This window comes from Triturus cristatus, chromosome 4_1 (genome assembly GCF_964204655.1).
Source record: "Triturus cristatus chromosome 4_1, aTriCri1.1, whole genome shotgun sequence".
Classification (NCBI taxonomy): Eukaryota; Metazoa; Chordata; class Amphibia; order Caudata; family Salamandridae; genus Triturus; species Triturus cristatus.
Genome location: NC_140585.1, coordinates 643,530,293 through 644,683,725, shown reverse-complemented (window position 1 = coordinate 644,683,725; position 1,153,433 = coordinate 643,530,293). Strand labels below are relative to the sequence as shown.

At 45.9% G+C, this 1,153,433-nt stretch overlaps 2 protein-coding genes and 2 long non-coding RNA genes across 9 annotated transcripts; 2 read left to right on the top strand and 2 right to left on the bottom strand.

The window, feature by feature from the left end:
- Window positions 1–191,020: 191,020 nt before the first annotated feature.
- On the bottom strand, window positions 191,021–1,106,834 carry LOC146855326 (uncharacterized). Of its 6 annotated transcripts, XR_014981308.1 has the most exons (17): window positions 1,106,729–1,106,834; window positions 1,084,984–1,085,114; window positions 999,605–999,681; window positions 952,018–952,102; window positions 937,866–938,037; window positions 879,622–879,801; window positions 822,045–822,152; window positions 784,918–785,033; window positions 715,345–715,478; window positions 694,643–694,711; window positions 659,112–659,264; window positions 503,943–504,029; window positions 338,601–338,665; window positions 337,999–338,171; window positions 337,718–337,781; window positions 337,308–337,371; window positions 336,205–336,302 (listed from the first exon to the last, which is right to left on the bottom strand). XR_014981308.1 is itself a non-coding variant. In XM_085653036.1 (15 exons), exons 4-15 carry the CDS (start codon window positions 999,617–999,619, stop codon window positions 191,416–191,418), a joined length of 1,446 nt encoding a protein of 481 aa, XP_085509162.1. In that variant the 5' UTR covers window positions 999,620–999,681; window positions 1,084,984–1,085,114; window positions 1,103,629–1,103,718; window positions 1,106,729–1,106,787; the 3' UTR covers window positions 191,021–191,415. The 6 variants fall into 6 exon arrangements, 5 of the variants coding, with proteins under 5 accessions (XP_085509162.1, XP_085509161.1, XP_085509163.1 ...); XM_085653036.1 differs by lacking the exons at window positions 336,205–336,302; window positions 337,308–337,371; window positions 337,718–337,781; window positions 337,999–338,171; window positions 338,601–338,665 and adding exons at window positions 191,021–191,520; window positions 223,516–223,737; window positions 1,103,629–1,103,718 and having other exon boundaries at window positions 1,106,729–1,106,787; XM_085653035.1 differs by lacking the exons at window positions 336,205–336,302; window positions 337,308–337,371; window positions 337,718–337,781; window positions 337,999–338,171; window positions 338,601–338,665 and adding exons at window positions 191,021–191,520; window positions 223,516–223,737.
- On the bottom strand, window positions 201,246–203,083 carry LOC146855328 (uncharacterized). The gene is made up of 5 exons (XR_014981309.1): window positions 202,768–203,083; window positions 201,967–202,025; window positions 201,782–201,870; window positions 201,607–201,695; window positions 201,246–201,516 (listed from the first exon to the last, which is right to left on the bottom strand). It is a non-coding gene; the product is annotated as an uncharacterized LOC146855328 (long non-coding RNA).
- Window positions 207,147–208,935, top strand: LOC146855327 (uncharacterized). The gene is made up of 5 exons (XR_014981310.1): window positions 207,147–207,462; window positions 208,205–208,263; window positions 208,360–208,448; window positions 208,535–208,623; window positions 208,714–208,935. It is a non-coding gene; the product is annotated as an uncharacterized LOC146855327 (long non-coding RNA).
- A 133-nt stretch (window positions 1,106,835–1,106,967) lies between the features above and the next one.
- Window positions 1,106,968–1,131,278, top strand: LOC146855325 (uncharacterized). The gene is made up of 2 exons (XM_085650590.1): window positions 1,106,968–1,107,110; window positions 1,130,186–1,131,278. Exons 1-2 carry the CDS (start codon window positions 1,107,032–1,107,034, stop codon window positions 1,131,046–1,131,048), a joined length of 942 nt encoding a protein of 313 aa, XP_085506716.1. The 5' UTR covers window positions 1,106,968–1,107,031; the 3' UTR covers window positions 1,131,049–1,131,278.
- The last annotated feature ends 22,155 nt before the right edge of the window (window positions 1,131,279–1,153,433 follow it).

Below are 1,153,433 nucleotides of genomic sequence, written 5' to 3'. Positions count from 1 at the left end.
TATGAGGTTTTGCTGCCATTTATTTTGTCTTACTAATGTTTATTTCCAGTCCTTTTTTCATGCAGTAAGTGTGGAAAATATCAAGCAAATATTGGAGCCCCTTGGTGCCTGTGAGATCAAGATGGTATCATCCGCATAAAGCAATGCAGGAACTGAAGTCCCACAGAGCTTTTGGCAGTCATGACTGCATTGTTTGAGCTGGTCAACAACATCATTAATATAGAGAGAGAACAGGGAAGGCGTGAGCACACACCCCTGCCTGACTTCCCTATTAATGGGCATTGGTTGGGTAATATTGCCCTGCTCGCCCATCGGACTTTGGCATATATGTCTTGATGTGACCTGATTATCTGAGTCAGAATGTCGTCTGAAACACCTTGGTTCTGTAATGTGGGCCATAGGGATCCTCTTGGGACAAGGTCAAACGCCGCCCTTATATCTAAGAATGCTATGTAAGCATGACCACCCTTTGTTTTGATGTACTTCCATAAAATGTATATAAGCCTGAAAACCTGATCGTTTGTACTTATGCAGGTCCTCAGAGCACTCACTGTAGTGGTCTCTCACTGCTGCAGATTGCACCTGGGCAGCAAGCATTGTACGCAGTACACATCAATTATTTTCTTTGATTGTACCTGGTGGCCAGACATTTGAGTCAGGAGTCTTCTCTCCCTCACCCCTCTTAGTTTCCGGATCAGAGAGCATTTCACAGACTCTAACCATCACATGTTGGCACCCGGGTCCGGGCGGCTGGGCCTAGCCCAGGAATTAGAAACAGCAGCAGCAGACTGTAGGTGGTCCATGTCTGCAATTGAGTCCCTGTTTACCTTTTACTTCGTCTTACATTCCTTTAGATTAGATGCTTTTTTGGATGCTGTGTTTATGTAATTTTTTTCCATACAACATGTGACTCTTGTATAGTGCAAATTGTGAAGCAGGTGTCTGGGCACGTTCAGGTTATGAGTGGGTGTATAAGGTGAGACACTATTAAGAACTCTGGAGTTGAGCTCAAAGCAGGGACAGTTTCACACTGTGCCTGCCAGTGGGTCATGAAGGTATTCAGACGACATGCTCATCTAGATTACCTAATCCTTGATCCCTCTGCAGAGCGCACAGAGCAATGATCACATATATGCACAATGTAACTACCATTTCATAGGAACGCGTAACAAGCATTGGCATAGCCAATAGGTTTCGCCTTTGGGACCTTATAAGTGTTTAGCCATGCAACTGTTGATGTTGTTGCAGCAAGGACATTGTGCTGCATAACTAAATACTTATAAGGTCCCAAAAGCGAGACCTGTTGGCTATGTGTTACAAAGAAATGAATGATACGTAGTCCGGTGATGTAGTTCAGGATCACAGCTTTATCCATCAGATAGGATCCACATTAAGTCTCATGCTAGGCCTTATTCAATGCCCCACCAGGAGCAGCCTCCTTGCCGCTCAGCCCTTCCACACCAACTGATCCCTTCTTCCACTCAAACACTCTCCAACATTACGATGACATTACATAGACTGAGCAGCAAGGCAAAGGCAGCAACAGAGGATGCATTAATCACTTACAAGATCATAACACATCCCCCCCTCATCAAAATTGAAAAAATAGGAGCATGCAAGATCAATGTACATACATGCAACAAGACTAATTAAGTAAAATGTACGTTGATGGACATACACACATACAAAAATCAACGAGCTTCAAGAATAACACAAAGCTTCAAAACATAACACTAAAAGAGGTAATCTTGCAACCCCTGACAGGCAAATCAGAATAGCTACAAAATAAGGAGTTTTCATACGTGCGCACCTGTAACGCACAGACCAACACCTCCCACGAGGTAACCACCAATTCAAGGGTAAAACCAAACAGGTAAGTCTGAGAAGCTTCATACGAAGGAGTCTTCTCATGTGCGCACCCATAACGCACAGACCAAACTCCTCACCTGAGGTAACCACCAATCTAAGGGTAAAACCCATCAGGTAAGTCCGAGAAGCTTCAAAAGAAGAAGTCTTCTCATGTGCGCACCCATAACGCACAGACCAAACACCTCACATGAGGCAAGACTAAATGAAAGACGTACACTAACAAGACCAGGGACACTACCTATCTCTCTCTCTCTATACAAACAGATGCAAAACAAAGACACTTCACTCACTCACCCCCTCTCCTATAAATATTGGAACAGATAACAGTAGTTGGTACAATAATCGCATAAAAAGCACACATGTCGGAAAGACAGAATTAAGGCATTTGAGCACAAACGACAACATTTAGAAAAGTGAACAGTCCCAAGAAAACAACAAGCTAAAATAAAGAAGGTAGTCACCGTTGTCAGTAAGCAGCTAAAGTCTGGAACATGTGAGCTACAACCAGAAAAAAACAGTACCTTGTAGGAGGATCAACCAACAACAGTTCATCAAAAAATCAAAACTGTCAGAACGTCTTCAATTTCTTCTTTAGAATTAACTGGATCACCAAATGTCTACGAGGAAAGGAGGTGGTCGGCGGACTTCCGAAAACACCTCAAGATGTGAACCGGAATACAGAGATCCTCGAAATGCTTGGTTGGCAAAAACGTGGTTGGCAAAACGGGAGCGTGCATCAGGCAATAGCCAAAGGATAACATGGATGCCAGACACAAGATGGCGGCACGTAGGGTGACGCCACGCCGGATGGCTCCCGGCATCACCATGCCGTAAACATCACTGAAGGCAGAGAACCTCGCGAGGAAGCACACGTGAAGCAAACGAAAGGAGGCATGACAGAAGGAGTGTAATGAGGTAAGTCTGCGCGCGCTAACGTGTGCGCGCTGTATGCAGCTCGTGAGAAATTTCGAAATGACATCCAAAGGTTAACTGCCATGGCGGGGACACAAACAGGTGCTAAACCGCTAAAAAGATAACTGTGTGTGGCACAGCAAAATGAAACATCGCCAAATAGTAATGTTGCCCGAAACACCACGCAGTGTGCACAAACCAAAAACGGGCACTCAACACAAAGGAAGAGGGAAGGCTCTATGGTATCTCTTTGTTCTTGACACAAAGTCAGGGGGTTCCCTTTTCAGCTGCAGCACAGAAACTCTCACCAAGCAAGAGAGTGGTAGTTACTAACACAGCCTCGAAGAGTGGACTTTTGCAGCAAAGCGGTACAGAATTCATAACAAGGAAACTTCTCTTCGGCCAGGGGTAACAAACTCTCCCAAAACAACAGAGCAGGAAGTCCAATAGGCAAAAGTGCAGACAGGTAGCAAAATATGTAGACAAGGACCAACCCTCCAAAGACAGGAGAAGAGGCAGGCAGTAAACAAGTAGGTAGGAGCAGGTCGCTACTTTGGGACTGTCCCAAAGAGCAGGAAGGCAGACTTCCTCCAAGACAGGCAGGCAGTGGACAGTAGGCAGGCAGGTAGGAACTGATCACTGGTAAAACGTTCCTAAAATCCAACAGGTAGCAGGAACCAACCCAGTTCAGCAAAGACAGGCAGGCTTCAAGACAATGAAGGAAAGTCAAACTGGCACTTACTGGTTGGGGCGACCAATGGAATGGTCACTGGTGGGGCATTAGGGGTGCCAGGTTTGATCAAATCCACAGTTTCGTTCTTCAGTTTTAAAAGTCCAATCTCCATTAAAGTAGCACGCAGGTTCTTAAATCGTCGCCAGTGTTACAAAGAAATGAATGATACGTAGTCCGGTGATGTAGTTCAGGATCACAGCTTTATTCATCAGATAGGATCCACATTAAGTCTCATGCTAGGCCTTATTCAATGCCCCACCAGGAGCAGCCTCCCTGCTGCTCAGCCCTTCCACACCAACTGATCCCTTCTTCCACTCAAACACTCTCCAACATTCCGATGACATCACATAGACTGAGCAGCAAGGCAAAGGCAGCAACAGAGGATGCATTAATCACTTACAAGATCATAACACTATGCCAATGCTTTTTGTGTGCGGAGCACATTGAACAAGACCGGACGCCTCAGGCAGCACCCACTGCATCCGAGGGGCACTCTGGTTGCGACGAGAGCAGACACCCACGGGAGGGAGATGTCCAGGAGGAAGCAATGGAAGTCCCAGCAGGTCATCTCTGACTGCGAGACCTCCACCGGCTGAGAGAATGGTGAGGTGGGGCAAAACGCTGTAGGGGCACCATGTGGGGGGTAGGGAGATGGAGAGGATGGGTGAAAGAGCAGTGAAGGTATTTGTTACAGTGAAGGAAGCCTTTGGCACGCACCCCCCCATAAATTAAAAACACGCACTCACAAAAAGATATGGGACAGGTAGGGTGGGAGCAAAAAGTTGTTACTTAGAGACCGTAAGAAGCAACATTGATCAAAGGGTTTGTAAAGTGAGAAGGAGGTCTGAAAGCCTGTGAAGCCAGGGTGTGTGTAGGAGTCGGGACAGGGGAGGCCTGGGATGAAGAAATGAGGGAAAGACAAGTGATGGAGAGTGAAAGGGACAGCGTGAGAAAGAGTCCGATCGTGCTTATGCGCATGTGCGTTGTTGCGAGAGGGAGTATGACAGGGGAGCAGAGGTGGGGAGGACTGCATGCAGCTAAGAGGCATGGGACGTGACAAATGACAGGAAAGAGGCTGAGGCTGACAGGGAGACTGGTGAAGATAGAGAGAATGTGGTTAAAATAGAGGAGCGGGCCATAGTGAAACAGGGAGAGGGGCGGGTGACAGTGGCACTCAGTGGAAAAGTCAGTGCGACTGTTCGAAAGAGACAGGTGGTTAATAACCCTGAGACGCACACAGAGAAACAGGCTGAAACTTTTGGATAGATAGAGGCAGTTGGTGAAACATAGAGTTGTGGTCACATCAAGAGAGGGAGCAATGCAGCGAGACAGGGTACCTGTGAGAATGGCAGGAGAGAAAGAGACAGGACGACACAGAGGGATGGACAGGGCAGGAGAGACGACCGCACAATGTGGCGCACGCAGTCAGGCACGCGAGGGTCACCGAGAAACATTCAAAAACTTTTAAAGGAAGAGACGGAATGGCCAGCGAGATGCTGCGAGGAAGAAACATATAAGTAGGATATCGAGCGAGCTAGATGAAGAGAGGAGGAAAAGAAAAACAAACACAGACACTGAGAAAAAAAGACTTTGGCACAGGAGGAAATTTACCTTTTGGTGCAGAGGGAGCGTAAAAGTGCAGCATTGGGAAAAAGAGGGACGAGGAGAGTGACACTCGCTTGGAGAAAGAGGTGAACAGTAAGGACAATGTGACGGCGTCGATGAAGAGGCATGGAGAGTCAGGGAGAGACATAGTGACATCAAGATGAAACACTAGAACTGATGACGCTGGAAGAAAGAGGAAAGCAGGCAGACTTGGTGTGACTGGATCACACTGAGGCCAGTGAGTACAAGAGGTAGATTGCAACCTGGAGAGACGGATCAGAGTGGCAATGGAAGAAAGAAACAGAGAGTGACACTCGGAGAACAGCACAAAGTGACACTGAGAAAATTAGACTGCAAGAGGAACAAATGCACTCTGTGAGGTAGAGTTAGTCCAAGGGAGGCTGGGGTAAAGTGACAGAAGAGAGAGCCGGCACAAAGAGAAACAGGGACTCCGAGAGAAAGACACGTGGGGACACTGAAAAAGTCGAAGAGTGACACTGAGAGAAAGAGGCAAACATAGACATCCCCGAGGGCAGATGGGCGCTGGAGGGAAACAAGCGTGAGGGAGCGTGGCGCGGCCACAAAAGAGCAGGCAAATGCACTTGTGCTTGTGCTGGCATCCGCCTTGCGGGAGCGAGCAGCAGCAGCGCGAGAGACATATGTTGTCAATTACCACACGCGCCGCTGCTCACGCCCGCAAGGTGGATGTCAGCACAAGCACGAGTGTGGGGAAAAGGAGCAGACCGATGGCTAAAGGCCCTCCTAGTGCAGCGCATGCGCACTGCCTAGGCGAGACCTAAAAATAAGGTATAAAGCTGTCAAAATATTGACAGCTTTAAAGCAATAGAAGGTGGGCAACACAAGAAAGTAAATGCAGAAAGACAGAGTGAAAGGACAGTGATGAAGATGAAGGAGATGAAATGTGAGATGTGCAGATCAAAGATCTGGGGGAAAGATGTGGGGATAAAAGGGCAGAAATGGCTAACAGTGAGAGACTGCAGAGGACAGTAGTGTGCAAAGAATGGGGTTGTTTGAGACACTCAAGAGACTAATCCCCCCACCACAGACCTTAGTCATGTTTAATGTGCAGTCGTATATTTTCAGAAATGAAACCTTTTCAAGTCTAATTATTTACAGCAGAATTACTACTCATCTAGCTGATACGGTCAAAAAGCACTAGCAACAGCAATAGGTTTAGCTTGTTTTGGGTGCATATTCATTCTTGTGCAATTTCTGGGTGCAACAACAGAAAACTCACTCAGAGACACCCAGATACTGGCGACTGCTTTGATTTACTTGCGAAAAAGCGTCTCTTAAAGTGTCACACATTTGGCAGTAGAAAGTCAATCATCCACACACTTAAACCATACATATATCACATATAAGCAATCTAACCTGACAGTTATGGCAACTTCATTAGATATGCTAAGTTCATGGGCCCCACAGCCCACTGCTGACATTATAAGCTTGCACATAAATCCATGAGTGTGACTTTGTTAAAAAAGAAAGAAGATCACTTGCAGACAAATGCCTGTGCTCACCACCTTCTTTTTTAAACATCAGGAAATGTGAAGAAGGAATTGGGCTGTTATTCTTCCTACGGAAGCTGCCACATTGGAAGGTTTTCAGAAATGAGATGAAAGCACGTGTTTCTGGAAAGTTTAGCGGATGTTATCAGTTTGTATCACAGGACCGGCAGCTCACACATCAACAGGTCAAAGTACCAAGGAAAGTGTTATTTATCCAGCTGGGCTTACTCTTTTTCAGAAAAGAGCAAGGGAAGTAAAGTGTATTGTGCAATAATAGTTCTGAGGAATTTTCAGTTAGGATAATGAAATAAGAAAGTTATGCTAAAAACACATCAGATTTGAAAGTTTACATTATATCCTATGCATTAGCTAATCGCATCACAATTTTATAACATATCAAGCAAGCATTGGTAAATGCATTATGTTTCCGCCTCTGTGAATAATAATAAGCTGCTTTTAGTTATAAGTTGTAGCTTGTTGAGTAGTTGTACTATATAAGTTACAGAAAGTCTGTTAGCGTGTTAAGACTTGTTTTTGTACAAAAAGGCAATATATTGTACTGTTACTAGTGGTATAGTGCAGTTAAATATTAGCAACACTTAAGAAAAATTATATGAAAGAGGGAAACAATAGAATTAATTTATGTAATAGCAATATTATGTGTTTAGAGGAGTTCTGACATCTTTTGGGCCCAGTGCAACTGCACCTGCCACACATTCAAATCATGACCCAGTTGTCTGCAAGGTAACTGCACTGGCGACTGCCTTTTTAGTAGTAAAATGTAGCAATATTAGGTGTTTAGTCGGGTGCCTAGAGCTTTTTGTCCTGGTGCTACTGCACCTGCTGCACCATTCAAATCATGACCCTATTGCCTGCTAGATAAATGCACTTGTGAGTGTCTTGTTAAGTAGTAAAATTTAGCAATTATCTGGGTTAAGTGGGGTCCCTAGAGCATTTAGCCCTAGAGCCACTACACCTGCTGCACCATTCAATTCAAGTCCATTTTAACTGCAATTGTGACTGCCTGTTTAGTAGTCAAATATAGCAATATTATGTGCACCTGCTGCGCTATTCAAATCATGACCCTCTTTTCTGCAAGGTAACTGCACCTGTGCTTGCCTGTTTAGGAATACAATATAGCAATTTGTTTTTATTTTTTATTTATTTGAGTTTTTATAGCGCTGGCTAGACCCGGAGGTATCAGAGCGCTTTACATAAGGATCCACAAAGTTACAAAATTAGTTACAAAATTACATCAGTTACAAGAAACATCAGTTCCAAGATAACATTTCCAGAGCGTCAGAAGACAAAGTAAATGGAGCTTAGATAGGAGGGAGAAAGGATGGATGGAGAGACAAAGGAGAGTCTGCCCAAAGTCCGGCTGGGTAGGAGACGGCCGAGGGGGAAGTCCACAGCCCATCTCCTCTATAGCTATCAGGTAGCTCCACCAGGCATCAGTCAAGCAGCTAGGTCTCGATGAGAAAACAGTTAGAGAGCAAAGAGGAGGAATAAATGGAGCATAAAGGAGAAAGTGGGTGGAGTAAAGGGGTAGGGGAAGAGTACGACGGAGAGACGAAGTAAGGTCTGCCCAATGTCCGGCTGGGTAGGTGAGGGCCGAAGGGGTAGTCCACAGCCCATCTCCTCTATAGCTATCATGTAGCTCCCCCGGGCATCGGCCATCGGTATCCTAAAGGGTAGGACGGATGGGGGATGAGTTTGAGGTCTGGTCGAAGTCCGGTTTATTCTCAGAGGAGTAGCACGACGTGGTAGGGAACACAGTGGCATCCATTTTGGGGTCAGGCAAGGGATCAACAGGTAGTAACAGAGAGGGCTCAAAAACTTGCTTGCCAAAAGTTCATGGAGGTCCCCATGCCCTTCACCACAAAGCTGGCCTTGGGGGGCATCCACCGAAGAACCAAAAGTATGCAGCAGCAGCCCAGCGCGTGGAACACGGATATGCTTGAAACATGCAAATTAGATGGGATCCATCGCTACCTCAAGATCGAATGTGGGTATGAAGCACTCCGGGCCCCCTCTGTGCAGAGTCCGACAATCAACGGGCGCCACTTCCAACACGGCAACCGGGATGACCGGGGCAGCAGCGCGCCTTCCACCAGCAATATTGGGTGTTTTAATGGGGTGCCTGGAGATTTTGTTCCTGGTGTCACTGCACCTGCTGCACTATTGAAATCATGACCCTAGCGCTTGCTAGATAACTGCACTTGTGACTACCTGTTTATTTGTAAAATATAGAAATATTTGGTGTTTAGTGGCGTTATGACAACTTTTGGCCCTGGCACCACTGCACCTGCTGCACCATTTAAATCTAGCCCCTTTTAACTGCAATTGTGACTGCCTGTATAGCAGTAAAATATAGCAATTTTAGGTGTTTAGAAGAGTTCCGACAACTTATGGGCCCGGTGCCACTGCACCTGCTTCACCACTCAAATCATGCCTCTGCTGTCTGCAAGGTAACTGCACTTGTGACTGCTTTTTTTAGTTTAAAATGTTAGCAATAATCTGTGTTTAGTGGGGTCCCTAGAGCTGTTGGCCACAGTGCTACTACACCTGCTGCACCATTCAAATCAGGGTCCCTTTTAACTGCAATTGTGACAGCCTGTTTAGCAGTCAAATATAGCAATATTATGTGTTTAGAGGAGTTCTGACAATTTTTGGGCCCAGTGCTACTGCACTTGCTGCACCATTAAAATCATGACCCTGTTGTATGCAAGGTAACTCCACTTGTGGCTGCCTGTTTAGTAGTAAAATATAGCATAGCACTTGTATTTTAACTTCATTTTTAATGCAATGTTTTTTACAACACTTAGAATTCGATCATAATGACCAAATAGATTAAGTTGAAAATATAAATCCGATAATGCCTACAAAGGGCAAAGAAAGGTACTGAGGCATGGATAGGAATTGCCGCAAACATTCTAAGGCTGAAGCATCTGCTTTACACAGCTAAGTAATACAAATCAAGCATTCCAGCATACCGTTAGTAGCTATCTGCCTTTTCCAGGGGGGGTGGAGCTTATCTTGACAGCGAATGCGGCTTAAACAGTGTTAACAGCTTTAGTAGAAGTGTCTTGAATGCGTGCAGCCAGGACAAGTTAAATGAAATAAATTCCACCGAAAAAAGCAAATGAACACAGTAAATCAGCTATGGGAACTGATAAGAGCCGCCTTTTAAGATACGTTAAATACAAGAAATTTCACAAGCACAGTGCAAGTGCTATGCAGGCGAAACCTAAAAACGGGCTGGGTGTAAAGGTTAATGTTTTGTGTTTGGAATGATGTTATCCTAGTCATTTAAACAAGAGATTTGCAGCAAGTCAGAACTTTTCCTTGCTTTTAAATCTTCCATTGAATGGATTCCTCCAAAGACAAAGTCTAAATATTTTCCAGCCTTGTAAAATAGGTTGTCATGGGATCTCCTGGAGGCTTCTACATTATTCTAATGTCCTAGTAGTATGATACTAATAAAGCAAACTCTTTTTTATAATCCTGCAAGAACTCTAAAATGGATTTTCCTGTTGTAATCCAAGGCAGCTCATACTACTCTAGCACGAACCCCGTAGGAAAACATTGAATAGGTTTGTGACATTCACAGTGACCATGGCTACCATTCGTTCTTCCTGTGCGTGCAGAAATAGTCCCAAATGCCTGGCCAGGCTGTGAGTGGGTCAGCTACAGTAAGAGCTTAATGCCCGAATGAAAGTGGCATGGAGAGTTGGGAAGCCAATGCCAGGTAATTAAGTTGTCAAAGCTCATTTAACTCACTGTATGGAGTTAACATCTACGCACCCTTTAGAAATGAGGGGCTACGTCAGAGCTGGAGAAGCAACACCTGGGTTTCTTCATGTTTACTAACTTTGTCCTTGCTTCTATAGGCGTTTGCTTTACATAATCCAACATCTGAGGTCTGTAACTCACCTATGTTGGGCCTATAATGAACCAACTAAGTGATGGGATGGCCAGATCATTTCAAACAGGGACCTCTGAGCCTAATGTCATTGAATACCTTATTTCTTACGGGGGGCTTTTCGGTACTAGAGAGTATTGATTTTGCCATGGTGTTTCAGACCACATCAAAGTGTGTGGGCTTGTTGTAAAAGATGAAAATATTGACATCCCACTAATATTGACACATAACATTGTGTGCGAACCACATCTGAGCAACAGTGTGCCCCAGTGCACGAAGAGAATCAGCCAAGCATTGCCGATAACCACGCCAGTGCTTAGTTCCACCTGCTTCGCATCCACTTTGGGTAATCTATCCAACAACTAAGCTTGCGGACCATATCTTCACAGCACACAAAGTGTTGGGCACCTGCCTGCTGAATACACAAGCTTTGGGCTTTGTTTTTCACAACATCTCTATGCACTACCTGCTCCTCTTGGGCTGCATGCCCAGTACAACACTATGGATTAGTTCCTGCCCAATACACATTCCAGACCATCTCGGTTGCAGCGCATGCATTTGGCCCTGCTCAGGTGCTATGCATCAGTAGCCTTCTGGAAATATACTATGTGCACATAACTATCCCAAATATACTTTATTTCCCTGTAAAATCAACCTTACTTCATTTCTTTACTGTTTTCTTCCTTCTCTGACTTTTATGGTATGACATACCATGTGAGTGGGTTGTTTTGTAAGCTTGGATTAACAGAGTGCTCATCCATCATCATGCAGGTCCAAGCATTGGAGACTGTCCTATTCATAACAGGGCAGTTGGTCCTCCCTTATCCTTCACAAGCACAGACGTTCTTTCAAAGGTTGCCCTCTTTTGGGGTGAAGGACCTACCACAAATTATTTTCCTCCTAAGGAAGGAACTCTGAATCACAAAGGAAGTGGAGGAGCGCAAGAGATAGGGCCTAATTTTCTGGATCTAGAAAAGGGACCTGCTATGGTAAAGAGCTAAGGGGCATATTTAGAAGCCCTGTGGGCTCTGGAACATCACTTTTTGTGATGTTCCGGTTGCGCACAGGGCCATAGCCATATCTGCAAGGCCACGTAAAGCCACCCTGCATGGCTTTTCATGGCCTTGCAGATATGGAGTAAGGCAAGGCAGCACAAGTCACTACCTTGCCTTACTCTGTATGAAAGAGGTGTTCCATGGGTGTTGCTGTAGGTGTTCCCACTGAACATCCATAGAGTTTGAGGCTGCCCCAGATTTACAACAGCAGTTAAACCAGGGGCAGTGCCAAACCGTTGCACCTTCGTAGAGCAGGCATAATGATGAGAAATGTTTACATTTCTCCTCGTTTTTTCCTCTTTCCACATGTGTTGCATTCCGCAGCACACATAGAAAGAGGAAATTGCCTCTCGTGATTGCTTTTGTGCAGGAAGGTGCCCCTTCCTGCACAAAAACAATTGTGCCAACAACACAGACACACTTGCACCATAATAAAAGGGTGCCTGTGTTGGTGCGTGGTTGCAAAATGTGTGCCTGCTGTAAGGACAGGAATGCACTGTTTCTTGCAAATACGGTGCATTCCTGTCCTTTTGAATTGGCTAAGGCAGCACAGCAGAATGATTTGCTACGATGCCTTACGCCTATTCCTTGTAACTCTGCCCCTTGGTGCTTAATGCACCATGGCCTAATATCACTATCATGGGTTATCAGAAGCTACCACAACAAGCCTAGGGTCTTTGAACTGTGAGATAATACAGCTATTTCAGTTGACACTTAGGGGCATATGTAGAAGGGAAGTGGCGGAGCGTGTGTTCTGCTCGATTTTCCCGGCTTTCTTGTGTGGAAAGGTGATTGAATGTGACTTCAGTCTCTTACCATTCAAGTCTAAGGGTTAGAGTAGTGAATGGAGCCTATTTACTAGGCACTTCGACATGATCTTGTGCTCTTCCCCATAGATCAGGGCTTGCACACCTAGCCTAGGGGATAGATTCGTTAGTATTAGGGATAACCTGTCCTCTAGTGAGGGTATTTCATGGAGCCGTGCTGAATTCCGGCCTGGTAGGCCTTAAACGGGAGAGACTCCATCTTTCTTTCTGCTCCGGCAGCTTGGGATGCTTCTAGGTCAAATGTAATGTTTTAGTTATGAGGTGTTATTCGCTTGGAGAGAACCGGTTCAGGCCGGCCCTTATCGGAGGATTGTATTTTTCTTCATGCCGAAGACACTACATCAGGCCGGCCGGCTGGGAAAGTGTCCTTGGTACGGGGAGGTACAAGAATTTGGTGGGCGGCAGGTTACGGGCCGGAATTTTCCATGAGGAAATGCACCTCTATATTAGTGAAAGTCTGAGGCAGTTACATGTTCAGTCCGTAGGCGGCATCTAGCCGTTAGCACTAAAGCTACTACTTATTCCAGGGAAGACAGACGCCATCTTGAAGGCGGAGAAAAACCGAGAGACAGATACTCTCCTAGCAGAATAGCCAGAGAGGAGAGAGTAGCCGATAAGGAAGAGGTCCCAGTGACTCGGAGAAGGGTGAAGGGAACAGATCCGTGACTGCGGAGGTGTGACTTCCAGGCGAGCCGAGGCACAGACGAGAAGGGAACCTAGATGACCATTGAGTGCAGGCTACACACTACTAAGGTGATGTCGACCCCTTTCTTATTAGAGTGTACGACTTAATCTTTCACTTTTCTTTGCAGGTTATGTGTTATATTGTAATGTTATGTGATTGCGTATGTAATGAGTAATAAAGTACCCAGTTTGTAGTGAACCAACATGTGCTGCGTGTTCTTGTATGAGAGGGTAGCCTATTCTTCTAGTCAGCTGCGGCTACATGAACAGATGTTAACCCTGATCAGGTAAGTGGTAACTGAATAAGGGAGAGAGGAGCCCCTCGAACCGGAGAACAGGCTATGCTCGAACTGGCAGTCCTTGTGTGATCTGACGAATAGTGAGACTGATTCCCTTCTTGTATGTTATGGTGATCATAGGATGAACTGTTGTATGAGACTGCCGTCTGGGTAGAGAGGTCTGGATTCGTATGGGATCGCGAGGCCGCCACTTGTGCTGAGACTGCCGTCTGGGTAGAGAGGTCTGGATTCGTATGGGATCGCGAGGCCGCCACTTGTGCTGAAACTGCCGTCTGGGTAGAGAGGTCTGGATTCGTATGGGATCGTGAGGCCGCCAATTGTGCTGAGACTGCCGTCTGGGTAGAGAGGTCTGGATTCGTATGGGATCGCGAGGCCGCCACTTGTGCTGAGACTGCCGTCTGGGTAGAGAGGTCTGGATTCGTATGGGATCGCGAGGCCGCCACTTGTGCTGAGACTGCCGTCTGGGTAGAGAGGTCTGGATTCGTATGGGATCGCGAGGCCGCCACTTGTGCTGAGACTGCCGTCTGGGTAGAGAGGTCTGGATTCGTATGGGATCGCGAGGCCGCCACTTGTGCTGAAACTGCCGTCTGGGTAGAGAGGTCTGGATTCGTATGGGATCGCGAGGCCGCCACTTGTGCTGAGACTGCCGTCTGGGTAGAGAGGTCTGGATTCGTATGGGATCGCGAGGCCGCCACTTGTGCTGAGACTGCCGTCTGGGTAGAGAGGTCTGGATTCGTATGGGATCGCGAGGCCGCCACTTGTGCTGAGACTGCCGTCTGGGTAGAGAGGTCTGGATTCGTATGGGATCGCGAGGCCGCCACTTGTGCTGAGACTGCCGTCTGGGTAGAGAGGTCTGGATTCGTATGGGATCGCGAGGCCGCCACTTGTGCTGAGACTGCCGTCTGGGTAGAGAGGTCTGGATTCGTATGGGATCGCGAGGCCGCCACTTGTGCTGAGACTGCCGTCTGGGTAGAGAGGTCTGGATTCGTATGGGATCGCGAGGCCGCCACTTGTGCTGAGACTGCCGTCTGGGTAGAGAGGTCTGGATCCGTATGGGATCGCGAGGCCACCGATTATAAGAGGTCTTGGTATGTATAGTAGGAATTCCCTGTCCTTAGGTGGTAGATATATGTGGTTACCTATTGTAAATAGGCTCTAGGGAGGGGGAGGGGGTAACGTTCTGGCTGGGTTAGTGAGGCTCTGATGAGCGGGTTCTATCTGAGAGGAAAACCCAAGCAGAACAGCGTGTCATTAGCCTCCTTGGCTTAACGACACGCTCCGCCACTTCTGATACGCAGGACTGCATCATATTTACAAGAATATGGTGCAGCCTTGCTTTTCCCCCTGCGCTGGAGCTAAGTTTAGCAACTTAGCGCCAATGCAGGCACCCTTTCACCTTAATGCAAGGGTGGCTGCTCGCGGAGGAAGATCGTTTATGTACAATCTTAAAATGCCGTTTTGTAACTTCTATGTGTGCTGTTTAATGCAGCACACACAAAATATTCAAAAAGACATTTTTAAAAAAATGATTGTTTATGTGCAGGAAGGGAGACCTTCTTGGACCTTCATTGGACTTTTGCTGTTTTTATATGTGCTGCACAATGCATCACACATGAAAACAGCAAAAATGAGGAGAAATTAAGTATTTCTCCTCGCTTCGCCAGGTTAAGACCAGGTTGTCCCTGGTCTTAATTCTGGTGCTGTCTCCTATTTACACCTCCCCTGTAAATAGGAGGCAGCATCAGAATAATGGGTGTTGCGTGGGAACGCCCACCGCAACACCCATTTCCCTCTCCTTTCACGCTAAGCATAGTGTGAAACGGGGCCTTATTTACAAGGCAGCGTTAAGCCATGTTAAGTGGCTTAATGCTGCCTTGTAAATAAGGCAAAGCCTCTATCGCCACATGAACATCGCAAAAAGTGATGTTCCCGTGGCGAAAGGGGCTTGAACATATGCCCCTTAGAGGCATACTCTCATACTTTTGAAGTCAGGAACATGAGGCATTATTTAGTTAAGTTACAGTAACACCTGATATTTCTAAGTGACAATTCTGTTCGTCATATGTGCTCTATAAATAGGCAGTATTCGGACTGCATTGTCTTTTTTACATCAAAGGGTTCCTTCTTTTCCGATAAATCCATCCATGAGAGCTTCTTGCTTCTCTCTAAATACTTTAATTTCTTTGGTTGGCTATTTTCATGTTGTTCCCTCTGATGTTGTGCTCTCTTTCCTAATTTACCATTATCTTGAAGTTTCAGTATCATTATATTTTCAGATTTTCAAAGTATTTCACCTACATCAACTGAGCAGTTCCTCTCTACAATCGTGGTCGACATTACACACAAATCTTTGCTTTTACAGGCTTCTGGCACTTCTTTTTTTATACCTCTTTAATTCTGTCACCTAATTTTCTGCTCTGTCCACCACAATATCCCTTTCTTCACAGCCTTTGGTTGTTAGGTATGCCCCTGAGTGGCTGCTGTAGTATGTTCTATAGCTGTAAGCTTTGAGTTCTTGCACTGTGCTCGTCCCACCCCAAACTTTGTTGCTGGATCATAGCAGATCATGTTCTTCTTGGATTCCTGGATAGCATATTTTATTGCAGATTTCACAGACCTGAACCATTTATTCCACTCTACCAACATTCTGTCTGACCGTCCCTAGTCCCTCTATAAATCACCACCATGCCACATTTTACACTGCCCACCAAACAATAGAACATTGGTGTACCAGGTGGTTGACATCTCTGAGACCTGAAGCATGAACAGTGGTTTCCATCTCGCCATTGTCTTTGGGGCTGCCTTGCTTGGCTCTTCAATATCTACATGAGCCCCCTCGCCGCCATCGCACGCAAACACAACATCAACATCATCTCCTACGCCGACGACACCCGGCTGATACTCTCTCTCACCAAAGATCCAGCCACCGCCAAAACCAACCTCCAGGAAGGAATGAAAGACGTCGCAGAATGGATGAAGCTCAGTCGCCTGAAACTGAACTCAGACAAGACGGAGCTCCTCATCCTCGGACAATCCCCATCCGCCTGGGACGACTCCTGGTGGCCCACAGCACTGGGCTCCGCACCGACACCCTCGGACCACGCACGCAACCTGGGATTCATCCTGGACTCCTCCCTCACGATGACCAAGCAAGTCAACGCGGTCTCGTCCTCTTGCTTCAATACCCTGCGCATGCTCCGGAAAATCTTCAGGTGGATCCCCACCGAAACCAGAAAGACCGTCACCCAGGCCCTCGTCACCAGCCGAATGGACTACGGAAACGCCCTATACGCAGGAACCACCGCCAAGCTTCAGAAACGTCCGAACGACTCATCCTCGACATCCCTCGCCACAGCCACATATCCGCCCACCTGAGAAACCTGCACTGGCTCCCCGTCAACAAGAGGATCACGTTCAGGCTCCTCACCCACGCACACAAAGCGCTCCACGACATGGGCCCCGAATACCTCAACAACTGCCTCTCGTTCTACACTCCCACCCGCCAGCTCCGCTCCGCCAGCCTCGCCCTCGCCACCGTCCCACGAATTCGCAGAACAACCACCGGAGGAAGATCTTTCACCTACCTGGCAGCCAAAACATGGAACTCCCTGCCCGCACACCTACGACTGACCCAGGACCATCTCACCTTCAGAAAACACCTCAAGACCTGGCTCTTCAAGCAGTAGCAGCCCCCCCCCCCCTCCCCCTTCAGCGCCTTGGGACCCTCACGGGTGAGTAGAGCGCTCTATAAATATGATTGATTGATTGATTGATAGTGCACCAGAGCCAGGTACAACATGGGCAAAGAGTCTCGCGTAAGTGGCTGCGTAAGTGATGGTATACAGTTCTCCTTCCTGATGTGTTGGTAACTGTGACAGAAAAGCCATAATCCTTCCTTAACACAACACCAATAGCATGCCACTGAAGCAGAGACATATGCTTGGAGAACACAGGTCTATTCTTTGTGAAGCAGATTAAAGACCAAGCAACAATATGTTGTGCCAGTGGAAGTCTCACATTTAATGGTCATTCCTTGTTTAGGTCTATGGCAGGGGTTCCCTCTCACCCTCAAATATAGGCGTTTTTTTGTACAATAGTGGTGTGTATGGACAACCTAAGGAATGATGAAGATGGAAGGCGAGAACTGTTATCACTGGTGGATGCATCGAAGGCTGAATCCCAATCCCAAGTGCACAAATAGCAAAGAAGTTGGACGACAAGGATGGTAGATTATTGAGCCTCTCAATGAGACTCCATGGTGAGACCTCAATGGTAGCAAGGAAACAAAGCAAAACGTACAGACGCAGCACTAACCACTTGATTCATCATTCCCTGAAGTACTTGAAAAATATCAGAGTACGCAAGCAAACATTCTATAGTCTTTAGGATCGGCCTCCACAATGGCTCGTCCTCCCTCAGTGAGGGGAGTGGAGCCCAGGGTGGATGGTTTGTCTCTCTTTCACAAACAAACAAATTTGGGATTTGGCTCTGGCTTATTGGTTACTCTTCCTAACCACCTATCCCCAGAATGGCTGTGAAGGAAACCAGCCAATCCATGTTGAGGCAATGCAGACTAATATGCACCCCACTCACCACAGGAAGCAACCACCCCACAGATGGAATTTTTTTTTGATGTCAGGGAGCTTAACTGGTATGGGCACTAGTCAGGCATCTGGTCCACTGAATAATTTACCCCTTTAGCTGTGCCAGACGCAGGATGGCTAACCTATTCGAAGCTTAGAACCGTGCTCACATTAGTGTTGACGGATGGAGCTCACCTGGCCATTTCTGAATTATTCTTCTCTGAATAAGTCATACAAGCTCAAGGAAAAAGCTCCACCACCTTCTGCATGCCCAACTATTGCTTGATAAGCACGTGGAACTCTTAGCCACATGTGCAAAACTTCTGCAATGTGTGCAGAGAAGAGGAGTAGTCGGTGTTGCATGCCGGTTTTAAAGAGATTGCCTGGACAAATCAATGCTGTGATCGTTCACTCAGATGTAACTGTGTGTGCACATGCATAGCAGCTCTTCTGAACTTACCCATGAATGATCACGGTGTAAGTGAAGCCAAAAGAGTGAAAATGCTCCATATACCCTGGGATCGGAAGGAAAACGAATACCTCACCAAATAATGTTTACAAAATAGTTTGGTGAAAATATCAGTATATATTGCTTCATGCAAAGAAGAAATTAAATAAACTGCCAGAGGTAACATTAAAACCCTTAGAACATTGTAATCATATATATTTAATAGCTTAAGCTTCTCTGCTGAGAACAATTTTTAAAACTAAGTTTCATTCTGTTTTCGTTTTTGTTTAAATTGCTAAACAAGCCCAAGATGCAATCAAGTCTGTAACTTTTTTCCCCCAGAGTTAAAAAAATATGGCTGACACTGGAGTGAACATTTATAAGTGATTGTTTTTATAAGACAGGAAGCCGGCCTGAAAACAGGATGAGCCAACGTTAGGGGCGCCAGGACTGTATGTCCTCATAGAAACAAAAGATGCGACGGACTCTTGAAGTGTTATAACAAACCCCTGCCCTGTAGGCCAGACAGGAAAATAAATATTTATTCGGCAATGGCCGTGCAAGTGAAGGTGCTAAACAAAATACTGTCACCAAAACACTTAAGAAGAGGGTCGAAGGTATTCCCAAGGCAAAAGAAAGCACTCTTTGTCGGTGCGGGTGGTGGGGAGGGGTGGGGCTGATGTGGGAACTGGATGGACGGGCAGAACTGAGGCCCGGATTTACGGAGGCCCTGCGCTTACATAAAGCGATGAAGAGTCGTGCAGGGTATTTACTTTCCAACACTGGTTAAAAAAGAAAAGTAACCCTTTTATCAGCGCAAAAAGCACTTTGTACGGCTTCGCATCGTTTTGTGTCAAGGGGGCTTTACCTAGATGTTATTTGGGTCGAGAAGTGTGAACATTTTGACGCACAGCCCAAAAACCAGGCATTGTGTCAAAAACAAGGTGCTAAAGAGTAGAAATGTTTTAATTTCTCAAAAAAACCTATGCATTGCATGTGTACAAAACTGCATAGCACCCATCCAGTGCATGAGCTCTGTTGCTGTTTATCCATGTACAGGAATTTGTACTGGAAGGGAATGCCAAGCAGGACAGCGCATACTGATTTCCGCAAGGCTCAGCATCGCGGAAGGCAGCCTTTTAAATAGCCAGTGCAGAGGATGTCGGCAGCAGTCGGCCAATCTTAATAGTTATTGCATTGTACTGTTTTAACTGTTGCATACTGTGGCACAACAGATTTGGTTGCTGTGCTGTTTTTGCATGAAAAATTAATCCGTGCCAGAGCCTGAGTGTTTAAGAACCTTCAACTTAACTGTGTCACTTGCCAAAGAGCACTCATGACAGAATCTGCCAGTAATTAGGTCAGGGGCGGCTCCTCCACTAGGGCGGAGGATCGTCGCCTCATTGCTTTCGCTCAGTGCGAGAAGCAGAAACATAAAATGGTAATAACTACCATTTGATGTTTCTGCTTCTTGCACTGCGAGAAACCAAAAGGGTTTGGTTAAGGGCAGGTGGGTAGGAGGGTCTGCTCTGTGAGCTGGGCTGGGGAGGAGTGGTGTGCCCACTTCTGAGTGAGCATGACTGGTTTGAACGGTCCGCTGTGGCCGCCCAAACCAGTCATTCGCACTCTGCCCTTTCTCCAAGCAGGCTGCAATGCAGCCTACATGGAGAAAATGGCCTCCCCGTAAGCCCATGGCTGGGCGGCGTCCCCACCAATCACAACGCTGCCATTGTAGCAGTGTGATTGGCTTAGGGAAAGGGAGGGAGGTTGGCCGCATCCTGTCCCTGCCGGAGGCAGGAGAGCAGGAGCCAGAGCCAGAGCTGGAGCTGAGAAAACGCAGGACCCGGCCGGCGGACAGGTACGCTTAAAAAAAAAAAAACATTTAAATTAACCACCACCCCACTCCCTGTGCGACCCACCGCCCACGATTATTGCCAGCCGCAACTGAATTAGGTGCCCTAAGTGCAATGAGTTTGGTTGTCTCAGTACACTTGCTAATTGGTGAGCAGCCACCCCAAATTCCACCATTGCAATTTTCTACATTGTCCTTTTCCATTTCGTCTGAGTGTTCAGGATCCAATTGAGCACGGCCTCAGAATTTTAGTCTCTCATCAATGGTTCTCCAGCTCGCTCACTTGAGGTGTAGTCAGAGGTGAATAGAAGAGTGTGAATTACTACTAAATATGCCTGGTCCTCCAACTAGACCTGTCAATTGCAGACCCATCTCAAACACTGTGCTGAGCATTTTACTTCTGCCTCTCTTTTCTGTCTGGTACTTCGACTTTCTCAGCTCATATGCCTTTTGCTCTTAGCTCTCTTTTGCCTCTGTCTGGTTTTCTTCTCATTCTTTGCACTCTCACTCTTGTTCACCGTGCACCCTTTATTCTTAGTTTTTTTTTTGTTTAGCTTTTTTGCGTTTTTGTCCATTACGCCTCTCAATCCAACCTTCTCACTGTTGCTCGCTTTCTCAGCTGCTCTGCTTCTTTTCTCTCCTCTCCTCTCCCTTCCTTTTTTCCCTTTATATTAGACCTGGTATCTTTTGGCGTGTTTACCCTGTCTTTTTGCTTTCTGACCTGGTTTTGACACTGTTTTTGCTGGTTCAGTGTATCTGCGCACTTCCTCACTGTTGTTTAGTGTTAAAGTGCAAGTGCTCCTATTGTGAATTGTATTATGGATTGATGTTTCCATGATTCACATATTTGATCTACTGGTAAGTCCCTAGTAAAGTGCACTGAGAATGCCAGGGCCAGTAAATCAAATGGTGCTAGTGGACCTGTAGCACTGATTGTGACACCCACACAAGCAGCCTTTTAAAGGGTTCCCAGACCTGCCACTGCAGTGTCTACAAGCAGTGTTTACTGCCATGTCAACTTGGCAAGTGCACCCACTTGCCAAGCTCCAACCTTCCCTTTTATTGGTTGTAAACCACCCTTAAGGTAGGCTCAAAGTGCCCCTATGGGTAGGGTGCAGTGTATGTGAAAGGTAGGACATGTCCTGGTGTGTGTGACATGTCCTGATAGTGAAATACGATGTATTTCATTTTTCACTATTAAAAAGGCTATCTGTCCCATAGGATAGAATGGGAGTTTACTTATAACATCTTATAAGTATAACTTCCCATTGGGACAAGATTGGAAGTTGGAGTTTAGTGTGCCTGTACTCAGAAAAAAAAGCATTTTTTAGTAAAGATGATTTTTATATTAGAAAGTGGGTATTTTATTGCTTAGCCATCCTGTGTGCCTCTGCTGGGTTGTGGATTGACTGTCTGGCGTTGGAGTGACAGGGGCTGGGGATGTGCATTCGCTTCAGACATCCATTGGGGGGTTGAGACCTGCCTTCCTGGATGAGTCAGGGCTGGGCTGAATAGACCTGGGCTGCATTTAGGGAAGGGTAGGAGATTTTCTTGCACCTAAATTCGCCTGGTATGCCTTGAACCTTCTGCCGAGAAGAAGTGCCACAGAAGACCAAACTTGTTTGGACTAAGTACAGGCACGCTCTGCGCAAGAGAACAAATAGAAATGCAATATAAATATTGGGGCCCAGACCCCAGAACTTTAGAACGTTTTTGGGACCAAGAATAAGGCTAAGAAGAAGAGCTGGAGAAGCTGTGAGGAGGAACCACCACTTTTCTGTGTGCTTTGCTGTGTTGACCTGCAGTGGCTGCTTCTGTCTTGGGCAGTGAAAGGACTGGGCTGAACTTTCTGCAAATTCTTTGTGTGAGCTTCACCAAGGGTTTGATGTAGAGCTTGCCCCCTGTCTCAGGAACAGCAAAGACTTCAAGTTCATCTGCTACCAGCACTGGGAACTGTGTGTTTTTGCTGCAACAGAAGGAAAAGCAACCCAACGCTGTCAAGGATGCCGCTGCCGACTCCGTCACCCGAAGGCACCACAGAGGGCACTGCTGTACTTTGGACCGCAACTCTGGTCTCACCGATGATGCCACCGAGCCACTACTTTCACCGTGACTGTGTGCACCACACTGCGCACCGCCTCGCTTCATGCCTCCACCCTGGTATTACTGACGACAATGTTCCACACTGACATTGACGCTGCTGCTTGTACTGTGGTTCGAGGGCACCGCTCATAAGTTACACGACGGTCCGCCCTCATCCCGCACCACAGTCTTGGCCTACCGACACCAGTGTCATCGACTCAAGTTCGTCAGCCGAGAACAGCGCTTCTGTAAATACGATGCTGCACCGTGTCCTGTCAGCACCTTGACATGCACCGCATCACTTCACACCGTAGCCCTGGTCTCACTGATGCTGCTGGACAACAGTCCCTGAGCTGCAGCCTGCACCATGACCTGAGGGCACTGCTCGCTGCACCGCTGCACTTTGCACCGCAGCCCCGATGCTGGCGCTCCTGACTTCAACTGCGAGGTGTTCGATCTGCAACATGTGTGACTTCAAGGGCCCGACGACTCCTGCACCTGCTGTTCGGGGCTCAACGAGAGGTCACAGACGACCTGCATTTCTAAAGGTACTGTTTTGTGGGTCTTCCCGATGCCGTCGCTGGCCCGCAACGCCACAGTCAGCCAGAACTGTTTAGATTTCTTGTTCACAATGCAGTAATAGCCCCAGACAGAGCTATCGAGTTCAAGGAACTGTATTTCAAGTCTATTTTTGAGTATTGTTATTTCTGATAACTATATTGTGCATTTTTATCGTTTCTGGTCTTGTTTGCGCAAATTAAAATTAAGTTAATTTTTCTAAAAGTGATGTAGCGTCCTTCTGTAGTGTTTTCACTGTATTACTGTTGACTATGCGCAAAGGCTTTACGCACTGCCTCTGAGATAAGCCAGACTGCTCGCGCCAAGCTACCAAGCAGGTGAGCAGGCGTTATTTCAGTAGTGTATCGCCCTTATCCTGACTAGAAGCAAAAGTCCCTATTTTCACAAAGGTGGAAACCATTGCCAAATAGGGACCTCATTTCTAACACTCCACTTTTGCCTCCTGTTCTGAGCCCTTTCTTTTATTACCTGTTTTCTGCTCTTCCTTTTGCACCTTCCCCCTTGCAATCTTCCCACCTTTTTTGCCACTTTACATTTTGACCTACCTTCCCTCTGCTCCCGCCTTTCTCCAGCCCTGCCCACTACCGCTGTAATTCCTCCCCCATCCCGCTCTTATTTAATGGTGGCCTTGGTGCAGACACACAGCAAACACATGCCACTGGTGAACCAAAGGCACGCCAATGGCAAGCCCAACTGCACCCGTCGGTGCCCTGTCTGTGCTCACCACTGGGACCCCTGGTCGTCCACCCACCCACCACACCCTTAAATTGTACTCTGCTGCAGCCCTCAAAGCGCTGATCCCTGATCGCTCCTCCTGCAGCACTGCAGATGGGCCTGCCCAGCCAACACAGAAGATGCATTCTTCTACATCACCTGCCACTTCTCCTAAATACCCTTCCCACACCCCGTGCAGCCTCCTCCTCCACCTCACTCTCACCACCAAACTCACACAACCACACACCCTACATCACCCCCCATATAGATCTCATCACATCCTGATCTGCTTCTTCCTCAACACCGCTAGCTCGTCAGGGACGCTACCAAATTCTGGGACCTCCTGCGTGAACTCTCACTAGACCTGCTCTTCCTGACTGAAACCTGGCTCACCTCAACATCAGTTCCTGACATTACCACAGTGATCTCCACTAGATACAGGATCATAAGACACAACAGCCTGCAGACACGGAGAAGGGCTTGCCATTATCTCCAAAGAGAACATGCGCTGTTTTATTTCGTCCGCACTAGCAACCATCTGGAACACCTGGCCTTTAACTGCATATCTCCAACTACTTCACCCTGGCAGCTGTCCTAATCTAACAGCCTCTCAGACCACGATCTAACTTCTGCACCATTTTGGACTTCATCACCCCTCCAGAGCTCACCTTCAGCCCCTTTATCCTCCTTGGCAACCCCAACTACCTCTTGGAGGCCCTCATTGACCTTAACACCAACAACCTGCTGAAGGACCTGACCATACTCAGACTCACCCAACATGTTAAGGACCCAACCCATACCCTCAGACATCTCCTTCACTAATTTCAAAGACATCACAGTGAACAAGCCTACCCCTCCTTGCCTAGACCAACCACACCATTATCCACTTCAACCTGCTAACCACCGATTGGCACAGAATGACATCTTCCAAAACTCCCTGTTGAAACTGGAACAGGATCCTTGAAGAAACATGAACCACAGAGCTCTAAACCCGTCTACCACAACACTACTACAACCTCTCACAATCCATCACTGACTTTAACACCTAGATCACTTCCTGCACTGATTCCAGGACCCACTCAAGACCACCAGTGCCACCACAAACAAGCCTCAAGTAAACTGGTACACAGAAGATTTTAGATTAATCAAACATGTTGGAAACTGGGCTCCGTTGCGGATGCCTACCCTCACATTTTGCCATATTTCAGACTACTAGATGCGGTTTTTTGACTCTGATAGTGCACTGGACCTGCTAACCATTCTCTTATCAGCAAATCAGCCCTTGAGTCTTCCACAGTTCCAGAACTGTGCTAAACAGTTGTGGTCTGAGGTACAATATTTATAACTGCTGCCCACTTTGAAGTCCAGAAGCTTCTACAGGCCCCCCGAGGTGTTAGGAACCCCCTTCTTCCAAGACCTGGTCCCAGCTTGTGTGTAGACTAGTAGCAAACCCTCTGTGAGAGTGCTCAGACAGACCCTTTGTGATGTGTAAGTGTGGTAGGTAACAGCTTCTCCCCTTGTTAACTGAAAGTGGCCCATCCTCCTAACACCTGCTTCCCTTTGTCTCACTGTCTGGGAGCAATACACAAGGACTAAGTGCCGGCTTCACCTAGTTATGTGAGCCAGGATCAGGCTGCAAGTACTGAATGGTTAGGACAAGAAAATGCTAAGTAAAAGTGGCATTTTCAGAATTGTGACTAAAAATATGACTTCACCACGAAAGAAGGATTTTAATTACAATTCTTTAGACACCAAACTTGACCTATCTACCTCCTCCCAATTGGAAGTTTAGGCTTATTAAATGTAATAAGGTAACCCCAATGTTATCCTATGGGAAAGGTAAGACTTGCAGTAGTGAAAAACAAACAGAAAGGTTTTCACTACCAGGACAAGTATTACTTAAATGTACATGTCCCGCTTTTTAAATACACGGCACCGTGCCCTCTGGGTTGTGTAGGGCCTCCCCCAGGGGTAACTTACATGTATTTAAAAGGAAGGTTGAGGCCTGGCAAAAGGTTTTTTTTGCCAGGTCGAAAGGGGAGTTTAAAAATTATACACACAGTTGCAATGGCAGGCCTGGGACATGTTTGATCACCCTTATCATGTTCACATGTTGATATATTTTACAAACGCACCATGATGCCCAGAAATACTGCAAAGGTAGCAAGCAGTGTCCAACAAGCCATGCACAAGTACACCATTGCACAAGAAACTCCTATTCGACTGCAGTGATGAACACAGTTATCCATGAACGTATGATGTTTGCTGATTGCAAAGAAGTTAAAGCACATATGTTGGGTTTGTTACATGCTGATGATCAAAAACACACAGTGGTCTATGCACAAGCAATGACTGCAGCTCTGGACACATGGGGCAGATTTCACTTACTTAACACTGATGCTCATGCACATGCATAGCATATATGTTACATACAAGTCCATGTGCGGAAATGATTACAGTAGCACACAAATGCTCACACCTGAACTAAGCAGATGTAATTGTATTTCAGCACACTTACTGCCACATATGTGCAATTCCATTTCTGCACACAGATGTTAGCACCCATACAATAGCACAACACATTGCTACTGCTGCACAATGAGGACCATCTATATGACTGCAGTGCCTCACAGGGTCATATTTGTTGGATGCTCGGGTTCGTGCAAGCAATCCAATTGCTCGGCAGAGAGGCTTGAAAGGACAAGATTCCATTCCTGTAAACTGAAAACTCAAGCATGGGATCAGGCGATAAAATTCAATTACTGCACACTCGGGCCATAGCATAAGCTATACTGCTCCTTCATACGTGCCCACTGCTGCACGATGAAGAGTACCACATGATTCTACTACTACAGGAAAGGCCGAACAGGATTCAAATGGTGCACAGGGATGCCATAATATCTAGTGCCATATTCTTGGGGGTCATGCATGTGATTGCGGTGCTGCAGCACAATTTGTGCATAAGTCCACTGCTGATTTTTGCAGCCCTTACACATTAGATGTCTTTACTGCACAGAATATGCACAATATGCCACTGCTCCACATCACAGGTAATGAACATATGATCCAATTGTTGCACATCAAAGCACGTGTACAACATTCATTATTAGCCAAACTGGATGGGATTATGGGATAGTTGAACATTGAAATTAATGAATATACGACGATAGCCCATTGCTCACTGACACTGCCATGCATGCATGTTTCTGCCCTAACTTACCCTGCACTTGGCATCTTTGTCCCTTTTGCTGTCGGTGCCCTGTCCTTGCACACAGTGCACTGGGTGCATCAGCAGAGTAAGATATGTCCATGAGATTCATAGTGCGTACCTGCAGGCAATTCCCAACAGTGCCTGCTAGACCCCATGAGGAGGTGCTGTGGCTCTCGCTGTGCCAGCCCGGGCTGCGGCTGCAGCCTACTGCCATCGGCTTTATCCCTCAGCCACCAGTCCCTTACCGTATATTGACTTGCAAATACTTTTAAAGTTAGAAACGAATAATTTGGAGAAGAAAATGGTTCCTAAGGAGAAGGTGGTCACAGCGCAAATGGGTATAAATAAAACAAAATGTATCAATCGAATGTTAAAAATAAATCCTAGAAAAACATTGCCCGTGTTCTATAATTCCCAAAGAATTCAGTTTACTGGAAGAGATTTTTCAGTCCAGACTTACTAAAGATGGAAAGATAGTGTTGGCTCTTGCTGGAATGTTCTTGGGCCAATGCACTGGCCATACACCTGTTATTCAAAAGCCAAAATGCAAAGTTAAGAGATGCCAGGCTGGGGGGTGTACTCTACCATTTATCCTGAAGTTGAGATCTAGTTTGCATAGCAGACCGTGAAGCTCTTTTTCAATGAAAAGGGCTGTGAAGCACCACTGGTGAGCCCATGCAATAGGTGTGAGAACCATCCTGGTTCCTGCACTTCAGGAGGTCCTTTGGGAGGATGTGAAGGCACAGTGAGAAAGACTTGACCAGATGAACAAATTTAATTCTCCTTGATACCACATCACAAAGTCTCATCATTTTGCATTTTTTGCATTTGAAAGTTCGTCAGAATGTCCTGCGAAATTTGTTGCTGATGACCTATGTGTGACATTCTGAAAGCAGGGGATTGCTTTAGGACTATGACCCTGAGCCAAGATCCAGTGTCGGATTGCTTCTGCCTCTTTCGAGAGACAAGTAAATTCCTTTCCACCACACTAGTTGAGCTATTACTTGGAAATGTTATTGTCTGAATAACAACAGACCTTAGGGAGTAAAGCAACTACTTCAGGATCATGTGGACATGCCTCAGATAGCAAGCTAGTCATACGTTTTCCCTTACCATCAAACACATCTATGAATGTTTAATGATTCATTAATGTCTTATTTCTTTTCTTTCCTCGATCTTGCCACCTGGTGGCAAAAAGCCAAAACTGCTTACATAGCTGTAAATTATTTCAGCGATTTGGGCACCAACACAGGGCGTGCATTTGTTAGCCACACAAGATATCCACTTTGTTGCTTGTATACTTGTCCTTTGTTAGAATAGACCCGAGACTGCTTACGCAGTGCCTTATATAAGTTAGCATTAGCAGCACCATTTTCTGTTCAGACGCCATTTTGAATGACGATTGAAACTAATCCTCTGCCATTTCTGAGAAAAGCCTTTGTTAAATTTCGTTTCTGAAATGTTGAAGTTTTTGCCTCAGTAATAAAAAGATTGTTCTTATTAATGAATCCTTTCTCACTAGATAGAGGCCTTCTCTCACTTGTCTGGTGGTGGGCGCAGGGTGAAACGACCTTGGATTGTGCTAGGTTGTGTGAGATACGAGAACCAAAACCTATTTTTTTGTATTTCACTGTCCAGCTGCATCTGCCTGGAAAATTCCACAGTGGTCGTGTCTTTGCCCATAGTGGAAATGTACATAATGTATCTCTTTGCCTGTTGATTACAGTTACCTCTGTACCACTCTTCAAGACTGTGCAGATGGGGCTCCACTCTGAGTGCATCTGAATAAAACAATTATTGGTATATTTTCCACTGTTCCTCTGACTCTTCATTTGGTATGGAAGGCTGAGAGGTGGTCTGAGGTGACCTGGGTGACCCCAAGCGGGTCATTTCCTTCAGTTGACACCCGAACATGGACTCCTTCGGTTGATTGATCCATCCCCTTTTAGCAGACGGGGGAGGACGAGGACATCATCGGGTCGGGCTGACGGCTCAGGGATCCCAACACGAAGAGTTTCTGTTACTCGCAGCTGCTCCTTCTGTCCCACCAGACGGTGCCTCACCCAGTGGTCATCCCAATTGGAGTCCTGAAAGGTAAAACCATTGATCTGATTGTTTGGTCTGATGAGTCGGCAGTGGAGAACCAGTTCATTTGTATTACTGATATCAGGTGAGTTTTTTTTGGTTCTCTGTGGATATGCTAACATTAGAGTTTGAGTTTGTTACGGTCTAAGGACTGTTTTGATGAAAAGTGTTTGCAAATACTTTGCCAGGTAAAAATAACAATTTTGTTTTTCCTTTGAAATGCTTGGCCTAAGTAAACTTTGAAGTTCGTGTTGTCGTTGTTTTTCTGCAGATGATCGGTTGGAAGAAGCGCAGTCTGCGCCTCCTGAAGGCTGCCCTAATTTTGATATGTATGTGAAACTTGGTCCTGGCCTTACTATGTTTAATACACTATGGCACAAATATACGAGGGAAAATGCCAAGGTGCAGTGGCCTTTGACAGGCTCTTTTGATGAACAGAAGATTGGCTTTTTACAGGAACAGTTGTTTAAGAGAAGAAGTAGACAGTCGATGTTTGACTCTCTTTGAACTTGGCAGAAGGAGGCTAAGCAACGGTGGTTAAAAATGGAGAAAGTTGCAGGGAAAGGGAGGATGCAGGAATTTACACAGAAAGCTGTGTCATATGACAGAGAAAAGCAAGAGACAGGAATAGAATGTGAGGATAGGAGATTTTAGTTGCATATTGACGAGTCCTATGTGGTCAAAGAGGACGATGATACCTTTGTAGAGGAGTTGTTAGATACTCGACCCCACCTCCTTATGCACCGCAGAGGATATACCCCATTGTTCCTTTGCAGACACAGCAGCCTGTCTCATCCACTGAAGCTGCCCTTGTATCTACGACTGTTATACCCACAGCTCCGGTTACCACTGGCCCCTATTCTTTCTCTTCCCTTGCCATCCTTGACGACTGTGACTTCTATTACATCCACTGCCCCTACTCTTGTGCCCTCTGTTCTTTCTTCTCCGGTGCAATCATTGACTACAGTTCTACCTACTACTCCTGTTACCCCTCCTCCAGCAGTTATTCATCCTCCAATATTTTTGGATACCCCTGTAAGTGGTTTTGAAGACAGGGATTTGGTGAAATTTAGGGAACGAACAGATCTGTTGATGCGATCTGGAGTAGGGGAGGAAGAGAAGAGGACAATAGCTATTCAGGCAATGCGGTGGGCTCGTAATGCAGTTTATAGTGTCTAAGATATTTGGCAAGTTATACGTGATTTTGAGCCCTTTTTACAACAGCATGCTCTTCAACATATGTCTGCTACATTGATTGATCTTTGGCTTACACACATTGAGTTGGAGGCTCCCCAAATATTATTTGCTATTAGAGACTGTGTTTATGTTACTGATTTAGCAACGGAACAGGTGTTTGGTAATGTTTCTACCATCGCTTCTTATAGGGATCTGTTGTATTATAAGAGCCCTACTCAAATAACCCAGTTCCCTATGCATGAAGTCCACCCAATCTATCATACAGAAATACCTGCATTGACGGATCAGCGCGGTGTGACCACCAGGCCAGCCGTGGCTGCCCGTTTCCAGGAGCAATGGTTTTATACTCCATGGAAAAGAAGTGAGGTTTTAGCCCTTAAGGCTATTCTGCCCGATCCTAGGAAAAACCCTACAGCCTATTATAAGGAATTGACAGAAGCTGCCTTTTCTACTGTAATGACTCTTGCTGATATTGAAATATTTTTTGGTCTTCTTGTTCCAGTCGATATTTGGTGGCAGGTGCATACTCAGGATCATGTTGCAGAGTTGGGTGGTACATGGGATGTGATTAAGGGATGGGATCAAGAAAGGAAGCCAGGAGATAAGCTGCGTGCGGAGATGCTCGCTTTGCCTGGATGTATTATTACATATATGCATTCACTTATTCCACCTAAGAAAGTAAGTTGGGACAGATTAACAGCCTGTCGACAGAAAAAGGATGAGAGTGTTTCTGATTTCTTTACTAGGTTTGAAGATACGTTTTTGGAATACAGTGCGCAGGATATGTCCACAGAGGGAGGAGTTTGTTTGTTTATTGACAGGTGTGTTACCAATCTTTTTCCTGAAATAATGACTTGTTTGCAGGCGTCTAAAAGTACTTGGTCTTCATCTCCTCCCTCTGTTATCTTGAATATGGCTCAATATTATGAGCCTCGAGATCAGGAGGAAAAGGATAAAACTGATTAAAAAACACAAGGATTTAAAGACGAAAGTGTTGTTGTAGCAGGCATTTCAGGGAAATATCAGGGGACTGGAGGTCCTTCTTGACAACTTCCACGTACTAGGCAGCCTACTATGACAACTTTGGGACAAAATCAGGGTGCGTATTGTAAGAAGGAAGGACATTGGCGTAGCCAGTGTCCTGTGCTTTTACAGAAGGTTTCGTCCCCTGGAGGATGTGGTTCTGGTGGTAGAGGCCGTGGGATAGACAGAAATTAGAGTGCTGCAGCACCTGTGGGCCACTCCGACAATAATTATTTTGATAACCCCAGAGATGGACAGTATTACCATGATGACTATGATATTGCTGATGTGACAGGTATGTCTTACAGCTAGGACAGCCAGGGACAGTGTGAGGGACCAGTTCAGATAACTGTAGATCAGAGTGGTCCTTATGTCACAGCGTATTTGCAAGGTTCGACTAAGGAGTTTTTGGTGGATACAGGTGAGACAAAAAGTTCTGTTTCTCACTATATGGTCCCTGGGCGGCCCTGTCTGGCCAAAGTAATGTTTTGGTAGGTTTTTCCAGTGTACCAGTCATCATCCCCATTTCACACTCCCTTGCACTTACTGTTGGTCCTTTAACTGTTGAGTCTCCATTCTTGTTAACATCTAATTGTGGTGAAAAGTTGATGGGTTTGGACTTGTTGAAGAAGTTACATGGTACTATCTATTGTTCTCCTGATGGTGTTTATATTACTATGGGTCCGGATGTGAGCATCAGAGAGTGTCTGTCTCAGGATGTGCTCCTTCCAAATGAGTTTGCTCCGATACCTTCCACATTATGGGCCACAGGTAATACAGACATGGGTCTGTTGCATATACCACCAGTTTCTATACAAGTTAAAGATAATGATATTCTTCCCTGTATTCCTCAAAATAAAATACCGCAGGCAGGGGAATGGGCCTTTCTTCAGATTATTCAGGATTTGATATGAAAGGGGGTAGTTGAAGAAATCTCTACCAACATTTGTGCTAGTCCTATCCTTCCGGTCCTTAAGAGGACACCCTCAGGTTCTTCTGATAGTATTGATGATGTCTATCGCTTTGTGATTGATCTGCAAAAGGTTAATAAAATTGTAGTTCCGCAATTTCCGGTGGATCCTTATATCACTACGCTTTTAACGATGATCCCATCTATTGCTAAGTTCTTTGCTGTTATTGATTTGAAAAATGCCTTCTTCAGTGTTCCTATACACCCGGACAGTAGGTATTTAATTGGATTTACACTGGCCGGTAGAAGCTTTAGATTCTGTTGTGCTCCTCAAGGCTATATGGAGAGTACTAATATCTATAGTCAAGAATTAAAAAGTCAGTTGGATTCACTATCGCTTTACCCAGGTAATGTATTAGTGCAGTATGGCGATGATCTGTTAATTGCTTCTGATACGGAACAAGGGTGCAAGAACAGTACAGTGAAATTGTGGTTGCATTTGGCACATCATGGACTCTCTTTCTAAATTTCAATAGTGTCGACCAGAGGTCACCTATTTAGGTCGCCTACTGTCAAAGGATGGTAGGAGGGTGACCCCTGAGCGCATCAGTACTATTATTAAAATGCCCATTCCGCAAACTCAAAAAGATGTACACGCTTTTATAGGTATTACTTCCTACTGTCACCAGTGGATCCCAAATTATTCTTTACTAATCAAACCTTTGCTTGCATTAACAACTAAAGCAGTGCATGAGCCTTTCCCTTGGATGCCAGAATGTCAGCAGTCTTTTGAGCAATTAAAAACTGCACTTTGCTCGCCTCCGGTGCTTGGCACACCTAATTATAGTAAACCATCTGTGCTTTATGTTCATGAGATGGCTGGTTGTGCACTTTCTGTCCTAACACAGAAATTTGGTGATAAACAGAGGCCTTGTGCTTATTTTTCTGCTGTGCTTGACCCTGTTGCTAGGGCCCTTCCGAGCTGCCTGAGAGCGGTCGCGGCTGTGGCCACTTCAATCAGGCAATCGGCTGGACTCGTACTTGATACATAACTCACATTTATGGTACCCCATGCTGTGGATACACTTTTGAATAAGACAAAGACACAGCACCTTACCAGTGCATGTCTTACTGGTTATGAATTTACATTGTTTGACAAACATATTAAGATCAAAAGATGTGCTACTCTGAACTCAGCCACGTTACTACCCCTCCCTTCTGAGAATGATGCAGTTGACAAAAATGACTGCATTTTCCAGACAGGAGAAGATACGAAAGGGCGGGTAGACCTGACTGATGTTTCCTTATCTGAACCCCAAGGAGAAGTATATGTCAATGGCTCCTGTTTGAAATGACCAGATGGCACCACCACTACAGCTTATGCTATTACTACGTTTCAGACGGTGGTAGAGACATCACGGGTCCCCTATCAGTCGGCTCAAGCCGCTGAGCTTGCTGCCCTTATCCGAACTTGTGAATTGAGTGAAGGGCTGGTTGTCAATATCTATACTGACAGCCAGTACGCATTTGGGGTCGCGCATAATTTTGGGTGACTGTGGGCAGAGAGAGAATTCCTTACCTCTCATGGTGCCAAGATCCAAAATGGGTACCTTATATTGTGGCTTTGGTCTGTCTTAATGCTCCCCAAGAGATTAGCAATAATTAAGTGCAGCGCTCATAGGAAAGTTACTGATGACGTGGGTAGAGAAAATGCATTTGCAGATCAGATAGCCAAGGAGACGGCCCAAGTTAAAATGAAACGTATGTTTGTTGCAGGTCCAGCTAGGTGGGTTCCTGAGGTTGCTATGTTTGAAAATACCATTGAAAGTGTAAAGGAGATACAAAGCGTAGCCACGATAGAGGAATCAGCGAAATGGCAGGAGAGTACAGCACAGTTAAATGAGGAAGGATGTTGGATTGAAAAATCCAGAGAACAGAAATGGATGTTGCCTGATGCATATGTGCTTCCTGTGGTTACTATGGCCCATGGTCGAGCCCATATTAGTGCGAAAGGCATTTGTAAATTGCTAGCTCCTGTTTGGCATAATGATACCATCTCTAAGACAGCTGTGCATTTGGTGAAGCATTGCATGATCTGAATGAAACATAATCCGGGGAAAGGTACCCCTACACCGCCTGGTAATTTTTCACCACCCACTTTCCCGTTTGAAGTCCTCCAAATGGATTTCAATAAGCTAGAAAGATGTAATAATCTCAAGTATGTTTTAGTAGTCATATGTGCGTTTAGCAAATGGGTTGAGGCTTACTCCACTAAGGACAATACGGCCATTACAACTGCGAATGTACTCCTTAAAGAATACTTTCATCGATTTGGTTTGCCCCGAATTATCTGGAGTGACAACGGGTCACATTTTAATGGGAAAGTGATTAAATTGATTTGTGAAGGTTTACATATTAAACAGAAATTTCATGCTGCTAATCATCCACAGTCAGCGGGTTTGGTTGAGAAGTACAATGGTACTCTCAAATTGAAATTGACAAAAATCCAGGAGACGACAGGGTTGAAGTGGTCAGATACTCTATCGTTAGCTCTTTTGTCAACAAGAACTACAGCTTATTCTAGAACAGGCTTGTCACCTTACGAGGTCGTGTTTGGACGCCCGGCAAATGTCTGGGGTGTTGTGCGTCCTCGTAAATACTCCGATATTGAATATCCTGTATTGCTTGATTACTTTGGACAATTGACGGAAAGTTTACGTCTTATTCACCAACAGGTACGGAAATCCCTACCTCCTATACCAGAGGGGCTCGGCCACGACATTCAGCTTGGTGATTACGTCCTGGTCAGGAATTTCCAGAGGAAGAAAAGTCTGGAGCCCCGCTGGAAAGGCCCTGAGCAAGTTCTGTTGACGACAATGATGGCTGTAAAGGTTGTTGGTCGGTAAAACTGGGTGCATGCCGCCCACTGTTGGAGGATTCTGTTACCGTTGCCATACGACCAGTGGGTCAAGGTGGGTATTGGCGACACTGAATGTGAGCAAGTGTCCAGGTTTGCCCCTTTAGTGATGCCAAATTGACCTGGACACAGACAGATAAGGAGAACGACAATGTTTTGAACGAGGCTGTTCCACCAGAAATACACGCTATCCATAAGCCTTTGTTCATTGATCATACAGTGCCTTGGGCTGCCAGGTGCAATTTGCGTTCTCGGCTGAGGACTACTGAGTCTAAGGAGAAAAAAGATTAGGGATGGACTGTACAAGATACCTAGTACTGAATACCAGTACCAACGAATAATTGAGATAAGTAAGAATTCTGTATTTGCCTTGCATTTATTGCTTCAACATTAGTTAGGAAAGAAAGTATACTTAAAAGTATAGCACCTTCCTCAACATGGGATAGATTAGGCGAAGAGCTTGGGACAGAGCAAGCTCCACCGCTGATGATCAAGAGCGCCAACTTATTGATTGACAATAGGAGCCTGTGCCAGTGAGGCTCTGACGGACACTGGGAACTTTTATATTTTCTTGCATTTTCCTTCCTTTGAATTCACTATGCATCCTATTGGTAGAAAGGTGGCCGATGAGGAGCAACCAATGGTTACTGCTGCACAGCATGATATGATGTGGTCGAGGAAAAGAAGAATAACATGTGTTGTTCTTTTGATACTGATGATAATAATACTGTGTGGGGTGTCATGGGGTTTGGAAGATGGTCAAAGCGTGTCTTTACACAGTAAGGGTAAGGTCATCTCCCCGAGAAGAAATAAAAAATCTGCCCCGAGTTATGTATTCTTAGAAACACAGTAGAGGTTCATTGGTGAAGGGACCGGTTGTTACCCCAACTAATCAGTCACCAGTCTGTGGACTGCATATCCATTGTCACTCGTAAAGTACACATATACTCGACCACCTTAATTTACACAGAAGTGAAAGGAGTGTTCGGTTTTGGTTATCCGGGGCCATGTCTATACCATAGAAAGCCACTGGAGGTGATAACAATACATATTGCAATAATTTTTATATGGAAGAACAGAACGTAACATTAGTGGGTTGGCATTACAAAGAGTTGACAGTCCCTCGAGAGGCCGGTTATTACCCTGTTTGTTGTTCTAATGTGAACAGTACGGATACTTCATTGTATATAAAGTGTTCAGGAATAGTGTTGTACAAACACGCGGTCCCCTTAGTGAATAAAGAGGATCCAAGTACTTTTGGAATAAACTCCAGGTATGCTGCACTGGATTATGAGGGGCCGATTTATGCACACCCAGGGTTTTTCTTATTGTCTACTGGGACTTATTCCAATGTCTATAATGGTACAGACGATGTAGTCATTGGAATGGTATTGCCTTTGGGCGTGCCCGGTATACATGACAAGCCTAAAATAAGATGGGTTAAAAGGACACTAACAAAAGAATTCTGTGAGGGTTTGAGCGATATAGAGGTAAATAATGACAGTAATAGTATTACCTTTGGATACATCCTTTCTTCTATTTTCACATTGGGTGGTACTTCCATGGCCAGGGGTGAAAAGGACAGAGAATATTTTGGATGTAAGCTGCAAATTTTAACTAATAGCACAGTGGCACTTTCCGCGACATCACCACTCCTTTGAAAGTACACGGATATATTAGGAAAAGACTAGATATGTGGTGCATTTTATTCTAGCCAAGACTGGTGGTGTATGCACGGTAGTTGGCGATCAGTGTGTAGTCGGGATCAAGAATATGGAAAAGAATATTACCAAACACACTCTAGATATTCTTGAAAATGTCAAGGGAATGAAGAGTGGGAATTGGATTTGGTCCCTTTTCGGAAGCTGGGGCTGGATACTTGAAAAAGTGATTTATCTTATTGTGATATTGATGCTCTGCTGTATACTCGTTCAGTGTGTCCCCTTTTGTTGTTCCTACTGTACCACTGTTTTCATTCCTAAAACGAAAATATAAATTCACGACACAAATGGCGCTATAATGCTTCAGAAAGATGTTGATGATTTGATGGATATCGATGAAGGAATATTTGAAAATTCATCCCTCCTTGCTGTTTCGCTTTCTGATGTTGATGGTATGGAGTGTTCATAACTGTATCCAAATTTGATATTCTGCTATTGCTTGCAATTCTTTTCTTTTTTGCTCTAGTTGAAAATGTTTTAGCTCACGCTAAAAGGAGGGTCTGTTAGAATAGACCCGAGACTCCTTACGCAGTGCCCTATATAAGTTAGCATTCGCAGCACCATTTTCTGTTCAGGCGCCATTTTGAAAGACGGTTGAAACCAATCCTTTGCCATTTCTGAGAAAAGCCTTTATTAAGTTTTCTTTCTGAAATATTAAAGTAATAAATAGACTGTTCATTTTAACGCATACCTTTCTCACTAAATAGAGTCACTCTCCCACTTGTCTGGTGGCGGGCGCAGGGTGAAACGACCTTGGATTGTGCTAGGTTGAGTGAGATACGAGAACCGAAAACTAATTTTTATATTTTACTGTCCAGCTGCATCTGCCTGGAAAATTCCACTGTGGGCTTGTCTTTGCCAGGCTATAAAATGTACATAATGTATCTCTATGCTTGTTGATTTCAGTTCCCTCTGTACTACTCTTCGAGACTGCAGACGGGGCTCCACTCTGAGTACATCTGAATAAAACAATTACTGGTATATTCTCCACTGTTCTTCCGACTCTTCATTTGGTATGGAAGGCTGAGAGGTGGTCCGAGGTAACACAGGTGACCCCATGCGGGTCATTTCCTTCACCTTGCATGGTCATTTCTTCATAAAAAGTGTCAATCAATGTGTTTGTTTGGCCTAGATATAAGGGAGTCACGATTACCAATTAGGAGCAACAGAGTCAGCTTATGCCCTAGCTCTTTCCCTTAAACACCCTTGTGGGTAGATTAATTAGCATTAGATTATCAGAAAAAGTGGAGGCAAAGGCAGCATTGAGCAGTTATGGTCTAAGCAAAACAAGAAGTGTTGACAGAATGTGTGTGATGTAGCCCATGCATCCAGACAACATATATTTCTCATGGGTACGTGTCTCGAGAATGTCACCAATGTCACCTTAGCCTTGTGGAGCATGCTCTAACACCGAAGTTATGCTCAATAATGGGTATAGCATGGAGAGATGCATGTTACACATCTGGCAATTGAGTCTCTTTAGCTGAGGAGATATGATCACAGCTTAAAAAGTAAGAAAAACAATATACTCACTCAGATGAAAGTTCAACACTAATATTGGAACAAAGGTGGTGAGGGGCATCAGTATTACTTTGTTCCTTTGGAAAACTATGAAAGGTTTGGAGATGTAAAGGCGTGCAGCTCACTTGTGTGCTTGGCAGATGTGACATTACCGTAACCAGGAAAGGAGTCTTTAATATGGTTCCAAAGTTTTATACATCGGCTTGGCAAAAGTCAAATCCAAGAACACTGGGGCAACCTGGAGACGCTTCTAATGGAGCTTGCAGCCTCATTATTTGATCCTTCCTGATCTACGAGACTGGATCTGTAAAATCTAACATAGCATCACAGGTCACCGACCTCAAGTGGAGCCCACAGATTGACCTACACTACTCCCCCAGAAATTAATTAAATTTTTTATAAAGGGTGCCCAAGTTATGCTTTTTTTCCCATAACTTTGACACAGAATCCAGAGCCACCAATTTACTTTGCTGTTTTGTTAAACTCCTTTTAAGCTTGACATTCATGGTAAACATATAGTATTATATACGGTAGGGGCTTGGCTCAGCCTCCTCTGGTCAATCTCTTCCAATCTCTGAAACCTTCAGCCACTAGCTTGACACACTGTCAATCATATCTTGGATAAGCCCAAAGGAGTATTCTAATCCTACAGTTTTTCTGTTGGATATCTGTATCTTTACATCTAAATCCACTGGAATGCATGAGGAGCTATTTTACTTTATTTAATTAGTTGACAAGTGGCCCAATAGCACATGGGTGTGAGTGAGCACTGACAAAGCTGTCTTATAAATAGTTGTTTAATTCTGTAGCTTCCATTTTCCAAATACTTTTGTCTATGCCTTAGTACAATAATTTTGAGATGTGTATGTGGTATGTGTGCACAATCTGTAGCCACGCAAATGTCAATCCTGCTGGCTTTGGCAATGGTTTTTTTAGAGAGAGTCCTCCAAAATCTTGGGGTCTGAAGCGCTGTACTGCATGTAATTGACTGATGTCGGTCACAGATCCAAGCACACTAATGCTGTATGAGGAAATCCCATGACCGCATATTTGGTTTTGTGTGCCATCATGCATCCACAGCACAAACCCTGATGTTTATTCTGAGCAAACTATCCTCAAGGCAAAACAAAGCTTGTGTCAGTGTTTAACAAGCAAGTCTTGTAATCAATGACAAAGCTTGCCCCCATACTAACAAAGGAGCAGGCAAAGTCAGGTCAAACCCATCAAATGAAAAGAATACTGGAAGCCTCGAAAACCGGGAAGAGATGCACTGCTGTGGAGCATCACTGATCTCAGTCACGATGAGCGCAGTACAATTACTCCACAAGGATTAACAAGGACAACACCTTCGAGATTCACCTAAAACAAAACTCCAGGCAACATAATAAGCATTACTTGTGATAAGATTGTCCGATGCTTCAAATGCCTTGTGCCAAAGATGGCCAAGGCAAAAAATTGTTCAAAGCAATCAAAGCAAGAACAAGCAAAGTCAATGGACCTCACCTTTTGGACCTAATGGCTTTGCCAATGCTGTTTGCCGAATGCTGTGTAGAATCTACAGAAAACAAGCATTTGCAATGCAATAGGTCTCGCATTAATAAATGTTTTAGCTATTGGCGTTGCACATTATAATGCAATGCCAAGAGCTCAAGCTTTCAGTAATGCGAGACCTATTGCATTGTAAATGCTTGTTTGCCCTTCTTTCTTCCTCTGGGTCAAAAATGACTTCTGGTGCCTCCCTTACAAATTTGGCACTGCTGGTGCATGTGTTTTTAAGGACTATAGAAAACTTAGATTTCTAGCAACCACACATCTCTTGCCCAGACTATGCGTAAATGCCACTATTGGGTTGCAGCATTGTCGTTTTCTGTGAGTGTTAGAGACAGCGAGGAACTTCTTAAGAATTTGTGATACGGTTTAAGTCTTCATGATCTGAACTGTACATTGTGTGAAAGTAAAATAATCCGAGGCACGAAGATCCAGCTTAAAATAAGCAGAGAGGTACTACAATGGAACCCATATGAGCATAATTAGTGCTGAACTATGTCTAAGAAATGTGATTCCATCTCAGCCGGGTTTCCTTTCCCCCCTCCCAACCACATCTCACTTGGCCCTCTGGAACAGACACCCTGGCTGCTATGCGCCACAGTGTTACAGCGAATCAGAAGGGACCTGTCAGGCTTACAGCCAATAGCAACTAATTACGTTCAGCCTCCCGGGAGCATTAAAATCCACACACCCTTCTAAACAAGCATCCCGGCACCGACGCTTTACTCTTAATGTTAAAAGTAAAGCACGGGTGCCGCGTTTATAGCAAAAGTAAAGAAATAGATGTTTTTTTCCATTTCTTTACTTTTGGTATAATCGCGGCACCCGCGATTTACTTATAACATCAAAAGTAAAGCGGGGTGCCGCGATTATACCAAAAGTAAAGAAAACAAGGGGCACTGAAAGCGATCGCATCGCGATCGCTATTGTCAACAACCAGTGGTGCGCACGCACCACAAAGAAGCGGGGGGGAGGGAGCGTGGCAGCGACAGCAAGGCGAACGCACGCTGTTGCGCATGCTAGCCACTGTCAGGAATGGGCGTAGCAAAGGCGGGACATGCGCCCGCCTTTGCCCAATCGCGTGCCTTTTTTTGTAAAAAAAACACGTGAAAGTCAATGCCTGACGGCGAAAGCTGATCACACGCACGAGCGTGTGGTCAGCTTTCAAAACCCCATACAAAAGGGCTCTCACTGCGCGAGCAGTGCTGCGCACTGCAACGCGGGCGCGAGCCCTAAAAACAAAAGGTGTGATGAAGTGGCCGCAGTTGCTGGGCGCCTCATTCTATTGGCACGTGCATGTGTCACTTTCTTTTTAGGTGCTATTTTGTTTTTTCTATTGGCCGATCTAAGATGGCGGACACCACTTAGGTTGATAGGTAAAAGAATAGAAATGTTAAGTGTGAAAAATTGCCTATATTTTGTAGCGGAGCGCTGTGTGGCAAATGGCAGCAACTTAAACCTCTAAAAATAAGAACAATTGTAAATGTCTGTAAGGGGAGTGTTCATAATGAAGGAGGAGAGTGGGGAAGCAAAATGGGGAATGAAAATAAAGCTAGGGAAGAGGTACATGAGGGGGAGAGCAACAGGGAGGCTGGTTGGGGGATGAAAGCACACCAGAGAGAGACAGCAGTGCATGAGGAAGACAGCAACACACGGTACACAAAGGAGAAGCACATGAGAGAGAGAGAGCAGAATAAGAGAGAGAGAAGAACGGGGAGCACACAGGGGTAGGTGTCTGCAGAAGGGAAACAGCATACAAAAAAGAGAGCTAATAAAGTACACACACTCATGGAGTACTGAAAGAAAAAAAGTATTTCCCTAAAAGTGAACGGGGGAAGAATAACTGTTAACAAGCAAAAGGATGGCTATGCTCCATAAAAGAGAGAAACACCCAATGGATAAGGAAAGCTACTGAGTAAGAAACAAGCAAATTTGAGGTACAAGAAAGCAAACCAATGGTAAGCAATGGGCATATTTTAAGCTCACTGTATGTTTTGGTACACCCACATTAGGTCTTGTGCAGTCTGAAGAAGAGAAAAAAAAGAAGATGAGGGAGGAAAGTGAGAATTTGTTTTAAAAACCATAATTTGAAATAATATACATTTTTACTGCACTAATACCCAAAACTGCCAAGATCACACCCAACCATAATCTCATAACATCACTGTGTGAAATTGGGTTGTTGCATGAGCGGGATGTTAACCCTGCTCAAGTAACAGCCACAATCCCTGTCAGGCTGAGACACAAAAGTCACTAAAGTAACCTATGCTTAGCAATCTGGTAAGCTTAGTACAAAAGAAGTCAGTTGGAGTAAAGTATTTATGGAGCACGCAAACAATAGTAAAGTGAAAACACAAAACAAGAAAAATCCCACAACAATTTAGAAAAATATCCATTCGGTAGAACTGGAGTTATGAATTTTTAAAGTTTATGGTGAAAACTAGCACCAACAGCGGACATCAAGTCACGTAAGACAAAGTAAGAGTAAAAAAACATGGCCAACAGCTATGGACCATGAGTTGGATACAAAGACTGGATTTGGCTTGGTCGAAACTCATCTTTGGACTTAGAAACATTTGAGCAAAAATTCTCTCAGAAGGTAGATATTCAGAGGGCAAGGCTGCAGGCAGTATATGAGGAGAAAGCGTCGGTGTCGGAGAGTCACTGCACGAAGTCGCAGCGAAGATTTCCGCGTTCGAACTTAGGGCCTGATTTTGATCTTGGAAGACGGTTTTTCCGTCACTCAGGCAAAATATAAATCTTATAGGATATAATGGGATTGATATTTTGGCAAACGGGCTATCCATCACCATTGTGACAGAGTAAGCCGTCCACCAAGACCTAAATCAGGCTCTTAAACTCTTTTTTGGAAGTCGAAAATCTACAGGGGGATGAAGCTGGAGGTTGCAGCCGTCAAGAGTTCCACAAGACCGGATACCCTTTCTACAAAGGACCACTGAACAGAATTTACTGCTGTGGAGAACATATCGGGAGCTGCTACATAGTCAGGACGACCGGCGCTGCACCTTGGGGAGACAAACCAGCAGGTTGAACCAAGTCTCCTCTTGGTTCTTACAGCAGTTTTTGGCCATAAACGTTCTTAGTCCCAGGTTTTGTATTTTATCACATAGGCACCTTTAACATCGCCAGTTGATGGGGCAAGGGGGGGGATTAGGACTCACTCAGCCTTGGCCCAGATGGGTGTTCAAGATGGTTGGAACCTTTTCTATCCTTGCGCCTCTGATCAGGCAGCCAGCCAACTAGCCCTTGGAGTTCCTCTGGTAGTCCTGGGTTCAAGAAGTAGAACAGGGCTCAAACAGCAGGGCAGGGCTCAGAGGATTCAAGGCAGGCTTCCGGCAGCAAAGCAGTCTTCCAGATACAGCAAAGCAGTCTTCTGAAGTACACAGCAGGCCACAGCAGCAGGCTGTTCTCCGAGAGTCCTTCCACAGGTTCAGAAAGTGGGTCTGAGGGTAATATTTTTTATACGTGGTGCCCTCTTTGAAGTAAGGGAAGTTTCTAGAGAAAATCCTTTGAAGTGCTTTTGGTTTCCTCTCTTCCTTGTGTGGGCTCAGGGTTGGCTGCATGAACAATGAAGTGGTGAGAGGAGCGTTGCCAGGTGCCGATGAAGTAGGAAGCACAGACAAGTGCTCCTGCCAGAAAAATGCCATCCAGCACCAGCCTGCAGACAATGCCTAGATCAGCGGGCATTCAATCAGATTTGTGAGTCCCCCGAACCTCACTGGATCCATTCCCAAGCAAATTAACAGCATTTGGAGAAGAACAGTGGCCCTGGCAGATAATTATGAAAGATGTGCACTCGCGGTCCCAAGATGGCAGCAGAGAGCTGTGATGCGGTCTCTGGCTCGAATTAGAAGCTATCCCACAGCTTGGAGGACACCAGAGACCACTTGTATTGCTGCAGGCTGCAATCGGCGGCAGGCGATTTGCAGAGGCAGCTGCACCTATAGAGGCAATGTACTCAGGGGGCCGCAAGGCCACGGACTCAAGATGGCGACTGGGAGCCTCATTGTGACAAATGAAAGAGAAGAGATGTGGCCCAGCCCAGGTTTGCCCTAGATGCAAGCTCACTGATTTGCAGGTCCAGGGAACTCCTAACAGCTGAAGGCGATTGGCAGTAGTGAGTGTGCTGCTGAAGCGACAACCCCCTAGGAGACATGCGGGAGGGGAGTATTGATTACAGCTGGCCCAGAGGAGAGAGTGCTGTGAGATGAGATGGAGAATGGGAGTGGAGAGCAGTGTAGCGAGGAGGTGACTTGGTGGAGGAGAGCAAGAGGGCTACGGAGTGCTGAAGCCGAGAAACAGCCTTATCAGTAGCTGGGAAACAAGCACTACTCCCATATGAGCTGCTTCCCCCCGAGTGTCTCCTGTGACTGGTAGAACTGGAAACTCACAAAAGCCTAAGAAGAACACCGGTTCCCCTCCCTGCTCCTAGGAAAATGGCACAGCTAATTTGGGTGCCTTCCAGCGAAGACAATGCTCCTGAGCTCCCTGGAGCCTGTTGCTGATGTCTTCCTTGCCTGGGCCCTGTGGTCTATGGGTGGAGGCCCTACCGGCACTGCCGGAACGTTCCGGTGGCGCAATGTGCCACTGGCATATTTATAAGGCCACGTAAAGCCACGTTATGTGGTTTTTCATGGACTTATAAATATGTGAATCTTTCACGCAGAAAACTACGTGAAAAGGGGCATTCCATGGGTGTTGCTGGCAGTGTTCCCAGCAACATCCATGGCTGTTTGACAGAGCCCCAGATTTACAAGAAATAGGAACTCTGAGGCAGCGCCAAAAGCTTACGCCTCCCCAGGGAAGGCGTAAGGGAGGTACAACAAGGAGAAATAGCTTTATTTCTCCTCGTTTTTTCTTTTTCTATGTGTGCTGCATTCTGCAGCAGACATGGAATTGGAACAGCCTCTTGTGACTGTTTTTGTACAAGAAGATTTACCTTCCTGCACAAAAATAATCATCCCGCAACGCAGGCACCCTTGTACCATGGTGCATGGGTTGGTGCATGGCAGCCCATTGTACACCAGCGCTGGGGAAAAGGACAGGACTGAGCCGTAACTGATAAATATGGCGAATTCCTGTCCTTTCTTTTACCATAGGGCAGCGCAACAGAAAGGCCTGTGGTGCTTTCCTAATGCAGAACCTCATAAATGAGGCCCTATATCGCAAACCACACCCTCCTACACAACATCAAAGTACCAGTGCTGGAGGGAGCTTGGGCAGTAGTGCTTCCCCTCTCAAAAATACTGCTGGGCCTGGGTGGGTGCCTGCTGTTGCCTTTTACCCCTGGTGTCCTGGGGGCCACTGTTCTTATATTCTGGCCTGCAAGGGGAGTCGCTGGGTAGCACCCTAAAGGACAATTATCCTGAGCAGCACTTTGGTCTTATTAGACCGGTCACTTTCGCAGTTTACCTCCCAGATCGACGCATTGGCGATCACCTGGGTCACTGCCAGCAGAAACAGTACACATTCCGTGGTAGGAGCAGCACCTCCTAACTCCCTACTAACATGGGGATAGTCACTCACAAGAAAGAACCGGATTCTGGCTGCACAACTAAGAAGAAAACTAAGAGGGAACTGGTTCACGGCCCACACCCAGTGAAGGTCCTACTCTTCAAGACAGCTTCCAGGGACGTTCTAGCGACCAAACTCGACACCCTAGTGGTGGACATGCGGATCTTGAGGGCCGACCACCACAGCCTGGTGTAGTGAATCACCGTGGCGTAGAGATACCCGGAGGATGTCCCCCAGGTTCTGGTGTTGGTAAAAGAGCAACTCACCACCATGGAGGCAAAGGTTTGAACGCGGGAACTGCGGGCAGAAGACACCAAATCAGATTGCGTCGGAATAATGTAAGAGTTGTCTACCGGAGCGAGTAGAAGGGAACAGCATGCTAGACTATCTTGAGCAGTGGATCCGGGAGGAAGTGACAACTGAGGCTCTCTCCTAATTTTATGCTCTGGAAAGAGCCTGCAAGGCATCCGCTTCTGGGGGCTCCACTGGCAGCCAGTGGTGGCCAGATTATTGCACTATAAATACCAGGATCACATTGTGAGCCAAGCCAGACAGAAGGGGGACCAAACTAGTAAAGTTAGGATCTTCCCGGACTTCACAAAGAAAGTGCAAAAACAGCGTTCCACCTTTTCAGACGAAAAGAAGCGTGTCAGGCAATTGGGCTTCCCAAATAATGCCGTTTCCTGCGTTACTGCGGGTGACAAAACCAGATGGCAAACAATTCTTTGAAACCCCGCAAGAGGTATGGAACTGGTTACACCTACATCCACAGCCCGGACCTAGCCAGAAATCCCCGATATGACAATTCACGAGGGCCCGTTCAAAGTGCAGGTCCAAAAGCCACAGTAGGGCGGCCCCTTCCAAAGAAGAAGTCTAACAGGAGCAACAGAAAGTAGAAGAGGTGGTAGCATCAATGAGTGGCAGTGGAGCTAGTCCTCCCACCATAGTGGAGGATAATAGCACATGGGAAATCAGACTGAGGTCAGAGGTCCAGCTCATCCAGGGACTCAAGTGCAAAACTGCCTACTTTGACCCTTGGGACCTCTGATGAGATCATTTGATACAGCTATTGTGTTGGTATTGTTGCAAAGGATGATTGACGTGGATCCCACTCTGGGCCCTCTGTGGGGTAGAGAGATGATACCTTGATACCCTGAGTCAGGAGCTTTTCTTTTCTTTTCATAGCTCAGTGGGGGTAACCTGGTGTGGTGCACTGGACTGTCCCAACCCCTTAGTTAGTGTTACACGTGGGTTAACCAGCGAGTGATTGTGGTTCGAATTAATGTTTAGATGGGTGGGGGTCATTGGCTTCTTGTTCTGGGTAGTGGGAGTTGGGTTGCATGCAGTGGTTAATTTGTAAATAAATAAGTGCCAGGGCTCTTATCAGAAGGCAGCTTCCACAAGCCCATTTCTTCTGTTAGCGCCACCTAAAACAGAGCCAACTACTAACCATTTGGGGAGAGGATGTGGTGTTATGGCCAGAGCTGCTGACTTCAGAGGTAGGGAACCAGGTTAGAGTCTGCCATCGGCGCAACATCCAGTGATTCTGGGAAAATGACTTCTACCATAAATGAATGTGTCTTTAACTGGTGCTCATGAAAAGTGCTAGTGTTGATGATTAAGTGCCAGGGCTGAGCACCGGAAACCACCGGCTCCAATTAAGCACTGGTTGCATGTTGTTTGTTTCTTGGATAGGAAAGGATGAGTTGTGACCCATTGGCTTTCCTATTTCCACCCCAGCACTGGATAAATGTGACATGTTGTAGTGCTGGAACCAGAGGGTAGGTACACTTGCATGCATGTAATCTTATGAGATGGCGACCCCCATGACCTATAAGCTTCTGACCTGGAATTTTAGGGGGATGCACACTATGACCAAGCATTATGTGTTTTCCTATCTCAACAGAAGGGGATCCATATTGCACTACTGCAAGAGACACACCTAACAGCCAAGGAAGGGGCAGCATTGCAGAAGAGATAGAGGGGCCAGACCTACTACACAACTTATTTTGCCTATCCAAGGGGGACACTGATTTAGATATGCCCAGGAGTTGCTTTCCAACAAACGTGAGCCATGATTGATCCAACGTGTAGATATCTGGTGGTGACAGGCCTGCTTGCGGGCTGCGACATAGCGATCATAAACATATATGTCCCAAACCCAGATCAGGGGACCTTCTTAGCGGGTCTGTTGGGGTCATTGGCCCCCTATCTGGTACAATCGATTATCGTGGGGAGGAACTTTAACTGTGTAGCGGATCCTGCTGTTGACTGCTTCCACTGTCCATTGAGGGGCTCACAGGTGTCCAGGACAGCCTGGTTCTTGGCAGACTAGAAGACCAAGTGGGTAGCTAAAAAACACCTGGCGCCAGATGCACCAACGTATTAGGAGCTATTTTTTTCTCTATTGTCCGTGAATTGCATATGCACCTGGACACGTTCCTCTGCACCCCTGATGATCACAGCTTAGTACATGACTTAGAATACTTGGTGTGGGTGCATTCAGTGTGGCCACACTGACCCCCTCTTGGATTGGCCCGCTACACGGGACTCAATAATTGTGAAGCTCGAGACCAAGGTAAGGACCGGCTATATAGACAAGGGGATTTTAATCAACACTTCAGGCACTATTACTCCTGCCTGTACACGAGTGCATCCGTACACACCCACAGGGCAATAAACATTTTTAGCACCATTACTCCTCCCGACTCTCACACCTGAGGAGGCTGATGGCCTGGGCGGGGACATTACCTTGCAGGAGATTCGAGCAGCAATAAAGATCTCGGCATGAGGCAAAACACCTGGAACAGATGAGTTCCTCGTTGAGTTCTACTCCTAAGCCCCTAGGCTGGTAGACCTATATAAAGCAGCTAGAGACATGGGCTGTCTACCGAATACCACCCAGAAGGTGCTGATGGTGCCACTGTTGAAACCCGGGAGACCTGCTCACAACTGTGAAGTTTATCGACCATTGTCGATGCTCAATACTGACTACAAGATTCTCCGTCAGATTTTAGCTATCAGACTCCTTCCACTCATGACCAAGCTCGTCCACCCTGATCAGGTAGGGTTTATTCCCAGCCAAAATACTGTGCTGAATATCAGGTGCCTCTTGACTCTACTGGAGGCTGATAATATGATCGTGGGGAGGTGGTGGTGTTTGCTGTCAGTATACAAAAAGCCTTCCACGACTTGGAGTGGGACTTTCTCTATGGTGTGATGAATCGCGTACAGATAGGGCTTGGATTCTTGGCCTGGATCAGGTTGCTATACAGGTTTCTATACACAGACCCCACAGCCACAGTCTGCACGGGCTGGATCTATCTGATAGCTGTAGAGTAGGCAGGAGGTCCGGACAGGGGTGGCTCTTTTTGCCCTTATTTTTTGCATTGGCCATGGAGCCTCTGAATAGCTATATGAGGACAGGGGACATCTATCAGGGCATAGCAATTGGCACCCAACACCACCACATTGCCTTGTATGCGGATGTTCTCTTGATCTTCCTTCGGAATACGACGACTAACCCGGAGGGTGCTAGGGCCCTGCTAGATTGGATTATTATCTGGATTGAGGTCAATTGGCAGAAGTCAAGACTGATCCTGACGATTGCAAATCGTAAATCCCCCCAGACGACTAGAAGTATTACAGTGGGAGCCCCAAAGCTGTCAATATCTGGGTGTCAAAAAATTTCACAACCAGGCTGACCTCCTCGATGGGAATATAGGGATGGCCATTAGGGCACTTAGGACAAGCATTGACTTCTGTAAATCCCCCCAGACGACTAGAAGTATTACAGTGGGAGCCCCAAAGCTGTCAATATCTGGGTGTCAAAATATTTCACGACCAGGCTGACCTCCTCGATGGGAATATAGGGATGGCCATTAGGGCACTTAGGACAAGCATTGACTTCTGGAAAACGGTCCCTGTTACACTTGGCATCTTTGGCGTGGCTTACCCAGACTTTTTGCCTCTACCTTCTGTATTTTTGATACTGTGCTGGATTTAGTTTTTGCTGGCTTAGATGCTTTGGGCACTTTGCCACGGTTGATCAGTGTCAAAGTGTAAGTGCTCCCTGTGTAACCTGTTGTTATACTTGGTTCTCCCTGATTGGCATATTTGATTTACTGGTAAGTCCCTGGTAAAGTGCACTGAAGTGTGCCTTGGGCCTCTACATCAAATGCTACTAGTGGGCCTGTAGCACTGCTTGTGTCACCCACATGAGCAGCCTTGAAATGTATCTCAGACCTGCAACTGGAGTGTCTGTGCGCTGTTGTTAACTGCCATGTCGACTTGACAAGTGCACCTACTTGCCAGGCCCTAACCTTCCCTTCTGTTACATGTAAGGCATCCCTGTGGTAGGCCCAAGGTACCCCTCTGGGCAGGGTGCAGTGTACATGAGAGGTAGGACATGGACTGGTGTGTGTGACATGTCCTGATAGTGAAATACTGCCAATTTTGTTTTTCACTATTGAAAAGGCTATTGTGCCCCATAGGCTAGAATGGGAAATGCTTTGTAAAATCTTACAAGTATAACTTCCCATCGGGACAAGATAGAGAAATAAAGTTTAGGCTTTTGAACTCAGAATTTAATAACACGTCTTTTAGAAAAGATGGTTTTTAAATTGTGTGTTTGAAAATGCCTCTACAGGTACTTTGAAAGAAATCACGCATCCATATTTTCTATAGACCAAGTTGTTTGAAACCTTTTAAAAGTCATATTCTTATTACATGTACGTTGTGGTCTTGTTTAGATAAAGATACTTCATTTTTCTAAATTGCGGTGGTCTCCATTTGTGGTGTTATCACTGTATTACTCTGCGTTTTGAGCACAAATACTTTACACATTGCCTTTGGGATAAGTCTGTGGATCTTTTCCCTTGTGTGGTTCCCCAGAGAGGTGGTCTCTGACCATGGTACAAACTTCATTTCCAGGTATATGAAATCACTGTGGGAGGAGTGCGGTGTAATGTACAAATTCACCATTCCTTACCATCCCCAAAGGAATGGGTTGGTTGAGAGATTCAACCAACCCTGAAAGGCATGATATATGGTCTTGCAGAACCCATGAGACGTAAGTGGGATGTCTTCCTACCATGCCTGTTTGTCTACAGGGAGGTACCGCAAAAATCTTTAGGGTTCAGTCCTTTTGAATTGCTGAATGGGCACCCTGTGAGTGGACCTCTGAGTCTGGCGATGGAGGGTTGGTAAAAAACTGGTTAGACTCCCCAAGATGTGTTCAGCTACATGCTGGCCTTCAGAAACCAGACTCGACGCTTCAGGAAAATCGCTCATGCGAACCTGGAAGCCAGCCAGGAAAAGATGAAACATTGGTACCACCAGACTACCACTCTGAGTTTCAGCCTGGCTAAAATGTGTGGGTGATGGCACCAGTGGAGCCTTGTGCCCTCCAAGTCAAAAGTTCTGGGCAATTTTTGGTGGGGGAGTACAAGAGTGATGTGACCTACTTGGTCAATTTGCAGACTACCAGGAATCTTTTGAGGATCCTACACATGAACCGCCTTAAGCCTCACTGTGAGAGGTCTGAAGTAAAAATGCTCCTGGCTACAGATGATGGAATGGAAGAGGAGAGTGAGCCTCTTCCTGACCTCCTGTCAGCCAAGGAACATGATGGGTCAGTGGATGGAGTAAACCTCTCTCCCACCCTGACCCCAGAGCCGCAGAGGGACTGGGAAACTTCACCACCTGACTCCAGGAATCACCAATTGGTGTGTCCATGATGTGGGAACTGGGGACAGGTTACCTGTTAAACATAACATTTAGTGAGTAACTGACAATGTCAGGGCCAGCATTAAGGAAGAGGTTTCCAAAATGTTGGCGTTAGGGGTGATAGAGCCCTCCAGCACCCTAGGGCAAGCCCTGTGTTCTTAGTTCCAAAAACTGCTGCACCCGGTGCCACTCCTGAACTTCAGTTTGCGAGGACTAACATGGGCGCAATGCCGTCACCAGGAATGATGCGCACCCCATCCCCAGAGCTGATGAGCCCATTGATTGGCTGGGAGCTGCCTGGTACCTTAGTATGTTTGATCTAACGTCTGGGTACTGGCAGAATGCCTTGACTGATGGGGCAAAAGAAAGGTCTGCGTTTTCCATGCCAGAGGGGCACTACCAGTTCCGTGTCATGCCCTTTAGGTTGAAGAACGCCCCCGCCACATTCCAGAGACTGGTCAACCAGGTACTGTCCGGGTTGGAGGAATTCAGCGCCACCTATGTGGATGACACTGCAGAGTTCAGCTCCAGCTGGGAGGAACACTTGCAACACCTCTGTGAGGTATTGAGGGCTCTGCAAAAGGCAGTCCTCACTATCAAGGCCAGTAAGTGCCAGATAGGGCATAGATCTGTGGTGTACGTAGGGCACCAGGTAGGAAGTGGCCAGGTGGGGCCCCTACAGCCTAAGATCAACATCAATCTGGCTTGGGAGCCCCACAAGACCCAGACAGAGGTAAGATCCTTTTTAGGACTCACCGTGTACTACAGACAGTTTGTCAAGGGGTATGGCACCATTGTTGACAGAGATGACTTCAAGGAAGCTGCCAAGAAAAATGATCTTGACCGATGCCTGTCAGGCCACTTTTGATGCCCGGAAATCTGCCTTGTGCATGGCGCCCGTGCTCAAGGCACCCAACTCCTCCCAAGAATTTGTTGTACAGACAGATGTTTAAGATTATGGTGTGGGAGCAGTACTCTTACAATTGAACGATGAGGGCTTGGACCAACCCGTAGCTTTCATTAGTAGAAGGCTACTACAGAGGTGGAGTGCAGTTCAAAGAGAAGCTTCTGCTGTGGTCTGGGCACTGAAGAAGCTAAGACCCTACTTGTTTGAGACTCACTTCTGGGTTCAGACAGACCACGGGCCCCTCAGATGGTTGATACAGATGAGGGCTCAGAATCCAAAACTGTTGAGGTGGTCCATCTTCCTACAGGGAATGGACTTTATGGTGGAACACCGCCCTGGTACAGAACACAACAATGCTGATGGTCTGTCCAGATTCTTCTGCCTTAGTGATGAGAACTCCCAAGAGGTTGGGTAGTTCTTCCCATCTTTCAGCTAGAGGGGATACGTGTTAGACTTGGAATCTTTGGCGTGGTTTCCCTTTTGCCTCTACCTCCTGTATTTTTTATGCTGTGCTTGATTTCGCTTTTGCTGGCTTAGATGCTTTGGGTACTTTGCCACTGTTGATCAGTGTCAAAGTGCAAGTGCTCCCTGTGTAAATTGTTGTTACAATTGGTTCTCCCTGATTGGCATATTTGATTAACTGATAAGTCCCTGGTGAAGTGCACTGAAGTGTGCCAGGGCCTGTAAATCAAATGCTAGTAGTGGGCCTGCAGCACTGCTTGTGCGACCCACATGAGTAGCCCTGAAAAGGAATCTCAGACCTGCCACCACAGTTTCTGTGTGCAGTTGTTAACTGCCTTGTCGACTTGGCAAGTGCACCTACTTGCCAGGCCCTAACCTTCCCTTCTCTTACATGTAAGAACCCTATGGTAGGCCCAAGGTACCCATCTCGGCAGGGTGCCATGTACGTAAATGGTAGAATGGGGCTTGGCTGCTTTTAGAATAGTGGGAGGAGATATCCTGGCCTCTGAATGGAAACTGTCGACCTTGCACAATGCTGTCTCCACCCCCTGTGCCAGTGAGGACAGCACTGGTTTGGACTGGGCTCAGAGAACCTTGCACAAAGAGAACAAATACATTTTGGGGAATAAGTATTACGCCTGAAACCCCAGAACTTTAGATTACTTCAGAACTCAAGAGGAACATTTGCCAAGGAGAAGAGCTGAAGAGCCGTGAGGAGGAGTACTGCCCCTTTGCTGTGTGCTGTGTGGGGTTGGCCTGCAGTTGCTCTTTCTGCCAAGGAAAGGACAAAGACTGGAACTTTGCTCTGAACTTGCTTGAAGAAGATCTCCAAGGGCCTGTGTGTGCTGGCCTCGTGTTCTGAAGTATCAGAGACACAAAGACTTCACCTTCAGCTCCCTTGAACTCTGCTGCTGAGGGTTCTGACCAGTCAGGAAGTTCCTGTTCCAGTTCCGGGCCTCTGGATGTTTTGTGCTTGCTGCTGGGAGCTGGAAGAAACCTAAAGAACTGAAGAAATCTATGCATCGCTCTGCTTGTGGCTGTTTCTCTGACACAGCACCGCTGTTTGAGAAGAATCTCCACGCATTGCCGAGCCGCTACCGAAAATGACGCAGCACCTGTCCCCGCTGCAAGAACCGACACATCAAGGGATCACGGCTGAAGAAACCTATTCAGCACCGCTCAACAATGCCGTATCGATCGCCGACGCATCCCCGATTTGCAGACATTGTACCTGTGAGGCAAGTTTGCCTGACGCATCGCCTGTGGACCAGAATTGTCTTGGAGTCGACACGTCACTTCATCCTACAGACCGGCTTGGAAGCATCACTTCTCCTGCATGCAGCAGAACTGTTGCATTGCCACCCCATGCTCTCAGGAACTGACGCATCTCTTTGTTGACACTTCCCATCTCTCCGGCTGTCTGGCCTTGTGAATTTTGTCGCAGCTACAGGTACTTTGAGAGAAATCAAGCATCCATAGTTTTCTATGGACCAAGTTGTTTAAAACCTTTTTAAAGTCATATTCGTATTACATATATGTTGGATTTTTGTTGCTTTGGTCTTGTTCAGTTTAAATAAAGATACCTAATTTTTCTAAACTAGTGTGGTCTCCATTTGTGGTGTTATCACTGTATTACTCTGTATTTTGAGTATACTTTACACATTGCGTTTGGGACAAGTCTGTCTGCTCGTGCCAAGCTATCCAGGGGTTGAGCAGGGGTTATTTAAAGTGTGTATCTCCCTTACCCTGAGTAGAAGCAAGGGTCCCTATTTGGATAAAGGTACCTACCTCAGCTAACTAGAGACCCCCAATTACAACACTTACCCTATAGGTAGCGGGGTGAGTAGCACAGCTTAAGTTGGTCACTCTCCCTCGATTGCTATATTTTCTTAATAGTGCTGCCGGTGTAGGTCCTCTGTGCAGTTTCAGGAACATAGTTTGGATCCTATTACCTTGCGGCGTAACTTCAATTTCTCATGCAGTGGCTGGTGAGCAGGTGGACCCTGGAACACGTAATGAGGCAGTTTGTCTCAGAGCTTCATCAGCTTTTGTGGGTGTTGCTGTGGATGAAGCCCCCTTTAGATAACGACACCCATGAATTCCGAGTGATGCGGCGCTGCTGGACTAGATGCCCACAGGGGTGTAGATATGGATAAGAAAAGGAAGAGAAGAGAACAGTATTACATTCTTCTCATGAAAAAATACATCTTGGCGGCAACCTACTTTGAGTGTATAATCAACTCCAAACCACATAGCTGGTATAATAATACATTAATCACTTCTTTCACGACTGGAAGCAGATGCCATGAATGTGACATAATAGAAGAACAAGAGTATTCTAATTGTTATACTGCATGAATAGACAAGACGTAGAGGTGCTGAATCTCATGCATAATTTAAAGCCCTGAGGAAGTCCCATGTGGACAATACGCGTCGGCTACTGGATTTTATCTCCTATTCCTTGATGCATTTTTTCATGAGAAGAAATTAATAAAGAACGAATGAAGAAAGAAAACCACAACATCTACTTTATTAGTTGCATACATATGCATTGTGATTACTGTGACTGTTAATGAAAAACTTTTGCTGAACTTTCTATGCACTTTAAATAATATATTTACTCATTTTGAGTGCTGAACCATTGTCTGCTATTTGCCTTGGAAATTTTCCATTTGGAGTAGAGAGGGGTTGTACTCCAAGGTTCTACGCACCATTGAAAATATCATACTTTCATCCCATAATATTATTGTTTGGCAAGTGCGGTCTGGTTGTATGTCGTTACAACGCATTCAGTTGAAACGCATGCCTTTACCACGCATGTATTACAACGAAATGCTATTTCCACGCACAACCCTTTACCACGAATATTCCTTTACCACGCATACTTGCATGGTAATGGAATACTCTTGCTAAAGGTTATACACCTCCCCTGTACCCTTACGTGACCCCCCAATCCTTATTATTATTACCACTTCCCGTTACCCTCAATCTATATGTATATATATTTTTAATACTTTTATTCCCCTTACCTCTTCACGTCTTCTCCTCGATATTCCTTGCTGACGTCCTACGTCGTAAAGAGGAAGCGTCATTCCGTCTCTAAAACGATGCCGATGGTCACCACTTCCCAACGTTTTAACATGTTCTTATTTGGGGGGTTGGGGGAAGACCCCACAAGCCCCCTTTTTTTCCGCACGCATTTATTTTTTATTTTTGGGGGGAGACACCCCAAACTCTCATTATCTTTTTTTTCCATTTAACACACATCTTCGCTGACATCAAAAATGGACTGAACCGGACGAAGATGAACACGTTCCAGTGAAGCTTGCATGGTAAAGACGGTCGTGGAAGGCATACGCTTGGTAAAGATGTTTACGTGGTAAGTGTACCGTTGTAAACGTAACTCGTAGAAAAGCCTTCGTGTTTAAGGATGTTTCCCGTGCGGTCTTCTATTGCCTCAACCCCTCTATTTTTTATCGCAGAACAGTATTACATGTCTAAATTCAATACCCATAAAAGTGTGTTAAACAATAGTGAGGAATGGGAAAGGATAATATAATTTAATACATTCCGCAATATAAATATCATGTTTATTCATTCCAAATGCCCTTTTTCACCCACCTACTATTTATGACACATTATTCCAACATCAAGTCTGAAATAACATTTTATGATGTTTTTTATCAGTCTTTTATTGTACTGCCCTTCTTTGATTATATCGCTCAAATTTTTTATGATATTGCTCGAAAACATTTTAAAAGCACATAATTATAGTGGTTTTTATTATTTACCCACTATAGATGTACATGTATCGATTATACCAGCTATGTGGTTTGGACTCGATTAGAAACTCCAAGTAGGTTGCCGCAGAGAGATATTTTATGCTAGGTTCATTTCAATTTTAATAGTATGTAACTATAGTGATTTTTCAACTTTTTAATGTTGTAATTCTATAGATACATTCGTACATATTTCACTAAACACTCAGGTGCCGATTACGATCCGGCAAAAACCGGGTACGAACCGTCGGTCGGAGCGTTTTCTCCGTACGACTCGTACCCGGTAGTAAAACTTCACAAACATGGAATTACGATTCGCACGGAAACACCATTTCCGTACGAATCGTAAAAAACACCGACCGACGAAAATATACATACAAATGTGATCCGGGAATGCTGCGACGTGACGTCGGGACGCTGTCAGGCAGCGTTTCACGACCCAGGAACCACGATTCGAACCGACAGCAGTCCGGACGGCAATATTTTCACGGCACCAAAAAAGTGCCGGAAAAGCGAAGTACGTCGCGAAACGAACAGAGTAGGTGGCCCGGTATGCGCCGTACCCCCCCCAGCCCCCGTACGTACGCGCCGACCCCCCCCAGCCCCCGTACGTACGCGCCGACCCCCCCAGCCCCCGTACGTACGCGCCGACCCCCCCCCAGCCCCCGTATGTACGCGCCGACCCCCCCAGCCCCCGTACGTACGCGCCGACCCCCCCAGCCCCTGTACATACGTGCCGACCCCCCCCAGCCCCCGTACGTTCGAGTCGTACCCCCCCAGCCCCCGTACGTTCGAGTCGTACCCCCCCGTGTATGTACACCCTTGTACGTGTCGAACCCCCGTGTATGTACACCCTTGTACGTGTCGAACCCCCGTGTATGTACACCCATGTACGTTCGAGTCGTACCCCCACCCGTGTATGTACACCCGTGTACGTGTCGAACCCCCCGTGTATGTACACCCTTGTACGTGTCGAACCCCCCGTGTATGTACACCCGTGTACGTTCGAGTCGTACCCCCACCCGTGTATGTACACCCGTGTATGTGTCGAACCCCCGTGTATGTACACCCTTGTACGTGTCCAACCCCCCCGTGTATGTACACCCTTGTACGTGTCGAACCCCCCGTGTATGTACACCCGTGTACGTTCGAGTCGTACCCCCACCCGTGTATGTACGGTGCGTACCCCCAGCGCGTAACTAATGTGTCTTACAGATATATCGTTACCGAAGGCAAGTAACTTGTTCATCTGAAAGAAACACGTTAGTGATAGATTCATTACCTTAGACTAGATACCCCAGCAATACCAACCCCGGTGGTGGGTCTGCGAACCAAGATCATACCAGGAAGTCCCGGAGAACAGAACGGCAAAAAAAGCCGGATCTCCGGACTTGGCTGTCCAGGCAATAATGCTTAGTAAAAGTGTGCAATGAGGCCCACGTAGCTGCCTGACAGATGTCTTGTAAGGGGACACCACGTCCCAATGCCGTAGTGGCAGTCATCGCCCTGATGGAATGGGCGCGCAGCCCCACTGGAGGCTCCTTTTTCGCCAGAGAATAACAGGCTTTAATACACAAGACCACCCATCGAGAGATAGTCCGCTTGTGTACTGCCCAACCTTTTTTGGCACCTACATAGCCAACAAAGAGCTGATCATCCACCCGGAACTGTCGTGAGCGATCAAGGTAAAATGAGAGCGCACGTTTTGGGTCCAGACGGTGGAGCCTCTCTTCCTCTCTAGAAGGATGCGGAGGCGGAAAGAAGGTGGGCAAAGTGATGGTCTGCCCTATGTGAAAAGCAGTGACAACCTTTGGTAGAAAGGATGGACGTGTTCTGAGCTCAACCTTGTCCGGACGGACAGACAGCAAAGGAGGTTTGCAAGAAAGAGCCTGGAGTTCACTCACTCTCCTAGCCGAGGTGATGGCAACCAAGAAAGCAGTCTTCAAAGTTAACAGACGAAGAGGACAGTTGTGAAAAGGCTCAAAGGGAGCACACATTATATATGTGAGAAGCAGGTTCAAGTCCCATTGTGGCATCACAAAGGGAATAGGTGGGAAGAGATGAGTAATGCCTTTGAGGAATCTATTTACAACCGGGGACTTGAAAAAAGAGGGCTGATCAGGAAGCCTAAGAAAGGCTGTTATAGCCGAAAGGTAGTCCTTGATTGTGCCCAGAGCAGAGCCCTGCCGGGCCAAAGAAAGAAGGAACAAAAGGACTTCTGAAAGAGGGGCAGAAAGGGATCCACGGCCTTTGCTGTGCACCATGTCACAAACTTGTTCCACTGCAGGCGTATACCAACTTAGTGGAGGGACGCCTGGCTGCCAGAATGACATCACAGACTTAAGGAGGCAAGTCGAAAGGAATCAACTGCCACTGCTCAATCTCCACGCAAAGAGGTGGAGACTGGACAGGTTTGGGTGGAGGACCGTCCCCTGCTGCTGCGACAGAAGATCCTCCCGAAGAGGCAGTCGGATTGGGGGATCGAAGGTCATACTGAGTAGCTCAGGATACCAAACACTTCGAGCCCAGTCTGGAACCACAAGAATGACTTGGGTCCGGTCACGCCTGATCTTCTGCAGCACTCTGGGCAGAAGTGGTATAGGTAGAAAGGCGTACAACAGACCGCAACTCCACTCGCAACGAAAAGCGTCGCCTAGCGAGTGCCGCCTTGGAAATACCAACGCGCAGAACTGCTGACATTGCCCGTTCTCTTTGTTGGCAAATAGATCTATCCAAGGCTCTCCCCACTGTTGAAAGAAACCTTGTGCCACCTACGAGTGAAGACGCCATTTGTGATCCATCAGGCACCTGCGGCTGAGTTTGTCCACCCTGGCATTCAGTGAACCTGCTAGGTGTTGAACCACCAGGGAAATGCCCTGATGTTCCAGCCATGTCCAGAGGCACAGGGTCTCCTGACATAGGGTCCACGACCCCACCCCGTTTGTTGCAATACCACATGGCGGTGGTGTTTTCTGTGAACACCTGCACTACTCTCCCCTTCACAGAGGAAAGGAATGCCTTCAGTGCATGTCGGATCGGCCGGCGCTCCAGAAGGTTGATATGGAGCCTGAACTCCACCGGAGACCAGAGGCCTCTGATCTCCGCCTCTACCATGTGGCGGCTCCATCCCAAGAGGGATGCATTCGTCACCACTGTGTGCTCTGGTGGGGGAAGGGAGAGGGATCTACCATTGACCCAATGCCGGTTTGTGAGCCACATCTGCAACTGTTGTGCAGTGCCCTCTGAGATCTGGACATAATCGGACAGGTTCTCCTGATGCTGCGCCCACTGTAACTTCAGGTCCCACTGCAGAGCCCGCATATGCCATCTGGCATGGTCGACCAGCAGGATGCAGCAGGCCATGAGGGCCAGCAGCTTCAGGGTCATCCTGACGGGAACCCAGGATGGAGCCTGAATATCCTGGACTCGCCGTTCGGGAGGATAGACCCGAAAGTGTGTCATATCCAGAACCGCCCGATGAAGAGGAGCTTCTGAGAGGGACTCAGGTGCGACTTCGGGACATTGATGGAGAACCCCAGCAAATGCAGGAGGTCGGCCATAGTCTGGAGGTAGGAGACGACTGTCCGGAGCAAGCCCGCCTTCAACAGCCAGTGGTCGAGATAGGGGAGACTGGAACCCCTGATCTGCGCAGATGAGCTGCGACCACCGCCATCACTTTCATGAACACCCAAGAGGCGCTGGTAAGGCCAATGGGGAGCACGGTAAACTGAAAGTGCTTGTGGCCTACCATAAACCGCAGGTACCGCCGGTGGGCCGGCAGGAAGGGAATGTGGAAATATGCGTCCTGCAGGTTCAACGCTACCATCCAGTCTCCAGTGTCGAGGGCAGACAAGACCTGAGCCAGAGTTAACAACTTGATCTTCTCCTTCCGGAGGATGCGATTGATGTCCCTGAGATCCAAGATAGGACGCACGCCCTTGTCCTTATTGGGCAACAGAAAGTAGTGGGAGTAACAACCACGTCCTACTTCTGGTGCAGGAACACGCTCGATGGCACCCTTGGCCAAGTGGACTGCGAGTTCCTGTTGAAGAAGTGCCAAGTGATCCCCCGACATGCGGTGGTACTGGGGCGGCGTGGCTGGAGGGGTAGTCTCGAAGGGGAGGGAGTAGCCCCTTCGGACTATTTTTAAAACCATCCTGTCTAAATTGAAGGTGCACCAGTGGGGGAGGTGATGGCAAATCCTGCCGCCCACTGACGTTTGATGGGCCTGAAAAATCTGACTAGGAAGGTTTGGAGGCAGTGGTGGCTGGAGTGGAGGTGGACTGACCCGCCTGCTGGCCCTTTGACCCGGCTCGGCATGTCCCACGTCCGCGCTGAGACTGTTGCTGCACAGGCCTGTGGCTCTGAAGGGAACGTGCCAGGGTGCCCCTTCCGTGCCCACGAAAGGAGCGAAAAGCAGAAGGCGGAGGAGGGCGCGTGGCGGAAAGGCCCAAGGACTTGGCCGGAGCCCGCGAGTCCTTAAAGCGCTCCAACGCACTATCTGCTTTGTTGCCGAAAAGGCAAATGCCATCAAAGGTGTTCTGGACATCCCCAGAAAAACTAGTTGTCCTCAGCCAGGCGTGGCGGCCGAGTGCCACTGTTGTGGAAATCATCCTGCCCAGCAAGTCGGCGGTGTCAAGGCCACAACGAATAGTGAACTTGGCTGTATACCTTCCTTCAGCAATTGCTTGAGAGAGCACTGTCCGGGGCTCTTCAGGACACTGCAGCAGCACGCGCGCCACCGTATCCCACACAGAGTGGGAATAACGGCCCAAGAGGCATGCGGTGTTCACAGACCGGAGCCCTGAACTGGCGGAAGAAAAAAATCTTCTTACCAAAATGCTCCAGTCTCTTGGATTCCCTGTCTGGTGGTGCGGTAGGGAATGCGCTCGTGGACGCAGAGGCTAGGACAACCAAGCTCTCAGGGGTGGGGTGTTGGGAAAGGAAAAGGGGGTTGCCCATAGCCGGCCGATGGTGTCAGGCCACGTTCCTATCCACAGGAGCCCCTGTGTTGGGCCTGGACCAGGTGCCCAAAAGAACGTCCATAATTAGATCGTTAAAAGGCAGCAGTGGCTCCGAAGAGGTAGCCGCCAGCTGAAGCCCTTCTGTCAGGAGGTTAGTCCTGATGGCCACGTAGGGAGCTCGAGGTGGAGAGTCTCGGCCGCCCTATGCAACACCACTGCGTAACTTGCACCCTCCTCCGTAGCCACAGTACAAGGAGTCAGCATGCCAAGGTCAGGAGAGGTATCAAGACCAATGGCCACCCCCAACTCCTCTGGCCAGTCCGGGTCAATCAATCAATCAATCAATCATTTGTAAAGCACACTACATACCCGTGAGGATCTCAAGGCGCTGGGGGGAGGTGGGGGCTGCTATTGATCGAACAGCCAGGTCTTGAGTGTTCTCCTGAAGGTCAGCAGGTCTTGGGTTTGTTGTAGGCTCAGTGGGAGGGTGTGCCATGTTTTGGCGGCGAGGTGGGAGAAGGATCTCCAGCCGGTGGTAGTTCTTCGGATGCGCGGAACGGTTGCTAGTGAGAGGTTGGCGGAGCGTAGCTGGCGGTTGGGGATGTAGAAGGAGAGACGACTGTTGAGGTAGGCAGGGCAGGTCTTGTGGAGTGCCTTGTGTGCGTGGATGAGGAGTTTGAAGGATATCCTCTTATTGACTGAGAGCCATGCAGGTTTCTCAGGTGGGGGGTGATGTGGCTGTGGTGTGGTACGTCGAGGATCAGTCGTGCCGAGGCGTTTTGGATGCGTTGCAGTCGTTTGATGAGCTTGGTCGGAGCTCCCGCGTAGAGGGCGTTTCCGTAGTCGAGTCTGCTGCTGACGAGAGCCTGGGTGACTGTCTTTCTTGTATCTGCTGGGATCCATTTGTAGATCTTGCGGAGCATGCGGAGGGTGTTGAAGCAGGAGGAGGAGACGGCGTTGACTTGTTTGGTCATTGAGAGCGTTGAGTCTAGGATGATTCCCAGGTTGTGTGTGTGGTCTGTGTGTGACGGGGCTGTCCCCAGTGCCGTCGGCCACCAGGCGTCGTCCCAGGCTGAAGGGTTGGAGCCGAGGATGAGGACCTCCGTCTTGTCCGAGTTCTGCTTCAGGTGTCTGGCCCTCATCCAGTCGGCGACGGCCTTCAGTCCTTTGTGGAGGTTGGCTTTGGCGGTGATGGGGTCCTTGGTGAGGGAGAGGATCAGTTGAGTGTCGTCGGCGTAGGAGATTATATTGAGGTCGTGCTGTCAGGCGACGTGTGCAAGCGGGGTCATGTAGATGTTGAACAGTGTCGGGCTGAGGTAGGAGCCCTGGGGTACGCCGCAGATAATCTCGGAGGCTTTGGATCGGAAAGGGGGGAGGCGGACGCTCTGGGTTCTGCCTGAGAGGAAGGATGTGGTCCATTCCAGAGCCTTGTCTCGGATCCCTGCGGCGTGGAGGCGTGCGCGTAGTGTGCGGTGGCAGACAGTGTCGAAGGCGGCGGAGAGGTCTAGGAGGATGAGTGCTGCGGTGTCTCCGTTGTCCAGCAGGGTCCTGATGTCGTCGGTGGCGGCGATGAGGGCGGTCTCGGTGCTGTGGTTGCTGCGGACCCCTGACTGAGAAGGGTCCAGGATTCTGTTTTCTTCGAGGTATCGGGTTAGCTGTTTATTGGGTTCAGTGACTAAATATTGAGGGACATAATATAGAATGCCCAAAATATCGATGCCAAAATATAGAAGGACAGAATATCGACTCCCTATCTACAAACAGGTAAGTACTAAAATATCGATTCCAAAATATAGAATGTTAAAATATAGTTAGCTAAAATATCGAATTTTTTAAATGTATTAAAAATAATATAAAAGTAATTAAATATTAAAAACAATTAAATAAAACATACATAATATAATATAAAAAAGCTTAAAATGTAAACATAATAAGAGTAATGTAAAAAAAGTAGAGCTTTTGTTGGATAGTGAGAGCGTAAAAATTACTATTCCCACTCCAGTGAGTGCAACAGTAGGGAAAACGTTGGATAGCATAGGGGTAACAATTACTATACCCACTCCAGTGAGTGCAACAGTAGGGAAAGCATTGGATAGCGTAGGGGTAAAAATTACTATTCCCACTCCAGAGAGTGCAACAGTAGGGAAAACGTTGGATAGCATAGGGGTAAAAATTACTATTCCCACTCCAGTGAGTGCAACAGTAGGGAAAGCGTTGGATAGCGTAGGGGTAAAAATTACTATTCCCACTCCAGAGAGTGCAACAGTAGGGAAAGCGTTGGATAGCGGGAGGGTAAAAATTACTATTCCCACTCCAGAGAGTGCAACAGTAGGGAAAGCGTTGGATAGCGGGAATGGAAAAATTACTATTCCCACTCCAGTGAGTGCAACAGTAGGGAAAGCGTTGGATAGCGTAGGGGTAAAAATTACTATTCCCACTCAAGTGAGTGCAACAGTAGGGAAAACGTTGGATAGCGTAGGGGTAAAAATTACTATTCCCACTCCAAAGAGTGCAACAGTAGGGAAAGCATTGGATAGCGGGAGAGTTAAAATTACTATTCCCACTCCAGAGAGTGCAACAGTAGGGAAATAGTTGGATAGCAGGAAGGGAAAAATTACTATTCCCACTCCAGTGACTCCAACAGTAGGGAAAGCATTGGATAGCGTATGCGTAAAAATTACTATTCCCACTCCAGAGAGTGCAACAGTACAGAAAGCATTGGATAGCAGAAAGAGAAAAATTACTATTTCCACTCCAATGAGTGCAACAGTAGGGAAAGCGTTGGATAGCGTAGGGGTAAAAATTACTATTCCCACTCCAGTGAGTGCAACAGTAGGGAAAACGTTGGATAGCGTAGGGGTACAAATTACTATTCCCACTCCAAAGAGTGCAACAGTAGGGAAAGCGTTGGATAGCGGGAGGATACAATTTACTATTCCCACTCCAAAGAGTGCAACAGTAGGGAAATTGTTGGATAGCAGGAGGGTAAAAATTACTATTCCCTCTCCAGTGAGTGCAACAGTAGTAAAAGAGTTGGATAGCGGAGGGTAAAAAATACTATTCCCACTCCTGAGAGTGCAAAAGTAAAGTAAAATAAGATTAAATTAATTATCAATACCAATAAAAAGTTAATTGAAAATAATTACCAATTAATAACAATTAATCACCATTGAAAAATATTAATTATCAATTAATAAAAATTAATTACCAATTCATACAAATTAATTACCAATTAATAATTAATTATCAATTATCAATACACATAAATAAAAAAAAAATATTTACTTTATTACTATTAATTTACTTCCCACCCAATTCCCCTATAAACCCACAACCCACTCCCAATAATAAAAAATCCAATTAACATTATCATCAATTAATCAATTAATACAAATAATTTTGCAATAAATAAAAATTAATTAGCAATTCATACAAATTATTTACCCATTAATACAAACTAATTACCAATTAATAATTAATTATCAGTTATTTATCAATACACATAAATAAAAAAATAATTATTTACTTTTTTACAATTAAATTACTTCACACCCAATTCCCCTACAAACCCACAACCCGCTCCTAATAATAAAAAATACAATTAACATAATTAACAATTAATCAATTAATATAAATCAATGACCAATTAATACAAATTAATTACCAATTAATAATTAATTACAAATCAATTAATTATCAAAATGTATAAATATAATTAATATTGAATTAACCATAATTAAATTACTTCCCACCCTATTCCCCTATAAACCCACAACCCGCTACGGAATTAAATTACGCAAAAATTAAATTACATGACATTCATTAGTTTAAATAAATTAAACATACATTACAAAAATAATGCATAATTTTAACACATATACTACCATACATAACACTAAAAAAAAAACGATTTTATGGTAATCTATATTTTAAAATTCGATATTATGGAATTCTATATTTTTATATTCTATATTATGGAAATCGATATTTTGTACCCCAATTTCGATATTCTGACCTATCTATATATTGATAATTCGATATTCTGTCCACTCTATATTTAAACTTCGATATTCTGGGCAGTCAATATTTTGGAATCGATATTTAGGGTGTTCACCGTTTATTGATCATCTGCTCGATGACTTTGGCTGGGAATGGGAGCAGAGAGATGGGCCGGAAGTTCTTGAGGTCTCTTGGGTCTGCCTTGAGTTTTTTGAGTAGAGCGTTGATCTGGCGTGTTTCCAGCTCTCTGGGAAGGTCGCGGTCTTGAGGGAGAGGTTGATGATGTTGCGCAAGTGGGGTGCGATGGAGCTGCTTGCTTTGTTGAAGATATGGTGCGGGAATGGGTCTGACGGAGAGCCGGAGTGGATTGTGCTCATGGTCTTGATGGTGTCATCGATGCTGATGCTGGCCCAGGCTAGCAGGGGGGCGTAGTCGATGATGTTAGAAGAGTCTGTTGTGTTGCTGTCTGTTGGGGCTCTCTGGGTGTTGAAGCTGTCGTGGATGTCTGCTATTTTGCGGTGGAAGAAGGTAGCGAGGGAGTCGCACAGGGCTTGCAACGGCGGGATGTCGATGGGGTTGGAGCTGGGGTTGGAGAGTTCCTTCACGATGTTGAAGAGCTCCTTGCTGTCGTGTGCGTTGTTGTCGAGGCGGTCTTTGAAGGAGGTCCTCTTGGCAGCCTTGATGAGGTGGTGGTGGTTGCGGATGGCGTCCTTGTGTGCTGCGAGGCTGTCCAGGGTCTGCTCATTGTGCCTTTTCTTCTCTAGCTTCCGGCAGGCTTGCTTGGAGGCTAGGAGTTCTGGGGTGAACCAGCTGGACCTCTTGCTGGTGTCTCTGTAGGGGGGTTTCTTCAGAGGGGCGAGGGTGTTGGCACAGTCCTCGATCCAGCGTCTGAGCCTGTGGGCAGCGTCGTTGGTGTTGGAGGGTACGGTGGGTGGGCTGAGAGCGAGGTTTGCATGAAGTTGATCTTCGGGGATTTTGCTCCAGCAGCGGCGGGGGATCTGTTGGGTGCGATGGTGTGTGGTGGGTTTCTGGAAGGTGAAATGGATGCAGCGGTGGTCGGTCCAGAGGAGTTCGTGGTGTGGTTGAAGGAGACGTGCGGACTTGAGGAGAAGACGGGGTCGAGCGTTTGGCCGGCGGAGTGGGTGGGCGTGGTGACGAGTTGCCTCAATCTGAGGTTGGCGAGGTTATTGATCAGGGTTGTGGTGTTGCTGTCATTGTTGTTCTCATGGTGAAAGTTCAGGTCTCCGAGGAGGATGTAGTCAGTGGAGGTCAGGGCATGCATGCTGATGAAGTCGGCGATGGAGTCGCTGAACTGGGGGCGGGGTCCGGGGGGTCAGTAGACGAGGGTGCCTCTGAGGGTGGAGTTAGGGTCTGTGTGGATCTGGAAATGCATGTGTTCGGCAGTGCTGAGGGTGTCGTCGGTGCTAGTCGAGACCCTGATGCTGTTCTTGTGGACGATGGAGATTCTTCCTCCGACTCCGTTGGTGCGGTCTCTGCGGGTGATCTTGTAGCCGTCTGGGATGGCTATTGCGATGTCGGGTGCGGAGGAGTCGTTCATCCACGTCTCTGTCAGGAAGGCGACATCTGGGGATGTTGTGTCGAACAGGTCCCAGAGCTCGACGGCGTGTTTGCGTGCGGAGCGGGTGTTCAGAAGTATGCATCGGAGGTGGTTGAGGTCTTTTTTGGCGGGTGGTTCAGCGGTTCTGAGGCTAGTGTAGCTGCAGTTCCGGCAGGTGAAGGGACCGTGTGTGCATTTCGGGGCGGCCTTGAAGCAGGTGTGGGTCCGTCCGGGGTTGAGAGCATGCAGAGTGCTGGCATCGTAGTGGCGGCATTCCTTGTGGCGGGTGCGGTGACCAGGGGTTCTGGTGCTGGGCACGGTCCAGGCGCGGACGGGCGCAGACGGGCTTGCCTTAGGCGCGCCTTCAGCATGCCAGCGGCGAGCCCGCGCATCGGCCGGCATATATGGGGAGGTGGGAGGGAGGAGCAGCTGGGAGGTGGGAGGGAGGAGCAACAAATGGGCAGTCAGGGAGGCGGGGACACAGCGGCGAGAGCGGAGCGGGACGACGAGGGCACAGAAGGCAAAAGGCACAGGTAAGGGGGCAGTGAGTGTTACAGAAGGCAAAACGGGCACAGGGTTACCGGGGCAATGAGGGAACAGAACGCAAAAAGGGCAGAGAGACACGGGGCAGCGAGGGGAACAGAGGCAAAAACCGGGCAGAGGGACACGGGGCAGCAAGGGGAATTGAGGGAGAACAACGGGCAGAGAGACACGGGGCAGTGAGGGGAACCGAGGGAAAACAACGGGCACAGAGCAAGTACAGGCAGCGGGGGAGGACAGAGAACAGCAGTAACGGGCACAACAAAGACGAAAAACAGTACAGGCAATACAATAAGAAACCAACCTAACTCAGCAGCGGTAGACCCACAGATGGTGCTGTGTGGTGGGGGAGCGACCTACCAGGAAGGGTCAAGGGTTGCTCTCCTTACCGCGCAGCGACCAGCATATATGGGGATGTGGGAGGGAGGAGCAGCTGGGAGGTGGGAGGTAGGAGCAGTGAATGGGCCATCAGGGGGGCGGAGCCGCAGGGGACACAGCGGCGGGAGCGGAGCGGGTCGATGAGGGCACAGAAGACAAAAGGCACAGGTAAGGGGGCAGCGAGTGTTACAGAAGGCAAAACAGGCAAAGGGTTACCGGGGCAATGAGGGAACAGAACGCAAAAAGGGGAGAGAGACACGGGGCAGCGAGGGGAACAGAGGCACAAACCGGGCAGAGGGACACGGGGCAGGGGGGGGAACAAAGGGAGAACAACGGGCAGAGAGACACGGGGCAGCGAGGGGAACAGAGGGAAAACAACGGGCACAGAGCAAGTACAGGCAGCGGGGGAGGACAGAGAACAGCAGTAACGGGCACAACAAAGACGAAAAACAGTACAGGCAATACAATAAGAAACCAACCTAACTCAGCAGCGGCAGACCCACAGGCGGTGCTGTGCGGCGGGGGAGCGACCTACCAGGTAGGGCCAAGGGTCGCTCTCCTTACCGCGCGGCGGCCGGCATATATGGGGAGGTGGGAGGGAGGAGCAGCTAGGAGGTGGGCGGGAGGAGCAGCGAATGGGCAGTCAGGGGGGTGGGGCTGCAGGGGACGCAGCGGCCGGAGCGGGACGACGAGGGCACAGAAGGCAAAAGGCACAGGTAAGGGGGCAGCGAGTGTTACAGAAGGCAAAACGGGCGCAGGGTTACTGGGGCAATGAGAGAACAGAACGCAAAAAGGGCAGAGAGACATGGGGAAGCGAGGGGAACAGAGGCAAAAACTGGGCAGAGGGACACGGGGCAGCGAGGGGAACAGAGGGAAAACAACGGGCACAAAGCAAGTACAGGCAGCGGGGGAGGACAGAGAACAGCAGTAACGGGTACAACAAAGACGAAAAACAGTACAGGCAATACAATAAGAAACCGACCTAACTCAGCAGCGGCAGACCCACAGGCGGTGCTGTGCGGTGGGGGAGCGACCTACCAGGTAGGGTCAAGGGTCGCTCTCCTTACCGCGCAGCGGCCGGCATCTATGGGGAGGGGGAGGGAGGAGCAGATGGGAGGTGAGAGGGTCCTCAGACCCCTCCCAGTCCTCCCCTTTCTCTGAAGGCTCATGAACAGGCCGAAAATATGGAGGATGGACATAGGGATAGAAATACCGCATCAGTGTTGGAATCAGCATATAGCGATGCCGGTCCGGCGCCGTATCCACGTCAGTGTTACAGCAAACAAATGAGTGGGCAAAAGAACGATGGATTTAACCCATATCTTTTGACTGAGGGAGAATGTTTGCATTGTCAGCATTCCATCCAGGATGCTTGTTTCTGGTCCAGGGAGGATCTGGCCAGGCAGTTCCGTCTGGACTGTTCCCATGGGGCAGAGTGTCAAGACGGATTTGCATATGGCTGGGTCCAAACTGGGGTGGCAGAGTGGGCAAAAGAACAATGGATTTAACCCAGATCTTTTGACGGGGGAGAATCTTTGCATTGTCAGCATTCCGTCCATCATTTGTTTGCTGTAACACTTTTCGCCCTAAGTGGGATAGGTATGCCCAGACGTGGGTCCCTTGCTCACTCCGCCACTGGATTCAAGCTAGCCTGGCTGAAGAAGGGTGACATACCCTAAAACCAGTCCCAGGATGCTTGTTTCTGGTCCAGGGATGACCTGGCCTGGAAGTTCGGTCTGGACTGTTCCCATGAGGCACAGGGTCAAGACTGATTTGCATATTGCTGGGTCCAAACTGGGGTGGCGGAGTGGCCAAAAGAACGATGGATTTAACCCAGATCTTTTGACTGGGGAGAATGTTTGCATTGTCAGCATTCCGTCCATCATTTGTTTGCTGTAACACTTTTCGCCCTATGAGGGATGGGTATGCCCAGAAGTGGGTCCCTGGCTCACTCTGCCACTGGATTCAAGCTAGCCTGGCTGAAGAAGGGTGACATACCCTGAAACCGGTCCCAGGATCCTTGTTTCCGGTCCAGGGAGGACCTGGCCTGGCAGTTCGGTCTGGACTGTTCCTATGGACCACAGGGTCAAGACTGATTTGCATATGGCTGGGTCCAAACTGGGGTGGCGGAGTGGCCAAAAGAACGATGGATTTAACCCAGCTCTTTTGACTGGGGAGAATGTTTGCATTGTCAGCATTCCGTCCATCATTTGTTTGCTATAACACCTTTCGCCCTAAGTGGGATGGTATGCCCAGACATGGGTTCCTTGCTCACTCTGCCACTGGATTCAAGCTAACCTGGCTGAAGAAGGGTGACATACCCTAAAACCAGTCCCAGGATGCTTGTTTCTGGTCCAGGGATGACCTGACCTGGCACTTCGGTCGTGACTGTTCCCATGGGTCACAAGGACTGGGGGAGAATGTTTGCATATCAGCATTCCGTCCATCATATGTTTGCTGTATCCACATCGGGGCTGAAACCTGGGGCGACGTCGTCCGGTGGGCTGGGCGACTTCAGAGGTGGTGCCAGTGTGGTCGACGTTGGTGGAGGTGTCACAAAGTCAACCGGCGGCAACAGGGATCCAGGCCCGGATCCATGGGGGTCCTGCGGTTCCGATGCCGGAGCCGCCGGCAGTAAAAGGCTAGGACCCCCAGTGGGGCCCATGGGGCCCGAAGGCGCACCGGCGGGGCCCGACGGCCCAAAGAGGCGAGCCATGGCTGACAGAAATTCCTGCAGCTGGACCGGAGTCGCCGACAGACCCGGAAAGGGCGAGTAGGCTGGTGGCGACTGCGTAGGCTCTGCCGCAGCCGTGGGGGAGGCACCACCCACACCCTCAGCTATGCGACCGGCAAGGGGAAGTTGGAGAATGATAGCGCTTCTTTGACTTATTGGAATGCTTCGTCTTACCTGACCCCGAGTGTGAAGGCTTCGATCCTCAAGAATGGTGATGGCGGCTCCGTGACTGGTCCCTCGACTTCCCACGGGACTGGGACCTTGAGTGGGACGGGGCTGACTGCCGGACTTCCAGTAACTTTCGGGACCGCTCCCGCAAAGCCTTCGGCGCCATGGCCTGGCAGTCGGAGCAAGACTTGGGGTCGTGGTCGCGCTCCAGGAGGTAAAGACACAAGCGATGCGGGTCCGTCACCAACTTCACATGATGACAGTCCCCACAGGACTTGAAGCCGGGCATCCCTACTGCACCAGGAGTCGATCGACTCGAAATATAGAGACAAAAGGCCTCGAAAAAACGTAGTCTAAAAGTGACTGGTGGTACCCCTATCTCCTGATCTGCGCTTGCTGCCGCATAAAAAGAAAGAACTGACGTCAGCACGTGAGGGCGGTGTCTAAGTAGCTGCCGCGACGTCATCTCGGCGACCATGACGCCAATGACGGACGCGGAGCCACACAACGCCACCTTCCGACACGCAGGGGTACTGCTGACGAAAACTTTCCGGATCCAGTCTGACGTCTGGTGGTAATTCTAAGGTAAGGAATCTATCCCTAACGTGTTTCTTTCAGATAAGGTTTTTCAAGAACTTTAATTAAAAATATTTTTATTTTTCTATAATCGTGCTTAATATCGACAAACCAGACATCAGTATTACAGATTTGAACAACAGTCATATTATTCATATCTTCTTTAGAGGTGATATTCATCACCTTATCTCTTCTTTAACTATAGAGTCCCAATCTGATACCAAGTAATATCCAGTCAGTTGAAAATAGTGGATAAACGCAACTTGAGGGTGACTCGCATGGTCCAGTTATCATCTCTATTTAAGGTGAGAGACGTTTGTGACTCCTACAACACGTAATCCAGGTCATATAAATAGGATCCTTATGGTTAATTATTGTATTGACAGTTTTATTATTACGTGGTCTATGTTACTAATATACCTTGTAGACAGAAGATTGACATGAAACCACTAGCAGACCTCCAAGTAAGTTGGCTGTTATGGTGTGCTTGGTATGCAGAGTATATGGTCATATAAACTAATTTAACATGACTTAAGCACGTTTTTCTGTATATTCTGCACAGATTCTAAGTCACTAAGCATTGACCAATTGGTTTGTAAATTTATAACATCTTTGGAAAGGACACTGCTCCAACCAAGTATTTTACTAGCTTGAATATACAATGGATGCCATTTAGGCTTTTACTCTCTCGAAGAAGGATTTATCCTGTCCAAAACAGGTATGTTTTGGGCATTTAAAAAAAAATATATATCTTTATTGGCATTTTCTTGATTTCAGTACAGATGCAATGGAGATTTCCAAGAAGCAAAATTATGTTCAGTTTAACAGTTGCATTGTTATTCAACGGCAGTAGTCTATATGACAGTAACAAATAACCTTTTAGAGATGATAACTCAGTTCCCTTATTTCTCAGGCCCCTTCCCCCTCCCTGGCCATCTCCTAGCCCTGCGGACTCACTGCGAGTCCTCCATCAGGAGACCATAATGTTTTATCCATGGTTTCCATATTTTCTGGAACTTTTTGGGACAGCCACAAGCTATATACGTTGTTTTCTCCCCTAACATGTAAATGTCCATTCCCTTCCTCCACTCATTTATTGAGGGGCTTTGTGCTGTTCCCCATCTGCGTGCCAGGTTTAGTTTGGCCACCACCAGTCCTAATTTAGGCAGCGTTAGCTTTTTTTTGGGAAGATCAACTTCTGTATGTACACCCAGCAAAACAAACTTGGGGTCCAGGAGTATCTTATCCTCTAGTATGTCCTCTAATTCCGTTAGTAGGGTTCCCCAGTATTTCTGTACAGGCCCGGACTGGCCGTAGCGGGCACCGGGCAATCCCCCGGTGCGCCGCAAGGGTGGGGGCCGGTTTTGGGCCCTTGGGGGCCGTTTTTGTTACAGGGCCGTTTTTGCAGCATAGCTGCAAAATCGGCCCTGTAACAAAATCGGCCAAAAACCTGCCCTGGCAAAGAGCTCGGCGGCACCCCCAAGCCTCGGGGGGCCGGCCGAGCACTTTGCCAGGGCCGGTTTTGGTTCCCAGTCTGGCCCTGTTTCTGTATGTGCTGGCATTCCCATATCATATGTAAATAAGTACCATCGGTCGTGTTGCATCTAAGGTAGTTTGGTGTGTCAGCCCTCCCTATGAGATGCAGTCGAGCTCTATCATAAAATATCCTATGCAGATAATTTAACTGAATCTGTCTAAGACAGGACTTAATAGCTACTTCCCGGAGGTGCATAAACGCGATCTCCCGGTCCAGGTCGCCGATCTCGCGTAATTCTACCTCCCATATCGCTCTCAGTTTCAAGAGGGAGTCCGGTTTGTTGTTTATTATGGTTCGATATTTCCAGGTGACTGCCTTTTCCTTGATTTCTCCCATTAAGTGCCTTCCCTCTAAAGGGGCATACTCGGGGAGAGTGGCTATGTCTACACTCCATGCATGTGTCAACTGCAAATATTTGTAGTATTTTGTCTTGTGCATATTGTATTCTTTCTGGAGGAAGGAAAACGCTGCGAGCTCAGTACGGTCTAGTATGTCTTTGATTTATGAGCTCCCAAACAGGTCCCATCTCCCAAACCCACTCAACTTTGTGAATTCTTTAAGTCATCCCCCCACCCAAAGAGGAGTTTCCCTCGTAACTCGGTTGTCCCACTTCATTTGCCTTTCCGCTCTCTTCCATGCTGTTATTACCACTTGTGTGGCCATTAAAAGTTGTGCAGCTCCCTTCCCACCGTAGAGGTAGTGTATGTGTGGGCACTTTTCGAATTGTGTGCGTTCCAGTGTGTATGTGGGGTGGTCTCCTGACATATGTTCCCAGTCATTTATTACAATCAGGTGAGCCACCCAGTAGTATGCCCTAACGTCAGGTAGGGATATGCCTCCGTTATATTGATTGCTTTGCAATGTTGAAAGTGCCACTCTGGGGGTATTCCCATCCCACAGAAACGTCCTCAGTGTATCATCAATTTTAACAAATGACTCCTCTGGGACCGGCTGATGTGTGTTTTGAAGGATATAAAGTAATTTTGGGAGTACTATCCTTTTGTAGGCGCCGCTCTACCCAGCAACGTTAATTGCAAGGATTTTCATCTTTCTATGTCTGTGCTAAAATCTTTGAGAACTCTATAGAGGTTGTGATTTAGAGCTTCCGTTGTATTTGTGGTGGCATAAATTCCAAGATATTTTATTACATTAGGCGCTATCTGGAGTTGACTAATGTGTCCAGATGCTACTCCACCCTGTCCCACTGGATATAGGCAAGATTTCTCCCAGTTCATTTTATACCCTGCATGTGCGCCGTAGCAATTCAAAACTGTCTAGGATATTCGGGAGCGTCTCTCCGGGATTTGTGACATACAGAAGGATGTCATCTGCATATAGTGATATGTGCTCATCCAAGGACTCGCCCCCGCCCCCCCCCCCCCGGAAACCCGTTATGTTTGGATGTGTTCGGATGACACAGGCAAGAGGTTCCAACACCAGGGTGAAGAGGAGGGTGGTCAGCGGGCATCCCTGACATGTCCCGCGTCCTATTGGAAATTCTCATGAAACTAAGCCATTGACCCGTGTCCTGGTCATGGGACCTTCATAGAGGATAGCTATCCATCTCCTAAATATGGGGCCAAATCCAAACTCCTCCAGGGCAGACATAAGAAAAGGCCAGTGGACAGTGTCAAATGCTTTCTCAGCATCAAGTGACAGGATGAGGTGAGGGTCTGCTCTGGTATTTGCAACCTCCAGCCAGTTGTGTAGCCTCCTAAGGTTGAGTCTTGTAGATCTCTTTGGCATAAAGCCTGATTGGTCCTGGTGGATGAGGCTGGATATTACCCCGGTGAGTCTGTTAGCTAATATTCTGGCTAAAAGTTTTGTTTCTATATTATTAAGAGAGATGGGTCGATATGAGCTACATTCCTGTGGCGGTCTATCCTTCTTGGGTATTACCACAATCATGGCTGTGCGCAGATCTTTGGGGAGACTACCCACCTTCTGTGCCTCTAAAAACAGATTAAGCAGTTGAGGGCTAAATAGTGCTGCGTTTTGCTTAAGGAGTTCAGGTGGCAACCCATTTGGGCCTGGAACCTTCCCTGTTTTCAACTGGCTTCCCCTATCTCCTCGAGGGTGATCTCTCCCTCCAGTGTCTGTGAATCATTGACTGTTAGTTTGGGGAACTCTATTTTCTCAAGGTAATTCTTTATTTGCAACGGTTCTGCCAGGGGACGTTTAGCATAAAAGGCCTCCTAGTACCCGGCAAAGGCATTGGCTATTTCCGTGGGCGTCGTGTGAGTTCGGCCATCATCTGTCATTATCTGGGCCCCCCATCTACTATCCAACTCTTTTTTACTGAGCCAAGCAAGCAACCTGCCCATTTTGTCTCCAGCGTCGTAAAGGCGCTAGTGCATGGCTTGTATCGCATGTTGCACATCTTTCCAGGCCAGGGCAGAATATTCCCGCCGGTCAATTTGTATTCTCCTCAACAGGGAGGGGTCTTAGCTTGTAAGAGCTAATGTTTCGATCCGTAAGAGCAGGGATTCAAGCCCCATAATCTCCTCCGCTTCTTTCCGCTTCTTCTAGGCTATAATGTTCTGGACTCTGTTCCTTAGGACGCGTTTTTATGCTTCCCATAGTGTAATAGCGGATTCCACGGACCCCATATTTTCTTGAAAATAGAGTTCTGAGTCTACCCGAATTTCCTTGGCAACCTTAGGGTCTTTTAATTCCCATGCATTGAGCTTCCACCCTCCAGTAGAGCGCTATGTATTTGTGCCCACTGTTAGCCATAGAGGGGAGTTGTCCGAGAGACCTATCGCCAGATATTCTATTTTTTTAACCTCTGCTACTTCCCCTGCTGGGGCTAGAATATAATCTATTCTCGAAAAAGCTTTGTGAGCGCCTGAATGGAAGGAGTAGGTTTTAGTCTGGGGATGCTGTCTGCGCCAAATATCAGTTAACGTTAGTATGTCAATAAAACTCTTAAGTTGTGTCTCTTTGGGACCTCCCGTTGGGACTGTCGTACGGTCAGATAAAGAGCCTAGTACATCGTTAAAGTGTCCCCCAATAAGTTGAGTGCCTGAACCCGCTTCCAAAAGAATGGCGGCGAGCTTCTCTAGTGTCTGTTTTTGTAGTCTGGGGGTGCGTATACACTAATGAAAGTGATGTCCCTTCTGTCCCAAATACCTTTGACCGCTACATACGTTCCATTGGGATCTACCCATGTGCGCTCGGTTTCGAATGGCGGACATTTCCTGATTAGGATGGCCACTCCTCTCGCCCCAGTGGAGAACCCTGCATGGGCCAGTGTCTTATATGCCCCTCTGCTGAGAAACCCACATTGTGTACCTTTCAAGTGTGTCTCCTGCAAAAATATGACGTCTGGTTTCAGTATCTTGATGTATGCTGACACCAGTCCTCTTTTAACTTTGTTCCCCATCCCATTAACGTTTCATGAAAGGACTGAGTAAGAGTCATTTCTAAGTCCTGTCATGGTGGAGTTGTGAATTGCTTCCCTCACAGCAGAAACTGCCTCCCAGGTCTCCATGTCTCCGTATCTGTTGTCTCAAAAAAGGTACATCTATTCTAATCTGAATACTAACTGTGCTCGAACCCTGCCCCCCACGCTCCCCCATTGCCCAACCGACTAACCCTTGGGTCAACGTGACCAACTATGTCGTGTTAGGATTGGAAAGGTCTGTTGCTCACCCTCCCAAATTCCCTCTCTCAAGTGTGTCCCTACTCTCCCATCTCTCTCGTCGTTGTTTTATGGGATTGAATTAGGCACCTCGGTGACCAGTGTTTCCGGCTGCCTGTGTCAACAGTTCTATGGGATGTGAGGGAGACACCCCACGCAAACAAACAACACAATAATTCCAACCTAAAATATAAAACTGAAACAAATAGGGGGGGGGGGCAAAGGGGGAGGAAAAAATCAAGTGCACCAGGAAACAAATACACAGAGGAAAGGGTGAATTCTCTTCGTCAGCTTACTGTCCCTGTGGCCCTCCGGTGGTCCGGTGCTGCTCGTCATTCTTCTGTGTCCGCTTGTCGGGTCTGAGTGTTCACGGCAATCTCAGGATCGTTGTCTGTTGGATTTTTGAGGAGATCAATGTTCTGCATCAAGGGGTGGTCTTCCTCCGAGTCGGTTGTAATGTCTTGGTCTGTACATTCTGCGGAATGTTGCTTCCTAGACTCTCCGACTCACAACTCCTCACTGGGCATAACTGTTAGGTGCGTGCTCTCTGAGTCTGAGGCCTGGGGTATCGACTTAGCTGGTTTCCTACTTTGGTATGGCATTACCCTGATTTGTTCGCCCGGTGTAGTGGTGTTATTTCTCCATTTTAAGCGTTGTGATCTCGTTCTACTCCCGAGTGCTGGGGGGCTTTTTTGGGAAGTGTTTTTAGGCCCCCCCAATGTCCTTTTTGGAGGGCGCTCCTCCAGCCACTGCCAGGCCTCTTCTGGGGTATTGAAGAACAGTGTTTTGGACTGGTAAATCACTTTGAGTTTGGCAGGGAAGAGCAATATATATGTGATCAGTAGGTTCCGCAGCTTTTCTTTCACTGAATCAAATGTCTTGAGTTGTTTTTGTACGTCCCTTGAGAAATTCGGAAACACCATTATTTTGGTCCATTCGTATTTCTCCTTTGTGTCTTATTTCTCGAAGGATGAGGTCTCTATCGGGATAATTGGGAAAACGCGCAATCAATGGACGAGGTGGGGCTCCTGGGGGTGGTTTCGCTCCTGGTATTCTGTGTGCCCTTTTGATCACAAAGCAAGGTGAGAATCGTACGTCAGGGAGAGAGTCCAACAGCCATTTGTGCAGGAAGGCACGAGCATCCGATCCCTCTGTAGCTTCTGGAAAACCGAGAAAGCGGAGGTGGTTTCTCGGAGCGCGTTTTTCGTCATCGTCGACCCTCCACGCCACATCCTTCATGGCCGTCGTCAAGGCTGTGACTTCCCTCCGGAGAGTGTGCAAGGTATCCTCTACCTCCGATATGCGCTGTTCGGCTTGCGTTACTTTTTCCGAGACGTTCCGGAGGTCTTGGCGTAGTAGGTTAACATCTATTTTAATTTAGTCTATTTTACCCTCCAGTGTCTCTCTAGAGGATTGGATCGCCTGAAGGATGACATTATTATCTGGTGCGTCCGCAGACGCAGTGGTCTCCTTGGTAGTAATGATCTTGGCGAACTTGTCCATCTTCCCCTGCCTCTGCGGTTTCGGGTCTTTGTCTTTAGCCATCTGAGATTATTGCTGGACGTTCCTAATATGGTGTAAATGAGAAGAGGGCGAGGGGGCTTTTCACTCAGGTCTCCCCGCGTCCTCACCCCCTTTGGGTTTCCTAATCCAAGGCCGTGTCCCCGATGGGCCTCCGTGCAGGCCTTTGCCCTATGTACAGATGAGGTATCTGCCCGTAGCTGCGTACACATCCGGATGGGCGTGTCGTCAGATCTTGAGGGCTCAATGTGCCCCCTTTGGTGGTAGGGTTACAGTATGTTGTTGTTTTGCAGCGGGAGTATGCATTACGCAGTAGTGGTGTTCTGCCTGTCCGGGCGCGGCCCACCAGTCGTTCTGCAGGTCCTTTTGTTCCTGTGTGGCCCTGCCCCAGGATTCAGACGGGCTGCAGTGAGGGGGGGAGAAGGTCAAGGAGAGACGAATAGCCCCCTTACTTATGCCCAGAGGGCCAGGCGTCTGTGTTCCGCTCCACATGGCGGGTTAGCTGGTGCCGATTAGCTATGACGCAGCTCTCTCCCCGTGTCTCATCCCACACCCTGACGCCCTGCTTGGTTCTGCGGGTCCATAGAGGGGAGGGCCTGGCCAATGTGATGCTTCGTTCAATTGCAGCTAATGTCCCGTGTTCTCATGTAATGTTCCGGTGTACCAAGAACACTATTATTAGCTTCAGATGGGGCCCCACACCAATGTCTCCCCTAGGGGGGTTCCGGTAACAGACGTTCCCCACGTGACCCAGTGGTTCTAGGTCCTATCAATGAGGGTGCTATCAGCCAGGTGTGTAAGCACAGGCTCCTGACTTATGTTGCCTTTCGTTTCCAGGCAGTATTTCTCTCATCGGTGTTGCCAGGGGGATGTTAAGGTACAGCACCGCGCTACTTCCTCAGGTTACCTTCTCGGTATGGAGCGAAGGGAGAGGAGGGGGGGAGAAGGGGCACCGGGCTCGACTTCCCACCGGGCCCGGCGGGTCTACATTCAGTGCTCCTGTCACGGCATCCCTTCACTGTCACAGATGGTTTATCTCCTCCTCCCTTAGGGTGCCTGCGGGCCGGGCGCACTCCTGTCTGTGTACGCCTCTCTCGGCTCCATCTCCCGATGCCCCAGGACACCCCTGCCTCATACGCGGTCCACGGCTGCACTTGCTCTCTGGCTACTGATGGCGATTTTCACTTCAGGGGTGTGCCTCCGGGTGTCCACTCTGAGGAGTTAGGTTCTCCAGGCACGACGCTCATTCCTGAACCTTGGGAGTGGTTGAGACATTCGCGGGAGCCTCTATCTTGCAGCGATCGTCACTTAGTATACTCGATGGTGGGAGGGAGGAGGGGCTGGAGGACACCCCCCAGCGCCACAAAGCTGCCATCTCCACTCGCAGCGAGGTGCTCCGCTCAGCGTATCGTAACTTGGGTGCACTGCCGCCTAAGGCCCCAGATCGCATCCGCCGTCGCCATCTTGCCTATGGCGCAGTCGCTCGTCTTCTTCCCCTTTTTTCTTCCGATTCCGGCTAGATTCAGGTGATGCAGAATCTTTCTCGAAAGGGCGCTGTTTCTGTGCACTCAGCCCGTGTCTATAGGGGTCAGGATAATTATTTCGAGCCCAGGATTTTGCAGGATCATTTACGGGCTCACGGAGCTTCGGTCGGCCACGTCTAGTCCGCCATGCCGCTGGCCACGCTCCCCCCTGTTTTGGGCATTTTTGATATGATTACTTAGTTATTATTTTGCCCTGATAATGATGAAATAACAGTTAAAGGATCAAAGTACATCCTTCCATACTCTGAAATATATTTTTCAGATGTGGATTTTATGTTATTGATTTATGAATCTGTAGTATATGTTTTATGGGTATTTTGCCCCACAGTTTAAATATTTTGACTTTTACCTTATAAAAACAAGTGAACATATTGTTGGATTATATGTAAGATTTAGCTTGAAAGGCCATGTTGGGTACATTTTTACTATTTGTTTTTTTGCCTTATAGCTGTAATTATTGAACACAACATTTGTCCTGAAGAAGGTGAAGAGAAATGTATTTTTCACCGAAACTCCGCATTGAAAGTTTTGATACAGATAGCTCCTATGGAGTTTTGGTTTTGAACAACAGTTTTATTAATATGTTATGTTTCTTCTATACAATTTGTGATAATTGATTGCTATTGTATTTATTGCAACACAAATGACATGAGATTATAAATATAGGGTTCTTTGCAATAGTTTTTAATGTACAAGATTTTAAAGACATGCACATGCACTTTTTGCAATCTACCTCACATTGATAAAATGTAATTGGTTTTTTATTTGGCATTCACAGAATTATGTTTTCTAGACAATAGGTTGGTCCCTTTTACTACCGTTTTGTAAACAACATCTCTCATGGTTAGTAAACATTATAAGTGAAAGGGGAATTTGTTTGTGTTGATTCTGCATATACCCCGTCCCTTTTCTCTGATTCAGGGTAACTCCCTTGTATTTTGAAATTCTAAGTGCAATTAGAACTTCACCAGCCTACTCATCTGAGAAACATACAAAATATATATTTATAAAAGGACAAACCAAATTCCCAGGAACCAAGGCACAGTCAGCTTTTTTGAAAGCTATCTACAAATAGATGTCTCCGTTGATTCAGTGAACACTGTTATTTGGTTTCTGAAACGAGGCTTCCTTTCCTGTAACCCCAAGCACTGGGAAGTTGCCAGAAGTCACTGCCAGATTCAACAGATGTTTCCTTCAGTGAACTTCCCTCTGCTCCAGACAGCCACATGACTGTTATTTCCCAGGACACCGAAAAAGAAAGGGAAAATGCATGCGGGTATGCTTATTCTGCACAAAGAACCTATGTCCCCAGAAACAACAAAACTCAACTCTACAAATGCTTCCGGTTTGGCTAGGAGTCATCAAGCACTATAATGAACATTTATAATAAAATCTCTTTTATCTATGAAAATAAACATACACTCACCCAACCCTTGCTGAAAGTAAGATATTATGCAACGTGTGAATGCATTCTAGATTGAGTATGTTATGGGAATTTTGTATTGGCCAGTGGGTGCAGGGTCCCTGTGATATCGATTTACCAGTCTTTAGTGTACAGCGCTGTCATTTAGATCTTGTGGAGAATGTGGTTCCAAGTCATGACACAGTTGCATTTATATCCCTCTAAAGTACAATTGGTAGTTATTTGTTTTCTGTTGCCTTTAAGTAATCTAGTGCTGTGGGTTGATTTCTGGAGATTTGCTTCTGCTTTAGTTTTAGATGAAGTTTGTTCCAGGCCCCAGAGGACGGACCTGAGAAGGGTCTTACTCCTACTGCGCTTTTTAAGAATTGTTGGATGGATAGTAAGTTCTGCTGAATTAACATTGTACTATCTGGCTGGTGTAGGTGCAATTGTATGGTCATCCTTTAATTGTAAGCTTATATAATTGTAATGGCATGGCACCGTGTGTAATACTTTTATCTTCTGGATAGGCACGGGTGGCCCAGCTGTGAATTTGAGTGGCTTAAATGTTTTAGCAGTGCAGTACCTTATTTATTTATCTTGATAGAAGCAAATGATTTATAAATAGGACCGGAAAGCTCTACACATGGATCTGAATACATTACTTTTTGTGGAACCATTTCCTTTAAGGACAGGGACTGACAAAGTCACAGGAAGTCTTAAGGTGAGATCCTTTGCAAAGCAGGGTCCATCCAGACACATTTCACACTGAGCTACACTGGGCCCATGTGAATAATATTTTTTCAAGGGTAAAGGGGTTGACCCCTTGCGAAAGCTGGCTTCAGTCCTGTGTCCCATATAAACCAACTGAGAATTTCACTTTGTAAAGTTGTCGATTCTCCTTACTTTCTTTTGTCACACCTACAGATAAATGTGACCTTTAGTGCGAATAAATAATTCTGAGAGCCAATCACATGCTGACAGACAATATTATTTTTTGTATCTATTTTTAAACTATCATCTCTATACCAAGAGGTCCTTTGAAATGAGACGGGCTGTGGGGTAGAATAGCTGGGGAGAGGCAACGTGAAAACATTGCTAATGGTTCTCTTTGTTGTGCGCTTTAGAAGATTTAAGGGGCCTGTGTGTTTTGTCTCTCATTACCTGCTTCTCCAATGGAATAAACCGGTCTTGCTGAAATACAATTCATTGCAGGTAACACCTGCTTCCCACCCACCCCTTGCTGCCTGCAAGTCTGCAGCGGGCCGCTGCTAACAATGGGTAATCCTTCAGGGGCGCAGTGTGCTCTGGGCGCATTTCCTCTTCCTGAGAGCTCTGATTGTTATTGCAGAGCAGGAGGAGACGGCGAGCTACGCCTTGGACGCCTACTCGAACAGTGGTGTGTCGTGGACGCCAGAGCGCCTGTTACCACAGCACGAAAGCTCAAGTAATGAAGCCTGTCAAACTGATCCAAAGTTTAATAGCCAGCAACTCTGCCTCTCGTTCACTCAGGAAATTCCTTCGTGGTTTTTGCCCTTACTGAATTAGTGTAAGCGTTCAAGTCTGATCGCTCGAACGTTTTAAATGGCCTGCTACAACGTAGAAACGTCTGGAGGAATGTCAAGATGGCCCTGGAAACGCAAGAGAATAACAAACGAATAAAAGAATAGAAGTGAAAACATTGTTATTAAAGCATTTAACCTCGCAGCAGGATCAGACCAGCGTAATTTAATTGTCCCTAACACTAGCAGCAGAATGTATAGGAAGAAAGGAGAAAAGTGCTGCATTGCACTGAAAGCCCACTCAAGCAAGGAGCGCTCTGTAGTGTCAAGTTCGAAGGCTCTGTAGTGTCGTGCTGGACATGTTCTAATGCCTAACTTAGTCAGACGCTCCTTCGTGGGAGTGGACAGACATGCACCCCACACGCATCCATCACAGGCGTCACAAGTGACGTGACCATGCCAATATAAGGGCGGGGGGGACGTGGGGGGAACGTGCTCGTGGCTAGTTAACCAGCATAGCCATAGTCTGTGTTACTTATGTTAGCAGTATGTGGCCCCAGGGTCTGTGGTGTTGGGCCTCAGGCCCACATGGTGGGGAAAAGACTGACACAGGCAGACTGGAGTGTGGTGCGACAACTGGCCCAGGCCCTTTTTATTAACAGGGTCACCTGACTGGTAACGCCTGTGGTGGGTGGGTGTAGAGTGTCTTACATCACAGGCTAAACACTAGACTGTATCCACCTGGATACTACATCCCTCCCAAATTTTAATGAAAAAAACCAAACAAGAGTCCAACCTGTAATGAAAACAAATAAATAACACATAGCACCAAATGAGTCTATACAGGCCGTCAGCCAGGCAATGCTGGAGCCTCGGACCGCATGGTCGCGTTGCCTTCAGTCGCCTTGGCAATGTTCTTCAGACCGGCCTGGTCTCGCGGTGTTGATGTATATGTATAAAAGTTCAGTGTCGATGCATCTGGAGCTGTGGTGAAATCCACTTTGGATTCGGAGACGATCTCTGTGAGTGAGGTCTTCCTGTAGAGTGACGTGCTTGGTGACCCTCCTTACTCCTGACTGCTGAGCGACGATCGACTTGCCTTTCTTGCCTGGACTTCTCTGCCACTGAAGCCTCTTGGATGGCTTTCCTTGCTGGCTGTCATGGGACCGTGTGGACCGTGCGGGGCTTCGCGTGAGCTGCGCAAAGGCGTCGCTGAGGAACTACCAACGGATTCACAGCCATGTCGCTCATGTAGCCTCTGAGGGTGGTGTTGTTGTCTGGGCGTCGTCACATCTGGACTCAGTTTCTGCGCCTTCCTCTGGTGATCTTGTGGGTGACCAGTCTTCCGCCGTGACCTTCGTGCTTCCTGCGCCTGACATAGAGCTGCGGCCGACACATCTCTCCTACTCGGACTCCCTTCGCATGGGAACTCCGTCGAGGCCCTTGTCCCCTGGACTGCCACGTGACCACGTGGGCTGTGCGGGCAGTCTCGTAGGCCATGCTTAGGGGGCGCTGCAGAACCCTAACAGGGCCACGGCCAAGTCTTGTGTAGTCCCCAAGGGCGGATCTTCCAATGGCCGGGTGTTCTCGACTTCGGCAGGCTGTAGGTTGACTGGGGTGCACAGACTGTTCCTGGGTCATTCGCCTCCTTGAGCTCCGGTTGTTTGGGGTGTGTGTGTGGATTCACTCGGATGGTGCGATGCTCCTTGGTGATGATGCACCTGGGAGGTGGTAACCGGAGGTTTGTTTTCTTCAGTGGGCAGACAGGCGGTGCTCCTCTGTCGGGGTGACCTTAAGGAGTGAGGAGGACTTGAGGGGATTCGTGGCTCTGCTCCGTTGTATGCAGGCAGGTGTACTGTGAGGTGTGGTGTTATCGATACCAATCAGCCGGTGACAGGTGAGAGGACGGTAGAACTGCGAAACATGGGGTCAGGACGCAGATTGCACTGCTAGCCACTTACGGTAGCCTCCTGCGGAGCTGTCTCCAGTGACGTCTCTGCACCCGGTGGCTGGCTCGTGGGGATGAACACCTTCCTCAGTGCTGGTGCGAGTCCTTGGTCCTGTCACTCTTCTCTGTTCCATCGTGCGTGCCTGTGGTGGTTGTCTGCCCTGTGGCGTCATGCCACTGTTCTTCCTTCCTTTGCGGAGTGGCGTCGTGCGACACTCTTCTCCTTCTTCCGACCTGGTTTTTCTTTGGATGTGGCATCCTGCCACCTGTCTCATGTTTGCGCCACATGGACATTTTCACTGGTCGCTCGCGGCGGCGTGCTTTCGCCTCGGGGCTGTGCCATCATGGCAGCTGCTTCTTCCTTTCTTCCGGTGCGCTGGTCCGGACTTGGTCACTTTGCGTGATGGGCTCCTTGTCTGCAGTGCGCTGTGACGTAACTCATGTGTCGCCATGCCGTAGGAGCGCCTGTCGCTGTGACGGCCTGCTACACTGAGTGTACGACTCCTCTCTTGCCTGTCTTGGGTCCCTGCTGACTCCGTCTTGAGGCAGTGCGAGTGAGGACACTCGGTGTCGCCTTCAGCCCACTGAGGGGCTTCGCTGGGGTGGTGGAGACGTGGATGGTCTCCTACCTTAGTACAACAGTGCTCCTTTGTGGATATGTCTCTCTCTCCTGGGTGCTTGCCCGTGCTTCAAATTCACTGGCGCTGCCTTCTGCGTGCCTCTAACTTAGCGCGCTCCGTCTTCTTCTGGGACGCCTTCTTCTTATAGCAAATGGTGGGCCTACGGTGTAGTTTGTGGTGGTGTCTGTACACTGGGAGGAGCAAATGACGCGATCTCTGCTCCGGCGGTGGCATTGGGCAGCCACGTGTGGCGCCCGTACTGCACCAGTCTTGTCTTGTGCTGTCGATGGGGACAGCTCCTTTGAGATGTTGCCGTTCTGGCGGGTCATCCACTCTTGCTAGTGGGGGCTGTGTCACGGCGTCTTTGGTGTTAGTGCTTGAGCTTAGTCGGTGTTGCCTGGGCTGGAGAATTTTCCGGCTTTCTGGGAGCTCTCAGTGCTATGCAACAGTCTTTTCCCTTTGAAGGTCTGAGCGGCCTGTTGGGGTAGCGCGCAACGCACCCCGCCTTCGTGTGTTTCTCTCGGTGCTAGCCGTCTTGCTGGGCTTTGCTGTCCTTTGCTTCTCGGCGCGTTCCTGTGCTGGGGTGGTCCTGGCCTCCTGGTTTCTTTTTACTAGGTGTGGGTTTGGAGCGCCTCTTCTTTGAACTGTTGGGGGCGTCCTTCAGCTGATCTCTGCAGTGGCACTGGGAGCAACAGTTGTGAGGTGGTGCTGCCACCACGTGTGGTGCGAGTGCGGGACAGTTTTACTGTTGCTGAAGTCTTCTTGCTCTTGGCCGTTTGCCTTTGACACTACGGAAGACGTGCTGCGGGCCTCCCAGTGTGCTGAGGACGCTGGCAATCGTGGGGGACTCTAAGGCTGGTGCGCTGTTAACACACAGCAGTGCAGGCATGCGGCCACCAGGGGCGCTGCACTCAGGCCTCGGCAACGCTTCTCCTCCTGTGCGCCAACCATGCGGGTGTGGGACAGATTCTGCGTTTGTGCAGGCTGGGGGTTTCGGTGCACCCCGCGCACTGTTCAGCAGGCTGTGGTGGCGGGGTTACCGGCGGATGTTGCCAGAATTCAGGTGCCAGGCGGGTCAGGCAGCAGTAATTTCTATAGCGTGGCGCTTTTAGGGTTCTGTCGCCTGCTCAAATACGCTCCTGTGCCAGCTTCTCCTTTTCTTTCTCCTCCTTCTCCCAAAGTTGCACTTTGTGCCCTGTGTGCATATCTAGTCTGTTTTGCTCTGGAGTAGGGAGCATGTCCGAGGACCTTCTGCATGAGATAATGCTGTGCCTAGTTGTTAGGGTGCAGTACCACCTCGGATTGCTAGGTGGCACCGCAGCCGCTGCAATACTCCGCTCTTGTCAGGCTTCGAGCTTTCCTCTTCCAATGCGCTGTCCTGGTGCTCCTTGGAGAGGCCGGTGTAGCAGACCTCACTAGTTGGGCGGACCGATGTAGGCAGAGTAAGCAATGCAGTCAATGTCCTCCCTGGGTGCGCTTTAGTTTAGCCTTGGAGCTCCAGGGAACGCCAACATGAGGGTTGTGTTTCCTTTCCCTTTTTCACGCAGTCCATGGTGCGGTCATCCGGTAGACCGCTAGGTGGCGTGGGCGTGTCTTGCGCGGCCGCGGCAGCCTCGCTCGCGATGCGGGCTCTGCTCCGCTACACCGTAGGCGCTGTGGATGCCGATACCGGCGTGAGGTGTGGCGTGGTGATGGCGGTGAGTGCCTTCTTTCGATCCTCTCATTCAGGCATGTCTGAGGGATCATTGCGGCCATCGATAAGGTTGGGAACATGAGCGCCTGATGGATGGGCTTTCCCTATGTCCTGGGGTTGCGGGTTGCGCCTCGTGTGTGATGCCAGGGTGGGGGAGGCTCCGCATTGTGATGGTGCGCAGGTTGCTTGCGGGAAGGATAGGCGCTACTGCAGGGCTGATGCACTCTTCCTCTTGCTGTCGGGGGCGGCTGGCTGCTGGTGTTGGTGCCGTGATTCAGTCACGCGCTGTGGATGAGGGTGTGTTTCCTGCGGGCCTTGTCTGGCGGGTCAAACGCCACAGGCACAGCCGTCCTGCCTTCTGGTCACTCTCGGAGGGTCTGCGGGGTGTGCAGGGTAGGTGCCTCTCTTTAGAGCAGCCAATGCAGGGTCACAGCCGGTAGAGCTGCGTCTAGATCTGGGGTAGTAGGGTCACTCACGGTCGCTGCGTAGGGAGGTTTGCTGGGCACCCAAGTTGTGGCAGTATGTGCCTGTGCGCGGCGGCGGCCATGTCCCATGCACGGCGGAGAGACTCATAGTTTTGACGTGTGCAGGCAGCTTCTGTCTCCATGCTGTCTTGCCCCAAGGCGGGGGGCTTTGTTGCGACGTGGAGCTTGACCCTCACTGTGGCTGGGGGCAGTGGCTCACAGGCTCATATGTCCCCCACCCCACGTGGGAGCGTTGAGTAGCAGGCACGCGGGGTTGGCCACCCGCCTCGTCGCCAATGTGGTGTTGGGCCTCAGGCACACATGGCGGGGAAACGACGGACACGGGTAGACTGTAGTGTGGTGCGACAACTGGCCCAGGGCACGTGCGCCCGGCCCCTTTTATTAACACGGTCACCTGACTGGTGACGCCTGTGGTGAGTTGGTGTAGAGTGTCTTACATCACAGGCTAAATACTAGACTGTATCCAGCCGGATACTACAGGGTCCACAACACTACAATCGCGACAAGTGGGCCTGACCCGCGTGTACCGTGGACCATGCCTGCTGCTGTTCAGCTGTTCCTCATTGAGGAAAGAATAGCCCGCTTCTGGCCTGCCTCTATGCCGTGCTACCTGCAGTCATCTGCAAAAGGGGAGGATAAACCTCCATTAATTCTGCCACTATTGCCTGCCGTCAAGGGGTAGAGTCGTTGCCCTAATTTGGGGCGGAAGACAAGAGATCGGTTGCCACTTCAGCTGCCATCTGTCGGCAGAGAGCACGGTGCCCGACCACCATTCCCAACATACGGAGCGGCAAGGCAGTGAAAAGTCACGGAACTGTGGCACGACTGGATGCACAAGATACAGACAAAACCCGCACGGTGAGCACAGAGTGCCTTCGATACCGCAGAAACAAGCCCTTCTCTCCCCATGACACCTGCGCTGCACCAGCGGTGCTCTGATTCCAGAACAAGAGCTGGGAAGGGCTCTTCAGCCGGTTGCAGAGCCCCGGCAGGCAAACCGCACAAGAGGCAGCCTCACCCGCAAGCAAGCCACCCTGCCCACCAGGTAACCTTTATGTTAACAAAAAAAACACACCGCACCAGCAACGAGAGCGACCCCTGACCGCAGAGGCCTAAACTGGTGAGGGGCAGCGGCAGGCCTAATCAGGTGCTGGTCAAAGCAGTGCTGTGAGCGTAAGGAGACCGAGTGAGGAACTGCAGGGCAGAAGGGGAGTGACTCGCTTCCCTCTCCCTGGTGGCTGCCCACCACCCAGCCGTGGTCCATGCAGGTAATGGCGGTAGGGCCTTGGGGCCAAGTAAGGGGGATTTTGAGGGACGATGCCAAGCGAAAATGAAATATATAATTAATTCTCCCTCTGCATCGTCCCTCAAAATCCCCCCTTACACGGCCCCACATCCCCACCGCTGTTACCTGCACAGATTGCAGCTGGTACCACCTCCAAGGGGGACTCGAATGCGGTGGTCCCAACAGGACAAAAGTCAATAGTGAAGACATGCGCACTCTGCAGGGATTTAACAATAAACCACCCACTGCCTGCATTAAGGATAATCAGGGCAAACAAAGGGCTGCGCACAGCAGCCAGTGACCCAAATGTCACCTGAGAGGAGCACGGGTCGGCCTTGATGCCCAGAACGGAGGAAGGCTGCCACAGCAGAAGAGAGATGACTTCAGTGCCAACTTGTGGTAACCAATGACACCGCACCTCAGCAAAGTGAATCACATAGTACGTGGAGTGTTTGCCCCGCACCAGTATTTATAGTGCCCCCAAGGCCCCAGTGTCAATCAAGCAAGCAAGCTGCAGTGGCCTGCATAAACACTGGGGAAAGTGTAAGCCGGCCCTGCCTCCCTGAAGAAAAATGCCGCAATGTCCCAAGACACATTTCCATCACCTGCTGAATGCAGAATGGAAACTAATGTCCCAGCAATTGCCTGCTACTACAACGGCAGTTTCCAGGCCTGTGAGACTAGGTGTGCCTCCATCAGTCTGCCCATCCTGCGTGGTCTGCAGCGACCTCTGCAAGAATCTCCAGGACAGACGGAATGTAAAGATCAGAGGTCTGAGAAGAGCAGAGAATTGCAGACGGCAGTGCCACCTAGCGATCAATAGTGGTACTGCAACTGAACAAAGACAGCTCCCAACTAGGCAGAGACATCCCAGGCATAAGTTGCCTGGCATGATTCCTACCTTACAACAACATAACCAATGCCAACAAAGGGCCCTAAGGATGCTGCTACAAGTCCAGTAACGCCAAAGGACCCCTGTTCGTCAGTACAATAGAGGATATATGGGGACAGTTCACAAAGTGCAACATTGGGGAAGGAAAACACTAGAGAAAGCAGGCTGCCCATTCCTTGGGGGTCCTCTGTTGGAACCACATGCTGCCAGGGGCCAGCAACAAAGGTAACCAGACCCACATATCTGCTGCACTTCAAGAGCCATGTCCCTTACAAGGCAGAAGAGAAGCCCCGCCACCCCCAAAAGGCTGCACCAACCTCCACCAGACCTGGATACCTGCTGCGCCGAAAGCATTTTCCCAGAAACGTGAGAAAAGTATAAGAAGGGCGGTAAGGGTGTCATGCACTGTAAGGAAAGCAAAGCAAGCATACATGGAGCCAACTAGGAGCACCCTCACTGACACAAAGCAAGAGCCTTTCAACAGAGACTGTTAAAGCCAGCACGTTCTGCTGCCACTCAGGCTCACTGGGTACTGGCCTGAGAGAAAAGGCCACACTCATCAGTCACCATCAGCATGGTGATGTCAGCCCTGTCATTGTAGAGCTTGAGGCGGTTCACATGGATGACCCTCTTGGGTGTCCTGCTAGTGCCCAGGTCAACTAGATAGGTGACCTCACTCTTTCTTTCTAGGATAGGGTAAGAGCCACTCCATTTATCTTGGAGAGCCCTTGGTGCCACTGACTCCAAAACCCACACCTGTTGCCCAGGTTGAAATTCAACCAGTGCAGCTTTCTGGTCATACCAGTGCTTCTGGAGCTCCTGGCTGGCCTCAAGGTTCTTGTATGTTTTTTCCATGTACTCAGCCATTCTGGACCTTAGGTCAAGCACATAGTCCACTATGTCTTGTTTGGGCTCTTGAAGAGGTCTCTCCCAGCCCTCTTTTACAAGACAAAGTGGTCCCCTTACAGGATGACCAAACAGAAGTTCAAAGGGTGAGAAACCTACTCCCTTCTGTGGTACCTCCCTGTAAGCGAAAAGCAGGCATCGTAACAGGACATCCCATCTCCTTTTGAGTTTTTCAGGGAGACCCATGATCATACCTTTCAATGTCTTGTTGAATCTCTCAACAAGGCCATTGGTTTGTGGGTGGTAGGGTGTCGTAAACTTATACTGCACTCCACACTACTTCCACATGTGTGTTAGGTAAGCAGACATGAAGTTGGAACCTCTGTCTGAAACCACCTCCTTAGGAAACCCCACTCTGGTGACGACACCCAGGAGGGCCTTGGCTACTGCAGGAGCTGTAGTAGTCCTAAGTGGAATTGCTTCAGGGTACCTAGTGGCATGATGCACTACCACTAGAATACATTTGTTCCCTGAGGCTGTGGGAGGTTCAAGTGGACCCACAATGTCCACTCCTACCCTTTCAAAGGAGACCCCCACCACTGGTAGTGGGATGAGGGGGGCCTTTGGGTGGCCACCTGTCTTGCCACTGGCTTGACAGGTAACACAGGAGCTGACAAACTCCTTCACCTTTTGGTGCATCTGGGGCCAGTAAAAGTGACTCACTAGCCTTTCCCAAGTTTTGGATTTCCCCAGATGTCCAGCTAGGGGGATTCATGAGCCAAAGTTAAGAGGAACTCCCTGTACTTCTGTGGCACTACCAGCCTCCTGGTGGCTCCAGGAGTGGGGTTTCTTGCCTCAGCATACAGTAATCCCTCTTCCCAATAAGCTCTGTGGGTACCACTGACATCTCCCCTTGCTTCTGAAACAGCTTGCTGCCTCAGGCTTTCAAGAGTGGGACAGTCTCGCTGACCCTGGCACAGCTCTTCCCTAGAGGGTCTCCCTGGGCCCAAGAGTTCAACCTGGTAAGGGTCAAGCTCCATGGACTCAGTTCCCTCAGGGGTATCCAAATCCTCTCCCTGGGGAGAGGGGTCCTGAATGTTTTGCTGTGTAGAAGCTGGTTCCCCAGTCTTCTTTCCTTTTCTCTTGGTTGGCTGGGCCATTATTTCAGGCTCCAGACCTACTTTTTCACCCTTCCTCTTGCTCTGTGCTCTGATTTGCACACACAAACCAATTTAGGGATGCCCAGCATGGCTGCATGGGCCTTTAGCTCAACCTCAGCCCAGGCTGAGGTTTCCAGATCATTTCCAAGCAGACAGGCAGCTGGCAACTTTGGAGAGACCACTACCTGTTTCAGGCCAGTAACCCCCCCCCCCAGCCTAATGTTACCATGGCCATGGGATGACTAGTGGTGACTCTGTCAGCGTTGGTGACTGGGTAAGACTTCCCAATCAAGTATTGCTCAGGGGAAACCAGTGTGTCTTTCACCATAGTGACACTGGCACCTGTATCCCTCAGAGCTTCTACCCTAGTTCCATTCACCCAGGGGTACTGTAAGTATTTTTTTAAGTTGGGGGGCCACACAGCTACAGTGGCAAACTCCACTTCTCCCAAGGAGACTAGACTTGCTTCAGTGTGTTCCCAGATTTGCTCAGGGTACACCTCTGATCCCATGTGTATGCTTGCTGCCCCAGGAGTAGCTGTACTGGGTGCCTTAGGGGCTTTGTTTTGGGGGCAAGCTACAGTTAGGTGTCCTGACTTCTTACAGTTATTACACCAGGCCTTTAAGGGATCAAAGTTCTTCCCCCTATATGGTTGGGGCACATAGGGAGTAGTGTGGGTCCCACCCACCTGAACAGGTTTTTGGGGCCCTTTGGAAGACTCAGACTTTTTATCTTGGGGATTCTCACCACCTTTCCCCTGGGGAGGGTTTGTGACCACTTTCTTTTGGTCACCCCAGTGGCTGTCCTTGTCACCCTAGTCTTGACCCAGTGGTCTGCCTTCTTTCCCAATTCTTGGGGAGAAATTAGACCTAGGTCTACCAAATGCTGATGCAACTTTTCATTTGTGCAGTTACTCAATATATGTTCCTTCATGAATAAATTATACAATCCAGTAAAAACCTGCACACCATGTCCAGCTAACCAACCATCCAGTGTCTTCACTGAGAAGTCTACAAAATCAATCCAGGACTGGGTCTGGGTTTTGTGAGCCCCCCTGAATCTAATTCTATACTCCTCAGTGGTGAATACAAATCCCTCAATCAGAGCTTTCTTCATGAGGGCATAGGATCCTGCTTCTGGCCCAGAAAGGGTCAGAAGCCTGTCTCTGCAGTTACCAGAGAACAGTTCCCACAGGAGTGCCCCCCAGAGAGGTCTCCTTACTTTTCCGATATCACAAGCCCTCTCAAAGGCTGTGAACCATTTGGTGATATCATCACCTTCCTCAAATTTAGGGACAATCCCTTTGGGGATTTTAAGGTCAGAAGTTTCCTCCCTATCCTTATTTTTGTTATTGCTGCCACCATTGGGTCCCCCAGTGTTCTCTCTGGTACCAGAGTCACCTGTGTAATCTCTAGGTGCCCAGATGCTAATCCTTGGATTGAAGGGTATGGGTGCCCTCTTCTCCCTAGGGGATAGTATGGGGGGGGGTTATTGTCAACCTCCTCTGCTTTCCCTTCCCTTCCTCATCTGACTGGCCATCACCATGTTCAGATGGGTGGTCCTTAGCATACTCAGCCAAGAGCTCCTGGAGCCCTAGTTTGGTTGGATGCAGGCCCATTGGTAAATTTTTAAGTTTGCATAGGGACCTCAATTCCTTGAAAGACAAGTGTAAGTAAGGTGTGAGGTCGAGCTCCTCCACCAGGTCCATGTTATTATTGTCACTAACAGCTGGGTCTGTTTGACTCATTCTAACCTGACAGTTCTAATCCTCTACCCTGACTATAGTGACTTTTATTTTTCTAAAATTCTAATGGGACTTAAGCAAGGCCCTAGCAAGACTTTTAGTAATTTTGGAAAGACCAATCAGAATTCTAAAGGCAATTTTAAGAGTTCTGTCGTGTGATGGTCCAACAAATGCAAGTTTGTATCCCACCGCTGATCCACCAATGTGAGAAAGTGGCTCTGTATATACAGTTCCTTAATAGGTACAGGGTGTACAGAGTCCACAGTCCCCCAGGGTTTGACCGAGGTTAAAGTTAGATATAACCTTACTCTCTAAAATGGTAGCTTGGTCGAGCAGTAAGGCAGTATCAGAGGACAGTGTAAAGCATTTGTTATACACACTCAGTCAGCAAATGGTCTCACACACTCAATAACTGAACTCTAGGCCAATGGTTTATATCTAAAAAAATATATGCTTGTTTTATTTTAGAACCAACACTTGGATTTAAAATATACTTTTCTCAGAATGAGATGTTTCATATAAATACTTTTGCAATATGCAATTGACTTTTGTAAACAGTTCCAAGTGGTTGCAATAGGCAACTCTATTTTAAACACAACAATGCATTGAGCTCAATGGAAAATTCAAGTTATTTGCCACAGATTACTTTTTAGATTACTTTTGGAATTCCAGGACTGGATCCTAGATTCAGTCCTGGGTCAGTACTCAGAATCAAGTGATGAAAGTCGACTTAATTACTGTAATGATTTTTTAAACAATATTTAGCTATTTTAAAAGTTGACAATTAGAAAATATTTCAAAGAAAACAGTCGATAATTCCCTATAGAAGAAAATTCAAGTTGCAGGTACAGTATGTTCTCGTTACTTTTGTAATCCAGTACTGGGTGCCTAGACTCAGTACTGGGACCTTTATCCAAAACAGGTAAGTAATTACGTTTTCAGATATTATACGATTTTTGAAGAATATTTAAAGATTGCAGAAATCGACACTTAGAAGAAATTTCACAGAAAAACAGTCAATGATTTCCTATGGAAGAAAATTGGGTTACGGGTAAGTACAGTTGTAAGTATTTTTCAGAGTCAGTGCTGGGCACCAAGATCCAGCACTGGGAGCTCACCTAAGAGCAGGTGAGTAATTTCGCTTTCGTTACTTGGCTGATTTTTGGTGAATATTTTAAGATTTGAAAAGTCCACACTTAGAGGAGAAATTTCAGGAAAAAGCCAGTCAATGTTACCCTATGAGGAAAATAGAGTTATCGGTTTAAGGGTAAGTACTCGACTGGCAGAGTTGAGGTTCTGGCCATAGACTCAGGGGTCCCCCAGGGTCAGGTAGGTACAGTTGGTTCATCCTCAGCGACTCTAGGGCGGCCGGGTGCAGAGAGAGTTAGGCCCAATGTTATCCTATGAGGGATAGGGGGGCCTTGGTTGGTGGCTGCTGACTGGCAAGCCACGCGGCTGTGGGAGCTGGGCTCCTGGTCAATTACTCAGGGCAAGTGGGGAAGTAGGTAGGTGTAGAGTTTTCACTGCCCGGGCCACTTGGGCGGCTGGGTGCAGGGTGCTTTTGAGCCTTCGGGCGCTCAATTGATTTCAATGGGAAATCTCCGGTTTAGAAAAAGACTGCAAGTTCAGGGACGAGGACTCTTCAGGTGCCACCACCACTTCGAGAGGTAAGTTGGGTAGTTGGAGGATAGGTAGGTACCACGGGATTGGGCACAGAGGGCCGCGGGGCGCCGCGTGCAGGGGTGCCTTTTGGTGTCGGGAAATCGTACCCTCTGTTGATCGCGATAGGGGGGACACCTTGTTCTGAGGCTGCAGGCTTCTTCAGGAGTGTCGAGGGAGGTCCTTGGGTGCCGGACTCGGGGTCACAGTCGCCGTGGGGTCGTCCTCGTGGTCTTTGTTCACTCCGGCACTGGCCAGGCTTGGCTGGTGCAGAGTGTGCTGGGTTCGCGGTTCCGGGCTGCTGCCAGGGATTAGAGGTAGGTTTTGAGTAGAGCCTCTACTCATGGGAGTCCCAGGGGCTTAGAGCCAAAATGTAGCCAGGTCCTCCGGGGTTGGTGAGGTTGCTGGCCACAAGAGATGCCGGGTTGGAGCAGGAGCAGGTTCGAGGGTCGACAGGCCGGTAGGGCTGGGGCCAAAGCAGTTGGTGTCTTCCTCTTTTTAGCAGCTGCAGGGCAGGTCTTCTTTCTTCTTGCTCTTCTTTGTAGTTTTTGAATCTGGAATCTGGGGAAGAAAGGTTCAGGGTGCCCCTAAATACTAGATTTAGGGGCGTTACAGGTAGGTGAAGGGCAGGGACCAATGAGTCCCTGTCCTGGGGTGGGTACACCCCCTATCCTGCCTCTCTCCTGTGGGAGGGGGGTAGTATCCTAGATAGGGTAGGGCTCCCCATCTTCAAGATGGCAAGAGCCCGGAGATGTGCTTCACCTCGGCTCCCCCACCTGAGGGGTGGGGTTGGCAGGCTGGCACATCCCCTGTCCTTATTTGGGGTTTCCGGCCAAAGCTTCCCGCCAGAGTGGGGGGTTGCAGTGGCCTGGGGAAGCTCACAGAGGTGGCATGCCTTTGAAGCTTCCCCCTGCCCATCCTGGGGGAGGAGATTTAGCACCTCGGCCAGGATGTGCTTTGTTGCAGGCCCAGGAGAGCAGGGGCTCGCCTATCCAGGGGTCCAGCAACATGTCTGCTGGGTGGCAGCCTAGGCAGCCTCAGAGCAGACGTGGATTGTAGGTTAGGTTTAAGGGGGCACCTCTAAGATGCACTCTGGGGTGCTGGGTACATTAAATCCCACACTGGCATCAGTGTGGGTTTAATGTGCTGAGAAGTTTGATACCAAACTTCTCAGTCTTTAGTGTTGACGTTATGGTGCTGTGGAGCTCGTGTTTGACGAGCTCTCAGCACCATGTACTCTTAAATGGCAGCACTGCACTTACAGTGTTCAGGTATGGCCCTGGGCACTGTAGGGGCACAGGGCTCCTGCTCCTGTGCCCACACCATTGGCATAAGGCACCCAGCTAGAGGGGTGGCTGATGTATGCCATGGCAGTGTAGGTGATGGGCATGGCACACAGGGATGTGTGTCATGTCGACTTTGTTTTTGTCTTGCACCCAAACACTCAGCCTGCAAAGGCTGTGTGTGTGTGTAAGGGTACAGGGCCTCTAAGGGTGGCACAAGGAGTGCTGCAGCCGTTAGAGGCCTTCCCTGGTCACAAGGCCCTGGGTACCTAGGGTACCATTTACCAGGGGCTGACATGTGGCCAGGGTTTGCCAATTTGGGTTTGGTTTGTTTTAGGGAAGGAACATAGGCCCTGGGCACCTGATTGGCAGGAGTCTAGGGCACACTCAGTCAAAGTACATTCAGCAATTCAGCAAAAAGTGGGGGCATACCATGCAAGAAAGATGGCACTTTCTCACACAACCCTCCCTCCCCCCAAACGAAAGGTGATGAGACTAACCTTGCCCTATGGAGTCTTCATTGTCTAAGTGGAAGAACCTGGACAGTCCATCTGCATTGGCATGGGCAGTCCCTGGTCTGTGTTCCACTTCAAAGTCCATTCCCTGTAGGGAGATTGACCACCTTAGTAGTTTTGGATTTTCCCCTTTCATCTGCATTAGCCATCTGAGAGGTCTGTGGTCAGTTTGAACCAGGAAGTGAGTACCAAACAGGTATGGCCTCAACTCCTTCAGGGACCAAACCACAGCAAAGGCCTCCCTCTCAATGGCACTCAACGCTGCTCTCTGGGGAGTAGCCTCCTGCTTATAAAAGCAACAGGTTGGTCTTGGCCTTCATCATTGGTCTGGGATAGGACCGCTCCTATCCCTAGCTCAGAGGCATCAGTCTGCACTATGAACTGCTTGGCATAATCTGGAGCTTTTAGAATTGGTGCTGAGCACATTTCTTCTTTTAGGGTGTCAAAAGCTTTTTGGCAACTAACTGTCCAGTTAACCTTCTTGGGCATCTTCTTGGAGGTGAGTTCTGTGAGGGGGGTCACAATGGACCCCTACCCCTTCACAAACCTCCTGTAGTATCCAGTCAAGCCAAGGAATGCCCTGACTTGGGTCTGGGTTGTTGGAGCTATCCAGTCCATGATGGCCTGGATCTTGGGTTGTAAGGGCTGTACCTGGCCTCCACCTACAAGGTGGCCCAAGTACACCGCAGTGCCCTGCCCTATCTGGCATTTGGATGTCGTGATAGTGAGACCTGCATTGTGCAGAGCCTCTAAAACTTTTCCAAGGTGGATCAGGTGATCCTGCCAGGTGGAGCTAAAGACAGCAATGTCATCAAGATAAGCTGCACTAAAGGACTCCAGCCCAGCCAGGACATGGTTCACCAGCCTCTGGAAAGTGGCAGGGGCATTCTTTAACCCAAAGGGCATCACAGTAAATTGTAAATTTGATACTTGTATAGCGCACTACTCACCCGCAAGGGTCTCAAGGCGCTTGTACGAATACCGCTGTGGAACCCATCCTGGCTTTCCCTGTGAGGCGTCCACTCCTGGGCACCCCCAAGGTGGAGGCCAGGCATCATTAGCGTTGTGGGGGCCATTGTGGAGATTAAGCAAGCTATTGCCCAGAGTTGCAGAGTGGGACTCCATGATTGGAATAGGCACAGAGGCGAGAATTATCAGGTCCGTAAACTGATAATGCCCATCAGGGGTGGAAAATGCTGTCTTTTCTTTTGCTCCTGGTGCCATGCCAATCTGCCAGTACCCTGCAGTTAAGTCAAAGGTACTGAGGAATTGGGCAGCCCCTAATTTATCTATCAGCTCATCTGCTCTTGGGATAGGGTGAGCGTCTGTCTTGGTGACACAGTTGAGCCCTCTATAGTCCACACAGAACCTCATCTCTCTCTTTTCACCTTGTTGATGAGGTTTGGGGACCAGAACCACTGGGCTGGCCCAGGGGCTCTCAGAGGGTTCAATGACCCCTAACTCCAGCATCTTGCTGATCTCAGCTTTGATGCTCTCCTTGACTTTGTCTGACTGTCGATAGATTTTGTTTTTGACAGGTGCACTGTCACCAGTGTCCACATCATGGGTACACCAGTTTGTCAGACCAGGGGTCAGGGAAAAGAGGCTAGCATACTGCTGCAAGACCTGCTTGCAGTCAGTCTGCTGTTGGGCAGAGAGGGTGTCTGAGAAGATCACACCATCTACTGATCCATCTTTTGGGCTGTAGGAGAGGAGGTCAGGGAGAGGTTCACTCTCTGCTTCCTGCTCCTCATCAGTCACCATCAGCATGGTGATGTCAGCCCTGTCATTGTAGAGCTTGAGGCGGTTCACATGGATGACCCTCTTGGGTGTCCTGCTAGTGCCCAGGTCAACTAGATAGGTGACCTCACTCTTTCTTTCTAGGATAGGGTAAGGGCCACTCCATTTATCTTGGAGAGCCCTTGGTGTCACTGGCTCCAAAACCCACACCTGTTGCCCAGGTTGAAATTCAACCAGTGCAGCTTTCTGGTCATACCAGTGCTTCTGGAGCTCCTGGCTGGCCTCAAGGTTCTTGTATGCTTTTTCCATGTACTCAGCCATTCTGGACCTTAAGCCAAGCACATAGTCCACTATGTCTTGTTTGGGCTCTTGAAGAGGCCTCTCCCAGCCCTCTTTTACAAGACAAAGTGGTCCCCTTACAGGATGACCAAAAAGAAGTTCAAAGGGTGAGAAACCTACTCCCTTCTGTGGTACCTCCCTGTAAGCGAAAAGCAGGCATGGTAACAGGACATCCCATCTCCTTTTGAGTTTTTCAGGGAGACCCATGATCATACCTTTCAATGTCATGTTGAATCTCTCAACAAGGCCATTGGTTTGTGGGTGGTAGGGTGTAGTAAACTTATACTGCACTCCACACTCCTTCCACATGTGTGTTAGGTAAGCAGACATGAAGTTGGAACCTCTGTCTGAAACCACCTCCTTAGGAAACCCCACTCTGGTGAAGACATCCAGGAGGGCCTTGGCTACTGCAGGAGCTGTAGTAGTCCTAAGTGGAATTGCTTCAGGGTACCTAGTGGCATGATCCACTACCACTAGAATACATTTGTTCCCTGAGGCTGTGGGAGGTTCAAGTGGACCCACAATTTCCACTCCTACACTTTCAAAGGAGACCCCCACCACTGGTAGTGGGATGAGGGGGGCCTTTGGGTGGCCACCTGTCTTGCCACTGGCTTGACAGGTAACACAGGAGCTGATACACTCCTTCACCTTTTGGTGCATCTGGGGCCAGTAAAAGTGACTCACTAGCCTTTCCCAAGTTTTGGATTGCCCCAGATGTCCAGCTAGGGGGATGTCATGAGCCAAAGTTAGGAGGAACTCCCTGTACTTCTGTGGCACTACCACCCTCCTGGTGGCTCCAGGAGTGGGGTTTCTTGCCTCAGCATACAGTAATCCCTCTTCCCAATAAGTTCTGTGGGTACCATTGACATCTGTGTGTCTTTCACCATAGTGACACTGGCACCTGTATCCCTCAGAGCTTCTACCCTAGTTCCATTCACCCAGGGGTACTGTAAGTATTTCTTTAAGTTGGGGGGCCACACAGCTACAGTGGCAAACTCCACTTCTCCCAAGGAGACTAGACTTGCTTCAGTGTGTTCCCAGATTTGCTCAGGGTACACCTCTGATCCCATGTGTATGCTTGCTGCCCCAGGAGTAGCTGTACTGGGTGCCTTAGGGGCTTTGTTTTGGGGGCAAGCTACAGTTAGGTGTCCTGACTTCTTACAGTTATTACACCAGGCCTTTAAGGGATCAAAGTTCTTCCCCCTATATGGTTGGGGCACATAGGGAATAGTGTGGGTCCCACCCACCTGAACAGTTTTTTGGGGCACTTTGGAAGACTCAGACTTTTTATCTTGGGGATTCTCACCACCTTTCCCCTGGGGAGGTTTTGTGACCACTTTCTTTTGGTCACCCCAGTGGCTGTCCTTGTCACCCTAGTCTTGACCCAGTGGTCTGCCTTCTTTCCCAATTCTTGGGGAGAAATTAGACCTAGGTCTACCAAATGCTGATGCAACTTTTCATTTGTGCAGTTACTCAATATATGTTCCTTCATGAATAAATTATACAATCCAGTAAAATCCTGCACACCATGTCCAGCTAACCAACCATCCAGTGTCTTCACTGAGAAGTCTACAAAATCAACCCAGGACTGGGTCTGGGTTTTGTGAGCCCCCCGAATCTAATTATATACTCCTCAGTGGTGAATCCAAATCCCTCAATCAGAGCTTTCGTCATGAGGTCATATGATCCTGATTCTGGCCCAGAAAGGGTCAGAAGCCTGTCTCTGCAGTTACCAGAGAACAGTTCCCACAGGAGTGCCCCCCAGAGAGGTTTCCTTACTTTTCCCATATCACAAGCCCTCTCAAAGGCTGTGAACCATTTGGTGATATCATCACCTTCCTCAAATTTAGGGACAATCCCTTTGGGGATTTTAAGGTCAGAAGTTTCCTCCCTATCCTTATTATTGCTGCCACCATTGATGGGTGCTAAACCCATCTCTCTCCTTTCTTTTTCTAGAGCCAGGAGCCTGGACTCTAGTTCTAGTCTTCTGGCCAGCCTCATAAGGCTGTCCTCTTCACTGGTGGGTCCCCCAGTGTTCTCTCTGGTACCAGAGTCACCTGTGTAATCTCTAGGTGCCCAGATGCTAATCCTTGGATTGAAGGGTATGGGTGCCCTCTTCTCCCTAGGGGATAGTATGGGGGGGTTATTGTCAACCTCCTCTGCTTTCCCTTCCTCATCTGACTGGCCATCACCATGTTCAGATGGGTGGTCCTTAGCATAATCAGCCAAGAGCTCCTGGAGCCCTAGTTTGGTTGGATGCAGGCCCATTGGTAAATTTTTAAGTTTGCATAGGGACCTCAATTCCTTGAAAGACAAGTGTAAGTAAGGTGTGAGGTCGAGCTCCTCCACCAGGTCCATGTTATTATTGTCACTAACAGCTGGGTTTGTTTGAGTCATTCTAACCTGACAGTTCTAATCCTCTACCCTGACTATAGTGACTTTTATTTTTCTAAAATTCTAATGGGACTTAAGCAAGGCCCTAGCAAGACTTTTAGTAATTTTGGAAAGACCAATCAGAATTCTAAAGGCAATTTAAGAGTTCTGTCGTGTGATCAGATGGTAACCAAGTAGTCCAACAAATGCAAGTTTGTATCCCACCGCTGATCCACCAATGTGAGAAAGTGGCTCTGTATATACTGTTCCTTAATAGGTACAGGGTGTACAGAGTCCACAGTCCCCCAGGGTTTGACAGAGGTTAAAGTTAGATATAACCTTACTCTCTAAAATGGTAGCTTGGTCGAGCAGTAAGGCAGTATCAGAGGACAGTGTAAAGCATTTGTTATACACACTCAGTCAGCAAATGATCTCACACACTCAATAACTGAACTCTAGGCCAATGGTTTATATATAAAAAATGTATGCTTGTTTTATTTTAGAACCAACACTTGGATTTAAAATATACTTTCTCAGAATGAGATGTTTCATATAAATACTTTTGCAATATGCAATTGACTTTTGTAAACAGTTACAAGTGGTTGCAATAGGCAACTCTATTTTAAACACAACAATGCATTGAGCTCAATGGAAAATTCAATTTATTTGCAACAGATTACTTTTTAGATTACTTTTGGAATTCCAGGACTGGATCCTAGATTCAGTCCTGGGTCAGTACTCAGAATCAAGTGATGAAAGTCGACTTAATTACTGTAATGATTTTTTAAACAATATTTAGCTATTTTAAAAGTTGACAATTAGAAAATATTTCAAAGAAAACAGTCGATAATTCCCTATAGAAGAAAATTCAAGTTGCAGGTACAGTATGTTCTCGTTACTTTTGTAATCCAGTACTGGGTGCCTAGACTCAGTACTGGGACCTTTATCCAAAACAGGTAAGTAATTACGTTTTCAGATATTATACGATTTTTGAAGAATATTTAAAGATTGCAGAAATCGACACTTAGAAGAAATTTCACAGATAAACAGTCAATGATTTCCTAAGGCAGAAAATTGGGTTACGGGTAAGTACAGTTGTAAGTATTTTTCAGTCAGTGCTGGGCACCAAGATCCAGCACTGGGAGCTTACCTAAGAGCAGGTGAGTAATTTCGTTTTCGTTACTTGGCTGATTTTTGGTGAATATTTTAAGATTTGAAAAGTCCACACTTAGAAGAAATTTCAGGAAAAAGCCAGTCAATGTTACCCTATGAGGAAAATAGAGTTATCGGTTTAAGGGTAAGTACTCGACTGGCAGAGTTGAGGTTCTGGGCATAGACTCAGGGGTCCCCCGGCGTCAAGTAGGTACAGTTGGTTCACCCTCAGCGACTCTAGGGCGGCCGGGTGCAGAGAGAGTTAGGCCCAATGTTATCCTATGAGGGATAGGGGGGCCTTGGTTGGTGGCTGCTGACTGGCAAGCCACGCGGCTGTGGGAGCTGGGCTCCTGGTCACTTACTCAGGGCAAGTGGGGAAGTAGGTAGGAGTAGAGTTTTCACTGCCCGGGCCACTCGGGCGGCTGGGTGCAAGGTGCTTTTGAGCCTTCAGGCGCTCAATTGATTTCAATGGGAAATCTCCGGTTTAGAAAAAGACTGCAAGCTCGGGGACGAGGACTCTTCAGGTGCCACCACCACTTCGAGAGGTAAGTTGGGTAGTTGGAGGATAGGTAGGTACCCCGGGATTGGCCACAGGGGGCCGCGGGGTGCCGCGTGCAGGGGTGCCTTTTGGTGTCGGGAAATCTTACCCTCTGTTGATCGCGGTAGAGAGGGCACCTTGTTCTGAGGCTGCAGGCTTCTTCAGGAGTGTCGAGGGAGGTCCTTGGGTGCCGGACTCGAGGTCACAGTCGCCGTGGGGTCGTCCTCGTGGTCTTTGTTCACTCCGGCACTGGCCAGGCTTGGCTGGTGCAGAGTGTGCTGGGTTCGCGGTTCCGGGCTGCTGCCAGGGATTAGAGGTAGGTTTTGAGTAGAGCCTCTACTCATGGGAGTCCCAAGGGCTTAGAGCCAAAAGGTAGCCAGGTCCTCCGGGGTTGGTGAGGTTGCTGGCCACAAGAGATTCGAGGGTCGACAGGCCGGTAGGGCTGGGGCCAAAGCAGTTGGTGTCTTCCTCTTTTTAGCAGCTGCAGGGCAGGTCTTCTTTCTTCTTGCTCTTCTTTGTTGTTTTTGAATCTGGAATCTGGGGAAGGAAGGTTCAGGGTGCCCCTAAATACTAGATTTAGGGGTGTTACAGGTAGGTGAAGGGCAGGGACCTATGGGTCCCTGTCCTGGGGTGGGTACACCCCCTATCCTGCCTCTCTCCTGTGGGAGGGGGGCAGTAGCCTAGTCCTGATAGGGTAGGGCTCCCCATCTTCAAGATGGCGAGAGCCCGGAGATGTGCTTCACCTTGCCTGCCCCACCTGAGGGGTGGGGTTGGCAGGCTGGCACATCCCCTGTCCTTATTTGGGGTTTCCGGCCAAAGCTTCCCGCCAGAGTGGGGGGTTGCAGTGGCCTGGGGAAGCTCACAGAGGCGGCATGCCTTTGAAGCTTCCCCCTGCCCATCCTGGGGGAGGAGATTTAGCACCTCGCCCAGGATGTGCATTGTTGCAGGCCCAGGAGAGCAGCAACATGTCTGCTGGGTGGCAGCCTAGGCCGCCTCAGAGCAGACGTGGATTGTAGGTTAGGTTTAAGGAGCACCTCTAAGATGCCCTCTGGGGTGCTAAGTACATTAAATCCCACACTGGCATCAGTGTGGGTTTAATGTGCTGAGAAGTTTGATACCAAACTTCTCAGTCTTTAGTGTTGCCGTTATGGTGCTGTGGAGCTCGTGTTTGACGAGCTCTCAGCACCATGTACTCTTAAATGGCAGCACTGCACTTACAGTGCTCAAGAATGGACCTGCGCACTGTAGGGGCACAGGGCTCCTGCTCCTGTGCCCACACCATTGGCATAAGGCACCCAGCTAGAGGGGTGGCTGATGTATGCCATGGCAGTGTAGGTGATGGGCATGGCACACAGGGATGTGTGTCATGTCGACTTTGTTTTTGTCTTGCACCCAAACACTCAGCCTGCAAAGGCAGTGTGTGTGTGTAAGGGTACAGGGCCTCTAAGGGTGGCACAAGGAGTGCTGCAGGCCTTAAAGGCCTTCCCTGGTCACAAGGTCCTGGGTACCTAGGGTACCATTTACATGGGGCTGACATGTGGCCAGGGTTTGCCAATTTGGGTTTGGTTTGTTTTAGGGAAGGAACATAGGCCCTGGGCACCTGATTGGCAGTAGTCCAGGGCACACTCAGTCAAAGTACATTCAGCAATTCAACAAAAAGTGGGGGCATACCATGCAAGAAAGATGGCACTTTCTCACAGTAGCCCCCCAGTGAACACCCACCTCCCCCAACACAAGGGGGGTCTGCAACGGGCCCACAAACGCAATCCCCGCCAGCCTTTCCATGGCGGTTTCACAGCCATGGAAAGGCTGGCATGGATACAGCATCGTAATTTGGCGGACGCTGCCTGCTAGGCACTGCCACCACCACCATTTTCGAGATGCTTGGTGGGTCTGCCAGGCAATCGTAACGATTTTTTACTAGATCGGAACCGCACCAACCTTCTTTTTTTTTTAAAACTCTTTTTATTAACATTTCCATTGCGCACCACCCTTCTTTACAAAATTCTTAAATGTCCATAATATTCCCATTAAATCAAGTTAATGCAAGAGAGGTCACTTGATCCAATCGGTGATTTATAATTTCTTTTATTTTCCCAACAATCCTTCAGCCAATGCGTTTCGTCCTACTCTGCTAGGACTTCTTCAGGGCTGAAATTTACAAAAAAGTACCAAATAAGTAACTTGTCTTATTACAAAAGTGTGTGACATCTAATCTCAGATTTTAAAAAAAACATTATCATACATAATGTGTTACATAAAAATACAAATACAAGACCTAACCACAGATTCATTAAAAAGCAATTCTCCACTAATAACTTGAATTGCAACATTTAAGCCTAAAATTTGTAGCACATTATTGCTTCCATGACCATTTATATGGTTCACCAACTCCAAGGTGTCCATATCATGGATCTCATTTTAAAAAACAAAATTAATCACAGGGTACTCTTTTTATTATGACTACCAAACATAATTCAAGTTAATCATGCACAAATTTAAGGTCTCCCTGTAACTATCAAAAAGTTACAGGATATGTACAGACAGAAAATAGGGTGAAAGGCAAATCCCCCCTTAGAGTAAGAAAGAAGAGACTGGAAAAGATGAGGAAAAAAATACCCACAGTTAACCTTTACCAAATAAAGACGGAAAAAGGCACATTGTGAACTTGAAGAAGAAAAAGACGTATGAAACGGGGAAGCCCCAAAACATCCAATTTCACAGAAAGTATGTTTGTACAGTATACACGCGTACCTCAATAAAAACCCCTATGCTTAATATATCAACGAGTTACATACCAAGTAAATGATCTGTACGACGAATATCAATAATATAAGCGACAATCCAGCATGACGTAATCAAAGATCTCCAACGAAATAGTAATTCTGTAGTTAATAACCAATTTGGCAAAATCAAGCACCTAATCTATAATTCACATTGTAAGACCTATGGAAATAGTAATATAAGAAAATCCCATATGGCCTACCTCGGCTATTCCACTTGTCACCATATTAGGAATGATCAACGATGACACTGTCAATTTTACATGGGTGGTTTCCTTCCAGTCCCAAGGTTAGAAAGTTGATCCGGTATGATAGCCAGACAAAAAATGAAGAGGATCAAAACCGTATCACTGCAGTATTTTAGTTCACATGTAAGTAGGTATTCCCCACCCCACAGCGAGAAAATCCTGGATGAAAAAACATAGTATAACAACATGACCCAATGATCACAGAACTGTATGCTAACAGTCTGTAGGGTTACCATGTGCTCATATATAAAAAATGATCCCAACCCAGATTAAATAAAATTTGTTACTAACTAATATCAAAGCATTATCAGTAAACGGCGACAAGATTAACACATATATATGGCAATCCTTAAACCATCTTTCTGTGTGTCAAAAAAAAATATATATTCCACAAAGGCATGGTACCCATAACGATTGTCTGTGGCGGACCCGTGGCAGACGGACTTTGCGCCTGCCAGCACATCGCCCGCCATCATAATATGGCGGGCAGAGAAGTGCTGCGAGGTGGCGGTGAAACCACCACCGACGAGCTGCCGGTGGCGGTTTCACCGCCATTGTAATGAGCCCCTAATACTTGTGAATTTGGTGGTGGCGCGATTTAAAGTCTGATGCAATATATAGCAACCATATGTCTAAATAAATGACAAAATTGACGGTTATTGCTGTCTTACGGAGAAGGAACCTCATTATAAATGACAGGCATGCTGACTCAGTAGTAACAAGTACAGTGGGTCATGGGCAATTATGTAGGCAAACCAGCACACTCAGAATGAAAGTGGAGTACTCAACAGTGTAATCGATACCACAGTAGGGGAGATTTAGTTAGGGAAGCAACATGTTAACCTTGATCAAACGTCTGCGCTCATATTTTATGGAGTCTGAGGAACTTAATGCATTACAAATTTTAAAAAAAATAGAGGTGAGTGAGGCTGAACAGTTTGTTGCAAAATCACTAACACATAAATGGTCGTAAGAAATTACTTTCTTTAAAAAAATCAATTTAAATCCACACTGAATATCGGCCCCACACAGAAGAGTTTGTGTGATTGGTCCCTGAAATTCAATTCAAAACTTTCAATTCAAATCGTGACCATGTATTTATTCTTATTGGGTCCCCACGCAGCTAAATGTGCACGGAAATATTATCAAATTCAACTGCGATTCTGTTATTTCTTTCTTGGGGAACTCTAGAGGAAGTTGTCCTCTCAAATGTTGGTGTTCTTCCTGCCTGATGCTCAGTTAGCCCATTCATTTCATAAGTCTGCCATTCTTTTACGTGTTACAAGATATGCACGGTCACATCCAATAACATTAGGACACATGGTGACTAATTATTATTCATTTAGGATATGGCATTAAGTATTGCTGCATTTTATTCTGTATTGTGTGTAGCCGAGTCTATGTATCATTTGGCTCATCCCATTCTGACTCCGTGATTTCTATTGTGAATTTAGATATAAGAGAGGCCTCAATCTGGAGATGACCAATAGTGGATCTCCTGCTCCTGTGAGCAGGCCCATGCATCTCCTGTCTGCCACAGGCTTAAGACTTAGAATACATCTGAGGCATGTCACTGTGTCAGACCTCATGGTAGATTTGACTAAGCTTTATGTTATTTCCCTTTATATGAGATTATTATGATTTTGATTGATTAACCATATTTTGCCTTCTGTAATTCTCTTAAATTGTTTGATAAACCTTAATGGTTTTTAACTTATATCTGACTCGAGAAGGCGTATTAACTGACCTGAACTGCCCAAGTGATGTGCTCATATTCATGTGGCTTTGCAACGCCCTCATCAGCCATTTTAGAGAACAGGAATCAGCTGCCTTATCAGTCTCTCCAAGGGAAGCAAATGGGTAATGCCATGTCTGATTAGATATGGTGCTAGGTCTTTTGGGGCAGGAGGTTCTCGTCCTAGAAGCTCTCCCTTTCCCAAAGTTAAGGGTGCCATCTAGAACAATGGTACATGCACTTGAAATGTTGCTACTGCTGCTGCTTCTTTCATGCTCCTCACTCCCTTTTTTCTCCTGCCTCTTTGAATTTGCTATTTCATCTAACCTTTCATTAATTCTTGCATCTCTCTGCCTGTCCAGTTTGCCATCACTCAAGTTGTTTTTCCACTGGTCCAGCCCCAAGTCCAGATGCGTCTCAGTACTATTACAGATACATCAAATTGCCCTGGACTGAGAAAGGCTTCTCCCCAAGACATCGGAAGCTAATTAAGTGTGCGGCACAAGGTATGCGTTCTTTCAAAATCTTTGCTGTAAATATTATAATATTCACAACTAGCAGCATAATTTCTGTATTTTAATTTCAATAGATTGGTGGTCCTGGGTGGTGCATATATGTAATTGAAGTGGGTTCCTTATTATAGATGCCTTCACTGAGAATGAGTTTCCTCCTACTCATGATTTGCTGAACTGGGGGATGGAGATTAGAAGTCCGACAGGGGATCTGAACAGATCCACTGGCTGGTATCTAATGAGCTTGTTTCCAGGAACTCAGGTTCTCTTCTGTGAAGTTCCTTGAGTGATTAACACGGTGATGTGAAGCCTACTGTGTGGTTAACTGGCAACCAGTGTAGAATGTGAAGCTCCTAGGATTAGATTGTTCATGTATCTGAGTCCAGGGGCAGTGTAGTACACGTTTTTTACTCCTTGGAGGATTTTTAACAGCTAAGCAGCACGACGTGGGCATAGGTTGTTGGTGTAGTCCAATCAGGGCAGCACCTTGGTTAGGACTGCAGTAATTCTTGAAGAAATAAAAGCAAGGGTAGAATTAATTTTAAGAATTTGAGGTGCAAGGAGGAGGTTTTAATGTTGTTTTTATTTAGGGGGTTAAGAAACGGGATGAACCCATAAGAGTAAAGATATTTTACTAGCAGAGTGGTGAGGGTAGCACCCCAGGGAAAGGGGCGGGGCTAGTGGAACATGTAAGAAGAAAGATGTCCAAGTGGCATTAATACCTTCTTATTTAAATTAGGGTTAAAGTGGATTTATGTCATCCAGTGGTGTATCTCTAGTATGTGTTTATTTATGCAGTTAGTGTTGAGGTTGATGCCTTTATCTATTTTGAAAATAACTTGAATATCATCAGCATACTTGTAACAGGTGTAACCAAATGAAGGGATTAAGGCAGTCAAGGGGCTGAGGATTATACTAAGCAGAGGGGGAGGCTCCAGCAGGTCCTCCAGGTACACAACAAAAGGAGGGCTGAGGAGTTGAAAAACATTGTTGCAGATGCACAGTTTTTCGGAAGAAAGACTGGAGGTATCTTAGTGGTGATTTTTGGATTCTCATTCATTTGAGACTTTTGGAAGGTTTTGGTTGAAAAGATGCCATTAGCAGAGTTATGCCGTGCCCTAAAACAAAGGAGCTATGAAAGGGAGTCAGAAGATGATGTTTACATTTGCAAGTGGTGAACTTAAGAGGCATGTACAGCAAAATACTTTTTCATAAAGGGTTCGTATTTTCTTTGCATCTTGAAGAAAGCCAGTAAACATGTGCAAGCGTGTCCACTTCATGGTAAAAAAGAAGCAAATCCTACAACATGTTATTGTGACTTCAAAGTAAAACAAATGAAGGCGCAAGGGCAATTAGTGCATACCATTCTGTTTTTGTAACAGCCCAAGACATACAAACATCAAGAGATTCCTAAACGAAAAAGCCACAAACTAGCAATTGTCAGCAAAGTAAAGACATACTTCAAAGAGGAGAAACTAGCTCTGGTCTAAGAAAAGGACTACGTGTACCCCATCCCCAAAATGTAATGATAACACAAACGGGCCAAAGTAACTGTGGTGATTGGGCCCTCAGGCCCGCATGCAGGTAAATGAGGGACGCAGACACAGGATGACTGGTACTGTAAACTGGCCACGAGCACGTGCGCTCGGCCCCTTTTATTGTCAGGGTCACCTGACTGGTGACGCCTGTGGTGGGTGGGTGTTCAGTGTGGGTTACAGGCACGATGGAACACTAGACTGTATCCAGCCGGATACTACATCCCTCCCAAACTTTAATGAAAGTTAAACCAAAATGAAGTCCGAACCTGTGGGAGAAAACACAAGTTCCAAACAAAACATAAATTGGTGATCAGGACTTCCACGTAGTCTCTTGGCTGATGGTCAACTGCCGGCGAGGGTGTTCTGACAGCCGGGACCACTCTGTCTCCTTGGCACGATGTCTGAGTGCTCTACGGATGTGTTCTTTTGGACTTACATCGTGGAAGTGCGCCTCACAATCTCTTTCTAGTACCGCCATCGGTGGAAGTGTGGGTTGAATGGTGGTGGACCACTGTTTGTTCGATTTTCCGCTGGGCGCCCTGGTAGAGGTGTTTCCTCCGACTAGTAGTTGAGTAGTTGTCTTCTTCCAGGACTCACCGTTGCAGGATATCCCTCTCACGGATACCCCTCTCTCGTGATTGTCCCCTCTCACTGGACGACCCGGAGGCCCTTTGTTGCCAGGTTTCCACTGGACCGGTGGACCGCCGCCTTGTGGCTCCACTCGCGTTGGAGGAGTCGCTACGGGTCCTCTTTCCGTGTCCGAAGTTCCGCCTGAAAGGGTGCTGTTGGCACTTGGTCCTTCGCGCTCTGCCTTTGTTCTCCCAGGAGCTTCAGAGCCAGCTTCAACAGTCCATCTCTCGTCTTGGGGAACCGCTGCCACCGGTGTCCCTGAGGCCTCTGCCCCTTGGATGTCCACGGTCCTGTTTTCGTGACGTCCCAGAGGTGGTTGTTACCAACGGACCGGCCTGCTCGCCTCTGTCGCCCCCGGGTGACCTGCGGGTTTGCGCATCGACGCATACTCCCAGGGGTGCTGATGGTTTTCCCAGGTACTGAGTCCGGCTGTCCATGCACCTTCTCACTCCCCTCTTCGGGTACTCCTTCTGGTATGTGTGTTGATCTGTCACGCACACCTATGTGCTCTTCTCCTTTCCTCTTCGGGTGTTCTCCCTCTGGTGTGTGTGTGTTGATCTGTCACGCACACCTCTGTGCTCTTATCCTTTCCTCTTCGGGTGTTCTCCTTCTCCTTCCATTGCGACGTGATCCAGTCTTCCTGCCTTATTGCTCGTCCTTACCAGGCTTCTTCGTGTAGCGTGCACTCTACGCGTTTCCCTCTGGTCTTGTTCCGCCACTAGGACACTGTCTTCCTTTCACTCTGTGACTGGACCGGTCGTCGCGACCTTCTGTCTTGTAGTTGCTTCTGATTTCGAGTGATGTTGATGTTGCTGGACCTCTGCTCATTCTCCTCCTGGTCCTCTTTGCGGACCTCTCATGGGGTCCTCTTCATTGATGTCCCCTCGGACTTCCTCTTCTCTCCGGCTCTGACCCTTGGCAGGTCAGTGTGCTCTCCGACCTCTTGTAGGCCTGCATCCTCCTTGCGACCAACTGGTGGTCAGCGTCGTCCTCCTTGCGACCATCTTGCTGGTCGGCTTCTTCCTCCTTGCGACCATCTTGCTGGTCGGCTTCCTCCGTGCCACCATCTGGGTGGTTGGCTTCTTCCTCCTTGCGACCATCTTGCTGGTCGGCTTCCTCCGTGCCACCATCTGGGTGGTCGGCTTCTTCCGTGCGACCATCTGGGTCGTCGGCGTCCGTCTTCCGTGCCACCATCTGGGTGGTCGGCTTCCTCCTCCTTGCGACCATCTTGCTGGTCGGCTTCTTCCTCCTTGCGACCATCTTCCGGTCGGCTTCTGGTGGTCGTGCACCCACTCCCTTCATTCTCTCGCTGTGTCAGTGCTTCAGCGCGCTTCTGACTGCGCTCGTCAGTTGCTTCCGTGGACTCACTTGCTGCGCACTTCCTTCTGATCCTCTTGGGACTTGCTGCTTTGACGAGTCTCTTCAACCTTGCCACCCAAGGCTGGTGCACTCCGGTGTCTTCACTCTTGCGGCGACTACCCCTGGCCAGTAGGCGTCACCGCACTCCACGCAGCCTTGTCAGCAGGTTCCTTTCATGGAGGGCCTCTGGTGTGCGCACTTGTCAGCGTTTTCCACTCGGGTGTGGGCGGTCGTGCCTACTCCACTCTGCTCTCCTGTGTAGCAGCTTTCCCCTCGCTGCTGTGCATTCCCCGTGGCACCTTTCCCTCCTTTCGCTGTACTCCACTTGCGCAGCCTGATCCTGCTCCTCAATGCCGAGCGAATAGTATGCCTCAGTGCTCTTCCTTGTGTCCCGGTGCTGTTGCACTCACTGCTCCATGCTTTCGCACCTTGAATGTTCCAGGGGGCGCAGTACCTTGAATGGCCACTAGATGGCAGGGGATAATTTCTCCAGGCACCGGCAGTCTTTCCTCCAAACTCGGGGCCTTTCCTTGTTAGCTGCTGGGATCAGAGCCTCTCTCCTGGGTCTACTGCACCGGACTCATGCTGCCACGGTGATTGGTAAGGCATTTCGTTTTCCTCCTAACATATACTGTGTGTATGTGTGTGTTGCAGGTGATCGTTTGTTCCCCTTGGCACACCTGTACTTAATTATGAGCTCAGCAGCCCTCACTCATCTCCTGGGTCCTCCGTGGCTCCCGCCAGGGGCACCTCGCGCTTCCTTGCATTCGCGCTTAGCTGCGCCTTTATTTCACTGTCTCTGCTGATTCCCCTCGACTCTCTTGTCCTCCGGCTGCATGTAGGGAGTTTAAACGGCCGCGCGCTAATCTACCCTCGCTCTCCCGCCCCCGCAGCCTCGCTCGTCTTGCATGCTGCGCTGGGAGCGGGCGGGGGGGGGCCGTGGTCTCTCGTGACGCGGCGTCAGCGGGTGGGCTCCGCTTCTACACCGGTGTGCCGCTTCTCTCTCTCCGGGCCGGATGTTGCTTTCCTCCCACTCTCCCGCTCCCGAGGCCGCTTCTTATGGCACATGCCGGCCGGGGCAGGGGAGGGTTAGCGCCATTGCCGCGCAGGGGGGCGGAAAGGGTGTTGGTGCCACTTTCTTTGGCCGCATGCAGTATCTTACTCGCTCTCTGCACGGGCTGTGCGGGGCTGGCCTCCGGAGACTGTGGGCTCAGCCTATCTTTCTTTCCCTTTGCTCACTCCCGCTGCAGCAGCCTCCTACTGTCCATATGCTGCGCGGGGTGGGGGGGGGGTTTTGCAGGAGCTGCCTCCGGACACTGTGCGTGGCGTGGTTATGGGACACTGTCCCCATTTAATTCTATGCTTCACTGGGGGTCTCGGCGGGTCAGTGGCAGATGCCCGCCGGGGCTCCTTGGGTTTCTTTCATGCCCCGCCGTCGCTCACCTTCCACCCACACCATGCAGGGTAGGCTCCAGCGGTCCTTTGGACGAAAGTCTCTTTTCGCGCTACAGCCCCCCCCGATCACTCACTGGGTCGTCGCGGCCGATGCGGGTGGGCTCCGATCGGTCCGCTCCTTGTTCAGGGCAATCCCCCCCCACCGGGGTCACGATGGCCAGCGCGACGGGGTCGGGGTGGGCACCCGACTTCCTCGCCTTCTCTTCGGGGCGACCTGTACGCCCGCAGGGCTCGCGACGGTGCGGGGTGGGCTCCCGGTCACTGTCCTCGGCCTGGGGCTCTCCACATGCCCGCAGGTAGTTAGGCGCCGTCCGTGCCTGCTGGGGTTTACACGCAGTCAGCTCTCACCCCTCCTTACATCTTGCTGGGCTGCTGCACGCTAGGGCTCAGCCCCCTCGTCGCCAATGTGGTGATTGGGCCCTCAGGCCCGCATGCAGGTAAATGAGGGACGCAGACACAGGATGACTGGTACTGTAAACTGGCCACGAGCACGTGCGCTCGGCCCCTTTTATTGTCAGGGTCACCTGACTGGTGACGCCTGTGGTGGGTGGGTGTTCAGTGTGGGTTACAGGCACGATGGAACACTAGACTGTATCCAGCCGGATACTACAGTAACCATTCACCAAATGCCATGGCATTGATGGAAAGTCTACCCTAGCAATGGCAAACCATGAAAAACACATGAAGGCCAACAGTGGAAAGCAGCGGTGTAACGCAAAATGATGGCCCTCCCCTGCTGGATGTGATGAGGGGCCCCTCCATCTCCCATATCTCACAGATATGAATTGGCCAAGGACTGAATGGGACCCCCTGAAGTGTTGGAGGCTCCCTGGAGTGTTGGGGGCCCTCCTGCACAGCAGGGGCCTATCGGAGTCCACTCTCTGCATGTCATTTTTCTTACTGTATTTTTGGGAGATTTTATGATATGGGATCTTCTGGGCCGCTAGAATGGTCTCCAGTCTAAACAAGTACACTTGTTTAAAGTCTCACAGATGTTATCATTTGTTCGTGATGTCATTCGCTGGATGTCATCTGTACTATCACTGGCTGTGGGCCTGCTTTTGTTGCCTAGGCTGCCATAACTGGGGACAAGTCAGTGATGTGTATGTTTTGAATCATAGGCATTGACATCCCTTCACTTAAATATTTTTATTTACATTTGAATGCCTCTAACGATTTTGGTTAGGTCCTGGTCTTAGTCCAGAACCATAACAGGGTTAACAAACGTCCTGCTCGAGATAAAGCAGCTTAGAACAACGCGAAGCAGCAAAGGCCTTCTGCACACATTTTTCTACTCCCTTAAAACAAGAGACCGTGCTTTGAACTTCGGATAATAAAACATCTGCCATCGCTCGCTCACAGTTCGGTAAACAGGAGCCTACTTCAGTCCCCTTCTGCTGACTGATTCATCCAGGCCTTGACATGCGGTGCAGGTGCTGGAATAATCGCGGTAAGCCCTAAAGTTCCACCATCAGAACTTGGAAAAGCTTCAGTGAAACGACGCTGCGCAGGAATTCACGAGGCTTTCGCTTTGTTCCAATGGTTTATCGCAAGGAAAAAGGCAGAGGGATTTCCTTTAGGGATTAGTGAGGAAAACCATTTAATTATAGGGAACTCTTTCATTAAAGGGCACGATTCGAAATGGAAAGAGACGAAAGACTCTCGGAGCGAAGAGTACCTTTCCTCGTCCAGCTGAAACATCTCAGACATCCAGGGCCTGCGATCACCGCCACAGGACAGAGCCAAGGGCCTGCACTGTTTGTCGCTGCCGTGGACAAGTGTAGTGTTGTGGTTAGTTATCATGTCATGTTTTGGGATTGCATGCTTCATGAGAATTAACGATCAGAACAATTCAACGGTGTAGTATTGTGGTTAGTTACTATGTCATGTTTTGGACTTGCATGCTTCATGAGAATTAACGATCAGAACAATTCAACGGTGTAGTATTGTGGTTAGTTACTATGTCATGTTTTGGACTTGCATGCTTCATGAGAATTAACGATCAGAACAATTCAACGGTGTAGTATTGTGGTTAGTTACTATGTCATGTTTTGGAATGGCATGATTCATGAAAATTAAGAATCAGAACAATTCAATAGTTTGTATTTATTTCATTGGATTGGAATGTTGGTATCATTTTCTGCTTGTCACTCGGCGTGCTGTATGAATGCTGAGGGGTTGTCTAACTAAAGAAGATACCTACAGTTCCTATGCTCCTTGCTTCATTACTTCAACAAGGCATTATCTGCTCTGTACCGGTCAGTCGTGTACATGAGTGAGTTACAAACGTCTGGGATACGCCAAAAGGGACCCAAGGTGCATCAGTTGCAGGCCGTGGGGCAGGGGGCTGCGGGTGGTAGTGGGTAACTGTTGTAACTTGTAATGTTACTTTCCATCCATTCCCTTAGCTATTTGTTCCCCGCTGCTCAGCCAATATGAATGTGATGTGTGTGGAATGTTGGAAGGCTTGATGAGGTAGTGGAATGCTGGAGTGCCTGGTGAGGTTGACAGAGAGACAGCTGTTCGAGTGTGTGGGCTGAGCAGCAAGGATGCTGCTCCTGCTGGGGCTGGACTACTGAACCTATTATCCTATGTACCATCCTGTAACTAAGCTAAACAAACCTCTTACTTACAACATACCTCATGGATACCTCTGGGCTTCTTTTGGAGTGTGGCAGTAACCTTTGCCTTACTAGGGAGGGGTCTGGAGTCAACCCAGTGTTCTGTAGAATGATACCTGCAGTTGGAGTGCCACTGAACCTAAGTCCTTCGGCTAACTCAGGCCCAAAAAGACACAATAAAATGGTGTGGGACCCAAGTTTGCTGGGGCTGGGGTAAAGCACTGACCCTGAATACTGATGAGTTCAAGAAGGGATGGCACTGGTGCATGGCAATGAAAAAAACATTTAATCAAGGAAGAGGTTGTCCTAAAAAACAGGAAAATAGGAAAGGACTTGGGCGGCTGGAGAGGTGCCATGGGGGAAGTGAAGAATATGAATCCCTCCAATGAATAGCAGATGGGATGTGGGGTCCATGACTGCACTCAAAGAAGCTGCAGTTTACTAACGTCAGAGCAGCCAATTGTGTTTCTGCAGCCTCTCATTGCATCATCTGCTGGCAGATGCCCTGTGTGGACTGTTACCAGTCACTGACCTGTCCACCCACCACTGACAACCAGTTACACAGGTGCACCACGTGCTGCAGCTGCACGCTTGGGAGGACATGCTGTGATTTACAGATTCCCTTAACACTTGTATTCTCGCTGATGCGGACTATGCGAGTACTGTATCAATATTGATACCAATAAATTACTAAATATATAATATACTTACGGGGGAGGCAGCTCAGCTGTGATCCCAGTGACGGGGAACCACACTTCATGCAGAGGAAAACGTGTGGGACAGATTTGAATGTACTAAAGTAAAATAGCTAACAAATGTGCTATGGAGACTGATCACAGACTCGCAAATTCATAAAAAATCATCTTGGCCTTAAATATATGTATAGTCTTTTGTGAAAATTAGCTACTCCATTAAATAGAAAAAATTGAAACTCGCTTAAGGCGTTTCACATCGCAGTGGTTTCCAGCAGCACTCAGAGGCTACTCCCTAAACATTGAACAACTCATTCAACCACTCATTGGCAACACAGCATTAATTTTACAACATGAAAGCGCTGCATTGCCTGCAAACTCCAGCCAGGACCGGACTGGAACCCAAAATCAGCCCAGGCACTGATGCTCCAATAAGCCCCACACAGCAGAATACCGCAGCCAGCCCATGTGACGAGCAGTGCCAATGAAAGTAGTGATGCCAGCCTTTGTGCCAGGCAGTGACGGCTGGTGACATTTGAAAGTAGTAGAGTGTAAAAGTTCAGGACGAGTGTCACCAATTTTGTACTGTGTCCAAGGTTTGAGCTGACCACTCTATTTTCCTCAGTACTGTTTGGAAATGCCTACAGTCAATAGTAGCCACCCCTAATCCCGCATACTAGCCATGCGAGGCCAAGCACCCACTTAAATCTTTCTCACTAGATACTAGTGTCAGACAAAGCAACTCATGAAAGCAACTCACATGAGTCCTCATATGTACCCACTTCCTAATACATGTCCGATATTACGAATAACAATGTACAAGGCAATGTGGAACAAATCCAAGAACAGCTGGTTAAACAGAAGCAAGAAACTATATGGAGCACCAAACAAGCCCTCTGTCATTGCAGTCAACTCCTAGCCCTACCACGGCACGCAAGCGTGCAGAGACAGTCTGATGTGGATGCCGGCCGGGAGACCTATTTCTAAACTGCACCTTTATGTTGGTGGAGGAGGTTGAAATTCACTACGGCATACATAGATCGGGGACAATTTTTGCAGATATTGGACATGTTGGTAATCAGGGCACGGACCGGGGTGACTATTCAGACTAGGACGCACCAATGCCAGACCATGCGGGTTCCTCTGTGTTGTCCAGAACTGTAACTGAGCTGGATGAACAGGCACCCTCCTCCCAAACCCTCTATCTCCTTCCACCACCAGTGGGTCCCCTTGAGGGTTATGGATCGTTACCTCTGGTCAGTAATCTTTCTAAGGCACTGGAGTGACTGTGTCTGTCTGATATTGGTCTGAGTCTCCTGTACCCTAGCCTCCACCTGGGACCTCACCTCCCTTACCAAGATGTTTATGGACTTTTACGCTAATGTCGATATGATCCATGATAACACGTTACTGCCCTGTTTCTGTTGTTGAGCATAGTGCATTGAAAATTAAATAAAAAGATTTTCATAGAACAAAAATACATACCCAGATCAATACTCCTGGAAGAAGGAAAGTGATAGAACAAAGACAGAACATCCAAACAAGATCTGCTCTCACAATCCTACAATAATGCATTCATGCAGCATCCGTAGGACAGCAGCGTTCCCTGATATTGATCAATAGTGCAACCTTACCCAATACCCAGAGAGATCTGCACGCAGTGAATTTCGTTCATAAGGTTCCCAAACAGCTCCCTCTGTCATCCTTGTAAACGATCCCAATCCTCGTCTGAGATTCAGCAGCCGGAAGCATCGCAGAAGGGAATCTGTGCCTGGAACAAAGACCATTATGTAGCTTTCTCGGCCTCTACACTCAGTGAAAACCAGTCGCGGCCAGTGGACTCGCGGGCCGCGAGTCATGATGCCGCTGGCTGCAACTTAACATGGGAGCCAATCACAACGCTGCAATGGCAGTGTTGTGATTGGTGAGGTGCAGCAGCCTACACAGAGAAAAAGGGAGAGTGGGCGGTCCTGCTCAAGGTGGTCGGCTCCAGGGCCGCCCAAACAGTCAGTACCCACAACAGTGGTTAAGCCACTCCCCCCAGCCCTCGAGCATGACCGCCCACCCTCCCGCCCCCAACCAGGCACTTCTGCTTTCTCGCAGTGCGAGAAGCAGAAACACAAAATGGTAGTTTTTCCCATTTTATGTTTCTGCTTCTCGCACTGCGAGAAAGCAGTGGGGCGACGCCCAAACGCCCCTATGGAGGAGCCAACACTGGTGCCAGGCATTATACAACTGGAGGAGACATTAAAGCACTGTAGTTTATCCGCTGCTATGCAGCGGCCACTCCTGTTTTCTTCCAGATCAGGTCCAGGCCCGTGGGCAAGTTTTTACCAAGGGCCGTTTGATGCAGCAGTGTCGCATGGCACCTCAGAGCCATCTTGCAGTAGGCACTGTCAAGCAGAATCACAATTCAGTAGCAGGAGAATCCCTACTATTGTTGGCAAAAGGCACATTATATCACTTTCAGTGATCTTCCATGTACGTGCAGCTGATCCTCATCTCCTTTTACGTTTTGTAGGTCGTTCATGGATTATCTGCAGAGTTTCGACCAGACACCAAAAGTTTGTGCACTTATCAAGTAAGCGTCAATCACCACGACCGCCTCATGGCAGCTGTCACCACAAAATTTTCTGAAAGACATATGAGAGATTGAAACCCGCTGGGTATTTTGCTACCACGCATGGCATCATAAGTCGTTATTCTTTTTTAATTTTTGTTCGGTAGGTAGGTGTTGTGTGTCAAGGGGAGCTCTCAACAAAATGCCTATACCTTCCCACCATGGCAACTGCAAAATTCACAATGTTTGAAAAGTCCCGTTGCTTGCCAAATTCTTTTTCAGTGTGCATGTGGGAGAGGGCAGTTACCTATTGCACTTTTCTATGGTACCCTTCACTCATGGAAATTACTCTGGAGTAGTCATGATGGCCTGAATTATGTTAGGGCCGGATAGTGTGGGAATAAATACAACCACAAAAACAGAATTCAAGCCATCGTTTCAGAATAAACAATTACAAAGACTATAAAGTATTCCCCTTCTAAAAACAGATAACGCTGCATACAGTTGTCCATTCAAGTCTCTCTTCAAAATGCAACATTATTTAAAGTTGTTTGAATATTGCCAATAATTCGTTTAAACATTTCGATTGTACTGTTCATCCGGTGAAAATATTTTTCAAGTCTGAACCTATTTTTTTGCAATCGTTCTTTATTTAAATATAAAGAGACGTATATATGCATGCAGCCACACAAAAGAATAGCAAACAATCATGGTAAAAAAAAGTCACCTGGAACAGTGAAAGTTAGATATCTGCTCCGCTTAATCCCCCCAAGATCCCTAGGATACCGCATGTTGAAGCCAGTTACCGCGCTAACACTTACAATGGTACAGATGACCATGAGCAAACAATTTAGTTGCTGTAAAATTAGAAAAAAGTCGACTGAGATCAAATAGCTCAATGGCTAGAAGGGTCCATAACATATCATGGTAATTGGTTGTAAGAAGCTTGTCCACTTCTTACTTCTTAATACAAAGGTCAATCAGTACACTGTGGAGTGTCACAAGGCCTTCTCATAATATAAATGAAACTGTTGCAAAGATTATCAAAATATGACATCATACTTTGAGGGAGGTCGACTGAAAATCAGAAAACAAGTTAGGAGTTACACCATACTGTAATACTGGGCACCCACCGATGTATATCTGAAAGATTCAATAATAGGAAAATACTAGACGATGAATACGCACTTAATTAGGCTGTTTCCAATATGTAATAACACAATCCTAAGGCAAGGTCCAAAATATAGAGCTATCCAAGGAAATGCAGAATCGGCTAAGAGGGATCCCCATATCTGATAAAAAATTACATCCTGGTAAAATGGACAATATGGAACATCTCTATCAGACATTCATCTAGTGTAGACACGTTGCGCTGACTCCACTGTTGCAGTATGCATATCTTGGAACCTGCCACTGAAGTTGCAATTAATGTGTCACGTTTATTGGAAAGTCCCAGAATTTATGTTGTGTCACATAGTATGGTTAGGTGAGTTAATGACTTTATATGGAGTCCAATAATGCCTGACAAACAGGGGCAACCAACACCAGTCATGTAACACTGTAATGTTACATGACTGGAAGTCTCACTTCCTTAACAAATCTGTCTTTAGATAGTAACAACATTGGTCCTTTCTTGAGTGAGGATCAATCAATTGGCTTTAATAAGATATGAGTAATGTGTATGTAGTACAGCTCAGACACCAGTCACTCCACTACGCCATGGAAATTGTTCCAGACCTTAATATATTGCAGAATAGGAAATGGAGGAAGTTCAATGAAGGGGCCCAAGAGTCGCTCTAAGCAGTAAAGATGTCGACAAAATTGCCAGTGGCCAATGATGATGGTCATGGTCTATCAATTACAGTCCAATGTATCATGTACTCAGTATGTCCCTTCTCTATGTAATGGTTTGTCAATTTTGTGCATGTTCACCGGCAACGTATAGCGCTCCTGTGTTCTGTGATACCAGCCTTGATTTTGCGGGCTTTCATCCCAATGTAGGATAAGTCATAAGGGCACACAATCACAAAGATCACCCTTTCGCTATTCCAGTTCGTATGTGGCGTAATTCCCATAGGAGTCTTAAGCCCTAGAATAATATATGTGCAAATGACATACTTCACAAGTACCACATGGGATGTGACCTTTAACTGTTGGTAATCAACATAATGTCTTCTGAGTTCATAATTAGCATTCTTAGGTCTGGTGTGTACCAAAGTGTTGGTTAGATCCTTACTATGTTTAAATACAAACATAGTTTTCTGTAATGCACATTCCCTGTAAGCCAAGTTTTGGGAACGACTCTCTTAATGGTTGATGACAGATTCCAAAGGTATGACACACACTGATTTCTCTGTGATGGGATGTTGATATGTTTCCAAAAGGGATGCACAATTGTTATTCTCAGCACTTTAAACTGTCTTGTTAACCAATTTTGGAGGGTAATGTCTTGATATCAATTGGTTGCTGAGATCTTAAAATCTGATATGTGAGAACAGTTCCTTTGCATCTTTAAAAATTGACCCACTGGAAGATTGTTTCTCAGAGACTCCAGGCGAAAACTCTAGTCTGATAATAAGGAGTTCCAGTCTATCAGCTTACTGTATAATGTGGTTGCTATTCTCCCTTCTAGTGGTATATCAATAAGTCTAGGAATGGCCATCTGTTTTACTGTATTCATGCATAAAGTTGAAATAAGGATTGCTGGAAATCAACCATGTGGCAAATGCTAAGATGGTATCTTGATCTCCTTCCCAAATGACAAGTATATAATTAATGTATCATTTCCAAAGTTTCAAGCTAGTGAAAAATAGATTAGATACATGATAAATTAACATCGTTTTGAAATTATGCATATAGCGATTGGTCATGCTGGAAGCACAAGTGCTCCTCATTTATGTACCTGATACTTGAAAGCACAGTTGCTCTTCAAATTGGGATGAAATTTTCTCTCATTGCTAATCTGGAACAGTAAAAGACAAACATGATTGGTGTAATATAGCCATGTGTGCTATTGTACAATAAAGTATATATGGTTTCAAACGTTTCTTCTGCATGGTATGCAAGTATATAATGACTCAACAGCTACACTCATCAGGAAATTATTTTCAGTGTCGAAAGTTAGAGTCTCTTAGAGCTTGAGTGTTTCTTTTGTAACTTTAAAATATGTTGGCATTGTGCACACTAGTGGTCCTAGAAGACAATCAGTGAACTGGAGTCCAATAATTAATCCAGACCTGAAATAACTGGTCTTCTTGGTGAAGGTCTTTGTGCTTTATGAATTTTGGGCAGTACATAAAAATAAGTCTGCCTCATTGTGTGTGATCCATTCTTATTCTTTTCCCTTTATTTTCACAGTCTCAATAGTCTTCTGTTATCTGTAACAAAGAGTCTGATTGAAATGGTCTATAGTATCTACGATCTCCTAGCTGCCTAAGGCATTCTGCTCAATATGTGGTGGTATCTATAATAAGAATCGTGCCTCCTTTAACGCTAGCTTAATGGTAATTGAAGGGAGAGACCTCAGTTTCTTCGCAATCTCTGTTTTTCTTCGTGAGAGGTTAAAAAAAGGGAAATTATTGTCTTTTACTGTTTCTCCAAATCGTTCAAGACTGCTCTTTGAAAAGTTAATACCTTTGGTGGTATTGTATGTGGAAGTGGTATAAAAGTGGACTTTCTTAAGTCCAGTATTCACAACAGGCAGATCCCCCACCTCCTTCGGCAATGCTTGGAAGAAACCTTATAAGGCAAATTTTCCTGAAGGTTTCCAATTCCATCTCTGTTGTGAAGTCATCCCTCATCCAAGTGAGAACGGAACTGAATCCTTTGTGTAATAAATTCTCCTCCTCCAATGTGAGCTAGTTGTTGCTTAGATTTACAATGACGTGTTTTCATTGCTTGTGCTTGGTTGTAGGTCTTTTTCCATGCTCCTCCTCTGTCAGGGGAAGGATGGTGGGATCCAGTGTACTCGCTGATTGCTCCTTCTTCTTCCTCTCTGTTTTTCTCTGCTTTGCCTTAAAACAGGTCCCATATTCGGTGGTTGGAGAAAAGGAGGCTGAAATGGTGTCATTGGGTAGTTCCAGGGTTGAGGTGGCCACCAAGGAATTGTGCCCTGTGCCCGAGACCTCTTGGAAAGGATGTTCCCCCTGTGTCTTAGGCCAGTTCCTACTGTTCAGGCTAGGTCCAGACTTCTACTTGCATGAACTCCAACCCTCTGACTTCAATGTCCATTCAGAAGTGTTTTCCTCCTACCCTTCTGCAAGGAGGATCTCATGGGTTAAAACTGTCTCTGCCGTAAGAGTAAGGCATCTAGAGTCCCCACGACCCCTCCACCCCCTTGCAGATGACCATCCCTACGTTTAACACGTTTCGCCGTAACAAGAAATGGGATTCCACAGGACAGCAGTACCTTAAGTCCGAGCATTTCACAGCAACGATGTCAGAGGGTCGGTCCAGCCCGACCTCTTTTGGGCTCTGACGGGCGCAGACGGGCCTGCCCGCACGCTTCCCACGCTGCGGGAGCCCTGTTGGCCTTTTAAACTCCCCCTGGCGCTCTGTGGCAGTGTCAGCGGCGTGCACGCCGCTTGGGCTGCTGGGAGTAGTCCAGTGGTCCCCCGTAGTCCCCCAACACCAGGATGGCTGCAATGACTCTGGCGGCGGTGGCGGCAACAGCAACAGGTAAGTTTCAACGAGCTACCCTTCTGTTGTTTTTTGATTCTGTTGAAAAGTGGTTTGGTATTCATCATTGATAAATGGAAAAACCCTCTTGTGAAAATCTTTCCATATTTTTCTTTAACTAGGTTATCTTTCTCTGGGTGGGATATTCCCTGCTTTCTTTAATGGTCTAGTTGTTTTCTTCCAGCCTCTTCTTAAAAATAGTGACTTAGACTGAGGCTTTCCTTTGGTTTTCCAAAGTTTGAATCTCAATCAATACGGTATCCGATGTACGTTTAGCTGCATTGATCCATGGTACACATCCAAGCAATTAAGAAAATAATTTTTCTTTAATTGTTTGTCATTAAGGAAAAGTCTGTGTTTGGTTGTCACAATTAACTCTTGTGGTGCCGAGTTCCCTGGCAAATATTCTGTCATAATAGCACCATAAATGGCAGTGGGAGCTATTGGTCAATTTTGTTCACTCATATGATTATGCCTCTATGCCTCTAAAATTGTTGGTATAGTCAGGATTGTCTGTATAGGCATTACATCAAAACCCAGGCCTGTAAACTCTGCCATCTTGTATATTGGTATTTTGAAGTGGATTGAGGAGGTGGGGAAGGGTGGAAAGACAAATGTAAAAACAACAATTGATGGACAGAATGCAGAACAATGTCATACATTCACCCCAGTACAGAGATCTGGGCCTAAATCCATCGTTTTTTTTGCTCACCATGCAGTTCCAGTTTGAACCCAGCCATATGCAATTCAGTCTTGACCCTGTGCCTCATGGGAACAGTCCAGCCCGAACTGCCAAGCCAGGTCCTCCCTGGACTGGAAACAAGCATCCTAGGACCGGTTTCGGGGTTTCACCCCTCTTCAGCCAGGATAGCTTGATTCCAGTGGCATGGAGAGCACGGGACCCACGTCTGGGCATACCCTTCCCACTCGGGGTGACAAATGCAAAAACAACAGTTGATGGACAGAATGCAGAACAATGTCATACATTCACCCCAGTACAGAGATCTGGGCCTAAATCCATCATTTTTTTGCTCACCATGTCGTTCCAGTTTGTACCCAGCCATATGCAAATCAGTCTTGACCCTGTGCCTCATGGGAACAGTCCAGCCCGAACTGCCAAGCCAGGCTCTCCCTGGACTGGAAACAAGCATCCTAGGACCGGTTTCAGGGCTTCACCCCTCTTCAGCCAGGATAGCTTGATTCCAGTGGCATGGAGAGCATGGGACCCACGTCTGGGCATACCCTTCCCACTCGGGGTGACAAATGCAAAAACAACAGTTGATGGACACAATGCAGAACAATGTCATACATTCCCCCCTGTACAGAGATCTGGGCCTAAATCCATCGGAAAGACAACCAGAAAGGCGTCCAGGGACTTTTAGAGATCCACGACTACCAACTTCCTACATTCAAAATCCCAACACACACAAAGAGTATTTGCGTTCTTGTACAAACAAGTCCTTAAATAGCATAGACTTGACACATCGGTCTGTCTAAAACATCAGTTTCTATAACGTAAAGTAAGAGGGTAGGCTTTCTATTCACAGCCTATTTCGTCCCTGCTAGAAGGCCTTGAATTGAGGTTGTTTATCCTACTAGTGAGGGTAGCACATGTATATTTATACCTCCTCTAGTTACATCACAGTTTTCTTTTAATGCACAGTTATATATAGTATCACTACACCTGGGTATAGTGATTCCCTAGAAAACATTCTACACAATTAATGCTTTTAACGTTACCATGCGCGGTCTCCAGAATATCTTTGTTATTCTATTAAGGTACTGATAATGGTGGAGCCTTTCTTAATTACAGGACCATTGGTTGTAATAGACTACCTTTGTACTTTACCTTACTCTCTTGATTTGAGCATGCAGAGTGACTAGTGATTTGTGGTCGTAATGAAAGCCTAGGTTGTCCATGATAGGGACAGAAAAGGCTGAACAAGTATTCTCTTTATTTTTAATCCTAGTCCCTTGGAGACATTAATAAACATAGGGTCGGTTACACCAAGAGGTAGTTTTATATTTTTCACTCCTTTAACTTTGTGCTCTGCACTTCACCCACACCATCGAACACATAGGTGACCATTCTCAAGAGCTCCTCCCCTCAGGAGATTGTAGCCTACAATATAAGAAATGGTTTATGGTGCAAGTAAGAACCCTATTATTAAGCATGCCAGACAAGAGTAAGCAAGGGTTCTTATCCCAGTAGACTGATGTTTTGAGTCTGAGAGACAGACCGTTGTGTCAAGTCGATACTATTTGATGACTTCATTGTACAACCCAAGAGTACTCTGTAATGAAGTACCGTCGTAACACACTGGTTGAAGTAGATGAAAGGTCCTTTATTGAAGAACAGCAGGTGTCTACTGATAAGACGTCCCATCCACACAGCGCCAGCAACAACTGAATCCTCAGAGTTCTAGTGCAGCTCAAACCAGATCAAGGCTCTAGAGTGAGGAACTCTAGACTCAATGAGGTAAATGAAACACGATGACACGTCACACAGGTCACTGCACAGTGTATTAAGAAACAAGATGACACGCAGGTCTTACACAGGTCTTCTCTCTTTACACAAGAAGAGCAGAAAGAAAGAAAAAACACAGTAGGACCAAGAGGAAGAGGAGGGTATAGCAAGAACAAATAGATAGCAGAGAAAACATTAATGAAGAACGAAATCATGCAGTTTTACCGGAATCCTTCCAGCACGAGAACTCTTTCGTAGTGCAGACAACCCAGGAGGATTATTAGGAACAACCAACTCAGAATGGACATTGGTAGGCAAGGGAGCAATCCTGTTCAAGTTCCAGATGTGACCATCATTCAACTTTACTGCATTTTGAAAGTTTCCTCACAACAAAAGACAAGGAGAATTTTGAGACTTCTGTGGAAGACATACTCGCACTCTGTCTCCCACTTGGACGCGAGTGTGAGTTACAGCGTGTTTGGCGTCAAAATATTCTTTTCTGTCGGCAATCTTCAAATCCTGACCTCCTTGCCAGGGCACCGCACCAGGATCCGCACAAGGGAAAACCACACTAGAACCTGTAGCAGGAGTTAACACACCAGAATCAGCATCCAAACCCACACTTGCACTTTTGTCCCTATTCCATGCTTGGAACATCCGGGTATTGGGATTTCGTCCCCGAAAGAGCTCAAAGGGAATTTTACTAGTGGTTGAGTGAGGTGTGAGGCGGTAAATCATACCCGTTCCATAACCTCAGACCTCCAGTTTTTGTTTAGGGCTTTGACTGGTTGGATGGATTCTTTTGAGACACGGTTGAACCTCACCACCATTCCGTTGGTTTCGGGATGGTAGAGGGCGCACTGCTTGTGACTGATCCCCCTTTCTGTCAAATATTCCTCCATCTTCCTCGAGACTAGCTTGAGCCCGTTGTTGGTAAGAAGACAGTCCGGGAATCACTCTCAGGAGAAGACTTCATCAAGGAACTTGGTGACATCTTTGGCCTCAATGCTGTGAGTAATTTTAATCTCCGGCCACCTGGAGAACTTGTCTATTAATACTAGGACATAGGACTGGCCGGAGGTGCTAGTAATGGGACCCAGCAGATCCAATGCAACTTCTTCCAAACAATGAACAGGGGTCTCCCGCACAACCATGGGTTGGACCCTAGTGTTATAGACCTTGTCAGAGGCATTACATTCAGAGCAATCACTCACCATGTGCTCGACAAGGAGCTCAATTCCCCTGATGGGCTTGTTGAACAATGTTTTGCCTAACAGGGCGGGGTGGAACAAGTTTGGTACCCTTCCAAAGCAAACCAGAGGAGACAGACAACTCGTGACGCACGTTCCAAAACGCCCGCGCCTGTTCAGTTAGACTTTTAATGCCCCCCCAACCTTCAGTCACCAACTTGTAGACTTTGAGAATCGTGGGATCACTTTCCATAGATGTCTTCCACTCTCCCTCACTCAAGACGCCAGCCATGACCTTACACACCTTATAATTGTCATCCTCCCACGAATCTCCTGAGTCGTCAAGGGCGTGATCAGGGTTGTTCAGGACAAGGCGGGAAAGGCAATCCGAAACCCTGTTCTGAGCACCAGGTATGTGGTGTACAATAAAATCATAGTCTTGGAGTGTGACTATCCACCTGGCGATCCTTGAGGATACAGCATCAAGACTCTTTTTTGTGAACAAGTCTTTCAAAGGCTTATGATCAGACTGTACTGTGAAAGAACTGCCCCAAAGAATTGTTTTTCGCTTCTTGATAGCCCACAAGATGCAAAGAGTTTCTTTCACTATGACGGAGTATTGCATTTCTGGACCCACCAGTGCTCGTGACAAGACCATGATAGTTATCTCATGTCCATCCTTCACCTCTTTGAGGACAGCGCCGAGACCCTTGGAGCTGGCATCGGTGATGAGGATGGAATGGGCAGAAGCGTCAAAACACTGGAGGGAGGCGCCTCACTCAAAGCCGCTTTTATATCGTCAAATTCTGCTTGGCACTGCGGTGACCAGGCATATCTCACACCTTTTTTGAGAAGAGCCCTAAGGGCAAAGGTATGAGAAGCAAACTGGGGGCCGAATTTATTGTAATATTCGGCCATGCCGAGAAATGTAACCAACTCGTCTCTGGATTGGGGCATGGGAAGATTCTCGATGGTCTTTACTAAATGGTCCTTAGGTTTTACACCCTCCTTAGACAACTTATGCCCCAAATAATCAATTTCACTGAGATTAAATTTACATTTGTTCTCCCGTAGATGCAAACCCCGTGACTTAAAACGTTCCAGAACGGCCCTGAGTCTCTCATCATGTAGCTTCTGGGAAGGGCCATGTACCAGCACATCGTACTGGTAAATCTTGACACCAGGTAGCCCATGCAGGACGTCTTCCATAGCTCTCTGGAAGATAGAGGCTGTTAAATTCAATGCGAAGGGAAGCCTTGTGAACTTATATGTGCCAAAAGGCGTTATAAACGCAGTGAGGTCCATGGAGTCAGGCTCAATCTTGATTTGGTGGTACGTGGCCCTGAAGTCTAGTGTGGAGAAGACCTCAGACCCATCTAGTTGTGTCAGCTTCTCTGTAATATTGGGGAGAGGGTACTTGTCAGCTATGACAGCTCGGTTAAGAGCACGCAAGTCCACACATAGCCTCACCTCGCCGGAGGCTTTGCGGTCGAGTACCACAGGAGCCAGCCAATCACTCGCCTCAGTCTCAACTATAATCCCTTCAACTTGTAACTTCTGTAGTTCTTTTTGCATGGACTCTCTTAGGGCTAACGGTCCGCTATGCACCTTACACGTGACGGGTGTAGCGCAAGGCCTCAGGGTGATTTTATGTGAATAGTCAGTCAAGCAACCTAACTTTTCATTGAAGACTTGTTCAAACTCAGTTCACAAATCATCTACATGGACAACATTTGTAGACTCGGGTGTATCAGCAATAATAGGAAGCGACGGTGGTTTAAGAACAATGCATGGATCTCCACCAGAAATCAGCAGCACACTGAGATCGGCTTGGTGAATCCAGCTCACAATGCTGTCGCCTCTGGAGGAGATGTAAACTTTCCCAGCAGGTGAGATTCCCTCTGTATTCAATGTCATCCTCAAAGTAGCCGAATAATTTTATAGGTTGACCACCGTAAGCAAGTGGCCTGATATCTGGCTTAAAGACCTTCACCTTGCCTAGTAGTGATGTGTCGCAGAAGCTCTTAGGAATCTATGTGATTTTTGCGCCAGGATCAAAAAGCATTTTAATGGAGTCATCATTTATTCGAACACTGTCGATGGGGCTCTTACGCTTACACTGACCGCCCTGAGCCAACACTTCACCACAATGCAACTCATCAGATTCAGACTCAGACTCGTTTTGAACCCAAACTTCCTTAACAAGCTTGTTCTTCTTGAATTTTAACATCCTACAAGCTTTGGTCACATGGCCAACCTTTCCACACTTAAGACATTTGGTGTTCAAAGCTGGGCAAGACTTGTCGTTGGCCAGGTGACCTACCATGTCACAGTGGTAATGTTTTCCAGAGAAGTCCTCTTGGTGTTTTGAAGATTGTGGTTCAATCTGCTTAAATGTTTATGCCTTGACTACAGTCTGTACTTTATCATTAGTAGTACTAGCAGTGCCATTTTCTTTCTTTATCACTTCAACGTATGCAAGTGAGTGTTCAATGCGCTTGGCTATAGAGATGACCTCATCTAATTTGGGGTCGTCCTTCTGCCAAAGCTCGTCCTTGACTTTCTCTATGGCACATCCCAACATAAACTGGTCCCGTTCCTCAAGTGCTCCTTCGAACTTGCAAGTTTGCGTAAGTGTGTCGCATACACTTCCACTGACTCTTTGGGTTGTTGTAACTGTTTCCCAAAGTGGTAACTTTACAAGACAGTGCTGACCTTGGGGAGGTAATGTTTGTATAGTTTTTTAGACAGATTTCACATGTATTTAGGCTATTAGATTCAGTGTCACTGATTTCGGGTAAATGTTCGAAAATTTCTTGTCCCTCCGAGCCTAGACAGTGTTGGAGTAAGGCTGACTTCCTCTCGGCATTGAGTGATACACCGCACACTCTCGCGTAGTTGAGAAAGACCTTCTTCCACTTTGACCAGCGGATGGAGGGCTCGTCTGGATTGGATAAGAAGAAGGGAGGTGGAGTGACGTTTTGCATTTTGTTAACAGTGGTGTGCCTGTCACCGAAGTAAGTAAGATGGTGAGAAAAAAGGTGAAAGCACAATCACCATGATGGAGCAGGTAGGTGAGATACCTCAGAAGGTTGTGCCCATCAGCGAAGAAGGCAGACAGAAGACAAGGCGCTGGGTACTGTGCCTGAACTGGTGCTTTTATATTAAATTTTATTAAAGATGAGCGGTGCCTGTCAGCGAGGTAGTCCGAGATGGAGCTTGCAATTGGAGTAAACATCTGTGCCTGCCAGCGACAGGTATAGGCAGAATAGGTAGGCAGAATGACAAGCTGTGCGTGCCAGCGACAGCAGTAAGAAGCAGGCAGGCTATTTTAGGTTTTAAAAAACTGCAGTAGACAGCTGTGCCTGTGATGTCATCAGTGATGTCATTTGAGATGTCATCAGTGATGTCATGAGTGATGTCACTGACCATGTCATGAGTGATGTAATATGTGACGTCATCAGCAGTGCATTGCGGGCGCGCGAGTTATAGTTAGCTGAAGTAACTATAACGGGGGAATTTCAATGGTTTTGTACAAGTGAAAAGTCCAGCTAACTATAACACCCCTGAAACCTATGTTTTTTTCAGTGAATTTCTGAGGTTTTTTTAAATGCTAATTCCTAACTATAACGTGCCTGAAACCTATGGTTTTTTTCTGTGAATTTCAAAGGTTTTTTAAAGGCTAATTTCTAACTATGCCTACAGAGATAGGACATGTGAAGAAAGAAGAAAAAATGCACAGAAAGAAAAAAAAGAAGTGCAGAAAGAAGCAACAGAAGTCCTCAAAGACGAAGAAAAGTGCAGGAAGAAGGATAACGTGCAGAAAGAACAAAAAGAAGAGCAGAAAGAAGCCTTGTTGCAAAATCATCCTGTACCCTCAACTTTTTCAGACGGATACTGGTGGTAACTGAGTCTGACTAACCAGTCCTAGAGCCAGTGCTATGTTAAAAGACACTTAGAATACAGTGAAAACACCTACATACACTAGGGAAAATTATGCGTTGGGGTCCCCCTGTGATTAGCATGAACTCCTCTGTAAGCCCCTAGTATATAATAGGGCAGGGGGATTAAAACTACCTCTTAAAACAGGCCACAGGGCGTTTTTGCACACGTTAACTCAGGCCCCGTCCCCTCCCTTCCCCACTGTGTAAACACTTGTCCTGTGTCCGTTTTTAGTTGGGAGATTAAGTTCATTTGAATCCTGAGGGTCCCTAGGGTCCAACTAGCCCAGTAGGTACCTCCAGTAAGTGCCACAGAGCTGCGTTGCAGAGAGGTGTAAAAAGTGGCACGGCCTGGACCACCTCTCTGCAATGCAGCTCAGTGGCGCTTACTGGAAGCACTTGGTGGGCTAGTTAGCCCCCAGGGGCCTTCAGTATTGAAGGGAAATTATATCCCCAATTTAAAACGTGCCATAGTGCGTGTTTGCACACGTCACCTCAGGCCCCGTCCCCTCCCTTCACCACTGTGTAAACGCGCCCTGTGGCTGTTCTGAGTTGAGAGATTAAGTCTCCTTGAATCCTAAGGGTCCCTAGGGTCAAACTAGACCATCGGTACCTCCAGTAAGCGCCACAGAGCTGCGTTGCAGAGAGGTGTAAAAAGGGGCTTGGCCTCAGAACACCTGTCTGCAGCGCAGCTCCCTGGCGCATACTGGAGATGCCTGTTGGGCTAGTTGGCCCTTAGGGACCCTCAGTATTGAAGAGGAATTAATTCCCCAACTTACAATTCGCCAGGGGGCGCGTTTGCAGAGTGCTGCAAGGAGGGGGCGTGGCCTCCGGCACGATGCCAGTCTTTTATTTATTTTAATTTTTTAAGAAGGGGGTCTGTGTGGTTCCCCGTCTTATTCTAATTTATTGGCCCTGATGACCCCATCCCCCAGGGCCTGTCTCCTAATTATATTTTTTTGACCCCAATCCCCAGGGCCGGCCACTGTTTTTTATTATTTTTAAAAAATATATATTTATAGACACACCTAGGACATGCTGGACAAACCGTACGTACCTATCACCATGACGATTTGCGTGATATTCATTAAAAGGCGACTATGCATACAATGAATCCACGTGGAATGTATTTACACCACTAGTGAAGCTCTGACATGTCTGATGCCCTACCGTTCCTAATCCCGGTAGACACCCTTGTCGTTTATTTATACAAACATGGGTAGCTATTGACGGGCACATTTAATACACATGCACACCAAGCCATTCAAAGGGGATTCGACAAAAATTCGACCAAAACTATGCAAGAAACCCCACTCACGGTTAATAAAACACACATCCACTGCCGGATGTGTAATACTTTTTATTTTACTCTCTGGAAAGGTGACGAACATCACTTGAGAGTCACAGCGCGCTCCTGGCAGAGCCCAATGCTGTGTTACACCCACCATTGCCTGCTGAGTGCCACACACCTCTGTGTTGTATTCCACTAGCTAGTGCATATGCTATGACACTCTCTAGCCCATGTGCACTGTAACACCACCCCGTGAATATGTCATGCCACACTTGTCTTCGCACCGGTTATATTGCCCCATCTAACGTGCCTACCTCGATGCCTATGTTATAACGCACAGTGCTATGCCATACATATTACAATCTGGGATCCATATCTTTGTCACAGTGCATACACTCCCCAGCACATATTTTATATTACAACTTTAGAGACTAGTTAGGTTACACAACACTGCCCTGTGCATATTACACTCCAAGGCGCATATCGCATAGCACGCGCTAGTGCCTGTGCTATCTCGCGCTCTCCAATGAATCTGTAATTGCGCACAATGTATTGCATATTATATTTCACACCCGGTTCATCTTATATCACACTTTTTGGTGCATAGTTTATACCATACACTATATCTAGTTTTCATTTTCAATCGTGCTCTCAGGACTATGTTCTATATAACACTGTTCACCTACCCTTTTCACGGGCATTACATTTTGCGATAGGGGGTGGAGGGTTAGGGGGTGTTTCTGCCAAGTGAGCCCGGAGTCACAGTCACAAACGTCCTCTTCTTCCTGAATAAAAGTGAGATTATGCTGCATACATATTTTAAATAGTTCGCACAGACACACGTTTTAAAAACAATAAAGTTCCTAATACCCGCCTTCTCTGAACAGTTAGCTTGCTGCCCCATCCCCCTCCTCCCTATCCTCTGTTGTGTGAATCCATGGACTAGCCTCCTCCCTCCTGCCATGCATGGTCTGATGTGCTGCCACTGCCCTCAATTTAGTATGATGTACCAGTCCACTCCTGCTGCCCTCCATTGCCCAATTCTATGCCCCATCATTGACCTCTGTTAGACCTGACATCCTTGGCGTGGGTTTTTCCCCTATCTTTTGCCTCTGCTACCTGGATTTTTGATGCTATGCTGGATTTCGTTTTTGCTGGTTTAGATGATTTGGACACTGCCACTGCTAATCAGTGCCAGAGTGTAAGTGCTCCCTGTGTAAAATATCGTATTGATTGGATATACCTGATTGGCATATCTGTATCACCATGAAGACCCTAGTAAAGTGCACTGTGTGTGCCAGGGATGGTGATGACAGATGCTACTAGTGGGTCTGCAGCGCTGATTGCGCCACCCACCGGTGTAGCCCGAAAACAGAGTCTCAGGCCTGCCGCCGCAGGCCTGCCTGCAGTCCCCGGACTGCCATGTCCTCCTGGCCAGTGTCCACACTGGCCGGGCCTAACCCTTCCCTTTTCGTACACGTCAGTCATCCCTATGGAAGGCCCAAGGTACCCCCCTGGGCAGGGTGCAGTGTATGTAGAAGGTAGAGCATGTACTAGTGCAGGTAACATGTTCGGGTAGTGAACCCCGGCCATTTTGTGTGTTCACTACTGCAAGGTTATCTTGTTCCATAGGCTAACATGGGGGAGGCGGGTGCCAATGGCTATCCGCCTATCTTCTCATAGGAACAAGATAAGACATGAGTGTTTGATATCCCTGAGCTCAGCATTTAATAACACATCTTTTAGGAGAGGTTGTTTTTAAATCCTGAGTTGGAGAATAGTACTTTTTAGAGAGTAGATGTTCTCTTGTCTGACCCTTCTGTGTGCCTGGGCGCGCTTGTGGATTGACTGTCTGGTTTGAGAGTGACAGGGACTGGGGATCCCCCGGGAGGTTGGCTGAGTCAGCCCTCTGCTGAATGGCGACATTTGCAAGGAGAGTGGAGGGAGGAGATAGCACCTGGGATTGAATAGGGCTGTGCCTGCCTGCCACTCTGCTGGCTCCACCTCCTGCTGGGCGGCTGACGACTCTGCCCCTCGCTCTGAAAAGAATGTAGAGGCCAGGAAAACAAAGTGCTCCAGCAACACCCAGAACTGGATCAGACCGGGCTCAGGACCCACTTGCACAAAGACTTCAAAGACTTTTAGGGGTATAAGTATACGACCCCTGACAACAGATTTTTAGATTCGACCATCGAGAGGAACCTCTGCTGAAAGACGGACCGCTGAAGAACTAAAGGAAGATTGCCGTGCTGTGTGCTCAAAAGGCTGACCTGTTCTGCTGTACAACTGAAGCTGAGGAGGAGAAGGGGTCTTGCTGTGTGCTGACCCTATCCACTTGACCAAACAAGACTTTGCTGTGTGCTGTGTCTTCAACTGAATCTCCAAGGGCCTGAGAAGAGCTGGCCTCCTGTTTCGCAACCCAGGGATAGAAAGGTTGCCAGGAACTCAAGACTCTGCTGTGTCCCACCTGCGCTGCTGTGTGCCGCAGGGACCGTGGACTGTTCTACCAAGCTTCTCAACATCTGCCTGTGAAGTGGGCTGGCTGCTCTCTTTCTTGCTGGAGAGTGCCGCACTGATCCGGGCCTGACACCGGTTGCCGCATCAAGAAGATCGACGTGCTGATCGGCACGTGCCTTGCCGCGACCTGGAGGCCTGAAGCAGATCGAGAGTCGTATTTCCCTGCTCTACGAAGCCGCGCTGTGAGTGGCTGACTCCGGTGACGTCGACATCGTCACTGGGGGCTCGTCGAGGGAGTTGTGGAATCCTTGCACCGAACAGCCAGAGGAGAGCTTGTACAACGAGTGCAGCGACACCGCCGGAGCAACGTAGCTGCCTAAACATCGAGAGCCTACAAACTGATTCATTCTCAGTGAGTATCGAATCACTCAAGAGACTAGAGACTATCATCTTACGATCCTGACCAACCAGGAAAGCGAATATTGTGTAAACCTGTGATGCTTGATTTCAACTGCGGAAACTAGATAAAGATATATTATTTTTGATATAACTCACCTGCGTGGTCTAAGTTTGTGGTGTGCGGAGGGGGGATCATTGTGGTGTCTACGTGCAAATACCTTACACATTGCCTTGGGGATAAGCCTGTCTGCTCGAGCCAAGCTACCTAGAGGGTGAGCAGGGGTTATCTACCGTGTGTGTCCCTGTACCCTGACTAGAAGCAAGGGTCCCTATTTGGTCTAAGGTGTATACCTCTGCCAACTAGAGACCCCCAGATCTAACAACCTCCTGCTTAAACTCTGTGCTTAGCTTGCTGCCCCTATTCTCCTTCCCCCTGGCCTCCGATGTCTTTGTGCATGCCCCTGCTCCATCCTTTTTGCCCACCATGTTCCATGGACCTGCCACTCCTATCTACTCTGAGTGTTCTGTTGAGCTGCCACTCCCCTCCCACCTGCCTAGCATTGTCAGATGACTGTAACCTGTCCCTGCCACCTCCACCCTGCCTGTCCACATGCCATGCCCCTATCCTCTTCCTCCTGTCCTACATGGTCCATTGTACTGCCACACCCTTCTGCCCTCCCTGGTCTGTTGTGCTGCAACTGCTCCTCCTGCCTGCCCCGTGCGGTCTGTTGTGAGGCCCCTTCCCCTGAACTTTCTTGTCTATGCACAGGTCCTGACCCTCCCTGCTATCCTCCATCGTCCTTTGTGCATGCCCCTGCGCCCTCCTTCTTGCCCATCATAGCCATTGTGCTGCCACTAACCCTCCCACCTTCCCTGTGTGGTCAGTTAGCTGCCCCTGACCCCCTCCCACCTTCCCTCCATGGTCTGTGTGTATGCCATCACAGTCTCAGTGTTGCTCTTCATGGTGTGTCTTGCTTCTAGTGCCCATCCTGCCTGACCCCCATGGCTATCTTGCTGCTCCTGCCCTGCCCCTTTGCCCCCAGCCCTCTGCTTACATGTGCAGACTCCTACTCCCTCCCTCCTGGCTTGTCTGTTCCATTATAATGCCCCTGATCCGTCCCTCCTGCCCTTTATGGTCTGTTATGCTGCAGCTTTCTCTCCTGTCTGTCCATTATGGTCAGCTAGCTACCATTGCCTCTTGCCCCTCTGTTCTCTGTTGTCCATGTGCATGGTCCTGTCCCCTCCCTCTTGCTTTCTATGGATTGTTGTGCTGCACTCCCGTCCCGCATGCCCTGTGTGGTGTATTGTGCTGTTGCAAACCCTGATGCCTGCCCTGCAGGGTCAGTTTGGTGCACCTCTCCATGTCCCTCCTGTCCTCTGTTATCCAAGTCCATGTCCCTACTCCATTTCCTTCCATGATCCAATGTACCATACTTGCGAACATTTTGAACTTGGTAAGAGGGAGATTTTGAAAAAAAACTGGGGTATTGATTTTCCCCTTTGAGTTACATTGAAAAAGAGGAGATTGTAGACAGGAGACAGATCAAATAAAGCCCATTTGAGCTTAAAAACATTGGACGTTTCCTGGCTGAATCGGGTCTGTTGGCATGTATGGTTGTACTACCATTGCCTCTTCCTTCTGCCCAAAATGGTCTATTACTTTGCCACAGCCTCTCTTGCAAGTCCTGTATTGTTGGTTTGTTGCCCCTGCCCCCCTTTCCACTGCCCTCCATAGTCTGTTGTGCTGCTACGGCCCTTCCTGCCTGCTCAGTGTGGTTAAATTGTTGCCTTTGCACCCTCCTACCTGCCTTCAATTTTCAGAGTCCGTGCCCCTGGCCTCTGCCTCTCAACAGTATCCTAATGAACAACTAGATTGATAACATTCTATATTTATTACAAAAGTGTGGAACGCCTGACGTCATCTTGATGTAATCAAAACTGTAATACCTAGAGCATTTCCTTTAGAAATTACATATATGAGAGGGTCTTATTGGCATCAAAATTATGGTTAGTGCTCTAAAAGACTAAAATAAGGACATATTTTCTGAGTTTTCAAATAGCGACAAACCACTTTTAAATTATTTGTTATCTTTATGTTTTTTTTATCCAGTTGACCACTTGATTAAATGTTGCACTTAGGGGAGAGGATGTGGTGTTACTTCCAGAACTGCAGACTTTGCAACTGGGGAACCAGGTTGGAGTTTCTGCTTCAGCTCGACATTCTGTGATTCTGGTCAAATCACTTAGTCTCCCCATGTCTACAACCAAAATTAATTTGTTCTTGTGTGATGTAACTAATGCTCATGTAAAGCACTCCAATACCTGACAAGTCTGCACTATATAACACTGCAAAAACACAAAATAATAAGTGTTTTGCACACTTCTGTCATTGGGCTATATTTGGGCTACATCTGGGTGATTTTGGGCTACATTTGGGCTCTTTTGTCTCCGGTGGCCATCTTGGGAGATTTATTTGTTATGAAGTTTCCTAATTTCCTCATGTACTGCAGTCTCCTCAGTAGGAAATGCTTTCAGTTTTTTACTTTGATTCCATCATGAAGGTATTCAGATATGTCACACATTTGCCATAAATTCTGAATGTTAGCACTCTAGTTGCTCATTAGATCACGGTAGTAAAACTACTCCACCATGGAAGTCTGCTCCTGGTATTAAAAGGGCATGTTTCAGTCTGCATGTCAGAATTTTTTTAATGAAATAGAAGAGGATTTGAGAAGTCACTCAAAATGTGCCCTCATTTTCTTTCTTCAGCATTAATCATAATTTCTATGGCAAAATGAACCCCCTCATTGTGTTCCTTTTTAAATTAAATGTTTTAAGTGTTACCAGTTTATTCCAATCAAGATGGCTTCAGGTGTGCCATACTTTGTCATAATGAAGACAGTAAGCGCTCTAGTTGTTTTTAAGAACACTCTGGGACATTCTGTCATTGGGCTATACTTGGGCTACATCTGGGTGATATTTGGGCTACATTTGGGCTCTTTTGTCTCTGGTGGCCATCTTGGGAGACTTATTTGTTATGAAGTTTCCTAATTTCCTCATTTACTGCAGTCTCCTCAGTAGGAAATACTTTCAGTTTTTTACTTTGATTCCATCAAGAAGGCATTCAGATGTGTCACACATTTGCCATAAATTCAGAATGTTAGCACTCTTTTTGCGCATTAGATCACTGTAGTAAAGCTACTGCTCACCAGGGAAAACTGCTTCTGGTATTGAAAGTGCATGTTTCAGTCTGCATGTCAGAATTTTTTAATGAAATAAAAGGGGATTTGAGAAGTCACTCAAAATGTGCCCTAATTTTTCTTTCTGCAGCACTAATTTTTATGGAAAAATGAACCCCCTCATTTTGTTCCTTTTTAAATTAAATGTTTTAAGAGTTACTACTTTAATCCAAGCAAGATGGCTTCAGGTGTGCCATATGTTTATCATAAGTAGGACTGTTAGTGCTCTAGTTGTTCTTTGGAACACTCTGGGAAGCTGCAGTAGAACACAAAGGAATCAACTGACAGTCTCTGCCCTTGTTGGATGTACATGTTTTACTGAGAATGTCAGACTTCATTCTCACATGAATGAGAAAGATAATGTGAATTTACAGAAAATAAGCTCTCAGTTTAGCTTATAGATCACCTACCAAACCTCTGTGGGAAAAGCATGAGAAAATATGTTTCTCTCAATCATGATATCCCAGCAGAAGGCTTTTTCACATGGTGAAATCACCCTAGAACAGGGGTACTCACAAACTTTCTCTCGGGGGCCAAATTTACAGTGTGGTTTGTGGCCGAGGGCCGCACCTGTGGGGGCGGGGTCAGTGGTGGAGGGGGCGGGGCTAGAGCAACTAAAAAAAAATGACCATGAGGTTGAACACAGACCCCTGCAGCGGACGCATTCGTCCACTGAGCCACCAGACCCAGCATACACACACACACATATGTATACAGTTCATTGGGGATTTGTCCATCAGAAGAACCGCACTTGAACACAAGCTGCTTTTCCCCACAAGCTTTTATTAGGTATGGTTCGTCGCGCTTGCCTGTAATTATTCACACCTGACTGAGCCCGACGCGTTTCGATGACTCTCTTCCTCAGAGGCTCACACAGTCAGTAGTATGCGAATGAAAGTTCCCCGAGTCCTTGTTTGGCAGTATATCGTACGCAACGTGCTGTCTCATATAGAGCAGCCCATTTGGTCATACGACATACTGCCAAACAGGGACTCTCTCTCTCCCGGTCTCACTCTCTCTCTCCCGGTCTCCCTCTCTCTCTCTGTCTCCCTCTGTCTGTGTCCCTTTGTCTCCCTCCCTCTCTGTCTCCCTCCCTCCCTGTCTCACTCCCTCACTCTCTGTCTCCCTCTCTGTCTCCCCCTCTCTCTGTCTCCCCCTCTCTCTGTCTCCCCCTCTCTCTGTCTCCCCCTCCCTCTGTCTCCCTCCCTTTGTCTCCCTCTCTCTCTCCCTGTTTCCCTCTCTCTCTCTCCGTTTCCCTCTCTCTCTCCCTCTCCCTCTCCCTGTCTCCCTCTCTCTCTCCCTGTCTCCCTCTCTCTCTCCCTGTCTCCCTGTCTCCCTCTTTCTGTCACCCTGTCTCCCTCTGTGTCCCTCTGTCTCCCTCCCCCTCTCTCCCCCTCCCTCTCTCCCTCCCTCTGTCTCCCTCCCTCTCGATCTCTCTCTCTCTCTGTCTCCCTCCCTCTCGCTGTCTCCCTCCCTCTCGCTGTCTCCCTCCCTCTCTCTGTGTGGCAGCTCGGGATGAGACAGCTTCCCGGGATTGGGTGGGTTTGGGGAAGCCGCATTGTGAGGCCGCAGGTAGGGCAGCACCAGCGATGCTAGCCTGTTCGCCACAGAGGGGTAGGAGCAAATCGAGGCTCGTGCGCCCTGGTGAGAGGCATAAGAGATGCCTACGGTGGTGTGCGGCCCGCAGAGGAGAGACTGCTGAAAAAGCAGGTCCTTGCGTTGCTGTTCACTCGTCTTATCTACCATCGAGTTTTAAGGGCAGAGGATCTGCGAGAGGTTGCTTGGGTAACACAGGCCATCAGGCGCGCAACACCCATTGGACTCAAAGGGCTTCTGCCCCCCCCACCCCCGTCGCGTGTGGCAGCCGGGATGAGACAGCCTCGCTGCACACACACAGCCGCACCCGAGCACTTCACAGGTCTTTAAAAGACCATTTGCATGTTAATGAGGCCTCGCTGTTTCACCCCTTCTAAGAGGCCCTGCAGCGCCACTCTGCCTATTGCTTAAAGATTCAGGCCCCCCCCTCCCCCGAAATCAGCTCCAGTCTGCCTAAAGCTTAAAGATTCAAGCCCCCCCCTCCCCCCGCCGCCGAATTTTAGCTCTAGTTGCGCCTCTGCTTGCGAGGCACTGGTTTTGCGGATGCTTCTTTACCCAGTGAATGCGGCCCCCGAGGAATAACAACAGGCGGAATTGCAGTTGATTGCCAACTGTCTGTTGTTTTACACGAGGGCCGCATGGAAAGGGCTGGCGGGCCGCAACTGGCCCGCGGGCTGTACTTTGAGTACCGCTGCCCTAGAACATACCACAATTCCTAAAATGAGTATGGTACCATCAACAAATGATTTATAATGTAACTAAAGTCTTAAAACCTTCTATTAACTGCAATGCTTTTTAATGAGATGCTATCATGTATATTGGTCCCAAGATGGCTGCCAACACTTCTTGGATGAAGTGCTGACAGCCAATCAGATCTCAGGATGAGATGTGTGGTTAGGCTCCGCCCACATATATATATGATTTTACTTTTGATTTTCTCAGGAACTACTGAACAGATTGACACCAGACCTGCAAAAGGCACTTCCCTGACCTGAGGACTACCTCTCTGCCAAATTTCAAGTAATTCTGTTCAGCCGTTCGGGCTGTACCTTGGACTAAAGGTCCCTATGGAAAATTGCATGGGGAAAACGTGTTTTGGGACCCCCCTTTTTTCTCAGCCCCCGCTTGACGAATCCCCCCGAGACTTTCAGGGTAGGAGCAGAGCGGAGCGCCCCACCTATTTTGAAAATTTCGCGAGGATTCGTCAACCGGCGCCAAAGTTATTCCAAATAGAATGTTGCGGATTTCCTATGGAAACACTATAACTATCTACAGGCGACCGCCGTTAGATAATATATATATACACATACATATATATAAATGCATATGCATATATATGCATATATATATGTGCATATGTGTGCATGTACAGAGAGGTAGAGAATTAGAGGTGTAGAGGTAGAGAGTAGTAGAGAGAGAGGTAGAGAGGTAGAGAGTAGAGAGCGAGTAATAGAGTAGAGAGTGAGTAGTAGAGAGTAGTAGAGAGTAGTAGATAAAGTATCAGAGAGTGAGTAGTAGAGAGTGAGTAGTTGAGAGTGAGTATTAGAGAGTGAGTAGTAGAGAGTGAGTAGTAGAGTGTAGTAGAGAGTAGTAGAGCGTAGTAGTGAGTGAGTAGTAGAGAGTGAGTAGTAGAGAGTGAGTAGCAGAGTGAGTAGTAGAGTGTAGTAGAGAGTAGTAGAGAGTGAGTAGTAGAGAGTAGTAGAGTAGTAGAGAGTGAGTAGTAGAGAGTGAGTAGTAGAGAGTAGTGGAGTACTAGAGAGTGAGTAGTAGAGAGTAGTAGAGAGTGAGTAGTAGAGTGAGTACTAGAGAGTAGTAGAGAGCGAGTAGCAGAGAGCAAGTAGCAGAGAGTGTGTAGTAGAGAGTGAGTAGTAGAGAGTAGTAGAGAGTGAGTAGTAGAAGGTAGTAGAGTGAGTGAGTAGTAGAGAGTGAGTAGTAGAGAGAGAGTTGTAGAGAGTGAGTAGTAGAGAGTGAGTGGTAGAGAGTAGGAGAGAGCAGTAGTGAGAGTAGTTGAGAGTAGTAGAGTGAGTAGTAGAGAATAGTAGAGAGTGAGTAGTGTAGAGAGTAGTAGAGTAGTAGAGTGAGTAGTAGAGAGTGAGTAGCAGATAGAGTAGTAGAGAGTGAGTAGTAGAGAGTGAGTAGTTGAGAGTGAGTATTAGAGAGTGAGTAGTAGAGAGTGAGTAGTAGAGAGTGAGTAGTAGAGTGTAGTAGAGAGTAGTAGAGCGTAGTAGTGAGTGAGTAGTAGAGAGTGAGTAGTAGAGAGTGAGTAGCAGAGTGAGTAGTAGAGTGTAGTAGAGAGTAGTAGAGAGTGAGTAGTAGAGAGTAGTAGAGTAGTAGAGAGTGAGTAGTAGAGAGTGAGTAGTAGAGAGTAGTGGAGTACTAGAGAGTGAGTAGTAGAGAGTAGTAGAGAGTGAGTAGTAGAGTGAGTACTAGAGAGTAGTAGAGAGCGAGTAGCAGAGAGCAAGTAGCAGAGAGTGTGTAGTAGAGAGTGAGTAGTAGAGAGTAGTAGAGAGTGAGTAGTAGAAGGTAGTAGAGTGAGTGAGTAGTAGAGAGTGAGTAGTAGAGAGAGAGTTGTAGAGAGTGAGTAGTAGAGAGTGAGTGGTAGAGAGTAGGAGAGAGTAGTAGTGAGAGTAGTTGAGAGTAGTAGAGTGAGTAGTAGAGAATAGTAGAGAGTGAGTAGTGTAGAGAGTAGTAGAGTAGTAGAGTGAGTAGTAGAGAGTGAGTAGCAGATAGAGTAGTAGAGAGTGAGTAGTAGAGAGTGAGTAGTAGAGAGTAGTAGAGAGCGAGTAGTAGAGAGTGAGTAGTGGAGAGTGAGTAGTAGAGAGCGAGTAGTAGAGCGAGAGTAGTAGAGAGTGAGTAGTAGAGAGAGAGTAGTAGAGTAGTAGAGAGTGAGTGGTAGAGAGCAGCAGAGAGTAGTAGAGTGAGTAGTAGAGAGTAGTCGAGAGTGGGTAGTAGAGAGTGAATAGTAGAGTAGTAGTAGAGAGTAGTAGAGAGAGAGTAGTAGAGTGTAGTAGAGAGTGAGTAGTAGAGAGTAGTAGCCAGTGAGTAGTAGAGAGTAGTAGAGAGTGAGTAGTAGAGTAGTAGAGAGTGAGTAGTAGAGAGTGAGTAGTAGAGAGAGAGTAGTAGAGAGTGAGTAGAAGAGAGAGTAGTAGAGAGTGAGTAGTAGAGTAGTAGAGAGAGAGTAGTAGAGAGTGAGTAGTAGAGAGAGAGTAGTAGAGTAGTAGAGAGTGAGTGGTAGAGAGCGGCAGAGAGTAGTAGAGTGAGTAGTAGAGAGTAGTAGAGAGTGAGTAGTAGAGAGAGAGTAGTAGAGAGTAGTAGAGAGACAGTAGTAGAGTAGTAGAGAGTAGTCAGTCAGTGTCAGTCAGTCAGTCAGTGTCAGTCAATCAGTGTCAGTCAATCAGTGTCAGTTAGTCAGTGTCAGTCAATCAGTGTCAGTCAGTGTCAGTCAGTGGCAGTCAGTCAGTGTCAGTCAATCAGTGTCAGTCAATCAGTGTCAGTCAGTGTCAGCGTCAGTCAATCTGTGTCAGTCAGATTCAATCAGTCAGTGTCAGTCAGTCAGTGTCAGTCAGTCAGTGTCAGCTAGAGCAGCTCTGCTGACCTGGTTCTCTGGCTCTAAAGCAGCTCTGCTGACTTGGTTCTCTCCCTCTAAAGCAGCTCTGCTGACCTGGTTTCTCTGGCTCTACAGCAGGTCTGCTGACCTGGTTCTCTGGCTCTAGAGCAGCTCTGCTGACCTAGTTCTTATGCTACAGAGCAGCTCTGCTGATCTAGTTCTCTGGCTCTACAACAGCTCTGCTGACCTGGTTCTCTGGCTCTAAAGCAGCTCCACTGACCCAGTTCTATGGCTCTGAAGCAGTTCTGCTGACATGGTTCTCTGGCTCTAGAGCAGCTCTGCTGACCTGGTTCTCTCCCTCTAAAGCAGCTCCACTGACCTGGTTTCTCTGGCTCTGCAGCAGCTCTGCAGACCCGGTTCTCTGGCTCTAGAGCAGCTCTGTTGACCTGGTTCTCAGGCTCTAGAGCAGCTCTACTGCCCTGGTTCTCTGGCTCTAAAGCAGCTCTGCTGACCTGGTTCTATGGCTCTAAAGCAGCTCTGCTGATTTGGTTCTCTGGCTCTAGAGTAGCTCTGCTGACCTGGTTCTCTGGCTCTAAAGCAGCTCTGCTAACCTGGTTCCCTGGAGGCACCCTGATCTACCGACCCCCGGGACTACGCACACAATTCAGCGAGGACATCGCCGACTTCGTCAGCCCGCATGCCCTCCCCTCCGCCGACTACATCCTCCTGGGGGACCTCAACTTTTACCTGGAGAACAACAACGACCGCAACACCAGCACCCTGCTCGACAACCTCACCAATCTCGGACTCAAGCAGCTGGTGTCCACCCCCACCCACCTCGCCGGACACACACTCGACGCAGTCTTCTCGTCCTGCACAGACATCGACTTCAGCCACACCACAGAGCTACAATGGACGGACCACAGCTGCGTCCACTTCACCTTCAAGAGAAAGACGTCCCACCACCACCAGCAACAGGCCGCCCGCAGAAGCTGGAACAAGATCACAGCAGACCAGCTCGCCACCTCCCTGAACCAGCACCCACCTGCCAGCTCAGCGAACCCCAGCCAGGCCGCCGACAACCTCACGAAGTGGATCAGCAACTGCGCGGACGAACTCGCCCCGATGAGGACCCCGCCCAGCAGACCCGGCAGCAAGAAAGCCCCGTGGTTCACCGACGAACTCAAGAGCTCCAAGAAGAACTGCCGAGCCCTCGAGAAAGTCTGGAGAAGGGATCCCACACCGGACAACAGGACCACCTTCAAGCTGGCCACCCGGAAGCACCACCAGCTGATCCGCGCCGCCAAGAAAACTGCTTTCAAGGACCGGCTGGACAGCAACGCACACAACTACAAGGAACTCTTCAACATCGTGAAAGAGCTATCCAACCCCAGCGCAGGAAACAACGACATCACCCCATCGCAAGACCTCTGCAACTCCCTCGCTTCACACTTCCACAACAAGATCGCGGACATACACAACAGCTTCAACAACCAACCAACGCACACCAAGACCGAACAACCACCCCTCACCACCACCCTCCACACCTGGACCCCGATCAGCACCGAAGACACCATCCGCACGATGAACTCCATCCACTCCGGATCACCGACCGACCCCTGTCCTCATCACGTCTTCAACAAGGCTGACGCTGTCATCGCACCCCACCTGCGAGACATCGTCAACACATCCTTCGACACCGCCACCTTCCCTGAGAGCTGGAAGCACGCCGAACTCAGCGCTCTACTCAAGAAACCCACAGCGGACCCCACCGAACTCAAGAACTACCGCCCCATCTCGCTCCTCCCGTTTCCAGCCAAAGTCATCGAGAAGACCGTCAACAAGCAGATGGCCGCCTTCCTCGAGACGAATGGATCCCTCGACCCCTCACAGTCCGGCTTCCGAGCCAATCACAGCACCGAGACCGCCCTCATCGCCGCCACCGATGACATTCGAGCCCTGATGGACAACGGAGAAACAGCGGCCCTCATCCTCCTAGACCTCTCCGCAGCATTCGACACTGTCTGCCACCGCACCCTAGTACAGCGCCTCAGCAACGTCGGAATCCAGGACAAGGCGCTGGAATGGATCATCTCCTTCCTCGACGGAAGAACACAGAGAGTCCGTCTACCTCCGTACAAGTCAGAGGCCACCGAAGTCATCTGCGGCGTCCCTCAAGGATCCTCACTGAGCCCCACCCTCTTCAACGTCTACATGAGCCCCCTCGCGGCCATCGCACGCCAACACAACCTCAACATAATCTCCTACGCCGATGACACCCAGCTGATCCTCTCCCTGACCAACGACCCCGCCGCCGCCAGAGCCAACCTGCACGAAGGGATGAAAGAGGTAGCCGAGTGGATGTCGACCAGCCGCCTGAAACTGAACTCGGACAAGACGGAGGTCCTCATCCTGGGATCCTCACCCTCCGCCTGGGACGACTCCTGGTGGCCTCCCGCCCTGGGCACCGCACCCAAACCGACAGACCATGCACGCAACCTGGGCTTCATCCTGGACTCCTCCCTCTCCATGACTAGGCAAGTCAACAACGTCTCCTCGGCGTGCTTCAACATCCTTCGCATGCTACGGAAGATCTTCTGGTGGATCCCCACCGAGACCAGGAAGACCGTCACCCAGGCCCTCGTCACCAGCCGACTGGACTACGGCAACGCCCTCTACGCCGGCACCACCGCCAAGCTCCAGAAGAGACTCCAGCGGATCCAGAACGCCTCAGCCAGACTCATCCTCGACATCCCACGAACCAGCCACATCTCCGGACATCTGAGAAACCTGCACTGGCTCCCCGTCAACAAAAGAATCACCTTCCGCCTCCTCACCCACGCACACAAAGCCCTACACGACCAAGGCCCGAGCTACCTGAACAGCCGAATCAACTTCTACGCTCCCAAACGCCACCTCCGATCAGCCAACCACGCCCTCGCCGCCGTCCCCCGCATCCGAAGAGCGACTACAGGAGGAAGGTCCTTCTCCTACCTGGCCGCCAAGACCTGGAACTCCCTCCCGACCGACCTGCGCCTGACCCAAGACCACCTCTCCTTCAGGAAGAAGCTGAAGACCTGGCTGTTCGAGCAGTAGCGGCACCCCCCCACCCCCAGCGCCTTGAGACCCTACGGGTATGTAGTGCGCTCTATAAATGTCACTGATTGATTGATTGATTGGCTCTAAAGCAGCTTTGCTGGCCTGGTTCTCTGGCTCTAAAGCAGCTCTGCTGACCTGGTTCTCTCCCTCTAAAGCACCTCTGCTGACCTGGTTCTCTCCCTCTAAAGCAGCTCTGCTGACCTGGTTTCTCTGGCTCTACAGCAGCTCTGCTGACCTGGTTCTCTGGCTCTAGAGCAGCTCTGCTGACCTAGTTCTTAGGCTCTGGAGCAGCTCTGCTTACCTGGCTCTCTGGCTCTACAGCAGCTCTGCTGACCTGGTTTTCTGCACTCGTGATGCACGCACCCGACTTCGCGAAAATATATTTAAAAATAATATAAGTTTATTATAAGTACAAATATATTATTTTGATGAATATCTTACATAATCTCTTGCCTTAATATGTATATTAAAGACACATACATATAATTTTGGAACATACATTTTTTTGCGGGAGTCACGCACCGAACGCGCCCCAGCACGTATATGATGTCACGCGGGACCCGCAAACATCTCGTACCGTAATGCGCATGTGTCGCGAATGCGCGGGAGCAGGAGTCGCAGACTGGTCGCATACCAATCGTGCATATCACGTGATATTAAATGTATATGATGTAACTGAAAAACATGCAGCCGTCGCACACCATACGCGGATCCTTCATGACTTTTCTAAAATGGCAGCTAGAATGCGCGCACCCACCGTGATGTGTACACTGAGTGCGCGACTCCGAAAAAAAATTGATTTTTTTTTAAAGGAAATAATATAAATATATTAAAATAAAAAATGAAAACAAGAAAATTAATCAATATTTAAGATTTAATTTAAAAAAAAAACAATTTTTGTGCAATTTTCAGAAAAATATATAATGTTATTTAAAGAATAAAATATTTATAAATAAAGTTAAAAAACAGTAGAAAATCAGTACAAAAAAATAGATATAACTACTATCACACTTAAAAGTTAGCATTTAAAAAAACCTTTGAAATTCACTGAAAAAAAACATAGGTTTCAGAGACGTTATAGTTAGAAATTAGCATTTAAAAAACCTTAGAAATTCACAGAAAAAAACATAGGTTTCAGGGGTGTTATAGTTAGCTGCCCATTTCACTCATACAAAACCATAGAAATTCCTCCGTTATAGTTAGTTCTGCTAACTATAACTCACGCGCCCGCAATGCACTGCTGATGATGTCACATATTGCATCATTCATGACATGGTCAGTGACATCACTGATGACATCACTGATGACATCTCAAATGACATCACTAACTATAACGGAGGAATTTCTATGGTTTTGTATGAGTGAAATGGGCAGCTAACTATAACACCCCTGAAACCTATGTTTTTTTCTGTGAATTTCTAAGGTTTTTTAAATGCTAATTTCTAACTAGAACGTCTCTGAAACCTATGTTTTTTTCAGTGAATATATATATAGATATATATATATATACATATATATATATATATATATATAGATATATATACATACACATACAACTTGGTAGCCACAATACATTAACTATAATTTGCACCTTCTTTGAGGTATAACTATAACTTTAATTTTTATGTATTTTAAGTTTGGTTTGTATTGAGAGAATAAATAAATTTATAGTAATTTAAAGGTGGTGTTTATGTTATAAATTTAACGAATAACTGTAACTTTAGAATTTCTAGTGTTTGTGTGGTTTAAGTTTGGGTTGTATAGAGAGAATAAATAAAGATTTCCTTACTATAACAAAGGATTATTCTTTGCTTTTTTTTTAGTGAATTTAAATGTTTTCTTTTAATAGAAATGTGCATCAGATCCTAGACTCCAGTGCCATCGAGTGGGGAGTCGTTAAATGAAGTGTCTTACAGTAGAGTGGAGGAGAATGTCGTATACTTTAGTGTCGCAGAGTGGGGTATAGTGGAGTAGTGTACCGTACAGTGGACTAAAGTATCAGAGTGTACTGGCGAGTTGCATAGTACAGTGGCGTGGAGTGCACTAGAGTGGACGGGCGTAGCGTAGAGCTGAGTAAACTGTCATAAATTGGAGTGGCGGCTTATACAGTACAGTCCAGTGGTGTGTCGTAGAGTGTTGGAAAGTGTCATAGAGTGTTGCACAGTGGAGTGTTGGGGCACAGCGTGGAGTAGAGGGTTGTACAGTGTAGTAGCAGTATAGAGTGGAGTACAGTGTGGAGTAGTGACCCCAGACTGCTGAGGCGTGAGCCGGGAGACAGAATTAGTTTGTTGCGCTCTGTCATTCTGCTCATTATCTTAACTTGGCGAGATTAGTGCCGCAGCGATCTTTTATCGTTTTTTAAAAATTTAAACCTACCTGGTTGTTGTATTGTGGCATATTGCGGGGAGGGCACCGGGCTGCTGTCAGGCAGTGTGCGAGGGGAACGGCTGCAGGGAAAGTGTGGCCACCATCTTGGGGGGAGTGCTGGTTGGCGGGATAGTTGTTGGCACCGGAGCATTTACATGAAGGCACAGCTGCGACCGCGCAGACCCCAGACTCCTGAGGCGTGAGCTGGGAGCCAGAATTAGTTTGTTGTGCTCTATCATTCTGCTCATTATCTTAACTTGGCGAGATTAGTGGCGCAGCAATCTTTTATCGTTTTTTAAAAATTTAAACCTACCTGGTTGTTGTATTGTGGCATATTGTGGGGAGGGCACCGGGCTGCTGTCAGGCGGTGTGCGAGGGGAAAGGCTGCAGGGAAAGTTTGGCCGTCATCTTGGGGGGAGTGCTGGTTGGCGGGATAGTTGTTGGCACCGGAGCATTTAAATGAAGGCACAGCTGCGACCGTGCAGACCCGAGACTCCTGAAACGTGACCCGGGAGCCAGAATTAGTTTGTTGCGCTCTGTCATTCTGCTCATTATCTTAACTTGGCGAGATTAGTGCCGCAGCGATCTTTTATCGTTTTTTTAAAATTGAAACCTACCTGATTGTTGTATTGTGGCACATTGTGGGGAGGGCACCGGGCTGCTGTCAGGCGGTGTGCGAGGGAGAGGCTGCAGGGAAAGTGTGGCCGCCATCTTGGGGGGGAGTGCTGGTTGGCGGGATAGTTGTTGGCACCGGAGCATTTAAATGAAGGCACAGCTGCGACCACGCGGCTGGCGCGTCGAAGGCGCGCCTAAGGCAAGCTGGTTTGCGCCCGTCCGCACCCAACAGTCACCAGTTGCCAGAATCCCTGCCCATCTTCCCGCTGATTTCACCAGGTATTCGCACGAGGAGCTCCTGTCTTTGGAAACTAAATGCCCTTCGGTACGTTGGGCCCCTCAGGATAGCTCCTCCAAATGTAAGTTCTGCTTAATTCAGCTGCCATGGGTGGACTGGGTTCCCCGTCCCTCAGATTTTATGGAGCTTAAGTTCCTTAGTCTGAATTGTCGGTCGCTTGCGAAACACCATGCTGAGGTGTTTGATCTTCTAGTCGATGAGCCTCCGGATGCTCTATTTTTAACGGAGACCTGGCTTATGCAAGACTTGGTGGCTGAGCCCTGGTTGGCCCTCCCTCAGGGCTATGTGTTGAAGGCGGTTAATAGAGGTGTGGGAGAGGGGGCGGTATCGCAGTGATTGTTAAGGATGTCTATACCTGCAGCCTTAGTAAGGAGAATATTGCGGACTGTGAAAGCGCTTTGTTCAAAATTATGCTGAACCACAACTTCACTATGTCCGGTCTCCTTATCTATCGGCCACCTGGCCCTTCTAATAGCTTCAGGGAAGACTTCCTGAGCAAAGTTGCGTTATACGCAAGTAGGACTGCGAATTTTACCATCTTAGGGGATCTTAATCTCCATCTTGAGAATTATGGGAAAGTCAAGATTCCTAGTTTTTTGGCTGACATTGAGGCCTTCCAGTTGGTGCAATGTGTCCTTGAGGGTACGCATGTGGCAGGTCACCTATTGGACCCTATATACTCTAATTTAAGTCCTCTAAAAGTTTTCCCGCCGGTCCCGCAGGCGTGGACAGACCATTTTTTGGACTCATTCTTGCTGCAACTGCAGGGAAAAGCCGACCCGATTCGCCCTGCCCCAGTTCTTAAACGTCCTTGGCATAAATTGGACTTGGGCCTTTTCTCTGTCTGCCTGTCTAGTCATAGGCCTCAGTTACCTCTAGACATGGAACTAGCGAACTCGCGATTCCACGAATGGTTGTCACTAGGTTTGGATACTTGCATTCCAGCTAGATTGGGAGGGAAGAGTCGAGGGCCATCCAATCCCTTGTTTTCTTAATTCATTAACTACAGCTAAAAAGGGATGCAAGCAGCTTGAACGTGTTTGGAGACGTTCATATGGCGCGGCAGCAAAAAGGGAATATCGGGCGGCCATTAAGCAGTATCACAGGCTTATTCGGAGAAAACGAGCGGAGTATGGGGCTAATAAAATCCTGGCTAGCACTAATCCTGCCAAGACATTCTTCTCCCTGCTCAAGGGTATGAAAAGCGCAGGTGTATCTGCGGCTTCCCCGATTTCTTCGAATCATCAAAGTAATGAGCTGGCTCATTACTTTGTGAACAAAGTTGAGAGGATCTATCTCAACCTGCCTGCTAGGGCCCTGCTCGCTGAGGTGGAGGCACCGGGGGCCATTGGTCCTACGGTGGGAAACAGCTTGTCATTCTTTCCTCCCCTGTCACCTATGAAATTTGAGGCTCTTTGTCTAAAAATCAAGTCGGGCTCACCGGCCGATCCTTTGACTCCTGCCCTTTTTCGCCAGTTTCACTCTTTGATCTCTCCTTGGGATATTGACCTGGTTAACCTGCCCCTGTCGTCAGCATCTGTACCCGGGACATGGAAACATGCTAAAGTCATCCCGTTACTTAAAAAATCTTCCTTGGATCCTGCGGAATCAGGCAAAATATCGTCCGATTTCCCAGCTGCCTTTTTTGGCGAAGTTGGTGGAATCGCCCGTGAATTCCATCCTTTCCAAGTTCATCGAACAGAACGCCATTCTGGATCCATCTCAGCACGGCTTCCGAGTTCATCATAGTACTGAGTCCGCATTGCTGGCAGTGACGGAAGCTATTAGGGATAGCTTGGATGGCGGCGATTCAGTGGCCCTAGTCCTTTTGGACCTAAGTGCTGCATTTGATACCGTCTCCCACGCGACCTTGTTAAAACACCTTCAGGAAATTGGTATCAGGGATGTGGCCCTGGACTGGTTTTGATCTTTCTTGGAGGGGAGGTCCTTTCAAGTGTCTGTGCCACCATTTCACTCACAGGAGTGTGCTTTGCATCAGGGGGTGCCACAGGGCTCAGTGTTGAGCCCTTTATTGTTTAACATCTATGTTCGTCCCCTGGCTGCAGTAGCAAAATGCAGGGGGTTGTCACTGGTGTCGTACGCCGATGACACCCAATTGGTGATCACTTTCTCTAAGAATTGTGGTGCCAATTTGGTTAAGTTTAAAGAGGACCTCTTAGCAGTTTGAGACTGGATGGCGGATAACTGCTTGCAGCTGAACGCTAGCAAGTCTGAGATCTTACTGTTTGGAAAGGATTGTGAGTTGTGGTCTGAGCAGTGCTGGCCGGAGCATTTGAAACCCGCCCCCTTACCCAAGGAGGTTGTGAAGAACTTGGGGGTATGGCTCGACCATGGCCTGACCTTCAACTTTCAATCAAAAGCAGTGGCAGGGGTGTGCTTTGGGCTTTTGCGTGGGTTAAAACCATTGCTGGGCTTCTTTCCTCCCAAGGTGCGACAAACCATCGTCCAGGCATCAATATTGTCCAGATTGGACTATGGGAATGCCCTCTATTTGGCTGCTAATAAGGCTAGCATTAAGCGCCTGCAAAGGGTTCAGAATGCAGCAGCTCGTTTACTGGTAGCACTTCCAAAGTCCTCTTCAGTTGCTCGCATACTCCCTAAGCTGCATTGGCTGCCTGTTGAAAAGCGCATTCAGTTTAAGGCGCTTAGCGTGTCGCATAAGATTCTGACCCTTCCGGCCCCTTTGGGGCTGTCTAACCTGCTTGAGTTCTACATGCCACGGTGGGTGCCCTTTGAGATCGACTGACCGAGCACTGGTCCGCATTCCTCGCGTTTCGAAAGCCAGAGCTGACAGTCGTTCCTTTCGTAGTCTGGCGGCGAAACTGTGGAATTCGCTTCCTGCCCCCATCAGAGCAATCCAGAATCATCTGGCTTTCCGTAAAGCCATAAAAACTTGGCTTTTCCCCGGCCTCCTTGGTTAATACTGCATTTCTCTCTCCTAGGTTCAGGTCTTTGGCTGCGCTGGGACGCCCCGTCGCTGGGGCAGCCATGCGCAATACAAATCTGACTAATAATAATAATAATAATAGTGACACAGATGTGGAGTAGAGTCTTGTCCAGTGGAGTTGCCCAGAGTGTGGTAGAGTGAGGCGGTGTAGAGAGGAGAGTTACACAATGCCATAGAGTAGGGCAAAGTGTTATACAGCAGAGTGAAGTCCAGTGGAGTTGCGTAGCATAGCACACAGTGGAGTAAAGTGTTGCAGAGTGAAGTTGTGTGTCATGCAGTGGAGTGCACTGGCGTGCTATTGAGAATTGTAGAGTGGAGTGCTACAGAGTGGAGGAGTGCGTTGTACAGTGGAGTAGCATTGAGTAGAGTGTAGTGTGGTACAGTGTGGTAGAGTTGAGTGGCATAGAATAGCGTACAGTGGATTGGCATAAAGTGCAGTAGTGGAGTATAGTGGAGTAGTGTCTCATAGAGCACAGTATAATAAAGTGGGGTGGAGCGGAGTACAGGGAGTTGTGTAAAGTGTTGTAGACTTGCATTGACAAGAGTACATTGTTGTACAGTGGAGTGCTATACAGTATAGTGTGGTAAAGTCAAGGCGCGTAGACTGTCATTGAGTGGAGTACAATGTTGTTGAGCGGAATGGAGTGGTGGGTAGTGGAGTTGGGTAGAGTGGAGTGGCGTACACTGTGATAGTGTACAGTGAAGTGGCGTAGCCTGAGTGGCATATGGTGGAATAACATAGAGTGGAATGACATGGAGTGAAGTAGAGTGGAGTGGAATAGCATAAAGTGGAGTGAAGTAGAGTGGAGTTACATGCAGAGGAATAGTGTGGTGTGGAGTGGCGTAGAGCAGAGCGGGGTAGAGTGGAGTGGCGTACAGTCAAACAGGATACAGGGGATTGGTGTACAGAAGAGTGGAATAGCATTCAGTAGAGTAGTGTACACTGAAATAGCATGGAGTGGTGTAGAATACTCCACTGTATGCTATTTCACTATACCCCAATGTACACTATTCCACTGTATGCCACTCCACTGTACACTATTCCACTGTATGTCACTCCACTCAATGCCCCTCCACTCTATGCAACTAAACTATATGCTATTCCACTGTACTCAACTATACTCTGTACCACTCAACTCAACCCTATTCGACTCTATGCCACTCCGCTGTACGCTATTCCACTGAACGCTACTCCACTGTACGCCATTTCTCTCTATGCTACTCCACTCTATACTATTTCACTCCACTCTGTCACTCCAGTCCACGCCAAGGTCAGCTTCACTAGCTGTGTGGCGAAATTGATGTAAGGAAGACTGTAAACAATGATATTTCCATGTAGATCAGCCCCTTGTGTTAAACTGTACATATAAGAGTGATGTGTTGTGAACAGTCACTCTCTGAAAAGCTCAGTGAGCTGGCAACCCTTCTCTTCAAGTTACACTGTTAGCGCTAATTCCCTCCCCACTACACGGATGCCATGGCTCCCCATAGAGGTGAGAGCTCAATTTAAAACTGTCTACACCAACCCATGAAGCACTTCACTCCTCTTCACTCTCGTACCTAATGGAGAAACTGAAAATCTCAAGTGCCAACTGAGATTCAAGAAACATCAATTGCTCCTCCTCGAAGCCCCCGGCTTCAAGCAAGAGTTACATAAACCAATCCTTCCCCAGGAGTGCCACTAGAATCTGGAACTTCTTCCCTCTGAGTCTCTGCCGGACCTCGTGCCATGACTGCTTCAGAAAAGACCTCAAACCTCTTCTCCTTCAGTGACACCTGCATTAACCACAATTACCTCCTCACACTCTCTGTGGAGGCACACACTACAATGAATCTCACTTGTTACAGTGTCCCACTGCATTATACCTCCTGTCTTTCTATGCTATGTATGTAAAGTTGTTTGCAAATTATTCACTTGTTCACAATTTGTCTCAACTGTATTGTAAAGCGCTCCGATGCCTCTGGTCAAAGTCTGTGCTTTATAAAACCAGAAAAATTTAATAAATAAACTAATACATAAATGCAAATGTAGAATGTTTAAGGCGTTCCTGTGTTCCTACTCACTGCTGTAACCTCATATTATTTTCTCTGAAGTGCAATGCCACTCTTGCAGTGGCCTTTGCTCTAGATAAATACTGACATAAAATATATACCAGTGTCAGAAATGTGCTCCACAAATGTCCACAATATCACCAAGTCTTCAAACTATATATTGATGACTCATCTACAATTTAGGGATAATGCTCGGGGGAAATAATAGCAAAGGATATTATGTGAAAGAACTCGCAAGATTGTTTGGTTACCCTGCTCCATAAATACATTAAATGCAACTAGTTTAATACTGAAGAGGCAAAGGTTTTAAGAAATAATATAAGTATGTGACGCGCTGCTAAACTAGCTTTGCAGCAAGTTAAAAAAAATTCTATCCAGAATTTTCAATTCTGTTAAGGACACAAAGGTATGGATTATGCTTCTTTCTTTACTGTTGAAATACAGCAGCCAATGAAAAGAAACTCCTCAAACAAATGTCCGTCCTCTTTCTTTGCTGCTGAATCAGCGATAAGATGAGTGCATTTTTTTTTTTACTTCCCCAGTGATTTAAAATTGTATTGCATTTAAAGCGTTTTCTGCTGTAAAGAGCGGCTGTCACCCGCATTTGCAAGGGACTCTGTCCCTCTTGGGAGTATTGGTGCGATCGTGGAGTGGGAGCAGGACCTTTTCTCAGGGTGGGTGGACTCAGCGACGAGAACATTAGACCTCTTTCTCTTAGTGCACACATTGCGCAACTGCTCTGCCCTTGCTTCTAATGCACAGATCTCCCCACCCACATGTAGAGGCGATACATCACTGCATTCTGGGACGTGATGTGGTAGGTAGTGCCTTTGTGACCCTTGTGTGCCAATTCAATGACTTGACCTTATTGCGAGGTGTAGGGATAATCATGCAAGATCCCCTCATTAGCAATCCACTAAGGTATCTAGCCAATCCACTGTGGACATACTGAAATGTCTTGAGGACGTTGTGCTGACTCTTTCATTACAGCTTATGAGTGAGTCCCAATCCTAAGTAGATCAGCCATAGCACAGGCTCATCAATTGAAGCATCAAAATGGTCAATTTTGCATATTGCACAGGGGCGCATTAGCTAATGATATAGCAAAGGAATTCTTTAGCCAAGGACAGAGAAGCATCACAGGAAACAAGGTGAACTCCGGATAGAAACTCAGCAGGAATTGTATCCTTTCCAGGAGGGAATAATCTTACACTTACAGTATAGCAATTAAAGTCCACACGTTTCTATCTAGCATTTGTACCAGAAGTGACCACAGTTGGTGGCAAAAGTGGTATTCTAGCACAATCATTCTTCCAAATGAAGCTGATGCTCAACTTTATTGAGGTCCAAATTTGAAAATACACACGCTCCACTCAATTGGCGGATCATATCTTGCATTCTCAGTACCATATACCTTTCACATTGAATTGCAAGATTTAGTTGACACAGGTCTACAAATACAAATCTCACAGTCATCCTGAAGTGTTGGAACAAGAACAATTGGTGACACCTACAGAGTTGGCCATTCCAACGACTCTACAATGCCTCTTTTTTAGAGAAGCTTTTCAATTTCTTCTTCAACTTCAACTGAATGCTAACAGTATGCCACAGTATTGCTGGATGATAGGTTCTACAGTTTCATCTATGTGCAGTCCAAATTGCCTGTCCTTGAGCTTGCAATGCCCTGGAAAAAATCTGGAAACATTTTCTGCATATCAGTATCCTCTTGCACTGGTTATGATCAAACCAATGCTGGTAAGAGTCACAATTTGATCAATGACTTGAAACTCAAAAGCATACAGTGCATGCAGCAGTTTCAATAACATACATATCAAATTTGATAGAGTGAGATTCAAGTGTGAACAAAAGGCGAAAAACACTCAGACATTTGAAGGGTTATCTGGCTCTGTAGACATAGATATGCACATTTGCTGACATAAAGTCCAGCTAGTCAGGGCATGTAGCAAAATCGGTCTCCGTCGCGACATTGATGGTAGCCCTGGTGTCTACCAGGAATAGGACCAGTACACCCGTTGATGCCCACATTGAGTACAAACTCTGTCAGTTCTTGATCATCCATAATGAGGACAGAACCACCGATCGAGAAGACATTGGCATTTCCAGTCAATTCTTGGTCTGCTTAAGTCGATCAGGAAGCTGGAGCACACAATAACCCCTCTTACACAGTAGCAAGGACTTGAGGTGCCTTTTTATTTGTTCATAGATAATGGAATGGCTTTAGCGGAAGAGGAATCAATCATGGAGTGTTTGAGTCTACTTCTACTCTTGAAGACACTTTGGAAATGGTCAATCATGCAGCAGTTGTGGCACATCAGTATGGGAGGAACAGACACCAGAGTGAGGACATGTGCATTTGAGTCACCAGTACTGACACACATTGCTTTGACATGGCTGACGTATTCATCAATCCTTATTTTTGATAATTCAGGACTTCAGTTTGATATTGAGCAGAGAGATGACCTGGCCGTAGCTTGGATATCCTTTAATTTCCTAGACTTCAGCAGCATATTTTTATGAAAAACAGTTACACTCACATACTGCAAGGACTGGAGAGCCTCCTCAGCATTGTAAAAGCTTAAATCAGTGTTGAATCAATTCATTCGACCTTGTAACAAATGGGTCATGGTTTGGCAGTATTTTGCATAGTAGAATGGAATATGTAATGTTTGTGCATCAGAAGATAGCTAAAGCACCTCTTGTTTTCCATGACTAAATAGCCAGTGTAAACATAAAGGTCCTGTACCCTCAAGCACCATCAGGGGCCCAGTTTGTCTCGCCTTTGACACTAACATCACCACATCACATAACAACATGATGCACTCTGTGGGTCATGGAGTGAAAATCGAGGCAACAATCCATAGCAGGAAGTGTCCGCCTTGCCGCCAGCGTAGTCTAAATATCACTCACTTAATAGAGCTGATGGATTTATCACCAAGGTTTCAATATTTTCCTTATCAGACTTGCCATGAACGTTATCCTTGAATAGGCTGAGCTTGACAATGAAATTGTACCAAATCTGGTACATGGATTACAGGCCCCACAGAGGAAGCAGTGAGGTTCAACATCTTCCCTAAGAGCAAACATCTTACTACTGTTCCCTCACCCTGTTCGTCCTAGTGTTGTGTCCTCTCCCACACTCTTAGGAAGTACATCATGATATGTGGAGGTGATACAGCAGGTAGGCGAAACCATGAGATGAAACCATCTCTCAGGCAATGTATTTAATATAGGAATTGACTACACTCACTGCCACTGTCACACTGGGGTACTACAGTGGCTGTATATTTAATGGTGTAATTTTTTAGTATTCCCAGCTAGGGTGTCTGGTCATTTGCAGAAGCATGTGGTAAGAGGAAATCTACACAAATAGCCATGTGCTGATTTTTTTTCTCCTGAAAAATGTCATTTTGATTCAGATCGAATGTGAAAATGGCACTCATTGCAAAGGTTTTAAGAGCGGTAATATAAAGGTCGTCTCCCTAGTAGGCCATCATTAATCCTAGGGATCATGATCAAGTACCTAGTAGCTGAGCAAAGAGTACGAGCAGGGCAGTAAGGAGGAGTGATGAGAGTCCTAATTTCCACAGGTACTTTGAGAGGGGCCTGTGAGAGATATCAAGGCCTTCGAAAGCAGAATATTGAACTACTGTAAGTCAACGAAGGGCTTGAAGCCTGAAGTAGGGCTTGAAATAGAACTACGAGGCAGAATATCAAGCACGAGTCTGGCCGCATTATTTTGGATCAGCTGAAGCCTATTTAAGGGAGTTGTGGGGAGACCCAGATAGAATGAATTTGCTGTAGTCGAAGCATTAGAGAAAAACTATCTGGACTACTGGCTTCTGATTGTGCATAAGGAGAAGTTGAAGACTTACTTAGTATGTCTTTAACTCACCAGAGAAAATCACTAGATCAGTTACTGCAGAAGTTAAGAAAGTATTTTTAGAGCATGCTCAAGGATCTAGACTGCAGGACTCACAGCGTAAACGCTACTGCATACATTATGCAATGGTCAAAAGCAGTGAAAGAATGAACTTTATCTAACACTGGATATGCCGGTCAACCATAGAAGACTTTTAACATACTTTAGACTGAAGAGGTTCCCGCAGCTTGTGGTAGGATGGCATAGGCAACAAGATCTTCCTGTATGTTCTTGTGATGAGTCTTCTGCACTAGAAACTTTACACATTGTATTAATTTGCCCTATATGGGCCAATTTGCGTCAAACTTATATACGCCCTTTATTTGCACATTTGAATTTTAAACAAGCGAGACCTGCCCTTTTATATTTACAATTTTTAGAGTCTGTTGCTATGCAGTTCGATTTTTTAATAGCAGTGTATTATACTTATGCTTGACATTGTTTGGAGTGTATTTACTTAATGACATTTTTTGCTGCTTTTACTGTTTTTTGTTTGATTGTTCTATTGTACTTTTATGATTGTTAAATACAATCGAATAAAGTAATTATTGATTGATTGATTGACTTACTTAGTAATCGTAAATAGAAGCAGCAAGTGGTTGCAACTTTATTGATGTTAGATGTAAAGGAAAAATTGCAGTCAAATTTAGAGCTTAGATTTTTTACTGAAGCTGCTGGTGCAGGATGCACATAGTGTGAAGATGTGTTTAGTAGCTTGAACCTCTTTGTTGAAGGAAATAATAACCTCAGCATCATCAGCATAGGACATCAGTTTGATGCTGAAGGAGCAGATCAGGATAGCCAGAGGAGCAACAGAGCTTGAGTAAAGAGGGGCTCAGATAAGATTCCTTTGAGACCCTACATTTAAGAGTATAGGAAGCTGAATGAAAAGAAAGTATGCCTACGTGAGAATAAGCACCATTAAACTAGATGATAACGCGAAGAGACTCTGCTAAAGAGAATAAGATGTCAGGCAAAATAGAAAACAATAAACCTTTTTATACTTAAGGGCTAGCACAACGCCTTCTTTTTAATGCTGCCACAGTAAATAATATTGCAATGTGGAGGGGTGGCATTGGTTAATTAAGTCAGGATTGTAAGCATCGTGAAACAAAGTTCTGTATCCGCCTCAGAAGAAGCAATAGTGTTCGTTTGACCTTCTAGGCCGCAACTGAGTGGGCAGTGAGAAGGAAATATTTCATGCCCTTGGTAGAAGCAATTTCTAATCCTGTGGCATTATTAGAAGGTGGAATGTTTGAGCAATAATTCATTTTCACAAGATGGCATAGGGAAAGTGCTCACCCTGACAATATGCGTATCGTTTTTGGAGAAAATGCTGAATTTATGACGCTGTGTGTGAGCTGAGCATATGTGGGCAACATACAGGCTTGCCTTTGGCACACCCATTGCAAGCTGCTGCCTTCGCAGCGTTGCTTTATATGCTACCATTGGGTGAGGGCCCAGAGAGCGGGAAGTGCATTGCTAAGCAACACATAAACAAAGCTACAAGTAATAGAGGGATGGAACCAAAAATCAACTGAAGCATAGCCCCCCTGTTGCAAAAGGAAAGCTAGCTTTAAATTTAATATAAAGCATGAACAGGGTGTAAATAATTAAAATAACAGGCTAATTAATTAAAAGAGTAAACGGATCCTAATCTTCCTATTTACAAGGATATATAAAGGCCAAAATAAATTAAATGAAGTTGTTATGGGAGTGAAGCAGATCACACGCCGCTCAATCCGAGCATCTGCGTTCGCAGAGTTGCTCTATAGGCTGCCATCGAGTGAGGCCCTGAGATGTCCAATAAACAATTAATATATAAATGAAACAATACCACAAATTATTCTGCCCATAAATTATTCTGCCCATAAGTATCATCTTTAGGCTACCTCGTCCCCAAAGCCCTACTCATTCTGACTTCTATGTGTACAAAGAAAATGGTTACTTACATTTTGGGGATACATGATCCTCCACAGAATCCTCACCTTACGAATATCCTCCCAAGCACCAGTCTAGTCCAAGGGTGTCGAAGGATGCTCCAAACAAATGAGATAAGGCCCATTTGCAGGCTTCAACTTCCTAGGTGCCAGAGCTTGTGAAGAATTTGCATCGGGGGTATGTAGGGGTTAGAGCTTCTCGAAGAGTGTTCAGGAGCCGTCCTGAACACATTCAGCAAATCAACCTACACAGGATCAGCAAATGGAGAAGAGAACTCCATCCTCCTTATTTTTAACTTCAGGAACTTATCTACAGTCACAGACTCCGAACAGTCCCTGGAGTTGAGCCATTTGCTCGAGAAAGAAATTGATTTCTTCTTCATATGGCATTTTTGTGCTTTTTGGAGGAAGGATGCTTACCTGATGGAGTGGAGTAAGGCTATGACATTTCCGTGCAGCCCTGATCACAAAAATAGCTTGTCCTCCTTCTCCCAGATTGCTTTTGGGTACATTAAGGCACAGGTGTTGCAGGCTGTGGCATCAGGTTCCGAGAATAAACATCACGTACAGATGTAATGTGGGTCCGACAAGGACACTTTCTTGAGGCATTTACAAAAGAGTTTAAACACCAAAATTCTTGGAGGAGACGTTTGAGCTAGTCGCTTCTAAAATGCTGAGGAAATTCATCAGTGAAGCACCGAGATGGCTCTGAAGCTGTGCGATGAGCGTCTAATATACTCTGTTACTTCCAGCAGGCAGTCAGGGTTGAAGGTCAGAAATCTGCGGAAGAATGTATCCATCAGAACTGGAAGCTGAGTCTTGGAATAACAAAGGTACCAACTGCAAAATTGCCAGCTCACAGCCGTGCATAATAATTGGTCCAGTTGCAATTGCCAATGCATGTTAGGGATTTGATGTGCCTCAATCTTACTTTGGAGACTGAAATAGTAGGATAAGCTAGAGTAAAAGCATTTCAGTTGCCAGTTTTGGATCCATTAACTGTTGAGCAGTAATGCATTTAACATGTTTTTATAAGATTTTTTTTGTCTTATGTGATTTTTTTTTATTACTTTAAGTGTGCAATCAATGCAAAAAATAAGTTTCAGTACATGCAATCTCAGTACGCTTTAACCTCCATATTCAGTTACATACATAATATATATCTATATTGTATAGGAGACCAATTCAGAAAGCATAGCGTTGAAAGACACCAACAATGACAGTACTAGAAGGACCCTGGCCACTTCATTCCCAAGATTGACAACTTTCAGCCTGGAGTGTTAGGGTGGAAAAGCCAGCCGCAACGTGTTGACTCTTTCGAATTTAGTTTCACATAAGAGCTGCGGCTGGTTACTCAAATGAACACCATGTAAGCACCATCATTGAAAGAGGTAGATGCCAGTTTCAAGACAGCTATGGATGAGATTTCTGTCTCCTGACATAACCAAGTTACGCTCCATCACCAAAGGATCCATGAGAGGCGCAATAGCCTGAGCAAGGGCGACAACGCTTCTGCCACTACTACAAGAGTGCAAGCTGTCTCTCATCGATAGGAGAAGAGGAGTACCTGCAAGTGACTGAAGCTCCTCCTCAAGGCGACAAAGCAGAGAAATGGAAAGAAAGAAGTACAGCAAACGGTTTAGCGAGGGATGGCAGTGCCCAGGGTAAGACAAGTATCCTTCCACTTTTCTTTAAAAAATTTGCACCCCTAAAGATTTTGCGCCCGGGGGAACCGCCCCTGTGGCCTTGCCCATGCTACGTCACTAAGTACAGCCACCCTAAAATATGTAGGAGGGCTTACTTTCTCCACTGCTGAATTAGTTGACCAAATTCACACAAAATGGCTTGGTAAATATACAGCCATCAATACAACCTTACAGCTGCCCATACTGTTCAGGCACAAGTGGTTCCTCTATTATACAATAAGAACATTGTCTACGCTGCAGATTCCGAGATAAATGTGCTCAGCCCAGGGTAAACAACAGTTCATTTTTAATATTCCGCTTGTAAGAGCTCATCTATAGAGTCACAAGGTGACTCAAATGTGAGACGATAAATGTATTTTAACTTCCTAAGGGATTCCCTAGTCAGTGCTGTATCAGCTGGAAACACCACTGACTTCAATGTTCTTAAAAGGTACAACCAATATGGTGGCTGGTATAAGAGTCCTACATTAATTGTTACATACAATTTGTTTCCGAGTCACTGAAGATCTTTTCAACCTACTGAGTATAACAGTCCTCATAAGGCACTTGCAGATATGAAATATGTAATAATTATCGCACAATACATTTGCATCTTTAAGTCAGATTTTTTCGAGTGTAATAATTTTCTCCTCCTACAAGTGGCACTGAATGAGGCCCCCTATGGGAAACTGTGAGACTTGCCCAGAAGGGAATACCTGGCTTATTGGATATGCGTCAACCAGGTTCTTGATTCAACAGAGTACAATCTAAGGTTCGGTGTGCCATTAATCTTCTGCCAGTATTCATGAACTGTTGGCCTGCCCCATACCATGTGAAATAAATCCTGTGTAGAGGAACAGCATCTCTGACATGCCTGGGAGATGGCCCTACTCGCCCACCATAATTTCCTGGGCTGGTTTATACCCTTTATAGATTCTTGAATTCAATTACTCTGAAATGGTGAACATGCTAGGCTCATGGAGTACCATCTTAGCCTATCTCCACTCCGTGTCCTCCAGAGTGTGCAAGCCAGCTTCCCATTGCCATCTCCATCAGCATAACAAATCCAGAAGTGGGTCTGGGAAGTTCACCACTAGGGAGCAATATATTTATGAGATGCCCTGTTTTCCTGATAGTTCCACCACTAGTTTTACCCACAGGGGATTGAAATAGGTAATAATGCTGTCAAAATGACTTTATTTCGGTCTAGGGCATGGCGCAGTTAAAGGTATTTGTAAAACTAGGAGTTTTGTAGCTCGGCTACCCCTGAAGAATTTCATATGACCCCCTCACTTCTTCGACAATCTGTTCTGCATTTATTTCTTTATCACTTTCTTCATTTAAATCCAGATTCTCGAATTCTTCAAGAATTACATAGGCCCATTCAGGACCCTTGAACTTATTGTTCAATACTTTTAATCTTTGACTTCTTCATTTGGGCTTATCAGTAGTGATCCCAGACTGACTAGAAATTTCGTTTACCTGGTCTGGTTCTTCATTAACCCTTTCCAGGCCTTTTCCCCCTCCTGTGCCAAGCCTTTTTTTGGCTATTTGGGGTAGTGCGCGCTTAGGCCCCTGTAACTTTTTGACCACATTAGGTATCCACGCCAAATTTGCGTCCTTTTCTTCCAACATCATGGGGATTCTAAAGGTACTCAGGGTTTGTGGATTCCCCTGGAGGGGTCACAGAAATGAGCCAAAATACAGCAAACTTTTGGGTTTTTTCGGAAAAATTGGAAAAACGGGCTGCAAATGAAAGCATCTGGGCTTTTCCCTGCAAATGTTATCAAAAAAGAGTTTGTGGGGTTGAAATCACCATTTTCCCAGCTTTTCGGGGATACCAGACTTTTGTCAGAAACCCAACATTTTTTACACAGTTTTGGCATTTTTCTGGGACATAGCCTAATTTTGCTATTTTTTGTGCTTTTGACCTCCTTCCAGTTAATGGCAGAAATGGGTACAAAAGTAATAATGGATCCTGGAAAGCTATACAGTTTCGAGAAGAAGACACAATTCTGAATTCAGCAAGGGGTCATTTGTGTAGATCCATCAAGGTTTTTTTATAGAAACTAACAGTTAAATATAGGATAAATTGAAAATTAGTTGAAAAAAAAGCCTTTTGTGTCAACGTTTTCACCAGTAACTTCTTCTAATTATGACAGCTCTTTGAAAGCAATATACCATTACATCCGCTGGACATTACTGGTTGTGGGGATATATAGGACTTGTAGGTTCACCAAGAACCCGACGAACCCAGAGCCAAAAACTGAGCAGCAACTTGCAATGGTTTTTTATTATGTACCGGGTATATAGTAATTATTCTGTAAAAATGTGTACATGGAAAAATCGGTATGAAAGACACCTATGTATTTCTGAAATGGGAACAAAATATAGAGTTTAGAAACAGTAGATATTTGCACATTTCTGAAATTGGGAATACTCATACTAGCATGAGAATTATCAGTCATTTTTTAGAATGACTTCTTTTTTACACAATATCATTCATTTGGAAGGCAGAAATGCATCGAAAGTCAATAGATAATAACAGTTCCTTTACAAAACTGAATTACCCTAAGTCTCCCGATAAAAATGGTACCTCACTTGTGTGGGTAGGCATAGTGTCCGCGACAGGAAACGGCGCAAAACGCAACGTGGTCACAACTCAATATCGCAGTGAAAAATGACCCTTTTTTGGCAAAATGTCTAGCTGTAGTTTTTGAACCCTAGTTCTGCGGGCACCTTGGGAAACCTAGCAAACCTATACATTTTTGAAAACTAGACACCCAGGGGAATCCAGGATGGGGTGACTTGACTACCTCCCACCAGGGTCTGTTACCCAGAATCCCTTGCAAACCTAAAAAATTGACAAAAAAACACATTTTCCACACATTTCTGTGGTGGAAAGTTCTGGAATCTGCGTGGATCCACAAATTTCCACCCACCACGCGTTCCCCAAAGTCTTACGAGAAAAACGGTACCTCACTTGTGTGGGTCGGCCTAGTGCCCGCGACAGGAAACGGCGCAAAATGCAACGTGGTCACACCTCAATTTCGCAGTGAAAAATGACCCTTTTTTACCAAAATGTCTAGCTGTAGTTTTTTTTTTTTTTAAAACAATTTTTATTATTTTGATTTACAACAGTACAAAGCATTAGTATTCGGGTACACATTAATGCCACAGCAGAAAACCTTTGCGCACTGGACACTAAATCCCACCCCTTAGCTGTAGTTTTTGAACCCTAGCTCTGCAGGCACCTTGGGAAACCTAGCAAACCTATACATTTTTGAAAACTAGACACCCAGGGGAATCCAGGATGGGGTGACTTGACTGCCTCACACCAGGGTCTGTTACCCAGAATCCCTTGCAAACCTAAAAAATTGACAAAAAAAAAACACATTTTCCCCACATTTTTGTGGTGGAAAGTTCCGGAATCTGCGTGGATCCACAAATTTCCTACCACCCGTTTTGGGCCCTTGCCTGTCGCGGGTACTTGGGCCTCCCACACAAATGAGGCACCATTTTTACTGGGAGACCCAGGGGAACGCTGGGAGGTGGGAAATTTGAGTGAGCCCGGTGATGCCACAACTTTCCCACACAAAAATGTGTGAAAAAAGTGATTTTTTCAGCTAAAATTGAGGTTTGCAGGGGATTCTGGGTAAGGAAACGTTGGGGGATCCACGCAAGCCATACCTCCCTGGAAGCCCCCGGGTGTCTAGTTTTCAGAAATGTATGGGTTTGGTAGGATTCCCTAGATGGCCGCCGAGCACCGGGCCAAAAACCCAGGTGACCCCCCTTGCAAAACCAGGTGGTTTTGAGATAGGCAATTTTGATGTCGCATCACTAAGTTTTGGGCCCTTGCCTGTCGCGGGTACTTGGGCCTCCCACACAAGTGAGGCACCATTTTTACCGGGAGACCCAGGGGAACGCTGGGAGGTGGGAAATTGTGGGAAATTTGAGTGAGCCCGGTGATGCCACAACTTTCCCACACAAAAATGTGTGAAAAAAGTGATTTTTTCAGCTAAAATTGAGGTTTGCAGGGGATTCTGGGTAAGGAAACGTTGGGGGATCCACGCAAGCCATACCTCCCTGGAAGCCCCCGGTGTCTAGTTTTAAAAAATGTATGGGTTTGGTAGGTTTCCCTAGATGGCCGCCGAGCACCGGGCCAAAAACCCAGGTGACCCCCTTGCAAAACCAGGTGGTTTTGAGATAGGCAATTTTGATGTCACCTCACTACGTTTTGGGCCCTTGTCTGTCGCGGGTACTTGGGCCTCCCACACAAGTGAGGCACCATTTTTACCGGGAGACCCAGGGGAACGCTGGGAGGTGGGAAAATTGAGATGGACTTCAGTATGGATTGTGGTGGACAGGCCTTCAAGGTTAACCCACAATTGACACCACTAGGGTACACCTGCTTGTGCTAAGACATCAAGCCTTCTAAGGTCTAGTGGGGCCTTCTACGGTCTAGCATGGGAATGTGCTCCCTCAGTACAGTGGTGTGGTGGACTGGTCATGAATGCGGAACCCGGTTCCCCAGTTCCAAATTCCACAGCTCTGGCCATAGTGCCACATCCCCACTGAATACCATACTTGCCCACTGAGAGAAACTCGCACTGCCTTCAGCTATAACCTAATTGTGCCCGCTATAAACACTTGGATGTGGCTCAATTCAAATTATGCACTTGATAAGCGTAATATGCTGCCTAAAAAAAAAAAAAAAAAAAACAACCACTCATAGGGAATGCAAAGCATGTGAAATGTAAGCAGAAACAACATGGTTACCTAAACGATCTCTCACTAATTATTCAGAAATCAGCGAGTGGTTTCACCTTAAAAGTTATGGACACGACTAGAGGACCCTGAACCGTTTCACTGTCCATTGCTTACATCCTTACAAAACGTAAGCAGTATGGTATAAAAAGACCACATCCATAAACACAGAGCCATGGTACACATTGTGTTTTCCAATCCACCCATCAACCAGGTATTGCAGTACCTCCAGGAATGGTACACTCTCCCAACCTGGAAACAACAATGCTCTTCAATGAAAGACGAGAAAATGAAAGTAGCACTTCACTGGCAAACTCTGTAAAGTGATGCTGGTGTATTTGGATGTAAAAAAAAACAATCGGCCACTTTGCAACCCCTCTGTCTTGCTATTAGTTAGATATCATATAAGAAATTCTATTTCTCTACATGCTGCTGCACTTTGGATTTGAAAAACTAAAAAGAAGGGCATTTCTCGGATCCATTTCACAGGGAAGCAACTAGAAAGACGAGCGTTTTTCAAATTTGGATCCATTTCACAGGGAAGCAACAACAGGCACACACGAACGAAGACGAGCCTCGTGGCATGCCTGGGCATACCAAAGTGCCCCCACCCTAACCCAAACGCAAAAATCATGCTGCTGCACTTTGGATTTGAAAAATTACAAAGAAGGGCATTTCTCTGGATTTTTGGATCCATTTCACAGGGAAGCAACTAGAAAGACGAGCGTTTTCAAATTTGGATCCATTTCACAGGGAAACAACAACAGGCACACACGAACGAAGCCGAGCCTCGTGGCATGCCAAAGTGCCCCCACCCTAACCCATACCCACCGATGCAAAAATCATGCTGCTACACTTTGGATTTGATAAATGAAAAAGAAGGGCATTTCTCTGCATTTTTAGATCCATTTCACAGGGAAGCAACTAGAAAGACGAGCGTTTTTCAACTTTGGAAACAATTTACAGGGAAGCAACAACAGGCACACACGAACGAAGCCGAGCCTCGTGGCATGCCTTACCATACCAAAGTCCCCCCACCCTAACCCAAACCCACCGATGCAAGAAACCCCCCTCCCCAGCCCCAAAACTCACCTTTACTCTCCGTGGCGCAGGAAGCAAATGGCTTCCTGCGCCTCGGAGAGCAAAGGGAAACCTCCAATGACGTCAGCGCGGCTCGCGCGCTGAAGTCATTGGGGGGGCGGGGGGAGGCAGGGGAAGGTCTTCCCCTGCCTTCCCAGTAAAAAAAAAAAAAGATCGACCACTCACGGGTGGAGGGCCAGCGCTTCCCCCGTGGGTGGGTGTCATGACGAGATGGTCTCGTCATGGGCACAGCGCGACTGTGCTCCATGACGAGACCATCTCATCATGGGCACAGAAGGGGTTAATTGTCTTTAAATGATACTTTAACCTTTTCACAACACCTGGCCAGTTATCACCTCTTCTGACCCTTTTTGCTTGCACTGCACTGTCACTGTCTTCGAGTGCTCTTTTATTTTCATTAAGTTGTGGCACAATCTGGTTATTTTCGTTTTCAGAATCCCTTTCTGTCTGACCCTGTCCAGGGCTTATTTCTGTAATGTCCTTTTCTGCCTGGATGCGTTCTTCTTCCCTGGTCTGACCCTGTTCAGGTGTTATCTGGAGTTTCTCTTCTTCTTCCACCTGAACTTGTTCTTCTTTTACTAACTGGTCCTGCTCAGGTCTTACTGCACTTTGGTTCTCTGCAGCCTGAACGTGTTCTTCTAGACCTATCTGTCCCTCTTCAGACTCATGAATGGTTTAATTCACTTCTGTCTGAGTAGATTGTTCTCTCCTTATCTGATCCTGCTTAGGTTCTCCAACAATTGTATTTTTACTTTCCTGACCTTGTTCTTCTATACCTGACTGGTCCTCACTATTCTCCTGTCTCTCTAACCGGATTTGGCTTCTTGTTCTCACTTTACTTCAGGTATGTCAACCACTGGTATCCAGTCATCCTGACTTATGCTCGGTTGTTCTTGACCAGCGACTTCAGAATCTGTTATTCTAAGTCCTTCAGCTGCACAACCTTCTGCAGCCTCATCTGCTTGAGTCAGTTGGGGGTCCTTCCTTGCCAGGTGCTGGTACTCTTTTAGTGTGGCTTGCATGAATCCAATTAGGACACCTGCACACTTCACTGCTGTTGTTGTAACCAATATAACCTGATGTGGTTTTTCCCACATTGGTGCTAGGCACGACTCGCGAGTGTGATTCTTCACCAAAACCCTGTAACTGGGATTTAGATCATGTGCTTGATCCGGCTGCCTTGCAACTGCGTCCTCTCCAACCTGGTGAGAAATAGAACGCACTAGGTCAGCCAGTTCTTTGCAATAGTCTAATACCAAATCATCAGTCATATTCAACAGTTTGTGTCCTGGTATACATGCCTGCCTCATTGCTCTTCCCATGAGTATTTCATGGGGACTCAATCCTGTATTCTTGTCAGGAATGCTTCTGAGTCCCATCAGAATAAGAGGTAAAGCATCAGGCCACTCCAGTGGGGTGGATCCACATACTTTTGTCAGTCTTGTTTTTATTGCGCCATTTATTTGTTCTACCACTCCAGAAGCCTCTGGGCGATATGCACAGTGCAGTTTTTGTTCAATTTTAAATGCCTCACAGATTAGTCAAATTATTTCATTATTAAAATGAGACCCTCTATCTGATTCTAAAGTTACTGGAAAACCGAACCGTGGAATCAGTTCTCTCAACAATAGTTTGGCAACTCTTATACTGTCATTTCTTCTAGTAGGGTATGCCTCCAACCACCGTGAGAATAAACAAACATTTGTTGACAGGTTAAGAATCTCTGGCATAAACTCTCTGCTACATTCCTGAACTTCGGATTAAACCAATCCTGTCTAAAGAGTCTGATCATGGCATCCCTGCCTATATGGGTGTCTCCATGATACATCTTAGCCAATTGTGAAAGCATACAGTCTGGCATTACTGGCCTGCCATCTAGGTAAATCCATACATCATCTTCCGACCTCTTTTGGCACCCTACTTTCACCCATTCTTCTTTTTCTTTCATCTCTACCTCATCTTGCAGTTGTCTTACTTCTTCCCATGTTTCCAAACCTGAGAGTAACATAAGTTGGCAGCTAATTCCACTTGTTTCGATTTTCTTGTTTACTGCCAATTTATTTCTGGCACAATATTGGGCAACCTGGTCAGCATACCTATTACCGGCTGACACATAGTCATCTCCTGAATGACCACTGCCACTTCTTTTGGCAATTGTATTGCTTCAAGCAGTTCCTTTACAAAATTTCCATTTTTAATTGGGGATCCTGAAGAAGTCAAGAAATCCCTCTGAATCCAAAGTTGTCCAAAATCATGCACAACCCCGTAACCATATTGGCTATCAGTAAAAATGGTTACTTTTCAGTTTTTCCCAATCTTGCAAGCTTTAATCAAAGCTATCAATTCGGCTACTTGTGCAGATTTGACTCCTGGCAAATAGGATGCTTCGACCATTCCAGCTAATGTACATACAGCGTAAGCAGCACTTAGTCCTCCCTCCTCATGGCGCATACACGAACCGTCTACGAACAGCTTATGTTCAGCATTCTTCAAAGGTTCTTCCTGTATGTCTGGACGGGGCTTGGTGCAAAGTTCACTCACATCCAAACTGCCATATACATCTGGTAGCAAGGTGGCAGGGTTTAGCACAGTACACCTGACTATTGTCACGTTTTCAGCACCTAATAAGAGTCTTTAATACTTAGTCATCCGACTAGGAGTGAGATACTGAGTTCGAGTTCTTGTTAAAAATATCTCAACTGAATGTGGAACATGCACCTTTACCGGATGTCCAATCACCATTGATTCGCTTTGTTCCAGACTTATGCAGGTTGCAGCTACTGCTTTTAAACAGCCAGGTAAAGCTGACGTTACAGGGTCCAAAGTAGCAGAGAAGTATGCCACTGGACGTCGCATCAAACCACATGTCTCTGGGTTAAGACTGAAAGTGCACAACTATTTCTTTCACAACAAAACAGTGCAAATTCTTTCGAGTAATCTGGCATACCTAAAACTGGGGCTTCACACAAACACTTCCGTAATTTTACAAATGCTCCCATGCTTTCGTCATCCCATTCTATAGGATCCTTTGCTCGCTTCTTGGTCATTTGTATTAGGGGTTTGGCTAGCAGGGAAAACCCTACAATTCACTACCTACAGTACCCTACATCTCCAAGGAACATTCTTATTTCTCTCTGGGTTTGCAGCAATTTCATTTGTCTTATTATTTCTATTCTTTCAGGGGTCACTTTCCTTACTCCACGTTCTATTTGGTGTCCTAGATATTTGACTCCGGTTCTGCAAAACTGCAATTTTTTTCTGGGGACACTTTATGTCCACCATCAGCCAAATGATTTAAGAAGGCAATTGAATCAGTTACACAGTCATCTCTTGTCTTAGATGCGACTAACAAGTCGTCAATATATTGCACTAATACTGACTTTCTGGGCAACATTAGGGTTTCTAGGCACTTTTTCAATATCTGATTGAAAATTGAAGGACTTTCGGTGTACCCTTGAGGAACACGATTCCAGACTAAAATACGGTCCTCAAACTTAAATGATAAAACATATTGGCTGTCTGGAATAGAGAAAAAGGCATGGCATAGATCGATTACAGTAAACCATCCTGCCTTCCATGGTATCTGGTACAGAATCACTGCTGGGTTGGGCACTATAGAGCAACAAGGTACCACAATTTTGTTAATCTTTCTTAGACCTTGAACTATCCTATATTTACCGCTGGGTTTCCTAATGCCAATTATGGGTAAATTACAGGGACTACTCATTATTTCCTTTAGAATGCCTTTTTCAATCATTCAATCAATTTCTGCAGTAACACCAGCTTTAACTTCTGGACTCATTTTGTATTGTCGAGTATTTGGGTAATCTGCACTTTCCTTCACAGTTACTTTTACTTGGTCTACATTGCTATTAACCCTACTTCTTTTCCTGTAAAATCCCACACATCTGGATTTACTGTCATTTTGACCTCATCTGGTAAATCGTCTTTTGTCATAATGGAATACATCTCTTCTACCCCTGTGCCTTGTTTAGCTAACATGATTTTGTAGACTCCATCTTCATCTGGGGCTTGAATTGCAACACCGTCTGGTATGCAAAATATTGTGCAATTCATTTTGCACAGTGGATCTCTTCCTAATAAATGTATAGGACTGGAGTCACATATCACAAATTTGTACATTTCCCTGAAATTACCAATGCGTTTCTCCATGGGTTCTGTAATAAGGGTTCTAATCTGTTTATTGGAAACGCCTACTGCTTGGATCGCTTCTCCCGAGACGGGTAGGTTTGGAATGTCTGCTGTTCTCACAGTAGAACGGGTAGCACCAGTGTCCAACTAAAAGGTAATATCTTTTCCTTCTACTTTACCATCAATATATGGACCTGATTGATCTACCGGTAAGGATGCGCTAAGTACGCACTCCTTTTCCTCCCCCCTCAGGCACCGTCATTGGTCGTTGTCACCGAAATAAGGGTCTTGTAAAAGAAATTGTGATGTTACAAACATTTTCTTACCACTTCCTCCTTGAAATCCGATGTACGCACTGTACTTGGCCTGGTTCACAAAATTTGGCATAGGGCAGGTGGCAACTGACTCTGTAGATTTACAACCTGCTGCGGTTGACTCATTATCATCTCATTCTGCGTCTGTGGATTTAAATTTTGATTTGGGCCATTATTATTCTGAATATTTTTACACTTGTTTTTCCAATGCCCCAATTTTCCGCACCCATGACAAGGAAATTTCTTCTTTGCTTCCTCTCTACTCATTCGTCCTTTTTGTTTTCCCCCATTATTTTAATTTTGGCCTTGTCCCTTTCCTTGATTTCCTGTCTGACTGTTTAGTTGGAGTTCTTGCTGTTCCGCTAATTTTACTTGGGCCCACATCACCTTTTCTTCGAATTTCTTTCGTATATTGTCAATCTCATTTCCGCAATACTTTGCATATTTGAGAATATTGTCTATGGGTCTCGCTTGCCAACACAACATATGCTGATGAATCATGTCTCCAATTTCTGGTTTCAATCCTGTCACAAATCGATACACAAAATGTCCCATATCTTTATCTCCAATATTCTCAAAACCACTATACTGTTTAAATACCTGCAGTAAGCGTTCATAATAAGTATGTACAGACTCATTTCTATCCTGGGTCGTTCAATCTATCTTTACCCAATTTTTTTCTTTTGGAGGAATTTTCCCTTTCAAGAAAGTGATCACCTGGTAATATTTCTTCATTACCTCTTCTGAAGGGGCTCCTGTTTTCGCATCTCTCGGGTATTCATCACTAGGCCAATCAACAGTAATTTTACATTCTGTCCACAAATCAGCAGGTACTACTATGTCAAATAAGCCATCCAAATCCTTTAAAAATACTTTAGAAACCTTCACAAATCTTTCAACTTGCCGATACCATTCAACTGGCTTTTCTCTTAACTTCGGGAAATCATTTGTAAACGATAAAATATCCTGTCTGGTCCATGGAACATGTACATATCCTCCTCCTGGTTCCTCTCTCCTTGGACATAATCTTTCTACCTTTCCTGTGTCTTTCAACAAAAAGTCTGAAGTTGTTCGATTGGCGTGTGCTTCTTCCCTTTCTCGCATCCATCTAGCTTTCCATTTGTCTAGGTCACCCCATTTTTGTAAAATGGTCTTTAATTCTTTAACCTGTAATTTTCTTCCAGACACATTAATATTTTACAGGTCCTTATTGCTGAATTCTGCTCTGTATGGTTTCTGTAACACCTTGGATTTCCCTTTTTCAAATCCCATTTCAGAAGCTAGGTCTGTCAATTTCTCATGGAATATTTTTGCATTTCTAGTGATACTTCTGCAAATGAACAGTAACTGTTCTTCACTGTAAGTATTTAGCCTGTCTAGTCTCACGTTTCCAGCTATCACAATTCCACTTTCAATTTGTAAATATCTAGAATTTCCAATGTCTGCTTTGGCTTGTCTCTTCCCTTTGCCCATCTTTCTATTTCTTCTGGGGATACTATTGTGGCACTCTTGACTCCTGTTGATGTTTCTATTTGTACTTCCTTTGAACAACTAGGTGTAACTCTTCTCGGGGTTTCATTTATCTATCCTCTTATCGGTAAATCCATTAATGATATCACCGAATCACATTCACTACCTTGATCATAATTTATTATATTCTCTTTTCTGGGTTAAATTGTAGGTGTGGACATGACTGGTGGTTTGTGAGCAATTGTCTTATCTCCATCTAATGGTACCACCGGACCTATAGTCACTGGTATAGTTAGTGCTTCAGGGTAGGTACTCAATTGGGTTATTTTCTGTATTAATTCTTCTCTATTCTTGTTTATAGCCTCTCTTTCTTTTTCCTGAAGTACCCTTCCGCTCATTGGGTCATGTATAACTTGAGGAACTAATGGTGTTCCCAAAACCGGAGCACTAGTAGTTCTACTTAGTCCTTCTTGGTAAGGTGGAAGGTTTTTCATTAAAATGTTCTCCAAAAAATCATCTTCCGATTCTCCGCTACCTGTCATCGTTAAATGTTTGGTCTTCTCTGTGCATTTGCCTCCTGACTGTTCCTCAGCCATTAGTACAGGATATAATCCCTCAGCCACCATTGCTTGTCTCCACTGTTTCATCTGATTATTTTGTGATTTGCGCGGTAGTCTAGGAAAAAATCCACTGAAGCTTCTGCTACTTCCGGATCTATCGCGCTCAAATGCTTCAGTCTCCCATTCCTCTAAAGCTTCATATTGGGTTTATCTTGGTCTGGGCTCTAATTCATTCATTCTTAATCTCAGGTTATGTAGAAATCTCCCATTAAACGTACCATGTTCTGGAAAAGCTAGCACTCCATCACTTTTTGTATATTCTATCCAATTTTCCAACCATACAAACGTATGAGAGCCTCTTTCCATCATCATGTATGATGCGGGCATTTTCGGTGGAGGGATAAGAATTCCCTCTCTAGTCTTAACAGGTTTATCCTTTTTAAAATAATTTTCTGCATAAATGTCATCTTTCTTTTTTCCCGGTACATTTTAGGTGTCCATCCTTTTATATATTGTTCTCTGGCAAATCCTAAATACCTTCTGTCTGGGCGATTGCCTATTAATGTTGGATCGTGTCTCCATATGCAAAGCCCACTGTCAATTATTATTATTGTAGCTTCTATTTTACTACCCAATCAAAGGTTTGTTTTTTCTCTAATACGTGACCAATATCAGCACGGCTTCTATTCTTTCGACCAATCAAATTTGGTGCCACGCTATGTGCTTAGCCAATACTAGCGCGGCTTTTCTGTGATGTCAGTATCACTCCTTACTACTGACCCCTCCTTTACAATTCGTGTCAGTCACACGCCCGCTGTTCCAACCAATCCCAGCACGGCCCTCTGTAACAACAGTGCAGCACCCGCAGCTGACCCCTCCTTTACAAGGTAACAAAAATTACTTATTTTCTTACAATATTCATACAAAATTCGGTAAATGACAACATAGATAGTCGATTTACATTTACTGCGAGTAAAACCTTTCTGCCTACTCTTCACACACTACGAGTAAAACTCTTCTGTTTACTCTCCACTCAAGAGCCGACGAACCTGCTACTCCTTTGGTATTACCCTTTCTCAGTGATATAAGACCAAAGTTTCAACAGCGAACTCTTTGCTATCAATCACTCTCACTTTTATACAAATAATCCCTGAATCAGCACTGTGAACCTTGCATAGTTTTTCAGCACTATGCCCAGACCTGGGTCCCTTGCTCACTGTGCCACTGGATGAAAGATAGCATGGCTAAAGAAGGGTGACATACCCTGAAACTGGTCCCAGGATGCTTGTTTCCAGTCCAGGGAGGACCTGGCCTGGCAGTTCAGGCTGGACTGTTCCTATACGGCACAGAGTCAAGTTTGATTTGCATATGACTGGGTTCAAACTGGAATGGCATGGTGAGCAAAAAAACGACAGATTTAGGCCCAGATCTCTGTACTGGGGTGAATGTATGACATTGTTCTGCATTCTGTCCATCAATAGTTCTTTTTGCATTTGTCATCCCGAGTGGGATGGGCATGCTCAGACGTGAGCCCCGTGCTCTCCATGCCACTGGAATCAAGCTATCCTGGCTGAAGAGGGGTGAAACCCCGAAACCGGTCCTAGGATGCTTGTTTCCAGTCCAGGGAGGACCTGGCCTGGCAGTTCAGGCTGGACTGTTCCTATAGGGCACAGGGTCAATACTGATTTGCATATGTCTGGGTCCAAACTGGAATGGCATGGTGAGCAAAAAAACGACAGATTTAGGCCCAGATCTCTGTACTGGGGTGAATGTACGACATTGTTCTGCATTCTGTCCATCAATAGTTCTTTCTGCATTTGTCACCCTGAGTGGGACGGGCATGCTCAGACGTGAGTCCCGTGCTGCCAATGCCACTGGAATCAAGCTATCCTGGCTGAAGAGGGGTGAACCCACGAAACCGGTCCTAGGATGCTTGTTTCCAGTCCAGGGTGGACCTGGCCTGGCAGTTCGGGCTGGACTGTTCCCATAGGGTACAGGGTCAATACTGATTTGCATATGGCTGGGTCCAAACTGGAATGGCATGGTGTTGGAAAACGAGGCAGCATCTGTGAGGCCTGCACAAATAACATGACTACATTTGTCTTTCACTGGGAACCAAACACCCAATTGTAGCGCCTGACTCTCAGAGGGTAGCGTTGCAGAGCAGTCTGAGGCTTACTCAAGGGAGGTGGTGTGGGCTAGTAATCGCCATTTGCAGGTGCACATAAATAACACTCAATAATTGACCATGTATGCACATCAACTTGCCTCCGATGCAGATAGTTGAACATAACCTGGAGCGAGGGCCCTGCGCACTGGCACCATCCCAGTGGCGACCCACCCCATTACCTCAACAAGCATTAAAAAGGGGTAAACCTGCCTTGGTGACACATGACGCTGACTGAGCATCTCCTACTGACCATAAAGTATGCACCTCTATCTTAAGGGCTAGCAGTCTGGGGTCTTCACCTAAGCGCAGCAGCAAGAATCCATGTTTACGCACACTTTAGAATGACAGTACTCATCACCTTGGTTGATCATTTGAATGCATTGCAATTACAGCCCCTAAAGGCATCACAGATGAAATCACAGGATTGCGCATATACAGCCAGACACCCTAGCAGGACTGTCTGGCAACATAGCCCCACTTGGCTTATGACATCTCCTTACACATGTGGCTTACAGTCCCTTCAAAAGAAGTACTCCTGGCAACTACACTTCTCCTGCAGTGCGCCTCTTCACTTGAAAAGGAATCACAGGTAAAAGCATGGGATTACGTAAATACAGCCAGACCCCCTAGCAGGAAGGTCCAGCAACATAACTCCATTTAGCTTAACCTCACTTTATACAGGTACTTCACTTTACACATGTGACTTTCAGTCCACCTAAAAAGAAATAACCAATAGTAAATGCATTTCGGTGCAATTACACCACTTCACCTCCAGGGGATGCCCTTCTCCAGACATCCCCAACTCAGCCCTCCACTCCATGATGCACTTCATAGTACACCCTCAGCTGTAGAACATACGTTCCAGCCTAGAAGGTGTTAAAGGCTGGCTGAGCACTTGAGGGTTTTTTCTTTCAGATGCCCCGTGAAACTTATGGGTGGACTGTTCTTCTTTATGCTGGGGGAGGCTGCGGTGCTCCTGCAGCCCCCCTGCACCCCTTTTCACACATGAGGGTGACCCCCTCCTCTGGGGGCCACCCGGCACCAAGACGGCAGATTTCTTCGTGCTGGGGGGGAAAGACTGAGCTTCTCCAGCAGCTCCCCCAGCAACTTTTCACAAGTGAGGGTGACCCCCTCCTCTGAGGGCCACAAAGCACCAAAACGGCAGATTTCCAAATGCCTGTCGAGGCATTATGGGGCGCTTCATGCTCCTCTTTACCAGCCCCAACTACTGGGAACACTCTCCTCCGCCCTCGGGGTCTCTGATTCAGCAGGGTGCTGTCTTCACTGGCTCCCTGCGCCAGCCTTTCGCCTGGCTCTCCTCCGTGGCCTCTCTTCTCCCTGCGCAGAGGCCACTGCTCCTGCGCACCGGTCCTGGGCTGTTCTTCTGGGGCTGTTAGGGTCCTGGGGGTCTCTCCTTCCAACTGCCCATTGCGCCAGGCTTCAGCACCTTCAGCCTCAGCAGACCACACCCCAGAGAGAGCTTCTCTTCCTGTGCAAGCCCTTTTTAAAAGTTGAGTAGGGGGCTGGCAGGAAGTCCCCGTTGGTCCTATCAAACAGCGACACATCACTTTCCTGCCCCTGCTCCCTCCTTCTTGTCCAGCCTCTGGGTTTGTTAAAAAATGGCGTCCTCCAGTGTCTCTGGCCACATGGCCTCTGAAACCCAACTCCTTCCCTCCTTGGTGCAGCCTGGTGCCTGGCACCTAGTGATGGATGAGCCTGTAGCCCCACCCATAATCTCTTCATGGAGAGGAGGCCCTCGCTTGTGGAAGAAAGGTTATCAATCCATCCAGCTGAGGTCAGCCCTCAGCCTGGGTCTGGTCATGGCTGGCTCAGAAAATATGACAGTTCTGGATGACCCAAAAGCAGTACAAATATGACTTTAGACTCTGCAGAATACTTATTTTCACATTCGCTACATTGGACTTAAGTGCGTGTCTGGAATCTGTAGGCCTAACGGACGTTAATCTAGCCATGGGCCCCACATCCCCATAGGGTAATAATGAAGTGAAAACACAGTAAAACACATTGACTTTCCCTGGCATGTTTCTTTTCAGTGTATAAAGCCTATTCCATGTCACCACCCAATACTGCATAAGTCCTGCCACACCATTCACTTTGTAGCTGCTCCTGGACTGCGCATGCTAGGAATCTCCCCTGCGCAGCCCGTACACGTGTGCACACGCATGTACACATGTGTCTGCATGTAACCAGCCCGGTGTCCCTTACTCAAGCCAGGGGAACACCAGTAAAATCCCCATGCAGTCTCTTACCTCCTGAGTTCACTGTGGGTGAGTCCCAACTTATGAGACTCCCCCACAGTAAAAGCTCAACAATTAGGCGCTCAAAAAGTGAAAATTCCGGGAGGCCCATAGTGTCAAAACCACCTTCTAACACATGGTGAGAAAAAAAACTACGGATTTAGGCCCAGATCTCTGTACTGGGGTGAATGTATGACATTGTTCTGCATTCTGTCCATCAATAGTTCTTTTTGCATTTGTCACCCCGAGTGGGACGGGTATGCTCAGACGTGAGTCCCGTGCTCTCCATGCCACTGGAATCAAGCTATCCTGGCTGAAGAGGGGTGAAACCCCGAAACCGGCCCTAGGATGCTTGTTTCCAGTCCAGGGAGGATCTGACCTGGAAGTTCGGGCTGGACTGGTCCCATAGGGCACAGGGTCAAGACTGATTTGTATATGGCTGGGTCCAAACTGGAATAGCATGGTGAACAAAAAAACGATGGATTTAGGCCCAGATCTCTGTACTGGGGTGAATGTATGACATTGTTCTGCATTCTGTTCATCATTAGTTCTTTTTGCATTCGTCACCCCGAGTGGGACGGGTATGCTCAGACGTATGTCCAGTGCTCTCCATGCCACTGGAATCAAGCTATCCTGACTGAAGAGGGGTGAAACCCCGAAACCGGTCCTAGGATGCTTGTTTCCAGTCCAGGGAGGACCTGGCCTGGCAGTTTGGGCTGGACTGTTCCCATAGGGCACAGGGTCAAGACTGATTTGCATATGGCTGGATCCAAACTGGAATGGCATGGTGAGCAAAAAAACGATGGCTTTAGGCCCAGATCTCTGTACTGGGGTGAATGTATGACATTGTTCTGCATTCTGTCCATCAATAGTTCTTTTTACAATTGAAAAGGGAAAGAGCAAAGGTGAGAGTGGGCACCCTTGTCTGGTGCTCTGCACTGTAGCGAATGGGTCAGAAAACATGCAATTATCTCATACACGGGCACATGGTCTCCTGTACAGTTTTCACACACATCAGAAAATGTGGATCGAAATTCATCTTTGCCAGAACGTGGAGGAGGAATTCACAGTATAGGATATCAAATACTTCGAATTCCACCAAAAGCAGCACACTAAGACAAGTAAACCTTTATGCTCGGGAAAGAACCATATGTACCTTCTCAAGACACTGTGGCTTGCCTCAGTTTGACATCAATCAATTTTGGTCTTGATGGGCCAGGATCGATGAGAGACATCAATTGATTCGCAAAGACCTTAAATAAGATCTTAGCTTTAATCTTAAGAGGAATGACTGGGTGATAGAGGGACAATAATCAAGAGTATGTCTTAGTCTGCAATTGTGGCCCCACAAAGAACTTCCAGAATGGAACCAGTTTACTCCACATTGTAGAACTTGAGCTAGAAATGGGGTGTTAATAGTGTGAAGAATTTCTTTAAAAACTCCAGGAGGCGGCGACCTTGGCCTGGCGTCTTGCAAAAATGCATACGGGCAGTTCCTTCAGCAATTTCTTCCATTGTCATTGAGAGGTCTATCATCTCTGGATTAGATAGGACCTGCACTGACAGGTCCCAAGTTAGGGGATTTAAGAGCTCACATCTCAACAGGGGAATGCAGAATAAAGGCACTTGTAATATTCTGCAAATGCAGACACTAACTTGACAGCATCTGGGACCAGAAATTATGATTATTATGCAATTTCCTTCCAAGTGTTCCCCATTTTTTAAATATGTATGTTGATTACTATTTATTCATGTTTTTAGGTCTCGATCGAGCAGCAATAATTGCTTTACCACAATACCTTTCACTGGTCATCATTCTGTGGTAGTCACACATAAAAGGACAGACTGACAACAATATTCTTACTTGCGCTAGCCCAAATTCGATGTTTGCGCCCGTGCATATTTGTAAAACCGGTCAAAGCTGGGAATTCAGAAACAGCTCATGGCTGCTCGTTGAGTGTACATTTGTCACAGATCTGCATAGTTCGTACCCTCGCACTGCACACATCTGAACACATTAAACTGAATGTGGCCCAATCATTTTTAATCTTCGTTGCATTATAGACATTTCACCATACTGGGAGCAAGACTTTTAATTTAATTTATTGAATGGTATAAAAGTTGCTTGATTAAAGCATTCAAACACCCTGAACACAAGAAAACACGAGGAATTGTAAATGCATACAATTATTAGCATCTACAATCATTAGATAGAAATTGTCTTACCAGTAAAGAATTTTTGATGTATTGAGTGCAAAAACTGCTAATATGTGTTGGAGTTACTGAGAGATGCAAGGATGAAAAAGGGCAGTCTTATAATACACAGAGTCTCCACAACTCCAACTTTTATTAGTACTTTCACTTTCCTTCAAATTAGCATAACATTTCCAGTATGAAAAAATGCCACAGTGATTACGCTAGGCGGGATTAACTGAAGGCTTTTGCCACGGATAGAATGCCATTAAACTATTGCAACAAATGCTCTGTTTGCCGAACATAACAAATATTGCTAGAAACCAAGGGTCATATTATAGAAAGTGCCTCAGGTGTACAACAGACGGGTGCTCCAGTTGTTTGCACTGTGGGGTACTTTGGTATTGCAGGAGGAGCTGACAGAACTGACCATAGATGCTTGCTTTGCCCCTTTTGTAATATGGATTATGGTGGTGCAAAATTCGGGTCAATGCAATTACAAAGGGGCATTCTCACATTGGCATGTGAGTTTGGCTCCATGTCATACTACAGACGTGGGCACAATGGCAAAGAAGCTGAAAGGTGCCCATCGATTTGGCGACATATCAAAGTGATGCAAGTCACAACAAGCATTGGCATAGCCAATAGGTCTCGCCTTTGGGACCTTATAAGTGTTTAGACATGCAACAGCTGATATTGTTGCCCCAAGGATATTGTACTGCATAACTAAACACTTATAAGGTTCCAAAAGCGAGACCTATTGGCTATGCCAATGCTTGTTAATCCTTACCACGTGATAATCAAGTTTGTTAAATATATTCATATTAGTTCATATCAATCATATCTGTAGCTTCATTGGTTGCTTTGTATAATGGACAAAGTTTCATGAAAGACTAATAAGTAACCTCTCGTAGGTGAAAGGGTGCCAAGGCTTTTTCTAGTAATTGTTTATGCTGAAAGATTTGACATTCAAAAGACGTGCTATAAACTAAGAACAGAGCGTGAAAAGATAGCAGTGTCACAGGACAGAGCCCATACTGAAATGTATCATTTGCTGAAGGCTGCAGGGAATTGCAAATGGATCTCAGAAAAAATGTCACTCCAGTTTATAATATCAGAGTGAAATTTAATGAATAGACACCAAAACGACAAAATCAAATGTAGTCAACCGGAGATATCATCTTTAGAAGTTTTAAGTCAAATAAGTGTCAAAAGAGGGTTTCAGATCACTCTAGATTAGATCCAAGTCAAAAGTTAAGGTCAACCGCAAGCTACTGCCAGATACTGGTTTGTCTTTGTGAAAAGATTAGCTTCTGAACAAACGTTCTTGTTGATGCGTCATCAGCAGGTAAGGCTCCAGGCCGGATCAGAGGAAAGTTCAACGGCAGAAGCTTGGAGAAGCACGGGTCCTTGTGGGAGCCTTGACTCAGCCAGGAAACTTGGCACATTTGTCACTGACTGCGGGAAGGCTCAGAATGGGTGAAGCCTGGACGCTGTACGCAGGAAGGTCTTATCGGTGGTCAAATGTTGTTCGACATCACCTTTGGTGAAGTTCCGCTACGTTCGTACTTCGAAACGTTTCTGGAAGTTGTCAATTGTATTCGACCAGCGATTCAACACTGGAGGGCTCTACAGCAGCCCTGGTCCCCGTTAGTTCGCAAAAGGAAAAATATGTAAAAGTGTCCAGTTTTGCAGGTTTTATGGTCAGCAGAATAAACTCCAACACCAGTCAAGGGTCCAGACACTTGGGGGCACCACCTCGTGGTTAGGACTTACTCTCCCAGAAGCCACCAACAGGGTCGAGGCGAAATCCAGATGAAACTGGACAAATGGGCTTCAGGACAAGGGAGACCTCTTGCAGCTTTTGTGCCACTTTAACTTAACATGAGGTAACTCATCTGACCCTTGGAGTCCACTTTTTTTGTCCTGGGCTCAAGTGGGAACAGGTTCAGCCCTTGAGGTCTCTCTACAAAGGTTAAACAGCAAGTGGTGTCTTTCTTCTGACTTCCACAGGTTCAGATTAGTTCTGAAGAAGGGTGTGGAGTGGCACCACATTTATGCCTGGCACTAGCATGTGGGTGGGGGAGACTCTGGCTAAAAGAGAAAATGTTCCCAGGGGTAACCCTACAGATTTTACATCATTTCCTGGGGGCTGGGATTCTGTACACTACTCTGCCAAAATCCAACATGGCAGAACCTTTTCTCCCCTTGGTAGAGTTCTGGACACTCCCATGGGGTGGTCCTGGGGAAATGGGAAACTCCACCTGCACACTAGCACTGAAACAGGTTCTCCCTCCCCTGCTATTGGTGACATTCTGAATGAAAAGGGCAGGCCTAGGTGTGAGTTACATAGATAAGGTACGACCCTATGAAGTTTGTGCAGTTGATGGGCATATGCCTCGGGCCATACTGTCACAAGGAGGTCACATCTTTTGCCCCAAGGACCTTTTGTTCCCTTTCCTGAGAGACATTCACACCTAACAGAAGAGGGGCAGCAGGCTGCTAGGTGATAGTAGGAGTAACTTTGAAAAGGCTACTAGAGGCTTTGAGCATAAAAATAGTGACATTCAAAGTAGTTAGACAAAATGTAACTTTTGCAGAAAGCTGGATTATGTTTAATTTTGAAAATGAGTGTTTGAAGTATTATTCTAACTAGTGGCAATCTGAAGTGAGCTTTATTATGTATAATAAAGTAACCTAGTGTTTGCTATGTCACAGCCTTCCTTCCTTCAGTGAAAAATGGGTTTGGGGCCATTTTCAATGTAAGAACATAACATACATATGTCTCCTACGTTTAAATACTATGCACCCTGCCTTATGGCTGGTATCTTGCATTTTCTTAAAGAACATATAATATCCAATTGCAGTGTAATGCACCCAACCACTGACCGATGCAGACCCTGATATAAAAACACACCATACACTTTGAGATGACACATGCATATTCCAAACACTGCCCAACTTTGCCAGTATTTTACATTACGATACCTGTACTGTAGGACTTAAGCAGTTAGAGGGGCTTTGTCACACTATCTTGAGACGGTCTGTTATGCCTTCCATTGTGAATACCAAGGATCTCGTTTTTATCTCCCCGAAAGACAACAGCTTGATTACATTAGATGAAAATAAAAAAAACATTGATGTACCTTGCAATTAAACAGTCAGCTGTGTCGCTTGTACGGTTAACCTACATATGTAAATCCGGTGTTTGTAAGGCGCACAGCTACCCGTAGGCATCCCGGCGCTGGGGGCCGTTGGGAAGATTAAGCGAGCCATTGCCCAGAGTCACATGGTGCTGGGCTGACCTGCCGCCGGTGTCGGGGATCGAACCATGATCCCTAGCGTTCGGCGACAGTCGCCCTGCGCTGTGCCACACCTCTTCCATGTCCCTGCAGAGGCTGACAAGTTATAGAGGGACTGGGGCAGCGGGATCATTCAAACCTGTAAAATGAAAAGCCAAAATGGTGATGAGACAAAGGTCACTTTCTTCAGGAAAGAGGCATGGGGGGGTAAGGATGGGGTCGATACATTTAAACAATTCCTGCACTACCGAATACTTAAAGCTTGGAGGGACCCAGGAGAAAGGTATGAGTTTGCTGAGCTTAAAATTCAACCGTAGACATTGACTCAGGGGTCCACGAAGGTAAAAAGTCTGCCTTCCTCAAGTGTTGAGGAATTTGGCAAAATAAACCGGATCATGGATGGTGACTGGAACCTCACTATGGACCTTACACGGATCACGTAGGCCTGATTTTGGCAATGAGACGGACTGAAGTATAGTCAAAGTAGTTGTAGCCCATCACTCCACAGTAGATATATGAAGACTGTTCCACCCTCAATATAGGCTGTATATATTTTGTTATGTGTTCATGAAATTAGCACATGTATAGATTATTTTTTGCTATCCAACAGCCTCTTATCAAGAGTGAATTCCTGTGATTTTGGGGAGGGTGTAATATTAGCTCACACCCAGCATGAGTGCAGTGAAAAAGGCGGTCAACTGTTAGCAATGCAGTTAAAGCAACGGGAAGCCTCCCAGCTATCCCGTCGATAAAGAGCAAAGATTGTCCATTACTCACACAATCTTCAGATATCTGAAAGGAATCTGCATGGTACTTTACACATTTATATCACCCCCAATACCCTGATACGAGTCTTAATATCCCATTTGCTTGTTGGTTTGCAGGCGGAGGGCAAGCTAACTTTGGAAACAATACAGGGTACTATTAGAGAGATGGTGGATGGGAAATCACTGGGGGAAGATGGATTCTCTATGACATTTTCTAAACTTATCAAAGTCCAGATCACAGCATACTTCATGCCCTGTTTAGGAAGCGCATGAGATGGGGAGATTAAGGTCCGAATTTAACGGAGCACGTAATCCCCAAACTAGAAAATACTAATTACAATGTTCGGTCTGTAGCCCAATTTCACTGTTAAGGACAGTCATTATAAATCTTTGCTAAGGACTTAGCCAATAGACTGAACAGACCAATTAAGTATTCAGATACACCCGGTCATTCGTATCTGGACAAAACTCTAGCAATAACATGAAGAACTCTCTCTCAAAACCCCGGGCAAGTACAACATGATAGAGATGTGAAAATAGCTCTTTCATTAGACACAGAAAAACCATTTGATTGTGTGAAGTAGGGTTATTTGTTCAGGGTTATATTCTAATCTGGAACTGGTTTGACCTTTATTCTGAAAGTACAATATATCAGTCACCAATGGCCAAAATCAATTGTGGGGGATATTTCAGAGAAGAACTCTCAGTTCTACGGGGTACCAGGCAAGGATGTGCACTATCTTCACAGTTGTTCCTGTTGGCCAAAGAACCACTAGTCGGGCCTCAATAGCTTTTCCTCTACGCCAGTGACATCCTACTCACTTTATCAAACCCACCTTCAGTAACAGCCTTGTTGTTGACTGACTGCTTTTCTAGATTTTCTGTCCCTGGCTAGAGAAACAATTGGGTGAAATACTTTCACTTAAGGCACATACAAGTAGATACAGCACAGGCGATTATCATGAATGTTAGCTCCCCAAAAATCTTAAATATCTGAGCATCCTGCTTAATCAAGGGCTTTACAATATGGTGCGAGATAATGTGAAGCCTCTTCTTAGTAAAGACGCAAAAAGAACAGTTGATGGTCAGAATGCAGAACAATGTCATACATTCACCCCAGTACAGATTCTGGCCTAAATCCATCGTTTTTTTGCTCACCATGCCATTCCAGTTTGAATCCAGCCATATGCAAATCAGTCTTGACCCTGTGTCTCATGGGAAAAGTCCAGCCCAAACTGCCAAGCCAGGTCTTCCCAGGACTGGAACCAAACATCTTAGAACCGGTTTCGGGGTCCTAGAATGCTTGTTTACGGTCCAGGGAGGACCTGGCTTGGCAGTTCGGGCTGGACTGTTCCAATGAGGCACAAGGTCAAGACTGATTTGCATATGGCCAGGTCTCAACTGGGGTGGCATGGTGAGCAAAATAATGGATGGATTTAACCCAGATCTCTTGACTGGGGGTGAATGTTTTAATTTGTTCGGCATTCCGTCCATCAATTGTGTGTCTTTTGCTTTCTCGCCCTTAGTGCGCCAGGTATGCCCAGACGTGGGTCCTGGGCTCACTGTGCCACTGGAATCAAGCTATCCTGACTGATGAGGGGTGAAACCCTGAAACCGGTCCTAGGATGCCTGTTTCTGGTACAGGGAGGACCTGGCTTGGCAGTTCGGGCTGGACTGTTCCCATGAGGCACAGGGTCAAGACTGATTTGCATATGGCTAAGTCTAAACTAGGGTAGCATGGTGAGCAAAAGAATGATGGATTTAACCCAGATCTCTTGACTGGGGGTGAATGTTTTGATTTGTTCTGTATTCCGTCCATCAATTGTGTGTCTTTTGTCTTCTTAGTAAAGAGATACATGGATCTGAACACATGGTCTTTTCTGGGCCTATCCATCTGGGGTAGGATACAAGTCACCAAGATGAATGGAGCACTACAGTTTAACTACATTTTTGGCATGATAGCTATGGTACAAACAAGGCCTAAACTGAGAGAAATTGATTCCATGATCAAAAGATTTATCTGGGATATGGGGAAGCCTAGACTTAGTGTAGGGAATCCAGACCTCCACTGCTGGTGGCCTATGCTTCCCCCATATCTTTTCATATTGTCTGACACACAGGCTAGCTTCCTTAGCTTGGGTGTTTCATGGTGAGGGTAGACACCTGTGTGGGTATCTATTGAAAGGAACCTCACAGTATACATTACACATTAGGCGTTCCATATGGAGTAAGATTGAATTACCAAGTGCACTGTGCACTGTTGTACTGAAATCTATGATACACAGCTGGCAGGCAGTGCACAGATCCCTTAAAACACACCCTTAAAAGCACAGATGGACCCTGCAGCCCAATACTAATATAAGAATAGGTGGGGACACAGACCTTTGGATTAGTTGGAAGGAAGCAGGAGAGTGATAAATTAAAGATGTAATATCAAATGGCAGGCTTGTCATTTGGTGAAGTTCAAGCAAAATTTCATATACTGGGCAATCAGTGATGGAGACAACTCCAGGCAACTCAACCCTTGTCCACCAGCATATGCCGTTCCAGCACCCATAACTGACTCATTCTTTAGGAAATGGGGAACTACAGTGGGGTTGTTTCTGGTTTATACAGAGCCATAATAGGTCCCCTATTCTTAGCCCCTACAGCAAAACAGCTTTGTGTGTTCTGACATAAAGATTAGGGATAAACTTTTCAGAAAAAGAACGTGAATCTGTTCTGGGGCTCCAGGTGTAAAGTCTGCGAGTGGTGAGGCTGAAACTACTTTTTAAAAGTTATTACAAGGGTGGCATTGGAAACTGCAGAGACTGCATCAGTTTTATGTAGTCCCTGATACAAACCACTGGCATTATGGGAGGGAGGGTGGAGACATTTTGCATATCTTCTGGACATGTCCCTTGCTCAGAACCTACTGGGAGACTGATATTTCAAGCAGAGACGAGAATTGCGTGTCGGTATGATTTTTATCTAAATTCCTCCATAGTGACATTGCATGATTTTTCAAGAATTACTGACCTTATGAACCATAGATGTTGGTGTTACGCCACAACTTTGTCAGTCACCCACCTTGTGAATATTACAGCATTGGAGATATAATAATCCTATATGTACAGATGAATGTCACTAGGAACTGGATAATGTGAGACTTGAAAGGTTGACAAGTTATCCATATCTGAAGAAATATGGAGACGATTTCCTGCCAGACAGACTCCCGCAAGCATGACTCGAGCTAAAATAGGGAGATTGACGGTCAAGTATGTATCAATATACTTGTCATTTGTAATGTACCATTAGACAGGTAAATAACACCAGATCCATAATAGTAGTACTCATAGGACATTGACAGCTCCTGTCCCGGTAAAAGGGCTTTATTTTTTAAATAGTTAGCATAATGAAGGCCAATTGTATGTCTCTTTTAATTTCCATCCATCCATGTGTGCCTCCCTGTATGTGGCTCGCTGCCTCATAGAACCCTGTCACAAACACTGACCTTAACCAGTCTTAGAAATCATTAATTTATTAATGCTGTCTAATGATAAATACTGACTTGGTTAATATTTTTTAAACCAGTAGAATTTCTCGCCTTGTGTTCTGTTCCTATATAATCGTAAGACCACAATGTCTTATGATGCAACAGGGTCAAGGCCAACCCATTTTTTATTAGTCCAATAAAATTCCCACTAGGATGGGTGCGGCAGAAACTGCAAAGTAGAATGCTGAAATGAAACTACGTGAAACACTTAACTTGGAGAAAGGTAGACTGCTAAGTAAACTGCTGTTTCAAAAGAAATTTGCTGGCTTTGGGTTTTTATCTACTTCCTGGCTCCAGTCCGCACACTAAATATTAAAGAAATCAACAATTTCCATAATTTCGTCAAGAAAGGTAAGACATTCTACAGGAATAAAGAGCTTAATGTGAGAAAAGATACATTAGGGTGGCATCTCACTTTGTATGTCCTTCATCTGGCTAAACATTTGTAAAGGGAAAGGAATGTTTTCTAATAGTGAAGAATATTAACTTTTGAAGACTTCTACATGACTGCTGGCCAATAATTCAAACCGTTATTGGACCTAAATGTGGGCTACAAAAACAGTGACCTTCGGGAAATTCAATAAAAAAAAATCAAGAGTGGGAGAAAGAAATTCTACTTGGCTCTTTTATATTAGGCATTTTAATTTCCTGTATCTTTGATCTCTTTATTACATTTTCCAACAGTTCACACTTTTGCCATGGCACAATGTCTATCTGTCATAATTCAACTAACATCACCCAACAACTCTGGTGCATAATAGGTCACAAAGTCCCATAGGTTAGTTTTCAAATTTCTATTTCTTGTAATCAATTTCAATAACTGCCACACTGCATTAAAAAAAAACTCCCATTACCATCGTTGGGGTAGACTCTCATATCAAATTCTGCAGTACCTCAGCAAATAAAACCCTTTGTGTTTTCTAAAGAATCTTTGAAACACTCAATTTACTGCTAAGAGTCAAATTGTGCACAGTACCGAACACTACTAATGCCTTAAGCACAGTGTGCAAAATTATCCGTCATGGAACTATTCTGTACAATATTCCCTGCTAGGCCTAAAAGCATCCTTTACTGTTTCACTGACGTCTCTTTAACCCAATACCAGTCCTTGCACATTCACCCGTAGGTTTATATATATCATTTGTATAGCCTCTTGACAGCATTCCTGTTGCATATATTCATTTCAATAAATATTATATCAACACTAGACCTCTGGGCAAACTTTCATTGTGCTCCCCATTGTACCACTGGAAAGATATATGGCCTAATTTAGAGTTTTGCGGATGGGTGTGTGCTCCGTTAAGAAGACGGAATAAAATACTCCATCACCCAGACAGAGTCCCCGCCTGCCAAATTCTGAGATGTCCAATGGACATCTCTAGCATTGGCAGGAACTACGGTCATGGTGGTTCCTGTCAACGCATTGTAAGTTTGACATATGGGTCTATCAACATTATGGAGCGGCACTGCAAACTTAAAAGATTTTTTTTTTCCTAAACATAACCAAAAAGTGGGACTTTGTTTTGGAAATTAAAAAATAAATGCCCCCGCACCCCACTATTGGAGCTTTCTCTAATGGAGGCATTTTGCAGTTTTTACTGCCCGCCGGTGATGGGCAGTGAAAACTGGCCATGTGTTCACCCACTCTAAATTGGGTGGGCAGATGTGTGGCCGGACTTCCAGCAGCCCTTACTCTGTCGACCGTCAGAGGTTGATGTCAGCAGCAGAAAAGGAGTTGGAGTAGTCTGCCATCGACATAATGAATGTCCGCCTGTATCTAAATGAGGACATGCGTACCTTCAGTTTGGCGGGGAAGGTAGTCTGTTGCGACTTAGTAGCCTCTCCATCAAACTCTAAATCGGCCCCTTAGTATTTGCAGTCCTTCAAATAGAACATGAATTTTTGCCCAAATTGTTTTTTAACTAAGAAGGCAATAAATACTACGAAAACTACTTTGATAAGTCTCAACTGCTTATTTAATTATAAATGAGTACGCATTAAACTGTACATTTGATTTTCAACAATTAAATAGACGGTAGTTGATGTTGCAATTATTTCATAGTAAACAATACTGGATACTAAACCCTTTGGTCCCGATTACAATTGTGGCAGCAGTCCTGTTTCAGCACAAACTCCCTGTGAACATGCCACACTGAATGAAACCATGCATGAATCTCATAGTTTCTTGTTCCGAGGGGTGCAACATGAGTGGGGTGGTAAGTGCACACCACTATTTACCCACCCCACGGTACCAGTGATTAGTGGGTGGATCTGCGAATCAGGCAGGGAGAGCAATAGGTACATTTGATTTAAATATTGTTTCTCCCTTTTTATCCCGAGGCCACTTTTTACTCTCCTTCTTGTATCTGGAAAATTATTTTCTGTTGATTGTCCATACACTCTTTCAGTTTATCCTCAGTCAAAGTCAGCCGTTGCTCCAGAATGGACACAGTCTGCAAGAAAATCATTGGTAATTAAAACAAACAGAAAGTAACTGAACGTCACACAAACAGCACTTAGCGAGTTGCACTGCATTCATGAATCCAAAAATACTACCTTAGAGAAGATCAAAGTTTAGTGAAAGCTACAGTGTAAAATCTGAAGCACTACAGGAACAATGGAGGTCAAAACATATTCCTCATGAAAATTCCAGTTCACCAGTTATAAATGGTTTCTACTAGATTACGTTTTTGGCATAAGTAGCTTCAGCCTGGGCCTCATGCCCATAGTAGTAGTCCCCTTTATTGCAACCAACAGAAGAGTGTGAGCGGGCAAGGGAAGAAAAAACACTGCATTGTCCATCTGTTACAGACACTGATGGTATGGGAAGTGGGCAGTAGGCATGCTCAAAGTCAATATGGTGTGCTCACTGCTCACTAAAGGCTGTACCGTCCTTAACTGGCTGCAGAATAAGTTTCTGTCATTAAAATATTTCTGTGAAATTCTATATCTTCATGCATATTTCTCAGCTCATGAATCCTCCCTCCCAGTAATAGCTCATTAAAATATTTCGGTGAAATGCTATATCTTCATGCATATTTCTCAGCTCATGAATCCTCCCTCCCAGTAATAGCTCTCTCATCTGCCCTGCATGTGACTAAACCATGGTATATATGTGTTGGACTTGGCATCTCTGCAGGGTCATCCCCAAACCTTTTGCCATCACCCTCCTACTTTCTGAAACCGTTTTGTTGGCTTTTTAGGGCTCTGTGCACTTTACCACTGCTAACCAGTGCTAAAATGCTTGTGCTCTCGCCTTTAAATCTGCTGAAATTAGCTTACAGTCAAGTGGCACATTTAATTTACTTGCAAGTCCCCAGTAAAGTGGTACTACATGTATCCCTGGCACGTAAATTAAACGCTACTAATGAGCCTGCAGCACTTATTGTGCCTCCCAATTAAGTAGCCATTTCAACATGTCTCAGGCCTGCCATTTCAGCCTGTGTGCACAGTTTTAGACTGCCATTTCGCCCTAGCAAAATCAACTTTTTGACAGGCCTAAACCTTGCTTTTAATACATACAAGTCACCCCAAGGATAGGCCCTAAACAGACCATAGGGCAGGTGCAGTGTATTTAAAAAGCTGGACATGTACGTTTTTGATTTCAACTATTTTTTTTTAAATTTGAGCAAAAAAGAAAATGCACAGTACAAACACTGTAAGAAAAGAAAACAACAGTAAAGTCCACAAGGTAAACATAACCATGCCAAGCATACAATAGAGTAGTCTTGTGTACATTTTGTAGCATATAACCAGAAGGAATGAAGATAGCATACACAATAAGTTGTAAACACAATCCTGAAAGATAACACAGTTTGGGCAACTCATTAAAATAAGCAATAGTCCATTTAAACTCAGTTGTGAGTGCACTGCGTAATAACTGAAATAAAAAAGGCAGATAGTGCGAAAGAAAGAGAAGAAATAGGGGCTAGGGGGAAATGGAAGGGGATGGAGTGCACAATAAAGATGATGAAATTCACCAAGGAATCATACTACATGTATAAACTGTATATTGGAACACCATTTAGGGTGGTTTAGACTTTTGCAGATAAACAACAAAAGAATCCCATAGACAACGTGCGCCAGACATGTTATGTCATTTTTTATACATCAATCCATAAATCAATTAAGCAATCAATCAGGGCTTTATAGAGTGCACTACTCACCTGTGAGGGTCTCAAGGCGGTGGTCATATTATCAGCAGTTCTAGAGGTACATAACATATTGCACCATTTATTGAATAGGATCTCTGATGTGGATTTCAACTGAGAGAGAATAGTTTTTGCTCCAAGAGCAAGCATCAAGTCTCGGAATATATCTTGTGCGGATAATCATACAGGATGTGGATCCATAAAGGATGTGGATAGGCTATTTGACCTAGGGTTATGGTCAGGAAGTCGAGCTTAAAAGGGATCTTGAAAATGTGTTCTATCGTGCCTTGGAGTCTGCCCCACAAGGGGTGAGTTAGCTTATATGTAAGAAACATATGTTCAAGGGATCCCCTGCCCTCCCCACAACGCCAACAGGTATCAGAAGTAAGAGGCCTAATTTGTGGAGTCTGGAGGGGGTCCAATATGTCTTATGTGTAGACGAGAATAGAGTAATTTTTGCCCTGATGGTTGATTTCCAAATTCTACTCCAAACATCATCTGAGAAGCGAGATGAATAAAAGGGTGAAATAAGAGGCTGCCACTCTTTATTATACTCCTAGATAGGGAGGCCTTAGGTGGTTCTAACAATTTGTATAAGCGTGAAGCAGAATGTCCTAATCTCTTAAAGTAGGGAAACTGGGAGAATGTGGACGAGGAAGTTTACGTATAACACCCAAATTAAAAAAAAAATATAAAATGTTATGCCAAAAAGTATATGAGAATGGAATTGGATTGGCAGGGATAGCCAGTTCGCTGATTGTGTTAAGGGCCGATAAGTCCCAAATTAGCGTTTTCCCATACAATTTAATTGTATGATTGCACCATAAGGAAGTCGTTATTGATCCAGACAAGTGATTAAGAAGGCACTTATCTACCTGTAATAAGGCAGCGAATGTGTCCAGGAACATCAGTTGAGAGTGGGCGATATGTACATTTTTGATATGTAGGATTGTCAACAGCAAAGAAAGCGGTAACAGGTGGATTAAATATATTTCATTCCACAGCCACGGTGGGGAAAGGTTATCGAGGTCCCTGAACAACCAACAGCTTTGTGCTGCCAAAAAGGTGCATTGATATCTGAGTAAGTCGGTAAGTTAATGCCACCTCGTTTCTTGTTTAAACGCAAGATGCCAGTCAAAATTCCATCGCGCTTGGCTTTCCACACGAAATTGGTAACTAATTTATCTACTTCCACAAAAAAAGAAGCAGTGAGAGACATGGGCAACATACTGGTAAGGAAGTTGACCATTGGTGAAATTATCATTTTGATTGTTTCCGTGTGCCCCCACCAGGAGATGTGTTGAAATAGAGTTTTGGTTACATTAAATGATAGGGAAGTGTTTAAGTCGCTACCAAACCAAATGCCTTGATATGTTTTTTTTTTATTTATCTTTTTATTGTAAGTAACTTGTTAGTTGAATGAAGCATTTTTGACTTTGCTGCAGTACAATTCAAATGTAATTTGCAACATAGTGCAAAACAATTCCTCATCCTGTTAATCCATCTCCAGTACATCCTCACTCAAATTCCCATTATTGTTGTGCCTTATTACTGTCCCTATCAACCTCTCAGAGGGACTGGTAAACTTTCCTCCCCTGTGTGTGTTTGACTTTGCCCTAATCTGTTTCCACTTCTTTGCTTAACATCTGCTACTGTATGCCGGGCTTTCTGTGATCATGCATGAGTCCATGTCTTTACCCCAGTCTCGGAGAGTTGGTGTGGCTTGGGCTCCCCAGTGTCTTGCTATATTACGTTTTGCTATTATCATACCCAGTATAGCCCATATTTGGTCTTTCCAACTTAGATCTGTCCCATCCCCGATATAGAGGAGACACTGTTTGTTTAGTCTCTAATTCTAAGTCTCCCCGGCAGACCCTGGCCATTGTGTTCACCACTTCTCTCCAATACTGCATGATCACTGGACATTCCCATAATAGATGATATAACATACCTTCCTGTCCACGTGATTGCTGGCAATATATGATGATTTCTCTACCCATTTTGACCCTTGTGGCTCTAGGGAGGTAGGCCCCATGTAGGATTTTAAATTGAATTAGCCTTAATCTCGCAGAAATAGCTAACTCCCTAGGGGTCCAAGGACTTCCTGCCAGTCCTCCTCATCCAGATCACCCAAATCACGATGCCAGTACCCACGGAGCTTCTGAAGGGGATTGAGGAGTTATATAGTAGCTTTTGAAAGGTCAGGGAGATTACCTTACATTCCATAAAGTCTGTGCGAAGACTGTCCTCAAGCAGTGAGGCTTCAGGGGGACTATTCCCTGGGGGGATGGGCGCCATTAGGACGTGTCTGACTTGTAGGTACCTGAAGGTTTCTGTTGGGGCCAGTGTAAACTTCGTCTGTAGATCCGCGACAGGAATCACCCCCCTCCCCATATCCAGATGTTTCCCACTGTCGAGATACCAATGAGGTCCCACCTGTTGAAACTTTTGCAAGTGTGAATCCTGCCTATCTTCGTGCTGTCCCAGAGCAGAGTGCTTTGGGTCAGAATGACATGCCACCCCAAGCTTTTGTTTACTGTATATCATAGGGTAATCATGTGTGTGGTGAGTCCTGTAAGGACATTCCCTCTAGGTTTAGTATATAAGGCCCTTGTGTACCCTCCCCTGCCCATCAGTAACCTATCCATCTTGTATGCCGGTTCATCACAAAGAGTTTAACACAAGTCTTTTGTGCCCACAGACAAGTTGGGGCCAGGGAAGGGAGGTAGGAAATTCCAGAAACCTCTAAAGAGGGAGGACTCCAGAAGCTTCTTTCACTTCAATGATGGCACGAAGGATAAAAGGTGGACCCTCAGAACCAACTTTGCAGTACCCCTCAGTACACCTCTGGACCGGTGAAAGACTCGAAAGCACTGTAGTGCTGCTCTGCTGCAAGAACGACTGCTACTCTGCTGTCATGCTGTCTTGGTGAGAAGGACTGGACCTGCATCTTGAATCCAGGACCACAAGAGTGACTCCAAGGGCTAGTTGGCCTTTCTCCTGATCAAAGCCCCAGGGAACGAAAAGGCTCCAACTACCTTGAACCCTGCACCTGTACTCTGTCTGCCGTGATTCTTCTCCTCCAAGTGTTGCCACCACTGTCCTGCGCCCTTGGAAGTGGACCTGATGGTGGTCTGCCAGCTTAGCTGTGGTCTTTTGGACAGAACAGATGCAGTGCGAGGCATCTCCTCGAAGCTCCGTATCAGAAAAGCTGTTGCACGATGCATCCTCAATGCAGAACCTCGTATTACATGCCGCACCTCACTGGAACCGCCGCTGTGTGACGCAGTCTCAATGCAGGATTTCGTAATGCTCTGCAACCAAGATTTAGGGTACTTAGTTCAGATGGCCTTACTGGGTCCCTGTGTATGGCCAGCGCTCCACAGTTGTCAACCTGAACTTGTGACTCTGCCCTGCATGTGACAACAACAGGGTATATTTGTGCTGGACTTGGCCCTGTTTGCCTACACCCTCTTGTTTTCTGTGTCCGTTTTTGTTGGCTTTTAAGACTCTGTGCACTTTACCACTTCTAACCAGTGATAACGTGCTTGTGCTCTCTCCTTTAAATAAGGTGAAATTGGTTTACAACCAATTGGCACATTTATTTTACTTGTAAGTTCCTAGTAGAGTGGTACTACATGTGCTCAGGGCCTGTAAATTAAATGGCACTAATGGGCCTGCAGCACTGATTGTGTCCCCACTTAAGTGAAAGTTGGCATTTTCTTGGTGCCTGCTGCCTGTATCCTGGTTCATATGACTTGGTGCAGTGGCAGTTGCGAGGTTCTATAGGGCCCTAAGTCAGTCACAGTCATCACAGTTGGCCTGAACTTGTGACTTTGTCCTAGTTTGGTGCAACCATATAACCACAGTTGGTATTTTTTGCTTTTAAGCACTGTTTTTACTCAAATCTTTTAAGTTGCATATCTCTGATTTTACTGATTGGATTTTTTGTTGTTTTGGTGTCAAATAATGTATTCAAGTTTACTCTAGTTTTCTATATTGGTGTGGGATTTTTCTTGTGTGGTGCTTTCACTTTATAACTGTTTGTGTGCTGCATAAATACTTTACACATTGTCTCTTAAGTTAAGCCTGACTGCTTTTGTACCAAGCCAGAACAGGTTAATTTGAGGTTTGCATGTGTTTCACCCTGACAGGAGTTGTGGTTGCTGCTCTAGTAGGGTTTCACCCCCTCAACCAGTAACCCAATTCCTCATAATATGGACCTGAGTTGTATGCTGGCATCAGTTCCTAGGATATTTCCCTGTCCCATGAAGGTGTGCAAAGAAGAGCTGAGAGATCATTAAGGACAACAACAAACATTTGACATATTTCCATACCCTGAAATGTTCATCAAGGTGCTAACTGGCAGGAAATAGAGGAGGGCAGTGAGTAATCTAAAGAAAGATATAGCATTCACCAGATATAGCGAGGTAAGTTACTTTTTCTTCTGATGAATACTTCTGCCCACAATTCATCACCATATGAGTGAGCCCTAAGGCAACACCCCCCACGGGATAGGACCAAACAATGCTGGTTAACCAGGGAAGTTCATAGAACGCAGCCTCGCTGAGTACGTTTTACTGTGAGTCTTAGCCAAGAGGTTAAAATTGCTCAGAAAACTATAAAAGAAAGAACATGTGGGTGCCCAGCAAATATCAGTCACTGGAAAATACTAGTGAGAGCAGTAGAAACCACCATAGCCCTCATTGAGTGGGCATGAATGCCAGCTGTAGGGTGAAGATGCAACAGGCCTTAGTACCCAATGTAGCCCACAAAGAGCTGACCATTTAATAGGTCCAGCCGTGAACAGTCAATATATTAAGTTACCGCAAACATGGAGCCCAGTCTATGTAATCTCTCCTCCTCAGTAGGGTGAGTGAGAGGAAATAAGGATGGAAGAGTGATGTGTCTGCCTTCCATCTGGACCAGTCCAACATTCAGCAAGAAGGAAAATAGATACCAAGTGCCTGTTTGGGCAGAGCACAGGGAAAGTTGGCCAGACGAAAGGTCCTATAGTTCACTAATGCTACGGGCCAAAATTCCCGCTACCATAAATAGGGTTTAATGTCAGTAAACATGTTTATACAATGGTTCTAAAGGGGAGGCCACAAGGAAGGTCAGTACTAGATTCAAATCCCAGTGTGGAAGGATAAACTGCAAAGGAATGAAGATAGTAAACTTATCATAAAACACCCCACCAGTGGTGACTTAGAGAGGGTTGGTTGGGTAGACACATTATGGCAAATAAAGCAACCACATTAACTTTTAGGGGTGCGACCACCAAAACCTATGAAAGGAAGAGTGAACAACACAGCACTTCAGAGAGACAACAGTGGAAAGGGTTCAAAACTTCCTACTCACATCAAGAAACAAACTTTCACCAATGACCGGCATAAAGCAGGTTTCCCACTAGCTAAAATTACATCATACAAATGTGTATTCACAGCTGCAGCATCAGAGTGCTGGAACGTAGTACACAACCATCCAGCTGTGAGAGCAGTCCGTTCTGTGTGGAACAGGAATAAGGGCTTGGAATACTGATTCCCAAAGATCGGCATACCAAATTCTCTGTGCTAAATTGAAGCCATCAAGATCAGTTCAGCTAGGTCCTCCTCCACCTTATGCAGTATCCTGGGCAGAAGTGGGGTTCATGGTTGTATGTATTACAACCATGACTAGTCATACCTAAAGACATCCCCCATGTATTTGGAAGGAAACAATTACCACAAAACAGGACATACTTCTTTTCTGAGCTGTGGGCATCCCAATCTGGAAATCATGTTTGTCAAATCAGGTTGAAATTCCCACTCCTGGTCCACGGAGGGACACATTGGACCTCACAATGAGGGAGCCCACAAGCTCTGCTAATACTTGGAAGATGCCTTTCCGCAGAGCTCATTGTCACAGGCATGAGGAGTCCCAAAACCGAGTCTAAAACCCAGGAGCGGTGATAGATTCCCATTGGCAATGTCGTTATAATATATATTAGAGCATGTTAATCCACTCCTAAGATCAGTGCCCTGTGAATACACTCAGGATGTTTGCCCTCTCCCTTCTTCTTACATACCGAGATGCTGCCGTCATCCTTTTGTGTCAACAACAAATTTGAGATTTGGCAGCCATTTTCAAAGATGACTATGTGGCACAGAGTGACACTATTTATATGCACTTCTATGAGGCAGCAGGGATCTCATGTATGCCTTAAAATATGCACAGTTTCTGATTCCTTCCTGGACATAGTTAACTGTTGTAGGTAAGACAGAAGGAGAGAGCCATGGATGCTTCTAGTCACGGGGTTGAGTAAATACATCACTCAGACCGTGGCATAACGGAAAATGAGATGGTATGGATGTAGGGACCTCCATGGCAGGGTCAGACTGCAAGTCTTTTGCAAAATAACAGGCAGTTCCATCTTACATTAAAGTAATGCATGCACCACAAATAGTGTCACTTATATATGGGTTCTTTGGATATGCCTTAGTGCAATAATGAGTGCCCTAATGTACAAACTCACAGGCACTGTTCAATTCCATTTCCAGATACTTTACTGTGCAGCATAGACTGGCTGCCATTAACGTACACCTATAAAAGTTTTCTTCAATAGAAGTCTTATATGGCAAAATTGTTTCTTCATTACCGCAGCCATGCAGATATGTTCTGCCTCTGGACAGATCACTTGCCCACTCTTTTCTACCAAAAGATAGATTCGCTTCACATGAGGTTGTAGCTCATGAGCTATTGGTAGAAATGTCAGCCTTAGGGTGGTCTTCTCCCCAATCTTTTGCCTTCCTCCTCCATTTTCTTTCTGAACTCGATTTTGCTGGCCTTAGGACTCCGAGCACTTTAACACTGCTAACCAGTGCTAAAGTTCATGTACTGTCTCCACTAAACATGGTAATATTGGCTTATACCCAAATGGCATATTTACTTTACTTATAGGTCCCCAGTAAAGTGGTACTATATGTGCCCAGGGCCTGTAAATTAAATGCTACTTACTAGTGGGCCTGCAGCATTGACAGTGCCAATCACTTAAGTAGCCCTTTAAACATGACTCAGGCAAGCCATTGAAGAGCCTGTGTGAGCAGTTTAACTTGGAAAAATAAACCTTTTGCCAGGCCCAAACCCTCCTTTTTAATACATATAAGTCACAGTAGGGTTGACCCTGGCCAGCCCAGAGGGTGAAGTGGAAAGTAGTTAAAAAGTAGGGCTTGTGCTTTTAGATTTTACATGTCCTGGTAGTGAAAAACTCTCAAATTCGTTTTTTACTACTGCAAGGCCTATCTCTCCCCTGGGAGAGCATGGGAGTTGACTTTTCACATTTTATAAGTGTAATATCCAAATGGGAAGACATAATTGGTGTCTCCGGAATCCTATTTTAAAATCCTAACTTATGGTGAAGTCAGATTTTGAATTACTATTCTGAAAAGCGCCCTTTTAGAAAGATGGCATTTTCTTCCCTGAGCCATTTGGTACCTGCAGCCCTTTTCTAGTAACGTGAATGGGTGTAGTCGGCAGTTGGCCTTTGTGTAATTCCTCCTAGACTGCTACACACAATGGGAACTTAGGTGTGCGCAGCCTCACTTACACCTAAATAGGCTGTGTCCTGTCAAAGGGTCTAACAGCCCTACATTGTCACTTTAGCCAGGTTACAGCCCGGACAGGGGAGGTAGGCTCCCATGTACTTCAAAGATATAGCCTTGAAGCTTCTCCCACCTTCCAGAACCAGGGCACCAGGGTTTAAAAAGGGGACCACAGACCCACACCGACCATCCTCCACAGCCATTAACGATAATGGGGCAACCCAGTAACCCTCAGAACCTGGGTAAGATAGTGTGTGCAAAAAACAATGGTTCTGTCGGAAAATGAACGGACTAACTTAATGAGTACTGAATACACTGCAAATTCTCAAGGACACACACAGACCATAAGAAACGGGACAGAATCCAAGTCTCTTGATAGAATGATGTTAATTAATGTATCAAAAACACCAAATTATTTACAGTGTAATCCAACCAAAAAACACAGAATATGGTGAAACAATTAGTGAAACAGTGATACTTAGCACAAAACACATCACATATAACGAATATGTACAATGGACAATACATAAAAATAATCAACAAACAAGGTCCTATTTACAATACATAAGCCACTTAAGGGTTCAAAGTTTCCTCGTTATCTAAGTGGATTTGCATGTGACACATAGGACATGTAACGTCGACGTTTCGACCCTAGAATAATTGTGCTAATTATTACGCATCAGGTTGGGTCTTCATCAGGACAGACGGGGTTGGGGACCTGTAAACGCAAGGAATATGGTGTCAGGGCCATGTGTGTGTTACATGTAATGGAAATATTTAATTTCCCAATTACCAACAATTGTCTCACCTGGGGGACCAATTTAAATTATAGGAAAAGGATTCCTGTTGTCGCAAATGCAGATGGCCAACATCAAATGTTGAGATACTAGTTCAATCCTGCAAAAGATTAAAGAGGAGGAACTGGTTTAAAACCTGGATAGGTTGCGTCGGAAATGGTGGAAACATACCATCAGTTCTCTCACCTGGGGAACCTATTTAAAATATAGGAAAGGGATTCCTGTTGTCACAAATGCAGATGGCCAACATCAAATGTTGAGATATTAGTTCAATCCTGCAAAAGATTAAGAAGGAGGAACTGGTGTAAAACCTGGACGGGTTGCGTTGGACATGGTAGAAACATACCTGTGTGCACATGAGAAGAACATACCTTTAGGACGGAGATATGATTTGGAAGGGAAGTGGTGCTGTCTCTACAATCGCCACAAGCTGAAAGAACAAAGAGCAAAGGGGTGTTTGAGTAATTAAGGCCGATTAATCATTTAGGAATAAGACGCCTCTATCAGTATCATTTACTCGTGGAACGACGAATAATTACGGAAGAGGCGGTGGTCAAGACCACGAAGTAATGTATATCACCCAAACGCCTGATAATCAAGTGTCAAAGGGGACTGAAGTCAAAGCGCCAGGTGTCGCAGTTATACGTAAAATTTATCAGCCGCACACAGAATAACTGGAGGTGCATTGTGTCAAAAGCGCAATCTTTCACAATTATGGTAGTGCGTGAATAAATGAGTAAAGTTGACTTGGTGGTGATATTGCCAAGTATACTGTTTTACTAAACCAAGTCCGTGAAAACAAATGCAATGGACCGATGTATCACGGCGTATTTTAGTAAATAACGAACGGTGTTGCCGTGTATAGATATTGTAACAATTAAACTGGGGCGGGAAGTTGTCCCCCGTACATGGAATAATAAAAGTCAAAGGTGCCTGGTACCAAAAACCGCAAAGTATCACAAATGCGGTGGAGCGTTAGTTGTATAACTTTATGATAAACCTGATGCCAATTTATGGGTAAAGACGACTATTGCCATATATACTTTTTAAACTGGACCGAGTCCTTAAGGCACCACAAGGAACAAATCTATCTTAGCTTATTGTTAATTGACCAGCGCTGTGGCCGTGTACTGCGTTCAATCGATGAGTCAGACGGCGCGATGTCGGCTTACTTGGAGTCCGTGAATGGACATCTGATTCCGTCTACGGCTCAGCTGCAACTGACAGCGAGCTCCCGCCCTGAGCTAACTATATGACGTAGTGGAAAGCCATGGGCGCGCGGCTGTTAGAGTGAATCAGCAGAAAGAGGAAAGCCAGGAATGGATTTGAGGGCGGGCTCCAGCAAAGTAATGACGAACTGACGGGACCGATGTTTATTAAAACGGGAGGAAACACGCCAGAAACAAATGAATTTATTTATATTGAACAAGTAATGATGATTTCGTGTGGTATTGAATGCATGATAATTAACATATTTAAACATTCTTATATACATCGTACATTTGACGAAAACGCGATGTGAGCGCTGTAGCCTTTACTTATAGTGTATTTCTCAAACTTGACTTGATTCAACAGTCACAAGAAAGTTGTAATAGCAGAAGATATAGTGAACCCCATCCATATGGGAATTAATATATGTGGGCATTCTTACAATCAATGTCCATGTGGGAACCAGTGAGGTGGTTCATGCGGATGTGCTATGAAATTGCCTTATAACATGTTTCTCAAACACGACATAGTTCTGAAATCACATGACACGTGTGGTGGCAGAAGTCATACTACACCCCGTATATATAATTGGGTGACACATTACTTTTTGAAAACATATACACAGAGCTAGACTAGCACAAGTCATACTTATACAGGTTCGCAATACAGGCACATATTTATCACATATCCAGAGATGTCAGCATGAGATAAGTGAGCCTTGGCAGGGGTTACGCTAAAGAGTGTAAACATAGATATAAACACAGCATGCTTTATGCGACATTCCTTTATGTATGACTCTTGCTAAATCTTCCACGAGATCAAAAATAAGATTTAAAGTTTGCTCATTTGCAAATAAGTTTCCTCATGCTCATTCAGCCCACTATTGGTGGCATCCAAAAGATGGATCCAACGGCACTCTTTAAAGTTGAGAGAGGTGCCCATGTTACCACCCCTTCTGTGTAATGTGACCTTCTCGAGCACCCACCATTCTAGGTCTAGATGTGTATGTCTCTTGTTCGTATAGTGTTCTACCAGTGGAGCCCCAAGGGATTTACATTTGATCCTGCTCTGATGTTGTTGGATCCTGTTTTTCACTTTTTGTGTAGTCTGGCCTACATATATCAGTTTGCAGGGACATCTGATTGCATAAATCACGTTTTGACTGTTGCAATTTGAAAAGTGGTTCAGGGAATACGTCTTTCCCAAATGATCGAAGCTGGTACCCACTTTGGTGTTCGGACAGACCTTGCAGTGACCGCATTTGTGATGTCCATGAATTTGTGGTAGTTGTAGCATAGATCTTACATTAGGTGTTGGTGGGGGTTCCAGGTACGAGGATACTACAAACTCCTTAACGTTTTTGGCACGTTTGAACGCAAACATAGGGACTTCAGGATAGCCGATCTCAGGGCCCACCAGATTCCAATATTTTCTAATGACTTTATTGATCTCGTTACTTCTGGTGTTGAATGTAGTAACACAGATTAGTCGTCCCATTTCTTCGTTTTTGGGTTGCACCTCAAGGAGCGTTTCTCTGGGCCTGTACCAGGCCCTTTTCCGTGATCTGTTCAGCAAGCCTTTAGGGTATCCTCTCTCCCTCAGTTTGGCAATCAGAATGTCAGTTTCTTTGAAATAGTCACTTCTTCGTGAACAGTTGCGCCTCAACCTTAAAAATTGTCCATACGGGAGATTATCCCGTAGGTTTCTGGGGTGGTGAGAATTATATTGTAACAGAGTGTTACGGTCTGTAGGCTTCTTGTATAGAGACATCACAATGCTTCCGTCTTCCGCTTGTAAAGTCAAGTCTAAGAAAGGTATTGATTCCCTGTGATATGACATGGTGAATTGAATGTTATGATTCTGTGAGTTCAACCAAGCTGCAAAGGCTATTAGTTGATTTTCTGTCCCAGTCCATAGCATGAGGACGTCATCTATATATCTCTTCCACGCCGTGATGTTGTCTAAGAAAGGATTCAAAGCCGAGTAGATGGTAGTATCTTCGAAATGATCCATATAAAGATTCGCTAAGCTCGGCGCGAATCCGGCCCCCATGGCTACTCCTTTACATTGAAGAAAAAATTCGTTGTAAAAGATAAAGTAGTTCTTTTCCATCGCAATGTGGAGTAGTTTGACAAGGAAGTCTGTTGGAACCCAGTGTGGTCTTGGACGAGAGTCCAGTACGTTACTCATGACTTCTATAGCCTCATGTTGCGGTATGCTGGTGTATAGCGAGCATACATCTAGAGTCGCAAAAAATTGTAAGGAACAGTCAAAAGGTTGGCCTTCAAAAATTTGGATGGTATGCATAGTATCCCTGATGAACGACCTAGTTTCCAAGACAAAAGGTTGTAAAAAACTATCAAGGAATTGGTTCAAGGGTTCCAAGATGGAGCCGCAGCCGGACACGATAGGTCTACCAGGAGGTTTTGAAAGGTTTTTATGGACCTTAGGGATGGTGTATATTGTGGGTATTCTTGGGTCAGTTTTATTAAGGAATTTGCTCTCAGATTCCGAGAGGAATCCCTGTTCAAGGCCGTAGGTTGTTAAATCACGGATGAGCTTAGCAATCTCCCTGGTAGGGTCATATGAGATCTTTCTGTAACTGTCGGGACAGCTAAGCTGAGAATTGATTTCTTTTATGTAATCTTCAGTGTTTTGTACGACCACCGCTCCACCCTTGTCTGCAGGCTTAATTACAATCGACTTGTTGTTGTTTAATGTAGACAGTGCAGACCTTTCTTCTTTGGTGATGTTGTGCTTGATGTACTTGGTGTTATTGACCATGTCATATCACAGGGAATCAATACCTTTCTTAGACTTGACTTTACAAGCGGAAGACGGAAGCATTGTGATGTCTCTATACAAGAAGCCTACAGACCGTAACACTCTGTTACAATATAATTCTCACCACCCCAGAAACCTACGGGATAATCTCCCGTATGGACAATTTTTAAGGTTGAGGCGCAACTGTTCACGAAGAAGTGACTATTTCAAAGAAACTGACATTCTGATTGCCAAACTGAGGGAGAGAGGATACCCTAAAGGCTTGCTGAACAGATCACGGAAAAGGGCCTGGTACAGGCCCAGAGAAACGCTCCTTGAGGTGCAACCCAAAAACGAAGAAATGGGACGACTAATCTGTGTTACTACATTCAACACCAGAAGTAACGAGATCAATAAAGTCATTAGAAAATATTGGAATCTGGTGGGCCCTGAGATCGGCTATCCTGAAGTCCCTATGTTTGCGTTCAAACGTGCCAAAAACGTTAAGGAGTTTGTAGTATCCTCGTACCTGGAACCCCCACCAACACCTAATGTAAGATCTATGCTACAACTACCACAAATTCATGGACATCACAAATGCGGTCACTGCAAGGTCTGTCCGAACACCAAAGTGGGTACCAGCTTCGATCATTTGGGAAAGACGTATTCCCTGAACCACTTTTCAAATTGCAACAGTCAAAACGTGATTTATGCAATCAGATGTCCCTGCAAACTGATATATGTAGGCCAGACTACACAAAAAGTGAAAAACAGGATCCAACAACATCAGAGCAGGATCAAATGTAAATCCCTTGGGGCTCCACTGGTAGAACACTATACGAACAAGAGACGTACACATCTAGACCTAGAATGGTGGGTGCTCGAGAAGGTCACATTACACAGAAGGGGTGGTAACATGGGCACCTCTCTCAACTTTAAAGAGTGCCGTTGGATCCATCTTTTGGATGCCACCAATAGTGGGCTGAATGAGCATGAGGAAACTTATTTGCAAATGAGCAAACTTTAAATCTTATTTTTGATCTCGTGGAAGATTTAGCAAGAGTCATACATAAAGGAATGTCGCATAAAGCATGCTGTGTTTATATCTATGTTTACACTCTTTAGCGTAACCCCTGCCAAGGCTCACTTATCTCATGCTGACATCTCTGGATATGTGATAAATATGTGCCTGTATTGCGAACCTGTATAAGTATGACTTGTGCTAGTCTAGCTCTGTGTATATGTTTTCAAAAAGTAATGTGTCACCCAATTATATATACGGGGTGTAGTATGACTTCTGCCACCACACGTGTCATGTGATTTCAGAACTATGTCGTGTTTGAGAAACATGTTATAAGGCAATTTCATAGCACATCCGCATGAACCACCTCACTGGTTCCCACATGGACATTGATTGTAAGAATGCCCACATATATTAATTCCCATATGGATGGGGTTCACTATATCTTCTGCTATTACAACTTTCTTGTGACTGTTGAATCAAGTCAAGTTTGAGAAATACACTATAAGTAAAGGCTACAGCGCTCACATCGCGTTTTCGTCAAATGTACGATGTATATAAGAATGTTTAAATATGTTAATTATCATGCATTCAATACCACACGAAATCATCATTACTTGTTCAATATAAATAAATTCATTTGTTTCTGGCGTGTTTCCTCCCGTTTTAATAAACATCGGTCCCGTCAGTTCGTCATTACTTTGCTGGAGCCCGCCCTCAAATCCATTCCTGGCTTTCCTCTTTCTGCTGATTCACTCTAACAGCCGCGCGCCCATGGCTTTCCACTACGTCATATAGTTAGCTCAGGGCGGGAGCTCGCTGTCAGTTGCAGCTGAGCCGTAGACGGAATCAGATGTCCATTCACGGACTCCAAGTAAGCCGACATCGCGCCGTCTGACTCATCGATTGAACGCAGTACACGGCCACAGCGCTGGTCAATTAACAATAAGCTAAGATAGATTTGTTCCTTGTGGTGCCTTAAGGACTCGGTCCAGTTTAAAAAGTATATATGGCAATAGTCGTCTTTACCCATAAATTGGCATCAGGTTTATCATAAAGTTATACAACTAACGCTCCACCGCATTTGTGATACTTTGCGGTTTTTGGTACCAGGCACCTTTGACTTTTATTATTCCATGTACGGGGGACAACTTCCCGCCCCAGTTTAATTGTTACAATATCTATACACGGCAACACCGTTCGTTATTTACTAAAATACGCCGTGATACATCGGTCCATTGCATTTGTTTTCACGGACTTGGTTTAGTAAAACAGTATACTTGGCAATATCACCACCAAGTCAACTTTACTCATTTATTCACGCACTACCATAATTGTGAAAGATTGCGCTTTTGACACAATGCACCTCCAGTTATTCTGTGTGCGGCTGATAAATTTTACGTATAACTGCGACACCTGGCGCTTTGACTTCAGTCCCCTTTGACACTTGATTATCAGGCGTTTGGGTGATATACATTACTTCGTGGTCTTGACCACCGCCTCTTCCGTAATTATTCGTCGTTCCACGAGTAAATGATACTGATAGAGGCGTCTTATTCCTAAATGATTAATCGGCCTTAATTACTCAAACACCCCTTTGCTCTTTGTTCTTTCAGCTTGTGGCGATTGTAGAGACAGCACCACTTCCCTTCCAAATCATATCTCCGTCCTAAAGGTATGTTCTTCTCATGTGCACACAGGTATGTTTCTACCATGTCCAACGCAACCCGTCCAGGTTTTACACCAGTTCCTCCTTCTTAATCTTTTGCAGGATTGAACTAATATCTCAACATTTGATGTTGGCCATCTGCATTTGTGACAACAGGAATCCCTTTCCTATATTTTAAATAGGTTCCCCAGGTGAGAGAACTGATGGTATGTTTCCACCATTTCCAACGCAACCTATCCAGGTTTTAAACCAGTTCCTCCTCTTTAATCTTTTGCAGGATTGAACTAGTATCTCAACATTTGATGTTGGCCATCTGCATTTGCGACAACAGGAATCCTTTTCCTATAATTTAAATTGGTCCCCCAGGTGAGACAATTGTTGGTAATTGGGAAATTAAATATTTCCATTACATGTAACACACACATGGCCCTGACACCATATTCCTTGCGTTTACAGGTCCCCAACCCCGTCTGTCCTGATGAAGACCCAACCTGATGCGTAATAATTAGCACAATTATTCTAGGGTCGAAACGTCGACGTTACATGTCCTATGTGTCACATGCAAATCCACTTAGATAACGAGGAAACTTTGAACCCTTAAGTGGCTTATGTATTGTAAATAGGACCTTGTTTGTTGATTATTTTTATGTATTGTCCATTGTACATATTCGTTATATGTGATGTGTTTTGTGCTAAGTATCACTGTTTCACTAATTGTTTCACCATATTCTGTGTTTTTTGGTTGGATTACACTGTAAATAATTTGGTGTTTTTGATACATTAATTAACATCATTCTATCAAGAGACTTGGCTTCTGTCCCGTTTCTTATGGTCTGTGTGTGTCCTTGAGAATTTGCAGTGTATTCAGTACTCATTAAGTTAGTCCGTTCATTTTCCGACAGAACCATCCTCCACAGCCAGCTGACCATGAAACAACAAATCAACTCAGTCGCCTCTTCAAGCTTCCACATACTTTGCATGCTCTGCATAATCTTCAGATGGATCCCGAGCAACAAGAGAAAGACTGTCACTCAGGCCCTCATCGCAGCCTTCTCGACTACTGCAACGCCCTCAATGCCAGCATTTCCACCCAGCTCCTCAAAAGACTCCAGACCAAACAGAACAACTGCAGCCAGACTCATCCTGGACCTCCCTAAACAAACTCAATCGCCCCCCACCTGAGAGACCTCCACTGGTACCCCATCCAGAAGAAATGCCAGTTCAAGATCCTCATGCACACCTACAAAGCCCTCCATGACCTCGGACCTACTTAATCAACCATCAACTGAACTTCCACTAACACTCCACATACCTGCACTCCTCTTCAATCACCCTCGCTCACACACCTTGCATCTGACGCAGCCGCAGCAGTGGCCACTCCTTCTCCTACATCGCTGCCAAGACCTGGAACGACCTGCTCCTCCAGCTCTGCACAGACTCCTCGCTGGCAGAATTCAGAAAAAGACTCAAGACCTAGCTCTCCGACAAAGAAACAGTGCCCAGATAGCCTTATGGGTGACAGTGTTCCTCTTTGTAAATGCTGATTGACACTTCTGTGCTGCTACAAGGACTGACACTCCTGCTCTGAAGGAACTGCTGCGCTGCTGACCAATTGCCTTCTTGTTTCCCCAGCGGCCCGCCATCCTCCGTGCCCATTCGCAGCCCCCTGCCACCCGTCTCCCGCCTCCCAGCTGCTCCTCCCTCCCACCTCCCTTTAAATGGCGTACACGCGCAGCGGGCGCGCCTAAGGCAAGCCCGTCTGCGCCTGGACCGCGCCGAGCACCAGAACCCCTGGCCCCCGCACCAGCCATGAAGACCGCCTCCGATATGACACCAGCACCCTTAATGCTCTCAACTCAGGACGGACCCTCACCTGCTGCAGGGCCGCCCTGAAGCGCACCCACGGTCCTTCGCTTCTCCTGCATCGAAGACGCCGAGACACCCGCGACGACAGAACACAACCAGCTCCGATGCATCCTGATCAACACCCGCTCCGCATGCAAACACGCCATCGAGCTCTAGGACCTACTCGACACCGCATCACCAGACGTCGCCTTCCTGACCGAGACCTGGATGAACAAAGCCTCCTCTCCAGACATCGCCATAGCCATCCCCGACAGATACAAGATCGCCCCCAGAGACCGCACCAACGGAGTCGGAGGAGGAATCACCATCGTCCACAAGAAGACTATCAGGGTCTCAACAAACACCGACGACACTCTCAGCAACGCCGAACACATGCACTTCCAGATCCACACGGACCCCAAGACCACCCTAAGAGGCACCCTCGTCCACAGACCACCCGGACCCCGACCACAATTCTACGACGCCATCGCCGACTTCATCAGCACGCACGCACTGACCTCCACCGACTACATCCTCCTCAGAGACCTGAACTTCCATCTGGAGAACAACAACAACAGCAACTCCTCCACCCTGATAGACAACCTCTCCAACCTCGGACTAGAACAGCTCGTCACAACGCCGACCCACATCGCTGGACACACGCTCGACGCCATCTTCTCCTCAAGCCCCCACGTCTCCTTCAGCCACGTCTCCGAACCCACCTGGACCGGCCACCACTGCATCCACTTCACCTTCCGGAAACCCGTCGCACATCACCGCACCCTACAGATCCCCCGTCGCTGCTGGGGCAAAATCACCGAAGTACAACTACAGACAAACCTCGCACTCGACCAACCCCTCCAATCCAGACGATGGTGCACACACCCTCAGACGATGGATGGACGACTGCGCCAACACCTTAGCCCCGCTGAAAAAACAAACCCTCAAAGACACCAGCAAGAGAGCCAACTGGTTCACCCCGGAATTCCTAGCATCAAAGCGCACCTGCCGGAAGTTGGAGAACATATGGCACAGCGAGAAGTCGCCGGGCAGCCGCGCAGCCCACAAAGATGCCATCCGCAACCACCACCACCTCATCAGGACCGCCTAGAGGACCTCCTTTAAAGACCGTCTCGACAACAACGCACACAACAGCAAGGAGCTCTTCAACGTCGTGAAGGAACTCTCCAGCCCCAGCTCCTATGCCAACGACATCCCGCCGTCACAAGCCCTGTGCGACTCCCTCGCCACCTTCTTCCACCGCAAGATCGCTGACATCCATGACAGCTTCAACCCCCGGACGTCCCTAACAGGCCCCAACACGCCAGACCCACCACACCGCACCGACCACGACCCCCTGACAACCTGGGCAAACGTGAGCAACGAAGACACAATCAAGACCATGGGCACAATCCACTCCGGCTCGCCGTCTGACCCTTTTCCACACCACATCTTCAACAAAGCCGGCAGCTCCATCGCACCCCACCTGCGCAACATCATCAACCTCTCCTTTGAGACCGCGACCTTCCCTGAGAGCTGGAAACACGCCGAGATCAACGCCCTACTGAAGAAACCCAAGGCGGACTCGAGCAAACTCAAAAACCTCCGGCCCATCTCCCTGCTTCCGTTCCCAGATAAGGTCATCGAGAAGATAGTCAACATCCAGCTCACCCGCTACCTCGAAGACAACAGCATCCTGGACCCTTCCCAGTCAGGATTCTGCAGCAACCACAGCACCGAGACCGCCCTCATCGCCGCCACAGGCGACATCAGGATCCTACTGGACAACGGCAAGACGGCGGCCCTCATCCTTCTGGACCTCTCCACCACCTTCGACACCGTCTGCCACCGCACACTACGCACACAAATCCACGATGCAGGGATCCGAGACAGGGCCCTGGACTGGACCTCCTCCTTCCTCTCCGGCAGAACCCTGAGAGTCCGCCTCCCCCGTTTCGATCCAAAGCCTCCGAGATCATCTGCGGCGTCCCGCAGGGATCCTCTCTCAGCCCGACGCTGTTCAACGTCTACATGGCGCCTCTCGCACGCATCGCCCGACATCATGACCTCAACATAATCTCCTACGCCGACAAAACGCAACTGATCCTCTCCCTCACCAAGGACCTCCTCACCACCAAATCCAACCTCCACCAGCGAATGAAGGCTGTCGCCGACTGGATGGAGGATAGCCGCCTTAAGCTGAACAAGATGGAGATCCTCATCCTCGGGCCCAACCCCTCAGCATGGGACGACTCCTGGTGGCCCGCATCACTGGGGACACCCCCCGCACCTACCAACCACGCACGCAACCTGGGAGTCATCCTCGACTCAAAACTCACCATGACCAAACAAGTCAACGCTGTCTCCTCCACCTGCTTCAACACCCTCCGTATGCGCCGCAAGATCTACAGATGAATCCCGACAGACACAAGGAAAACAGTCAACCAGGCCCTAGTCAGCAGCAGACTCGACTACGGAAACGCCCTCTACGCCGGAGCCACGACCAAGCTCATCAACAGACTGCAAAGAATCCAGAATGCCTCTGCATGCCTGATCCTCGACATCCCACGCCGCAACCACATCACCCCCCACCTGAGGAACCTGCACTGGCTCCCCGTCGACAAAAGAATCTCCTTCAAGCTCCTGATCCACGCACACAAGGCACTCCACAAGACCGGCCCAGCCTATCTCAACAGTCGACTCTCCTTCTACGTACCCAACAGGAATCTCCGCTCCGCAGACCTCTCCCTAGCTACCGCCCCATGCATCCGTAGAACCACAGTCGGAGGCAGATCCTTCTGCCACTGCGCAGACAAGACCTGGAACACCCTCCCCCTCAACCTACGACAAACCGAAGACCTTCTAACCTTCAGGAGACGACTCAAGACCTGGCTGTTCGACCAGTAGCAACAGCACCCCCACCCCCCACTCCCCACCCTCAGCGCCTTGAAACCCTTGCGGGTAAGTAGAGCGCGTTTACAAATTATTTGATTGATTGATTTATTGACCTGCATCTCTTGAACCCAGAGTGACTCCAAAGCTAGTTGGCTGGCCTTCTGATCTGAAGCATCAGAAACATAACAAGCTTCCAACAACATTGCACCTGCATCTGGACTCTGCCATGTGAGTCTACCCTGCCAAGTAGTTCCACCACTGTCTTGGACTCTTGGAAGTGGGCTAAGGTGCTTGCCAGCAGAATCAATGCATCTTCTCTGCTGAGTGGTGCATCCTGGAGCAGAACCATTGCATCTTGTCTGCTGAGCAGCACATTCCTGAGAAGAACTGATGCATATCCTCTGCTGAGCAGCACATCCTGGAGAAGAACCGCTGCTGATGTGTAGATTGGACCCGTCGCAAAGACCCGCATTGCCTCCGTAGTCCTCGGAACTGCTGCATCGCCTCGATGGTGCAGCGCATAGATTGCATAGGCCCTCACATTTCTTATCGATAGCAGCCTTGATGACTACGCCGGACTCTGCATCACAGCCTCACAGCTCTTTGGAACCAATGCATAGCCCCGATTGCACACTTCATCCACAACGCAGCACCTCGCATCAGATTTGAAGCCCTGTCGATGGGATCCTCGATGGTGACACAACAGGACCTCGCATTGCAACCTCACCGTATCTCGGAACCGACGTGCCGCTTTGGCTGAGAGACGCATCTTCAACACCGATCCTCGCAACGCTCTGCAACCAGGATTTAAGGTACTTTGTTCAGCGAGCCTAACTGGGTCTCTGTAGCCAGCCAGTGCTCCATCGCAGAGAGCCTGAACATGTAACTTTGCCCCGGTCAGACTCAACCAGATATCCCCAGAGGGCGCTGTGTGCTTTATGGCACTATTTCCTCTAAAATCTTTAAAATTCAATACCTTTGGTTCTACTAATTGGATTTTTGTCATTTGTGTCCTACTTTATTTATTGAAAATCACTCTATTTAGTAATACTGTTGTGGGCTCCTTTTATGGGGCGCTTTCTCTGTATTACTGTTTGACATGTTGCACAAATAGCCTCTGAGTTAAGCCCGACTGCTCTGTGCCAAGCAACTAAGGGGGTGAGCACAGGCTAATTTGGGGTTTTCCTGTGCCTTACCCTACCTAAGATTGTGGTTGCTGTTTTACCAGGGCTCACAGCAGAGTCAACCAACAACCCACTTTCTTACAGCTATGATAGCCCCATTTAAAGTCCACATTTTGACAATCAATAACCCACCTTGAAACACAATCTCCTTCTTTGAAGATCTTGGGAAAGCGTTACTCCTCTGACCTCCTTTGAAGAAGAATTGTGGTCTGGACTGATGTTATCTCCTGTGGCACTATTTTGATCTCATGTCCTGGCGGAGCTTGCCAGGGCCATCCAGCACTTACTTTTATTGTGCACTTCATGGAGGATGTGTACAGGTACGTCCTTATTGTCTACATACTTAAACCTGATTAGGATAACTATGTTTTAGCTTGGGATTTTCCCTGCTTTGGTATATATGTTCACTAAAATGTAATAAAAATTGTAAAATCATAATAAGAAGACCACCACCTTATGAGACTGCAGATGCCAGTGGAACACTGCCCTTAAATTATGTCTGCTTTTCTTGCAGTCGTTATTGAACAAGGTGTTTCTACTCATCTTTGAAGTTGGACCCATACGAACAGAGTTAGCTTTCAGGATAAATCTAATGGCCTGAGAGCAGTTTTCTACAGGGCTGGCAAAATCAGCATGCCCTCCATTAAAACTCAATTCAAATCAGCCATATTGTCTAGGGAACCATCTTTATATTGAATGCTTTCTTTATTAATGATGGAGTGTTTATAACATTTCACCTATGGAATCCTCTCCGTACTTTTCCCCTTGCAGTCCCTCAACCACAATTTTGGATAACTAGGCCCATACAAGCAAAACAAAAAAAGCATACACTTCTTCATAAATCGAGGAAACACTCCCCACAACAGACAATGTCAAATCCTAATACCTACACCTGACCAATCTTATATCTACCTTCAAAGTTGTCTAATGCTCCTTATTTCAAGATCTTCACAATGTCTTACGCTCAACATCTTGCCTGCACCATTAACCCTATTCTCTTACTTCCTTGCACATCTTTTATGTATTCCTCACTCTCAGGAGAATGTTTGACACTGTACCTCTCTTCTAACATATAGGCCATGAGAGCAAACCATCCAGCACTCCTCTTCAGCCCACCTCCTTCCTAATATCCTCTAACCTAATATCTCCCTCGGGCTCTCAGCATTCTCACCCACATCTCCTACTGAACTTATACACACTCAAAGCTGCAAGCAGATCATGTGTATCATCTGGCACCTACAGTCCTCAAACCACGTAACTGCTGGCTCTCTCCTCTCATGTTTCAGCTTAGCTTCACCAGAAGCTCTCTTAAATTGCTTGCTTAGCACAAGCATCTTTCCACCTTGCTTAAACAACACACAGGTGACTGTTCTGTTTCTACTATCTACCACCTTCTCTCTCTACTTCCCGTTTCCTTTAAAATTCTATATCAATAGGGTTAACTCCTTTACTGCCTTCTTAATTAGACATACATTACTCAATCCCATTGTTCAGGATTTTGGATTCTGCACTCATCATAATTGTCCCTCTCCCACCTGTCCAATTTCATAACTAAAGCATATCACGATCACCTCTTCTCGATTCTAATACTTCTAGATCTCAAATCCAAACTTGATATTGTGGGTCATCCCACCCTACTGATCACACTAATATCTCTCAGATTGCTTTGTCTTGGTACCGTGGTGCTCCCTGCTTTTACTCTCAACTCTACCAATACTATTCCTGAAAGAGCCATCTCCTTTTGTCTCGTGCATACCTCAGCCAAATCATAGTCTCCGTTGGAGTTTCATGTTATTACTAGGCTGATACCCCCCAAATATTTCTCTTCTCTCTCAGATTTACTTCCCACCTACAACAATAGATTTTTGATTGCCCTAACAGCCATCCATCACAGAATGTCCATCGGATCACTTATGCTAAGCTTATCCAAAACAAAAGTAATCTACTTTCCTGCATCTACTAACCTCCCCATCTTTATTCACACCTAGCCCCAGATAGCAATCCTGTCACACCCTCAGCCAGAAACCTCAAAGAACACTTCAAAACGTCTATAAATACTGAAACAATCATAGGTAATACAGCTAATGTAGCCAGATTTCAATTGTTTAATATTGTGAAAATCTGTCAATGCTTTTTGTTCACTCGGTCAAGTCGCTTGTCAAAGTCAAGTGTCCATGCCAACAGTCTTCATGTGTGTTTTCACCAGCACTTTTTTATACCCGATTTGCCAAGTTACTCAACTTTGTCACAAGGACCCTCTATAACCCCGCCAAACACATTTCGATCTCTAACTACTGCCACCAAGCTGGACGGCTGTCAGCTAAATTCTGGGTTCTCTGTATATTATTTAATCTGGTGTTCAAAGCCATATTACTTCCCCTCAATTCTGGGCAAATATGTCACAACACATAACCTACACTAGGCCAAACTTCTCTCTGTCACTAACAAAACTTAATGTGCTACTTTCAGATTTCAATCCCATTTCATAGGATACCTCCACTGGAATTCTCCCACAGCTTATCTCCTTCGAAACTGTTTTTGCAGCTCACCTACTGTCAGGGAAATAATAAGTACTGATCACACACCAAGATCACTTCCACACTAATTCAAGAACCACTGTAAATAAGAGCATATAGAGCACTGTATGGACTGTAATATATATGATAAACGTGCACCATACATCAATGCCACAAATATCTCTATAAGTTCCCACTCCAAAAGACAAATGCTTATGAGCCATGCAACTACTTGCTTAGTACAGCATTTCTATTGAAATGCTTTTGCTGTGATAATAAATAAACGAGACTCACTTTTCATGACATGCCACATGCTTGTAAAATTTGTGTGGCAGTCAAGATGGCTATGAGGATGTGACTGGTTATGTTAAGTTATTAGGTTTTCTAAAGTGCCGGCAATACCCAGAGCTGTCTTGTTGTTAGCTAAGGCAATGGAGAACACAGTAGGGAAAAAAATAAGAGACTAGGGGGAGTTAAAAAGCCAGGTCTTCAGCAGCTTTCTTAAAGCAAATAAATTGGCCGTAGGAGTGTATTCCAGGCTTTCATGGCTCCCACAGCGAAACTTCTGCCTCCCCAGGTTGCTCGCTTGAGCCTGGGACAACTATGAGCTTGGCCTTGGTTGAGCGTAAGGTCCTGCCTGGGGAGTACCAGGTGAGACTCTGCTGGAGAAAGTTAGGGCCAGTGACATGTAGAGCTTCCCACGCAATACAGAGCGACTTGAAAGTAATCCTCTGGCAAATGAGGAGCCAGCGCAGTTTTCTGAGAGCATTGGATACTGGCTGGTATTTTGAAATTTTCCAGAGTAGTCTGACTGCCGCGTTCTGCAATGTTTGCAGTTTATTAAGAATGTATTGGTGAGCACTGAGGAAAAGGCTATTGCAATAGTACAATTTGGCCATCACCAATGCAGTGATCCGTGTTTTCTGAAAGTGAGTAGGAATGTAGGGGAGTACCTTTTTTAGGGTTCTAAGCTTGAGAAAGGCAGACAAAGTCACTGGGTTGACTGGTTGGCGTAACTCAGTTTATCATCAATGAGGACTCCAAGATTGATGGTTTTTCTGACAGGTGTAGGTAGCGGGCCCATGCCAAGTAGCCTGCAAGATGGGGACCAGAAAGAGGATTGGGCACCGAAAAGCATCACTTCGGTTTTATCTGAGTTCAATTTTAACCAATTTCTGTCCATCCAGCTGTTGAATGCCTGCATACATACATTCTGGATCGTAAGCATATGTCATCCTGAGCTAGGGAGATGGCAATTTGTGTGTCACCTGCGTAACAGGTTATAGAGAAACTGAAAGAGTGTATAAAGTCGGCCAGAGGGGTGACGTGGACATTAGAAAAGTGTTGGACTAAGTGAGAACCCCGTAAGGCAGCGAGAAGGAGTGTGAGACAAGCTTACTAATCGCTACTACTGATGTAGTATATTATGAACTTGAGGCAAAGCTTAATTACATGTATTCATGTTAATTTTACATACATACACCTGTGTATGTTGAGGTGATTTTATATTTTTAGTAGAAGAGAGGGCTCACTTAAGGTCATTTGGCAGAGTATCATGGCAGGAGTTGTGATTCAAGACACCTGAGCAGAATTGTAGGCACTTGTTAATTTCATTTCTCAAAACAGGGAGGTTAGGGGTGAAAATAAGACAGACTCCTTAGGTACCCATTGACATGGAATTGGAAAAAAAGATGTTTCAAAGGAAAGAGGAAAAATTGTGTCACCACACTTGCGCACTCATATGGACATCTCCACTCCTAGAGATATTGATGGAATTTCTAAACGGCATGGCTACTCAAAGAGTGTCCCGGCGCTACATGTAATAGTCCAAAAAAAACAGAGGGAGCAGATCATTACTGTGAGAAGAGCCAAGTGTTAAGTTGTTTCCTAAATAATGCTTCATCATTTATCTGTCGCACATTTGGAGGGAGATTGATCCAACCATCCGGGCCAGAAAAGAGAAAGAATGACCTCCCGTTTTAGCCCAACAAACTCTTAGAATTCTGGCCAGATAGTTATTGGAGGAGCATACCACTCTTGGTGGGCTACAGTAGGCAATCCTGGCAGATAAATAATCAGCTCCTGAATGATGCAGCGCTCTGCGCATTAACAGAGCGGACCTAAAAATAATCAGTTTTTCCACGGGGATGCCACTGCAAATTATGTAAGTGCATAGTAATATGTTCTTGTCTAGGAAGACTGAGAAACCGGTCTAGCTGTTGCGTTCTGAACTGTTTGGCAGGCCTGCATAAAATGCATTGGCATGGTACAATCTGGATATATGCAAAAACAAGAGTTGATGGACAGAATGTAGAACAATGTCAGTACAGAGATCTGGGCCTAATTCCATCGTTTTTTTGCTCACCATGCCGTTCCAGTTTGAACCCAGCCATATGCAGATCTGGGTTTAATCCATCGTTATTTTGCTCACCACGCCACCCCAGTTCAGACATGGCCATATGCAAATCAGTCTTGACCCTGTGCCTCATGGGAACAGTCCATCCCGAACTGCCAAGCCAGGTCCTCCCTGGACTGGAAACAAGCATCCTAGGACCGGTTTCGGGGCTTCATCCCTCTTCAGCCAGGATAGCTTGATTCCAGTGGCATGGTGAGCACGGGACCCACGTCTGGGCATACCCTTCCCACTCGGGGTGACAAATGCAAAAACAACAGTTGATGGACAGAATGCAGAACAATGTCATACATTCACCCCAGTGTGGCGTGGTGAGAAAAATAAGGATGGATTAAACCCAGATCTGTGACTGGGGGTGAATGTTTTGCCAATGTGTAACATTCCGTCCATCATCTTGTGTTTTTTGCTGTTCGCCCTATGTGGGAAGGGTATGCCCAGACGTGGGTCCCGTGCTCACTACGCCACTGGGGTCAAGCTATCCTGGCTGAAGAGGGGTGAAACCCCAAAATCGGTCCTAGGATGCTTGATTCCGGTCCAGGGAAGACATGGCTTGGCAGTTCGGGCTGGACTGTTCATAGGACGCACAGGGTCAAGACTAATTTGCATATGGCCATGTCTGAACTGGCGTGGCGAGCAACATAACGATGGATTAAACCCAGATATGTGACTGGGGGTGAATGTTTTGCCAATGTGCAACATTCCGTCCATCATCTTGTGTGTTTTACAATCTGGAAATAACCAAGGCAAATACCACTGTTATCCTAGTAGGAATTGAAAGAAACTGAAAACATTTAGTTTGCCATGCATTAGATGCTAAAACACATGCCTACCACTGAGATAATGTGGTTGTGGAAGGAAATTTTATTATCAAATTTGATCCACAGACTTTTTCACAGAGTCTACTTGGATATCCATTTGAGATACCCCTGCAGGCTACTGGACATCCAAATTAAGAACAACACTGTTTTCTTCCGTCTTTTTGGTGTTACACTTCAATTGGTTATATGTCATCCACCGAAAAAATGCTGAGAGACAGGGTGAAGGTGAAAAGAATCTGCGTAAGAAATAATCTTAGCCCCAAATGACTCCACCACCTTAGACAGGAGGGACATTTAGATATTAAACATTGTGGGGCTAGGTGCTGAGCTCTCGGGAACTCCTACTAAGACCCTTCGGTTTACAGAGGAGTAAGGAGGTAGCCAAACTTCTTGACTCCTATCCTCTAGAAAGGACTTCAACCGTTTACAGGCATTGTCCCTGATGCCAATCTCCTGAAAGCGTGCGAGCAGCCTGGCATGCAGGACCATGTTGAATGCTGCCGACAGGTCCAACAATACTAGGACTGGCCTACCGCCTGCATTGATGGTACTTTTAATCAATTCAGAGACCTCCAACAAGGCAGTCTCTGCGCTGTGCCTAGGTCTAAATCCTGATTGGGTAGGGATCAAGTAGCCTACATGTGAAGAGAACCACTCAGAACCACATGGATCACCTAAAACCGACGATGTCATATTCAAGCCATACATTCTTCCAATTATACATACAAGGCTTGCTTACTCCATCATGCAACTATCTGGACAAGGCATGTAGGACTCGGTTTGCAATAATTCAGACGAAGCTACAACTTTGCCCATCTGAACTAGTAAGAGCTGTGTGATGTACAATGACAAGTAGCAATAACAGAGAGTTTATTGTAGAAGAGAATACGGACCCACTGTTTAAATATGAAATTTGGCATTATTATAAAATGCCATCAGTGAACTTGCTGTTCACTTTAAGCAAACTGCAATATCACTGTGGACGAGGGAATACAAAAATTGCAAGAAATGACCATCTTTTGTGTTGTGTAACCCCAGATTTTTGCTCTCTCCTGTTTTTGCTGGCTGTAGAACTCTGTGCACTTTACCCCTGCAAACCAGCAGTAAACTGCCTGTGCTCATCAGTATAAACAGGGTCAAATTGGTATAACACTAATTAGCATATTCAACATACCCATGGGCCCTAGTTCAGGATATAGGATATACCCGGAGCCTGTAAGCTAAAGGTCACTAGTGGACTGCACCACCTATTGTGCCATGCACTACGGTGGCAGGGCAAACATGGATTCAAGCCTATTGTTGTTGCCTGACTGTAGCAGGGTAAAATAAACTGCAATTCGACCTGTAAAAAGCAACCATTTTGACACATAAAAACCTTCCTTTTAAACATTAATAAGTCACCCCATGTAGGTCTTGTAGCCCACAAGGCAGGGGGCATGTTATTTTAAATTAGACATATAGAAGTTTAATCTTAACATGTTCTTACGGTGACTAGCAACCAAAAGCTTTTTTTCACTGTGGCAGTTCTTCGTGCCCTATGAAGAAAGCCAGAGTACAGATTAATATACTATTACTGTATCTTGGGAATGGGACCAGCTACAGAAAGAATGAAACAACTATTTTAATAGTTATAAACAATTCTAATTCAATGTGAAGTTGGATTTTAAAAAAATATTAAGGCAATGTAGCTTTTAGAAAATTAGATTTTTCCTTGCCTGAAATTCTTGGAGACTAATTTTCAATTGCTCTCTAGCTTTTGCCAACAAATAATAGGCTTCAGTAGGTGTGAAATGCCTCCCAAGAGCAAACAATAAGCTGACCTCAATGGGCAGAGATAACTTCTCTGAACTCCATCAAACATACAGGGTAGGAGGCTGTGGGCATACTCTTTGACACTACAGTGGTAACTCCTGCTTTTCAGGGATGCAGGGTTCATGTATAATCCTTAGGAGACACTTGCAAGGGGAGAGAACAGAATGCCAAGACAATTCTTGCCAATCCACTGTCAGGTCTTTGAAGGACTCTGCTTTTGTCCTAACTGATGTCTGTCTCAGGGTTTATTGTGGGTACAGTGATTGCCTAGAAATGGACTTTAGTGATAGATGTGGGAGGTACACTCCTTATACCGAAACCCAGCCTTCAGAGCCCACGTTTAGTGTGGCTGAAGACTTTCGCCATCTTGAAAATGCCCAACGTGGGTATGGATGGCCCTGGGAACTTTTACCCCATTGCTTAAGGCATGCCCAGGAGTCATTACCATCCACCAACTAGGGTCAGGCATAAATGTGGCACCTCCAGGTTCCGACTACGAACACTTCCTGGACCTGTGAAGGACCAGAAGAGGACTGGATCCGCTGTCAGTGACCTGAGAGGAGCGCTGAAGGGACTGAACCTGCTACCACTAGTACCCCAGACAAAGTAGTGGACTCCAAGGTTAACAAGGTTGACCTCTTGTTTAAAATACAGAGCTACAACAAGCTAAAAGAGGACTTTTCCTGGAATCCCCCAGCTGACCAGTAGCAACTGGACGTGGATTGGAATCTGACGTTGGTCTCTGCCTGACACCCTGTGAGTCTCTAAGTGCCTCCCTAGAGGTCATGGGGTCTTTAAAAGTGTACTGCCATGGTGGATTGGAACTTAAAAGACTGAGGGCCTGATTTAGAGTTCATTGGACAGGGTTACTTTGTCACAAAAGTGAGGGATATCCCATCCGCTTCATTATCAGTGCATTATATCCAATGGCACTTGTAATAAGGCAGATGGGATATCCATCACGTCTGCCATATGCTAAATCAGCCCCTAAGTTAGAAGGTAAAATCTTTGACCAGAAAGCACCTGATGGGTTTATCCGGCCTGCGCTCAGCCTCAAATTACACCTAGGTCCTGGTCAACTGCGACGATTGGCAATATTGACACTTTGGGCTTATTGATACTAATTCTACTTAAAACTTAAAACATTCATATCCCTAGTCCCTCTGATTTAATTTCTTTCATTTTGGTGTTATATTGTACGTTAAATTTGACTCTTTTCTTCTAATTCAATTTTGGATTTTCATTGTTTTGCATTTTAACTTTATTACGGATTTGTTAATGCATACACATTTTACATTGTTCTAAGTTAAGCCTGTCTGCTCTGTGCCATAGCTACCCGGGGGTTGAGCTCAGGTTAATCTAGTGACTTTGAGGTTTCACCCTGACAACGACTGTGATTAGTCTTTGAAGAAGGTAGTCATACACCCCAAATAATAATCTAGTTTCTTACAAAAATGATATCTAAAACTATATCTAAAATGGAATGGCTTAAATACTTAGCGGGCCTGATGCACAAAGAGATGTGTTAAATATAGTGGTTGCAAATTGCACAACAACTATTTGTGCCCTGTCTTTGGTGTTGTGATGCAAACTATGCACTGATACAAGTTGAAAAATGGGTTTAGTAAATAGCAGAAAGTCGTTTTGCAGTTGCAAATCCTGTGGTTCAGCAAATCCTTGAGTTTGCAACCATAAAATGATTTTCAGGCCCTATGTACTTTGTTGTAAACTGTTATTGGGAAGGAACACTAACCAGCCATGCGTGACATTCTCACCTGTGTCAAAAGATCAAGCTGGTCTACGATGTGCTCCAGTGTGTTGCTGAGTCCTGAAGGATGGCCATAGACATTGTCGAGTGTGCCTGAAGCTGTGACATACTTGTCCTCCTGTATCCTCCTTACGCTCCCCTGTGATGAAGCAGAAGGTCGCTGTAAATCACCATGTTGAGTTTCAGTCCGGGATTCGGGGGCTCCAAGCCAACTACGGTAGACTCTTTGCTTTATTTGTGCACAAAGAATAAGAAAAAAGAAAGAAAAGCAGCAAAAGTCATATAACTGACCATTTTCAGCTTGTTTTAAATAAATACAAAATGCTTTACAAACCATAGCCTAGCCCAATGTAATAAGGTTGAAATTCAGCCCATCCTACGCATACTTGTAGTTTTACTATTCCCATTCATATGATGAGACTATAAGTTCCAGCATGGTTTAGTACCACTGTTTGGAATACCAGCACTGACTGAAATCGTTCTCATGAGTTGGGCCAATCTGACAACTGTGCTTCAGCATTCCTTCCTGTACAGCTCACTTTCAGAGCACATCAGCACATGTGCACTAAAGGGAAGTGAAACAATCACGTGGTATTGTACACTTGAAACCTCTTCCCTTTGCAAACATTGGGCCCGATTCACAGAACTAACTTAAGACAAAATCCTAAACTTACTACCATTTTGGTATTCACAGAAGGCACTTACTCATTTTGGTATTCACAGAAGTTAGGAGAAATCTCAATCTCCACTTTCAAGATTCACACCACAGTAGAAAATTGTGCATGTGAACATAGGTTCCTTCTGGGGTTAAATCCTAGACCTCCAAACCGTACTTTTAAACACTTTTTCAATCACTGTTGGTTTCCAGATCTGACTGCAGCAGTTCTCTGTGCTTTGTCATCCTAAGAGTACCCCCTGGTGTTACTGAGGGCAGTCCTGCATGCAGCAGCTAGGGTGGGGTCAGATTTAAAGTCTCAGATTACATCTCCCTAATTCTTATCACCCTTCAATGGCTACTAATCGAAGACCGGGATATGTTCAAAAAGGCATTGATTGTTCATAAAGCTCTTCTACCTAGGAGATACTCTTTTAATATTAGGCACAGTCTGTCTTACGCCTTTTCAGCAAACGCTCTGAGGATATAGAATTCCAGTATCCTTGCAATCAGGACAATCCCCTCCTGTGCAATTAAAAAAATATATATTTCCGACATTTTTAAATGTGATCTGTACCTGAAGACCGATTTCTTTAATTACAATATGTACACTGAAAATGTTTGCAATTGTATAATGTACATGTGGATGTAGCTGTTTTATGGTTTTGATTCACAATGTCTATTGCGTTGTTGCTTCATGTTTCTGCTTCAGTTTGTGGCTTCTGCAAGTTTGATCATTTGTAAAGCACTCCGATAACCCATGGTTCATACCATTAAAACTACTTATACATAAAATAAATAATCCCAATAAAATTCAGCAAGTGTCTTGCTTAATAAATATATTTATTCCTGAAACAGATACTATTATGACTCCACACATTATAAAGAAGTCAATTATATTAATCCTGTAGGTTACTATAATTGAGCGTGGAAGGGTGATTTTGCACTTCCCACGTATAACATCAGATTATTAGTGAGTTGAATAAAAGAAAAATGTTAGGAACAAATGAAAAAAAATGGGAACATTTACTCCCGCCTTACAATGTTCTATGCAGCACTCTCAAGTCATCATTCAATGTTTTTGTTTATTCCTGTGCCTGATTTTGATATTTCGCTGTCTATCCCGTACTAATAGTGCTATGTGTCAGTGTCTTCAGATTCGATAGGCCCTCTAACAGGTGCTATGTGAACATGAAATTAGCAAGCACATCTCTTCTATAGTGGTCTGGCTCAAGGCAGATCCACTGTGGTACCAGAATCTGGCTCTGAGGTGGTCTCCCCTGGCCTGGACGCAGGCGCAACATGAATGCTTCCTTTCTTTGGGGTAAAACATTGACCGGGGGCTGCCTGTCAGTCGCTATCATCTTGCACCAAAATATAGGTCTGGCCAGATCTTGATGTCATAGAAAACTCACGAGTCCCTTCAGAGGGAGTATATACAGCCAGCAAAAGTGTGAAAAATGTAAACTCAACAATGGATGTTCAGGCTGTCGTTTTATCAGGCTGTCCTTCTAGCTCATGGAGTCTGTTCTTTCTGTGCACCGCAGAGTTCTGTGATGCTTTGGTGAGAAGCATAGTTCCTTTTCTTTGTCTCATGTAGCTGTTAGTGAATGTGCCGTTCCAGCAGGATTTGAAGGTTAGTTAGACAGCATTGATCCGTGTGGAGCACATGAGAGGCGAGAAAGGGAGGCACGTTTGCCTTCTCATTTGGCACAGAAAGGTGTTGCTTGTGTGGCTCATTTCAGAGACTCCCGTGTCTGAGAAATGGCGGAGTACACCCCCGGGGTGAAAGAAAGTCCAGTGACGGCTACAAAAGAACACAGGTTTTTCATTACTTAAAATGCGCCTAGCAATGTATTGCTTCTTAAGGCTGCGAACAAATAAAACAAATTTCTCAGTGACGCTTTGCAATCACAGACACAGAAGCCTCCGATGACTGAAGCCAAACATCTGTCCTTCCTTGGATTCTACACCTGCTTTGCACTGAACCTGGACATTCACACTTTCAGATCGAAGCCATTTCTAGCGGCTGTCCTCGTGACCGTCCCATCACATGCGTGAACATGGAGCACTGATACTCTGCCGGAAGAGAGGGGTGGCGGAGGAACCAGAGAAATGAACTAGAAAGCAGAATGGAGCCAGTGGGGCTGCAGGGAACCATGTGAAGCAGAGACTGGGTGGAGACAACTCTATTCTAGCCAAGATGTATATTTCCATTCCGTCCGTTTCCTACTACTTCCAAGATGGCATCCTGTTTAGCCCTTCCATCGCGGAAACAGTAAGTCAACCATCATAAGTGTTAACATCGGCACAGGGCTTCGCGGATAGAAGGTAAAAATAAAAACAGTGTTTCACGGCCTCGTTTTGGGTGGAGGCCTCGTGGCAAACTGATGAAAGGCTGGATCCGCTTGTACATAGTAGGACTCTGCCAAACAGAAGGGCTGGTGACTGCATTTGGTAAATATTTGGTGAGGCTATCAGCATTCAGCGAAATATTTCTAGGCATCTGCATTACCCGTTAGCGCTAGGGACTGCACAGCTGCGGAAGCTTCAGATGGATGCCAGTAAAACTCTTGCCTCAAATTCCACGAGGCTGTAGGCAACAACTGTGCATTCAACACAATGCAAATCTTCTTCCTATGCAGGATGTCTCTTTTGTAACAAACATACAGCACTATGTTGCTACTAGTAATTAGCTTCAATAAGTGAAGATATAAAACATGGAAAACAGAAGCTCTTCGACGTCTTTGCAATCGGCGATTAAGACAACCAGTTGGATGAGTGGATGCAATGCATAAGCAGCCTGGTAATCTAGATCATCCCAAGAACGGCCAGCTCTGTACTTTGTAAAAGAACAAGTGTTGGGTCCCAAAGGTTTGTTAAGATGCCTGTCGTCAGGGTGCCGAATGCCGAGGCTGTGTATTTCTGAGCCCACCCCTTGCCTCTTTAGTCCACCACTGAACATTCGCTGGCTCTTTACCGCACTTTGCAGATTCTTTTCCATCCCTGCCTTCTTTCTTTGACACTATTTCCATCTTTCCCTCTCTCCTCCTTTTCATCTTGTGTGCTTTCTCTCTCTTGCTCTGTGTCAAAGTCTGATGAGAAAAATTAGTGCCGGTCCCCCGAAAATTAGTGCCAGTGGGCCCCACCTACAACAATGGGCTGAATTTGAGCACTGTGTCACTGCCAACAAAAACACGCATGTAGGCATGGTGACATGCATCACTACAAAGTCTCACCTGTTGCACCTCGCCTCTAACTGGCACATACCTTTTAATGAAAGTGTTTTCCACATTTCTTTCTAATTTCTAATGTGCCTTACAGCTTATAGGATCTATTTCTATATACATGTGACAATGCACAAAAGTCCCATTTTTAATTTTGCAAGATATAAACAAAAACAATCAATTTTTATTGAACATAGATGAATTTAAGTAATGCATTTTAACAAAACATCTGTACATAACATCGAAATAAAGTTACCTGTCATTTTCTCCATCTAGTGCCTTGACAGGGAAGATAGAACAGATGTGTCTGTAGCCCTTTTCAATAAGAATCATCTCAACTGGACTCCTGTCACCACCCGAAAATACTGTTCATTCCAGTGGCTGACAGTAAACACCCGACTGTCTCTTACACATCCTCTGACTGCTTGCATGTAATTTGACAACCTCTAGTCGATAATGACAACCTAATTTACTAAACAACTGTCAGCTCTTCTCATGTCCTTCAATGCCTACATTTATCTAGAGGATTTACACCTCGAGTAGGAAGTAAAAACATGACCACATCAATTTTTAAAGAGTTTATTAGTAAAGAAACACTTGCTCAACTCTTCTCTTAACCCCACAATCAAGGAGGGCATTCTACAACTAATCAGAGCAAAATATACATTTTTGACTCTGCAATAGTCTCTTGATAACAAACACTGGCAAAGTCAATAGGTCTCACCTTTTGACTTGCATGCTAACTCTGGCTGGCTCTTCTGCCTGTCACTATGGAACAGTAGTTACATAAATTTTAATCCTGTAGGTGATATTTGTACAAACGTTTCAAAGAAAATCTTACAGCAAGAAAATGTTGTTGTAATAAACTAAAATGGACATATTGACATTTGATGTGAAAAAGATGAAAATGTTGCTTACCTTTAAAAATGCTCCAGGCCTCGAAAAATCCTAAAAATGTTACTAGACATGAAGGTCTAGTGACTTAATCTACGCTACCTAATTATAATGCTCTTGACAAATAAACTGGTTTCAAATTATGTGATCCTGGGAAAATATTTTAATTTACTGAGACGCCATTTTCTTCTTTATCACATATGAGATCAATCTAAAAATACGCAAGCTCAGCATGTCTGCTGTCCAGAAAACTCTTTTGTTTAATTTAATAGACTAGACTTTTGCTCCATAAGTAGGAAAGTAGTATCTGTTTCGTATGGTTACCCCCACTTTTTTGCTTGATGTCTCACTGTTTTTGACTAGTCTGACTAAGATCCTGTTAATCAGAATCCCAGTCTATCTGCTTTCTCCCTTAAATTGTCATACATGTACTTTGGTACACTCCAGATTGGATACTAGGGTACCCATAACAGTCCTTAGTATATGGTACACATGTACCCAGGGCATAGGTACTCCAGAGGCCTCCCATAGGCTGAAGCATGTATTATGCCACCCATAGGAGGTCCTACAAAATGGAACTCGAGGTCTGCTACTGCAGCTTGTGTAAGATGATGCTTGTACCACTTACATTAGATATAGGTTCACTATATCTAATTGTCACTGCACTTATATGTCTCCCCTGTAGCAGGCCTTAACAATCCTGAAGGCAGACTGCAGGGTTCCATGTGAGAGTGTGCCCCTGCATGAGCGGAGCCTCTCTGCAGCCTTTGGAGATCATTCTCCTAGGTTGTCTGTGACTCAGCCGGATATATAGGTATATAGGTATAGGTATATAACCTCGCGGTAAATGCTATCTCGAAAACGGCTGCATAGAAACATATCGCGTTTGGTATCAAACACCTTGGAATCATACCTCCACACCAGTAACTGATGTAGTGGTAGGATTCCACCCTTCTGAAGTGAGCTTCGTGGGGTCACTGGTCTTACCGGTGCCAGCCTTCTCGACCCGGACAGCACAAAATGGATGCTGCCTACCAGAGACACATTTCTTCCCTCCTGCTGCTGAGCCAAGCTCGAGCAGAGGAAGGCAGCACAATAGGCATCCTGTCACAGGACGGTGAGACCACCTCCCAAACAGCATTTAGTGTATTGGGGCTGAGTGGGTGCATTCTGAGAGTGCCCGGAAGTCTGCACTTGGACCACATTTGGTGTCCCTGTGCAAAGTTCAGCTCAAACCAGTTCCGGGAGCCATTGGTTTCTGCTCTGGCACGAAACTGGACAAAGGACATGGGTGGAGCCACCCCTCCCCCAGGAGGGTCCTCTGAATCTGTCCAACCCTCTCCCGGGGTATAACATGACATTAGATTTTACATGGACAAGATTCTACAAGAAGAAACCACTGACCTTCGACCATCTGGAAACCATAAACTTTGCTGGAACTCGAGTGGGCTCGACTTCGCCCCCCTTTCTGTCCGAAAACTCGTTTGTGTCTTTGCTTCATACAGGCTCCGTGCAGGACCAGTGGTGCACTTAAGAAAACCGAAGAATCTCCCTTGGATTGAAGGATTGCTCAGACATGAGTCCTGTGCTCTCCATGCCACTGGAATAAAGCTATCCTGGCTGAAGAGGGGTGAAACCCCGAAACCGTTCCTAGGATGCTTGTTTCCAGTCCAGGAAGGACCTGGCCTGGCAGTACGGGCTGGACTGTTCCCACTGGGCACAGGGTCAAGACTGATTTGCATATGGCTGGGTCCAAACTGGAATGGCATGATCAGCAAAAAAACGATGGATTTAGGCCCAGATCCCTGAACTGGGTTGAATGTATGACATTGTTCTGCATTCTGTCCATCAATAGTTCTTTTTGCATTTGTCACCCCGAGTGGGACGGGTTTGCTCAGACGTGAGTCCCGTGCTCTCCATGCCACTGGAATCAAGCTATCCTGGCTGAAGAGGGGTGAAACCCCGAAACTGGTCCTAGGATGCTTGTTTCCAGTCCAGGGAGGACCTGGCCTGGCAGTTCAGGCTGGACTGTTCCCATTGGGCACAGGGTCAAGACTGATTCGCATATGGCTGGGTCCAAACTGGAATGGCATGGTGAGGAAAAAAACGATGGATTTAGGCCCAGATCCCTGAACTGGGTTGAATGTATGACATTGTTCTGCATTCTGTCCATCAATAGTTCTTTTTGCATTTGTCACCACAAGTGGGACGGGTATGCTCAGACGTGAGTCCAGTGCTCTCCATGCCAGTGGAATCAAGCTATCCTGGCTGAAGAGGGGTGAAACCCCGAAACCGGACCTAGGATGCTTGTTTTCAGTCCAGGGAGGACCTGGCCTGGCAGTTCGGGCTGGACTGTTCCCATTGGGCACAGGGTCAAGACTGATTTGCATATGGCTGGGTCCAAACTCGATTGGCAAGGTGAGCAAAAAACGATGGATTTAGGCCCAGATCCCTGAATTGGGGTGAATGTATGACATTGTTCTACATTCTGTCCATCAATAGTTCTTTTTGCATTTGTCACCCCGAGTGGGATGGGTTTGCTCAGACGTGAGTCCTGTGCTCTCCGTGCCACTGGAATCAAGCTATCCTGGCTGAAGAGGGGTGAAACCCAAAACCGGTCCTAGGATGCTTGTTTCCAGTCCAAGGAGGACCTGGCATGGCAGTTCGGGCTGGACTGTTCCCATTGGGCACAGGGTCAAGACTGATTTGCATATGGCTGGGTACAAACTGGAATGGCATGGTGAGCAAAAAAACGATGGATTTAGGCCCAAATCTCTGTACTGGGGTGAATGTATGACATTGTTCTGCATTCTGTCCATCAATAGTTATTTTTACATTTGAAGGAGTCACTCCCCTGCTTCGCAGGCACCTAAAGCACAACTGACCGGTCTGCTGCTCCTGAGCTCCTGAGGACTCTGGAGATTTCAGCAACACAGGATGTGGGTTCCTGAATGTCCCTGATGTTGATCTGCCCTCTCACTGAGTTTGAGGCCAGTAACCCTCGTGGGGGCTGCGTAACCCGAACCCCTGTACACTGCATCCATTTGCATGTGCATATGCTTGTTGGCGATTCCTGAGCTTGTGCATTGGACTCCGTGTAGTCCTGACACTGTGCAGTATTTGCACCAAAGAACTTCGGCCTCCTCACACCGTGTGCTCCGTGGGCTGGTACTTTGCAATCTTGCTCGAGGTCCCCTCTGGACTCCTGGTCCTTTGGTCTGTGGGTCCCCCTGAGTGTCATCTTGATTGTTCTTGGGCTTTCCTGGTTGCCCCAAAACTGCCCTGACTCCCTATTGCTTGGGGAGTCCCCTGAACCTTGCTGGTCCACACCGTAACCTGCTTGACCTTCCCGCGTGGGGTGCTTTTGACAAGGCTTGTTGGTGCTCCCACCGGACACTGACCCCTCAGCACGTGACATCCTTCGTGGGACAGCTCACCTCCGGCTCCTGTTTGTCCTCGACGTCTCCTGGTCTTCGTGGCTAAAGAGTCAAGCATCCCTTCTTCGCACCTGAAATCGGTGGGCATTCGCTTCCCGAGCCCCTGGTCACTCTGAAGTGACTCAGACTCTGTCCCCTCTGCTTTCAGGTTCCTTTCTTCCCGAATCCAGGCTTGGATTCCACGGGACCCTTTTCACCTTCACGGCAGCAGTACTTCTTCACAGCCATTCATTGAATACGACACGAGTTTTCAACGCCACTTCAGACGTATGCACCCGGCTCCTCTGGGATAGGTAACTCTGGTACTACGGTATCCACGGGTGGGGTGGCTCTTCAAACTCTTAAGTTTCAAAGGGTTTGTTCGAAGTCCTCCCAGAAGGGTCCTTAAACTTTAAAAGTGTAACCGCGACTTCCCCATAGCATTGTACGGAGCCCACGGTCGTGTTCCCACACTGCACCCGGCCTCCGTGGGATCCCTGTCTACTCACCTTTGTTGGTTCCTTGAGGTCCCAGTGATTCTACATGCTCTAGAACTTGTCTTGATCTCAGTCGTGACTGTTATACCACTATTTTATTATATGGTTTGGTCTCCCCCTGGAGCCCACTGTGTATTGTGCTACTTACAACTGTTCTATTGAATTCATATTGTGTGCTTAGTGTTCTATCCTCATGTAGAGGATAGTAGAGAGTGTTATATTAATAAATACATATTTTTATGTAACTACTGTGTGGTTCTCCTTCATTTAGTCATTCAGGAGGGATATTTTGGTAAAACAAGCTGCTTTACATTCCTTCAAGATTAAGCCTGAAGGTTGCTCTCCATAACTCCCACTAGGATAGCTTTCAACAAGGTTATCTTTGACCTCATACATCATAAGGGTCATGTGGATTGGTACAAGGTGCCCACTTCAACTAGTGGACAGCATATACCAAGCCACCTTCTCACACCATATATAAAAAAAATCTAGCCACATATAGGATACACATGACCGCTGACTTGCCTCAGTTCATTAACCGCATTGTCATCAGTGCCAGGGCAGGAATGTTTCTCAAATCATGTTTAAATACTATCACTTTTAATAAATGCATTACTAAAGCATAACGTAGCAGCACACTGTCATTTGCAGTCAGCAGATTTTACACTGAAATGGCCACAGAATTTCCCACTGATGTGGTTTCAAAACTATATAGAGGAAAATGTCTGGAAATCCAGTTTCTGTAAATATTTGTCATTTGCACATCACTAAGTAAAGTGTTCCGATTTGTTTTGCTCCTATGTAAATCTTAGTTTGCATCACACTTCTGAATTATTAAAAAAAAAGTTATTTAATAAATACGGATATATTTTTAAATACTTTTACTATTCATTTACAAGCTGTTTAAATGTGGTGTTGGAAAAAAACAGACATTTTACAGCCTTTTGTTTCACAATCAGTGTCAGATAACCCACTTGACAAAAAAACACTAGCTATAATAAGAGAAAATTAAACACCATTTTTCCACAACAGATAAGCAACAATTAGTAAAAAGACAAACTGACATTTGACCTCTGTCCTTGAACAGACAGCAAATCTATCAAGAAAAAAACAAGATTTAAAGGTGTCTTCATTGCTCAATCACATATTGAATGAACATAACACCTGTTGCTTTCAGCTTAAATGCTAAAAATAGCTTGGCCTGATAAAATCAAGGTGGTGGGAGGGAGGGAAGTGATGCACCTGGGGTTAGATTGAGTATCCACTAAAAGGAACAATATGGAAGGTAAGTATCTTGTCCTTCTGGTGTATACTTCTAACCACAGATTTATAATCAGGCCCTCCAGCCTTTCTTGCGCTCCATGATTTAAAATCCGAGAAACCTTGCAGCCTGTAAAAAACAGTGGGAAAGGTCAAGGATATGTGCTGTAAAACTCTCAGCACATTGTCTGTTTTGTCTAATTTTATGATTCTTGTTAAAAAAAAAAGTCTTGAAAGAAATCATGAAACTTCACTTATAACTTAAATGAATAGGTTGACAATTGCAATGGTTTGCATTTTATGTCCATTACTTGCTTCGTGTGTGCAAAGATTTTAATGAGTATGCTCTATCATACATATAACAAACATAAAATGTTGCAAAAAAAGTAAATATCTTTTTTAAACCCCACTTTAGTGACAACTTGTTTGTATTAAAGAGCCTTATAACACACTTTACATCAAATAATTATGTCATGCAACGAAAACTGTTTAGCATATTTTTATTACTGTTTATCGTAAACGCATATTCGTTAAAACCTTCTCACGCTTGCTGTGTAATTTCTATACTTTCTGTGCGAAAATTACAAAGAAATTCGCCAAAGCAGCAACAAAAATTGCTGTCCTGCATTGCGTTATACGCACCATATCTAATAACATATACCACTATTTTTCTCTCTCCCAACACTGTTGCATTATAGGCTGCCTTTTGTTAATTCACACACCCTTGAATTACAGTGCAAACGTGAGTGATGTCAAGCACAGGTTTTGTATTGGAATGAGACCCTTCCAGTATGAAATAATGTGTTTTAAATATTTTAACACTATTATATATTTATATGTATGCTGTACAGTACAGCATACAAGCACATTTAGAAAAGTTTTGGCAAATGAAAACTTTTCTCTACCTTTCCATCTGCCTCAGGTGGTGTATATTTTTGTTGTATAGTGATTTAAGGAAACGAAGAGGATCAATTAAGACTGCTTGGATGGGATCATTTATTAGATTCCCAAAGAATTTGGAAAAGAGTGATGAATCTGGAGAAGAAAATGAGTAGAAATGTATTTAGCAAAATCAATATGTGTTGGATACATACTGTAATGGGGACTGGACTATAGGGAGGGGGAGCTAGTGGGGGTAAGTCGTATCTCTGCTATAGCCGCCAAGCACCTTGAACAGTGTGCCTATGTGGTAGGCTGGACCGACGTGGGTATAAACATCTACTAATGGCATGTGTGCCCCATAAGTGGATTGCTTAACCACGTCACGGTATTGTTGGATTGAAGCCAGTTCGGGAGAGTAAGTGACCCGAGAGGTGCCCAGTGGGAAGCCACATGAAGAATCAAGGTCATCTCCTTGTGGCATTCTGTACCTAAGATACCACCTGCCATTCTCCACACTGAAGAACAGCTATCTGTGAGTATGTCACGCTGAATTAGTCACCTGAGTGTTCGAGTGACAGCGTTGTGGATCACGTATCCATCGGAATGCTGGAGTGACCCGCGATCTGCAGTCTCCTGGCTGGAAGAGGGCCCTCATTGGAAGCCTCTGCTCCTGCGGCGACCCCTCAAATGACTTACTGTGTGGCTGACTGACATGCAGCTCCTGAGAAGACTGCCAAATGCTGGTTGAAAGTCTAAGAGCTGCTCTCACCATGATCCAGGACAGGGGCAGAAGCATCAGGATTATAGTCCAAATGTCCTGGACTCACTATGAGGTAGGAAAGGCCCTGAACGGCAGTGTACCCAGAAGAGCTCCTATAGCAGGGAGTCTCTCCAAAAGAATTAGGTGCGATTTAGGCTCCTTGATCGACAACCCCAAAGATCTCAGATGGTTCACTGCTGTCTGGATGTGGTGTGTAAATGGCGCACGCAAGCCTTCAACAGTCATTTGTCACAATAGGGGAAAACTGGCATGCCTGACCTTTGAAGAACTGCAGCGTCCACTGCTATCAACTTTGTGAACACTATGTGGTGATGGTAAGGTTGAATGGAAGCACTGCAAACTGAAAATGCTCCTTGTTTACCCTGAACCACAGGTAATGTCTGTGAGACTGCAGGATGGGCACATGAAAGTATATGTTCCGCAGTTCTAAGGCAATCATCCAGTCGCATGGATCCAGGCCAGACAAAACTTAGGCCAGAGAGAGCATTTTAAATTTGTCCCTCTGTTGGAAGGCACCAAGAGGGGGAAAATCTAAAATATGATAAAGGCCTTTTTCCAAACGAGGAAATAGAGGGAGTAACAACTTGTCTCTACTTCTCACGTCGGTGCACCCTCTGTAGCCCCTATGGGAAGCCTAATCTGTATTTAATGTAGCAAGATGGAGAGATGCTTCCTTGAAAGCGGTTCTGATATGAGAGACAATTGAGGTAGGTAGGAAAGGAATGGTACGGCATACCCCTGCTGGACGATCTACAGAACCAATCAGATAGAATTGTTGGATGACCCATCTGTCGGATGTGATGGCCTGTCACTCTGGAAGAAAACCTCTGAACCTGCTTCCCACAGGGTGACTATGCACCACTGAGGGCAAACACAAGTGGCTTAGATGCTTATGCCACAGGGGTGAAGGAGCTGAGTGAAACGGTGTCCATGGTGACCTGCACACTGTCTACTTGAGCTACGTCCCTGGAAGAGACTGAGGGGAACTGCTGCAAAGGTCGAGGGTCTTAGCTATGCCTATATACCAGCCATCTGGAGTAGCCTTGAAAAGGGCAGAACTACTAAGGAATCTGTTGGGCAGCATTGGAAAGGCCCATGGACCATGCTGTGTCACTGCCTTCTTTATAGTGCTTTAGGGTAGAATCAGACTTCTTGCCACAGAGGCGGGACCCTTCAAAAGGCAAATCCAACAGAGATTCCTGCATGTCCCCAGAAAAGCCAATGGATCATATCCACGCACGGCAGCAGAATGCCACACTAGCCCCCCAAGCAGTCATTAGTATTTAGGCCAGTTCTATTTAGGCCTTTTACTGCATCCTGTCTGTCTGGAATGGTTTGAGTCAAAGAGGTACAAAACAATCCCAGGACCATCAGCACGTTAATGCTGGCCTTGTGCCAGAGGGAGTGCATATAACGGCATGAGAGGCAGACCGAGGGGGGCGTGGCTTGCCTGGGATCCATGGCGGACGCGTGAGCGAGGAGCTCCGCACCGACCGCACATAAATCCTGTCATAAACACTGACCGAGGCTGCGGCGCTACACCTGACTGCCTGCTTGAGATCGGCGGTGGTCCTCGGCGGCGATCGGGCGACCCTCGCCGCGAACGCGGTGGTGTGGACGAGGCGGCGGCTGCCTTTGGTTCTCTGGGCGCGAGGGGCCCTGGCGGCGAACTCCTGTGGAGCACGAGGACGGCTGCACGACTACGCAACTCCCCGGTTGCGGGCTGGCTGATGGGCCTGAGGTGCCGCGAATGAGACGCTGGAGCGGCCTGCACGGCGGGAGAGCGGTGGACCTTCACTGAGACTACCTCCGCACTCATGCTGAACCCATGCGCATGATAGCGATTGCCCAGTGAAGGTGGGTGCCTTATGGTGGAGTGCTGAAATCATCGGCCCCAGGAGGTTATTGTAGGAGGGGCGGCGCAACGCAGCTGGTGACCTGGAGGGCCCATATGCCGTGCTAGTTGGTGGAAGGCCGATCGGTATCCCGGTGGTGGGTATTAGCTTTTATTACCGCGGTTGGGCTGGTGCCTGAGAGCTGGTGCCTGCTGGGGCCCACGTGGGAATACCGCCACCTTGGATCTTGCTGGGATCTGGATGGATGCCGCTGGTGCCTGGACCTGGCGGTGAAGCCCCCATAGACTGGTGTACGTTTCTCCCTGGCCGCTGATTAGGGGGATACATGGGTGTTGGAGCGACGATCGCCCTGACTCAGCGCTTCATGTGTTATCACACCTTTTTGGGCCTGGGTGAGGGACGAAGTCCTGTGCGGCCTGGCTGTGGACTGCGGACAGTGCGAAGCTGCCGCCTCCGAGATTGGGGGGTCCGGTGCACTGACTGTGCTGCCCTGAGGGAGCCTGTGGAGACCTGTTTCTGGCGGTGAGTGCAGAGCGGCGCAGGAAGTAGCAGGGCCTTCCCAGCCCAGGGGCCTTTCAGCTTGAAGACCAGGGGGCGCCTTTGATTGGGCCTGGTTCACTGCCATGGGCAAGCCTAAAGCCAGGAACGCCGGCACAGGACAGGACCCTGAGGATGGGGCGACTGACCTGTCGCAGATGGCCACTGGGGAACCTATCCAACGGCAGCTAAAGGAAATCCTAGCAGCCCTAACAGATACTAAAGCCACCCTCCACCAGGACATTAGTACGGTGGCGGTTGGGCTGGGGCTCCTTCGTGATGAGCATAAGAAGCTAGCGGGGAGGGTCAAGGACGCTGAAACCAGCATTGCGGAATTGCTCCCGGCCCACAAGGATGCGGCCCACCAGTTGCATGCTCTTACGGACAGGGTGAACTCCCTGGAACGCAGAGCTGATGATGCGGAAGGCTGAAATCGGAGGAACAACGTCCGCGTGGTTGGGCTGCCGGAAGGTGTGGAAGGGGCTGACATGGTGGCGTACTCAGAGACCTGGCTTAAGATTGTGGTGGCCCCGGAGGGCCCATCTGTCTTTTACACTTTGGAGCGAGCCCATAGGGTCCCGGCTAGGCCGCTCGGGCCGGGCAGACCACCGAGGTCGGTGATTGCTCGCCTTCTGCATTATCGTGATCGAGACCTATTGCTTCAAAGGGCGAGAACGGCAGGCCCCTTCACTGTGGATAACAGCAGAGTCACACTGTTCCCGGATTATACCCTGGAGGTCCAGCGACGGCGAGCTTCTTACCTGGAGGTCAAAAAAGCGTTGAGGGAAGAGGGATTGCAGTATTCACTGTTGTTTCCAGCAAGGCTACGAATTGTTGTCGAGAATACATCCCATTTTTTTTACTCCCCAACGAAGGCCTGGGACTGGTTTGAGAAGTACAAGGGTGGTCTGATAACCATGGCTCGGCAGGAGAGATCCGCGCCCGAGGTGGCTTGACCGGAAGGCGTGGGTCTCGGCGACTGCGGCAGGGGGCCCGGATGAAGCCCTCTACGATGCAGGCTGAACTTGAGCGGGCAGCCGCTCTAAGGGCGGTGGAATCGCCTCCGCCGACAGGTGAGGAGGGCTCTACCGGGGGCTCCGCGGATAGTGACTCAGACAATTCTACTACTAGTAGCGCGAGAATCCGAGTGATAACGCCCCCGAGTGTGGATGACATAATATGACTCTACTGTGGGGAGGTTGGAAAAATTTTGGTAACCTGCTGAAAGGACATGCTTGTGCGCTGGGTGACCAGTCCTTGGGAAGATAGCCTGTTTATCTGCGGTTGGTGTCACCTGTTTGGTTGTAGAGCTTGTCCCGGGACAGCTGCGGTCACCCTTGCCTCTGAAGTAGTCGGAGGACTTTGATTAGTTGTTACTTTTTTCTTGTTTGGATGGGCATTAGTTTTAAGGTAACTGTCCTTGGGAGGGGGGTTGGGAGTTTGGGAATGTTTATCAGGGTCTCTGGCATGATGAGTGTGCTTTATTGATGGGGCTCTGGACATACCATATCCCATGGGGTCACTGAAAGATTTAAAGTGCATAACGTGGAACGTTAGGGGCTTGCACACCATGGCCCGTCGGCATAAGATCCATATCCATACATACCTGGTGCGGAGGGGGGTACAGGTAGCGTTCCTCCAGGAAACGCATATCACGGGCTCAGAGGGTCTTGCAATGCAGCGCAGATGGAGGGGTCAGATTAATCATACCTCGTATTCTGCCTTTGCACGAGGAGTCTTGGTGTGGATCAGAGCTGGGGTCCACTTTCAACCGGTGCAGCACATTGTTGATCCGGAAGGGCGTTATGTATTGGTACGGGGTAGACTTGATGGGAGGGACATTACGCTGGGCAGTATTTATGCTCCAAATACTGAACAACAGGCCTTTTTTACTTTACTGTCGGGGAAATTGGCGTCCTACTTGTCTGGTCCAGTGAAGCTGGGGGGTGACTTTAATTCCATCGCAGATGTTGCTCTTGACAGGTCCCACCCCCGCTCCCGGCAGCACCAATAAATAAGATCGCTAGGGCTCGAGGTGCATGGCAGTTGAATTGGGGGTTGTTGGATACCTGGAGGTAGCACCACCTATGTGAGCGAGATTACTCCTTTTTCTCTGCGCTTCATGAGTTACACGTTAGATTAGACACGATACTCTGTTCCCCTGATTTACACACGGCGGTTCAGCACAGTGAATACCTGACCAGAACGATCTCGGATCATAATCCCCTGTTGTTGAGACTTAGATGGGCCCCACACCGCCCGGCGATCCAGACGTGGCGATTAAATCCGGAGCTACTGGAGGATCGGGTCTTCCGGGAGGGGATCGGAACTGGGATGACCCAGTACTTTCAGGAGAATACAGGTACAGCCTCCTCACTGACAGTGGAGTGGGACGCTTTCAAAGTGGTGGTGAGGGGACTCTGCATCGCTCATAAGATTGGGGTACGAAAAGTTCTCCTTCAGGAAATAGACACCGCGGACCAGCGCTTGCGCGATCTGGAGCGTGCTCGCCCAGAACATCCAGAGGGGCAGGAGGAGCTGTTGGCGGCCCGGGAGGCAGTAGCAGTGGGGATTGAGAAGTTGCGATGTTACGATTATAAGAAGTATTTGGTACGCGCCCACGCAGAGCGTGACAAATCTGGCGCATTGTTGGATTGGCTCACGAACCCCATGAGGCAGGCGGCCCCTATTTTGGCACTCTGCGATCCAGTGGGGGATATGTGCTACACCCAGCAGGGTATTAATCACCTTTTTTCTGATTACTATGAGGGGCTTTACTCCATTAGAGTCACCCTGGATGAGGGTCGTCTAGAGAGGTTTTTAGCTGAGGCGAACTTGCCGGCCCTTGTCAAAGTGGAAGCAGATTTGTTGGGTCAAGACATCACGCTGGGGGAAGTAAGAGGTGCAATCAAACATATGGCGCGGAAGAAGACTCCAGGGGTGGATGGTTTGCCGTTTGAATTCTATGCATCTTATGTTGAGCTGTTGGCCCCTAGGTTAGTGGCCCTCTACAACGATTCACGAAGGGTGGGCCGGCTTCCTGCCACGACGCGTGAGGGGCCTATCATACCGCTGTTGAAGCCTGGGAGGCCCCCTCTGACAGGACTGCCTACCGTCCACTATCCATGCTTACCACCGACTATAAGATCCTAAGTCGGATATTAGCCACTCGCCTCCTGCCGTATATGACCCGCCTAATACATGTGGACCAGGCGGGGTTTATACCCAAACGAAGTACAGCGGGCAATTTTCGGCGTCTGCTCCGTATATTAGAGGCCGATACGTACTCATCGCATACTGCTGCCATATTCTTGGTTGATATCGAAAAGGCCTTTGACAGCCTGGAGTGGCCTTATTTATTTCAGGTACTGCTTACCTTTGGATTGGGGGAGCAGTTTGTGGCTTAGACGGCTTTACTATATAGGGATTCTACGGCTAGAACTAAGTCGGGAGGCCCGATATCCGCTCCCTGTGCGGTGGGTAGAGGGACTCGCCAAGGGTGTCCTCTATCCCCGCTGTTGTTTGCACTGGCCATAGAGCCGCTGGCGGCACAGGCTCGAACGGGGAGATGGTTCAGGGGACTCCAGGTGCATGACGATACCCATTATATTGCGCTCTACGCGGACAACCTTCTCCTGTTCCTTGTCGACACCCGGGAGGCTTTGCTGGGAGCTAAGCGCCTTTGACATATTGAAGAAATAGCAAGTCTGAGAGTGAACTGGTCAAAATCGTGCCTGTTCCCCACCTCCAAGACAGTTGAGGGTCCTCGGTATACCGAGGAGGTACAGTGGGAGTATACCTGTATAACATATCTGGCGACACGTATCTACCATGAACGGAAAGATCTGGTGGAGGGTAATATTGGCAGGGCTATGCGGGGTCTTCAAGGCAGTATGGACTTTTGGCAGTCGTTGCCGCTGTCCCTGATAGGGCAGGTGGCGCTCCTCAAGATGGTGGCACTCCCCAGGCTGCTATATTATTTTCGGACGCTTCCTGTTTGGATCCCTGCGTCGATTTTTAAGCGGCTTCAACAGATGATAACGGGGTATCTCTGGCTCTCTGGCAGACGACATGTAGCTTTGTGCACTTTGCTGCGCCCAAGAGGGGAGGGAGGCCTAGCGGTTCCAGATTTTCAGTCCTATTATTTGGCGGCCCAGCTGCAATGGTTGACTCAGACTTTGGCCCGGGAGTTCCGGGGAGTGGGAGATGCTGCGGGGGGGGGGGGGGGGAGGGAGGGGGGGGGCGGATTTCTGCCTACGTGCTATCTAGGATTATTTTACAACAGCCGCTTCAGCTTGGGGATCTCCCTGGAGACGTGCAAACTCTTCGGTTATGCTGGAATAGGAGTCATCAGAGGGCGCGGATCGCCTGCCCATACGCCCCTGAGATCCTGTTGTTAATGTGCCAGCAGTTGCCTCATGGGGGCAACTGGTCGGCGCTTGCGGGATGGTGTAATTCAGGATTGACAGCTGTGGGAGATTTGTATGAAGAGAATGCTCTGCTGCCTTATGCGACCATCCGTGAGCGTTTTGATCTCCCTCGCGGTGATTATCTGCTGCATGCGGCCTTGGTGGCGCCTATTCAGCAGCGATGGAAAGGGGGGCTGTCTGAACCCAAGACATCAATGGCTTGCCAGTATGTGGTGCTGGCGGCCGGTACCATTAAAGCTGTCACTTGTTTATATCGACGGATGACTTATGAAAAGTTGCCCCCTCTTCTGAGGTTGAAGCAGCACTGGGAGGAGGACATTGAAGGGGAAATTCCTGACAAAATCTGGGCTGAATTGCATGAGCATCCCTGGAAATGCTCCAGGAACGCTCGATTCCAACAGATCCAATTTTTTATTTTGCACAGGGCTTATCTTACCCCAGTCAAAATTAAACGTTATTTTAAAGCACTCGCAGCACCCTGCCCCCGCTGCAACAGAGAGGAAGCGGATTTCCGCCATATGATGTGGGACTGCCCCCGAATTGGGACTTATTGGCGGGAAGTGTGGACACTGCTTTCTGATGTTACGGAGAGGGATATTGAATTTGGTATAGGTCCATGTTTATTACACTGGTTCCCCCACACCTCGAAGACAAAACTAACTAGTAAATGTATAGACCTGGGACTACTCCAGGCAAAAAGGGAAATTACTCCTAATTGGAAAGCTCAGCGAGGGCCGAAATTGCAGAGGTGGAAGACTGAATTTATTCGGTGGGCAGAGTGCGAGGCGGCTCTCCGACTGCACACGGCTGGCCGAGCTCATAGTGACAAAGCAATGGACTCTGCCCGTGCCTGGGGAGCCTTAACGGAACTCCTAAAACCCACAGATTCCGATACTGATGTGGACTCTGTACTTAGTGAATCGCAGGGCCTGCCCTCCTGTCTGTTTAGACCGGTGTTGGAGAATGGATGCTACCCCTATTAGAATACCAGCTGTCCTATGTTATGAAAGTTTGATGTGTACCTTTCAGTTGTAAGATATTCTGTTATGGACAAAGAGCCGAATGCCCTGCTATGTCTCCAGCTAACAAGTCATGCCAGGGGAGTTGTGGGAGGGAGAAGGGATTGTAGTGTGTTATAGGCTTTATGTTTTTTGTGCTCATCTCCTTTACTACGATCCGGAGCTTCCGAATGCAATACCTATTATTGCCCTTCATCACACTGTGCCTTGCTATGAAACTGCGATGGTGGGAATTGTGGGTGAATCACCGCAAGATTACCCAGTGTAGTTGTGAGCACTTCCAATTGTAACCGGGGTTTACTGTAAAGATCGTGTAAGGAGACATGTGTATTAGAGACGATCAATGCGAGCGGAAGCTCATGTTTGAATTGTTTATGAGTGATTTAAGATGATAATCAATAAATATATTTAAAAAAATAAAATAAAACAAATGAGAGGCAGACCGCATTGACTGACCTCAACATCAAGCTTGCAAAGAAGAATATCTGCTCCCCCAATGCCTCAATCCTTTTTGACTCCGTCTGGATGAGTGGTGGGTTATACATAAGGGTTGAATTTGGTGGTGGAAGCTTGGTCCACCGAATTCTCAGGTGTCGGGTGCTGCATAAGAAAGTCTGGCTTGCCTGGTGCCCATTTATGGAGCCTGACCACCTGCTTCTTCACTGGGGAAGAGCAAGGCTTCTAGAAGTGCCCCATAGGGTGTCAGTCAGGACTTGATTAAATAGATGTAAAGCCTTTAAGGGCTCAGGTGAGGTACCACACCTTAGTAATGACATTTGTCTTGACATCAACTGCAGGCAGCTGTAGGTCCAAGACCTAGCCCCATGTCTACTACAGCAAATAATGCACTCTCCTCCATTTGAAGGGGGGAGGGGGTCAAATGGAAGAAACCAACCTTGTATCGGGGGAGCCATCTAGCCCCCTGGCCTCCTGTAAGTCTATTTAAATATCATCATCATAGTGTGATCCACATCAACATCATCTTCAGCACAGAACCTTAGGGGGGTTCTAGGGGAACAGACAGCACCGAGGATGAATCTGTCTGACTGTAACCTGACTGGAGAACCCTGCAGGTCCTTGGGACCCGAGGTTACACCAGAGGAAACTGTAAGAGAGCCAAAAATTTGTAGCATAGCCTCCTTAACCCCTTCGCTGCGGCGGGAATTCCGCCGCAGCGCGGGGGGGCAGCGCGGTGGTGCTGTGCTCATGACGGAGCCACTCCGTCATGAGCCACGGTTGAGCTGTGCTCATGACGGAGCGGTTCCGTCATGACTCCGCCCAGTTGCGTTGTCCCCCCGCACAGGCGGGGAAACAGCGCCGCGTGGGCGGAGCGGCCGCCAACGGTCGTGGCATGACGGAACCGCTCCGTCATGAGCACACGGCAACCGTGGCTCATGACGGAGCGGTTCCGTCATGAGCGGGGAAGGGGTTAAAGGCATTGACCTGTTCTAGTAGCCGAGTGCCCTGGAAAGAAGCCCAACAATACCAGCTGCGAAAAACGCTCCACAATCAGGGATCAGGAGTGAGATCGATGGGCACCTAACGCCCTTCTGACTTCTCTTTGGAAATAGAATGGTGAAATCAGGTCAATTCCCGCTTCGACTTCTTACTTTTAATTTTTAGATTTGAACTTACTGACTTCAACAGCGAGGAGCACCTGTCGCGGGTATGGCTTCGAGATAAGGAACGTTTTATGCAATGTTTGTGACTACTTTCCGTGTCCGGCGGCCTAGAGGTTGGCTTAATGGTCCTGGGTCACTTTGGGTGCATGAGGGCACATTCTTCCTATGAATTGGAGTCTTGGGCTGAGCCCAAACACCAGTGGGCACATCATACGGGTCGGTCACTGACATCCGTTTCCAACAGTTATGGCATGGTTTGAACCCTGTAATCTTTGGTGGAGACATTGTTCCGTTGAACACTGGAAAAGTATTCTGGAAGAAATTCGTCATTGCTGTCAAAACCTCCAGATCCGGTCTGGCGCCTGGGGAATATTCTAAAGGTGAGGAATCTGAGGTTAGAAGTACCCATCAGAAATTACATTTTCTTGTTTTTACATTTCACCCACAGACACAGTGTAGCATTAGTAAACTTTCAACTGGACATGGAGATGAGGCTTGCCACGTCACGTTGGAAGTTGTGCCTTATTTTAGTCAGTCAATGCAGTGATGTATAGAAAGGCTATTACAAAAAAAAAAATCTGCCTCCAAAATGGTTTCTCCACAGGCGCGATTTCTTTTTTACAGCACCAGCACCATTGATTAACAGAGAACACCACACTTTAGTATTGTGAAAGAATTAAACTCAAAATGTCAGGCATGACACTCATATCTCTGTACTTAGTTGATCACAAATCTCACAATTATACATTGCACACCCAATTCTCTCACTACTATATCTCCAAAGGAGGAAGGCTTCGTTTCAGCAAACTTAAAGCGCAGTTGTATAAACTTGAGTACTTTATGTGACATGCCAATCACTGTTCTAAACGAAATGTGTAGGGTTTTATAAAATGCGCTTCAGATAACTCAAAGTCCTGTAATTAGTGTCTCGTCCTTTGAAAGGGAACAATAAAAGTACCTACAATGGTGGGATAATTTTGCAACAGCGAAAACAGGCAACTAGAAACGAACCGGCACTGACAAGGCCAGCTTCAGGGAGCTGGAAGAACAGTCTATAGAGGCTGCATCAGGGCAGTATGCTATCGTTGGTAAAACAGCCGACCCTAAGGTAGTACGAGATTACAGTCAGGGAAGAACGAGGTAGGAATATGCTTCCCATTCTACTATCACTACAAACGGAGAAAGTTGGATAAACAGATCATTTCTGTTTTGGTTATGTCTAGTTTCCTTATCTTGCTTTAGTGACTGAAATATTGTGAGAAAAAACGTTCTCACTTTATTTCAACAGGAAATGTGAGAACATTTGTTCTTGCGCAGCAGAACGGAAACCGATAAGGGATGTTCCTGAGGGGGGGATTAAAAAAACAACCAAAACACTCTCAACACGAGAAAAACATGTTTCCCATCACAAGTCGGAAGGGTGGAGCAATGCAGAGAGAAAACTGGCATAAAATAAAATTACTTATTAGTATGGATAAGGAGGTGTTTTACATGGTTGTTTTAGAATGTAATAAATATAGTAGCTTATATTTCCAAAGGCAATTTAGTGCGTGACTTAAAAACAATGTAAGTCTATATCAAGCATTTCTAATCCAAGTTGCGAACTAAACTAAGAAGAAAACGTATATGTCGTTTAAGAAAAGAAAACATCTAATGTTTACTACTAGATCCCGTATTCAAATGTTCTTTTACTTTGCAATCACAGGCTCTCCTTCTCACACCATGTTGATTAGCTTTAATCATACACTTTCTTGAACAACACTTACTAAAAAGTAATTTACTTGTGTTTTCCAGGAACTGAGTCACATGCATAAAATCTTAAATGGATTTAGGAGTAATCATTGCATGGCGCTTTTGCACAAAGCAGCTTTTAAATCCATCAAAGGCCCTTGGAACAAAACATTGTTTGGTTCCCAACTTGCATGGCAAGCCAATATTCCCACCCCTGCTAAATTTGTGACCAGCGCTAGTCTGTGCCCTGTCCCCCTTTTTGTATTTAGTCTGTACCCGAAATACCCTTCTTAATGTGCTACTTCGGAATTGATTTCTGTATTGAAACAAAAGTCAAGTTTACATGAATGCCATTGGGACAGACTAGCTAGGACGGTGACTTGTAACCGTTCCTCCCTGCCTTGACATATTAAATTTCTGATAATGTGTTGAAGTATTCTTCTTCTTTATCTCTTTACACTTGAGCACCCTCTCTTTTTTCACTGCACACCTTCCTCTGGTGCAACCTCCTTTGATTGATTCATGTGATTAAAATAATACATATGGCTTTTTATCCAAAAATATTACTGAATAAATATATGGTAAATTCTTTTCAAGGTCGTTTTCTGCTTCTTTATGCTGTTTACCTCATTTAATGATATGGTTAACTGAATCATAAAAAACAAAGTATTTTGATTAAATTTATTCTAAGTATAGGTCTAGGACCGCTGTTTTTTGTAACGTACTGTCCCCAGAGCTGGTCTGCCCTTCCCAATGGCAGTTACTGGAGGATTTAACTTTAGGTCGCTCACATCACTGGGAGTCGATGATTCCGTGCCTTCCAGGAGGTCACAAGGGATAGCATACTACTCGGAGGGGCTCGAGCTATTATAATTTTAATTTATTAGCATGAGTCATATTACATGACCTATGACCTGAAAGGAGATAGGGGTCGCAGAAAACCTGTAGAAATATGAAGTACGATATCTTCTTTCGGCTAGTGTGCCATCTTCTATGAATCCACATCAGCTGAAAGTATTGTGAACCTACAATGAACTGAAGGAGAATTCATCTGAAGTGCCTTTGAGGATAGACTGAACAGTACACAACATTTGCAAACAGTTTCCAAACAGCTCTTTTGGCAATTTTAGTAAGAGGGTGAAGCCCAGAAGCGTTGTAGTCACTGCAATACTTGGGCAACATGGGCAAGGGCAAGTGTCTTTCAGACAGCTCTCTTTTAGGTCTCACATACAGATAGCTGTCTGTATTCAAAAGAACTATTGCAGACAATACCAATACCTGCAGTGTGCCTAAAAGGTCAGGTCATTGCTCATCGCTGGGCGGCTTTCTTGTCAATCTCATTTGCTTGTTTCTTATTCATTGGATCACTCCCTCTGTGTCCCTCCACTAAAGCAATGCTGCTTACCACCTTTTTGACTACATGACGTGCAGTGTTTCAAGTCAGTGGTAGGGGACTCCAGGTTCCAGCATCCTCAGGCCCCAGGATGCGGTTTAGGTGCTTTCCCTAAATGTGGCTGCAATAAGTGATATAAAGCGTGGGGGACTCCAGGTTTCCAGCATCCTCAGGCCCAAAGGAGGCGGCTCTGAGTGCTTTTCCCACATGTGGCTGCAATTAGCGCTATAAAGCGCATTCTTCTACGCTGCAGCGCGAGATGCACAACCGTCCAAGAAGGCCGGCTTAGTATACACAAACCACTCCTAACCCTACAGTGCCTGTCCAGCCCCAGAGTCTCAGTTCAGACGGCACTCACCTCATCCATACCGAATCGTGCCTTGACAGACCCGACAGCAGGGGTTCACTTGTCAACACAAGTTCCTGCACAAGGGTGCTTGGCCCTAAGGCAAGAGTAGACGGACCGTTTGCAAATCTCAGCGGATTGCACATTATCCTTGTAGATGTCCCACCAGAGCAGACAGAGGGCAGGAAAGTTGGTATAGTTTGAAGAGTAACGCTGTCCATTGGTGCTACAGAAATTCTGGCTGGTCGACGAACCATGCTAACGATATCATCATGTTCAGGAGGGTAAGGTGGGTAGGGCTTTTCGAGAAGACAATTAGTGGGGATTGTGTGGTAATAAACCTTTGAAACCCCCACATGGTATGGCACCTTTTACACAGGATCAACAACCATCCTAAAGACTCTAAAGGCCAAAGTTCGCTCTGCGCTCTAACAGTGGGCTATTTTTAGCGTCCCCTCCTGTCGTCTCCTCCCTCGTTACAGAAGCCCTTGGGAAGCAGAAGCTCCACATCTGTTCCATCCTTTACCCATCCCAACCACTTCGCTGTTTTAGAGGGGCTGTTGGAGGTAGACTGACTGGCTGAACCATAGGCATCAATCTTAATTCCCTCTGCAGAAGACCCCTCTGGCCCCTTTTCACATAAGAAAGGCATACCCATCGTTGATACACTCCGCTTTATTTCCTGGAATATCGCTGGCATTAGGAATAAACAGGACAATCCTGACTTGCTAGAGTTTACTATGGACTTTGATGTGGTCTGGTGTCAGGAGACTTGGTACCAGGAGGACTTCTTTATAGAAGCATTCCAATCCTTTTGTTTACCGGCCTCACCATCTACTTCAGGTCGTGCACTGGGAGTTTCAGGGTCCTCGTTTCCTTACGAGTGGATTCCTGAAAGCCGATAAGTTATGGAGTTCACCTTGCTCATAAATCCTGAGCCTTGTAATTCCAAGTCTTTTGGATGTTCTAATGAATTTCTATTTTAACTATTTTGTTAATCACCCTATTGATTTGGTCAATAATTTGGATGCATTTGTGTCCGATTTTCTTTCCAGTCATACGAACAGGGAGGTAATTCTCTGGCTAAGCGATTCTGATTCTAGTATTTGTGCTATAGGGAATGAGCGGGTGTGCGGGGTTTCGGATGGGTCAAATGAGAACTTGACCCACTTTTTTACATACCTTGTATGTGGACACCTTGAAACAAAGTATTGTGAAGTTTAACCTACTCTGTAGTGCTGATTGTTCTAAGGAAATCAGTTCCTCCTGTCCCACATTTACTGATAAAGGAAGAGGCTCCATAATCAATATCCTCTTCCTTTCTCTTCATATAGCCCACACGTACTTAATTCCTATACCGTGTCTTCAATCTTAAGTGATCACAATCCTATCGTTTTGGTTCTCTCAGGTACCCCAAGAAACCCCAAGGGACTAAATTGCCCTTCTGGTTTAAATTTCTCAAATGCTCAGAGCATCCATATTAAATGGGATAAGATTGACCAAGGTAAATTTTGGAAAACGTAATCTATAGGAGCTACTTGGACATCATGGTCTGTCTGTCGGAGGACGTTAATCCAGTTGATATGGTAAAGAGCTTTGAGGGCTTTCAAAACAGACCGCCAGCCAGTTTGTTGTTCAGGTGAAATCAAAGGACCCTCGTTCTTTTAAATTATTTTCTCCAAAACGCACAGCTGCTTTAAAACAGCGTAAGGAGGCCCTCAAAGAGTCACCACGCAACACAGCCCAAATTAAATCGCTCAGATCTTGGTATAAAGCAATTGTTGCAGCCAGAAAACAAGTCAGGAATCAGGCCTGGGATGATTTACTTTTTAGCATCAACATTAAGTGACACAAGGACCTTATGGGAGTTATTAACCGGCCTTATTTTAATGATAACAATTCTCCCCAGATAGAATGTCACATTCCAGCCACTGGAGTGGCTTGACCACTTCTCGCAAAGTTTAGTAACTTTTGCCCATCCCAAGTTATGCAAGAGGTACTTCCATCCCCAGACGAAATCTTAGCCCTAAATTATGCCATTGATGTGGCAATGATAGCCAATCTTACTTAGGAAATACCCCAGAGCCATATGGGGTACCCATCAATATTTTTACACAAAACCCCGCTTTCTGGGCCCCACTCTTAACAAATGTCTTTTGCAGCATAGTGATAGGCCAGATTTCCCTCTCTTAGAAGGACTCAACAATAGTGCCAATATTTAAAAAATGGCAATAGGAACCTGCCTGCCTGCTACAGGCCCATATGCCTATTGGATTCGAGTTTTAAAATTCTTGGAAGGGTAATTCTTCACTTTCTTGAGGAATATGCCAGCGACACTACGTTTTTCTCAGAGGCGCAAATTGGTTTCCGCACAGGAGTAAGAACCATGGAACAACTACGGAACCTTCTCATGATCTCAGGCAAATACGTGCAAGCCAAGGGTGGGGCGATCCAAATGGCATTTATGGATTTATCCAGTGCTTTTTAGCTGCCACCAAGGGTTATCCCGTATATACATTTACTACCTTCTGGAAACCATTTTCTTGGTTTCTACAAAAATAAGAAGAGAGTTAGACTTGGCAGGCCCGTGGCTTCATACGCGCTCCTTTGCGTTCAGGAGAAACAGTTCTTCTTATGAGCACCCCCAAGTGGGAAGATAAGTGACTTTAAAAGCATTTTTTGTCAGTGAGGATTCTAGTGTACATCAATGATCAACAAATTGTGGTTGTAATTTTTCGGACATACACAAATATAGAGCAAATAAAATATAATAGATAATGAAAAACACGCATCACATACATGTATAATATTTGATTTCACATCATGGTTTCTCCAGGGAACTGTAGTCACACTCTGCAGGGAGAGAACAGCAGTAGGAAAGGAACATTGTTTACTTAATCTCAACAGTATCACTGTTGTCTAAAAAATGGAAAAGTCTAGATGAAGGCTCTGCACGTTATCCACTTTCAGTGTAGTTTAATTTAGTATGAGGCAGGTTCCGTGGTAATCGGCTAAAGAGGGGTAGAGTAATCATGCGTGTGGCATGTGCCGCGCTTACTGCTTCAAATTCTCTCCTCTGCTTGGCCACCTATTTAGTACTGCCACCGGGGACCGCATATTGCTGATGTGGAGCCGGCAGGTCTGCTTAATCTTCTGCAAGGGAGCGAGGACGCAAAATCTGCCCTGAAACACTAGAACTTCTACTTAAAACATGGCGGTCACAAATGGAATGCTCATTGTGTTCCATTAGAGTGTTTTCTTAAAAAGGGGACAGTGTTCCTGCCGCATGCCAAGGTTTTTCTCGGGTATAAACTCCATGGCGTATATCTGAGAGGGGGACAGCTTCCTCTTGATGGCACTTTTTAATTTAATGTTTTTCATTTCAGCTTCATATTTGTTTTTTGTATGTCTAGGACCAATATCAACAGAGTCCTGACAATGATTCCCTACTATTATGGGAATCGAAACTCCGTCAACTGTTAAAATAAGATCCCTCATAATTGATCTACTTTTCATGAGAGGTGTATAGAATTGATGATCCTGCAGTTTTAGTAATTTGCACATAAATTAAGAGCACCAACAAATTTGAGCACCAAGCACATTCTTCACCCCACTGACCAGTATTTCGAATTGGTTTTATTGTTTGTGATATAAATATTGAGCACATCAAAGAGGTTTCTTACAAGAAAAGAATCTTCTCTTCATTATTATTACTACCATAGGCATCACTGTTCCTAAAAACTCATCGGCTTACATAGGGCATGGCAGTAAAGAACAATTTACTTACCTTCGGTAACGATATATCTGTAAGAGACATATATTAGTTATGGTCCTTACCTTAGAATTACCCCAGGCGTCAGACTGGATCCGGAGAATTTTTTCTTCAGCAGTACCCCTGCGCATCGGTAGATGTTGTTGGTCGACTCCATGTTCGTTGTTGGCGTCGTGATCGCAGGGATGACGTCGAGGTATCTACTTAGACACTGCCCCTGTGCGCTGACGGCAGTTCTTTACACGATATTCCACGTCAGAAGCGCAGAGCCATGCACGACACTCACCACTGGTGCAAAAACTAGGGCCCTGAAAGGGAGTCCCTTACTCTAGAAGTCAGTTTGTAGAACGAGGAGGATGTGTGGGGTGGTATGAAATCCATAACTAATGTATGTCTCTTAGAAATATATTGTTACTGAAGGTAAGTAACTTGTTTATCTGAAAGAGACTATTAGTTATGGAATCCTTACCTTAAAATAGAGACCCCAGCAATACCAACCCCGGAGGTTGGTCTGCGAAACAAGCTCACACCAGGAAGTCCTGAAGAACGGAGCGACCAAAGAAGCTGTCTCTCCGGATTTGGCTGTCCAGGCAGTAATGTTTAGTGAACGTGTGCAATGAAGCCACGTGACTGCCTGGCAGATGTCATCCCAAAGCAGTAGTGGCTGCCATCGCCCTTGTGGAATGGGCGCACAATCCTACTGGAGGTTCCTTTTTTCGCATAGGAATAACAAATTTTAATGCTAAGAACGACCCATCGCAAGATGGTTTGTTTATGCATGGCCCGTTGTTTCTTGGCACCCACATAGCCAACAAAAAGCTGATCATCCACCCGGAATTGTTTTGTGCGATCCAGATAAAATGAGAGCACACGTTTTTATATCCAGACAGTAAAGCCTCTATTCCTCTTTAGAAGGATGCGGAAAGAAAGTGGGCAAAGTGATGGTCTGCACTATGTGGAAATTGGTAACCACTTTGGGAAGAAAAGAAGGTCGAGTTCGAAGGACAACCTTGTCCGGATGAACAGCAAGGAAAGGAGGCTTAGAAGAAAGGGACTGAAGCTCACTCACCCTGCGAGCAGAGATGATTGCAACCAGAAAAGCAGTCTTTAAAGTCAAGAGTCTGAGAGGACAATTATGTAGCGGCTCGAAGGGAGCGCACATAAGGTAAGTCAGAACGAGGTTCAAGTCCCACTGGGGCCTTACGAAGGGAATAGGAGGAAACAGATTAATAATGCCCTTAAGAAAACGATTTACAATAGGGGACTAGAAAAGAGAAGGCTGATCAGGAAGGCGAAGAAATGCCTAAATGGGCGAAAGATAGCCCTTGAGGGTGCCCAGAGCAGAGCCCTGCAGGGCCAAAGAAAGAGGAGAACCTCAGAGAGGGGGGCTGAAAGGGGATCCCAAGCCTTTGTTGCGTACCAGGCCACAAATATGTTCCATCTACAGGCGTATACTGTTTTAATAGAGGGACGCTTGGCTGCCAAGATAACATTACAGACTTCAGGAGAAAGGTCGAAAGCTGTCAACTGTCGCCGCTCAATCTCCACGCAATGAGGTGGAGGCTGGACAGGTTCGAGTGGAGGAGCCTCCCCTGCTGCCGCGACAGAAGATCCTCCTGAAGGGGCAGTCTGATCGGAGGATCGATGGCCATGTTCAAGAGCTCGGGATACCAGACTCTTCGTGCTCAGTCCGGAGCTACAACAATTACTTGGGCCCGGCAGCGCTTGCTCTTCTTCAGCACTCTGGGCAGAAGTGGTATAGGCGGAAAGGCTACAACTCCACTCGCGACGAAAAGCGTTACCCTGAGAGTGCCGCCTTGTAAATTCCAACGCGCAGAACTGCTGACATTGCGCGTTCACTTCGGTGGCAAATAGATCTAACCAAGGCTCTCCCCACTGCTGAAAGAGACCTTGTATCACCTCCGAGTAAAGACGCCATTCGTGATCCATCAAGCACCGGCGGCTGAGTTCGTCTGCCGTGGCGTTCAGGGAACCTGCTAGGTGCTGAACCACCAAGGACATGCTTTGATGTTCCAGCCACTTCCAGAGACGAAGGGCCTCCCTACAGAGGGTCCACGACCCCACTCCGCCCTGTTCGTTGCAATACCCCATTGCGGAAGCGTTGTCTGTGAACACACCCACAACTCTTCCTTTGACAGAAGGAAGGAATGCCATCAGTGCTAGACGAATCGCCCGGAGCTCCAGAAGGTTGATGTGGAGCCTGGATTCTGCCTGAGACCGAGGCCTCTGATCTCCGCTTCTCCCATTTGGCTGCCCCATCCCATGAGTGACGCATCTGTCACCACTGTGAAATCTGGTTGGAGAAGGGAGAGGGATCTGCCATTGACCTAATCCTGGTTTGTGAGCCACAACAGGAACAGATGTGCAGTCCCCGCCAGGACCTGGATGACATTGGACAGATTCCCCTGATGCTGCACCCACTGGAACTTCAGGTCCCACTGCAGAGCCCGCATATGCCACCTGGTATGATCCACCAGCAGGATGCAGGAGGCCATGAGGCCCAGCAAACTCAGGGTAATTCTCACCAAAATCCGGGATAGAGGCTGGAACATTGGTATCATAGCCCAAATATCCCGGACTCGCTGTTCGGGAGGACAGGCCCGAAACTGCGCTGTGTAGAGAACCGCTCCGATAAAAAGGAGCTTCTGAGAAGGGTGCCGGTGCGACTTTGGCACATTGACTGTGAACCCAAGCGAATGCAGGAGGTGGGCGACAAAAGCCTGGGGCGAGCCCACCTTTAAAAACCAGTCATCGAGTGAGGGGGAAGACTGAACCCCTGATCTGCGCAGATGAGCTGTGACCACCGCCATCACTTTCGTGAACACCCAAGGGGCGCTGGTAAGGCCAAAGGGGAGCACGGGGGACTGAAAATGCCTGTGGCCTAACGTGAACCGTAGGTAACGCCTGTGGGCTGGCAGGACGGGGATGTGGAAATAAGCATCCTGCAAGTCCAACCCTACCATCCAGTCTCCAGGCTCGAGGGCAAACAGGACCTGAACCAATGTCAACATTTTGAACTTCTCCTTCTGGAGGAAGCGGTAGACGTCCCTGAGGTCTAAGATAGAACACATGCCTTTGTCCTTCTTGGGCACCAGAAAGCAGTGGGAGTAGCAGCCACGACCTACTTCTGACACAGGGGCTCGCTCGATGGCTCCCTTGGCTGAGAGCCGCAACTTCCTGACGGAGAAGGGCCAAATGATCCTCCGACATGTGATTGAGTGTAGGGTGGCATGGTGCGAGGGGTAGTCTTGAATGGGAGGGAGTAGCCCCTTTGAACTATCTGCAAAACCCACCTTTCTGACGTGATGTTGTGCCAGTGGGGGACGTGATGGCGGATCCTGCCGCCCACCGCCAACTGGTGGCCCTGAAACGTCGGACTAGGAAGGTTTGGAGGCTGCTGCAGAGAGGGCACTGGTGGACTGACCCGCCCATTGGCCCCCAGACCGACGGCAGCGGGTCCCACGTCACCAGCCCCGCAGAGGCTGGGCAGCCTGTGCGGGCCTGTGGCTCTGGGCAGAACGTGGTGAGCCACCCCTTCTGTAGCCACAAAAAGGGTGAAAAGCAGACTGCACAGGGCGAGAGGTGGTAGCGAGGCCCTAGGATCTGGCTGTAGCCCTGGAGTCCTTCAAACGTTGGAGCGCATTGTCCGCCTTGTCACCAAACAAGCGACGGCCATCAAACGGCATGTCCAAAAGAGTTGATTGGACATCACCTGAGAAGCCAGTGGACCTCAGCCATGCGTAGTGTCTCAGGGCTTCCGACGTTAAAATCGTCCTGCCTAGAGAATCAAAGTGGTGTCCCCCACGTGACACTTGAATTCCCTTACGCAATAGACACGCAACCATACATCAAACTAAAATACAGAACCCAATTATATGTGACAATGTTTCATTTTATTACTATAACAATAATAAAAAGTACTATTAGAACACTTAAGAAAATTAAAAACACTGTTTCAATTGAAAGCTGGCCTCGTCTTTCCTAGTTAAGCCACAGAATTCGACTATTTGTGTAGATACAATTCATACATCAATATACATAGATTTAAAACACATTAAATCATAAAAAATCACATAAAAGATATACATATTCACGTCTGGCATATAGGAGAGTGAATTGCATAAGGGATTTCAAGTGTCACCTGGGGGACACCACTTTGATTTTTTGTAATTAGCCCTGTCCCCTACGTCTGTAAGGGTACCTCTCACATTTTGTGAATAATCAAACGGTTTGGTCACATCTCACCGGCCATCAAGAGCCTTATTAGCTTCTCATTGAAGGAAGATGCACCTCGAAGAAAGCTTGTATCATTCATAAAGCCCTTCATACAAAGAACCCCAAATACCTAGAAGCCAAACCATCGAGAGCAGCAAGATGCCGGGCACTGAGTAGCTCCAACTCACTTTTTTTCATACCTCCAAAGATGAAGAAAAAATCATCGCTGGTGCTCACTTTCACAGGGAATGCTCCTAGGATTTGTAACTCACTACCTAACGGCCTACGCTGCAACCCCTCCTTTTCTGGCTTCAAACGAGGCTCAAATCTTTACTACGTATCAATTACTTCAACACGCTCTCTAACCGAGCTATGTTTACCTACAAGCACACCCCCATCGGCAGGAATCCTTTATGTGGTTGCCTCGAATCACTCAATCTCCAACTCTGTCTCTAATGTCAGTGCCATAATGCCGTAATGTTATAGACGTATTTGACTGTTTTTGAATGCTTTAATGTTGTAATATATTTTTACTTCATAGATCGCGTTGTGTGACCCACACAAATCCTTGCATGTAGTTCAAGTACAGTTATTCATGTAAGATGTAAAGCACTTTGATACCTCCGGGTCTAGCTAGCGCTATACAAAACTCAGAAAATAAATAAATAAATCTGAATTTCAGCACTAGCGAATGGGGCGGCTTCTAAAGGCACACAGCCTTTAGGCATTCATAGTTATAAGGCTAGAGGTGACGGCACAAAGATAATAACAAGAAAAATATTTGGAACACTAGTAGTAACAAGAGAAGCCAAACGAGGCAATTATATTGTCTACAAAGGCAGTAAGAAATGGAGACAGGCCAGGACTGAGTTTCGGGGACACTAACAAGGAGAGGATACGATGAAAAGTGAGAAGAGCAGCAGAATAGAGCTCTAGATTCGTTTGAGACATAACTGGAAAACCAATGTATCCCTTTGAGTGGCTGAAGACTGAAATACTTGGAGGAGAGGCCTGAGGTTCCTGTGTACTCTTTCTGCTAGAAAATGAAGGGCCCTCGTTCAGGATAGGAATGGAGTTGAGGGTCGTATTAGCAGGGAAAGCAGTAGAGGGAATCAAGCATATGTGGTTCTAGAGAGCCAGCTGTTTCAAGCCCCATGTGTGCCACATAACGAAACCACTGCATGCCTCCCTAAACCTGCTGCTTAATGAACAAGCATAGACAAAACCAGTAGGTCTAGTATTAGAAATCTATTAGGTTTGCTAATACTTTCTAGCTATATTGGAAATCATCCCGATGCTGTGCAGTATGGTTTAATAAGAAATAAAAAGTCAATCGTGTCATTATGTAGGCATGTGGTCAACGTATTAGCATGCCTACAAAATGAAATTACCTGGCTTTTTAAAAATTGTTTCATTGCTAATCCAACTTGGATCAGCAAATGAAAAGAAGAAAAACAGGTGGAAACAATAACTTTTTGGGGAAAAAGGTGGGGGAAGCAACACCATTGGAGGGGGCACAGAATGAACTCTAGGGCAAAAAGGTGTTGGGAAGCAACACAGGGTGGTGGCTGAAGCAACACAGGGGGTAGGGGTTAGGAGAAGCAAAATAAAGGGTGGGCAGGTGGAGAAAGTTGGGCGAGGGCAAACGAATCACGGAGGGGGACGAGAGGAACCACACAGGGAAGAGAGAGCAGCCTGGGGAAGGGAAGAGAAGCACACTAGGGAAACACATGCACCCTCATGGAGTGCTTAAGCAGAAATAAAAAAATAGTACCTGAGAAAGCAAGCTGTGTAAAGACACATTAAGGCATCCATGATTCAGGGGAGGGAAAAACACAAGAAGAGGAAGGAAAGCTCACACACTCATGTATAAGAGGCAAGCACATGAAAGTGACAGTGAAGCCAACCAATGGTAAGCAATGGTCGGATCTAAGCCCAATTCAAGCGAATAATACATCTTGCAACATGCAAGTGTTCTTTAGCAGGCAAAAACTAAAAAGGATGAGGCTTTAAACTGGCTTGCAGCTATTAGGAAGCCCCTGTTGACATTACACTCCCACTTCCCAAATACAATTAAATGAAGGTTTTAATTCTGCTAAAGCAGCATCAGTAGAGCAGACAAGAGGAGCGTGCGTAAACAGAACTGCATGACAGCTCTAAGTGTATAATTCGTTCAGAATAAAAATGCATTTTCTGCATTAATAAGACCATGGGAGTTGCAGAGAGCAATTTAAAAGCCATACTTTCGTCTCAGTGATATAAAAGCTCACCACTGATACCCGTGGACACACCTTCAGGTCAGGAATTCACATAGAAGTAGGTCTGACTCAACCTTTCATCCTTCTGAGGTCGCAACAGAACATTGGGTAATAGTATCAGCTTTTATCTGCATACCTTATAAACACAAGTTTTGTATGAAGCAGTACATACATTTTTTTATTATTCTTATTGTCATTAATGGACATCCTATTGCTAACAGGTAAATAGGTAGTCCCACAGCATGCATGTATTTAAATAGGCTTTGAAATGTTTGGCTAGTACACAGAACACAGATCGGGTAGTAGTAGGGTAGACAAACAGAAAAGTGTGAGATTCGTCCAGCTGCGTTCGTACCTGCTGAATTAGTGTGTCACATCAACAGGGTCTCTAAGCCTAATAACACCCACCCAATTGGTTGGATGACTGGCCTCTGTGAACGTAATATCAGTCAATAAAGTGTAGTGTGCTTGGAGCTTCTTCTGAGGGGGTGCGAATCAGTAGCAAGTAGGCTTTTCTGTCGAAATCCAATCTCCTTGTGACTTTAGAAACTCTAAACTAAATGACGCTTCCTCAAGAATGTATCTCTTTGATGTAGTTCATAATAGTATTGGTTGTGTCTTACTTTAAACCCTGGCTAAGGTGTTATCTTTGGCTGTGTGTAGGTTACTTTGTGTCTCCAATTATTGCTTGAAAGGCCATGCGTGGGAAGGTGGGACTCACTCCTTTTACAGTTATATAGTCATAGGAATATAGGTGGAAAGGTGGTGAATTGCACCCAAGCAAAGTTGCTAAACGTTTCAGAGCGTGAAGTCTAAGAGTAGATGCAATCCACATAATTTACTTCCTTGGGGTCAAGGCTCAATGAAGGAAGATCCGCATGAGGACCACAGGGGTTGCACCACATCAAGTTCTGCAATCATGGTTGGAATGATGAAAGCTTGGTGATTCGATAAAGTTGACTAATAGAGCTACTGGGACACTTGAAATTAAATGAACTCAGCTAGTCAAAATAAACAGCTTTCACTGGTTTTAGATGAGTAAATATTTTTGAAATATCTGGCTTTCCATAAGATTTAAAGTCTATTTTGACTTCTTGCACACTCACGCAAGTCAGCATGCTGAAATTCAGTGGGCTAAAGGATGTGAAATACCAAGCATTGTGCACCAGACACCACATCCTACAGGAAGGGGTGCATCTTACTGTACAGTCAGAAACTGCCACATCCTCAGATAGTGCACATTTACAAGGCGCCTGAGGGCGAACCATATCGCCAAAGGTTACGTTGTGCTCTCTGGGTAAAACACATCGCAGAACCGGTTCCCTCAACTCTCACAGGGCCACGTCTACAAGAGCAGAGCTGCGGCCGAGTACCCTCAGCACAGAAGTGTGCTTTGAGATAAACAATGCCATGCGTGCCAATCATGACAAGTTTCGTTTGAACTTCCTACTAACGAGAACTGACCACATCCTGACATCGGAAGCTAGGAACAGAAGTAGCAACTGACATTTCATCGTGTCCATCTTCGCAGCGGATCATCTGCCTTCAGAGACGTACTCCATAAACCTTGTAACTGATCATCTTTACATTGTACAAATAGAAAACACCATTCAGGTCCGGGTTACTGCGGAGAATACATATTAGCGTGTGTAACGAAAGCAGGACTTTTAATGCAAACTAGGAACGTAATTAAGCCTGGGCGGTAAATTCCGTTCTGCTTGCGGAATTTGGGTAATTTCGCATTCTGCGGAGAAAGAGGAATTGCCCAAAATCCTGCGTTCCGCGGCTTAGCTGAATTTTTTGCTTGTTCGGGCTCTCAAAATGCGTGTTCGCAAGATATTTCCCCCCGAGCACGCAAACAGCGTTCGCAAACAGGAAAAAAGCATTGTGAACAAGCAATTCTGCGTGTTTGCGGAATTTCTGCGTGCTCGCGGAGATTTTTTACTGTTTCACTGAGCTTTGCATAGTGCGACTACGCAAATTCTGCCCACCCCTATACGTAATAACGTATAACAGTTTTGGTGTAGCACACATTAATAGTTTACATTTCTTTTTTTTCCGGAGTTTAATGTAGCACGAACTACCGAAAATATCAGAGCGCTTTACATGAGCAGATTAGTGATTTGACCAGAATCCAGGATGTTGAGCGTCCCTACCGAGACTCGAACCCGGCTCCTCATTTTCGAGGTCGACCGCTCTAACCGTTAGGCCACATCCTCTCCCCTTGGTCACTTCGTGCTCTGGTGCCAGACTTGTTTGCAGTTTTAAGTTGTGCAAGACTTTGAAGGCTATGATGCGGCTGACCATGAACATCCCTGACCCAATGAGTAGTTTAGAGGGGCTTTAGCTTGGGTTTTCTACAATAGTCCTGTAAGTCATGGAATAGTCAAACTATATGAAAATATGAATAGCTCTGTCTTTTTTACCTCAAACGTTTTATATCTAATGTTAATCAGATCTACTGTATTAGCCCTATGTGCAGTTTCAGATCTGGTCACTATTGAACTTTCAACAAATAAACAAGCCTGTGTAAACGTCTAAGTATTCTTGTTTTATCTTGACCGGTTGTTGTGAAATATTTATTTATATCATGTAACATACATAGCTAAGAAATGATGTAGAATAAGGATAATGTTTACTTAATCATATTAAATTATTAGGCAAAATCACATACACCCCCCTCAAATTCCATTCATTACTCCTCTCTCTGCTGATCACATTGTATCAATCCAGAGAAATGATGAAGTCAAAACATCAGCTCCAAAACAAGAGTCTCATCGATTGTGATTGGTCTGCACTTCCTCACAGTTCATGGTTAGGCAAAATACTCTTGGGAACCGATGCCCTAGATATACTCAGAAATGTGATGTCAAGGTATCTTCGGCTCTTCATATAACATGAATAAATATGCTATGTCAACAGTCAGCGATTGATTCATCGAATATTTAAGTATCATTGAGACATATTTATCAAATGTAAAATAATTTTATAAAATGTCAAATACATTTATTGTAGAAGCTTAAGGGTTAAGAAGCAACGTCCTCAGAGAATGTATTATCTACCAAGTATCCCTTGGTCATAAGCATTTTAGATGCACCTCACGCTGATCCCAACAAGAACAGCAATACATTTGGAGCCATATATCTATTTTCACTTTAAGCAGTATACATATTAAAGGGGCCATGCACACATTTCTTGAATTAAGTCACAGAAAATCTTTTCTTGTTATTTATGATACATGTAGAGGTCATGCAGAAAAATGTCAGCAAATGTGTACCCTGTTCATTACTAATGGCTGATTAGACTTTATTGAACAATGTCTTTCCTTTACTTTCAAATGAGACAAAACTTATATCTGATTTTGGCCTAATTTGGTTTAGATATTGCTTCTAATTCCTTTCAACAATCTATCTGTAGAGGGAGGAGCCAAGATGGCGACCGGGACGGCAGCGTAGACTCCCGGCTCCGTGAACCTCCGCATCCCGCACGGATATCCTGCACGAGATCCTCAGCCTGTGCTATGCGATTGTGTTTCTGAAGGAGAGTGGCACCCGATCGTGTGACTCCGAGGTTTCTGGCTGCGGTATCGCCGGAGAAATGTGCATTTGAACTTTGCGGCCCGTGCAGCCCTGGAGCCAGGACCTCGAGTGGACGCCTTGGCCGGGTGGCAGTTCAACAACAGCGGCCTGTGGTGACTGGGTGGAGTCGGTCCACCGGAGCGGTGCCAAACTCGGCCTACATCTCGTCGGGGTCGTTCCTACTGTCAAGCGTAGCGGACCGAGTGCATGCCCGGGGGTGCAATTCTCAGATCCTCCGGTGATTGCCCCTGCCTTTGATGGTGAGCTGCCCGGACGCCGCCCGTATCTCGCCCTGATCCTTGCGGGCCGCTCCCGGATTTTTGCGGGAGCTGGTCCGTGGTGGGGACGACTGTTGCCCGTGACAACGCAACGGATAACTTTTTGCCTGCCCCCGGAACCCTGTCTCCAGCGACGTGGACCTCGAGGCGCTTGTCCCTGGGTCCCGGCCCCAATACGGGTCGGGCATACTTGGCGGCCATCTTGTTGCGATGCGGCCTACCATCCTGTCCACTGGGTCGCAGCAGGATTGGGAGTGTGTGACTTTTGGGAGTGTGGCGGAGCGATCGCAGAGAGCTGTGCTGGGGTACGGCGACCTCCTCGAGGCCCTTGGTGCTCTTCATTCCTCCTTGGTTCATGGCGTCGGGGTCTTGGGGAGTAAGCTCGACGGTGTGGCATCAGCGTTGGGACAGCGGCGGCCCGCCTGTCCTCAGGTACACAGGGACTTCCCACACTGCGCACAGGAGGACACTGTTGCGGCCACCCCTGAGATTAGCGCACTGTTGGACACTCCGGACAATATGCTACCGTGTGATCGGCTAGCTGAGGGTCTGATCTGTCCCGGAGGTATTGGACCTGAGTGGGAGGTGGTGGCCTCGTCCCGTACACAGCCTCCGGCGACCCGGGGACAATTCCAGCAACAATTGTCTACCTTGGCTGCTTCTACCTTCCTGGACCTCGAGTGCAGTGCAGATCCTGGGGCGGCACTGGGAAGCCCGTCCCTCCATGATGCGGACTGTGTTGGTGCTCAGAGACTTCCACCCCACCTGTGTGCGTCGCTTCTCGGTCGGTTTTGGACACTCCTCTACCTTGGAACATCGGACATGGTGCTGGGTCGAGGGGTAGGCATGGGCAGAATTGCAAAGAGTGGTCAGGGATAAGACTGATCCTTCAGGGGTGGTCATCTAGTGGACGGGCGGGCTCAGGGGTTGCGTGATCTCATGGCATAGCTATTAGCATAATAGGTGCATAATGTTCCCCATCTTTCTTTGTTACGATCGATTTTGTGCTGTTTATTGTTTACTTTGGGGAAAACTTACCGTGCGGGAGGGAGAAGCCGGGGGTATGTTTTGAAGGCCCTCCTCCAGTTTATTAACACTTTCTATACCCCCCCGTCTGGTGGGGTTCTTTTCCTACTTCTTTTTCCCTATTCTTCTATATTTCGGGTCTGGTTCTAGGGCGACAGGCACACTGCTGGGGGGGGGGGCCGTACTCATCTGCAGAGGTGCAGGGTGGGGGGTTGGGGGAGGGGATTCTTTAGTCTTTCACCTCTTTTTCCATGGCCTCCTTTTTCTTCTCTGATTCCTCTTGTTTTTCTTTTTCTGGGATCAGTGTGATACACCTCCTTTGTTATGACTCGTTGCCGTTTCATGTGTGCCACAATTTCCGGGGTGTTTTCTGGGAGTTCGGGCGGGGTACTGCAGGCGCAACTGTTTATGATATTCTTCCTCATCCTGAATTTCCTGTGTCTGCGCCATTGATCCAATAGATTGCTGTTTATTGCTTACGTCTATTACTCTGCATACCTTTTATCGCTGTTGGGAAATTGTTCGGCACCTGATCCTTCTGTCTTGTTCCATTGTAAAATGAAAACCTTTTTTTCTCCTGGTGTCCTACCTGCGCTGTTCACAGTATTAACATGAAGATTCTGCTCCCCGAGGTGCTGCCTGTGTTTACATTTGATCTTTGTTGCTCTGATTGCTTAGCGGCCGGCCCCGGGGGGTTGTAGGCCCATACTTGTTCTTGATTGACATGTCAATAAAGGTTTTTAAAAAAAAAAAAAAAAAAAAAACAATCTATCTGTACACTAATTGCGTGGTCTATGTTACAGGAATGACTGTAGATTTATTATGTTCTGATATTTGTCAATGTGAATATTAGCTTAAAGCTAAACAATTACCAATTTTATAAATAGTATGTATATTCGTTAGTTTCGAAGGGGAGGCTGGAGGTAGTACTGGCATCACATTTTCCATTGTTTTCTTAGTATAATTAGTGCATTCACCCCAAGAAAATGATGTATTTTTCTAACCACAGGTAATTTGAAGACCATTTAAGGGATACACTATTTCCGGTTACATTTTAGACTACAAAGCAGTATGATAATGAGCTAAAATGGTCAACAACATTCACATCAGCTGAAACATTATTTTGCATCTGCAATGTTGACAACTGCCTACTATGAAGAGGGCTAACAGCAAACCCCAGTATATGAATAAATGTACGTATTTGGCTTTCTCTGAACCAGACCATAAGTACTCTACAAATGTTATATCATCCAAAGCTCTGCAGTTCCAGCAGAAAATTGTAGTTGTAATAGCATTTATATAGCGTTTACTAGCCCTGTTGAGGCGTTGAATCGATTTTTTGACGAGCAGCACGCTCTGGACACCAAAAAGGATTAATGGTGAATTAGTATAGGGAGATATGAAATTAATTTGAGCAATGGGCATGTGAGTTTGTTATTTGGATTGAAAAAGGATAGTGGAGGAATAGAAGAGGGAAGGGTTTGCATTTATATAGCGCTTGCTATCCCTGATGAAATGCCGAAGCACTTTTCGACAGGTAGCGCGCTACTCTGGAACTCAAACAGGATTAGTGGGGAATTAGTATAGAAAATTATGAATTTACTTTGAGCGGTGGACATGTAAGTTTATGAGTTTGATTGAAAAGGATAGTGGAGGGATAGAAGAGGGAATGGTCTAGAAAGTGTTTGTTTGATTTTTTTTTTTTTTTAATTCTAGCTTATAGCAGTAAGAAGAGGTGAGGGATCAGTAAAGAGGAGGTGGAGGAGGGAGTCAGAGGGAAGGGTTCAGAAAGGCTTGTTTGGAAGATCTGAATAGTAAAAGAGTTATGAGATGATGCAAAGAGGGAAATATAGAGGAAGGGAAGAGTCTAGAAAGGGTTCTTTTGGGGATCATAGTAGTAGAATGAGATTTGAGATGAGTCAGAGAGTGGAGGTAGAGGATATATTGAGAGAGGTATAGGGTGAGATACAGGGTAGTGCATTTGAGATGCTAAATTAGAGGTAGAGTAATAAATATAAAGATACATAAGTGCATGGAAGTTATGTATGTATAAGAAAGGAAATGTATGCATATTTAAGTTGTATATAATAAACTCAGATTTTCATGTGTTGCAGTACTTACATTTGTTTTGTAATTCAATAGTGAAGCATTTATCCATAAATAGTTATGCTAGCAATTTACTTATTTATACAGTGATCAATATACATGTTAAACATAGAATAAGTAATATGTACATTTGTTAAGCAGAACTAACTAATATCTATATATTTATAAATATAATTATTATACACGTTTATACAAAGCAATACACATATGTAGGTACACATCTATAGTCTAAAAAAATGCTTATATGCAGAGGGATATGCTGTATATTTGTGTTTGAGTATGGTGGCTGTGTGGGGAAGAGCCAACTTTTGAGTAGACTTCTGTAAATAAGGTAGTTTTCTGTGGATCTTATCTTTGGGCGTAAAGAGTTTCATAGTTTGGATGCTTGAAAAGAGAAGGATGTGCCACATATTTTTTTTTCTTGTATGGCGGGAGTTTGAGGCGAGGTGCCAATCTAGAGCGGAGGTATCTTTGTTGAATGTATTTGGAGATTTTTTTTCTGATGAAGAGCAGTCCTGTTCCATGTATCGCTTTGTAGGTGATACCAAGCAGCTTGAGTGTGGGTCTTCTGGCAACCGGTAACCAATGTAGGGGCTTCAAGGCAGAGGAGATGTGGGCTTGTGGCTTTATATGTAAGAGTAGTCTGATAGCAGAGTTCTGAATCTGTTGTTGTCTTTTCATAGTTGTTAAAGATGATCAGTGGTAGAGGCTATTGACATTAATCGAGTTTACACAGAACAAGAAAGATAGTAGCCTGGACCTTGTGTGGAAATCCTAGGTGGAGGAAGATGCGTAGCAGAGGTTTTGTAGTACTAAAGCTTGATCTTGCTAGTTTGTCCACTTGGGCATTCATAGCTTCCAGTCTATGGTTATTCTGAGGATTTTTTTACTTCCTTTAATACATTAGGCGGTGTTCCCAAATCGTCAGGCCACACGGCGAGTGGGTCATAATTTTTCCAACTGCCACAAGTGAGTATTTCCGTTTTTGAAGCATTCAAATGGAGTGCATAGTTATAGCATGTGAAGTGAAATTGATTGATCATTGCCGGTAATGACTTTGTGTAGATGTTGAAAAACATGGGTAAGATGATAGAGTCTTGAGGGACCACTGCTTTTGTGAAGTACGGTTTGGATGAGAAAGGAGGGCTATGGATGCTGTTGATCTGTTTTGAAGGTACAATGTGATCCAGTTGAGAGTATATGCTGGCTTTGTAGAGTCTCTGTATTAGAGAGTCATGGTAAACTGTGTCAAAGGCAGCTGAGAGGTTCAAGCGAAGTAATGCAGCAACCCCATTCCGCTCAACTGTGTTCTTAAGGTCATCTCAGATGGCAATGAGAACAGACTCTCTACCTCTTCCTGGATGGAAACCTATTTGGAAGTCGGAAAGTATGGAATTATCTTCAATGAATTGTGACATCTGGGCGAATACCGCTCTTTCTATCATTTTGCCTAGGAAAGGTCCATTTATAATCAGTCTGTAGTTGTCTGGGTTAAAAAGGTCTAGGCTTGTTTCCTTTAGTAATTGGGGTCTGTAGACTTTTTAGATCTTCTGGAAATATTTGTGTAGTTAAGGAATTGTTGATTATTATTTTTACTGGTGTGGCAGCACAGTTAGGTAGAAACCTGCTTGGTTTGACCAGGTCTATAAATTCATTGTGTGATATTTGTTGGAAAGGAATGTAGAGGCAGGGCTAGCGTACTCTAGCAGTCTTTTTTTGGCAAATGGTATGTGTTGGTGTTATTTCTTTGTTTTAAATAGGAGTCCAACATGTCTCCTTTGGCCGTGTTTTGCCAGTTTGTCTGTGAATTTTTGAGCAATAGGATGAGCTCCTTCTAGGCAATTTGGTTTACGTAATTCAGTGAGAATTGTATTGAATTCTTTATTTACACATTTTGAATTCTGTCTGAATAGTATTTTTTATTCGCTTTTTTGATTGCTGACTAGTATAATTTGTTAAGTTTCTGTAGGTAAAGTTTGTCTTGATTGGGGTTTGTTTTGAGCCAGGTACAATGTAGTTTTCTAATTTGCTGTTTTATCTCTTTGAGCTCTGTATTCCTCCAAGGTGCATGTTTTCTTTTGTTCTGTTGTTTTTAGTGGTATTGGGATATCAAAAGCTTCCTGTAACCACTCATGTAGTTTTTTAACAGAATTTATTGTGTGTAAATCTGTACTTGATGTTAGTTGTGTTTCTAAATGTTCAAAATTGAGTTTGTTCCACTATCGATAGGTGGATGCAGGTTAGGTGGTTTTTGGTGTGTTGCTTTGTGTTGTTTTATGTTGGAAAGCAAGCAGTTGGTGGTCTGGCCATGTGACTGGAGTCATCGTTTGAAAGTTAACTATTTCATTATTTGCAAAAATGGCCTCTAGGAGGTGTCCAGCGATGTGTGAGGGTTTGTGTACAATCTGATGTAGGTTCAGTGCGTCTAGGCCAGTGATGATTGTATTTGTGGTATATTGGGTTTGTCAAACAAATGTTTAGGTCCCCAAGAATGCATAAGTTGGAGTGTAGTGTTATCAGGCTTGAAACTGTGACTAGAAGCGTGTCTGAAAATGTTGCACTGCTAGGTGGGGGTCTGTAAAGAGCAGGAAGTTACAGTAGGAAAATGGTGTAGGGTTGCATCTGGTGACGAAGGTCTCACAACCTTGTATGGAGACATCATCAGCTTTAGAGATATTTAATGATTGCTTGAATACAACAGCTAGGCCACCTCCTCTTTTGCCTATACAATTTTGTGTGATAGTTTGATAGCCTAAAGGAACGGCTTCATGCAACACTGGAGACTCGTCATCTCCCAACCATGTTTAGGTTATGAAGAGTAAGTCAGGTGTGTGTCAGTGAGAAGGTTGTAGATGTGATGCTTGTGTTTTTTAGAGAGATCAAGCATTTATCAGTAGACAGTTAGATTATGCTTTGGTGATGGTGTGACTTTGTTTTGTGGAAGAGTGAGCAGTATTTTGTGGGCTTCTAGCAGGTGTGTCCTTAGTGCTTGTATTAGCTGTCTGAGGATAGCAATAATGTAGCTGTTCTTTCGTGTTCTCGTACAGCAGGCTAAGAAGGCATTTTGATGGGTCTGTGTGTGTAGGTGGTTGAGAGTGAGTTGGTGAGATCTGTCGTTTTTGTAGAGTAGCCTTGTTGTGCAAGAGATGCGAATCTGTGAATAGTGGCATGTTGCTTATTTAGTTTGCATCTGTTTAGGGTGGACGGTGTATGAGTTAGTGGTGGTGGTGCAGAATATGGGTCATACTGTAAGGATCTAAATTGTCCAATGGATGAGAGGTGGTTAAAAGAGAGTTGCTGTATATGTGTTAGATGGGGAGGAAGAGAGAAAGCTCAGCAGTGGAGTTGGTTTAGGGTGTGTATTATGTATTATTTGTGTAGTCAGGAAGGTCGGAGTGGGTGTATGTTTCTAGTTTGTGATGAAAAGTATAATGAGGTGTTGTGTGTGTGAGAGATTTTGTTGTGCTGGTATGTTTTGTTTTTGAGTAGTAGTGATAAGAGGTGATGATGTATTTTGTTTTCTGAGAATAATTTGAATTTAAACTATATAAGCTGCAAGGTAAAGGGAGTGGTGATATGTTTTGGAAAAGAGTGTATGTGGTATGTAAGGGGATAAGGGAGAGTGTGTTAGAATTGATAATTAAAAGAGGCAATATGTGTGGTGGAGGGTTTTGTGATTTTGTTTTTTTGGTATAAAGAAGAGAAGGGTGTTGGTGGATGAAAAGAAGGAAGGCTGAGTATAGCTTTGTTGTTGATAGAAAGGGGTCTAGTAGAATAATTAGAGCAGACAAAGCTGACAGCTGTCAAAGTGCTCCCGCTTGCTGGAAGCGGAGTTTCATTTCTTTTCCAGCTTGTAGAAATGCGGTCAGGGAAAGTGATGAAACGATTGCTCTCACACGCAGGGAGCTGAATGTCCATCAGCTCTCTTTGCGCAAGAGCAATGCTGGCTCCTGCAGGAGGCCAGGAACCCGCTAGGACCGTGGGGGACTTGAGGCTATCCCCGGGGTCCTGGGGAAAAGAGCAGCATAATAAAGGTCAAAAACGAGCAGAAAGAGGCAGAATAAAGTTCAGCAACAAGCAGAAAGAGGCACGATAAAGGTGAGAAATTAGCAGAAAAAGGCAAGAAACAAACAGAAAGGGGCAGAATGAAGGTCAGAAACAAGCAGAATGAGGAAAGATAAGGGTGAAAAACGAGCAGAAGTGGCAAAATAAAAGTCAGCAATGTGCAGAAAGTGGCAAAATAAAGGTAAGAAATTAGCAGAAAGAGGCAGAATTAGGGTCAGAAGGGAGCAGAAAGAGGAAAAATAGAGGTCAGAAACTAGAAGCCAGAGGCAGAATAAAGGTCAGAGACTAACAGATAGAGGCAAAATAAAGGTCAGGAGTGTGCAGAAACGTGCAATATAACAGGCAAAATGAGCAGAAAGAGGCAAAATAGAGGAGAGAAACGAGCTAGAGGCAATAGAGAGGTTGGAAGCAAGCAGCAAGAGGCAGAATAAAGGTCAGAAGTGAGCAGAAAGAGTCAAAATAACAGGAAGAATGAGCAGAAAGAGGCAACATAGAGGGCAGGAGCGAGTCGAGAAGAGGCAGACAAATTAGCAGAAAATGAGAAGAGGAGGCACAAAACCAAAGGCAGGGAAGGTAGCCAACTGCAGGCTGGACAGGAGGACCATCACAGGGTGAGCTGGCACGAGTAGCTGCTCCTGTGTGTCCCCTTACGTTTACTGCATAACCACTGACTGACCCACTCAATTAATAAATAATACATTTTTCCCTTCTCGTCTGTCTAAACCCCCCCAACCGGACCCAGTGCCCCACTGCTCCTACCTGCCCGGGTCGCTCCTGCCATTCATGCATGTACTCACATATCCATTCAAGCACTCATTCACTCACTCACAGACCTCTTGAGAGACACACACACTCAAAGAACCACTCACAGACCCACTCAGAGATTCAAACACCCACTCACAGACCCACTCAAACTCTCGTACTCTCTCACAGACCCACCGAGACACTCACTCACCCACTGAGACTCACACACTCACCGACCCACTCAGACACTCACGCATCCACTCACTCACTGACCCACAGACTCATGCATCCACTCATAGACCAAGTCTGAGACTCATGTGCTGACTCACAGACCCACTCAGACACTCATGCACCCACTCATAGACCCACTCTGACACTCACACATTCAGGTCACAGACCTACTGACCCTCATGCACCCACTCCCAGACCCACACAGGCACTCTTACAACCCTTTATACAGCCATGTACACACCCATAGAGCCACTCACACACCCACTCCCAAAACCACACAGCCACTCACACAGCTACTCACCTACCTATACAGCCACTCACACACCCACTCTCAAAGGTTATAAGGTTACAGTTAGAAAATAAAATGTTTAAAAAACGTCGAAATTCCTCGAAAAAGCCCAAGGTTACAGGGACGCTGGAGTTAGGAAATTGAATTTAAAAACCGTAGAAATTAATTAAAAAAAACAAAGGTTACAGAGACTTAATAGCTAGGAAATAGAAATAAAAACCTTAGAAATTCACTGAAAAAAACAGAAGTTACAGGGACATTATAGTTAGTCTCAGATTTCACTCATACAAAACCCTTGAACTTCACAGTTCAGTTACCCAAGCTAACTATAACATATGCCCCCGCAATGCACTGCTTATAACCTCGCATATTACTTCACTTATGACATGGTCAGTGAGATCACTCATTTTAACATATTTAACATTTTTCAGGCCACAAAATGCAATAACCAACAACAAGGTGTTCCAACACTCCAGTATACAGTTCCAACTCAGAGTGCTTTAAAAATATGGTAAGCTCTCCTGAGGTCATAGATTCAATCTCCTAGAAGACCTACTGTATTTTAAAAAAAAATATTGGTGGGAGTGCTGCTGCTCCCTGCAGCCGACCACAACATTAAAAAAATGGGTTGATATAGTACCAGCCCTTTTTTGAGGCACCACAAGGAATACAAATACAAGTGTAAAACCCCTAGGGCATTATGGGGTGCTCTTGAATGGCGCAGTGAACAATAAATAAGCGGCTCTTGCCGCACATTATTTATTTAAGGGTATTTTATTTTTTGTGGGTGCCACCCGGGGCACCCACAAGTGCCAAAAAGATTGGGGCTGCAGGGGGAACCCCAATTCCCCCATGCCCACATGCCCCCTACCAGCTCCCCAGACAGCACCCAGGTGGACTCATACACAGCTGTTCATTGGGGGCTGCGGAGGAACTACCAATGACCCTGCCGCTTTAGGAGGCTCCCCATCTAGCACCCCTTGTGGTGCTGGCGGGACCTGGCTCCCTTACTTTGCTCCCGTCTGGGTGGGAGCAAAGATGTATTTCCTGCTCAGGAGAGTGCGGAAAGGGAATACAGTTTATATTCCCTGCAAATACTTTACCTGTGAGGGAACACAGCAGTATTCCAGGGAAAAAGGTTCCCAGGACATGCAGCAGTCATCGGGCCCCAGTATATATGGTCCCCAGGGCTGATGTATGGTTTGGAAAGGGGGCGTGCACAACCTTTTTCCAAAAATGTAAAATGTTGCCCTGGGGATGGAGGTCTGGGAACACTTAGAGGTTATGGGCCACATATCCCCCACCTCAAAAAAGAATCAGCCCCAGGGAAAGAGTGTCAAGAAATGCAGGGAAGGGGCCAGCGTGCCGCCCTCCCAATTTTAAGAAAAGAGGCCCCGGGGCATAGGGTCCCCAGGGCCTAAAAAGAGCTGAGGGAGGGGGCCAGCATGTCCACCCCCCAACAAAGCCGACCTTCCCTTGGACGCTGGCAAACCCTGGGGGATGAGAATGCAAAAGGGTGGGTGTGTTTTTCTTTTTTATCAGTGCCAAGGATCCACAGATCCTCCAATGATCCGCAGTGCCAATAAATAAAAAATCTACCAACCCCCACCCTCCCATCAGCCCTATGCTGCCTCCTTATAGGCCCCATGGACGAAAATGCTGCAGCCACATCTGTTTTGATGTGGTGGCAGCCAATCAGATTAAATCCTTTGATCTGTTGGATCAACGGACCCTCTGTGGCGGTAATATATAAATACATTTTGAACCTTTCTGGACCAAGGCGTATTTTTCTGTGAAATTTGGTGCAATTCCATTCAGCAGCTTTTGTCGTATCGCTCTTCCTATGGAAAATTTCATGGGGAAAAAGCATTTTGGGACACTCTTTTTTGCTGCCCCTTCTAATCGGATCATCGTGAAACTTTCCAGGAATATGCCCAGGTGAATGATTTTTTATTTTTGAAAGTTTTGTTAAGATCCGGCAAAGGACACTAAAGTAATAAGCAAAACAAAACATGCATTCCCTATGGAAATGTGGTCTTTTAGGGGTGTACTGCAGCACTGGGAGTAAGGCCCCACCCCCAAAGGGGAAAAGAAATCAGTCCCGGGGAATGGGATACCTGGGGCCTGCTGTAGGCTCGAAGAGGAAGCAGCATGCACCCCATAAAATATGAAAATGTCCCATGGGATGGGAACCCAGGGTCCTTGCCAAGTCTCGAGAAGAAGACCCACCTGCCCTCTACCATAAAAACATATTAAAAAAACTCCTGCACTGACCCACCTGGGGGGATTAATAGTGAAAAAGGCATGAGCCCCCCCTTTTTTTAATGGGCTTCCGGATCAGTTGGTCATTTACAGATTCCCGGTCCCGTAAAAACCCCAAAATGCAGGTTTTGGCCTCATTAGGCCTAGAGGGGCAGAGCATCCCTACCCTGCCCCCATATGGTTTTTCTGCTGGTTACCAAAAAGGGGACTGAGTACCCAAGTCCTAAAATGTCTGCCACCTCATCTTTGTTCATGAGGTCACAGCCAATCAGACCTTATCTTTTGAGCTGCCAGCTCTTAGGATCCTCTGAGACTAATTTACACCAAGATCTAGCTTTCTGACACATTTGGTGTAATTGCATTCAGCTTTTTTTGCGGTATGTGTAAGGAAATGTCTCTTTTTGCATGACCACCACCATGGACTGACGCTGCTGGTTTTCTTCTCAGAGTACATTGAGGCTGGCTGACCAGACCTCAGTGCCAGTGTTCTAACTCTTTATAAAATGTATGTGGAATTTCCTACCCCCAATTGGCATAACCCGATTTCCTGATAGGTCCATAGTATACGGTACCAAATGAACCCAGGGCATGTAAGTTACAGTGTCCACACAGGGCTGCAGCACTGATTATACCACCCTGTGTGAGACAAAGTTCATAATGACTCTCAGTCTGCCACTGCAGCCTGGAAGAGCAATTCTAAAACTGCTAGTTCGACTTTGCATTTAAAGCCCCCACTTCCCTTAACAATATAATATGTAAGTCTCCCCTGAGGAAGGCCTATAAATCCCTAAGGCAAGGAGCTGTGAATCATTAAGTAAGACATATACATTCAATAGGTCTTAACAGCAAAACTTCCAAATTGCTGTGTTTGCTGTGGTAAAGCTAATCCCTCACTCCGGCTAACTTCTGAACAGGCTACTAAAAAGGGTACTTCAAGGTATCAAATAAATCGTGGCATTAGACCCAACTTGATGCCCAAGTCGAAGTTAATGTCACTTTTAAGGAAAGAAAGTTTTAGAAAGTTGCCATTCTGTTGCTCAGTTTTTCTAGTGGCCTTGCACAGTTGTTGGCCACCAGACAGGAGCTATGCCCTCCTGGGGAGTATGTGAACAACTTTCAGGCTCAGGAACAATGAAAGCCTAGAGGGAGGTGTTACCTCCTCCTTGCAAGAATCCACACAGGGTGTTGGCCCAAAAGGCAAGCTTCAAAGGTGGAAGTCACCTTTGGTGGGGAAATGGGATCACACTCATGTAGGGCTGCCCTTTGTTCAGGTAGACAGGCTGGCAGCAGGAACAGAGAGGGGAAACCAGTATCCAAACCGGTTTTCCCATGGGAGTGTAGCCCACAGGAAGTCACAGCTCTAGAGTGGGCAACCAAGCTCATAGCATCCAAGTCAGGGTACAGACATCTTATATACCACATTGAACCCAGGGACGTCCATGCGGGTGTTTGGGTGTGACACCGGGTGGAGCAGTGTTAGGGACCAAAACTACTGGGCTGGACCAAGAACTGTAGGAGGACTCAATAACCCCTAACTTCAACATCTTAGAGACATCCTCCTTGATGCTGGTGCTCACTCTGTCAGACAACCTGCGAGTTTTGTGCTTAACAGGCAGGATATCCCCAGTATCTACATGATGAGTACACCAACTGGTGACTCTTGTGGTGAGTGAGAACAGAGATGCAAACTGTCCCAGAAACTGGTGACAGTCTCTCTGCGGCTCTAGAGTCAAAGTAAGGGAAAGGCTCACACCCTCTACTGACCCATTCTGCTCTTTGGAAGATAGGAGGTTGGGGAGAGGTTCACTCTCCTCTTCCACCCCATCATCTGTGACCAAGAGCATGGTCAACTCAGATCTCTCAGAGTGTGGTTTGAGGTGGTTTACGTGCCGGACCCTCAAAGGGTTCCTAGGAGTTTGCAAGTCCACCATGTAGGTGGCGTCACTCTTGCGCTCCTTTACATCAAATAGGCCTGACCAGCAGTCTTTCAGAGCATGGGGCTCCACAGCCACATTAACCACATCTTTTGACAAGACTGAAACTCAACTAGAGTGATACTTTGGTCACACCAGTGTTTCAGGTCCTTCTGGCTAGTTTCCAGATTGTCCTGGGCCAGTTTCCAGAAATGGGCTGTCTGGTTGCGGAAGGTCAACAAGTAGCTGAATACATCCTGGGGTGACTTCCTGGGAGCTTACTCCCAGCCCTCCTTCACCAAACTGAGAGGTCCTTTCACAGGGTGCCCATACAGAAGTTCAGAAGGGCTGAAGCCTTCCCCCTTCTGCGGTACCTCCCTGTAGGCAAATAAATGATGAGGCAGGAGGGCATCCCACCTATGCCTCGTGGGTTCAGGTAGACCCATTTTCATGCCTTTAAGTGTATGGATGAATCTCTCAACCAACCTATTGGTAAGGAGTGAAGAACTTTAAGGAGGGAAGAACTTTAAGTTTACCCCACACTCCTTCCACATGGCCAGCATGAAAAGGGAAATTAAGTTGGTACCATGGTCAGATACTATCTCCTTGGGGAAACTCACTCAGGTAAACATCCCCATCAGTGCCCTGGCCACGGTTGGTGAAGTCAGTGTCCTCAGAGGCATAGCTTCCGGGTACCGGCTGGCATGGTCCACCAAGACCAGGACGAACCTGTTGTCCACAGCTGTCTTGGGACCAAGAGGCCACACAATGTCAATGCCCACCCACTCGAAAGGGGTGCTCTTGACAGGAAAAGGGTGCAGGTAGGCTTTGCATTTCCCCCCTGTCTTGCCATTCACCTGACAGGTAAGACAGGGCCTTCAGAACTCATCTGAGGCCAATAAAGGTGGGTGACAAGCCTGTTAAAGGTCTTGGCTTGCCCCCAAATGACCTGACAGTGACACATCATGAGCCAGACCCAGTAGGAAGGTCCTGAAGCACTGGGGTACCACCAGTACATGGGCTGCCTCAGGTTTAAGAACCTTAGATTCACTATACAGGAGACCTTTTCCCAATAAATCAGGTGTTGGCAAGGGGTGTCACCAGCTGTCTGGGCCTCCGCCTGCCACCAGAGACCCACAAGAGTAGGGCGCTCCTTCTGTGCCACAGAGAATTCCTCTCTGAAGGGACCTCCATCCTGCTGCCAATGGGTTCCCCAGTTCAGCCACTTCTGCCCCTGTGGGTTCTGGGGCGTCCCTTCCCGGGTCAGCCTCCAAACAGAACGTAGAGATTTCAGGAGTCCGTTTACTGTGCCTCTTGCCCTTCCTCTTCTTGGCAAGCAACTGTCCCTTTCTTTCAGGCTCAGGTTGGACTGATCACCCTCACGTGCTGCCATGGACTGTGTGATCAGGCACACCCACTCAGGCAACCCCAACATCTCCAAGTGTGACCTGAGCTCTAATTCCTTCCAGGTGGTATGTTCCAAGTCACTATCCAGCAGACAATCCACACGCAAGGACCCTCAAGGAACCTGAGACCCCCCCCCCACCATTCAAAGGGACCAAAGTCACTAAGCATTGACTCTCACTGTTGTCTACAACAACCTACAGAACTACCTGCTCTGAAGACATCAGATGACACCGGCCGTCTGTCATGCAGGCTCCTGTCTCTCTCAGAGCCTAAACCCTGTCCCATTAATACTAGCCCACTGCCTATACTTCCTAGCATTGTTGTCAAGCATGAGGGTTCTCTGTACTGTTTTACTATCACAAAGGACACTATGATAACCTCAGCTGTATCCCCACCACTAGCTGGTACCAATTTCTCTCCAAACGCTACACTAACCATCCCAAGTGACTGCCCACCAGTGAGTGGGGGGCCGGCGCCCCCTTAGGACACTCCGAATCCCCTTCACTGCCCTTCCTGATTACATTCAAAACACTTCAGGGGTCCCATCTCTGCTTGATTACCTGTAGGAAACAATTTCCTCTTTTCAGTAGGGGGGTGGGAAACCTGACCCTGGGAACTAGTATGGGGCCCTTTATAGAACTCCTTAAATTTGTTTGTCCTCTCCCTCCTTCTGTTGCTGGGGACCCTTCCACCCTTGGCTGTATATATCCCAGACACATTCTTGTGGACCCTGGTGCTGACCCAGTGGTCGGCCTCCCCACCAAGGTCTCTGGGGTCAGTGAGCTTACTATCAATCAAGTGCTTCACAGCTCTGTAAAACAAAAACTAAACATGTGCTCTTGTGCAAACAAATTGAACAGCCCGATAATCTGTCTCATCTCTGCTCTTCACCCCTGAATCCAGTGCTTTGCAGAGGAAATCAACATAATCCACACAGATCTGGGGGACGAGTTTCACGTTTTCACAAAACTTCTACCTGTACTTCTCTGGGGTCAAACCATTTCCTAGTGAGGGCCTCCTTCATTGCGGAATACCTCATCCTGTCACCCTCTTCAGTTAGGATATGCTTTCACAAATGTGCCCCCCCTAACCTCTTCAGAGATCTTGTGCATGTGTAAAGCAATCTCGTAGGCTTCAAATCACTGATCTATGTTGTCTCCCACTCCATAATCAGGCATTAGACCCTTGGGTGTGCGTACTTTTAGAGACGCTGAATATATGCTGCGATCATCTGTGCTGGAATCAGCCTTCCTGGCTTTCAAATCCAGCTCAGCTCCTGAGCTAAAATCATTTTCTTCTCCTCCATGACCAATTTATTTTTCTCCATATCTAATTTGAGTTTTGCAAGCTCCAACTTGAGCTTCCCATCTTCCTTCCAGTCCTCCAACTCTGCTGGGGATAGGCCTTAGTGAAACACTGCTGGCTGCTCTAGAGGGGGCTCTCTCTCCATTCAGGCTGCCTCCTTCCCCACCAGACAGGCGGTACTGGATCCTCCAGCAACTCCAGATGCAGACTTTGCTCCTCATCATCCACACCATCATCCCCCTCTTATCTGGACACACAGCTGCCTCCTTGGCTGCTAAAATACAAATTTCTGCCAACAGCAGGCTTATACCGTCTTAGTGCAGGGCCACCTGGTCGGCAGAATAGCATTACAAACTTCAGGAGGAAGGTCGAAAGCCATCAACTGCCGCCGCTCAATCTACACGCATGGAGGCGCAGAGTTGACAGGTTCGGGAGGGGAACCCTCCCCGGCTGCTGTGACAGAAGTTCCTCCCAAAGGGGCAGCCTGATCGGAGGATCTATGTTCATCTTCAGAACTTTAGACACCAGACTCTCCTTGCCCAGTTCAGAGCCACAAGAATGATTTGGGCCCGGTCGCTCCTGATCTTCTTCAGAACCCTGGGCAGGTGTGGTATGGGCGGAAAGGTGTACAGTAGGCCTGAGCTCCCGATGTTCATCTTCAGAACTTTAGATACCAGACTCTCCTTGCCCAGTTCAGAGCCACAAGAATGATTTGGGCCCGGTTGCTCCTGATCTTCTTCAGAACCCTGGGCAGGTGTGGTATGGGCGGAAAGGTGTACAGTAGGCCTGAGCTCCATTATCGACAAATAGCCGCCTTGGAAACTCCCGCGCGTAGCATCGCTGACACTGCGCGTTCTCTTAGGAGGTGAACAAGTCTAACCAAGGCTTTCCTCACTGCTAAAAGAGACCTTGCGCCACCTCCCACTGTAGATGTCATTTGTGATCCACTAGGCTGAGTTAGTCCCCCTTGCGTTCAAAGAACCTGCCAGGTGTTAAACCATCAGGGTTATGCCCTGCTGTCCCAGCCATGTCCAGAGACGCAGTGCCTCTCGACAAAAGGTCCATGACCCCACCCCGCCCTGCTTGTTGCAGTACCACATGGCGGTGGCGTTGTCCCTGAATGCCTGCACCTGCAAAGCTTCCCTTTGACCGAGGGAAAAAATGCTTTCAATGCCAGTCGAATCGCTTGGCGTCCAACAGATTTTGTGGAGCCCTGACTCTGCCAGAGACCAGTGTCCACTGATCTCCACCTCTCCCAGATCGCCGCCCCATCCCAGAAGTGACGCATCTGTCACCACTGTGAGTTCCGGTTGGGGAAGGGAGAGGAGTCTGCTGTTGACCCAATCGCGGTTCGCCAACCACCACTACAGATCTCTCGCAGTTCCTTCCGATATCTGGACCATGTCGGTGAGATTTCCTCAATGCTGTACCCACTGGAACTTAAGGTCCTACTGCAGAGCCCGCATACGCTAGCTGTCATGCTTTACCTGCAGGAGGCCATGAGGCCCAACAGTCTCAGAATCAGTCTCACCGAAATCCAGGATGGAGGCCAAAACATCGAAATCATAACCTGAATAGCCTGAACTCGCTGCTCAGGAGGATCTGAGAAGGAGTCAGGTGTGACTTCGGCACGTTTGTAGAGAACCCCAGCGAATGCAGGAGGTCTGCCATAGTCTGAAGGTGGGAGACGACTGCCTGAGGTGAGGACGCATTCAACAGCCAGTCATCGAGGTAGGGGAAGACGGACACCCCTAACCTGCGCAGATGAGCTGCGACCACCGCCATCACCTTGCTGAACACCCAAGGGGTACTGGTAAGGCTGAAGGGGAGCACGCTAAACTGAAAGTGCTTGCGGCCTACCTTGAAACCGTAGGTAACACCTGTGGGGATGTGAAAATACGCATCCTGCAGGTCCAACGGTACCATCCAGATTTCTTGGTCTAGGGAAGACAAAACCTGAGCTAGAGTGAGCATCTTGAACTTATCCTTCTTGAGGAAGAGATTGAAGGTCCGAAGATCTAAAATGGGCTGGGACCCTTTCTATAGCTCCTATGGTTAAGAGAGCTGTAACTTTCTCCCGGAGCAATCTCAGATGATCTTCCTTCAGCCGTTCCTGATTTGGCTGAATGGGAGGAGGAAAAGAAAGGAAAGGCAGAGAATAGCCTTCCTGAATGATCTGCAAAACCCACTTGTCTGATGTTATGGATCTCCATTAGGGGTGATGGTGATGGATTCTCCCGCCAACTGGGGTAGTGTGCTCTTACAGACTAAGACTAGGAGTGCTTGGAGGCTGCGGCTGCCGGAGGGAAGGGTGGCCGACGACTTCTGGCCTCCATTCCTGGATCAGACTGCACCGCGTCCACACACGGCTTGGTCATTCTGTGCAGGACAGTGGCTGGGATAGGGCTGAGGTGGCTGGAAACCCCTTCCTTTTCCACGAAAGGAAGACTGGCCACGAGGAGTAGAGGGGAGGCCCAAGGATCTGGCCAAAACTCGAGATTCCTTGAACCTGATCAGGGCCGAATCTGTCTTTTTGCTCAAAAAGACGGGTTCCATCAAAGGGCATGTCCATGAGATTTGCCTGGACATACACCGAGAAGCCAGTTGTACTAAGCCAGGCATGGCGCCTCAAGGCCACAGTGGTTGAAATCGATCTGCCCAGCAATTCCATCATATCTAGGGCACACCGAACGGTAAATTTAGCTGCATCTCTCCGATCCTTGACTGCTTGGGAGAGCACAGCCCGGGGCCTCCTCCGGGACCTCCTCCGGGACCTCCTCCGGGACCAGTGGCTGCACTTGCACAACCGTCTCCCAAAGGGAGTAAGAGAAACAGCCCAATAAGCATGCAGTTTTCACCGACCGCAATGCCAGGCTGGAGGAAGAAAACAATTTCTTCCCAAATGCATCCAACCACCTGGATTCCTTTTCCGGAAGGGTGGAAGGGAACGGGCCCTGGGAAGTAGAGGCTTGCACCACCAAACTCTCTGGGGTGGGGTGTTGGCTGAGGAACTTCTGATCACCGGTGCTTGGCGATGGCGGCATACAACCGTCCTATTTACAGGAGCCCCTATGCTAGGCTTGGACCATGTGCCTAGAAGGACATTCGTCAGTGCCTCATTAAAGGGCAAAAGGGGTTCGAAAGTGGAAGCCCCAGGTTGCAGCACTTCGGTCATGAGATTAGTCCTGACCTGCACGGAGCGTAGCACTGGTTGAAGGACCTCAGCTGCCCTTTTTATAACCATGGCATAGGATTCCCCCTACTCCATAGTCACTGTTGGCGGAAAGAGCATGCCATTATCTGGAGAAGTGTCCAGTCCACTGCTCCGCATAGTCATCCTGGTGTTCCAGAGGTTCCATAGTCCCCTATCATTCCTCTCCTGAGCCTAGCATCTCCTCAAAGTGCTCAGGCGACAACATAGAACTAATGGGTTTAACGGACGTCAAGTGACGTTGTTCCGACTCCGTGTTGTTGGGGATGAGGATGGGGCTAGCACCACAGGTGGTGCCGCAGGCACCGACTTCGGTTCTGACGCCGGAGGAGGTCGCGTTGGCACTAACTGCGTTGATCCGGATCCAGGATCGGATCCGTGAGGCCCTACTGCCGTCGTGGCCGGAGCCGACGGGACCTCTTCTGACCCCACAGGGCCCGAGGGATTACCAGTGGGGATGGCCGGCTCAAATACACAGCGCATGGCCATGTAAAATTATTTTATTTGAGCAGGGTCGCTCCGGCGCGCCTAAGGAAAGCCCGTCTGCGCCCGCCCGTCGCTAGTCGCCAGGCACCCTGCTCAAATTTCTACCAAGCACTTTAGTTATTCGCGTGCAGAGCTGCTGGGGCTGGAGGCACAGTGCCCTACGTTCCGCTGGACACCCCAGGCTGCTCCTTTCAAGTGCAAATTTTGTATGTTTCAGTTAGCTGGTCTGGACAAAATGCCTTCCGCTCCTGTGGTTACTGATTTTAAGTTCCTTAGTTTTAACTGCAGGTCTCTTATGAAGCATCAGGCGGAGGTGTTTGATTTACTTCATGAGGAGGCCCCTGATGCAGTATTTCTAACTGAGACCTGGCTTTCCCAGGACTCCGTAGCTGTACCCTGGCTCGCCCTTCCTCAGGGCTATGTGTTGAAGACTGTCAACAGAGAGGGGGGGCGTGGCGGTGGCATCGCCATAATTATTAAAGATGTCTATAGTTGCAGCTTTGTAAAAGATTCTATCATGGGCTATGAAAGTGCTAGGTTTAAAGTTATGTTGACCCCTAATTTTACCATGTCAGGTCTTTTACTTTACCGCCCTCCGGGGCCTGCGACTTGTTTTAAGGAGGACTTTCTCACTAAGATTGCTCTCTACGCTGGTAGGGCAGCAAACTTTACCATAGTGGGGGATCTTAATCTCCACCTTGAGTTGCACGAGAAAACGGAGATCTCCAATTTTCTAGCTGATATGGAGGCTTTTCAGCTGGCTCAATGTGTTATCGAGAGTACCCATGAGTCAGGGCACTTGTTAGACCCTATTTTTTCAAATCTTCAATCTATATATGTTGTTTCCCCAGTTCCACTCGCTTGGTCGGATCATTATCTGGTCTCTTTTTCCTTACAATTGCAGGGGAAAGTAGTCCCCTCTCGCTCAGCCCCCATAATGAAGCGGCGTTGGCACAAATTAGATCTTGGCCAACTGTCGGCCTGTTTGGCAGAGAGTAGGCCCCCAATGCCAAGCGATGTGGAGGCTTCAATCTCTTGCTTCCACGAATGGGTTGGCCATAGCTTAGACACCTGTATCCCAGCGCGTCTGGGAGTAAAAAGCAGAGGGTCCTCAAATTCCTGGTTCGACGCCTCTCTCGTTTCAGTCAAAAAGGGCTGTAAGCATTTGGAACGTGTCTGGAGACGTTCTTATGACGACTCAGCTAAGCGGGAATACCGAGCCGCCATAAAACAATATCATCGTCTTATTAGAAAGGCTCGGACTGAGTATGTGGCAAAGGAAAACGTGGCCAGTACTAACCCTTCCAAGTCGGTATTTGCCCTACTTAAGGGCATGAGAAATGCTGGATCTGTGGTCGCTTCTCAGATTGCTTCTAACCAGCAGTGTAGTAAGTTGGCCGGCCACTTCCTGGCTAAGGTCGAGCAGATCTACTTAAACCTGCCTTTAGTGGACCAATGTGTGGGGAGTGAGGCTTTCATCACCTCTGGCCCCTTGGTGGGTAGCAGCTTAACTTCTTTTCCATCTTTATCCTCCGATGAGTTCACTGTTCTCTGTCGGAAGATTAAGTCTGGATCCCCAGTCGACCCTCTCACTTCTGCTCTATTTTGCCAACTCCGTTCAGTGATTTCTCCCTGAGCTCGGGGATTGGTTAACTTATGTCTTTCCTCTGCAATGGTTCCCAGAGCGTGGAAACATGCTAAAGTTGTGCCACTGCTTAAGAAGCCTTCCCTGGATCCCCGGGAACCGGCTAACTACAGACCCATTTCCCTTCTTCCCTTCCTGGCCAAGGTGACTGAGTCCCATGTTAATGCTGTTCTTTCAGAGTATATAGCTCACAATGCTATCCTTGACCCTTCGCAACATATGTTCCGTGAGCATCATGGGACTGAGTCTGCTCTGTTAACAGTGTCGGAGGCTATCAAGGACAGTCTGGATAGGGGTGATTCCGTGGCTCTGGTCCTATTGGACCTTAGTGCCGCCTTCGACACCATTTCTCATGCGATTTTACTAACTCGCTTGCGGGAAATTGGTGTCGAAGGTGAGGCCTTAGACTGGTTTCGCTCCTTTCTGAATGATAGATCGTTCCAAGTGTCTATGCCTCCGTTCTCTTCCCAGGAGCATGCCCTGCCTCAGGGAGTTCCGCAGGGCTCAGTTCTTAGTCCGCTCCTGTTCAATCTCTATGTTCGCCCCTTGGCTGCGGTAGCTAAGAGCAAAGGCCTTGCATTGGTGTCATATGCTGATGATACCCAGCTGCTGATCTCCTTCTCTAAGAATTGCAATGACAACTTAGAGAAATTTAAGGAGGATCTCTTAGCTGTGGCGGACTGGATGGCGAGTAATTTTCTGCAGCTCAACGCCAGCAAATCTGAGATATTATTGCTCGGGAAGGACCAAGATATATGGTCCGATGGATGCTGGCCGGAACATCTTAAACCTGCACCCTCTCCTAAGAAAGTCGTAAAAAACCTTGGGATATGGTTTGACCAAGGCTTGACTTTTGATGCGCAGTCCAAGACTGTGGCTGGGGTGTGTTTTGGGCTCCTTCGTGGCCTAAGACCCGTGATTGGCTTTTTTCCACCTGAAGTACGTCAGACCATAGTCCAGGCCTTAATCTTGTCTAGGCTGGACTATGGGAACGTACTTTATTTGGGCGCCAATAGAACCAGCATTCAACGTCTGCAGCGGGTTCAAAACGCCGCTGCGCGTTTGCTGGTAGGGCTTCCTAGGTCTAGTTCAGTGACGGCTTTGCTCCCTAAATTGCACTGGCTCCCTGTGGAAAAACGTGTTCAGTTTAAGGCTCTCTGCATGGCCCACAAAATCTTATCGGGTCAGGCCCCTTTGAGCCTGGCCAATCTTTTAATGACTTACACCCCCAGCCGCTCTTTGAGATCGGCGGGCTGTGCTTTGGTCTGTGTCCCTCGCATCCATAGGGCCAGAGCTGGAGGTCGCTCCTTTCGGAACGTTGCCGCCAAACTCTGGAACTCTTTACCGCTTTCTATCAGATCTATTCAACAGCATTTTCCTTTTCGTAAAGCGATAAAGACTTGGTTGTTCTCTGGTCCTGCTGAGTCTTCATAGACTGTGTGGCCTGCTGTGTCTGTCGTTGGTGTCTGGTCCTGGTCAGGGTCGCGCTTGGACGCCCCGTTGCTGGGGCAGCCATGCGCGTTACAAATTGAACTAATAATAATAATAAAAGTTCGCTCCGGCTCCTGGAAAAGAAGGTAAGTGCGAAGGCGACCCAGGCTTGCAAAGGATAATGCTCAGCAAAAGTTTCTGGATCCAGCCTGATGCCTGGAAAATGCAAACGTAAGGAATCTGCAGCTAGAAGTCTTTATAAGATGTCGATGTTAAGAGTGCCGTGTGTCAGGCAGAGGTGTTGATGTCGAATCGCTGGGCTGAAGGCAATGCACAGGTGTAAAGCCGTGCAGCGCAGGAGATGCGTTGAGGACAGTGCATCACAGACATCCACGATGTGGTGTCCAAGGCTCACACAGCAGTGGTCATTTGGAGGCGCTGCGCTGGCAAAGTCGGGCTGCATTTTAAGTCAAGGTTGTTGTGGTTGTGCAGTCGGCAAGCAGTGTTCACGGCTTCAATGCAAGCATCGGTAATATGTCGGTATCGCAGAGAAATGCGTTGGTTCCAAATGAAGCTTCAGTATACATGCGTTGGTTTCTTGGTTTGCAGCACCACTCACTTCCAAGGGCTCAGGACTGGATTTGGCACAGCTAGACTCACAGCAGAGGAGATCAGGTGCTGGTATCAAGATGCAGGTGAAGTCTTTTATATCCCTGAGACTTCACAAACAGGAGGCAATCCCAACAAGCCCTTGGAGAACCTTTAGAGAAGCAGGATGTAGAGAGTCATGTCCATTCTTCTCACTCCCAAGCAAGAAGCAGCAGGACTGCATAGCAAAACAAGCGGCAAAGCAGCAGTCACTTCTGGCAGCACAACAGCTCTTCCTCCTGGTAGAATGTCCTTAGTGCCAGAAGTAATCCGAGTATATTGTGTCAGAGGTTCAGTACTTATACCCATTTTAGCCTTTAAAGTAGGGAGGCTTCAAAGAAAGGACTTTCGAGAGCACACTACAGGGTGGTATGCAACCCTTTGTGTGGAGACAGGCACAGATCTATTCAGGTGCAAGTGTCAGCTCCTCCCTCTCACTCTAGCTCAGAAAGACCCATCACCCTGGTGATGGGCCATTAGGATGTCAGTGGCACACCTCAGCTTCCTTTGTGTGTCACTGTCTATAGTGAAAGCACAAAGCCCAGCTGTAACCCATCCCAGATGTGTATTCCAGAGACAGGTTGAAGGCATAGAATGGTTACATTAAGAAAATATCAACTTTCTAAAAGTGACACTTTCAGACTTGCAATTTAAGAACCAACTGCACTAAAAGATGTGTTTTTATATTGCGGGTCCAAAGATACCAAACTTACTCTTCCTATCTTGTCCCAATTGGAAGTTACAAAAGTAAAGTGTTACAAGGAAGCTTGAATGCTAACCTATGGGAGAGACAGGCCTTGCAGTTGTGAAATATGAATTTAAGAATATTTCCCTACTAGGGCATGTGAAACGGAAAGGTACATGTCCTATCTTTTAGGGAGACCGCATCCTGCTCATGACCTGTCCAGGGCCTACTCTAGGGGTGACCAATGTGTCAGAAAAGGCAGGTTTAGGCCTGACAAGTAGGTGAATTTGTCAGGTTGAAATGGCAGTTTAAAAATGCACACACAGGCTCTGCAGCGGCAGGCCTGAGAAATGTTTGAAGGGCTACTCCTGTGGGTAGCACAATCAGTGCTCCAGGCCCACTAGTAGCACTTGATTTACATGTCCAGGGCGCATGTAGTTCACTGTCCTAGGGACTTATCAGTAAATCAAATATGTCAATCATGGGGAAACCAAATGCCATTACATTTTATACACAGAGCCCATGCACTTTAGCACTGGTCCTAAAGCCGGCAAAAACGAAGTTCAGCACACAGTCAACACAGGAGGTCAAGAAAGCAAAAAGATAGGGGAAGCCACGCCAAAAGATGCCAGGTCTAACAGGGATTATAATTTCGTGATTTAAAAAAATATATTATTACCATAACGCAAAATGTGAAAGATGGTGGCGGATTTAGAACCGAGAAGAGCGGAGTTGTATTATACTATTTTTGGTAAAAACTTGCCAGCCTTCAGGTTTGAATACGGATCAAGAGACACATGTATACCTGTAATGAAAAGAAGAACAGTGCTTCATAAATAAATCACTAACTTCAAATAAAAGTTGGTTTAAGAATGGCAGATTACCTACATGGTTCCATCTATACATAGAATATATGAATTTTTATTAAATGCGTTCATAAAGAACAAGTTACTTACCTTCGGTAACGCTTTTTCTGTTGGATACAGTATCTGCCTGTGGATTCCTCACCTTGTGAATATCCCCTGCGCCAGCAACATTCGGAAACTTTTGTAGCAGTCCACGCCGATGGGGTCGAAGACGACGTCACAGAGACACGGCTCCGCTCGCGACTCCGCTGACGTCACCGGCTCCATAAGAAGACCTCGTCGGCGTGATGACGTCAGTTCCGCCCTTTTTTCCGTGCCTTCGAGGCACACGGACGGACTGACAGCAATATATACACAGTATACACAGTACATAATATACAAAGCAACACACACAGTGTGGAGAATAAGTAGAAAGGCAAAAGAAACAACACAATGCCTTTGACAGTAATAAACATAACTTGAAACACCATCATATACTAAAGGTATACAAGGGTGGACAACGGGGAGGCGGGTGGGTCAGTGAGGAATCCACAGGCAGATACTGTATCCACCAGAAAAAGCGTTACCGAAGGTAAGTAACTTGTTCTTCTGATGGATACATCTGCCAGTGGATTCCTCACCTTGTGAATAGATTCCCACAGCAGTCCCATTCCCGGAGGAGGGTGTCCACCCTTCTATACCAGAAAGTCCTGAAGGACGGAACGAGTAAAGTGTCCGTCCCTCCTCACCTCGGTGTCCAAGCAATAATGTTTTGCAAAGGTGTGAAGGGAGGCCCAAGTTGCCGCCCTACAAATGTCCTCCACAGGAACGCCCCTAGACAAAGCAGAAGTGGAAGACTTTGCTCTAGTGGAATGAGCCCTTAAACCCTCTGGAGGTTCCTTACCAGCCAGGGAGTAGCATATCTTGATGCACAAGACAATCCATCTGGAAAGGGAGCGCTTGTGCACCGCTCGACCTTTCCTGCAGCCAACAAAGCCCACGGTAGAGCTGGTCATCAACTCTGAAGTCCTTATTCCTGTCCAGGTAGAAGCTCACCGCCCTCTTAAGGTCCAAACGGTGAAGTCTCTCTTCCTCCTTGGAAGGGTGAGGGGGAGGGTAGAAGGAAGGAAGGGTAATGGACTGCCCCAGATGGAAAGGAGTTACCACCTTAGGCAGAAATGCAGCCCTGGTCCTGAGTACCATTCTTTTAGCATGAATGGTCAAAAACGGGGTTTTTGAACTTAGAGCTTGAAGCTCACTTACCCTCCTTGCCGAGGTGATTGCAATGAGAAAGACCGTCTTAAAAGACAACAGTCTCAAGGGACACTTGTGTAAGGGCTCGAAGGGAGAACCCATAAGATAAGTCAAGACAAGGTTTAAGTCCCATTGAGGCACAATAAAGGGAGTAGGAGGAAACCTGTTTTTGAGGCCCCTGAGAAAACGAAGAACAATAGGTGATTTGAATAAAGACGGCTGATCCGGCAAGCTAAGGAAAGCCGGCAAAGCCGATAAGTATCCTTTTACAGTAGCCACAGCAAAGCGTTGCTGAGCAAGAGAAAGGGCAAACTGTAGAATGTTAGATAGGCGAGCCTTCAAAGGATCAATTGACTTCTCTCCACACCAGAGAACAAATTTAGACCACCTATATGAATATATAGATTTGGTGGAATGACGTCTGGCAGACAAAATTACATCTACCACATCAGGTAGGAGAGAAAAAGAATTCAGGTTGCCCCGTTCAATCTCCAGGCATGAAGGTGTAAGCTCTGGAGGTGGGGGTGTAGAACCTGCCCCTCCGATTGCGAGAGGAGGTCTGCCCTCAGAGGGAGACGGAGCGGAGGGCACGAGGAGAGGTGGAGAAGATCTGAATAACACACCCTTCTTGGCCAATCTGGGGCGATCAATATAACTTGGGCCCGGTCTTGGCGAATCTACCTCAGAACCCGAGGAATCAAGGGTATGGGAGGAATCGCGTAAAGGAGTCGTGAGCCCCAACTCAACTGAAACGCGTCCCCCAACGCTCCCTGCATCGGATACTGGAGACTGCAGAATGACGGGCAGTGAGCATTCTCGTGAGTGGCGAACAGGTCCACCCGAGGAGTTCCCCACATTCGAAAGACGTGACGAACCACCTCCGGATGGAGACTCCACTCGTGGTCGGCGGAGAACTGCCGACTGAGACTGTCCGCACGTACGTTTAGAACCCCGGGCAGATGATTTACCATCAGACAAATCTGATGGTCCTGAGCCCAGGACCATAGACGCAGAACCTCTCTGCAGAGACAATGCAACCCCACTCCTCCCTGTTTGTTGATATACCACACCGCGGTAGAGTTGTCCATCAGGACTTGAACAGACTGACCGCGAAAGGAAGGGAGGAAGGCCTTGAGCGCCAAACGAATCGCCCGCAATTCCAGAAGGTTGATGTGCAGCAACCTTTCCTCTGGAGACCAAAGACCCTTGATCTCCAGATCCCCCAGATGAGCACCCCACCCTAAAGTGGATGTATCCGTAATCACTGTGGCCACCGATGGAGGTAGATGGAAGGGCTTTCCTTGGGACAGATTGCCCTCCACGCTCCACCAAGACAGATCCGCCGCAGCGTCTCTGGAGATCCTCACAGACTCCCTGAGATCTCCCTTGTGCTGATACCACTGTCTTCTAGAGAGACCCCCACTTACTCTGATGACTACATCAAGAATATTCTTTCTGGCCCATCTCTTCTAACCCTTACCTCCACGCCTCTTTCCACTGCCCCCAATAACTCTAAGATTCTATTAGAAAGATTAGAAAATTTGAAAAAGAAACAGATCCGCACTGATCTGCATGCTCGCATGCTAACAGAATACTTAAAGTCTGATACCATACCCTTGGGACTACAGATCCGCAACACTCCCGCTATTTTCACTCAGGATCCTAAGTTCCGGACCGGCTTCAGCCATTTGGCTACCACCTGCTCAAGGCACTGGATGGTCCTCGGTATCGAGACTGCCATAGAACATAGCAAGAAGGAATTGGAAGAGATAGCAGAACTAGAAAAACGTATTCTTGCAGACACTACCATTTCTGATGCGAAGGCACTACTTGAGAGAATAAATAGTACTATTGCTACCTTCCATACGTTTGAACAGAATAAAAAAATCAATAAAATTCAAAGGGACATCAAGAATTACGACAAGAGTTACACCTACCCTTATTTACTTGATTCCTTTTATAATTCCACTAATCAGCCACCCAAAACCAAGAATTGGGGTCGTTTCCGAAACAATCGGCCCATCACATTCTCTCTCTCTTCCAATACCTCCACCGAGGATACTGACAGTGGTGAAGGTAGTAGCACGGGCCCACAGAGACATCCCCTTCCTCCCCCACTCCTACCCGCTGGTTTTTTAGGACAGGGTCGTGGCCGCGGACGCGGCCGCAGACGGCAAGGATATCAATACCAATACGCGGGCGAGAGACAGACCCGACAAAAGTTCTATCAATGGGGTCCTCCACAATAACACGACCATCAGTCGACACTCAACAGAAGCCTGCCAATGCTATTTTTGTAAAATTTCATGAAGTTACTGTTGACAGTTCTGGTCTCACTTCTTCGACATTGGGGAGTGGACATGAATTGCCTACAGTGGTCTCTATTTTACCTCCACAATTGCCCTTAACAAACATTGAGAGTACATCCAATATTGATTCACAGACTATCCCAACTGCCGTTCATGAAACCATCCCCTCTGATCCTTCTTTACCCCATGGTGATTTACCTACCTTTGATAGGACTATTCCCATTTTCAATCTCTCTCAACATACTCTGTCATCAGATGAGATATCCGTGTTAAGTAAGGGTTTGTCATTCGTCCCTACAGCACGTAGTGACTTTTTTAAGCTACAGGAAGATCTACTCTTATTTTTTAGACGGATTCGTCTGAGGCATTTTTTCTCAGATAAACCAGAGACTAATCTACCATATGAGCCCCTTTTTAGACCAGCTTCTACTTTTCTACCACCTACCACAATGATGCCACCAGAAATTTTGACATTTGAAAAAATTGTATTATTGGAAGTCAATGAGTTAAAACAACTTAAGGAATTTGTTCCGTACAATTTGCCACTCAAAGAGAAATTGGCCATTGATAGTCTGAGCAATAACCAGAACTTAATAATAAAACCAGCAGACAAGGGTGGTGGGATTGTCGTGATGGATCGTGATGATTATGATTCAGAAATTCTCCGACAACTTGATAACCCCCTACATTATCGCAAATTGACTTCAGATCCCCTTTGCTCCATCCAAACTAAGATTGCCTCTGTTACATCTCAGGCCCTCTCGAGTGGCATTATTAATAAAAAAGAACATGACTTTTTCAATAGTCCATTCCCAAGGACACCGGTAATTTACACCTTACCGAAAGTCCATAAGAACTCATTGACCCCCCCAGGACGCCCAATAGTATCCGGGTGTGGATCTGTGTTGGAACCCCTGGGAAAATACATTGACTCTATTCTTAAGGTTTTTGTCCCCTTGACTGACACCTTTGTCAAGGACAGTACACACCTAATTAACCTCATAGACGACCTTCCTTTCAATCCTGAATCCGATTTTATGGTTGGTCTAGACATCGAGTCTTTGTATACTAATATTCCCCAGGCTGATGGACTCATGGTCATGGAGGTAATATTGAATACTCGCCCTCGTCCCACACGCATCCCTACAGAATTTGTTGTTCAATTACTGCACATAGCCTTGACCAACAATTATTTTTTGTATAAAGACACATATTACCTTCAGGTTAAAGGTGTATCGATGGGTGCTTGCTTTGCCCCTAATTTTGCAGTACTCTATGTCCATCATTTGGAGTCCACCCTCTTTTTGAATAGCAGTAACCCTTTCCTCACCAACATTTCTTTATGGCGCAGGTACATAGACGACATTCTGTTGCTATGGCAGGGTACACATGAGAACCTTTTGTCGTTTATCACCTGGTTGAATTCCATCCAAACCCATTTAAAATTTACTTCAGATGTGCGCAGGAATGACCTCCCCTTTCTGGACCTCACATTACATGCGGAAGATGGCCTAATTGGGACATCTTTATATCGAAAACCCACAGAGCGTAATACTCTTTTGGCCTATTCTAGTTACCATCCTCGAGGGCTCAGAGACGGCTTGCCCTACGGACAATTCCTCCGTATACGGCGGAATTGTAAGTGGAGAAAAGATTATTTTCGAGAGGCTGCTATCCTCTCGTCTAAATTGATCGACAGAGGCTACCCCAAACATTTGGTCAGAAGATCCCTCAAAAGAGCTTGGTATAACCATAGGGATATTATTTTGGCTCCTTCCATCAAACGTGTCAATAAACGTATCCCTTTTGTCTCCACTTTCAGCCCCAGCAGTAATGTGGTTTCCAAGATAATTAAGAACAATTGGAAATTGTTACGCTCTTTTCCACACTTTACAGACCCTCCCCTTTTATCATATAAAAGGGGTAATAATTTGAATGACAAGCTCGTCCATGCCATTACCTGGCCCATCAAAGGAAAATCTGGAAATACTACCTTATGGAATTTACCACCTGTAATAGGCCACTTTAAATGCCTAAATTGTAATGTATGTGATTTGACCAGTAACACCAAGGTCTTTGTCACCTCTTCTCATACTTACCAATTGAAACATTTTTCAAATTGTCGTACCACCAACGTAATCTATGCGATACGCTGCCCATGTGACTTACTTTACATTGGGCAGACTACACAGATGGTTAAACAACGCATCTCCCAACACAAAAGTCGCATTAGATGCAACGTCGTCACTGCTCCACTGGTGACGCATTACAAGGAGCATAACCATTCAGAAACGGATATGACTTGGCAAGTCATAGATTGTCCACAATTACCAATCCGGGGTGGCAATTTACAGACCTTGTTAAACAAATGTGAATGTCGTTGGATTACACGCTGTAATTCTGTGTCACATGGATTGAATTCACTGGACGAATGGAACACAGTTATTACGAGCGGTTAGGACCCATGTTGTCACTCATGTTGTTACTCCCTTAATGCTCAGTCTGCAGTATTCTTGATCAGTGTGTGAAAAAATGTTTAAAAATGTCAATAATGTGTACAAATTCTCTAATTGTTTGAGTCTTTTTACAACACTCACTTCTTTGTCCAAATTGTTTTGTTATCCCAACAATGTGCTTTTACCTATCCCTGCCCTCTCCCCACTTCCCCCTTCCTCCTTCCCCCCTCCCCTCTTTCTTCTCCCCCTACGCCTTCATACACACCCCTCTGATTTTCTCCTCCATAATCAACCCTATTGTCCCTGCACTCCGGTATTTCCCTCACCCTACCCTTTCCCGTTCTTTTTGTCTTTCCAAATGTGTTTTAACATGGATATTGTTCCTTGAATGATGTTACAATATTAATAATTGTTGTTTACTTGTTATCCATGATTTTTTACTTATGATTTTTTACTTATGTCGATTGTCTATATGTCTTATCCATAGCTTACTATTATGGTGTCTAAATGTTTGTATTAACACTGTTTCAATCGCAAATTGTTTTTCCCTTGACCAGAAGTTTTTTGAAAATTGTTAATTGTAGTTGACAATAACTATACTCAATTCATAGACCTCATAAGGATTTTATCAATTTCTTTATTGTTGATAATACACTGACCGGCTGTTTCTTCTCACATTCCTCGCTCTACCTATAGTCTTCTTTCCCTGGCTATGTCCGTACCTGCTAGTCCCTCCTTTGTGGCCTTGCTGGGGTCACATGACTCGGATTGGTTATTTTTAACGTCCTCGTCTCATATGCGCTTGACGTCTTACTTGTTTGGACGCCGAGGCCCCTTCTCGGACTAATCCCGATGTTTGGCAACTTGACGAACCCACTCTAGTAAGTTCTCCCTACGGCTGCCTCCCCTGATTAGATTGATAATTTTCGAATCGGCGTTGTTTTTACACGCCTACTTGCTAAAGCTCTTTTTCCTTTTATCCAATAGAGCCCTGAGGACTGATCCCGATGTTTGGCACTTAACCTGCCTACCCCAAGCTCTGAGGACTAATCCCGTTGTTTGGCTATTTATGATCCTACTCTACAGAGTCCGTTTTCGAATATTGCCGAATTAATTACCGCTCGATGCCTTCCGTTATTTAACGTAATGCCCCTATTGGTAAGCGGTTTTGTTCCCTTAAATCCCTTCCTTTAATTTATTCGTTTTCCTATTTTGCACATGAGTTTCATCTCTGTTTCCTTTCACGACAGATGGCTGCTTTTTAAACATAACTAGGACAAATTTATCATTCCTATTGGCCTTCATTTCTCTGTTGTCAGCCACAGGTAAGCGCATTACACCGCGCTTGACTTTATTTTTGCGTCGAATTAGTTGCCCACCCTTACACTTTCTTCATTATTATTTCAGACAATTGATGATCCCCCTCTAAATTTGACGGACCTTACATAATTGATCCATAATTCCCTGCAATTAACTTTGAAGTGTTTTTTGACCACGGACACAGGTACTACTACCCCCTGACTTGCCCTTTACCTTTCATTTTCTGTGTTGTAAGTTTTCTTTCTGAGCCTTTCTATTCATTATCCTCCCTCTTTCTTCTTACACATAGGTATTTAAAAAATTGCAATAACCATAGTCCTGATGATGACCTCAACTTAACGAGGTTGAAACGTCGTCGACCAGACAACATTATTTACGGCTAACTACAGGGTCCTGTGAGACCTTAATGTTTATATGTAAATTATCCATTGTATATAACTCTCCTTGACCTTGAATTTATTTAAATCATTTCGCCGTATCGTGTTGTCACTTCCACACTTTTTGTCACTGCGCCGTTCACTATTTCACTTCCTTGTCAGTGCATATGTGTTAGTTATGGTTATTTTGAATTGTATATACCTTTTGTGTTTCTAATTATTAAATCTGTTCCTTTTCTATCTTGGATCTCTCTTAATTTTGCCCTTCCTTTGATTAAATTGTGTATTGATTGGTCCCCTTATTCATTTTCCCTGTTGAGACATTGTTTTTTGCTATGACGTATACCCGGTCTCAACTGGGTTAACGGGCTTGCTCCTGTTTTTCTTGTATAACCACTGCCTGCGGAGGCACCACTGGAGCGCCCTCATGTGCCAGCGTGCATGGTTGACCAACAGAATGCAGGAAGCAAACAGGCCGAGCAGGCGAAGGACTTTCAGAACTGGAACGACCACTCCATTGCAAAACAAAGGAATCATTTCCTGTATGTCGAGAATACTTTGAGGAGGAGGGAATGCTCGACACACAGTAGTGTCCAGTACCGCACCTATGAACAGGTTGCACTGAGAGGGCACCAGGTGAGATTTGGGCACGTTTATCGAGAAACCCAATTTGTACAAGAGCTGAAGTGTATCCTGCAGATGATGTAGCACCTTCTCTGGCGACTCCGCTTTTATCAGCCAGTCGTCCAGATAGGGGAAAACCGAGATCCCCGACCTTCTGAGATGGGCTGCCACCACTGCCATCACCTTCGTGAAGACTCGGGGTGCAGTAGTAAGACCAAACGGAAGGACCGCAAACTGATAATGTTGCGATCCTACCGTAAACCGGAGATACTTCCTGTGCGACTTCAGGATGGGGATGTGGAAATACGCATCCTGCAAGTCGATCGACACCATCCAGTCCTCCTGATTCAGCGCTTGAAGAACCTGAGCAAGGGTGAGCATCTTGAACTTCTCCTGTTTTAGAAAAAGATTCAAGATTCTGAGGTCCAATATCAGACGCAATCTGCCGTTCTTTTTCGGAATCAGGAAATACCGGGAGTAGCATCCCTGACCCCTCTCCTGCTCTGGAACCACCTCTATCGCACCTTTTTGAAACAACTTCAGGACTTCCTCCTGCAGGAGAAGACGGTGGTCCTCCGAGCAAGCCCCTTGACAAGGAGGGTAATTTGGAGGGAATTCCCGAAAGGGAAGGGCGTACCCATTTTCTACAAGATCCAAAACCCAGAGATCTGTAGTTACTGATTCCCAATCTTGTAGAAAATGGGTAAGCCGGCCCCCCACAGGTCCAGCATGATCCAGAATGGCAGATCTAGGGCTGTTTTGCGGTGGTGGGAGGGGCCGAGGAGGAGGAAGAGGAGGAGGAGAGTTGACGGCCACGTGAGCGACCCCTGATTCTACCTCTGTAACCTTTGGACACAGAGCTTTGCTGCTGTTGCTGGGTCTGTCTGTATGAACGAAAGGATGCCCTTCCGAAGCCTCTGTATCTTTTAAAAGACTCCCTTGACTGGGTTTGAAGGCCCAAAGACCTAGCGGTAGCCTTGCTCTCCTTAAAGCGTTCAAGAGCAGCATCAGCCTTCTTACCAAACAAACCAGACCCATCAAATGGCAGGTCCAACAAAGTCGACTGCACATCCAGGGAGAACTCAGAAGTCTTCAGCCACGCACTCCTCCTGGTGGCAACAGAAGACCCCATGACTCTTGCTACTGAGTCTGCCGTGTCCAGCCCACTTTGTATTACTTGGCGTGCTGCCGCCTGGGCATCAGTCAAAACTTCATTGAAGCCGGCTCTATCCTCCTCAGAAAGCTTTGGCGCCAATGTCTTCGCCGAGTCCATGAGCGCATGGATATAGCGTCCCAACAGGCAAGTCGCATTCGTCGACTTAAGGGCCATGCTGGCCGATGAAAAGACCTTCTTGGCCGACTGGTCTACCTTTTTAGCTTCTCTGTCCCCCGGAACCTGAGGGAAAGCACCCTTGGATTTACCCGAACAAGCCACCTGAACCACCAGGCTCTCGGGCGATGGGTGCGACGTTAAAAACTCAGGATCCCCTGGGGCCGCCCTATACCTTCTTGCGACCGTCTTAGAGACTGCAGGAGCAGAAAAAGGCTTACGCCATACATCCAGAACAGGGTCAATAATGGCCTCATTAAAGGGCAACAAAGGCTCCGAAACTGTAGTGGGCGAATGCAGCACCTCAGTCAGAATATTCGATCTGAACTCCGTAGTTGGCAACAGAAGATCTAGCAGCTCCGCAGCCTTCCTGATGACCGCATGATACGGAGCCACATCTTTTGAGGGTTCATCTGAAGGTGGAGTGATTTCCCACTCAGGAGACAAATCCAGTCCACTAGACTCCTTATGCTCCTCATACACCTCATCAGACTCAACCAGCTCTCCCTCTTCAGCTTCCTCCAAAAGGTACCTCCTTTCATCCACCACTCTCTGTGCTTCCCTTCTGGATCGAATCCGCACAAGCGGCGTCGGCGGCGCCGTGATCGAATCCGACAGCGCTGGCACCGGCGTTGAGCGTGGATCCGCAGGAGCAGCCGGCGTCGAGCCGGCGCCGGTGAAGATGGAAGCGGCGTCGACGTCCTCTGCGCCGGTAGATGCCAAGACGGCGTCGCTGAAAAAAACGGCATGAAAGGGGCCTGCGGATAGACCTGCAGCACCCCCAAATTAAACGCCATTGGACCCATCGGACCCGCAGGTGCACCAGTGGTGTACATGGCTCTCGCGAACACCCCATACATCGCATTCAGATATTGCGAGGGGTCCTGACCTGGCACAGGGAATGCAGGGTACTGGTCAGGCATCACCGGACTCGGGCCAACGGGCGCCGACGGTGGAACAAGCGGCGTCGCAGGCTCACCCGGGACTTGAAGATCCTCAACCGGAGATGGAGCCGGAGATAGAGCCGGAGATGGAGCCAGAGATGGAACCGGCGTCGGGGATGGCATCGCCAGAGCCGGCGAAGTCACTGGAGAAGAAGGACCAGGAGAATCCGGAACCGGTGAAGGAGACACGGATTCCTTTCGGCGTCAGAATGATGATGAGAAGAATGCCTCCTCTTCTTCCTATGCTTCTTGCTTCGCGAAGCATGCCCCGAAGTCGACTTCGACGCTGACGTCGACCGTGACCTCGATCTTGACTTCCTTCTTCCTCTCTTTTCTTTTTTCATCTTAGCGATGAAAAGCTTTGCCTCCCTTTCTTTTAGAGCTTTGGAGTTCATCTTGCGACAGCAAGAGCAACCATCCACATCGTGGTCGGAAGAGAGACACCAAACACAGTCTTCATGTGGATCTGTAATCGACATGTGTTTGTCACATTCCCGACAGGGCTAGAAACCAGACTTCTTCGTCAACATCTTCTTCGAAGAGAAACAGGGAAAACCCAGAAGAAAAACAAAGTAACAGTAATGCTACCAACAGCAATTCGTGAAATCCGTTGGCGTCGACGGCGCGGAAAAAAGGGAACTGACGTCATCACGCCGACGAGGTCTTCTTATGGAGCCGGTGACGTCAGCGGAGTTGCGAGCGGAGCCGTGTCTCTGTGACGTCGTCTTCGACCCCATCGGCGTGGACTGCTACAAAAGTTTCCGAATGTTGCTGGTGCAGGGGATATTCACAAGGTGAGGAATCCACTGGCAGATGTATCCATCAGAATTGATGTTATTGCTATGAATACCTAACATGAGACAGCACAAATTGGTCGCTATTTTTGGTAGACATATTAAGTTTCATTGCATTAATCTTGTCCTCTCATCCTTTGGCGTAGTGGAGACTGACCTTAGATGAATAGCAGATGCTGGAAAGATGAAATTTCCCTAGTGAATAGAAAAGGGACAATGGACTTTAAAAGTTATAGGATCAAATAATTGCTTACTAACCTATGGAGTTTAGTATAGTCATTAATCTGTGATGGATCTTTGTGAAATGAACCACCGTGATTTTATGCCACTGAATTAGAGGCACAGCTAGTCAAGTATTGTCAGATAATCGTAAATCAAGTTAAGACTGCTTGGAAATATTTAGTGTGGCACTTAGTTACATAATGATCTGTTAGGATATTGTAGTTACATTTTGCAAACACAAAAGCCCAAACATTTTTGACTGTGACTAGTACTAGGGGCGTTCAGAAATATACAATAAATTCTCCTGAAAAAAGAAATTCTGGCCAGCACCAGCAATTACGTTTATGGATTTAGCAATTTAGCAACAATATTTATAAAACTAAGAAATTAGCAATGTACATGTTATGAAGTCCTATTTGCATGGCTCTGGCTTGCAGATGAGCAGACTGTCAGTCCATCTTCCCATACTCTCAGTCTATCTTTCCTTCCTACTATTATTTTCTTAAAGTTTGTCCTGAGTAAAACCCATCCCTTCGGCCAAACACGTAGACAGTTGCCTTGAAGCATTAAAATGTGTGCTTTAAATCGCTATAGCTTGCATGGTAGCATTTGTTTTCTTTTATGACAAAGTGAGTGAGTGTAATATATTTAGGCATTCGTTACATTGCGCATCATTCGATTTTACATGCATACAAATCTTTCCAGATTCGTACGTAGTATGTTTCAGCTCATGGTGACTGTAATGGTTATAGTCTGGCTCATCACTTACATACATCTCAACTAAAACCTCTCTTTTCCTCTTCCAAGCCAAGAAGTAGCTCACGGCCACTCATATGTTGACCACCTAGTTATTTATCTGCTTACTTTTAAGTAGAGGAACACACAGGATTTGATAATAAGAGGGTTTATTAAGTACAGGAGAGCAACCCCTGAAGACTCCTCTTCAGGCAACAACAGTTCCAGTTCTGCCTAGCTTCCAAAGCAATTGGAAGGTTCAGCATCACTAGGATACCAATGCACATGTTGCTAGGGTACAACACTTACAGTCCAGAGGAAAATATAACCTGCAACCTTTGGCTCCTTTTTCTGCATTTATGGTTAGTGCACACGGAGAGAGGCTGTGAGACTGTGAAATAGGTGTGAGCCTCTACAATAGTGTCATAGAGACCGAGACATGACTATACCAATCTTCAAACTTTTCTGTGTGGTTTAAAGTTAAATATGGCATAATTTGTTAATGCCTGTAAGAAAGTTTGAGAGTATATTTAGTGGTAACTGATACTAAAAGATGCCAGTCGCTCTTGGAACAGTGTCTATGCCCTGGTGTTCAAGTATTTCTATTTCACAAAAGACTTATCAAACCCTGCACCCTTAACACCCCACCCTTCGAACAAAAAATCCTTTCACAAGTATTGCCAAGATTGTTATTTTCAACTCCACAGTAATGAGGGAGAAGGAAAATATGGTTGTTAATGATCAACTATGGGAAGCAGATTGCTTCTCAACCCACCATGGGCACTGGAATACATCACACACTCGTTCACATTCACATCTCCCAGCAATAATTTATTAGAAAAGCAAATAATAAGGTTACAATTCTCTGGCCCTCACACTGGTACTGCACAGACAGCTGCTTTTCCATAAAAACTGTGAAAGAAGGTGCATGGCCATAGAGTTTCTGTGCGTCAAACTTTAGAAAACTCTTTCTAGTAACAGAACCTTGAGACTATGTTCAGGTAGCCCCTCACCATCTCTTCTCACAAACTGATCACACAGACCTAGGTTTGAGGATCTCCTCTACCTCATCTAAACAAAATGCTTGTGCCTGCCTCAGTATGAGGACACCAAACAGCACCACAGCGAGCTGGTGCTGTAGATCGTAAGATTGCTGTTCAATGTGCACCACTTTGGATGTTGTGTGAGAAGGCACAAAGCCATATCGCGGGCCAAAAAATATAAACATTGACTTTGAAGCATGTGGCGAAGGCAGAATTCCCGTCTAAAGAGTGCTCTTGACCAAAACAATATATAGAGAGACAACTCTCGTACCATTTATCATTCTCAAAAAATACCGAGGAGTTTCACAAGGCCTGATGTTTCGTTCTAGAAATATTGCCTGTTACAATTGCATACAAGGAGTCTTTAACCACACCCGCAAAAGCAACAGCTGATGGCTTCATCTGTTAGTTTCCTCTTCTTTCCACTAACTGAAGTATATTTAGTTAACATTCTTATGGTAGCCGTTGGCTGGTTAACAGGAAGTTCATGCTCTCATCAGAAGAGAATATATATCAACCAGTATTTTAGTATTATAATTGGGTTTGTCCAGATTTCAACACAGGAAAACAAGGCTGCAAGCAGCCATTTAACACGATCTGTATTTAATCCCAAATTCACTATGAACGAACCCATTTTGCGTGCTGGCGATAACCAAGAGAGGGCCTTTTTTAAAACTTGCTCCCCACTGGTGCGATGATTTTGGTGCCGGAAGCCCTATACTTTGGCTGCATGAAGGTGAGGCACTACACACGATCAGAACTGTCAACATTCACTCACCTAAAAAGGAGGTTAAAAGAGTAAAGCTTTGCAGCCTCGCATCATAAAGGTTTCTACTTTCAAAACACCATACTTTGAAAGAGATTTTGTCCCAAATTAAACTCATTCTAGGCTACCCAATTCCGTTATCCCTGGAACAAACCCTGCTGGGGGCGAGAGACCCAATCCTGAAACGCCAAACACAGAGCGATAAATCAGTTATGTGGTTATGCCTGGGGGCTGCTAAAATGGCAGTAGCTGCTGCGTGGAAAAAACAAGAGGCGCCATCCTAAACACAATGGCACGCGAGGCTTTGGAAGGCGTTGGTGCTGGAACACATGACCGACATAGTGGACGATACCAGAAAAGGTTTTGATTACATATGGTCCCCGCTGGTGAGCTATCTGTCGGAGGGGCTTCCACTGACGGCTTGCGCCCCACGGCTCAGAGCTCTCAACCTGTTCCTTATTTAACTTCGCAGCAGCACAGCCGGTGACGAGCAGCTCATCAGTTGCCTAAGTAGGGGCTCGGTAGCCCAACCCCCATGACCACTACATTATTGTTTGCACCATGAAAGCACGGTTTTGTTGGTTTGTTAGGTATGTTAAGTTTCCTTTTCTTGTTACTCTCTTTGGGGGGTGAATGGACGTGCAATTGCGGAATACTTTATACAACATGATTTGATTGTATTGATTCATAACCCTTTTTCATGCCATAGACCTCGTGAACAAGCTGTAACCTACATTTGAGATCTGTAACTCTTGGCTTGCCTTTGACAACTGTTGCAAATGTATGGCACTTCTGTACCACTCTCAAACTAAAATCCAATAAACAGAATTTGATACAAAACACCATACTTCCTCCCAGTTAGTCACTTCCAATAACTAATCACCCACAAACGTTTTTCAAGCATTTCACAAGTAGATATATGTGTATGGACATTTACCACCACTGTTTACAGAAAGGGTGTGTATGTAACGTAGAGTATTTATACAGCTCTAACCTAGCTCAATAGTAACAGAGGTTGCTGGTGATGTAGCTCTTAAAAGGTTGAAAATTGTAGGGGTGCGTTATATTCACTGTTAGTCGGCACCCGCATATAATCTAATGTACTCAGGTATTATGTGTTGGCAATGTACCATGATGCTGTGAATAGGTTTAGAGAAATGCATAGAGTTTAGTTTACTTGAACGCAATGTGATGTTAAAATGTGTAGCCTAGAATACGTGATTGTAGACTGTTTAGTTTAACCATACATGAAAAGAAAGACGTAAATGTCAATACTGTGATTTAGACATGCTTGTGTAACCGAAGTAGTGGCCAGAACTCACATATATCGTTGAGGCGAAAGGCCTGTTATTTTCTTATGTTAGCCGAGGGCAATAGGCCAAAAAGGATTTATTCCAGTAGAGGTTTTAGGCTGTAGTAAATTGCAAAGTTAAAAGATGCGAAGTATGTCTGCCTTGCATGATCTCACCCCAGGTGCAAGGACAGTAGTTTGTTAGTAGAGAAGTTCTTTGTTCACGAATTGACTTATGTAGTTAAAGCCAGACATGGGAGTGCATTGGAATGTGCCAATCGTAACTCCTAGTGCGGACGGTGTCTGGGACTCAAGGCCAAGCTGATGGACGATGGAACTGGACAGCGCTCTGTGGAAAATTACTGAAAGACGACCCGGAGGAAGAGGAGGTGCAAAAGGGCGTGTTCTGGGATTTGGGGTTCTGTGTTAGGGAAAGCGCCCCGAGGGTAGAGGCAGAACAGAGCAGCCCAGAGCAGAGAAGAGTTAGGCGAGGAGCTAGAGGGGGAAATTTAGATCAAGCTCTCTAAGTGAAGACTTCTTAGGAAGTTTCACTCTGACACCTTTTACTCGATTGAGGGTCTCAAGGGATTGCTAAGTAGGGATGTCATCTGGTACAGAGTAGGAACAGAGATGGTATGGTTCAGTGTCCCTAATATCGACATTGGCTTGGTAGTTTTCTACCTCATGCTTTTAGAAATTGTGCTTTTAGTTATTTTTAGTCGTATGCGGATTCTTCGTAGAGTAGCATTTGTGTTAGTGCCTATGTACTTATTGTGCCTCGTATTGAGGAGTTTGTATCTTCAAATCTTTATGCTGATAATAAAAGCCAGAGAGCCAAGAGATTAAGTCTCGAGTCCTTGATTATGACAAATTGCGGACAGCATTTTCTGATAATTGTGTTTATTCCCTCTACGCTATTGGGCAAGTAAATAGTTCCATCCGACCAGAGTGGGTTCTAGTAGATAATTGCCAGATACTAAAATGGGCTGGAGCAGTTGGTGGAAGAGGATGGTTACTTCCGATAGCGAGGGACGATTAGATTAGATAAGGATAAGTGATCCTTGAGGCCCGAAGACGATAAGTGATGGTGAATCATCAGATGGTGAGCGAGATACGACGGCGGCAGATGGGCATCGACGGCGAGTAGCAGTGCGACAGGAAGCAGCAGTTCCAGGAGTGAGTATGAACAAAATGAGATGTTGTAGATTGCGGTGTTGATTTGTTGTGCGATGTCTTGCGGAGTTGATGTGTATGTTGAGTGATTGTGAGATCAGGCTGTGAGCGCGCGCAGCCCGGGAGTTGTGGTGTAGAAGACACCTGAGATAGATTTTGTTGACCACCCAAAGGGGATCGTGAGGTACCATCGATCACCTGGACCGAGATAGGGGGAGCGAACGTGTGTGTGTATGGCAACTTAACGCTGGTCGTGGGTTGTTGTGTGTGGATCGGAGTGTTAGTAACCTATCAGTGGCGATCAGTCTGGCCGGACGGGGACAGACGGGCGCCAAACGAGGTCAACAAGGTCGATAGACTGTGGATGAACAGTCAGAGGCTGTGGACGGACAGCCAGAGAAGTAACTTAATCGGTTATTTCAGTGGATGAATGGGACGAGAGTAGGCGTGAGACGTGTTTGGAGAAGGGAACTGCTGCGAACGACGGAAGGTGACGTCAGAGAGTGTCGCGCTGTGAAAGGCCGGTTAGTGTGAGTCGCGCTGTTATTGGAGGATTTAAGAGCAAGAAGTAAACTGAGCACGAGATCGAACTTGCTCGTCATGAAGTGTCTTAAGGTTTTACGGGAATTGTGTAGAGGCGACAAGCATGTGGTCACTCGGAAGGGAGAAGAAGCCCCTCCCGAGGATACCCCAGCACATTACATGGCAAAGAATGTGGGGTTACATACCATAGTCTGGATCGAGAATTGGCATAAGATCACACAAGGTGAAGGGGAACTAGCTTTCCCGAGGTATGGCTCATTTAGATTAGCGGTGCTGTACCAGCTGAAGTCGGTGATGGGGTCCTTAAGACCCTTGCCAAGACCAACACAGTTCGAAGCATTACATGCGTGGATTAGAGCAGCGCATGATAAGGAAAAGGGAAGGAGTCAGGAAAGGATGAGAAAATCGATCAGGGCATTTCAGGATGCCAAGTGGGATGCAGCGGAGAAAAGATGGAGAGTGCAGGCAATTGAGGAAGAGAAACTGTATCCCTTATTAATAGACTCGACGGGGATAAGGCATGTGAAGGCATAGGACGAAGAAAGTGACTCCGATGACGGAGTATTGGAAAGATTGTTGGAGGAGAGACCACCTCCTTACAATCCAGAAGAAGCAGACGACAGGTGGGGCGAGAGAGGGGAAACTAGAAGGGTAACCATTCAACCCGAGACTCGAGTAGAAGGGTTGGTCTCGTTTGGAACGGAGAGTCCACGGAGTCAGTCTGAGGCTAGTGGGAGGATTGAGAGAGAGATGAGGTTACCGGATGCACTGAGGGTACCGGTCACCATTGGACCGATTGTGTCGATTTATAGTCCGGAATCGGAGGAAAGGGAGAGGTCCGAACAGGTAGCGGAAAGAACGAGGAGGGAAAGCGAGGAAAGTGGGTTGGAAGGGACAATGGCCCGACCTCCAAGCCCTGTACAGTGGAGTACACCATTGGTAGCGATGTCAGATACATCTAGGGGCGAAGAGGAACAGAGACCGGTGAGGCCGAGAAATCTGATGGAGTCGAGATCGGATTTAAGGTCATGGGTGCCGTCAGAGAGGCATCTGAATCCGAATGTGGTCCAATCGGAGAGAGCTCGGGATAACTTTAGGAGTTATTCTGCTCCTATAGAAGCACCAGAAGAGAGGAGAGAGAAGGAACCGGAATGTGAATATGATGAGGGACGTGGAGCAAGTTGTCAGGTATTGAAAGGAGCCTTGAGAGTGGGGATGTTAGACATAGTAAGACTCAAGGCGGAGGTAGATGAAATAGTCTATGGAAGTCTACCGCTTGAGAGAATAGTAACATACAGTCCGGATGAGCTGTTCTTTATAGCAAAAGATGTGACTCGTAAAGCACGAATCGCACACGAAAAATTGAGGGGATTGGCGAAAGAATATGACGTGGATTTATCCAAGACTAGGGCGTTGCAAGGAAGTCATAGGATGCATTATACCGAGCGAGAGCTGGAGGAGAAAAGGGTTGTTGGCTTAAGGTCACATACTAGAGAACTGATCCTAGCCATGCGACCATGGTTGATGCTTGATAAATGGGAAGAGAGATGGTCTAAGAAAAAGACCTCTAAGGGAGGGGAAGGAGGAACTCCGGGTGAAGGGTTGCTACTGGCAAAGACTTTCCCTTTGAGGGAAGTGGCGAATGGAGGATATGTGCATGTACCATGGAGCAGGGGAGATTTGGCATCATTTACGAATGATTTTCCCAGGCTCAGGGAGAAGCCTGCCGAGTGGTACAAGCAAGTTGAGCGCTTTGTTAAGATTTCGAAGGTATTATGGATAGATCTGAATACTTTATTTGATATTGTGGTTCCGGGAGATCTGTGGAACGCATGCAAGGTTGCCGTTGATTGGCCAGACTATGAGCCTGATAGGAACATGCTTACAAATGGTCCGTCGCCAGCGGTGATGAGGCTGTATGATAAAGTAATTACCTGGTTGAAATCGAAGGTTTCACCCCAAGACATTGATTGGGTGAAGATAGACAGGACAGTGCAAGAACCAAAGGAGACGGTACATGAGTTTTATGAGAGACTCTTAAAGGCTTTTAAGCAGTACAGTGGCCTAGACGAGCTGGAGACGAAAGATATGGGACAGTTTGTTTCTAAGTTCGTGCTGGGTTTGAAGCCCGAGGTTAGTCTCATGATACAGCAGCATTTGATCTGTTGGCAGAATAAGCCCGTGGATGAAATCTTGCGGTACGCCAGGTACTGCACGGATGAGATTGAGTCGAAGCACAAGAAGATGAAAGACAATTTGTTGCTTATACAGATGCAAGCTGCTCAGGGACCGCCGAATGGGGGTCCAGTGGTAAGGAGACAGGGAAATTATCAGACAGGAAATCAGAACGTGCAGGGTCAGGGAAGGCCAAGGCCCATAGACCCTAGGACAGGCATAGATGTAGCGATACTGAAAAAGACGACTGCTTGTCATCAGTGTCACCAGGTGGGACACTGGAGGCGCGAGTGTCCCCTGAACACCTGGAACCAGCAACAGATGGAGGGAGGAATAGCTCAGGTCCCTGGGGCGGAACAGGTACAGACGGTGACTACACCGAGAATGATGCAAGGGGGGACCGGCATCTCGCAAGTGCAGGTTCCCCAGCCACCCAGGATACAGAACATCCAGCAGGGAGCTCGAACATATTTGCAGATGCCCATGTTTGAAGTAAGCGAGGAGAAGGATATGGATTTGCTGGCCCAGTTGAGTTTAAGCCAAGATGATGACTGCATACTTAGGGCCATTTTAGAGGTAGATCAGAGAGGACCCTTTGTGGAAGCAGAACTCGACGGACACCCTACTACCTTTTTGGTTGATACGGGGGCTACCAGGTCAACTATAAGATCAGCAGTAGTTCCGGGTGTAGCCCTTTCTGGGGAAAGCATACAAGTGGTTGGAGTGGCGAATAAGAGGCTAGTTAGCCCTTTGACAGAACCGATTCCAGTCAGGATAGGAAACTTTAGGGATCGACACCAGTTCGTGGTGTGCGATTCTAGTCCTGTTTGTTTATTGGGAAGAGATTTGTTATGCAAGCTCAATTGCACAATTTACTGTACCCCGAAAGGAGTAGAGGTACAGACAAGGGATGATGATGCGACCTTTAAGGTTGCAAATCAGCGGGTGTGTGTGGAAATGTACCCAGCTTTGACGGTGGAGGAGCTTCCACTTGATTTGAGGGACTCAGTGTCCATCGATGTGTGGGACCTAAGTGGGGAGGAGATTGGCTTAGTCAGGGGAGTGGAACCAGTGAAGATACAGGTCAAGCCAAACGCGGAATTCCCGAGAACCCCTCAGTATAAGTTATCCCCTGAAACGATTGCAGGGATTAAACCTGTGATCGAGTCTATGATTAAGCAGGGAATACTGGTGGAGATCATGGGCAGTCCATGCAATTCGCCCATTATGGGACTGCAGAAACCAAGTGGGAAGTTCAGGATAGTGCAAGATTTGCGGAAAATAAACGACATAGTTGTTCCATGTTGTCCAGTGGTACCGAATCCATCTGTGATACTGTTTCAGATCCCATGTGAAGCTGAATGGTTCACAGTGATTGACTTGTGTCAAGCATTTTTTTCAATTCCCCTACATGAAGAGAGCAGATTTCTTTTTGCGTTTAGACTAGAAAATTGTGTATTAACGTGGTGTCGTATCCCACAGGGGTATACGGAGAGCCCATCGATTTTTAATCAGCTTCTAAAGAAAAACCTCAAGAGTCTTGTGTTGCCACAAAACTCTGTTTTAGTGCAATACATTGATGATCTGCTTGTTGCGTCAGAAACAAAAGACGCTTGCAGAACTGATACGATTGCCTTGTTGAACTTCCTGGGAGAAAATGGTCACAAGGTGTCCCCAAACAAGCTGCAATACTGTTTACCTGAGGTACAGTATTTGGGGCACAGAATTGAGAAGGGTAAAAGAAAGGTGTCTCCAGATCGCATTGATGCGATTCTGAGAATGCCAGTTCCCTCGACGCAGAGGGAAGTTAGAATGTTTTTGGGAATGGTGGGCTATTGCCGCCAGTGGATCCCAAACTTTTCCTTTGGAGCGAAGCCTTTACAGCGGCTGACGCGAAAGGATGTAAGTGATCCGGTACCATGGGACGACGACTGTTTGAAATCATTTCTGAGGCTGAGAGAAGCCTTATGTAGCGCTCCTGCGTTGGGAATGCCGGATTACAACAAGGCATTTGCATTATTCTGCTGCGAAAGAGAAGGTTGCGCATTAGCAGTGTTAACTCAGAATCATGGAGGTGTCCGTAGACCAGTTGCCTATTTCTCAGCTACTCTAGATCCAGTAGCTTCTGCGTTGCCCGGATGTCTCAGGTCCATTGCGGCAACAGGTGTCAGCATCGAGAGATGTGAGAGCATTGTGATGGGTCATCCTCTTACTGTACATGTACCTCATTCTGTTGAACTGTTGATGACTAGGACTAAAACACAGCACCTCACAAATAATAGGCTGACTCGTTATGAGCAAGTTATCCTTGCAGCCGATAATGTGATATTGAAGAGGTGTGCTGTTTTAAATCCTGCTACATTATTACCTGTCCCAAATGTAGATGATAATGAAGATTGTGAGGACCATGATTGTCTCGATGTCACTGAGCTATGCACCAAACCGAGACCAGACATTGTCGATGAACCGCTCCCAGTTTCGGATGAGATCTTCTTTGTGGACGGTTCATGTTTAAGAGACAGTGTTGGTCGATTGAGAGCAGCGTTTGCTGTATGTACCATCACGGGGGTGGTTGAAGCCGCTTGTTTAGAAGGAGTACACTCCGCGCAGGTGGCTGAGCTTATTGCTTTGACTCGTGCCTGTGTGGCAGCTGATAAGATCCGTGTAACGATTTACACAGACAGCCAATATGGGTTTGGTGTGGTTCATGACTTTGGACAGCTATGGTCCCAGAGAGGGTTTATGACGTCTTCAGGTTCACCCATTAGAAATGGTGACTATGTGCGAAAATTGCTTGAAGCATTGCAAGGTCCTGATGAAATTGCTGTTGTTAAATGTGCTGCACACACAAAGGGAAATGATTTTGTTTCATTGGGTAACAATTATGCCGACGAAGTAGCCCGGTTTTGTGCAGAGCAGGGATGTAATTACACGGAGAATCATATTGAGGAAACTGAGGAGAAAAGCGTGTTTGATCAGATGTTAGCAATGGCAGACTCATGGGAGGAATTGAAACAGCTGCAGGAAGGGGTCTCGGATCAGGAACGAGACAGTTGGATACGAGCTGGATGTGAGAAAGGAGATGTGGATATATGGGTTTCGAATGATGGACGAGCGGTGTTGCCGGAATGTTTATTGAATCCCATGGCGAGGTTGATACATGGTGCTGTACATCTTGGTAGAGACGCAATGATGAGAGTGTTTCGTCAGACTTGGTACAACCCGAAGTTTCGGGCAGTGGCCAAAACCATGTGCCAAAGGTGTGTCACTTGTCAACAGATGAATGTAGGAAAGAGGACAGCTGTGACATTGAGTCACATAGGGAGGTCAGGTGGACCTTTCAATAGGATGCAGCTGGATTTCGTTGAAATGCCGAAGTGTAATGGGTTGAGGTACATATTAGTGATAGTATGTGTCTTTTCCAGGTGGGTGGAGGCATACCCTACACGCAGATGTGACACACTCACGGTAGCAAAACTATTATTGAGAGAACTCATTCCAAGGTACGGGTTCCCGACGTCCTTTGAATCGGACAGAGGGACTCATTTCCACAGTGAAGTCATGAAGTTGCTTTGTGCTGCCTTAAATATAGATCAGAGGTTACATTGTAGCTATAGACCAGAAGCTTCAGGGATAGTGGAGCAGGTGAATGGAACTCTGAAGGCTCGGATGGCGAAAGTGTGTTCGTCAACGTCCCTGAAATGGCCTGACGCATTACCTTTGGTCCTCATGAGCCTCCGAAGTGTGCCTGATAGAAGGACTGGATTGTCACACCATGAAATCCTCATGGGGAGAGCGATGCGTTTGCCTGCAATACCTGCCACTGCTCTGATAAATATCACTGATGATATGATCCTGGACTATTGTAAAGGCCTTGCTGACGTGGTCCGTTCTGTGTCTCAGCAGGTGCAGACAGCAACGGTTCCAGCTGCGAGTGACCTGTGCCACGACGTATGCCCAGGAGATTGGGTCCTAGTCCGAAAGCACGTGAGGAAGAGTTGCCTGGATGCTAGGTGGCGAGGCCCGTTTCAAGTGATCCTCATCACGAACACAGCAGTAAAGTGTGGAGGTTTACCGAACTGGGTGCATGCTTCCCATACCCGTAGAGTTCCAGCACCCTTGGAAGATACAGCCCCTCTCCAGAACGAAAACCCAGCTGAGGTGGCAGAGCCATCTTAGAGGGTAAGTCAAGCTGTGAGGGCTGCTGAAGCAGCTGGTGGTGCACTGAATCAAGCTGAAGGAGAACGTGAGAGAAGCCCCGAACTAGAAACAGGAGAAGAAATAAGAAGTGCAGCGGGCAGTACAGAATCGAGTTCGGCCGAGGAGGAGGAGGCCAGTGCACAGGGTACCGAGGGGAAGACTGGAGGTGCCACAGAAGCAGAAAGGGTTTGGCCCGCAAAGCAGAAACGGGTAAACCTCAGGTTGGCGCCGAGCACAGATCTTGCACCAGTTTCGGAGGAGCCAGAAGCAGAATCGAGTGACGAAGAACATCCTCAAGGTACTCTGAGGAGGTCAAAGAGAACTCGAGTGCCCAGCCAGAAGTACGCCTCACCAGAGTGGGCCTATCCAGTGACTGATGCCAGGTTTACCGAGCACGGGAAGATTGAGGTCAATGACATTGGTCAACAGTGTTCCGCTCCCGAGAGTGGAAGTGTTGCTGAAAGTTCCGGGATTGGAGATCGAAAGAATTCTGACTATCCACATTCCGAGTCCACCATTTCTGAGCGTTATCCGTGGTATGATCTTGGACACTTTGGATTTCCCGACGTTCACAGTTGAGCCAACTCCACAAGAACTGACCATTCTTAAACTTGAAATATTGCAGGGGGTCCTGGAACTGTTGGGACCAGCAGTTATTTTGGACTGATTCAAGGGTGTTGTAAAGCAGGAGAAGGAAGAAAACCTAGGCCCAAGTGGAAGAAGAATAAAATTAGGGACTTTCCGTTATAGAACGAAGAAAAGTTAGGGAGGGTTTGCCAAAGTTCACAAAAGAGACATTAGTGAGAAAGAGACTTACCATTTCAGAGACTGTATTGGACATTGAGTATATTCCGAAGATGGCAGATCCTGCAAACACACATCGTAGGGCTGGATTGATAATAGGCACATTGGTAGGAGTTGTGATAGCCACTATATTCGCAGTAGTGATAAGTTCATATATGGTGGCTCACAGGCAGGAGGGGAAGGTTCAGGGAGCACCTACACCTATCACCCCAGGACAGAGAGGTGTCAGTATCAGAGAACAGGGAATTTCAAAGCTAAGGGAGGATCGCAGACTCCACATGGATTTGTCGAAGGGTGATTTTAAACTCAATGCTTATGCGAAGTTGTTGTACGCGTATGTGGATGCGATGGATGTGAAGGATTGTTACGTGTGGATGCAGTTGCCTGCTTCAGTAGATGAAGGTATCAAGTATCATCATCTCCCATTGACCTATGGGATTTCTTGTAGTTTATTGCTTAGTTTATTTTACGACAGGAGACAGTTCGAGTATTTCTTTTCAAATTTTGATACGGTACTTCCTGAAGTTCCAGCAATCAAGCATTTGAATAAGTACGACTATTATAAGAAAGAGGACAGACTCCTGAAGTATTTTAGACCTACTGTGAAGTTGGATACTGCGCATGCTCACAGGCATAACCTGACATGTGCATTGTCCGAGACAGAGAAGAAATTCATTGATCAAGTAGAGGACAGTTATAGAAAGTTGACCCAGACACGAGACACCGGAGATAGTCCAGTAGATTGGACTGAGGAGGAGAAATCTCACAAGTCCAAGGGAAGCTATGGACCAATAGCATTAGATGAAGTGCAGAAAGGGAATTTGTGTATTGGACGGCCTCAATCAGCCACGGAGAAGGTTGCAGTAGGACATAGCACTTGCTCTCAGACTTTCACTATGAAGGCTTCTGTTAAGGACTTTATGCAAGGTCCAGTAGAAGTGATTCCGACAGTGTATTATGTATGTGGAAAGAATGCTTATGTCAGACTGCCTGCAAATTGGTATGGCATATGTTATTTGGCCATCATATTCCCGAAGATTTATCACACGGAGGACTTGGAGTTGTTAGAGACGAGACAACATTCTAGGAGACGTAGGACTGTAAAGGCAGGTGCAGTGATTGGGGATTTATATGGAGCAATGATACCTAGTATGGGTGTGGTGTTGAATGATGTGAAGATCAGAAGGTTGGCGACTGTAGTTGATGATCTGTCTATGAATACGGCGAGGTCTTTGTTGTTGGTAACGGGAGAGATGTTGTCGATACGGAATATGGTTATGCAGAATCGCCTTGCGTTAGATGTGTTATTAGCTAAGGAAGGCGGAGTCTGTAAATTATTGAAGGTTCAAGAATGCTGCACATATATTCCAGACAATACGAAGGAGTTGGGGAAGTACATAGACAACATCACAACTATTCACAAGAAAATTATGGATTTGACGGAGGAGAATGTGTGGGAAAAGATTGGACAGGGATTTGGAAGAGTGGGAACATGGTTTGCGAATTTGGGAAGAGGATTTCTTGGATCAGTGTTGAAACCAATTATCATTGCCGTAGTTTGTGTGATTTGTTTGTGGGGATGCGTGAAAGCGTGGAAGTGGTATCAAGGAGGCAAGGTTGAAAGAGCTCTTAGAGCAAATGAGAAAAGGATGGCGAAGTTTCAGGATCAGCAATATGAGAGTCTTAAGAGAATGGAGGGAGTTCGACATGGCAGAGTCATGACCAGTACCGTTTAAATCAGTTCTAAAGAAGGAAGATTGTAATGGTGTGATGACAGATGTCATCAAAGGGGGGAACTGATGTAGCGCTTAAAAGGTTGAAAATTGTAGGGGTGCGTTATATTCACTGTTAGTCGGCACCCGCATATAATCTAATGTACTCAGGTATTATGTGTGCGAAATGTATTAAGAGATGTATAAGCAGTATCGATTTAATTTAGAAGTGTTAGCAATGTACCATGATGCTGTGAATAGGTTTAGAGAAATGCATAGAGTTTAGTTTACTTGAACGCAATGTGATGTTAAAATGTGTAGCCTAGAATACGTGATTGTAGACTGTTTAGTTTAACCATACATGAAAAGAAAGACGTAAATGTCAATACTGTGATTTAGACATGCTTGTGTAACCGAAGTAGTGGCCAGAACTCACATATATCGTTGAGGCGAAAGGCTTGTTATTTTCTTATGTTAGCCGAGGGCAATAGGCCAAAAAGGATTTATTCCAGTAGAGGTTTTAGGCTGTAGTAAATTGCAAATTTAAAAGATGCGAAGTATGTCTGCCTTGCATGATCTCACCCCAGGTGCAAGGACAGTTGCTCGTTAGTAGAGAAGTTCTTTGTTCACGAATTGACTTATGTAGTTAAAGCCAGACATGGGAGTGCATTGGAATGTGCCAATCGTAACTCCTAGTGCGGACGGTGTCTGGGACTCAAGCCAAGCTGATGGACGATGGAACTGGACAGCGCTCTGTGGAAAATTACTGAAAGACGACCCGGAGGAAGAGGAGGTGCAAAAGGGCGTGTTCTGGGATTTGGGGTTCTGTATTAGGGAAAGCGCCCCGAGGGTAGAGGCAGAACAGAGCAGCCCAGAGCAGAGAAGAGTTAGGCGAGGAGCTAGAGGGGGAAATTTAGATCAAGCTCTCTAAGTGAAGACTTCTTAGGAAGTTTCACTCTGACACCTTTTACTCGATTGAGGGTCTCAAGGGATTGCTAAGTAGGGATGTCATCTGGTACAGAGTAGGGACAGAGATGGTATGGTTCAGTGTCCCTAATATCGACATTGGCTTGGTAGTTTTCTACCTCATGCTTTTAGAAATTGTGCTTTTAGTTATTTTTAGTCGTATGCGGATTCTTCGTAGAGTAGCATTTGTGTTAGTGCCTATGTACTTATTGTGCCTCGTATTGAGGAGTTTGTATCTTCAAATCTTTATGCTGATAATAAAAGCCAGAGAGCCAAGAGATTAAGTCTCGAGTCCTTGATTATGACAAATTGCGGACAGCATTTTCTGATAATTGTGTTTATTCCCTCTACGCTATTGGGCAAGTAAAAAGTTCCATCCGACCAGAGTGGGTTCTAGTAGATAATTGCCAGATACTAAAATGGGCTGGAGCACTGGTAATAACGGGTCTTGTAAAATGATACGAGACCGTGCATCAGTTGGTGACTTGCAAATCTGAATTGCAATAGGACATTAGAGTTCATGAATACTTACAATTTTAGGCACAAGTGCCAGTGCCTTTTAGAACCAAGGTGTACGAATTTGGTTAGTAGTTGCAAAGGATGTGAGCCCTTCACAAGTAATAAGTCTGCAATTGCCTTTTGACTGGAAACCAGGTGCCCCAATGTAGACCTTGATTCTCACATTGTAGTGAAGCAGAGCAAGTCAATGTCTACTCAGGGGAGGTGGTGTGGGTTAGTAACCCCATTTCGCTAGTGCGCAACAACACTCAATAACTTATTGTTCAGTCAGTGCATTGTCGATTGAAAAGGAAAAACTAAATATGACAGATTAAATTATAAAAATTTACAAACAGGTAGATGGAAATAACTTTGGTGACACCCTCATATCACTCTACAGCTGTAGTGGATCCTGAACCTATAACCACAATACCCACACTGATACCTGGTGCGACAATGCAATATATAACGGGGTGCCATTATAAAAAAGGCAGGCCTACTGCTTTGTGGGAGCCACCACATCAGTATAAGCAGCCACATGTTAATTCAACATTGCAATACCACTAAAGTAAACTGGGACAGTACCTAAATTGAATACATGTTACGAACCACCACTGAGGTCAATGGGGGTGGTACCAACAATGAAACGTTGTACTGTGTAGCACCAACATTATCAAGTAAGCTGTGCATTGAAATACATATTTTCCAGTCTTTATTTTACTTTTATTCATGCTACTTCAGCTTTAGAACCAGCCATTAGAGGTCCCTACGCTCCAGAACCAAGAGCAAAAACTCCAGCTCCAGGAGGGCTTTAATGTCACGTTGAACCTCTTTCAGGGTCAGGGACTGTATCACCTAAGAGAGGTAGTGTGCATGTGTTAAAAATCTTCCTGGAGGCAGCTGCACTCCATGTACCCCCCTATTTCATCACCATTGATGGCGGCCCTGCTACTTCTGGAAGCACCACATTGTAACCCCACTCGCTGGGGATTATGGCGAGTTCCATACTCTGGGCTTAAATAATGAATGACCAGCTTTGCTTAGCCAGACTCCTAATGCGACCTCACGCCACAATTCATGTTTATTTCTGAGTGACCTGTCCCCCACCTGGGGCACCCCCAGTCTAATTTTTTGATGGAGGCCGCAGCAGAGCTACGATTCCACTGCAGCCCCAGCCAGCTTTCCAAGGCTGCACACCTCTTACGCTCTCTAGTTCTGTCTCCAACCCAGTGGGAGCAGATTCTCTTCAGCACGCACCCGTAGACAGCAGCGGTGCTCTCCCCCTGCCAGTGCACCTGACCCTTAGACACAGGAGTAGGCAACAGGCCCAGCTAAGCACTCTTCGGTCCCGGAGGATGGGCTTCCAAGGACCTTTACTGCATGCGCCTGCCCCAGGGAAATGGGAGCACCTAGGAGCACACTGAGTTTAGGGAGGAGGCCCAACACATAGCCTCTCCCTAAAGGCAATTTGCATAAGGAGGATGTGATATCCCTGGGGCCCCGGCCCACACTGGGGACATTTTAACAATTATCATGTTCTCTTCCTGGTCCGCCACCCCCCCCAAGGGAAACAGGCTGAATCTCGGGTACGTGAGACCCAGTCTTCCCTTTTTGGCCATCAAGTATGTGCTCACATGTTTAGATCTAGCTGCACAGCAGCAGCTTTATCTTAAAAGGCGGACACTGGTGCTTAGCACTCTCAGTCCATTTACTATGAATTTCCCATGAATGAGCTACAGGAGTGAGACTCATTCACAGGAAAAGTCCAAAAACCAGGTAGTCAAAGGTGAAAAGTCCAGGGGTACTAAATGGACGAGTACAGGTTACCAAGTTTCAAACCAAATCTCCCACTAATCTAAGGAGTTTTCACTTAACAGAGAGAACTTTTAATCACCCTCTTCTTGAACTGAACTTTAAACTGTCGGGGTTATGGCGCCTGCTGGGCTCGAATCCTTACCCTTCAGACTTGGAGGCAGTATTATTGAAACTTTTCATTCCCATACCTGGTAGTGTGACAACACAATAAAACTAACAAACAGACCACTGAATCGTGTGCTTTTACCATAATAACAACATAACTGGTGGAAAAGTCAATCAGGTCCACCTGCTAATGAACAGAGCCAGTGGCAGCGCTCAATTCCGCCAGACAGCTTTCATGTTAATAAACAAATCAAATACTTTGATTGTTAATATGTTTGCACCGAGGAAGTGGAGAACAGACGACGTGCAGAAAGAAGAGCCAGCAACATGCTAAATCGAGTAGCCTGGCAACAGAATCACTACAAATCTAACATGAATGAGGGCGAGCAAGGTGGAAAAAATCAGCAAGAGAAGCTAGAGCCAGTGTTTTGAACTGCTGCATCAATTCAACATAACCATGCAGTGGAGTTCAGCACAGAGCGTCCATTCAGGCCTCCTGCTCGCACACAAACATTGCATTTCAAAACCGGGCTATCTTAATTATGGCTTTGAGCCGGCAAAAATATGTGCACGACGTGGAGCAGGTTTAATGCACCAGTCGGAAGTTATTAGCACAGAATTTAGATGCGGATGTGGAGCAGGAAATTAAATTTTGAGCCGCCGAGCATGATGTCACAGTCATCACTCAGCAATAGATTATCAGCGCTCGCCATTAGCCACGACAGATGGGACTTTGTGGGTGGCATTTACCGACGCAGGCTGTCAATGGCGACTGTACACAAGCAAGCATCCCGTCGAGCGGTGGACACTAGAAGGAACTAAAGCAACTTACTGCGGGAAGCGAGCGGCTGCCATCCGAACCACTCACGGGCCTTTCCTAATCGCGAATTGTTCTGACTTCATGTCTCAGACTTTACATTGGAATCAGCCAAACTGGGTATATCTAGTAACTTTTGAAATGACTTTCAAATTTAAATATGTAGTCAGTCAGCACTCAGCAGCCCGCAGAGGCTCGCGAACGTTGCAGTGAAATCAGATTTGGGTCAAGGTGTTCTGCACACCGAAATATAATTTATATACGTAAAAACCGACGTAACCTGGGCTTCGGAATTTCATATCCATTGCCTAGGCGCTAACAGTGACAGAAAAGCTGCCAGAAGGTGTGGGGGTGGAATAAATATGAATTTTTTCCCGGTACCGTTCAGAGTGGTGAGGTTCGAAGGGATTCGCATACATGACAGCAGACTATTCCAGCTGAGGGCAAAAGTAAGAGTCTTGGTGATAAAAAGAAGATAATGTCCACATGTTTTACAAAAGTGGAAGGAAATGGATTGTTGCACAATTAAATACATTTTTCCTGTGGATAAAAATGCATTTTTGCATGATTTACTTATCCCCTTTATTAGGTCGAGCCTGGGTGGCGCATGCGCTGCTCTGTGAGGCATGTTGTTTTGAGGTAGGGACTTGAAGCTCCGCCCACATTTTCCATCGGCTTGAGTCATTGTCCACTGTAAACTGTGGCTGTTCATTTGACCAAAAGGCTTAGTAGTCCCTCCTTAGTACCGCCTTGCCCCATTTTGTAACCTCCCATGGCGACACCCCGGTTACGTGTGTTATTGCTCGGTAGGCTTTAATTACAGGCTCTGAGCACTATGTTCTCAAATAGCTTTGTCCTGCCTACAGCCAGGACACGCTCAGTCAACACTTTTTACAATTTTTATAGCACGCATCTGCAATGCAGTAGATCTCGCATTGGCGAGAGTTTAAGCTATTGGCATTGTAAATGAAAATGCCTTTTATTTATATGTTTTAAAAACAACACATAAATAAAAGGCATTGTCATTTACATTGCCAATTACTCAAACTCTCTTAAATGCGAGGCCTATTGCATTGCAAATGCTTGTTCTACCTACTGGTCAATCTTCATTTTGAGAAATAGAGGAAATACTGGAATTCTTTGTGAATCCAAAAATGATCTGCTTCAAACATAGGAGGAATCATATAGGAATAGATTTACAACGTTTGCACATTTTGCTTTGTAAGCAGTCCCTAGTGAGAGGAGACGTTTAAAATTGTCATGCACTTTCCCAAGTAACAATTTCAAACCTTCAGTCCTGAAGCTTGCATTGCTACAGATCAGGCCACAACCCTGTCTTAGTCTGAAGTGGGACTTTTTAGGGGTAAGGTAAACTGCTTAATGAGCTACAGTCTCCAACAAGCTTTAGGTCTTTTTCAGCTGACATGTTCAGCAATCAGATAAACTTCAATGTGAATTTGATGTGCATCAGAATTTGGCAAGAAGAGAAACTCCTTGAAAAATGGCCTTTTCCTTTACAGCAGACATTAATTAGTGAAAATGAAACTCATTCACTTCCTCAAGTGCACTGTAAAGAACATAGTTGCAAAAAAAGGATCCACGCACATTTAAAATGAGAAAAATTCAGTGTGCACAAATTCTATGCCAGGACTCGGAGGCGAGGAGTAGACTTTACTTTCTTCCTTTAATTTGTTCCAGCAGCTTTTATAACAGTAACTTCATCCAACACAAACCACACTTTCAACGATTCCTTGGGAAAAAAGGCAAAATGGACTGTCCAATCACAGCTCCTCAAATTCATATAACCACCGTATTGGCACTCTATCTCCCTCTTTCTTTGCTGCTCCATCAGCATGGCAGAAAGTGTCCTTTCACTTATGTCTTTGCTCAATGTTTTCTTGTGTAAACGGAGCGCTGTGATCTGCTGTTTACCATCACTACATTTACTGCATTGTCTGCATTGTGTTGCTCTTATTTGCAGGTTGTCACGACCGCGGGAACGTTTTTCCGTTCCTAAGCAGTCAGAGCGAGCTGCCCGGCTTTCGCATGTGGTGTAGTCAGCCGAACGCAAGGGTGCCCGGGTACTTCCTCTCTCACGCTTAAGTACATCTCCCCCCCCCCCCCCCCCCCCCGCTGCTACTCTTCGCTTTATTCTGAGTGAAGCGAAGCAAGTACCGCATAGCGCAGAGCGAGATACGGAGGAAGAGTCCATACTCCATACTACAGCAGCTAATTTTAGCTTTACTGACAGCCACCGCCTGGACATCGACACCCGCGAAGCAGGTAGGACCAGCCTCCTCGAGGCACACTGTATCGGGAAATTCCAGGTAGCATTATTGGGCCCAAGAAATCCAGGGCGCCTGTCCCACAAGCCCAAATTATTTCACTTGCTTCCAAGCGATTTCTGCTTTGGGTTCTACAAAGTCCATGTTGTCTCCTTACACTTTCAAACTCCACAGGGGTTTTTCTTGCATTCCAATCTCCTTATGGTAGAATTTGATGACACAGAGGAGTATATGGAGGAGGAAGGTATCACTTACCTCCCCATTGACGATCAGTTTTGTCAAGAAACGGATGAGTCCATATTCAAGGCTGTCTCACAGGTAGTAGCACCCTGGAGAAGAAGAATATGCAACTGCAGGCCCAGTGCCAAAGACCTCTCTAACAGAGGGAAGATGCTTCTGGGCCCGAGGGGGTAGACATAAACAGACAACCAATCAATCCATCAATCAGGGAATTGTTAAGCGCACTACTCACCCGTGAGGGTCTCAAGCCGCTGGGGGAAAGAGGGGTATGCAGCTCCGGTCAGTCGAAGAGCCAGGTCTTGAGGGTCTTTCTGAAGATGTGCAGAGAGGGGGCGCGTCTGATGTCAACAGGGAGCTCGTTCCAGGTCTTGGCCGCGATGTAGGTGAAGGTACTTCCACTTGTTCTGGCTCTGTGGATGTGCAGGAGCAGTGGCTGTCCTAAGTGGACTTGCCTCAGGATAATTAGCGTAAAGATCCACTACCACTGATATGAATCTATTTCCTGATGCAGTAAGAGGGTCAAGGGGACAGACCATGTAAATCTCTTCTCTTTCAATGGCAACCCAACCACTGGAAGTGAAATTAAGGGTGCCTTTGCATGTTTATCTGTGTTGCCACTGGATTGACAGATAACACAAGAGTTGCAAAAGTCCTTCACCTTCTGGGACATACCTGGCCAGAAGTAGTGGGTGACTAACCTACTACATGTTTTTGTCTGGCCAAGATGCCCAGCTAATGGGATGTCATGACCTAGAGAGAGTAAAAACTTTCTATACTGCTGAGTCACTACTGCTCTAGTAGAGTCACCAGGTTTGGGGCATCTGGCCTCAGTATAAAGGAGTCCCTTCTCCCAATAGGTTCTGTAGGAGCCACTGACTTCTTCCTTTTCCTGATTAGCAGCTTGCGGTCTCAGGCTCTCAAGAGTGAGGCAGGTTCTCGGTTACTGGCACAGATCTTCCGTAGAGGGTCCCCCGGGGCCTAGGAGCGCTGCTGTGTAACACCGTAGTACCTGGGGCAGAGTTCCATCAAGGACTGACCTGTGTTCTCCCTGAGGAGAGGTGACCTGATTCCTTGCCTTTTGTTTTGGAGGATTAGGCCATTATTCCAGGCTTCAATTCCTCTTTTTCACCCGGTGCTTTGCTCCGAGCTCAAGTATTTATGCACACCCATTCAGGTATTTCCAGCATAGCTGCATGGGATTTGAGCTTTACCTCAGTACATGCTGAGGACTCTAGATCATTCCCTAGTAGACATTCTACAGGAATTGCAAAGGACACAACCACCTTCTTTTGGCCTGTATCCTCTTCCCATTCTAAGGACACCATAGCCATGAGATGAACCTTAGTTTGGTTATCAGCATTAATGTTTGGATAGGTTTCTACAGTCAAATACTGCTCTGGGGATATCAGTTTCTCAGTCACCATAGAGACACCTGTATCGCTCAGTGTGTCCACTCTAGCCTCATCAATATGTGGCTGTTGTGTTATGTTCCAGATTACTGGGCCAGACATCCAGCGCAACAACATCCACCTTACCCTCTGCGATGAAAGTGGCTTCAGTGTGCTTTCTGACCTGGTCAGGGCACACCAAAGATCCTATCTGGAGACTCACCACCCAAGTGGTAACTGGGGGTCCAATAGAGGAAGACTTTTTTAGACAGGTAGAGTCCCCAGTTCGGTGTTCACTGGCTTTACAGTTAAAACACCAAGCCTTTTGGGGATACCAGTTCTTACCCTGATGCCCACCCTTGGACTGTGAAGTGTCTCTGGGCCCACATTCCAGTGCAGGTTTTTAGGGGCTTGTAGAGGACCCTTTGTTTTTGTCCTTAGACTTACCCACATCTTTGGAGGGGATTAGCAACCCCTTTCTTTTGGTCACCCCCTCCATGAGACTTTGTGGACACCCTAGTCTTGACCCAATGATCAGCCTTCATTCCCAGTTCTTGGGGACAGACCAAGCTTAAGTCCACCAAGCACAGAGGCAATTTTTCAGAAACACAGTTACTTAACAGATGCTCTTTTAAAATTAAGTTACAAAGCCCATCATAATTGTGCACCTGGCTCCCCTTCAACCAGCCACCTAGTGTTTTGACTGAAGTCAACAAAACCTACCCAGGACTGATTCGAGGTTTTGTGACTCTCCATGAACTTAATCATGTACTCCTCATTGGGGAGTTCAAAACCCGTAATCAGGATATTCTTCATGAGGTCACAGGACTCAGCATCTGTCTCATTCGCTGTCAGGAGTCTATCCCTGCACTTACCTGAGAACAGCTAGCATAAATGAGAGCCCAAATACTTTTGGCTAAGCTTTCTCATTCTACAAACTCTCTCAAAGGCTGTGAACCACTTGGTGATATCATCACTCTCGACTCATACTCTGCCAAGAGCTTCTGAAACCTTACTTTAGTCGGCTTTGAGCTAATTTTAATTTTGACATTTTTGCAGAAGATACCCAACTACTGGGTTTCAAGCTGCAGGTAAGGGGTCAGGTCGAGTTCCTGTGCCGTATCCACTGTAGAGGTAATTGTTACTAGAGGTGGAACCTTTTTAGAAAAACAAGAAATTCTAAAGTAGACTTTTAGGCGTAACTAGCAGTATGCTTTTTAAATTCCAAACCGTTTAGACTGGGGTTCTTAACACAAGTTCCTAACTGTTAGTTCAAACAATTTAGGAAAAACTCGAATTTGATACAAAAATATTTTTTAAAGACAATTTTGGATTCCTTAGCGGAATCACTTATTAACAGAGTGGTTAAGCAATGCCAAGTCTTGTATCCACCGCTGCACCACCAATGTACTGCACCATAAACGTACCTGGCTCAAAACAAACGCCAAACAAGACAAACTTCACCTACAAAAAATTAACAGATTATACAAGTCCGCTATCAAAAAAGCTAAGAAAAGGTACTATTCAGACGGTATTCAAAATGCTAAATGTGCAAATAAAGAATTCTAGAAAATACTCAATGAATTTCGCAAACCAAATTGCCTAGAAGGAACTCATCTTGTTACTCAAGATTTTACAGACAAACTGGCCAATCATTACACAGACAAAGCAGACACATTGGACTCATACTTAAAACAGGAACAAAGCACCAGCACTAACCCCTGTACAAAACAACAGTCCAAGAATACTCTAACCCAGCCTCTCCGTTCCTTCCGACACATCTCTCACAATGAATTTACGGACCCGGTCAAAGCAAGCAGGCCTGCAGGCAGTCCTTCTGACCCCTGTCCACCACAAACTTTCAAGACAATTCTTTTAATAACCTCAGCTGCAACTCCAGTAAGAAGAATCATCAACAATTCCTTAACTACCGGAATATTTCCAGAAGAACTCAAAAAATCACACATCCACCCTTAACTGAAGAAAACAAACTTGGACCCGCTGAACACCGACAACTACAGACCCATTACAAATGGACCTTTCCTGGGCAAACTGATAGAAAGAGCAGCGTTCGCTCAGATGTCACAATTCATTGTGAAGAGAATGACATACTCTCAGACTTCCAAACAGGATTCCGTTCGGGAAGAGCCACTGAATCTGCCCTCCTTGCCATCTGGGATGACCTGAAGAATACAGTTGACCGCAGCGAGGTTGCTGTGCTACTCCTCTTGGACCTCTCGGCTGCCTTTGACACGGTTGACCATGACACTCATAAACAAAGACTCTATGAAGCCGGCATAGAGGGAACTGCTCTAGATTGGATCACGTCCTACCTTCGAAACAAAACTAATGTCATCCGTACCCCACCTTTCTCGTCCAAACCATACTCCACAAAAGCAGGGGTCCCTCAAGGTTCTATCATCTCGCCCATGCTTTTCAACATCTACATGAAGTCATTACGGTACTGATCAATCAATTTCACCTCACGTGCTATAACTATGCAGATGACACGCAAATACTCCTTCAACTGGAATGCCCCAAAGACATTGAAAAATGCCCAATTTTCAGTTGTCTCAGAGCCGTGGATCAGTGGATGACTTGAAGCCATCTCAAATTGAATGCTTCAAAAACGGAAATACTCATGTGTGGCTATTGGAAACATTACGACCCACTTGCCGCCTGGCCTGATGTACTGGGATCACCACTTAAATTATCGAAGAAACCTCGGAATAATCATGGACTCCAAGCTGTCGATGAATGCCCAATTGGACAAACTAGCAAAATTAAGCTTTGTCATTATAAAAACGCTGCGACAAATTTTCCCTCATCTGGAAATTTCCACACAAGGTCCAAGCTACCATCTCCCTTGTTCTGTCCAAACTCGATTACGCCAATAGCCTCTACCACGGACCACCTTTAACGACCATGAAAAGACTACAACGGATTCAGAACTCGGCTGCGAGACTACTCTTGCATATCAAACCGCAAGACCACATCTCACCTGCCTTGAAAGCCCTGGATTGGTTACCGGTTGCCAGAAGATCCACGTTCAAGATGCTTTGTATCACCCACAAAGCAATACATGGGATGGGACCGCTCTTCATCAGGAATAAAATCACCAAACACATTCAACAAAGGAACCTACGCTCTAAAGAGGTGGCACATCCTTCTCTGTTCAAGCAGCCAAACTATAGAACTCTTTACCCCCAACATAAGATCCTCCGACAACCACCTAATCTTCAGAAAACTACTCAAGAATTGGCTCTTCCCCAAATAAGCACCATACGCAAACAGAAATTTACAGCATATTCCTCTGTATATAAGCATTTATTTTCACTATAGATATGTACCTATGTTTGTGTATTGCTTTGCATAAACATGTAGAATAATTATGTTGTTGTAAATAAATAAATAAAATCATCTTTGGTCTACATGTACTTACTTCCATTGTGCATCTATGTACCTTCCATGTACTTGGATCTGTGTGTCTGTTACCTTACTCCTGAAAAAGCATATCCAATGCACTACCCTACTTCTCACCCTGTACCTCTATCAATATCTTTAATCTATATATACTTACATCCTTTAAGCATCTATATACTTTCGATGTACTTATGGATCTATATATTTATCACTTTCTTCTAATTTAGCATTTCAAATGCACTACCCTATTTCTAAGCCTATACTTCTCTCAATATATCCTCTGGCCCAACCTTCTGACTCATCTCAAACTTCTTTCTACTACTCCTTCCAATGCACTACCCTATCTCTCACCCTATACATCTATCAATATATCCTCTACATCCACTCTCTCATTTATCTCAAACCCCATACCACTACTATGATCCCAAAAAACCCTTTCTAGACTCTCTCCTACTCCACTCCTCCTTGCATCATCTGACACCTATTGTACTATACCGATCCCCCAAAACAAACCTTTATAAACTCTCCCCTCTGACTCTTCCCCTCAAAAACCCCTCTTTACTCATCCAAAAGCCTCCTCCTACTGCTATGACCTAAAAAAAAAAATCTCACTCTTCTGTTCTTCTGTCCCTCCACTATCCTTTTCAATCAAAATAACAGACTAACATGTTCACTTCTCAATTTACATATTCCAATATACTAATTCACCACTAATCCTTTATGGGTTCCAGAGTAGCGTGCTACTCGCCAATGAAGCGTTCCAACACCCCATCAGGGTTACCAGCGCTATATAAATGCAAATCTTTTTCCCTTTTCTACCCCTCCCCAACCATTCTCAAACCAAATAACAGACTAACATATCCATACTAATTCAACAGTAATCCTTATGCGTTCCAGAGTAGCGTGCTACTCGCTAATAAAGCACTTCAAAACCCTATCAAGGGGTAGCAAGCGCTATATAAATACAAACTTCTTTCCCTCTTCTATCCCGCAACCTACCCTTCTCTATCCAAATAACTGAATAACATATCCACCACTCAAATTACTTCATACTTCACTATACTAATTTTTAACACTAATCCTTTATGGGTTCCGGAGTAACGTCCTACTCGCGAGAAAAGCGCTTCAACTCCCATCAGGGGTAACAGGTGCTACATGAATGCAAACTTTTCTTCCCTTTTTTCCCTCAGCTACCCTTCTCATTCCAAATAACTGACTAATATCCACCACTCAAATTACTTTCATATTTCACCATAATAATTCAGCACTAATCCTTTATAGATTTCCGGAGTAACGTGCTTCAACACCCCATCAGGGGTAACAAGCGCTATATACATACAAACCTTTCTTTTTTCCCTCTTCTATCCTTCTGCTATCCTCCCGAATTCAAATAACTGACTAACCTATCCACCACTTAAAATGTACTTGCATGTTTCACTATACTAATTCAACACTAATCCTCTATGGGTCTCGGAGTAGCGTGCTACATGCCAAAAAAGCGCTCTGATGCCTCGTTAGGGGTAGTAAGCGCTATATAAATGCAATTACAATACAATACAATGTAGGAAGCTGGCTCTTTAAATAGTACATCAAAGAGGTATGCTGGTAAAGAGTCTAGGTAACCCTTATAAGTGAGCAGGGCCTTACTTTAACAATCCCATGGTGCACTCTATTTGTAGTAGTGTGGTTGAGCAGCCTTGGATTTATCAGAGGGGAGTATTAGGCATTCGTTGCATACACAGAGGCAATAAATGATACACTCAGTCAAGAAGAAGATCAACACCAATTTAGATAAGTAACATCTAGCTCTCTCTCTGTGTGTGAGTGAGAGTGTGTGAGTGTGAGTGTATATATATATATATATTCACCGAAAAAAAACATAGGTTTCAGAGACGTTATAGTTAGAAATTAGCATTTAAAAAACCTTAGAAATTCACAGAAAAAACCATAGGTTTCAGGGGTGTTATAGTTAGCTGCCCATTTCACTCGTACAAAACCATAGAAATTCCTCCGTTATAGTTAGTTTTGCTAACTATAACTCACGCGCCCGCAATGCACTGCTGATGATGTCACATATTGCATCATTCATGACATGGTCAGTGACATCACTGATGACATCTCAAATGACATCACTGATGACATCATCCACTTGACAATCCGATACACCACATCATACACTAGTATAACCTTTCATCACTCACTGTAAAATACAGAGTACCATATTTGAAACCATTGACACACCAATACCAGTTACTACATACCCACTCACTGATTCCTAAGTCTACACACACAACTACCCATTCAACAACAGAAACATCTATACATGATGTCCCGCGTGACATCATATACGTGCTGGGGGGCGCTGGGTGCGCGACTCCCGCAAAAAGAATTTGTTCCAAAATGATATGTATGTGTCTTTAATATACATATTAAGGCAAGAGATTATGTAAGATATTCATCAAAATAATATATTTGTACTTATAAGAAAATTATATTATTTTTAAATATATTTTCGCGAAGTCGGGTGCGTGCGTCGTGAGTGCAGAAAACCAGGTCAGCAGAGCTGCTGTAGAGCCAGAGAACCAGGTCAGCAGAGCTGCTCTAGAGCCTAAGAACTAGGTCAGCAGAGCTGCTCTAGAGTCAGAGAACCAGGTCAGCAGAGCTGCTGTAGAGCCAGAGAAACCAGGTCAGCAGAGCTGCTTTAGAGGGAGAGAACCAGGTCAGCAGAGCTGCTTTAGAGCCAGAGAACCAGGCCAACAGAGCTGCTTTAGAGCCAGAGAACCAGGTCAGCAGAGCTACTCTAGAGCCAGAGAACCAAATCAGCAGAGCTGCTTTAGAGCCATAGAACCAGGTCAGCAGAGCTACTTTAGAGCCAGAGAACCAGGTCAGTAGAGCTGGTCTAGAGCCTAAGAACCAGGTCAACAGAACTGCTTAAGAGCCAGAGAACCAGGTCAGCAGAGCTGCTGAAGAGCCAGAGAAACCAGGTCAGTAGAGCTGCTTTAGAGGGAGAGAACCAGGTCAGCAGAGCTTCTATAGAGCCAGTGAACCATGTCAGCAGAACTGCTTCAGAGCCATAGAACTGGGTCAACGGAGCTACTTAAGAGCCAGAGAACCAGGTCTGCAGAGCTGTTGTAGAGCCAGAGAACTAGATCAGCAGAGCTGCTCTGTAGCATAAGAACTAGGTCAGCAGAGCTGCTCTAGAGCCAGAGAACCAGGTCAGCAGACCTGCTGTAGAGCCAGAGAAACCAGGTCAGCAGAGCTGCTTTAGAGAGAGAGAACCAGGTCAGCAGAGCTGCTTTAGAGCCAGAGAACCAGGCCAGCAGAGCTGCTCTAGCTGACACTGACTGACTGACACTGACTGACTGATTGACACTGACTGACACGGACTGACACTGACTGACACTGACTGACACTGACTGACTGACACTGATTGACTGACACTGACTGACTGACACTGACTGACTGACATTGACTGACACTGACTGACTACTCTCTACTACTCTACTACTGACTCTCTACTACTCTACTACTCTCTCTCTACTACTCACTCTCTACTACTCACTCTCTACTACTCACTCTCTACTACTCTACTACTCACTCTCTACTACTCACTCACTACTACTCTCTACTACTCACTCTCTACTACTTACGCTCTACTACTCTCTACTACTCACTCTCTACTACTCTCTACTATTCACTCTCTACTACTCACTCTACTACTTTCTACTACTCTCTACCACTCACTCTCTACTACTCTACTACTCACTCTCTACTACTCTCTACTACTCACTCGCTACTACTCTCTACTACTCACTCTCTACTACACTCTCTACTACTCTCTCTCTACTACTCACTCTCTACTATTCACTCTCTACTACTCACTCTCTACTACTCACTCTACTACTGTCTGCTGCTCTCTAGCACTCACTCTCTACTACTCTACTATTCTCTCTCTACTACTCTCTACTACTCACTCTACTACGCTCTACTACTCACTCTCTACTACTCTCTCTCTACTACTCACTCTCTACTACTCACTCTCTACTACTCGCTCTCTACTACTCACTCTCCACTACTCACTCTCTACTACTCACTCTCCACTACTCGCTCTCTACTACTCGCTCTCTACTACTCTCTACTACTCACTCTCTACTACTCTCTACGCTACTCACTCTCTACTACTCACTCTCTACTACTCTACTACTCTCTACTACTCGCTCTACTACTCACTCTCTACTATTCTCTACTACTCACTCTACTACTCTCTCCTACTCTCTACCACTCACTCTCTACTACTCTACTACTCACTCTCTACTACTCTCTCTCTACTACTCACTCTCTACTACTCACTCTACTACTCTATACTACTCACTCTGTACTACTCTCTACTACTCACTCTGTACTACTCACTCTTTACTACTCACTCTCTACTACTCTCTACTGCTCACTCTCCACTACTGATTCTCTACTAGTCGCTCTCAACTACTTTCTACTACTCACTCTACTACTCACTCTACTACTCTATCACTCTCTCTACTTCTCACTCTCTACTTCTCTCTCTACTACTCACTCTCTACTACACACTCTCTACTACTTGCTCTGCTACTCGCTCTCTACTACTCTCTAATACTCACTCTCTACTACTCTCTACTACTCACTCTCTACTACTCCACTACTCTCTACTACTCACTCTCTACTACTCACGCTCTACTACTCTACTACTCTTTACTACTCTCTCTCTACTACTCACTCTCTACTACTCACTCTCTACTACTCTCTACTACTCACTCTGCTACTCACTCTCAATTACTCTCTACTACTCACTCTCTACTACTCTCTACTACTTTCTACTACTCACTCTCTACTACTCTCAACTACTCACTCTCTAATACTCACTGTCTACTACTCACTCTCTACTACTCACTCTCTACTACTCACCCTCTGATACTTTCTCTACTACTCTCTACTACTCACTGTCTACTCTCTATTACTCGCTCTCTACTCTCTACCTCTCTACCTCTCTCTCTACTACTCTCTACCTCTACCTCTCTACCTCTACACCTCTACCTCTCTACCTCTCTGTACATGCACACATATGCACATATATATATGCATATATACGCATATGTATTATATATATATGTATGTGTATATACATATATAAACATATAAATATAATCTGCATATCTATATAAATATAAATTCATGCAAACATATACATATACATATATGCATACATATGCATGGTATGTATATGAAAGTTTGAAAAACTCTAATACAAGCAAAGCTAAAAAGCCACCTAATTACAAACAGAATTGCTTTAACTTAAACGAGGGCGAGACCTATTGCATTTTCAATGCTTGTTTACTTTGATTCCATCAAGAAGGCATTCAGATGTGTCACACATTTTCCATAAATTCTGAATGGTAGCACTCTAGTTGCTCATTAGATCACTGTAGTAAAGCTACTGCTCACCAGGGAAGTCTGCTGCTGGCATTGAAAGTGCATGTTTCAGTCTGCATGGCAGAATGTTTTAATGAAATAGAAGAGGATTTGAGAAGTCACTCAAAATGTGCCCTAATTTTTCTTTTTTCCTCACTAATCATAATTTCTATGGCAAAATGAACCTCCTCATTGTGTTCCTTTTAAATTAAACTACTCACTCGCCACTACTCACTCGCTACTACTTTCTACTACTCACTCTCTACTACTCACTTTCTACTACTCTCTAGTACTCTACTACTCTCTACTACTACTCTCTACTACTCACTCTCTACTACTCACTCTCTACTACTCTCTACTACTCTCTACCACTCATTCTCTACTACTCTACTACTCACTCTCTACTACTCTCTACTACTCACTCTCTACTACTCACTCTCTACTACTCACTCTCTACTACTCTCTACTACTTTCTACTCACTCTACTACTCACTCTCTACTACTCTCAACTACTCACTCTCTAATACTCACTGTCTACTCCTCACTCTCTACTACTCACTCTACTACTCTCTACTACTCACCCTCTGATACTTTCTCTACTACTCACTGTCTACTCTCTATTACTCGCTCTCTACTCTCTACCTCTCTACCTCTCTCTCTACTACTCTCTACCTCTACCTCTCTACCTCTACACCTCTACCTATACACCTCTACCTCTCTACCTCTCTGTACATGCACACATATGCACATATATATGCATATATATGCATATGTATTTATATATATGTATGTGTATATATATACATATATAAACATATAAATATAATCTGCATATCTATATAAATATAAATTCATGCAAACATATACATATACATATATGCATACATATGCATGGTATGTATATGAAAGTTTGAAAAATTCTAATACAAGCAAAGCTAAAAAGCCACCTAATTACAAACAGAATTGCTTTAACTTAAACGAGGGCGAGACCTATTGCATTTTCAATGCTTGTTGACTTTGATTCCATCAAGAAGGCATTCAGATGTGTCACACATTTTCCATAAATTCTGAATGGTAGCACTCTAGTTGCTCATTAGATCACTGTAGTAAAGCTACTGCTCACCAGGGAAGTCTGCTGCTGGCATTGAAAGTGCATGTTTCAGTCTGCATGGCAGAATTTTTTAATGAAATAGAAGAGGATTTGAGAAGTCACTCAAAATGTGCCCTAATTTTTCTTTTTTCCTCACTAATCATAATTTCTATGGCAAAATGAACCTCCTCATTGTGTTCCTTTTAAATTAAACCACTCACTCTCCACTACTCACTCGCTACTACTTTCTACTACTCACTCTCTACTACTCACTTTCTACTACTCTCTTGTACTCTACTACTCTCTACTACTACTCTCTACTACTCACTCTCTACTACTCTCTACCACTCACTCTCTACTACTCTACTACTCACTCTCTACTACTCTCTACTACTCTCTCTCTACTACTCCCTCTCTACTACTCACTCTACTACTCTCTACTACTCACTCTCTACTACTCACTCTCTACTACTCTACTACTCTCTACTACTCACTCTCTACTACTCACTCTCAACTACTCACTCTACTACTCACTCTCTACTACTCTCCACTACTCACTCTACTACTCTCTACCACTCACTCTCTACTACTCTGTCGCTCTACTACTCACTCTACTACTCTCTACTATTCTCTCTGCTACTCACTCTCTACTTCTCACTCTCTACTACTCACTCTCTACTACTCTCTCTATTACTCACTGTCTACTACACACTCTCTACTACTCTCTACTACTCTCTCTCTACTACACACTCTCTACTACTTGCTCTCTACTACTCACTCTACTACTCACTCTCTACTACTCCCTACTACTCACTCTAATACTCACTCTGTACTACTCTCTACTACTCACTCTCTACTACCCCACTACTACTCACTCTCTACTACTCTCTCTCTACTACTCACTCTCTACTACTCTATACTACTCACTCTCTACTACTCTCTTTCTACTACTCAATCTCTACTACTCTCCCTACTACTCAATCTCTACTACTCTCCCTACTAATCTCTACTACTCACTCTACTACTCACTCTCTACTACACATTCTCTACTACTCTCTCTCTGCTACTCAGTCTCCACTACTCTCTCTCTACTACTCTCTACTACTCACTCTCTAATACTCTCTACTACTCACTCTCTACTACTCTCTCTACTACTCACTCTCTACTACTCTCTACTTCTCACTCTCTACTACTCTCTACTTCTCACTCTCTACTACTCACTCTCTACTACCCACTCTACTACTCTCTCCTACTCACTCTCTGCTACTCTCTCTACTACTCTCTACTACTCTCTCTCTACTCTCTATTACTCATCCTCTACTCTCTACCTCTCTCTCTACTACTCTCTACCTCTCTACCTCTACCTCTCTACCTCTACGTCTCTACCTCTACACCTCTACCTCTCTCTACACACACACATATGCACATATATGCATATGCATTTATATATATGTATGTGTATATATATATACATACATATATAAACATATATATAATCTGCATATCTATATAAATACAAATATAAATGCATGCATACATATACATATATGCATGTTATGTACATGACATTTTGAAAAACACTAATAAAAGCAAAGCTAAAAAGCCACCTAATTACAAACAGAATTGCTTTAACTTAAGCGAGGGTGAGACCTATTGCATTTTCAATGCTTGTTTACTTTGATTCCATCAAGAAGGCCTTCAGATGTGACACATTTGCCATAAATTCTGAATGGTAGCACTCTAGTTCCTCATTAGATCACTGTAGCAAAGCTACTGCTCACCAGGGAAGTCTGCTGCTGGTATTCAAAGTGCATGTTTCAGTCTGCATGTCAGAACTTTTTAATGAAATAGAAGAGGATTTGAGAAGTCTAAATGTGCCCTAAGTTTTCTTTCTGCAGCACTAATCATAATTTCTATGGTAACATGAACCCCCTCATTTTGTTCCTTTGCAAATTAAATGTTTTAAATGTTACCACTTTATTCCAATCAAGATGGCTTCAGGTGTGCCATACCTTTGTCATAAGTAAGACGGTTAGCGCTCTAGTTGTTCTTTAAAACACTCTGGGATTTCTGTCATTGGGCTATACTTGGGCTACATCTCGGTGATATTTGTGCTACATTTGGGCTCTTTTGTCTCTGGTGGCCATCTTGGGAGATTTGTTATGAAGTTTCCTAATTTCCTCATTTACTGCAGTCTCCTCAGTAGGCATACTGTCAGTTTTTTACTTTGATTCAATGAAGAAGGCATTCAGATGTGTCACACATTTGCCATAAATTCAGAATGTTAGCACTCTAGTTGCTCATTAGATCACTGTAGTAAAGCTACTGCTCACCAGGGAAGTATGCTGCTGGTATTGAAAGTGCATGTTTCAGTCTGCATGTCAGAATTCTTTAATGAAATAGAAGAGGATTTGAGAAGTCACTCAAAATGTGCCCTAATTTTTCTTTCTGCAGCACTAATCATACATTCTATGGCAAAATGAACCCTCTCATGTTGTTCCTTTTTAAATTAAATGTTTTAAATGTTACCACTTTATTCCAATCAAGATGGCTTCAGGTGTGCCATACCTTTGTCATAAGTAAGACTGTTAGCGCTCTAGCTGTTCTTTGAAACACTCTGGGAAGCTGCAGTAGAACACAAAGGAATCAACTGACAGTCTCTGCCCTTGTTGGATGTACATGTTTTACTGAGAATGTCAGAATTCATTCTCACATGACTGAGAAAGATAATGTGAATTTACAGAAAATATGCTGTCAGTTTAGCTTATAGATCACCTTCCAAACCTCTGTGGGAAAAGCATGTGAAAATAGTTTTCTCTCAGAGATGATTCATGGTATCCCAGCAGAAGGCTTTTTCACATGGTAAAATCACCTTAGAACATACCACAATTCCTAAAATGAGTATGGTACCATCAACAAATGATTTATAATGTAACTAAAGTCTTAAAACCTTCTATTAACTGCAATGCTTTTTAATGAGGTGCTATCATGTATATTGGTCCCAAGATGGCTGCCAACACTCCTTGGATGAAGTGCTGACAGCCAATCAGATCTCACAATGAGATGTGTGGTTAGGCTCCGCCCAGATATGTATATGATTTTACTTTTGATTTTCTCAGGAACTACTGAACGGATTTACACCATATATGCAAAAGGCACATGCCTGACCTGAGGACTACCTCTTTGCCAAATTTCAAGTAATTCTGTTCAGCCGTTCGGGCTGTACCTTCGACTAAAGGTCCTATGGGAAAATGCATGGGGAAAACGCGTTTTGGGACCCCCCTTTTTTCTCAGCCCCCGCTTGACGAATCACCCCGAGACTTTCAGGGTAGGAGCTGAGCGGAGCACCCCATTAGTTTTGAAAATTTCACGAACATAAGTCAACCGGCGCCAAAGTTATTCAAAATAGAATTTTCAGATTTCCTATGGGAACTCGGTCCTAACTATAACTATCTACTGGCGACCGCCAGTAGATTATATATATATATATATATATATATAAAAAATAACTGGCGGTTGCCAGTAGGTAGGTATGGTTACAACCTAGTTTCCATAGGAAAAGCATTTTTTGATTTGCTAATAACTTTGGCGAATCTGTATGAAATTTTCCAAAAAGTTGCTCTTTTTAGGTTAGCTCCTATCTTGAAAGTTTGGGGGTGATTTGTCAAGCGGGGCTGAGAAAAAAGGGGGGTCCAAAAGCACGTTTTCCCCATGTTAATTTCCATAGGAAATTTTGCGACGAGCTACAGCCCGAACTGCTGAACAGAATTACCTGAAATTTGGCAGAAAGGTAGAGCTTGGTTCAGAAAGCTACCTTGTTTTAATATGGTGTAAATCCGTTCATTTGTTTTTGAGAAATTCATAGAATAAGAGTCAAAAAATCAATTTCCCATAGGAAACTTTGTGCAAGGCTAGAGCTGAAACTACTGAATGGAATTACCCCAAATTTGGCAAAAAAGTAGTGCTTGGATCAGAAAGCAACCTTTTTTTCATTAAATGGTGTAAATCCGTTCAGTAGTTGCTGAGAAATTAGAAAAATAAAAGTTTCGATATCTGGGCGGAGCCTAAGTCCTGTGCACGAGCTTCACTTTGATTGGCTGTCAACACTCAAACCAGGAAGTGTTGGCAGCCATCTTGTGACTCGGTAGAAGCGAATCACTAGTAAACAGAGAAACAAAGGTATAAAACAAGAGACCGGGGCAGGGTAGAAACACCCTGACCCCCTAGGCCTGCTCAGGGGGTCCCATAAGGACCATAAAAAACATTTTAAAAAGGTGCAATTTGCGCTGGGGTCGCGGGTTCCAGTGTTTTATTTTAATGAGACCCTGGGGTGCGCTAGGTCCCAGGGGCATTTCTTAAAAAATAATAGCGGGGGCTCGCTGGGGTTGCGGGGGCCCGCTGGGGTCCCCACAATCTCTGGGCTTCACTCATGTTGGAAGGGAGGTTGCGCGGCCCCCCTTCTGGAGCCCTCGATCTGCTTATAACTTTGGCGTCGTTTGATGATTCTTTACGAAATTTTCCCAAAAGTTTCTCTTTTTTGATCAGCTCCTATCTTGAAAGTTTAGGGGTGATTGGTCAAGGGGGGGCTGAGAAAAAAGGGGGGTGTCAAAATGAGCTTTCTCAATGCATTTTTCATAGGAAACTTTAGACAAGGCTACTGGTCAAACTGCTGAACGGAATTACGCCAAATTTAGCAGGGAGAAAGGGCTTGGTCCAGAAAGCGCGGTTTTGTAGAAATGGTGTAAATCCGTTAAGTAGTTTTTGAGATATTAAAGGAAAAAATATATATATCTGGTCGGTGCCTAACTCCGAGCACGAGCTTACCTCTGATTGGCTGCTAACACTTCAAAGCAGGAAGTGTCCTCTGATGGCTGCTAACACTTCAAACCAGGAATTGTTAGCAGCCATCTTTTGCCTCGCATCGAGTGAAAATATAAAAGAAAGGTTCCGGGGGCAATTTGATATAGCGGAGCTCTGTGTAATGATGATTTGGACGCAGTGAAGGTTTAATATTTATTAACAATAAAGGAGAAACAGGTGAGCGCCAGGCAGCACGACTTCCACTCCAGGACACCAGTAGGAAGATAACCCTTTCACGCTCCCTGTGTCCAACATCACCACTTCGCAGCTATGCCTTTAGAAGCCAGTCCATCGGCTCGCAGCTGTCTACCTTTGCGAGCTTGTACGCTGCTGTGCCTCTACCTCTGCGAGCTACTATGCTGCTGTTCCTTTGGGAGTAGACGGCTCGTAGTTCTGCCTCTGTGAGTCGAGCGGACGGGCCGCAGTTGTCCCTCTGCGAGCCTGGGTATGAACTGTTCATAAGTCACACTATATGAGCATTGAAAAGCCATTTTGTGAATCAGTCCGTCAGCTGGCATCTATCCGAGGCATTTCTGAAAAAATACCGGAGCTCTTTCTGTGAGAGATACTCCTTTCACGCTGTGTCTCCCCACATTAGCAGGTAAAAAACCCTCTTCCCACATCACCACATACCCCCAACAACCTTCTTGGGCCCGGAAGTGTCCCTCTACAAACTATTAATAAAAAGATGCTTGTGAGGTTGGAGAAATAAGTATCTTAGTCATGTATAGATTTACATATAAAACATTTTATTAAAACAAAACAACAACAAATAAAACTGTGTACAGCCGTGGCGTGTCATCGCTGGGTATTTGTGATTCACAGCCTGCAAGACAAAAAGAAAGATAAGATGGTGCGTCATGCGTCCAGCAAAGGAGATAGAGAGAGACAGAAAGAGTGAGAGAGAGGAAGAGAGAGAGAGGAAGAGAGAAAGAGTGAGAGAGGAAGACAGAGAAAGAGAGAAAGAGTGAGAGAGAGAGGAAGACAGAGAAAGAGAGATAGAGTAAAGGAGAGAAAGAGTAAGATACAAGGAAGAAAGAAACCGTGTGAGAGAGGAAGACAGAGAAAGAGAAAGAGTGAGATATGAGGAAGAGAGGAAGAGAGAGAGAGAAAGAGTGAGAGAGAGGAAGAGAGAGAGAGAAAGAGTGAGACTGGAAGAGAGAAAGAGTGAGAGAGAGGAAGCCAGACAAAGAGAGAAAGAGTGAGAAAGAGAGGAAGACAACGAGCGAACCAGTGTGAGAGAGAAGAAGAGAGAGAGAGATAAATAGAGAAACAGTGTGAGAGAGAGGAAGTCAGAGAGAGAAAGAGTGAAAGAGAGGAAGAGAGAGAGAGAGAAATAGGAAGAGAGAAAGAGTGAGCTACAAGGAAGAAAGAAACCGTGTGAGAGAGAGGAAGACAGAGAAAGAGAAAGAGTGAGATACGAGGAAGCGAGAAAGAGAGAATCAGTGTGAGAGAGAGGAAGAGAGAGAGAAAGTGTAAGAGAGAGGAAGAGAGAGAGAGAGAAAGAGTGAGACTGGAAGAGAGAAAGAGTGAGAGATAGGAAGCCAGACAAAGAGAGAAAGAGTGAGACAGAGAGGAAGACAATGAGCGGACCAGTGTGAGAGAGAAGAGAGAGATAAAGAGAGAAACAGTGTGAGAGAGAGGAAGAGAGAGAGATAAAGAGAGAGAGAGGAAGAGAGAGAGAGGAAAAGAGAGATAGGAAGAGAGAGAGAGAGGAAGAGAGAAAGAAAGAATGAGAGAGAGGGGAAGAGACAGACAAAGAGAAAGTGTGAGAGAGAAAGGAAGAGATGGAGAGGGAGTGTTGACACTGGAGAAAATCTTCGCAGCTCACCTTTGTGTCACCAGTGTGTCTCCAACCATGTGCCAGGACATAGTGCACCATCAAGTTTAGTGATCTGAAAGATATTATTGATTTAGTTATTGCAGAGTACATACAACTGCACACGCGTAATTCTCTGTTTCAAGGAAGAGAGAGAGAAAGAGTGAGAGCGAGGAAGACAAAGAGAGAATGAGTGAGAGAGAGGAGAAAGAGTGAGAGAAAAAGAGAGAAAGATTAAAATATAAGGAAGATAGAAAGAAAGAAACAGTGTGAGAGAGAGGAAGAGAAAGAGATAAAGAGTGAGAGAGAGGGAGAGAGAAAGAAAGAATGAGAGAGAGAGTAAGAGACAGAGAAAGAGAGAAAGTGTGAGAGAGAGAAAGGAAGAGAGAGTGTTGACACTGGAGAAAATCTTCGCAGCTCACCTTTGTGCCACCGGTGTTTTCCAACCACGTGCAGGGAGATAGTGCAGCCCTCAAGTTTAGTGATCTGAAAGATAGTATAGAATTAGTAATTGCAGAGTACATACAACTGCACATGCGTAATTCTCTGTTTCGCGAATGCGCAATGAGGCTGGTGCACCCCATCCACTCCCACTGCTCGGAGGTGTCTGTGCGCTCTTGTGCGCCCAGACTGCTGCACACTATCCACCCCCACCGCCCAGAGGTGACTGCCCGCTGCTGCGGAAAGAAGTCTCTCTGCTCACCTTCCGCCACCGGCGTGTGTGTAAGAGGGTCCACCACGTGCCGAAGCAACTTTGTCATGTATTCAGGATGGCCACACATCATCGCAGATTTTTTGTGCGTTCAGCTTTGATGGTGTTGGGGGTGGGGGTGGAGGGGGGGGGGGAGGGGTGAACGTCGATTTGTGATTCACAGCCTGTTAGATAAAAAGCAAGATAAGATTGTGTGTCATGCGTCCATCAAAGGAGAGAGGAAGAGAGAGAGAAAGACTGTGAGAAAGACAGAAACAGTGAGAGTGAGAGAAAGAGAGAGAAAAAGAAAGAAAGTGAGAAGACAGAGAGAAAGAGTGAAAAAGACAGAGAGAGAGAGAAACAGTGAGAGAGAGGAAGAGAGAGAGAAAGAGTGTGAAAAAGAGGAACAGAGAAACAGAGGAAGAGTGAGAGAGAGAGAAACAGAGAGAGAGAAACAGAGAGAGAGGAACAGAGAGAGAGGAACAGAGAGAGAGAGAGAAAGAGACAAACAGTGTAAGAGGAAGCGGGAGATAGAAAGAGTGTGAGGGAGAGAAAGGAAGAGATGAGGAGGGACACTGAGTGCCCACACTGTGAACAAACCCGCCACAGCTTACCTTTACGCCACCGCTCTGTCTCCAACCACATGCCGCGACCTAGTAGAACTCTCAAGCTCCCACATCTGTAAGATAGTACAGAATTAGTAATGGCAGAGCAGGGTTGGATTAGGATTCAAAATCGGCCCAGGCACACTAAAAAAAATAGTGGCCCACATTTGCATATTGCCTTTCCTCAAAACACTGCTTCGGCGAAATGTTATTTAAAAAGGTGGGGTGGGGGAGATACAAAAAAATGCACAGATTCGTTTACACTGGTGATTTAAAAACAAGTGAGGCCACTTCTGCTCAGGCTCCCTGCCCTGCTAGGTATGCATACATTAATGGGCGGCCCTGCGAGAGAAAGAAAGTGACACCTCTGCCTGTTGCTAAACATGAGGTAATGACACCCATCTGCCTCCAGAAAGGCCATTCAGACACCTACTGGCCCGCTGGCTGTATCCCAACAACAGTGAGACCACCCAAATCTGCCCCCCAGACTGCTCCAAAAAGCAGCACACAGTTGGAACTCTGCACCGGCTCTTCGGGCATTGCACCAGTGCCCGCGTTACTAATCCAACGCTGTGCCAGCGTATATACGAGTGCGTATGCCTAAATCGCTCTGCCGTCTTTCTGCATTCAGGCTGCTGTACCCCATCAACTCCTGACGCACAGAGGTATCTGCCCGACGCTGCGCACCAAGGCCTCACTGCTCACCTTTTTTCGCAGTCACGGCACCCTCCACATCATGCAACTCCGTTCTGCAAGCTAATAGGTCTCACATTTGGTACGAAGTCTTGATATCGCCATGGCAGAGGACATACTAGTGCACCTATCATCATCGCAGGATGTACACCCGCTCAGTGCTTGCGGTGCTACTAACTCAGAGAGAAGTGAGGCCACGCACGTGGTGGTAGGCCCTCACTGTTGGGCTCAGGCCTACAGTGCGGTGCAGCAGAGCACACAAAACATCAAGTGTCCGGACCACAGGGACGGGCAATCACCGTGGCGGTGTGACTGTGCCGGTCGCAGTGCACGCGTTGGGAGCAACTCTACAATTGCGTAGAGCACGTGCGCCTGGTCTTTTTTATTTGTAGGGTCACGTGTCCTGTGACGCCTGTGCTGGATGGGTGTGGTGTGGGTGTATACCAGCCGTGAGGGTGTGGCTGTGGCAGTGTTGCCAGATTGGGCTAGATCACGCACAATTGGGCTATATTTTGCTATATTTTGCTGGTTGTGTGGTAAAATTTTGGTTTGTGCTAGTTACCAGATTATAAATATATATATAGCGCTCCAGCAAAGTAGTATGTTAAAGCGCTTTATTAGACAAATATTTACTTGGCATCATGCTGCAACATCAATTCCAATGCATTCACCGCCTGCTTGACGATGTCCCTGCCCCTCCTTCCCTAAAGTAGCAATATTGGGCTACTTTGGGCTACTGGATGCAGGTCCGTGTTGGAGTGCTACCATCACCCTGGTTGCAAAACCCAAAGTGTCACTCTGTGAGCCAAGTCCAACAATAGGACCAACATGGAAGGTACGGGGAATTCCTGACCCTATATTCATCCATAGTTCCACACAAGAAAGATGGTGGACATGAGACATCTGTGTGGATATGAATGTTTATTGCACATTCAGTGAAGTGTTGCAGCTGTAGCAGTACAGGGCCATGGAAAGTGAAAGTTTCAGTTTTTGGCACATGGAGGGCAGCCAATTAGAGTCAAGCTCGTTGTTGGAGTTAGGCTGCACCAACATATGTACTTATAGAATCACTGCGACGATCCTCACGCACTTATAAATTCACTATACACTCTGCTTGTAGTACTCTAATGATGCAGTCTCTACGTACGTACTTGTACAATGACCGAGAGAAAGTTACATAACTAAAGTTTCCCCCACTGTCAAAGGTAAGATGGTTGCATACGCTGTCCAGAGCACTATGTAAGGTGGTAGGGCCTAGGGGCAGCATGTTGCATACATAATGAACACACGGACACAAATAGATAGTGGAACTGGGTACGGGAACATGTGCTCGACTCTTTTTTATTACCAGGGTCACATGTCCAGTGACGTCTGTAGTGGATGCATGTGGGGTGATTGTAAGCCAACCTTCCGGGAATGGTTGGTGCTGGCAACAAGTACAACAGTAATCATTGGATCAGACACAGACATTCAATCATAAAGGTTCAATGATTTGTGCTGCAAAAAGGTACGGGTACCAGATATAAAATCATACAGAAAAGATTCTATCGTAAAGGGTTCATGACTTGTGATACACTGAGGTAGGACAGCAGATGTGAAATTATACACAAAATATTGTATCAGAAAAGGTGCACGAGTTGTGCTGCACTGTGATAGGGGCATCAGAAGCATTTAGCGTCTGCGCAGCCAGCGATGATGCGTGGTGCGGGCGAGCCGCAGAATCGCAACTCGATGTGAATTGAGAGCCCTGCTATCGCTAGTGTACATCGAAGGCAGTAGTCAGCACAGACATCGAGGAATGTTTTTAGTCACTTCCTCTTGACAAAGTTCGAGGACATAGAATACGATTCTCTCTAATAAATAAATCATGTTTCAATTTAAATTGTGAGCTCTATTGACCGCAGTGTAGGTGTATGGAACAAAAGATGAAACATTTATGGCATACATTGAGGAAATCTTGGTTGTTCTGAGTACAGTTGTAAAGTACGGTATTCTGAAGCTAGAATCTGAACTAGTCGTTCATCATATCGTCTACCTTTTTCAGTAGGGAAGAGCTGTGGAAAACAACAAGCTTCTAAACTTGTTTCCCACACACTCAAGAGAGTTTGTTTTGCTTTTTTCATCTGGAACAATTCAATAGTATGTCCTATCAGTTCTTTTGAATGTAGAGAATGTATAGTATATGTTCATAAATTTCTTCGTTACTTGAATTGTCCACTTGAAATATGAGTTTCATATTCTAAAGTCGTTTCTTATCCTTCTACATTTACAATTTTATAGTAAATATTGTTTTGCACCAGATATAATGTAGCCTTTTGGACTTTCGTAACATGCAGCAACTCTTGCCATATTTTCCGACTCTTTGTGGGTACACTATTAACAAGAATTATTACAGGTTCAGTATCATCTCTTTCTACACTAACAGTTTCAACATTTTTCTTAAAATCTAAAGGTAAATACACAACTCTTCCTTTTAAACCTCTTTATAGATCTGTTGAAGGCAGCTAACCTGTTTTAGTCTGCATCCGAATTATAGCCTGAAAAGGGTGCACAGATTGTATAAGGATGGCCTTATATGTATTTAAATCTGTAAGTTTAGGAGGTATAGCAACTAATTCTAGGTCATTATGGACAGCTCTAGCTGGCATTTTGTTTTCTTCTAATTTATTGTAACAATATTTACAAATACACTGTACAGTACGTAACTTAAAACGAGCTTCCACAAACAGATAAGCAGGAAATTCTTTCTATTTATCATTGTTATCCTTTTCACTTTTTAAAAACACATCTACATTCCTAATTTGAATTTTATAATGAGTACGTCGCGAACAAATACAAACATATTTGGGATTTTCAGCACAAACTACTTTAAACTTTGTTATTTCTTTTTCAAACTTCACATCAGTATTATCTTCCATCTCTTCTTCAACTCGTATACTTATCAAACTGTTATTTTCTGTACACTTCTCTTGACTAGCAAAGAAACGTAACTCTATATCCTCACAAACTTGTTTTATATCATTTATATTAAAACTCGAATTCGTGCCGCAGCAAGACTTATCCAGATGATTCCTCTTGACTTTGAATATAAACTTGCAGATGTCTATCGATCCGAACATTCGTAGGATCCAATTTCTCGATGTGAAAGAATCTTCAAGCTGAAGCTGTACCATTCTTTGCTAAGTGTCTTCTCCTGTGAAATTTCTTCCCACATTTCTTTGAATTCTGTCTTCTCAGACTTGTTAATATATGACGTGACATAGCGAGAAACAGCAATTGAGTTATCTGCAACATATTGTATGTCCATATTTGCATTCCACATCTTCAAAATCACCGGATTGTAATCGTTAATGTACTTAGATTATTCTGTTCTTTTTATATTATAAGTATTTTTGGGTTATTCAAGTGATAGGATGCCTCACTGCTGACATAAAACTGTTCACTCTTCCTTGCGATGACTTATGGTGCACTGAGTTAGTAGTACCTTTGGCGCTCAGCGTGTACGTACCCTGCGATGATGTGTGGTCCGGGGGGGGCCGCACTCGGACCAATGTCTTTTGTCTATTGAATTCTACCTCAATAATGCCACGTGTCGATGACTTACGGTGCACTGAGTTAGTAGTAGCTTTGGCACTGAGCGTGTACGTACCCTGTGATGATGCGCGGTCCAGGGGGGCCGCACTCGGACCAATGTCTTTTGTCTATTGAATTCTGCCTTAATTTAGTAGTAACTTTGGCGCTCAGCGTGTATGTACCCTGCGATGATGGGTGGTTCGGGGGGGGAGGGGGGGTCTCACTCGGGGCAATGTCTTTTGTCTATTGAATTCTGCCTCAATAAGGCCACGTGGCGATGACATATGGTGCACTAAGTTAGTAGTACCTTTGGCGCTCAGCGTGTACGTACCCTGCGATGATGCGTGGTCCGGGAGGGCCGCATTTGGACCAATGTCTTTTGTCTATTGAATTCTGCCTCAATAAGGCCAGTTGTCGATGACTTACGGTGCACTGAGTTAGTAGTACCTTTGGCACTAAGCGTGTATGTACCCTGTGATGATGCGTGGTCCGGGGGGCCGCACTCGGATCAATATCTTTTGTGTGTTGAATTCTGCCTCAATAAGGCCATGTGGCGATGACTTATGGTGCACTGAGTTAGTAGTACCTTTGGCCCTAAGCGTGTATGTACCCTGTGATGATGCGTGGTCCGGGCGGTCCGCACCCGGAGCAATGTCTTTTGTCTACTGAATTCTGCCTCAATAAGGCCACGTGGCGATGACTTATGGTGCACTGAGTTACCAGTACCTTTGGTGCTCAGCGTGTACGTATCCTGCGATGATGCGTGATCCGGGGGCCGCACTCGGACCAATGTCTTTTGAATTCTGCCTTAATAAGGCCACGTGGCGATGACTTGTGGTGCACTGAGTTAGTGGCACCTGAAGCACTCAGCGTGTGCGCACCCTGCGATGATGCGTGGTCCAAGAGGCCCGCACTGGGAGCAATGTATCTTGCGTACTGGACTGCGTCATCTGCAATTGCTACTCCATCTGAATTGTGATGCCTGCTGTCCGCAGTGTAGATCGAAGGCAGTAGTCTGTACAGACATAAGTCTGCGGTGCTGTGCCGCTGGGTTCGCAGGGGGCCTGTGTCGAGGAGACCTGCAGTCATGACGGCAGCAACGTGGCAGGGTGAGGCCCGCCACTCTGGCAGACTCGTTGGTCTTCACAGTTCACAATTGAACCACGCCCAGTGCCCCGGCTTATTTATTCATACTCCTACGCTGGAGTGGCGTACGTTGGACCAGCCCACTGCGCTTCCGCTTCCAGGGGAAGACAACACAGCTACATGTCCGAGATCTTCCCCATTGCCTGAGGTAACACGGTTGCGTCTATTGTGCACAACACTACAAGCACCAGCATTATATGTACAGATGGAGAGGTTTATGATCTGTATAGTGAGGTCTGTCCAGGACATCGCCTCTACACTTGGTAATGTGTACATTATTATTATTGATGGATGGGTTGCGTCCTTCACACATATTTGCTTGCCATATCTGCCAACATTCAAGTATTGTGTGGCTGATGGATCATGCCGTTTTTGGAAGGTCCGCTGTCCTGTTCTGCGCTGCCTCGGTGGTAGTAGGGAGGGGGGGACGTCCTGGTGTTTGAGCTGTGTGATCAGTGACTCTATGACATATGTTGTGCTTCAGATGTGATTCCAGGCTGCGATCCCTTTCACATTGAAGGCAGTCATCCTGCTTTATACCAGTAAAATGCAGATGTTAGATACCTACTGCAAACGTGGTTTGTTCCCTGTTTTTGGATCCCACCCCAGATTTGGCTGCTCGTTGAAAATATCGGGAACTGGTGCTTATGTGTTCCTTTTTGCACGGGGACGTCTACTCTGTCTATTGTTACTGTTAGTTGTTGTTCTCATTTGTGATGATTTTCTTTTTGTGGAAGCTATTGCTGGAAAACTGGGGATATTGGCTGTTTTCACAAGGTTGACAATGAAGTGATCATTTAAAATCACTGACAAAAACTATAGGTTTAAAGAAGAAAATAAATTAGAAATTATCATTTTAAAAACCTTGGAAATTCACTGAAAAAAACATAGGTTTCAGGTACGTTATACTTACAAATTAGCATTTAAAAAACCTTGGAAATTCACTGAAAAAACCATAGGTTTCAGGTACGTTATAGTTACAAATTAGCATTTAAAAAACCTTTGAAATTCACTGAAAAAACCATAGGTTTCAGGGACGTTATAGTTAGTTGGACATTTCACTCATACAAAACCATAGAAATTCCGCCGTTATAGTTAGTTGAGCTAACTATAACTCGCTCCCCCGCAATGCACTGTTGATGATGTCACATATGACATCATTCATGATATGGTCAGTGACATCACTGATGACATTTCAAATGACATCACTGATGACATCATCCACGTGACAATCTGATGCACCTCCTCACACCCTAATATAACCTTTGATACACCACCTGTAAAATACAGACTACCATTTTCAAAACCATCAACACACCCATACCTGTTACTACAAATGCACTCACTAATTCCTAGGTCCACAGACACATGCACTCATTCATCCATACAACCATTCATACACGTAGTCACTGATTAATACAACTCTATCATATGCACTCATACACCTATACGGACACTCACACACCACCACTCATCCTAGTCAGTCATGCACTTATCCTAGTCAGTCATGCAAAGAATCAATCACAGTTCCATTTACTCACCTACACAGTTATACACACACCACCTCATTTATTCATACAGATACTAACGCATACTTACTCTCTTATATAATCACTAATACAAGTATACACTCATCCATACAGCCCCTCCCACAATCACTGACTCACATATAGTCATTTATATACTCCAACTCTCACATACACTGCCTTTTACTTTTGTACTTACTTGGACATCTACCAATGAGACATCCAGTCACTCACAAACACATCCATACACACACTCACTCACCTATAGAACTGTTTCCACATGCACTCTTAAAGTCACACACCCCCCACCCAACCACACACACACACACACACACTCAGTCTCCCAAACAATTACTCAGGCAACTAATCAATAACCCATATAGACACCAGTTGGAGCTACTGACCAACTGATGCAGCAGGTTATACAACAACAGACAGACTGATACAGACATTCACACAGTTTAGTCACTAACTCATGTATTCAGTAAGACACATTTAATCACACACTTAAACAGTGAGTCACACACCTACTAAATCCTCCATCCAGACACTTATACATCCACTTATTCTTCAATACAGCTTGGTATTTATATAATACATATTTACATTTGAAAGAAAAACACATTCACTGGATGATGTCATCAGTGATGTCATTTGAGATGTCATCAGTGATGTCACTGACCATGTCATGAATTATGTAATATGTGACATCATCAGCAGTGCATTACCGGGGCGCGAGTTATAGTTAGCTCAACTAACTATAACGGCGGAATTTCTATGGTTTTGTATGAGTGAAATGTCCAACTAACTATAACGTCTCTGAAACCTATGTTTTTTCAGTGAATATATATATATATATATATATATATATATATATATATATATATATATATATATCAACATCAAGAACTTATTAACCCCTCCAGTGCCCATGACGAACTGGACTCGTCATGGAGCACAGTCGCGCTGTGCCCATGACGAGTCCAGCTCGTCATGAGGCATTCCCTGGGGCACCAGAGGGATTCCCTTTAATTAAAAATAGCCTCGGGAGCTGGGGAAGAGCTTCCCCAGCTCCCGAGGCCCCCCCCCTTTCACTGTAATGACGATCGGCGCGCACGTCGCGCCAATGTCATTACAGTGAAAGTGAAACTGAAATCTATCTGAGCACGTAGAAAGACGGGAGAGGTATCGTTGGAAAGGGGAGAATCTCCCAATGGTACCCCTCCCCAGTGGATCCCTGCTTGGGGATCGCCACAGGAGGGCGATCCCCAAGCAGGGATCCACCCACTAGACACCAGGGAGGGGGGAGCGGCCCCTTGGGCAAGGGCCTTTGCTCCCCCCTGGTTATTTTGGCGCAATTTAGTCTTTTTGCCTTTTGGCATTAGCCCCCAATCTGCCCCCCCCCGGGGGGGGGGGGCAAAAAGCCCACTAGACACCAGGGATTTTTAAAAAAAATAAAAATAGGGGTGGGGGCTGCCCAAAACGGGCAGGCCCATGCCCCCACCCCATCCCCCAATTACTACAGTCTTTCTGCCGTCCCCGGGGGGCAGATGAGGCATTGGCCCCTAATCTGCCCCTTTGGGGGGGCAGAAAGCCCACTAAATACCAGGGATTAGTATTTAGGTTTTTTTTTAGGGTGGGGGCTGCCCGCAACGGGCACGCCAATGCCCCCACCCACCCGCCACCATTACAGCCTTTCTGCCCCCCTGGGGGCAGAAAGGCTGAAACGTCACGCCAATGCCCCCACCCTCCTCCCCCCCAACAAATGACAGTCTTTCTGCCCCCCAGGAGGCAGATGGGAGCTGTAGCCCCCAATCTGGCCCCCCCTGGGGGGCGCAGAAAGCCCACTAGAAACCATGGATTTTTTTGTTTTATTAGTGTAGGGTAGGAACTCCCCAAAATGGGCATGACAATACCCCCACCCCACCCCCAGAGAAACTCCAGTCTTTCCGCCCCCCTGGGAGGGTAGTTGGCGGCAGCGGCCCCTGATCTGCCCCCTGGGGGGGCAGAAAGCCCACTAGGCGCCAGCGAGTACGCAGGCTTTTTTTATGCGTGAGGGTGTGGGCTGCCCAAAATGGTCATACCAATGCCCCCACCCACACAAAAAATATCCACAGTCTTTCTGCCCCTTTAGGGGCATATCGGGAGGAAACCCCCTTCCCCGATTCCCCCCCAGGGCGGCAGAAAGCCCACTGGGCTCTGGCTTTTTTTTAGCAATGTGCATACCTGTGGATTTTGGGCCCTAGCGCAGTTGGCACGTAGGCAAACCTAGCAAACCTGTACATATTTTAAAACTAGACACCGAGGGGATTCCAGAATGGGGTGACTTGACTGGCTCTCACCAGGTTCTGTTACCCAGAATTCATTGCAAACCTAAAAATGTGTCCAAAATAACAATTTTTCCTCACATTTCTGTGGTGGAAAGTTCGGGAATCTGCGTGGGTCCACAAAATTCCACCCACCCCACGTTCCCCAAAGTCTTCCGAGAAAAATTATACCTCACTTGCGTGGGTAGGCCTACCTAGTGCCTGCGTCAGGCAAGGGCCCAAAACCACTTGAGGAGACATCAAAATTACCTATCACAAAACAACCTGGTTTTGCAAAGGGGGTCCCATGAGTTTTTGGCCCCGGGCTTGGCGGCAATCTAGGGAAACCTACCAAACCCACACATTTCAGAAAACTAGACACCCAGGGGATTCCAGGGAGGTATGGCTTGCGTGGATCCCCCAACGTTTCCTTACCCAGAATGCCCTACAAACCTCAAATTTAGCTGAAAAAATCACCTTTTTCACAAATTTTCGTGTGGGAAAGTAGTGGCATCACCGGGCTGACACAAATTTTCCTACCACCCAGCGTTCCCCCGGGTCTCCCGATAAAAATGGTGCCTCACTCGTGTGGGAGGCCCAAGTACCCGCGACAGGCAAGAGCCCACAACGTAGTGAGGCGACATCAAAACGACCTGGTTTTGCAAGGGGGGTCACTTGGGTTTTTGGCCCGGTGCTCAGCGGCCACCTAGGGAAACCTACCAAACCCACACATTTCTGAAAACTAGACACCTGGGGGACTCCAGGGAGGTATGGCTTGTGTGGATCCCCCAACGTTTCCTTACCCAGAATGCCTTGCAAACCTCAAATTTAGCTGAAAAAAATCACCTTTTTCACACATTTTTGTGTGGGAAAGTTGTGGCATCACCAGGATGACACAAATTTCCTACCACCCAGCGTTCCCCCGGGTCTCCCGATAAAAACGGTGCCTCACTCGTGTGGGAGGCCCAAGTACCTGCGACAGGCAAGGGCCCACAACGTAGTGAGGCGACATGAAAATTGCCTATCTCAAAACAACCTGGTTTTGCAAGGGGGGTCACTTGGGTTTTTGGCCCGGTGCTCGGCGGCCACCTAGGGAAACCTACCAAACCCACACATTTCTGAAAACTAGACACCCGGGGGATTCCAGGGAGGTATGGCTTGCGTGGATCCCCCAACGTTTCCTTACCCAGAATGCCCTGCAAACCTCAAATGTAGCTGAAAAAAATCACCTTTTTCACACATTTTTGTGTGGGAAAGTTGTGGCATCACCGGGCTGACACTAATTTCCTACCACCCAGCGTTCCCCCGGGTCTCCCGATAAAAACGGTGCCTCACTCGTGTGGGAGGCCTAAGGACCCGCCACGGGCAAGGGTCCAAAACATAGTGAGAGGACCATTATGTCTATGGAGAGATGGCTCAAAGAGCCTAAACAAGTGCATAGTTCATAGTTCAAAGTACAGACAGATGCTCCTGAACATGGGATAGGAGCGGTCCTATCCCAGACCAACGATTATGACTAAGACCAGCCTGATGCTTTCATTAGCAGGAGGTTACTCCCCAGAGAGCAGCATTGGAGTGCCATTGAGAGGGAAGCCTTTGCAGTGGTTTGGTCTCTGAAGAAGTTTAAACCATATTTGTTTGGTTCTCACTTCCTTGTTTAAACTGTCCACAGGCCACTCAGATGCCTGGTGCAAATGAAAGGTGCAAACCCCAAACTGTTAAGGTGGTGCATCTCCCTACAGGGTATGGACTTTACAGTGGAGCACCGACCTAGAACTGACCATGCCAATGCAGGTGGACGTTCCAGGTTTTTCCACTGAAATGATGAATACTCTCTTGAGAAAGTTAAGTCTAATTTTCTTTTGTTGGGGTGGGGGAGGGTTGGGGTTGAGGGGTGGGGGAGGTTGTGTAGAAAACTGCCCATTTTGGACATGGTCACAGAAGGTGCACTGGATTCCTGCTATCCAGGTACCCAGTGCCAGATCTCTTTCCCTAAACCTGTACAATTGTTCCCCCCAATTGGCAATACCTTTGACAACCCTGTAATTCCCTAGTAAATGGTACCCCAGGTAGCTACGGTATGCCTACTACAGAGGGTCCCTAAGGGCTGCATCATGTATTGTGACACCCTAAGGGACCCGTCACCTAACTTATGCAGACTACCATTGAAGGCTGAATGTCTTGGTGCAGACAAAATTGAAAACACGACATGGCACACATCCATCTGCGGTATGCCTGCAGACACAACATGCAGTATAGGTAAGCAACCCCTACAGCAGGCCTGACAGCCCTAAGACAGGTTGTGATATACTACATGTGTGGATATATTTGCAGTAGCAGAAATGCCTCTGTGATGTCTAAGTAAATTCTTAGAGATTACAAGTGACCAGGGAAACCATTTTAAGTACATGTGCTAGACACTGGTATAAACGAGTTTTCCAGCTACATGATCGCTTCACTGAAACCAAAAATGTTTGGTATCAAACATCTTGTATTAATAAACCCACATGGATTCCAGTAATGGATGTATCAATACATGCTCCCAGAGGACACCTTAGAGGTGCACCTTGAAAACCTACCAAGTACTAGTGTACTGGTTGACTGTTTTTGACTAGCCTGCCTCCGCAGATCGGTTTCTGACCCCCCAGGTGTGAGAGCCCACACTCTCAGGAGGTCAGGAACAAAATCTACTCAGGCAGAGGGTGTTTTACACCCTCTCCAGCAGGATGAGCCACAAATCAGCATTCTGAGGCAAGAAGCTTCAAAGAGCCCAGCTCCTTTGGGATGCAAATATGGCTTCCCTCAATGGTGAAGGGATGCCAACTCACCTTACCAGGGCCCATTTGGCGACTGGGCAGGCAGGAAAAGTAGTATTAAGAGAGGCATGTTCATCCTCAGGCTAGTTACACCCCTGAGGTAGGCTACCTGATGTGGACACGAAAATTAAAAGTCTGCCATCTTGGTGATGGCAGAATTAGGAATTCTGGGACAGGGTTATGCCCACTTCCCAAAGGAAACTGTCATATAGGGAACGTAGTGACACCAGCGGTAAGTAGCCCATTGGCTACTACCTTACACTCCCCTAGAACTCCTAAATTTAGTATTTAGAGGAGCCCCTGGGACCAGGAAATCAGATCCTGCTGATCTGAAAGTAGAAGAATTCTGAAAAACCACAAAATCAAAAACAGAGGACCAGCAACTACCTTGGTACCAATTCAACTTGGACTGTCAGCTGTCCCCGAGAATTGCGCTAAAGGCGACTTGTTCTGCATTTGATGTGCCTCCAAAAGCCTGAAAGAACTGCCAGCCTTTACCCAAGACCCGACACTGGGCAGCACTACTGCCTCCTAGCCCAAGTAAAAGTCGACCAACTGTGCCAGTGTGGTTCTCGAACCCTCCAGAGACAAAGCCCACTTTGGGTTTGCCAACAGTGGACTCTTCGAACTGCAGCCTATTTGTACAGGTCCCCTTTATGGCGAGTGTCTCCAGTCATGAAATCCCAACGCCTGACCAGCCAAGCCCGAGGAGAAGTGGACTAAAGGTGTCCCTACATCCCTGAGGATTGCGAGACCTGAGCCTCCTTGTTGGTTCAAGAGGATTGATCCTCCCGTCCCAGCTTGCAGCCTCTTTATGACTGGACCGATCCCCATAGACTTACACAGAGCACCCAATGATGATAAGCCACTCTGCACCCGGCTGCCCCAGTGCTGCTTGAGGTGGTCTGTTGGTGCTGCCTTGGACCTTGACCCATACTCAGCTTCCGTCCAGAAGATTGTTCCTGTAAGTCGCTGTAACATAACTGTATTCAGTATATGTCTGTCCTCCATACGATAACATATCCGCTCCACAAATTACACTGTGTTGATTTTTAAAACTGTAAATAGTCATAACTCGAAACATATTCACCTAATTTTAGTGATCTCGGTGCCTAAAGATATAAAAGGTAAGTGGTATTTTTATAAATGAGTGTGGATCTCCTTAGTGAGTGTGTGCATAATTTATTGACTGCGTGAATGCACTAGATGTCTAACACTCCTCTCTAATTAGCCTTGGGCTGCTTGATCACACTACCTCCTAAGAGAACACCTTGGGATTGCTAAAGCAAGCCCTTGTCCACTTATAAGGGATGCCTGATTCTCTGCACAGTATACATCTTTTTGTTATACTATATAAAGAGTCAGCTTCCTACAGTACCTGGGACACAAATTTTATCTCCAATGTATAGCGAAACACAAAATGAAGCAATCTTTGCATATTGTGAAATCAAAAAGTGCTTCAGGACTTAAGCCCGCAATCACTTTATTTATCTGAAGTTAATTGCACAATGGACAATCGAGAAGGCAAATAGATCCCATACTCTTTTTTTTTTTCTTTCTTCCTTTATTTCTTGAGCGCTTGTTCACCAACAAGACATGGGTGGCATTTGAAACCAGGAAAATGCATAGAATAGAGCACACTGACCGGTTTTAACAGATGGATGCGTCTTTAGCAACCCCTTAAACAGCCTGAAATTGGTCAGACCAGCCTCATTTCAATGGAAGAGAATACCAGAACTGGTGTGTTGCCACCCAAATTGCACTGTCGTCACTGCTTGTTCCCTTGACTCAAGGAACTTTCAGAAGAAAAAGGGCCATCAATATAGAATCCATTTGATGGAAAGGGAAAGCGATGTCTAAGACAGAGAGCTTTGAACTAGGTTCAATGCTTGACTGAGAGCCAGCGAAGGGAGCTAGAAAAATGAGAAATCTTTTGACCGTACATATATTTATGTACAGAACAATCTTCTTCATCCCATCAAGTTTACTCCAACACACTTAGTTAGGATACCGCGAAAACACCTTCACATAACATCTACTCCTTACAGTTCATCTGAACGTTGTCCCAACCTTTCACAATGTCGAGCTGATTACCTCACTAGTCTGGTGATGACTACTTAATATGGTGACCTACAAGAGACAATATTCCCCCCAAGAACATATTTAAGTACATACCGTCATAGCACATCTCTCCCTACAACACTACTTCAGCTCTAGTATTACATGGATAAAAATATATCTGTTTAAAGGATATGGCTACATATCTACTCCACATAATAAATTAATAAAGGTAACCATACAATTATAATAACAAGACTAGTCAGTAGTGGCAGGACTTTAAAATAACCTTCCTGACATTGTTACTGTGCCTAATTAGATTTATCTAGTCCATGGTGGCTGTACATTTAATATTACAGCATTCTATAACATTTATCCTCAATTAAAACTGCTACTATGTCTAATTAAAGTCACCGAATCCAAGGTGGCTGAATTACTGATATCACAGCATTCTATAAAAAGTTTCACAAATGTAATCCTGCAATTTTCTTTGTTTCATCACAGGGCAACGTACCCTACTCACTTTATTGCTTGTTGTGGTACCTTCATCATGTGGTAGGGAAATGTCCCAAGCATCCTCCCTCCCCAAAGTCACATGACTTTGATTGCCTAATTGGTTAACCTCATCCTCCGACAAACAATCAAAACTCTGGTTTGCATCACCATCAGCACAGGATCTGTCATCCACACAGGATCTGTCATACTTTTGCTTACACAAAGAAATGGAAGACAAATGCTATACTTTACCCTCACTTAGTAGTACCGAATTGCAAAAAATCTTTTCTACCACCAAGATTTGGGAAAATCGACTTTGGTTCTTCCCAGTGACAGCACTTCTTTTTACCCTTACCTTATCACCCAATTTTACATGAACCGTCTTACTCTTGTGATTTATGTTGTAATATCTTTTATGCACTCTTTGTGATTCCAACAATCTCTCTTTCACCACTTTCGGCGATCAGCCAAACCTTTTAGCAGCTTCCATCCATTCTATATTATCTTTGGACATTGGAGTTCTCCCCCTCATAAGTTCAAAAGGACTGGAATATATACTCTCACTTGGAGAAATTCTGTATGCCCAGATATTTTGAATAATGCTCTCCCGTTCTACTGCACTGTTTCCCGCTGAATGGTATACAGAAGAGGGTTTGTGCGTGATTCTATTTCTCTTCAAATAAGTTCTATAACATTCAGAAGTGAACTGGGGACCATTTTCACTAAGGACACACTTTGGCAATACTCGTCTCATAAATACTTTGTCAAGGAACTTGATAATACTGCTGGTATCAGCTTTTACACTATTTCAACTTCTGGCCACTTGGTAAAGAGATCAATCAAGACAATTACAAACCACTGTTCTTCTTGTTCCCATACAGGTCCCATTATGTCTATGCCAACTCTTCCCCAAGGCATTCCTGGGCTGGTTATGGGATGCAAATGAGGTCTGAGCGTAACGAACAAGTTACTTACCTTTGGTAACGATGTATCTGTAAGAAACATTAGTTAGTTAGATTCCTCACCTTAGAATATCCCCAGGCGTCAGACTGGATCCGGAAGATTTTTGTAGCAATACCCCTTGCGCGTCGCTAGGCGTCGCCTGCGGCTCCGCGTCCGTCGCCGGAATGACGTCGTCGGAGTACTTAGACGCTGCCCTCGCGCGCTGACGTCAGTTCTTGTACATAGCTTTCCGCGCCAGGAACGCAGAGCCATGCAAGAGACCGACACTGGTGCCAAAAAATCTAGGGCCCTGAAAAGGATAGCCTTAACCCTAGATGTCGGTTCGCAGAACGGGGAGGATGGGTGGGTCGGTGAGGAATCTAACTAACTAATGTTTCTTACAGATACATCGTTACCGAAGGTAAGTAACTTGTTCATCTGAAAGAAACACGTTAGTTAGATTCCTCACCTTAGAATAGATACCCAAGCAATACCAACCCCGGTGGTGGGTCTGCGAACCAAGATCACACCAGAAAGTCCTGGAGGACAGAACGGCCAAAGAAGCAATCCCTCCGGACTTGGCTGTCTAGGCAATAGTGCCTGGCAAACGTGTGCAGCGAAGCCCACGTCGCCGCCTGATAGATGTCCTGCAAAGGGACTCTCTGTCCCAAAGCAGTAGTAGCCGCCGTGGCCCGAGTAGAATGGGCTCGCAGCCCAACAGGAGGGTCCTTTTTTGCCAAGGAATAACAGATTTTTATACACAAAACGACCCACCGGGAGATGGTCCGTTTGTGCACAGCTTTTCCCTTCTTTGCACCCACGTAGCCAACGAAAAGCTGGTCGTCCACTCGGAACTGTTTGGTGCGGTCCAAATAAAAGGAGAGCGCACGTTTTGGGTCCAGACGGTGGAGCCGCTCTTCCTCTTTGGAAGGATGCGGAGGCGGAAAGAAAGTGGGCAAGGTGACAGATTGCCCAAGATGAAAGGGGGTCACCACTTTCGGTAGAAAGGAAGGACGAGGCCGAAGGACAACCTTGTCCGGATGAACAGATAGGAAAGGAGGCTTGGACGATAGAGCCTGGAGCTCACTCACCCGTCTAGCCGAGGTGATGGCTACCAGGAAAGCAGTCTTAAGAGTCAGAAGACGAAGAGGACAATTGTGAAGAGGCTCAAAGGGAGCGCACATCAGAAATGTTAGAACAAGATTCAAGTCCCACTGAGGCATTACGAAAGGGACAGGAGGAAACGTGTGAGTAATGCCTTTAAGAAAGCGTGACACCACAGGGGACTTGAAAAGAGAGGGCTGATCAGGAAGCCGTAAGAAGGCAGAGATGGCAGCAAGATAACCTGTCAAGGTGCCCAAGGCAGAGCCCTGCTGGGCTAAAGAAAGAAGAAAGAGGAGAACCTCAGAAAGAGGGGCGGAAAGGGGATCCACAGCCTTTGCTGTGCACCATGCCACTAATTTGTTCCACCGGCAGGCGTATGCCGTCTTTGTGCCCCAAGGCCAAAGGATACTGCATCAGATGGTACGCAGACTTCAAATCAGGGAAAGGCCGAGCATGAATTAAAAGACTGGCCCTTATTAACCATAGCTACTGTCCAAGATCTAGTAAATTCAATCAAATCAGGATCACCAAAAGACCCTATTCCAGCCAACTTTCTTGAGCAGTTAAATCTATCTGTGATATCCACCATAACACAGGTACTTAACTTGTCAATTAAAGAGGCCAAAGTTCCTTCCCTTTGGAAGCATGCCATGATCCATCCCCTGCTGCAAAAGCCAAATGCTGATGCAACGGACACTAAAAATTATCGTCCTATTTCCTTACTCCCAATTCTATCCAAGATCTTAGAAAAACACATCCTCCTTCAGCTGACACAATATGTAAATTCTTACCAACTTCTTCACCAATCTCAGTCTGGCTTCAGGGCGGGTTTTTCAACTGAAACTGCACTCTTGGGCGTGACTGAGACAATCCGCCACAAATTGCATAATGAAGAAACAGCAGCGCTCATCCTATTGGATTTGAGCGCTGCTTTTGATACCATCTCACAAAAAGTGCTTTTAAACACTCTGAGCAACATAGGAATAAATGGGGATGCGCTGAAATGGATCCAGGACTTTCTTTCTAACAGAACATTTCAAGTTTTTTCTCAAAATACATGTTCTAAGATTCATTCCTTCAATCATGGTGTACCACAGGGATCCATCTTGAGTCCACTTCTCTTCAACATTTATGTCAAGCCTTTGGCTGAATTAGTTGAAGAGTCTGGACTCACAATCTATTCCTATGCTGATGATTCACAAATCATCTTCTCATTAACGGCTCAAAATACTAATGACATCTCTATGCTTAAAACTGGTTTGAATAACATCGCAACCTGGATGAAGGAAAATTTCCTAAAACTAAATGGGGAAAAAACAGAGGTTGTCATTCTAGGAAAACAAAAACATCTATGGGGCCATCAACATTGGCCAGAGAAGATGGGTAACCTTCCAAATCCAGTTTCGCGAGTACGTAACCTAGGTATACTCCTGGATGATACTCTGAGCATGCAAGCTCAATCAATTAGAGTGACGGCCACCTGCTTTTCTATCTTACGATTGGCTGAGGAAAATCTGCTGGATGCTCCCGGAGTCTACCAAGAAAACGGTGGTGAATGCTTTAATAACATCCCGTTTAGATTACGGTAACATCCTTTATTTAGGATCAAATAAAGCTAATCTCCATCGTTTACAAATGGCCCAAATGCGGCAGTTAGGTTACTATGCAAGGTACCAAAAAGAGAATCAGTTTCAGTATTTCGACGCAAACTCCATTGGCTCAATATTGAAAATCGTGTGAAATTTAAAGCTCTCACCTACATGTATAAAATAAAAGCCAACACAGCCCCTAAATACCTCTGTGCATTGGTAAATACATATATTCCATCGAGGAACCTCAGATCAGCTACTCAGAGTCGTTTTAGGATTCCCAAATTTAAGCGTACTCGCATAGGAGGTAAATCTTTTGCCTACCTTGGCCCATCACACTGGAACTCTCTTCCCATTCCACTGAGAAACGAGCCTAATTACTCCAGTTTCCGAAAGTTGCTAAAAACCTGGCTATTTAATCAATAAGATCTGTTTTTTTCCCATCTTTTACAGCTAAGATGCACCGGGAAACCCTTTTTGGGTAGCTGTTGCGCAGTACAAGTGCATAAAATAATAATAATAATAATAATAATTTGTGGAGGGACGCCTGGCTGCCAGAATGATATCACAGACTTCAGGAGGCAAGTCAAATGGCATCAACTGCCGCCGCTCAATCTCCACGCATGAAGGTGGAGGCTGGACAGGTTCGGGTGGAGGACCGTCCCCTGCTGCTGCGACAGAAGATCCTCCCGAAGGGGCAGACGTATCGGAGGATCGGTCAACATACTGAGTAGCTCGGGATACCAGTACCTTCGTGCCCAATCCGGAGCCACCAAGATGACTTGGTCCCGGTCGCGCCTGATCTTCTTCAGCACTCTGGGCAGAAGTGGTATAGGCGGAAAGGCGTACAACAGACCCTAACTCCAATTCCAACGCGCAGAACTTCTGACATTGCGCGTTCTTGTCGGTGGCGAATAGATCTAACCAAGGCTCTCCCCACTGCTGAAAGAGACCTTGCGCCACCTCGGAGTTCAGACGCCATTCGTGATCCATCATGCACCGGCGGCTGAGTTCGTCTGCTCTGGCGTTCAGAGAGCCCGCCAGATGTTGAACCACCAGGGTGATGCCCTGGTGTTCCAGCCATGTCCAGAGGCGCAGAGCCTCCTGACAAAGGGTCCACGACCCCACCCCGCCCTGTTTGTTGCAATACCACATGGCGGTGGTGTTGTCCGTGAACACCTGCACGACACTTCCCCGGACAGAGGAAAGGAAGGCTTTCAGTGCAAGTCGGATCGCTCTCAGCTCCAACAAGTTGATGTGGAGGCGAGACTCCGCCGGAGACCAGAGGCCTCTGATCTCTGCCTCTCCCATATGGCCACCCCATCCCAGGAGGGACGCATCCGTCACTACGACATGCTCCGGTAGGGGTAGGGAGAGGCTCTTGCCCGTGACCCAATCGCGGTCCGTGAGCTACCACTGCAACTGCTGTGCAGTGCCCTCCGAGATCAAGACATGGTCGGACAGGTTGCTGTGATGCTGGGCCCACTGAAACTTCAGGTCCCACTGCAGAGCCCGCATGCGCCGCCTGGCGTGATGCACTAGTAGGATTCAGGAGGCCATCAGCCATCAGCCCCAGAAGCCGCAACACTAGCCTGACCAAAACCCAGGATAGAGGCTGAAAGATGGGAATCAGGGCCTGTATATCCTGGACCCGCTGTTCCGGTGGATGGACCCGGAACTGCGCCGAATCGAGAACACTCCGATGAAGAGGAGCTTCTGAGAGGGGCTCAGGTGTGACTTCGGCACGTTGATGGAAAACCCCAGCAAATGCAGGAGATCCGCCGTAGCCTGGAGGTGGGAGACGACTGTCTGGGGCGAGCCCGCCTTCAACAACCAGTCGTCGAGATAGGGGAAGACTGGAACCCCTGATCTGCGCAGATGAGCTGCGACCACCGCCATCACTTTCGTGAACACCCGAGGGGCACTGGTAAGGCCGAAGGGGAGCACGGTGAACTGAAAGTGCTCCTGACCCACCGTGAACCGCAGGTAACGCCGGTGGGCCGGCAGGACGGGGATATGGAAATATGCGTCCTGCAAGTCCAACGCTACCATCCAGTCTCCAGGGTCTAGGGCAGCTAGAACCTGAGCCAAAGTCAACATTTTGAACCGTTCCTTCCGGAGGAAGGCATTGACGTTCCTGAGGTCCAAGATAGGGCGTAGGCCTCCTTTACCCTTCTTGGGAACCAGAAAGTAGTGAGAATAACAACCACGACCTACTTCTGGGCTCGGAACGCGCTTGAGGGCCGAAACTTCCTCTTGCAGAAGATTCAAATAATCCTCTGAGATACGGTGGTGCTGCGGTGGCATGGCTGGAGGGGTCGTCTCGAAGGGGAGGGAGTAGCCCCTTCGGACGATTTGCAGCACCCACCTGTCCGAAGTAATGGTACGCCAGTGGAACAGGTGATGGCGAACCCGGCCTCCCACTGGCGAGGAATGGGCCTGAAAGCTCGGACTAGGAAGGCTTTGAGGCGGATGCTGCCGGGGTGGATGTGGACTGACCGCGATGTCTTCCAGTACCGCCTCGGCAGAAACCACGTCCGCGACCGCGTGCAGGCTGGTTCTGCGGCCGGTGGCTAGGCGGACATGAGGAGGTGCCCTTTCCTTGGCCACGAAAGGAGCGAAAAGCGGAAGTTTGTGGCCGCGGGGCAGAGAGGCCCAAAGACTTGGCCGTAGCCCGGGAGTCCTTGAAGCGAGCCAGCGCACTGTCCGCTTTCTCACCAAAAAGGCGAGCGCCATCAAAAGGCATGTCCATGAGTGTGCTCTGAAAAGGACGTGGACCGCAGCCAGGCGTGACGTCGAAGCGCCACCGTGGTAGAAATCGCCCTACCCAGCGAGTCCGTAGTGTCGAGTCCACATCGGATGGCATGGCGCGCTGCATCTCTCCCATCGGCCAGAGCCGAGGAAAGCCGTGCCCGGGCCTCCTCCGGGCACAGTGGCAGCACGTCCTCCACCGTATCCCACAGAGAGTGGGAATAACGGTCCAAGAGACAGGCGGTGTTTACCGCAGGCCCAAACTGAGCGAGGAGAACAGATTCTTACCGAACTGTTCCAGTCTCTTGGAATCCCGGTCCGGAGGAGCGGACAGGAAGGAGGATTGGGAGGTAGAGGCCTGGATAACCAGACTCTCGGGGGTGTGGTGTTGGGACAGAAAACTGGGGTTGCCCGGAGCAGGGCGGTGGCGCCTGGCAACGTTCCTATCCACAGGAGGGGCTGTGGAGGGCTTGGATCAGGTGCCCTGCAGAACGTCAGTGAGCGCCTCATTGAATTGCAGCAGAGGATCAGTGGAGCATGCGGCAGACTGAAGCACCTCAGTGAGGATGTTAGTCCTCACAGCCACGGCAGGCAGCTCAAGCCCAAGGGCCGCGGCCGCCTTGCGCAGCACCACAGAAAAAGCTGCACCCTCCTCCGAAGCCACAGTCGGAGGAGAGATGAATCCAGTGTCCGGTGAGGTATCCAATCCACTGGCCTACCCCAGTTCATCTGCCCAGTCCTGTGAAAGTTGCCCTTGAAGGGCCATAGGGTCCTCAGACCCCTCCCAGTCGCCCCCGTCATCCGATTCCTGGTAAACAGGAGGAATGATCGGAGCCGGTCGATAGACATAATGTGTCTCTAGCGGCATCGGATGCGGCGTCGGGCGGCGCCGCATCGGCGTCGGGACCGGACAGGGTCTGAACCGGGGATCGACGTCAACCGGAGTCGGCGTCGGAGGTGGTACCGGTGTCGACGCCGGCGGAGGAGGCGTGACGAGGTCGACCGGCGTCGACGGGGGCCCAGGCTCGGGCCCCTCGGGGACCTGCGGCGTCGGGGCCAGAGCCTCCAACGGCGCCGGGGCCGGAGCCGCCGGCACGCAAGGTCGTCCAGTCGAGTCCGCGGGGCCCGAAGGCGCGCCAGCGGGCGTCGACGGCGGGGCCAGGCTCCTCAAGGCCGAGAGGAAGGCACTGACCTCCGCCGGCGTCGCACCAGTACCAGGGACCGGCGGGTATGGGGACTTGCGTGGCGCCTGCGGCTCCGGCGGAGCAGCGGGGGTGGAACCACCCTGACCCTCGGCCGAGTCGCGCGACCGGCGAGGGGAGTCCGAAGAGTGGTGTCGCCTCTTGGACTTCTTAGAGCGCTTCGACTTACCCGAAGACTTCGAGCCAGACGAGCGACGATGTCGAGTGCGACTCCGCGACCGATCCTTGGACCTCCTCCTGGACCGGGATCGAGAGGGGCGCGGAGCCGAGTGGCGAAGCTCGAGAAGCTTGCGGGACCGCTCCCGCCTAGCTTTCGAGGTCAGGGCCATACAATCGGAGCACGACTCCGCGTCGTGGTCGAGGCCCAAGCAGTACAGGCACCGGCGGTGATGATCGGTCACCGACATCAGTCGGTGACAGTCGTCACAGGCCTTGAAACCAGGCATCCTACCAGCACCAGAGTCGAGAAAGTGACCAAAAAGAGTCGAAAAAGTTAGTCAAAAATTGACTAAAGGGGTAGCTCTCCCGGATCGGCGCTTACTGGCGCGGAAAAAAGAACGGACGTCAGCACGCGAGGGCGGCGTCTAAGTACTCCGACAACGTCATTCCGGCGCACGACGCCAACGACGGACGCGGAGCCGCAGACGACGCCTAGCGACGCGCAAGGGGTATTGCTACAAAAATCTTCCGGATCCAGTCTGACGCCTGGGGATATTCTAAGGTGAGGAATCTAACTAACGTGTTTCTTTCAGATTTGGGTCTTATCGAAACTCTGACACTGTATATAATTCCTGATCTTCCTTTCTAGTTCCCTATCTTAATCTGGGCACCAATACCAACTCTTCACTCAGCTTTAAGTTTTGCCTACACCTAAATGTCCGTAGTAAGATAAACAATGGGACCCCAAAACTATAACCAGGGGTAAGTATTATGTTTAAGAAAACAATGGTTACTAAGTGGCCAATATGGCCAAATAGACAAGAACAATTGCAATAGAATTGTGTTAATCAGTGTGCCTATAGTTAAGTAGGCATATGGGGTAATTAATACCAGAGGGAGCAATAAGAGAGTTGCTTAGCAGGGACACAAAGGAGTTATGTAACACATGTTTTATTTAATATTTTTGTAGATTCCTCTTGCTCACAAACTTCCTGATGATGATCTCTACTCGGTGAGATCGAAACGCGGTCGACCCCCTACAACAAGCGATTCCTTGTATTGTTAAAAATTGTCATTTGGGATTCTCTACCTTCTGTTGTCAATGCGAAGTATTTTTAAATCACCTTCACTCAACACGTCATGCTTGTTGTCACTTTTTTTGTGAGCATTTTTATATCGCAAAAATATTAAATAAAACATGTGTTACATAACTCCTTTGTGTCCCTATTAAGCAACTCTCTTATTGCTCCCTCTGTTATTAATTTGCTTTGTTGCTGATTCATAGATGCTTCTGTGCCTCTACATCACGAGCCAGTGGGCTCAGATCATGGCGATCACGTAATACCAGGAATTAAATTCTGACACAGCAGACCGGCATAAAATGATTAAACCTGGGACTCATTTATTGATAAAGCTCGTTTCATAAGGAGATCTTACCCTGCTGATACAATCTATTGTATACATTTTTCAAAGCACAGCACATAAGAGGTTTCTAGTTTTACAGTACGTGTTAGATCAACTAGAAGATACAAAATTGTTAACGGACTGCCTGCTGATATTAAGATATTAGTATCCCCTAGGTGTGGTCTTATTGGTCTGATATCTGGCTAAGGTCCAGAGGAAGGTGGTGTTACCATTCTTGAAAGCCACCGAAATGCGCGACGGCCAAAGCTGCTCAGATCCTGCTACATGCAGTTACTTTAATTGGTTGCTGAGACTGTGCAATCTTTTGTCTCCCTACTTCCAGTTATATGAATTGTTGAATGTGGTATGAGTGTACAGTAGGTGGTCTATATGTGAGGTAGTATGATTTAATTTTCTTTTGTTTTTTTACTCAGGGGTTACTGAATTAAACATTGTTTGGTATGTTATGTAATTATTATGTTATATTGTCTGTATATGTCTATAATATTGGTTTTATATTAAAAAAAGCAAAAAAAAAGTAATAAGACTTTTGATAAAACAAAGAAATGAAATAAACTATGTTAATCTTTACAAATATGGTTATCTTTTTGTAATTTACTGATGTTTAGCCCATGTTGAAATTGATGTTTTAAGTTTGAAGGAAATTTAGGTCACGGGTGAGTCTTCTTAGATTGTGTTTCTTAAACATTACACCTAAATGTCATTCATGATAAACTTATAGGACCTTAGTTCTCAACTTCTCTGCGGAAACGACCTTACCATTCCTCAAAATCAACCCCCCTTCACAGGATAACTTGTGTCTCAATTTCCAACAAGTCAACAATTATTTTCTGGCTATCTTCTTATCGGGCTAGTCTTTTGAAATCATACTGCTCACATCCACAAGAACCACATCCTGTTCTTGTGCACTGTTCCATTCTTCACTGGAAATACCCTGAAATTCCTCTGAAATGTGTGCAACACAAAATTCCTTCACCGCGTCCTCACTTATGTCACTCGCTGGGGACAAGCATACGACTCAAAATGTCAGCTACAACATTATTTTTACCTGGGACATACTGTACTTTATAATTGTAATCAAATATTCAAACTGACATGCGGGCTACTCTTGGTGAAGCCCTGTACAGTCCTGTAGTAGTTAAAACATTCATGCGTGATCTATGGCCACTACACAGAATAACTTTTTCCCTCCATTATTACTGCCGGAAGTGTTCCACCCCCCACACAGATGCGAGGACTTCCCGTTCAATGACTGAATTTTTTCTTCAGTATGAGTCAAGCAACGGGAAGCAAACACAATGGTATCTTACCCGCCAGAATTACTCTTTTGCGTGAGGGTTGCCAAAATTCCTCTACCACTAGCACCAGTGGTGTCTATGCTATGTATGTCAAGATAGAAACCTTGTAATGGTGGAGCATTACAAATATCTTTTTTAGGAGAGAGAGAAGTGTGTCCTGGCATCTGCTATACCACACATATTTGTTATTTTATCTTGAGGTTTTGCCTAATTTCATATTTATTTTGGTAGAAAAGTCTTTCACAAATTTTTAAAAACAATTCATTAATCCAAGGAATGCCCGTACTTCATCCTTGTGGGTGCCCCTCTGATCGCATCTAAGTAATTTTTTTGATTTGATACCATCACCTGTAACTTGATGCCCTAAGTATGTGACCTGTTTTCCAGAAAATGTACACTTACTGTATTCTTCTGTTAATCACTTATTCTCTAATATGCTGAGTACCCGTATTTTTTTTCTATCATACTCCTCAGTACATCTGCTCATCACTATTATGTCATCTTAGAAAATTAACAGGTTCTTTACCTCTTTAAACAGTATGTGTATCAACCTCTGACCCATGGCCGCAGAAGAAGCTAACCAAAGGTACTCTTTTAAACCTGTAGCAACCAATATGTGGTAAGACTCCTGATTTCTGGATGTAAGGAGACCGGGTTGTAGGCGACTTTCAGGTAAAACGTTGAAAACTACTTTACACCCTTGGTGAGGGCCAACATTTCACTAATTCACGGCAAAGGAAACTGGTCTACAAGAATGGTTTTGTTAAGATTGCAGAGATCTATACGTAACTTGCCATTTGGTTTTTTTCATCACCACCAAGGGTGCCACCCACTCTGAGGACTCCACTTCTTCAATAATCCTTACACGTTGTAATTCATCAAGTTGTATTCTCACATCATTCTCAGGGAAAAGGGAGTGCTCCTGACTTTGTGTAGGTGGGATTTAGCATCTGCTTCAACTGAATCTTATGTCGAAAACCCTTTCAATTTCCCAATGTTCCCTATGAATACACTGGGAAACATTTTTGACACATAAAACCCCAAATCTTCCTCTGTTTGAACCATTAGCACTGGTTCTGAGCTGTTCGAATTCAAAGTCATACCTAGTTTACCTTGGTCCATCCAACCCAGTATCGACAGACCAGTCACAGAAACATATAATTTACTCATTGTCTTTCTATTCTTAAACTTGAATCTCAATTTCCTATATCTAACAATATCACTTGGTTCGGCAGCAAATGTTTTGATAGAAATGCCAGGATGTTCCAATACATTCCTACAAAATGCACAAATTTCTCGCTGCACAAATCTGTATTCACAATCGTGTACGGCGATCCAGAATCTGCAATAATTGAAATATCTACCCCACCAATAAAAACTTCACATATTTTTTGTTTTCGTTCACTTCAGTTTCAACTTTCAACATGTGTATCTTGCACACTCAAAATATGGACGTTTCAAAATGGTTAAGCCTGCAAGAACTATTAATTAAGTCAACGTCCCTTTATTCACGGTTACGGCACAACCAGAATTCTCGCAGAGAGATTGTGGCACCTGGGAACACCGGAAAATGTATTAAAAGTACTTGCTGGGTGATGTAACTGAAATTAAGTTTCCAACGACGATCAATGGCACAAAGGTAGCACACCGAAGGGGTTCAAGTGTGTCGGAGGTCATCACCAATTCTGTATAGATGACCTCACACACATATATGTACAAAACAATATTCTTCATTCCATAAAGTATACTCCAACACACTTAGAGAGGCTAGCGAGGAACACCTTCAGATAACATCTACTCCTGACGGTTCCTCTGAACACTGTCCCAACATTCCAGAACGTCCAGCTGATTACCCCCCAAGTACATATGTATTTACTTATCATCATAGTACCTTTCCTAAAGGTTTTGATATTAAAGTTAATGAAAAATATTGAACTTAAGTACCCCCACTGTTTTCTACAGTGGTTCTCTAACAAGTGGCCGCTGGTGAACTTTGAAAGCAGTAGGGTGCAAATACCGTCTTTGAATTTGACTGATCACGCAAATGAAGCAAGCAAGTCTACACACCTTTATGAATAATCGGGAAAGTTGCTGAAAGAAAATATGAAGGAAAACAGTGCTAAGAAACCCAGTATTGGTCTGTTGTTACTTCAATCACAATATTCTTGCTCTCACTACACCATACAAGATGGGGCAATAACTCAGCTCACTTTAGCCATTGGCTGATTTCACAGTCATTGATGGCTTTCTATCCTGCTCTTGCACAAGGTGCATGTCAGCAAAAACAGTAGTCCTCCTCTTAGGCAGGGACTAAAGTGGGTATGGGTGTTTGTATAAGATAAAAGTCGTTTTGTTTTTTAGTTTGGGAGGGCTTGACATTGACAAGCTTTTTCAATTTTACAAGAGTATTTTTGGCTTAAAAAAACAAATATAAAACAATCATTTTTTGATGGTTAGTGCTAACCGGAGTACCCTCTGGCTGAAGGTGAAAGACGAGTGAGAAGAAGGCAGGACTCCTGAGAATAGACGCTGAGGAAGGGACAGAGTTAAAGAAGAAGCAAACCTGGCTTGGATGCTCACTAACTGAGCAAAATGTAAACGTGTGTAATTGGTTAATCAGCAACTCTTAGGTTGCTTCTGTGCTGTAGTATGATTTAAATGATGCAACCATTTGATGCTTCATTGCGACAAATATTTATTCATTCTGAGAGGTAAGCAATGGCGTGCGAAAGCCACATAGCACTAGATTTTCAAAAAAAGGCACACAATGCAGCGCAGCCCCCAAGAGGTTGTGCTGCGTTGCGTGAAAGGGAGGGAGATATGGCACCTTAATGCCATAGAGCTAGGATGCATGCCTGAGTCTAGCATAGGTTTTGTACTCGAATGGAACCCTGGGTTTGTACAACTAGCCCTATATTCTTGTGCCCTGCCCTTCTTGAATTTCTTATCATATATTGTGCACTTTATTTAAATGTCCTGCATGCGTTTGAGCAGTAAAACATTTGTGCCCATGATCATAATGTAACACAGTAGGCGGGGTTACAGTCGAAGCCCAAAATGGGTGTGTTCTTGGTACATTCTTTACTAAGCCCCTGTTTGGATGCTTGCTCCTGGTGGCTCTTTTATCCTCCCTCAATTTGCAGAGCAAGAAGGTGGTAGTTTTTTTGGGACACAATATCATGGTCTGATGGGGACAGGAGAATACAGTTGCCTCACCTGACCAGCAGTGGCACACTATGACACGACTTCACACTGAGCAGATGGTGGCAACCTTCGGACCGCTGTTCCAATAGATGAGCAACAGCGGAGCAGTATGGGGTGCAGCAGAGCTCCATGTACCCAGACTAGTGCCGTAGAGCAAAGAGTCGTCCCATGATCAAGTGTTGTAATCAGAGCCACTGTCAGTGCAGAATGTGCTGGACAGGACACTATGGGTGGCATTTAGGGAGACAAATCCTGATGACAGACCTACCAATATGCACAGTGACGCTGTATGTCACAAAATATTGGATCCCTTCACATGGTGAGGAGCCAGTATTGCACAGAGGAACACAAGGCCAGCTGAAGACCCTTGTTTAGAAATGGTTTCCTGCTCATGCTTGGAGGATTTGCATAGCTAATGGCCATTACGCTCTTTCAAATTTCCTAATGGCATAGGCGGTAGCAAGGCCTTGCTGGGCCAACAGAACAGGAGAACATGTAATAACTGCTCGCTCAGAGGTTGTATGTTTTGGGAAGAGCAACAGTCAACAAACTTCTCCAAGCACCCTGCATTAGTGATTTTAGTTGATAGATGCCTGGCTGCCAAGATGACACCAACCACTTCAGGAGGGAGATCAAAAGCCATCAACTGTTGCCGCTCAATCTCCATGCATGGAGGTGTTGATTGTGCACACTCTGGTGCAAGACTCTGGTTGTTGCAACAGGAGATCCTCTTGACGGGGCATTCAGACTGGAGGCTATATGCTCATGTAAGAGGTTACGGATACCACATCCTGCTTGCCACATCCGGGGCCACTAAAGTGACTTGGGCCCCGGTCTCTCTTCATCTTCTTAAGTACACTGGGCAGGAGAGTGTGAGTCAGAAAGGCATTCTAAAGATCCTGCCAAGTGGTGGGTGATCTGAGAGATGCACGGAGCTTTCATCCACCTCAAGAAGCACAGCGACTCATGGCACAGTACACACAACCCGATGCCATCCCGCTTGTTTCAATACTACATGGTGGTCGTATTGTCTGTGAGTACCTACTCCCATGACCCTTTGATGGTCAGGAGGAACATTTTCAGTGCCAAGAAAATTGCTCGCTACTCCAGCAGGCTGATGTGGAGGCAAACCTCCGCCAGAGACCGGACCCTTCTGATGTCCACCATTTGCATCTGTCATGACCACTAGCTCTTGGAGGGGTACACAGAGGGCTCTTGAGAAGCCACTACTGCAGGTCTTTTGAAGTCTTTTCTGACACCTCAATGGAGACTGAGAGGTTGCCTTGGTGATGAGCCCATTGAGACCTCAGTTCTCACTGTGGAGCCACATGTGTGTGGTCTACAAGTAGAATGCAGGAGGCCTGGATGACTCAGGACTGCTCTCATTGAGATCCAGGTCAAAGCTGAAACATCAAGATCATAGCCTGACAGTCTTGGACTTATTGAAGTGGAGCTATGACTCAGAAAAGCACTGCATCCAAGATGGCATCATTGACGGGGAGAAGTTGTGAAGGAGTTTGGTGTGATTTTGGCACATTGATGGAGAAACCCAATGATGTCTGCCGTCAACTGGACGTGGCTTATGACTGCTTGGGGCAAGTCTGCTTTCAGTAGCCAGTCGTCGAGATATGGGAAGACTGGTGTTCTTAACCTCCACAGTTGGGCTGCAGCCATCACCTTTGTGAACAACTGAGGTGCACTGGCACTGGTAATGTCAAAGAGGAGCACAGAGAAATAGAAGTCCTAGTGGCCTCCCTGACACCACAGGAAACGTCTGTAGGACTCGACAGGAATGTGGAAGTATGCGTCTTGCAAGCCCAGAGATACCATCCAGTCTCCTGATTCTAAGGCACACAGGACTCGGGTAAGATGAGCATTTTGAACTTGTCTTTCCATAGGGATAAGTTCGGAGATCGAAGATGAGGATGGAACAAAGTCCTCCATCTTTTTTCAGCACCAGAAAATACCAGTAGTAGTAAACAGTCCTAAATTCTGAGGCCAGCAATCTCTCCATTGCTACCTTGGCTATGAGAGCTTCAACTTCTTCATGGAATATGAACAAGTGGTTCTCTGGGATGTGTTACAGTGCCGGAGACATACCAAGGGTTATAGGACATAAGGGTAGGGAGTATTTATGTCCTCGATCTGGAGCACCCACTGTTCTGGCATGATGCTTCACCATTTGGGGAGGTGAAAGGTGACTCAACCTCCTACCAGGCAACCATGTGCTGCCAAGGTCAAATTGCTGCTAAGGACAAATTGATGTGGCCTCTTCACAGATCTCCTACAGAAGTGCAGTTGTGGAAAACTGTCTGGGCTAGCCCCAGAGAGTGAGAGGTGGTCTTGCTCCTTTTAAATCTCTCTTTAAATTTCTTGAGGACAGAGTCAGCCTTTGCTTTGAAATTTTTTAAACCATCAACGTGTACTGTCCATAATGGACTTCTGCACATCCGTTCTGGGGTTTGTTAGACTTCCTCCAGGTCAGCTGGCAAGATTTCTGCCACTCTGTCTCACAAGGTGTTCTAATATCATCTCAGGAGTCATGAAGTGTTAATGGGTCCCAACGAAATGCAGGCACTGGGAAATATGTGCTATGCAAAATTTTCCCCCTCTTGGATTCCCCGTCAGGTAGGGAATAAGTTGGGTTCAAGCAGCTGAATGATGCCTGTACCCATAAGTTTTCCAAGGTGGGGCACTGGACCAGAAAGTCTGGGTCCCAAGGAGTCGGGCAGGCCATCTTGCCACCTGTCTGTTTACTGCCAGACAAGATCTTGGGTTTGACCAGGTTTCCATTAGTATATCAATAAGAGCTGCATTGAAAAACGCAGCAATGGTAGCTGCTGGGTTAAGGATCTCTGTAAGCATTTTGATTTTGACCACCTGAATGTGTAATGTTAGGTCTAGGACTTCTGCTGCCCTCCTGATGACAGTGGAGAATATTTTTCAGTAGCCATTTGGTTTAGAAATATTTAAGCCAATGTCAGGGGAGGTGTCCAACTCACTGCCAACTTGTTGGTACTCAAGAAAATAAATCATCATAAAAAACCGCAACCTCCTTATCAAGGTCATAGAACAGTTGTTTCTGGGCTAGAAAAAGTATGACAGAATAGTCCAGTGTCATGGGTTGAGTTTCCAAAACCAATAAAACTATCAGCATGTTGTACCAGGCTACAGCCGGCAGCACCATGCTCGAGTGAGGGGTTGACCTCGGGCAGCGCGATTGGCATCGGGGAAGGATCTGTCACAGGCTTCAAATGGCATCTACCTAGAATACTTGGGGCCCAAGGGTGCTCTAGTGGGATTTAGTGGGATACCGAAGGTTTTGTCAGTGAGCTCTTTCAGATGAAGTTGTTCGACCACTGTGGCTGTCCACTAGGGAAGGAAGTTGAATGGAAGCCCCCCAGGAGTCTGCTCTGTGAAGCAACTTTCCGGCCTGAAGCTACCCGGGGCATCACACAACTTGAGCGGTGCCAAATGGCGACACATGGGCGAGCGTGGGGGAGGGTGTTTATGTAATTTTGGGAACTTATCCAAGCTCTGCGATATCAATGTGGATTGGTCGGTGGAGTGAAAGCGCCTCTGTGCCCTCGACCAGGACCGCTTAAATGACTTTTTATGGATTTCGGGGACAGTGAGTTTGACCTTGCCGTGAATGGCTTTGCAGTTAATACTCATGCAACAAGAGCACAACTGTGTGTTGTTTGAGGAATCAAGGCAGCAGAGGCAGACGTTGTGGATATCTGTAGCCAACATCTGTCGGTTACAGTTTTGACACTGCTTGAAACCTGTTATCGTAGGGCCCATATCACCACACTAAAAGAGTATCTAGAAAGAAAACAATATGTCCCTGAGGAACAAAAATCAATCAGGAGACAGCCCTGGTAGCTCCATATCCATGTCGGAAGGCACTGAAAAGCAAGTCAGAAAAACAGACATTAGTGTGCAGCGGTGGCACATTTTGAGAGGGCCTGATGTAACATCCGAGGCAGGGCAGAGCTGGCACGGAGCCACACAATGCCATGGGAATTGCTTTAAACTTTCTAGATTTAGTCTGACACCTGGGGAAATTAACAAGGTGAGGAATCTATGGCTAGAAGTCGCTATCAGAACACCACATGCAGATGTTGAGTAAATGCTAAAAAAACTGTATTTTATGGCATGTGCCATAGAAAGAATATTTGATGTAACAATTGTTGAAAGCGGAGGATTTATTTTTACTGGTGAATATCAAAATTTTTCTGGACAACATTTGTAAAAATGGCAGATGTTTTGCAATGATGATGTAACATTTCAGAACCATAAGACCTATATACTTCATTTTGGTGTCAAAACATAGGTTTTGAGGGTCAAGTAGTCTTATAGAGACAGAAAATAACTCCTCATAGCAACCCTTATGTCATTTTCCAAAATGGCTGCTCTATAAGGATGTGCTTTAGCCATCAAATTGCTAATGTATTTTAGTATTATTTTTGTTTCAGGTTTTCCATCGATTCAAATTTGTAAACATGAGCGAATCAGGGGAGAGCAGAAGATCTTCACCTCTTGACAGAGTGTTGCGAACTCAGGATCTTAGTACTCATTCAACAAAGAAAAATGTGTCATATGCCAAACTAGTCCGAAAGAAAAGCTAACATCAACCGCAGCTGAACAGAAGAGAGTTCGATGCTGCAGAAATACGGCAAGACGAAGTTCATAAAAGATTGAAACTGATGGGTAAAGAAGATCAAATATATTATCATTGTAACAACAAGTGCTACAAGTCGTATACAATGTAAAAAAGCATTGAAAAAAATTATCAAAATATAGCACAAACTAGTGAATCACAAGTGTCTGAGACTTCTGAGAAAGCGACAACAACTAAACCCAATGCCCATGCACTTAGAAGATCGATTTTTTTACATAATTGTTTAATAGAAGCAAAGCAAAACTGTTACAAACTAAAGTTCTTGAGTTCAGAACAGAAGCCAACAACACTGATGATGACTTTCAAATGTAAGCGAAGACGTGGAAGAAAATTCCATGAAACAACTATGCTGTGAAAATGTACTGTCTTTTTCAAATCATGTTTAATGAGATAGGTCACGGCAAAAAGAAAACTCTGCTACACATAATGACTGCGCACAATCTATGACAAGTGCAAAAGTAGAGAGCTAATCACTTCAATGAATAGGATTGGTGTATCAACAAGTTATAATTACATAGAAGGGAGCAGGAACTTGTTAGCAAATCATACGGTTAAATATTGTGAATCCGACAGCATACCACTGTCAACTTACTTTACCATGAAAGGGTTTACAATTGCTGCACTTGATAGTTTCGATTTTGGAGACAGCTCTTCTTTGTCTGGAACAGCCAGCACACATGATACTGTCATGGTGCTTCTTCAAGACTGTCCCAATGAAGTAGCTGCTGGAAAACAAACTGTGTCAGCTGTAGGCATAAACAAACAAAGCTGCAAACTTATAACTTAACTGCCTTGCCAACGTTTGCAAAATCACTACAAGCCATAAATACGCCCCAGTCTACCACAAACTTTCAAAGTGGATGAGAACATGGATGTTTTTCTACCTGATGCTGTGGCCCACAACGCTGATTTACCTGAATATATCCTATCATTTATTCGGTGCGGACTGAAGGATGAAAAAAACGTCTGTTTCTCCGTGGGCTGGAATTCATGCTCTGCTCTCCCAGAATACCATCCCACTGAAGAAGGTTGGGTTTTTACCAGTAATACCATCGCCAGTCACAAACTACACAACAGTATACACAGCTATAAAAAGATTCCAAAATGTGCATGCTCAGCTTGAAGACCAGCATATCCTTCCAACTTTATGCAATGAAGGCATTTTCTGTATTGTAGCTGATATTTTTATGAGCAATCTAGTAGAATTTGATGATCTTTTCCAATGATGGGTGTTTTTCACATGACAAAAGTTGCGTTGCAGTGTGCAGAAAGTTATCTCAGTGGATGTGGCACTGACAATGCACTTACTGAGACTGAAATCTTTGGAATCAAAACTGTCCAGTTAGTATTGAGCGGAACACATTGTGTTTGTTCATTACAAGGTATGCGCCTCATATCTGAGGCTATAGAAACATTGCGTTTGAATGCTTTCTGGAACAAGAATGGCAAATTAGGTTTTGCATATCTTATCTCAGAAGTGAAAAAGGCACGAAGTGTCCTTCATTCAAAAGACATAATGCAAAGCCAGGCAATGTTCAATACGCTCAGTTTAAAATCGGAAAAATTGGAACCCAAGTCAGGCCTCGAAAAATCTACTCGCCCACTCGAAATTGTGAGTAAAATGTTATCAGGTCAAGCTATTTTAGCACCTACTAGTCCCGTCTGGGGAGTAAACATAGGCTGGAAAGGAACAGGTGTTCTATTCATTCAGAAAGTGAATGAGCAATAAAGATGCCATTAAATCTTGTTTTTATATTGACACATTTGCTGCTCAAGCAAAAAAGTCAAATGTCAGTTTGTATTTTAACTATTTGCTGCTTGTAAAATGAGGTTTATTTGTCTCTCTTACTAGAGCTAGAGGTTTTTGTCAAGTGAGCTGTCTGAAGGTGTCAGTTATTTGTCTCTAACATATAACATTTTAAACAATAGCCTCAAAATTAATATTACAAGTGTTTAAAAATACATCAGGAATTACAAAATCAATTTTTTTTTGTAATTAAGAAGTGTGAGTCAAACAGAGTTAAATAAACCAGAACACTTTACCTGATGGGCAAATGACACATATTTTCAGAAACGGAGAGTTTTTAAACATGGATTTGAGAAACATTCCTGCCCCGCCCTAATGAAAATGCTGTTAATGAACTAAGAGGCAAGTTAGAGGTCATGTGGATTCTATATGTGGCTAGATTTGTATTATATGTGGAAACAAAATGTAGTCTATTAAATCAAACAAAAGAGTTTTTTATACAGCAGACATGCCGAACTTGCACATTTGAAGGTGCTCTCATATGTGATAATGAAGAAAATGGTGGTCTTAGTAACATTTTTATGATTTTTTCAGGCCTGCAAGATCGTAGTTTGCCAAAGAATGTGAAGAAAAATGTGAACTTTGCAAGTACTGGGGAAATGTTTTACACAGGATTGCTCTAGTGAAAAAGTTGGTAAATGCTGATCGGGAAGGTGATTGGGAGCTGCACGAAAAGACTGTGGAGTCACTGATATTTGATTGCATAAACTACCTGAGATATGGGTCCTGGTATTTGGAAAGAGTGAAGAAACTGGAAGTGGAAAAACCATACCTCTACAGAAAATGCATTCAAAGATATTTTGTAGTGAAAGACAGAGAGGGATTCAATGCTGTGGTACTGGATTATGAAACAAATAGATGATCCAAAAATAACAGAAAAGCTCAAAGGAAATTGTTGGTCAGACATGTAAAAGTGAATATGTTGCTCAATGGCTGCTAGTTTACCATGAAGTCCTTTCTATTTGCAATGTTTTCAGAGAGATGTCAAATTCAAAATTATTGGACCATCGTGAAACTGTTCCTCACCACGAACATTTTAATAAATATGTTCACAGCCTTCTTCATTTCATGCAGCAGCAAGGAAACTCTTTGAAATGACTTTGTGACCAAACACTATGTGGATAACGATATATAGACACATCTACTAGATGTCCTGGAACATGGACCGAAACTATCCGCAGAACTGAAGCAGGAAAGATTTGTATTGAAAGAGAAAAAGCTGTTTGACATAATCACTAAAGCTAAACTTCCACCCTTTATTTGCCTTAGTAAGAGTTTCGTCCAATCAGCCACTGTAAAACAGGTTACAAAAAAACAACTTTCGCAAGCACAAAGAGAGATAGATGTACCAAAAGAAAGGGGTGAATTTATCAAGGACATTCTGTTGTATGATCTTCTCCCAACAAATGCATTATTTGATGGAAATGCTACATCCAAACCAGTGAAGCACAAACTCATACAAGAACTCGAGAAAAAATATTTCACCTGAAGAATTTCAATTTGAGAAGGTGTCTTCATTAAAAACTGCTGTTGTAGACTATACATCACAATTGCAAATAGTCAAGATTTCGTCCATGCAACGCTTCGGAGAGGTTGATCAGACTGTTCTACAGATATCAAAGTCAATGTGCACTTTGCAAGAACCGCACATTGGCTTTGACAGTTATTTTGAGCTACCTGTCAAAGAATGTGAGAGAATCAGACAAATATCTACAAGTGGGACAATTGACCTTGCCTGCAAACATTCAACACTTATACCTATGCAACTTGATAAATTCCGGTCATCAACATCGAACAAGATCAACTTGGGGATGTTAATTCGCCAAAACATTGCTGATGCTTCAGCGAACAATGAATTGATTGCCAATGAGGAGTTGATGCCTGCAGAGATATAGTCAAAAGGTATGGCCTGTATTGTTCAACGACTTTACAGCAAATTGGAGGAAACTGACCTTCGTGTTGTGCTACATGTTGAGTGGGCTGTTCAAAACGGTTCCATTGTACTGTCAAATGACACAGATGCTATTATTGTGCTACTTCGATTTGTTGGAATGTTCATAAGTCAAGGATTGTCAGAGTGATGGATACATTACGGAACAGGTGAGAAAAGACACATAATCCCGCCTCATATTCTGTACAAGAAACGTGACCCAGAGATATACTCTTATGGGTGATGAGACTATGAGCAAAATTGGAACAAAGCTTGGAGTTTTAACTGCCGAACCTGTGAATTTTCTAAAAGGATTTGCTGAGACATAAGAAAAATTTGACTTTAGAGACGTAGAAAATACATTGTACATGTGTGGAAAACTAGTTCTGACTGTCGCACATTTGACGATCTTCGGCTCAGTCAGTTCAAGAGATAAGTCCTGCTAAATGACCTCCCATCAACGTCATATTGTTATGTTATGTTATGTTATTTTTGATTTCTATAGCGCACGGCTACTCCATTGGAGTGTCCCAGCGCTTTTTATTGGCAGCTTGTAAGCATAAAAACATAACACAGTGGGATAAAAGAAAAAACAACAAAACTAAGGAGGGAACATGCTAAGGGGCAAAGAGCCAAGTTTTAAGGCCCTTCCTAAAGGTCAGAAAATTAGAAGTGCTACGTAGAGCCAATGGCAAAGCATTCCAAAGCTGCGATGCCTTCAGCTTGAAGGAGCGGCCCCCTATGCGGGCCCTCTTTACTCGAGGGACCACCGCAAGGAAGAGAGATTCGGATCGCAGAGATCGGGCCGGGTGATAAAAGGTAAGCCTCCGTTGCAGATATTTCGTGCCCGAGGCATAAAGAGCCTTATGAGCCAGCGTCAACGCCTTGAAAACTATCCGCTTCCGGATAGGCAGCCAATGAAGCGACTGCAAAAGGCCAGACACTCTGGCTCGCCTATGAAGGCCGAAGATAGCCCGAGCAGCCGAATTCTGCACCACCTGAAGGCGCTGTAGTAGATACTCCGGTAGGCCCAGATATAGGACGTTAGAATAGTCCAATCTGGAGCCAATTAAGGCCTGCACAGTGATCCTCCTGTGCTCTTCTGAAAGCAAAGGAAGAAACTTCCGGGGCATCTTCAGGAGGCCGAAACATGTTCCCATAAGACCGAGGATCTGAGATCTCAACGTCAGAACATTATCTATCTTAATTCCCAGATTTTTTGCCTGCTGGGAGGAATGTGCAGGAGGAAACATATTAATCGGCCACCATTCCTGCCAATCAGGATCAGAGGTACAACCGAAGAAGAGTACCTCAGACTTATCTGAGTTGCATTTGAGGCTGTTCAGCTGGAACCATTTGAAAACAGCCCCAAGGCACTCACGAATACTCTCTCCATCAAACTCCTCTCCTTTCCCACACGTAAAGAGGAGCTGGGTATCATCAGCATAGGATACGATCTGGACCCCCAAGGACTCCGCCAGTGCGGCCAATGGAGTCATAAAGATGTTAAAAAGAGTCGGACTCAGCACCGAGCCCTGCGGGACTCCGACTCCCAAAGGCGGCATCACGGCAGAGATTGAGGAGGCCCAGACCGTTTGTCGACGGCCCGCTAAGAATGATCTAAACCAGCTGAGCACCGTCCCCCTCAGACCGATCTCATGAAGTCTGACGAGGAGACCCTCGTGGGGGACGGTGTCAAAGGCCGCCGACAAATCAAGCATGACAAGCATAGCTTTACCTCCTGAATCCAGTACCTCCTTAATGGCTTCAGACACCTCCAAAAGCGCCGTCTCGGTGCTTAAATTGGGGCGGAAGCCAGATTGAGTGGGATGAAGCAGATCGTTGGTTTCCAAAAAGCCAGAGAGCACGGTATGCACGTGCTTCTCCACAATTTTAGCCTGCGCAGGAAGGAGAGAGATTGGCCTATAATTGGCCAACGCCTCAGGGTCTAGGCCAGGCTTCTTGAGGAGGGGGATCACCATCGCCTGCTTCCAAGCCTGCGGGACCACCCCCTCACACAGAGAGAGATTCAAGAGTGGATTTGCCAAAGGATTTACCACCGCCGCCATTTTCGCCAAAAATTTGGCAGGGCATGGGTCAAGAGGCGACCCAGATTTAAGATTGACCATCAATGCCAATGACGACGCAGCTGAAATAGGCGGAAAATCGGCCAAGATGGACTCCACGGGAGCCGATGGAACTGGCCCGTCCATGAAGCTGGGGCACGCTTCCACCATCCTTGAGGGAAAGGAGTCCTGAATCAACTTTATCTTAGCCGTGAAGAAGTTGGCAAGAGCAGAAACCCACGACTCGGTGGGCGCGGCCTGGGTTAAATTAGACCGTGGAGTCGTAAACTCCCTCACAATGGTGAAAATCTCCTTACAGGAATTGGAGGCAGCCTCTATCCTCCTGGCAAAATAACCCTTTTTCTCAAGGAGGATATCGCGATGATATGTTTTAATCGCGGTCCTATAAACCAGCCTGGCCGCCGGGTCATAATGTGAGCGCCACGCCCTCTCAGCCACCTTGCACTGCCGGCGAGAAGCTGACAGTGCTTCCGTAAACCAAGGGGCAGAAACCCGCTTCGATGTTGCTCGGGGTGTCCTCACAGGGGCTAGATCATCTAGCCTGTCCGTCAGCCACGCCTGCAGAGACTCCAGGTCCCGTTCCAAGTCGCCCGAAAGGGGGCAGGGATGGTCAAGAGAAGCCTGAGCTAGCATCTCTGGGGTCACCCGATGGAATGCCCTCGATCCTAGTCCCTGCTGTCTAAAGATGGTACTAGGGGGTTTCTCCGAACCTGGCACATAAAATTTGGCCAATCTGTGATCAGACCAGAGCACCGGTAGAAGTTCTAGCCCCTCTAAGGGGAGCGTCGAAAAGACCTGATCCAGGGTGTGGCCCCTATCGTGTGTTGGACCGGAGAGGTAAGGGACAAGGCCAAGGGGTGCCGTAATATCGATCAATTTAATCGCCTCAGGGTCCTCTCCCTCATCCATATGAAAGTTGAAATCTCCAGCCAACACACAATGCTCCGCTCTTAAGGCCAGCATCGAAATAGCTGACTGCAGCTCCTCGAAGAAGGATCCAGCCGGAACAGGGGGTCTATAGACCAACAGCCCTTTAAGAGCTTGATGGGCGGCCAGTACGATAGAGAAGGCGAGGGATTCCGAACCTGTAATAGCATCCATAGGGATAATGGAACAGGCGGCAAGTTTATTCACTACAAGTGCCACACCTCCATTCCTCCCCTCCAACCTATCTTGCCTGAAAATATTATAATCAGGAGGAATTGCTGTGGCGATATCGGGATTGGACAGATCCCCAAACCATATCTCTGTCAACATCAGACAAAGAGGTTTTTCCGTAATACGTGGACACATTAAAAGAGTGTTCTACTGGATCAGAAGATGTGAAAATGTTTTGGATCATGCATATGTAGAGAAAGATCTGTGTGACTTTAGTTGGGAAGATATTGATGGGGTGCTAAAACCTACAAACTTTCTAAAGTCTCAACCCACAGGACTTACATGTGAATTTACTTGTAAATCCTGTGCTACAAAAAGATGTCCCTGTCGATATGCTCTTCTCAAATATTCAACATTCTGCAAATGTACCACGAGCGATTGCCGGAACAAATAAATAAAGTGAACTATGAAAATGTATCCAAAACAGGAGTGATCTTTTTTTTCATATTTAGTTCATAAACATTGGTGTATACATAAATTATTGTTTGCTTAATTTCTATTTATGTCTCTTCTATTATACAAGGAACTGATATTCTTCCCTCACCTCTGGAGAGCTGGCTGTCCTGCAGACACCAGTCCCGGTAGTACAGTAGTTCTCTGGTTACTCTGTGGAAATTCCCTCCATCGTTGAAGAGAATTTGGAACTGGAACAACAGATGGGTCAATAGCTCCCACTCTTGTACAGGTACAACAAATAGAGGCTACATATTCTCTGTCTACACTACTAGAGCATGTTTGGGTCAGTTCCTCTGTCGTAAGTACTTCTTGGGCTATTTTCTAGACTCAGACTTTGTCTAGCGTGATGCTCTTCACAGCAGTGTCGTCTCAAGGCTGGAGTTCCGACGACAGAGGCTTAAAGATGTATGAGCATTCTGCACCTGGCTACAACAGCTCTCCTTTACTGTAATGAGGAACAGCTGCAAAAGTCTGACCCCATTCTAAAGGACCTTCGTACTCTGACAACAGGAGCAGAAGTCCTATCCTTCACCCCCTACCATCCACCAAACTGCATTATTCAGGGAGATAAATCAACGGCTCTCTGCAGCAAAAGGACCTCGTTGAACTTCTAGGTAGAGCATGCACTCCTCTTTCCTCACTTCAGTATCTAGGTCCCTTAACATTAGTCTCAGGAATGTCAGCAATACACTTGCACTGTATGGGACAGTAATCTGACCATCATCTTGTGCACATTAGCAGGCTAAGGAATTTAAAAATGAAACCCGAAGGCCTCCCTCACTCTGGTTCACTGGACACATATACATACACGCATACATGCAACTGGAATATCAGTGCAAGCATCCGGGCTCACCTGTAGCTACGGAAAGTTACATGAGTGGTCAAGCAGGTTGCCACTCCTGTGATACATATAAAATAAAATCTGGCCACATTAAGATCACTGCAAAAACACTGTATACTACCACCATCGCACTACACATGAGAACGAGTCACAGGGACAATAGTCCTCTGTAACTGGAGAGCACACTTGATACGTTCCTTCAGGTCTAGGACCTGACTTATAATAGGGGAAAGCCTAGACATTTACACACACTCTAGGCTCCAGTTACATTTGGACACTCAGGGAAGAGGACACAACTGTATACCATGCAGGGGACATTCCAGTCCCAAAAGTGAAGCACAGAGGAGCTCTGGACCGGAGCTGTTGAGGATTGGAAAAACAGGAACTGACTTCACTGAATGGCACCCTATATGTCCATCAGGGTTGGCACATCCTAGACAGGCGAGGATGAGACTGAAACTATATGGTGCCAACTTGGTGCTAATGGAAAGCTGCTGCAGATCTAGTCTGGCATCTGGAGGATAGCCATAAGGTGAGGAATGTATGGAAAAATTTTCCATCAGAAACAGGGACTATCACAGCCAATGTACACAGTATCGATGGGAAAATGAAAGGTTTGATTGTTCGTGATTTACAAACTGAAAATAATTTTAATCAAAGGAAAAACAAATTGGAATACTTGAGAGTCAGGTGACCAACAATACTGATGAATCGAGGGAGATGTCTTTTTTTCAAAAGACTGTGACAGAGGATGCCACCAGAGTGTGACTGGTGCTTTCTCAGGATTACAGGAAATGTGCTGGCCAATCTAGTGGGCTCCTGCAACGACTGGATGGAGAAGCAATTGAAAAAGCGTACATCCTTCTTTATATCAGTGAAAAATAGGAGGACTGCCCCTGGCACAGTGATGGAGGTGGTGAGAAAATTGTATCCAAAGATAGTCTTTTATGTGGAGCATTGCACAATGCAACAAAACAGCATCATCAATGTTCTCTTTCTGGCCAAGGCAACCAGAGACAAATCTGGGAAACAAAACACAAATGGTTCAAAGGTGTCTGTGGGTCAACTGGTGTAGCTTACAGTGGAATACAGAGTGAAGATGTTTTTCTTCTTCCCTCAGATCACTCGGCAAGCTTGATTTTGGATGCTATGTTCTGACTGGGTGAAAGGTTGTGATTTTATTAAGGACCTCTTTTCAGCGGTGCAACTGACCATCATGGGGGGGGTGGGGGTCCTGGCCTAATACTTCTGGACAGTGGGGAGGGAGAAGCATTTCAAGCAATGCAAGATGAGATATCGTTATAGCCACTATGAGGGAAAGAAGTGTCAAACTGAAGTGTAATATTTTAGTGTAGACAAGGGGATGACTGGAAATAATGCATATTTAGAACCGTGATTAGGAACAAACTCAACTTGGAAACTTAGAAACACAACTAACATCCAGTACAGATCTAGAAACAATAAATTCCGTTAAAAAAAACGATATGATTAGCTACAGGAAAATTTTCATATCCTGATACCAGTCAAAACCATACAACAGAACAAAAGAAAACAAGCACCTTGGAGAAATACAGAGATAAAAAACATAAAACAAAAAATTAGAAAACTGCAACGTGCCTGGCTCAAAACAAACGCCAATCAAAACAAACTTCTACAAAAAATTAACAGGTTATTGAAGTCAGCTATCAAAAAATTGAAGAAAAGATACAATTCAGACAGAATTTAAAATGCTAAATATGCAAATAAAGGATTTTAAAAAATACTCAATGAATTTATTTCGCAAACCAAATTCTCTAGAAGGAGCTCATCCTGTTACTCAAGATTTCACAGACAAACTGGCAAATCATTACACGGCCAAAGCAGAGACGTTGGACTCATACTTCAAACAAAGACATATCACCAGCATTGACCCTTTGGCCATGACACTCTGATACAAAGACTCCACAAAGCCAGCATAGAGGGGACTGCTCTAGACTGGACAGCATCCTACCATCGCAACAGAACCAATGTCATCCATATCCCACCTTTCTCATCCAAACCGTACTCCACAAAAGCAGAAGTCCCTCAAGGCTTTATCAGCTCGCCCATGCTTTTAAACATCTACATGAAGTAATTACCGGAAATGATCAATCAATTTCACCACATGTGCTACAACTATGCAGATGACACTCAAATACTCCTTCAACTGGACTGCTCCAAAGACATTGTAAACTAGCCAATTTTCAGTTGTCTCAGAGCTGTGAATCAATGAATGACGTGCAGTCATCTCAAATTGAATGCTTCCAAAACAGAAATATTCACGTGTGGCAATTGGACACATTATGACCTTGTCGCCACCTGGCCTGATGATCTGGGAACACTGCCTAAAGTATCAAAAGAATTAAAAAACCTTGGAATGACCATGGACTCCAAGCTATTGATGAATGCCCAAGTGGACAAACAAGCAAGATCAAGCTGGCTGCGTTACTATAAAAAATCTGCAACGAATCTTCCCCCATTTGAAATTCCCATACAAGGTCCAAGCTATCATCGCCCTTGTTCTGTCCAAACTCGATTATGCCAATAGCCTCTACCACAGATCACCTTTAAGGGCCATGAAAAGGCTAGAACGGATTCAGAACTCGGCTGCCAGACCACTCTTACATATAAAACTGCAAGACCACATATCCCCCGCCTTCAAAGCCCTGCATTGGTTCCCGGTTGCAAGAAGATCCACGTTCAAGCTGCTTTGTATCACCCACAAAGCAATACACTGGACGGGACCACTTTTCATCAGGAATAAAATCCCCAAACACATTCACCAAAGGAACCTCTGCTCTAGAGTGGCACCTTGCCTCAAAATCCTAAGATACAAGAAAAAAACCAAGGGTGGCACATCCTTCTCTGTCCAAACAGCCAAGTATGGAATGCTTTTACCCCCCCCCCCCTCCCAACATAAGATCCATGGATAACCAACTTATCTTCAGAAAACTACTCAAGAATTAGCTCTTCCCCACATAAGCACCATACGCAAACAGAAATATACAGCATATCCCTCTGTATATAAGCATTTATTTGTAGTATAGATATGTACCTATATATGTGTTTTGCCTGGTATAAACTTGTAGAATAAATGTGTTTTCAAACAAAAACAATATAGATATTGGTTACGTCTGCGAATTTGTTTTACATATTACTGATAGTTACATTATTCTATGTTTTTAACATGTATATAAGTGACGGCATAAATAAGTACATCTTTTATCATATCTATACATCTACAATTGCTTCACTATTGAATTACAAATATATATATATATATATATATATACATATATATATATATAAAAATACATTTTAAGTACAACAACACTTGATGAGCTGGAGTTTACTTAATGCAACTTTAATCTACATATACTTACTTCCTTTATGCATCTATATACCTTCAATGTACATATGCATCTATATATTTATTACTTTTCTTCTAATTCAGCATATCCAATGCACTACCCTATTTCTCACCCTATACCTCTCTCAATATATCCTCTACCTCAACTCTTTGACTCATCTCAAACCTCTTTCTACTACTCTTTCCAAACAAAGCTAGCGAAAATAGCGCAAAAATGTGGAAGGCGAGTCAGAAGGACAAAGACAAGCATATCTTACCCAAACAAGCCTTATCCCCATAGGAATCAGATGCAAATAATTTTTTTTTAAAAAAGAGTGGCCTTCCAGATACCTTGCAAATGGACGCTGAACAGGACATACCATCAGAGAACGCTAGAGGACAAGATCAACTTGGACGCCCCGATGTACCACGGGTAAATCATTCCGAACAAAACCTCTTGGAAAGGCCCAAAGCAACTAATAATAGTCCAATAGTGGCTCCTGCAATCAATCACCGTAATGAAATTTACAAACACGAACATATAATAACTTCTAGGGTGAACAAAACAAACGTGATCACATGTCCTCTATTAGTAAGTAACATGGAGTATGAGCCACATTGTACAAGAGGCAGTGCTCAGGTTCCCAATGATGAAAAAAATAAAATAAATAATTCTTCACATTGTGCAGGCCAAATAAGATATAAAACCTCAATGCAGGATCATATAAATGAAGCATCGTCTGAACAGATTTTACCAACAGAGCAAAGGATACCAGCGACCGGTGGCAAATTACATTAATCCACCTATACAGTTCAAGAGGCAAGTAAGATATTTTAAATAGGGGAAATATTTTGAAGCTGCTAAGTGTGGTGCGAACATTACGTTTTATCGAAACTACAGACTTATTATCGGGGAAGTTTCTCCCAAACACACATAATCAACTGACAGAGATAACTGTAACATCATGGAAGTCAGAAAAAATAGTAAATCAAATTCTTGACGCCAAAGAGCAATTTGAATCATGGAGCATAACAATAATAAAATCTATACCAGCGCTACCCAGCTCCATTGGGACAATAAGAAAAGTACCCATTCTTCTGTATATTCAATTCTGCATAATGCTCGAGGACCTACGGGTACAGAAACAATAATTCCAACAGAAAGAAGATATAATTATAGCCATTGGTCACCGCTAACATCAAACAATGTAAATATACAATGACCAGTTTCCGAACCAACACATGCCCTGCAAGCTGCTAAATTAAATATATATTCCTGGAATATTGCAGGTGCAACAACCAAGTTTACTGATAAGATTCTAATGGAAACTTGGGCTCTATATGACATCATAGCACTGCAAGAAACCTGGTTGACAGGCTCAATTCAATTGCCGGAATTTACTTTACATCAGGTTGAATCAGAACAGATGTCGACATCCCGAATTGGGAAATAGTTATAACAGGTGATTTCAACACTCATCTCATTTACACACCGGACGAAGACGACCAGTTAACAGTAGAAAATGACATTTGTTCGGTAAACCATCAAACGGCCCATCCTTGGAGGAAATCTAATAAAATAGGTAAGGAATTGGTTACCACTCTAGAACATTTTGGTTTGAGAGTAATTAATGGGAGAACACCAGATGATAATGCTCCAAGTTTAACATATTATGGACCGACCTCTGGGACCGTAATTGACTATACTATTCTTTCCCTGCCACTAATCCAGCAATTAAGTATGTTTAAAATTAAGTGCACAACGGATAGCGATCATTCAATTCAGCAAATAGTAATAAACTTGCATCCGGACAGATAAAAGTCGGTTATTAAACTTGAGTGTTTGATTGGGCGTAACTTGTGGAATGCTGCAGAGAAAGATTGGTTGTTGGACTCCTATTGACTCCTGAGTGGTGTTCATCACCTAACATGGCTGCCATATTAAAACACAATGACTTGGCAGAGTGCAAGAGGAAGACCCGTTCGCAATGATGTGATAGTACTGGCTAAGAGTATTGCTCTGTGAGTCAGCAGCATTATTCCCAGTAGAAGTATTGGTGAATACAGCTCCCCAATAAGGGTTTTCCCCTCACTGCAAAAATGGTTGCTTCATCCAGCGTGATGACTCAGTGGCTTCTAAGACGGTTAGATTTTTCTTCCACATTTGTATTTATGACATTAAGAAAAAAACTGTTTGTTCTGTCCTGCTGCTCCAAAAGTGCTTGCCACTGCAGCCTTAGCCTGTAGTCCAGCAGTGCTACAGCCTCATGGCAGTTCCTCCCCCACACCAACCTACAACCTCAGTTCTCTCCCCCAAGCTTCACAGGCTCCCCCACGCCCTGCTCCCATCTTAAACACCAGCTGCTGGCATCAGCATGCTTTCCCCTCTGGTACCTGCCCCTGCTGAGCACTATCACTCTGCAGGCCAACAGGGCCTAGACGTTAGTCAACATCATGGTTTTTCAAAGCAGCAAAAATGGCAGTTCTGTCCCAGGGCGACTCCTCCGCTAGGGTGGAGGAGCTTCGCCCCACTGCTTCTCGCAGTGCGAGAACCAGAAAGATAAAAAAAGCTAATAACTTTCGTTATTACCATTTTATGTTTGGTTGCGTGCAGGCGGGGCTGCTCTGAGAGCAGGGGAGGGGAGGAGTGGTGTGCCTGCGCACTCTGCCTTTTCTCCATGTAGGCTGCATGTAGCCTACATGGAGAAAATAGCCTTCCCATTAGCCCCCGGCTGGTCGGCGTCTCGATCAATCACAACGCTGCTTGAGCAGCATTTTGATTGGCTTTGGGGAGGGAGGAAGCCTGGCTTCCTGCTTCTGCCTCCTGTTCCTGGAGAGCAGGGGAGCAGAAAAGATGCGGGACCCGGCCAAGCAGTTTAATTATTATTATAATATTTTTTTTTAAATTAAATTATTCCCCCCCTCCCAGGTGACCCCGCGCCCCCCCACCAGCGAGTCATGCCGGCCGCGACTGTTCTGTCCGTAGGTGACACCACCTTCCTTCATAGCAGCTTTTAGGAGGGGCTCAGTGCAGGGCCAAAAAGTATCTCTTGAGCTTGTGCTTTCTTTCTTTACCTGCACCACACCCCTAGCTTGCAGTCCCCACTCGATTTCCACATCAGCTCACTGCCTCAGTTGCAGCAGTTTACCCTTAGCCAGTTGTGTTGCTCCCTCTCTAGCAGGCTTCACCTGCTTTCATCTCTCCCTTTCGGCTAATCTTTACGGCAAAAGACCTTTCCCACCTCCCACACCAGCCCGACAGTCTCAGCATAGTCGCCTTTCCGTACCATCCAAAAGCCTCAGTACTCTCCCCCCTCATGCACTGGACCTGTAGTTAAGGATGGAACTGAACAGGAATCTTGTACAGCGGGAAGAGCAGATATTCTGTGGGTGCATTCATATATATATTCATATGCATATTCACAAGAGTTGAGTAATTTAATGTGTGCTGTGACAGAGGTGTGCCTGTGTAATTGCTGGGTGATGGTGAGTGGTGTAATGTAGGGTGAACAGTGTGAGTGCAGGGTGAAAGGAATGCCCGTATAAACACAGGATGAAAGGTGTACTTACGGGGTGAAAGGTATGCCAGTGTAAGGGCAGGGTGAGAGCTATAAGTGCAGGGAGAGAGGCGTTAGTGCAGAGTGAGAAGTGTGCCCATGTGAGAACTGGGTGGCAAGTGTGATCTTGAGAGTGGACGGGGAGAGTGAAAGATCAGCTGAGTGAGTAATGGGTGAGTGGAGGGCCTGTGTGAGAACAGGGTGAGTGGTAAACCTGAGTGTACTGTGAGCTGGGTGACTGCAGGATGATGTTTCCCTAGACACTCTAAGTAACTCGTCGTGTCATTCACAATTGGTACGCAGAGGTTAAGGCGTAATTTGAGCTATGATTACTGAAGGTGATCCTGCAATGAAACATCAGCCTTTTGGACACGCCGAATATAAATTTTCTAGAGGTGGGAGAGCCATTGAAGGCCATAGCTAGATAGTCTCTCTTGAGACTTTGACCTAAGTTAGGCTGACCAGACATCCTGGATTGTCCCGCTTTTCAGAGGACTGTCCGGTTTCCCAGCCCTTTTGTTAATTTTAAATAAAATGTCCCGGTTTTTGGGACAAAGGTCAGGTCAACCTGCGAATCAAAAGAGAAAGGTATGCTCTCCTTTCACGTACACCTCTTAAGTCTTAAATAATTGAAGTAAGTTATCGGTTTCTGTCTGGCAGCACTGGAGGAGCACCGCTGCTTGCTCACATCAGCACCACAGATAAAACTGAGACTAAAGGCTTTAGTCCTACTTTAAGTCAGACCCGTCAGTGTCTTTGCTTCTCTAAATCTGGTCACCCTAAGCCAAGTCTTTTAGTGACTTCTTCCATCCACGTCCTTATATCAGTCACCATGTCTCCCCTTCCTCTTCATCTAGTGGCTAAATTGTGCAACATGAAACCAGGAAGCCAGGGATCAAACACGGTTTACCTGCTTGCCAACATTCGTGTTACCTCTCAGCAATTAACTTATGTAACTGTGCCTCCTGTTCTTTGATCCTCACATCTACGAGTACCTTAAAAACACTAAATTTAGGATGTGCCCGCTAGAAAAACTTCACTTGCGTATGTTTAAATAAACATTAATATTGCTCCATATGTTATAAAAACCTAAGCAGCGTTCAACTGACACCTCTTAGTTTACCAATAGCATTGTCATCGCAGCCCTGAATGTGTCAAAGTTTACGTTTAGAAGCTAAGACTTCTGATGAATGTCAATCAATGCAAAATTCATTCTGGTATACTTAAGTGAAACGCTTCCAAGTTAAAGATAAATACATTTTGAAATTTGAGTCTTTAACAGCTTTTTTACATGACAAATGACATACCACGTAGAGGGCTCGGGTCCTGTTTCGAAGCTTAGAGGCAACCTCACCTTTGTATTGTTCCTGAAAAACATTCTCTCCCTTTTGCAGCAACTCTCCTTCACCAGAGCGGGAGCAGCCCGGGCAGAGGAAGCAGATACAACACACAGGCTCGAGAGCTGATAAAGGGGCTTTGAAGAGCAGCCAAAGCCTCTGGAGGAGGATGAACGAGAGCCGTCAGCCCCAGCCCATGACCGTTCAAGAGCGGCCTGGGCACCCCGCAGCCGTGCAGATGGCGGAGGAGTGGGGAAAGGTTAAACCCCTTTCCACCCAAAGAGTGTTACAGGCTGCCTCTTTTGTCCCAGAGGTGGGGCACAGTGATGTTTGTTCCTTGTTGGGTGCGAGCCTGGCTGGCCCTAGAAAGAATGGAGGCATAGTGAGAGTTTAAAATTGTCCAGTTATGCACTATTTTTCCTCTTTGCTGTCCACCTTTTTCCCTGAGTCTTCGGAGTCGCTGGTTGACAAAATGTAAAGAGAATATGCATTATAGGTGTTTACTGTCCATTGCTATCACTTTTGGCGTGTTGGCTTGTTGTTTTCTGGACCCAATTTGCTGTTATTCTGTTCACAGACCCAACTGTGGGTTCCATAAATTTGTTTAAGCATAAAGGTAAATAACACTGTAACCTCCAGTGTTTCTTCCTTCATCCTTGTAGACATCTATTCGTAGGATTACTAAGAGTATTATACCTGTATCGGTAGATATATACATTTGTTTGTCTTAAACAAACGTACACTTGTCTGCTGACACTTAGGACCTGAGTTAGGGTTTGGTGGTTTTACCTCTTCTTGTCAGGGTGGAGGAGGACATCGCATTCGCCACCCTGAGAGACAGAGGACAACCTCATTTAGAGATCACTGCAAGCCCAGCAGTGATCTCTGTACCCTTCGAGAAACCGCAGTCACTGCGGTTCCTCTGAAGGCACCAAAAGGGTGTTGGACAGCCTCCGCCGGTTCGATCGCTAAGCGACATTTCTCCTATTATCAAGAATATCGCTAACCCTGTTAGAGACCAAAAAAGCAGCGCTAACCGCGGTTAACGCTGCTTTTTTACGTCTGGTATTTTTCTGACTTAGCCATGATATCCTATGAAAGGAGGATATCATGGCTAAGTTTGTCTGTCCCTATCAACAAGCTAACGTGAGATTATCGCTGGGTTTCCAGCGATAATCTCACGTTAGCCACTTAGCGTGAGGATTTTTATCGCTATTGAGATAAGCGTTGGTAATAGCACGCTATCTCAGCGATAAAAATCAACGCTAGCCGGCGATAATTATCCTAGCGCTAAGTGCGCTTAGCGATAATTATCGCCGGTTGTTGTTGATATGCCCCTTAATTTTTATGTTCCTCACTACCATGATTTCCCTGGTGCTGACGGACAGAAAAAAAGGTCATCAGGTAGTTTGCCCTAAAGAGGGCGGGCTCTGTGATGACCTTACTCCAATGGCCAGCACTCCATCAGGTCACCGGAGTAAGTGGAGCCAACGCAGATACGAAGCTGATGGTCTGCCCAACGTACAACAGGGCAGGAGAATCAAAGATTTGGCAGTCAGGGTATTCGGTCACGCTTGTGATGGAGTACCTTGTCCTCCAATCTTTAGATCAGGCCCTCAGTATGTTGTTTCTCCTCACTTATAGGAGCATGCTTATTTAATGCACGTGTTACCCATTTGGATCTTGTTCAAATAATACCTCCGTGAACATACTCAATTAGATGGGAGTAAATTCCACCTATAGCTACAAGATAACACAAAGCATCTCATCCAGAAAGTGAATTGCAAGAGGCTAAGACAACTACTTTTTTTTAATCAATGGATTATTTTGAGCCTAATTCTGACAGATGTTTTGAGCCCCAGAGTTTAATTTAGGAGCACAGAAAATTGCAAACGTTAAAACTCACATTCATCATTTATGGACTCAGGAATTATTGTCGAAATGCTGTGATCACAGACAAATGGAGCAGAGTGTCCCCCAATCACCAGCCAACGAGTTAAGCTGCAGAGAGAAAGCAGCACACAGCGAATTAGTCACGTCTCTCGGTTTCACTATTCTAGTGAGCTGTACAGGGATGAGCTCCCGGGAACAGGAGAAACTAAGAGTATGTGGCCTTCAAAAGTATCAACATATAACGCACCTGAGTGTCTACGCGTCATCATGTCTTTTTTTTAACAATCATGCTTTCATTATGTCAAAACTGCTATTCCAGTAATTTGGTAATGTCAACACAACACGGCAGTCGACAAGTTACATTAGTAAAGTGTATTCATCGTGCAATATGAACTTCCACCTTCGATAAGTGATTTTACACAAATGGAAATACAGTTAGTATAATGGAATTCACAAACCTCGAGTTGAATGCCAGTGTGTGGGTGTTTCTGAGTGGGTCCACTTATTAAAGTTGCTCGGTACCTACAACCTCATAGGTTTGTGGTAGTTTCCCTCAAAAGAAAGGCATGCCACAACGCCCACCGCGAGCCTCACAGAAGCTGGAACAAGGTTAACTAAGACCAGCTCACCGTCCAAGAGTCCAGGCACACCTGCAGACAGCTTGAGAAACGATGGAGGAGCAGTAAGGTAGTAGCAGACCATGCAGCCCTCGTCACCGCACACCACCACCTCATCAGAACAACAAAGAACGCAGCCATGCAGGAAAGCATTAAAGCCAACGCACACAACTGCAAAAACTCTTTGCCGTGATTAAAGAATTTGCCAAACCCAGCACAGAGACAGCACACATTTCCCCTCTCAAGACTTCTGCGGCAACCTCGTCACCTTCTTCCACCGCAAGATCAAGATCTACGACAGCTTCACAACTCAAGACCCACCGACCCCAGCTGCTACCACCACGCCCAATGGCTCCAGACCCCAGCAGACCTTGCCCAACTGGGCCACCCTCACCTCAGATGCCATCCTCAATATCATGCAGAGCCGCCACTCTGGAGCCCCCTCGGGCTCTGCCCTCAGTAATTCTTCACGGATCCGGCACCTCCATCACACCCAAACTCTGCCACACCATCAACTGCTCTATTGAGTCCGCCACCTTCCCTGAAGACTGGAATCAAGCAGAGATCAACCCCCTGGTGGAGAAATGCCCTGCCAACCCGACAAACCTCAAGAACTACAGACCCATCTCTCTGCTCCACTTCCCAGACAAAGTAATCGAGAAAGCCATCAACGCCCAACTCTGATTGATCGAAACAAACCACATCCTGACCAATCTCAATCCGTCTTCAGAAGCAACCACAGCACCAAGACCACCCTCCTTGCTGCTACAGACGACATCCGCACCCTCCACGACCAAGGTGAAACTGCTGCTTTCATCTTCCTGAACCTCTCAGCTGCCGTCAACACCATCTCCCACCACACCCTCTGTGCAAGACTTCACGACGCCGGCATCCACGACAGAGCTCTAGAAAGGATCTGCTGCTTTCCCACCGGCCGAACACAGAGTCAGATTACCACCGTTCAACTCAGAACCCACAGAGATCAGATGCGGTGTACCTCAGAGATCCTCCTTGAGTCCCATCCTCAACATCTACATGGCCCCGCTTGCAGCCATCGTCAGAAGCCACAGACTCAATATAGTCTCCTACGCCGACAACACCCAGCTGATTTTCTCCCTCACAGACGAACCCCCAGCTGCCAAGAGCAACTTCCACAACAGGATAAAGGCCACTGTCATGTGGACGAAGGACAGCTGCCTCAAACTCAACTCATACAAGACCGAAGTCCTCATCCTGGACTCTACCCCCTCAGCCTGGTAAGACTCCTGGTGGCCGGCAGAGCTCAGAAGCCTGCCCCCCCACAACCACGGACCACGCATAAAACCTCACTATCATCCTGGACTCCTAGCTCTCAATGAACCCCCAAATCAGTGCTGTGTAGTCCTCCTGCTTCCACACGCTGCACCTGCTTTGTAAGATCTTCAAGCGTACCCCCACTGGGTCCAGGAAAATGGTCACCCACACGTTTGTCAGCAGCAGACTCGACTACGGCAACACACTCTATGCCAGCACCACCCACAAACTCCAAGAGAAACATCCAGAACGCCTCCGCCAGACTTATCCTGAACATCTCACGCTGCAGCCACATCACCAGCCACCTGAGAGAACTGCACTGGCTACCTATCAAGCTCCTCACTAATGCCTACAAAGACCCCCACAATGCCTGACCTGCATACCTCAACCACAGCCTCTCCTTCTACACTCCCACCAGACATCTCCGCTCCGCCCAAATGGCCTTGGCCACCATCCCACGGATCCGCAAGACCACGGCTGGAGGAAGATCCTTCTCCTACCTTGCAGAAAAGACCTAGAACTCCCTGCCTCTGTACCTTAGGTAATCACCATTGTTGCCGTAATTCAGGAAGGACCTCAAGACCAGACTCTTCGACTGAACCACAGATCCACGACCCCGTCCACTTAGCACCTTGAGACCCTCACATGTGAGTAGTTGCGCTTTATAAGAACACTAATTAATTGAGTGATTGATTTCTGTAAATAGCAGCAGTGATTGCAATTCCATGGTGGGAATGGTGGTGGAGTTTCACAGCACAAAAAAATATTTTCCCCTTGGAGAAGAAAAAAAAAATTAAAAGTGCAAAGGAATATGTGCTTCGCATTTTCACTTATTGCATTAAACACCTAGTCACAGTTTATTTTTATTTTTATTTCAGAGAAGATATTGATTACACATGCCAAATTCATATTTATACATTACATTTTCAATAGAATTTACAGCTTTTGTCCAGAAAATCGCAGTTTTGATTTTTGTTTCAGACTTATGGCAAAGAGAAGAAAAGAAAAAACAGAAAAAGACTGCAAACTTATTTACAACAGACATCATTAAGTCACGAAAGAGAAAGGAACAGAGTGCAAGTGATTGGATTTGATGGGGGGGGGGGATAAACCTACTCTTATAATGCCCCATAACCATCTCCCTCCCCTGTTATCCACTTAGATAGAGGGCTCCAGAGTTTCATACCCCATTTCCTGGCCTGATGGCCCTTACAGTCATATAAGGCCAATTCAAGTTTATATATGGCTATAAATCTGGCTAAGTATTCATGGAAACATGGGGCAGTGAGTCTTTCCATCTAGTCGCAATAAGTAACCTAATTATTGTTACTGAAATGAATAAGATGCTAGATTGAACCTGGTCCAATCCGATGTTGCTATCATATCCAAAAATCATAAGTGTAGGGGTCATTACTACCCTTTTACCAAACATCTTCTTCCAGTGCTTAACTGCCTCCGCTTTAAACAAATCGAGTCGTGGGCAGCCAAAAAACATATGACTCTCCTCTGCTGGTCCCCTCCCACATCTTGGGCATTTGTCATCCTCCCTTTTCCCCCATTTAAAGAAATTGTAAGGAGTAAAATACAAACTATACATTGTTTTGTAGTGTTGAGCCTTTAGATTAGATGAGAGGAGCGTTTTTCTTGCCAGTAATAATGACATATCTATATGTACATCATTATTTTCTAATTTATCAGCCCATTTAGCCTCTAGTTTCTCGACATCATCTAGGGCAGCCCCTGTAAATATACTGTACAAAATCTTAAGCTTACACATTGGCTTCTTGAGAGTCTCAAATAGTGTGAATGTACTGTTAGATATTACTTGTTGTTGTTTACCCAGAAATCCCCTTACTTGGAGGTAATTAACCCCTTCAGTGCCACGCCCTTTCCCCCTCCTGTGCCGGGCGTTGTATTAGTGGGTGGGGTTCATGACGAGATAGTCTCGTCATGGGCACAGCGCAACCGTGCTCCATGACGAGACTATCTCGTCATGGGCACAGAAGAGGTTAAGATAGTGCCCACCCGGTATTCCATATTTCCTTTGTAACTCAGAGAAAGAACAAAGTGCGCCGTTAGCCTGGATATCCCCTACTACCTTCACACCGAATTGCTCCCATTGCCACCCTATGGCATCATAGAGCCCGGGGGAGCATAACAAAGACCTCCAGATAGGTGTGTCTAGCATATTTCTCAATTTTCATAAATTTCTGTATTCTGCCCCATGTTCTCCAAGCATTCAGGATGATCTTAAATCATACTTTTTTGAAATAGCTAGGATCTACCTGTCGAAGCAATACAGCTCTTACTTTGTCCCCAAGTACCAGTTCGTAAATTGTAGGAATACCAGAGGCCAGCCCTCTCCCAGGACCCGTATTGTCATAAAATAGTATGTTCATTTGTTGCAATAATAAAAGGTGAGGTTGGGAGCTGCCAAATCACCCCGTGCCTGTGGTAAAGTTAATAGTTTCAGTGACCTCCTGACCTTGCCATATTGCCAGATAAATTTGCTGAATATGGAATCAAGAGCTTTAAATATAGATCCTTCAATCTCGATAGGGAGTGTGCGGAATAAATATAATATTTTTGGAAGCATCACCATTTTTAAGACATTCACTCTCCCTATGATAGTCAAGTGTAATGGGTTCATGCTCTTAAGGTCTGTGTCTATTTTATTAATCATAGGGTTGAAACTGATTAGAGCTATCTGGTTCATATCCGGGGTGATCTTAACCCCAAGGTAGGTAGCCGTAGGGGTTCGCCGGCGGTCTTGAAAAATAATGTTCCCAGTACAGGCTATTTGAGTTTTGGTTTTATTAAGTAAGTACCCTGATTCTTCGCCAAACAAAGTAGCCAAAGTTTCTATTTCCCCCATGGCTTCCTCCGGGTTCGGGGTTAATACAGCGATATCGTCAGCGTACGCAAGTACCTTAGTGTTATGCCCCTGGGTTGACACAGATGTAATGACATTGTTCTCCATAATCATCTGTATAAATGGATCGATATATAGGGCAAATAGGATTGGGGAGCAGGGACATCCCTGCCTTGTTCCCCTGCTCACTCTTATCCTTTCTGACTCATTGCCCATCATCTGTAGTTTTGCGTATGGTGAATTATACATAGCCGTTATTGCAGTAATAATTAGTGGGCCAAACTCCTTAGCTACTAGAATCTTCCATAAATATACCCATGCCACCCTGTCAAAGGCTTTTTCTGCATCCAGCAGGATCATAGCCAGCCTACTATTTGTCACCCGAGCAATGTCAAACAGTGCCACGGTTCTTCTTACATGATCAGTGGTGTCTGTACCCTGAACAAACCCATGTTGTCAAGGTGAGACCAGACAGGCTATGACCCTCTGGATATGGTTTGCTAAGATCTTAGAGTAAATCTTGGCCTCTGCATTTATTAAAGAGATGGGTAGGTATGAAGTGGGGTTCTCGGGTGGTTTATCCTTTTTGGGAAAGATAACTATATTCGTGCCTTTCCATGACTCGGGGGGTTTTCCTGAATGTTGCACCCCCAAGAACAGATCCCAGAGGAGGGGAGTGAGTTCCTCCTGGAATAGTTTGTAGAATTCCAGTGGAATCTTATCCGGGCCCGTAGCCTTGCCAGAGCTGAGTTGCTGTATTGTTATGTGCACCTCCTCTAGTGTAAATTCTGGCTCCAGCCTATCCCGTGCTTCCCCCCCTAGCCTCCTATACCCCACACTAGCCCTAACAAATAGATCTCCCTCCAAGCCTGATTTTTCATCTTTATACAGCTCTTGAAAAAATTCATAAAATACTCTCATAATAGCCCTAGGGTATGAGAGACCCCCCCGGATTTTATAAGAGATATCTGATTCTGCACTGTTTCTGTCTGATTTTTAGAGAAAACAGCCTACCGGCCGAATCACCATAATCGTAGCTCGCTTCCCTGTGTGTTTGATACCCTGCTGCAGCCTGCTGAGAATAGTGTGTGTTGAGTTCAGCTTTAATCAGGGTAATGTCTAATTGAGTTGTAGCAGCGTCTTTCCCCTGGGCTATCTTACTTATATGTTCTTTTTTCAAATCCTGGAGCTTAGCATATAGTAATTTAATCTTCTTTGCTGCTTTTGTCTTTTAGTGGCAGTGAAGCTAACCATTTCACCCCTTAAAGCTGCCTTAAAAGCATCCCAAACCATATTGCGGGATGCACTGAATCTGTTTGTATCAAAAAGTTGGTTATCCACTTTTTAAAATAGGATATATATTCCTGATCTACCAATAGTTTGCGATCAAACGTCCACTGTGGGTGATGTCTAACTATTGCTGTGATCTAACCTCCAAGGGGTTATGGTCCGAAATGACCTTTGGAAGTAACTCAATTTCCACCCCACCCCCCCATAATCTGTTTTGAAATGAAAAAATAATCTAACCTGACATACTTCTGATGGGGGCAGGAATAATATGTAAATCCAGGGTCGAGAGGACATTCAGAGTCCCAAACATCTATTAAACCATGGCTGGGGAGGGAGGGGCAAGATGGCGGCCGAGTGAGGCTGTAGTAGCGGACGTGCCGCTTAAGCACCGTGAGAGGTCCTCTTAGAAGGATAATGGATTAAGGAAAAGAAAAAGACTTTAAGAAAAGATCGTGCATTTTTCTCAACCCTACCTGATGCTTCATCAGTGCAACGTGGCCCTTGGGACAGGGACGGATCGGGGTCTTGGAGACTCGTGCTGGGACGGATCTCCGAAGCGGTATAGCGCGGCAGTAAAGTTGGTGCGGGGGATACTGCTGGCCATCTGTTGCAGGCGCTGCCGCGTGAAGGCATGAATGGCTCCCAAACTGGTGAGCTCTGCCAAGACGAGGTCTGTGGCTCCTGCCTCGGAGAATACCGGTGCCGGCTCCAAGGGAGAGCACGGAGGGAAGCACACACCCCAAACGACGTTGCCGGCACCTTCCAAGGAATCAGTCTCTGAGCGAGGAAGGGGCAGAACCTTGTTCGGGCGCCAAGCACCGGGTGGGTCTGTCCTGGAAATGCTGCATGCTTCTGGCAGGCAGTCCACAGGCTCTATGACTGATGCTACGTCTGGAGTGTTGGGAGCCGAGCAGAGTGCGGGAGCACTCTCTCTCCAGGAGAATGACAAAGACATTGATTTAGGTGAAAGTGGAGGGATAGGAGAGGCTGTACCGGACAAATCATCAGGTGAGGTGATCCAACCTGGAAGTCTGCTTATGAGTACCGCTCAGCAGGCAGCACATGTGGTAATCACTAGCACTGAAGCTAAAGGGCAGAGGGAGGCCAAAACACTGGAGAGGGAGAGGGAGAAAAAGGAGGGGGGTGTCGGGAAAAAGGTAGGAGGAATGGTAAGGGAACCAAAGACTCTGAATATGACTCAGAAGTTGAATTAGACACGGGGAAGGATCCTTGCCAAAACCAAGACACAGAGACCCCCCCTACTAATGTAGTATCTACCTAGGACCCTGTTGACTGTTTTTTTCCCCTGTCAGATGGCCCATGTTGGTCAGCAGATGAGTCCGGATCCTCTCCCTTGTCCAGTGAGATTGACAGTGACTCAGGAAAAACGGGTGACTCTATTTTTCAGACTGCCCACCGTATAGGGCGGAGGAAATCTGGGCCTCACATGCAAAAGGCAGCCAGTTTGAAATGGGACTATTCAGCAACGGAACCAATAAATTCTGCACAAAATGGTACAACTCCAGGTACTCCTGACTCACAGCCCCCAACTCTAGAGACTGTCCTGCAGACTATCATCCAACATCGTGAGGAGACACGGGCCGATGCCTGTAAAGCTCAAAGTGCCGCAAGGAAAGTCCAAGGAGCAGTGAGGAAACTCACGAAAACATGTAGTTCTATTGGGTATCGCCTCAGGGAACTTGAGACCCGCGTCAATACAGTAGAGACTGAGGTAGCTATGAAGCTTGCACAATCTAGTGATCAGGAAGAACGGATTACCGATATCCAATTGAAATTGGAAGACAGTGAAAACCGCCAACGGCGAAACAACCTACGGGTCCTAGGTGTCCCTGAAGGGAAAGAAGGTTCAGATATACGTGCCTACATGTTAGATCTTTTCCGGAAAGCATTTCCGGAACTTACGGATTGGAACTGGCAGACAGAAGTACAGCGAGTACACCGGACACCCTTCACCCTAAGAAACTCTGGCCAAGAAGGAGCAAGACCACAAGCTATTCTGGTCTTCCTTGGCAATTTTCTACTGAGACAAGCGATTTTTGAAAAAGCGAGACCAGAAGCCAGGTGTAATGTCGGCGATATTTATTTTTTTGTCCGTCTGGACTTTTGTCACGCCACCGTCGAGAGGCGGTGGCGTCTGCGCCAGTTAATCAAACCTTTCCAGGATAAGGGGGCAAGTGCTTATCTAACAAACCCCGCCTCCCTGAAGGTGGTCTGGCAGGGCTCGGTAAATCTTTTTACTTCAGAAGTTAAAGCTAGAGAATATTTGACTGAATTCAAGTCTTGATAAAAAGACATATATCTGGACATTAAAGCACCGGATTAGTTAGGTGGGGGATTGGTATCTTTTTCTTCTCTGCCCTTTTTTTCACCTGGATAAGGCGCTGGCTTTTCTACCAATATGGGGGGGGGGGCGGGGGGGGGGGAGGAGTTTTTGACTAAGTTTGAACTTTAAAGAGTATTTTCTTGCTTTTGCATTTTTTCTTCCTTTTTTAACCTTTCATATGTTATTTATATTTGTTAAGGGGTAGATGTTGGATAAAAGGCAGGGAAGAGTAAGTCTATGTGATAATTCACGGTGCGGCAACCGCTCTCCATCTTCCAAACAGACCACTACCTGGTCTGGGTGCTCCCCAGAGAAGAGGGAGGGGGGGTGGGGTGGCGGAGGGGGGGTGGGGTGGCGGATGGGGGGAGGGGGGCAGGTGGAGGAAGTGGGAGGGGGTGGGGGCAAAGGGCAAAAAGAGGGAAGAAAAATCAGAGAGGGTATTGTTAGAAATGGCTTAAGGTATTTCAACTCGAGGATTGTAAGGAGTCTTACATTTTCTTTTCAGGGACGTAAATGGAAAATAATTATGGAGGTAGTGAGAATGAAGTACATATCTAACCCAGATGGGTAAGCTGACTATCTGTTCAGTTAATGTGGGGGGGGGGGCTTGGGGATAGAGGTAAAAGGAATAGAGTTATGGAAATGCTCAGATAACCCGGATGTTATTTGTCTTCAAGAAACACATATACCGTGGGGAAAAAGGGGACTAATGTCAATACGGGGATATTCTTTAATTAGGTGTTCTACTCAAACCTCCAATATCAGAGGGGTGGCCATTTTTGCAAAAAACTATCTGGGTTCCGCCAGACGGACACTGGGAGATGTAGGGGGGAGATGGACACTAGCTGAGCTGGCAATAGGAGTTACTATTGTGTCATTGTATGGATCTAATCAGGATGAGGCCAAAATATTTGAGGATTTGGAAATAGAGTTGGCAACCTGGCCTACACCTCTGATCATGGCGGAGGATTTCAATATTCATTTGGGAGTTGGAGGTGGCAAAAATACCAGATACCAGTTTCATATACAAAGTAATTACACATTTGAAGACTACTAGAAATCAGCAACTGTTGCAGATTTGTAGGGCTTCTCTTGGAAATGTAATAATTTGTTAAAGTTGGAAAATTTGCTCCATGCTTTAGACACAACGTCGCAGGAGAACTTTTCTATTTCTCCCATTTTGAATCAGGTAGTTAATCTATCAATGCAAACAACGGTTTCAACATTTCTTGTAAAGTGTATGTCAATTGTTAATGTTTACATGGACTATTAGTAGTCCCACAGAACCTAAGAAGCATGGAGGATTCTGTTTATATATGAGACATATTGCAGTGAAAATATAAACACTGTTTTGATATAAACAAGGAAAATCATTGAAGGTTGAGACAAAGGATAATATAATTTGACTAATTTCATGGGCAAAATTCTGAAAGCAACTGAAAATAAAGATTTAAGATCCTATGCAGAGAATGTTTAATTTGTAGTCATCAGAACAGAGTACAGTCTCATTTTGCTTGCCTCAACTGTATTTATAGACCTAAATGTAGTATAGAACTAACAAACAAAATTATACACATTATGTGGTGTACATTTTAGATCTGGCAATAGCCAAAACCTTTGTCCCAAACAAGAAGAAAGAAATGTGTATAATGGGGCTTCAGATGAGCTCCCTTCAGCCATTGTTTCTAACAGTCTGCTCCTTTCAGACATAGCTTGAATAACGTGTGATTCTCATTTTAGATTCTCCCAGAGGATAATTTATGTTATTAAGCTTGTCGAAAAACATAATTTATATGGTTTCCACATCAACCATAACAATGGGCTGCAATTTCTATGTTCCACAAAAGAATAAAAATGTTCCATCTTTCTTGTTGAGGCCAATGCCTACTATAGAAGTGGAAACAAAAATATATTACAAAATGCTAGCCAAGAGACTGAAGCTATGTATATATGTGAAGACCAAGAAGTCTCAATCTGACGTAGTAGCACTAGGTGACTTATGTTAGCACAGGTTCAGGAGGGTTTAAGGCTCGAGCAGTATAAACTAGTGCTCAATGAAGTGTACCTCCCCCTCAGTTGGACTCAATAGCACAGATCTTGTGCTGAATCCCAGGGGTATGGTTGTCACTACTCATGAAAAAAGGCAAGGATTCTGCCTATCTATCACTGAAAACTGGATTTACTGCAGAAGGGCAGTCTGTATCTACTCCTTGTGTATGAGGCCCAAATTCAACTGTCCAGTCAAATTCAAAGCTAGCAACGAACGTCCGAGTGTGACTAATCCAAGAAAAGTGCATTTTTATTTCAGATGCACCATACTCTATGGCAACAAGGTGCAGGGGAAATTCTCTGGCTGTGGTCTGCTTAGACACAACTTCTGATCAAGCAAGTACAGTTGCTGTGGGTTTCTGCATCCAACAGCGTTGAACATGGCGATTCTGTATTGGGTGTGCACAAGGAATCAGGTATGACTTTTTAGACAGATTTATCATGGAGATCCACCTGTCATTAGCACTCACTTGGGTTCAGGCAAAAAGGCATGTACTCCGCTACCCTAAGTTGCCATCAACCCTTAGTACTGTCTTGGTTTGGTCACTTTGAGTAGTCAAGACTGTCAAATTTCTACAGTGTCAGCTGACCCTAATCTATGGTCCATGTTTATCAGCATTGTGCACTCAGCAGTAGCCCATCTACACACATCCCTCATCTAATTCATCATGGAGGGGAAACACCACTTCCTGAAGGACACCACTTAAAAAAACAGGTCGGAAACCAGCAAAATTTCACGGACAACTATTTGCTCAAAACCTTAAAAACTAAAATGATGAAACAAAGATTAATTGTCTTCTGTGCACAGCAAAGAATTATTCATAAATTTGAAGAGGTGGGTGCTAGCTGACTGTTACTGCTGCTGAGAGACAACAGTAAATAAGGATCATGTGTAGGCCTTACCTCTGCTTTGGGGCTCAGCTTGGAGCAGCTACGAAAACTTTAGGGAAAGTCACTGTTTGGTCAGAGTCCACGAAAAAAGCTTCCTGAATAGTCTTGGCCGTGAGTTCTTTTATGTCAAGTGGGGAAGCAGATTAGAGATAAAGTATTCTAGGAAATAAGGACAAGCACCAGAAGCCTCCACACCTATTTACACTTCAGAGGCTGACTGATTCAGGATTCATAATACGATGTGTCACAGGTCGCCATCTACAGCTGATGGAAGAGTCCAAAGTACCACCACTTATAACATTTGTGTCACCACCGCCTCACTCAGCCAGCTGTCAATTTGGAGGCCTTCCTTGACCCTGAGAGGGGTTTCTGCTGATTCTCTGTTGTTGATGTTGCTAGTATTTTGTCCATACCAACCCTTCTGTATTCACGGAATTTGGGGTCCCATGAACGTTTTGGCTCAGGAGATTGAAAGTACAGACTTCTACAAGGTTTGTTTCGGAGAGGTGTTTAACCAAATGGCAAGAGAAGAGCACCAAACAACAAGAGAAGAGGACCCACTACTGGTAGCTCCGAGTCTCTTTTTCGACCTTAATGAACATTTTTAGAGGTAGTCCATATACTTATAGTACAAAATAAAACGCATCCTTAAAACTCTTCCTTGGTAGAGCAGAAAGTATAATATATATGTCAAACAATATCCAACACCACTGTTGGTGTCAACATAATTTGTGCATTTAAAAGTAACCAAGTTCAGCTGTTAGGGGAGTAAACTCTATTTTATGTTTCTTTAAGGTCAACACAGTGAGCAATGTCCTGGAACCAAAAAGTATATTTTGTTAAGGATCCCTCTAACCAATTCACTGAAATGCCTCTTCTAGCCATATTGAGAGTAAGGATAATGTTACTTACCCAGTAAGCATCTGTTCTTGGCATGTAGAGCTGTAGATTCACATGTTTTGCATACTCCTGCCATCTAGTGTTCGGTCCGGATGTTTGCAAGTTGTTTTTCTTTGAAGAAGTCATTCCAGTCACAAGGTGAGGGGACTCCTCCTTTCGGTAATAATGCGCATGGGCATCAACTCCATTGTTAGATTATTTTCCCGCAGAGTGTGAGAATGGAGTTAGTAAGTTTAGAATGGAGATGTCCATGCGTATGAATGTAAATTAAGAACTACAGGAGACCGGGGAGGCGGGTAGGCGCACGTGAATCTACAGCTCTACATGTCAAGAACTGATGCTTACTGGGTAAGTAACATTATCCGTTCGAGGCATGTAAGCTGTAGATCAAATGCTTTGCATATACTATGCAGCAGTATACTCCCAAAGCGGTGGCTTACCTGTAGTGGTTGTAGATGTTTGAAACAATGGCTTTAGTACTGCTTGGCCTACATTTGCTTGTTATCTCGCTAACACATCTACACAATAGTGTTTGGTGAATGTGTGCAGTGTAGACCATGTTGCTGCCTTACAGATGTCGGCTAGGGGAATATTCCCCAAGAAGGCCATGGTAGCTCCTATTTTGCGAGTGGAATACGCTCCAGGAGGTATTATTAAAGTTCTTTTTGCTCTGGCATAACATGTTTGGATACATTTTACAAACCATCTTGCAATACCTGACTTAGATATGGGATTGCCTTTGTGTGGTGGAGAAAAAGCAACAAATAGCTGGTTTGTTTTCCGAAATTCTTTGTTTTTTTCTACGTAATATAGTTAAGCTCTTCTAAGATCAAGTGTGTGTAGAGCTCTTTCTGCTACAGAATCAGGTGGAGGAAAACAGACAGGTAACTCAACTGATTGTTTGATATGAAAAGCAGCAACTACAATACAGAGAAATTTAGGATTGGTTTGAAGAACCACCCTATCTTTGAGAAATTGAAAGAAAGCCTCTTGTATAGTTAATGCCTGAAGTTCACCAACTCTCCTTAGTGAGGATATTGCTATAAGGAAAGCAACCTCCATAAGAGGAATTGTAACTGATATTTGTGCATTGGTTCAAAAGGTGGACCCATTAGTCTTGTAAGGACTATGTCTAAGTTCCACTCTGGTGTAGGTGGAACTCTTGGTGGCATCACCCTTTTTAGGTCTCGCCTGAGCCAGCACATGCACTGCTCTGCAAGACATTTAGTAAGTAGGTTTTCAAAGTGCTACGACACGCTTTTGCTGGCCTCAAGCTTGCGGTTACGCGCACGTGCATGCGTGCAGCCGCCATCTAGCTTTCTGTCATGGCTCATTAAGCCTTACAACCCGGTGGTTCAGGCGCGCACACCACTCACAGGCTCCCCTCCTGCTCCCCCTCCTTTAGCCGTCGCTCTTCCTGGCGCACGCGCGCGCAGTGTGGCGAGCTTTGAAGAGCCCCCGCTTTTTTAAGCGCCTCGCTCCGCCCCTCCCCACCACAGGGCGCGTCTCGCGGCCGTGCGTCTTTTTCTCTTTGCTTTTCGTGTGTCTCTTCAAAGCTTGTTTCCCCACATGTATTCTCTCCTTCTTTCCCCGCCCCAATTTCTCTCAGCCCTCCCCATGTCTCTCCAGTGTCCCCTTAGCGATCACTTTGCCTTCTCTCCCACTCGTGGCTTGTCCGTGTCCTTCTAAATGTCTGCATTCCCAGCTTCCTAGGGTTTCATCCTCTTGCCTCACCTCCATCCGTATATTTGTGTCTTTCGTGCCCACCTCCAGCCTCTCCAGTTTTACCGTTTCCCCATAGTTTTCACTCTGTTTTCTCAAGTCTTCTGCGTATCCATCTTCTTCCCCTCCCATGTCTGTCTCTCCAGTTTCATTCTTCCCCCAGATCCAGTCCCCCCCACCCCTATCCACGTGTCTCCTGCTCCTCCGCATGCCTCGTCTATCCAGTGTTCTCTTCTCACCCAATCTGTTTCTCCCTCCTCGCCATCCCATGTGTACATCTCTCATTTCCTCTCGCTCTTCAACGTCACCCCATCTTGTCTCTTCATCCACCTGTTCATCTTCCTAGTCCTTCTCTGTTCATGCTCACCCTTCTCTCGCTCCCTTTCACTGTCCCTTTTTCCTATCTCACCCCATATCTCTCTTTCCTCTCACCTTCTCAGCCCCATTTTAGCTTTCCGCTGTGATCTATGCCAGACTACCCAAGCTGCTGTTTGTTCCCCTCACCTCTACTTTATTAGTACACGTTTTTCTGATACATAAGTTAAGTAAAAACTCCTACCAGTTATTTCAAAAACAGCCTTGGCGGCAACTGGCAGAACGATTGGAAGTTACACTGTGAAAATGGTGGTTAACTAAAAAATAGCAAAAGGCACAAAAATACAGATGAAATATACTGTAGGGAAGAGGAACCTGATTGGCACTGCCCAGAATGGATATACCCGGCCCTCCCTCTGCTGGCTATCAGTATCAGACAGGCGACTGGGCTGATTTTAAAACATTACATATTTATATGCAAGCCACAAGACGCACCTAAGACGAGAAGCCTCCCAGGGGTTACTGACCAAGGTTTTGCGCAGGCTTGTGATTGTCCGAACCTGTACTGAGCGCCCCCTGGTGTCTGGACAAAGGTATCCTTCACCAAAGAGCTCCAGTGAGAGCAGAACAGGTGTCAGGCGCTGCTTTAACGTATTCAGGCTGAAATGCCTGGTACGGGATCCACTGAAAGCTGTAACTCTGGGCCTGCAGTTGAAACACTCATGTGCCACTTATCAACGCAGTGCAGATGTCGGCCTGACGAGCCCTTGGTTCAAAGGCTTTGTCCCCTTTCTAGCACCGCGTGGATTTCGGGCGAGCCTTACAAAGACTCTTTGAAAAACAGAGATTTGAGGTCGCCAGTTTGACTTGTGCTGTTTTACAGTCGCTCAAGCGCTAGGCGAAGAGTTACCTGGAGTTCCTTACCTGCTGTTTTGCATAATTTGCTTGAGAGAGTTTGGATGTATATTTATGTATTTCGAGGTGTGAATACATTTATGATATATTTCGAGTCAATTGCAACATTAAAAATAAGTAGCAATGCACTCTGTGTCTACTCCGTAAAGACAATTAAAGGCGAGGCGTTAAGTACCCCAGCAATGGAGTTTGTTAGGGTAACTATAGCTGCCTTTGAGGAGAGCTGGGGAAAGTTTAATATCTTAGTAGGAGTGCACACGGTCCTTTTGTGTTCTGGGGCGTTGCTCACAGCACATTGTAGACCTTTGCACTCGCCTGCAGTATCAGTGTGCCACAGAGACAAGCCCTGAGATTGGTTACAACGACATCTTTCCATACAGGTTAGAGTGGGAGGCTCCAGTGGCACTGGTGTTTTACAGAACTATGCGCCACTATAAGTGACATTTTTACTCACTTGTAGTATCTGTGTGTCACAGCGACAAGCCCTGAGATCGGTTACAACAACACCTTTCCATACAGGTCAGAGTGGGAGGCTCCAGCGGCACTGGTGTTTTACAGAATTATGCGGCACTATAAGTGAACTTTGTACTCACCTGCAGTATCTGTGTGTCACACTGACAAGTCCTGACGGGGGGGGGGGGGGGGGGTCAGATGACATTTTGGGGGTGCAACAAAGAGGGAAAGTATGTTCTGTAAGCATAATAGGAATCTGGTGAGCCTTTTTTAGGGGTGTGAACATTAATCAAACATTTCCTAGGGGTGCGGGGCATAGAAATAGGTTGAGAACCCCTATTGTAAGGGGGTCCTCCCTCCGTAGAGTAAGGATACTAGACTCGTGAAGTGATGCCATCCCAATGGGAGGACAACTTCGGGCTGACCTTTCCTGTATCTGTGGTTTATGGTAATTGCTTCTCATACCAGGCTGACTGGCTTTGTCGCCGTCTTAGCAAGATGTTGCCACTTAATAACAAGCATTGGCATAGCCAATAGGTCTCGCCATTGGCACCTTAGAAGTGTTTTAGCCATGCAACAGTTGATGTTGTTGCACCAAGGACATCGTGCAGCATAACTAAATACTTATAAGGTCCCAAAAGCGAGACCCATTGGCTATGCCAATGCTTGTTAATCCTTCCATGAAGGCTTTCATCACTGGTACTCTGAATAGAGATAAGTGTTGTCTATTCTGCAGGTATGCAGTTACTGCTGCTAGGTGCAAATGAATGGATGTGTAAGCCAATCCAGATTGCTGTAAATGCAACAGATAACAATGATGTTCTGTACAGAAGCATTAAGTAGATTGATATTACTGTTGTTACAAGAGATAACAAACCGTTTCCATTCTGTCGCATAATATGCTCTAGTAGTAGGCTATCTAGCCTGTTTGAGAATATTCATACAGTCTGGTGGTAGCTATAAAAAATCCAAACTCTAGGACTTCAGGAGCCAAATCGCTAGGCTCATTTCTTTGGGATTTGGATGTGTGATTTCTCCATGGCTCTGAGTGAGGAGACTGGGTGTGAGATGTAGCTTTTGAAGTGGACCCACCGACAGTTCTAACAGGGTGGTGTACCAAGGTTGACAAGCCCATGTGGGGGCTACTAAGATCAGTGTATGGGATTTTTGTCTGAGTTTCCGAACCAATGATGGAATTAGTGGTAGAGGTGGAAAAGCGTAGGTAAATATCCCTGACCAATTCATCCACAGAGCATTGCCTCAGGATAGATGGAGTGGGAACCTGGATGCGAAGTTTGGGCATTTTGCATTGTGTATTATGACAAAGAGAATTATCTGTGGAAACCCCCATTATTGAAAATAGGGAAGAAGAACTCGGGGATAAAGTTCCCACTCGTGAATTTGCTGCCTGTGTCTGCCGAGTAGGTCAGCAATTTGATTGTCTACCCCTGAAAGGTGTTCTGCTAGGAGATAAATTCTGTGATGAATTGCCCAATTCCAAATGCTTTGTGCAAGGCGGGAAAGATAAAGAGAGTGTGTCCCTCCCGGTTTCTGTAGATAGTACATCACAGTCATGTTGGCTGTGTGGACTAGGACAGTTTTGCCTAAGAGGTGAGTGTGAAAAGCTTTGAGTGCTAGGAACACTGCTAGAAGTTTCCAGGTAGTTGATGTGAAGACGTTTGTGATTGTCTGACCACAGCCCTTGTAGTGTGTGATGTTGGAGATTGGCACCCCAACCAGTTGAAGATGCGTCTGCTGTCAGTACAGTCTGTGGAATTGGGTCCATGAAGGGCTGCCCTTTTGATAAGGTTTGAGGGTTCCACCATTGCAGAGAGTGATGGGTGCGGCCATCTACCAACACTAGATTGGTTAACTGATCGTGTGACTGAATCCACTAACGAGCTAGACATTCCTGCAGAGAACGCATGGGAAGGCTTGCGTGAGGTATAATTGCAATGCAGGATGCCATCATTCCCAGCAGTTGCATAAAAACTATGGCTGGTAATGTTTGATTGGGTGGAAATTGTAGTATTGTGGACTGAATATTGTGAATCCTGGCTATATTGGGAGAGGCTAGAGCTTTGAGAGAAGCTCTTAGATAAGACTGCACTTGAGCAGGGCACAGGTGAGATTTCTGTACATTGATTGTGAAACCCAACTGATGATGTAGGTGAACTGTTGCCTGAGGGTGTAGTATACAGTTCTGGTAAGTGCCCACTTTGATAAGCCAGTCATCTAGGTAAAGGAAGACATGGATACACGGTCTCCTGAGAGGAGCGACTACTACTGCAAGACATTTGGTGAACACTCTGGGGGCCGTGGTGACATCAAATGGAAGTACCTTGAACTGGTAATGTTTGCCTATCACAAATCTGAGGTATTTGCGATGAGCTGGATGAATTTGAATGTGAAAGTAGGCGTATTTTAGATCTAGAGTAGACATAAAGTCGCCTTGCTGTAAAAGGGGAAGTAATTGTTGAAGAGTCACCATGTGAAAGTGCTCTGACAGTATGTATTTGTTTAACTCTCTGAGATCTAGAATATGGTCTTAATGAGCCCTCCTTTTTGGGAATTAGAAAGTAAAGGGAATAAACCCCTGACCCTTGGTACTGAAGTGGGACTGGTTCTATAGCTCCTTTGAGTAATAGAGATTGCACTTCTTGTTGAAGCAAGTGCTGGTGGTCTGGTGACAATTTGCGATATTGAGGTGGAATGTTTGGAGGGTTGTTGGCAGGCTCCAGGCAATAACCATGTTCGATAATTCCAATGACCTATTTGTCGGTTCTTATTGATTCCCAAATGGGGAGAAAGTCTTGAAGTCTTCCTCTGACAAGTGTGGAATGGTCGGAGGGAAGTGTGGGGAAGTCATTGTTTATTTGGGGAAGGGGAATTGTGGGGTGTGGTGTTTCACCTCTGCCTCTGGGACTATTTTCCCTATAATCTACATTGAAAATCCTCTTGTGTAAGATGATTGGGAATTATTTTTGTAAGATTAAGTGTTTTGGTCTGTCCCTGTGGACATGGACCCTCCCCTGTAAAAAGAGTGTTGAAAGGGACCTCTGTTTGAGGGAGATTGATGCGCCGCTATGGATTTTGCTACATCAGTGTCTTTTTTTATTTTCGAGCGCTTGATCAACTTTAGGGCCAAAAAGTTGTTTCTTGTCAAAAGGTAAGTTGAGAATGGATTGCTGGACTTCAGGTTTGAACCCTGAAATCTGTAACCAGGCATGTCTCCAGAGTAGGATGTTAGTATTTACCCCTCTAGCTGCAGTGTCGGCTGCATCTAGAGCACATCAAATAGAAGTGATGGAAATGAGTTTACCTTCTAAAACTACATCTTGAGCTTTGGCCTTATGCTCATCTGGGAAAAACTGCAGTAATTGCTCTATTTCGTCCCAATGGGCCCTATCGTATCTTGCTAGGACACCTTGGGTGATAGCAATCCGCCAATGATTAGCTGCTTGCGCAGCTACATGTTTGCCAGAAGTATCAATCAGTTTTGACACTTTATCTGGGGAGGAGCATCCCCAGATGCTTGAGAATTAGCTCACTTTTGAGAGTTGGATACCAGTACAGAGTCAAGTGGTAACTGACCTTTAATAAAAAATAGGGTCCGTTGGGGAAGGTTTGTATTTCTTATCTACTCTAGGAGTGAGGATTCTAGCATGTATAGGATCTTTAAAGATGTTGTCTGTGTGCCTAAACATACCCTTAAGCATAGGCAGTGTCTGACTGGATTTATGTGCTCTTAGAGTTTCAAAGAGAAACTTCTCCTCTAAGGAATCTTTATGGAACTCCACCCCATGGTACTTTGCAGCTCTAGCAATGAGCTCCTGATATGACAGATTGTCATCAGGGGGAGATGGTCTGGCAGGGTAAAGATCTGGGTCTGTATCCTGTGGAGGATCAATTGTACAATCTGCCCAAGGATCTATTGGTAACTGTGTGTCATCATCATCAGTATCACCTGCAAAAGGGTAAAGTAGAGGAGGCTGATGAGGTGTAATGTGTAAAGGATCAAGCTGTGGTGGAGAGGGAGGAGATGGAAATGTGTGGAAAGGACTAGTACCCACATTTGTCCTCTTCAATGGAATCTTATAAGAGCTGTTGTCATCAGGAAGGTTGAGACTGAATGGTGGATTAGTGTGAATATGCCCTGTGTCAGGATTAATATAGAGTTTCTTCTGTTTCGGATCCGACTTAGGTGGTACAACGTCCATGTCTGGATCCGGTAGTTTTCGGCACCTAAGCAATGTTTCTTTGGTTTCGGTGTCGAAGGTTTCGGCTCCGAGCCCATTTTGTGCTTAGAGCCCGAAGGTTTTAGCTCGGAAGTGGGTTTTGGCTGACTCTGTCCTGAGCTGGAAGGCAGAGCGTTAGAAACCTCTTCTCGATGCCAACCTTGGCATGGAGGCAGAGGTGGTGCCGAAGCCTTACGGTGGGTCTTCTGTGCTCATGTCCCCTTGTCCCTGCGGCACATTGTCGCCCTCGAGGACAATCTGCAACTCTGATTCGGAGTCAGATGCCGCTGAAGCCTGTTCTTCTTCTGCCGCTGAGACCGCTTGCTTGGAGTCTTCGCCGAAGAGATCCGGTGTTTCATCTAACTGCTGCCGCTGCATCTCTCGACATCGAACTGTTGCAGGGATTCCGCTTATGCGCAGAACTATGCGCAGGAACCCAGGCCCTCAGTGAATTGCGGTGTACCAAAAACTCACCTCAGAACCCAGAACCCCTATCCGGCCAGCATCAGTGTCCCATTCGTTATCCGAGGTTTAGCTCGGCGGTCCCAATGTATAGACAACCCAGAACAAGCGACTTAGTATATTTCTCAGAAATGGTGGGAATCAGAAACACCTTTTCGTAATTATTCTCGTACCAGTCCACAACAGAATAAACAGAGACACGGGAAAAGTTTAAAGAGTTTATTTTATAAACCTCGTGTCCTAATATGGAGCAGTTTGGCTAACATTAGCAGACAAACGATTAAAATCAAAACCATCAGCATAGTTACAATACCATAGAAAATGAAAGGAGCAATCATACTAAAATGACAGTGGCTCTAGGCCACCTTCCTTTCTCTAACACACTAATAGTATTATTAGACTAATAAAAGGTCTCTGGGCTTGAATGGGGAACCCCATACCGTATAGATCAGCTCAGAGAGTTCACATCACAGGATCAGCTATGCTCTGCTCCTAGGAACGCTCTTCTTCAGAATGTGTTGAAAACATGTAACACTGCAATATTAAAAGCATTCGACTTTCAGGTATTTGCAGCTGCGTGCGTGTTATGGCTAAACTAGTGGGCCGATCAACCTGAACTCAACAACATGCACCGTCTAGCGATCCAGACTGTTTCTGTTACACTGTGTACAGACCAAGGTCGCTATTCACTGTTCAAGATGTTAACAACAGACAGTTCTCATGTGAAGCAAAGTCGAGTAAGCATTTCTCACTTCTAATAACATGCGACTACAGTGTCGTGTGCAAAAGCAGCAAAAGCGGCAAGATGGCTTTCTAACATTTATCGTGGTTATGCTAACTTAGTGTTGTTCATAGGTAGATAACGATCATCACTACAGAACCCGAGGATCACGCAGAGTTTTCTTCGACCTGAAGGATTGGCACGTGTTGCAGGCTTGTTCTTTGTGCTCTGAAGACAAGCCTGAGTTACACACCTGATGTAGGTCCGTAAGCGGATACTTCGCGTGGCACATGGGGCAGAATTTGAATGGAGTCCGTTCCATCGACAAGGAGCTGAACCGACGCGGATAGGCCGGAAGGCCGCCTGCGAATTTCCAATCGAAATGGAGATTTTTTGATGGTCAAGTCGAATCGCAGAGAAAAGAAAACTTGTTCGAAAACAATACCGTCGAGGGTAGAGTGGATTACGCACTGAGGGGAACCCGAGGACCGATTCCGAAGCGGAATCCAGCAATACACGTCCGAACCCGATGGCGGATAAAAACTATCTAACAATGGAGTCGATGCCTAAGCGCGCTATCACCGAAAGGAGGAGTCACCTTACCTTGTGACTGGAAAGACTTCTTCGAAGAAAAACAACTTGCAAACATCCGGACCCAACACTAGATGGCTGAATATGCAAAGCTTGTGATCTACAGCTCACATGCCCCGAACATACTCTTTTACAGCCCTTCCTGGGTTTGTCAATCAAATTTACCAGACACGCCCAATCAGGCTGGCACAAATCATATCTATTACGAATCCTTGACCCCTTAACAACCTTAACAATTTCTGGTTCATACTTTCAGAAAGCAAAGTGAAACACAGTGCCCGCTAACAAACAACGACTATGCACAACAAGATGTGGTAGAGTAAGGTAAGTGAAACAATAAACAACACATCTGTTGTCACCATTTGTTTCACCGTTAACATGAAAGTAATCAGACATGCTACCATCAACACAGCAAAATGAGAGAAGAAGTTGCATTACATTAAATCACAAGCCAGATATAGGTATGAGAGTGATTTCTCCTGTGTGCAGAGGGCAAGGACCTCTTCTATCTCAAATGTATGCTTAGCCTCTAAAAAAAAACTAGATTCTCCTACAGCTCTTGAGTTCATAAATTATACTCTGGATAATCCCTACAGTCCTTATAGTGTAACTCATGAGATATAGGTGCAACCTTTCTAATCTTGGAATCCTTGCACAAGTGAGAGCCTGCCTTAAGAGAAAGCAATAGTTTCAAACCATTAATAATCTATTCCTCCATATTTACATAGATTCCACTGGTGGATCATTTCCCTAAAATTAACAAACACCTAATGCCCACCACTGCTCATGTGACACTACTATAGGTATCAAGGATCAGTCTACAGAATTTCAGGATTCATTCTGAAAGCCTCTCAACAAACCAGAGCCTGGCATTTGGACCAAACACAATAAAATCTAAACTGAAGTTTAGCCCTGGCTTAGTTTCACCTGATTGCTTGAATGTTTTTCTGCTGCCACAGTGGTTGTCTAAATGGGTATGCTCTGCAGAATGTTTCAAACCTACGTCTGCATCACTCTTTGCACACCTTGAGAAACGTATGCCATCATATTTTCCAACAAAATGCATGACTGTGGTGCTAACCTATCAATGGTAAACATTTTCTCACACTGGAAAAAATTATATTAATTCCAGCTAGCTCGACCTTGTCTCTGGAAGTGTTTATCCTTGTCTGATCTCTGGCAATTCACAGAGAGGTTTTTAAAGTGAGCTCTCAAACACATCAATGATGAACACAAGACCAACAGCAATCAGATAATCTACCTTTTAAACAAAGTGCTTTTTTGATCCACGCTTGCAACTTCAGCAGACGCATTATCCTAAGTGCAGAAATGGTATTGCTTACTTGTAGTAGACTTCTTGTTCTCCAGCACTAGAATCTTTCATAGATTCTCAAGCTTGAATCATTCCCAATTGTCGAGGCGGCCGCCCCACATAAACTTTACAAAAGTAGTACCTGGTGCTTTCTGCCTAACAGGCCCTAGACCAACCCCTCTTTATTAGCACTTCCACCTCACTGGGAAAAACCCAAACGTCAGCCAATGAGGTGAGTGTGTTTCTAAGTTCATCCCTCCTAGAGGCCACATCACCTTAGAGTTCTTGCGCAAGTGTGGTCATATGTACACATATTAACAGTTAAAAGAGATTGGACTATTCGGGGAGAAGGGTGGGCCACATGTAACTCTATGGATTATACCAATGCTGGAGAGCTACAGTTATAGCTAAGTAACTTCTTTCTTCTCCAGCAGTGGATCTTTCATAGATGCACTTTCTTGAATCAGAATAGAAAGCAGTACTGTCAGTTTATACATGAATGGTTTATAGATGAAACAGATGAGACTTACCAATTCAATGCTGCAGAGCTGCTGGTCCCACTAACATGTCTTTGTCTGATACTGCTTCCAAGCAGTACTGCTTTATGAAGGTGTGTCTGTTCTTTCATGTTACAGCACAGTAGATATCCACCCGCGGCACTCCAGCAGGGAGTGCTGACTAGGCTGCTGTGCCTCTCGTAGAGTGGGTCGTGACTGTTCTTAAGATCGGTCTTCCGGCTTTGCTGCAGCAAAAAAAGTATGTTGCAACGATCCAGCTAGAAATTCCTTGCTTTGAAATCGGAAATCCTATATGTGGGCGTGTTTGATTTTTAATTTGTGCTGCTTTATCTAGGTAGAACTTATGACATCTCCATATAGTAAATGAGTGCAAGGCCCACTGCGCAGTTGGAGAGGGATTTTAGAAAAGAATACTTTGAGGACTATGGTCTCATTCATTTAAAATTCATTTGGAACTTTTGTAATTAATTTTGGGTTGGTTCTTAACAAAACTTCATCATTGCTGAACTGCAAACAAGATTCCATAGAAGTAAAGACCTGGATTTCACTTATGCTTCTTGCTGTCGTTAAAGCCAATAAAGCTGCAGTTTTCCACAAGAGATATTTTAGGTGGGCCATGGGAATTGGTTCAGGTGGACTTTCCATCTGAGGGTAAAGGACTGTGTTCAACTTCCACTTGGTCTGGAGAGTTAGTTGTGGTGGATAGACTGTGAAAAGATTGTTTAAGAATTTGTTTACTTTCTATTGAGACCATAAGGATGGTTCTTTGGGGATCTTCTGTTTTATGAAATGGCCGCAAGCTAGTGTAGTGTAGTTCTAATAGTACCCTGTCATGCAGGACCTACGCCGTTTTCGGATAGCATATACTGTGAGTCTGGTGGCAGACTGACTCCGTGCACCCCCCGCCACATATGTTAGCCTATGGTTTGCATTAGCTAGCTCGCAGTGCCACTAGAATCTCCTGGTATCAGAGAGATTCGTTTTTGGCAACCTCATAACACAATAACCTGAGACTCGTGGAAACAATATACTACTTTTCACACAGTCACTCGACTGAAACGGGCGCCATGCACTTTGCCATATTCTGGGAGTGGAACTCAGGTGGAATGGAGGTATAGAGAACTAATAGTGGTGACCAGCTACTTCAAATCTGAGGACTTGCAATGTTTCATTTGAATTGGTATGTGAAAATGTGCATCTTTAAGGTCAGAAGATGCCATTTGTTAAAATATTATAAGTGGCCGCAGCACTTCTTGTTAAGTGATCGTACTGGAGCACTGTTTTCTAAGACACAGGTTGAGCTGATGTATATCTGGAATTAGTCTCCATTCGTCTGAGGTTTCTTTTTTTAATTAGAAAGTACTTGCAATAAAAGCGTAGATTCCACCATTCGTTCGATGGCTCCCTTCTGCAGCATGCTGCAAATCACTGCCTTCAACAGATGTAGATGTCTTTGTCTGCTCTTGATTGGAAATGTTGTTGGTGGGTGCTGGAGAATCTCTAGAGTGGACCAAGCAGGGTTATGTCCAGCACCCATCTGTTCATAGGGATCTTTGCCAGTTCTCTGTAAAATAATTATCCCTACTTCAGGGCACGAAATCTTGCCACAGTGTAAGCTGGTAAGGGGTGCCGGAGGATTGTCAGTTATGATTAGAGTCTTGGCTTCTAGACTGTCCTCCTCCTCTTCGTTTTGATGGGGACCTGCTGCATATCTGGTTTTGAGGAGATCTCTATGTCTGTGATGCTGTTGCGATCTGTGATCGGCAGTATGGATGGTACTGTTGAAGCTGAAACTGAGGACACTTCTATGGCTAATATAGTCAATGGTATGTGAACATCTTTGCTCTAGGACCTCGCAAGAGACTAAGGTCGCCTTTGCTGTGATGGCCCAAATTATCTGGCTATTTCAGTGTCAAGCTTTATGCTCTGAAGCATGTCATCAACAAACTTTCCAAATAGAGACTGTACATCTAACGGCATGTCTAAAAATCTGTATTGAACTTCTGGCCAGAACGAAATTGCTCATAAGCATCCCTGCCTTCTTAAGATGGCCGCTGCAGATCCCTGTTTGGTTCCTAGATTTGCAAAATCCATCGTTGAATCGATGAGCTCTGCAAAATATCTTTCTCCCCTTTGCAGCTTTGTCTTTACCTCTTGTTTTTTGTCATCAGGCAGTAGGTCAAGTTACAGAGTAATATAATTTCGAATGACCTCATCTTCCACATAAAAGAAAAGCGCTCAGCGGAGAAATATCTTCTACTCCATGCTCCAAATAGCAAATATTTAAAAAATAAAATAAAAAAAAAACAAATGCCCTAAAATTGTCAGTAACCGCCTCGGACTTATGCTCGGCGAATGCTACCAATTCCATATACAACAATGGTAATATCCTTATACAAGCCTCTAATTCCAATCCAGCTATCATATACAAGATCTTCCCTCCTCTCAAGAAAGTCGTGAACAGCAAGAAAATCACAATCCCCGCCACTACTCATCCCGATTATCCTGATGACACCCCAACTCTATAACAAAATCCCATAAGGAATTAAACTGAACCGAAATCTCTCCACACCCCCAATGAATCCTAACCCCCGTCACATCGGTATCAACCACACCTAGGTCCCTGGCCCAGGAGGGACAGGGTTACTCTTAGCTACTGGCCATCTCATCGCAGACACACCACTGATATACTTGATCCCCATGGGAGAATCCACCAACCTGGACTCCACCCACAACATCCCTCTCTCCCCACCTACAACTGAGCTGGCTTGCAAAGCTACCCATGACCTACCGCCTTCCCCGATATCTGATCGGCTCCCAACACCCTTGATACTCACTCCACTCATCCAAACTCACCACTCAACGACCATACCCCGATCACATGCGTTACCTATCATGATGTCACATATCAAGGCCATCCCCTACATTGATTCGGACCTTCCAACAAACTTCCATGATCAACTAACCCCATCGATCCCTAATAAGGATATCCACAGGCAACTAGTTAACGAGATCATGCAACCAGACTTTACTTGTGGATCGCCCCCTATAATAGAACATACAACCACACATACAACTAATTAACCCAATTATGATTGGATCACACAATTCAATGAGTTAGCCACCGGCCTATCCTATATCGAGGTCGAGTTGCAAAACCTATCAACCATCACCAAAGAACTCCTAAACACACACATAGAGCCACTAGTGCCACAGAGAACGAAATCAGTCACCAAACTAGAAGATACAGCCCCAAGAAATCACACCCTGAGGACACTAGGCAGAGTAAGTTACCCTCCCCCAACGACCCATCTCGTCCTAGGAGGGCAAATGCTGAACTATCCAACAATTACATAAATGACCTCCTCATATCCTATGCCAATCCGACTGACAACAGTAAGTCTCGTTGTGGTACTATCCAACCCATTCAAACCAACCCATTCAGAGAACGCACTCACAACTACAGATCCATCAATAGAAAAAACCTCACAAATATCAACATTGTGCAGACTACTCTTCCCCATTTGACTAGCAAGATGAAGTGCTCACTCATCAATTGCAGATCCGCCAGCAAACATGCTCCCGACATCTACGACCTGATCCTCGCGAATGATCTAGACATTATCGTCCTTACTGAAACATGGCTAAACAGCTCCTCCTCTCCCATTTTAGACCTACTGGTACCTCCCAGTCACGACTTAATCCGTCTAGACAGAAACGTAAAACTGGGTGGCGGGCTAGCCTGCATTTACCGAAACACAATCTCAGTCAATCAAGTAGACTTCATCTCTTTATCCTCCTGCAAATATCTCTGTATCAACATCTCTGATGATAAGCGCCTCCCCAGCAATCTTCACATAATTTACCATCCCCCGGGTGATAATCTGAGGTTCATAAATGAGCTAATGGAAGTCATTACGTCTAACGACAACTAAAAAAGTGCCACAGTACAGATTTTCATGTGTGACTTCAATCTCCACTGGAACAACTCAAGCGATCATGGTGTAAGCTGTCTTAAATCTTTTCTGTCAGACCAGAATCTGTCCCAATTCTGAGACAGACCAACCCACAACAAGGGAGAGACATTAGACCCCATCATTGCAAAACGAACACTGTATCATTAGAATCCATCACTCCATGTGACTGGACGGACCATTAGCGCATCTTCTTCTCCATCAATATTGAGATAACCCCAAAAAGGGGCCAACAAACAAAACAAAACAATGGAAAAGGAATATACAAAATATTAACCTCATCGCCCTGGTAAACCGATGCAACTTCGTCCTGATCCCCACGTCAGATATGGTCGACGTCCATGACCTCACAGTGTTTTACAATTCCACTATGCTTGAAATTCTTGACGCTACAGCGCCCCTCCAAGAAAACAACATTCCATCCAAAATCTCCAAAGCCATGGTTAAATAAAAACCTGAACTCTGATCGGTGCAAGCTAAGATCAGCTGAGTGACTATGGAAATCCGCACCCTCCACTGATCACCTATATCACCTTAGAGTGCTGAGGAACTCATACAACAGGAAGATCCTAAAGGCTAAGGCAGACTTTTTCAAAAACCCAGCTGAAACAAGCCATTAACCGCCCAAAAAAACCTATTTGAAATCGTCAAACAACAAGAGCGCAACACACCCAACTCTATGGAACTAAACAATATGGCTACACCTAACTGTGAGGAAGTTGCCTGGTTTCTTCCTAGAAAAGACAAAAGCCATTTAACTCGATATCCAATCTAAGAAGGCCCTTCCTCAACCTATTATACATGATACTAACTTTTCCTCTCAGATCAAGGTCCATTTTAGTATTCAGATTGAAACCCCAAAAAACAATGCCTTTTGGCTCACCTTCTCTCCCATCCCTGAACAAGAAATCTATACCACTCTTCTAGCGATTAACCCTTCCAATCACTTCTCTGACCCCCTACCTACCCCCCTCTTTATTCAAAATGATTTTTTAAAAATTATTCTACCCCTATGGGCAAAGATTGTAAACGCCTCTCTGAGACAAGGCTCCATAATAGACTGTCTTAAAGTAGGGCAGGTCACTCCTATACTAAAGAAATCCGACTCCCTCCCCTCAGATCTCAACAACTACCGCCCTATATCCAACATCCCCACTTTGATGTAATTGTTGGAAAAATGTGTACAAATACAATTATGTAACCACATTGAGAATTACAACCTCCTAGATAAACACCAATCCAGCTTCCGTCAAGGTCACAGCACGGAATCTGCACTCACCCACATAATGGATGACATACTAAAGATGCTAGACCACAACTGCCTATTGATACTTCTTGACTTATCCTCCGCTTTCGATACGGTAAAGCATGACAACCTATTGTCCCTACTGGAACGAAGGATGGGCCTCACTGGCACAGTGCTACAATGGTTCTCCTCCTTCCTAAATAACAGAACACAAAGAATCAAGATGAAGCATTCACTCTCTCAACCCTCCATGGTCACCATAGGTGTTTCACAGGGCTCAGCACTCTCACCCATTCTTTTTAATCTATTCATGGAGCCCCGGGCAAATGCATTGAATTCTGTGAACATTCTATTTCACCTGTATGCGGACGACACTCAACTGTATATGGAAATCTCCTCACCAGAAGATTTAACCTCCCTCAACGCTATTCTACAGAATACTCAAAGCTGGCTCACTGGCAACCACCTCATGCTTAACATCCAAAAAACGGAATTCCTTCTCATCTCCCCACCCAATCACACACCCAAGATAGACTTATAGTTGAAACATCTAACTTCCTTTGACTGTGCTTCCCACATCATTGACTCCACGAAATCCTTAGGAGTCACCATAGACAAACACCTAAACATGCAGGCGCAAATCAATAATGCCACCAAGGGAGCGAATCACCAGATGAGTATAATAATGAAACTTTAACCCTTCCTCCCACAGACTGACTTAAAAATGGCGGTACAAGCCCTAGTGTTACCAAGATTGAACTACGGAAGCACCACTTTATGCGGTCTGCCCAAATACAAGTTGGCCCCGCTGAGGGCATCGCTTAATGCTGCAGCCAGACTGGTCTCAGGAACTAAGAGAAATAACCACATCTCTCCGACCTTGAAAGTCCTGAACTGGCTACCTTACGAGGCTATAATACACCTAAAGTTCGCCTGCATGACCCATAAAGCCTTGCATAGCAATACCCCCAGTTACCTAGCACTAAAGCTAGAACGATCGGGAGGATGCAGAGAATTGCCAAGTGTGAGTTCGCTACTACTGAAACCACAATCTTTCCATATAAAGAGAACTGGTTGCAGAGCTTTTTCTGGGATTGCACCGAAGATTTGTAACTTCCTACCTCCAGTGGTACGTGGAACCTCTTCCTTTACCTCCTTCAAAAAAGAAGTAAAAATGATTCTAATGAACAAATTCACATCCTAAGACTTTAAGTCTTTGTTGACTGCTAGTCACCTATACTATCCATATACTACTGTCTACCTCTTTTGTATTGAACAGCGAATACTGAATGTATGTATATTACCTCAACCACCTAATGTTGAATAATAAGAGTATTGTGAAGCGCTCTGATCCCCTCGTGGATCATTCTCTGATGACTACCAGTCACGTATGCTACCCATATACTGCTATAGATCTCTTTTGTACTGAACAGCGAATACCGAATGTACGTCCGAATGTATGTATACTAACTCAACCATGTACTGTTTAATAACTGTATATTGTAAAGCACTCTGATACCCACGTGGGTCATGTTCACGCTATATAAAACTTTATAAATAAATATCTGACCAAATTATTGTCATTATAGCAACATAAAAAGAGGATGGATGAAATGCTGAACATTGTCAAACATTCACCCCCAGTCACAGATCAGGGTTAAATCCATTGTTTTTTGCTCACCACGCCACAGCAGTTTGGACCCAGTCATATACAAATCAATCTTGACCCTTCTTCCCATGGGAACAGTCCAACTCGAACTGGCTGGGTCCAAACTGGAATGGCGTGGTGAGCAAAATAACGATGGATTTAGGCCCATATCTGTGACTGGGGGTGAATGTTTGACAATGGTCAGCATTCCATCCATCATCTTCTTGTGTTGCAATGTTCACCCGAAGCGTGGATGGGTATGCCCAAACGTGGGTCCCATGCTCCCTGCACGACCAGATTCAAGCTAGCCTGGCTGATGAGGGATGATACCCCAAAACTGGTCGCAGAATGCTTGTTTTTCAATCCAGGGAGGACCTGGACTGGCAGTTCGGGCTGGACTGTTCCCATGGGGTGCCGGGTCAAGACTGATATGCATGTGGCTAGGTACAAATTGGACTGGCCCGGTGAGAAAAAAAACAATGGATTTTGGCCCAGTTCTGTGAATGGGGCTGAATGTTTGACAATGTTCAGCATTCCGTGCATCATCATTTTGTGTTGCAATTTATTGTCATTGCCACCACTAACTAATTTCTCTTGCTAAATACATCCACTGATTACTTGTGGTCTGGCAGGTTCAGGCAGTTTTCCTTTCGCAGAGCACTAACCGTCATCTGATATGTCAAATTGAATTAAACTGTATGTTACATCGCTACTCACCTTCGGTAACACATTATTTGGTAGAGACTCCTTACCTCTGAATTTCCCAGGCGTCAGACTGGATCCGAAAACTTTTGCTGAGCAATCCTCCTTGCGCGCGATGTCGTGTGGCTCGATTCAGCTCTGCGTGACGTTGTTGGCGTCGGTAGCATCGGTTATGACATTGAGGTGCCTATCCGGGTGCCACACTGTTGCGCGGACTTCAGTACTTTTCCGTTTTTTCCATGCCAGAAGCGCAGAGCCACGAAGTGACTGACGTAAACGTGTGCAAAACTAGGGCCCTGAAAGGGGAGTAACCCTAAACCTACTACATCAGTCCCCAAAGCAGGGAGACATGGGTGGGGCTGTAAGAAAACTGCAGCTAGATAGAGTCTCTACCAGATAATGCATTACCGAAGATAAGTAACTTGTTCCTCTGATAGAGACTTCTAGCAGCAGATTCCTTACCTTTGAATAAGATACCAAGCCAGACCATCCCAGCGGTGGGTTGCAGACTCATGACCTAGACTAAAAAGTCTTGCAGGACTGAACGGGCAAAGTGTCCGTCCCTGTGCACTTGACCATCAAGGCAATAATGTTTTGCGAATATGTGCGGTGATGGCCACGTCGCTGCGTGACAAATGTCTTTGACTGAGACACCCCGGGCCAAGGCCGTAGTCGCAGCCTTTCCCCTGATGGAATGGGCCCTTAATCCCTCAGGGGGCTGCTTCTTTGCCAAGGCATTACAGATTTTAATGCAGAGAACAACCCAGTGAGAGATGGTTCTTTGCTGCACTGCCTTTCCCTTCTTTTCTCCTACATACCCCACAAAGAGTTAGTCATCCTCCGGGAACTCTTTTGTGCAGTCAAGGTAGAATGACAACTCTCTTTTTGGGTCCAGCCGGTGGAGACCCTCTCTTCCTTAGAGGGATGTGGGGCAGCAAAGAAGGTGAACAAAGTAATGGATTGGCCCAGATGAAATGGGATCACAACCTTTGGTAAAAATGATGCCCTGGTGCAAAGCACCAGTTTGTCCGGAAAGGACATAAGATAAGGAGGCAAGCTGGATAACGCCTGCAATTTAGTAACCCTCCGGGCCGATGTAATCGCCACTAAAAAGGCTGTTTTGATGGACAACAGCCGGAGGGGACAATTGTGTAAAGGCTCGAAAGGAGCGCACATCAAATTAAGGTCCCACTGTGGCATTATAAAGGGCGTGGGTGGAAATAAATGAGCCAGACCTTTTAGAAAACTATTTACAATAGGAGAGTTATAGAGAGAAGGCTGGTCTGGCAGCCGTAAAAATGCAGACAGAGCAGAAAGGTAACCCTTGGGCAAGGGTGAGAATTAATTAAAGGACAATAGAAAGAGGAGCAGAAAGAGGGTCAATGGACCTTTCTGTACAGAATAATACAAATTTCTGCCAAAGGCAGGTGTATACTGACTTAGCGGAGGGCCACCTGGCCACTAGAATAACATTACAGAGTTCAAGAGGAAGGTCAAAGGCCATTAACTGCCGCTGCTCAATCTCCAAGCATGGAGGCGCAGAGTTGACAGGTTCGGGTGGAGATCCCTCCCCTGCTACTGCGACAGAAGATCCTCCCGAAGGGGTAGCCTGATCGACACTCATGCTCAGAAGCTCTAGATACCAGACTCTCCATGCCCAGTCCGGCACAACAAGGATGACTTGGGCCCGGTCGCTTCTGATCTTCTTCAGAACCCTGGGCAGGAGTGGTAGGGGTGGATAGGCGTACAACATGCCTGAGCTTCACTCATGATGAAACGCCTCCCAAGCGATAGCCGCCTTGGAAACTCCAGCGCGCAGCACTGCGGACATTGCGCATTCTCTTCGGAGGTGAACAAATCTAACCAAGGTTCTCCCCACTGCTGAAAGAGACCTTGCGTCACCTCCGACTGGAGACGCCATTCGTGATCCTGAAGGAATTGATGGCTGACATCGTCCGCCCTGGCATTCAGAAAACCTGCCAGGTATTGAACCACCTGGGTTATGCCCTGCTGTTCCAGCCATGTCCAGAGACGCAGGGCCTCTCGACAAAGGGTCCACGACCCCACCCCGCCCTGCTTGTTGCAGTACCACTTGGCGGTGGTGTTGTCCATGAACACCTGCACTAACTTCCCCTTGACAGAGGGAAGAAATGCTTTCAATGCCAACCGAATTGCTCGGAGCTCCAACAAGTTTATGTGGAGCCCTGTCTCCGGAGGAGACCAGTGACTCCTGATCTCCGCCTCTCCCATGTGGCCACCCCATCCCAGAAGTGACGGATCCATCACAACTGTGAAATCTGGTTGGGGAAGGGAGTGCGGTCTGCCGTTGACCCAATCGCGGTTCGTTAACCACCACTGCAGATCCTTCGCAGTTCCTTCCAAGATCTGAACCACGTCAGTGAGATTTCACTTGATGCTGTGCCCATTGGAACTCCAAGTCCCACTGCAGTGCCCGCATATGCCACCTGGCATCTTAAGCAACAGGTTGCAGGAGGCCATGAGGCCCAACAGCCTCGGAGTCAACCTCACCGAAATCAAAGGATGGAGGCTGAAATATCGGAAACATAACCTGAATATCCTGGACTCGCTGCTCGGGAGGATGAGCCCAAAACTGCACTGTGTCCAGAAGAGCTCAGAAGAAAGGGAGTGTCTGAGAAGGAGTCAGGTGTGACTTCGGCACGTTTATAGAGAACCCCAGCGAATGCAGGAGGTCCACCGTAGTCTGAAGGTGGGAGATGACTGCCTGGGGCGCGGACGCCTTCAACAGCTAGTCGTCAAGGTAGGGGAAGACTAAAACCCCTAACCTGCGCAGATGAGCTGCAACCACCGCCAACACCTTGGTGAACACCCGAGGGGCACTGGTAAGACCGAAGGGGAGCAAAGTAAACAAAGTGTTCGTGGCCTACCTTTAACTGCAGGTAACGCCTGTGGCCCGGCAGGATGGGAATGTGAAAATATGCATCCTGCAGGTCCAACACCACCATCCAATCTCCTTGGTCTAGGGCAGACAAGACCTGAGCCAAAGTGAGCATTTTGAATTTCTCCTTTTTGAGGAAGAGATTAACGGTCCAAAGATCTAAAATGGGCCGAAGCCCCTTGTTCTTCTTCGGAATCAGAAAGTAGCAGGAATAACGGCCACCACCTACTTCTGAAGCTGGGAATCTTTCTATAGTTCCCTTGGCCAAAAGAGCTGTAACTTCCTCTTGGAGCAACTTCAAATGATCCTCCGCCAGTCGTTCCTGAGTTGGCGGAATAGGAGGAGGAAAAGAAAGGAAAAGAAAGGAAGAGAATGGCCCTCCTGGATGATCTGCAAGACCCACTTGTCTGTTATAGATCTCTAGCGAGGGAGATGATGACGAATTCTCCCACCAACTGGAGTAGTGTGGTCCACCGGAATCAGCATTGGAGTACTTGGAGGCAGCGCATGCTGGGGGCAGTGTGGCAGACGACTTCAGTTTGGGTAGTCTGAGCGAGACAGTGGCTAGAATAGGGCTGACGTGGCTGGAAACCCCTTCCGTTGCCACGGAAGGGGCGAAAGGAAGACTGGCCACGAGGAATGGAGGAGAGGCCCAAGGATCTGGCCGTAGCTCAAGAGTCCTTGATCCTGACTGGGGCCGAGTCTGCCTTTCCCCAAATAGGCGGGTTCCATCAAAGGGCATGTCCATCAAATTGGTCTGGACATCCCCTGAGAAGCCAGTTGTACAAAGCCAGGCATGGCGTCACAAGGCCACCGTAGTTGAAATTGACCTGCCCAGTGAATCGGTCGTATCCAAACCACACCGTATGGTGAATTTTGCTGCATCTCTCCTGTCCTTGTCAGCTTGGGAGAGCACTGCCCGGGCCTCCTCCAGGACTTGCGGCAGCACCTGCGCAACTGTCTCCCAAAGAGAGTGGGAGAAACGGCCCAACAAGCATGCGGTATTCACCGACCGCAATGCCAGACTGGAGGAAGAAGACATCTTCTTCCCAAATGAGTCCAGTCTCTTGGGTTCCCTATCCAAGGGGCAGAAGGGAATGCGCCCTGGGAAGTAGAGGCCTGCACCACCAAACTTTCTTGGGTGGGGTGTTGGCTGAGGAACTTTGGGTTGCCCCCGGAGCTGGACGATGGCGGCATGCAATCGCCTTAGTCACAGGAGCCCCTGTGCTAGGCTTGGACCATGTTCCTAGAAGGATGTCCGTAAGTGCCTCGTTAAAGGGAAAAAGTGGTTCAGAGGTGGAAGCCCCAGGTTGAAGCACTTCGCTCAGGAGATTAGTCCTAACCTGCACTGAGGCCAGCTCCAGTCCATGGACCTCAACTTCCCTCTTAACCACCATGGCATAAGATGCCCTCTCCTCCATAGCCACTGTAGGCGGAGAGAGCAAGCCAGTGTCTGGGGAAGTATCCAGACCATTGGCTTCCCCAAGTTCCCCATACCAGTCCATAGTCTCCTCAGAGACATCCTGGTTCTCTAATGGGTCCCCAGACTCCTCCCATTCCTCTCCTGAACCCAGCATGTCCACAAAGTGCTCAGGCAACAACAGAGAACCCCTGGGTTCTGTCGACGTCGGAATTGGTGTCACTCGATGCCGTTCTGGCTCCGTGTCGTCGGGGATGAGTAAGGGGCTTGCACCGGCGACGGGCACTGGCGACGTCGCAGGCACCAACTACGGGTTCGGCGCCGGGGGAGGTCGTGTTGGCACGACCTGAGCCGACCCGGATCCGGAATCGGATCCCAAAGGCCCCACCGGCACTGTGGCCGAAGCCATCGAACCCGATGGGGCCCCATCCGACCCCACGGGGCCCAAGGGTTCACCAATGGGGTCGTTCCGCTCAAATACGCGGCGTATGGCCTCGTAAAAATCTTTAATTTGAGCGGGAGTCGCTCCGGCTCCCGGAAAGGGTGAGAGGCGCAAAGTCGACTCAGGCTCTGGCTCCGCAGAACCGTGCCTAGAGCATCGGTGCTCCTTACCTCTCTGCCACGGACGCGAGTTGAGATGAAGTCGAAGTCCGCTTGGACTTCTTCTTCTTCTTGTGCCTCTTCCCCAAGTGTCAAGATGACCTCGAATGGGAGGAAGAGGACTTGGGGCTCCGTGAGCGGTCCCACGACCTCCTCTTCGTCGGAGTCTCGCTTAACGGTGTCAACTGCTGGGCCGCGAGCAACTTCATCGTCTGCTCCCTCAAGGTCTTTGGGGCCAACGCCCGACAGTCACAGCACAACTTTGAATCGTGGTCACGTTCAAGACACCACAGACATACGCGGTGGGGATCGGTAACCAACATCATGCGTGAACAAGTCCCACATGGTTTAAAACCTGTCTTTCTACCAGACATCCCTCACACACAAAGTCGTACTAAAAAATATCGACAAAAGTCAAGAAAAAAGCCTGCCAAAAAGCGGCAGAAGGGTAGCTCTTCCCAGATCGGCGCTTAACTGGCGCTAAAATAAAAGAACTGATCCGACGTCATAACCGATGCCAACGACGTCATGCGGAGTGAAATGGAGCCACTTGACGTCGCGCACAAGGGGTATTGCTCAGCAAAAGTTTCTGGATCCAGCCTGACGCCTGGGAAATTCAAAGGTAAGGAATCTGCAGCTAGAAGTCTCTATCAGATGAAGGTGATTGATTCACTTCTTGGGGACTTGAACATTCTTGCCTGTGTCATGGAGACTGCAAGTATTTAGAAGCAGTTGGTTTGAGAGCAAATTGGTGGGTTGACTAAGGTTCTGATTCGTAGGGAATCTGGGATAACAGTCAGCCATAATATGGTGCAAATTATTTACTGGGTCTACAGGTACAATTGTCATTGGGAGATCCTTTTATTTCTTATAGACCATAATGGCGCAAATAATATTCATGCTGCGCCTGAGATTGTTGTTCTGGTAGGCTTGAATAGTTTGGATGAAAGGTTTGGAATCTCTTTGTGGCCCGTATACCTGTTTTTCCTTAGTATCCTGGTATTTTATTTTCCTTTTCCTTGAATCTACACAGCCCCGCAGAAGTCATCAAGATGAGATTCCTTCTCTGCTTTTATAACAAGAAATTTAGCTGGTGGTTGTAAAGGGATCTCACATCGTGATGTATGCTCCCAGTGCAGATCTTTAAAATGTTTTTCCATCTGCTTTTTGGATGGTCTTGTCTGCGGGTCAGCCGTCAATAGCATTTTCTTGTCAACAGAACTTTCAGCAACAGTGTCTATGTTGGCGAGTCTGCCACTAGAGTCAGTGCTTTAAATGGAAAAAAATAAGTGCAGGTACTTACCAAATTGAGATGTGGACTAGAGGGTGGGGCAAGGGGGCGGAGCTATGGGTAGCGCAAAGGGATCCGGCCTGGGGCACCATTTAAGCAGTCATGCACACAGACAGGGCATTCAGTACATGTGTTTTAGAAACACGTACATTCGTTGTTGCCCTCATTACTAAACCTTGATCCCACGTGCTGTGCTACAGCATCACTATCGCCACCTTCCTCCTCAGTCTGGTTGCAAACAGGTGCTGCTGTACTCTGCTATGCCAGCAGGAAGCCTTCTCTTTGATTTCCCGAGAGTCACGAGATATGCCTGGTAGCAGGCCCTGCTCACACATGTACAGTTCTATGGACTCCACAGAGCCTTAGTGGACACTGTGTCAGTAATCACAGTGTGAGTCAGGCCCCTCCCAAACTTTCTGCCAGCTCTGAATGAATGCCTTCTGAAGGCAGCTCGATTAGTACATTGTAAGGGGAGAATAACACTCTATCAGAGTGTTTCACGACAACGGATCCATTCGTTCTCAGCTATGTTGCGCTTTTTTGTAAATGCCACTATCACTGAGCTTGGCTTACATGCCCATGAGTACCGGGACTCTCTTTGGACAAAGAGAAGTTCCGGCACTCAAGAGCCGAAAATTTAGAAGTGCCGGTACTCAGTACCGCCGAGTACCTGCCCATTTATTGCACTGACTAGAGTATATTTCATTGTCGATAGGCTAGACAGTGACTGTGACTGTTGCTTTCGTACATGAGTCATTGATGATGGGCTACTAATTGAGGTGTCACCAATATCGTAGATGCTACCACTGTTAACGTGGATTGAATGTCTTCTTTTTTACCGTGGGTGATGAGCTTGAGGCTCTGGTGAGGTCAACTTTCCCTGTGCTCTTGGTCAGAAAAGGATGGCTTTGTACACTTTTTCAGAGCTTTTTATTGTATTTTCTTTTGAAGTTTCATAGGAGGAAGAGCCCGTATTCATGTTTAGGTTCCTAAGCATCAAGCATATCTATTTTACGTTTTGTCGTCTGTTTCTGTTTAGATGGTGGAAGGTTTGAACTAGATGTATCCCCTATGTAGGGGTTTTCAGGAGCTTTGTTATGCTAAATCTATCTGCGGAGCCTTTCCTCGTGATTTTTTAAGGCTTTTGATGAAAATGCTCTGCAGATTGTGAAGTCTTTAGCATTATAGCTATAAATATGCATTGTGTGAGAGTCATCTGTGAAAACTCATCTTCCCACAGGAATCACAGGTCTTGAAAAAGTTCCTTTTGGACGATTTGTCCATGGTCAAATCAATGATTTTTCTCCAATTCATAGATGGTAATAAAAAGAACTCGACAGTCACACCTAAGGAAGGGTTTTAGTAGAATATCCAAAGACAATAAAGACTTTACTGGTCTGGTCTTGAGCTCTCTTCAATACGTCATGTGGTAGAAATGTAAGGTGAGACGGCCTATGAGTGGGGTGAGGCTAGAGGCACTCTTACCTTTTTGGCTGAAGTTTGAGTCTTTTCCAATGAGGTGAATGTGCTCATAAAGGGGCCCTGGTCTTGGACATTTAAGCAGGCAGTACCGTATATTGCTGTTGTAAAGTTCACGGCTTGACTACAGGGAATGATTCAAGCTTGTGAAAATATGAAACATCCAATTCTGGAGAACTGGGGACACTAACTGCCCACCCCAGGTGTGTATTCTGTGCTGAGAGGCATGTTAAAAGTGTGTTGTATAACTGGAAGGACATCTGTGATGTGAATGATGTCTTGTGGAGGAAAAAAGGGAACTGACGTCATCACGCCGACGTGGCTCTATTATGGCTCCGGTGACGTCATACGGAGTCGCGAGCGGAGCCGTGGAATTAGGATGTCGGCGTGGAGAGCTGGGGAAAAAATTTCGTAGAATGCTGGCGCAGGGGATATTCACAAGGTGAGGAATCCACTGGCAGATGTATCCATCAGAACAACTATTCTTTCACCCATCCAACCTTCCTGTGCTTGGCATCAGCTACCAGAAAGACCTGTTAGGCTGTCTGGTTGTCATCTCAGAAGAAGCTCCAAATTAAGACCAATTCAGACTCCTCACTGCAAGAACTAGAAAAGAAAGCCTTCAAAAATGCAATCAACCTGAATTTGGGCAAGACTTTGACTTTTAAAGAAAGCCTGGCTTTTAGTTGTACTGGGCAGTGGAAATGCTTCCCACCTTGAGCCAATAGTTGTATTTCATACGGACCTCAAGGGGAAGCTCTCTGTACCAGCATAGAGGTGTGTTTCTCAGTAGAAACTCTCTGTGTACTTCTGTTTTCTTTAAGGATAAATTAAAGTATTAGAATCTGGAAGGTGATCTGCAGCTTGTGGCATGCTCCGGAAGAAGAAAATACAGTACTGGTTAGTTTGGAGACAAGCTTGACCTTGCAACCAATGACTGCCACAAGGCACCGACAAAAGGCCACACAAAAAGCACTTCCAAACCAACAACAAATGCTAAGAATCTCATAAGGGGCGTGGAGAAGAGGAACCAGTATGACTCCGTTTAAGAAGGGCAAGGCCAGGGAAACATGACCGGGCGTAAATAGCAAGTAATGAGATAAAGGGGGAAGTAAAACAGAGGGAGACAGCTTGCCTGGTGGCTGTTCCCAGCGAGAGGAGAGGCGATGCAGTCAAGGACAGCACACAGGGCTTGAAAAGATGGCAAAACTTGCCTACAAACAAAAAAGGGTGCTTTCAGTGAAGGTGGGGTTATCAATAAAAGACGATAATATTGAGGCACACAAGGCTTCTCTTATAAAGGAAAAAAAGGACAAAGTGAAACAGTCAAATTGAAAGAAGAGACCAGTCTTTCCGCTCTTGACTGAATGGGGTTGGGGGAAAAGGACTTAATCTGTAGATCACAAACTATAACTGCAGGGATATATTAACATTTTCTCTGCTTGTTATTACCAGCTAAAATGTCTGTTGTAAATGTCTCATAATTAAGTTGGTAATCCAATATTTTGCAAGAATTGCTTCGAATCCATTATATGTGTACCGTGTCCATAAATTACAGGAAAGATATAATAAGGAGGATGTTGTCTTCCTTGGAGTAGGGGGTATTCTTCATCCTCTGATATTGGTCTACTAGCTAGGAGTTAAAGGACCTAACAGAATAATTTTTTTGCACTATTGTACAATCGAAGCACATGGGCTTAGTGGATGGTAAAGCAGAACGTTTGTAATTGCTAAGCCATTTCTTTCTTTTAGTGACTGCGATTCCTCCATGACAATATTCATAGCTGGAACGTGAGGGACATCAGCATCTGGGTAAAAAGGACCATGACAGTGGTATACAATAATCCCTTTTGAAGCCCAGTGAGTTCAGGAAATAATCTACATGGAAGCCTGAGGATCAGAGGATCAACTAACTTTGCCTTGCGACAGATCTGCGGCCATCCACTCTCCTCCTCCTCCCCCTGCCCCCCTCACCCCCAGCGCGTTGAGACTCTTACGGCTGAGTAGTCTCGCTTTACAAGCCATTTGATTGATTAATTGATTGAACTAACTAAATAACATCAAACAATCAATCAAGCGGAACATGTATAGCGCAGCTCATCACCCTAGAGGGCATCCAGGAGCTGTGCTGCAGGTATCAGACGAAGAGCCAGGTCTTGAGTCCGTTCCCAAAGGGGGTCAGTGAGGGTGAAGTGCAGAGGTAGAGGGGAAGGGTGTTCCAGGACTTGGCACCAAGGAGGTAGAAGGACCTTCCTCCAGTACGGCAGCAGAGGATGTTGCGAGGGGGAGGTGAGCGGAGGGTCCTGGATGTTGGTGGAAATTCAAGTGGTGGTTCATGTAGGCTGGTTCTTGGTCGTGGAGGGTTTTGTAGGCAAGTGTCAGAAGCCTAAATTGATCTCTTCTGAATAGGGAGCCAGTGGAAGTCCTTCAGGTGCTGGGTGATGTGGGTCCTCTTGGATAGGTTGAGGATTAGTCTGGCTGCTGTGTTCTGGATCGTCTGGAATCTTTTAATGAGTTTGGTGGTAGTGCCTGCCTAGAGTGCGTTGCAGTAGTCCAGCCGGCTAATAATGAGGGCCTGCATCACCGTTTTCCTGGTGCTGATGGGGAGACACTTAAAGACTCTGCGGAGGAGGAGTAGAGTGTGGAAGCAGACTGAGGAGACGGCGTTGACCTGACATTTCATGGAGAATTTGCTGTCCAGGATGATGCCGAGGTTGGGGGTGTGGTCTTTTGGAGTGGAGGTGGGTCTGAGTTCCGATGACCACCAGGAGTCATTCCAGAGGGCGGTGTGTCTACAGAAGATCAAAATGTCGTGTTTAGCTTCAGGCAGATGTTTTTTATCCAGGCTGAGACGTTTTTCATATTGTTTTAGAAGTTGGTCTTTTCGGAGGTGGGGTCCGCTGAGAGTGAGAGGACGAGCTGAGTGTCGTAGGCATAGGAGATGATGTTCATGGTGTGGGTTCTGACTGTGTCGGCGAGTGGAGCCATGTAGATGTTGAAAAGGGATGTACTGAGGGATTGGCCTTTAGGGGCGCTGCAGTCGGCGTGCCTGGATTGTGAGTTGAAGGGAGGGAGATGGGCTCTCTGAGTGCGCCCCGTGAGAAAAGAGGCCATCCATCTAGGGAATCGTCACTGATTATGAGCTGGCGTTGTTGATCAATGAGTGTGTGGTGGGAGACGGTATCGAAGGCTGTGGATAGGACGGGCAGGATCAAGGCAGCTAATTCTCCTCTGACGAGTATGATTAGGATGTCGTCTGTTGTGGCGATCAGGGCTGTCTCGGTGCTGTGACTGGTTCTGAAGCCTGACTGGGTAGGGTCCAGCAAGGTGTTTCTTTCCAGGTCTTCAGTGAGTTGGAGGTTAATGGCCTTCTCTAGGACTTTGGTGGGAAATGGACACAGTGAGATGGGCTGGTAATTCTGGAGCTCGCTGGGGTCTGCAGAGGGTTTCTCAGAAAGGGGTCTCACCTCGGCGTCTTTCCGGGAATCAGGGAAGATGGCTGTGGTGATGGAGGCATTGAGGATGGTGGTGAGCTGGTGGCTAATCTAGTCTTTTCCGATGTTAAAAAGTCTGTGGGGGCTCTTAAGTGAACGGAGTTCATTAGAGTAGTAGTGTTCAGTGCGCTGGGTTGTTATCATGGGGTGAGCGAACAGATGGTGGTAGTGATCGATGGGATACTGAGGACGTCGGTGGGATGGAGATCAAAGTTTGTGTAGATGGTTGTCATCTTGTTGTGGAAGTGGTCTGTGATTAAGTCGCATTGCTCCTGTGAGGGGGATCGAGTTTTCGGTGGCTGATGGGCAGGTGGACTCTCTGACGATGGTGAAGAGTTCCTCGGTGTGGTTAGCGATTGTCTCTATCCGGTGAGTCAGGGCCTCCTTTTTCGCGACTTTGAGCTGGCAGTGGAGTTGTTAAGGGCAGATTTGAAGGTGGCTCAGTCAGTGTGGTTTCTGCTGGTGCATCATTTTCTTTCCAGTTGTTTGCATGTATGCTTTGACGTGCTGAGTTCCGGGTTGGAGCAGCTCGCTCGCTTGGTGGATTTGTGCATTTGGGCTGTTATGGTGGGAGCGATTCTGTCTGTGGTGCTGGTGATCCAGGCCTTGAAATTCTCTGCTGCTTGGTTTAAATTGGTGGTGGCATTGTGCTGTGTGATGCTGATACCACAATGTGATGATGTGAACCATAGCCAGGGTCAATAATTTAAAATCCTAGAGGGCAATCTGCTGCCAAAAAGGTATAAGATCACAAGAGAATTGTAGAATGCAATACCCAGGATGAGGATTCAACATCAATGAAAGAACAAGTGCCTAAACAGACAGGCATCCATTTTTCGAGTATCAGGGGTTGATACTGACGAGTGCAAGGCAGCTGATGCCTGGTCTCTCTCAACTCCAGAGATAAGCTACACTGATAGATTCCTAAGAAGTTTGGTAAATGTGGAAGTCCCCTCCTACAAACTACACATGTGCCCAACTGGGCATGTACACTAAGCTTTGAATCCGGCCTTACATTCACTGTTTGGACTCTTTTAACATGAACTGGCGCCAGAGAGGTTAGGGAAACATCTGAGGCTTTAAGTATCTGTCACATTTACCTCCAAAAAAGATGATACTGCCCTGTTGCAAATACAAACCATGGCACAAAAATGTAATCAAGTAAAACATGGAAAACTGGACGAGAGAAATTGGAGAAGCCTGCATGCATTTTTGGCCTAAAAACATGTCTACGTACCACATTTTGCTGTGGCCACAACAGGTACCATTATCCTTATAACATTGGAATAAAGGGGGCTCAGTAACTGCATATAATTGTATTAAAAAACAGATTCTAGTAGGCTCATGCACTGGAACTTCTTTTTTAATCAAACTGAATTGTATCAGAATCACCTTAAAGTCACAGTCAAATAGCTTTATTCAATTTCTTGTTTTAAAATCATTAAAGTATACATATAAAAACATTATTTCAAAATTGTCCAGCTACATAAATGAATCGCAACAACATTGTATATTTACCCCTTAAGAAGACATTGATAAAAAGTTAAAAAGCATCAAAAACTAAAGCAGAAAATGCAATCAAAGTAATCAAGATATGGTAAAAATAGCGTATATCGATAAGACTATCATTCCCATTTAACTCTGCAATGATTTGGGTCAACATTAGTTCTTAAAAGTAATCTCTAACATGGCATTACAAGTGATAACCAACTATTGATATTTTTAGCTCCTAAAATCGATGCAGAGTAATTAACAAACGTATCAAAATAGAAGAAGAAGTCTTACGCCAGCCATATAAATCTCTCTCAGATATCAGATCATGCAAAGTGTTTTCCTAAGAGTGATGGCACTTCTAATAAAAGATGAAACATGACAAATCAATTCTGTCTCGAGTCCACAAAAAAAAACATAGGCATCCTGATGTAATAAAAAATTGTTTGATAATAATACAGGGCGTAGGAAAACTTTTCTAATTGTATTATATAATTTACAAAACAAAATAGGGCGTATTGTGGATTGTGTAGACATTCTATCACACGGACACTTAGCAGTAACACTTCCCTGTTGCAAATACACAGTAACACTTCCCTGTTGCAAATACGAACCATGGCACAAAAATGTAATCAAGTAAAATTTGGAAAACTGGACGAGGGAAATTTGAGAAGCCTGCATGCATTTTTGTCTATGTACCACATTTTGCTGTGGCCACAAGAGGTACCATTATCCTTATAACATTGGAATGAAGGGAGCTCAGTAACGGCATATAATTGTATTTAAAAGCCTATTCCAGTAGACGTATGCACTGGAACTTCTATTTTAATCAAACTGTATTGTATCTGGATCACCTTCAATTCAGTAAGTTTCCCCAAACATGCTCCTTAATGTATGTTCTCTTTGAAACACATGAACACGAATACACCCCTCTAGCTTGCAAAGCGGTGGTTTATACTGATTGGTATCAATTGAGGTTCAACTTACATCTGCCGGGATAGAAAACTCAATAAAAACGTAGCCGCCCTAGTTTGAGATACTTGGAATATATAATGTGTTGCTATACATGCCAAAGAAATAGCTTACAATGCTGTGTGCTCTGTAACTCACATGAACACGAGAAAGAAGGTCGACTGGTGAAATTTGTAGCTTTGCAGCTTTTTTCTTAGACTTGCTGATGATATTACAGGCACTGGCTGTATGATACTGCCAATGAGTCATGAGCGGTAGCAACGTGCACCCTGTTAGGAGCTAATGGCATCTAGGCGTTTACATTTAATTTGCACTATAAACAGAGTATCTGATGGAAAGGCAATGACAACATAAGCACGTAAAGAGCTTAAACTACTGTACAATATCCAATCCCAGTGGAACCTTTTCCAGGAAAAACAAAGGGTACATAATGCTACATGCCCAGAAATAGCATCCACATAAAGGACAACCCACAAAGAGCAGACAAAACAATGCATAGTGACTAATAGTTAAGGAAATAAAAAAACAGGTACTGTAAATTACATGCAACAAGAAAATGGGGTAGTAATGTATCAGAGGATGCACATCATAGCAATTATTGACATCAAATTGGGTGTGTAGTGATACTTGCTGGAAAGACAGTGAGATCGGTAACAAATTGGATAAGTGGTGCCGCTCGGGATTAGAAAGCACCCTACTACCTGAGTGCTGAATTATACGTGTCATGCAATGCAATCCCCGTACTTAACAGATTTTGTACATAAATTAATCCCGGCACTCTGAAGTCATCTAATACTCTTGATGGTTATTGGCCAAGAAAGAGAAGGACACAATGACAATAATGGAAAACTGGCTGCGGAACATATTAGGTCCTCACGAGAGTATATGTCAGAAAGTGATTTAATACACAATTTTTACAGAAAGGAAAAATACATTCATGGACAAAAAATCATCTGAACTCCCTAGTGTATTTAGTTCTAGTTATTATTTCATGAGAGGGAGAGTTCAGTTTTCTGAGTCTTGATACAGATGGATGACAGCCGACACGTGTTTCGTCACGTATAGTGACTTCCTCAGGGCTATAGACAGAGTCGTTGGACGCTTTATAAGACAAACATAAATTGAACTTCTGTTGACGTGTTATAATCAGTGTAGATAATTTCAAGCAAGGATTCTGACGTACAATATGGTTCCAGGGATTTTAGAACCTGGTGAGGTTTCGAAGGGACAATTCTTGTCAAGGGAAATTCTTCTAAAAATTGTATAGTTGTCTGTAGGCAGTAACAGATCTTCCCCAGTGATTTCTATTATTACAGAGAAAGTATACCACAAGTAAAAACTTTTTCACACTTCTGATTCATGTAACCTTGGACGAAAGTTGTTCGACATTCAATGAGAGTTATTGACGGGTTACAGCTTGTTTGGAAAAGAACGAGTCTCCACCAAGGTTTCCAAAGTTTCAGGGATGCTGCACCGTGATATAAAATTGATTTTTGAGACAAAGTTGGTGGGACAGCATCGGCAATGGATCCATTGCCGATACGAAGGGACGGGGGTCAATTTCCGGATAACTACTACTACACTAGTAGGGCTTACCAGAGCCGGTTTGTGCACTTCACTTAATACGTTGAAGCCAACAAACAACTTACGAAAAATCACCATATAGACGACTACTTGAAGACTGTCCCACCAACTTTGTCTCAAAAATCAATTTTATATCACGGTGCAGCATCCCTGAAACTTTGGAAACCTTGGTGGAGACTCGTTCTTTTCCAAACAAGCTGTAACCCGTCAATAACTCTCATTGAATGTCGAACAACTTTCGTCCAAGGTTACATGAATCAGAAGTGTGAAAAAGTTTTTACTTGTGGTATACTTTCTCTGTAATAATAGAAATCACCGGGGAAGATCTGTTACTGCCTACAGACAACTATACAATTTTTAGAAGAATTTCCCTTGACAAGAATTGTCCCTTCGAAACCTCACCAGGTTCTAAAATCCCTGGAACCATATTGTACGTCAGAATCCTTGCTTGAAATTATCTACACTGATTATAACACGTCAACAGAAGTTCAATTTATGTTTGTCTTATAAAGCGTCCAAAGACTCTGTCTATAGCCCTGAGGAAGTCACTATACGTGACGAAACACGTGTCGGCTGTCATCCATCTGTATCAAGACTCAGAAAACTGAACTCTCCCTCTCATGAAATAATAACTAGAACTAAATACACTAGGGAGTTCAGATGATTTTTTGTCCATGAATGTATTTTTCCTTTCTGTAAAAATTGTGTATTAAATCACTTTCTGACATATACTCTCGTGAGGACCTAATATGTTCCGCAGCCAGTTTTCCATTATTGTCATTGTGTCCTTCTCTTTCTTGGCCAATAACCATCAAGAGTATTAGATGACTTCAGAGTGCCGGGATTAATTTATGTACAAAAACTGTAAATTACATGTGAGCAGTGTAATCATGGCGAAATCACAAGTTTCTCATGGTTTACAAAAGGGTGGCAAGGAATAGGCACCCATAAATGCTGCTATACAGTGTGAAATGTACTCAGCGGAGGTGTCTCCTGGGCATGGGCACAGGAGCTCCGCTACCCCTTTATTTTTTCCCAGGGCAGATAAAAATAATTTCATATTTGAACTAATACCAGTAAGTTACGGTGCTTCATCGAAAAAAAATTTAACACTCTCTCGATCTCGCTGGCTGGGGGCTGCGCGTGCCCAACATCAAGGTCTGCAAAGACTATACTATTTGCTGGGCTGACGATCTCATAGCCATGAGGCCTGTGAGGCCCTCAGCTCAGCCAAGACACAGCCTCCAGTGCCAACCTCCACCCTCTGTTGACACAGTGGTAACGTTAGGCCCGGCTTCAGGCTTACGCCCTCAAGTGGTGGGGCTTCTCGTCTGTCAGGGGGTGGAGACCGTTGCCCTCCCAGCCTTCCCTAACTCATCACAAGGTGGGTCAGTGTCCATCACGGACCCACCCTAACCTGTGACGGGTTTGGTAAGGGTGTGGTAGAGGCAGAGAGATTGAGACTGCGCAGTGAATCATCAGGAGTTTTGAAGGCGCATTACACAGGCTCAAGCTGCCTGTTTCCCGCGCTGCATCTAGCGAAGGACGCCATTACAGCACTACTGCCGGCAGACTCGTGGGGCACGGAACATGCACACTGCAGGTGTGGGGCTCAAAAAAAGAGCTAGTGCCTTGCGTTTCCCACCCCCTGTTAATTACACTTTGAGGAGCCACACAAGTAATAGAATTTAACCATAGACACTGGTGCAATTCTGACCCATTAGGGTTTATTATGTTTCTAGATATTGCACGACCATTCTTTCTTGGTGTTTGGATTTTCTATACTTTTATCCAAGTTATCTCCCTTTGCGAAAAACTGTTTTCTACCTCAAAAATACAGATTATCTGTTTATTACTTTTGATTTTCAATGCAATTGCAACAACACATTTTTTGGGGGTATTTTAAATAATGTGCCTCTCTGTCACCCATGTTCTCTTCTCGTATTGTGAGAAAAAAGTACACTTGTATTTTTTCTATGTCTTTGAGAATGACCAATCAGGTCTGTTGTTACTAAGCACCGTGCACTTTAAATATGAGCATACTACTCTCATTGCGTCTTGTGAACAAGGCCTCTAGTAGGCTGAAACGCGGAATGACAGACATGCTGATCGTTTATTAAAATATTCACCTGCACCTATTTCGCGGTCTGTAATCGTCTGTTCCGGTCCTCGTTCTATCCTTGAGGAATTTTGGAACCTTGGTGGCGAAGTTTGTTGATAGATATATATATATATGTATGTATGTATATATATATATATATATATATTTGGAGTTAGCACTAACCAGTGCCAACATTTCCTCCTATTTCTATGTCAATGGCTGTATCGGTTTTTCGCTCTGAAAATCTGGTCACCCTACAGACGACCCACTGTGAAGCACTGCTTTCAAATGCATACAATAAGGGACGCTTTTCTCACTCTTTTGATATGCACTAAAATACAAATGTGGACCTGGTACCAGTCTCCACTGGGGGTGTTTTGATGGCGATGTAATTGTTAGCTTGATTGCATGACATTCATAAGAAAGCATATGGAAATGCAAATAGATTTGAGCACCAGTAATATTGGTGATCTACGTAGGGATTTGCTGCTGACCGCTGTGTAAAATCAGAACGCTTATGTTTGAATACAGGCATGGCTACTCATTCTTTTATTCTTTTACAGTTGGTAAAATAAGTACTATGGAGTTGAGGAATAACAACAAGTACCAACAGTTAATTCAGCGTGTGCTAAATTAAGGATCATTATTATTAACTGTTTTTTATGCATGTTACACTTTTATGGATTACGATAGTGCCAACATGGCACTCTCCAAAATCTTCTTGGCACTTGGATCGTAGGGTATCATGCTCTGAAAAAAGGGGAGTTTTTGACATTTTTGGCTGTGAGAGGCTAATATGCATACTAATATTAGGTTCTATTTGTTTTAATGCATCAGCTGTACTTTTAGTGCAATATTAACAGTGGTGGAAGTCAGCCACTGATTACCGCAGGACGGGAACAGGAAAGCACCTCCCACCAAACATTCGATCGCAGATGGGAAGCACTAGGCAATGCATGTGTGGGCATTAGGTGGGCATGAATCTGTCTTGCTCTAGCGAAGGCCCCTTCTAGTCACTGCTGTTGATCAGTAACATGGAGATGCCAACTGAAGGTTAGCACTTTCCGAAATGTTGCTTGCTCAGCACGTTTTAAGAATAAAGCACTATAAAGAACTGCAGAGCTACGCCAGACCTAGACATCACTGCCCTCAGAGAAAGATACGCTTCTTCCTGGCCTGGTGGGTCACGGGGCACTTCCCGTTTACCTAAGAATAACTGGCCAGCAGCTCTGCCATCAATCAGGAGTGAAAGGAGGGGAGAGAGAGAAGGGCAGTGAAATGTATCCAGCGGGGACACTGAATTGGTCATAAAGCCAGAACAGGTGCTTCGTTCCTATCCCATTATCACTCGCCCTAAACGTCGGCTTCAGACCCAGAGAATGCTGCTGGGAGACTTGTGTTTGCCTTCAAATCTGCATAATTTGAACATTAACCGCGGTAAGACTTAACGAGCGTATCTATTGGTTTGAGTGGTATTTTTAGTGGCCCTATTTTCTCCTCGAACGGGCTGTAAAGCTGCGCGCACATTTATTATGTTTGTTCAGGTTACAATGGAAACCTGACTTCAAGGATCTAGAAGCGAAACGCTGAAGCTTGTTTGCTGATGTCAAGTTGATGTATTCCCTTTCGCAGTCCCTCGTTTAAACGAGAAATTTCCTGGCAATCCGAGACTTGGGCGCCCCAGGTAGTATTTCTGTCTCCCGGCTTCCTGCGAGTACAGCCCTTGTAAACCGTGACCTTGTTTCTACATCAGGCCCTGCCAGGGCTGAGCCGTATCCACTGTTCCCACAGCTGATACCGAGGCATGTGAAAAATGCCCGGCAGCTATCACCCCACACGTCCAGCAACAACTGGTTCCTTCCTCTCTTCCTGCGGAAGAGTAACATCCTCTGAGAAGAAATGTACCCTGCGGAATGCGGCCATAGCAAGCGGGCCTTTCACACAGGAAATTATTGCCGTGACGCTCGCAGAGAAGGGCTTCTGTCTCTGTGACTGTCAGTCGATAATGAGCTTCCTGCTGGCCGCGGGATGAGTTACCTCCCGTGTAAATGCCAGTGCCAGGGCTGAGAGCCTGCACTGAAACGTCGGTGCTTACTTTCAGCCGTATTCAAAAACATATCCATCCAATTCCTCACATCGAGTGTTTTTTGGCGAGTGAGATGGCTCATGCTGTTTGAGCTACTCATTACTACTCAATAATTCAGTGACTTAAAAAGAAAAAAAGGGCTCCTGGAGTCCTTAGCGGCGACTATGACCATAGTAACAAAAAAACAGAGAAGGCACAACTAAGAACTTGAACACCCATTGAACTACGCAAGCGAGGAGAGAGATCTTAAAAAAAAAAAAATTATTACGTTAATGCTAATTTATATAAACTGAAGCTATAGATGTGTTTTGGATATCGTAGAACAGTTACCCATGTTCGTGGTATATGCTAACGCCTATCACGCATTATATAAAAAGTCTGAGAAAGTATAGTAGGAAAAAATAAGTTTTGGGTAGATGTCTAAATTGATCACCCAGGAGCATCTGGTTAACAGCAGCGGGGAGTCGGATACTTTTGGTGCTACAAATGAGAACGCCTGTGGTACTCTAGAGTACATTCCTTTTTTATTTGCTCCTGTCAATGACTGCTTCTTTCCTTTATAATTAGAATGCACATGCACTCCTCCTTACTGGACCACCCAGACCTATACATTCTAGGAGCCCTCAACATATAGTTTGACAAGAAGAGTCTAAAAACAGCCACAGCTATCACATCCAACCTTGAAACCTTCAACCTACAACAAATCGTTTCTAGCGCAATTTACTGCACAGGACACACCCTATCTGCCCCCACCCCTGAGGTGGGCAGAAAGACCTAGCTATGGGACTCCTATTGTAGCCGGTTGGATCAATTCATCTGGGATGGACTAGTCCCGCCCACACAAGTGGTGCAGAGTTTTTATTGGCACAAGGTGGTAACGCTGGGTGGTAGAAATTTTGTGGATTCATCCTTGTTCTGGAGGTTTCCATCAAGGAAATGCAAGGAAAATTGATGATTTTAGGCAATGTTTAAGGTTTGCAGGGCATTGTGGGTAAGAAAACCTCAAAGGATTCACACAAGACACACCACCCAGGAATCCCCTAGTTGTCTTGCTTTCAAAAATGTCTGTGGTTAATAGGTTAACATAGGTGGCGCCACAACATGACCCCACATATTGCAGCTACCCCTATTGCTTATCTATCAATGCAACTCTTTAGCGCCTTTTGTGTCATGGTCTCTTGTCCCACCCACACAAGTGGGGTAATGTTCTTATTGGGGGCTATGTTGCCACTCAAGAGTGGTAGCATATTTGTAAGCCCCCACCCCCCTTGATTACAGAACTTTCTTTAACCAAAGATTAGGGTTTGCAGCTACCCACTTTGGGGAAAAAAGATCATGCTACGTGAAAGCCATTTTGAAATCAGGCAATTTTCTGTTTATAGCAATTCAGAACAGAGAGTTGTTTGCAGCTTGTTGTTATTATTTCAAAAGTTTTGAAGTGCTATCGACTAGTGAGTACCTCCAAACATATCAACGTATATATAATACAATTTCGGACGCAAGTTTATTCAAACTTTTCATTTTGAAATGTTGAGGAAGATTTTGATAAAATGATAAGAGTAAGGGGAAGGTTTCTGTGGAGATTTGCATCTATTTCGTGGTCTCAATATTTTTTCTACTTCAAAACCTCACTGCTTGACAAATTATGTCAGAATCCTGGAAAGCTGCCTATCAGGTGAAAGCAGTGGTTAAGAACATTTAAAAAAAATTATGCTGTTGCTAACTAGGTAGACAGATCATGATAAGAAGTTTGCACTCTTAATCAACACATTAGGATGAAAATAGTTTTTTTGGCTCTTTTTTTTTTGCAGTGTTATATAGTGCAAACTCGACCAGAAGGTATCAGAGCACTTTACATAGGCACCAGTTGCATTACAGACGGACACATTCATTTTTTTTATTTTTTAGGCACGGGGAGAGTAAGTGATTTGCCCAGAACTACAGGATGCTTGAGCCTTTGAATCTGGTTCCCCAACTTCCAAGTCAGCCGCTCTGACCGTTACGCCACATATTCTCCCATCCCCTAGCCACCTACCTGAAATTGAACCTAAACCTGAGGAATTTGGTACATGGAATGTGTACAAAGCTGTGAAAAGGTTGGAGCAGCAATTTGTGAGGTAGCCAAGTGCCCTAGTGGAATGACCCAACTTTCACTCAAGAAAGCAATATTCCCATGAGTCAATTGATAAGTATGAAAAAATGCATAGAGCAATATTTTATTATTTTTTTTAATTACTTTTTTTCCAAAAGATCTTATATGTTAATTTGTCATAGTGAATTAATCTTCATAAACAGGTCCAATATACTTTAAACATTACAACATTGTATTATCCTGTATAATCAAGCAAGACATCTCATTACTAAGTATCAAGGAGAAAAGGAAAAAACACAGATTCAATTGATACTGTATAAATACATGATTCACATACCATCCCAGAAAGGAAGTCCAAAGGAAAAAAATCTTATAAGAGAGAGAAGAAGGGAGGCGTGGCTTGGTGAGCCAAGATGGTGGACGCGTCTTGAGCCGGCTCCCGCCCGCCCGCGGCATTTATCCTTAAAATATCCTGTCCCCCGGTGATGAGGTGCCCCGCTTGAATGCGGTGGAGGGCGGCTGGCGGCGACAGCAGTCTGGGCGATTTTGAAGGCCCGGAGCCCCCGCGAACCGCGGGGCGGCCGAGCGGCGGCTCCGGCCTGGTGCAGCGCGGCGAGCCACGGCTTCGCGTTAGAGGAGAGGCGGGGCCGGGCTTGCATACGTGAGGCAGTGGTAGCGCGGCGCCCCCGAGCTGGCGGAGCCCCTGACTGTGGCGATTGTGGCTGACGGCAGAACGGCGATCAGGGGAAGAGAACTTAGCCCAGCCCTGGTGGGGACAGACGGAGGCATCCTGGGGCTCCCTGGACTGGGGGAGCCCACGTGGTGGTGAGTGTCCCGGTCAGGCGGTGGGCCCGGAGTTGGCGCGGCGCCCCAGTCCCCAGTGCGCCGCGCCCCGGGGGTCCTGTGTTCCCCCCCCCCTCTCTCCGGATGTGCCAGTGAATTGGGGGTCGGCGATCAGATCGGGTCGCGGGGGGCGGGAAGATCGGTGGGACGCGACAGCGATCGACCGCGGTGGTCTGGCCCGGCTGGGAAGGGCTGCAGCAATCTGGCCTCTGGTGTGGATGGGGCTCATCTGAAGTGGCCGGCTGGATTGGCGTGGTACCGAGGCGGCTCCGGGGCAGCGTTGGTGGAGCGGCGCCTGGGCCCCTCGGGCTGAGATCAGGCCTAGTCCGGAACGGGCCGGGAGCAAGTGGAGCGGCTGGGGCCCTGCCTTCAAGACTTGTCCCTGGTGGCTGGGGCGGCAGACGTGCTCTAGGGGCAATATCCTGGAAGTGGCTCCGGAGGGGGGGCGAGAGTCTGCTGGCGGGCCCGTTTAATCCAGCAGGGTCGTGGCATTGGTGTCAAGGACTATGAAGATGACCAAGGATAAACATGGCGGGGGCGCTGCGAAGCAGGGGCCAATTGATAAATACACGGGCTCTGGCCAGGCGGGGACGGCCGCAGGGGGCTCCTCGGTGGCGGCGCCGGATAATGCAGCCCTCCTAGCAGCTATAACGCAGTCCCGGGACATGCTGGATGTGATGCTGCTGCGCCAGGATCTGCGCAACGCTGTGACCCGCATCACGGAGACTGAAACCAGGATGTCTGGTGTGGAGGATGAGGTGGTGACGCTAAGGAAGCGGGTTGAGGCCCTGGAGTCAACGCAGCGGGGCCTGGCGGGCAGGGTCGAAGACGCAGAAGGGCGAGCCCGCAGGAATAACCTGCGCTTTGTGGGATTTCGGGAGGGCTGCGAGGGGAACAACATGGAGCACTTCCTCTCTCAGTGGCTGGAGGGATGGCTCCCACCTGACTCGCTGTCCCGTTGCTTTGTGGTGGAGCGGGCGCATCGGGCGCTTGTCCAGAAGCCGCCGGTGGGGGCCCGTCCTCGGCCAATTATAGCTAAACTCCTGAACTATCATGACAGGGATGTCATTCTCCGTCAAGCCAGAGAGAAGGAACCCCTTCAGTTTGAAAACTCCCGTATCCTCATCTTCCCGGACTATACGCGCATGGTCCAGCAGCAGCGCCAGTCCTTTTTGGCGGCCAAGGCCAGGTTGCGAGAGCTCCATTTATCCTACGCTCTTCTATATCCAGCACACCCGAGGGTCATTTACGAGTCCCGAACACTGTTCTTTGAATCACCTGAGGAAGTTTTTAAATGGACAGACGAGACAGTAACGCTGCGTCCCCATTCCCTCCCGGGTAGGGATTCGGACTTATCCCAGAATGAGGCGGCAGGAAACAATCCCAAGCGACAGCCACGTTCTCGATCCTGCCGCCGCAATAAGTCCGGGGGGGCCCGGCAGGGGACTGGTGCGGAGGCCGGTGGCCCACCGGTTGGATCCTGAGGGCCTGGGAGCTTCCTGGGCTCGGTTCTTACTGGCCTCTGCGGCATGGACTGGCCGTTGGCTGCGCCATTATCTTTTGTGTCTGGGGTAGCCTCGTCCCGGGGGACTAATGTAGAGGGCAGGTACCCCTGTAACAAGTTGCGGGTGGGGAGTTTGGGGGTTGGTGGTGTGGGGCAAGTTTGGGATTCATTGGATGGGAACTCCTGAGGTTCACGTTTTGGTCTTGGGGAAGTCTCTCACCGCGACAGGTACTTCAATGTTTGTGAGGTATGGGGTGGGGGGGGGGGTTGGGGGGTCAGTTGGGTAGTTGGGGATTTAGATTAGGGGTTGACCGCACCTTAGTACAGAGCTGGGCTTGGACGGAGCCGGACGTCGGTGTCCTGCCGTGGCCAGTATGGTTTCGTTCTGCTCCCTATGGCGGCACATTCCCGGGGCCTAGCGAGCGATTAGCCGCCATTAAAGTGTTGAGTTGGAATGTCCGGGGTGCCCTAGATAAAATTAAGAGGGGGGCGATCCTGCAATACGCAAAGAGGGCCTCGGCAGATGTGTTGCTCCTACAGGAGACGCACCTGCTGGGGACGAAAGTGCTATGCCTCCAACGCTATGGATACACACAAGTGTTCCACTCGGGATTCGTCCAGGGCTCTAGGGGTGTGGGCATATTGGTACACAGGCGGGTTTCCTTCATGCATTCTCGGACCTGGGCGGACACTCATAGGAGGTACATCTTTGTTCTGGGGCGGATAGGGACAGAGCAGGTGGTGTTCGGTAGTGTGTATGCCCCCCCCCCTGTCCCGGTCATTTGCTGAACAACTCATGGCCCGTTGGGCGGACATTCCGGAGGTTCCGGGGATTATAGGGGGGGACTGGAATGATGTGATGGATCTGTCTAGGGACCGACAATCGGAGGGCCGGGCGAGAGGGGAGGGTGGGCGGACGAAACTCAATGCGCTGGTAGGCGGCCTTGCGTGGGTGGATGCCTGGAGGCGATGCCACGGTGATGCCCGTGAGTTCACATATCTGTCGGCGGTGCATGGTTCCTTCTCTCGACTCGATTATATCTTCCTATCGGGGGCCACGGAGTCCCGGCTGGAGGCAGCGGAAATCCTTTCGCGAGGGTTGTCGGACAATTCCCCGATGTCCGCGGTGTTACGGATGGGGGGCGTGGGGCGGCCATTTCGCTGGCGGCTCTCGGTGTGGCATCTGCAACACAATGATTATAAGGTGCATATGACCACGGCGGTAGATCAATATTTGTCCCGGAATGTGGGATCTGTTCCGGGGGCAGACATGTTGTGGGAGACGCTGAAGCCGACACTACGCGGAGCGGATATCTCATACTGTGCGGCGGCCCGTCGTGAGCGCCGAGCGGGGTTGGTTCAGGCGGAGGCTGAGGTCATGTAGCTGGAGCGTACGGGCCGGGAGGAGGGAGGCGGGGTGGTTCGTCGGCAGTTGTTATACGCCCAGCAGACATATGGCTCTTTACTGCTCGATGAGGTGCGTCAAGCGTGGCTGGCCACCAGGAGTTGAGTGTACCAATGGGGGGACAAGTCGGGTGCAATGCTGCCCAGATTGTGTCAGGGGGTGTACCACAGTCAAGACCTCCCGGGGATAGTGGACTCAGGGGGCATGCCGATAGTGGAGCCGGGGGCGCTCGCAGATACTTCGTTACATACTATGCGGGTCTATACATTCCCTGTGACAGCCTCGCGGAAGCGAACGTGGAGCGGTTTCTGCGCGATCACCCTATCACGACATTATCAGAGGTGGCGAAGGCGGCCCTGGACCTTCCGCTGACAGTGGAAGAGCTAGGGGAGGCGTTGGGTGGCCTGAATCCGGCCAAGGCTCCGGGCCCGAATGGGTTCCCGAGTGAGTTCTTTAAGAAATATTTCCTACAGCTGGGTCCGCATTATACGGCGGTGGTGGAGGAGGCCCGGGAGCGGGGACTGTTACCCCGGGACTGGAGGCACGCTGAGATTGTAGTGTTCCACAAGCCGGGCAGACCCCCAGAGGAGCACGCCTCATATCGTCCGATCTCCCTCCTCAATGTGGAGGCCAAAATCCTGGCGAAAGCGTTGGCTAATCGTCTCTTGCCATCATTTACCTCGTTGGTCCACCCGGACCAGGCGGCATTTATGCCCTCGCGGGCCACGCGACATAACATTCGGCGGGCTCACGTGGCGATTGCTGAAGTGCAGCGGTTGGGGTTTCCAGCAGCTTTGTTGTTGGCAGATATGGACTGAGCGTTCGACTCCCTTAGCTGGCGCTATATGTTCCTGCTGCTGCAACGTTTGAATTTCGGGCCGCGGTTCCTGTCATACGTGCGGCTAATCTATACGGAACTTACGGCGTCGGTCAGGGTGGCGGGGGCTTCCTCATCGGCGTTTCCGGTACGACGTGGAACACGCCAGGGGTGCCCCCTGTCCCCGTATCTGTTTGCCGTGGCCATGGAACCTTTGGCGGTGTGGGTGCGGATGGACGCGCAAATATCTGGATTTGAGTGGGAGCATGGCCTGGCCGACCGTATAGCCCTCTATGCGGACGATGTCCTGTTTTTCCTCACAGATTTGGACCGCACGGGGCCTCGGTTACTCCGTATTATGCAGATATTTGGTGAGACGTCGGGTCTATTCATGAACCCCCGGAAGTCTACCCTGTGGGTATTGGGGGGGTCCGACTCAGTTGCAGTGCTGGGCGTCCCTGGTGCGAACTGCGGTGGGGGGGGGGCTTCAGTACTTAGGAGTGTTCCTGTCACCCACCCAGGCGGTCTCTTGAGGGAGAAACGTGGTGCCCGTGTGGGAGCGTGTGTGTCAGGACATCAAATTGTGGACCCGCATGCCGCTCACTATCTTTGGCCGGTGCGCAATTTTTAAGATGGTGGCTCTCCCCCGCCTGTTGTATCAGTTGCAGAATCATCTGTATGGGATTCCACCGGACTGGTTCCGTCGGGTGAACGCGACCCTGGGTCAGTTCCTGTGGGCGGGTGGGGCGGTTCGGGTGGCCTTGCGGACGTGCTTCCTCTCGCAGTACGACGGGGGTCTGGCTACGTCGGACCTGCTGTCTTATTATCAGGCCTCCCACTTGCTTGTCTTGAATGAGTGGTGGTATGGGGATAGGGGGGACCCAGCGTACGCAGTGGAGAGGCGGCTCATGGTCCCGCACACGGTACATACTTTGCTCTATTCCGCCGTACATCGGGCGCGCTTGCCGCCAGTGACGCAGGTAATTTTTCGGATCTGGCGCCAGGCGCTGGCACGTATTGGATGGTGGAACGTGCTCACGTGGGAAACCCCTCTGTGGCACAATGGGGGACTACCACAGATGGCGGCCCTGTCAGGGTTTGAGGGATGGGACCGGATAGGCATATCCACCATAGGCGATGTAGTACGGGAATGCGCTTCAACAGGAATTCAGCATGCCGCGGACGCAGTTCTATAGGTATCTACAGTTTCGCCATGAACTCTCCCCAAGCTTGGCGGGCTTAGACTCTATACCAGACTTTAGCCCAGTGGAAGCAAAGCTCTTCATGGGTGACCTTCAGGAGCGGAAGATCTCCAAGATCTACCGAACGCTTGTTATTCATAGCTCCCCCTCGCTCCAGCGTCTCAAAGGGAAATGGGAAGATGACGTGGGGCCCCTAGATGAGACAGACTGGACGGAGGCGCTGGCCTCGCCCCGGGGGGCAGCCATAGCTATCCGACTACGCCTTGTACAATTTAAATACCTACATAGGGCCTATTTTACCCGAAGGAGGTTGTGGCGGGCGGGCCTGATAGCTTCTCCGGAGTGACTCCGATGTGGACGGGAGGAGGGCTCTTTCCTTCATACAGTATGGCTTTGTGGGTCACTTTGCCGGTTTTGGAGAGGGGTATTATCATGCCTATCCGAGGTACTGGGGTGGGATCCCCCCGTGGATCCTAGGTTGACACTGCTGCACATTATGGATGATATTGGCGGCAACATATACAAGAGACACCTATTGCTGTTGGGCCTTACCCTGGCAAAGAGGGACATCGCGCGGGCTTGGAAGGCCCCTACGGCTCCCTCTACGATTGTATGGAAGAGGGGTCTAGATTTTAGCATGGGCCTGGAACTCCCCATCTTTGCAGCTAGGGGGTGCCCCCGCAAACACTATAAGATATGGAAGCGCTGGGCGAACTACAGAGGCCTTCCCCTGGAACTGGCCCCGGAGGAGCGGGAGCAGGTGCTTGTCTAGGTCCCGCGGGGAGAGTGGGCAGGTGCTGGGACCGGGGTTGGAATTATCGGGCTCCTGCTCATTACGGATGTTGCTGGTTAGATTTGGTACGGTGCGGTCGGGGGGGATCCGGGATGTGGGGGGGGGGGTGGGCATGTTGGGGGGGGGGGGGTTTGTTTTTTAACTGAAACACATTTTCAAATATCCTCCTTTGGTAAAATGTCAACGTCATCATGGGGGCAATGCTTGGGCCGGAACTCCTGGATTTACAGGGGCCGGTAATTTATGTGTTTGTTGACGAATAAAAACTATATTTTTTAAAAAAGGAGAGAGAAGAAGATGAATGATGAAAGATGTCTTAACATGCTAAACAGTCTTCTCTAGCCATCTAGTAATAGGAGACTAAGGGCCATATGTAGGTAGCCTAACATTTACCGCTTCATAAATACCGAATTTTACCGATTCGGTATTTATGAAGCGGTAAATGATATGTAGGTAATCCATCGGTAATATTTACCGAATCGGAATGGGTCGGTAATTTAGAATCGGTATTTACCGATTCGGTAATGATGCATACATTCCCATTGATTCCTATGGGCCAGGAGGCCCATAGGAATCAATGGGAAGCCAGTTACCATTACCGAATCGGTAAATACCGATTCGGTAATGGGGGGAGCACAATCAAGGGTGGCAGGGTGTCACAGTGACACCCTGTTGCACCCCTGATTCCTGCATGTGTGCACATGTGGCGCACATACATGCCCTAAGGGAATGTATGTCTGCCACATGGCACTGTTAGACCAGCAAAATATTGCTTTTTGCAATGTATTCGGTATTTAGCACCAACATATATTTGGTGCTCAATACCGAATTATTTTCCCTACACATCACTCATTTGAGTGTCACCTACATATCATTTCAGGATTCGGTATTTACCGAATCAGTAAAATTACCGATTCGGTAATTTTACCGATTCGGTAAATTACCGAATCCTGAAATGTGCCCCCTACATAGCAAAAGCCTAAATACCGGTCGGTAACGGGATATTTACCGAAAATCGTCCGTTACCGACCGGTATTAGGCTTCCTACATATGGCCCCAAATCTTTTGACCCCATTCTCGTCTCCTTCGCCCTCACATTCGATAAATAGAAGATTCAATATTATATAATTCTAATATCCTGGATCGCCAGTTAATAAACGTCGGGGCGTCCGAGCTAATCCATTGAGATGTTATACATAATCTTAAAACAGCCATAGCGATAGATACAAATCCAATCTCAGACCCTCTACGGGATTGTCCCTCCTCATTTCGTTCTACACCCAAAATGATTAAATCTGATGTGAATTTCACGGGAGTATCAAGAATCGAGTACAGAAAAAATTCCATGTCGCTTAAAAAATGTGGCAGAGGCATAGAACATGTGTGCAGTATCTGCAGCCCATAACCCACATCTACTGCAACAACTACCCCTTGAACTAGCCCACTTAGATGTCTTTGCAGGGGTGTAGTATAGGTCAAAAACTGACAAAGTGCTGAGCCTTCAGGCTACCGGATATAATCACCTGATTAGCTAGTTCCAATGATCCTCCCAGATTTATACCTTCCTTTCCTAGCTCTCTCTTCTAACTGGCATTTTGGGCTATTAAATCATCAGGGAACACATCCAGTAATGTCTGATATATTTTCCCGAACCGTGATCGTTTCCGCATCAGTTCTACCAGGCCAATTTCTCTCAGGTTAGCGTTCGCCCCTTGCACAATTGTGCCTAAGAAGCTCCGGATCTGTAAAAACTTAAAAAAATCTCTCCTAGAGAGACCAAACTTTTCTTGCAAAGACATAAATGAGACTATTTGGCCGTCGCCACATACATTCCCCAAAACATTGATCCCTGCATTGCCCCAACTAAACGTGATATTAGCCTGAAATATTGTTGGTTAAAGGCCACTCGCCGAGAAGGGGGTATATGCATTAATGTTTGGTTTCCTGAGTCTGCATCGTATCTTCCTCCAAATGAAGTAAGCTGATTGAACTATTTTAAATTTGGTCTTTTTATAATAGCTAGGCTCTAAAATGTTAACTAAACTGTGCCTGGCTTCCTCCCTACGCAGCATCTCGTATATAGTGGGACTAATGGCATCCTAAATTTCAGCCCTAGCTCCGACCACGAGTATCCCCATATGCTGCAATAGAGCTGCCCAATGATATAAGAGAAAAGCAAAACCAAAGGGGATGATGGACGGAGTGTTGAACAATGCAAGTTCTCACCCCCAGTCAACTGATCTGGGTTTAATCCATCATCATTCTTTAGCTCACTCCGCCACCCCAGTTCAGACATGGCCATATGCAAATCAGTCTGACCCTGTGCCTCATGGGAACAGCCCAGCCCGAACTGCCAAGCCATGTCTTCCCTGGACTGGAAACAAGCCTCCTGGGACCGGTTTCTGGCTAACCAGCCGTCATCAGCCAGGCTAGCTTGAATCCAGTGGCAAAGTGAGCAAGGGACCCACGTTTGGGCATACCCTGCCAACTTAGGGTGAACAAAGCAAAACCAAAGGGGATGATGGACGGAGTGTTGAACAATGCAAGCACTCACCCCCAGTCGACTGATCTGGGTTTAATCCATCATCATTCTTTAGCTCACTCCGCCACCTCAGTTCAGACATGGCTATATACCCCACATCCGCCCCTAAGCCTGGGAAGAATCATCCACTTAATTGCCCTTCTGGACCTACGATATCCCTATAGGAATCTAAACCAAACCCTTTCAGCTTGTGCAATGCAGAATGTCGGAAATACCAGAGGGATTGTCCAAAAGAGATATAGACATTTTGGAAAAATTGACATTTTGATGACATTGCAACTTCCATGTAATGATAAGTGTAAATGATCTAGTCTCTCTCTAAGGTCTTTTTGACTGTATGAATCATTGGTAAAATATTAAGTTTCGGTATACGCTCCACTGCTGCTGTAATCTTAACCCCCAAATAGGTGGCTTCTGACACGATTGGAATGTCTGCCGGAGGTAGACTATCTGACTGTAAACATTGAGTCTTACCTACATTTAATTTATATCCCGAGACAGTACCAAATTGTTCCGTCAAATCTTTCCCTGCTGGGAGTGCTAACCTTAGATTACTTGTAAGAATTGCAATGTCGTCAGCATACGTCAATAATTTAAAACTAGTATTGCTGATCTTTACCAGTTCAATGTTCAAATCCATTTCCAATTTATTAAGAAAGGGATCAATGTATAGTGGGAATAGCAATGGAGAGCAGGGGCACCCCTGCCTTGTGCCTCTGCTAATAGTAAGTACTTTCGATTCTTGTCCAGATATGCGGTTATTAGCTTTTGGTGATATATAAAGTGCTTGTATCGCTTGGACAAATTCAGTAGCAAATCCCTTCCATTGTAAGACTGACCACAGAGACCGCCAGGAACCGGAGATTATAAATGTTGCTAAGGGAATAGAAAAGTCACAAACACCTGCAAGGGTGTAGTTGTAGACGGTTTGGCCCCAACACCAGTTAGTCGTATGAGAATGGAAAAATTGGATTGACTGAAGTAATGTATCGTGTTATAGATGTGGTTCTCACACTCATGATGGTAACAGTTCTGATTGCCCTGTTAATTGAAAAGAAATGTGTGAAATGTAAAAAAAAATTGGTCATTTCTACAGAGTTTGCAAGAGTGCTGATAAAAATCTGAAAGTTAACTGTTTGCAAGGAGAAGTTCAAGAGGTTGGCGATAACTTGTCAAACATAGTGTTAATGGTGAATGTGAGAAATTATTCTGGAGAACTAGCAAGGAAAAAAGCACCATTTTGTAAAATAAGAAATAATGGGTAATGTGTCGATGTGATGACTGTTTCGAGTTCTCCAGCTTCAGCTCTTGATGAAAAAACATTTAAATTCTTTTGGGAGAATATTATTCTTAGTAATTCTGATATTAAAGCTGTGGCCTATAGAGGACACCGCACAGAGACTGTTGGACATTTTGAAGCAGTATTACAATTTAAAGAAAGTTCTATTTATACCAAGATTTATGTACCAAAGGATGATAGAGACATCTTGGGGTAGGTAGATTAGGGATTACCATAAAGAACAAGTTACTTATCAGTTGTAACACTCTTTCAGGTAGAAATTCTATCGAACTGTAGATTCATCACCTTTTTAATGTTTCCCTATTGTCAGACTGTATCTGGAACAGTCCAGCCTGAACTACTGAGTCAGGTCCTCTCTGACCCGAAACACAAGTAACCCAGGACCTGTTTCGCCCTTGTTTTGGGCTCACCCGCTGGTTATAGAATGGTTCCAGTGACAGAGTGTGCACGGGACCCACGTCAGGGCATACCTGTCCCACTTAGGGCGACATACTAAAGTATACAGAAAGTGATGGAATAAATGCTTAAATTAATCTGAACCACTTCTAATTACTCGGGCCACATCCCAATCTACTGTTACTTTGCACACCATGCTACCTCAGTTTGGACCCAGCTATATGCAAATCAGTCTTGACCCTACTCAAATGGGAACAGTCAAGTCCGATCTTCCAAGCCAGGTGCTTCCAAAGCCAGAACACAAGCTCCCGAGGACCAATTTCGCCCTTGTTAAGGGCTCAACAGACAGGTATATCTTGATTTGAGTGATAGAGTGTGCATAGGACCCACGTCTGGGTGTACCCATCCCACTTAGGGCACAGTAAAGAAGTATACAAAAAGTAATGGATGGAATCATTCCAATCCATTTTATACACTGATGAGGTCTACATGTATCAACCAATATAAATCATCCAAAACAGGGGGTTAGAGGACAAGGCTAGGTCTTAATAGGGTGCGTACTCTTGAAGAAAGTGTGACCGTAGGGTCTGCCAGCCTTAAAGACCCTATGAGACTCACTACTGGGGCCAGTGAGTTCCATTTTGGAACAGTCAAAGTATATTGACTGCATTCCTGATACTGGTAGGTGGACACCCAGACACTGAACTGAAAAGGATGTAGACAGGGCTACTTATTAGTTCTTCCTAAGCATTGCCATTATTTAGAGGATACAGGTGAGGAATGGGTTTTATAGTTTCTGTTGTTCACGAAGGGGAAGTTTCTACGGAGGGCCTGTCCTTTTGCCTATTGCTTCAGGAAGGTGAAGGCAGCCAAGTGCAGAGAACTCACACTTCATTGTGCCCATATTTTGGATACTCCTGGTTAAAGCCAGCTCCACTATGCCATTCTTTGTGAAAAGGCTGTGTTTGAAGAGTGGCCTACAAAAGGCTTTTGAAAGAGAACCAACTCAACCCAGTTATGAAGCCCAAGATAGAGGATCCACATCGTTGTCTCGGAAATGTGTATACAAGTGAGATCCAAATTATTCCACGTTGTTCTGGTTCCAAGTCCTTCATGACCAATAAAGGGACTGCTCCGCAGATCACTCAGAGGCCTGCTGTGTGACCAGGGCTGGTGTCTGTATGACAGTGGGTCTTCCAGAGTTTATGGGACATCATCTGAAGCCTGCAACCTAATGGAGAAACTGAGTGTCTGCCTATATAAGAGTGCATCTCTCCCTGCTCGGGAAGGGAGGGAGAATGCCACGCCCTGCAGAAGGAGAGACTGTCCAGGAGAAGAAGCCAAGCATGTTCCAGAGGTGTGAAACACCCAGATGAAGCAGACTGCTGAGAGAGAGAGAGGGCAAAGCCGGTCCTGACCCGAAGTCTTCACAGTCTTCGGGTCTATCTTTAGAACTCCTGCCATGAGCTGCATAAAGAAGTATTCAACAAGTGTCACTATGCAGTCTAACATTCTTTCCATTAACTCTGAGGGTCTAGTGCTGCTGCTGTCACCAGAGGTGTTGATGTATCAGTCTTCAGGTCAACAACTGCCGAAGACGAACATCTATATGCACTGGCTCCCCAATGCTGCAGCTGCTGAAGATAAATTCCCGCCTGATTGCTGCAACTATTGACAAGTTCCCCGAGTGCTGGCTCCAGCATCAAAGCTCAAGAGCGTGAAGACATGGATTGCACCAGTCTGCGTCCAGGACTTACCAGTATCACCGAGCACGCAACACTGTATTCTGTCTGCACATGAGAAACTGTGACAGAAAGCAAGTAAAGGGATTCTGTTGCTGCTAACGTTAATCTTTGTAGAAATTGACCTATTGGGATAAATGACAATTTAACTGATCTAAGGGGCAAATCTTCAAACAATCCCTAGTGACATGCACCTGGGCCTAGCCTATAATCGTACTCCTATATCTGTCAAATCACATGTAGGAGAAGGCACAAAGTAGCAGACACCACAGGGAGATACATGCATTTCATCAGATCCTGTAGGGAGTTTACAACCCTGTAACTAAACTACCTTAGGAATGTGTAATATTTTGAAACGCTCTATGATTAAAGCACTTTCCTATACTTAAAATACTAAAACCAGGCTGGAAAATACTTGTTTGTGTCTGTTGGCTGGCTATGGAGTTCTGAGCTCTTACCCCACCCCCTATACTACCTTCCTGAGAAGAATGTGACTGCTCACTGTCGCTACTTCAAGAGTCAAGTGCAGAAAAGCTTGTCCTTGACCCAATTTGCAGAGCCATATAGGCCGGACCCCAGGATACCAGTACCAAACAACCCCAATGACCACAGTTGGGGCCAAGTACCCCCTGACTACCCTATGACACCCTAGAATGGGGTCTAACAACTGAAGTAATTTATGGCTGCTGAAAGTGCTGGAAATCTAACATTTCCTTCCAAAATGAAGTCCCTTTCTTCCCCAGATATGAGCCCGGTGATCAAACACCTTAATTTCAAGTACAGAGCTTTCTTGTTCTTCATTTACATGTTAATTTGTAGAAAGATAAAAATTCTTAAAGAAGCTGTCTAGTTTCTTGCTTAGCATTTCTAATGACAGAAGCAAGCTCCTGACTGTATTCAAGAGCTGATGGTTACTATGCATTATGGTTGGGGAGGACAAAAGGGGCATACAACTAAGAGGTTAGCAAAATATACTTCCATACCTAGTTCAGAAACCACAGATGGGTGGACCAGGAAGAACTTTGATTTATCACCCAGCACCTAGCTCAAGTGTTACGAACCATAGAGACATATGTGGAGTGAGGCATGGAGTAACTTCTCATAGAAAGGAGGCAAATGAAAAAGCCAACAAAGGCCTAATCATCCATTCAGTCCTGTCACATATGGTCAAACAAGTAATAAACTAGACAGCTGTGGTCCAGTCTAGGGAGCTGTTCCTCCTTCTTGGTGGGATGAGGAGGAGGGAAGACACATTGGCGAATGACTGATTTGCCCATGTGAAAGGCAAATACCACTATGAGTATAAAAATCCAGTTTATCCAGGTAAAAGACTGTGAATGGTCATCAGTACAAGCAGGTCGGTAGTTCACCGGCCCTAGAAGCTGAAGCCATTTTCATTAAGAAGATGGTTTACAGAGATAGAACTCAAACCAGGTAACTTTGTATCGGCTGGAATAGGGATGCCATGAGGAAGGTCAATACAAGATTCAAATCCCAAAAAGGAAAAATAAACAGAGCCGGGAAAAATAAACAGATCCAGAAAAAATAAACCGAGCAATACTTTCAGAAAACATATCACTAGTGGTGGCTTAAACTGAGAACGCTGAACAGGGAGGCACATGAAAGCAGATAAAGCAGCGAAATAACATTGTAGAGTCATGACTGATAAGGATGCAGAAATTCTGACTTGAACCACTGGGCAAACATAATCCAGAGACCCGTACAAATGGATTTTGAGGTAGGTTTCCTGGCAGCCAGGATTACATCAACAACTCCAGGAGTCACACATAAGGTCACAATCAAATTCCATGTGAGCAGGAGCAATTTTTGAGGATTGGGATGACGGAAAAGTGCCCTCCTAGGAGAGTTGGTTCACTTTGTGCAGAAGAGAAATGGGGCAGAGTGCCAAGTTCCAACAGACTGGCATACTAAATCTTCTGTGCAAAGTCCAGGGCGATTAGGATCATCTGTGCTCAATCCTCGCACACCTTCTACAGAACTGCTAACAGGAGAGGGATCAATGTGATCATGTAAAGCAGGTCTCATGATCAGTTAAACTTCAAGGTCTCCTCAAGTGAACCATTCAGGGGTAAATGAATAGCACTAAATCAAGGACACTTCCTGTTTTGGACTGTGGTAAAGAAGAGCCAGTTATGGGCACTAGAGTCTGGAAAACATTACGACTGACATTTACTTATGAAGTTCTCACTCCTGATCTTCCAAGGAAAGGAGACTGGAAGTATCCATTCTCACTTTAAGGGTTAATGTGAGGTGTGCAGCAACCAGGAAACCATCCCATTGCTGAACCAACTGCCCCAGTTAAAAAGCATCGCAACACAGGCTCACTGAACCCATACAGCCCGGTCTGATGATGTAATGCACAGTGGTGGTGATGTTGACAGAACTTGAATGACAGTCCCAGAGAACAAAGACCTTCATGGTAAGATGGACAACCTACAGTTCCAGCACATTTATGTGTATCTGTTGCTCTGAAACAGACCAAAGACCCCAGTTGTGATGTTATTCATAAGAGCACCCCAGCCCAGAATGGAGGTATCCATAACTAGGGTAACCTACAAACTACAATTATGCAAGGCGGACTCAACACCAAATTAAAGAGGCACATCCACCTGTGCTGATCTAGGAAGACAAAAAGGAGAATACACACCAGAGTCAAGAGAAGCCCCTGATGTTGTAGCCATTGCTTCCAAGGCACCACTGACAGGTACTCATTTGCCATCTGGAGTGTGGACTCCAACAGGATGCATGAAGGAATCAGGACTAACAAGCGAAAAACTTGAAAAATTAGGATTAATGTCGGAGTCAAAAATATCAGAATAATTTCCCGAATATCTACGGTCGTCAAAGGAGAGGAAAGCCCTCATAAGGGTTGTAGCTAGCACCACTCCTATGAATATGCTGTGGCTCAGGAAAGTAACTTCTATCGAAGTTCCCAGCTTCCGGTGCAAATGACACATACATACTAATAGACCCGAATTAGGCGTGAGACTCCCTATTTTTTAATCCAACAATTGCCTTATTTTGGGCTACTACAGGATCAGTGTTTTATGTTCTTAGGAGGCTGGAGCTGCAGAGAGGTCGGAGCTGAAGACTAGTGAGATGCTGTGCGTGGAGGAGAAGGAGCGAACATTTGGCCACTGGAGCGGAGTGTGGAGAGTTGACGTGCAAGGCAGATTGGATACTGGACACCATTTCATCGCGTCTCCCGACAGCGGGTGCAGGTTGTGACTCTCTCGCTGCAAGCTCGCCAGGGTGTTCTTGTCGGGCGCTGAGAGGTGAGGCAGCAAAGATCTGCATGTGGGGCGATGAAGGCCCTGGACTCCCTGGATGCAGTAATTTAAAAAGGCACCTGGGAGCGGAGGTGCTGTTAGGGGGCGGGCCTGGAGCTTCATCTCCCGCCTACGTGCCTGGTGCAGTAGTGGCCACGCTAGATCTCTAGCTCCCTCAATAGTGTCACCGAAGCCAGTCTTGCACCAACAGATCCTGGTGTGGAGACCAGAACCCTGCACACTCCAGGTGCCCTCAGTTCAGCAAGTGCAGCGGCTATAATTGGCCCCGTGGAACAAAACTCCCCGGACCTTGCAAAAGCGGCTCAGCTAGGCTGGGTGCGGCTTGCTGGGTCCCGTTGAGCCCCACTAACCTTGCATTGATGGCACCCGTGTTAAAAGCCTGTTGTCCAGCAAGCCAGCACCTCCAAGTTCACAGGGCTAACAGTCCGCCAGCAGGACTAACCCCCAGTAGCCCTACATGCCATCTTACAATGTGCTGGGACCAGTCAACTATAAAAGTAGTGACAGACTTACGGGCCCTGAATTAGTACAACAACCACCGGGCCCAGCACCAGCTCTTATGGCATTAAAGAACCAGCATCAAACTCCTCTGAAGTTCACATAAGGGTGCCCATCATCTCATCCTCATGGTGCTTAGAAGGAAACCTGCCCTTCTCTCAAACTTTGCCACCAAGGGGAAAGCCACCTCACCCCTAGCAACCACAAGTTTTACAAAGAGCACAGCACAGTTACATTTATCCATTAAATCACCTTCTAAGACTCCCCAAAAAGACCTGATCAAGAAGTTTTTGAAGCCACCTCTAGATTAAGTTCCTCACCGGCTTCTCTAACTGCCGATGACTCAGAAGGAGTTAAAGCAACCAATTACACAGTTGGCCCGAGCACGTGCACAATCACCAACACCTACCCCATCAAGCCCTATGTGACGTGAAGAACTCACTCGTACCCCAGGGTTAGGGGTGTGCCTGAGCATGATACAACTAACATACGGCAAGATAACAACATCTACTTCAACTGCCAAGCAGGGGAGCACTTGATGTCAAGCCTAATTAACCTGTATAACACAGAGTGCGCTGGAGAGCACCCAAAAAAGCAAATGGAGCGCAAGTAATTACTGCACAAATTTACAATCACAGCTTACAAGGATTTGAAGATCAAAAACGGCATACCCTTTTAGCTTACTCAGTACCTATCTCGCTCGCGATCGACATGGGCGAACACACAGTTTGCTTCCTACAAAACATGGAGTCTAAAATAGAAAGAACACTTGAGCTCACGTCAAAGCTGTGCAGAATGCCAGAAGGGACAAGGGAATCATCCCCAGGAACTCACGCTTCAAATGGCATGGATGATGTGAGACCGGCCTCGTGGCGTGGGCCCTCCCGACCAGCGAGCAACCCTGCAACCGCACCTGATCCCCGATGTCACAGACTTCCGGCCACCATGACCCCACAAACCCGATGGCCGGCCGGGGCACCAGCCGAACCCACAACACTACCGCGCCTGCCCGGCCGAGGGAGCGGGAAACCCCCAAGCAAGACCAGGAGACGCCGTCTCGGTCACACCTCTGATCTCCTCCCCAAGGAGGGTTTCGATCGGCCACCAGACCCCCGGTGAGCAGGCGCCTCGCCTGCTGGGCGTCTGGAGTCCCTCCCAGACCCACCTGAACAGATCAAAGGGCCGAGCGACAGGAAATCCCGACACACCGCCCCCATGCACCAAGACCCCTCTCAGCGAGGACTCCGGACTTCAAAGAGGAGGGGGAGTATAACAAGGGGTGCTGAAGGGACGGGAGGCAGAGAAGAACTGGACCTACGAGAGCCCTGCTGACCGGGTCGCGGCTCGATCGATCCCTGAACCGAAGAACGCTACTCGAACTCTGAACCATCTGAGCCCTGCTGACGCTGTCGCGGCTCCCCAAACTCTTAACCATCTGAGCCCTGCTGACGCTGACGCGGCTCCCCGAACTCTGAACCATCTGAGCCCTGCTGACGCTGTCGCGGCTCCCCGAACTCTGAACCATCTGAGCCCTGCTGACGCTGTCGCGGCTCCCCGAACTCTGAACCATCTGAGCCCTGCTGACGCTGTCGCGGCTCCCCGAACTCTGAACCATCTGAGCCCTGCTGACGCTGTCGCGGCTCCCCGACTCCGAAACCACCTGTGCCTGCTGAGTGACTCGCGGCACTCCCCTCCAGGAGAATCGGCAGAGATTGTCGAGAGGAACAACATCCCCCAGCTCGAGGATTGGGAGCTGTGCGAAGGATACTCCGCAGAGACACTGAATTCAAAGACTGTCCCACTACCCCAATACCCCCATCACGAGACCGCCGCCGCTTGTGGCATTGATTTGATAACTGCATCTCGGATCATAAAGATCCCCTGAAACTATCGATAAAGAATACTGTCTTACGAAGAACTACTGTGTGGTGTCCCTCTGTCAGATAGTGCAAGCTCAGCGTGTGCGATCCTAGGAACGAGTCCCTTCGAGGAAGGGCCTCCCCGCCCTTGCTCGGCCTAACTCTGGGAGAGGTGGGTCAAAGGGTGTTCAGGAACGTATTCCAAGCCCCCCGGAGAACGCCTTTCCAACAGAGGACCTGCACTCGACAGCCATAAACATAGCACAAAAATCCATGCGCAGTTTTCTCAAGCATTACTGGTATAGCAAGAAAGAGGAGGAGGGCAGGCCAGGGACGCCGCGGTACACATAGATCTGCAATCGATTGTGTAATGCCTGGTAAACCTAAGCACCAAGATCAAGTCCTTGGCATCGTCCCTCCTAATCACCCCTTAATGGGCCACACCGCTGTTACCTGCACGGACCGCGGCTGAGTGCAAGTGCTACCTGTGTAAATTATTGTTACAATTGGTTCTCCCTGATTGCCATGTTTGGTTTACTGCTAAGCCCCTAGTAAAGTGTACTAAAGTGTGCCAGGGCCTGTAAATCAAATGCTACTAGTGGGCCAGCAGCACTGATTGTGCTACCCACAGGAGTAGCTCTGAAAAGGTAACTCAGGTCTGCCACTGCTGTGTCTGTGCACAGTTGTTAACTGCCATGTCGACTTGGCAAGTGCACCCACTTTCCAGGCACTAAACGTTCCCTTTTTCTACATATAAGGCACCCCTATGGTAGGCCCAAGGTACCCCCCTGGGCAGGGTGCAGTGTATGTGAAAGGTAGGACATGTACTGGTGTGTGTGTGACATGTCCTGATAGTGAAATACTGCCATTTCGTTTTTCACTATTGAAAGGCTATCTTGCCCCATAGGATAGAATGGGAGTTCATTTATAACATCTTATACATATAACTTCCCATTGGAACAAGATAGAGAAATAAAGTTTAGGCTCTCTGAACTCAGAATTTAAGAACACATCTTTTAGTAAAAATTGATTTTGTGTGTTTGAAAATGCCACTTTTAGAAAGTAGACATGTTCTTGTTTAACCACTCTGTGGGCCTCTGCCTGTTTGAATATTAGTCAATACTCAAACAGGCTGATTTTGGAGTGACAGGGGCTGTGTATTCGCTGTAGACAGCCACTAGGGGAGTTGAGGTGTGCCTGACCCTTCCTGGATGACTCAGAGCTGAGCTGATTAGGGCTCGGCTGAATTTAGAGTAGTAGGAAGAGATTTCCTTGCACCTGAATGGGGCCTGTCTCCCTTGCACAATGCTGTATTCACCCCTGTGGTCATACTGCACCAGTGAGGACAGAACTGGTTTGGACTGGGTTCAGAGACCCTTGCACAAAGAGAACAAATACATTTTGGGGTATAACTATTAGACCTAAAACCCCAGAATTTTAGACAACTCCTGGAATCAAGAAGAACCTTTGCCAAGGAGAAGAGCTGGAGAAACTGAGAAGTACTGCCCCTTTGCTGTCGCATGACGCATCCCGGATTTCCATGCATCGTACCTGTGCAGCAAGTTTTCCAGATGCATCACCTACGAACCAGAACTGTCTCGGAATCGACGCATCACTTCCCCCTACCGACCAGACTCAATGCATCACTTCTCCTGCATGCAGCAGAACTGTTGCATCGCCTCCCAGGGTCTTAGGAACTGACGCATCTCTTTGTTTTTCGATGCTTCCCATTTCTGCGGCTGTTTGCCCTTGTGAATTTTCTCGCAACTACAGGTACTTTGAGAGAAATCACGCATCCATAGTTTTCTATGGACTACGGTGTTTGAAACCTCTAAAAGTCATATTCTGATTACATGTACGTTGGATTTTTGTCATTTTGGTCTTGTTGAGTTTAGATAAAGATACTTTATTTTTTCACTGTATTACTGTGTGTTTTGAGTACAAGTAGTTTACACATTGCCTTTGGGATAAGTCTGTCTGCCCGTGCCAAGCTACCCAGCGGGGTGAGCAGCAGTTATCCCAAGTGTGTATCCCCCTTACCATGACTAGAAGCAAGGGTCCCTATTTGGACAAAGGTACCTCTGCCAACTAGAGACCCCCATCTCTAACAGTCAGGTAAACTGAGAGACAAACCTCTAACTTGGATTGGAAAGAGACAGCTTGGCAACAAGGCAACCAGCTAAACAACTGCAATTGGGTACTGGGAGGAACTCGTAACAGACCTCCAACAGGTGCTGGAGAACAGTCAATGGATACCCCAGAGCAATAGGCCTGCAGTCTATATATATGCCCCCTGTCACCCTAAGGAGCCAATTCATAGTAAAAGTAGCCTCCGTAGGGCCCTGGATACCAGGAGAAGAGGCAGCAAAACAGATGATGGCCAAACTATTACTGTTCTCAGTGGCAGCTTACAAGAAGAGAGCATGGGAGCACAGAAGGGAGTATATCGAAGCAGAGTGGCTTAGAACTTTCACTCTGCTAAAAAAGAAGAATCACTCCTGTCAGTGGAGGTACATAAATAGCCTGGGCAACCAAGGGCAGACTAAAGAGAACTGTGTGTGTCAAAAAAGGTCTAGATCAGTCATGTTGATCAATTATACACAACTGACTCAGTGGTGGTGGCAGGCCCTTTTTCGCTCCACCCAGCTCCAGATGCCTGGTCCCTCAAGCTACTTACATTACAGAAGGAGCAGTAATAGCAAGCATTAAAAAAATGAGGAATGATGGGGCCTAGGGCCAAATGGGATTTCTGCTTCCATGTTCAAAACGGCGCAAGACTTCGGGGTGACAACTCTAACACCACTCTATAATTATAATTTCGCCACTGTTATAACTCCCCATTCATGAAAAGGGTGATCACTCCAGTCCAGCAAATTACAGGCTGGTCGCTCTGCTCAATCTAGAAGCCAAAGCCTACTCCGAGTTCTTCCGAAATAATTGTAGACATGGTAATGGAAAAAAGAATCCGCCTTCTTCTCCAATCTGGATTTAGGCCTGACTGTTCAACAATGGACCACGTCTTAGCCCTGGCATATCTAGCTACACAAGAAGTCGGGAGGAAGTAACCCCTTCGTTCTGTTGTTTTGTCGATTATAGTACTTCCTTCCACAGGGTGGATCGAGGTAGGCTATGGTGGAAGGTGACGACATGGGGGATCCCGCCCTTGCTCCTCAAAGCGATCATATCATTATATCAGGGAACATGGGTTCAGTTTAAAAACAAGCCTCACCACAGCCACGGCCACAGTACCCATGAACAATGGGCTTAAAAAGGGCTGTGTGTTGGCCACCCTCCTTTTTAATCTCTACACTGCAGATCTGGTGTCTGGCTTGCAAGGTGCAAGCTGGACTACAGAGAGATCTCAATCAATCAAGCATTTGTAGAGCGCGCTACTCACCCTTGAGGGTCTCAAGGCGCTCTGGGGGTGGTGGGTGTTGCTACTGCTCGAACATCCAGGTCTTGAGAAGTCTCCTGAAGGTCAGTAGGTCCTGGGTCTGTCGCAAGTGGATGGGGAGGGTGTTCCATGTCTTGGCGGCTAGGTGGTGGGAGAATGATCTGCCGCCGGTGGTCATTCGGTGGATCCTGCAGACGAGGGCTTGGGTGACCGTCCTTCGGGTTCCGGTGGGGATCCATCTGTAGATCTTGCGAAGCATGCAGAGGGTGTTGAAGCAGGAGGATGAGACGGTGTTGACTTGCTGGGTCATTGATAGTGTTGAGTCCAGGATGAACCCCAGGTTGCGTGCGTGGTTGGTGGGTGTCGGTGCAGCTCCCAGCGTGGCCGGCCACCAGGTGTCATCCCAGGCAGAGGGTGTGGAGACGAGGATGAGGACCTTCGTCTTGTCTGAGTTCAGTTTCAGGCTACTGTTCTTCATCCTTTCTGCAACAGCCTTCATTCCTTCGCGGAGGTTGGTTTTGGCGGTGGCGGGTCCTTGGTGAGGGAAAGGATCAGCTGGGTGTCGGCGTATGAGATGATGCTAAGGTCGTGCGATCGGACGATGTTGGCGAGCGGTGTCATGTAGACGTTAAAGAGGGTCGGGATGAGGGATGATACATGGGGTACGCCGCATGTGATCTTGGTGGCTTCGGATTGGAATGGGGAGGCGGACTCTCTGGGTTCTGCCAGTGAGGAAGAAGGTGATCCAGTCCAGGGTTTTGTCGCAGATCCCTGCGTCGTGGAGGTGGCAGTCTCGAAGGAGCTGTTGATGATCTACCGGAGTTGGGGTGCGATGATGGAGCTCGCTTTGTTGAAGATGTGATGAGGGCAGGGGTCGGATGGTGAGCCAGAGTGGATGGTGTTCATGATTTTGATGGTGTCGTCGTCGTTGACGTGGTTCCAGGAGAGCAGGAGGCCGGTGTGGTTGGGGGGCAGTGAGTTTGAAGTGTCGGTGGCTGTCAGGGGGGTCTGGGTGTTGAAGCTGTTGTGGATGTCTGCGATCTTGCTGTGGAAGAAGGTGGCTAGGGAGTCGCAGAGGTCTTGCGACTGCGGGATGTCGTTGGAGCTGGAGCTGGGGTTGGCAAATTCCAAAGCTACAATCAGGAGAATAAACTGCAGGTAAATCAGAGCAAAACTAAGGTTGTTGTGTTCTGAAAATATCCCCATGAAAAACGAATCCGTTGGCAACTGGGAGACCTGCCAATAGCGACAGTGCCAGCTTATACATTCCTTGTGGTATGGGTCTCAGAGGGTGCCAAACCAGCTGCTCACCTAAGGCACCTAAGAACTAAGCCTACTTGAGCCATCCACACATTAAAGTGCCTAAGTAATTGCTTACAAAATTCACCGCCATACCCATGCTGAGAGTCTTGAAAGCAATATTGATCTGGGCTCTCAACTATGGCCACCTGATCCAGGCAGGCTTTTAATGGACTCCCATATTAAGGTGTAGAAGACAGTGCTGCTTGCCCCTCCGCAAGCCAGAAGAACGAGGCTGAGATAGGAGCTGGGTCTAGGGAGCCGAGACCTTGTGTGTCAGGGGGATTTAATAAAAGTACTCCCTTAGGGTTCTGCGAGCCCCAGAGGTCTTTCTCAAACACTACCTGAAAACAATCTTTGACGAAGAGGGCTCCCCTTGACAAATATGGTAGGCTCTCATAAGAAATCCCATTTTCTTCCTGGAAAAAGCAATTCACAGACAGATGATAATAACCTTGTTTGAATGGGACACTGGATGCATCTTATAACCTGGGGAAAGCACAGCCCTAATTTCAACACCCACTTTCCACCGAGGCTCACCGGAAAATCCTCTACATATGGCTCGCTTTGCCATTCTCTGACTTTAATTCTACCTGGGCACGTAAGAGGAGACATTTTCATGTAGGCTATATAGTTACCATGAAGAATAATGGCTTCACCTGTGGTGCTGCTGTCCCAAACTGGCTGACAAGTGACGCCGCCTGCTCATTCCTATATTTCAGGCTAAGGACGTCAGAAGCAGCAGGGAGGCCTCGGACTTGTGCTTCTCTGAAAACACGGAATGTATCCTATCCAGACTAGGGAAGTTTACGAATTCTATCAGACTTTTACTTATTGAAGCTGCCCCAGGCCAACACTATGCCCTGGGCACCCTGAATTTGACTTGTTTCTTCTCACAATCCTGAACACTTCCTGCTTATGCTCGAAGGTGCTACCAGCATGCAAAAAAAACTTTTACCTTATTTTAACTTGGTTTTAGAGTATGACATGACAAAATTCATTAAATATATTTAGCTAGCAGTCTGCACTTTAATCTCTTCCTCCCATATTCCTGGACGCTTCCGCTCACGCTTGAAGTGGCAATTGCATTCAAACAAATTTTATCTTGTTTTAACTTGGTTTTAGAGTGCAATACGATCCAATTGATAACATATTATTGACTGCATTCTTTTATATGTCCTTACTAGCAAAGCACCAGCTGCACTAACTGTTGTTTTCTTTTACTTGTAATTGCAACACACACTTGTTTCTTCTTTTTTTTGACATGTAATAATTTTATTTAATCAAACATAAATAAAATATAATCTGCCACTTCTATGAATATGAAAATCAGTGTGGGTAACAGATGAAACTTCTGGGTGTTAATCTTGAATTCGAAGTTGAAAGAAGTCATGGTGGTAGATTTCTGAACTCCACAGTGAAGCTGCTTTGATGGTCATCACTTTCAGTCCAAAAGGCAAAGCCGAGATACAGCCTTGCAATCCCAGAGAGTGAAATAAGCACCAGGAGTAGAGACGGAAAAACTGGTGCCTGTTACCTGTTGACTCAGGCTCTGTTCTGAAAGTGGACCTGATCTCATACTCTCAGAGTTGGCATGTATTCCAAAGGATTATACAATAAAAGAGAGGTGTGTAGTAGATATCAGGTGCTCAGTTTGAATCACTAACAGTTCTTGAAAGAGAAGGTTTATTAGCCCACCTTTCTATCTGTGCTGAAATGCTATGTATTATTCTTCCCTGAGAATCCATCAACCATTTCTTTACAGTTGAGACTCCAGCGGTGCTACTGAGATAATCCCCCATAAGGAATAATACTACATCTGCAATTGGTACCCCACAACAACAGTAAATGTGGGCTTTGTAGAAAGCTGCATGCCTACAGTGGCAAAGGTCAATTACTAGGCGCACAAATACACCTTAGGTGCTTGATTATTCCAGATGGTCTGCAAAGCAGGGTATATATACACACCACTCCGAGTGCAGACATCAGTTGCCTTTGAGGCTGTCCGCTCACCCAGATGCAAAGCCCCAACAACAAATTGGCTTTGACCAGTGTGAAGATTCCTAAACTTGCGATCTTATTAATGAGTAGAGTCCAATTCATAGAACAGGGAGGGTCAGTGAGAAATCTGCAGTTAGATACAGTCTCTACCAGAAAGAGAATCACCAAAGGTAAATAACTAGATCTTCTGGTAGAGGCTCGTAACCACGCATTTCTGAGCTTTTGAATAGATACCAAAGCAATAAATATTTTGAGGCAGGTCTAGAACTATGTGGGCAAAATGCACCTCTCGGCGTACCTAGCTGTTCAATCAATAGTGCTTCATGAATATATGGCATGAAGCAATGTAGCTGCCTGGCAAATGTTTTGGACAGGATTTCTGCATGCCATTGCCAATACAGTGGTTGCAGCATTGGCCCTCTTGGAATGAGCTTGAAGTCCTTCCTGAGGCTGCTTTATGCCAATGCATAGCAGATCTTAATGCAGAGCATGATCTTGTCAGAGATGGTCCTTTTCTGCACAGCCTTACGTTTTTACACACCAGTGAACCCCACAAAGAGCTGATTGTCCACCTGGTGTTTTCTGGTATGATCAATGTAAAAGCGGAGTTCTTTTTTGAGATTCAAGCAATGGAGTCCCTCTTTCTCAATAAAGAGGTGAGGCATACCAAAGAACACTGGTAAGGTGATATTGTGAGTAACGTGAAACAGTGTCACAACGTTCGGCAAGGAGGATGGTCTTATCCACAGAACAAATTGTCTGGGAACAGGTTAGTGTATGGTGGGCTGACACTGAAGGCGTGAAGCTCACTCACTCACTGATGTTATGGCAATGAGGAAAACTGTTTTGAGGTTGAAAAGCTGTAATGGACAGCTGTGAAACGGTTCAAATGGAGTGCACATCAAATATGTGAGGACCAAAGGGAAAGGGAGAAAAAAGATACTGTAGAATTTTCAAAAAAAGCAGCACAACAGGTGAATTAAATATTGAGGGCTGGTCGGGCAACTGTAAAAAAGGCTGAAAGAGCCAAAAGGGGCCCTTTAACTATGCCCAAAGTAAAGCCTTCCTGAGCAAGGGGCAAAACGAACAACAAAACATCAAATAACTTTGCCTGGAAGGAGGGGTCGATTTGTTGTGTGCTGCACAAAGCCACAAATTTGTCCAAAATACAGGCGTATACGGTCTTCGTCAAGGGTTGCCTGGCTGCCAACCATTCCCGGAGAAAGATCGAAGGTGTTCAGCTGTCACAGCTCAATCCCCAAGCATGAAGGTGGAGATAGCAAAGGCTTGGCGCATAATCTTTACCCGTAGCTGTGACAGCAGATCCTCCTGAAGGAGAAACCCGATCGAAAGACAGATGCTTATGCCCAGGAGCACCTGATACCATGCCTCTCCATGTCCATTCCAGGGTCACTCGAATGACTAGGGGCCAGTCGGTCCTGATCTTTCTCAAATCTCGGGGCAGAAGAGGTATCGGCGAAAGTCATACAGGAGACCCAAGCTTCACCCTAGTCGGAATGCTTCTCCAAGCGGGAAACTCCAACATGCACATCTGTTGACATTGCGGGTCCTCAGTGGTGGCGAGCAAATCTAACCAAGCTTCTCCCTATTCGTGGAAAATACATTGTACCACCTCTGAGTGCAACTGACACTCATGACCCACTAGGCGTAGACAGCTGAGCTTGTACGCACTGGCATTCTAAGATCCTGCAAAGTGGTTCACCAGTGGGAACATTCTGTGATGGTACAGCTATTGCCAGATGCATAGTGCCTCCTGTCAGAGGATCCTTGACCCCATCCCTCCCTGTTTGCTGCAATCTGCATTGTGGTGGTATTGCCCATAAGCACCTGTCCCAACCTCCCCATGATGAATGGAAGAAAGGGTTCCAAGGCCAAGCGGACAGCACTCAGCTGCAGAATGCTGATATGGGGCCAGGGCTTTGCCAGAGGCCATTGATCTCTATATCTCCTAGATGGCTTCCCCAACCCAGAAGTGAATCATCAGTCGCCACTGTCAATTCTTGGTAGGTTAGGAAGAGGGGTCTGCTGCTGACCCAATCGCCACTGCAGATTTTTTCCAGTCTCTTCTGAAATGTGTATGTGGTTATAGAGGCCGCCTTGACCAGCAGTAGCAGTAGGATGCAGGAGCCATTCAGTCGCAGTAGCCTCAGAGTCGACCTCCCGTAAATCCAGGACAGAGGTTGAAGGGTCGGTATTATAACCTGAATGTCCTGGACTCTCCTTGGAAAGGCATCAGACCGAATCATGTCCAGGCTCTGATAAAGGGGAACATCTGAGAAAGAGTGAGGTATGATTTTGGCACATTGATAGTGAACCCCAAAGATGTCATGCGGTGTGCCACAATCTAGAGGTGTTTGACAACAGCCTGGGGCGAGGAACGCCTTCAGCTGCCAGTCGTCAAGTTAGAGGAAGACAGGGACCACTGACCTCCAAAGGTGTGCTGCTACCCCTGCCATCACTTTTGTGAACACCCGAGGGGCACTGGTGAGACCAAAGATGATCACAACAAACTGAAAATGCTCCTGCCCCACCACAAACTGTAGGGAGCACCAATGGGCTCCCAGGACAGGCATATGGCAATAGGTGTCCTGCTGGCCCACCACCATCACTCAGTCTCCAGGTTCGTGGGCAGACAAGGCCTAGGCCAGTGTGAGCATTTTGAATTTGTCATTCTGAAGGAGATACTGAGATGGCACAGATCTTGTAAAAGGAAGAAGGTCTGCTGTAGGGAAGTGGTTTATTATGTGGTGTGGTTGTGAGACCTCACCATTTAATAATTTCATAATCTGTATTAGGTCAAGTTTGGGTTCTTTAATAACACCCTTAGCTCAGTCCTGGACAGCTGTGACGCAGAGCAGTTAGGCTTAAACAAATGAACAAATGTAAAGCATTTAGAAGCACTAAAACAACAGATGAGTGAGAAACACAACACAATAAAAATCTAACACCAAGCTATCAAAAAGAATGTATTTTTAGCTTTACACAAACTACAAAACAACAAAAATGTATAGAGGGGAACCAGAGATATGATTTATGATTTAGTCTTTACATGCAATAAATCGTTGTAACCATTTTGTAGCCCATGGGCTAAAACATCTGTTAGAACTCTCTTAAATGGTCAAAACAGGTTGGGAGCCAACTACAGGGGGGCAGGTACCTGTCACTTTCAACAGTCTTAGGGTCCTTAGTGTACTTTTCTCCTTTTAAGATGGTCCAGTCAAGAACTGATCCTGATACTGAGGATGCAGGATGCTGAGATATAGCATGAAGTAAGTGTTCCTGGAGCCACCCTAGGGATCCATGAGTGTCAGGTCTTGTCTCTGGCCTCAGGTCTCTATCTGGAATGGTACAGGTGGTGGTGGGGGAGAGGGGTCCAGGGTCAAGTAAGGCAGTCTTTCGTCTGTCTTCTTTCCAGTCCAATAGTGAGCTGAGGACTTGTGTGTTTCTCACATGGCCCATTATTGTTTTCCCCTATATTAGACTAATTATGCACATTGTAGGCCGCTTTGGATTAGCACACGTTACTGAATAATCATGCTTGCCTTTGTGTCACATTTTATTTCCACATGGAACCAGCACATGTTTTTGTATTTTAGCTTTTTCTGGGATTTAGTCTGAACAGCTCAGGCATATTGCCCCTTGTTATTCTCTCTGGTCAGGCACTAGCAGCTAGACATAATAAAGGAACGCAGCTACTGTTTTTGAATACTTATATCTTGTCATATAACTGAGGACAGGGGATTCTAGAAAAACACACACAGAGACCGAAGACGAGAGTGCTGTTTTAGCTGAGATGTAGAACATACACCTATGTATGCTAAGGTATGGGGTTTCATGGTATATGGTTTATTAACCATGCTGATGATATTATTGATATGTATTTGTTTTATAATTGTGGCACAATTATTGCATCTTAGGGCACGATATTTTAAATAAATATTGTAAACTTCCTTCATAATTCTTTCTTACCTTATTGTGGACAAGTACGAGTAACAGAGCGAAAGGGTGTGTCCTGTTACCACGATTCCTGACAGGGTCGAGTGTTGTGTTCTGGGGTGCCAAATCACCTGTCTCTTTGGAAAGGCTAGGAGGGCATATCTATAAGCTTGAACGTCACTCGAAAAGCCAGCGTATGTCATCTATGCATGGTGCCGGAGTACCACGCTAGTGCCAACCACTCTGCCTACACATTCAGTTATGTCCAAGCATGACCATATCACGTACATGGCTGCATCCTGGCATTCTTGAATGGTCTGTACCAAGTTGGTGCAAATTTCTTCTGGGACTACTGGCAAGATCTCAATCTACCTTGTTCCATAATGCATGCGAGTACCTTCCCAGCAAACAATTGGATTTGACTGATCTGAGGAGGAAGGAAGGTAGTAAGAAAGGAATTGGGGTTAACCCATTTGGAGGAAGCATGTAATACCAGGCTCTCCAGAGTATGCTGTTGCATCAAGGTCTCCCAAAGTAGGTCCGTAACAACAGGCTGCCTGTATGTTCACAGGTGGGCAGGAGTTAGCACAACTGGTTGCCAGTCAGGGCTTCATTGAACTGCAGTAGAAGTTCAGATGAGGGTCTGTCCTTTTGTGAAATCGTTGGAGTTTACCTCAACGGAAAGCAAGTGCAAGTCTAAGGTTTCAGCAGCTCACCTAGTGACGGCAGCGAATGTGGCTGACTAAGAGTAAGGAAAGAATCCCAGGCCAGTGTCTGGAAAAGGGTCCAGTCGACAGGCCTCTTGAATTTCCAGATAAAATTGTCATCATCATGTTGTGGAGTGTATTCTTCCCTACCATCAACATCATTACCAAAAGATGGTTGTCTTTGAACAGAGTCTAACCCGAACAGTTGTTGCAGCAATAGAGGGTGGCTCCTAGGAAAAAACACTCTCTTAGAAGAGTCAGAATGTATGGGGCAGGGTACATTGGAAGTATGCCGGATGGCGACTTCATCCGAGGTCAAGGCTGATTCGCTTCAGAGTAGGACAGAATGATGTTTTCATGTATCATCTACTTTGGGGCCAACATCAATGCAGAAGAAACTGGCATGGACAGTGGTACCTGACACAGAGTACAAGCTGTATCTGAGGTGGGTTCAGGAGGCACAGGGTGGACACGCTGGTGGTACCCCGACTGGAGCCTTTGTGGATCCATGGGCTCAAAGGCGCAGAGGCAGCAATTAGGGTGCTAAAGATGCAGAGTATGGTGCCTTAAACTCCTCAATCTCTTGTGACATTACAGGAGGACCTAGGAATTCAAAGTGCATCAGGATCAGCTGCGGGATCGGCTCCTCACAAGGGGAACTAGAGTGAGTCTGAGTGGCTCCTTCTGCATATTCAAAACACCTTTCCACTTCAAAACTAACCGGAAAAAGCTGAACACAAACGTTCAACTATGAGCACTTCCACATCTATGCCTCTGGTCTGGCGCCTGAATACCCTCACGTGTGATAAGCTGCACCCTACAAATTTACATAACATACAGGCACCTTGATGTACAAAAGACTTCTCAAATGAAAAGTGGCAAAGCTGGTTTGAGACCCACTTGGACATCTTGTGCTTATTTTTAGATTTGTGTTTATTTAAAGACTTGGACTGCGATGATGTTATGGGAATGGCATTGGTAGGGGAAATGGGCCTGTGTCATCGCCTTAGACCAGGTGTGAGCATTAATTGATTTCCTGTGGTGCTCAGCGAGGTACAGCTTGGCTTAAAGTTCCTGGTAAAGCCTTCGGGCACACTCCGCGCATGCCATCGGGTCGTAGTCCAAATACTACATGCACACTGTTGTGTATAGCTTTAAGCCTCTAGCACTGTCACTAAACGAACTATGGGATTTCTTTGTTTAAATTCTATGTAGCGTGAAGGGCAGTTGCAGAGGACTTGAAGGACTGAGGAGTCTGTTGGTGGTGTTAATTTCTGAGAATAAATACTCAGTTATTAAACTTGATTTAGTAGAAGTTATTCAATTAGCGCCAAAACCAGTTACTGAGGATGATGTTAGATCTTTCCTTGGACTCGCAGAGTTTTATTTTAAATATGTGATTAACTTTTCAACAAGAACATTTAATATTTACCAGTTACTCAAGAATAAATGCAAATTTCTCTGGAATGATGGCTGTCGAAGATAATTTGCTGATGTAAAAACAGCCATTGCTGATGCTACAGCTTTCAGCAGGTTTGATCCCAACCTGTTTAGTGTGATTACTACTGATGTAAGTTGCAAGGAAATAGGCACTGTATTGTCACAAGTAAAGGAGAAAGGTCGTGAAGTTGTAATTGCATTTGCCTCTAGAGCTCGTACGCCATCAGAAAGGAAATACTCGGTTATTGAGTGGGAGACTCTAGGGTGCGTATGGGGACTGGAGCATTTTAGATCATTTGCTAGGGGTAAGGAATGTTTGTTACGCAGTGACCATAAGCCTTTGGTCAGAATAATTACCACTGAAGGTATACTTAAAGTATCTGCTCCCATAGCAAGAATGTCTTTGAGATTGCAGGATTACATGTATAGAATTGTGCACAAAAAATCTTAGGCAACTCTTCATCCACAACAAGTAAGCTATATCATAAGACAACTAAGGGCACATGATATAATGACCATAGTGACATAGAAATAATTATCAAATTGATGTATTTATTATTCAAAAATATATTATTCAGTATATGCTTTAAGAATAAATAAATAGCTCACAAATATATCACAACATAACAGATCATTATTGTTTTAACCATACAATCTCTCATACCCACTCATCCATCCGCAACATACATAAAGACAAAAATAGTGAGGATCCTCCCTATTGCCCAACAGCCACCACCATAGTGTCCATCACTGAGCCCCTCTTGAAGTACATGGACTCCATACTCCGACCATCTGCTCCCAAGATCTCCTCTTATGTACTGTTAGAAATGGAGGTCTCTAGTTGCCCATGGTTTACACCGTTGTCCAAGTAGCGACCCTTCTTCCTAGTCAGGGTAAGGGGGATACACATCTAAAATAACCCCTGCTCACCCCCTTGGTAGCTTGGCACGAGCAGACAGGCTTATCTCAGAGCCAGTGTGTGAAGCATTTGTGAACACATACAGTAATACAGTGAAAACACTACAAATGAACACCACACCAGTTTAGAAAAATAAGTAATCTTTATCCAAACCAAACAAGACCAAAACGAAAAAAATCCACAATCCAGTAATAACAAGCATTAAAAATGCAATAGGTCTCGCCTTTTATTAAGTTATAGCCATTTGCTTTGCTATACAATACCATTAGCAAAGCAAATGGCCTTAACTTAATTAAAAATGTCAACTTCCTTCCGGCCCCCCAGTGAGGAGCTGATATGGCACAAGTCAACTGGAGCTTAACCCTACAGAGAGTGGCTTTCCAGGAGGAATTGCACAGCGGACATATATTATTGGCGGAGGGGATTTGGCCGGCGGGGTGTTTGGATCAAATTGTAGTCAAACTCGTTCTGTCTAGGATGGATTCGTTCGGCTTGAAGATTTACTAATGCCAAACATTTACAATGCAATAGGTCTCGCACTGACATTATTTTGAGCTATTGACATTGTAAATGACATTGTTTTTTTTTTGTAAAACAAATCAAACGCATTGTAATTTAATACGGCAATTGCTAAAAAAAAGTTTAAATGCGAAACCTATTGCATTTACACTAGTGTACACTTGCTTTGTCTGCCATAACTCCATGGGAGGTGAAATAGCTCAGTGGGTTACTGCGCCTGCTGCAGCAGCCTAGCTGTCCGCAGTTGTAAATGTAGGCCTTGGATGACCCGCTTTCGGGGACATGTTGGCGGAAGTGACTGGGTTAAATATGATGTATCCGAATTGTGCCTGATTTAGAAAGTGTTTTAAGCTGGTCTGCGTGCTTTTATGTGACTCTTTCGGTGCTTTTCTATTGGATTCCTTTGTGACTGTTTCTCTGATTTTACATTGGATTCTTTCTGTTTGTGCCTGTTTCTCTTGACCATCTCTCTTGCCTTTGTTTCTCTGTTCATAAGTCATTTTTTCTGATTGTGTGTATCTCTGGCCCGTGAGATTTTTATATGGATGTTTCTTGATAATTTATTTGACGTGATGTGATTTTTTTTCTCCGATTGTGTGAATGCGCATTTCTCGGTGATTTTTACTCATGATTGCCGGAAACGGTAGCCAGCACTGCTGATCAGCTTACAACTCTGAAAGATAACAGCTTGGGGGGGTACTGGGTGGTATCAAATGCAGAGGAACACCAGGAAATAGACAAACGCTTACACACGCGGAGGCACATGAAAACATACAAACACATAGCATGTGCTTATACACACACACACAGAAACATGCATATATATGAACGCGCGCATCCACACAGGTTTATATACACATTGGCACACGCAAGCATGCAGACGAACACATATGGACGCACACACATTCACAGTTCATAAAAACACAGGCAGACACGTACACACGCACTCGCATGACTCCCCTCCTACACGCACACACACACACACCTGGAATGGCATGTTGGTCGCCACCCCCTCTCGCCTGCTAAGTCTTTAATTAACGAGCGTTGCTCCCCAGGGCTGGCCTCGGATATGCTCTGCGGCTTCCTTTCATCCATCAGCTGGCCGTACCATGGTCTCCAGTGTCACTATAACCACCACTCATTAGCAAAGCCCCAAAGGTCAGCTGCAAGATTTTTGGGAAACCAACAAGCATTGCACAATCCCAACCCAGGCTGTGGGCCCGGAGCATCCTCCACCTTCACTGAGGTACCGGGGCTCAATGTGCAGAGGTGATACAGGACGGGGGCATGGGAGTACGGGGTGGGGGCATTCCTGAAATGAGAAATAACTGCTTGTACCTAGAATTACTGTCTGATTTTCCGAGCAGATTTTCACCATGTTGGTGGAAATCAAAAGGCTGACATTGTCTACGGTCTGCTGGTGATGGTGTGGGGGGTGTCCAGTGGGGTGCAGGGATGAGGGATGATGGTCCCTTTTGTGCCTGTGGTGGGGGCATTCACAGGTCGCACGCCCGACTGTAGCACATAGTGGGTAGCAGAGTTCAAAGCTTCAGCCACGGCGCCTCTCTGAGTGGTCGCCGTGTCTCTTGGATGGATTATCATGCCTGAAGATTTCACACCCGAAAGTTCCAGGCACTAAAACACTTGTAAGTGCGGAGTGCGTTACTTCACCCAGAGCTACCAGAGCGAGTGAAACACGGCAACTTGTATCGAGGGACGTAGGAAGTCTACAAACTGCCGCCAGTCCAGGAGAGACCTGTAAATGGTCCCGCTTGCTGGGTATTGCACCCACCATCTGCAAGGCGATCTGTGCAAAGGTTTTCACTCTTTCCTTGTTTCCACTCAGCATAACAAACTGTTTAAACTTCCCTTCCATCTACTAATATCATCTAAACCCCCCGCCTTTTCCGTCCTTTCTTCTCTTTGCTTCCAATCCTCACAGCGCTCAGAAGTCACCGCTTGGTGGCATGTAAGCGCACTGCAAAAGGGACCCACCTTGAGGTGAATTGGTGAAACACGAACCGAAGGCTGACGTGCGGGCTCGGTGTAAGGACCCCCCATGGAGTTGCATGTTTGTAATAGTTAGCATTTTTGTGGTTACAAACTAAGCGAGCAGGGGGAAGCAGCATTTAGGTGGAGACTGAGGAGGGGGTGTGAAAGGCAATACCAGGGGAGCTCTCACACCCGCAAGAGCAGCGGGAGGAGACCCAGCTTCTGTCGCGCTGAGCCAGGAAAAATCCTTGTAATAACGCCGAATAGGGAGATAAGTGTGCGGCCGCCATAAATACAAAGCTTGGCGTGCCGCACTTTTTTAAATATATATTTGAAAAGTAAAGCGGTAAAGGCCAGCTCTTGGTATGAGAACCGATCGGAGCTTCTCATTCCATGCCCTAGACCACGGGCTCACACTGGCGCCGCCGCAGCTGAACGGGTCGCTCCTCGGTGTCCAGCGAGGAAGCACCATGTCTGCTCCTCCCCTCCGCCGCCTTCCGTTTGTGCTGGAGGCAGGGCGCTTTATAAATACATATAAATTGGAAAAGTAAAGCATTAAAGGCCAGCTCCGGGAATAAGTTCCGATCGGACCTTCTCATTCTGTGCCCTAGAACACGGACTCACACTGGCGCCACCGCAGCTGAAAGGGTCGCTCCTTGGTGCCCAGCGAGGAAGCACCATGCCTGCTCCTTCCCTCCGCCGCCTTCTGTGTGTGCTGGAGGCAGGGCGCGAAAAGGTGGCCATCAACATCGGAACAAGCTTTTACGGCAAAAGTAAAGCAAATGAGTCTGTCCAAATGGGACGGCTCGAAAAGCAAAGCAAAAACGTCATAGACACCTCTGTTCCAATGGCTGCCCACCGTTTAGCATAACCGGTGACGACAGCCAATGGAACAGAGGGGTGTGGCTTAAAGCCCCTTACTGAAAATACCCTGTAAACACTAAATCTCGCCAGCGAGACTGCGCATGTCTGCGCAGCCTACGCCAGCCGAGACCTAAAAATATGGCTTTCCAATAGTAGAAACAGTTCTGATCCAAGAAATTGTTGAATGCGACACTTTTACACAAAGTTCCTTGGATGCGTCGAAAAATGCAAGCAAAAAGGGTCGCAGGGAAGGTGATTCGTCAGTTCCTTACACTCAGGGAAGGGTATGCAATGGTTCCTTGCTCGGAGGGGATGCGTCGGTTCCTTACAGCTGCACAAGGGAGGTGATGTGTCGGTTCCTTACCGGAGAGGAGGTGATGCGTCGGTTTCTTACTGCGTGGGGAGGTGATGCGTCTGTTTCTTACTGCATCCCCCAACAATGCGACAGACTTGACATGCGTGACAATCCAGTACAATGAGATGCGTGAAGACCTGGATGCCCTGCGATGATTTCAGCCGCATCCCTTTGATGCGTCGGTTCTTCCACAACAGGGCCTCCATCAGAATCGGTGCGGTGATCTCGGACGTCAGTGATCAGTGCACAGCATCCGTCGCACAGCAGACACTTCAGTCGCAAACAAGCGCTGCGTCAAATCTTCAGCAGTAGCAATGTGGAGGAAAATTCTTCTTGCACTGCTGCGATGCGCTGGAAACCGGCGATGCGTTGATTTTCACAATTCTTGCAGTTTCCAGGCCCAAAGCAACCTCCAGAGGTCCGGAACACTGGCAGGCCCCTCTCAGCAGGTCAGAACTCCCAGCAAAGGACTTCAGGAGGGACTGGGGGCGAAGTCTTTGTGTCGCTGAGACTTCAGAACAGGAGGCAAGCTCTATTTCAAGAGCTTGGAGATCTTCCTCAAGCAAGGGATACAGCACACAGCAAAGTCCTTCTCCTTTCCTTGGCAGAAAGTAGCCACTGCAGGCCAACATCAGACAGCAAACAGCACAGGGGCAGTATTCCTCTTCAGTTTCTCCAGCTCTTCTCTTTGGCAAAGGTTCCTCTTGATTCCCAGAAGTAATCTAAAAGTCTGGGGTCTGGACCACCGTTCCCTTTAAGGCGCGCAAGCGCACCTCCCCTGACGTCAGCGCGCACTGCCGTCTGTGGAGCGTGCACAACATAGCCAGGACGTCCCCATGGAGTTACATGTTTGTAATAGTTAGCATTTTTGTGGTTACAAACTAAGCGAGCAGGGGGAAGCAGCATTTAGGTGGAGACTGAGGAGGGGGTGTGAAAGGCAATACCAGGGGAGCTCTCACACCCGCAAGAGCAGCGGGAGGAGACCCAGCTTCTGTCGCGCTGAGCCAGGAAAAATCCTTGTAATAACGCCGAATAGGGAGATAAGTGTGCGGCCGCCATGAATACAAAGCTTGGCGTGCCGCACTTTTTTAAATATATATTTGAAAAGTAAAGCGGTAAAGGCCAGCTCTTGGTATGAGAACCGATCGGAGCTTCTCATTCCGTGCCCTAGACCACGGGCTCACACTGGCGCCGCCGCAGCTGAACGGGTCGCTCCTCGGTGTCCAGCGAGGAAGCACCATGTCTGCTCCTCCCCTCCGCCGCCTTCCGTTTGTGCTGGAGGCAGGGCGCTTTATAAATACATATAAATTGGAAAAGTAAAGCATTAAAGGCCAGCTCCGGGAATAAGTTCCGATCGGACCTTCTCATTCTGTGCCCTAGAACACGGACTCACACTGGCGCCACCGCAGCTGAAAGGGTCGCTCCTTGGTGCCCAGCGAGGAAGCACCATGTCTGCTCCTTCCCTCTGCCGCCTTCTGTGTGTGCTGGAGGCAGGGCGCGAAAAGGTGGCCATCAACATCGGAACAAGCTTTTACGGCAAAAGTAAAGCAAATGAGTCTGTCCAAATGGGACGGCTCGAAAAGCAAAGCAAAAACGTCATAGACACCTCTGTTCCAATGGCTGCCCACCGTTTAGCATAACCGGTGACGACAGCCAATGGAACAGAGGGGTGTGGCTTAAAGCCCCTTACTGAAAATACCCTGTAAACACTAAATCTCGCCAGCGAGACTGCGCATGTCTGCGCAGCCTACGCCAGCCGAGACCTAAAAATATGGCTTTCCAATAGTAGAAACAGTTCTGATCCAAGAAATTGTTGAATGCGACACTTTTACACAAAGTTCCTTGGATGCGTCGAAAAATGCAAGCAAAAAGGGTCGCAGGGAAGGTGATTCGTCAGTTCCTTACACTCAGGGAAGGGTATGCAATGGTTCCTTGCTCGGAGAGGATGCGTCGGTTCCTTACAGCTGCACAAGGGAGGTGATGTGTCGGTTCCTTACCGGGGAGGAGGTGATGCGTCGGTTTCTTACTGCGTGGGGAGGTGATGCGTCTGTTTCTTACTGCATCCCCCAACAATGCGACAGACTTGACATGCGTGACAATCCGGTACAATGAGATGCGTGAAGACCTGGATGCCCTGCGATGATTTCAGCCGCATCCCTTTGATGCGTCGGTTCTTCCACAACAGGGCCTCCATCAGAATCGGTGCGGTGATCTCGGACGTCAGTGATCAGTGCACAGCATCCGTCGCACAGCAGACACTTCAGTCGCAAACAAGCGCTGCGTCAAATCTTCAGCAGTAGCAATGTGGAGGAAAATTCTTCTTGCACTGCTGCGATGCGCTGGAAACCGGCGATGCGTTGATTTTCACAATTCTTGCAGTTTCCAGGCCCAAAGCAACCTCCAGAGGTCCGGAACACTGGCAGGCCCCTCTCAGCAGGTCAGAACTCCCAGCAAAGGACTTCAGGAGGGACTGGGGGCGAAGTCTTTGTGTCGCTGAGACTTCAGAACAGGAGGCAAGCTCTATTTCAAGAGCTTGAGATCTTCCTCAAGCAAGGGATACAGCACACAGCAAAGTCCTTCTCCTTTCCTTGGCAGAAAGTAGCCACTGCAGGCCAACATCAGACAGCAAACAGCACAGGGGCAGTATTCCTCTTCAGTTTCTCCAGCTCTTCTATTTGGCAAAGGTTCCTCTTGATTCCCAGAAGTAATCTAAAAGTCTGGGGTCTGGACCACCGTTCCCTTTAAGGCGCGCAAGCGCACCTCCCCTGACGTCAGCGCGCACTGCCGTCTGTGGAGCGTGCACAACATGCTCATGTACAGCGCTCCAATACCTTCGGGTCGAGTTCGCACTATATAAAAGATGCAAAAAAAACCCTAAAAACAGTGGGACAGTAACAGAAAGTAAGTGGGGGCGGAGGGGTAGACGGACAAATGGGGAGGTATAGGGGAATTCCAAATGATAGTAGCAGTTGATTACATTTCTGAGGCAGTTACGTTGGAGGATAAGACATTAATTATGCAGTACACAACATGTTAATGTGACTGAATCAGTGCTATATGCAAGGTTGCATATAATTATGCTCTGTCAGACACAGAAAAACACAGCTTATGCATTTTTATTCATTGAGGCAGCACCCACAAATCAAAAACGTTGCAAGTGTCCGGAGCCAGGGGGATGCATGTGGGCATATGCGGTCAGTAGTGAAGGAGAGATGCACAGGGGTGAGATGCACCATACAGTTCAATCGATAGTTAGCATCTAGACCAAGCACCTGCAGTTTAGTACAGACCTCTCAAACTCCTCTCAGATAAAAGATCATCTTGGAAGTCCACAATATTTCTTGGAGTGATGCCACCACCACCCAGTAGAACCATCAGATCAAAGGTTTCAATGTGTGGAAGGCCAACACAACCTTTCACCTCTATAAGAATGGGAAAATAAATACTATTGAGATGAGTAATGATAATTCCTAATATTCAAATGTTTAATTACTGTTCATTGTATTATGTGGCATCTTATATTGAAGTTGATATAGTATTGTGCTGTTGAAGGGTCACAAAATATTAATAATGCTACAACTTAATCATCTTGTGAAGGATACATTTAGAACTTCCACAACAACTGCTAACGCAGTTTATTGTACCCCGTTACATGGACATAATTGTGCTATTTTGTTGGAAGATACTAATCTGCAAACGTGACCTCAAAGGAATTGATTATTTGTCATCTATATTATGACTGATAAAAGAGGATGTGCAAGTGTAGTGGTAATGTGCAGAGAGCATTAGACCAGCCACATTTTAAACTATGTCATATGGTAGAATGCAAGATGTTTACTATTCTTTGCTCTAAGCAAATATGAAAAAATCTACATGACCAACTGACCAGCAGCATATTCTCTCTGTTAGACTTGACATTCTTACGTTGGTTTTCCCCAAACCTTTTACCTTCCATACTCCTGTTTCTACTAGCTTTAGAACTTTGTGCACTTTACTACTGCTAAGCAGTGCTAAAGTACTTTAGCTCCCTCCAATAAACATGGTAACATTTGCTCTCACTCAACTGGAACATTTAATTTACTTGTAAGTCCCTAGTAAAGTGGTACTTCATGTACCGAGGTCCTGTAAATTAAAAACTACTAGTGGGCATGCAGAATATATTGTGCCACACACATAAGTAGGCTTTTCAAAAATGTCTCAGGCCTGCCATTGCAGCTTGTGTGCGCATCCAAGTCATTGCCCGACCTCCCTCAATACATCAAAGCCTACACCTCAATTCTTAAGTTATGCAAGAAGCTGAAGTCCTGGCCCTTCATATAATGACCTTTGGGACCAAGCACCTACACACTTACTTGCCCAGGTGACCGGAAACCCTCTTGGGTGATTAGTGCACTATACAAACAACATAACGTTTCAGAGTTAGATCCCCCAGATTGTCCCTTAGCTTTCCCTCCTTATGCCCAGTTGAAATGCAACCTCATTCATTGTGCTTGTATTATTTTTATCCCCACTTCTTATTCTCAATATCCAGCACAACTCCATCTAAGTTAGCTAGCCCACTGTCATGTTCATGTTTTCCTCTTCCTGCCTTAGAAACATCCTACTTTCTTCCAGCTCTTTTTGATGTGAGAAAACTTGGAATACGTGTATTGCCACGTGAAAACCAGCATATCCCTAATGCAGTGGGAGTTGAGTAAATATGTTATTCATGCCAAAGACTCAATGAAATTTTGAGAAAGCAAATTAAATGCAAAACATAAAACTAAAAAGTCTTCTATGCTATGGCAGACAAGAAAGCATTTAAGGGCTATTAACAGCACTTGACAGCTGTCAAGGCTGAGAATCCTCAATTTTATGCTTTTCGAGTCTATTCCCAGGCTATTAATGCCATAAAAGGAATGCTAAATCTAGTTTGTTTGCAACATTATGTTAGCAGCATAATATGCATTGGTTTACAACTTCAGCTCCTAAGATCCTTATTGTGGCACTGTATGTGTGAAAATGCACCATCTTTTCACTTTTTAAAGTAAACGTTTTGAGAGACATTTGGCGCCGCGCACACGCGCGGTCTGGTTCCTGGGGCACATAGCCATGGTTGCAGCGCACAGAGACCCTCCACTGCCGCACACAGAGGAAAGAAATTAGAGAGAACATTGGTCTGGACCCCTCTTTTTATAATCCAAAATCATTTGTTCTCTGTGGCAGAGAAGCTCTTTGCCCAGCCAAAACCAGTTCTGTCCTCTCTGGTGCAGCTTCCTGGTAGGAGGTGGAGACAGCGTTCTCCATGGCAGACCAAGTCCAATCAGGTGCAAAAGAAATCTCCTCCCCCTACTCTGAATGCAGCCCAGGTCTATTCAGCCCAGCCCTGACTCACCCTGGAAAGGCAGGACACACCTCAACCCCCCAAGTGGCTGTCTGAACAGAATGCACATCGCCAGCCCCTGTCACTCCAAAGCAAGACAGTCAATACACAACCTAGCAGAGGCACATGGATGGTTAGGCAAGAAAAAACCTACTTTCTAAAAGTGGTATTTTCAAACCCAGAATGTAAAAATCACCCTCACTAAAAGATGCATCTTAACATTCTGAGCTCAGGCATATCAAACTTTATTTTCCGATCGTGTTCCCATGGGCAGTAATACTCATAAGATGTTATAAGCAAACTCCCCATTCTATCCTATAGGGACAGATAGCCTTACAATAGTGAAAAACGAAATTGGCAGAATTTCACTATCAGGACATGCCACACACACCAGGGCATATCCTACCTTTCACATATACTGCACCCTATCCACAGGGGTACCTTGGGCCTACCTTAGTGGTGACTCACACGTAAGAAAAGGAAAGTTTAGAGCCTGGTAAGTGGGTGCACTAGCCAGGTCAACATGGCAGTACTAGACTGCACACAGGCACTGCAATTGCAAGCCTGAGACCTTGTTGCAAGGCTGCTTGTGTAGGTGGTACAATCAGTGCTGCAAGCTTACTAGCAGCATTTGGTTTACAGGCCCTGGGCACGCACCAGGGACTTAACTTTAAACCAAATAAGCCAATTATGGAAACACTAATTCTTGACAACAATTTACAGAGGGAAAACTTGCTCTTTGGCACTGAACATCAGTGGCAAAGTGCCCAAAGCATCTAGACCAGCAAAACGAAGTTCAACACACAGCAAAAACACAGGATGCAAAGGCAAAATTACAGGGAAAACCCACGCCAATGATGCCAGGTCTAACATGTACAATATATGACTGACATTATAAGCATAGTAGAAGGTCTTCAATTAAATTTCGGAACTGACACATTGGTCACTCTGGACATTGAAGCCTTGTACAGTAACATCGCTCAGAGTGGAGCCACTGAAGCAGTAGAGTGGTTCATAGAGGAATTCAAGTTCATTGTTAGATTTTTTTGTTTTGGACTGTTTAGGCATCGTCTTAAAGGAGAATGCTTTCAAATTTGATGGCCAACTATACAAGCAGATCAAAGGTGTCCATATGGGGGCTTCTTGTGCCCCCACTGTAGCCAATATTTATATGGCCAAATATGAACAGATGTTCATCTACAACGAAATTGCACCATTCTATGAGTCAGTGACCCGTTGGTCAAGGTACATAGTGGACATTTTCTTCATTTGGACAGGAAATTTTGATGAGTTCCACGGGATCGTGGCATGGCTAAATTTATGTGCTGAAAATATGCAATTCATATTTGACATGAGCTCTGAACAGGTTGAATTTTTGGATATCAGCATAAGACACAAAGACCAACAATTGGAAGTTCATCTTTTTGTGAAAACCACATCCAAGAATACGCTGCTACATTTAAATAGTTTTCACCCGCAATCTCAGAAAGAAGCCCTCATTTATCTGATTATGACTCGGGCCATTGAAATGAAGGAGAAGTCATCTACAAGAGGGCAGACTATTATGAAAGACAGCATCTGTTAGAAAACCAAAAAAAAACAAAGAGTTTACCAAAGCTGGTATTTGTCAAATGTCACTCTGTACTTAATCAGAAAATACATCACACAATCTGTTCCAATTGGCACATTTTGAATGCAGAGAAAGAAAAAGATCAATATATTCCTAGACCTATGTTTGCTCATCGTGGAAACGAGAATTTGAAGGACTACGTTGTAAGATCTCACATTGAATAGCTCAAGAAGTATATACACAAATATATAGATGGAAGCAGCCCGATAGTTGGGGGAATTTTAAATGTACATCTTGCAAGCATGCAATTCTGCTCTCGAAATGCCAGCTTGGTTTTTAATGGATATAGTCTAAGTCTTAAAACTTTTACCAATTGTAAAACCAGTAACATCATATATCTTCTGATCTGTCCGTGTCAGCTAGGATATGTAGGTGAAACCTTCTGGACATTTTCAACTCGGTTGACGGAGCGTCAGTCCGCTATCCGGACAAGAAAACTAGTAGCACCTCTTGTTAAACATTATTTTGAGCTAAATCACAAACCAGAAGAGATTCAATGGTTAATCTTAGAGAAGATAGAAGCAAAATCGGGTACTAACAGTAATGAAATCCACAAACACAGGGAAGTATTCTGGATTTTTACCTTAGATACATACACCAAAGGACTAAGCAGTGAAATCCCATGGCACCAAGTTATATCTTTTAGTGCATAATCATGCTCCACGTGACATACTATTAGCCTGATTACTTCATTCCTACATGTAGGGTCAAATTTAGTTTATTGGATAGATGGCCATGGACTATGCCCTCCAAACACATCTGTTGCAGTAACTATATTCATATTCCACACGTAACAGTGAGAGACATATGTGATGCATATCGAGCACCCCATGCCATTTAGGCTATATAATTCTCATTGTTCCCATACAAGATATCATCTCTTGAATATGGTCGATAACTGTTGGTTGCAATCATCTCATGAATATGTTCGATATCTGTTGGTTGCAATAATTGTTGCAAGTTTAGAACTCTGGTACTGCTTCTCATCTTGTAAACTTTGTTGTGGACTCCCATAGTCTAGACGTATTGAGCCGTTTCATGCTTGCAATATTTATTACCTTTTTCTTTTACATCCAGAGGTATTACAGTTTTATTTTAGTCGTTCTCCCCTTTTAGTAACTGTATATACACTGCACGCTGTTAGTGTCGGTAAATACTCTCTTAATATGGTGGGCGCCTGGAGACAGACAGTAGAGATGTTCACTGTACAGTTGCAAATGCACCACAAGCCTCTTTGGTTCTGGATTCCTTTTAAGGCGAACGCAGAGTGTGGTACCGGTTTCACGTCCGATAGTTGTGGGATGCTAGGCATCAGTACAACCCCCGCATGTGCTTTAACAGGTATTCAGAGTGTGAGCTAGACCAAGCAGTCCGAGCATCTGTAAATATATAAACTATGCCTTCATTTTAATTTCATTATCTACTGATGAGGGAGCACCCACTCCATGTGCTTTTGTGCTGTTCCGAGCATCCAATAAACTTGCAATTTGTCTCGCACTTACATTATTTTGAGCTATTGACAATGTAAATGACAATGTTTTTTTTTTTTCTTTTTTAAAACATAATATAAAAGGCATTGTCATTTGCAATGTTAATAGCTTAAACTCCGGTAATGCGAGACCTATTGCATTGCAAATGCTTGTTTCCACATTGCTCTTGAGCAGGCACATGTTGGAGGGAGAGAGCTTTGTTGACGTTTGGTGTCCAGGTAATAAAAGCAGACAAATTAGAGAAGCAGGCACGATACGTGGCCAGCTGAGTTATAGAAGCAGACAGTCATCGAAGCAAGTGGGCTAAGAAAGCATGTGGCTTAGTAGAGCAGGACAGACGGAAGCAGGATATACAGAACTAAATAGGTTGTAGAAGTCATTAACTGACAGAGCAAGTTGGGTTACAGTAGCAGGCAGGGTAGAGAAATAGACAGAAGCAGACTTTTTAGAGAACATGTGGTGTGCGGAGTAGGCAGATTAACCAAGCGGGCATGTTAGAGAAGCAGCTAGGTGAATAGAGTAGGCATTGTAAATGCAGGGGGCTATAGAAGCAGGCAGGTCAGAGAAAATAACAAATCACAGAAGGCCTGCTTATAGCCTGACTCTGGCCTCTAGAAGCAGGCAGGGCCCAGAAACTGACCCCCCAGACTGCAGTGAGGAGGAGGAGGAAGTTTACCTTTCCATCAGATGCAGTGAACCTTGTGACTCACGCCCCGGTGCTTGGCGCCTCCTGCAGATCACGGATTACACTTTATTCATGAGCCCTTGGGTGAGGCCTATTTTCTTAACAAGATTTGTCCTCTCAGTTTTAAAACATGTTTTAGAAGTGTTAGGTGCATGTTTGTCGGGCGCCTTACTCATCGAAATGTTTCTCTTTTTTCCCTATCCAGGTTAGATATCCACTGAATCGGGCAGTCGGTTTATTGCTCTAACCCAACATTTATAAATGTCATCTTATTTTAAGTATTTGTGTTTCATTCATTATCACATAGCCTGAGAAGGCTGCCTATACATAGTGCTGCTTACAGCATGTACCTATTCTGCTGTAGCTGCTGATGGACAAAGGTGTGTGATAAATATTGGACAGTCACATTTGGTGCTGGTGTATCACTGCTTTTATCTTGTGCTCATTATCGCTCTGTTGCTCTCTATAGCTATATTCAGGGTTATCTGTATACACTTTGAGGTGACCTACGACCTTTGGCATGTCCTATATGAATGTGGGGCATGCATGTAGTGCACGAATATGCACGAACATTGGCTTACAAACCATTTTTACCGCAGTTGCTATAGGTATCTATATGAGGGCACTTATAACTATAACATGGTTTTGTTATGTCCACAGATACAGCACGACATATAAAGCATGTGCCTTCTTGAAGAAGATGTTATGCCGAAACACATGTAGAGAAAAATATATTATCTATTGGCCATTGTTTGAGAATTGGATACATAATTTTTCTTGCTGAAATCTTTAAAAAAGAGAAACGCGGTTGGCAAGCGCTTTTTTGCTTTCTTACATCATGTACTATGAGTATTAATTATGACTATTCGATGAATTTTGTCACCTAAATCATTTATTGTGCTTTTGTTTTGATGTATGTTGAGAATGGATGAGAGGGTATACTGAATATTATAGTTTGAATAATAAATGTATACAATTTGATATTAATTTAGTTGTCCCTCGGGTCATTATATTATGTGGCCTTAGTTGTGTTATCATATATCTTACTTGTTGTGAATTTAGAGTTGCCTAAGATTTTTTGTGCCCTTGATAAGATTATCCCTGCCTTAGGAACTACATTTGTTAGCAGGGGAACCCTTTTATATTTGCATAGAATTGTTTATATGCCAGGATAAGAAAATGTAACTGCAGATTTCTGGTCTAGAATGCCTTTGCAGATTAACGACTTGAGTGTCGAATGGGAGGAGTATAACACAGGACAGGTACATGATCAGGGTATTCCAGCTATTGAGAAGGAAATTTGGATGAAAGAGTATGGTGATCATGACAACTACAAAAAGTGTTGGCGTACATGGTTAATGGAAAGCCTACAAAAAGAGCATTTGAATCTGAAATAAGACTTTACTGGGAGGTTAGGAATGAATGGACTTTGGAAGATGGTATAAGATGGAGAGGAGATAGAGTAATTCCTACATCTACATTAAGAAAAACATTACTGTGATCCGTCACGAAGGTATTGCCAGAACCAATCAAAGAGTTAAAATAGGATTTCGGGTGGTCTAGTATGGACTTATTCATAGAAAGAATGGTTAGAAATTGTATAAGGTCAGCTAATTCTGATAAGTCGTTCAAAACTTTGAGACCTAGTATGTGCGACCCACATTCATATGCCAGAGAGTGGATAAAGAGTATTGGGAACTACGAATTCAACAAGCATTTGCAATGCAATAGGTCTCGCATTTGTCAGAGTTAGAGATATTTGCGTTGTAAATGACAATGTCTTTTATCAATGTGTTTTGGTTTGTAGTGTAGTGGATGTACGAACAGAGAAACAGTTGCAGCACTGCCTAGAGGACTTGGAATGAGGAAACACCACTGGGACCAGAGAAGCAGCTGCAGCGCTGTCTAAAGTACTTAGAATGAAGAATTACTGATGAGACTAGAGAAGCAGCAATAAGTATAGCTATCAGTATTTAGCCATGCAGCACTTTTTTTTTTCTTGCAAATTAATCAGCGTTACATTTCACATAAAAGCAAAATGCCTCAAGCGCCAGACCCACTGTGCCCTTTACAAGTAAACAATCCAAACAAAACACGCCGCTTATTCTGAGAATTCGAGGTAGTCATAAACAGAGTGCTTCACTGCTCCACCTTTGGACAGTAAATTCTGCAGTTACATATCATAAGCACTTCCTCCAACGAAGGTGTGCTGATCCAACATTGGTGACAAAACTTGAAAGTGCCACGCCGATTGGTGGCAGCTTTTTAAGGTATCAATAGTAAAGTATGTATAGGCACTCCAATTTAAATCAAGTTAGGTAACTCGATTAATTAGTTCATGGGTGCTACTGAAGAGTATCGCCCTCTGGTCCCCTGGGCGTAGAGAAGTAAACAAGTAAGATGCGTCTCCCTGCTGGGGAGATGTCCCCATTTTAAAGTGTACACCTTAAGTCAGTTTCTATGCTGTAAATAAACTTACCAGTGTATTTTAACAATTGTTCATTCATAAAAAAAATAAGGAAAACATGTCTTCAGAAAGAACTGGAGCAAGCAGAGGCGCAACTAGAACCAAATTTCGGGGGGGGGGGGGCTAAGAAAAAATTTCGGGGGGGGCTGAATCTTTTAAGCCATAGGCAGAGTGGAGCTGCAGGGGCTCTTAGAAGGGGTGAAACAACAGCGAGGCCTCATTAACATGCAAATGGTATTTTAAAGACCGGTGAAGTGCTCGGGTGCGGCTGTGTGTGCGCCGGGAAAGAGGGGGGGCCGAAGCCCTGTGAGTCCAATGGGTGTTGCACGCCTGGGAGCAAGTTAAACTTCTGTGAAAGCTAAGGAAAATAGTTGCTGTGACAGTATCACAGAAAGCTGTCTATATAACCGGATCTGCAAAAGCTTGGTTTAGTTCTCGGTGTTTCACCTAGATAACACACTAGATGGCAGCAAATAAATGTTTTATGTAGTAGGGAGAAAAATGCCTAAGACAACTGATGTTACTACATTAAAGTGATGATCTTAATTTTTTTTCTACATTAGGTGTTCGGATGAAACTTTGGTGGGAGCTCACTTTCTTACTGCAAATTCACAATTGCTGTCACTTGCTGAATTACAATAAATAAATATAAGGAATGTTAAATACTCCTTACCATTCCTTGGGTTTGAAGTCCTAGAATAGGAACACAATGTTGGCAAGATTTTTATCTATAGCCTTGTAATGACCGCTCGACCCCAGCCCCATGGATTTAATGTATGCACAGCACTGCGCTCCTGTAACACAAGTCTAGCTGGTTCTGTCCTACCACACTATTCTCAGGAGATTTTTGTTTGCGTCAGTTTTCATTAATGCGTCTTTGGATAAATAAAGTGAAATACTGACATCTCGTCAAAAGGCTGCAGTTTCTTTTATCTCTTTCACGTGTCATCGCAGTTCTTAAAAAGTGTCTTTCCGTCTATAAAGGGACATGTATTTAAGTAGCCAATGATGCCTGGTGCCCGATGAAGTTGTGGTGTTTTAAATATATACAATTATTATTAAGGTCAGAGAGAAACCAGATCGACGCTGCCGGTTCATGAATAGTTTGCATGCTAGGTTCTTGGTAATAAACCCGGCGCTGTTTACTTATGCGCTCTAATGCCCGGTTTGTGATAGTTTAGCATTTTATAAAAATACAATGATACCGAGAGCTACATTTAAAAAAAATGGCAGAAACCAGAAGTGCGGCCATGCAGCTGAAATAACAAGACAAGCCCGGCGGAGCGTGGCGCGCGCGCTTGGCGGCGGCGGGGGAGCGCATTCAAGGCGGGGGAGCGGACCCTTTGAAGTGCGAAAATACTGACATCTCGTCAAAAGGCTGCAGTTTCTTTTATCTCTTTCACGTGTCATCGCAGTTCTTGAAAAGTGTCTTTCCGTCTATAAAGGGACATGTATTTAAGTAGCCAATGATGCCTGGTGCCCGATGAAGTTGTGGTGTTTTAAATATATACAATTATTATTGAGGTCAGAGAGAAACCAGATCGACGCTGCCGGTTCATGAATTGTTTGCATGCTAGGTTCTTGGTAATAAACCCGGCGCTGTTTACTTATGCGCTCTAATGCCTGGTTTGTGATAGTTTAGCATTTTATAAAAATACAATGATACCGAGAGCTACATTTAAAAAAAAATGGCAGAAAGCAGAAGTGCAGCCATGCAGCTGAAATAACAAGACAAGCCCGGCGGAGCGTGGCGCGCGTGCTTGGCGGGGGCGGGGGAGCGCATTCCAGGCGGGGGAGCGGACCCTTTGAAGTGCGATGCCAAACGGATTGCATGGCGGCACGATGCACGTGATTGTGCGCGTGCCAGCCATGCAATCCGCTTTTTGGGAGCACTTTTAAAAGCCCTTTACAATAGTCTCGCTTTGCGATCGCTTACACGATAGCAAGGCGAGACCTAAAAACAGTATGGTTGTACAGAATCACTGCCATGATATGACTACATTTTCTCCATTTGAAATTATGAGGGACCGTCAAATGTGATTCAGAGTGGTTAAAGAATTCTACTTCTTCTAAAAACTGGAAATGATTAGGAAAACTATTGAAGATACTCCTACTAAATACAAGTTATGATATGATAAAGAGAAAGGATCATTGATTGATGGATCTGTACTGTACGGCATTTCATTCCCAGCTTCAAAAACTGTTTCCAAATCATTGATCATTACTTAATACATATAAATATTGCAATGAAACTTTGCAATGCAAATTAAATGTCATAATAATCCTGCAAAATAATAAAAATAAATCAATTATCTGAGAAAGAAACACATCTGTCCTCCGCTGGTTTCAGCAGAAATTATATTTTCGTAAGCAGACACTTCATCTTTCATACAGCAACGATTTTATTCAATTTATTCTTTGATTCGTTTCCGAAATAATACCCTAAAATGAAGCTAAACCGTCTGCTTTTCACTCAAGGAATGCGCAGACAACAACTTCTGCATTAACCTACAGCACCCCCTGCTGGGGAACACAGCAAACTGGCAAAGATAACACGTTTTTTAGTTCTGAAATTCACTTCGTCGCTGCTAAATTTTTACATTTCAATGAACAAGGTTTACCAACCCTGAAACGCAACAGAAATACCCCACTAAATGAACGAGAATGGGTTGCTACAATTTTACGGTCGTAATATATTTACTATATCATAAACCTAAAATCAGAATCATACATGACATGGTGGTACACTATCTTTTAAAACATAATCGACACAACAAAAAAGGTAGTGTGAAATTCCTTCTGGTTAATAGAAGTCCAAAATCACTGTAAAACAAACATTTCTTTCAGAGCTTGATCGCGCTACTAAATATATCTGTGGACACTAGTCGTGTACACACAGCGCACAGATCTTTGGAACGAAACAATTCATTCATGATGTCTGCCAGGGCCTCCCCTTCCACCTTCCAGAACATCTGATGGCTGTTCAAACCCCCATCCTGCTGAGCCAGTCACCCTTTTCCCACCTCCAGTTAGACCGTTTGACCATTTTCCCTTTCCTACCCCTATAATAAGCTTGATTATCCCTCCTCACACCTGTAGAGTCCCTGGGCAGGTGAGAAAAATAGCCCCTCCCTCCTCTCGACCCACTTTGAACCCTTCCTTAAAGGACAATGAGCGAGCATGTGAGGCGAGTGAGCCTGCAACTCTTTTAGGGGGTTGCGCCCCATGAAGAATTCTAAAACGAATCTCACCAAGTGGTGTATTTTCCAACTTTTACATCCATTCCTCCCTCCCACATTTCTGCCTTCTTCCTTCCATCCACCCATCTTAGTCCATCCAGCCATCCTTCCATCTCTCATTCATCCTCACCTCCTATATCTTTCTCTCTCCTTTATTCATCCATCTATCTTCTCCCCTCTCCATCCATTCAGCTATCCTCCTCTCCAATCCCGATTCCTCTTCATCCATCCATCCTCTCCATCCGTTCAGTGTTTTGTCTTTTTCCCCACCTTTCTCTTCATCCGTTCATCCATCCATTGGTCTGTTTATCCACTAATCCTCCCCTTTCTTCTTCATCCACCCAACTTTCCTTCTTTCCCTTCATTACCCATACTTCTTTCTCTCCATTGTTCATCTTTAGTTCTCACTCTAGCCATCTTTCCCGTGCTTCATTATCTCTCCCATCTTCCTCCTGTACATCATCACTTTATTCCTTTGTCCATCAATCATTCTCTCCACCTGCCCTCCTTTCCATCTTTTAATTTCTGCCTCCCTTTCATACTCTCTTCTTCCATTGTTCCCACAACCCAGGGCCCCATAACACTATCCTCTGAGTGTAGTATTTAAGTGCTTCTTTTGGAGACAGAGTCTCTGAGCAAAGTCAAAGGAGCCATAAACAATAATTTCTATGTATTATGCGATACAGAATAACTCAATGGCACCTCTCCCACTGAAGCTGCTAAAGTGGGGGGTTAATGACGGCCCTGCCAGGCATTTGACAAGCTCTTTTCCCACCTCTGCACTTCCGTTTAATTCCTACCTTCCCTACCCCACATTTTCTTTTGGTCCCCATTGCCTCTCTCATTCCTTCCTGGACCCAGCACTTATATATTTGCCTGTTAGAAACTGGGTTTTTGGTTGGCAAAGGTATGTACCATGTCCAAGCAGAAGCCACAATCCTATTCAGGGATAGCTATATACACACTAAAAGAAAACCAGTGCTCACCCACTGGTAACTTTGCACAGAGCAGTCAGGCTTATCTAAAGAGGCAATATGTAAAATATTTGTGGGAGAAACTCACACAGTAACACAATGAATACACCACAAAAAGACTCCACACAAGATTATAATAACAGATTATTATATTATAAACAACACAAGACCAAAACGACAAAGATCCAATTTACAGAAGTTGAGATATTGAATTTTAAATGAATAAATGTAGTAAGGCGCTTAGAAGCAAGTAGCACTAAAAGGTTAATTTAGGTCGCGCTGGACCAGGGCAAATTCAAAGTTCAGGCCGACCTCGTGGAAGCGCAGGCTGGCTACAGGATCCACACAGGCTGCGGTAAACAAAGTACCTTTCCTGGTCGCAAGCAATGAGATGCGTCTATCTTCTCCACACAGTGAAGGCGATGTGTCAGTTCCGAAGACCTGTGCCGGAGTCCAGAGGCGTCAAGCAATGCACTGGATTCTGCCACACATTCAAGACGATGAGTCGATCTCACCAAGCACCTGCAGTGGCGATACTTTATCCGATGCATCAATCTCAGAAGGAAAAGCACTGGTTCCGAGGTGATGCACCCATTTTACTCCTGCAAATGAGTTGATGCACCGGTTCTGTTACACACAGACAGGAGATGTGTTAAAATCAGTGTTGCAAGTATCTGGGTTACTTCCAGTGAGCCAGGCACAGGAGCAGGGGTAAATACTTTGATATCCTGAGTCTCAAGCAACATGAGGCAAGCCAACAAGCCCTTGGAGATCACTTGGAGGGAAGGCAGACTACAGCTCTCCTTCGGCAGGGTCAGAGAGCAGCAGGGCAAGAAACCAAAAAGCAGGCCTTTCAGATCAGCAGTCCAGCTAAGTTCTTTAAGCAGCACAGCAGTCCTTCTGTTTAATTCAAGATCCAGAAGTGTCTGAATTTAGGGGGTCAGAGACCAAGTACTTCTCCCCAAAAGTGCCTTTGATGTGGGGGGTGACTTCAAGGCAGCTCTCAGAAGTGCACATGTCCCCCTGTCAGTCCAGTCCTGTTTGGCAGGCTATCTATTGGGGGGTAAATCAGTCCTTTGTGTGGGGACAGGGCACTACATATTCAATTGAAGTGTTAGCCCATCCCTTTCATCCTGCCCAGGCAAGGCCATCAGAATGCAAATGTACTCAGATGTACTCAGACACACCTATCCTTCCTGTGTTGTGGCCGTCTAGAGAGAATGCACAAAGTGTAGCTGTCACCCACTCCAGGCGTGTATTGGAGACAGGCTGTAAGGCACACAAGGCGGTAAGTGCAGAGAAATGTTCACTTTTTAAATGTGACAGTTCTAAAACAGTAATGTTAAATCCACCTTTACCGGTAAGAATTTATCATTAGCATTCCAAACATATGAAACATGAAAAAGCTACTCCTCTCTGATCAGGAATTACAGCTTAAACATGTATTAAGGAATTCCTAGTGCTAACCTAAGAGGAGTAGGCCTCACAGTATTAAAAAAAGAAACAGGCTGTTTTTCCCTACTAGGACATGCAAAATGAAAGTACATCTCCTACCTTTTACTTACATAGCACCCTGCCCTTAGAGCTACCTAGGACCCACCTTAGGGCTGAATTTGATGTAATAAAACAGGAGTCTAAGGCTTGGCACGTAGTTTTAAATGCCAAGTTGAACTGTCAGTAAACTGCACCCACAGGCACTGCAGGGGCAACCAGAGATAGGTTTGATAGACTACTTCTGTGGGTGGCACAATTAGTGCTGCAGCTAATAGCATGTAATTTACAGTTCCTGCGTATGTGGTATACCACCTTACGAGGGACTTACAAGTAAATTAAGTAGGCCAATCAGGTATAAACCAATTACACACTTCTAGGGAAGAAGCAAATGCATTTTAGCATTGATTAGAAATAGTACAGTGCTCAGAGTCCTAAGTCCAACAAAAAGATTCAGCAAAACATGGAGGAAAAAGGATTAAGGGAAGACCACCCTAAGGCTGCCATGACAGGCCAAACAGCGCCCTTGTTCTAATCTTTGCTCCACATATCCCAGGCTGCCTGAAGCCCTCACCCTCCCCACTCTCCTCCTCCTGGGAGTACCGATCAGATGAGGGAAGAGGCAGGTCAAAAGGAGCAGCTGCAGAGATTGGAAAGATATGTTTAAAAAAGTTTCTCCCGTGTGTGTGTGTATACAAGTGTGTTGTGCTTGTCCGTGTGTGGGCTTATGTGTACTTTCATGTCTGTGTAGATCTGTGTGTGGGTATATGTCTGTGAGTCTATAGCTGTGTTTGAGTGCGCATAAGAAGTAAATGTTTTCATCACTACCTCGCTTGTGAAATGCTGGAGAAGGGACAATGCTGGTAATTCCTAGCAATCTGCTGACTCTGACACAATGGGGTAATCCCTGGCAACATGCTGGCGCAGACACACCAGTAGTAATCCCTGGAAACATGCTGGCTCTTTCACAATGGTGGTGATTATTGGCAAGAGGCTGATCTTGACAAAATGATGTTAATTTGTGACACTATGCTAATTATGCGGTAATCCTTGGCAAAATGCCGAACCACACACTTTTGTGTTATCCCTTGCCAACATACTGGTAATTCCTGGTAAACCACTGGCCCTGGCACAATGGTGGTAATTCCTGGTAACAGGTTGGCCTTGGTACAATGGTGGTAATCTCTTATAAATTGTGAGCTGCCATGGTATGATAGAGCCAAGGCACAAATGTCCATTAGTTTGAATACATGAAAGATCACGCAGGCTCAAAGAAGATTAGAACCACCACACAAAAGTGAGCGCAGACATCATGCAAGAGGTTAGCTAGTTGATCAAAGAACTGACTAACAAAGGAGTAGTGGAACATTACCTTAGTGTCCAAACTTTGATTTGAATAAAAAAAAAGAATCCTCAGCATATTAACTCTCCCTAAGATACATAACAGACTGGACAAGCCACCTAGCAGTCCAGTAGTGTCAGGGAGTGGATCTATTCTGGAACCAGTTTGTAAATATATAGACGTGTTTATTAACCCTTTTGTGAGTAGCACTCAAGCCTCTGATAGAGGACTATCCATTTACACCTCACATCCAGCTTTTAGTAACCAGGGACTTAACTTTTTACACTAGTATCCCAAAGCATGCAGCCCTGGAGGAAATAAGCTAAGTTCTTGACAACAGAAAACAACCCATACACGTACCCTCTGATTTTGTAGTGGCATTATCGGTCATTGCTTTGAGAAACAAACTCCATTTCAGGGTGATTTCTATTACCAATCTAAGTGTGTTGCGGTACAGATTGGATTTGCACACAATTTGGCTAATAACGTTATAGGCAAATATGAACACACACATATATATCAATAAGACAACCCCTTCATGGAAAACATCACTCTTTGGAAGAGATGATCATTCTCAAATATAGTTCGGTTTATTTTTATGTAGGACTTTACTTAATATTCATTGTTACAAGATGGCGGCTATTGTGAATATCGATTTTTTGGTTTCCTTTTTTCGCGCCAGCTGCTTCTGATTAAGGCGCATGAGCCTAGGTATATCAAGACATCCGGTGGTCTTTATGTGGATAGGACTGCCTCGACTGATTCTGGTAAGCTGCTACACATTGGCTATTTGACGTGGCTAGGATTGTCTCGGCTTTTGGATCTCGCTGGTGTGGGACATAATGGGTGGTGGAAGTGCTACTCCCCTGGGGTTCTATCTGGTAAAGACAATGTAGTTCCATAGGAGTATACTCCCTTTTCTATGCTTGAGCTTAATTTTGCCAGCTTTTTGTAAATATTAGGGGATAAATCATTATGAAAACTTTGTCTCATCCCAATTTAAAATATATATGCCACTATAATTCCCCCATCGTATTTGCCCTTAATGGATTAGTCTAATACATCTTGGTTCCCTGTTTAGTGAGGTTCGCTTACTGGGGAGAGTTTGCATCTTTCCCGGGTGAGAAGGTTGTGCCCTACTTTTGCTGTTTGCTTGACAAGGCGGATTATTTCCCCCCAGCTTTTTCAGTTTGAACTATTGCCGAACATTGAAGTTTTATTTAGGAAGGGACCTGATAATAACATAGGAGATGTTTAATTTTATTTTTCCGGTTTGTATTATTTATGTTACTTGAATTAGTTCAGTTACCACTCACCTTTTAAAATACTCAGATTATTGAAGTCAGATTCATATCGCACATTAAAATTATAAATTGTAAACTATTCTCTATACCTTTCTTTCTTTGACCTAGGTCGGTTACAGCATTGTGCAATTATCTTTGCACATCCTTAATTTCCCTAACCTGGGATTAGAATTAATAAATTGGGAGTTACTACATTCCCGCTCGTCCAAAGTTCTTATTCTAAGGCATTTAATTATAAAACTTAATATAGTAAGTATGCGTCCCTATACCGATACCTATCAATTTAATTGCTCCTTGGTACTCAGGGATTCTTAATGCATCTGTTTCATTCATTCAGATATATTGGAGGACGGAAGCATCTTTTACATCCTTAATTGATGGCTTACCTATCTAGATAGACATTATAGTAAAGATCTGTTTGGTAACACCCTTAACGACTGGAACCCAATCTCCACTGAGGACACCATCCGCCTGATGAACTCCATCCACTCAGGATCCCCCACAGACCCATGTCCTCACCACATCTTCAACAAAGCAGACTCCGTCATAGCACCGCACCTCCGAGACGTCATCAACTGCTCCTTCAACTCCGCCACCTTCCCGGAAGACTGGAAACACGTTGAACTCACCGCCCTTCTGAAAAAACCCACAGCGGACCCCACCGAACTCAAAAATTACCGCCCCATCTCGCTTCTTCCATTCCCGGCCAAAGTCATCGAGAAAGCTGTCAACAACCAGCTCACCGCCTTCCTCGAAGCCAACAAATCCCTCGACCCCTCACAATCTGGCTTCCGAGCAAAACACAGCACTGAGACCGCCCTCATCGCAGCAACAGACGACATCCGAACTCTACTGGACAATGGGGACACAGTCGCCCTCATCCTCCTTGACCTCTCTGCAGCATTCGACACAGTCTGCCACAGCACCCTTTTACAACGCCTCAACAACATCGGAATCCAAGGAAAAGCACTTGAATGGATCACCTCGTTCCTCACCGGAAGAACCCAGAGAGTCCGCCTTCCACCATTCAAGTCCGAGGCCTCTGAAGTCATCTGCGGCGTACCACAAGGATCCTCACTCAGTCCCACCCTCTTCAACGTATACATGAGCCCCCTCGCGGCCATCGCACGCCAACACAACCTCAACATCATCTCTTACGCGGATGATACTCAACTGATCCTTTCTCTCACCAATGACCCCAGCACCGCCAAAACCAACCTACACGAAGGAATGAAAGAAGTTGCCGAATGGATGAAACAAAGCCGTCTGAAACTGAACTCAGACAAAACAGAAGTCCTTATCTTAGGTACATCCCCCTCTGCATGGGACGACTCCTGGTGGCCGGAAGCCCTCGGAAAAGCACCCATCCCGACAGACCACGCACGGAACCTAGGCGTCATCCTGGATTCTTCACTCTCAATGAACAGACAAGTCAGCGCCGTATCCTCTTCCTGCTTCAACATTCTTCGCATGCTCAGAAAAACATTTCGCTGGATCCCCTCCGAAACAAGGAAAACAGTCACCCATGCTCTGGTCACGAGCCGACTGGACTACGGAAACACCCTCTACGCAGGTGCTACCGCAAAACTCCAGAAGAAACTCCAACGAATCCAAAACGCCTCAGCCAGGCTCATATTAGACATCCCACGCAACGAACACATCTCTGGTCACCTTAAAGACCTCCACTGGCTACCCGTCAATAAGAGGATCACTTTCCGACTGCTTACCCACGCACACAAATCACTCTACGACATCGGCCAGAATGCCTCAACTCACGACTGTCCTTCTACACCCCCTCCCGCCAACTACGTTCCTCCAGCCAAGCCCTCGCCACTGTACCTCGCATCAACAAGACCACCATGGGAGGCAGATCCTTTTCTTACCTAGCTGCTAGAACATGGAACTCACTCCCCGCTTACCTTCGCCTTACCCAGAACCACCTAGCATTCAGAAAGCAACTTAAAACGTGGATATTCGACAAGTAATCCTCCTCCCCTTCCTAAGCGCCTTGAAACCCTCTGGGTATGTAGTGCGCTATATAAATTCTATGACTTGACTTGACTTAGGTATTTTTTAGGTTTGGTTCACATATGAACTGGGATTTTGGTTCCCTCACCTGGTTGGTCTGATCTCTGTTCTAGTCTATGCAACTTCACAACCCTGGTTCCTTTCTATTTTTTATTTTGGATGGCGGGATTTATTCTCTCTACCCTACTTTATATGATTTCTCTAGTCCTCACTTTTCACTGTGTATTTTGGTATCCTTTCGGTTTCTGCACGTGCACATTAGTCTATAATACTTGAATATGAAAATGATTACTTTGTTGAACATTAGAATGCCAAAAAATAAACCATCATTGTTTTTTATGTCCAAAGAATAATTGTAAATAATTTGTAATGTGTAAATGGTTGTTGTCTGATGTTTATGTATATATTTTTATAAATGCATTTATGTTTGTTGAATTAACAGCCCTGAAGAAGTCCTTATCACAAGGACGAAATGAGTCGGCTGTATCTCAATCACCCGTACTATGTTTTAAAGACTACATTGAATAAAGGAAGACATTTGGAAGAATACGTGGACATGTATTTTTTATAAATCGTTGTCCAATTTGTTATGTGGTGCACCTGTGCTAATGTGTAAGAATTCTTTAAGTAGTGTGGAAAGCCTTAGCAATCTTTGCATCCAGAATTGCCCCAGGAAAACAGCTGACATGGAACGGATTAGAGCAGATTTTCTCTGTTCAATTTGAGGCCTAGAGTTTCGAATAGCTTCAGACAGCCCAAGTTGATTTTCTTGTAGTGGGTCCTTTTATGAGCAAGTCGTCCAGGTACGGGAAAATCTAGGGCCCTGATCTCCCCTGGAAAGCCTCCACCAGCACCATGCACATTGTGAGGACCCGGGAGCAGATTGTAGCCCAAAAGAAAACAATTTGAATTGGCAATGGCACCCTGCCACCTTGAACCTCAGGAACTTTCAGTGCTTTATGTGGATGGGAATATGGAAATGCCCTTTTAGTAGGTCCAGGGATGTCATGTAAACCCCTGTATCTATGAGCTGCAGAATCTACTGCAGGGACAACATTCTTAAAGACTGTTTCTTGATTAATTTGTTTAGGAGTCTCAGGTCCATTTCTGCACTTTCCTGACTTCTTTTTCATGAGGAAGAATTTGGAGTAAAACGCGGTATTGCATTGACACAACTGGACTTCCTCTATCGCATCTTAGAAGTAAACACATTTCCTGTTGCTGCAAAGAAAGATGACTATGCGATGTTTTGCGTGGTGGAAAACTAGGAGGCTTTTGAGCAAATTCCAGGGTGTGACCATGATGGAGTTTCCATCCATGGATAACACCTATTTGTTGAAACAGATGCTCTTCCATTGTTTGTAAAATATGGAGAGGGGATTTCTGAAACTGTGAAGGGAGACTAAGTTGACTGGTGCCTGTGACATATCATTGTCTCCTAGGACTGTCCTGTGACTTTCCTCCAGTCGGAGGATGTCAAAACGCTGGCTGCCTACAGTAGTAGGACGCTGTGGTCGTCCTGTATGGTTGATGGGAAGAATATACTGATCTAAAACCCTGTTGAGAGTAAGGCTGGTATCTAGTGTGCTGGTAAGGGACTGGAAATGTAAATTGCCATCTGCCCCTTCGAAAGGGCTGGAAGCGCCGCTGTTGCAAGGTACCCAGTGAGTGGGCAGTTTCGGTGTCCGATTTTATGGGTAGCGAGGCATCGTCCACATGCTTACCAAAAAGATTTTCCCCACCAAATGGCATGTTCAGGATTTTTGCCATCACTTCTGGGCAAAACTATGTTGCTTTCAACCAACCCTGGCAACGCAGAAGCCACTCCTACGACCTGGCGGAAGGCTGTTGAAGAGATGTCGATAGCCACATCGATGATCTCTGAAGAGGCCTTTTCCCCTTCTAGCAGTATTTCCTTTGCTTCTTTCCTTTTGTCCTCTGGGAGATATTAAAAAAATGCTGACATCTGATGGTCTGTTCACTGACACAATATCGAAACCATAAATATCGTGACACCATAGCACTGTGTCAAAAATATCGATCACAAAAATATTGTTTTTGTATAGATATAATGGTATGTCCATAAATATAGAAATCTATATACAAAAATATAGCATTAATGTAATATAAATTAAATATATTTAAATAATGTTTTAAAATATATATAAATATATTTACTAATATGAACAAACACATATATATAAAAATAACTTACTCACTAATACAACCACTGACATATCCACTCATACACCCATATTGCCACTCACACACTGAGGCAGTCACCCATAGAGCTACTCACACACCTAGTCACTTACCCATACAGTCAATTATACAGCCACTTACTCGCCCATACAGATACAACAGACACACACATAATCACTCACTCACTCATACAGATACAAACATGTACTCAATAACATATAGTCACTGACACAAGCACACACTCGCCCATACAGCCACTCTCACATTCACTCACTCACCCATAGTCACTCATATACCCCATCACTCATTATGCTGCCTTTCCCATACCCAGTTACTCACCCAGATACCACTGACACATCCACTTACTTACCCACAGAGAAATACACACACTCACTCACCCATACAGCCCCCCACACACACACACACTCACTAAACCATACAGACAGACTAACCCACCCACTCACCCTTACAAGCAGTCACACCCCCCTCACCCACCCACACAGACACTCATAGAGGTACACATACAACCAATCACTTACCCATACAGCTACTCACATACCCACTCACACACCCATACGGCCACTTATACACCAACTGACAGACTGATAAAGACATTCATACAACCAGTCACTCACTCATACATTCACTGAGACACCTAATCACTCACATATACAGTCAGTTATGCACCCACTGGATCATACATACAGGCACTCATACACCCACTAATTCAACAATACACCTTGATATATATATTTAACACTCAAACTTTTTAAAAAGACTCAGTTACTGGATGAGGTCATGAGTGATGTTATTTGAGATGTCATCAGCGATGTCACTGACCAGGTCATGAGTGATGTAATATTTGATGTCATAAACAGTGCATTGCGGAGTCGCGAGTTATAGTTAGCTCTGCTAACTAAAACTGCTGAATTTCACTGGTTTGGTACGAGTGAAACCTGAGCCTAACTATAAAGTCCCTATAACCTTTGGTTTCTTCAATACATTTCTAAGGTTTTTTTTCATTCCATATCCAAACTATAACGTTCTTGTAACCTTTTTTTTTGTGAGTATATAAGATATATATATATGTTTCAATTACCTGATATATGCTTACCATTTTATTCTAAAGGTATGCATGGTAAAGGTATGCATAATAAAGGCATTGCGTGGTAAAGGCACTGCTTGGTTAAGCCATTTACTAACGTCATACAACTGTGACAAGACATTATGCTGGTGCAGTATTAAAAACATTTGTTAAGCTACTTCTCCTGGAAAAGCATAATATTTAAGACAGTACTTTAAGAAAAGCATACTTTAACAGATAGACACTACATTAGTGTGGCCTGCAGAAAGTTAAACTGGGTGGCCTAACTGACTCCAATGACCGGGCAAACAAGAATATGACATTGTTTCTTGTAATATGTCAACCTCTGGATAAAAAACAAAAACATCACAAATTTCGTTCTACTCTTACCTCAGGATTAGACGATGAGCTAACTCCGATGTCTATAATAGAAGGAACATGCATCTGTGTGTCTGTCACTTCAAACAATGGATTAATCTACCAGACAAAAACAATTTAAATCCTTTAGTTTTGGTCATGGAGTGACTGTGCGTGCACACAAAGCATGCTTACTTGGATGAAAAGTATATTTGGAAACATTTTTAATATTGTGTTAGATTCAGGGAATGTGCCACTTGTTAATGTATGTAAATACATTAGTTTTGTGAACCTTGCATTAACTCTCAGATGTCTCCAATAACACAAACAATACAAAAATAATATTCTAAGAAAGAAAGGTTCTTAAAATACACAAACTATGATATAACTTTATATTCAAATAGTATACCCTAATGTTATTAGTTTGCATTAATACAAAAATTCTAAATTATTAGGTCAAATAAACCGTAGTTGGGAACATAAAGACAGTGCAAATTACATTACATAATACAACAATTTATACGGTAATATGTAATAACATTTACAGTGCTAATTAGACATAAATTTATACTAAACAAATTATAACAATCAAGAATTAATCAAGACAAATTTCAGGCCAGACTGAGTCGTTATATACAATCGAGAATTCTCCTTGATTGGATGTATAATTTGTTATGGTTTCTACGTTATCGATGTACGTATTAAGCATACCAAATAAGAATACAGTACAATCAGTAAGGTCCAAGACCCTTCAATTTACTCACTGAATTAGGGGATAGTTTATTGTGCTCTGTGAAATGTACAAAGTGGCCTAAGCAGTTAGCTGGCTTTATGCTGAAAGTTACCTGGCCCCATTGCACTAATGTCTGTACAAGTACAAGTGTGAATTGTTTGTAATAATTCATGATGTTCAAGAAAGTTACTTACCTTTGCTAATTATTCCTGGTGGATACTAAAGCTTCCAGAAAATTCCTCACCTTATGAATATTTATGGATGTGTGTGCTTTTGACTTCTTCATCCGTGAGCTGTCTTAAAGAGTGTGGGGAATTTCTCGTCGCTCCTGTGGATTGAGCCTTGAGCCGGGCAACAGGTTAGTGGCATCGTCAACAGTGGGGCCACAAGATTTCATCAGAAACCCGAAGACTATAGGGTGGGCTGATTACCAATGCCACCTCATACCTCTTTATTCTACCAACAGATATCCCTTGCCCATTTATCTCACTCTTGCAGGTTCTTTTTCGTCCCTCCTTTCTTACGTTGTCACTGTTTTTCTGTCTTTCTCCTTCTCTTTGTTCCACTTTAGTGTTTTTCTTGCTCTTTTTCTGGGTGAAATTTACAGGCAGTAATATCAGTTTAAGTCCTCAAAAATGAGTGCGTATGGGACCAACCTGCAACCACAGCCTCTAATTAAGGACTGCAATGAAGTGAGGCTACCCTCCTACATACAGTGCTCATTGTGCTCTGGTGTTAGTTCCTTATATTATGCACCAAGCCAAGGTGTGGAGAAACCTATAAGCTAAACTACAACAGACAATAAGTGACTGGGTCCAACCGGGTCGAACCTGGTTTCTGCATCTGATTTGCAGTCGGTCTCAAATCGTGCCTAGGTCCCAGTCAAACACAAGCAGATGATCGTAGTAGGCGCGTAGCACTTTTTGGTGCTAGTTTTAAAATGTAAACTTGAGAAATGAAAATCTTCAGTTATCTTTATTGGATTTTTGCTGTTTTGTGTCTTTTCTTCATGAAATTATTCTCTATTTTTATAAATTGGAGTAGGATTTCTATTGTGTTGGGTTTTCAACCTTTTAAAGGTTTTGAAGTTCTAAATGCTTTACACATTTTCTTACGTTAAGCATGTCTGCTGTGAGCCATAGCTACCAGGGGTTGTGCTCAGGTTTAAATTACTGAAACCTTTAATGGACCTAACAAGATAGCGCCTTTATTATTTGTGGTGGACTTTTATATATATATATATATATCAATATATAGATATATACATCTATATCTATATATCAATATATAGATATTGATATATATATTCCAACTGAAAAAACCGAGGCCTACATAGTTAGGCTCAGATTTCACTTGTACAAAACCAGTGAAATTTAGCAGTTATAGTTACCTGAGCTAACTATAACTTACGCCCCTGCAATGCACTGCTTATGACCTCACATATTACATTACTCATCACACAGTCAGTGACAATACTCATGACATCTCAAATGGCATCAGTGATGACATCAAGTGATTGTCAGTGTTTTCTAAACGTTTATGAGTGTTAAACATATATACCATGGCATCACAAAAGTTAAATTAGTATACTTTGTGTACTACTGAGTGATACTAATTCTAACATATAATATGTGAGTGGCTGTGTGACTGTGGGTATCTGTATGTGGGTGAGTGTCAGAGCGACTGTTAGGATGTTTGAGTGAGTGAGTGTGTGAGAGGCTGTTTGGGTGAATAAGTGGGTGTGTGAGTAGCTGCATTGGTGAGTGAGTGGATGTGTGAGTGTCTGTATAGGTGAGTGAGTGACTGTGTGAGTAGCTGTACTGGAGAGTTAGTGTGTGTGTGAGTGGCTGTATGGGTGAGTGGCTCTAAGTGGCTGTATGGGTGGATGAGTGGGTGTGTGAGTGGTTGTATGGGTGACTGAGTGGCTGTGTGAGTGACTATACAGGTCAGTAGCTGGGTGTCTAAGTGGCTGTATGGTTGAGTGTGAGTTAGTGTGAGTCTCTGTATGGAATAGTGAGTGAGTGAGAGTGTCAGTGGCTGTATGGGCAAGTGAGTGTGAGAGTGGCTGCGTGGCTGTATGGGTGAGTGTGTACTTGTGTCAGTGACTGTACAAGGGAGTGAGTACATATTAGTATCTGTATGACTAGATGATATGTATTTTGTAGTACCGCAGAAACTTTGCGAAATCAGCGTGATTTTTTAATCACTTAAAATAATATACAGACATATTAAAATGTATACTTGATGTAAGGGGTTTGCTAAAACTATGTTTTAACATATGTAGTCACAAGAATTTCCCTGTAATACGCAAGATCTCAAATATATTTTGGTATTCGCTGTGACGTTGAGACATAACAGTCATCGCAAATCTCATCTGACACATGAATAAAGGAATATGATTGGTTGAAATAGTTTTCATGCCTCAACAGAGGAAGTGCCCTCCCACTTTTATTTTGTTCTGGCTGTAGCAGTCTTGTTTTACACCTCCATTTAGAGCTAGTGCATCCATATCATTGTGGGTGTATTTTTGCATTTAAAAAAATGGCTGCATTTACATCTAGTTATGTGCAAGACTTAGAAGACCAGTGATCTCTTGCAGAGGAAGAAGAGGTTCCCACAAGGAACAAAAGTACTGCATGAAAGTTTTTTTCAATCCATTACGGTGAGAAAACATGTGTGGCATGAGAGGTGAAATGCAAGATTTGCTCAAAATATTATATTGAAGTACGGCAACAAATATAGCCACGGCACAACATCAATGCTAAAGCACCTCCAAACAATCCACCCAACTGACCTTTTCAGAGTAGACTAAGACCAAGAGGCAGCAAGAGCACATGCTACAGGAGAACTTCAAGCTGGCAATACCATTGCTGTCCCTGGGACTGAATAATTCTATAAAGTAATCCCTGACCTAAAGGATATGGGTACCTTCTGCAGGAAGTGCAATAGGGTAATATCTGTGGGTGAACACTCACTTTTTGTGGAAGGCAAGCAATGTCATACGTTAATTTGTTTTGTTTTTGTTTGAACCTATCGCATAAGGTTTTTTTAGTTCTATTTTTCAGTTGCTGTTTTTGGAAATGAAAAAATACACCCAATTTTATTTTTAATTCAGAAACATAAAAAAAGTTTTCCAAAAAACAAACTAAAACTAAATAAAGGACCTTTTGTTGGTATGTCATTGTAAACATGTCAGTATAAGTCTACATATATATGTTAGTTTAAATGGGTGTTTGATATATGGATAAATGAGAGGGTATGTAGGGTCCTGCATTGCTGAGTAACTGGATGTGTGAATGGCTGCATGGGTGGGTGAGTGGCAGTATAGGTGGGTGAGTGGCTGTGTAAGGAGCTGTATGGATGAGTGGCTGTATGAGTGAGTTAAAGGATGCGTGAGTGGATAAAAAGATGACTGGGTGCATGAGTGGCTGTATAGCTGAGTGAGTTGGTGTGTGAGTATCTGTATGGGTGAGTGAATGAGTGTGTGAGTAGCTGTATGGGTGAGTGAGAGGGTGTGTCAGTGGTTGTGTGAGTGGCAGGGTGGGTGCATGAGTGGCTGTATGGGTGAGTGGAAGAGTGAGTGACTGTATAGGTGAGTGAGTGTATGAGCAACTATGAGGGAGTGAGTGGGTGTGTGAGTTTCTGTATGGGTGACTCAGTGACTGAATGGCTTTATGGGTGAGTGAGTGGGTGCATGAGTGGCTGTATGGCTGAGTCACTGTGAGCGTGGTTGTATCAGCGAGTGAATATGTAAGTGGCTGTATATCTGAGTTGGTATGTGAGTTTCAGTATGGGTGAGTGAGTGGCTGTGGGATTAGCTATATGGGTGAGTTAGTGTATATGTCAGTGTCTGTATGGGAACTGTGAGGGTGTGTGAATAGCTGTATGAGTAAGTCAATGAATGTGTGACTGGCTCTATGGGTGAGTGAGAGGTTGTGTCCATGGCTGTATGGGTGAGTGAGTGACTGAGTGGCTGAATCTGTGAGTAATTGGATGTGTCAGTAGCTGTATGGCTGAGTGACTGGGTGTGTTAGTGGCTCTACTGGTGTGTGAATGTGCATGAGTGGCTATACAGAAGAGTGAGTGCTTCAGTGCCTGTATGGGTAAGAGAGTGGGTGTGTGAGTTTCTGTATGGTTGAATGAGTGACTGGCTGTAAGTGGCTGTATGAGTGAGTAGGTGTGTGAGGGGTTATATGGGTGAGGAAGTGACTGTATTAGTGGATGCATTGTGACTGAGTAGGTGTCTTGAGTATCTGTGTGAGTGAGTAGTGTGTGTACCTATATGGGTGAGTGGAAGAGTGCATAAGTATATTAGTGAGTGCATGAGTGTTCTATAGGTAGGTGAGTGGGTGCATGATTGGTGTATGTGTGTGTGAGTGGGTGTATAAGTGACTCCCCGTGTGTGGACACCCGAATGGTGGCCAGAAGACCTTGGTTCCTGCCCCCTACCCACTAGGAAAGCAATATACCTTGGGGTATTAGTGGACAATAAACTCACCATGGGTGACCAAATAAGTATGGTGATCTCTGCCTGCTTTCTGGTCCTAAGAATTATAAGAAAAATTAAGTTTTTCTTGACTGAAAGCGGTCCTAAGACCGTGGTAATGGCCCTTATAGTGTCGCGCCTGGACTACTGCAACGGCCTATATCTTAATGCCCAAAAGCAACACATCAATCGGCTCCAACTAGCTCAAAATGCAGCGGTCAGACTGTTGTCAGGAACTCCGAAATGTGTCTCTCTAAAAGAGGAGCTTAGGCAACTGCATTGGCTCCCGGTCAAACAAAGAGTACGATTTCAGGCACTTTGTACCGTCTTCAAGGCCATTAATGGAGCAGGACCTGAGTTTCGTAGGCATAAATTCCAATGGTATGTCCCTGGAAGAATGTTACACTCCACTGGAGCTAAACAAGTTCAAGTTCCCGCATTTAAAAGAGTCAATTGGGGAGGCAGGAGCTTCATCTCCTGGGCCTCTATGGCATGGAACGAGCTTCCTTTTCATCTCAGGAATTCCCCGAATCTCCTCTCCTTTAGAAAGGGGTTGAAGACATGGCTCTTCTCCCAGCAGCATACATACCTGTGTTCCCCAGTAGCCAGTGCTTAGCGCCAGGACACCCCAGGGTAACCGTGAGCTCTACAAGTGGGATTAACATAACATAACTGTGTAGGTGAGTGAATGGGTGCATAAGTGGTATATGTATGAGTGAGTGAGTGTGTTAGTGCTTCTATGGGTGAAAAAGGCTGTAAGGGTGAGTGAGTGGATGTGTTTGACTCTATAGGTGAATAAGTGGATGTGTGAGTCGCTGTATTGGTGAGTGAGTGGGTGTGGGAGTGACTGGGTGTGAGTGGCAGTGTGAATAGGTAAATTAGTGAGCGAGTGGGTGTGTGAGGCTTGTATAGGCGAGCGGCTGTATGGGTAACAAAGCGGCTGTGTGAGTGACTGTATGGGTGAGTAACTGGGTGTCTAAGTGCCTGTATGGATAAATGAGTGGATGTGTGAGTAGCTGTATAGGTGAGTAAGGATCAGTTGTTACAGCACAGCAAAGCATCAATCATTTGCATGAGACTTTTTCAAGATCCCCTTCTGACAAAAGAAAGTGGTAGCAAAGTATATCAAGTGCTGTTTATCCATGAAAACTCTCCTCATGAGTATGTCAAAAAAGTATTTCTCTGACAGTACAAGCATGTTGACACATCTAAAGGCATATCAGTGCAAACACTGCTGTAAAAGAAAACAAATAGAAATATGTTAGTATTAGTTTTATAACATTTCTCTAACATAACAGTACAGGTTGGTTAAGCTTTACAGTATGTCACAATATAGTTAAACACTGTATTTTCCCTTTTTTCTGTTCTCCGCTTTCATACTTGTTCACCATAAATGATGTACTATATGAAGCTTCATTCTTGAACAGAGGGGAAAAAACTATGGTATAGATTGAAGAAAACAAAACTTCACAGTATATCACTATAAATGAAACTTGCACGCACTACAATTCTCTAATCAGTTGTTTTACTAAATAAGCGACACTATGTGTTGCACTCACTACAATTCTCTAATCAGTTGTTTTATGTACACTTACAAACAAACATATCTTAAAACATTTTCCATTACTATTATTATACCTGGTACACTATTAAGAATAATTGTAAACCATGCTTGAATTTTAGAGTTCCTTTTAAAACGTCACCCCTAATAGGCTGCATGATGTCTAAAACACTGATGAGCCTTGTAGCTGAAATCCAATATATTGTTTTTCCAAGGATAGTATGCAGAGCTTCAGTTGAAGGAACAAAACTTGCCAATTTCATACTTATAAATGCATTTTTGGTTTCATTTAAAGGTTGCTGTGATTGCATTTTGTCCATAAAGTTTCACTCTTCAATTAAACAGTGTAGTGTCCAGATGTTATATTAACTTCTTTGTGGAAGATGAAATTAATCTTGAATTTTGGAGTACTTTTCAAAGACATCACCCCTGATTTGTTGAATGATCTCTAAAACATAGACGACCATGTACAAGAAAGACCGTATACTAATTTTTTCCACATATACTCCTTAAAACTCTGGTTGAAGAAACAAAAGGTAAGAATTCTGTACTTTGAAAGGCAGTTTTGGTTTAAATTTAAGGTTGCTGTCATTGCATTCTGTCCATCCAGTTTCACTCTTTAAAAAGAGAGTGAAGTGTCCAGATGTTTCCTGAACTCCTTCATGAAAGACAATAGCTATAGTAGAATAAGTTCTTCCAGAAACTGATATTTGTCCAGCTTTAAAGTTTGTAATTTCAATTTCCAGTTTAGATCCATTTTCTCTGCATTGTTGTAACATTAATACAAGGTATTTCCCAATTCTTTGAAGAAAAAACGAAGACATAACATTTGATCTATAATTTGGGCAGGATATATTTTGGTTTGCGTTTTTAATCAATCTCTTAAAAGGCACAGTTTTGCAATCAGGTAGTGTTAAGTACAGAAATTGCTAAGTATTTATTTGAATGGTGGAGGTAAATGAGCAATCTTCACAGGTATGTTTCTATTTGTAAGTCAGTCTGAATAAGTCATCAATATATACCCCTCCTTCTAGTATTCCAAACATGACCATTATACATTTTTGTGCGTCTTGTTGAGTTTTGATAGTAAATATTAGTGATTCGCTACATAGATCTAAAGGTCTTAAATTCCTAAAGCAGAATGTATTACACATCTGTCACTGAGTAAACGTTGTAGAACACAATCTCTTATCTGGTTTTTGTTCAATTTGATTTACAAGATGTGGTAAATGAAACAGTACATTGAGAACAACATTTGCATAGCTGTTGACACCTGAACTGTTTTCCAACTACTATTCTACAATATCTCCTGCATTTTCAAGTATTTTCTTCCAAAACCTTCTAGTTTGTCCTGGTTTTCTTTCTTCTCTTGAACATCAGTCGACTCTTTTGTAAGCTTCCGCTTCAAACAGATTATCTGTTTCTCATAAATACGGTCCTGACCTAAATGAAGAGCATATAAACTTCTTAAACAATTGTACTCTCTTACACAGCTTTCATCGGCACTAATTTTCAATCATCAAATTCAATTAAAAACAAACCGGATAATAGTCTAACTCGGAATAATGCTACATACGAAATATACTTTCTTTTAATACTGTACTTCCAATATTAATAAAAGCTGCGCCTACACTTAAACCTTGAGATTGATGGATAGTTACAGCATACGCTAGAGAGAGTGGGAACTGCTGCCGCCGGACATATAAGTCCTTTACAAGAATAAAGAAAATACAACACATCGGCAGATCTGCTTCACTCCATCAATCTGATCACATTTTATGGCAAAGTACCCAACCTCATCCTTATATGGAAAATTAATTAAATCAATAACTTTACCCACAGCAACATTCACTAACCCTACCCCACATTTAAATTACGCTGCAAAATTACTTGACGCTTTTTGCACATGCGTAACTACTTTTCTAATACTGCAATTCTCAATACAGACTTCTCCGAAGAATCTAATTTTGCTTGTAGTTTGTCAGGCAGTGGTATTGTTACTCCCTGGTGTTCCATTTTATCAATGGCTGTAATTTGCTAAATATCTTCTTTTTCCAGTTTCACCAATTTTTCGTTGAAGTTGGATCACTCTTGAACTGTAGGCATTAAACACAATATGAATTTGTGTTTTTCAATTAAATTGTATATTAGTTCTACTGCTGTGCTGTCAGTTGAAAATAGTTTCTTGGTAAGTCTTCTCTTCAAAGCACCCTTTCCCTCTTTTATCAGAACACCTACTCTAATGCTATTTAGGCTTTCTCCATATGCCACATCAGACGCTTGATGCATATTCTTCCCTTGATCCTCGTATTGGAAATGTAACCATATATTTACATTGCCATTGCTTCCCAAAGAATTCTGAGTTTCATCATTCAGAAGTGTCTTGAAAACAGAAAGGGTAAGTTGCAGTAGGTCACCAAAGACAATTAAATGTTTTCCTCCAAACAGCACACCATAATCTGTTTTTAAAATCTATTCGATTTGTTAGTGTACGAAGGCAAGTATTAAGTTTGAAACCATGCTCACCTCATCGATGATTAAAAGCTTCAGTTTCTTCAATACACTTGACACCTCATGACAAGCTCCACAAGATAACTTCTAGAATTCCAGTATGTCATGTTAAACTGGAAGCATAAGTAGTTGGTGTAAAGTAATTAATTTAATGTTGTGTGCAGCTAATCCAGTTGGTGCGGTTACTATACATGATAAACTTAATTCTGCAGTCCACTGTACATAAGCAAAAATAACTTTAATTAGAAAGCTTTTCCCAGTGCCAGCTTGACGACTGATATAGTAGTATTGGCTTAAACGAAGAGCATTCACATTCTTTCTTCTTGTGCAGAAATCCATGCTGTATTTTATCTTTTACTTTGATATACATTTCTGTTCATTGTTCAGCTGTGCTACTAAGTGTTTGAAATCAACACTTTCCTCTCTTACTTATTGCATTGCAGTCTCCACTTCACTCATGGCAATGGCTGCTTCATTTTGAATAACTGGTTGTCCAAGTGGATCTTGACTCAGTGGTCCAAAACTCTGGCTGCTTTGTGAACTTTTCTAAGCTACCTCAGCGGCAATGGTTTCTTCCGGCTCACTCTCATCTTTCAACATTTTTAAATAGTTTGAAAAGACTGGACACTGAATGTTGTCTTTTGAAGCATTTAAAGAATCTTCGTTGCAGTCTAAGGGCCAGATGTAGGTGGCCAAATAGTGATCTGTAATGCTGAAATTAGCAGAATTCCAGCGTTTGCGATCGCTATTTTGCTCTTGCATTTAAGGAATTGGAAATTGCGATTCCTTAAATCCAATGTAAGTAGCACAAAAGTAAGTGCACTTTAGCCTTAAGGAATCGCTAATTACCACCAACTTCAAGTTGGTGGTAATTACCGATTTCCTTTAGAAAAGCACTTGTTTGCTTTTTTTAAAGTGCAATGTGGCACACATTCATGCCATTAGGGCATGTATGTGCGCCGCATGTGCACACATGCACATTTCAGGGGTGCAACAGGGTGTCCTTTTGACACCCTGCCACCCTTGAAATAGCGCCCGCTATTTGCCATTCTTTAATAGCGAATCACTAATAGTGAATATCTTCCCATTCATTCCTATAGGCCTCCTAGCCCATAGGAATGAATGGGTAGGTATTCCTTATTAGCTAATCTCAATTTGCTATTTGCTACTAAGGAATGTTAAGGAATCGCTAATATTTTAGCGATTCCTAACTACATTCAATTTTGCGATTCCTTAATAGCGAATCGGTAAAATTCGCTATAAGGATTCGCAAATTTGATTTTACCTACATCTGGCTCATAGTCTTCAAGTAGAACTGATTAAGCATGCCAAGGTTTGAACAGTTGCAGAAGAGTCAAATAAAAAAACTCTTCAGTCTGCAGTTTGACAAATTAGTTTTGACAACTTAGTTTTCTATGGTTAATTAGATTTCATTTGTTATGTCTGACCAAACAACCGTCACATCCAACTACAGAATATTTCCCTTCTTCTGTTTTCTGTTGCCTTACTTTTATATTTGTAGTGTTGAAGTATTTCATAGAGGCACAAGTTCTCTAGATGTCGACTTTGTCTGGGATAGTAGGTATCCAACATATTTGACTTCAAAATATCTGTTTTCCAGATCAAATTCTGCTAGATACTGAATTTTTGGGAAGAACTTCAATACTTGCATGCTTACAAGCCCTAGACTTACCCAAACAATTCTCCTAGACTCTATGGGAAAGCTTTTCCAAGTCAAAGCTGTATAATTTCTTGGTAAGACTCTTTTCTGCAGAAATCTCCTCACAAATCTCCTTCATCTTTGACTTCTTTGATTTTGTAATATATGAAGTGGTGTAACGAGCAACAGGAACAAAGTTTTCTGCAACAAACTGTATGTCTTTGCTCACATTTCGCATTTTTAGAATGATTCGATTATAGTAATTAATATACTTCAAGAACACGGTTCTTCTCAAGATGTATGTGTTTTTGGGTGATTTTTGTGTTACTGTATGCCTTACTGCAGACAAAAACCTGTTTACTCTTCCTTGTGAAATGACGGGTCATGAGAATCCAAAATGACATCCCGAATAGAATTTACCTTTGCATCTGTATTTTCGATTACAGTACTTCCCACTTCATGGAAATATTTTGGGATTTTCAAAATGTTAAGAGAAACCCTGGACATTCTCCCTGTCTTGGCCAGGAAAACCCTGTTTTATTCTCTTGTAACGTCCCAGCTGGACTATGGAAATGTCCTATATATTGGAGCAGAAAAAAGGGCCTCCACAGGCTGCAAGGTATCCAGAATGCAGCGGTAAGCCTGGTTCTTAACTTACCTAGAAGAGCCTCGTCCTCAAAAGCCCTTGACACCCTGCACTGGATACCTATTGAGAAAATAATTATTTTCAAAGCCCTGTGCTTTTGCCATCGAAGTCTACAGGGCAAAGGCCATAGCTATCTCCACCATCTCCTCATCCCTCATCACCCAGCCCGCCATCTTAGGTCAACGGGCAACCACCTGGTCCAAGTCCCTAAGAATAGGTGCTCGCTCGTTTGGCTACCTGGCAGCCAAAACCTGGCTCTTTCAGCTGTGAGTATTGTGTACATCATGACCCTGTTCTACAGTACTTCTTTCCGTCCAGCCTTTCTGGGGAGTGGCTTCCAGTACGGGGACTCACCAGTTGGTGTAACATGCCGCTTTATAAGTGGTTTTATTATTATTATCTATGACTTTGAAAGCAGAGAACTCTTTTGTCTCAAGCTTTTTTCACCACCGTGTTTTGGGATGGCACGTCACATACTGTTCAATGAAAGACAAGACAGACTCATCACTGTCTCTTCCAAATTTCGGTGCATACTTTAGCCATACCAGTATGTGAATATGAGAAGCACCTCTTGCTTGATACTCTTTTCACCGAAGGAAATCAATTACTTCGCCAACAGGAGGATTTGTTTTGTTGCAGATGAAAGACTTCACAGCTTAAAACCGGTGGCTAAAATATCTGCAAACATTAGCGGGAATCAAGGAGAAAAGTTTTCCGGCTGTCTTCACTGTGATGTCCTTAATGTTAGAGTTGGCTTCACTCAAAAATCCAAGCAGGTTATCCCAGGTGTACTCAGCACAGCTGAGTGTCAGAAACCAAGTAGGTGCACCTAGGCTTTTCAACATATATTTCAGTTCTTTGTGACGGCGATCCCAATACTCATTGGAGCCACGTTGGCTCTCCATCAAAATAATTAAGGTGTATCTAAGTTTTCATCCTTTCCATGAACTTTGTCAATTAATTCCTTTGCATATTTTGAAGATTAAGTCCTGTTTACAGGATGTGGTTAACAGCATATGAAAGTCCAGACAAGTCACTCTCAAACAGTAGATTAAATATGTAGGGACTACGACTGCTTGGATCCTCTGAGTATAATGTAGTTGACCGGTATTCAGCTGCTGTTATCTGTACAGGGCAGTCATCAAAGTGTCCACCTTCACCAGTCAGAAATAGTTGCGGAAAACAGAGAGCTTCTAAACTTTTCTCCCACACACTCATGGGAGCTCCTTTTGCTTGCTTCATTTGAAGGAGATCAATAGCATCACCGATTACTTTTTTAGAATACTGAGGATGGATGCTGTAGTGGTCGTAACTCACTTCTAATATGGATAGATCCACTATTTCAATGTGTCCACTTGATAGTAATGTTTCATCCAATACATATGCTACATCTCAAACATCAACATTTTGTAATAAACATTATTTGGTGCCAGGTATAATTTTGCTAATGTGGAATGCAGCATGCATTGAAAGAGGAAAAAATGAGGAGAAATGGAAAATATTCTCCTTGTTGCGCCTTGCTACACCAACTATAGAATGGCGCAGTATTCACACACATCTCCAGATTTACGATTTCTCATTAATCTGGAGATGTGTCTTGTTCTATGGGTGTTGCGTTGGAACACCCACAGCAACACCTATGGGACCCCCCTTCAACGCAAAGTTCTGTGTATGAAGGGGTCGTATTTACAAGGAGAGGAAAAACCATGCAGGATGGCTTTTCCTCTCCTTGTAAATATGAAGGAGTGCCTGGCGCCATCACTACGTTACAACAAGCATTTTCAATGCAATAGGTCTCGCATTATTAAAGTTTGAGCTGTTGGCATTGCTAATAATAATGCAACACCAATAGCAGCTCAAAGATTCAGTAATGTGAGACCTATTGCATTGAAATTTTTTGTTGTTGTTTTTTTTATATAGCACGAACTTGAGTGAAAGGTGTGTATTTATGTTGCATTGAGTACAGTGTAATTATGTGTTGTGTTATTATGTGGCACAGAGTGGTATTGTGTGGAGTGTATTTACCTTGCATTAAGTACAGAGTAATTATGTGACGTGCAATTATGAAGTACTGAGTGGTATGTGGAGTGTATTTATGTTGTATTGAATACAGGTTCAATGACACACTTAGGGGGATGGCCCGTCTCGTCCTCGGCCGTCCACGAACGGCCACAAACGGCCCGCTCTTTGCCCGGTCTTCGCCCCGGGCTACGGCCCGCGCGCGTTCCGCTAGCGCGTTAGGGAGGAATATTATTAATGATAGCGAGGGCAAGAGGGGGCGGGGTCGGGAAGAGGAGCCAGGTGAGGCGATTCGATTTGGCGCTGAGCACCGTGGTCCTCGCAGTCCCGAAACTGGGCAATTCAGCAGCTTTCCCCCTGATACAGCTTGGCGTCCGTGAGGGTCCTTTCGCTTCGTAGGTCACAACAAAAGTAAGAACCCAGCCGGTGATTTATGCTGACAGCGCCTGCGAGCGGCTCCCGCGAAGCGGGGGCCGCAAGGCGTTGGATGGATGGATGGTTGGTGGAGGCGGGGTCAGGAAGAGGAGCCAGGTGAGGCGATTCGATTTGGCGCTGAGCACCGTGGTCCTCGCAGTCCCGAAACTGGGCAATTCAGCAGCTTTCCCCCTGATACAGCTTGGCGTCCGTGAGGGTCCTTTCGCATTGAATACAGTGTAATTATAAGATGTGTAATCACACAGCCACACACACAACCCCACCCACAACCACACACACAACCACACCCATAACCACAACCACACACACCTACCACAACCACACACACAACCACAACCACCACACAACCACACACACAACCACAAACACAACCACACACACACAACCACACAAATAACCACACACACAACCACACCTAACACACACACAACCACACATACAACCACACACCCAACCACACACCCAACCACACAAACACACACACACAACCACACACAACCACACACACAACCACACACACAACCGCACAACCACACACCCACACACACAACCACAAACAAAACACACACACAACCACACACAAAACCAACCACCCAACCACACTCACACACAACCACAAGCACACACACACACACAACCACACACAGCCACCCACACAAACACACACACAAACACAACCACATACAACCACACACAAAACCACACACACAACCACACACGTCTCATTATCCATTCCTACCTTTTTGGAAGAAGATGTTGCAATCAAATGATGTACTTGACGATCGTTTAATTAATACTCCCTTCCCTTATTTTATTCCCTTATGATTAAATGTAAAGAAAATTGTTGTTTGTTCATTGTAAAGTGCATTAACCCCATTTCACAGGTAGAGTGATACTATATAAAATGTAAAATTAAAACAATTGCACTGGCTGACTACAACTAGTTTTTGGCTCCCCAAACGACAAAAACAGACTGGTCTTCATGTGATTTACAGAAAGGTAATTCCCTTCAGATTATGTGTTTAGAGTCGGTACAGCCTTCCTTAAAGAGCCAAAACCATAGGTTCTAGGTCAGCTCAACTTCAGAAGCGAGGAATCAACTTAGACTGATGGGTCACCTGCATAAATCACAAAGAGGATCAGTGCAATGACACAATCTCGACTCACTCCCCTGTTGCCTTGCTAGGCTTTTGACTACAGTGCCCGCTCAAGTATCTAGGCCAAAAAGATTCTCCTACAATGCACTGGGAATGCCAGTCAACCAGGAAGGCCTTGCCATCTTGGCCAATAAGCATCCTCTCTCTCCATCATATGCTACATTGTCCAGTGATTCTATTCCCTGCCTAAAGCCTTTCTAGGCCGAAAAGATGCCTAGGGTGTGAACCCATTCAAGGAGATGCTGGGTAAATTTCTCAGTAAAGATAGCAACTGAGCATGCGGGCTAGCATCGCTGTTAATATATGGTTCTCATGTAAAAACACAAGGAATTGTTCTGGTCCTAAGAATTTCGGGGAAAAACTATTTAACATCAAATAGTCAGCGTCCCTGCATCTCTGAAGCCCTTGTGTGTCAGATTCTTTCAGATAGACAGCAAGAGGGAAAAGAACATTTCACCAAAAAGGATTGGTGGGAAAGGGGTCTTAAATTTAAGGGACAGTGAGGCGATTCCAGACAGAGATCCTGCTGCACTTTCTGTGATAACTCTGAAACTGCGTCACACTTGGAAAAATCTCATTGATCCTTTAAGGGAAATAAAAGTCCCACATCTCCCACGAATGTGAGAGAATCACAGCCAGTATATAAATGGAACAAAAACTAGAAACATAACGATCTAAAGCATCCTGATCAACTATTAAGCAACAGAGTGAGAGCCTCCCGTGTTCTCAGGTTTCCATCTTGGGATCTACAAAAAATAGTGGGCCAAGAGCACCTTCAAAAGTGCTGGTGCACCTCAGTTTAGGTATTATAAACTCACCAACTACACATACTTCTATCTCCGTCTGACTCTAAGAGGTGGTGGTCGACACTCACTTTGCTGCCCAGCAGATTCCATCCCGGTTCCTTGTTCACCAATTCTGATGCAACATCAACAAAATGTGTCCGGAAGTAGACCTTGCAGTTTCCAGTTTCTGCAATATAACGCTACGGCTGAAGACGGTACATGCCAATATTTTGTAAAAACGAAAACACATAAGCCGCGCGCAATAAAATACAAGCGGCACTGAAGAAAAAAAAAAACACGCCTGTGAGGCATATGTTTTCAACGATCGCGCCCGTGTCTGGGCACGATAATTGAAAACATATGGGCTTTGGTGCGCGTAACAGACACCAATAGGCCGTGGGCGGAGCAATGCGCCCGCCTTTGGCCTATTACGTGCTCTGTTGAAACAAAACACGCACTCAAAGCCCAATTACAGACCCCAAAACAGAAAACACACACACAAGTGTGTGTGATTCCAGGGTCCAATTCTGAACCCCGGACAAGAGGACTCTCGCCTGCGCGAGCACTGCTGTGCAGTGCAACGCAGGTCACGAGACCTAAAAAGTAACATACTGGTGGCGCAGGGTGCTTGTAAATCTGCCCCATAAGTGCTTAGGTATTGGCAGACTGATACAATAAGAACATAGTGCTGGATGGGTGATTGAAGAATTGCATGAGACTGACAGGAGGTATCCTACGCTGCATGGGTACTACTTCAGTATTTAATGGAGTGGATCAATAGTATGTATCTGCTTAGAGATTTGTAGGGATTATGCACAGAATATTTTATGTGTACTTGTGTTGGTGCCTAGGTCATTTTATAAGAATACCACTAGTAACTGGAATGATGACAGTGCTGCAAACAGAGTGAACACTTAATTTATAAGTGCTTACGTATTGGTGGAGTGATAGGATAAATAGATAGTGGTAGATAAGTGATTAAATAAGTGCATGGGACAGACTGGACATTCCTACACTGCATGAGTACTAACTGGGTATTTAGAAGAGTGTATCAATAGTATGTAGCTAGTTGGAGGTCTGCTTAGATAGTGCACAAAATATTATAGATGTACGTGTGTTAGTAGCTAGGCCATTCCATAAGTTCATGACTAGTAACTAGAATAATTACAGTATTACAAACAGAGTGTATAGTGAATTTATAAGTGCTTAGGTATTGGTGGAGTAATAGGATAAGTAGATAGTGCTGGATGGGTGATTGGAGAAATGCATGGGACCGACAGGAGGATTCCTACACTGCATAGGTACTAACTGGGTATTTAGAAGAGCGTATCAATATTTGTAGCTGGTTGTGTGCGTGCATAGTGTACAAAATATTGTACCTGCACTTGTGTTTTTGACTACACCATTCCTTAAGAATACGACTAATAACTGGAGTAATTTCAGTGTTGCAAAGAAAGTGCGTGCTGAATTTATAAGTGCTTAGGTATTGGTGGAGTGATAGGATACATAGATAGTGCTGGATGGGTGAATGGAAAGAGCATGGGACAGACAGATGGATTCCTAGACTGCATATGTACTAACTGGGTATTTAGAAGAGCGTATCAATAGTATGTAGCTGGTTAGAGGTCTGCATGCATAGTGTACAAAATTTTGTACCTGAACTTGTGTTAGTGGCTAGGCCACTCCTTAAATATATGACTAATAACTGGAGTAATTTCTGTGCTGCAAAGAGAGTGCATGCTAAATGTATTAGTGCTTAGGTATTGGCAGAGTGATAGGATGCGTAGATAGTGCTGGATGGTTGAATGGAGAAGTGCATGGGATAGACAGAAGGATTCCTAGACTGCATAGATACTAACTGAGTATTTAAAAGACTGTATCAAAGCTATGTAGCTGATTAGAGGTCTGCGTGCATAGTGCACAGAATATTATAGCTGTACTAGTATTGGTGTGTCTCTGGTTTCGAGAATGGTAGTCTGTATTTTAGGGTGTGAGGAGGTGCATCAGATGATCACGTAGATGATGTCATCAGTGATGTCATTTGAGATGTCACTGACCATGTCATGAGTGATGCAATATGTGACGTCATCAGCAGTGCATTACTTTAATCCAAAAAGCTGGCGGCCATATTGGCCTGGTCACAATGTGAAAATTCAGGAATTGATGCAATAAAGAAAAGAAAACACACAATGTCATTTCAGCATATCTTGCCCCGTGACCGCCATACCTGTATGTTCGTCAACGTGACTTATTCATAATAAACATACTTAGAATTGCAAACATCAACATAAACAACGGACTACATATTATTTTAAAGTGAAAGGCTATCAGCCATATTAATCTGGGCACGTTGTGTATTATAATGGTTCTTACACGAAAGAAAAGAAAAAAAGGGGTGCTAATATTCACACACTATCCCTAAATAAAGTTCTAGCGATTATAGTTCCATTCCATTCACAGCTCATTAGAGATGTCATGAGTGATGTAACTGACCATGTCATGAATGATGTAATGTCTGAGGTCATTAGCAGTACATTGCGGGGGCGTAAGTTATAGTTAGCTCAGGTAACTATAACTGCTGAATTTCACTGTTGTGTATGAGTGAAATCTGAGTCTAACTATACCGTCCCTGTAATCTTTGTTTTTTTCCAGCAAATTTCTAGTTTTTTTTTTAACGTTAAGTAAGATGCATATCACAATGGATGGTGGTGGGTTTGGAAGCAGGGCCTGGCATTGTGCTGCGCACACCCAAGCTTCCTTCTCCTAGCCATCCATTGTCCAAGTCCATGTCCCTGCTCCCTTATTACAGCCCTGTGTGGTCGTTGTTCTGCCACTGGCCTTCCCGCCTTCTCTGAACAGTTAGCTTGCTGCCCCATCCACCTCCTTCTTATCCTCTGTTGTCTGAATCCACAGACTAGCCTCCTCCCTCCTGCCATGCATGGTCTGATGTGCTGCCACTGCCCTCCATTTAGCATGATGTACCAGTCCACTCCTCCTGCCCTTCATTGCCCAATTCTATGGCCCATCATTGACCTCCTGCTTAGCCTCTGTGCTTAGCTTGCTCCCCCTATTCTCCTTCCCCCTGCCCTCTGATGTCTTTGTGCATGCCCCTGCTCCATCCTTTTTGCCCACCATGTTCCATGGACCTGCCACTCCTATCTACTCTGAGTGTTCTGTTGAGCTGCCACTCCCCTCCCACCTGCCTAGTATTGTCAGATGACTGTAACCTGTCCCAGCCACCTCCACCCTGCCTGTCCACATTCCATGCAACTATCCCCTTCCTCCTGTCCTCCATGGTCCATTTTACTGCCACACCCTTCTGCCCTCCCTGGTCTGTTGTGCTGCAACTGCTTCTCCTGCTTGCCCCGCGTGGTCTGCTGTGAGGCCCCTTCCCCTGAACTCTCATGTCTGTGCCCAGGTCCTGACCCTCCCTTCTATCCTCCATGGTCCTTTGTGCATGCCCCTGCACCCTCCTTCTTGCCCATCATAGCCATTGTGCTGCCACTAATCCTCTCGCTTGCCATGCATGGTCTTCTGTGCTGCCACGGCTCCTCTCACCTTCCCTGTGTGGTCAGCTACCTGCCCTTGACCCCCTCCCACCTTTGCTCCATCGTCTGTGTGTATGCCATCATAGTCTCACTGTTGCTCTCCATGGTGTGTCTCTGCTTCTAGTGCCAATCCTGCCTGACCTCCATTGTCATTTTCCTGCTCCTGCCCTGCCCCCTTGCTCCCAAGAGGGAGATTTTGAAAAAAAACTGGGGTATTGCTTTTCCCCTTTGAGTTACATTGAAAAAGAGGAGATTGTAGACAGGAGACAGATCATTTAAAGCCCATTTGAGCCTAAAAACATTGGACGTTTCCTAGCTGAATCGGGTCTGTTGGCATGTATGGTTGTACTACCACTGTCTCTTCGTTCTGTCCACAATGGTCTATTATATTGCCACAGTCTCTCTTGCCAGTCCTGTATTGTTGGTTTGTTGCCACTGCCCCCCTTTCCACTGCCCTCCATAGTCTGTTGTGCTGCCACTGCCCTTCCTGCCTGCCCAGTGTGGTCAAATTGTTGCCTCTGCACCCTCCTACCTGCCTTCAATTTTCAGAGTCCGTGCCCCTGGCCTCTGCCTCTCAACAGTATGCTAATGAACAACTAGATTGCTAACATTCTATATTTATTACAAAAGTGTGGAACGCCTGACGTCATCTTGATGTAATCAAAACTGTAATACCTAGAAATTACATATAAGAGAGGGTCTTATTTGCATCAAAATTATGGTTAGTGCTCTAAAAAACTAAAATGAGGACATATTTTCTGAGTTTTCAAATAGCGACAAAGCACTTTTAAATTATTTGTTATCTTTATGTTTTTTATCCAGTTGACGACTTGATTAAATGTTGCACTTAGGGGAGAGGATGTGGTGTTACTTCCAGAGCTGCAGACTTTGCAACTGGGGAACTAGGTTAGAGTTTCTGCTTCAGCTCGACATTCTGTGATTCTGGTCAAATCACTTAATCTCCCCACGTCTACAACCAAATTGAATTTGTTCTTGTGTGATGTAACCAATGCTCATGTAAAGCACTCCAATACCTGACAAGTCTGCACTATATAAAACTGCAAACACACAAAAAATAAAAAGTGTTTTGCACACTTCTGTCATTGGGCTACATGTGGGCTACATCTGGATGATATTTGTGCTGCCTTTGGGCTCTTTTGTCTCTGGTGGCCATCTTGGGAGATTTTTTTGTCATGAAGTTTCCTAATTTCCTCATTTACTGCAGTCTCCTCAGTAGGAAATGCTTTCAGTTTTTTACTTTGATTCCATCAAGAAGGTATTCAGATATGTCACACATTTGCCATAAATTCTGAATGTTAGCACTCTAGTTGCTCATTAGATCACTGTAGTAAAGCTACTGCTCACCACGGAAGTCTGCTGCTGGTATTAAAAGTGCATGTTTCAGTCCGCATGTCAGAATTGTTTAATGAAATAGAAGAGGATTTGAGAAGTCACTCAAAATGTGCCCTACTTTTTCTTTCTTCAGCACTAATCATAATTTCTATGGCAAAATGAACCCCCTCATTGTGTTCCTTTTTAAATTAAATGTTTTAAGTGTTTCCACTTTATTTCAATCAAGATGGCTTCAGGTGTGCCATACTTTTGTCATAATTAAGACTGTTAGCGCTCTAGTTGTTCTTTAGAACACTCTGGAACATTCTGTCATTGGGCTATACTTGGGCTACATCTGGGTGATATTTGCGCTGCCTTTGGGCTCTTTTATCTCTGGTGGCCATCTTGGGAGATTTATTTGTTATGAAGTTTCCTAATTTCCTCATTTACTGCAGTTTCCTCAGTAGGAAATGCTTTCAGTTTTTTACTTTGATTCCATCAAGAAGGTATTCAGATATGTCACACATATGCCATTAATTCAGAATGTTAGCACTCTAGTTGCTCATTAGATCACTGTAGTAAAGCTACTGTTCACCAGGGAAGTCTGCTGCTGGTATTGAAAGTGCATGTTTCAGTCTGCATGTCAGTATTTTTTAATGAAATAGAAGAGGATTTGAGAAGTCACTCAAAATGTGCCCTAATTTTTCTTTCTGCAGCACTAATCATACTTTCTATGGCAAAATGAACCCCCTCATTTTGTTCCTTTTTAAATTAAATGTTTTAAGAGTTACCACTTTATTCCAATCAAGATGGCTTCAGGTGTGCAATACGTTTGTCATAAGTAGGACTGTTAGCGCTCTAGTTGTTCTTTAGAACACTCTGGGAAGCTGCAGTAGAACAAAAAGGAATCAACTGACAGTCTCTGCCCTTGTTGGATGCACATGTTTTACTGAGAATTTCAGACTTCATTCTCACATGACAGATAGATAATGTGAATTTACAGAAAATATGCTCTCAGTTTAGCTTATAGATCACCTTCCAAACCTCTGGGAAAAGCATGAGAAAAGAGTTTTCTCTCAAACATGATTCATGATATCCCAGCAGAAGGCTTTTTCACATGGTAAAATCACCTTAGAACACACCACAATTCCTAAAATGATTATGGTACCATCAACAAATGATTTATAATGTAACTAAAGTCTTAAAACCTTCTATTAACGACAATGCTTTTTAATGAGGTGCTATCATATATATTGGTCTCAAGATGGCTGCCAACACTTCTTGGATGAAGTGCTGACAGCCAATCAGATCTCACGATGAGATGTGTTGTTAGGGTCCGCCCATTTATATATGTGATTTTACTTTAGATTTTCTCAGGAACTACTGAACGGATTTACACAATTTAACCAAAAGGCACGACTCTGAACCAAGGGCTACCTCTTTGCCAAATTTGGTGTAATTCCGTTCAGCAGTTCGGGCTGTATCTGCGATTAAAGGTTCCTATGGAAAATTGCATGGGAAAACCACGTTTTGGGACCCCCCCCCCTTTTTTCTCGGCCCCCGCTTGACGAATCACCCCGAGACTTTCAGGATAGGAGCGGACTGGAGCGCCCCAATAGTTTTGAAAATTTTGCGAAGATTCGTCAACCGGCGCCAAAGTTATTCTAAATAGAATGTTGCAGATTTCCTATGGATAATAGGTCCTAACTATAACTACCTACTGGCGACCGCCAGTAGGTTATATATATACATATATATATATATATATATTACTGTATGCGTAGGTGTACTACTCTATTCATCAGAATGTACATGGAAGTTTCACTTTGTGCCTGGTTATTTCAGTGTATGTATCAGTATTATACTGGATGTATAAGTAAATAGGCTAGTGTGTGACTGGCTCTGTTAGTCTGTGAATCACTGTGGTGCAAAGTATCTCAGTGTATGTATTACAGTATCTGAAGCTGTGCCACTATGCACATCAGAGTGCAACTGGGTGTCTTACTATATGCTTAAGTGTGTGCCTGGATGTATCGGTGTATATATCACTGCATGTTTGGCTCTGACACTGTGTGCATAATTGTCTATCTGGAAGTATTAGTGTATACATGAGTGGGTATCTGATCACATTACAGTATGAATCACAGTGTGACTGGGTGTCTTATTTTACAGGTCAGAGTGTGACTGGGTATGTTAGTGTGTGCATTAGTGTATGCCTGAGTATGTCAGCTTATGTACTCGTGTATGTCTAGCTGTATAGCTATATGCATCAGAGTGTACCCAAGTGTATAAGTGTATGCATATGTGTATTCCTGGGTATGTCGGTGTATGTCTAACTGTGTGTCAGGGTGTGTGCATAAATGTGTCCGTGGGTGTATCAGTGTATGCATGAGTGTGTCCCTGGGTTTGTCAGTGTGTGCATCAGTGTATGCCTAGGTGTCTTAATCGATGCATGAGTGTTAGCCCCACTGTGTTACTGTATGCATCAATGTCTGCCTGGCTATGCTACTGTATGCATTAGAGTGTGTTTTGGTGGGTCAGTATATGAATCAGTGTGTGTCTACCTACGAGCTACCTTAGGGGTGATGTATATGTAGTAAAATCACGGTGTTAGGCTTGGCAAAGCGTTTCAAATGCATAGTAAACCTGGCAGTAAAACTGCACACACAAGCTCTGCAGCAGCAGGCCCGACACATGTTGAAAGGGCAAGTTGTCTCAAGGGGGGACTCAGAGCATAAGCACATGGGTACATATCTGAGAGTATCACTCCCTTTGTGTATGTGTGACTGGATGTGTAAGTAAGCCGCTATATGACTGGCTCCCTTAGTAACTGAATGGGTCTCTAAATGTGCAGGTGTTTGTCTATGGATTGTTTACTGGCTGTGTTAGTGAGTACAGGGGTATGTAACTGTGCGTAACAGGCTCTGTTACTGCTGAATATATGAGTGCTGTGCAGGCATGTGAGTGAATAGGAAAGTGCCTCTGACACTGACACTGTGACTGTGATTGTGTGTGTGTAGCTCTATGTTTTTGTAAATAGGTAATTAAGTCAAAGTAAGGGTGGGAGAGTGGATATATAACTGCTCATATTGGCCTCTAAGAACTCAAGTAACTCAATCAAAATTAAAAGTACATAAGATATGTTTAAGCACATAGCTCACTCCCTAAGACCTAAGTACATTTATCTTAGCGGTAATTTATATGTAGCATAATATGAGTTTAAGGCTTGGAAACGTGTTTTGAATGCCAAGTCGGCCTAGCAGGAAAACTGCATTCACAGGCTCTACAGTGGCAAACGCGATACATTTTTAAATGCCTACTTGTCTGGATGGGTGACTTGTTAGTGTTAGTTATTCAGTATATATCTGAATTAGTGTCTCAGTGCCTATATGGGTAAGTCATTGGATATGTAAGTAGGCATGTTGGTATAGGTCTGGGTCTCTTAGTTACTCTACGGGACTCTCAATCTGTATTTAAGGAGCTGCATGGATTGTTTGCAGGCAGTGTTAGTGAGTATTGGCATATTTAACTGTGTCTACAACTGCCTCTATTACTGCTGGATACATAGGAGCTGTATGTGTGCGTGAGTGAATGTTTAAGTGCCCCTGTCATTGTCCGGCTGTCTGTATTAGTGACTTTATCCTTTTACATATAGGTATGTGAGTTCGAGTATGGGAAGAAGACTGGATGTATAGCTGGACATATTGTAGGCAAGTGCGCAACCAACTCAATCAAACTGGAAACAATACGTCTTTGCTTTTTTTTTTTCAAGGATATTTTTATTACATTTTCCAGCATACTTCTTGAAACAGTACCATTACAGCATCCCTCGCAGGGGAGTGGCATAATTTGAGAGGACTATAATTGATTAACAAGGTACGTTGCCAAATATGAGTCCAACTCCTTTCTCAATGAATTGCCTAAATGTAGGTTACATTTTCTGATCATAACGGAGCTTGGAGTGAGTTCTTATAAGCATAGAATGCGAGCAAACGGTTCCACATGTGTTTCATCTTCTTTCTGCGATGGTAACTTTCCTACGCCTTCCAGCCGGAAGGTGCTATATGGAATGAACAAAAATCATATAGAAACAGCTCCCAATCGGGAGATAACGTAAACAGAAGAAATAACCCCCCCCCCCTTCCCACTCCCCTCCCCTACCATGGTGGTGGCAACATTCACATAGTTGAATTATCTTATGTTACTGGAAATAAACTCAAAATTGAAAGAGAGGAAGGGCTCTAATGGTGGAAGGACAAACAGCCGATGGAAGTCCACGTGAAAGAAAAGTGACTAAGGGGACCCACTTGAATTCAAAGTTCTTATAGTTATCCCTGAAAATGTCTGACATGCGTTCCAGGCTGAGCAGCTTCCATAGATGAGAGTGCCAAAGGGAGATAGCTGGTGCTTCCTTCCTCTTCCAGGCGTCTGCCAGGGTAACCTTAGCTGCTCCTATACAAAGCCACATAATCGTTTTATCAGATCGGGTCTGATGTTCTAGGGAGGAATCGCGAAGCCCCAAAAGGGCACCCGCCATGGTAGAGGGGATGGCGTATCCCAACATATCCTTGATGTGTGCCAGTATTTCTTCCCAGAAAGGGCGGATAGTTGGGCAATCCCACCATATATGTTGAAAGTCCCCAAGTAGTCCGCACCCTCTCCAGCATCTTTCAGAGGTGGTGGGGAAGATCTGCCTAAGCCTGGACAGATGTAGATACCAGTCCATCATAGCTTCACAGAGCTCTGTGGAGTGATTGAATCTTATGATGTCGGACCATAAATGCGTCCATTCGTCATCTGAAATAGCACGCTGTAGTATATCCTCCCATATGGACATATACTGTGGACGCGGGGAGAGTGTGGTAGTGAGTAGGAAGTTATATATGAACAAAATCACCCCTTTCATAGAAGTGGTCTTGGTGAGGAAGGTCTCTAATTTTGTGAGAGGACGGGTGGCTGCCTCTCATACCTGAGGAGTAAGGGCCCAGTGCATTAATTGAGCATAGTGGTATCTTTCTGTGTTCCCTAGTTCATAGTCCCGCTTGCAGTTATCAAAAGTGAGATGGTCAAAATTATGAAACCGATGTTTCAAAGCAAGGCATCCTCCCTCCCTGCAGGCGTCAAAGGGCCCCTCATGTAGAGCCGGGAGGAATGCCGGGTTAAAGTGGAGTGGTGTATATGGTGAAGGGAACCAAGTCCACCTGTGTCACCTGCGACTGAGTCCCATACCCTTAAGGTGGTGCGTGTGGGAGTGCAAATGTATGTATTCTTAGGTCTGTCCTTTTTGGGGCACCAAACCAGGTCCCATATAGTCCTTCCTGTCACACTGCGATCCATATGTAACCAATGCTTATCGGATTCCTGCTTCGAGCATTGAACCAAGACTCTCAACTGCGCCGCTTTGTAATATAAGTGAATGTCTGGGAGACCAACTCCCCCTTCCTTGCGAGAACGACGCAATAGGGAGAAGCGAGCGTGTCCCCCCCTGCCAAATAACGCATAGGATCATAGCCTTCACTCGCCGAAAGAAATTCCCCTCCAGTTCTATGGGCAAGGCCTGAAATAAATAAAGAAGCTTAGGAAGAAGTGTCATTTTCACGGCGTGTATCCGGCCTAACCATGACAGGAAGAGAGGATTCCACTTCGCGAGTTCCGTTTGGATTTGAGGAAGGATGGGGGAGGAATTAGCAGCATAAAGCCCCTCTATTTTTTGTGTTAGCTGGACTCCCAAATATTGAATAGAGGAAGTGGCCCACAGCAGAGGTATAAGAGACTGGAGCCTGTGGACTTCCGCTTGCGGGAGAGTGAGGTTGAGAATATACGATTTGTCTAAATTTATTTTAAAGCCTGCTACTGCTTCAAAGCGTTAAAGTTCCGACTGCAAGGGTGGGAGGGACGTGGCAGGGTCGGAGAGGGACAAGAGGACATCGTCCGCGAAGAGGGAAATTTTATGTGACTCCCCCGTGAATGGTAACCCCTGGATTCCAGGATTAGCCCTAACCGCTAGCGCTAATGGCTCAATAATAAGAGCAAAGAGTAGGGGTGATAGGGGGCACCCCTGTCTAGTGCCTCTAGAGTGGATAAAGGAGGATGATTGTACCCCGTTGTCCACCAGTTTAGAGCGGGGGTGAAGATAATTGGCTCGAATCACAGTAAAAAATGTAGGCGAAAATCCAAATACTGTGTGGAATAGGAATGTCCAGTCAACCCTGTCGAAGGCTTTCTCAGCGTCCAACCCTACTAATACTGCGGGATTTGACGTCTGTTGGCCTTCTCTATCAGGTGTATAATTCGACGGGTGTTATCGTGTGTTTGACGGCCTTTAATAAATCCAGACTGGTCAGGGTGGATGAGGTCAGGCATGAGGTCATTCAGTCGTTTGGCTATAATGGAGTAGTACAGTTTCGCGTCAAGATTTAACAAGGCATTTGGCCTATAGGAGGCGCAACGATGAGGGTCCTTCCCTGGTTTTGGTATCACAGAAATCATGGCCTTGGACATGGTGCTAGAGGTCTCGCCCTCTTCTGCCATCTTGTTAAAGAGTCGCGCAAGGTGGGAGCTGATGGCGGGGCAAACGTCTTATAGAAGAGGGCGGTATATCCGTCCGGGCCAGGGGCTTTGTGGGGCTTTAATGGCAGAGTTAACATCGTCTATGGTAATAGGAGTGGTGAGTAATTCGTTCCATTCAGCAGATACCTGGGGCAGGGGCAATGGCTGGAGATAGTCCCGTTGGGTGTCCTAATCTAGGGCCTCCCCAGAATAAAGGTTTTCATAAAAGGAACCAAAGATCTCAGCTTTGTCCTCGTCCTTATGTGTAATTTCCCCAGAGGCCCCTGAATGCCACCTATGTATTCTCTCTCTCGCTTATCTTTTAGCTGTCTGGCAAGGTGTTTACCAATTTTGATGCCCTGGGTATAGGATAAATGCCGTAGTTTGAGAAGTGTGAACTCTGCCCTATTATTATAAATAGCCCGGAGTTTACCTCGGAGCGCTGTTAGGTTGCGAAGGGTTTGCCTTGTGGGATTCAATTTGTGAGTGTGTTCAAGAGAAGTCAGCTCCGTCTCCAGTTGCTCCCTCTCTCTAGTGCGCTGCGCGTTTAATGCCGAATTAAGGGCAATGCATTTCCCCCTGAAGACTGCCTTAAACGTGTCTCGGGTGGTATACTCAGACGTGTCCTCCGGTTTATTGTTAGCAAAGAATTCAGTAATAGTTTCTCTTAGTCTGGTACAGGATTCCTTGTCCCGTGCAAGCGATGTCGGGAAGTACCACCAGTGAGTAGTCGAGGCGTTCCCACACCAAGACAGACACATAGAAAGTAGGCTGTGATCTGATACTGAAAGGGGGAATATCTTGGCCTCTTGCAGGGCACCCTGCAGGGATTGGCTAATAAAAATGTAATCAAGCAGAGAATATGTACGATGGACATGAGAATAGAAAGTGTAGTCTCGGGTCTGTGGATAGAGAGTGCGCCAAGCGTCTAGAAGGCCCCATGTCATGCATGCGCTGCTGTGTGTCCATGGAGAAGGAGCCCATGCCCGAGCGTTGTGAATGCGTGCTATCCAGCTCTTTCTGCCAGATCAGATTGAAGTCACCCATGAGGATCATTGGCCCCTCCACAAAGTCCGTTAGTTTCCCCAAGAGTGTGTGTAAGAAAACTGTCTGTCCAGTATTGATGGCATACACTGCTACAAAAGTGCATATTTTCCCTCTCAGACACCCCTTGACCATAACCCAGTAGCCATCTTTATCACTATGCACTCCTAATGGTTGGAATTGTATGGAAGAACGGAACATGATCGCTACTCCTCTGTGTTTCGTGTGAGCTGAGGACCTATAAATTAGTGGATAGTGTTTGTGTCTAAGGCGCGTGTCCTCGGCCCTGGCTAAGTGCGTCTCTTGCAAGGCTACTATATCAAGATGGTGGTCGATAATGTACTTCCACACCTTTTGGCGCTTTTGGGGGGAATTAAGACCCTTAACGTTCCACGTTCCGATAGTGATCGGCATTATGCTAGAGGGAAAAACAACACTTCTTTAAGAGCCCCAGCAGCCCCACCATGTTCCAGGTCTTCGCCTGTCCCCAAAGGGATGTGCAGTGCCATTTCGCGTCAACTGTGAGGTTGCAAATATCAGAGACCCCTTCAAAGTCAATTGTTAAATAGCCGCCACCACGTCCCTTCCGCTCCCGCCCCTTAACCCCCAAAAAGATGAAAACAATCATGAACAGATATACAATACAAAAACTACTACTGGGTCCCCTTTGTGGAGCTAAAACGCCCCCTCAAGGACCAGGGGGGACAACAGGTCCGAGTACCCCGTCCACGCCCATCCCAGTAGAAGTATCATATAAAAAACATCTTTGTGCGGCTGAAAAGCAGGCCATAATACAGATCCATGTCTAGGAGAACGACAAAGGTAGGTTATCTGCACTGGAGAATAAAACATATAGCGTGACCCCAGATAACAGTATATATCTAAAACTAGTTATGGTACTAGACTCCAAACCCGCCTTACTTTAGAGAAAAGGAAACCGCACTGTTCTTACGTATAGAGCCAACTCAGTCCATGACTTCCCCACATCTTGAACAGGTGACTGGAGCCCCAGAGACAGGGGAAGCAGGGGGTCCAAAAGTAGGGGATTGCGGGTAGAAGCAGGTCTTTATCTGTTGCCACTGGATGTATCCGGAGACATCGGCCTCAATAGTAATTGCTCATAAGTCTATGAAGCTCAGCCCTGGTTTAGGTGATAGACCACGCAGCCCTCATGGTGCAATCTTTAAGAGTTCATCGGCGACCCCTGCGCGAACCTACAGACCAGGTGGAAGTTGACGTTGGACCTTGGGAAGGCTTTCTATTTTTACCTTGGATGGGGCCCAGAAGATCCAAACCTTCCTTTAAGTCAGTAATACGGCGTCGCTTGTTCTGAAATTCAAAACTGAGACCAAACGGGTAGGTCCATTGGTATTTGATTTTATTAGATGGTGCAAGAATGACCTTGAAAGGAGATGGAGTCTTTCGCCCTGGCCGCCTGGAGTACTGTCTCCTTGACTTTGTAGGAGTGGAATTTCGCCAAGATGTCGCGGGGTCTCTTCTCCTAGTCGTTCTGTACGTTTCCCACCCAGTGGACTCTGTCCAATTTTATTTTAAGGGCCTGGGGACTCAGGATCTCTGCAAAGAGCCCCTCTATGACAGCCTCTATGTCCGGCCCTTCCACACCTTCCTCCAGGTCTCTGACTCGTATGTTCTCCCTCCGCGCTCTGTTTTCGAGGTCCTCTGCCTTGAGCTGCGTCTGTTGCAACTGATCCTTGAGTGCCCGAACATCATCACGTAATTCGGTGGAGTCGGTGTTGCTCCTGCTGCTGCGCCTCCAGGTCCAGCACTCTAGTGCCCACAGAGTCCACATCGTGTTGGAGGGAGGTCAGACGGTCCGTTAGGTCTGTCCACAATTGTTCCATTGAGGATTTGATGTCTTGGCTGAGGTCGTTGCGCAGTTCAGTTTTAAAGTCCTTAAACATATTCAATAAGTCTGCCTTTGTGAGGGCCATGGCTGCAATTACCGCGTCCCCTCTCAACGTAGGGCGTTTGTCTGAAGTCGTGAAGAAGTCCGATACCTTACTTGGCGTCTTGCTCGTCACCTTCTTCGGCGGCATATGGATGAGGCCACACGAACCCCTGTAGCTCTGTCAAGGGTGGTGGAGGTACTCCAGGTTCAGCCTCAAGCGAATCGTGAAGGGTGGATTGAGAGAGGTCCATGTGGTATTGAGGAGCGGCACGGCCAGGACAGTGATGGTCCCACCTCAAGTCACCAGCTAGGTCTGTTGCACAGTGCCATGATGGGGTCGACATTGCAATGTGGGAGTGAGAGTGTCATGCTAAAAGTAACGACTCTGGATATGGTGAAGGTCGCGATCTGCGCCCAGCTCAGTTAGGAGGAGTTAGAAAGGAGAGATCTCGCGGGAGAGTAGGTGTGCTCCAGTGCGAGGTGTCTAGCCACTAATGTGGGCAGCAGATACGGGGTTAACCGTCATGGAGTGGCGTTGCATAGGCGTCTCCTTTACTATGCAGACTGGGTGCCCATGCAGGTGGGTTGGTGCTTAATGGTACGGAGCGCTATCCAGGGGGTCCTGGGTAGTTGCAGGCTGTCGACGGTCCCACGGCGGTCGCAAAGAGGAAGCCACGGCTCACACCACCAGGCGCGCCATCTGGTATGGCAGATGCAGGAATCAGTGAGCCCAGGAGATCAAGCGGTAGCGCCCGCCTCCATGTAGCGAAGTTCGGCCGCCATGTTAGGGTCAGGCATATGCGATGGGGAGTACAGCAGTCTTATCCGCTCTCAGGAACAAGCCGCCACGGGCGTCTCCGGGCATACCGCAATGGGGGTAAAGTCACTGCGCCTGTTATGTAAATTCCGGTGTCCATACCTCTATTAGAAGGACCGGGACGCTTGTTGTCGCGGCAGGGCTCCGGCCGCCATCTTAGCTCTCGACGACTTTTCCCCGCGAGGCAGCGCAAGGCAGAATGGGGCCGGTTCAGGCACTCCTGTGGCAACAGGATGGACTCAGCAGATACCTCACATCTTCCGCTGCAGGTAGGATCTCCAGGTTCAGCCTCAAGCGAATCGTGAAGGGTGGATTGAGAGAGGTCCACGTGGTATTGAGGAGCGGTACGGCCAGGACAGTGATGGTCCCACCTCAAGTCACCAGCTAGGTCTGTTGCACAGTGCCATGATGGGGTCGACATTGCAATGTGGGAGTGAGAGTGCCATGCTAAAAGTAACGACTCTGGATATGGTGAAGGTCGCGATCTGCGCCCAGCTCAGTTAGGAGGAGTTAGAAAGGAGAGATCTCGCGGGAGAGTAGGTGTGCTCCAGTGCGAGGTGTCTAGCCACTAATGTGGGCAGCAGATACGGGGTTAACCGTCATGGAGTGGCGTTGCATAGGCGTCTCCTTTACTATGCAGACTGGGTGCCCATGCAGGTGGGTTGGTGCTTAATGGTACGGAGCGCTATCCAGGGGGTCCTGGGTAGTTGCAGGCTGTCGACGGTCCCACGGCGGTCGCAAAGAGGAAGCCACGGCTCACACCACCAGGCGCGCCATCTGGTATGGCAGATGCAGGAATCAGTGAGCCCAGGAGATCAAGCGGTAGCGCCCGCCTCCATGTAGCGAAGTTCGGCCGCCATGTTAGGGTCAGGCATATGCGATGGGGAGTACAGCAGTCTTATCCGCTCTCAGGAACAAGCCGCCACGGGCGTCTCCGGGCATACCGCAATGGGGGTAAAGTCACTGCGCCTGTTATGTAAATTCCGGTGTCCATACCTCTATTAGAAGGACCGGGACGCTTGTTGTCGCGGCAGGGCTCCGGCCGCCATCTTAGCTCTCGACGACTTTTCCCCGCGAGGCAGCGCGAGGCAGAATGGGGCCGGTTCAGGCACTCCTGTGGCAACAGGATGGACTCAGCAGATACCTCACATCTTCCGCTGCAGGTAGGATCTGTTTGCGGCGGTTTTAGCCTCAGATAGCCGCCAGTATCTGATCTGGTCTATGTCCGATCGGCCATCTTGCCCGGCCACACCCCACGTCTTTGCTTTTAAGCTCATAGCTCCCTGCTCTATGGCCTATCTACAAGCTGTCTCAGAAGTGACTTATATGTACTAGAAGAGGAGTTTAAGGCTTAGCAACTTGTTGTCAATCTCAACGCAGCCAATATACACTCTACTGTAGCAGGTCTAAAACATGTTTAAAGGCCTATTTGTTTGGATGGATGACTTGTTAGTCTCCGTTCTCCAGTGCATACCTGAATGAAAGTGTCAGTGCCTCTATGGTTGTATCCCTGGATATGTAACTAAGTATGTTCAGATAAGTCTGGGTCTCTTTGTTACTCTATTGGGCTCTTAACCTGTATGTAACAAGCTGCATGGATTGTTTGCAGAACGTGTTAGTGACATTTGGATAATTTTACTGCTGGATACTTAAGAGCTGCATGTGTGTGTTAGTGAATGCTTAATGGCCTCTGTGACTAACTGGGTGTCTTTGTATCTCTATTCTTTTACACATAAGTGTGTGAGTTCCAGTATGGGACGAAGACTTGATGTATAACTGGACATATGGGTATGCAAGTGCGCACCTAATTCAATCAAACTGGAAACAACACCTCTTTTCTTTTAAGCTCATAGCTCCCCGCACTATGGCCTTCCTACAACATATCTCAGGGGTGACTTATATGTACTAGAAGAGGAGTTTAAGGCTTAGCAACATGTTTTCAATATCAACTGAGCCTAGCAGAATAACTGCACATATATACTTTACTGTAGTAGGCCTGAGACATGTTGAAATGCCTACTTATCTGGATGGATTACTTCTTAGTGTTAATTCATCAGTACATATGTGAATGAGTGTCTCAGTCACTATGAGGATGTGTCAATTGATATGTAATTAAGTATGTTGATATATGTCTGGGTCTCTTAGTTAATCGAAGGTTCTCTCAATGTGGAGCTGCGTGGATTGCTCACTGGATGTGTTAGTGAGGTTTGGGGTATTTAACTTTGAGTGAATCTCCCTCAATTACTGCTATATACATAAAAGCTATGTATGTGCGCCAGTGAATGTTTAAGTAACGTTGTCACTGTCAGACTGGGTGTATTGGTGGCTCTATCCTTTTACATATATGCATGCGAGTTCCAGCATGGGTAGACTTGATAAATAACTGGACATATGGGTCTGCAAATGTGCTTGTAACTCAACCAAACTGGAAAGAACATGTCTTTTCTTTTAGGCTCATAGCTCCCTCACGTATGGCCTACCTACAGTCTATCTCAGAACTTGTTTTCAATCTCAACTCAGCCTAGCAGGAAAACTGCCAATAAATACGCTCACATAGGCTCTGCTGTAGTAGGCCCAAGAAATGATATAAGGACTTCTTAGCCACATATCTAAATGACTGTATCACTTCTTCTATGGGTGTGCCACCAGATGTTGAAATTACTATGCCAGTATATCACTTACTGGATTAATTACTCTATTGGTGTCTAAATGTGTATTTAACTGTGTCTATGAAGTCTAAATGTCCAAGTGTTATTGCTACATAAATAACTATCACAGTACCAATGTGAGTGAATACCTGTGCACATCTGTCTTTGTAGGACTGTGTTTCTGAGTGGCTGTATGGTATTCCAAATACATATGTCAATGAGTACACAGATACATGAGGAGATTTTTAATAATATATACTGCTCTGTAACAATATTTATAACTCACTAAAACATCAAAGTGTATATTTTGCCTTTAAACATACACCTTTCTCCCCTTCTGGCTAAATACATTTATCTTAGTTTTTTTTATTGTAATGAAAGGAAACTTTAGGATTTGTCTACACAATTAAAAAATCATTACTATAAACAAGTCTAAAGTAAAGGCACAGGTTGTGGACTAGCACACCTCATAGTTATTTGTAGGTCTACCTCTCTGGGTTACACAACTAGATATACAATACATCTAGCAGTCACAACTTTCTATACATGTATATAAACATTTTCCATGTCTATCATTAACATACCTATGTAGTGGCTTTGTTTTTCTGCTATTTGTAACACACATTTACTTGGAATTTGTAGTCAGCAAAAAATTATAACTACTGCTCTCTGTTGTAAAGAACCAGGAATGGCAATCTTTCCCACTCTTTTTGTGTGATACTGATGTCATTAGCAAATTGTAATATTTCGTTCATTTTCTTTTTTGTTATTCCACTTGTGATTGATCAGTTTTTTAACCCTTTCTTAGTCTCCAGCTAAGAAGCCCAATCTGCTAATGTCTGTGGGCAGATTCCCAAATCCATTGCGACGCTCAACGCAGCCCCTGTGTAACTGCGCGACAGATTCGCAAACCGATACGGGAGTCCATCACAACATTTACAATAATAGTACTGTCATTTTTCAACTACATTTGAGATCTTATCATAGTACGAAATTAGAAAATTGCTATTTCACAATATATATCATGTCTAAAGTACTCTCTTTTCTAGTTTCAAAGTACTAGGTATTTAGAACTCTCCCCTAGCACTGCTTTACCTCAGTTACCATAGCAACCTTCTTTAAAACACTCTACTGTACCAGTAGGTCATACGTTCTCAGCACTTCCGTCAGCAGCATACTTGCTTCAAGTTCAACTGCAGAAGGTGGTGTTAAGTATATAAAAATATTGGCATATCCAAAACAGCATAACTTCTTTTTGAATTCACAAATTCACTTTCTTTACATATTAAATCACTACCTATTTTTAGATACCAACATATTTACAGCATCTACACAAATATCTGCTTTATTAAAGCAGCACCTGACCTCCATTTTAACTGCCTTTCATTTTGAAAACTGATTAATTCAGCTCCAGCCTTCTCCTGCGGGTTACAGCTGCTTGCCTTCAAAGAGTGTGGATTGAGGGTCACAGCCAAGTGTTTTGGGTCAGAGTGTATGCTAGAAAGAGTGGCACTGGGACTTGGGTTTGCCTTATGTGGACATTACTTGGATTGAACAGAGAGGGGTAAAGTGGCACGAATTGCTGCCTTTAGTTGAGAGCATTGCAAATTGCTAACATCCAGACCTCTGAATTGTGCATTGTGGTGGCAATGACTTATGCACTTACTGGGGTAGGATTGAAAATCACATTGAAGGAGACCTTTGGCTAATTAATGGCACTTTTCCCTCACACTGACTTGGTGTAGCCCAACATTTGCTGAAGGAAGAAATGGAAATGGTGGAACAAATTCTGTCCACAAATAGACAAAGCCAGCATACAGGCTAATAACACTGTTTCTGCATTCCTTAGAGACCACAACATGGGCTCCATCTACAACAACTTGCCATTACATGGAATATACATGGAATGTATATACTTTGACATGGAATATATATACAGAAGTGATGGAGTACATTTCACATAAAAAGGCAACAGGATATTTCGTAACTCCTTGAACGACTGCCTCCTGTTTTATGTGCAATCACCTACACACCATAAAGACAAAGGCTCTTCTCAATGCCACCTTTTGTCCAAACACCATTTCATTTTCTGTTAAAATCCCTTTTTACAAACATCTTTTTTTGAACATGCAAATCTGTCTCGAATTGACAAAGCAAACATATACATTTAATACAGACCAACACATTTAGTATTCACAACTATGTCATTGACTTTCTCCATCTCTCAATGACCGAGTGAGTGGGTCTTTGACTGGGTGCACAAGTGTCTGAATGGGTCTGTGAGTGGATGCAGGACTGAGTGGGTCTGTGGGTGAGTGCACGTGTCTCTCAGTGGATCTGTGAATGGGTGCATGACTGAGTGTGACTGTAAGTGAGCGAATGACTCTAAGTGTGTGCCTGAGTGGGTATGTGAGTGAGTGTATGACTGGATCTCTGAGTGGGAGCATAAGTGTCTCAGTGGGTCTGTAAGTGGGGTCTGTAAGTGGGTATGTGAGGGTATGACTGGGTGGGTAGGAGCATGTATCTGAGTAGGTCTGTGAGTGGGTGCGTGACTGTCTCAGTTGGTCTATAAATGGTTATATGAGGGCCAGAGTGAATTTATGAGTGGGTGCATGAGTCTCTGAATGGGTCAGTGAGTGTGTGCATGAATGTCTCAGTGGGTCTGTGAGTGGGCGTGTCTCTCACTGGGTCTGTATGTAGGTAAGTGAATATCTAAGTGGGTCTGCGAGTGGTTGTGTGAGTCTCTGAGAGGGTGAGTGGGTGAGTGAGTCTGAGTAGGTCTGTGAATGGGTGAATGAGTATGAGTGGGTCTTTGAATGGGAACATAAATGAGTGGGTCTATAGTTGGTGAATGTGTATGAGTGGGTCTGTGAGAGCAAACATGAGTCTCAGAGTGTGTCTGTGAGAGGATGTGTGAGTCTCTGAGTGGGTCTGTGTCTTTTTTTAAATTCATCAAAAGAATTTGTGAATCCATTGCAAACGTACACAGGGGCCGCACTGTGTGCCACAACAGATTCACAAATATTCGCATGTGGAATAAAAAAACACTTTTGAACATGTTCTTCCCAACAAAGGGCCCTCACCGTCCCCTATACACCTCCCAGAGTGTCAGTGTACCATTACCCTGACCCCTTCCACTAAATTTCATATTTTGTTTGGCACCCAAGGACCATTCTCCAGTGTGTAAAATGGCAGCCGTAACTTGTGAATCCTTCTCGAGTCCATAAAGCAAAAACACACATTCAATTTACAACATTACATTTGGGCATCACGAACCAGTCTCGAATCCACAAAGCAAAAATATACATTTAATACAGACCAACACATTTAGTATTAACAACTATGGTATTGATACTCTCCATCTCTCATTGACCATGTGAGTGGATGCATGAGTGTCTGAGTGTGTCTGTGACTAGGTGCATGAGTATCTGAGTGGATCTGTAAGTGGGTGCATTAGTGTCTGTATTGGTCCATGAGTGTGTTAATGTCTGTGAGTGGGTCTGTGACTGACTACGTAAAGTCTGTGAGTGGGTGCATGACTGAATGCATTTGTGAATTGGTGCATCAGTCGCTGAGTCTGTGAGTGGGAGCGTCAGAGTCTGAGTGGGTCTGCGTGGGCGCACTATTCGTTGACTGGATCTGTGAGTGGGTACGTCAGTGTCTGAGTGGATGCATGAGTCTCTGTGTGGGTGAGGGCCTCTGGATATGTGCATGGGTAAGTGAGAATCTGAGTGGGTCCACGAGCATCTCAGTGGGTCTGTGTATGTGAGGGTCTGACTGGGTGTGTGAATTTCTGACTGTGTCTGTGAGTGGGTGCATAACTGTCTTAGTGGATCTTTGAGTGGGTATGTGAGGGCCAGAGTAGATTTGTGAGTGGGTACATGAATATCTGAGTCGGTCTGTAAGTGAGTGTGTGAGTGTCTCAGTGGATCTCTGAGTGGGTACATGAAAATCTGAATGGGTCTGAGTAGATGCATGAGTGTCTTAGTGGGTATGTGAATATCTGAGTGGGTCTGAGATGTGCGAGTGTCTCAGTGGGTGGGTACGTGAGGGTCTGACTGGGTGTGTGAGTGGGTGTATGAGTGTCTCAGTGGGTCTGTGAGTGAATGGGTAAGCATCTCAGTGAGGGCCTGAGGTTTTAAAAAAATGTAGCTACAGAATTCCCAAATTCGTCACAAATTTACACAGGAGGCAACGCTGAACGCCACCGAGGATTCTTGAATATTCGCACGAGGAATAAAAACAATCAAGTTTCTGGGCATGTTCTTCCCGCTAGAGGGCCATAACAAACCCCTATATACTTCACATGTGGTCAGAGTACCGCTAGCCTGCCTCCTTGCATAACATTTAATATTTTTGGGGCAGCCGAAGACTGTTTCCCGGTGTGTAAAATGGTGGCCGAAACTTTCTACTTAGGCTGGGGCCAGTCAATTATAGTTGTGCTCTTGGCATGTGAATTTGCGGAGCACCGCAAAGGATTTGTGAACAATTTGCGAAGGATCCACGCCTCTAGATATACAAATTGGAATATCCTTTATTATCTCTAAAACTACTAAACGGATTTACAATAAATAACTAAAAGCGTGATTTGCTGGACAAAATCTACCTTTCTGTCAAATTCAGTGTAATGCCGTCCAGCAGTTTGGGCTGTAGCCGTGTTCAAAAACACTATGGGAATTAACATGAGAAAAGCCCTTTTTTTGACCCCCTCCCCTTTTTCTCAACCCCGATTGATGGATCCCCCTGAAACTTTCCATGCACAACTAGAATCACTGGCACCCTATCTTTATTTTCTTTCCCATGAAAACATGGTCCTACCTATAGCTAGCTATACACACACAAACACACATATATATAAATATATACACACACACACATACATATATGAAAACACATTTATATTCACTGGAAAAAACAGGTTTCAGGGATATTATAGTTAGGAATTAGCATTTAAAAAACCTTATATATTCACGGAAAAACCCACAGGTTTCAGGGACGTTGTAGCTAGGCTGATATTTCACTCCTACAAAACCAGAGAAATTCAGCCGTTATAGGTAGCTGAGCTAACTAGAACTCACGTCCCCACACACCGCACTGCTGATGAAGTCACATATTACATCACTCATGACATGGTCAGTGACATCACTGATGACAACATCCAGTGACTGAGTGTTTCTAAAAAGTTTAAGAATGTTATATATATATTTATATATACGCCAAGGTGTATTGAAGGATGAGTGGATGTGTGAGTCTCTGAATTGAATATTAGTGGGTGCGTGACTGACTGTATAAGCAACTGATTAAACATGTCTTAGTGAATGCATAGGAGAATGACTGATCTGTGTGAATGTCTGTATAAGTCTGGCAGTGTGTAAGTGGCTGCATGGGTTGGTGAGTAGCTACATGAGTATCTATATAGGTTAATGATTGGTTGTCTAAGTACCTGTATGGGTGCCTGAGTGGGTGGGGTGGTGAGATTCCCTGCATGGATGTGTGTGGGTGATTCAATGGGTGTATGGTTTCATGAGTAGGTCTGCAAGGGGCTGTATGGGTGAGTGAGTGTGCGTATGGCTCTGTTGGTGAGGGATTCGATGTCTCAGTGGTATATGTGTGAGGACCTACACATGTGAATGTCAGTATATGTGAGTGTTGGGAGTATAAAAGTGACTATATGTGAGAGCGAGTGATTGTGAGAGTGGCTGTATGGATGAGAGTGTGCTTGTATCAGTGATTGTATAAGAGAGTAAGTATGTGTTAGTATCTGTATGAATAAGTGAGGTGGTGTGTGTATAACTGTATAGGTGAGTAAACGGCAGTGTGATTGATTCTTTGGGGGACTGACTATGTGTGTGAGTAACTATGTGTGAATGGCAGTATGTAAGTGTATGTATGGGTGTATAAGTACATTTATAGGTGGCTGTATTGATAAGTGACTGCGTGTATGAGTGACTGTACGGGTGAGTGACTGGATGTATGAAGATATATGAGTCAGTGAGTAGGTATGTACTAACTGGTATTGGTGTGTCTGTATGGTTTCAAGAATGGTAGTCTGTATTTTAGAGTGGGTGTATAAAAGGTTATATTAGGGTGTGAGGAGGTGCATCAGATGTTAAGTGGATGATGTCATGAGTGATGTGATCAGTAATGTCATTTGTGATGTCATCAGTAAGTCACTGACCATGTCATGAGTGATGTAATATGTGACGTCATCAGCAGTGTATTGCGGGGGCGTGAGTTATAGTTAGCTCAGTTAACTATAACAGCTGAATTTCTCTGGTTTTGTAGGAGTGAAATGTCAGACTAATCATAACGTCCCTGAAACCTGTGGTATTTTCAGTGAATTTTATATACATATATATTCAATCTCCTCTCACTCTTACAAGGAAGTAATCAGCACTCAGGTGGTAGTTTGGAAGTATTTAATCTGCAAAGGACGCGATTTACGTGTTTCGGCTCATCCGAACCTTGATAACGATACAAGACGTCATTGTAGCTTCCTTATTTAAATATAAAAATGCCTCCAGTTGCCAAAATTAACAAAGGACTACATATATTAATCCAAAAAGCTGGTGGCCATATTGGCCTGGTCACGATGCGAAAATTCAGGAATTCACACAATAAAGAAAAGAAAACAAAAGTTTATATATTTATATAATTGATATATGTTTTTATATTTAGATTAAATAATGTCATTTCAGCATATCTTGCCCAGTGACCGCCGTACCTGTATGTTCGTCAACGTTACTTGCTCTTAATAAATATACTTACGATTGCAAACATCAACATAAACAATGGACTTTAAAGTGAAAGGCTAAAGGCCATATTGATCTAGGCACTCTGTATTATAGGCACTCTGTATATTATAATGGTTCTTACAAGAAACAAAAGAAAAAAAGGGGAAGTTACTACATACACACTATCCCTAAATAAAGTTCTAGCGATTAAAGGTCCATTCCATTCACAGCTCATTTGAGATGTCAAGAGTGATGTCATGAGTGATGTCACTGATGACTGATGTAATGTCTGAGGTCATAAGCAGTGCATTGCTGGGGCGTAAATTATAGTTAGCTCAGGTAACTATAACTGCTGAATTTCACTGGTTTTGTATGAGTGAAATATGAGTTGAACTATAACGTCTCTGTAATCTTTGTTTTTTTAGCTCATTTCTAGTTTTTTTTAATGTTAAGTAAGATGCAAATCACAATGGATGGTGGAGGGGCTGGAAGCAGGGCCGGGCCTTGTGTTGCCCCTCACCCAAGCTTGCTGCTCCTGCCTCCCCTCCTCCTTGCCATCCATTGTCCAAGTCCATGCCTTTGCTCCCTCATTACAGCCCTGTGTGGCTGTTGTTCTGCCACTGGCCTTCCCGCCTTCTCTGAACAGTTAGCTTGCTGCCCCATCCACTTCCTCCCTATCCTCTGTTGCCCGAATCCATGCACTAGCCTCCTCCCTCCTGCCATGCATGGTCTGATGTGCTGCCACTGCCCTCCATTCAGCAGATTGTCCCAGTCCATTCCTCCTGCCCTCCATTGCCCAATTTTAGGTCCCACCATTGACCTCCTGCTTAGCCTCTGTGCTTAGATTGCTGCCCCTACTCTCCTGCCCTCTGATGTTTGTGTACATGCCCCCTGCTAGATCCTTTTTGCCTACCATGTTCCATGGACCTGCCCCTCCTATCTACTCTGAGTGTTCTGTAGAGCTGCCACTCCCCTCCCACCTGCCTAGCATTGTCAGATGACTGTAACCTGCCCCTGCCACCTCCACCCTGCCTATCCACGTTCCATGCCCCTATCCCCTTCCTCCTGTACTCCATGGTCCATTTTACTGCCACACCCTTCTGCCCACCCCGGTCTGTTGTGCTGCAACTGCTACTCCTGCCTGCCCCACGTGGTCTGTTGTGAGGACCCTTCCCCGTAACTCTCTTGTCTGTGCCCAGCTCCTACCCGTCCCTTCTATCCTCAATGGTCCTTTGTGCATACCCCTGCATGGTCTTCTGTGCTGTCACAGCCCCTCCCACCTTCCCTGTGTGGTCATCTAGCTGCCCCTGATCCCCTCCCACCTTCCCTCCATGGTCTGTGTGTATGCCATTATAGTCTCACTGTTGCCCTCCATGATGTGTTGTGCTTCTAGTGCCCATTCTGCCGGACCTCCATGGTCAGCTTGCTTCTCCTGCCCTGCCCCCTGCCCTCTGTTTTCCATATGCAGACCCCTATTCCTTACCCCCTGGCTTGTCTGTTCCATTGTAATGCCCCTGATCCCTCCCTCCTGCCCTTTATGGTCCATTATACTGCAGCTTTCTCTCCTGTCTGTCCATTATGGCTGCCATTGCCTCTTTCCCCTCTGTTCTCTGTTGTCCATGTGCATGGTCCTGTCCCCGCCCTATTGCTTTCCATGGATTTTTGTGCTGCACTGCTGTCCTGCATGCCCTGTGTGGTGTGTTGTGCGGCTGCAAACCCTGATGCCTGCTCTGTAAGGTCCGTTTGGTGCACCTGTCCATGTCCCTCCTGTCCTCTGTTGTCCATGTCCCTCCTGTCCTCTGTTTTCCAAGTCCATGTCCCTACCCCAATTCCTCCTGCCTTCCATGATCAAATGTACTGTGCTTGCTAACATTTTGAACTTGGTAAGAGGGAGATTTTGAAAAAAAACGGGAAGTTGATTTTCCCCACTGACTTACATTGAAAAAGAGGAGATTGTAGACAGGAGACAGATAAAATAAAGCCCATCTGGGCTTAAAGACAGGAGACAGATAAAATAAAGCCCATCTGGGCTTAAAAACATTGGGCGTTTCCTGGCTGAATCGGGTCTGTTGTCATGTATGGTTGTACTACCACTGCCTCTTCCTTCTGCCCACAATGATCTATTATATTGTCACAGCCTCTCTTGCCTGTCTTGCATTGTTGGTTTGTTGCCCCTGCCCCCCTTCCCACTGCACTCCATAGTCTGCTGTGCTGCCACTGCCCTTCCTGCCTGCCCAGTGTGGTCCAATTGTTGCCTCTGCACCCTCCTACCTGCCTTCAATTTTCAGAGTCTGTGCCCCTGACCTCTGCCTCTCAACAGTATCCTAATGAAAAACTAGATTGCTAACATTCTATATTTATTACAAAATGTGGCATGCCTGACGTCATCTTGATGTAATCAAAACTGTACTACCAAATGCTTTTCCTTTAGAAATGATAGAAATGAGAGGGTCTTATTTGCATCGAAATTATGGTCAGTGCTCTAAAAAACTACATTGAGGACATATTTTCTGAGTTCTCAAATAGCGACAAAGCACTTTTAAATTATTTGTTATCTTCATTTTTTTTATCCAGTTGACCACTTGATTAAATGTTGCACTTAGGAGAGAGGCTGTGGTGTTACTGCAAGACCTGCAGACTTTGCAGCTGGGGAACCAGGTTGGAGTTTCTGCTTTAGCTCGACATTCTGTGATTCTGTTCAAATCACTTAATCTCCCCATGCCTACAACCAACATTAATTTGTCCTTGTGTGATGTAACCAATGTTCAGAGCACTCCAATACCTGACCAGTCTACACTATATAAAACTGCAAAAAAACTAAAAATAAAAAGTGTTTTCTGCACTTCTGTCATTGGGCTCTAAGTGGGCTACATCTGGGTGATATTTGTGCTACATTTGGGCTCCTTTTTCTCTGGTGGCCATCTTGGGAGACTTCAATTCAATTCAATAAACTGTATTCGATCTGATTCAGAAACATACATATTAAAAGTGTACATAAAACAGTAAATCCTCTGTCTTAATACAATACAATGAGAATTATTTAAACCAGTAGGTTAAAACGTGTGTTACAAAGCCCGGCTCAGAGCAACGTCAGTTAAACAGAATAGTAAAGTTCAATGTTTCGCAAGATCAATCTCAAGTACTTTGTGCAAAATATGCAATAAGGGGTCCAAGAAAGATGCAACGCTCCAATACCTGACCAGTTTGCACTATAAAGAACTGCAAAAAAACAAAAAATAAAAAGTGTTTTGCACACTTCTGTCATTGGGCTATACGTGGGCTACATCTGGGTATTATTTGTGCAACATTTGGGCTCTTTTTTCTCTAGTGGCCATCTTGTGAGACTTATTTGTTATGAAGTTTCCTAATTTCCTCATTTACTGCAGTCTCCTCAGTAGGACATAGTTTTGTTTTTTACTTTGATTCCATCAAGAAGGCATTCACATGTGTCACACATCTGCCATAAATTCAGAATGTTAGGACTCTAGTTGCTCATTAGATTACTGTAGTAAAGCTACTGCTCACCAGGGAGTTAAGTGGAAGCCTGCTGCTGGTATTGAAAGTGCATGTTTCAGTCTGCATGTCAGAATGTTTTAATGAAATAGAAGAGGATTTGAGAAGTCACTCAAAATGTGCCCTAATTTTTCTTTCTGCAGCACTAATCATAACTTGTACTGCAAAAAGAAACCCCCTCATTTTGTTCCTTTTTAAATTAAATGTTTTAAGTTTTACCAGTTTATTCCAATCGAGATGGCTTCAGGTGTCCCATACTTTTGTCATAAGTAAGACTGTTAGTGCTCTAGTTTTTCTTTGGAACACTCTGGGCAACTGCAGTAGAAGACACATGAATCAACAGTCTCTGCCCTTGTTGGATGTACATGTTTTACGGAGAATGTCAGACTTCATTCTCACATGACTGAGAAAGATAATGTGAATTTAAAGAAAATATGCTCTCATTTTAGCTTCCGGAGCACTTTCCAAACCTCTATGGGAAAAGCATGAGAAAATAGTTTCCTCTCAAACATGATTCATGATATCCAAGCAGAAGGCTTTTAAACAGGGTAAAATCACCTTAGAACACACCACAATCCCTAAAATTAGTATGGTACCATCAACAAATGATTTATAATGTAACTAAGTCTGTTATCACCCTTTATACGTTCTCCTTTTGGTGACCCTCAAAACCTACCATTAACTACAATGCATTTTAATGGGGTGCTATGATATATATTGGTCCCAAGATGGCTGCCAACACTTCTTGTATGAAGTGCTGACAGCCAATCAGATATCACAATGAGATGTGTGGTTAGGCTCCGCCCAGTTTTATAAGGAAAATGCTACTTACCCAGTATGTATCTGTTCTTGGCATATAAAGCTGTGAATTAATATGTGTTAGCATAGATCGCCATCTGGTGTTGGCCCCGGCTATTTGCACTTTGTTTTTCTTCAGAGAAGTCTTTGTAGTCACTAGGTAGGTGAGTCCTCCCTTTGGTGATAGTGCGCAGGGGCATCGACTCCATCCCCAGACTGTTTTGCCCTGAGGGTTGATGGTGGACTTAGTAAGAGTAGAAAAAGATGTCCATGTATAGTGTATCTAAGAAAGATAATACTGCAACAGATAAAGATATCTGGGGAGGCGGGTGGGTGCATACGAATCTACAGCTTCATATGCCTAGAACAGATGCATACTGGGTAAGTAGCATTTTCCCTTCGAGGCATATGAGCTGTAGATCATATGTGTTAGCATAGACTATACATCAGTTATCTGCCCAGCAGTGGCTAACCTGTATCTGTTGCAGTGGTTTGAAATAGTGTTCTTAAAACTGCCTGGCCCACACTAGCTTGTTGCTTTGCTAAAACATCTACACAATAGTGCTTTGTGAATGTGTGTGGTGGTAACCACGTTGTATCCTTGTAAATGTCATCTAAGAGTATATTACCTAAAAATGCCATAGAAGCCCCTAGTTTGCTTGTAGAGTGCGCTCTAGGGGGAATTGTTAAGGTGTGTTTAGCCTTGAGGTGGCATATTTGGATGCTTTTAACTATCCACCGTGCAATACCTGCTTTTGAAATGGGATTGCGTTTATGTGGTGGGGAAAAAGCAACAAAGAGCTGTTTTGTTTTCCTAAAAGATTTGGTTCTTTCAATATAATATAGTACTGGTTTAGGGAAAAACACAGGTAGCTCAACAGACTGGTTGAGGTGAAAGGCCGAAACTACTTTGGGTAAAAATTTTGGGTTAGTCCTAAGAACCACTTTATTGTAGTGAATTTGTAAAAATGGTTCTTGTATGGATAGTGTCTGGAGCTCACCAACTCTTCTAAGTGATGTGATGGCTATAAGGAAGGCTACCTTTCCAAGTCAGAAACTGCAGTTCGCATTTATGCAAAGGCTTACATTTTTTTTTTTTTAATTTATTTTAAGGGATTTATAGCGCGCATGGCTACTCAATAGAGTGTACCGGCGCGAGCCAAAGCATCAGAGGGAACCAAAGCAGAGTGTGAGAGGGACAGGCTAGTTGAACAGGAAGGTTTTTAGCTTTTTCCTAAACTGAGAGGGATTCTTCAGATTGTGTAGATCCAGGGGTAGGGAATTCCAGTAAGTTGCTGCAAGATAGGACAGAGCACTGCCACCCTTACGTTTCAGGCGAAACCTGGGGACAGATGCTAGGAGCATATTCGAGGAGCGCAGGCACCTGCCAGGGGTGTAAAACTGAAAACGTTTCCTAAAATAGGCAGAGCCATACTTATAGAGTGTCGCGTGAGCAATGGTAATAGCCTTAAAATGTATCCTAGCTTTAACTGGCAGCCAGTGTAAATTACGCAAGCGATGCCCAACACTGGAGTACTTAGGAAGATCCAGTAGGAGACGAGCGGCGGCATTCTGAACCACCTGAAGTTTGTCCAGAAGGTAACATAGCAAACCGGCATAAAGTGCATTCGCATAATCTATGCGAGAGGTGACCAAAGCACGGATAACCTTTTCTTTAGCAGAGAGAGGCAATAGTGGCAGAAATCTTCGGAGAAGTTTTAGAATACCAAAGCAAATGCCAATAAGTTTGCCAATCTGGTTACCAAAACGGAGTATCCTCAAACCAGATGCCAAGATTTTTCACAGGATGTCCAGAAGGGGAAGGACAGGGGGACTTAGTCGGCCAGAAGTTATGCCAAAACAGAGGGGGGAACTCCCCAAAGAAGAGAATCTCAATTTTGTCTGCGTTACATTTTAACTGAGCCGACTCAAGCCAGCTGAATATCGCAGACAGGCAGGCCTTGACATGAGATGTGTCAGCCTCGTGTTTCTTCCAGGTAAACAAGAGTTGCGTATCATCTGCTTAGGCAACTTCTTTGGCACCCAGATCCTCAGCCAGCTGAATAAGAGGAGTCATTTAAAGATTAAATAAAAAGGGACTAAGAATAGACCCCTGAGGAACTCCTGTCAGCAAATCTTGAGATGATGACACAAAAGGGGGAATCCAGACTTGTTGAGTTCTCTTTTCCAGGAAGGATTTCAACCACTCCCAAGCAGTGCTGATAATGCCAAGCTTATGTAGACGGGCAAGGAGAAGCGAATGGGGGACAGTATCAAAAGCGGCCGAGAGGTCCAGCAGGTCCAAGACGGCCCTGCCCCAGCATCCAAGGTCTCACGGATAGCCAAATGGCGGGCCCATGAGTGTTGTAAGGACTACGTTAAGATTCCACACAGGAGAAGGTCAAAGTCTAGGAGGAATGATTATTTTGAGACCTTCCATAAAGGCTTTGATAGCGGGTACCTGAAACAAAGACAAGTGTTGTCTGTTTTGTAGGTAAGCCGCTATTGCGGCAAGATGTAATCGTATAGATGCATATGCTAAGTTATCACGTTGTAAATGTAACAGATAGCAAATTATGTTTTGAGTAGAAGCATCTAACGGATTGATTTTATTCTTAGTACAATAAATTACAAAACGTTTCCATTTTACTGCATAACATGCTCTTGTACTAGGGCGACTAGCCTCTTTAATGATGTTAATGCAGTCTGGCGGAAGATTAAGATAGCCAAACTCGATGATTTCAGGTGCTAGAGCGCCAGATTGAGTTGACTGGAATCTGGATGCCTTATCTCTCCATGGTTCTGAGTGAGAAGTTTGGGGGAGAGGTGTAACTTTTGATGAGGAACTACTGATAGTTCCAGGAGAGTTGTGTACCATGGTTGTCGAGCCCATGTGGGAGCAACTAGGATCATTGTGAGGGAATGTTGTTTGAGCTTCCGAACAACTAATGGAATTAGCGGGAGAGGTGGAAGAGCATAAGCAAATTTCCTTGACCAATTCATCCATAGAGCATTGGGTTTAGACAGTGGGTGTGGATACAAGGACGCAAAGTTTGGGCATTTTGCATTGAGGTGTGTGGCAAACAGATCTATTTCTGGGTAGTCCCACATCAGAAAGAATGGGAGGAGTACTTTAGGATGTAGTTCCCACTCGTGGATCTGCTGCCTTAGATGACTGAGCAGCTCTGCAATCTGATTGTTTACTCCTGGGGAATGTTCTGAAGGAGATGTATCTTTTGAGGTATGGCCCATCTCCATATGCTTTGAGCTAGGTGTGAAAGCTGTAGAGAGTATGTCCCCCCCTTGTTTTTGTATGTACTACATTACTGTCATATTGTCTGTACCGACTAGGACAGTCTTGCCTACTATGTGTAGTTGAAAAGCTTTCAATGCCAGAAAAATTGCTAGCAGCTCTAGATGGTTTATGTGGAGTTGCTTTTGTTGTAGTGTCCATATGCCTTGAATGGTATATTGTTGAAAATGAGCTCCCCAATCAGTGAGGGCTGTGTCTGCTGTGAGTACTATTTGTGGAACCGGGTCGAGGAATGGCCGCCCTTTGGAAAAGTTTTGTGTGTTCAACCACTGCAGAGAGCGAATGAGTGCGGCCGTCCACCAACCCCAGATCGGTTAACTGACCTTGAGCCTGGTTCCACTTGACGTGCTGAGCATTCCTGTAATGGACGCATTTGGAGTCTTGCGTAAGTAACAATTAGAATGCAAGACTCAATCATTCCGATTAACTGCATAAACACTCGGGCTGTTAGTGAGTGTTGCAGTTGAAATTGTTATATCAGTGTTTGCATGTTGCATATTCTGACTGGGTTGGGGTAGGCTAGAGCTTTGCGGGTGTCAATTGTAGCTCCTAGATACTGTTGTGTTGGAGAGATGCAGATGAGACTTGGTGAGATTCACAGTGAATCCCAAGTTATGAAGTAGTTGAACTGTTTTGTGTGTGTGTTATAGGCAGCTGTGTTGCGACTTGGCTTTTATTAGCCAGTCGTCTAATTAAGGGAAGACGTGTATATGTTATCTTCTTAAATGAGCTGCTACTACTGCTAGGCACTTGGTGAATACTCTTGGTGCTGTAGTGACCCAAATGGGAGGATTTTGAATTGGTAGTGTTGTCCGTCTACCATGAACCTGAGATATCTCCTGTGCGCCGGGTGAATAGGAATATGAAAATAGGCGTCCTTTAAATCTAGAGTGGAAGGAAAGTCGCCTTGCTGAAGCAGTGGGAGCACGTGGAAGTGGTCCGATTGAATGTAGAGGTTTAGCTGTCTGAGGTCCAGTATTGGCCTCAGAGAGCCGCCCTTTTTGGGAATTAGAGAATATAGGGAGTACACTCCTGTTCCTTGGTGGTGTAAGGGGACTAGTTCTATTGCATGTTTGTGTAAGAGAGCGAGGACCTCTTGTTTTAAGAGGGTGATATGTTCTGGTGACATTGCCCGCTCTCTTGGAAGGATTGTTGGTGGAGTGCTGGTAAGTTCCAGACAATAACCATTTTGGATAATTTGTATTACCCACTTGTCTGAGGTGATTGAATTCCAGACAGGTAGGAACAGTGAGAGTCGTTCCCCGATGGGAGTAGAATGGTCAGGGGGTGGTGGGGGGGGAGTCACTGTTTGTTGGCAGGGGAAGTGCGGATGGAGTTGCCTCTTACTCTGACCTTGTTATTGTTTCCTCTGTAACCTCCGCGAAAATAGCCTCTGGAGGGGCTAGATTGGTTGTTCCCCTTGTAAGAGGAGGAGGGATTTTCTGATGACATTGTTTTTGAGCCACCCCTGTAGAAGGAGCGACGAAAGGAGCCCCTGCTAGAAGGTAATGGAGGGCTCCCATGGATTTTGCAGTGTCAGTATCCTTCTTAACTTTTTCTAATGAAGTATCCACTGTTGGCCCAAAAAGATGTTCTTTATCGAAGGGCTAATTAAGTATGGAGGATTGTACCTCCTGCTTGTATCCAGAGATTCAAAGCCAAGCGTGTCTCCGCAGGAGTATGCTCGTGTTAATAGCACGCAAAACTGTGTCTGCAGCATCAAGGGTGCATTTTATAGAAGTGTTTGTAATTAGCTTCCCTTCCTGAATGAGGTCGTTAGCTTTGGCCTTATGTTCCTCTGGCAAATGTTGTAGACGTTTTTCTAATTCGTCATAATGTGCCCTGTCGTAACGTGCCAATAGAGCTTGAGCATTGGCAATACGCCACGAGTTGGCAGCCTGGGAAGCTACCCTTTTGCCCGATGCATCGATAAGTTTTGACTCCTTATCAGGAGGAGGAGCGTCACCAGTTGTTTGAGAGTTAGCTCTCTTGCGAGCATTAGATACAACAAGAGAGTCTAGTGGTAACTGACCTCTTATGTATTCAGGGTCTGAAGGAGCGACCTTGTATTTTTAATCTACCCGAGGTGTTAGTATTTGGGCTCCAACTGGATCCTTGAATACTTCGTTATTATGTTTTAACATGCCTTTTAGCATAGGTAGAGTGTTAATAGACCTCTGGGAATGTGTGAACGTTTCTACAAGAAAATCCTCTTCTAGAGGATCACTATGTAGTTCCACCCCGTGATATTGAGCAGCCCTGTTGATGAGTTGCACAAAGCCAATGTTGTCATCAGGAAGGGAAGGCCTAGAGGGATATAGATCAGGGTAATTTGGTATATCTGGATCCTTATCGTAATCATCCCATAGGTCAGTGTTGTGTGGTAAGTGTGGGTCTTGCTGGATATGATAATCATCATCCCCAATGCCATCCCCATCGTCATCATCGAAATTGTAATCCTGTGAGTCTGGTGAAATTGGAGGTGGTGAATTTGATGGTGTGATGTTTGGAATAGGAGGAGGAGATGGAGGTATATAAGGGGGGAGAAGGGTTGGTACCCATATCTCTTTTTTGCTTAAGAGGTATAGGGGCCTCGTGTAGCCATAAGGTGCCCAGTTTTGGGATCAATACTGAGATTTTTCTGTTTTGGATCCAGAGGTGGCTCTTCAGATGTAAGTTCTTTGGAAGGAGTCTGTTACTTTTGCAGAAGATTTTGGCATCAAAGATTTTTGTTCAGTCTTTGGGTGCCAAGTGTTTGGGATCTAGTTCTTTAGTATTAGCCACTTTAGATTTCGGAGTGGGTTGTTTCGGCTCCGAACATTTCGGCGAGGAGGTTGTTGGCTCCGAGCTTTTAGGTGCGGAGCATTTCGGCACCGAGGATTTCGGCTTGGACGACTTCGGTTGTGGCTCTTGTGAGAAGTTGGCCTGGTATATGCTGTCCACTAGTTATAGTGGGCACCCTGTACCAGTCCAAACAACCCCTTATTGGTTATAGGTTAAAGACAACCTTTATTGAAAGCTATCCTAGTGGTAGCTATGGAGAGCAGCCTTCAGGCTTAGTCTTGAAGGAATGTAAAGCAGCTTGTTTTACCAGGCTATAATCTCTTGAGGGTCATAAGGACACCCTGATGCACCCCTGAAATGAGCATGTGTGCGCATATGGCGCACACACATGCCCTAAGGGCATGTATGTGCGCCACATGGCACTTTGAAAAATGCCAAAAAGTGCATTTTTCAAAGAAATCGCAAATTACCACCAACTTGAAGTTGGTGGTAATTTGCGATTTCTTAAGGAGAAATCTCACAACTTGGGTGCTTGTTACATAGCATTAAAGGAATCGCAATTTGCGATTCCTTAAATGCTTACGCAAAATTAAGGAATCGCAAAATTAGCAATTCCTTAATAATGCGATGCGAAAATGGCTCATACATCGATTTTGTATTCGCAAATGCTGTCTTTTTGCGAATCGCAGTGTTTGCGAATCCAAAATCGTTTGATACATATGCCCCTAAGTCTCTTTATGAGACTAGAGGTCAAAACACATAAGTTACACTTCAAATATCACAGTAAAATAGCACAAATACATGTCAGGCCCTAGGGGCGAGCCCACCATATACTAAAATAGTGGTATAAGAACCACGACTTAACTAGACACAAGGCCTAGAGCCTGTAGAATCGCTGGGACCCCAAGGAACCACCCAAGGTAGTGACACAGGGGACCCACGGGGGCCGTGTGCAGTGTGAGAACACAGCCACGAGCTCCCGTTAGCTTCTATTGGGAAAGTCGCGGTTAGATTTTTAAAGATTAGGGACACTTACAAACGAGTCAGGACCAAACCCTTTGGGACTTAGGAAGTTCTAGGGCCAACACCCATGGGAGCACCAGAGTACTCGTGTTACCTCGCCCAGGGAAGCCGGGTGCATAGGTGTCAAATGGTGTTGGGTTAAGTCGCCGATTTCAATGGGAGCTGGCAAAGAAGTGCTGCTGCCGGGAAGATGCAGAGTGTCCAAAGAGATCCAAGCCTGGATCGAAGTCGAGAAGAACCTGAAAGCAGAGGGGCCAGAGTCTGGGTCACTTGTCAGTGACCAGGAAGGCGATAGGCGGATGCCGACCGATGTAGGGTGATTTCAGGTGAAGAAGGTGAAGCTTGACTCTTCAGCCACAAGGACCAGGAGGCGTCGAGGACGACCAGGAGCTGGATCTGAGCTGTCGCACGAAGGATGTCGAGTGCTGCAGCATCGGTGCCCGGATTGCACACAACAAGCCTTGGCAACAGCACCCCACGCAGAAAGGAGAAAGATGCTTCGGTGCAGACCAGCAAGATCTGAGGGACTCACCACTTGGTTCGGCACTTCTGGAGAAACCAGGGAAGCCCAAGGAAAATCAAAGTTACCCCCTCAGGGACCCACTGGTCGGCGGACCAGGGATCACGAAGGGACCTCGAGAGGAAAAACAAAATGGCGGCCCAGGGTCACTTGGGGTGACTAGGCCGACAATCTTCGGCGGATCTTCTGCTCGAGGTGGGCCTACAAGTAGCCCCAAGCACGACTTCGAGAGACGTCGAGAAGTCAATGCACTTGCAAAAGTGCACGGTGACCAGGAGTTCCGGTTCAACGCTACTCACGAGGGCTGCGGGTCTCAGCTATGCTGGGGACTCGGGTCAGCCACTGAGAGGTTTGGAAATCATATTCCTGGGCTGCAAATACTTCGGAGTCCGGCTGGAGCTTCGGAGATGCAGACTGGCAAAATGCTTCATTGGTGCCTGTCAAGCAGGGGAGTCACTCCTTGACCCCAAGGGAGATTTCTTCAGTCCTCTAGTCTTTAGTAGAGCGTCGAAGTTCCGGGATTCAGCTTCAGAGTTTCGTCCAGGGATATCTAAAGTCCTGGTTACAGTGGTTCCTTACTTATACCCAAGGAAGGGGTTGGACTAACTCTGGGGACCCACCTATGGCAGGGTTTGGAAAGAGAGGTGGCTACACCCATTTCCTTCGTCCAGTTTCGCATCAGAGCAGGGGCTGGAAGCCCCTGAACCGGTGTGAGCTGGACTATGCACAGGGACACCAAATGTGCCCCCAGTGCAGGACTTCAAAGCACTCAGAGTGCTCCCACCAAGCCCCAATACACATAAGCTTGTCTGGGAAGTGGTTACACCTCCCTGTGACAGGAAACCTATTGTCCAGGCCTCCTCTGCCGGAATTTCGGTCAGCAGCAGGAGGCCAGACCCATGTCTGTGGCTGCAGCATCCATTTTGTGATGCCAGGGCTCTATTAGATTTCTACCAGGTAAACCAGTACTGTCATGTCTCTCCCTCTAGAAGGGTGGGCTCATATCCTGACATCAAGAACTGATGTGGGGATATGATTCCAAGGTGTTTGACACCAAAAACGACATGTTTCCGTGCAGCCAGTCCAAAGTTAGCATTAACCGTTTTAGATATAATGCACTTAAGAGTACATGGTCAGGCTGCACCACTGAAAACCCCAGAAAAGAGATTCCGAAGGCTGAAGAGGGGCTCAGCTCATGCCTGGGCACTCTCTCACATATAACCAAGCACCCTGCCTTCAGGATTGATAAGGCCTGCCTTAGGAGTGACTGATAGGTTACTATGTGCAGTGATAGGTGAGGTATAGTGAACCTATACCTCAGTAAGGGGTGCATGCACCACCTTACCCAGGCTGCAGTAGCAGACCTGTGGTGTCATTTTGCATGGCTTTTCAGGGGCAAGCCTCTGGGGTACCTATGCCCTGGGTACTTAGTATACCATGTACTAGGGACTCACAAGAGTACCCCAGAATTCAATTTGGAGTGTACCTAAAGTACATGCAATCAAATTAGAGAGGAAGCAGCTAGGCTGGGGCCCTGAATAGCAGGGTCCCAGCCAGACTAAAGTCGAAAAACAATGAAACAACAGCAAAAAGTGGGGGTAAACATGTGAAGCAGATCCTACTCTCCTACAGCTCTTTTGGCTTGGAGGGTTTCGGCTCTGAGGTTTTCAGTGTCAAAGATGTCCTCGGTACCGACAACATGGGAGGTGTCCCATGTTTCTCCTTCTGTTTCAGTGCCGAAGGTGTTGGTTCGGTACCGGACTGGGATCGGCCGCCCGAGCCGGAAGGCTTGTGTTTGTGTTTCATAGCTGGGCCGGAGGGTGGGGCATCTGAAACTTTTTCACTGTGTCGACCAGAGCACGAGGGCGATACCGGAGCCTTTCCCTTACGTTGAGAGGGCACATGGGGGTCTGTACTCATGTTCCATTTAGCTGGAGTGACGCTCAGGTCTTCTTCCATGTCGGAGTCAGCTTTGGACACGGAGACCAGTTCTTCTTCTTCTTCGGTCTTTTTCGATTGGAATGATCGACACGCTTCGCAGGATGATTCTTCGTGTTCCAGGGATAGGCACAGGTTGCAGACCTCGTGCAGGTCGGTGCGTGGAAATTTAGCACGACACCCGGGACATAGTTTGAACGGAGTCCGTTCCATCCACTGCTGGTATGGTCGGCAGGGGTAGGCCCGCCGGCCCGCCTCGAAGTTCCCGATTGAAGATTTCATAGTTTGGACAATATGCGACGAATGGGAAAGTGCAATCGAAGACAATACTGTCGAGACAATACCGTAGAGGATTGCGTGTTGAAGGGGTTAGAAAACAATACTGAACAGGAGCGCAGCAATACACATCCGAACCCGATGGCGGAAAAAAACAATCTGGGGATGGGGTCGATGCCCATAGGAATTATCACCAAAGGGAGGAGTCACCTACCTCGTGACTACAAAGACTTCTACGATGAAAAACAAAGTGCAAACATCTGGCTAACGCATATGATTTACAGCTCATATGCCTCGAACATTTCTTTTTCTTTTAATATTTAAAAAGCTACTGAACAGATTTACACCATTTAAAGCAAAGGGTGCACTCTGGACCACAAGCTACCTTTCTGCCAAATTTGGTGCAATTCTGTTCAGGAGTTCAGGCTGTAGCCACAACAAAAGCTTTCTATGGAGAACCCCTTTTTTTGGCTCCCGCTTGACCAATCACCCCAAACCTTTCAAGACAGGAGCTGACTGGAGCGTCCCATTAGTTTTGAAAATTTCATGAAGATTCATCATACGGCGTCAAAGATACTGGCAAAAGAAAAAACGCTTTTTGAATAGAAACAAGGTCCTAACTGTAACTACCTAGGTAATATATATATATATATATATATATATATATTCACTGGAAAAAACCATAGGTTTCACACACGTTATAGTTAGGAATTAGCATTTAAAAAACCTTGCAAATTCACTGAAAAAAACATAGGTTTCACACATGTTATAGTTAGCTGGACATTTCACTCGTAAAAAACCAATGAAATTCCACCGTTATAGTTAGTTCACCTAACTATAACTCGCGCGCCCGAAACCCACTGCTGATGACGTCACATATTACATCACTCATGACATGGCCAGTGACATCACTGATGACATCTCAAATGACATCACTGATGACATCACTGATGACATCATCCAGCGACTGTGTGTTTCTGTAAAATTTAAATATGTTTTATATATTTATAGTGAAAGGCCTGTGGAAGAATGAGTGGCTGTACAAGTGTGTGAATGGATGTTTTTCTATGTGCGTAAGTGGCTGCATGGGTTTGTGAATAGCTATATGAGTGTCTATATGGGTTATCGATTGGTTGTCTGAGTATCTGTATGGGTGCTTGAGTGTTTGTGTGGGTAGGCTGTGTGTGACTCTGTGCATAGATGTGTGAGTGGGTGATTCCATGGGTGCATGGTTTTAACAGTGCATCTGTGATGGACTGTATGGTTGAGTGAGTGTATGTATGGGTGTGTTAGGGATTGAATGTATATCTCAGTGGTACATTTGTGACTAACTACATATGTGAAAGGCAGTATATATGCTTGTAAGAGTATATAAGTGGTTATATGTGAGAGTGTGTGATTGTGAGAGTGGCTGTATGGATGAGTGTGTGCTTGTATCAATGATTGTATAAGAGCGTAAGAATGTGGTACTATTTTTATGAGTAAGTGAACTTGTGTGTGTATAACTGCATAGGTGAGTAAATGGGAGTGTGATTAATTATTTGCATGACTGACTAGGTGTGACAGTACCTCTATGGATGATTGGTGGTGTGTGAGTGTCTATGTAGGTGCATAAATGCATATGATAGTCTTGTACGGAGTGACTGTAAGTATGAGTGACTGTACATATGAATGAGTGGAGGTGTATGTAAACCTAAGAGTTAATAAGTGGGTATGTAGTTATTGGTATTGGAGTATCTATGTTTTTGAGAATGGACGTCTGAAATTTTGAGTTCGTGTATCATCGGTTAAATTAGGGTGTGAGAAGGTGCAGTAATTTTTCACATTGATGATGTCATCAGTGATATCATCAGTGATGTCACTGACCATGTCATGAGTGATGTAATATGTGACGTCATCAGCAGTGGATTTCGGGGGCGCGAGTTATAGTTAGGTGAACTAACTATAACGGTGGAATTTCATTGGTTTTTTACGAGTGAAATGTCCAGCTAACTATAACATGTGTGAAACCTATGGTTTTTTCAGTGAATTTGCAAGGTTTTTTAAATGCTAATTCCTAACTATAACGTGTGTGAAACCTATGGGTTTTTCAGTGAATTTCAAATGTTTATTAAATGCTAATTTTAGAATTTTGTAATATATTTTTTATATATTTCTTTTACAAAAATGTACCTATGTATACATTTATAGATTATCTGTATCCTTTAATTTGGTGTGGCTCATTTTTTTTTTACTTTGAATTTGGATAAAGTTGAACAGCATAGTTAATATCTTCTATTAACTTATGTACACTTTAATTCTTTTTTTTTCTATACATTTTTATGGTGCGCGCACAGAGCGCGCACCTAGTACGCATGCGTACGTTTTTCATGGACGCATGCGTACGTTATCTACGTACGCATACATACGTTTTAGTGCGCACTCGTAGCGCGCACCTAGTACGCATGCGTACGTTTTTTGTGTACGCATGCGTAAGTTATCTACGTACGCATACGTACGTTTTAGTACGCGCTCGCAGCGCGCACCCAGTACGCATGCGTACGTACGCTTGCGTGCCTTGTACGTGTTCCGCGCGCTACACTCGCGCATACGCGCGGAGTACGCGTGCTGATGTTCGCGCATGCGCGCGTGCTGCATATGCACGCTACGTACGTGCATAATACTTATGCGCGCGTACACGTTCGCGCATGCGTAATTGCGCCGTGCGCGCTCTGAGCTTGCACCGTGCGCGCACCTCGAGTTATGTGATTAATAAAACAACACTTTTAATTGGTTTTCATTACTTTCAGTTTCAGATTGTTTCAACACCACACCCAATCCCCTCATGGCAAGTCATGTGATCAAGAAACATCACTTTTCATTGGTTCAAAGTACTTTCAGTTCCAGATTCTTCCAAAACCACACCCACTCCCCTCATTGTTAGTTCTGATTCCCTTGGAGAAGGAGCTACTCTGATTTTGTGAGACAATGGCAGAGCACCAGCCATCTTCTGAGAGTGAACAGGACACTCTTGAGAGACAGAGGCAGAGGAAGCAGAAAGACTCCTTTATATGGCAGTTTTTCACTTTTCCTGAGGGACAAAAGAAGGTGAATGCACCAAAAGTCACCTGCATACTTTGTCAGCAGACCTTATCTCGTGGGAATGCTAATAAGAAGTACTCTTTTAGTATTCACACAATGTTGAGGCAAGTTGAGAAAATGCATCCTGTGACTTTTCGTCAACCTTCTGGGGCAAACCCTCCACCTGCTCAGCCGACGACATCTGCAGCAGCTCAGCCGAGCACATCTTCAGCAGCTCAGCCGAGCACTTCTTCTGCGATGGTGCCTTCACCTTCTTACACACCTCTGGATATTCGTCCTTGTTTTGAGAGGATGTCTACACGGTGCATGGATTGTGGTACTCTTATTACTATGGGTGAGAGCAGTGTTGATCTCATTCAGAGAAAATTTGAGGAGCACTCTTGCACTAGGCCATAGTTTTGTTACTTTTTTTTTTGTTTTTCTCTTTCTCTGTCCCTACATTAACTCAAGGGCTCTTTTTAGAGCCACCTAAAATCTAAACACAAAAACTTGTTTTTTGAATCTATTTGTCATTTTTTTTTTGGGGTGCGCGCACCCAATGATGTTTTTTTTTAAAAAAAATCATTTTTTTCAACTTTAGTAAACCTTCAGGGACTCCCTGACAAAGAGAGGGGAGTGGCAAAGTAATTAAAAAAGAGATGGTGTACATTTCACAGATGAAGGGAAGAGAGTCTTCCTATTAAACTTTAAACTCTGCATCAGTACTTACGTATAGGTACCCTAAACCTATCAAAAAAGATAATAGCCCATTTTAGAGCCAACCAGCATCAAAACATTTAAATTAGATTTTTTTTTTTTTTAAAGAGCATGAGGATTACAAAATGGGGATAAGGGAAAATGAGAAATGGAGAGTGAGGGTTGGAGGGATTTAGGAAACTGCACTGAGAGAAAGGGAGTCAGGATGTCAATGAGAAAAACAGAGTGAAGGAGATTGAAGGAAAGATTGCAAAAAGGAGAAGGAGTGTGAGATACATACAGAAGGAAGAGAAGTAGGAGAATAGGAGTGACTATGTGGAAAGGATAGTAACAGTTAGGCAAGGTGAGGGAAAGAGAATGACGGACAAGGTTAAAAAATTAACATAGATTGAAAATGAGTGATGCAGAGAGGAGGAGTGGTAGAAACAAAGGGGCAGATTTTTTATAAACGTACGCAACATTGTGCAGGAAGTCATAATGCTGCGCCATGCTGCGTTACTTTCTAAGCACAGAGATGCGATATATTTACAAGAAAATGTCGCATCTCTATGCTTCCCTTGCACTGGCGCCAAAACTGCAGCCATACGCCGACGCAGGCTCCCTTGCACCATGGTGCAAGGATGCCTGTGTGGTAGGGAAACTGTTCTTGTGCAGGATGAGACACCTTCCTCCCAAAAAAACAATCACAAGAGGCTTTTTCCTCTTTCAATACATGCTGTAGCATGCAGCACGCACTGAAAGAGGAAAAAATGAAGAGAACTGAAAACATTTCTCCTTGTTGTGCTTCGTTATGCCATCCCCAAGGGTGGCGTAGTATTCACACACAAGTTCAGACTTATGATTTCTCGTAAATAAGGAGATTGGTGTAGTTCTATAAGTGTTGTGTGGGAACACAAACAACAACAACCATAGAATACCCCTTCAACACACAGTGCTGCGTTTGAATTGGCTGTATTTACAAGGAGAGGAAAAGACACACAGAGTGGCTTATCCTCTCCTTGTAAATATGGAGGAGCACCCTGCGCCACTAATACGTCAAGAAAAGTGACGTAGTGGTGGCGCAGAGGCTTGTAAATCTGCCCCAGAGATGTTAAGGAAATTAAGGGTAAAACAGACAAACAGAAAGTGACAGATACAGAGACAGAGAGCAAACAACTGAGAAGGAGTAAGGCAGTTAAAAAGACTAAGACATATGGATACAGAGAAAGAAACATGGATGAAAAATTAGTGATGGGGGTAGTAAAGGTAGGGGAGTAGTAGAGAAGGAGTGAGGGAGTTACAAAAGAGTAGTAAAGCAGGAAGAGAGAGAGAGAAGAGAAATGAGAAAAGCAGAGTGAGGAGAGGTGAAGAAAAGGAAGCATGAAACGAAAGGAGTGAGAAATACAGATATTTGAAACTTACCTGACCATCAAAGTAACTTATTTAGAAATAAATGTTTTTATTTAATTGCAAGGAAACTGAATTACATTTTCTAAATTTTCTTACTAGTTCTGAAAAAAAGAAAAAAAGTATTAATATCCAACAATACATTTTATTAAACAGTACATGTTTTGTCATATTTAGCAAAGCAATTTTTTGCCCTTTTTTTGCTGTTTTCAGAATGTTTTGATTTTCACTGAAAATAGTGAAATCAATTGTATTCATCATTTAACAGCGGGCAAAAAAAAAAACAATCTGAAAGATTGTTTAAAAAAGCCCAAAATGTATCCTCACTAAAACATACCTTGATAGAAATGTCACATATGTATTAAAAATACCTTTTAAGTACAATAATATTTTTCAAGAAATAACGTCTGTAAACCTTGTTGCAAAAGAACATATGCCAAAATAATATCTGTCAAAGAAGTCCACAATTGTTTGTTTTACCTTTCCTTGAGGCCAAATGGTAAGTTTAAAATCCTTTTTGAGTGAAATATTCAATTTTAATCCTTTAAAATTTAAATAATGCTTTCTTCAGATGCTGAATTTAGTTTTTTAAATTTGGGTTTCAAAAAAATTAAGTAACAATTGGGTAAATCATAAGGCAAACGTTGCTTGAAAATCAATTGAGAATCATTACACAGTGTCCATCCTTTTTCACATTTAAGATAAACTGTGTAATGACCAGAAGATATAGAAGGACCGTCATGAAAAATTATTGCAACTGCTACAAAAGTTTTTCCAGATATAGATAATTGATTACCAACAAACTTCTTTAGTAAAGTTTCCAATTTTGTTCCATCAGCTCTACAACGTTGTACCATTAAAATTACATACTGTCCATATTTCTTTAAAAATAATGTTGACATTTCAGATTTACATTCAGAACATTCCATGTTGTGATTAGCATCTTTAACTAATTTACTAAAAGTCACTTATTTACTTTCTGGTAATGGTAAATATATGAACCTTTCAGAATCATCATTACTACTGCATGTGTTCATACAGTTTTCACAACAATGTTCCCATTTATAAGAGACACCAAATAAATTTTCTACTTCTACCCCTTCATCTTCCAGTACCATCAGCATATACATTAAGAATTCCTGTGCATCTTGCTGGACATTTTGTGTAAACTGTGTACATCCAGAACATACATCTAAAAGATTTCTAACATCAGAAGCACTTTCTATTTTAGTTTTATCATTACTCAGCTTCTCATAAAGGAGACTCAGCAAAGAACAGAATCTTTTCCCCTGATTTACTATTATCTGCTCTTGCAAAAATTCAAGATAAAATACAACATTCAGCACTACATTTGCGTAGCAGTTGACACCAGAGCTATTTTCAAAATGACAACCAACAACCTCTTCCACACTGTCCTTTTTCTTTTTGCTTGCAGTCACATCACTGTCTTTTTGTTTTCTCTTCTGTACATCCTCATTACAGATATTCTCAAATCTCCTTTTCCGACAAACAACACGTTTTTCAAACACAGGATACTGACCTAAATGAGGAGCATAGCTTCTTCTTAATCTATTATACTCCTTTACACAGTTTGCATCAGCACTTACTTTTGAGTCATCAAAGTCTATCATGAATAAACCAGATAATTTTTTCACGCGTGACAAAGCAACATATGCCATACCTTCTTTAAACACACTAGATCCAATGTTTACAAAAGCAATATCTACAGTTAATCCTTGAGACTTGTGAATAGTTACAGCATATGCTAGAGAAAACGGAAACTGCTTCCTACGTACATATAAGTCTTTCACTAGCAAAAAACGAACTGAAGAACGACTAATGACTTTATCCTCTTCAATCTGATCAAATTTTATTTTTAAGAATTCAATTCCATCTTTTTTCTGGTACTTTACAAAATCCACAACTTTACCCATAGCTCCATTCACTAAACCTTTTTCTACATCCAAATTACGTCTTAAAATTACTCTACAGTTCATACATACATAAAGATTCTTTTCCAAACCAGCTGTTTTTTTTAAATGTTTTTCTCCAGAGAATCCAATTTAGTAGCCAATTTGCCTGTCAATATAATAGTTATTTGTTCATGTTGAATTTTATCCACAGCTTCCAGTTTTATGATCTCTTCATTTTCCAATTTCAAAAGTTCTTGATTGAATACAGAGCATTCATGTAGTGTTGGCATTAAGCAGATTATAGTATTTTTTTCAGCAATTTTCTTGTATATTTTCTCTGGAACTATTTCTTCTGTTGTAAACAAATTACTCAGCAATCAACTCTGTAATGCTTTTCTGCCATGTTCTGTGAGTAGTCCAATTCTTATATCTTTCAGAATACTTGCATAATCCACATCATTGGCTTGCCTCATATTGGTAATGAGTTCCTTATACTCAAAATATGTCCAAATATTTACATTGCCTATACTTCCTAACGACTTTTTCGTGTCTTCATGAGTAAGTGTATGGAATACCGGTTGTCCTTTAACTAGAGTAAGTTGCAAAAGATCCCCAAAAACTATGACGTGTTTTCCTCCAAATAACACGTCATAGTCTGTCTTTAGTATTTGCTGCATTCTTAAATGCACAAAGGCAAGCATTAAGATTCATACCATGCTTACCTCATCAATAATGAGTACTTTCATTTTCTTCAATACTCTTGAAACTTCCAAGCATGCTTCTCCTGCTAGTTTGTGGTATTGTATTTTGTTCTCATGCTCTACTGGTAACATTAGCAAACGATGTAAGGTAACTCCTTTTATGTTATACGCTGCTAACCCAGTTGGAGCAGTAACAACACAAGACAAAATTGAACCCGTTTTGTTCTGTAGGTAGCTTCTAATTACATGAATTAAGAAACTTTTTCCAGTTCCTGCTTGTCCACTTACATACATTCTGATTGGTTCAAAAGATGTGCATGAGCACTCTTTATTTTCATGTAGTAATCCGTGATCAATTTTTTTCCTGACTTCTTCATAAATTTGTTGTTGTTTATCATTCAGTTGTTCTTCCAAATTCGGTAAGTTTATTAAATCATCCTGAGCTTGATTCATAGCTGTTTCGACTTCAGTCATGGCTATTGCTGCTTCATTTTCGACGATTGGTTGTCCTAGAGGATCTTGACTGAACGTCCCAGAACTTTGACTGTCTTGAGAACTGTCTCTAGCTACTTCAGCTGCAATTGTTGCTTCTTGTTCAATTTCTTCATTTAACATTTGAACATAAGATGAGAAAGTACTGCATTCTATGCTGTCTTTGCTAGCATTGAAGGAATCTTCATAACTCTGGAATTCTCCAAGTAGTTCGTCCTCTGAACGCCATGGTTTAAACAGCTGCAAAAGTGCCAAGTAGTAAAATTCCTTTTTGTCAGGAGTGTCGCAACTCAGCTTCCGGTGATTTATCAAACTTCCTTTTGTTTGCTTCACCAAACATCCTTCCTCACCACTGACTTCATATTTTCCATTGTTGATGTCTTCTGTGGCATTCCGTTTAAAAATGAAGTTCTGCAGCACTTCATAGAGACACATGTTCTCAAGGTGATGACTTCTTTGTGGGTAATATGTGTCCAACATGTTTGTTCTCAAAATGTCTGTACTTTCTGGTTCGAACTCTGCTAAATATTCAATTTCTCGAATAGATTTCAGTACCCGATTTCGCATTCCTGCAAGGCCTAAACTTACCCAAATTATTCTTCTGGATTTCGAGTACAGACTTGCAGATGATAACCTATCTGAGCATTAGTAGGATCCAATTACTCGATGCGATAACATCTTTAAACTGAAACTGTATAGCTTCTTACTGACAGTATTCTCGTGAGAAATCTCTTCCCACATTTCCTTCAATTCCGTTTTCTCAGATTTAGTTATGTAAGATGTGACATACCGAGCAATAGCAATAGAATTGTCAGCCACATACTGTATATCCATGTTAGCATTCCACATGGATAACATGACTGGGTTGTAGTCATTTATATATTTTGACTCTTCTTTTCTTCTTAGGTTGTAGGTATTCTTAGGCGATTTTCTTGTAATAGTATGTCGCACAGCTGACATAAAACTGTTTACTCTTCCTTTTGAACAAACAGGTCGTGGAAATCCAAATCGACATTTTGTGTAGAATTTATCTTTACTCTTGTACTTTCGTCGACAGTATTTTCCACACCGATGACTTTGGAAACGTAAAACTTTCTCTTTTAAGTTTTTCTCTTCTGTGCTTTTAGGTATAGCACATGTTGCATATTCTTCAATGAAAGATAAAACTGCTTCATCAGCATCTGTTCCAAATGTTGGGGCATCCTTGATCCACAACAGCATATGAATATGAGGAGCACCTCTTGCTTGGTACTCTTTTCTCCAAAAGAAATACACAACTTCTCCAAGAGGTGGATTTTTTTTATTGCAGATGAAGGACATCATAGCCTCAAATCTATGATTAAAATATCTGCAAACATTAACCGGATCCAATGAGCACAATTCTCCTGCTGTCTTGTATTGTATGTTTTTTAATGTTTGAATTTGCCTCTCGAAGAAAATCCAGAAGATCATCCCAAGCATACTCAGCACAGCTTAGGGTAAGGAACCATGTAGGAGTTCCTAAATTCCGTAACATACACTTCAATTCTCCATGGCGTCGGTACCAATATTCATTAGTCCCACGCTGACAAGCCATCAAATTGATCAATTGAGATTCCAAATGATCATCTCGCTGTTGCACTTTGTTGATAAAGTCCTTTGCTGACACATTATGTAGATGTACTCCAGTTTTTAAAATGTGATTTACTGCATAAGATAGTGCAGACAAGTCACTTTCAAATAAAAGATGGAACAAATAAGGAATACTTTGACGAAATCTTGGATCTTCTGCATATAATTTTGTAGTCCGATACTCCGAAGCAGGAATCTGTACTGGACGTTCATCATATCGTCCACCTTCTCCTGTAGGAAACAGTTGGGGAAAACAACGAGCTTCCAAGCTCTCCTCCCATACACTCACAGGAGTTCCTTTTGCTTTCTTCATCTGAAATAGATCAATAGCGTTTCCCATAACTTCTTTAGAATGAAGAGGATGTATGCTGAAATGTTCATAAATTTCTTCTTCTTTTGACTTATCCACTTTTTCAATTTGCCCAGTTGGTATTCCTGTGTCTTCTAGTAAAACTTCTTCATCTTCATCCATATAAATTGTTTCATACCATTTATTATTTATTTTCAAATACAAATTTGCTCTTTGTACTTTTGGTACATCCACCAGCTCCTGCCAAATTCTCTTATTCTTTGTAGGTACACCATTAACCAGAATAACTAATGGTTCAGTTTCCAAAGTATCTGCATCAATTGTTTCCATATTTTTTTTCAAATCCAATGGCAAATAGACAACTCTTCCTTTTAAACCTCTTTGTAAATCCGAAGGAGGTAATTTACCTGTTTTTGGCTCCATACGCACTATGGTCTGAAACGGATGAACACATTGAATGAGTATAGACTCATACGTATTTAAATCAGAAAGTTCTGGAGGAATATCAACCAATTCTAATTTATTATGTACAGCTCTAGCTGGCATTCTATTTTCTTCTAACTTGTTATAACAGTATTTACAAATACGCTGATCTTCACCCAATTCAAAACAATTTTCCAGAAATATATATGTTGCAAAATCTTTCCACTTATAATTATCTTCATTTTCACTTTTTTTATACAGCTCAACATTCCTTGTTTGAATTTTATAATGGCTTCTCCGGCAACAAATACAAGTAATATTTGGTCTTTCATTAGAGATGATAGTAAATTTTGTCATTTCATCTTCAAAATTTTTACTAACAGTAAGTTCTACATTCTCTTCCACATTTTCATCAATAACTGTGTCATTTTCTGCACTTTCTTGTTCTGGACCAAAGTAACAAAACTGAATCTCATCAGTAACCTTCACTACATCTGATACAGATCCACGGAACAGAGCATTATTCAACTCATTTAACTTTAGTGCTGGACTTTTAGCAAAATACAATGTTCTCACAAACTTTCTCATTTCAGTATGATGTACTGCCAGCATCCTAAAATGGTGAAAAACACTTTGACACACTTTCCTAGAAAGACAAGCCAGAGAATGTCCTTGCAAACCAGTATTATCTCTCACTCTGCATGGATCTAGTCTTTGAAGCACCTTATTAATCTTCTGTTTAACACTCTTTTTACTATATTCTATTAGAAAGTCACGTAATTTATCAATAGATTCCTGACGCACAGTACAAATACTACTACAATTCCAAGTGTACACTGGGGCTTTAGGACGTCTCCCCATAACCTCAGCAGCCATCACTTCTTCCTCATTTCTTGGAACCATTTTCTCCTTTTCCATTACACAACCATCTTTAACTTCATATGCTCTACCATTGGTGTCAACTGCATGCAACAAACTATTACTTTGAAGATAACTCTCTTCATTAAAAAATGGTTCAGTACTTGAACTATGCTTTCATTCTCCTAAGAACACTTTACAAAAGTTATTTTTTTTCACTTCTCTTTTCCTTTGTGACTTCATTGCATTGACTAATTTATCTAATCTACGCATCCTGTTCAAAATTAAAATGAATAGTTGTTTTTTTATTTCCAAAGCCTTCGTAACAATATTTTCAATACATTTCTTTTTCTTATAAAATCTGTTTTTCTTCTAATATTTTTTCACATCCTTTAGCAAATTTAACATCACTCTTCTCTGAAACATTTTTCGACGAATGTTTTTAAAATCTATTTTTCGTGTTAAGTCACTCTTTCTTACTTCTGATTGTACATTAGCATTTTGTTTTTGCTGTCGACTCTGTTGTTGTTTTGTACTTGTAACACTGTTTGAAGATATCTTTTTACCATTTTTTTTTGTTGAAGATATGTTTTAAAAATTCTTTAGTCTGCTTACCAGAAGACTTTTTCTTTTTTCCAACACAAGCTTCTCCTCCTATTTTTTTTTTGACCAGTTGTCTTCAAATATAGTTGTTGTTGCTTTTCTTTTCTCTTTCTTGACTTTATAGGCATCTTTAAATTTTTTCACTGTTGCTCAGCAATACCTGCAAGAAACTAAAAAAAAATACCTTTATGTAATTTTAATTCATTACAATTTTTTTTGAGCTTTTCAAATGCTATCATATGAGCTGCCCCTTTCCTACGAGTCCAAGTCTTACAAAACAAGAGAAACATGAATTAAATCTCTGATAACAATTGCTATGTGCACACAGACTCATGGTGTGATTCTAGGCAGAAAGTGATATTTCCTTTAGCAATTTGAAAGCACATTTAGTACTGTGGAGGAGCAAGTGATAATTACTGTGACAGCCTGACACATTTTTCTTATATTTTAGAGAAGCAGAAAAGAGCACATGTCCTTACAGCTACTTGAGACCATGACCATGTGTTACAGGGTGAGTGATTAGACGAGAGCAAAGGAAATGAGCCTTGGTGACGTTGAATGTGTTTGCGTTACACACTGCTATCTGAAACACCACACAGAGCTGAGTATCACGCACGGGAGTGTAGGAGAAGCTGCTGCGTGTGTGCAAAAAGTGTGTTTCTGGAGACTGTATTGTCAGGTGCAAGAAAGATCTGCATGGAGACTTGCACAACTGCATGAAAATTGCAGAGATGTGTGTAAGAGTAGATGTGTGGTAAGGGTTAATTAGAGTTTTGAACATGTAGGAACAACCTCACCCATTACAAGATTGGAAGCAAAATCTACCCTGTTGATTTCAAATGTGTTAGCATTTGCCTCTCATTTGTGAGATCATGATTTCTGCTGAGTGTTAACCATCACAGTTGAAGAAAACAAGCTGCCCCTTTCCTACGAGTGCAAGTCTTACAGAACAAGAGCAACACTAATTAAATCTCTGACAACAATTCCTGTGTGCACACAGACTCATGGTGTGATTCTAGGCAGAAAGCGATATTTTTTTGGCAATTTGAAAGCACATTTAGTACTGATGTGGAGCAAGTGATAATCACTGTGACAGCCTGACACATTTTTCTTATATTTTAGACAAGCAGAAAAGAGCACATGTCCTAACAGCTCCTTGAGACCATGACCATGTGTTACAGGGTGAGTGATTAGACTACAGCAAAGGAAATGAGCCTTGGTGACGTTGAATGTGTTTGCGTTACACACTGCTATCTGAAACACAACAGAGAGCTGAGTATTACGCATGGGAGTGTAGGAGAAGCTGCTGCATGTGTGCAAAGAGTGTGTTTCTGGAGACTGTGTATTGTCAGGTGCAAGAGAGATCTGCATGGAGACTTGCAGAACTGCATGACGAGTGCAGAGATGTGTGCAAGAGTACATGTGTGGTAAAGGTTAATTTGAGTTTTGAACATGTAGGAACTACCTCACCCATTGCAAGATTTGATGGAAAATCTACCCTGTTGATTTCAAATGTGTTAGCATTTGCCTCTCATTTGTGAGATAGTGATTTCTGCTGAGTGCTAACCATCACAGTTGAAGAAAACAAGCTGGCCCTTTCCGGAAAGTGCAAGTTTTACAGAACAACAGCAACACAAATTAAATCTCTGACAACAATTCCTGTGTGCACACAGACTTATGGTGTGATTCTAGGCAGAAAGTGATATTTTTTTTGGCAATTTGAAAGCACATTTAGTACTGTGGTGGAGCAAGTGATAATTACTGTGACAGCCTGACACATTTTCCTTATATTTTAGACAAGCAGAAAAGAGCACATGTCCTAACAGCTCCTTGAGACCATGACCATGTGTTACAGGGTGAGCGATTAGACTACAGCAAAGGAAATGAGCCTTGGTGACGTCGAATGTGTTTGCGTTACACACTGCTATCTGAAACACAACACAGAGCTGAGTATTACGTATGGGAGTGTAGGTGAAGCTGCTGCATGTGTGCAAAGAGTGTGTTTCTGCAGACTGTGTATTGCCAGGTGCAAGAGAGATCTGCATGGAGACTTGCAGAACTGCATGAAGAGTGCAGAGATGTGTGTAAGAGTACATGTGTGGTAAGGGTTAATTGGAGTTTTGAACATATAGGAACTACCTCACCCATTGCAAGATTTGATGGAAAATCTACCCTGTTGATTTGAAATGTTTTAGCATTTGCCTCTCATTTTTAAGATAGTGATTTCTGCTGAGTGCTAACCATCACAGTTGAAGAAAACAAGCTGGCCCTTTCTTGAAAGTGCAAGTTTTACAAAACAGCAACACAAATTAAATCTCTTACAATAATTCCTGTGTGCACACAGACTCATGGTGTGATTCTAGGCAGAAAGCGATGGGAGTGTAAGAGAAGCTGCTGCATGTGTGCAAAGAGTATGTTTCTGGAGACTGTGTATTGTCAGGTGCAAAAGAAATCTGCATGGAGACTTCCACAACTGCATGAAGACTGCAGATATGTGTGTAATAGTACATGTGTGGTAAGGGTTAATTGGAGTTTTGAACATGTAGGAACTACCTCACCCATTACAAGATGGGAAGGAAAATCTACCCTGTTCATTTCAAATGTGTTAGCATTTGCGTCTCATTTGTGAGATTCTGATTTCTGCTGAGTGCTAACCATCACAGTTGAAGAAAAAAAGCTGGCCCTTTCTTGAAAGTGCAAGTTTTACAGAACAACAGCAACACAAATTAAACCTCTGACAACAATTCCTGTGTGCACACAGACTCATGGTGAGATTCTAGGCAGAAGGCGATATTTTTTGGGGGAAATTTGAAAACACATTTAGTACTGTGGTGGAGCAAGTGATAATTACTGTGACAGCCTGACACATTTTCCTTATATTTTAGACAAGCAGAAAAGAGCACATGTCCTAACAGCTCCTTGAGACCATGACCATGTGTTACAAAAAACAAGCTGCCCCTTTCCTGCGAGTGCAAGGGTAACAGAGCAAGAGCAACACAAATTAAATCTCTGACAATTCCTGTGTGCACACTGTCTCATGGTGTGATTCTAGGCAGAAAACAGTATTCCTGGGTGATACCAGTATACCTTAACTTATGGTGAAGACATACTCCATAATATCTAACATGTTCAAGGCACTTAAATATCTTCCTTAACATAAAATGTAAAACACAACTTTTAAAGTGGTAGGAAAATGTACCATGCTATTTTCAAATGTGTTTGCATTTGCCTCTCATTTGTGAGTAACTGATTTCTGCTGAATGCTAACCATCACACTTTAAGAAAACAAAGTGCCCCTTTCCTGCGAGTTCAAGGCTAACAGAACAAGAGCAACACAAATTAAATCTCTGACAACAAATCCTGTGTGCAGACAGACTCATGATGTGATTCTAGGCACAAAACAGTATTCCTCAGTGATACCAGTACACCTTAACTTATAGTGAAGACATACTCCATAATATCTTACAAGTTCAAGACAGTTAAATATCGCCTAAAACACAAAATGTAAAACACAACTTTAAAAGAAGAATGACAATTCTAATATTTATATCAAAAATCACCACATACATCCCCTCTCAAACTCATAACTCACTTTTAAAATTAGTTAGTTGAGAAAGAAATGTGGCACTCAAACAGCAGATTATCAGAGCCAGAATCTCAGAGCTGTACACCTCTCTCCTCCCACATTTTTTCAAATGGAATCACACATTTTTATTGGTTGCAACTTTCAACCCTTTTCCAAATCATCACTTCCCCCAACATGACTTCTGCCTGCTACCATAGCAACAGGTCATGGAACACTGGTGTGAGCAGAGAGGTCATAAGTTCAGCACACGTTTCAAATCCAAAGAGCAAGAGTGCTTGACTTTTCAAGCCTAACAGCACATCCAAAGTAATGTTCAGTGGGAACACATTTTTCTGTACCAATCCAAAACATGCTTTTAAAAATGTAAACATACAGCCTAGTTTTAACTGTAAAATGGTTTGAATCAGCCAATGAGTTCTTTTTATTAAAAAAAGTATGTATGCCTCCATTTTTCAACTGTCTTTCTTTTCATATTGCCATTCTACTGAAAGACACCCCCTGAGTGCATCCAGATCTCCTTGAAAGATGTTCACAGTGTGGATTGTAGGTCATAGCTATGACTTTGGAGTGAAAAATTTGCAGAAAAAAGAGGTATTGTGAAAGACCTTGCTTTGCCAAATGTAGACATTAAATGGATTGGTCAGAGAGGGTTAAAGTGGCACCAATTAATGCCTTTGGTGAAAACCTTTCTACATCTCCCACAGCCTAACCTTATAATTGTGCACTGTGGTGGACATGACCTAGGCACTTTAACTGGGGTAGGTCTGGAAATGCTTGTTAAGGACACCTTTGTGCAATTGATGTCACTTTTTCCAAAAACTGCCTTTGTATATTCTAATATATGCCAAAGGCAAAAGTGGAACTGGTCCAACCAACATTGTCCACAGATTGACAAAGCAAGAAAGCACGTCAATAAGTCTGTTTCTGCTTTCCTCAGAGACTATGGTATGGGTTCTATATACCACAACAATTTGCGTTACAACATGCAAGACATTTATAGAGGAGACGGTGTACATTTCAATGATGAAGGCAACAGAGTCTTCCTCTTGAACTTTAGACTCTGCATCGGTACTTACTTGTAGGTACCGAAAAACACTCAATAAACACAAGGGCTCTTTTTAGAGCCACCTAATATCTAAACACTTAAACTTGATTTTTATTTCTATTTTTTGCAAGTTTTTTTTCGGGTGCGCGCAGAGTGCACGCACCCCGCGATGTTTTTTTTAAAAAAATTAAATCTTTTTTTTGGCCCTTCGTGGTCCTACTGTGACCCCCTGACAATGGCTAGGGGGTCAAGAACTCCCTACTCTGCCCCCTATTCACGTTCTCCACCTTTCCTTTTCAGTGCGACAGACAAAATGGCGGCCGACACTTCCTGATTTCGACCGATTCGAATGTTTACTGACATCTAACAACCAATCAGAATTACGCTCGCGCACGGCAGGGTGCGCGCACAGGGCTTGCACAGTGCGCGCACGCTGCACGCGTATAGATATTGATATGCTTTTAAATGCTATTTTCTCAGGAAATACTGAACAGATTTACACCAGACCTGCAAAAGGCACTTCCTTGACCTTATGGCTACCTCTCTGCCAAATTTCAAGTAATTCTGTTCAGCCGTTAGGACCTTTAGTCGCAGCTACAGCCCGATGGAAAAATACATCGGGAAAACGCGTTTTGGGACCCCCCCTTTTTCTCGGCCCCCGCTTGACGAATCACCCCGAGACTTTCAGAGTAGGAGCTGAACGGAGCGCCCCATTAGTTTTGGAAATTTCGCGAGGATTCGTCAACCGGTGCAAAAGTTATTCAAAATAGAATTTTGAGATTTCCTATGGAAACTCGGTCCTAACTATAACTATCTACTGGCGACCGCCAGTAGATAATATAGATATATAGATATAGATATATAGATACATAGATATATAACCTACTGGCGGTCGCAGTAGGTAGCTATAGTTAGGACCAAGTTTCCATAAGAAGAACATTTTTTGTTTTGCTTATAACTTTGGCGTCGTTTGATGAATCTTCATGAAATTTTCCAAACCAATTCTTTGTTCATATCAGCACCTATGTGGGAAGCTTGGGGGTGATTCGTCAAGGGGGAGCCGAGAAAAAAGGGGGGTCCCAAAACGTGTTTTCTCCATGTTAAATTCCATAGGAAACTTTAGACAAGGCTACAGGTCGAACGGGTGAACGGAATTACCCCAAAATTGGCAGGGAGAAGGGTCTTGGTCTAGAAAGCATGCTTTTGTTTATTTGGTGTAAATCCGTTCAGTAGTTTTTGAGAAATATCAAAATTTACAGATATTGATATTTGGGAATTCTGCCATCTGATTGGATGAGGCGTTACGAGCACGAGCTTGCTGCTTATTGGTTGGGAGCGCTGCGAGCGGTTGCAACTAGGAAGTGTTGGCCGCCATTTTGTGATTCCATCGAAGTGAGTAAGGGGAAAAAAGGGCGGAAAAAGTAGGAAAGAGGACGGTAGGAGCACTGAAACTTTTGTGGGGGTGTTTAGGGTGTGCTGTAGAGGGGGTGCGAAGTGAAGTGCTCATAGCTACCGGTCTGAAAGTGCTGGGTATGGAAATTAAGTGAGGTATTGCGTAGAGTCTGATGCTGCTAAGGTGAGCTGGTGCGGGAGTCGGGGATGAAAGCGTGAGCCTCAACTGTGTGTCTTATGGTGTGAAGTCATGTGCCCTGGTCGCTGTGCCCCACCTGTCCAAGTAGTGTCAGTAATATTTTATACGTAGTAGGAGGAAGTTTTGTTTGGAACACGGTAATTTGTATATGGTGCTTAGGTGGTGTAATACAGGGAGTGCAAAGGTAAATCAATGCGGTATTTGTACAGTGCAAACTACACAGAAAACGATAATTGATTGGAAGATAAGAAGCTCAACCAGACGTGCTACTTGCATTTGGAAGGTACATTTGTAACTTTAAACAATGGTGAACTTTTAACCCGCAGGTGGCGTTAAATGTTCGAGAATATGCTGAAAAAGAAAAGGTTACGTTTAAAAGGGTGGTGTAGTGGCACTGGGCCCATTTATGAAGCGGTTTATGGTATGGTGTACGTTTTTCCCTCAAATTTGCATGTTTTAATACCTTTTGGTGATGAGTGTTCCAGCAGACAGCTACGCAAATCACACAACATTTCTGTGGATAACAAATCTTCGTGCTGATAGACACTCTTGCACTGTGGTAGAAGGCTGCCAGCGTTGATGGCAAATTATGAAACTTGGTGCCAATGTACATTTACATGGCAGCTTGGACCATTTCTTTGTTACTATGGTGCAGTGAGGGCTTTAAGTGGGAAAAAACTGGGGGTGCTCTAAAAGGGGCGGGGCAAACCTGTTAAAGGGGTGTGGGCTATCCAAGTAGGGGCGTGGTCTACAAGAAGATAACTAGCATTGTGTGCTTAAGAAAATTCCCTCGAATTATCCTACATTCGGGAAACACGCTCTTTAAAGGATTGCCCTTCCTCCTACAACATGGCTCACGTAGCATGATGTCGCCACTTCTCAGTAGTGAGCAAAATAAGCATGCGCACATCTATGTGCATGCTCTGACTGCAGTCCACTAAAAAAACAAGAAAACTTGACTACCTTTGCAAGGGCCGAAAATAAAGCCCGATAGAGACCCGTTTCGAGTTTTTCTGAAAATAACTGCCGGTGCTCAGAGCCCGCCCACTTAAAGTCCTGCATCCATTCATCCTAAGCACTGCACCATCCAACCATCTTTCAATTCATTCAGACATTCCTATCTACATACATACATACATCTGTCCCTGCAGTTATTCTAAGTATCTATCAGCCCACTCGCCTATGGTAAGCACTGTGCCATCCATCGAGTTATACGCCCATATATTCATACATACATCTGTCCCAGAACCAATTTTACGCCTCTATCAGTCCACCCGTGTATCCTAAGTACTGGTCCATGCATCCATTTATCCTTCCATTCATCCTTATATCCATCCATCCATCCATCCATCCATCTGGCCATCCATCCAGTCGCCCTTTATTCAACTATCTGTCCTTATTTTCGTGCACTCTCGCCGCCGATCCTAAATACTGCGTATTATACTCAACCACCAAGCCTCTTAAGGGGCCGAAAAGGCTGGCGATAATCATTGAGAGGCAGATGAAGTTTCTGATAAAGAACAAGAAAGCTTTGAGTTGCTCTTTGTGGACCAGAGTTCACCACCCTTCTCTGGTGCTGTTTTAAACAAAGGTTTATGTAGGGAAAGAAATGTAAAGCAGCTTTTCAGTGTAAGACGTTAATTTAGAAAGATAACGGGGCACATTATCAAGAACGGCATTAAAATTATTACCGCTTTAGCGGCAGGAAACTGCCACTAAAGCGGCGATAATGGGCTTGATAATATGTCCTTGTCAATTCCCAGAGCCGGCCAGGTTGTGGTGTGAAGCCGGGCTTCTATGGGAATTCACAAGGGTATATTAACGAGCCAGGCAAAGCGTGTGTTTTCGTAGCACTAAAACAACACCCTGTGAAAGGTGAGAGCAGGGTTGTGTTGGAGTTGGCTGCGTGTGGTTGTCTCCAAAGGCGTAACCAGAGCGAAATTTCGGGGGAGGCTAGTCCTTTCAGCAATAGGCAGAGTGGAGATGTAGGGGCTCTAAAAAGGGCTGGAAAAAAATAGAGCATCATTTACAAGCAAATGGTCTTTTGAAGACCTGTGAAGTACTCGGGTGCGGCTCTGTGTGTGCTATTGGGAAGCTGTCTCAGGGAGTCCGGGGCAATGGGCGTTGTGCGCCTGGTGGTCTCTCTGCTAATTACGCCACGATGATGTTGCTCCTGTGCTGGAAAAAGAGAAGGGAAATCGTGAGAGAAAATGGCTCTCTTTAAAGGATTTCTTTTCTCCTACAACACGACTCACCTGGCATGATGTCTCCACTTTTTAGTAGTGAGCAATATGCTTTGTGTCACTGTCTCACTACAGTCCAATAAAAAAAACAACAGACTACCTTTGCGAGGCCCAAATATAGAGCCCTATAGAGATACGTTTTGAGGCCCCCAAAAATAAACTGCCGTTGCTCAGACTCCCTCCCCTCCAATTAAACTTTTGGGTGCAGTGCTATGTTTGCAAAGTTGTAGATAAAATTGTTAGGCTAATAATGGTAATTTTTCTGTGTGCCGTTTGGTTGATAATATCATCCTAAGTATATAGATTACAATTTAAAAAAATATTATCTATAGAGTTGTCTGCGGTGGGTTGCAGACGGAGTGTGTGGGGTGGTGGGGTGCGGTGGAGAGGTGAAAAGTACGAGGTAGAGCAGTTGCATGTGAATTGTAAAGGTGTATGTAAATAATTAAATAAATACTTGCTGTATGTTCTATGGCACTACCCGTCATCCTACTGCTCCCCTGCCGTGCTCCATCACGTTGCAGCATTACCCCTGGAAGCCGTCAGTAGAATTTATGTAATTGTATGCTATTATTGTAATATATTGAACTGATGTAAAAAATAATTGAATCTATTTTTTTTTTTCAGTAAATTATTTCGTTTGGATAAAAATTTGAAAATGCCTAGAAGAACTGAGAAAAAAAGAAGCATTTATATTTGCAGAAAAGAAAAGATTTTCAATTACAAAAAAATGAGAGCACTACACAAACAGTTTCTTCTGGTAAAAACACTAGACAATTTCTTAAAAAAATATTACGAACATTTAATGAAAATAACATCACACAAAGGAAAAATAAGAATCTTTCAAGTAAGGAGAAGGAGACTTCAATTTCAAATACAAGGAAAAGAAAACATGATAAAGAAAGAGTATCTGTTACCCGAAGCCAAAAACAATTTCAAGAAATACGTCAGAGACTTTTTCGAACTAGAGTGATTCAGAATTTAATGAGAACATGCTGCAAATATAAAAAGAAAGTGCTGCAATTCAAACAGAAGCAGCGTATCGAAAGTAAAGCGGATACTGCTTTTACTTTAAAACAGAAGTTATTAATAGTGATTTTGAAGAGGATCAAAGTATTAGATAAAGTAATCAAGGTGTTGAAAGAGAAAAGTGAAGAAAAAGACGTTTGCAAAATCTTTAGTGGACATTGGAAACATACTTCTAGTAGTGAGCCTTTTTTTAATGAGGAAAGTTAATTCCAGGAAAATAGTTTACCATTTGCAGTTGATACTGGAGGTCGTTGCTACGAAGTTCAGCATGGTTGTCCCCTTCCAAAAGAGGAATTGGTTGGTAAAAGTGCAGAAGAGTTAATAGTTGAAGAAGTGCAAGGGAAACGTACACAAGCTCCTGTGTATAAGTGGGGTTGTAGCAGTATTTGTAGTATTCAACAGGAATCTATTGATATAATGCGAAATTTGCTACAAGAATATAAACAGAAAAGTATTAAACAGAAGATTAAGTTGTTGCAAGGACTAGATCCACGTAATGTAAGAAAATATACTGAGAAATATGGGCATTCTCTGGCTTGTCTTTCAAGAAAAGTGTGTAAAAGTACTTTTGCATCACTTGAGGATGTTAGCAGTACACCATTCAGAAATGTGGAAGTTTGTAAGGAAACTGTACTATGTAAAAAGTCCTGCATTATGTTTACGTGAACTGAATACAGCTCTTTTATATGGTTCTTTATTAGATGTTCAAAAAAAGTGTGATGATATTGAAATGCGATATTTTGGTTCAGAAGAGCAGTCAATAGAAAGTGAAAGTTTGACAATTACAGATGTTGAAGGAGATGGGAAAGTGATTAGCACTGATCAGTTTGAAGAAGAAATTGGAAGGTTTAATGTAGTGTGCTCTGAAATACCAAACTATGTTTGTGGTTGTTGTCGACGTACTAATTATAAAAGTCAAACTAGGAATGTTGATTTGTATTTGAAAAGGAGAACAATAGTAAGTTGGAAGAATTTGCAACTTACCTGTTGGTGGAAGGTCGATTTGAGTTAGGTAGTGATCAACGTATATGTAAATTTTGTTACAACAAATTAGAAGAGGACAAAATGCCTGCTAGAGCAGTACATAATAACTTAGAATTAGTAGCTATTCCGAAGGAACTGGCAGAATTGAATACATATGAGTCGGTTCTTATTCAATATGTTCATCCTTTTCAAACTATAATTCGGATGGAGCCTAAAGAACAAGTTACTTACCTTCGGTAACGCTTTTTCTGGTGGATACAGTATCTGCCTGTGGATTCCTCACCTTGTGAATATCCCCTGCGCCAGCATTCCACGGAACTTTTCTTCCCCAGCATTCCACGTCGACGTGGGCGACGTCATAATACATCGGCTCCGCTCGCGACTCCGTATGACGTCACCGGAGCCATAAGAGGCCCACGTCGGCGTGATGACGTCAGTTCCACCCATTTTTTCCGTGCCTTCGAGGCGAACAGGTGAACCAACGACAAACTCAAAGAATACACAGAATACAACACTCCAACACATATACACAGTATATAAAGGAGAAAGATGCCAAATGAACAAGCATTTCCAACAAATGTACAAGCATCACAAACAAGACTTCTCCTATGGCATACGAAGGTGGACAACGGGGAGGGGGTGGGCCAGTGAGGAATCCACAGGCAGATACTGTATCCACCAGAAAAAGCGTTACCGAAGGTAAGTAACTTGTTCTTCTGATCGATACATCTGCCAGTGGATTCCTCACCTTGTGAATAGATTCCCACAGCAGTCCCCACTCCCGGAGGAGGGTGTCCACCTTCCTAAACCAAAAAGTTTTGCAGGACCGAGCGCGCGAAGTGGCCCTCCCTCCTCATCTCAGAGTCCAAGCAATAATGCTTTGCGAAAGTATGGAGGGAGGCCCAAGTCGCGGCTTTACAAATATCTGCCACAGGAACACCCCGGGCCAGAGCAGATGTTGAAGACTTAGCTCTAGTAGAGTGAGCACGAATACCCACAGGAGGAGTCTTACCAGCCAGGGCGTAGCAGATCTTGATGGTAAGGACAATCCACCTTGATAAAGTGCGCTTGTGCACCGCTCTACCCTTTGAATGACCAACGTAGCCAACGAAAAGTTGATCATCAAGGCGAAAGTCCTTAGTCCTATCCAAGTAAAAGCTGACAGCTCTCTTTGGGTCCAGACGATGGAGTCTTTCCTCCTCTTTAGAAGGATGAGGGGGTGGATAGAAAACAGGGAGGGTAATAGACTGCCCCAAATGGAAAGGCGTAACAACTTTTGGCAGGAAGGCAGCCCTGGTCCTGAGAACCATCCGTTCAGCATGTAAGGTAAGAAATGGAGGTTTGGAACTAAGAGCTTGAAGCTCACTCACCCTACTTGCCGAGGTTATGGCTACAAGAAAAACCACCTTAAAGGACAACAGCCTCAACGGACAGCTATGTAGAGGCTCAAAAGGAGACCCCATCAGAAAGGTCAAAACAAGATTAAGATCCCACTGTGGCATTACAAAAGGAGTGGGAGGAAACATGTTTGTAAGGCCCTTGATGAACCTCAGAACAACCGGAGATTTAAATAGCGACGGTTGATCCGGAAGGCATAGAAAAGCCGACAAGGCCGAAAGATAGCCCTTGACCGTGGCCACAGCACAGCCCTGCTGAGCCAAGGAAAGGGCAAACTGGAGCACCTCAGAAAGATGGGCTTTCAAAGGGTCAATGGATCTCTCTCCACACCATTTAACAAACTTGGACCACCTATAGGAGTAAATGGACTTGGTGGAGTGTCGCCTGGCTGATAAAATAACATCCACCACATCAGGTGGGAGAGAGAAGGAACTCAGGTTGCCCCGTTCAATCTCCAGGCATGAAGGTGCAAGCTCTGGAGGTGGGGGTGTAGAACCTGCCCCTCCGACTGCGAGAGGAGGTCTGCCCTCAGAGGGAGACGGAGCGGAGGGCACGAGGAGAGGTGGAGAAGATCTGTATACCACACCCTTCTCGGCCAATCCGGGGCGACCAAAATAACTTGGGCCCGGTCTTGGCGAATCTTCCTCAGAACTCGAGGAATCAAGGGTATGGGAGGAAACGCGTAAAGGAGCTGTGAGTCCTAACTCAACTGAAACGCGTCCCCCAGCGCCCCCTGCATCGGAAACTGGAGACTGCAGAATGACGGGCAGTGCGCGTTCTCGCAGGTGGCGAACAGGTCCACTCGAGGTGTCCCCCACGTCCGAAAGACATGACGAACTACCTCCGGATGGAGCCTCCACTCGTGATCGGCGGAGAACTGCCGACTGAGACTGTCCGCACGCACGTTCAGTACCCCGGCCAGATGATTTGCCATCAGACAAATCTGATGGTCCTGAGCCCAGGACCATAAACGCAGGGCCTCTCTGCACAGACAAAGAGACCCCACTCCTCCCTGCTTGTTGACATACCACATCGCGGTCGTGTTGTCCGTCAGGACTTTAACCGACTGACCGCGAAGGGAAGGGAGGAAGGCCTTGAGTGCCAAACGAATCGCCCGCAATTCCAGAAGGTTGATATGAATCAACCTTTCCTCTAGAGACCAAAGACCCTCGTTCTCCAGATCCCCCAGATGAGCACCCCACCCTAGGTTGGAGGCATCCATTATCACTGTGGCCACCGATGGAGGTAGATGGAAAGGCTTTCCTTGGGAAAGATTGCCCCCCACGCTCCACCAAGATAGATCCGCTGCAGCTTCTCTGGAGATCCTGATCGACTCCCCGAGATCCCCGTTGTGCTGATACCACTGCCTGCGGAGGCACCACTGGAGCGCCCTCATGTGCCAGCGTGCATGGTTGACCAACAGAATGCAGGAGGCGAACAGACCGAGCAGGCGAAGAACCTTCAGAACTGGAACAACCGCTCCATTGTGGAATAAAGGGACCATTTCCTGAATGTCGAGAATCCTTTGAGGAGGAGGGAATGCTCGACACACAGTAGTGTCCAGTACTGCCCCTATGAACAGGTTGCGTTGAGAGGGCACCAGGTGAGATTTGGGCACATTGATTGAAAAACCCAAGTCGAATAACAGCTGAGTTGTCACCTGCAGATGACGCTGCACCATCTCTGGGGACTCTGCCTTCAGAAGCCAATCGTCCAGGTAGGGGAAGACCGGAATCCCCGACCTCCTGAGATGAGCAGCCACCACTGCCATCACCTTTGTGAAGACTCGAGGTGCGGTAGTAAGACCAAACGGGAGGACCGCAAACTGATAATGTTGCGACCCAACCGTAAAACGGAGATACTTCCTGTGCGACTTCAGGATTGGGACATGAAAGTACGCGTCCTGCAAGTCGAGCGACACCATCCAGTCTCCTTGCTGCAACGCTTGAAGGACCTGCGCAAGGGTCAGCATCTTGAACTTCTCCTGTTTCAGGTAAAAGTTCAAGATTCTGAGGTCCAGAATCGGACGCAATCTGCCGTCCTTTTTGGGGATCAGAAAATACCGGGAGTAGCATCCCTGACCCCTTTCCTGCTCCGGAACCACCTCTATCGCACCCTTGTGAAGCAAGGCTAGAACTTCTTTCTGCAGGAGAAGCAGATGGTCTTCCGAGCAATAACCTTGGCAAGGAGGGTAAGGGGGAGGAAACTCCCGAAAGGGAAGGGCGTACCCAGTCTCCACGAGGTTCAAAACCCAAAGGTCGGTTGTAACAGATTTCCAACCCCGTAGAAAGTAGGACACCCGACCCCCCACAGGTCTTACATGATCCGGGATGGGGGATCTAGGGCTGCTTCCCTGAAGCCTCATTTGGAGCAGAGGAGGAGGAGGAAGAAGAAGGGTTGCGACCGGAACCTCTCCGACCCCTTTGCTTCCCTCTATAGGAGCGATAGAGGGGATTCTGCTGCTGTTGTTGCTGCTGCTGCTGCTGGGGTTGACGGAAGGAACGAAAAGATGATCTTCCGAATCCCCTAGCCTTTCGGAATGTTGAACCCCTAGCAGGAGCCTGCAGACCCAAGGACTTCGCCGTCAACCTACTGTCCTTAAAACGTTGAAGGGCAGAATCTGCCTTCTCCCCAAACAACTTCTGTCCGTCAAAAGGCAGATCTACCAGCGTGGCCTGGACATCTGCTGAAAAGCCTGAAGAACGGAGCCAAGCCTGTCTCCTTGCAGCAATGGACGAACCCATAATCCTCGCCACCGAGTCCGCCGTATCCAGCCCAGACTGGATCACCTGCCTGGCAGCTGCCTGAGTGTCCGCAACAACTTCCAAGAAGGACGACTTATCCCCCTCAGGTAACTTAGGGGCCAAAGTTTTTATAGTGTCCATCAGGGCATGAACATAACGCCCCAGCAAGCATGTGGCATTTGATGACTTCAACGCCATACTTCCAGAGGAGAAAGTCTTTTTGGCCACCTGATCAACTTTCTTTGACTCCCTATCAGCAGGAGATTGGGGGAAAGCACCCGAAGCATGTTTAGAACATGAAGCCTGCACCACTAGGCTCTCCGGAGAAGGATGCGTGGATAAAAAATCCGGGTCTCCTGGTGCAACCCTGTACCTCCTTGCCACCTGTCTGCAAACCGCCGGAGCTGATAGAGGCTTCTTCCACACCTCCAACACTGGTTCCAAGAGAGCCTCATTGAAAAGTAACAAAGTCTCCGAAGCCGACATCGGAGAGTGCAACACCTCTGTAAGCAGGTTGGATTTGTACTCCACAGAGGGCAGCTGCAGATCTAACAACTCCGCGGCCTTCTTGATCACGACATGGTAGGGTGCCAATTCCTGTGGAGGAGAAGACCTTGCAGAAGCATGCTCCCACTCTGGGGTGGTATCCAAACCACTTGCTTCCTCTATTCCTCCAAACTCATCCGAAGAAGAGTCGACTTCACCTTCTTCCACCTCTGCCCGATATCTTTCTTCCTCCAATACCCTTTGGGCCTCCCGCCTCGATCGGATCCGGGGAGCCGGCGTCGTCGACGTCGTACGCGGCGTCAGTGGAGCCAAAGGCACCGGCGTCGGAGGCGCCATAGGTGGAGTCGGCGGCGCCGGACGCGGCGCCGATGGAGTCGGCCTCGGCGTCGAAAAAGGCTCCGAAGATTGACGGTCCATCCGAGGTCGAATCGGATCCCCAAACGGCGCCGGAAACTGCCAAGAAGGCGCCATCGGCATAAAGGGCAGAAAAGGAGCCTGAGCGTATTGCTGCGGCACTCCCAGTGTAAACGCCATCGGACCCACGGGACCTGCTGGTGCTCCGGATGGGAAGGATGCCTTCTGAAAAATGCCATACATGGCATTCAGAAATCCCGAAGGATCCGTACCTGGAGCCGGGAATTGGGGATAAGGGACCGTCCCTGTATCCCCTTGTGGAGTCACCGGCGTCGGCTCCTCAGAATCATCCACCGGAGCCGCAGAGTCATCAGGCACCGGAACAGCCTCCTCCTGCTCCTGCTCATCTAAATGAACATCAGATTCCACTCGACCCGGAGTCGAAGCCTTGGACAGTGCTGGTGACGGCATCGGGGAACGAGCTGGAGCCCGCTTCGGCGAGGGAGACTTCGGAGACTTATCAGGAGAAGGCGAAGGGGACAAGGCCTTGCTCCGACGTCGCCGGGGCGAAGCCGACCTCGACCTCCTAGACTTCGAGGACCGACGTCGAGAAGAATGCTTCCTCTTCTTGTGGTGCTTCTTCGACTTCAACGACCTCGAAGTCGATGACTCTCGCCTGGATTTCTCCTTTTTTCTCCCCCTCTTCTCCTCACCGATCTTCTTCATGAAGAGTTTGGTCTTCCTCTCCTTCAGCGCTTTAGGATTCATGCTCCTACAGCACCCGCATTCTTCCATGTCATGATCAGAGGAAAGACACCATAAACAGTTCTGATGCGGATCCGTCATGGACATCAGGCCTCCGCATTCCCTACAGGGCTTAAAGCCCGACTTCCTCGTCGAAGACATACCGATTTTAACAAAGATACACCACTAGACTACAAAGTAGCTAGAGAGCACTGGGAAAAAACCGTTGCGCGTCGACGGCGCGGAAAAAAGGCAACTGCCGTCATCACGCCGACGTGGGCCTCTTATGGCTCCGGTGACGTCATACGGAGTCGCGAGCGGAGCCGATGTATTATGACGTCGCCCACGTCGACGTGGAATGCTGGGGAAGAAAAGTTCCGTTGAATGCTGGTGCAGGGGATATTCACAAGGTGAGGAAGATGTATCCATCAGAAACAGGTAAACTGCCACCAACAGACTTGCAAAGAGGGCTGAAAGGAGGAGTGGTGTACTCCCCTTTGGATTTTAGGAAAAATATTGAAACTATTGCTGGAGAGAAAGAGGAAAATGAGGCAGTAGCCATTCTAGTAAATGGTGTTCCAACAAAGAGTCGGAAAATATGGCAAGAATTTGTGGACGTTAATAAAGTTGAAAAGGCTACCTTATATCTTATAGAGAACAATATTTATTACAAAACTGTAAATGTGGATGTACAGGTAATAAGTTTAGAAGATGAATGTGAAATTTCAAGTGGTCAAATAGAGAAAGTGGACAAGTCAAGGACTGAAGAGATTTATGAACATTACACAATATGTCCTTTGCATTCAAAATAAGTAATAGGAAGAAGCATTAAGTTATTTCAAATTAAAAAAGCACAGGGAACTCCAATGAGTGTATGGGAGAAGAGCTTGGAACCTCGTTGTTTTCCACAGCTGTGTCCTACTGGAGAAGGTGGACGATATGATGACCGACCTGTACGTATTCCAGCTTCAGAATATCGGTCAACAAGATTATATTCTGAAGATCCTAGATTTCGACAGTGCATTCCATACATATTTCACCTTTTGTATGAAAGTGATTTATCTTCTCTGTCGTATGCAGTGAACCACATACTTAAAACTGGAGTTCATCAATCACTTCTTTCTGCCAAAGAATTTGTGGAGAAAGTTGAAAAAACAGATGAAAATTTAGAAGCACAGTTAATCAATTTGATGGCATGTCAACGTGGAACAAATGAGTAATGGTATCATCATCATGGAGAACTCAAGTGTATGTTATGGAACTTAGGTACACCAACAAGGTTTGTCACACTTAGCTGTGCAGAGTATGCGTTGGAAGATTTGCTTGAGTTTCGAAGAGAAGTGAATTCCAATATTAAAATTTTTGAAATAAATACACCTGGTGAACTGTGTTCATTAGATCCTGTAAATGTGTGCAGATATTTTAATCATAGGTTTCAAGCTATGATGTCTTTAATCTGCAATAAAAAGAATCCACCTCTTGGAGAAGTTACCTATTTCTTTTGGAGAAAGGAGTACCAAGCAAGAGGTGCACCTCATATACATATGCTACTATGGGTCAAGGATGCACCTAAATTTTGAAGCGATTCTGATGAAACAGTATTGTCTTTCATCGAACAGTATGTGACATGTGAGATTCCGAGAGAAGAAGGAGATAGAAGCTTGAGACAGCAAGTTTTACATTTCCAAAGTCACCGTTGTGGAAAGTACTGCAGAAGAAAATAAAGGTCTAAAGGAAAATTTTACACCAAATGTCGGTTTGGTTTTCCGCGTCCAGTCATATGTAAAGGAAGCGTAAATTATTTTTTTCTTCTGTAAGGCACACAATAACTCGGAAATATCCAAAGAATACCTACAACTTAAAAAGAACAGAAGTGTCAAAGTATATCAATGACTACAATCCAGTCATTTTAAAAATGTGGAATGCGAACATGGATATCCAGTATGTTGCAGATAACTCAATTGCTGTTGCCCGTTATGTTACATCGTACATAACAAAATCAGAAAAAACAGAGATGAAACAAATGTGGGAAGAAATTGCCCAAGAGACAAGCGTTAGCATAAAATTGTATAGCTTTACTTTGAAAATGCTTTGCCACCTAGAAATTGGATCCTATGAATGTTCAGACCACTTGTGCTCTTCAAGTTTATATTCAAAGTCTCGAGGAATCATTTGGATAAGTTTAGGTCTTGACTGCCCACGGAATAGAGAGTTGAAATCATTAGAAGAAATTGAATACTTAGCAGCAAATGAACCAGACAGTACAGACATTCTTAAAACTAATATGTTGGACACATACTATCCGAAAAGGAGTCGACATCTGGAACAGCTATGCCTGTATGAAGTACTTCAACATTACAGCTTCAAAAGAAATGTTAAACGGAATTTAAAAGAAGGAAAATATGCAGTAGTTGGATGTCATGGTTGTTTAGTAAAACATGCAAAGGGTAATCTTATAAACCACAAGAAACTAAGTTGTGAAACTCCAGATAAGCGAGAATTTTACTATTTAGCACTTCCATGCTAAATGGCGTAGCGAAAGTGAATTACTTGGAGACTTTGACTGCTATGAAGATTCTTTTAATGCATGTTAAGATAGCATTGCATTTACAATTTTCCCTACATAGTTAAACATGTTGAATGATGAAGTTGGACAGGAAAAGACTATTACAGCTGAAATAGCTAATGAAAGTTCTCAAGTTAGTCAAAGTAGTGGTCAATGTAGTCAAGATCCTCTTGGACAACCAATACTGGAAAATGAAGCAGCGATAGCTATGCATGAAGTTGAAATTGAAATGCAACAAGCACACAAGGAGAATATTACATTGGAAAAGTTAGAAGAACAACTAAATGTTGAACAGAAAGAAATATCTGTACAAGTGAGAGAACAGATAGAAAATGGTTTGTTGCATGAAAAAAAAGAATGTGTGTATTCATCTTTTAAACCTCTTCTGATGTACATCAGTGGTCAAGCTAGGACAGGTAAAAGTTTTTAAAGTTTTGACCAGTTATCTTAAAAAAACTACTGGTTCACATTTATGTTCTGCGGTAACAGCTCCAACTGGATTAGCTGGACACAATTTTAAAGGAGTTACTTTGCATAGATTACTGATGTTACCAGTTGAGCATGATAGTAAATTACAATATCAGAAGTTGTCTGGAGAAGCTTCTCATGAAGTGTCAAGAGTGCTGAAGAAAATGAAACTATTAATTATTGATGAGGTGAGCATGGTCTCAAACTTAATGCTTGCTTTTGTACACTTAAGATTGCAACAGGTATTTAGAACAGATTATGTTCTCTTTGGAGGAAAACATTTAATTGTATTTGGAGATCTGCTACAACTAACACCTGTAAAAGGAGAACCAGTGTTTGAAACTCTTCTACATGAAGACACAAAGAAATCTCTGGGAAGTATTGGAAATGTGAATCTGTGGTTAGATTTTGAATATAAAGAACTCACTCAGAATATGCGAAAAGCAAGAGATGAAGATTATGGAAATATTCTAAAAGATGTAAGAATTGGTGTTCTACGCAAACATGGTAAAGCCGCTTTTCAAAGTTGTCTACTAAAGAACTTGTTTACAAATGAAAACACACCAGCAGAAGTAATGTACAAGAAAATGAAAGAAAAAAAGTCTATAGTTTGCTTAATGCCTACAGTGGAAGAGTGTTATACATTTAATAGAGAGCTTAAGAAATTGGAAAATGAAGAAATAGTTCACATTGAAGCCATTGATAAAATCGAGCATCAAGGAATAACATTTCTTCTTTCAGAAAAACTACAGACTAAATTGGATTCTTTGGAAAAGTCTGTATCAAACACTGCTGGCTTAGAAATTATTTTAGATGTATGTTTAAACTGTCGGGTAATTTTGAGGCGTAATGTGAATGTAGAAGAAGGTTTAGTGAATGGAGCAATGGGGAAAGTTATTGATTTTGTGAAATATCAAAAATAGAAATGGAATTAAATTCTTGAAAGTTAAATTTGATCAGATTACAGAGGTAAAACAGATTGCGCGTTGTGCTGTACGTTTTTTGCTTGTAAAAGACTTGTAGGTTCATAGAAAACAGTTTCCCTTCTGTTTAGCATATGCAATAACTATTCATAAATCTCAAGGTTTAAGTGTAGATAATGCTTTGATAACTGTAGGAAGAACTGTGTTTAAAGAGGGAATGGTATATGTTGCATTATCTCGAATTAGAACGTTGGCTGGTTTGTATTTAATTGCTTTTGATGAGAACAAGGTTAGTGCTGATATTAATTGTGTACGAGAACATAATCGTTTGAGAAGGCTTTATGCTCCAAGCTTAGGTGAATATCCTATTTATGAGAAACGTGTTGTGTGTTCAAAACGCAAACATGGTGAAGAATCAACTATGGTTGGAAAGCAGAAACAAAATCAAGAGAAAAGAAAAGATGTAAAGAGGCAGAAAATACAAACAAGTGATGATGTTGTCGGATTCCAATTAGAAAAGGCTTCTGGTGTCAACTGCGATTGTAATGTTATATTTTATCTTGAAGGTGAAATTATGGAAAGTCAGGACATTTTTTTATGTTCGGCACTTTATTTCAAGAATTGAGAACTGATAGAAGTAAGATCCATTATGCTTCTGGTATTCGCCAACTGTTGGATACATGTACTGGATCTTTAACGTTCAGTGCTAATATGCAACAAGATGCACAAGAATTTCTGATGGTTATGTTTGGAGTACTAGAGGATGAAGGAATTCAGATTGAGAGTTTATTTGGACTCAGTTACAAATGGGAACAAAAATGTGAACAGTGTTTGTTACCTTCAAGCAGTATAGTTGACAGAGAACAATTTCTATATTTGACAATACCCGACTGCAAATCTGTACCATTTTCCAAATTACTAAAAGAAGCAGACCACAAGATGATCTGTTCTCGTTGTAAATCAACAATGCTATCTAAATTATGCCTACAAAGATATGGAAAATATTTGATTATAATGCTACAACGCTGTAGACCAAATGGAAGAAAAGTGGAAACCAAAATTAAAAATGTTGTTGCTAGTCAAGTATCTATTTCTGGAAGAACTTTTGCAATAGTTGCTATTGTTTTCCATGCTGGAAGTACTACCACAAGTGCACATTATACAGTTTATTTAAATTGTAATAATGGTTGGAGTCACTGCAACGATACACACTTGGAAATGAAACCGAGATTGCCTTATGAATTACCCAACTCATACTTGATATTTCTCAAACAAAGATTTTAGATGCACCTTTCGGCTTTGTGGGAAGGTGTAAAGATACTTTAAGGAATTCATACTGGATGCATTCAAAGCGAAATATTTGATACATTATTTGGTGTATTGGGAAAATGTTCACAGAAACTACGAAGTAAAGGTAAGACTTGAAGATTGGAAATAGTATTGGATGTGTTTGTGTTGATTTTGTATTATATTTGTGAGAATTAGGGATTTGTTCTTTTTTTACAATCTAGTTGATTGTTTTTTTCCCTGCTGTTTATGGTGAAACTACTCTGACATCACCGAGAATAGTGAAGTTAAGTAGTAGCTAATGACAGCAAAAAAAGGGAGAAAAATTGTTTTCTGAATGCTAAATTATTTTGTATTATTTAAAAACTCACTGTAAATGTGAAATATATTACATTACATAGTAGTTTTGCAGTTTAGTTTATGTAGTTGAAAAGTTAGAAAAAACTGTAGTAATGACAAATAGCACAATAGTAGTTTGATATTTAAAAAATCTTTGAAATTCACTGAAAAAACCATAGGTTTTACAGACGTTATAGTTAGAAATTTGCAATTAAAAACCTTTGAAATTCACTGAAAAAACTATAGGTTTTACAGACGTTATAGTTAGAAATTTGCATTTAAAAAACCTTAGAAATTCACTGAAAAAACCATAGGTTTCAGAGAGGTTAGAGTTAGTTGGACATTTGACTCATATAAAACCAGAGAAATTCGCCTGTTATAGTTAGTTGAGCTAACTATAACTCACGCGCTCACAATACACTGCTGATGATGTCACATATTACGTCACTCATGACATGGTCAGTTACATCACTCATGACATCACTGATGACATCATACACGCGATAGTCTGACACACCTCTTCACACTCTAATATAACCTTTAAATCACCCACTCGATAGTCTGACACACCTCTTCACACTCTAATATAACCTTTAAATCACCCACTCTAAAATACAGACTACCATTTTCGAAACCATAGAAACACCAATACCAGATACTAGATACCCATCCACTGATGCCTATCTATTGTGAGCCGGACATACACTGATACAGTCACTCATACATGCTGTCACTCATCATTACATCAGTATATAATATCCACTCATACACATATACATACATTCACACAGTGCTACTGATCCATGGAGTTACTCACACATCAACTCAGTCATGCCAAAAATCAATCACACACCCATGTACTCACCTATGCAGATATATACACACCACCTGACTTATTTATACACACACTCCACTTCCCTTATTTATATAGATACTATCACATACTTACTCTCTTATACAATCACTAATACAAGTACACATTCATGTATGTAGACACTCTTGCAATCACTCTCTCTCACGTGTAGTCAATTATACACCCCAACACTCACATATACTGTCTAAAAACATATGTAGTTACTCACATATATACAACTGAGACATCAATTCACTAATCAACACACCAGTACACAGTTAGCTACCTATACAGCCCTTCTGAGATGCAGTTTTGAATGTATAGAACCAGTGAAACAGCTATTCAGACATGTATGCACAGAGTCAGACACCCCCACCCACCCAGATAGACACTCAGACACCCATACAGATACTCATACAAACAATCAATAACTCATATAGAGACTGATGTAGCTACTCACCAACCCATGCACCTGCTTACACACCAAGTGAGAGACTAATAGAGACATTCACACAGTTTAGTCACTAATCCATGCATTCAGTAACATACTTTCTATCAGTGACTTATAGAGTCAGTCATGCATCTACTAAATAATCCATTCAGGCACTTATACATCGACTCATTCTTCACTAGACCTTTGCATAGATATATAAGGAAAATATTTACAGTTTACCGAAAAACACATTCCCTGGATTATGCCATAAGTGATGTCATTTAAGATGTCATGAGTGATGTCACTGACCATGTCATGAGTGATGTAATATGCGACGTCATCAGCAGTGCATTGCGAGTGCGCAAGATATAGTTAGCTCTACTAACTATAACAGGCGAATTTCTCTGGTTTTATATGAGTCAAATGTCCAACTAACTATAACGTCTCTGAAATTAAACCTATGGTTTTTTCAGTGAATATATATATATATATATATATATATATATATATATATATATATATTCCACGTACTCCGTCAGTTATCCTGCTCACAGCACAGCGGGTGCACCAGCCGCGAGGGCGGAACTCGCGAATCACTTTCAGCCACAATTTTCAAAAATTGCTGCGCACTCTGGTCAATTGCAATTTAAAGTAATTTAATTCAGTTCGTTGCAAAACACGATCTATGAACGCTCTGCTGACAAACGCGTTTCAGCCTCCTGGCCTTCGTCAATGTCAATAGTGTTCAATTACCATAATCTATTTAAGCATTTCATTGGTTGCCATGATCATAGAAAAATGGAAATAAAAAGCGGACTGCATATATACAAGTATTCAATGTGGGAAGTGTCGGCCATCTTAACACTATGTAATACCACTCAATTCATAAAGACAAATAACTTATGTAAATCAAAAATATATACATGTGATACAATTCACAATTAAGTAAACAGAGTTCTGTCTCACCGACTTTTAAATTCATGAAAACACTACGTCTGCTAGTCTTAAACATTTTTCAAAAAATAATAATGATAATCAAATACGCCCTGAATGGGTTGTCATTCCAAGCATGTGTACCTGTGTTAATACACAATTAGGTAAAAGATTCTGTATCTGCAGCTTTTAAATTCATGAAAGCACAACGTATGTTAATCATAAACGTGTTGCAAAGAAATAACGCCCTGAATGGGCTGTCGTTCATTCTACTAGTCTGAGTGGTTAATAGCCATGCTTCCCCATGATCAAAAAAGTTTCAAGGGAACAGCGGTAGGGTTTAAGTTGCTCTATCCAATAAAGGACCAGAGTTCCTCCTCCTGGTTCAGTCCCCCCGGGGTTCTGGTGCGTAGCTCCACTATGAGTTTCGCCTCAAGTTGTCTCAGTGACCTGACTCTGTCCCCTCCTCTTTCTCCCGCTAGGACCTGGTCTATACAAAAAAATGTCAGTGTGTCACTCCTAGCACCATGCACCCCAGCAAAGTGCCTCGCCACTGGGTACGTTTTATCTCTGTTTGTTATAGCTCTTTTGTGTTCCAGGATACGCTTCTTTGCTGGGTGTATGGTGCTGCCAATGTACTGCAGTCCACAAGATATATATATCATTGCTCCGTCTGCACCTTCAAACCAGCGCACTCAGTAGACGGGTGCTTTGAAACGCGAAGGTGCACTCGCGTTTTAAAATGCGCGCTCACTCCCAGTCACTTTCAGGAACTTGGAAAAGCACTCAACGGGACACTCCTGCAATTATTTGGTCATTTATTGCATTTGCGAGCATGAGAAAACATGACGCGTTTCGGCGATGCCTTAATCAAATGTTTTACAAAATTCGCGCCACAAAACGGCATATTTAAAGAGGCAAAACAAGAGTCACATGATATTCTTTCTCATGGTCATCAAAATGGGACAACAAAATAAGGCAATCGTCTTTAGAAATCAGCCGCCATATTGGGAGAAACAATTGTTAAAATGTATGAATACAAATTACAAATTGATAAACATTATACCATGAATAGGTCCCCAATGTTAGTCTCCGTTTTTAAAAAGCAATTGCTTGCATAAATATGTGCATTTGCTCTACAGTTATTACGCAGTGTATCAGCTCGTGAAGTCCCACAAACTTGACCATAATTGAGCCGTATATCGGCTATCGTCATTGCAAGATCGGCAGTGAAACATGAAGAGGAAATATTCCTCCATTGCAGAGGAACAGCTTGCAACTGTAAATCAATTGCCAAGTATATAGAAGTTACTAACATGACGCCGTGTATCGGCCTGAACCTCATTGTTATCACTGTCCTTCAAGCAAATATATGACCCCTAAACAAAAGCCTCTATCACAATCATTCTATAAATACAAAAAAGATATGTTAGCAGTCATCACACAGAAACAGTACCACTTAAATAAATGTAACATCTCACAAAATCTCATATACCTGATCCCTATAGTTAGGCCATATTCTTCTATCCTGTTAATGTCCCTATAGTTATTTAGTCACCAAGATGAACCGATAATTCCTCGCCCACATTCATGCCAGCGGGATTCTTTGTTCCCAGATCTATAATGTAACGTGACTCAAGCCTGCGCAGTTGTTTGATTCTATCTCCTCTCCTGATACTTATGGGGACTTGGTCCAAACCATAATAGCGTAATAGCTCCCTATTGCTATTATGTTTTTCAGAGTAATGTCTCGCGACAGAGTAAGTGATATCATTCTTAGCTATCGCTCGCATATGCTCCAGGATGCGAATCTTAACACAATGGATCGTGCTGCCCACATACCGTAGGCCACACGGGCATTCCAGGCAATAAACTACATAGTTTGTGTTACATGTAATGAACTTCTTAATGGGTCGAGGATTCTTAAGACCAATAACCTGATAGGTCAATGTCCTTCTACTGCCTACACAGGCTTTACATTTGCCGCATGGGAAGAAACCTCTAAGATCCCTCAGGGTTCCCATCACCTTGGGGCTAGTAGATAGATGGCTTTGAACCAAACTGTCCCTTAAAGATCTTGCTTTTCTAAAATTTACTAGAGGGGCAGAAGGAATATCTGGTCCAATCGCATGATCCGTTTTCAAAATGTGCCAATTTTTTCTTAAGATTTGCTTCAATTGATTGGCACCATTTGAAAAGGTAGTCACCATTCTGAACTTATTGGTATCCCACTCATCCATCCTACTTTTCTTGTTATTCTTTTTCCTTTCCTGTGTATCCGCTTGCTGGTCCTCTTTGAATAGAGTGACCCTGGGTATATTCCTTACTCGCTGCAGAGTATTCTCAAGGAATACTTTATTATACCCTCTAGTTACAAATCTACTGATGCTATCTTTTGCTGCCTTTTCAAAATCGTCCACCCTGGTGCTGTTGCGTTTGAGCCGTAAGAATTCCCCATAAGGGATACTTCTTACTAGCCCGGGGAGATGATTACTGGTAGCATGCAGGATCGAATTTCCGGCTGTGGGTTTGCGGTACAGTGATACAGATAATTGGTTATCCACTACCCTGATCTGTAAGTCGAGGAAGTTAACAGTTTCAGCACTAACTTCACCACTGAATTCCAAATTGATGGCATTTTTGTTCAGGTTATCAATAAAGGTAGAGGCAGACTCAAAGGAGCCATCCCAAATAATAAAAAGATCGTCTATGTACCTGTACCAACTAACCACCCTGTTGTAATCAATCGGTCCGGGTGTCCTGGACACCTGCTCCTCCCACCAGCCCACGAATAAATTTGCGTAACTGGGGGCGAAACAGGTGCCCATCGCAGTACCGGACCTTTGATGGTAAAAATCGTCACCGAAAACAAAAATGTTGTTTTTAAGGCAGAACTCAGTAAATTGAAGGATCATAGCATTGTGTTCCATAAATTTCAGAGGTTTTCTCTTTAGAAAATAGGCTACGGCTTCTAGGCCATGTTCGTGTCTTATCCTGGTGTACAGGCTAGTAATATCTAGCACAATAAGTTTGAAGTCTGGATTCCATTGTTGTTTTTCAATACGCTTTAAAAAGTCTTGTGAATCCTTGATGTACGCCGGTAAGGTTTTTACTAAAGGAAAAAGAAAGGAGTCAACAAAAATAGATAAATGTTCAGTTAATCCCCCTTGGGAAGAAACAATAGGTCTACCCGGGGGTGTTGAATGTCCTTGTGGACTTTGGGGATATGGTAAAATGTAGGGGCCACCGGATTCAAGCAGCGGAGGAACAGGTACTCTTCCATACTGAGCATAGACTTGTCAAGCCATATCTTAATCATGTCATGGTATCTTCTGATGCTATCCAAGTATATGTCCTTAGGAATTTTCTGATAATTCTCTGCATCTGACAATTGTCTAATGGCTTCCATCTCATAATTCGCCCTTGTTTGGAGAACCACGTTCCCCCCTTTGTCCGATGGTTTGCAAATTACAGTGTGATCATTCCCCAAAGTATCAATCGCCATACGTTGTTCCGTAGTTATATTTTGTTTGGTGCCCAAATTTTGAAGTTTTCCACGAAGGATCAAGAGATCTTTATTGACAGCCTTCGAGAATACATCAATCGCATCCACAGGCAATTGAGGTAAGAATTGTGACGTAGGTTTGAAGGTACTGACGTCTCTCACTTGGTTAAAGCCCAACCGTGTGGTTCTCTGTATTGGATCATCATCCACGACGTGGTCACCTTGATCTTCTTCTCGATTATCCGTCCGTAGTGATTCCATAATTTCAAGAGCAGCTAGATCTTCACCAGTTAAAGTGTCAATCACCCCAGGTCGACTGGAGGGTTTTTTGGATTTCAAGACATTGGGCTTCATTTTAAAATACTTGTGAAGCTTGAACTTTCTTGTTAACTTGAAAAGATCAATTCGTGTCTGTGTATACTCCAATTGGTTCGAGGGGCAAAAGGTTAAACCTAGCTTCAGAACTTGCTGTTCGTTCGCTACGGATCGTAGCGTGGACGGGATTGCAGAGTCCAGAGGTGTTCGTATCGTATTTACGGCGATCAACCGACAAGCGACGACTGGTAAGCGAGACTCCAACGTTTACTCGCTATCCCCCTGAACCATTGAGGCAAGACGAGGGACCCTGCAGTTTTCCATTAGTAAGCAATTTTCATGCGAGCATGTTTAATGTATCGGAGCGCCGCGAAGCGGCTCATGATATGTTTAAAAGGAACACCTTCACAGAGACCACACAGAGAGGCGGCAAGGCTTCCCCTGGAGTCACAAACTTGACTACTAAGTTCATGGCACTTGAACGGCTGTACGAGCGGGAACAACGAAAATGGTGGGAGGCAACCTCCCTACAAAGTTACATCGACGTGGAACGCGTCCCTAGGGGGTTGCGAATCTACACAATCCCGGCCTATGAAAACCCGGATCCAAAGTTACTGGATGAATGGGCCGCACACACAACCGAGTCAAGTAAGGGAATGCTAGTGATACTAGTTAAATTCACTTGGAGCGACAGGGACAAAGCCTTGCTAGAAATTGAGAAAATGGAGACGGAGATCGATAAGGAGGAAGACAAGAAGAAAATAGAAGAGTTAAAGGAACAAATGAAAAAAAGACTTGTGAAGTATGAAGCAAAAATCAAACAAAGGAAACAAGAAAAGTTTGAACGTGATGAGCGCGATTATGCCCTGGGAAGAGTTCTAACGTTTGCCAAGAAATTTGAGGGTCCACGCAAAGAATTAAGAGCGAGACTGAATGAACCGACCACTACCAGAATTGAGACATCCGAATCGGATCTCACGGGCGGTGAATCCTCAGATGATGCAACGGGGCAATCCAGACCTATTGCGACTCCTTTTCAAGAGGAATTCCGGTTAATGAGGCAGACATGGCTAAGAGGTGGCAAGAGCAGACCGCCCGAGGGGGAAAAAGAAAAAGAAAGACAAGACGGGGCGGCTGGAAACGAAGGACTAAAAGTCCCTACCAGAGCTTCACGCAACAGGAGGGGGAGGAAATGGAATTAGACAATCTCACCATTATCAATTTGACATCTAGAACCCTTACATCTGTTGAACAGCAAGTTCTGAAGCTAGGTTTAACCTTTTGCCCCTCGAACCAATTGGAGTATACACAGACACGAATTGATCTTTTCAAGTTAACAAGAAAGTTCAAGCTTCACAAGTATTTTAAAATGAAGCCCAATGTCTTGAAATCCAAAAAACCCTCCAGTCGACCTGGGGTGATTGACACTTTAACTGGCGAAGATCTAGCTGCTCTTGAAATTACGGAATCACTACGGACGGATAATCGAGAAGAAGATCAAGGTGACCACGTCGTGGATGACGATCCAATACAGAGAACCACACGGTTGGGCTTTAACCAAGTGAGAGACGTCAGTACCTTCAAACCTACGTCACAATTCTTACCTCAATTGCCTGTGGATGCGATTGATGTATTCTCGGAGGCTGTCAATAAAGATCTCTTGATCCTTCGTGGAAAACTTCAAAATTTGGGCACCAAACAAAATATAACTACGGAACAACGTATGGCGATTGATACTTTGGGGAATGATCACACTGTAATTTGCAAACCATCGGACAAAGGGGGGAACGTGGTTCTCCAAACAAGGGCGAATTATGAGATGGAAGCCATTAGACAATTGTCAGATGCAGAGAATTATCAGAAAATTCCTAAGGACATATACTTGGATAGCATCAGAAGATACCATGACATGATTAAGATATGGCTTGACAAGTCTATGCTCAGTATGGAAGAGTACCTGTTCCTCCGCTGCTTGAATCCGGTGGCCCCTACATTTTACCATATCCCCAAAGTCCACAAGGACATTCAACACCCCCCGGGTAGACCTATTGTTTCTTCCCAAGGGGGATTAACTGAACATTTATCTATTTTTGTTGACTCCTTTCTTTTTCCTTTAGTAAAAACCTTACCGGCGTACATCAAGGATTCACAAGACTTTTTAAAGCGTATTGAAAAACAACAATGGAATCCAGACTTCAAACTTATTGTGCTAGATATTACTAGCCTGTACACCAGGATAAGACACGAACATGGCCTAGAAGCCGTAGCCTATTTTCTAAAGAGAAAACCTCTGAAATTTATGGAACACAATGCTATGATCCTTCAATTTACTGAGTTCTGCCTTAAAAACAACATTTTTGTTTTCGGTGACGATTTTTACCATCAAAGGTCCGGTACTGCGATGGGCACCTGTTTCGCCCCCAGTTACGCGAATTTATTTGTGGGCTGGTGGGAGGAGCAGGTGTCCAGGACACCCGGACCGATTGATTACAACAGGGTGGTTAGTTGGTACAGGTACATAGACGATCTTTTTATTATTTGGGATGGCTCCTTTGAGTCAGCCTCTACCTTTATTGATAACCTGAACAAAAATGCCATCAATTTGGAATTCAGTGGTGAAGTTAGTGCTGAAACTGTTAACTTCCTCGACTTACAGATCAGGGTAGTGGATAACCAATTATCTGTATCACTGTACCGCAAACCCACAGCCGGAAATTCGATCCTGCATGCTACCAGTAATCATCTCCCCGGGCTAGTAAGAAGTATCCCTTATGGGGAATTCTTACGGCTCAAACGCAACAGCACCAGGGTGGACGATTTTGAAAAGGCAGCAAAAGATAGCATCAGTAGATTTGTAACTAGAGGGTATAATAAAGTATTCCTTGAGAATACTCTGCAGCGAGTAAGGAATATACCCAGGGTCACTCTATTCAAAGAGGACCAGCAAGCGGATACACAGGAAAGGAAAAAGAATAACAAGAAAAGTAGGATGGATGAGTGGGATACCAATAAGTTCAGAATGGTGACTACCTTTTCAAATGGTGCCAATCAATTGAAGCAAATCTTAAGAAAAAATTGGCACATTTTGAAAACGGATCATGTGATTGGACCAGATATTCCTTCTGCCCCTCTAGTAACTTTTAGAAAAGCAAGATCTTTAAGGGACAGTTTGGTTCAAAGCCATCTATCTACTAGCCCCAAGGTGATGGGAACCCTGAGGGATCTTAGAGGTTTCTTCCCATGCGGCAAATGTAAAGCCTGTGTAGGCAGTAGAAGGACATTGACCTATCAGGTTATTGGTCTTAAGAATCCTCGACCCATTAAGAAGTTCATTACATGTAACACAAACTATGTAGTTTATTGCCTGGAATGCCCGTGTGGCCTACGGTATGTGGGCAGCACGATCCATTGTGTTAAGATTCGCATCCTGGAGCATATGCGAGCGATAGCTAAGAATGATATCACTTACTCTGTCGCGAGACATTACTCTGAAAAACATAATAGCAATAGGGAGCTATTACGCTATTATGGTTTGGACCAAGTCCCCATAAGTATCAGGGGAGGAGATAGAATCAAACAACTGCGCAGGCTTGAGTCACGTTACATTATAGATCTGGGAACAAAGAATCCAGCTGGCATGAATGTGGGCGAGGAATTATCGGTTCATCTTGGTGACTAAATAACTATAGGGACATTAACAGGATAGAAGAATATGGCCTAACTATAGGGATCAGGTATATGAGATTTTGTGAGATGTTACATTTATTTAAGTGGTACTGTTTCTGTGTGATGACTGCTAACATATCTTTTTTGTATTTATAGAATGATTGTGATAGAGGCTTTTGTTTAGGGGTCATATATTTGCTTGAAGGACAGTGATAACAATGAGGTTCAGGCCGATACACGGCGTCATGTTAGTAACTTCTATATACTTGGCAATTGATTTACAGTTGCAAGCTGTTCCTCTGCAATGGAGGAATATTTCCTCTTAATGTTTCACTGCCGATCTTGCAATGACGATAGCCGATATACGGCTCAATTATGGTCAAGTTTGTGGGACTTCACGAGCTGATACACTGCGTAATAACTGTAGAGCAAATGCACATATTTATGCAAGCAATTGCTTTTTAAAAACGGAGACTAACATTGGGGACCTATTCATGGTATAATGTTTATCAATTTGTAATTTGTATTCATACATTTTAACAATTGTTTCTCCCAATATGGCGGCTGATTTCTAAAGACGATTGCCTTATTTTGTTGTCCCATTTTGATGACCATGAGAAAGAATATCATGTGACTCTTGTTTTGCCTCTTTAAATATGCCGTTTTCTGGCGCGAATTTTGTAAAACATTTGATTAAGGCATCGCCGAAACGCGTCATGTTTTCTCATGCTCGCAAATGCAATAAATGACCAAATAATTGCAGGAGTGTCCCGTTGAGTGCTTTTCCAAGTTCCTAAAAGTGACTGGGAGTGAGCGCGCATATATATATATATATATATATATCCAAACGAAAAGCAAATTGAGTAGTGCGTTCTCAGTAAGAATCAAGCAGTCAGCGAGGTAAATAATCCAAGTGTTTAATTCACACAACGCGTTTCGGCGGCAAGCCTTGTTCACGTGTGAAAGTGCACGAGTGCTCGATCACCATAATCGCCCTGACGCGTTTCGACCTGACACGGCCTTGATCACATGACGCGCATTGGGAGCCATAGTCTTCAATTTAAAGTGCAAGGTGCCATATATGTGGTAAACATTGTATAGACATAGAAGAAATACGTATATTATTACGATTTTCACTTTCCATATGATTGTGCAAAAACAGCAATAAATATCTGATGGGTACATATCAATATGTTAAAAATGCATTATAAATACATTAAAAACAATTTCATGTAAAATACATAAAAATGTGTTACAAAAGTATTTAAATTCTGTCATTAAAATATATAGTTGTTAATTCATATGTTCATGAGGTAAAAAGCGTTTTCAGTAATATCTGTGTTAAACAGTAATATCCACAATGCTTTAACCCGCTAATATGACATAACCCAAAGCTGCTTGGATAGTTGTTTTGATATATGGAATGTAATTGTGATGCAGATATTTCTTGTGTAGTATTTTCCTTTGTATTAGTCTAAAGTGCTCAGTGAAATATGAAAAAAACGTGTGTTACCTAGGAACACACCATGTTCCTAAAGTATATAATAAAACAAACTAAAATAAAATGTAGGATTAAAATCTGATAGTAAATTCATTTAACATTTTAAGCCTAAATGCTTGCTGCAGCATGCTGAAAAAAAGAGGTAATAACATCAAATCAGATCATTCAGAGAAAAGTTATTTTTTTTTAATAGATTTCAAATGCAGGAATTACGGTTATTTATCTTATTCATTATAACCATGTATAAAAGTCCTCACTTGAGTCGTGTCCATTGGGGGTCTCGGTGTCTAGTTCTATAATGTACTGTGTTTCGAGACGTCTGAGTTTCGCCTCTCTGTTGCCCCCTCTTCTGGATATCGGAATGGAGTCAATCAAAAAATAGGTAAGGTGATTTAAGTTACTGCCGGGAACTTCTTTAAAGTGACGCCCAATTGGATATGCTGGGTCATTGTTGATGATTGCTCTAACGTGTTGCAGTATACGCTTGTGGGCATGTAACTTGGTACAGCCCACATACTGCAACCCACAAGAGCAACTCAACACATACACAACAAATTCCGTACGACATGTAAGGAACTCTGTAATTTTTTTTAAATCCTTTGAGAAAGGGGTTTTGTATGTTGCTCTGTTTACTCCATATTTACAAGCCCTGCAGTTGTTGCATTTACCAAAACCCCTGCGGGTATTGAGCCAATTGGCCTTGCCAGATTACAAATAAATAGTCAATGTAACGTAACCACACTTTTACATGACTCTGTACAGTTGCCTTGTGCTCTCTGTTAAAAACCATATCCTCCCACCAGCCCATGTGGCGACAGGAGTAGCTAGGGGAAAAACAGGCCCCCAGAGCTACTCCTCTTACTTGTTGAACAACTTAGTTTGAAAAGAGGAAGTAGTTGTTATTAAGGCAATAAACAATCATCGCAATTAACATTTTGTTATGATGAGCCAAATGTAGTTGTCTGTAATTCAGATAGTGTCCTAACTATAACTACCTAGGAGATATATATCCTAGGTAATATATCACGCTCCACTGTCACTCAAAACAGCAAGGACCAGCACTTACTATATATATATATATATTTCTCCAAAACTGATTAACATCTCTCTCCCTCAACCATCCAACCAGAAGCTGATGGTGGGTGTAGGGTAAATCAAAGCAGCTTAAGCTTAGAGGCAGCAGAAACATATGAAGAAGTTGGACGGCAGCTGCTCATGCTATTATTGTAGTCAGTTTGGTCCATCTCTCCCACAAAAGGCCCAGACGAAATGTTTGAACCGTAAGATATGGTTGCGCTGCCTTGAGGCAGGCTTGGAAAATGTATGAAAGTGGCAACACCGCTGAAGGAACTGCTGCACAAGAGAAACTGGTCAGGCCAGCATGCCAATGCAAGACTATTCTTGAAGCATGCAAGGGAGGAGTCTGCTTTAACGTTGAAGCGCCATCAAATGGCATATTCATCATGGCAGACATGATACCCAAAGCAAAGCCAGAGGAGCTCACTCAAGCATACCTGTGGAGAGGAAGTGCCTTAGCCATAGCAGTATCTACTGATGAATACACTGTGCAAGCCAAATCCAGGCAGCATGTCAAAATCTGTTTTGATGTGTCTAAGCAGTCTTTCATCAACTCTGAAAATAGATTTTATGTGCTCTGGGAGACTCATGACAACCAATGTTTTCCATTTCCACCGTGCACAAACATAGCGAACTTGGAGGCATGTCCTGGTAGCACTGCATCAGGATAGATTTCCAGATGCAAAATCTTTGTGTCCCAGGTGTTGGGATTTAGTTTCCTCAGTGATGCTTGTACTACCAAACTGCCAGGAGACGGATGGGTTAACAGTATCAACCAATGGAGCTGAACTATCCGTTCATGAACTGTTGGGCATAAAAAGAGTGACAAGGAAGCCAGAACTAGCTGCAATGAAGCTTCACTAAAAGGAAGAAGAGGGCCAGGGCCATCAAGGACAGCTGTAGGATTTCCGTACAAATGTTGGATTTCGACTCCACATATGGAAGAAGAAAGTCAAGCAAATATTTTGCCGGGCACACCACAACAGTAGAACTTTCTCTGAAAGTAATTTAAGGATATGGAATGTCACCTTCAGGGGCATTGGGGTTAGAGATGTCGGTATTGCATTATAAGGTTAGAAAAACAAGAACATTTTATTAGTGCACAACTCTGCACCATATACAGGCCAGTGTCATCACTTCCGGGAATGACAGGGTCATAAAATGACATTCATGAGTGAGGGCTATCAAATCAAAGAAAGGAAAAAAACTTCTAGTGGGACAGATCCACTTCTGGTATTCAGTCAACAATAATACATAACTTATTATGGGACACTCTTCAATTGTTTTCAATACAGTACTCAAAGTACTACAATATCAATACCTCCTTTCTGGGTCCCTGTGACCAAAACCACATCTATACATCAGAACATGGCATTTGTACTTCATGCATTTTTATACACAGTTTATTATGTATACTAAATAACCATGAAGTAAAAAAAAAAAAAACACATTGCCCTTGTGTCTAATTTAGATTTCATAATGAGACGACCAGTTCTGAACTTAAAGAAGGTTCATCTGCTGATAGTCTACTGTTACACAGGCCGCTGAGTCTTTTAAGTGTAGTGAATCCCACTCTTTTTTACGTCTCATAATTCGTAGCATCTGCAGGAAAAAACAAGGGAGTCTGTGCCACGCAAAAGCAATACAACTCACCATGAAAAAAAAGACATCCACATCCCCAGGCGCCTATGTCAGGTTGGTAGTTGCACTGAAAAAACTTTCTGGTTGGAAAGACAAACGGACACCAACTTCTCTTGGACACCAATCCATCAGTGTAGAAGTTTTGAATGTATTACATGAGACCTGCTGCTGGCTGTTAGCCATACAGAAATCAGTGGGCTACACCTGGCAGTGTTTATAAGGTGAGGAATCTGCAGGAAGATGTATGAATCAGAAGCAGGCTTTTTACTAGTCTACAGCCATTGAAATCTGATATAAGTGGCATCAAAACTCTCGACCAAATTGACTGACTATAATAGAAGGTCTAGTCATATGGCATCTTCATGCATTGTCTTAAGTCTTCCCCCACTGCACAGACCCACGTATTCTGAGAATTTCAGGTGGTTCTGTGTTCTACATGCTCTCAGCAGTCTACTACATGCCCTTACCATATTTTGCAGCATCTATAGCTGCCCATGGTAAGAAAATCAATTATTAAAGCTTCACAGGGGATGCAACGTAGGCAAAGAAAGGTTCATGGACTAAGTGGCTAATTGTCTCCCCAAGCTTCACTAGCTAACTTGCACCAAATAAATACACAAACCAAAAGGTGTAGTATTTATTAGGTGCAGAATTTGTACATCATTTAAAATTTTGAATCTCAAAATGGTGGCTTGCATTGTGCAATCTTGGATTGCACATACTGTGGCAGGTTTTACCTGGTGAAAATCAGGATGGCAAACACCTGTGGGTAACATGTGAGCAACAGTTATGATCTTTTTTAATGAGTGTCAACGTAGTATCAGAGTGGCTACTGTGAGTCAACATAGCCAAAATGTTCCGCTATCTAAGATCTCAAACTCTTGGCCATTGAACAGCAAACACAAGAGTATCTGGGGCAAGCCAAAGAATGGCACAATTCTTTAGCTTTCTCTATGAAAAGTGATGACTAATTCTGATCAGGAACCCAGGACTGGCAAAACAAATCTGTCTGCTCCTGACAAACTTCTAAAGTAGGAAGTAGTAGTTCCAACTATGACACACGATAAACACCTTTTAAATATGTGCATTTGAGGAACTTCAAAAAAATGTCCTGACCTATAAAGGGAGGGACAAACCTTCACCAATAAACCAATCGGAAACATTGGATAGCATGTTTTTTTTTTACAAAACACCTGCATCTGAATTCAGCCTTTGAGTATACCTAGAAAAAGACCCATGGCCTATTAAAGTAAAGGATAAAAGGTGCCAAAAACTGTACTCAATCTATTTGATTGCTGCTGCAAGATGTATGAATCAAAGTAAGTTGTTGATAAGCCATAAAGCAACTACGGCATTCATAATGCAGCCAATTCACCAGAGGGCAGAGTGGCAGGACATAAAATTGTGGACTGAGACGTCATACGCCACCACCATGACAGTTTCTGAACGTAAGAAAGTACATTTTATTGTGTCCAGTTATTTAAAACCATGACCATTTACAACAATTTAAAATGCCATCATAGCAAAATAAAAAAAACATGTAGTTTCAATATTGGCATTTCATCTTTAACATAAACTGGAGCCTGACGGAGAAACAGCACTGTGCTTTAATAGTGGTGCTCCTCTTAAAACACATATAGAGTGGTGCAACCGCTGTTCAACAACATCTAGATAAAGTGCATGGAGTACTGGGAACCTGTTCATCATTCAGCAACATTCGGGCCGACTAAGTAAAGTGCATTATGCTTCACATATTAATAGGATTCTTAAAATAACTATGGAAACAACAACAGTTAAAATGGCTTGGTAAGGTGCATTATGCATTGGGCAATAACATATTCTTACAATAGCATTCAAAACAAAATATGGTAACTTCTTCCTAAAACAACATCTTTGGTAAACATAAATATCTTATAGGCATCCCTCAAAAATGTCTAAAACCTAGATGAAAGCAGTACACTATCCAAACTCAGGAACATTGCTATCGCTGTTTTACACTGCTTATTCCTAAGTAGTGAAATACTGGTTTTAGCCAGAAGCATGTACATCCTCTAGGCCGCTATAGAGGCTCACTACTTCCAAAAGGGATTCCTTCTTATACGCACACAGTCTGCAGTTGGGGGCAGCGGACCCCTTCAAATGCCCATATTAGTATGCTTTCGAGGGAACTATTCCACATCTAAGCCTCATTAGGTATTTTTTCGGTCTAAACTCACGCGACTAGATATATGAGGGGCTTTCCCAAGGGATTGATAAAAGGTTAGACATAAATCTGAATGCACCTTTAGTGGCAGCTCATTCCAATCACTCTCAACAGATTTTACTCAATTGCAAACCCCCTCACCACCACATAATATGGACAACAGACAATGAAACCATGAAGAAAGACAGTTTTATGAAATATACATGCCACTTGTGGGAGCGTTTTAATTCATTCACAAATGGAGAAACGTGGCATCATGAGAATCTGGCTTAAATCATTAGGGCTATTCCGAAGACCAGCAAAAGAAAAAAATTCAGCACAGGCAAAGCCTACATGTGTAGGGTTCAATATTCTAATCCATACATTGTTGCCAGATAATAAATAGACATTCGAGAAGGAGGAGCAGTCAGAGAAGACTATAGTTGTAAAGTAGTTCTTCATGCAGTTCAACGCAAGCACTAAAACACCCAAAATAGCTAAAAGCATTAGATGAGAGATGAGCACTTCACTAGGCTTAGTCACAACGTGTTTAACAAACAACTTGATTGAAGGCCTGAAACAGTCATGTAGAATAAACAAATTAGTGTGGGAGAGAGAAGCGGGAACATAATTTACAACATTTCAGGACTATGTATGTATCCACTGTTGTATGGAAAGCTGTACATAGAGTTCAGAATTCCATGGATTGAAGTAGAAAAGAACTGTCTGCAGAGGTGAGCTTTTTATATAGTTTAGAAGCAATGTGGCAAGAGCAACTGAAAATATTATTACATCATTCCGTTATAGACATTTTAGAACATGGTAAAAAATCTACATATTCATTAACATAAGCATAATTCATTTGTATGGTAGTACGTTATCGGTAGGTGAAATTTTGATTGGAGATCTGAGAAAATTAAAAACATATTTCCTAGATAGATATCTCTAATGTAAAAAATACCAGCTTCAATTCAGTGTTTCCAAAAAGATATATGTTTATTCAATTTTAGTTTAGCATTGTATCAAAAAGAGATTTATTAAGGACTTTATACTAATAATAAACATTGCATCAAAATGTATTAAAGCACATTTTGTAGTAGTAATAATTGGAGGAATTTCCCCAAATTACTAGGCCTGGGCGAAAATTTCGTTCCGTTTGCGGAAATTGCGATAATTTGACATTTTCGCGTTCCGCGGAGAGCGCGAAAATGTCAAAATTCCGCTTTCCGCAGCTTGGCGATAATTTGTTTCTTGCTCGCGCTGTAAAATAATACATTCTCGCGCGCGATCGCCTTACCTGAATCCCTGCGTTCGCCGACAAGTTTTCTTGATCCGGTCGCGTTCTCCATGAGATGTTGGATTGTTTTTAGCCATTTGCGCTGTCTCGCGACAGTTCCCGCCCGCAGTGACATCATGTGTCGCGCGATCGTGTCTTTCTTCTCGCGATCATGCACCGCGAGACAACTCAAAACAAGATCGCCGCGCCCGCGAGCAACCACATGGGTAAGTTGGCGACCCGCAACCATGCAGAAAATCTCGCGAACATGCGGGAAAAAAAATTCCGAATCTTCGTGATATTTCCGCTTGTTTGCGATAATTTTAAACATTTTCGCGATAATTTGCGAAAGTGGATTTCGCAAATTCCGCCCACCCCTACAAATTACCATTAGAAATAGATAAGAAAACAGGAGTGGGGTAAGGTTGAATTAAATGAAGTCCTATGAGCTACCATTTCGGGTGAGAAGGGGCATCACTGTGAACCATAACAAACTCTGTGCAGCTAAGAAAGAAGAGTGATTTATTTGAAACCATTATTATAGGTGTTGCTTTTGGACTATTATATATTGCCTTGATCATGTTAAGAAATTAAGACCAATATGCTGAAAGATGTTTGAGCATCCAAAGCAAACAAGTCAGCAGGAATTAAAATTTTGTTAATAGCAGAACGCCTACCATTCATAAGGTCCGACTGCATTATCTAGTTTAATTTTGGGTCTAATCTGTTAGCTAATATTTTAGCATAAAGTTTACAATCTTGGTTTATGAGAGATATTGGCAGATAATTAGCACCTGAGGTATGTTCTTTATCTGGTTTGGGAAGGACAATAATAGCTTATTTGAAAGAGCCCTAAATAGAGGCATGAAACTAAAAATCGTAAAATAAAGAAATTAAAATGTGAGAGAGTTGAGTCTCAATTATTTGACAACATTCAGAGATAGTATCATCTATACCAGGTGTTCTTTTTTTTTTTTTAGTTTAAGGATTTATTTGCCAAGGAGATTTCCTTCATGTCAATAGTCTATCTGTTGTAGTAATTTGAGGTTGGTAACACTTAAGAGATTTGTTAACTGTACCTTCTTGATGAACTATCGGTTGTTCATAAATATTAGATTAAAATTACAACAACCCCTGGGCAATTTCCTTGGCAGTAAAGAGTCATTTCTCATCTCTACCTATGGCATGGATCTGATCTGTATCTCTTTTGAGTTGGCAAGAAGACATCCTAATTTATTGGAGTTAAAATAGTATTTGGCTTTTTCCCTTGAAATAAGTAATCCTGCACTTTTACTTAAAAGTTGGTTATATTCATATATCTTATTGTTTTAAGTTGACATTTATATTTATTAATCCTAGAAGATATGAATAACTTTTCTAACCCTACAATCTTTTTTTCTCAAAAATTGGAACTTGAAATGAAAGTTTTTATTTTCATGTTATTATATAGTTGTTCGACTGATAACTGCATCCCAAATATTTTAAAGAGTATACATATCGTCTTGTACTATGGAAAGAAAAAGTAATGCCTGACCCGAAATTATTAATTTATTCAGTAGTAGGATCTTTAATCATGTGGCAACGGTTCCTAGAATAAAGTAAGTAATCAATTCTACAGTAGGAGGAATGGGTGGTTGAAAAAAAATAAGTAAAAGTTTTAGTTGTATAATTTGGAAGTCTCTGGTGATCAATATGTTTTATGTTCGAGAAAAAAAAGATTACAGTAAAGAGAAAGTTTGTGGGGTGGGGTTTGAAAGTGGATAGTTTGTTGAAAAGAGTATCGCAAATTAGATTACATTTTACTCCCACAATAACAGGTACATTACCAATTTTAAGACTTTTTGTAGTAATATCACAGCAAAAGATAAATTCATTTTAAGTGGGACCATATATATTGAATAGGCTTAAAACAAATTTATCAATCTGAATTTGTACATAGACAAATCTGCCTTCTGCAATATTATGGCAATTCAACAACTGAAATTGAAATTTGCGAGAAAAAAAAGAATATCAACACCATGTTTCTGCCCTCTAGCTGGAGGAGATACAATAGCACTAATCCATCCTTTAGACATATATAGTAAAGCTTTAAAATCAATGTGAGTTTCTGGAATAAAACAAATAACAACATTGTTTTTTTTCCAAGTATTCTGATATTTTTCACCTCATCACTGGTGTCATAATCCTTTAACATTAAGTGATGCCATTTTTATAGTATATTTGCTTAACATCTAAAACAAAATATGGACAGAAAAAAGAGAGAAAGAACACATGTAGAAAAGCAGGATAATAGCCCATGAAAAACAGGCAACTAACAGACAGACTATTCCAAAGAAAGGAATGAACAACAAATAATTACAAAGGCACAGAGGTACAAATCAATTTCAGACACACAGTAGTAACATGCAATTAAATAGAAAAGTGGATATGCAGTCGCCTGTTGTTTGAGAATCCATCTTGATATGGTCATGTTGATCAAGGTACATGACCAAATCTGCTGGAGAAGAAATATACTTTTTCCAAATTCGCATTGCTGATGGATCAAAAAGACCATATTTATAACCGGCTTCCTTCAGTCTAGGTCTTAAATTTGCTAACTGTTTATGTATGCTCACAGTTTTCTTAGCAAACTCTTGATGAATGACAACTCTGTGCTGTTCTATCAATAATGACACTATATCCTTTGTAATCTTTCTGATGAGAATGAGTTGATGGTGGCACAGGACTTTAAATATAATTCGCCTAGTTTTGATTGAATAGGCTTTCGATGAGATGGAATTATCAATTGTAATTTTTCAGGGAAAGTAATTTTTAATTGCTTTGGTAATACATCTTTCAAGTAAACTCCACAGCTTTGTCCTACAGCATTTTCCAGCATGTTGAAAAGCGCAAATTATATTGGCGGTTTCTGTTCTCCTGGTCCCAGGGTGATTTTTTTCATAGAAGATATTGGATTGATCATAGAATTAATAATCTCATTGTCAGACACTTTCATTGGCAGTGCAGCAATATCTCGTTGAATGTGCTTAATAACAGGGCAGATCATGTCAATATTTAAATGCGTTGCTTGGTTCCCCTCAAAAAACTTATGGCTCAATATTTTGTAAAGAATCAATTTAATTTTAAGAAATGGTGCTTGAGCCAATACAATTAATAATAGAGAGGTATTGTTGGTAATTTTGTTCTTTTAAAACTGAGACATTACACACACATCACAAAGATAATATCTGTGAAAATGAAAAGGCCCAAAGAGTGTGATAATAAATGAACAAGTCCTGCATACACCTCACAAAATGACAGCAAAGCCTGTTATTTATGTGTGCAGCAACAAGATGCAGCCACAAAATGTCTTTAAGTAAGAACTGGAGCTGGAAGACACAGTAATAAGACAGCCTCCACTGGTTTCCTCTCTTCTCTGAGGTGAAAGCAGAAAACTGCTGGTAAGCTTGGCTTAGAAGGAGCGCTCCATACACAACGTTGAGAAATGCTGCAAGAAAGACACCCTTTAGTAGAGTGTCGAAAGCAGAGCCACATACGCCCAAGACCTCTACAACTCAGTGTCCCAGACAATTAGAAAAGTTCATCAACAATTATAAGTATGACGAAGACTAAACTGCAGCGGTCATCTTGGTTCATTCTCTGTCCTCATGTCTTTATTAGAACAAGAAAGTGGCCCCCTGATTTTAGACCTAATACCTCACAAAGGTTCTTATTTACAAGTTGGCAGGCGGGATACTCCATCACAAACGTGGCTGATATCCCATCCACCAAATTACAAGTGCCATAGGTATACTGTATTTGTAATAGGATGACAGGGGTATCTGCCAAGTTTCTGATAGATTATCCGGCTGCCAAACTCAAGGTCCAGAGTTTGCTAGCACGTGTACAAATGTGTGTGTCATAGGGAGCTAATCAGCAAAAACCTAAAGCCAGGAAGCACTGGGAATATGTTGTAGGACTATTTGTATTCTCCAAATATTTTATGTGTAATGAGTTATTTTGAGACGGAATGGCAAAGGGGATTTCAGTCAAATTCAGGAACATCATTCAGTGTGACTGATGCCGTCTCAGCAGCCTCATCACAGAGTCCAAGTCTGTGCACGATACAGAGAGACCTTTTATGTAGCAGTGCTTCTAACGGACTGTTTGTTTTTGCTTAAATATTTATTTTGGAAACTAAGATTAACCCCTAAAATATGTAAGTTCAATAAACATAAAGTAAAATTAAATATAAAAGTAAAAGTTCTAGTAAAAGCACTCGTAGAAGTAAACTGCAAGTGCTTCACAAAGTGACCGTGCTTTTTTTTTTTTTTCTTTTCTTTTTTAAACGTGCCATTTTTCAACCAAGGTACAGTACAAACAAGAAAGTTAACCCACTCTCCCTATTGAAAGAAATAATAGAATCTAAACACGGCAATCATATAACTGTAGTTCTAATGTTCCTCTATGTTCACTTCGCAAATGGCACACAGCCCCCAACCAGCAATTATTCCCAGATATCTTTCCTATCATATATTCGTGGAGTAGTTTGCTACAGTGCACAGCCTTCCACAGTAGTATTATACATGCAAGTACACCTCTTTCGTGGTAGGCCAAATACTCTCCTGTACCATTATTGTCTAATTGACTCCCAAATGTCTTAGTTTGGACAGCTTTGGTAGGAATAATGAAAAATATTCTGCTGCTTCATTGCGGAATATTAGATCCTGTACCTAGGACCTATTTCTAGGGGCAAGAACCTCTACCCCAACCAATGCTACTCTTCTTTCAGCTACTAACAGCGCAAATAATAAGAAAGCACCATTGCGCTACACCACACAATATGCCTTAAAACATATGAATAATTTCAGCACTTTTATTGTGCAAAGTGTCCGAAGTGAAAAATAAAAACTAAGGGAGAACATGAATCCGGAAAAGTGTCAGTAAATTTCAATTGTGGGTTTAAGAACAAACAACTGGAGACTATTACAAAAAGGAACAGCAACAATATATGTCATCAGTTTGCTTGCACAATGTGTCAGCAACTTTTAGACCCTGGGAATGTAGAGACATCTATACACAATAATTGAAAAGAGTTAGGTGAAGCATGCAGTGGTCAAGGAGGTAGAGAGGAGAAGGGGATTCCATAATCACCTCGAGGCTAGGTTCAACAATGCCTGATCTCAACTGGCCAACAGAGTCACACATTATGGTGCATGCCCTAGTAAAACAAACAATAGGTTTATACCCACGAGTAGTATAATGATCAAAAATTGTACACACATTGGTAAATGCAAATTTAATTTGGCTCATCAATTAAGAAAACCAACTGCTTCACAACTCACCAGTGATTGGAAGGAAACCAGTTTGCTGTTAGGCACCCTAAGGGCATCTGTGGTTCTAGAGGCACTCTGATAATTAAACATGGGGCACAAATCTGGGAAACGATCTGGAGTAGCACAGCGAGGACCGCTGGTGGAGGATAGTACAAGCCTATTATGATCATGAGCGATATGTAAATAAATAGGTAGGTCCTTTAGGTGGCAATGGGTGCAGTTTTGTAGTAAATTGGCCCAGCATAACTCTCATCTCATCGAACAAGGTAGACTAGCCTCCCTGACCAGGTTCTGATGGCCTATTGCTCACACTTAAGCCCACTCCAGTCTGTGACGACACGGACTGTGACGATCCAGCTAGGTGGCACACACGTGTGTTCTAAGCCTTGTTAAAAATAGAGTCTCTTGTCCAAAGAAAACTTTGAATGTGAACAGTGACTGTACTGCACTGTTACATCCCATGCAATGGACACACCATACACATTACACAACATTGATGTATTATAGTTTATAAAGTGCTTAAACTTTGTATGTACCTTATTCTGAGAGAAGTACTTTGTGTTAACCGTAAACTTGCATGCCACACAATTCCCACAGCGGTAAAGGCATGTTGCTGAGCAAAATATAGCAAAGAACAGAACAGAGAGAATAGGAGAGGGCAATTTAAGCCGCCCTTCGCAAGGGCAACATGGACCTGAGGCAGCAAAAGTAGAGTACTGGGCTGCCACTGCAAATCTGGAGCTCCAGAAATACAAATGGCCTCAACTCATAACAGAGGCATTCATTTGCCTGATGCAGTTTTCCCGTTCAGGGGATCCTTCATTCATGTGGTGACAAACTTTGGGGCGCTTTGGCTACTTGCTAATTTACCTGAATTTCTTCAACACATGCCTATTATTTATTAATCAAATAATTTTCACCATATACTTTGTGACACAACCTATTCAGACTCAACATCCACTCTGATTTGAATGTCGCTTTCTTTAGAAGACAAAGTTTCCTATAATTTCTTGCGCTCAGTTGCCACTCACTAAGTCCTGGAGATGACCCGTTCAATTAATGGTCAAAATGCCATCAACAATTACTCGGATTAAAAGACATTACTCCAAACATTTATTATCTCTCTCAGAAAAAGCTTTTAGTCTTTTTGCCAGTTTGATCACTTTTGTGACATCTCTTCACTTTTGAGCACCCTGCATGTACTCATTACAATGAGCACTTATTTGTAAATATTTTATCTATTTATTATATTTCTTAAATATCATTGCTAAGATAAAAGCACTTCTATGAAATGTAATCCAATGGCATTGCACTGTTATACATTATATATATATAGCAATACATTAGTGGGTATTGCACTAAGTTGGTTATTTGGTTTCTACAATGATATGGACCTTGTTTGTTTCATACATTTTATACACACACCCCTGGCCATGTAAGTCTACAGCTTGCTCTTGCGTTTATAAACATGGACCAAAAGAAGGTTGAGAGAGTTTTGGCAGAGAAGTATGATGAGGCTGAGAAGGCCTTGGAGGAAAGGAAGTTAGATCAGGATGAGAAGAAAATCTTGCTGCTTCATGAGATGAGCCGAAGGAATTAGACTTGAAGGAAAAAAAGCTCCCAGAGTGCAGTGAAGATGCTAGCAGTGACAAAGAGGTACCTGGAGAAGGAAAAAGGATCCACATTCCTAATGACCTGGTACCGAACTATGTGGTGGAGTATGATATTGATAAATGGTTTACAGCATATGAGGTAGCCGTGCGTATGCACAGAGTCCCAGAGGAGGACTGGGAGGCTAGTCTATGTAGGCACATGCCAGTTATAGGGAAAATACCCTGTTGACCTTAAAGGCAGCTTACCAGATGACATATGCCCCCATGAAGGCAGCCTGTAAGAACATGGGTTACCAGTTGAGGGGGGTGGAAGCCCCAGTTAGGCAACAACCACAATCCTTGTCATGGTGAACCACAAAAAGTCAATAAAGTAACCTGTGCTTAACCCTATGGTAGCATGGCGCAAAGCAGTTAGGCTTAACTTAGACGCAAAGTGTAAAATATTTGTGCAGCACACAAAACAGTCATAAAGTGAAAACACAACATGAGAAAAATCCCAAACGATTTTAGAAAAATAGAGTAGATCTTTATAAATAAGAAGACACTAGATCAACATAATCCAATCAGTAGAACCAAATATATTAGAGTTTAAAATGTTAAGTGAAAAATAGCACCAAGAACCAAAAAGGGCCAACTACAGTTATCTGGTTGTGCCTGACCAGGACAAAATCACAAGTTCAAGCCATCAGAGATGGCGTGCAGGCCAGGAACAGGACCAAGTTTGGTAAGGGCCTGCGTCAGGCTACATCAGTTCTGATGAAGCAGCTGATGAAGAGCTGCGAGACATTGCGTTGCACGGTCCTGCATCTGGTACAATGAAACCGTTTAGTTGCACCATAAGGAGTAATCTCTGACTCAAGCTAAGGGTCAAGGACCTGAGGGGGGGTTCTCTTAAGGAATCAGGAGTCTCTCTAGAAGAGAACAGCAGGGCTAGGCAGGTCTAGTTGTAAGTTCAGGCAGGTCCACATGATTTAAAAGGCTACAATGAGTGGAGCAGGCTCACTAGTAGTAGCATTTAGTTTAAAGGCTGTGGGTTGTATTACCATTAACGAGGGATGTACAAGTAAATTAAATGTGTCATTTAGGTGCAGGCCATTTTAACTATGTTTGAAAGAGAGAGCACAAGCACAACAGCATAGGTTAGCGGTGGTAAAGAGCAACGAGTCCTAAGGCCAGCAAAACAATTAATTCAGCAAAACAGGAGGAGTGAAGACACAATGTTTGGGAGTATACCATTGCCCTTATTACCAAATTTGGTCTCACCCCAGAGAAATATTGACGGAGGTTCAGGGTCAGTCACTATCTATCTAATCAGTCTTAGGTAGGTTTTGTGGATTACTCCATTAAGGCACTTACTGATTGGGTGAAGGGCAGCAAGGTGAGTGATTTTGATGGAATGCACAATCTTATTCTGAGAGAGCACAAGCTCAGTAATTGCTTTACAGTTGTGCCATCACCTGATAGACTCCAAACTCACTGTATCCAAGGAGCTTACAAAGGAGGCTGTCCTCTGGATTAGTACCAAGGAATCAAAAAAGGTACCTGGGAGGGAAACAAGAAAAAAACAAAGAGTTCTCACAAGGCTCCCAAAAGAGTTTCCAGGGAATGTATTCCCAGTCCCATCATGAACAAACATTTTTATGGAATGAAGCCTCCAGGCTACTTCAGGCCCAAGTTTCATGAGTGATACCAGTATGGACACTTTAAGGGAGGTCCCAATCTACGAGCACAGGAAGCAGCCTCCCACTGGAAGGCCTACCCCAGGAATAGCTAGAGTAGTTATCAGGGAGGAGGTTGCCCCAGTTAGTGTAGGGGGAGTGCAGGGATTACCATAGTGCTTTTGGGTGGCAGTGAGATGGTGCGAAATGCTCCTGTACATGACAATACTAAGAAATACAGCCAGTTGCTCACCATCAATGGACAGAGGGTAGAGGTTCTGAGAGACTCGGGAGCCAGCATGACTACAGTTAGGTGTCATCTGGTGTCCTCAGAACAGGTAATCTCTGATGTAGTCCTCCAGGTTGTAACAGTAGACAACTAGGTGAGTCACTGTTCAGTGGGGGAGCTTGGGGGGTCTCAGGTTCTTTAAAGGTAGCTGTGAGTCCAGCCACACTTGTGGACTGTCTGCTAGGAAATTACCTGAAGCACACCATCTCAAAAGAGGTGGAGCTCAAGTCTCACTTGGGAGATATCAGGATTTCCTGAGTGGTTGTGCCTGACCAGACAGTCCACAGCACCCAGGAGGAGAGTCAAAATGACATGGAGCCAAGCACAATGGCCCAGGCACCTGCCAAGAGCAGGGTCAGGGGGCGTGGGAAACCCACTCCAGATATTCCCATAGGTTTGGGGGAAAGTCGTTCCTGAGGATAAAGCACTGGAACATATAGGGGAGGGCAATGCTACCTACCTGAACCAGCCAGATGGCAAGCTGAAGGCAGGCCAAGGCCCATGCAAATGGAGACACCTCTATTGGGAAAATGGGCTCCAGTATAATGATCCTAAGGTCATTGAGCCTGGGGCAATTCATGTGTTAGGGGTGCCCCAGTGCAACCTGGCCTTTCTACTGGAGCTTGGTCACGATTTATCCATGGCAGGACATCCGGGGCAGGTCAACACCTCTGTCTGGTTGGTCGTCCACCTCTATTAGCCCCAGATAAGAGTAACTACAGATGCATTCAATAGGTCCTGCCCTACCTGCCAGACCAGTGAGAAGTTCGGAGTAAAACGGAAGGCTCCCTGCTCTCCTATTGTGGAAATCCACTTTGAGAGGGTGGTCATCGACATTTTGGCAACTCTGGACCCCAAGACAGCCCTGATCAACAGATTTATATTGGCCTTGGTGGACCATGCCACCCAGTACTCTGAAACCATGTCTCTGAGAACAGAGACTGCGCCCTCACTGGGCAAAGCACTGATGGGGATATTTATCTTGGTGGGATTCCCCAAGGACGGTATATCTGACAGAGGCTCCAACTTCATGTCAGCATACATAAAGTCAAGTGGGACGAGTGTAAGGAAACACCATCCTATCCCCAGACCAATGAGCTTGCTGCGAGATTCAACAAGACCCTCAAAAGAAAGAGTATGGGCCTGTTGGAGCAACTGAGGTGTAAGTGGGATGTCCTTTTGACATTCCTGTTGTTTACCTACAGGGAAGTGCCTCAGAACAGGGTAGGGTTCATGTACATGTTGGCTCTCCTTTGACAGATCGAGCACATTTGGAAGAAATCCACTGAGAACCTGGAGGCCAATCAAGAAGTCATGAAGCTCTGGCATGACCAGAAGGCCACTCTGGTAGTTTAAACCTGGCCAAAAAGTGTAGATGATGGAGCCATGTGCCTTACAGGACTGGTGGAACAGGCCCTGTGCGGTCAAGGAGCAGAAGGGGAATGTCACCCACCTGGTGGATCTCAAGAACCCAGGAACCATTTTATTGTCCTGCATGTCAACTGCCTCAAGTCCCATTTCAAGAGATCCGAGGTCCTCCATGGTCTTGGTGAGAGATGGAGGTGAGGAGGAGGAGAGCACCCCTTTCCAAGATCTCCTTTCTTCTAAAGAGCAAGATGGTTACGTTGAGGGCATGAACCTCTCCCTATCTGACTCCAAACTAGGAGAGATAATGCCACCAGTTGCTGGAGCAATTATCCTCCCTGTTTTCACTTACCCCAGGGCTTACCACTTGGTGCATCCATGACATCGACACAGGGTTAGCATGCCTGTCAAGAATAAGATCAACAGGCTGACTGATAAGGTGAGAGCTAGGTGTCTAAGATGCTGGAGCTAGGGGTTATAGACACTCAACACCGGCCGACAGCCAGCCTGCTACCAAGCCACCCCGAAGCGCACCCACGGAGCCTTCACCTGCAACGCCTGCAACTTCACCTGCACCCGCACCTCACCCGCGAAGCCAGACCCCAGCAACAATCACCTCAAGTGCATCTTGCTCAACACCCGCTCCGTCCACAGACACGCCATCGAACTCTGGAACCTCCTCGACACAACATCACCGGACGTCGCCTTCCTCACAGAAACATGGATGAACGCCTCCTCAGCTCCCGACATCGCCACAGCCATCCCGGATGGCTACAAGATCGCCCGGAAAGACCGCGTCAACCAAGCCGGAGGAGGTATCGCCATCGTCCACAGAAACTCCATCCGAATCACGACCAACTCCGACGACTCTCTCACCACCACCGAACACCTCCACTTCCAGATACACACCGACCCCAAGACCACCCTCGTATACTGACCCCCAGGACCACGCACACAATTCAGCGAAGCCATCGCAGACTTTGTCAGCCCGCACGCCCTCACCTCCTCAGACTACATCCTCCTAGGAGACCTCAACTTCCACCTGGAGAACAACAACGACAGCAACTCCGCCACCCTGCTGGACAACCTCGCCAACCTCGGACTCAAGCAGCTGGTGAACACCCCCACCCACTACGCCGGCCACACGCTTGACCCCATCTTCACTTCCAGCAAGCACATTTCCTTCAGCCACTCCACCGAACTACACTGGATAGACCATAGCTGCGTCCACTTCAACTTCAGGAGAACCACGACCCACCACCACCCTCAACAGGTTCCCCGCAGAAGATGGAGCAAGATCGCCGCCGTCCAGCTCACCACCTCCCTCAGCCAGAACCCCCCCACCAACACTACGGACCCCAACAAAGCAGCCCGCAACCTCACGCAGTGGCTCACCAACTGCGCCGATGCCCTCGCACCACTGAAGAACCCTTCCAGCAGTCACGGCAGCAGGAAAGCCCCCTGGTTCACCGTCGAACTCAAAATCTCCAAGAAAACCTGCCACACCCTCGAGAAAGCCTGGCGCCACGAACAGACTACTGATAACATGACAGCTCTTAAGAACGCCACCCGCAAACACCACCAACTGATCTGCACCACCAAAAGGACCACATTCAAAGAGCGCCTGGACAACAACTCCCACAACAGCAAGGAACTCTTCAGCATCGTCAAAGAGCTCTCCAGCCCCAGCGCCTGCAACAACGACATCACACCCACGCAGGACCTCTGCGACTCACTCGCCTCGTTCTTCCACCGCAAGATCGCCGACATACACAACAGCTTCGGCGCACAGACCATGAACCCTATCACCGATCAGGCACCCCCCATCACCACCCTCCGCACCTGGACCACGGTCAGCACCGAAGACATCACCCGCACGATGAACACCATCCACTCCGGCTCCCCTACAGACCCCTGCCCACACCACATCTACAACAAAGCCGACTTCATCATCGCACCCCAACTCCGGGACACCATCAACAGCTCCTTCGCAGCTGCCACCTTCCCGGAGAGCTGGAAACACGCCGAGCTCAGCGCCCTCCTGAAGAAACCCACCGCGGACCCCACGGACCTCAAGAACTTCCGCCCCATCTCGCTCCTCCCTTTTCCGGCCAAAGTCATTGAGAAGACCGTCAACAAGCAACTCTCCGCCTTCCTCGAGACCAACGGATCCCTCGACCCCTCGCAGTCCGGTTTCCGAGCTAACAACAGCACCGAGACCGCCCTCATAGCTGCCACCGACGACATCAGGTCCCTGCTCGACAAAGGGGAGACAGCTGCCCTCATCCTCCTGGACCTCTCAGCAACCTTCGACACAGTTTGCCACAGCACCCTAGTACAGCGCCTCAGCAACATCGGAATCCAAGGCAAGGCCTTGGAGTGGATCATCTCGTTCCTCTCCGGCAGAACACAGAGAGTCCGCCTCCCCCGTTCCGCTCCACGGCCACCGAAGTCATCTGCGGCATCCCGCAAGGATCATCGCTCAGCCCCACCCTCTTCAACGTCTACATGAGCCCCATCGCAGCCATCGCACGCCAACACAACCTCAACATCATCTCCTACGCCGATGACACCCAGTTGATCCTCTCCCTCACCAACGACCCCGACACCGCCAGAGCCAACCTCCAGGAAGGAACGAGAGACGTCGCGGAATGGATGAAGCTCAGCCGGCTGAAACTGAACTCAGATAAGACGGAAGTTCTCATCCTAGGATCATCCCCCTCCGCCAGGGACGATTCCTGGTGGCCCCCGGCCCTGGGCTCCGCACCCAAGCCAACGGACCATGCTCGCAACCTGGGCTTCATCCTGGACTCCTCCCTCACGATGACCAAGCAAGTCAACGCCATCTCGCCTTCCTGCTTCAACACCCTGCGCATGCTCCGAAAGATCTTCCGTTGGATCCCCACCGACACCAGGAAGACGGTCACCCAGGCCCTCGTCACCAGCCGTCTGGACTACGGAAACACCCTCTACACTGGATCCACAGCCAAACTACAGAAAAGACTCCAGCGCATACAGAACGCCTCGGCACGACTCGTCCTCGACACCCCCCGCTTCAGCCACACCTCCCCCCAGCTGAGAGACCTGCACTGGCTCCCCATCAGCAAGAGGATCACGTTCAGACTCCTAACCCACGCACACAAGGCTCTCCACGACATGGGAACCACTTACCTCAACAACCGCCTCACATTCTACATGCCCACCCGCCAGCTCCGCTCCGCCAGCCTCGCTCTTGCCACCGTCCCACGCATTCGCAAGACCACCGCCGGAGGAAGATCCTTCTCCTACCTGGCGGCCAAGACCTCGAACTCCCTCCCCACCCACCCACGGCTGACCCAGAACCATCTCGCCTTCAGGAAGCAGCTCAAGACCTGGCTCTTCAAACATTAGCGGATCCCCCCCCCCCTCAGCACCTTGAGACCCTACGGGTGAGTAGCGAGCTTTACAAATACCATGATTGATTGATTGATTGATTGACTACAACAGCCTGTGGTCCAGTCTAGTGTTTTGGTACCCAAGGCTGCATACCCAGGCAACACCTGAGAACTGTGTGGATGACAGAGAGCACAACTCAGTTACCAAGACTGATGCTCATTTTTGGGGAAGGTTTGGGGACAGTGCATTGGTAGTTGGAAGTGGCCCGGATTGAACTTGGACAAAGCACTATTTGCCGATGGCGGCCACTGACCTGATTTACATTGTGTATGTCATTTGTGATTGAGTAATGCAATAAAAATTGTTTTTGCAAAAAAAAAAAAAAAAGACTGATGCTCATTCAATCCCGGAGCTGATGATCTCAGTGACCGGTTGGGAGCTGCCAAGTTCCTGAGTAAAATCAATCTGATGTGAGGGTAGTGGCACCAAGGGGGCCAAGGAGAAATCCCTATTCTCCACCCCAGAGTGGCACGTTCAGTTTATAGTGATGCTCTTTGGGTTAAAGAATGCCCGTGCCACCTTCCAGAGGTTGGTAAACCAGGTTCAGGCTGGTTTGGAGGACTTAAGTGCCATCTACCTAGACAACATTGCTGTCTTCAACTCCAGCAGGGAGACCACTTGCACCACCTCCGGGCAGTGCTTTAGGCCGTGAAGAGGGCAAGTCTGACTATCAAGGCCAGCAAGTGCCAGATAGGGCAGGGGCCAGTTGTGCACTTGGGCCACCAAGCCAGTGGGAGCAACGTGTAGCCACTGCAGCCCAAGATATAGAGCATCCTTGCTTGGGAGTCCCTGCAGATCCAGACTGAGACGAGAGCCTTCTTAGGACTCAATATTACATGGGAATCATTAAGGCATATGGCACCACTGATGTCCTCTTAACAGAGGTGACTTCTAAAAAGTAGCCAAAAAGATGATGTGGACAGAGTGTGTCAGAAAGCATTGAACACCATTAAGGACGTCATGTGCACAGCACCTGACTTCTCCAAAGAATCGCTGATGGATGCATCAGAGTATGATATTGGGGCTGTTCTCTAAAAGCTAAATGAGGCTTGGTCCAGCCTGTAGCCTTCATCAGCAGGATACATGGTGGAACATCGCCCTGTGACTGACCAGGCCAATAATAATGGCCTTTGCAGGTTTTTCTGCCTTAGTGATGAGAACTATCATGAAGGTGGGTACTTCTCCCTGCTTTCTGCAGAGGGGGCGAGGGAAGAAGGGAGGGGATGGGGGAACGACACGTTAGACCTGACATGCTTGGGTGATATTCCCAAGATGTTTTATCCACTCCCTATTTTTGCTGGCTTTAGGACTCTGTGCACTCTCTCCCACAAACCAATAGAAAAATGATTCTGCTCTCTCCCTTTAACATGGTAACATTGGCATACAACAAATTTGCACATTTAATATACTTATCAGTCCCTAGTAAATTGTACTATCTGTACCCAGGGCCTGTAAATTAAATGGAACCTGTGTGCTGCAGCACTCATTGTGCTATCCACTAAAGCAGCACTGTAAAACGTGTCTGAGGCCTTCCCCTGCAGTCTACAGTGCAGTTTTAAAATGACCTGGCAAAATAAATCTTCTGCTAGGCCTAAACCTTCCCTTTTAATACTTATAAGTCACCCCTAATGTAGGCACTGAAGACTCATAGGGCATGGTGCATGGCAGTAGCAGCTGGCAGCACTAGTGAGTGGTGGGCGGGAAAATGGGTAGGTGACTACATAAAGAAGTTCATAAAGAAAATAAAGAAAAAGGCACTTACCTCCAGGTCCTCACTGTTCCAGTCTTATGCTCAGCTCTGCCTCTTGCACGTGGCCCTCAACAAATCCCCCACCTAATCCTGGCGCTGCTTTCATGCTGTTAACAAGCATGAGAGCAGCACCAGGATTGGAGGGAGTAGCATCTTTCTGAGCTCCCGGGGGCCCTGGAGTCCTGGGCTTGGTCTAACCCAGCTGTCTTGAGACAGCTCGGTTAGAGGTTTCAAAGTGTGCATGTCTGGCTGGCCGTATCAAGGCGGCCAACCAAAGGGACATGCGCACTTTGAACTACGCAGGCAACCCATGCTCCTCCCGTCTGCTGTCACGTAGCAGGCCCCACCCCGTCCTGACCCTTGGTTCAGGACAGGTGGATTAAGTATAAAATGGTAATAAGTTTATTACCATTTTATTTTTCATCTCTGGGGCCTCTTTTGGGTATTTTGGTTGGTGGGGCGACGCTCCTCCGCTAAAACAGAGGAGCCACCCCGGTGCATGGTAATGAAAAAGTGGGAGCTGTGTACTGATGTTTTACACGTCCTGTCAGTAAAAAACTCCCAAAGTAGTTTTTCACAGTAGCAAGGCTACCTCTCCCATAGACTAACTCTAGGTTACAATAATTCACTTAATAAGTGACAACTTTAGTTTGGAAGCAGATACACTACATGCACTCATTTGAATTGTACTTTAAAATCCTCTTCAACTGTAAAGTTATATTTTACATTACTATTCTAAAAATGTCGGGGAGGAGCCAAGATGGCGGAGTGAGCAGACGTACTGCTCCTGAGCTCCCGCCACTGACCCGTATAGCACCGGCCAGCGGGCCGCTATGGGCACGAACAGAGCTTCCTGGGCACTGGAGGTCGTCCCAATGCTAGCAGGGCCCTCTGGGTCGGGAGCAATAACGGAGGGTGGTGCAGCCTGCCCTTCGATCTTCCGGTGAGCGGCCGGAGCGTGACAGTGACGGGGCTGCGCTGCGGTGCAGGTGCGGCAGCAGGGAGACAAGAGCCTGCGCAGGCTGGGGGCGAGGCCCTGTGTCCCCGGAGCGGAGCGGCGGCCGTGACGGTCCAACAACGTAGCACCGGCTGCCACAGCAGAATCCTGAGAGCTACTGGGACCCAACGCGGAGCCGCGGGAGGAAGCGGCCGCCATTTTGGGAGCGGGCCGGGACTTCTGACGGTGAGTGGTCCTTGTGCTCTCCTCCTCCTGCGCCCCCCCCCCTGTGCTGAGATAGAAACTGAGGACCCAGCGTCGCCTGGGGGGGGGGGGGTTCTGGGCGTCTGGTGACGGGGGGGGCAGCGAATGGACGTCTGCAGCGGCGGCAAGTGAAAGGGGTCTCGCCCCACCTGGGAGTGTTCAGAGTGTGAAGGACGGCGGGGGTCCGGAGGAGACACAGAGCCTCAACGCAAATAGGGTAGGGATCCCCATTGACACGCAAGACCGGTGGCTGCCTTTGTGAGTGGGGAGAGTACCGGCTGGCTGCACGCTCGGTCTGCAAGGGAGCCCTGGTCTCAGAACTGCTGTGGGCCGGTACGGAGGGTCAGAGCAGTGGTCCTCGTGGGAGCCCGACGACAGGACCGGCTGTGGACAAGGGCATTGGGACGCCAGCTTACTCACTGCTGAAGACTGACCCGTCTGTGGGGGCAGAACTGTTGAGCCAGTGGGGCCCTTGGGGTGATTTCACGATACGAGGCCGGGGTCCTCACCTTTGAAGCTACGCCCGGGCTATAGTGCGGTGGAGACAGGGGGGGGTTGCTTCACTCCCTGGTTGGGACGGAGGTCACTAACACTTTTAGCGCGGTGAACCTAGCGAGGCATTGGCGGCAGAGAGGGTTATGTGATGTATCGGTAGCCTCCTGGCACCCTCTGATGTCCCGCGTCCCTTGCTCCGAGCCGGAGATACCATTGACGCTACCTGCTGACGAAGCGTCGGAGACGATAGCACGTAGACCTCCGCACAGCTGCTTTGGCCCATTGGCGGTGGGCTATGTCCTCCTCTAGGAAGCGACAGGATAGGACCCTTAAAGACCTGTTTGCCAAGGTACCAGCGGGACAGATGGCATCCGCTGCTGCTGTGGGCACCTCTGGAGGAACGTCCCGGGGTGACGGGGCGCGGAGCCCATTACCAAGTCATTCCTTGAATCCATGTTTGTGGCGCTGAGAGAAGACATCCACACACTCAAACAGGAGTTCACCTCTGAGCTCAAGGAGGTCCGGGGCGACATGGACTGCATTGGAGAATGAGTCGCTGACTTGGAGGGCAAGAGCGATGGGAGAGATGTAGAGATTTCGGCGCTACAGCAAGAGATCATCAGGCGCCATGATCAACAAGTTGACCTCCAAACCCACCTGGAGGACTTGGAAAATCGCTCCCGTCGCCATAATATCCGGATCAGAGGTGTAAAAGGGGATGATGCCTCAAAAGACCTCTTCACCTATACTAGGGAACTCTTTAATCACATCCTAGGTAGGCCCCCGGAGACTGAGCTGCGCGTGGATCGGGAGTACAGAGTGGGCCCTCCTAGAGCGCCGACGGTGCCCGCTGGGACATATTAGTCTGTGTTCAGGACTATCGCACCAAAGAAGCTATCCTTCAGAAAGCGCGTCAAATGCATCCTCTGACGTTTCGTGACCAGATGCCGGTGCTGTATCAGGACTTATCCGCTCTTACATTGCAAAAGAGACGAATCTTCAAACCTGTTACTTCACACCTTCAACAGCACAACATCCCTTACAGTTGGGGCCATCCATTTAGGTTGGTGTTTCGCAAAGATAACAAGCTATACCAGCTACGCTCCTTATCTGAGGCTTGCAAACTTTTGGGGGTGGACATCCCGGACGCGGAGAGTGGAGAAGACGATCCCAAAGCAGAGGTGCTGACTCCAGACCCCGCTGGCGCCAGCAGGGCTGCAGACGCAGCCCCAGGAAGCCCCCGGCTGCAGAAATCACAAAAGGCCAGAAGTCGGCCCTGGAGGCTATCTTCGCAGAGCTATCCAGCTCTAAATCTGGATGACCTCAGACGCTCTTCATAGCTGCTTGCCTGTTTTACTAATGCTTAGATCGTTGGCGGGAGGGGGGCTTCCTTTTCACTTTTAGTGAACATACCCCAATGCCTTTTTCCCAATCACTGACGAGTGATGGACTCTGGGTTCTTTGTTATTGTTGTGGATTGTTCCTCTGGGGTTTCTTTTTCAGGGAGGTTTTAGGGGGGTATTCGGTGCTCCACGTCCACTTTTCCTCTAGGGTTAGCCTGACACTTTGCGCCCGCGCGAGCCTGGATCGTCTGACCTCCCTGCCCACTGGCGACACGATGTATAGCACATCCCTGACACTCTGGATCCTACCAGACCACACACATGCCTCCCACCACACTTAGGATCTTAACTCTCAACGTACGGGGTCTCAATAACCCAGTGAAGCATAGGGCAGTTCTATCATGCCTAGAACACTCTCAAGCAGATCTCTGCCTGCTGCATGAAACCCACCTTTTGGCGAGAGATTGCCACCGTCTCCGATTCCGGAAATTCCCCACCCAATTCTTATCCTCTGGCCCTACTAAACAAGCTGGGATGGCGATCTTGGTGGCCCAGAAGTTTCAGCGGGGGAGGTCCTACACAGGGTGGCCGAGATTAAGGGGAGGCTCCTGACATACCGCTTCGCTCTGGGAGGGTTGACATTCACCATCGGATCCTTGTACGCCCCGAATGAAGGCCAGGAACGGTTCTTGCACTCAGACCTAGCTGAAGCCACTGACACAACAGATCGGGGGAGACTTGAACCTGGTCTTCGATAACGGCAAGGATAGATCCAGCCACCGCACTCACCAATCGGGGGCAATCTCAACCGAGGGGACTTGCGCGTTTACATGACCTTGGGCTGTGCGATCTTTGGCGTCATTTTCATCCCCTAGCCAGGGAATATTCATTTTATTCCAATGCACACAAGACCTATGCTAGAATGGATCACTTTTTAGCATCTACTCCAGTGAGCGCAATCACAACAGACGTCGTTATAGGGGTGGCCTCACTGTCGGCTCACGCTCCGGTGCTTGCCACCCTCACCTTCCAACCCCTGTCACGGCCGGCGAGGATATGGCGACTCAGGGACACTCTCTTACATCGAGAGGACGTGGTTACACGCATTCAGCACACCATTGACGACTACCTTTCACACAATGCAAACACGGACACCACACTTGTTACACAATGGGCGGCATTGAAAGCAGTTATCAGGGGGGAGTTCATCGCGGTCTCCGTGGTTGACAATAAGGAGTGTGGGCGTAAAAGGGAGGAACTCACACAACAGACTCGAGAGCTGGAGCAGATGCACCAGAGGACGGGAGCCCCGAGGGTGTGGCGACAGCATAATGCTGTGCGCCGCCAGCTAGCGGCGCTTGATCAAGATAGGGCGGAATTTGCGGCGCTGCGACTAAAGCATGAATATTATGCTGGAGGGGACAGATGCGGGCACCTCCTTACCCATAAATTGAGGGAGGTTCGTCAACGGCACGGAGTCAAGGAGCTCATCTGTTCGGATGGCACTTGCGTGTCTGAAGATGGTGCTATAGCGGAGTCATTTCGTGACTTTTATGCCACCCTCTACATGGGGGCCTCGTTAGATAGGCAGCCTTTCTGGATTCTGTTACCTTGCCTGCACTGACAAAGGCTCAGGGTGATCATCTGGACAGAGACATTCAGACGGAATAGGTAATAGCCGCTATATCCCGTCTCAAGCTGGGGAAAGCCCCCGGTCCGGATGGCTTCTCCGCTATTTTTTACAAAAAGTTTTGCACCCTGCTCGCTCCGATTCTCGTCCGGCTGTTTAACTCCTTTGCCGTCCAGGGGGCGATATCAAGTGATCTCCTAGAGGCCTCTGATCCCTAAACCCGGGAAGGACAGATCACGTTGCGGAGCATATCGCCCAATATCCCTTCTCAATATAGATTTTAAATTGTACACAGGGATTCTAACTGCTCGTCTTGGCCCTCATATGCCAGGACTCATCGACCCGGACCAGGCCACGTTTATCCCGGAGCAGCAAACTACGGATAATACTAAACGGATCTTGCATCTTATTGAGATGGCTTCCCGGGTTCCGGGGGAGTACATGATGCTAGCCATCGATGCTGAAAAAGCATTCGAGTGTGTGCACTGGCCCTACTTGGAGCAGGTATTAGAAAAGGTGGGGATGGGGGAACGATTTTGCACATATGTACTCAACTGCTATAGGTTTCCCACAGCCACGGTCCGTGTGAATGGTTGCACATCTTCCTGATTCTATATTGAACGAGGTACGAGGCAGGGTTGCCCACTGTCGCCCCTTCTCTTTGCCCTATATATGGAGCCTCTAGCTCCGAGAATGCGGCAGAAACCGGAGGTCAAAGGGATAAAATTCTGGGGCTACGTCCATACAATTAGCTTATACGCAGATGATGTGCTGGTCTCACTCGCGGAGCCGAGGAGTGCATTGCCGGCTTGCTGGGCAGAACTGGACACCTTTGCCCGAGCTGCTGGATTCAGGGTGAATGCTAACAAATCTATGGCCCTAGATCTATCCTTGTCACGTTCCACCCTGGGAACACTTACAAACCTTGCTCCCTATCCAATGGGCGATGGATACAATTCCGTACCTGGGGATCCAGCTAGCTCCCTCCCTCCCTGAGGTGGTTAATGCTAATTATGCGATATTGCGCCGGAAGATCTGTCAAGAGCTTGGCCGATGGAAACACTACCCCCTTTCGTGGCTAGGTAAAATTGCAGCAGTCCAAATGACCATTCTGCCACAGATCATTTATCTCTTTCGCACTATACCTCTGAGGCCACCTGTGGGGTGGATTCGTCGGACGCAATCTGACTTGGCCCAGTTTATTTGGAACGGTCGGAAACCTCGCATGCGACGGGCACTAGTGACGCTGGCGCCGGAAGACGGAGGGCTGGGAGTCCCTGATCTCCAGCTCTACTTCCAGGCAGCACAGTTATGGTATTTGGTGGAGTGGAGCAGATGGGAATCGGAGAAACATTGGTTGTTTCAAGATCAGGCGGTGGCGGCGCGACCCTTGCAGGAAATTCCTTTCCTGCGCAAGCCCCATAGGCCCCCTAATCTCTACGCCTCGTATATCACGAGGGTCCCCCTGGAAGTTTGGGACGCCACCAACATTAAACACGAACTCCCAACCGTCCCTTCCCCACTCACCCCGTTGGCTGACAACCCCGATTTCAACCCTGGAATGGATAAGGCAGCGTTTGCGGGCTGGAGGTCGGCTGGTTGCCGGTTTCTGTATCATATCTATGGCGCTAGAGGGGTCAACTCGTTCGCCCAGATGAAGCAGGACTTTGGGCTCCCGGAGACAGAGAGACTAAGATATCTACAAGTACGGCATTGGGCGCTTCAACCACAGGTCTGCTCTGAGGCGGACAGGCGCCTTTCCCCTTACGAAAGATGGCTTATCACCCGCACGTCAGATAAAAATCTCATCTCCGACCTTTATAAGCGGCTACAGATCAACCACGCACCCATACACAACCCTAGCAGGGAGAGGTGGGAACGTGAGTTGGGTAAGACACTCAGCCACAAAGAGTGGGAGGGAATATATTACAGGGCCAGACACTCTGCGTATCACATGGGGCTCACAGAGACACTTACGAAGATTGTGACACACTGGTACTACACCCCGGAACGCTTGCATACAATGGACAGAGCCCGGGAGGCTATGTGTTGGAGGGGCTGCGGACAGGTGGGCAACCTGGTACATTTACTTTGGGAGTGCGAACACGTTCAACTCTACTGGATCCAGGTGCTGGATGAGGTGGACAAGCACTTTGAGACTGAGCTACCACGTTTTCCAGCCTATGTACTGTTAGGTCTCCCTAATTCTCTGACCTATCCCTTAAAATCTCGTAGAGGTAGACAGATGGCCATAGCACTAGAGTCGGCGACACAAAACATACTTACGCACTGGTGCACACCCAACGTTCCAACATTTATAGGCTGGCTGCACCGCCTGTGGTATGTCCTTGGTATGGAGAAATTGGCACTTACAATGGCAGGGGGAGGGAACCCGGTATGACGAGCTGTGGCAACCATTTCTGTCGCTTTTGGCGGCCGAATTCCAGGAGGTCACATGCCCCCGCTATCTCCGGTTGTAGCGTCTTACGGAGACAAAACGGGCGGATTGGTGAGAGGGTAGGGAGGGCTTAGCATAGCTTTGGTTATGGACGTGGAGCACGAACAGGGAGGGGGCAGAGGGGGAGGAGAGTGGGGATACCGGGGGTTCTTTCTTTTTTCTCTTATTTAATTGTTAATTCAAGCGTGCCATCTGTCAGCGAAGCGCAAACTGGCGAGATGGTGCTCTACAGTCACTTAGATCAGTGGTTATATCGCAGCCTTACAAGGTGAAAGCTATATGTATATTGTATGCTGTTTTTGAATTGCAATAAATAAAACATTTAAACCATAAAAATTTAACTTTTAGCAAGTTGGCATTTTATAGCCCACACCAAATAGCCTTTCTGCCAGTGTCCAGGGTAACTGCGAATGGCTCTCCTGTGGTGTGATAGGTATTCCTTCCCGACATGGGAACAAAAAGGCTTTGGGTGTGGGGCAGAGTGTTCCTCTCCTTAACAGGATTGCCTTGGGGTTCTACTCAGCCTCCTTTAACTTCAAAAGTGAGCCTGAGGGCTGTTTCCAACTCCTTCCTGACTTCTAAGGCTGCCTACCATGCCACTGGCACATGGGGCTCAGACAAAGGTCTGTCTGCCTTTGTCCTCTTAACAGATTGGAGGCAAACCCAGGAAACGGTGATGGGTAGACAAACAGAGCATCCCCCACCTACAAGCAGAAACTGGGTATAAGAATGGCACCCTCAAACTCTCAACTAAACACTCCTGGACCTGTGGAACATTTGGGGGAAAATTGCCCTGGTGTCTGAAGAAGGAACACTGTACCTGCTTGACGTGAGCCTAGGATCCTCTGCTTCACCTGCACAGCTGACTAGCATCAACTGGACCAGAGTGAACCCTGAAGCTGGCCTCAGCAAAGGGCCTTTTTTTGTCATCACATAAAGGACAAACGTTTTCACACTATAAATGGAACTATATAGAGGTTTTTTTTTACATACCTTGACTTACAGCTTTCTATTTGGACAACTCAGTTAGCAACACCACTATTACAGGTCTAAGGCCCCTATATAAGTTCTTTCCTCCAAACACAGGAATGTCCCCAAACTACTGACCTTTGAAATACTAAATGTAAAATACTAAGACATTTAATCCATTTAACCTTTCCCTCACTGAAAGACAGGTTTTACAAGATCTTAAAACAAATACATTAATTATTATTAAACCTGCAGACAAGGAGAGGTGAATAGGTGTACAAAATACAACAGACTATGATGTTGAAGAAAAAAAGGCAATATTCATCTGTATAGAGGAGAGCTTCCGTATCGGTCATTTTTAGGTCTTGCATAGGCAGTTTCTTCAAGATATTTTGTTTTCTATTAGTAGACTTGGAGTCCACCCATTACATTCCATTTGTTGGTTCCACTGTCACTTTCATTGACTACCTTCTTATAGGTCAATTGATGTAGGCACCCTTCCTCTTCATGTGTATCTGTCCCCAGGAGCATGGCTGCATTAATTGTGTCTTCCACTGCCCATTTTATAGGCACTACTTTTTTCTTTGAGTTTAAGCACTCTGCAAGAAGGCAGCTTTCTTAGAAGGCTCCCTCTTGCACTTCTCCCCCTCCTGTGCTGCCTGACCCCCCCAACTTACCTCTGTTGATGTTTGTGTTATGCAAAAACACTAGAACTACAGAGGGGTGAGAGGTATATCCCTCTTTGACCTCCCGCTCAGAGAATGAATATCACAAAAAGAAGAGGGATAAACTAAATATATGTCATGTGGAGACCGACAAAGTGAGGGGGGAATACACCAAAATTGTAAAACTGCCCTTACACACAGCAAGCTGTGTCATGCTTCATCATAGGGCTGCTTCTACACCTCCGCTTCAACCCACCGCTGGGAGGTGGAGCAATAGGGAAAGGGGAAACAAACAACACATACAAAACAAAAAAATATTTATGATTTTGTGAAGACTAACGGTGAGTTGAAAGTGCAGAACCAGTGAAAAATAGTGATTAAAAACCAAGACTGGAGCTACCTTGATCCAATTTTAATATTAGGTGCCCAGTTTTGGATTTCTGAAAACTCGTGGGTGATGGGTTTAGAGAGCTTATGATGAGGTTCCAACCCCCCCACTCTGCATAGGTGTCGACATGTTTCAGCCAGTAATAAGAAAATTATAACCCGGCTTTCTTCAGGACTTCTCACCACTGTTGTTTCCCAATTTTTAAGTATTTCTTCCTCATCCCAAATTGGGAAGTGTTACCTCACCTTTAGGGAGGAACCGAGTTTATTGAAATTATAAACTCGAACTGGCGGGGGAGTGAGGACAGCCGCCCACACGCACTCTTGCTTTCAAGGGCCGCCGTCCGCCACCGAGTAATGCCTCCTTCTCCGCCGTGTAGAATACAGTTTGTGTTATTGCTGCTCCAGGCCCACCCTCCTACCCTCTGTTGTACGTGTTGCCCCCCAACTCACCCTTCCTCCGTGTTGCTGATCAATCTGCCCTCCCTCAGTAATAAACAAGAAAAGTGCTATGATGCAGCAAGTGCTGGCCACAACACTGGACCCCACCCTGTGTTGTCCTGTTGCCCCCTTTAAACACCACCCTTCCTCCTTGTCGTCCCTCCCCTTCATCTCGGCCGCTGCACAAACAACAACAAAAAAACACAAAGGGTGGTGTGACAGTGACAAATTGTAATGAGTCGTGTTTACGTAAATGTGCTGCGTTTTGAAGGTCGCATCCCGATTCCCGAGGTTCAATCACTCGTGGGTTGCTCCCCTGTGTTCATTTATGCCGCTGCTGGGAAGATATTTTCAGGGCATAAAAAAGGGTGGCTGGTATTAGCACTCTGCAGATGATTGATTGTTATATTTAATGGTAATAGAAGGCCTTAAAGAACTGGAGCCGGTCCAGGCCCCGTTGCTGGTTCCAAGCAGCGGCTTATCTTGCCAGACACGCCCATCTTGTTTTCATCTCACACATTCCAGTGCAGGATCCTAGAAACGGGATCGATCAATAATGCATCAGGGTATAACAGCTTTCCTATGCAACCCTGCCTGCACTAAGCTATTTATCACCATGTGTACTTATTATCACACTTGCTTCCTTCACAGAGAACCAGCTGCCTCTTGTGAGAACAGAAGTTCTACCTGGCTGCTATTACTTAACATTTGTACAATTGTATTTAATTTCATATTTCATTGTTCAGCTTTGCTGGCGCTAATTTATAATTGGCTATCAGGTTGTCCTTGTGATTACACCTCTGTACAGTGCGGCTGTTTTTCTGATTGTTGCTTTCATTATTTCGAAGTGTTAGCACATCAAGACTTGCATCTGAGAGTTCTCCAGACAAGACAGATTAGGCCATCTTGTGTCTCCTCCTCAGAGCACTGAAGGTAGGCCTGCAAATAAATTAACTTCTAGATCTTCTCTTGATCTAGATCATCTACTTGGAGGACCCACCCGTCAGTAGCTAGTGATACTTTCTCTTCTTCGGTTGCTGCTTAACAATCCTTCGAATTATATATCTTAACTCTGACCTTTTGTTCGTCCTGCAAGAAATGTAAACGTTGGTCCAGGTCAAAATCCTTTTCTTCTTCCACCTTTCCAGAATTATCTAGAACATACATAGGCACTCTGAAGAGTACTTTGAATGGTGTGTGGTCACTCAATACTCTTCTAGGAAAGTTGCTTAATGCCTTATGGAGTTTTACAGAGTTTTTTATACATAGCGCAAACTTGACCCGAGTGTATCGGGTATCAGTGCGCTTTACACAAACACACCTGTTGCGTTACATCAGGACACATTCATTTTTGTTAGGCAGGGGGAGATTAAGTGATTTGCCCAGAATCACAGGATGTTGCACGTCCTTGCTGAGACTTGAACCCAGTTCCCCAGATTTGAGTTCGACCACCCTAGCCGTTAAGCCAACCTTTCTGAACATCCTCCATATAGGTGACGGTACCAACTAAGCCCTGAACTGCTCGCTCTATTAACCCATTACTCTCTGATCGGCATGGGTTGCTGAAATGCAGACCTTCTCCCAGAGCAGACATAGCATCCCTGTAAGCTTTGGATCACTGTCTTAGTGAAATATATTTACTGCTACCATGGCTATAGACATTGAAAGTCCTACACGGCTGCTTTAGCACCTGCATTTCTGTGAGGCCACACGCACAGGATTGAGAACATGAATCAATTACCACCAATTTGTACTTATATTGGTCAACAGAATTTATTGGCTCAGCATGGTCCAAATGTAAAATTCAAAACAGTGAATTGGAAACTGTGAGCGGGGTCTGTTAGGGTTTTCTACCTCTACAAGTTTGCCCTGTTGTGTTTACACCAGTATGAGCAGATGCTTTGCCCTCGTGAACTGCACTGATGAGGTCTAATCTAGACAATTTATTAGAAATTATTCTATCTCCCACTCCTGGTACAGAAACCATGAGAATGTTATCTGAATTGAGGGTGTAGGTGTATTTAGGAGGAAATTCGACTGGTGGTGTTTCGCTCTTTACTGCTGCTTGTATTGCTGCTAGTATATCTGTGTTGATGTTCGTTTGATATCTGGTAAGGACTGCTAATTTAACAGTCTGCACTGCAGCAATCACAGCTAGGTCAGATTACAGCTTCCTTTTGCACAAATCTCCCATCTCATTGATGGCCCAAAGTGTGCATCACCATGGGAGTCCGCAGAAACTTTTCCGGGGGGGGGGGGCTACATTTTTACTTCATCATCTTCCTCCGACATGATGTGTGCCAGGTGGGGCACAAGAAACAATTGGGCGCAGGAGGAGCCATGGGGGGCAGACATTTCAGAAATTAAACAATACCAGGCAGGCAGCAAACCAAAATATATAGGCTGTCAAAAATCCCTAAATCTTCATATTTTAATCTATTCTGAGCACAAAGTAAAAAAGTAAATAATTGATCTCATTTTCTTCTCAAACTAAGCGCAGGACAGAGAGAGGCTGCTTCTCTCTCTGAACTCTCTCTCCGTCTGACTGGAGAGGAGCCTGCCAGTGTTGCCAGATTTTCAGCCCCGTCCCTATCCCAAAGACGCTGAAATATAAGTCCAAATTCAGCCCAACGCAGACCAGTGTCAGCCCAAAAACCAGCCCGAAGTCGAAAGTCTGCTTTCTTTAGAAGCTAAAGCTAGGAGTTACAATTTTGGATGTGATGTATCAATGTACCTTTCAAATGTACACTTCCGAATTTATTGCAAAGCAAGCATCCCATAGGAGACAGACTGATCCACCAATCAGACAATAGCATCAGGTGAGAAAGCTCTACTCATCTAGGCACAGCAGACGCATACTTTAAGTAATTGTTAATAGGTAAGCAAATAGCTGCACTGTACAGCCAGAGCTAAAAATGATAACCCCTTTATCGAGTAGTGTCTTAAGGAGCACACAGCCATGCAAAGAAACTAGTCATACACCAGCCAACAAACGCCCTGGGTAGGTAAAATAAAGCTTGATGCCTAGCACATTCTGATAAGACAACTTGAATTCATGGTAATCAAGCACATTTTCAGAGCAATCTTTAATTTTAACGCAGAGAATTCGGCCACGTATGTAAATGTTTACCAAATCCACAACATGCCAAGCCAAAGCAGCAACATGCAGCATCTGATAACCTTTGGAGCATTTCTACAGGGTGACCCTTATCTGATTTTCAGAGGTATGATATAAAGAGGGAGGCCATCTTTAGGTTCAGGTGAAGATGGTGAAACATTAAAGGAACATGGGGTTCTCCATCCAAATAAAGCATTACAAACAAAGAATGTTGTGGTCCTTTCTTTTTTAAACATAGTAAGCATAAGGTTTTGCAAAGTACAAACCTAGCTACAGGCCAACTGTTGGTTATATAATACAGGGGTGATACAATGTTTTTTTGGGGGGAGGGATGACACAGGTGGTTACTTAAAGTTTTGAGGGAGGGGCTTTCAGGGCAGGGCAAAATGGTTTCCCTGTGTTAGCAACAGCGGAGGGTGGGAAGAGAGGTAGGTCAGAGGGGGAGGAAGCAGAAATCGGGGAGCACTATTAAGCGATTGACCTTTGCATTTATAAATGCGTACTGTTACTCAGGAGTAGAGTGTCGTGGTTCTATCAGGTATAATACCAACAAAATGAATTTACAAATAATAAGCGCTTATTTAGATTATTTTTCGAAATGGCAAAGCAAGGGTATCCTGTAATGGGAAAAATTACACAAATGCATAAACTAACAAGCTGTGAGCTTCACGTGCAGTTTTGGAAAGGAAATCATTAACTATTCCAATACTTCAAGTACACCACAACAGCAGCACATCATATAAATGACAGAGGGTAAGAGACGTTTATTAAAGCATGTGAGGAGCACGTGAGAGAGACAGAAAGAGAGAGGGAATAAAAGGAAGAAAAAGAGGGGGCAACTGACAGAGCAAGCAAGAGAAGTGCACACTTCAACCAGTAATCTTACCGTAGCAATAAACCTGCTGCCTGGGTACCTAGAGACTCTCACGCACTGCATGGTAGACCAGCCACGACACTTCTGACTCCTCCCTCTCGCAAACTCCACAGCACTCCGAGGCTGGACCGCTGCGCCAAGAGGCAATGATTCAAACTTACGGCCCTGATTTGAAAACCGTGATGTACAGCCCGCACCTCGCGGGCCGGGTGCCATCGGGCACTCACTCCTGCAGTGCAGGAGTGCCACTGCCAGCGGTACAAAAAATAATGGCACCCGGCCGCACCATCCACCAGCACCACCAGTACATCCCGCACCAGACGAACCGGCGATCCGGGGCATGCGCCCCTACTTGCTCCCCCTGCGGACGCCCATGTGCGTCACAAGGACCCGTGGAAGTTTGCCCTGTAAGACAGAAACCTTTTCTCCATAGCGGTTTATTCTTAATTAGTTTCCCATTTTGAATCTCAAAATCAGTTCAGGCACCAATGTATTAAATCTACATTGTAACCCTGAACCATGAAGGATGAATCCGACACATCAAGTATGGGAACTGACAGATCAGTCTTTTGTAATGCAAGTGCCAAGGCATGAATTGAGCGGTGTGGTCATCTGCTGTGGATGTGCTGCAGAGGTAATTTACTATTTTTAACTACACCTGGCACTTCTGAGACGGTTGCAGAGCGCTTTTACTTAGTTCTAACTTCAGGTTGTGCAGATCGGTCGGTATAAAACACGATCTGATATGACTCGATAGGTAAGGCTTGTAGAGTCGGAGGTACATTCAGCTCATTTTGGAGAAATGCTTGTGTCCCAAGAGTTTGCATCAAATGCACTCATTGAAGAGGCCCAGTTCACCCATCTCAGGTGTACATTACGAGCTTTAGGAATGCTTGCCTTAATGGCTGCTTCTAATGTAGGAAGGGGAGAAACCACAATCAATCGTTTTCCCTATGCTACCAAGGGCTCTTGCAAAATAGTTATCTGCAGAGCTGCAAGAATTTAATCTATGGAAGCAAAACATGCATGGGATGGAGAATGCAATTATGATTTGTACGCAATGAGAATTGTCTGTCCCTTACAGTAGATTACAAATTATTATTAGGAATATTTAAAGAGCACTTAGCTAGCAAAGGCAACAGACTGGCAAACTAATAGATAATGGAGATGAGGAGGAAGAGCATTCCAGAGTTTAGCAATATTATAGGAAAAAGAGCGACCGCCACCTCTCACCCTTTTAATTTTAGGGACTGAGGCTAGGCAGAGGTTGGTTGATCGTAGGCATCTATTTGGACGATAAAGGGAAATGATGGACAGGTACAAATGTGTAACCTGAGTATCTTAATACTATTCTTAATACTAGGTTCATTTCGCTATCCCTAGTCTGTAAATCTAAGAAGCTTCAACAAAGATTGTAACTTCTTCAATGTGTCACAAGGCCCAAGGTAGCACATTTCTGAAGGAAATTGGGTGCTAGTCTCTTGCCCTCATTGGATAAATCATACCCAAGAAAGGTCACAGCTAGGAAGGCAATTTTAGACTTTTTAAAAGTAGTTTGTACTTGTGCTGTGCGATGTTAGAATTGCAACAATTCGGACCAACCTGTCAGATGTGCATTAAAATCATCATTTCTGAGATAAAAATTATCAATGTATGATAGTGCCTCAGATCTGGTTGTAAGATCTCCATAATACTTGCTGAGAATAAGCCAGGTCTATTCTTGTAATCCATGAGTAATATTTTGATGGAATGCTGAATTCCATCATAGCTGAAGGAGGTTAGATACACCTTTCTGGTGCTATATTTTGACTAAAAAAGCCACTGCAATTGCACAGGGATGTTTTATACTTTTTCTGTATTAGGTTCCTAACTAGAGGGCCTATTACGATGTCAGATGGACTTGCGTCTGCCCGACACCGTCTAGGAAACGGTACTGACCGACCTCCAGTCCCAACTGCCTCATTATGATGAGCCTGCACATGGTGCGGTCGCACTCCCACATTTCCCTATGGGAGCATGTATACGGCTATAAACCAGCCGTAGTACATGCTCCCATAGGGAAATGTGAGGTTGTGTGAATCCCTGCACCCCGTGGTGTCTGCCTTCAGGTGCCTGCCACGGGGTGCAGGGATTAACAGGCGGGTACCATAGGTGCTCCCTCGGCAACCAACCGGTGGCCGCAAAGGGAAGGGGGCCCTGCTAGGGGCCCCCAAACACGCTTTTCGACAGGGTTTCCATGTAGGAAAGGCCGACAGGGAAACCCTGCATTGTAATCTGGACAGCCTAAATCGCTGTCCATTTGGATCGCTGCTTCCGATGGCCCGTCGGAAGCCAGCGAGAATGACCGGCCAGTTTCAATTCTGACCGGCTGAATCAAAATCAGCCAGTCGGAATTGAAACCAACGATGTTAGTCATAAGGCCTCCGACTTCTACGACCATAATATTAGGCCCCTAGGTGTGTTGTGGGCATTTTGAACTGCATATGCTTGTGTGAGTGTTCAAATTTCTATAATATAAAACTGTTCAATAGGATTCGTCTGGTTTTAAAAGGGGGAAAAAGAGGGGTGTTCACTGGTGAAAGACAGTAGGCTCTAATGCCCTGAAATTGTAACTGATTTAGTATTACTATTGTTAGAAATAGGGTTATTGTTTGACTGGGGTGTGCGCCATGGTCAAGCAGAGACCACAATCCCAGTCAGGGTAAGGCACCAGTAAATCCCAAATTAACCTGTGCTCAGCCTCTGGTAGCTTGGCACAGAGCAGTCTGGCTTAACTTGAAAGCAATGTGTAAAATATTTCTGCAACACTTCAAACAGTAAAAACTGTGTAAACACAACATAAAAGATCCCACACCAGGAGGTTTAGCAACATAGAGTAGATTTTAAAGAAAAAAAACAAGACCAAAATGACAAAACTCCAATCAGGGAAACCAGAAATATTGAATTTCAAAATTTTAGGGTAAAAAAGTACCAAAAAGTACAAAGCGTCAACAAGGGATAGCTGGTTGCGCCAGACCAGGACAAAGCCACAAGTTCAGGCCAAACGCGACAGAGTGTGGGTCTACTACAGGGACCAGGTTAGCCCCACCGGGTTAAGCCCACTGAACATAGTACCTTAATTCCTGGTTGCGGAGTGTTGCATGCATCCGAGGCAAGAAACAAAGCGGTGTTGGTTCCGAGATGCTGCAATGCTGCGGTGTGAGATGCTGTACTTTGTCGTCAAGGATCCCGTTGACGGGGCTTGCAATGCCAGGTGCGGGCATCGAGGATGAGGTGCGGAGCTACGAGACTGTGATGTGGAGGCCACCGTTGTCTAGCTGCCATTGCCATCAACGAGAGATGTGAGGACCTGGGTCAGAGATGTGCAGCACTGTCGGCGATGCATCAGTTTAGAAGATGTGAGGTTGATGCAAACCTTCTATGCCAGGCCCAATCCACGCAGCGACGGTGATGCAGCCCTTCTACTTGAGGAAGCAACTCTCAGCCGAGGAGATGCATTGGTTTGGCTGGAGGATGCTCCACTCAGCAGAGAAGATGGATGGGTTCCCCTGGTGAGCAACTTAGGCCCACTTCCAAGGGTCCAGGACTTGGGTGGCACCATGTGGCAGGGTTAACTCTCAGATGGCAGAGTCCAGGTGCAGTTGCAAGGTTGTTAGAAGTCTGTCATGTCCCTGAGGGTTCGGATGAGGAGGCCAACTAACTAGCCCACCAAGCCACTCTGAGTTCTGGGCTCAAGAGATGCATGTCCAATCCTTCTCACCTAGGCAAGAGGGCAACAGGTCAGCATAGCAGTTCCACTGGTATGCACCTTAGGCTGCTTCCAAGGGTCCAGGACTGGGGTGGCACTACTTGGCAGGGTTGACTAACAGGTGGCAGAGTCCAGGTGCAGTTACAAGGTTGCTGGAAGCCTGTTGTTTCCTGATGGCTTCAGATCAGGAGGCCAGCTAACTAGCCTTTGGAGGCACTCTGGGTTCAAGAGATGCAGGTCCAGTTCTTCTCACATAGGCAAGAGGATAGCAGGTCGGCACAGCAAAGCAGAAGTCCAGCAAAGTAGCAGTTTATTAGTGGCACTCTTTTCAGCAGCACAGCAGTCCTTCCTGGCAGAGTATCCACAGGCCCAGAAGGGTACTGAGGTAGTGGTGTCTGAGGTCCAGTACTCATACCCAGTGGTGTCTTTGAAGTGGGGTAAACATCAAAGAGATGCCTTTGTAGTACACAGATGTCCTCCCTTCCTACCCTGGCCCCAGACTCACTACAGGGGAGTATGCAGTTTTTGGGTGCGGACAGGACACAGCCTATTCAGGTGTAAGAGAGGCTGTACACTGCTCTTCCCTCCCATGCTCTCAGAATAGCCCATCAAGTGACACCTAAACCCCCATTGTGTGTGGCTGTATCGGTAAAATACACCAAGCCCAACTTCCAACTACACCCAGAAGTGATCAGAGACAGGCTTCAGGAACCAAATGGCTAAGACAAGAAAATGGCAACTTTCTAAAAGTGGAATTTTCAGAATTTTAATTTAAATCCCACTTCTCATAACTTAGGATTTTAAATTAGGATTTCAGAGACACCAAACATTAACTAGCCATATCTTCCCATTTGGAAATTACACGTATAAAATGTAATAAGGTAATCCCAATGTTACCTTATTGGCGATATAGGCCTTGCAGTGGGCAAAACAAATTTAAGAGTTTTTCACTACCAGTACATGTGAAAACTTCAAAGTGCAGGTCCTGCTTTTTAAATACATTGCACCCAGCCCTCTGGGCTGTCCAAGCCCTACCCTAGGGGTGACTCATATGTGATAAAAAAGGATGGTTTAGGCTTTGGCGCTGCATTGCACAACCAAGTTCGAGTGATTTTACTGTTTTAAGCCTGTATTATTTTAAATTCACTGTGTCACTATTGAATTTGTTGATTAAATTTGTATATGTACTGCATTCAATATATAATCGCGCAACTAGACATAAGCTCTTAAAGGCTTACCGCGTCTTCAGGAATCACCCAAGCATGTCATCCATTCCCTAAGTAGACTCGCTTATCGGACCACCACAAAGTGCAGCCGCTCCACCCCCTCGGATCATAGAAAGGATCGCTCCTTCCCTCGGTCACGGAGTGGGTGGGTTAGCGGTCCAGACTCAAGTGGCTCGCCTACTTATGGCGGCAGCAGCGTGGACACTCGCCTGAGAGGAGCACTCTGTTGCCTGACTCTCTGGCGAGATAACACAGTGTTACTTCATTGCGCTGCATTGCACAACCAAGTTCGAGTGATTTTACTCTTAAACCTGTAATTATTTTAAATTCACTGTGTCACTATTGAATTTGTTGATTGAATTTGAATAAGTACCGCACTGTACCAAATTGAATATATAATAGTGCAAGTAGGCTTACGCTCTTAAAGGCTTACTGCGTCTTCAGGAATCACCCAAGCATGTCGCCATTCCCTAAGTAGCCCTGCTTATCGGACCACCACAAAGTGAAGCCGCTCCACCCCCTCACCATAGATCACGAAGTGGGTGTAATAGCGGTCCAGACTCAAGTGGCTCGCCTACTTATGGCGGCAGCTGTGCTGACGAGCAGCGGACGAGTCGCTGGTGCGCCGAAGGCATGCCAAAAGCAAGCCAGTCTGCGCCCATCCGTGTCCAGCCAAGACCAGGGGCCAGGAACTCTGCCCGATCTCACCCAGACTCTGCTGGAATAATAAAGTTCACACAAAAAACCTAGAACTACTCAGGCCAGTAATGTCTCCACTCTGCCTCCACTTTCTCAAAGCTAACAACCTTTGAGTGCCAAAACCCACTGCCAAAATTGTGACTTCTCACTAAACACAACCCTGATTAACAGCAGCCGCACAGAGCTTGTGAGCCATAATCACAAGCCTTGGAAGATGGGCCTCATCAACTGTAGATCCCATTGAGATCGGGAGGCTTATAGAGGAGGGAGACCTTGATGTATTGTTTCTTACCGAAACGTGGCTTAAAGAAAGCTCTACGCCAGACATTATAGTGACCCTTCCCCAGGCTATGGGATATATAGGCTTGACAGGGCGTGAAAAGCAGGAGGCGATGTGGCATCATTTACAAGCTTCTTTTGAGCTGCTCCATCAGCTCCCTCAAAATTACCAATTGTGAGGACATCAAATTTAGACTGACTCTCTCCCCCACATCCTCCTTCTCGGGCATCCTCATCTATAGTCCTCCAGGGACATGAACTTCTTTTGTAGAGTCCATACCCGATCTCCTGGCCAGCCTAATTATAGGAAAAAGCACATTCACACACTAGGTGATTATAAAATCCATTTGGACGACACAAATTACCCATCATCCAAGCAACTTTTGGCCAACCTAGAGGCAATGCAACTTACGCAGCATGTGTGTTCTGCGACGCACGAAAAAGAGCACATTCTGGACCCCATTTTTTCTAATGACCCCAGACTTCAGGCCCTCACCCCTATCCAGATTCCCTGGTCAGACCACTTCTACATTCATATCCTGTATGAGAAGGCTCCCACATTCAAGTCTACAAGTGGCAGCTCAGTCCTGGGATGTAAATGGCCAAGGCTTGCTCCAGAAACCTGGACAAGACTTTTGGAGACAACCACCCCTTTAAACACACAGGACCTCTACGAGGCACACAAGTTATGGTCAGACTAGATCACCAGCTCCGTTGATAAAAGCTTTAGGAAACCTAGACCAACAGAGCATCGGAACCATAATAGAGATGCCTGGTTCAGCCCCCAGATAGAAGCTCAACAGAAATACTGTAAAAAACTTGAGAGGATCTGGAGGAAAACCTATGACCCAGACCTCAAATCATCATATAAAGCGCCCATTCTACAATATTATGATGACATCAGGAGAGGGCAGGCAGTTTTCTTGAGAGGAGAGATTTGAAAGGTCCCCAATTCTCCCAAAGAATTGTTCAAAATAGTGAAATATCTTACCACAATTGAACCTGGTGTACACATCCCCCAACCATCAAAGGAAAGATGCAACAAATTAGCCACTTTCTTTAAGAGCAAAGGCGAAAACATCTACAACTCTCTACACTCACACTCTGGTGAGTTCCTCGAAGGGACGAAGGACTCAGCAGACAAGCCAGATTCCTTCCCCTGCCCAGAACTGCCCAAGCCTTCTCCTCCCCATCATTGCTCACTTCCCCTAAGCTGAGCAAAGAACGTGCAGGCCTCCTCCTGTGTTACACCAAATCGGGGGGCCCTATAGATCCTGCCCCCCCTCACATTCCTCTCCAGGGTGGCGATCCCATACGGGACAACTTCGCTGACCATATCACCTTATCTGTTTGGAAAAGGCCTAGTGCCCAAGGAATGCAATAGTGAAGCTCCTGTTCAAAACACCCCAACTGGACCCCACATCCATGGGAAACTCCCGGCCCATCTCACTGCTACCCATTCTGGGAAAAATTGAGGAGAAACACGTCAATAGCTCCATTTCGCAATTCCTGGAGGATAATGACATCCTGCACCAGCCTCAGATGGGGTTCTGCCCGGAACACAGTACGGAGCCTGCCCTGCTTGTGATCACAGAGAAACTAAAATCTACACTCGATCAAGGCAGAGCCGCCGCAATTCTGCTCTTAGACTTAAGAGCGGCCTTCAATACTGTAGACTACAAGATCCTTATTCACAGGCTCAAAGAGATTGGGATCAGAAAAATTGCCGACCAATGGATGGCCTCGTTCCTGGGTGACAGATTTTTCCAGTGTATGGAGGCAGGTATCCTCTCCGATAATTTCACAGCCCCATGTGGAGTACCTCAGGGCTCGTAACTGAGCCCGACCCTTTTTAACATTTACCTAAGCACTGTAGCAAACTTTGTACAGGAATTCGGCCTATCCATTGTGTCTTACGCTGACGATACTCAGCTGGTGGTCTCGGTGGTAGAAACTCCCAATTCAAACCATCTGCAACTAGTTCCATGCCTAGAAAAAATAGGAACTTGAATAGCAAAATGTAGCCTTAAATTCAACAGGGACAAAACGGAGCTTATGTTCCTAGACAATGGCCCGGGACTACATGCTGAGATCAACTGGCCAGGACAGGACAGGAAATTGGGGACCCCTCTACCCCCCCACCACTACTAAAACATCCATAAAAAACCTGGGGATGTGGTTAGGTCAAGACCTATCCATAGAAACCCATGCCCAAAAACTTCCGGCTATTTGCTTCGGCATCCTACGAATGATCCGTAAAACCCTGAGCCTAATCCCCGAAAAATCTAGAAAGACGGTGGTACAGGCTCTTGTGGTCTCGCGACTTAATTACGGCAACTCGGCTCTCTCAAATATGTCACAGACAGGCTGCAGGTGGTCCAAAACGCAGCAGCCAGAATGCTTGTCAATATTCCCAGAGACTAATCAGTTAGATCATCTCTGAAGAAGTTGCATTGGCTACCAATCCAATCCAGGGTTAAATTCAAGGCCCTCTGTTTGGCCCACAAAGCCATGCATGGGAGAGGCCCAACCATGTTAAAAAAACGTGGTCTCCCTGTATGCTCTCAGCAGGTGCCTTAGGTCAGGAGCCAGCTTCCTGATGAACACCCCGAAGATAAGGACAGCAAGATGGGGTGGAAGAGCCTTTTCCCACCTTGCCCCAACACTTTGGAATGCAATGGACCGATAACTAAGACTAATCAAGAAAGAACAGTGTTTCAGAAAAAAACTCAATACCTGGCTGTTCCCATGAGACCTCATACTATGTCTGCCCCTCTCAGCAGCGCTGGGAAGCAAGCGGGCAGCCATGCGCTTTATAAATTCCTTAAACCTAAAGTTGGCAAGTGGTTTATCTTGCTAAGACAACATGGCAGTTTAAAACTGCACACACAGGCTCTGCAATGGCAGGACTGAGACAGGTCTACACCGCTACTTAAGTGGATGGCACAATCAGTGCTACAGGCCCACTTGTGGCATTTAATTTACAGGCCCTGGGCACATGTAGTGCACTCTACTAGGGACTTATAATTACATTAAATATGCCAATTGTGGATAAGCCAATGTCACCACTTTTTAGAGAAATGTAACAAGCACTTTAGCACTGGTCTGCAGTGCTAAAGTGCGCAGAATCCTAAGGCCAGCAAAAACGAAGTCAGCAAAATCAGAAGGTCTGACTTCAAAAAGTTAGGTGAAACCACGCCACTTTATATTGTGCTTTGCTTCTGGCATCATGGAATATTAAGCCTGTGATTGGAACTCACTCCATAAGGGAATGGCATGTGGAATAGAGCGTTTATCCCAACCCACGTGGTTTCTACATAAGGGTGGGGCTTGTTTAGCAGCCCACTCTGTTGCATACATTTCCCTATCACCCCCAGGTACTATGTAGGAAATGGCTACTTGAATCACTTCCTCTCCTTGGGGTACTGCCCTAATTTAGAGTGGATGCCAGTCATCTTCTGTTGGAATTACGTTATAATTATCAGATAAATGCAGCCAGAATCCTGCTTAAATTCTGACAGTATATCCCCCTCGATTTGTATTAAAGTTATAAACTCTATTGGAAGGATTTAACATGCCAACAGATCTGATGCACTATCATTACTTCTGCTGTGCCGACTAGAAGCAATCTTACGCAAGTCCCTTTACGTAGAAGTATCCAAAGCTGGTACAACATGTTTCTTAGAAAGTCCTGCCACCTTCTTTTTAAATTGTGTTTTAGAGTCCGAACTGTTCTCTTCTCTCTTTACACTAACCTAAGTCTCTTGTTCTGAGTCACCTTTCTGCTTGCTATATTTTTCACCTCTTCAGTACTCAACCCAACCCCCACCCTTTGCGTACCATCAGAGTCCTCAAAAGAACAAGAAGAGTGGCTATGAGAGTACTGATACCGCTTTGATTTTTTCATTTAATCACATTCCCTAAAATTATAAACACACAAGCCAGATCCCTGGGTTACTGGAAATCCAGTTGTCTTTTCTCTTCTCCCTTCAGTTTCTTTTTGACCTCAGTTAAGAGGTTTTTCCTTAGTGAAGCTTTCAATCTTGTTCTTAGGTTTGAGATATGGCTTAAGGGATTGTGTACCTTAAGTATCATGGCCAACCGAGGTATAAACTTTAGAAATAATTTTTTACCAATTCCCGATCCTCAATAAGAAGTGCTACAAGACTCAAGCATATAGCTCAATGAATGCTGTTTAGGATGATTGAGGAAACTAGAAACATTTCCCATTCATTTCATGGTTAAGTCTAGAGCTGATGCAGCCCTGTTCTCATTTTAGACTTGTTTAAATACTTCTGTGAGAAGTGCTAATGGGGGTGTACCACGCATGTTGGTGTATATACATGCAAATATACTTCCCTAGGTGTTGTACTCTTCTTCAGGTGGCACCATTCCAAGGGGAAGATACATAGTCAGTATTCTAGGTTTGTCTTGAGGTATTGTGTGAGGGTAAGCCACTTCCAGCTGGTTGGTCTTGCAAGCAATCCAGAAGGCAATTTCATCACATTTTGTTGGCATCTTCCCTATGACAGCATTTGTCTGTGGACTGACTGCTTGTACAACAACATGACCCTTCACTACTTGTCTGCTAGAGCTGGTCTAGTATTCATGGTTCGTTGCACATATTGTATGAGTTTCCTGTACAAAGAGACTGAATAATTTAAGACTCCTATAATGTCAGCAAGTGGTAGGTTCTCAGGATGCGGAGATGGTGTATATCCCGCCAATACAGGCCATGTAGTTCCTTCGGTACTCAGGGGGCATATCAAACAATCCTGTGTGTGATAGTTCACCAGCAAACTAATTCTGGTGCTCTAGGTAAGTTAAAGGGATTTCCAGGTAGTGGTATGCTCTATAATGCGCATCTGGTGTTGCTGATTTATAAGCATTAAATCGGAGATATCAAGGTTATGATTTTATTCTGAACTCTAGTTTTTATACTAGGTATGCAACAGCCCTTTATAATGGAATTTGTTTTTTAGGGCATGTCAGTGTATGTGCATGCCAACATTAAACTTGCCCATGAACCACGTTTAAATACTAGGCACTATCCCTAGTGGGCCACAAGGTCTACTAAGAAGTGACTTGTTTAATATTTAAAAATAGTGTTGTTTATAGTCAAAAAGGGTTGTTTTGATAGGTTCCCCTGCAGGTTTAAAAGCTGCAGGAGTCTGCAGTCTGATGACAAGAATGTTCTGAGTTTATTGATTGTGTCTAACAGAAATATAGGAGTCATTTATTTTGGGCCTCATTTTGAAACAGGAGAGTAAGGGATAACTACCAAAAAATAGCAGCCGTCTCATATTCCTCGCTCATATTTCCCATTTAGATTGCTGGAACGATGATTTTCTTGATGGGCAAGTTGCCTCCAGGTACGCAGTTAAGAAAACCCTACAGACAGACCCAACAAAAGTGCGAATGGTATCGGAGGGGCTGTCCTTTCAAGGAAGTTTTGTATTCGGGTCTGCCATGCAAGCCATGGTGGTCATGAACAGTAAAAGACACTCTCTCACAGGTGTGGTCTGTTATAGGCCGCCGGGGGCAGCTAACGTACAACAACAGCAGGATTTGATTGATGCAATTAACAATATGGTCCTTACCCATACTAGGTTATTAGTTTTGGGAGACTTCAATTTGTGGGCAAACGGGAAAATGAATACAGCATACAACAATCTTATTCAGTCCTGTGCAAATCTGAGCCTGATACAATGGGTGTCAGAATCAACGCACAGAGACGGCCACATTCTAGATATGATATTTGCGGAGGAAGGCCTTATCATAATGGGGAAAGTGTTGCCGGTGGGCTGGTCGGACCATCATCTGGCCAGTTTTAGCGTGGCACTTATAAGTAAGATGAGGCCCTTAACCAGGGAAGAAAGGAGCTATCTGGGTAGGGACTGGAAAGGACTTCTAAGGAAGGCAAAAACGGCCCCTCTATTTCAGGCAGAGACTTTGTTTAAACCTGAGAAACAGGTAACAGAGAATTATACAGCTCTCTGTGAGCACTTAACTAGGAGAATCGACCAAATTGCCCCTCTAAAGGTTATCAGGAAAAGAGGAAGACCCTCAGCTCCATGGTACACAGAATTATAAGCTGGATTGTAAAATGGCAGAAAGACAGTGGAGAAAGAATTACGCTGAAGACGATAAAGTCAATCGGAAGCAAACCTTAATTAACTACAAAAGAGAGATAGCAACTGCCAAAGCGGAATATTTCGCCATCTCCATTCTGTGTGGCCAGTTTTTCAGTAGGGGAGTGGTGCCACCCGGCTGGAAGCAGGCAATTATAACACCGCTCCTGAAAAAACCCACACTGGACCCAGGTTGCCATAAGAACTAAAGGCCTATTTCCCTATTACCATACCCAGTTAAGATCATGGAATGTTTGGTAAGCAGGGCACTGTCCCTTTTCTTGGAGACAAATAATAAATTGGAAGATGAGCAATTTGGGTTTAGGCCTGGTCACGGAACAGAGACAGCCTTGGTGACAGTCTTGGATAATCTTCGAATGCGGGCGGACAGGGAACAATCAGCAACTTTAATATTGCTAGACCTGTCCGCCGCATTCGATACGGTCAATCACACCATTCTTCTCACAAGGCTGAAAACTCTGGGAGTGACAGGTGTGGCACTGAGCTGGATGCGCTCCTATCTATCGGATTGTCAGTTACATTCAGAATGCACCGTCATTTAGGATTTTGTGTACTATCTTTCCTACTTCTCAGATCTTTGAGACAGCAGTCAACCTTTTCCTTGTTTGATAAACAACATATTTTTTCATTTCCATAGTCACGTGACTCGGGGCGCTTTTTGACCGTGTTTTTTATGTCTGAAAACTACAAACTTTTCTATCTTTACAATCACGTGACACACGATGCTTCCGCATCCATACTTTTAATATTTTCATAATATTGCTTGTTATATACATTTTCGATAGCAGTACGCTCACTCTCTTCGTTAGACTATTTCATGAGTGGTACCAAGATTCCCCACCACCAGTCGTTACGTAGAAATCAGGTGACCCCAGACATTATATGGCGCCACACTTTCACGGCGTTTCGAATTTTGCCGGATTCACATCCGTGGCTGCACCTTACCGATCTTGTTGGATAAGCATTTACTCGGTAAGCTGCTTCTGGAATCCTGCCTTCCCGTATCATTCAGGCAGAAATTTAATTCTATGTCAGGACCGGAGGCTCCGATTATGCTTCTCATTTCTTTGCATTTTATTTCAGCAGCCAAACAAAATACTTTATTCACAAAAAACTACAAATCCCATGAGCACTCAGTGCATACAACAAGCATAGAGTGTATCATATAAAGGTCTCAACAGAGGTAACCACTTCCTCTTTCTTTGCTGCTACGCAGCCAGTTAAGTGCCTCTTACCCTTATTACTTGCATGCTTTGAGTGCGCGAGTTTCATCTGTGTTGGCTTCTTTGTGTTAAGTAACGCGTTGTAGGTATTGTCCTGGTGCTGTTATTGACTCTGCCTTAGTGCTTATTCACGTATTTCTGACTGTTTTTGCCTGTGCAGATTTGGTTACTAAGCGCAGCGGCGGCCGGCCGTTTTCAATCACGCTTCTTGCTCTCCGTGTGTTTTTCGCTGTAGCGCTTGTGACTGGGAGCGCTTCGGTCTCCCCTGCCGGGCACGTTCCGCGTCCGTTGCTATTGCCTGTGGAGAGGGAGTCAGGGGGCGAGGACTGCGCGTCGCTCGCGCAGTCCTCTTTCTGTGACTACGGGCGGCCACAATCGCGCATGCGCGGCAGCCATTTTAGGGCATATTATCACCGCATCGTGGAACGGAGATCGCGCGGCAGGAAAAAGGCGCCCTATTTGAATTCAGCTTTGGCTGGGGAGAGCAAAAGTGCCTGTTTCTTAGCCCCCAACTGACGGCTGCTGTTGCACGCTCGCAGCGGGCCGCTAAACTTGCATAGGCCTTGCCTAGAGAGGTGTGTTGGCAAGCCCTCCCTCCACATCTAAAAGGAAAGGTATTGGTTGTAATTGGCTTGCCTGGGGTTCACCTCTCCCCCGTGACTGTCCAGACCCTGGACTTTGGTTAGAGGTGTACCCCTCCTTTGCATAGACTGTCAGTTGCTTGCTTGCTGACTAGTGCTCCGCTATGGCAGAGTACATGTATGACGAAGAGTACTGTTATGAGGCTGAGCCTGGGGGTTCTTTGGAACAAGACCTGGTGGACACACTAGATGCGGGGGTCCAGAAATCAGTTAACACGGCTCTGGTCAGGGCTATTGCCCCCTTGAAGAGGCATCTCAACAAATATGCGCTGCAGTAGGGTTGGATTCCCGCTGCGCCTAGCCATCCTAAGTCTAGTGCTGCGCACAACGCAAACCCGCATAAGGCTGATTTTGCTAAGCTCATGGATTTCTGGGCTAAAGATCAGGATTCAGCCACTCAGGCCGATCCCTTTGACTCTACCGATGATGAGCCTGACAATACATCCCCAGACCAAGAATCTGATGACCAGAAAGCGGCACAGCCAGCCAAGAAAAAGAAGAAGGAACACCATCTGGAGGTCCCCTCTCAATCCAAGGTCCTAAATTTTGAACCGGCGGATATTATCCACCCTAATTTGATGGCATGGCTCCTGGCGCAAGAGGTGGCAAACTATGTGCAAGCGCACCTCCGTCAACCCTACGACAAGGACGTCAGGGCTCAACTGCGGTCCGAATGTCCTCGACCGGATCAGGCGGCGAAGGTGGCTGATACCCCCGAGGTGGACCCCACCATGCTAACTTATTGAAAGAAATACTCAAAAGATCAAAAAAATTGCATTGACTGTGCTTGGCGGTCCTGCCAAGACCAGCTGTTGGACTTGTCGGGCCCCATTACTAAGATTCTCAAAATAGGATACAGGGCCAAGGAAACCGGGGCATCCATCAATCCAGACGACCTTATCAGATGGGCAAAACGCGCCGTATGCCAGTTAGGCAACGCAAACTGTGCCATGTCTAGTGAAAGACGCCAATCCATCCTCTCAAGCTAGACCCCAAACTCGTAGAATTGTCCACTTCGGAAGCAGGGCCCATCGCTCAGGGACTCCTCTTTGGTCAACCGTTGCTGAAGGACCTTACGAAATCCGTGGCAACCTTCAGTGGTCTTGATAAGGCACAAGAGTCATTGAAACGGGCCTTCCGTCCGGTTTTCAGTAGGGCCGGACGAAATAGAGGCCGGTCATTCGGCCAAGGACACCAAGGCGCCCCAAGAGGCCAATATCAACAGCAGCGGGGAGGATATCAGGACACCAACCCCTCCTTCTACGCCTCCAGACGCGCGCGGAATCGGTTCCGCAGGGGTTGGTTCAAAGGCAATCAGGCCAACCAACCCAACTCCGGGAATGCAGGTGAGACTGGTTTTGCATTTATTTGGAGGTTTTGGGGGGACGCATTCAGTGTTTTCTTCAGGTTTGGCAAACAATCTCCTAAGATCCTTGGATCTTGGAAACCGTTCAGGGCTACAAGCTGGAGATGTACGGCACCCCCATTCAGGGCCCCTCAACCCCTCCGATATATTTTTCCCAACGCGATCAGAGTTTTATCACCAACGAGATCAATTTTCTGGTGCGGAAAGGAGCCGTTGCTCCTGCCCATCTCCATCCGCTGGGTTTTGTCAGGAACGTGTTTCTGGTCGAGAAAAAAGGGGGCGGTCCAGATTAGTCCTAAATTTAAAAGAGTTCAACGGCTGGATAGTATATCGCCACTTCAAGATGGAGGGCATCCATCTTTTACGAGATCTGCTGCAGGAAGGGGATTGGATCGTGCGTCTGGATCTCAAAGACGCGTACCTATCCATCCCTATTTAGGCCCCTCATCGTCGGTTCCTCCAATTTGTCTGGCAAGGCATGTGCTACGAGTACAAGGTCCTTCCCTTCGGGCTATCTTAGGCACCATGGTGCTTCACAAAGCTTCTCCGCCCGGTAGTGGAATCCTTGAGAACACGCGGAGTACGGCTGATCGTCTACTTAGAAGACAGCTTTATCATGGCAAGTTGTCCTCGACTGGTAGTCACTCATCTGGAATGGTCCATATCTCTCCTTCAGAGCTTGGGCTTTGTGGTGAATCCTCAGAAATCTATCTTGTCTCCCATGCAATCAATAGAATTTCTGGGATTTCAAATCGATTCGCCAAGCTGCCAGCTGTTGCTTCCATCGCAGAAAATCAGAAACATCAAGAAAGAGTTGCGGGTTATATTGAACAAGCAAGTTGTGTCGTTGAGGTCAGTGGCACGGATTGTGGGGCTATTGGCCTCCTCAATACAAGCCATTTTCCCAGGCCCTCTTCACTATCGGGCGCTCCAGCGTCTAAAGATCCAACATCTCTGCAAAGGCCACGGTTATGCAGAAAAGGTTCCTCTCTCCGAAGAGGCGAGGTGGGAGATGCTATGGTGGCTCGAGCACATGGAGCCATGGAACGGCAGAGACATATTTGGGTCCAGTCCCGAGATTGTGATCGAATCGGACGACAGCCGCTGGGGCTGGGGAGCGCGTTGCGGCTCGATATCTACTGGGGGTCGATGGTCACATCAGGAGCTCTCCTTGCACATTAACTGCTTGGAGCTGCTGGCAGGCTCTTTCGCGATCCGCAGTCTTTCGCCCCAGAGGACAGATTGTTGCATCCTCTTATGAATGGACAATATCTCGGCGGTTCGCTATGTCAACAAGCTGGGAGGAACGAAATCCAGGATTCTGGCAGATATTGGCAAAGATTTTTGGCATTATTGCCTACTTCACAGAATCTCAGTGGTGGCGGAATACCTCCCAGGAAGAAGCAACGAAGTGGCCGATTGGCACTCCTGTCCTGCTACCTTTGGGAGTTCAGCGATTGGAGGCTCCATCCTCAAGACTTTCGTGCTCAGAATCTTGTATGGGGCCCTTCTCACCTAGACCTTTTTGCCTCTCGCCTCAACCGGCAATTACCGGAGTTTTACAGTTGGCGTCCCGACCCGGAGGCGATAGCCTCGGACGCATTTCTTCAGATTTGGCCACAGACTCTGAATTACGCGTTCCCACCATTCATGTTGATTCCCAGGGTTTTGGCCCAAACCAAGCGGAGTTAGTGCTTATCACCCCGTTGTTGAGGGCTCCAGCCTGGTTCCCGACAGTTCTGGATCTGTCCTGTGCGATACCTTTTCTTCTTCCACAGAGATGGAATCTATTGTTGGAGCCTCAGAGGCTCCTCATCCATTGATAGAGTCAGGACAGCTTCCTCTAGTGGCTTGGCGAGTTACAGGGATCGCTGGGAGATCCCAGGACTTTCGAGAGACGCTCACAAGTTCATTAATGAGGCATGGTCGTCCAACACACATAAACAATACTCATCTGCTTGGAACAGATGGTGTAGCTGAGGTTCTCAACGGAACGCCGATCCCACTGCAACGACTGTCTCCATGGTAGTGAATTTCCTGGCCTCTCTGGCGGCATCTGGTTTAGCTTACAGAACTGTTAACAATTTTCGATCTGCCATTTCGGCAGGGCACGGTCTAATAGACGGTAAATCGGTTGGAGAGCATCTTTTAGTATGCAAGTTACTTAGAGGTATTAGGATGGTGAAACCTCCGCACCCTAAGTACTCGGTCCTTTGGGATGTTTCTGTGGTTTTACGGTTTTTAGAGTCTTGGCCTGCCAATAAATACCTGTCTCGAAAGCAACTTTCAGCGAAATTAGGCATGCTATTGTGTCTGGTTTCCTGCAAGAGAGTTTCAGATATCCGCGCCCTCGATCTCGCGGGACGTCGGTTTTCTCCTGAAGGCGTAACCTTTTTTATATCCAGACGGACCAAAAGTAATTCTACATCAGTATCCTATCCGGCGTTTCCGGATAATTCTAAGTTGTGTGTGGTTCAATGTTTGAAAGCGTACGAGGTAAGTACTGCTGAATTCAGATCTGACATGAATGGTCAATTGTTCATTGCTTTACAAAAGCCTTTTTGACCAGTGACCCTGGGCACCTTATCCAGGTGGGTGTGTTAGCTCATGGAAGAAGCAGGCATTGAAGTCTCAAAATTTGGCACCCATTCAGTTCGGGGTGCGATGGCATCCAAATCCTTCTCCATGGGAGTAAGCCTTGCTGATATAATGAATGCGGTTGATTGGTCAGCAGAATCTACGTTTAAGACATTTTACTATAAGCCTATATTGGATGTGGCGTCAATAGTGGTGGCTCAGCTTTGGACAAGCATAATCGGAGCCTCCGGTCCTGACATAGAATTAAAAATTTGCGAACATACGTGACAAGAATTTTCAATTCCATTAAGGAAAACGGAAGCGAGGATTATCCCACCCAGAGTTATGGTACTGTTGTTATACATTACTGTTGACAATTTCATGCATATGAAAGTTATTGCACTCTGTTACAGGTACAGATGGCAAATGAAAGATACAACGCTTCTACGTTGGTCGAGTTCAAGGGTTGATCTCTCTGGATCCATGTTGCGGTTGCCTGCCGAATGCTGGAAGTTCATGGAATCGTTTCACGTTCTGAGGATTCAAAGTTCATCCGTTTCATGTCGGAGTCGTGAAGGACTCTTTTGCCATAAGAAAAGTATCATACTAATGTTGAGACTAAGCTCGTTTTAACCATGCTGGGATTAAGCGAAGAAAGAGGAAGTGGTTACCTCTGTTGAGACCTTTATATGATACACTCTAGGGTTGTTGTAGTGCTCATGAGATTTGTAGTTTTTTGTGAATAAAGTATTTTGATTGGCTGCTGAAATAAAAAAGCAAAGAAATGAGAAGCATAATCCTCACCTCCGTTGTACTTAATAGAATTGAAAATTCTTGTCACATATGTTCGCAAATTTTTAATTGTTTATTAATTACTGCCCATTGTTGTTTAGATCACGAACAGGAGTTTACTTGAGACCAAGTTTACCAAGTCTCACATTTTAAAGTAAGTGTTTTTTGTACTTTGGTAGTTCCAACAGCGTTTCACACTGAACGCACTGCTTGTTAACATCGCACTTTACTTAATTTCTTTACAGATTCTATCTTTGATTCAGGAAATAACTTATGAGAATTACGTTGTATACTGGGTAAGCGCACTGTAGTTTAAGTTAAACCATGTGCTTCATGCATTTCACGGTGCTTGCGTTTGACTGCACTAGATTCTTTATTACCGCACATCGCAGTTGACAATCTTTACCCCGACCACGAGTGTTAAACGATGCGCCCCTTTTTCCTTTTTTCTCATTTTAATATCACATTGCTTTCAATCCTTCACTTCATGAGCATGCGGCACCTTCTCTTCTTTTTTTACTACTAGCATGAGTATACCGCACTTATTAATTCAGTGATTCAACTGAGATTAAACCCTGTGCCACAACTGATTGTTTGAATGTTTTTGAATTTTGAAGTAATGCCCCTGATGAAGGGCAGCGGCCCAAAATGCATTGGGTAACAGGATACACCATGGTTATTGCATAAGAATTATGTGTCAATAATTCTGAATCACAAAATGACTATATATACATGAAATTCAATCCAAGAACAAAGTAAATAAAGATTGACTATTGTCTTTCAACGAACATCAAACTATCATACAGTGCTCTCCGAGTGCGGCCTGATAACTTCAGCATCATTCTTAAATCAATGACAATTATACACAAGGTGGTTTGTTGCAGTACATGTCCTCATTAGCCATTAAATCAACACTCAAACTGCCAATTGCTTCCTTCGTCATGTCCCCAAAGTATGTACTGTATTTTTTGGCGACTGTGCATTCTCAACTATATCTACCAGAACATGGAACAATCTTCCTCTATTACTGTGCTCCAAAATAAATCTGGCCTGTTTTGTTTGCCATCTAAAGACTTTGTTTTTTAATCTATAACTGCTTTAGGCCCTCATTAGGTCCTCAGTATTTTTTCAGGTTATGTTTAGGGCCAAGAAGTTTTACATACGTTGAACATAAATGCCCCCTACACATGTGGGGCATTTGTTTTCTTCCAAAGACAGACCTCTGATTTGGGGGAGATGTCTGTGCTAGGAAAAACAAAATCGTGAACAGGACTGCAATGCATGCAGACCTGCCTTTGGTGTTTTTTCCCCCCAAAGTTGCTGCCAACATGGAATACGGAACTAGTTTGGGGTAAAACACAGACACTGTGCCAATATGTAAAGGCAGCAGGGTGAGTGGATGGTTGGTGCCTCTGCTACATCAGACTTACGACAGACCTCTCCCAGGGGCAAAATGAAGTCCTAACTATAAATGTAATAGACGTGCATACCTCAATTGAACAAGGCGTTCCAGAATGATGATGTGAGGATCTTGGATAAATATCATTGATGTGAGGTGGTGCATCCGGGTATAGTCTTTTAAGATGCTTTTTAAGTATTTCCTTGTTGTTAAAGCCATCAAAATTTGTCTTCCATACCAGAACCTGCAAAAGAAAGAATTACACAGCACTGAAAAACACTATTTTATTTTATTACAGGTTAAGGTGTATGCACTAAACCAAATATAAGCTGAATCTTATCCTTCCTCAATTATTTTCTTAGTTTAACATACTAACTGCCTATAGATGCATTCCAAAAACGATGAGCAAGTTGTGATCTTTTCTATATAGGTACATACAAATGTCAATAAACGTAATAATGGATTATGCACCAAATAAAATGTGCATTCTGTATGTGTAGTAACACATGGATAGTAAAATGTACGCATGAAATGCAAATTTATTTTTATTGGTTTCCCAAGAACAGCAAAATATAAGGCAAACTATGTAATTAAAAATTGTGAAAAAAAGTTGTGAAACACTTTAGCTTATTCCGTGTAATAGCACAAACAAATGATTTCAATTCCAAAAATTAGACATATGTGTGTGTTCCATAGCAAGTGATAATACAAATAAATATTTCTTTTAAAATATATGGTATTTTCAGGTATTATATGGTTAAAATCTTTACAGATGAAACGGAAGGAACACAACCACTGTAAAATGTTAAAAATAAGATTCAAAAATGGGTGATTTGGTTAGTCCTGAATTTAAAACATAGACAAATCATTATTTAAGGGGCCATCACCTCACCAACATATCAAGTCACAACCACAATTGATTCCAATAACTACTGTTTCACCAATGACCAAACGTGTATCTACAGCATGGAAATTAAACAGTTTATCTTGAAATCATACTTTACTAGCCCTCAGATGAAGCAACGCTTTTATCTAGGAATTTTGCTAGAATGCCACCGAGCTGCATGGGTGCCATAGAAGGACATGTGCATGAGGGAATCATGGACATCCTAGAGAAGCCAGTCTTTCTCAGCCAGGCGTGGCGCCCAAGGACCACTGTTGCTGAAACCGCTCTGCCAAGCAAGTCTGTTGTATCGAGTCTGCAGCGAATCGGGAACTTTGCCTCGTCTCTGCCATCAATAAAAGTTTGAGAGAGTACAGTCCGGTCCTCCTTCAAGACCTTTGGCAGAACTTGCGCAACTGTATACCACAGAGTCTGGGAATAATGGCCCAAAAGGCATGCAGTGTTCATGGACAGCAATACCAGACTGGCGGAAGAAAACCTCTTCTTCCCAAATGAATACAGCCTCTTGGTTTCCCTATCCAGGGGAGTGGTAGAGAAAGCACCTTGGAAGTTGGAAGCTTGGACCATCAAGCTCTCAGAGGTAGGGTGTTGGGTGAGGAAGTTGGGGTCAGCAGGTGCGGGGCGGTTGCCGCGGCCAATCGTCCTATTCAGAGGAGTCCCTGTGTTGGGTTTGGACCATGTATGCAAAAGGACGTCAGTGAGGGCGTCATTAAATGGGAGCAAAGATTTCAACATGGAAAACTCTGGTTGCAGCACCTCTGTCAAGAGATTAGTCTTGACTGCCACGGTGGGCAACTGAAGGTCCAGGACCTCAGCTGCACTACGCACAACAATTGCGTATGATGCTCCCTCTTCTGTAGGCACAGTAGGGCGAGAAAGGAAACCAGCCTCTGGAGAAGTATTCGGACTGCTAGCCTCACCCAGGTCCTCACAGAAGTCCACATTCTGTTCGGCTGGCATTCTAAAGGGTCCAGTGACCTCTCCCAGTCTTCCTCGAAAGCCTACCCGGTGAAAATAAGGCTCAAGGCTCTCGTCTGTGTCAGAGGGTCAGAGTCAGGGATGATGATGATGGGGACAACGCCGCCCGCGCTGGGAGCATCGGCGTCAGGACCGGCACCAAGGAAGATCGAGATGGCTTGACCAGTCCGAATCCAGGAATGGATCCGGAGGTCCCCACCAGAGCCGGGACGGGAGGGGGCCCCTTGGGACCCTGCGGGGCCCAAAGGCGCATCGTTAGGGTTAGACCGCCCAACAATGAGGAACATGGCCTCATAGAACTCTTTTAGCTGGGTGGGGTTCGCTCTGGCCTTTGGAAATATAGGAGTCCGCCCAAGCAGAGGTTCCAGAGAATGAGGTATAGAACGCTGAGGCTCCCTCGTCTCATCAGCCAACGGACGAGGAGAAGTCGAAAAACGCTCTGACTTCTTACTCTACTTCTTATGCCTCCTACCTGAATGTCCAGATGACTACAAGCTCGTCAAAGAAGACTTTGGGCTCCACAAATGAACCCGGGACCTTTCACTCGACCGGGATCTCAACCGCCATGCAGTTGCCTGCTGGGCCACTAGCAGATTTATGGAACGCTCCCTAAAAACATTCAGAGCCATTTCCCAGCTATCGAAACACGCCTTGGTGTCGTGGTTGCGCTCCATACACCAAAGGCAAACAAGGTGCAGGCCCGTCGCTGACATCGGCCGGTGACAGGCACCGCAGGGCTTAAAACCAGACTTGCGTAAGGACATCTTTGACACACCAGAAGGGAAACCGGGGATGTGGGAACATCGTTGGTCCACTTCCACTCGGGCCATTGGGCGACGGGTGCACATGTGTCTTGAGCCGTCCGGTCGGGAGGAGGGCTGCACAAAGAGGTTGCAGACCGCGTCAAGGACTCCTCTCCTGGCAAACCCAAGGTGGGCTTCTACTCTGGAGGGCTTGGGGACCACGCTGGCGCTGTTGGCCCACTTCAACTAGGACTTGAAGCGACAGGTGCAGTGGTGCTGACTGGTGTCGGATTTATGTGGTCCGGCCCCCTCACAGTTCTTTCCTTGGTACCTGCAGGGTGCAGGGAAGCAGCTCTGCTGCTCCCCAGGTGTTCCCGGGTCTTGGCAGAAGCACTGGAAGCCCTCCCAGGCTTTTGGAGGCACAGCAGCTTACAGGATGAGTCGAGTTTGGAGCAATCGTCGGAAACAGCGAACAGGCCGGCAGTTGCTTCTTCCACAGTTCTTGCTTTTTGGAGCTCTTCCTCTTCTTTTAAACCGGCATGATATGATTTCATGGTGCCAGGTGATCCCCTAAATACTAGAATTGGGGTGCTATGGCAGTGTAGGTTAGTAGCCAATGGGCTACTGACACCTGTGGTCACTACATCCCCTACATGACCACTTCCTGTGTGAAGTGGACATAACCCTGTCCCAGAGTTCCTAAGCATGGGATTACAAAGATGGCAGACTTCTGATTTTCGTCTTCACTTCCGGTAGCCCATCATAGGGGTGGAGCTAGCCTGAAGGTGAGCAAGCCTCTCCGACTACTAATTTTCCCACCTGTCCAGGTGCCAAATGGGCCCTGGACAGTGGGATCGGTATACTCTCCTGTGAGGGAAGCCAGATTCGCATACCAAAGGCGATGGGATCTTTGAAGCTGCCTGCCTTGGAATGGTAACTTCCAGGTGATTCTGTGGGAGTGGGTGTAAACACCCTCTGCGTGAGTAGGCTTTTGTGCCTGATCTCCTGAGAGAAAAGGCCCTCACCTTCAAGGGTCAGAAACGTGTCTGTGGTGGCAGGTTGGCTATGAGAAGTCAGTCAGCACACTAGTAGTAGTTAGGTTTTCAGGGGGTACCTCTAAGGCAGCGTTTTTCAACCTTTTTTGGGCAAAGGCACACTTGTTTCATGAAAAAAATCACGAGGCACACCACCATTAGAAAATGTTAAAAAATTTAACTCTGTGCCTATATTGACTATATATAAAGTAATTCTCTTGAATAGGAATCAAATAAACACAAAGAAAGTATTTTATAATTACTTTATTATGAAATGGTAAGTAAACAGAAATATGAAAAATTATAAAACACTGGTCTTATTGATCAGTGCGCAACCTGGGCCTGTTTGGCTGAACACAAAGCTGATATTCTGGCTGGAATCGAAGAAAGACACACACGTAGCTCTTCGTCAACAGCTCTCAGTCTCTCTCTGTATTTAGTTTTTATAGCAATCATGCTTGAAAAGCTCATCTCACACAGATATGTAGTGGAAAATGGGAGCAATGTCAAAATAGCTTTGTTTGCCAGAAGGGGGAACTCCTTGGCAGTATCCAACCAAAAACTATCCAAAGGTAGATCAGCAAATCTTAGCTTGAAACCACGATTTTGCCTCAGTTCAGTTAGTTCCTCCTGCTCCTGTAAAGTCATGTCCTTTCCACCAACTGATGCTGAGCTAAAAGGGTCCCTAACCCAGTCAAGGCATTCAGTGGAGACTGAAGAGAAATAAAATGACAACCTCTCCTCGAGAGTTTTTAAATGTTTAACTATTATCTCACACAGTGGAGCAGTGTGAACACCTTGCCATTGCTTGGTGAGTGTGAACATTTCAAGATTGCCACTTTCCACGTGTTGATGCCAGAGTTGCACCTTTGAACGGAATCCATTTATTTTATCTGTACTTGTAAGCAGGTTTTCATTTCGGCCTTGCATTCGTGTGTTCAGTTCATTCAGATGATGAAATATATCTGCCAGGAATGCCAGCCTTGCACACCACTCATCACTTGCAAGCAGCTTTGCGTAATCTGGCCTCTCATTTGTCAGAAACACTTTAAGTTCCTCCCGCAGCTCATACACACGAACCAAGACCTTGCCACGCGACAACCACCGGACCTCCGTATGAAACAGCAAGGTTTTATGCTTCGCTCCCATCTCCTCACACAAAGCTGCAAATATGCAACTTTTCAGGGGTCGTGACTTTACAAAGTTTACCATGCGCACAACATCATCCAACACATGAACTAGGTCTGCTGGTAAAGTCTTGGCTACGAGGGCCTCACGGTGTAAAAAACAATGCGTAACAATCACATCTGGATTTCTTTCCTTCACTCTGCTTACAAAGCCTTTGGTGCGCCCGACCATGGCTGCAGCTCCATCGGTGCAGACACTTGTGCAGTTTTCCCACTTAAGTCCTCCTTGTTCAAGGTATGCTGATGTGACACGAAAAATTTCTTCTCCTGTTGTTTTTTCTGGCAATGCCTTGCAAAAAAAGAAGTTTTCTCTAATTGCATCACCATCAACAAAACGCACATTGGCCAAGAGTTGAGCATGTCCACTGATATCAGTAGACTCGTCAAGTTGCAATGCAAATTTCTCACTGATACGGATCTTTTCCAAAACCACACTTTCGATGTCTGCAGACATGTCATTAATACGTCTGGAAATTGTGTTGTCTGAGAGAGGGACTTTGGCTATTTCCTTAGCTGCTTCAGGTCCGAGCATCTCCTCTACAATAGCTTTGCAGGCGGGAAGTATTAATGTCTCTGCCACAGTGTGCGACTTTTTTGACTTGGCTATAAGTTCAGCAACTTGATAGCTAGCTTTAAGAGCTCTTTCATTTACCTTTGTGGTTTTTCTCATGAAAGTTGCCTGTTTCTCCGTGTTTTCACGCAGGCGAACAAAATAGTCCGCATTCTTGTTTTGAAGCGAAGGGTGTTTCGTTTGGAGATGGCGTTTAAGTTTGCTTGGGACCATAGCACTGTTAGCTAGCTTTTCACCACACACCACGCACAGTGGAGTTGGTTTGTTTGCATCTCCGGTGACAGTAAATCCAAATGAAATATAGCTTTCGCTATATTGCCTTGTGCCAGAGAATTTGCTTGAGCTAACCATCTTTGCTTTCTTTTGATCCCCACTCATACTTGGGCTCTCATCTGGCTCCAAATTTTGTTCAGAGTCCAGTTGTTTCCTTTTCAAAAACGTGTCCATCACTGCAGTATCTCACTGTCACTCAGTACTAGGCATACACAAGGACGCTGCACCTGCAAGTTACCTATAAAAGAAATTTAAGATTTGTATCTATAAGGAGCAAATTGTGACTGGATGGTTTCTCAGAGAGAGCCCTTGATGCCAAGTACAAAGCTAACCCAGAGAGTAAAGTATTCATAAAAGCTGTAATAAGGTGTTATCACTGTCTTAAATAAAGCAAAAAGGGAGCTAGGATAATCTCTAAGGCTTAAGCACAGCTAAAAGGGACAAAAGAACATGAAAGTGAACGAAATTACAAGCCATGGGACCTTTCTCAGTACTTTTATTTCCCCCTCGTTGGAAGGCAACATTTCCAAATCATGTGAATGTGAACAAATGAAGGAGCAGCTGTAGAGTCGAGCCTGCATGTGGATTATTATGTAAAATGTCTTAATGTTTTAATAAACACACTCCGAATTCAATAATTTTCAGCGCTGTAGGAGATCGCCCGGGGCCAAGTGTCGTCTACAATGCAACAGTAGGGCCGATATCCTTCCCTTGATTAAAAGAATGTAAGAAATGAATAGAGCATCAGATAAGAGAACTGGCACCGAGGTGCAGAGTGCGCGCACACAATGCATTCACTTTCACACGTGCTCTTCTGCTGCAGCCTGAGTCAGGAACGAGGAATGTGCAGAGTTGTGTTTTGGGAGACTGCCTCGGGTTTTGTGGCGCAGGTGCAGAGATCTGAATATCCACAGAAGTCAGCCTGGTGTTATTGAGCTGTTCAATGTAGCGTTGCAAGAGAGAAACAAAGAACCCCTGGTATAAAGTCTGTGAGTCTTATGGAATGACTCACAATCAGTTTATATAACTTTATATAACTTCGACACCTCGTCAGGGGTCTAAGCGCTATATAAATGCATTTAAACATTTCTAAACATTGCAAACAACGGGTGTGTGTGCTAGAGAGGTTGCGTGCCATTATTAAAGTTGTACTTCTGCCTTGGTGTCAATTTGTGATCTGTGGGCCTTCCTCTTATTATATCTTCCTGTGCCATTCACTTCAGTGCTAGGGTTACCACCGCCCTCATTAAAAAGTACAAACCATATGTTTACATTTTGCTATGCTGGAAGGGCCAAGAAGAATATTCAACTGTGGAAAATCCTCAGTATACTTTTGTAATGTGGCAATAATCCCTCTGTTTGCTTTAACAATCAGAGATGATTTATATTCATACAGCTGTCAAATACCGCTAAGTGTTTTTCTCATCAATTGAAATGGAAAAATATACATGACTTCGCCGCTTTTCCCAATATTGTTACTGGCACGAACATGAAAGTATTGGCCAAACCAGCAAAATACCAGCGGAGAGCTCAAATACCACCCGTTTAATGTCAGGTGACCACCATGACAAGTCTGAGAGGTTGAGAACTAGATATGTTACGACGTTACGTCACCGTCTTAAGTTTCAAAGGCAGCACAACTAGCTAATTCTGGGTACAAACTCCCTCCACCACAATCCGTGCTGGCATGCCAAGTTTACACGAACTTACGTCAAGAGTGAATGCGGGTTTCTATGCTGCAACTAGACTAGAGACGAAGCGGCACAGTGCTCACACCCAACAACCAGATGCCAGCAGCGGGGGCCAGCTCATATCTCCCTTCATACAAGAGGCTGCCTAGGACTAGAGGTGAAAGGCATGAAACCCAAATACAATGAGGGTGCAAATGAGTGAGACTCACCTCACGCTGCACCTGCGGCCTGGTCTGGATCCGGATGCGGTCTCTCTGAGTCTGCAGTGCCGACTCCCGCCGAGTCCTGGTCTCCGTCCGTCTCCTCCTGCTCCGGTCCTCCTGGGAGTCCTGGTGACTCGAGTCGCGACGTCTTCTTCTCTCCGCCTTCTCTCCGCTGCTGCGCACACTGCGCTCGGGCGGGAAGGAAGTCGGGAGATACTGCTCTGTGATAGGTCCAGGCTGGAGTCTGGACCAATCACAGCCCGGACAGGAGCGCCAATCAAAAACCCCACCCCCCCCCCCATACCCAGGATACAGTCCGGCACCGCCCGGCCTAGTGGGGGAAAATTTGACATTTTTAAAAAAAAATCTTTCGATTGCTTCCATTTTTCCCACGTTTTCCCACGGCACACCAGGCAACATCTCGCGGCTCACTAGTGTGCCGCGGAACAGTGGTTGAAAAACGCTGCTCTAAGGTGCCCTCTGGGAGCATGTATTAATAAATCCATCACTGGAATCAATGTGGGTTTAGTAATAAGAGATGTTTGATACTAAACATCTCTAGCTTCAGTGAAGCCATCATGAAGCTGGGGAACTCGCTTCTGACCAGTGTCTAGCACGTCTACTTAAAATGGCTTCCCTGGTCACTTGTACTGGTAGTAATTGAACTGTAATATAATGCACCATGCCTTAGGCCTGCTGTAGGGATGACGTACAAATATTACATGCAGTGTTAGGGGACATGGCACACAGGTGTGTTGCATGTTGTTTTTTCACTTTTTAGTGCACCTTGTCATGCGGCCTGCTGAGGTAGTCTGTATGAGTTTGGTGCTGGGTCGCTTACAGTGGCACACGATATGCTTCAGCTCTTATAGACCCTATTTAGTATCTATACCATAGGAACCAGAGGTACCGCTTACTAGGGACTTACAGAGCTGCTATAGGCCTGGTCACTTGGGTATCAAATGACCAGTTGTCTTGTTTTTGGGGAAAACACTGACACTGGGGACCTGTTTAACAGGAACCCAGTGCACTTCAGTCAAAGGTGCATCAAATACTAGGCAAAAGCTAGGGGGACTACTGATACACTTCAATTGGCTGAGGAGGATGCCGTGCTGCACGACAGGCCATCTAACTCCAAGGACACCAATTGAAGTGTATCCGGCGAGGTGGCTAATTCCCCTTCAATAGGTCCTTTCCTATTGACATTACAAATAAGGATCTTCAAAAGTCCAGGATTACATACTTATGGTGACTTGTTTTTTCTATGACCAATAGAGGACCTCTGTTCTTTAGTACATCGCCAGAACAGTGGCTATCCATTCTGACATCACTTGACGAAACGCGTTAACTGGTGTTTATAATGAATACTGAATAAAGGAAGAAAACACAATTGGATCGTGCTATATTTTGTGAAGCCTTAATTGTGAAATAATTTATTGTAACTCAGTATTTTTCTGTGTCCCATGTGGTGCAACTTTGTTCTTTGCTTTGGTACATTATATATCCCTAGTGAGGGAGGCATCTTTGGGCAGAAGGTGCATACAAAGAAGTGCACACAAAGATATTGTCCAATAAGAAAACAGACTGGGTTATTAACGGTGAGGGTGCTGTGATAGTGCTTTAGGTCCACTGCCCATTTTGTTTGTCTTTTCATTCAGTGCACTGTCTGCTTACAGTCAAAGCACCAAGCTTCTTTGGGATCCCAAGCCTTACCCTGGTACCCAGTTTTGTTTTGTGAAGTATCTCTGGGTCTACCCTCGGTGTATTGTAGTGTACCAAAAAAGCCACCTCAGTGCCCAGAACCCCAAGTCTGACTAGCATTAGTGTCTCATTCGTTCTCCGTACTACAACGAAGCTACCAATGATTAGACAACCTAGAACATGCGACTTAGTAAACTCTCAGAAATAGTGGGAAACAAGAACACTCTTTCGTTCACACTCGTGCTGTCCACAACGTGTGTAAACAGAGACACTGTATAGTTTAAAATGTTTATTTTTAACTAACGTGCTCTAAGATGCAGTACTCTAGCCAACACGAGCAGCATAATGCATAAAAACAATATAATTAGCATTATTACAATTCCATAAAGCACAAAAGAGGAAATCATATTATAATGACAGTGGAAACAGAACCTTAGCTCCTTTTACCACCCTCCCTGTGCTCATGAGCAGGTTTAGAATAATTATCGAAGACCTCTGGGCTTTGTCAGCGAGACCCCATACATACGAGATCAGATGTATGGAATTATATCACAGGACCAGCACAGCTCTTTTATGATGGAAAGGTTTTATCCAAGTGCTCTTGCATGCATGTAATGCCATATTAAAAGCACCCGAGTTGGGCCGCTGTGCTTCATGTTATGTCTATGTGCGTGGGACTGGCCAAAGTGAATCAACAGCATACATTGTTATTCGACCTTGAACAGGCTGTACAGACAGAGATTGCGGTGCCCCGCGGGATATGTGAAAGGTAGACAGTTCTCATGTGAAGCAGTTTCAGCAAAGTATTTCACGAGAACAGAGCCCTGTAGTGTTGTGTTCAAAAGAGGCAGAATGGCAGCCAAGCGTATACTACTCATGCTAACTTAGCAATGCCTGCTGTTAACCCCATTTCCCCACTACAATCTTTGTCTCTAGAGTGGCACACCTTTTTCACCTGGGGCGGCCTAGCAACCCCTTTCTTTTGGTCACCCCTCCAGAACTGGTTTTGGACACTCTAGTTTTTACCCAATGATCAGCCTTCTTCCCCCCACTCCTGGAGAGAGACCAAACCCAGGTCCAACAGGTATTGATGCAACTTTTCAGAACTACAGTTACTTAACAGATGTTCCTAAATAAGCTTATTATAAAGCCCAACAAAATCTTGCACCTGACCTCCCTTCAACCAACCACCGAGTGTTTTCACTGAAAAGTTCACAAAATCAACCCAGGACTGACTTGACATTTTCTGACTCTTCTAGTGCCAGGAGTATATCCCTGCACGTACCTGAAAACAGCTCCCAGAGTAAAAAGCCCCAATACTTCTGGTTGAGTTTCCTCATTTTACTAGCCCTCTCAAAGGTTGTAAATTATTTAATGATTTGATCACCCTCTACATGTTTAGGGACAATCCCTTTAGGGATCTTAGGGTCAAAAGCTTAATCTTTCTCCCTATTTATTATGTTGTTGTCAACAGAGATGGGTCCTAGTCCCATCGCAGCTCTTTCTTCCTCTATAGCCAGGACTTTGGCTTTTAGAGCCACCCTTCTTGCTAGTCTCCCTAGAATAAGTTCCTCCTCTAGGAGTTCAAACTCTCTCTAGGGGAGGATGCTCCAAGTTCTCCTCATTTCCAAAGTTTCCATTCTGAGTCTTAGGGAGATCAGTCTCATCCACTAGATGTTTTTTTTCATACTCTGCCAAGAGCTCCTACGGCTTTACTTTGGTAGGGTGTGAGCCTGTTTTTATTTTATAGGTTTTACAAAGGATCCTTAACTGCTGCATTGTAAGCTGCAGGTAACGGATCAGGTTGAGCTCCTAGAGCTCCTGGACCAGATCCACAGTAGAAGACATTGTTAATAAAAGTTGGGGCCTTTTCTAAAAAACAACATAAAAATCTAAAATTAACTTCTAGGCTTAACTAGTAGTATGCTTTTTAAAATCTAAACAGTTTGGACTGGAGGACTTAACACAAGGCTCGAACAGTTATTTAAACACAGAAAAAAATCAAAATCGAGAAATAATATTTATAGCTAAAGACAATTTTGGATTCCTTAGGGGAATCACCTATTAACTAAGTGATACTGCAAATGTCAAGTCTTGCACCCCACTGCTGCACTACAAATGTATGAAGATGGCTCTTTAAATAGTATACCAAAAAGAGGTATAATGTGAAAACAATCCACGTATTCCCTTATAAGTGGACAGGGGCTTGCTCTAGCAATCTCATGGTGCTCTTCTAGGGGATAATGTGGTCGAGCAGCCTTAGTCTAATCAGAGAGGAGTGTTAGACATCTGCAATACACACACAGTCCATAAATGATGCACAGGACTCAATAAGGAGAGCTAAACCAATTTATAAAAATAACCCTTATCTTTATATATGTGTTGGCACCAAGATCAGAAAAATCAGGTAAGTATGTTTCAAGACAGAAATACTTTTAGGTTTCAAAAGTGGACACTGCAGTTTTCAGAGGCAGCAATGTTATCCCTTGGAGGAAAATCATACACTGCATACAGGTACTTCACAGCGACTTACAGGACCAATCTCCTGGACTTAAGGTAAGTATGGGGCAAGGTCTAACGCAGCACCAACAGGTCACCTCAGGTGGCACTGGGGGTCCGGGTCCAGAGGAGTGTTTCAGCATCGGGTGCCCAACGCTATCCTATGGGGAACGAACATATACTTAATTTGGGCACTTCACGGCGGCTTACGGGACAAATCTCCTGGACTTCAGGTGAGCATGGGGCAAGGTCCAAGGCCACACTAACAGGTCACCTCAGGAGGCTCTGGGGCATCTGTGCGCAGAAGAGTGTTATGGCATTGGGTGCCCAATGCTAGTCAATGGGGATCAATCCAGTCAGAAAGAGGTTGCAGGTTTGGAACGGGAAGCCAGTCAGGCTGAACCAACAAGGGGACTCGGGCGTTACGATGCTCGGGGACATGGGGACACCTTTGGTTCACTTCCACTCTGGCCAGGGGCAACGGGTGCAGAGGTGTGGCATTGGGTTTTTCACAGCCGAGTCACTCGCGGTCAGGGGAGGCTGCACAAAGAGGCTGCAGGCCGCGTCGAGGAGTCCCCTCCTGGTAAACGTAAGGTGGGCTTCTTCTCTGGTGGACTGGGGGACCACGCTGTCACCATTAGCCCACTTCAACTCAGGCTTGGAGCGATGGGTGCAGTGGTGCTGACCGATGTCGGGTTTGCGAGGTACGAAAGCCTCACAGTTCTTTCTTTGGTACCTGCAGGTGCAGGGAGGCAGCTCTGCTGCTTCACGGGAGTTCCTGATCCTTGGCAGACGCACAGGTAGTCCTCCCAGTCTTTTAGATGCAAAGCAGCTTACAGGATGTGTCGACCTTGGTGCAATCATCGGGAAAAGTAACTAGGTCGGCAGTGTTGCCGCCAAGTCAGTTGCTTCTTCCACAGTTCCTGCTTTTCGCAGCTCTTAAGTCATTCTGTTTTTTAGGTTGGCAGGATCCAATTTCCTGGTGCAAGGGGCTCCCCTAAATACTTAATTTTAGGTCGTTAAGGGAGAATGGGATAGCGGCCAACAGACTACCGACCACTGCGGTCACTATGCCCCCTATATGACCACTTCCTGTGGGAAGTGGGCATAACCCTGACCCAGAGTTTCTAAGTTTGCCATCACAAAATGGCAGACTTCTGATTTCTGTGTTCACTTCATGTAGCCCACCTTAGGGGTTGACTACCCTGAAGGTGAACAAGCCTATTTTAGATTGATTGTGGTTAAAAAGATCACACTACCTCATGAGATAGAGGACGAAAGCCCGCTAGACTATATAGTGTTGACTGCCACCTGCACAGACGTGCTATATCTCAGTTATATTCTACACTTCTCACAATAGTCAGGCCCAACTGCAAGCGCTAAGGAAGAGATGAAAAGGAGACCTGGGTAGAATCAAGGTTGACGAGTGGGGAGCGGCATGTAGCTACCCAAGGGAGTTGGTTATCAGGGTAGAATTCCAGCTGATTCAGCTAAAGATGTTCCACCTGGCATAGTTCCCCCACAAGGCTTCAGGCAATGGGCAAGGCAGGTTCAGACAGAGACCTGAGAAGGTGTGGCCAAAGGGGCACATTGTTGAACACAATCTGGGAGTGCCAAAAAGTGCAGGGTTTCCGGAAGAGAGCCCAACAGAGGCTTGCAGCGGTAGTGGGAGATCCCTTGTTGCTCACACCCCAGATAATACTACTGGGTATCTGGGGAGGGGTACCCCTTGACCGGTAAACGTTCCTCTTTTGGTTTCCTGTGTGGATGCCTCTGCCTGTCGTTTGTAGGGGCATTGCGGATTTACCGTGGTCCAAACTGGTCAGAGATCTCTTCTCGGTGGGTCTCGGACTGGAGGATCAGCATGGTTACTAGAGTCATCAGGAAGTCCCACCAGTTGCTTCGCCAATGTTAGTGATCTCAATGAGCAGCATCGGCCCTCCCACATGAACAACAGGGCAAAGGGGTGACCACACTGGTAGCAAACCCCCAGGTGACCGGTTTAAATTCTCGTCGCTTCCGCAGTGTAATAGGGTACAGATCTTGATACAACTGTATGGTATAGCCCCGGAATACCAGTTCAGCTTTGTCCCTGGCAGCCTGCATTATTGCTTCTTTCTCGCTAAAGAATACTCTGGTCAAGATATCCAGCACCACGTTTTTGTATCAAGAAAGCTGAGGCCACCCGATGCACCCTGTCAAGAGTCGGCGGAGAGGCATCATCGTCTCCTCGGATCTCTTGGAGATGGCCAGCCGTAAAGGACAGGAGGTCATTGCCCTTCATGCCCCTAAGCATCCTCTGGGTGTGAATATTGTTACAGCTGCTTCTATTTTCCAAGTCATCCTGTTTGGATTGTATCTCGATGTTTTGCTCTTCCAGAGCTGCTACCTGCCACCGTAGCATCTCCTGATCTTCTGACCGTGCGTCCATGGTACGTTCAAGATCGTCCACTCGTTCACTTATGTCGAAGACGTCTTTCCGGACGTCCCAGAGGCATGATTTAAACTCATCCTTGAGGGAGCTAATGTCAGAGTGAATCTCTTGCAGGAAGCGATCCCTGTTACCTTGTGTGACAGGGGACGAGGATGGTGGCCCTGTGTCTGGGGTTTGAGGGGGGTGCAGCGCTTCTGATTCAGGAGGCGCAGCCTTGGTCCAGAGAGACATCACAGGGTTGTCTTTCGCAGTTTTGGAGCATAGCATAGCTCACATTCTTTGCCAGGCTTAGATCAAGAAAGCGGGGACACGCTGCTGTCGTGTTCACACAACCGGCTGCAGTATTGGACTATGAAGCTTTTAGATATCATGCTCATCAAATGATGGTGGCTGTCGGGACTATGAAGCACTGCTACAGTGGCCATTAGGTGTGGTTGCCTGACCCACCAAGTGTGAATCATTCTGTCCCTCCACATTTGAGCCATCATTGTCTTCCTCATGTTGATCTGTTCAAAGAATAAACTTAATTCATTTTGGTGTGACTGAACAGCATTTCTTACTATTTGTGTCATTTGTTTAATACATGTCTAACACTGACTACAGTGTGTATATTATTACCTACATGTTCCATAATGCACTATGATAGTCGTGTTACGACTCCTTACTAAAAACTCTGTATTAAGATACATAATTAATGCATGTAGAGAGAGTTTTAGGGTACCCGATGTGTAAATGAAATATGATTACACTCACTTTGAGATGCTCAAAGTGCAGATGTATCAGTCTTTGCTAAACCCACGACTGCCTCTGGCTTCAGGGTAGTCTCCACCCTCTACTCCAGTGTAGTGGGTGGGAGGACAGAATAGGGTCCATCTCCAGTTGCCCTGGACTCACTCAGCCGAGTCGCAACCTTCTCCTTTGTGTGCAACCTGATTTCTTCAATGGAGCGCAGCATCACTCCAACAGCATTAATTTTCTACTGTATGTCCTGCTATTTTATTTTTCTGCACCTTTCGGACAGTCATGGACTATCTTCCAAACAGGAGATCGTGGTTTTTGCAGCACTCCTCTGTTAAAATCTCAAGTTTTCTTTCAGAGTTATCTTCTTCTGGCCCCTAACTTTTTCTCTGCATCTTGCCATTGCTGGTGTAGAAAGCTGTGGCTTGCAGCTCCAAAATGAAAATTGCACTGGAAGCTGTGCACTATCTCCTCTTTGACTGATTTCCAGGATTGAAGTGAGAAACACTTCCTACTTCGAGAGTCCTTATCCAAAAATAGAAAGTGCTTTTCTGTATGTGTGGTTGCACTTGCAATTTGTGACCAGGATCACAAGTTTAGTAATTGCAAAATGTGATCAAAAAAATAACAAGCATATACAATGCAATAGGTCTCGCATATGTTAGAGTTTGAGCAATTGGCATTGTAAATGACACTGCCTTTTATCTATGTGTTTTTAAAATCCGAAAGCGTTGCGTAAATAAGCACTTTGTACTATTAGTCCTTGCATACGAGAAGCAAGGCTGGCAGTAAAAGAGACGCAGTTATTGCCACAAATTATCTGCTTGCTACCAGGGAGAAAAAGAAAGGGGATGTGGCAAGCTGTATTATTAAAATTCTACCGAGCCTCATCTTACTGCAGCTTGCCACATTAAGGTACGATAAAGACTCTGGAATGTATGCTTATGAATGAACACTTTATAGCCCTAGGCAAATCTCAACGGCATAGCAGGCTCTCTGTGGTATGAAAAAAAGTTTTTACTTGTGTGCAGCTGGGCATTGATGTGAGTATTCTTTACCTATAGTCAAAAGTGAATTCAGAGTATAATACAGGGATAATATAACCCTCAGGGATTTCTACAGCAGTACATTTGTTTCGTTTTAGGTGTTTGGTATAGACAATTCTGCAACTCACATGGCCAAAAATTCTGAAATATGATAGCATATATAAATAAGAAAAAAAGCGAAGTTGATGCACACTATTTACTAGATGTGAGTTTTACCTTACATAGAAATGCAAAATCAACATTGAGAAAATGATGGCTAAACCAAAGGGGCCAGCAAATCTGATATGGGAGACCCTTGCTAACGCTTTTTGTAAAAGCCTACAATAAGAAAACAATTAGTTTTAAAGTGAAAATGCATCCTTGGAGCAAAAATAGACAAGTATGCATTTCACTCTTACAAAATAGTGCAAAAGGACAAAGTTGGGAATTTGGGTAATTTTACATAATTTCATTTGAGTTTAGCACAAATTTCACAGAGAAATGTACTATTATTATCCCAGATCCTAGTTATAAGATCTAAGCTAGCAAGAGGGAACTATGAATAAAAAAATAAAAGAGGACTATAACATGTATGCATTTTTGGGTAGAGTTTGTTTTAAGTCTTTATAAATTCCTCATATAGCTATCAATGGAACAAGGCTGAGGCCTCATCAATTGAAATTCCACAATGACCCTTAGATTTTGCAAATCTACATTGGCTTAATGTCAAGTTGAGTTGTAGGAAATAAGTCCTGGCAGGCAAAGCGGAGAGATGTCACGTTCTAGCTGTGAGTTGTAATGAGCTGCCTCACTGCCAAAACAGAGAAAACCTCAGGAGGTAAACTTGTTTTTCTAAAAACACCTTTGCTCACCTTTGCTAACAAAGCCAGAGCGAAAAGACAATCTCCAGAGAAAACATGCATAAAGAAATTCTGTGTGCAAGTGTTTAACCAGAGTACCAAAGAACTGACAATCACGTTAAAAAGATTTGAGAAACAATTCATGTTTTAAAAAATCACAGGAAGAAGAAAATCAAATTAGGTATTTAAATGCTACAAGGTAATTGCATGTAAAATAAGACTACATCTCTCAGAATTGATTGATTTCAAAATCAAGAGTTAAATGAAAACCAAGACTGGAACTGTAATGCCCTGTAGACACCAGACTATTTGTTAACTCTTCGCACGCTGCTTGTGGGGACTATCCAGGTTTTCCTATCTATGCAGTGTCCTTCCTATTGGCTAAAAGGGGGTCTCGACTGCATGCTGCTTGGCCAGCTTTGCGATATCCTTCTGGTTGAAAAGGTAGATCTTTTTAGGAGAGCCACGTTCGCATCCGCTGAATGACCACTGTCAGGGCTGCCAGCACCAGTGCTGCCCGCAGTGGCCGGGAGCTAAGCACAGCCACGCTTCAGCCGGAGGGGACTTGGGGTGTGCAGTGCACCACCTGCAGCGAGAACCGCTGACTCCCTGCTCCTGGCGCAAGATGCACACTCCCTGGCACGAGACATGAATAGTGGCACAGAACGGGGTCTCAGCGCGCTCACGCTCTTTTTGACACAGGCAGCCTAGAGACTGGATGAAAGTTTAGAATGCGCAGATTACCAGCCCGCTCCTACCACCTGTCCTGGAAGCGGAGCATGACACTGTAGTTACAGTCTTTTATTTTAAGAACAATGGTCCTTAGCATAATCTAAATTAAGGTAACTTGTTTTCGCATAGACTTCAATGAGACCTATGTGTATTCCTCCAGTGTCCAGCCGGACAAAGAAACATTTATTCTTGAATTTCACAAAGTTTGAAAATAGGATAGTGAAGAGTGATGAAACAAGGGCACAATCCTGTACCAAGTTTTCACCAAAAGAAAAGAAAGTCAGATAAAAGTAGAAAGAAATGGCAGGCAAAAGGCTTTGGGAGCAAACATGGGGGCTTACAATACAATAATCGACTTTAAGTAAGCTCAGACCAACAGAAACCACAATACATTTTCACAGTGGATACAATGTGGTACTGTTCTAGAAAGTCGACGTTTCGATCCCTAGCTCCTAGTGCAGTGGGATCATCATCAGGACTCAAAATTAGGAAAAAATTGCCTGGTATAAATACAATGCCTGTTGAAATGAACAAGGGAAGGAAGGGGAAAACAACAAAATAGATCAGCATTTCAAATAGCGACATACAAAACAGCAACAGTTGTGCGGTCCTAGGACGTGCCTCATGCATTGAGTGAGGTTTTGGCGCTCTTGGATCGGTGAGCGATTTTGTGATCGCGGGTGTAAGGGAGAAAACCATCCGTGTAGAGTGCATGCCGAAAACGCTGAAAAGCATTGAGTACGAGGCTGTGACTATGGTGAATAGCCGTCAAGGTAGTGGTAGCGTGCGTGGCAAGGTTGAGCTCATGAGGTGATGTGATGGTCAACCACGGTTTTAAAGCTTCTGAGGTGAGATGGTGCCTTTGGATTGGACAACAGAAGAACGCAATTATGAGGAAACCATTTACCTAAGATTTGGCGGGAGAGGCTACTCGTGGTAGGGGCAAGGCGGCAGTGAGAAGAGCGGTCGGTGGCTCCTGGTAAGCACTGTGGGAGGGAGGCGTTATACGGAGGAAGCACCCATGGGGAGGTAGCCGAGAGTAAGAAGTTGTCGGCTTACCGTAGGAACACCTAGGAGTGTGTTCCGATCGAGGGGTCAGACGCGATCGTCCGCGTGAGGTGCGGGAAGTGGGCGGCAACTGCGATGGCTACTTCAATTTGAAACTGAGCTGCAATAAAAGGGAGTCTCGTTGGAGGGAATGAAGCCGAAAAAACAGTGAAGGGCGAGAGTTGGTAACAGTGGGGTCAACCGTTGGGAGGGTAGGTTAAGGGGCAGGCTTACCTTGGGTGTTTTTGGCTCAATAGGGAAAAAGTCAATCCGCGTCTGGAGCGGAGGGCGGGCGGCAGCAGCAATGGCTGTCCGTTTGATAATGCGAGCTGGATGGGGAGGGAAGAGCTGGTTAGAGGGCGGCAGGGGTGGAAATTGATCTAAGGTGGTGCTCGGGGTTAGGAGCTTACCTCAATAGAGTCTCGACAGGACGATGAATGGCATCCGTGGTAGCCTACAATGGGGACTGGGCTGGGAGGCATTGGTGCAGTTAAGGCACCGCGAGGGAGTGGAAATAGTAGTAGGACTGTGCCTGAAAGTGGAAGACGGCGCAAGTGCGGGGGCCATTTTGAAGTGGGGAAAAAACCACGACTATGTGAAACATTCCAATTACGCATATTGTGATGAGTGTTAATTGGATGATCAAGCATAATTGTTGAAGGAAACACATTTACACGAAGATTACAGAGTACTGCCCAGTCAGTTAGGCTAATTGTGAAGCCATAGTCAAAACACGAATAACAGGGAGGAGCCTAGCGCTTGACCAAGATGGCCGCGTGAGCTCTGAGCTCCCGAGACCCTCGCGCCCTCCGTCGACTATCCTGTCTCTAATCCTGTCGGTATGCACGGCATCGTGTGGATGACCTGTCAGGGAGGCGATTGATGCTACCCGCGGTCTGATCGCCCACCGGGAACCGGACTTATGCCTGGCGGAAGATTGCGGCCTATCTCCGAGGGATGCCAGGGGCTAGAGTTGGCAGGATGCCCGACTTCTAGTTGAACAACAACGGCCAGGCGAGGTGTGAACTGTCGGACGGAGGTCCCCATCCTTTCACTTTCGCTTTCTCTCCCTTTGTCAGCCCTGCCCCTGGAGAGCTCTTGGTGGCTTTATTACCCTATGGACGCTCTGCAGGCTACTCTGGTGGCCCACTGCAGAACTGATCACCCCTGATTCCTTTCATTGAGAGGGACCCGTCTTATCTGAACCGACCTGCTTGGTATCAACCATGTCTGGCAAAGCAGAGGTGGATCGGCTGAAGGCTAAGTCTACCAGGCGGGGAGCCTATACCCAAGTCAATAGTATGGACCGCTATGCTCTGCAGAAGGGATCACCGAGTGGGTCGAGCCAGTCGCCGGATACCCAGAAGGCGGCCTCGCCTTTGGCCCCGGAGCTCTCACTACAGGATGTCATGGGCGCGCTCGAAGGGATGCAGACCTCGATTGGGAGACAGTTTGATGCCCTGGCGCATAAGGTGGACGCCATCTTGGTGGATGTTAACCTGATCCGTGCGGACTTGGGCAAAACGAATGAACGGGTTAGGACCCTGGACCTCAAGACCACGGGCCTCACCGATGATGTCACGGAACTGCAGATCGAGGTTCGTAAGCTGAGGACCGAGAGTGATCTCGCCGCCCGCCGGCTGGAGGATTTTGAGAGCCGGGCCAGGCGCAACAACGTGCGCGTCATCGGGGTCCCGGAGTCCTCGGATGAGGCTTCGGTTGACCTGCTTGTTGAGGACATGGTGCTTAATCATCTGAAGCCTAAGGGTCTTGGAAAGTTCTTTGCGGTTGAAAGGGCCCATAGAGTGCCGGGTGGGAGGCCCAAGGTGGGTGCCCCACCGAGGCCGATCGTCGCTCGGCTCTTTCATTTTCGAGATCGGGACGCTATCCTGCAAGCATCGAGGGTGACGGGCCCGGTCCCCTTCCAGAACGCGTCGGTGAATTTCTACCCGGACTTCACCCAGCAGGTGCAGAGGCAGAGACAGGGCTTTCTGGGGGTGAAGAGGCGGCTCCGGGAGAGGGATCTTAAGTATGCCATGCTCTTCCCTGCCAGACTACGTGTGGTGCACGAAGATCGGACATTCTTCTTTGACTCTCCTGTTATGGCCGATGAATGGCTGGACGCTTTGCCCCGGCGACGGACGGGGGAGGACATTGCCGAGGATGGGGACAGTGGCCGGGATGGGAAGGGCTGATTTTTCGGAGCCGGTCTGACTCGATTTGGCTATATTTGAAGACTTGAATAGAGTGCAGTCAATGCGGAGGGCGGCGGGAGGACGAGGGGTGCTCTTTTCCTCCCTTAGGGTACTTTTTGTAGATTTTTGGGGTTTTTGTAGGGCGACAGGCACACTGCAAGTTGGGGGGGCTTTGTAAGCTGCCGCAGGGGTGCAGGGTGGGGGGGGGGTTTCTGGGATTTTGGGTTTGTTGTTGGGGGGTTTATTTCTGCAAGGCATGATGATTCTTTCCAGGACCGTTCCATGGTGGCTCTTCGGGAGTGGGGTGGGCCTCTTTACGTTCGAGGAATGGGGGGTAGGGGTTTAAGTGTTATAAGCTGGAATGTTAATGGTTTGGGGGATCGCATTAAGCGTGGGATTGTTTTGCAATTCTTGAAACGGTCAATGCCGGATGTTGCCTTGCTGCAGGAGACGCACCTTATTGGTAATACGTGCTATGCTCTGAATAGGAAGGGTTATGAATTCATAGCACATTCGGGATTCTCCTCTGGGTCCAGGGGGGTGGGCATCCTAGTCAGAGCCTCGCTACCATTTGAGGTGGACTCCACCATTGTTGATGATAGGGGGAGGTTTGTGGCGGTGGCGGGGCGGTGGGAAGGAAGAACTTTGGTTTTAGTTTCGGTTTATGTCCCGCCGGCCCTGCAGGCCTCCACGTTCACAGATCTGGGTAGGGCCCTGCTGGATCTCCCGGGGGGTATGCTTGTGGTGGGAGGTGATTTCAACGCTGTTGGCTCCGGCCTGCTGGATAGATACCCGCCCAGAGACACAGGGGGGGCTCAGAAGTGGCTCCCAGACTTCCTAAACACGCTTGGCCTGATAGACTGCTGGAGGCTCCGGCACCCCACACAGAGCCAATACACGTTCCACTCCGGGGCACATGGTAGTCTTTCCAGGATTGATTACCTACTCACTCTGGCTGCGCATGCCTCGTTGGTCTCCGAGGCGAGGCACATGGCGCGTGGTATATCTGACCATTCGCCAGTGTGGATCCGGCTGGATCTAGGTCGGGAGGGAGGAGGAAGGGTGGCCCCTATCAACCCGTGGTATTTCCGAGACCCCAAGATGCGCAGCGCGCTGGTAAAGAAAGTAGATAATTTTTTCAAGGATAATCAGGGATCCGTCGACTCGGCAGTGTCGCTGTGGGAAGCATTTAAGACCGTGCTCCGAGGGGAAGCCCTCTCCCTAGTAGTAGCTGCCAAGCGGCGGAGAGATGGCAAGGTTCTGCAGGTTGAGGAGGAGATCGCGGCTTTGGAGGGAGCGCTGGAGGAGGAGGTTACAGAGTCCTCACTGCATGAGCTTTGCTTGAAGCAAGCTGAGTATAAGGACCTGGTGACGAACGCCGCTAAGACCCTCAGTAGGGAACAGCAGGGCCGATTGTATGATGTTGGTGACAAGGCAGGAAAAACTCCTGGCTTGGCTGGACAAAAAAGAACGGGTCAATAGAGTTGTGCCAGAGTTGACGGGAGAGAGGGGAGAGGCGATTGTGGAACCTGAGAGGATTGTACAGTGTTTCTCGGACTATTTCTGTAGGGTTTATGCCTCAGTGTCGGATAGGCCGCCCGAGGACTCGTCTGACCTCCTCCGTGATATCGAGTTGCCCTGTCTCTCCGACATAGATAGGGACGATCTAGATGGTGACATAACGGTTGACGAGGTGGCGGGGGCTATCCGCGCGTTAAACGCGGGTAAGGCCTCGGGACCGAACGGCTTGCCGGTCGACCTGTACAAGCTATTTCCGGATAGGGTCGCCCCTCACCTGCGCGCCATGTTTATGGAGGCGCGGGGGAGTGGGACCCCCCCGTTGGACCAGCGACTGGTGACGATCGTGGTTATACACAAAGAGGGCAAACCCCGAGATAAGTGCGCCTCATATAGGCCTATCTCACTTCTTAACGCAGAGCCGAAAATTCTGGCTAAAATCCTGGCGACCCGATTGATTAGGGTACTCGGTGACTTGGTCCACCCGGATCAATCCGGCTTCATCCCGCACCGAAACACAGCGTTAAATCTTCGGCGCCTTCATGGTGTAATCGCCAGGGCGGGCACACTGCGTGAACCAGCTATTGTGGCGTCTCTTGACGCCACGATGGCATTCGACACGGTGGAATGGGCATATTTGTGGGCCGTGCTGACCAAGTTCGGCTTTGGCCACGGTTTTGTGAGTTGGGTGAGGTTGCTGTATAAGGGGCCACTTGCGAGTGTGGTGGTGAATGGTCGGGCGTCGGTTCCGTTTCAGCTTGGGAGGGGTACTCGGCAGGGTTGTCCCCTGTCGCCTTTGTTGTTCGCCCTTGCCCTTGAGCCGCTGGCTGCGTGGATACGTTGGCACCCGGATATACGGGGCCTTAGATGGTCGCCTGCACACGAGGACCGTATTTCGCTCTATGCCGATGATATCCTGCTCTATCTTGCCTCACCCAAGAAATCACTTATAGTGGTCTGTGACGTACTCACATCTTTTGGTAGGAACTCGGGTCTTGTTATCAACTGGAGTAAATCATATTTGTATGTTCTTAGTGGCGAGGTTCCCCCGATCCCTAGAACATGCTCGATACAGGTCGCTCAGCAGGGTTTCGTGTATTTGGGGATTTTTATCTCCATGGACTCTGCTGTGCGATATGAGAAGAACCTGCTCCCCCCCTGGCACGCCTGAGGCGGGATGTTGAAGGCTGGCGGAGGCTGCCGCTCTCCCTCGTTGGGCGTGCGGCCCTGTTCAAAATGATGTCGCTTCCCCGCTTCCTCTACGCACTGCAGAATACTTTGGACTGGGTTCCGGCCAAATACTTTCGGGAGGTCGAAGGCCTCCAACGAACGTTGCTTTGGGATGGGCGGCCGCGAATAGCTATTGCAAAGTTGACGCTTCCATGGTACGACGGGGGCATTGCGCTCCCAGACATCCGACGGTACTATTGGGCCACCCAGCTGAGTGCGATTAATCATGGGTTTTATGGCCCTGCCCTCAGCCCTGGGTATGCCATGGACAGGTGGTTGCTGCGTGGTGGTAACTATTACAGGGCGTTGTATTCGCGGTCTCTGGACTCGTCCCTCACGGGGCCCACTGCTGTGGCGGTGCGAGTGTGGAAGATGGCAACTGACTCGCTGCGCTGGAAGGATAGGCTCACCCTCGCTACCCCGCTGTTTGAATCTGAGAGACTGGGTAGGCTTTGGCACACAAAAGGCTTTGACAAATGGGACTTGATCGGCATCTCCAGGGTCGGAGATGTCCTGATTAAGGGGAGGGTGAAGTCCTTTGAAGAGTTGCAGAAGGAGTATGAGCTGGGGCCATCTGAGTTTTTCCGCTATATCCAGGTGCGTCACGCCCTCCGATCAGTCCTCATAGAGGGTGAGAAGGTGCCTGAGTCCTCTCCTTTGGAGGACCGGGTCCTTGATGGCCATATGCCCGAGAGCACGATTTCGCTCATCTATAAGAAACTGATCAACGTCCGGGCGGATATGCTTCTGGGGTTGAGGGACCAGTGGGCTAGGGATGGCCTCGAGTTGGATGACGAGGATTGGCAGTCTGCTGTTTCCTCTCCTAAGGAGGTTGCGATCCCGTCGCGTCTGAGGCTGGTGCAGCTTAAAATACTGCATCGAGTGTATGTGACGGGGCCAAGGCTGGTTCACATGGGATTCTCGGAGGACGGCCTATGCAGGAGGGATGTGGTATGGTGGGTACTTTCCTGCATATCATTTGGGAATGTGGTGTCATCACGGAATTTTGGAGGAGAGTCCATGCAGTGATGGAGGAGGTGACGGGCATTGCTATGCAGCCGGAAGCGCGGTGTTGTCTCCTGAATGTCTGGGGGCCCACTGATCATAATGCGGCGCAGACCCAATGGGTGACTCTGGGCAACATGGTCGCTAAGAGAGATATCGCGCGATTGTGGGGCTCCGCGGGGCCCCCCACATTGACCGCGTGGAAAGAAAATATGGACTGGAGTATGTTAAGGGAGAAGACGGTCTATTGCGCTAGAGGCCGCCCCCGGAAGTGGCACGCCATCTGGGGGCGGTGGAATCAATACAGGGGGGGAATATGTCTTGCCCCGGATCTGGATCCTCCCGAGGAACAGCTTTCCTCCTAACCTTCTTTCCAGCTCAGTATGGTTTAGGGACTTTTTGGCCTCTGCTGTCCCTCTTCTTCCTCTTTACTCTGTACTGTAACTGTTAGATGAGTGGGGTCCGGCCTCCCCTGGGGGGCTCATCATGGGCTTTCAGTGTTCTTGCCTTGCTGGGGTTTGTTGTGTGTTTTTGTGTTTAATTAAAATTGAACCTTTGCACTTCTCCTTTCATGGTACTGGGGACGCATCTCTGTTTCTATATATCGATGCTGCCGAACCTCCGGGTTGTCGGCTGAATAGCTGTGTCCTGACTTTTGAAAATAAAGGTTTAAAAAAAAAAAAAAAAAAAAAAAAACACGAATAACATGGAAACCAAATTAGAAAACCATGAAGCATCATTAAAAATCATTAAAAAAGTAGGAACGTAGTGTGAAAAAGATTTCTCAAGTTATCAGTCTTGATGTATCAAGAGTGTGAATTCTAGGAGAGCAAATCAATGTTATTTGGTAAGTTCTTAAAGCAGCGTTGTCCAATCCTCCGTCCTATTCAGGCCATTGCGAGTTGAGTCGTAGGTGATGATTGATTTAAGTTCCTCTCGGTTCAATAGTTGGGCCATATTACCTCCGCGCTGTGGTAGTTTCAGGACTTTTAGAACTGTCCAACGAATTTCGTCTTCATTGTGATTGGCCTCTGCAAAGTGGTCGACAAGAGGCGCGTTTGGAGTCCTGCACCGGATTCGGCTTCTGTGTTGGCAAATTCTTGTTTTTACTCTTTGCGTGGTTTGCCCAATATAGATTTTTTGGCATGGGCAATTGATGAGGTAGATTACATTCGCTGTATTACAGTTGAAAAAGAGTGGCTAAGTGAAGTGATGTTATTAAAAGTGAAACTTTTGCCCTCAATGGTAAATGCACAAACATTACATCCACTACATTTGAAATGACCAATGATCGGGGAAAGGCCCCAAGCAACATCGAGAGTGGAAGCATTGACAGGAGAAGGCCAAAAACACCCAAGGTAAGCCTGCCCCATAACCTAACCTCCCAACGGTTGACCCCACTGTTACCAACTCTCGCCCTTCACTGTTTTTTCGGCTTCATTCCCTCCAACGAGACTCCCTTTTATTGCAGCTCAGTTTCAAATTGAAGTAGCCATCGCAGTGGCCGCCCACTTCCCGCACCTCACGCGGACGATCGCGTCTGACCCCTCGATCGGAACACACTTCTAGGTGTTCCTACGGTAAGCCGACAACTTCTTACTCTCGGCTACCTCCCCATGGGTGCTTCCTCCATATAACGCCTCCCTCCCACAGTGCTCACCAGGAGCCACCGACCGCTCTTCTCACTGCCGCCATTCCCCTACCACGAGTAGCCTCTCCCGCCGAATCTTAGGTAAATGGTATCCTCATAATTGCGTTCTTCTGTTGTCCAATCCAAAGGCACCATCTCACCTCAGAAGCTTTGAAACCGTGGTTGACCATCACATCACCTCATGAGCTCAACCTTGCCACGCACGCTACCACTACCTTGACGGCTATTCACCATAGTCACAGCCTCGTACTCAATGCTTTTCAGCGTTTTCGGCATGCACTCTACACGGATGGTTTTCTCCCTCACACCCGCGATCGCTCACCGATCCAAGAGCGCCAAAACCTCACTCAATGCATGAGGCACGTCCTAGGACCGCACAACTGTTGCTGTTTTGTACGTCGCTATTTGAAATGCTGATCTATTTTGTTGTTTTCCCCTTCCTTCCCTTGTTCATTTCAACAGGCATTGTAATTTATACCAGGCAATTTTTTCCTAATTTTGAGTTCTGATGATGATCCCACTGTACGAGGAGCTAGGGATCGAAACGTCGACTTTCTAGAACAGTACCACATTGTATCCACTGTGAAAATGTATTGTGGTTTCTGTTGGTCTGAGCTTAAGTCGATTATTGTATTGTAAGCCCCCATGTTTGCTCCCAAAGCCTTTTGCCTGCCATTTCTTTCTACTTTTATCTGACTTTCTTTTTTTTGGGTGAAAACTTGGTACAGGATTGTGCCCTTGTTTCATCACTCTTCACTATCCTATTTTCAAACTTTGTGAAATTCAAGAATAAATGTTCCTTTGTCCGACTGGACACTGGAGGAATACACATAGGTCTCATTGAAGTCTATGCTGAAACAAGTTACCTTAATTTAGATTATGCTAAGGACCATTGTTCTTAAAATACATGAATACCCGTGGTCCTAAGCTACCTTTATCGGGTCCCCCTTGTTAACCACATCGCCACTTAGCGCAATCGCTGGATTGCAAGGGTTAGTTCTACCCTTCCCAACCTACTTCAGGTCGGGCCTACCTAGTATTGTTTTCTCCTTCATCTACCTCTTCCTATTATTTTCTCCCTTATTCCTACTTATACATCAGAGCATGTCAGCCTTCACTCCACTCTACACAGACGACTACATTAAACAACTTTGCTCAGGTCGATCACTACTATCTGACACCTCAGACATACCCACATCATCAAACAACTCAATACCCGATCAATTCGAGAAACTTAAGAAAAAACAGGTCCGCTTGCAACTAATGATTATGATGCCCACAGAGTATCTCAAAGCAGAAGTTATTCCCCTTGGCTTACAAGTACGCAATATTTCCGGGATTTTTACTGACAATCCCAAATACATATCAAATTTCAGCTACATTGGAACCACTTGCTCACGCCACTGGCTAGTGCTTGGAATAGACATTGCCACAGAAACCCTTAAAAATTTGGAAACAGAGATTTCAGATATCCTTAAGCAGATTCAGGATTCTAATCCCACCACAGAGGCAAAGAAATTGCTTGAACAGATTGAAAAAACTGTGTCAGACTTTCATAGAATTGAGCAGAACAAGAAGGCTAATAAAATCAAGAAAGATATCAGAACTTACAGTGTAGAGACAACCTATCCATACCTACACAAAGACTTTTACACCAATAGGTCTTACACCACCCACCAAAACAATCGCCCCTGGGGTAGATACAATAGACGCCACAATCTTGTTGGCTTTTCAGACACCTCAGCGGATTCATCTGATAATTCTGACCCAGGTGAAGGCACCAGCACCACAAGACGTGGAGGCGCTCACCAGCAACCTTTTTTAGCCAGAGGCCCCCAAGATCCGCCACAACGTGGGAGAGCCAAGAAAAACCAACGATGGTACAATCAACCAGGGGAACGGAGGACTCGCAACAACTTCTACCAATGGTAGTTTCGGGTCACTCACCTCTCCATTACATTGACACCATTCCCATCTTCAATCTGTCTAGCCATTCACTAGCCACAGATGAACTCTCCTTACTCAAAAAAGGCTTATCTTTTGTCCCCACAGTGCCACCCAACTATATGGAACTACACACAGAACTCCTCAGATTTTTTAGGCGTATTCGCCTACAAGCCTTCTTTCAGCTACACCCCACACCAGAACAAATTTGCAATACCCCCTTCCGACCTCCATCAACCTTTCTACCATCTGCGGGAATGATTCCCTCCGAAATAGTGACTTTTGAAAAAATGGTTTTGAAGGATCTCTCCACTATACAGAAAAACAAACAATTCATTCCTTTTAATATTACATTAAAAGAAAAACAAGCGATTAGTCATCTCAAAGCCAATGACACTTTAATCATCAAGAGTGCAGACAAAGGTGGCGGAATAGTCCTTCAAGAAAAGACAGCTTACATAGCTGAAATCCAACGTAAGTTAGACAATAAAGATCAATATATGCTACTGGCAAAAAATCCTACCAAAGAGATCCAAGAATTGATCCTTAAAACCACCACAGAAGGACTCCAGGCCGGTTTTCTCTCCAAAAAAGAATTCAATTTCCTGAATGTGAAAACTCCACGCATTCCCGTCATATACACACTTCCCAAAATCCACAAAGACACAACCAACCCCCCCCAGGGCGCCCAATTGTTTCAGCCTGCGGCTCAATCCTAGAACCGCTAGGTGCATATGTAGATTTTTTCATCAAGGAGTTTGTCCCAAATACCCAATGCTATGTTAGAGACTCTATGGCAATGATTTATCTAATTGAACATCACCCATACAATCCGACATCTGAAACCCTCTGCACCATGGACGTTGAGTCCTTGTATACCAACATACCACAGACAGCCGCCTTGCTGTCAATACAAAAGACGCTTGACTCACGACCTCGTCCACACGCTGTCCCCAGTACCTTCATCCTACAACTCCTTGAACTTTGTCTTACACGAAACTTCTTCATGTTTGACAATACATTCTACCAACAAATCAAAGGCACTTCCATGGGCGCAATTTTTGCCCCCAATCTAGCAGTATTGTTCATGGACCAACTTGAAACAAATGTCATTCTCACCGACTCAAACCCTTTCTTCCCCTGCATTGGCTTGTGGCGAAGATACATAGACGATATCTTCATCATTTGGAAACAGAACACAGAAGTTTTACTCTCCTTTGTACATTGGATGAACAACAATTGTTCAGGCCTTTCCTTTACTACCACGACTGACAAAAATTCAATTGCCTTTTTAGACCTCACAATTTTCCACCTGGAAGGTGAACTACTTACACGTCTATACCGCAAACCCACGGAGCGAAATACACTACTGAACTACACTAGCAATCACCCTAGGGCCCTTAGGGACTCATTGCCCTACTCCCAATTCCTCAGAATCAGGAGAAACTGCTCTTGCAAAACTGATTATTTCAGAGAGGCAAACTATCTTTCTGCGAAATTGAAAGCTAGAGGTTACCCTAGAAAAATAGTGAAAAACGCTTCAAAACGTGCATGGTACTGCCCAAGGGAAATCCTGCTGACCCCCAAACTCAAAAAAGAAACACAAAGAATAGCGTGTGGCACAACATTCTCTCCAGTCTCAAACAAACTGAGGAAGATGATACTCCATCATTGGCCAATCTTGAATGTAGGAAATCTAGTAATAGATAAACCTTTGTTCGCATTCAAAAAGAACAAAAATCTGAAGGATCATCTGATCCGAGCCTCTCTGCCTTCTCCTGTCAATGCTTCCACTCTCGATGTTGCTTGGGGCCTTTCCCCTATCATTGGTCATTTCAAATGTAGTGGATGTAATGTTTGTGCATTTACCATTGAGGGCAAAAGTTTCACTTTTAATAACATCACTTCACTTAGCCACTCTTTTTCCAACTGTAATACAGCGAATGTAATCTACCTCATCAATTGCCCATGCCAAAAAATCTATATTGGGCAAACCACGCAAAGAGTAAAAACAAGAATTTGCCAACACAGAAGCCGAATCCGGTGCAGGACTCCAAACGCGCCTCTTGTCGACCACTTTGCAGAGGCCAATCACAATGAAGACGAAATTCGTTGGACAGTTCTAAAAGTCCTGAAACTACCACAGCGCGGAGGTAATATGGCCCAACTATTGAACCGAGAGGAACTTAAATCAATCATCACCTACGACTCAATTCGCAATGGCCTGAATAGGACGGAGGATTGGACAACGCTGCTTTAAGAACTTACCAAATAACATTGATTTGCTCTCCTAGAATTCACACTCTTGATACATCAAGACTGATAACTTGAGAAATCTTTTTCACACTACGTTCCTACTTTTTTAATGATTTTTAATGATGCTTCATGGTTTTCTAATTTGGTTTCCATGTTATTCGTGTTTTGACTATGGCTTCACAATTAGCCTAACTGACTGGGCAGTACTCTGTAATCTTCGTGTAAATGTGTTTCCTTCAACAATTATGCTTGATCATCCAATTAACACTCATCACAATATGCGTAATTGGAATGTTTCACATAGTCGTGGTTTTTTCCCCACTTCAAAAGGGCCCCCGCACTTGCGCCGTCTTCCCCTTTCAGGCACAGTCCTACTACTATTTTCACTCCCTCGCGGTGCCTTAACTGCACCAATGCCTCCCAGCCCAGTCCCCATTGTAGGCTACCACGGATGCCATTCATCGTCTTGTCTATTGAGGTAAGCTCCTAACCCCGAGCACCACCTTAGATCAATTTCCACCCCTGCCGCCCTCTAACGAGCTCTTCCCTCCCCATCCAGCTCGCATTATCAAACGGACAGCCATTGCTGCTGCCGCCCGCCCTCCAGACGCGGATTGACTTTTTCCCTATTGAGCCAAAAACACCCAAGGTAAGCCTGCCCCATAACCTACCCTCCCAACGGTTGACCCCACTGTTACCAACTCTCGCCCTTCACTGTTTTTTCGGCTTCATTCCCTCCAACGAGACTCCCTTTTATTGCAGCTCAGTTTCAAATTGAAGTAGCCATCGCAGTTGCCGCCCACTTCCCGCACCTCACGCGGACGATCGCGTCTGACCCCTCGATCGGAACACACTCCTAGGTGTTCCTACGGTAAGCCGACAACTTCTTACTCTCGGCTACCTCCCCATGGGTGCTTCCTCCGTATAACGCCTCCCTCCCACAGTGCTCACCAGGAGCCACCGACCGCTCTTCTCACTGCCGCCTTGCCCCTACCACGAGTAGCCTCTCCCGCCGAATCTTAGGAAAATGGTTTCCTCATAATTGCGTTCTTCTGTTGTCCAATCCAAAGGCACTATCTCACCTCAGAAGCTTTGAAACAGTGGTTGACCATCACATCACCTCATGAGCTCAACCTTGCCACGCACGCTACCACTACCTTGACGGCTATTCACCATAGTCACAGCCTCGTACTCAATGCTTTTCAGCGTTTTCGGCATGCACTCTACACGGATGGTTTTCTCCCTCACACCCGCGATCACAAAATCGCTCACCGATCCAAGAGCGCCAAAACCTCACTCAATGCATGAGGCACGTCCTAGGACCGCACAACTGTTGCTGTTCTGTACGTCGCTATTTGAAATGCTGATCTATTTTGTTGTTTTCCCCTTCCTTCCCTTGTTCATTTCAACAGGCATTGTAATTTATACCAGGCAATTTTTTCCTAATTTTGAGTCCTGATGATGATCCCACTGTACGAGGAGCTAGGGATCGAAACGTCGACTTTCTAGAACAGTACCACATTGTATCCACTGTGAAAATGTATTGTGGTTTCTGTTGGTCTGAGCTTACTTAAAGTCGATTAAAGTTGTATTGTAAGCCCCCATGTTTGCTCCCAAAGCCTTTTGCCTGCCATTTCTTTCTACTTTTATCTGACTTTCTTTTTTTTGGGTGAAAACTTGGTACAGGATTGTGCCCTTGTTTCCTCACTCTTCACTATCCTATTTTCAAACTTTGTGAAATTCAAGAATAAATGTTCCTTTGTCCGACTGGACACTGGAGGAATACACATAGGTCTCATTGAAGTCTATGCTGAAACAAGTTACCTTAATTTAGATTATGCTAAGGACCATTGTTCTTAAGATACATGAATACCCGTGGTCCTAAGCTACCTTTATCGGGTCCCCCTTGTTAACCACATCGCCACTGTAGTTACAGTCGGCACCATGTTGGAAGGGCTTGTCTTCTAGTTTGTGTCGTTAAATGCGAGAATAAGAGCAATTATTTCCTCTTTCTTCCCCTGTATTTATTTTTTTGTAGCCCAGTGGGAGGCTGAAGTACCTTGCGATTTAAGGTAAATACCTCAATCTACCATGCTTGAACATGAATGTGTCTGTAATGTAACGGCTGCTCATGTAAAGTGCAGTCATACTGGGCCCCGGGAGAGCGCTGCCTACCGGGGCCCTTCCCTTCCAATAGTACACACTTAGCTGCTCCAATTTAGCGATGCTCACAGATTGGTTGGGCTGCAACCATGATTGCAGCTCTGCGTATGCAAATTAAAACAAGACCAGTCCCCCTTTAAAAGAAAGCCCAAAATAAAATATCCTACCAAAAAGAAGCCCAATTGCCATGGACATCGGATAGTTTAAAAAAGTAAAATAAATACAACAAACAGAGCGGGAGGCACAGTGCACGAGACAGCACCAGTACAGCTGGGGCAGTAAAAGGAGATGGGAGGGAGGAATGCTATATTTACGTGAAAGCAGCTATGGCTCCGAAGCTGAGCACAGGCAAACAGTAACAGACCAGGAAACCAAGAAAAAAATAATCCCCCAAAGATCACATAAAGAACCATAGCAAAATTAGACAGTACTTAGTCCCTGGTGCATGGGAGGAACTGAAGAGAAAAAGGAGGGACAAAGAGGCAGGGCTGACCAGCTAGCAAGCAAGGATTTTTAACCCCTTTGCCGCGGGGTTATTCCCCCGCGGGAGGGGGAGGGAGGGGGGGGGATGGCGGCGCTGATCTCGTGATGAGCCCAGTTCGTCAGGAGGCAGAGTGGAGCTGATTGATTCTCCCACACAGGCAGGGAATCAATTGCGCGTGGGAGTGCCGCGACCATTATGACGAGCCCAGCTCGTCATGAGCACAGCTCCACTGTGCCTCATGGAGAGTTGGGCTCGTCATAAGCATGGAAGCAGTTAAAGGACATTGAAACAAACAAATGGAAAGCAAGGGGATGGCTTTAATCCCAAAAAAGAAGTTACAACAGGTCTCGAATGCTAGATCTAAAAAGGGACTACATTTGTAAGTACATTCGGTTTTGGAATTGCGATTTGTAAAAAATCGCGATAAGGAAATCACAAATCAGAACTTTCGTACATCTAGCCTTTTGTATGTTAGGGCTTGCAAATCTTGTCCGAATTAAGAAATTGCTGTCAGAGCAGTTTCCCATCAAGTAAAGAACATATTCAAACGTAAGGTAAACATTAAAGGAAAAAATACAGAAAAAGAGGGCATTTCACCAAAGCTCATAAAAGTGGCCAGTAACCTTAAGCTCATTATTCCAGGTTTAATAAAGACACTATAAGCATCTTCTTCTGTGCATTTTAGAATGGCAAAATCGTATTAGTCATTTTATTTCACCTCCCCTTGAAAGATTAGCTAATTTCTAGTGGTATGTATAACTGATACCCTCTTCAAACACTTTTATGGCTTCTAAATGCTTGTTAGGAAAGTATTATTACCAACCTGCTATGAATGGAATGACCTGCCTAACTAGTCTGCATCCTTCAATATCACATTATGACTGCTTTTTGTCGAACTCTATGGTCCACATCTTCTCCTTAAGACATTTTCTCTGATCTAAGAAACCCATTTCCAGATAAAGCTGACTGCGATCAACCACTTAGTTCTAATACTAATCTGCGTCTGCTCCCCTTACACAACAAAATGTCGCAGAAATGAGCATTACTGTTAGAAAGAATGCACTGCAGCTTTGATATAAGATGGGCCTTATATAGTCATTATACTGTCTGCATAGTTCTGTAACCTAACGAGTGGTGTCTGACCACAATAACCCCATACAAAAAGCTCCCTTCAGGCATTTAATCGGATTGGATTGTCAACATTGCTGCTCACTTCAGTCTTAAAACGGCATCCGGTCTTAAGCACCGACACAAGTGCTTCCCATGGGGCTGCATGTCTTTTCATCACTATATTATACACAAGACTGGGAGTAATCTCTCTGTTCAATAAACAACCTTCTGAGGATAGCAAATGTTTTACCAAGTGACAAACGGAAAAGCATTAGCTAGAAGACACAATGCTCTAGTCTTGCGGGCTAGTAATAAGACAACTGCTTGATCTGACTGATAGAAGCTTAGCATTCCGAGATGGATCAAATGAACAACAAGGACAATGGTTAAGGCATTCAATGACAGACAAAAAAAGAGCAGACACCACTTATGTAGGAAGCTACAAAATGGATTTAATGGAGGTGGATAGAAGAATGCATTTGCTCAAGGTTCAGGTTACCCAGGTTTACAGCAATAATTATTTTACATTTATCTGTGAGTGCCTATCAAGGTCACAACAGATGTCAGCAGCAAGAACGTAACTCGCTCATTCAGCTTGCTTGCCAAGTTTGAATGTCGGCAAGAACAACTCTGCCTTCCATCCTTCTGATGACAATAAAGTGGGTATCAGTGATTTGAGGAAGAGTCACTCGCTATTTACAGCACACACAAAAGGAAAATTGGGATATAAAAAACTATATGAAACAATTTATAATTAGGTTTGTTGTCTGACAGAGGACATTTTGGTTGTAGGTGCGATTTATTTTATCAGGCCATGAGAGAATGAGACTTGCTAGGAGTACCACTTATGGATGTCTGTGGAGGAAGAGCGAAATTACTCCTGCAAGCTTGTAAATCATCTTTTCTCCATTTGATCCCATGCCTTACCACTGCCATTCCAGAAGGTGTGGATGTCATCTTTCACTGAAGAAGTTTATCGGCAAAAAACAGGGTAAAACCATATTTATACATTCAGATGGGTGCCAATGCCCAATGCTAAGAATGCAGAGACTTGCCTATATCCACTATAATAATCATACAATCATATATCATCAGTTACCTTCTACATGAAAATATATGCTTCATTTCTTGTCTCTTTAGATTTGGCATCACAGTTGCTGAACCATTCCTCTCTCTCTCTCTCTCTCTCTCTCTCTCTCTCTCTCTCTCTCTCTCTCCCTCTCTCTCAATGGCATGTAAACCCACACAAGAGCCTCTTCAGCCTCACCAGACTCGAAGGAATTATCGATATGACATCAGATTATAGGCACACTATTAAGTCACTCAAGAACTAAATATACATGTGCTTCAAGAGGTGTTTCTCCACCCATGGAAGGGGTTCATAAAAGTACAATTGATAACTGCAAAAACAACTTCAAAATGTATAATATTTGGAAATGAACAAACCTGTGCATCCATCCCTCCTGAGGCAAACTGTTCTCCATTTCTTGAAAAAGCGACAGCAAGGACAGGACCCTAAAATTTCCAAACAAGGTTATGAGTATAAAATATCCATCTATGCACATAGTTTATGCAGGTGGATTTTTGAGTGTCACAAGTACATTCAATTAGTTAACGTCTATTTTTTTACCCATATAATAACTGATGCAGAAAATGATGTGTTCAATTAGAATGCAGTAGGTAACTATAGACGTAAAACTGCGGCTTATTTATTCAAGGTAAACAGTAGTAATTTTATTCAGAGGATAGCCAGGGCAAGATGTTTAGGGGCTGTGCCATATAGCATAAAAGGGGTTTTAGTTTGGACAGGAGTGTGGTTCTCCCCTACAATACCCTTACACATTGCAAATGATGGTGAGTTTTTAAAGAATACAACATATTTTTGGCAGCCATAACAGCCTACAATTCGTCTGCTTGCTGGACAGATGCGAGGGTCCATTCATGGGCATGTTCTTGGCACAGCGGGTCCATGAACCTCTCATAGTGCTTTGTGGTGGAGTGAGCCGACGGCACTGGTGAGGATTATCTCCCCCCAACCCCCAGGGCAAGGCCTCGGCTGGTGATTGCCACGATCCTAAATTACATGGACAGAGAAGCAATCATTACACATGTACGGCTTCAGGATAAGATAACCTACCAATCTCACCATATCATGATATTCCCTGACTGTACGAAAATGGTGCAAAAGCAGCGTCAGTCCTTTACAGTAGCCAAGCAACACTCACAGGAACTGAAGATACAGTATATGCTTCTATATCCGGCACGCTTGGCGGTGGTACTTAACTCAAACTCTCCGGAGGAAGTTTTTCATTGGATAGAAGATGGTGACAATGAAACCTCACGACACATGGACTCCGATTCGTCACAGGGTGACAAGAGGGACCAACCAACAAAAATCCTGGCGACGTGGAGTAACAGAACCAGATCTTCCTGGCAGAGTTTCTGACACAATGAAGAGTCTGAGATCCAGGCCTGGACACTATCTGGGGCTCTTGTTCGTCCATGAACGATTAAACTGTACTGGGACTCTGGTAACATTTGCATGCTTAGCAGTGTGTAACACAGTATATATGACCGCAAGCCAAAGAGATAGGAATTTAATACTCTCTAGTGATTAATATTAGTTGGGAATGGGGATCCAATGGAAGTGTCCATGTGGTGCCCCCTAAAAAGGCTCCGTGTCGAGACATCCAGCAATAGGTACTTCTTATTTTTGAAGTGTGGGGGTATGAGAAGGTTGGGGGGCGTTGTATGCTTTATAATGCTGAAATTCACAGACCCATTAAACATCCATTCCAGGGACCACATCCTCAATTCCCACTCATCCACCCTAGCCCCTGATGAGTAACACTAGATCTGAAGGCTCCGAGGGACACCGCCACATGATATCTTGGAAAGTCCTCTGTGGCACACCCCTGCTCGTCGGCCACACCTCATTTCGACCTGTATAACCCATGATGGTGCCAGAGCTGCAGGCACCGTTTCCCAACTATCTTCACTATCGGGCAGGTGGAAGTTGTCATGTCAGCTGATTATCATGCAAATCTGCTAGTTAAAAATCCAAGCGTGCGGCACACTCGCTATCCTACCAGTCGACTGTTGATAAGGGGGAGGGTAGGACCTAAGAGAGCACCTGTTGCAATTGGCATTTCCCGCAGGGTCTTCCCCAAACTTTTTGCCTTTTACCTCCTATTTTTCTGACCCTGTTTTTGTTGGATTCTGGACACGTTACCGCTGTTGATAAGTGCTAAACTGCATATGCTCTCCATATAAATTGTGATATGATTGGTTACCCATGATTGGCATATGTGACTTACTGGTAAGTCCCTAGTAAAGTGCACGGTGTGTGTCAGGGCCTGTAAATCAAATGCTACTAATGGGCTTGCAGCACTGGTTGTGCTACCCACATAAGTCGCTCTGTAAATGTTTCTCAGATCTACCACTGTAGTGTCTGCGAACGCAGTTTGTAACTGCCATGTTGACATGGCAAGGGCACCCACTTGTCAGGCCCAAATCTTCTCTTTCCTTACATGTAAGTCACCCCTAAGTTAGTTCCAAAGTACCCCCATGGGCAGAGTGCGGTATGGGAAAGGTAGGACATGTACTTGTGTGTGTGACATGTCCTGATAGTGAAATACTGTGCATTTAGTTTTTCTCTATTGAAAGGTTGTCTGTCCCATAGGCTTATCATTGGGGTTGCACTGTAACATTTTTACATCTGTATCTTTCAATAGGGAAAAGATAGAAAAATCAGGTTTAGGCTCTCTGAACTCAGAATTTATTAATGCACCTTTTGGTGAAGGTGGTTTTTAAATTCTGTGTTTGAAAATGCCACTTTTCGAAAGTGAGCATATACTTACTTCACCATACTGTGTGCCTCTGGCTATTTGTGTATTCAGCGTCTGGTGTTTGAGTGACAGGAGCTGGGGATGTGAATTCACTCTAGACAGTCACTTGGGGGGTTGAGGTGTGCCCTGCCTTGTTTGGGTGAATTATTGCTGGCTGAATAGACCTGGTCTGCATTTAGAATGGTGGGAAGAGTGTTGCTTGCACCCGAATAGGCTGTGTCTCCTTTTTCACAATGCTGTCTGTGCCTCCTGTGGTCATGTTGCATCAGGGAGGACAGGACTGGTTTGGACTGGGTTCAGAGACCCTTACAGCAAAGAGAACAATGACAAAATGAGGTATAAGTATTGCACCTAAAACCCCATGACTTTCGATTACTTCAAGGAACAAGAGGACCCTGCCAAGAGAGGAGCGGAAAGACTGTGTGAGGAGCGCTACCTTTTCTGTGTGAGGGGTAGGTTGGCCTGCAGTTGCTGCTTCTGTCTGTGGTGGAGGAAAAGGACTGATTTTTTTTGCCCTGCTGTGGTTTCCTGCTTGTGCAGAATCTCCAAGGGCTTGTGTGCGCTGGCCTCCTGTTGGAAGTCTCAGGGATACACAGGACTTCAAGGCGAAAGATCCTTGAGGGGTCTAAAAATAACTTGCCTGGTGGGAGAGCTGAAGAGATGTGTGACCAGTACTGTTCCTAAATATGAGTGGGTTGGGCCGGCCTGCAGTTGCTGATTCTGTCTGAAGTAGGAAAAGAACAGGACTGTTCTTCACCCTTTTATTTCACAGAAAAGCGCATGAGAAGCTCCTTACTGTTCAACTCAAAGCGTGAGGAGCGCTGTTTCTGCTCCCTGGCTCTTTGATGTGCTTAGAGCGTGGAGGGTGCTACTTATGCCTATAGGAACAGCGTGTGCCTAGCTCCTTGGTATCATGAGCTCACAGCGCCACGGGAGCACTGTGTATCGGGAGAAGGGGAAGCATCCTGTCTGGTTGCTCCCCTCAGAAGGCCCAGCCAGCCAAGTGACAGGAGTCAGCACCACGCCGCAGGAATCCCTCAAACTCAACCCTTTTCAGCACAAGTCGGTGCTACGTGGTCGCAGCACCGCTGAAGAACCTGCTGGGAGACCTGTGAGCCATGCCGGGGCTCATGTGGGAGAAGTGCCTGCAGGATTGAGGCCGCTTCCACCGGTCCATCATCACCCTTGCTGGGAGCGAGCCAGGCTTCCAAGGGTTCTCTGCCTGGCCCGTCCTCGGACCAGTGTGGGTGCCAGCAGTCTCTGGACCTCATAGAGGCGAGGGGAGACCCCAGAGGAGATTATACTGCTGCTCCGCCCTGCCATGGACGGCGGGAAGTGACAGTTTGGTTTGCAGACATACAGGGGAGACCGAGTAGGGTCTACCAGAGGATCGCCGCAAAGAGGTTCCACTGGGGCATCGTGGTCACTGGTAAACCCGCCACATCTGTGAGCAAGGTACAGGTTGGCAGCCTGAATCTGCAAACCACCGCTAGAGCACTGGAACAGTGTGCCCGCCAAGTGAGTAGCACAGAGGTGCTGATGTTGGCAGTTTTCTGTCCCCATAGTGATTCACGCCATTTGCCTGCTCCTTATAAAACCAGTGAGACACATTTTGGTGTAGCTGGGGCACCCTGGAGTGCGCAAAGTGATCTTAGGCCTCATATGTTTTACATGAGGGACAAAGTGATTGCGGCCTAATATGTTATACATGGGGGACAAAGTGATTGTGGCCTAATATGTTTGACATGGAGAGCAAAGTGATATGTTTTAGGACATGTGCAATCTATGAGTATTTATTTACCCTATTGCACTAAATGAAATGTTTATGACAATCGCCTTTTGGCAAAGTGATTTATGATCTCTGTGATGTCTTGACAATTGTCCAGTTGGCAAAGTGATTTATGTGATGGTGATTAATGTGTTTTATGTATAATACAAAGGATATTTTTATATAACCGTGTGTGGAGTCGCTTTTTGTGGTATGCCTAGTGGGTCACTGGTGTGTGTGTGTGTTGCGCAAACACTTTAAAAAAGGGACAGCCTCTGGGACAAGCCTGACTGCTCCACCAAGCTACCAGGAGGGTGAGCAGGCGTTATCTTGAGTGTGTAACTCCCTTACCCTGACTAGAGTAGTGGGTTCTGCCTGGCTAAGGTGCATAACCTAGCCAACCAGAAACCCCATTTCTAACAGCACCACTCCTCGATGATGTAAGTTATGCCTTTCCTGTAAGTTTTCTAATCCCCCACTACATTGAGATGGCAGTCTCTTGTGCACTTGGTCATTTTATAACCTTTCCCTGCACCACAGTAAATAGATGCAGCAATACAATCTTTAGTGTATTTTACCTTGCTTTATACATATCATCTTTTAGTGTGTGACTACAGGAGGTGTCCTTGTTTTGAGGAAAAGAAACATCAAGAAAGAGTAGGTTCGATATTTCTAGCTGTCATCAATGATGTCATTTGAAATGTCAACAGCGATGTCATAAATGTCATAGAACATGTCACGAGTGATGTAATATGTGAGCTCATAAGCAGTGCATGGCGGGCCAAGTTATAGTTAGAGCTGCTAAGTATAACTGGTGAATTTCTGTGTTTTTTTGCTCAAAACTTTAATGTTGTTACTGACTATAGACACATATTTGTGTGTGTGTGTATATATATATATATATATATATTTATTTATTTTTATATAGATGACATTGGATGTAGACACCTTGATGTTGAACAGTTCAGTAACAAGCTAGCTTTTACTCTATTTTTCAGCAGAAAACTGCAGTTATTCTGATTAAACACAAGCCACAGCGCAGCATCTAGATGTAGAAATGTACTATAAAATTAGACAAACTGATACCCTGCTCCAACTGTGGGGAAAATTAAGAGAAAGGTGTCTGTCAGGTCAGATGTGTACTAGCTGTATTCAGCATACATAATAGCTTTAAGGAAACCAGCTGCTTCCATTACCCCGCATGCCTTGTACTGGGCAGTTTGCCTCACAGCCTCAGTTTTCCAGATCATGCTGACTGGATCTCTGAACACTTGAGGGGTTTCAACTCCTCTTTTTTCTGAAGAAATCCATGTTTTTACCTTTACTTGACAGCATATAAAGTCTACTGCTATTTCCTTGTACCTAAATACCTTCAGGGAAAGGATATTGTTTTCTTCAAAATGCCTTCAGTATATGTGAAGTGCCTCTCCTGTGGGAGAAAGAAGGCTGCTGATGACTCGGCCAGTGTGTGGTCTGTTTGCCTGCCTCTCACTCTGTCGAGGACGGTCCTTTCTGAACGAAAATAACAAAATGAGCTCTTAAAGTCAGAGAAGGAATAAACCCGAGAGGAAAATCAGAAGAACTCAGGGCTGAGGAGGAAAGGAAGAAGCAAGGAAGAAGAGAGGGTTCTCCCTCTACTGTCGCAGATTCTCTCTTGAACAGGACCCCATAGAAGGAGATCCAGGGAGACAAAAATGCAGAATACACCACTATTATCACTCAAAGCACTCCCGCTATCCCCAGAAGCATCAGTTGACATCAAAACCTTCAGCACCAACCTGCCCGCCACTGAGTGGTTAAATGGCTCCTACAACATTGTCACCGAAAGCCCAGGTGCCGATCACGACCTCTACGGTACCGCCTCCTTCTTCATCAGTTCCTCCAACATTAAGGCTTCCTCCTTCGACGGCAACAGCAATGACACCGGCAAAAGAGTAAGTCCTGACACCAGCATATCACCAATCATAGACAACAGATTCAATGGCAGTAACTCCAAAGCACCATCTTCGACGTCGGGACACCATGTATCGGCACCGAGAATGCTTGTCTCTCCGGAGTCAACCCTGAGATGTAAAAAAGATAGACGTTGTGCCACTTTACCGCCTCAATTCATACAGTGTCTTCCACTCACACGGACACCGCCGACGACTCTATTGAAGAGCCTTTTTTCCAGTGAGACCAAGACTGAATATTCCAGCAGAGGATCCACTGCAAGACCCTCTCCAGCCACTAGTTTTAGAACCTCCAGTGCCACACTGTATGATCATTTCTCCAGCACCATAAATACCAAAACAACTTTTGGCACAAGGTACTCCGATCCCAGCAGTTCCACAATCATTGGAGCCTACTACTTCTGTATGTCGTTCATATACTCCTGATCGGCTTAAATGCATGAAAACTCCGACCACATCTCCAAGCACATTTAGGTTATCGTACATTGGATACATCATACATGCCTACATCAACCCCAACCTCTCCATTATAATCTATCTTGACATTCCAGGATGTCCTTGTTAGAAGTGCAGGAAAACTTAGGCACAGAGAGGTTCCTCACACCTCTGTCTCAGTTATAATGGAGCAGTACAAAAGGGGGTGGTGGTGGACGGAGCATCAGAACCACTCACACCCAGTCAACAGATCTGGGTTTGATCCATCACCGTTCTTTAGCACACTCTACCACCCCAGTTCAGACATGGCCATATGCAAATCAGTCTGACCCTGTGCCTCATGGGAACAGTCCAGCCCGAACTGCCAAGCCATGCCTTTCCTGGACCGGAAACAAGCTTCCTAGGACCGGTTTCTGGCATTTCAGCCGTCTTCAGCCAGGCTTGCTTGAATCCAGTGGCAAAGTGAGCAAGGGACTCACGTCTGAGCATACCCTGCCAACTTATGGCGAACAAAGCAGTACAAAAGGGGGAGGTGGTGGACGGAGCATCAGAACCAATCAAACACTCACACCCAGTCAACAGATCTGGGTTTGATCCATCACCGTTCTTTAGCACACTCTGCCACCCCAGTTCAGACATGGCCATATGCAAATCAGTCTGACCCTGTGCCTCATGGGAACAGTCCAGCCCGAACTGCCAAGCCATGCCTTTCCTGGACCGGAAACAAGCTTCCTAGGACCGGTTTCTGGCATTTCAGCCGTCTTCAGCCAGGCTTGCTTGAATCCAGTGGCAAAGTGAGCAAGGGACACACGCCTGAGCATACCCTGCCGATGGATTTAGGCCCAGATCTCTGTACTGGGGTGAATGTATGACATTGTTCTGCATTCTGTCCATCAATTGTTGTTTTTGCATTTGTCATCCTGAGTGGGACGGGCATGCTCAGACGTGAGTCCCGTGCTCTCCATGCCACTGGAATCAAGCTATTCTGGCTGACGAGGGCTGAAAGCCCGAAACCGGTCCTAGGATGCTTGTTTCCAGTCCAGGGAGGACCTGGCTTGGCAGTTCGGGCTGGACTGTTCCCATGGGGCACAGGGTCAAGACTGATTTGCATATGGCTGGGTCCAAACTGGAATGGCATGGTGAGCAAAAAAACGATGGATTTAGGCCCAGATCTCTGTACTGGGGTGAATGTATGACATTGTTCTGCATTCTGTCCATCAATTGTTGTTTTTGCATTTGGCACCCCGAGTGGGAAGGGTATGCTCAGACGTGAGTCCCGTGCTCTCCATGCCACTGGAATCAAGCTATTCTGGCTGACGAGGGCTGAAAGCCCGAAACCGGTCCTAGGATGCTTGTTTCCAGTCCAGGGAGGACCTGGCTTGGCAGTTCGGGCTGGACTGTTCCCATGGGGCACAGGGTCAAGACTGATTTGCATATGGCTGGGTCCAAACTGGAATGGCATGGTGAGCAAAAAAACGATGGATTTAGGCCCAGATCTCTGTACTGGGGTGAATGAATGACATTGTTCTGCATTCTGTCCATCAATTGTTGTTTTTGCATCAGTTATAATGGAGACATTACAACCTAGAGCATCGGCAAAACATGTTCTCCAACTGGTTTCAGGCTTCAATAAACTTTCAGAGGAAAAAATCTAAACACAAGCCACTTTAAAATCAGCTAATACAAGTCTTCTCAAGTAAAAAAAGTTTGCACAGCGAGATCCTTTATTTCTTCACCAGGAACCAAAACTAGACTCAGTTATAGTCTCTATAGTCCGCAAACTACAGCAACAGAGAGATTGGTACCACCACAGAGAAAAAGCTAAAAGATGGATGCAGAGGGCAGGAATGCCTGCTATTCAGCAGCAATAGCCCTTAAATCAGCCAGTGACTCGACTCTTCTCCGCTACTATGATAGAGGACCTTAGGAATGCAAGCTCACTTTCACAGATGATTAGCTGAAAGACAGGAAACAAAATGTTCTATTCGGTATTGAAGGAAGGATAGATTGAGGTCATAAGTGCAGCCATGGATGAGAAAACCTAGCAAATACATTTTGTGTCAGCATAAAATTATGATTTGCATAATGGGTTCCTCTAACATCATTGAAGCCGAATGCACAATCGAAAATGTTGATCTGATGAAAAAGGAGTCAAGAGTCTCTTAGAAGAGAGGGCCTGAAAGAGAAAAACTATTCTATCATTTGCAATTCTGCTGCAGGGACAACAGGCAACATCAGCGTGAGAGGGTATTACACCACCCTCACCCCCCCCCAATCGTCCTACTACCCTCAATCTCAGAGGAAACAAGTGTTCACATAGAATGAGTTGTGGCAGATGACAACAGCCACAACAGTCCTATTGAAACTCTACACCGGGAAAATCACTCTCACACAATAATAAACAATGAGGCAATCACTCCATTAACTCTTTTTGCCACTCCAGTGAAAAGGAGTATGACAAAGCACCTTGAGTAGTGAAGATGAATTATAACTAACAAATGGCAGCTATAAAAAACAATTTAAGGTTCCGCTGCCCATGACTCCCCCCGAAATGAGAATCACAACACCAGTTGCATGATCTATGGGTGAAAATAATCATCATTGAATGAAAATAACGAACAAGTTACTTACCTTCGGTAATGATATATCTGTAAGAAACATTAGTTAGTTATAGATTCCTTACCTTAGAATTACCCCCAGGCATCAGTCTGGATCTGGAAAGTTTTTTCATCAGCAGTACTTCTGCGCGTCAGAAGGTAGTGTCGGTCAGCTCCGAATCCGTTGTTGGCATCGTGCTCACCAGGATGACGTCGCAGCAGCTACTTAGACGCCGTGCAGGCTGACGTCAGTTCTGTACACGACTTCCGCGCCAGAAACAGAGCCATGCAAGACACTGACCACTGATGCACAAAACTAGGGCCCTGAAAGGATGTCCTTAACCCTAGAAATCAGTTCGCAGAACGGGGAGGATGGGAGGGGCGGTAAGGAATCTATAACTAATCAATGTTTCTTACAGATATATCGTTACCGAAGGTAAGTAACTTGATCATCTGAAAGAAACACGTTAGTTATAGATTCCTTACCTTAGAATAGATACCCCAGCAATACCAACCCCCAGTGGTGGGTCTGCGAACCAAGATCACACCAGAAAGTCCTGGAGAACAGAACTGCCAAAGAAGCTGTCTCTCCGGACTTGACTGTAAAGGCAGTAGTGTTTGGTAAAGGTGTGTATCGAAGCCCACATAGCTGCCTGACAAATGTCATTCAGAGGAACTCCACGTCCCAAAGCAGTAGTTGCTGCCGTCGCCCTGGTGGAATGGGCACGCAGTCCCACAGGAGGCTCCTTCTTTGCCAGAGAATAACAGGCTTTGATACAGAAGACAACCCATCGGGAGATAGTCCGCTTGTGTACGGCCCGCCCTCTCTTGGCGCCCACGTACTCAACAAAGAGCTGGTCGCTATCCAAATAAAAGGAAAGCGCACGTTTTGGGTCCAGACGTGGAGCCTCTCTTCCTCTTTCAAAGGATACGGAAAGAAGGTGGGCAAAGTGATAGTCTGCCCGATGTGGAAGGCAGTGACAACCTTGGGCAGGAAGGATGGACGAGTCCCGAGGACAACTTTGTCCGGATGCACAGAGAGAAAAGGAGGCTTAGAAGAAAGCGCCTGAAGCTCACTCATTCGTCTGGCAGGGGTGAAGGCCACCAGGAACGTAGTTTTGAGAGTCAAGAGCCTCAAAGGACAGTTGTGAAGCAGCTCAAAGGGAGCGCACATTAAGTAAGTTAAAACCAGGTTCAAATCCCACTGAGGCATAACGAAAGGAATAGGAGGAAAAAGATGAGTTAGGCTTTTCAAGAAACGATTTACAACCGGGGACTTGAAAAGGTAAGGCTGATCTGGAAGTCGAAGGAAGGCAGAGATGGCCAGAAGATAGCCCTTGATAGTGCCCAGAGCAGAGCCCTGCTGGGCTAAAGAAAGAAGAAACAAGAGAACCTCAGCAAGAGGGGCAGAAAGGGGATCCACCGCCTTTGCTGTGCACCATGCCACAAACTTGTTCCACCGGCAGGCGTATACCGTCTTAGTGGAGGGACGCCTGGCTGCCAAGATTACATCACAGACTTCAGGAGGCAGGTCGAAAGACGTCAACTGCTGCCGCTCAATCTCCATGCAAGGAGGTGGAGGCTGGACAGGTTCAGGTGGAGGACCGTGCCCTGTTGCTGCGACAGAAGATCCTACCGAGGAGGCAGTCGGATCGGAGGATCGAAGGCCATGTTGAGCAGCTCGGGGTAACAGACTCTTCGTGCCCAATCCGGAGCCACACGGATGACTTGGGCCCTGTCGCCCCGGAACTTCTTCAGCACTCGGGCAGAAGTTGTATAGGCTGAAAGGCATACAACAGACTGCAACTCCACTCACGATGAAAAGCATAGCCTAGCGAGTGCCGCCTTGGAAATTCCAACATGCAGAATTGGTGACATTGTGTGTTCTCTTCGGTGGCCCATTGATCTAACCAAGGCTCTCCCCACTGTTGAAAGAGACCTTGCACCACCTCCGAGTGAAGACGCCATTCATGATCCATCATGCATCTGCGGCTGAGTTCGTCCACCCTGGCGTTCAGGGAACCTGCCAGGTGTTGAACCACCAGGGATATGCCCTGATGTTCCAGCCAGGTCCAGAGGCGGAGAGCCTCTTGACATAGGGTCCTCAACCCCACCCAGCCCTGTTTGTTGCAGTACCACATGGCGGTGGTGTTGTCCGTGAACACCTGCACTGCTCTTCCCCGGACAGTGGGAAGGAATGCTTTAAGTGCAAGACGAATCGCCCGGAGCTCCAGAAGATTAATGTGGAGCCCGGACTCTGCCAGAGACCAAAGGCCTCTGATAACCGCCTCTCCCATGTGGCCACCCCATCCCAGAAGGGACGCATCTGTCACCGTTGTGTGGTCTGGTTCGGGAATGGAGAGGGATCTGCCATTGACCCAATCCTGGTTCTTGAGCCACCACTACAATTGACGTGCAGTGCCCTCCGAGATCTGGATGCAATCGGACAGATTCCCCTGATGCTGCTCCCACTGGAACTTCAGGTCCCACTGCAGAGCCCGCATATGCCACCTGGCATGATCGACCAGCAGAATGCAGGAGGCCATGAGGCTCAGCAGCCTCAGGGTCATTCTGACCGAAATCCGGGATAGAGGCTGAAAGATCGGAATCATAGCCTGAATATCACGCTGTTCGGGAGGATAGACCCGAAACCGTGTCGTGTCCAGAACCGCTCCCATGAAGAGGAGCTTCGGATAAGGAATCAGGTGTGACTTCGGCACATTGATGGAAAACCCCAGGTCAGCCGTAGTCTGGAGGTGGGAGACGACTGCCTGTGGCAAACCCGCCTTCAACAGACAGTCGTCGAGATAGGGAAAGACTGAAACCCCTGATCTGCGTGGATGAGCTGCGACCACGGCCATCACTTTGGTGAACACCCGAGGGGTGCTGGTAAGGCCAAAGGGGAGCATGGTAAATTGAAAATGCTCGTAGCCTACCGTGAACCGTAGGTAACGCCGGTGGGCCGGCAGGACGGGGATGTGAAAACAAGCGTCCTGAGAGTCCAACGCTACTATCCAGTCTTCTGGGTCGGGGGCAGACAAGACCTGAGCAAGCATCAACATCTTGAACTTCTCCTTCAAGAGAAAGCGGTTGACGTCCCTGAGATCCAAGAAAGGACGCAGGCCCTTGTCCTTCTTGGGGACCAGAAAGTAGTGGGAATAACAACCACGACCTTCTTCTTGGACAGGAACGTGCTCGATGGCTCCCTTGGCCAAGAGAGTCGTAACTTCCTGCTGGAGAATGGCCAGATGATCCTCTGACATGCGGTGGTATCGCGGTGGCATGGCTGGAGGAGTATTCTTAAAGGGGAGGGAGTAGCCCCTTTGAACTATTTGCAAAACCCACCTGTCTGACATGATGGTGCGCTAGTGGGGGAAGGTGATGGCGAATTCTGCCACCCATTGGTGTTTGATGGGCCTGAACGGTCGGACTAGGAGGGTTTGGAGGCTGCTGCAGAGGGGGGGTTAGTTGACTGGCCTGCCTGCTGGCCCCCTGAACCACGGCATTGGTTCCCACGTCCCCGGCCGCACGAAGGTTGGGCAACCTGCTGCGGCCTGTGTGTCTGGGCAAAACATAGTGGGGCACCCCTCCCCTAGCCACGAAAGGGATTAAACGCAGACTGCGCTGGGCGGCTGGAGAGGCCCAAGGACTTGGCCGTAGCCCGTGAGTCTTTGAAACGCTCTAGAGCGTTGTCCGCTTTGTCCCCAAAAAGGCAATGGCCATCAAAGGCCATGTCCATCAAGGTGTTGTGGACATCCGCTGAAAAGCCAGTCGATCTCATCCAAGCGTAGCAATTAAGTGCTACTGATGTTGAAATTGTCCAGCCCAGGGAGTCGGCGGTATCCAGACCACAACGGATGGTAATCTTGGCCGCATCCTTTCCGGCGGCGACAGCCTGGGAGAGCACTGTCAGGACCTCCTCCGGACACTGGAGCAGCACCTGCACAATCGTATCCCAAAAAGAGTGGGAATAACGGCCCAATAAACATGCGGTGTTTATCGACCGCAGTCCCAAGCTGGCGGAAGAGAACATTTTCTTCCCACGATGGTCCAGCTTCTTAGATTCCCTTTCCAGTGGAACAGTAGGGAATGCGCTCTTGGAAGTGGAGGCTTGGACCACCAAGTTCTCCGGGGTGGGGTATTGGGAGAGAAAAGTGGGGTCGCCCAGAGCCGGGCGGTGGAGTCGGGCAATCATACTATCCACGGTGCCTCCGTGTTGGGCCTGGACCACGTGCCCAATAGGACGTCGGTAAGGGTCTCATTAAACAGTAGCAGGGGCTCCGAAGAGCTCGCCGCCGGTTGAAGCACCTGTCTGGACGTTAGTCCGGACCGCCACCATAGGAAGCTCGAGGTTGAGAGCCTCGGCCGCCCTACGCAACACCACTGCTTATGACGCTCCCTCCTCCGTAGCCACGGTAGGAGGAGACAACATGCCAAGATCAGGAGAGTTGTCAAGACCACTGGAATCCCCAGTTCCTCTCTCCAGTCCTGCTCCGATTCCATCTGATCAGTTAAAGGGTCACCTGAACCCTCCCAGTCCTCCTCCTCCTCCTCAGGTTGCCAATCTGGACGAAAAGCGACCCCAGGAGTGAACAGGAGCACAAAAACCCCACTCAGCACCGGATCCGGCCGGGGACACGACCAGGCGTCGGTTGCGGTGCCAGAGGAAGCGGTGCCGGTGGAGGTGTAATCAAGTCAACCGGCGCAGATCCAGGCCTGGATCCACGGGGGCCTGGCAGCGCCAGGTCCGGAGCCGACGGCGGAGAAGGCCTAGGTCCCCTAACCGAGTACGCAGGGCCCGAAGCCACGCCGGTGGGTTTGGGTCGCCCAAATATGGCATGCATAGCTTCGTAGAACGCACGAAGTTGGGCGGGAGTTGCTCTGGGTCCCGGGAAGGGAGGGAAGCCCGGAGTAGGTTCCTCAGGCTCCGCAGAAGGGGCACTGCCCGCATCCCTCGAAAGGGAGAAGTCAAAGAGCGACGATGCTTCTTTGACTGCTTTTTGAGGTTCAACTTACCGGACCCTGAGTGTGAAGACTTCGATGACTTGGACGAGTGGGGATGGCTCCACGACTGGTCCCTCTACTTCCCTCACGACCAGGACCTCAAACGGCACGGAGCCAACTGCTGGCACTCAAGGAACTTTCGGGACCGCTCCCGCAAAGCCTTCGGTGCCATCGACTGGCAGTCGGAGCACGGCTTGGGTTCGTGGTCGCACTCAACGCAAAAGAGACACACGTGGTGCAGATCCGTAACCGATATCAGTCGGGTACAGGAACCGCAGACCTTGAAACTGGGCATCCCTGGTGCACCAGGAGTCGATGAACTCAGAAAAGAAGTCAACAAAAGTCGAGAAAAAAGTTGTCGAAAAGTGACTGGAGGTACCGCTCACTCTGGATCTGCGCTGGCTGGCGCGAAAAAGAAAGAACTGATGTCAGCGCGCAAGGGGAGTGTCTAAGTAGCTGCCGGAATGTCATTCCGGTGACCACGACCCTAATGACGGACGCGGAGCTGACCAACGCCACCTTCCGACGTGCAGAAGTACTGCTTCCGGAAAAAAATTCTGGATCCAGTCTGACGCCTGGGGGTATTTCTAAGGTAAGGAATCTATAACTAACGTTTTTCTTTCAGATATTACTACCCCCAAAAACAACACATAGAACTGGTTCCTCCAATGCAAAGAGGAAAAGGTATCTTTTTCAGATACATTTGGTACACAAGAAAAACTCCAAATGAGGATCAAAATCTTATTAGACCAGGGTAGAGCCAACAAACACATTGAAAGGGAAAATGTCAGGATGCAAGCACGGCATCAGACATATAAATAGCTCATAAAGGGAGAATAGATGTGCCGTGTGGACCATCGTTATTCTTATTTTCATATTCCAATAGCAGTAAAGCACCGGAAATATTTTGGATTACTTGTTGCTAAAGCTCACTACCACTGCAAGGTTATACCGTTCAGCCTCAACTCAACCCCAAGGACTTACTCAAAACGAATGGCAGTGGTTGTGGCCTATCGCTGCAAAAACAAAATCTTCACCTACTCATATTTAGATGACTTGTTAACAAAGGCACACTCTGCATATCAAACACAAAATGAATTTGACTTAACTGTTGCAATAGTAGACAAACTAGGTCTCTGTGTGAACCTGGAGAAATCAATCACTCCGGGTCAAATTCTGGACTATCTAGCAGCATGTCTCAAAACCACCAGAGAAGATGTTTTTGGAGGGCAGAGTGTCTACCATATGTCAAAAATGTCACCAGTTGTTACATGCTATGAACCCAACAGTAGGGCAAGTCTCCACTCTCCTAGGGTCCATTGCCTCTAGAATTTTTCTAATGGCCAATACCCAGCTTTACAGGAGACCACTGCAAAAATGTTTGGAAGACCAATTGTTGTAATATTATGGTAAGTGGGAATTAAAAACCTGCTTAAATTAGCAAGCAAAGAAGTTTTTTCAGAGGTGGCTCAACAGAAAGAATCGACTCAAAAAGTCCCATTGCATCAGGATCTTCCTACTCAGACCATTGTGACTGAGGCCTCTCTTACAGGATGGGGAACAAATCTGGACAATCCCACTATTTAGGGTAACTGGGCACTGCGACAACTATCCCACATCAAAGTTCTCAAGCTCAATCACGATTCTTTAGGAACCTGCAGCTCCAGCACACTCTGTCAGTTTATCACAACTAACTTGGGGGAAGTCCTAGAACACAATCCACAGGAGATGCAAGTATTTATGGAGCCCCTGAGAGAGGACAGATCTTACAAATCTACCAAACCCTGGTTGTACACTCTCCAGACATGATGGGCCCCTTGACAACATGCTGGGCGGAATGGGAGGGCCCACGGGAGGAGAGAGACTGCCAGGATGCATGTATGGCGCCTCGTGTGCTGGCGATCTCCGCACTAAACATGCTCGACAAGTTCACATATCTTCAACTAGCATATCATACACCTTACTAATTCTGGAGGGCCAGAGTGTTTCCTTCTCCTGCATGCCTTTGGTGCCTGGAGCCAAGGGGAGATTTATTCCATACGGTATGGGCTGGTCCAGTTATGTGGCAGTACTGGTCACATATATTCTCCACATTTTCCAAGGTGGTATGATCCCATGTGGAGGTCAGCCCTAGAATTGCTGTGTTGAGTATTTTGAAGGACTTGGGTGGACTATGTGGGGACAGGACTCTGATGAGGATGTGTACGTTGCTGGCTAAGAGGGACATAGCTAAATACTGGAACTCCTCCAGCTCTCCACTTACTGCGGCCTGGAAGAGGGGTATGGGATAGTGTGCAAAACTGAAGGAGACGATATATATAGTATGTGGGTGTCCCTGCAAATATGGCAAGGTCTGAAACAAGCAGTGACTTTTCATGGATTGAAGGGGTTGCTGGCAAGTCCGAGTAGTGGGGGACAACGTGCATTTTACACCTATGCGCGCGACTGAATGAGGGATAGTTGGTTCCGTTTGATATTCTATTTCCAATGAGCTTGTTTTGTGAGGTTGAATCTCCAAACACCATTGGGACAATTATCAGATATGTATCACAGCCTTAAATGAACTAGCACAAAGCGTGTTACCACTTTAGCAGCATACATAGATACTTTAGAGCTTCTTAGTATTTTTCTTATCTTTGCAGAGTTGCACGGAAGACGATTCTCGAGCGCCTTCACCGAAGAGACCGAGATCGGTAATCAAGAGCAAGAGCTGCAGCAATGCAGCCTGACGAGAATGCAGAACACGACAGGCCATGTCCCAGAAGAGCAAGGTAGTTAACCTAAAGCGGAATAAATGCACGCATCAACTAGAAAAAGAAGCGCTCTTCCACTCTTGCAGACCAGCTTTATGCCTGCACTGCTCCACCACCGCCACAGAATCGGACGCTGGCAGGGCAAGCCTGACAACACACCCTCCCTAAGATCCCCCCTAACAGGCTTGCGCTTCCAAGGGTAACTGCTATAAAAAAGACGCACCAACCAAGAGGCATGCGCATGGCCAGCAGATTCCCATGTACGATCTTCAGGACCATAACCCTTCCAATGTACCCAATACTGCAATCTACCTCTCACTCTCCTAGAGTCCACAATAGCACCTACTTCATATTTGGGCTCATCATCCAGCACCACAGGGGGAGGTTGGACTAGTAATCGCATCCCCACTACTACAGGCTTCAACAAAGACACATGAAAAACCGGGTGTAAAAGAGCGTTCCAATTTCATGGCCACTGGATTTATTACTGTGATGATTTTATAAGGGCCAATAAAGCGCGGCTTAAATTGACAGGTTTCCTTCACATCAACTGTCATATAACTCCCCCCCCATCCCCCCCACCTCCCCGCTGGGGACAGGTTGTTCAGGTGATTGCAGTCTCTAAGTAAGTATACGAGTAGCCAGTATGTGGTGTTAAATAGATGCGTGGAAGCACCAAAGGGAATTTTTTTTTAAAGGGCTGGTTACAGTCTCAACACGCCGAGTTGATAACAGAACACAAGCTTATCACTGAACATTAGAGGACAAAATCTACAGTATTCCGCTTTCACTGAGATGAGGCTTATTCCTCCGGTCAACACTCCTTTAGTCCTCGTCTTTCCTGGCAAGGGAGCCCGAGGTCCCCAAAACAGAAACAGAAAATACCACGGGCCAGTCCTTTGTCTATTCAGCTAGTATCATAGTGCTGTCCCTCCACCTAGGTAGGTTATCACCGATACGTGAGGAAAACGGGGGGGTGGAGGGGGGGGGGGGTGAAGGGAGAAGTCCTAGACTGTGCCCTTAGTCATGCAGGATCCCCTTTAACCCCCCTCCCCGCCAACCTCCTCCAATAATGTATAAAAGGCACTTGCCTGGAGCCACGGCGGCTGAAAGATGGGCGCCATCTTGGAATTCCCGGACACCACGGCCGCTGACTGCTCCATATCACAGCAATATTGTACACTGCCTTAGCCCTGTCCAAATTAACCTGAGATGTCTTCTGTTTATCATGTACATGAGCAACAAACTCCAGAGCAGCAGGAGCAGAGGTAGAAACAGAAGGAAATAAAAGCAAGAATCCATAATTACAGTAGAAAGGTGAAAGACTAATGGAAGAGTGCATGTGACGCGTCGTGACCCAGAAGAGCAAAGTAAGTTAACTCAGAGCAGAAGAGACACGATTGTCAACTAGAACGCGAATCGCTGTTCCTTTCTTAAAGACTGGCTTTATGACCGCACTGCTTCGCCCTGACACAGAATCAGCCGGTGGCAGAGGACGCCTGACAATGAACACCCAAATCTACCGCCAGACTGTATGAAGTCTCTTAAGGAAGCAAAAAGACAATCTACCAGGAGCTACTATGCTTTTAATCAGAAAAGATTCCTGATTTGATGCCTTCACAATAATCACAACCCACTCTCATGCCAGGAGAATGTTATTCTTCCTTAACTTGTTGTATTTGCCACAGTCGAATCTCCAATTGTCTTTTATCAAAGAGAGAACTCTACATTCACTAGATCTAAAATAGGGCCCTGAAGTTTAATTTAGATAATACTAAAACCATCTGAAAGACTAGTCTTTTTTGTAAATTAAGTGCTCTACTGACCTTAGAATCCTCCAAGCAGATTATTTATACTTTGGATTGTATCATATATTTGTGAACAGTTAGCAAACAAACCTCTACCTGGTAGACCCTAAGCACATTGTACTAGAAGAAAAGCTGCATCCAATGCTTGGATCAAGAATGTTCCTCTTTCAGAAATGGTTAAGGCAGCGACCTGGAAAATGTATTCATACATTTACAAGACATTACTATCTTGATGAAAACTCTTGAGCTGACACATTGGTGGGTCAGACTACTCTACCGAATTAGCCTACCCAAAGCTTATCACAACTATATCTCAAGCTATAGTTAGAAACAATTTTCTTCTTGCGTGGACAACTGTGTAGTGGGGATATGCTTGCTACCTTATTCTACGTTTTTGGCTATCAGTGAGAATCCTACGATGCAGAATGAAATCTTATTTACTTTTAATCCTAGTTCTGCATCGTGGGTATTCTCACTGATGTCATAAACAACACTCCCTCCTCCCCAGTTATCAATGTAAATCATCTTTTATACGTATCACACCATTCAAAAAGACCTGAGGATGTCAGACAAACCGAAAGTACACTGTATACTGGGTCATGGCAGGAAGTGGTTTTCTTAAAGCTATAGTGTATGCTAAACGCACCTGGTGCATTTTGAACTGACAGGCAGCTTTACTTTCATTGTTTTCTGCAGTTAGAGCAGAGTCTCAGTTTATCTGATTATATAGCACATTTCTACATCTAAATGTTGCAATGTAATTTGTGTATAATTTTAATACTGTACGTTTCTGCAGAAAAATACAGCAAAAGCTAGCCTGTACCAGACTTATGGAGGTGTCACAGAAAAGGTCAACACTGGCATGCCTACCTCCAACGTCAGAATACCATGAGGTGGGCCTATTCTACATTTATGACTTCAGTGATATCACCTATATGAAATAATAGGTTTACATGTAACATTTCCTTTTCTAGAGAGCAAACCAAGATCTACAGCTGACAAACAGTTAAGAAAAATAAGAGTGGAGATAGTGCAAGACAAAGGTGATAATGTAGTATTTTCGTGCTATGCCCGCTCTAACAGCGGCATGACAATTATAACCACTTTGGATGGCATTTTAGCAGGCACTTGCCTCTCTGAACTGAAAACTGCATTCCGGTTAAAAACAAAAAGTAGATATTACTCTGGTTGGGTCTTTCATAAATATTTTACTAAGAAGTTTCTTTTTTAGTAAGTATTGTAATAATTGTGTGTTGTTTTTTTTTAAATCTGTTTTTATTATAAAGCTTAGAAACAAAAGCACACAATATATCGTCATCATATACAGTTAGTACATTATCACATATGTCATTCCTTTAACAGTGACTAAAAATCAAACCTCCCAACTTAGAATTCACTGACCTCCCTGTGGTTCAAACCCCCCCCCTCAAGGTCATTGTCATCTCCATCTACGCCCACGTCTTCCATCACTCTAGGCGGTGCACATATGTACCCCCTGAACTTATTCCAGTTCCCCCATACCCTGTTACATTAATAATTGTGTTTTTAAAAGGCGGGTTAAAGGGCCATTAGAATATGACACAATGCATTTTATTAAACAAAGAAAAACGGTAAACATTCTAACTGATCTGGGCCCCAGAAAATAAAGGAGTTTGTGAGAAAATATTATATATCTGGTGTGTATTTTACACATATGATTTTCGGTGCTCTGAAAAGTACGCTGACATAAATATTACGATTCATGTTAAATTTTTATCAGGCATGATTTATTGTTAGCATTGTTAAGATTAAACTATGTGGTATCATTTGTTTAAACCAAAAGCATTGTTAATTTAAAAAAAGCTTATTTCATTCTTTAAGGCAGATCTTTAATCAGACACACAGGAAAAAACTTGGGGCAGACACTGCTAATAGTCATTCTTGACAAATGTGTGATCTTTCGTTAGACAGTCTGCCAGTAAAAAACAAGAAAAGTAGCCTTACCTTGTGACCATGTAAAGTATAAACAAGTCTTCCTTCCAAGAGGTCCAAAATCTTGACAGTACCATCACTGGAAGCTGTGATGAGACAGTTGCTCGATGGATGGAATGATAAACAGTTAACTGCTCCATTGTGTACTGGTTCACAGGGAAACAAAATAGTGGGAAATGTAGATTTTTTGCTATTTTTTTTTTTACAAACTAAGTAGCCTCTGGGAATTTAAAGGCACCACGACAAAGAGAATGCACTGACATTTAACAATATTTAACAGTCGGGATTAATATTTTTCTAAAGTACAAAGAACTTAAGTGTGTTTCATAACTCTGGTTTACACGGTCAGCTAGCCAAGCAACAACTCACCCAATATCATGAAGATCTGATGGGTATAACTAATTACTGTTGCACCAATAACCCACAAAACACAATTTGACGCCTATTTTAATACACACTTGCAATGCAATACACTCAACTTATTTCTGTAAAAAGTGAGTAATGTCAACAAGGTCTTTTAGAACTATCACCACATTAGGAACAGGTGAAATCTAAAATACAACCGAGTTATAAACTTTTATGGCAGCAACCTGGTCTCATCTTGCATACCGACAAAACTGAACAAAAATATTTGATCTTTAAAGCAGTTCTGAGGAAGGTTTTAAGCGAGATGCCGTTCAAGTATTGAAATATACATTCTCTACCACTGACAAAACACAAAACTATCTTTCTGAAAAACGCTGGAAAAAATTAACCAGCTACAACAACTACAGATCACATGATCGCTGAGAATCAATTACACAATCATCTCACAAGCATCTGCGCATAGCGGCTAAACAATTTTCTGTTGTGCAGAATAGCAGAAACAATGAGGGGGCGGTGTAATTGTGATGTCACTTGTTTTAGGCTTCATAAGGATTGTTTCACCTCTATATTGATTAAAAATGATGTAGAAAGGGGGTGCGGTATCCGAGAGAGTCCTTTAGTGATGCTCGTCCCCTTGTCCTGTTGGACTGATCACATTAGCGAGCACATTACACTTCAATATGGACAACTCCACCCTGTACCATCCTTCCATGTCCGTCTTTATGCTGGTTGCCTCAGGTGATTTCAAAAGTTAAGCCACAGAAGGCTTATCAGGTCCGGATTGCTCTGATGTGGACCTCATAGGTGCAATTTCTAGAAATTTCCTGGGACTATTACAGTTCTAAACCTTTAGTCCCAGATGATCCCTGGATAGTGAAACTGCTTGGTAGGTGGTTCTATAGGGTATTGGCGCTCCTGGGCAATACGCAGGTAAGTATACTCTAGTACTGTGTGAGGATTGGGGTGTATAAGGGTAGGGAGAACCAACCTCAACGTGTGGATATCCACTGGTAAAACAGAACAACAGCCCCCTGCACACACTAACAGTGTATCTATTACATCAATAACAGTGTAACAAAAGCTTGAGTCTTTGTTGGAACATGCACTTCATTTATTCACAACAGCCTTAGCCAACACGTGTTTCGTCGCGCTTACGGTTGTGCGCAGTGACTTTTTCAGGGCCAAGCAACAAACAATAGTAAAGTATTGGGAATAAAAGGTATGCAACAATAGCATCCAATGTCAGTTTCCCATTGTGGCAGACTAACTTTGTAGGATCTGCTCCTGTTGCCTGTGGAAACCCATGCTGTCTTAAAGTCGTCACCTCGGTTGTTTAGTGACAAACTAGTGTATTTTAAGAAAAATTATAACACTCTTAGATAAAATAAACTTGTCTAGAGTTAAGGCATGCTTGTTCCTTGTGAGTCCAGTTGTGACATTTGAACCTAAACAGTCAACAGTGACTTTGCTAAGGTGAATTTAACATAACGACACCCCCTTAATGTTGCTTGGTACCCGAAGGTATGTAATAAAAAACAAAATACCTATACTCAATGTGTGAAGATTCTAAGGGAAAAGAGACGGTACTGGCATAACTAAAGTTGAAGGGGCCCCCCTGCAAGGTACACAGAGGTGCCCCCGCTCCCGATTTAATCCGGAGCTCTCCGGTGTGAGTACAGTGCTGAGGGGGCTCACTACAGCTCCGTGCCCCCCCCCCGCACTGCGGTGGATGCGGGGGCCTGTGTTACGCCCCTGAGAGACTGGTAAAAAAGAAAGAAAAATGATGCTAAGTATACAAGCCATGTTAAAGCGAGTTTATTGTGCTACAGTGACCAAATCTGACCGAGAAACCAACCTTAAATCCAGTTGTATTTCCGTCCCGAATAAGATTCAATAGGGTCCAATGTTAGACACACAGTTAAGACTGCACCATACTATGACACTAGTTACTCTGAATGTCACTGCCCTGTATACCAGCATCCAACATGACCAGGGCCTACTGGTATTAAGATACACACTTAACTCTCGCCCGGCTAGCCTCTGAGGACATACAGACATGTTAACAGACGTGACACAAATGATTCTGGAAAACAATGTGTTCCTCTTCAAAGGGGCATGGTATAAACAGATACGTGGAGTAGCTCTGAGTGCTAAATGTTCCCCTTCATACGCCAATCTTTTTATGGGGGTTTGGAGGAGAGCTGGATTTGGGGCTCTAGAGGAACTAATTGGAGCAACTCTATTCTTTTCTGGGGCTGGTACATGGGGGACAGATTCAAGCACAGGGGTTACAATCTGAGGGCAGTAAACAATGCATTGAATAGGGTCTCAAAAGTAGAGAGACAACAGACACTTCAGGATAAAAGCAAGCAAGAGGACCGCAACATTACTCGGCTTGTCATGGACTACAATGTGCTTAGCAGTACACTCACAAAAAGCATGAGGAAACATTGGCACTTACTACATGATAAGACATTGGAACCTTTCTTTTCTTTCATACCAGAAACGACTTTCAGCAAGGGGAAGAGCTGTGGAAACTTACTTAGCCCTTGTTATCCGAGGATGGGCAATCGGGTACATTGGCTCTTGACTCATGGCCTTGTTTTTTTCAAATGTGGACAAGGCACTGCGTGCTGATTGGCCACTACCAAAAAAAGGACTTTTTGGGCCCGAATGGCCGATCTTTCAAGATAAATACTAACATCAACTGTCTGACCACCTATGTGGTCTACGCAGTTGTATGTAAGTGTCAATGTAGCTACATTGGCAGCACAATCAAATCTCTAAAAAGACAGCATCTTAGAACACATCAGGGCGGTTAAACAGGCTGACACCAGGTATCCCGTAGCCATGCACATATTTGAATGTCCTGCTGAAGGTAGCCACAAAACCTTCCCCTTTTACTGCTTTGATACCATACTCCGAGACATGAGAGGTGGAATTACGGAACTAACGTTGTGAAGAAAATGAGTTTTCACTAGGTTCTATTAATTTCCTTACATTCCTCCATTCCTTGCCATCTCGTGATAAAACCCTGCCTACAGCCTCCATTTCTGCTGACGCTCAAAACTATCGCATACCCAAGTCCCCCTATTCTTTGCAGTTAGCCAATTCATCAACAGAAAGCCATGAGACACCTATGCCCTGTGTAAACAAGCCTGTTTTTCATCTTCTGCTTCCTGCTTGGTAAACATCCTTGACACCTTGATCAGGTTATCTGGACAATGGTCCGAGCCTTGATCAAGCTGATTGAACAATGATCTGAATGCCGAGCCTTGATCAAGCTGATTGAACAATGGTCTGAATGACGAGCCTTGAACAGGTCATCAACTACAAACACCGCCTTGATCAGGCCATCAACTACAAACATCGCCTTGATCAGGTTATCAACTACAACATTGCCTTGATCAGGTTATCAACTGCAAACACCGCCAAGATTGAACAATGGACTGAATGCCAAAAGAATGGAGTAAAAATGTATATAAGGCTTGTTCGCTGTGGAGTAAAGCAGCAGCCTCCTGGGTTTTGTCTCTGACTAGCTTGGGACTCTGTTCCATAGCCCGGGCTATTGTAATAAAGGTGGTTCTCTCTGCAGACGAAGGTTTCCGAGTCCACTTTATTATATAAGGAGGGTAAGAGTAGACTCGGGTGATTCCTGCACCGCCAAGCCCCCACTCCTCCTTGAGGTGGGCTTTTCTTGGTTCTACAGTTGAGGAGAAGGGAGGCGACTTGGATCATGCGGTTGAGATGTGTGGAAACGGGCCAAAACACAGACCACGAATTACACTACTTTTTGGGGGACTAGCATTAACGGTCCCCACATGAGACGTAATGTTACCAAGTTGAAACAGTTTCTATTTTTCAGTACCCCAATCTACATGTGGTCTTCTGACTTGTTTGTGATGTGATCTCTATCTTGCTACTACTGTTGAGTTCAAATTGAAGTTTTGAAGTCTGCTTCCATACGCTTACATGCAAGCTTACCTAGGACTACACGTCCTAACATGGTTTTGATTTCCTCCGCACTAGAGGCTGTCACTTGGGCAGCTCATGTGTTCACTCATGTGTTCACTAACCGTCTATCATGCTCCTTATATCTGTTCTCCTATCCCCTCAGATTTCATATTCTACTGTCACAACCTCTCTTCTTTATTCTTGAACCGATATGCTTACTCTGGCACCAATGTACTTACTGTGTATGTTTAACTATCTTAAGGTGACCCACAGGATTGTGTATGTGGATCCTATGTGCATACAATATGTGTTATTTAGATTTATGAATACTATTATTCTGTACCGTTCTACTTAGACGGTTGCAGCACACACTGAACTCAAGAATGCCTTTCCCTTGACTCTCCTTTAATGTTGCATTAGAACTCTACTACTAGAGACCCCCTTTTTTCTTAGATTCTAATATTAAATAACTTCTTGTTTCAGTTAATTTATATCCAGATGGATTCGTTACCCTAGGGATGGTTCACCCACATTCCGTTTATAACAAGTTTTCCTTTACATTCCTAAACTTGCTGTGGACACACCATTATATGGGGGCATCAGCATTGTTTTCCTTCTACAAACCATTTTTCTGTATGCACACCGCGATAATCAAAATTATATTTTCAGATCCTTATTGGATGCACACAGCTACATTCTATTTAATTTGATATGTACTTTACTACTTCTCGGGCTGTTATTTGCCCATCACTATCTCTAGTATTAAGCTGGATGCGGAGATTAGACATTCCAAGATAGTCGACGGTATTTGTTTTAGTACTATGCATTAGCCCATTGAGCATAATCCTGATCAATATCCCATGACTCTTGAGCTCTACAACAACACACCTCGGGGGCTGATGAATTGCCCACTTTTAACCTCTATTGATAAGTGAGGTACTGAATTTACAGTTCCAAGATGGCCCACGTCTTTGGAGCAGGTACAGTCCTACAACTATTTCTGCTCCCAGGCCTATATAAACGTGTGTTCTCCTGCAGGCCATTAGATCTCCAGTGTACACGCCGGAAGGAGCTCTGTTCATCATAGAGGTAAGCACCCATACCTAACTGAATATTCTGCAATTAGCGGTACAGTGCCAATTATGCTAGATACAAGCATCTTCATTTGGGGGCATCTTTTAAATACTCATCGCAGGGTCTGTCTACTCGCTTGTTCTGACACACTTTACTTTGATCCTTTTTATTAGGCAAAGGTCCCATATTAATACCGGCAAGGATATGGCTGCCAGTTATTTTCTTTAAAAAAACATGCATCGAGTGGGTGCAATGCACTACAGAATTTATTTATTCATGCCAGAATAAACTTGCACTATTACTAAATCCTTGTTTAAGGTACGTGGGACCAGATTACCATATTTTCAAAGCATATAGAATATGCCCCTGCCATTTTTTCTTTGGGTGTATTCTTATATGTAATTAGGCCGTTTTCCTTTATTTACTCATTCTCAGGGACTCCTCATTGGGAAACACATCTGGGATACATATACTGTGAATAGGAGGGATTATTTCTGGACACAAGATATGTGCAGTCTTAACTGTGTGTCTAACATTGGACCTTTTTGAATCCCATCCGGGACGTAAGTACAACCGGATTTAAGGTTGGTTTCCCGGTCAGATTTGGACACCGTAGCACAAAAAACTTGCTTTTACAGGGCTTGTATACTTAGCATCATTTTTCTTTCTTTTTTAACCCTCTCTTTTCCCCTAGGATCTTCACGCGGTCGCGATTCTCGGGTGGCAAAACCGAGTGCGGGCCACGACGGACTACAAGGCCCAGAAGGCCATGGGGCCGCGACGTGCTAGACTCGCCAAGCGCCGTCAGAACGTGCACAATACAAAAGCCCTGCCTCTTCCGCTATACGGGGCTTGACAAACTTCCAGATTTCAGCGTTCCTGGGTGAGCGCGTAGCAGAAGGTATTCCCCGCGGATTTGTTTGCGCGCTTACCGCTCTGAAGACCAAGCCTTCTCTTTTTGCATCGCCCGGAACCAACTTTGCACTTGACTTTGCTGCAATCGTCAGCACCACAGCATCCACGGGCATCGGAGCTCGTTTCAGGTATTTAGGCCAGCGCGGAGAGCGGACGTGTTCCCCCGCTCCTCCTGCGCTCTTCGTGACTTTTCTCTTTATTCCCGGATTCCAGACTCGGACGGTGTCACGAGTCTAGGGAGTGTTTCTGAGCTCCCTGAGGTTCGCTTTGCTAGTCCTGGATTACCAGCACAAACAATTGCCAGCTTTGCTACCAACTCCCCTATGGTACTTTAAAGACGTGAGAGGGAAGGCGCTGTGAAGTTAACACGCCTATCGTTTTCCTCTCGTAAGGGGTAGGGTTTTCGGCTTCCTCCCCGGCACTGCTTACTTCCCCTTGATGACATCATTCCGGACCCAACAGCGGTCACATTAGTAAGGAGCAAAGTGGTTTGGAGGGGGGAATGGGGTGTAAATATATAAAGCATAGCGATAGTGCCTTGCCTACTGTTTCCCTTATTTGTATGTCTTTGTGCTTTCCTTCCACTGCAGCTCTCCCAAAAGGGATCTTGCCTAGACGCGGAGCTGCTCGTTTTTCTAGTATCAACCCAGAAGCATTAGAAACCGCAGTTTTCTTATTTTTTCCCCTTCCCTTTTTCCCCATGGTGCTTCCTCACACAGCGGTAATATAGATCCTCTGGGTGGGGTTGTTCCCAGGGAAGGAAGAGGAGCCATCTCCACGACATCGTCCCTGCTGGCCGTCCTTGTAGGTTAGTGGCCCTTCTATTGCTACGCACGGCCTGACAGCCCTGACACACGCATTGAGTATAGGTATACATTTTTATTACATACCTTCGGGTACCAGGCAACATTAAGGGGGTTGTTGTTATGTCAAATTCAACTTAACAAAGTCACTGTTTAGGTTCATATGTCACAACTGGACTCACAAGGAACAAGAATGCCTTAACTCCGGACAAGTTTATTGTATCTAAGAGTGTTATTATAATTTTTTTTTAAATACACTAGTTTGTCACTAAACAACCAAGGTGAAACATTTAAAACACCATGGGTTTCCACAGGCTCAAGTAGGCAACACGAGCCGATCCTTTAAAGTTAGTCTGTCACAATTGGAAACGGACATTGGATGCTATTGTTGCATACCTTTCATTCCCAATTCTGTACTATTGTTGGTTTCTTAGCCCTGAAAAAGTCGTTGCGCACAACGGTATGCACGACAAAACACGTGTTGGCTAAGGCTGTTGTAAATAAACTGAAGCGCATGTTCCAGCAAAGACTCAAGCATTTGTCACACTGTTATTGATATAATTGATACACTGTTAGCGTGTACAGGGGACTGTTCCGATCTCTGGATAGGGTGACCACATTTTCAAAACCTAAAAAAGCAGGACTCTTAAGCAACACAGAAGTACGGCTATAATGATAGCCCTCTTCAACAAAGTCTGATATCTTTTGAAAGTTAGAGGCTGGTATGGCTTCAATGAAGATAACTCGTTGTTGAGTTTTAATTGGCGCTTTTCATAAGAGATGTGGATCTGGGTTTTGAAGATAGACCAGAAACTGGGTCTTGTGTGTGGTGTCGAACAAGTTGCTTACCTTTGGTAACACCTTATCTGGTAGAGACTATCAAGCTGCAGATTCCTAACCTTAGAATTATGCCCAGGCGTCAGACTGGATTCGGACATTTTTAATGAGCAGTACACCTGAGTGCCAGTAGGTGGCATCATTTGGCTTCGAATGGCGTCATTGGTGTACTCCGTGCTGGAAATTATGTTCGCAGCATCCATGTAGGCACCACCCAGGCGCTGATGTCTATTACTTTCTGCAACTTTCCATGGCAGAAGATCAGAGCCACTCAGTACACTGACCACTGGTGTGGAAAACTAGGGGAAAGCCCTGTCCCAAGATATCCGTTCGCAGAGCGGAGAAGATGGGTGGGTCGATAAGGAAAATGCGGCTAGATAGAATCTCTATCAGATAAGTATAAACCAAAGGTAAGTAGCTAGTTTAGCTGGTAGAGATTTATAGCTGCAGATTCCTTACCATGGAATAGATACCCAAGCAAAACCTCCATAGGTGGGTCTGCGGACCAATTTCACAAGAGGAAGTCCGACAGGACCGAATGGGCAAAGTGCCCATCCCTACAGACCTGATTGTCCAGGCAGTAATTGTCAGTGAACATGTGCTGGGAAGCCCACGTTGCTGCATGGCAGACGTCCAGGACCAGTACTCTGTGAGATAACACATTGGTTGCAGCTTTAGCTCTTGTGGAATGAACACACAACCCGTAGAGGGTTGCTTCTTAGCCAGTGCATAGTAGATATTTCTGCAGACTATGATCCATCGTGAGATGGTCCTCTTCTGCATCGCCTGTCCTTTCTTTGCTCCAAAATACCCTACGAAGAGTTGGCCGCTATAGAGATGAGATTCCTGGTTGGCTGAGGTATGCACCCAGGCCAGGCAGGAAACAGCACTCTAGTCAGGGCAAGCTAGACACACTAAAAGATAACCTCTCCTCACCCTCTGGTAGCTTGGCACAAAGCAGTCAGACTTATCTAAAGAGGCAATGCATAAAGTATTTGTGAATTACACACACACAGTAACACAATGAATACACCACAAAAAGACTCCACACAGGTTCAGAAAAATAGATAATATTTATCTGAGCAAAATAAGACCAACACAACAAAAATCCAATCAGCAGAAGTCGAGATAGGAATTTTTAAAGATTAAATATAAAAATAGTGCTTAATAGTCACTAGCGGTCAAAAGATAACTTGAGGTCACCAGGGACCGGTGCAAATACAAAGTTCAGGTCACCTGCGATGGAGGGTAGGTTGGCTACAGGACCCACGCAGGGCCCGCTGAGAAAGCACCTTGGATGGTGCACAGCGTTGACGCTGAGGGCTCGACGAGTCAATCTTTTCCACACAGTCGGGTTAGTTCGTTGTCGTCATGCTTTGGTTCCGATCGGTGCAGTGGTGATGATGCATCAGTTTTAATTGAAGCAGCTGCAGAACCCGCTTCTGAGGCCTAGAACTTAGAGGGGGCAGTTCACAGAAGGCAGAGTCCAGAAGCACCAGCAGAATTGCAAGTAGTCTTTTATATCCCTGACACTTCCAAAACAAAAGGCAAGCCAGCAAGCCCTTGAAGATCACTTGGAGGGAAGGCAGAGTCCAGTCCTCTTTCAGCAGAATCAGGGAGCAGCAGCAGGGCAACAAGCAGAAATGTAGACACTCCAGGAATGCAGTCCAGCTGAGTCCTTTAAGCAGCACAGCAGATTTTCTGACAGAGGTTCAGTTCAAGATCCATAAGTGTCTGATTTCATGGGGTCAGTGACCCAGTACTTATAATCAAAAGTGCCCTTGATGTAAAGGGTGACTTCAAAGCAACTCTCTGAAGTGCACAAGGATCCAATTTCAACCTAGTCCTGTCTGCCAGACCCTCTATGGGGGGTAAATCAGTGTTTTCTGTGTAGAAAGGACACTGCCTATTGAACTGTAAGTGTCATCACTTCCCGTTCCTCAATGCCCAGGAAGACCCATCAGAATGCAGATGAGTGCTCAGAATGCAGATGGGCCTCACATTCCTGTGTTTGTGACTGTCTAGAGAAAATGCACAAAGTGTAGCTGTCACTCAACCCAGAAGTGCATTAAAGACAGGCTATCAGGCGCAAAGAGCAGTTAGCAAAGAGAAATGTCAAATTTCTAAAAAGTGGCATTCCTAAAACATTAATGTTAAATCCAACTACACCGGTAAGGGGGATTTCTCATTACCATTCCATACATATATAATAAGAAAAAGCTGCTCCTCTCTGATCAGGAATTGCAGCTTAAACGTGTATCAGGGAATTCCCACAGCTGGCCTATGAGAGGGGTAAGCCTAACAGCAGTGAAAAACGAAATCAGCTGTTTATCACTACCAAGACACGCAAAACATACAAGTACATGTCCTAACTTTTACTTACAAGGCAACCTGCCCTTAGGGTTACTTAGTGCCTACCCTAAAGGTGACTTTGTAATTAAAGGGAAGTTTAAGGTTTGTCAAGTAGTGTTAAATTCAAAGTCAAAGTGACAGTAAACTGCACACACAGACACTGCAGTGGCAGGACTGAGACAGGTTTGAAAGGATACTTCTGTAGGTGGCACAATCAATGCCGCAGCCCCCTAGTAGCATTTGAAGTACAGGCCCTGGGTATATGGTATACCCCTTTACAAAAGACTTACCAGTACAGCAAATATGCCAATCAGTTATACATCAATGTCACCATGTTTAGTGGCGAAGCACATGTACTTCATTACCGATCAGCAGTGGTAAAATGCTCCTGAGGCCAACAAAAGAAAATCAGTAAAAGGTGGATGCAAAAGGCAATAAGTCCAGGGGAACACCATCCTAAGGATGTTAGGTTTAACAGTTGCCTCCTCGGTCAATGTAGAATAAAATCGCTCTTTTTGGGGTCGGACAGTAAAATCGCTCCTTTTCCTTGGAGTGATGAGGCAGAGCGTAAAATGTAGGTAGAGTGAAGGTTTGCCCTGTGTGAAATGAAGTGACCAATTTCAGAAAGAAGAAAGCTCTCGTATGATGCACCACTTTGTATGGGTTGATATTAAGATAAGGAAGCTTGGGTGACGTGGCCTGAAGCTTACTGACCCTCCAGGCATATGTTATTGCCACCAGGAAGGCAGTCTTGATGGTAAGGAGCCTGAGTGGACAATTGTGCAGAGCCTAAAGGGAGCGCAAGGAAGAAAAGTGAGGACACGACTGAGGTCCCACTGGGGCATAATGGTGAGATGGAGGAAACATATGTTGCAAACCTTTCGAAAACCTATGTACAATAGGAGATTGGAAAAGGGAAGGTTGGTCAGGCCACCGAAGAAAAGCGGAGATTGCAGAAAGGTATCTCTTCACAGTGTCTATATAAAAAGAGAAGAGGGGGGGACCAGGAGCTTGTTATGGTCCAGTGTCTGTGCTCCGTGTATCGTCTGTATCAATCAAAAAAGGAGACACTGTTCCAAAAAAGTAGAGAAAAAAGGAAACTAAAAAAGCGTGAGAAAAGAGGGTCCTAGGCTATATAAGACCCAAGGGTTGGAAGGGGAAGCAGAGCTTATTTTCTCTTGTTGCCCTCACACACCCCGGAAGGTGTCATGCTTCATCATCGGGCGTTTTGCTCCTCGTCGGGCCGGCGCTGCAATGCCCTACGGGTCCCCCGAAGGGTCACTTTAGCGGAGATCTTTTTAGAGAAAACGCCGTTTGGTGCATGCGGGTGTGTGGTTTGGGTCCTGAAATTAGTAGTGGTGCAGTCGTGTGCGTGACGTGATGGATTAAAATTGTCTAAGGGTTGCTCAAAAGGTATTGTTTAATAAAGACAAGGAAATGGCACCCTTGACAAACTAAAAAACCTGTAGGTTAGGTGTTACCCTAGTGGGGTTAATGTCTCATCCGGTAACTACAATGTGGTCAATGTGGTCGACATGTTTCGCGCCCCTGCGGTCCAAACGGATCCGTGCCGCTTCCTCAGGACCAACTAAGAAGTGTAGTGTGCATAAAAGTGATCTGGGGGATAGTACCCGCAGTGTATATCCGGGCGTACAAGGACAAAATGGTCCTGCTATCTGTTATGTCAGATTGAAAGTCGCTCCTGGATATAAGCCTAAGTATAAAGAGTAATTTGCTCCATAGATTAGGGGACGAGCGTTCACACCTTCTTGTGAGTTTTGCTCTGATGTGGCCTCTGACGAACCTACCCCAAACATCCTCCTGTCTGGAATGGTCCTGAGGAAGCGCCACGGATCCGTTTGGACCGCAGGGGCGCGAAACAGGTCGACCACATTGACCACATTGTAGTTACCGGATGGGACATTAGCCCCACTAGGGTAACACCTAACCTACAGGTTTTTTTAGTTTGTCAAGGGTGCCATTTCCTTGTCTTTATTAAACAATACCTTTTGAGCAACCCTTAGACAATTTTAATCCATCACGTCACACACACGACTGCACCACTACTAATTTTAGGACCCAAACCACACACCCGCATGCACCAAACGGCGTTTTCTCTAAAAAGATCTCCGCTAAAGTGACCCTTCGGGGGACCCATAGGGCATTGCAGCGCCGGCCCGACGAGGAGCAAAACGCCCGATGATGAAGCATTACACCTTCCGGGGTGTGTGAGGGCAACAAGAGAAAATAAGCTCTGCTTCCCCTTCCAACCCTTGGGTCTTATATAGCCTAGGACCCTCTTTTCTCATGCTTTTTTAGTTTCCTTTTTTCTCTACTTTTTTGGGACAGTGTCTCCTTTTTTGATTGATCTTTTCACAGTGCCCAGAGCTGAGCCCTGCTCAGCAACGGAAAGAATGAACAGGAGAATCAGAGAAAGGGGGCAGAAAGGGGATAAATGTATTGTGTACACCATGCAACAAATTTTGCCCAATGGAAGGCCTAGACTGTCTTGGTAAAGGGATTCCTGGGTCTCAAGATAACTTGACAGACTTCGGGAAGAAGGCCGAAAGCTGTCACCTGTTGCCACTCAATCTCCACACAAGAAGGTGGAGCATTGACAGGTTGACAGGTTTAGGTGGAGAACCCTTCCCTGCTGCTGCGTCGACAAAAGAGCCTTCTGGGAGGACTGCTGGCCATGCTTAACAGCTCGGGATATCAGCCTACCAGTGCCCAATCTGGTGCCACAAGGATGACTTGGGCCTGGTCATTGTTAATATTCTTGGAACTCTGGGCAGGTGTGGTATGGGCAGAAAGGCGTAAAGGAGGCCTGAGCTTCACTGGAGACAAAAAGTGCCACTAAGCGAGAGCCGCCTTGGAATCTCCAGCATGCAGAACTGCTGACATTGGCCATTCTCGTTGGTGGCGTACAGATCTAACCAAGGCTCTCCCTACTGCTAAAATAGAAATTGCACCTCCTCCGGATGGAGAAGAGATTCGTGATCCGCTAGGTAACTTTGGCTGAGTTTGTCAGCTCTGGCATTCAGAGAACCAAACAGATGTTGAACCAGCAATATGCCCAGCTGTTCCAGAGGTGCAGGGCCTCTTCACAAAGCGTCCATGGCCCCCCTTCCCCCGTCTATTGCTGTAGCACATGACAGTGGTGTTATCTGTGAACGCTTGCACTAGCCTTCCCTGGATGGAGGGTAGAGAGGCATTCAATGACAATCAGATCGCTCTGTGCTCCAACAGGTTGATCTGGAGTCCAGATTCTGCCAGAGACCAGAGTCTCTGATCTCCACCTGTCCGAAATGGCCGCCCCATCCGAGGAGTGATGCATCTGTCACTACTGTCAGGTCTGGTTGGGGAATGGAGAGGGGTCTGCCGTTGACCCAATCGCAAATCATAAGCAGGTTCTTTGGAGATCCCCTAGAGCTCCAGGTCCCAAAGCAGAGCCTGCAAATGCCATGCATATGCCAATGGGCAAGTGTCACAACCAGGATGCAGGAGGCCATGAGGCCCAGCAGCCACAGAGTCAGCCTCACTGAGGCTGAAACATTGGTATCATAGCATGAATATCCTGACTCCCCGCCCAGGAGGATAGGCCCGAAACTGCAATTTGTCCAGAATAGATCAGATGAGTGGGAGTTAGGTGTGACTTTGGCGCAAATGCAGGAGGTCCGCCGTAGTCTGGAGGTGGGAGACAAGAGCCTAAGGCGAGCATGCCTTCAACAGCCAGTCGCCGCGATAGAGGAAGACTGGCACCACTGATCTCCACAAGTGATCTGCAACCACTGCCATCACCTTGGTAAACACCCAGAGGGCACTGGTGATGCAAAAAGGGAGCACAGTGAACTGAAAATGCTTGGTAACACCTGCGGGCAGGCAGGACAGGAATGTAGAAGTATTCGTCCGGCAAGTCCAGTGCCATCATCCATTCTCCTGGGTCCAGGGTCGACATGACCTGAGGAAACGTGAGCATCTTGAATTTCTCCTTCTTGAGGAAGAAATTGAGAGAGTGCAGGTTGATGATAGGATGAAGGTCTCCGTCCTTCCAGACAATCTGCAAAAGCCACCTGTCCGATTTTATGGACTGACAGCGGGTCAGGTGTTGGCGAGTCCTGCCACCCACTGGGTCCCATGATGGTAAACGGGCTGACTAGGAGGGTTTGAAGGCTGTGGCTTAGGGGGGTTTGTGGAATGACTCAACTACTGGCCACCCGACCCACGGTGCCAGTAGGGACTGTGTCTATGGCCATGCAGAGGCCGGAAAGCTTGCATGCTGCAGTGGTTGGGAGGGTATAGATGTGCTTCTACGGCACTTCTGTGGCCACCAAAGGAGTGAAAGGTGGACCGAGGGTGACGAGGGGCCATAGAAAGGCTCAAGGGCATGGCCATAGCTTTTGCTGTCCTTATAACGCTCCAGCGCTGAATCCGCCTTGTCTCTGAAGAGAAGAGAGCCATCAAAGGACATGTCAATGAGTGAGGACTGGACATTCCCAGAAAAAAAAATCATCCTCAACCTGACGTGGTGTCGCAGGGCCACTGTCGGCAAAACCGCTCAGCCTAGTGAGTCGGGGGTGTCTAGTCCACAGCGGATGGTGAACTTAGCTGCAACCCTCCCTTCGGCAACACTCTGGGAGAGCACGGGCCGGGCCTGCTCCGGGACCGTTGCCAGCACCTGTGCAGTCATATCACCCAGGGCATGGGAATAGACGCAAGCAGTGTTCAGTGCCAGGTTGGGAAAAGAAAACATCTTACTCCCAAGATTTTCTAGCCTCTTGGATTTCCTTTCTGGGAATGGGGTAGGAAATCCAACAGGATTTACATGGGACATTGAGGCTTGAACCACCAAGCTCTACGGGGTAGGGTGTTTGGTGAGGAAATTTGGGTCCTCTGGAGCAGGTCGGTGGCTGCGGGAAGTTGTCCTGTTCACAGGAGCCTCAGTTTTGAGCCTGGATCAAGTCCAAAGTAGGACGTCAGTAAGTGCCAACTTGAGAAGGAGAAGTGGTGCTGATGGAGAAACTCCCAGCTGAAGTACTGCTGTCAAGACATTAGTCTTGACTGCTACCATGGGCAAGTTAAGGTCCAGGACCTCAGCTACCCTTCGCACCATCATCGTGAAGAAAGCTCCCTCCTTCGTAGTCACGGCTGGGGGGAAAAGTACGCTAGTATCTGGGGAAGTATTCAGTCTAATGGCTTCAACCAGATCCTCACACCAGTCCATTTATTCTTCATAAGGCATAAGTATAGTGACCCCCTCCCATTTCTCTCTGACTCCTAACCCAAAAGAATAGGGCTCTGTCGGCGCTAGGGCCGGCGTCAGACTACGCTCCTCCGGTTCGGAGTCAGGGAGAAGGATGGAGATCGCGCGGCTGCTGGGAACGTCCGCCTCAGCGAAGGTCGAGGTGGCACGTTCAGCGCCGATTCAGATCTAGCTATAGATCCCGGGGCCCGACTGGCACCGGAGACACTGGCGCCAGAGACACTGTAGGGAGACGTAGTAGGAGCCCCTAACGAACTCACGGGGCCCAAAGGTGCCCTAGAGGGAAGCACCAGCCCAAATATGAGGTGCATTGTCTCATAAAATTGGGCAGGGCCTGCAGAGGTGGTACTATGGTAACCTTTGATAGTTTGCGAGAGGGCTTCCAAATAAGTGGAGGAGAATTCCTTCAATACTGTCAGCTGCACTTGGCGCTCCACTGCCACATGAAAGAATGGAGCATACACCCCATTAGAGGATGGGTTGCTCTTAGACCCCATGGTTCAAAAGGCGGTGTCATTACATACAAAAAGCTGGTTAACAACACTCCAGATTGTTTGGGCCCCTTGCGGGAGGCCTGGGAAACAGACCTGCTGGAGAACGACGACTGGGCAGAGGCCCTCCAATGTCCTAGGGAAATAGCCGTCAGAGCCTGATTTCGACTGGTCCAACTGCGTATCCTTCACAGGTCATATGCCTCAACAATGGTGCAGGTGCATATTAAGGGAGGGGGCTCCATAGATTGTCTCACGGGCTGTGGCGAGAAGGGTTAGTTTTTCCATATTTTGTGGTCCTGTACCATGATTCAGAAGTTCTGGAAAAGTGTTACCTGTGTAATGGAAGCGAGTGCACGTGTTCCGCTTGAGCCCAGATGGTACATCCCTGGTTTACGGGAGAATTCACGTGGCCGAAATGGGCCATAGTGTGTCTGGCTCTGGCATGGGGGGTTGTTAAGAGGAACATAGCACGAGCTTGGGGAGCGCTCGAGCCTCCTGGCTCAGTGATATGGATTGGTGCAACAGCGCAGAGCAGGTGGTATATGAAAGTCGGGGCTGCCCGCGAAAATAGGAAAAATATGGGGGCCCTGGTAGGAATACAGATACCTGTGATGAGACTTGTGTGGAACACCGTATAGTTTCCATGGGTTGTTCAGGGACGTACTCCATTGGGTTTTGCTGGGCTCCGTGCACACCTTTAATATAGAGGATAGGTTGCAATGAATTGATAGTTGTCATTTCTGATAAATGCTTTTAATGTATTCTGTATAATGCATATACCTGAAGCTTGTTTTGTTTAATAAAAATAAATAAATAAAAAATTGGGCAGGGCTCTCTTTGGCTCCTGAAAAGTCGTGAAGGGGCATGCTCAATCGCGTCGTCAGGCTTCGAGTGGCAACACTCCCTCGTCGGCTGACGGACAAAGTGAAGTTGAAGCACATTTCAACTTGAGGAACTTCGACTTACATGAATGGCTCAACGACTTGGAGTGTGACGATGACCTCGGGCTCTGCGACAGCTTTTGGGACCTTCCTCTCGACCAGGACCTCGATGGTAGTAGCGTTGCACATCAAGCTGCCATAAGCTTGAGGAATCACTCCCTCAAGGCCTTCGGGTGCATGGCGTGGTAGTCGGAACAAGCCTTCGGGTCATGCTCCTGCTCGAGGTACCAGAGGCATACAATGTGCAGGTCCATCACCAACATCTGTTGGTGACAGACACCGCAGGGCTTGTAGCCGGCATTCTTCGATTACATTTCTGCCACACCAGGAGGTAAACCTCAAAAAAGACTTTGACAAAACGTTGAAAAAACCTATTCAAAAAATTACTAATGGGTAGCTCTTCCAGATCTGCACTGGTCGACGCAGAAAGAAAATTACAACAGCGCACCTAGGTGGCGGCTATAAACGCATCGCAAATGTCATTTCCGGTCCGAATGAATCCACCTACCTGGGCACATGGGTACTGCTCACGAAAATTGTCCAGTTCCAGTCTGATGCCTGTGGATAATTCTAAGGCAAGGAATCTCTGGCTAGAGGTCTTTATCAGATTCAATGGCACTCTGCAGAATGTAGAAGAATGTGGCCTGGGCAAGGCTTTGCAGGTGGTGTATGGGTGGTGCTTTGCAGAGGAATTCAATGTAGGGCTTTGCCTAAGGGAGAGCTTTGTAGATTGGGTTTAGATGGAAATTTGCAAAGTGCTCAGAATATGGCTTTGTAGAGAAAGGTCAGGATGACACTTTGGAAAGGAGATCTAGATTTGGCTTTGAGGAGGACCTGAATAGGACTATTGCCCCCGTGGAATTCCCTCTGTGCCGACCCAACTCTATTTGCCCCATTCAAAAGTGTTAGGGGGGCCCATCTCCATGACATTGTGATCAGGAGGGCTCAGTATACCTAAGTTTGAAACCTACTGGTCTACAACAACACAAAAGCTAGAAACAATGTTACATACATGCAACCTTTTTACTAATAGCGATTGTCATTGCATTTCATTAAATAACTATTTTGGTGGAAATGACAGAGCACATTTTCTTGTGAATCTGAAGATGGCCTCTGCATTCTTATTAAAGCTTCCAATCCTTGCATCTACTAAATCTGTCCAGGAATTTTTTTCATTAAAAAGTATACCTAGTTAAGAAAAAATTGGTACCCAGATCATATTTATATAAAAGGTTTTTGTTTTTGTAGGGGATTTACCTATTACCATTACATGTGATTTCGTAACATTGGTTTTTAGGCCAAGAGCACTCATAAAATCGTTAAAACCAGTTAAAAGCCTTTGTAATCCGACCCCAGTTCTCGACATTAAAAAACAGTCATCCGCGTATAGTAGGGCCGGTAAAGACCTGGTACCTACTACTGGCGCATCTATATTACCAGTTCTGATGATACTTTCTAGATTATTTATATATAGGCAGAATAAAAAAGGAGCAAGTACGCATCCCTGGCGAACCCCAAAATCCATCTTTATTGGTGGGGTAAGCTCGCCAGCTGCTCCATAACATACTCTCCCTGTGACTCCGTGATGCATTGCTGCTACATAATGGACGATAGATGGATCGATGCCCATAAGCAGCATTTTCTCCCACAGCCTCCCCCTCTGCACCCAGTTGAAGGCAGAAGTCAGGTCCATAAACCCAAGGTATAAGGTCCCTGGCTTCGTCATGGTATATTTGCCGATGACTAGGTGCAGATTGAGACACTGTTCCACGGTGCCCAGACTTTTTCTAAATCCATACTGGATATTGGAGAATTTCCGATTTTCTGCCATCCAGACCTCCAATCTCTCCGATATTATTCGACCCATTATTTTACAAGAACAATCAATTAGGGAGATTGATCGGTAACATTTGGGGTCTGACCTGTCTCCCTTTTTATATATGGGCACTATTATTACCGATCTCCAGGAATCCGGTGGCCCCAAGGCTGCATAGTAACCTAATACATTTGTTAAAACTGGTAACCACAAGGTCGTATCTGCTAAAAATAAGTCAGCAGGTACCCCATCAGGCCCAGCAGCCTTATTCTTTACAGTCTGGCTAAGCGCCCTATCTACCTCAGCTAGGGTCGAGGTTGCAAGGGAAATACCTCATATTGAGTATCAACGCCACTAGTTGATACGGTACTATTTCCATAGAGGTCAGTAAAATGTTTCACCCAAGTTTCCGGCATAATAGTTACATCAATGTTACTATTTTGTGTATCACGAAAATATTCCTCATTTACTGTCTGCCAGAAGAGTCTGGAGTCTTTGCACTGTGATGCCTGATGTAATTTACCCCAACCATCTTTCCTAATCTCCGTCTTATGGAGCTCCAAAGCACGCCTATAATCTATGCGGGCCAGCCTGACTGCCTCCTTATCGCAAGGTATGTTTTTTAAATTTTATTTAATTTGTTATGCTGATGGGAACATTCTCTATTGAACCATCTCTTGTTTTTTTGTTTTCCATTACGCTGACTCTTGGTTAAAAGTTTCCTGATTGTCTCATTTAATGCCTTATATGATTTAATTGTAACTGGAATATTTAATTTAACTTCCAGACACTCCAGAACTTGCTCAAGGTTATGCTTTATTATCTCCTCCAGAACGAGGGCTGAATTAATAGTGGACCATTTCCTTATTAGCGCCTTGTTTTTAGTATAAGACGAGGGTGGTACTCTTTCTGTCATTGTTGACTCATAGGTTGGGACCATCAGGTCCAATATTAATGGGTAGTGATCACTAAAATATACTTTAGGTATCTTAAATGTGATTATTTGAGAATTGAAATGATCACACAAAATAATAAAATCAATCAGAGTGCATTGGCCTTTACCCACATATGTTACCACATTATTTTTTGTCAATTCTATACAATCTAAGGTTAAAAATAGTGAAAATTTCACCAACAAAGAATTAAAAATGTTCCCACATGAACTGTGTTCAAAATGGTAGCACCCCCCCCCCCCATTTCCCTGGGCAAACAATGACAGGCCACAAATATTGAAAAAGCGCATAATTTACAGTTAAAATCACCCTCCCCCCCCCCCCATAATACTACAAAATCAATGTTTATCTCCTGTATATGCTTTGTTAATGCAATTTCCAGTTCCTGTGCAATAATAATATTTGTATTTATGAAATGTTATGATAAAAATTGAAAACCACAAACATAAAATGTTTCTCAAACAAAATGTTAACAATCTGAAAATGTGGAGACTCCAATTTCATTTCACTTATTCTACCATTTAATGTTGTTGAAATTAGAGTTAATAGTCCTCCTTTATTGTGTCCACCTATAGAAGCTCTAGCTGGTCTATGTATGGAGTAGAAACCATTTATGTGAGCTGCATCATAACACCAGGTTTCCTGTAAGCAGACAATATTATATTTCATAACAAAATCTAACCATTCTTTAGTTTCCAGTTTGCTTTGCAGGCCTGCTATATTCCAATACAAACTACCATTTGTAATGGCACTGGTCTGGACATAGTGGTCATTCTCTACACAACAAATGGCAGAATTACCTGAAGCATCATTCTCTACCATTGACTTTTCTGGTGACATACTGGGATCCTGCGCTTCGACCAAAAATATGTCAGAGCACATTAACAATGACTCCGTGGCATTCTCATGGGTAGTATTAACAAGATCAGGTACTATCAGATCCACCGTACCATCCGAGATCTGGTAATGGGTTTCATCTATAGATTTTGTTCCAATATTACTACTAGTGTTGGATAGGGCCCTTGAGGTTACTATTGGCGCTTGATAACCAACTCTATCTATTAGTGCTGGAGAGATATCTGCTCCAACCGGGGCTGGTGATTCAACCGGGGCTGGTGATTTAGTCGTTCCACCTGGTCTAAAGGTGAGAAATAATTAAATGTTGGGATAGAGAACAGGGGAGGCCTTTTAATCTGTGAACGCACAATGATCAGTACCTGTATTAGACCGTGGTTTATAAAAGTATCCTAATGGTACAGCTTCAATAGAACCACCCGCACTTTCACTCCAGACAAGCCTATCCATGAGCCAATGTACCAAATTACGATCCCTAAAATTCACCACAATACAATCTCCTACTCCAGTTTTTGTGTGTGAACCCAACCAGGACACACGTTCAACATTATTGATGTCATCATGTAATGTGTCACAACCGGGCCAATCCAAGGTCTTTACCAACAAGTGCACTGTTTTGTTTTTGAGTTGTTTCCAATCTTCTTCTTTACCGTGGGGCAGGGATGGAACATTTTTAAGAACAATGACATAGGGCGTTACTTCTGGAGGTAAATGGAGTGTTCTCAAATGGCTTTTCCTTGTGTCAGCTAAGAATGGATATTCCTACCATTATAACTAAACTCTCCATTTCCCGAGGTGGCTTTGGAAGGACCTAGGCCTACTATGTCCGATTGGATTGACTGTGGGTTTGAGGGTTGCATTGGTGTCTCAATTTTATTGGTGTCACCACCCACAGGGAACGATATCGAAGAGGTAGAAAGGATGAGGATCCCAGTTTGTGCCCAAGTTTATATTTGACAGTGGTTTAGTCGTATTTGTTAACCCCTCTAGGGCAGAGGTTGCCTTTGAAATACTGGACCCAATTATTATTTTTAAAGAAACATCAATACTATTTAAGACCACTACCGGAGGGTCAATTACAGACTTGATTATAGCTTCCACTACATTTGTTAAATGTGTAGTTAGTATACTCTCTCCCAGAGGCTCAGTATTCATAGTGTCTGTGACAACAGCCGATACGTGGGCTTTTGTGACTAACTTTCGTAGGGGGGCCGTAGTTTTCTTGCGTGCCGCCATAGGTAATATCTCTTTTTTTAGTTTTTCCACAGGCCTTGGATTTTTTACATGGTGTAGGGCAAAGAGTGTCAATAACACCCCCTTCCTGAATAATGACAGAGCTGACTTCATCTCTGCTTACACCCAAGCTAACCGGGACGATGTCCTCCGTGTTGTCTTCGCGCTCGTGTGCAATCATGGTCAAACTACTATTTTGAAGGGCTCTTTGTGTTTCACCCAGCCTCTCCTCAACTGACTCTATCTCACTCGTTATTGCCCCCATTGCTGTTGTTAAAAAGTTGGTAATTGATGAGGTTGATGGTCTAGCTTTAGCAGTAGGCATAGGTGTTTTCGTTTTCCCATCCTCCTACCTTTGTGTGTTGCCTTCCTCCTTGCACTATGGATTGCAGAGATCGTATTCCAAGCACTCCTCTGTCCGTTGCTAAAACCAAAGGACCTGGCCCAGCCCGGCCTCTTCCGGCCTATGACGGGCTAAGATGGGCCCGGTCTTCACCCGGGCCGAGCCCGCGCGCGTCCCGCGTTGCGGGACCGGCGTTAGCCTTTTCAGAATCAAATGTTCTGATATATAATACATTTCTATACATGGCAACGACGGACCACGGAAGAGCCAACAAATACATCAATGGGGGAAAAATGCAGGGTACACTGCATCAGGCGTATACAATAGCTCATAAAGGAAGACCAGATGTGTCCTGTGGAACTGCTGCTAATGGTGGTGTTAGTGAACTGAACTGCTATGTGCCGACTCCTTCTAGTGCTCGTTTCTATCAACAAACTTGGTTTGCAGGCTATAAAATAAAATTGCTATTTTTTTTAAATGGCGTATTGTAATGGAACAGGCTTTATGTCGTTTTTCCTGCTCCGTTAGACTACTAGGTACTAGTGTAATGGTTCTGAAATGCCATTAGCCCTGCTAAACAGGGCCTAGTGCAGGTGTCACGACCCAAAAAATGTTGTATATTTAATTGGCTTGTCCACAGTTGACACAGCCCAATTTACTTGTAAGTTCCTATTATGGTACCAAGGGTATCTAGGGCCTATAAATTCAGGTGTCTTATTTTTTTATTTTGAAGGTTTTGCATAAGGCTGGTATCAGAGTGCTTTACAGGGGAAACATAAGGCAAAGTACGACATATACCATTATTGCCTCCTGATATTGATAGTTACAAAAGTGTATGCATTAAGACAGAAAATACAAAAACCTCAACAACAACAAAACTGTGATGCGGTCACGTCGTTGATCTTTACTATTGTCTTGAAATAGGCAGTAGAGGGAGTGCGTCTGGTTTCTGGGGGCAATGCGTTCCAGATCCTTGGGGCGATTCCAGAGAAGGTTTGGTTGTATGTTTTCTTTTTGGAAAATTTCTGTGGTTTCAGAAGAAGAGCGCTGGAGCTCCTGGATGATCTATCACCACACAAGAGCATCAATTTCTGTGCCAGATATCTCGGAGTCATACAAACTATTTTGTGTTGAATTCTTGCTTCAAATGGGAGCCAATTGAGAGCTCAAAGGCCAAGGGAGATGTGGCAGTTTATTTTAGAACCCAAGATGAGCCTGGCAGATGAAATGAGGGAGGCTCTTAGAGGGGCCGTTGTAGACCTGGGAAGTCCACAAAGAGGTGTACTCCCATAACCTAGTCTAGGAATTACTAGAGCATGCACTGCCAATTTGAAGTCATTAGAGGGGAGGTAGGATTATCATTTTCTCTGAATGCTTATCTGTATGTTCGCTCCTTTTGTTGCGACACTGATATGTTTATGCATGTTTAGATTCCTGTTGAGTGTTATTACAAGAGATCTTGCTCAGTCGATTACTAGAAGCTGGCTGTTGGGCGCTGTAAGTTGTTTAAGCCATTCCTCTATGTTGGATGTTTGATTGGGAGGAGCGATTAGGAGAATTCAGTCTTGAGGGTCTTTAGTTTAAGGTGGTTTTTAGCAAGCCAAAACTGCCTTTTTTGCACCAGACTCACCTCCAGAATCTGAATTGCAGCGGCTCCACGTTTCTGCACCACTCTGCACCTGATGCCCACAGTCCGAGGTCGAGTGGCCCAACACCACAAGGAGGTCTCCAGAGTGATCCTGACCTGGGATATGGAGATAAACGACCTCCCTCAAGTATCAAGGAGATGCCTGCAGCCTCAACCTGAAATGTCCCTTGACCGGAGCTGGTAAGAAAACCCGACGCTAGAAGACACCTCTGCACCCTACGCCCCACAGCCTTGGGGGCCCAACTGACGGTGTCCAGGCATCCCCCAAGATCCCAACTTACCTCTCCAGCCGGTGGTCGCCTTCAGGAAACCTCCCTGCCTGAGGCTGCAGCAATTTTGCAGAACCAAAGGTCTCCATTGCAAAGCACAGGGTCCCGGACATCCATTTGGACCCATCCCCCGGCCGCCCCAGTGCCACTGGTGGTGCAGCTATTGAACTGGTTGTTGGCCCCTGCAGAGCTGACCTTAATCCCAGGAGCTTTGCTCCCACACCCGGGTGGCCTGCTCGTAAGCAGTCCCTAACACTCTGCACCCAGCCACCCCATTGCCGCTGATGGAGCAACTCTAGTGCCTATCTAGACCTTGGGGAACCTGGTACTAACCCCCAAAACTCAGCCTCGTAAGTCATGTTACCTACAAAACCTCTAACACCTTTTTCCCCATAGGAACCCAAGTAAAGAGATTTTGGGTCTAAAAAATGTCTAGGTTTTGAACTGTTGTTGTATGAAAAAAAGAGAACTCAATTGCAACGTATAAATAGTTGTACTTACCTTGTATTGAGAGATACGGAGGTGTGCTATCAAGGCATACCACCCCAGTACTCAAAGTAATCCTAAATTAACTAAAAAGTAATCCGAAACTGCTTACTGTATAATTCAAACTGCATTTTAAAAGTGATACAAACCTGTAACGATTTCAAATTCAAGCACAACTGCATTTCATTGAACAGTCTTGCATTTGAAAGTATATTTTACTCAACTGTGCCAAGTCCTGCTTGGTTCAAAAATAAAACATAAGTATATCTTTTTTATACCATCCTAATTGGACTGGATTCTATCTCTGAGTGCATCAGTCCTTAATTGACTAAATACAATAAATGCTTAACACACCCTCTGGATACGCCTAACTGCACTCCCAGAGAGCTGTTAGGACCTACCTAATTTAGCCTCTGCTATACCTCTGGGAACTCCGTGGACTCTGTGCACACTATACCTTACTTTGGTATAGTATATACAGAGCCAGCTTTCTACATATACTGTGAATGCCTGTTAGCCAGGATTGTGGCCAAGATTTTAATCTCGATATTCAACAAGGAGATCAGGCGATTGGAGCCACAGTGTTCCCTAGGCTTACCCTCTTTGTGCATCACTACAATGAAATGTATGTCATTACATCGCATAGTAATACCACGCATGCCATTACAACCCGGGTATTACTACGCGATGTCAATGACATCGCATGCCATTACATCGCAAACTATTACCACGAATATGCCTTTACCACGCATGCCATTAAAACGCAAAGGCATGCGTGGTAAAGCTATATTCGTGGTTAGTTTGCAAGGTAAGTGACTACCCTACCCCTACACAACCCTTCCCCCCCAGTCCTCTCCCTACAATTACATTACACTACACGACCGCCCAACACTACACAAACACTACCCTAAACCATAAAACAATACACAAACACTACTCTACCCTAAACGCTAAAAAACTACACTATACTTTGCCCTTAAAATACTACACAAACACTACTACACTACCCTAAACCCTAAAACACTACACTAAACCTTACAACACCACACTACACAAACACACTACCCTAAACCCTAAAACACTACACTACGCAAACACTACTACTCTACCCTAAACCCTAAAAAACGACACTAGCCTAAACCCAAAAAAACACTACACTACACAAACACTACTACACTACCCTAAACCCTAAACACTAAATCACTATACTACACAAACTCTACAACACTACCCTAAATCACTACAACACTACCCTAAACCCTAATACACTACATTACACTACAAAAACACACTAAAACGTTAAAATAAAACCACACAGAACACTACTTTTACACTACCCTAAACCCAAACAATTAACTCCCACCCCAAGCGCAAACCCCCTTACCTCTCTCCTCTCCAGCGTCGCTGTGGGATCCTGCTTCCTCCTTCCTGCTTGCTTCACGTCGTTATGAGGAAACAGCCTGAGTTTCCTCACAACGACTTGGATAGCCGCCACATTACATCGCATGCGTTGTAAAAGCGCATGCGATGTAATGGTATGCGTGGTTTTACCATGCGTTGTAACGCATGCGATGTAATAGCAACGTGTGGTAAAACCCGCGTTGTAATGGCTGTTCCCCCTACAATGGTTGCCCGCATGAGATCAGGAGGGAGAGCCTCTGTTTGGTACGCCTCTCAGAACATGGCCAGGAGGTGAGGTACCAAAAGATCCAGATATGTTTTATAGAATTTTACTGGGATTCCATTGGGGCCCGGTGTCTTGTTGAGCCTAAGTTTGGTTATGGCTTCGTGGACTTCTTCTAGCGAGATCTCGGCGTCTAATGCTTCTCCGGCAATGTCACCTAGAGCAGGGACCATTATCGAGTCAAGGTAAGATGCTATCGAAGACGGGGGTTGCAACTGTCGAGCCCTGTATAGGTCCAAGTAGTAGTTGGCGAAGGTGCCAGCAATTTGACTATTCAAGACTGCAATCTCCCCGTTGGGCAAGAGTAGGTGGTGAATCCATCAGGCCTCTGATTCTTTCCTCCCCAGCCAGGCAAGCAATACGTCCCCTATGTCTCCAGCACTGATAATCTGTTAAGAGTAGCCATTATTTGAGTTTTGCCAGTGTCCGTCGCCAGAACTCGGTACTCTAAACGTAGTAGTGTCAACCGGCGGAGAGCCGAGGGCTTGAGCTTCTGTAACACGGATTTCTCAAAGATTACCAGCCGGTTTTCTAGCTGTTCTATAGAGTTGGAGGGTCTTCTTTTCTTTTGTACGACTAGGTTCGCAGCCACAGCATGGTTGACCATTTTCGGGCATCCTGTATCCCTTGCATCAGGAACACTTCCATAGGAACCTGCAGCAAAGGATGAAAGTGCCTGGAACTGACTGAAGACTGCTTCACCTGCGGAGGTAACTGTTTCTGAGGGACTAACTGGTTTCACTGACAGGCTCCCTGTCAGAGTTGGTCACCCACAGTAACTCTACCGACCACTGTGCGACTAGCCAAAAGATTTTGCTCAAAACATTTCTAATTGTCAAGTTCCTAGAATTTGCTAATGGTTTTTCACGGTTGAGTAAAAAGTGCAAAGGAGGCTTGGTCAATATATGGTGCACACCTATACACCTATTGGTGATACATCCTGCACTGAGTTCAGGCAACCCATAAGGATAGAGTAAGAGGTCGCAGGTAAGTAAAACACATAAAACAACATGGGCCCCTATGGGGGGGGACCATATACTAAGTAAGTGGAATGCGAAAGGGGTACCTAACCAAGACCACCACCCAAGGATCTGTAGGCCAGGGGAAGCACGAACCTCCTAAGGTAAGAAAGTAGAAGTACCTAGGCGTCTGGGTGAGGAGGTGATACCTTGGGTCAGAGTCCATATAACAACATTGGGAAGTCGCGGTTAGGGTTTTGGAGTTTCAGGACCCTGAGGAAACCCTTTGAAACCAGGGAAGTTGGAGAGCACCCCCACTCGTGGATACCCAGAGAAGCAGGATACCTACACCAGGGAACCCGGTGCATAGGTGTGAAGTGGTGTTGGAACCGCCCATTTAAATCAATGGGGACCTTTGGATGTCCAGCTGCTACCGGGACCCGTGGAACAGGTCAGTGGAACCCAAACGTGGATTCCGGATGAAGAGCACCTGAGGAGAGAGGAGACAGAGTCCAAACCACCCAGAGTCATCTAGTAGGTGCAGGAGCACAATGCCCTCCCTTCTCGGGGGTACTTCACAGCAGAAGGAGGTCTTGGAGTTGCAGCTGTGGAGCCCAGGTGAGGATGCAGAACACAGGAGCTGCCCACGAGCTGTCCCATGATGGTCAAAGAAATGTGGGAAGGTCAGTAGCCAGCAGGACCACCAACAATCTATGGCAAATGCAGCAGACACACTGCAGGAAAAGTTGCAAAAAGGACCAGAAAAGGTCCAAGGAACTCACCCAGCACAGGTAAATTATAGCCGGCCCACATTCTGCGGTGACCCACCTATCAGGCACGCTACTCCGATGGTCAGACCAGTCAGATGCATTGTATTTGAAATTTATAAAGCGCACGGTGACCAAAAATGGTATCCTGGCGCTAACTAGACCACTTATGTAAAAGGAGTTGGCTACAGAGAATCTGAAAAAGCTAAAATCCGGCCAATAGTGGGGAAAAGGCAGGTTTTCAGAGACTTTTTAAATTTTAGTAGGTCCGAGTGAAGTCTTAATGAGGCTGGCAATTTATTCCTGATCTGAGCTGCTTTGGTGGTAAAAGTGTGTCTTCCTTGTCAAACTTTTCTAAATCTAAATTCTTGGACAAAGTTACAAGCCGCTGAACGAAGGGGTCGTCCAGGAGTATATTTTGTTAGTTTGGCCTGTAAAGGTTTTGGTCTTTTATTGTGTAGTGCTTTATGTACAATACAGGGCGATTTGAACATAATCCTCTCCTTGATAGGCAACCAATGAAGATCTTTCAAGGCATTTGTGGCAGATGAATATCGGGGTCTATTTAGTGTTAGCTTTGCTGTGATTATCTGGATGCGCTCTTGCTTCTTTATTAGAAAGCCGGGGGCTCCTAGTAACAGGGCATTACAATAAGCCAGAATGCTTAATATAACACCTCTAGAAATCAGTGATCTGGCTTGAAGATCAAGTAGTGGGTATAACTTCCTGAGGGCACGAGGTAGTGTGAAGAAGGTCCCAGTGATTCGATTCACATGGTTTTCCATAGTGAGTCCTTCGTCCAGAACTACCCTTAAGTTTCGTACCGCAGTTGAGTTGCTCAACGGAATATCAGTGGGCAGAGGCCAAAAGTTAGGAGGTAGAGATACAGGAACTTTATTGGCTGGACAACAGAGAAACTCGGTTTTACTTCCATTCATCTCAAGTGAGTTAGCATTCATCTAGTTAGATATATCAGGTATTCATGCCTGAAAGTTGCACTAAAAATCGTCCTGCTCTTCATTTAGTGATAAAATCAGCTCGGTGTCGTCTGCATAATTAATCAACTTCATCTTGTGGGACTTAATAAGAGAGATTAAAGGTTTAATATAAATATTGGATACAATTGGGCTGAGGGAAGAGCCCTGGGGGACGCCATTTTAGATCATTCTAAATTTGGATAAAAATGGGGGAACAGATACAGACTGATAGCGGCCAAGCAGATAGGATTTTAGCCAGTTTAACATCGGGCCACCAACACCGACTGACATAAGTCTTGACAGAAGAGTGAGGTGGTTTATCGTGTCAAACGCAGTTGACAGATCTAGGAGGACCAGTACAACTGATTGTCCGATGTCTATTATCCTCCATATTCCATCAGTGGCGCAAATCAGAGCAGTCTCCGTTCCGTGACCGGGATGGAAACCAAATTGCTCTCTAAGGAGGCCACAACACCCCCCCCCCCCCCAAGTTCATGGTATCAGGTATCATGCAACTAACACTTTGTCACTTGGTAAGTTTGCCCAAGTAGAATTTGCACAGGAGACACCAGCTTCTCAGCCACCATGGTGACACTGGCATCTGTGTCCCTGTAAGCTTCATCCTCAATATCATTAATGAGGCGCTGTTGCCTGTATTTCCTCGTATTAGGAGGATAGGCAGCCAAAGTGGCACGGTCAATGCCACCCTCAGATACTAGGACAGCCTCAGTGACTTCTCTAACTAGGCCAGAGTACACTTCAGTTCGCAAGGTGAACCCAGCTACACTCTTGGATGTATTACTGCTACTAGTGGTACAGCTAAGGGCACTAGGGAAAGTAGTAGCAGTATTGGTGCTTTTTGTAGGACGTAGGATTACTTATGGCCTTTAGAGAGAAGACTCTTTCTTTTTGTCTTTAGGGTTTCTCTCCATCCTTCTCTTGGGACTTAGAATCATTATTTTTCTTCTGGTTACCCCCGCTATGAGACTTCTTGCTCTGTTCACCTAGGTGCAGACCCATTTGTCTGCCTTCTTTTCCAATTTTCGGGCAGTAGTCAGCTCAGAGTCCGCCAGGTATTGGTGTAGAGTTTCAGATTTATAGTTATTAAGTATATGCTCTCATGATAAAGTGTACAGTCCTTCAAAGTCATGTACTTTATTAACATGTAACCAGGTTTCTACTGCACAGTCTACAAAATCAACCAGGTCTTTTGAGGACTGTTTCTGATTTTCCCTTAACGTAATCCTGTAATCTTCAATAGTAAGCTCAACCCCATCAATGAGTGCCTCTTCCAAAACCAGATATTTGTCTCCATCCGTTTCTCTAACTGCCAAACGTTCATCTTTGCCTTTGTCTGCAAAGGGGAGTCACAGGATAGCTGCCCACTGCTTCTGGGGGACCTTCTGTACTTTACAGGCCCTTTCTAAAGCAGTAACCCACTTGTGGATGTCATCCCCAGCTTTGTAAGGAGGGACTATCCTGTTGCGATTCCTGGAGTCAAAGTGTTCTTCCCTGACTCTGGATCTCTATTGCTGCCACCAAGGAGATATACCCCGACTTTTTTCCTTTCTCTCTCCACCCCTAGGGCTTCCCTCTCAAGAGCCAGGTGCTCCCTAATCAACTTGAGTTTTGCTTTCTCTAGTTTGAGCAAGCTGGACCCTCTATCTAAAGCATCACCCCCTATACTAGAGTGGGTGGACTTGGTAGCAGATGCCACGGAGAGTGTTGATGAGGCTGAGGAGGGCCTGTTCCTCTTGTAATCCTTTTTACTAACCCAGGGGGAGAAAAAGTGGCCCACTGTTGCAACCCCCCCTTCAGTACTACCATTACCTCTGTCTTCAGGCCCAAGGTTATCCATGTGGTCCTCTTCAGAATCCTCATGGCTATGTCCAGAGGCAGGGTCAGACATGTTAGCCACCTCTTGCCCTTCCTCTGTAAGGTCATCCCCCCACTAAATTAGTCGTCCTCCAGTGGCCTCCCAGGATTCTGGAGATCACCTTGGGCAATTAATTCTATGAGAAAAGACCCAGCGGGGTTACTACCTGTCTTCAGTTTCCTAGCCTTACACTGGATCCTAAGTTCCTTGAACCTAAGAGCACTCTACCTAAACACCCGGGTCTGACTAGATGCCCCATTAGAAGACATGGTACTAGTGTAGTGTATCTACCTTACCCTAGTGTTCTAAACTCCCAGGGATTTGGAGAAAGGGTTGTGTTAGGCCCTTGACACCTAAACTAAACGTTAAGCAAAAACAATGCCTATCCTGTTAAAATTATAGTGTATACCTAAGTTAGTGGTGGTTTCCTGTGGAAACCTCACTTTTAACTAAGTGGCAAAGCAATGCAAGTCTTTCTCCCAACCTTCTGCACCACCAATGAAGGAGGCTGGCTCAGTATATGTTGTACACCTATTGGTGATACACCCTGCAATGAGTCCCGGCAAACCTTAGTGATAGTGTAAGAGGTCCCTCATAAGCAAAACTCGCAAGGGGTAGCTGTGGAGAGCAAATAAAGCTTATCCAAGGTGTAAAGCGGGTGCATTTGACACACAACTCAGTCAGTGAGAATCACACAGTAGAGAACCAAACCAGTGTTTGAAAAATACTGTAGTATTTATTACACACCAACATTAAACTATCTTAGTATATCTCCAACCCCGAAATATGCATACACTATAACAATATCAGTAAGTCTGGTAAGTAAAACACATAAAAACACAACACATGGGCCCCTACTGGGGGGGGGGGAGGGGGTGGGATAAAACCATATACTAAATAAGAGGAATGCAAAAGGGGTACGTAATCAAGACTACCATCCAAGGATCTGTAGGCCAGGGCAAACACGGAACTACCCAAGGTGCGTAACTAGGAGTCCCTAGGCATCTGGGCAAAGAGGTGATACCCCGGGTCAGAGTCTGAAGAACAACACTGAGAAGTCACATTAGGGTTTTTGGAGCTTTAGGACCGTTTCCAGCGGACCCAGAGGAAACCTTTTGGAACCAGGGAGGTTGGAGAGCACCTCCACTCGTGGATATCCAAAGAAGCAGGATACCTACACCAGGGAGTCTGGGTGCATAGGTGTGAAGTGGTATCGGAACCGCCCGTTGAAGTCAATGGGGAACTTCGGATGTCCAGCTGCTAACGTGACCTGTGAACCAGGTCAGTGGAACCCAAACGTTGATTCCGGATGAGAAGCACCTGAGGAGACATAGTGAAAACCACCTGGAGTCGTCCAGGAGGTGCAGGACCACAATGCCCACCCTTCTCAGAGCTACTTCACAGTAGAAGGAAGTCTTGGAGCTGCAGCTATGGAGCCCAAGTGAGGATGTAGAACACAGGAGATGCCCAGGAGCTGTCCCACGATGGGAAATGGCAGGACCACCACCAAGGCTTGGCAAATGCAGCAGACGCGCTGCAGGAAGAGTTGCAAAAAGGAGGACCAACAAGGTCCAGGGAACTCACCCAGCACAACTAAGTTAGAGCCGTCCCTCAGCAAGCAAGAGAGCCAGCAGAAACTGATGGAGATCCCAGAAGCGCCGTCTGGTAGCAGGCACATGGAATAACAGGGAGGCCTTGGTAGCACAACAAAAATGGAGGTCCACGTCGCAGGAGATCTAAGAAGGACATTGATTTTGCAGCCGGGTGAAGCTTGAGGCTGGGTTTTCTTGGAGCTCAAGGTTCTTTGGTTTGGAGAGTCAACAAGCCTTGGCAACAGCAGACAGACGCGGTACACAGGGACACAGTTCATACAGCTCCATGAGGGATTGCAGTCTTCCAAGTTGCATTGAAGACGGGCCAAGCCTCTGGAGGACCGCTAAACCATCGCCTGTGTTTTAGAGCCTTAGAGAGTCCGTGGGACAACAGGATCTACACAACGGTCATCGAAGTTGCGGTGCCTGCAGTTGCAGGTGCATGACTCTTTCACTCCAAGGGAGTTTCCTTCCAGCTGTCCTTGATGCACACGGTCTCCTTGTGACTCTGGAGGATGCACAGCCACAGATGTTGCAGGATGGGTGCAAAGCACAGAGACGAAAGTGCAGTCGGAGACTTCCTTTCAGGAGCAGTCTTGATTTCGGTCCAGCACCGCCCAACAGCACAGTCCAGTGTCCAGGAGCAGAAGAGTCTTTCGGAGGATACTGAAGACGGGTCTTGCAGCAGAATCCTTGTTCAGACGAATCAAGGGTCTCACCCTCAGGGTAGCTCTTGAGTAACCCCGGAAAAGGGTGGGACAGCTTCTGCTGTGATCCACCTACTGGGGGGTGGGAGGGTAGGGATGCTACTCTGATGGTCTGACCTGTCAGATGATCGCAGAGGTATCTGCTTAGCTTGCATTCAAGATGGAAAAATCAAGCGGGCACTTGGTGGAGCTCTGGGCACCTCCCTTAGGGAGGTGCTGGACAGGGGGTGGTCAAGAGGGAGTCAAGGGGTCCTAAATTGGGGCAAACCGGATTAATCAAGGAGGACACTAAATGTGCCATTCCAAGCAGTCTGGTAGTGCTTGGAAGTACCCCCACCCTAGCCCAGAGACACCCAATTCTAAAGGAGAGGTGGCTACACCTCTCCTCTACAGGAAATCAATTGTTCTGCCTTCACCTGCCCGAGTTAGGCTCACCAGCAGCAGGGCAGAACAGTGGCTGGGGTCGGTGGCAGCCCTCGCTGGCACGCAGTCCCTGCAAGGCTACACAGGTAGACATGGTGGCGGGGTTCTTCTAGGGAGCATTCCCAGTACATGGTCTCCGGCAACCAACACTGGAAACAGTGTCGATGCATGATTCCAACATATTTGATACCAAACATGACCAGGTTCAGTGAAGCCATTATGTAGATGTAGTCTCAAGCTTGCCAGTGTCCTCTACATACCTTAAAATGGCTTCCGACAATTACAAAGCCCAGAGAATGGAATCCGGGGTTTGTAGGTGTGTCTCTGCTCATGCAAGGGCACCCTCACACTTAGAACCATGCTCCCTGTTCATGGGCTGAAGGGTAACTTATAGGGTTTAAGTGCAGTGACCAGGATATGAGGGAAAGCTTATATCTAAAGTGAAAGGTGAATGCACCATTCCATGCAGGCTGCAATCGCAGACATACAGACACAGTTGGTATGGGATCTCATGGGTGGCACAACACCTGCTACAGCCCATGGGAGGTCCCTGGTGTACCAATGCCCTAGGAACCTTAGTACCATATACTAAGGCCTTACAGGGGTACACCAGCATGCCAATTGTGGGGTGTACAAAGTAATCACCAGTCAACTTCGAGGAGAGAGCACCGTTTCTGAGGTCCTGGTTAACAGGATCCCAGTATACTACAGTCAAAACACACTGACACCAGGGAAAATGTGGGGACATGTCAGAAAGATCCTACTTTGCTACAAAGTGCATGCTTACTGGACATGCATATTTACTGTACCTTGTAAAAGCTATATATCTGGAACCCTACAGTAGATCTTTTTCTTTGTGGTGTCTAAAATTACAGTCTATTTTTCTAAAATGATGGCAGATTTCTTGAGTGTCTCGTGTCTTTCTTCTTCATTTGTTTTGGTGCTGTTTAAATGCTTTACAGTCATTTATTTTTAGAAGCCTTTCTGCTCAGAGCCTCAGCTACCCAGAGTTGATATAGAGTATTTAACAAACAAAACCATCTGGTCCTAAAGAGGTTTGTAAGTGTATTACATGGTAAGGTTTTACAACCACATTATTTAATACAGCCCATTTCCTCACAAATATACCACAAAACGAAAGCATATTTGGGCAAGCTGTGTAGCACATTACATGTCTAGCTCAGCTGCTACCGCTTGAATGAAGTTGAAAAAATTGAGCCGTTATTTAAGTAAAAAGATGCATGCCTTTCGAGTGCGATGTAAGTATGCTACAAAAGAGGGTCAGAAGCACTAGCAAAATTTAAATTGCAGAGCTCTAGCTCACCTCACCCCTCCCAAAACCAGGACATGTATTTTATGTGGTGAAAACTGTTGGGGAACTGGGACATAGGTCCAAAAACCATGACAGTCCACACAGATCCAGGACGTCCGGTCATCTTACCTTTGGAACACAACCATGGATCATCATTCATTGCGGGAGGAAGGAATCTAAAACCGGTAGCATGGAAGATTTCAAGTCAGGATTGGTTACTTTAGAAATTACTGTTTACTTTCTCAACAAATCATGGGCTACATCGACAATTAGTACATACAATTTGGACTGAAAAGCTAGAGCACAATGGTATTTCAAGAGGGAACAAGATACAGTTTCAGTAGGAGTAGGAGAGGTCCCAGATTTCTATCACCGTATCATCAAAATGGGCACACTGTATAAATCAGATAATGTCTTTAGGACTACATTTCAGAGTGGAGTGAACTGGTAGGGGTTGAAAGGGTGGCCAAGCACCAGTTTGTGTGTAGGCTATTGAAAGGCATATATACTATAAACCTCCCATTTGCAAGCATTCTTCTGGAGGACATCTTGAGGGCTGTGCCAAATAACAGTAATCAGTCCAGAAAAATCTATTGATAAAGCTAGTGGCATTAGTACATATGATTTCCTGTAAGAGGGTATACGATCTGGAGAGGAGATAAGGAGGTTTGCCTTTTACACAAGTAGGGGTGATGCTTATAATTTACAAGAGAACCAAGACTGCTATTAGGTCTGTGTCTTATCCACTGTGTGGTAAGAGGTCTCCATGATAATGAAGCTTCCATGAGAGGTTAAAATCTGATCAATCAGGTCAACTTTTCTCTCCTGGAAGCTTTTGGTCCCAGTATCAGAATCAACGTTGGCCAAGGGGCTGATACAGGAAGTAGGAGTAGCCTGTAGGGATATGATATCTTACGCTTTCTCAATAGAAGCCAGCCTGGAGGATAGTTTGAAACCTTAATGCTTGATCTTGAGAGTCAGTGATCAATAGATTCTCTTTTAAACTATAGTCTCGCATAGCATTAATGAGGAAGAGTAAGGTTTGAAAGGATATAATGGTCATCTCCAGTCCTCCACGGAAAGTAGATTTTCCTAGCTATTATGAAGGGAACTCTACATTCTACTAAGGTATCCACTTTTCAGTTGCAAAGCAAAATAGTCAGGTGATGGTGTGCTTATTAATGTTTTTACAATATGGTTGTCCTAGAAGAATGTTCACAACTGATGTTTATTATTGCATGGTTAGTATACTGCATTGTATCTGTCCACCTCCCTGATAGTACCATTGTATTCTAAGAGCTGAGGGCAAAGAGATGAAAAAGAGTGGAAACCATCAAGCAGAATAGTCATCTGAGATCAAATTAAGAGTTGGAGTTGAGATGGACAGAGGATATTGCACACGTGTAGACTTGAGGCCTTATTTAGGATTTTACGTATGCAGGACATCTGCCAAAAAGTGATCTGGCTGCTGAATTCATAGTGCCATTGGCATCAGAGCACTCAATGCGGAGGATGGTACATCCACTACTTTTAGCCGAAAGTAATGAATCTGCCATAAAATAAAATTCTTAGTTATTATTTTTTAAGGGTCACGTCATATGTAGTATTCTTGATTGACCTTTCTTTTTGCTATTTAATATTGCTGCTGTCAATAGTAAAGAGATTGTCAAAAATAATGCTTCCCCATGTACCTATACTAGGATCTAGAAATTTCTTTAAAATAGTTATGAAAAGGGGCATGACCTGACTCACGATGGAATAGGACGAACGTATTTATCCCTCCGGGCTCCGGCACGTTCTGAGCCGAATCTGCGGGACCAGAACAGGTCTGATCGCTGCACAGGCTGAGGGTGGCACAGGGACGTCTCCCCCTGAGTGGCATTGGCAGTCTTAGGGCGCGCTGAGAGCTGGTCCTGGCCAGAAAGAGCAGGCTACGGTCACCATCTTAACTGCAGGGGCGTGGGCTTCAACGCTGCTGGCCACTCTACGGGGGCGACAAGCCCGGTCCTGAGGTATCAGATCTAGCAACAGTATACACTGGGGGACAAGAGGCCCTGAGCGGCGTTCCCCCCCCCCCCGACACAAGACAAGGCAGACTGCCAGCCCTGGAGACCTCTGGAGCCTTCCTGCTGAGCTGACGTGGGCGCGCAGGGGCAGCCGTTGCACCGCGTGTGGACGTCCCGGCCTTGGTAGCCCTGCAGAGTGGAGTGGGCTGGTGAGGTGACTGCGTAATAGCACAAGGACAACAAGAGCACTGATGCTGGACTGCAACTTGGGGCACCGCCGGATAGCCATTCTCTGGGCCTACCTGCAGGGAGAGCAGGGTGTAAGCCACAGTGGGACTGACTAAGGTGAGCCGCACAGCTGCAGCACTCTTCACTGCTGCGCTCTCCTCGGAGCCTGGTATCTCCTGAGGACTGAGAGCCGGTCACGGACCTTGAAGCAGCCCTGTTGGACTTCGCTAAGTTGGCCCGCACCCACCAGCAGGCTACCTGATAGGCCTGGATGGGGGAATCAAGGCCTAGCGCTTGGGGCGGGGCTGCAAGAGACGGACACCGGCCAGTGGGACCACCTGCGCAGCAGTGGTGCATTCCCGGTGAGAGCGCCAATGGTGAGCTGTCCCACAGCTGCGGGCAGAAGGAACCCTCTTGCACTACCCCAAGGCACTCCTTACATAAGTATTGAGAATTTAAGAGTCAAAGCTGTGCATACAGTGGTAGCCCCCTGAGTGACTTCCCTCGACCTATACTTAGCGGTCTCTCGACACCTACCCAGCACACTCAAAAAGGTCTTCACTAAATGTTAGAGCACAGCACGACACACTGGACCATCTACCAGCTGCTATCAACTGACTAACCAGGCCAAGAATCGATAGCACGCAGCTTAGGGGGCCCGTCTCGGACCACACTCCCCCCCCCCCCCTTGACTGGTCCTGTGTGGGGGAGCACTCTCACCCAGGTAACTCTCCAAGTGGAGATCCGGCTGCCACTGGCCTTGCTGGACGTGACCCCGTTGAGGGTTTTCTAGAAGCGACCTCCCCGGCTTGGTGGCTGGCGGCCCTTGTTCCCATGCCTCGCACCAATAAAGCCACCAAGAAGGCAACTGCGTCCTCCTTCTGGGACAAGACAGCACCTGCAGAGATGAATAAATCCCCTCCACTCCAGGCAATGCCTGAAGACACTACCGCCATGGTTCCCGTAGCACAGGACAATATGAACCACTTTCTCCAAGAAATCCAGTTGGTGATTGGCTCGCTTAGTGCAGACATTAAAGCGTGCATCAAAGCTATCAAGAAAGAAGTATCGGACATTGAGGAATGAGTGGAAGACTTAGAACGCATGATACATGCCCGATCGGAGGACCAAGAGGTGCTCTGGCGGTGTGTTACGGCCTTGGAGGATCAACAAATCATTCTCCAGCCCACGCAGAAAGACCTGGAAAACTGCAGCTACTGGAACAACATTCATATCCGGGGGTGCAGAAGGGGCAAGAGGGCTCAGACATTATGGCATTCACGACGGCACTGCTACAGGCGATCGGGGGATGAAAAAGCCCCCCCCATCTGTTTTGGATATCCCACCATGTAGCTTCTGCTCTGAACCGCACAGGTGCAGACCTGGACATCTTAACTTGTCTCCATTACTTCACAGAAAAGGAGGACATTCTACACACAGACAGGAAGAAGGCAGACCTGGTCTTTAGAGGGAACATTGTCCAATTATTTTAAGATCTCTCATCTACAACTTTGAGGCACAGACGGGAGTTTAAGCCAATTATGGACAAGCTGCACGCCTTAGACATTAAATACCAATTGGCCCACCCCTTAGCCCTATTATTTACCTAGGAAGGCAAGTGGTCTCTACACTATGTCGCGGAGGCTGGCATGCTCTGAAACCAGTCTGGTCCAACGTGGGAACCCACCGCTCAGGCAGCAGCCTGTGGAGCGTTCACGCAAGAGGCAAAGAGGGACTTTATTCAGCACCTCAGCAGCATGGACAAGGCAGTATCGCCTGCTCCCTCCACCCCTAGGTCTGTCTAGTGAAGTTGTCGTCATGGTTGCTCGCCTGCTGTCGCCCATGGCCTGGACTGACATTGGGCCGGCATCAGAAACTAGGGATGTTAGTGGAATGCGGGGGCTGGGGAGGTACCCGGACAGTCTCCTGCTTTAAAGTTCCCTCCCCGCAGACAGAACCCCAGCCGCACGTGACCCCCACCCAGTGAGAGGGACTCCTCTGGCGAGATTCAGGCACCCTTGTTCTGGCTCAGCTTGAAGCGCACACAAGAGTTGGGCTCAATGGCTTGCTACTGTTTTGTGGTTTGTTGTGATGTTTTTCCTTTACAGGTCTCAGCACTACTGGGTGCACAGAGGGGATTCCGCTGGAGGATATGCACCCTAACATATCGCATAGATGGGGTGGGAGTGCTACAGGGAATTACCACTGTCAGGTTTGTGAAGGTTGCTCTTATTCCCCATCCCTCTACATGAACAAATGTCTTAAGATTCTTTCCCTGAATAACCGGGCCGCAACTCCCCCAACATGACCCCGATATCGTCTTCCTACAGGAGACTCATCTTCGCGGGGTAGACTGCCAAAGGATGGCACACCCAAGATATCCTGTACACCACATGGACTACAAAAACTCCAAGACACTGGGGTGGGAAAACTTTGTCAACTCCGCTTTGGCCCCACGATCACAAAGATAGCGGAGAACAAAGAGACCTGCTTTCTGACATTACATCTAACCAAGGGGCACACCCGTCTCACATTTCTTAACGTATATGCCCCCACTACTTCACAGAGACCTTCGCTGTGTTCTCAGGGAACAGTTACACAGCGTTCTGGGGACATCATAGCGGGGGGTCCTTAATTTGGTTTGGGACCCCATGATGGACCGCAATGCAACCTCATACCAGAGCACGGGGCCATGTCTGCACAGCTGAAAGGAGAGAATGGAGACATGTGCCTAATTGATGCTTGGCGGTATGTTTACCAGGATGCTAGGGATTATTCCTTTTATTTTCATGTACACACCTCTTACTCCCGAATCACTATCTGTTTGTGACACACTCTCTTCTATGCACACTTGAAATGGCACATATTCCCAATATCTCTGACCATTCACACATAACCCTAATGTGGCCCAACATACCTCCTCGCACTACGACTGCCCCACGGTGACATCTGCGGCAGCGGCTGCTCAGTGACTCAGTTGACGTAGAAGAAATACATAAGGGAGTAGTGGATTACTTTACCAATAACACAACACCGGATGTTCCCTGTTGGTGTTGTGGTTGACTTGAACCCGTCCCACATGGGGTGTGTGATATAATTGATAGCCACTGCATGAAGAAGAGAGGCACGTATAGTCGAAAACCAAACTGGCCTAAGAAATAAAACTCATAGAGGACAAGGATTAGGTGGCACCGACTTGATGCCATAAAAGACAGCTCGCAATACTGCGGGGACAGTTGCACAAAGACTGGACAAACGAAGCGGAGCGCTCCCATTTGGCCCTCAAACAATATTATGAGGGGGTGACAAGGTGGGTACTCTCATTGCCCGTAGACTGCACAAAGTGCAAGCAAAGGCGCATATTGCTAAATTCAGAACAGCGTCGGGAAAATGGGCAACCACTGAATCTGACAAGAGGAGAGCATTTCAAAGTTATTATCAGACTCTGTATGACCGGGAGTAGGCCCCCGCACATATAGAGGCATACCTGGCACAGTGCGAGTGAGAGCCCATTCCTGCCCAACATGCAGAGCTCCTAGATCTCTTTGCTATCATCCCATTGCATTAATAAATATGGATGCAAAACTTTTTACTCAAATTCTGGCCTTGAGGATCGAGTGCTATCTGCCTCCCTGATAGATCAGGTGGGCTTTATATGTAATCGGCGGGGAGCGGACAATGTTTGGCATGTGGCTCACCTGGAGGAAAAGTCCCATTGCCACCAGTTGCCGGCATGCCTTCTTTCACTAGTTGCAGAGAAGGCATTTGACAGGGTGAATTGGGTTTCTTGCGTGCAGTCTTAGTTAAAGTAGGAATGGGCCCTAAGAGGATCTACAGAATCATGGCCTCGTATGTTGTCCTGGTGGCCACTACTCTAGTCAATGGTCAGACTGCAGACCTCATCGCCATTCGTAGAGGTACGAGGCAGGGGTGTCTGCTGTTAACCCTCGTACTGCCAAAGCAAATAGAACCACTAGCCATCACCATCGGGCATGCATATGGACATGGAGAGCATAACGTTTGGGGGTCAGTCCCATAAGATTAGTCTTATTGCAGACGATCTGCTTCTCATGCTTTCGCAGACTGCCACCTCACTTCCAGCGGTCTTTTACAACCTAATGACTTTTGTGGCCATCTCCAGCTTCAAGGTGAACATGGCCAGCATACTCAATCTCACAGTTCCGGTGGCAGAAGTACCGTAGCTTCAGACTCAAGCCTGTTTAGATGGAGCGCCAATAAAATCAAGTACTTGGGCATATACCTTACCCCCACCCTGTCTACATGGACAAAGGCAAACTACCCCCTCCGTCCTGTACTGGAGGACCTCTAGAGGTGGAGATCGCTGCCGATCTCCTGGTTGGGGAGGATTAATGTGGTCAAAATGAACATCCTACTCAAGCTCCTTACCTATTCCTGACCCTGCCTATCCCAATTTTGCAGGGCATCACGCAGATGCAGCACAACATTCATGCGTTTATTTGGAAAGGGAGGGCTCCAAGAATATCTAATGCCCACCTGATGCAACCATGTGATCCTGGAGATTTGGCATGCCCTAACGTCTTAGAATATTACTGGGCAGCACATCTGTGTTTTATCTCAGCCTGTGTAGCTTGGAAAAGTGAAGCCCATTGGTTCCACATGGACAGAGTCGTCATCTGTAGACCACTTTGGGATCTTGCGTGGATGCCCACGCATGCCCAACACCGTAGTGCATATAAAGCCACCTCTACTAAGGAGGTCCTCGACACTTGGGGAAAATTGGGCCTTGCAAAGGGACGGAGTACCTTCCCCTCACCTAACACACCTATAGCGTGCAACTTGGCATTTGCCCTTTCACTGGCCCCCTCTGCTTTTAAGGCCTGGACTGACGATGACCTCTTGAAAGGGACATACATGCAAACCTTCGACCACTCCAAAGCGGATTTCGCCTCCCAGACACAGCTAAGATACAAATTCTACAGCTGATACATTGGGCGCTACATCCCACGGTATACCCAGAGGCCATTCGACCATAAACCCCATTTGAAAAGGTGTGCGCTTACGACTGCTCGTGTGGACTTCTCTCCGACACACATATACCACGCTGTAACACTCCACACCTGTTTACCAATTTCGGTGGGGAGGGGGTGGGGGGGTGACACAGGAGAGATATTGTCTTAACAATGGGACACCCTATGGTCTAACATCCCCAAAAGATATCATAGTCTCTCCCTTCGTGAAACAGCCTATAAACTCATGTATCAAAGGTTTTTTTTACACCATCCCGGCTAGCCTCCAGCTACACTGGGTCCTCTTACCTCTGTTGGCGATGCAGTAAAGACCACAGTGATTTCCAACAAATTTGGTGGGCATGCTCATCGAGTGCTTATTTCTGGAAGAAGGTCCTTAACCATATGAAAGCCACAGTGGGATACCCCCTACCAACTTCACACAGTGGTTCTGGGGATCCGTCCTCCAACCCTAAAAGCAATGGCTCAGGTGAAATGGACACTTTGATATGAATTGATAAGCTAGACAGTTGATCGCCCTGTTCTGGAAGCACCCTGCCCTGCACACAATAGCCCCATGGTTTACCCGACTGTGGCACTTTTTGGCCATGTTGCAAATCTCACATAACCTCTCTCAAACCAACATTAAATTCCAAGTTGTGGTACATCCCCTACTTCAATATCTTACTCAGATGAAGTTCACCTTCTTTAACCCTCCCTGTCGCAAGGCGTTACAGCTATTCTCATGACACTCTCTGGGTACGAGTATATACAAATTGACACCTCCCACACAATAGCACGCAGCTATGCCCGAGCATTACAATGCAACAGTTCCACGCACGTAAGACCTACCACCCAAAAGAACTTTACTTTATAGGACACGTTATTGTCCCACTGACTATTTGTTGTTCACGTCTCTCTTTTGGTTTCACCTCTTCTCCCTCTTTGGCCTTTTGTTTACCAGCCCAGTACCTGGCCTATGACTGCAATGTTTGGCAGGACTTGTATCTCTACCCCCACTTTTTTCACAAGGGTTAAGCAGCACAAGGCACATGTATGGGGTTGACAACATGATGTAATGCTAAACCTTTTTATTGAGCATAGGTGCTGGATACTTGCCATAATTATGCAGCATGTACATTTTATTTAATATTTTCAATAAGGGATTCAAACAAAAAAAATCGATAGTTATGAAAATCCACAATCATTTTGACTGACTATTTACACTTGGTTCAAATAGTCCCTTAATGTGCTAAATGAGCTTGAGTGGAAAAATAGAAAAATTGCTTTCATGGAATGATACTCAAATAATAAATCCCCCCAGAGTTCATATAACCATCAAAAAGAACAATAACAAAGCGCTAGAATAGTGCTTTACACAATTATAAGAAAAGTGCCCATAAGAACTCAGGCAGTGGAAAAGCCAGGTGGCATTTGAATCCTATTCCTTTTGAAGATTTTGAAGGACTGGTTGCTCTGAGTCGTCGAAGTCCTGCACCGAGGGTGTCTTCGGTGTCGATAACTTGGGGGAGAACTAAGAACTCAGAGCTCATGGTGTCTTTAGCACCAATGGCCGCTTTGAAGTGAGACTGGCTTTGGCATCAGCGCCGAGAGTATCTTTTGCCTGTGATGAGTCTTTGGTCTCTAAACGACTGATGAAGTGGCAGCGTTGGCTACGAGGACTTCAGTTGGTGCCAGAAGGTAGCGGGCCCCAGGAAGGATGAGTCTTTGTCAAAGGGCTCAATTCCAGTGCTCTGACTCGACTCAAGGCATTTTGAGAGGAAAATGCAAGATGTCATTTCAGCCATAGTCACGCTGCACTTTGAGGTCTTCACTCAAGGTCCAGAAAGTGTGGAGTTGCTGGAGGTTTACGTGCACGGAATCGGAGTAAGAGGAGAATATGGCTATTGGGCTAGGTGATGGTAGGTGGAGCAGAAGGCTCGAGGTGTAGGCTTTCTTTGCTTTCCTGGGCGTCGAGGTAAGGCTACTATCTGAAGATGTTAGATGTGTCATTCGAAGCTTTCCTTTGCATCTTGTGTTGTGCCCACCATCTTTCCCAAAGATATTGATGAGTCTTCTTCTAACTGAAGGTCAGGCAGGCCTCACATACGATATAGTTGTGGTTGAGCGACAAACGTTACACAACTGATGGTGGTCGGACCAGAGGAACTTCGGTCGACACTGAGGGCAGTTTTGAAAGGGTTTCTGTTCCATCACCATGTGTATATTGGCTGCCGAAAAGGATGTCAATCTTCGTCAAGAACAATGGGCCTCGTAGCGATGAGGCCCCGGTGAGGCCCCAGGACCGGAAGTGTGGGCACTCGATGTGGCATGGTCTTCAGAAAGTAACAGTTGGAGAAAAAGCAACAAAAGCAGTTCTTCATATATCGCGGTGGAGGAAAAGACCAGGTAGGGATGAACACAAATCTGGACACCAGTTGAACTTGGACTCGGGCCAAACCAATGGCATAAAAAAATCTATAATGGAGATGGTGCCCATACGCTTTGCCAGGTAAGAGAGGAGTCACTATTTACCTCCACACAAAAGATTTCTATGAAGAAAAACAACTTGCAAACATCTGAGCTGAACACTAGATGGAAGGAGTATGCAAAGCATGCGTATCTACAGCAGCACATGCTACGAGAACTACATATCAAGAAGTCTGCATTTAAAAAATAATTGTCTGTTTCACAAAGTGCATGAGCCGTTCCAAAAGTCATTGACTGTCTTTTAATCTGTTTTAAAATTGTGTTTATTTTAAAATAACGAATAGTTAACTTTTAAATGGATGTACTCAATAATAACTTACATCTTTTAAACTTCTAAGGGCCAGATGTACGACCAAGAAAATAGCGCCTCGCAAATTGCGAGTTTTTTGCGACTCAGAATTTGTGAGGCGCTATTTCCTATGTACAACAGTGCATTTCACACTGTTTGCGATTCCCAATGAGGTCGCAATTTAAGAGGCTCATGAATATTAATGAGCCTCTCACAATTTGCGACCCCATTTTGAATGGCAGGCCCTCCCAGGGATGGTGGCCTGCTGGGCTCAGCAGACCACCATGTCTGGGACTGCTTTTAAATAAAGCAGTTTTTTTTTATGCAGCCCGTTTTCCATAAAGGAAAATGGGATGCATTTAAAAAAAAAAATAATTAAACGTTTTCGGTTCATTTTTTAAAGTCAGGTAGTGGTCCCTGGGACCACTGCCTTCCCTTAAAAAATATTTTCCCCTGTATTTGCAAAGGGGAAGGGGTCCCCTGGGGACCCCTTCCCTTTTTTCGAGTGCATTACCAGCTAATTGGACTATGGTCATAAGAAATACCATAAGGTGCCTGAAGAGCTGCTGGAAGCTGCCGGTTTACTGAATACCATAAACTGCGTATCTCTGTCTCCCGCTTCTTGATCCATCACACTGCTGAATGCTACGTCCATTAACATGATAACTGCACTTAAGTGGTCATCATGCACGCCATGGAAAAACTTTCCACACAGGATCAAAACCACAATGACACACATTCAACCGCACCAATCAGTGGCTCATGGTCTGCCAATTCCGCAGTGGCTCCCTGTTGAGAGGCGAATTGAATTTAAGGCCCTTTGTATCGCCTTTAAAGCCCTACACGGACTTGGCCCTAACTATTTTTCACACAGATTCAGGTGGTACGTCTCAGAAAGGCAGCTCCGATCAGTGGCATCTTCTAATCTTGCAATCCCAAGAGCAAACACTGCCACCTTGGGGGGGGGGAGAAGTTTCTTTGCAGGCACTGTTAGCTTGTGGAACTCTCTACCACTGGCACTTAAGAAGGAAAGCAATCTCCTGGTGTTTCGCAAACTTTTAAAAACCTGGCTGTTCAACAACTAGCCTGAGCTCACTAATCCAGCTGTCCCATTTCTGGGTAGCCTCCTTTGCAGGTCCGCCGCGCCTAGACATCCTCGGGTATTAGTGCGTGTTACAAATTAAAATTTCATTTTATTTCATACTACATGGTGTAGTGTGCTATCCATGTAGGCAAGCAGTTCAGCGCCACATATAGAAGTAGTAAGAGCTATATAATTGTTGCAGTATAATACGATACAATCTCGTTCTCCAATGTTGTGAAGGAGGGGGACAGCCTGGCCTCAAATGGATCTGTATCAGGTCCATTATATGTATGTATGTGTACGCATATATTTGTACTTTTTCTATATGCCATTTGTTAAGACAGTTTGACAGTTTGCTGGAATGGCAAAGTTACCTGCATGGTAAATGGGCTTGTACTCATGTACCGAATGCCCAAATGCATGTGAGACTGCTATCCTGACTTTTATTTTGGTCCTAGTGTCACTGTAAGCTAGCGTGTGTGCATAGGCAAAAAATCTGTTCTGTGAGCTAAAGTGGTGCACCAAGCATGCCAAATAATGGCATTGGAATACTATCCATACTATAGACGTATCACATAAAGGAGTGGTGGCAGCATTCCGTGATCTTACAATCAAGTTTGACCAGATCTTTTGTTCTGCATTAACAAGATGCGAGCCTTGTACACCAGCAATATTGCATAAACTGGGGTTCAACAAAAAATGACAAACATTGCAGATGAAGGAAGACGGGGCAGATTGTGTACATATGGTGTGAATTGTCAAAGTATAGCCAAGTATTGGAATGAAATGTCTGATATGCATAACAAAAAATAGACATTGCGTTATCTATGCTGTGGTTCACAGCCCTGCATATTTGGTGTTCTTCAGGTACAGACATGGACAAAAAAAATAGGCCCGGGCACCAAAATTAAATTGGGCCACATTAGCAAAGCAAGTAGTTGAACAAGTAGTAATAAATGAAAAACAAACGGTAAACCCCGACCATTTGGCCATAAAACCAACTCAAAATTGGTATAAAAAAAGAAATGCCACACACACTGATCTGCCAGCTGTCCCTGTTTTGTGTCTGAGTGCATCTCGCATTGCTGCGACTTCAGCTGTATATGCTCTGTATTTGAGGGATGGTGTCAGAGGGTCCTCATCGGAGAAGAAAGCAGAGGCTTCAAATCAGATAAAACAAAGGTTTATTAAGTAACTCAGTAGCAGAGACCCCATACACATCAATGCCAAATCCAACTACATTCCATTACAATAGTATACATTACATATTAGCAATCAACCCACATTCAAATTCCTTGCATCATTACCTGGATACCAACACCCTGCATCACAGCTTAGATACAGAACACCACATCACCCAACTTTCCATAATACACAAATAATGAAAAGAAACTAAACTAAGAAAGAATTAATTTAAATAACAAAACGGTATACAAAAAATGAACAAAATCACACGTGCATTAGTGACATCTTCACCACTGGGCTGACATTTGGCAACCCCACCCAAATTCAAACTTTGTGGTCATTGGTTTTCACAGCATTCTTAAAAACCTTGATAACCCTGAACAGTTGACTGAACTTGGAGTTTTCCCATCTCTCCTCATTGACTTGATCTTTACCCAATCTCCTATATTCACAAGAGTACTTCCAGCACTGTTATTCACCACAGACTATTTAACAGTGACCCAAGAGGGTGTTACCTCAGTATTTGCAACTCTTCCTTTGAATAATCAAAAAGGAGTCACACCAGTTGAGAAATGTGGTGTAAATCTGTGCTTGCATACCTTCTTCCTATAGCCAACTCCCAGATCAAACCAGACAATAGCCTATTGTAAAGTCTCTTTAAGTACTTTCACAAATCTCTCAACTATACCATTGCTCTCTGGGTGGTATAAAGATGCTTTTTTATGTTCAATCCCTTTAGTTCTCAGAAACTCCTCCACTACCCTTGAGGTAAATTGTACCCAGTTGTCTGACAGCAGTGACAATGGAAAACCTTCTCTCTCAAAAAGTTCTTCCAAAAAAATCAATATTCATACCTGATTAAACAGAATTTACCACCTTGATTTCCGGCCACTGTGAAACATGCTGAGACACACCAATATGTATTGGTCCTGAGACTTCAATCTCACTGGGCCTAACATATCAACAGCAATGTCTGACCACAGACCACTGCCTTGTTTCCTCACTACCATTGGCTATGCCCTGCACTTTACAATTCTGTTGCTACACGAGCATTCCGCACAATTCCGAACTTCTCTTTCTATATGCATATCAATGGCCGGCCACCAATAAGCTTCCTTAATTCTTTCCTTTGTTCTTGCAATACCCATATGACTGACATGAGCATTACTCAACAATTTGTCTCTAAGACTGTATGGGGGAAACAACTTGATGTATGGCATAAGAACACCATCTATAACAGCTAAGCCCTCTCAAACCTGCTAAAAGCCTTCCAGCTCATCCGCACAATCTTTCTCCTCACACCAGCTACCTGAAATCATTACCATAACCGGTTGTAACACTTCATCATTTATCACTCTCTCCAGTCTCCCTCAGAAATTAATCCTTCGGTAATCAAACACACATTGATCTCTTTCTCAAATTCCTCACCACCATACTACTCTCCTTCTTCAAACGCATCACTTTCACCATTCCCTAATCTTGAGAGACAGTCTGCCAAAATGTTACTGGAGCCAGGCAAGTAAGAAACTACAAAATCGTAGCTAGGCTCTGGGGAAGCGCTGTTCCACCAAAACTATCAGATTGGGCCAATGATATGGACTGGTGCATGCTGCAGGAAAGAACTGTGTATGTTGCGAGAGGGTGCCCTAGTAAATGGGTTGAGGTATGGACCAAGTGGAACGATTTCAGGGGCGGCATTTGTGAACCACCCGCCATCGCGCAGGAAGAACCCGGAGATGTCTAGTATCCTGCTGGTGCGGTTAGGGTGTTGGGAGGGGGGTGGCGGCTGCAGCCCCGAGCCTTGGACACGGGAGACAAGTGTGGTGTGGACCGGTAGCTAAGGGGAGGGAGGGGGGGGGAGTTTGTTAAGTTTGTTGGTTCGATTGCTTGGCACTGTAATGCAACTTGGGGCACTCTGCCCATATCTTGGTGGACATTCTGAAGGACACTAGATTTGCCACATACTAGCTACACCTTGGTACACCGGTATCCTTCAACGCCGCCGTACCTCCGGGTTGACGGCATATGGGCTGTGTGCTTCGAGACATATGCAAGTTAATTACCGCGGCCGGCCCATAAGGGTTGTAGGCTTTCTGCTGTGTACCTTTGATTCTTAATAAAGGTTTTTGAAAAGAAAAAAAAAAAAAAAAAGAAACTACAAAATCAAACTCCTGTAACGCGACCACCCATTTCAGTATCTGGTGCGAAACAACATCTATACCCTTATTGATGTACACTTCCTTCAAAGGTTTATGTTCTGTCAAAACTTGAAACCTCTTCCCCCAAAGAAACTTTCTCAATCTGCACACTGCCCAGAAAATGCCCAGGACTTCCTTCTCCATGACCGAATTGTTACACTAAGCACCTCTCAGGTGCCGGGATATAAATAAAATTGTCTTCTCCTGCCCATCGACGTTCTGCATTAACACCATCCTTAACCCTTTTGAGCTGGCATTCGTCATTATGTATGACTTCTTCGTTGGATCTAAACTTCCTAAATGTGGCGCATCACTTAAATACTTCTTAACACACAATCCTGACACCACAGACATTCTCTCCCTTTCTTGAGTAGATCTCTCATACAGCACATTTTTTGGGTGAAATTTGGGACAAATTTATTATAAAACTCCGCCATCCCCAGAAATTTCACCAGTTCTTCTTTGTTTTGGGGAGCGTAAGATTACAGATGGTGTCAACCAGGGAAATTTAGGTTTAATTCCAGATGCAGATACCAAGTGTCCCACGTATTCAATCTCTTGAACATCAAACTTGCATTCATCTGAGCTGAGTGTGAGGCCTTCTTCACACAATCTTCCCAAGACTTTCCTCAGCCTACCATCATGTTCCAGAAGATCAACACCGAATATTAGCACATCATCCTGATACTCATTGACACCTTTAACTCTCCTCAGAATACACTCCATCACCCTCTGGAACACAGAGGCCGCTGGGATGAGACCAAAGGGCAATCTTAAGAACTTGAAAGTGCCAAAGGGCGTGACAAAGGCTGTGAGAGCTTGAGACAAAAAATACAACTTAACTTGATGGTAGGCCAAAGTTAAATCCAGGGGCAAGAAGTGCTTCGCCCCCTCAAGAGAACATAACATCTAGCTTATGATGCTGAGCGAATAGTAGTCTACCACCACAGCCTTGTTGAGCTCTCTTAGGTCAACACAGAGCCTGGCCTCCCCATTGGCTTTCCGAGCCATAAAAACTGGAGACAACCACTCTGTGGACTCAACTTCCTGTATAATTCCATTCTTCATGAGATTATTTAACTCCACTCTCATGCTTTCATTCACCAATAGTGGAACATTTCTAAGCCTGGCTACGTTAGGTGCAACACTGGGTTAAAGCATATAGTTCTTAAGACAACCCAATTTGTGAACAAACACCTCGGGGAATTCTCTGATCCAATTTCACTCAGTTGAGACACAAATCTGACAGGTGACATCTCCTTCAGACAAACAGACAGGCTTTCATTGGGATCCAGATATACGTGTAGATCCCATTGGTGAAACCAGCTAATCAGCGAGTCACCCATCATAGAGACATATATCTTTCCAGGAATAATTCTTCCTTTAAAGTCAATTGTACCCCAAAAATAGCCTAACAGATCTATAGTCTCACCTGCATTCCCTTTTGGCTTTATATCCGATTTTAATAATTTCACTTTGCCCAATAGATGTTGCTCACAAAATGTTTTCAGAATGAGTGTTTTCTTGGATCCTGAGTCAAAAAGAATGTTCACTGGTGAATCACTGATCATAACAAACTCTAATGGACCCTCACCAGCAGACTCTTTGATTTGAAGAATCTTAACCTCTTCAACCACTTCTTCATATAGATCAACTTCTCTGACCTTCTTCAGATCTTTACTTTTACAGCATCTGGAAAAGTGACCTGTCCGTCCACAGATGTTGCACGTGACTTGCCAGCCAGGACATTCTTTGAAGTTTGCTACATGTCCCGAGTTACCACACCGAAAGCATTTACCCTGAAATCCTTTCAAATAGGAGGACTTCAGCCCGCTGTTTGTGCTAGGTACAGCTTTAGTAGATTTGGCATGCACCACTTTCAGTACCCCATCATTATTTTTCTCCATGGGAACATCTTCACATATAGCTTCAACGCACACTTTTCCATGTTTATGCATCTTGGCTATTGTGAGAACCTCCTGTAAAGAAGGATAGTACTTTTGCCACAAGCTCTCTCTGGCTTAGTCAAGAAAAAAGCCTAACATTAATTGATCTCTTAGTCGCTCCTCTAAGTCTATGCTAACTTGCATAACACTGTGATGTATTGTTCTACAGATTCATCTTGCCTTTGCATTCTTCTACCAAAGTGATATCGTTCAAGAACGGTACTAACCTTAGGAAGAAAATGCAAGTCTAATTTTCTGATACAAATTTCATATTCATTTAAAGTTGATGAAACACTCTCCAAAAGATCAGGAAGATGCTAAAAGACCTCCTGACCTTCCAATCCCAAGCAACGCATGAGCAAATCAGTCTCTCTCTACACTTGGGGATGTCCCACACAACGAGCATAATGACCAAATACCTTTTTTCCATTTTAACCAGGAGAGTGGATGCTCACCTGGAGATGATAGGAGGAAAGGGTGTGGAGGAACATTTTGCATGAATTAAATAAAGGTAAATTCAAGTAATTAAATACAATCAATGACAGTAAATACACAGTGGCATCACACTTATTGCACCTTATTAAGGTTGACTAGGAGTGGCAAGTTTCTCGACACTGGGCTGGTCCCAGTGTAGTCCTGACGAAGAGCTGGGGAGCTCGAAACTAGTTGACCTCAAGATATGCTAGGCACACCTTTCCATTATAGTTAGGGTCCCTTGTCATATTACCCCGTTTTTAATTTTTTCAGCTTAGAGCACCAATAAAGTTTATTTTGTAGCCCACTAGCTGATTATTTTAATTTTCCCACTCCACCACTACTTCACTTGCACTACACATAGCCCACAAAATTTCTAGTGCTCCTACGTAACACCGCAAGTCGTAGCACGCCTCAGTCCGTAGAGGACTGGGAGGACCCCTATGATGAAGCATGTCACCGTGGGGAAACCCTGGTGAGTGAGGGGACTATAGAAAGAGATAATACTTCCCTTTCTTTCTGAAAACGGTGTCCTTAAGGATCAAATTGTTTCCTACACCTTTTGTCTCTCCCGGTTAGGTTCCTGTCTACTTGACTCGTTCAGGTAGTTTTTTGATAGGTATATTAGTGGAGGGTGAACCTAACTTTAACCTCTACTTTCCCCTTATTTCTGGATAAATACATTTACAGCGCACAGCTGTGGGAAATCCCTTCCCCTTTTATTTTATTTTTCAATCACAGTCTGACTTTCATTCACACTACCAACATCAATACTCCATATACCACCATGACTGAGATAACAGGCCTCACCTATTCTCAGGATGAGGTTGACAGAATTATAGCATCCATGCTTCCCCTGGCTGGGACCAGTACCAGGGACTCCAATGAAGCTAGTCAATGTTGGGATGAACTGACGGAATTAAAACGCGAGCAAATCAAGACCTTAATACATGGAATCATGATGACTGAATATGTGAGAGCAAATATGGCCCCACGAGGCCTTATAGTCAGAAACGAACCGTTCATTTTCCAAAATGATAAACTTTTCAAGAAAGATTGGTCGCTAATATCCTGGCACTGTACCAGAGATTGGCTTGTGCTAATAATAAAAACTGCAGCACGCCTCTCTGAAGAAATGAAAATTAACATTCATGATCTGGAGATACGCCTCAAAACATATCAGAGTACAGCTGAACTGAAAAAAAGACTAGATGAACTCAATAAAACCATGACCGAGTTCGAAATAAGTCTGAAGGACGCAAAATATATAAAACTGCGCAAAGATCAGCAGAATTTCTCTCTAGAAAAGGTTTACCCATACACCAGAGATGATTACGTCCCCACTAATCGCAATCCAGGTTATAATACTGACAGCGATGGCTCCGACACAGGCTCGGATCTATCCGATACTAGCAGAAATTATAACCCCAATAATCGGAACAGACGATCAAGAGGAGGACGTCAGAGAAACAGAGGTGGACCTGGATTTGGTTGGCCCCCCTATCAGAACATGCCACCATTTGCCCCACCCCCACAGTTTTTCTATGGACCACCACCTTTTCATCAATCTTTCCCACCCCAACCATACCCATACTGGGATGGTCCACAAAATCAAGGACAAAAGCAGTCTTTTTTAGGAAGAGGCAAGACCCCAAGAAGAGGAAAAACCAGACAAGGACAACAAGTACAGTGGGCCCAACCACTAGAGGTGACGAGGAGCCATACACGGAGTATGGGACCACCGAACTTGCCCTCAACAAGCCACAACCAAGTCTAGCAGTGAACCTATCCAGTATAACCATTACACCTATACAAAAAAGCGTGTTAGAAAAAGGATTAGGTTTTGTCCCCACAGCAGCTTTGGACAAATTCAAGCTGATATGCGAATTAAAGGAGTTTATTCGTAAAATCAAACTGGAAGTCTACTTCAAAGATAAAGATCCTAACGATAATGCCACCACCGACACAGGACTACATAAAAAATCTAATTTTACACCTCCACCACATAACCTTCCGGTTGAATTACTGGCTTTTGAGAAAGCGGTTATAAAAGAGGTGACCGAGATAGACCCAAGAACAATTAAAGTCTTTCACAACACGAGCAAAATCGAGCTGGAGGCCATCTACCAACTATCTAACAACAAAGACCTGACTATTAAACCAGCCGACAAAGGCGGAGCTATTGTTTTACAGAATACGATTGACTACCAACGCGAATGCCTACGACTACTAGGTGACGAACGTAACTACCTAACAATACAACAGGATCCCACTGAACGCCTGCGGAGAGAGATCGCGAGCCTAGTGGAAGAATCTCTGACTAACGACTGGATCAGCAAAAAAGAAGCAGATTTCCTAGAAAACAAAAAACCAATAACTCCTTACTTCTACACGATTCCTAAAATACATAAATCTATGGAAACACCCCCAGGAAATCCCATAGTATCAGGGATCGGTTCGATTTTGGAACCCTTGTCTAAATTTGCGGATGCTTTTTTAAGACCCTTGGTTCAGGCTACTGAAACCTATCTACAGGACACCAAAGCAGTCCTTTGCTTAATCCAGGATCTCGAATTCAACCCCACAACTAACATTTTAATCAGTTTGGATGTAGAGAGTCTGTACACGAGTCTCCCTCATAAGGATACCTTAGACATCCTGGAAGAGGTACTCTATCTAAACGATTGGGGGTACCACACACCCAGACATGTGGTCCTTGAATGTTGCCGTCTGGCTTTGACTGAGAATTTTTTCCAATTTAACGATGTCCTGTACAAGCAAACCCACGGTACCAGCATGGGAAGCACATTTGCGCCGAGTGTGGCGGGGTTGTACGTGCATCATTTGGAGAAGCAGAATATTCTCCACCAACACAATCCTCACATCGAACATATTAAACTATGGAAAAGGTACATAGACGATGTACTGTTGATCTGGGAAGGTAATGAACAAGAAGCGGAAAATTTCCTAGTCTGGCTGAACCAACAAGACCCCTTCCTGAAATTCACCTCTTCGATGAGCCGATCCACTATGGTCTTTTTAGACCTTAATATATCAGCACAAGACAGACGTCTCTTCAGTACCACACATTTCAAACCCACAGCAAGGAATTGCCTGCTGGTATATGACAGCTTCCATCCTCGCAGCCTCAAAGACAACCTCCCATTTGGCCAATTTTTGCGCCTCAGAAGGAATTGCACGACAAGACAAGACTACAACATTCAAGCCAAAGAACTATCAGAAAAATTGATACAACGGAAATACCCACAACATCTTGTGTCCAGATCCAGAAAAAGAGCCCTCAATAACAATAGGGAGGCCCTTTTAGAGACTAAAACCGTAGCCAGACAGGATGAGCCACGAAGACAAATTTGTATCACTACATACAGTATTGCATCTAACTTGGTTAGTAAAATAATCAAGAAACACTGGCGCACCCTGAACAGCGGGGGCCTAGACCTACAGAAACCTATGTTCAGCCATCGCAAAGCACGCAACCTGAGGGATCATCTTGTCCATACACGTCCCACCACGACAAAAACTGCAGGTCCCCAACGCCTGCTCCAACCCCTACCAGAGGGCCATTTCCCGTGCGGTAACTGCAGTGTTTGTCATCTCACAAAAGTGACTAAGACAGTAAAATGCAACAATGGGATAACCTGGAATCTTCGGTCTTTCACAAACTGTAACACAACAGGTGTTGTTTACCTGATAACCTGCGTTTGTAATTTCCACTACGTAGGTATGACTACCAGGAAAGTAAACACCCGAATGATTGAGCACCGTAGTAATTTCAGATGTAAACGTGATAACACCAAGATGACCACCCATTTCCTGGAAAAACGCCACACACCCAATGACTTCAACTGGGTTGTCTTGGAACACATCAAGAATCACCCCAACATAGAGAAACAGCTACATGAGAAGGAACAACGTTGGGTGTTCAAGCTACGCTCGGACGACAGGGGTCTCAATGATGACATACCCTGGTGCCAGTTTACTTAACCAACCATCACTGGAATACCTGCTGATTAAGTCATCAATATCTATCAGGTTGGGTTTGGCAATAACCTCGCTCAGTGTTATCCATTATTGTAATATTTACATCATTCCATCAACCAATATCCCTCCTTCATATTTCAATTCGGCATCCTTAGTCTCCCTATTTGAGTGTGATTACTATCTCTCCACGGCCCCGTAGCTAATTGAAACAAGCTTCTAATTGAAACAAGCATCCCATTCCTCATGATTATTCATTACCTCCCCATCCCACTCCAAGATGGCGGCTTCCATCACAGCCGGTCCCATTGACCCATGTCTGAGCAGTTCCAGCCTGTCTTTCCAATAAAGTTCGAGTTTTCCTCAATATATTATCTTTACCACAATATCGCTCCAAATCTCACCGTCTCTCGCCCTCATAACTTGTTTTAAGTTGCGAGTGATTACCTACCCACGCTGGAGCAATGAGACGTACAAAGACCTCTCTTAAAATATATTTGAATACTTAACAGCATCAAAACCAACAGTCTCATCCTTTTCCAAGATGGCGGCTCCACTCGCATACCGGCATCGGAGCTTGCCCTCTTCTGTCTCTAGTCTTGTGACACGCCCGCCAGCACATAAAAACAGTGCAGCAACGAGGACACGCCAGAATGCGGTCCGAGAGGTTTGGCTTCGAGTAGGTGTCAGAAGTATGCGGGGTTCAACGTACAAGTAAGTGCTACCATTCTCCACTCCCGGACGGAGCGAGGAGACCCTTCTCCTTCTCCCTCTCATCACGCTGGGCGATCCGTCATTACGGAACACGCCTCTTTCCCTAACGATCTCGATTCCTATCCTCCATTAGATGTACGAGATCTCCGCATCCCCTCCAGTGACCATGAGGCACAGTGTTGCTTTTTCTTAAGTATGTTACATGTTCTATGTTGTATGTTTTTGTGTGTATGTAGTCAGACCTAATAATTTATTAATTTCAGCACACTATTTCCATCACCACGCCGGCATGGAGTGAATAATTGCATCTCTTCTGTCTTTCACTTAGCGGCACGTCAGACATGAAAGTGTGCATACACCTGGGTGTAGTGTGCTCACAACTTTAGTGACAATTACGTATTACACTATGCATATATATTTTTTCCTCCCAATTAACTGTGATTTTGTACTTTACAGACCATTGTGCTAACGTACAGTACGTATGTATATTTTTTAAAAAAACGCATGCCTTACTATTGTGGCATCACACTTATTGCACCTTATTAAGGTTGAGTAGGAGTGGCAAGTTTCTCGACACTGGGCTGGTCCCAGTGTAGTCCTGACGAAGAGCTGGGGAGCTCGAAACTAGTTGACCTCAAGATATGCTAGGCACACCTTTCCATTATAGTTAGGGTCCCTTGTCATATTACCCCGTTTTTAATTTTTTCAGCTTAGAGCACCAATAAAGTTTATTTTGTAGCCCACTAGCTGATTATTTTAATTTTCCCACTCCACCACTACTTCACTTGCACTACACATAGTCCACAAAATTTCTAGTGCTCCTACGTAACACCGCAAGTCGTAGCACGCCTCAGTCCGTAGAGGACTGGGAGGACCCCTATGATGAAGCATGTCACCGTGGGGAAACCCTGGTGAGTGAGGGGACTATAGAAAGAGATAATACTTCCCTTTCTTTCTGAAAACGGTGTCCTTAAGGATCAAATTGTTTCCTACACCTTTTGTCTCTCCCGGTTAGGTTCCTGTCTACTTGACTCGTTCAGGTAGTTTTTTGATAAGTAAATACACAGTCCCACAAGTGACCCCCCCAAAATAAGGCTGTCACTTCAGACACAGTAGAACAGCAGTACATGCTAAAAATATTCAACCAGAACTTGGATAGCTGTGCACATCAGTGTGAGTGCTCTTTGTGCTTGCGTATTAACTGATCCCATGAGAATATATATTTCACGCTGTGGACATATGAAATCCTCACTCAAAGATGAACATGAACAGCTGTACACATTAGCGTATTCCCTCTGTCCGCATGTGTATGAATTATAAACTTCCTACAAACATATTACTGCTGTGTGCATCAGCATGAAAGCTTTGTGCGCTTCAGAAAAACCAAGAGATTCACTCAAAAGTTAACTGGCACAGCTGTGCGCATCAGTATATTCCCTCTGTGCGCCCGTATATAAATGATACACTTCTTACAAACATATTACAGCTATGCGCATCAGCAGAGAGCTTCATGCGTTTCGGAAAACCAGACACCGGACTGATCCAATATGGCCGTCCTCGCCGTAACTCTGCAGGTGTATGGCGCAGGGAGGTTATTCACGCCACAGGCCCAATCCAATATGGCCACCCTTGCCATAATGCTGCACGCATATGACATGGGTAGGATATTCACACCGAAGTCAGCACACGTACCAGTCTCGTTGGTGTGAGCGCGAGTCTTGTTGTTCTCAAGACGGTCATGCACAGGACACTGACACCCACACTAGCGCGAGTCTCATTAATCTTGAGACCACCACACACACCAACGACTTGCCCAAAATTAACAAAAGAAATTCCACGGAGCCTCGAATACTCCAACTTTGCTCCAGGAACGACCTCACCTTGACTAACCATCTTCAGTCCCGTTTCCAATCATGGATGCAGCAGTGTTATCCGTACCATCTTTGCAAGAAAAGCAGAGGTGAGAGGTACCATTTAGTTTTGTGTAGTAAATAAAGCAAAACACACAAGATGATGGACGGAATGTTGCACATTGGCAAAACATTCACCCCCAGTCACAGATCTGGGTTTAATCCATTGTTATTTTGCTCACCACACCACCCCAGTTCAGACATGGCCATATGCAAATCAGTCTTGACCCTGTGCCTCATGGGAACAGTCCAGCCCGAACTGCTAAGCCATGTCTTCCCTGGACCGGAATCAAGCATCCTAGGGCTCATCACCAAATGTAAGAGGGTTCTCATCAGAGAAGACGGTGGAGGCTCCAAATCAGATAAAAAGCAGATTGATTAAGTAGCTCAGTAGCAGAGACCCCATCCACATCAATGCCAAAGCCAATTGCGTTTCATTACAAAAGTATACATTCCATCTTAGCAACCATCCAACATATCTGGATAACAACACCCTGGATCTAACAACACCCTGGATCACAGCTTAGATACAGAACACAAAGGATGGCTTGCACTGCAGTTGTCACATTGTAGTTGTCGTCTATTTTTAGGGAAGCTCAGTACAACCAACTTCGGCAGGGAGCGAGTGATAGGGGCCAGTGAGTCTTGGCAGGACAGTTGCCTTATAGTCAAAGATGTCTCCAGTCCAGTTCCAAATTGAGTGGGCGAACCGCCTTGGACATCAGTGGAGTGGTCTTGATATAGGATATTGAAGATGCTGATCTGGTGACAGGAGTCTTCCTGGCACCACCCCTCAGTCCAGAGGTGTGGCGACATTGGCCACAGGGATTGATGTGTCTCAAAGTCTTGTTGAAGTCCATCCAAAGTCCATATGCCATTGGTCTCCAGTTATAGCAAAACCAGCAATTCCCTTTAACTGAGGCTAGTGTCTACCTTGGGCGATAAAGCTGCACTCAGTTGACTCTCGGGTTTAGTAGACTCGGGTGCAACTCTTTAGCACTGAGACTTGATTCCCCATGCTGCGCTTCAGGGGTCTGGCAAGCTTGGGTACCAACTCGCCAAGGGGACTTCTTCAGCTTTTGTGGCCCTGTACCTGTAACAAGAAGTCAGCCAACTGATTCTTAAAGTCACTTCTCCTTTCTGGGAGCCGGGGATTATTTTCCTTGAGCAGGCATGGTCATCTCTTTGCTAGCCCAAGGATCAGCAGGTGCAGTGCAGTGTCTGGTGCAGCCTATCTTTGTTAGGTCCAGGGAACAGCAGGGCAGTCCTTCATCGGTCTTCTCTCCAGTGCAGACGTGATCTGGTGTCTGGATGCCACGAATGTCATTTTTATGCCCAGAAACTGCCCCTGGCGATTCAGTGACTACTATCCAATGGCTATCAGGTCTCTCCCACCTGATGACTACTTCCTTCAAAGTGAGGCATCTAGCTATCTCAGAATGCAATATTCTGCCACTCTCAAGGTGTAAGAACCCTTTACTGTGTGTGACGCTTGGAAGCCTACCCTAGACCTGAGCCTACCTAACGCTACACACACACGGGAATACTGGTTATGCAACTGTTTCCTCCACTCTGTCCCTAATGCCAACCTGTCTACTAGAACAAAAGAACAGCCCCTCTGGTGTGTGTCCACCATTTGCCTTTCAAATGCTGCTTTCCCTTTAAAGTTTGAGATCTAGCTCAAAACCTGTTTGACATTGCTGCCAGGGCAAGGTAACACCTCTTCCAAAGGCAAGGCCTTTGTATTCCTTCTTGAGAGTCATTCATACCCCTCCTCTAACATGAGGCCAGCAGCCAAAAACGGGCATTGAAAATCTTTAGGCAACAGAGTGGCAACTTTCAAAAGTTGTTGTTTACTTAAACGTTACATTGAATTCGACTTGGGCATCAAGCTGGTGTTAAATTTGGGGGTCTCTAGTTGGCACAGGTAGGTACTTGTGACAAATAGGGACCCTTTCCTCTAGTCAGGGTAAGGGGGTACACTCCTAAAATAACCCCTGCTCACCCCCTTGGTAGCTTGGCACGAGCAGACAGGCTTATCTCAGAGGCAGTGTGTAAAGCATTTGTGAACACATACAGTAATCAAGTGACAACACTACAGATGGACACCACACCAGTTTTATATAAAAAATAAGTATTCTTTATATAGATTTAACACAAGACCATAAACAACAAAAATCCACAATACTGTTACTTAAAAATAGTAGAATTTGGCTTAGCTCTCTTTAGATCTTAAATGCAACACTTTGAGTCAATGTACCTTACGATGCGACACGCAGGGCAACGAAAGTGTTGCAACGATGGTTATACGATGAAAGTTGGGTGCAAAGAAATAAAGATGTCTTCTTGACGCAGCACGCTTCCCCGATGTTGCGAGAAGTCTCGACTCGATGCGTCAGCTGCAGCGGCGACACCCTTGTTCCGTGATGCGACGACAGCGGCTTTGGCGGCGACACTCTACTCCGACGATGTGAGACGCTTCCGCTCGATGCGACAGCTGCAGCGGCGACACCCTTGTTCAGTGATGCGGCGACAGTGGCTCCGAAGGCGGCACGCTTCTCCGTGGATGCGAGGTGCTTCTGCGGTGCAATGCGACAGCTACAGTGGCGACACCCTTCTTCCGGAATGCGACGGCTGCGACGGTGACACGCTTCTTCATTGCGAGACTCTTCTCGTGATGTGGTGCAATGTGACAGCTACAGTGGCGACATTCGTGATGCGACGGCAGTGACTGCGACGGCGACAAGCTTCTTCGGTGTTGTGGGACGCTTCTCGTGATGCGGTGCAATGCTACAGCTAAGCGGCGACACCCGTGATGAGACGGCAGCAGCTGCGACGGCGACACGCTTCTTCTTGAGTTGCGCTTCCAGCTCCTTGTGACACGCAGTCCCTCAGAAGGCACAAATACAGCTTCTAAAGAACTCTTGGGGAGCTGGTGGTTGAAGTCTGTTGTCCCTGAGACTTCAGCAGGAGGCAAGCTCTTTTCCAAGCCCTTGGAGATCCTTCACAAGTTGAATGAAAATGCACACAAAGTCCTTTCTCCTTTCTTTGGCAGTCAAACAACCACTGCAGCCCAATCCCCGAAGCAGCACTTCAGCTTAGAGATAGTCTCTTCTCAGTTTCTTCTGGTTCCACTCCTCAGCAAAGGTTTCTTCTTGTTCCCAAAGGGATGTATAGTTCTTGGGTTTGGGTCCCAATATTTATACCCAGTTTCTCTTTGTTCTCTGAAGGCAGAGAGGCCTTTGCCTAGTCCAAACCAGTTTTGGTCAGTCCTGGAGCACTTTGTTTACATGACTCCTTCTTTCCTTTCAGAGTGCAGGGCAGAGACATCAGACGCACCACAGGAGGTGGAGCCAGCATCGTGAAGAGAAGGCACAGCCCTATTCAGGTCCCAGGTGCAACTCCTCCCTCCCATCTAGATGCAGATCTCTCTATTCACCACTGGGCTGACTCACCCTGTCTCCTGGAATCCCCCAGCCTTGTCACTCAAACTCCAGACAAGGAATACACAGCCTAGCAGAGGCAGGCTTGAATGGTTAGACAAGAAAATACCTACTTTCTAGAAGTGGAAATTTCAAACACAGGATGTTAAAACCAACTTCACTAAAAGATGTATTTTATCATTCTGAGTTCAGGCATACTAAATTCGAATTTCTACCATGTTCCCTGAGTCAGTTAGGATTATAAGATGTAATAATCAAACTGCCCATTCTGGCCTATGGAGAACAGATAGCCTGGCAATAGTGAAAAATAAAAATGGCTGTAATTCACTATTAGGACATGCCACACACATCAGGGCTTGTCCTACCTTATACTTACAATGCACCCCACACTTGGGCCTACCATAGGGGTGTCTGGTATGAAGAAAAGGGAAGGTTTAGGGACTGGCAAGTGGGTGCACTTGCCCAGTCAGCATGACAGTACCAGACTGCACACAGGCTCTGCAATGGCAGGCCTTAGACACACATTTACAGGCTGCTTCTGTGGGTGGCACAAACAGTGCTGCAAGCCCACCAGCAGTGTTTGGATTACCAGCCCTGGGCACTCATTGTGCACTGTACTAGGGTCTGACAGGTAAACCAAACCAACCAATCATGGAATCACTAATTCATACATCAATTTACAATAGGGAGCACTAGCACTGTGGCACTGGACAGCCGTGGCACAGTGCCTTAAGCATCTAACACCAGCAAAAACAAATGAGGCAACAGCAAAAAATGGAAGGGAGACCCACGCCAAAGTGCCAGGGCTAACACGTGTCCCCTCCAGCTGAAATGTGGGGAGAACTACCCTACCTCCTGGGAGTTCTCATCACTAAGGCGGAAAAATCTGGACAGACCATCAGCGTTGGCGTGTTCTGTACCAGGGCGGTGTTCCACCATGAAATCTATCCCCTGTAGGGAAATGGACCACCTCAACAGCTTTGGATTCTCACCCCTCATCTGCATCAACCATCTGAGGGGCCTGTGGTCTGTCTGAACCCGGAAGTGAGTCCCAAACAGGTATGGTCTCAGCTTCTTCAGTGCCCAGACCACAGCAAATGCCTCACGATCAATAGCACTCCAACTCTGTTCCCGTGGAAGTAACCTCCTACTGATGAAGGAAACAGGTTGATCTAGGCCCTCCTCATTCATCTGTGCCAGAACAGCCCCCACACCATGCTCTGAAGCGTCTGTTTGCACTATGAACTCTCTGGAGAAGTTGGATGCCAAGAACACGGGTGCAGTGCACATAGCAGTTTTTAGGGCCTCAAAAGCTTTCTGACAGGTGTCAGTCCAAATCACTCTTTTAGGCTGCTTCCTGGAAGTCAGTGCGGTCAAGGGGGCAACAATGTTGCCATACACCTTGACAAACCTCCTGTAGTAATCTGGGAGTCCTAAAAAGGCTCTCACCTCTATCTGCGTTTTGGGCGGCCCCAAGCCAGGATGGTTTCAATCTTGGGTTGTAGGGGCGCCACCTGGCCGCTGTCCACCTGGTGTCCCAAGTACATCACGGAGCCCTGCCAGATCTGGCACTTACTCGCCTCGATCGTGAGGCCTGCCCTCCGCAGCGCCATCAACACTTCCCAGAGGTGGCGCAGATGTTCTTCCCAACTGGCACAGAATACTGCGAGGTCATCCAGGTAGGCGGCACTGAACTCGTAAAGTCCAGCCAACGCTTGGTTGACAACCTCTGAAAGGTGGCAGGGGCATTCTTCATCCCAAAGGGCATCACCCGAACTGGTAGTGCCCATCTGGTGTGGAGAATGCTGACCTCTCTCTTGCCCCATCAGTCAAGGCGATCTGCCAGTACCCAGACGTTAGGTCAAACGCGCTAAGGTACCGTGCAGCCCCTAACCGATCTATGACGACATCAGCTCTGGGGATGGGGTGCGCGTCAGTCCTGGTGACTGAATTGAGCCCTCGGTAGTCCACACAGAAACTGAGTTGTGGTGTGGCACCCGGTGCGTCAGCCGTTGCGACCAAGACCAATGGGCTGGCCCAAGCACTGCTAGAGGACTCAATCACCCCTAACGCAAACATCTTGGAGACCTCCTCCTTGATGCAAGCTCTCACCCTGTCAGTCACCCTGTAGGTTTTGTGCCTCACAGGTGTACTATCCCCAGTGTCCACATCATGGACGCACCAATCAGTGACACCGGGAGCCAGGGAGAACAGATCCGAAAACTGTCCCAGCAACTGGCGGCAGTCATTCTGTTGCTCAGGGGTCAGGGTGGAAGAGAGGTTGACACCCTCCACTGACCCATCTTGCTCTGTCGCCGACAGGAGGTCTGGAAGAGGCTCATCTCCTCCTTCATTCCACCATCTGTCGCTAAGAGCATGCCCACTTGGGACCTCTCCAAGTGGGGCTTCAGGCGGTTGACATGCAGGACCCTCAAGGGGTTCCTGGGAGACCGCAAGTCCACCAAGTAGGTAACCGGACTTTTGCGCTCCACAACCTCAAATGGTCCGGTCCACTTATCCTGGAGCATGCAGGGCTCCACTGGGGCCATGAACCACACTTTCTGACCAGGCTGAAGCTCTACCAGAGTGGCATTCTGGTTGTACCACCGCTTCATCTCCTCCTGGCTGGCTTCCAGATTCGCCTCAGCGAGTTGTCTGAAACGCCTAGTTTGGTTCCTAAAGGCCAGCATGTAGCTATATACATCCTGGGGAGGTTTCCTGGGAGATTGCTCCCAGCCTCCTTTAACCAAACTCAGAGGTCCTCTCACTGGGTGTCCATAGAGAAGCTCAAAGGGGCTGAACCCTAGAGATTTCTGTGGCACCTCACGGTAAGCAAAGAGTAGGCATGGTAAGAGGATGTCCCACTTACGCCTCATGGGTTCCTCAAGACCCATAATCATGCCCTTCAGGGTTCGGTTGAACCTTTCAACCAACCCATTTCCTTGGGGGTGGTAAGAAGTGGTAAACTTGTAGGTTACCCCACGCTCCTGCCACAGGGACTTCATATACTTGGAAATTAAGTTAATACCTCGGTCAGACACTACCTGGCGAGGGAATCCCACTCTGGAGAAAATTCCCATCAGTCCTCGTCCCACCATGGGGGCCGTCAATGTCCTCAGAGATATGGGTACCGGGTGGCATGGTCCACGAAGACCAGGATGAACCTGTCGCCGATGGCTTTCTTGGGGTCCAGTGGCCCCACAATGTCAATACCCACCCGTTCAAAGGGGGTGTTGACCACAGGGAATGGCTGGAGAGGAGCCTTGTGCTTCCTCCCACTCTTTCCACTTGCCTGGCAAGTCTGACAGGTCCTGCAGTGAGTGTCTGAACTCCTGTGCATTTGGGGCCGATAAAAGTGGGTGACAAGCCTCTCTAAGGTCTTGTCCTGCCCCAAATGTCCTGCCAATGGCACATCATGAGCCAGCCCCAGTAGGATGGTTCTGAAGCGCTGGGGTACCACCACCACACGGGCTGACCCAGGCTCAGCAACCTTAGGCTCAGAGTACAGGAGACCATTCTCCCAGTAGACCCAATGTGACCCAGACTGATCACCTGCTGCCTGGTCTGCAGCCTGCTGCCGTAGACCCACGTGAGAAGGGCACTTGTTCTGCTCCTCACAGAACTCCTCCCTGGAGGGTCCTCCTTCTTGCTGCCAATGGGTCAGCTCAGGCAGGTCCCCCAGTTCAACTACCTGTTCCTCTGTAGGCACCAGGGCATCCCCCTTAGGGTCTGCTCCCTCCTGGACCGTGGGAACTTCTTGGGCCGGTTTCCCACACCCCCTGCCTCCTCTCTCTAAAGGAAGGTACCTGGGTCCCCCTCTCAGGCTCCAGTTCCTCTTGAGAACCCCTACTGGCTGCCATGGACCGTGAGGTGACACACGCCCAGTCAGGCAGACCCAACATTTCCAAATGAGCACTCCGCTCCACCTTCGCCCAAGGTGAGCTCTCCAGATCGTTCCCTAACAAACAGTCAACAGGCATGGCGGGCCTCACAGCTACCTGAAGAGTACCAGAGAGCCCCGCCCCCCACTCAAAGGGAACCTGAGCCACCTTGCAGTGGCTCTCTGTGTTGTCAGCAGCAACAACTGGATAGAATGCATTGGGGACAACCGGCTCTTGAGAATCCAGGTGACACTTGACAGCTGTCACACTGGCTCCTCTATCTCTAAGAGCCTCCAAACTATGGCCATTGATGGTCACCCACTGCCTGTATTTCTTAGTGTTATCAGACAGTTGGGTCCTACGGACCACCTCACAGTCTCCTAAAGAGACAAAGGACATCTCTGCTGGCCCCCTCCCACATTGGGCACCCATCTCCTCACCCAGGGCTACACTAGCCATCTGCCGGGGGGCTGCACCAGGGGGTGCTGTCTTCACAAACTGGTTACACCTGGGATCATTCGCTTTATGACCCAGGTCCCCACATTTGTAGCATTTCAGGGGTCCCCCTTGAACAGGTGGACCTGTTGGGCCCCTGACTGTTTCTGTGGAGGAGGCTGGGAACCTTTCCCTTGGTTCCCTTGGGGATTACTTTGGGGCCTTCTCTGGAACTCCCTCTGTTTACCCTTGTCCCCCCAACTCTTCTGCTGGGGACCCTGTCCACTCTTGGCTGAATCTCCCAAATGACCCTTGTAGACCCTGGTACTTACCCAGCATTCCGCCTCTTCAGCAAGCATCCTAGGATTAGTCAGCCTACTAACAATCAGGTGCTGGCGTAGCTCTGGAAAACAATTACTTGACAAGTGCTCCCATGCAATCAAATCAAAGAGCCCCTGAAAATCATCAACTTTGATACCCTTCACCCAACCATCCAATGCTCTGCAGAAAAAAGTGACATATTCCATCCAGGTACGGTTCTCTATCTTCTTGCAACCCCTGAACCTCTGTCTGTACATTTCAGGAGTTAAACCATACCTGAACATAGTGATCCACCCACAGATGTATAAGTAGGTCAAAATTTCCCCAGATACAGTGTAGAACCCCACAATGGTGGAAAGTACACACTAGTTGTTTAAATACCCCTCACACACCAAAAGGGCCCTTGGTGTCATGCTTCATCATAGGGGTCTTCCCGCCCCTCTACGGGACGGGGCGTGCTACGACCTACGTGTATGTGGGAGCACTGGTTTTGTGAGACAACTATGTGTTTTGATAGGGTGTGAGAGGAAGGGTCGGGGGTGAATAGAGAAAGTGAGATAAAAAATACCTGGCTCGTCGGTCTAAAATTTTTTAATATACCTATGAGCTGGTATTAATAAAAAGTGGGGGGAGGAGGTGTGTATGCCTCAATGAGCCGTGCCTCCTATGTCTGCCGACATGTTTCGAAGCTCCCCAAGCTTCTTCTTCAGGACCATAAGGATCCCTCCCTAAACTCACAGTGCTGTGTAATAACGTGAATAAAGTGTAGTGTAGAAAAACTTTTTATTGGGGTTCTACACTGTATCTGGGGAAATTTTGACCTACTTATACATCTATGGGTGGATCACTATGTAGTCTAGTCTATGATCAAAAGAATGTGTGTACTACTATGCAGTGTGTTATGTTGGGGAAGAAAAGCTAGTCAGGGAGAAATGTCCCTACTGAGCTATGTAAGCAATGCTTAGAATAAAGGAAAAAACTTCCCGCAGCTGCACGCTGCCTAGACATAAGAAAAACAAAAAGGGGAGTAGAGAGGTACCACTCAACCTGAGTGGTGGAGGTGGATACGTCCTCCCAAGGTTCAGTCAATAAACATAGTGAACACATACAGTGATCAAGTGACAACACTACAGATGGACACCACACCAGTTTTATATCAAAAATAAGTATTATTTATATAGATTTAACACAAGACCATAAACGACAAAAGTCCACAATACTGTTACTTAAAAATGGTAGAATTTGTCTTAGTTCTCTTTAGAACTTAAATGCGACACTTTGAGTCACTGTACCTTAAGATGCGACACGCAGCACAACGAAAGTGTTGCAACGATGGTGATGCGATGAAAGTTTGGTGCAAAGAAATAAAGATGTCGTCTTCTTTTTGATGCGGCACGCTTCCCCGATGTTGCGAGAAGTCTCGACTCGATGCGAATGCTGCAGCGGCGACACCCTTGTTCCGTGATGCGACGACAGCGGCTTTGGCGGCGACACTCTTCTCCGACGATGCAAGACGCTTCCGCTCAATGCGACAGCTGCAGCGGCGACACCCTTATTCAGTGATGCGACGACAGCAGCTCCGACGGCGGCATGCTTCTCCGTGGATGCGAGGCGCTTCTGCGGTGCAATCCGACAGCTACAGCGGCGACACCCCTGTTCCGGGATGCGACGGCAGCAGCTGCGATGGCGACACACTTCTTCTTCGTTGCCTAGCAGAGGCAGGTTTGAATGGTTAGACAAGAAAATACCTACTTTCTAAAAGTGGTATTTTCAAACACAGGATGTTAAAACCAACTTCACTAAAATATGTATTTTATCATTCTGAGTTCAGGCATACTAAATTCGAATTTCTACCATGTTCCCTGAGTCAGTTAGGATTATAAGATGTGATAATCAAACTGCCCATTCTGGCCTATGGAGAACAGGTAGCCTTGCAATAGTGAAAAACAAAAATGGCTGTAATTCACTATTAGGACATGCCACACACATCAGGGCTTGTCCTACCTTATACTTACAATGCACCCTGCCCTTGAGCCTACCATAGGGGTGTCTGATATGAAGAAAAGGGAAGGTCTAGGGACTGGCAAGTGGGTGCACTTGCCCAGTCAGCTTGACAGTACTAGACTGCACGCAGGCTCTGCAATGGCAGGCCTTAAACACACTTTTACAGGCTGCTTCTGTGGGTGGCACAACCAGTGCTGCAAACCCACCAGCAGTGTTTGGATTATCAGCCCTGGGCACCCCTGGTGCACTGTACTAGGGTCTGACAGGTAAACCAAACCAACCAATCATGGAATCACTCATTCATACATCAATTTACAATAGGGAGCACTAGCACTGTGGCACTGGACAGCAGTGGCACAGTGCCCAAAGCATCTAACACCAGCAAAAACACATGAGGCAACAGCAAAAAATGGAAGGGAGACCCACGCCAAGGTGCCAGGTCTAACTGCTGGGTTTAATGCAACAATTCTTTTGATACCTTGAAGTACCAGTTTTAGTGGTCCTATTCAGAAGTTAGCACAGCTGAGTTGTCAGCATGTGACCCTGTACTTGAAAATGGGCCCCCTAGCCTTTCTAGTGCACAAACAACAATTTGGGGGTTTTACCGTCGGAACATGGAAAATCACGTTTTACTTTTTAATACCCTGTCTTAGGATTGGCTAGGTCTGCCTTAGGGGTGACATATATATTTAAAAAAGAAAGTCTGGCTGGATTTTAAATGGCAAAGTCGAGCCAGCAGTTTGAAAATTGCTCTACCAGTCAACAAAAGCAGGCTGGGAGTCATTGTTTATTTTGTCACACTCGTGGTGGTACAATAAGAGCTGCAGTCAACGAGGGACACTTTAACTTACATTCCCTGGGTACCACTTGCACCATATAGTAGGGATATATCAAAAAATTACATTATGCCAATTGTGGGTGAACCAACCAGAGATACATGTTTTGAGGGTCAAAGCACTGAAACGGATACCTGCTTGGCAGAACTCAGAGCACCTTCAGGTTCGAAAAACCAGCAGCATAAGTCCAAATGCTTGGGGGGAGGGGTCATGCAAAAAGAGACATTTCCTTACATTTACCAAAACTGACCTTACCTTCATAGTACTGCAGCAGTTTGTTCATTCGGAGATCCCATAGCTTAACTGTATTATCTGAACATGCTGACCCAACACACGTGCCTGTTGGGTTAAAATCTACGAAGTTAACCAAGCTAAAAAAAAAAAAAAAACAATTAAAGAAAGTATTCTTGTCTCAGAATCCATTAAAATATTTTCTTTGTTAAACAGCACATTTTAAAGTCTCAAAAATGGTCCAAGAGAAACCATGCAAAATGAAATGGCAAGATGGAGTATTTTATTTCTCTGCACAAAAAGTAGATTCACAAAAATCACTCAGGGGGTCTTGCAGCGCAGGTCTGCTTGAACACTATTAGGCAAGTCCTCTTATCCATGAAGGGGGCATGAGTAATTGAGAAGAGCTATCCGTGATGAGCAGTTGCATTACTTGTGTTTTTATGTACTATGAAAGAGGCAGGAACGAACAGCCTCCTGCATATTTTTCCCTTCTTCATAAGGAGTGAGATGACCTGGTGGAGTTTTGTTTTTTCTCACAGATGCCTTCACTGGCAGGTCTGTCCCTGTGGATTTATAATAAGGTTTTTAGAATATATTTTTGAGAAAGTAGATTATTAGTTGGGGGGGGGGGGGGGTTGTCCACCACATGTAATAATATCACTAGTCTTCTAAGGTCCAGCAAACGTTTCAGTAGTTTAAAACCAAGCTCAATCCCCAGTAAGTATGGCACAGAGCAGGAAGGCTTAACTTAAGAAAATGTATAAGGCCTTTAGAGGTACCAAAATAGTTAAAGAGTCAAAAACACAACACAAACATCCCACTACAATTTATAAAAAAAATAGAGAATAATTTAATGAACCAATACAACAAAAAAATCCAAAAAGGAGAATTTAAGATAGTCATTTTTGAAATTTTAAATGAAAACAGCACCAAAAAAGCATTATGCGACAATCAAGGTCATCTGGTGGAATTTGACTGGCACCTAGGTGAGGTTTAAGCCCAACCGCAATAGAAGCACGAGTCAGATACAGGAATCAGGTTTGAACCTGTTGGAAGTTTTACCTTCTGATTTAGTCCCTGAAATTGAAGCAAAAAACCTTATTGAGGCAAGGCAGCAGGCTGTGGTCGAGAAGGGCTCCACGAGGCCCAAAGCCATTGGATGGAGCCCAGCTGAAGCTGTTGACGTTTGGCGGAATAGCTGTAAGTGGGAGAAATTCTACATTCACACTGAAGGAAGGTCCTTCACCAGTTGGATAGTTTTTGTACCTTCGCCCAGGGAAGATTTCTACATTCAGACTTAGTCAATTTTTTTACTCGGACACCTCAGAACGGCAAGGCTGCAAATTGTAGCCAGATAGTGCTCCACAAGGCGGAATACGCTCAACGTTGTTCAGCTGAAATGGATTTTCTGCTGTAGAAAAGCTCCAAGCAGGAGCAACCTGAATATTTGGTCCATCTGCGACACATTTTTGTAAATTTGACATAGCAGGTTTGTCCAGGACCTCAGGAACAGAACTTGAGAGTCAAGACTCAGTCCAGCAGGGTCCATGTCAGGTCCAGTTGGAACTGGCCAGCTGAGCTCCTCAGGAAAATGGCTTCTAACATCTTGTTGTGCCCTAGTAGCTTAACAGAAGGCCAGCCAACTGACCCTTTGAGTCCACTTCTTTATCCTAGACACAAGTGGGAGCAGGTCCAACCTTTCAGGGCTCCTCACAGGTTTCAACAGCAGGTACAGTCCTTCCTGTATCTTTCACCTGTCCAGCAGTGTTTTGAGGAGAGTGCATAGGGATGCCACATTTATGCCTGGCACTAGACTGTGGTTGGGGGTGACTTCTGGCACACACCAAAGGCCTTTGTCTCCGCTTTCGGAGCAGGTTCACACCTAATCGGAACAGACCAGCCTGAACTGCCAAGCTCGGTCCTCTCTAAACCAGAATACAAGTAACCCAAGAACGGGTTTGCCCTGATTAGGAGTCTTCAGTCGAGTGTAGCTTATTTTCAGAGCACAGTGATTAAGGGAACCAAGTCTGGGCATACCAATCGTTCAGGATAGCATTCCAACCCATCGCTTTTTTGCCCACCATACTGCCCTAAGTGGCAAGGGTGTGCCCAGACATGCATCCTGTACTCACTGTGCCACTGGAACCAAGCAAAACCTGGGCGAAATGGGTCTTGGGTTACTTGTCTTCTTGTTCGAAAAGGCGCTGTCCTAGCCTGGCAGTTCGGGCTGGACAGTTCCTATTTGAGCAGTACCAAGACTGACTTGCATATGGCCGAGCCCAAACTAAAATAGTAGTGAGCAAAATAACAATGGTTTGGGATGATACCTCAAGTGATTGTCAGTTGTTACACAAATTGCAAGTATTCTTCCCATCACGTTTTGTGTGTTTGATGTACGCCCTATGTGTCAACGGTATGCCCAGACATAGGTCCTGGGCTCACTGTGCCACTGGAACCAAACTATACCTGACTGATGAGCCCAATCAGGGCAAAATTAGCCTTAGGTTGCTTGTGTTCTGGTTCAGGGAGAACCTGGCTTGGCAGTTCGGACTGGACTTGCTCCTATTTGAGCAGGGTTAAGAATGATTTAAATATGGCTAGGTCTACGCTAAAATGGCATGAAGAGCAAATGAACGATGCATAGGAATGCCACCCGGAGTGACTGCAAGTGGATACACAAATTGGAGGCATTCCTCCCATCACCTTTTGGGTTTCTGAGATATAAACATTTAAAAAATGTACTAGGTCAGTTTGAAAGGGTTAACATCTGTGTCGTTTAAGTTGTGATTCAGTAATTACGGAATCCTGGAGATATTATTCGATTTTTTTGGACAAATGTGATAATTAATTGGTGAAGAGTTCTGTAGAATCGATTACTGTTGAAAAAAAAGCACCTTTCAGCTGCAATTATTAGGAGGCACCATGAGAGGTGTCCTACCCCAAGGGGTTGCTGGAGGGAACCAGAAGAACACCACACCAGGAGAAAATGCAGAGAACAGTGCTTGATACAAGAAATAAAACGCAACTGTGATCGTGCAAGCTGCAGTTTTAGTGCCTCGATTTGTCTGCTGTTTTGTGGAGGAAGAAAAAAAATCACAGATCGGATTAGATTTATGACTCTTACAAAGGCTTTAAAAAAGCTCAGGGTGTGAGGCAAATACATAGAAAGAGATGCATAGAGAAAAACTCAGAGTGAATGGGCCAAAAGCCATGCTCAGCAGAAGGTGTGTGCTGCAGGATAGGGTGCATGTGAAATCTAGTTTTGAAGCACTTTTCCCTCTTGGATCAGCGTTGTCCTCTTATTGCACTACTACTGGTGTGTCAGACGACCTTCTGAGTTGACCTTTTTGGTGTTTTTGTAAAACGCAATTTCCAAATGGTTCACCTAGTTTTTAGATGTCTTTAATTGCTTCATTGGTTGAATTAAAAGTAATTTTTTCATTAAAATTGGCATTTATTCCTGCAGTGTAAACGTGAAATTCCAAAGACATGAGAAAAACACGTTTCCTGCCTCACAACATTGAATGACACAACGACTTCACATACTAAAACAATTCTCACAGTAGTTATAAGGCCTTTTTAATGTAATTTAAACTTACTACCACAAGTTTGACCCCTTTGATCTTGGTTTGCTTAAATACCTTCTTTTAAACAAACACACATCAAAAATGAGTGAAATACATTATTATGACAACTCATAAAAAAGTTATGTTTATAAATATACAAATGCATACGTAAACCAATAATCTGAGAGTACGATGAGAATGGAAACTAAAAACTACTGAAATTATCAGGCATTGTAAACTGGATAAACCATAGCTCAAGCTTCTGCCTTGCCTGTACAGGACCTCTGCTTTTGTGCCACAGGACTCAAGCTGCAGCTCGCTTGACGAAGCCCAACAAGGCTAAAACCGCTCCGGGGCTGACAGTGTACCCATTCACTGGAGACCTGACCAGGCAGTTTGGTCAGGTTGGTACTTTGCTGGGGCGGGGTGATGCCTAATTTGTATGTGGCTAGTCCCCGCCTGTAGTGGCGCAGACATGCTAGAAACAATGGATTAAAATGAGGCCCAGCGAGATCAGCAGTGGTTGAGTTTATTCAAACAGTCCACGTTAATTCAAACATTCTACAGATCTCCTCACACGACATCACTGATGGCCATGAGGACATCATTGATGTGATCACATATGACATTAAGCACCATAAGGCATCATAACAAATGGATAAATCCAACTGTCTGGAACTCTAAGGCAGTGAAGTCAACACTCTGGTCACATAATGCAGAAGGGAAGGATTGATACTTCAGGGTGCAGTTGAAGGATCTACTGTGTCTGTGCAGGTAAATTTGCCTTAGTCAACCTCCATTTGACTACCTCCATCAAATCTTATCGATGTTCTGAAACGGAGTTAGCTTCTTCCTCCATTTCAAGTTTATCAGTAGTGCATATATAACCTAACACCATAAGCTTGATACAGACTTATTTATATTGGTATATTTACGGTCCTGTGATTATAGGTCTATGGTGCACTTTCTTCTTTCACACACGCACATAACAAAGATTTGATGAGTGTGAAATTAGCGGTAGGCACTGCTCGCTGCCTCAGTGGCCACCCAGTTCTTGCAGAAAGTTCAACTTGAGGACCATATGCTCGCATCTTTGTTGGGAGTGTGTAGTAATTGGGTTATCTGTATTCTGCTTTCGGAATGTATGGAACGTAGAATGTATGTGTGTCATCTGGAATGGGTATTATTGTTGGGGCTTAGAATGTATTCCTTCACTTAGAATTAGCCCTGTTATAGTGCTGCATGCACCCTTTGTATCGTACCTGCTAACCTCAATAAAGAAGAGAACTGCACTTGTTTCACTGTGTGGTTACTGCACAGATTTTGGCGACAAGCTGGCTAGCTCAAGGAACCCATGTTTCATACTTGTTGAAGACGTCTATTCATACCCTGTGTTGCTATGGGACCTGAAGCTACGCGCTACAAGAATTGCCAATTGGTGCGTCTGCTGTCGTGAACATCGTGCGCTACAACGAGGATTAATTGAAATTCACCGCAGATGTACGCAAAATTTTAATTCAAGTATGCGCAGCGCCGCGCTGGCTACAGCTTACCAATGGTTAATCCTAACGACCGCAACTGTGACTTTCCAATACTGCAATGCCTGCACGCGTTTCGTTCCACCGTCTCCATAAAAGAGCACCTCGCATGCACCGCCTTCTTTTCGTGATGGAGGACAACGCATGAGAGGCAACACTGTAGAAGGAACACACTACGCTTCACACGTCGCAAAGGTCACCCGAAGTCATCGCGCACAAAAGGGCACGCACAGCGGCCATCTTCAAGCTAAGTGAGTCGGTTCCTGAAACTCAGAACTCTTCTCACCATCGGAACTCTTCTCAAATCCTTTTTTTCAGTAAAAACAAACTTACAGTACCGTTTTTTTCTCTCCTTCGTATGCTGTTGTGAGCAAGTGTGTGTGCAGCGCTTTGAATTGTTTTCGATTACAGAACTTTTCGGAAAGGCATGAGTTTCTGGTATCAATGTTTTGCATACAAGTGGCATTCTTTACAGCTCATACGAAAGCCTCAGTCTCACGCTTAGTGACATCACCTATCTTCCAGGAAAAATTGAAGTCCGTACATATTTTCCTTCTGTAAGTTTCACCCTCATTTTCAAGTCATGTCTATAGGAGAAACAAGCACTGCCTTTCGTGACTTCAATGCTTCTTCAATGCACATTAATTCCCAAAAGGAGTTTTTACCTATACCTGGAGAGCCTTTGGTTTCCTGGAATAACTGGAAAGAATATTTTCTTAATTACATTGCTAACCTAGAAGATATTAGTGGACATTTTTCACCAGAAACAAAAAAAGGATTCTTATGTATTGTTTAGGCCCTGTTTCGGGATTTAAAGTGAATTAATCAGTGTCTCCCGTTTAAGGAGATTCGCTTTGTGTTTTCACAGCAGTATTTCCACATATCGTCATCCAAGGTCTCCCCCAAGTCTACCTGCCATTCTTGTCTGGCTTTGGTGTACTGATTTTTTCAGTAATCTTGCATGATCTTATATATACAGGAAACTATTTTTAGGGTTGTGTCTGACTTTATGATAAGTGTGAGGGCTGTTAGGTCTTTTCCTAGTATGTCTTTCCGTGCTAGTCTCATCCTGTGGTAATGGAATCTTGTGAGCATTGTGCTCTGCTGTTCACCCATTTCAACATCCAACCACTCTCTTACTGTGCCATCTAGAAATATATCCCCTGTTGTTATAATGTTCAGTTTCAAGCGCATGTGCTACTCCTTTTTCACCACATATCAGTACCCAATGGCACCATGCTATTGGCGTCATAGGGGAGTATAGTATGGCTCCCGCCTGTAGATTAAGTAACTGTTGCCAGGCATGTGCAACTGCATTTATGGAGTATAGTACCCCAGTTCTACGTGAGGGGGGTTTGAACAGCAATGGGATGGGGGCTGCTACTATCTTTTCAATTTGTATTGGGGGAAGCCCTGGTATCTCGTGTATCCAGTAATGGGCGTGAGAACATTGTGCCGCCCTGTAATACAGGTCCAAGTCTAGAGTGCCTAGGCCACCCATGCTGCATGGTAATGTGAGTATGCTCCAGCGGACCCTTGCATGTTTCCCAGCCCATACCAGATTAAGTAAGAGCGATGTTATTGTTTTAAAAAAGGATTTTGGAAGGACCATTGGGATATTTGTAAACAAAAACAGAAATTTAGGTAGAATAACCACCTTCATGAGCGACACTCGGCCCGCAAGGGATAGGGGCAGACGATTCCATCGTACTATAACTTCTTTTAGCTTACTTACTGCCCTCTTATAGTTTTCTCGAAAGACCACTTCCGAATCCGTATGTATCTTTACACCCAAATATCGTACTGGCTCGGTTGTCCATTGCAAGGTTCAAAGAGCTGCGCTGCTGGAGTGAGCAGGAATATAATGGATTCAGGCCTATTAACCTTAAGAACCGACAACTCCCCATATTTAACCACCTCCCGTAGTACCGGCGACAGGTTTTCCTCTGGGTCCTGTCGGAAGGTCGAATATTAATGGATGAACTGGACAGGGGTGCAGTCTCAGTGACCTATAGAAAGATTAATATATAATGTAACAGACTCTCTGGCCCAGCTGCGTGAGAGTTGGCACAGAGATGTGGGAGAAACTGAGCATTAGACTGGGAGGCAGTGCTGATGCAACCGCATGAAGTGGTATCAAGTTACGCCTCCACCTGATATAGTTCAAAATCCTTCATAGGGCTTACTATAATCGACAGAAGCTACACAATATTGGGAGGGTGCCTGCCCCCAACTGTCTCTGCTGAGAAAATGCAGTAGGGACATTTATTCACAAAATTAGGGAGTGTCCCTGCATAAAATCATACTGGACAGCTATCCTTCAGGAACTTTCTAACATTTTGGAGGTTTCGCTGCCGCTTGAACCACGGTTTGTTCTGCTGGGGATCCCAAGCAATGTGGATGTCCTGCGCTTCAAACTGCTCTTTAGTTCATTGGCCCTGGTGGTGGCCAAGAGAGGTGTGGCCAAGTACTGGGGTGCGCAGGAGGTACCCTCAATACAAGAATGACAGAGGGGGATGGACCTCTACATGGCAGCCGAAAAGGTGGCATATAGTGGTAGAGGCTGTCCCTGCAAGATTTACAAGGTCTGGGGATGGTGGAGGACTGACTATGGAATGGGGTCCCTGGAGGTAGACTTTGGAGTGACACCATGTCAGATTCCTGGACATAGCTAATGGCTATGGGACTGTTTATCATGCATTGTTTACTGTATAAGATGTGCCGGTGTGTCCTAAGAAGTACGTTAAACACCATATTGCAGCATTGTACAATAGTGTCAGCGCTATACTGACGCTACGGTATGTAGTGAACGACTGTATTGCTGGTTTGTTGGTTTATGTATCTATATAAAACCTGAAAAAATAAAAGGAATTGCTACTTACCAGTATGCATCTGTTCTTGGCATGTAGAGCTGCAGATCTACACACTATGCATAGATCGCCATCTGGTGTTGGGCCCGGATGTTTGCACTTGTTTTTGTCTCGGAAAGTCTCTGGAAGTCACGAGGTATGAGACTCCTCCTTTGGATCATAGTGCGCATGGGCATCGGCTCCATCCTCAGATTGTTTTTCGCCAGCAGGTAAATGATGAAACAGGAAGGATGCCCATGTATGGTGTATCTAAGTAAGATAATACTGGAACAGATAAAGGTAGGAGGCGGGTGGGCGTATGTAGATCTGCAGCTCTACATGCCAAGAACAGATGCATACTGGTAAGCAGCATATTCCGTTCAAGGCATATGAGCTGCAGATTACACACTATGCATAGATTGTATAGCAGTATCCCCTCCTAGCGGCGACCACCAGTATCTGTTGCAGTAGTTTGAAATAGTGTTTTGAGTACAACCTGGCCCACACTAGCTTGTTTAGTTTGCACATCGACACAATAGTGTTTTGTGAATGTGTGCGGTGTAGACCATGTAGCTGCTCTGCAGATATCTTCTAAGGGAATGTTCCCTAAAAATGCCATTGAAGCCCCTATCTTTCGTGTAGAGTGGGCTCTAGGAGGAACAGATAATGTACGTTTTGCTTTGTGGTAACAAATCTGTATGCATTTGACAATCCACCTAGCTATCCCAGATTTTGATATGGGGTTGCCTTTGTGTGATGGTGAGAAAGACACGAATAGTGGTTTGGTCTTACGAAAAGGTTGTGTTCTCTCTATGTAGTACAGCAGTGCTCTGTTGACGTGTGAAGAGCTCTTTCTGCGACTGGTTGTGCCTGCAAGAAGAATACAGGCAGCTCCACAGACTGATTGAGGTGGAAGGGAGAAATGACTTTAATAGCTACTAGGAAAGCAGTTTTCCATGTTAAGAATTGTAGCTCACATTTATGTAGAGGTTCAAATGGTGGCCCCATTAGCCTTGTGAGAGCGATGTTTAAATTCCACACGGGTGAGGGTGGTACTCTGGGGGGAATTATTCTTTTGAGTCCTTCCATAAAAGCTTTTATGGCAGGTACTCTGAAGAGTGATAGATGTTGTCTATTTTGTAGATATGCTGCAATGGCAGCAAGATGCAGTCTAATAGACGTGTAGGCTAAGTTGCATCTTTGGAGGTGTAGTAAGTAGCCTTTGATGTGTTGGATAGACACATCTAGAGGATCAGTGTTTTTGTTATGGCAGCATATTACAAATCTTTTTCACTTGGCTGCATAGCATGCTCTAGTGGTAGGCCGTCTAGCTTCTTTGATGACGTTCATACAGTCAGGAGGAAGGTTGAGGTAACCAAATTCTAGGACTTCAGGAGCCAGATCGCTAGGTTGAGCTGAGCTGGGTCTGGGTGTTGTATCTCTCCATGGTTCTGGGTTAGGAGGTTTGGAGCGAGGTGTCATTTTTGGTGCAAAACTACGGAGAGTTCCCGCAATGTGGTGTACCATGGTTGTCTGGCCCAAGTTGGAGCAACTAGGATGAGTGTTGCTGTAGTTTGCGCACCACTAGTGGAATGAGTGGGAGAGGCGGAAAAGCGGATGCAAATCTGCCTGACCAGTTCATCCATATCGCATTGCCTTTGGACAATGGGTGTGGATACCTGGCGGTGAAGTTTGGGCATTTGGCATTTTCGTGGGTTGCGAAGAGGTCTATCTGTGGTTGCCCCCACATCTGAAAAAACGGTTGAAGAACTTGTGGATGAAGTTCCCACTCGTGCATTTTTTGTTGTTTGACGGCTCAACAGATCAGCTGTTGTGTTTTGGACTCCTGGGACATGTTGGGCTAGGAGAAAAATGTTCTGAGGTATAGCCCACCTCCATATGCTCTGTGCGAGGTGAGAGAGCTGCAGAGACTGTGTCCCCCCTTGTTTTTGTATATAATACATGGCTGTCATGTTGTCGGTGCAGACTAAGACAGCTTTGCCTGAAATGTGTTTTTGGAATGTTTTCAAGGCTAGGAATATGGCTAGTAGCTCCAGGTGGTTGATGTGGAGTAACTTTTGCTGAGGTGTCCACCTGCCCTGCATGGTGTGATGAAGTAGGTGAGCTCCCCTGCCTGAGAGTGATGCGTCCGCTGTCATGACTATTTGAGGAACGGGCTCGAGGAACGGTCGCCCTTTGGAAAGGTTCTTGGTGTTCCACCACTGCAGAGTGTGATGGGTACGACCGTCTACCAACACCAGATCTGTTAGCTGACCTTGAGCCTGGTTCCATTGGCATGCTAAGCACTCTTGGAGAGGACGCATCTGGAGTCTTGCATGAGGCACTATGAATATGCAAGAGGCCATCATCCCTATGAGTTGCATGAACACTCGAGCTGGAAGAGAGTGTTGCGGTTGAAGGGTGAGAAGAGCTTGTATGCTCGCTATCCTGGCGGGACTGGAATAGGCTAGTGCCCTTGAGGTGTCTATTGTGGCACCGAGGTATTGTCGTATGTGGGACGGTTGCAGCTGGGACTTGGCGTGGCTTATTGTGAACCCCAGTTTGTGAAGTTGTTGAATAGTGGCGTGAGTGTGTTGTACACACTGATTGTATGAGCTGGCTTTAATGAGCCAGTCGTCTAGATATGGGAAGACATGGATGTGTTGTCTTCTTAGGTGTGCTGCCACCACCGCTAGGCTTGCTAAACACTCTTGATGCTGTGTTGACTACGAATGGGAGCACTTTGAATTGATAGTGCTGACCGTCCACTAGAAATATGAAATATTTTCTGTGAGCGCTGTGAATGGGAATGTGGAAATAGGCGGTCTAGAGTAGCAAGGAAGTCGCCCTGGGAAAGCAGAGGGAGGACCTGCTGAAGTGTGACCATGTGGAAGTGGTCTGAGTGTATGTATAGGTTTAAGGGTCTGAGGTCTAAAATAGGCCTTAGAGATCCGTCCTTCTTTGGTATGAGAAAATAGAGGGAGTAAACTCCCTTGTTTTGTTGCTGCAGGGAAACTGGTTCTATTGCACTTTTTTGTAGGAGGGAGATTACCTCCTGCTTTCGCAGTAAAAGATGTTCTTGTGACATTGGACGGTGTTTGGGTGGTATGGTTGGGGGGGTAGATGTTAGTTCGAGACAGTAGCCTGATTGAATTATTTGGTGCACCCACCTGTCTGAAGTGATGTTTGCCCAGGCAGGGAGGAATTGGTGGAGTCTTCCCCGACTGGAGTGGAATGGTCTGGGGGAAGTGGTGGGAAATCATGGGGTGGGGGTGGAGGCAGAGCGGGAGTTGTTGTTTTTGCCTCTGCCTTTGCTGTTGTTCCCCCTGTAACCACCCCTTTGGTATCCTCTAGTAAAGGTGGATTGGGTGGGAGCCTTGTAAGAGGGGGAGGGGCTATCAGTGGAGTAGCCTCTATGGGTGCTTCTGAAGGATGAGCGACGAAAGGACCGTCTGGGAGCTTGCAACTGCAAGGCTCCCATAGATTTGGCCGTGTCTGTATCCTTTATCATTTTCTCAAGCGATACGTCCACATTGGGGCCAAATAGGTGTTGCTCATCAAAAGGCTGATTGAGTATAGAACTCTGGACTTCGGGTTTAAAACCTGATGTTTATTGCACTTGAGGCGGTATCAGCTACATCTAGGGCACAACGGATGGAGGTATTAGTGATGGTTTTACCCTCCTGTATGAGTTTGTTGGCCCTGTTTTTATACCTGTCAGGGAGGTGCTGCATTATGGACTCAAGCTCATCATAATGTGCCCTGTCATACCTGGCTAACAGCGCTTGGGTATTAGCAATGCGCCAAATGTTTGCTGCCTGTGACACTGTGCGTTTGCCAGAGGCGTCCAGGAGTTTGGATTCCTTATCTGGTGGTGGTGCATCACCTGATGTTTGGGAATTTGCTCTCTTCCTTGCATTAAAGACTACTAAGGAGTCTAGTGGTGCGGGCCTTTAATGTATACTGGGTCAGTAGGAGCAGCCTTACACTTCTTTTCTATTCTCTGGTTGATGACTCGAGCTCTGACTGGGTCTTTAAAGATCTCTGGTGCATGCTTAATGACCCCTTTAAGCATGGGCAGAATTGAGGTGGACCTTTGTGTGGTATCGAAGGTGTCCATAAGAAAATCTTCCACTACAGGGTCTGTATGAAGGGCAACCCCGTGGTACTGGCCAGCCCTGTGAAGGAGCTGGTTGAAGCCGATATTGTCCTCTGGAGGGGAAGGCATGGAGGGATAGATGGCATCTTGTGGGGTGTAAGGGACGTGTGGGACACTGTAATCATCCCAGGGGTCTGGTGAGCCAGTAGGGGTAGGGTGCCCAAGGGGTTGATCGTCCACACCTCCCCCTGCATCATCTGAGGTGTTGTCATCATCATCCTCTACTGGGGTAGGTGATTGTGTAGGAGAGCGGTGTGGTGGGGAGGAGGAGGAGGAGGAGGAAGAGGAGAAGCGATCCTTACTGAAGAGGTAGAAAAGTCTCTCTTTTTCGGTGGTGGTGCAGACGCAGGCTTTTCCAGGGGTCTTTTCTTGATGCTAAGCATTAAATGACCAGTCTTAGGCTCCTTCACAAGAGTCTTTCTGGACGAAACAGTTGGTCTGTGGGAGGCAGATCCTTCGGAGTCGAGGGTTTCGGTGCCGTAAGCTTTTTCAGTGTCGACTCGGTAGTGGTTCTAGGCTTGGAACCGTGTAGTTTTGTAGTGTCTTTATCCGATGGAACCGGTTGTTGTTTTTTCGGTTCCGAGGTCTTCGGCTTGGAAGAATCGGTGCCTTTTGGTGGGCGCTTTTTAGTCGGCTCCGAGGGTGTTGTCGGCGCCGAGGAACCGGTGCTAGCCTTCGACGCTGACTGCTTTGATGTCGAAGCAGTGGTCGGCATGGATGAGGACGTCTTCTTTTTCGGTGCCTGAGTTTGTTTTTCGGCACCGAGGGTAGGCTGACTCGAGCCCGAGTCACCTAAAGGCTTAATAGGCTTCTTTACCTGGCCCGAAGGCGGGGCATGGGAAGCAGTGTCTCAGTGTGCACCTGGGCCCGAAGGTGAATGTGGTACCGAAGCCTTTTTTGATAGTGTTGAGAGAAGGGGTGGGTCGGGGTCGACATCTGTGCTCACGGCCCTTTGAGCTGGAGTGATGTCTTCGACGTCGGAATCATCTGCATCGGAAGCACTGATAATGGCTTCTTCGACCCGACCTTGCTCCGGAACATCAACGCCCTCTTGAAAGATGTCGTCTGGGATGGAAGATGACGAGCGCGCCATTGTTCGTCAAGCTCGTCGGTCCTGGATTGTCTTCTTGGAGAGGAAAGAGGCGCAAGCTGGACAGTCTCTGGCCTCGTGCTCCGGTGAGAGGCAGAGGTTGCACACCTCATGTAGGTCGGTGTGGGGAAACTTCGACCCACATCGAGGACACTTTTTGAATGGCGTCCTTTCCATGAGCCGAAGATGAGGCCCAGGTAGGCCCGAAGGCCTTCGTTGACGACCGGAATCGAAGACTCTGAAGTTGAAGGGTCGCGTGGATTAGAAAACGCGATCGAAAACAATAACGTCGAGAAGGGAAGGATTGCGCGTCGAAAGACAAAACCATTAACGGTTCCGAACTGGAACGCGAGAACACATCCGAGCCTGATGGCGGAAAAAAACAATCTGAGGATGGAGCCGATGCCCATGCGCACTATGATCCAAAGGAGGAGTCACATACCTCGTGACTTCCAAAGACTTTCCAAGACAAAAACAAGTGCAAACATCCGGGCCCAACACCAGATGGCGATCTATGCATAGTGTGTAACCTGCAGCTCATATACCTCGAACATATATATATACATTAAAAAGAGATTTAAAGTCAAAACTAGAATGGTTTACTCACAATTAGATTCATTACAGAAGGCAAAAAGTACTTAGGGAATGATCAATAAATCTCATAGTAAATCAAAATAATGAAAAGGGATCAACATATGGTCATCCACCAAAGCAATTAAGCAGACAGATAGTTAAACAAGAGGATGGACATAAACTCTACCTCCAAGAGTGAGCCAAAAGCTCTGACACATATCTTAGAAGCATCATCTTTTATAGGTTTCTAGACTTAGAAAGCTACACACTCAATATTGTGAGCTATGAGCTAATAGGGCTGAATTAACAAAGATACATTTATGTAAATCAATCACTGTTCAAATACACAGGATACATCAAATAAGATACATTTAGTAAACATTGACTCTGCTGCATATTAAAAAAGTTTGCATAGGAAATTAAGCATATGGCATTACATTTATATAATATAAAAATACAATAGACAGTTCAGTTAATGAATGGTCCCTAGTAAAGACTCAAGAAAATTACCTTGAAAGTTACACAGCCAGGAACATCCAAAACATGGCTTCCTCAAGAGGAAGGCACATTAATACAGATCTATTTTGCACAGTAAAGAACACCACAAAAGAGGCTTCAATTTTGCAGATTTTATTAAATGGAAAAGCACACAGAGAAACCAATGCACATGGTGAATGCTTGTTGACCAAAAATAAAAGAGCACTATCAGTCTGCAAATGTGAAATATTGTCAATGTAAGCTGGTCAGGCTATCTTAAACAAACCGAATTGAAACATTATTTTCTTATTATTAAAAGCACTCTCAAACTAAAAACTAGAAACATCCCATTCGGGATCAGATAGCGCTGTTCATTGACAGTCAACTTTTCTTTGAAGAAGCCTGCGCTAGTTTCAGAGGGGCTATGGTAATGGAAGAAGAGGCTCTCAGGCCACTGAAGACAGCTGTAGGACCTCCTTCAGGAGATTGAAGTTTGGCTCCACAGAGTGTAGGGGCAACACAAGTGCCTCTGCTGTGTTATGGACAGCAGTCTTAAAGGAGCAAACTTTCTCAGAAGGGGTGCCCCAAAGGATAGGGGATATCACCTTCTGGAGATGTATCAAGGTCACTGGCATTTTTAAGATCTATGAAGAGCCCTGCATTTACATAAGGCAGGAGTAGGTTAGCAGACTCTGGGTCATCCTCCTACCTGCACCTTAAATCAAGTTGGGCATTCAGGATACTTTAAGCAGAGCCAAATAGGTTTTCCTCATGTGCAAAGCTATGGGCACTGGGAAGAGTGTCAGCATAGGCTGTTCTCAAAAAAAGCTTACACCTTTTCTCTGCCCATCCAAATTATGTCTTGATTTTGAGGGTTGAAGCGGCGACAAAAGGAGTGTGGGAGCCGGCCTCGTGGCGTGGTTCTGTTTCTCCACGCTAAGCCGCACGAGGTCCCATGCACCTCGGCGCTCCTCCATTTTGGACTATACGTCACTCCACGTGTGTGACCCCGCTTCACCCGGCCTCTGTCCCAGCGAGGCCCGACATCAAGGCGCCAACCCCTGGCCCGGGGGATACCACGTGAACCCTTCCCACTCCCGGCGGAGGGCAGTATTGATGGGACCCCCAACCGTTCTTCCACACCTAGGTGCGATCGCCCCACAGCTCTCTGGGGCCTGGCGCCTCTCCTGCTGGGCGTCTGGCCGCTCCCTACCCGGCCTCCCCGCCCCCTCCGGGCGGAAGGGTCCGGACATTAAAAGGGCTCCAGTCCTATATCTGGGGCGACCCGACAACAGGACAGGAGTTGTATCCTGGAGTCAAGAGCCCTGCTGATCGGATCGCGGCTGATCCTACGGAGGAAGACTCTGCCTGAAACTACCTGTTGAGCCCTGCTGACGACGTCGCGGCTCCATCGTACCTACAAGACCTTTACGAACCTTTGGGGCCCTGCTGACGCCGTCGCGGCCCGACCTTGTGAACTTGCCATCAGAGCCCAGCTGACCTCGTCGTGGCTCGACCGAAGCGGACCTACCACCGGAGCCCTGCTGACTGTGTCGCGGCTCGACCCAAGCGGAACTACCACCCGAGCCCTGCTGACGCCGTCGCGGCTCTCCTTGACCAAGCCGCTCTGAGACAGCATCCAAGGTCTGGCACAGAGCCCCCTTCCACGTACCTGGTTGGTACTGAGACTGTCCCGCTACCCTATTCCCTTCGAGACATTGAGACTCTTACTGGATCCCTCGATCCCACTGTAAATATTGAACGTACTACTTTTTGATAAAGAACCAAGTCCAGCAACCGATATTGAGTCCTGTGTGGTGGTGTTACTGGGCCTAGTACGATCATAGGAGAAGGACCCCCCCTGCAGGGGCTTCTCAGCGGCGCTCGGCTATACTTGTGCGGTAGGAAGGTGCCCCGGAATAGTCTCCCCGACTCCCCGGTGGTCCTCCCTCCAACATTTGGTGGCCAGCGACGGGATCCGAGCCAGACGCAATCGTACAGGCAAGTAACGCAACCCCTACCTGACCAGACGGAAAAAGAGAAAGGGAACCATGGACGGCCAAGAAGCAACCGTGGCCACAATCTTCCAGCTGGAAAAACTAGAAGAATACACCCACAAAGAACTCAAACAATTCTGCACAGACAAAGGGATCGCAACCACAGGATTGGGCACCAAGGAAGAGATGCAGAAAGCCCTGAAAGCCTGGACAGAACCCGAGACCACTCCACCCCGAGCCGAAGGGACCTCGGCCCGGGACGGAACCCTGCCGACCCCAACCCCGACAGATGGGGGACGAGCCGACCCAGAAACCAGCCTTTCCCCCGAAGAAATGCGAGAACGGGAGAGGGTCCGGACACACGAAATGGACCTCGCCCGACTCCGGCTGGACGGTGAGCTCCTACTGGCGGAGAAGAAGATAGCCTTGGAGCAACTACGGCTGCAAGAGGAAATCGAGGAAAAGAAACGGCGTCGGGAACTAGAGGAGAGACGGCTAACCCTCGAGCACGAGAGGAGCCTTAAGGAACTTGAACTCAAAGCTAAGACGGGGGAGACCAGCAACCCCGGAACCCGGGACGCTCTGCTCCTGACTGAGCCAAAGGTTCACATCCCCAAGGATGTCGTCAAAGAGTACTATAAAAATGACGACATCCAGCAATGGTTCCGAGCGTACGAAGTAGCCATGACCTCCCATCGGGTACCCCGGAAGGATTGGGGTGCCGGCCTATGGGGGAGGTTCCTCAGCGAAGGCCGGGATACCCTGCTGCAACTCCCCGACGCGGTGATGACATCATACGACCACATGAAGGAAGCCCTACTCACACGCTACGGACTATCAGCCGAGATGTACCGGCAGCGCTTCCGGGACTGCAAGAAGCTCCCCGCTACCACGTGGGTCGAATACGTGGACTTCTTCAGCCGAGCGTTGGAAGGTTGGATAAAAGGAAGCAAGGTCACCTCATACAATGAACTGTTCGACCTCATTGTCTGGGAGCACCTCGCCAACAACTGCTTTGTTGAACTAAGGCAACATCTCCTGGACAGTAAACTGACCGAGCCCCGGAAGCTCGCCGCCGAAGCAGACCGATGGGTCAACACCCGGGTCCCCCGGAACCCAGTGGGGGACTATCCACGGAGTACCACGGGACCTCCCCGCCAGCGAGGCGGAGGAGGGGGGTCCCACCGCAATCGAGAATTCCCGGCCGGGCCGCCCAGAAGCCCGCCACGAGGCCAAGCCAACAACCACACTTCCCCGACCCAGGGCCGAAGGGGGACCCCTATCGCACGGCCTGGACCACGGCCGACAGTGACCTGCTTCGGCTGTCAGCAGACCGGCCACTATGCGAGCGACCCGGCCTGCCCCGTGAACCGACGGAACGGGACCACTGGGCCCCCTCCCTGACAAATAGCCGCCGCAGCCCTGGGGGAGGAAGCAGACGAGGAGGAAAACCACGACGACGGGTCCCCCGAGTGGGAACCAGCTGCCATGTCGCTTGTATGCCTGGGCTCCCGAGAAATGGTGCCCCGAGCCGCCATCCCGCCCTGTAATACAGGTCCAAGTCTAGAGCGCCTAGGCCACCCATGCTGCATGGTAATGTGAGTATGCTCCAGCGGACCCTTGCAGGTTTCCCAGCCCATACCAGATTAAGTAAGAGCGATGTTATTGTTTTAAAAAAGGATTTTGGAAGGACCATTGGGATATTTGTAAACAAAAACAGAAATTTAGGTAGAATAACCACCTTCATGAGCGACACTCGGCCCGCAAGGGATAGGGGCAGACGATTCCATCGTACTATAACTTCTTCTAGCTTACTTACTGTCCTCTTATAGTTTTCTCGAAAGACCACTTCCGAATCCGTATGTATCTTTACACCCAAATATCGTACTGGCTCGGTTGTCCATTGCAAGGTTCAAAGAGCTGCGCTGCTGGAGTGAGCAGGAATATAATGGATTTAGGCCTATTAACCTTAAGAACCGACAACTTACCATATTTAACCACCTCCCGTAGTACCGGCGATAGGTTTTCCTCTGGGTCCTGTCGGAAGGTCGAATATTAATGGATGAACTGGACAGGGGTGCAGTCACAGTGACCTATAGAAAGATTAATATATAATGTAACAGACTCTCTGGCCCAGCTGCGTGAGAGTTGGCACAGAGATGTGGGAGAAACTGAGCATTAGACTGGGAGGCAGTGCTGATGCAACCGCATGAAGTGGTATCAAGTTACGCCTCCACCTGATATAGTTCAAAATCCTTCATAGGGCTTACTATGATCGACAGAAGCTACACAATATTGGGAGGGTGCCTGCCCCCAACTGTCTCTGCTGAGAAAATGCAGTAGGGTCATTTATTCACAAAATTAGGGAGTGTCCCTGCATAAAATCATACTGGACAGCTATCCTTCAGGAACTTTCTAACATTTTGGAGGTTTCGCTGCCGCTTGAACCACGGTTTGTTCTGCTGGGGATCCCAAGCAATGTGGATGTCCTGCGCTTCAAACTGCTCTTTAGTTCATTGGCCCTGGTGGTGGCCAAGAGAGGTGTGGCCAAGTACTGGGGTGCGCAGGAGGTACCCTCAATACAAGAATGACAGAGGGGGATGGACCTCTACATGGCAGCCGAAAAGGTGGCATATAGTGGTAGAGGCTGTCCCTGCAAGATTTACAAGGTCTGGGGATGGTGGAGGACTGACTATGGAATGGGGTCCCTGGAGGTAGACTTTGGAGTGACACCATGTCAGATTCCTGGACATAGCTAATGGCTATGGGACTGTTTATCATGCATTGTTTACTGTATAAGATGTGCCGGTGTGTCCTAAGAAGTACGTTAAACACCATATTGCAGCATTGTACAATAGTGTCAGCGCTATACTGACGCTATGGTATGTAGTGAACGACTGTATTGCTGGTTTGTTGGTTTATGTATCTATATAAAACCTGAAAAAATAAAAGGAATTGCTACTTACCAGTATGCATCTGTTCTTGGCATGTAGAGCTGCAGATCTACACACTATGCATAGATCGCCATCTGGTGTTGGGCCCGGATGTTTGCACTTGTTTTTGTCTCGGAAAGTCTCTGGAAGTCACGAGGTATGAGACTCCTCCTTTGGATCATAGTGCGCATGGGCATCGGCTCCATCCTCAGATTGTTTTTCGCCAGCAGGTAAATGATGAAACAGGAAGGATGCCCATGTATGGTGTATCTAAGTAAGATAATACTGGAACAGATAAAGGTAGGAGGCGGGTGGGCGTATGTAGATCTGCAGCTCTACATGCCAAGAACAGATGCATACTGGTAAGTAGCATATTCCGTTCAAGGCATATGAGCTGCAGATTACACACTATGCATAGATTGTATAGCAGTATCCCCTCCTAGCGGCGACCACCAGTATCTGTTGCAGTAGTTTGAAATAGTGTTTTGAGTACAACCTGGCCCACACTAGCTTGTTTAGTTTGCACATCGACACAATAGTGTTTTGTGAATGTGTGCGGTGTAGACCATGTAGCTGCTCTGCAGATATCTTCTAAGGGAATGTTCCCTAAAAATGCCATTGAAGCCCCTATCTTTCGTGTAGAGTGGGCTCTAGGAGGAACAGATAATGTACGTTTTGCTTTGTGGTAACAAATCTGTATGCATTTGACAATCCACCTAGCTATCCCAGATTTTGATATGGGGTTGCCTTTGTGTGATGGTGAGAAAGACACGAATAGTGGTTTGGTCTTACGAAAAGGTTGTGTTCTCTCTATGTAGTACAGCAGTGCTCTGTTGACGTGTGAAGAGCTCTTTCTGCGACTGGTTGTGCCTGCAAGAAGAATACAGGCAGCTCCACAGACTGATTGAGGTGGAAGGGAGAAATGACTTTAATAGCTACTAGGAAAGCAGTTTTCCATGTTAAGAATTGTAGCTCACATTTATGTAGAGGTTCAAATGGTGGCCCCATTAGCCTTGTGAGAGCGATGTTTAAATTCCACACGGGTGAGGGTGGTACTCTGGGGGGAATTATTCTTTTGAGTCCTTCCATAAAAGCTTTTATGGCAGGTACTCTGAAGAGTGATAGATGTTGTCTATTTTGTAGATATGCTGCAATGGCAGCAAGATGCAGTCTAATAGACGTGTAGGCTAAGTTGCATCTTTGGAGGTGTAGTAAGTAGCCTTTGATGTGTTGGATAGACACATCTAGAGGATCAGTGTTTTTGTTATGGCAGCATATTACAAATCTTTTTCACTTGGCTGCATAGCATGCTCTAGTGGTAGGCCGTCTAGCTTCTTTGATGACGTTCATACAGTCAGGAGGAAGGATGAGGTAACCAAATTCTAGGACTTCAGGAGCCAGATCGCTAGGTTGAGCTGAGCTGGGTCTGGGTGTTGTATCTCTCCATGGTTCTGGGTTAGGAGGTTTGGAGAGAGGTGTCATTTTTGGTGCAAAACTACGGAGAGTTCCCGCAATGTGGTGTACCATGGTTGTCTGGCCCAAGTTGGAGCAACTAGGATGAGTGTTGCTGTAGTTTGCGCACCACTAGTGGAATGAGTGGGAGAGGCGGAAAAGCGGATGCAAATCTGCCTGACCAGTTCATCCATATCGCATTGCCTTTGGACAATGGGTGTGGATACCTGGCGGTGAAGTTTGGGCATTTGGCATTTTCGTGGGTTGCGAAGAGGTCTATCTGTGGTTGCCCCCACATCTGAAAAAACGGTTGAAGAACTTGTGGATGAAGTTCCCACTCGTGCATTTTTTGTTGTTTGACGGCTCAACAGATCAGCTATTGTGTTTTGGATTCCTGGGACATGTTGGGCTAGGAGAAAAATGTTCTGAGGTATAGCCCACCTCCATATGCTCTGTGCGAGGTGAGAGAGCTGCAGAGAGTGTGTCCCGCCTTGTTTTTGTATATAATACATGGCTGTCATGTTGTCGGTGCAGACTAAGACAGCTTTGCCTGAAATGTGTTTTTGGAATGCTTTCAAGGCTAGGAATATGGCTAGTAGCTCCAGGTGGTTGATGTGGAGTAACTTTTGCTGAGGTGTCCACCTGCCCTGCATGGTGTGATGAAGTAGGTGAGCTCCCCTGCCTGAGAGTGATGCGTCCGCTGTCATGACTATTTGAAGAACGGGCTCGAGGAACGGTCGCCCTTTGGAAAGGTTCTTGGTGTTCCACCACTGCAGAGTGTGATGGGTACGACCGTCTACCAACACCAGATCTGTTAGCTGACCTTGAGCCTGGTTCCATTGGCATGCTAAGCACTCTTGGAGAGGACGCATCTGGAGTCTTGCATGAGGCACTATGAATATGCAAGAGGCCATCATCCCTATGAGTTGCATGAACACTCGAGCTGGAAGAGAGTGTTGCGGTTGAATGGTGAGAAGAGCTTGTATGCTCGCTATCCTGGCGGGACTGGAATAGGCTAGTGCCCTTGAGGTGTCTATTGTGGCACCGAGGTATTGTTGTATGTGGGACGGTTGCAGCTGGGACTTGGCGTGGCTTATTGTGAACCCCAGTTTGTGAAGTTGTTGAATAGTGGCGTGAGTGTGTTGTACACACTGATTGTATGAGCTGGCTTTAATGAGCCAGTTGTCTAGATATGGGAAGACATGGATGTGTTGTCTTCTTAGGTGTGCTGCCACCACCGCTAGGCTTGCTAAACACTCTTGGTGCTGTGTTGACTACGAATGGGAGCACTTTGAATTGATAGTGCTGACCGTCCACTAGAAATATGAAATATTTTCTGTGAGCGCTGTGAATGGGAATGTGGAAATAGGCGGTCTAGAGAAGCAAGGAAGTCGCCCTGGGAAAGCAGAGGGAGGACCTGCTGAAGTGTGACCATGTGGAAGTGGTCTGAGTGTATGTATAGGTTTAAGGGTCTGAGGTCTAAAATAGGCCTTAGAGATCCGTCCTTCTTTGGTATGAGAAAATAGAGGGAGTAAACTCCCTTGTTTTGTTGCTGCAGGGAAACTGGTTCTATTGCACTTTTTTGTAGGAGGGAGAGTACCTCCTGCTTTCGCAGTAAAAGATGTTCTTGTGACATTGGACGGTGTTTGGGTGGTATGGTTGGGGGGGGTAGATGTTAGTTCGAGACAGTAGCTTGATTGAATTATTTGGTGCACCCACCTGTCTGAAGTGATGTTTGCCCAGGCAGGGAGGAATTGGTGGAGTCTTCCCCCGACTGGAGTGGAATGGTCTGGGGGAAGTGAAGGGAAGTCATGGGGTGGGGGTGGAGGCAGAGCGGGAGTTGTTGTTTTTGCCTCTGCCTTTGCTGTTGTTCCCCCTGTAACCACCCCTTTGGTATCCTCTAGTAAAGGTGGATTGGGTGGGAGCCTTGTAAGAGGGGGAGGGGCTATCAGTGGAGTAGCCTCTATGGGTGCTTCTGAAGGATGAGCGACGAAAGGACCGTCTGGGAGCTTGCAACTGCAAGGCTCCCATAGATTTGGCCGTGTCTGTATCCTTTATCATTTTCTCAAGCGATACGTCCACATTGGGGCCAAATAGGTGTTGCTCATCAAAAGGCTGATTGAGTATAGAACTCTGGACTTCGGGTTTAAAACCTGATGTTTATTGCACTTGAGGCGGTATCAGCTACATCTAGGGCACAACGGATGGAGGTATTAGTGATGGTTTTACCCTCCTGTATGAGTTCGTGGCCCTGTTTTTATACCTGTCAGGGAGGTGCTGCATTATGGACTCAAGCTCATCATAATGTGCCCTGTCATACCTGGCTAACAGCGCTTGGGTATTAGCAATGCGCCAAATGTTTGCTGCCTGTGACGCTGTGCGTTTGCCAGAGGCGTCCAGGAGTTTGGATTCCTTATCTGGTGGTGGTGCGTCACCTGATGTTTGGGAATTTGCTCTCTTCCTTGCATTAAAGACTACTAAGGAGTCTAGTGGTGCGGGCCTTTAATGTATACTGGGTCAGTAGGAGCAGCCTTACACTTCTTTTCTATTCTCTGGTTGATGACTCGAGCTCTGACTGGGTCTTTAAAGATCTCTGGTGCATGCTTAATGACCCCTTTAAGCATGGGCAGAATTGAGGTGGACCTTTGTGTGGTATCGAAGGTGTCCATAAGAAAATCTTCCACTACAGGGTCTGTATGAAGGGCAACCCCGTGGTACTGGCCAGCCCTGTGAAGGAGCTGGTTGAAGCCGATATTGTCCTCTGGAGGGGAAGGCATGGAGGGATAGATGGCATCTTGTGGGGTGTAAGGGACGTGTGGGACACTGTAATCATCCCAGGGGTCTGGTGAGCCAGTAGGGGTAGGGTGCCCAAGGGGTTGATCGCCCGTACCTCCCCCTGCATCATCTGAGGTGTTGTCATCATCATCCTCTACTGGGGTAGGTGATTGTGTAGGAGAGCGGTGTGGTGGGGAGGAGGAGGAGGAGGAGGAGGAAGAGGAGAAGCGATCCTTACTGAAGAGGTAGAAAAGTCTCTCTTTTTCGGTGGTGGTGCAGACGCAGGCTTTTCCAGGGGTCTTTTCTTGATGCTAAGCATTAAATGACCAGTCTTAGGCTCCTTCACAAGAGTCTTTTGGGTAGGATCTGGACGAAACAGTTGGTCTGTGGGAGGCAGATCCTTCGGAGTCGAGGGTTTCGGTGCCGTAAGCTTTTTCAGTGTCGACTCGGTAGTGGTTCTAGGCTTGGAACCGTGTAGTTTTGTAGTGTCTTTATCCGATGGAACCGGTTGTTGTTTTTTCGGTTCCGAGGTCTTCGGCTTGGAAGAATCGGTGCCTTTTGGTGGGCGCTTTTTAGTCGGCTCCGAGGGTGTTGTCGGCGCCGAGGAAACGGTGCTAGCCTTCGACGCTGAGTGCTTTGATGTCGAAGCAGCAGTCGGCGTGGATGAGGACGTCTCCTTTTTCGGTGCCTGAGTTTGTTTTTCGGCACCGAGGGTAGGCTGACTCGAGCCCGAGTCACCTAAAGGCTTAATAGGCTTCTTTACCTGGCCCGAAGGCGGGGCATGGGAAGCAGTGTCTCAGTGTGTACCTGGGCCCGAAGGTGAATGTGGTACCGAAGCCTTTTTTGATAGTGTTGAGAGAAGGGGTGGGTCGGGGTCGACATCTGTGCTCACGGCCCTTTGAGCTGGAGTGATGTCTTCGACGTCGGAATCATCTGCATCGGAAGCGCTGATAATGGCTTCTTCGACCCGACCTTGCTCCGGAACATCAACGCCCTCTTGAAAGATGTCGTCTGGGATGGAAGATGACGAGCGCGCCATTGTTCGTCAAGCTCGTCGGTCCTGGATTGTCTTCTTGGAGAGGAAAGAGGCGCAAGCTGGACAGTCTCTGGCCTCGTGCTCCGGTGAGAGGCAGAGGTTGCACACCTCATGTAGGTCGGTGTGGGGAAACTTCGACCCACATCGAGGACACTTTTTGAATGGCGTCCTTTCCATGAGCCGAAGATGAGGCCCAGGTAGGCCCGAAGGCCTTCGTTGACGACCGGAATCGAAGACTCTGAAGTTGAAGGGTCGCGTGGATTAGAAAACGCGATCGAAAACAATAACGTCGAGAAGGGAAGGATTGCGCGTCGAAAGACAAAACCATTAACGGTTCCGAACTGGAACGCGAGAACACATCCGAGCCTGATGGCGGAAAAAAACAATCTGAGGATGGAGCCGATGCCCATGCGCACTATGATCCAAAGGAGGAGTCACATACCTCGTGACTTCCAAAGACTTTCCAAGACAAAAACAAGTGCAAACATCCGGGCCCAACACCAGATGGCGATCTATGCATAGTGTGTAACCTGCAGCTCATATACCTCGAACATATATATATACATTAAAAAGAGATTTAAAGTCAAAACTAGAATGGTTTACTCACAATTAGAATCATTACAGAAGGCAAAAAGTACTTAGGGAATGATCAATAAATCTCATAGTAAATCAAAATAATGAAAAGGGATCAACATATGGTCATCCACCAAAGCAATTAAGCAGACAGATAGTTAAACAAGAGGATGGACATAAACTCTACCTCCAAGAGTGAGCCAAAAGCTCTGACACATATCTTAGAAGCATCATCTTTTATAGGTTTCTAGACTTAGAAAGCTACACACTCAATATTGTGAGCTATGAGCTAATAGGGCTGAATTAACAAAGATACATTTATGTAAATCAATCACTGTTCAAATACACAGGATACATCAAATAAGATACATTCAGTAAACATTGACTCTGCTGCATATTAAAAAAGTGTGCATAGGAAATTAAGCATATGGCATTACATTTATATAATATAAAAATACAATAGACAGTTCAGTTAATGAATGGTCCCTAGTAAAGACTCAAGAAAATTACCTTGAAAGTTACACAGCCAGGAACATCCAAAACATGGCTTCCTCAAGAAGAAGGCACATTAATACAGATCTATTTTGCACAGTAAAGAACACCACAAAAGAGGCTTCAATTTTGCAGATTTTATTAAATGGAAAAGCACACAGAGAAACCAATGCACATGGTGAATGCTTGTTGACCAAAAATAAAAGAGCACTATCAGTCTGCAAATGTGAAATATTGTCAATGTAAGCTGGTCAGGAACTAGTCAGGCTATCTTAAACAAACCGAATTGAAACATTATTTTCTTATTATTAAAAGCACTCTCAAACTAAAAACTAGAAACATCCCATTTGGGATCAGATAGCGCTGATCATTGACAGTCAACTTTTCTTTGAAGAAGCCTGCGCTAGTTTCAGAGGGGCTATGGTAATGGAAGAAGAGGCTCTCAGGCCACTGAAGACAGCTGTAGGACCTCCTTTAGGAGATTGAAGTTTGGCTCCACAGAGTGTAGGGGCAACACAAGTGCCTCTGCTGTGTTATGGACAGCAGTCTTAAAGGAGCAAACTTTCTCAGAAGGGGTGCCCCAAAGGATAGGGGATATCACCTTCTGGAGATGTATCAAGGTCACTGGCATTTTTAAGATCTATGAAGAGCCCTGCATTTACATAAGGCAGGAGTAGGTTAGCAGACTCTGGGTCATCCTCCTACCTGCACCTTAAATCAAGTTGGGCATTCAGGATACTTTAAGCAGAGCCAAATAGGTTTTCCTCATGTGCAAAGCTATGGGCACTGGGAAGAGTGTCAGCATAGGCTGTTCTCAAAAAAAGCTTACACCTTTTCTCTGCCCATCCAAATTATGTCTTGATTTTGAGGGTTGAAGCGGCGACAAAAGGAGTGTGGGAGCCGGCCTCGTGGCGTGGTCCTGTTTCCCCACGCTAAGCCGCACGAGGTCCCATGCACCTCGGCGCTCCTCCATTTTGGACTATACGTCACTCCACGTGACCACCTGTGTGACCCCGCTTCACCCGGCCTCTGTCCCAGCGAGGCCCGACATCAAGGCGCCAACCCCTGGCCCGGGGGATACCACGTGAACCCTTCCCACTCCCGGCGGAGGGCAGTATCGATGGGACCCCCAACCGTTCTTCCACACCTAGGTGCGATCGCCCCACAGCTCTCTGGGGCCTGGCGCCTCTCCTGCTGGGCGTCTGGCCGCTCCCTACCCGGCCTCCCCGCCCCCTCCGGGCGCAAGGGTCCGGACATCAAAGGGCTCCAGTCCTATATCTGGGGCGACCCGACAACAGGACAGGAGTTGTATCCTGGAGTCAAGAGCCCTGCTGATCGGATCGCGGCTGACCCTACGGAGGAAGACTCTGCCTGAAACTACCTGTTGAGCCCTGCTGACGACGTCGCGGCTCCATCGTACCTACAAGACCTTTACGAACCTTTGGGGCCCTGCTGACGCCGTCGCGGCCCGACCTTGTGAACTTGCCATCAGAGCCCAGCTGACCTCGTCGCGGCTCGACCGAAGCGGACCTACCACCAGAGCCCTGCTGACTGTGTCGCGGCTCGACCCAAGCGGAACTACCACCCGAGCCCTGCTGACGCCGTCGCGGCTCTCCTCGACCAAGCCGCTCTGAGACAGCATCCAAGGTCTGGCACAGAGCCCCCTTCCACGTACCTGGTTGGTACTGAGACTGTCCCGCTACCCTATTCCCTTCGAGACATTGAGACTCTTACTGGATCCCTCGATCCCACTGTAAATATTGAACGTACTACTTTTTGATAAAGAACCAAGTCCAGCAACCGATATTGAGTCCTGTGTGGTGGTGTTACTGGGCCTAGTACGATCATAGGAAAAGGACCCCCCCTGCAGGGGCTTCTCAGCGGCGCTCGGCTATACTTGTGCGGTAGGAAGGTGCCCCGGAATAGTCTCCCCGACTCCCCGGTGGTCCTCCCTCCAACAAGGAGCACCAGAGACAACAATGGAAGTGGTGTAGAAGAAAGTGAGCCAGCGGCCAGGTTGACGTAGGCTTTAAAGACGAGGTTTACCTGGGGATGCAGTCACATAGGGTCGGGACCAGCACCTCAAGGAAGCCAGAAGGGGACCAGAGAGAGTAGGGCAGCCATGAAGGGGTCCAACATGGCCTTCAGTAAGTCTTCAACTGTATACTGGCAGATGGAATTACTGTTTATGTTTCTTCAGCAACAGGATTTGCTCCTAGGTGAAGTAAGAAGAGACCAGTAGGAGCATAACTGTTCACTCAAGGAACAACAAGAATTCCTATGTGGCGTTTCTTATGTTTTTTTAAGAGAGGATCCATTAGAGGATCTCTCCCTGTCAGGAGACTTAGCTGAAGAAGATCATTTATGGGTTTCCTTACAGGCAGAAGTCAGAAATAACTTGACTCCCCAGCAGTAAAAGGTTAGCCATCATCCAGGTATAATAAATCCCCAGAAGTAGTCGCAGATCTATACCAGGTTTGTTGTCATGAGAGAGCCTGATATAGTTCTCTGGGGGTGCCCGCGTAAGATTGTGAAAACAAAATGGAGGTACCATACAAGACTTATCAAGGGTCACAGGTATACATTATATAGTGCCGGTGAAACTGCAGAACCTCGGGAAACAAATCTTTTCAGTGTTGGGCCCCACAGAACGGAATATAATATGACCTGTGCTAGTCTCTGAAACAGAAAGGAGTCAACCACTTAAGTTTGGAAGATAAAACAATAGCCATTGGTCAGATGTTCCAGCAGTTCCTTTGGTAAAGAAATTGTTGGGTACATAACAACACTTTGACCTTGAAATTAAGGTTCTTCTACTACTGCTATTAAAACCTGTAATTCACTGACCAATAAGGTACTGGCCAAAAAAAGATAACTTCCAAGATAAAGCTTGTTAAGAAAAAGAATGTATAGATTCAAAGAGTGTTTTCACTAATCTTGTTAAAACAATGTTTTTAAGGGGGCGTGGCCTGGGAGGGAATAGAGTAGGGTATCGTATCGCTTGCTCTCTGACTCCACGAAACCCGTTAAGCGCCATCAACAGCACCCGGGTCAGCGGGGGAGGAGCAGTGGATGGCCGAATGCTGCTGCTCCCCCGCCCTCGCCGCTAGGATGCCATCCTGCCTCGACCGCGGCTATTGCACGGAAGAGACTGGTCGTGACGACTGGAGGACCCCGACGCCATCTTGACCGGTGGGGCCGCCGCTTCACTTGTCTCTGCCATGGCTGCAGAGGGACTAGTCATTCCGGATACGGTCCCAGCAATGAGCCTTACCTCTTCCCGCGCTGGCAGCGGGGGCCAAGCTAAGGGCCTACCTCTTCTCACTGGCAGTGGGGATAGCTGATTCTTCACTCTGGGCAGAGCAGTCCATCTCGCACCACCTCCGGCCTGCGTGGTTGTGGTAGGGCCCACCAGAGGTGTTGTGAACACTTGGAGGCCACGGCGACGTCTGGATGTGCCGCTCAGGAGGGTGCAGATTCATCAGCTTGACGGCTCCGGCTGCGGGTGCTGGGCTTTACAAACGAGGCCCGCTTACCTCCGCCTGTGCATTAGCCTGTCTGGGCCTCTGCGATTAGGCGCAGGAACTCAGGTAAGGAGTGGCCAGGGGAGCTGTCTGGATCCTGCCTCGCGTGCGGGCCCCTGGAACTGTGGTTTCTCTACTGCCTTGACCACAGCAACTGAGGGTGAGACTGGGAGCCTTGTGGCTGCCTCCATGCCTCCTTTCCCTGGAGTGCACTGATTGGGACTTACCTGGGAACAGGACCTGCGGTAGGTGCACTGCCCAGACTTGGGCCTTCCTGCCCTCACCAGGTCCCACGCCTGGCATACATAGCATAATCGGTGAAAGCGACCTTCCTGGGGCCTGCAAGACCTTTCTGGATTGCTGGCGGGCAGGTCTATGGGGGTTTCAGTCAGCTATCCTCACGGGGCACACATCCATGGAACCTCTTTGCATCCCTGGATCCTCTTTGTGCCAGATACCCCTGTGTTTTCTCTCTTTGGCCCCACTGCTTTGGGGACGGATGCTTTTGCACCCCCCACCGCCACGTTTGGACATATTTGGCTCTTTTTGGCCCACTTACTGGGCACCGTGTGTTGGTTGGCAGATTATTGGCAGAGGCCGCCATGTACTTCCCCCTGATCTGTCAGCTCCTTGGAAACCGTTCAGGGGGAGAGGGTTACAGCTAGTGGTGGCCTCCCTTCAATTGACTGGTGGTTATGTGGTGGAGTGGTGCAGCCCACAGGTTCCATACTACGCCAACAGCTTGAAAAAGGGTTCTACCTCGCCTTTTGGTAGTCCTGATTCAGCCCACCGGGATCCTGCGTACAGTTTGTCCACCCTTTTTGTTGGCTGGCACTCGGCCACTGCCTTACGCATCTGCCTGCTGATGACCACTATTCTGGCACACGCTGGACTGTGCTGTTGAACATGCCCTAAAAAAAAGGGGGTACCTGATTGCTCTTCCCACCTTGCTCCAGAACCGTCATGCCACCTTCCAAAACTGCAAAAGACAATCCTGTGATGTCCCTCTTGAACAAGGCTTCCTCTGCGGATTCGGATTCGCTGCCTCCCCCTAGGCTGCGGGGACGGAGTCTACATCTTCTGCTCCTGTTAAAACGGCTTACATGGACTGCTTTCTGCAGGAGATCCACTCAGACATCCGCTCACTGAAAGAGGAGTTTAAATCCTGCCTTTGGGATGTCTCTGAAATAGGTGAGCGCGAGGATGATCTTGAACGTACGGTTCATGCCAGGTCCAAAGATTAGATGTGGTGGCACGTAACGGTTCTTGAAAAGCAAAACACTGACTTGCAAACGAAACAGGAAGATTTGGAAAATTGGAGCCGCCGTAACAATATCCGCATCCGTAGGGTGCCTAGGGGCGCAGAGGGCAGCGACATTCTGGCTTTCACCGCAGATCTTCTTCAGGCGATTCGTGGAGATGACAATGATTTCCCTGTCAGGGCTCATGGGAGGAGGTCGCATGGAACACTGACGACCGGCGCACGAGCGCAAACGAGTAGACAGACTACAATCCCCAGGAACCTCCGCGGGCGGCTGACGGCCGTGACGTCATGACGCCAAGACACGGAAGCAGACATAGAGCTTCCGGGACCCATGCACGGTGCCGATTACTCCATGCCGAGAGCTGCGCCGAGATCGACAAGGAGGCTGGTAAGGGTGCTGTAGCACCGCGCTTCCTATTCCTTGTACCTCTGCTCAGCCCAGGTATTGTGGCCATTCCCTCGTTGTTATCACGTTGCTTCGTTGGCGGATTCCCTCTGTGGGTTCCATGCGAAGCGACTTTCCGTCCTCTCAGTGGGGCAAACGTAATCCCAAACCCACGAGTATACTCCCCATTCATTGTGGGGGACTCCCTAAAGATTCCGGTTATTCCGACTCCCCTTGGAGCCGCGTTGGCGAACCGGCAATTCCCAGGTTCATGCGGGGAGAAAAAGGCCGCGATGTGAGTGGTGATAAACGCTCCCTTTTCACGAGCTGCTGCTCTGTACTTTGTTAACACCGACTGTTGATTCTCTAAGCAGTCGGGAACTTTGGCTCTTGTGCTATTGTACTATTTGTGCCCATTACGAAATGGGCGTGTTCCAGTTGCCTGCAGCCAGGGAGGTTACCCATTCTGGCAAGGAATACCTCCGATAAGTAGGGAAAGTCCTATTCCCTGAACACTGGTTGTTTCTAGACATTTTTTCCATGATGCAATGCGGAAGTGTGCTCCTATGATTGGTGTGTGATGCCAACGATTGGGGGTATTCTGCAGGCACAGAAGTTTACTGTTTTCTTTTGTATCATTCGCAGCAGGGGTTTGGTGAGTGAGCTGGAGGACCGCTCTTCCGCTCCCCTGTATTACTGTGAGACACTGAGTATATGGTATGTTCTTAGCTCAACCCCGATAGCGGGGGGTGCGCATTGAGGCCCTAGTGTGGGGGAACGCTTATGTAACGCTTCATGTCTTTGCTCTAGATCTCAGAAAATGCTTCCCTACGTCTTGTAGGTTCCAGCCAGAGCAGCGCGTTATTTTCCTTTACAGGTAGGGCTCGGACATTAGGATCGGGAAAGGGTAGGGATAGAGCAGCACGACAGCGAGGGTAGGGGTGTACTGATCTCCTTCTTTCTTTCTCGTTACAGGTCTCCCTCCCTGCTGTCCCCATCCTTTCCTTCCCCCACTGGACTACCTCATTGAGTCTGTGAATATTGTTTCAGACCTTGAGGGTGTCGAGAGGTGGACCCCATAGAGCAACGCACGATCCTGAGGATTCCAGGCCGCGACATTCCCGCCAGTTCTGGATAGGGCACACCGAGTGGCCTCTGCCTTGGGTCGCATGGATGTGGTACCGGACATTTTGACACAAGTGTATTTCTTTATGGAGAAGGAGGCGGTACTCAGAGCATCTTCGAGTTGCGGCAACATACTGTTCAAATCTATCAGGATCTCTTCCCCATCACATTGTAAAAGTGGTGTGGTTTCAAGCCTGTTAACAACAAGCTCAGAGACCTAGGAATACCCGGTCAAGGGGGCCACTCCTTTGCTCATTTGGGGCAAAGCTGCTCATTGCGTTCACTGACTGAGGCGAAACTTCTATTGGGACTCCTTGTTGACTCCCAGGATCAAGATGCCTCGCCTCCGGGGGAGATCTTTTACCCATCTGGACTATGGTGATACCTCTATGCCCGTACAAGCAACAGGCAGAGACGTTCTCACAAGAAACCAAGTGAGACATTATCCATCACCTTTGTAACCTTGGAAAGGGTGCCTCCCCTGCCCACCCCACTACAGGCTCCCTCTGATTACGGATGCCTTGCTGCCATGCCCCGGTCTGTTCATGAAGATGTTGTTGCTTTCATGCCTCCTCTTATTGATGATGGTGCTGGGCCTCGGGCCTAGGAGAGACTCCTCCGCTACACTACCTACTGTTGACTCTGATCTCCATCCAATGGCCGTCCCCGGTTGACTTCTTCCCCAGAACAATGACAGTTCTGCTGGGTCTGGAGTGCTCCGGTGCCGGTCTCCGCAAGAAGTGGATGTCAATGCTGGGCCTTGTTGGTCCATTATTTGTTTTTTTTCTTTCTAATGTTTTTCTTGCAGGTCAACCTGTTCCTCTACCGGGGCCCACCGGGTATTAAAGTTGTCACTTTATGATTCGGGGGAGGTGGGAGGGGTGGATCCTGGTGTTTGCCCTACAGCTCTGCGCCTTTAACTTCTCTTGTGGGTTCTTAGGGTTATTTGCCCGATTTGACCTCCCTCTTTGCTGCTTCTTTGTCGGGACAGGTTGGGTGGTGGGTTCCCTTCTTTCCGATGCGATGTATTATTTAATGGTGTCGCTCTTCCCCATATGGGGTAACTATGCACATCCACCTTCTACTGGTCTGTGCTGGGAGACACCAAATTGCTATCTCTGAATGTGAGGAGCCTCAACTCTCCAAACAAATGCAAGCAAATGTGGCAATACATACTGCAGCATGACTTAAATGTTGTCCTCCTACAGGAGACTCATTTGCTCGGGGTAGACCGCCACTGCATGGCACATCCAAAATATCCTAGGTGCCACTGGGTGTACCCGGACACTAAGATGCCGGGGTGGGTATCCTTTGTAAAGCGGGCTTTTACACATCTGTAACTAAGGTGATTCAGGATGGGGAGGGTCGATACCTGGACCTATGTTTTCTCCGGGGATGACAGAGGCTCACATTACTCAACTTGTTCACAAGACACGTATCTTAGACACAACTTGAGAAATTAGAAGTTGTAAAAGGTGACATCATTGTCTGCGGGGACTTTAATCTGGTCTGGGATCCCACTCTAGATCACAACACAGGGAATGTCATCTCTCCTAAAGCAGGACATCGGGGACCTGGGCTTAATTGACACATGGTGCTATAAACACTCTGAAATGTGGGATTACTCCTTTTACTCACAAGTCCACGCTTTATACTCCCACATAGACTATGTCTTGATTACTCACTCCCTCCTTCGTCACCTAGACACAGTGGAGCTTTCTTACATTTCTATCTCTGACCATGCACACCTAGTCTTGTCATGGGAGTGTGCCACCTTGACCCCTAGCAGCCCGCTGTGCTGGCACCTGCCCCACACATCCTTTGTTACCCAGTAGATGTGGCCAAGAAATGCAAAGGCATAATAGACTATTTTTCTCTAAATGCATTACCTGAGACCCCTCTCCATAATTTGTGGGATGGATTCAAGGCCACAATTTGGGGCACAATCACCTCCATTGCCATAGTGTGGGGACGGGAAGCTAGACTGGTAGAAGCCGGCTTAACGGCGGACATTAAAAAGTTTGAGCACTTGGACAATGCTACTCCCTCACGTTGCACCAAGGGCCAACAATCCATAGGCCAGAGAGTTGGGCAATTGCGGGACGGGACAAGTTTGAGGCTGTTCATGACTATTATCAAATGGAGTACTCCCGGGATGACCAACCTGCCCTGATCGAGACACATTTAAAAACTTGTGAGTGGGAACCTTTGCACCCCAGCCACACTGAACTTCTTGATGAACCAATTACTCTGGAGGAACTGTGCACTGCTGTCTGGGCACTACCCCTGGTTTATGTGCCAGGGCCCGATGGCCTTCCAATCTCATTTTATAGGCTTTTTTTGCCTCATCTACAAGACCATCTGTTACAGCTATTTAATTAGTTTCTGCAAGACACAGGTCTTATGCCCACAATGGCTACTGCCGAAATCTCTCTCATACCCAAAGCAGGCAAGGACCCCACCTTGCGCTCTTCTTACAGCCCCATAGCCCTTTCTCAAGACAGATGCCAAGCTTTTTACCAAAATACTAGCCTCCGGACTTGAACCCTATCTCCAGGGCCTTATCAACCCAGACCAGGTGGGTTTCATCTGCCATTAACAGGGAGCGGACAACGTCCGCCGCATAGCACACTTGGTAGAAAAGTTGCACTGCTATGATATTCCTGCATGCCTTCTCTCACTGGAAGCGGAGAAGGCCTTTGACAGGGTTAACTGCTGTTTCCTCCGGGCAGTGCTGGATAAATTAGGGTTGGGCCTGGGTTTGATCTCCAAGATAATGGTCTCCTATGTGGTGCCTATGGCCAACATCAGTGTCAATGAACAAATCACAAGACTTGTAATCATCCTTTGAGGAACATGTCAGGGGGGCCCCTTTTGGCCCTTACTATTTGCTCTTGCGGTTAACCTCTTGCCATTACGATACGCAACACAGACTCAGTGAAGGACATTCCTTTCGGTGGCCAGCTACACAAGATTAGCCTGTTTGCGGATGCCCTCCTCTTTACACTCTCTCAACCGGATGTCTCGATTCAAGGCGTAGTGGCCTTTTACAGGCATATGAAGCAGTGTTTGGCTTCAAGATCAATTTTTGCCAATCAAGCATGCTTATTTTAACTATCCCTAAGCAGGACCTCCTGACTCTGCAACGCCTTGCACCATTTCAGTGGTCGCAAGATGCCATTAAATATCGGGGCTTACTATTACTTCTACGCTTTCCTCCTGGTCCCGAGCTAATTGGCCTCATCTTTGCCGCTCCATCTTGGTAGATTTTCAGAGGTGGAAACACCTCCACATCTCCTGGCTAGGGCGTGTGAACGTTATAAAAATGAATGTGGTCCTGCAGGTCCTCTACCTCTTCCAGACCCTGCCTACACCCATCCCACACGATGACATCCTGTGGTTACGAGACATTCGAGCCTTCATATGGAAGGGAAAGCGGCCCTGGGTGGCTAACGCGCTGGTAATGCTTCCACGGGACAGGAGTGGCTTAGCATGTTGCAATCTTCTCGAGTACTACTGGGCGGCCCATCTGCATTACACCTTCAAGTGGGGGGGGTCCAGGAGAGTGAGAAGCATTGGCTCCATTTGGACTGAGCAGTGGTATGTCGACCATTCTGGGACCTGACTTGGCTGCTTAAACATGTCAGACCGCGGAGCGCATACATTGCCACCCCCACCAAGATGGTCCTTGATATTTGGGACAGGGTGGTGCTTAAGAGGGGACTCACCAAATTTCCTTCCCCAAGTACATCTATCGCTTGTAACCCAGACGTTACCCCGGCGCTCTCGCCCCTTTCCTTCTACGGGCTGAGCGCCGATGACTGTTCGACCCTCCCTGATCTCTTTACGGGGATACCATTAAGTATTTCGACTAGTGTAAGGTGGACTACCGCCTCCCAGGTACAACGCAGCTTGAATATTCCCAACTGAGGCACTGGGAGTTGTACCCCTCAGTCTACCCTATGGTCATCCATCCCTCACTCCCTTTGAGAATCTCGGACAGGCCTAAGCTGGCTCAAGAGGCCTCATAAACAACACCTACCTTGAGCACCAACACTCCAAACCGACGCACACCAACACTTACTAATCCGCATAGAACACTACCACCCAGGAAGACATTACGCCAAAACAATGGGAGACAATGTGGGGGGGACATAACTAAAATTAACCGTAGTCTCTCTCTCTCCAAGAAACAGCTTATAAAGTAATGTTTCAATTGTATTATACACTGGCCAGCCTCTGCACTATCTATCCAGGTACCTCCCCTCTATGCTAAAGATGTCAAGAGGCGGTGGGAGATTTTTTCCATATTTGGTGGTCTAGCAGAGTAATAACAACATACTGGAAGGAGATACTGGGCCACTTTAGAGGCGTAGACCGCTTCCTTCCTCTTATCTCGTGGTTGCACTGGGTATTCAACCCCCAGGCTAAGCCACAATAACCCATGCAGATTGAAAGTTCATTAGTTATTTTCTACTAGCAATACGTCAACTCATACCACTCGCGTGGAAACGGGAAAACCCTCCCTCGATGGCTCAATGGTTTACCCGCATGTTGCACATCCTAGCGATGCAACAGCTGTCCCATAATTTAACCAAGACAGAGACAAAATTCCAATGGGTTTGGGGACCATTGGTCCAATATTGTACCTATTTAGAGTTTATTTGTTTCAACCCCCTGAAGCTTAGAATGCTCTAGCACTTCGGATGATACAGCTTTTAGTCTCTTGCCTGAATGTAACAGACACTATTAGATGAATGAGAACACAGCCCCTTTTCCACAGTGCAATAGCGCCACCCATGCGCATGCCCTCCCCCCCCTCCCTTGGCTGGCCCTGACCTGTAATTGTGATGTTTGTTTTTGGTTTTTAGGTTTTTGTTAAAACTGCTCTCTCAGCTATGGGCAATGTCATATTGTGTATTCAGGCATTATACCATGACTGCATTTGATGTTGCTTCCTTGCTACTTAGTCTCAGACATATATGCAGCTACTCTGCTAACCCAACAGGATTGTGCGTGATACCGGAGTACAGTTTTTCGCATTGTTGTGTGCATGTTATACTATTTTGCTATACGATAACTAGGGTTTGAGTCAGGGATTAGCGTTATAAAAAACAACATTTAAATCCCTTTTAGGAGTTTGTGAAGGAACTGTAGGTAAGACACTTTCAAAGCCTTCTAGGAACCATAGTTTGAAAAGGGAGAACAATATTAAGGAATGAATACAACAGGCTCAGACACCTATTTCAAATTTAAGTACGAAAGAGTAAGAGGAAACACTTATTTTAAAAAAAAAAGCAAATCCTTTGTTATTGACTCATGTTCTTCACGGACACTTACCTCTTATAGTCTGTGAATGTACTGACACAAAGCCTATTTGTTGTATCCCATATTTTAACAGTTCTGTCATCACTGCAAGATGAAACAAGTCTTCCATCAGGTGAGAATCTAAAAAGAAATTACAAAAGTGCAGGTAGATTTTTTAGAATATGTTTTTCGTAAATTCCTACAAGCTGTTATGAACAGACCTGAAACATCAACAAGGTAGTAAAATAAAGTATTAGTTGAGCACATCCTGTATCATTGCTCCTTCCTTTAATAGCAAATGACTGAATTATGTCTTCATACAGAAATTTAGATCTCTCTATCTCACTCTCTCTAAAAAACCAAAGGTTACACACACAAAACCACAGAAATTCAGCAGTTATACTAATCTCAAGTAACTATAATTTGTGCCCTAAGTTACTTGCGATGACTATAACTATAACTTCTGAATTTGTATGGGTTTGTGTACCTAGGAGCCAAGAGCCCAGATATAAAAATATTTTTGAACCTTTATTTCTCAAAAAACTACTAAACTGACTTACATCAAATAACAACACAAATTAAAAATGCAATCAATCTTGCATTTGTTTGAGTTAGTGCTATTGGCATTGTAAATGGCAATGTCTTTTACATATGTGTTACGGAGTACATGTTTGTGGTGTGTTGGATTGAATTAGTTAGTTGTGCAATTGTGTAACGTGGATTTTGTGTGGTGTGGAGTGGATTTGTGTAGTGCAATTACGTGGCATGGTGTGCTGTGAAATTATGTGTATAATATTTATGTGGTATCAAGTGTACTGGAATTATGCGGAGTGCGATTGTGTATTATAGAGTGTAATTATGTGGAATGTTATTTTGTGTTGTGGAGTGGTATGTAGTGGAGTTTCATTATTTGGTGTGCTGTTGAATTTTGTGGCACGATGTGGAATTGTGTGGTGTGGATTGAATGTATGTGGTGTGTTGTGTAACTGTGTTGAGTTGTAATATGTGGTTTGGGATTGAATTATGTGGTGTGGATTAGAAATGTGTAGAGTTGAATTGAGTGGGTGGAACTGTATAGATAGCTTTGCATTTTTAGTGACAAAAATGAACAAATAAGAAGGAGCTAAGCTCCAGATTTATGTGTGAACAAACCTTTTCAGACCTACACAGGCACTCAAACCCATTTACAGACCCACACAGGCAGTCACACACCCACTCACAGACCTACACAGGCATTCACACACCCATGCACACACCTATGCAGGCATTCACGTACCCACTCATAGGCCCATGCAGGCACTCACAAACCCACATAGGAACTCACTGACCCACTCATAGAACCATGCAGGCACTCACATCTCCACTCAGATACCCAAGCAAGTACTCAGACACCCACTCATAGACCTATGCAGCCACTCATAGACCCACTGACAGACCCATGCAGGCACTCGAACACCCACTCACAGACCCACATAGCCACTCACACTAAGCCCCACATAGTCACTCACAAGCACATTCACAGACCCATACAGGCACTCACACACCCACTCACTCATGCAGGCACTGACAGACCCATTCACAGACCTACTAAGGTACTCACAGACCCATACAGGTACTCAGAGACCCACTCACACACCCACATAGCCCCTCACACACCCACTCTCACAACCACTCACAGACCCACAGATACTCACACACCCACATCCTCTCATACACAGACAAAACCACTCACACACCAATACAGCCAATCACACACCCACATAACCACTCACACACCGACTCACAGACCAATGCAACCACTTGCATACCCACTAACCACTCACACACCTACAAACTGACCCATACACCCACTTACAGACCCCTACAACCACTCACACACCCACATACTTACCAATAGTCCCTCACACATCCATTCACAGACTCATACAGCCACAAACTGACCTACACATGCAGTCTCACACCCACTCACAGCCCCGCTCACACACCCACATGGCCACTAACAGACCCACACAGGCAGTCTGACACCCACTCACAGCCCCACTCACACACCCACATGACCACTAACAGACCCACACAGGCAGTCTCACACCCACTCAGAGACCCGCACAGACACTCAAACACACTCACAGACCCACACAGGCACTCACACAACCAGTCACTCTCACATCCACCTACAGACCCATACAGCCACTCATACACCCATATAACCTCTCACACACCTACTCACAGATGCATACAGCCCCTCACACATCCACCTAGACCCATACAGTCACTCACAAACCCACTCACTGACCCATACAACCACTAACACCCACACAACCACTCAAAAACCCAGTCACAGACCCACACAGGCAGTCTCACACCCACTCACAGACCCATGTAGCCACTCACAGACCCACTCACAGGCTCACAGACACTCTCACACTCACTTACAGACCCACATAGATACTCACAAACGCACTCACAGACCCACACAGGCACTCACATACCCACTCACCCATGCAGGCACTGACAGACCCATTCACAGACCTACAGAGGCACTCACAGACCCATACAGACACTCAGGGACACACCCGCACACCCACATAGGCACTCATACATCTACTCATACACCCATACAGAAACTCTCACATCCACTCACAGACCCACAGATACACACACCCACTCACACACCCATACAGTCACTCACACTTACACATCCTCTCAAACACCCACAAAATCACTCACATATCCACTCACACACATACAGCTACTCACCCACCCAATCACACCTACACAGCTACTCACACACTCACTCACAGACCCATCCAGTCAGTCACTGGCCAACAACACTACTTGCACACCCTCAACCCTACTCACACACCCTTAACCATATTCACACACCCATACAGCCACTCACCCACCCAGTCACTGACCCATACAGCTACTCACATACCCACTCATAGATCCATACGGCCACTCACACACCCAATCACCAACCTATACAGCCACGTACACACTCACTTTCAAAGGTTACAGGCTACAGTAAGAAAATACAATTAAACACAGAAATTCATAAACAAAAAACACAAAGGTTACAGGGACAGTATAGTTAGGAAATAACATTAAAAAAAAATAGAAATTCACTGAAAAAAGCAAAGGTTACAGGGGCGTTATAATTAGGCTCAGATTTGACATGCAGAAAACCATAGACATTCAACAGTTATAGTTACTTGAGCTAACTATAACTTACGCCCCGTAATGCACTGCTTATGAACTCACATATTACATCACTCAAGACATGGTCAATTACATTACTGATGGCATCTCAAATAACATCACTGATTACATCATCCAGTGAGTGCAAGTGTTTTGTACAAGTTTATTTGATTATATATTTACTAAGCTACTACAAAAGTTAAATTAGTATACTTTCTAAAATCTGTTATCTGAAAGCATGTGTGAGTGCCTCTATCAATGTGTAAGTGGGTATCTGAGTGACTGTGCGAGTGGGTGTGACAGTGGCTGTATGATCTGTCAGTTTGAATGGCTTTAAAGGTTTCTTAGTGGGCGAGTGAGTGACTCGATGAGTGTGTGAATGGGAGTGCAAGTGGTTTTGTGGGTGTGTGAGTTGTATGGTCATGTGAATAGGTTTGTGTGTAGTTCTATGAGTGTGCTAGTGGGTGTGTGAATGGTTGTATGGATGGGTGTGTCTTTGTGTTTGTGAGAGTGGATGTCGCTCACCATGTCATGAGTGATTTATATGTGAGGTCATAAGTATTGCATTGCGGGGACGTAAGTTATAGTTCGCTCCGGTAACTATAACTTTGCTGAATCTCTATGGTTTTGTAAATTCTATTCCCCAACTATAACATCCCTGTAACCTTTGTTTTTTTCCGTATACATATATATATTATCTACTGGCAGTCGCCAGTAGATAGTTATAGTTAGGACCGAGTTCCCATAGGAAATCTGAAAATTCTATTTTGAATAACTTTGGCGCCGGTTGACTTATCTTCGTGAAATTTTCAAAACTAATGGGGCGCTCCGCTCAGCTCCTACCCTGAAAGTCTCGGGGTGATTCGTCAAGTGGGAGCTGAGAAAAAAGGGGGGTCCCAAAACGCGTTTTCCCCATGCATTTTCCCATAGGACCTTTAGTCGAATGTACAGCCCGAACGGCTGGACAGAATTACTTGAAATTTGGCCAAGATGTAGTCCTCAGGTCAGGCATGTGCCTTTTGCATATATGGTGTCAATCTGTTCAGTAGTTCCTGAGAAAATTGCAGTTAAACGTACATAAATATCTATATGCGCGCACGTGCTCGAACTGGGCGCGCACCAAATGTCCGCGAGCGTAATTCTGATTGGTGGTTAGTGTCGGACGCCATTTTGTGTGTGACAGTGAAAAAGAAAGGTGGAGAATGTGAAAAGGGGGCAGGGTAGAGAGTTCCTGACCCCCTAGCCTTTATCAGGGGGTCCCTGAAGGACCCCGAAGGGTGAAAAAAACATTTTATTTTTATTCAAAAAATCGCGGGGTGCGCGCACGATGCGTGCACCCCCCAGCCGCCATTTTGAGTTTTAGAGGCAGAAGAGAGCTAAAAACACAAGTGGAGAACGTGAAAAGGGGGCCGGGTAGAGAGTCCCTGACCCCCTAGGCCTTCTCAGGGGGACCATGAAAGACCCCTAAGGTCCCAAAAAATATATATATTTTATAAATATTTCGTGGTGCGCGCACCGTGAAATACCCTTAAAAAAAAAAAAACATTTTAAACTGTTTATAAGTTTATAGAAGATATTAACTATGCTGTTCAACTTTATCCAAATTAAAAAAAAAAGAGCTGAGCCATTCCATATTACAGGATACAGTCAATCTATAACTATATACATAGGTAGTTTATTGTAAAATAAATATATAAAAAATATAATAATACATACATAAATTAGCATTTAAAAAAACCTTACAAATTCACACAAAAAAACATAGGTTTCACACACGTTATAGTTAGAAATTAGCATTTAAAAAACCTTGCAAATTCACTGAAAAAACCATAGGTTTCACACACGTTATAGTTAGGAATTAGCATTTAAAAAACCTTGCAAATTCACTGAAAAAACCATAGGTTTCACACACGTTATAGTTAGGAATTAGCATTTAAAAAACCTTGCAAATTCACTGAAAAAACCATAGGTGTCACACATGTTATAGTTAGCTGGACATTTCACTCGTCCAAAACCATTGAAATTCCCCCGTTATAGTTAGTTCATTTAACTATAACTCGCGTGACCGCAATCCACTGCTGATGACGTCACATATTACATCACTCATGACATGGTCAGTGACATCACTCATGACATCACAGATAACATCTCAAATGACATCACTGATGACATCACTGATGACATCTTTGATGACATCATCCAGTGAATATGTGTCTTTCTGAATATTTGACGTCATCAGCAGTGGATTGCGGTCGCTAGAGTTATAGTTAGCTGAACTAACTATAACGGGGGAATTTCAATGGTTTTGTAAGAGTGAAATGTCCAGCTAACTATAACATGTGTGAAACCTATGGTTTTTTCAGTGAATATATCACTCCACACCAAGTCCACTCGTATCGACGGTATAGCGTCTACAAAACAGCCAGGGAACAGTTTCTCTCAGCGTGATTTAATCCTAATCCCGCATTAAAAAACAATAAACGCCTGATGCGCTTCAAAGCACAAGCTTTTTGGTCACAACCCGTGAACACTATACCATCGATACGAGAGGACTTGGTGTGGAGTGATATTAGGGGCTTGCCACCCTGCTGAGGGCCGCCATTACAAGTGGCGAGAGAGTCGGCATTGTAGGTAGAATATAAATATATATATTAACTTAAAAAACCATAGGTTTCACACATGTTATAGTTAGGTGGATATTTCACTCGTAAAAAACCAATGAAATTCCCCCGTTATAGTTAGTTCAGATAACTATAACTCGCGCGCCCGCAATCCTGCTCATGACGTCACATATTACATCACTCATGACATGGTCAGTGGCATCACTCATGACATCACTGATGACATCATCCTTGTGATACAGTGGCGGTCGCGCGAGTTATAGTTATCTGAACTAACTATAACGGGGGAATTTCATTGGTTTTTTACGAGTGAAATATCCACCTAACTATAACATGTGTGAAACCTATGGTTTTTTAAGTGAATTTGCAAGGTTTTTTAAATGCTAATTCCTAACTATAACGTGTGTGAAACCTATGGTTTTTTCAGTGAATTTGTACGGTTTTTTTAAATGCTAATTTATTTATGTATTATTCTTTTTTTTATACATTTATTTTACAATAAACTACGTATTAAAATTTTTTTTGGGGGGGTTTTCACCGTGCGCGCACGGTGCGTGCACCCCGCGATTTAAAAAAAAAAAACGGGTTTTTTGGGTTTCTCACCGTGCGCGCACGGTGCGCGCACCCCCGCGATAAAAAAAAAAATAACATTTTTTTTTTTGCCTTCGGGGTCCTTCAGGGATCCCCTTGACAAAGGCTAGGGGGTCAGGAACTCTCTACCCTGCCCCCTTTTCACGTTCGCCACCTTCCTTTTTCACTCTCGCACTGAAGACAAACAAAGTGGCGGCCGACACTTCCTGATTTCGACCGATTCGAACGTTGACTAACATATAACCACCAATCAGAATTACGCTCGCGCACGTTAGGGTGCTCGCACGGTGCGCGCACGGTGCGCGCACCCTGCGCGCGTACAGATATATATATTGATTTAAATGGTATTTTCTCTGGAAATACTGAACAGATTTACACCAAACCTGCAAAAGGCACTTCATGGACCTTATGGCTACCTCTCTGCCAAATTTCACATATTTCTTTTCAGCCGTTCGGGCTGTAGCTGCGACTAAAGTCCCTATGGAAAAATCCATGGGGAAAACGTGTTTTGGGACCCCCCCTTTTTCTCTGCCCCCACTTGACGAATCACCCCGAGACTTTCAGGGTAGGAGCTGAACGGAGCGCCCCATTAGTTTTGAAAATTTCGCGAGGATTTGCCAATCGGCGCCAAAGTTATTCAAAATAGAATTATGAGATTTCCTATGGAAACTCGGTCCTAACTATAACTATCTACTGGCGACCGCCAGTAGATAATATATATAAATATATATATATATATATATATATATATATATATATATATATATATATATATATATATCAAATGCTACTTACCAGTATGCATCTGTTCTTGGCATGTAGAGCTGCAGATCTACATACTGTACATAGATCGCCATCCGGTGTTGGGCCCAGATGTTGCAGTTGTTTTTCTCTTGGAAAGTCTTTGGAAGTCACGAGGTATGTGACTCCTCCTTTGGATCGTATTGCGCATGGGCTCCGGCTCCATCCTCAGATTGTTTTTCGCTAGCAGGGAAAGATGGAGCGTAGTAATAACAGTGAAGATGCCCATGTGTGTTGTATCTAAATAAGATAAACTGGAACAGATAAAGGTAGCCGGGGAGGCGGGTGGGCGTATGTAGATCTGCAGCTCTACATGCCAAGAACAGATGCATACTGGTAAGTAGCATATGCCCATCCTTAGCGGCGACCAGCAGTATCTGTTGCAGTGGTTTGAAACAATGTCTTGAGTACAGCCTGATCCACACTAGCCTGTTGCTTAGTTTGCACATCTACACAATAGTGTTTACTGAAAGTGTGCGCTGTCGACCATGTAGCTGCTCTGCAGATATCATCTAAAGGAATGTTCCCTAAAAATGCCATGGAAGCCCCTGTCTTACGTGAAGAGTGGGCTTTAGGGGGAACAGATAGCGTTCGGTTTGCTTTGTGGTAGCAAATTTGAATGCATTTACCAATCCACCTAGCTAACCCCGATTTGGAGATGGGGTTGCCCTTGTGTGGTGGTGAGAAAGATATAAACAGTTGTTTGGTCTTACAAAAGGGTTGTGTTCTCTCGATGTAGTAGAGAAAAGCTCGTTTGACATCTAATGTGTGGAGAGCTCTTTCTGCAGCGGTCTGTGGTTGCGAGAAGAAAACTGGTAGTTCCACAGATTGGTTTAGGTGAAAGGGAGAAATGACTTTAGGGAGGAATTTTGGATTAGTACGGAGAACAACCTTGTTATGGTGCATTTGGAGAAAAGGTTCTTGAATGGTAAGTGCTTGTATCTCACTGACCCTTCTGAGGGAAGGGATGGCTACAAGAAAGGCAGTTTTCCATGTTAGAAATTGAAGTTCACATTTGTGTAGAGGTTCAAAGGGAGGCCCCATTAATCTGGTGAGAACGATGTTTAGGTTCCACACATGTGACGGTGGCACTCTGGGGGGAATTATTTTTTTGAGGCCTTCCATGAATGCTTTTATGGCAGGTACTCTAAAGAGTGATAGATGTTGCCTGTTTTGTAGATAAGCTGCTATGGCTGCAAGGTGCAGTCCAATAAACGTGTAGGCTAGATTGCATCTTTGTAGGTGTCGTAAATATCCTATGAGGTGTTGAATGGACACATCTAGGGGATTGAAGTTGTTGTTGTGACAATAGACCACAAAACGTTTCCACTTGGCTGCGTAGCAAGCTCTAGTGGTGGGTCGCCTAGCTACTCTAATGACGTTCATGCAGTCAGGGGGAAGATTTAGGTAACCGAATTCTAGGATTTCAGGAGCCAGATCGCAAGGTCGAGCTGAGCTGGGTCCGGGTGCCTGATCTCTCCATGGTTCTGGGTTAAGAGGCGTGAAGACAGTTGTAGCTTTTGGTGCGGTACTACAGATAGTTCCAGCAGTGTTGTGTACCACGGTTGTCTGGCCCAAGTTGGAGCTACTAGTATGAGAGTGAGGGAGTGCTGTTGTAGTTTGTGCACCACTAATGGAATGAGTGGGAGAGGCGGAAAAGCGTACGCAAATTTGCCTGACCAATTCATCCATATCGCATTGCCTTTGGACAATGGGAGAGGATACCTGGCGGCGAAGCTTTGGCTTTTGGCGTTTTCGTGGGTGGCGAAGAGGTCTATCTGAGGATGCCCCCACATTTGAAAGTACGGGTGAATAACTTGTGGATGGAGTTCCCACTTGTGGACCTGTTGTGTTTGTCTGCTGAGCAGATCGGCCATAGTGTTTTGGACTCCTGACTCCTGAGACATGTTGGGCTAGGAGAAAGATTTTTTGGGGTATGGCCCAGCTCCATATGCTCTGTGCTAGCTGAGAGAGCTGCGGAGAGTGTGTACCGCCTTGTTTCTGTATATAGTACATGGCTGTCATGTTGTCGGTGCGGAGTAAGACGGCCTTGCCTGAGACATGAGTTTGAAAGGCTTTTAATGCTAAGAATATGGCTAGTAACTCCAGATAGTTGATGTGGAGTAACTTTTGTTGAGGTGTCCACCTGCCCTGCATGGTGTGATGTAATAGGTGAGCTCCCCAGCCGGAGAGCGATGCGTCTGCTGTCAGTACTATCTGAGGAACCGGGTCCAGGAACGGTCGCCCTTTGGAAAGGTTTGTGGTGGTCCACCACTGCAGAAAGCGATGGGCCGGACCATCTACCAACACCAGATCTGTCAATTGACCCTGGGCCTGGTTCCATTGGTGCGTTAAGCACTCTTGGAGAGGACGCATCTGGAGTCTTGCGTGGGGTACTATGAATATGCAAGAGGCCATCATTCGTATTAGTTGCATGAACACTCGAGCTGGAAGAGACTGTTCTGGCTGAAATTTGCCACGGAGAGCCTGAATGCTTGCTATACTGGCCGGACTGGGGTAGGATAGCACTTTTGCGGTGTCTATGGTGGCACCGAGGTATAGCTTTACGTGGGATGGTTGCAGATGGGACTTCATGTGATTTATTGTGAAGCCCAGGTCTTGAAGTAATAGGATAGTGGATTGGATGTGTTGTACACATTGGTTGTATGAGCTGGCTTTTATGAGCCAGTCGTCTAGGTATGGGAAGACGTGAATGTGTTGCCATCGCAGGTGTGCTGCTACTACCGCTAGGCACTTGGTAAACACCCGTGGTGCTGTGGTGACTCCGAAGGGGAGCACTTTGAATTGATAGTGTTGGCCGTCCACCACAAATTTGAGAAACATCCTGTGAGCGCTGTGAACAGGAATGTGGAAGTAGGCGTCTTTGAAGTCTAAAGTGGCCAGGAAGTCGTTTTGGGAGAGCAGTGGAAATACCTGCTGGAGCGTGACCATGTGGAAATGGTCTGAGTGTATACATTGATTTAGGGGTCTGAGGTCTAGGATGGGCCTTAGAGTGTCGTCCCTTTTTGGTATGAGAAAATATAGGGAGTAAACTCCCATATTTTGTTGATTGGTAGGTACTGGTTCTATCGCACCCTTTTGTAGGTAGGAGATTACCTCCTGCTTTAGTAATGTTAAATGTTCACGTCACATGGGGCGTTGTTTGGGTGGAATGTTCGGGGGTGTAGATGTTAGTTCGAGGCAGTATCCTGACCGAATTATTTGGATTACCCATTTGTCTGAGGTGATTGTAGTCCAGACAGGAAGGAAATTTTGGAGTCTGCCCCCGACCGGAGTGGGATGGTCTGGGGGAGTAGAGGGAAGTCACTGGGTAGGGGTGGAGGCAGATCGGGAGGTGTTTGTCTTGCCTCTGCCTTTGTTATTGTTGCCCCTGTGGCCGCCTCTTTGGTAACCCCTTGTAAAGGTTGATTGGGTAGGAGTTTTATAGGAAGTGGAAGCGGTGTCAGAGGATTAGCCTCTGGATGTGCTTCGAAAGGAAGAGCGGCGAAAAGAGCGCCTGGGAGGGTGCGATTGTAAGGCTCCCTTAGATTTCACCGTATCTGTGTCTTTCTTCATTTTTTCCAGGGCCTCATCTACTTTTGGGCCGAACAGATGTTCCTGGTCAAAAGGGTGGTTCAGGATGGAAGCTTGCACCTCTGGTTTGAAACCTGAAATCCTTAGCCAGGCATGGCGACGGAGGAGGACGCTGGTGTTAATTTCCCTAGAGGCGGTCAGCTGCATCTAAGGCACAGCGGATGGGGGTATTGGTGATTGTTTTGCCCTCCTGAATTAACTCACTGGCTCTATTTTTATATTTGTCAGGGAGGTGTTCATTATGGCTTCTAGTTCGTCATAAAGTGCCCTGTCATATCTTGCCAGAAGCGCTTGTGTATTTGTGATACACCATATGTTGGCAGCCTGGGATGCAGTGCGCTTGCCCGATGCGTCCAAGAGTTTTGACTCTTTATCAGGTGGTGGTGCCTCGCCTGATGCTTGGGAGTTTGCTCTCTTTCGTGCTGTAGACACTACTAGGGAATCTAGTGGTGCTGGCCCTCTGATGTAGGAGGGATCTGTAGGGGCAGCTTTATATTTTTTGTCTATGCGAGGGTTGATGACCCTGGCTCTGACTGGATCTTGAAAGACCTCCGGCGCATGCTTGATAAGTCCTTTGAGCATGGGCAGGATGGAGGTGGCCCTGTGTGTCGTGTTGAAAGTATCAAGGAGGAAGTCCTCCACCACGGGGTCGGTATGGAGATCCACACCGTGGTAGTGTGCAGTCTTCTGGAGTAGGGGGTTGAACCCCAATGAGTCTTCTGGTGGGGATGGTCTCGAAGGGTAGAGATCATCCTGCGGGACGTTAGGAATGTCAGGAATGTTATAGTCGTCCCATGGGTCTGGGGAGCCTGTAGGAGTGGGGTCCCATGTAGGTCGGTCATGGGGCTCGTCCCCTATGTCATCATAGACATCATCATTGTCATCATCCGGAAAGGGTGTGGGGGAATGATGAGGTGGGGGGGAGGAGGAGGGGGAGGAGGAGGGGGCGAAGGTATTCTCAATGGGGAGGTAGCAAAGTATTTCCTCTTTGGAGGTGGAGCTGGGGCAGGCTTGTCCAGCTGTCTCTTTTTGATGCTGAGCATCAAATGTCCAGTATTAGGATCCTTGACCAGTGTTTTTTGCAATGGATCAGGTTCAAAAAGTTCTTCAGAGAGTGGCCTGTCCGTCGGCGCCGAAGGCATCGAGGCCGTAGGTTTTTTTGTTTTAGAGTCTGCACTAGTCCGCTGTTTTGAACTATGCAGCTTTGAAAGAGCTGTTTGGTTACTCTGCTCCGAGATGGTTTTCGGCTTCGAGATATGGGTGTCGGTGGCCTTGTGTTTTTTGCTCGGTTCTGGAGACGGTGTCGGTACCGAGGAGCTGGTGCTGGTTTTCGGTGCCGAGTGGTTCGATATGGAGCTCGGTGCCAAAGAGGAGGCCATTTTCTTTTTCTGCGTCGGGGCGGAGGAGTGTTTCTCGGCACAGACAGTGGACTGGCTCGAGCCCGAGCCGCCAGAAGGCTTAATAGGCTTCTTTACCGGCCCCGAAGGTGCGGTGTGGGAAGCAGTGTTCTTGTTCGTGCCTAGGCTCGGAGGCGAAGGCGTGACCAAAGCCTTTTTGGATGCCACAGAGGGTGTGGGGTGGGGGTGGATTTCGGTACTTACGACCCTCTGTGCCGGAGTGATGTCCTCCACATCTGAATCGTTGGCTTCGGAGGCGCTGACGAGGTCTTCGTCGGTGTGTTGTCCTTCTGGAGCGTCGACGCCTTCTGCGAAGATGTCGTCTGGGATCGCCGCCGACGAGTGTGCCATAGTTCTTCGTGCCCTTCGGTCTCGAATGGTTTTCTTGGACCGGAAGGATTTGCACACCGGACAGTCTCAAGCCTCATGTTCAGGGGAGAGGCAGAGGTTGCATACTTCGTGGAGATCGGTGTGGGGGAATTTTGACCCACATCGAGGGCACTTCTTGAAGGGAGTCCTTTCCATTAGCCAGGACCGGAGCTTGGGTAGGCCCGAAGGCCGTCGTTGACGACTGGAATCGAAGGTCTTGATCGATGAGAGCAGCGTCGAGTGTGGAGATCGCGATTGAAAACAATACTGCGAAAAGGGGGGGAAGATTGCGCGTCGATTGGAGAACTGGAAACTGTTCGGAACCGGTGCGCGAAGATCACATCCGAGCCCGATGGCAGAAAAAAACAATCTGAGGATGGAGCCGAAGCCCATGCGCAGTACGATCCAAAGGAGAAGTCACATACCTCGTGACTTCCAAACACTTTCCAAGAGAAAATCAACTGCAACATCCGGGCCCAACACCAGATGGCGATCTATGCACAGTGTGTAATCTGCAGCTCATATGCCTCGCACATATATATATATATATATATATATATATATATATATATATATATTACCTACTGGCGGTCGCCAGTAGGTAGTTATAGTTTGGACCTATTATCCATAGGAAATCCGCAACATTCTATTTGGAATAAGCTTGGTGCCGGTTGACGAATCTTCGCAAAATTTTCAAAACTCGTGGCCCGCTCCGCTCCACTTCTATCCTGAAAGTCTCGGGGTGGTTCGTCAAGCAGGGCCGAGAAAAAAGGGGGGTCCCAAAACGTGTTTTCTCCATGCAATTTTCCATAGGGACCGTTAGTCGCAGCTACACTCCGAACTGCTGAACAAAATTACACCAAATTTGGCAGAGAGGTAGACCTTCGTTCAGAGTCGCGCCTTTTGCTTAAATGGTGTAAATCCGTTTAGTAGTTGCTGAGAAAATCAAAAGTAAAATTATAGATGTATCTGGGCGGAGCCTAACCACACATCTCATCGTGAGATCTGATTGGCTGTCAGCACTTCATCCAAGAAGTGTTGGCAGCCATCTTGGGACCAATATACATGATAACACCTCATTAAAAAGCATTGCAGTTAATAGAAGGTTTTAAGACTTTAGTTACATTATAAATCATTGGTTGAAGGTACCATACTCATTTTAGGAATTGCGGTGTGTTCTAAGCGGATTTTACCATGTGAAAAAGCCTTCTGCTGGGATATCATGAATCATGTTTGAGAGAAAACTATTTTCTCATGCTTTTCCCACAAAGGTTTGGAAGGTGATCTATCAGCTAAACTGAGAGCATATTTTCTGTAAATTCACATTATCTTTCTCAGTCATGTGAGAATGAAGTCTGACATTCTCAGTAAAACATGTACATCCAACAAGGGCAGACCCCATCGGTTGATTCCTTTGTGTTCTACTGCAGCTTCCCAGACTGTTCTAAAGAACAACTAGAGCGCGAACAGTCCTACTTATGACAAACGTATGGCACACCTGAAGCCATCTTGATTGGAATAACGTGGTAACTCTTAAAACATTTAATTTAAAAAGGAACAAAATGAAGGGGTTCATTTTGCCGTAGAAAGTATGATTAGTGCTGCAGAAAGAAAACATAGGGCACATTTTGAGTGACTTCTTAAATCCTCTTCTATTTCATTAAAAAATTCTAACATGCAGACTGAAACATGCACTTTCAATACCAGCAGCAGATTTCCCTCGTGAGCGGTAGCTTTACTACAGTGACCTAATGAGCAACTAGAGTGCTAACATTCTGAATTTATGGCAAATGTGTGACACATCTGAATGCCTTCTTGATGGAATCAAAATAAAAAAACCTGAAAGTATTTCCTACTGGGGAGACTGTAGTAAATGAGGAAATTAGGAAACTTCATAACAAATAAGTCTCCCAAGATGGCCACCAGAGACAAAAGAGACCAAATGTAGCAAAAATATCACCCAGATGTAGCCCAAGTATAGCCCAATGATAGAATGTCCCAGAGTGTTCTAAAGAACAACTAGAGCGATAACAGTCTTACTTATGACAATAGTATGGCACACCTGAAGCCATCTTGATTGGAATAAAGTGGTAACACTTAAAACATTTAATCTGCAAAGGAACAAAATGAGGGGGTTAATTTTGCCATAGAAATTATGATTAGTGCTGCAGAAAGAAAAATTAAGGCACATTTTGACTTCTCAAATCCTCTTCTATTCCATTAAAAAAATTCTGACATGCGGACTGAAACATGCACTTTGAATACCAGCAGCAGACTTCCCTGGTGAGCAGTAGCTTTACTACAGTGATCTAATGAGCAACTAGAGAGCTAACATTCAGAATTTCTGACAAAAGTGTAACACATCTGAATGCCTTCTTGATGGAACCAAAGTAAACAAGCATTGAAAATGCAATAGGTCTCGCCCTCATTTACAATTTTGTTTGTAATTAGGTGGCTTTTTAGCTTTGCTTTTATTAGTGTTTTCAAACTTTCATATACATAACATGCATATGTATGCATATATGAATATGTATGCATGCATTTATATTTGTATTTATATAGATATGCAGATTATATATATGTTTATATATGTATGTGTATATATATATATATATACATTCATTGCTCCGTCTGCACCTCCAAACCAGCGCACTCAATAGACGGGTGCTTTGAAACGCGAAGGTGCACTCGCGTTTTAAAATGCGCGCTCACTCCCAGTCACTTTCAGGAACTTGGAAAAGCACTCAACGGGACACTCCTGCAATTATTTAGTTATTTAATGCATTTGCGAGCATGTGTATATATACACACATATATATTTAAATGAATATGCATAAATATGCATATATATGTGCATATGTGTGCATGTAGAGAGGTGTAGAGGTGTAGAAGTAGAGGTGTAGAGGTAGAGAGGTAGAGGTAGAGAATAGTAGAGAGAGAGGTAGAGAGTAGAGGATGAGTAATAGAGAGTAGAGAGTGAGTAATAGAGAGTGGGTAGTAGAGAGTAGTAGAGAGTGAGTAGTAGAAAGTGAGTAGTAGACAGTAGTAGAGAGTGAGTAGTAGAGAGTGAGTAGTAGAGAGTGAGTAGAAGAGAGTGAGTAGTAGAGAGAGAGTAGTAGGGAGTAGTAGAGTAGTAGAGTGAGTGGTAAAGAGTGAGTAGTAGAGACCGAGTAGTAGTGTGAGTAGTAGGGAGCAGTAGAGAATGAGTAGTAGAGTGAGTAGTAGTGAGTAGTAGAGAGCGAGTAGTAGAGAGCAAGTAGTAGAGAGCAAGTAGCAGAGAGTGAGTAGTAGAGAGAGTAGAGAGTGAGTAGCAGAGAGAGTAGTAGGGAATAGTAGAGTAGTAGAGAGTGAGTAGTAGAGTGTAGTAGAGAGCGAGTAGTAGAGTGAGTAGTAGAGTGAGTAGTAGAGTGAGTAGTAGAGAGTGAGTGGTAGAGAGTAGTAGAGAGTGAGTGGTAGAGAGTAGTAGAGAGTAGTGTAGTAAAGTAGTAGAGAGTGAGTAGTAGAGTAGTAGAGAGTGAGTAGAGAGTAGTAGAGAGTGAGTAGAGAGTAGTAGAGAGTGAGTAGTAGAGAGTAGTAGAGTAGTAGAGAGAGTAATGCAGAGTGAGTAGTAGAGAGTGAGTAGTAGAGAGTAGTAGAGTGAGTAGTAGAGAGAGAGTAGTAGAGAGAGAGTAGTAGAGAGAGAGTAGTAGTGAGTAGTAGAGAGTGAGTGGTAGAGAGTAGTATGGAGTAGTATAGTGAGTAGTAGAGAGTGAGTAGTAGAGAGTAGTATAGAGTGAGTAGTAGAGAGAGAGAGTATTAGAGAGTGAGTAGTGGAGAGAGTAGTAGAGAGAGTAGTAGAGAGAGTAGTAGAGAGCAGTAGAGAGCGAGTAGTAGAGAGTGAGTAGTAGAGAGTGAGTAGTAGAGAGTGAGTAGTAGAGAGTGAGTAGTAGAGCGAGAGTAGTAGAGAGTGAGTAGTAGAGAGTAGTAGAGTAAGTAGTAGAGAGGGAGTAGTAGAGAGAGAGAACTAGAGAGAGTAGTAGAGAATGAGAGGTAGGGAGTAGTAGAGTGAGTAGTAGAGAGTAGTAGTAAAGAGTAGTAGAGAGGAGTAGAGAGTGAGGAGTAGAGAGTGAGTAGTAGAGAGTGAGTAGTAGAGAGTAGTAGCGAGTGAGTAGAAAAGAGTGAGTAGTTTAATTTAAAAGGAACACATTGAGGGGGTTCATTTTGTTAAGAAATTATGATTAGTGCAGAAAAAAGAAAAATTAGGGCACATTTTGAGTGATTTCTCAAATCCTCTTCTATTTCAATAAAAAATTCTGACATGCAGACTGAAACATGCACTTTCAATACCAGCAACATACTTCCCTGGTGAACAGTAGCTTTACTACAGTGATCTAATAATCAACTAGAGTGCTAACATTCCGAATTTATGGCAAATGTGTGACATATCTGAATGTCTTCTTGATGGAATCAAAGTAAAAAACTGAAAATATTTCCTACTGAGGAGACTGTAGTAAATGAGGAAATTAGGAAACTTCATAACAAATAAGTCTCCCAAGATGGCCACCAGAGACAAAAGAGCCCAAATGTAGCACAAATATCACCCAGATGTAGCCCAAGTATAGCCCAATGACAGAATGTCCCAGAGTGTTCTAAAGAACAACTAGAGCGCTATCAGTCTTACTTATGACAAAGGTATGGCACACATGAAGCCATCTTGATTGGAATAAAGTGGTAACACTTAAAACATTTAATTTGCAAAGGAACAAGATGAGGGGGTTCATTTTCCATAGAAATTATGATTACTGCAGCAGAAAGAAAAATTAGGGCACATTTTGACTTCTCAAATCCTCTTGTATTTCATTAAAATATTCTGACATGCAGACTGAAACATGCACTTTGAATAAAAGCAGCAGACTTCCCTGGTGAGCAGCAGCTTTACTACAGTGATCTAATGAGCAACTAGAGTGCTAACATTCAGAATTGATGGCAAATGTGCGACACATCTGAATGCCTTTTTGATGGAACCAAAGTAAACAAGCATTGAAAATGCAATATGTCTCACCCTCGTTTAAGTTAAAGCAATTCTGTTTGTAATTAGGTGGCTTGTTAGCTTTGCTTGTATTAGTGTTTTTCAAACTTTCATGTACATAACATGCATATGTATGCATATATGTATATGTATGTATTTATATTTGTATTTATATAGATATGCAGATTATAAATATGTATATATATACACATACATGTATATATATGCATATATATGTGTATATGTGTGCGTGTAGAGAGAGGTAGAGAGGGGTAGAGAGGGGTAGAGGTGTAGAGGTAGAGAGGTAGAGGTACAGAGGTAGAGGTGTAGAGAGGTAGAGAGAAATAGAGAGAGAGGTAGAGAGTAGAGTGAGGAGTAGAGAGTAATAGAGAGTAGTACAGAGCAGTAGAGAGAGTAGCAGAGAGTGGGTAGTAGAGAGTAGTAGAGTGAGTAGTAGAGAGTGAGTAGTAGAGAGAGTAGTAGAAAGTGAGTAGTAGAAAGTGAGTAGTAGAGAGAGAGTAGTAGAGAGTGAGTAGTAGTGAGTAGTAGAGTGAGTAGTAGAGAGTGAGTAGTAGAGAGAGTAGTAGAGAGTGAGTGGTAGAGAGAAGTAGAGAGTAGTAGAGTGAGTAGTAGAGAGTAGTAGAAAGTGAGTAGTAGAGAGAGTATTAGAGAGAGTCGTAGAGAGTAGTAGAGAGTGAGTAGTAGAGCGAGTAGTAGAGAGTGAGTAGTAGAGAGTAGTAGAGAGCGAGTAGTACACAGTGAGCAGTAGAGTGAAAAGTAGAGAGTGAGTAGTAGAGTGAGAGTAGTAGAGAGTGAGTAGTAGAGTAGTAGAGTGAGTAGTGCAGAGTGAGTTGTAGAGAGAGAGTAGTAGAGAGTGAGTGGTAGAGTAGTAGAGAGTGAGTGGTAGAGAGTAGTAGAGAGTGGTAGAGTGAGTAGTAGAGAGTGGTAGAGTGAGTAGTAGAGAGTAGTAGAGAGTGAGTAGTCGAGTGAGTAGCAGAGAGTAGTAGTGAGTCAGTAGTAGAGAGAGAGTAGTAGAGAGTGAGAAGTAGAGAGTATTGGAGAGTGAGTAGTAGAGAGAGTAGTAGAGAGTGAGTAGTAGAGTGAGTACTAGAGAGTAGTTGAGAGTGAGTAGTAGAGAGTGGTAGAGAGTGAGTAGTAGAGTGTAGTCAGTCAGTGTCCGTCTGTGTCAGTCAGTATCAGTCAGTCAGTGTCAGTCAGTCAGTCAGTGTCAGTCAGTCAGTGTCAGTGTCAGTCAGTGTCAGTGTCAGTCAATCAGTGCCAGTCAGTGTCAGTCAATAAGTGTCAGTCAATAAGTGTCAGTCAGTCAGTGTCAGTCAGTCAGTGTCAGTCAGTCAGTGTCAGTCAGTCAGTGTCAGTGAATCAGTGTCAGTCAATCAGTGTCAGTCAGTGTCAATCAGTCAGTGTCAGTCAGTCAGTCAGTGTCAGTTAGAGCAGCTCTGCTGACCTGGTTCTCTGGCTCTAAAGAGAGAGTAGTAGAGAGAGAGTAGTAGAGAGTGAGTAGTAGAGTGAGTGAGTAGTAGAGAGTGAGTAGTAGAGAGAGTAGTAGAGACTAGTAGAGTAGTAGAGAGTGAGTAGTAGAGAGTAGTGGAGAGCGAGTAGTAGAGAGTGAGTCGTAGAGAGTGAGTCGTAGAGAGTGAATAGTAGAGAGTGAGTAGTAGAGAGTGAGTAGTAGAGAGTGAGTAGTAGAGAGAGTCGTAGAGAGAGTCATAGAGAGAGAGTAGTAGAGAGTATAAGAGTGAGTAGTAGAGAGTGAGTAGTAGAGAGAGTAGTAGAGAGTGAGTAGTAGAGTAGTAGAGAGTGAGTAGTAGAGAGTAGTAGAGAGTAGCAGAGAGTGAGTAGCAGAGAGTGAGTAGTAGTAGAGAGTAGTAGCGAGTGAGTAGTAGAGAGAGGTTAGTAGAGAGAGAGTAGTAGAGAGAGTAGTAGAGAGTGAGTAGTAGAGAGTAGAAGAGTGAGTAGTAGAGAGTGAGTGGTAGAGAGTAGTAGTGAGTAGTAGAGTGAGTAGTAGAGTAGCAGAGAGTGAGTAGTAGTAGAGAGTAGTAGTGAGTAAGTAGTAGAAAGAGAGTAGTAGAGACTGAGTGGTAGAGAGTGAGTAGTAGAGAGTGAGTAGTAGAGAGTGAGTAGTAGAGAGTGAGTAGTAGAGAGAGAGTAGTAAAGAGTGAGTAGTAGAGAGTTAGTAGAGCATAGTAGAGAGTAGTAGAGTGAGTAGTAGAGTGAGTAGTAGAGTGAGTAGTAGAGTAGTAGAGAGTAGTAGAGAGTGAGTAGTAGAGACAGAGAAGTAGAGAGTGGTAGAGAGTGAGTAGTAGAGTAGTATGGAGTAGTCAGTGTCAGTCTGTGTCAGTCAGTGTCAGAGTGTCAGTGTCAGTCAATCAGTGTCAGTCAGTGTCAGTGTCAGTCAATCAGTGTGTCAGTGTCAGTCAGTCAGTGTCAGAGTGTCAGTGTCATCAATCAGAGTGTCAGTGTCATCAATCAGTGTGTCAGTGTCAGTCAATCAGTGTCAGTCAGTGTCAATCAGTCAGTGTCAGTCAGTCAGTGTCAGTTAGAGCAGCTCTGCTGACCTGGTTCTCTGGCTCTAAAGCAGCTCTGCTGACCTGGCTCTCTGGCTCTAAAGCAGCTCTGCTGACCTGGTTCTCTCCCTCTAAAGCAGCTCTGCTGACCTGGTTTCTCTGGCTCTACAGCAGGTCTGCTGACCTGGTTTTCTGGCTCTACAGCAGGTCTGCTGACCTGGTTCTTAGGCTACAGAGCAGCTCTGCTGATCTGGTTCTCTGGCTCTACAACAGCTCTGCTGACCTGGTTCTCTGGCTCTAAAGCAGCTCTGCTGACCCGGTTCTATGCCTCCAAAGCAGTTCTGCTGACATGGTTCTCTGGCTCTAGAGCAGCTCTGCTGACCTGGTTCTCTCCCTCTAGAGCAGCTCTGCTGACCTGATTTCTCTGGCTTTACAGCAGCTCTGTTGACCTGGTCTTTGGCTCTAAAGCAGCTCTGCTGACTTGGTTCTCTGGCTCTAGAGCATCTCTGCTGACCTGGTTCTCTGGCTCTAAAGCAGCTCTGCTGACCTGGTTCTCTGGCTCCAAAGCAGCTCTGCTGTCCTGGTTCTCTGGCTCTAAAGCAGCTTTGCTGACCTGGTTCTCTCCCTCTAAAGCAGATCTGCTGACCTGGTTTCTCTGGCTCTACAGTAGCTCTGCTGACCTGGTTCTCTGGCTCTAGAGCAGCTCTGCTGACCTAGTTCTTAGGCTCTAGAGCAGCTCTGCTTACCTGGTTCTCTGGCTCTACAACAGCTCTGCTGACCTGGTTCTCTGGCTCTTAAAGCAGCTCTGCTGACCCGGTTGTATGGCTCTAAAGCAGTTCTGCTGACCCGGTTCTCTGGCTCTAGAGTAGCTCTGCTGACCTGGTCCCTTGGCTCTAAAGCAGCTCTGCTGACCTGGTTCTCTCCCTCTAAAGCAGCTCTGCTGCCCTGGTTCTCTCGCTCTAAAGCAGCTCTACTGACCTGGGTTCTCTGGCTCTACAGCAGCTCTGCTGACCTGGTTCTCTGGCTCTAGAGCAGCTCTGCTGAACTGGTTCTTAGGCTCTAGAGCAGCTCTGCTGATCTGGTTCTCTGGCTCTAAAGCAGCTCTGCTGACCTGGTTCTATGACTCTAAAGCAGCTCTGCTGACCAGGGTCTCTGGCTCTAGAGCAGCTCTGCTGACCTGGTTCTCTGGCCCTAAAGCAGCTCGGCTGACCTGCTTCTCTCCCTCTAAATCAGCTGTGCTGACCTGGTTCTCTGCCTCTAGAGCAGCTTTGCTGACCTTGTTCTATGGCTCTAAAGCAGCTCTGCTGACCTGGTTCTCTGGCTCTAGAGCAGCTCTGCTGACCTGGTTCTCTGACTCTAAAGCAGCTCTGCTGACCTGGTTCTCTGGCTCTAAAGCAGCTCTGCTGGCCTGGTTCTCTCCCTCTAAAGCAGGTCTTCTGACCTGGTTTCTCTGGCTCTAGAGCAGCTCTGCTGACCTGGTTTCTCTGGCTCTAGAGCAGCTCTGCAGACCTGGTTCTCTGGCTCTAAAGCAGTTCTGCTGACCTGGTTCCTCCCTCTAAAGCAACTCTGCTGACCTGGTTTCTCTGGCTCTACAGCAGCTCTGCTGACCTGGTTCTCGGCCTCTAGAGCAGCTCTGCTGACCTGGGTCTCTGGTTTTAGAGCAGCTTTGCTGACCTGCTTCTTAGGCTCTAGAGCAGCTCTGCAGACCTGGTTCTCTGGCTCTACAACGGCTCTGCTGACCTGGTTTTTCTTGCTCTACAGCAGGTCTGCTGACCTGGTTCTCTGCGCTCACGATGCACACACCCGACTTTGCGAAAATATATTGAATATCATAGATAATCTCTTGCCCTAATATGTATATTAAAGACACATACATATCATTTTGTAACATAATTTTTTTGCGGGAGTCGCGCACCCAGCGCGCCCCAGCATGTATAAGACGTCACGTGGGACCCGCCACCGCACAAGCATCTCGTTCCGTAATGCGCATGTGTCGCGAATGTGTGGGAGCAGGAGTCGCGGACTGGCCGCATACCAATCGCGCACATCACGTAATATTAAATGTATATGATGTAACTGAAAAACACACAGCCGTCGCACACCGTACGCGGATCCTTCACAACTTTTCTATCACAAGTACGCTTTGAGTGCACGACTCCGAAAAAAATGTGGATTTTTTAAAAAAAGAAAATAATATAAATATATTAAAATAAAAAATGAAAACAATTTTTTTTTATCAATATTTCAGTGTGAATGTTTAAAAAAAAAAAGTTTTTTTTAATGAATAAAATATTTATAAATAAACAGTTAAAAAAACCTGTAGAAATTCAGTACAAAAAAATAGGTATAACTACTATCACACTTAAAAATTAGCATTTAAAAAACCTTTGAAATTCACTGGAAAAGAACCATAGGGTTCTGAGACGTTATAGTTAGAAATTAGCATTTAAAAAAGCTTTGAAATTCACTGAAAAAACCATAGGTTTCAGAGACGTTATCTAGTTAGAAATTGGCATTTAAAAAACCTTAGAAATTCCCAGAAGAAACCATAGGTTTCAGGGATGTTATAGTTAGCTGGCCATTTCACTCGTACAAAATCATAGAAATTCCTCCGTTATAGTTAGTTCTGCTAACTATAACTCGCGCGCCCGCAATGCACTGCTGATGATGTCACATATTGCATCATTCATGACATGGTCAGTGACATCACTGATGACATCTCAAATGACATCACTGATGACATCATCCATGTGACAATCTGATACACCTCATCTTACACTAGTATAACCTTTCATCACTCACTGTAAAACACAAAATACCATATTTGAAACCATTGACACACTAATACAAGTTACTACATACCCACTCACTGATCCTAAGTCTACACACACAACTCCCCATTCAACAACAGAATCATTTATCCACGCAGTCACTAATTAATAGAACACTATCAAATGGACTTATACACATATATAGACATTGACACATCAGCAGTCATCTTAGTTGGTTATGCAGTCATCCTACTCACCCATGAAAAAAATGAATCACACTTACATTTAGTCACTTACATAATTATCAAACACCTCATTTATTCAAACACATAGTAACTCTTCGTTAATATGTTAAAAAAGCACCATTACAATTATACACTCATTCATATAGTTACTCTCACAATCACTGACTCTTACACATACTTATTTATATACACCAGCTCCCACATACAATGCCTTTTATGTTTTAACTTTGTTGAAGATGTACAACTAAAACATATATTCGCTCACCAACACACAAATAAATACACTCAGTCACCCAAACTGTTTCCACATGCACTCTTAAACCTATTCACCTAGTCAATCAACCATTCACACATCTATGCATAGTTACACACACCCCATCCAACCATACACAAACTCAGTGTTCCATACAAATACTCACCCAACTAATCAATAACTAATATACACACTCATGTAGTTAGTGACCAACTGATGTAGCATGTTATACAACAGAGACAGTGATGCACACATTCACATAGTTTAGTTACTAATACATGTTTTCAGTGAGACACTTTAATTTACTCACTTAAACAGACAGTCAGACAGCTACTAAATCCTCCATCCAGACAGTTATATATCCACTCAATCTTCAATACAGATTGGTATATATATAATACATATTTAAATTTCAAACTAAACCACATCCACTGGATGATGTCATCAGTGATGTCATTTGAGATATCATCAGTGATGTCACTGACCATGTCATGAATGATGCAATATGTGACATCATCATCAGTGCATTGAGGGCGCGCGAGTTATAGTTAGCAGAACTAACTATAACGGAGGAATGTCTATGGTTTTGTACGAGTGAAATGGCCAGCTATCTAGAACACCCCTGAAACCTATGTTTTTTTCTGGGTATTTCTAAGGTTTTTTAAATGCTTATTTCTAACTATAACGTCTCTGAAACCTATGGTTTTTTCAGTGAATATATATATATAAACGCAATGGTAGCAACACATATCTGCTTCAAAATTAATTGTAGAATGAAAACTGCAGTACCACCTTACAGTATACACATGTCCCAAAAATAGGTATATATAGAAAAAGAACGTACTAAACAGTCAGTAAAATAATGCGGGAAAGATTCTGTGACATCATTGTTGATGTCAATGGTAATGCTCATTTTGATGTGTTCTGTAACATCATGTATGAAATCACAAGGAGGGCATGGCGAAAAGGCGAGTTAAGATAGCATTGCTCACAATTATTGAATGTCCGAGACCATAAGCACAATGTCCTTTAAAAAGATTTTTATTTTTTACATTATACAATATTTTGCGATGCGAACACACAAATGTAACTTTTATTTCACAAGATTTTTCAGTTAATTTTTCAACATATGGTACAGCGTACTTTGCACCCTGCCTCAAGTAACTACAAGGACTGATTGCAGCCATGCCCAGTTGACACAGGTCATAGGGTATACCCAGCCCCCCCTGCCATAAGAGTGCAAGAGACATGCTTAGTGGGCTGTGGGCACATGCCATGGCCTTCGGCCACATTATACAGCAAGTCCCCTACTCCTGAGCCTGCAGGGCATGGTCTTCTCTCCCATTTAGTGGGGTGTAGATGCAGACATGTGATCACACACCCTACTCCGAGGGCCCGGAGAGCACAGTCTCAGTGTGCAGAGTGTGCCCTTTGGCCACTCCATGATCCTCATCTCTCTGCCCCTAGGACATGCAGGAAATAGTAAAAGGCTGCACCAAGCAGGAAATGGGTGGAGAACGTGCCACCTTCTTTGCCTTACAACCAGTCCGTCTGCAGGCCACTGAGCCTTTGACCATTGCAGGAAATTCTGGACACAAAGCATGAGAACAAGCCACTTACACTTTAAGCTAAGAAAAGCAAAGGAATGCAGAAATGATCACTCATTTGCAGCTTCAGCAATGTCATTTAGATTGCAATGTATTAAGTGATGTGAAGTCATCCATATATACAACTGATGTAGTTTGTTGCTATTACATCCACGAACAATATTTATGTATTTATTTGATGCTTTGTATAGTGTGAACCATGTGAACTAATGTAGTAGAGTATTTTACAACTGTCATACATATATCAATAAGTTCATAAAATGACAACATGCAACATACAATGGATAACAGATAGAAACGACATCAAACCACAAATAGAATTATAACGTAGAAGTCATTAATTAACCTTATGGGTCCAAGAGCTAAGGTTATGAAAAATTGCCCTTCATGGGGGCAGACAGTAGGTCATCAATACTATCCTAAATGTAGTATTAAAAGCAATCAAACTGTAAAACAATGTCACAATCCCAGTCACACCACCACTGAAGATATGCTATGCTGTAAGGTCAGTTTGTTCTAATACAGAGGAGGCGAATGCAGTTCTTGACTCGGGGTCTACATTCTGAGAAAGATTGGTTTAGAGCTTTGGGTTTTTTCCAAGACTGGTATTTTCCAGATGGGAAGAGTGCACTTTGGAGGGCCAAGAGGTACCCGACTTGGTCAGTTTGCTATTGGGATAGCTTTTCTATATTGTCAACTGTGAAAACAAATGTATAGCCTGTGATTACACTCAAGGTGTGGGTGCTGACATACCAAAAGAAATAGAAGCTAAGTCAGTTAACAAAGACTAGAGAAAATCCAGGTTTTTGAAACTTTACGGAACTGCAGAAGTTGGTCGAGAGCAAGCGGTCAGGAATTGAGTTCCAGTACTTCGTTTCCACAACAGAAAAAGCTGCTTGGCCTCTTGGGTTTGTATGTATAATGGGCACTATCAATGGCATACTCAAATGATTCTCTTTGTCACTTGTACTCCATGGGGACAGCAAACAGCTGTTGAAGAGGAGGTGCATAGCAGAAGTTTAATGCAGCAGCATTTTGAATATTGTAGCGAGTGATAAAAACTTAGACACACTGACAAACAGGGAACTGCAGTAACTCAAAAGGGTCTTGGTCCACTATGCAGCACGAAACAAAAGGTAGATTTTCCGCTGTCTTCATGAGAAAAAAGCCAGTGGTATAAGTTTTATTTGACATGGGTTGAAAGTGACAGGTGCGGACTAAAAAGTAAGCCCACATTTCGGACTTAAGACACAGGACTAGAGGCAGATCCTGACTGAGTTGGCCATAGAGGAGATGGAGAAGTCGGAGGATTACAGCATAAGAATACCAATTTACAGACAGCAATGGCCGCAGCCTAGGAGAGCTCCGCGCTCACTAGATCTCGCCCCGTAAATCCTGCCATTAATCCGCTTCCACGGCGACGAATAACGTTTGCACCGACCACCGGAAGGCATCGGCGGCAATCGGGCACTGTCTCAGGGCTGTCGGGGCTGCCTCAGGGACCACATCTGCAGAGCCGGGGGTGCGGCCTACTTCCCGGGACTGCGACCGGGGACTGGAGTGGAAGAACGCGGCCGGGGAGGCGGCGCCCGGCGCGGGACCACTCAGGGGACGGAGGCGGCGCGCCAAACAACGCAGCGGGGCCTCGGCCCGAAGAAATAAGGGGCGCTGGCCCTCGGTACCTCTCTGGAGGCATTACAGACTTGGACCCGGGCCTCGTGATGGTGAGAACCCCCCAAGGAGACGCCAGGCGGCAGGACGGGGTGCGTGGAAAGAAGAGGGGACGAGGTAATCCGGACCGGACGCATTGGGAGACTGGGGTGCTCTGGAGAGGGGAGGACATAGGAGCCCGGGCCCCCCCCCCCCGAATCTGCGAAGTGGGGGCGCCCCAGAAGAGAAGTTGGACCGGTTCTCTGGGCGCTGTGTGCGTGGCCAGAGATCACGGCGTGTCCCTGGGTGCGGGCTGGTCTGGCCCCAGCGGAGAATGCGGTGATGAGCACGGGCCTGAATTTCGACACACCGGCCACTGGTATATTAGGAGAGTGCTCTGGGGCCGCAAATCAGCTGGTGAAAAGCGACGTGCTGAGCAAAGGTGACTGAATTTCGCGCCGGACCCCCCCCCCCCTCGCAGTCCTACCACGTTGTAAAAGAGACACATATCGGAAAGACACACCGCAGCGGCAGTGGGCTGCGAAGGAGCTCCCCAGTACGATTCTACAACACGAACTGTGAAGAGCAGGCGTATACAGGACAACGACTCCCTGCACAAGCGGCGGCGAGGGAAGGAGGGAAAGCCGAAAGCCCGAGCGCTGACCTTTCCGGCGCAGTCTGGCAGCGGCGTCTACCAACTTCCCTAACGACTGCCCACTACGCCGCACGACGGGGTAAGCACCATGGGGGGGAAAGGCCAACGTGGGACGCAAGCAGGAAAATTGGACAAGTATGCCTACCGCGTATAGAGGTCGCGGACCCCAGAGACTCACGGGAAGAGTGAGGACGAAGTGCAGGCCGGTCAGCCTAAGGAGATGACCTTGCATGATGTAATGCGCACACTGACTCAAATGCAAACATCGATAGGTACGATCTCCACAGACATTACACTGCTAAGGGCAGACGTGTCCAAAATTAATGACAGGCTGAAAGAGGTGGAGGACACGACGGCGAGCCTGTCCACGGAGACAACGCTGCTACAAAACAAAGTGAGGTCTCTGGAAAGGGCGCAGAAACAACTGGAGGCAAAACTGGATGACCAAGAAGGGCGCTCCCGCCGCAATAACATCCGCTTAGTGGGAGTGCCGGAGACCGTACGCGGTCCGGCACTGGACTTGTTTGTGGAAGACCTAGTTAAGACTAAACTCCAACCTAGAGGTCTGTCGGGGTTTTTCTCAGTGGAACGTGCGCACAGGGTGCCAGGAGGGGCGCACAAACCAGGAGCCCCACCGCGACCTATACTAGCCAGAATTTTCAACTTCCGCGACCGGGACGCCATTTTACAGACAGCGCGAGTCGCTCCCCCGCTCCAAGTGGAGAATAGCAAAGTAGAGATATACCCGGACTACACAGCGCTAGTAACCAAGCAACGAAGAGACTTCCTGGAGGTAAAGAAAGAACTCAGGAGGAGAGAACTGAAATATGCAATGCTCTTTCCCGCAAAGCTCAGGGTAGAGGCGGAGGGCAAGACATGGTTCTTCATGACACCGGAGGAGGCAACAGAATGGCTAGAGGGTTGGCGGAAATCCGCGGGACGCAATGGAGCAGCGCAGAGACCTGGACAATCCACGGACAGAGCGGAGGAATCGGACTTATCGCGAAAGGGGGCGACCGGAGTAATATGAAACCACGACATGCAGGCTACACCACTGGGGCAAGAAGAACAGCGGCAATGGCACTACGACCGGTGCTGCGCCCGAGGGGCGGCCGTGGGAGTTGGACTCGGGCTGCCTCTTCGGAGACTCTCACTGGCACTGAAACAAAGTACCTTCCAAAGCTGAGGACGGTACCATACTGATAGAGGCTGTGAAAAAGGCTCGCACGGCCAGAACCTGGGACATCGTTACAGCCGTGGACATATTGAACTTCTGAGGGGGAGACAAGGACTGGGTGCAACTGGCATCTCCCCCCTGGCACGCAAGTAAAAAGTTATGGGGAGAAAGCACTCTGCTCAGTTGGGGTGGTGGGTAGTTTGGAATCCGCCGTGCAGGGAAGCAGGGAGGAGGGTGGGGGGTAAGGGGTGTTTACAGGGGGTTTTGTTGCACAAAGTTAATCTGCATACCACAAGCCTAGTCGACATCTGCATAGACTCTATTCCCTACGTTCATTGTACAGTACGCATACCAGACAACATAGCATATGGGGCCGGATATGGAACAGTCACTAAACAAGACTGCCAACCCTCACATCACAGACCACACTAGTAATTACAAGCACCTCACGGTCCTGTCATGGAATGTCAACGGGTTGGGGGACAAGATAAAACGGGGGCTGGTATTACAATACATAAAAAGGAAGGGACCGGCGGTGGCACTATTACAAGAATCGCACTTGGTAGGTTCCGCGTGTCAAGCCTTAGACAGATGGGGGTATAAAATGGGAGTCCATTCGGAGTTCACCTCCGGATCCAGGGGTGTAGGAATACTGATCCACAAGCGATGCCCATTGATAATACAACAGACCTGGACCGACACGCAGGGCAGATTCGCCTCATTGGCGGGCCAGTGGGAAGGGAGAAGGTACAACTTTGTGTCAGTATATATCCCGCCGGCATTGCATGGTTCCACGCTCCCAGACCTAGGCGCATTCCTGCTCTCGCTCCCGCAAGGAGCAACGATTATAGGGGGGGATTTCAACGCTGTAATTGATGCGACCATAGATAGGCGACCCCCTAGAGGATCCAGCAGCTCCAGTTCAAAACTGAAAGACTTCATAGACACGATCGGCCTAACGGACGCCTGGAGAGCGAAATTCCCACATGATAAGCAATACACTTTCCTCTCAGGAGTACATAACAGTGAGTCGAGAATAGATCATATATTTACCCAGATGCTAGGGGTGGAACAGATAGCAGAAGTGACACACTTGCCCAGGGGAATATCAGACCACTCCCCGATACTGATAATCTACTCATCAGGCATCCCAGACAGGCGTAGGCTCTTCCCGATTTACCCATCTTATTTAACAATTAAAGAGATTAAGAAAATATTGGTCACCGCCACAAAACAATAATTTACTGAGAACGAACGCACGGTGAAGTCACCAGTGACGCTCTGGGAAGCCTATAAAACGGTCCTGCGGGGCCAGGCCATATCATCCGTGTCACACCACAAGAAGCGACAACGCCAACAACTCCATTGGTTAGAAGAAAACCTGCAAAGGGCAGAGGCGGAATTTGCCGCCGACATCACGGCAGCAACCACGCACGGGCTACAGCTAGCACAACAAGAGTACAAGACATTTGTATGGGAGGAGGCGAAATCTAGACTTCAGATTACAAAGCACACAGTATACGAACAGGGTGACAAAGCAGGTAAACTGCTGGCATGGTTAGACAAGAAAGACAAAGCAAATAGGTGGATAGCGGAGCTAGCCACAGAGAATGGCACGACAATCACAGACCCCCAGGCCATAGTAGAGGAACTGGTGGCACACTATGAACGTATCTATACGCCAACAGCCACGGCCACCATAGAAGACAACAGAGCCTTCCTGCACGACATCCAAATGCCAACGTTGGCTCAGACGGCAGTGCACGCACTTGAGGCGGACATTACACAGGAAGAAACGACTCAGGCGATACTCGCACTCCACACTGGTAAAGCCCTGGGACCTAATGGTATCCCAGTGGAGCTCTTCAGGCACATGGCTACGGTCCTAACACCCCACCTATTGAACATGTACAAAGATAGCTTAGAGAAGGGGGAACTTCCCAGGGACCAGCGCCTGGCAACGATAGTAGCGATACACAAGCCGGGCAAACCGACAAACAGTTGCATGTCATACAGGCCCATATCTCTGATCAACGCAGAAGCAAAGATACTTGCCAAGGTGCTTGCAATGCGGCTGCAGCCCTATTTGGGGGCGGTGGTTCACCCGGATCAATCGGGGTTTATGCCTCACCGGAACACGGCACAAAACCTGAGGCAAGTGCATAGTGTCATGGCACGCAAATCCCTAATTAAGGAGGACGCTATAATCCTTTCCTTGGACGCACAAATGGCGTTCGATATGGTGGAGTGGCCATTCTTATTCGCGGTACTTCACCATTTGGGTTTTGGTCCCAACTTCATAAAATGGGTGAAACTGCTCTATACGAAACCGATGGCACAAGTGGTGGCCAACGGGAGAATCTCAGACACCTTTCCACTGGCAAAAGGGACACGGCAGGGATTTCCATTATCACCGCTCCTATTCGCACTAGTACTGGAGCCCTTGGCGGCGTGGATACGACAAGACCAAGTAATCCGTGGGCTCAAGTGGGCTCCGGGATGGGAGGACCGAATATCGCTCTACGCGGACGACATACTCCTTTATCTGGCCTCGCCGACCCGCTCCCTCAATTGCCTCATGGATATTTGTGCGGCGTTCGGCCGGGTTTCAGGATATACAATAAACTGGACGAAGTCGCATATTTATGTACTCTCAGGCGATCAGCCTCGCCTCCCACGCAATTGTGCTGCCAAGATAGTGCCGGAGGGGTTCAAACATTTGGGCATCCATATCACAGCGCAGGATGCCCACTTCATAGCTGAAAATCTCAACAAACCTCTGGAGCGGTTCCGCAGAGATGTGCAGTGCTGGCGTGCATTGCCGCTCGCCCTATCAGGTAGGGCGGCCCTCTTTAAAATGATGGCACTCCCGAGGTTTCTATACGCCCTGCAAAATACACCATTTCCGATCACCCCATCATATTTCAGGGAAATCAATAACGAACTAAACAAGCTGCTGTGGGATGGCAAGGCGACGCGTATAGCGATGCACAAATTAGTGAAGGGCTGGTATGATGGAGGAATAGCGCTCCCCAACATTAAGGTATACTACTGGGCCTCACACCTGGCGGTAATTAACCAATGGCTTCACGCTGCTCAGGAAGACCCGGCCTATCGCATGGATAGGCATCTGTTGGGTGTAGACAATCTTATGGGAGTACTCTACAACAGGAATCAACGTAAACATCTCATAGGCCCCACAGCCCATACTATTAAGATCTGGCACGAAGTACAGAGGGATATGGGTTGGGAAGGAGTCATCACACAGGCGACACCACTCTGGGACACAAATAAACTAGGAAGGCCAAAGAACACGAAGGGATTCAGACAATGGGACCTGATCAGTATCTCGAGGGTGGGGGACGTGTGGAAAAAGGGGGAGACCATCCCGTTCACGCAGCTGCAACAGAGCTATAGGTTGGCTGATACAGAGACGTTTAGATACTTACAAATACGGCATGCACTAACAGCACTAATACCACACGGATCGAAACTGCCAGAATCCTCACCCCTCGAAGACAGGCTCCTTACTGACCATATGACGAAGAAAGCTATCTCACTCACATACAAAAAAATCATAAATAACCAACCAGACCCGACACAAACCCTAAAAGCTAGATGGGAGACTGACGTGGATGAGATGGACTGGCAGGAAGCGTTGGCATCCCCAAGAGAAGTGGCGATTTCAGCTAGATTTAAATTAATACAACTGAAGATACTGCATCGTACCTACTACACCAGGACACTACTGCATGAATTGCACAGAGCCGATACACCGCTTTGCATTAGACAATGTGGGGAGCCGGGCACGTTCTGGCACATAATATGGCAATGCGTAGAAATCCAGAACTATTGGAAAGCAATAGTGCGCACAATTGCGCAGGTAACTGGTATAACACTGATTCCTGAACCAAGGGGTTGCATATTGAACGTCTGGGAGGGCATGGACCTCAATCAGACAGTACAAACATGGGTAGCACTAGGGATGGCCTTAGCAAAAAGAGATATTGCGCAGCAGTGGGGAGCCAGGCAAGTCCCGACACTCCGAAAGTGGTGCAATGGAATGGACGAACTAATGGTAACCGAAAAATCGGTCTACATACACAGAGGTTGCCCCCAAAAATGGAATTAGATATGGGGGAAGTGGAATGAATATCGGGGCAACATCTGTGATCCCCCACAGGAAGACTCCCTATCAGATAATTCCGACTAGCTGGGGTGTGTATAAAGAGCACTGATGAGAGGTGTTTTGATATGGTTAAAGAGGCGGGTGCAAAGGGACTGGGGAAACCTAAAGGGGTCATTACTGCACGACAAAGGCTGATTCGAGGAAGATGTAATGTACATTGTGTAGAACGATATGGTATTGCAGAAATGGTTGGAAATGAAAATGTTAATAAAAAGAGTTAACAAAAAAAAAAAAGAATACCAATATACAAGTCTTATCTGTGTTCAAAATGAGAAAACTGACAATTATCCAGTTGACAACACTGAGCATGTAAACTTGGAACATTTAAGTGGTTCGCTGAAATTGCGGTCAAGAGACAGCAATAACTGGGTGTTATCAGCATCACACAAACTTTAAGCAAAATAAATGCACAAGCAATGCAGTGGACACACGTACATGTTGAAAAGAGTGGAGTTCAAAGTAGAGCGATATGGCACGCCATGAGGGAGGGGACTGAATTTGGAGAGAAATGGTTCTAGTGATTTCGTCTGAGTGTTACCCAAAGATAAGAATGGATCCATGTTAGCGCCAGAGTTCAACTTCTACAAGACGTTGAAGAAGGAATTACAGCTCATAACTAGGTGGGCCAGAAAGTCTGCAATATTTTTGCCAAAATTGGGGCACGACAAAGGGTGGTAACAGAGAATGCCTGCAGTTTGAATACAATGCTCTGTGTGCGCAAAAGGAGGTAGATGGGTTAAAAGCAGGGGGAAGAGTCTGGAGGAATCCTTATAGATGACAGCAGCAATTCCGCCAGGTCTTCCCGGGTGGAATAAATTAAAAGCTTTATAACAAGACAGGCAAGCAGTAGCGAACACAGGTGCAACAGCATCTGTTGTCCATGATTCATTATTAAAAAGGAACACCAAGTCAGCTATCCTGAAATAGCTCATTATTCTCAAGTGCATGTTCCAGGAAAGAACCGGGTTAACGTACAGCTAACTGGATAACCAGAACTGCTAGAGCAGGAAGACCGCTGCCGTTGGAGAGGCTGTACAGGCTAATGGACAATGAAAGTCAGTGTGATAAGACTTTTCATGTAAAAGGTGATCCAGTCTACTATATAGGGTAAATATGGTCCTATCTTTTGGTGCTTGACGTCAGCGGTAGAGTTGAGGGTTTTTTAAAGGAGGCAAAGTGAGATTTTGGGTTGCCAGCATGAAGTGAGATGCTATAGTTAAGCAGTGAGAGAACCAGAGCAGGGATAACTCACTTCATCAGGCTTAAGTATCTAATTTGATGGTGAGCTCCTTTGGCCACAGCACTGATATGGGCATACGTCATGAGATTGTTGTCAAGAGTGATGCCTAAGGATTCAGTGCTTCCCACAATAAGGGATTTCTCTCAGGATGTTTCTTGTGTCTAGCAAGTCTTGAAATGGGGTGGAGAGCTTCAAAATAGAAATTAGGAGGAATACAATCTTAAACTGGTTCAGTCTGAGGTAATGCAGAACCACATATGAAGAATATACCACCTACTGCCTAAGAACTTACCTCTTGGTTAGCCACACCAAGATCCTTTTATTGAGCACAGCATTCTGGCAAAAATTGAAGAGGAGTCATTACAACCAGATACCACAACAGTCGGCAGTAATCAGTGCATGCAGAATAACAACCACACACCAGGTCGGTCCTGAGTTCAAACCTCTAACAGACCTGAGAGGGTGAAAGATCTTCAAGTGGATCCCCTTCGAGTCCAGAAAGACGGTCTCCCGCGCACTCATCAGAGGCAGAATCGACTACGGCAATGCACTCAACGTCAGCATCATCCAGAAACTCAAGAAACTGCAGAACATTCAGAATGCCTCCACCATACTTATCCTGAACATCCCCTGCCGCAGCGACATCACCGGCCACCTGAGAGACCTCCACTGGTTCCCAGTCAGCAAAATAATCACCTAAAAGATCCTCACACATGCCTACTAAGTCTACACAATGTGGGACCTGCATACCTTAACCACCGCCTTGATTTCAACGTGCCCATCAGAGACCTCCGCTCCACCCAACTAGCCCTGGCTACCATCCCACGTATCCGCAAGACCACTGCTGGAGGAAGAACCTCCTCCTACCTCACAGTAAAGACCTGGAACACCCTACCTGTCTAGCTTAGGCAATCACTGTCACTGCCTCAATTTAGGAAGGACCTCAAGACCTGGCTCTTTGACTGAACCTAAGCACCTTTGACGGATCAGCAGTTCTCTCCACCCGCATCTTGAGACACTTACGGGTAAGTAGTCGAGCTGTACAGGCTACCTGATTGATTGATTGGCTTATCTCATGCTATAAGAAAATCATAGTCAATCCATCAAAACTAACTGCTCAGGCAGTTAATTGGCTGAAGAGATCTACCACATACAGCTGGCACCTTGGAGAAGTCTACTATCATCTATCCCAGCAGGTCTTGACTATCATATCGATTTGAATCAATCTGATTTCCCATCTTAGTCTGATCACACAAAGGATGGCAGTAGTGCTGTCCATAAATAGATCTCTTCACTTCTCTTCTTTCTCTCCTCTTCCTTCTCTCCAATCTGCTTGCCGCCACCCAGAATCACAAGACACCCAGCGTGGTCAACCCAACTGCTGTAAATACTTTAAGAAGTGGATTGTAAATTCTAAAGAACACTATAAACCTAATCTGGGATCTGCAGAATAAACTACAACTATTGCCTGCCTGCAAATTACAATCATAATTTGCACATTTATCTGCCACACTTATTTCTCCATTACACTATTAGGCGCTGCGTCCCAAAACAAGCTACAAGCACCTCACTGGTCACTCACACACCATGCCCAAAAACTTCCTACCTTGGGTCACTCTAACTACAAAACAATTCCAACCAAGCAAGCATCAGCCATGTAAAGTGCAACCAATTTGAGAATGTGCTTCAGCACTCCATCATGGGGTTTGAAGCACGATGTAACTGAACCAATACAATACAAAGCAATAATGTGTCAGTCAGGATTACAGCACTGGATCGATCATGTCCTCTGGCAAGTTGACTTTCAGGTAAGGCCATGTATAATGTACCATGAGTGGGAAGAAATGGTGGAATGTCTCAGAAGGCAGCGGACGGTTCCATGTATAAATTAAAAAGCATCCGAGAGTAAACAGACCTTTGTGGAACTCTTTTGGGGAAGATCTTGATATGGACCTGGTCTGTTTAATGTGTTAAGAGTAGTTATTAATGTAGGATTCAAACAGTTTAAGAAGTGTTCAACTCATTCCCAGCCACTGACCCATAATTTTTAAAAGTATGATGTTACTTACCATAACAAACACTAATTAAAGGTCAAGAAGAATGAGAAAGCAGTATTTACCTTTGTCGATATGCACAAAACTAAAAAGAGCCTTGAGCCGCAGACTCCGGGAATCCTAGCCCACACCAACCCAAAGTCCTAAAAATTACCCCGACCCGAATCACCCTCACCCCTGCCCTGAGCCCAAAAACCGCCCCACCTTAAAAACGGCTGCCCTCCCCAAACCCGTCCCCAGCCCCTCTTACCTGTGTGCGTCAAGCCTTCTGTCCTGACGCTTCCTGTTCCTCTCCCCGACCATCTGTGCATCTAGTCCGCACATTGCCTTAACCACGTATATGCATGGTAAAAGCAAGCATTTTAGCGCTTGCGTTGTTGGAACACACGTAGCTCTGCCCGCATTGTTCCAACTATTTCCCAGGGATCATAGAACAAGACATTGTGAGAGAATGCCCATTAGTAGCATATCTTATCTCTTGAAAAAAAGGAAAATGCCTGAAACTGGCTATTAGCAGGAGTAATCAGGGAAAATAAAAAAAATAAGTTAAAAAGGTTTTGAACAAATGGGAGTAAATAATGTGAAAAAAAGAGTATGTTTGAGTAAGACATACTATAGACTACTGTGGCACAGCAGGCATGGAAGCATGCACAATTAATAGTCTTGGCAATCATATTCCCAACCTCAGTTTTTTTTGTAGTAGTGTACTGGCCCTTCACAGTAGGCAGCAGGATCTCCAAAACAGTAAATACTTACACTCAAGCGCTGCCATTCCTGCTATCTGCACGCTCTTCTTCCAACACTCCTAAACTTAGTTAAAGGATGTGGTTTGTAACCCAGTCTCTCTACCCTCCACGAAAATTTCCATGCTTCCCCCTTTTCCTCACTCTCCTTTCCTCCTCAAGTATAGGCGCACATTCTCATGCCACTATTTCACTCAATGGCTCCTCTTGTCCTCTCTAATTTCCATTTTTTTCCCTTTTGCTCTCATTCCGTACTGTTGATCAGGTACCTCAAGCCAATTATCCATAAAGTGCTGTTGCTCTGTTCAACACATTTACTAAAGCTTGCAGTAGCACAACACAGCACAATTTAGCTCAGAAAATGAAGCGCTTTAAAATGGCAAGTAAACTGAACCCCATCTTTGGAACTGCATTGTGTCAGCTGAGCTCAAGCAAAACTTCACTAAATTTGGGCCTCAGTTTTTTGGGTGAAGACCAAACTATTGAAAATGTTCTTTCTCTTAACTCATTCTGAGCACCTCCCTCTTCCTTTGTTCGTTTTTCATCTCTCCAGCTTCCCCCACCTTTATTGCTTAGAGGAGATATTTTGATGGTTCAAAGAGGTATTGAAATAAATGACATGATTTCTTTTTTTTACTTTTTTAAAACAGTGGTGATTATCTTTCACTTGCTCTTTCTAGGACTTTCCTTCTTGGACTTACAATTTCTGTTTGGGACTTCCTGTGCATCTCTCTCTTTCGCTCACCAACCATAAGTAGTAAAGTTGCCCTTACACTGGGAGCAACAATCAGTGCAAATAGGATGTCCTTGCACATTTGAATGGCACATGAATCTAATGGTGGGGCTGGTTAGGCAACTTGCCTTGACCAGTTCAATGAATTGGGACTTTGTGAGTTGAATGAAGAAGGGAAGGTTCCAAAGTCTGCTGGTAACTGTAGTCTTCTTCCTCTCAGTCTGAGTGGGCTAGGTGGTGGGCATATTGATCCTGGGGTGGTGTTTAAGCATTGTTGCTTTTCAAATGAGTTGGTCTACAAGAGCATCACAGAAATATTGGGACTGGGATCTCTTGCGAATGGTGCACTCCAGGTTGCATAATTCCCCTTGCGGATCCTATGAATTTCTTCGAGATGGTATTTGGCTATACCAAGGATCTGGTTTCAGATGAGTTTTGCTATGGTGTTTGTTAAATGTCTTCCACTAACATAGGAGTGAAATGATTTCTGTTTCTATCTTCTGTCTGCCTTTAGTGAGCCAAGTAGTCATAGGTCAATGGTTGGATTAAATGGGTTGAATGAGTATGTTGAAGCCTTTGGAAAGTCTACTGTAAGCCGCTTCACTTGTTGAGTTAAGTTTATTTCACTGTCTATAGATGTCCATGCTAGTCCCCATTACAATAATGGATGTTCATATGTGGAAGTTGATAATGACAGCGATAGAGCAGTGGTCACTCCAAATGGGTGGAGGCCTCAGGTTATAGGGCACACATTTCAGAGGATCCCGTAAATAAAGTGAAGTGTCATCTGCAAAAAGAGGCACTGAAAATATCACATTTCCTATTAGTAACCCTCAGTTCCTCAGGGTGCATCCGAAGCAAATTAGCTGTGGTCTCCAACCCTAGTGCACATATTAGAGGTGAAAGCCAATATCCCTGATGTATACCTCTATTGAGCGGCCATCTCTCTGACATTTTCAGGACCGTTTTCAAAATAGCACATGGTTTTCAGTAGATAAATACAATTAGATTGAGAAGATATGGGCCAAATCTGTAATGCTGGAAGGCCTGAAATAAGAACTTCCATCCAAGGATATCAAAGAACTTTTCTATATCAAGCGAGGCCATGACATATTCATGCTCCTCCAAGTCTTCTAAATGACAAGGGCAATTAAAGTAGGTTTACAATGGTGTTCTGCTGGGGTATAAATAACAATTGATCCAAGTATATTTGGTCCTGTATGATCATCAATAATCCCCCGCCACTTCTCCACAGGTTATCTTCATGTACATGTTTAACATCAATAAAGGTTGATCTGGCTTTAAATCAGCTGGTTCTATACTGGGATTAGGGATTTCTACAGTCATTGACACTTTTAGAAAATCAGGGAGTGTGCTGCAAGCTGGAGCAAAACAAAGACCATAAATTATCTACTTTTCTAAGACAGTTTAACAGCACCACAGTGCTATGTGCGTGCCCCTGGACGATCAAGCTCCATCCCATTGTAAGCTTGATACTTTATGCGCATTGATGAGCTTTCTCTAGGTGGTCATACTGCTGCTGTCTCATGCAGCTGTATAACCAACACTATAATTACAACTGTATTGAGGGGAATCAAAAAACTTCTGCCCAATTAAAAAATGTACTCCTTCCCACCAAATGTAGCTAGAGCCAAAGCCGCTTAGAATCTCAGGCTATTAGAGACAAAACATTATAATGATAAGAGTGCCTTATTTTGCTTAACATTCTGATGATCTTTCTCTTATAGAGAATTTTTCTGGTGCATTCTTCCTGTTTTCTAGTCGCTTCTCTGTGGATGTTTTCTGCCTTAAAAGGATTTTCTCATATAACCTTTAGGAGGCTCCCATTACATTTTCTCCAATAGTGTTTTTATTTCATTATTATCACTCTACCCACAGTTAGGTGGAGACAGACTATGTTTAAAACAAATATCCTTACTTTGGATATGAGGCAAGACTGAGTCCAATATTTGGTCCATTAATAAGCCCTTCAATGCTTAAGGTGAGAACTATTTTCTTTCTTTCTAAACTTTCCTCAGTTGTTGGAAGGTGGGTTATTGGTAGGGGCAAATGTCGGTCTGCCACTAGCAATAAGGCCACCAACACATAATAGGACCCAGCATAGGTCTTAGAAAATTATTCCTATGCTCAACCCTTGGTAACGTGGCTGCGAGCAGACAGGCTTAACTTCAAAGACAGGTATGTAAAGCATTCAAAAACACCATTTCAGTAAATAATTAAGACACAACACAAAATAAAAATCCAATACCAATTTATAAAAATATGTAATATTGTTATCTTTTAAATGACACCAAAACGAAACAAATCCACTGTAGGGAACAAGAGTTATGAATTTTTAAAGATTAGTCACTTTCTAGTGCTTACAAACCAACAGTGCCCTTTTTAGTCATTTCGTTTTCTCTGACAGGGACAAACCTTTAGAAGCGGTTCTGGAGAATACCTCACCACTGTGTAGCCTTCTCCAGCAGGCTAGGTCCAGTTAGAACTCCTTCCTGAAGTTCTGCTTGCGGGTCCCAAAGTATCCAATACACAGTCCAAGGTTCTGGAATCTCCAAGAGGGTCCTTGAAAGTGTGAAACTTCAATTCCGCAATCCACTTGAACAAAACCCTTTCAAATCCACTGGCACTCCAGGCTGGGGATTCTTTGTGGGGATGTCCAGGTGAGCTCTGTTAACCTGTAGCTTGCAGGGAGTCTACTTCTTAGTCCTTTTGTAGCAAGGTAATCCACAGGGCTGCAGTTTTCAGATGGCGCAGTTTTCAGAGGTCAGGCCTTAGAAGTCTTTGCACAGCAGAACTTCGCAGCAGGACACGTCTTGCCAGGGCTCGACAAATCCACTCGACCGCTCGCATTTGCGAGGTAAATTTTATGAGGTCGAGCTATTTTTAGGTCCTACTCGCCCTTTCTGGCGAGTAGGAAAACATACTAACTTTTGTCCTCAGTCTTTGAAAACGGAGCAAATGTGACAAGATAACAAGATTTAAAGGCCTTTTTATTGCTCACAAAGCAAATGAGCAATAAAAATGCCTTTAAATCTTGTTATCTTGTCACTTTTGCTCCGCTTTCAGAGACGGAGGTCAAGTAGGTCACTGTTAGGGCGAGGAGATTTTTGGAGGTACTAGACCTGCAGGACTAGTGCCATTTTCCAGATTTTTCGAGCCCTGCTTGCTTCAAGTAAGTTTCAAGCAGCAGATCTGGAGGGCTCTGCCCCTCTCAGATACTTATTCACAATTCTCTGGGTCAAGCCACAGGTCACTTCTGACCAATGAAAGCAGGGTAACTCCTCATAGTTATGACCACATCCGGCAGAGTGTGGCATTATGTTGTCCCAGAGTGCATCTTTCTTCCAAATCCATAATGGCTGATTTTCCAGCAAGGAGGTAAGAGCTGGCTAAACACACCCCCTGGGATGGCTTATTTCCATGGACTCTCCCCCTACCATCTGCACATACCTTCCTTAAGCCTAGCCCTGACTCTGGGTCAAGAGTGTCAAAGTGAAACTGAAACCCAGGCCTCCCCTCTGCCTTTGAAGAGCATAGTTTACGACTCCACCTCCTGGCCTGGGATACCTTATAGACCAGCACACTGCCCTCCCAGCAGAGTGGTTCTTTATCACCTCTTCAAAGCAGCCTGGCTAATCCACTTATCTCTGACCAATCAGGGCAGACCACTGGAAGGCTGAATTTGGACTACAAACAAGAAAGTCTTATAACTTCTTGCATGTACACGTTAGCAGAAATTCAACAATTTAATATTGTTGGATTTACTACTACCATTCTGGGAAGTCTTTGAATGGTCCGGCTAGTCCTCTCCTCTCAATATTTATTAATCAATAACTTCCTACCATGTTAACCTATGGGCCATGGGGTTTGCAATGGGGAAAATGACTTGGGTCAGTTTTCTAGCACCAGGGCTTATAAAAACATATTTTATAAGTATTTCCCTAATCTCTACAGGACCCCCACACCCTGTGCAACTAAGGGAGACTTTAGGGGTTCTGAATCTGCAGAAATATTGCAGATCTTCCTTAACCAGGTTTTCTAGCATCAAAGTCGAATTTGAGCAGCTCTTTACTTTTTAAAAGCAGTCCTGGCAACCAGGGCTGGTTTTAAACTGACCCCAGGCTACAGCAGAGCACACATGCAAGTGCAGAAAAGCAGCTGGCCTCTAAACTGCCGTGCCCCAGGATACTGGGGACCTCTAGGTAGTTTCAATCCCCTGCCATAATATATATAAATCTAATGTGTTCCTTTCAGCTTGGCACTGGCCCTGGGCCTGGTTAGGCAGAGCCCAGGGCACAGGATGACTTTGCAACATAGCCAGCCCCCCCCCCCCCCCCAACGAAAGGTGATGGGTTACTAACCTACACCCTGGTAGTCCTCATCAGCTAAGTGGAAAAACCTGGAAAGTCCATCTGCATTGGCATGGGCAACCCCAGGTCTGTGTTCCACTGTAAAGTCCATTCCCTGTAGGGAAATGGACCACCTTAACAGCTTGGGATTCTCCCCTCTCATCTGCATGAGCCACCTGAGAGGTCTGTTGTCAGTTTGAACACGAAAGTGAGTCCCAAACAAATAGGGTCTGAACTTTTTCAGTGACCACACCACAGCAAAAGCCTCTCTCTCAATGGCACTCCACCTCTGCTCTCTGGGAAGAAGCCTCCTACTAATAAAGGCAACTGGCTGATCAAGGCCCCCTTCATTTAGCTGTGACAACACTGCCCCAATCCCTTGCTCTGAAGCATCTGTCTGAACTACAAATTCTTTTGTATAGTCAGGGGCCAGTAACACTGGTGCTGAACACATAGCAGCTTTCAGAGTGTCAAAAGCCTTCTGACACCCTGGGGTCCAAATCACCTTTTTGGGCCTCTTTTTAGAAGTCAGTTCTGTTAGGGGCCCCACAATGGTCCCATAATTTTGAACAAACCTTCTATAGTACCCTGTCAGTCCAAGGAATGCCCTGACCTGAGTCTGGGTAACAGGAGCTGTCCAATCCAAAATAGTTTGGATTTTAGCTTGGAGAGGCTGTACATGGCCCCCACCTACCAGGTGGCCCAGGTACACCACAGAACTCTGCCCTATTTGGCACTTGCTTGCCTTAATAGTCAGGCCTGCTTGCTGGATGGCCTGAAGCACTTCCCTTAGGTGGTTTAAGTGATCCCCTCAGGTAGAACTGTATACAGCTATATCATCCAAGTAAGCTGCACTGAACTGTTCCAACCCAGAAAAGACCCTGTTCACCAACCTTTGGAAGGTGGCAGGTGCATTCTTTAATCCAAAGGGCATTACCTTGAACTGATAATGTCCCTCTGGGGTGGAGAATGCTGACCTCTCCTTTGCTCCATCGGTGAGGGCAATCTGCCAGTAACCTGAAGTCAAATCAAACGTACTCAGGTACTTAGCAGCCCCTAACCTATCAATGAGCTCATCAGCTCTAGGTATAGGGTGAGCGTCAGTCTTTGTGACTGCATTCAAACCTCTGTAGTCCACACAGAACCTTAACTTCTTGGGTCCCCCCTGAGGATTAGGTTTAGGTACCAGCACCACTGGACTGGCCCATGGACTCTCAGACGGTTCAATTACCCCCAGTTCCAGCATCTTAGCAACCTCAGCTTTAATGCTGGCTCTGACATGATCAGACAACCTGTACAGTTTATTTTTGACAGGTAGGCTGTCACCAGTGTCAATGTGGTGCACACACCATTCAGTGATGCCTGGGGTCAAAGAGAACAGGCCAGCAAACTGCTTCAGCACTTGCTTACAGTCTCTGTGCTGCTGGTCTGTCAATTTGGGAGAGAGTACAACTCCCTCCACTGACCCATCTTGCACATTAGTGGAGAGGAGGTCGGGCACAGGCTCAGTTTCCTCCTCCACACCCTCATCCGTGACCAGTAACATGGTCATGTCTGCCCTGTCATGGTGGGGTTTCAATCTATTCACATGCAGAACCCTGTGAGGGTTCCTGGGGGTGCCAAGGTCAACCAAATAAGTAACCTCACCCTTCTTTTCTAAGATTGGATAGGGCCCACTCCACTTGTCATGGAGGGCCCTGGGAGCCACAGGCTCCAACACCCACACCAACTGTCCTGGAGTATACTCAGGCATAGTAGCCTTTTGATCATACCAGTGCTTCATGAGCTCCTGGCTGGCCTCCAGTTTCCTGTTTGCCTTGTACATGTACTCCGCCATTCTAGATCTCAGGCCTAGCACATAATCAAGCACATTGTCCTTTGCTTCCTTAAGAGGCTTCTCTAAAGACTCTCTGAGCAGGCTCAATGGCCCCCTCACAGGGTGCCCAAACACCAACTGAAAGGGACTGAAACCAACCCCTTTCTGTGGCACCTCCCTGTAGGCAAACAGTAAGCATGGGAGGAGAACATCCCATCTCCTCCTGAGTTTCTCTGACAACCCATTGATCATGCCCTTCAGGGTTTTGTTGAATCGCTCAACAAGACCATTTCCTTGTGGGTGATAGGGGGTGGTGAACTTGTAGTTGACACCACACTCATCCCACATAGCAGTCAGATAGCTGGACAGGAAGTTCGTGCCCCTATCTGACACCACCTCTTTTGGAAAACCCACTCTGGTGAACACACCAATCAGTGCTCTAGCCACAGCAGGAGCATCAATGGTTCTAAGAGGTATGGCTTCAGGGTACCTAGTGGCGTGGTCAACTACCACTAAGATATACCTATTCCCTGATGCAGTAGGTGGGTCCAGGGGACCAACAATGTCCATCCCCACCCTTTCAAAAGGAACCCCCACCACTGGTATTGGTATTAGAGGAGCCTTTGTCTTGCCCCCTGCCTTGCCACTGGCCTGACAGGTGACACAGGAGCTGCAAAACTCCTTTACCTTTTCAGACATAAGGGGCCAGTAGAAATGGTTCACCAACCGGTTCCATGTCTTTGTCCGTCCCAAATGTCCTGCCAAGGGGATATCGTGACTCAAAGTCAGGATGAACTCTCTGTACTTCTGGGGCACCACCAACCTCCTGGTGGCCCCCTCCTTGAGGTTTCTGGCCTCAGTATAAAGCAGTCCATCTTCCCAGTAGAGTCTGTGAAACCCACTGTCATCCCCCTCCTCTTGCTTAGAAGCAATCCGCCTCAAGCTCTCAAGGGTGGGACAGTCACGCTGTCTCTGACTGAACTCCTCTCTGGAGGGTCCACCTGCTCCTGTCAGTTCTGCCAAATCTGACAGCTCTGGCAGGGATGGAGTCCCTCCCTCAGAGGCCAGATCCTCCCCATCAGGGTTAGATTCTTCCTGCACCTCTGGAGTTCCCTGGGCTGGCTCACCAGGCCCAGTACCCTTGTCCTTGGATGCTTGGCCCTTTGTTCCAGGGTCCAAGTGTCCAGCCCCTCCCTTCTGGCTAGTCTGTGACCTAGGGAGCTCCAATATTTTCATATGGAGTCCTCTCTCCACCTCTGACCACACAGAGGCTTCAAGATCATTGCCCAGTAAACACTGGACTGGGAGCACCTTTGACACAGCTACCTTCATAGGGCCTGTCACACCTCCCCATTCCAAATCCACCACAGCCATAGGATGGAGTTTGGTAGTGCTGTCTGCATATGTCACCTGGTGAAACTCACCAGGCAACAACCTCTCTGGAGGCACCAGTTCATCCAGGACCATAGTTACACTAGCCCCAATGTCTCTGATAGCCTCAACCTCAGCCCCATTCACTTTAGGCCTCTGCCTGTACTTGCCCATGTTTGGAGGTAAGGCAGCAAGGGTTGCAATATTCACCCCACCCAGGGACACTAAGGTTGCTTCCACCACCTGACTACCCCTCTCTGGGGCACCACTCTCCACCCCTACATTGACACTGGCAATCCCTGTGGATGGCCCCTTAGGGGGGAGCTTCTTGGCGCAGACAGCATCTCCCTGTTTGTGCCCTGGCTGGTTACAGTCAAAGCACTTACCCACCTTTGAGGGATCAAAGAACCTACCATTCTTTCCCTGATACCCCCTCCCTTTGAATTTGGGTTGGCTCTGGCCCCCCTTCCTTGTGCAGGTTTTTGTGGGTCTTTGGAGGACTCTTGGTTTTGACCTTCCTTTCCCTGGGCTTTCCCCTGGGGAGGGACCTGTCCTCCTTTCTTCTGGTCACCCCCCTGGTGCTGAATGGAAACCCGGGTTCTCACCCACTCATCAGCTGCTTCTCCCAGCTCTCTGGGGTCTGTCAGCTTAGAGTCCACTAGATACTGGCGTAACTTCTCTTCTGCGCAATGAGTCAAAATATGTTCTTTCAAAAACAAATTATACAATCCCTCATATGAGCCAACTGTGTTACCAACAATCCAGCCTTCCAGTGCCTTCACTGAAATGTCCACAAAGTCTACCCAAAACTTTGAACTCAATTTCTGGGTGCCTCTAAACTTCACCCTGTACTGCTCTGGAGTCAGACCAAATCTCTTGACTAAGCATGCCTTCATCTGCTGGTATGATTCTGCATCCTCTCCCTTCAGGGTCAGGAGCCTATCCCTCCCAGCTACTGGAATCAACTCCCACAGGAGTGCACCCCAATACCTAGAGTGGACCCTACTCATTTTAAGGGCCCTCTCAAAAGCTGCTAGCCACTTGTCAATGTCATCCCCCTCAGTGTACTTGGGTACTATGCCCTTAGGAAGTTTAGGTTCAAATCTACCACCCCTGGACATCTCAACATCCTCTTCACTTTCGCTGCCACCATTCCTCTTCTCCTCCTCCCTCTCCCATCTTCTCTTAGCCAGTTCGAATTTCTCCTTCTCCAAGGCAATCAGCTCTAATTGAGCCTGAAGCTGTCTCTCTGCAAGGGACAGTAGTGGTACCTGAGTAAGGGACCCTTCCCCACTCCCACCACCACCTTGATTCACCTGGCTAACACTAGTCACAATGGGAGAGGTCTCATCCTCACCCCTCTCTCGGGTGAGGTTGGGGGGAACATCCTCCCACCCCCCTTGCGTCTCCTCAGCTACCCCAGCCCAGGCCATTAGGGACTTAAGCAGCGCTGTCTTCTTAATCTTGTTGGAAGCAGGCAGCCCCCTAAGCCTACACTGTACCCTAAGATCACCCACTGCGAACTGGGACAGTTTAGCCAGGTCCAGCTCCATGGTTCCCTAGTTTTGGGTCACAAAAAACTAGGCACAACAGACTTAAAACTATTTGGAAGAATCAAAACAATGGTTTAAAAACAGTTTAGTCCAAATTCCAAAAATAAAACTCAAAAGTTTTGTTCTAAGGCAATTTAGAGGATTTTTATTATCTTAAATCATTCACTGAAAGGTGTACTTTTTAAATGCAAGTCAACATCCACACCGGTCAACATCCACACCGCTGAACACCAAATGTTGGCAGGTGGGTTATTGGTAGGGGCAAATGTCGGTCTGCCACTAGCAATAAGGCCACCAACACATAATAGGACCCAGCATAGGTCTTAGAAAATTATTCCTATGCTCAACCCTTGGTAACGTGGCTGCGAGCAGACAGGCTTAACTTCAAAGACAGGTATGTAAAGCATTCAAAAACACCATTTCAGTAAATAATTAAGACACAACACAAAATAAAAATCCAACACCAATTTATAAAAATATGTAATATTTTTATCTTTTAAATGACACCAAAACGAAAAAAATCCACTGTAGGGAACCAGAGTTATGAATTTTTAAAGATTAGTCACTTTCTAGTGCTTAGAAACCAACAGTGCCCCTTTTAGTCATTTTGTTTTCTCCGACAGGGACACACCTTTAGAAGCGGTTCTGGAGAATACCTCACCACTGTGTAGCCTTCTCCAGCAGGCTAGGTCCAGTTAGAACTCCTTCCTGAAGTTCTGCTTGCGGGTCCCAAAGTATCCAATACACAGTCCAAGGTTCTGGAATCTCCAAGAGGGTCCTTGAAAGTGTGAAACTTCAATTCCGCAATCCACTTGAACAAAACCCTTTCAAATCCACTGGCACTCCAGGCTGGGGATTCTTTGTGGGGATGTCCAGGTGAGCTCTGTTAACCTGTAGCTTGCAGGGAGTCTACTTCTTAGTCCTTTTGTAGCAAGGTAATCCACAGGGCTGCAGTTTTCAGATGGCGCAGTTTTCAGAGGTCAGGCCTTAGAAGTCTTTGCACAGCAGAACTTCGCAGCAGGGCACGTCTTGCTTCAAGTAAGTTTCAAGCAGCAGATCTGGAGGGCTCTGCCCCTCTCAGATACTTATTCACAATTCTCTGGGTCAAGCCACAGGTCACTTCTGACCAATGAAAGCAGGGTAACTCCTCATAGTTATGACCACATCCGGCAGAGTGTGGCATTATGTTGTCCCAGAGTGCATCTTTCTTCCAAATCCATAATGGCTGATTTTCCAGCAAGGAGGTAAGAGCTGGCTAAACACACCCCCTGGGATGGCTTATTTCCATGGACTCTCCCCCTACCATCTGCACATACCTTCCTTAAGCCTAGCCCTGACTCTGGGTCAAGAGTGTCAAAGTGAAACTGAAACCCAGGCCTCCCCTCTGCCTTTGAAGAGCATAGTTTACGACTCCACCTCCTGGCCTGGGATACCTTATAGACCAGCACACTGCCCTCCCAGCAGAGTGGTTCTTTATCACCTCTTCAAAGCAGCCTGGCTAATCCACTTATCTCTGACCAATCAGGGCAGACCACTGGAAGGCTGAATTTGGACTACAAACAAGAAAGTCTTATAACTTCTTGTATGTACACGTTAGCAGAAATTCAACAATATAATATTGTTGGATTTACTACTACCATTCTGGGAAGTCTTTGAATGGTCCGGCTAGTCCTCTCCTCTCAATATTTATTAATCAATAACTTCCTACCATGTTAACCTAGGGGCCATGGGGTTTGCAATGGGGAACATGACTTGGGTCAGTTTTCTAGCACCAGGGCTAATAAAAACATATTTTATAAGTATTTCCCTAACCTCTACAGGACCCCCACACCCTGTGCAACTAAGGGAGACTTTAGGGGTTCTGAATCTGCAGACATATTGCAGATCTTCCTTAACCAGGTTTTCTAGCATCAAAGTCGAATTTGAGCAGCTCTTTACTTTTTAAAAGCAGTCCTTGCAACCAGGGCTGGTTTTAAACTGACCCCAGGCTTCAGCAGAGCGCAAGTGCAGAAAAGCTGCTGGCGTCTAAACTGCCGTGTCCAAGGATACTGGGGACCTCTAGGTAGTTTCAATCCCCTGCCATATTATATATAAATCTAATGTGTTCCTTTCAGCTTGGCACTGGCCCTGGGCCTGGTTAGGCAGAGCCCAGGGTCAGTCAGAGTCAGTTACCACCAGTTCCAGTCAGCAAAAAGTTGGGGGGTGCCCAGGGCACAGGATGACTTTGCAACATCAGTGTATTAATTATGTTTTTTGCTCCTTTGGAAAAGATAGGTAAACAAGCATTAGTGAATACCTAATTAGCTGATCTGAATTCTAAAAGCATGATAAATAGTTTTTTGTGGGTTTGAATGGGTTTCAGATCCTTTTTTTCACTCTAGGCCACTGGGATTCTGCCATCTCTTTGAATTGTTATGCTGGATTTACTCTTCCTAGTAATATTCACAAGCAATATAAGGGCAAGGTGGCAGCCTCAAGAACACATGAGTTTTACCAAAGTGGTGCATCCACAGTTACTGAGACTATGGAATGGCTCAGGCATGGAAATCCCCAGGACTGAATGGGCAAAGTGGGTTTCCTACCGCACCGGACAACCCAGGCAGCATATGAACTGATGCCCAATCGCAGCCGGGAAGATATCAAAACGAGCACTCCGAGCTCCAGCACAGTGATTGAAGGCTCTGGCAGAATGAGCCCACAGGCCTTCTGGAGGCTGTTTCTTGTCCAGTCCAGAACAGATCTTTACACAGAGGACAATCCATCTGGGGATGAGTCTGTTCTCCCCTTCTTTGTCCCAGAATAACCCACCAAGAGCTGATCATACACCCCGTGATCCTTGGTGCGATTGATGTGGAAGCTGGAAGCTCTCTTAGGGTCTAGGCGATGGAGTGTCACTATTCCTCCTTGGATGGATGAAGAGGAGCAAAGATCGTCGGGAGGGTGAAAGACTGCCCAATGTGGACAGGTGTACAACATTTGGGAGGAACACTGCCTTGATCTGTAGCACCAACTTGTCCAGGAAACAGGAGGTGTGCGGATGCTGGACGGAAAATGCTTGCACCTCACTCACACCACCAGCGGAGGTAATTGCAATGGGGAACACTGTTTTTAACCTTAGCAGCCTGAGAGGACAACAGTGAATTGGCTCAAATTGGGTGCACATCAACAATGTGAGAAGCAGATAGAGGTCCCACTGGGGCATTACAAAGGGTTTTTGCTGGAACATATGTATCAGCCCTTTCAACAACAAAAAAATCACAACAGGTTATATAAACAGAGATAGCTGATCATGCAAACTAGAAAAATCTATAAGCCGACAAATAACCTTTAACTTATTTTAGGCCCAATGCTCTGCTGGACTACAGACAGGGAGAAAAGGAAAACATACGACAATTGGGCCGGTAAGGATTGGATATGCCTGGAAGAACATCATGCAACAAACTTCTTCCAGCGTCCCCCATAGATGATCTTAGTATCGGGGTTGCCTGGCTGCCAAAATTACATTCACCACTTTGGGAGGGAGTCTGAAAGGCATCAACTGATCGTGCTCAAACTCCAAGAATGGAGGTGCATGCTTTGCAGGTTCAGCTGCAGGACCCTTTCCTGCTGTTGTGACAGCAAGGTCCACCTGAAGAGGCAGCAGAATTGGAGGACCATGGCCAGACGTCCTGGCCCAGTCCTAAACCACTAGGATGACATGGGGCTGGTTGCACATGATTTTCTTCAGAACTTTAGGCAGGAGAGGTAGAAGCAGGAAGGTAGTTCAATCGAAAGAAAAATCTGAGAAAGAATTGTCTTTGGAATGCCATCCCGCAAAGGACTGGGCACTAAGCATTCTAGGCAGCGGCAAAAATATCGAGTTTGTGTTCTCCACATTGTTGGAAGGAGCCCTGCTCCGCTTTTGAGTATCTTCACCATTCATGATGCACTATCGGAATTCATCCACCCTGGTGTTCAAAGATCCTGCTAGGTGTTGTACGACCAGGGAGATAAAGTGATGACTATCTCCAGGGTAAAGTAAGCCTCAATTTGTGAGAAAACAAACTGATATTTGACTTCTAGCTTTGAATGCACAGCAAATGTGACACGGTAAGAACAAAATTTAAAAGCATCATATTGCTCATTCACTTTCTGAATAAGCAGAACACCTGTTCTTTGCCATTTGAGCTCTCTCACCAGACCGGGCCAGTAAGCCCTAAAAATAGCTTACCCTGCTAAAATCTGATTCTATGGCAGGACCGGAGGCTTCGGATTATGCTATCACTTTCTATGCTTTATTGCACAGCAGCCATTTTCAAAACTTAAACTTACACCACATTTCCCAAACACCCTTGGGAAATGGTCAAGAACAAAACAAAGAATGGACCAACATATCCCTCAGTCCATTATAGCCAATCACAGTCCAAGGACCCTCTCCTAGTCCGCTCTCGCTGCCCTGCTCATCCTCTTTCTTTGCTGCTCAGCAGCCTGAGATGAGTGTTTCCTTTTTTCTCTTCATTGTTGACAGTTTTCTATTGCTAAGACAGCCGTGGGACTGCTTTCCCCGTCCCGCGCCTGTCTTTTGTGTTTGCGCATTATAATGGATGTCTTTGCCATGTGTCACGATTGCTAGCGCAGCCCTAGCGCGTTGCGGCGGCTCACTTCAGGCTTAAAGCAATCGGCCTGGTCGAGTGGGCGCCTCAACGCGCTCCTGCTGTCCCCACGCTGCAGGATTTTTGGTTTTGGTGTGGCGTGTGTGGAGGTTGTTTGAGCTGCAGCTCATTGTGTCTTTTACTCGCGGTCCCACGGGTCCGGATTCAGGCTTACGCGGCTCCGCTGCCGATAGTGCATGTAAGGCGCGGTTTGCACCCCCAACCGCTAGGGGCGCTTTCGCTTGGTCTCAACACGACAGCTCCTCTCGCTGGCAATGGCATGCCTGGAATTTCTAGCGGCATTCCTTACATTCCGCCCGCCGTTGCCTGGCTGCCTTCACGTCCCCTGGAGACTGACGCCCTCTTTGAGGGTCTGTAGAGCTTGCTCGTGCCTCAGAACACTCGAATTTTCGAGTTGGTGTGTGTGATTTGTCTTTGACACCCGGTGGGTGTGTTGTTTGCTTTGAGCAATTCCGGCACACATTTTTCAGGCTGAATTGGGGCCTGGAGGGACACGTCCCAGGGCTGATTCTGTGTGTGTTCTCCCTGCACAGGTGTTGGTGTCCCTGGGGCTCTTCCGATCCTCTTTTCCTCAATTAGGGTTCTACCCTGTAAATTGCGCTGGTCCCCAGCATATTGCCACTCTTTTTTTTCCGGGGATCTTCAGTGGTTCTTTGGGCATTTTAGCATGTCCTAACAGGGAGACAATAACTGGGGGGAGGATCTCCTTGACAATTTGCCATGGGATGACGATTTCTACTACGCGGTGGACTCCTCTATCTACCGCACCGTAGAAGAAGTCATGGGCCCCATGGAGGAGCGCCTTTGCAGGAAACTCGAGCAGTTCTGTGCTCAATGGACCCCACCTGTGCCCTCCACGCAGAAAGCAGTCCCTACTAGTGACCCGGTACCCGCAAAACGTCCCAGGGTGGATGGTGTTGATCAAGATGCCTTTGAGCGTCTGCGTGAGGCCTTCATGGCCCGCAGCGCTCCGCAACCCCTTCCTGTAATCCCCTCTCCCCCTATAACGCCCGCTGATCCGCCCAGCCCCGCTCCGGACACCGGCGATGATGACCACAGGGATACAAATGACGAGCCGGGTCCTTCCAGACCTTGGCGTCCCGCCGCTTCACCGACCCCCTCGTGCACGAAGGCTCCTGCTAGACACAGAACTTGTGATGCATCCACGGTCCTCGGAATGGACGCCTTCTGTTAAGGTGGTCAGTTATATGGCCAGTAGGATCCGCACGCCGATGGGCAAGGAGGTTCGCAGTCGCCTGCGGTCCGAATGCCCTCGCCCCTCCCTTGACGGGAAAGTCGCGCAAACGCCTGAGCTTGACTCGAGAATGGTGACTTTTTTCGCTAAATTTATCAAAGACCCCAAGAAAGGGATAGATCGTTCCTGGAGGGCGTGCCAGGATAAACTCACTCGGACCCATGACTATGATATTAGATATGGCTGAGGATGCCAAGAATTCGGGAGCCCTGATTTCGCCTGAGGACCTTTCTGGGTGGGCGCAAAGAGCGATACTTTTCTCAGGCAACGCAAACTGTGCGCTCTCAATAGAACGCAGGAGGTCATTCCTGATTAAGGTGGACCTCTCTGCTCTCTTAGACAAAGGTGCTGTTTGCCACACAGTCTTAGATCCTTGCGGGTTCCTCGTCAACATGTTCGTGGTGGACAAGACGGACGGGGGGCAACGTCCGGTTCTCAATCTGCACGATTTCAACAAATGGCTGGTTTACCGCCATTTCAAGATGGAGGGTATACACCTCCTTCGGGATGTGCTCTGGCCAGCAGATTGGATGGCCCGGTTGGATTGAAAAGATGCTTACATAGTCATCCCCATTTTCCCTCCTCACAGGAAGTTTCTGCAGTTCCTCTGCCATGGCCAGGCGTACCACTTCACCACCCTTCCTTTCAGGCTTGCCTTCGCCCCCTGTTGCTTCACCAAGGTTCTCAAACCTGTGATGGAGTACCTCAGGGAGAGAGGCATGCGCCTCATCGTTTACTTGGACGATATGCTCTTGCTGGCCCAAGATCCGGGAACGCTTCGGGACCAGCTACAGCAGGCCGTAATCCTTTTAGAGAGCTTAGGTTTTGTCATCAACACCAAAAAGTCCCTCTTAGTTCCAGCTCAGCGCATCACCTTTCTAGGTTTCGCGGTGGACTCCACAATGGCGACTCTCAGTCTTCCATCGCGGAAGGTTGCAAAGATTCGCCGCGAGCTCCGGCGGACTTTGGCCAAAGGCAGCGTTCCTCTGAGGCAGATAGCGTGCATCATAGGATTGTTGTCAGCCTCGATCCAGGCTATCATTCCTGAGGCCCCTTCACTATTGGACCTTGCAACGACTCAAAGCCAAGTACTTACGGAAAGGGCTCCCATCCAGTCTCCCTTACGGGGGAAGCAGTAGAAGAGATTCGATGGTGGCTGTCCCACATGGAAGCATGGAACGGGAGAGTGATCTTTGGGTCCGCCCCAGACCTGGTCATAGAGTCAGAAGCGAGCAGGTCGGGCTGGGGCGCCTGGTACGGAGATTTCTCCACAGGCAGTTTGTGGTCTCTTCAGGAACAAGGGCTTCATATCAACTGCCTAGAGCTTTTGGCAGGTTCTTTCGCCGTGCGTTGTTGGACCAAGGAAAAAGTCCAGTCTTGCGTCCTTTTAAAGATGGACAACGTCTCATAAACCACCTAGGAGGTACTCGTTCAGAGGTGCTTTCGTACCTGGCAGCTAATCTCTGGCAGTTTTGCCTCGACAATCGGATCTCGTTGACGGCGGAGTATCTCCCAGGTCGGGAGAATTTGGTGGCCGACTGGCAGTCGCGTCATTTCAGGGATTCCAGTCTGTGAAAATTGCATCCGGACGTTTTTTCTCGGGTGCGGGACCTCTGGGGTCCTTTTTCTGTGGATCTTTTTGCTTCCAGGTTGGATCACCAGCTTCCTCGTTTCTTCAGCTGGAGACCGGATCCCTGGCGGCAGCCACGGATGCGTTCCTCCTGCGTCCAATCCTGGAGGAACCATATGCGTTCTCCCCCCCTTCGCCGGCGACAAAGAGCCCGCATGGTCCTCATCACCCCCATTTGGAGGTCTCAAGTGTGGTTTCCGGTTCTTCTGGAACTTTCTTGGGATTCTCCAATCCCACTCCCCCACTTTCCAGAGCTTCTCCTCAATCCCGACGGGGTTCCTCATCAGAGTGTTCCAGAAGGCTCTCTCCGTCTCATGGCGTGGAGGATTACAGGGGACGAGGGTCGCACCCGGGCCTTTCGCAGTTCGCTGAGGACCTCTTGTCCAGGGCCTGGACAGATAGTACAGTCAAGCGTTATCGCTCGGCCTGGACAAGATGGTGTCATTGGTGTGTGCGATGGGGTTGTGATCCCGTGGGCGCCGACGTGGTCCACGTATTGAATTTTTTGGCACTCCTAGCTCAGCAAAGTCTTGCTTACCGTTCGGTCAATGCATTCCGTTTGGCGATCTCAGCAGGGCATTCCCCACTGGATGGCTAGCCAGTGGGAGAGCATCCCTTTGTTTGCAGGCTCTTGAGAGGTCTGAGTTTATCGCTTCCACCGGAACCCAGGTACTCGGAGCTCTGGGATGTCAACAGAGTGCTTAATCTGTTTCTTATATGGCAGCACAACAAATTTCTTTCCCGCAAGGAACTGTCTGCGAAGTTGGCGATGCTGCTTTGTTTGATTTCATGCCACAGAGTTTTGGACGTGCGAGCGCTGGATATCACAGGCAGAATCTTCTCTCCTTCGGGGGTTTCTTTCACTGTTAGTCGCAGGACTAAGACACAGACTACTGAGTACCCAGCGTTCCCAGACTCTCCTAAGCTGTGTGTGGTGCATTGCCTGAAGGCGTATGAGGGGATGTCTGAGGAGCTTCATCCTCCTGGGGAGCGTCAGCTCTTAATTGCGCTTAAAAAGCCACACAAGGCAGTATCATCATCCACTATCGCACGTTGGCTGCGTTGTGTTATACAGGAGGCAGGCATTAGCCTACGGCAGTTAGGGACTCACTCAGCTAGAGGCGCTCTGGCCTCGAAAGCTTTTTCTCTGGGAGCTTGTTTAGAGGACATTATGAATGCAGCAGACTGGTCCTCAGACTCCACTTTTAAACGATTCTATTTTAAGCCGGTCATTGATATGGTCCACTCGGTGGTAAGTAAGCTTTGAAGCAGCATAATCCGAAGCCTCCGGTCCTGCCATAGAAGGAAAATGTCCTAGCTATCGAAACGGAAAGTTTCAATTCTATTAAGGACTCGGAGGCGAGGATTATCCCACCGCAGATCTCCAAGAGATTCCCCCTCCCCCCTCCCCCCCCCCCCCCCCGTTGGGAGTAAATAAGTGTTTTTCCTTGAATTTTGATGGTATCTGCTGTATGGTTTCGCTTTTGCCTAAGGCAGTAGCCTGACGTTGATGCTTAATCCTGTGGAGGTTTTGTTAGTTTGCCATGTTCTGCTAATTTACTGTTTTGCATTGTACCCTTTGGTGGTTGACTTGCTCATCCTCTCTGGGTTTCGGTCCTCATGTGTTCTTTGGTTTTTTTTCAGGATCGAATTCCGGTAAACAGGACACTTGAACTGGAAGATGTCACTTCGCCGCAAAGAAAGAGGATGAGCAGGGCAGCGAGGGCGGACTAGGAGAGGGTCCCTGGACTGTAATTGGCCATAATGGACTGAGGGATATGTTGGTCCCTTCTTTGTTTTATTCTTGACCATTTCCCAAGGGTGTTTGGGAAATGTGGTCTAAGTTTAAGTTTTGGAAATGGCTGCTGTGCAATAAAGCATAGAAAGTGATAGCATAATCCTCGCCTCAGAGTCCTTAATAGAATTGAAACTTTCCGTTACGATAGCTAGGAAATTTTTCATTCACCACAGATAGAGGGCGGGAATATTTCACGAGCCTTGAACATGCAGGATGTGCAGTGGGATCTGAAGTCTCTGTGAGCTCAGCAGCAAAGGGAGTCTCTCAGATTTCATCCAAGTGTCAGGAGACTGCGAAAAATCTGCAGTAGTGGTTGCTGGAATGCACTTGGACTGATGTTAGACCCCTCTTCCTACCCCACCCAAAGTTAATAGTCGTGAAAGATGCAGTGGGGTGCATTGATTGGATAGTTTGTTGCCCTTACGGGGCCTGCACGCTATCAGCCGGACCATCGACCACTGCCTCGAAAGGTTTGAGAGCCCTATTATTGCTTAGGTAAGGTTTGACATGGCCTCAACTGTTAACCTCTTCTGAAGCCTCCAAAGGGGAGATACTGCTGGGGAAGCTGCTGTGCGGACAGAACAAGGCCAAGGGTGGGCGCCTTTGCTGTGCTCTCTTTAAAGCGCTCCAACACTAAGTGTGCCTTGTCTCCCACGAGACAGGTGCCATCAAAGGGCATGTACATGACTGTCTGTGGGGCAGCCATCCCTCGCCCCCCGCTGCTAAAACACCTTTAGTTTGTCCTCAGCAGTGCACTGTCACCAAGCTGGAGAATGCTTCTATTTTTCACTTTTGAAAAAAGTGTTGGAAAATGGTTGTTGCCCAGATGCTTTATTTATTCTTGCCATTAAGCTTCAGTATGCTGATGTCTAATTTTATCCTAGCAGACGAATACAAACCCTCTGTACTGACAGGTGCTTCAAATTACGTTTACTTTAAAGTGCAGATTATCTTCTAAAAATACAGATGCTTTTCGGAGGACAATGAAGTTACTCAAAAGATGGGGCATGGATATTAAAATTCTATTTATTCAAGTCAATGGGACTCACTGTAAATGGAGAATGTTTAGATCCATTCCCAGTTTCTGAAGAAGCACAATAAGAGGGGCTCAGATAGGCTATGGTTTCACATTGTTAGTGAGGTCAAAGACAAACGACAAAACCAAAGGCCGCATGACACCGGAGTCATTGGGATACTGTGGCTTGTACTGGGATAGCGCCAAACTGCTGCACCTCACACTCTCCCGCCTCACACATCCACAAACCACCACGATGGGACTTAGCAAACGCATCCCGTTCTGCGGGGTGGCCTCTATTCAGGGCATAAGTCTGCATCAGAAATATCAGCAGAATTAAAACACCTTCTCTTCTGCCCAACTAGTTCTGAAGGCGGAGTCTCCGTTGAACGTGTTTGTTAATGCATTTCTGTGCACAGGTATCTTGATTTGCTGTCATCACTCTGCGTAAGGGTGTAGGTTGAAAGCAAATATTACACCCGCGCATGATCAATTACATTCAGGATTTCACTGCCATCACGCACCCAACCTAGAATCCAGGTTCTTTGCCCGTCCCTGGTAGCACCGGTTCACTCAATATTTACATATGCTAAACATCACCATCACGTATCCTAGCCTCTGCTCCGTTCTGCAACAAGACTAATATAGTTCTATAAAAATGAGCGGGCTAAGCTACTACAGGGTGCAACATCTTTTAGCTTTTAACAAGGTGTTCAAGGATGTCCTTACCTGGCACAGCGGACCCAGTTCGTGTGCTGCGTCAAAGAGAATAAAAAACGCCGGCGCTGCACATTCCATACTTTGACAGATGTGTCATCTGAGGCTGTAACCAGGTGATGCCCATCGCTAGAGAAATTCACACTTTGCACCGCTGCTGTATGGGCTTTAAACAAAGTTGATTCTCCTTTCCTAAAAAACATAAATAAACAATATTTTACTTCAGAAATTTCCAAAGGTGGTCCGCTACTATGTACTATACAAAACCGTAATATCAGAAAGACCCGGTGGAAACAATAGGCCTGATAAAATAAAATTTCCAAGCTATGAAACGGAAATCACTTTTCAAACAAGTATTTTCAAACCGTAGAGAAATGGACAGATGGTTAAACTAAGAAAGATATTTCAAGCAGCAACGCTTGCTACGGTGAGCCCCTCAGTAAAGCAAACACTTCTTAACCCCTTCCCTGCTCATGACGGAACCACTCCGTCATGAGCCACGGGTGCCGTGTGCTCATGACGGAGTGGTTCCGTCATGCTGCGGCCATTGGCGGCCGCTCCGCCCACGCGGCGCTAATTCCCCGCCTGTGCGGGCGATTAGCGCAGTGGGCGGAGACGTGACGGAACCACTCCGTCATGAGCACAGCTCACCCGTGGCTCGTGACGGAGTGGTTCTGTCACGAGCACAGCGCCACCGCACCTGCCCCCAAACCCCCCCAGCGCCGCGGCGGAATTCCTGCCGCGGCGAAGGGGTTAACTAAGCATTGGGATGGGCAATAGGTCTCGCTTTTTTTTTTTAAAGACGCAACATACACCTGCCCCTGAAGAGCTGTAATTTGCACTTATTTTGTTAATGCTTGCAGCAACTTTTGTCATGACCTTTTACCGGTGTTGTGTAAAACCCTGATTGTCTATCACTTCAGTTGAAGCGCTTGCACCTTTGCAGGCGTTCAGAATACTACAGCGCCATACTGCACCTGAGAACCGTAGTTCTCTGATGAAGCTCATATGTTAACGTTCTGGGTCAGGACCTGGTAGCTAGACGATATGATGGACTGCTGCACCAGGCTAATTCTCTGGCATGGCTAGTTAAAAGAAAACATGGTATCAACTAAATTGACAAGCTACTTAACTGGTAGAAATTGGGTTACTGGTTGACTGGGGCCTGAGCCCTGTACAAGCAGCAACCACAATCCTAGTCAGGGTAAGGTGCAGGCAAACCCTTAATTATTCTGTGCTCACCCTCTGTAAGATTGGCACAGAACAGTCAGGCTTAACTTAGAGGCAGTGTGTAAGGTTATTTGTGCAACACTTCAAACAGTAAAATAGTAAAAGCACCACAGAAAAAGGATCCCTCACCAGGTTCGGAAAATAGTACTTGGCTTAATATATGAAACAAAACCAAAACAACAAAAATCCAAAGAGTAGAATTGCAGTTATTACATTTTAAAGTTTATTGTGAGAAATAGCGCCACAAAGCACTATTGGGAATATCTAGTTGCACTGTGGTAGAATTGGCATCTTTGGCGTGATTTCCCCTGACTTTTTGCCCCTACCTCCTGTATTTTTGATGCTGTGCTGGAGTTAGTTTTTGCTGGCTTAGATGCTTTGGGCATTTTGCCACTGCTGATAATTCTCAAAGTGCAAGTGCTCCCTGTGATAATTGTTGTTACAATTGGTTCTCCCTGATTGGCATGTTTGGTTTACTGGTAAGCCCCTAGTAAAATGCACTAAAGTGCACCAGGGCCTGTAAATCAAATGCTACTAGTGGGCCTGCAGCACTGATTGTGCCACTCACAGGCGTAGCTCTGAAAAAAAGGTAACTCAGGCCTGCCACTGCAGTGTCTGTGTGCAGTTGTCAACTGCTATGTCGACTTGGCAAGTGCACCCACTTGCCAGGCCCTAACCTTCCCTTTTTCTACATATAAGGCACCCCTATGGTAGGCCCCTGGGCAGGGTGCAGTGTATGTGAAAGGTAGTACATGTACTGGTGAATGTGGCATGTCCTGATAGTAATTCTCACACATCTCACACATTCTCTCCTGTCACAGCCTTTCCTTAGTTGCACCCTGCTGCCCTATATCTTGTGTGAGTAATGTTTGTCTGGAAGTAGTATAGGATAGATCATTCTATTTCGTAGCATATACTTCGTTTTGACCCCCTGTGTAAGAGTTATTATTGAACAGCCTTCTGGTCTGTGGGTCGTTAAGTGTTCATTAGTTTTCCTTTTCTAAGTTTCACGATAGTGGTGGGTTTATCTCCCTTGTGAACTCCCAATACGGATCTGACAGTACTAGGCGACATGATCGAAAATTCAGGCCTAGCTTTTGATGAAGAAATGGTGCAGGCCATCTACACAGATTTCACCGACACTAGCACAAACTGAGGAGTGGACTAAACTAATCAATCTTCTCAAGAGACAGCACATACAGACAGCCTTACATGCAGCTATCCTAACAGAATATCTGAGAGACAATATAGCCCCACAAGGCCTTGTGGTCTCTAATGCCCCTAAATTGTTCCTGGAAAACAAAGTGTTTAAGATGAACTGGTCCAAAATTGCTTGGAAATGTTTGAGGGATTGGCTAGTTCTGTAGATTAATACGGGCAAGAAAACAGCAGACCTCCTTATTATTGAAATCCAAACATTGGAGAACCAACTCAAGAGCTCGGTACATGTTACATTCTTCAAAAAACGTTTGGAAGGGATCACCAAAACACTCAATAAAACTAAGGAGAACCTCATAAAATACAAGGTGAATAGATAGAAAAGAAAGATATGGATAGATTCACCCGAGAAAAGATCTACCCATATGTAGCCGATGACGGTTACACAACAGGTCAAGAAGAACAACGGGATAGAAGCCCGAGGCTGGCGTCATAATACGGACGAATGGACATCAAATTCGGACGATTGGAGCAAGTCAGAGGACTCAGGTTCCAGTGATTCAGACTCATCATATCGAACCAGACCGATGAGAGGATGTGGCAATTTACCCCCATGCCACAACCGACGCCGCGGTGGCCACCACAACCTTAGCCCATCCACCCACATCCACTCCAACCACTTCCATATAATGGACCAGGTTACCAACCGCCTTTTTTGGGACAGGAAAGAGGATGCCGAAGAGGCAACAGAGTTAACTCACAGGACACGCAATCGGAACAACAGAGACCCCAAGTGCAGTGGGATCCTGCCCTATAACAACGGATCACAAGGAGCATGACAAGCGCGTCCACCAGCGCAGCAATGGCTTAATAGGCAAGCTGAGCCAGAGATGCCTTTCTCCACTCGAGACACAAATACTTGAGAAAGGGCTGGGTTTTGTGCCAACCTACATGGGTGACGACTTAAAAACACATCAGGAACTCTTCGCTTTCTTTCGGAAGATACGCTTGTCCTTTCTCTTTGATGGCCCTGCCGATACCAGGCCTGAGACTACCTGCAACACGGGCCTTAGGAACAAGTCCATGTTTCTCCCAACACTCCAACAAATACCACCAGCGGTGGCTACCTTTGAAAAAGCAGTTTTGCAGTCCTTCACCTCAAACAAGGGATCAGCTAGACGCCCCTTCTTTAATCTGACTAGGTAGGAGGAACGGTGCTCACAGGAATTGCGATTGGATCCCCTGATTGTCATTAAGCCAGCCGACAAGGGTGGAGCCACAGTGGTTATGGATGCTGTGATGTACAGGGCTGAGTGTTTACGCCAGCTACAGGACACCAAATACTACAAGCCGATCACACATGACCCCACACCTAGACTTCAAAAAAACATCTCCAATATTGTCACAAAGCTGTGGAGTCTGGTTGGATCACTAAGAGCGAGGCAGAGTTCCTGACACCTAGCCACCCGAGGATCCCGGCATTTTATATCTTGCCGAAGATACATAAAGCCCAGAGACCCACACCAGGCTGACCCATCGTATCGGGCATCGTTTCTATTTTAGAACCCGTCACAATTTGTGGACTGGTTTCTGAGGCCTATAGTGGCAAAGATGCCATCATATCTTCAGGATACTAAACATGTACTGTCTTTTTTGACCACCATTCAATTTGATCCTGACATACACCTTCTGGCCTCCTTTGACGTTGAGGCGTGATATACTAATATCCCACAAGAAGATACCCTCAGGACAATTGAACAGCATCTGCTACATAACCCTAGCAGTAACCAGACTCCAACATCCTTTGTCATGGACTGCGCCACCCTTGCCACGAGACAGGATTTTTTCTCTTTTGAGGACCAACTTTACTGGCAGGCGACTGCCACTTCAATGGACAGCACTTGTGCCCATAACATGGCCAAGTTATACATGCACTGGTTCGAGGAAACCTACATCTATCTAGCAGTGAATCCCTTCCATAGGAAACTCGTGCTGTGGTAGCGATACATTGATGACTTTCTGGTCATCTGGGAGGGCGACGAGGCTTCTTTGCAGGATTTCTCCCTCTGGCTCAACTCCTTGAACATCCATCTCACATGTGAGTTAAGCAATGAATCACTTCCATTCCTTGATCTGAGACTCTATCCCAAAGAGGGACAGATATACACGGAACTGTACCAGAAGCCTATGGCTCGCAATTCACTCCTTAACTACAAAAGCTTTCATCCTCGAGCTCTCCGGGACAACCTCCTGGTGGGGCACTCTTTGCGCCTTAGGTGGAACTGCACTGAATTTACCAAATACCAGGAACATGCAAACAACCTTAGCGAGAACCTGCTTGCACGACAATATCCTTCTCACTTGGTGCGCAGAGCGAATAAGAGGGCTCGCAATAATAATCGAGAAGCGCCGCTAGAGACCTACACTAAAATCTCACCCGATCGCCTGGTGTGTGTGAGTACATACAGTCACCTGAGTGACACCATCAAGAAGGCAGTCGATTCCAATTGGCACATACTGAATAAAGGCAAGAAAGTTTGTGAGAAACCCTATTTTGCCTCAAACGCAGTAGGAACCTGAGCAACACTGGTGCACACTAGACCACGCCAGATATCCCACGTACCATCTGGACAGGGGCACCCATACAGGGCCATTTTCCTTGTGGCAGAGTACAAAAATTAGATCTGGGACTTAAAACACCCTGGAAGCTCACTAACCACACCAATTGTAACTCTGAGGCAGTTATCTATTTGAACCAGTGCCCTTGTAAACTGAAGTATGTGGGCATGACCACCCAGAATGATTGAACATAGGAGTTCTATTAAGTGCAAGAAATCCAACACCAAACTCACATACCATTTCTTAGATGCAGGACACACAGAGGAGGATTTCAGACGGGCTGTCCTAGATAAGCCACACTACCACAGAGACATGGGCCCCTTAGACGCAATACTTTTTCACAGAGAACAGCGTTGGGTGTTTAGACTATGTAGCCATCAGACTGGTCTAAATGATGAAATACTGTGGTGCACCATCTACATCGTGTATCTCTGGACTCTCATGCTGCAGCTTTGCATCCTTATCAGCACCTCATCCCTTTAGATTAATTGCTCTACAATACACCTGGTGGATATTATGCTTGTTCCCTATGGCTATCAGATTTGGGCTGGTACATTTGTGCCTTATGACTAGCAGATTTGGGCCTATACAATATCGCAGCTATCTCAGCATCCTTTGGCCCTTCTGTTATATTCTTGGGCCCCTCCTTCTGCTGCACCTTTATGGCTCTCTGTCACGCGTTAATGGTAACTCTGATTTACCTTGCTGTAATATATACAGTTTTGGATTCACACATCAGTGTAGACTGAGGCCTTTTACTTCATATTTTCTAATTTATCTCCTAGTCTCTTTTCTTTGCAAGTGCTTTGTGTTTTTATCTATGCTACAAGCCATTTTGGCCTATTTTGTGGGTTGACTCCCCTTTAATATACCACTGCAGTCCCAGTCAAATTGTGACTGCTAATAGCTGTTGATTGCCGGCTTGGCCCACCTACCATGTATCACAGAGTGGGGCCCCTTCATCAGTGGCGTCACTAGGGGGGTGCGGACCGCACCGGGTGACACCATCACATGGGGTGACACCGAGGTACGGGCAGCGCAATCAAAGATAAGAGGGTGTCTGACCTGGTGGTTCAGTGTGTGCGATCTCGGACGAAGATCAGATCGGATAACTACACAAAATATCCAACTGCCCAGGAGTTTCAGACTGCGCCTTATTCAAGATGGATTTTGGTTGGTTAATCAAATAAATGTCACCAATTCTGCCAACAGCGCTGCGAAATAATGAGCGGTCATAAGAAAGCGTTACAAAAATTAGGAGTGAGAACAGAGACTTGCAGCTAGTGAAGAAAAACACACTGTCGAGAAACATGTTGACGAGCAGAGAGAGACACTTTAACAACAGAGACTGATACTGGACCAAGAGAAAGCCCAATCAATGCACTTTAAAAGTGGCATTTAGGAGGGCACAGAAAGCGTATTTTTATGTTAGTAACTTTGTTTGTTTCTGCTTCTTCTGTATTTTGATTGTTCTGGTACTCGTCCCGTTTTACAAGACATCGAGTCAAATTCAAATTTCAAATAATCTTTATTCGGTTATTAAAAAAATAGCCATAAAAGATACATGTTATACAATCAGGCCTTCTAGAACACAGTATTCCATACATTAATAAATAATTCATATTAAAACAAGCGACTTTAAAAACTAACAATCCATGTTGTCCTTGTGTGGGAGAGCTATACACTTGTACTCTATTCCTTTCTTAATTTTAGTTCTTTTGTTACTGCTCATTTTCGATACGGTCGACCCCATTACTCCTCTCCCCTAGTTTTTCTCAGCTTGACTGCCAGACGCAAGAAATGTACCATGCTGAACAATGTAAAAGGATCAGCAGTAAGCTTAAGAAATAAAAGGGCCACTTTGGCCTGTCCAATATTAGCACGTTTGAGTAATGTTTTTAAAAACAATGAACGTGGGTAAGAAAAGTAGGGACACAGTAAAACAAAATGCAGGGTGTCTTGCGGAGATCTAAGATCGCAGCCGCAGCACCCTTTTAAGCTTATGTCATGTACAAAACCTGCTGGGACGGCCAGAATATGGTGCAGCAAGTCTAATCTAAATCTAGACATTAAATATCTATCATGTCTATTGTACATGTTGGCCAAATAGAATTCCATGCCCGGCTGAGTTTTGATGAGCTGGTGTAATCTCACTGTACTTTTAGACCCCTCTGTTGCCTCTCTGGTCCTAGCCAAGTACTGCCTACAGGCTTTCTTTATGCTGCCCTTATCTCTATTGGCCAGCGTGCTTGGATCATTAAAGAACTTTTCGTGACCCAGCCTGGTCAGAGCATCCCTTACATATCTTAACCATGGTATTCTAAGCCACTTATCCCCTTTCATGCAATCCTGTATGATTAATCTACTCAGGGTGGCCTCTGGATTAGTCCATATTTTTACCCAACAAGAAATTGGGTTCGAGGCAGCTTTATCGGTAAGATAATCTATGCCAAATTCCTCGTGGGCAACATACGAAGAGACGCTTATGGGGACCTGCAGAAGCCTTTTTAGAAATTTGTCTTCTTCTTTTTGAATGTTCCCCATATCACGAAAGCCCCATACCTCGCTTCCATAGAGGGTCTTTGAGCAGCAAACTGAACTATATAATTGGATAATTTCGTGCGGGGACCAACGACCCAATCTTGTTGCGAAATTCATGATGGATCCCACAGCACTCGGAAATTGACTACATTTCAGGCTTACTAGGGGTTTAAAACTGAGATCTTGGTCAAAAACGATCCCCAGGTAATTAAAAGTTTTTACTTTTTCCATTATATGGGTACCTATTGAGAAGCTATAGTTCTTAGCCGGTTTTTTGCCTACTTCCATAACATAAGACTTGGATAAATTAGGCACTAGATCCAGGTCCGCCATGAACCTGACAAACCCATTAATAAGCAACTGCAGGCTCCTTCCTGTGCGGGCCAATAGCCCTGCATCATCTGCATATAGGAGGACTGGTATGCTTCTCTTCCCTATAGAAGGGCAGTCTGCATCCAGCCCTCCCAGTGCTTTATCTAGCCTATTTACGTATAGCGTAAATAAAAAAGGGGCCAGGATGCAGCCTTGCCGCACCCCTCCCCGGCAGTGGAACTCCTCGGTCAGATCACCGTCATCTGTGAATCTCACCTGTGCCGTGGTTTCGAGGTGAAGTGACTGTAGTGCTCGTAACAAGCCCCGATCTATGTCCATCTCAGCCAGCATCTCCCACAGCTTCCTTCTGCTGACGCAGTCAAAAGCTGCTGAGAGGTCCATGAACGCTGAGTACACAGTGCCTTCCCTGGCCAGGGTGTATTTGGCCACTAGATGATAAAGGTTAAGGCACTGATCTGATGTTGAGCGCCCACTTCTAAACCCATACTGGAGATAGGTAATGATGTTATATTCTTTGGCCCATTCCAAAAGGCGATTGAGAATGACCCTCCCCATGATTTTCGCCGTGACATCTATGAGGGATATTGGGCGATAACATTGGGGGTCATTTCTATTGCCCTTTTTAAATATTGGGACGATGACCGCCGTGGACCATGATCTTGGCATGCCCTCCTGACAGGCAGCGTTTAATACCCTGGCCAATATTGGTGCCCAAAGTTCCGCCTGGCTTTTGAATAGGTCTGGCGGGATCCCATCGGGTCCAGGCGCTTTTCTTAAAGTCAGGCCATCTATTCCAAGTTTAACTTCTTCCACCGTGAATGGTATGCACTCACCCTCGGGTAGTTCCAGAGTTCGGGATTGCAACGTCTCTGGATTACCCTGATTGTATAATTTTGAGAAGTGCACTACCCACTCTTCCGGTAGGATGTGGGATGCAACCGGAGGCTTATTCGAGTCTTGGAAACAAGGGTAATTTATTGTTTTCCAAAAGCTTGTCATGTCACGACGCTCCGCTGCTTCTTTTAATGACTCCCAAGCTTGAGATTGAAGGCAATGCTTCCTTCTACTAGTGGCCTTTTTATATTGATTCCTGCATTCCATGATCGTGCCTCTATCCCTTGGGACTATTTTAAGCGCCTGCTTCAAATTCCTGTGGGCCTTCGAGCATTCTTTGTCGAACCATCTCGGGCAAGGGTCTGTCTGCTTTTTCATCTTACGCCTTAAGAGGCTATCAATGTGTTGGGCGGTACCCTCAAATGCTGTAATCAGGTCGCTCCCCTCAATATTACTGTCTAGGCATTTCCACATGTAGCTATCATTGTCTACCAGGAGCGCTCTGTGTAATGCCAGTCCGTCAATCTTACACCATTTGATTCTCCTGCCCTGATCCATTGCCTTGTATTGTCCCCCGGGGATCCTTTTGTCTATTTTGGCGCACGGATCTAAGGTCTCTATTGTTAGTTCCAGCGGATTGTGGTCACTAAATATGCTGGGGACTATCGAAAAGTGACTGACCCTACCAATTAAAGCTTGGGAAACAAAAATATAGTCGATGATGGAATCACAGCCCCGCCCCTTGAACGATGGGGTCATTGAAACTGATGATCCATCCGCGACTAGGTCCATTGTGTGTGTTAATGCAAATTTGCCTAGAATTATGGCTAGTGCCATGCCTTCTCTAGAATGCTCTACATACCAGCCTTTTGTAGAGGGACAGGCGTCCCATGAACCTCCTTCCCATTTCAAGTATGGGCACGGGTGAGTGTTAAAGTCCCCCAATAAAATTAACCTGGCACTGGGATCCCCCACATCATTTAATCCAGTAATTCTTTGATCTAGCTCCGCCAAATTAGACATTGATTGTCCTGCATTATAAAAATTTATAAAAGTAACCTTAAGGCCCTTTGCCACGTATCTTATGCCCTGGAGGCATTCAGAATCCCACCCTAGGTCTTGCCAACTTCCTTGCAGCGTCAATGCCGCATACAAAATTAAACCTCCCTTGGCTCGACCCATAGGCGATTTGCGTCCTGGGGTAAAAAACAGTTTATAACCCTCCAGGAACAGGCCACTGCAATCCGTTTCCCAAGTTTCCTGTAGGGAAATAATTTTATATTCTTTAATAAAACTTTGCCATTCCTGATTTGCGACTTTAGATGCAAGACCCGCAATATTCCAGGACAGCAGCCTAAACTCAAGGGTTGTACGAGCCCTGCCACCAGTACCATCTCTGGGCATCCTTTGTGTTGTGTTTATTTCCATACTAATTTCTTGTAAAGCTGTATCTCTCATCACCCTAACCTGTCCAGAAAGTATATCAACGCTAACATCCTGGTTGTTAGGTCCTATTTTACTTGTGATTCCCTGGTTTCTTACAGCATCATGTACTCTCTCCACCACTGTACTCACTACATTCCCCACAGATGAGGCTGAAAGACATACCATATCGTCAGTCTGATGTTGATTCAAGGATGGATTAAAAGTTAAGCCATCACGTGAGGGACTATGCTCAGAATTTAAGAAATGAGAATTAGTGGATATTATTGTCTTTATTTCAAGGTTGCCAGGACTCATAAGGTTAATCTTATAGTATGAGTGGTCTGCCTCTGGAGTAAATTGGGAAGGGCTTCGTATGGCAATTTTACTCGGCTCATTGTTCAACTGAGGAAGTCAATCTAAATCATCCAGACTGGAGAAGATAGCAAATCTATTTGAGATAGGGAAAGGTGAGTAAAAAGATTCAGTGTTGGGTCTGGGTAAGATATGTGGTTTTGGGGGATTTAACAATAGGGAACGCGGGTAAAAGTAGCTTAGGGCGTGTGTCGAAATACCTGGGCCATTGGTTGGAATAAACCAATCTATAATATGGCGCAATACCCTGCGGTCTCTGAAATTTATAATGATTACGTCTCCCTTGATGTCCTTTGGTCTAAAACCTACCCATCCCAATCTTCTTACATGAAGTATTTCCCCATTGATATCATTGGGGATGGTCCTCTTTTGAGTGAGCCAATGAACAACCTTATTTTTAAGTTCCTGGTAGCTCTCTGATTTGTCCCTGGCCAGTACAGGAACACTGGCAAGAATCACCACATATGGGGCTGCTTCTGGGGGCAAGTCAATGTGGTCGGTCGTTCCCTCCGGGCCTGACTGAGATGACTGTATATTGGCATTATCTTTATTGGGATCTGCCGATTTATGCTTTAGCATAGCTGTGGAGTGTTTCCTACCTAGGGCACTATTTTCCTGTATGCGCTTTGCTGGAGACAAAGTTACCGTTCTAGATGGTGATATTGCCTGAGTTAATTTTTGGTCTGGGAAGGTATGCCCAGTGTTTAATGTATAAGTAGGATTTTTTGGGAGAGTGAAATTAGGATCCCTAATAGGTGCAGTAAGTAAAGTGACAGTTGTTTCCAGGGATGTTAGCTGGGTAGCAAGATTTTTCATTCTCTCCACTAATGGGGAGAGTAGAGACTTCACCAAATGCTCAATATCATGTAACAATTTAGAGGGGTCTGGTGTGCATGTCTGGATATCGTCCTGCATAGATTCTACAAGTGTTGGGGTCTGATCAATTAAAGGGGTGGGTTTGGAAAAAGGAATACTGGTATTTTTCTTACGTTTTATAGTTTTAGTACCAGTAGGTTTGTTCCTAGGGGGATTTTTCTTAACTTTCTTTACGGTTTTAATCGGAATCTGTTCCGTTGTTGAATTGTCGGTGATATATAGGATATCAGAAATATGCCCATTGTTAGCATTGGCCACAATTGGTGTGTCTGTAGCACCAAGGGTCTGCGAGATGGGATTCAAATCAGGTGCGCAGACCACGGCTGGGGTAGAGATAGAGGTTGTAGGGGGTGAAGGGACGTTCACAATATGTCCTAACGACGAGCGTTTTTGAAAAAGAGGCTCTAAGGACAAACGACGTTCAGTAATAGCTATCTCTTGCTCCAAAACGGTAGCAGCCCTGGTGATGAAATGGTCTAAGGTCCCCCTGACTGAACCTCCCACCACAGATTTCCAGCTTTGGCTTACTCGGGTAGTCATGGTATCTCAATGATATGCGGGACAGGATGAAATTAATAGGTGATACGACAATGGCAGAAATCAATGCACTGCAGACAAATGGAGTTTAGGTGACCTAGAGGCAATAAATCACAAACGGGGCCGCACCCAGGCACTGCCAACCATAGACCGTGACCACACAGGATGAGCAAATGATAGACACAAGATGATGTTTACAATTCCCGTATGGTCAGGGTGCAATAACAATGTCAATTTCAATCACCTCATATGGCACTCAACCAATGTCCTGCTGATTGATGAGGTGACTTCAGTCCAACCCTCACACAGACAATGGGCAACTGTAGAATTAGTCTAATATCATAATACAGTACCTCCAGTCCGATAGCAAGGGATATGGCTCTGCTCTGCTTCTTCCTGCCTCTGAGGGCCACAGAGGGCCCGCCCTTTGCCCGGGCTTAGCCCGGCGCCTGCCCGCGCGCGTCCCGCGACGCGGTGGGAGCAGCGGTCTTTTGAGCGCCTCCGGGTGCGTGGGTGACGTCACGGAGCGCTCGGGCACCTGGGAGCTGTAGTTCCCCCGCTTCAGTGCCGCGAGGTGATATGGCGGCGACACCAGGGTTACGCTCAGCGGGGCTGTCCAAGGAAGCAGCGGCGAGGTTAGCGGTAAGGAGGAGGGGGGCACCAGCAACTTCCCCCCGTCCAAATGTTGGGTCTCTCGGGATTGTCACACACAGAATTCGAGCTTCCCGCTCCACCAGGGGAGCAGCGGTCTTTTGAGCGCCTCCGGGCACGTGGGTGACGTCACGGAGCGCTCGGGCACCTGGGAGCTGTAGTTCCCCCGCTTCAGTGCCGCGAGGTGATATGGCGGCGACACCAGGGTTACGCTCAGCGGGGCTGTCCAAGGAAGCAGCGGCGAGGTTAGCGGTAAGGAGGAGGGGGCACCAGCAACTTCCCCCCGTCCAAATGTTGGGTCTCTCGGTATTGTCACACACAGAATTCGAGCTTCCCATTCGAGTCATCAAATGGCATTTCTTTGGCCAGGTCTGGGACATTTTGACAAGTTAAAGGGTGTTCGTTATGGTAAAGAACAACACGGTCCATCCCCTATTTGAGCATTCATGTTCTTGCAGGTGAGCTCCGGGGACTTAAGGACCACTTGGCGGTTCTCGTGACAGGGGCAGCCCTCCCGAGTCAGAGACCTGTGCTGCTGCTGGTGGTAACGGAGGGAAGGAGGTCACCATCATCCTTCTGACCTTTGCTCCGCGCTGAGGATACCGAGCAAGATGCTGTCAGGAGGAGCGGCCTTGCAGTGACATCTGCCAACGCGTGCATGCCTCCCATCGCAGGCCATGTCGCTCCTCGAGCTGCCTGCGCCATCTGAGCCCCAGCAGGGGCGCAGCACCTGCCTCCCTGCGCCGTGTGTGCGTGCGTCTAGGCCCCGGGCCTGTCCTTGCCAAACAGGTAGGCTCCCTGCGCTTTTTATTACCCGCTCCAAGTTGAACGGCAGCCTGTGACCCTGTGCAGCGAAATCGCCTTGAACTTTATTTGCTCTGGAGTGTTTGTGGCGTCACTAGGGGGGTGTGGACCGCAGAAGTGACACCATGAGTTACCGCACTGGGTGACACCAACCCTAGTGACGCCGCTGCCCTTCATTAGTACATTCCATATTGGCAGCGGAGCCGCAAATTTAAACATGCGAGCGCCAAAGGACGCTTTCTTTCTCATTATGTTGCTGCGGCAACTATTCATCACGTGCGCCAGAGGACGCTTCCTCGTTGGTCGCATTTCTCTGACAACTACACATGCGCACGTCGTTTTCACTGTCACGCATATGCGGACGTAGTAGTCAATTTCAATTTGGCGTGTTTAGGCCTCGGGACCATCGGTCTGCCGAAGGCAGAACCGGAAGTCGAGAGATTTAATGACTTGGAGAAGAGGGGCTTGAACCCGCCCCTCTTCTCCCCTGTTCTCCATTGGGTGGCCTCTTGAATGCTGGCCAGCCACTGGAGAAGAGGTCCCGTCACTTAGATCATGCCCCGTCCTTTTCGGATCGGGGGCGTGTTTTTTGCAGAAAGTCTCAGTTATCTCCTCCAATGGCTGGAGGAGATAACAGCAAAACATGCCCCCGAATCCGAAAAGGACGCTGCGTTTCTCCGAGGCATTTCTGCTCTGCCTCGGAGAAAGGCGGTGGTGTCTTCCGGTGCCCTCGGCTTGTTAAAGCAGTGATGGGACCCAGGCTTGGAAAGAATGATTCTGTTTGTGATCCTGAGCATACGTAAGTTAGCGGGAGCAGGCGTGCACGCTGCCTTTCTCTCTGCTCCTTTCACAACAACACCAGCGCGCCTATGCTCCAGGGAGATTTGTATGGGATCCGACGCCTGTATCAGCCCTGCAAAAAAAGGAAAAAACAAGAAAATTACATAGTGAGGTGATGTAAATGATATCCTTGGCGCATCTTCCCCCAATGCTCCTGTGAGCTTCTTGACAGCTGATGGCTGGATTAAACAAAAAGGCCAGTACCATGCGAGTATTAGCTCAAAGCAATCACGGCTCATTATTTCAATTACATGGGTAAATGCGCGCAATCACATATCAAATGCCTGCTCCCTTTTCAAGAGCTTCTCCGTGGAGCGGGATTTCTGCCAGCCAAAAATGTGCAAATATTTACACTGCTTTTTTATGCAACTCAACCTTTGTTTGGCAAAACCACCCTATGGCTACAATTTTTGAGTGATATTTTGAAGAAAAGGGGGGAAAAACACAACCAAAAAGAAGGCGGGGAGGGGGAGGGTGGGGTGCAGGTTGCGGCGGCTCATTAGCAGTCTGGGGGCAGCCCCCTCCTGTTTCTTATTGCTACCTGCCTTGTCGCCGTGAATGCCGGCCCTTGCTTTCCCCACAGCCCAGGCCGCGCGGGCTGCAGCGCCGGCCACTCTGGCTACTGATGGATGGATGCGCCGGCGCTGCCAGGGGCGCGCGCTCATGAATTATTCAGGCGCATCCCTGCGCCAGAGGAGCTGACAGCAGCTCCTGACAACGCCTGAGCGCAGCTCACCAGCAAATCACTTATGAGGAGCTGCAAAAAAGCGCTTGTGGCATGGCGGCGGCGTCGGGGCCCTACGAGCGGCAGCGCGGGTGGGCGGGCGTGCGTGAGGGCGTGAGGGGCGAGGGTGAGCCATGCCCGTCCAGCCCTCCGTCCATCCATCCATCCCTGCGCCCTTAGCTTCCTGGCAGTCTCTGCAAAGCACGGACAGACAGATGGACAGATCATGTGTCCCTACAAATCCCTGGGGCAGTAGAAATGATCGGATACTTCATTTTATGCACCTCCTTGCTATGTTTTCAAAGCCTCGTTCCTCATTCATATCTGAACAAAGTGATCGATCTGGTCAGAAATCATTGCAAATAAATTATGTGGTGAAAGTTAATTAAAATATCCATTTGTTGTTTTCCGGCTACGAATAAATATACTATTATAAAAACGTACTTTCACGTGGTTTCTAAACTTTTTAGATAAAAAATAAAACAGTTTACGACCAACTTTAAATAAAATTAAAAAAATTAACGTCTGAAATATAGCAACATTAAAATATCTGTCAGCCATTCAACATGAATGTCCCTCAATTAAACGGTATATTACATTTCTGGGAGTTTTTTAGTGCTCATAATGTTATGTGATGTCTAATGGTGTTGTAAGGCAGTATTATCTGAAGCCAAATGATCACTTGTTTTAATGTAACACAACTCTTTAGAAGGGCGTGGTACGGGGTCGCTGTTTGGTTCGAGTGTGGTGGGTGTTGCTCATAATTGATACATAGTTATGTATGTAGTAAATGTTGTGTGGATGAGTGGACGAGGAGCGTGGGCTGTACTCAGGAGTGATACACATGTAGTCATTTCACTAGTGCAAGCAGAACATGGACTGGATTCCGCTTGTGTTATGCACGCGTCTGGTCCTGCAGAGTAGACGTACCTTCTTGTGGTGTTGCTCAGTGTGGTACCTGTTGTGCTAATGAGTGATGCACATGTGCAAGATGCACACGTGGAGTCATTTCACTAGTGCAAGCAGAACATGGACTGGATTCCGCTTGTGTTATGCACACGTCTGGTGCTGCAGAGTAGACGTACCTTCTTGTGGTGTTGCTCAGTGTGGTACCTGTCATGCTCATGTGTGATGCACATTTGGAAGATTCACACGTGTAGTCATTTCACTAGTGCAAGCAGAGCATGGACTGGATTCAGCTTGTGTTATGCACACGTCTGGTCCTGCAGAGTAGACGTACCTTCTTGTGGTGTTGCTCAGTGTGGTACCTGTTGTGCTCATGAGTGATGCACATGAGGGAATCTCCGAAAGCGCCATGCTTTCTGACCAGTCCCAGGGTCGCACTGCGTGGACTCTCCCCATTGGACGCTTGTGGGAGTTCACACAAACCACGCTTTGTAAGACCCGTTCCCCGCACTTGGCGTGGGAGCAGGATGTGGAGGTACGGATGTCTCCTTACTGTTGGTGGAGGAATCCAAACTGGTAAATCTATGTTTACACCCGTCAGGAGCCCTTTGTGAGTTGTTTGCGCGCGTGAATGGGCCGTTCTCGCCATTAAACATGTGTTTATATCCAAAATGCCCTTTGTTAAGGCCTCATATGTTGAAGGACATATTTACAAGGAGCTGTTCGACACTGGTACACTTTGGAAGACGCATCACTGTAGTTTTACCCACAGGAATGTTTTCTAATTCCAATAAAAAAGTTGAGAAAGTACAATGTGAAGTTCAGTACACTTCGGAAATTGCAGCACTATAATATTTATGCAAATGGGCATTTTGGGTGTTGTCTGTTTGAGGGACAGGGTTCTGTGAGATCCAAGCAGAGTCACAGCCCAATAAAAATTGAATAAACATTAAGCGGACTCAACTTAAAAAGGTTTAATTTGCCAAAACATTTAAAGAAGATGACAGGGCTGCGTACATTAAATGTATTAAAAAACAGAAACTCAACAAAAATAAACAAGCATTTACAATGCAATGGTCTCGGCATTGGTAAAGTTAGAGCTATTGGCATTGCTCATGACATTATTTTTGTTTATGTTTTTGTTTTTAAAACATTTAAAGAAACGGCATTGTTATTTACAATGTCAATAGCTTAATCACTCTCAAATGCGAGACCTATTGCATTTGCACCCACACACAGAGCCACCTACACACACACTGATTAAGCTATTGACATTGTAAATAACAATGCCGTTTCTCTACATGTTTTAAAAACAAAAACATAAACAAAAATAATGTCATGAGCAATGCCAATAGCTCTAACTTTAACAATGCCGAGACCGTTGCATTGTAAATGCTTGTTTTAGTTCCACTTCTGCCTTAAAGGCACTCCTACTAGGAGGCTCCTCACTCCCTCCAGAGGCTATGCCGGAGCACCACCGCGATATGTAAGGTGAGTGTAGTCAATTGCTCTGATGATTTTGCCCGCAAGGCAAAGCGGTGCATATTTTAGCCGGGTCGGGTGGTTGTAGAGCCCCTTTAGCTTGTTAATCTTCAGGGTTTCTCTATTATACTAACTGACAGACCTTAGATGGGTCGGTTCCTTAAGGGTCTTATTTAGTTTGTTAACCTTCGGGGCATTGTCTATATTACAGATCTTGCAGACATTCGTTTTGTTGAGTAAGCTTCCAGTATTTAGGCATCGAGTCACTTTTGATTGCCACGATGGCTCCCAATATGTAGTGTCTGGATACCATCTCGGTATTTTTACAGATGATCGCACTTAGACCTAAACGCCCTTTGTTCGCTAGTGTGTGGGCCTCGTTACAGCTCTGGGCCTCTTTACAGTTCGGAACCCATAAGGCTCTACACATGAGGTCCTTTATGCCTTCGTGGAGCCAATGCACTGTTTGTTTAGCTGTTATGTGCTACATAGCGCGGAGTTTTATCGTGAAATGTGATTAATTCAAACAGACCACCACGGAGACACTATGAAGCCCTCACTATGTCTTAATGATGGCACTGTTGATGGGCAATGAATTAGTGCACTTTCTTCACCTGAATGCATACAATTACTGTGCATTTCTTTCAGCATGCATTAAGGATGGGTACATTTTATATTTCGATGCAACCACATACTTATTCAATAGGGGCTACATTGAAGCATTTGTCTGTTTGCTGGCCTTTTCATGCTTCTGATGCATTTTTGTTGTACCTCTAACTAGAGGAATCTACATGGTGAGAGACTCTGTAGATGGTGGAGTCGGACAGTGCATATTGTTCATAGGTAAGACCACTATGAACTTATTGTGGAACAGGCATTCACTTGTGTACATGGTGATGGTGAGCACTGGTGTTTTGTTATACCCTCCTGATATGTTTTTTCTATTGTTCTATCACAGGGCCATCTGACCTACCCCACTGATTGTTACTGCTACACATTGGTTGGTCAAGAGTAGAGGCCTGAGTATATTTCTTATTTTACTTTTGCACGTTTTTCCAGCAGAGTGATTAAAGATCTTGGTCCTGATTAATGCCTTGAACTTATATGTCATATAGGGCAGAAACATGTTAACCATACTACAGGGTACACATCCATAACCCTGTCTCACATTGCTTTTTCCCCTATCCCGTTGGACGTAATAATGAAGTTGTTGTCCCTACTGAGATAGTTTTAAGTACACACTTTTTTGTTGCACTCTGCCCTTCACTTTCACCCTTGAGGTATTGAAATCTGACGTGCCTATATAAACTACTCCTGCTCCTTCCCCGAGGGGAAGTTGTAGCCCATACTGGGCACCTTGCGGTCCCAGTGTGTTGGAAGAACCCAATGGTGAAGCACGTCCTGATAGTGAAATACTGCCAATTTTGTTTTTCACTACTGAAAGGCTATCTTTCTACATTGGATAGAATGGGAGTTTATTTATAACATCTTATAAATATAACTTCCCATTGGAAAAAGATAGAGAAATAAAGTTTAGGCTCTCATCTTTTAGTAAAGATGGTTTTAAATTGTGCGTTTGAAAATGCCACTTTTAGAAAGTAGGCACTTTCTTGCCTAACCACTCTGTGTGCCTCTTCCTGTTTGCGTATTGACTGTCTGGTTTTGAAGTGACAGGGGATGGGGATGTGCATTCACTGTTGATAGCCACTGGGGGGAGGGGGGGGGGGGTGTTGAGATGTGCCTGGCCCTTCCTGGATGACTCAGAGCTGAGCTGAATAGACCATGGCAGCAATTAGCGTAGTGGGAGGAGTTTTCCTTGCACCTGAATAGGGCCTGTATTCCTTGCACAATGATGTCTCCACCCCCTGTGGTCATACTTCACCAGTGAGGACAGAACTGGTTTGGACTGGGCTCAGAGTCCCTCGCACAAAGAAGAACAAAGACAAAATGGGGTATAAGTAGTAGATCTTAAACCCAGGAACTTTAGATCACTATTAGACTCAAGAGAAACCTTTGCCAAGGAGAAGAGCTGGATAGCTGTGAGGAGGAGTACTGTCCCTTTGATGTGTGATGTGTGGGGTTGGCCTGTAGTTGCTGCTTCTGCCAAGGAAAGGACAAAGACTGGACCTTTGCTGTGAACCTGATTGAAGAAGAATCTTCAAGGGCCTGTGTGTGCTGGCCTCCTGTTACGAAGTCTTAGGGACACAAAGACTTCACCCCCAGCTCCCCGGATTGCTGAGAGTTCCGACCTGCCAGAAGGTGCCTATGCCAGTTTTGGCCCTCTGGAGGTTGTTCCTTCTGTTGGGAGCTGAAAGCAACTTGAAGGAAGCAAGAAAACCTGTCTCTGAAGCCGCAGTGATGTGGCGACCTGCACCGAGGCCAAGGGCACCACCCTTCGACGCTGCAGTTATCGGCATTTCTCGACGTCAGCGCTCACACCAACTTCGTCATCGCCAGCGCCTGGATCTTCTTATTGCAGCGCCAATAACTACAAAGGCTGACTCCATGAACTTGCCGACTTCGCACCGTCACTGGAACTGATACCTCACCGCCGACCCAACCAAATTCCCCTGTCCTGGATTCGATACGTCTCCTCCTCACGAAAAACTATGCTTTGCCTACCCTGTGGCAGCCAGGGAGCCGGTCTCAGCACCGATGCCAAACCTCCACGAAACAGTGCATCGTCACAGACTTCGTTAACCAAAGGTACTGTTTGTTGTGGGGGGGATTGGGGGGGGTCTGTGTGACGCTCAGCCGAGGTGATACGTCTGTTCCGAGATGCGGCGTGGCTGTGGCGTGAGCTACTGTTGTGCCGACATTGAGGATCTCGTCAATAGGGCTTGTGATGCGAAGTCCGGTGTCTGGGATGCGATGTGCAACTGGGGTGATGCGTTGATTCTGATGAGCAGTGAAACTGCGATGAGTAGTTTCAGCATCCTCATCGTGACTGCTGTTGATGAGAGTTGGGAGGACCTGCGCCAGGGAAAGCGTTGACCAGTAGCAGTTACGAAGGCGATGGCTTGGTTCCAAGATGCAGGTTGTGACTGGGATGCAAGTCTTTTGCGATGGTTCCAATCCAAGCAGCAGTGGCGATGCGTCAGTTCTGCCCAGGTATGCGCTGCTCAGCCGAAGAGATGCTTCGGTTCTGGTTGAAGATGCGTCGCTTAGCAGAGAACATGCATCGGTTCTGCTAGCAAGCACTTTAGGCCCACTTCCAAGTGCCCAGGACTGGGGTGGCCCCACTTGGCAGGAAAGACTCACAGATGGCAGAGTCCAGGTGCAGGGGTTGGAAGCCTGTTATGTCACTTAGCCTTCAGATCAGGGGCCTAGCCAACTAGCCCTTTTGATCACACTGGGTTCAACAGATGCAGATCCAGTCTCACCAAGGCAAGAGGGCAGCAGGCAGCAGATCAGCACAGTCAAGCATAGTGCAGTCCAGCAGAGTGGCAGACCTTCAACAGCACAGCAATCTTTTTTCCTGGAAGAGTATCCAAAGGTTCAGAAGTGTACTGAAGTGGTGGTGTCTGAGGTCCAGTATTTATACTTAGTGGTGCCTTTGAAATGGGGGAGACTTCAGAAGACATGCCTTTAAAGAGCACAAATGTCCTGCCTCCCCTGCCCTGGCTCCAGACTAATTACAGGGGGTGTGCAGCTCTTTGTGTGAGGCCAGCCTATTCAGGTGTAAGTGAGGCTATGCCCAGCTCCTCCCTCCCATTCTCTCAGTGGTTGCCCATTGAGACTCCCCTAAGCTCCCACTGATTGTTAAATCTGAGAGGAATACACAAAGCCCAACTGCCAACTATTCCCAATCATGTGACCAGAGACAGGCTGCAGACGCCAAATGGCTAAGGCAGGAAAATGCCAACTTTCTAGAAGTTACATTTTCAGAAGTGTAATTTAAAATCCGACTTCACCATAAGTGAGGATTTTAAAATAGGATTCCAGAGACACCAACTAAACTTGTAATAACTTCCCCCATAGAAATTACTCTTATAAAATATATTTAGGGGATTTCAATGTTATCCTATTGGATGTATAGGCCTTGCAGTAGTGAATAACGAATTGAAAAGAGTTTTTCACTGCCAAGACATGTAAAATTTAAAAGTACAAGTCCTGCTTTTTAAATATATTACACTCTGCCCCCTGGTCTGTCCATGGCCTACCCTAAGAGTAACTTATATGTATTAAAAAGGAAGGATTAGGCCTGGCAAAAGGTTTATTTTGAGCAAACACAAGGAGATGATAAACGGAGCGCTGAAACTTTTCAGACACTCACCCCCAGTCACAGATCTGGGTTGAATCCATCATCATTCTTTAGCTCACTTCGCCACCTCAGTTCAGACCAAGTTATATGCAAATCAGTCTTGACCCTGTGCCTCATGGGAACAGTCCAGACCGAACTGCCAAGCCAGGTCTTCCCTGAATCGGAAACAAGCATCCTGGGACCAGTTTCTGGGTAACTCCCTTAATCACCAAGGCTAGCTTGAATCCAGTGGCAAAGTGAGCAAGGGACCCACATCTGGGCAAACCCTGCCAACTGAGGGAAAACAAGGCAAACACAAGGCTATGATGAACGGAGTGCTAAAACTTTTCAGACACTCACCCCCAGTCACAGATCTGGGTTCAATCCATCATCATTCTTTAGCTCACTTCGCCACCTCAGTTCAGACCCAGCTATCCATCTCCTTGTGTTTGCAAAAGGTTTATTTTGCCAGTTCGAAATGGCAGTTTAAAACTGCAAACACAGGCTCTGCAATGGCAGGCCTGAGCCATGTTTAAAGGGCTACTTAAGTGGGTTGCTGAAGGCCCAATAGTAGCTTTTAATTCAAAGTCACTGTGCATATTGTAGTGCACTTTACTAGGGACTTCTAAGTAAAAAAAATATGCCAACTGGGTGGCACTGGCTGGCAGTGGTAAAGTGCTCAGAGTCCTAAGGCCAGCAAAAAGGAGGCGAAATAAATAAAGGAGGAAGGCAAAATGTTGGGGGGGAGGGAAGACAACCCTAAGACTGATAGGTCTATCACTTACTCTATATAACCGCAGATTCCTTACCTTTAGGATATCCCCAGGACCCAGAGAAATCTTCAGCAATAATTCTGTATGCTGATAAGTGGCGCCAAGTGGCTCTGTAGTGACTCCATACTGACTTGGAAATGCTGTACCACAGTTACATATAAGCACCATCCGTGTGCGCTGCGCCAGATGCCTGAATCTTTCTAATTCCGTGCCATCAGATGCACAGTGTAAATTTTGTTGACAGAGTGCCGATCTCTAACTCGGGACATTTTTGCAAAATCAGGGAGGCCTTTCCACAGAACTAGAAAGTGGGAGTTCAATGCGGACTCTGCGATCAGAGAATCCACCAGAAAGAGAGTTACTGAAGGCAAATAACTTGTTCTTCTGCTGGATACATCTAACTGCAGATTCAGAATAGACATCCCAGCAGTCCTGCTCCCAAAGGTGCTGGATCTAGGGAGTGAACTGAAACAAACAGTCCTGCAGAACTGAGCATGGGAAGTGACCTTACCGCTCGACCTATCTGTCAAGTCAATAGTGTTTCTTGAACACTTGCAACGACACCCATGTCGTAGCCTGGCAAACATCTAGAACAGATACCCCCAACGCCACTGTAGCGTTCTTGACCCTGGTTCGTGGGCCCGCAGGCAGGTGGTTGCTTCTTGGCCAATGCAAAGCACTACTCATCTCAACAAGGTCCTTTTTGCACTATCGCACTTTTTTCGCACCGAAAAATCCAACAAAAAGAGCTGATCGTCCAGCTTATATTCATTTGTGCGATCGATGTAAAAACTTAGTACTCCCTTGAAGTCAAGGCAATAGAGTCTCTCTTTCTCCTTCAAAGGATGATGCGGAGCAAAGAATGCTGGTAGGGGGATCGGCTGACCACTGTGAAAGGCTGTCACGTCTTTCTGAATGAACACTGCCAGCATTCTTTACACCAATGTTCTAGGAAACATGTGTAGCGCTTGTGTACCTACAGCTCCTGCAGTTCACTCACACAGTGTGATGATGTGATGGTATTGTGGAAGAATGATTTCACAGTCAACAGCCTCAAAAAACAGTTATGCATCAGCTCAAAGGTCATGTACATAAGAAATGTCAAAACTAGATTAGGGTCCCTCTAAAGCAGTACATCCCAAACGTTTTAGAACCACGGGCCAATTTTTTAGAACAGCAAACATTTGCGACCCACCTAGCCTTTATGGACATGAGGTGGGTGATTTTTTCAATGTATCAAAAGCCATCATGTGGCAGTACACTGTCATTTACAAACAGCACATTTTACATTGAAATGGCACTAAATCTGCACCGAAATACAATTTTATTAATAAAACTATATTGCACACAAATGATAATGGGTGGAAATCAGGTTTCAGAGAATATTTATCATAAATCTTTGTTTCAATCACACTTCAGAATTACAAAAACATTTACTTCATTTTTGCTTTTCTAAATGCAGAAGGTGTACAGATCTTTCACAGGTATTTACACTTTGTTGTGCGTTACAAACATGACATCTTACAGCCTTTCCTTTTACACTCCCTGCACCACAGCAAGATGGTCGCATAATTAACGTTTCTTTTCTTTCTCTGACTGCAAACCTGGTCCCAGCACTCAGCATAGACAGACTATGTGGAAGGGCATCTGGCAGCAAGGATTATATCGAACATCTCAGTCAGCGAGTAAAACACATTTAGCAGCCGCTGCTCAATTTTCATGCATGGAGGTGTAAGTTGTGGAGATTCGGATGTAGGGCGCTGTCCTGTTGCTGAGACATGAGGCCCTGCTGAGTAAAGAGACAGACGCTCAGGACCGAGAGCATTGGTTACCACACTCTCTTGGCCCAGATTGGAGAGATGAAGCAGGAGACTTAGCGGAGGCAAGGTGTACAGGAGTCCTTGCCTCCATTCAAGCCAGAATACATTGTCTAACGAGAACCTAGGAAGAAACTCCAACATGCTGATTTGTTGAAACTTCAAATTGTCAGCAGTAGTAAGTAGATGTAACCAGGGCATACTCCATTGATCGAAGACGATCAACATCACCTCAGGATGAATACACCACCCGTGGCTGACCAGACAACGTCTGTTCACCTCATCCACTCAGTAATTCAGGTACACCACTAGCTAACTGGCAACCATGGAGATGTTCTGCTGGTCCAGCTACCGCCGTAGTGCATCCTATGCAGGATTTAGGACTCCACTCCACCCTGCTTGTTGCAGTACCACATAGTGTGTTGTCCATGACCCCTGACCTCGGAAGATGAGCTGCAATCACCATTATCACTTTTGTAAACATCAGAGGCGTTGAGGTAAGGCCGAAGAGAAGCACAGCAAACTGAATGTAGTCTTGGCCCAACTTGAACCACAGGTTACTCCTATGGGACCGCAAGACAATTATATGGAAATATGTGTCCTACAAGTCCAAGGACACCATCCAATCTACTGGTAACAGTACTGGAAGAATCCGGGCTAGCATGAGCATATTAATTTGTCCTTTCGATGAAAGGCATTCAAAGGGCAAAGATCTAGAACAGGCCTGAGATCTCCCCTTCCTTCTTCAGGATGAGGAAATGGTGACACTAGCATCCCATCTCTCCTTCAAACCCGGTACCTGCTCAACGGCATCTTTGAAGAGCAAAACATTGACCTCCTGCATCAAGATTCCGGAGAGTTGGTAGGGTGGGCGACAGACCTTTTCCCACCCCCATTCCACAGCATCGAGGGAAAGACTCTGGAGGTGCATGTGCCGGGGGGGGGAGGGGTGGGGGGGTTCGGCGGTGGGGCGGAGGCAGGGGAAGGGTTTCAATTGGATATACAGTTGTTGTTGTTCAGGCCGCAGTCTCAGCCTCACCAGTGGTTCTTCATACAAAACATACCCAGCTACGGATATCCAGTCAGGCTACAACTTCCTGCTGCGTCAGGCTCGCACTATTCACTAGTACTACTCACGAATGTTGGATTCTGAAACTGTTCCCTTTACTGTACTAACCTGGAATGTGAATGGCCTCGGGGACAAAATCAAGAGAGGGCTGGTGTCCTCTTTCATTAAACGTAGACACCCTGATGTGGTGATTCTACAAGAGACGCACGCGGGATATACTTCGGGCTCCAGGGGAGTGGCGATCCTTATCAAAAAATCCCCCCCTTTCTGTATACACCGAACATGGTTGGACTCTCAGGGTACTTACGTCGGGGTGACCGGGCGATGGGGCAGAAGAACTTTAATGTTTGTTTCAATATACGCAGCACCAAAACTCCAAGCATGCACACTAAACAAATTGACCGAGATCTTGCTAGAAACGCCAGGCACCCTACACGTTATAAGGGGAGGGGGGAGGGGGGGGGGGGGGTACGGGGACTTCAATGAAGTAATGCATGCTGATATGGACCGTACGGGAGACCATGCCCAGACGTTGCCTGCCTCGCTGTTTTCACGCCTCACCGATACTTTAGGGCTTGTGGACGCCTGGAGACATATGCATCCGGAGGTGAGACAGTTTTCTTACTGCTCCGGGGCGCACAAGGTTTACTCCTGACTTGACTATGTGTTCCTACCAAAAGGTGAAATACGGGACATATACGAAGCACAATACTTAGCTAGGGGCTTATCGGATGACTCTCCGCTCTACATACGGATAGGCGACAGGCAGCGAGACCGTCACATATGTTGGCGATTAAATCCATGGGACCTCCATAATGACTCTATACTGAAAGACATCAGAGCCGACACAACTGTTTTCTTTGCAGAAAATGTGGGATCAGTGTAGTCTGGGGTTGTACAGTGGGAGGCGTACAAGACTGTACTCCGAGATAGAGCCCAGAATCGTATAGCGTGGGAGAGGGGAAAGGAAAGAGAGGAGCTGACACGCCTAGAGACCCAGATCTTAACCCTTGAAGCACGAAAATTAGGGCACCCAGACCCCCAGCTTGCGAGGCAATTGACTGATACCCAACGGCACTATAAAGACCTAGCAACCCAGGCGGCCAAAGCGCAGGCCGCAGCGACCCTACACAAACTCTACGATGTGGGTGATAAATCCGGAAAACTCATGGCGTGTCTTAGTCGCAAGGAAATAGAGGCGAGATGGGTAGAGTGTCTGGTGGACACTCGGGGAGTACCACATGATAGGGACAAGCAGATCCTGTGTTGTTTCGCATCTTACTATACAGACTTCTATAAGGCCCGACACTTACGAACCCACCAAGACATAAGGGCCTATCTACAGGAAGTGTATACCCCTGAACTGACTGATGCAGACAGAAAGGGGCTGGACTCGGAAATCACGATTGAAGAAGTTAAAGCTGCTTTAGTTCAGCTCCGTCCTGGGAGGACGCCAGGCCCAAATGGTGTACCGGCAGAACTCTACAAAAAGTGTATGGACCTTCTCGGTCCACACCTCTTAACCCTTTTTAAAGAAGCGGCTGAAGAGGGGTCCTACCGTTAGACTTACGAATGGCTACGACTGTACCTATCCACAAGCCAGGGAAACCTAACGATAAATGCGATTCCTATCGCCCTATATCCTTGCTTAATACAGAGGTGAAGATTCTGTCAACCATTTTAGCCACTTGATTGCGCCAGGTGATCCTGACCCTGGTGCACCAGGACCAGTCAGGCTTCTTGCCAGGCCGAGCGACCAGGCTGAACCTGAGAAGGACACACAACTGGATGATGGAGGTTAAGGGGCGTGAAACTGCGCATCTGCTGTTATCCTTGGACGTAGAAAAGGCGTTTGACGCAGTCCATTGGCCTTTTCTAGAGGACACCCTGATTAAATTTGGCTTTGGCCCCAATTTCAGGACCTGGGTACGATTAATGTACACGGACCCTAGAGCCCGAGTCTGGGTCAACGGGAAAACATCAGAGGAATTCCTCATGTGCCGTGGCACGAGACAAGGCTGCCCGCTCTCACCGCTACCGTTTGCCCTCACAATATACATTTTGGCCTGTCGGGTGCGCCAACACCCAGGGATACAGAGATTTTGAATCACCCCAAACGACGATAGGGCTAAGATGATCTCCTTGTATGCAGACGACATACTCCTATATATTACACACCCAGACACAACAATACCCAATTTGTTCCACACGATAGATAATTATGGACAGCACACGGGATACAAGATCAACTGGCATAAATTCGTGATCTATAGCCCACGCGTGATACATGTATGGCCCACTCTTCCTGGGGATCTCCAGATTGCAGACACCGGATTAACTTATCTGGGGATTTATCTCACAACGGACAAGCACCTCTGCTATCAGAGGAATATCAAACGCATCTTCACAAATTTTAAGGGGGACGTGCAGCGATGGAAACTTTGCCCACTCACACTACTGGGTAGAGCGTCCATGTTTAAGATGATTACGCTGCCCCAATTTTTATACGCCCTACAAAACATATATTTTCCCCTACTGCTTGCACTCTTCCGGGAAACAGCGGCAGCAATACGTTCCTTTCTATGGCTGGGGAAGCAGCCCTGGATTGCGCTTCAAACTCTCCAGCGCAACCAGCACAATGGGGGTATATCTCTGCCCGACATAGAAGCCTATTACTGGGCAGAATACTTAACCTAATCAATGAATGGATACATACACCAGGGACACATCCTACGTACAGACTAGAGAGGGCAACCACGAGCAACTGCACATTTTTGTACTCTCTCTATGGGGGCAGAGGTAGGGGGAAGCTCCTCCCGGCCACTCAGGTCACTGTCGACTCCTGGAGGAGGGCTACAAAAGCAATTGGGTGGAATCTTAGGCCATCCAGAGAGACGACCTAGTGGCACTGTACCTGGCTTAAGGAACTGCATAAACTGAGGGCATTTGGGGGCTGGGATGCTATAGGTATCTCCAAGTTAGGGAACATCCTTGGTCAGGGAACAATGAAATCCTTTGAAGCTCTCAGGACCGAGTACTCGTTACACCCATCTCAGTTCCTAAAATATGCACAGCTTAGACATGCTTGGTTAGCGGAGAATTGGGGCAACTCCCCGCTGCCAGAATATGCCCCGCCAGAGGGGCGACTGCTCCAGGAGTATATCACGACTAAAGCTGACTCACTAAAATATAAAACCCTGAATAATAACCCTCCAGATGGACTGGGCAAGCTGCGGTCGACCTGGGAGGATAATTTAGGCGCGCTTGAAACAGTGATTGGGAGGCGGCCCTAATGTTCCCCAGGGAGGTAGCGACCAAATCCCGACTGCGTCTCATACAATATAAAATACTGCATAGAATATACTATGACCACGTTTGCTTGCATAGGATGGGGCGAGCAGAGGACCCTAGGTGCCGGAGATGTGGACATAACAAGGGTGACTTCTACCATATTATTTGGGAATGTGCACAGATACGAGCCTATTGGGAAAGGATAACGAGAGAATTAGGCAGAATACTAGGCACTACGATACCCCTGGATCCCAAACTTATACTGCTGGGTATCTCCTATGATATTGACCTCGGCAGACCCCAGTTAATTTTCCTTGCATTAGCATTAGTCGTAGCTAAAAGAGACATAGCGAGGAAATGGGGAGCTATAGATATACCGCTGCTGCGAGAATGGAGATTGGGGATGGACATGTATATGGCTGCTGAAAGGGTCACTTACAAGGCAAGGGGCTGCCCCAGAAAATTCCGGAAGGTATGGGGTAAATGGAGGAGGTACTGTAGTCTCGATGTCACAGGGGACAATGCTCAAATAGATCCCACTGGACAGGCCCCCACAGATACTTTTACAGCCCACAACACCCCGGAGACCTAAGAGAGGGTATGGGTCCAAGGAATTGTACTAGAACTATAGTTACTACGGGCTTGCACTGCAGAGGGAGGCCTGAGAATTAAGGATATTTCTTATTTTGCATGCTGTCTAATCGTACTGAAGGCTGGATGACTGTAACCAACGTTATTTGTATACTGTTTGTTTAGAAAACATCAATAAAAATATTTCTAAAAAAAAGAAAAAGATTCCGGAGAGTTCTTATGAAATACATTTGGGTGTGGGGGAGATGGGAAGGTGCAGAAATAAAAGGCAGAGCATAAACCATTTAGACAACTTATAAGATCCTGTTTTCTGATGTGATGGATCTTCAGCTGCCGAGGAAATTTTGGATCCAAACTCCTACTTGTCCAGCATGGGTCATGGAGGACAAAAATAAAGTAGCTTGGAAGCCACTGCAGCAGGGAAAGACGAGTTGGAGGAACAAAGTCCCTGCTGAGGCATACAAATTCTACAGGTACCGCCCCCTCCAAAAGAGTAGGTCATCTACTGTACAGGCTTCTGTGTTCGACATGCTCTTTGAGCCAGCCTCTTGAGTATCCTCTGAATTTCCTGAAAAGGTGGCAAAATTGTTTTGCTGACATGGACAAGCCAAGGAATTGTGCCATAGCACAGCTGTTTTTGTATGGTTGCAGCACTGATCAGTCTTCTGCCTGAATTCCTTGCTTTCATCAAAGACATGTCCATGAAACATGCTTGCAAGCCACCAAAAGTCCCTTTTTATTTCATACAGGAATACCTTCTAAGCATCATTCTGGTGCCCAGCCAATACATGCCTAGGCTGGCCTGGAACATGTATTTCGTGGCATCCTGGCCATCATGAATAGTCTGGGCAAATGCAGCCCCGAGATCCTCTGGGACTGTCAGCAAAACATCACTGGCCGCGTCTTACAAGGCATGTTCCGACTGGCCTAGTAAACAAACTGCATTGATAGATCTAAGTGCTAGAGTAGCTGAAGAGAACAACCTCTTATCAAAAGTATCAATTCTTTTTGATTGCCTGTCTGGGGGGATTTTCTAGAAAGGATCCAAGGCTGACTCTACAAGTTGAGGCTTGGATGATCAGGCTCTTCTATGTCCGATGTTTTATCAGAAAATCTGGTTCACCAAAGGCAGGTCTATGCCGTTGAGCTACAAGGGAACTGACTGGTGGACATGAACATGACTGGCAGTGGCTTAAATGAAGTAGGCCCGATCTCAGATGGTTTTCGTGTGCATGAGGTCACACTAATTAGTCTTGCACAGACCTCATGCATCCGAAACAGACACTGTGCGGATCAATGCCTGGCATTTCTTTCTTGCAGTCTCAGCATGGCTTGAATCCTGTTATTTTTGGTAGGGACATTGTTCCCTTACACACTTTGAAAACGTTTTAGAAGTCATCAGAAAACAGACGAAGGTGGCGTGGGGCTCCAGATCCATGTTGGAGGCCACAAAAAGAACAGCATGCGATAGAGTTAACAGTGGTGAGAGATGAGCAAAATGACAGAGGAAGCGTGAAAGCATCACCCTGTCAGTCAATGAATTCTATCTCACAATGGTAAGTAGTAGTGTCTGCCTAGAAGATACTTGGGAATGTTGTGTTGCTATTGGAGCCCCTGGATTACCATCTAGTATATCACAGTTCAAGTGATAGATTCTGGCGCCTAGAGAGCGAAATGTGTAGGTTCCCCATTTGTTGCCAACATCTTCAGGACCAAGGCAGTATGAATTATGACCAAAGACATTCTAGTTTTCTCTCAATCAATATATGTTCTCAAAGCCTTGCAGGGAGGCAGTACATGGAGCCATGCCAGTCCACAAATCTTTTCTAACAGTAATACATCATCTGCTCACAGCAAAACAGAGTAGGTTTGCTTTCACAACTGTACACCCCATAGATGTCACTCTAAGTGCCATTTAGCCACACCAGGCTCCACTTCTAGTACAAATAAAAGTGGGGACAAAGAAAAGCTCTGGCATGTCCTACTCACGACTGGACGAGTCTATTTTTACTCTGCCTAATCAGACTCTGGCTGCTGGTCTTGCATATAGTAATGTATAACCATGGTACCACGTATACCAACCTTTTTAAGGTCCTGGAATAGATACTGCCAGTTTACAGCATCAAGGACTGTGAAAAGGAAGCAGGGTTAACGGCGGACTCCAATGACTGCACCTCCTTACTTTGTTCCCAATATTTATGCAATAGTATTAGTTAATGAAGGTGTGCATACTCACACCCCTGCATCCGCCGTTAGTGGATGCCAACTGCCAGGCAGATCAATGGGTTTTCAAAAGGGGTTCGGGGTGGTGCACCACCAGTTTGTTTGTGAGTATATTACACCACGTGGTCAGTAGTTGGTGTACAAAAAGTCTTTATTTCAAGTTAATCATCCAAACAAAGCCTCAGCCAACGCGTTTCGTTCAGAGTGAACTTCGTCAGGGCTGGAAAAGTATGGAAAAACATAACATAAGCGGACATACCATACAAGACATTTAAAAAGTACATTAAAAGACACCATTTAAAAATTAACACATACTAAGAGAATATGCACAGGACAGGTCATGGATATACCATGAGTTATGAGTATACAAACATTGCCACACAAACCAACATCGTATAAAGCAACACATCACATTACGAATAAAAGCATTTCATTAGTAACAAGGGGAGCAAGAGTGTGCTGCTGTGATATCCACAGCAAGTATATTTCTGAAAAAATCCTTAATGCTAGAAAGTAATATTTAATCGGAAATGTCCCCAACTAGAGCATGTATCCTATATCAGTGGTTAATATCTTGCTGCCCCATCCAACCATGTATGGTATAGAATACTTTATCAGAGTTTGGAGAGAGAAGGATGGGGGGGGGGGGGGACATGGGCGTATCTGCGTCACTTCAATCTTGGATTGACTCAAGTAGGCCATAAGCTATTATGTATAGAGATAGAAAAAAAGCAAGTTGAGTAGGGAGACAAAAGCAGGAAGAAAACTGATAAGAAGCCGTCTCCTGCAGGGAGACACGTACCATAAGTAGAAGTGCGAGTGCAATCCAATATTATAACCAAAGTATATGTAGACCAGTGACCGTCTCTCGACGAACTGTGAATCACGTTGTGTTTTAGTTGGGTAAACAATCCTGGTTGAACTTCCAGTGCCACCTTGATAAGGGCACTGTGCACGTATCTGTAGAAACAGAATAGAAACGGAAGCCGAATATAAATAATTAATATTAAAACTTGGTCCGAACTTAATGTCAGCCTAAAAGGCGTGAATTTCCATTCTGGTGTTACTGTCTAAAAAAAGTAGAGAAGCTATCTATAAGCATCATGTTGGTAAACACTACATGAAAGCTATAAATTCAAAGTTCCAAATATACACCCCTTATCCGAAAGAGAGAAACATATAATACGAATTGCCATTAGGACTAAGTAAGATTCGTTGAGGCTAAAACAGCATAAATGTAAATTCAGCCCGCATTAGATGTAAAGGGACCACTGTCCCTGCGAACACAAAATCCGCCCTACGGCCACAGGCGCGAGCACAAACGTGCCTCCATACGGGGAAAGAAAAGGGGAATGTAACATCCCAATGCGCGGTTAACAACAAGTATTTGTTTACTACTTGGGGTATAATATCGTGAGGGTCTTTACTGTGTAAAAAATAAATAAAAACCAATCAGGCAACCTGCATAATCCCTGCGACGCGTGGGAAAAAAAAAAAAAAAAAAAAAAAAAAAAAATTTAAATAAAAATTAAAGTAAAAAAGAGTCTACACGGAACATAGAAATGCTTATAGTTGCGCCCTGGGACCCAGTCAAAGCCAGAACTATGGAAAAAGCAGCCCCCTGCCAAGAAACGGCGGGATCAAATAATAGCCAAGCCTTTGCTACGGCCGCCAAGCATTTGCTACGGCAGCCCCATGCCGCAAGCCAACCACAACATAACGTTTGCCAAGAAATTCCCCGCATACCTGTAGCGTGCCGATAGTCCGTGCTCTCCCCTACGAGTGTCCCGTAATGTGACCTGGGGCAGGCGCCGTGTTTTAACAGCAAGCGTGCGTATGCGAAGTTCGACGTATGTCAGAGCACGTCACCGGTCGAGGATGGGCGTTTGAAAGGCGGCCAATGCTGACCCTGTTAAGGCGGTTTCCTAGGAAACCCGGTTGTATACCAAAAGGGGTTGACAGAGGCCTGGTTGGCGTGAAGGTTTAGAGAGTAACGTCAAGAACGTCACGGCATGTCACGAGTAATTGGTGGGTGTGTCAGGGGTTTAACCAATGTGTGCCAAGTTGGACGCTACGTCAGCGGTTCAAGGCGCGTCGGAATCGAAGGGCAAATGAGCAACGTAAAAGTCTTAGAAATCACCAGTTTGTAAAGAAAAAGAGCTCACGTAAGGTCAAGACGGTGCGGTGCGTAACCAGTTGGAAATAAGTGTATCGAGAGAACCGCCAATACTGTCAAAAGTAAATAAGATATCGGAGATGCAAAGTGTGCCCGGTGAGGAGGCGGGTAGTGCATATTCAGTTAGAACCCGATTAATAAACATTTGTAGATCGCAAGCCGGTTAATAAACATTTATGGATCGCAAGGGGGTCCTCGCACGAGAAGCGTAGGGGTGTCAAAGCATTGTGCAACATTGTGCATATGAAAATAATGAAATGTCGACGTTGCAGGATATGCCAATTAAGCAACAGAGGTGTACCTATTCAGTAACAGCGGTTGGTGAGCAGTGGTGACCGAGTAGGGGTCCTCACAGGAGAGAAGGGGTATATCCGAGTGTCATGCATATATTAGCATGTATAAAAATCGAAAAGCGTCCATGGGTTATGGACGCGTTGTTAGAAGGCAGTCAATGGACTCCCTTCCTAGGGAATATCTTGGTTCTGGGTGGAGCAGTCACGTGATCAGAGTGCAACGGATCACGTTAAACCGACAGTCTCCATAGACATTTTCTTAATTCTGAAGCATGACAAAGAGGTGATCAAAGAACATAGGATCACTTTAAAACTTTAAAAGTACGACGGTAGACCAGTATGAAAGTACTACGGTGGACCATAGACATCTGGGAGTATGAAGGAGTGATGTCACATGGCCAATCATAAACTGAGTCATACGGGGAATATAAAAAAGAGAGAACACATTAGCTGATTGCTTTCAATCAGCTAATGTGTTCTCTCTTTTTTATATTCCCCGTATGACTCAGTTTATGATTGGCCATGTGACATCACTCCTTCATACTCCCAGATGTCTATGGTCCACCGTAGTACTTTCATACTGGTCTACCGTCGTACTTTTAAAGTTTTAAAGTGATCCTATGTTCTTTGATCACCTCTTTGTCATGCTTCAGAATTAAGAAAATGTCTATGGAGACTGTCGGTTTAACGTGATCCGTTGCACTCTGATCACGTGACTGCTCCACCCAGAACCAAGATATTCCCTAGGAAGGGAGTCCATTGACTGCCTTCTAACAACGCGTCCATAACCCATGGACGCTTTTCGATTTTTATACATGCTAATATATGCATGACACTCGGATATACCCCTTCTCTCCTGTGAGGACCCCTACTCGGTCACCACTGCTCACCAACCGCTGTTACTGAATAGGTACACCTCTGTTGCTTAATTGGCATATCCTGCAACGTCGACATTTCATTATTTTCATATGCACAATGTTGCACAATGCTTTGACACCCCTACGCTTCTCGTGCGAGGACCCCCTTGCGATCCATAAATGTTTATTAACCGGCTTGCGATCTACAAATGTTTATTAATCGGGTTCTAACTGAATATGCACTACCCGCCTCCTCACCGGGCACACTTTGCATCTCCGATATCTTATTTACTTTTGACAGTATTGGCGGTTCTCTCGATACACTTATTTCCAACTGGTTACGCACCGCACCGTCTTGACCTTACGTGAGCTCTTTTTCTTTACAAACTGGTGATTTCTAAGACTTTTACGTTGCTCATTTGCCCTTCGATTCCGACGCGCCTTGAACCGCTGACGTAGCGTCCAACTTGGCACACATTGGTTAAACCCCTGACACACCCACCAATTACTCGTGACATGCCGTGACGTTCTTGACGTTACTCTCTAAACCTTCACGCCAACCAGGCCTCTGTCAACCCCTTTTGGTATACAACCGGGTTTCCTAGGAAACCGCCTTAACAGGGTCAGCATTGGCCGCCTTTCAAACGCCCATCCTCGACCGGTGACGTGCTCTGACATACGTCGAACTTCGCATACGCACGCTTGCTGTTAAAACACGGCGCCTGCCCCAGGTCACATTACGGGACACTCGTAGGGGAGAGCACGGACTATCGGCACGCTACAGGTATGCGGGGAATTTCTTGGCAAACGTTATGTTGTGGTTGGCTTGCGGCATGGGGCTGCCGTAGCAAATGCTTGGCGGCCGTAGCAAAGGCTTGGCTATTATTTGATCCCGCCGTTTCTTGGCAGGGGGCTGCTTTTTCCATAGTTCTGGCTTTGACTGGGTCCCAGGGCGCAACTATAAGCATTTCTATGTTCCGTGTAGACTCTTTTTTACTTTAATTTTTATTTAAATTTTTTTTTTTTTTTTTTTTTTTTCCCACGCGTCGCAGGGATTATGCAGGTTGCCTGATTGGTTTTTATTTATTTTTTACACAGTAAAGACCCTCACGATATTATACCCCAAGTAGTAAACAAATACTTGTTGTTAACCGCGCATTGGGATGTTACATTCCCCTTTTCTTTCCCCGTATGGAGGCACGTTTGTGCTCGCGCCTGTGGCCGTAGGGCGGATTTTGTGTTCGCAGGGACAGTGGTCCCTTTACATCTAATGCGGGCTGAATTTACATTTATGCTGTTTTAGCCTCAACGAATCTTACTTAGTCCTAATGGCAATTCGTATTATATGTTTCTCTCTTTCGGATAAGGGGTGTATATTTGGAACTTTGAATTTATAGCTTTCATGTAGTGTTTACCAACATGATGCTTATAGATAGCTTCTCTACTTTTTTTAGACAGTAACACCAGAATGGAAATTCACGCCTTTTAGGCTGACATTAAGTTCGGACCAAGTTTTAATATTAATTATTTATATTCGGCTTCCGTTTCTATTCTGTTTCTACAGATACGTGCACAGTGCCCTTATCAAGGTGGCACTGGAAGTTCAACCAGGATTGTTTACCCAACTAAAACACAACGTGATTCACAGTTCGTCGAGAGACGGTCACTGGTCTACATATACTTTGGTTATAATATTGGATTGCACTCACACTTCTACTTATGGTACGTGTCTCCCTGCAGGAGACGGCTTCTTATCAGTTTTCTTCCTGCTTTTGTCTCCCTACTCAACTTGCTTTTTTTCTATCTCTATACATAATAGCTTATGGCCTACTTGAGTCAATCCAAGATTGAAGTGACGCAGATACGCCCATGTCCCCCCCCCCCCCCATCCTTCTCTCTCCAAACTCTGATAAAGTATTCTATACCATACATGGTTGGATGGGGCAGCAAGATATTAACCACTGATATAGGATACATGCTCTAGTTGGGGACATTTCCGATTAAATATTACTTTCTAGCATTAAGGATTTTTTCAGAAATATACTTGCTGTGGATATCACAGCAGCACACTCTTGCTCCCCTTGTTACTAATGAAATGCTTTTATTCGTAATGTGATGTGTTGCTTTATACGATGTTGGTTTGTGTGGCAATGTTTGTATACTCATAACTCATGGTATATCCATGACCTGTCCTGTGCATATTCTCTTAGTATGTGTTAATTTTTAAATGGTGTCTTTTAATGTACTTTTTAAATGTCTTGTATGGTATGTCCGCTTATGTTATGTTTTTCCATACTTTTCCAGCCCTGACGAAGTTCACTCTGAACGAAACGCGTTGGCTGAGGCTTTGTTTGGATGATTAACTTGAAATAAAGACTTTTTGTACACCAACTACTGACCACGTGGTGTAATATACTCACAAACAAACTGGTGGTGCACCACCCCGAACCCCTTTTGAAAGCATCAAGGACTGTCTATAGTTCCAGGACCAGTAAAGCAGAGTAGGGCCATAGAGGAGACACTCCTTACAGGGCTTTGAATAACCTTATATATAAAGAGATATTTTGCCTAGAAATAAATTCACTTTACCAAACACCTTACTCAATATTTTGTAGGATAGAGAATGACTTCAACAAAGCCACCTTCAAGGGATCTTTCCTAGGTTTAGGGAGCGAGACAATTAGCGCCTCACTTATCGTTAGGGTCACAGCATAAAACAATGCCAACATGGGCTTGAGTTGATCAGCGAATGTGCAACAGAATTCTGTTGGTAAATGTTAGACTTTTCATCCTTAGGGTGGTCTTCCCCTATAACATTTTGCTTTTGACCTCCACATTTTGCTGAATCTTTGTGTTGGCCTTAGGACCTGAGCACTTTACCACTGCTTATCAGTGCTGAAGTGCAGGTGCTTCTTCCCTAAACATGTGTGCAATTGGTGTATACATGATTGACATATTTAGTTTACCTGTAGGTTCCTTTTAAAATGGAATGCCAGGGATGGAGCCGGGAGTTTTCTCCCATTGGGTGCAGGCGGGCTGCAGGGCGCTCTTCCAGATCTATGGCCCGGAGGGAGTGATTCCGTTTCAGCAACTCCGCCAGGAGTTCGGCCTGACGGAGCTGGACAGATTGCGCTACATGCAGGTTCGGCATTGGGCCCTCCAGCCCCAGGTGCGTGACACCGCTGCTCGTCAAATTACACCGTATGAGAGGTGGCTGGCTACCCGGACCTCCGACGCTAAGCTAATTACCGATCTGTACAAGTACCTACAACCCCCGCCGTTTCACTATTACAATCCGGGGAGGGAGCGCTGGCACAGGGAATTGGGTAGGACACTCAGCCACAAGGAATGGGACAAAATTGCGTATCGGGCGCGGCACTCTGCATATCACACGGGCCTTACGGAGACCTTCACTAAGGTGTCCACTTATTGGTATTACACCCCGGAGCGACTGTATGAAATGCATAAATACACTGACAAGGGGTGCTGGCGGGGCTGCGGGCAGGAGGGTACCCTCTCACACATTCTTTGGGATTGCCCCGTGCTGACCGCTTACTGGAAGGAAGTTTTGGACGAGGTGGATAAGCACTTTGGGATAGAGCTGCCGCGCTTCCCGGCGTATGTCCTGCTGGGCCTCCCCAATGACCTAATGTACCCACTGAAGTCCCGCAGGGGTAGGCAGATCGCGATTGCGCTGGGGTCTGCGGTCCAGAACATCCTTATCCACTGGCGCACCAACACTGTCCCCTCCATCACGGGTTGGTTGCATAGGCTTTGGCATGTGCTGGGAATGGAGATGCTGTCGCTCACGGTGGCGGGGGAAATAGACCAATTTGAAGAGCTGTGGCAACCCTTTCTAGCGCTGCTGTCCACCGAATTCCGGGAGCTCACCTGTCCGAGGTATCTTAGGCTTCTCAGGCTGACGCTGCCGGTGATCCCGGCGGACTAGATCACATGTGAGACAGGGGCCTCCGGGGGGGGGGGGGGGGGGGGGTGCGGGATTTCTTGGTGAGGACTAATCTGACGCGGGACCATAGGACGGGGGGGGGTGGGGTATTGTTTTTTCTTCCTTCCTTTCTTTACATGGGGGATGGGGGGGGGGGTGGATTGTGCTTTGTCGAGTTGCTGCTGGCTTTCATTGCTCAGATTTGGGGTGTTGGATATGCACGCAGGGATTCCACAGTTTGCATTTCTAGCCTTTCATTTACTGTGCTTTTCCCCTGGCCCATCGAGCTATCCATCGCCAACCCTCTTGAGTTGCACCTTTTTTCTTTGATTGTATTAAATGTACCCTAACCTCCTATCCCCCTCCCCCATGGTTTGTTTTGTTTCAATAAAAACGTTTTAAACATAAAATGGAATGCCATATACCCACGGCCTGTAATATAAATGCTACTAGTGGACCTGCAGCAGTGATTGTGCCACCCAACCCAGTAGCCTTTCAAACATGTCTCAGGCCTGCCACTGCTGTGCTGGTTCGTGCAGTTTATTGCCACTTCGACTTAAAACTACTTGCCAAGCCTTAAACGCCCCTTTCATTACATATAAGGCACTCCTAAGGTACACCCTAGGTAGCCCTAAGGGCAGGGTGCTATGTAAATAAAAGGTAGGGCATGTACTCTTATGTTTTGCATATCCTGGTAATGACAAACAGCCTATTTCCTTTTTCACTACTGTGAGGTCTACTCGTCTCATAGGTTAACATTGGGAATTCCCTGATACACTTTTAAGCTGTAATTCCTGATCAGAGAGAGTAGCTTTTTCATGTTTCATTTGTTTGGATTGGTAATGATGAATCCTCCTTACTGGTGAAGCTGGATTTAACATTGCTGTTTTAGAAATGCCATTTTTTAGAAAGTGTACATTTCTCTGCACTTATTGCTCTGTGTATCTAACAGCCTGGCTCCAATACATGTCTGAGGTGCATGACAGCTACACTTTGTGCATTCCTACTAGACAGCCACAACACAGGAATGATATGTGTGTCTGAGTACCAGTCTACATACATCTGCATTCTGATGGCCTAGCCTAGGCAGGAGGGAAGGGAGGGGCTATCACTTTACTTGAATAGGTAGTATCCTGTCCCCACATCAAAGGCTGATTTACCCACCCACAGATAACCTGGCAGACAGAACAACGCAATAGAAGCTACAGGGGGAAAGAAAGGCCAGGCCGCCCCCCACTCAGTGCATTATAAACAACAACTAGCCTGACCCACAGTACACCTGATACTAAGAATGCGACACTTGAAGGGTTTCTAATACTTTCCAATTCCCTAGAGTGTGTTCCCTATCACTACTCAGAGTGTCGTGGTGTATCAAATTTAAAATGTCACAGAATCATCATAACGCAAATCCCACCCAGAAGTGACCAGAAAAAGTGTGGGAAAGGCGAGAAAGCACCTCTCGGTAGTAACACCAAGGGGTTGCTGGCTGGTACTCGCCGGCATACCCGCTTTCTCTCCATGCAGAAAAAGAAAGTGTGTATTCTTTTGAAGAAATCTCAAACCCAGTGAAGTAAGAAAAGATAGTAAAACTTAAGTATGAATGAACTATCAGTGCCTAATGTCTTTGCAAGTGCCCATTGGACCCCTGTGAGAATATAAAAGTGTAATTCTCACCATTAAAAACCGGTGAAGCTTACTGGCTCAACTTATCTTTATTAGGTGCTGTAAGCTTCAAGAAAACGCGATACACAAGGGTCAAAACGGGGATTAGTTTACCGACTAAAATACCTTTGTTCCCCAGACAACACTGACAACAACTATAAAAAGGTACTCAGTCCAACAAACTAGAACAACGGCCACTTAGGAGCTACAAACAAAATGGGAACCTCGCCGAATAGTTGATACACCACTGTGTCAGAAGTAAAGAGTCCATCAGCCCACCCTCATTGGCGGAGCTTCGTCATTTGTGACTCTGAGGGGTTTATGGTTTGGGCCCATACTCTTGAACCATCCGGCTCTGTCGGATGCCCAACCAATTTATCCCTGTATAGAGAGACTCCTGACACAATGTGTGGTCCAACTTATTCAGACTCAAAACTAAAACTGAAATGTGTGTGCAGTGCTACGGGTGAAGGTGTGTTAAAAATGACTACGTGGGCAAAAAGTATGTTTATTAAGCATTGACCAGGTGTCATATCTAAAAAAAACAGATAGTCTTGAAAGGATAGACTATTTCCTGATTGGTTTCAAAAGGTCGACATGTTTCAGCCGAAGCGGTCAACTGACCCGGCTTTCTTCAGGACCTACGTGAATAGAAGATAGAGCTACTGCAAAAATAACTCAACTAGTGAAAAGACTATTTGTGACAAAATGAAAAAGTCATAAAATCTGGTGTGGCAACAGCCACCCTACCAGGCAAGCAACCTTTTTTACTTGGTTAGAAGAACTTCATCTTCTTTCCTGAAAGATAGGACAAATTCAACCATAAGAGAGGTACAACATCAGTTCGCATACAACCTGCGTGACCATTGCTCTACAGTGACTGCTAGTCACTGCATTCATTCATCAAAAAAACCCAAAACGTGGTAACTATAAAGGGGGAAACTTGTATATATATAAAAAATCAACTCACCCAGCTTTCTGTGGGAGGACAGCCTCACCTCACCCGGCTGACTGCTCGGAGAAGGAGGCACCGCTCTGTTAGCAAGTGGGGAAAAAAAAAACAAAGACAAGTTGCGCATGGATACCTGTCTCTTTAAACCCCTTACTCAGCATTTAACAACACCACACCAAATAAACCCTGATTCTAGAAATAACCGCTCTAAAAACGAACCTAGCCGCATACACTGGGGAATCACTGTGTTCTAAATCTGGATCAACCAGACAATATCAACCCGGTGTGAAATGACTCTTAGGGCGTAATCCCGTATTGACAAGGTTTGGATCTGGGCTAGATACAGTGTCATCATTCGGCTCCCTATTCTTAAAGAAAAAGTGGAGTCTGATTTTCCGGAAAAACTTTTCCAACTCACATCGCAGAGTAAATGGATCACCTAGATGGGTGGGCACAAAACCCAGTCCTCTATTAAGGACAGTGAGTTCATCGTCCTTGAGGGTCCTGGAGCTTAAGTTCACTACAAGATCATTCATTCTGTTGTGTTGGGGGTTTGTTGAGGGTTGCCTCTCCTGCTCCGGGTGTTCGGGAATGTCGGATCTGGTTGCCAGTGAACAGATGGAGTGCCTCTCCGTTTGCCCCTCATGCGGCCTCGGTCCTGTTCTAAAAAAGACTGGTTGGAATAAAATTGTTGCGATGGTGGCGGAAAAGATGGCAAGTGTGGTGGATAGGGAGAAGGAGGATACCCCCAGGGAGCCGGTGGAACGACCTTTGATTCCTCAACATGTAACAGATATTACTCATTTTCTGTTTCTGCGAGAGCAACGTTGGATTTTCAAAATGAAAACAGATGTGCATGGTCTTAACGACAACATACCGTGGACTTCCTTTTAATGTGTTGGTCCCTAGCATCCTTAACCACTCAGTGACACTCTCTGTTTTGTCATGGATCATTCCCCTAGGTCTCTGATATGCTTGAGGTTTTTGCTTTATTAACTATTACTTACCCCTGAAGTTATATATCTCAAAAAAGATTCAACAGTAGGAACATGCTACATTTTGTCTCTCTCGAGATATAGACAAGATAATACAAGCACCTTAAGCTTAACTCCCCTTCAGATTGAAGACCACTCTGCTGCTCGTTTTGTGGGTAAATGAATAGATAGGGATAGCGGTTTTTGGTACCCTTCCCCAACTCTTTCATATACATATATACCACTTGTCCACCAATTCCACCTATTTCACGAACACTTCTCTGACAGAATGAGTTACACCATGGGTAAGGACTTTCGAATGTTATGGCACAGTCGTGAGTTTTCTGGGGCACTCACGCTACTCTTCCATTGACTAGAGAAGGTTTGGACCATTAAATGATTCTGACCTGACTTCGTGACACCATTCACAGTGGGCTCCAACATGAATTTGACAATTGAATTGTGTACGTTAACAGATATGAGTTGAGCGGCATGCGGTTTGTTTATTGACCACATGCAGTGTTCAAAGAAGACTGGCACCCCGACATCGGCTTGCATATTAAGCAATAGCTAGTTTGCCTATTTGAGTTCGTGGCCATGAGTAACAGGTACACCGGGGTGTGTCCTCGCGCTGAAAGGGAGGATGCGTATGCGCTGGAGGTGCGTTGCACGAGTGGCGGCAGAGAAACACTGTATGCTGTTCTGCGCCATATCCAAGACTGCGCATGCACCGGAGACGAGTGGCCTGATACCGGCTCATGAGCGTTACAGATAGGTGGCCTCCTAGGACTGCGCATGCGCCGGAGACTAGTGTCCTGGTACCGACACATGAGCGTTACAGATAGGTGGCCCCTCCTAGATGATGATTGCCCACACCTGCGTCCCGAGCCTGTGAGCGCTCCAATCAGAACAGGTATTTAAAGAGCTCTCCCCCTCCTGTCGTGACCTCCCAGATTGCACGGAGTCCAGATCGAGGTATCGACGGACAGGTAAGGGTGGAGAAACCTGAAACTGTGTTGAAGTAGGAATAGGTATTGGGTGCGTGTCTGCATTTCGATGTAGTCAGCAGGGGTAGCAGCGAGTACAATTGGATTATTTGATGTTAAAGAACTTACAGAGGTGTAGTAACACTCGTTAGCATTGATGATAAAAAACATACAGAGGAAGGTCTTGATTTTGAAACTAGATATAGGATGACCTTATGCTTGACTGCATATCGCCTCATAGTTTTCACAATGATGCAATTTCTCTGTTCTTTGGCACACCGGGTTGATATTGTCTGGTTGATCCAGATTTAGAACACAGTGATTCCCCAGTGTATGCGGCTAGGTTCGTTTTTAGAGCGGTTATTTCTAGAATCAGGGTTTATTTGGTGTGGTGTTGTTAAATGCTGAGTAAGGGGTTTAAAGAGACAGGTATCCATGCGCAACTTGTCTTTGTTTTTTTTTTCCCCACTTGCTAACAGAGCGGTGCCTCCTTCTCCGAGCAGTCAGCCGGGTGAGGTGAGGCTGTCCTCCCACAGAAAGCTGGGTGAGTTGATTTTTTATATATATACAAGTTTCCCCCTTTATAGTTACCACGTTTTGGGTTTTTTTGATGAATGAATGCAGTGACTAGCAGTCACTGTAGAGCAATGGTCACGCAGGTTGTATGCGAACTGATGTTGTACCTCTCTTATGGTTGAATTTGTCCTATCTTTCAGGAAAGAAGATGAAGTTCTTCTAACCAAGTAAAAAAGGTTGCTTGCCTGGTAGGGTGGCTGTTGCCACACCAGATTTTATGACTTTTTCATTTTGTCACAAATAATCTTTTCACTAGTTGAGTTATTTTTGCAGTAGCTCTATCTTCTATTCACGTAGGTCCTGAAGAAAGCCGGGTCAGTTGACCGCTTCGGCTGAAACATGTCGACCATTTGAAACCAATCAGGAAATAGTCTATCCTTTCAAGACTATCTGGTTTTTTTAGATATGACACCTGGTCAATGCTTAATAAACATACTTTTTGCCCACGTAGTCATTTTTAACAAACCTTCACCCGTAGCACTGCACACACATTTCAGTTTTAGTTTTGAGTCTGAATAAGTTGGACCACACATTGTGTCAGGAGTCTCTCTATACAGGGATAAATTGGTTGGGCATCCGACAGAGCCCAAACCATAAACCCCTCAGAGTCACAAATGACGAAGCTCCGCCAATGAGGGTGGGCTGATGGACTCTTTACTTCTGACACAGTGGTGTATCAACTATTCGGCGAGGTTCCCATTTTGTTTGTAGCTCCTAAGTGGCCGTTGTTCAAGTTTGTTGGACTGAGTACCTTTTTATAGTTGTTGTCAGTGCTGTAAGCTTCCCCAATTAAAAATGGTTTCGGTCAAACCATAATCAATTCTCTAAAGCCAACATGTTTCGTTGCTGAAGCGTCATGCAACTTCTTCAGGGCATTTGGGGTTCCAAATATCAACTTCACGTGAGATTCACCTAAAACCTATGATGGTATGACAAAGAACACAAAGAATGCCATATGTAAAAGCCATCTGCCTTCTGGGAGGAAATGCTATAATCAAAAGCTTGCTCTGAGAAATATAAACAAACCCATCTTTACCAATTGGATGTGGAGTCTCCTCGTACCTGCAACCGTCTTAGACAGGCACACGCGTCCTCCGATCACGTGCCCCTGCCCCATGTCCAGTCCCCTATAAATGTATATAACAAGACATTACACCTCATATCAATTCCTTTTATCCTAAAAAGCATAATAGCGTTTTCCCGTCGAGATGTTTTTCAAACCTACTTCAATGTTAATATTGCTCAGGATATCGCAATACGGGCACCCACACTTCCTGTGAGCCCCCTTTCAAGGCGCAGCCTGTTACAACTATATCTGCGTATTCACGGCTCTACATGATAATTACGTTAAACGCTGGACCATCGATAGATATTCATGGTGGGCGGGGCTGGATAAAGATCACAGTCGGAAAAGAACAGCATATTCCGCGTTTTTTAATACGGAAAAAAACAGGTCCACACGTACAACTCCAGTCATTTCCGTGCACCTCCAACAACTGTTGTGCTGCATATTAAAGCACACATATCTGCGCGATGAAAACAAAAAAAAACACACACACACCTCCCGCATGCACACGTCTTACCCCTGCCGCGTCCCACAGGCGTATGTGAAGCTCTGTCATTGAGCTCACACACCCACGCGTACGGAGCTGGCCCCGCCCTCACTAAACCAAGGTGCCCCATGTCATCAGTGGGTAATTCCTTCGTGAACGGCGGCCATCTTAATGGGGAGGCATTGACTGAAAAGGTCACTTTTAATAAAGTTTTAGGTTCAATTTACTTTACCACATACTGTGGAAGGGGAAACTTTTAGCAAGTGAAAACATGCATTCAATTTGAAAGATCAACACGTGCAAAGGCATAGACTGCATACTAAAATTAAAAGCATAATGCTGGTTTCAAGAGCTATGCAGGAAAAGGAGACATTGGCACAGCCCCCTTTACATCAAAGAGAATTGATTATATGAAAAAACCTTTATTTCTAAAAAAAAATGTTGTTTCTAAAAAAAAAAAATTCTGATAATCATTTTTTTCATTTTTATTTAATTATTTTCACTCTTCATGTGATGAAGTATATTTAACTTAAACCATAGGGGAAGAGGAGAACAGTGATCCAGAGACATGGGACCCTCAATAGTGTGCATGGTATCAAGTCCCATTTAGCCACATAAAGCAAGACAGAGGATGGACTGATGTTCTCAACTAGTGCCCAAATGGAAAGCTGAGGATGTTCCTATATGTGTCGCATTCTTAGTATCAGGTGTACTGTGGGTCAACCTTACAGACAGAAGTGGCCTGAAATGGAAACCTGTGCACTTCAGAGAGCTACTTAGAAGACACCCCCCACATCAAAGGCAATTTTATGTATAAGTACTGGACCTCTGAACCCCATCAAATCAGACACTACTGAACTTGTAACTGAGCTCTGCTAGAAGAACTGATGTGCTGCCTAAAGGACTCAACTACACTGCTTTACTGGAAGGACTGTGTTTCTGCTTGTTGCCCTGTGCCTGCTGCTCTCTTACCCTTTTCCAAGTGATCTCCAACGGCTTGTTAGCTTGCCACCCACTTAAGAAGTCACAGGGCTATTAAAGACTTTGTTCTCGGCTGATGGCCTCTGTTGGTTGTAAGCCTAGCAGCCCAGTTCCACCCCAGTCAGCGTTTTGTTCTCTGACTTGCAGAGAGGCTCAACAACAATCAGCGCTTTACTCCTGACCTGCAACCAAGGATTCGCGCCTTTCCCCCCATGTTTGCCGCTTTGTTTTTGTCAAATGCACCACTGCAATCAGCCACGGATGTGCAGGCAATGGCTATGCCATACCCGCCCGTCTACATGGAGCGGAAGCCAACGCTGTGCTCCACCATCAGCGGCTCACCTACAATCCAGAGGTGGAGTCTGATCAAAGAAGATTGGTGCAGCTGTTGTGTGCGCCCTTTAGATCCAAACCCAAAGTCTGTTTCTTTCGGTGCAACCATGTTGCGGTGACTCTCTGGCCTTTATCTGTATTATGCTTAGAACCTTCCCAGATACTTACATTTGCCATTCCAAATGCTTCTGGCAATGTACACTCCTTTGACTCTTTGACCTGTCCAGCGCTCTCAAAATCCCATCAGCTTAACGTTACCAGCTGAGAACATAATCATGATAGTCAATCTTCAGATACCCAAAGGAAGTATGACTTATACAAATTCTTTTGATCTAAAACAATTCTTTGTATCCTAAACACTCTTGTTATTTAAAACATTGTTTGGCCAACACAAGAGAACAGTTGCATATTAGGCAAACAACAAGACGAGCCAGTTCGGCGTAAGCTTCCTCAGCGAACACACAAAGGGACGCTATACACACACAATGCTGGTTCTGTCTTTTGTTTTTACTGCCTTCAGCGGTGGAAAATGCCTTCAGCTGCGGGACGAAGAAAGTATTTAAACCCCACCCGAAGCCTGACTTTTACCGACGGAGTCCCTGTGCAGACCGAATAGGTAGAGATACGGGTCACGAGCTGTGACGAAGTAAGTGCGGGGGAACGGGAGATGTTATCACGGAGACGTAAGTACGGCAGGGCCATGCCTCACTCTCCTTTGTTTTTCCTTTTTTCCTCCCTTTCCATCACTAGAGTGAGACAATTAGCCGGACCCCCTCCGGGGACTCAAAGTTTAACTATTAATTTCAGAGTAAGAAGTGAACGCCTTCCATGCTTTCCTGACGACAACAGTTACTATTTACCTTTACCTTTTATTCGCCATTGAACTTTTATCATGATACCGCATATTATCAAAACGATAATTCAAATCAAGCGCCAACACGAACCACATTACACTTCCGTTTTATTGCGATTACCTCACAGGCACGACGGCATAAATTCACACATTGTCGACGTGCCTGACCTGATATTAACTCAATTGTGTACGTTTGTCTATTTGTTTGTCTGTCGTTTTTTACCCCTTCAGGTACTAAACTAGAGGAAAACATCCTCTTACATATACCGCACCTTAGCGAGTGCGTCACTTTGGAGGTTAAACACATTTTGTAAACCACCTACTTAATTCACAAAGGTCCTTATGAAAGCCAGAACTACTTCAAGGCTCTGGCTAAAACATGTTGACCCCATTGGATGTGGGAGCCCATGGTCATCTCCATACACATCCGCTGCCTTGTTTTTAATACTGCCTAGGGCCCACTATTAAAATTACCCCTGTGGACATTGGGACCCTTAGGACAGTCTTTTAACCTACACTCACAATACCATCACTGCACAATCACTTAACACAATCCGCTCCGCTGTAAACAGACGCTGCAGCACACCCGAGGAACACACTATGCCCTGGGTGGGGCCTGATGATGAAGCATGCCACCAACTATGTTGGTGGGTGAGGGCCTTCATAAAAAACAAATATTTTTTCCTCGCACACACATTTTGAGTTTCTAACCGAGAGCTAGCTCTTTTTGATTTCTACATATAGCAAGGGGAAGTGAACTAGCCTATTTTCCTGATCCTCTCTCTCTTGTTGATATTAATAACTGTTTGTAAGTGTGCACCAATACTTTACACATCGCCTCTATAGATAAGCCTGACTGCTTGGTGCCAAGCTACCAGAGGGTGAACACAGCTAGATAGGTTACCCTAGTCAGGGTCACCTATCTAGCTTACCCGGACTAGGAGTATGGTTACTCCTTATCCAGGGGCATACTTAGACAACCAGAAACACAATTTCTAACATTACGCCATCTAACCAGGTGTTTTCCCACTGGCCATGTTCAGAGTGACCCTTTGTTTGTTTCCTGGGATAGGATCAGTTAGTGTAAATCTGCACTTTGATCAGGATTGTCATGTGGCAGGTTGACCGTATTCAAATAACCCATGACTTCTTAAGGAGTGTATTTGTCATCTCTCTGGTAGAGATGTGTATTAGTTATAAAACGCATTGTCTGGCACAGCCATAGTCTAATCTAAACATTGTGCACAGTAACAGCAGTAAATGATAACCTAGGGACCCTAGATTTTAAACCTCATATCAAGTCTTCTGCCGACTGTGGGGTGATTTTAGAAGTTTCCTCATCGATCTATGGACTTTTTGATGCAGTTTTATCTCTGGTGCTGCATGATTCAGCTTCTTTGGAGGTCGATGACCTTGCCACTTCATGGTAGGCTAACACCGTCACCAGTGCTCCTTGTTAGTCTGCTTGAGCGTGGTTCAGCTAGGGGGCAGCAACCATGGCATCTAGATAAGATTCAGGTTCTTTGATCAACTACGACGGTGTTGTATTTGTTGAGGTTTTTTACTTTTGAGTGAGAGAAATTGCCTGCCGACCTAGCCAGCTGGAAGATGAAGCCCCTTTCTTGGAAATGAATCAGTTTAACTTCCATTGGTTGAGGTTCTGAGCATTGTGGTGGACACTTGACTGGGACCCAGTAGACTCTCTCAAAGGAGAACAGGGAGATGGTCTCTCTGCAGTCAACCCTAAAGAAAATCAGTGGTACATGTACTGAACCATGTCCAGGTCTTCCTTATCCTCTGGTCATCCAACTCCACAGATGATTCTATGTCGAAAGCGACCATCAGAATCCTCCCCCTCACTTCCACAAAGCCAAATCTTCTCTGTGAGATCTTGGATTTCTTTTTAGACGTCATTCATACTGTGCTGTAAAATCTAAAGCGAAGTTTCAGAGGAAGTTACACTTTCATTCAGTTTACATTGGTCATCCCTAGAGCTGCCCAGTACATTGTGGCCAATCGAGGCGCTGTGACGCGGTGGAGAAGCAAGGAGTAGGAGAGCACTATTTCTTGGATACTTCGTTTATTAAAGACTCATAAACGGGCAAGCGGAACAAATCTCTTCTTTCAAATTTAAGCTCAAATTTAAAGTCTCGGGCAAGTCTCTCTCCGGGTTCCTTCCCAGGAGGGATCTACGTCAGGCTTCCGTCTTCAGTCTTGTCACACCAAAAGGGAAAGGGGCGTCTTGGAGACTTGGCAGTCCGCCGGTGATTTCCCAAAAAGAAAAGAGAACAAGAGAACTATATAAAGGACGTCGTTTAGCGGCGCATTGTTCCTTAGGAAGGGGGAGTGAGGGAGCACCAAATTCCTAGCCCTGCACCGAGTGTGGGTGAAAGGGTTGGGGTAGGGGTAGTGACGTGCTCGGGGATCCTAGATTACGGGGTACTAGGGCTCTCCCGTTTGGCTCCCCGCCTCACCCCTTGGCTCCCGCCCCGTACTGGTGTGTTCCAGAGAGCCCCTAGGGTCCCCCGTACCTTGTCAAGCCATGCCCCTCCAGGGACATGGCTCGCGTGCTGGCGGTACCGGATGAGGTCCGGCTCCCTTCTTTCGGCTGGTCCCTCGGTCCCCAGCGAAATCGTCCGGTCGTCGTCGCGGTCCTGCTGAACCTCTGGGTCAGTTTCCTCGTCCCAGGCGCGCGGCGGTATCCACCAGGTCTGGATGGCTTCGTTTGCGGCTCTTCTTTCCGTCGCTCCCCGCGTTGTTTCCCTTTCTCCTTCTTCTTCCGGGTTTTGAAGATCCGCCTCTGTGTCATGTGATCGGGTCAGCTGGTGTGCCTCTTCCTGACGTCGTACCCTAGGGTTAAAGGGGAAGAGATCTGACGAGTCCGTTCCCGGCTGTAAAAGGAGACAAGGAGAGAGGTAAGCGGGAAATGGATCTTCCTGCGGTCCGTCTGGGGACGGTCCGTCACACATCCCTTCCCCAGCATGTTCCCGATCGGGGAACAGAGGGACGCGGGAGAGAAAGTCTGCGTTCCCGTTGTCCACCCCCTTCCGATGCCTGACCTCGAAGGAGAAGGGTTGCAGGGAAAGGAACCAGCGCAGGATGCGAGGATTCTGCCCCTTGTTGCGGCTCATCCACAGTAAGGGGGCATGGTCCGTATAAAGTATGAAGTGGGAGCCTTCCAAGTAGTAACGCAGTTTATCAATAGCCCATTTCAGAGCCAGGCATTCTTTCTCGATGACAGGGTATCGCTGTTCCCTCGGGAATAACTTGCGACTGAGAAATATGACAGGATGCTCCACGTTGTTGGCGGACAGTTGGGACAAGACAGCCCCCAACCCATGCTCTGAAGCATCAGTGTGTAGGATGAACGGTTTGGTGAAGTCTGGTGAGTGGAGCACCGGGCTGGAGGTTATGGCTTGTTTCAGGAGGTGAAAGGCGTTCAGGACAGCTGGAGAGGGGTGGTTGAGTGCGGAGGGTGGTGTCCCTTTCTGGAGGAGGTTTGTGAGGGGAGATGCAATCTCTGAATACTGGGGTATAAACCTCCTGTAATAACCAAGGAGACCTAAAAACGCCCTCACTTCATTCCGTGTCTGGGGAAAGGGTGTCTCAGTGATGGCCCTGACCTTTTCCTCCTGTGGTTCTATAAGGCCTTCTCCCAACAGATATCCCAAATACCTGACCTTCTGGAACCCTACAGTCGATTTGTTTGCGTTGACATGCAACCCTGCGTGGTCTAAGGCCAGTAGGACGCTTTCTAGGTGTAGGAGATGTTCCTCCCAGGAGGGACTGAAAACGACAATGTCGTCTAGGTATGCTGAGCAGTAGTGTTGATGACCTGCTAGGACCCTATTCATAAGCCGCTGGAAGGTGGCAGGTGCCCCATGCAGACCGAAGGGTAAGACGGTGAACTCGTAGAGGCCCATGGGTGTAGAAAAGGCTGTTTTCTCCCGATCCTCCGGTCTGAGGGGGACCTGCCAATATCCTTTGGTTAGGTCGATGGTGGTGATGTACTGTGCGGTTCCAAGCCTCTCTATCAGTTCGTCTATGCGTGGAAGGGGGTAGGTGTCACACTTTGAGATCGCATTGACCGCCCGGGAGTCCATGCAAAACCTGACCGAGCCGTCTGGTTTAGGGACCAACACAATCGGGGAGGACCAGTCGCTTTGTGAGGGTTGGATGACCTTCAACTCTAGCATGTTCTCTACCTCCTTCCGTATGGCTTCCCGTCTTGCTGCAGGTATGCGATATGGTTTGAGTCGTACTCGTTTCCCGGGGACAGTGTCTATACGGTGCTCAGCCAGACTAGTTTTCCCAGGACGATCAGAAAAGAGGTGTGAATACTTGTATAGGACCCTGTGTAGGGAGGATTTCTGTTCTGTCAAGAGGTCAGGGTTCACCACTAGGTGACATAGGGTGGAGGCATCGCCCGTAAGGGGTTCAAAAGAATGGATCTCCTTGGGGAGAGGTCCTAGCCACTTCTTCAGGAGATTAATGTGGTACAATTGGGTACGACGGGGCGTGATTTGTATTCGGTAGGTGGTAAGCCCAACCTTCTCCAGAATCTTAAACGGGCCTTGCCATTCGGACCGTACCTTAGATAGGGAAGAAGGCAACAGGACCAGGACCCAATCCCCTTTCTCAAGGACCCTCCATTTTTTTCCTTTATCATAGACGGTTTGTTGTTTTCGCTGAGCCTTTTCAAGGTTGGAGTCAGCAAATTCCCTGAGTTTTCCTAGCTTAGATCGCAGCCTCCGGGTATAGTCAAGAAAGGTCCGGGTCTCCTCTTCCGTCTCGTGCTCCCAGCTTTCCTTGGTTATCTCCAAGAGACTGCGAGGTTCTCTCCCATATAAGAGTTGGAATGGGGAACACCCTAGGCTGTCTTGGGGTTGGCTCCGGATGGCATACAGGGCCAGGGGAAGAAGGAGGTCCCATTCTCTGCCCTCTACTGTCAAGAGTTTTTTTAAGGTCAATTTTAGCGTGGCATTGTAGCGCTCGCACAACCCGTCTGTTTGGGGGTGATAGACTGAGGTCTTTAAGTGGGCGATGTCTAAGGTCTTGCAGATTTGTTTCATTAGCCGAGACACAAAAGGCGTTCCTTGGTCCGTTAATATTTCCCTGGGGATCCCTACCCGAGAAAATAACTCTATCAGCTTTGTGCTGATATTCTGGGTAGTAGGGGTCCGTAGGAGAAAAGCCTCGGGGTATCTAGTAGCGTAGTCGACCACTACTAAGGCGTACAAACAACCGTTCTTGGTGCGTGGCAGAGGTCCTATGAGATCCATCGCTACCCTCTCAAAGGGTCGGCCTATGATTGGTAGTGGTTGTAAGGGGACACCCGGGGGCCTGTAAGGGTTTTTCCTTTGACATACCTCGCATTCGCGACAAAATTTTGTAACCTGAGAAAATATGCCTGGCCAATAAAAATGTTGCAAGACCATCTGCGTGGTTTTCTGTGCTCCCCTATGTCCGGCTAGTAGGTGAGTGTGAGCGTAAAACAGTACTTGCTCTCGGAAGCTTTGGGGAACTAGTAGCTGAAGCATCCCCCCCTTTTCTCCCTGCCTATACAAGAGGTCCTTTTCTATGATGAACCTGGGGTACACGACAGGGGGGTTGGTTTTTATGTCTTTGGCCTGAGTCCAAGCATTCTGAAGGGTGGGATCATTCAGCTGACAGAACCGAAAACTACCATCCTGAAGCCACGGCCTCTGGGTTAGCAATGATGAGGGAACTGGACTCCGAAGACTAGGGTCTTGTACATGGCACCTTAAGAGAGAAAGAAAGTCCGGGTTGTCTTGGCCTACTATCATCTCCTCAGGGAGGGAAGGGACTATACCCAATTTAACGTTCAACACCCTCCCGCTGGGTAGTCTGACGGGAACTGTAGAGAGGGGATAGACCTTGACATCTCCGTGTACACACCTGATGGGGACAGTTTCCATATGAGAGGGATCTAACGGAGGCAAGATGGAGGTGCGAATTACAGACTGGCGGCAGCCTGAGTCTAACAGCGCTTTTATAGGGATTTTGTTCACAGTCACACTTACATAAAAGGCTGGACCCAGTTCATCTGTGTACAGGATGGGACGGGGAAGATAGCTCACATCCATTGGCTCATCTGTTACCTTCCTCCGTGGGCAAAGCCGGGCGATGTGGCCCCACTCCCCACAATCGAAACACTGTGGACCCTTTAATGAGACAGGTTCGGGACGGTACTGTCGAGGTCTGGGTGGGGGTTTGGGTCCGAGTCGAGGTGTTTTTTTCTCAGGTTTCGGGTGAGGAGTAGGGGCACGAGAGGACTTCTCGACTTCCCAGGGGTAGGAGCGGGGCTGCGCCCGGTAATAGGACGTGGCCATATTAACTGCTTCTTCTGGGGACAATCCTGAATGTTGTTTTAGCCACCTTTGTATGGGATAAGGAAGGGCTTCAAAGAACTGTTCTAAATAGATCTGCTCCATGATCTCCTCTTTACTGTGTAGGTCCGGTCTAAGCCATTTGTCCGCAGCTGACTTTAGTTTGAAGTAGAAAGTCTTGGGATTATCGGCTCCGGACCAACGCTCCTTCCTAAAGCGGACCCGATACGCCTCAGGGTCTAAGCCCAAGTGGTCCAACACGACCCGTTTTATCTCAAGATACGGTGCGTTACCATGGGGGTTGGCCACTTGGTAGGCGGCTTGGGCCTCTCCTGTAAGTAACGGGGCCAAAAAGAAGGGCCACTTGACTTCGGGCCACCCTGACGCGCGTGCGGCCCTCTCGAAATTCAACAAGAAGGAATCAGGATCCTCCCCAGGCTGATACTTCTGTAAGGACACGTGTGGCCCAGTGCCTGCCTTGTTTTGCAATTGCACAACCAACTCTTGACGGTCATCAGCCACCTTCTGAAGCCGCTCCACTTGTCCTGCCATACTGTCCTTGAACATGGCCCTATCAGCTTGGGCGGACGTCATCTGTTTTTCAACGGCCCACTCCAGCTTCTCCTGGCCGCGGATCAATTGTTGGATTAAGTTCTCCATGATGGGGCGTTATGCGATCCCACTTCTGACACCACGTGTGACGCGGTGGAGAAGCAAGGAGTAGGAGAGCACTATTTCTTGGATACTTCGTTTATTAAAGACTCATAAACGGGCAAGCGGAACAAATCTCTTCTTTCAAATTTAAGCTCAAATTTAAAGTCTCGGGCAAGTCTCTCTCCGGGTTCCTTCCCAGGAGGGATCTACGTCAGGCTTCCGTCTTCAGTCTTTTCAGACCAAAAGGGAAAGGGGCGTCTTGGAGACTTGGCAGTCCGCCGGTGATTTCCCAAAAAGAAAAGAGAACAAGAGAACTATATAAAGGCCGTCGTTTAGCGGCGCATTGTTCCTTAGGAAGGGGGAGTGAGGGAGCACCAAATTCCTAGCCCTGCACCGAGTGTGGGTGAAAGGGTTGGGGTAGGGGTAGTGACGTGCTCGGGGATCCTAGATTACGGGGTACTAGGGCTCTCCCGTTTGGCTCCCCGCCTCACCCCTTGGCTCCCGCCCCGTACTGGTGTGTTCCAGAGAGCCCCTAGGGTCCCCCGTACCTTGTCAAGCCATGCCCCTCCAGGGACATGGCTCGCGTGCTGGCGGTACCGGATGAGGTCCGGCTCCCTTCTTTCGGCTGGTCCCTCGGTCCCCAGCGAAATCGTCCGGTCGTCGTCGCGGTCCTGCTGAACCTCTGGGTCAGTTTCCTCGTCCCAGGCGCGCGGCGGTATCCACCAGGTCTGGATGGCTTCGTTTGCGGCTCTTCTTTCCGTCGCTCCCCGCGTTGTTTCCCTTTCTCCTTCTTCTTCCGGGTTTTGAAGATCCGCCTCTGTGTCATGTGATCGGGTCAGCTGGTGTGCCTCTTCCTGACGTCGTACCCTTGGGTTAAAGGGGAAGAGATCTGACGAGTCCGTTCCCGGCTGTAAAAGGAGACAAGGAGAGAGGTAAGCGGGAAATGGATCTTCCTGCGGTCCGTCTGGGGACGGTCCGTCACAGGCGCCAATAGGGCTGAGAATGTGTTATAGTACTCTAGAGGGAGGCCATATAAGAGCAGGGTTTTGTTTCAGGCCAGGTCCAGTATTGCTTGTTTTACTTCAGCAGGGGTGATCTCCGTATCCAATGAGTCCCTCGCGAGAGTAGGGATTCGAGGCAGAGGGACGTCGTCTAGGAGCTCCTCCGTCAATTCCGTCCGAGTAGAGTGGCGCCCCGTAAATGGCTGAGTAACAGTCATAGAAGGCTTGTAAGATCTCAGTTTGAGTATGAATCCTGACGCAGCTGGAGGCGATCACGTCCATGATAGGGCGGGTCACTGAGTCTTGCTGGATGAGCCACGCTAGGAGTGTTCCTGGTCTATCACCTTCTCGGTGCACTCTGGCGGCATGAGCCTTAAAAGTATATTGCCTCAGGTCTTCAAGGAGGGCTGAGTAGAAGGCTTTTACCTCTGCCAAAAGTGGTGTGAGTGCTGAGTCAGCATCAGCTGCCTTAGTGAGGGTAGCAACGTCGCGTTTGGCCACATTCAAGTCCCTCTTGAGCGTTTTTTGGACCTCTGCAATCTGCTGGATACAGGTTCCCCTGGCCACTACTTTAAAAGCATCACACTCTAGCGTCCTTGAGGACGCCGTAGTTTGGTTCTCTGCGAAATAATTACGTATAATAGTCTCCTGCTCCTTGTGGAACACAGGATCCTCCATGTAGTCTCGAGGCAGTTTCCATGTGGGAGTGGGAAATGAGGGCGGCCTTCATTTGACGCCCAGGATATGTGCATCATGGTCAGAAATTACCCAACCTAGGTAGTTTGTCTGTTGTATTAAGGGTACAATTGGGGGAGAACAGAGAATTCGGTCCAATCACACACAAAGATTGTGCCGAATGGAATGGAAGGAGTGTAGCTGAGATATGGGGTGACGGGACCTCCAAGCATCGGTGAGTGCCCAGTGGGGGGCCCTGGCGCAAAAACGTTCTGTCTGTATGTGCGGCTGGGAGTGATGGCTTTTTTTCTTTGGATGTTCTAAGATGTCTGGTGCTGGGCTATGATCCATTGTTTTTTTGGTTTTTTTCGAGGCCTCTTTCACCTTCCTTTGAGGTTCTCTAGATGACATTTCTTCAGAGAGGAGATTTAGTAAAGGGGTCTTTGGAACGTACCCTTTCTTTTCCTTTCTTATTTATTTAGGAGGTAGCTTCCTGTTCATCTCCTGAGGAGGTATCCTTGGCCTTGATCTTGTTGATCCATAGCATTAATCTTTTTTATGAAAAGGCATGGAAGATTTTGCATCTTTTGCTTTATGCGTGGGTTAAAATTTGTAGAATTCCTAGTCTGGGTTTCAGTGTGCAGTCTTAACTTCACACAGGAGCTATAATGGATAAAGGGATGTATTTTTTTTTAGAAATATCTGACATGGTTTATGTCAGAAAAAAACACCAAAAGTGATATTAAAGATAGATCTTGACTGAAGAAGAAACCAAACGGCAGGTCAAAAGCTGAAATATAACTCTTTGCTCAAAGAAAACGTAGCAGAGCTCAAGGAGACTCCCTTCACACAATATGAATTAAGAAATAGAAGATATTGTGGCCTCTGAGGGCATTGGTGTTCACTACGCTGTCTCCTGATTGGTTTAGGTTTAATTATTTACAGATGTTGTGAAAAAGAAATCAATGTTGCGGTTTTAAGCTGTTCCAAGGTAGGGTTAATGTTGCACTGCCTACTGCAATTACCACGAGAAAGTTCAAGCGTGTGAATCTATCAACGAGCCAGTACTGGAGAATCATCTTTCTATGGTGTCTGCAGGACATCTGTCTGTTACACTCCTTTTCTCATAGTCTTCCACTATGACTATCGCCAGAGACAGACTACTGCTTGTAGTAGACATGACACCTATAGAAGAACTCTGCTACAGACACCAAAGAAAGTCAGCTATGTATAAACAGAAATGCCCAGAACAGGTAGCTTTTTTAAAAAAACTATGAAGGCAGCAAACACAGGCCTTTAATTTCTTAGCCTTTCCCATAGGGTATTTATAAATATTTTTGTTTTTTAAATGCCACAATGGCCTTGGGCTACAAGCTTCAGAGAAGTCTGGTGCGGTTTCTTAACCCCACATCACCGGACTTCTCACCTCTGCAGTGGGGAAGTCACAATCCATGACACTGCGTCTTAGCACAGGCCAAGCTGGATGACTCACCATCTTGATTTAGTAAAAAATGTCTCAATCATCTTGCTCCATCAAACTTCGGAAAATTCTGACGGGGTTCACAAACTCAATGTCACAAGACAATTGGTTGAATCCAGGTTCAGATGAATAATTGTGCCCAAGCCTACAGAAAAATATTGAAATGCAATGATTTGGCAAAAAAACAGCAATCACTTTCCTAGGCAATGACAGAACTGGACTGAGAATAGTAAGGTAGTCTAGATCGCCTTTAACTGGGAACACAAATAAGTGCAGTTTGCAAATAAAAAGTTAAATAGAGAAATTATGGTATGTCGAAATTGCATGTCAAGATTTTGTATGAAAGTGTTATTACTTTGAGCCAGCTCCAGACCAAAGAGGAGTCACTAGAATTTCTTTGCAATTTTCCAGCACTGTTTCCTCAATTCCACACAAACTCCCTGTAAGCCATCTCTATTGCATTTAGAGAGGAGTTCTTCATGAATAAATTGATTTATGCACCATATTTCTTAGTCTGGACAGTGGAACAATGGTCATCTCTTGGTCTCAACATGACGTTCCTTTCCGAACTACAAGAATTACTGAGCTATTATAAAATCAGAATAATATACTCACTTATTTGGAACCCATATTCTGACAGTCTTGTCTCTTGAAGCGGAGGCCACAAGTTGCCCCGTAGGTGCAAAGTGTACACTCGTCACCCCTTCTTTATGACCCACAAATCTAAATGCTTTGGACAGTGGCTTGAAGTTCCAAATCATAAGAAATGAATCCAAGGAAGACGTGGCTACAAGAAAAACAATTGTTAAAACAGGCTCAGATGTAAACTCATATCAATCAAAAGATGTATAGCTAGAGTACTCATCATATTGTCATGTGACAAGTAATAATAACAGAATTATTTGTAACCATGATTTCTGTAGAGATAAAAAAACAAATTGTTTCAATAATTTGTTTCCATGGTAACAATATTGAAATGGAGTTTCTGTACCTCTTCAATACAAAGCTAACTAAGCAAATTACTTCTTCTTCAACCACATGTCGGCAAAGATATGGGAGGCTAATTAGCCCCCAGATAGAGGGTGTAGGAATTCAACTCCCCACACTTGAAGATTGGAAGATGGAGAGCTGTCCCAGGACTTTTTATTTTTAATACTCCTTTTGCCTTTGACCAAAGCATGAAAGTTTAAGGGCAAGGTGGTACTGGTCATTTTAAAAGATAGACAAACACATAAAGATGCATAAAACACAAGAGTGACCCTGCCAGTGCAAGCCAAGGGGATATTCTATGCATATCAAAAATGCAGTGCTTAATGTGCTATTTGTTGCATGTGGTAGGCACTGACACACATTTTTGTGATCATGACTTATTATTCCACACCAGACTTTGATCAAGAGCAAGACAAAGGAAGGAGGGGGTGGAGTAAGAAAGAAAACGAACACCAGAGTGAGAAAGGGATGGGAAGTGCAGGGCTGTGGAAAAATAGTTCAGCATTAGAAAGAATATTAGGCAACCTTACTATTCAGCAACACCAGCAGAGAGATCTTAAGAAAACCTTTTTGCCCCAGTATTTACGTTTTCACAAACTAAGCACTGCAACAAGGCGAGCTGAGCCTAATGTCCCCAGATGTGTGCAATGTGACTTGGTGGAGACAACGTCTACTGCGAGTCAGAATTGGTGTGGTAGACACAGAAATCATGGCATCAGTCCAGCACCCAGCATAACTGAACCTATTTCTTTAGGGGAAGGGGAAGCTGTTGGCACTGAAAGCACTGCTGCATGACTAAATGAAGAAAACCTTAAGAAGCTGGGCAGCTGTTGTGATGAAAATTTCCAATATATTTTCAAAAACCAGAGGCCACGAACCTGTTTCCTAAAATTCCCACGTTTGGTCTGGCCCAATAAAGTGGTCAGTCCACATTTGAAAACAGTATTGTTGAGGTATCGCATTGTTTCTAGAAAGAGGGAAAATCACTCTTTTCCTTCCTCTTCTGCTTCCCTCTGCCCCAAAGTACTATACTTGATCTGTAGCCCTATCTCCTACTTTAAGTTATGGATGTCTTTGTTTAGATTATAAATGTACATGGGGTGTGTGAGAAATTGGATTATTATCTGGGGAGAGTGACTATCCATCTCAAAGAATAATCACAACCCTTGTCAAAGTGAACCTTCAAAGTCACTAAATTAACCTGAGCTCAATCCACTAGTAGCTTTGGCACCGAGCGGACAGGCTTAATTTAGGGCAATGTGTAAAGTATTTATGTAGAACCAAACCAGTAATAAAGTCAAAATACAAACCAATAAAAATCCCAAACCAAATAAAAACTGTAATAAACAAAATGACAAAAATCCAATAAGGGGAACTGAAGATATGACTTTTTAAAGTTAAGCAGAAATAATGCCAAAAAGCACAAAGCGGAGGCAGGGCGAAGATGGCAGTGAGATAGTACACGCCTGCCACTCCTCCGCCCCAGCCTGCACGAAACCGAGTGGATAACCCCTGCAAAAATCCATTACGTGTACCGCATAGGTGGTATACATTACCATGCATGCCACGATCGCCAACTAGACCGCAAGCTCATGCCAGGAGACAGCCCATGAGCCGCCCTGGAATTAACCATGAGGATTGGTAAAGATGGCGGATGGCATATGAGTCAAAATCAGCCTACCACGTTATGTAAACATTCCAATCTACAAATTATACAGAATTGTTGATTTAGTTCTAGGTTTACAAATCATTCATTCGCATTAAGGGTCGTTAAGTTACTCCAGCCAAAACAGTCCTGAGGCCGGTCTCATGTACTAAGAAAAGTTGCGACCGTATCATCGATGATCCTGTCACTTCTTGTATACAGACTGTCTTCTGAATCCTCTGCCATGAATTTACCTGCTCTATGCAGTACATTGATGCCTCAGAAAAGAGTAGACTTATCATACATTTGTTCATGGTTTACAGTATCTGCGGTTCATTGATGCCAGACGCGATTAACATATGATGCTTTGCATGTTCTCTACCCCATGTTTTGTATTTAATCAAGATCTACAATGTAAAACACATTTTCAGGCAAATGCATTTCATGTACGCCTGCTCTTTCTGGATAAGTTCCAACTTTGGAATTGCACCGCATGATTGAATCTAAGTATCATCTTTTGGTCAATTGTAGCACCTATTTAGTTAATACTTTCTTGGTAAGTGATCCCATTGTTGGCCATTTACCTTGAGCGCTTGTCCCTGTTTAATTGGGCCCGTTAATACGGCACCACATTAGGCCTAGGATACCACACAAAGCTGGAGGCCCCAGACACAAAAGGGGCGACTCTCAGTGCCACGACCTCCCTCACCACAAACAATGTGGCTACTTACATGAGGAACCAACATGATTGGGTGCGTGGCCTGCCATCCCAATAGGTCTCCACCCTGCGACTGGCATAGACTGAGGGGATGGCATCCCCATAAGGCGAAATATTTATCCTGGGCCTCTTAGTGATGAGCACTGGCACAGCGTTGTTTGGGTGCCCAGCTCAACTGCACAGCGATAGCCACCCCAGATTACATTCTACACTGATAGACTATTGTCATTGCCATGGCATATGCAGAAGGGAGGAAAGACTAACATTAAAGAAATACTGACCAAGCCACAATCCTCCAAGCAAGACACGACGACACAGGCCTTGCCCTGGCGATAACTTGTGCACTGACCATCCAACACCCACAGACGAGGACCCATTGACACACGCCTTAATGGAGGAAGTCTTCCGTGGCCTGAGAGATGACTTCACCACTTTAAAAGAGGAACTTAGAACGGAGATTCACTCACAGGACGATTGAGAGAGAGGCGATACGGTGGACACGCTGGAGGTGGAGGGACAGAGTGATACGAGAGGGGAACAAACCGATTTCCTAGACAAGAAACCCCCCCACCCTAAAAGAATGCTTGAAAGACCTACAGGCACACCTCAAAGACAACAAAAACCACTCCTTTAGGCAGAACATAAGGATCAATGGTGCCCCTAAGCAGACAGATTTACATGAAGAGACACTTCAAACAGATACTTCCAAGCCTGGGCGAGGGAGACATTGTCTGGGATCGAAAATGCAGAGTTGCTGCCCGCCCCACTCGGTCAAATTGGAACCGTAACATTCTGACCTGTCTTCACAGCTTCCGACAAAAAGAGAGCATATTGGAGGAAGCCTTTAAGGGCATAAACTAGCATTATATCAAGATTTTTCACCACTCATATTGCAGAAAAGAGGCGAATTTCATCCAGTTACTGACTTTTAGCAAAAGGAAGACATCCGCATAAACGGGGCCACCCATTTCAACTGATCGTCACATGGGATGGTACGCTCTACCAGCAGAAATCAGTACAGGAAACCTGCTGCATATTGGGTGTGGATAATACTCAGGGAACCGCGGCTATGGCAGCGCACTCTGTGCGATGACACCCGAACGTTCACAGAGGGCGGCACAATGTGAAAAGGTGCAATCTACAAAGAATCTTACAAAACCCTCATTGAAGCTGAACGGCGGGCGGTGCTCAACAAAGTAAATCAGTCTGAGAACCAACTAGAGAACTGATGGGCGCCCTACCCGGTGAATATTATGAGTCTGAAAAAGAGGGGTGGTCCACGGGTCTAGCTCCAAGCTTCTCATTGGAAGACCATATATTTGCCGTAGCATCTATCTATGCCCCCACCACCAATCAGAACAGTTACTAAAGATGGCGACCATGCACACTCTACAGTTGCCAGATCGAGAGTGGGAGGCCACAACTTAGATATCAGCAATTAAATGCATAGATCTACACAGAGTGACCGGCAGATTATACACACTATTCCACAGCCCATAAAACCTATTCCAGATTTGATCACTTTCTAGGCATCTCTGCTATACTGTACTAGCTAGAGGAGATTGACCATCATCGCTGCCCGCAAACACCCTGATCTGGACAACTCTAAACATGAATCCTTCGTCAGGGCAACTCAGCACATGGTGCCTGCGAGACACTATCCTTGCAGGGGAGCAGTACAGATCCATCACAGGCACTGATATGTCCCAATACCTCAAGGAAAATGACACATAGGGGATCACTTCACACACACACTATGGGAAGCTCTGAAGGTCACTATCTGTGGAGAACTTCTATCCTTAGCTGCGTCCACCAATAAAGACACGAAAACCAAGTGCACAATACGGGAGGAACAATTTGGGATCCTGGAAGGGGAGCATAAAACAAGGGGGCCTCCAAGACTGGGCGGACTCTCCAAGCCTAAGTGGCCAAGCTATAGATCCTGGACGCTGACCACATGGAATACTCTTTCCTCGGACGAAAACAGCAATATTATAAGGGGGGAATAAGGCAGACAGACTTTTGGCATGTAAACTACGGGCACCTACCTCTGTGACTTATATACATTTAAAATGATGAGGAGCTGGCCCTGCTCGCCACAAAAAGAAAGCTCAAACAGACATTTTTTGATTGCTACAAGTCCTTAAATGGAGACCCAGAATCCAGGATTACCGGCAGAGATGCTGCTGAACTCTAGATCTGCACCACACCTCCCGGCATACCAAGTCTTAGCCCTGGGAAAACCTATAGGGGTGGATGAGGTAGTTGCAGCTATTCCGAGACTGAAACTCCAAAAATCCCCAGGCTCGGATTGCTAGTCAGCCATGTTCTATAAAACCTTTTGCAGAGCAGAGATCGTGGTCTTAGCGACACTATTTAACAGGGGTAGTTACTGAAACCATGAATGAAGGTAGTCATTATTATCCTGACGAATCCCTGGAAGGACCCCTAACTTTGCTCCTCTTACAACCCACTCTCTTTATTGAATATTTATGCTAAACGTCTGATGGCATACTAGCCCATCAACTGGGTGAATACATGCAATCCCTGGTCGCCCCAGATAAGTCTGGTTTTATACCAGGCCGTATATGTGCAAGCAACATCAAGCAAATTCCCCACCTGGTGGATAAGGTCAACAGAACGGGTAAGGGAGCAGTCTTATTATCAGTTGATGCGGAAAAAGCATTTTACTGTGTCCACTGGCCCTTTTTAAAAGAGCAGTGATGAACAGAATGGGGTTAGACCCAAAATTCATCACCAGAGACTTCAGTGGCTACAAAACACCCCGGGCACGACTTAAATGAATGGCTCACTGACCTCCCCAATATAGATCAAGTGGGGATCAGGCAGGGCTTCCAACTTCCCCCTCCTCTATGCAATATATATGGAACCCCAGGCAAACATACTCATACAGAATATGGAGGCCAAGGGGCTAACCCTCACACAACTGGAGCATAAGCTATGCCTCTATACTGATGACATCCTGCTCACCTTGTCCGACCTGTAGGTCTCCTTAACGACAGCATTGTCCAAACATTCAGTGCCTAAGTAAAGTCTCTGGCTTTAAAATATATACCCACAAACCCAGTTACTGTGACTGTCCCTGCCAACACAACAGAGGCTGCAATTCCGTCTCCCACTATTCTGGGCAACAGGCAGTCTATGCTTTCTAGTTATACATATTACCCCCACTGCTCATAAAATGTTCAAAGATAATTACAATCGTCTAAACCACCAGTTGAAATCTGACTTTAGCTCATCTATTCTGTTACTTCTCCCCCAACGCACACTACAGAGTATTCAGCAACTTTTCAATAATTTCATATGGGCAGTGAAGCACCCTAGACTGGCAACCTGACAAATGTACCGACCAATAGCTGAGGGTGGACTGGGAGTACCCCATATCACCAATTCGTATTACGCATCCCAGCTCCACTACATTTTAAATGTTAGAATAGCACAAGATAGAAAATGAAAAACACTGGTTCTTCATGGACCAATCAATAGTGGGTATGCACATCTGGAAACCTCTGTGGTTACCCAAAAAATGCAGACCTTGGGGACTGGACTCCTCTCCAATCACCGGAGCAACAATAGCAGCTTGGGACAGGGGAGCAGTATTCAGAGGTTTAGAGACTATCTCTTTGCCCCTAATTCCTAAGACTCCCCAGCATATGTTATCCTGTGGGTTGAGGATGGTCTCTCCTTACCACTTCAATCCACAAGAGGCGAACTAATGTAAATTTTACTATGTGCGGCCAAGGAGGTGATTTTGGGGGACTGAGGCACCACCACTATACCACATCACACTCAGTGACTGTGCAAAATATGGGACTTGATGGACATGGACAACATTTTCATAATACTCAAATACAAGGGGGATGAATTTTCAAGGCATTGGAAGCCTTGCCTAAACTTTCTCTTGTCAGAATTCAGGGAACTAACCTGCCCCGCTACCTATGGGTTATTATGTGTGATCGCACTGGGAGACAGGGACATCAGTCACCACCAACACACTCATTAACACCAGCTATGGGATATCACCGGAGCGTAGTTACCTCAGAGATCAGACAGATGGTGGCGACTTGTTGGGGAAGGGAGGGAGAAAGGGGACATTGGAGTTGGTTTCATACTTTTTTTGATGTTGTGTTTCTCTGGTTCTTTTTTTAAACTTACCTTCCGGCCAGGTGATTGAAGGCTGTATGATGTGTACTGATGTTCCAATGAAACAAAATAAAACAAAATTGACACTTAAAAGCACAAAGTACTAATGACTGTCATACGTCAAGTAGACCTAGGTGCAATCTGAGGTGGATTTCAATGCAGCATGGGTCAGATACACCAACCAGGTTCCTACTTGTCAAAGATTTTACCTTCCAACTTAGGGCCTGAATTATACCTTGGCGGACGGGTTACTCCGTCACAACGGTGACGGATATCCTGTCCATTGAAATATAAATCCCATAAGATATAATGGGATTTATATTTCGGCGGATGGGATATCCGTCCCTGTTGTGACAGAGTACCCCGCCCACCAAGATATAAATTAGGCACTTAGGGCCATATGTAGGTAGAACGTGTTTTGCGATTCTCTGATTGCAATTTTTAGGGAATCGCAATTAGAGAATTGCAAAACGGAATGTAGGTAGGATTAGCAAATAATTTTGCGAATCCTACATATTCCTTAATTGCGAATTGCAAATTGCAATTCGCAATTAAGGAATACCTCCCCATTCATTCCTATGGGCCTAGAGACCCATAGGAATGAATGGGAAGACATTCTCAATTTGCGATTCTCAATTACAGAATCGCAAATTGAGAATGCAATTTCAAGTGTGCCAGGGTGTCAAAAGGACACCCTGTTGCACCCCTGAAATGAGCATGGGTGCACATGTGGCACACATACATGCCCTAAGGACATGTGTGTGCACCACATGCCACTTTGAAAAATGCAAAAATATGCATTTTTGAAAGAAATCGCAAATTACCACCAACCTGTAGTTGGTGGTAATTTGCGATTCCTTAAGGCCAAATTGCACTTTTTTGGTGCTTCTTACATTGCATTTAAGGAATCGCAAAATTTGCGATTCCTTAAATGCAATTGCAAAATAAGGAATCGCAAATTTAGCGATTATTTTGCACGCAGATTTGCCTTCCTACATACCACTTAGCAAAATTGTGATCGCAAACGCCGAAATTCGGCGAATTTCTGGGTTTGCGATCGCAATTTTGCTTTCTACATATGGCCCCAAGTCCTCTAAGTCCCAATCCACCATAGGAACACACCTCTAAAGATCCCCAGGAATTTAGGGGAAGCACTTAGAGACTCACTGGGTGTCAGGCAGAGGCAAACAGCTGGATCAAGTACAGGTTCAGTTGCCCTTCCTCAGCTAGCTACTTCCAGGAAAAGGCCTCTTGTAGCTTGTTTTATCCCTGTAGCTGGAACAGGAGGTCAGTCTAATAATCCATGGAGTCCCCTTCTTCGCCCTGGGTACAAGTGGGAGCAAGGCCATCCTTCAGGGCTCCTTTCTATTCACAAACAGCAGGTCCAGTCCTCTTCTGGTCTTTCCCAATGCTAGGAAGTGTTCTTACATGGATGCCTGGAGGTATCCCATTTATACTTGGCACAAGCGATTGGATGGGAATGACTCCTGGGCACACCCATACCAATGAGATAAAAGTTCCAGGAAGGAATTCTACCAACCTTGGCAAATGTCTCTAGCCACACTAAACTAGGGCTCATGGGCCTGGAGGGTGCATGTGGAGAGTGTACTATGATAATCCTTGTGTCCTCCCCTTCTAATACTAAAATCCAGTTTACTGAATGCACTATCTCTACATTAAACACAGAGAAGATATCTGGTATGACTAAAGCAGAGTCCTTCAGAGGTCAGAGCCTGGTCCACATGAAGATGGCCGTGTCCTAGAAAGGTACAGGCCTCCCATCCGGCAAAATATATTTAATGGGATGCCATGAGCTTCTATAGCGACCGGTTGTTGGCGCTTTCTCTCCCTGACCTCCCTTTACCCACTTAACGAGCGCAGACCCTGGCCTACCTTCCTCATACTCCCGGAGAGTCCTCTGCCCGGGTCCTAACAGCATGGCCCTACTGGATTGCAACCATTGTTTCCCACGGTTCCTTGACAATGGCTATCACTCAAGTTCTCCCACCCAGCAGATGGACCAGGAGGTGCTGGTGCTGCCGTGCCACTGGTCCCGCCGCCAGCCGCCTTTGCAACTGCCTGAGTGTGTGGCCGCCTCACGGCTGGACATCCCAGAGGTGCTGCCGAGATGCTCGTACTCCAGCAAGCTGCCTCCGGGGAATATTAGAATACTCTCTGTGGACAGACTTCTGGGCTCCGGTGACCCCCCCCTTCTCCACCAGGTACTGGCCTGCCCCCTGGAGGCACCTCCATAGCCTGGTTCTCTGCAATGTCTGCAGACCAGACACAGCACGAATCTGGGGACGCCATTTTGACTTAGGCTGCCCTTCCACCTCGGATGTTGGCCATAATGGGGCCAGGCCAGCTCACGGCCCAGACATTGCTGCTCACCCCTGACTCTCTCACTTGGCAGCCCTCTTGGGGTCAGGCAGGCCTTACCTGTTTGCCATACTGCCTATTCAAGCCCCCTTGCCAATAGAAGAAACGGTTTTCTCACCTTTCATACCTCCTGAATTCCGAAGCTCTGGACATCGACTAAAAGACTTGGACACACTAAGTCCACTGGCCTCCATATCTTGGACTTTTAAAGACTACTGCATGTCAGGGGCCTTGACCCTCTCTCGCTCCAAGCCTTTATCCAATGTCTAAGAAGAAGAATTCCTGCCAACTCACATTTTTGAAGATGTCAAGGGGGCTGTCCCTAACCTGATGGCTGCCTCCCTACCAGGAACAATGGAGCCATCCTCCCTCGATGCCCTGACAAAGGAACTTAAGGACATTAAATCCACCTTGGGGGTCGCTTGATTGCTTATCTTAGGAATCAATGGCAGAACTTGAATCTTTAAACTCAGAGATGTCTACACTTCATCCGCGCCTCGGCAACACAGAACACCGGCTTACAGACCTGGAACAACCACAAACTGCTGGAACAGACTGGGGCTTGGGACTGGTACACCTCCAGAAAAGAATCAAAGATCTTGAGGACTGCAGCTGACACAATAACATCATACTTACAGCTTACCAGAATCAGAAGATGGGGGGGAATCTAAGCCATTTTGGGGATTCCTTCGGCCCCTGCCTCCTGGGGATCACCTTCCAACCCCAGCTCAACATACAGCACGCACATAGGGTTCAACGTTGTCTGAACACCCCTTCTTCCCAACCAAGACCAATCATAGATTATGTTTTGCACCATAACCATGTTCATCTTATTTTCCATACAACAGACACACCTGTCGTCAGCAGAGTCCGCTAGGCTACAACAATATTGAGTGGGTCAGGTCCTTTTGGTGTCTAGAGATGCTCCAGACCCAGAAGCCCTGGCCAACGCTGCTGTGTCTAATCAGAAACTAGAGTGATAATCACGATCCATAAAAACTTGCCGGCCCAGATAACTTGCATGTAGGTGGACCCATACGGTTGCTACATCCTCGCCACACTTTCTATACACAACCATCTACTCACTGTAGGCTCAGTATATGCTCCCAACCTTGCTAAAGCCTCCTTCTTTGCTGGCTTACTCAGATCACTGGCGGATAACTGATCTTCGATGGTGACCCTGGGTGGTGACTGGAATATAGCCATTGAACCAGTCTTATTACAGGAAGCAAACCTCAATATTTCATTGACAGTTGTTTGCACCTGCATGCCTAGCGCTCCCATGATATCCTCTCCCACAAGTCGTTCATATTATCAACCCTTTTTGTTTTCACAGCCATTTCTTTCCCTCTATACGCCTGCCCTTTGGGGATGGATCCTTCCCTCCTTTCTTTAACCTTGTGTCTTTATTCCTCTATACCTTTCTTATCATTTTCAGAAGTTCATCAAACCTGCCTGTATCTTTTGCATTAAAATGTTTTCTTCGCCTTTCAAATTTTATATCTCTACAGCAGATCTAATAACATTAATATTTCAAACCGTAGTTGTCCTTTTTCTTTTACTGTCAAAATTAATTCATAATACATCAAGTTCATGAGTCGAAACATTAACCTTGGGTCCTCTCTTCTCACACCAACCTTGCTTCTCTCTTTGCTCCACCAATTCACAAAGATAGAGTATTAAAGGAAGGGACACACCAAATTTCAGCCCTAGCAAGAACAGGTACACAGTGCTATTTATAAAGGCACATGCCCAATGGAAAACATGGATGAAAAAAGCATTGAGTCCGCTTTGATGATGATGTGATTGAAGTATGGTAGGGAAACAAATGACATACGCCATTGTCGTACAGGAAGAGGAAAGGCAACTACTACAGACCAAGACAAAGTATAGGGAGGGGAAACTGACTCATTTAGTCCCCTGGCTCCAAAGACAAGCGTAACAATAGGGTCCAATCCCTGGCTGCCCCCTACATCAGCAATCAGAGACCCACTCATGGTGGCACTGGACAGTGTTGGAAAAAAATCAATTACCCATTTAGATGGAAAGCTTGATAAATTGATTGTGTGGGTGAGATGGCTAGATGGAAAAGATCTCGATGCACCAAATTGGGGGTTGTTAGACCTGTCAGCCTTAGGGTGGCATTACCCCAAGCGTTTTGCCTTACTCCTTCATATGTTTTGCTGATCATATTTTTGTTGGCCTTAGGACTCTGTGCACTTTACCACTGCTACCAATGCTAAAGTGCATGTGCTTACTCCCTTACACATAGTAACATTGGCTTACACCCAACTGCCACATTTTATTTACTGGTTAGTCCCTAGTAAAGTGGTACTATGTGTGCCCAGGGCCTGTAAATTAAATGCTACTACTGGGCCTGCAGCATTGCTTGTGCTGCCAACTTAAGAAGCCGTCTAAACATGTTTCAGGCCTGCCATTGCAGCCTGTATGTGCTGTTTTAAACTGCTATTTAGACCTGGCAAAATAAAAATGTTACCAGACTTAAACCTTCCTTTTTAATACACACAAGTCTTCCCTAGTGTAGGCCCTAAACAGTCCATAGGGCAGGGTGCAGTATACTTAAAAAATGGAACATGTAGTTTTAACTTTCACATGTCATGGTAGTGAACAACTCGTACATTTGCTTTTTACTTCTGCAAGGCCTACATTGCTCATAGGTTAACATTGGTTACATTATTACATTTAATAAGAGTTAACTTTCAATTGGGAGCAAGTTGGAAAGGCCAAGTTAATTGTCAAGAATTCTAATTTGAAACCCTCGAACAGCTACCAGACTGTGAGACAAAGGGGGAAGAGATGTTGTCAGGATGGGCCATCTCTGACTTGATGAGGGGAAGGAGCTCCACCTACTACACTTGCACATCACAAAGGCTCTGCCCAGCATACTCAGAAAGGGTTTGACACTAGCCTTTTGGGCCCCTAGACCAGCTGGGGCCCGGGCAGGAGGGCATGCAATTCCAAACACCTCTAGGGATGGAAATCTCCAGAACCTTGTCCTACTTCAAAGCCGGCACTAAGCATAAATATTGGACCCTCAGACTACTTTAGTATGCCATCTTGACCCGTGGAAGACTCAGAAGGACTGGTATGCTGCTCTGCTCCACTAAGGAATACTGCTCCGCTGCACTAAGGAATGCTACTCTGCTGTCCTGCTATTCAACTGCCTAAGTGAAAAGGGCTAGACCTGCATCTTAAACCCAGGACCACCAAAGTGAATCCAAGGGCTAATTGGCTGGCCTCTTGATCATAGCCTCAGGGACAGAAAAGGCTTCAACCACCTTGAACAGAGCACCTGGTCTCTTCCTGCTGTGCGTCTTGCCCTGCAGGTTATGCCAACCCAGTCCTGGACCCGTGGAAGTGGGCTTGAAGGTGCGCTGCCAGTCCAGCTGTGGTCAAAGCAGAACCTTACATCGCAGCACCGCATCAAAACTGCAGCTACGCGAGGTCTCTTTGACGCAGGACCTTGCATCACAGTCATGGCACTTCTAAGAACCGCCACTGTGCGACACATCCTAGACCCAGGACCTCACATCATAGCCCCGCACTTTCCCAGTAGTGCCGCTGCACAATGCATCCTTGATGCAGGACCTCACATCGCAGTGCGCAGCCCATTGGAAACACCGCTGCACAATGAATCATCCATGGTGGATCTCGCAACGCTCTGCAACTCGGATTTCAGGGACTTTGTTCAGTGGGCCTAATTCGGGCCCTGTATCCGGCCCGTGCTCCACCGTGGTCGACCTGATCTTTGCCCTGGTCCAGCCAACCTGATAACCACAGTTGGCACTGTGCGCTTCTAGGCACTCTTTCCACTTAAATCTTTGAAATGGCATATCTCTGGATTTTATTTTCGTTTGGGTCTAAAATAATTTATTACATTTTACTATAATTTTCTAAATTAGTGTGGGATTTTTCTTATGTTGTGTTTTTACTTCATTACTGTTTGAAGTGCTGCATAAATACTTTACACATTGCCTCTAAGTCAAGCCTGATTGTTTTGTGGCAAGCTACCAGAGGGTTGAGCACAGGTTAATTTGGGGTTTGCTTGAGTTTCATCCTGAAATTAATTGTGGTTGATGCTCGAGGAAGGTTTCGCCCCTCTAAACCAGCAACCCAATTTTTCTACAGAGGTGATGGGTCAAAACTTGCTATTGTGACTACAAAATGTTCATGGGTATTTAGCAAAACAAAACCTTCTCACACAGGATGGGGGTGCTGGAAATCTGCCATTCCAAAATAAGATCAGAGTGTTGGGATTCATGATAGATGCTGAAGGAGAGGACCGGACATTCTTTAGTGACTCCATGACATACTTGTTAATAGTCCCAATATGTAGAAAAAAGCCACAGGCTCAAATCCCTCAGTAGTCCTACCAAAAAGTAAGGTAGAGGAGCTTGCCTGTAATACTTTGGGAGTCTTGTGATTATGGCTGACTTTTCTATTGTCAGAATTAATACTTTCTATTTCCTGAAATTACGGTCTTACTTCTAATAAAGTGCATTGTGACTGATGATGGTTGCTGCTCTTACTCTCATTTTGCTGTACTCTTGGTGAGGATAAGCTAGCACTTCTAATGAAGAGGGAAATCTACTATAAGATATTCAGAGTTGTACTGCACAGACAACTTTATGAGCTGTGTACCACTGGGTTAACAAAGTCCCATTTTACCTTCCTGTAACAAGAGAATATGCCCCAGGAGAACGGGCTTCCCCAGGGTGTGTGTTGCAAGTAATTTGAGACCAGCTGGGGAGTGTTTGTGGTGCAACTACAAAGAAGGACACTGTCTGTACAAAGCAGACTTCAATGTGACTTACTAAGCTAAGAACAATGGCTATTTACAAAGGACTTACCAAGCTGTTGTGTGTCTGGATTAAAGTCAACACTGGTAACTGCATCTTTGTGACCTTTAAAATGGCGCTGCAATGCAGGATCTTCCTATAAATTAAGATGTTTAGAATTAAACTACAGTTTCAAAATGCAAACTAATACTATACTATTCACAGTAGAGAAGGTAATTAAGAATACAAAATAGCCAGCATATTGCAATAAGTCAAATTGACATGTAGAGGTATGCTTAAGACGATCTATTATCCTCTACAATGGGATGTATCTACATTGTGTAATATTAGCATTTAAAATCTTTAAGGATATTGTTTGACTTAATGATTGAATATGAGCTTCGTGAACTTTACTGCAGAGTTTTCCATGAGGCATAGTTTCCAGCTCAATTGGTTATGCCTCTCAAAAGGCAATTTAGTTGTCAAACTATTTATTAAATATTTATTTCATTTAGTAACAAGCAATGGCAAAGACAATTGGTCTCGCCTATGCAAGATTTACCGGCTTTATAAGTGTCAAAAGTCGGCCAAAACTGGCTGCATCATAACGTTTTTTTTTTTTTTTTTTTACTTTGTACCATGCTGCACAGGAGCCGCTGGGCAACATGGCAAAAAACTGACATAGCCAGACAGCTCTAAAATGTGGCTTTGTCGATGTTTTTAAGCTATGTAGTACTGCAGGACAGCTGCCGTGTAGTGCGGTTAAAAAGTAAAAAAAAACAACAACAAAAAAAGAACCATATAGTGCAGGAAGGGTTGACTGAGTCTTAAAAAAATATATATACTTTCAGCCACACTGCATAGTAGTCGCAGTGATGTACAGTTTATAGTGTCAACTATATAGAATTACACTAAAGATGCACTAGGAGAGAAGCACTAGGAGAGAAGCAGAAAAGAAAAACAAAGGGGGCAAGAAACTAGATCTTGAAAGAGATCCAGCACAGAACACAACTGTGAACATATTAGCAGATTAATAATCGCCTCGAGAACATACCATGAAGATAGGGTTCAGTGACCCAGAAATAGCTCAGATTGATCTCCCTGATAAAGAGGTTTGTGGTAAATGAAGATACAGAGTAGCCAGTAGTAAGGTGAAACAGGATTAGGTTTATTCACGAGGTAGGAGTCTCAGGATACAGGTAAAGGTGGTAATAAGGAAGCCCCTCCAGGAACAGCATCCTTGCTGCTCAGCCCACACACTCAACTGATACTCTATCAAACCACGCACACACCAGCATTCTAATTACATCAGTCACTCTGGTTGAGCAGCAGGGGACATAACACTAAGGAAAGAATGCATGGCAAAGTTGAAGATACCACACACCTGCCTTCTGTATGGAAAAAATTGAAAATAGAAATCAAAGTAAGACAGTAACACACAACATCAATAAAGATAAGAAAGAAGCAAGAGTGTACAAATTCTATCACGCAATACATAAAAGATAAAAGGGCCAGAGAAGATAATAATCATACAAGGATAAGACTAACACATACGAACATAACTCTGGAGAAAACCCCACACTCTCCACCCTCCACAGACGATAAAATATGGAGGCACAACAAAACTTACACCTCATAATAGAGTTGTAGACTCTGAAGCATGGTACAAGGGTGTAATGCATGTGCCCCAACGGGTGCCATACACCTGCCTCACAATAAAGTGCAAAACATATGCCCCTGCGGGTGCAACACATTTGCCCCAAAGCAAAAGGTTTGGGCACAAAGTAAATGCCCTATCACTAACAACAGTAAGCAGTTGTAAAGTATGTATTTGCTTGGGTTGTGGTAAATGAAGATGTAGAGTAGCCAGTAGTAAGGTGAAACAGGATTAGGTTTATTCACAAGGTAGGAGCCTCAGGATACAGGTAAAGGTAGTAATAGGAAGCCCCACCAGGAACAGCATTCCTGCTGCTCAGCCCACGCACTCAACTGACACTCTATCAAACCACGCACACACCAGCATTCTAATTACATCACAGTCACTCTGGCTGAGCAGCAGGGGACATAACACTGAGGAAAGAATGCATGACAAAGATGACGATACCACAAAGTGCTTAGGCCACAGTAACAGAAAAAAATGCAGTCAAAAAAGCATTGATAAGCCACGCGGAATGGGGGGCGGGGAGTGAGAGGGGGAATAAGTGACACAAAAAAATAAATAGTACAGCACAATCAGCATCTCACCTATACTGGGCTGGATGTATATTTTTTCCTGCCTCATCTCGAGAACCTCCAACAGCTGCAACTCGAGCGATCCCGAAATGGTGTCGGATCTTGGTGTTAAGGGTTCACTTGGATCCAGTCTCAAGAGAGTTTAGGCAGGCCTTTCAGCATCAATATCGGCTCTAAAGTTGGCTGTTCGATGTCTCAGGCCATCGTCGAGATGCGTGGCTCAGCACCCTTAGGTGAGGTTTTGCTCAACATCAAAGAAGGATATCAGGGGTCAAGCAGTGTCTGGTGGCGGATCGCGACCCTGATGTTAGTAACCTTTCAGGGTATACTCGAGCTAGATGCCAGATTTCCATGGGAGGGGCGCACTGCCTCAGTCTGGAGATGATTATGAGGTTGAGTTGGCTGACAATGTTACATCTGCAACAGCACAGGGGTGCTAGGGTAGTTGGTCCAGAGTCCCAGGGTAGATGCTTGGCCTGTTTCTGCTTGATGTTGGAGGTCTCCGAGCAAAGCACTCTATGGGGGTTGAAAAGTTAGACAAGCCTCCTTGTTCTTTCTGGGCAACAAAAAGTCTTCTGGTCTGAAGATGTCAGGGGTCTTGGGTGAGGTTTGAGGGTGAGGTGATGTGATGTGCCGAACGGTTTTCTCATCAGAGCTGGAGGGTTTTCTTACACCAGAATGTCCAGCAGGCATTGCAGGAAGCCTTACTGTGCTCCAGCGACAAGTAAGATGTTACACATGCTGCATTGGTGACCAGGCATTCTTGGCATTGCACCTCGCACAGAACTGGAAAGGTGTACATTCCATAACTGCCACCCCCACACACCCCATAGTCATTTTCCTGAATACAAGCTGAAAGGCATCAAAGTCCCTTGGTCATTGGTGGGGGCTCCTGCCACAATGCATTGACAAGTCGTTAGAAGAAGTGCTTTGGCAAGGAACTAAGGCATTGGTGAAAAGTCCTCCGAATGGGTGCCAGTTAGGCAGCAATTGCTTTGAAGTCGCAGAGTTTGAAGATCAAAAGTTTGGTCCCGAACAGTCTAGTAAAACACCCACCTATCCCTGAGCTGGCACTCAAACATCCAAACCTGGTGATGGAAGAAAACAACCTGAGGTGGAGTCTTTGTACTGGTGCCCTTAGGATTAATGGAGAAGTCACAACAGGTCTTGTGACTCAAAACTTCTTCAAATAAAAACAAGATGCCAACGTCTGCGCCCAAAACTAGATGGCAGGAGTATGCAGGATATGTATATCTACAGCCACACATGTTACAAAGACATAGTTCTACAAAGCCAGATTTTTTGTGGCAATCATCTTATGATCAGTTAAATAAATAGCAAACAACAAACCGGGCAAGCCCATTAACACTAATAACCAATGATAAAATAACGAATTAGTGGTACACTGGTAGGGGGGGGGGGCAGGGAGTTCACAAAAAGAAATTTAGTAGCTTCTGAATATATGTATACACATGATCTGACAAGTCTCAACACAGAAATTATGCCAATGAAAAAACACAGTCTTCAAGGTGAAGAGACTCAGAGCACAGCTGTAGAGAGGCTGGAAGGGAAGAAGGGAGCGCACATGAGAAAAGTGACAACCAAGTTAAGTTCCCACTGCGCTACAATAAAGGTAGTAGATGGCAAACTATGTAAAAGTACCTTTAAGAAATGGATCTTAACAGGTGACTTGAGTAAGGACGACTACTCAAGCAAACAAAGAAAAGTCGAAAGGGCCAATAAATTATCTTTAACAGCGCCGACAGCAAAGCCTTACTGGTCCAAAGACAGTAGAAAAAAAAAAACAGCAGACATGTTAACCAGTGGGGGAACGACTTGCTTCTCCTAACACTGAGTAAAAAATTTAGCCCAGCAGCCTGATCAGCATGAATATACAGAGTTGGTAGAAGGGCGACGGCCATCTAGAATGACATTCACCACTTATGAGAGAACGTTTAGACATGTCAGTTTGTTTCACTCAATCTCCATACATTGAGGTGTGGACTGTGAAGGTTCAGATGTAGAATCTCACCCTGTTGCTGGGACAGCAGATCCTTCCGAAGAGACAGCCAAAGTGAAGTTCATATGCTCAGAGTCAAGAGGTAAAAATGTCAGACAATCAGAACCCAGCCTGGGGCTGCCAGAATGAGCTGTGATCAGTCCTGCCTGACTTTTTTTCCACACCCATGTGTTTAGGAGCAGAAACAGAAAGTCATGCAGAAAGTGGAACGCATCTTAAAACTGCAACAAGGGAAACTCTAGAGTGCAAAACATCAGATTCTGGAGGTGGCCAAGAGATCTTTCAAGGCTCAAGTCACAACCACAACTAGAGTACACTTGAGGATGTCAAGGCCAACCCCTTCTCCTCTGCCTATGGCTCCACTCACTTCCTTCATGTATATCTTAGGGTCTAAGAAGAGGACCCATGTGCAATGAGAAAATGAGAGGGAGAAAGAGACACACTACTGCTGGTTGGCGGTTGATAAATCCAGACTGGATTGTCTGAGGCAAAGCGTCCCTATTCAATCACAAAGGAGTGGCAATTCTCAAACTAATGGCAAGAGAACACAAGTCAGAGGTAGGATAATATATAAACCGGAAACAACAGTAATAACTACAATAACAGAATCAGAACGTACTCAGTGCAGGCAGGCTGTAACTAGTTCCCAAGCAAACCTAGTGCCCGCTCAAGAATTGAATTAGAAGGTACCTCTACAGCATCAAAGGGAAGGAGGGAGCTTGTAACTAGGGGTATAAAACTATGGCACAAATGAATGTTGGAAGTCACAGGAATCATGAGGAAACAGTATAAAAAAAACTGAGGGAACCAATAAGGGCAAAAATAACAAAAGTGAGGTAATGGAGAGTAAACAAAGTAGTCATAAAAAACGCTGTTGCCAGACAACTTGCAACTGCACACTGTAGTTTTTTTAAGTCCACTCTACCACTACTGACCCAGAAGTACTACAGCTAAGGCTGTTCCACTGTGGCTCATATAAAGCTACTGATCTTCCTGGCTCTCCTAGCATTACCTCTAGCTATTTAGTGCTATATTCTCCATTACCCTGTTCTCCACTTTACCCATGTGTGCAGTTTCTGAGGTCCCCAACTGGCTAGAGTGTTTGGTGAATTGGCAGCTCACCCCACTGTGCAGAGATGCTCTGCACAACCTCTGGAAGCAGGTGACATTCGTGGTCAGTAAGATCATACCTGTGAGCTCATCTGCTTGGACAATGAGGGATCCACTGGATAATGGTGCCAGAGAGAGATCCTGTAAAATGCCAGCCAGTGTCACAACCTCTACACTTCCAGACAGAGTAGCTGTAACCAGACAGCCTGCTTGACGCAGTACCAGATGGTGGATGTGTTGGATGGACCAGCCCCTTAAGAAAGGCAGAAAGGCACACAGTTCCTGGGTTATGTGATGCTCCTTCTCAATTAAAGATTAGAGGCCCCTTATTGCCACCTCGCTCAGGTGACTTCCCCAACTGTGGGATGCTATATCAGTCAACCCAGAGACTTTTGAAGGGGCTATGGACGCCTGTCTGTTGCAGCTCAAACTCGCATCTGACATCCACCACTGGAGGTCCTGAGACATCTAATAAGACAAAGATCTTGTCTGAAAGGTTTGTGCATGGTTGGGCCTATTGCAGGTTCCAATAAAGGGCCCACATGTGCGACTGAGACTGAGGCACAAACAGGATGCAAGATGCTAACAGACCCAGAAAGCTCAGAATCAAGCGTGGAACAAGAGCTCTCGCACAAAACATCAAGATTGTAGCCAAAACATAGTCGACTCAATGGTGCACTTAAAAGGCTTTGAACGCAACTGTGTCTGAGATGGCCCCAGTAAAGGGTATTCTCTGTGAAGGGTGAAGAGGAGACATGGACTAATTTATGGAAAATCACAGGTTAGACAACTACATCATCTTATGTGAGTGGACCGAGACTAGCTGAGGCGAAATCACCTTTAACTGCCAGTGGTCGAAGTGCAGGCGCACATTTCTTCCAGTTATGGAGATGGTGCACAACCTCTGGCATGACCTTTGGAAAGATCAGAGGGGCTGCTGCAAGGCTGAAGGGTAGGATGGTGAATATGGCCTGGCTCCACATCAAACTGAAGATACTTCCTGTGGGATTGCAAGACTGGTACCTGAAAGTATGCATCCTGCAGGTCTGGGGACATCATTCAACCCTTCTGGTCCAAGGCAAGCAGACTTGCGCTAGGGTCCATTTTGAACTTCTTCTTGAGAAACAGGTTCGGCAATCAGAGGTCTAGGATCAGCCTCAATCCTTCCTAGGCACCAGGAAGTAGCAAGAAAAACAGCCCAGGTCACACCATATGTTGGGTACAATCTCAATACTTTCCTCCCTCCTCCCCCCACACCTTTGGTAGCAACATTAACACTTACTGGGGAGGAATAAAGGCATAGTCTGCCTATATCTGGGTGTAAACAGGGGGAATGTGAGGATGGGTTCCACATCAGGGGATGTAAAATGGACATTATACCAGTTTCAATAGGGTAGGAAATGCCATATCCTACTCCGACTGCCCCACAATCCTGTCTGAATGATAACTCCGGGGGTTTGATAGCAGGGATTGGTGATGAGGACAAAAAGTACTGATGCTGCTGTCCCATTAATTGCACCTTCCTTGTCTTGGGGCACACACACAGTCTGCTCCGGTTGATATGTGGGCGGAAAGGACTGCCACTGGCAAAAGCCAAACAGCATAGAGTAGTCTCGGGACGTCTTGTACTGCTGTTGAAATTGTAAGGCTAGGAATATGAACCCCGAAGGAAGAAGCTGGAATTCTACTGTTTTAAAATAGTTCTGAGTCATATCATCTTTTTTAAGAAAAAACTATGTCCCCATCAAAGGCCATGTCCATCAACGATAACTAGATGCTACATTAAATCCAGAGGTGAGCATTGTGGTAGGTCACTGGTACTTACTGCATGAGCAACCAAGTCTATAGTGTCCAGTCCAGAACAAAGAATCTGCTTAGCTGCATATTGTCCATCTTAGACTGTTTGTGGAAAGATCTTCAGGTGGGACTGATAAGACCATCACGCATCATATCCCATAGGGTGTGATTATAGAAACACCACAGACAGAAAGGCTTCCTGGCCACAGATTTAATTTTACTAGACTGCCAATTCATAAGGCCTGTCATAGTGTAGAGTTAGGATTCTCTTTCCAAGAGGGGGCATGCACCAAAAGGTATGTTATTTCTTAGAACTTAGGGTCACCAGGCGCTGGAATACAATGTCTAGCAATCGGTTGTATTACCATTGGTGCAGAAAATGGTTTTGGTCTATCAGAGCATCACTAAATGGTAAAAGGGACTCTGAAGTAGAATATCCAGGTTTCAAAATCTGTCACACAGTTTGCATTAGCCTCAATAGAGAGTTGTAGATCCAACATTTCTGCTGCCCTCCAAACCACAACTGCAAAAGAGGCGCTGTCCTTGATTAGGTGCCCCAAAGGGGAATCCAAAGCAGAACCTATACAGCATCTAGGCCACAGGCTTTCTGTAAATCAAGATACAGCAAGCATCAGATTATTAAAGGGGCAAAAAAATGATCTGCCGGCTCATGATAATCGTCATGCTGGACATGTTGAATCATTGTATGGCATCAGTCAGACCCCAAGATAACCTACATCCTTATCGGCACCTGTTTTGCCATAGGGCAATAAGGGAGTGACTGGGCCACAACTGTGCCTGACCTTTTATGACACTGCAAACCGAATACCAAGTACACCTGTTCAGCACTTGAGCCTCAGGATAGCAGAGCGAGCAGTTCAAGGCTTCTAAGGGACCTAGGATGGGTATTAACGAATCACAGCAGTTACCAAATAGCATGGAATAATGACTTCCCGATCCGTTACTTTTCTTTTATAAAAGAAAAGTACTTTATTACACCAAAATGAAACCTCACACAAAGGAGGTTCCGGGAGATAGATGGTCTGATCACGAAGTTTTTATGGTGGGGGGCGGGGTGGGGGATGGAGAAGAGGGCCAGGCTGGCCCTGGCCCAGTGCCGCATTCCGCCTTTTGACGGAGGTCTTGATCTGACGAGCCTCTATCTGTATTATTTAGCGACCCGACTACTCACGCTTCACGACTGGTTTAACGGCGGATGGTCCGATCCGGCGTATCGCCTTGGAACTGCACACTCTGGGCTTCGCCTCCCTCCAGGGGATGCTCTATGGTGCGGCTGTCCCTCAGGCTCTCCCTGAGGTTACTCGTGGAATGTTCCTGGCTTGGCGGGCCTCATTGCGCCACACCCGCTGGTCGGGCAGACTGACGCAATATACCCCCCTGTGGTGTGGTACCCAGCTCGGGAGGTGGCGTCCCTGGTAGGATTCCGGAAGTGGGAGCTCATTGGGATATCCCTGTTGGGCGATGTCTGGAGTGGTACCCACTTGCGCTCCTGTCAAGACCTGCAGGCCAGGCATTCTCTCCACCCCTCCCAACTTTTCCGCTACCTGCAGCTGCGCCACACCCTTCGCTCATACATCTCAGATGGTGCTTCCTTGCCGGAGTACAGTCCGCCGGAGGCGCAGATTATGACTGGTGATTTGGGGAAAGGGGGGGAATTTCAGAATATACCGATCACTCACTAATAATACCCCCAACTCCCTCTCTCACCTCCGTGATAAGTGAGAGGGCTGGCTTGAGGCGCTAGAGGATGCCGACTGGAGAGATGCCTTGATGGGCCCCAAAACAATCATGTCTCGGCGTGGCTTCGGTTGGTCCAAATCTACTTCCTGCATGCTGCCTATCTTACACCGCTGCGCCTTCACAGTGCAGGGCTCCGGTCGGATGCCCTTTACCCCCGCTGCTCCCATCCCAGCAGAGATTTTTATCACATGGTGTGGCTTTGACCCCCGATACAGAGGTACTGGGAGTCCTTAACAGGAGAATTGGCGGAGGTCTTGGGCTGGGAGGTCTCTCTGGCTCCTACGTGTATTCTATTGGGCATAACTGATGGTCTGGACAGTAGCAGAGCCAAAAAGCTTTTTCTTAACACGGCCTTGGTGGTAGCTAAGAGAGATATCACTGCCCATTGGCTGACGGCTACAGCACCAACATTGGCGCACTGGCGTAGGTGGGTGGACTGGTGTGCCGCCCAGGAACGACCTCTTTATGTGGCAGGGGATGCCCCGGGAAATTTCACCGAATGTGGGGGAAGTGGGTGGGGGTGATAGAGTTTTAAGGTGGGTCGGCTGGGTCTACGGAATGCTTCTAGGGATTTGGGCCTTTGATTTGCATGTACGTCACTTTTTATATCAATATGAACTGTGCTTACTCTGGACTATTCCCATGCGATGTAACTCTGAATGGTGCTGTTTGTTTGGTTACATTGAAAACTCAATAAAATGTATTATCAAAAAAAATATCACACAAAGGAATTTTCCCATGGACACAGGGTGCTATAACAAGTACTGTAGAGAAAATAGGCAAGTGCATCAGGATAATGTCTCAGGCACACACACACTGTAATTGGGATAAACAGACTTCAGAAAGCGGGTTAGGATTTAAGCAACAATCATGAGGCCAAGAAATCTTCTCCAGGGCTTGGCACACTCCTGCATTGCTCCCAAGGTAGGTAATCCTCACTTTTAGGCTGTTCCTTCCACCCATTAACAGAGGCAGCGCTCGTCTGGACAGACTCCTACTACAAGGATATCCTTCGCTCGCTTCTCTCAGTAGGCCAGGCAGACTCAGTAATGATGCAGTCCCACAGCTTCACTAGCAGCTCCTTGGAGAATTTTTGGGAGATGTCAGCTCATCTCTGGGAGAGTGGCTGTCAGTGATGCCAGCCCTGGATCTCAGAAGTCCCTCTGGTAGCTCACTTCCATCAGCAAGAAATATGGAACGAAAAGAGGAAGTCTCAGTCCCGCTTTTTATCCTACAGACATGTAATGTTGATTCCACTGCCAGGGTTGAGTACAAAACGATTCCCTTTCTCCTCTGCAGTGCAGACACAGTCTGTGTTTCAGGAGATGGTTCCGACAGCAGGAAGCGACTAGGGATACCTCAAATTGGAGCATCCAAAACATCAGCATAATAATGCTTAAAGACATTGCAGCCATCAGATTTTGGGAATAGTACTTCTGGGATGGAGAAAGGTGCAGGCTCCACTTGGAGGATTGCCTCTTCCCAACAAAGAAGAACGCTGTCTTGAACTTCCTAACCCCTCTATCATGCTAAACGGTGGAAGAAACAATTAGCAGGCCGCTCTCTACTACAGCAGCCCTGTGTACATCCTCCTACGAGCTAAACCAAAAGCTCAGAAATGCCAGCAATGCACTTTGGCAGTCTATGGAGACTGGCCCTCAGCCTCCATCAAGGGTCGATCCAGAACAGATCACACTGGCCTCCCTTTCACACGCTTGCTTTCAATCAATCAATCAAGGGTTGGTAAAGCACAACTACTTACCCATGAGTGTCTCAAGGCACTGGGGTGAGGTTGGGAGTAGATCTGTCTAAGTGCTGAGGTCATTCGAAGAGCCAGGTCTTGAGGTCCTTCCTGAACTGGGATTGCGTGGGAGATAGTCTAAGGTGGAGGGGTAGGGTGTTCCATGTCTTGATAGCGAGGAAGGAGATGGACTTTACTCTGGTTCTGGTCTTCCAGATCCGTGGGACTGTGGCCAGGGTTAGCTGGGCAGAGAGGAGGTGTCTTTTGGGTGCGTGGAAGGAGGGGCGGCTGTTCAGGTATGCTGGTCCAGCATTGTGGGGGGCCTTGTAAGCATAGATGAGGAGTTTGCAGGTTATTCTTCTGTCTGCCGCCAGGAGCAAGAGGAGTTCGCGGAGGTGCTGAGTGATGTCGCTGTGCCGGGGAAGGTTGAGGATCAGTCTGGCTGCAGCGTTCTGGACAATCTGGAGCTCACAGAGGTTTTCCTGAGTATTGCTGGCGTAGAGTGTGTTGCCGTAGTCAAGTCTGCTGCTAATGAGCATGTGAGTGACTGTCTTTCTGGATTCGGTGGGACTCTATCTGAGGGTCTTTCACAGTAGGCGGAGGGTATTGAAGCATGACGAGGATACAGAGTTGATCTGGCGGTCCATAGTAAGTGGAGTGTCTAGCATGATGCTGTGGGTTTGTGCATGGTCCGTCGGGGTGGGGGTGAGGGGAGATCCTAGCGCAGAGGGCCACCAGGTACTGTTTCATGCGGAGGGGGTAGATCCCAGGATGAGAACGTCTTGTCCGAGATGAGCTTAAGGAGGCTCTTCTTCATCAAGGTGGCGACGGCTTTTATCCCTTCTTGGAAGTTGTGCCTGGCGATATGGAGATACACTACCCGTCACCCTATATAATGAATGGATCGATGGATGAAAGTAATCCTTTTTGTCCTGATCACCTTCATTTTTTGACTTACTGGTTACTGGCTATGATTGTGCACTGGGCCCTGCTAACCCCAGGACCAAGGCCAGTGCTGTTTAGAAAGTATATGGTAATTAAGTGTAATTACAATTGGTATGACAACCTGCCTGTAAGCCCCTAGAATATGGTAGGGCATGTAGGTTTAGAGGCCTAGCAGATTTAATGCGCTTAAGTGTGAATCCAGTGTTGCCTGCTGTCATTTGAAAAGCCAGCCTTGCTTTGCAGACCACAGTGCAAGTACATGACCATTGTGCGTGCTGGGTACACAAATAAATAACATCAGGATACCAGTTTAAACTGCAGTTAAGTTACTCAGGGCAGAGGAGGACATTTACAAAACCATGCAGGGAACATTCTTGTCCCACCAGGACATGAATGTCCACTAGGCAGAGAAACTGGAGAGGAGCCATCCTCAAGACATGGTTGTGAATTAGTTATCATATGACAAAGAGCGAACCCTAGCAGAAAATGGATCAGGGTGCTGAGCCGAAACTGGAGCCGGAGTGGATGAAATAATGGCGAGGCATGATTGTGGTATTAGATGCATAGGGAGTTGCCATTGGAGAAGAAGAGGGCTGACTCATCCACACTCAGTCTGCGCCAATGAATGACTCACCAGTGGAAGTGCAACTGGGGGCCTGCTGGGTTTGTGTGCCAGAAGGTGTGCTAGAAGGAGTTGGAATTCATTTAAATATCTAGAGCATGGCCTCCTTGAAGACCTCAACCTTGTGCGGAGTGAACAGCAGCTGTCATTTGGATCAATGACCAACATTTGTTTCTGGCACGTGCAACATGGTTTGAAGGATGCTGTCTTTGAGGGGGGCAAACTGCTACAAAAATCGATAATCGCAAAAAAGAAAGTGATATTAGTGCGCAGGTATTACAGTGATATTATAATCTGAGATATATCTGGAGGAAGGCCGCAGGAGCTATTACAATAGTTTTTGAATCCAGTCTGGCTCTGGGAGGATTCAGAGGATGAAGAACTTTAAGTTAGAAGTATCCATCAGAAATACATTTTGCAACCAGTTTGTTTACAAACACTATGCCCATTAACCCCTTGTGTGCCCATGACGAGCTGGACTCGTCATGGAGCACAGTCGCGCTGTGCCCATGACGAGTCTAGCTCGTCATGAGGCATTCCCTGGGGAATCCCTCTGGTGCGGGCACCAGAGGGATTCCCTTTTAGTGAAAATAGCCTCCCGAGGCCCCCCCCCTGCTTTCAGTGTAATGACGATCGGCGCGCACGTCGCGCCGACGTCATTACACTGAAAGTGAAAATGAAATGAGCCAAGAGGCTCATTTCTGTTTCACTTTCTACGTGCTCAGGGGGCTATCTCAGCCCCCTGAGCACGTAGAAACACGGGAGAGGTATTGTTTGCTTGGGGATCGCCACAGGAGGGCGATCCCCAAGCAGGGATCCACCCACTAGACACCAGGGAGGGGGGAAAAGCCCCTTGGGCAAGGGCCTTTGCTCCCCCCCAAATAAATTTGGCCAAATTTAGTCTTTTTGCCCCCCCGGGGGGCAGATGGGGGCATTACCCACTAGATACCAGGGAATAAAAAAAAAATAGGGGTGGGGGCATTGGCCTGCCCGTTTTGGGCAGCCCCCAATTATCACAGTCTTTCTGCCCCCCCCCCCCGGGGGTCAAATGGGGCATTGGCCCCTAATCTGCCCCTTCGGGGGGGCAGAAAGCCCACTAAACACCAGAGATTTCTTTTCATTTTTCTTTTTAGGGTGGGGGCTGCCCGAAACGGGCACGCCAATGCCCCCACCCACCCACCACCATTACAGCCTTTCTGGGCAGATGGGGTATTGGCCCCCAATCTGCCACCCCGGGGGGCAAAAAGACCACTAGACACCAGGGAATTGTAAAAAAATAAAAATAGGGGTGGGGGCTGCCCAAAAAGGTCAGGCCCATGCCCCCACCCCCCAATTATCACAGTCTTTCTGCCCCCCCCGGGGGGCAGATGGGGCATTGGCCCCTAAACTGCCCCTTCGGGGGGGGGCAGAAAGCCCACTATACACCAGGGATTTGTTTTCAGTTTGTTTTAGGGTGGGGGCTGCTCAAAACGGGCACGCCAATGCCCCCACCCACCCGCCACCATTACAGCCTTTCTGCCCCCCCTGGGGGGCAGATGGGGCATTGGCCCCCAATCTGCCCACCAGGGAATTTTACAAAAAATAAAAATAGGGGTGGGGGCTGCCCAAAACGGGCAGGCCTAAGCCCCAACCCCACCCCCCCAATCATTACAGTCTTTCTGCCCCCCCCCCGGGGGCAGATGGGGCATTGGCCCCTAATCTGCCTCTTCGGGGGGGCAGAAAGCCCACTAAACACCAGGGATTTTTTTTGCGCAATTGTTTTTAGGGTGTGGGCTGCCCGAAACGGGCACGCCAATGCCCCCACCCTCCCCCCCACAAAAATGACAGTCTTTCTGCCCCCCAGGAGGCAGATGGGAGCTGTAGCCCCCAATCTGGCCCCCCCTGGGGGCGCAGAATGCCCACTCGAAACCATGGATTTTTTTGTTTTATTAGTGTAGGGGTAGGGGCTCCCCAAAATCGGCATGACAATACCCCCCTCCCCCCCCCCCTTAGAGAAATTCCAGTCTTTCTGCCCCCCCTGGAGGGCAGATGGTGGCAGTGGCCCCGGATCTGCCCCCTGGGGGGGCAGAAAGCCCACTAGGCGCCAGCGAGTACACAGGCTTTTTTTATGCGTGTGGGTGGGGACTGCCCAAAATGGTCATACCAATGCCCCCACCCCCACAAAAAATAGCCACAGTCTTTCTGCCCCTTTAGGTGCATATCAGGATGAAACCCTCTTCCCCGACTCCCCCCCAGGGCGGCAGAAAGATTTTGTTTTTTAGCAATGTGCATACCTGTGGATTTTGGGCCCTAGCGCAGTTGGCACGTAGGCAAACCTAGCAAAACTGTACATTCTTTAAAACTAGACACCGAGAGGAATCCTGGATGGGGTGACTTCACTGGCTCGCGCCAGGTTCTGTCACCCAGAATCCATTGCAAACCTAAAAATGTGTTCAAAATACCACATTTTCCTCACATTTCTTTGTCGGAAAGTTCTGGAATCTGCAGAGACATAGTCATCCACCACATCACTCTTCTCTAATATAGATATTTGGGGTAAATGTTTCAAAATCTTTCAGTCTTCAGCACCTAAAAATCTTGGTGATGGTGGAGGTGCTTTACTTTGAAACATGGTATACATAGTTAGTTCTACCTACAGTGGAAATTTGTGTCAGCCCGGTGATGCCTCAACTTTCCCACACAAAAATGTGTGAAAAAGGTGATGTTTTCAGCTAAATTTGAGGTTTGCAGGGCATTCTGGGTAAGGAAACCTTGGGGGATCCACGCAAGCCATACCTCCCTGGAATCCTCTGGGTGTTTAGTTTTCAGAAATGTGTGGGTTTGGTAGGTTCCCCTAGGTGGCCGCTGAGCACCGGGCCAAAAACCCAGGTGACCCTCCTTGCAAGACCAGGTCGTTTTGAGGTAGGCAATTTTCATGTCGCCTCAATACGTTTTGGGCCCTTGCCTGTCGCAGGTACTTGGGCCTCCCACACGAGTGAGGCACCGTTTTTATCGGGAGACCCGGGGGAACGCTGGGTGGTAGGAAATTTGTGTCAGCCCGGTGATGCCTCAACATTCCCACACATAAATGTGTGAAAAAGGTGAAGTTTTCAGCTAAATTTGAGGTTTGCAGGGCATTCTGTGTAAGGAAACGTTGGGTGATCCACGCAAGCCATACCTTCCTGGAATCCCCTGGGTATCTAGTTTTCAGAAATGTGTGGGTTTGGTAGGTTCCCCTAGGTGGCCACCGAGCACCGGGCCAAAAACCCAGGTGACCCCCCTTGCAAAACCAGGTCGTTTTGAGGTAGGCAATTTTTATGTCGCTTCAATACGTTTTGGGCCCTTGCCTGTCGCGGGTACTTGGGCCTCCCACACGAGTGAGGCACCGTTTGTATCGGGAGACCTAGGGGAACGCTGGGTGGTAGGAAATTTGTGTCAGCCCGGTGATGCCACAACTTTCCCACACAAAAATGTGTGAAAAAGGTGATTTTTTCAGCTAAATTTGAGTTTTGCAGGGCATTCTGGGTAAGGAAACGTTGGGGGATCCACGCAAGCCATACCTCCCTGGAATCCCCCGGGTGTCTAGTTTTCAGAAATGTGTGGGTTTAGTAGGTTCCCCTAGGTGGCCGCCGAGCACTGGGCCAAAAAGCCAGGTGACCCCCCTTGCAAAACCAGGTCGTTTTGAGGTAGGCAATTTTCATGTCGCCTCAATACGTTTTGGGCCCTTGCCTGTCGCGGGTACTTGGGCCTCACACACGAGTGAGGCACCGTTTGTATCGGGAGACCTGGGGGAACGCTGGGTGGTAGGACATTAGTGTCAGCCCCGTGATGCCACAACTTTCCCACACAAAAATGTGTGAAAAAGGTGAATTTTTCAGCTAAATTTGAGGTGTGCAGGGCATTCTGGGTAAGGAAACGTTAGGGGATCCACGCAAGCCATACCTCCCTGAAATCCCCCGGGTGTCTAGTTTTCAAAAATGTATAGGTTTGCTAGGTTTCCCTAGGTGCCGGCAGAGCTATGGTTCAAAAACTACAGCTAGGCACTTTGCAAACAAAGGTTCATTTTTCAATGCGAAATTGAGGTGTGTCCATGATGCGTTTTGCGCCGTTTCCTGTCGCGGGCACTAGGCCGACCCACACAAGTGAGGTACCATTTTTATCGGAATACTTTGGGGAACACGGGGTGGGTGGAAATTTGTGGATCCATGCAGATTCCAGAACTTTCCACCAGAGAAATGTGGAGAAAATGTGTTTTTTTTGGCAATTATTTAGGTTTACAAGGGATTCTGGGTAACAGAACCTGGTGGAATGCAGTCAAGTCACCCCATCCTGGATTCCCCTGGGTGTCTAGTTTTCAAAAATGTATAGGTTTGCTAGGTTTCCCTAGGTGCCGGCAGAGCTATGGTTCAAAAACTACAGCTAGGCACTTTGCCAAAAAAGGGTCATTTTTCACAGCGAAATTGAGGTGTGTCCACGTTGCGTTTTGCGCCGTTTCCTGTCGCGGGCACTAGGCCAACCCACACAAGTGAGGTACCATTTTTCTCGGAAGACTTTGGGGAACGCGGGGTGGGTGGAAATTTGTGGATCCACGCAGATTCCAGAACTTTCCACCAGAGAAATGTGGAGAAAATGTGGGGTTTTTGGCAGTTTTTTAGGTTTACAAGGGATTCTGGGTAACAGAACCTGGTGGGAGGCAGTCAAGTCACCCCATCCTGGATTCCCCTGGGTGTCTAGTTTTCAAAAATGTATAGGTTTGCTAGGTTTCCCTAGGTGACGGCAGAGCTATGGTTCAAAAACTACAGCTAGGCACTTTGCCAAAAAAGGGTCATTTTTCGCTGTGAAATTGAGGTGTGTCCACGTTACGCTTTGCGCCGTTTCCTGTCGCGGGCACTAGGCCGACCCACACAAGTGAGGTACCATTTTTCTCGGAAGACTTTGGGGAACGCGGGGTGGGTGGAAATTTGTGGATCCACGCAGATTCCAGAACTTTCCACCAGAGAAATGTGGGGAAAATGTGTTTTTTTTGGCATTTTTTTAGGTTTGCAAGGGATTCTGGGTAACAGAAACAGGTGGGAGGCAGTCAAGTCACCCCATCCTGGATTCCCCTGGGTGTCTAGTTTTCAAAAATGTATAGGTTTGCTAGGTTTCCCTAGGTGCCAGCAGAGCTATGGTTCAAAAACTACAGCAAGACACTTTGCAAACAAAGGTTCATTTTTCAATGCGAAATTGAGGTGTGTCCATGATGCGTTTTGCGCCGTTTCCTGTCGCGGGCACTAGGCCGACCCACACAAGTGAGGTACCATTTTTATCGGAATACTTTGGGGAACACGGGGTGGGTGGAAATTTGTGGATCCACGCAGATTCCAGAACTTTCCACCAGAGAAATGTGGAGAAAATGTGGTTTTTTTGGCAGTTTTTTAGGTTTACAAGGGATTCTGGGTAACAGAACCTGGTGGGAGGCAGTCAAGTCACCCCATCCTGGATTCCCCTGGGTGTCTAGTTTTCAAAAATGTATAGGTTTGCTAGGTTTCCCTAGGTGACGGCAGAGCTATGGTTCAAAAACTACAGCTAGGCACTTTGCCAAAAAAGGGTCATTTTTCGCTGTGAAATTGAGGTGTGTCCACGTTACGCTTTGCGCCGTTTCCTGTCACGGGCACTAGGCCGACCCACACAAGTGAGGTACCATTTTTCTCGGAAGACTTTGGGGAACGCGGGGTGGGTGGAAATTTGTGGATCCACGCAGATTCCAGAACTTTCCACCAGAGAAATGTGGGGAAAATGTGTTTTTTTTGGCATTTTTTTAGGTTTGCAAGGGATTCTGGGTAACAGAAACAGGTGGGAGGCAGTCAAGTCACCCCATCCTGGATTCCCCTGGGTGTCTAGTTTTCAAAAATGTATAGGTTTGCTAGGTTTCCCTAGGTGCCGGCAGAGCTATGGTTAAAAAACTACAGCTAGGCACTTTGCAAACAAAGGTTCATTTTTCAATGCGAAATTGAGGTGTGTCCATGATGCGTTTTGCGCCCTTTCCTGTCGCGGGCACAAGGCCGACCCACACAAGTGAGGTACCATTTTTATCGGAATACTTTGGGGAACACGGGGTGGGTGGAAATTTGTGGATCCACGCAGATTCCAGAACTTTCCACCAGAGAAATGTGGAGAAAATGTGTTTTTTTTGGCAATTATTTAGGTTTACAAGGGATTCTGGGTAACAGAACCTGGTGGAATGCAGTTAATTCACCCCATCCTGGATTCCCCTGGGTGTCTAGTTTTCAAAAATGTATAGGTTTGCTAGGTTTCCCTAGGTGCGGGCAGAGCTATGGTTCAAAAACTACAGCTAGGCACTTTGCCAAAAAAGGGTCATTTTTCACAGCGAAATTGAGGTGTGTCCACGTTGCGTTTTGCGCCGTTTCCTGTCGCGGGCACTAGGCCAACCCACACAAGTGAGGTACCATTTTTCTCGGAAGACTTTGGGGAACGCGGGGTGGGTGGAAATGTGTGGATCCACGCAGATTCCAGAACTTTCCACCAGAGAAAGGTGGAGAAAATGTGGGGTTTTTGGCAGTTTTTTAGGTTTGCAAGGGATTCTGGGTAACAGAAACAGGTGGGAGGCAGTCAAGTCACCCCATCCTGGATTCCCCTGGGTGTCTAGTTTTCAAAAATGTATAGGTTTGCTAGGTTTCCCTAGGTGCCGGCAGAGCTATGGTTAAAAAACTACAGCTAGGCACTTTGCAAACAAAGGTTCATTTTTCAATGCGAAATTGAGGTGTGTCCATGATGCGTTTTGCGCCCTTTCCTGTCGCGGGCACAAGGCCGACCCACACAAGTGAGGTACCATTTTTATCGGAATACTTTGGGGAACACGGGGTGGGTGGAAATTTGTGGATCCATGCAGATTCCAGAACTTTCCACCAGAGAAATGTGGAGAAAATGTGGTTTTTTTGGCAATTATTTAGGTTTGCAAGGGATTCTGGGTAACAGAACCTGGTGGAATGCAGTCAAGTCACCCCATCCTGGATTCCCCTGGGTGTCTAGTTTTCAAAAATGTATAGGTTTGCTAGGTTTCCCTAGGTGCCGGCAGAGCTATGGTTCAAAAACTACAGCTAGGCACTTTGCCAAAAAAGGGTCATTTTTCGCTGTGAAATTGAGGTGTGTCCACGTTACACTTTGCGCCGTTTCCTGTCACGGGCACTAGGCCGACCCACACAAGTGAGGTACCATTTTTCTCGGAAGACTTTGGGGAACGCGGGGTGGGTGGAAATTTGTGGATCCACGCAGATTCCAGAACTTTCCACCAGAGAAATGTGGGGAAAATGTGTTTTTTTTGGCATTTGTTTAGGTTTGCAAGGGATTCTGGGTAACAGAAACAGGTGGGAGGCAGTCAAGTCACCCCATCCTGGATTCCCCTGGGTGTCTAGTTTTCAAAAATGTATAGGTTTGCTAGGTTTCCCTAGGTGCCGGCAGAGCTATGGTTAAAAAACTACAGCTAGGCACTTTGCAAACAAAGGTTCATTTTTCAATGCGAAATTGAGGTGTGTCCATGATGCGTTGTGCGCCCTTTCCTGTCGCGGGCACAAGGCCGACCCACACAAGTGAGGTACCATTTTTATCGGAATACTTTGGGGAACACGGGGTGGGTGGAAATTTGTGGATCCACGCAGATTCCAGAATTTTCCACCAGAGAAATGTGGAGAAAATGTGTTTTTTTTGGCAATTATTTAGGTTTACAAGGGATTGTGGGTAACAGAACCTGGTGGAATGCAGTTAATTCACCCCATCCTGGATTCCCCTGGGTGTCTAGTTTTCAAAAATGTATAGGTTTGCTAGGTTTCCCTAGGTGCGGGCAGAGCTATGGTTCAAAAACTACAGCTAGGCACTTTGCCAAAAAAGGGTCATTTTTCACAGCGAAATTGAGGTGTGTCCACGTTGCGTTTTGCGCCGTTTCCTGTCGCGGGCACTAGGCCAACCCACACAAGTGAGGTACCATTTTTCTCGGAAGACTTTGGGGAACGCGGGGTGGGTGGAAATTTGTGGATCCACGCAGATTCCAGAACTTTCCACCAGAGAAATGTGGAGAAAATGTGGGGTTTTTGGCAGTTTTTTAGGTTTGCAAGGGATTCTGGGTAACAGAAACAGGTGGGAGGCAGTCAAGTCACCCCATCCTGGATTCCCCTGGGTGTCTAGTTTTCAAAAATGTATAGGTTTGCTAGGTTTCCCTAGGTGCCGGCAGAGCTATGGTTAAAAAACTACAGCTAGGCACTTTGCAAACAAAGGTTCATTTTTCAATGCGAAATTGAGGTGTGTCCATGATGCGTTTTGCGCCCTTTCCTGTCGCGGGCACAAGGCCGACCCACACAAGTGAGGTACCATTTTTATCGGAATACTTTGGGGAACACGGGGTGGGTGGAAATTTGTGGATCCACGCAGATTCCAGAACTTTCCACCAGAGAAATGTGGAGAAAATGTGTTTTTTTTGGCAATTATTTAGGTTTACAAGGGATTCTGGGTAACAGAACCTGGTGGAATGCAGTTAAGTCACCCCATCCTGGATTCCCCTGGGTGTCTAGTTTTCAAAAATGTATAGGTTTGCTAGGTTTCCCTAGGTGCGGGCAGAGCTATGGTTCAAAAACTACAGCTAGGCACTTTGCCAAAAAAGGGTCATTTTTCACAGCGAAATTGAGGTGTGTCCACGTTGCGTTTTGCGCCGTTTCCTGTCGCGGGCACTAGGCCAACCCACACAAGTGAGGTACCATTTTTCTCGGAAGACTTTGGGGAACGCGGGGTGGGTGGAAATTTGTGGATCCACGCAGATTCCAGAACTTTCCACCAGAGAAATGTGGAGAAAATGTGGGGTTTTTGGCAGTTTTTTAGGTTTACAAGGGATTCTGGGTAACAGAACCTGGTGGGAGGCAGTCAAGTCACCCCATCCTGGATTCCCCTGGGTGTCTAGTTTTCAAAAATGTATAGGTTTGCTAGGTTTCCCTAGGTGACGGCAGAGCTATGGTTCAAAAACTACAGCTAGGCACTTTGCCAAAAAAGGGTCATTTTTCGCTGTGAAATTGAGGTGTGTCCACGTTACGCTTTGCGCCGTTTCCTGTCGCGGGCACTAGGCCAACCCACACAAGTGAGGTACCATTTTTCTCGGAAGACTTTGGGGAACGCGGGGTGGGTGGAAATTTGTGGATCCACGCAGATTCCAGAACTTTCCACCAGAGAAATGTGGAGAAAATGTGGGGTTTTTGGCAGTTTTTTAGGTTTACAAGGGATTCTGGGTAACAGAACCTGGTGGGAGGCAGTCAAGTCACCCCATCCTGGATTCCCCTGGGTGTCTAGTTTTCAAAAATGTATAGGTTTGCTAGGTTTCCCTTAGGTGACGGCAGAGCTATGGTTCAAAAACTACAGCTAGGCACTTTGCCAAAAAAGGGTCATTTTTCGCTGTGAAATTGAGGTGTGTCCACGTTACGCTTTGCGCCGTTTCCTGTCGCGGGCACTAGGCCGACCCACACAAGTGAGGTACCATTTTTCTCGGAAGACTTTGGGGAACGCGGGGTGGGTGGAAATTTGTGGATCCACGCAGATTCCAGAACTTTCCACCAGAGAAATGTGGGGAAAATGTGGTTTTTTTGGCATTTTTTTAGGTTTGCAAGGGATTCTGGGTAACAGAAACAGGTGGGAGGCAGTCAAGTCACCCCATCCTGGATTCCCCTGGGTGTCTAGTTTTCAAAAATGTATAGGTTTGCTAGGTTTCCCTAGGTGCCGGCAGAGCTATGGTTCAAAAACTACAGCTAGGCACTTTGCCAAAAAAGGGTCATTTTTCACAGCGAAATTGAGGTGTGTCCACGTTGCGTTTTGCGCCGTTTCCTGTCGCGGGCACTAGGCCAACCCACACAAGTGAGGTACCATTTTTCTCGGAAGACTTTGGGGAACGCGGGGTGGGTGGAAATTTGTGGATCCACGCAGATTCCAGAACTTTCCACCAGAGAAATGTGGGGAAAATGTGTTTTTTTTGGCAGTTTTTTAGGTTTACAAGGGATTCTGGGTAACAGAACCTGGTGGGAGGCAGTCAAGTCACCCCATCCGGGATTCCCCTGGGTGTCTAGTTTTCAAAAATGTATAGGTTTGCTAGGTTTCCCTAGGTGACGGCAGAGCTATGGTTCAAAAACTACAGCTAGGCACTTTGCAAAAAAAGGGTCATTTTTCGCTGTGAAATTGAGGTGTGTCCACGTTACGCTTTGCGCCGTTTCCTGTCGCGGGCACTAGGCCGACCCACATAAGTGAGGTACCATTTTTCTCGTTAGACTTTGGGGAACGCGGGGTGGGTGGAAATTTGTGGATCCACGCAGATTCCAGAACTTTCCACCAGAGAAATGTGGAGAAAATGTGGTTTTTTTGGCAGTTTTTTAGGTTTATAAGGGTTTCTGGGTAACAGAACCTGGTGGGAGGCAGTCAAGTCACCCCATCCTGGATTCCCCTGGGTGTCTAGTTTTCAAAAATGTATAGGTTTGCTATGTTTCCCTAGGTGCCGGCAGAGCTATGGTTCAAAAACTACAGCTAGGCACTTTGCAAACAAAGGTTCATTTTTCAATGCGAAATTGAGGTGTGTCCATGATGCGTTTTGCGCCGTTTCCTGTCGCGGGCACTAGGCCGACCCACACAAGTGAGGTACCATTTTTATCGGAATACTTTGGGGAACACGGGGTGGGTGGAAATTTGTGGATCCATGCAGATTCCAGAACTTTCCACCAGAGAAATGTGGAGAAAATGTGTTTTTTTTGGCAATTATTTAGGTTTACAAGGGATTCTGGGTAACAGAACCTGGTGGAATGCAGTCAAGTCACCCCATCCTGGATTCCCCTGGGTGTCTAGTTTTCAAAAATGTATAGGTTTGCTAGGTTTCCCTAGGTGCCGGCAGAGCTATGGTTCAAATCTACAGCTAGGCACTTTGCCAAAAAAGGGTCATTTTTCACAGCGAAATTGAGGTGTGTCCACGTTGCGTTTTGCGCCGTTTCCTGTCGCGGGCACTAGGCCAACCCACACAAGTGAGGTACCATTTTTCTCGGAAGACTTTGGGGAACGCGGGGTGGGTGGAAATTTGTGGATCCACGCAGATTCCAGAACTTTCCACCAGAGAAATGTGGAGAAAATGTGGTTGTTTTGGCAGTTTTTTAGGTTTACAAGGGATTCTGGGTAACAGAACCTGGTGGGAGGCAGTCAAGTCACCCCATCCTGGATTCCCCTGGGTGTCTAGTTTTCAAACATGTATAGGTTTGCTAGGTTTCCCTAGGTGACGGCAGAGCTATGGTTCAAAAACTACAGCTAGGCACTTTGCCAAAAAAGGGTCATTTTTCGCTGTGAAATTGAGGTGTGTCCACGTTACGCTTTTCGCCGTTTCCTGTCGCGGGCACTAGGCCGACCCACACAAGTGAGGTACCATTTTTCTCGGAAGACTTTGGGGAACGCGGGGTGGGTGGAAATTTGTGGATCCACGCAGATTCCAGAACTTTCCACCAGTGAAATGTGGGGAAAATGTGTTTTTTTTGGCATTTTTTTAGGTTTGCAAGGGATTCTGGGTAACAGAAACAGGTGGGAGGCAGTCAAGTCACCCCATCCTGGATTCCCCTGGGTGTCTAGTTTTCAAGAATGTATAGGTTTGCTAGGTTTCCCTAGGTGCCAGCAGAGCTATGGTTCAAAAACTACAGCTAGGCACTTTGCGAACAAAGGTTCATTTTTCAATGCGAAATTGAGGTGTGTCCATGATGCGTTTTGCGCCGTTTCCTGTCGCGGGCACTAGGCCGACCCACACAAGTGAGCTACCATTTTTATCGGAATACTTTGGGGAACACGGGGCGGGTGGAAATTTGTGGATCCACGCAGATTCCAGAACTTTCCACCAGAGAAATGTGGAGAAAATGTGGTTTTTTTGGCAATTATTTAGGTTTACAAGGGATTCTGGGTAACAGAACCTGGTGGAATGCAGTCAAGTCACCCCATCCTGGATTCCCCTGGGTGTCTAGTTTTCAAAAATGTATAGGTTTGCTAGGTTTCCCTAGGTGCCGGCAGAGCTATGGTTCAAAAACTACAGCTAGGCACTTTGCCAAAAAAGGGTCATTTTTCACAGCGAAATTGAGGTGTGTCCACATTGCGTTTTGCGCCGTTTCCTGTCGCGGGCACTAGGCCAACCCACACAAGTGAGGTACCATTTTTCTCGGAAGACTTTGGGGAACGCGGGGTGGGTGGAAATTTGTGGATCCACGCAGATTCCAGAACTTTCCACCAGAGAAATGTGGAGAAAATGTGTTTTTTTTGGCAGTTTTTTAGGTTTACAAGGGATTCTGGGTAACAGAGCCTGGTGGGAGGCAGTCAAGTCACCCCATCCTGGATTCGCCTGGGTGTCTAGTTTTCAAAAATGTATAGGTTTGCTAGGTTTCCCTAGGTGCCGGCAGAGCTATGGTTCAAAAACTGAAGCTAGGCACTTTGCCAAAAAAGGGTCATTTTTCACAGCGAAATTGAGGTGTGTCCACCTTACGTTTTGCGCCGTTTCCTGTCGCGGGCACTAGCCTGACCCACACAAGTGAGGTACCATTTTTCTCGGAAGACTTTGGGGACCGCGGGGTGGGTGGAAATGTGTGGATCCACGCAGATTCCAGAACTTTCCACCAGAGAAATGTGGGGAAAAGGTGTTTCTTTTGGCAATTTTTTTAGGTTTGCAAGGGATTCTGGGTAACAGAACCTGGTGGGAGGCAGTCAAGTCACCCCATCCTGGATTCCCCTGGGTGTCTAGTTTTCAAAAATGTATAGGTTTGCTAGGTTTCCCTAGGTGCCGGCAGAGCTAGGGTTAACAAACTACAACTAGGCACTTTGCTAAAAAAGGGTAATTTTGCATTGTGAAAATGTGGTGTGTTCACGTTGGGTTTTGAGCCATTTCCTGTCGTGGGCACTATGCCTACCCCTACAAGTGAGGTACCATTTTTATCGGGAGACTTAGGGTAATTCAGATTTGTAAAGGAACTGTTATTACCTATTGACTTTCGATGAATTTCTGCCTTCCAAATGAAAGACATTGTGTAAAAAAGAAGTCATTCTAAAAAATGACTGATAATTCTCATGCTAGTAGGAGTATCCCAATTTCGGAAATGTGCAAATATCTACTGTTGCTAAACTCTATATTTTGTTCCCATTTCAGAAATACATAGGTGTCTTTCATACCGATTTTTCCATGTACACATTTTTACAGAATAATTACTATATACCCAGTACATAATAAAAAACCATTGCAAGTTGCTGCTCAGTTTTTGGCTCTGGGTTCGTCGGGTTCTTGGTGAACCTACAAGTCCTATATATCCCCACAACCAGTAATGTCCAGCGGATGTAACGGTATATTGCTTTCAAAGAGCTGCCAAAATTAGAAGAAGTTACAGGTGAAAACGTTGACACAAAAGGCGCTTTTTTTCAACAAATTTTCAATTTATCCAATATTTAACTGTTAGTTTCTATAAAGAAACCTTGATGGATCTACACAAATGACCCCTTGCTGAATTCAGAATTTTATCTACTTCTCTAAAATGTATAGCTTTCCAGGATCCATTATTGCTTTTGTACCCATTTCTACCATTAACTGGAAGGAGGTTGAAAGCACAAAAAATAGCAAAAATAGGCTATGTCCCAGAAAAATGCCAAAACTGTGCAAAAAAAGTTTGGGTTTCTGACAAAAGTCTGGTATTCCCTAAAAGCTGGGAAAATTGTGATTTCAGCACCACAAACCCTTTTTTTGATAAAATTTGCAGGGAAAAACCCAGATGCTTTCATTTGCAGCCCGTTTTTTCCCATTTTCCCCAAAAATACCTAAATTTTGCTGTATTTTGGCTCATTTCTGTGACCCCTCCAGGGGAATCCACAAACCCTGAGTACCTTCAGAATCCCCATGATGTTGGAAGAAAAGGGCGCAAATTTAGCGTGGATACCTTCTGTGGTCAAAAAGTTCAGGGGCCTCAGCGCGCACTACCCCAAATAGCCAAAAAAGGGCGTGGCACAGGAGGGGGAAAAGGCCTGGCAGCGAAGGGGTTAATGAACTTTACCCTGTTGCTTTTTATGGAGTTCCTAGTTTGCTTTCCATTTACTAGGCTAATGAGCAAATACGTTATTTAATTGAGCAAAGACTTATCAGGATGCACTAAACTTTGTCCTTAGAAACTAATAGGATCAATGCTCTTTCCTCTCTTTCGCCACCTCCACTAATGATAAAACACACAAGGCTAGTGGTAGAAGTGGGGCAGAGGGATATGGTTGGCAAGAAAAAAGAGGCACAGGACTCCATCACTCTGGCTGAATGTTGGAGGGAGGACCACCGGGGAGTCGGGGAGACTATTCCGTGGCACCTTCCTACCGCAAAAGTATAGCCGAGCGCCGCTGAGAAGCCCCCTTCGGGGAGGTCCTTCTCCTATGATCGTACTAGGCCCAGTAACACCACCACACAGGACTCAATATCAGTTGCTTGACTTGGTTCTTTATCAAAAGTAGTACGTTCTATATTTACAGTGGGATCGAGGGATCCAGTAAGAGTCTCAATGTCTGTTAGAGGGATAGGGTAGTGGGACAGTCTTAGTACCAACCAAGTACAGGAGGGCTCTGCGCCAGACATTGAGTGCTGGTCTCAGATCGGCTCGGACGTGGGGAGCCGCGACGGCGTCTGCAGGGCTCGGGTGGTAGTTCCGCTTGGGTCGAGCCGCGACACGGTCAGCAGGGCTCCGGTGGTAGGTCCGCTTCGGTCGAGCCGCGACGAGGTCAGCTGGGCTCTGATGGTAAGTTTCAACAAGGTCGGGCCGCGACAGCGTCAGCAGGGCCCCAAAGGTTCGTGAAGGTCTTTAAGCACGGTGGAGCCGCGACGTCGTCAGCAGGGCTCAGGGTGTGGGTTCAGGATGAGTCTTCTTCCGTAGGGTCAGCCGCGATCCGATCAGCAGGGCTCTTGACTCCGGGATACAACTGCTGTCCTGTTGTCGGGTCGCCCCAGATATAGGACTGGAGCCCTTTGATGTCCGGACCCTTGCGCCCGGAGGGGGCGGAGAGGCCGGGTAGGGAGCGGCCAGACGCCCAGCAGGAGAGGCGCCAGGCCCCAGAGAGCTGTGGGGCGATCGCACCTAGGTGTGGAAGGACGGTTGGGGGTCCCATCGATACTGCCCTCCGCCGGGAGTGGGAAGGGTTCACGTGGTATCCCCCGGGCCAGGGGTTGGCGCCTCGATGTCGGGCCTCGCTGGGACAGAGGCCGGGTGAAGCGGGGTCACGCAGGTGGTCACGTGGAGTGACGTATAATCCAAAATGGAGGAGCCCCGAGGTGCATGGGACCTCGTGCGGCTTAGCGCGGGGAAACAGGACCACGCCACGAGGCCGGCTCCCACACTGAACACTTCTGTTGTCTAAGGATGACTGCAGGATGTAGTAGATGTCTACAAGACAAGATATATAACTTGCATTAAAAGGATATATGTTTAACTACAGTAGGTAGTGGATGTACCTTCGCAATATCTATGTGTAATCAACTTGCTTGTATTTAATGAGGCACTTATAATTCCTAATAACTAAATGCACACTGGAATGAGCACCTCAAATGCTGATATGCTAGTATGTATCTGTATGTCTTAAAAAGTACCTTAAGCTATGCCATCACATATTCTCTTGAGGAAGAGGAGTTATTGTTTCTACTTGACTTCTGTGGAGTTGCAAGATGAACAGCATTATTCTATTGTTTCCTACTCTGCAATTTGTTTGCCATACTAGAACTTACTACCTTATGTGCAACATAGTCCAGGCTAATAGTCCATTCTGATTCATCACAGCAATAAGCCAAGTAGAAGATAACCAGCCCAGTCTTAAAAGATTTCACAATATGCTTAAAAAAATTGTTCAAAGTTTGTTTTTATCAAACACATGACTTTCTGAATGCTTCTTGTTTTTTACCAGTGTTTATCAGTACAAACCAATAGGAAGCAATAGATCTTGGCAAGGAAATCAGAGATCCGTGTAAAATGGGTTTCCTGCAGCTGTATCATGACTGTCTAGCAAAGATGCACTGGACTACAAGGGAAGTTTTACTCAAGACATTCAAGTAGCCACCGTCTCCCCAGAACACATAAGATTTCAAGACCTGCTGGGGATTATAGTTTAATGTCGAAACACTACCAATAGTGTGATCTTCTAGTGCATGCAGTATCTGTGAAAGAAACTTTACGCAGGCGTAAAGCCTTTTGAATTCTCAGATTATGCAGCAAAAAGACAGGGCTCAATATTGACCGGGAGCTTCATTACTTTATGGGGAGATAGATGGTGTTCGTCATAATGTGTATGTTATAACATGCCTGATCCGAAGAGGGTAGGTGCAGGTTACGTCACCTGCATGTACGTTTGCAACACTTTGCTTGGTGTTATCTCGCATATTGTTTTGGTTGCTTCTGTATTGTACTACCATAAGATATGTATGAGTTGGGTACGTCATTTAATAAATGCGACCCCCTGTTAAATGCACAGTTATTTCCAGTCATTCGGTTCATATGTATTTAAACACTGTTATCCTTGTACTTTGTCCAGGAGAAGGAGTTACACAATGTATTTTAAACATAGCTCCAATGTGGTTGTAGGATTTGCAATTTGGAGGCGTTATGCTTAAGCCCGTCGATTATAAGTTTTGCATGCATAGAATATGAAAGGTTTAATTCACGATGAGCGCTTTTTATTAGTAAGCTCTCACAGCAGCTACTGATTCAACACGCATTTGTTTGCACAATTATCATTGCATATTTTCATGAACTCTCTAGTCAATGGCGCCGTCTGATGATGTATCAGTCTATTAGACAAGATTTGTGGGTCTGTTAGATTGTGATGCCCAGATCTGGTTATGAATCGATATTTTTTACCTAGTTTTAATGCACACACTCATATGTTAAAAGTTTAACTTTTAATATCACTAAAGAATTAATCTTCAAATTGTGGACGCTTCAGATTTCGTTGTAGTTATGCGATTCACAGATTGCGGTAATCCGGTTATGTTATTCGCACGCAGCCTGAAATGACTTCTCATGTATATGCAATTGACATTTTCACCCTAAAAGATGGCTGCTATGTTTAGGCAGAGTTAGTCCTCTTTCTATTATCATAGCTCAAGGTTTATAAGAGCGGGAAACTCTCATTGCCGGCTCTCGTACTCAAGGACCGGACCGACTGATCTAGTTGTGGCTGTACTTGCGCGCAGAGCGGTGAGTTTCTGCGCTTGCGACCAGAGTTTAAACAGTGCAGGAATTTGTTTTGAATTAAGGGATCTATTACTTGTGGGTCTCGCTTGAGCGCCATACAGTTACTAATGATTTTGGAAAGTGTATCAAAGTGAGGCACTTATTGTCAGGGAAGCCGGTCACATCGAAGCTTTTTCCTTCTCATTACAGGGGTGCTCTCACTGAAAATTACGGATTTGCTCAATTCGAAGCAAGGATACTAGACTGACTCGCAGTCTAAAGCGTGTGGGATGGAATTATCACCACATAGCCATAAGGCTATTTTGGGAATATATTTGATCAAGAGGATCAATTTTGACAGGCTCTTAACTGTACTTTTTAGTTTAATTCCGCATAGGTTGCTACCAATGACATTGAAGGTACCACCTTTAGTTGAAATATCACAATGGTGATGCATGTAGTTGACTAGATGGGTGAGATAGTGATCACCCCTTTTGGTCTTTGAGGGCTTTATTTATGTAATGAAGGTAATGAGAGAAGGGTTTGACATGCATGACCTTTGTGATTTCGGTCTTGTCTATTTGTGGCTTGGTCTAGATGCCCTTATACAGTTTGGGGCTTTGGGAGCTTTTTAATCATTAGGTTTTTCCCCATCACCTCGATTAAGAGCTTTTTAATATAAAACATTCTTGCACGATTAGTTTGTTTTATCTTCACAAATTGATGCTCACAAAGTCACTATCATTGACTATAGGTCCACAATGTGCATGTCTTTGCACTTGCACATTATGTCAAGTTTATATCTGAATTGAGCTTGTGCACACCAGTGTTATGTATGGTGTCACAATGGCCATTGATTATTTATTTTTATGTTTACTCAGCCTTGAGAAAGTCGCGGGACGATTTACCAGTTTGTGCGACGAAACACGTGTTGGCTGATCAGAAAGAAAAAAATAAAAGAAAGAGAAGATTTCTGAAACTGTGTTTATAATTTGTGTATACCTGCATTGGCATTTATTACTCTACAGACGTGTGCTGAGGATTTTGTGAATTTCAGTGTCACTGATTAGTTTAACCTCTGTTTTGTCCTTGTTGAGCATATATCCAGACATATCAGAGAATTTTTGTATCGATGACATTAAGGCTGGAATAGCAGTGTCTGCATTTTACGAGATAACCAATACGTCATCTGTGTAAGCAGTAATTAGTTAAAATAGAAACCTGAAATATATTTATTTTCCTTTAGTTGGTCTAAGAAGGGTTCTATAGCTAGTAGAAATGGGGAGGTTGAGAGTGGAAAGCCCTGTCTGGAACTTTGTTTTAGGTTGAAAGGTGAGGAAATAGTACCGCCAGCTCCTACCCTAGTGGTCTGTTTGTGGTATAAGGCCATTAGCATGCGGATTAGATCCTCGCCAGATTACATTTCTCAAGTGTTGCTTTCAAGTATGCCCAGTTGACTTTGTTGAAACGCTTTCTCAGCATTCAACGTGATAGCTAATGTGATAGATACCGTTAACTTGGCCTTCTCTAAGGCATGACCGAGGATTGGAGTATTGTCGCTGGCGAGTCTATCTTAAAAAGCCCACTTTCAAGAGTTTAGAAATATATTTCTGCAGACGATTAGCAAGGATCATAGCATATATCTTGCAGTCTAAATTAATCAGCGAGATTGGTCTATAATTTTTTAGGCTGTAAAGGGTATTTTCCTTCCTTGGGTATTACCTTGATGATTGCCTCTTCCAGAGTCCCCGTAACCTGTCCTGTGTGGGTAAAATGATTGAACAGGTTCAGAAGGGGTAGCAAAAGTTTTTTTTCATTTGGCATTGTAACCATCCGGCCCTGGTGCTCTTCCCGTCTTAAATGTTTTATTGTGTCTACGATTTCGTCTGAGGTTATTGGGCCATTTATTGAGATTTTATCTTGTACGGATAGAGTGGGCAGATTGCATTCACTCAAGTAGCTTTGGCATTTAGAGACCTCCAACGCTGAATTTTTGTCGTATAGATTTTGGTAAAAATCTTTAAATATTTCTGCTATTTTGTTTGGATTGGTATGTGTAGCGCAGCTGTAGTCTATTAAGGCATTTATTGTGTTTTTCTGGAGTTTGAATTTCAGGTATGAAGCTAGAGTCTTCCCGGCTTGATTGGATTCACAGAGTCTGATATGTTTTTGTTTATTAATCCATACCCTTGCTCTGGAGCTTATAACTTTATTATACTCTTATTTTTTACTCACTATTTCGTTTAGGAGTAGGCCACCTCTTGAAGTGATATGTTTTCTCTCTAACTCTGCAATTTCTTCTTCTAGTCTCAGGAGATTGCTATTAGCTTCTTTATTCATGGCGGATCTTATTTTGAAGATCTCCCCTCTAAGTGTACTTTCTAGGGCCTCCCATTGTGTGAGGTCAGAAGTGTCACCTATTTTATATTCATTAAGAAAATTCCTAATTGGCGTCTTCAATAATTTGTCTGTTTGTTTCTGATGAGACAACCTCATTGTTAAATCTCCAAAGAGGTTGTTTTTTATGAGGAGCCGGGAGAGAAATGGATAAAGTGATGCAAGAGTGATCTGATATTACTGTAGCTTAAATAGAAGTCTGATCGATCCTATTTATGGCCTTACCAGTTATGAGAAGGTAATCAATACAGGAGTATGAATTATGGGGATACAAGTGGAAAGTATAATCCCTTTCTGTGGGATTTTGTGTTCTCCAGGTGTCGATCAGGTTAAATTGCTTACATACATTTCTAAAAGTTTTATGTGATTTATTGTGTCAAAAAGGGCAGTGTTAGTTTCTATCCAGAACTGGGTCTAAAGGTAGATTGAAGTCACCTGCAAGTATGCGTGTGGCGGAGTCAGAGACTGACTTGAGTAGATTTACGAGTACCTCCCAGAACCAGGGTCATCTTTGGTAGGTGCATATATGTTGGTGATGTACAATTCTGTATTGTGTTTGAACAATTTCGAGACAACCCATCTACCGTGCGAGTCAGATGAACTTGTGACTAGATCAATGTTTTCTTTCTTTGCAATGAGTGTTAGGATACAGTTTTTCTTACCTACGGCTTCAGAACCTGTGACGTCAGAATATAGATTATTTCTAAGTGAGTCAAATTGTTTGGAATCAATCTTCATTTCCTGCAAGAGAATAATGTCACTTGTCTGTTTATATATGTAGTCAAGAATGTTCTTATTTTAGACTGGGTGATTAATACTTTTTACATTCAAGGATATTATCTTAATATTCTGAGTCAAGGCCATCAGGGATGATTGGTATATGGCGACTTAAAACCGAGCAGTGTGTGTAGGTTCCTTTGTGTATGTATATGTCTTTTGGGGATCGTCGTACAAATATTTAGAGGCCACCTATTGCACGGATCTAGGCATAGTATCTTTAAGAAGTGCTTCTTCCTAATAGTGCTATAAAGTTGATCCTACTAATATGGAAGTAGAAGTAATAGCACTATTGTTGATCACTTCCTGGAATATCAAGGGTATGTAAGCTCTGATCAATATTCTCTTACCAAAGCAGACTGGGTGATTGATGAAACTATAATTAATTAAAGAAACAATAATAGTGAACATAATAGGACAAATACGCACAGAGAGCAGATAAAACAGTCCCTTAGACCATTTCCACCCAACCAAGTAGTGAACAGGCATTGTGAAGAGAGGGAGAACTATTTCCTCAGAAAAACAAATATACTAATTTCGAATTTTCTGCATTCACGATGTGAAGTTAAGGCTTGCTCATCAACAATCTTGAATCGTGAGGCCTATTTGGCCAAAGGCTAAGTAGTACTATTCCTAGTTTCTATATGTAACAGGTGAGGACCATTCTTAAATTCTAGGAGACCATTGTAATAGAACATTCTGTAAACAATTTAACAATTCGTAACAACAACAAGCCCATGGGTTCTATAGGGAGTACTAATCATTGCACGTATACTTATCTACCATAGCCTCATAGAGATGTGTAGAATGTAGCCATCTTAAATGTTTTATTTATAGTGACCAAACTGATCAAGTGACCAATCTGGTCTTTACAGTGAGGAATTCATAGTGCCAGTAGATCAGAGATAATCAAGAACAAGGAGAGCACCATCAAAGAAATAAGATGGCATCAGGGTGTATGGGCAACATGTATATCAGATGACAAAGGTACATATCATAGCTAACAGACCTGTCAAGAGGTAACCATAAGTTTCACTAGTATATATGGCAATGAGATCTATATAACTCACAAGTGTCATTCTTGAAGCACTGGAAGGCAACAGTAATACACTGGTGATTAGGTCAGATCATGTTAATGCAAGTAGTACAAATTAATGCAAGGTTAGGTCCTCAAGCTTGTTGAGCTGTGATTTGAAGTGTCCATTAGTGCTTCTTCTTTCTTGTCAATGAATTTTATCTGGGAGAAGTGATCAGTAAATATGTGTGGATTCCCTTGAACTAAGATGCGATATTTAGCTGGGCCCGCAAATGAAAACTGATAATTCATGGCTTTAAATCTTGGGCAGAGGGCTAGAAAGCCCATACTAGTTTTAATTGTTTATTTGCAGAAATCCTGAGATATGAAAATGTTGCTACCATTTCAAAGTATGTGATTATGTTTCCTCATAAAAGATAAGATCAGTTACACATGTTGGTAGCGAATTGGTTTCCAAACGATCAGTCTTGGTGCTTTTTGGTTCGGCAGTTTCCTTGTTGGAACTCTGTGGGCCCTATCAAATTCCAGGGGTTTGTTAAGTACCAGATTTGTGGCTTGCGTGAACCATTTCTCCAAAAAGGTGATGCATGATCCAGCAGATTCTTCTTCCCCTTCCAATAGTCTATATATCTAAAGGTTTCCACGTCTATTCCTGTCTTCCAAGTCCGAAAGTTGTTTGGTGAGCGAATTCGAGGTAATATTGAGTGTTTGAAGCGATTTGCTCATTTTAGCGTCTGAGTCCTGCAGCTGACTGATCTTATTGACTGCTTCTGCACTTCTGGAATTGGTTACTCTGATGTCCTGGGGGACTGCGAAGACCTCATTTTGCATAATATCTGTGTTTTCTTTCGTTCACTTGGCTACATCGTGAACATCAAGAAGTTTTGTCAAGATGGTTTCGGCAGAACAGCCTTGATTCTTTTCAGACTTGTTTTGTTCTCCTTATCTGCCATATTCTGTCGAAAGGTACACTTTCTGGAGGCTTCAATTGAAAACAGATTTGCCCTTCTGTCAGTGACAAGTGACAGTGACCGTGACAGTGGCAATGACAATGTTTTTTTGGGCCTAACAGATGGTCAGGACCTGTCACTTGTTCTTAGTGCTTTCAAAGGCCTTTTCCTATAGTGATAAGATTTGGTCAGGCTTAACAGTTAGTTTGACATGCAGATCAATGGAATTCGTGAGTTGCTGAAGTAGGCAGTAACTTGTACGAGATACCCACACTTCGGGAGACAATAGGCAAATCTCAGAGATTACGCAAGAAGAATTTGGTAATAGTTGCCATTTTGTAATTCCTGATCAGCCAACATGTAACATTGGGTTGGCTGAGTAGGATTGTCAGATTGGCACAATAGTGCGTTAGTGGTGTGATATATGTACACTAGAAGGCCTTAATTTGGCTTATTGATTCACTATTTTGTTCTTGATCAGGCAAATCTCAGAGATTTCATAGTGAGAATTTAGCAGTGGCCACCATTTTATAATTCAGGCAGCATAATAACATTTTCAATACATAAACATTTTAGGTTAGTTAAGTTTGATTTTGCTGAGGATAGGTTTACAAATCAAGAAGAAAGTCAGGTTTTGAATTAAACAAATGAAGAAAAAAAATATTTCTTCAGCCGATTGAAGTCCAAAACCTGTCAAAGAGGTTCATAGGTGTCGTATTCCACTATCTTAAAAGTTTAAGGCCAACTCATGCAATATACTAAATTGCATGCTAGAAGGTGCCAGCGTTCCTGGATATAAAGGCTGAATGATGATCTGAAGCAGTGCTTCCCACACTTTTTAGAACCACACCCACTTTTTAGAACAAAATACTTTTGCAACCCACCGAGATTTAATGGCCATGGGGTGTGTGCTTTTTTAATGCAACTTAAGCATCATCTAGCAGCGCACTGTCATTTACAGTCAGCACATTTTCTATTGAAAAGGCCACTAAATTTGCACAGACATTTTTTACTGATAAAACTATACTGCACACAAATGATGTGTGGCAATCTGGTCTCAGTGAATGTTTATCAATTGTGCATCACAGAGTAACGTAACCTGATTTGTTTTAATCCTATTTAAAATGTATGCTTCAATCACACTTCAGGATTACAAAAACTTTCTTCATTTTTGCTTTCCTAACTGCTGAATGTGTTCAGCTCATTTACAGGTATTTACATTTGGTGTGTGTTATAAAAAAATGACATCCTACAGCCTTTCCGTTCACACACACACAGTACCCCAGCAAGATTGTCACAAGTTATCTTTACTTTTCTTTCTCTGACTGCACAGTGAGAGGAGTTTTTAAACACCAATGTGTTAAAAAACATAAGCAGCTATTTGTCAGAAGACATAGCCTAGCATTTGGCCCTGTCTTTGAAGAGCAGCATATGTGATAAATTAAACATATTCTTTAACCCTTTCGCTGCGGGGGGTTGGGGGGCAGCGCGGGGGGTTGGGGGGCAGCGCGGTGGCGCGGTGCTCATGACGGAACCACTCCGTCATGAGCCGCGGTTGAGCTGTGCTCATGACGGAGTGGTTCCGTCATGACTCCGCCCACTGCGCTAATCGCCCGCACAGGCGGGGAATTAGCGCCGCGTGGGCGGTGCGGCCGCCAACAGCCGCAGCATGACGGAACCACTCCGTCATGAGCACACGGCGACCGTGGCTCATGACGGAGCGGTTCCGTCATGAGTGGAGAAGGGGTTAAAGGCATCTTTATTTATTTATTGGCCTTTCACGACCCACCAAACATTGGCTTGCGACCCCCAGTTTGGAAAAGACTGATCAAGGTAGGAATATTTTAGAAAGGTCAAATACTATTGCATTTTAATTCAAGAAAATAAGACTATTTCAGATAACCAGAAAAAATGGTAGTAAGACATTTTTGCTTTCAATTTTGTAGCTGACATTTAGGCCCTATTTTGCTGTAATAACCGTCATTAAAAGTCTAGTTGTTGAAAATATAGCAACCCAAAAGGTTGATGGATGGAATGCTGAACATAGTCAAGCATTCACCCCCAGTCACAGATCTGGGTTAAATCCATTGGTATTTTGCTTGCCGCACCACCCCAGGGAGGACCTTGCTTGGCAGTTCGGGCTGGACTGTTCCCATGAGGAGCAGGGTCAAAACTGATTTGCATATGGCTGGGGCTAAACTGGGATGGCATGGTGAGCAAAATAACAATGGATTTAACCCTGATCTCTTGATTGGGTGTGGATGTTTGATTTGTTCTGCATTTCGTCCATCATTTGTGGGTCTCTTTGTTGTTGAATATGACATGCAAGGCTTATTGGATGCGCATGTTCTGGCTTACAAACTTAGATCAAGTGCTGACTCCAGACACAAAGTCGCTGCTGTCCCTCCTCTAGGCAACAGCAGCGTCTCTCTGCGCACAGACACTCTTCTAGCCTCGGACAGTGTTCCTCTTGCACTGGACGCATCTGTGGTCTCACAGAGAGCTTCTTAGCTCCAATCTCCAGAGGCACAGCATTGGGTACTCACACTAGAAGCGGTCAGAGAACAACTGACGTTAAACTACCCAGTCAATTTGATCAAGAGAGCCCGAGGTGCTCTAGATAAGCAGCTACATCTACGAAACATGGAGATCGTAAATAAAAAAAGGCGAAACACCACACAGGAAATCAGAAAAGTATAAAAATGCAATATTTTCAAATTATGTGAAACTGTAAAAATAAACTGTCACTATTAACTGCAAAAAAGGAGAATGAAGTGTCTTTCACAAAACCCCGTTTAATGTTGTGCACAGATACACCAACTAGAGACTGCACTGCTTTTAAACAAGTGCACAATTTGCAGAACATTTTTTTTAAAATTATTATTCACAAACACATATGAAACAAATACTCAATCAAATTATACATCAAACTATGAGGCAGCAGGCATGTCTTTAGATCATAAATGGCATTTATTGCACAGTTCACATGCCAATTACGTTGATGGCTTGTCTTGTGTTATGGCCAGACCCATGGCTCTCTGTATTAATTTGCTGTTTTGCCTCCTTTTGTATTATAGTTAGCGCCTTATTCGTAGGATGCGTATTAAATAAAACACAATCAATTTACGAACATGAAAAACTTAGACTACTGCATTTAATCAAACTTTCCAGTGTCACACTACGAGTAAATAAACCTTATAGCGTGGCAGACATCACTGTTTAGTTATGGTTCAGCCGTTCTTTTAATTGAAAAGGCATTTTTTGATCTGTCTATAAATTTTGATCCTGTGGACGGACATTCACTTAAAAATATTCGAAGTGCAGTTATAATTACAAGTCAAAACGCCAAAAACACTGACCTTATCAAGTTAAAGTTGAGAAAACAATCCATAACTTGCACAACAGCCATGCAAACCTTTATCACACACAGACCATATATGTGGTATCATTAATTGCTTTGATCGTGTTGTATTTAATTACATTTCGTGTTTAGGCCTAGCCTACACAGCGCATGCACTGTGCTGCGAGATGTACTGTTTAAAGTTTGGTGGGTTTACAACCTGGCCACAGCATACCATTAGTTGTTTGTGTTGCCAGTCTAATTTGCAGTCTTTCAATTGCTTAGCTCCCATTGGCTTTCCTTCCTTTCTTGTGTTAGCTTCTCCTTGGAGCATGGACCAAGTACATGTGTTCTTTTTTCCAATATGAAGTTTATTGAAAGATAGAGCAAATACTACTGAACGTATTTACACCAAACTTGAAATGAAAATAGAGACTCACAAAACGTGCTGTTGTTGACTTGCTGTACATATATTCCGTAATTTTTTAGATACTCATGTTTATAATAGGTGCCGCTGAAATTTAAAGGGCTAATGCTTTTGTGTACCTATGGCATTTAAACTCACAGGTCAATTCTGTCGATCACATTTTGAAATTTTTGTAGAACGTGATTGGCTGGATTAGGGGTGAAGAATGCTCTTTCTGCAATTTTGATTTGCTAGTACAACGCTGTTGGAGCCGGCCTCGTGGCGTGGTCCTGTTCCCCCTCGCTAAGCCGCACGAGGTCCCATGCACCTCGGGGCTCCTCCATTTTGGATTACACGTCACTCTACGTGACCACCTACATGACCCTGCTCTACCCGGCCTCGGTCCCAGCGAGGCCCGACATTGAGGCGCCAACCCCTGGCCTGGGGGATACCACGTGAGCCCTTCCCACTCCCGGCGGAGGGCAGTATCGATGGGACCCCCAACCGTCCTTCCACACCTAGAGGCGATCGCCCCACAGCTCTCTGGGGCCTGGCGCCTCTCCTACTGGGCGTCTGGCCGCACCCTACCCGGCCTCTCCGCCCTCCTGGGCGCAAGGGTCCGGACATCAAAGGGCTCCAGACCTATATCTGGGGCGACCCGGCAACAAGACGACAGTTGTATCCCGGAGTCAAGAGCCCTGCTGATCGGATCGCGGCTGACCCTACGGAGAAAGACCCTTCCGGAACCGACACTCTGAGCCCTGCTGACGACGTCGCGGCTCCATCGTGCTTACAAGACCTTCACGAACATTTGGGGCCTGCTGACGCTGTCACGGCCCGACCTTGTTGAAACGTCCCATCAGAGCCCAGCTGACCTCATCGCGGCTCGACCGAAGCGGACCTACCACCGGAGCCTTGCTGACTGTGTCGCAGCTCGACCCAAGCGGGACTACCACCTGAGCCCTGCAGACACCGTCGCGGCTCTCCACGTCCGAGCCGCTCTGAGACCAGCACCCAAGGTCTGGCGCAGAGCCTTCCGTACCTGGCTGGTACTAAGACTGTCCCGCTACCCTATCCCTCCAAGGACATTGAGACTCTTACCGGATCACTCGATCCCATTGTAAATATTGAAACGTGCTCCTTTTTATATAAAGAACCAAGATAAGTAACTGATACGTAGTCCTGTGTGGTGGTGTTACCTGGCCTAGTACGATCATAGGAGAAGGACCTCTCCTAGGAGGCTTCTCAGCGGCGCTCGGCTATAACTTTGCGGTAGGAAGGTGCCCCGGAGTAGTCCCCCCCCCGACTCCCCGGTGGTTCCCCCTCCAACATTTGGTGGCAGCGGTGGGATCTGAGCCAGACGCAATCGTACAGGCAAGTAACGCACCCACTACCTAACCAGACGGAAAAAGAAACCATGGACGGCCAAGAAGCAACCATGGCCGCAACCTTCCAGCTGGAAAAACTGGAAGAATACACCCACAAAGAACTAAAACAATTCTGCAAGGACAAAGGGATCCCACCACAGGATTGGGCACCAAGGAGGAAATGCAGAAAGCCCTGAAAGCCTGGGCAGAAGCCGAGGCCACTCCACCCCGCACCGAAGGGACCTCGGCCCGGGACGAAAACCTGCCGACCACAACCCCGACAGATGGGGGGCGAGGCATCCCCGAAGCAAGCCTATCCCACGAGGAAATGCGAGAGCGAGAGAGGGTCCGGGCGCACGAAATGGACCTCGCACGACTCCGGCTGGACGGCGAGCTCCAACTGGCGGAGAAGAAAATAGCCTTGGAGCAACTACAGCTGCAAGAGGAAATTGAAGAAAAGAAACGGCATCGGGAACTCGAAGAGAGACGGCTAACCCTCGAGCACGAGAGGAGCCTCAAAGAACTCGAACTGAAAGCCAAAACGGGGGAGACCAGCACCCCCGGGACCCGGGACGCTCTGCCACTGACCGAGCCAAAGGTTCATATCCCCAAGGATGTCGTCAAAGAATACTACAAGAACGACGACATCCAGCAATGGTTCCGAGCCTACGAGGTAGCCATGACCTCCCATCGGGTACCACGGAAGGATTGGGGTGCCGGCCTATGGGGGAGGTTCCTCAGCGAGGGCCGTGATACCCTGCTGCAACTCCCCGACGCAGTGATGACCTCCTACGACCACATGAAAGAAGCCCTACTCACCCGCTACGGACTATCAGCCGAGATGTACCGGCAGCGCTTCCGAGACTGCAAGAAGCTCCCCGGTACCACATGGGTCGAGTACGTGGACTTCTTCAGTCGGGCCTTTGAAGGGTGGATAAAAGGGAGAAAGGTCACCTCGTACAATGAACTGTTCAACCTCATTGTCTGGGAGCACCTCGCCTACAACTGCTTTGTGGAACTAAGGCAACACCTCCTGGACAGTAAACTGACCGAGCCCCGGAAGCTCGCCGCCGAAGCAGACCGATGGGTCAACACCCGGGTCCCCCAGAACCCCGTGGGGGACTACCAACTGAGTACCACGGGTCCGCCTCGCCAGCGGGGCGGAGGAGGGGGGTCCCACCGCGGTCGAGAATTCCCGGCCGGACCGCCCAGAAGCCCGCCACGAGGCCAAGCCGCCAACCACACGTCCCCGACCATGGGCCGAAGGGGGACCCCCATCGCCCGGCCTGGACCCCGACCACCAGTGACCTGCTTTGGCTGCCAGCAGACCGGCCACTATGCAAGCGACCCGGCCTGCCCCGTGAACCGACGGAACGGGACCGCTGGGCCCCCTCCCCGACAAATAGCAGCCGCAGGCCTGGGAGAAGGAGAGGACGAGGAGGAAAACCGCGACGACGGATCCCCCGAGTGGGAACCCGCTGCCATGTCGCTCGTGTGCCTGGGCCCCCGAAAAATGGTGCCCCGAGCGGCCATCCCCAGCAACACCCAGAAGTACCAGCAGTGGGTCACCATCAATGGACGACGGGCCGAAGCCCTCCGGGACACTGGGGCCAGCGTGACCGCTGTCCGCTGCCACCTGGTGACCCCCGAACAAATCCTGCCGCATGTCCTATGCCCTGTCCAGACCGCGGACAACACCGAGAGCATGTGCCGGATGGCCAGGATCCCCTTTGAGTGGGGAGGGGTGTCCGGCACCCTAAAAGTGACTGTCCGCGACGACGCCCCCGTGGACTGCCTCCTGGGGAATGACCTCGAGAGCTCCCCCTGGGCCCAGGTGGAGCGCCGAGAGCATCTGGGGATGCTAGGGCTGCCCGAGTGGGCCTGCGCCACCACCCGGTCCATGACCGCCCAACCAGCCGCTGCCGCGGCCACCGACAAGCCTACGGGCCCCGAACTATCCCCCTCCTCCGGCACGGAGGAACCCGACGATGAGGCCGGGCCATCCGAACTTTCTCCCGACGAGGCCGCCTCCCTCAGCGAGATCCCCGAGCTGGCCCAGTGGCGCCACGATGGGGGCCCCACCCGCGAGCAATTCCAGCAAGAACAGAAGGCCTGCCCGTCCCTCGAGGGGGCCCGACAGCAAGCGGCCGCCTAGGCCTCGGGGGACCCCACGGGAACCCACTGGGTCTATTGGGACAATGACTTACTATACAGCAAGCAGAAAATCGCCGAACTGGAAGCCGGCCGGGTGTTGGTGGTTCCCCTCCGGTTCCGGGAGTTCCTCCTGAACCTGGCGCATGACGTGCCCCTCGCCGGACACCTCGGGCGAGACAAAACTTACAGCCGCCTAGTGACCCATTTCTATTGGCCCCGAATGCGGAGAGACGTGGACCACCACTGCCGGTCCTGCCAGACCTGCCAGACTAGCGGAAAGACTGGGGGTCGAGTTAAAGCCCCCCTCCAACCATTTCCAGCCGTCCACACCCCGTTCGAACGAGTGGGGGTCAACATCGTGGGGCCCCTCGACCCCCGAACCGCCCTGGGACACCGCTTCATCCTGGTACTGGTCGACCACGCCACCCGATACCCCGAGGCCATCCCACTCCGCACTGTGACAGCTCCAGTGGTGGGCCGGGCCCTGATGGGCATCTTCTCCAGGGTGGGGTTCCCCCGAGAAGTGGTGAGCGACAGGGGTACGAACTTTATTTCAAAGTACATGAAATCCCTCTGGCAACAATGTGGGGTCACCTACAGATTCACCACCCCTTACCACCCTCAGGGGAACGGACTGGTCGAGCGGTTCAACAGAACCCTAAAAGGGATGATCCAGGGCCTGGAAGAGCCCCTGAGGAGGAGGTGGGATGTCCTGCTGCCCTGCCTCCTGTTCGCCTATCGAGAGGTACCACAGAAATCCCTGGGCTTCAGCCCCTTCGAACTATTGTATGGGCACCCCGTCCGAGGGCCCCTGAGCCTGGTCAAGGAGGGCTGGGAGGCGAACGTCCAAGATGCCCCCCCCGACGTCTACCGGTACCTCCTGACCCTGCGGAACCAGACTCGGAAGTTCCGGGCCCTGGCAGAAGCCAACCTCGAAGCCAGCCAAGAAGACATGAAGCGCTGGTATGACGCAAATGCCTCGACCATCGAGTTCGAGCCGGGCCAGCAAGTCTGGGTCATGTCACCCGTGGACCCCGGCGCCCTGCAGGACAAGTGGACCGGGCCCTTCAAGGTGGTTGAGAAGAAGAGCCCCGTCACCTACCTGGTCGACATGGAGTCCCCGAGGAACCCCCTACGGGTCCTACACGCCAACCGGCTCAAGCCCCACTTTGCCCGAACTGAACTAAGCCTGCTGCTGGCTACTGACGATGGGGGCGAAAGCGACTCCGAGCCCCTACCAGACCTCCTGGGGTCCTCGGGCCAAGACGGCTCGTTGGAGGGCGTCCACCTCTCTGCCACGCTGACCCCAGAACAGCGCCATGACCGCCGGAGGCTGCTGCAACCCTTCGCTGCCCTCTTCTCTCTCACGCCCGGGGTGACCCCCTGGTGCGTCCATGACGTGGATACCGGGGACAGCCCCCCTGTGCGACACCTGCGCCTACAGAGTACCTGACCGAGTCCGAGCCTGCATACAGACCGAGGTCGCCAAGATGCTCGCCCTCGGAGTAATCGAGCCCTCCGACAGCCCATGGGCCAGCCCGGTGGTCTTGGTGCCGAAGGCCGCCGCCCCCGGCACCTCTCCGGAACTCAGATTTTGTGTAGACTACCGAGGCCTGAACGCCGTCACCAAGACCGATGCCCACCCCCTGCCACGGGCAGACGAGCTGATCGACCGCTTAGGGGCCGCCCGCTACCTAAGCACCTTTGATCTCACCGCTGGGTACTGGCAGATCAAGCTCACTCCCGGCGCCCAGGAACGATCTGCCTTTTCCACCCCCGATGGGCACTACCACTTTCGGGTGATGCCCTTCGGAGAACGCCCCAGCGACCTTTCAGAGACTAGTGAACAAGGTCCTGGCCGGGCTAGAAGCCTTCAGCGCGGCCTACCTCGATGACATTGCAGTCTTCAGCGACCAGTGGGCCGCGCACCTAGGGCACCTCGGAGAAGTCCTGGCCGCTCTCCAAAGGGCCGGGCTCACAATTAAGGCCAGCAAGTGCCAGATCGGTCAAGGATCTGTGACCTATCTGGGCCACCAGGTGGGGAGTGGCCAGGTAGCGCCCCTCCAGTCAAAGGTCGATGCCATCCAGGCGTCGGAGCCCCCCGCAACCCAAACCGCTGTCCAGGCCTTCTTAGGCCTCACAGGCTACTACCGGCGATTTATTAAAGATTATGGCAGCATTGTGGGCCCCCTTACGGAGCTCACTTCCAAGAAACAGCCCAAGGTGGTGCACTGGACGCCCCGCTGTCAGACAGCTTTTGAAGCCCTCAAGGCGGCCATGTGTGCTGCCCCGGTGCTACAGGCCCCTGACTACAGCAAGGAATTTGTGGTGCAGACCGACGCATCGGAGTACGGGGTCGGGGCGGTCCTCTCCCAGATGGACGCCGAGGGCCTCGACCGACCGGTGGCCTTTATCAGCCGCCGACTGCTGCCACGAGAACAGAGGTGGAGCACCATCGAGCGGGAGGCTTTCGCTGTGGTATGGGCCCTCAAGAAGCGCCGGCCCTACCTTTTCGGCACCCACTTCAGGGTCCAGACACTTGCGGTGGCTCATGCAAATGCGGGGCGAGAACCCCAAGTTGTTGCGATGGTCCATCTCGCTGCAAGGGATGGACTTCACCGTGGAACACCGGCCCGGCAACGACCACGCCAATGCTGACGGCCTGTCCAGATTCTTCCGCCTCGGCGAGGAGAACCCCCAAGGAGATGGGTGACTCTCCCTGCCTTCAGCTGGGGGGGACGCGTGTTGGAGCCGGCCTCGTGGCGTGGTCCTGTTCCCCCTCGCTAAGCCGCAGGAGGTCCCATGCACCTCGGGGCTCCTCCATTTTGGATTACACGTCACTCCACGTGACCACCTACATGACCCTGCTCTACCCGGCCTCGGTCCCAGCGAGGCCCGACATTGAGGCGCCAACCCCTGGCCTGGGGGATACCACGTGAGCCCTTCCCACTCCCGGCGGAGGGCAGTATCGATGGGACCCCCAACCGTCCTTCCACACCTAGGTGCGATCGCCCCACAGCTCTCTGGGGCCTGGCGCCTCTCCTGCTGGGCGTCTGGCCGCGCCCTACCCGGCCTCTCCGCCCTCCTGGGCGCAAGGGTCCGGACATCAAAGGGCTCCAGACCTATATCTGGGGTGACCCGGCAATAAGACGACAGTTGTATCCCGGAGTCAAGAGCCCTGCTGATCGGATCGCGGCTGACCCTACGGAGAAAGACCCTTCCGGAACCGACACTCTGAGCCCTGCTGACGACGTCGCGGCTCCATCGTGCTTACAAGACCTTCACGAACCTTTGGGGCCCTGCTGACGCTGTCGCGGCCCGACCTTGTTGAAACGTACCATCAGAGCCCAGCTGACCTCGTCGCGGCTCGACCGAAGCGGACCTACCACCGGAGCCCTGCTGACTGTGTCGCGGCACGACCCAAGCGGAACTACCACCTGAGCCCTGCAGACGCCGTCGCAGCTCTCCACGTCCGAGCCGCTCTGAGACCAGCACCCAAGGTCTGGCGCAGAGCCTTCCGTACCTGGCTGGTACTAAGACTGTCCCGCTACCCTATCCCTCCAAGAACATTCAGACTCTTACCGGATCACTCGATCCCATTGTAAATATTGAAACGTGCTCCTTTTTATATAAAGAACCAAGATAAGTAACTGATACAGAGTCCTGTGTGGTGGTGTTACCTGGCCTAGTACGATCATAGGAGAAGGACCTCTCCTAGGAGGCTTCTCAGCGGCGCTCGGCTATAACTTTGCGGTAGGAAGGTGCCCCGGAGTAGTCCCCCCGACTCCCCGGTGGTTCCCCCTCCAACAAACGCTGTGAAAAATAAAATTTCCAGAGCAATAGGAGTCCAACATCAAAGATGATAAAACCCAGGGCTGTGGTGAGGAGTACCTAGACAAGCGGAAGTGATATTTTCGGTGCAGTGCACAACTCTCAAGTCAGAGCCAACTCATGAGCTCCCCATCGCCATTTTAATTGCTCGATTCCACCAGCATTTTGTCCTTAACTCCCAAGTCGGAGTCAACATTTACGTTTTATGCAGCGTAAAAAAACAGAAAAAAACAAACATTAAAATGAGTCTTTGATTGGCAAGCAGGAGGTATGGAGAAGGCCCTGACAGAAGAGACCTTGTGCCCAAGCTACGCTGAGAAAAACAATCTTTTTCTCCAAGCTCTGTTCAGCAGCAAACCCTGCAGGTTATTCGCAAGATCAAGCTGCAGGCCAGGCCCTGTGCTGCAGCCCTGCCAGTCAAAGCCGAAGTGCTTGAGCACTGGAAGTTGAACAGCCAAGGAGGGTTGGTAGCATGGTCTAGCCACGGGCAACACCCCCACCCAGTCCCTACTGCTTACGGCCGAAGGTTATGAGCAGCAGGGCGAATCCCCTGAGCAGCCAACCCAATTCAATGAACGAAAGGAAAAAAAGAAACAGTCAAAAAGTAAGTTATGGTTCTGGCTTAAACTCATCAAGCCACTGAAATTTGCAATCAATGGTTAGTAATGCACAGACGACACAATACGCACCATAACACGCACCACCCACCATGGCACCATGTCACTATCTTGACTGACCTTGTTTCTGTACCTGTCGTGTTGTGTGCATTGCTAACCTTAACTGTTATATTTCAGTAGTTTGACAATTTGAGCTTATACCATAACTCACTTATTAATTGTTGTTGGAGTGTATAACCATATTTATAAACACCCTCTCATGATAATGCAAAATCTGATTAAATACAATTGTGTGAATGATTTAATGTTCAGTAAATTGAATGCATTTCTATATATTATGCAGCCTGTGAATGAGACAATGACCAAATAAGATGCTAACTTAAGCATTATGTCAGAGTTTTCATTTTAGTATGAGTGTCTACTGTTTCTCCACCAAGCTGAACAATGACACACAATACTTAGCCTAAACATTTCAATTAGATCTTGAAAGAACAAGAAAATGCAGAGCCTCAATGCAATTATATAAATATCAAAAAGACTACAACTGAGAAGCACAGTAGTTTGGTAAGAATACACAGCTCTGATTAACTGCTTGCCCAGGGATCTCCCTCCCTTCATAAATCTCACTTAAGTAAAGAACAGTCTTTTACACTTGCTAGCAATGACACATCACTGCAAACAGACAGTAGACCCTTCATTAATATAGAACCAAAAGGTGCACTAGGTTAACTTACAAACTAAGGGAGCAGCTGGAGAAATGAAGAAGCAAACATTATTTTCCAATTCCACCAGTGTTTTGTAAAGCAAACAGTGCAAAACACCTCATCAAGAAGAACAAATATTGCAAGTACTCTTGTTATTTTGCATCATCAATGTAATTGTTTCTATGTCAAATGTTCAAATTATATCTAGTTAGACCACCACCTGTATGTATATTAGAAAACCTTCTTATTAAGAAACTCACGATGACTTGGCTTCAGAACTGTAAAGTCAGGTAACGAGCCAGTGTTTTTCTCTACAAGCTCCTACAATGCCATAAACCTTCTACTTTTTTTTTGTTTAACTAAGTTTTATATAGCGCAAACTTGACCCGAATCGGGTATCAGAGCCCTTTACATAGCACCAGTTGCATTACATGTGGACACACTCATTTTTGTTAGGCACGTGGAGATTAAGTGATTTGCCCAGAATCACGGGATGTTCAGCATCATTGTCGAGACTCAAACCCAGTTCCCCAGATTCGAGGTCGACCGCCCTAGCCGTTAGGCCAACTCCTCTCCCATGATGCCCATCAGACAAACTTAACACAGAAATTGTGGGGAGTCCTTTTTCTTTGTCCATGCTGTACTGCAGTTACTTACCAGTACGGAAGCCATTGTCACTGGGAGAAAGTGGCCAGAGCTGAGCTGTAAGCAGGGGTTCCAAGGGAAATTGATACCTGCAGAAAACAAAAAACATTCATGCTGAAGTTACTACAAACTACAGTTTGCAGAGCAGACAAGCACTGGAGTTGTTGTATTAGGACACTGAACCAATATATATAATACATCTCTCAATGCATCTAGCAAGTACTGCAGCAGTTAAAATAATTAATCATGAACAAGACAACCTTCTTATATTAGCTCAATCATCAAGACCGGTTGCATACTCATTCACATTCACTTGAATCCTCTACTAACTCACATTAGTCTGGTTCCCACTCACTAAAGCACAGGCTGGCTCCAACTTGAAGCTCTGATGGGGTAAAAATATGACGGCGCACACTAACGAGTCTCCAAGCAGGTTGGAGATTTTGATTTGTTGCAGGTAATGCAGTTGAAGTCATTAATGTAGCTTCATGTAAATTTGGATTATGACAGCATGTTTCTGGGTGTGATAACCGAACTACCACTTCCCACCACACCACGTTAAGTCTACAGGAGTTATCTAGCTTGCCAGCAGGGTGAACTAAAAGTTTAAGGCAAGAGACAATCCCCAAATGAAGGTTAGTTGTAAGGCTGAATACTGCTGGCTTAATTTCAGTTGTTATTTAAATTTATTCTGGCGAACACTAGTGAATATGAGCTTTACTATTCTTTGTAATGCACAGAATCTTTAAATTCAACAAGTGAGATATGGCCTAGGACAGCATTAGAATAACTCTAGATCTCAGTGTCTCTGCCACTCTAATTCTACTGTATCTGTAGGCCACGTTCGACACAATGTCCCATTTCTTCCTGCTATTCAGGTAAAAAAGCCCTCAAATGATTTGTTCATTATTGATAGTGTTTATACCACATTTCTAGTCAAATGCTACCTCTTTAATATCTATATATATATGTCCCCACTAGGATCTCTAGTGCATAACTTTGGCTTTGAAACTAAATTATACATGGATAATAGTCAGCTTATCACCACTTTATCCAACAATCCTAAGGTGTCACAAAAACTGTTTGCCAACTGTACACTGTGGTTAAGTGGATGAGAGAACACTGCTTAAAACGTAATGCAGACGAACTAGAAGTCATTATCTTCAGTAAACAAACTTTACCTCGGTCACCCACCTGAGCTATGTTCTACTCCTACCCCAGCCAGCTCCACCAAACATAATTGTTTAATTGACCAAAATCTGTCCTTTATCAAACAGATCTCATTGTCTGCAACTTACTTTGCAATCCTGCAGGCTGAGAAATATTTTTTGGGTGCTTCCCCTGCCTAGAAGGAGAACTTAGCTCGTCCAGGCTGGATTATAGTAACTCTCTATATCTAGGCTGTTAGAAATAGGGTTTCTGGTTAGCAGAGCTATGCGCCCTGTCCAAGCAGGAACCACCACTCTAGTCAGGGTAAGCTAGATACACACTAAAAGATACCCTGTGCTCACCCTCTAGTAGCTTGAAAGAGAGCAGTCAGGCTTATCTAAAAAGGCAATGTGTAAATATTTGTGCAACACACACTTGTACAGGCACAAAGTAACACAATGAAAACACCACAAAAATACTTCACATAGGATTAGAACAATAGATTATATTTTTTATCTGTAAAACAAGACCAAAACAACAAAAATTCAATAAGCAGAACCAGAATTTGGATTTTTTTCAATAAATCAAAAAGTAGTGCTTAGAAGCAAATAGCGCTTAGGGGTTACTAGCAGTCACGATGGACTGGGGTAAATCCAAAGTTCAGGCTGATCCAGATAAGAGGGCAGGCTGGCTACAGGACTCGCGCAGTGTGGGAAGCTGGCTCTGTATATACCACACCAAAAAGAGGTATAGTGTCCAGTGAGTCCACAAAGGTATGGCAGAGGTTAAAGACGATAATACCTTACTCTCAATTTAGTGGGAGTTGGGCTAAGCAGCAAGGCTTATCAGAGGGCAGTGTTATTTATTCTTTGTACACACTCAGACAAGAAATGGAGTCACACATTCAAAGACTGAATCCCGACCAATTGGTTGTACAAAATATTTTTACTTTATTATTTTATTACTAGAGCCAAGAATCACTTAGTGCAGGTAAGTAGTACAGTTTGTAAAAGTAGCAATACTTTCCAATAATGCAGTAATTTTTTGTAAAAGTAGTTGTAGATTTTACAGTAGTAAGAATTTTTTCTGTAAATGTTAATCAAGTACACTTGTATGCTTTTGTAGTGATGACGTTAGACAGTTGAATGCAATAGATAGAACTACAATACAATCCTATGGAGGTAGGCAATGTTAAACAGTTTGCAGTTAAGTACTCAACTTACTTCCCCACGCTTTGGGGGTTTAAGACAACTCAGGGCAAGGTCTAAGACCAGGTAGGTACTCTACCACCAGCGGCAAAGGGGCGGCTGGGTGCAGAGCTCAGTGTTATTATATTGAGCCGGGGGTACCTTGAAGATGCATGGGTTGCAGGTCTTAGGCAAATGCCCTGGAGGTTAAAGTGAGCACAGAGGGGACCACAAAGCAGTACCAAAGCTACACCACCAGCAGCACAGGGGCAGCTGAGTGCTGTGTGCAAATCAGTGTCAGGGGCCCTATGCTTTCAAATAGTAGTTGTCAGGTTTGGAAAGAGGCTTGGACCAGGAGCTGGATGAAGACGACCAACGGCTGAGCACGTAAGTTGGAAGCTGGGGGACACCTGGGCACTGGGCTCTCCAAAGTTGGGCGGGGGATACAGTGGTGCCTTTTTGGGTTTGAGTTTCCTCAGCTGAATCTGGTCAGGTGGACCCTTCGAACAGAGGCTGCAGGCGTCAAGGAGCGGCCATGGAGAGATCAGCCACCGATGCAGACAAGGTTAGAATCGCCAGAGAGACTTCACAGGATAGATGAGTCGCTCAAACTAGGGCCGTGTGCGTCGGGTGCAGTGTCGCGGATCCACCTGGATTCGGAGATTGTTGTTGATTTCTTCGCTGGACAAATCTGATGTCCATGGGAGAAAGGAGTCTTTGTCGGAGACAGCACAGGTCCTCCGGGGTTTCTTGAGGTTGCTGGATGCGGGCCATGCCAGTTTCTGGAAGCAGGGTCGCTGGATGAGGAGACAGGCCGGTAGGGCTGGGGCCAAGTCAGTCATCATCATCTTCTCCACTGCTGCACGGCTTTTTGGTCCTTCTTCTTAGGTCACCAAATCTAAGGCGCAAGGTACAGGGGTGCCCCTAAATACCTAGGTTTATGGGTGTTACAGGAGTGTGCCGTTTGGGACCAATGGGGCACTATCCTGCGGTGTCTACACCCTCCTTTATGCCACCCTCCAGTGGGAGGGGGCATATGCCGCATCTGATTAGGGGAGTCCCCTCATCTTCATGATGGAGGGGACTGAGATGTCTGCTTCACTTCGCCTCCCCCACCTGAGGGAAGGGGATGGCAAAAGTCGGCACACCTCCCTTTTTTCCTAGGTTTTCCCACCGATTATCCTGCCCAAAGTGGGTGTCAGAACCAGTAGGAGCCAACTGCTAATAGCAGCAGAGGCTGGGGGTAGCTAACAAAGGCAGCAAGCCTTTGACGCTTCCCCTTTCTGGACTTTGCTCATCCTGGGGGAGGAGGCACGACATGTCTGCCCAGCATGTGCATTGTTTCAGGACCCAGAGAGCAGAGGACTCTCTACCCAAGGGTCCAGAAAGCTGTCTGGTGGTGGCATATTGCTGTTAGCCCATCAGGAATCACACCAGAGCTGGTCGTTTTTTCAGGGGGCATGTATAAGATGGCCTCTGAGTGCATTTTACATTAAATCCAACACTGGCATCAGTGAGGGTGTAATGTGCTGAGACGTTTGGTACCAAACTTCTCAGTCTTCAGTAAAGCCATCATGGAGCTGTGGAATTCTTGCTGACAAACTCCCAGCCAATGAACTCAAAATGGCTTAACTACACTTACAATATCAATGAATGGCATACACACTCTATGAACATATTGCTCAGGCACCTAAGCTCTCACCTGTGGTAAGGTGCACCCTGCCTTTAGGACCTACTAGAGGGGTGTCTTACCCATGCCACAGGCAGTGTTAGTGGACATGACACACAGGGATGTGTGCCATGTCGACTCATCAGTTTGGTCTGCACTGTGGGTGTTAAGGTGAGGGGTCTCTGATGGTGGCATAATACATGCTGCAGCCCTCAAAGGCCCTCTCTGGTCACAAGGTCCTTGCTACCAGGGGTACTATTTACAAGGGACCTACAGGTGGCCCAGAGGTGTGCCAATTGTGGAGACAAATGTACAGTTTTGGGAAACAACACAGGCCCTGGGAGGCTGATTGGCAGGTACCTATGGCATAACTCAGTTAAATTGGCATCATGTATCTGGCAAAAAGTTAGGCGGTAACCAATTAAAAAGAGGAACCTTCCTACATGCATGTCCCCCTGAAAAAGAACCTTGGATGGAACAAGCGTCGAAGAAGACTCAATGTGTTATTTCCACTCCACACAGATGATGAAGACTTCGCTGACAGACCCTTGACGATACAGGCACTGTTTCGTTGGCGAGCTGCACTGTCCGCCGTCATCAAGCTGCGTAGTCCGTTGTAGCAAAGCTGATGATCAGCTACTGCATCTGCGTCAAATTGCAATACATCGGTTATGCAAAGTCATCACTGCGTCAATTTTGATAGTTCTGTAGCAGAATCTCACTTACAAGGGCCCAGGACTGGATTGGCAGCACGTGGCAGGGCTGGACTCACAGATAACAGATTCCAAGTACTGTTGCAAAATTATAGGAAGTCTTTGATGGCCCTGAGACTTCAGAACAGGTGGCAAGCCAGCAGCAAGCCCTTGGAGTCACTCTGGGTTCAAGTAAGATGGTCCCAATACTTATCCTCAGCAGGGCAGGGATAAGCAGGCAGCAAAGCAATAAAGCAGTTTTTCCAGAGATGCAGTCTTTACTCCTGACAGAGTTCTTCACAGGTCTAGTAGTGTATTGTTGTGGTATGTGACCTTTGAAGTGGGTGTAACTTCAAAGCAGGTCCTTGAAGTGTACAGGTCCCCCGTTCTTCCCAGTCCTGACTCCAAACTATCAGTGGGGGGGTAATAAGCCCTTTGTGTGACAAACAGGCCACTGCCTATTCAGGTGTAAGTGTCAGTTCCCCCTCTCTCTTCCTGCCCAGAAAGAGCTATCAGAATGCAGATTTCTTCTCTGTCACACCCACATTTCCTGTGTTTGTGGCTATCTAGAGGGAAAGCACAAAGAGTAGCTGTCACCCTCCATGGACATGTTTTAGAGACAGGCCGCAAGGCACACATAGCAGTAAGAGCAGAGAAATGGCCACTTTCTAAAAGGGGCATTTCAAAAACAGTAATGTTAAATCCAACTTTACCAGTAAAGAGGATATGTCCTTATCATGCAATAGATATGAAACATGATGCAGCTACTCTTTTCTAATCAGGAATTACAATTTAAAAGGGTTTTAAGAAATTTTCAATGTGGGCGTGCCCAAGATCGCGGCGAGTGGGGACGCACCTTGTTAGGCTCCGTGCCTGGCCTGCCGTACTATCCTGATTTCTATTGCCACGACCCGTCAATCTGGGGTTTACGTTACAGCGCTGATCCCCTGAATGCTTGGTGTCCTTGGATCGCCAGTATCGGTGATCGAAACGGCGACGACGCGAGAGCCGCGCTGAGTCCCGACAGACAGCAGATCTCACCTGGGGCCGGGTCGCCTGATGTCGGCATAACGAAGGGGAGGTGAGGAGGAGCGATGCCGAGGGCGGCGTGGAAGGAGAGCCCCCCCCTGGGAGACGTGGGCAACGACATCGCCAGTTGGTCACTGGTAATCCTGAAGAGGTCATCCTAAAACAACCCCCCCCCCCCAGGTGCTCATAAACTTCCGAAAATCGGGCTGTGCTTACAGACATTGAGCCCAGGCCCTGAGTGGGGTGCCATCCTCTCTTACCTGCACCACTGCATTGGGGACCCGGCGGCTGGTGACATGGGATTGTCGAGTGTGCACTGAGGCGGTTTCCCCACCCCCCCGGCCCTTCCCTCCCCCCACCAGTGAGGCGAGTACCATATGGGACACAGAGGCAATACGAGGGGAAGGGACAGTGGGGCCCGCGCTCCTGTGCCGAGGCCTAGCTGTCAACACAGATAAGTGCTAAACTCTCCCACACATTGCCAACAATATCCACGACTGAGATCCAGCAGCTTTTCCTGCGCCCTGGGGATTACACGGGCGAGTGTGGTGCTGTATTTCAAGAGGAAGTCATTGTGTGGGGGGCTGTCGGGCGGCCCCTCGAGCGGTCATTGACTCCATAGATGGGGTGCAGACCCTAATGGTCCATCCGAGACCGGTGAGATTGATGTCAACCTGACAAAGGGAAGAGGCCCAGGCCCGAGACAAGCCGAGCAATCTTCATTCTGGTTCAACCGCAATGGCACTCTGGGAGACTCGCATCTACTGAGTGGAGTGGTCTGGTGATTGGAGGGTGTCCCTCCCTTGCCATCTGTGCTTCTTGAATCATCGAACTCGTTTTCTCCACCCATTCTCTAGAGACATTGGGTTATAGCGGTGTCGCCGCACGACCCGTGGGTCCGATGGAGTGAATGGGGAGTAGTCTATTGATACGTGGAATAAGAGTGGCTGCTCGTTAGACGGCACGTTTTGGCCCGCCATTTGGAAGCTGCGGACTGCAAACTCACTGTCCTAGGATCCAGCCACTACGTTTGTACCCAATGGGGAAGGTAAAGAGCAGTCCTCACAGGCTGAGATAAAAACATCTGCAGCAGGTGGGGGGAGTGAGCCACAACACTGTGCAGCTGGGGGAAGTGCCCCAACAGACCACTCACATCGGTTTGATGAGCTGATGGCAGCAATACTGGACATTAAGACCACGCTGGGACCCAAAATACCTACATTATGTGTTGATATGGGATACCTACGAGATGACCACAAGAAGCTCAAGGCCAGAGTGGAGGAGTCGGAATCGACACTGGCGGCCCTACGTCCCACAATATCGGATGCCACGGATCAAATTAAAGCCCTGCAGCAGGAAGAGGAATACTTAACGAAGCAGGTGGAGGACCAGGACGGTACCTGGAACAGTGGTTCTACAGCGAAATCCTGCAAGGCAAGATCTCGAAATTCTTCTCTCTACAAAGGGCGCACAAGGTGCCGGTTGGCTGTCTGCGCCCAGGGGCTCCGCCATGACCAGTCGTGGCCAGACTGTTTAACTACAGGGACAGAGACCACATTCTTCAAGCAACTAGATCCCAGGGCCCCCGGCAGGTGGAAAACGCAACTGCGCACATATACCCTGACTACACACTGGCGGTCCAGCATCGTAGATCCTCTTACACAGAGGTTAAGCAATGCCTAAGAGAGCATCAGATAGAATATGCGCAGCAATTTCCAGCCAAGCTGCGTATCCACCATAAAGACTCCAATATATATTGCACCATCCCAGAGGAAACATGGTCATGGCTGGACCACAATGGGTTTGCACATCCTCCACCTACAGTCAAGGTGGACTCACAGCCGGCCTGGAAACTCGTGGACTCACGGCCGGCCTGGAAACTCGTGGGCGCAAGCAGAAGGCGAGGAAGAAGTGAATTGCAGCGGTCTACCAAGACACAGGTGGCAGCGGAACGAGCGCAGGCCATAAAGACAGCAGAACATCTCAGCATCGGTCAGTCCTGACTCGGACTTGGAAGATGGCCGGGACCGTCTGGTGCCCCTAACAGACTCAGAGCGTGCAGGGGGTGTGGTAAGCTGCCTAAGCTGGCGGTTGTGTTTCGGTGGAGCTCCGGATACAATCATCCTGTATTGCCGCTCACTTCCTGAATGAGGGGCGCCTGTCCACTGTAGCTCACTGCCCACATTGAGCTCTGTCCGGACCCTTAGGACCGCAATCCTGCGATCTATGGAGGACGGGTCTACCGCCACTGTGATTGGGCGCAGACCCGACGCTCCTTTGACACCGAAGCGGACTGGACTGCGAGGTGGCGCTCGGCACCTGCACGGGGCCTCGAGTGCGTTGTGGAGGAGAGCTGGACCCGCGTTGCTGGTCTACAAGCTGAAGAGTCGTCTGTGTTGACATGGAACGCGCTCTAACCTCTGGTCCCCGATGAGGTGGGAGCGGAGCGCCATGCAGTGAGACGCTGCCCGTATGACGCCCGGCTAGCGTCGCCCCTGAATTCGCGGAAGCGGAGCGGGCGGTGTCCTCGATGCCAGCGGGATTTCTACGGTAGGCTGCCAGGGTGAGTGCTGCAGTCGTGCGAACTGGAGGAGAGCCCGCAGATGCCAGAGTAAAGAATAGTCGGCTGCGGGGCGCACCGAGGGCACGCAGGTGGTCTTTTTACCCTGCTGCTGTGGGCCAGTTCCCCCACGCTATTGCTTGCAAGATCCTTGTGCAGCACAGATGAGGGGGGCACTATGGCCGGACTGGGCTGCAGGACGCCTTTAGACAACCCGGTGCATCACACCCCCCCCCGTACCTTCAGAAATAAAGCACGATTTCAACCGCTACTGCCTGGGATCCTACGAAGCCCGAAGGTGGGGGCAGGGAATCATTGGTGTCCTTCTCCTGATTCTCCCCCCACCATTAAGAGTGGCGCTGCCGTACAGGATATTCGCCGGACAACTGAACCCGCACTGGCCCTGCATGTGAGAAACTGTGGCGCAGGTTCTTCGCTACTGGGCCCCAACAGCGGGAACGGCCTGGAATGGCTACGATACACGGGCTGGCTGGGTCCGGGCGGCATAAATCACATGCTTCCTTTTCCTTGGTAATGAGGATCAGAGCTGGACCATGAGATCTATGAAGACTGCATTGAGCTGCTACGCTCTGACCTTTCAAGGTGAGATCCCCTGCGCAGATCCTCATACTGACTTTTCGGAGAGCAGTAGTGTATTACTGGTATTTCCATACGATTTCCGCGGTTGCTTGGTTCCGATCCAGTGGTGTGGGCACGGCCCGGACATGCTGTCCTGGTTTCTAGAGAAGATTACCGGGTGGACAGACTGCACAGGAACCTCTTTCTATAGTGAAGTCGTGGAGGGTCAGGGACCGAACAAGAAGAAGTAGGTGTGTTGACCCCTCCATCCTCATACCTGCATACCTACCACAAGCAACGGACGACAAGCAACATGGGCAAGGTCTGTGGGAAAACAATGGATGGCCACCGGGGTACAGGTGCCCCCCCCCCCGCCGGGACGGTGGACTCCAGTCGGCCCCTTTCGCCAGGTAATACGTCTCCTGAACTCATCGCTAGTGCGCCAGACAAGCTAGATTTAATATTAAAAGAAAGCCGGGACTCAAGGGCAGCCCTCGAATTACAAATTGGCACGCTCAACACGGGGCTTACCCTACTCAGGGCTGATCACGGGAAACTGGCAGATACCATTAAGGCACACGACCAGGCCCTCCAAGACATGGATCCACGAGTGACGGCAAACACCACAACACTTCAACATCTACAGCAGCAGGTGACGGGCTTGCTGGACCGAGTGGAGGATGCAGAAGGCAGGAATAGACGCAATAACATCCGCGTCATAGGCCTGCCGGAACGCAGTGAAGGCACGCAAGCAGCAGAATTTATGGAAACATGGTTCAACGACCATATAGCACAAGAAGGTCTGTCTCCTTACTTCTGTGTCGAACAAGCCTACCGAATTCCGACTGGTGCACCCAAACCGGGCGCACCGCCTCGACCTCTGATAGTAAAAATACTGAATTATAGGGACCGCGATCTCCTCCTACAAAAAGCAAGAGAAAAAGCACTGATCCAGTATGAAAACCATCGTATCTCTCTATATCCTGATTATACCATCATGGTTCAAAGACAGAGGTCGTCCTATCAAGCCATGAAGAAAAAGCTACAAAAAGCACAGCTTAAATATGCCCTTTTCTACCCAGCCAGAATGAAAGTCATTTATGACAGCAAAAAACACTTCTTTGAAAGCCCGGCAGACGCGGAGCAATTGGCTTGAGGTCATGTGCATTGGAGCAAGCCAGGGTAGTCAAACAGTATTATCTTCGCAGGGATCCGGCGAACCGCAGAGGATAAATCATCGCTGGACCAAGAAGACCACTCGGGATAGGGGCGGTGCCGGACCTTCACGTGAACAGCAGCGACTCGATCAAGAAGACTCCACCAAGGCCCATACGGACTCGGAGGACAGCACCCTCAACTCAGACTATGAACATAGTATTAATCCGTTCCCCACGATCACGCCTCGGACGGCCGACGATCTCCTCGATACCTGAAGTGGGTTTGGGTCACATAATAAGCGTGACGTGGCACGGGGTCCCCCTGTGATGTGAGCTCCTGTGCAGAAGATATGCTCCTCGACTATCGGAGACCAGTATATCCTTTTCTATACTTTGTCTGCAAATATTCTCGCTATGTTTTATTTGTATGATTCGGATTTGAGTTTAGCTTGTTGTTGGGGATGGGGTAGTGGACTGCTCCTATGTTATTGCCAATGCTCACTTTTATACTGGGCTTCCGCCTGTTGATTACTCAGAAATGCGTGGGCGGCAACACTGTCACTGACATGATTAGGTATATCCCCCCCTCTGGGTTCCGTTGAGCCACCGAGACCGTAGCCTCAGTATGGCCATGCTTGTGACCGGTGGCGGCGAACGCCCTCAGAGCGTATGCATCGTTATTGTTTATATGATAGTTGCTGCTAGTTGTTAGACCCAGCGTACTTCAGGGGCGGAGCCAAGTTTTGTTATTGTTATAGGGAATGGGGACTCCTCGTCGATATTAGCCTATCAGCTCCATCTCAATTGGAGCCTCATGCAGTCTAAAATTTCATGCCTAGAATGGTTGCCACATTAGGGTCCTACAACCTACTAACATGGAATGTGAGGGGGATGGGGGCGATCCAAAAGAGGCACCGTATCCACGCTTATCTCCTTAGGCGTAAAGCGCATATAGTTTTCCTACAGGAATCCCATTTAACTGAGTCTGAAGGACAAAAAACAAACAAGAAATGGCGGGGTTAGGTCTACTCTACTAATTATTCTGCTTTCGCAAGAGGGACGACCATATGGGTGTGCCATGGGGTCCCTTTTGTCGAACTAGAGCGCTGCATAGATGACCAAGGGCGATACATTCTCCTTAAGGGTACGCTCGATGGCTCACTGGTGATTCTAGGCAGTGTCTACGCCCCCAACTATGACCACGACCACTTCTTCCATAGACTAGGTACAGTACTAGCGGAATGGGATAGTATCCCCTGGGTGTTGGGGGGGGGGGGGGGACTGGAATGCAGTCATGGACACTAATATGGACAGATCCCATCCCCCACTGCACGGTACGAATGCCCGTAACTTATCCAACATATTTACTACCTGGTCAAAAGGTTGGGTGCTTGCAGATGTATGGAGATGTCTACACCCTACTCATAAAGAATACTCGTTTTACTCTCCTGTGCATAGCCTCCATACTAGGATTGATAGATTTCTCTGCTCCACTTCCTTTGTCACACAGGTCTGCCATTCCACATATCTAGCGAAGACCCTCTCTGACCACAACCCCCTAGAGCTCACACTCACCTGGGGTTGCGTGCCTACCCTAGTACCCACCTGGAAATTGCACCCCCAGCTACTTGAGGATGCCCCATTCTGAACAGGGCTTTCCACCACCATTACAAATTATCTAGCCGAAAACTGGAACACAGCCTCCTCTAACCTTATAGAATGGGACACGCTAAAGGTAGTGATAAGGGGGGCTTCAATAGGACAGATAGTAGGAGCCCGACAGGAGACACATCAAAACTTGCTCAGTATTGAACAACAAATGACTGCACTAGAGCAAGAGGCAGTGTCTGACCCTGGTAAACGGGAGGCGTTACAGATTGCCCGTATTAACCATGCTGAAACGCTAGAAACCTTACGGACGATTGATCACAGGGCCTATATGCAACGCAAACTCTCTGAAGCTGATAGAGCCGGGTCACTGCTTGCCCGTCTAATACGAGACAAGCCTGACCTACCACCTATAACCCAAATACGCACACCAGATGGGAGTATGCCCATACACAACAATAGATTAATGAAGCCTTTTATACACATCTCAGCACTCTCTATACTGAACCCAAACTAAAAAAGACCCCTTCCATCGTGGCCTTTTTACAAGATCTCACAATTCCGGTACTCTCAGCTGCAGTACAAAAGAAAATTGGTGGCCCTATCACACAACAGGAAATCCGTGCCGCAATTAAGGGTCTCAATCGTAATAAGGCACCTGGGCTCGATGGGCTACTGATCGAATTTTACCATACGTATGCAGATGTCCTGGTCCCCACACTAGAGGCCGTATATAAGACTGCTTTGGAAGCCGGCCATCTACCACAATCCACCATGGAAGCATTGGTCCCTCGTTGCCAAAACCGGGACGAGATAGCCTTGACTTGTCCAATTACAGGCCCCTCTCACTGTTGGCAACCGAGTATAAAATCCTGAGTAAGGCTCTAGCTAATCGCATACAACCCTACCTCATGACTCTCATACATAGCGACCAATGCGGGTTTCTACTTAACAGCAGCACGTCCCTTAACACGAGACGATTACACTACGTCATGAATGCCACCCCGGGCACTTATCAGACCGCGGGGTGTTTGACATTGGATCTCAGACAGGCCTTTGATTCCTTATCCTGGGATTGTATGTTTTCGGCACTTCAACGATTCGGGCTTCCGGACACATACCTTAAATGGGTACGCCTACTGTACACTTCCCCCACTGCCCGAGCCCGCACGGGTCGCTACATTTCCCAACAGTACACCATTCATAGGGGAACCCGACAGGGATGTCCGCTGTCTCCCCTATTATTCGTACTCACTCTGGAGCCTCTGGCGGTGGCACTCAGGCGATCGACAGACCGCCTGGGCATCCCCATTGAGGGCACGACCCACCTTATTTCGATTTATGCGGATGACTTCCTATTATATTTACGTGATTGGACTGCAGATAATGAGCCCATTCCCGCTATTTTTTTCCACCTTTGAACAGGTGTCGGGCCTTGCTAAAAACCCGAGAAAATCCCTGGCTTATTTTTTTTACGAGACACACCAGACGATTTACGATTTGGCACGTACTCTCTGCCGGTAGCCCCTTCCACGTTTAAATACTTAGGCATCCAAATATATAGAACACAGCTGGATCAACTAGATGGCAATCTGGGAAAGGCCATAACGGCCCTTAGAGCAGGTGTGGCTTTCTGGACCTATCGGTGATGAGGTGTATCGCTATCTCCAAAATGGTGATGCTCCCTCGCCTATTGTAGTGTTGCAGGGATTCTGCTCATGCACAGAACTATGTGCAGGAAACCAGGACCTCAGTGAATTGCAGTGTACCAAAAACTCACCTCAGTACCCAGAACCCCTATCCGACTAGCATCAGTGTCTCATTCGTTCTCCGTATCATCTCGAAGCTACCAATGATTAGACAACCCAGAACAAGCGACTTAGGGTACTCTCAGGAACGGTGGGAATCAGAAATACCGGTTTGTTATTATTCTCATATCAGTACACAACAAGAGTAATCAGAGAAAAGTAAAGTTTAAAATGTTTGCATTATAAACTACATGTCCTAAGATGCAGTACTTTGGCTAACATAAGCAGACAAATGATTAAGAATAAAACCATCAGCATTGTTACAATACCATAGAAAATGAAGGGAGAAATCATGTTACAAATGATAGTGGAATACAACCTCCCTCCCTTCGCTAGTAAGCTAGTATTATAAAACTAAAAAAAGGTCTCTAGGTTTGAATGGGGAACCCCATACCATAAATATCAGCTTAGGTGAATCACATCACAGGATCAGCTTTGCTCTGTGTCTGGAAAAGGTCTTCTCCAAAGTGTCTATCTCATGCATGCAAACTGCAATATTAAAGGTGCTTGAGTTTCAGATACTTGCAGCTGTGTGCGTGTTATGGCTAGAGCGTGGGCCGATCAACATGAATTCAAAAGCATTTATTGTTTGTTGGCCCGGACTGTTGCTGCACACAATGTTCAGACCAAGGTCGCGATGCATGTCTAGGGATGTGAACAACAGACCGTTCTCATGTGAAGAAAAAGCAAGCAAGCAGTTTTCATATAATAACATCCATCTACAGTGTCGTGTGCAAAAGCAGGAAAGATGGCAAGATGGCGTTTTAACATCTAAAACGCATATGCTAACATAGCAATGTGTGGACCTGTAGTTCCGCCTCCACTAAACCGTCCCTTGATCGGACCACGAACAGATAGGGATACAATTCAGGAACGCAGAGTTCAAGTTCGATAGAGACAAAACCAAGTGCCTGTATTGTCCATCCATATAACGGGTAGTGAAAGTTCGAGAAGAAAAAAAAAAAACTAGCTTGAAAATTGAAAAATAAAGAGACCAAAAAATATGTAACATCTCTCAAAGGCTCGGCAGAGCCTGGATGTGGAGTCAGAAAGAGAAAAAAAGAAGAATAAAATGGAACAAACTCAAAAATTCGTAGTTTGACTAATGGAAGAAGGACAACTTCCAAGATAATCCATCAACGTGTAAGCACAATAAGTAGCTACAGCCTCCAAGAGGAAGTCATTATAATGCTCTGTAAAAGATTCCACCATCCAGTCTAATAAAGTAAATGAACATGAACGCCAGTGGAGGCGGAACTACTGTCCTGTTTTTAAAACCCGCTACACTGCCCTTCTAGTACAATACAAGAAATCCATACTGGAAACCAAAAAAACTTACTTTTCATCCAAAATCCAGCTCGCGGAGAACCGGCCAAGAGAAATATTCTCCATCGTTCAAGATCTCGCTTATTCCGATAGAGCCTCACTCAAACCTTCCCCATCACAACCACTATGCGATTCCCTCAACTCCTTCTTCCTCGACAAAATCAGTAAGATTAAAGCTAAGATCCCCCCCCCCTTCCCCGGCTTTCACTGACCCTTGCTGTCCTCCAGCTACAGCACGTCTTGACTCAATTCCTCCCCTCACGAACGATTCACTCTCCTCTATTCTTCCGCTGGTTAAATCCGGCTCCCCGTTGGACCCCTGCCCTGCTTATATTTTGAAGCAGATCTACTTTCACTGCCCCTCACCGCCCCTTACGCTTCTCAACAGCTCGCTGTCCCAGGGTATTGTTACCCCTGCACTCAAATCGGCAGTGATCGTTCCGATCTTAAAAAAACCTGGGGCGGACCCTTCGGATCCAGCCAACTACCGCCCCATCTCTCTTCTGCCTTTCTTGGCAAAGGTACTGGAACGTCATGTAGTCAAAACCTTGAGTGAGTTTGTGGAAAGAAATAGTGTCTTGGCTTTGAGACAGGCCGGTTTCCGCCCAGCTCATTCAACTGAGTCTGTAATTATATCTGTCCTGGATAACCTACGACAGGGAATGGACAGTAATCAACCACAGGCCCTGGTCCTTTTGGATCTTTCCGCCGCATTCGACACGGTGGACCATACCATCTTACTCTCACGTGTCGAGGCGGCGGGAATCGGAGGGACGGCCCTGTTATGGCTATCCTCCTTCTTGAGTGGTCGGACTCAGGCGGTTCGCCTGGGTGAGTACTCAGCTGATTTTCGGCCCATCCAGTGCGGGGTCCCCCAAGGATCCTCTTTGTCCCCCCTTTTATTTAACCTTTACATTGCCCCCCTTATTTTTGCTTTACAGCAGCTGGAGGTCTCTGTGTACAACTACGCAGACGATCTCCAGCTCATCTTTTCCCTCTCTTCCTCCTCCGAGTCAATATCTAATTTTCAGTTCATCATTACTTTTATCCAGGACTGGATGAACTTCAACCACCTGAAACTCAATCCCGATAAAACGGAATTGGTGTTGACAGGTGGTTGCTCCAGTCCCTGGTCCTCTTCCTTTTGGCCCTCTTCCTTAGGCTCCCCACCCATTCCTGTCCCTTCCGTCAACTCTTGGGTTTAAAATTAACAATCAACTCTCCCTACACTCTCAAGTCTCTGCCGTCGTATCCTCAGCCTTCCTCTCCCTCAGGACAATTCGTAAAGTCTCACGATTCTTTTCCTCTGATCCGCTCAAGCTAATACTTCTGGCCATGGTAACATCTCGCCTAGATTACGGCAATGCCCTTTATCACGGCATGCCTGAATACTTCATGAGGCGTCTCCAATTGGTCCAAAACCAAGCCGCTCGGCTGGTCTTTAATTTACCAAAATCACACCACGTTACACCCCTCCTTGTCTCCCTGCACTGGCTCCCTGTCCGGCAGCGCGCCTTATTCAAGCTTGCCTGTACCATCTTTAAAGCCCGGACAGGCTCTGCCCCTTCTTTCATTAACACAGCCATTCAAGACTACATTCCATCGAGAGAACTCCGCTCTTCTTCCCACCACCTCCTCGTGGTCCCTCGCTTCAAACGGAAGAAGTGGGGGGGCTCCAAATTTTCGACCAGGGCCCCAGCTTTTTGGAACTCCCTTCCAATCTACCTGAGAACCTGCTCCCAGTACCCTCTGTTCCGTAAAGGCCTCAAGACCTTTCTCTTTACCCAAGCCTTCCCCTCTTGAACGGTCACTTCCCCATACCTTCCTGCCCCCTGAGTAGTAGTAGCCATTTAGCGCCAAGAAACCGCTAGGTGTATGAGCGCTCTACAAAACCCTTAAACTCAAACACATACATGTTCCTCGATAACTGGAGCCTCTAGCACAATCAGAGGACAACTTGTGTGTTCTTCAAGATAACTTCCCACCAGGAAGTCATACGCTGCCGTGTAGCTGTCCCAATTCCCTAGGACTCCATGTGTCGCTCCGCAGGCCATAATCCCGATATCAGAACAGTCCAACTCATGAGCCACTAAGGGACTCATCAGTCGATCATAATCCGGGGCAGGAGACACCAAATTTGACAGACACAAATCCAGAGCCCATTGGAATGGACAATCTAGGCAATGAAAAACAGGTTGCACGCAAGTAAAGTAGGAAAACCGGAAGGACAATCCATACGCTACGCTTAAAGTGGTCAGTGCTAACGTTCCATAGTAATCAAGCATCTGGTTACGAAGATGGAGCAGCCGGGGCAGGCTGTCGTGTGACACATATTGTGCAGCCATTGCACAGCAAGCAGACCAACAGGAGCACACCAGCCGTGAGGGCGAGAATCAACGGGAGCCGGTATCACACCAAAGATTGTTCGGAAGGAGGTCACGAGGCCGGAGCCCACAACTTTGAAAAAACACGCCAAGCCAGTTGTTGACGAGGCATTGAATATAGTGTGAATAAGAGCACCGAAATGAAGGGGGAGATCAGTATTTAAAAGCGCATGCACCTCGGTGTGGGTGTATCCTACGTGAAGGACGAATGTTTCACGGGAGGAAGTCAGAGCGACTTCTTTTTGAGACAATAGAGCTCTTATTCTGCTCATCTTGTTGAGCTCTGCTTTCAAGGTTGGGATGGAAGGCCAGATGGATACATCCAGTCTCCCATGCGGGGACGGGAAAAGGACATTTTTACAGCAGACTACTCGTTGTGAGACAGTCGCAATGTAGGGAATTCCCATTAGCATCCCGTAGCAAGCCTCATTATTCAAAAGCAAATAACTACCGTTAGCTAACAATGTAAAAGTGGGCGTAATACCGGGCACAGGAATCCCCTTTAGAACAAAAGCTAAATTTGGTGCCTGAACGTTGCATGCACCATGTAATTGGATGTGTCTACAGACTACTGAGTGATCGGGTGTGGAAGTGCATTCCTCATCTTTCAAATAAACCTCTTTACCTTCTCTTATGCATCTGTATGAAAATGGGAGTGACCAAACTTCATGCAGGAAAGCAGTACCCAATGGTTCATATCTGCCTAGAGCATAATGTTTCATACACGAACTGAACTTAAACAAAGGAAACAGCAAGGTGATTAACCCGTGGATATGCCACACAGCGGAGTTCAATTCGGCCACAGAGAAAGGCAAAGGTTCCAACTTTTCAATATGCAGTAATGAGTATGTTGCATCTTTCATGGACATGAACTGTTGTTTGGTAGTCAGATTAAACGGCAGGAATAAAGACCATGTATTCATGTAGTCCCAGGGAGCTTTCCCTGCCTTCAACGTTTGCAAAGTCCATGCTAACTGCATTATAGAACAAAATAGATTTTGACTATGATATAAAACAGACATATCATCCTGTACAATATCTACAACAGATGAAACAATATTATCTAATGTGTAAATTCTGGAAGAAAGGGTGTTAATGCTATTATCGATGACAGCTAGCACTTTTTCCAAATTTGCTTGATCAATAGCTCTCAATCTGGAAGCAGCTTCAATTTGCGATAATTTCCAAACTTCGTTATAAATAGCATACACCCACCTTCTGGACCTGCCACCTACAGGACCCTTAACAAAATCATTCAAATTTATCTTGTTATGTAATTTTGATAAATGAAGTTTAACAGATGCCAAAGTGGAATGTTGCAGCCAGTTCTGACATAACTTCCCTACAGAATAGATAGAACCGAATGGGAAGATTCAAAGCGAGGGTCCACTCTAACCTGTGTATATCCAGGGTATAGACCCAGAAAACGACGTTGACAGGAATCTGAGCTCTTCTGCCATATCAACCGTCCTTCATGATTTAAATCGGAAATGTTGAAGGATGTATTAGTGCAACGCATCAAGGGACAGATCTGTGTGATTATCCCATTTTGGATAAGCACCCAGATCAGGAATAGAGGGGGAATTAATCTTTTTAGAAGCAGCCAATCCAAAGCAGATGGTTTGGAAAATGGTAGAAATAAAAAATAACATGGTTCGGGATAAGGCAAGCACGATGCAGAGCCTCTGTTCCTTGTACCTGCCATGTTTTAGAACCCCAAACAGATTTAAGATCAATAGTAGCTTTCCACAGCTCATATCCCTCAACAGCCAATTCATCCATAAAGGACTTGGAATACAATAATTTAGTGTGGGTCAGTCTAACTTTGGAAGCTGACTCCGCCGCCACTTTAAAATAAAAGGCTTCAGGTTCAGAAACGCTGAAATCGGTAAAATATGTAAATTTGTTCACTAAGGTTCTGGAGCTGCCTTCAATCGGTGCTGGACAATGTTCCCATTGCGTAGAATTAACAAAATGTCTAAATGTATTTGCCTTATGTAGGAAATGATTGCTTATAGTGTTGATAGCAAAACAACTCCCCGTAATTAGCTGTGTCTAAATACAAATTTTCAGCATCAAAAGCAGCATAATATTTCAAATCAGAAAAGAGTGCCTCTATGGCCTGAACGTCCCAATCATCAGAGCGGAAGTTTTGTGTCACAACATCTCCCATAGAAACACGAAGTACATTGGGGACATTAATTACCTCTGTGGGACCATGAATTTTTAAATTTAACAGCATCCCACATAATCCCATCCAACAAAAGTCTGGTCCCTTTTCATGATGTGCGATGAGGAGTGGGGGGCCAAAGTTCCATCAATTAGTCTAATTGCAGATCTTTCGGTGAGAGAGTCTCCATTAACAAGACGAAAAAATACCACCACAAATCCAATGGACATAAACAAAAAAATACTTATTAGCATCAGCCAAATGTAAGTCCAGGGGGGGGGATTAAAAAATGTCTCTGAAACCAAGTAACAAAAATAGAAAATTTCGATGGGGTATTGGAAGTCATAGAGGTAGTGTCAAATGAAAAACGTGACTGGTCAACTGCAGTTGATTGTAAACCAGGCAATGACACATCTGTGGGATAAGCATACTCAGTATCTTCAGATCGACCATCAGCCGGTGGAGGCAACAAAGGATTAGTAACTGTATGCATCTTGATGGAAATGTCAGGCCTGGTTGTAGACGCCGGAGCCAAAACAGAATTTCTCAGCATCTCTGGACAAGAGACCGCTGGAGTCATACCAAGAAGAATCGGCCACTCGCTGTAGTTTGACATGGTCAATGGAGATGTACCCATTATCCTTGCGACCAGGAAGTGGAGGTAAAATGACTGTCCTTATACCCTGCACGCCAAGCACTGGTACTGGTGCACGATAAGAGGGGCCGAACTCCTTCTTGTTCTCCACCTTCTCACGGACCAGGTCACCAACTCGAGGTAGCCAGCCGACTACCGGAATCTGAAGCGCAGCATAAGTTGTGGAGGGCAAATCTTCCTTTGCAAGACTGTCTCTGATCTCTTGTAGATTCTGTAATACAATACAGTGATCATCTACGTCAAAGCGTGCGGCTGACGCCGCCATGTCTAGACCATCAAGGTCCGGGACAAACATCTTAATGCCAAAGAGCATTTCGTATAAGGTCCGCCCACCCAGAGACCTTCTAGGGAGATTATTAAGTGCACGTTGTACGTTATACAGATGGGCTAACCAGTTCCTGCCAGTGCCTAAAACCCTAGCTGTCAGGGATTGCTTTAAGTCACGGTTCATTCATTCCACAACACTATTGCCCTCAGGCCGGTATGGAGACAAAAATTTGACTTGGACCCCCAAAGATCTCATGGCTTCTTTGTACGCCTTAGAGGCGAACGCAGGACCTTTGTCAGAATGAAGGGTTCCACATGCGAAAATTCCCACAAAGACATGCAAATCCCTGATGACAGTTCGAGCATCAGCACTCCTTTGTGGCCATACCCAAAGAAAACGTGTGCACGAATCTACTGCAACTAAGATGTACTTATACGCAGTATCAGAGGAGAAAGTACTGCAGTGATCTAAATAAACACACCCAAGTGGTTTATTAGATATATACAGCTGAGTTTGTGGTGGGCGCGCAGCAGTCAAAGGTTTAATCTGCTGGCAAATGTCACAATTGAGAACATAAGCACGAGTCTGTTTATACAATCCGCGCCACCAGTAACGTTGTTGTAAGAGAGTAACAGTTGCTGAAACGCCGGCATGCGGTACAAAAGGGGGTGGTGATGGACGGAGCATCAGAACCAATCAAACACTTACACCCAGTCAACAGATCTGGGTTTGATCCATCACCGTTCTTTAGCCCACTCTGCCACCCCAGTTCAGACATGGCCATATGCAAATCAGTCTGACCCTGTGCCTCATGGGAACAGTCCAGCCCAAACTGCCAAGCCATGCCTTCCCTGGACCGGAAACAAGCTTCCTAGGACCGGTTTCTGGCATTTCAGCCATCTTCAGCCAGGCTTGCTTGAATCCAGTGGCAAAGTGAGTAAGGGACTCACGTCTGAGCATGCCCTGCCAACTTATGGCGAACAAAGCGGTACAAAAGGGGCTGGACTGTTCCCATGAAGCACAGGGTCAGACTGATTTGCATATGGCCATGTCTGAACTGGGGTGGCAGAGTGGGCTAAAGAACGGTGATGGATCAAACCCAGATCTGTTGACTGTGTGTGAGTGTTTGATTGGTTTTGATGCTCCGTCCATCACCACCACCCCCTTTTGTACCGCTTTGAAACGACGGCATGGGCAGAGGCCATACCTTCGTGAGCTGCTGTTATCAAGGAAAGTCTGCAGTCTGCGTTGAGAATCAATCTGTCACCAACGTCGTTAATTCTCACATAGGGAACTTTATCAGGACTTAAGTGATAAGAGTACCTAGAAGGGAAACCTCTAGGGTAATTAAATCCCTTCTCTGTTGCAGCAATAGCTGCCAATATGTCATCACCAATCTTACTTTTGGATCTTGTAACTGCTGCTACTAGATATGTCGCCACTGCTGTTTTCGCTGCTTCATCCACTAAGCTGTTTCCGACAGCGTGGACACCAACTCGTTGGTGCCCAAGAGTATGATCTACATTCACGAGAGGCAGAGTCTGTTTAAGTTCTGCAACTCCAACCCAAAGCATTTTATGCTTGATTGTGCTACCTTTTGGAATCTCGAAAGTCATTTTGAGACCAAAAGAATAAATTGTCGTTAAAAGACTGAACACAGTAAAACGAGTCACTTACTATAAGAGTCGTAACCCGTGGATCAGCAAACTCCAGTGCAAGCACAAGAGCACGTAGCTCTGCCAACTGTGCGGTACAATCACCCAATGACTGCGTATGCTCGACATCAGACTTGAATTCACCATTCACGAAAGTACCAGCCACAATTGCGCAGGCCGCTGAATAAGCATGCTTTGATTCCGTCGCCGGTTGCGCCGAACCGTCAGTGTAAATGACACAATGGTAATCCTCAAGCGGGCGCAAAGACAGAGGAGCTGGATGAACGAATTCATACTGCAAATACTCCTGAGTCTGCAATGATGCTTCAAAGATGTATGTGACATCCGGTGATGTCAAGGAAGTGGCCCATTGTATCCAACGTGGATGCAAAGCTTTAGAATTAGGTACACTGGCTTTCGTTACTGCCTCTAGAGCAGGATACGGTGTTACAACCAACATGCGTTTCCCTTGCGACAGTGCTCTCTCTTTAAGAATTGCCATCAGCACCACAGTCAAAACTTTTTCGACAGTGGAAAAGAGGATTTCAGCCGAAGTGTACAGGTGTGATTTGTAAGCAATGGGGACTGTGTCGCCCTCATTGAACGTTAAGTACGTGAAACCCACTGCGCCAGGCACAATTCTCATTACCAGGTTAGTGTGGTTATCACGCGTCAGTAAGTATTTCGAAGCAAGAAGGTCAGCCTGCAAAGACTGCAAGATAGCTGAATGTTCTGGCAGCCAGCTTGATTTGGAAAAATTAGGTTGTACCAAGGCATATAGCGACTTGATACGCTGGGCATATTCGGGAATGTAAGTACGCCCAAAATTTAGAAAACCCAGCAAAAGATTGTAGTTTTTTCAGTGTTGTCGGAGCATGCAAACATGTGCACTTCTCCAGGAAGTGAGGGGCTAATCCTCGACCTTCATTGCTGAACTCGTAGCCCAAAAACAATACTGTATACTCTGCAATGTGTGACTTTGCAAAGTTGAATTTGTAACCGAAGTCTGCAAACATTACTATGATGCGGTCAACGCCACACAGATGCGGCCATAATTCGTCTGTGAGATAAATATCATCAACATACGAGTACGCATCAGGGTCAATGCTCTCTAATAGAGAGACTACACGTGCAGCAAAGACGCCAGGGCTGTTTTTATAGCCCATGGCTAATCTTTTAAACTGTTTTTGTTTGCCGCCAGAAGTAAAGGCTGTCCATTGACTACTAATAGAGGACAGATTATGACTGAAAAAGCCATTGGATGTGTCAAGTGTGGTCTTAAACCTTTTTCTCACGAGACTATCAACGAGGCCAGAACTGTGGGTATTCTGTACAGCACAGGTCCGACAATGAGAGTTCAAATGCCGGTAATCCAAAACTAGACGGTACGACCCATCAGGTTTAGTTACAGTGAATAAAGGATTATTCATGGGTGATACACATGTTTCAATAACACATTGATATTCCAATTGTTCAAGGATTTCTGCGACGTGAGATCTAGTTTCGCGGCGCGTTGGATATTGGGGTTGCGGCTGGGGCATAGACCGTAAAGGAATCTCGTGGCTTGGTGATAATTTATCCCACCCAACCTGAGTACGGTACAAAGCCGGAGCAAGCACCTGAGCCCATTCCTCCGCAAAGTTCTGAGCCTGATCCTTTGGCACCGTGTGCGCGAAGGATGGGAGGATTACCTTCTCCCCTCTAGGAGCGGCCAAAATGAAAGCTGGGGGCCAGTCCGCCTCTGCTAATAGAATATCATATGTAGATGTCAAATTTTCCCCAAAAATCCTTTGTATGGTACGTTGTATGTCACCACCTACTAAAAGGACTATGTTATATAGCCTCTCAGGGGGAGCCACTCTAGTATCCGCAGTTTCTACAGTAATGAACGTGTCAGTTGCAGATATGGACGCAGTGCTTGCCGCACTACTGTAAACTCTGCTGCGCTGTCGAGCAGGGTTAGTGGCCATGTCAGTTTCCGAAGCTGCGTTCTCACTATCTGTGGCATACCTCACTGTTAGTGCAGCAACTTTCTTCTTCTGAAACGGGGGACGTTGACGTGCAAACTCGTCATGCTTGCCTTTACCGTCAGGCTGACGGGGTTGCTCACTTCCTTGTTGGGCACCCCGACCTTTGCCACGTTCGCTACCACCGGACTGCGAGGCCGATGTTTCCTGTGAAGAACGAGAACGTTGTTCAGTAACCTGAAATCTATCAGGTGACCTAATTCTAGTGCGATCGCGCAAATCATATGTGCGTTCACTAGTCCCCTGTACCGGTGACGCGGGGCGAGACCCCTGTTTCTGTTGCTGCTTTCCTTGTTTCTTAGTTCTCCAATTCTGTTTAGGAAAAACTGGACGATCGTCTTTGAAAGACGAACCCACCTTAGTTTTCTGTTGCACATCTGCGATTTGAATAGTAGGCTTGATCCCTAAACTACTGCGGCCTATTGTTCTATACGCTGCCGCAATAATCTTAGGCAACTCTCTGGGTTTATCGACATCGTCTACGAGGGCTAGACCATTTGCCACTTGAAAGTGGACCGCATCCCCCTTAAGATTACCAAGGATGAGAGTGGCAACTACATCGAACACACCGACAAGCCTCATTCCCAACTCGACCGCCGCCTCCGGACCGTGTTGATCTTGAACACGTTTGATCACGGAAGGAAGTACGGCCATAGATGGGGTGCCGAAGCACTTCGAGTAGACCGCTGCAAAAACCTTACCCCAGTTCTCACAATCGGCCACCTCAGGGACTAAGTCCTTCTGCAAACTAATGTGTTTCTCCACAGGAGTAGAGTGCGGAAATAGTGCTTCCAGCTGGTCAAATTTCTCGGCAAGCCCATAAGGCAAATCGTCCTTATTCTGGGGGCGCTTGCCCATCACCGAATTAACCATGACGGGACTAATACCAATCCCGGCCGGGCCAGCTGGCTGCCCCACAACAACAGGTGCCCCGACCTGCACATTGCGTGAAACGTATTGCACTAAATCCCAATGTACTGTAATCAGGGCTGTATGGAGTACACGTAACTCATCCACCGTAGCATTTAAATAATGAGGATGAGGTGTAAATTCGGCCAAGTGGCCCCTGGAATGGACAAAGGGCCCAAACGAACCGGTGTAACCGTGTGGGGGAGGGCACCATTAAGCCAAATACGATGCTGCCAAGCCGAAATAGGAATCTCCTGCATCCTATATGGCGTATAATTCGCTGGGACCGGAGTTGGAGTATAGGAGTGAAACGTACTATCGTCCGCATTCACCACCGGAATAGTAACCGAAGAGTAAAACAACTTGTAGGAATATGATGCATCGGCACTCACCACAAAGATAACAGCCATCCCATCGTCACCCCGAACTGCGTCAAATGACGCCGGAGAGGTGCGCGTCTATGCGCCGCAATAGGGACCGCAGCCATAAGGACACAGAGAAGAAAAACAATCTATTATAACAGTAGCACAAGGGTACAAAATAGAAAAACCTTTTTAATTGTCAAGCTTGATTGAACCTATAGAGTAACTATTAGATAGGTAAAAACCGTCACTCCCGCTATCCGGAAACAAGAGTGAGGGCGTCGTGGACTAATATAAGCACTACTAAGGCGTCTCAAATCATAAGACCAAACGTTAGGTGCGCCATGTTGCAGGGATTCTGCTCATGCACAGAACTATGCGCAGGAAACCAGGACCTCAGTTGATTGCGGTGTACCAAAAACTCACCTCAGTACCCAGAACCCCTATCCGACTAGCATCAGTGTCTCATTCGTTCTCCATATCATCTCGAAGCTACCAATGATTAGACAACCCAGAACAAGCGACTTAGGGTACTCTCAGGAATGGTGGGAATCAGAAATACCTGTTCGTTATTATTCTCATATCAGTCCACAACAAGAGTAATCAGAGACACAGTAAAGTTTAAAATGTTTGTTTTATAAACTACGTGTCCTAAGCTGCAGTACTTCGGCTAACATAAGCAGACAAATGATTAAGAATAAAACCATCAGCATTGTTACAATACCATAGAAAATGAAGGGAGAAATCATGTTACAAATGACAGTGGAATACAACCACCCTCCCTTCGCTAGTAAGCTAGTATTATAAAACTAATAGAAGGTCTCTAGGTTTGAATGGGGAACCCCATACCATAAATATCAGCTTAGGTGAATCACATCAAATAATCAGCTTTGCTCTGTGTCTGGAAAAGGTCTTCTCCAAAGTGTCTATCTCATGCATGGAAACTGCAATATTAAAGGCGCTCGAGTTTCAGATATTTGCATCTGTGTGTGTGTTATGGCTAGAGCGTGGGCTGATCAACATGAATTCAAAAGCATACATTGTTTGTTGGCCCTAACTGTTGCTGCACACAATGTTCAGACCAAGGTCGCGATGCACGTCTAGGGATGTGAACAACAGACCGTTCTCATGTGAAGAAAAAGCAAGCAAGCAGTTTTCATATAATAACATCTATCTACAGTGTCGTGTGCAAAAGCAGCAAAGGTGGCAAGATGGCGTTTTAACTTCTAAGACGCTTATACTAACATAGCAATGTGTGGACCTGTAGTTCCACCTCCACTACAGTACTATTTTGTGAACATACCTATTGTAGTTCCACAGTCTATTTTTAATACCCTGATAACTATATTAGTTGAACTCATATGGGGGGTGGGCCGGCGAAGAGTGAGCCTGCAGAAACTCCAACAGGAGTCTGATGGCGGAGGCCTGGGAGTCCCTGACCTCAGAGCATACTATTTCGCTAATCAGCTCTAATGGCTCTCCTTTTGGACGGCGGGGAGGAATTTACAAGAACTTGGCTACACACCCAGAGACCTGGAGCGAGGCGCACTACACTCCCTACTTCTGCCTCACATCAAAATCCCTACAGACAGCCCTCCTCTGCTACGGACGGCACTGCAATGTTGGAGGAAGGCGTTATCATATACCTCCAAAGCGACCCCATACTCGGCACACATCCCACTGCTGGGTATCCCCACACTGCAGGGCTGGATTACAAAGACCAGGATCAGTGCCTGGACAGAGGCGTGTGTGGAGGATGTTGGAGCTTTCTTTGGGGAGGGCAATCTACTCGACCACGACTCCTACGTACAAGCGACAGGGGAACCTCCACGCTTATATCTATTGTATGCTACGGTCTCCCATTACACCAGGACTACATGGGCCCCACAACGTAGAGAACCTCCGCAGCATAACTTGGTTCATCTTCTATATTATATGGGGAACGGGGGTCACCAAGTTAGATGGATATATAAGGGTATATGTGCACATGCAGCAATTCCACTTGCGTCCCTCAGAACAAAACGGTCTGAGGATGCTAACATTGAACTCACGGATAAGGCTTGGAAGTGCATCCTTGAACACCCTAAAAGAGTCTCCCGTAATGTCAGACTGAAATTTATACAGACCATGGTTTTCCATAGGTCGTACCTCACCCCACAGAAGATCCATCGCATGTTCCCCGAGGCACACCACCACTGCCCTCGATGTGGGGGTGATGAAGCAGACTTCCTTCATATGCTTTGGTCATGCCCCATCTACAGGACTACTGGGGAGGTGTTGGGCAATCTCTAGGCATGGTCACACACTTATCTGTCTCACATTGCGCCCTGGAGTGTCTCCTAGGCCTTCGTAGACGTACAGGCCCGCAGAAGGTACAACTGAGATTCCTAGATTTGGCCCTCATATTGGCGATACGCGCCATTACCATGAGGTGGAAATCTCCCAGGTGCCCGACACTATCCAGTTGGCAAGAAGACATAATACAGTGGGGGAAGGCCGAGAGCATAGCCCTATGGAGGGAGGAAGATCAAGGGTTACGGAAATATCCCATCTCCATGACATGGGACATTATGTTACACGACCTCGAACTACTAGATTTAATACCACCACAGTGCCTCCCTCCACTATGACTCACGGTGCGGTTCTATGATTGCATGCCTTAATTATACCACAATTTGAGGTACCTACAACTCTATACGGGTAAGGTAGGTCCCCTAGAGATACCCTATTAGTTCCCTTAGGCTAACAGCTTCATTAGCGTCTTCAGACCAGGAGTACGGGTTGGGCGGGGTAGGGAGGGTGGGGATGTAGATAGGTTTGTTCGGTTAACTGGAAATATGTATATGCTACAAGTTCATGATATTTAGATAACTTTATTTCATGATTAGCAAATATTAGACACATGATGCTATAGTGTATGGATTTCATTTCCGGTCATGATGTTTGAATACTGGTTGGTGGATTCACACAATTGTATTGTTGAAACTGTACAAAAAATAAATGACCTTATGTAATAATCTTTTGTATTGATGATGACATCAAGGTCCTCAATAAAGTTGATTTAAAAAAAAAAAGAAAAGAAAACCGATTCAGAGCGTGCAGAATTGCAATCAGAAGGCCCAGAGGTGACCCCACAGTCTGTGAATGAACTTGGATGAGTCCTTGGAGAGTGCAGAGACCCGGTGTTGTGACTCTATACCTCACTGTTGGATGGCAAAGGGACTGGAGAGACTGTCCTGATATCCTTTTTTGTTAAGTGGGGTTGATGCCACATGGTAAAATGTGTAAATGTCGATCTGAGGGTTACCTCATCTAGTTGTTTAGTGTTTTCCTTTCTGAATATGAAGAAGTGCGCTATGTGATATCCTAGGGTTGGTTGATTAATAAAGGGCAGCCATAGTCATGCTAGAATAGAGTGCATCTCTGCCCCCACTGCCCGTTTGGTAGCTGAGACAGCAATTGTTTTATAACAGAGTTTGATGGCATTGCAGTGTATGTGGCCAATAGCCCGTTGGCAAGCAGGCCTTGGGTGGGGAGTTCTGGGGATGTTATATCTGTTTAGTATGATCTCTCTATTTGCTACTATGCAAGACATGTGAAGCAGTGGTGTAGAATAACATACACTGGGGCGGTTGGGAGGATGGGTGGCTGGTTGCAGGGGGGCGCTTGGTTGAGGCTTCTCCTGCTCGCTCTACAATTGGAACCAAATGTTTAATAATGAGCACCCACTAGTAACCTGGAATGTGCGTCAGCTGGCAGGATGCATCAAAAGACATAAAATATACCAATACCTGCATTCTCATAAGATCGCAAACGCATTACTACAAGACACGCATCTCACCGCGCAAACACTGGCTTCACTGCACAAGCGCTGGAGGGTAACGGTCATAGGCACCTCATATTCTGGATACGCTAGAGGTGGCCTTATATGGGTGGCACCTGGCATACCGTTGAAATTGGAGCATACTTGCATTGACCCTCAGGGCCTCTACGAGCTATTAGAGGGCCTGCTGGACGGGTCCCTGCTCGCTCTGGTCTCGCTGTATGCCCCCAAACACTGGACAGGCACAGTTTGATTTGATTTGATTTGATGATGTACTTGTAGAGCGCAACTATCACCCTACGGGCATCTTGGAGCTTTAGACTGAGGAAACCATACCGGAAAGACAGAAGAAGGGACAGGGAGAGTGGACCCAGGTTAGGCTTTAGGATAGAGCCAGGTTTTGAGTCCCTTGCGGAATTCAAGTAGAGAGTTACACTGTCAAGTTCAGGGGGAGCTTATTCCACAACCCGGGGGCTACTATGCTGAAGGCCCTGCCGCCTACCCGAGAGCGTTTAAATCGCGGGACTACCAGTAGGCCTGCTGTGGAGGAGCGCAGCTGCCTGGTTGGTATATGGCGAGAGAGTTTATCCTGCAGAGGGGCTGGGCCCAGTCCATGCACTGCTCTGAATGTCATACACAGAGACTTGAAGGAGACCCTTTCCATGACTGGGAGCCAATGCAGGTCCCTCAGTGCACCGGTGGACGAGGAGCTGCGTCGTCGATCAAGCACTAGCTTAGCTGCTGCTGATTGTATCCTTTGCAGTCCCTGGAAAATATACTGCGGGGCCCCTAGATAGAGGGAGTTGCAGTAGTCGAACCTGCTTAATACTGTGCTGCGCACTACCATGGCACGAAGTTCCCTAGGAAGTAAAGGTAGAATACTTCGAAGTAGTCGTAGCAGGGCGAAGCAGACCGAGGCGGTCTTGCTGGCCTGGGAGACCATCTGGAGTTCGTCGTCAAGAAACACCCCGAGGTTGCGCACCTTGCTGACCGGTATCAAGGGATCCTCCTCTGGAAGGAGTCTGAATTCTGGAGGTAGATGTTTTGGAATCCTGGTAAGAGAGCAAAAGACCACCTCGGTTTTACTGCTGTTGAACTGGAGGGAGTTTCTTCTAAGCCAGTCCGTGGTCTGCCTCATGCATTGCTGGAACCGGTCCATAGGTATCGCATCATCTCCCTCTAGAGAGAAAGCCAGCTGCGTATCGTCAGCGTAGTTCACTAGGCTGACTCCAAAGGATTTAATTAGAGGAAACAGGGGCCGTAGGTAGATGTTGAAAAGGATGGGACTGATTGCCGATCCCTGCGGCACCCCGTACGCAACTGGCGACCTACTAGAGGAGAAAGGGGTCATGGTGACTACTTGCTGTCTGCCCTCTAGATAGGTGTCAAGGGCAGTGCGCTGCAATGGTTTCAATCCTATCTGCTCCAGTCTCTCCAACAGGACCGGATGGCTCACCGTGTCGAAAGCTGCCGACATATCGAGAAGCACTAAAATCATGGCATTCCCGTTGTCGGCACGCATTCGAAGATTGTCCAGCATGGTAGCCAGAGCCGTTTCAGTCCCCTGGCCGGGGCGAAATCCGAACTGATCCCTGTCGAGCAGAAGGTTCTCCACCAGGAAGCAAGACAACGTCTTGCTAACTGATTTTTCGAGAATTTTCACCGGGTAAGGCAGGAGTGAGATGGGCCTGAAATTAGCAGGAACCAAAGGATCCAGAGTTGGTTTCTTAATCAATGGAGTTACTACTGCTAATTTCCAACATTCCGGGACTGATCCTGCCATCAGAGACTGGTTGCAAATCAGCCTCAGGCCGGGAAAGGTGTTACGCCCGTGCAGTTTCCAAATTTTATGAGGGAGGGGGTCAAGAGGAGAGCCAGAGGACACGCTTTCTATTAGACTGTCAAAAACTGCCTGGGAGAGTGGTTGAAAGCTGTCTAAGGCCGCGGTCAATGGGAGAGCTCCATCGGCCAGGCTGGTGGTTTCCTCAGAGCCCTCCTGAGTCTTGTCGTAGAGTGTGTTAACAATATTAGCAATTTTCTCCTGGAAAAAGGAGGCAATTTCATTGCACAAGGTTTGTGAGGGAGCTACTCTGTTGTTCATGCAATCCGGGTTGGAGAGATCGCGAACAATCTTAAAGAGGGTTTTAGTCCCATTAGAGGCCTGGGTGATGGAGCTCGCATAGAAATCAGCCTTGGACCTCAAGATCAGAGCTTTATATTTTAGTTGGATCAGTCTCAGATCTCGCTTGTCGTCCGCGGCATAGTTTCTTCTCCATTTCCTCTCGGCTTGCCTACGAGATAGTCTAAGCTGATGCAGCTCCTCATTGTACCAGGGCGCTGATCTTTTCCTCGCCTTCTTTAGTGATTTTATGGGAATGGTGCGATCAAGAGCCTTAATTATCTGATCGGTGAATGATTTATAGTTTTCATCCACGGACTTATCAGGGGAGAAATGGCTGACGTCCGAAGATATGGTTAAGGGGTCGGCTTTGGCCAATTTGGCCCATTCTCTATCCTTCCTATAAAGGTTCTGCTGGCTGGACTTGTTCTTTTGACAGGGCAGCATCGTGCTCAAGTGTATAAGGAAGTGGTCTGTCCAGTTCAAGGGCAAGATACTTGATATCCCAGTAGTGTCTGGGCAAGCAAATACCAAATCCAAAATTTGCCCCTTCTGATGGGTAGGACTGGCCACCAATTGATGAAGATTTAAGTTAGAGCACGAGTGCTGGAGGTCCCTCAGGTGACTACCGAGACCTCCATCTTCTGTGTGGGGTTGAAGTCACCTAGTACAATCAAGTTGGTATGAGCAAGCTTTAGATTGGTGATGGTATCAGCTAGGAGTTGGAAAAGTGTGGTCGGACCCGGGGGCCTGTAGCAAAGCATCCCCGTAAGTAAATTCCCGCCAGGAGACTGTAGGGAAAAGCCCATAATTTCTATCCCCCCTACCTCATCGATCTGAAGAGGTCTGAAATCTAGGGTGTCCTTAAAAAGTTCTTACATACACTCACCCCGTCTCTTCTGTCCGACCCCATAGCACTTACGTGTTTGGGGAGGGGGGAGATTATAACTGCACATATGATCTAGACCTAGACCACTCACGTCCGCCACTCACGGGCGCGCAGTCCATCCACCTTGCAAGACACCTGAGGGAATGGGCAGATCATATGCAACTGACAGACGCCTGGCTCAGTCAACACCCTGAAATGTGCATATACTCCCATTATTCTAAACTGCATGATCTTCACACACCGATTGATGCAATATATTGCTCAATGGAAGCCCTAGTTAGGGTGGCACAGACGGAATATCTGGCAAGGGTTTTATCTGATTACAACCCACTACAGCTGCGCATATCGTGGGGTGTTTGGAGGGCTAGGATCCCGACATGGCATCTTTCCGTGGCTGCGCTCAGGGACATCACCTTTCGTTCTGCCATCTCACAGACAATCACATTTCCAGGAGAATGCAAGCACCGCCTCTAATAGAGGCGTGGAATGGGACGCTTTTAAAACGGTCGCCCGCAGACAGGCCATCAAGACGACATATGGCTCGTGTACGGCATTGATGGGGGACTTGCAAAGACATGAGTCAGAGATCAAAAGATGTGAAAGTCTCGCGCCCACAGACCCCCAGGTGATCCCGCTGCTGGCTTAGGCATGCTTGGCGTATAAAGAGACCTCAGATAGTCTGAATGCACTAGACTACAATCACTATTTGTCCCAACAGCATGCAGAGGGTAACAAAGCGGGCAAAATGCTAGCTTGGTTTTTGAAATCCGAGACTTCTCAATCCCCCATAACTGCGATATATGACAACAAGCATTTGCAATGCAATAGGCCTCACATTTGCAAGAGTTAGAGCTATTGGCATTCAAAATGACAATGTGGTTTACCTATTTGGTTTGAAGTGTAGTGGACGATGTGGTGTGGAGTGGAATTATGTGGATTGTATTGTAGTTTTTATTTGGTGTACGATGTGTAAATGTGTGGTGTGTATTGGACGTATGTAGTGTGTTGTGTTGTGTATTTGAAATCTGTAGGATGGTGTGGAATTATGTGGTGTGTATTGGAAATGTGTGGAGTTGAATTGTGTGGAGTGGAACTGTGTGGCATTGAGCAAAATTATGCTTATTGGAATTGTGTTATGGTTATAAAATGCATTTATGTGGAGGTGTATTTACGTTGTGTTGAGTAGAGTATAATTATGTGTAGTATAATTATGTGGCTTTGAGTGGTATTATGTGGAGTGTAAATATGTTGTGTGGTGCAGAATTGTCAATATATTCCTGAGCCTTGTTTACAGGTAGCGGAACTGCTTGGTTTCCGACAGCAGAGCCCAGCTTGCTCCATGCTCGGAAACTTTTAGCTGGTGGCCCAACCATCTCAGGTCCATTGGCTATAGAACACTGGAAGGACTTTCCCATCAAGTGTGTTTGGGAGTGGTGGTGGTGGGAGGGGGATGCTATCTCACCCCTCCTAAATAGGGGGAGAGGTCATGTCATGTCAGAGAGGTATTATTTTTTGGGAGGTGGGGTGAGATGTCTTGGCTTAGGAACACTAGGGTCCTGCAGGCCACAGCTACAGTCCTCCCAAGATCACTTCCAGGACTCTGGACATTACTTCCTGCATTATAACCTGGACAGGAAGTTCCAGGAAGAGTGGACTATTCCAGCAGAGGATAGCACATGGGTGGTGGACAGCTCCGCCAGTAGTAGAAGAACAGATCGTATAACAGATAGGTCACTGATAATATAGATTTGCTGTAGTAAGCCTTCTGTCCTCGGGCAAGCAAGGATGCAACAGTCATTGTTGATGCACTCATACAGCACTGCATTGAAGTTATATTTGTAACATAAATAAAGGGCGTTAACGTTTGCTATTTTTTTGCATGGACAACATATGTAATTCTATACAGCTTTGGCATACCATTTTAAGAGCTGAGAGATGTGTCAAACAAGGATGCCAGATTCTCCACTTCGAAAATATGCCACCTGTGCAAATGTAAAAAGCTAATATGAAGGTGGGCGTTTTCTTTGAATAAAAAAGCACTGCAATGGAAGAAGTAAAAAACACTTCAATAATCTAGTGATTTAAAGGGGTATATGATGATGTGAGCACTTGGAACTTTGAAAACTGAACACCCCTGATATATTGCATTGTTGAAGTGTCATCACAAAAGGTCATAGCTATGGGGTATACCACCAAAGGGTGGAACCAACTTACTTTCCTAAAAATGTTTTATCACACCACAGAAAATGCTTTTCCTTGTACAATAGATTACGTTCATGCAGTCATTGGTTTATAAAGCACAAGCCAAAAATAGAGTAAAAGCAACTGTATGTAAAACATGTGGGTGCCTCCGAAAAGGCAGCCACTATGATTGGACCAAAATATTCTAAACCCAAATGCAGTGAGATCCTGGGTGATCCTAGGCATGGAAGGTACTTCACTTAGGGCTCTCCTTAGAATTAATTTAACCAACATGGCTTGACCATAGTCAGGATGCAAGATCTCTCCAAAGTTCTCCAAGTTCAGTCATTGGAACAATGCTTGTTTCTTATATGCTTTCATTTCTTATGCCAGAGTTTCTAATGCCACCCAGTTCAGTGCCCATTTACAATCATCCTAGAACGTTAGGGGACTGATGTACATTAGAGGCAGGATACAGAGTAATGTATGTATTGTGCTGCGTCCAGCCTCTCCCTCTGCAGTACAAGGGATGCACAAAGCATGAAAGAAGAGTTTATTTAAAGAAAGGAGGCATTGATATCCACTTAGCTGCCATTTTGAGAGCATCCTTGCAACAAGTAATTGTGTGAATAGGGGTAACAGAAATCAATGTCTGCTAGATGAAAACCAGTCATCAGCATTTTAGCGATAACAAGGAAGGATGTTTTTTGCTACTTTATTCAATTTAGCAGCTATTAAATACATTTGACCGAAGTTCTTGTTAGAATTCTGAAGCTATAATTGACAAAATGAAGTAAAACATTATGTTAAGATGACCTCTCAGATGAATGACAGTCTCAGCTGAGATACGCTGACAGACAAGATGGACTTCCAAGGCCTCCCTGAAACAAAGATGACATCCTAGAAATCACCAACTTTCAGGCAGGAGTAACACAGATCTATTTCTAGATCCCTGGTATCTGTTTCCAAAACTCTTGAAGGTGTGTTTGGGGGAAGAGGGGTGTTTTGCGCTTCTGACCTAGGCTTGCTCACGGAGGGGTAGTGAGTGGTCGTGCTGGAGAGTGGGAATAAGCTTTGTCAAGGAGACATCGAGTTAGACTCTAATGGGTGCTGCTCAGGGAGCCAGTGCCACGCTCGCAATGTATGCTTTACAAGTTATTTTCTTTTATGCTGCATATCAAGAAGAGTCTCTACATCCGCAGTCTGGAGTCTAGGCTAGTCTACTTTCTGGAGGCTGCTGCTAAGGGTTTAACCATGATACGTAAAGTTCATTTTGCTTCCTGGCTTGCAGGGATCATTTGTGCACATTTGCTACTTGTAGGGCTAACCTGCCGCCCTCAGTGGTGTCACCATGGCTCACCGCCTATTGTTGCTTTCCCTTAGAACCTGCCCTGGGCTTATTTGCAGAAATTAGACCTGTCTGGCTCCTGTTCTCAGAAACAGCTAAGTAAAGAAGAAAAGTGACAGAGAGCAAGGGAGAAGGAACAGACAAGGCAGTGAAGTGACCTAGTGCCAGGGAGAAGGAACACAAAAGGCCATGAAATGTCTGCAAGGCCACGCTCATCTCCATTTTAGTTTAAAACATGGCCTTAATCTGAGCTACTTGTTTTGGTGATGCAATGTTATCTCTTTTGTTTCCTTTAGCGATGGTCCTGCACCAGTGACCAAGCCAAGCAACTTTGAGGGAGGCATGTAGCAGAGACCATGGAGTGCAGTTGCTACATTCGTCCTGTGCATTGAGGGTGTGCATGAGGCAGGCCGGAATCCAATGTAGACTCCAGAATATGCCTCAGCTGCTTAAAGTTGTGCAACAGGTGACACGTGGTCAGTGGATCAGATATTTGCTTGGAAACACGGGCTTCACTGGGGCCACAGTGTACAGAGACCTTGTGGCCACTCAGAACTTTACTGGGTCAAAGCCTGTTATTCTGAGAGCCGCTGACTGTTTTCCCCTCCCCACACTTCTCTGTGATATTGTCAAAGTAGCTTAGCTTCAAAATATCTCCCCTTGTTGACTTTACTTTCTAGGTTTCCTTAGAACCACAAACAGCCTGCCCCTCTGATGGTTAGTTTTGTCCACCTGGTTTTAACAAATTTACAATAATCGTGAAGTTTGTTGGGTGAGCCTCCCAACCCGCATTAATCTTTGGATACATTGGATCCGCTACTCGGATCCCTTGCTCCATGCAGAGCTAATGACGCTCAGACAGACCCATTTCCCTATCTTCAGGTCTAATTTCCCACTTCTCGTCAGCAATCCGAGCTGTGGATTACAAGGCAGAGATAGGACGTCTCCCCTCCCTGTTTATCTCCGCTTGGCGTCTGTAAGCCACTTCAGCCCTCCACCTCCACCTAGGGGGCTGCCAGTCAGTACTGAGGATACGATGACCTCTTTATTTGCATATGTTAATATTATGCAGGCACCACAACTCGATCACGTGCTCTAGTTAGAGCCAGCAACTGTTGAGTCACCTTGTTTTAGAGTGCATGTCTCACCCTGAAGATTCCCCCGCTGAGTCACGGCGGCCGTTTACCCCAGAGGCACTGCGAGATCCTCATTACTGCAGCACTTTCTAGTCAGCCTCCACACAGGTTCTGTGTTATAGAAGTACAAAATGAAATAAGAATAAACGTTCGCTTTGGTTGACAATATAAAGCAAAATCATCCAGAGTCCAGCAAGGTGTTGCACTGGAGAGTCAAGACAGCATTGCCATGGGAACACCTCGTGCACATTTTCTCTGAAGAAATGCGGATTTGCTTCGATAGTTCTTAAACACACTTTGGTATCACTGGAGCATGATGCAGTAACCCTGCAGAAAAGCCTGATGCATGCATACAATTCCTGTTTTCTGTCAGTCTGCCTCTTGTTATGGATTTGGTGTTGTTTCTACTCACAAGTACCCGCTAGATATCAAAGTGGTGAAAAGTCAGTCAGTGCCTCACATAATATCACATAACAGTGCCTCAACCTTCCTTCAGTTTCTAAAACCAACGAGCCTGCGAGCAAAAGAGACGCCGTTCGGTGCACATCTGCTGTCCGGCCCCAAGCACACATCGCCAGAGAAGAGACGGCGTATGCGTGCACATTAGCTGTCCAGGCGCGCACATGTCCTGTCCCCTTTCGCCCACCAAACCGACAACAATAGTCTCGCCAAGGCGAGCAACGCATGCACTGCGTCGCTAGGCGAGATCTAATAAAAGGCGTGCTAGTAAATACGCAAGCGGCGTTGAACGATTCCTTTTACAAATATTACACAGCCTTATATAGGGCGCATGTCACTAATGCCCTCCCCCACATTCATAGCTTTTTAGCAACAGTACAGCTCCCCCAGGCCAAACAAGCACAACAAGATTCATTAGAGGAACCTCTAACAGAGGACAAAATACTGGATGCTATTTAGCGCCAGGTAAATCACCAGGTACCGATGGCTGGCCATCAGAGCTATACTCCACTTATTCTGAGTAATTGGTACCTCAGTTGGCGAGTGTGTATGAGGAGGCATACGAAAAGGGTACACCTGGGGCGTCTCTGCAGGAGGCGCTGTTGGTGAAACTGCCTAAGCCCGGTAGGCATCCCCTGCAAATGGCATCATATCGGCCCCTATCGTTATTAAATGCCGATTACAAAATATTGGGACAGGTATTGGCGAACAGGCTAATGGACACAGCAACCCACCTGACACACGAGGTTCAAAACAGCTTCATTCTGGGGAGAAGCACTGGGCTAAATCTGCGCCCCCTGTTCAGGTTGCTGGACTGGTCTCATACGGCGACTGATGCCCCATGGCTGGCAGCCTTGGATATTGAGAAGGCGTTTGATACCCTGGGGTGGCAATACCAGAGGTGTTAGGAAAATTTGGCACAGGTCCTAAATGTATACGCTGGGTACGTCTATTATATACAAGCCTGCAGGCACGAGTCAGGACAGGACGCAATATCTCTCCACAATTTACCATCGAGCTTGGAACTAAGCAGGGTTGCCCCCTATCGCCTATTCTATTCGCATTCGTCATGGAGCCCTTGGCATGCAGGATGTGCCAACGAGTGTTGGACGGGGGCACATACGCGGACAGACAATGGCATATAATTTCATTGTATGCTGACGATGCGCTGATAAACCTGCGCCGATATACCTGCGAGAAGATAGCGCTATATTACAAGACCCAATGCTGCTGCTAGATGCTCATGCTCTGGGCCTCTGGGTTAATTGGCTTAAGTCGGTATTCTTTCCCATGAAAGGGATCCCACCGGACCAAAGACAGGGTATGCCCCGAACTCCGCTGGAGTGGGAATTCGATACCTTTAGGTATTTGGGGGTGCAGGTCTATCATTCCAAAGTGGACATCATCGAAGGGAACTTGGATAGGGCAGTGACAAGAGCTTGAGCGGTGTTACGGTCCCGGCAAGGCCTCCCCTTGTCGCCCATGGGTAGAGTGGCAATAGCTAAAATGCAGCTGCTTATAAATGCGCAGCTACGAAGTTTAGACGAACTAATGGAAAGCTTTGGTATCCCACGGGGTACTTTTTTGCTTTATGCGCTACTGAAATGCCACTGCCTCCAGACATGGGGAGACGCGGAAAGGGAACCAGATACGTCGCCGGTGCTGCAGACCCTGCTTACACATGTGAAGGGCAGACACGCGGTAACGGCATTGTATAGTTCTCTCAACCCCGCTTCTGTCCTCTTACTAGCCCCGCTCCGGACATACTGGGACACTGAGCTGGCAGTCACTATAACCGATAAACAGTGGACGCAAAGCGCATGGTATCCTAAAATAGTATCTACGAATGCCAGACTCAAATATACATAGTTTAATTATTTACACCACACGTATTTAACACCGCACAGACTGGCCCATATGTACCCCACATCGGTCGATATATGCCCTCGTTGTTTGGGGTCAGATGCCACGTTTCTCCATATGGTATGGACATGCCCTTGTTTAAGGGTGCATTGGAATGAAATTGCAGTAACACTGGGTGTGGCAACTGATACACTGATATCTGTGCAGGGTCTGCATTTTCTACTTGGCGTCACTAAGCGCAATGCGAAACGGAAACACTTGAACAAATTCCTAGACCTGTGGAAATATGGATTTTTCTGGTCAGTTCTGTCCCCTATCTTGGACCCCAACGGTTCTATGTGCATGTTACAAGTACATGTATGTTCCCTCCAGTTCCAGTTATGAAGACGCAAATACATGTGCGTCCACCGTTAACATGTCCTCTTTCAGATCCGCCATGAATGGGCCGGATATTCCATTCCTAAGTACAAAAGGCCACCGCCTTTATATGGTTCACTTATGCCATTTTTACAGTCCAGGCAAGTAGGCCCTGATTCTGTCATCAAGCTTTTCTTGCTTTCTGTCTCTGAAGCTCCAGTCCGAGCCTGCATCTGTGACCATGAACTTTGTCTCATTCCCTGCGCGGCTCACGATGCCTGACATCAGCTTGCTGCCTGCCAAGAACTGTATTTCACCTTCGAAATTATCTGCTCCGATCCCTGCCCAATGCATTCCTGTCTAGTAGTTTCAGTAAACATTCTTCCAGCTACCGAGCAAAGGCCCGGCTTCTCTGTCTTCATGCAAGTAATTCATAGCCCTGTTACTATGGAAGATTCCTGCCCTCGCATCTAGTGTAGACACTTAGACGCTTGTACACGCACTAACAGTCAGTATAGTCAGTATAGAATAAGATTCTACTCTAAGAGACCTCTCTTTTGGATAACATAGTTCTTTAAACATAGGATGTTAGATATGATTTGGGATTAGGTTGACTTGACCCTCCAGACTTCTGTCGCCACATGTAGAGCTAAATGTCAAGTCCCCTCCACCCCCTAGCTGCACGTCAATCACACGTCATGCTGCTGCGCGCGCATCTCTGCCAAGTATTTCTGCTGACATTGCGAAATTATTTCATAGGTCCACCCATATGTGACATCATAACCAATGACGTTTTCCTTGTTACTCCCAATTACGCCTTTTTCAGCTACGCATGTGAAATGTTATCTTTGCTATCAATTGTTACGCCTCTTGCATTTACTTCACTGTAATGCCTATTGTATAAAAGTGAATAATTATCAATAATGTATGTACTTCACTTCCTGAACCTCCGTGGTGATGGAACTTGGAGGCCACGATTTCGAAATCGTCCATTAGAATAAAGCCCATTCCGAACCTCTAATACCACGGATTCTGCCTCTTATTTACTGAGCTATTTTTATTATGTTCTGTATCAAATTAAGTCCCGGTAATTAAATTATTTACCACATAAATGGCGCCCGAACAGGGACACTTTCTCATCTCACGCGCCGGCGGTGCGTTGCAGGCCCGGTCTCCTGCCACAGCTGGACGGACAACAACGCGTACCAGCAGGATTTCCTGTATCTCCCTCCGGTCAAGCGGGGGCGACTGAGGCTGCGATCAACACCCAGACGAGGCGGTGAGAAGTGCGAAGTATCCCGACCAGAGCCTAGCTGAGAGAGCAAGATCCGAGGTATACAGAGGCCCACCAGGTTTCCGATGTCCTGACGTGTCCGAAGTTTTCAAGTCGAGTCGAGTCCAGTCCGGTCCAGTTCGGTTCAGTCCCGTTCCGAGGCCTTCCGTTCCGAGCTACCCGGTGAGTACCATTACTGGGGAGGCGTTCTGGCGTGCACATAAGTTGTGCCGGTCCAGACGGGTTTGGGTACACAAATCCGGTCTGCACTGTTTTAGCAGTGTATCTGTACGGTTTAGCAGTATATCTAGTATATCAAGTATATAAATTCAGAATAATTCAGATAATGCCGAGTATTATGTTTAAGTGATTAAGTTTTCCTTAGATCGTCATCATCATTGTTTGCTCATTTAAATGTTAAATGTTAAATGTGTTAATACGTTCTGCATATTGTGGTATGAATGACTGTTCATTATCGTGTTTATTGTATTAAGTTTGTTCAAGATCAAGTATCAGATCAGTTCTCAATATGCCGCTCTTTTCGAAATTAAGACAGATCACAACTAGAAAAGGGGTACTCGAAGAAGCTGTTCCTATTCCTCCTAGGGACACTCCAGGGTACTTCATGTATCATAAACACGGCTTAGACGCCATATTATTTCTTGATCTATGGGTAGACTACACCAAGGAATTACCAGAGAGTCAGAGGTGGCCCGCAACTGGGACCTGGGATGCAGATTGCATCGTGAAAGTAGAGGAAGAATTATGGAAAAAGAAAGCTAGACAATCACAGAAAGACGCCATTGAATTATGGCGTAAAGAATCGTATAGACGTACATAAAAAGCACGTAGACAGGAAGAGAAGAGTAAAGAGAATTCAAATGAAGTCCGAGAAAATCTATTAATTGAAGAAGGTACACGAGTGAAATCAGAACAAGTAGACAGACAAAGACATGCCCTTATGAAGGGTATGTATCCCCTTCTGGCCGAGGGATTACCTAAGGCTACTGCGGGGATACCAAAAGACTTGCCACCCCCATTATTTCCAATAAAAGTACATCCCAAGGGGCATCCTAGAACCGCAGAAGATGTTTTTCTTTCCTCATATTTAGATGACGCAGCTCCCGAGTATGCTAACCCCGCCCCACATAGACCGTCGGCCGGGGAGGTTCAACGCCAAGATCCTGTATCTGTATCTCTACAACAACAAATCCTGACACAAGTTCCGGCAAGCACATCTGTTTCCTCATCTGTTCCTACAGCTACTTCTATAGCTATGTCCACACCTATAGTTGCTGTATCGCGTTCAACGAATCCTTTCACGCCCGATACCCCAGACGGGGCTACGGGAGGGGCTACCAACATTTTTTCTACGCCACCCAGAATAAATAAACTTACCTTTCAAGAGTCAGCACATCCACGTACCCCCAAACTCATAAATTCCCGCACGCTTAAGGAACTTCTTGTAGATTGTAGATATGACCCTGTGCCCGGCAAAGAGGACGAAATGATCCTGGCATCATTACGTATCAGACGAGCCGCGGTGTATTTAGGGAAGTTACCAGGAATGACTATGCATCTAGATAATATATATCATTTTGTCCAAACAGGGCGAGATTCTGAAAGTATTAACAGAGCTATGGAATACCAGAAAGTGGAGATACAGGGGGAACTGTTACGTTTCCTCATAAATTGTGTGATCAGAAATCAAGACCGACCGGGGGTAGACCCGGAAACAATGGAAACTCTTACCAGATGGAGCCAGAACATATCAGAAGGGAGACATGACAGGCAAAAATGTATAATAGCCATGTGCAGAAAGATCCGTAAAGAAATAGAACGCCTACACGAAGAGAGATTAGCGGTAGACCAGTTTGAACAAAACGAGGAGGAGGAAGGATCAGGACTGTCCACAGGACAGTCAGAAACCATAGCCTATGTAGGTAGAAGAAGATCTTGTAATAGTACTAGATACTTTACTGACCCGATACGTCCGATATGTCCAGATAATAACAGGAATTTCCAAACACCTATAATAAATATGAGGTCCCCCGAGCATTCGTTCCAAGCCGCTGACAAATTACTGCGAGAACGAAGGGGTTATCATTTTCTTGATTCTATGGATGAACAAGAATTAGCCAGGTCAGCCGTTCATTGGATTGACAGTCCCGGAAAGTATGATGATGATACAGTAGCACACACATTTTTGAACCTCACCCCAGATGAACAGCGTTTAGCTGGGATTTATATGATTCAACAACTTCTTATACTATATAAAAGCCAACATTCAGATCCTGGTCCCTTACCTGATATATTGACTGAATTACTCACGAATAGATGGAAAGGTTCAGGTACTAAGTTAATTAAGGAAATACTAGAATCCAGAAAGCAGTACATTCTTTTTGTATGTCCAGAACATGATTCACTGGCCATCAAGGAAAGACCGATGTATTACATGGACAGACAGAATCCCTTACGAGAAGTGCACCCAATAAAGGGCGAGGACAATCAGTTTAAACGTGTATATGTATATACGCCCATATCAAAAATAGAATTGTTGGAAATGAAGAAAGTGGTACCCAGTCATGACAAAGACCCAGCGGGTTTTCACCGAGAAATTAAAGACATGTTACTCATGGGAGAGTATACCTATCCCGACATTATGACAATATTAAAGGTATTGATGCCTGCTGGCATTTATGAAAAACTCAAGGAAAAAGAGTGGGAAGTGGGAGACCAAAAGATAGATTGGACAGCATTAGAAAATGAAGAAAAGGCCCGAGGTCCAGGTTCGGGGCTTGGGGACAAAACTAAAGCACTACCAGGTTTATTAGTACAGGTACTGCCACGTTTATTAACCACGAAAAAGGAAGACTGGGGTGCAATCTCAGCCTGTAAACAAAAGCAAGATGAAGACACTAGTGATTTCTATGCCCGATTCGAAAAATGTTTTGGTATAAATAGTGGTATAAAAGCAAGTAGCGAGTCATACCCACATCTGTTTGTGACAAAATTAGTTGAAAATTCTTTGCCCCAAGTGAAGAATAGAGTATTAAAATTCGAGAGTACCTGGCAAGGTAATACCCCATCACAAATGTTACAAATGTTACAGTACCATTACAATAGAATTAGAGAAGAACAAGAACATGAACAAAGACGCATGAAAGACACGAAAATGAAAATGCTAGTCTCCCAGACAGTTCCAGCTGAAGGACATAAAAAGGGTACGACACATTCCGGTGATTCAGCAGGACCTGTAAAAGGGACATGCAACTACTGTAAACAACCAGGTCATTATATACACGATTGCCCAGTCCTGAAGCGTAATATCGCCACAGGTATTACAAAAGAAAGACCACGGCCACCTAGACAGGATCAGAATGAACAAGGAGCACCGCAGCATGCACAGGCCATGCCAGCTCCACAACAGTCTATACAGTTTGTGCCGGCCGCACCAGCGTTGCCTGCTGCTGCCACACAAACCACGACACGACAGCTGTACCAGACCGCACAGTATGACTATCCTGATTACCAACGATACGCATGAACCAGCCTAGAGAGGGAAGTTGACTTACCCCTTATCGAGGTCCCTGTAGATCAAGAAGGACCTTATGTACATAGTGAATTATTAGGCCAAGATAGAAAATTTTTACTTGATACAGGGGCAAGTCGAACAACTATAAAACGTAGTGAAGTTCCAGGGGCACCCCTCTCAGGCTCACAGAATATTTCCCTTGGTTTTTCAGGAAAACCTATTGTTAATGAAGTATCACAGCCTCTTCCACTTACGATAGGACCCTTGACCAGAACTACAGATTTATTGCTTACTAAATCATGTCCAGAAAACTTGTTAGGTATAAAAACACTGAAAGCTCTAGGAGCTATAATATGTTGTTCTCCGGAAGGAGTAAGATTGTTTTTACGTGATTTCAAAGGTCATTATGTGTCTCGAGACATGGATCCCCGACTGCAGACTTTACCTACACATCTATGGGCACAAGGCCCTACTGATGTTGGTTGCATGAACATTACACCATATCGAGTCACACTAAAGGCAGGAGTGGTACTACCACGAATGCGACAATACAAGTTACCCCCAGATGCTGTAATGGCTTTACTGCAAATCATTGACGAGCTTATCGGCCAAGGAGTGGTTGTGGAGACCGACTCCAATGTATGTAATTCACCGATAATTCCGATTCTTAAACGAACTGATCCAAAGGCTCCCCCAGTATATCGATTGGTTATTGATCTGCGTGAATTAAATAAATGTATTGTACCACAATACCCCGTAGTTCCAGACATCTCTTCATTACTGACAGCTATTGATTCCGAAGCAACATTCTTTACTGTAATTGATCTCAAAAATGCCTTTTTCAGCGTCCCAATAGATCCGGAAAGCCAATACTTGTTCGGATTTAGTTTAAATGGACGTAGCTTTAAATTCACACGCGCACCTCAAGGATTTACAGAAAGCCCCAGCATCTATAGCCAAGCACTGAAACGAGAACTTGACAGTATACACATGCCAGTCAACACTGCTCTGCTTCAATATGTCGATGATCTGCTGATCACCGCCCGAAGCGAACCTGAATGTGAAAAAGCATCACTGACGGTTTTACAATTTCTAGCCGAAAAGGGGCACAAGGTGTCCCCTTCTAAGCTGCAATTCTGTGTCCAGCGAGTTATTTACCTTGGTCACTCGCTGTCCAAGGAGGGAAGGCAGCTTACACCAGATCGCATTCAGTTAATAGCTAACATGCCAATACCCAAGACGCAAAAGGAGGTGCGGGCTTTCATAGGCCTCACTTCATATTGTAGGCAGTGGATCCCTCAGTATGCATTTCTAGCAAAACCACTCATTCAATTAACAACACAGGAGGCAGCCACATCGACTGTCCTCCCTTGGACTCAGGAACACACACTAGCTTTTGAAAGCTTAAAGAAAGCTCTATGCCAAGCACCTGTTTTAGCAACACCATATTACAGAAAACATTTTACACTCTTTGTTACAGAACGAGAAGGTACTGCCTTGTCAGTACTCACACAGGAACAAGCAGGATCACACAAACCGTGTGCTTATTTTTCTAGTACATTAGATCCCGTAGCTCAGGCTCTGCCTGCGTGCCTGAAATCAGTGGCAGCGACAGCTTTAGCAATCAGACAAAGCGATGCCATAGTGTTAGGACATCCATTGACAGTACAAGTACCACATGCAGTAGAGGTTCTTTTGAATCGAACGCAAACACAACATTTAACTATAGCGCGACTTACAGGTTACGAATTAACATTGTTTCAGCCACATATAGAAATCAGACGTTGCAACACATTGAATCCTGCCACACTTTTACCCGTAATTGGAACAGACCCACTAGCCCATGACTGCATTGACGTTATTACAATCACGACGAAACCCAGACAAGACTTGACAGATGTTCCATTGTCAGACCCAGACCTGACGTTGTATGTAGATGGTTCATGTATGAGAACAAGTACAGGAGAGTTAGTGGCCGCTTATGCAGTCACAACAGACACCGAAATTATTGAAACCAAGTGTATAAATACCTTGTCCGCTCAAGCAGCAGAGCTCGTCGCTCTGACACAGGCCTGTATTCAAGCCACAAATAAAAAAGTCAACATATACACTGATTCACGTTATGCATTCGGAGTTGTACATGACTTCGGCGTGCTGTGGCGAGAGAGAGGTTATTTAACTTCTCACGGTGCCCACATTCAGCACGGACCCCTCATTCATGCCTTATTAGATGCAATACATCTACCCATTGCAATATCGATTATGAAATGCAAAGCTCATACGAAAATTACTGATATCATTTCTCAAGGCAATGATCTAGCTGACAGAACAGCTAAACAGACTGCTCAAACTCAAACATCCGACATGACAAAGACAATAGTCCAGACACCAACACATTGCATGATGGTTAAGGATCCCACTCTTGATGTAATTGACATACAGACACATGCTACTCCAGACGAAATAGGGAAATGGACTGAATTAGGAGGGATCCAAACGGATCAAGGATGGATGACGAAGGAAAAATCTGTATGGTTCCTTCCTGATTCAATGGTCCAAGTCATTATTAACACTGTCCATAGTCCAGCGCATCTAGGAGAGAAAGCTATGCTAGACAGCATTCAACATATCTGGTTCAACAAGCATTTACGAGCAGCAGCGAAACAAAAAGTTCGTACCTGTATGATCTGTTGTCAGTTCAACCCAGGAAAAAGCATCCCCGTAGAGCAGGGTGGATTTCAGCCTCCTGATCACCCTTTTGAAATCCTCCAGATGGATTATATCCAGATGGAACGATGTTGAGGATTCAAATATGTTCTCGTAGTTGTCTGTGCTCTTTCCCGTTGGACAGAGGCATACCCGGTTTCAGATTACACTGCCCCGACTACTGCCAAACAGCTAGTTCGAGAATTCTTCCCACGATACGGTTTACCACGTGCTGTCTACTCAGATAACGGCCAGCCGTTCTCATCCGAACTCATGAAACACGTTTCACTTTTGTTAGGCTATCAGTGGAAATTCCACTGTGTCCGACACCCCGAGGCAGCAGGTCTTGTGGAAAGACATAATCAGACCCTGAAAATTAGATTGTCCAAAATATGCAGGGAGAAAGGTGTCGACTGGGTAGTAGCATTACCAGTTGCGCTCTTTTACATGAGAATGGTAGCACACTCTCGAACAGGGCTATCTCCGTATGAGGTGATCTTTGGCAGACCACCAAATATGTGGGGGACGCCTATACCACGTAAAATAACTGATATTGACTGTAATATGCTGACAGATTATTTGGCTTCCTTGATGTCTGCACTACAATCTTGTCGTTCACAGGTAGCTGCAGCTTTTCCTGACAACACTGAAGTGAAACCCCATGACGTAATTCCGGGGGATCTCGTTTTAGTGAGGAACTTTGATCGAAAGACTCAGCTGGATCCTAGGTGGAGGTCGCCACAATTGGTCTTGCTCACCACAAGGACAGCCGTGAAGATCGAAGGCAGAAAAGGCTGGGTACATTCAAGTCATATCAAGAAATTTTATGGACTACCATCGGATATAAAAACTACACCTCGCGTGTCTTCACCCATTGACTCAAAACTTCCTTTGGTTGAAACCAGTAGTCACGAACATTATAAACTAAAACTCAGATCTAATCCGTCGGGCAATTCGATTGTTTAAGTCCTCTCCAAGGTGAAGCGGTTGAATTTGTCTCTGACATGTATCCCTTAGATCTGAATAGAGAAAAAACCCGAAAAATGTTGAAACGACATGCGTATTGTAAATCACTGCGTAGTCATTGCACAGTGACGTTATTAATTTTGTTTTCCTTAAGTCTTTTTATAATTATTGCAAGTATATTGTTGCACATATATTATCCTATTTCTAGACATGTTTATAATATTACTGCTGAACATTCTTTTAGTGAATTACCTCCGCATGAATTGTCATACAGATTTGCGCTGCGCAATAACACTTTTATTAGTATGTTACATCATTCCCATCAGGTTAGCAATGCTACAAATTGTTGGATATGTGACCGACTCCCTCCCTATCAGAACTATAAAGGAATTCTACCTCTTTTTCCATACCCGTTCACACACAACGGCTCCTGTGGAGCATGGTTTAGCTTAATTAATTCCTTAGATTCAAATTCTGCAGTTTATCAAGACAACTGGGTATGGGGAAATCTGAACTTAGTTTTACTTAAAGTCTGCCACCCCAACAAGGAGGGACTTCCCAAAAGAACAGGAACTGATCTAGAAAACGAAGTATATGGATTAGGTAATTTTACGCTTAATCTCTTGATCTTGAATGTCGAATCCGAAATCACTCCAAGTTTGCCCGCCATGTCAGTATTTCCAGTAAAAGGTGAATTATGTGTAAGAAAGAATGGTTCCATACATATGGGCCATAGTAGATGCACCACTGTAATAGAATTTAGTGATCAAGGCAAGTCGACATTTAGAGCTTCCCGTCATTCCTATTTTATATGTGGTCAGACGGCATATGTACGTTTGCCTCTAGATTGGGATGGTACCTGCTACATTGGATTCCTTTTGCCACCTGTTTTCCTAGCTCCTCCTGATTATCACAGAAATACTCATTTAGTACACAATAGAGAAAGGAGAGATCTCCCAATAGTCGATTACACTGAAACAGCATGGGAAAAATACACAGATTTCAATAAAGGTCTCTTTCCCTATATAGGTACCGTTACTAATAGTAAACTGATACGTAGATTAACTAGAACCCTTGAAGCAGTAGTGAACGAAACTATTTCCGCCTTAGGCAATTTAACAGAAGAGCAGTCTGCTATGCGGATTGTTGTGCTTCAAAATCGTCTTGTCCTTGACGTCATCCTGGCCGATAGGGGCGGAGCTTGTAGGGTCATCGGATCAAGCTGCTGTGTATTCATACCAGAAAATTCGCCATCTGTATATAAAGCCATAACCCGCCTTCATAAGATTGTAAGCCAGATACACCAGAATCCAGGCACCTGGACTTGGTCCGGTTGGTTTTGGAGCGTGTTATCAGCCTGGGGATGGAGAGTTCTATCCTTCCTAGGTATTGGCCTTCTCATACTATTCAGTTGCTGCTTATGCCTGCAATGTGGACCAGCGATTTGTGGTCTGTGTGCCACATCGTGCATTCCACATCAAGATTTTCGTTCAAAATCCCGGAAGAAGAAAGAAGAACAAATGATGCTATATGAACAGATCAATGGATTGATGAAGATTGATGTCTCTTGACGGGCAAGTAGGGGACAAGGAGGGAATGTGGAAATATGGATTTTTCTGGTCAGTTATGTCCCCTATCTTGGACCCCAACGGTTCTATGTGCATGTTACAAGTACATGTATGTTCCCTCCAGTTCCAGTTATGAAGACGCAAATACATGTGCGTCCACCGTTAACATGTCCTCTTTCAGATCCGCCATGAATGGGCCGGATATTCCATTCCTAAGTACAAAAGGCCACCGCCTTTATATGGTTCACTTATGCCATTTTTACAGTCCAGGCAAGTAGGCCCTGATTCTGTCATCAAGCTTTTCTTGCTTTCTGTCTCTGAAGCTCCAGTCCGAGCCTGCATCTGTGACCATGAACTTTGTCTCATTCCCTGCGCGGCTCACGATGCCTGACATCAGCTTGCTGCCTGCCAAGAACTGTATTTCACCTTCGAAATTATCTGCTCCGATCCCTGCCCAATGCATTCCTGTCTAGTAGTTTCAGTAAACATTCTTCCAGCTACCGAGCAAAGGCCCGGCTTCTCTGTCTTCATGCAAGTAATTCATAGCCCTGTTACTATGGAAGATTCCTGCCCTCGCATCTAGTGTAGACACTTAGACGCTTGTACACGCACTAACAGTCAGTATAGTCAGTATAGAATAAGATTCTACTCTAAGAGACCTCTCTTTTGGATAACATAGTTCTTTAAACATAGGATGTTAGATATGATTTGGGATTAGGTTGACTTGACCCTCCAGACTTCTGTCGCCACATGTAGAGCTAAATGTCAAGTCCCCTCCACCCCCTAGCTGCACGTCAATCACACGTCATGCTGCTGCGCGCGCATCTCTGCCAAGTATTTCTGCTGACATTGCGAAATTATTTCATAGGTCCACCCATATGTGACATCATAACCAATGACGTTTTCCTTGTTACTCCCAATTACGCCTTTTTCAGCTACGCATGTGAAATGTTATCTTTGCTATCAATTGTTACGCCTCTTGCATTTACTTCACTGTAATGCCTATTGTATAAAAGTGAATAATTATCAATAATGTATGTACTTCACTTCCTGAACCTCCGTGGTGATGGAACTTGGAGGCCACGATTTCGAAATCGTCCATTAGAATAAAGCCCATTCCGAACCTCTAATACCACGGATTCTGCCTCTTATTTACTGAGCTATTTTTATTATGTTCTGTATCAAATTAAGTCCCGGTAATTAAATTATTTACCACAGACCTTGCATTGACACTAGCAAAGCTCAGAATAGCTATGTCCTGGAAGTCGAGTACAGCGCCCGATACGCGTATATGGATGCTGGATCTCCGAAGGGTTCTGGTAGCGGAATATACAGCACAGGGTATGTCGGCACCTCGCAACCCTCCTCAGGCTCATCCTATGCCGTGGCAAGAATATTTGACCTTTGTGGAAAGCAAACTGAATGAGTCTCGCAAGGTTAGGAGAATGCAGGTATGAGCAACTTAAGACGCTTCCTTATGGCGCTTGGCTTCTCCCCTGTCCCTCCCCCTCATGCCCCCCCCTTCCCTCGTCCTTCCCCCTCCTGCTCTCGCGGTTTACAAAGAACACACACTTACACACATCACGTAGCTCATGCATGATACTCATTATTGCCAATGCGAGGGCCATTAGAGATTATACAGGTTTCTTTATCTATGTTATGTTCTTTATTCTTCCGGGGTATTTATAGCTTTTTTTCTTTTTGTTCATTGTGTAAATAAGGAAACAAGAATGGTTTATTGAATTATTCGTTAAGTATACAGTGGATAACATATAAAGATATATCTATAAGTTTGCATTCTTTTCTTGGTACCCCACTAAGTGCCAAGTTGGCAAATGTCATTGTATGATATTCTATAAAGATGTCGGCAACTTGTATGATGCTCAAATCTGTGAAAGGGAAAAAAACACAATAAAGATTATTATTATTTTTTTTTTTTTTAGAAAAAAAGAAATTTCCAATGCTAGCCTATGAGAGGAGTAGGCCTCATAGTAGTGAAATGCTAATTTAACTGTTTGTCACTACCAGGACATGTAAAACGTAACAGTACTACCTTTTACTTGCACAGCACCCTGCCATATGAGCTACCTAGGGCCTACCTTAGGGGTACCTTATGTGTAATAAAAGGGGAGTTTAGAACTTGGTAAGTAGTTTTAAATGCCAAGTCGAAGTGGCAGTAAACAGCACACACAGGCCCTGCAATGGTAGGCCTGAGACAGGTTTGAAAGGCTACTCGGGTTAGTGGCACAATCAGTGCTGCAGGTCCACTAGTAGCATATAGGTAATAGGCCCTGGGTATATGGTATACCACTCTATAAGGGACTTGCAAGTAAACTAAATATGTCAATTATGTATACACCAATGTTACCATGTTTAGGGAAGGAGCACATGAACTTTAGCACTGGTAAGCAGAGGTAAAGTGCTCAGAGTACTAATGCCTACAAAACAAAAGTCATAGAAATAGGAGGAGGAAGACAAAACCTTTGACGTGACCCTTCAGAGAGGGCTATTTTCCAACATGGGCCTACCTTGTACAACATCTACAAGTAATCAAAAAATGAGGCAGCAAGCATGATATTAAATCTTCCACCCAGAACACCCATGACATCCGATCTAAGGGAAATTCACTAGCTTTTTGTCAGGCAACACTCCATCTTCAAGTCCCTATAACAGGATCCAATTATTTAAGATAAAAATTCCCTATGTACCACATTCTGTTCTTCCTCATATCTGCTGGTGGGCATCCCCTGGATTAAGCACTACTGATCTGGCAGACCCGCTTCATCTTCTCTCGCTGTCCAATTATGGAAAAAACGAATCTCAGACTAACACCTTATCCCTTCTTATTCTGGAAGAAGCTGAAACCCGACTTTTCTAAACTTTCTTAGAATAAAAGTGAGCCAATATAATTACACAGCCATGGGTATCACTTTTTAACTGTTCCTTTAGTCAAGTTTGAGAACATATGAGGACATTACCACTGTATAAGCTACAGTGGGTTAATACTGTTATGAACTCTCATGAAATACCCATTAATTATGGTTCTTTTATCTTGTATAGTAAAACGTAAGCTATGAAGTTGTTTGTGACTTTGTATGCTGACCTGTCTGTACCACTACATCTTAGAACTCTCATGCGATCATGCTCAGAAAAGATGTGTACAACTCAAATATACTGTGAGTTTGGAAAATTCTAACGGGCACATAAATATTAACTATTATCATTGCACTGTTTCCTGCTTTGGATATTGCATCGTCAAAAGAAGAGAACATTTATGATTGTATTGTTGTTTAATATAATCGAGTAATAAAAAGTTTGAGAAAATTAGCTCTTAGCTGCTGCATTACTTCCTGGTCAGGAGCATGACTGGCACTTTTTTAATTGAAGATTTCAGAAGCCGACTTTAAAAAAGCAGCTAACAATTTTTGTTCATATGTTAAATCTGTGATTAAAATGTATTCATTGAAGAGACATTAGAGTTGCAGGTTATGGGAAAAGTTTACAGAATCATTATCTTCCTACAGTTAAGGAAAAAATATCAGTTCTCTTAAACAGCAAGGTTCTATCACAGTTTAGCAACGAGCCTGGGATAAGTCGAATAATTTTTCAAGTAGACTATACAATCTTCAAATAAGCACAAACAAACTCTTGATGCGTACGCCTAAAGAAGAATCATGGTTCACATTGTTACACAATATTCAGAGGGTGGCTGGAACCACAGGAGATCTCCTAAGGCTAAGAAATAGCATTATTAAAAAAACATTTATTTGAGATAGGTGGGGTCTGCGGATCTGGGAATTCCAAAAGAGCTGTGTTAATGTATGCTTAAACACGTGGATGTATCCCCTTGTGGGAATGACTTCCAGCCCACACAAAACAATTCAAGGTTCTTAGGGATGTACATACTTGAAATTTGTAATCCACCTTGAAAGTATTGTGTTATGCAATTATTTTGTTTCGGAGTTAACGAAAAGCAAATATTTTTCAGATATTAGTGAATAATTGTATGGAGATTCAGAGTGATGTTTGATGATGTTTTTATTCTTGTTCCTTTGTATCAAAGATGTTATTAACAAAGCAAAAGTACACTACTCCCTGTAACATACCGTCCTCTTCACTTTCAAGTCCTAGAAAAATCTCATTCAAGTGCAGAGTTTTGTCTTATCCTAGGCTCAGAAAAGTAGGTATAATTAGATCAAGCCTATCAGAAAGGACAGCTGTCTGGGTGCAAATGACATATTGTTGGCTCACCCAGAACACAGAGGATTGAAGCCCACTTGTAGCTTACCAAGGGTTGGCTTGCCTGTCACTCATTTGTTTGCTTTTCATTTGTGCCTGAGCTTGTCAGTCGTGTGTTTGTCCCTCCCAAGGAGCATAGCCTCTTCACCATCTCTTTAGGTTAGGCACTCCATGAGAGTGCATGTGTTTCCCAGGTGTCTTCTTCATATACTTCTCTCCCCCTGGACTTCGTGTTGCCATCACTTGGGTACTTCTCCCCGCCATATCCATGTTGCGCTCGCTTTTGTGTCCCCCCCCCCCAGTTGCTCTCTCATCTGTGCGCTTATCCTCAACCTGCTCCACATTGCTTTCTTACACGTTGCTTTTCCTCCCCTTGCATGACCTCCATGTTGCTTACATCCCACTGACTTCCGTGTTGCTTCCTCCACCCACACCCCTCATGTTGCCCCCCATTTGTGCTTCAAATAAATATGTTCATACCTTTTTCTGTCTTATTTGCCAATCTAAATCAGATCAAGAAATAAACAAGCATTTGCAATGCAATTGGTCTCGCTTTTGGGAACTAGTATGTATTTAGCTATGCAGCACATTAGCCTGGGTGCTGAAACATCTACTGTTCCTTAACATGGAGGGAAAGAAAGCACCAAACTGCGAGATGAACAAGTTACTTACCTTCGGTAACGCTTTTTCTGGTGGATACAGTATCTGCCTGTGGATTCCTCACCTTTTGAATATCCCCTGCGCCAGCATTCCATGGAACTTTTCTTTCCCAGCACTCCACTTCGACGTGGGCGATGTCACAATGCATCGGCTCCGCACGCGACTCCGTACGACGTCATCGGAGCCATAAGAAGCCCACGTCGGCGTGATGACGTCAGTTCCACCCATTTTTTCCGTGCCTTCGAGGCGAACAGGTGAACCAACGACAACTCCAAGTATACACAATACCAATACATATACATAGCATACAAAGCAAATGAATGCTAATCAAACAAGCATTTCCTACAAATGTACAAGAAAGTATACAAACATTTCAAACAAGACCTCTTTCATGATATACAAAGGTGGACAACGGGGAGGCGGGTGGGTCAGTGAGGAATCCACAGGCAGATACTGTATCCACCAGAAAAAGCGTTACCGAAGGTAAGTAACTTGTTCTTCTGATGGATACATCTGCCAGTGGATTCCTCACCTTGTGAATAGATTCCCACAGCAGTCCCCACTCCCGGAGGAGGGTGTCCACCTTCCTACACCAGAAAGTCTTGCAAGACAGAGCGCGCAAAGTGGCCCTCCCTCCTCATCTCTGAGTCCAAGCAATAATGTTTTGCGAAGGTATGGAGGGAGGCCCAAGTCGCGGCTTTACAAATGTCTGCTACAGGAACACCCCGGGGCAAAGCAGATGTAGATGACTTAGCTCTAGTTGAATGAGCCCTAATGCCCTCAGGAGGGGTCTTACCAGCCAGGGCGTAGCAGATCTTGATGGCCAGGATAATCCATCTCGACAACTTGCGCTTGTGCACCGCTCTCCCTTTGGAACGTCCAACATAACCCACGAAGAGCTGATCGTCCAGACGAAAGTCCTTCGTTCTGTCCAAGTAAAAGCTTACAGCTCTCTTTGGGTCCAGGCGATGAAGCCTTTCCTCCTCTTTGGTAAAGATGAGGAGGAGGATAGAAAACAGGGAGAGTAATGGACTGCCCCAATGAAACGGAGTGACCACTTTTGGCAGGAAAGCAGCCCTGGTCCTGAGAACCATCCTTTCAGCATGCAAGGTTAAAAACGGGGGTTTAGAACTAAGAGCTTGAAGCTCACTCACCCTCCTTGCCGAGGTTATGGCTACAAGAAAAACCACTTTAAAGAACAACAGCCTCAAAGTACAACTATGTAGAGGCTCAAATGGGGACCCCATCAGAAAGGTTAAAACAAGATTAAGGTCCCACTTGTTGTAAATTGAAACTACGATGTGATTAAGCATTTACCAAAGACATGAATTCTCCTTCCATAGAACATGTCTCTTTCCGTGATGTTGACTAAAGTCTGGACTCCATTTTGTATTGTCATGTCTCCACGTGCTCAACACGAGAAGAGTCCTATCTTCGTGTTAGTTGCTCTTGTAATCTGCCTAGTAACAGTCTATAAATAGTTCCTTTGTCCGCCTGGCGCATGCCCAGGCTTGACCACATCTGTTACCAGTTAGTCCTTGCTTGACCATGTTTTCGCGGGCTCAAGGAGTATGTCAGCTCCGCCCACATATTGATCTTGTATCGAAAATGTCCATAAAAGGTAACATTCCTTGCCTCATGCTGTATCCACCCACTTATGAGCCCCTCTGTTGTGTATAAAAGGGGACCGTGTACGCAAGTTCTTTGTGCTACTCTATGCAATACCGAAGGGTGTTGTATGGATTGTAGGACCACCCTTAAGGGTTAATAAACTCTGTCTTTGTACTTTGCAGTTTCCGTGCCAACTTCCTTATAGATTCCATTGCAGGAGAGCGAACCCTTGTGTCCTGCGGGCCTAGCTGGGGCCTGTATTCATCAATTGGCGCCCGTCACGTGGGGCTCATCGGCGACTCGGATGCTCGAAGGATTGGTCGCGACGAAGGTGAGGAATTTGGCCGGGGATGTGATCACTGCCAGAGGCACTTTAGTCCTGGCATCCAGAGGTTTTTCTTCCTTCCCTTCCGAGCTGACCATCTGGGTGGCGCCGGTCCTCGACTGAGACCTCTTCTGTCGGTCCTGCCGTGACAGCCGTTTGGGCGAATTTTGGAGCTTGGCAGTTGGAATCAGGACTCTTGATTGGTAAGAACCGTTGTACGGTACTTGCTCCGAGTTTTTGAAGCCTGGTTTGGCTATTTGAGTTTGATTTGTGATGACCGGTCATATCTTGTATTGCTTATTGTGAGAATATATGCGTTGCAACACATATAGGCAGGTAATGTGGAGATATTTCTCCGGAACTGTGTAACTTTGAACGGCGCAACGTTTAAGTGCCATTTTTGATAATACTGCATATTTTGCATTATTTCTGAGCATGCCTGCTTTTAGCGCACTCCGTAAGTGGTGCTGCTGTTTTGGAAAACGGTTAAACCTCGAGGAATCTGCTCCAGCCCCCCCTGAGGGGACTCCTAATAGGGATATGTATGTGAAGCATGGTCTTTCCTCCATAATGTACAGCACAGTATGGAGGAAATATACCAGAAAGGATCCTGAGTTACGGTGGCCGTTGTATGGGTCGTTTGATATGCGTAAGATTGAGTATGTGGAACAGTGTATGTGTAAGCGGCGTGCTCGTCAAGACATGTTTGAATGTGTGCGACTATGGGTGAAGGAAGTGCGTGAGCGAGAGAAACGTGAGAAAGCGCTGTTTGATAAAGAGCAACGGAAGAATGATCATGCGAGAGCACAGGAAGCAAAGCGTCGGGAGGAAAAAGAACAGACGGAGAGGCAAGAGAAAGAGCGTAGGTTGCAAGTCTCGGGTCAATATGCTGTTCGTCAGTCACTTTATCCTGTCCTTGATAATCATGACGATGATTTTTATTTATTAGATCGTTCTCCGCCTCCTTATGTCGGCGCGTCTGCCCCGAGGCCACAAGATTCTGGATCGGGTTCGGGTAAGGTAGACACGCGGTCCATGTTATCGGCTGAGCAAATGGGTGAGCTGCGGCAAGTTTCCTATCGTGCATTTAAGGGCAAGTTATCCCTTGCTGAGTTGTTGGATTCTTGGGAGTTGTGGCAGGATAGAGAAAGGTTGTATTTTTTGGGCCACTTTTCTGAGGAAGTGATTGCTGCTTTCCGGAAATATTCCAGTGTCTTTGAGCCTGACGATGTGGTATTAGACGCTAAAGCATTGCGTAATGGTGTTTTCTCTCCCTCTAAGGCGCCTGATGCGGTACGGCGACTGTTTGCGTTGTGGGATGCGGCGAGGGACCTTAAAGAGAAAGCACGCCAACAAGTCGAGGAGGAGAAGCGGTCGGATTCGCGTACCGGAGATGGCCACTCATCCACCTCTCAGTCAGATAAGAGCGACCTAGTGCATGCTAAACCAATGCGAGAGGCGGCGCCTTTGTATGTTCCTCCTAAAGGAGCGGGGACTAGTTCGGATATTACCTCCGCCGATGCTAAGGGATATTTTGTGTATAATTGGGTTTATACTCCCTGGCACAGGGCTGACGTCATGGCCTTAAAGAATGCGTTGCCTGATGCCCGCAAGAATCCAGCGGCCTTTTACGAAGAAGTCGAGGGGGCCTTGAATTCTTGTACTATGACCTTAGCAGATATAGATTTGTTCTTTGGGCTTATTTTACCACCAGATATGTGGCGATCTGTGCGGAAGGTGGATGATGTTGCCGCTTTCAAGGCTCGGTGGTCTGAGCTTGAGGATGAGGATAGGGAAAGGAAGCCCGCGCAGAAACCACCTCAGCTTATCTTAGATCTCCCTGCTGCTATTCTGACTAAGTTGAAGACAATCATCCCCCCTAAAAAGATTGACTGGAATATGCTAGCCTCGTGTAAGCAGAAAGTTGATGAATCAGTTGCAGATTTCTTTACGCGCTTTGAGGAGACGTTTCATGATTTTAGTGGTCAGTCACTTACGGATGATACGGGTCGACACCTCTTTGCGGATAAATATGTGGCGAATTTATTACCGGCGATCGCAGCCCGCCTAAAAGCGAGTGAAAGTTCTTGGTCCACTGCGACCCCGACAGCCCTCCTGACTATAGCTCAGTACTATGAGCGCCAGGAGCAAGAAGCGAAGGGGCAGGAGGAGAAGAAATCGAAGGATTTAAAAACGAAGGTGATGTTAGCACAAGTATATGGTCCGCCCCGACGGGGTGTAAATCGAGGTAGGGGAGGATTTTATGGTCCTCCCTCGGGCCGATCTGATTTGAACAGGAATCAATGTGCGTATTGTAAGCAATCGGGACACTGGGCCAGAGATTGCCCAGCGTTGCATGCTTCGCGTCAGGGACACAATCAGGGTGGCCCGAGAGGTAGAGGGGGTTTCTCGAATTTTAGAGGGAATTCTAATGATCACGCTCGTTTTGACCCTGCCGGGCAGCAACGAGATAGGCCTAATGTTTTCGATCGACAAAACCAGTATCAAGTGTCGGGGATTGACCGTTCTGGGTACCATGATTCTCAGCATGCATAGGAATGCGTTGGATGGGGGTTAGAATCAGTTGAGGTGCCGGTTGATCAGAAGGGTCCTTACGTATCAGCTGAGGTTTTGGGTTCTACTGATCAGTTCCTAGTGGATACAGGAGCGACTCGTAGTGCGCTGTCTAAACAATTGGTTCCGAGGGCTCCCCCATCTGGCTTAATGGTTACATCGGTAGGGTTTGATGGTACACTCTCCCGAAGCCCTCTTTCGCGGCCCCTCACATTTCAGGTTGAGTCCTTTTCTGCACCCTGTCCGTTTCTGCTTGCCCCGAACACGCCGGACAATATTATGGGCCTTGATATGTTGAAACACTTCAGGGATACGATCCGCTGCTCCCCTGCTGGAGTGCGGGTGATATTAAATGACAATTACCCTCTGTCTGAACGGATGTGTGTGGTTGCAGAAGATGCTGTGTTAGCTACCCTCCCTTGTGCTTTGTGGGCCACCTCGGATACTGATGTGGGACAGATGGTGATTCCGCCTGTTCACATTAATGTCCAGGAGGGGGCGGTGTTACCACGCCTTCCACAGTATCGTATTTCGCAGGAGGGGGAAGAGGCTCTTATACAGATTGTGCAGGATTTGATTCAGGTGGGAGTAGTGGAGGAAGTTCCCTACAACGTCTGTAATAGCCCGATTCTACCCATTTTGAAAAAGGATACGGATGCTAAAGTCTATCGGTTTATAATTGACTTGAGAGAAGTGAACAAGATCGTGATACCTCAGTACCCAGTGGTTTCTGATATTACAACGTTGCTTACTTTGGTCCCGCCTACGGCGACCACGTTTTCAGTTATTGATTTGAAAAATGCCTTCTTTTCAATTCCTATTCATCCCGATAGTCGATACCTCTTTGGTTTCACTCTCAATAATAGGTCTTACCGATTTTGTAGAATCCCTCAGGGTTACACGGAAAGCCCTAGCATTTACAGTCAAGCTTTGAAAAGACAATTGGACTCCTTTGTTCTGCCTGAGGGTGTCGCCCTCATTCAATATGTCGATGACATCTTGCTGGCGGCCGACACTCCGGAGTTGTGTGAAACGAGTACGTTGTCTTTGCTTTCCTTTTTGGCATCCCACAATCACAAAGTATCTCGGAAAAAGTTGCAATTCTGTAGACCAAAGGTGACTTATCTGGGTCACCTTTTGTCTAAGGAGGGGCGTGCACTCACACCAGATCGTGTCCAAGTAATTCTGGACACGCCGACGCCGTCCACGCAGAAGGACGTGCGTGCATTTTTGGGTCTTGTTTCGTTTTGTAGGCAATGGATACTAGGGTTTTCACACATAGCTGAGCCATTGTTAGCCCTTTTGACAAAAGACACACCTATTCCGCTTCCTTGGACGAATGAGTGTGACACGGCCTTTCAGAAATTGAGACAGGCCCTCTGTTCAGCACCAGTGTTAGGGACTCCAGATTATACCAAAGCTTTTTCGCTGTATGTGCATGAGAAAGATGGATGTGCATTATCAGTTTTAGTGCAGATGCACGGCGACAAGCAGCGCCCTTGTGCATATTTTTCGGCTGTACTTGATCCTGTTGCCCGAGCATTGCCTGGTTGTTTTCGCTTGGTTGCGGCGACAGCTGTGTCAATACGCCAAAGCGAGGGAATTGTGTTATCTCATAAGCTGTTGGTATTAGTCCCCCATGCTGTTGATGCCCTGCTTAATCAGACAAAGACGCAGCATTTGACCAGTGTCCGTTTAACGGGATATGAGCTGACGCTTTTGGCTCCTCATATTACGTTAAAGAGGTGCGTAACGTTAAATCCGGCCACATTGTTGCCATACCCCGAGACTCAGTCTGAGGCACGGAAAGCACATGATTGTATCCTTGTGACTGAGGAACAAACAAAGGGTCGTATTGATCTCCAGGATACGCCCTTTTCAGATGTAGATGGAGAACTGTGGGTGGACGGGTCATGCCTGAAGCTACCAGATGGTACGACTTCAGCAGCGTATGCAATTACCACATTGCAAACAATAGTGGAGACAGCACGCATACCACAGAAATCAGCTCAAGCAGCGGAACTGATAGCATTAACACGAGCATGTGAGCTCAGTACAGGATTGTGTGTGAATGTTTATACAGATAGCCGCTATGCCTTCGGAGTAGCGCACGATTTCGGCCTGCTCTGGAAGGAGAGAGGGTTTTTAACGTCACATGGAGTACAAATAATGCATGGGGAGTTAGTTCATAATCTTTTAACTGCATTGACATATCCGAAGAAAATTGCCATCATTAAATGTAGCGCCCATAGGAAGGTAGTCGATAAAGTTGGAGAAGGGAATGCGTTAGCAGACCGGGTGGCACGGGAGACTGCGATGCAGCCCGGTGCTACTGCCATGTATGTAGTGAAGTCACAAGTAGAGAGATGGCATGATGCGAAGGAAGAAGTGCGAGAAATACAGAGGACCGCTTCTGATAAAGAACGGGAGCAATGGTCCAGTGAAGGAGAATTGGATGATGAGGGTTGCTGGAGAAATAAGCAGATGGATAGATGGAAATTACCCACGGCTTTTGTACAACCTATGGTTCAGATGGCACATGGGCTAGCACATGTTGGAGCTTCCGCAATTGTAAAATTGCTTACCCAAGTCTGGGAGCATCCAGAGATTGCTAGCACGGCAAAGAGGGTGGTGCAGACCTGTATGATCTGCCTGAGGTACAACCCAGGAAAGGGTACTCGAACCCCAGCAGGAGGATTTGTAACGCCCACTGCACCCTTTGAGGTTTTGCAGATGGATTACATCCAGCTTGAGCGCTGTAACAATTTGAAGTATGTTCTAGTAGTGGTTTGTGCCTTTAGTAAATGGGTTGAGGCATACCCTACGAAAGACAATACTGCAATGACTACCGCCAAGATGCTGTTGAAGGAGTTCTTCCCTCGATATGGCGTTTGTAGACTTCTGTGGAGTGATAACGGACCCCACTTCATAGCGGATGTTATAAAGTATGTTTTGAAGGGTCTGGGCATCACCCAGAAGTTCCACGCAGTGTTTCACCCTCAATCTGCAGGACTAGTCGAGAAGTATAATGGTACGCTGAAGCTCAAGATCGCTAAAATCCAAGCTTCGACATCTTTGACTTGGCCAGATGCCTTACCACTGGCGTTATTGTCAATTAGGTCGGTACCGCACTCTCGAACCGGTCTTACACCGTACGAGATTGTCTTTGGACGTCCAATGAATATTTGGGGTCCACCAAAACCTAAGACTGTGTATGATGTACCTTGTGTAATGATGAATGATTATCTGGCACAGTTAACGGATAACTTGGTTTCTATTCATCAACAGGTCCGGGAGGCGCTCCCTGATCGGTCCACCGGTGAAGGACATAGTCTCCGGCCTGGCGACCATGTCATGATAAAAATCTTTGACAGGACGAACAGCCTGGAGCCGAGATGGGTTGGTCCTGAGCAAGTCTTACTTGCAACGAGGACGGCTGTGCGAGTTTCCAACAGAAAGAATTGGATCCATTCCCTGCACTGCCGCAAAGTACCGCCCGGATTGGTGGAGCCTGCTGTATTGACCGATCAACGAGAGATTCTGACCACAGAGAAAGGCCGTGCTGTGGAACCGAACGACGCTGAGGAGCTCTTTCCGGATCACGCGACTCCTGGAGGAAAGCGATATCATCTGAGGCCAAGAAAGTGAATTCTTCAGTATCGGGACATGATGTCAGAACGGCCCTTGGGTTAGTGAAACGGAGAGCCAATGAGGCAAGGGGGGGGATCAGCCCTGCATTAGTGTAGTGACACCCGTCTTGGCCCGTTGGTGAAGAAATCGACCGCTGCCCAAGGGGAAGAGTTCTGACAAGCCTTTAGTTTCAGGAAGATATTGATTCTTTATTCTGACATGGAGAAAAAGAAAATTCTTTGTGCAACAGGCTTTATGCTCACAGTAGCTATTGTTCGGATAACCACATGGTTTGTGGAGGATGTGACTCCTGCTCGAGAGTTACTTGTGTTGACCACTCCAGTGCCTGAGGAGCACTACTTCTATACCCTTCCGTATCAAGAATTGAAGCATCGTCAGTCTTATTTGAATAACACTTTCATCCAGATGTTGCATCATACCCACGTTGCCACGAATGCTACGAACTGTTGGATATGTGGTATGATGCCAGCTCATCAGAAGAAAGGAGGAACGCCATTCATACCTCTTCCTTTCTCTCATAATGGCTCTTGTAGAGCATGGTACACTTTGCTTTTTGCCACCAGGAAACCCACAGTGGGGCGATTACTCTTCAGACTCAATAAAGAATGTCATCAGGATAAAGATGGATATCCGCAAGCGAATGGGACAATTTGGGAATGGGAAGAGTATCGACCAGATAATGAATCGATTCCTTATGTTTTCACGAACACCAGAGACACTGTGGGAAAAGACAGATTTGTGATTCAAGTGGCACAAGCTCAAGCGGACCTGTGTGTCCAGAGTGTGGGTTATATTCCTGTTGGTGTTAGTGATTGTATTACCATATTAAACATCGACGGGTTGAATAACAGTACCTTCTTAGCATCCCATAATACATACTTCGTATGTGGAAATAAAGGTTATTACCGCTTGCCAGCCGGTTGGTCCGGAGTATGTTATGTAGCCTTCCTGTTGCCTCCTGTATTTTTGGCACCTGCATCCTATCATAAGGATTTGAAGTTGTTAAATAATGTAACTGTAAATAGGTATAAACGTACTCTATCAATTGATGATGTGGACCAGACTGACACCAGTCTGCAGCAGTACATTGATTTTAATTTAGGATTGTTTTTCTTCGTTGGAGCTGCCCTAAATAGTAGGAAAGTTCGAAGGTTAACAAGAGTGGTAGAGGCTGTGACAAACCAAACCGCTGCTGCTCTTGGGAATCTTACGGAAGAATTGCAGATTACCAGAATTGTTGCATTGCAGAATCGTATGGTGTTAGATGTTATGTTAGCTGACCGAGGTGGAGCTTGTAAAATTATCGGAAGTAGTTGCTGTGTGTTTATCCCTGACCACACACCGTCAGTCTATAATGCAATCAACAGGTTGCATAAAATTGCAGCTGAAATCCATACAGAAAACGGCACTTGGTCCTTTTCTGGATGGTTTTGGGCCTTGATCACTGCTTGGGGTTGGAAGGTTTTAACTGGTCTCTGTATAATTATAGCAGTTCTGTTTTCTTGTTGCATCTGTGTCCAATGTGGTCCCTTGCTCTGTTCCTTATGTGTATCATTCTGTATTCCCGATAAGAAAGCTATTTCCAATGTCACCTATCAGAAACGTTTAGCTAAAGAAGTAGAAGAAATGATGACAATTGACATATACGATGATTATCCTAACAAACCGGATGTCTTCAGTAAATGCTGAAAGGGTCGTCTGTTGTAAATTGAAACTACGATGTGATTAGGCATTTACCAAAGACATGAATTCTCCTTCCATAGAACATGTCTCTTTCCGTGATGTTGACTAAAGTCTGGACTCCATTTTGTATTGTCATGTCTCCACGTGCTCAACACGAGAAGAGTCCTATCTTCGTGTTAGTTGCTCTTGTAATCTGCCTAGTAACAGTCTATAAATAGTTCCTTTGTCCGCCTGGCGCATGCCCAGGCTTGACCACATCTGTTACCAGTTAGTCCTTGCTTGACCATGTTTTCGCGGGCTCAAGGAGTATGTCAGCTCCGCCCACATATTGATCTTGTATCGAAAATGTCCATAAAAGGTAACATTCCTTGCCTCATGCTGTATCCACCCACTTATGAGCCCCTCTGTTGTGTATAAAAGGGGACCGTGTACGCAAGTTCTTTGTGCTACTCTATGCAATACCGAAGGGTGTTGTATGGATTGTAGGACCACCCTTAAGGGTTAATAAACTCTGTCTTTGTACTTTGCAGCTTCCGTGCCAACTTCCTTATAGATTCCATTGCAGGAGAGCGAACCCTTGTGTCCTGCGGGCCTAGCTGGGGCCTGTATTCATCACACTGAGGCATTACAAAGGGAGTGGGAGGAAACATGTTTGTAAGGCCCTTGATAAACCTCAGAACAACCGGAGATTTAAAAAGTGAAGGTTGATCTGGAAGGCATAGAAAAGCCGATAAGGCCGAAAGATAGCCCTTGACCGTGGCCACAGCACAGCCCTGCTGAGCCAGGGAAAGAGCAAACTGGAGCACATCAGAAAGATGGGCTTTTAAAGGGTCAATGGATCTCTCTCCACACCATTTTACAATCTTGGACCACCGGTAGGTGTAAATGGACTTGGTGGAGTGTCGCCTGGCCGATAAAATAACATCCACCACATCTGGCGGGAGAGAGAATGAACTCAGGTTGGCCCGTTCAATCTCCAGGCATGAAGGTGTAAGCTCTGGAGGTGGGGGTGTAGAACCTGCCCCTCCGACTGCGAGAGGAGGTCTGCCCTCAGAGGGAAACGGAGCGGAGGGCACGAGGAGAGGTGGAGAAGATCTGTGTACCACACCCTTCTTGGCCAATCCGGGGCGACCAATATGACTTGGGCCCGGTCTTGGCGAATCTTCCTCAGAACCCGAGGAATCAAGGGTATGGGAGAAAACGCGTAAAGGAGTCGTAAGCCCCAACTCAACTGAAACGCGCCCCCCAACGCCCCCTGCATCGGATACTGGAGACTGCAGAACGACGGGCAGTGCGCGTTTTCGCGGGTGGCAAACAGGTCCACCCGAGGTGTCCCCCACGTCCGAAAGACGTGATGAACCACCTCCGGGTGGAGCCTCCACTCGTGGTCGGCGGAGGACTGAGACTGTCCGCACGCACATTCAGCACCCCGGCCAGATAATTTGCCATCAGACATATCCGATGCTCCTGAACCCAGGACCATAGTCGTAAGGCCTCTCTGCATAGACAAAGAGACCCCACTCCTCCCTGCTTGTTGACATACCACATCGCGGTCGTGTTGTCTGTCAGGACTTGAATCGACTGACCGCGAAGGGAAGGGAGGAAGGCCTTGAGCGCCAAACGAATTGCCCGCAATTCCAGAAGGTTGATGTGAAGCAACCTCTCCTCTGGAGACCAAAGTCCTTTGATCTCCAGATCCCCAGATGCGCACCCCACCCTAAAGTGGATGCATCCGTTATCACTGTGGCCACCGATGGAGGTAGATGGAAGGGCTTTCCTTGAGACAGATTGCCCTCCACGCTCCACCAAGAGAGATCCGCTGCAGCTTCTCCGGAGATCTTGATCGACTCCCCGAGATCCCCATTGCGCTGATACCACTGCTTGCGGAGACACCACTGGAGCACCCTCATGTGCCAGCGTGCGTGGTTGACCAACAGAATGCAGGAGGCAAACAGACCGAGCAGGTGAAGGACCTTCAGAACTGGAACAACCGCTCCACTGTGGAATAAAGGGACCATCTCCTGAATGTCGAGAATCCTTTGAGGAGGAGGGAATGCTCGACACACAGTAGTGTCCAGTACTGCCCCTATGAACAGGTTGCGTTGAGAGGGCACCAGGTGAGATTTGGGCACATTGATTGAAAAACCCAAGTCGAATAACAGCTGAGATGTCACCTGCAGATGACGCTGCACTATTTCTGGGGACTCCGCCTTCAGAAGCCAGTCGTCCAGGTAAGGGAAAACCAGGATCCCTGACCTCCTGAGATGAGCAGCCACCACTGCCATCACCTTTGTGAAGACTCGAGGTGCGGTAGTAAGACCAAACGGGAGGACCGCAAATTGGTAGTGTTGCGACCCAACCGTAAAACGGAGATACTTCCTGTGCGACTTCAGGATTGGGACATGGAAGTACGCGTCCTGTAAGTCGAGCGACACCATCCAGTCTCCTTGCTGCAACGCTTGAAGAACCTGCGCAAGGGTCAGCATCTTGAATTTCTCCTGTCTCAGGTAAAAATTCAAAATTCTGAGGTCCAGAATCGGACGCAATCTGCCGTCCTTTTTGGGAATCAGAAAATACCGGGAGTAGCATCCCTGACCCCTTTCCTGCTCCGGAACCACCTCTTTTGCACCCTTCTGAAAAAAGGCCAGAACTTCTTTATGCAGGAGAAGCAGATGGTCTTCCGAGCAATAACCTTGGCAAGGAGGGTAAGGGGGAGGAAACTCCCGAAAGGGAAGGGCGTACCCAGTCTCTACGAGGTTCAAAACCCAAAGGTCGGTTGTAACAGATTTCCAACCCCGTAGAAAGTAGGACAGCCGACCCCCCACAGGTCTTACATGATCCGGGATGGGAGATCTAAGGCTGCTTCCCTGAAGCCTCATTGGGAGCAGAGGAGGAGGAGGAAGAAGAGGGGTTGCGACCAGAACCTCTCCGACCCCTTTGCTTCCCTCTATAGGACCTATAGAGGGGATTCTGCTGCTGTTGTTGCTGCTGCTGGGGTTGTCGGAAGGAGCGAAAGGATGATCTTCCGAATCCCCTAGACTTTCGAAAAGCTGAACCCCTAGCAGGAGCCTGCAGACCCAAGGACTTCGCCGTCAATCTACTATCCTTAAATCGTTGAAGGGCAGAATCTGCTTTCTCCCCAAACAGCTTCTGTCTGTCAAAAGGCAGATCAACCAATGTGGCCTGAACATCCGCTGAGAATCCAGAGGAACGGAGCCAAGCCTGTCTCCTTGCGGCTATGGACGACCCCATAATTCTCGCCACCGAGTCCGCCGTATCCAGCCCAGACTGGATCACCTGCCTGGCAGCCGCCTGAGTGTCCGCAACAACTTCCAAGAAGGACGACTTATCCCCCTCAGGCAACTTAGGGGCCAAAGATTTGATAGAGTCCATCAAGGCATGAACATAATGCCCCAGCAAGCATGTGGCATTAGATGACTTCAACGCCATACTTCCTGAGGAGAAGGTCTTCTTGGCCGCCTGATCAACTTTCTTTGACTCCCTATCAGCCGGAGACTGAGGGAAAGCACCCGAAGCATGTTTAGAACATTAAGCCTGCACAACTAGGCTCTCCGGAGATGGATGTGTGGACAAAAAATCCGGGTCTCCTGGTGCAACTCTGTACCTCCTTGCCACCTGTCTGCAAACCGCCGGAGCTGAAAGAGGCTTCCTCCACACCTCCAACACTGGTTCCAAGATGGCCTCATTGAAAGGCAACAAAGGCTCTGAAGCCGACGTCGGAGAGTGTAACACCTCCGTAAGCAGGTTTGACTTGTACTCCACAGAGGGCAGCTGCAGATCTAACAACTCTGCGGCCTTCTTAATCACCACATGGTAGGGTGCCAATTCCTGTGGAGGAGAAGACCTTGCAGAAGCATGCTCCCACTCTGGGGTGGTATCCAAACCACTTGCTTCCTCTATTCCTTCAAACTCATCCGAAGAAGAGTCGACTTCCCCTTCTTCCACCTCTGCCCGATATCTTCCCTCCTCCAATACCCTTTGGGCCTCCCGCCTCGACTGGATCCGGGGAGCCGGCGTTGTCGACGTCGTACGCGGCGTCGGAGGAGCCAAAGGTACCGGAGTCGGAGGCGCCATAGGTGGAGTCGGCGGTGCCGGATGCGGCGCCGATGGAGTCGGCCTCGGCGTCGAAGAAGGCTCCGAAGACTGACGGTCCATCCGAGGCCGAGTCGGATCCCCAGCCGGCGCCGGAAACTGCCAAGAAGGCGCCATCGGCATAAAGGGCAGAAAAGGAGCCTGAGCGTAATGCTGCGGCACCCCTAGCGTAAACGCATTCGGACCCACGGGACCAGTTGGTGCTCCGGATGGGAAGGACGCCCTATTAAAAATACCATACATGGCATTCAGAAAGCCTGAGGGATCCGTACCTGGAGCCGGGAAATGGGGATAAGGGACCGTCCCTGTATCCCCTTGTGGAGTCACCGGCATCGGCTCCGCAGAATCATCCACCGGAGCCGCAGAGTCATCTGGCACCGGACCAGCCTCCTCCTCCTGTTCTTGCTCATCCAAAGGAACATCAGACTCCACTTGACCCGGAGTCGAAGCCTTGGACGGAGCCGGTGACGGCGTCGGGGAACGAGCTGGAGCCCGCTTCGGCGAGGGAGACTTCGGAGACTTAGAAGGAGAAGGAGAAGGTGACAAGTCCTTGCTCCGACGTCGACGGGGCGAAGCCGACCTCGACTTCCTGGACTTCGAGGACCGACGCCGAGAAGAATGCTTCCTCTTCTTGTGGTGTTTCTTCTACTTCGACGACCTCGAAGTCGATGACTCCCGCCTGGACTTCTCCTTTTTTCTCCCTCTCTTCTCCTCACCGATTTTCTTCATGAAGAGCTTGGTCTTCCTCTCCTTCAGCGCTTTAGGATTCATGCTCCTACAGCACCCGCATTCTTCCATGTCATGATCAGAAGAAAGACACCATAAGCAGTCCTGATGCGGATCCGTCATGGACATCAGGCCTCCGCATTCCCTACAGGGCTTAAAGCCCGACTTCCTCGTCGAAGACATACTGAATTTAACACAGTAACAGAGCTAAACTACAAAGTAGCTAGAGAGCACTGGAAAAAAACCGTTGCGCGTCGACGGCACGGAAAAAAGGGAACTGACGTCATCACGCCAACGTGGGCTTCTTATGGCTCCGATGACGTCGTACGGAGTCGCGTGCGGAGCCGATGCATTGTGACGTCGCCCACGTCGACGTGGAGTGCTGGGAAAGAAAAGTTCAGTGGAATGCTGGCGCAGGGGATATTCACAAGGTGAGGAATCCACTGGCAGATGTATCCATCAGAAACACCAGGTATGGGAACACATGGAAAGAAATATTGCCTTTCAGCAGGAAAGGTATAGTCCAAAGCTCTGTTTTTAATATAAAGGCAGGGCCTTCGGTGGTCTCATATCTGAAAATAAAGGATTTGAAAAAAATATTATTGTCTACGGGTGCTTGTGAAAGACAATTTCTATGGACTGGAATCTAGAGAATGCTAAAGGGATTCTGGTATTTTACTGACCTCTGCTGGTCGTTTTCTATCAAGATAGAAAAAAAAATCCCAATGCGGAAGCAGACAAGTCCTATGGCTGATCTCCAGAGCCCACAAACTACATAACATTTAAGTATATACTAAAGTATATACTAGAAGTCTTGAAAGCTTGACCTAAAAAACAGCAGCTTCAAATTTAGATTGTCTTTTTTCCAGATGAAAATAGATTACAGCCTTTCAAAATAAATGCTTCAACATCAACAGAAATGCCATCACTGGTCCGCTTAGTACAATTTTGCAGGATCTGGGAAGGACAGTTTCCTGGAAGGATATCTTCAATAACTTCTTTCTCAAGTGGAAAAACAAAATGAATTGTGTTGTCACCACAATTTAGGACATATTGTTAAATTTCAAGCCTTGTGCCTTAACATTTTTGGAATACAAATAATTTTCAAAGTGTTATGCTCTCAACAATTCTGGTCCTCGCTACCTCAGCAACAAAATCCATTTATCTCCTCACTCGCCTCCTTCATTCAGCTTTGATCAATTTTCTAACTGTGCCCTGGATAAAAGGACAAAGACAGGGAGGCCGCTGCTGGACCAACTTGGCAGCAAAAGTTTAGAACTCTCTCCCTGCCAACATTAAAAGTTCATCATCTTCCTTTTGTAGGAAGTTTAAAATGCGATTATTTAAACAGCCCTAATTATTCTCCTAGCTGTGCCCACTAATGCAAGGAAACCTTTCTGGTATCAGTCATGCTTTAGAAGACATTTCTTCATCATTAAAATTTGCTCTGCTACTGCAGAAGAAGTCTTTGCGGCTTCATCTCATAAATCTATCAAAGCGCTTGTCACGCAAGAAGTGAAATTGAAATATTTCAACAAAAGTGGATATTATGTAATGTTTCCCTTGTTGGAAGCATCACTCCAGAGAAATATTCACGTAGATCTTCGTCTGTTTTTTGGGAGGAAATAGGTGCAAGCACATTGTTGATGATAAATAACACCTTACGAGGGCTTCATTACAATTGACGTCTGAGGTATAGCTTGAACCCGCAATCCAAAATGTGGTAGGAGAGATGATGTTTAACAGCCTTTCACCTACAATGTTGGGACCTAGGTTTAAAGAGAAATCATACAAGTCTAAATACAAAGGACTCCCCATTTATCAAGAAAATAATTGATGCAATTGAACTGTAAAATCAAATGTCAATGGACTATTATTTGGCCCGGTTCAGCAATATGGAACAAAATAAATAAACAGGATGCCAAACCGACAGTAATCAGAATCTAGATGTGGTGTAAAGAGGAAAAAGTTAAGAGAATCGGGCCCTAGTAAACACTGTTGTGCACTTTAAAAAACAAAGTGCAAGAACTAAATCATCACATAAAAACAGTCAGAGGTTACACACCATATAACTAATTTGGCAGATACGAACAAAATGCAAGGGGTGAATGGAGAACATGGGCTACGAAGAAAAACTGTAAAACAACAGAACCATATCTAATTAGTTAGATAGTTAACAAGAATTGGATATATATGTGCTCTGAATCCACTAACATAGATCGCATCGCATCTATAGTTAGAGCTTACTTTACCTGAGAATATTTTTTGGCAGCCTACGCAGCAACCCTACACACATACCTACTCCCTGCTGACGAGAGGCAACTACCTCGAAGCACGTGTCCAGGGATGGCTAACGCGACACTTATTTTCATTTTAAACTTTTGGCATAGGCGTACCCGCCGACGCTACTTCATGGACCACAATTCTTTGGGGTACATGCTGGTAGGACTAGCAGAGTGCGGCCAATCGGATTTTTGTTTACATTCAGGCTCCCTTGAGCCGGTGGGGCTGACGAGCCCATGGCTACGCACCTGCGCGCCTTGAGTGGTACTTTACCTGAGAATATTTTTTGGCAGCCTATGCAGCAACCCTACACACATACCTACTCCCTGCTGACGAGAGGCAACTACCTCGAAACACATGTCCAGGGATGGCTAACGCGACACTTATTTTCATTTTAAACTTTTGGCATAGGCGTACCCGCCGACGCTACTTCATGGACCACAATTCTTTGGGGTAACACGCTGGTAGGACTAGCAGAGTGCGGCCAATCGGATTTTTGTTTACATTCAGGCTCCCTTGAGCCGGTGGGGCTGACGAGCCCATGGCTACGCACCTGCGCGCCTCGAGTGGTACTTTACCTGAGAATATTTTTTGGCAGCCTACGCAGCAACCCTACAAACATACCTACTCCCTGCTGACGAGAGGCAACTACCTCGAAACACATGTCCAGGGATGGCTAACGCGACACTTATTTTCATTTTAAACTTTTGGCATAGGCGTACCCGCCGACGCTACTTCATGGACCACAATTCTTTGGGGTAACACGCTGGTAGGACTAGCAGAGTGCGGCCAATCGGATTTTCTCTAATGAATTGAATGTATCCTTGGATTGAAGGGTGAAAACTCCCATGTCAAACAGTAGTCAATAACTGATTTTAAATTAAGGGGGGAGAAGGCGGCTGGAAGAGGGTCTGTAAAAAGGTATAATTATAGCTACACTGGTTACTGGGATGGCTAGTAGTGTGCAGCCAAAGAGAAAGCCTGAAAATTCAGTACCACTTATGGATTATGAGAGCACCTGGAATACAAGTAAATAACAGTAAACAAGATGCAACTGCTGAAATACATCTACAATGAGAACCATTTGTATGACTCAGAACTAGTGTGTTTTTATGTAGCCTGTAAAATATACAAACTTGTGATTAAGTTCATTATGGTACTCAATTGTTGAGTGCAAAAAATGTTGAACTTTTTTTTTTTGCAGAGTTTTATATAGCGCGAACTTGACCCGAATCCAATCAGGTATCAGAGCGCTTTACATAGCACCAGTTACGTTACATGAGGACACATTCATTTTTGTTAGGCACGGGGAGATTAAGTGATTTGCCCAGAATCACAGGATGTTCAGTATCATTACCGAGACTCGAACCCAGTTCCCCAGGTCCGAGGTCGAGCGCCCTAGCCGTTAGGCCAACTCCTCTCCCAACTTTAGATATAGACAACTTCGCTTGCCGCTAACAGTAGTGATCACTACAACCAGCCAAGGTTGCAGTTAACTGAAAAGCGTTCTATTCATAAATCAAGTATGAACCTGCTCCAATAACTTTAGGAGTACAAAGAAGCCACCTTATTGGTCCACAGTGCAGTGATTTTGCGGTCAGCTTCATAACCATCATAGCATAAATATGTCTTTACTTTTAGGAAACATATAATGTGATCTACTGATACAATTAAATTAAAAGATTTATGCTCTCTTAATATTGCTGATACTGAATTTGATGGTTGCATTTTCTAGAAGATCAAACACACTGAATGATCAGCACTTTGAGCAGCCAAAATTCAGGGGATTAATAATATTCCTAGCCAAAGAATGCGCTGTCTGCCAAGTGACAGGAGGGGGAAAGATACAAGTCTATACAATGCCTTCCCAGATGTTCTAGCTTGCTGCTTTAGTTGACACCATAAACTTTCCGCAACAAAGCATAGCACACTAGGCAGCATAGGTTAGAGCGTGTGCAATTGTTTTCCAAATGGCCCACAACACCACTTTATTCATCATTGTCATGGCTTCCCAAAGCGCGTTAGAGAATTCTAAGCAGCCACTTACCTGAATGAAGAATCCAAGCTCAATCAATAGCAAGCCATACTGGCACTTAACTCATGATGATATTCAGATTAATTGTGTCGTAATTCAGATTTGTGGTCTGTTAGGCCAGCAATGATAGCCTGGGTAGAACATATTGTTCTGTGATCATTCATCAAGTACATCAGTTTGCCGAAACAGAGGTTAAGCTGGGCTATCTTGTGCCCCCTGAAAGTAACTACTGTCATTGAGGACAGTGTGAACACTGGCAGGCAGTGTTGAACTGTAGTTCACCAGATGAAAATGCTGCAGTTTCAGACGCAACCGGAAAGCAAAATGAAAACATAATTATTATATCTTGCGTCATTGTCTCCTTTTCTGGGACTAGACAATTGTCTTAACAATACAAGGGGGAAGATAGACTTGGTAGGGAAAATCCTTCTTTTTACATAGCTCTAAGCCTCATTGGGAAATATAATCAAAGAGATATAACCAGAAAGGATGAGATCTGTGCTGATCATCTAAAGCGGAGTAATAAAGAGCATACAAAAAGAAGAGCAAAGGACCCAAGGTTGTAGCATAGTGAAATTGAACAATGCATTGCTTCTTTACACATAGAGTAAGTGCACAGGTTTTACAGGAAACACAGATCGTGCATAACAGACGCCCAGAGTAAAATTCAGTGTTTGTGATTTATTCAAGGGCAGGATCAGCACAGATGTATTATTATGAATCCCTATGTGTTGTGATCACTTTGCCACACTGCACACAGGGTTCAAGAACTGTGATGCTCCCATCCATCTTCTGGATGAGCCTAGGCTTCTGAACTACTTGCATCAACACCATGAACCTCTCTCTGACCTAAGTAGCGACTGGTCCACAAGGATGTAACTCAAGAACCCTGGCAGATTAAGGCAAAACACAAAACAACACAGAGGTAAAGCGTAGTATAAAGGCAAGGGAAAGACTGAGCATTAAGTCAATCTGGTGATTGCTGGAGGGACTAGGCAGCATTAAACATCAGGCCTCTCTACTGTTGGTTCAAGCCTGCTCTACTGTGGGTTGTCACAGTTTTAATTCACACCTTTAATTGTGTTCAGTAGGACACCTTCTGCACTGCAGCTCCTCAAACCACCAATTTAATGAAAAAATAAACATGGTCATCTAGTCTGCCTAAAATGTGCAGGGCGGCCCAGTGGCTTGAGATATTTTAATTCATTCTACCATTGGGTACAAAACACACATGAGAGATAGGATTGCAAACAGCGCAATTGGTCCACAGGAATGGACAGAGGGACAGAAAGCATGGGGGACAATGTGGCACAGGTAGGGAGAAGAGCACAAGGGGCAGAATACAGAAACATTGTAAACCTTTTTTATACATTTTTTTCATGTGCATACAGAGTATACATTTCATAATGTCAGTGATAGTTATGGAATAACAATGTAGGTGAGGAGCGCACTCTATTGTGTAACCTAAGTCAATGTATTACGGTGTGTGTGCTGTGTTGAAAATATGCCTGCGAAGCATATATTAGTAAAACTGTCTGAGTGGCCTAGACCCTGAAAGGCGACTAGGGCTGCAACACGCACTACAAATGAGTGGTTCATACATTCAATTCAATTTTAATCAAATACATTTCCAATGAGATATAAACACAATATATATTCAAGTATCCATGCAAGTTAGAACTTTTCAATTGTTTCCATTAACAAGCCAAATGATTGCCAAAATAAAATTGCATATTTATTCTGTACAAAAAATAATTATTACAGCACCCAATGCATTTCGGGACACTAGGTCCCTTCGACAGGGGTATTCTGTAAGGAGAAAAGAAAAACATTTCAAAAGATGCACTCTTGGGATCAGGTTGAGTGTTAAAAACACTAGTGTAGTTTGTGAACACATCGTGCTCCCTCACCATAGTGTTTGAAAAGATACCTGACATTCACGACACTTACTATCTTGACACCGGTCGAATTACAAACACTATAAAAAGAAAGAAAATGTAGCAAAATAAATAAAACCTCAGAATAGTCAAAAGCAGTCTCACAGTGTGTTCTGCAATTACATGTTATCACGTACCTGCTAATCAATAGCCGACTGTACGTGTGAGAATGACCACCAATTCAATTCCACACCTAAATATGTATGGCGCCTGAAGATTAAAAAAATACCTAATTATATAACTGTTTGTAATGAGGATTATCATCCAGACTAACTAAAAGGTTATAACATTGGTCACCTTGAAATCCGACAAAATATACGTGTATACGACCACGCAAAACTTAATCCGGTACGTTTAATTTCTTAATAGAAGCCCCTTGAAGAAATCTGATTACTCCGTGTCACCTACCAAACAAAAAACGCTCAGTCAAAACTATAAGTCCATATGCCCAGGACATGACATCACAATATTGGCGAAACTATCACCGCCAAGATGATAGTACGTAAGCGCTGCTTACCGATTTATGCTGGCAACAAATCTCGCATTCGGCCGTTTTCATTAGCGTATAGCGTTCGCCCGTCTCGATGAGATACAACTTCCTGGTTTATACGTTGGCACGATGACAAGATCAAAGAGTGCTCAACAATGAAGACGGACTCGTCTTGTTGTGCTTTTGCGATTTAGAAAAAGAAACTGAATAAAAAGCCGGATGTGATCAAGCACCAAAGATAAAATAGTTCACCGCAAACGAAAAAACGAACGACAAGATGCTTAAAGTGCATGGGTACCCTTAAGAGAATATGTGAAGTGTGTGTAACTGGCAATGTTTATGCACATAATACAGGCAATTACATTATTATCCTGGATTAACATAGTCATAAATTCAATAGATTGACACAGTTTATATTTCTGGGATTCATGCAGCCATGGTTACTACAATTAAACCATTTAAAATAAAAAATAAAAATATTTTGTAATTATTCATGTGAAGACACCTACTACTACAAATCATACCTCTACGTGTATCTCTGTTTGTAAAGGTATCTGAGGATTTCTGTGGTATTATTATTACTGTTTGTAAACAACTTGATTTTGTCTTCAATATATGGTGTGGTACCTAGTGTGGATCCCTTAGTAATTCATCAGATCGCTAATATGCATTTCTAAAGGAAGCAGGCCATCTCCAATTTGTCATTGAGACCATGTGGCATCATGGTCTGAAGTTTCTTAATCCAAAACACTTCTCTCTGTAAGAGATGTTTAGAATTGTCTCTGTCTGGAATTTTTGGTACTTGCTCTATGATTTGGAATTTCAATTGCGCAATCTTGTGATGTTGTTCTTCCCAATGTACAGCTAAACTCGAAGTAGTGCTCTTTGTGCAAATTTTGCTTTTGTGTTCCGTCAGTCTTATTTTCATCTTCCTTTCAGTTTTACTCACGTACAACAGCCCGCATGGGCACTTTATTGTGTAAACAACATTTTCAGAATTGCACGTCGTACTGCTTTGGAGTTTGATTTTTGCACCGGTTCGGGGGTGTAACAAAATTTCTCCAAGAATTGCATTACAATGGATGCAATTCCAACACTTGAGTGTTCCATATTTAATAGTTGTGGACTCCATTGTTGTTAGTGGCTTAATCTTTTTCGATAGCATTTCTTTGAGATTATGCGCTCTTGTGTACGCAAACAAGGGTTTCTCACAAAACAACCTGTTGAAATCAGCTTCAGACTCTAATAGGTCCCAACGTTTGCAAATAATCGTCTTAATGACCGACGACACAGTAGAATATTTAGACACAAATACAATACGGGTGTTTGATTGTTTCGTGACCTTTTTAAGTAGTTGTTCCCTGGACCAGTTCTTAACTTTATTTAATTGTTGGTTCAAAAGATCTTCAGGATACCCTCTTTGGGCATAATTAACTATTTGTTGTTGCAAAGTTTCTTCGCAAACTTAATCATTGGACGAGATCCGTCGAGTTCTTAAAAACAGAGAGACTGGTAGATTCTTTATTAGAGATGGTGGATGAAAGCTACTGAACAGTAGAGCATTGTTTTTGTCTGTAGGTTTTTTTAAACACACTGGTGTTTACTTGACCTGATTCGATATCAATCCAGAAAAGAAAGTGCGTTTTTACTGATGGTATACGTGAATTGTATCCTTGGGTCTGTTTGGTTAAGTGTGCGTATGTTGTTGATCAACGCGGACTCTGATTTGTTCCAAATGAGGAAAATGTCATCAATAAACAGACGAAAAAATGCTAGACCTTCTTGCCACACGGGATCTGATAAAATATAATCATTTTCAAATTTGGCCATGTACGTGTTTGCATAAGCAGGTGCTCCCGGAAATCCCATGGAAGTTCCATTCAACTGTATATAAAACTTCTCGATTCCAGTTGAAATAGCTGTTCTGTAGACAAAATTCCAATAGTTGTAAAATGAAACATTTGGGTGCATCCAAATTTTCTTGTCTCAATAATGCCCATTCCACTGCTTCCAAACCATTGGCATGCGGTATAGAGGTATATAGTGCAACCACTTCAATGGTGCACAAAATCCAATTCTCAGTCGATTCCTCTTTGACAGTGTTCAAGCTTCGTAAAAAATCTGTCATATCTTCTACATAAGTTCTCCAACTCTGGACAAACGGTTGTAGATTAGCGTCAATATAACACCCGGGTTTTTCGAATATAGATTCACATCCAAATACAATCGGTCTAAAAGGTGGATTGACCACACTTTTATGTATTTTAGGTAATAGGTCAATTTTGGGTCTCTGCGGAAACGGATTTGTAAGATATTTTTTGGTTGATGAAGCAATCCAGTGGAGTTCCTCTGCCTGTTCTAAAATTTTGCTTAAGACTTCTGTAATTTCCACAGTATGATCATCCGGTAAACTTCCATATATTGCCTCATTGTTAACATGTTCAAAAACTTTACTTTCATAATAATCTGAGTCCATCATCACTAGGCCACCACCTTTGTCTGCTTTTTGAAACACGATACATGGATCTCTAGCGAATGTTGTCATTGCGCTGTATTCCGCTCTACTCAGATTTTTGAATTTTTGGGAATATTGGATATTTTTAAGGTCATTTTTGACGAGTAATTCAAAAGTATCTAAGGTTTTATGTGATACTGGAGCTATGAATGTACTTTTTGGTTTGAATGTAAATGGTGATGTTTCTTGATTGGATTCTTGTGGACATATGTTAGTGAAAAAATTCCGTAATCTCAACGTTCTCATGAATTTATAGAATGCCACTTCTGTCTCTAGTTCAGTTGTATTGTAAGTACTCACAAACGATGTTCCTTTGTTCAGCACTCTTTCTTCAAATGTTGTCAGTTTGTCAGTGGAAATATTGATTAGAAGACTTTGGTTTGGCTCCTCAGCCCTTTCTTGCTTTTTTCTTTTTCTTTGTCCTCTCCTTGTCTTGATAATCCACTGGCAGTTTTGTTCTGATTTTTGTCTTGGGTTTGTTCTGGTGGTCGACCCTGATCCTTGCCTCCATCCAAAAAAGAAACGCTAGAGGTGGTTGCACGTGTACTCACTTCTTATTGTTTTCCCGTTGTTTTGGCTCCCACTGTGCTTTTTAAAAGGTACTCTAGATGTGTCAGTATCGGATTCAGAAACGTCACTTTCTTCTGAAGATGTTTGATGTCTATAACAAACATCACGGAGAATCGAGCATCTACCAAAGTCTACACAGCGGAAGAGGCAAACTACACTAGTGTTTTTAACACTCAGCCTGATCCCAAGAGTGCATCTTTTGAAATGTTTTCCTTTTCTTCTTACGGAATACCCCTGACGAAGGGACCTAGTGTCCCGAAATGCATTGGGTGCTGTAATAATTATTTTTGTACAGAAAAATATGCAATTTTATTTTGGCAATCATTTGGCTTGTTAATGGAAACAATTAAAAAGTTCTAACTTGAATACTTGAATGTATATTGTGTTTATATCTCATTGGAAATTTATTTGATTAAAATTGAATTAAATGTATGAACCACTCATTTGTAGTGCGTGTTGCAGCCCTAGTCGCCCTTCAGGGTCTAGGCCACTCAGATAGTGATAGTTATGGAACATTTGTCTAATCAGATTGCCACTAGAACAGAAAAACATCAGGGTCCATTGTGGTTCTGGTAGACATCTCGTGTCTGGTCATGTATGGGTGCCTAGTGAGACTGGGTCTCCTCCCAGCTTGTGAGCTACTGAGGTCTATTCAGTGCAACTGACTACTCTAAAGATTGGCTGTAAAACTTTCTCCTATTTGGACAGAAAGAAAGGGGGGCTGGGAATGAGGGCTTTGGTTGCTGCTGGGTTACAGGCACTGGGAATCACTTTCACACTGGGACTATGATGTGAGTGGGTGGGGGGGCTTTTCGGGGAGTTCCTGTGCTGCCCGGGGTGTTACAGGGTCGGGCTTCGCCTGTGTGACTGCTGGGGAATTCGTGGGGGTGTTATGTGTCTGTTTAAAGCTGTGGAGGAGCATCGACCATTCCATAGATATAGGACGTATCCGTGTGCCCCGTGCCTCCTCAAGCTTGAATGCGTCCTTTCGGCTGCTCCCCATTTTTAAAAATTTTTAAACTCTGTTTTATTGACTTTTTTAGGTTACATGTATATGAAAAGCTATAAACTTCTGTAATGAACCATGCATCAAATCACATATCAGCAAGGGAAACGCAATTCTGGTACATGAAGTGAGAACATTTCAATGGTCTATAGGATAGTCTTTGCACCAGGATGCGGACGAGTCCCGATGTTGGCTTATTACATGAACACAACAGGCCTCGATGCAGGGAGAGCATAGCGAGATTAGTCCAACGCATAAAGTTTTTCAAGTGAATCGGTGCAGACTGCGGATCAGGCGTCAAATAGGTAAAACAGTCAAAACCCAACAACCACAACATAGACCGGTGCTTATATGGGTATTCCCACCCTCCTCCCGTCCCCTGCCGCGCTCCGCTATTTAGTGGTCTGGCTGGTGCTCCCCAATCAGGACGCTAGTTGCATTCACCCGTGGTACCTACTCAGGATCATCTGGCATGGAACACTACGGCTGCGCGCTGGCATGACCCCCACCTCCTGCCCTGGGTGTGGACTCCTCTGGTTGTTCCCTCGGGCGTGCCTCCCCAATGCGCTGAAGTGCCTGGAGCAAGCCCTCCCACTGTGTGGCTATGGGTATCTTCCGCAACCCCAGTGTCTCTTCCCCTCTTCAGCTGCTCCCCATTTGGGCAGAATACATAAACAATAAAGGAAAACACACTTGGGATGAAAAAAAGAGAATGTGTAGATAAATATTTTACTTAACCCAGTGTTCTCCCATTGTGCTTTGCTGCTGCAACAGGTCCAAGGCTCAGCTCTCTGCTCAGCAGTGGTGGTGGCAGCATGGTGTAGGCCAGCACACACAGACTTGCTGTTAATGGGTATTCTTTCATGTGTGCTGTGCTCCAGACCTGGACCTATTGTCCTTGGTCCAGTGCTATTTAACTTTGTTCTCTACTCTACTTAGCTCAAGATGCTGCGCCACTGGCAAGGAAGAGGCATTGCTGAAGTTGGACCAGAGATGTAATGCACACTTCAAGCCTCTTAAACGTTGGTGGGTGGAAGGGGGGGATGTTGGAGGGGGGCGTCGGCGGGATAAAAATAAAATCTGGAGTCAAACACACATCTGAAATTCAGGAAGGACTTGTAGTGCTGTGCCTGGAGCTTCTGGATACTCCCAGGAAAAGGAAGGACCTACAGCGGGCAAAGGCCATCTGTAAATTTCAGGACAGGGAGTTGCCGACAGCAGAGCAGAGCAGAGCAGTCTATCCACAGAACAGGGAGCAACTGATGTGCTGAGACTGAAGCCTCAGTGTTCCCCATGGAGGGCACAGCAGTGTGCATAGTTAAACTTATGGATATGGGACCTTAGGTGTGCTTGTGTCTTAAAGTGAGGGATACCCTAAGGTCTTCAATAGGACAAGCCCACAGGTACCCAAGTTTTTCCTCGTCAGACCTCTTTGGTTAGACCGCAGGGTAAGCAGACACTACTGGCCACAATCATGGTGGCGTTGTTAGAGTCATATGCTTCTGGTGTAGTGGATTCCAGATTCCCTTCAGTTCTTGGCTGCCAGGCCAGCAAGGGCAAGCAGTCAAAGGCTTCTCAGGAAAGTAGTGTGGGGGGTTATAGGCTCAGAATTTATGCAGTTAGACAACAGACACAATAACGGACTTTGAGTGCTTGTCTTAGTAAATACAGAAGTACTTTAATCTTACTGCAAAACAAAATACTACAAGCATTATTGGGGGCTCAGCTACAGGGTTCTACATAAAATAATGAAGTGGCTACAGGACTATCAAATCAGACTACAGAGTTCCAGATGCGAGCCCACAACTGGTGATATGAGCACTACTCAGGTCAGTTTGTACCCTATCTTGGGCAAAAAATAGTACTTAATGGCAATAGGTAACCTCTCGAACATGCAGAATTATTTTTTTAATCCGAGACACACACTTCCAGGTTCTACAGTCCATCATCATATTCCCGGGTCCCTTGGAGGCGATTTTGCACAGCCGATGATGGTGCAGCGGTTGTGGTATCCTCTTCACTACCCAATCCGGATTATGCAGCAACTCCAGCACCGAGACCACCCTCCTAGCCACCACGGACGACATCAGCACCCTCCTCGACAAAGGTAACACGGCTGTCCTCATCCTACTAGACCTCTCAGCACCCTTCGACACAGTCTCCCACCGCAACACTAACCGCCAGACTCTACGACGCCAGCATTCAGGGAACTGCCCTCTACTGGATCCGCTCCTTCCTCACCGGCTGAACTCAAAGAATCAGACTCCCACCCTTCTTCTCCGAACCCACAGAGATCAGCTGCGAAGTACCTCAAGGATCCTCAATCAGCCCCACGCTCTTCAACATTTACAGGGCCCCTCTCCCCACCATGGACAGAAAACACAAACTCAGCATAGTATCCTACGCCGACGAGACCCGGCTCATCCTCTCCCTCACCAATGAACCAGACATCACCAGACACAGTTTCCAGGAAAAAATGAAAGACGTCGCCTCCCGGATGAGCAGCTGGCTGAAGCTCAACTCAGAGAAAACGGAAGTCCTCGTCCTTGGATCCACCCCTTCCGCATGGGACAACACCTGGTGGCCCACCGCCCTCGGCAATTCCCCCACGGACCACACCCGCAACCTCAGCATCATATTGGAGTCCTTTTGTGGTAAAGTCATACCACAAACCACTGGTGAAAGTGTAGTCATCTGAAGGTTCAGCCCAAGCTACACCAATGATTTATAGGAAGATTGAGGGGTTTCAATAAATATGTTGTATCCGTCCTGGAATATTTTGTCCATCCTGGAATAATCTAAAAGATGGGAGGAATAGATTACAGAATGATTTAATGTGAGTGGGAGTCAGCTGTTAAGGGGAGGAAAAATATTTCCAGTTGTACTGGGAAAAATGTTTTGTGCATTAAGGCCATTTAGGGATGCATAGGACCAAAGTGAAGGTCAAAAAATGTTATTGGTTGCCAAGAGTGGATGGAATGGTGGAGGACTTTGAGGAAGAATGCCCTCAGTCCGTTTGTTGCTAGTGCCAAATCTAAAATAACAAATGTAGGGCCTTTCTCAACGGTTAAATTGCCAGACATTTCCTAGTGTAAACTGGGGGTGAATAGCATGAGCACCCTCGACTTGTTACAAACTACTGAACAGTATCCTCTGGAGTTGACAGATTACTATTCTAAGTAGGTGTTGGTGGAAAAATATTGGGATTGTCCCTACATCAACAGTTGCGGACTTCCTCAAAGAAATTGTGAGGGAGGGCTTTCCACAGACTTTTATCACTGATAAAGGGGTGTGAATTGTTTCTGAGGACATGTGATATTTAAATAGTATAGCTGTGGAGCATCTTCGAATAGCACTGGATTCTCCCCAATCCATTTGAATAATAGAAAGAACGAACATAATGATCAAGGATTATATACAAATGGCATTCATGTAAAGATGGGAAATAAAGTCTGCTCCACAAGACATGCTGTGGCATCACTGTACTGCTTTGAATGTTCTTACAGGCAAATAACTTTGTGAGTGTTTGAAGAGAAAGCTGCCAAGTTGAAATAGATCTCCTTTTAGCTGGAAAGATAGGACAATGGGTGACTGTAAATTAGACCAGGAGGTGAGTGATAAAGTTATGACATATTAGCAAAAACATAGAACAGGGTATGATGTCAAGAGGTTCCAGGAAGTAATATAAGACGGTAGTGACGTACTAGCAAAAATATAAAACAGGGAATGATGATAAGAAGTGGGTCTGACAAACGAGTGGTGTTGTGGAAATTGGCTGTGTGTGACGAAAACCTAGGTTGGGAAGGAAAGACCAATTGTAATTCCCATGTCCATGAAGACTGTGGAAGTGGGGAAGAATGTGGTGGTATTGAACAACAGAAAATGTGAATCCTGTGTTGGAAGCCTTAAAAGTGAGGGTGAGACATGGTGAGGCCGAGTAAAGGTGAGGCATACAAGAAGAAAAACACATTCTGGGTACAGCATTTTGTGTTGAAGTCAACTTCGTTCCAGCCTTGGTAAACTAATTTTATTATTATTACTTCTTTTACTTTATTTTCCCAAAAGTGTGTAATGTAATCTAACAGTTATATAAACAATCTTTTTGTACAGAATTGCCTTCTGCTTGTACAAAAGGGGATGCGTTATAATCTATTTACATTAACAGGGTGGGTTTCTTAGAGACAGTTACATATTCCGCATTAGGCAGCCACGTAAGCACTAACAATGTTATGCATTCGTTTTAGCAGCACAAAGATATTCCCTTTTAAATTATATTATGCAATTTATGTCAACTGAAAATGTGTTGCTGGAAGAGTGGAGCCATACCAATAGTGCATTCTTAATACCATTAAAGCATTCACTTTTTGTCAAGTTGCGTGTGGTCCATCATTCACTTGTATAAGAGGTCATCGTGCTCTTGTACAAGTGGTCAGGATTTGCTAGCAATCAGGGGCATTTAGGTAGCAGTTGCTTTTACAGTACAAAACTCATACAGTGATTGATCGGAGTGGGCGGGAGAGGAGCATGGTAGTAGATTCTTTGATGAGTGACTGCAGGCATTCGGGAATGGACAAGGGTAATAACAGGCTTCCATTTTCAGATGGACTCTTAGTGCTCCAGTTGAAACTTGATAACAAACAACAAAAATGCCAATACTGATACTTTTTTTCTATACGCTTCTAATTGCGAGGTAACATATTGAATGAAAACAACATGAACCTTTAGACCACTGATTCCGTCAATTTAATCAATCATTTTTTGATTCTTTTTTTATATACACCATAAGTTTTGTGATTTTTCAAAACTTCAAACACTTATACAAAAATATATGACTGCAAACATGTATAAATTACATTCTCATTCTATCCAAACTTCATCCATTCTTGTCATTCGTTTCATATCTTCACTCATTCACTACTCATACCAAACTGCACAGTCTCAGACAAACATGCTCTCAATCAAAAACAGCTTTTCACCAATTCTAAAAAATTCCCCAAAAACCAAGACCTTGGTTTTGGCCATAAGAATTAGAAATTGTTTTGACAGTATCATACATAGTGATGACTTTGTTCAGTACTATTCTATGGTCATTTTGAAAAATGAATTTTTTAGAATTGGTGAAAAGCTGTTTTTGATTGAGAGCATGTTTGTCTGAGACTGTGCAGTTTGGTATGAGTAGTGAATGAGTGAAGATATGAAACGAATGACAAGAATGGATGAAGTTTGGATAGAATGAGAATGTAATTTATACATGTTTGCAGTCATATATTTGTGTATAAGTGTTTGAAGTTTTGAAAAATCACAAAACTTATGGTGTATATAAAAAAAGAATCAAAAAATGATTGATTAAATTGACGGAAACAGTGGTCTAAAGGTTCATGTTGTTTTCAATCAATATGTTACCTCGCAATTAGAAGAGTATAGAAAAAAAGTATCAGTATTGGCATTTTTGTTGTTTGTTATCAGATTGGTGGCTTGTCCTTACTGATCTAAGCCCAAACCCAGTTTTGGTGTTGCCAGTTGAAACTTAGCATATGGAGAAAGCTTTCCTCTTACCTTCACCAGCAGCATTGAAGCTCCAATATCTGCAGCCATTAGTATTAACAACTCTCACTCTCAAATGGTGATGACCAGAAGTAGAAAAAGCTCAGACACCTGCCTCCCCAACAGCTCACACAGCTCTCCTTCTGCACACAAAGTGATGTGGTATTAAAAATGTGGCAAATTCCAATTAAAACACTTTAAGCATTATAATATGTGCATAGTATGTCCATAGTTACGCCTAGAAAACTTATAGGTACACTTCACTTGAAAAAGGGTCTTGTAAGGACCCTTGGGTATAACATCTATTAAGAATACCACGCGATAACAAGGCATGATAATACCATTGACATTAAAATGAGAAACGAACACAATATGCATGGCAACCACATACGGACAAATGGGCATTTAACTTATCAGGGAAAATACGCCTTTACAGAATGGACAGGAATATAAAAGTACATCAAATATGACAATGATAGTTTTGTCTAGGCCATTGTCAATAAAATAAACACTATTAAATACTGTACATGGTAACATTTATTCATTTTAAACAAAAAAGAATAACATGAAACATAGATCTATTTAGCTATTAAAATATCTCAAAGGTGAGTGTTGGAAACAAACTTATAGACTGGAAAAAGTGAACAAAAATGGAGGAAGACCGTGAATCCTGCACATGGAGACAAAAATGGGAATAGAAAACTGGCACAGTATCAAGTGGCATCTGAAACTAAATAGCTACTACAAACAAGTAACAAGCATTGGCAAAGACCATATGTTTTGCCTATGCGAAATCTATATACATATAATTTTAAAATTCTATCCTTTTTCTCCAAACATCATTTTTAAGCTCATAAAATACACACATTTTCATCTTAAATATACACTTGTACATTTTGGAATACATATCTCAATTCATCCAACCCATAACCTCTAATTTAGTAGGCTGGGCTGCACATAGGAGGGCTACTGACAAGTAGCTGGAGATCTACCAGTAGCTCCCTAGCTACTCGTTGGAGATGCTTGTGCCACATCATGATTTTCTAGACGTACTCTTTGAATGAGAACACCCGTTCTTTCAGTTCGGCCAGCACAAACCCATGGTTTTCACTGTGTGCATTGAAGCTAGTTAGCTCATGCCCTTGATAAGCGAAGGAAGGTGCGTGCAAGGACCAATTACATTTCTAGGTTACCATACGATATGAGCAAACTGAACCCCTGGTGAATTTTGATGTCCAATCAAAGTGCTGCCTCAGCCACCACTCCCATAAAACGTGCTTTTAACCTTCCAGCAACATCAATAGCGGCTGTTCGTCCCATGCTCCACTGGTGCAGGGCACCGGTGCATTCTGGAAATCTGGCCAACCTCGGAGTCAAACATATGTGCGTAGTGCACGTCACCAACGCATGCTGGTGGTTAACAAAAAGAGTACCTGCAGAAGCCTACAGTGGAAGGACACTGGCCACCCGAAACAGTAGTTGGTCCAGGCTCCACAGCTCAACGTCAGAGGCGAGGAGGAGGAGTGGACCCGCAAGGAAATTACAGTGATGTAGGAGCCACATGGGAGCTAGCCAATGGTAAGTAATGGGTGGGTTCTAAACCCCTTTTAAGATATATATATTATTTTTACTACAAGAGATTATGTGCAGGTGAAACATAAAAACCTATATGCACATACCATGCCAACAGTAGATTTAAGGAACAAATGTATCCGATCATTCTCAATTATATCTACTGTGGTCAATATTTTACCTCCAAAAGCAGCACCAGCAAAACGTGAGAGACTCATTCTGCCACTGTGACCCCAGCTGTAAATGACTAAAACAACAGGGCACGACAATCTTACACCAGTTGATACCAAAAGCAGATGATATATGACCTATCTAGAGGAATACAAAACTATGGCAATTTAATATAATAAAAAGTACACTGTAAAGGAAATTATTTCAGAGTATAAATGGGACAAGGTACTGGTATAAGCACCAGAGGATTGCAGTATTGCGAAAATGCTTACAAAAGATTGCACACTGCATAAATAAAATAAAATCCCAGCCTAGGTGTTTGAACAATACATTACATCAAAAACCAAAGTAAGAAGAAAACATGGAAGGCACCTAAATATTACCAAATCCCACAGCACCTCTAAGACGCTTGTAGCACAGGGAAGGAAACGCAGGAAGATTTCAACACCAGCCATTCACCTTCTACCCTGAGGAGATGTGTGCCTGTCGTGTGCTGAAAATAGTTGTGCAATCTGCAGAGTCTAGCCCTCCATAAAAGAGTTTACCATGCTTCGAGTCACATGAAATCTTAATCGATGGAGTAAGGGAACCTAAAGCAGGGCAGGAGAAGAGTGAGGCGAGAAAGCAACACAGCTGGGAGAGGCAACAGGTCTGCGAAAAGACAGCTGAGATCACAGAACATGCGAGTCCCTGGAAGAAGCCTGCAACATCAATAACATACTGTTAGCCTGAAACACATGCTTACATATTCTGCGAAATGCAATTGTACACAGCAGTAATTACAGCAAGAAGAGTAAACTATTTCAGTGGATTCTTTAAAACATTGGAAAGCCAAAGGGGCATGGCAATAGTCCCGAATAATCATACACTTTCACTTCACACACTTCTTAGATCTTAAAATACTCTGGATTGAAGAACTCTATTATTTAGGACACTGAAGCCGCCATAGGTGAGTGGTGGACAGCAACAAACTTCCTGGTGAAGAGGTATTCACATACACCACTCAACCTGGAACAAAGTTGAATGAGCTCTTTCCATGGGTAATTGTCTGCTATCTTCTAAAATAGTATGAAACGTTGGTATGGTTATGGGAGACCTTTTTCCTTAGAATCCCAATCAGCCACTTATGAGTTCCTGCTTTGTCCAACTGAAAACTCTGTAAAGCATCTCACCACTTCTCAATACGAAATATCATATTCCAATGGTTAATGCAAATACTCAAATCGAGAATGAATTTCACTGAGGAATTACGAGTGGCCACTTATTTCCAATGGGACCATTAACAGCTGACGGCCCCAATAGAAATACGAGATCTGTGGAAATACCGCAGAGCTCTTAACTTTCACCAGGAGATTCCAGTAGTTAAAAGAAGTCAAAATCTTTTGAACGTCCTGCCCAAAATGAGGAATTACCCTGAAATATTGGGCCCAGAATTAACAATTTCCCTGGGAATTTCTCATGTCTACGTGGACCCTCAGGGTCCAACTGATAATGGGTTGGCACCACCGGTAACAGCAACTCCAGAGATGGAGAAGGTCTGGCCCTTTTAAACCAGTACTTATAATGAGGGCCTAAATGTCTACCTATGAGCAACAGAAAGAGTAATAACTTGTCTTCAACTTATTCAAAATGTGTCAGCCAGACTAATTAACTTAAAGAAAAAGTGGGAACATATTTCCCTGACTTCTTATCAACTTCACAGATTACACAAAAGAATAATTTTTAAATCCCTAACAATCATACATGTGGTGGTATAAGCAGCTGCCCTACTTCTAAGCTGCAAAATGTAAATGCCATTCACAGATAACCAATCGATATTTGATAAATATTGCTCATAAGTAATAAGGTACGGGGCTAGCTCTTTTTCTGCAGCAGCAGCTAGACTCTGTTGTTCCCACCCATTTCAACTATACTCCCAGCCATTGATCTTCACTTTAAGGAGATGGGTAAAAATCTGGTTCTTCAATCTTTAGTCTAGCTGTATGGTTAAAGCGCTGTGTGGTGGTTTCATTAGCACCAAGAAGCTTTGGCTGTAGTGCTCTTACAAATAACCAGTAACGTCCTTAGTACTAGAGTCAAATGATACATTTACTTCACCCTTAAGAGGTTATGGTAGGAAGGTAAAAAGAATATGATAGACTATGTCTGACACTTTGTAAAACACAGTAAAACACAACTGAGCAGCAGGTCCTGGATTCCACAGGCCCCAAAGCTCACTTGAGTGCTATATTTCCGACAACCAGTGGCCAAACCAAACTGCGTTCAGGTGCTTTCTACCAAATGGCTATTACTATAGTTCACTGTATTGGATAACTTACAGGTTCTTCACTTTGTGGATTGGAATAGGGCTTGCCCCATCAGAACTGGCATGTCATCAAGGCCCAGCTGCTCATTCACCTCAGTCATCATAACTAGTTTCAGACTCCCAATGAAGCATGAAGACGCTTATATGTGGATTTGAACCAGTTGCTCTTAAGCTGCAGCACAATTTGGGTGTCACACATACAAAGATGCAGCACAAGCTGGATTTCAAATATGCAATAGTTTAATAGGTAGATTAAACAAGCATTGGCAAAGCCAATAGTTGATGCTTTCTCGTCTTTGCCCATTGAGACCTAGTGGAGTGGATTTGCCACATGTTTTTTTCTGATACCGTTCAGCATTACAAAAACTAAAAATGGTTAATGCAGATGCTGAACAGTATCTGCAACAAGAAGAAAAGAATACAGAGGCAGTATGAGTCATAACGCTATGAAAGTCTTTGCATCATCATGCATGCTTTACGACGTGATGGCCATTTTAATTGATTTATCATTCGAAGAGGGCAGATGCCTGAATTGGAGGGGGGAAACATGCACCAATGAGCATTCTTTCTGGAAAGGAGTGACCTGGCAGCAAGGTGAACCTGAATTGCCCTCCACAAAAGAATAAAAATATATTTTGTTTTGTAGGGTGCTGAGTAACAGTGGAACAGACAGATGGGGGATGTCGAGTGAGCTGGAGCAAACGTGAAGGCAATTGATGATCTGAGTATGGGTGGTTGAAAATGTTTTACAAAAATGTATTAAAAATCAAGAAACTCAAGCAACCGATGAGCGCGTAATGGGGGAGCAACAAATAGGGTGGGGAGTTAGGACTTGTAGAAGCAGATGAAACAGCAGACTAATGGGGGGGACAACATGTAAACTGTGGGGTTCTGATTTCAAAAAAGAATCACACGAAGAAGACAACAAGACAACGCATCTACTCAAATGGAGTGCTACTAAATGTAAAAAGAAAAAGTATTTTTTTTTTTTATTATTTTGTTTTTCCCCCAAAGCCTTTATTGGTCAGCAACGAATAGTACACAGCTTCTCGCCTACAACCTTGGTTAACAGGCCGGCAGCAACAACATGCAGTTACACAGACGTACAGTTCTTGCTAGACAGGATCAACTGATTAACACAGCATGTCGCCTACAACCCACATGGGCCGGCCGTGGAGTAATGTAATTAAAGCTGTTGAAGGATGCATACATTAGCAGTTATATCAGCAAGGTATAATCGAGCAATGAATACGTGAGGTTTCTTTTCATCTTTTTATAACCAACCTTTAACTCCAATAAGAACTGTGCTCTCCCAGTGCATGTCCACCATACTCGGTATGTGGCGTAAGGAACCGTTCGGTGCAGGGCCACAGTATAGTGTATCTCATTGCCGAGTGCTGTCTAAGCCCGGTGTGATGTTGCCCTGCACTTTACTGACCCAGCCAATGACCTGGGAGGAGATAGCCTTGATACAATTAGAGGACGTGAACTGGTGCTACATCCGTCAATGCCACGCTGCATGTAAAAAGAAAAAGTAGGTCGCCCAATGTAAGCTGTGGAAGGATACAAGTTACCCAATCAAAAGGATGTTAAAGGAGGGGGCGTGGCTAGCGGCCGACGGACATGGTCGCTTGCTAAGGCGGCTCTGCAGCCCTCACCTAAAAATCCGTAAATTTCTCCACTTGTTTTATCTGGAGACTTCCCCAAAACACCAGGGAACTCTCCCTACACCAATCCAACCTGAAATCACTACTCGAGAAGAACAACAACCCGAATTTGAGCGGGTGAGGACGTCCGACTCGGAGCTTTCGGGGCAACCCAGAATGGCGGCCGGGGACTGGCAGTGAAGACGGCTCCGACCGTGGTCCAGAGCTCACGACCGCATCGCCATCGCCGCCGAAACAGTCGCTGCAAGTAACCGTTTCACCCCCTGAGGTCCTCCACAGATCAGCACCAATCAACTTTTACAGAGAAGAGTAGGGGAAGAGCAGCGGGGAGTGGACGCGACTGAGGCCCGCTGAAGGCTGCTCGCCCACTGCGCAGCAGCCCTAATCGAGACCCCGGACTCTGAGGCATCCTGGTGGGACCCCTGAAACACACTGGACTCCGCCACGTCCTCCGGAGGCCAGAGGTAAGAGAGTGCTGGTCGGGGACCGCGGGGGGAGGAAAGACACACAACACCATCCCCGTCACTCTAGCTGGCGGATCAGCTAAAGCCAACTCGAGTCCCCGGCTGTGCTGCCTAACCCCCCCACGAGGAGCTGCCGGGCAGCCGCTCCCTCTGCACTGACCCCCAGAGAAACTACCGAAATCATGTCCTCACCTGTGTACGTGACAGACACCAGGCCTGCTTCTTCCTGGGCGCCCTGGATAGCACCGTGCATAACGCTGGGTCAGGCACGGGTGACCCGGCCAACGCAGAGACTATACAGCATGCCCCGCTAAACAGCAAGCTCACGAAAGCAGGTGCTTCACCTGGCTGCATCACCTCAGGGAGAGGCCGGACCCGTAGATTCATTGGGAAGCGCTGCTCAGGGGGCTGATTCCGGGTGTCCTGTGGCCATCTGCTCACCCCTCGGTGGGCTGTTACTCCAGCTACCATACAACAGGGCCAGGCCCGACTGGCCCCCTGGTGCTCGTGCAGAGGGATTCCCAGCCGGCCGCGCTGTAGAAAGGGTACTGGACACAGCTCTGGCCCACCGGATTACCGACCTCACTTTCTCGCAGCCCATAAGAGCCACCAGAAAAACCGACAGGCCGGCGGTGGACAGTCCTCTCCTCCGCGCAGGCGGTGGCCACTACAGGCGCGCTCCCCTGGTCGTCGGCGCCATTTGTCTCCGATATACCGCTCATGGCTAACAACAGAGGTCTGAAATCTCAAGCCCAGAAACAACTGGTGAAGTTTGCATGGACTAAACAAGGGGTAGACAACGAAATGACATCTGGCAAGGATCCCAAAACTTCACAACTTCGCCCCCCGGCTAAAACTCTTACCCTGGAGGACGTCATGGAGGCCATAGAGGGAGTGCGGACGTCCCTGGAAACACACATTGACTCAGTAAACATCGAGGTTACCCTCCTAAGAGCGGACTTGAAGAAAATGTACTCTAGAGTCAAAGAAGTTGAGACTACTACGGCGGCCCTCGTGTCCGACACCTCTACCCTTCAGGACCAAGTCGCCCAGCTACAGAGCCAGCAGAAAAGAATGGAAGAGCTCCTGGGTGACTACGAAGGGAGGGCAAGAAGGAATAACGTATGTATTCTCGGAGTGCCGGAACGAATGGAAGGACCAGCGGTAGACCTCTTTGTGAAAGACCTAATCCTCAACAAACTCCAACCTAAACCACTATCACGCTATTTTTCCATCGAGCGGGCTCACAGGGTCCCCGGGGGACACCCTAAACCTGGACCTCCTCCACGCCCCATAATCGCAAGAGTGTTTAATTTTCGAGACCGGGATGTCATCTTACAGACAGCTAGGGCCGGACCTCCGCTTAAAATAGACAACGCAAACGTCACATTCTTCCCGGACTTCACAGTCAAAGTTCAAGCACAAAGACGGAGCTTTACAGCAATTAAAAAAGCTCTCTGTTACAAAAACATCAAATATTCCATGCTATTCCTGGCCAAACTGCAGGTTGAGTCTGACCGCAAGGCTTGGTTTTTCCTGTCCCCAGAGGAGGCCTGAGACTGGATGGATGGGTGGCGCTGAGTTAGGAAACCATTGGATGGAAGAAACAAAGGTGGCCCTAGCAACAGCCAGCGGGCCCCCCGCGATCAGTGAGAGACATCCAAAGGGGGACCCGGATGAAGTGCCTTGACTCAGACCATAGGACCCTGTTGCGTTAACCCACGCTTAGTAGTCAGGTCTACACTTAACGGCCCGATAACTTGCATCGTCCATGCAATGACTCCCTGGGCACGTACAGACTATATAATCGCGGTGGGACTGCTGGAATCGAGCACACGCCTCAAAGTTTTGAAGCCAGCATGTAATATACAAAAGGATTGGACGGCATTGAGCAACTATTAATTAAACTATACAATACTATGTTGAATGGCGAGGGATGGAGGTGGTTAGCCAAGCACCTCGAAAATGGGAGGGTGGGCAACAGGCACTCTGCCTTGTTGGGGAGTGGATAGTTCAGATTCCACTGGTAGGGGGGTGGGGGGGCTTAGGAGGGGGGGTAGTTTGGAGTTTTGTTTGTTATGTTTTCTTTGCACAGAGCACACAAGTAAGGGGGTCATCACTAGTCCACAAGGCTACACAGCAATGTTTGTCGGCAGAAAGGAGGGTTGGGCCAGAGGGGTTCCCGCTAACACTACCACTTATCACCGTTCAATTCACTGTCCTTGCCATCAGTACTGGTACAGGGCTCCACACTTGTTTTCTCTAATCGCTAGCCATGGTAGATTCTAAAGATGTTAAATTGTCAGTACTAACCTGGAATGTCAATGAATTGGGCAGCAAAATTAAGAGGGGGATTGTCCTGCAATACCTTAAACGAAATTCGCAAGATTTGATATTACTGCAAGAAACTCACTTGGTGGGCAACATCTGTAAAGCTCTCCACAGATGGGGATACAAACTAGTGGCCCATGCCGGGTTCACGTCTGGATCTAGAGGCACAGGTATCCTCATCCGCAAGAATTTGGCACTTACGCCTACCCGAGTTTGGGCCGACCCCCAGGCAAGGTTCGCTGTTCTGGAGGCGACCTGGGAGGGCAAGCAAATGAATATCATTTCGGCCTATCTCCCGCCAGCGCTAGGAAAGACAACATTACAAGATCTAGGCAAAATAATCATTGATCTCCCCCCGGGCACTCTTATTCTAGGTGGAGACTTTAACATGACTAGGGACGATACGCTTGACAGACACCCTCAGAGACCACCTTCCAGACGTAACACCTCCATGGCGGATTTTGCCCAAGCCTTGAGACTCACAGATATATGGAGATCGCTGAATCCCAGTAATACTCACTTCACGCACTACTCCAATGCTCACAATACCATGTCCCGCATAGACTATTTCCTTACGTTCTTCACGGACATTGGACGTTTCCGGCATCCCCAGGGGCTCCCGAGAGGCATCTCCGACCACTCTCCCCTGAGGGTTGAACTCACTTTTTGCCGGTGCTTTGCCCGAGGCCCCATAATTATTAATCCATGGCTCCTTACGATTCCATATGTCAAAGAAGACCTTCATGAACAAACATATTATTATTTTACGGAGAATATTGGCTCGGGAAACACTATCTGGGAGGCCTATAAAGCAGTAATTAAGGGTCGTGCCCAAGCTTTAAAAATTGGGTATCACCAAAAACACAGCGAACAGCTGACCCAGATGGAGAGTGACCTGCTCCTTATTGAGACGGAACATAACACCTCTCCCACTGAAGCCACAGCCCGCAACCTCCGAAATAAACAATTGGAATATGAAGCTCTCGCACGAGTAAAAGCCCAAGCTAGATTACTACAGACACGCCATAGAGTCTATGAACTTGGTGAACGGGCCGGTAAAATGCTGGCATGGCTAGAAAGACAAGATCAAGAGGCGAGATGGGTTCCTGAAATCCTACTGGACGATGGGAGGGGAGTAACAGATCCTCAGCATGTAGTGGAGGCATTTGCAGATCACCTGGAGGCTGTATATACCTCTAGGACTGCATATTCCTCCGAAGACTCTCGTCAGCTCTTGGAGGAAATGAATCTACCTACGCTCTCAGGCACTGACAGAGAGACCCTGGATGCAGATATAACTGCAGACGAAATCTGCAAGGCTATCTTTGCTATCAACTCTGGAGAAGCAATGGGATCACCATTGAATTCCTCAAAGGGATGGCCCTTAAAGTAGCTCCCCATCTAAAAGGCATGTATGACGAAAGTAGGGAGAAGGGCATTCTTCCCCTAGACCAACGTTTGGCCTCCATAGTCGTTATTCACAAACCGGGTAAATCAGCAGTGAATCGTGGTTCATACAGACCTATTTCTTTGATTAGTACAGAGGCCAAGGTGTTGGCCAAACTTCTTGCATCCCGGCTCATAACGATACTCCCATCTCTGGTTCATGACGACCAATCGGGATTTATATCAGGTCGGAATACCGCCCTCAATATTTGCCGGGTCCATAATGTCCTGGGTAGGCAGCCCTATCTGTGAGAGATGCGGTTATACTGTCCTTGGACGCCACCATGGCGTTCGACTCGATAGAGTGGCCCTATCTTTTTGAAGTCTTAGCGAGGTTTGGCTTTGGTCCACCCTTCAGACAATGGGTGGCATTGCTATATAAGGATTTGTTAGGTCAAGTCAGGGTGAACAATCACACTTCACGCACATTTCCCTTGCAGAGAGGAACAAGGCAAGGTTGTCCCCTATCCCCCTTATTATTTGTATTGACCCTTGAACCGCTAGCCCACTGGATAAGACGAGACGCTTCTATCAGAGGACTTAAATGGAGTGAAGACGTAGAAGACAAAATATCACTCTACGCGGATGATATCCTCATATATCTAGCGTCCCCCCGGGCCTCCATCAACAGTTTATTAAATGTTATCACTAACTTTGGCAAATACGCAGGATACACTATCAATTGGTCCAAGTCGAAACTGTAAGTGCTGCACAGCCCCCCGCCTCGTCTGCCTCACGGCTACACGATAGAACTGGCCACAGCAGGTTTTCAATATTTAGCTGTTTTTACTACCCCTGATCTTAAATTGTTCTATGAACACAATCTTCTGAGCCCCCTCACGTGGCTACAGGACGATATTGGACACTGGAGGTCGTTGCCCCTGTCCCTCCTGGGCAGGGCGGCTCTATTTAAAATGCTAGCACTACCCCGATTTTTATATGTGCTTCAAAACTGCCCATTTCCCATTGCCGACAATTATTTCACCACCTTAGAGGGGGAACTTTGTATCTTGCTGTGGGATGGGAGGGCACCCCGTATTGCCCAACAGAAGCTTACTAAGGGGTGGTATGACGGAGGAATTGCCATCCGGATCTACGCCTCTACTACTGGGCCTCACACCTGGTAGCCGTCAACTACTGGATCTATGGATCCCCGACGAACCCGGCATTCCACCTAGAAAAGTACCAAACTGGACGAGAGGGATATCTGGGGGCCCTCTACAGTAAAGCTCGAAAGGGCCGATACCTGGGACCTATGTCACAAACTCTGGCCATCTGGCATAAGGCCAAAAAACGTCTGGGTTGGATGGATACATCCACTAAGGCTACACCGTTGTGGTCATCGTGAAGACTGGATTCACTCTGCTTCCATGCGGGGTTTGATAAATGGGACACTATTGGAATCACTAACATAGGAGACTTGGTCAACAAAGGGAAAATTCTCACCTTTAAAGAGTTACAAACCAAACATGCTCTCGCACAAGGAGAGGTCTTCCGGTACTTACAGGTCCGACACGCCATTCTTACAAACATCCCTGACCTCCCTTCCTTGCCAGACGCTTCCCCCTTGGAAGACCACTAGCTCACCGAACCACTCTTGACCAAAGCCATCTCCTGCACTTTCCGTAAAATCTACAATAACTTACCCGACTTCTTTCAGACTCTTCGTGACCGCTGGCATGCAGACTTGGGGGTAGTGGACGATGAGGACTGGCAGATAGCACTAATGTCCCCCAGGGAGAAGGCTATACACCACCGCTTCTGCCTTGTACAACTAAAAATACTCCATAGGTCCTACCTCTCGGGCGTACTCCTGGCCAAAATAGGCAGCCGGGGTGATGCATTGTGCCTCAGGGGATGTGGCCAAGACAGTACCTTTTATCATATCCTGGGGGATTGTCCCCTTATACGCCCTTTTTGGGACAGAACGACTAAGAAAATGACAGACACATTGGGTAAACACATTAAATTGTCACCGCGAATGGGGATTTTAAATATATGGGAACCTACCGACTTGACAGAAGTGGAGCAGCAATGGGTGACACTAGGATACTTATTGGTGAAACAGGCTATAGCAATGCACTGGGGATCCATCAGACCGCCGCTGACGATCGGGTGGGTGGCGGAGATGAACAGATGTATGATCGCAGAGAAGTAGGTCTATAAGCACAGAGGCTACCCTAAAAAGTGGGATAAACAATGGGGAGGTTGGAATGCCTTCAAAGGGGAAATATGTACTTCTCCCACAGAAGATATGGCGATGAGAAGGACTGGACTTGGTGACCCCTTACAACCCTAATATTTGTAGCAACAAACGTCGATGTATTGTAATGTATGACCTTTGGTTCACAGTGTGATAATGTGATGGTGACTGTGCTTTCTGTTTAATAAAAATGTTAATATAAAAAATTAAAAAAAGGATGGTTAAGGAGTATAATTTAGGTGGGAGAAATGCAAAAAGAACAATTGATGTACAGAATGTTGAACAATGTCAAATTTTCACCCTAGTACAGAGATCTGGACCTAAATCCATCAGTTTTTTTGCTCCCATGCCATTCCAGTTTAAACCCCGCCATATTTAAATCAGTCTTGACCCTGCTCCACATGGGAACAGTCCAGCCCGAAATGCCAGGCCAGGTCCTCCCTGGACCGGAAACAAGTATCCTGGAACCAGTTTGGGTGTTTCACCCCTCATCAGCCAGGCTAGCTTGACTCCAGTGGCATCGAGAACACGGGACCCACGTCTGGGCATACCCGTCCCACTCGGGATGACAAATGCAAAAAGCACATTTGATGGACATCATTTGTGTGTCTTTTGGTTTGGGGAGAGAAAAAAAACAAGAAGAAGGAAAAACATTGAATAATCAAGAAGCAATTAAAATTGACAAGTAAACAAACCAAAGGGCTGAACCAAAGTCTACCAAAGTACTGCTACTGTACACATCGATCTTCGACAACTGAAAAGTAAAAGCAGTCTGCAGACAAGACCTTAAAATGGAAAGAAGCGTTGGCCACAGATGTTTGCAGACATAACTGAAAAGTGAGATACTGGAAAAACCTTAAGCAAATCCACATCAGCGTAATTGCCTGAGATACCACAGAAAGCAACGGCACTGTCAAAGTGTTCTCTAGCAGTCAGCATGCATGAGGATCGTGTGGATAATGAAGGCGGTTGCTGTGGAAGAATGTGCCTTTGTCTATATCATAAATACAAAATATCAGGAGAGCAGCTATGTCCTCTACTAAACAGAATAAATAGGACGTAAGCAGCTTGAGTTCAGCAACAATATTAAAGTTATCTACAATACATGACCTAACCGTCAAGTTATTACCTATGAAAAATCACCAATAGTTGTATTAAATCTACTCCATGAAAGTTAAACCTGTAACGTTTGCAACTGCTACACTGCCCAGCATGCACTTACAGAAGAGGTAAATAACAGGAATAGCCTGGGTGGGGCTTGTGTCAATGGTTCCAGTCATTAGATCCATCTAGTTGATGCGGTATTAACAAAGCACTGGATTTCGCAAAACACAGGATATCTTTGTTTGTTTGCAATATTTTAACACAGTATTCTCATTGATGTAGTAACAGACTCTCTCGTTCCTGTCCCATCTTTCTTTAACACCCTCTACTGCTAAGCACGACTGTTCCCTTTAGAATTCCTGCATCTATTATGTGCTCACCTAACAGTTTCTTTTTTATTAAATCTCACGGCTCACCACCAGTCAAAACTGACTTTTTTTTTTTAAACATTTATTGTCAAAATAGCATTCGAATACCATCATCACTTATCACGTTTTCTATTCTAAAATTAAATGTATTGCCAAGGAAAGAAATATGGTGGAACATGGCTATGTAATTATTGTCTTTCCACAAAGAAAAATGTTTTTACAGAAATGGTAAGACAAAAGGGATAAATAATATGCACTGTTTACCAGTGAAGATGTACACCCCCATCCGAAAAGTCAACAACATCAAAACTCTTCAAGGTATGGGTACCATGAGGAATGTGAATGGTTGTGGGTACCATACAGAATGCCATCTACAGATGGCCATGACATAATGGGGCCTGCCCAGTCAGTCATGCCAAAAAAGCTAGATACATTATCACAAGCCAGGAAGCAGTCACCATAGCAGCAGGCTGTGAATCGAAACAGTGTCACATTATAAACTGAATATCTAGTGTCTGTAAATACTGAAAATGCCACAAGAACTGCCATTCCTTATCCTGGTGTGCCCCTCCTATAATCCGTATGGCTGTCCCGTCCAGACTGAGCCCCAGGAACATGGGTGGCAGTCAAAGGTCAGTCAGGCTATCAGTTGAGAACAGAACGTGACAAAAACCAACCAGAGCTTTAGGTGGCCTGAAAATGGTGGGCGAGTCCTCTAAAAGGAGATTAGCCAAAGACGTGCAACTAGGAATCATTTCCCAAATGGATGGCCTCTGCAATTAATGGCAACTTAAAATATGTAAACAACAGTCCAGTGCTTCATTCACAAAGCGTGCCACCTGACAAGTAGGTGGGTGCCTCCCTGAATTTTCTGTTGTTGCATCCAAACATGAAACACCACAATAAATGCACTGGCCACAAACAAACCACAACCTAGAGGCTTTGCCAATGCTTGTTAGCTGTATCAAAAATACAAATTACAATAATGTTGTAAATAATTAGAATTGAAAGTGGTTCAATTCTGAGACTGTGAATTAATCATGATTAATGTCGATGAAAGCAGGTCTTCTAAATGTCCTAGACACTCATGTTCAACCCTTCACCTCACTTTCTTCTTCTGCAGATTCTGTCAGCTGCTTAAGCCCTTTCTCTCCCCACATCTTTCAAAAATGCTCCATCTGTAGATCACACTTTCCCACAATTGCCACATAATCAGCCATACTCTGTGTGCTCTACAGAAAGCCCAAGAATTGGTTGCAGTACTTTAAAAGGAAATATATAAGTGCAGGTACTCACTACTTAGAACACCAGTTCGCTCCTGAGAACTGCTGGTACTTTCACATTAAATGCAGTGCCGCAGGAGTGCAAGTACTCCGTATCCAACAGTACCTGACCATTTAAAGCACTGACTGAATGTCCATGTAGGCATCATTTACAGCCCACTCTCAAGCACAGTGAGAAACTCATACTTCCTTGTGCCTCAATCAATCAGGATTTATAAAGCATGGCTAATCAGCCGATAAGGTATCCAGGTACTTGTAGGTCCCAGAGGTCCTGAACAGCCAGGTCTTGAGGGCCATTTGGAACTCTAGAAGTGAGGTGATGCTCAATGTTAGAGATCTCACTTGTGCGCCTTCATAAACAACCACTAATACACCTGGAAACGACTCAGTTTAAAGTGTGCACTAACCAAAAGTAATAAGCTATATGCAAAAACTACAAAAAACACAGTATCTTGAAAAAAAGGCAGTAGTCTTAGATCACACAAAATGAAATAAAACATGATCTGTAAACTACAGATGGGAGAGCCACTGAAAGCTGAATAATGGCACAGTCTCAGCTCGCGGTCCTGTTGGAACCTCAAGCCCATAACGAGCCTAGCTTTGCTGCCACCCTCCCTCTACCCCGGATGGGGCGTGTAATCACTCAGTGGCCACACAAAGGTGATACTCATACAAAAAAAAGGAGGACTCCGTCGTGCTCGTGTTTCTTTATTAGTGAGTTTTCTCCTCAAATTGAAAGAAACAAATAAAAGGGGTTCATAGAACAGTCCACAGACAAGGGAAGTAGTCCTCCTCTGTAAACTTCCTTTCTCTCTGGGTACAACAGGGCTAGGTTCCTTCTCACTTCCTACCAATGGGCTGTTGCAGGAGCTTGGTGGTATGCTTTGATTTTCCCTCAATAAAAACAAACAAAAGAAACAACATAAGGTTAGGAGAAGGGCTAGGGGATTTTGGTATAGACCTCCACCTAAACACCCACGTGGCTGTGTGCTCAACAGGTGCTTCAGGGCATGCAGTGCTCTGGTGCTGCTTTACTGCTCCCACCACTTCCCAAATGCAAAATAACGGTAAAGTGGTACTTGCCTCTGGCCACGGCCCTCCTGGGTCGTGGCAGAAGGAGTCCAGACGTCCTCCTCTCTCTCGGGACGGTTGGACCGGTAGGTGTTCCTCTGGGCTGACCCCCGCAGTCTGCCCCTGCCTCTTCTCCTGGGTCTTTCTCGTGGGCTCCTCACTCCTGGGCTCCTAACTTCCAGCCTCCTCTCTCTCAGGCTCCTGGTTCGCCCCTCCTTGCTCTGGCTCTCCTCTTCTGGTGTTCCTGTTCCTTCCGACAGCGCGTCTCTCTCTCTCTTGGCGATCCACACTCTTGGCGCTTCAAGTCTAGTGGCGGTCACGTGATCGGCATCCCGCGCTGCTGGCAAGGTAACCAACTTACCCTCCTGGTGCGTCATCGTGGCCATCTTGGGTGTCCCGGTCGCGGGATTACAGGGCGTTAAGGCAAGAGCTGCACACTTTGAAACTGGCAAATCAGGTTTGAGCTTGGCGACCGCTTAACATCCTGTGAATCTGGGCAAATCACGTAATCTCCAAATGCCTAAAACAATGCATGTGACCTTCTGTAATTTAACCTGGCTCATATAAAGTGATCGCCCTCCAAGTGGCGTTTGCGCTATAGTTAACATTTGCAGAAAAATGCTCTAGGAGGTAAAAACAAAAGCTTAATAAAAAGGAAAGATAAATAAATACCCCATTTACTGGCTGATTTGTACAAAGTGAAACCAGAAAACATGAATAAACAGTGGATTCCCCGCTTAAATTATGAGATATTAAATACATATTTTATTTCATCAAAACTCTTTTTTCATTATTGTGTATGAACGCACTTTCAAATATGTGAGTTTAGACTCCCTGTAGTACAAAACTATCACTTTTAAGACGTACTTCTTCTACCTGGCCAACAAACTCAAAATATCAGGCGGCTCCAGACCTTCACTCAATGCTGAAAATCTACTGCTCAAACCTCCAACTTTCGAAAAGGAAACACTTATGGCACAATCAATCCTTCTCAAGTAATTGTTATGATTGTCTTGTGTCCATTACGGACACCGTACCCCTGCACCCTATGTCACCAGCTGTCGTCACTGGAATGTTGACAGTCGACAGCTGGTGACCGGCTGAGCGGAGGCATTTGTTACGCTCCGAATTTCACGGAGCCTGTGTTGGTGCATTGCAATACAGAAGTTATCCTGAGCCTACTAGTGCCTCTTCCATCCACAGAGGGCCGAGTTCTATGAGTACGGGTAGAACAAGTAGAATGTTACCTCCCACACCAGCACTTAACACGGTCCCCACACACGTCACCAGCAGGGCAGGTAGGAGGTCGTTACCACCTGTTAAACCGTCAGATTATGTTCATGAGTAACATATATCATGAAACCTTCACCGGTTATATTCTTATATGACTTACGCCTTTCGGTTGCCTTCCTCTTCATCCTTCTTCCTTTGTATCCTCCTTTCACCCTTTCCTCTTTCTTTTTCTCTCTCTCCCTTTCCTTAGGTGGGGGGGGGGGAAGAAGTGTTATGATTGTCTTGTGTCCATTACGGACACCGTACCCCTGCTCCCTGCGTCACCAGCTGTCGTCACTGGAATGTTGACAGCCGACAGCTGGTGACCGGCTGAGCAGAGGCATTTGTTACGCTCCAAATTCCACGAGCCTGTGTTGGTGCATTGCAATAAAGAAGTTATCGGATTGGTGGAGTGGTGCACTGCTCGTTATTATGACAGTAGTGGTCAATTAATCAATGAGTCTAGATATATAATAAGTCTTATTTCCCAAGAAATAGATTGCCAGCCAAAGCGTTTCGTTCACGAAGTGAACTTCTTCAGGGCTGTAAGTTATAATGAAAACAAATACGTGGTGTGCACCAAAAAAGCATGTGCACGTGTGTTATGCGTACAATTGGTGACACAGATGTGAGTACGGAATAGGAACAGTGATGTGGGGAAGGAAGGAGGTGTGTTGGATGAGGGAAGGGGGGGGTCTGGTGAAGGGATGACAAGAATAAACTGAATGAGCAGTGAGTTGAAGGAGAGGGAGTGGATTGTGAAAGGTACTAAAAGGGACTGAAGCCAGGGTGGTGGCAAACATGTTATGCTATTACAGAATCCTGGTTCCAGGGCGATATTACAAATACAATCGAGGCTAGAGGGTTTCGCCAAATCCCTTAAAGACAATAACACTGAAAAAAAGCATACATGAACACATACTGTTGACGGACCTCCCAAATCAAAGGACATGAAATAATGCAAAAAATATAACGCAATGGCCATCTGGTATGAGTATTTGAACACAATAATGCTGAGTCGATGTGCGTCAATGCGCCCGCCCAATAATCAATACATGCTAAAAGAGTGGTGAGTGGGAGTAGCTGGAAGAAATGGTGAAGGGAATGGGAGCCAGAGCGGTGGTGAAGAATGGTGCGTTAATCTCTATAAATCACACAGCTATGCAATACATACAATATAACATGGAATGGACAAAATAACCAAACCACGAGACACAAAATAATTCTGAAACATAGATGTATTGTATACACAGCTTGAAATAATAAAAAGGTTGTTATCAAATCAATGATATATCTATGTAGGTCAGTTCTCCCAGTCTCCCCATGTTAAAGTTATGCATAAACGTTGACCCTCCCACAGCTGCTGCGGCCGGACATGTAGGAAAGGTGCATGTACATACCAAGTATGGGCGCTCTTGTTGCATCGGAGCAGAAAGATGGCAAATGTACAGCGCGGGGGCCGCCTTGATGAGGGCCTGTATGTGCAACGTCTGTGGAAACAGAGGGCAGAAAAAGCTAAGAAGATGCAGAAAGTGGGGAAAACATGGTGGCGCGGGAGGGCGTGTAAAGTAAAACGAGAAGCGAGAGGGTAAAAAGTGGCAGGGGCTTGGAAGATGAGGCATGGGCAAGGGCGTAGCTATGTAGGGCAAGTGTGGCCATCCTGGATGAATGGCCACGAGGCGCAAAGGTAAGCTTGCCACGTCTATGATGGTGGATCACGAAAGGGGCGTGAGCTTCAAGAGGCTCGAAGAAGGTAGCCGGAGCTGGCTATGCGGAATGTGTGGCCTCTGGGAAATAGAGAGAGGCCAGGTGAGGGTGAAGAGGAATGGGGGCTCCGGTGGAGTTGGGAGCAGCCAGGATGCCTGGGGAGGAAAGAAGTATGATAAAATAATTTCACAGTGGAGGTGACGTGAATGTGCGGAAATGGTGGGGAAATATGAACCTGTAAAGTGCATGGACGCCAGAGAAATGGTGAATGGGCGATCAAACGATAGAAGGTACAAATAAGAAGCACAGATAAAAAGGGGGGAAAGGGGGTCTGTTGGGGGGGTCTGGGTCGAGAGTGAGGACGCAGAAAAGTATGGGGGCAAGAGCAACGGAGTAAGCGGTATCTGGCTGCAAGGCATGTAGCCTAAGCGTTCGCGTGTGAAGAAGACCCGGGTCAGGGTCTGGAAGCGGATAGTGGGGAGTGAGCAGGGGCGCCAAGCCGTGGTTGCTTAAGAGGGGGACATACCTGTAATACGGCCTGCAGAGGAAGCTGTTCGCTCAAGGAAGAAAGTGTGGTGTCTCTCAGTAGATCGGGGGAAATAAGTAGATACGGGTGGAGGTAATGAGAGCGTGGATCGTGCCAGTATGCACGTCGCTGAGTGGACGGATTGGGAAGTCCACTAGGTGGTGTAGTTGCGCTATGTGATCGGGATGAATCCAATGGTCTGGGTGTGTGGCGGCCTGGGGGGGCAGAGTCAGCACTGGTGCAAGTGCTGCGTGTGAAAAAATGTCAGCACAGATACGAAGAGGTGGGGAAAGAGGGCAAGGGCTCCGTGATGCAACAGTGAGTGGTGGCAGTGACAGCACAAGTCAAGCTAGACCAAAATGACAAGAATGGATGGGGAAAAAAGGGGGACGCTGGGTGTAAAACGGGAGAAATCAGTGCACATGGGCATGAAAAAAGTTCGGGTGGAGGTAAAGTAAATGAAAATTGGATGGAACAGAGTGAAAGTGCCACATAAATTGAAGTGTGGCAATGAATATAGGAGTGATGGTAAATAACTCTCAGGGAGTCCGGCTGTAACTCCAAGGAAAAAATATATATATTGTGCAGAGGGTAAAGGAAATATACGAAATGATAAAAGTAAAAACATTTGGGTAATATAACTGGTGAAATGAAAAATAAAAAATAAAAAATAAAAATAAAAAAGTAAATGAATTAGGGTCATAGAAAGAACAGGGCTTCGTCGTGAGGGAGCAAAGAGTAAGAGGAACTATAAGACAGTGCGGCTGGGATAAAGGAAATAGTGAAACTCATGGTCCGAGTTGTGTCCCCTATTCACCGCATCAAGTCTACATATCCATTTACATTCTGTTCTTCTAAGTGACAGTTCTCTGTTGCCACCCCTGTTACTTGGTGGGATGTGGTCTATCCCTAGGAAGCCAAATTTAATGGGTCCTGTGTGTGTGGTACGGTAGTGTTCTGTCATGGGGTACCTGTCATCATTGTTGATGAGTGCTCTGCGGTGTTCTTGAATTCTGGTCTTGAGGTTGCGAGCTGTACTTCCTACATAGATGATGCCACACGGGCATTCTATAATATATACCACATATTGCGTGTTGCAGGTGATGTGATGCCTGATTCTGTGTGTACCACCTGAGTTGTACTTAAGGTTTTTGCTTTTGTTGAGTCCCAGGCAGCAGACATTGCAATTGGTGCATGTGAAGAATCCCTCTGGTGGATGTGGTAACCAGGTGGAGGTGTTGGCGTTCTTTGTAGTGACGTAGCTTGGGCATAGCGAACTTCTTAGGGTACGCCCTCTCCTGAAGATCAAGGATGGGTGGTTGCTAATGAGAGGGCGTAGTGTGGGGATTTCAACCAATAGGTGCCAATGTTTCCTAAATGCCTTAAATATTTTGTCACTGTGAGATGTGTAGTTGGTGAAAAAGGAAAGAAGTTATCTAAACCCACATGGTGCAGAGTATCTTTACAGTAATGAGGCGAGAATTTGGAACTAGCCACCTCCAAAGCTTTGCACATCTTTCTGGATTTTCAAATCAGATCTTAAAACTCTTCTCTTCCAAAGACACTTCGAACAATAACTCTTCTTGGCAAGCTCCCCACCAGGCACACGCCCGCTGATCCTAGGTCACCATAACCCTCTGTCTCAATTTTGTAAATATGTTTGAGGAACCCTAATCACTTCACCTTTTCTTAATATGCAACATTGAGTGAATTTGTGACCTATTAAACGGTAGCTCTTACCGCGAATAACTGTTGTACATATTAGTGATATTAGCTACTACTACCATGACACTCACGTTCCTTATTTAATTCACTTCCCTCTCTTGTTAAGCGCTCTGACACCTCTGGGTAAAGTACACGTTATATAAAAACGCACAAATAAATAAAGTGCTATAATGTGCCCTATTAATATAAAAGTTTCTACATGGTAAAGAAATAGATTTTGGGGAGACTGCACCATATTTTACGTGATGAGTGTTGTATGATTTAAACATCAACATCTTTCAGGGCTCGGCTCCCCATGGCTCGGATCTCCCTGTGATTTTGTCGCATCGCCCACCCTTAATGTAAACAGATACTGCTTCGCTAACGATAATTTTTCAAGCTTTTTTTGGAATTCTACCAGTTTCTCGGCAGTAAAGTTAGCGAGAGAACTGGAAGAACTGTAACTCACTCTCACAACCTAGGGCTCTAGTCTGCGCTTCCTTTCTCTCTCCCACCCAGAACGGCACCGTACAGGAGTCTGTAAATAACTTAGTCTTGCTCACCTCGATTGGACGTGTCAAATCCAGCCCGCTGCGTGGTCCAAACTAGGCGGCACCCACCGACTACAGGAGGACGACTCGGGAAAAGCATGTGCAGGCTCCACAGCCAATCCACAATTCGAAAGTTGAATGGCGTCCTGGGATTGGCTGAGATACCCACAATTCTACATTCATTGGTCACCTTACTTGACAGAAGTCCCGCCTACTCAGCCTATGTTCAGCCGTGGGATTGGTTGTTGTGCAACCAGGAAGTTCTTAAAGTACGGACGAAAGGATTGATTTCACTTTAAAGACCACTCGCGGTAGATGAGCATTCGGCTGATATCGTGGATGGTTCATTTAAATTGGCGGACAGGAGGTCGCCTTATTCGGAAGACATTTACATGTATGTGACAATTTCTTTACCAGTGGTAGCACCTTGCGACCGGGTTCAATCCCCTAACTTAATTCGGTCTTCTCAATGTTTCACAGCAAGGTTCTATTGTAGGAAACCTGTGTGTCTGCAAAATGCTTGTGGTTTCCTGTCATGTAGGACCATCAGTAGGCTTCTGCTTATTGTCTCAGTAAGGCAAAAGACTGGTTGCCAACTTCATGCCATTGGAACATGTCTACTTATCTTGTTCCTGTGCAGTTTATGGCGCTTAACCGTATCTGTGTTCAAACTCATTACAGTTGCAGCAAGCATCTCTCCTTAATTAATGAAATACATTCTTGACATGCAGCCAGGCCGTTGACTTTTACACCCAGAACGTATTTATTGTGATTCTAGTGAAAAGGTTCCTACCTACATATTTTTAGTACTTGTTTAAGAAGTACATGTGCTGTGAGCAGTGGTCGAAGTGGGGAAAAAAAAGTAGGGGAACTGTGGGCGGAGACTCAGGGGGCGGGAATAACCCAAGGATTGGATTAGTGGGCGGAGTCGGAGGTGTGGCTAGAAATAGCAAACCATACCAATTTTTGAACATTTGGCATTTCACTGACCAGTTACAGCTTATAACGTTATTTAATTCAAAGAATCAATAAACATGTTTATTTGAGGTTTAATATATTAGTTGTTTATATTTAATTCATTTACAATGTGGGACATGTTTACAATCACAGAATATTCCAAATACGCTTATAAGTGGAATCATAAGCCATTTGTCTCCGAGCCATGCAGTTTCTTTCATCTGCACTTCTCCTCCCTTTTTCTAACCATTTCTGAACATAAAATTCAGGTTTAAATTCTATGACAGGTGGCCCCACGATATTTATGAACATTGTAGAAGACAGACGATTGATTGATATTCTGTTCCGCAGTGGTGTGAGCACATCATTCATTACACTAAAGCCCCGTTCACATTCAGCAGTTGAGGTACAAAAGGTGTTTATAATGTGCATTAATGGTTTCAGGATTGCAGAGATGCAATTTTTATTTTGTTTGTACTCTCTGAAACCAAGGATGTACTGCCTGGTATCAAATACATGCAACTGCTACAAAGGTTTTGTAATTCTCCCTCACCGTATAAGATGTGTACTGGATCTGGCCAATAAACTGGTTGTAGGAGTTTCATTCTATGTACTAACTCTTTGTATTCTATTTCATCATTGTTTGTGGTTGTGCATCTAGAAACATTTGATGCATTAGACATTGTCATCCTTTTTCGCAGGTTATTTGCTAAGCTCCTAAAGAACTGTGCCCTATTGATGCCAACACAGCCTTTGTTCTGTTGCAGTCCTACACCAGCAAACTGCATCCGTTCAGCACCATCTAATGCAGTTGTAGCAAACAAAGGGCCCAGGTGCATCAGCCATTGATTCAAACACTAAAATCTGCATCTGTATTGAACGATCGGCCTCATATATGGTCATATCACGCCGCTGCAGCCTTCTGGATAGGTCACCCAATTCTGTGAGAGCATCATATAAAATGCCCATATTTTCAACAAACACCAGGGAGGTTAATAAACGGTTTAAACCAGCATATTTCCTCTGCTCAATGTCACTCCTCGTTGAGTCTTCGGAAGATTCCATGTAATGTTTAATAAGTCCTTTGTAGTTATTCCAAACAGCTCTCACAGATCTTTCACTTGAGGAGACCCAACGTACATCTAGCACCTTTCCAATTGCCAGAAGTCTTACTTCTACCTCCAGAGCACATTCCCCAAGCTCTCTCTGATTTTTCGGAGAGGCATGGTAGGTGGTATATAGTTTATCCCAAAAAAATTTGAGCTGATTAATGCCTGCGACTTCTTTACAAACATCACCCACAGCAAGCTCCAGCTTGTGGTTAGCACAGTGCCATACACTTAACTGTGGATATTTCAGTTTCAGAAGAGTTGCCACACCGGATTTCCTACCTATCATATTGGAAGCACCATCTGTTACAAGCTGAACCAAATGACTTTTTAAATACTCATCAGAAAAACCGTGTCTCTCTAAGCATGCAAGTAAGGTATCTAAGATTAGATCTGCTGCTGTGCTTGGCAACTCAACAAGGTCCAAGAAAAAGGTCAGTGGCTCATTGTGTTTATCAATACATGCTCTTACACAGATAATTAGTGTGGTCAATTTACTATTTGTGAGCTTAGGGACATATTTATGGGAATGGTGGCGCAGGGCAGCACAGCAAGTTACTTTGCTGCGCTGCCCTGCGTCACAGGGAAAGGGCGGGAATGTGCCGTATTTATCCAATATGGTGCATTCCGGTCTTTTCCCCCTGCACTGGCGCCATTTCGACAGCCTAGCTTCAACGCAGGCACACTTGCCCTATGGTGCAAGGGTGCCTCCTTTGCATGCAGGATTGTTTTTGTGCAGGAAGGGGCACCTTCCTGTACAAAAACAATCTTGAGAGGCTTTTTCATCTTTCTATGTGGGCTGCAGAATAAAGCACAGTTTGAAAGAGGAAAAAGCAAGGAGAAATAAATATATTTCTCCTAGTTATGCCTCCTCTGGGGCAGCGCAAGATTTTGCCGCATTCCCAGGATTACAAGTCCTTGTAAATCTATGAATGCGTCAAAAACCGTGGGAGTTATGTGGGAGACTTTTATTATTGCAGAAAAACTACTGCGTGACAAAGCCACTGCTGCTCTAGGGTGTGCTGCTTTGTAGATCTGCCCGCAAGACTGGTGGTGAACCTGGGTATGAATTGTTGTGGACAGGGCTTCAAGTTTACCCAACTGGCCACCGGTAGGGTTCACCTTCTGGTGCTAAGAGACCAGGGCTTCTAAGGTCTAGTGGGGCCTTCTAAAGTCTATCATGGGTGCTCCCTCAGGAGTGGTCTGATAGACAAGGCATGAAGGCTGAACCAGGTTCCCCAGTTCCAAATTTGGTAGCTCTGGCCATAATGCCACATCCTATCCCCACCGAACACCCTTCTGCCCCACTGAGTGAAACTCGCACTGTCTTCACCTACAACCCAATTCTGCCCCATTTCAAATTATGCAGTGCCTGAAAAAAAGTAACAACATTCTGGGAAAAGCAAATACTCATAGGGAATGCAGGATTATGTAAAGCATGCAAAATATAAGCAGGAACGACATGTTACCTTAACGCTTTTACTCTCGTTCAGAAATCAATGAGTATTTTTTGTCTCAAACATTGAGGACATGAATATAGGGCTCCTCCTGTACACATGTGTTAAGCAGGGCTCAGAGACAAAGGAATTCTTCAAGAGAATCTGATCTGACTCACGGAAACCCACAAGGGCTCCTTCTTATCCACAAATTGTGCACTCTTGATTGTCAGCGCCAGGATGCCTGTTAGGTGAGAGTGCGCTTTACAAATGAGATAAATAATTCATATCAGCCAGCTAGCTGCTCAAACATAGTATAGCACATATGTATTCAAGTGTCCTGCAAAGAAGAATGAGTGCGAGTAAGTAAATGTGGGTGTGAATGATTGAGTGCCTGAATGTAACTGAGCATGAGTGAAAGAGCATGAGTGAAAGAGCGTATGTCGATGAAAGTGAGTGAGAAGGAGTCACGTAGAGTAAGTGAAACTGTAAGTTAGAATGAAGTAATCAGAGTAGGAAAAAGTGGTGAGACTGAGTGAGTGAGAATGTGATACCAAATGTTGAAGAGTGAGTGCAAGTGAGCAATTTTGAGTAAAAGGGAAAGTGAATGAGAATGAATAATGGGGGTAGTGAGCCTGAGTGAGATAACGTGAGCAAGCAGGACAAAACACAGGCCTTGGCAAAGTGGAGGTAAATATTTACTTATGGGAGGAACATATTGTGCATCTTGAAAAATAATGTGGTCAACTCCTGGGGATGTTGTCTTGGCACAGTAATGGCTTTTGAGAGAATTTTTGTAAAAATGGGGTGTTGAAAATAAAATGCAGTACTTGACCCTATAGTTTTTTTTTCAAAATGATCTTGGGAGTAGCAACACCCAGACTGCAAATCCTCCGGGCCCTCCTTTATCTCTTCTTAGTCTTACAAGGCCTAGTAAATCGCACTCTTTTCCAAATCTCTTTCTAAATATTATCACTCTCAAAAACAGTTTTTTCTATGTAATTTTCCTTTGATGAGAAGAGGAGGTTTTCTGAGGTGGTAGTATCAGGCAAGTGACACTACTTGGGCTCCCTCTGTTCGAGCCTTCATGGAGGATCCCTCTTCATTGCTACCTCCACCTGACCCCAGACTCCGCAACGCACTCCCTTACAGGCTTGATTATCCACTACTCCTCTCCAGTGCACCTTATCTCACAGCTGACCTTGGGCCCCAGCCACATATCAGGCACCATCGGGCTCCACTTTCATTTTTCCCGGTAAAAACATTAGTAAAATCACCTTCAAACTTAAAACATTGAATATAGCAGTAAATATAATTAGCACACACTTTAAAGTATGTTCCACAGTAGCCCTTATGACCCGACTGCTAATTAAATAAACAAAAACAGAAAGGCCATGACAAGGCCGGCTTTAGCGCTGATGCGAAAGTCTTTTTTGGCGCCACACCAATAATCACTGCCATACGCCACAAGTGCTCCTCATCTCCCCATAGCCCCTCCCCCTCATGACCTCCTCCTCGGATTCCCTCACTGCCACCCTCCACCAGCGCCCCTCATTTCGCTGTAGCCCCTCCCCCTCATGACCATCCTCCAGCAGTGCCCCTCATCTCTCCCTAGCTCCCCCCTCCCCCCATGACCTCTTCCTCGGATTCCCTCACTGCCACCCTCCAACAGTGCCCCTCATCGCTCCATAGCCACTCCCACTACCTCCTCCTCGGATTCCCTCACTGCCACCCTCCAACAGTGCCCCTCATCTTTATGTAGCTCCTCTCTCATATGCATTTCATTTGTTGTGTAGCGCTACTCATATCAGTGTAGTGTGTGTCAGTACTTTACACCACTCACACATTATACAGAGACAACGAATCATACAAGTATGTAAATCAGCCTACAGGGAATGTCACATAAGCCAGTGAGGATTACAAGGTGTATGAATCACATGTCATCCATACTGGTGGGCAGTTATTTTAAGAGGGTTTGGTCTGGAGAAGCACAAACTAGGATTTAAAGAGTACTCCAGTGGTTAGGGGTTGGCTTTACTGATAAAAATGTATATCTGCCCAAAGATACTCATTTTAGCAACATTAGAATAATGAAAGACTGGGGAAGTTCTAACTATATCACAAAACAAAAAACGCAAAGTTCTAACTATATCATTCAGGTTTGCATACAGCTCTTTGATGACAGTTCATTGGTCACTGTCCTATGTTAGGATTGTAACTTCTGAACTGAAAGTAACACAAGGATCTCTGTCACAATGACAGTAACCCACTGAGCTTCCACATAAAATACAGTTCATCTGCACTTAACTACTAACAGAGAAATGATTGCTCTCCAGCAGGATCATTAATCCCCAGCGTTATCTGGGCATTTTTTTTATTGTCCTATTGTTGTCCTGCATCAGCCATGATAATGATAAAAACGGATTAAATGAAGCACACACAAAGTACATGTCCTGCTGCGCCTGTGCAGAATTTAAAAAGAAAAACAAATAGTGACACATTCTCCTACCTACTCCATTAGTCAATCTTAGTGTCGCAGCCTGAAGTGATAAGCAGCTGCAGGGGTTGGGAAAGGTGAATCAAAATAAACAAACTTCTTTTCTCCTGCGCTGCATAGAAAAAGAATATCCACGCAGCAGGACAGTAGGCAAAGGTTACCGCGGCCAAAGAAAGGATTTGTCGCCTTTCGCCATGCCCCTGTTGGAGATGAAGGGGTGAAAAAATAAACATAGCCTCGTTAACATGTAAATGGTCTTTTAAAGACTTGTGAAGTACTCCGGTACGGCTGCGATAATCTCAAAAACTGTCTGTGTGTGCGCGCCCGGGCGCACACACACGACGGGGGAGGTGGGGGGGGGCGGGGGGTATTTGAAGCACTTTGAGCCCAATGGCGTTTCGCGCCTGCCTTCAAGCCCTTACTAGAACCAGGCCTGAATTAGGGCAGTCCCGGGACGCTTTTTTAAAATCAAGAAGTAGGGGAACGGACTAGCATAATTTTTAAAAGTAGGGGCACGCCGTGCCCTTCCGTTCCCCCCACTTCTAACACTGGCTGTGAGGCATTGTGGAATAGGGTACAGATGTAATTTTTGTTTCCGTTCAGTAAGCGGCCTTTCCTTTTCAGCATCAAGCTGACCGTGGGTAAAAGTAGATTCTATGTACCAAGATCTTCATTCATACCCTAAACACGCAGGACCAGTTGTGCAAAACCATTTTCACACGCAAAAAAGCTCTTACATATGTACAGAGCACAAATTTAGATTCACAGCATTTTTACAGAATTGCAATTTGTGTTGAGATTCAGTATTTGGAGAGGGCGTGTTTAGGGCGTCCCATCCTAATACCAAAATTGCAGTGCTATGTATAAATGTTTTTGCAAACGAATTGCGGTCACAAAACCTCTAGTTTTTATGGCACTTCAAGTGTGGTAGATAATAGCAAAGGGACTCCTTCCCTTTTTGTGAATGTTAAAGCAAATACTTCTTAAGAGCAGGCAGTGGTCCAAGGGACACAGTCAAGCTTAAAAAATGAAACTTAACATTTTATTTTTAGGTTGAGCCTGGGCAGCGAATGTGCTGCTGCGAGGCATAGGATACTCTGGTATGGACTTGAAGCTCTGCCCCTCTTTTCAATAGGCTGCTGTTGTTTCTAAATGGTTGCTTCTGATTCGTTAACAGGCTTGTTAGTCCCTCCTTAGTAACGCCTTGTCTGCATTTGTAACCTCCCATCAGGACAGGACGTTTTAACATGTCTTTACTGTTTAGCTTACATTAGCCCTTCTGGGAACTCTTTGCTCTGTTTAGCTAAAGAGCACTGGTGGGACGCCAGCTTTAGTAATGGCGAATGCTTTTTAAAAATGTGTTTGCTGCGCGCTTTCACTTTTACAATGGGGCCACACGCAGCGCTCGATCATTATCTTTTTAACACTCTCCCTCCCCGCTCCACAGCCGTGTACATAGTTTTCTCTATGTTTTTTCTCTTAACAGTATGGCATGCCGCTGGATTTGTTTTTAATAATAATGGCTGGCACGCCCTTTCTTTTTCCCCTCCGCTTCCAGATCATTGGCTAGCTAGTAGGTGCACGCGTACTGCGATGCTGCTGTTCATACTTGTGCTCTTTGACGGCTTACTCCATTCTCTCCTGCTCGCACATCTACAAAATGGCGCCCACTCTCTCCGAGAGTAAGAAGATCAACGGGCTGCACTTCATCGAACCTAAGTCCAAGCTCAAGCTTTGTGGGCTGGACATCACAGGAGTGAAGACCGTACTCATCTCTCGCCTTAAACAGGTGAGGCACTGTTAGTCCTTTTTTTTTCTTTCAGAACGCGCTTTATTTTTAACAGTGCGCACTCACGCGTTTCTTGATTGTGCACGTAGCACGCAAACATTATTTTTTATCTGAATTGGGTGCTGACCTCCAAAAATGCATCCTTTAAGATTAATAAATTGGGCGCCCCCTCCCTCCACGGGTTCCGCACCTTAGGTTTCAGCACGGCACCCGCTTTCACTTTAACACAGGTGCTCAGTCGACAATGGCGCCCGCTGCCCCCTCCCATCATGTTGTAAACATTCAAACTATCAGCGCAGCACCGTTCCACAAGCGCCACACTTGCTTTTACTTCTTTTACGCCACACTTTTTATAATTTTACTCAGTTTCCTGTGTTGAAGGATAAGGTAACCATCAATTGATTGTCTACTTGGTCTCTGATAGAGCTGAATTATTGGAGAGCAACTGGTTTTCTGAGATTAACATGTGCAATGGTTAATCGACATATTGTAAAAATTAGTGTCAAGGTACATTGCGTCCAAGAGATTTATAGAGTCATGAAGAATGGCGTCGGCATGCACCTGGGCGGTGGGTAACTAGTCCATAGTAACTTAAAACTAAAGAGAATATTTTACTGTTTTATCTTATTTCTATCATACTCGTCACTTGCGATCATTATTCAGGCAATAAGGAGGGTGAATCCAAGTCTTTCCTTTGAGTCAATTAGCAGAGTCACTCCATATTCAAATTATCTTTTGCAAATGTCATGATCGTTCCTCACGTACAGAATTAAAAAGGTAAGAGAATACAGAGTTCTGTTAGAAACATTTGATGTGAAAATTCAGAAGCTCTCTTATTTGACGAAGTGCTTCAGTCATGTAGCGGAGTTAAACATGTTTTTAATACTTTCTACATGGGAAAATGTTAACCCTACCGGGAAAAACACAGGGGCATTCGCTTAGCCAGCAATTAGCGAGCCCACAACTTCAATGGCCCCCAAGAAAATTAATAGAGAGCATGCACAGTGAGTCTGACTCTCCTAATGGATAAGGGAGATCAGCAGTCACAAAGGGCAAGCAGACTTAGGCCAAGGTATATTCAACCAATCTTTTTCTGTCATATCTTTGCCCCGTTCCATACCACATTGTTAAAAACTGGCTCTATATATACTGCACCAAAGTGAGGTACAGTGTGTATAGAGTCCAAGGGTCTCCAGAGGTAGGCAGAGGTTAAAGTTAGATAGAACTTTACTCTCTAAAGTGGTAGCTTGGTCTAGCAGTAAGGCAGTATCAGAGGACAGTGTTAAGCATTTGATGTCAGCAAATGAATTCACACATTCAAGAACTGAACTCTAGGCCAATTGTTTTTGTATAAAAAATATACTGTTTTATTTTTAGAACCAAGCAAGCCTGGTACAGGTAAGCATAAAAATACTTTGCAGTACTAAAGTACTTGGGTGAACACAGTTCAAAATTGCAGTAGAAATTGTACTGGTTTTGGTTTACCGTTGAGGAAGCAGATTGCAACACTTAGCAGGTATAGTACATTAGAATAAATGGGCTTTTTCAATAATTGCAAGTGAGTAACTTTTACGATACTTTTTCTAACTCAGTGCTGGATGCCTAGATCCAGCAGTGGGACATTTCCAGAAAACAGAAATGCATTTAGGTTATTGCTACGATTTTTAAATAATATTTTATGTTTTCAAAACTCCACACTTGGCCGTTTTTTCGAAAGAAAATTGTCTGTTATTATATGGAAGAAAAACAGGTTATCTGTTTGCAGGTAAGTAAACAACTGTGAAAGTTAAGGTTCTGGGGTTAGACTCAGGGGGGTGAGGGGGTGGGGAGGTCCCCCAGGGTCAGTGATGCACTGTTGTTGCACCCTCATTTTACATTAAATCCCACACTGGCATCAGTGTGGGTTTAATGTGCTGAGAAGTTTGATACCAAACTTCTCAGTCTTCAGTGTAGCCATTATGGTGTTGTGGAGTTTGTATTGACAACCTCCCAGCACCATATACTCTTAATGGCAGCACTGCATTTACAGTGCCCAGGAATGGACTTGGGCACTGTAGGGGTACAGGCTCATGCACCTGTACCCTCACCACTGGCATAGGGCACACAGCTAGAGGGTTGGCTGATGTATGCCAGGGCAGGTGGTTTGTGGGCATAGCACACAGGGATGAGTCGACTCTTCACTTTGTTGTGCACCAAAGCACTCAGTCTGCAAAGGCAGTGTGTGCATGTCAGGGTACAGGGCCTCTGAGGGTGTCACAATAAGTGCTGCAGCCCTTAGAGGCCTTCTCTGGTCACAGTGCCCTGGGTACCTGTGGTACCATTTACCAGGGGTTCGCATGTGGCCGGAGATGCCAATTGGTTTTAGGCTTCAATGCAGTTTCAGGGAAGGAACATAGGCCCTGGGTACCTGATTAGCAGGAGCCCAGAGCACACTCGGTCAAAGAACATCAGCAAAAAGTGGGGACATACCATGCAAGAAAGAGGGCACTTTCTCACACACATGCACACATTTCTGTTACAGTGGTAGAAGAAAAATAATAGTCACAGTTGTAATTTTCAATAAAATAGCTAGTGTAAAACTGGGTCAAAGAAAAAATGCAGCAGAAGTGTCAGGCCAAACAGCACAAGGTGTATGACCCTTCAATGCATTCCTAAGTAAAACAGCACGGTACGCGGCCCTTCAACGCACCCCTAGGTAAACCAACCACACAGGGTACATGACCCTTCAACGCATACCTAGGTAAAACAGTACAGGGTACACAACACCAAACGCAGCACTAGGGAAAAGAACCCTCAACTCAATGATCAAGCATGGTACAATATACACAGGCCAAATTACCACAATGCCTCACTAAATTTGCGTAGTATAACACCAGCCTCAATAGGAACGTGGCAGCAAATTCAACATATTAAAGGAATACCTGGTCCACTAATACATCTCACGCATTTTACCTCTGCCGCTGAATTAATACCTCATCCACCATCAACAAGAAACCTAGTAATACAACTGCATGTAATTTGGACTAAGAAAATAGACACAAAACACAGTGAGCTAAGAAACCACAACACTGGTGAGCAGCCTCTCACTCTAATAAAATGTTAATCATGAGCAAAATTTGCATGGTTCCTTTGTGCCATGCTGGCTCAAGTTGAATAAAATTATCAGTACTACGCTATCTTCAGAAGTGGCCCACACACCTCCCTTGTTGCTGAAAGGTGCCGCAATATCAAACTCATTCCAGTTCCCCTCTTTCTTTTTCAGTGCAGATCGCTGTGAACAGGCGGCATGATGCCAGTACACAGCACCGGAACCCAAAGCAAGACGGCACTTACATGATGATGCCAGCACTCCACATTGAACTTGAATGTGCGCTTGCATGCAACCAAAAGCATGATCTAACTACAGTGGACTCACGCGCCAACAAACTCCACAGGCCAGAGACCTGCTTTGGTCTGCGGCCTCCTCCACTTGCGGGTGCACTAACTACTTGGGCTTTTCCAAATGCCCAATGTTAGTATCCCCTCTCCAGCTAACTGTGGCCTGACCCCCGAACTTCAGCTGGCAGCGACTTGTAGAGCAACGCCGGGCTTTGCTGGAACAAAGATGGCGGTGCGCAGGGGTGAACAGCGCCTGGTGGCTCACAACGAGTGCGTGCTCCCACAATGTCATGGGGAAGCTCGCGTTTCAGGATATCATCCGATATCTGTTCAAGGGCTTCACGCGACACCAGCAAGTACGGTAAGGTGTGCGTGCCCCAGCATTTATGTTAGTCTTGCGGCCCATTCAAATGATAATGGCAAACGGCCCACACTTCCCCGAGAATTTCCATAGAGCCACTCACCAATGTAAAATGGTGGATGCTCTATTAGCCACCTTGCTGATGATCCAAAATAAGCGCCTTCTTAATTATTCGTGAACTGCCTTCACTTTTTTAAGTACTCGCAGCAAGGATCTGCGGGCTCACTCCGCATTAGTACAGCCAGAAATAGTTCAAGTTGATTAAAAAGTCACATTCTCTCTGCAGCACTTGTTCAAATCTGTTGCCAGTCTATGTAAATGACAGATTCACAACCTGGTGGTGGGCTGTCCGGTGGGAAGGGCACTGGTGGGGCTTACAGGGCGTTCATCTTCCTTCAAGATTCAGGTTGCTTCACTTCAGGTTCTTCAGTAGTTTCAGGTACACTTAATCTTTAAGAACACGCAGGTTTTGGTTTCACCAAATCATCGCCATTGATGTAATCAAAAAGAAGTCCATGAAGTAGGTTATAGGTAAGAGTTTTTTTTAAGCTTAGTTACAGGATGGTAAGTATGATAATAAGATCAACCCCACCAGGAGCAGCATCTTTGATGCTCAGCCCACACATTCCAACGGTTTCTCTTTCTCCACTCCACCAGGCACTCCAGCATTCCACTACCTCATCAGGCATTCTAACATTCCACACACATCACATTCATACTGGCTGAGCAGCAGGTAGCTAAGGGAAAGGATGCAAAGCAACAATACAAGTAACAACGAGCTCATTATGGCATCAACATGCTGTACGAGAGCTCCACTGAGAGAGATATATACAGAAAGTGAGTCTTGCACATGGTAAGGTAAGTTGGCTACCCACATGATGCACTTGTAAACATAAAATGTACGTTGTCCATCGTCAGATCAACATGAAAAGACTGAAGTCCTGTCTTGACTTTCAGTTAGCTATTGAAAGTCTTACTGCAGAAGCAGTAGCCTCTTCATCAGCTGTGTAAGACTTTGCAAGTCTGCAGGATCAGTACTTTGTCGACTATGTTCTTGTACCAGAGAAAAAGATTAGATCATTTGGCCGATGCAGTTTGCTTTCTGCAGAAGGCTTGTTTGCTTCTGTCCCCAATGCTCATCTCAGCCAGGCCTGTGTGTTCCTACTTGCTTTACTTTGTATCAAACAAAAGTAAAGTTCTTGGAAACTGACTGAAGTGGGAATTCAGATTAATAGAAGGATATTAAATGGTTGTGCCAGGATATATGCACCTTCATGACCCTAGTCGTGTAACCCTTCAAATTGTTCCCTTTATTTTGGAAATAAGTATCATATTCCAAGATTTTTCTTTACATTAGATTTTGGACACCATGTCTCTACTGACTCCAGTAAATAGGTCCACATTGGTCTTGCTTCTGGCCTGCTTCCTACCTTCATCCTCAGTTGAAACGTGGTGGATATTCCGTTCACAATTACAAGTGCATTCCAGTCAATTTGCACATATCGGTGGATGCAGAGTATCTTGGGCATCGAACCCCAAGAACCTAAATCCTTCTTGAAGTGCTCTTTAGGGTACTTGGAAGAGTCTGTGACCACATGCCTCCAGTTTGCTAATGTAGTTATGCTCACACTGTCTGAGAAATGCACAAACAAAGGTATCTCAGAAACTCCCAACTTACTTCCACACACTGGAAGGAGTTAGATTTAGTGTATGAGTGACCTAATGGTGCATGAAAGACAAGTATTCCTAAACCTTAACAGGCTTATGTGGGGAGGTTTTTACCAAAGGTTTAGTATTTAGCTGCCGTATTAGTCATGTATCAGTGGACAGGACATGCACCATATTTTGATGGCATACCCTGTTCTCCAAACCCTAAGGCCCTTATTATCTCTGGAAGTACTTTTTAGGGAACTTAGGAGCATCTGCCCTAGCATATGTATCCCAGTATTCCAATGTCATTAGGTTCAGACAATCTGATGTATGGATCAACTAAGACATTTTCAGGCACCTCCAACTTAGTGCCACACACCTACAGCAGCACATACTCAGTGCACGCACGAGGCACACTGATATGGGTCCGAGCGGGAATCCCATTAGTTTGTGAGGACTGCGTCAACTATGCAGATGGAAGGTACACATTCGTGAAAGGGCACTTGAATGGTCAAGAGATACTTCTGGGCTCCCTTTATGCCTCTAATTCAGATCAAAAACAACAGTTGATGGACAGAATGCAGAACAATGTCATACATTCACCCCAGTACAGAGATCTGGGACTAAATCCATCGTTTTTATGCTCACCATGCCATTCCAGTTTGAACCCAGCCATAGGCAAATCAGTCTTGACCCTGTGCCTCATGGGAACAGTCCAGCCCGAACTGCCAAGCCAGGTCCTCCCTGGACTGGAAACCAGCATCCTAAGACTGGTTTCGGGGTTTCTCCCCTCTTCAGCCAGGATAGCTTGATTCCAGTGGCATGGAGAGCATGGGACCCACGTTTGGGCATACCCGTCCTACTCGGGGTGACAAATACAACAAGCATTGGCATAGCCAATAGGTCTCGCCTTCGGGACCTTATAAGTGTTTAGCCATGCACAAGTTAATGTTGTTGCACCAAGGATATTGTGCTGCATAACCAAATACTTATAAGGTCCCAACAGCGAGACCTATTGGCTATGCCAATGCTTGTTATCTATTGATGTAGAGATACACTTAAGGGGTGTGTGCTCTACTGGTGTTGATGATGTGTGACTGGATTTTATGATGTTTAGCCTTTGTTGTGGCATCTGTGCTTTTTCCTTATACTGATGATCATGTGATATATGGTAAGAAGTTCTTATGGTCTTGTTTTGCGCAAGATCAGTTACTTCCAGAGGACCCTTTGATTTGTGCGACCGTAATTTGGAAGAATAGAATGGTGTTGTGTATTATGTCTGTGATGCTCAGGGGCATGTTTTGGAGAGTGTGTGTGGTGCTTCATTTTGGAACGTGGAGGTTGAGTTATCAGTCAAGTAATCATACAGGCATAGTTTCAAGAGTTAGCTGGTATGGGTTGCAGTTATGACACGTTTGGTGAGATGTGATGGGTGTCTTAAGGCTTGTGTGACATTTTGTTTTATGGTGTGGCATACTGTTATGCAATGTGCTGTTGATGAAGCATGTGTTGCTCTGTTGTACCATCCAGTGTTCAGGTGGAAGTTTGGATATTGAAAGGTTTGGAGATATAATATGTTGAATTTTGGGTTGAATTTGTGGGTGTGATGCAGTGTGTAGATGAGGTTGTGTATAAGGCATATTGGCAGTTCATTTCTGTAGCATGGATTATGTTTGAAGATGGTTTGATGTGTGTTGTGTTCAAGGTTATGGATCATATGGTCTACTGGTGGAATCCATGTTTTCGGTGGTGAGGCCAGTTCGTGCTTGTTATTGTGGTTCAGGTTTTGGGTCGAGTTCTTCAATTGGATACCTTGAACATGTAGGGTGTATGTCTCTGATGTAGAAAGGAACATTTTTATAGTTTTGTAGCCTGTTATATTACGGATTCGTATCTCAAAACATCTGTTATCTATATGCTGTCAGTGACTCCTAAGTTCCCAATATGGAAGAGTGTGTGGTTGTGATGTATTTATGGTATGTGTATAGTCATTTGATATAGTGGATGTGTATTGATATATTTAAAGTAGTATGGCAGCATGTGATTCAGTGTGTAGAGGGTTGTGGGTGGTCGAGGGGTGTTTGAGGCTAATGCCCTGAGTCATGTTGATGATTGTGTTATGCTGTATGGTGGACATATAGTGGAAGTCTGGGGTGTGATAATATCTTTACATTGGTTTAGCGTATAATGGTGAGGGGGGTTGTGGCGTGTTGCTAGGCTAAACACCCAGGCTCTAGTGTTTCACTCGGCATGGTGAGTCATAAGAGGACTCCTAATTTGCTATCATTGCTTGTTGTGTGTGGTTGGTGTGGTTTGAGATATGGTGGGAAGTGTGTGGCATTTTTCTATTGGTGTCCTGTGTGTGTAAGGGATAGTGGGTGTTTGAGGTGTTGTGGCATGGAATAGCACCGATTTGTGTATAATGTTGTGATGTGTGAAGGGAAATATGGTGGTATGATGTGATGTGGAATAGCAGGGTCATTTTGTTTTGTGTGACGTTGTGCATTTGGTGAAGGTGGAGGTGAGCGATGGTGGAGTATGATATTTAGAGACAAGTAATTCCGGGGCGAGAAGTGGCAATCAACAACACGGAGGATGTGAGTAGCAAGCAACAACACGGGGCATGAGGGGATAACTAACAACACTAGGCAGGAGGGAGCAAGTAGCAGCATAAGGGCGGGAGGGGGCAAGTAACAACACGGATATTGGGGGTGAAGAAACTGTGAGGAAGCTTGCATTCATGAGAGACATGGAACAAATGACAAGGAGGACACCGGCCTGGAGGTGAGAGATGGTGACAAGCAACATGAAGACACATGCACTCACAAGCATTCTGGGTATGCTCCATGTTGCAGGTGAGGAAGAGTCAAACTGAGGAAGAGCACATAAAGCGTGCATGTGTTAGCAAATTAGAAGCCAGCAAATGAGTGACGAAGGCAACCAATGGTAGTCAAACAGCAGGCTCTTATCCTATTGTAAGCTAACAAAATGTAGATAGTAAAGGTACAGCAGTTTACGGAGACAGATTTGAAAGTGCAATACCATGTGATCAAACGCATTTGGGTATAATCCTAGAGCCGTTCTGCTGCCTGCTAATGGATACATCCCGCACACGTGCATAGACTTCAATGGAATGTCTGCACGTGTCCGGGTGGGATATCTCCCAGTGCCATGAGCAGGCCTTTGCTTCCGAGGATATCGCGATGGGTGCTCTAGATTTAGTGTGGGTCAAAGAGCTGTGCTGGGATTGGATTAGTTGGACAGCCTGTCTCAGAAGCCAAGCTATGCGTGAATATTCAGCTGATTGCTGTGTAACAGATCGTAATAAACAGTAATGAAAATCACATACTGTCTAGAAATAGGTTCAAAATGAGCATCGTAATGTCTCCAGTTCCTAACGTGATGTAATTCACGCAACAGAAACCTGCTCCCCAGGCGTATATTTGCAGACTTCAAGATATAAAGCACATCAGAGCATGTAAGTAGTTCTGTAAAACACTGCACTTCAGGGGAAAGAAAGCAGCTGAGCTTTTAGCGGCACATGAAGTGACACAGCAGCATATTTAGAACAGGGCCTTCGTTTCATGACGTGACCTAGAAATGTAATTCCGTAAAGCAAGTCAGAAAACTGATGCTCTTGTGTGTATTAAATGTGCTGTGCGGAAATACTGGCTGGTGCTAGTGAGGGGGTGAACATTGCTTTATTGAAGGATGGGTCTGCCGTTATGGTCTCTCTCCGCATATATGGATTTGTTGAGGCTTCATAGGGATTTTCTGATTTCACCTTTTGAGCGGAAGGCGCATCCATTGTTGTGGAGGGAGATACACGCTCTACTTTCATGGGCTTGATGTGTGTATTGATATAGGTAGGCTCTACTTTGAGGAGTTTGATGTGTGTATTAATATAGGTAGAATGTGTTGGGTTCCTACAGCTACTCTGTTTAAAGTGGTTTATCAATAAATGACTGTTATCGGAGCTTTTAATCATTCTGCAGTTTAACAGTAAAATGCAGCAAAACATTCCCTTTCTTGTCTAGTGGATTAAACATGGTGTTGTGATCAATTCTGAAATGTCAGTGCCCTGTGATGTGATAAATATCCATCCCTACAGATGTATAATGTTAGTTGACTTTAAAATGACAGCCATTTTCAACATCGGAATCTTTCCCTAAGTTTACATGCTTGCACCTTGCTCCCTCTGCTGATAGAATGACATAAAACAGTTTACACGTTGTCATTAATTAACAGTGACGTTAGAAAGAAGGTAATATATAAAGGTCCTAGAGAAGTCTAGAAAAAAAAACACTTGCACTCATCTCGTGGCCGTGTGGATTTCCTCAAAGCAGGTTTGTTGCATCAGCAGTGGCGTAGTCCTGGCAGCTTTGACTAAGATAAGTTTGCATCTTGTTTTTTTCTGTCTCTTGACTTTGATTTGTGGATGGAATGTACCACTTTAAAAGCACTGCATATCAATCAATTAATATTTTATTGTATGGTTAAGTAAAACCTTTTCAAATGTTAAGCATGTATAGTGACCAATAGTAAAACAATGTAATAACAAGCGTTGGCCGCGCGCGAGCGGCTGCAGACGCAATATGTGGTGGGGGAGGGGGAGAAGCGGGAGTTGTGTGTGCGCGTGCGTCATCGTGATCGCGATCGCTCTGAAAGCGAAAGTGATCGCGATGATGCATGAGTTTTCAAAGTGCTGCTGGCGGGCCGCTGCGCGCGTGCACGATCGCGTGAACGCAAGCGTTAGGCCAGCCAGCAGTACTTTGAAATTCCCACATACAAAATGTCTCTTCGAGCCAGCGCATGCGCTGGGCTCAGCGAGACCTAAAAACAACCCCTTGGTATCGCTTTGTTTGCCCTAAGTTCGCAGTGTATGCCCAGACATGAGTCCCTTGCTCACTTTGCCACAGGATTCAAGATAGCCTGGCTGATGAGGGTTATGAACCCGAAACCGGTCCCAGGATGTTTGTTTCCAGTCCAGGGAAGGCATGGCTTGGCAGTTCGGGGTGGACTGTTTCCATGAGGCACAGGGTCAGACTGATTTGCATATGGCCATGTCTGAACTGGGGTGGTGGAGTGAGCTGAATGATGATGGATTAAAGCCAGATCAGTTGACTGAGGGTGAGTGTTTTTGAATTGCTCAAACGCTCCGTCCATCATCCCCCTTTGGTATATCTAATTCAGATCAGGCCTCCTACCTTGCCTGCGTTTCTACAGTTGCAGCCCGATGGAGCAGGATTCCCTTCAGGGGGGCATTTCAACTCTGTTTTAAATGTGGACCTAGATAGATCGTTCCCACCCCTGAACAGAACCCTCTCGCATTCATCGCGCAGGCCCTCTCTGGTTGGCTGACACACTGGGCCCTACATGATGTGTGGCGGCTTTTAAACCCCACTGTCCGCATATATTCTCATTACTCAGCCGTACATGGACTTCACGTGCGTCTCGATCGGTTGGTGGCCTCACCGGTGCTGCTTCCGCTGATTCAGACAGCGGAAAATCTAGGGCGGACCCACTTCGAGCATAATCCTTTGCTGTTGCGCTGGGAGCCTCACTGTCCCCCCCGTGGCACCTGCAGCCACAGGCCCTAGAAGACCCTGCGTTCAGGGCATCGCTGGGGACATAGATTCTGCAATACTTTGAGTTGAACGAGGGTGCAGCCAGTGATGCGCTCATCAAATGGGAGGTGTTTAAGGTGGCGATCAGGGGCCATTGTATGGGGCAACATGGAACATATGTAAACAATTGTCTGATTCCCTTGCACGGATCGAAACCCAGCTGATACACTATGAAAACGCAGGTGAAGGAGTGGGTCGCGGTGCCTGGAAGCGCTCCGTTCTGAACACGTGGACTACATGGAGCAACTCCGCTGCCACAATTACACCGCACACACAACCCGTACCCACACAGCGGCCGATAGGGCAGGCAGGCTGTTAGCCTGGTTGATCTGACAAGAACATGCACACGCCCCAATAGTGCCACTCCGCTCTCCCACCAGTCAGTTGTTAACTCCGCAACAAGATATACATGAGGCTCTGACGCAGCATTACGCCCGCCTTTACCAGTCCCAATGTTGTTGCACTGAAGAGGAGCTTGTGCGATTCCTTGACCCCTTACAGCTACCCACAGTAACCGAGGAGCATCGCGAAATGCTCAATGAGCAGATATCGCAAGCGGAGATTGGCACGGCCATTCAATCCCTAGCGACGGGAAGAGCCCAGAGGCCAGACGGGTTGCATCCGAATACTATAAAGCATACCAGGTCTCACTGGTGCAGCGCCTCAATACGGTATTCGCTGTGGCCCTAGACAAGCAGTGCCTCCCTCCCTCGATGTGCGAGGCGCATCTGGTTTCCTTATTAAAGCCGGGCAGAGATCCGGAGGAGATGGGTTCCTATCGGCCCCTGGCTCTTCTTAATGCAGACTATAAAGTCCTTGCAAAGGTACTGGCTGAAAGGCTAGCGCAGGCAGTCCCAGAATTGGTCCACACAGACCAAAATGGTTGTGTGCCAGCGCGCAGCACTTCCCTCAATCTACGCCGCTTCTTTCGAGTAGCCACCTGTGCGGTAGAGGAGTGGCCCAGAGCAGGCTGCCTGGTGTTGGACCTAGAGAAGGCCTTCGACTCCCTGGAGTAGCCTTACTTGTTTGCAGTGCTCGCAAAATTCGACCTAGGCCCTTAGTTCATTCACCTAGTGCGCCTTCTCTACACTGACCCCACTGTGAGAGTCAAGGTAGGCCCCTACATCTCAGACTCCCTTCCCGTACGGAGAGGCACGTGCCAGGGGTGCCCCCTGTCCACCCTCCTGTTTGCGCTTACAATGGAGCCATTGGCAGAAGCATTGTGCACCCAACTGGCGAATGGGGTGCCCCTAGGGGACGCTACCCATCAGGTGTCGCCCTATGCGGATGACCTCCTCATTTACCTATGGGACATTAATTGCGTTCCAGCACAACTAAATCGGCTGCTTGAGGATTTAGCTGCACTTTCGGGGCTGAAAGTAAACGTAGGTAAATGTTGCATCTACCCCTTCAAAGAGGGGCTCTGCGACCCGGTACTTGCCATGGGTGGCACCCTGGTGCGCTGGACGCCCGATACATTTCGTTGTCTGGGTCTACAAATTTACCGCCAAGCGCAAGATTTATACAATGGGAACCTCGGTAAAGTGGTGACATCCATCACATCACAGATGCGCTTTTGGAGCACATTGCCATTAGCCGTGACAGGCAGGATAGCACTCGCCAAAATGGTGGTCCTCCTGCGGCTCCTATACTATTTTACGAACTTACCCATGTATGTCCCGGACTTCTTCTTCACTGCCTTTGAGAGACACCTCACAGATTTTATCTGGGGTAATGCTAGACACAGGATGACACTGAAAAGGCTGTACCTACCCACAGACCAGGGCGGACTGGCAGCCCCCTGTCTTGAACATTACTACCTAGCCTCTCAGTTGCAGTGGATAACGCGGTGGCTCTCCAATCGCAACTGTGCAGATACAGCAACTACGCAGCCGCTTTACCCCCTGGAACACAGTTCTATTGTTTCACCCTGGGGTGCGCTCACGACCTCCAGAGCCCCTACTACTTGTGGTAGCCAACAGGTGTTTCCGCAGAAACTGGTTTCTGACACGCAGCGTTACCCCCCTTCACACCGGTGCTACCCCTAGAGGGCACCCCCAGTGGACAGCATCCGTACTTCGTGAATGGCATGACAATGGCATCCACACACTGGGGGATCTATACTGAGACGAGACACTCACACCCTATGCAACTCTGGTGGAAGAGGAAGGGCTACCACCCGGGCAGTTCCTTACTCATCGCGCAGTGGTGGCCTCACTCGCGGCAAAATGGGAGACATCACGGCAGAACTGCGAACGCACCTCAACATACAATATCTACACGTTATGGGATGTGTCAGGCATTTGACGTGCTGGTTTGCGGCCTCACTCCGAACTCACGTAGCACTCAGTCTCGCCACATTCCGCCACAAGTGGGAAGAGGACCTGGGTAGCCAACTCACAGATAAGGAATGGGCTGGAGTGCTTGAGAGCCCACACGCATCCCTAGAAACATGCACTGCCGTCAGATACAGCTTTACATTATCCACTGAGCGTATGTCACGCTTGCGAAAATCAATCGATACATTAATCGCAGAGATGCAGCGTGCCCGCGGATAGGTAGGGGCCGATCTACTACACATGTTTTGGGCCTACCCCAGGGTGGGGGGAGTACTGGAGGGATGTAGCCAGTCTGCTACACGAGAGTACTGAAGGGAGCTGCCATTCACTTGGCCCACATATTTACTACACAAATCCCGCAGAACCCCTAGTATGAAGGTCACGTCTAGATTTATAGATCTGGGGCTGATAGTGGCCAAGCGACTGGTTAGTAAAAGATGGAAAGCGCCAGACCCCACCCACACATACAAGCTTGGTGCTATTCTATGCCTGCGTGGGCCAAAGCGGTGAGCCTCTCTATTAAGCGTGAGGAGACGCTGGGCCTATGTAAGGTCCCTATGGTCGTATACTGGAATACAATCTACCTCGCACTACAACACAGCCTAGGCACGCTGACCTACGGACCTCTCTGACACGCCAGCCTCTGGCAGTGCTTAGCCTCGTGAGTGACAGCAGTGTATGCACCTCATCGATCTCTTACCGGTGGGCACACACTACCTGTGGAACTCAGTCGACACACACTCTAGGCTTGGGGTAACAGTCGATCGCTGTTGAGCATGTGAGCTACGAACCATGTAGTGTACGGATACACGAAGAGGGGGGCCACAGGCTAAATGTTAACGGTTTGCTGTTTACACTGTGCACTCCACCTTTTTATTTCTTTAACCCCTTTTTTTTCGCATGCACAGTTCCTAGTTTCTGTCGTTAACAACAACTTTGTTATTAGTACTCATTCGCAGCTGAGCACCAGTGCTCCTACTGGTTTCATGGGACAGTACCTGCACGTATGTGCGGGCACAGACATTCGCCAGCATTTGTGGCCTGGAAGACACCCAATATGTGGACAATGATGTGATCATTCTGCCTTCCTAGTCTTCTTTTCCTGTCTCACTCCTCACCTGCCCTCTAGTACAGGCCGCCAATATATCTGTCAATCACATGCCTGACCGCTTTGTGCATCACTCCAAATGTGAGCTGTAACAATGCTATATATTACTGTACCTTGTATGTTGACTGTGGCGCCCAACACGACTCGCTATTTCATGTGACCTAAGTTTTACTAATGTCAAAATTCAATAAAACAGATTCACACAAAAAAATGAATAAAAAGGCACACTGTTGCATATGGACTGTACAGGGCAGAGTGCATTTTGGGAGTTCTAGTTTCTTCATGAAAACTGGGGAATTGAGCCACACTTGGGCATTTGTATTGAAATTTGCACTGCCAGCACCACTAACAGTGAACCAAGGGAATCATAACTGATGTGTGCTTTGGATGAGCAATGGTACAGACACTGTCCACTGTGTGTGTGTGGCAGTCCAAAGGGTGTTGTATGCTGTGACTTGTATTGCATTTGTTGAGTTTGGGTTCTAATTGAGACAGATCATCATGTGCCATGGAGTCAAGACCGACTTTGAGATCCTTGCCTCACTCTTAAGTGTTTCTAAATTTGCCAAGTGTGTCCACTGATAAACGTCTTACCCTCAGTGGCTTGTATGCCATTTCACATGTACAGGTAGCTGTCACAACGACCCACTACTGGTCACCGGTGCACTGCACTACCTTATCAGGCACCAAAGCTAATATGTGGCACTGGATTGCCTGCTTTTGTGAAGGGACATCAAAAGGCTAGACTCACAACGTAGCAAAACAAATAGCCCAGACCCTATGTGGATGTGTGACCCACATTCGGCATTTGTCTTGTCCTATATAATGCTACACAGCAGATGACCTTTGTACAGACGTAAAAGAGCTGCGACTCCATATCACAGGCCAATTTCAATGAAATCTGGATTCTCTCTGATCTCCTTTGGTGGACTGGTTTTGGAACCTGCACATGTTGCAGTGACAGGACACACAGATCACAAGAATGCCAAAGTTGAGGGTTTGCCAATACAGTTGTGTAAGCCACAAATATTCTCGTGAGATGTCCATGTCAGACTCAATTCAGGAGATGACAGTGAACATACACATAATGTAAGCTCATAAATACTGACAACTGCATAGTGTGATCACAGGAAAACAAAGTCTGACCTTGGCTCATCTATGTATGTGTCTCGTCCTGAAGTATACAACCACTACATCATGATTTTGCTTACATTTCAGTGGGCATAGCTGGCAAAATGGTAGAACACCAGGACCAGGTTTGGAGCAGGAGAACATCAGTGCACCAGCGGCTACGACCTCTTTCTACCAGGGAGGAAGAAGAGGATGAGGAGGGACTCTCAACATCTGGAAGCAAGGAGATTGCGCCCACCCGGACTGACCAGGAACACAACTCTGGTGCTACGGCCCGGGTGAAGGCTGTGGACATTGAAGTGGGGGGGGGGGGAGAACCCGACACCTCTGGCCAGGGGGTGGAGGAGAGCTACTCCCCGCCAGACCATTCACCTGTGGGTTCTGTCACGGTGTCCCCGGGGCAGGCCAATATCCAACCTGGGCATGCTATCAGCCTCTCCCTACCTCTAGAGGCCCCCATTCCATCAGGGGCTCCAGCTGCATCCCCTGCAACCAGTCCCCCTTATCGTAGCGGCCTGCATGACCACAACATTGACTCTAGACCTGTGGCACCACATCCCTCCTGTCCCAACCAGGCCCCTCCCTGTGTTGTTCCTCCTATGGCTATCCCAGAGGACTGGATGTGGGTATGTGAGGGTCAGCTAGACATGTCCTCTCGCATCATGCTGCAGTTGTGTCTAGAGATACGCATGATGCGAGAGGAGATTGCCCGAGCTCTGGCCACCCTCACTACCAGCTTCAATTCCATTGCCACAGCCATGTTGTCTGTTGTTTCCCAACTTCCTTCCCATACCACCGTCAATGTCTTCCCCCTGTCTGTTGGTCCACACTGTTTCCCCCATACTTCTCGTGTGTCCCGACCCCGTGTGGTGCCTGTTCCTACACCGGCCAGCTGTGTCCCTGCATCGGACTCTGAGGATCTGGACATTGTGTTAGTAGAGGATGACTAGAAGGACACTTGACTTTATCACAGAATCCTCTTTGTGGACAATTAATTACTTTTCCTTTTGTAAATAGACTGGTTTCCCTGATGCTCCATGACGGGTTATATAATTTTGTTGCCCCACCTCAATCCAAGTTCCCTTCTCCATCTGCATTAAGATCATCATTTGTTTTCCTTTCTCCCTTCCAAACGGACGGTTGTTCTTCAAATCATTAAAAAATATCTTAAAGAATCCTACTTACTTTAACTTGTTTGACTTCATTGTGAATGTCTGGTACAGAAAATGGACACGTATTTGGTGAGTCATCTGCTATGCACATTATGGCTTGTTTCAATGATAGGTTACACTTGTAACTGTGTCACACACACATACCTCCTCACATCTCTAGACCACCTACATTGGTATAATGGACATAATACACAACAGAATCTTGACTTTGGAAGATCTTTACTTTTTCTTTACACATATTCACAGTGGTCAATTTGTTTTTGGGATGTTGTCAATGGCGATCGTGCTTGTGACAGGTCTGGCTTGTCGCCTACGTGTAGGTGGGTGTTGTCCATGTGCCTGTACAGGGTCACGTACATGTGCAGGGGCAGATGGTGTATGTACAGTTGGTGTTTGTGCCTGGACAAGGGCTGGTTGTGCAGGTGGTGGCAGTGCCCGTTCAGGGGGTGGTGGTGGTTGTGCAGGTGGTGGGACTGCCTGTTGTGGTGGTGGTTGTACAGGTGGTGGCAGTGCACGTTCAGGGGGTAGTGGTGGTTGTGCAGGTGGTGGCAGTGCCTGGTCAGGGGGTGGTGGTGGTGGTTGTGCAGGTGGTGGGAGTGCCTGTTCAGGGGGGGGGTGGTGGTGGTTGTTGTGCAGGTGGTGGCAGGGCCCATTCAGGGGGGTGGTGGTGGTTGTGCAGGTGGTGGCAGTGCCCGTTCAGGGGGTGGTGGTGGTTGTGCAGGTGGTGTGGATGTGTACCTTTGCTGTGGTCCTGTGCACTTGGTGGTACAGGTGTGTGGATGTGCTGTCCTGTAGGCAGATATGATGGCTCCCCTCCCAGCGTTGACCGTGAAGGGAGACTTTGGATCACTTTTAGCATGCCCTCCATCATCTTCATGGCCAAGGCATGGTGTCTTGCACTCTCTTCCCTTTGGATGGATATCATGTTTCTCATATTCCTGGACATGTCCTGCCAAGTTCTAGCCATCCTATCCAAAACATGGTTCAGTGTGTCCACCACCTGATGGAATTAGAGCATGTCCTGCAGGGACTCAGACGTGTCTGGCAGGGTAGCCCCTATGGCACGAATGTCCTGCCTCACATCTGTCTGCTGTTGGAAGAAGTCCTGCTCCCACTGGCCACTATAGCCAGGTGCAGGCCCTCTCTGCAGGTGTCAGCCATGGATGAGACCAGCACGTCCAACAGCAGGGAGGGGGGTGGCAGGAGGAAGCCTGTAGGCAGGAGAATGGTGCCCAGGGGATACCTGCACCACAACAGGGTTGGTACTTCCCCCAGATGGTGGAGAGGATGCTGGGGATACACTGTATAGGGAAGAGCGTGTAGAGGAACCACCATGTCGGTCCTGGATGTGAGGGAGTGATGTCTGTGTTGGGATGCGTGAGAGCTTTGGCTGGTTAGCTCTTTGCTGGGGACAGGCAATTGTTCGTTTTGAAGGAGGCTGACGAACGTTGCTGGGTGGAGGATGTGATGCCATGAAAGATTTTGGCAATGTGGTAAGATTGCTGTCCATGGCATCCGAATCGTCATCCCCAGAGAGGATGGACATATAGTCACCATCATCTTCCAAGTCTTCGTCCTCAGGAACTTCCTCTTGTGCATGACTTGCTGCCGACATAACTGCCTGGAGGAGCAATGGCTTTTCCCCTCTGATTCCCCGTGGCCCACACTGGTTGAAGGTCTGTCATCCTCATCATCCCCTGGAACACAGAGGTTGCAACCGTATTAGTAATTGACCTGGTATAATATGTGGTGCAACACAAGGTTGGATTAAGTGTACTTGTCATCAACAGATGAATATCATGTGACCTGGTTAGGGTACCACCACAAAGGACAGCTCATACCATAGCACTGAGGTGTTAAATGGAGATGTACATTCTACAAGCAAACTCACCAGCTCCAGCGACAACTTTGTCAACTGCTGAACCTGGCTCGTCATAGATGTCGTTGACATAGCTGTCCCGATCCAGCAGCTGTAGAGGGAAGTGACAACATTCTCAATGATCTGCATTACTAATTGACAAACAGGCACGTGACACTCATAATATGTATGTCACTTTGTAAACAAAAACTGCTGATTCTATACAGAAGGGGATCTTGATCTTTGTCATGGCTTAGTAATCTAAGCTAGTGCCACACTTGATGCCACAATTACCTGATGGACAGGTGCAAGAGGGTTTCACTGCTGCAGCCAGGATATCATGCATTCCCCGGGATGGTGTACGCTGCACTGGTGTCATCCTGTCATCAGCTGTGATGACCCTATTTCAGTACAACAGATGGTAGCTATGAGATAACATGTCATTCTCAATGACCATTGACAGGATAATCCAGGACAATGTGTGGCATGTTTACCTCATGGACTTTACATGTGGGCCCCTACTCACATGCAACAGTTGCCAGCTGTTACCTCCACACAGCACTGACATCAATAAGATGACACATCAACAGACAAACCTGTATGAGAAGGTTACTGAGATTTCAAGGAAGGGGATAAATGACCAGAACTCCTCCGCATTACACTGATTACACCTTAACCATTAAAACTAACCTGTTTCATGAGTGTAATGTTGTCTTTTGACAAGTCAAAGGAGTTTATGTGCGAGATGTGCAATAGTCAGGTACATAATGTGGCTTATTTGTGCTTCCCTGGCCACAAAGTCACAAAGCTAATTTTTGAATGAGAGCACACACATTTCTTATGTCTATCCTTTGAGTGTCCTCTGTTTGCATACTCTATTTCCAACATCATGGTAGTACTTAGCTGACAACGGATGGTGTCTTGTACAGCAGGCATCCTAACCTCATGTCAACCACTCACCTATATATGTGAATATAGTAGAAGAGGAGGCAAGCAGAATGCAACATTTGGCTATGATCCCACATTGTGGCTAAGTTGAGAAGCTTTGATGCTTTCCCGCCTGCATTGGATTAGCGTGTTGCTTTTCAGCCAAGTGATTTGAAAATGTAACTGCATGTAGATTCACCTTAGAAGCCCATACACCCATCTCAAAGGAACACAACTGGCATCAGTGTGAGCCTCATCCATAACAATTTCAATATGATTTAACCATTGATATTTTGCTAGGGAGTTTTCATATCATTGAATTGCAAGCCAGTTGTGTTTTGGACACTTCATATGACACATTGTACTATTTTATGTCCAGTCTGTACTCACTTGGCATAGATTTTGGGTCATCCTTACATTAGCCACCAAGGTCTGATCTGGTATGTGGTTAAATGCCATGTGTGAGCATATTGTGATGCAGGACAACAGTGTTGTACAACACATACAACATACGGTGGAGATTAAAGGCACATTTCATGAGCATTCAGGTACATTATTCTTGGGTTTACTTACCATGGCCCAGCACTGGCCCAGTATGTGGTCCCTGACCAGATGTCACAGCCAACCTTGTAGCAGAAGTCAGTGTGAGTCTTTGATTCTGGGATGACCTCATTGTACCTACAATGATAAGTGTGTTTGCAACTTTACATTTCTGCTGACACATGTGATGCACTCAATTTTAGGCCCAAAGGATAAGCACAAGCAGTTGTGGGCACCACCGTTGCAGAAGTGTGTAGCACTTAATATCATGAGTGATCTCACATATAACTTATAATGGGCCCACTACCTAAAAGCTACATCTATCAAAATGACATGACTACGAATCCAGAAGTAAGGTCCACTATTGTGTTTTGTTGATGGCCAACAAACAAGCCATCCAATGAAAAAAGTACATGACCAGCTGGGTGGACTGGGCGATTTCATGTATAGTGAAAACATTCTAAGTTGGACAGTGGATGCATTGTCAATTCTACTGACAATAGTATTTCACTTCTTGGTCATCATTGTCATATTTGTTAACATTGGATTTCTTGATTAGGTCTACAGAAACAATTCTAATATAGTGGGGACCCCCTTTTGACTTGTTTTGGCACTCAATTCCAGGATTGAGTTCCCAGGTCTGGGACTGTTGGTGGAATACATGTTCTGTTCCCCAATTACAAGGGTATGATGAGCCAAGACATATCATATTTTGTCTTTCGCTATTCACAAATGTCATTTGCTAAAGGTGAATGTCCATTGACAACTCCAATAGTTATTAAGCTAGTTTTTCATCTCTGGTTACCTTTCATATTTGGGCACTATATGTCCCTCTGTTGTTTCCTGACAATGCATGCATTTTGACCTTCTGACCAGACAACAAAGAATAACAGAGGTAAATACAGGTACATGCAACACTACTCTCAATAAGTCTTACTAGTTCCTTAACTACCTTATCCACACTGACGTCTAGCACAACAGTCCCTTGCTTCAGGAACCAAAATGATTAGTCAAGTGTGGAGCTGTTTCTAGAAAGCACAAAACACAAGCGGTTACCAATTCCTTAACACAACCACAAAACTAAAGCATTCATCCTTCATTATCCCCCCCTATACATACTGGTACTAAGTCTTGCTATCAAAACGTATAAGGTGGGGTCTGGGAGGTAAAAGTCTTGAGACCAATAACCAAAGTCTTGGTCCGATATGGAATCACAGCAAATACATATAATGTCTTGGCTGTTACATCCAGACATAAAAGAAAATTGTCTGGGCTCCTCGATGGAACTGCTCCTTATCAAGAACTCTCCAGACATTAAAAGCAAAGAAAAGTAAACTGTACTCCTACCTTGGAGTATAGGCGTCCTAAGCGCTGTAAGCGGTTCCTTACTGCACCATGGAAAAGAATGTCCCTTCGGGGACAGAACACCTGTTCTCAGTACCACAGCAATGCTCGTTCAGGCATGGGTGGGCGTTTCCGCAGTTACTGTAGTCCTCAAGCGGAACGCCAGTAGCAGCAATCTAACCAGCAACGGGGCTCACGATGTGCTCAGCCGAGCACCAACCAAGGCTGTGTCTGCGCGAGACACACTCACGATCCAACGCAGCTGAGAGCTGAACACCAACAAAGAATTATGCATGCAAGCCTGTGTGCGACGCTGCCTGATATGGACCCAAGCTCCGCCTCTTCCTCTAGGCCTTCTGGGACATGTAGTCCTACAGTCAGGCAGGCGCTAACAAACTCGATTCCTGATACAGATGGGGCAGGTAGGAGGAGTGGGACGTTGGGGATGTAATGGCTTGGCAGGGTGGGAAATAAACAACGGAATATGTGAATGACATATTTTGACTTGAGGATTCTCTCACCTTCTGCTTTGTGATTTTGGCTAGCAGAGGGTGAGTTACTTTTTGGATAAAGCCCCTTGCGACACTTTACGCCGCCGTTGCGTCACATCTGTGACGCAGCAGCGGCGTAAACCATGCGCCACGTCGCAACTTATTTACAACGTGACGCATCTAGGGATATGTGTCACGTTGTAAAGCCCTGCGCAACATTAAACCTGTATCAGGTTTAATGTAAGCAGGGTGGGTGTTCCGTCTGGAAAAGCCTCGTAAAAGTGACGCAGTGAAATCTACAAGATTTCACTGAGTCACTTTTCAGAGGCCGCTGCGACGACACCTTACGCCTGCTTGAAGCAGACGTAAGGAGTGGCGCAGCACGTTAGGTATGGGCGGTCCCGGAACATTGTTGGAGTTGCGTCGCGCTTGCGACATGACTCCAGCAAAGCGCCACCCTTACGCCATCAGACGCGACACGCATCTGTCTATCCCTGCGCCGCGGTGCGCTGCATTGTAAATGCGACGCATCCGTGATGGCGCAAGGGTAGAATTGCCTGTCGCATAGTAACTGGGGCATCCCTGCTAATATGCAGGGATGTGCCCGTCCTTGTAAATCTGCCCCCTTGTATTTTCCCAATTCAGTTGTCAGCTGATTTTCATATGCTCCGCAACCCCTAACCCCTTGCATTTTTGCCTGACTCAGCCGCATCTGGATAAGTGTAAAGGGCACTTTGTCAATTGCTACTTAGCAGGCTTAGGTATATACGGCAGCAGTACTGGGCCCATGTTTTCAATAGTGGGAGAGGGATTTGCCATTTCCAATACAAAGGATTCTGGGACTTGTGGTGCAACATTCAGAGGGTAACACATGAGTCTCTGGCTGACTATAATTTTATATACACTTTGGACAACTTCCTTACTGACAATGGCAGTGCAACACAGACAATCTTTTCATATACTTTTTCTTGTCATCCCATTTACCTGGTACCACGTTGCGGACATCACTCACAGGCAGCCCATGGAGCATGTGGGGGTGGGTTGTGGTGAGGATATCCTCCTCTAGTGGGGTGAGACAGAGGCGGGGTCCAGAGTGTGGGGCAGGGAGACTCCTGTTCAATTCGATCCTGGAGTACTTCTACTTCACCCTCTTCTTTTCATCCTGCCTCTTGTTCTTGATGTCCTGGACTGTGCGCCTCTCCTTCCCCAATGCTGTGACAGCATTGGCTAATTTCTGCCATAGAGCTGCCTTCTGTGTGCCACTGATGCAGTAAGGTGGGAGACCATATAGGTGATTGTGGTGCCTCACTATGAACTCCACAACCATGGTGGTCTCCTCAGTAGTAAAGTTCTTCTTCCTCCTCGTTTGTTCTATTTTCCTCTGGCTACAGCGATTGAAAACATGAACTGTCTGTGGCCAAACCTGTTCCTTCAATGTGTGCTGCTTTTATATATCTTGTGGTGCTGGTCTTGCAGTTAGTGTTATTTGGCTTCAGCTGGAGCGTGGTGGGGGATGGTAGGCCCTTGAAGCGATCATCAGAGCAAAATTGAGGTATTCCGGCACAAAATTGGGAATTCCGTCCCGGAAGCGGATATTCTGGCTCAGAAGCAGAGATTCCAGAACAAGAGTGGAGATTCCGGCTCAGGAGCGGAATACCCGCTCTGGGTGCGGGAATTCCGGCCCGAGTGCGGACGTAAAGTTAGTAGTTGTAAATCCATTCTGTGAATACCAAAAGTAGTAAGTGCATTCTGTGAATACCAAAAGTAGTAAGTACGTTCTGTGAGTACCAAAATGGTAGTAAGTTTAGGATTTTGTCTTAAGATAGTTCTGTGAATTGGGCCCACAATGAATGTCCATCTGTTTGTCTTGCTTAAGAACTGACTCGATGAGTAAATTGCCATTGCTGGATGAGGGTATGACTACCTGCGTTTGGGAAACAGTGTTTACAACGCTGTCATCACATCGTGTAACTATTATAACGCGGTCGTTACAACAACCGCTTTGTTAGAGCGCGATGCATTTACACCGCAAGTCATTAGATCGAGTTGCTGTAGGGGGCGCTCTAACCTAAGGAATAGTATAATTTACTATTCCAACACCATCCCTACTGTTGCGTAGGGTGGAGTTGGAATAGTAAATTATACTATTCTTAAATCCAGCGCGCCCCCCACAGCAAGTCGATCTAATGACTTACGATGCAAGGTTTACATTCTAACAATGTGGTTGTTGTAACGACTGCATTGTAATAGAACACAATGTTATAGCATGTGAATAAACATGCTATATGTAGTGTCTTTCACATTAATAAATCAAGTTCCATACACAAAGTTGAAGACAGGTTAGTTTATTCACCTCAGCCATAAACAGCTCTTCAGTAACTGACAATTTAAGAACCATTACATACAGGGATTCTACATAGAACCCATGGCAAGGTTCCACACAGAACCACGCATGATGTCACACATCTTTTCTCTTTACAACAAAGGAATGCTTAATAAATAAAAAAGGAAAACATGAGATGGAGGAATAAAAAGCAAAGTAAATAACACATCGTCGGAGGGAGTTATCCATATTGATAAGAAGACTCAGGAAACATAGTCCTTCATACACAATGGTAATCTACACACCCTCTGACTCCTCTCTCTGACTTTAGCAGGTAAGAAATTTAAACTTGTCAGAGAGGAATCCGCATCGGTAGTTGAGGAATTAAAGGGGGCACAACCTAGTTTAGGATTGAAATTAACACCACACGACCCTTATTCCAAATCCTTCCATCTTCAGTCTTCACCGCATTTTTGAAAATCTTGACAACTCTACTTACTTTAGAAAACTTTGACCAGGTCTGACACCCAACAGGTGTTCTAATTTTCACATGGTCACCCACACTCAAATCATTAGTTTGAACACATTTTGTATAATCAAAGTACATTTTCCTTGACAATTGCTTTTCATACTCTCTTCGTCTCCAAACACCTATCTGATTGTCTTTCAGCTTCTTGTTAAGACTCATCCACCCTGGACAGAGCTTAGAGTTTGAGGCTCTTCCTTTGAATAACTCAAAAGGCGATCTTCCAGTGGTCGTACGAGGAGACATACGATAAGCAGTGATGCTGTCTTGCAGGACAACTTTCCAGTTCAAATTACTCGCCCTGGCTAATTGTACACTCTCTTTGAGAGTCTTGTTGACCCTTTCTACAGCCCCATTGGTTTCCGGATGATTAACAGAACTACGCTTATGACTAATGCCACAATCTTTCAAGTAAGACTGGAATTCAGGGGAACAAAACTGGGGCCCATTATCAGAGAGAATGCAATTGGGAAAGCTTTCCCTCTTGAATACTTCCTCCAAAAACTTTATGACACTAGCTGACGAGATATCCCTGACTGAGCTTACATCAATCCATCTGGAATACAGCTCCAGAAGAACTATAAAATAAGGAGTATCACGCACACCATGCAAAGGTCCAACAATGTCAATGGCTGTCTCATCCCAGGGATATTCAGGTAACTTCCTGCAGACCATGGGCATCTGCTTAGGTTTGAGTATCTTATCACTAGAACAACACTCAATGCAATCACAAACCATCCTTTCAATTTCCTTGTCCATCCCTCGCCACCAGAATTGCATTCTCAAGTACTCTTTCGTCTTCACTATGCCAAGGTGCCCAGAGTGTGCAAGACATAGAAGCTTACTGCGCACACCCAACGGAGGGACAAGTTTGGTACCCCTAACGAGTACACCATCCACAACCGACAATTCCTCACAAACCAAAGACTAAGGCTTCTCAAGATGCTTGTTTTTTCCCAACAAAAGCAATTCCATAACTTTTGTAATATCTTGATCATTCTCAATTTCGGTTTTCCACTCTGACTCATCCACTGTACCCAACGTGACTTCACAAACATTAACCACGTCCTCCACTAGACTCACTTCATCCATATCAATGGCTTTAACATCGACCAACCGAGATAGACAATCGGCAGATTTTTTGATAACACCTGAAATATAGTCCACATCAAAATCAAACTGCTGAAGTGAAAAAATCCACTTAATTCTTGAGGAAATAGAATCTAATCCTTTTTTGAAAATACCTCCTTCAGGGGTTTATGGTCTGACAGAACCTTCACCTTGGTACCCCAAATAAAATTTCTGAACTTCCTCAGTGCCCAAAAGATGGCTAATGCCTCTTTCTCGATTACTGAATAGTTAAGTTCCGAGCCCCTCAAACAGCTAGACGCACAAGCAATCAAACGTTCAACATCACGGTTCTTTTGAAGCAACACCGCTCCCAACCCCTTTGCACTTGCATCAGTCAAGATCTGAGCCTCCTCACCTGGCACAAAAACTTGCAAGGAGGGAACTTTCATTAATTCCTCCTTGATGGAGACAAACTCTCTGGCACACTCACTACTCCAATCAAAAACCACACTCTTTCCTGTAAGCCTCCTAAGACGTTGCATCTTGTCAGCATGCCCTGGTATGAACTTACTGTAGAATTCTACCATTCCTAAAAAAGAAAGCAACTCCTCTGTTGGAAGGCTCACTGATCTTCACAATGGATTCAAACAGTTCTTTCTTAGGAAGACACCATGTCCAGAGATGCAATGTCCTAGATAGTATACTTCTTCCACAGCAAACCTGCATTTCTCTTTTTTAAGAGTCAATCCGGCCTTTCTCAGACATTCAAAAACTGCACACACCCTAGAATAATGCTCTGCCTTGGTGCTACCGTAAATCAACAAATCATCTTGATAGCACCTCACCCCTGAAATACCCTTAAGTAAATTAGACATTATCCGTTGAAAAACAGACGCAGCGGAGACAAGCCCAAATGTCATCCTATGAAATTTAAAGGTTCCCATAGGTGTCACAAAGGCTGTCAAGTCCTGCGAAGGTTCGTCTAACTCCACCTGATGGTAAGCGGACGCAAAATCAAGGGTGGTGAAGTACTTAGCACCCACCAAGGTGCTAACCATCTTGTCAATGTTAGGCAGGGGAAACCTATCCACAACTACCTCTTTATTGAGCGAGCGTAAGTCACTGCAGAAGCGTAACTCGCCACTGGCTTTCTTAGCAATGACTATGGGAGCCAACCACTCTGTCACCTCAACAGGCTCAATGACTCCCATGTCGACTAAGCGCCCAATCTCTTTATAGACACCTGCTTGTTCGTTCAAAGGGACTCTTCTAACCTCCGCAACAATGGGAACAGCACCATCTCTCAATTTTATGATGTTTGTACCCCTGGAGACCTCCGAGTTTGTCTTAAAAAACATTAGCAAATCGTTCAGCTAGAACAGCGACAGGATCCTCCACCACCTGAACTTGCACTAGTGGCACTGCATTGGGATTAAGAAGAACACCAAGCAAACGTTGATAAGGCCACCCTAAAAGTATGTCCCCTCGCTTTGCTAAATATATTTTACCAGCGGTCATACGTCCACTCAGTTTGATGCAAGCTAAGAAATAATCTAGCATTTTTATGGGTAATCCACCATAACCAACAGAGAGACATCATTTTTTATAAGAGTGACTTTGTCTCTAAAATGTTGTTCAAAGAGGTCCTTACTAATCATGGTGAGATGTGAGCAAGAATCGAACTTCAACACAAGCTCAACACCTTCAAAAGCGACCACATGAGAGGGATGTTTTGCTTTCTGCTCGTCAACCTGATAGATTATTTCTTTTACTTGTGGTTGATCTTTAACCTGAGGTTGTTCCCTCCTTTTCACCTTGCTTTTGCAACATTTGTCAAAATGACGCTTTCTACCACAGGCACTGCAATTGATATGCAGAACAGGACGGAATGAAGCATTAGCTCGGTGGCCAGTTCTTCCACATCTGAAGCAGATGGATCTTTTGTCCAGTGAAGAGACACCCTCAGCAACACAAGAAGGTTTGTCTCTGTCACTGTCAACAGATGTTTTGTTTTTAACAAGACATATAATTTCTTTAACATTGGTACTCAAAGCATTTGATTTGGTTTTTACAGTACTCTACTCTTCTACACATTCCATCATGTGTTTGACTCGTTTGGCAATTGGCATAACTTTATCCAAGGGAGGCTCATCCTTTAACCACAACTCCTCTCTAATTTTGTCATGAGCACATTTCAAGACAAGTTATTCCCTAATCCTTTCCTCAACAGCACCACCAAACTTGCATGAAGCAGCAAGCTTTCTTAAAGCTGTGACAAACTCCTCAACAGATTCATCTTTCTTTTGCTCACATAAGCCAAAATGATATATCTCCATTATTGTGCTTAGTCGAGGGAGATATTGCCGATCCAACTGCAGTATACAAATTTCATACTCATTTAATGTTCTCTGGTCAGCAGCACTGAGTTCCAGCAAGTGCTCAAGAACCTCCTGTCCTTCTCCCCCTAGACAGTGTAACAGTAAAGAATGTTTTCTTTCTGCGCTTAAGTTTGTCCCACAAACTCGTGCATAATTCACAAAAATCTTCTTCGACTTTTGCCACTTTATGGTGGGTTCTCCTGGACTTGTTAAGAAAAAAGGTGGCTGGGTTACGTTCTGCATTATGAATAAGTATAAGAGTAAGATATGCAAGTGTCCCTTTACACCCTGTAAGAAATAATCATAAATGTAACACCAGCGTAAATTCCTGTATCTCTTTATATATATTTATATAAACCAACCCAAAACCCACATAAAGATGAGTAGTAGTAAACTGTGATTTTTCACAGTGCAAAAAATACATGCCTTCACAAAGCTAAGATACAATAAGAAAAGCTTTCATAGCATGAAGTTAAACAAAAGATGTGCCAGCTGTCTCCGTTTTTTTTACAATAAATACTCAGACACTCTGAAGTAAAGAATAGGCACCCAAAAATAAAGGTTGAACTTACGTGTTAATGATGGTGTGCTAATCACCGCCGTACTTGTCTGTGACACAAAGAATGAGATGCTGGGAAATACTCAAAGGTGTGCCAGTCACTGATGAAGAGAATTATTGTTCCGTTAAACAATGCGGAAGCAACGCAACACTGTGCATGAGTTACACGTGAAGACGATGTTTCTTGATGAGATTCTTCCCAAAGTGACAAAATGGCCCCTGTGCGTGACGGCGCACGTCAGGGCGCTGTAGACAAACTCCGGTCTGCCAATGATGTAAAATGGCGTATGTGCATGACGACGCACGTAGACGAGATGACTATGTTCCTCAGCTGGAACGCAAATGCGTTCCAGCACCTTTCAAGGCCTGTTGTTGCAAGACCGGTGAAATGCAAGTGCGTTTCACCACACGCCCCTCCCGCGAACCTCCTCACCAGTAAGTTCATTTTTAGAGACATGCCGGAGATGCCGCTAACAGCCGCTGGAGAAGTGTTTCAAGAACCTTCTCATCTGCAACTCGTTCAGCCGCTGGGGGAGGAGAGATCACCTGATCTTGGTTCGATGAAGGGAAGGATGAGAGGCAAACTTCGCTGGATGTTGAGGTGAGAGCCACACGTCGCCAAATTAATGTGGTGTCTTTCACATTAATAAATCAAGTTCCATACACGAAGTAGAAGACCGGTCCGGTTTGTTCACCTCAGCCATCAACAGCTCTTCAGTAACTGACAACTTAAGAACTATTACATACAGGGATTCTACATAGAACCCATGGCAAGGTTCCACACAGAACCAGGCATGATGTCACACTATATTCCCTGCGTTTAAAGTTTTTGTCAAACATATTACTGAAGCGCCAGTAGCTCCTATATCATTCAGCTGAATACATCTTCAGTTTCAAAGAACAATCCTGCATATGAATTTTATTTAGGGTTCGGCTACTGACATGTGGTCTGACATTGTTATGACCCCATGGTCTGTACTGTGTACTTAGTTTCCGAATTCATGTGTGATGGGTCCCCCCTTCAACACCCCCACCCCCCTCCCCAGCGCCTTGAGACCCTCGCGGGTGACTAGCGCGCTTCACAATTCCCGGATTGATTGACAGGGCGTAGATGTGATCTGACATCTATCTTTACCAATTCCTACCTCAGAAAATCCTTTTACTGGACGAGACATGTTAACCTAATAAGTTGAAAACAAGAGTTCACATACTACATTGTAAAAGCATGCAGAGTTTAGAAAACTATGATACAAATAATGTAAGCAAAGTGAGAAAAAATTCATGCTAATGCATTTACAGTGATGTGAGAAGATATAAATCGTGCTAATGTGTGATCTTCAGTAATTTGAACACGACAGTGATTCAGCTATTTTTCCATGTAGGCCTCGCAAGCCTCTCTAACCTTACACTAATGTAAAATCATGTGAGACAGTCACCTAAGCCCTGTGATAATTTTCTGTAAAGTTTCACTTCTGTTCTAGCTAACAATTGACTCACTGCTCACTAGAAACATATTCGATGGAAATGTAGCAAATATTGTTGCAAACCCTGGGAAATGCGCCTTGGAACAGACTAATTATGGACAAGTAAAAGTACCTCCTTGTTCCGTGGAAGTGACGAAATGCTAACTAAATGGAGCATAAAGAATATGAAGGAAATGTGTAAAATGAGATTACATAATTCAGCCGGATTTGTATGAGTGATTGATCACCCCATTACTGCCCAGCGTGAGTGACCAATAAAACCCCATGAACTGATAGGATTGATACGTTAAGGGGTGTAAACCTAAAACATTTGGAGTATAATCGCCCCATCTGAAGAGGAGTCAGGGGCTGGCAGACTAATATTCTTTCCTGCCTGGCATGCTGCTGTACAGATTCTTGATTTCTATTTCCAATTCCATGTGCCTTTTCCACTCTCATTTGGTGGACTAGACTCAAATGAACTGAACCTAAAGCAAACTGTGACCTCAAATCCTGTGCTTTGCCGTCTGGCCAAGGCGTGGGAAGATAACCTTTTGACTGAGAGGTTTACTGACTCCTGCTGTGGCATGCGATGCTGCAGCTTTGATTTGATCTGATTAACCTGAGGACGGAACTCAACCTGTAACTTCCCTTACTCTTAAAAGTCAAATTTTGCTGTCAAAGGTGACCTATGCTAAAATGTGTGGCTATTTGTATAAGCAAATTGTCATTAAACTGTTCTTGAAATGCATTCTATGCCATGTCTATGCAATTGGTGGCAATTAGTAAATGTTTTTTCCTAAATTATCTTTCTCGATACTGTCTCATTCTTTGGGTTATATTCCTTGTCTCAAGGAATCTATACTTTTTGTAGAGGAAGGTTTTGGTTTAGACTGAGAAGATTATGGTCATGTTAACAATGATCTATTCCAGGTCCTCATAGGATAATTGTTTACATCTTCTGAGTATTCTAGTCCCTACCAGCTCAGCAAAAAGATCCGTTGGAGGTCCTAAGTCATGGCAATGGAGAGTAAAGAATAAAGTTATTACATGTTTAGTATGTGATAGTAAAAGAGCCTAGCGATACTGAGTTATTGTGAATGGTAAGGAAAGTTTGGTAAACTTACTCTACATCATGTGCCACTATGAGCATGTCTAACCTCACATTTAATTTGTGTGAAGTCTTTTTGACTTGGGTGAGATATTCAGCATGTCAACCAACCTGATATCTATTAGCCATTACCTACTTTCCTCTTAGATGACTGTTGTGGCCCTATCTGTGAATTGGATTGGTCAGCTCTACTATTTTATTTAAGAATTGGTGTAATTAGGGCTTTTGACTTTCATTCGGTGCATATACCACTCTCCGAAACTCTTCCTTTTAACACTACATTCAGAAGTAACTTTTGTCTTTATGCATGTCTCCAAGTGTGAATTCTAAATGTTGCCCTATTATTATAAGCAACCCTTTCATGTTGGTTTTGGTGGATGAGAAATATTGGAGAGGAAACATTTGAGATCTGAAACGCCAAGTAGGTTTCTTAGACAAATTTAATGTCATCCTTCATTTGTTTCAGGGTTAGAAGCATCCTGATTCACTTGGAATGGGCATTCAGTCTACTCACATTAAAGGAATTGAGTATTATATGTTTTCTCATTGTAATTGTCTCAAGCTATGTAAATTGGAGCATTCTGTAGGTTTTCAGCCCTGTGAAGTGATGTGCAAGTTGACGCTTAATATCTATAGCATTCTTAACTTTTCTTGTGTCACATTTGAAATCCCCCAACACCCTCCCGCTCTCTCCTTAATCTTAACTGTAACATCAACAACAAGTCCCCCCCCCCCCATGTCCATTCTCTTCATTAAGTCCTGTTTGCGAACAAAAGTTATTAAGCAACTCACCCGCCCCCCTCCACTCCTGGTATTCTAGTCCTCCTGTGGTTGTGACTTTGAAGGGCCAGGCATCTTCACCATGCCCAACCATATGTCAAGATGAAGTCCCCATCATTGACCTTTACCCTCCAGGGCCTCACGCTTCACATTCCATTGCTGGTCCACTTGTGTTTGCAAGTATTGCTTCATGGCCCTTTCAGCCACTGTTTCCCCCATCGGCGGACTTGGTTCCAGCTACTTGAGTTCCCACCTTGCAAGTGTCTATCAATTTGAGTTCCTTAAGTGGTAATACCTACTGCATGTACAGTACGCCATTTGGCTCTTAGGTATGTATAGCCCCCCCCCCATCCCCAGTTTGTAAATTCACCTTGAGTCATAGTTGTGGTAAGTCCGGTCAGGGATAAAGTCCGGTCAGGGATAAAGTCCGGTCAGGGATAAAACACTATTTTTGTGAAAGGCCTCCATGACCTCTGTAAATGCAAATTAAGCACTCGGTAACACTGCTATTCCACAAGCCGCAGTACAGTTTCTATGGACCGTTGATCTCGGTGGCTATCTTGGCTGGCATGAGTAAAACACAATGTGCCAGCCATTATGCCATTGCTTGTCTTTGATCACAGTTGAGCTAGGTCTTCCACTCACATTATCCTGCCACCACCTTTGAGACCCCAGCCCAAACCCAAAGACTTACCAGATTCTAGATGCTGTCTGCTGCCTCCATGCCCCTCCAGAAGCACCCGCGAGAATTCTTAATCAAGGACTCCTGAAAGAAAGAACAATCTAAGGTTAGAGCTCCTCAAGATACAAAGCTACTTTACCAAGAAAGACAATAGAAACAGGTTAGTGCACTAACACAACTACCACACTGTTGGGATCTGGAACTTTCTGCCTCTGGTCGTTACTTGCGCGTGGTTATTCCCTACGTGGAACATAGAATGTGGGGTTTTGGCAGTTGCTGCCGGGGAGCTGCGGTGATGGGACACAATAAATTAAGTGCTCTACTTAATGTGCTGCACTTCTTTTCATTGGCGACGTGTTGTCCCGTCAACAGGTTCCTCATCGGTGCGAAAGTCCGCGCTTCTGTACTGCCAGTCTGTGTACCTTGTGACTGGAGTTTCGAGGAGGTACGGTGAGACTGCAGCTGCGTCCCTTGTGCTGGGCGGAGCGGCACTCCAGCACGGAGTTGGTTACCGGGATCGTGGTAGTTGCTCTCCGGGGACATCCGATGACTTTCGGGAAGAGGAGTCCCTCGTGAACACCTGTGGACTCAAAGCTCTTTTTTCATCATTTTTAGCTCTCACCTAGCGAACGCAGCGCATGCGCTGCTTCGCCTTGGCGAGACTATTGTTGTCGGTTTTGCTAGCGAAGGGAGACAAACCATGTGCGCGCACGGACAGGCGATGTGCACACGCATGGCGTCTCCTCTCTCTTTTACAGGCTCTCAGCACGTGCTTCATTTTGGCTTTCAGTACATGTGCGCGCCCGCATGGCATCTCCTTCCTGGCTCTCACGCTCCCACCGCGCGCTCACTCTACAAGGCAGACACGCGCTTGTTCCGCTATATTGGAGTACCGGTGAGTAGCTGGTCTTGTTTATTGCAGGAAACATACCTTTTAAAAAACACTCCAGCAGCGCTTGCAGATCTAATGATAGCTCGTCTCCTCGGGTGCCTCCCCCCCCCCTCCCAGTATGTGTCCTGCATAGAGAAGCAGCCTAGCCTGTTGGTGTATGACTTGAAGTCAATTGGGGAGAGTCTCTTCTTTAAATCACGCATGGGGGCTGACTAATAACAAGAATGCACCCAATGAGACGAGCCAGCAGCAGCTGTGCCCATGCGCTGCTCAAGTGTTGTTAAACAGCACTTAAGAGGTGTGATGAGGGTGGTGCTACACTTGAAACAGCCGCTGCTCGTAACAGCATTAAACTCCAACATTTATGTAAGTAATTGCAGCAACATACATATTTCACCTTTATTTCACTAGTATGATGCAGTAAATATTTTAACAAGAGCAATTGCGGTTAAATGTGCTGCATGAGATATTGCTTAAAGCAAATACGTGTATTGAAAACACATTGCTTATGTGAATAAGCACAATATATTCAAAGACATGTGTAAGATTTGTCCAGCGTGACAGACAATCCTCGGCCACTCAAGAGCATCTGATAAGGCAGCCGTTTCCTGTAAAGGTTTTACTGGCATTTATTAAGTGTCTTGGGGTTCCGGATGAGGGCTCATCACATTGTTTGGTATTTGTCCCAAATATACAAAAACTTTGCATTGCATGTCGTATTTCTCACACCTATACACAGTTTTGCCCTGCAGTTTGGAAATGTCGCACCTGCGCACTACTTTGCATTGTATTTCATATTTATCACGAAATGTCCCACCTGCGCACAGCTTTGCATTACGTTTCGTATTTATCCAGTGCTTAATTTGTAAAATATGAAGTGCAGGTGCTCAAATGTTTGTCGGTGGCCATACCTACTCTTCTCTGACTCCACCCACTTACTATATTAGCTCCACCCACATCTTCAACTGGCACTGCTAAAAGTCAGATGTAATACCTGATCTGAATTTGAGAAAGGGAGCCTTCCTCATAGTAAGGTTTTGGTAGGAGGTTCCCTGCCCTGTGAACATTTTCTGCATTTGACGCACAAGTTTGGAATAAATTAGCTAAAATCATTGAAAAGGGTCAATTTCAGTGCTCTATATGCTGATTTGGCGAAAGGACAATACTGGGGTAGGGTATGCTATTTTTAACAGTCTATGAGTTCAAAGATACAACTTTGACATAGCTTATGTCCAGCCGGACCTCACCTACCTATATCTATGCACAGAGTATTGACAAATATACATACAGATTAACACAGTGCATTGTAATAATGTGAACAGACATATGATATATGGGCTTTGTTTAGCAGAGCATCTCAATATTATGAAAAGAGATCATGTGCCTTCTTCAGCGGGGGAGCACGTTAATAATGTCGAGGGAGATGCATTGCACCCACCTTTAGCAGGGCATCTAAAAAGTCCCAAAGAGACATGTGGTTGCATTGCATCTTAGTGACACAGGTTCTTATCAGCACTACCATGGTGCACACAGCACCGAGTGGAGAATCTCTTGCAGTTGCCGCCCCATCAATGGCAGTGCCGCGTTGTGAATGATGATGGCATGCTAATGCATCCAGTAATATCAGCCTGCCCCTACGGAGAATCCACAGCAATCCACATGGGTGTCATCACTATGCGCTGTCTATAGCGTCTGCTACTGCCATAGAAGTGCTATAGATAACATGGGAGTCCTGCAGTCCTCTCAGCAAGGACCTGTCCTAGGCTGCTGAACCTATGACCCTCACTGACCCTCAGATCTCTTTGAGTTGTACTTGTACCAGTCTTCGCAGTCTGGATTTAGACCCTGAGCAGAGCTATCATCAGCAGTCTCGGCACATACCTTGCATTACAAGCTGGGGTTCCACTTCCACACTTAGCCCCTTGCATGCTTCTGACGGAACCACGCCGTCATGAGTCACGGGTGAGCTGTGCTCATGACGGAGTGGTTCCGTCATGCTGCGGCCGTTGGCGGCCGCTCCTCCCACGAGGCGCTAATTTCCCGCCTGTGCGGGCGATCAGCGCAAGTGGGTGGAGTCATGACGGAACCACGCCGTCATGAGCACAGCTCACCCGTGACTCATGACGGCGTGGTTCCGTCATGAGCACAGCGGTGCCGCACTGCCCCCAAACCCCCCCAGCGCTGCGGCGGAATTCGCGCCGCAGCGAAGGGGTTAAAAAACCTGTGTGCCTGTGTACTCCAGGCGGCGGCTAGTATAGTACTAGGTGGCTGCCGGCCAGGCAGTGCAGTGCAATGATCTCATGAGTCATCATTCATGAAGCATGCTACACAGTCACAGACAGTACTACCATACAGTGACGTGGGGTGGGGGTGACCAGCTGACGACCATCACGCCACCACCCCCCCCCCCAAAAAAAAGCAGCGTTGCGTTGGTTTGGCATGGGCGGCACACTTATTGGCATCATGATGATGATCATGGCAAGGGCGCATGGCGGCTACCACGCTACTAGTTAAGTTACTTTACTAAGTTAACTTCTTATCTTCAGTACCACTGTCTACTACATAACTACTGCTGTTAATTATTGATAACTTAAAGTAAACTTAGTGGTTCGTTCGTGGTGGGCCGGGCCCGGACACACTGACTGCAGTGCAGATAGTGCACTGCCTTAGGCTGCTGCTTAGGGCAGCATTAGGCCTGCCGCCTGCCACTGCCAGCCTGTCTGCCTCAACTAGTGCTGCTGTTGTTTCCGTACTGGCTACTACAACAGTACTACTACTAGTAGTGCTGCACAGCTGCCAGTCCTGAGTCCTCAACGCCAACGTCGTCGTCGGGTCGCGCTGGTTGGCGGGCGTTGAAGTTGTTGAAGGGACCCAGAAGGATGATGACTCAAGACGGGGTGGTGGGGTGCAGCCGGCCCCGGCCCGTGAGGGTATGCTTGGGCCGCGGGGCGTGGCAATGAATGAAACTGCGCATACGCTGGCTGCAGCCCACTGCGCACAACCCCAACAACTACAGAACCAAAATCCAGCCCAAATAAAATCACAATGTCCCTCCCAACCCGCCCACCGGGCCGGCAACACTAAAACTAAGGGCCGCGGCCGCCATATCAAATTAAGATTTGAGAAGAACTTGATTGAGATTCATTCAGCATCTCATGAATCCGGCATTCTCCTCTTGACAATGGCATTATTATTGAATTTATTGATGATCGTGGAATGGGGCGGGCACATGGCGGCTCCTACGCTACGCTACTAGTTAAAGTTTCTACTGTCTGTGTGCTTAACTCACTGGCTTAACTCTGACTGGGCGGCCAGTAAAGTACTATTCTTGGTGGCGGTTCTTTCGCGGTAGGCCCGGGACACACACTGACTACAGACAGTCAGTCACTGCACTGCCTTAGGCTGCTTTATTAACTGATTGGGGGCGGCGGGGCCAGGCCTGCCAGGTGAGCCATGATCTTGCCTGCCTCACCTGGGTGCTGTTGGCTGCCGGGCGGTACTGGCTACTAACTACTGCTTTGCTGCCAGTCCCTTAACACCAACGTCGTCGTCGTGGGGCGGGGTCGCACTGGCTGGCACTGAGAGTGATTAGTGACCGAGGCGAGTTGAAAGGCCGCCCGTGGCCCGTAGAACCACGACGACTAGGTGGTGTGGGGTCAGGTGCCGTGTGCGGGTATGCTGGGGCATGGCAATGTGCAATCAAATCTGCACACGTTGCCTCCTGTCACTCAACCCCCGCAGAACTAAAACCCAGCCCAATTCAGTGTCCCGACCCGCCCACTGGGCCGGGAACACTGCTAAGGGCCATGGCCTCCTCGCCAACACATGATCATCAGAGACAGTGAGACAGTCCAGACGCTGACTGCAGATTGCCGCGATTGCGTCTTTGAGAAGCTAGAGATTCATTCATCATTCATGAAGAATCTCCATAGTACCCCCAGGGGCACCCCGCTTACCCCCCTCCCCCAAAATAGGTTACCCAATGAAAACACAAGAAACAGTTGTAAGTGGGTAACAAATGCTGCAGGTTTATTACATAATTCCAGGGTATGTAATAGGTGGGTTATCTTACGGGCGATCCAAGGGCAGGCGGCCATCTACTTCACCTGCCCGCCTGATGAGCCGGGCAGCACGGGAACGACCCGCAAGTGCTGCCCCCCAAGTGATTCTTTTACGATCACGTGCCGTTGAAATTCTACTCACACCCCCCCTCTTGGGGCGGAGCGTCGCATAGCAAGCCCCCGGTTGTTCAGGCCCACAACCGCCCGCAGGCCTAGCGGGGCGCCGACCGGCTTCCGGGACCTCTCTGGAGGCTCCTCGTTTTGGCTCAGGCACCACGTGTGCCGCGCAGAGGTACCCTTTGTACCGGCCTGCTTCCAGATCGCCCTGTAACTCCGCCACAGCCCTGGAGGCGGCTAACCATCGCAGCCAGGGCCCCCCACCAACTTAGCTCTTACCTGCACCCTCTGTTCACCAATGCTTCGCTTATATCCAATAAAAACAGGTCCATGCCTATTTGGGAGAGGTGTACTCCATCTAAGTCGAAGTACCCCTTCACATTCCCCCGAATCATCTCATGGCGAAGAAAGCCCAAACCCCTTTGGGACGTGAACTTACGCATTGCTCCATTAATGCGCCTCCTGGAGTGCTCTACCGCTTCTAAGGATTTAGCCCCACGCCAGGATCTGCGGGGAATGATCTCCGACCACACGATCTCACACTCGCCCAGACGCTTGCCGATTTCCCCTAAGTCTCTTTTCATGGCTAATAGCAGCAATCGTCTCCCTAGGGTAACAAGGTCGTTCCCACCCAGGTGGATCACCAACAGGTGGGGCAAGGTGGATCCGTGTGCTCTTAGTCTCTGCTCGATCTTATTCCTGAGTTCGAACCATCTCATCCCTGGCACCCCCATCCATTCCACTTTGGTCTGAGAGAAGTGTCGCATCCAATTCCGATGCGATGCCCATTGAGCAGCACGTGCGACAAATGAATGCCCGATCACCCACACCACTCGTCCTAATAAAGAGGAGACATGGTGTACACACAAGTTATTTAATCAGAAAGGGTGATTCCAACGATACACACTATACAATCACAAACACGTTAACTAAAGGCTGCCTCACGGGCGAACATATATCTTATAACAATCAGATTCCCAACGCCCTAATTTCTTCACCTGTGCGGCCTCTAATCCCGCCAGGTGAGCGGCGGTGGCTGC

Excerpts from the sequence above, each read along its gene's own strand:
- LOC146855326 (XM_085653035.1), bottom strand. Across the intron at positions 694,712-715,344 it reads ATACTTTACATGGTCACAAG|GGTCCTGTCCTTGCTGTCGC; the intron begins GTAAGGCTACTT and ends TGGAAATTTTAG. Across the intron at positions 191,521-223,515 it reads AGCTTGATCTTTTGACACAG|ACTGTGTCCATTCTGGAGCA; the intron begins GTGAGAATGTCA and ends ATTTTCTTGCAG.
- LOC146855325 (XM_085650590.1), top strand. The coding sequence starts at position 1,107,032 with ATGAGCATTCGGCTGATATCGTGGATGGTTCATTTAAATTGGCGGACA. Across the intron at positions 1,107,111-1,130,185 it reads TATTCGGAAGACATTTACAT|TGGGCATAGCTGGCAAAATG; the intron begins GTATGTGACAAT and ends CTTACATTTCAG.